At 42.1% G+C, this 1,153,433-nt stretch overlaps 8 protein-coding genes, 1 long non-coding RNA gene and 1 pseudogene across 31 annotated transcripts; 4 read left to right on the forward strand and 6 right to left on the reverse strand.

Moving 5' to 3' along the window:
- The first annotated feature begins 1,462 nt into the window (after positions 1–1,462).
- SNAP91 (synaptosome associated protein 91) lies at positions 1,463–175,695 on the forward strand. The gene is made up of 30 exons (XM_050950204.1): positions 1,463–1,565; positions 2,653–2,812; positions 41,849–41,991; positions 51,083–51,158; positions 60,915–61,017; positions 67,007–67,100; positions 69,729–69,840; positions 73,054–73,160; positions 74,799–74,840; positions 82,733–82,803; positions 83,820–83,825; positions 89,508–89,535; positions 93,440–93,549; positions 95,029–95,129; positions 107,740–107,754; positions 107,907–108,077; positions 132,404–132,511; positions 133,110–133,367; positions 133,593–133,670; positions 133,831–133,902; positions 134,422–134,505; positions 135,546–135,629; positions 147,952–148,089; positions 149,407–149,547; positions 151,592–151,622; positions 153,197–153,308; positions 162,907–162,990; positions 163,073–163,177; positions 170,863–170,964; positions 173,087–175,695. The coding sequence occupies exons 2-29, from the start codon at positions 2,683–2,685 to the stop codon at positions 170,953–170,955; spliced, it is 2,697 nt and encodes an 898-aa protein (XP_050806161.1). The 5' UTR covers positions 1,463–1,565; positions 2,653–2,682; the 3' UTR covers positions 170,956–170,964; positions 173,087–175,695.
- A 38,922-nt stretch (positions 175,696–214,617) lies between these two features.
- Positions 214,618–222,840, reverse strand: PRSS35 (serine protease 35). Of its 3 annotated transcripts, XM_050950159.1 has the most exons (3): positions 222,644–222,840; positions 221,864–221,927; positions 214,618–216,113 (listed from the first exon to the last, which is right to left on the reverse strand). In XM_050950159.1, the coding sequence occupies exon 3, from the start codon at positions 216,092–216,094 to the stop codon at positions 214,853–214,855; it is 1,242 nt and encodes a 413-aa protein (XP_050806116.1). In that variant the 5' UTR covers positions 216,095–216,113; positions 221,864–221,927; positions 222,644–222,840; the 3' UTR covers positions 214,618–214,852. The 3 variants fall into 3 exon arrangements, with proteins under 3 accessions (XP_050806116.1, XP_050806114.1, XP_050806117.1); XM_050950157.1 differs by lacking the exon at positions 221,864–221,927; XM_050950160.1 differs by lacking the exons at positions 221,864–221,927; positions 222,644–222,840 and adding an exon at positions 222,425–222,621.
- A 50,035-nt stretch (positions 222,841–272,875) lies between these two features.
- On the forward strand, positions 272,876–640,579 carry ME1 (malic enzyme 1). 2 transcript variants are annotated; one of them, XM_050950148.1, is made up of 14 exons: positions 272,876–273,034; positions 337,373–337,506; positions 353,261–353,410; positions 423,327–423,402; positions 439,145–439,306; positions 471,050–471,153; positions 550,089–550,198; positions 564,248–564,345; positions 572,758–572,871; positions 609,072–609,177; positions 618,617–618,759; positions 621,375–621,548; positions 635,763–635,861; positions 640,023–640,579. In XM_050950148.1, the coding sequence occupies exons 1-14, from the start codon at positions 272,990–272,992 to the stop codon at positions 640,188–640,190; spliced, it is 1,683 nt and encodes a 560-aa protein (XP_050806105.1). In that variant the 5' UTR covers positions 272,876–272,989; the 3' UTR covers positions 640,191–640,579. The 2 variants fall into 2 exon arrangements, with proteins under 2 accessions (XP_050806105.1, XP_050806106.1); XM_050950149.1 differs by lacking the exon at positions 272,876–273,034 and adding an exon at positions 296,135–296,213.
- LOC127049445 (uncharacterized) lies at positions 625,265–642,563 on the reverse strand. The gene is made up of 4 exons (XR_007773991.1): positions 641,893–642,563; positions 638,528–638,783; positions 631,266–631,409; positions 625,265–630,648 (listed from the first exon to the last, which is right to left on the reverse strand). It is a non-coding gene; the product is annotated as an uncharacterized LOC127049445 (long non-coding RNA).
- Positions 642,564–644,805: 2,242 nt separating this feature from the next.
- RWDD2A (RWD domain containing 2A) lies at positions 644,806–659,176 on the reverse strand. 7 transcript variants are annotated; one of them, XM_050950179.1, is made up of 6 exons: positions 659,079–659,170; positions 656,212–656,272; positions 655,709–655,867; positions 650,248–650,406; positions 648,219–648,442; positions 644,806–645,934 (listed from the first exon to the last, which is right to left on the reverse strand). In XM_050950179.1, the coding sequence occupies exons 5-6, from the start codon at positions 648,417–648,419 to the stop codon at positions 645,245–645,247; spliced, it is 891 nt and encodes a 296-aa protein (XP_050806136.1). In that variant the 5' UTR covers positions 648,420–648,442; positions 650,248–650,406; positions 655,709–655,867; positions 656,212–656,272; positions 659,079–659,170; the 3' UTR covers positions 644,806–645,244. The 7 variants fall into 7 exon arrangements, with proteins under 7 accessions (XP_050806136.1, XP_050806134.1, XP_050806132.1 ...); XM_050950177.1 differs by having other exon boundaries at positions 656,212–656,275; XM_050950175.1 differs by lacking the exon at positions 655,709–655,867 and having other exon boundaries at positions 656,212–656,275; positions 659,079–659,176.
- Positions 659,177–659,220: 44 nt separating this feature from the next.
- PGM3 (phosphoglucomutase 3) lies at positions 659,221–676,023 on the forward strand. 3 transcript variants are annotated; one of them, XM_050950152.1, is made up of 13 exons: positions 659,221–659,285; positions 661,768–661,987; positions 662,990–663,174; positions 663,656–663,723; positions 664,761–664,894; positions 665,107–665,302; positions 669,455–669,612; positions 671,501–671,584; positions 672,890–672,988; positions 673,329–673,445; positions 674,441–674,563; positions 674,871–675,044; positions 675,868–676,023. In XM_050950152.1, the coding sequence occupies exons 2-13, from the start codon at positions 661,784–661,786 to the stop codon at positions 675,955–675,957; spliced, it is 1,632 nt and encodes a 543-aa protein (XP_050806109.1). In that variant the 5' UTR covers positions 659,221–659,285; positions 661,768–661,783; the 3' UTR covers positions 675,958–676,023. The 3 variants fall into 3 exon arrangements, with proteins under 3 accessions (XP_050806109.1, XP_050806107.1, XP_050806108.1); XM_050950150.1 differs by having other exon boundaries at positions 659,252–659,285; positions 661,782–661,987; XM_050950151.1 differs by lacking the exon at positions 659,221–659,285 and adding an exon at positions 660,388–661,328.
- A 1,479-nt stretch (positions 676,024–677,502) lies between these two features.
- On the reverse strand, positions 677,503–765,983 carry DOP1A (DOP1 leucine zipper like protein A). Of its 9 annotated transcripts, XM_050950066.1 has the most exons (42): positions 765,809–765,983; positions 764,743–764,892; positions 762,871–763,012; positions 762,301–762,492; positions 761,935–762,048; positions 759,679–759,860; positions 756,835–757,005; positions 753,644–753,833; positions 752,758–752,856; positions 750,415–750,514; positions 744,722–744,831; positions 742,035–742,143; positions 740,334–740,454; positions 738,990–739,109; positions 737,156–737,270; positions 736,625–736,654; positions 735,582–735,815; positions 733,799–734,417; positions 727,307–727,581; positions 724,443–724,595; positions 718,809–718,909; positions 717,357–717,616; positions 714,366–716,355; positions 714,152–714,263; positions 711,421–711,603; positions 709,774–709,899; positions 709,164–709,298; positions 708,327–708,382; positions 706,246–706,350; positions 704,994–705,060; positions 701,427–701,571; positions 701,066–701,145; positions 699,562–699,671; positions 698,708–698,857; positions 698,268–698,329; positions 697,093–697,245; positions 695,681–695,817; positions 693,836–693,891; positions 691,442–691,606; positions 688,640–688,769; positions 686,327–686,386; positions 677,503–678,098 (listed from the first exon to the last, which is right to left on the reverse strand). In XM_050950066.1, the coding sequence occupies exons 4-42, from the start codon at positions 762,436–762,438 to the stop codon at positions 677,793–677,795; spliced, it is 7,569 nt and encodes a 2,522-aa protein (XP_050806023.1). In that variant the 5' UTR covers positions 762,439–762,492; positions 762,871–763,012; positions 764,743–764,892; positions 765,809–765,983; the 3' UTR covers positions 677,503–677,792. The 9 variants fall into 9 exon arrangements, with proteins under 9 accessions (XP_050806023.1, XP_050806027.1, XP_050806026.1 ...); XM_050950070.1 differs by lacking the exons at positions 761,935–762,048; positions 762,871–763,012 and having other exon boundaries at positions 744,722–744,804; XM_050950069.1 differs by lacking the exons at positions 761,935–762,048; positions 762,871–763,012.
- A 1,510-nt stretch (positions 765,984–767,493) lies between these two features.
- On the reverse strand, positions 767,494–787,508 carry LOC127049417 (uncharacterized). The gene is made up of 3 exons (XM_050950166.1): positions 787,449–787,508; positions 769,085–770,066; positions 767,494–768,065 (listed from the first exon to the last, which is right to left on the reverse strand). The coding sequence occupies exons 2-3, from the start codon at positions 769,755–769,757 to the stop codon at positions 767,572–767,574; spliced, it is 1,167 nt and encodes a 388-aa protein (XP_050806123.1). The 5' UTR covers positions 769,758–770,066; positions 787,449–787,508; the 3' UTR covers positions 767,494–767,571.
- A 4,461-nt stretch (positions 787,509–791,969) lies between these two features.
- Positions 791,970–921,841, forward strand: UBE3D (ubiquitin protein ligase E3D). Of its 4 annotated transcripts, none has more exons than XM_050950163.1 (10): positions 791,970–792,138; positions 793,702–793,898; positions 795,505–795,595; positions 803,592–803,823; positions 810,402–810,471; positions 816,544–816,613; positions 818,443–818,551; positions 833,309–833,478; positions 868,208–868,346; positions 918,644–921,841. In XM_050950163.1, the coding sequence occupies exons 1-10, from the start codon at positions 792,077–792,079 to the stop codon at positions 918,662–918,664; spliced, it is 1,161 nt and encodes a 386-aa protein (XP_050806120.1). In that variant the 5' UTR covers positions 791,970–792,076; the 3' UTR covers positions 918,665–921,841. The 4 variants fall into 4 exon arrangements, with proteins under 4 accessions (XP_050806120.1, XP_050806119.1, XP_050806122.1 ...); XM_050950162.1 differs by lacking the exon at positions 918,644–921,841 and adding an exon at positions 879,336–879,514; XM_050950165.1 differs by lacking the exons at positions 868,208–868,346; positions 918,644–921,841 and adding an exon at positions 840,922–841,219.
- Positions 921,842–962,242: 40,401 nt separating this feature from the next.
- Positions 962,243–964,435, reverse strand: LOC127049404 (uncharacterized; annotated as a pseudogene).
- Between the last annotated feature and the right edge of the window lie 188,998 nt (positions 964,436–1,153,433).

Raw genomic sequence — 1,153,433 nt, forward strand, 5'->3', positions numbered from 1 at the left:
TCTTAATCTCCAAAATCTGTGGATAACATGGCATCCATTAGTGCCAAATATAAGATAAAAAGATAACAGAAAGCTGCTCTGAAAAGACATTTTAATTGCAACTCTAAAAGAGGATCCTCTGCAGTATAACTGCCATGTTGATAAGTACAAAGAAATACACAGTAGAAAAAATAATCCCAATTTATACATACAAAATGATGGGGTCTAAATTAGCTGTTATCACTCAAGAAAGAGATCTTGAAGTCATTGTGGATTCATCAGCAGTCAAAAAAAAAGCTAACAATGTTAGGAACCATTAAAGGATAGATAATAAAACAGAAAATATCATAACATCATGGTATAAATCCAAGGTATGACACACCTTGAATGCTGCATGCAGTTCTGTTTGCCTCATCTCAAAAAAGATATATTAGAATCAGAAAAAGTACAAAGGGCCATGAAAATGATTGGGGGATGAAACAGCTTCCATAAAAGGAGAGATTAAAAAGATTGGAACTGCTCATTTTCGAAATGAGATGAAGAAGAGTGGAGCTGATATAAGTCTATAAAATTGTGAATGGAGAAAGTGAATAAGTAAGTGTTATGTACATGTTCACATAACACAAGAACCAGGGGTTACCTGATGAAAAATAGGCAGCAGGTTTAAAACAAACATAAGGAAGTACTTCATCGCACAACACACAGTCAAACCCTGGAACTCATTGCCAGCGGATGTTGTGAAGGCCAAGAGTATAATTGAGTTAAAAAAAATTAGGGAAGATAGCTAATAGCCCATTGATGGACTTAAGATGGTCAGGGATGCAATGCCATGCAACCCCCTCTAACTTCCAAAAGCTGGGACTGGAGAACAAAGGGTGGTGCATTGTTCAAAATTGCTCTGTTCTGTTCACATCCTCTGAAGCATCTGGCACTGGCCACTATCTGAAGACAGGATACTGGCTAGATAGAAATTGGTCTGATCCAGTATGGCAGTACAGTTCTTATGGTAACTGTATATCAGCTGTAAGGGGCTTAAATTGTCAGTCTAAATATCGGCAGTTTAAAAACTCTTGTGTGGGAGGAGGGAGTCAGAGAAACAAATATGCCCTGACCATTCTCAAAGGGGCCTGGAATTCTAATGTATTTCAACATTATTTTCAAATGCTAATTGTCTTGCAAACTGACAATGAAACGTCCCAAATTGAAAAATACCCCACCCCCATTTAAAGGGCGAGAGAGCCAGAGAGACGATGAAAGAGGCAAAGGAGGGAGCCGAGGGAAATAAGAGAAGACGGTGCAAGAAACAAGGGGAAAAAACGGAGAGAAAACCAGGCAGCCGAGGGGAATTGAAGCTGAGCTGCCCTGAGGGCCGGCGGAGGGACTGTGCCTGCCTGGTAGCTCACCTTGGGGGCGGGGGCCGCAGGCCGGGCGCTGGCGGTGCAGGCTGCGGGGTGTCCCCTTTAAGAGCGCGGCGCGGGGGGCTCTCCCTACGGCACCTAGCGGACCGCACGTCCCGGTTTGTCCGCGCCGGGTCACCTGACTCCGCCGAGCCACAAACCTGAGGAGGGGCCAGGAGGAGCAGGAGGGTGAGCGCGGCGCATCGGGCTGGTACATCCATCCATCCATCCCTGTGGCGGCAGCGCCGGGGGATTAGGCTGGAAATAGCGGCGGCCCCTGGGCGCAGGAGCTCCGGCGTTTCCCCGGCCGTGCGCTGCGGGCAGGCGGGCGGGGCCGCCCAGCACCTGGGGTCTGGAGCCTCGTCCCGACCCACCCCAGCCCTGCGCTCCGCGGGGGAGGGGGCTCGGCGCCGCGGCGGGAGGAGCGGGCGCCCTCCCCGGGAGCGGCAGCGGGAGCGGGAGCGCTGCGGGGAGGAGGAGAGCAGAGAAGGACGCGGTGACAGGTCTGCTGCTGCTGCCCGCGGCTGGGTCAGCGCGCTGCAGCCGCAACATCCCTGTTGGGCGTGGGGGTGTCCTGCGCTGCAGGGGTCCTGGAGGTGGCGGGTGGGCGAGGCCCGGTGAGGCGCATTGGAGAGAAGGGGGATGGGTGTCTTGGCCGGGCCGGGTGGACGCGGGGAGGGGCGGCTGGTGTCTGTTTCAGACGGGCGGCCTCCCCTTGCCTCCCGGAGCGATAAAGGGGGAGCGGGCTGGGGAGAGGCGCGGGGAGGGCATAACATGGCGCAATGATGTGATAATCTCCCACCAGAGAGACGCGGGGAAGGAGGCGATGGACGCTCCCGTTTGCTGCAGTAGCAGCGAGCAGCGGCTCCGCCTGGGTATTTAATTCATTCCCTGGGGCTCGCGGGGCTGTCAGGAGCCTGGGGGGGGCAGGTTCCCCCCCTTCTCCAGTTCAGTGGGGCTGACGGCGGAGAGGAAGGTGGGTTCCGCTCGGCAGCAGCTGTTCGCCGCGATGGTGTCGAGCTAGGCGCGCAGGTTAGAGGTGGGGTGGGGAGGGGACGGACGCGTTATGTGTGTGCTGGCTTTTCTTCTGCAGTGTCTAAAATACCCCGTCTTGCCCTGGGCAGCTTCTCTGGTAACGCTTACACAACGGGGTGGGAGAAAGAAGGAAGGATTGTCCCTGCTGGAAAGGGCCTAGCTGCTGGAAGGACAGGGTCTCCCTCCCTCAGTCGTTAAACCTTGAACATCCCCTTTCTCCCTTGTGTTTCCCCGCTTGCAGAAGAGGCAGCAGCACTAACATTAGTCGAAGATGTCGGGTCAGACGCTGACAGATCGCATCGCAGCTGCTCAGTACAGCGTTACAGGATCAGCTGTAGCCAGAGCCGTCTGCAAAGCAACCACACATGAAGTGATGGGGCCCAAGAAAAAACACCTGGACTGTAAGCATCTCTTCATATAAGCATTACATGCTCTGGGCTAAGAAGGCAGCCTACGTGGCCCTTAGAATTTCTGACAACAGTACTTGCTGTTATCAACCCTTTAAGTCATAAGGCTTATGAGAAACCCTGAAGGGGGATGGGTTGTATTATTGCTTATCTTCTGTGCTCCCATAATATTGTTCCCTCAGCCATTTTCTCTCTCTTTGACCTCTAGCATCAGTTCCAGAAAAGCATTTTAGTGTGTATATTAAAGACTAGAGCCTGTGAAAGGTGGGTCTGGTACCTCTCACTACTTATCACTTTAGTCATGATTAGGTTAGATTTTGACATGGATACTGAATCTCGGGCTAGAGTATTGATGTATGTGGTCATAAGATGATCACCTTTGAGTCCACCTTTGTACTAAGTCAAGATGTTCCTTGAATAAGAGAGTCTAAGGCTCTTGTGTTGAGGGACCCAATTGCCAGAAGAAGGCAACTGCCTCATCTTCATATCTGATGGTGACTCCCACAGTGTTTTGGGGAAGAAGACTGGTGGTTTTGCTATTGCACATATTAGAGATTTACAGTCTGTCTTGGACATATAGAAATTTATTAGGATGAAACCAAGACTAGTGAATGAGGTCACTGCATCACTGAAAAACAGTAACATCTCTGTAATGTTCTGCTTGTTTTGGCAATCTCACTTTCTCTGATCCAGTGTGGTTTCACTTCTGACTTTGAGAGAAGTGGGCAGAATTTAATCATGCGGTGTTGAGCCAGGTTTGCTTGGAAGCTGTAGATAGCTTTGGGGCAGAAAAGTATGTTTGCATCCCAATGTCTTGATGCATTTTTTTAAAAAAATATGCTAAAAATGAACTTTTTTTTTTTAGTTTTGGGAACTACAACTAAACCGTAAGAAACATCTTGTTAATCTGTATCTGGAAATATTAGATCATAACTGTGTCTCTTTAAAGCAATATTTGTATATTTAATACTAACATTAGTCCAGTTTTGTTGAAATACTTTTTAATAGAATTATATTATATTCTTGCTATTAGAAAGGAAGAATAACTTCTGATTGTGTTTCGCCTAGTGCTTATTTCAGATATTCTTTGTACCTATAATCACTGTGAAAACCCTACACTTGGAACTGGTACATTTTTCCAGGTCTACTTGAACACATAAGGATAGAAGACTCATAATTTGTTCTAGGTGTTAGATCTACTTAAGTTGTGTTGCCTTTTTATCCGAGTACTTATTTGTTTAAAAAATCATAACTGACAATGATTCTTGCTTAGTGGGTTAGACAAGCATTAGTACATGTTGCAACTGGTTAGTCTAGGTATGTAAATACAAGTAAACTATCTTGGTTAGTGACATAAAGCATCACACTTTCTCACAACCAAGAGAGCCAGCTGTGAGCCATATCTAGGCCATTTGACTATATGTGGTTCACATAACCTATTCTGGTTCAATGGAATCTGAGATTTTAATTTGTCTTAAATTTCTTGCCTTCATGATTAGAAGGTTAACATCACATACACCTCTACCCCGATATAACACCACCCGATAACACAAATTCGGATGTAATACGGTAAAGCAGTGCTCTGGGATGGGGCTGTGCACTCCGATGGACTAAATCAAGTTCAATATAACGTGCTTTCACCTGTAACATGGTAAGATTTTATTTTTTTGGCTCCCGGGGCCAGTGTTATATTGAGGTAGAGGTGTATGTGAAGCAGGTGTAAACTGATTCAGTGCTATCTTGAGCCTTCACAACTCCCACAAGCTTTGTTTTAAGCCTGAACTCTGTTTTCCCCCGGATCCTATTAATATCAGTAGAGTATGAACTGTAAATCCTACTGATGTTTAAATACCAGTATTAACTATTTAACTACTGATTTCTTTAGCAGATGGGATGGGGAAAAGACTGAATCCCACAGCTGGAATTGGGGAAAAGCGGGTGGGAGATGAGGATGGGAAGAGATTCAGAAATTCAGAGAAATGAAAGATGAAGTGGAAGAACAGAAAAAGCATTGGTCCTAAAGATGAACATATTCTCAGTGAATGAGAAAGTGACAAAGAACTTCAGTAACTAGTAAACTTCTAGTTGCTGCATAAAGACCTTATTCTGCCTCTAATCTTTTATCAATGAGAGTACGGCATGTCAGTGAGTTTTGGTCTGATCCTTAGGAGTATGTACTCTGAATTCATACCCTAATACACAGAATTAATCAATTACGGTCTATTTCCCCCCTCAATAGAATTGACACTCCATATCTATGGTGAGTTCTAGGATTTGTATTTAACTTAAGTTTAGTTTTGGCACAGAGCAAAATTTAAATTTAACATGGGTTTTAACCAACTCTGTTCAGTTGTGAACAGGAATAGAATTGGATCACTCTTCCATATTGTTGGCTCTGAAGAGCTAACAGGAGTAAAAAGTAGAAGATAGATAGAGATATAATTTATTGTTCCTAAAGCAGATAAATCAATATTAAGGTGCCTTGTGTAGTTATTCTAATAATATAATTGTACTTAAGGATAATGTTTGTATATTTAGAGTGAGGAATAACAAAGTCAAAATTTCAGATTAAGCATGAAGGGGAAACAGGTGGGTTTTTTGTTTTGTTTTAATGTTAGAGTATGTTAGAAGGTGCATGGGATAGATGACATTCAAAGAATCAAATAACCAATTGAATATTCATGTGGAAAAGGTATTTCGAATGGTGGTAGGTGGAGCAATACTTCCTGTTTGTAGAGAGAATAAAAGGCTGAAGGACAGACATGAGGTGAGTGGACCAAGTAGAGGAAAATTCTATAAACTAGGAGAGATGACTACTTCTACGTTTTGAAGTAAAAAGAAAGGTGGAAAGTGGACAGGAGGTGGGGGGTTTGGTTATGGAGGGAATGGTAATGTGACATGGAGTATTTTATTTCTAGGTCACTGGTTTGAATGTGGCCCAGCCTACTTTCAGTAGTAAGTTTTCAGCACAGTTGTTCTGTGTTCTGTAGGTAATTTATTTTGTGGTAGTGGTTTCAGTTCTTAGTTATCATGAATCATATCACAAAGCCCACCACTCTTTTTGGTGCCCTTATTAGGAGTTAGGTTGGAGATTGAATGAGTTTAGAGGCTGATCTGCAATATTCTTCCTACAGTGCCACCTCCAGGTAAGGACAGATAGAGGCAATCCTTGGTATCCATGAACATAGTAGCTACAGGAAAAAGCTTAGACTGACAGGATTATATATAGCAGACTGCCTATGTTTTAGGTGCTCTGTAAATAGAGGGCTCTCATATCCAGTAATGTCTGTCTACCTAGTATCTTGCCAGAGTACTATGTTATGTAATCATTTAAAGGTGGTGGTGGAAGCAAGTGGTGGGAAAATTAAAGGAGTTTAGGCATTTTTTATTTGTCTGTGGTAGTGCAAAGCTGCCGTGCTAAGGCTATGTCTATGTTGTGTATGGATTTTTAGACTCTTGTGGTTAGAGCAGTGCAAAGCTTTAGGGTAGATATGCTTCCATGATACGAGTCACAGCTTACAGTTCTACAGCACACTAACATTAGCGTTTCTAAACTGAAGAGCTCATTATCAAATATTTGTTCCTCATTTACTTACATTAGCTGTAATCAAGTCACCCCTAAAGCTTCTCTTTAAGCTAAATAGATTTAACTCCTCGAGTCTGTCATTATACATTAATCATTCTCAAGCTCTTGTCTATACCATCTCCATTTTATCAACATTTTTCTTGAATTATGGGCACCTGAACAGGACTCAGTATTCCAACAGTGGTTGAACCAGTGCCAAATAGAGGTAAAGTAATTTCTCTGCTTCTACTCAAGATTCCCCTGTTTATGCATGCCAGGATCGCATTAGCCCTTGAGGCTACAGCATTACATTGGGAGCTCATGTTCAGCTGACTGTCCACCACAACACCCAAATCTTTTTCAGAGTCACTGCTGCCCAGGATAGAGTCCCCCATTATATGACGCTTAGACACTTGGAATTTAAGGGGGCTGCAGATGAGACCTATATAATTATATTAAATAGTGGAATTCAACAAACGTTGGACAACTGTAGAAACAACTTTGGGCATTGTTGCAGAAATTCCTCAGAATACCTCTTGCGGGCTTCTGGGTTTTTTTTGGGAAGGAGAAAGGGAGTTCTAGAACGGCAAACTAGGCTGATGCAAGCAATTGTATTTGGTAATGCCCAGAAACCCCAAATAGGATTGTGGCTCCATTATGCCAAATGCTGTACAAACACGATCCATGCCTCAGTTCATTCTAATTTTAAGACCAGATATATTTTCTACTGGAGGATGACAAAGGAAGTAGTGATAGAGGAACATTGTTATATGGTGATGCGTAACTCGAAGGTTCTGAGTAATCTAATTCTTAGCAAAATGGCAAATTCAAATGGACCTCAAGGTAGAAAGGGTCTGGAGGAGAGATTTCAAGGAGTAGATTACCAGTGGCTTTAATGAACTTGTTCATGAAGAACATTCCATGCTTGAGGAGGGGTGATGTAGAGGCAAGTGAGAGTCCTCTGCGGAAGAAGAGGACAAATAAGTGCTTGAGCCTGGTATTGCAGCTGAAGAGGTGACAGGGAGCAATGCGCTAAATTTTAAGAGCAGGTCTATAGGGAAAGCCTTAAACATAACAAAAAAAACTTTATTGTGATGCAATAAAAAAGGGCAGCCAGGTGGAAGGATTCACAGTGGATTATTTGTTCAGTCTGATTGGCCAGTAAGATGATTAGCTGCATTTTGAGTAGACTCAAGCAGTGAAGTGGATATTGGGGAAACTGGAGAGGAGGAGGCTGCAGTAGTCAAAATGGGAGTCTGGATGAAAATCCTGGCTGGCTGGTCTAAAAGATCAGATCTTAAAATGTCAAGACTTGATCGCTGTCTGAAAGTATGTGGCAAATGAGGGGGGAGAAACAAATGGTAGCTGTTACAGCCTTGAATATCAGGGAGAAGGGTAGCAATGTCAACTGGGATAGTGACTTTGGAGGGAAGATGAGGATTTCAGTTTTAGCCATGTTGACTATAAGTTAGTGAGATGTTCAGATCTCCAACAGAGAATGGGTTAGATGGAGGAGACAGGCAAGGAGCTGAAAGTCATTTGTGTAAAGATGGTACTTTAAAGCCACGTGAGTAGATGAAATCGTCAAGGGAAAGGTATAAAGGGAAAAGAGCAGTGAAGCCTGGAGTCCTGTAGAGGTGAAAAGGGGAGTCCAACAATCTGCTGAAAGAATGACCAAAGGATGGAGTTGCTCTTTTTGACTTGTTGCCCTCCCTTAGCTCAATTGACATAAGCAGTTGAGTGGAAGTACTCTGTACCTAGAGCAAATGAAATCTTTCCTCTCTTGGAGAGCAAGTACTAAATGTACGTGATACAGGTCACCCTTTCCAGTTTCTGGAAATGAACTGGTTAGTTTGAAAGCACCTTGGTGAAGTCTGCCTAGCTCAGTGGTTCTCAACCTATTTACCATTGTAGGCCACATACGTGGTCTACAAATGTCTTATGTGGGCCACATCCAATACTACCTCTATGGCCCTGGGGATGTAATGTGGGCCGCAGCTCTGTGCTGATTGGGCCACAAGTTAAGAACCACTAGCTAAAGTTGTGAGGGCTGAATTAAGTCTGGAAAGTTAGTGGAATGTCAAGGCTAGCGACTAAATTTGCTGTCTTGTGTGAAAGTGGCTTTTCTGTAACTGTGTAAGACTACAATAAAATGTGCCTGTGTGTAATATATAATCTGTTTCTTAGATTTAATACTTACGCTAATATTTTTAAATGTCTTGTAATGGGGCAGGTTGGCCCCGCACTGATACTGAGGGGGTTAACCCTTCTCTCCTAGCAGAGGGAGCCCTGTCCCTGAGGCTCTGCTGGGCATGCTCCAACTGGAAGTCAGGTATGAAAGCCTGCAGAGCTGCTCAGTCAGGACTGGCTGCTGAGGAGGAAGGATGCTCGGCAGAGGCTCCAGCCCTTATCTACGAGGGCTGAAGAGCCAGAAACCTGGACCAGAGGCCTGCAGCTATTGGAACCCCAGGGAGTGTCTGGTGCTGGGGAACCTGGAGACCCTGATGCCATATGGACTACTGCTGCTGGAGAACTGGTAGGAAGTGACCCAGGGAAGGTAGGGGAGTGATAACTCCCACCATGATGATGAGGTCAGCGTATTTCTGGAGGATTTCCCCCTGACTGTTCCGCCACTGGCAGCACCCTGGGTCAGGGCCTGGTGGAGTTGGATGGGCCCAGGACCCCCTATCGGGGCTGCCGCCCCTTGCAACAGCCCCCAGTTACCTGATCCCCTGTTTTTCCTCCAAAGGGGTAGCGTAGACTCCGGCCGCTAGACTGCACATCTCACTAAGGGAGGGGGAATTAGGTGAAATCTGGACATTGGGCCACACTGCCCTAGGGGCACATTGCATGGACTCTGGCCACTAGGCTGCATTACCCCATTTGGGGAGAGGCAGTATATGGACCCTAGCCATTGGGCCACACTGTGCTGACTACTGTGGGAGGAGTAAAAACAGACATAAGCGTAGAGAGGCGTGGTTACTACTCGCGCCCCCTCTCTCTGACTTAAAGGGTTGATGAGGTAAAAAATGTTCCATGTGTTTATATTTTAAGTATGGCTTATAAATAAAGATTGTAAAAGGCAATAAGTAGTTCAGTTTAATCCATGTGTTGGTTACAAGTAAGGGAAGAGATTTGGAGGCAACCATAGTTCGCATTTGCATAGCATTTTTGTTCACTTACCACTGCTTAATGGACGGCCTACTATTGTTTAGTAGCGGAGTGGCCCTAGCGCTAAAATATTCATACACCTACTAGCCAAAACGTAATATGAAATAGATCACCATGCTGATAAGTACTGCCCTTTCTAGGGCTTGTCTAAATATGAGGTTATTCAGGAATAGCTATTCTTTAAATTCACACCCTACCTTAATCCACATTGTCTTGCAAGTGTAGATGCACCCGTAGACTTTGGTGCTGGGGAAGCTACTGTTACTACCTACCTGCTTATGGGCTCTAGCTTTAGAAGTCTTTAATGCATATCTGAAACAAGAAGACACGCAGTCTCCTTCTGTAAGATTCATTCTATAGCTTCTGGAAAAACTGAAGTTCCTCTCCATCAGTTGCTGCCTTATAAGGCAAAGGGGTTATTTTTCCCATCATGGTTTTAAATTCATAACACTAGTCTTCTAAATTCTACCCCTTCACCAAAACCAAAAATATCCTTTCCCAGCCTGTTCAAGTGTCTACTAGTACTCACTGCTTCCTCTGGTAGCCCTAACATGCCTTCCTTAGCCTGCAGGAAGATAGAAGTAGTAGGAGACAACACTTCATTGGCTTGCCCTCTGGTTCATGTCTGGCAGATTATTTTCACAGCCATAAGGACTAGAATTTCTATAAAGTGAGATTGACATCTGCAGAAATCAGTGGCTTTAAGCTGTACCTATTACCAAGGAAAAATGTATGTCCTTTGTTGGTGAATGGGTTTTTCATACTTTTCTACATAAGATATGAAAGTAGTATATTCAGGTCATCTTGGCATACAAATGATCAGAACTGGGAAGGAAGAAGGGTATCAGAGATGGAGGTCAATTGCCATATAGTGGGTTTTTTTTTCTTCTTCGTCATAGCTGCAATGAGTTCTAATTCTCCCGGTCTCTCCCTGCTGCATGTCCTTTTGTCTGTATACAGACCAATAGCACTGTTGTCTGTGAGTAGCCTGGTAACATGGTTCCACTGGTAACCCATCAGAATGTTTTGTAGAGAGTTGTCTTCCATAATCTTTTTATATACAGGGCTGGATTTTTTTTTGCGTTTGGTGGTTTCTGTGTGAGCAGTCTCAATGAGATGAGAAGCCTTCTGTCCTCCCTGCTGGAGTTTGTCAGACTTGTATATACAAGTCTTGGATTTGCTGGTGGACCTGCAAGCTGCTGCTTGTGAGAGAAGACTCTGTTCCTCATAGGTGGTGGAAGCTGGGGCAAAACTTTGAGCCTTTTGATAGTGGAGACTAACTCCTCTTGCCAGGAGGATGGCAAGATGCCAAATTATTTAAAACAAAGATTTGGTTATGCATTAGCCATAACTTGATATGGAACTTTTCTGACTAACTGCTGAGTCTCGAGAATTCCTTATTTAAGAGATGATTAAAGGTAATGACAGACCAACCTAATACCAATCGTATTAAAAAAAACAAAAAAATCAAAAAATAAAGACCTGGTTATCATATAGAGTGTCGGTGTTCCTTCTAAACTTTTTTTTGTTGTTCTGAGCCAGCTACAAACTCTACTGAGCACTTGTCCCCCTTCCTGCTGCTTTGAGGTTTCCTTGGGGGAAGGGATCTCAGGGTCTTCCCCTCTCTGCCCCACAGCCAGCCCTGCTTCCCTTCTCTCCTCCCCCCCCCCCCGAAGTCCCTGGAGAGGGAGTTGCCAGCCCAGAGTAGACAGGAGCACACAGACTGGGCACTCGTGACCTAGTGATGGCACAGGCTCTCCTGGCCCAGCAGGGAGCTGCAGCAGCTATTATGGGGAGGCTCACTTCAGCACTTCCAGTCCCTGGATGCTGCTGCAACAGTGGGGACCAGCCTCTCCACAGCAAGCTCTGTGCATTCTGGACTGTGTACAGCTTCCCCATTCTACCTAAATGAGTCCTTGGACCCTGCCTCTCCTTCCTGCTGGCTTGAGGCTTCCCACAACACCAAGAAGAACTGCTGCAGGTTCCAGCAGGAGGTAGATTAGGACCTGGAGGCTGGCTGTGCTCCCTCCAGAGCACATGCTCCTTACCCCCTCCTCCCTTTTGTCCAGGGTACAGAGAGAAACTGCTGTGGGCTCTGGCAGGTCATGGAACAGAGTGTCAACACACTCCTAGCCACATGAGATACATGGTAGATTGCTGTATGGCCACCGATGCATGCAGCTTAAAGGGAAGGGTGTAGTGCTAGCTTGTTTGCTTACCTCAAGGATGCTGGCAGACGAAGGTCAAGTGTAAAATAATATTACTTTTTCCTTTCCTGTTTAAGTATATCCTTAATATAGTGATGGGTAAATAATAATGTTCTAAATATTTGGTTTGAGTATAGTCCATTAACATAAGTCAATTAACTAGTTCCACAGAAAGTGAACAAAACTCAGTCAAACAAAGGCTTTATGTGTTCAGAGGCAAGCAATCATGGGCTGTCTGGGAACAACAGGGAAGCAAATAAGTTGAGGTTCCTTCACTGAGAATGCCCTGCCAGCAGCATCCAAGTATTGAAATTTGGAAACTGTTCAAATGTATCTCTAAAGCACAGATAGTGGATTGCAAGGTGTTGTGGATACCTCCTAGATTCTACATGTGTGGCTGCTCAGTGACCCTTTCTTTGAAAGCTATCTTGGGAGCTGCGTATTAACTAGAGACTCCTCATAGGATCAAACAGAGTTCCGTTTCTTCTCCTGCTCAACCTGTGTATTAGGGTGTTAGGGAGACTGAGGCATTAAGGGTCATAGTAACATTAGCATGCTGATGAAACTTGGCTTGTTTTCCTTTTCCAACAGGTCCAGGTGATATGATTGTCTTGTTTTTCCTAGTGCTTGGCCCAGAACTAGTTTGCTTGGCCTGTTGAGGGGGAAAAACAGGAGTGATGCCAACTGGCAGGAGGAAGTAATTGATGGATATTGGGACTACTCCTTATATTAGTGGACTAAATCAATCTCATGCCAGACTAGATTGCCATCATAGTTCTTCTAGATTCCAGGTAGCAGCAGTTGTTAGCTGTCTTCCTATTTAAAAAGAGATTGTCCTGATTTCTTGGTGCAAAACTTGCTCACCAATCTCCAGGAAGCCTACCTCACTTTGGCCTATACTTAAAGGCTATGAGGGAGCTTTGACAAGTGGAAGGAACCTGCATAGTGGAATAGGTCAGCATTAGCTAATTACATCTACAAAGCACTTCCTTCTGATTTTGGGTGCATTAGAAGGTGAAAGCAACTGTCTGAGGGACATACAATATCCAGGCATGCTTCTTTCATGTCCATACAATGCCTCTGATTTCTCTGCTGAATGGGTGGCATATACTATTCCTGATGAAGTTTTCTGTCTTCTTGGATGAGGCTCAGAGATGGGTGGAAGAACTTCCTTTGGAAGGGAAGATATCTTCCCTGTAAATACATGCTAGTCTTAAATGAAGGACTCCATATCCGTTGGAAGATCTGAGACTCGCTCCTCCTGGATGCAGAGAAAATAACACGAGAATGAATGCTATATTGTTAAACCCTTCACTTGATTGCTTTTACCTCCTCCTCCTTTCAAGATACCTCCACCTCTTTGACAGAAGGTAGAGGGGGAGAGAGAAGCACTTTTTGGGCCACTAAAACATCCACTGCCCAGCCTCAGACCTGTGGTATTGCCAGAGAGTCTTGCAACAGCATATACTTGTTTGACTTCTCTTCTGTTCTTTTGGGGAACATTTCATACCTTTATTTTTTTGTAACAGGAGGTTGAATTAGCATTTTATTCACTTTGTATTTGCAAAGCAGTTCCATTCATGCTATCTCTTAATTCCCTCTTCCCCCTGTTTCTTTTCGGGGATTCCTTGCATAAGGCACTGAGGAGAGCTGAGGTAGATTCCTGGTTAAGGGTGGGGGCAACAGAAAAGAAGTTTCTGGTGTATGATACTTTCTCATAAATGTAGAGGGAACATCAATCCCCCTGTGGAGTTTTGGAAGCTAAAATGGCATGAGGAACTGAAAATTCAAATCCCACATGTTTGCTGTCATTCCTATTCTTACCACTTAACTCTGGTTTGGAACTTGATTTATTTTTAATGCCTATCTTCAAATTTCATTTTCAGAAACTTATCAAAAGTACCTACTTTCTTATGTAGGCAACAGTCAGTACCAGAAAATTCCTTCCCCAGGGCTTTTCTATAGCACGAAAAGTATCTGTGTTCAAGTGCTTGGCAATGGCTGGTGACTACCTCAGTGTCAAGGCACGTAGGTGTACACTTATCTAGACTGGATGGTTCAAGCTCCCATCCTGACAGAGCTGGAGGAATCTGACTTGTTCTGTTTTAGTTCCCATGATAGAAGAAAACTTAGTAATCACTTTAGGAGGCACCATCAACCTTCAAGAGTAATCCCATATGTTACTCTGCAGTTCTTCAGTCTGCTGGGTTGCTCTGGGATTTGAATGCCACACGGAATTGGGAATGTGGATGAGATCAATAGGGGAGTGTGAAATGGCTGGTGATATCCCACTCTGAATTTTTTTCATCAGACCCAGACAGTGTGGTTGCTTAGCTTTTCCTACTGTCTGGCCAATACTGGGCTTGGATGAGGGCTTGATGGCTGAAACTAAACCAGGCAAAGACATGGAAGATGCTGGTAATTGTTAGGTAGCAAACAAGACTTGGCAGAGGCAGTATCAGTCCTTATATTGAGGGGCTACACTTCCTTGTTTTGAAAGCCTGCAAACTCATGGTCCTATTGGATCCTCAGCAAATGAGCTTGATCACTATTTTACAGCATGTTTATCGTTACGGTGTGAGTACATTACAACGGAAGTTACACTTGTTGCTTGGATTTTTGTTAGTCTTTTCATTTGAGTTTTGCATCTGGTTTTGAAGACAGTGGGTTTTGTGGTCATTCTGTACTTTATAGGAATGAGTTAACAATTCCTCATCAGCTGCCAAGAACCATCTCTCTTGTGCTCACAAGTCTTATGCTTAAGGCTAACACTTTCCTCTAAGAGTGAATTTAGCTGTTGTAGGAGGTTGTAGTCACTGGGAGACTTTTTTCCCTAGTAGCTGGAGGCAATGCCATTTATGGCATTGAAGAAAAGGACTGATATATCCAACTTGACTGGGTACTTGACGGGTAGCTAGTAGATGAAGATAAAGCAGCGGAATGGCGTGCCTTGTGAAGTATTACTAATTCAGTAAGCTAAACACACAGAAGACTTTTTAGGGTTGGCATCTTCAGAGGTATGGTGAATGGCAACAATCAAGCCTGGGAGTTGCAAATGTGCGGCAAAGTCCATATTTCACAATCTGTCTTTTGGCCAGCTGGACCTCAAAGGGTGCTTATTTACCATCTGAAGGCCAAAAGGAATTTGAGGGTGAAGACTGTCTCGACTTTGGGCTGGTATTGAGTTCCTGGGAATCCTCCACATCAGCATCACCAGTCTTGCTGAGGTTAAGCTTCATTCATTTCATTAATTCTCCTGCTTGTGGAGCATAGAGTGCACACTTCAGATCACCCATTTCCAGAGAGCCTGGTTTCCTGCCAGTATTAGAACCTGCACTACATTGAGGCGGGTGAAGTTGGAAGCCGTGATACATCTCCAACTCATGAGACCACCTACTTGATCAAACTTATAAAGCTGGTGGGCTGGCATGGACTATGGCATACAGAGCAGATGGGCAAGCCGCTTGAGCTGACATTGAAGCCTAACACTTGGAAGACATTGGAGGCTGACTGGTCTGAAGCCTGACATCCTCATTTGTAATGTGTTTGAAACTACCATATGCCTTCAGTGAATCATTGTGGGTGCACCTGAATTGCCTGGTGCTGATAGGGGACTGACACAGGCCTTTTCTGCTGTGATGTGCACACTAAACATAATCTGGTTTCCAGTTCAAGTAAAGCTTCAGCTAGCTCTTTTACTGGGAGCTGATATTTTAAGCACTGGGCTTATAACTGAGCAATGGTGTCTGCATTTGATGTAAAGGAGACAGATGTCTGTATTGCTGACACTTGTATCTTCTCACAATTTCCTTTTAGTGGCTTCACATAGCTCTAAAATATGTGCTGATTTAAAAGTGTGTTTTAATTGCAAAGTTCAATCTTGTGCTGGGATTGTACTGGAGGCTAGGGACTTTTTTTTTTTTTTTTTTTTTTTTCTCCTTCCTATCTTATGCCTCCTTCCCCATAGTCTGATCCATGGAACTATTTTAGGTGACAAACAGCCTGGCAGGAACTCAATCAAGGTGTCTCAACTCTGCTACAGAGTAAAGAGTTTCTTGCCATTGAGTCCTTAATTTACTTCATTTATATTGTGGATAAAGGTTTGTGGATTGTAGGCTGGTGTGATTAGGAGAGGAACAAATGCAAAGTCAGCTTTGTTTGGATTTTTTTGGGGGGGAGGAGGGGGAAGTCTCCCCCACCCCTCCCCCCCAGTTCTGGAGACGTTTGAAACATCAGACACCAACAGTGTCTCCCCTTCAGAAGAGCAATGCTAACATCTCTTGAGGATACCTTAAAGCAGGGGTTGGCAACCTTTCAGAAGTGGTGTGCCGAGTCTTCATTTATTCACTCTAATTTAAGGTTTCATGTGCCAGTAATACATTTTAATGTTTTTAGAAGGTCTCTTTCTATAAGTCTAAATATATAACTAAATGTATGTAAATAAGGTTCTTAAAATGTTTAAGAAGCTTCATATTAAATTAAAATTCGGAGCCCCCTAGACCAGTGGCCAGGACCCAGGCAATGTGAGTGCCACTGAAAATCAGCTCGCGTGCCGCCTTCAGTAAGTGTGCCATAGGTTGCCTACCCTGCCTTAAACGGTAGCTCTTGGGGGGAGGGGGGGAAGAGGGCGAGGAGAGGAGGGCAGGAATGTTGCCAAATTTGTCTCCTCCTTTTTAGGAAAGACTGAGAAAGTTGTGGCCAGGAAGCTGTGGCAGTATGTATAGTTTTCAGGTTTCCTTGACTCCTTGTAAGCCTTGGTTTGGCACTCGCACTGATACTGTACTGGAATCGTTTGTGGCTAATACACACTGGTAGTGTTTTGTAGATATACACCTCTACCTTGATATAATGCAACCCGATATAATGCGGTAAAGTGGTGTTCTGTGAGGGGCAGGGCTGCATACTCTGGATCAAAGCAAGTTTGACAATGCGGTTTCACCTATAACGCAGAAAAATATATTTATTTTTTTGTTTGTTTGTTTTGGCTCCTGAGGACCGGGTTATATCGAGGTAGAGGTGTAATTGGCTATGTATACACTGGTTAATACCATATAGTCAGTTGATGCTATCACTACATTGGAGTAGCTCCATTGTTACCCGTAAGAGCCCAGTGGAAGACTCTTCAACGTGATGGGCTTAATGTAAACCAGCCCTTCATGATTTGAGTCTTGTATCTTGGAGGCTGCTTTTCTTCATGCTATATCGCTCTCTAGGTTTCAGCTGGGACCCTTGAGCTAAAAGTTCCATGATTTGTATGTTTGAGGGAAGAGGTCTTCATGCTGGACCTTCAGCATGGGGATTTGTTCCCCATCCTTTAGTCCAACAGAACCCAAGGGTTTGTCTGTTTAAAAAATGTGCATCAGTTCCAGTCATGAGTGCAAAATCCTAATATAGATGCACTTAAACAGATTTAAATCCTGCTTAAACTGAATTAAACTTCCATACCAGTAGTCCTAACTGCACTTTGTCCAGCTGCCAAATCTCTTGCAGCTCAAAAATGCATTCTACAAAAATCTGAAGAGTATGGAAAGCTGAAAACATACATGGTGTAAAGGTGAAATATATATCAATGTCACTTTGATATTAAATTCAACAGGTCAGTTGGTCACCCTCTTTCTTTATGCCAGGGGTTCTCAAGCTTCATTGCATTGCGACCCCCTTCTGACAACAAAAATTACCGCACGACCCCAGGAGGGGGGACCGAAGCCTGAGCCCCACAGCCCTGTTTGGTGGCCTCTAACCTGATCTCCATTGTCTAGGACTGAAGCCAAAACCTGAGCTCCGCTGCCCAGGGCTGAAGCTCTCAAGCTTCGGGTTTGGCCCCAGTCAGGGCTTTTGCTTCAGCCACAAGCACCAGCAAGTCTAACGCTAGTCATGGTGACCCCATTAAAACCAGATCACGACCCACGTTGGGGTCCCGACCCACAGTTTGAGAACCCCTGCTCTATGCCATCATACGACAACAAAAGGCAGAGATGTAATGAAATCAAAAAGCCGCAAACTTAAAAGCTGACCAGAAAATTTGTCAATGCAATGCTTTGCAGCAAGATACTTGGATAAATACTGTAGCTGAAGACTAAACAAAACTTAGGCTCATAGCATCTGTAGCTCTATTAACTAGGGTAAAAACTGCAAGAGGTGTTGGGTCTGGTGTTTGATTAAATAAGCCAAATCAGATGGAATTTGGAACGTCTACTGTAATAAGTACTATCTGCTTATCCATATGCTGTCTGGAATGGTAAACTTTCCTCTGAAAGATCAGCATAGCCGCAGCCTGAAGTCTGATATCAGGTTACAGCAGACAGACCACTGTGGCAACTATTTCTTTTGTCAAGTGTCAGAGTGGTAGCCATGTTAGTCTGGATCTGTAATAAGCGACAGAGTCCTGTGGCACCTTGTAGACTAACAGAAGTATTGGAGCATAAGCTTTCATGGGTGAATACTCACTTCGTCAGATGCATCTGACGAAGTGAATAAACAGGTACGTGTACTGCAAGATAACATGCATAGCCGTTCATTTAAGAGAGTAGAATTGCACTGGGATGTCTTGTTGGCTCTCTTCCTGCCAATCCTTGAGGGGGTAACTTACGGATCTGGGGCAAAAATCAGTACTTTGGTCCTGCTAGAGAAGGCACGGGGGCCTGGACTCGATGACTTTTGAAGGTCCCTTCCAGTTCTAGGAGATAGGTATATCTCATTTATTAATAATAATTAGCAAGAATTAGGATCCTCTGGAGTGCAGATTGAATTGGGTTGGTTTGCTGCTGTTGTAGGAGACAGTCTTCCTACATTTAAAGTTAATGTGACTACAGCAGTGACATGAAACTTAAAGGAACTTGGTCAACGGAACTGCTTTCTAAACAGACCATCTGGGTTGCCACTACATTAACAGGGTGTCTCATAGTGAAGCTATAATGGATTGTCATCAAGAGGTCAGCTCAAAGTACCTTCTGGTTAGGTCAGAAAACCTGGAAGCCTTATCCAAAAGGGACTAGTCTGTAGCATGAAGTCTGAGACTTACAATACTTGACTAATACCTGTTGTTGGCTTTTGTACTTAAACTGTCAGACTGACTGAACTCCCTAATTGCTACATTTCACATGAGGCTTTTTGCCCCCTAACAGAAGTGTTGATCCATTTGGAAGGAATACTATCCTTTTTATCTCTTAATTATCAGAATATTTAAGCTTTCCATAGAATAGGTGTAAACTCTTCAGATTGTGCATGTAATACAGGTAATACTTGTTTGGGTGACAGGGTGGCTTTTATTTAAGTGTGAGTATGGTATCAGCAACTGTTGCTTACACCAAAATACTCCCTGTAAACTGGCTCAAACTTTATCAAAGATGGTCACAAACACTAGAAATCAATATTTTAGAACTGGTCTGCAGTACGTGTTAGAGCAGAATTTGAGGCTAAAGTGTGGGCCAGAGTCGCACCAATAGCTCAGAAATAAAAAGGCCAGATGCTGAACTACAGAAAGTTAACTGTTGCTGTTAACCTCTTGTGTCTTGTGAATGGAGTTGGAGATAATAAGAAAAATTACTTTGCAGCTAAAGAACTTCAGACAGTTGTCTGAAAAGGGAGCTGAAACCAAATTGCATAGGTAATCCAAAGTCTTGCTCTAGACGGTCAGAATTTTATCTGAAATCTCAGACCTCAGTTTACTAGTACTTCTCTGAAGATGTTCTGGCACAAATACTTACCTTGCTGGTGTCCAAGTAAGACTGGTGTCACCATTTAGATTATAAAAAAATCATGAAGTGTGACAAAATGAAACTTTTGTTTTTAGTTTTAAAAAGGAACGAGTTGTGGGCTGAAATAATTCAGCTTCACATAGTTCCTTAGAGACCAAATTAGCCCTGACCCACTTTTTTAATTAATTACTTTTATTTTTAAATACACTGACAAGTCCAAATGTCTAACTTTGGCCCACATTTGATTATGGGAAAGACTGTGTGTGCATGTCTCCCTGTCTGGTTTCAATCCACAAAGTGCAAGCTGGCTACAGCCAGTAGCTATAAATTGCTTGAACTAAAGAGCCAGGAAGTGATTTATGTTTTCAGCTTTGGAGGTCTCTGGTTCAGTTCTGTTATATCAGCCAAGATGGTCCCTTCCTGTTTTCACCTGCAGCAATACAGGTCTGTTGCATCTTACGCGCATTTAACATGTGCAATTTCAGCTTTGCACGGTCAGGAGAAAGGAGAGGGGGAAAAAACAAACCCCCAAAAATGGGCGATTCCACCAGTGTGAGACGCAAATCTGCTGTTCCTACTAAAATATTGTTGGGGGAGTGGGGACTTGACGGCAACAGCTTGTCTTTAGGCCTGTGATAAGGTTTTCCCCTATAATAACCCTGGAGGGTTGGCCAAACAAAGTTTAAATAGTATGTCTGCCCCAGAGTGAGTGTGAGATGGGAGAAGCAAATTTGCTGTTCCCACTACAGTACTCAGTCCCCCTGTGCCTCTTATCCTGTGCACATCCCACCGTGCTGAGTGAGATTCTGTGCCTGTACTGTTTAAAGAGACAGTACATATTTTTCATACTGTATAACATGGCCCCTAAAAGCAAGGCATCTACTTTGTCTGGTGCTCAGCTGAAGGAACAGCAATGTGTTCCAATGCTGGAGTCAAATGGCTGTGTTGGACTTATTGAGAGACCGTATGTCCATCACCAACGTGACGCGTAAATACAGCCACAACGAATCTAGCATCCTTGCCATCAAGATTCAAGAGACAGAAATTTGTCAAGCCGTGGCATCAAGTGCCTTCAGTAACTGCTGAGGTGATGAGCCAAGTGCGTGATAAGACTTTAGTGAAGACTGAAAAGGCATTAAACTTATGGCTGGAAGACATGAACCGTAAACGTGTGCCTATCGATGGCAGCATGTTGTGAGAAAAGGCTTTTAGCATCTATGCACTGTTCAAACCTCCCGCCGAACAGGGACAGCCTTCTGATAAGAAGGAATTGAAAGCCAGCCAAGGTTAACTTAACAGTTTTAGTAACCACTTCAACCTCAAAAACGTGCAGACTACTGGTGAAGCTGCATCTGCCAATGAGGATGCAGCAAAGGCCTTCCCAGAACAACAAAAGAAAATCATAGAGGAAAGAGGCTGTCTTCCAGAACAAATTTTTAATGCTGATGAGACTGGGCTCTTCTGGGGGGGAAAAAAAAGTGCCCAGTCACACTTACATTTCAGAATCAGAAAGACAAGCCCCTGGCTTCAAAGCAGCTAAAGACCATGTGGCTGTGTTGCTTAGTGGCAATACGGCTGGGCATTTAATAAAGTCAGGCTTCCTCTACAGGGCTGCAAATCCCTGTGCCCTAAAAGGCAAGAAGAAAAATCTCCTGCCTGTGTTCTGGCAATCAAATAAAAAGGCTTGGGTAATGGCAGCATTATTTCTGGATTGGTTCCACAAGTGTTTCATTCTGGAGGTCAAGCAGTACCTTGAAGAAAAAGGACATTACTTTAAAGTGTTGCTGATCATGGACAATGCTCCTGGCCACCCTGCAGCACTCTGGTTTGCACATAACGACACAGAAGTTGTCTTTCTCTTCCCACTCCGCCCCCCCCCCCCCAAATACCACCTCCATCCTCCAACCTCTCGACCAAGGCGTCACTAGCTGTTTCAAGGCCATGTACACGAGGCTTGCATTCTCACGGATCCTTACTGCTATGGATGCTGATCCCAATGTTAATGTGATGGAATGTTGGGCGTCCTTCAACATTGATTGCCTGTTTAATAGAAGTGATGCAATCAAGCCTGAAACAGTCAATACATGTTGGTGAAAGATATGGGAAGACTGTGAGTGATTTTAAGGGTTTCCCGACCATTGACAAAGAAGTGCAACTCGTTGTTCAGGTGGCCAGGCAAGTGGCTGGTGATGGCTTTGTCAACATCCTCAAGGAAGAAATTGAGGAATTAATTGAGGGCCATAGAGAAACATTCTCTAACAAAGAGTTAGAGGAACTGATAAAATCGTCTACAGAAGACAAAGATGATAACTAACAGGAAGACCAGCAACTTGGAATCTTTGTAAACTTTCTGAAGTGTTCCAAGAAGCGAAACACTTGAATGATTTAATTTCTGAATATGATCCCCCTATGGAACGAAGCCTCAAAATCACACGTAGTATTACGGATGATTTGAGACCATACCAAGAAATGTCTCTTGAGCTCCTCAAACAACAGTGACAGTTGCCAATCACCATCTTTTTAAAGAAAAAACAACCAGCAGCCGCAGAGCCTACGCAGTCAACTTCTCGAGCTGAACCAGAGCCAACTACTTCGTCTACGACTCACGCTCTGTCACCCAAGCCTGGCCCATCGTCTTCTGGATCAATATCAAGCCCTGACGACTCAATAATAGTGCTTTCAGGGGAAGAGGAAGGCTAATAATTGGAGTCTGTACAGTACAAGACTAGCAAGAATATCCAGGATGACTGGTGACTGGGTTTACAGTACTGCACTGTACTGTTGATTTCTTATTTTCATTCTTGTCTCGTTAAAAATACTGAAATTTTATTTTGCATATGTAGTCTTTATTATATACTATACATTGTTGTATACAATACATAGTACTGTACAGGGTTGTATACACAATTGTACTTTATGGGTGATTAAGGGATTTTCAAGGGTCATTTTGACTGTGGTTTCCACTTTACATGCTGACCGTAGAACGTAACCCCAGCGTAAGATGCCACAGATGTGTATTGGCTGTTGTGTATTGAGTCAGCAAAGTGACTCATCATAGTGACAAATGAAACCATAGCAATACAATAATAAGCAAATTTGCAAGGTTAAGTACCCGATCAAGAAGCACTTGGGGAACAATGGATCTTGGAATCCTCCAATCAATGTAAGAAGTCTTCCTGGAGACATACAAGATACCATGTGGACAACGGCTTCTGGCTGTAAAAACTGAGTCATGCATGGACATGTGACTTGCCCAGGTGACTCCAGAACTCCAGATTGGAGCTGGACTTTGCATAGGAGTGAAGAGGGGGTCTCCATCCACAAGAGAGTGTCTATTTAAACCCCTGGGAGACCCCTCCATTTTGTCTTCAGCTAGCTAAAGGGGGAGCCTCTCCACCCCCTGATACTTGAAAGAAACTGGAACAAAGGACAGTAATTACAGGGGTGTGAGGGATTGCTGGACTCAAGCTAAAAGGAGATTAGTCTGTAAAAGGGAGCATTCTGGAACTGGTGAGGATCTTAGCTATATTAAGTTTGATTAGACATAGATTTGCATATTTTATTTTGCTTGGTGACTTACTTTGTTCTATCTGTTACTACTTGGAACCACTTAAATCCTACTTTCTGTACTTAATCATTTTTTACTCTGAGTTAATAGCTGGGGGAGCAAACAACTCTGTTCATCTCTCCATCAGTGATTATAGAGGGCGAACAATTTATGAGTTTACCCTGCATAAGCTTTATACAGGGTAAAACAGATTTATTTGTGTTTAGACCCCATTGGGAGTTGAGCATCTGAGTGCTAAAGACAAGCACACTTCTATTTAGCTGCTTTCAGGTAAACCTGCAGCTTTGGGGCAAGTAATTCAGACCCTGGGTCTGTGTTGGAGCAGATGGGAGTGTCCGGCTCAACAAGACAGGGTGCTGGAGTCATGAGCTGGCAGGGAAAATAGGAGCAGATGTAGTCTTGGCAGATCAGGTGGCAGCTCCCAGGGGTTTTCTGTGATCCAGCCCGTCACAGCAACATTATTTAACACTTTTATCTCTGTACTCTGCTACTCTTGCCATTGTTTCAGCATGTTTTAAAAAATCTTTTTGTCCAGCCTTTATAGAAGATAAAGAGAATGGAGTGTCTCACTTTGTTCTTTAGTAATGAAAAATAACTTTTTTGTGTGTGTTTTTGCTCAGATATACTTAAGTGAGAGCTGCAGAATGAAAATTCATGTTTGAATGCCAAAATAATCCTTCACTACATTTAGCAGAACAATACCATAAAATTTGTTTGTGGTGTTATCCAAAATGCCAAACTTCCTAGAAAGTTTCTCCTGAAAAAATGTTGGCTTATATCACTTTTATGTACATAATAATCATGAACTCACTTAAAGAACTGTTGGTTTACTTGGATTCATAGTCTTTGTTCTGATGTGTTTACACCATAAAACTTTAGCACTGCAATTCTTCAGCACACTTGTAACACCGTCCAGTTGCTATTGATATCACACAGGCATTTGCCCAGATATTGACCTTGCTCTGAGCCAGGTGAAGCCACCATATCACCAACCATTGCCATTTGTCAGTGCAGACTAAAGTAATTGCACAGTTTTTTACTATTCTAGCAATTGTCCAATGCAATCTTTCAGTGTTCTTGCTCACTGGAAGTGCTGCCTTAACAGTTCAGAGCACAGTCTTTGCATCCTGTGAATTCTGTCTGACCACATGCAGTATGTCTACACTTCAGTTAAACACCTGTGGCCGGCCCACATCAGCTGACTTGGGCTCAGGCTCAGGTGCTGTTTAACTGCAGTGTGGACATTTGGGCTTGAGCCCAGGCTCTGGGCTCCCCATACAGCAGGAGGGTCCCAGAGCTTGGGCCCGAGCCTGAACGTCTATACTGCAGTTAAACCACCACTTAGCCCCAGTCAGCTGACATGGGCAATCCGCATAAGGTGACCCTATGTTCCAATTTTATAGGGACAGTCCCAATTTTGGGGGCTTTTTCTTACATAGGCTTCTATTACCCCATCCCGATTTTTCACATTTGCTGTCTGGTCACCCTACATCTGCAGGTATTTAATTGCAGTGTAGATATACCCATGCAGGCCAAAGAGTAGCTGAGTGGTACTTCCTTGCTCAAAAAAGCATACATGTGTAAAACTGAAGCTTTCTCTTTAACTGTTTCCTGTGATGTAACAATCCATTGTTTGTAGAATCATTATCCTACCAAGGAAGCCATTGTGATGCTGCAAACTTGCTGAAATATAGCATCACTGAATTAAAAAGAAGGAACACCTGTATGCATGGGAAGAAATGGAATGATATACTAATGGAATTCTAATGAAACTGTGGCAATGTTTGTCTGAGAGGGAAGGGGTTATTTCTAGGAGCCCTCGGTTTGGTGCATCTCCTTTTAGGCTAATGGGTATTCCGATAGGGGAGGGCAGGCAAAAAGTTTGGCATGTTGTAGATAAAATTCCCACAGGATGAAGAGACCAGGCTTGAACAAGTTCTAATCCACATGTGCCGATGGCAACTTCCTGTGTGATGCCAAATCTAGATGGATTCTCATGGGGCTAGCAAAAGGCACTTCTCTGACCCCAAACTCCAGATTGCTAAAATTTCAGAATTGCTCAAGTTGGCAAAGATGAGTTGGATAGGTGTAAGACTGGGAAAGAGCTATCTTTATTTCTTAGACCATTAATGTGTTGGCTTTTTTCCCTTTACCCTGAATTCTAGCTCAGCTGCATCAATTTTTAGATGTTAGAAAATGTTCTGTGGATATTTTAGTAAGAGAAATTTCTGTTAAACATAACCTGCAAAGGAAGTGCTCTCACCTCCCTTTTTTGTATTAAGGGAAGAAGTTTTCAGATGGTCTTTATATATCAGAAGTCTTGTGATAAATTTTTTTAAATCATTTATACTGATATAACTGTATTGGTATAGCTAAACAGATTTGGGTCATAGTAGTATAACTCCCTATATGGATACTCCTATTCTGGAATAAGAGGCTATTTTTTTTTTTCAGTTCAGTTTGTCAGGAGAAGTCTTAAGCTAAACTGCAAGGGCCACTTATTCTGGAATAAGTGTCCAAACTGGGATTTACATTAGTAGATCTGCTTAAATTCACACCGTAGCTAATGTCAGTATAACTTCTCCATGTAGAGGAGGCCTTGGGTTCCTAGGAGCATTAAGTCTTCCCAAAAGTCAGTGAGAATAATCTTATAGGACAGATAACTTTTTGAATGTGTACTTCAAATGCTAATTAAGTGGGGAACAATTCTGTCATCACAAGATTTTGAGGGAAAACTGAGTTAAGTGCCAGCTGGAGTCTGCACCCTTGACCCTCCTCCTGTGTCCCTGCCCTAGCCCTGATTTTTTCCCCCCCTTCCTGCTCTCTGAATGCCTCAGTCCCAGCCCAGAGCACCCTCCTGCACCCCCAGCCCCGCCCCAGAGCCCTCAGCTCAACCCCCAATTTCATGAGCATTCATGGCCTGCCATACAATTTCCATACCCAGATGTGGCACTCTGCCAAAAAGTTTGCCCACTTCTGGATTATATGCTCTACTTTAATATGCAGCACTGAGGTGTTTTGTAATAAAACTAAATGTGGTGTTTAATAAACATAAATCTAAGTGATTTCACTCTTGCTTGAAAGATATGAAAGCATTACAAACAAAGCAAAAATGACGCTTTCTGGTGTCTAAAACATAGTTCTGGCAAGACATAGCTTTGCCTAATGACTTGGTGTAAGAAACTGCATTAGCATTCTCCAGCACAATTGACTGTTCCAAGAAGGATCCAACCCTCACAGAATCTAAGTCGGGTTGGCAACCTTTCAGAAGTGGTGTACCAAGTCTTCATTTATTTCTGATTTGAAGGTTTTGCATGACAGTAATGCACTTTAATGTTTTTTTAGAAGGTCTCTTTCTATAAGTCTATAATATATAACTAAACTATTGTATGTAAAGTAAAGAAGCTTCTTAAACATTTTAAAAACCTTTAATTTAAAATACAGAGCCCCCTGGACCAATGGCCAGAACTCAGGCAGTGTGAGGGCCACTGAAAATCAGCTCGCGTGCCACTTTTGGCATGCATGCTGTAGGTTGCCTACCCCTGATCTAAGTGCTGGCTTTTTGTTTACTGAGGAGATGAATGTCTTTGCTCCCCTTATAATACCCCAAACTTCAATGTCTGTGTTTCAAGAGCCAGGAAGACTTCCTGGGGATGCAGACTGCATTCACCATAGTGATTAAGTGGTTACCTTCCCCATTTGCTAGCTTGATGGTCATGGCCCTTGGATGTAAATATACTTGCATTGTCCTCTGCCTGCAGTCACGCTGGTCAGACATGTAAATATGTATATTCCATTGTTGGGGTAGGGGGGGAACCCATTTTGCCTACTTTGTTTAGACTCCGGCATAACAGGAAGTAAAGTAACCATAATTTCACATACAGCATTGGTACATTGGTTTCTTTGATAGTAGCCATCAGCATGTTGTTAGTTTGCAAATAATATATTATGAGACACTCCTTTTTTCAGTGAATGACAGGGAGTTGGGGCAATGAGTGTGACCGACCTGATGTGAGTTATGTTATGCTGTGCTCTCTGCTGATTGGTGTTGAGGGGCTTCCAGATTAACAGCTTGGCTAGGCCCATAGTTATTACTGAAGTGTAAAAAGCAGCCCTTGTTTTCATAAATTCTCATCCAGGCCAGGACTTGGGGAGACCCTGTGTCTGTCATAGGTGCTGTTTTTGTATAGTATAGCTACCTAGAAAGCCAAGGACAACTGTAAGGTGTCTGTCTGGAACCTGAATTAAAAAAACAACCCTATATTCACTGTAAATAGCCCTATCTCATTTCTACCATGAGTGACACACTTACCCCATGCTGTGAAGTAGGGTAACCAGACAGCAAGTGTGAAAAATCGGGACAGGGGATGGGAGGGTAATAAGAGCCTATATAAGAGGCGGCGGGAGGGGGGGACAAAATCGGGACTGTCCCTATAAAATTGGGACAACTGGTCACCCTATTGTGAAGTATTTCCCATACAGTTCCTAAAAAGCCGGGTTCACTTGCTACTCTAGGACCAAGAACAAGCTACAGACAAATATGAATGTAAGTGGATTGGAGCATCACCAGGGGCACTCAGTGGCTGCATGGCAGATGTAGTTATAAAAGGCAGAAGAGCAAAATTTTCTATCTAGTAAAGGACCTATGAAGTTAACAAATTATCCATAATATTTAAGAGAATGAGGTAGGCACTGGGAGTCAGAACTCCAAGTTTTGTTGTACTAAACTTTTCAGATACTTTGCCGGTGGTTGCACAAAGATTCACCCATCTGGTAATGGTGAATTGAATCTTATTAATAACTACAGCATAAATAACTGGATCAGTTTTAACAGAAAACTCATGCCCAAAGGTTACCTGTAAGACTATCCCCGCTGCATTAGAGACCCTCCACTCTCCTGAAGTCTTGCTTAAACATGACTTAAGTTTTGCTAGTCTAACCATGATTGATGACTTACCATGTATTATAGCTTCCTTTCAGCTGCCTAGGCAATGCAACTGAAGATTGAGAACAGCATATGTTGCACAATAAAAGAAATTAAAATAGACTGTTAAGTTGTGTGGTCAGAGGAAGTAACGTATGACCGGAACAAAGTTGAAATACACCTGTACCCCAATATAACGCAGTCCTCAGGAGCCAAAAAATCTCACCGTGTTATAGCTGAGACAGTGTTATATTGGGGTAGGGAGAGGAACTGCCCCCCCCCCAGCCCCAGCTCACCTCCACTCCGTCTCCTCCCACGAGTGTGCCGCAGCTCCGCTTCTCCCCTCTCCCTCCCAGGCTTGCCATGCCAATCAGTTGTTTAGCACAGCAAGCCTGGGAGGGAGGAAAAGCAGAACTGCGGCGCGCTTATGGGAGGAGTCCAGAGCGGAGGTGAGCTGGTACAGGAGGCCCCAGGGAGGGCCAGAGCAAGTAATGGGTGGGCGCAGAGGAACTGCCTGCGGTAACACAAATCCAGATACAACAAGGTAAAGCAGCCTCGTTCCCCAGAGCGCTGTTTTACCACATTATACCCGAATTCGCATTATATCGGGGTAGAGGTGTACAGGCGAATCAAGTGAATGAGTTGTGTTTTTTTGTTTTTTGTTTTTTGTTTTTTTTCCCCTGCCTTATTTGATAAATCAGTAAGATTGCCTTGGAAATTGCTAAATATGACTTTCACAGGAGTGTGTGTGTGTGTGTGTGTGTATTACTGAATCTCATATATAAAAGATTCAGTAATGAGTCTCTGCTAGGAGGTAGTATCTCAAGTTTTACTGTTGATGAGACTTTCTTAAAACACAAATTTTACAACTTTTGTTTTTTCATACTGATTTACTTGGAACAAGAAGCTAAAATTGTACATGGGAGTCTCAGTTTCCAAATAAAGTAATTTCTTGGGGTCTTAGCTTGTTTAAAAGGTGTTTATAATTGGTTTTCTACCAATGTTCCCATTTTTGACAGGGCAGTTGGAAGCAAATTGAACTGGTGGTCCTGGTCTGGTATAAAACTTTAGGATCCTATTTTTGAAAAGAAATCTTTAGCCTTAAATTCTAAATCTGTACTTAGGCACTTAACATTGTCCCGTTTCCCCCAGCCCAGAGTGCTGAGCACTCAGCAGTTCCAGTGAAGTGTGCAAAAAGTATTGCATGAGTACAGGTTTGCAGGATAAGACTTTAAGTCAGAAAAGAACAAAGTTTATAGGCTCGTGTTACTGCAGGGCAGGGTTAAGGTTGTTTTTGATGCCTAAGTGTGCATTTCATACCTTAATATGTTTGTTCCGATAAACTAAAGGAATCTGAACACTCCTGTAACTTTTTTCTTACAGTTGATAGTACCTGTCAGTAATATAAAGAAGTCTAGCTTAACATAGATGTGGTTTTTGGTCTTGGAATTGTCTTGTTATGCTTCACAAACACATACTAAACCAACTCAGATATCCCATGGTATTCCTTTGATTTAACATATGTAGTGTTAAAATCCTGAGGCTTAAAGTTGACTTTAGAGTCTAGCTTCATTGATTCACATGTTTGGCTAGTCAGATGACTCAGAACAGTTGTACACCTGGATCTATGATTGTTCTGGATTACCAAAGCCACTGTACTGTACCTTTCTGAATCGGGGACTGACTTTGCAATTGATATTTTTCCTTTAGTTTGCAGGATGCCTGATCACATTTAACACTTTTACTATAGATAGCTAACTTCCAGGGTATGAAACTGGAGTTGATTTCCTTACTACAATCCAAACAGTAACGTTTACCTCTGGAAACCTGATTGGGAGTGGGGTAGGGATTGGGCAGACATTTTGGGGGTGGGATATTACTGGGCATGGTGAATTGGAGGAGAGAACAGTGGGGGAGGGTTCTGTGGTAGGGAGGGCCCAGGGCGATGAGCTGAAAGTATTTCAGAGATGGGAGGGCAGGCCAGAGATATGATTTGAGGGGGAGACTGGGCAGAAGAAGGCTCTTCGATGGGTGGGAAGGCTGGTTCAGGAGGCCAGGGCTATCTGTGCTTTTAAAAATTCCTCCAGCACTGTCACAGGGTACCAAGACAAGTATCTGTGGTGCTGGCCTTTCCCCACTGCAGATTCCCCTCGCCCTTTGCAGACCACCTAGCTGTCTGGCTCTAACCATCACTGCCTGCCAATGTTAATTAATATTCCATCTGCGTACAAGTGATCTCTTAACAATTTGGTCATGTGTAGAGTTGCCTTCAATCTGACTCACTAAAACTAATAGAATTGCAACATGGAAATTAGCCATGAAATAGTGTTTGGTTGAGCTTCTGTCACAATGACACCATTTAGAAATAACTTAAGCTCATGTGAGCATGACCATTCATTTTGATAAAACTATTTTTAACTTAGCTAAATGTAACCTATACATGACTTTTTAAAATGAAGAATTTATATGACAAGTTTGAAGAGGCTCTTCCATTAAGATTAGGGTGACCAGACAGCAAGTGTGAAAAATCAGGACAGGGGGTGGAGGGGTAAGAGAAACCTATATAAGAGAGAGACCCAAAAATTGGGACTGTCCCTATAAAATTGGGACATTTGGTCACGCTAATTAAAATTAAAGTGTGACATTCCCCTCTGATGTTATCCAGACCGATGATCTGCTAGGTCATGCCAATCCTTGACTCTGGGAGCCAGCCTTACCCTGCTCTGCTGTGAAAACCCCCACTCCTGGGCTGTTCATGCACAGCATCTGGCATGTAAGCTGCTCCTTGGATTGTGCAACCGAATGACACTAGCCAATATCTCCAGTCTCAGACACATCCCTCGGAGCCTCCATCTTGCAATGTGCAGTTATCACCGCTGGACACTGCATGCTTATGAGTTCATCAATGTAAGAAAGAAATTGATACGTACCAGGCTCCTTATCTCAAACCAAAATTGCTTCATGTAGAATAAACAGATTTATTAACTACGAAGATAGATTTTACGTGATTATGAGTCAAAGCATAACAAGTTGGATTTGGTCAAATTAAATAAACAAAATATGTTTTTAGGAAGAGCATTGAGATTTCAGGAGAGAAGTCTGGCTGCTTTCAGTTCTAGAGCCTGGCACCACAACATCTAGGGTTGCCAATTTTGGTTATCTGTGTTCCTGGAGATTTCATCACATGATGTAATCTTTTAATTAAAAGAGTAATCTTTTAATTCCTGGAGACTCCAGGCCAATCCTGCAGGGTTGGCAACCCGGACAGCCCAGAGGAGCAATTGCAGGGAAAGGTCTGCTCAACCCATGCATTCTTGTGCTACCGCATCCTCAGTGAAGATGGACTCTTCAGAGAAGCTTTAACAAGTCTATATCTAACATATGCAACTCTTGGAGGACCCCCCCAGTCTTCTAACTTGGTCAAACTTGAGTGGATGTTCACCATGCAGCAAAAGTTTCCTCTTGGTCCTTAGGGGACCCCTTGCCAACTTTTTCAATGCTGTAGTCTAGAACATGGACACACTAGAGCTTTTCAACAAAACGTAAGAATTTTTCAGCATTAAGAAAGATCTGTTTTTACTAGGGATGTCTATTTTAATCCCAGTTAACTCACGTGATTAATTCAAAAAAATTTAATTTAAAATTAATCACAATCGAACTGTTAAACAATAGAATACCATTTATTTAAATATTTTGATATCTTTTCTACATTTGCAAATATATTGATTTCTATTACAACACAATACAGAGTGTACACTATTCACTTTATATTTTTGATTACAAATATTTGCACTGTAAATGATCGAAAAAAATAGCATTTTTCAGTTCCTCATACAAGTATCATGTCTTCTGGAATGGTGGTTGAAGCATGAAGGGACATAGGAATCTTTAGTGCATCTGGCACATAAATATCTTGCAATGCCAGCTACAACAGGGCCATGCAAATGCCTTTTTCTAACTTTCAGGTGACATGGTATACAAGATGGGTGCAGCATTATCACCTACAAATTGTAACCAAACTTGTTTGTCTGAGTGATTGGCTGAAGTAGGACTGAGTGGACTTGTAGGTTCTAAAGTTTTTTACATAATTATACATTTGTAAGTTAAACTTTCATTATAAAGAGTGCACTACAGTACTTGTATTAGCTGAACTGAAAAATACTATCACTTTTACAGTGCAAATATTTGTAATAAATATAAAGTGAATACTGTACACTTCGTATTCTGTGTAATAGAAATCAATATATTTGAAGATGTAGAAAACAAATAGAATACAATTTATTTAAATATTTTTGACCAGTACAATTAATTGCACAATTAATCATGATTGACTTTTTTTTTAATCGCTTGACAGCCCTAATTTTTACTAAACCTTGTAGGAAACGGAGAATTGTTTTGCGGAAGTGTTTTTAACAAAAAAAAAAAAGCCAAACCTCAGACTAAATTGGACACCAGGCGTAGAAAATCAGCTGGAATGGTTGACATTTGGCTCAGGGAAGCAACAGAAAATAGGATCCTAAAATGGAAAGTTAGGCATATTCAAGTATAGATGTCTGCCAATTCTGCCTCTAATACAAGAAAGTGGAGTTCTTGGTGGCTTTTAAAAATTTCATTTTAACTGAAGAGGTTCAATGTTTTGTTACAAATGACTGCACTCATGCTGGTATGCAAGCTAGAATTACTCAGTTTAAGGCTAGAAGGGATCAATAGACCATCTAACCTGACCATCTATATACTGTGTGTAACCAACATCACCCAGCATCTTCACACTAAATGCAATAGCCAAAATTAAACCAAGTATAACAGCCTACAGGAGACTAGACTTCTGTGCCCCAGGCAGAGAATAGGCGGGATCAAGGTGCACCAGTGCCCCAAGTCCTGGCAATGGCAGGGAGTTGACAAGATCCAGATAATCCTGGCAAACAACCCCACTCCATGCTGCAGAGGAAGGGGGAAAAATACTCCAGGTCACTGCCAATCTGATCTGGGGGGAAAATTCCTTCCTGGCCCTGCATATGGTGATCAGCTAGATCCTGAGCATGTTTGAATGGATCTTTCTTGAACATAGTTATGGTCACCTATACACAGTATTCCAAATGAAATCTTACCAGTGCCTTGTACAGTGGCATTAGTACTTCTCTGTACTGGAAATGCCTTGACTGATTTGGCCTCTAATATTTGCCTTTTTCAAGCTATATTACATTAGTGGTTCAGTCATCCTATGATCAGTTCACACACCCAGCCTGTCTCCTCTTCTGTCACTTGCAACTGATGATCCCCTTCCCGCCCCCACACCTTATAACAGGATCTAATAATAAGAATTTCTAAGTGGATGATTTTCCATTCTATATTATAGAATTTAATCCAGTTTCTGTCACTCCAGTCTTCAAGGTTACCCAGAACTTCTGTATAATATTCCAGGCTACATCTAAAGGCATTAATACAGAGAACCTCTTGGATGTTTCAGAGGAAGGAGACCAAAACCCCTGAGAATACATTGGTGGGAGGCAGAAGGAATCGAGGGTGGCGGGTTGGGAGAATCCTTTCCTGACACCTGCAGGTGTCCAGCTGAAGTCCTGAAACATAAATTTTAGGAGCATAAAACATAAACCAAAAGGGATCCCACCATCATAAGCAACCTTGTCATACAACTCAACTTGTCTACCTCTTAAAACTAAAAGTTTGTTTGCCCCCTCAACTTCTGTTGGGAGGCTGTTCCATAACATCTCTCCTAAACTTCTGATTTGGTCATAGCATGTTTATACTCTACTTGTTCTAGTGCAACATTGTCCTTGAGCTTTTATTAGTTCTTCACTCTGTGATGGTTGGTCTCTGTACATCAAGGAGGTAATCCTATCCCTTCTCAGCCTTCTTTTTGTGACATTAACAAGCAAAATTCATCTGTCCTCCTCACATAAGATAAGCTCTCAATTCCCTTAAGCATTCTAGTAGCTCTTCTCTGCTTTCATGCCCATGTTCCATATTATCATCCTTCTCCTCCCGCCCCCGCCCCCCGCAAAAAAAAAGGCTAAGAATTTACTTCATCTAGTTATGGCCCAAAATTACCTTGAATCTCCCTCCTGTCCACACTGCAGAGTGATCCAATCTTACTCTCTCTCTCTTTTTATAAAATTTGAAAACCTCTTATTTTAATTTCCTTAGCAAGAGCAAAAGTCAGACTTTTTAGCAATTCTGATTCTTATTTCTACATTTCCTAACCTCCAAGATGTAGCTTTCTTTGAGCAATCCCTTTCTCAATTCCCTGTAGGATCTCTATTCACCTCAAAAAAGGTTAGGAATAGTTATTCATCCAACTGGTACTGAAGCCTTTTCCCTATACATTTCCCCTCTCCTCTCCCCTCCCCTGCTTTGTTTAGGATCAGAATTGTAGATAATTGCATAGTTGATTTTAAAGAAATCCCAAACCTCCAGTTTGACTAAACTAATTCACTTAATTTCCCTTAGTCAGCTGCTTTTTTTTTTTTAATTAAAAAAAAAACCTTAGTTGACAGCCTGGTTTTGATTAACCTTCTGTTTTAATTTAACTCAACCAATTTATGGTCATGCAATCCAAGGGTATTTCCTATGACCAGAACTTCTGATGTCCTCACCTTCTTATAAAAACCAAGTCTAAAATGGCATTCCTTCTTGGTTCAGAGACTATTTGGTGAAGAAAACTGTCTATCATATCCAGGAATAACTGGGCTCTACAAATGTTAATAGCATTTAGTCTCCCATTATCTCACACATCCTAGTAGTGGTTCTCTCTAGTATTAGAGATCTGTCCATATCTGTTTCTGACCCTGGGGGATCTATAGCAGATCCCTAACACTGTCCCTATATAATTTCTCTTACAATCCTTCCCCAAAGTAATTTGACACAGACTTTGTGAATGGAACAGTCACTTATTTCTTTAGTTTACTGCACCATTGATGTACAACACAACTCAAACACCTTACTTTTTTCTATTTCTCCTGTACAGTACATACTCTTGAATATCTGTATTCCAGTCATGAGTGCTATTACACCATCTGTCTAATCCCTATAATATCTGATTGTACCTCCTGTAGTACATGCATGAAGTAGCTTCCATCGGATATCACTGAAGGATGATGTACATCCCATTAGCTTCTGCATTCAATCATCTTCTTTGTCTCCTCTCTTCCTTAGGTCACATCTAGTGCTGCCTCAATAGCTATCATCTTTTCTTCCTAGTCCCTACACCAAGAGAGAAATATTTTGCACAGAAACTCCTTTGCTGGTTGCTAGCTGTTCGCTGCTTCAGTGTTCACTAGTCACTAGCTTTTAAGCCCAGCCAAAATAGGTCAGCACTGCCTCCTTGTTAAGGGATATCAGCAAGCAGTGGATCAAGCCACACACCTGGAACAAATCACTCAAAAAAAAAAAAAAGTTGTTTTGTAATTTAGTTGTGAGTTAGAGCATCTAGTTGCCATGCAAGGGACAACGGCTGTGCCAAGTATAAACATGTTGGCAAGAATGGAAATAAAAATATGGTAATTCTCTGATGAATAAGATGTTTAGTCATAATGGAGTTGAAAACTGGCAAATGGGGAGAGACAATTCCTGTTAGTTTAAAAAAAAAAATGGTGTAGAAGCTGGAGTGAGAGCACAGTTAACACAAGATTGAAACTGTTTAGTGCTATAAGATGTACCACGTAGTTAATTCATGTGAAATGGTAGTCTATGTTCTGCAGATATTGACTGTGCCTTTGCTGAAAATGTCATGTCTGATCTTGAATATTGTAACTTCATCTTGTAGCTCAGAGTCAAAATCATCTGAACAATAACATGACAGAAATACAGCAACTCAGTTTCTCTCTAGAAGGTAAAGCATACCTACCCATTCTGACATCTTTTTCACCTTGCATTGTAGGTTTCACTTTAAAAATCCTTCTAGCTATACTTCTTTTGTAGTCTTGAAGGCTAGGAAGGACTGTTATGATCATCTAGTCCAGGGGTAGGCAACCTATGACACGTGTGCTGAAGGCAGCATGCGAGCTGATTTTCAGTGGCACTCACCCTGCCTGGATCCTGGCCACCAGTCCGGGGGCTCTGCATTTTAATTTTAAATGAAGCTGCTTAAACATTTTAAAAACCTTATTTACCTTACATATAACAATAGTTTAGTGTTACATGATAGACTTGTAGAAAGAGACCTTCTAAAAAAACTTACAATGTATTACTGGCACCCGAAACCTTAAATTACAGTGAATAAATGAAGACTCGGCACACCACTTTGGTAAGCTTGCTGACCCCTTTCTAGTCTGGCGCACATAAAGCATGCAATAGAACTTCTCTTAGTAACGTCAGTATCAAGCCCATAACTTCTGGTTGAGCTAGACCATATAGTCTTAAAAAATTATCTAATCTTTATATTAAGATTTCATGTGATGGAGCACTGCCACATCCTAGGTAAGCTATAACTAATTATCCTGACTTTCTTAATTTTCACCCTATTTCTGGTTTGAATTTATCCATCTTCAAGTTTCCAGTCCTTGATCTTGTTCCTTTTGTCCACTAGAGGGTTTGTATATCAGAAATCTCTTCCCCATGTAGATACTTCCAGGCCCCAATAAGGCTGTCCTTCTGCCTTGATCATATTCTTCAACTGCTCCCAAATGGCAAGCTTCTTTTTTGTCCCATCTGTATTGGTTCTTGATGAGTCATAAAATTTTCTCTAGTGTTGGCGCTTTAACAGCTTACCTGCCTTCTTGGACAAGAAAGGGACCTGAAGTAGTCCAAGGCTTATTTTCTTATTTATGTGCATGCCTGTATTAAACCACTGAGACTTCATGAATTCAATTAAAAACTTAGCATTATTACTCTACTTGGCTTTACCCTTTCAACAGGTGAAAGGTGTCATGTAGGACAAACTGTAGAGTGCTGCTGAGTCAGTTGAATGCTTCTGTCTTTCATTCCCCTCACCTGAAGGGCATTTCAGATTAAAATGTACATACTGAGGAGTAAACACAGGAACTGGAAAATCTGACCAGCAAAAACAATTGCCTTTAGCTTTTTCCCTTTGGTGTCTTAAATAAAAATAGTTTTATTATTCTCTGGGTTACTTGTGTAGGCTTTTATTTCTAGGTGTTTACAAACTTACATGATGTCCATATTTTACATGCTTTCTCTGCCCTCCATCCTGCTGCTATCTGTTGCACTGATTCCCAATGCCTTGCTTCATGATTTGTGGGGATGAAGGGGATGGATCAGGTCACAAATTATTTTCCTATTTTTCTTCCATCCCTCATGCTTTTCAATTTCACTGCTGCAGTGGGGCTTGTTCTGAGTTGCAGACCTTGTTTGTGGCACTGGCTAACAAGTGTTTGCTTGCTATACTTTAGGATGGTCAGTGTTTTAGGCTGATAGAAAAATTAGCTGATTTTGGTAGGAAGTAATTAAGCTGCTCCAGACCTTTTTGCTTTTAGGGCTTTCACTTAGTGAATAAACTCCACCTGTAATGCATTAGCATAGTGTTGTGAATAGACAAATGTCAACCTGATTTAACAGCAAAAATTCATCAAGTGGAAAGTATTAGAGCTTTATGAGAGCATAAAATGCTGCCTTGATGTGATGTGTAGGAGTGGGTGAAATGGCAATATCTTTGTGGAGGTTTTCCTGAGGCTAATTGAGTTGTATCACTGATGCACCAGTATTATGTAATTACTAGTGTGCATTTTGCCCTTTAGGAGCACCACTTTTAGCAAAGATCAATTAAAGAGGTGATACTAAAACACCACATTTTAATATACTGTACATTTAGAAAAGTGATTTAAATCATTATCCCCTTAAAACATCTTTTAAACCTGTACTTTAAAGATGCTCTTCGGGCAAGAGCAGCAGGATAGATGTATTTATCACACCACATACATCTAGTTCCACGCTTCCCAGTTCGTTTCCTGTCATAAACAGATAAGTAAGAGTTAATAGAACAGAAGTACTTCATGTCTCTCTTGACTGTAAAGGGTTAACAAGATCAGTGAGCCTGGCTGTCACCTGACCAGAGGACCAATCAGGGGACAGGATACTTTCCACTCTTGAGGGAGGAAAGTTTTTGTGTGTGCTGTTAGTTTTTGGTGGTTGGTCCCTCTCAGAACCCAGAGAGAACAGATGTGCAACCAGGTTTCTCTCCAATCTCTTTGATACAGTCTCTTATATGTCCAGAATAGTGAGTACTAGGTAGATAAGGCGATATAGGCTTATGTTTGTTTTCTTTATTTGCAAATGTGTATTTGGCTGGAAGGAGTTCAAATTTGTATTTTGCTAAAAGGATTTTACTTTGTACTTGTATACTTAAGCTGGGAGGGTATTCCCAGTGTCTATAGCTGAAAGACCCTGAAACATATTCCATCTTAAATTTACGAAGATGATATTTTTACTGTTTTTCCCTCTTTTTAATTAAAAGCTTTTCTTGTTTAAGAACCTGATTGTTTGTTTATTCTGGTGAGACCCCCAGGGGACTGGGTCTGGACCCACCAGGGAATTGGTGGGGAGAAAGGAGGGAAGGGGGAGAGAGGTTAATTTTCTCTGTTAGGATTACTTTCTCTCTCAGGGAGAGTCTGAGAGGGGAGAGAGAAGGAGGGAAGAAGGTGGATTTTCCCCTCTATTTCAAGATTCAAGGAGTTTGAATCACAGTGATCTTCCACGGTAACCCAGGGAGGGGAAGTCTGGGAGAGGCAATGGTGAGGGAAAGGGTTTACTTTCCTTGTGTTAAGATCCAGAGGGTCTGGGTCTTGGGGGGGGGGGGTCCCCGGGCAAGATTTTGGGGGGACCAGAGTGTACCAGGCACTGGAATTCCTGGTTGGTATCAGCGCTACAAGTACTAAGTTGGTAACTGAGCTTAGAGGAATTCATGCTCCTACCCCATCTTTTGGACGCTAAGGTTCAGAGTGGGGGATTATACCATGACACTTGCTTTGGAGGTAAAACCGTTGTAAACACGACACATGTTCTGGTAATGGCTGAGCTATAGGTTATTTCAGTTTCCTTCTTCTAGTGACTTATATGAGCACATTATTCATCACCATATTTATAGGCAATTTTTTTTGGTAGTTCCATTTGCTTTGGATACCATCTTCCAGATGACTCTTGTATATTGTGTTTCTTAGATGGTAAACTCTCCTCTGAATTTGGGTCCTAGATTTCCTTTAACAAATCCATTTAAATTTAGGGTAACATGCTGACATTTAAATTTAGGTTCAAACATCCTTGATTTCATACTTCCAGTATCAACCAGGGAAGGCTGATATAACCCAGGGCCCACATTTGCACTTGAATCACTGGGAAATTGCCCTTTATGTATTGCACTGACTTCCAGAAGTCTCACTTCCTATAGTCAGTGCTTAATTTGTGCCGGGTTTAAGCCCTGGCACCTCTAGGCTTACCACATCCATTGAATGTAAAAAATTTGCTTGAGACCCAGCACCTTTCATTACAATTAAGCACTGCCTGTATTGTATCAAGTACAGTAGTATACATATTTATGAACATGTAAATGTGCTTTTTAGTGGTTGTGCTAACTCCTCAAATGTCTCTCTTCTGGCAGAACACTTCTGTAAGTTACAAAACTGTGTGACATGCAGAACTAGATTCAATAGCAGTCTAAATTTTGGAATGTTGTTCTTTTAACACAGTACTAATGACCTTCAGTATGTATCGCTTTAGAAATAAACTGTGTGATGTGACCTAAATAGCCATGTCAGCTAATCAAACATAGTTGGGATTTAATGGGTATGAAGACTGAACTACTCCAATCATTGACGCAATGTATTGGTGCTCCTTGCAAATTGTGGGTGAGGAATAGCTGCAGGATATTGTGTCTGACCCTGAGGTACAGAGCAGGTACAGCTCTTATCACCCACACTGACACAGTTCTGAGAGAAGATGGGAGTATGTCTTCACTTCTGCTGTAAGCTGATTGTTCTGTAGAGGGTAGCAGGGTCCTAAACTATGGGTCAAAAAGTGCTGGGCTCACAGTTAGAACAGTTCACATTTAGAATGCTTGGATGCATCTCGAAGAGAGCCTTACATATCTGTTTTCTAAACAGTCGTGTGTTGCTATCTAGAGTAATAAATCAAAAATCTTTTTAATGTTTCTAGTTCTAGTTTTGTGTGTACATGATAAATGTAAGTAATCATGATCTGTCAACTCTTGTATTCCGCTCTATCATCCCTTTTGCTGTCACTAGTTATGATTAAACTTAGGTCCATTAAGATCTGCATGCTTGAACTCTTTAAGTGCTGTGTGGCTTTTGACTCATGTCAGTGGACCTCTGCATGGGCACAAGTGTTGCTTCCAAATTCAAAATTACTGACAACTGAATTTTTGGTCATGTTGCTTCAGTATTCTTTCCTGGACCACCTTCTGGTGTTTGAAGGTTTTAGTTTTTTTTGATCTACTGACCCAGTCAGCCAAAGACTGTGGTTGTAGGCATCAGCTGCATCCAAGGCAAGGTTCTACTGACTGAGGGTATTTTAGAATTGACTTTGCCCCATTTACGTTCTTATTAGGGCTGTAGTGCCAAACCTATTTCTGAGACTGATTGGTTGAATTTTTGTAATTTTTCATTTTAAGATTTCAAAACATTGCCAGATATCGTCTGCCTTAATGAAACAGATGGATTGGGGAGGACTGGGTTTACTAGTAATGCGGTAGTGGAAAATAAACGTCTTCAATCTCTCTTGTGGCTGGGAAGAGTGCTTGAATTCTTTGTACATGCTCTCCTTGCTCCAGGCTCTAACTTGGATATCTGAGTCTCTGGCTTTTAGGGTATCTGATATAGAATCCCACAACCATAGTGTGTTTTTCCTTCTTCTCTTCCCCAAAACTAGATATTTCTAAATATTCTACTCCCCACTCCACCCCAAAGCCTCTGGGTTTTGAGGGTTTGGTTTGCACCCATAATTAACTCAATGTATGCATCTGCCGGTCAAAGCTTTCATAAGTTATGAAAATGGCTTACATAAAATCAATATCCTTATCACTCTTTTTTTTGCTGCCAAAAGCTATGGAGACACTGGACAATGTCACTGCAGCAGTTAACATTTTGAAGGATAGCTTTACAACAAGAACTAGAAACTCCTCTGAAAATAAAAGTTGAATTCTTCAATAACAGATATCAAGCTTTCTTTGGCCTACGTGAGCAGAGTCCATGAGGTCACTTATGATTCTCAGGTGACATGGCATTATTGGGTTTGCACCCAGAAGTCTATTATAGAGAACATGACCTTTAAAATATTGTCCTGGCGGATACACCCTTGGTATTCTGGTGAGATCTGCAAAGGCATGCTGGCATGCCTCTTAGGATTGGGCTACACTGCAGTTAAACACTCATGACTGGCCCGTGCTAGCTGACCCAGGCTCACAGGACTCTGGGTAATTGTGGTGTAGACATTCAGGCTCAGGTGGGACCTTGGGCTCTGTCACTTTCCTACCAGCCTGAGCCCGAACACCTGCAATGCAATTAAACAGCCTCTTAGCCTGAGCTTTGCGAGTCAGCTGGCATGGACCAGCTGCAGGTTACTTGCAGTGCAGACTTATCCTTAGAGCCTGCTTTACTAGATAACCACCAATAGTTGGTCTTATCCTCTCACCTACTTCACATAAGACAAAACTGTGTGTCTTTAAATCCAAAGTAGCTTTTGATAATTTCGAATTGAATTGGTATAACTTCTTTGATCACCCTTTTATGAATAAACATTGTGTTGAGGTGGCCAGAACACTCCCACAGCCTTGAGGATAGATACTATGGTAAATGTCTTTGGACTCTTTTGTGTTACCTGTCATTTATTAGTCTCATTGAAACTCCTAGTCTAGTCTACCAGATGCTGTTTGTCTTTTCTGTACTTACTGTAACAGTTTTTTCTTTTTTTAATAGATTTGATCCAGGCAACCAATGAGACCAACGTTAATATTCCTCAAATGGCTGATACTCTCTTTGAGCGAGCAACGAATAGTAGCTGGGTGGTGGTGTTCAAAGCCTTAGTTACAACACATCATCTAATGGTTCATGGCAATGAGGTAAGCAAATGGAATTCTCATAAGGCTGTGTCTACTCTGAAGAAATTTCAGGATAGGTCATTGAAAATTTAAAAATACCTTTTTTTTTAAATGGTTTTAATTGTTCAATGTTTCATGAAAACAAGGGACTACACTTGTCAATTGCTACTTTCCAAACTTAATTTGAAGCTGGAGATATTGAGAGCCAGTACAGAACTAGGGGTTAGGCTTTCCTTCAGCAATTGTAACTTGTCAACATAATAGATCAGGTAATCATTCAGTCTAACTTCTGCCTCATCTTAATTCTGTGTAACTTTAACTTAAATTTCTAATTTTTAAGCTGTAACTTTCCAATATGCTTGTTTATGACAATAATGACTGAGAACATCTTAAGGAAAAAAAATAAGTAGGGGGGAAAACTCTAAATGTTGTGGAATCCTCACTTTTGCATGCCTCTTGTGACTGGTTCTTTGATATAGGTCTTTCTGACATCTGTTAATGTGTTCTGTTTTGCCTAAAAACTTGAATTTTATAATAACACAGTGTTACCCATTTCATTTTTATTCATTATATAGCCAGAACTCTTTAGACCATTGTCCTAGTGAATGTCTGCTATACAATTGATTATCCTTTCTCAACTGTATGCAAATTTAATAGCATCTCTGATCATATTTTCCTAATCCTCATCTGCATTAACTTTAGATAGTTTCTCTCTATTAGTGGCTCTTTAAATATAAAACTTCATAGAGCCTCTTTACAATTGTACTTTGCATGTGGAAAGAAATAATTCTTCTCTAGCCTGCCGCTGTGTGTGCGCACGTGCATGTGCCATGCACTTGTCTCTATGTAGCTGCATCACAATTCCTAGTCCAAATCCATTTGTCTGTCGCGCCAAATTTTTGTAATTGGTTACTAGGGCGACCAGACAGCAAGTGTGAAAAATCAGGATGGGGTAAGGGGGTAATAGGACCCTATATGAGACCCAAAAATCGGGACATCTGGTCACCCTATTGGTTACTAATGTGCTTTCCCATTTTTGCTGTCGTTCTGTAAATGAAGCGCTCTGTATATATGCAATGCCTAATACAATAGGACCCTGATCTCAGCCGGGACTCCCAGGTGCTACTGTAATACAAATAATCAGTTTAATAGCATTATTCTCTGTTCTACCTACTTGCAAACTAATAGATCTTGTTGCTCCTTAACTGTCTTCTACCTTTTTATGTCCACCAGTTAGAGGAAGGGCGGGACAGTAGTCTAAGTTTCATTTTATGGGTGCTATTAAAACTATGAAGGAAAACAATCAAGCCAAATACATAGGTTCTAACTCCCTCCATGTTCCCAAGTTTTGAGGACGTTCTAATCTGGATCCGACTTTGTGGCTTTGACCGTTGTAACAAAGTTCCTCCTCTACCTTAGTGGGTCCTGCGCTTATTGGCAGATTTTGCTCACCTCAGTGATCTTCCCCACAGTCTGGGTCAACTCCTCTTGTGTCTGATCAGGAGTTGGGAGGTTTGGGGGGAACCCGGGCCCGCCCTCTACTCCAGGTTCCAGCCCAGGGCCCTGTGGATTGCAGCTGTCTATAGTATCTCCTGTAACAGCTGCATGCCAGCTACAACTCCCTGGGCTACTTCCCCATTGCCTCCTCCAAACACCTTCTTCTTTTATCCTCGCCACAGGATCTACCTCCTGGTGTCTGATAACGCTTGTACTCCTTAGTCCTCCAGCAGCACACCCTCTCATTTTCAGCTCCTTGCCCTCTTGCTCCCAGCTGTTCACACGCGCTTCCTCTCCTCTTGCTCTCCCTCACCTGACTGGAGTGAGCTCCTTTTTAAACCCAGGTGCCCTGATAAGCCTGCCTTGATTGGCTGCAGGTGTTCTAATCAGCCTGTCTGCCTTAATTGGTTCTAGCAGGTTCTTGATTACTCTAGTGCAGCCCCTGCTCTGGTCCCTCAGGGAGTAGAAGCCTGCTTCTCCTAGGGCCAGTAGAGGCTCTCCCTTCGACCGCTCTGCTGTAGAGGAAGGAGGGAGAGGGCGGCAGCTGCTGCTGTTCCTGCTGGGCACTGGGCCCTCGCTGCTGCTGCTGTTCCTGCTCCTGCTGCTCCCCTGGGTGGGCTAGACACCACCACCCACCCCTCTCTCTGCTATCTGTTTCCTGGCTGGCTAGTGGTTTCCCCCCCCACCTCAGTTACTGCTGTTACTCCACCTACAGCCTCCACCTACAGCTGCCGATCCACCTACCACTGCCCCTGCTGGGGCACTGGCGGTGGCAAGTATTGGGGAGACTTCCGCTGCTGCCATGTCCCTCACCCCTTCGGGTTTGGGGGGGAGCCCCCCCAGCCAGTGGGAAGGGGTGGGCTGGGAAGAAGGGTAAGGGTCCCGCTAGAAAGGCCAGGCCCTCCATGGCGGAGACTGCCCCCGCTGCTGCGGCCCCACTACCGGCTGCGGCACCCCTCCCCGCTATTCCGTCCACCAGCTCTGCAGGTGTCCCTCCCCCGGCCCCCAGGGCCTACGCCCAGATGGCGGCAGCCCCTCCGCCTGCCACCGCTCTTCCAACTACCGCTTCCGCTACCATCTACAGCGGCTGGGACCCCTTTCCCACTCTGACCAGGAAGCATGGCGTCCGTTGCCTCCTGGTGCCCGCCTTGCCCCACATGGAGACCTACGTGCAGGTGTTGGCGAGGGTGGTGGGGCCCACGGCCATCGTGGCGGCCTCCAAAATGTACAGGAAGGTGGTCGTCTTCCTGGCATCAGAGGCCGCCGCCCAGGAGGCGGTAGAGACGGGCCTGGCGGTGGGGGACGTGTTCATCCCCCTGGAGCCGTTGAAAGACCTGGGGGTTCGCTTAATCCTGACCTCCATCCTTCCCTTCCTGCCCAATGCTGCCTTGCTGCCTGCCCTTTCTACCCTGGGGCGCCCCATCTGTCATTAGCCCTCTCCCCTTGGGCTGCAAGGACCCTGCCCTCCGTCACATTCTCTCATTCTGCTGACAAGTGCAGCTTCAACTGCCACCGGCGGCTCGTGGCGGAGAGGCGCTCGAAGAGTCCTTTCTGGTCCCCTACCAGGGAGCCCACTACCGGGTGCATTATTCAACTGGGAAGGTCTGGTGCTACCTCTGCCAGGCGATGGGACATGTCTGGAGGGACTGCTCCTTGGCCCAGCATGGAGGAGTGTCTGGGACCCCTGAGCCCCGGCAAGGCGCCAGCCCTGTCATCACCGGTATCCCTGGCTGCCCGGCACCCAGAGCTGTCCCTCCTCCTCCCTCTCGGTCCACCACTGTGGAGGAGGGTGCGGCGGAGATACAGCCGGATGTGGGAGAGGGCTTGTCCCAGGGGGAATCCTCCCTCGCTTCTGCTGTCCCACCACTGCCTCCCTGAGCCATTGCCCTTGCCCCCCAACCCGACCCCTGTTAGCCAGCCCCCAGATGATGCCATGGAGGGCTGGTCTTTAGTGCAGGAGAAACGGGGCAAGCGGAAGGCTCGAGCCTCGTTACATCCTTCAGATTCGGAGGCTCCCCGGAAGAGCAGGAAGGTGGGCACCGATGATGAGCCTTCCGCCTTGCCCCCTGATGACTCCCGTTCTGTGGTGCCGGCTGGGGACATCGTAGCAGCACCGGCTGGTAACGCTGCCCCTCCTCCAGGGTCCCTTCCTATGGAAGCCCCCGAGGGAGCCGCTCTCGTCCCCTTCCCACTCGATGCCTTTGCGAGCGCCGCGGTGGGTATCGCCTCGAGTGCTGGCGGGGAGGGCCCTGGGGTGGTGGATGGAGATCTCCCTTCCATCTACGAGGAAATCGAGGCCCTGGGTCTGACCCCAGTCACGCAGGGGGAGGACGACCCTCTGCTAGCGGGTCTCGATCTGGGCGGCCTCACCACAGTACCCCTGTCCCCGAGATCCCTTCCCCTGACCGCTGCTTCTGCTCCCACCTCTGAGGGTTCCCTGGATTCTTCCATCAACCCGGCTGCGGGTGGCACCCTGTTGACGGCCGCCGAGCCCATTGGGGCGACGGCCAGTGCCCCGCTGCCAAGACCCGGTTCCCAGGGGGTGTCCCTCTTGAGTGTGGAGGGCCCGCCTTCCTTCCTAGGCAGGGACCCCATTGAACATCTATCTCTGGATGCCGAGGCTGCCGCACGTGCCATAGTGACGAAGCCCGGCATCGTTGGGGGTCCCCTTCCTACTTCCTAGATCTCTGAGCCTGGCCAGGAGGAGCCACCGTCCAGCGGCTCATCTGTAGAGGCTCAGGATCCTGCCTCTACCCCCTTCCCCGATTCTCTCCCTGATACCCGCCCTACTCCTGTTAGCCCTGTCCTTGTCCCCCCCCCCACCTCCTGTGATGCCAGTACTGCCCCTGGGAATACCCCCCAGGGAGTGGCTTCACTAGTTTTTTCTTGCCCTGACCTACCAGGGGCTGCTGTTCTCCTTCTGCCACCCCTTGTTGAACCGGGAAGCGGGGCAGGTCACGTGACATCGGCCCTTCGGATGCCACATTGGGGGTCTGCCCCCTGCCTGCCCGCCTCGGTGGGCCACGGGGCTGTGATTGGGGGCCCCAGTAGGGGACAATCATCGATCAGTGACCCCACCCCCCCATGCGCTGAGGGAGGAGCTGCGGGAGTTCCTTGAGGACGTCCGTGGCTCCCATAACAAAGTCCAGCTTGCGCTATGGCGGTGGGGGGGGGGATTTCCATCAGGTCCTCTGGGCCATGAGGGCCCTGATGGGGGAGGGTAAGAGGACTGGGAAGCAGGCTGCCTCGGCCTACCGGCGGGTCCGCATCTTCCGTGACTCTTTACTCACCTACTGGGTAGGTCACGGATTGCTGCGCGGCCTGCCAGAGGCCGTGGGCTTGTCTGCCAGCGAGGATCAGCCCCAGCCCTCCTCATGGCGCCGATCATCTTTGCCACTTTAAACACCCGGGGCTGTAGGATGGGTCTCCACAGGAGCCAGGTGCTCTCCTTCCTCAGGGAGCGGGGATACTCAGTGGTTTTCCTGCAGGAGACCCATACGGTTCCGGCTGCTGAAGCTAGCTGACGGCTGGAGTGGGGGAACGGGGCCTACTTTAGCCACTTCTCAGTTTGCGCAGCTGGAGTGGCGACCCTGTTCTCCCACGGCCCGAGGTGCTGGGGGGTCACCGAGGCTGTGCCAGCCCGCCTGCTGCACCTCCGAGTCCGCATGGAGGGGCTTGTGGTTAATCTCGTCAACGTTGACGCCCCGACATCGGGCCCGGAGAGGTTGTGTTTTTATCAGCAGGCGTCCACCTTCCTCGGCTCCCTGGATCCGCGTGAGTGCCTGGTCCTGGGAGAGGATTTTAATACCACCCTCGAGGAACGGGACCGCTCGGGGACCGAGCAGTGCCTGGCCGCCGCAGACGTCCTCCAGGAGATAGTCGAATGCCACTCCCTGGTGGATGTCTGGTGCGACCACCACCCGGACGACGTCTTGACATTCACCTTCGTCCGGGTGGAGGTCCGTCGGTCGCGCCACTCCCGGCTGGACCGCATTTACCTGTCCCATTTCCACCTTTCACGGTCCCACTTCTCCAGCATTCGGCCGGCTCCCTTTTCGGATCACCACCTTGCCACTGTGACGGCCTCTCTCTGTGCGGAGAGGCCGGGGCTGGCCTATTGGCACTTTTAATAATAGTTTACTGGAGGATGCGGGCTTTGTGGCGTCCTTCCGGGAATTCTGGCTGGCCTGGCGAGGGCAGAGGCGCGCCTTTCCCTCAGCGCGACAGTGGTGGGATCTGGGGAAGGTGCGTGCCCGGCTCTTCTGCTGTGGCTACACCCGGGGCACCAGCCGACGGAGGGATGCGGTGATAGGGCAGTTGGAACGGGAGGTCTTGGAGCTGGAGAGGCATCTGGCTGCCAGCCCCGAGGATCCATCCCTCTGCGGAGCGTGCCGGGAGAAGCGGGAGGAGCTCCGGACCCTCGAAGACCGTCGAGCCCAGGGTGCCTTTGTTCGATCCCTCATCCATCTCCTTCGGGAGATGAAGAAGCGGGAGCCGCGATCCTACACCCTGGAGAAAAGGAAGGGGGCCAAGAAGCACGTTGCCTGCCTCCTGGCAGAGGATGGCACCCCCCCCTCATGGATCCGGCGGAGATGTGCGAGAGGGCCAGGGCCTTCTACGCGACTCTTTCTTTTTTCTCCCCGGATCCGACCAAGCCTAGTGCTTGCAGAGCGCTATGGGACGGACTCCTGATGGTCAGCACGGGCGACCAGGACCGGCTAGAGCTGCCTCACTCTGGTCGAGTTCTCGGAAGCTCTCTGTCGCATGCCCACCAATAAATCTCCGGGCATGGACGGGCTGACCGTGGAGTTCTACTGCGTGTTCTGGGACATACTCGGCCCAGACCTGGTCACCATCTGGGCCGAGTCTTTGCAGAGCGGGGTCCTCCCTCTCTTGTGCAGGCGAGCCGTGCTCGCCTTATTGCCGAAGAGGGGTGACCTCCGCGACTTACAGAATTGGCATCCCATCTCGCTCCTCTGCACGGACTACAAAATCATTGCAAAGGCCATCTCAATGCGGCTAGGGTCCGTGCTGGCGAACGTGGTCCATCCTGACCAGACCTACACCGTCCCGGGCCGCACGATCTTTGATAACTTGCATCTGGTCCGGGACCTTCTGGAATTAGGGTGTAGGGATGGTCTGTCGTTCACCCTCTTCTCCCTGGAGCAGGAGAAGGTGTTCGACAGAGTGGATCACGGGTATCTCCTGAGCACTCTGCGAGCATTCGGCTTCGGACCTCAGTTTGTGGGTTTTCTCCAGGTGCTGTACACTTCTGCAGAGTGTCTGGTCAGGCTCAACTGGACCCTGACCGAGCTGGTCAGCTTTGGGCGGGGAGTATGGCAAGGGTGCCCCCTCTCGGGCCAGCTGTACGCTCTGGCGATCGAGCCCTTCCTCTATCTCCTCTGCAGGAGGTTGACAGGGTTGGTGCTTCGGGAGCTGGAGCTGCAGCTAGTCCTGTCAGTGTACGCTGATGATGTGGTCCTCATGGTCCAGGACCCGGGCGACTTGGCGCGGGTGGAGGCTTGCCAGGCTCTGTACTCGGCGGCCTTCTCCGCTCGGGTCAACTGGGGCAAGAGCTCTGGCCTGGTGGTTGGGGACGGGTGGCAGGTGAGCTCTCCCCCACCCATGCTTTGGGCCATCCGGTGGAGCGCGAGTCCACTGCTCTATCTCGGCGTTTACCTTTCTGCCACGCATCTGTCTCCGCCGGAGAATTGGCACGGTTTGGAGGGCAGGGTGACGGAGTGGCTCCGGAAATGGACAGGACTACTCCAGTGCCTCTCCCTTTCGAGGGAGGGCGCTGGTGCTTAATCAACTGGTCCTGTCCATGCTCTGGTACCGGCTCAACACCCTGGTCCTGGCCCCAGATTTCCTGGCCGACCTCCGGACGGCGATTCTGGAGTTCTTTTGGCCAGGAATGCACTGGGTCTTTGCATTGGTCCTCCACCTGCCCCTGGAGGAGGAGGGGCAGGGCCTGAAGTGCCTATGCACTCGGGTTCATGTCTTCCGCCTCCAGGCCCTGCAGAGGCTCATATGGTGCAGGTAGTCCGGCGTGGAGTGTATTGGCGCACGCCTTCCTCTGCCGCTTTCGAGGGCTCCGATACGACTGGCAGCTCTTTTTCCTCCATCCGAGAGGTCTTCCGCGAGACCTCTCCAGGCTGCCAGTCATCTACCAAGACCTCCTCCGGGCCTGGAAGTTCTTTTCAACGACCAGGTCCGTGGCGGCCACTGTGGGGGTTGATCTCACGGAGCCCCTTCTACACAATCCCCAGCTTCGTGTGCAGGTGGCAGAGTCCCCCGCGATGCGCCGGAGGCTGGTCTTCGCAGAAGTCACCAGGTTCGGAGACCTCCTGGACTATGACCGGGGAGACTGGCTGGATCCCCTGACGCTCGCTCAGTGCATGGGGCTCTCCAGCCCTCGTACTCCCCGGCGCATACTTCAGGAGGTGAAGGTCGCTTTACAGCCCACTGCTCGGGCCTACCTCAACCGTGTCCTGTGAGAGGGCACATCCCGCCCAGCCTCCATCCCTGGCCTCGTGGAGATTCTTTATCAGGCCCCTTCCCCGTGGACCCAATCGGCCCCCCCGCCCTTTCACTGCGAGCCGGCTGCACGATCTGCAGTCAGTTCTGTTCCAGACTGCGCCACAGAAACATCTATACATGCTCGTGCTCCACACTCTTCACTACCTCACCCTCGCATCTTGCCCCGATACCAAATGGCGGGACCTCCTGCCACCTCTCGAGGGTGAGAAGCCCCGGTGGGCCAGCTTATACTCTGCCCTGGTCCCGAGGCCCGCCGGGGATGTCAGTTGGTGGCTCCTACACGGGACCGTGAGCATGGGCGTGTACTTGGCGTGGTTCACCCCTGTCCCCAACACCTGCCCTTTTTTATGGCGTGAAGGAGACCCTGGTGCACATTTATTTAGAGTGCGCCAGGTTGCAGCCCCTGTTCCGGCTCCTCTTGACTCTCTTCTTGCGTTTTTGGTTGCACTTTTCCCCTCACCTGTTTATCTATGCACTCCCCATCCATGGCCCCACAAAGTCGCGGGATCTCTTTATCAACCTCCTTTTGGCCCTGGCCAAACTAGCCATCTACAAAACCAGGGAGAGGAGGTTGGCCGACGGGATTTCCTGCGACTGTGGGACCTATTTCTGCTTCTCCATCCATTCATACATCCGGGCAGAGTTCCTCTGGCTCCCTTGACACCTTCGAGGAGCAGTGGATGCTGTCCGGAGTTCTCTGCTCGGTGTCCCCATCAGGTTCCCTTCGTTTAGCCCTATGACCTCACTCCAGATCCTGTTTTTCATTAGTTGTCCCATGGAATTATTTGGTATCACAGACCTGTGGATCCTCCCCTTAGGCTGGGGGGAGGTCCTTTAGAAGTGGGCGGGTTTTGCCCACCCACCTCCTGGATACCAATAGGACCAGACTCCTGTGGGTCTGTCATACCATCTATATCCACTTGAGTCAGAGTGGCTCAGTCCATTAGCAGGAGATGAGCTGAATCTTCCCTTTATATGTACATATGATCATCTCTAATTTCTGCCTGCTTGCAAATCTGAACTGGAATGAAGAGGTAAGGGAGAGGAAATTGACTTTCATTTTTGTGTCTTGCAGAGATTTATTCAGTACTTGGCATCTAGAAACACGCTATTCAATCTCAGCAATTTTTTGGACAAAAGTGGATCACATGGTAAGAATGGGTTCTTCTGTCTGTATTAAACTTTAGCAATAAAATACTGCTAATATGTCTTAGGCCTTGCTAATCTATATTAGTAGAGACCCATTGAAAGTTATGAATTAGGGAGCATGTGAAGCCAAAATGGGGAGAATCCATTCTAAAATAGATTTCATTTGACAAACTTACATTTGTTTTGCAGTTGCAACACTTTTTGTAAATGTAATGAAGCCATAAGGTTAAGTGAGATGAGAGGGAAGGGGGAATAATTGAAGCTCTCATAGCTTATGATTCAAAACAGAACCTTTCAAATGGGAATAAGGCAGGGTATCTTGTCCTATTAATCTATCTCTTTATTATGACTGGATGTAATGGAAGTTAGAGATGAAAGTGGCAACTGGCTTTTATATATATTAACCCTATTCTGAAAGGTACAGATCATCTCATAGACTCTAGGACTGGAAAGGACCTCGAGAGGTCATCGAGTCCAGTCCCCTGCACTCATGGCAGGACCAAATACTGTCTAGACCATCCCTAAGAGACATTTATCTAATCTACTCTTAAATATCTCCAGAGATGGAGATTCCACAACTTCCCTAGGCAATCTATTCCAGTGTTTAACTACCCTGACAGTTAGGAACTTTTTCCTAATGTCCAACCTAAATCTCCCTTGCTGCAGTTTAAGCCCATTGCTTCTTGTTCTGTCATTGGAGGCTAAGGTGAACAAGTTTTCTCCCTCCTCCTGATGACACCCTTTTAGATACCTGAAAACTACTATCATGTCCCCTCTCAGTCTTCTCTTTTTCAAACTAAACAGATCCAATTGTTTCAGCCTTCCTTCATAGGTCATGTTCTCAAGACCTTTAATCATTCTTGTTGCCCTTCTCTGGACCTTCTCCAATTTCTCCACATCTTTCTTGAAATGTGGTGCCCAGAACTGGACACAATACTCCAGTTGAGGCCTAACCAGCACAGAGTAGAGTGGAAGAATGACTTCTCGTGTCTTGTTTACAACACACTTGTTAATGCATCCCAGAATCACGTTTGCTTTTTTTGCAACAGTATCACACTGTTGACTCATATTAAGCTTGTGGTCCACTATGACCCCTAGATCTCTTTCTGCCATACTCCTTCCTAGACAGTCTCTTCCCATTCTGTATGTGTGAAACTGATTGTTCCTTCCTAAGTGGAGCACTTTGCATTTATCTTTATTGAACTTCATCCTGTTTACCTCAGACCATTTCTCCAATTTGTCCAGATCATTTTGAATTTTGACCCTGTCATCCAAAGCAGTTGCAATCCCTCCCAGTTTGGTATCGTCCGCAAACTTAACAAGCGTACTTTCTATGCCAACATCTAAATCGTTGATGAAGATATTGAACAGAGCCGGTCCCAAAACAGACCCCTGCGGAACCCCACTTGTTATACCTTTCCAGCAGGATTGGGAGCCATTAATAACTACTCTCTGAGTATGGTTATCCAGCCAGTTACGCACCCACCTTACAGTAGCCCCATCTAAATTGTACTTTCCTAGTTGATCTTTAAGAATATCATATCTCCCACAGTATTCCACAAGAAGTGATGGAGTCCTCCTCATTAGGAGCATTTAAGACTGAATGAGAAAAGACACGTTAGGGAACAATTTCTCATTTACAGTACTTCCCAGGATGGATAAAATATTACCATCATCCATCCTGGGAAGTACTGTAAATGAGAAATTGTTCCCTAACGTGTCTTTTCTCATTCAGTCTTAAATGCTCCTAATGAGGAGGACTCCATCACTTCTTGTGGAATACTGTGGGAGATGATCTGTACCTTTCAGAATAGCCCTTTGTTTTTATTGCTACACATCAAGGAAGGTGGGCAAGAGGAAGTTGAGGAGGACAGAGGGATCGATCAGGTGTGGGGGAGGAGATGGCAAGTTGGCTTGAGAAAGTGGTTGAACTGTAATTCTACATGGATTGCTGAACTTTATAGTGGGGCTTGCTTAATGTGTTGCTATTTTTAAGCTAAAAGTTCTCTGTGGGTGGAATAAATTCCCTCTCTTAATAGCAGGAATTATAAAGAATTATATGAATGGCTTTAGGAGTGTGTGCAGGAAACACAAATGCTGGAGTGGTTGCTAGTGTCAAAAAGATGTTTCAGCTGTTAGCAAAAAGAGCACCTCATAAAGAAGAAAAAAAATTGTGTTTTGCATTTTTGTTATAGATTCACACACAGGGCAAGGAATAAAACTAGAGAAGAACATATATTTAAATGGTTGAGCTCCATGTGTTTGAATTCCTGCTGATGCCTGGTTTGGAGTAATTCTGCTTTCTATGTTGACACATTCTGCTCCCCCCTTCTCCCCACCCCTATTCTTGTCCTCCTTATCTTAAACTTTAACATTTATAAACTGTGTATTGTGGTAAATACACCATAATCATCCATCCTGGGAAGTACTGTGGTAAATATACCATAATCATATAGTATTCTATAAAGTTTGGGGAGCTGTCCAGGGAATACTGTGGTGATGGAAAGATCTTAAACCTGCTACTTCAAGATCACTGATGAAACTGGCAGTTGATATTTCATTGGAAGGAGAGGTAAATACTACTGAAGATGGAAATACAAGCAGAAAACAAATGTTCACCTTGGAGAAAATCCAAAACCTAGATTCTGTACTTTAAAGGGAAATGTGGAAAGATTTATGGTGGTGAGGGATGCTAATTATACCTGATAAGCATGAAGATTTAGCAACAGAAGAAGGCCAGGGCAGTTTGGGGCTGCATAGACAGTGGTATCACAAGGGGGTGGTGGTCATTGATAGCACAGAGGTAAGCACCATAGAGGCTACTAGCTCTCAGTTCTGGTGCTCAGCTTGGGGCATCAGTTTCAGGGAAAGTCCAGCTCCTATATCTAGCCTTGGAGAACGGTATCCTAAGTCACTCTGTGGGGATGGTACATGGACAGCCTGGTCAGCACTAAGAACAGAGGCTGGAGCATGCTTAGCGAGGATAGAATCTTTAGTTGTTGAGCTGTAACTCTTAATCTACACTTTTCACCAAATGAAAATTAGAAAATCAAAACTGAGGAGCAACCAAAGCCCTCTCTTTGCCTGGCTGTCCTTTGCAAGCATGTCTCTGGATAGGCTTGAGGCACCACTTACATATATAGGATGAGCAGTCTGGAGTAATGATTCTTTGCATGCCCCTCCCCATTTTGCAACTGATGCTCTTGACAGTTTTATACAATCTTCCATTTCCAGTGAGGCCAGTCCTCTGACTTATACTAGCCTTGTTCTAATGTTAGACTGCCAGTTTTTACTTCAATCTAGTAGAGAAAAATAATATACCATATTAGAGTAGAACCCTATACTTCAAAGTACAAAGAGTCCTGTGGCACCTTATAGACTAACAGACGTTTTGGAGCATGAGCTTTCGTGGGCGAATACCCATTTAGTCAGATGTATGTAGTGGAAATTTCCAGGGGCAGGTATATATAGGTTGATGGACTCTTTGTACAGATCCAGACTAACACGGCTACCCCCTGATACTTGACACCATGCAAGGCACTGCATTTAGCCGTATGGAGTGGAAATCCATCAACCTATATATACCTGCCCCTGGAAATTTCCACTACATGCGTCTGACGAAGTGGGTATTCGCCCACGAAAGCTCATGCTCCAAAAGTCTGTTAGTCTGGATCTGTACAAAGAGTCCTGTGGCACCTTATAGACTAACACAGCTACCCCTCTGATACTTCAAAGTGTTACAGTAGCGCAGTATCAAATACTTGCAAAATCCATCTCAGTTAAGAGCAACCTCTGCTGTTATGTGCTTCACTGATATGTACCAGTGAGACCTTTTTGTACTGGCAGAGATCTGTCCAGAGTTGATGGCTGCCCACATGCCAGTGAAGGAGTCGTGTCTGTCTGTTTCTCTTGCTTTTCTTTTTCTTTTCTTTTTTTTTTCTTTTTTTCCTCCTGGTCCCACCATGCCATGACTTCACTGGGCCAGACTATAGACTTCTTTGGGACTTGTGATCAGTAAGTAATTGCTGTGTCTCAGAATAGTTTCTATGAATCCATCCTTTCCTTAAACAAACACAATGAACAGAGAGAAGGGGTTACAACAACAACAAAGCCTATTTGCATTAGGGTTGCCAACCTTCCCAGTTTCGCTAAAAGTCTCCCAGAATCAGGCTCTATCTCCTGTAGGCTATGGAAGCCAAACTGGGAGATTTTAGGCTGCCAAATGTCCAGTAGTCTCCTTGCCTGCCCTGGCCCCACGCCGCTTCACTCCCGGAAGCGACCGGCATGTCCCTGAGCACTGACTCCACAGCTCCCACTGGCCAGGAACTGCAGCCTATCGGAGCGATACCTGCAGGCAGGGGCAGTGTGGGGAGCCCCCTGTCCCCTACCCCCTCCCTTCAGGGGCCGCAGGGATGTGCTGGCTGCTTCTAGGAGCAGCATGTGGAGCGGGCAGTGCACGGAGCCCCTTGTCCCTGCTTTCCTCGGGTGGCTCCCGGTCAGCAACACAGCAGGACTAAGGCAGGCTCTGCCCCTGCAGAGCCATTGGCCACAGTTCCCGGCCAATGGGAGCTGTAGAGTCAGCACTCGCGCTGTTGGCAGCATGCAGACACACCTGCCCCCTGCTTCCCGCCCCCGCTCCAGGCAGCAAGGATGTACCAGCCACTTCTGGGAGCATGCAGGGCAGGCAGGGGACTTAGCCCCACTGCACTGCAGACAGAGCTGCCTGAGGTAAGTGCCACCTGGCTGGAGCCAGCACCCTCTCCCACACCCCAATCTGTTGTTCCAGCCCTGAGCCCTCTCCTGGAGCCTGAACTCTGCACCCCAACCACTGTCCCAGGCTCAGCCCAGAGTCCCCTCCCACACTCCAAACCCCCAGCCCATAGCCTGTATCCCCTCCCACTCCCCAACCCCTTGCCCCAGCCTGGTGAGGGTGGGGGAAGAGCAAACAACAGAGGGAGAGAGGGCGTTAGAAAAAGGGCAGGGCCTCAGGAGGTGTAAGGCATGGAAATGGTATTTGGGTTTGTGTGATTAGACAGTTGGCAATCCTAATTTGCATGTTTTACCTAACTGCTTAGGTAGATCTAACTTTCCCCCACATCCAAGAGTGAAGGGGCAGCATATCTTGAGCAGTCACTGACTCCTTCTGACCCCCTCTCAAGCTCTTTCATTTCTCCACCTGAAATGTCCCTGAGGCCTCAAAGCTGGGACCTTCCACTTCCGACCAGAGTCTTGATGCACATGGGTGGAAGTAGGCCTCAAAGAAATTGACACTTGTTTTAAGTATTAGTGACTGAGTTAATCCATTGTTTGCCTTCCGGCTGGGCAGCAAAATCGTATCGGACTGAGGTAATCCTCTGCCCCTATGTAGCAGACAGCATCACAGTAATAGAGGTGCACACAATCTAGAGAATACCTATCTCCCACATTCTTAACAGTAATTTATATTAAGCCAGTTCTTTAGAAGAAATCAAACTTTTATGAATATAGGCCTTGAAGTTGGCATTATTATTTACAGTAGGTTTTGGGACACAAGATTTGGACCAAAGAGAGTAGCATTGGCCCAGGGACTACAGTAGACTCCCAAGTTTCTCCCCTCCAGGCTGGAACCAGATCTGCAGGAGGTCCAGCCTAAAGAGTTAAAAGGACAAAGTCCAAAGTGCAGACATCTACCCAGTGCAGAGGATATTCTCCTGCCAGAGGAGAACAGGAAAACCCAGAGAAAAGGCCTAGACAACAGAATAACTGAGCATAATGTTAGAATTTTTCCCCTGATTGTTACTATTTTAATGTTACTCCTTTAACTGAACTATCCTACACATGCAGTCTTGTCTCATCTCTGCCATATTGAGAGTAAAGACCCTTCCTTTTTATTTTGAATTCTGCATGTGAGAATTTGTACTTGGGTATGAACACTGTGTTGGATGCCTAAGTGATTTTTAGTTGGCATGCACACAGCACTTGCTTTTGGGAAGGGGGTGATGTGGTTTCCATAGCTGTAAAAACTAACCTTTCTGTGTACCATGGCTCAGACTCGTGGCCAGGACACAGGGCCAACTCTAGGTTTCATGCTGCCCCAAGCAAAACAAAATACTGCTCCTGGAATTGTGCTGCCCCAAGCACGTGCTTGCTGGTGCCTAAAGCCGGTCGTGCCAGGACATGACAAAAATACTTCTGGATGTTTTTGCTGAAAACTTTGCTATTTAATTTTATGGACCCTGCTTCTAGTTCCTGGAGGAGGTGGTGTGTGCAGCGGAATTCAAAGAATCAAACACGGTGTGCATGTGAGGCAAGAGTGATGGTGCAAGTTCTTGAAGGTGGATATCTTTCATCTACGTGAACAATTTGGTGGACACAAATGTTCCCTTGAATGTTCTTAATTTTGAAAATGGTAATAGTGTCAGGAGAAATATTCAGTATCCAGTGCAGGAATTCAGAAAGGGAAGGGTATGGGTTGGTTAGAATGGCAAGAGGTATCTTAGTTGCTAGCTGGATGTCTTTCCTCCACTGTCATTTGCAGTCAATAAATTGCAGTCAGCAGAAATTGTTAGAGTGGCATTGTCATCAACCCTGATTTATGGTCGTAATAACCAGGAAGCTAGCATGAATATTTCTTCACAACATGTAAATTATCTTATGGAGTAGACAATCTGAATCTGTGGTGATCTCTTCAGACCAAAGAAACTATAAACGGATTGCACTACCATAAATTTTCCTTCTTTTTGCAAACACAGTATATACTTGAAGCTCCACTGGCAATTTGAGCAATTGCGTGTAACATGATCCATGACCCTGGGGTTACTAAGACAGCTGGGATCACTTGAGTTCCCTCTTGACATAGGTTTTGCTGTAAGGCAGCATGAACTAACACCACCTTTTAAAGCCATGCAATAGTTCTCCCGATACACAAGGACCTTCAGAAGCAGCAGATTATCACCTGGTATCAACCTTCCTTTCCTAACTAATTGAAAAGTAATTGCTTTTTGCAAAATTCTCAGTCTTGAACTACTTCTGTTCAACCAGTGAAGTTTCAGGCCAAGGTATGAAATACACATACTAAGTTCACCAATGGATGACCTACTCTTGCCCATTGACTGATTGGGGTAGGACACTTCATCTCCTATTAGATCTTGGTATTAGGCATGTGACAATTTTCCAAAAAGGGCCATATATTTGGAGTTTAATGTATCCATCCTACATATACCCACATTACATAATTTGAAAGCTTATTTTATATACATTTAGTTGAGGTATGATGTGGAGCTGTTAAGTACTGCCATAAGCCTGCAGGCTAGGTAAAACAGTGGTACCCAAAATGTCACTTTTTGCAAGTTCCAGAAACACTGTAATATGGCTGACTAATTTTTACTGTTTATATTATTTCAACACCTTAATGTTAATATTGGTCTAAGCTACCAAATGGCAGTGTATTTAAAATATTGTTTGTTGGCTTTGCATGGGAAAGCCTCCCCCTTCCCCCAAAATGGAGATGTTTAGTATGTGGAAAAAATGATGGTTCCTCTCTAGTACTGCAAAAACTGAACTAGGAAGAGTCCCAGGGAGGGGTGTTCATTCCAAATGGAATTGTACCACTTAATGCTGATGGAAATATCATTCATGAAGGAGATAATAGAAATGTCCTCCAGAGACAGACTATTGATATTGGGATATTTTGGGGGAGACAAAACATTGCTAGACTTTCTTGTTGATTCTGATGTATATGCAGCTTGTATTGCAGATCAGATACTTGCTGGTAAGCAATTCAGCCATTCTCTGCATGGCTTGATTCTAGCATCTGAGACCCTGGGTGATCTGAAACTTTTTTATTCATTGTTAAATGATGTGAGCAGGGAGGAAATACTCCAGCATTTTGTCAAATGTTGGCTGACACTCAATGTGTTTCAGTTCTGGAAACCTGTCTATTAAAGAGCTCGATGATGCTGTAACTCTGCGTATGCTGCTATTGGAGAAATTTCAGGGAGGGTGGTCATGGTATGCCCTGTCTCCTATGTTCAATTTTAGAATCATTTTCTCAAAGTCATACTTTTAAATGTCCAAATAGAATAAGATGGTTATTGGAAACTTCAGTTACACACACAATATGCCATGCTTCAATATTTCTTTACTACAAACTGCGCCTACTATGTAAGGTAAATATCACTCTACATTCTTGATATCCCTGAAGAAGTACAGTGCCTTTGAATGTGTGGAATTTTATATGCATCAGGTTCCTGGATCTTTCAATGGAATTTGGAGTGACATGGGAACAACTGTCAAAGGCTCAAAGGGTGGAGTGGGACTGTAGGACTGACCAGAAAGAAACTAGCTCTTGTCAGGTTTACTCTCATAACACAGCCTGAATATGAAAAAGCTATAAGAACAAGAAGTAGTGAGGACAGAGTCAACAAACAAGTCCTTGCTGCTAAACTGAAGAGGTATGAAGAGTATGTTACAGCTTTTACTAACCATGTCATCAGCAATATTGCAAACACATTTGACCCCAAATCACATCTAGAGGTTCCTGTCAATGTTGTTTACTGGACAGCATGTAACATCAGATGTACAAGAGTTCCTACTCAAAATAGCAGATTCTGTAGAAGAACAAATAGAGCAATTTGTGAGAGGTGCACTTGATCCTGATGGACCCATAGTTTCTTCATTCCAGTCAAGAAGTCTGGCATCAATACCTTGATGACGTAACCAAGAAGACAAATTAAGTCTGGCAAGGAAGGGCCAATCATAGCAATCCAGAAACTGTTTTCTGAAGAGCCTGTCATTGGTGAGATATGGATGATTTTTTCAATGGCAACTGTTCTTAGGCACAGGTCCTATTGGGTTAGTGTCTCTCCTTCTCATTGTTCCATCAGCATAGAACAGACAAAGCTGAATAGGACATCAGCTGGAAGCTCAAGCTGAAAGAATCCATGAGCTAAGAGCATTCAGCAAAGAAACTGCAGTATATATCTCAGGCTTCATGGCTGGAGACAAATTCCACACATTTTGATGAATAAAGGCAGGTCCTAAGAAGATATGACAAAACTAATTCTGTAATCAAAGTCTGACAGCTATGACTACAGTAAATGAGATCTGCAGAAAGACAGCAGGACAGGATATGATGTCTGATGGAAGAAATACAAGATGATTGCTGTGCCTCCATGGAAAACTTGTAAACATGTAATCCAACAAGCATCTCGTAGAAGAGTTTTACAAGTGACTATGGTTCAAAATGCCTGTATGTGCAGGAGCACATCCAGTAAAGACATTTTCTTACTAGAGGCTTTTCCAGTGGTGACTGGTCAAAAACTACTGACACTTGCTAATGGTTTTAAATTATGGTCACAAGACCAAGTAACACAAAAGCATGTAAATTTACTGATTTGGAACTTTTTATTTTTATATAATATAAAAAGTGTCTGTGTATTTTATATATAATAGTATAACAAATAGAGCTGACTTCCACGTCTAGTCTGGCTTGTGCTGTTGCTTAGCTAGTGGGAAGTGATTCTTGTACGAAGAACAGGTTTTGTTTTTAGTTTTACCTTTTATTTGATGGGGTTCAATGACATTTTCAAAACTGAGAATTCTTTCTATGTTTGAAGTGTCACTTTTTCATATGTAAGGCTATGTCTAGTCTCAGATTTTGCATAGAGTGCAAATGGTAATCTTAAAATGCAATATGCTGTTCAGTTTTAGCAAATGAGTAAGTATCTTTATAAACAATTACACCAGTTAACAAAATATGGAACTTTGTTTTATTGCAGGATATGATATGTCTACCTTCATAAGGCGTTACAGTAGATACTTGAATGAAAAAGCATTCTCCTATAGACAAATGGCATTTGATTTTGCAAGAGTGAAGAAAGGGTAAGCTGTTTGTTTATGTATTTAAACTTAATTATGATGGGACTTAAGTGAAACCTGACTCTCTTCAGTCACAAAAATAAATAATTATCTAATGCTTTAATGAAAGGGCCTGGTTTAAGTACTAGTTGAACAGAAAATGAAAGATGCAACTAAATCTAAAAATTAAAAAATAATTCAGTTTGTCAAGTAGTGGTAGTCCATACTCCCTCAGTGCAATCTTTAATAATGTCTTGAGCTGAGATGTGTGAAAACCCCTCAATACCAACTGGCAGAGGGCACACCGTACTGTAACCCTTATCAGGCCTGACACGTTCACTACCCCCAACACAGCTGTCATGATATGTATCTAAAGATATCATATGTAAACTGGTGGTGTCTGCTCAGGAATGTATTTTGTGTATGTGTGGGTTGGGTATAAAGAGTTATGTATGCTGGGTACATGATCTTGACATGTGGTTGGGAGGTGCTGAATGGATCCAGTCCTTCCTTGAACGTGGTATTGTCTGGCTGGATTACAAACAGAGATCAATGAAAGTACACTTACATATAAGGTAAATAAAACAGTCCAAGCTGCAGCTTCGTGAGCATACTAGGGGACAGAGTCTGCATCCCCAGGAAGTTATCCTGGATCTTTAGACTGAGATAATGGACACTGGAAAAGATAAGGGGAACAAAGACATTCCAGTTATCTGTCACTTAAGCGACAAAGGGAAACTCACCCTCTGAGCCTGAGAAAGTTGGATCCCCTGGCCTAGCAGGCTAGAGATGCTGGTAACTTGATTTGAAAACTGCTTAAGCAAAGATTGTAACTTGCTAAAATTAAGTTTTAGTCACTAGAAAGTGTATTTTTTGTTTTTGTAATCATACCTTGTAACCATTTTATTTTAGTATCACTGAAATCGCTATTCTTTGTTGATAAACTTATTCTTAGCTTTACTACAAATCATATCCGTGCTGTTCTAATGAAGTATCGAGTGAGTCCTCAGCTAACCTAACAGGCTTGTGTGTACATTGTCTTTTTGAGGTAGTGAACTGAATCTCTGTGCATGTCCAGTCTCTCTGTGGACACTACAGAGACGTGTCTGGGAACTCGGGTATTGGGAGGTCACAGATTTTTTTTTTTTTTTTTTTAACCTGCAAAGCAGGGTAAAGACCAGCAAAGTGTCAAAGAGTTTGCTGGTGAGACAGACTGACTGGCGTGGTAGGAAGCTGACATACCCTTCTGCCTCAGCAGGAGAGGTTTACTGTAGATGAGACTGTAATATGGTGCCTTACAGTTCTGGATGTCCTGAGCCGTGTGTCCCAATAAGTCAGGATGACGAAAGTGAGTAGAAAATCTGTATACAAGAGTTTTCAGTGCAGTGCTTTTTGTTTAAAAGTGCTATTACATGTTTTTCTGCAGGCATATTGCATGCAGAAACTCGAGAGAGTGCTATTGCTCTTAGTCCTGATGCTACCATATTTGGAAGGCTGTACACCATTCTTGTAGAAGATTTATAGTAAAACAGTTCAAGCGCCACAAGAACTAGAAGACTAGACAGAGTGAAGAAGCTAAATTTTATACTTAAAAAAAAATTAATGTAAGGGCCAATGGGAAATATTGTCATAGTTCCATTGCAGATGATGGCTATGGGAGATAGCAGCGCCCTGAAAGAAATATTTTTATGGTTTAGAAATGTTCTCAAAACTAAAAGCAAATGAGCAGTAGAAACAATTACTAAGAAAGAGATTGTTAGACCAGCTTGATGAGAATAATGTAATAACTTAGTTTTTCAAAACATATGGGATCAGATCAAATGAGCCAGCTGGCCTTTTCAGGCCCTACTAAATGTTAGAATTATATTGTGGTAACTGGCATTTTACCATGTAGACTGCTTTTAAGTTTTGCTTGTTTTTTCTTAATGGTACTTTCTTGAGTCACTTGAACAAAATATTTTAACCAAGAAAAAGGTTTTAACCTTCAAACGCGTTTTAAAAAAAACTTTATTTTTAGTTTTAGTTTGTAGGCTATCTCTACTCAAGCTATCCCCTCTTAAAAAAAAAAAAATCCTGTATAAGAAGGGGCCTTGCAGCTTATCTGGCTCTGGATGAAGGACAGAAGTAAATTCTAGAGCTGAGGCTGTCAACTGAGTGCCCTCTCTTCCCCACTCCATCTGTTAACATAGGATGTTCCTGCTAACAGTCTCTAGCTGATATCAACTGCTGAGTTGGAAAACCGAACAGGATGGCAGAGGTATCCAGGACCCAAACTAAAAGGCTTGGTAGATCAAACACAACATCTTGAACTTCTCTCAAACCAACTGGACTAGCAAGTTTGGTAACAAACTGGCAAGTGTACACTGATGTGCCCCCAAAATACCCACAGTTGTGAGGCACCTCTTCACTGCCTTCCTGTAGCATCAAGGAGTCTCATTTGTGCTTGCTATAGATCAGTTCCCTGAAACCAACAGCCTCTGGCAGCACAAACACTATTTTTCAGACCTTCCTTTCTCTGTGTAGGTAGCAATAGGTACATACCAACCCTGAGTCCTTGGAACATTCCCTTGCCCCTTTTCACCTAGATACTCTCAATTAGCAGGTCTCATATTCCCAAAGGAACAGTACACACCAGCTTGTAAGATTCAGCTCGGGACCATCACTTTGCTTAATATCACAGTGTTTAATATATTTATAGTGAAAGTAGTAATAAACTTACTAGAAGTAGTAGTTAGTAAGACTATTCGAAACAAATGGTTACATAGAAAGCATGGACATAACATGCTTTTTACAGACTAAACTTAACTAAATGTTTTCTCTCGCTCAATCTTCTGCTGCATTTTTAACTATGGCTGTCTAAGACCCTGCTTTCATGAATGCAGATATGCTGTCCGTTTACTTCCTAGGTGCAGGATACCAGGGTATCTTTGCCTTCTAGAATTACTCCTAAGTTCATTGTCTTTACTCATAGACAGAATAGCCCACCATGGCTTTTTTTTTTTTTTCCTGTGTGCTTTCCTGTTGGTTTCGCATCTCAGCATTTGACTGCATGTGTAAATAGACATCCATTGTGTTAGCATACAATGTTCAATTTATATCCCAACAGAGAGAGACAGACATTTCTTACCCCCTGTCTGGAGAAACTGGTCTGCAGCATGTTACCTTTTGGTGACCTGCTTTTATCTTTTATATACTAAAGAACATAATTTTCTGGCACACATACATAACTCCTTGCATGGTGCATATACATACATTTCACAATGATATTGATGATCAGTGTGACATCAGCTTTCATTTGAGACCTCACATAACGTTCTTGGGTGAACCAGAATATACGTACCCGAATCAGAAAATTTCTGTAACCCCACTGCACACCCTTCCCAGTTGGCATTAAGAAGATCTTAAGTCACAGACCTCCCTTCAAGTTAGACTAAATATTTTTCATAGTCGTAATTTCATGTGGCTTTCCATCAGCATGCAAACATTACTTGTTTTAATATTCTGTAAAACTGAGATGAAACTTGTAGGCAGTGGGTTTGCGCAGATGTTGCTGATCTGCTAACTTAGCCCATAGAATCATTACAGGGCTTATTACAGCTCAAGAATGTGTGAGAAGGAAACCTCCATGTGCATTTCCGAGCCCAGGTTGAGTATGTAGCATTTGCAGTGAGAAAAACATTTATTGGTAAACTGAGCATATTGATACAGAAACTCAAGCCATGAACGTAACTACACAGTGCATGTTTTAGAATCCATTTTCAGTACATAAGGACTGCTAGGTGATTGTTCTGACTCGCCTAGTAATGGTTTATAATTCCTGTTTCACATTATGAAGGTGCTGCTATACTCTGATACTGCTATAGCATAAGTTATGACTGGATGATTTATATCCTCTTACCTGGGAAATGAATACTTCAGGGAACGTTTTCTTTATGGTTTTATATATTGGCTCTGTTCCTTGCAGGGCCTGGGATCTTGTGTCCTGGAGGCACCCTATAGGAATCTTACAGGCTTGCTTCAGTAGCTGCTCAGAAACCAGTTGGGATGATCCTTGGTATAAGAGTTTCTCTCTTCTCAAGCAAAGAGATGATCTTCAACCCTCCCGCCTCCAATCAGTCCTTTTTTATTTATGGGGTTGAAATCCCTACTAAGTGACAGGAATATTAACATGGAAATCTTCTGGAATTTAGTGCATCTTATTAACATAACATGAATTTAGTAACCTTAAATGAATTTCTCCTTACTCTTTCCACTCTCAGAATTCTCATGCACAATAAATTGTCATATAAAATCGTGCCATTAAATTTATAAATTGAATAAACTAGTAATGCACAAGAACCACACACATTAGTCTCTAGGTTACATTTAGTAGTCTTGGGGCCTATCTTAAGACTTTCAAACTCCTTTATGACTAATCTAGCTGGTTAAAGTCCAATTTGCATTTCAGAGATCCCTTTCAAGGTATAACATATCTCATACTATGTTATATCTAACTATAGAGACTCCAGACACCTTGCTTGTTTGCAGCTGAAGGGGATGACTGGATAATGTGTATCAGATCATCACCACAGACCTCTGGATCTGAGTTAATCTTCTTTAAGGGTAATATACAGGTCCCGAGCCAGACCTTAAAACCCTCCTGTCAATTAATCATAAAGACTTCAGTCTTGATTCCAGTGGACCTTAGTGTCTCCAAAACAAGACCACTAGTCTTTCTAAGGCTGAAGAAGTGATCCATGGTTTGAGAGAGAGATACTGTATTTATGGTCAGCCATCTTTGGAGGAGGGTGTGTGTTCAGTTTATGTTACAGTCACCAGAAACATAGAATGGGTTTCTGTAGGTATTAGAAATTCATAGAAACAAATAGAGCAATACAGGCAGAAAGACGGACAGGAAGTACCTACTGGGTACTGGAATTTGGTTTTTATCTGCTGTGGATGGAATAGGTCAGATAAACTCTCATCCACTCAAGTTTTTGTTTGTTTGTTTGTACAAAATATTTTCTTCTTGACGACTACTTGATTGTGTTTATCAGTACTTCCCTCTGCTGTGAATACAGTCTTCCTGGTCATATATTTAAAAACAGTTTTTGTGTAGGTCTTTGTTCCTCCCTAACAGCAGAATCTTTGTATGTTTATGGAGGTTCATTTCAAAGTTCTTAGTCTGCACAAGTAGAAATCTGTTCAACATGTTCTCTTTAGAGAAGAGTTCTACTCCTGTAATTCAGATTCTCTGAAGGGACTGTTTGATGGAATTCCTGTTTTGTGTACCCATCTTCCCTCAGAGCTGTTGAAGGTTACTTTTTTCAAGTGACGGTTTCCTTGGGCACTCAAAACATAGAAAGCAAAGAACTTCCTTTTTATCAAGAAAGTGAAACTGAATTTTCTCTATGGGATTGCAGAGGCTCTAGAAATTGGTCTCACTATCAGACTGAACTAGTGTTGTCTCAAAGGGTCAAATCTTTGAGAACTATTTGTAGTACCACAGTGCCAAGCAACTGGATCCTATTGTGGTAGGCACTGTCCAAGCCATGGGAATTCCAGTCTCTATGCCAGGGTGTGGCTACCAAAAGGTAGGAGTGATGGAATCGATTCAAAAGATACTTGAAGATGAGCAGAATTACAGGTGGCTAACTGCCCTTGTGGATGCTATAGTGGGAGAACATTTAAGTGCAACACTGTACCTTTGTGTCTGACATGATATGCTGCACTGTATTTTTCCACGACTACCTGTCACTTTTTTTAGTAGTAATAGACTACAAATTAGGTACTTAGCAAACAATGGAACCTATGAAATAAGTGGACCTCTCCAACGCTTACCAAGATTTAACTTCAATTTTACATCTTTTACACGATTCACTGAAATAGGTGACCTAGATGGCAACCAAAACATATTTGAGATGCTGTGTTGTGTTTTGAAACTTTCTAAACCACCACACTATTGTACTTCAGGCCCTGTAGTTAATGAGTAACTAATCTTCAATCAAACTTGTCAACTTCTTCTGTCTTGCAGCGCTGAAGGTGTAATGAGAACAATGGTTCCAGAAAAGCTATTGAAAAGCATGCCAATATTACAAGAACAAATTGATGCACTTCTTGAATTTGATGTATGTATTCAGAATTTTAAATTGAAAACAGAACTATAAACATTACTTCATACATTTTTTTTAAAAGCTACCTAAATGTGTTGCTTTACCATAGTAGCAGCTGAGATTAATGGGACTTAACACTTTAGTGTAATAGGGCACAACGTACTTTCCTCCAATTTGTTGCATTTCAAGGGGTTGGTGAAGTACAGTGTTTGTTTTTTAATGTTTTTCTGTTTTCAGGGTAAATATAGGTTTTGTGGATAATGCAAAGTAAATAGTAGTTGAAAGGATAATGAAGGTGGGCTGTGGACAGGGGAATGAAGGAGCAGACAAGATGAGGCAGGAGAAGAGAGTGGGAGTGGAAGAATTGATGCCCAAGTTTCTTTTTTGTTTTGTTTTTTAAACTTGAGCTTGGGAAATTGTTTTTGCATATAAAGGACAGGACATAAGGGAAAAAATGGGAAGGAGAGTGATTGAGAGCAGCAGAAGAAAAAGGTGAAAGAATAAGAGGAAAACACTGCTGCAAATCTCAGTTAAGACCATGGCAGAGCAACCATAAATCATAAGGTTTTTGTCCGTTTATTTTTTTTAAATCAGACAGAGGCTTTGTAAAACTAAACTGGAAACTTGTGCTATTGTAACTTCAGATTTAAAACTTTTAATTAACTAAATTATAAATGCTAGCTTTTTTTACATGCTACTGCTGGTAGGGTTTAGGGTGACCAGACAGCAAGTGTGAAAAATCGGGATGGGGTGGTGGGTAATAGGCACCTATAAGAATGGCCATACTTGGTCAGACCAAAGGTCCATCCAGCCCAGTATCCTGTCTACCATCGGTGGCCAATGCCAGGTGCCCCAGAGGAAGTGAACCTAACAGGTGGTGATCAAGTGATTTCTCTCCTGCCATCCATCTCCACCCTCTGACAAACAGAGGCTAGGGACACCATATAAGACAGCCTATAAAATTGGGACATCTGGTCAACCGAGTAGGGTTTCTTAAGCAGGTAAATAACTTTAATCACAGAGTAGTCCCATTGGCTTCAGAGTGACTGCTTGCACACTTAGTTAGGCATGTGTATAAGTGGCAGCATCAGTGGCTAAAGCATTTTTATTGAAAACTTTTCTTAGGGGCATGAAATCTTCGTCACTTAAAAATTGTTTCTATGTTAACATTAAAAAGTTTATTCAAACTTTCAGTGCATTGATGCAGTATTGTGAACTTCTTGTACACAAAGTTTTCAAAAGTGGAAATCTAAAATTAAGCCCCTAAACTCCTTGGGCACCTAAATCACTTAGGTGTCCATGTCCACACTGGAGTTGAAGGTGTAATTTCCAGCTCAGGTAGACATGCCAGTGCTAGTTTTGATCAACCTAATGTGCTCAAAATAGCAGCATGTCCAGAGCTGCAGTGATGGTGGGATGGGCCAGCTGGCTGTGAGGTTTTAGTGCACTAGCTTAATCAAAGCTAGCTCAGGTACATCTACCTAAACTGGAAATTACGCCTACAGCTTCAGTGTAGACATGCACTCTGAAGCCAGTGAGACTTCTGCTTTTAACTGCAAATAGTGATGGACTATTTGCCAGGTCAAAGCATTTCACTTTTGACTTGTGGAAATGTGTGTTATAGGAAGGGCATTGGTTACAAACATTGTATAATATAGGCTATTTATTGAACTTCGTGCCCTTCTCACAAGAAAGGTGTTAATGAGACTCTGTACTGGTCTCTCTCACCATAGATGAGCATTTTAAGTATGAAACTCTCTTTAGAATAAACTTATGAAAAATCTGACATTCTATTAAAACTAGGAAATTAAAGAAATAAGCAAAAAATCGACTTTAGTATCTTAATAAGATATAAAATAATGAAGTCTGCTCTTAAAAATGGAAGCAATTCTTCATTTAAAAAAACATTTTTTGGGTTTTTTTTATCCACTTTTGGTTGACACTGGTGGGGAGGACAGGAAGGGGAGAAAGGGAACAATAAAAGGAAGGAGGGGGAAGGAACACTGCAGTTCTTTCTGACTGGGAGGCAGCAATGGGTGGGGATATGTAGCACTTCCCTATTAAGAGCAGCAGTGATAGGGAAAGTGGAGCAGGGGAGAAGATGGTAGCTGCTGCTGTTTCTCAACCTAAATGTACCAGGGTTATTACTGTGGTAATAACTCAGGCTTGTATATTTTATTAATACATTAGCTCTCTTGATCAATTTAAAAACTTCATGATTCTCAAGAATATTACAATATCAAATGTGTTTGATGCATACTGGTAACAGAATATGGAAAAATCAAGTGTGATCCGTGGGAAAAAAATGGCACTTTCTGTCCATGTGACGCCTGAACAAATAATCAGTTGGATTTTTCCTTCATAATATGGGTCTTCCAGATCAACATTGTAGGAATCTTCCACAGGATTGTTAAGTGATAGCAACATGTGCCACTTGAGCACCAAGTGATGGAACAGAACTGACCTCTTTCCCTTCACCTGAATAAAATTGAGTTAGCAGAGTATCCTCAGAATTCAAATACATCTAAATCAATATAATTGAATAATATATTAACTTAATATGTATCTGCTGCTGAAAGCCAAATTGTTAAGCATTTTATAGCTCAATTAAATGTATCTGAATGAAGTTTTATTTGTGTGTAGGTTCATCCAAACGAATTGACAAATGGCGTCATAAATGCTGCATTTATGCTTCTCTTTAAAGATCTCATCAAGCTTTTTGCATGTTACAATGATGGAGTTATTAATTTACTGGGTAAGTAGGCTGAGATTTTATTGTAAAGTAGTAGACTTAAGTAGAAATTCAGTTTCTCTGAGGCAACTTTAAATACTCTTGCCAAATAAAAGATGTGATGTGACTTTTTTGGTAGTCTTTTTGTTTTTGTTTTTGTGTTTTTCTTAATCTGACATGCAGGTTTTCTATAGCAGTTACTCAGCTAGACGGGCTATAAAAGAGTTGTATAGCAACGGCATTTGAAAATATAACTTCAAGAAACAGAAAAAAATAGAATTCTTGCAAACACTTATTTTAGTATAAAAAATTGACACTCTTGACACTAGTATTTTTTACAAGTAATACCCTTTTCGTCTTGCCCATTTATTATTTGATAATAAACACCTTGCCTTCTAAAATACCAAGAAAATAGAAGTAGTACTGGAATCTTAAATGAGGAGACTTGAGGTGGGGCTGGGATATGTTAACCTTCAGCCCTTGCGTCTGACAAAGTAGGTATTCACCCAGAAAAGCTCATGCTCCCAAAACGTCTGTTAGCCTATAAGGAGCCACAGGATTCTTTGCTGCTTCAGTCTTGATTATTTTAGCCTTTACGTTTTAGTATAGAACTATATAAATCATATACACCTAACTATTACTATACAAAGTTATGATACTGACTTTTAATGTGAGTCAGCTAGTATTTGGCAAGGTGTCTGGGTATTGTAGCTACTTGAATCTCATAAATGCATACTGAGGCTTTCAGTCTCTTATCAATTAAAAATAAATCCTTCTCCTAAAAAGTAGGATTGACATTCAGAGACATTCTTATCAACAGGACAGCCACATGTGACAGGGTGCAGCTGCTTTCTCTTCTGGATTAACAGTCTGTAGGGCTGAATTTGTAGTTCTGACCCCTTGCTGACTTTTTCCTTGGCCTTATTGCTTTAACTGCCAACAAGGCTGGTGGTACTTGGTTTCAGTTATATTATATGATGGAGGCAAGTTCACCAGGAAATTGGAGGGTTCATGTACGGTGACAGTTAGTAACTGTCCAATTGGGATGAGTTTCAACTACTGAACTGGAAAGAGACTCTAGTTTCCTTTTTATTACTTTCAAGTCACCCATTTTCTTAGCATAGGCAACTCAAAGCTGATAAAATGTAGATTTTTTTTTTTTTATAAAACAGAGCTAATGTTTTATACGCCATCATGATGAACTAAAATGCTTCCTGTCTTGTGTTTTCCCCCACTTCTTGGTTCTGATGGAGTTTGCTTTAAAACTGTAAACAAATTTGAAGAGCCTCTAACTTGGAAATGACATGTCTGTCTGAAAACTGTACCTACTGTTGCTTAGAACAGTAACTGCCAGAGTGTGGCTGGCCCCTTTAAAGGGAGATAGGTCTTGGCCCACCTGTGACAAAACTGATATGGCTCCCCAGGTTGGGGAGAATGAATTAAGTCATGTGACTAAACCAGGCTGAAATGGTGTAGAAAAAGGAAGCCTGTGGACTGCAGAGTGATGCTGCCAGAAAGGAGAGTCTGCTGCCATGGTACCTGAGGAAGAGAGACTCTAGGCTGGAAGCCCAGGGGGTTGTGGCTGAGTATGAAGCCCTGGCTAGAAGTTGTATTTTATTGCTAGGGAGAAGACAAAGAAGGCAGGTCAGGCCTTGTATCTTCTTCAGCTGCTTTGAGAGCAGGAACAGACTATACCTCAGGGAGGAAAGGCTGTGCCTAGTTTAAGGCTGCTGTGGGAGATTTTCTGTGTTAATTTTGAACATTGTGTTAATGAAATCAGACCCCAAGAAGGGTGACTGATGTGGGAGCTCATGAAAGCATTTTGTGTTTGGAGTTCATTGTGGAACCTGAAAGAGGGAAAACTGAGGCAGGATGTCTCAGAACTATGCCAGCCACAAGAAGATAAGGAGGCAGATGGCACACTTACAATAACTACAGCTGCAAGCTAGCCAGGGAACATTCTCTTCAATTCTTGAATTTTGTGTAGCTGTGGTTTTTGTTTGTGGGAAGTTGCCCTTCCTATTGCATGCAATAATATGGCCTAATAGACTGCATTGGGGTAGAGGAGGTTTGTGTGCATGATGTTTTCCAGGCCCTGACAGAGGGTGCTTACCAGTAGTAGTTTCTTCTGTTTGGTTGAGATCAAGCTATCTCCTTAGTAGGACTCCCATGTGGAGTTGGGACAAACTTTACTTCCCCATACCTCTCCCTGGGGCTAGGAAGTAGTGGGAGTTGTGTGTGCATGTGTGCTCAGGCATGTGCTCCTTTGCTGGCTCTCGGGAAAAGTTGAGAAGTTGGACCTTACCTACTGTTGCTGCTTCTGAGGGTTGCAAAAGTGAAGAAATTGATAGCTGTTTGTGGAAGAACTAATTATTTGAGTTAAAGGCTTGGGTATGTGTTCTTGTTTTTTTGTTTAAGGTGGTGCTTAAAATCTTGCAATTTCTTTGATTTAGATAAAACGTCCCTCTTTGAGGAATAAATTGTGCTTATGAAGTGTTTGTTCTTGTATTCTATTTCATAAACCTTCATGGGTTTTTCGTGATGCCTCTTTGAGTGTTTAGGGTTGAGAAACCTGCATCGACACTGTTTTATAGGAATGGTTGTGAATTTGAAAAATGAGCATAAGATAGCGTCTCAAAGTCCAAAGTGAGAACAGTTTGAGTTCTGAGTTCTATTGTTCAATATAGTATGCTTAAAGGGGAAGGAAGAAGGGAGAAAAAGCTCCTTGAACTTCAAATAATTTCAGCTTATTTTAAATTAGTGATAGGTACACAAGTGTACTCACTATTTTTGTTTAAATATTTTTAAAACTGGTTTTCTGAAAACTTAAAAACCTGCTCACAGATCATACTAAAAATTTTTCACAATGAAAATTATGAGAAGTTTGACTTTTATCTGCTGGTCATGTAACTTGATAACTTGTACTAATGACTAGAAGAGCTGCTCAATTAGTTTCACAAATATGTAGAGGGAAATGAAATTTTAACCATGTGCACCAATTAAACTTTAATTGTCATGTAGTCATAACTTAAGATAATGTTGCATTTTAGCTAGTGGAGGAGGAGGGAAAGGCCTCAATAGGACCAATCAATACACCACTTAGCAATTAAATTCTTGAAGTATCATTTTTCTGTAAGTAGGATTGCAGATGAGTGCAGATCTACCATAAATGTAGTTCCAGTGACTGACATACTGCTAAAGAGAAAATGGTTGTTCACTTTTTTGTTTTTCTTCCAGAGAAATTTTTTGAAATGAAAAAGGGACAGTGTAAAGATGCTCTTGAAATCTACAAACGTTTTCTGACTAGAATGACTAGAGTATCTGAATTTCTTAAAGTTGCAGAGGTAAGTAACCTCAAATATTATCTGCTGAAGGATAAGCTGTAGTTTTCTCCATATCAGACTAAAAAGCACATGTATCAAAATATAACTTCTATTTTCAGATATTTGATGTGCTGTGTACTATCTAGCTCAAGCAATGCCGATTAAATCCAGGTTCTAAAGTTCTTGGTCCCTATGGGCGTCAGTAGTGAGTTGAAGCACAAGATACCAAAACTACCAAAGCTAACCATAGCTTGTTGCATTCTATTCATGATTAGAACCACCACCTGTGCCAATGGACAGTCCCTGACTTAAATGTAACCTTGAAGAGGGTGGCAATTTTGGGGACTAGAAGTGATCTTCATGAAGATCTACCTTCAGGTGTCACGCTGACAACTAGATTTGACACTCTCTTGTACAACATTCCTAGCTCAAGTAGAATCTGCAGCAGGTGTGCCCATTCATAATATCCTCCTGCTACATGGACGTTGCTCAGATTTATAATTTTCCTTTTTTTGATGGGCAGAAGAAGCAGATCACATTCTAAAATCAAGCAAGTGGCTTTGGAGTTGAAAACTCTAAATCGGAGTGCAAGTCTCAAGGCAGTGAGCTGAGACTTAAAAAAACTGGGACAGAAAAATCGAAGCTGTGGGCCACAGCACAACTGGACTAAGGATGTTCGCAAAGATGGATATTTTAACACAGGAGTCTCAAACACGTGGCTTGCGGGCCACCTGCAGCCCCGCGGAGTTACTTGCCGCAGCCTGCCAAGCTCCCCTCATCCGCTGCCCTGTCCTCCCCCCTAGAGCGCTGTGTCTCTGCTCCTCTGCCTACCTCCAGGCACTTCCCACTGTTTGGTGATGCTTAGCACTTTCCAGAAGGGAGGGAGAGGGGGGAGGAGCAGGGAGCAGTGCACTCGGGGGAGGAGGTGGAGAAGAGGCAGGGCGGGGATTTGGGGAAGGGGTTGGAATAGGGATGTGGCAGGGAAGGGGTGGGAAGAGGCAGGGCGGGGACTGATGGAAGGGGATGGAGTGGGGACAGGGCAGGGGTGGGTGGGTTTGTACCTTTATATGAAAAGGTGTCAGTGATGCAGCCCTCAGGCCACTATACTAGTCCTCATGTGGTCCTTGTGGTGATTTGAGTTTGAGATCCCTGTTTTAACATTTTATTTTAGTTTTCCAAAGAGCTGAAAGGGACATAAACAAAAGGAACCCAGATTGAAGGATGAGGAGGTGCAGCTCCTGCAGGAGTTTTTGCTGACTGAGAGGGGATTAACTAGAAGTTTCAGAAAGAGTTCTGAGTCCTGGATAATGCTTTCTTGAGCTCACTACTGCTGCCTTTTCAGACCGAAAAGTTCTGCTTGTATGTGCTAGGGAGTATAAGACCTGAGTGAGGATTGAGTTTTGTGGGGTTGTTTCTAAATTTTTTTTTCTCCCTAGAAGTGAGCCTTGCAGCATTTTCACGGTGTTAGGAAGGGTGAGGGAGTGGCTTGTGGGAGAAAATTGGTACATAAGTTACAGACTTTATAACTTAATGATATTGAGATGTAATGCATAAGAAGTTAACTGAAGAGAAAACGTGACTGTTTTAATCAAACTGAATACTTGCTGCAGTTGTAGCATACAACTGGTTTCACAATAAAATTGTTTTTTAAATCCACAGCAAGTTGGAATTGACAAAGGAGACATTCCTGATCTCACACAAGTAAGTTTTTCAGTTTTTGTATAAACTGATTCAGTAAGGAAAGACACAGTAAGCTAAAACTGTATGAGGACGAGTCAGATAATTGGCATGTGCCCTGATATATACATTTCTTGAAATCCTTCTCAAATGCAAAAGGCAGGAAATTGCAAATCGTCAACCATTTTTGGCAGATTGAGCTCTGCTGGTCATTTAATTCCAGAAGACCAGTTTCATTTTCTGACTATTGTTTTACAGTTTGTAACTAGATTGGCAGTCTTTTCTCCCTTGTAGAAGTGCAGATTTATCCCACAAGGAGTGAGAGTATTGCATTTGAAAAATGGACAAAGGTGTCATAGCACTGAATTTGTGCTTTGACCTACTTCGTAATTTCACCTCTGGCAGAGTGTCTTGGTCTATAGATATACAGAAGTTGACATAATATGACCAAATAAGAGCATCTTAAACTTTAAAACGTGGTAAGGGGATAAAACTAGAGGCAGAATTTTATTCCTTGATACTCAAACCTGGATCAAACTCCTTACTTACAGCAACTACAAATATCAATATGGCATTCCTGCCTTTAACCAGAACCATAACAGTATTTGTTAATTGTTTGCCTTGATGCACAGTAGCATGAAAATTTTTGTTAATGAATGCCAAACAGTGTACTCAGATCAAATTATAACTTCTTGCATATCTCAATGCCTGCAAAATGTCACAGAAACTAAAAACTCTTAATCAAACTGGAGAGCAACTATATAAACATCTAATGAATTTTTAATAGATATGTTCACTGCTTATAAATATAAAATAAAAGTATCTGAATGTTTGGTTCCCTACAATATTCCATAAATTGTTTCTTCTGACTGGAAAATATCCCTAGTTTCTTAAAGCTCAGAACTGAAATAAAGCTAAATAAAAGTTTGCATTTAACATCTTGGCTTGATTTGGGGGAAAATAACTGAAGCCTAAGGAATTCCTGAGGGTTTTTATATAATCTAAAATACTTCATTTACAACAATTTTACTTTTTAAATAGTTCAGTTTCTATTTTAGTTTGCTGGAAGCTAAAATTGTTGCATAACTTGAAACACTGAATGCAGTGTTCTTTTTACAAAGTAATAGCTATATGGTGTCAGCCTCTAGGGTAGCTGCTGCACCACTGCCCTTCTTGAGGTCTGAGTGCACCCCAAAGATGTCAGGCCTCAGATCTTTATCTCTCAGAGGGTAGAATTCTGTGATTTTCCTGCTTTTAGACCAGTGTGACAGATTTTCATTACCAATCTGCCTCAGGCCACAGTTGATCAGGCTGGGGCCACAGGATCTTTTTTGGGGAGGAGATGAAGAGGCACCCCAAGTGTCTAAATTTTAAAGCTTTATTGATAAAATAATAAAATAACAGCAGTGTGTGCTGGGAACGCTCCCACGTCACTCAGGGGAAGAAAGAAAGCGTTAAGGCCCCAAGCCCTAACCCGCTTTCATACTCGCGCACACACACGACCCAGACTGGCCAAGTCCAAGTGTAACATCAGAAGAAGTGGGAGGGAAAGTGGACGGGAGTGCTGTCCTGGGCCCAGACTGTCCAAGGATCTGCTGTGTTCTCTGAGTTGTTTCAGCTCTCAGGAGGGTTTTAAGTCCTGGGCTCCTTGGGGGGAGGGGAAGCGGGAGGGAGTTTTGTTCAGGGAACTCTGCTCCTGGTGCTTTGAGTTGTGACGCCAGGACTTGAGTTATGTCCTCTTGGATACCAACTATGATTACTTCGGCAGGCCCAACTGGGATTTGAATCGTGCTGTTGAGTTCTCTCTGAGAGCTGTGACTAGTACTTAGTGCACAGGGACCACAAAGCTTTCTCAAACAAGTACTGTTCAATATTACCAGTAGGAATAAAACAGTCTGAGACATAGAGTAAAAATAAGAGGCCTGGCCACATGAATCTTGCATTGCTTTTACCTTAGCTGCTCCTGGCCTAGATGCTTAGGTCTCATTTAGAGAGAGGCTACTTGCCTACAGCTCTACCTCTCCCCTAGTCTGTATCAGCCTCATAGCATGCTGACCACTTCTCCCTCTTCCTTTCTGCCAGGGCCACCTTCTAAGGTCTCTTATTTTTGGGGTCTCAGCTTCTTCATCTCAGTTATGTCTGGTGCAGTTATTTTTGTTAGCTGCTTTAAAGGTGTTTACCAGAAGCTCTGTCCCTGCTCCTTATTCTTTAATCCCTTTATTACCCCCCTCCCTGATTTAACTCTATGCACTATCATGCAACTATACAAAACTGAACAGAGAAACAGGGTACGTCTACACTACGGGATTAGTCTGATTTTACATAAACCGGTTTTGTAAAACAGATTGTATAAAGTCGAGTGCACGCAGCCACACTAAGCACATTAATTCGGCGGTGTGCGTCCATGGTCCTAGGCTAGCGTCGATTTCTGGAGCGTTGCACTGTGGGTAGCTATTCCGTAGCTATCCCATAGTTCCCGCAGTCTCCCCCGCTCCTTGGAATTCTGGGTTGACATCCCAGTGCCTGATGGGGCAAAAATCATTGTCGCGGGTGGTTCTGGGTAAATGTCATCAGTCATTCCTTCCTCCAGGAAAACAATGGTAGACAATCATTTCGTGCCCTTTTTCCCTGGATTGCTCTGGCAGACGCCATAGCACAGCAACCATGGAGCCCGTTCAGCTTTTTTTAACTGTCACTGTATGTGTACTGGATGCCGCTGACAGAGGCGTTACTGCGGCGCTACACAGCAGCATTCATTTGCTTTTGCATGATAGCAGAGATGGTTATCTGTTGTTCTGTACTGTCTGCTGCTATCATGAGTGCTCCTGGCTGAGGTCAGCCAGGGGTGCAAAGGGAAAACTGGGAATGACTCCCCGAGTCAATCCCTCCTTTATGGTTTCTAAAAATAGTCCTGCCTAGAATGTGGGGCAAGTGTACTAGAGAACCAGTGTATCAGAGAGCACAGCTGCTTGTGTCAGATCCTGCAGAAATGATGAGCTGCATGCCATTCACGGGGGATGCCCCTGCAACAACCCCACCCATTGCATCCCTCCTCCCCCAACCTTCCTGGGCTACCGTGGCAGTGTCCCCCCCCCATTTGTGTCATGAAGTTGTAAAGAAAGCAGGAATAAGAAACAGTGACTGGTTAGTGAGATAAAATGAGGGGGAGGCAGCCTCCTGCTGCTATGACAGTCCCAGCGGGACATTAAGCAGTGCGGGAGAGAGGAGCCTAGCATCCCGCTGCTATGATAGTCCAGGCAGTACAGAATCTTTTCTTTACACATCAAAGGGAGGGGGCTGATGGAGCTCAGCCCCCAGTTGCTATGATGAAGACGGTTACCAGCCATTCTGTACCATCTACTGGGAATGACCAGGAATCATTCCTATTTTTACCCAGGTGCCCCTGGCCAGCCTCACCTGAGGCCAGCCAGGAGCACTCTCGGGCTGATGGTGATGACGGATAGCAGTCATATTGTACCGTCTGCCACCGGGAAGGGGAGAAGAGCGGATACTGCTCTTCACTGCTGCAGCATCACGTCTACCACCAACATTCAGTAGACATAGGGTGACAGTGAAAAAAGTCAAACGATTTTTCCCTTTTCTTTCACATGGTGGGGGGAGGGAGTAAATTGACGAGCTATACCCTGAACCACGCCAGACAATGTGATTGAACCTACAGGCACTGGGAGCTCAGCCAAGAATGCAAATATTTTTCAGAGACTGCTGTGGACTGTGGGATAGTTGGAGTGCTCAGTACCCCCTCCCTCCCTCCATGAGCATCCATTTGATTCTTTGGCTTTCCGTTACGCTTGTCACGCAGCACTGTGTAGCCTGGAGATTTTTTTTTCAAATGCTTTGGCATTTTGTCTTCTGTAACGGAGTTCTGATAGAACAGTTTGTCTCCCCATACAGCGATCAGATCCAGTATCTCCCGTATGGTCCATGCTGGAGCTCTTTTTGGATTTGGGACTGCATTGCCACCCGTGCTGATCAGAGCTCCACACTGGGCAAACAGGAAATGTAATTCAGAAGTTTGCTGGGCTTTTTCTGTTTACCTGGCCACTGCATCAGAGTTCAGATCGCTGTCCAGAGCGGTCACAGTGGTGCACTGTGGGATACCACCCGGAGGCCAATACAGTCGATTTGCGGCCACACTAATCCTAGTCCAATATGGTAATACCGATTTTAGCGCTACTCTCTTGTTGGGGAGGAGTACAGAAACCGATTTAAAGAGCCCTTTATATCGATATAAAGGGCCTCATAGTGTGGACGGGTGCACCGTTAAATCAGTTTAACACTGCTAAAATCGATTTAAATGCGTAGTGTAGACCAGGCCACAGTCTCACATGATAGTGATAAGATACTAGACACTTCCACACTTTGTCACATGTGGATTATGAAATCCTTAGGCTAAGAGGTTTTAACTTGGGTTATGGCTGTTACTGAGAACACAGGAAGCACCCAGAAATTGTTACAATGAAATTTAATTCTTGAAGTACTTCTGCATATTTGCCCTTATGCTGCTACGCTTCTGCAGCCTTCAGGAAAGCAATGTCCATTGGACTGCATGAGCAGCTTCTGTCTCAGAACATTCTGAACATTCAGAGCCAATAGTAAAAGGGCAGTGTGGCGTGTTTATATTTTAGACCCTGACTGACTAAGCACAGACAGTGCCAATATTTCTTAATGTGAAACCTTAAAAGTCAGGGTCCCTGATCAATCTTGGATCAGTATCTGGCACCAAAGATGCCCACGTCAAGTAAACAGTCACTGAAAAATCAGTTACTAGTTCTTATCTAGTCTGACAGGCATGGCAGGAGCAAACAATTCTGAGGCACTGAAGAAACTTGCATCTAGGCAGAATCCAGTCTGGGCAGGAAACCTCAGGTTAGTACCGAAGGAGTCACCAGAGAGACCTGGATTTTGAGAACAAATGTATTCCAAAACTGGTGTTTAAATTCCACCAGATTCAGATAATTGGTCCCCTAGCACAGTGGTTCTCAACCAGGAGCACATTTGAAATTTAAAATCTTTTTTTATTTGAAATTTCTTTGTTTCCAATTTTACTTCAGTTTTGGTTTGGAGGTTAGCCCTTTAAAAAATGTTTGTTTCATGTCAAATTAAATTCTTCATTTGACCTCAGATGAAACTTTCTTTTTTGTTAGACCCCAGATTTGTGTTTGGCAATCTGAAATTTCTTAATTTTTTTTTGTTCAGCTGCTGAACAGAGGAAGCAGTTATTTGCCCAGCTCTAATTGAAATAGCAGTTATATTTTATGTAAAGTGACATTACCTCTGTATTCTTAAGGCTCCATCTACTAGGTCTAGAATGGTTTTAGTGGTATTCCTTAGTGATGTTAATATACCTCCCAAAATGTCTCATGTAGAAGATTTACATGTACACAGTGCTACTCTCTCAACTTGGCATCTAGGTTTGATGCTTTGCAGCCCCAAAGAAGGGAAACATCGTGGGTTTTAACTTTTCATAAATACTTCTGTTTATTACCCAACCATGTCTCTTGCGCTTGGATTTTTGCTTCATATAAATTTTAGTCTTTCTGGTTCAGGTTCGGGGAGTTGGAAGCTGAGGTGGGCGTCTTAGTTGCTAGAAAACATGAGAGATTTTAAATTTTGGTAGCCAAACAGAATAAATTAGTTTTGTCTGAAGTGGAGAGAACAGGTTTGTGGCAGCCACCACCAAACTGAATAGAAGATTAGGCTGACTTTGCTAACTCTAGAGAGTCACCTTCTGTGGATACTGCCTAGTCATCTGTGCCAGAGATTATCCCCATGAATGTGTCAACTTCTGAATAGCAAATGTTGCCAGCTGCATGCTATTAAGCGTCATATTTAACTGGTCTGGGTATAGGGTGACCAAATGTCTCGATGTTTGTTTATAGGGACAGTCCTGGTATTTGGGGCTTTTTCTTATATAGAGGTCTATTACTCCCCCTCACACACCCCATCCTGATTTTTCAGAGTTACTATCTGGTCACCCTGTTTGGGTGTGGCACTATGACCTCCGAGGCCTTGGAACTCCTAGTTCTATAGCCCTATCTATAGCTTTATCAAACAGACTTTTTAAAGTTCACTTGTTTTTAAAAGCTAATCTAGCACAAATGCTACAAATAGTACATTGGAAAACTATTAAGTCTCAGGAAGAGACCTGAATAATGTAGCTAGAATATTGAAATATTAATTGGCCGAACACTCAGTGTGCCCAACAAAATACTAAATGCTTCATCATTATTCCTCTTATCCACAAAAATGGATACCCTGTATAACAGAGAATTAGCCTAGGGAGAAATAGAGGCGAATGGCCAAGTCTGTTGCTTTTTAGCAAACCTGAAACTTCTGTGGCTTTTGTTTTTCACTACCAGTGAATTCTAGCAACCTTTTCACTTATTAATGAAGTTATCTGTCCTGAGCTATTTGCATGTGCTTGCATTATTTATTTCAAATGTTAGGATTTGTAAATAGATATAGAACTTTTCAAATCGTTAAGACAGCTCAGAGTGTTTCACACTTGGCCATGTTTGAATGTTAACCCTTTCTCTCCCCCCTCCCCTAATGTATGTATTTCACATTTGATATCGGTGGTGGTCGTATCTTATTAAGTTGATTTTAGTCTGGCAGTCAGTAACACTGTATGTGCATATTGGAAATAATAGCACTGACTTCAAGCATGACAGGTTTTTTGTTTTGTTTTAAATTTTCAATGCATATATTTACAGTGAGATATTAAAACTTATTTATGACAAACATTTTAGGTATTGCTGACAAGAGTTTTGGTTGATCTGCAAATCACTGATAATGAAAATTCCCCTTTTAAAGAATGTACCATTGATGAACTGGTAACCCTGATAAAATATTGCTGTTATCTACTGTTGTAGCTCTCAAGGGCTTCTTGTTCACTCATTGGTCTTATGGAAATCTACTTATCTAGGCACTATTTTTATACTGGAGTAGCTAAGGACACTGAAACTTGTTCTTGCGTTCTTTCCTTTTTATCCACCATTGTAACAGCAACAGCATGCCTGGGTATTTTATTTGGCTATAAAATCTGGTTATTTAAAGTCTCAAAACACTGAGGATCTTGCGTTTAAGAAAAATGATTGCAGTATTAGTCAAACTTCATTAGACTGAGATTAATTTCATTTTATAAGTATCTGAAATTGGGATTTTTGAATTTTATTTTCTTCTGGCTCCTGAATCTTGATTACCTGTCCTATATATTCATAAGTGGTTGGTTTTTTTGTTTTTTTTTTGTTTTTAAACCAGACTATGTAGATATTTCATGCTATTACCTGGAAAGTGCTCAAATTCTGAGCCTAGCTTTCTATAATTAATCTGGACCATTTTTTAATTTACACTTTTTTCCTTTTAGTGGAAAATACTAGCTGATAAATACAACTGTAACGATTAGCCACAAATGGGAAAAATTCGGTGTTTTAGCTAAAAGCTAATTTAGACTCACTGTATACAACACACCCAGTTGATATGAGCATAAATACTTGTGTAGATTTTGTGTGTGTGATTTTCACTTAACCTGTGGATGCCTGTGCTGTTGTCAATGTCAAACACATGATCTGGCTGGAAGTATGGTGAGCACATCATGTACATAGGATTCAATAATTGTATAGTAAAGAAAGAGTTGGCTATAACTCTGCAAAGAATAAGTGTTTTCAGAATTGGCCTTTTTATAGAACTGCTTTTTTGTCTTGATATTTCCAGCATGAAAATACACTTTTTTTTCTTTACACAATGGAGTGGAATTGGGATTATAGCATGAGTGTGCAAACTTGTTTTATTTTTAGCAGAAGATGAATTAAATTGCCCTGATAACCTTAAGGCTCCCATCATTTAGTGTGTTTAAAGAAAAAAATGTGCACCTTTTTTTTACATTCACTGTCTAGGCTCCCAGCAGTCTTATGGAGACCCTGGAACAGCATCTAAACACATTGGAAGGGAAAAAACCTGGGAACAGGTAAAATGATCCTATTACATGTGTAGAACTAGATTAAAAATTCATCAAGCCACAAAGAGAAGCCCCTCCAGGCCAGAGGGGACACCCAGCATCCAGGGCTTCCTCTTTTGCTTCTTATTGAAAGAAGAGGTAGCTCTTGGTTTCACCTCATGTCTCTCCTAGAGCAACACTTGGATCCAATCATCTTTAATTCTTCAGGCTATGTTGATTGTTTTAGAGCTGCCACATTTAAGTTCTTTGCAAGACCGCTGAAGAGAGAAAGTGGTCTGTGTATCACTGTTCTCTGCTGGAACTTCCAGGGAAGTAGGGGAAGCCTAGTGATGTGAGACTCCATTTGCCCATTGGGAGTATAACAGCATCACACTAAGTTCATCCCAGTATTTGTTGTTCCTCTAATTTATACTGGGTCTGTTTCCCCATACTTGACTTTAAACGCTGCTTGAGATTTCATTTTTTTTTCACACCATTATGACCATACAAGCAATCCCTTTTTACAGCTATTTTAAGATTTCCCTTTGTTTTTTATATCTGAACCAAGTATAACCTATGCAAATGTAATTCTGCTTTGTTTTGACACCAACTAATTAAACATCAATATTGAAGACAGCCTGCACTTATGTCATTTATGATTCACTTTTCAGAACAGACTAATCATATCATTTAGTTAGCATCATTGACTTCTCAGATGTACACAAGCACTGCTTTATGGAGTTCTTAATTTTAACCCAAAAAACCCCTGTATATACGCTGCAACATAATGGAATCCGCTTAACTTGTATTGCTTTTGTACAAGGACCATTTTGAGGAAGAATAAATTGGTTCTTCACTATTACTTTATTTGCTGTAAAAAAATTTTTACAAATTTTATTTGCTGGGCAGATTTTTCTAATTGTCTTGCAGCCTCTTATCTAGATGTTTGTTAACTGTTCACTTATTTGAGGAAAAAAGTTAAAAGTGCACTTAACCTAGGCATTCTTTCTTTTTCTTTCTGTATGTCTGTTTGCCGTGCAATTTAGTGAAGGGTAAGTTGTTTGTTTTTGTTTTTTTTTAATACACTCTTGTTTGCATGTATATTTAGGTGCTCATCTTATTGAAGAGATTGACTGATTAAATCTAGCCGATTTCTTATGAGTCAGGGTATGTCTACAGTATGAAATTAGGTCAAATTTATAGAAGTTGTATTTTTAGTAATCGTTTTTATACAGTCGTGTGCGTGTCCCCACACAAAATGCTCTAAGAGCATTAAGTCAGCAGACTGCTTCCGTAGTATCAAGGCTGGCATCGACTTCTGGAGCATTGCACTGTGAGTAGTTATCCCACAGTTCCTGCAGTCTCCACTGCCCATTGGAATTCTGGGTTGAGATCCCAGTGCCTGAGGTGGCAAAAACAGTGTCACGGGTGCTTCTGGGTACATGTCGTCAGGCCCCGGCCCCCTCCCTCCCTCCCCCCCCCCCCCGAAAGCAACAGCAGACAATCGTTTCACGCCTTTTTTTCTGGGTTACCTGCGCAGATGCCATACCATGGCAAGCATGGAGCCTGCTCAGCTCACCATCACCATACATCTCCTGGGTGCTAGCAGACGTTGTATTGCATTGCTACACAGCAGCAGGTCCATTGCCTTTTGGCAGCAGACGGTGAATTACGATTGGTAGCTGTTGTTGTCATACTCCTGGATGCTCTTTTAGCTGACCTCGGTGAGGTCAGTCAGGGGCACCTGGGCAGACATGGGAGTGACTCAGCCAGGTCATTCCCTTTTCAAGTCATACTGTGAGCAGCCAGGAGATGATGATGGCTAGCAATCATAATGCACCATCTTCTGCCGCGCAGCCAGGAGATAACGACGATGGCTAGCAGTCGTATTGCACTGTCTGCTGCCAGCCTAATATGTAGAAGGTAGATGGAGTGGATCAAAACAAGAAATAGACCAGATTTGTTTTGTATTCATTTACTCCTCCCTCCCTCCATGAAATCAATGGCCTGCCAAGCCCAGGGTTTTGAGTTCAATCCTTGAGGGGGCCATTCTGTGTGACAGTTGTTTGTGTTTCTCCTTGATGCAAAGCCCACCCCCTCTGTGGATTTTCATTCCCTGTAAGCCAACTCTGTAAGCCATGTCATCAGTCATCCCTCCCTCTGTCAGAGCAATGGCAGACAATTGTTTCGCGCCTTTTTTCAGCGCAGACGCCATAGCACTGGGAATATGGAGCCTGCTCAGATCACTGCGGCAATTATGAGCACTGTAAACACCATGTGCATTATCCAGGAAGATATGCAGAACCTGCAAAAGCAAAACCAGGCGAGGAGGCAACGGCAGTGTGCTGATGAGGACATAGACATGGATATAGACTTTTTTCACAAAGTGCCGGCCCCGGCAGTGTGCACATCATGCTGTTAATTGGGCAGGTTCATGGCATGGAATGCCGATTCTGGGCCTGGGAAACAAGCACAGACTGGTGGGACCACATAGTTGCAGGTCATGGAGGCTTCCCAGTGGCTGCGAAACTTTCGCATGCATAAGGGCACTTTCATGGATCTTTGACTTGTTTTCCCCTGCCTTGAAGAGCCAGGATACAAAGATGAGAGCAGCCCTCACAGTTGAGAAGTGAGTGGCTATAGCCTTGTGGAAGCTTGCAATGCCAGACAGCTACTGGTCAGTTGGGCATCAATTTGGAGTGGGCAAATCTACTGTGGGGGCTGCTGTGATGCAAGTAGCCAAAGCAATCAAAGAGCTGCTGATATCAAGGGCACCGACTCTGGAAAATGTGCAGATCGCAGTGGATGGCTTTGCTGAAATGGGATTCCCTAACGGTTGTGGGGCGATAGACGGGACTCATATCCCTATCTTGGCACCGGAGCACCAAGGCAGTGAGTACGTAAACCGAAAGGGATACTTTTCAGTGGTGCTGCAAGCCCTGGTGGATCACAAGGGATGTTTCATCAACATCCACATGGGATGGCCGGGAAAGGTACATGACACTCGCATCTTCAGGAACTCTGGTCTGTTTCGAAAGCTGCAGGAAGGGACTTTCTTCCCAGACCAGAAAATAACCGCTGGGGATGTTGAAATGCCTATAGTTATCCTTGGGGACCCAGCCTACCCCTTAATGCCACGGCTCATGAAGCCATACACAGGCAGCCTGGACAGTAGTCAGGAGCTGTTCAACTACAGGCTGAGCAAGTGCAGAATGATGGTAGAATGTGCATTTGGACATTTAAAAGCACGCTGGCGCAGTTTACGGACTCGGATAGACCTCAGCGAAACCAATATTCCCATTGTTATTACTGCTTGCTGTGCCCTCCACAATATCTGTGAGAGTAAGAGGGAGATGTTTATGGCGGGGTGGGAGGTTGAGGCAAGTCACCTGGCATACAGGAGAGCGCACTGCGCATCAGAGAAGGTTTGAAAACCAGTTTCATGAGTGGCCAGGCTATGGTGTGAAAGTTGTTTTCTTTTTCTCCTTGATGAAATCCTGTCCCCCCACCCCCCTTGGTTCACTCTACTTCCCTGTAAGCTAACCACCCTCCCGTCCTCCTTCAATCACTGCTTGCAGAGGCAATAATCATTGTTCCTTCACATTCATGCATTCTTCATTAATTTATGACACAAATAGGGGGATAACTGCCAAGGTAGGCTGGAAGGGGTAGGGGAGGAGGGAAGGACAAGGCCACACTGCACTTCAAAACTTATTGAATGCCAGCCTTCTGTTGCTTGGGAAGTTCTCTGGGGTGGAGTGGCTGGGTGGCCGGAGGGGGGCCCCCCCCCGTGTTCTTGGGCATCTGGATGAGGAGGCTATGGAACTTGGGGTGGAGGATGGTTGGTTATACAGGGGCTGTAGCAGTGGTCTGTGCTCCTGCTGCCTTTCCTGCAACTCAGCCATACGTTGGAGTGTATGAGTGTGATGCTCCAGCAGCCTGAGCATTGACTCCTGCCATCTGTCAGCAAGCTGATACCACTTACTCTCTTCAGCCCGCCACCTCTCCTCGCGTTCATATTGTGCTTTCTTGCACTCTGACATTGTCTGCCTCCACACATTCTGCTGTGCTCTGTCAGTGTGGGAGAACAGCATGAGCTTGGAGAACATTTCATCCCGAGTGCATTTTTTTTGCCTTCTAATCTTCGCTAGCCTCTGTGAAGAAGAAACATATGCAGCTGGTGGAGGGGGAAAAAGGGAGAGTGGTGGTTAAAAAGACACATTTTATAGAACAATGGGTCCACTTTCATGGTAAACCTTGCTGTTAACATTACATAGCACATGTGCTTTTAGTACAAGATCACATTTTGCCTCTTATTGAGGGTATGCCGGTTTGGTGCATGAGATCACTCATGCAGGGGCGGGAAACAGAATTCGGCTTGCTGGCAGCTATGGTAAGCCAGTCTTTTTTGGCTTTTTTAACCTTCATAACATGTGGGAATGGTTTCAAACAGCAGGGCCCTCATTTCCCATAGCAAGCAGCCATTGGGTTGGCCATTTAAAATGGGTTGGCAATTTAAAAGGCAGGGCTGCAGTTTCCAGGTTAATGTGCAGCACAAACCCAACTAACCTCTCCCTACACACACACCCAATTCTCTGGGATGATGACTTCACCCCTCCCCCCCCGTGTGGCTTATAGTGGGGAGCATTTCTGTTCAGCCACAGGCAAACAGCCCAGCAGGAACGGGCACCTCTGAATGTCCACTTAATAAAACCACCCTGTTTCCACCACGTGACCATGAATGATATCACTCTCCTGAGGATAACACACAAAGAACAGATGTCATTCGAATGCCAGCAAACACCAGGACCATAAGCTGCAATGCTTTGTTCTGCAGTGATTCCCGACTATGTGCTACTGGCCTGGCTTGGTAAAGTGTCTTGCCATGGAAGACGGAATAAGGCTGCCCTCCCCAGAAACCTTTTGCAAAGGCTTTGGGAGTACATCTAGGAGAGCTTTATGGAGATGTCCCTGGAGGATTTCCACTCCATCCCCGGGCACGTTAACAGACTTTTTCAGTAGTTGTACTGACCATGAATGCCAAGGCAAATTAATCATTAAACACACTTGCTTTTAAACCATGTCTAATACTTACAAAGGTACACTCACCAGAGGTCCCTTCTCTGCCTTCAGGGTCCGGGAGCCTGCCTTGGGTGGGTTACAGGGGTACTGTCTCCAGGTCCAGGGTGAGAAACAGATCCTGGCTATTGGGGAAACCGATTTCTCCACTTCCTTGCTGTGAGCTGTCTTCAACCTCCTCCTCCTCATCTTCCACATCCCCAAAACCTGCTTCCGTGGTGCGTTCTACTCCATTGACGGAGTCAAAACGCAGGGTTGGGGTAGTGGTGGCTGCACCCGCTAGAATGGCATGCAGATCATAATAGAAGTGGCATGTTTGGGGCTGCGACCCAGACTGGCTGTTTGCCTCTCTGGTTTTTTGGTAGGCTTGTCTGAGCTCCTTAATTTTCACGCAGCACTGCTGCGAGTTCATTATAGCCTCTGTCCTTCATGCCCTTGGAGATTTTTTTCAAATGTTTTGGCATTTCGTTTACTGGAATGGAGTTCAGTTAGCACAGATTCATCTCCTTATACAGCGATCAGGTCCCGTACCTCCCATTCGGTCCATGCTGGAGCTCTTTTGCGATTCTGGGACTCCATGATCCTCTGCTGATCAGCTCGCCATGCTGGCCAAACAGGAAATGAAATTCAAAAGTTTGTGGGACTTTTCCTGTTTACTTGGTCAGTGCATCTGAGTTGAGAGTGCTGTCCAGAGCGGTTACAATAGAGTACTCTGGGGTAGCTCCCGGAGGCCAATACTGTCGAATTGTGTCCACACTACCCCAAATTTGACCCAGCAAGGCCGATTTCAGTGCTAATCCCCTCTTCGGGGGTGGAGTAAAGAAATAGATTTTAAGAGCCCTTTAAATCGGGGGAAAAAGAAGGGCTTTGTTATGTGGACGGGTGCAGGGTTAAATCAAAGCAATGCTGCTAAATTCGACCTAAAATCATAGTGTAGACCAGGCTTAAGTTGCTTTTTCATGAGCTTTGTATATATTTGTGTTCATTGATATTTGCATGTAATCAAGGAATATTTGCTTTCTCTTGCACAGAGGACTATCTAATAGTGTATTTCAGAACTAGTTGTCTTAACTACAGTTTATCTTTTTATTGGGCCAGTTTCTGTTGGTGAAAGACACACTCTTGAGCTCTCACAGAGCTCTTCTTCAGGTTTTTTTAACCAGCTGACGTTCTGTGAAAGCAGCAATCAGTGACACAATTACTCTTTTTATAATACCCATAGATAGCTGTTTGTTTAAGAAAATGCACAGCTAGGGCACTCAAAAACCCAAACAGTTTTCATGGGGCCAAAAGCAAACGTGTAAATTGCTGCCTTACTTAAATTCTTGTGTGAAGTACATTGGGTCTGAACTGGAAGATTTGGCCCAGGGTGTCAAATGCCACAAACAGTACTAAACGTAGGTATTAGTATTTCACAGCCTAAAACTTCTCTTTATTTCCTAAAATGACAGACTTTGAGTAAAACTACAGCATGTATTGGTTTTGAAATGGCTTTTAGACAAGTCCAGCATACTTGTTTGTAATCTCTTTGGTTAAATAATAATTTTTTAATGAGAATTTGAAAAACTGTTTTAATACCATTCTGATGTTTCTTCAGCATGCTTTCCTAAAATGTACTTAGCTTGAAAATCTTCATTATATTCTTTTCTTTTTAGTTCTGGTGCTCCTTCTCCCTTGAGCAAGGTAAATATTAATAGCTTATGTACTAATTAAGATTGATTGATTGATTTTTGCTCTGTCAGCATGTGCTTTTAAATTACCATTAGAGTTAAAGGTGCTTAAGAAAAAAATCTTTATTTGGGTATGTGTGGCTTTTTTTAGTTCCCCCCCAACCCCAAGAAACCTCCGCATATCCCAAGCTCTAGGCAAACTGCCATTAGCTTAAAAAAAAAAAAAAAGGGGGGGGAGTTGGGGGTGGACGCAAACAATGAAACCACTGTAAAACAGGGATTAGATACCTGCTCTTGAATTTTAAGCTGCTAATTCATGGTGGTTGGGAATGCTCTTGAAAGAATGTTGAACTGCCTTGCCAGGAGATGACAATCAAGTGCTATGTGGAGGCATAACAGATGTCCACACCTTCAACTTGGCCTTTCCCATTTCTCAGTGAGAAGCTGACTCTGTGGCATGTCAGCTTCTCTCACCTACATCTTTCTCTCTAGTGGTATATTTACTGTGGGGAAACTGCCTTTTTGAGTTGTCCTCTGTTTGATTTGCCATCCCCTATTTGGCTGTTTTCAGATCACTGGTTTTCCCTTCCCTCAAATGTCTCCATACTTCTGTTACAGAAATTCTAATACCAAGCAGCATCCAGCCTTATCCTAATGACCTTAAACAACAGGAGCACTGCCTCTTTTAGGCTTGGTCACATCAGCTCAGAGGGATCTCTGCAAACGTTTGCCATCAGTCTTTCAGTGCCAAGGAAACATGACTCAAGTCATTCATTCATACACCAAACTCATTCTGTAGATCAAACTTGTATGCACTAAGACTTCCACGAAGACAGGTGGATCAAATAGTCACCTCACTAGGAACAATGTGGCTATTGTGAATTTTCAGTTGTGCAAGGTATTTCAACAGCTTTTAATGCCTACTTCTTCCAAGGAATATAGTAGTAATAATACCTACCTCTTCGATAGCCTTTTCATCCATAGATCTCAAAGTGCTTTACAAAGGTGGTCAGTATCCATATCTTACAGATGGGGAAACTTAGGCACATAGAGGAAAAGTGAATTGCCTAGTGTACTCAGCAAGCCAGAGCACTATGGACCCCCCTCTCCCTCCCATGGTTAGTTTTTCCTGTGTGCTGCTGCCTTCTTGACTTCACATTTCTTCAATGCATTCATATGTAAATAGACATCCAGTTTAGCTTACAATGCTTAGTGTACATCCAAGAGAGGTGAATAAACATTATATGTCTGCCAGAAAACCTGTTTCTCCACCTCTGCTGATGACTTGTACCTTGGCACAGACTCTCATGATGTATTTTCATTGTTTATGTGCATAACTCTGTACAAAGTTTCCGTAGGTACATTTCACAATGATACTAAAAAACAGTGTGACCCTAGCTTTTGTTTAAGACCTCACATGGCATTCTGTGGTGAATCAGAATGTACATACAAGAATTGGGACTTTCCTGTAACCCCCTTGCTTGCTGGCATTAAGGGGCTATTGGGTTACAACCATGTACTATTATGTTCAGTCTTCATTACTTGTGGTTACAGAATACAATAACAAGCCCCAGTCAAGGGGATGCATGACTCAGTGTCTCAGACAGTAATTACAGATTATTCTGATGGGAAAATCTTTAGTCCTTTTAAATACCTACACTGCTAAACGTCAGACTGACTTCTGCGAGGTGAATTACTGAGTGAAGAACTGAAGAGTGGCCTGAGTCTTTGATTCTATTACTCCAAATAGGTGGTTGTAGTTACAACAGATAAATGCAGCAGTCTTGAAACCTCCTTTCATGGTATATCTTAACGTTTGCAATTTGTCAAATGAGGGCAGCTTCCTCAAAAGTGATTTCTTGTAAGGGTGCACAGCTGAGAACTATGGGCTTCCCTGACAGTACGTTAGTAATAGGAGAAATTGCTATATGACCACAGAGAGGTTAACAAAGCTATAGTTGAGTTTTTGGTCTGTTCTCACAGCATTAGTTGTAACGCTATCTGGTATCAAAATATAACGCATCAGTAATAGCTTAAATATTTAAAAGGAACTGCTGCTGGTATCAAACTTTTGTAATTGCCTATAAAATCCTGCAGAGCAGCTCTGTGGGAGTCCAAGGTTTTGGAGCTGACAAAACTTCATTTTACACACAACTTGACCTATTTTTGAGATGTATCTGACTATTTATTGTACCCTACTCCCACATTCTTGCATTATCCATTATGTAGGATTTGATCTAAATCTCTCTCTCCATTTGGAAGCTTGTTCCTGGATCATGCTGATTTCTCCACCCTCTAACTTTCAGACTGAGGAAGAGGCACAGTATCTTCATTCCTAATTTTCTTCTCCAGCCCATAAACTGGATTACCGTTTTTACCATGAGTATACTTACCCACTTCCTAAATAACCCCAAATCCCTTGCATATTTTCTTGCTGTTCTGCTTTTAATACTGTTGTGAAAGGGCAATCTCTCTCTTCCCACAGGAAGTCGCACTTCAAAATTCTTAAATATCACCCATGCTCCTAGCCTCGAGGAGACGTGTTGTTGATCTATTCAAAGTACATCAAACAAAGAACTTGCTTGTCTATAATTATCTGAATGTACGATAATATTTGGTTTGCTTTATGTTCCCAATATTTTTCTTGATAGAATTACTCATTTGAGCTGTTTTTTCCCCAGGGAGCTACCATGTGATTCCCTGATTGGTGATACTGGCACTTCTCATCTTCAGAGCATTTTACGCATTAACCAATTAGCCTCTTGTTGTTAACTCTTCATCATTCTTGTTCCCTTTACCCTCTGCCTCCACCCAGACAAAGCTCTTGAGGTGCTATGCAATGATTCAAAAGTGGAACAGTACGGTATCTAAACAGAATCCTCTCACCAAAAAAGGGTATTTATATACATGCAGAAACAAAGTGCCAACAATTATGTTTTCTGTTTAACCCATTTTAATGGATGGGGAACTAGAATCATTTAAACGTTGGAGGATGGATGGGACAGAAATTGAGGAAGAGCAGATTTCTTTTCCCTAGATGTGTATAGCAAAAATAACCCCCAACACCTCCGCCACCAGCTTAAGACTTAATGTAGGATCTTCTTAAAAGTGAATAGTGGTAAACTGTTAATCCCTATCAGGGTAAAGAAAGTTGAGACTACAAACTTTAGCCATAAGAGCCACAGACAGCATTTGGATGTTGCACCTAAGAGTAGGTATCTCCCAATGCCACCATTAATTAAGGAGATAGTTGCCTGTAGTAAGTTGTTTTAACAAATCATAATTTTGGGTTTGTTGGAGCATTTCATGAACGGAAGTAAAGGATTTTCTTTTAAACTGGTTTATCAAGCTTCTCAGGGTGGAGGGTTTGCAGTGGAAATTAGTGATGTGCAAACATGGCTAGTACAAAGAAACAAGCCACATAGTATTTATTTTTTTTATAGCTGACCATTTTTTCTTTTCTCAATTTCACTGAAACCAAATGCATAGGGTGAATAACTTGCATCTCCAAGAAAAGAGGTAAATTGGGATTTGAGCCTTTGGAAAGGCAGGGTTTAAGAAGCTTACCCAGTGACCAGACATCCCCCATGCAAGTAAAGGATCCCATAAACAGAGTACACAATTAGTTAAGTAGTGTTCTGTACTTGTGTAGTTTTTCAAATTTTCTAGTCCATTAAAGCATTTCTTCTTTAAGAATATTTGTGCTGTTCAGTCTTTGAAGGAAAGGGAAGTGCACTCTGTATGGAGACTTGATTTCCTTGTGTTGTTCCCAGATTAACTTTTAATCACTAAAAAAGGTGTTTTCATATTAGAGGTAATATTAGTTGATAAGGTAGACTTGAATGCCTATGCTAGTCTATATATTGATGATGGCACTACTTTTTTGAATGATGGGTATTTTGACTTTTTGTCTCCAGTCTTCTCCAGCCACAACTGTTACATCTCCTAATTCTACCCCAGCAAAAAGTATTGATACCTCTCCACCAGTTGATCTCTTTGCAACTTCATCTACAGCAGCTCCAGTCAGGTGAGTTCTGCAATATGTTAATCGTGAACTGTTTTTATGTATTGCCTACAGACCCTTTCCTCATTTCACATTGTGGATTTTAAAAGCTAACAATGTTGCATAGTTCTGAGAAATGCTGTGCCTGCTATACAAATTCCAGATCTCTGGAGTATACCAGTTACAGCTCTACACTTTATCACTGAACTCGCTCACAATTTTTAGTTTACTTAAACATAGCATATTTGTGGAATGGTATGGCATTACAGTTGTAGAAACACTAAATTTATATGACTAATTCCAAGAAAACTGAAATTAGTTCCGTAGCTACTTTGGACAGTATCCAATATCACAACTGTTAAGCACTGCTACTTCATATAAACAAACAAGTTCTGTTTGACTAGAATCATAGAATACCACGGTTTGAAGGGACCTCAGGAGGTCACCTAGTCCAACCCCCAGATCAAAGCAGGACCAATCCCCGGACAGACTTTTGCCCCAAATCCCTAAATACCCCCCCCCCAGGATTGAACTCACAACCCTGGGTTTAGCAGGCTAATGCTCAAACCACTGAGCCATTTCCCGAATATGTTCATGGAACTAGTGTTATCTTAATTTATTGATTTTTATTTCTACTTTGTTAACCTTCAGTATTAATCTTCACATCTAAATAGACATGCTGAACCAAAATTAAATTATTTTTTCACTTCATTCTTTTGAAGGGTGATGTACTGAAATGTGATTAGTTTGTGATACAGTTCTAAAATGAGCCCTTGATATTAATTTTCCATGTTGCCTGTTCAGTACTTGGTGCACAGGTCTATAGTTTCTGACCTAGTGGACAAAAATATTTTGGAAGATAGTTGCTGTGAATGAAGACAGAGCTCTATTCCCATTTGGTCCTAAAAGGGTTTTGATTTTCCTTTTAGAAATTCTGCAGTAGTATTTCCTCTATTGTGCTTTGTCCTACAATATCATTGCAGTTTAATCGTGTCCTCTGGAGACACAGAACAGTATCTGTGTCCAGTCATATAAATAAGTGGTTAGGAACAGTGATGTCCTCTCTCCAGGTGCTGAATACCTTCAGCATTTACTGAGCTAATAGGGGGAGGGATAGCTCAATGGGTTCAGCATTGGCCTGCTAAACCCAAGGTTGTGAGTTCAACCCTTGAGGCGGCCATTTGGGGATTTAGTTGGGGATTGGTCCTGCATTGAGCAGGGGATTGGACTAGATGACCTCTTGAGGTCCCTTCCAACCCTGATAGCCTATGATTCTAAATGCATGTTAAAGGCATTCAGTAGCATCTGAAGGATTAGGTTCTGATCCAGAAAAATACTTGCTTTGCAGTGGTTTGACAGATACCCTAATCTTGTTCACAATGTTTATGCTCTGGTGTAACCTGGAACAGCTTTTACTTTGCAGAATTATACAAACGTCTAATACTACAGATTTGTTTTTATTTTTCTTCTCTTCCCGCCCCCCTTCCCCTCTACCCTCAATAGCACTTCCAAACCATCCAGTGATCTTCTAGATCTTCAGCCAGATTTCACATCTACTGGGCAAGCAGCTCCAACTGCTTCAGCAGGAGCAACTTCGTGGGGAGGTAAAATACCTGTTTGTTCTATGCTGACTTTTTTCCTTTTAATCTCACTCTTAGATTGGCAGCTGAACTGAAACTTTTCTTTCCCTCCTGTTATGAAAAGAAGGAACCATGTTCCAAACTCGCTCACTAGCCTCAGCTGACAAGTCAGTGGAACTCGGGTTGTAGGCTCTTTGCAGTGAAGAATCTTCTAGGTGTGGATGTGCACATCCAAGGGGGAGCCAGAGTGTGCAGCCCAGAGAGTGGGAGGGAACAGCTGGGAAGGAGAGGGTGGAGTGGCGAGGGTGTGGAACAGCCTGGTAGTGTGCTGATTAAGTAGGGATGGGGCATAGGGATAGGAGTCAAAAGACCAGTGTTCTAATCTATACCAGTAGCTCTTCCAGTGACTTGTGATGTGACTACGGGTAAGTCACTTCACAACAGATTTTCTGCAGACAAGTGAGATCTGTAGAAGAAATACACCATGAAAATTCTAAAATATTGGCACTGTTACTTCTTGGATTTGTTAATCCACCCTCGTTCAGTGAGTGGTGATATTTTCAGTTGGCCTGTAAGTGTATTAACAATCCTAGGAGTCCTAAATGTTGAAAACATATATTTCCTGAAATACTTCCAGGTGAACAAAACTGCTGTTGGTAACAGCCTTATTTGCATAGCCATGGTATGCAAAATCCTAAAAAACTTCAGTTTGGGCTAACACTACTCTATATCCAAAACATTTCATGGACTCAAATTCTCTCTCTGAAACTTCTAAGGAAGAAAAGGCCTTTTGGGCAATGTATTTATATATCTGGTCTGTATTTGCTCTGATTTTTGAACTCTTAGAGCAGCAACTCTTGTGAATCTTCTAGCTCTAAAGTTTTCCATATTAACCACTATTTTCAAAGATCTTAAGGCAAGAAAAGAAGACTATGATCAGCTCGTCTAACCTTTTTTCTACATAATACATGCTGTAGAATGTCACCTAGTTATTCCTGCATGAAGCCTGTAACTTTTGGTTAAGTTAGAGCATATCCTTTTTCAAGACATCAAATTGTGATCCAAAGACTTCAAGTGATGGAGAATCCGCCACATCACTACATAAGTTGTTCCAGTGGTTAATTCCCCTCTGTGTTAGATATAACAAGATACAGTGGTTGGGAGCCAGAGCTACACAAATTCACAATTTGTCCCTTCTATGTAGATACTTACAGACAATGATCAAGTTACCTCTTAATCTTCTCTTGGATAAACTGCATAGATGAAGCTTTTTTCATCTTCTTTGGTAAAGCTGGTTTTCTAAACCTCAAGTCATTTTTGTAGTAGTTTTCTGAACTTTTTTCCCATGTGTCCACATTCTTTTTAAAGCATGGATAACAGAACTGGACACAGTATTCCAGTAATAATCTTAATACCATCTAACAATACCTCCTTACTTCTCAATATTCACTCTTGTACATCCAAGGGATGCATTTCCTCTTAGCCATTGCATTGTATTCTAGAATATATTTGTCCCCTCTCCAAGTCTTATAAGTGTGACCTACATTCTTGGTTCTTAGAAGTATGACCTTGCATTAACTATGTTAAAATGTATGTTCAAGTGAGTCCAGCTTACCATGCATTTGAATTCTGTGTGTAGAACTGAGTTGTCCCTGTTGTCTGCTCCACCATTTTTATCATCTGTGGATTTTATTGGCAGTTATCAATGATCTGGAAGTTAACAAGATCTAGATGTGGAATAGCACTGAGTCCAAAACAGATAGCAGTAGGTCCCCATTAAAAATGCCCTCGATGAATGAAGTTTAGTTATTTACAGTTATTTCTTTATCTGTCTAGCCATCTTAGTAACAGATTAAATATGGGCTACATTGGTTTTTGTATAATATTAATTTTTAAGTAGTGTTATGTGGTATCAAGTAAAATATCTTTTAGAAATCTATATATTGTCAACCTATGGCTTTGTCAGCCAAACTTTAATCTCCTTTTAGGCCAAACTTGATTTTATTTTTTATTATCTTTTTCATAAAGATATATTGTCTGAAAAAAAATTATGCAGCCATGCTTTAATTCTGCACCTAGAGTATCCTGTATTGACCTTTCTATGATTTTGTCTTGGATCATGGTAAAGCTAAGCACCCTATAGTTACCCAGGTCATCTTATTTAGCTTTTATAAATACTAGCATATTAGCTTTTATCCAGGCCTCTGGATTTTGTTAAATATCAACACTGCAAACCTCTCAGCCAATTCTTCTAAAAATCCTGAGGTGCCAATTATCTGCAGACTTAAAAATGCTAAAGAGCAATTGTGAATTTAAACATCCTAATTACAGTTGAAGTAGAAAATATTTCATTATCATGTAAATGTCCTCCAACTTGATTATGCATACAGAACAAAAACATTTTTGAACCCTTCTGCCATATCTAAGTCACTGACAATTTTAGCATCTTTGTCTAGTAATGTACCTATAACACAACTAGGATTTGTTTTGTTCCTGATGTAATTTCCTTCTTATTTTCTTCTAACCTACTGAATGTAATCTTTGATATTCTTTTCAACCATTTTATTAGGAAAGCACTTGTTTCAACAACTCATTATTTTTTATTCGAATAAGTCTACTTTACCATTGGCAGTAATACGAATATGGTAACCTGTTAAATATGTAGTAATTCTGTGTGAGATAATATGCTAATTGCAAGGAATAACTCTTTGCCTTACTCTGACACATCCTTCAAGCAATTGGCGAATCCGTTAAAGTATTATGTACTGGAATAGGTTGCTTTTTATATATTTTGTGAGGTTTCTTTATTTTGAAACTGGGATTTATTTTTTCACTCTGGAGGGGTATGATAGGTAAATTTCACTTAATTTAGAATGAGCTCTAAAAATAGCTAAATAGTCAGGACTCCGTAAGAGAATGCAAGCCATCAGTAAATGTATTTTAGAGACTCTTCCTGTTGCTATACTGAAATTTTTACGCTGTGGGGGAATACACTTTCAGAAAAGCTAGGCTTACTTTCTCATGGGGAACTCTGGGCTTCCCATCCACTTCCTTCCTCAATGCTCTTGCATCAGTTATCACAATTCAGCATAGGAAATCAGAATGTATTCTTTTCCGGTATTTGTACAGCTCCACTTGTCAGGTATAGGGAAATTGTTGGAAAGCAACAATAGGTGTTCATGCTTCAATTCCATATACCTCTCTCTGGGTTATGTGCCGCCTGCATGCAAGGCCAAAAGAGCTTGATACTCAAAGTCAGATCAACTCATTAAATGGTCTAGGAATGATTCAGACACAGTTGGGGAGAAATAAAAATTAGATTTCTCCTGATCAGAGTCAAATTTTAAATGGTCACTAGGTAAAATAATTAAAAAGAAACTTATACTGTCCTTAGGTCTTAAAGGTTAATTGTAAACAAAACCCTATTTCACTTCAACTGGCTATGTGGGCTGCCTTGTTTTAAAACAGGGGATGATAGTTCAACAAGGTATATGGTGATTTGCTTTAGGTTTCAAATGTCCATCCCTAGGAGCGGCGCCAGGGTTTCTGGCGCCCTAGGCAGAAGTCAGGGGGCAGCATTTTGTGCGCTCCCCACGGGGCACGTGGGAGCTTCCGGTTCCGTTCCCATCGTGCCACCAAAGAAGGACCTTCCGCCAAAATGCCACAGGCAACAGCGGCAGTTATTGAGCTGCTCAATTGCCTGCCGCTGTTTTCCGCGGCACATCAGCAGAAGGTCCTTCGGCAGTGGCGTGATGGGAACGGAACCGGAAGCTCCCATGCGCCCCATGGGAAGCGCACAAAATGCCACCCCCCGGATTCTGGCGCCCTAGGAAACGGCCTTTGGTGGCCTAATGGAAGCGCCAGCCCCGTCCATCCCCCACTGCTTTTAGTTGTCTCCTTTTTCACTGGTGTTCCAGCATACCTCATACTACACATCACAACCACCACTGAACTCTGTAAGAATAGGGACTGCCTGAAAGTATTGTTGATCATAGTATGCCCTTGTCAACTTCATATCTTTACAATATAAAATAACAATAATAAACTAAAGAGAGTTTGAGATGGGATGCTCAAGTATGGAGTATTTCACCATTCACATGAACCCTGTGCTACAGTTGAAGTGAGTTCTTCTAGAATGAAGACATGAACAGAGCAGAAAAAATTGGACAAATGAAATTTATAACTGGTCAAGACTCTTCATTCTCCAGACCTCCTTCCTTTGCATCAGTCTCTCACAAGTATTGAGAAGTTGACAATCTACTCATGTCTTCATATGCTAACATACTCCTTTCGTTCAGCAATGCCAAGCAGTTGTAATATGTGAACCAAAAGTTTTGACATTCTCTTGAAGCTTGTAACATCCTCTTGTAGGATTCCAGAAACTTAAGTCTCTAGGCTTCAAACCTAGGCTAATTTTATATGCTGAAAGAAGTTTAGAAAAACAGATCTAGAGATAGGGAAAAGAAACCATGAAACTAAAGAAGAGAATAGCTGTTGTGGCTAAGAGTCTGTTTTTATTTTCAGAGTTTAAGGCACATCAGAAACTTTGTTTCTAGTACAGTGTCATAATCTATATCATACGTGGTCACACAAACTGTTTTAATGGTGATTTGGATTTTAAAATGTATCTGCACTTTAATATTGCTTTTTGAAAATTTCTCCCTCTTTTGCTTAGTTTCACTGTAGCTGCCATGCTTCCATTTATTATACAAACTTTTCCATAGCTACAGGTGCAATAATCTGCTTTCATTTTTCTGTGGCAGTAGGTTTTAATAGAGCAAGGTTTGAGAAATAAAAATTGCAGAATTAATGGAACATAATGTACCAAATGGAATGTAGGGAAGAGTGAGCAAGCGAAGAGGAAATGTGCTGAAGGAATGCAGTGTATTACTAAGGCAGGGGTCGGCAGCCTTCAGCACGGGGCCTGGCAGGGTAATCCGCCGGCGGGCTGCGAGACATTTTATTTACGTTGACCGTCTGCAGGAATGGTTCCCCCACAGCTCCCAGTGGCCACTGTTTGCCGATCCTGGCCAATGGGAGCTGCGGGAAGCGGCGTGGGTTGCATGGACATGCTGGCCACCATTTTTTGCAGCTCCAATTGGCTGGGGATGGGGCACTGCAGCCACTGGGAGCTGCGGGGTGCAGTTCCTGGAGATGGTCAATGTAAACAAAATGCCTCACAGCCTGCCGGCAGATCACACTGATGGGCCGCATGCCAAAGGTTGCAGACCCCTGTACTAAGGATTCAGTAGATTAAATTTTGCAGTTTCTTGGACCTCTGTGATGAGAATTTACTTACATTCTTCTCCATTTCTAATTAACACAAACTTGAGAACAGACCACTCTTTTGAGCCTTTCCCTATTTGTTTCTGAAATCTTAGGCACTTTGAAAAATCCCACCCTAAATGACACGTGATCCCAAGTTAGCCACCTCGGGTGTGTCTACACTGCAATTAGACACCCATGACTGGCCCATGCCAGCTGACTTGGGTTTGGGCTAAGAGACTGTTGAATTGTAGTATAGACATTCAAGCTCTGGCTACAGCACAGGCTCTGGGCCTTCCTACTTCAGAGTCCCAGAGCAGTCAGTTGGCATGGGCCAGCGGTAGGTAGCTAATTGTAGTGTAGACATACCCTCAGGTGCTTTTGGAAGTTCAACCCTTTAATTTCTGCATTGTCTATGATTATTAGACTTGCAAAGGGAATGATTGATTAAAAGAAGTGAAGCAATGCTGCAAACTATGTCTACTGAAACAATATATAGTATGTGGGTATGATTCATTCCTCTGGAAAGTGTCCCAAATGTTAACTGTTCAGTTGTGTTTCTTGATGCCATGTTTTCCTTGGACATGTAAATTTTTCCTTGCAAATATTTTATGGTCCCTACAACATCACAATATCATGAAATGTTAAAGTAGATTAATTTTAAACTGTGACCTAATACTCAACTTTTGATAATTTCACAGCTTCATTCCTCTGTTCCACAAAAATATCTGTAACGGCAGTAAGTATAAAAAGCAGTAAAACATTATTTTTAAATCTTGCATTCTTAAATAGTTGCAGTGTTTTCTCTTTAATTGCTTTATAAAACAATAATTGAAACTCTTTTTTTTTACAAGGTTTTAGTAGGCTACCATGCTGGAAAATTAGGAGGCTTCAGTACAATATAATCAACTATAAATTAGTGAGGTAACAAATTGGTTATGTGTCAGTATAGACAAATGCAAGGTGTAACTGTTTCAACAGCAATATCTCAAGTCAGGCTTTCAAAGCTCAGCCAGGTATGCAGTGATATGTTTTTTAATATACCTCTTGCTACTGTTGTAAATTCTTTTATGGAAGGAAGTATGCCTCTTGACTATCTCAAGTTAAAAAAAAAAAAAAAAAGAAAAAAAACTTAAATATGTTTGGATTTTTTCCTACCAGTGCATCTAATTCTGTGAATATTCCTCTGGTCTTTGTAATAGGAATTCGGCAGTAAATACTTCATTTCTACAGAGCAGGAACTTTCTTTTTATAACAATGTCTGATGTAAAGGGTTTGTTATATAATACAAAGGGACCATAACTATGTATGTTTGGGTCATGCTACATGTACTTATAGTGTTCCTCTACACTAACTTTTCTTCAGGGAAGAATTTTTAATGACTGTATTGGCCCATATACTACATGTGTGTGCCATTAGCTTGTGCTCAGTATGTTTTTTAGACTAAAGCTGTGGGCAGACTAGTAAAGAGTTGATTTAAAACAAGAAATCTAAACCAATAGTGTCACAGCCAGTGGATTTTGCATCATTGTAAAGATGAGTTGGAACTACATAGTCACTCCTTTCTGTCTTATTGAAGTTAAAGGTTTTTACTCCTTGCATCTCTGTAGTGAAAGGTTATAAGAGCTACTGTTTTTGTGAAGCTGAGAAGTCTTTTATTTTGCAGTTTTGACTATCAAAGTGCAGTTGAGAACTGTAAGTACCCAGTGGTATTGTGATACAGTAGAGCTGCCCTGATGTGTAATAATCTTAGGGTGACCACATAGCAAGGGTGAAAAATCAGGACAGGGGATGGGGGCACAATTGGCACCTATATAAGACACAGCCCCAAATATGGGGACTGTCCCTATAAAATCAATACGTCTGGTCACCCTAAATAATCCAAAAGTCACTGGCAAATACCAGTTACGTTAGTTGGTTATATTTTAAACTAAATCAAAACAGGAAGGGGAATGCTTCCTGCACCAGCAGGAGGAGGAGGAGGTGTGGGGGAGTCTGCTCACCCAAGTTACATAGACAGGGAGCCTTTTTAAAATCTAAAGGAACTGTGTCCACGTCTCCCTCTTCATTATTTTAACCCTTGACTTCAGTGAAGAAGACAACAGCAGCATTGAGTAGGGCCCTACCAAATTCACAGCCATGAAATCTGGTCTTCCTCCCCCATGAAATCTGGTATTGTATGATTTTTACCCTATAGTATACAGATTTCACAGGGGAGACCAGTTTTTCTCAAATTGGGATTCTTGACTCAAAAGTGAGTTGCAGTGGGGTCGCAAGGTTATTTTAAGGGGGGGAGTCGCGGTATGGCCACCATTACTTCTGCAGTGCCTTCAGAGCTGGGTGGCCAGAGAGTGGTGGCTGTTGGTTGGGCACCCAGCTTTGAAGGCAGCATCCACCCTGCTAGCAGCAGTGCAGAAGTAAGGGTGGCAATACCATACCACGCCATCCTTGTGTCTGCTGCTGCTGCTGCTGGCAGTGGCTGTGCCTGCAGAGCTCCGCTCCGGGCCAGCAGCCTCCACTCTCTAGCTGCCTGGCTCTGATGGCAGCACCACCGCCAACAGCAGCACAGAAGTGTAAGGGTAGTAGTACCACAAACCTCCCACCCCACCCCCAGCTCCTTTTTCAGTCAGGATCCCTACAGTTACAGCAGCATGAAATTTCAGATTCAAATAGCTGAAATCAAGAAACGTATTATTTTTTAAAATTCTATGACCAAGAAGTTCACCAAAATGGATCATGAATTTGGTAGGGCCAAATGAGGAGAGTCTGAAGACTGCAAGAAGTTCAGAGCCAGCCAAAACGTCTTGCAACTTTTAATGTTTGTTTCTATATCTGACATTTTGTTAGTAAATCACAGATGTTACTTTATGAAATGACAAAGGAGGCATGCTCATTAAGGGCTCGGGGGGGGTGGGGGGGAGATGCATATACTAAAAGATGTGACTGTAGCTGCAGGTGCACATATTTACTATGTTAGAAGCTACAATGGTCTCAATTTTAGAGTGAAAGTTTTTTTTCCCACAGATACTACACTTAGTTTCTATCTTAAGTGAAACAGAAGCTTTGGTACTTTAATTTCACTGTCCATAGCTGTTAAAAAATGCCAATTTTTTGATGGAGATCACTGAATCACGTAGCTGTTAGGGGGCTTATTCCTTCACTCTCTGTTCCCTGGTCCTTCTCGCATGAACAGAGAGCAACAATACCTGAAGTCCAAAGGTGCAAACAATTCGATATTTGTTGGAGTGAACTTCCAGCAAGCATGATTACAGTTTCCTTCCTCAGTGTCCCCACCTTCCCAGCTCTGACGCCAGAGAGCATTGCCTGTATCCCTGTTCCCATTTCCCACCCCCTTAGCAAAACATTATTCCAATTTCCCACTCCACCCCACTTCCTGATTGACTGACTGCATACTATATAGCAGGGGTAGGCAACCTATGGCACGCGTTCCGCCTTTGGCATGCGAACTGATTTTCAGCGGCACTCACACTGCCCAGGTCCTGGCCACCGGTCCAGGAGGCTCTGCATTTTAATTTAATTTTAAATTAAGCTTCTTAAAACATTTTACAAACCTTATTTACTCTACATACAACAGTAGTTTAGTTTATGTATTGCAGACTTATAGAAAGAGACCTTCTAAAAACGTTAAAATGTATGACTGGCACGCGAAACCTTAAATTAGAGTGAATAAATGAAGACTCGGCGCAGCACTTCTGAGAGGTTGCCGCTCCCTGCTATGTAGTGAAACTTGAGTTCTGCTTAGCTGTACCTTAACCAATCATTTTACTGAAATTTAACTGACCAATCCTAACATATGGTAACATGCTTATCTAACCAATTATATCCCACCATCTTAATTGGTTTACACACAACAAAATTAATTATACAGCAGACAGAAACAGTCACAGAACCAGACAGAGACCATGCAAATAAACAATAGCAAAGTGGAAACTGTAATGACAAAACAATACAGAAGTAAGGATTTCACAACTACATCTATAAAGATATAAGGATTTCCCAGCTGTCTATTGATAAATGAGTTCTTACCAAACAGAAAAGTATCAAACTAAATTGCCTTTTACATCTTCTAGGCTTCCCTTTATCTGGAGGTGATAGATCGGATCACCTTTTTAACAACCCAAAATTGCCTTATTTCACTGACTGGTGAGGATGTGACCGTTCTCTTCCCAGCTTGTGGCTGCCCGAACTGTTTAGTCAAAGGCCTTAGCCTAAGAGCAAGGCTTTAGACTATCATAGTGAGATAAGGCCTATAAACGTGCAGACTGTGATTTTGATTCTTGTTTTATACCTCTATAACTAGCTAAGTGATAAGAATACACCTAAATTCTTAAAGTATAGGCCTTTGCAGACAGGCCTGAATATCTGTATCCTAACAATAGCCACTGCTGTTTTTAACAGATGTGTTGAGAGATGCTACAAAGATTGACATATGCTTCCTATTAGAAGGCTGATCTTATAGGTAAAGGCTCTTAGTCTCCTTTTCATGATAGTTCATCTTAATTGAATCTTCTAAATCAGACGGCAAGCACAGTTTGTGGCAGGAACCATGGCAAGCTTTAATCTGACTCTTTCAATGTGCTCCAAGTCTGACTGCTCTAGAAGAGGATGGCAGTTTTCATATTAACTCAACAGTAGGCTTTTCTAAAACAAATACCTCTCTTGCCTTTTGAAAATCTGGCACTTGGAGACATAAAACTAAAAAAGACTTCATGGGTCATTGCATTAGCAGGCAACGATGTTGTATAATCCCTTTCTTAAATTTATCAAGCACTTGCTGGCTAATGATCTGAAGGTGAAAGTCTCTGCATCCCATTATTGCATCCCTGAGCCATTCACTCCAGCTATCAGTTATCACATGTGGTATTTTTCTGAACACTTGGTAACAACTTGTTTTGCCCCCTCTTGCATATTGTGCATTCTAACCAACACTTTTCCCCACGTATGTATGAAATCGCAACACATCTTTTGAATAGAAATACAGGACTTTTTTCTTCCCCCTCACCCCCCTGCCCTCCGTAATACTACAGTCTTTTTGCTGGTGACAGTGAAGATTGCCACTCACATTTTTTGTCTATCACCACAGGAGGGCTTGTTCATTTCAGGCTTCCACTATTCAGTCTTCTCTTGTGTCCCAGTTAGGGGTGGATTTGACAATCTTATGTGCCTTTTTCTATTCCATCCACATGCATCCAGGACCATATCTGATAACATCCCAGCCTGCTTATACTGGGCAATCAGTTTCAGGGTTCTGGTAATCCATATGTGGTATTCCAGTTCCCCATAATTACATTTCCAACAATTAACCTCATTGATGTATTGAAATTATTGTGTTATCTCTTTTTTGCAAAAAGCTTCTAGATGCTACTGTCCATTTGCAGTTTACCTATTCATTATAAGATGAAGATAGAGATTGTAAACTAGGCCACACTCTAAGCCCTTAATGCTTAGGACCTATAACCAAACCTACTTTAGTTACATATATTTTGGTTCTTCTACTTGCTGTTACAGCTTCAGTAACTTCCTTTAGTTTACCCAAAACCAGAGACCCCCCAAGATCCAGTCACTGGTCAATAGTAACCTAAAAATCACGTCTGGTTTTGAGGCATATCTAGTTATACATCTTAACAAGACATACTTTGCCAAAGTACTTACACCTTTTGGGAGACTTTGCTTCCTTTCTAATGCAGCTGGATTTTTTCTAATGCAAAACACTTCAAATACCATACAGTGAACTCCAAACCACTTGTACTGTGTATTAATCACCATCGTGAACTTCTTTATGGAAAGCGTAAAACAAAAAATTCATATAGGATGCATGAGTGGTATCCTGAAGCAATTGATATAGAATGTTTTTGAATTATCTAATTTTGTCACTTAATTCTGCTCTAGTTTGTGCTTATGTGCTGGAAGTAGGGCTGGTTGGGGCACTTCCACACTCCCTGACTTGAAGTGATTCCCATCATACAGGGTTTACAGTTTGATTCAATGACTCTCAGCATCTCCACTGTACAAACTGTTCTAGCACTCCTGAATGTGTGCCTTTTTGTATAAATTTGGGATGAAGCATGGATATAAAAATACCTCTCTTTTTGCTTCCTCATTTTGTACATTGTCCTATTGCTAAAATGTTTACTCTGATGTAAAATTTAGAATTTGAGCATAATCATTTAATTCTGATAGGAAAAGACCACTTGATATTCAGTTAGATTTCCACAGAGTAGTTCAATTTCCACCCAAAACTGACAAGTTGAAATGACAAAATAAAAAGTTTATATTTGAAGACTCCAATTGGCTATAGATAGTTCGCTACATCATTTTCTGTCTTGCAGTGTGCGTTTTTTAAAATGACTCAGTTTGGATAACTAACTTCTTTTAACATGAACTCTAGTCTTGAATCCAAACATTGTTAACCAGCCAGTCCAGTGTCTTTTGTGTGTGTGTATGTACATTGTTTCTGGATGAGGGACCAATATGAAGCAGTCTCATAGACCATATGTCATAGCAGGCTTTGAGGAAAGGGGCAGATTATAATTGAATATTTTGTGTGCCAGTTTTTAGAACTGTATTAGTCAAATAGTCCTTATCTCTTTAATTGAGGTTTCATTTTAGTTGGCCATCAGTAGTTATGCAAATCTAAGCAGGAGGAGAATAGTTATCCATAGGTAAGGTATCACTGACAAACCTTAGAGTGACCCATTATCCTGGATAATTCCATTAATCTATTTAGCTGTAAATGTATGGGTTAAAGGCAAGCACTTTGGCTCTTCCATTGCAAAAATAATCTCTTAAATACAGTAGTCTTGAGATCGACAGCAATATGGGAAATAGGGAGACCGGTATAATCTGTGGCAACAAAATACTTAAATTGTTTTCTTGTTCAGTGCCAGTATAGTCCTGGATTTTTAAGAACTGATGTGACTCAAAGTACTTTTCTTACATAGAAAATATTTCAGTTAGCTAAAGCAAACTATTAATCAGCAGTCCATTCAGACTCACTGTTGATAGTGTATTTAATAGAAACTATGTAATGAATGAATTTTGACAAGTGAATCAAAATTCCGTGCACCAGTGGTTAAGTAACTGAATCAAGCTATTAAAGAAATGGATTCAGTTTCACGTCAGGCTATTCACTTAAGTCTTTACTTTCACCTTTCAAAGTTCCTAAAATTAGACTTTCCTGTATAAGCTCAATTCAAGTTCTTTGGCATGTCTGGGTAGACTGGCATACTATTGATTGAATTGTTCAGAAGTTGTTTCACGTGTGTGGCTAATGTACATGTTCACTCTGGCAGTTTTGTTAACTCTCCGATTTCTTTATATTGCTATCATGTAATGGACAATGTTAAAGACCTCTTGGGAGAGGGTGAGTAACACTTTTTTTTTCTAAGCTTCTTTTAATAGAGAATTGTTAATATTATATTAACAGCTGTCTTTGCTTCTTGGAGTCTAGTGGTTTTTTTCCCCTTCTCTTCCGCTCACTATTTCCATTTGGTCTTCGTATATGGTTGCATATAGACAATCTGGCAGCGCTTTCCAGTGTTACTTCTGAGCCACAGATTTCAGATCCATTTGCTCCAGAGCCTAGCCCAACTACTGCTACAACTACTGAAATTGCAACTGCTTCAGCTTCTGCTACAACTACAACAACCATTACTGCTGTCACTGCTGAAGTGGATCTCTTTGGAGGTTAGTATCGTTGCTGTAATGCTGCAATTTATACAGGAAGAATAAGCCATCTTGAAATCATCAACTTTTGTAGTCTAACTAAAAACTTGATCTTGTGGTGTCTGGAAGCCCAAATTATTCAAGTAATTAGATATATTTGAGTGGAACTTACAGATTAAAGTATTTTCTGGGTTGGTTTTTTTTTTGGTCATTGTACATTCTGAAAGACTTTCCCTTTTCTGTGTGCAGGTTTCCTTTTTGCATATCCCCTGTGGAGGGGGGACATAAAATAGGATACATGTTCAACTGGGTTCTAAGCTTAACTCTTACGTCACCAATTATAGAACTAACAATTAACGTTAAAAATTAAATAGTGGAAGGATTTAAAAAAAAATAAGCCCACTCATCTGCAGATCTGCGTTCTTATACTGTAAGTGAACCTAAGACCTTTTTCACTGAAATGTATAGGCTCATGTCCCTAAAATTACCAGTGCTCTACAGCTGTTTGTCACTGTACTTAATTGGCACACTCAGAGACCCACGTTGTGCTATTCTTTGACCCTTTCTTTAAATTCTAGTAATCTAGTCCTAAATTTTCTTGTATTTCAGAAGGCTTTGTTGAAGTTTTTTGTTGAAAGTAAACCCTAAAAAGTGTTTTGAAAACAAAATTGTCACTGACTGGCATAATTGGTGCCTTTTTCCTAATTTTTTGAATTGCTGCGTAGCTGAGCCAAAAGGGGAATCCTACCCAAAGAGATTCAAATGGCAAATTAAATATCTACTGCTAGACTTTGAGGTAAAACTGAGCCCTTTCTCTGCCTTTTGCCTGGCCAATGGCAGAGTGAGAATATCTGTAGCCTGGTGGCTAGTGCACTCAGGCTGTGGGAGACCCAATTTCAAGTCTCTGCTCCAATTATATAGAGTGGAACAGCTTCAAAAGGAGAGATTAGAAGAACCAGATCAGAATGTTTATATTATATACAGGCCATTGGCTAGGGCATTTCCCTGCAATTGAGAGACCAGAGTCCAAATCCCTTCTCTCCATCTGATGTGGATGGAGGAATTGAACCCAGATATCCCACATCCCAGGTAAGTGCCGTAACCAGTGAGAGAGAATCTATAAGAGTAGCAGCACCACCTCCTCCCATTTTGTAAGTCTAGTTCTAGTCTTTGCTCTTGTCAAAATAGCTGAAATTGAATGGCTGAAATGTAACTCAATTTGTTGAGTTACATTTTTAAAATGTATCGGTTTGGATTTGGTGAAAACTATTTTTGGCAAATGTGATGTGAATTGGCAAATAGTTTTGGTCAACCCAAACTTATTTTTCAGTGATAAAACTATTTGCCAAAAATTCACCCAGCTCTGGCTTCTGCCTCTATGTGCTTGTTGGCTTGAGTTCTTTGACATCCCTTCTACAGAATCTAATTACCTTTTCTTTATAAACTTTAAAGAAAGGTCCTGTGAAATCCATGCCCCAAGGAAATTAATTGTGTTATTGAGGAATGTTTGGTTTTACATTAGAACTTTCTGGTAATGTGTCCATCTTCTGTACCCTTGAAGCTTTCTTGGTTGACTAAAGCTATCAATAGTTATGTCTCATTTGGTAAGCGATGATGGTGATTTGTAAGGGCTTAGGCAGGGTTCTGATCATAATCTGATCTTTTCCTATTTCTTTCTGGTTTGTCTTCTCCTCATCACAAGCTTCCCACCCTCCTCAGATTCCCAATCACACAAACATTTACTGGAGTCATCCTCATTTCAAACTTCCGACTCCAGCTAAAATTATTGTATACTTTGCCAAATGGTATTTTGCATGCTAGACTCTGTATCTTCTCTTCTGACTCCTGTACCAGTAAAACTCAGAGGATTGGGAATTTTCTTACTGCAGCTTTTCCAGATTACACAGGATCCACACATGTGCTTGAACCTATTTTATCCTTTTATGAACAGCAAAGGTAAAAAGATTACATTTCTTGTACAGAATTTTTACCCAATACATCTTTCCCATGATTTAAAATCACAGAAGTCCTGGAAGTTCCCAAATCTCTCCTGTCCATATAACCCACTAAATAGGGATTCTTGTTCAGGCGAGCACATGTAAAATAGAATGAGCCTTCATCAGACAGGCAGTTTTTAGATAAACAGACTTGGTTATCTACAGCTACCATTTTAACTGCACAAAAATAGGCAGTCCATAAGCAGTCAAGCCATTTCTCTATACTTCAGACTTCAGCAGTAGCTCTCTGGAATTGCTGAAGTGCTACTCAGCTCCTAGTGAGAAGAAGCTGAGTATTCTATACTACAGGAGGATAAACATTCATGAAGTGCTTTTTCTCTTATAATGGGTTACTTTCTGAAGCGCTCATTACTATTTGTGGCAGAGAAATCTAGGACTGCAATACCTGCCTCAACTTTATGACTCAAGGGGTCCTACTGTAATTTCCAGGAGTCTGAAGGCTACTTCTCATTGAACACAGTTTATACACAGTTCATACAAATGTGTATAAATTATGTATAGCACAGTAAACATACATATTGCTGTAACTATTTTAAAATATATAAATGAGAAATTGAAATGTGAGCTCTAAGATAGTAAAATTATAAATGTATAACTGCATACACTGCAGAAGAACAGTTATTAAATGTTTTACCTATAACATTTTCTTACAATAAATGTATTCCTCAGCAAAGAAGCTGCAAATGTGACTTTCTTTATAGTTCCGCTACTAAATTCAATTTATCAGCTTCATCTGTGCCCTGCAGTTAAAAGAAAATGATGACTGGGGGGACTACCTTTTTGTCTCCATAGGCCATGTTTATAACCTGTATCACGGAGTTTGTTTAAAATGTCTAGCAAGTTAAACAAGTTGACTGTGCGCTGTGTGAAGAACAACTTCCTTGTATTTGTTTTAAACCTGCTTTTTGGTGTTATAAAAATGATTAGCATTCTGAACTATATAGTAGAACATGTCAAGAAACCTTTCTTTTATCACTTCAATGATATTTGGGTCTCAAGCATTTTGAGAAGTTATATCGGAGATTATCTGTAACCATCAGTAGCTACTTTCCATGGATGAACAAGTAATGGTTCTAGACCTCTGTTACCTGGATCTTGTCATTAGAAGAGGATATTGTGAAGAAAAAATTGATAATTTTAAATACTAATCTGCTCAGATCCTAAATGAATAGCCATTTTTTTTCTGCCTTAAGAAATGGTTTACAATTTTTTTTGCCACTTCTTTTTCTGGAAAAAAATATCAAATCTTAAACCATTTCTCTCATAAGAATGGCCACACTGGGTCAGACCAAAGGTCCATCCAGCCCAGTATCCTGTCGGCCAACAGTGGCCAATGCCAGGTGCCCCAGAGGGAGTGAACTTAACAGGCAATGATGAATTGATGTGTCTCATGCCATCCATCTCCACCCTCTGACAAACAGAGGCTAGGGACACCATTCTTTACCCATCCTGGCTAATAGCCATTAATGGACTTAACCTCCATGAATTTATCTAGTTCTCTTTTAAACCGTGTTATAGTCCTAGCCTTCACAACCTCCTCAGGCAAGGAGTTCGACAAGTTGACTGTGCGCTATGTGAAGAAGAACTTCCTTGTATTTGTTTTAAACCTGCTGCCCATTAATTTCATTTTGTGGCCCCTAGTTCTTATATTATGGGAACAAGTAAAAAACTTTTTTCCTTATTCACTTTCTCCACACCACTCGTGATTTTATATACCTCTCATACCCCCCCTTAGTCTCCTCTTTTCCAAGCTGAAAAGTCCTAGCCTCTTTAATCTCACCTCATATGGGACCCATTCCAAACCCCTAATCATTTTAGTTGCCTGTCTCTGAACCTTTCCTAATGCCAATATCTTTTCTGAGATGAGACCATATCTGTACACAGTATTCAAGATGTGAGTCTACCATGGTTTTATATAAGGGCAATAAGATATTCTCCATCTTACTTCTATCCCTTTTTTAATGATTCCTAACATCCTGTTTGCTTTTTTGACTGCTGCTGCACACTGCATGAATGCATTCAGAGAGCTATCCACGGTGACACCAAGATCTTTTTCCTGATTAGCTGTAGCTAAATTAGCCCCCATCATATTGTATGTATAGTTGGGGTTATTTTTTCCAATGTGCATTACTTTACATTTATCCACATTAAGTTTCATTTGCCATTTTGTTGCCCAATCACTTAGTTTTGTGAGATCTTTTTGAAGTTCTTCACAGTCTGCTTTGGTCTTAACTATCTTGAGTAGTTTAGTATCATCAGCAAACTTTACCACTTCACTGTTTATCCCTTTCTCCAGATCATTTATGAATAAGTTGAATAGGATTGGTCCTAGAACTGATCCTTGGGGAACACCACTAGTTACCCCTCTCCATTCTGAAAATTTACCATTTATTCCTACCCTTTGTTCCCTGTCTTTTTAACCAGTTCTCAACCCATGAAAGGATCTTCTCTCTTATCCCATGACAACTTTAATTTACGTAAGAGCTTTCAGTGAGGAACCTTGTCAAAGGCTTTCTGGAAATCTAAGTATCCCCCTTGTCCACAAGTTTGTTGACCCCTTCTAATAGATTAGTAAGACATTTCCCTTTACAGAAACCATGTTGACTTTTGCCCAACAATTTTCCATGTGTCTGACAATTTTATTATTTACTGTTGTTGTTCCAACTAATTTGCCCGGTATTGACGTTAGACATACCAGTCTGTAATTGCCAGGATCACCTCTAGAGCTCCTTTTAAATATTGGCGTTACATTAGCTATCTTCCAGTCATTGGGTACAGAAGCTGATTTAAAGGACAGGTTACAAACCATAGTTAATAGTTCTGCAATTTCACATTTGAGTTCTTTCAGAACTTTTGGATGAATGCCATCTGGTCTCAGTGACATGTTACTGTTAAGTTTATCAATTAATTCCAAAACCTCCTCTGACACTTCAGTCTGTGACAATTACTCAGATTTGTCACCTACAAAGCACGACTCAGGTTTGGGAATCTTCCTAACATCCTCAGCCGTGAAGACTGAAGTAAAGAATTCATTTAGTTCTTCGAGTGATTGCTCATATCCATTCCAGTTAGGTGTGCGTGCACCACGTGAACATTCGTCAGAAACTTTTTACCCTAGCAACACTCGGCGAGTCAGCTGGGCGCCCCCTGGAGTGGCGCCACTATGGCACCAGATATATACCCCAGCCGACCCGGCCACCCTTAAGTTCCTTCTTACCACCCATTTAAGTCGTTGGAACGGTGGAGTGCGGCTTAGCTGACCTCCACCTTCCCTGGCTACTCGTAGTCTTTCTTGTTGTTGTCTTATACATAGTTGTCGTTCTTGTATATAGATAGATTTTAATTGTAAGTTATTAGGTTAATAGTATAATTAGTTACTAGTTAGCAGAGTTCGGGGAATAGCCCCTTCCCCGCACCCGGTACCGGAGCTCCTGCCCGGCTCACCGGGTTTCAAACCGTGCTCGGCCTCTCACAGGCCGATGCCAACAGGAGACCCACACAACTCCTGTTTGAAGTGCCTCGGGGAATCACATTTAACTGCTAAGTGCTGGATTTGCAAGGCTTTCGAGCCACGAACTAAAAAGGAGCGGGACATCAGACTAAAACAGCTCCTCATGGAAGCAGCCTTGACACCACCACCTTCGGCACCAGGCGCTGGGCAGTCAGTGAGCAGAGGCACCAGATCGCACCGGTACGCCTAAAGACTCCCGGCACCGACTGTGACCGGCACTGAAGTCGACTCCACGTTGCTCTGACCAGACCACCGTCTGTTGGCTCAGCGGACCGGCACCGCTCAAGATCGCGGTCCCTCAGGCGTTCCCGGTCGAGATGACACTCCCGCTCTCGACGCCGCTCGCAGTCCCGGCACCGTTCCTCTACACAGCACCGGTCAGACTCGCGGCACCGGTCGGACTCATGCTCCCCACCTCACTATTCGAGGCACCACTCTAGCTCCCGGCACCGACCCAGGCACCGTACCTCCCGGAGCCGCTCACGTCGCAGGGACTCGAGATCCCGGTCGACCTCCCGGCACTGGTCTGGTTGCAGCTCCCGATCTCGATCACGAATACCGGCACCGGTCCCCGCTAAGGAGGGGAATGAGGTCCGTTGGAACCTCAGCCCAAGGTTTCTCTGCTCCTCCATGGCCATCCAGGCAGACATCGGTGTCTTCCCACGCGGACAGTTTCTACGACCAGGACCGTGATACAGAGGTGCCTACCGGGGTCTTCCAGGACGTCCGGTCTCAGGACGCGGGACCTCAACAGTGGTCCTTTGGGACACCCTGGGCGTACCACCAGGCCCAGGGTGCTCCTTTGCCCCAGACATGCCCCGCTTCCTCAGAGCATCAGGCACCTGAGGCCACCATCAGCCGTCCCCCTCCTGCTGGGACAGAGGAGCAGCTGATCCATCCACCAGGCTCCCCGGTATTGCTAGAGCTGGAACCGACCCACGAGCAAGAGGCCATTCAGGACCCTCTCATCCCTGGAGTGTCATCCTCTTCTTCTCCGGATGAGGTGGTGGCAGGTACCTCGTCATCAGGGCCCCCGCCTATAGACCTCAGAGCTAATCAGGACCTCCTTAAAGGGTGGCGCTTAACATTAACCTCCCTGTAGAGGAAGTCCTGGAGGTTGAGGATCCCGTCGTGAGAATCCTGTTGGCGGATACTCCCACTAGGGTGGCTCTGCCCTTCATTAAGACCATCCAGGCCACTGCCGACACCTTATAGTAGTCCCCAGCCTCCATTCCCCCTATGGCAAATGGAGTCGAGAGGAAATACATGGTACCTTCTTGAGGGTATGAATACCTGTATGTCCACCCTCCTCATTAGTTGTCCAATCAGTCAATGAAAAGGAATGCCATGGCCAACAGGCACCAGCCCCCAAATCTAAGGAGGCTAGGTGGATGGACCTACTGGGCCGCAAGGTGTATTCGGCAGGTGCTCTGCAGCTCCAGGTGGCCAATCAGCAGGCTCTCTTGAGCCATTACAGCTACAACACCTGGGCGGAGGTGGGTGGGTTCACAGAACTCCTACCCCCAGACTCACGCCAAGAATTTGCCGCATTCCTGGAAGAAGGTGGCCAGAACCTCCATCCAAGCTTCTCTTGATGCAGCCGACTCGGCAGCCAGAACTCTACCCTCAGGTATCACCCATGAGGCGTATCTCCTGGCTCCAGGTCTCCAACCTGCCACCCGAGCTCCAATACACCATCCAGGACTTACCCTTTGATGGCAAGGGTTTGTTCTCTGAGAAGACTGACCCCAGGTTGCAGAATTTAAAAGACTACAGGGTCATCATGCGCTCATTGGGCATGCATACCTCCGTGACCCAACATAGAGCCTTCCGGCCTCAACCCCACCGCCCGTACTTTGTGCCCCGGCACAGGCAAGATTTCAGTAGAAGGCACAGGCAGGGTGGCTGTAGACGCCAGTCTGGGCCCCAAGGAGGTCAAAACAGCCCCACAAAGGCACATCTGGGGCCTAAGTCTACCTTTTGAAGGTACGCACAAGGACGGCGTACCAGTCTCAGGGCAGGATCCTTCTCCTCCCTTCTAAAACCGCCTCTCCTACTTCCTCCCGGCGTGGTCCCAGTTGACCTCAGATATCTGGGTCCTACGGACGGTGAAACAAGGATACCACCTCCAATTTGTTTCATCCCTGCCTTCCCACCCCCCATCCCAGTCCCTCTTCAGGGACCCCTCTCACGAGCAAGGCCTCTTACAAGAGATGCAGTCTCTCCTCGCCGCAGGAGCAATAGAGGAGGTATCAGACGAGAAGGGGAAGGGGTTTTACTCCCGCTACTTTCTGATTCCCAAGTCCAAGGGTGGCCTCAACAAGTTTCTAGTCAAGTTGAAGTTCCGCATGGTCTCCCTGGGGACTATTATCCTATCCTTGGATCCTGGAGACTGGTATGCCGCCCTCGACATGAAGGACGCATACTTCCACATCACCATCTTCCCTCCGCACAGGAGGTATCTCTGCTTTGTGGCCAATCACCTGCACTTCCAATTTACTGTCCTCCCGTTTGGCCTCTCCACGGCCCCAAGAGTGTTTACGAAGTGCATGGCCGTCGTCGCCGCCTACCTCCGCCGGCAGCAGATACATGTATTTCCGTATCTGGACGACTGGCTCATCAAGGCAACCCCCCAGACTCAGGTCCGACAATACGTGGGGGTAATCACGGACCTATTCTCCCAGTTGGGGCTCCTCCTCAATGCAGAAAAGTCCACCCTGGTCCCCACACAAAGGCTGGACTTCATAGGGGCAACCCTGGACTCCACTCGAGCCAGGGCCTACCTCCCCCAGCCACGTTTCCAGGCGATCATGACTATCATTCGAGGCCTGCAGACCTCCCTAAACACCTCAGCTCGCACGTGTCTCGGTCTACTAGGCCGCATGGCCACATGTACTTTTGTGACCAAATATGCCAGACTCCGCCTGCGGCCCCTCCAGACATGGCTCAATTCGGTCTACCATCCGGGCAGGGACCCTATAGATGTTCTGGTGACAGTTCCCCCGAGTGCCTAACGCTCCCTCAACTGGTGGCTAACTCCCTCCCTGGTGTGTGCAGGGCTACCATTCCATCCACCACAGCCCTTGCTGTCCCTGACGACAGATGCGTCATTTCTTGGTTGGGGGGCTCACCTCGGTCACCTTCGTAAACAGGGCCTTTGGACACCACATGAGCTGACGCTCCGCATAAACGTCCGGGAGCTGAGAGCAGTCCTCCTCGCGTGTCGGGCGTTCCAGCAACATCTTCACGGCTGTTGTGTCTCAAGTGTTTACAGACAACACAACGGCCTTGTATTATATCAACAAACAGGGAGGGACTCGCTCCTCTCCCCTGTGTCAAGAGACCGTTCGACTCTGGGACTTTTGCATAGCCCACTCGATAGGATGCCACCAGGTCTTTCTTCCAGGGGTTCGGAACACTCTGGCGGATCAGCTGAGCAGATCCTTCCTCTGCCACGAGTGGTCGATAAGGCCAGATGTTGTTCATTCGATCTTCCAGAGGTGGGAGTTTCCCCGCATAGACCTGTTTGCCTCGCGCACGAACAGGAAGTGCCAAGCGTTCTGCTCTTTCCATGGTCTTTCACCGGGGTCAATCATGGACACATTCCTCATGTCATGGAGGCACCACCTGCTCTATGCCTTCCCACCATTCCCTCTGGTTCACAAGGTCCTAATAAAACTCCGCAGGGACAGAGCACACCTAATTCTGATTGCGCCAGCGTGGCCCAGACAGCACTGGTACACCACCCTGCTCGACCTGTCCATGGCCAGCCCAGTTACCCTGCCTCTCCTTCCAGACCTCATAACGCAGGACCATGGCAGTCTTCGCCACCTGGACCTGCAGGCCCTTCACCTCACGGCGTGGCTCCTACATGGCTGAACACATCGGAGCTGCGCTGTTCCGTTCCGGTACAGCATATTCTCCTTAGTAGCAGAAAGCCTTCCACTCGGTCCACGTACCTGGTCAAGTGGAAACGTTTCTCCTCCTGCTATACAACGCAGAACGTTACTCCTTCTCAGGCCTCGATTCCCGTAGTTCTGGACTATCTCTGGTCGCTTAAGCAACAGGGCCTTGCGATATCTTCTTTGACAGTGCACTTGGCGGCTATCTCCACATTCCATCCTGGAGAAAGTGGCCACTCTGTGTTTTCCCACCCCTTAGTCACCAGGTTCCTTAAGGGCCTTGAGAGCCTCTACCCCCCAGTACGCTGCCCTGCCCCCACTTGGGACCTCAACTTAGTCCTAAGCAGACTTATGCTTCCGCCATTTGAGCCATTGGCGACTTGCTCGCTCCTGTACCTGTTGTGGAAGACAATCGTCTTAGTGGCCATTACATCGGCCAGAAGGGTTTCAGAACTTTGGGTGCTTACGGTAGCCCCGCCGTATACTATCTTTCACAAGGACAAGGTACAGCTGCAACCTCATCCTGCGTTCCTCCCTAAGGTAGTGTCGGATTTCCATACCAACCAGGACATCTTCCTCCCGATCTTCTTTCCGAAGCCTCACTCTTCGTGACGGGAGCAGCAGTTACACTTCTTAGATGTCCGTAGGGCGCTAGCCTTTTATATCGAGCGGACAAAGACCTTCCGGAAATCCCCCCCAGCTGTTCGTGGCAGTTGCCAAGAGGATGAAAGGTCTACCGGTCTCCTCCCAGAGGATCTCCTCTTGGGTAACAGCGTGCATACGCACATGCTATGACCTGGCTCATGTCCCTTCGGGACATCCCACTGCGCATTCAACCAGAGTTCAGGCTTCATCAGCCGCTTTCCTGGCCCAAGTGCCTATCCAGGAGATATGCCGCGCAGCGACCTGGTCATCGGTCCACACCTTTGCCTCGCACTATGCGCTGGTCCAACAGTCTAGAGATGATGCAGCCTTTGGCGCAGCGGTTCTGCATGCTGCCACATCTCACTCCGACCCCTCTGCCTAGGTAAGGCTTGGGAATCACCTAACTGGAATGGATATGAGCAATCACTCGAAGAAGAAAAGATGGTTACTCACCTTTGTAACTGTTGTTCTTCGAGATGTGTTGCTCATATCTATTCCAAACTCACCCTCCTTCCCCACTGTTGTAGTAACCGGCAAGAAGAAACTGAAGGGTGGCCGAGTCGGCTGGGGTATATATCTGGTGCCATAGTGGCGCCACTCCAGGGGGCGCCCAGCCGACCCGCCGAGTGTTGCTAGGGTAAAAAGTTTCCGACGAACGTGCATGCGGCGCGCGCACACCTAACTGGAATGAATATGAGCAACACATCTCGAAGAACAACAGTTACAAAGGTGAGTAACCGTTTTTTTCTCTGCAATGACTTTATCGTCTTTAAGGGCTCCTTTTGTATCTTGATCGTCCAGGGGCCTCACTGGTTGTTCAGCAGGCTTCCTGCTTCTGATGTACTTAAACATTTTGTTGTTACCTTTGGAGTTTTTGGCTAGCTATTCTTCTTCAAATTCTTATCTTTTCTTATTACATTTTTACATTTTATTTGGCAGTATTTATGGTCCTTCCTATTTACCTCACTAGGATTTAACTTCCACTTTTAAAAAGATGCCTTTTTATCTCTCACTGCTTCTTTAACATGGTAGATAAGCCGCAGTGGCTCTTTAGTTCTTTTACTGTGTGTGTGTCTGTGTGTATGTGTTTTTTAATTTGGGATATACGTTTAAGTTGGGCCTCTATTATGGTGTCTTTGAGAAGTGTCCATGCAACTTGCAGGGATTTCACTCTAGTCACTGTACCTTTTAATTTCTGTTTAACTTTCCTCCTTATTTTTGCATAGTTACCCTGTCTGAAATAAAATACCAGTGTTGAGCTGTTGAGCAATGTTTTTCCCAGCACAGGAATGTTAAATATTGTTATATTATGGTCACTATTTCCAAGCGGTCCTGTTGCAGTTACTTCTTGGATCAGATCCTGTGCTCCACTCAGGACTAAATCGAGAATTGCTTCTCCCCTTCTGGGTTCCTGTACCAGCTGCTCCAAGAAGCCGTCATTTAAAGTATCGACAAATTTTGTCTCTGCATTTCGTCCTGAGGAGACATGTACCCAGTCAATATGGGGATAATTGAAATCCCACACTTTTATTGAGTTCTTTATTTTGATAGCCTCTCTAGTCTCCCTTAGCATTTCATAGTCACTATCACCGTCTGATCAGGTGGTCGATAGATCCCTACTGTTATATTCTTATTAGAGCATGGAATTTCTACCCGTGGAGGTTCTATGGAACGTGTATTCATTCAAGATTTTTACTTCATTTGATTCTACATTTTCTTTCACAACCCCCCCTCCTCCCCCACCACACGACCTGACTCATAGACTTTAAGGTCAGAAGGGACCATTATGATCTTCTAGTCTGAACTCCTGCACAATGCAGGCCACAGAATCTCACCCACCCACTCCTGTAACAAACCCCTGACCTATGTTCGAGCTATTGAAATCCTTAACTTGTGGTTTAAAAACTTCAAGGTGCAGAGATTCCTCCAGCAGGTGACCTGTGCCCCACACTGCAGAGGAAGACGAAAAACCCCCAGTGCCTCTGCCAATCTGCCCTGAAGGAAAATTCCTTCCCGACCCCAAATATGGCGATCAGCTAAACCCTGAGCATGTGGGCAAGACTCACCAGCCAGACTCCCAGGAAAGAATTCTCTGCAGTAACTCAGATCCCACCCTATTTAGTGTCCCATCAAAGGCCATTGGGCATATTTACCTGCTAATAATAAAGGTCAATTAGTTTAATTTTGGCAATTATCAAAACATCCCCTCCATAAATTTATCAAGCTTACTCTTGAAGCCAGATATGTCTCTTGCCTCCACTGGTCCCCTGGAAGGCTATTCCAGAACTTCAGTCCTCTGATGGTTAGAAACTTTCATCTAATTTCAAGTCTAAGCTTCCTGATGGCCAGTTTATATCCATTTGTTCCTGTATCCACATTGGTACTGAGCTTAAATAATTCCTCTCCCTCCCTGGTATTTATCCCTCTGATATATTTATAGAGAGCAGTCATATCTCTCCTCAGCCTTCTTTTGGTTAGGCTAAACAAGCCAAGCTCTTTGAGTCTTCTTTCATAAGACAGGTTTTCCATTCCTCAGATCATCCTAGTAGCCCTTCTCTATACCTGTTCCAGTTTGAATTCATCCTTCTTAAACGTGGGAGACCAGAACTGTGTACACTATTCCAGATGAGGTTTCACCAGTGCCTTATATAATGGTACTAACACCTATTTATCTCTACTGGAAATACCTTGCCTGATGCATCCCAAGATCGCATTTAGCTTTTTTCATAGCCATATCACATTGGCGGCCCATAATCATCCTGTGATCAACCAATATGCCGAGGTCCTTCTTCTCTGTTACTTCCAACTGATGCATTCCCAGTTTGTAACAAAAATTCTTCTTGTTAATTCCTAAATTCATGACCTTGCACTTTTCACTATTAAATTTCATCCTATTACTATTACTCCAGTTTACAAGGTCATCCAGATCTTCCTGTAAGATATCCCAGTCCCTCTCTGTATTGGCAATACCTCCCAGCTTTGTGTCATCCACAAACTTTATTAGCACATTCCCACTTTGTGCCAAGGTCAGTAATAATAAGATTGGTCCCAAAACCGATCCCTGAGGAACACCACTAGTAACCTCCTTCCAGCCTGACAGTTTTCCTTTCAGTATGACCCGTTGTATTCTCCCCTTTAACCAGTTCCTTATCCACCTTTCAGTTTTCATATGATCCCCATCTTTTCTCATTTAGCTAATAATTCCCCATGTGGACCAGTATCAAATGCCTTACTGAAATCAAGGTAAATTAGATCCACTGCATTTCCTTTGTCTAAAAAATCTGGTACCTCCTCAAAGGAAGTCAGGTTGGTTTGTCACGATCTGCCTTCAGTAAAACCATGTTGTATTTTACCCCAGTTACCATTGACCTCAATATCCTTAACTACTTTCTCCTTCAAAGTTTTTTTTCCAAGACCTTGCATACTACAGATGTCAAACTAACAGGCCGGTAGTTACCCGGATCACCTTTTTTTCCTTTTTTAAAAATGAGAACTATGTTAGCAATTCTCCCGTCATATGGTACAACCCCTGAGTTTACAGATTCATTAAAAATTCTTGCTAATGGGCTTGCAATTTCATGCGCCAGTTCCTTTAATATTCTTGGATGACGATTATCTGAGCCCCCCGCAGTATAGTTCTGTCTTTCCGATATATTTTGTGTCCCATTGATTGTCGTCACTCCACCAAGTTTCTGTGATGCCAATTATATCAATATCCTCCTTTAACACAAGGCACTCTAGTTCACCCATCTTATTATTATTTAGACTTATAGCATTTGCATACAAGCACTTGAAAAATTTGTCACTGTTTGTCTGACTTTTTTCTGATGTGTCAGATTCTTTGTGAATGTTTCTTGTCTGATCTGGCCCATACTTGATCCTCTTCCATCCTATCCTCCTGACTAAAACCTAGAGAATCTCTATCAATAGACTCTCCTCTAAAAGAAGTCTGTCTGATCCACATACTCCTCTGCAGCAATCAGCTTTCCTCCATCTCTTAACATGAAAAAGGTTGCAGAGCACTTTTTAAACTAAGTGCCAGCAGTCTGGATCCACTCTGGTTTAGGTGGAGCCATCCTTCCTGTGTCGGCTTTCCCCATCCCAAAAGTTTCCCCAATTCCTAATAAATCTAAACCCCTCCTCCCTACACCATTGTCTCATCCATGTATTGAAACTCTGAAGCTCTGCCTGCCTACCTGGCCCTGCATGTGGAACTGGAAGCATTTCTGAGAATGCCACCATAGAAGTCCTGGATTTCAATCTCTTTCCTAGCAGCCCAAATTTGGCCTCCAGGATGTCTCTCCTACCCTTCCTTATGTCATTGGTACCTATATGTACCACGACCACTGGCTCCTCCCTAGACATAAGTCTGTCTAGATGCCTCGAGAGATCCGCAACCTTCACACCAGGCAGGCAAGTCACCATATGGTTCTCCCGGTCATCACAAACCCAGCTATCTGTGTTTCTAATGATAGAGTCTCCCATTACTAACACCCGCCTTTCTAATGACTGGATTTCTGTCCCCCGGGGTATCCTTTCACACTGAGTTACCTCCCAATGTCATCTGGAATGAAGGTCCCAGCTATGGGATTGTTTCTCCCTGCTCCTGTTGACTGCTCTCCTTCCCTGAGTCTTTCATCTTCCTTACAGTGCAGGGGTTGTCTGACCGGAGGTGGGACAATTCCACAGTGTCCCAGAAAGCCTCATCAACATACCTCTCTGCCTACCTTAGCTCCTCCAGTTCCGCCACCCTGGCCTCCAAAGCCCGTACGTGGTCTCTGAGGGCCAGGAGCTCCTTGCACCGAATGCACACACAAACCACCTGCCCACCGGGCAGATAATCATACATGCTACATGAAGCACAATAAACAGGATAGCCCCCACTCTGCTGCTGGGCTTCTGCCTGCATTTTCTCCTACAGCTGCCTAGGTTAATGAAAGGGTTTTTGTTTAACTCAAGAAGTTTTGATTATAATTTAATTTAAAGGTTTTAAAGAACGGTAAGTGTACTTTGCCTCCTTCCCACTCCCCTTCCAAACTCCCTCCCGAAACTCCCTGTTAGCGGCCCCTGTTCACAAAAGCTCTTAGGAAGTATATCTAACTCTCACCTTTCCTCTAGTCCTCTGATTCTGAGAGTTTTGAATTTTCATGGAAAAGGTATCTTTCATGAGTCACTGAATTGACACAAGTCTGCAATATTCTAAGCAGCCGTAGATCCGATGCCATATAGGCAGCAGCTTTGCAGATTTCATTACACCTGCCTACTAACGTGCTTTGATCTGATGGACCATTAGATATAGGGAAGAAAGGATAGTTTAGTCCAGCGGTTCTCAAATTGTGGGTCAGGACCCCAGAGTGGGTCACAGTCCCATTTTAATGGGGTTGCCAAGGCTGGCTTAGACTTGCTGGGATCCAGAGCCAAAGCCCAAGCCTGAGGGCTTCAGCCCTGGACGGCGGGGCTAAGGTTATAGGCCCCCTACCTGGGGCTGAAGCCCTTGGGCTTGGGCTTCGGCTTTGATCCCCTAGCCTGGGGCAGTGGGGCTTTGGCTTTGTGTTTTCTCTCCCCACCCTTCCCCCCAGGGTCGTGGGGCTTGGATGGGCTCCAGCTTCAGTCCCCACTTCTGGGGTCCTGTAGTAATTTTTGTTGTCACAAGGGGGTCACAGTGCAATGACATTTGAGAACCCCTGATGTAGTCTCCTTCAGGATCTATTGGTCTTTGCCTTTCTCCTGAAGCTGCCCACAAGAAACATAAGTTTAAGTGATTCTTGTATAGTAAAGATGTATCTGCTAAGCACCAGACTCAGATTAAAACCTTCTGCAAAAGGCACCAAATGACTATTAGTTAGTAACTTTTGATATCCACTCATCTGGGTCTGTCAAAATTCCTTCTCCACTCTGAACTTTAGAGTACAGATGTGGGGACCTGCATGGACACTTCTAAGCTTAATTACTAGCTTAGATCTAGTACGCTGCCACCATCCAGAATTCCAGTGTCTGGAGCACTCTCTGTCCCCCCAAAACTTTCCCTTCCCTGGGTTGCCTTGAGGAACTTCACCAATTCCCTGGTGAACACAAATCCAAATCCCTTGGATCTTAAAATAAGGACAAATCAATCAGGTTCTTAAAAAGAAAGCTTTTAATTAAAGAAAGAAAGTAAAAATCATCTCTGTAAAATCAGGATGGAAAATACTTTACAGGGTAATCAGATTCATATAGCCCAGAGGAACCCCCTCTCTTTTTAGGTTCAAAGTTCCAGCAAACAGAGGTAAAATCCTCTTAGCAAAAAAAGGGACATTTACAAGTTGAGAAAACAAAAGTAAGACTAACACGCCTTGCCTGGCTACTACTTACAAGTTTGAAACATGAGAGACTGATTCAGAAAGATTTGGAGAGCCTGGATTGACGTCTGGTCCCTCTTAGTCCCAAGAGCGAACAACCCCCAAAACAAAGAGCACGAACAAAAGACTTCCCTCCACCAAGATTTGAAAGTATCTTGTCCCCTTATTGGTCCTCTGATCAGGTGTCAGCCAAGTTTACTGAGCTTCTTAACCCTTTACAGGTAAGAGAGACATTAACCCTTAACTATCTGTTTATGACAGGGTCAAACACAGCCCAGTGACCTATAACTGAAATCTGTTTCCCCTCACCAATCCCTTAGGCCAGGGGTCCCCAACACTGTGCCCACAGGGCATCTAAGTTCACTCACGTACTGGCCGGCAGACAAGCATCCACTGAAATGCCACCGACAAGCTGCGTCATCCAGAGGCTTCGCTGCCGAAATGCTGCTGATTTTCAGTGGTATTTCAGCAGCGACGGCTTTGGATGATGTTGCATTTCGGCGGCGACACCTATTGATGTTGCCACTTTTTGGCGGAATTTCGGCAGATGCTCAACCACAGCCACTGTCCTGCGTGGCTTGTCTGATGCCTGCCAGATGAAAATGGTTGGGGACCACTGCCTTAGTCCAACGCTTCCAGCTCTTATTTTCTTCTGTCCTTCAATTTTTTTGTCCCTTTTGTGTTCACTTCACATTAGCAGATTTTAAATTCTTCAGGGCAGGGGTAATCGTTTAATGTATTTTGAATGGTGCTGACCTCATTGATGCTTATCTTGTTAGGTTATTTGTTGACCTGTATTCTGGAGAGTGAAGATGTTACAGTGATTCCACTAAGTTAACTTCTCAAAGTTCAGCAGTTCTTAGCTATTCTCTCTGGTGGTGGTGTGTGTGTGTGTGTGTGTGTGTGTGTGTGTGTGTGAGATGGGGCAGAAGCCAGAGAAATAGTCTAGAGCAGAAATAGACACTAAAGAAAAAAGGGCTAGGAAGGCAGAAAGAAGAAAGGGGTGGACGCAGTGGCAGAGGCTCTGTTGTTTGGGCATAGAAGGAAAACACAAAGGTGAGTTTATACAAGAATTAATGTTTCACTAATCTTTAAAAAAAAAAAAAAGAGAGAAAAGTGTACTAAATTTACTAGTCTAGAGATCAGGAGTTTAGCTTTATGGGTACTGAAACTTGCACTGAAGAGATTTAAACTATACTTAGGCTCCACTTGAACTGCTACCCGATCAGTTTATTATTCAGAAACACAAAGTGGTTGTCCATTGTGTTTATTTAAGGTCAGGATTAATCAATATTGCCTTGTTCTAAAAAGAAGCTAAGCTTCTGGGTTCAATGAGATCTCAGAATAACTTATTTGGGAGGTAGCTTATTAACTAGGCTAAACTTAACAATTTCTTACCTTGTTTTCCAGAGAACCTAGCTTCTGTACTTTTGAGTAATAGGCGGCCAAATGGATTGCAATAGAATGCATCAAATTTATTAAGAAAACTGATGGGGAAAGATCTTGGAATATATTGCATATCTCTGAATTTTGTTGGAGTCTTATGTTCACTTGAATTAGTTTCCTCCAAAATATAATGGCTGAAGGGCTGGTTAAGGGACAAGAAACTTGAAGCAAGGTTCCTTCACTAAGGCTATTGCTTTTAAAAATGCGTGAGTAACTGGTTGTTTTTGGTTATTTAGTTGAGGGATGAAAATTACGTGACTTTCCCTATTCTCTAATATAACAGAAAAGAAACTTACCAAGAATCTTCTGAGATAATGTTTGTTGAATATATCCTTCTTACAAACTGTTCCAATTACAAAGATTCATTATGATTCACTTGTCAACAGTTTGTCTCAAACTAATACTGATTTAAATGTTCTTCACTCGCTGTAGCTCTGATATCAGAGGGGTAGCCGTGTTAGTCTGGATCTGTAAAAGCAGCAAAGAGTCCTGTGGCACCTTATAGACTAACAGACGTTTTGGAGCATGAGCTTTCGTGGGTGAATAATGCTTTAATTAACATCAGATAATGCTTTAATTAACATTTCTTGGGTTTATGAGCTACTGATGTTGCTTATTTTAATATTTCTTAGCATTCTGATTTTTGGTGAGGAGGCATAGTGTCTATGTTGAGAGATTACATGAAGAAAGCAAAGTTACTGGCATTTAAAAGTAGTTTTGTGTCCAGATCTTCCACCCGTTCTTCACTGACTTTTGTTTAGTAGAGTGGAGTTGTTTGACAGAGTTCATAAGAGAATTGTGCTTCAGTACTAGGGTTGCCAACTTTCTAATAGCAGAAATCTGAACATTCTTGCCCTGCCCCTGCTCCAAGGCCCCAACCCCTGCTTAGTCCATCCCCGCTTCCTCCATCACTTGTTGTTCCCCACTCTCACTCACTTTCACCAAGCTGAGGCAGGTGTTGGGGGTACAGGAGGGGGTTTGGGGTGCAGGCGCTGGAAGAGTTTGGGTGCTGCGGGGATAAGGGATAGGGGGCTGGGGTGTGGGGTCTGACCAAGCTATGCTTGCTTTGAGCAGCTCCTGGAAGTGACTGGGATGTCCGACTCCTAGGCTCAGGGCAGCCAGGTGGCTCTGCATGCAGGCACCACCTCCTCAGCTCCCATTGGCTGTGGCTTCTGGCCAATGGGAGCTGCGGAGTTGGGTGCACGAAGAGGGAGCAGCTCATGGAGATCCCCTGACCGCCCCTGTGCGTAGGATTCAGACATGCTGGTTGCTTCTGGGAGCAACGCAGAGCCAGAGCAGGTAGGGAGCCTGCCTTAGCCCCGCTGCACTAGCAACCAGACTTTTAGCAGCTATTAAAATCTGCCGTATTGTTTTCAATTGCCACCAGGAGATCGATGCCGATTCTGGTAGACTCCTGGCCAATCCGGGTGGGTTGGCAACCCTATCCAGCACGTCTCAGTGCATGTATGAAATATTTTGTCATTTATGGGTCTTGTGTCCACATAACATGGCATGCACAGTTTGGAATTATGAATTTGTAGACAAAATATTTTTCAATGGTCTCTCGTTTCAATGGTCTCTAGGTAAGGAAGCATAATTATCTTACTGCAGAACTCCACAGAAGAAAGATGTTTTGTATTGAACACAAATAATTTTTCCTAAAGCAATATGCACATCTAACTTAAATATGTTTATGTAGATGTTAAAACTATCTCAGTAGTCGCAAATTGTGTACTCTTAATTTAAGGGTTTCAAAAATGTATGTTTCATACAGATTGTGTTTTTTTTTTCTTTTAAGTAATGCAGTTATTTTTCTCATTCCAGACGTAACCAGGGATCGTGTACCCATTTATTTTACATTAGTCTATAGCAGGGGTCGGCAACCTTTCAGAAGTGGTGTGCGGAGTCTTCATTTATTCACTCTAATTGAAGATTTCGCATACCAGTAATACATTTAACAGTTTTTAGAAGGTCTCTTTCTATAAGTCTATAATATATAACTAAACTATTATTGTATGTAAAGTAAATAAGGTTTTTAAAATGTTTAAGAAGCTTCATTTAAAATTAAATTAAAATGCAGAGCCCCCTGGACCGGTGGCCAGGACCGAGGCAGTGTGAGTGCCACTGAAAATGAGCTCATGTGCCGCCATCAGCACACATGCCATAGGTGCCTACCTCTGATCTATAGAACCAAAACTTTGATTTTGTGATTTATTTTTTAAAGTGGGAATGTAAAAAATTGAGTAGAAATGTCATTAATCTTAAATTTTACATGATAAATTCAGAGATAGCAGTATTGTGCCAGTACTATGGGATTAGAAAGAGAAAATAACTAGACTATTTTATCATCCATGATGGATAAAATTTGAAAAGTTCATACCACATGCAGTATAGTGAAAATTAAGCTAGGCTTGTGAATGTTTCCATTATCATTCTAACTATGTGTGTAGTACAGTTTTTTCATGACTCAACTTTACATGCCTTTCAAAGTTTGTAGCAAAACTTGTGCAAGTTTATTTTTGTTTTAAAATCTTATGCTGAAATACTTAAGGTAAATCATATATTATGGGGACTGTTGCTAAGGTAAGTTTTATTTTAGTCTCACAAGCTTTTAAGGGCATTCTTTGTGGCTTATTCTGATAAACTGAAAACTTTCAGAAACTGTCAGGGTTGTAGAGGCATTATAATATTAATTCACTATTGTAAGTCTTTGTATAGTAGATAGTCTGAGCACTTTAGAAAGTTATGAAAATTGTAGTATAGCTAGCTAGAGCACTGTTTATAAATTGAAAACCTATTGTAGGTCCCAGCTAAGTAAGAAACCAGAATGGAAAACGTTTGCCATACTCCGAGCCTGCCACTCCCCCTTTTGAGTATTTTTTGGGGGGAGGAGGCGGGGGTGGAAGGAGTGTTAATCCTGCTGGAGTTCTTTAGCTGTTACATTTCAGAGATGGTGTTTTACATCTTAACGTGAATACGTTTTTATGCCCTTGCTTACGTGGTCTCAGCACATAACTAATTATTATTCCTAGTAATCCTGATGGGCTTTCTTGCAATCCTACAAGGGGTTTTATTACTGTAATACACTATATTATCAGAACGAACTTATCTAAAAACAGTATTTACTCAAAGTATTCCAGAGTATCAGACTACTTTATATAGTACATTGGAAGTGTTTTTCTTCAGGAGTAATACCAGAGATTGTATTCCAGATGAAACTCTCCACTGATTCAGAAGCTAGTGATGTAAGCAAAAAGTCACTCACATACTAACCTTCAAGAGGAATTACAGTTGGAAGTACTCAAATTCAAAAAAGCTTTTAGTCCAATTCTTTGCTAAACTGATCAAATTTCCCCATTCTTCTAAATCATATGCCAGTGTGTAGTATTTCTGCAATAATGTAGAGAATTTTTGACTGATTATGCATTTTACTGTTTGAACAACTGCCATTCAGTTTTGCCATTGTGAATTCTTGTAAATTAAATACATTTAAATTTTAAATGCAATAATGAGAAACTGCTTATTGGCAGGCTTTCTCCTGTTGCTCTTAGTTCTCGCTTTTTACTTGGTCTGATAGAATTAAAATATCAACTTTCATCTAGTTTTGCTGAAGTTCAGATGCATGTCGTTGAGCTTTTTTTTAAAAGTAGTTGGCATAAAATTTGTTTTTTAAATGGACATTTTCATTCAAATTGAAACTTGTTACAGCATGTAAAGCTTTCTCTGCTGGCTTGGCAATGCGGTTGCAGCATTCCTTTCTAACAGGAACTTTGCAGTTCACTATTTTTTCCTCATTCCTTTCTATCTCCTGAGCCACCTTGGACATTTAGGATATAGAAATGCTTTAGGTAGCTGAAGGTGTTTATGCACCTCACTTTAGGACCTGATCATGCAAATGCAATTATGCAGTGAGCTTGCTTATGTGAGTAGTCCTAATGAATTGTTGCTTTAGGACTACTCCATGATAGTAAACACTACATGTTGTAGTAAGATTTAACATTATGTGCCTAACTTACCCAATTCAGGCCTAGTTGTATAATGCTGGGAATGTATTACTATTATGGTTTCAAAGCTTGAAATGCTATAATGTTAGCACTTGTTTAAAAAAGGCAAAAAACTATTGCTCAACTGTCACCCAAATGTAATGGTTGGGTCAATTTTTAAATGTTTAGTCTCAAGGGAACACTGACATCAAATTAGAGGAGATGGGTTTGTTGTCTTTTACTACACCGTATGTTAAGATGAACTTTCTTACTCTGTCAAAAGCAAGATGAGTGAACCTTTTTTTGAGTTGTTGGTTTTTTTTAGAAAGATGGTTAATTTAGGGATTAATAATAATTTTAGTTATAAATTGGGGACACATCAGGTGGAAGCAACAGAGGAGGAGAAGGACCTTTGGAGTATTGGTTGATCATAGGATGACTATGAGCCGCCAATGTGATATGGCCGTTAAAAAAGCTAATGCAGTTTTAGGATGCATCAGGCGAGGTATTTCCAGCAAAGATAAGGAGGTGTTAGTACCATTATACAAGGCACTGGTGAGACCTCATCTGGAATACTGTGTGCAGTTCTGGTCTCCTGTGTTTAAGAAGGATGAATTCAAACTGGAACAGGTTCAGAGAGGGGCTACTAGGATGATCCGAGGAATAGAAAACCTGTCTTATGAAAGGAGACTCAAAGAGCTTGGCTTGTTTAGCCTAACCAAAACAAGGTTGAGGGGGGATATGCTTGCTCTTTAGAAGTATATCAGCGGGATTAATATTAGGGAGGGAGAGGAATTATTTAAGCTTAGTACCAATGTAGACACAAGAACAAATGGGTATAAACTGGACACTAGGAAGTTTAGACTTGAAATTAGACGAAGGTTTCTAACCATTAGAGGAGTGAAGTTCTGGAACAGCCTTCCAAGGGGAGTAGTGGGGGTAAAAGACATATCTGGCTTTAAGACTAAGCTTGATAAGTTTATGGAAGGGATGGTATGATGGGATAGCTTAATTTTGGCAATTGATCTTTGATTATCAGCAGGTAAGTATGCCCAGTGGTCTGTGATGGGATGGGATCTGAGTTACTGCAGAGAATTCTTTCCTGAGTGCTGGCTGGTGAGTCTTGCCCACATGCTCAGGGTTTAGCTGATGGCCATATTTGGGGTCAGGAAGGAATTTTCCTCCAGGGCAGATTGGCAGAGGCCCTGGAGGTTTTTCACGTTCCTCTGCAGCGTGGGGCATGGGTCACTTGCTGGTGGATTCTCTGCAGCTTGAGGTCTTCAAACCACAATCTGAAGACTTCAATAACTCAGACATAGATTAGGGGTTTGTTATAGAAGTGGATGGGTAGGATTATGTGGCCTGCTTTGTGCAGGAGGTCAGACTAGATGATCATATTGGTCCCTTCTGACTCTAAAGTCTGTGAGTCTGAGTTTGAAGGTCTGTGAAACCTTTTTATAGTGAATCCTCTCATGCAAATCCCCAAGACCTGCTAATGTGTTCTAACAAATTATTTTATAGGGCCTTATTGATTTAATAAAGATTGATGTGGAAAATTATAAGACTAATTTTAAAAGTTACATTATCAAATGGATACATGGATAAAATCTGAATTTAGACTGCTGAGCTGCAATATATGGAGAAATAGATGGGTTTTAGAAAAGTGCAAAGGAGTGTTTCCATCTGGGGAACCCAGTGAGTATCAATACTCATGGAAAACACTGCAGTTCCTGGGATGTTTTTATAAGACTAGGCTACAAAAAAATATTTTAAACTGCTAAATTTTTAGTGCAGCACCTTTCAGGAATTAGAAATATTTCCAACTATTTCGGTTAATCACGAAGAATGATTGCATTTTCATTCACCAGTCTGGTTTTTTTACGATACTTAATTAAAATTCCACTTCTCAAGATACCCACATAACTGACAGGTATCTCACAAATGAGGTTTCGCTATAAATGGGCTTCACAAATTCTAGTCAATAAAATGCTGCCAGTAATGCAATAAGAGAGAACTGCGCATTCTAATTCACAGCACTAGCTTTTAGCTCCTCAAAATATTCAGGAAACTAAAAGTTAGATGATAAATTATTATTCAGACAGACATTGAGGTTATTTGACTGAACATGAAAGTTTAATATCTTAATTGGCATGAGTTTACTGCCAAACTTTTTACGTGCTTTAGTTAACTTCTCATGTTACATAAACATGCTGCTCAGAACCCTTATACAATGAGAATCCTGTTGCTGTTAACATGTTAATATGCCTCTTGCCTAGCACCTCCAAGTATTAATATGTAGTCTCATCTAAAATAAATACGTTGAATTGGGTTGGGGTGGGAGGGAGATTGAGAAATTATAATGCGTGATTTATCTTGCATCGGTAAAAGTACTAATACAAATTCATGTTGTATAAGGGAATCTTCCTATGCAATTTAACTTGGTTCTTTTACTATATTTTTCTTCTCTTTATCCTTTTAATTTGTTTTTAAAAACTGCACTCAAGATGCCTTTGCAGCTTCTCCTGGAGAAGCCCCTGCGGCACCTGAAGGGGCAGCAGCACCAGCTACCCCAACCCCTGTAGCAGCAGCTCTTGATGCATGTTCAGGAAATGGTGGGTTTTATGTCATCAGTCTCTTGTGTGTGTTAAACTACATGGCAGTGTGTTTTTTCTGAAATTATCAGTCAACCTTTTTTTTCCTCAGCACATAGTATTCATTGTAGTTGATCAAAAACATAGAACTTTGAGACAGAAGAGCATTCTTCACATAACTGCATGTCTTCTGTCAAAGCGAGAATCCTTTCTCCGTACATTTATTCAGTAGCACTACTGAATAATTTTGACAATACTGAGTGTTTGTAAGCAGCAACAAGTTTAATATCCTGTTAATGTTTTGGAGACTGACCTGTTTTCTTCTGTTATCTTCATCTGCTGCATTTCAATCTTGCCAAACCAACCTTTCAAAAAAACAAACAAAAACCAAAACCAACTTTGTTCATTCCCCAAACTTTCCACTTTTATAAAATACTTTATTTTAGAAAAACTGCTGAATAGCTTTCCCAGATCAGTAGGATAGATGTTACAGAGAAGTCAATAACCTAGTCATTGTATGTATCTGCTGTGTATGTATGTTACCCATAGTTATGCTTGATTTTTGCTAACTTCCTCCCTTACTGATCCTATATATATTCTCCGCTTTCCTTTTTACAAGACCCATTTGCCCCATCTGAAGGTAGTGCAGAGGCTGCTCCCGAGCTGGACCTCTTTGCTATGAAGCCAACTGAGACCAGTGTTCCTGTAGTTACCCCTACTAGTGCAGCTACTCCAGCTCCCACAACTACTCCTTCTCCAGCTGCCACTGCTGCCACTGCTACTACTGCTACAGCAACTACCACTACCACCACAGCCACCACATCTGCCACCACCACTACCACCACTTCCGCTCCTCCTGCTCTAGATATCTTTGGTGGTAATTGTTTTTAAGTCTTTGATTCTGGTGGATTGAACTCTGGTTTGTCAAATAAATGTACAGCATACACTATCATTATTGCATGTATACTGTATATTAGAAGGTTCTTTACAGACAAAGAGCCAGTCTTTTAAAATTCTCCAAATACGATGTGCAAAACTGAAAAGTTACTGCTTTCAGTCCTGTCTTCCAAAATGAGTTAGACATGTATATTCTTGGTCTTAGATTTATTTGAGTCTGCTCCTGATGCTCCCGCAGTGCCTAAACCAGATGCTACTCCTAGCATAGACCTGTTTGGTACAGGTAAAGATAAAAAGATCCTTTCCCACAATGTAGTGGGGTTTTTTTTTGTTTTTTGTTTCCTTTTAAATGTCCTCTCATTTGACACTTACAGCATAAGCTGACTTTGATTTTAAACACAGTACTTACTACTTCTACTTGGTTTTTCTTTTACTTCTGGAAGATGCTTTTTCATCTCCACCACATGGAACTTCTCCTGTGCCTGAGAGTTCTCTCACTGCTGATCTCTTATCTGGTGAGTGCTTGTTTCACAGGCCACGACAGATTCAGTCCTTTCCCAAGTAAAAATAAATGATTGATTTATGCTTGTTTAGGGATTTGAAAGGGGATTCTCAATCTATAATACCTCAAATGTTTCAATGATAAATTGTGATGCATGTTATTCCTGAAGAATATTTTCTAATGGTCACAATAGTCAAATATGTCTTAAAAATAAAACTTCAGATTTATTTTGCCAGCTCCACTGAAGTTACCTATACTGGTAGTAGATGACATGTATGTATAGCCTTAATTTTTCAGAAAATAAGTGCTACACTGTGCACAACAAAACTGTCTTCTTCATAAACAGTTTTTAAAAACTAATATATGCAAAACTTCACATCCTTTCTGATTGCAGTGTTGTAGATTTGGAATCTCAACTAATGTACAAGTCCTGTGGTGCTAACTGGTGGAGTCTAAGTGTGGATTTCAAAATATTTAGTTATTGCTATTAACTTGCTGATACTAAATATTATCTGTCATATGTCTACTGCAGTGGATGCATTTGCAGCACCATCTCCTCTACCCGCTGCCTCTCCAGCAAAAGTGGATTCTTCAGGTGTGATTGACCTATTTGGTGGTGGGTATTTCTCCTTCCTCACCACTTGCAAGTTAAATCATTTCATTTCAGATACATTTACACTGTTTTCGTGTTGGCAGTTGCAATTTCCTCTTTTCACAGTTTAGCTCATGCAGTGTTGCAGCTGAACAACTTTGTATGTATTGAAGTCTTCCTATCCAAGAACTCACTAAAACTTAAACTGCAAATAAATGGTTGCAACACTTCTATTCCATCATCCATCCTAATTGTATTTACCATTCTATCATCTATATTCAGTGCATGAGTTTTATCTTTCTTGATCAAGTATTTTGAGTTTTCACTCAAAGTTCATTATATGTAGCTGTATATCTTTTCATCTTCTGTTGATGTTTCTCTGAGCAGCTCAACTTCTGTAAGCAACTGGAATTGGTATATAAACTAAAACAAATTGGTAAATGTGAATTTTACTAGATTATATTGAATTGATCTGAAATGGTGGAAACAAAAGTTAGGACAGGCATAGCTAACTCTTAATAAGACTGTATAGGCCAACACAACAGAACTTCTGTTTCATGTATTATGAAGCTATTTCTAAACTTCAGTGAAACAGTCAACTAAAATAACAGGCTTGTAGGTTGTTAAAGAGCACTTTCAGCACTATACTTTTAGCTGGAGTTATCATTGCCTTTTATTTAATCCGTTATGTGGATCTGTGTAAGTGGCTTAACTCAAGTCGAGAATAACATACTGTAAATATAGTTGGGGTCTCCTATTGGAAAAACCTCACGGGCTAAGTGTTGGTCAAAAAAAATCACTATTTCTCATATGAAAATATCTCTTAAAGTGTTGGCTCATTGCCTTATTTCTCCACCTTGACTATATGCAATCAAAACCACTTTTTTCTGCAATTCTGTCTGAGGTTCCCAAACATGTTGGCTCCTCATTCTGTAATTCTACCTGGTGAATGAAGTTGTCATACTACTGCTATTCATGCATTCTTTACATAGCAATGATGAATCACAGTATTTATGTTAAACTTTTTTTGCCTTTCTTGCTGCATTGTGGAATTTACCCTGTAGATGCTTTTGGAAGTAGTGCTTCTGAACTCCAACCTGCAACCCAGACATCTTCTAGTTCCTCAGCTTCTGCAGACCTACTGGCTGGTAATAAATATAAATTTAAATAAAACGTGTGTACGTCATTGTGGAAGAGTGGGGGTTTTTTGGATTTTTTTTAGTCACACTGCTATTTTATTTCAAAATGAACCTTCATTTTGCAGTGGAGTAAACTTATAAATGTTGTTGGACAGCAGCAAAGATTTCATAGTATTAAACATTCTTAAGTAGCTTAAAGCTGTGTATAACACATCTTACTACCTTCATGATACATCTCCTAAGTGACTGCATGATCATATTGTTCTTATGGTCTTATTCTTCCCTTTTCCTGACCCTACTTCCCTCTCCTTATTTCTCCTAATCTCCTCCTGTTGGTTCTTCCTTTAGGTTTTACTTCAGGGTTGGACATAGGTATTATATCTACTGTATGGTCCCATGCATATTTGTGTTGCTATGTAAGTAAACAGGATAACTTTAGTTCCAGGAAACAAAGAGTTGATTATAGAAGTAAACTTGCTCTAGACTAGTTACAATTTTGATAACTTTGGGGTGTAACTGCTTGTCAGTTATTAAACTAACCTCTCCATGCTAAACACTTGTCCTATATCTTCACAGCTGTACAAGCTTTCTTTAACAAATGGAAGTATCACCATTTGTAGTTTATTTAATTTCTGAAAATATTCAGATAATGTTGTTCTTCAAGTGCTTGCTCATGTATATTCCACAGTAGGTGTGTGTGCTCGCCGTGTGCACCGGTGCCAGAAGTTTTTCCCTTAGCAGTACCTGTAGCGGGAGCACTGCTGTGACCCCTGGAGTGACGCCGCTATAGCACGCTATAAGGGGAACCGTGCAGTCCCCCTCACCCTCAGTTCCTTCTTGCCACCAGTGGCGGTGGATTGGATCTACTTGCTCCAGCTTTGCTGCAGCTCATCTCAAATCTCGTTAATTGTTCAGTAATACCTATATCAGTTAGCTAGTTCATAAAAGTTCTAGTTTAGTTATTTTTCGGGCCGGGGCATGCCTGGGCCCCAGGGTTTAAATCGTGCGAGTCTTGCAGGCGTTCAGTTCCAGGAGTGACCCGCACACCGACTGACTCTGCTGCCTGGGCGAATCCCACATCAGTGACCGCTGTAAAATCTGCAGATCCTTCAAACCCAGGACAAAAAAAGAGACATTAGTCTTTGAGCACTTCTCATGGAGTCGGCACTGATCCCTACCGCGGTGCGCTGAGCGGAATTGGCACTGGGTACTTTGTCTTCGGCGCATGACAATCCCCCAGCACATTCTGGTGGCCAGCATCGCACTCCATTGAAAAAGCAGAAGAAGGCTTCGTCGTCTCAGAAGCGTAGAGAGAAGGCACGAGGGGAGGCTAGACCCACCTTGAGCAGCCTCAGTCCCCTCTCCCACCCCCAGGCTCTAGAGCTCTGACTCAGGTCTAGTGGAGCAGCCCGGTTGCGTCAACTCAGACCTCTCTGGCTGAAGTCCATATGCCTTTGACACCGGAGGCCTGCAGGTGGCCAAAGTTATTATGACCCTGCAGGTGCCCGGGGCACCACCAGCACCTGGACCCAGCTCTAGAGGCAAGCCGCTGCTGGGGGTCTCATCAGCTGATGCTGACCTGATGCAGATCTCGATCAGGAGACCACTTTGAGGCTGCTCGTCGCCCAGTGTCCTGTCGGGACACAGCCCCCAGCCTCCACTCTTGTTGCCCTCCAGGTTGTCTGGTAGGGTGCCGTCAGAGCACAGTTCTAGGCACCATTCTATGCCAAGTACAGAGTATTGGTGGGACAGGCACCAATGCCATAGATGCTCCTGCTCTCGGCACAGCTACAGGAGCCACTCCTGACACGGATGCCGTCGCTGGTCACGCTCCAGCTCTCACGCGTTGAGGCACCACGCCCACCACCCCTGTCGGGGATCGCCAGCTCCACATAATCGTGGCTCCTCAGCACTGCACGAGGAATCAGATCAAGGGGTGGACCCCATGGCACCTGCTGCTGTGCAGAGCCCATTACCAGCCCCTTCCCCTGCACCAGATGACAAGATCGCAGTTCTGCCTCCATACCACAGGAGGACTCAGGGCTCATCAGGAGCTGCTAAAGCGAGTAGCATCCAGTCTCCATCTCCAAGCTGAGGAGATGGAGGGACCCTTGGACTCGCTGTTTAACGTGCTCTCATCCTCAGCACCAGGCAGAGTGGCCCTCCTGCTCCATGAAGGGGTGGCCAACATCTCCAGTGCCCTCTGGCAAACACTGGCCTTCCTGGCCCCGGTATCAAAAAAGGCAGAGCCCAAATACTTCATGCCTATGAAGGAGCATGAATACCTCTATACTCGCCCAGCCCCCAACTGCCTAGTGGTGGAACCTGTGAACCACAGGGAAAGACGAGGCTAATCAGGACCCACACCCAAAAATAAAGACTCCAGATGACTGGACTCATTTGGCAGAAAGCTTTATTCGTCCGCCAGCTTCCAGCTCCGGGTAGCCAACCACAAGGCCCTCTTCAGTCGATACGAGTTTAACTTGTCGGGGTCACTGCCAAAACTCAAGCCCTCCCTTCCGGAGCGCGAAAGGAAGGAATTCAAGTTGCTGGTGGAGGAGGGTGCTGCTGTCACAAAGGCTACTTTGAAGGCGGTGTCAGATGCAGCTAACACAGCTGCTCGATCCATGGCCTCGGCAGTGTCCATGCACAGGGCATTGTGGCTACTGCTATCTGGGCTCTCCGCAGAGGCACAGTCTGCGATGCAGCATCTTCCCTTCCCGGCAAGAATCTGTTCACGGGACAAATTAGAGGTGAGGCTCCACGGCATGAAGGGCTCATGTACCCACCCTTCAAACCCTCAGGGTCTACATCCTGCCCAAGGAAAAGCCTAAGGTGCAAGCCTCTGTCCCTGTGCCCCAGCCAAGATACAAGCCCACCTGCAAGAGTTCCGAAGCTCAGAAGAGGCAGCCTCAGAGGCAGTCTTGCTCTGCCCCGCAGCCTGGGCCCTCCAAGGGCATGCAGCAGGGCAAGAGGCAGCTTTGACTGGTTGTGGGAGGGTACCCCGGTGACCCCTGAAAGGACCCTCCCACCAATAGTTAGTTTTTCAGCAACAACTTCTGTGTTCCTTGTGGAATGGTCCTGAATAACATCGGACCAATGAGTCCTCAGTGCCATTTCCCAGGGTTATATGCTACAATTTGCCTCACACCTGCCTGCCTTCCCTCCCCCCTCCCACCCGCTGCGGCAGGAAGTGGTTCGGCTCCTCAGCCTGGGAGCTGTGGAGAAGGTTCCATGGGCGTTCTGGGGGAAAGGGGTTTACTCCCATTCCTGATCCCCAAGGCGAAAGTGGGGCTCAGACCCATCCTGGATCTGCGAGGCCTTAATCGGTTCATGGCAAAATGCCAGTTTCGCATGGTCTCTCTGGCATGTATCATATCTTCTTTGGACTCTGGTGATTGGTATGCGGCCCTGGACCTTCCGGATGCTTACTTCCATATCCACATATTCGAGAGGCACAGATGCTTCCTCCGCTTCCTAGTAGAACAGGACCACTACCAATTTACAGTTCTCCCCTTTGACCTGTCCACTGCACCCAGTGTGTTCACGAAGTGTATGGCGGTAGAGGCGGCCTACCTCAGACGCCAAAGGGCACAGATATTCCCCTACCTTGACAACTGGCTGCTCAAAGGCAGCTCGTGGTCCCAGGTACACAACCACGTGAACCTGCTCTTGGCCATGTATGGCAAACTAGGCCTCCTAGTAAATGAGGCCGAGTCAACACTGGTCCTGGTGCAGAGCATAGAATTCATAGGTGCTTTCCTGGATGCCTCCAAGGCCACAGCCCCTCTTCCCATGGACGGGTTCTGGACCCTGAAGGGGCTTATAGCCCCTCGGTCACAGAGTTTCCCGTTACCATGGCCAGGGCATGCCTATAGCTCCTGGGCCACATGGCAGCATGCATATACGTAGTCCGCCGCGCCAGGCTTCGTATGAGGCCCCTCCAGCTCTGGTTGGCCTCAGTTCTCCTAAGCCAGGGACAAATTGGACAAAATCCTGTCAGTACCAGCGCAGGTGATCACCACGCTAATGGTGGTCCTGCCTGGCCAATATGCTTCAGGGAATTCCCTTCCGCGACCCCACCCCGTCACTGGACCTCGTGTCCGACATGTCAGACTTGAGCTGGGGGGCACCCATAGGGACCTCACAGACACAAGGCTTGTGGTCCACTGGAGAGCTTTCCCTTCATATAAATGTCAGGGAACTCAGGGCAATACCTTTAGCCTGCATGACATTCAGCTCACAGCTGTGCGGCAAGGTGGCCAGAGTACTCACAGACAACACCGCTGCGATGTTTTACATCAGCAGACAAGGCGGGGCAAGGTCCTTGGCCCTCTGCCAGGAAGCCCTCAGCCTGTGGGAGTTTTGTATAGCCCACGACATCTCCCTGAAGGCTTTCCACCTGCCAGGCACCTACAACACGCAGGCCGATCGCTTGAGCAGGGTTTTCTGTTCCCAACACGAGTGGTCACTTCACCTGGAGGTAACTCATCAACTCTTCAGAGAGTGGGGCACTCCCCAGGTAGATCTGTTTGCGACTTGACAGAACCGCCATTGCCACGGGTTCTGCTCCGGGGGGTGGGGGTGGGGGAACGTGATCTCGGACGTCTTCCTCCTGTCATGGTTGGACCAACTTCTTTACGCTTTTCCTCTGTTTCCCCTCATTGCCAAGGTCCTGGAGAAAGTAAATACGGACAAGGCATGAGTCCTTTTGATCGCCCCAGCGTGGTTCCAACAGCATTGGTATGGCACTCTCCTAGGCTTACTCGTGACCCTTCCCTGGCCATTGCCACTCCACCTGTACCTACTCTCCCAAGACCAGGACTGCCTCCTCCGCCCCAATCTGGCCAGCTTCCATCTGACAGCGTGGCTGATCAGTGGCTAGATGTGTTTGGAGGGAGTTGGGCATGTCCTCCTCAAAAGTAGAAGGCCATCTACACGCTGAGCCTACCTGGCAAAGTGATCACGATTCTCCAGGTGGGTGGGCGAGTGGGGTGTTTCCCCAACATCTGCCCCGCTCCAACTTATCCTTGAGTACCTACTTCACCTTAGAACTCAAGGCCTGGCCCCTTCCTCTGTCAGGGTACACCTGGCAGCTATTTCAGCATTCCATCTGCTCGGTTTTCTCCCATGCCATGACCAGGCGTTTCCTCAAGGGGCTAGATCGATCCTTCCCTTATGTTAAGACCCCTATCCCTCAGTGGGATCTAAATTGGTGCTATCCTGCCTTACAGGGTCCCCGTTCCAACCCCTGGCCACATGCTCATGGTCTGATCTTTCCTGGAAGGTAGCCTTCCTTGTGGCCATCACGTCAGCCCAGCAGGTGTTGGAGCTCAGGGCCCTGACCTGTGACCCACCGTATACGGTCTTCACAAAGACAAAATTCAGCTCTGCCCACACCCTGCATTCCTGCCCAAGGTGGTCTCCGTCTTTCACATGAGCCAGGACATCATCTTACCTGTCCTCTGCCCAAAGCCGCATACCTCTAATGAGGAGCGCCACCTCCATACGCTCGACGTGTGCAGGGCTCTGGCCTTTTATCTGGATCAGACCAAGCAGTTCCGCAGGTCTTCGCAACTCTTTGTTGCTTCAGCCGAGCGCATGAGGCGCCAACCAATCTCCACCCAGAGGCTTTCTCGATGGATTACATCATGCATCCACACGTGCTACAGCCTAGCAGGGGTTCCCACACCACCTATTTTATGGGCTCACTCAACAAGGGCTCAGGCCTCGTCGGCTGCCTTTGTGGCCCATGTCCCTATCTAGGACATCTGTAGGGCCGCTGCCTGGTCCTCAGAACACACGTTCATGTAGCACTGTGTGATCGTCTCCCACACCAGGGATTATGCTGTTTTTGGTAGGGCTGTGCTGTAGCCAGGTAATCTGTGATCTCCTACCCACCTCCATCAGACACAGCTTGTAATCATCTACTGTGGAATACACATGAGCAAGCACTCGAAGAAGAAAGGACAGTTACCTGTTCCATAACTGGCATTCTTTGAGACGTGTTGCTCATGTCTATATTCCACACCCCGCCCTCCTTCCCCACTGTCGGAGTTGGTCCGGCAAGAAGGAACTGAGGGTGGGGGGAGCGCGCGGCTCCCCTTATAGCGCGCTATAGCGGCGCCACTCCAGGGGTCACAGCAGCGTTCCCCCTACGGGTACTGCTGAGGGGAAAACTTCTGGCACTAGTGGGTGCATGTGGCGAGCACGCACACCTACTGTGGAATAGACATGAGCAACACATCTCGAAGAACGTCCTTTTTCAAAGCTCTGAAGGTATGTTAACTAATCCTTGCAAACATCACTTACCCCATTTTGCATTTTGGCTAACTGAGAAGCAGAGGATAACTGCTGTTAGCAGTTTTGGGAGAATGATCTATTGGACTAAATATGTTCAGTGCTGTACTAAACTTAATAAAGTTCTGTCTAAAAACTTTGCATTGAGAAAGAATCCAAACCATGCGTCATCAGGATAAGGTCAAACATGATACAAATATTTTAAACAATGCAAACATCTAAATGAGCAGCTCTCAAAATTAATATAAACTGAAGATTTAGTGAGGTGATCAGAACCTCACAACTTCTATGTGGTACTGCTATGCTTCTTTTAAATCAAACAATATAAACTCATTTGAATTTAAATCTGTTACTGCAAAGGCATCTCTACTTGAATTATATTATAATACCTTAAAATTGCACAGTTGTGGGTTACTGATCAAAGTAGTCCTACTGTACTACTTGTGCTGCAGATTATAGCTAATAAATTAAGGTAACCTCTAAGTGTTGGCTGCAATATCAGTGCATAATTTTAGTTTTTGAGGTTCCGTGGAAAGTAGGATGAAAAGTTATTTTCTTCTGATTTTATTTGATCCAAACTGTGTGGAAAGTAAACTTATAGTATCCCTCAGTAAGATCTGGGACAAAGGATACTATTACAGAGGAGCAGCATAACACCCTCAGCGTTCAAAGTCTTTGTCACCCTTTGTTCATATCAGAAGGGATTGTAAAAACCTGAACTGTGCGGAGTATGGCACCAAATCAAAACTGAGGACATCATGCTGATGTTCAAGTTTAAGATGACTGCCTCATGTCAGTCTGATTCCTTGAAGCTTCGTTGCCAAGTGTACATGTAACACACTACTCCTTCTGGGGGGCAAGTATGACACTCGCTTTTCTTCCAGTAAAAATAAATGCATATCAACCAGAAATATCCATGTACTACAGCCTCCTTTTTCCGCCACTATGTATTTGGCTTTCTTCTTTGGTGTGTACCATGTGCCAACTGTGTGAGCAGTACCCTTGTTATTGACTCACATTAGGCAATGACCAACTTAGAAGAATTACCTTTTTATGCTACCAGACCTGATGTGATGCCATATACTGGCTCATGTAACACAATCTACCTGTTCTACACCAAACCAAAAAGGCCACTAAATCAGTGGTGGAACAAGTTCCTAGCCAGCTTTCCTCTAGTTTCAGGAATTGTATTTATATATTTCTAAATGGCCAAAGAATAGTCACTAACTCACTGTGACTTTGGTTCATCTAGAAAGTGAAATTTGGCAAGTCCAGTAACTGAAAGTGTTACCTCTTCTCCCTTGAGTTAGCAGATTGAAAATGTTGCTGCCTTTCTAATACTGTACTCCCCTTTTAAATCCCTCTCATATACATGGGCTCTTAATTCAGAATTAAAGTGAAAATCTTTCCTTGCTGCCTTTCAGGTAACTACTTCATGGATGCTTGGGGTACAGCCAAGGGGGTAACCTTATTTAAAATACGGTTGCAGTCTGAAAAAGACTGTTTGAAGTGGTTTCCATTGTATATACAAAGTTTTCAGTTTTGTTGAATCGCTTTCAGCACTCCTAACTATAAAAACTGTTCCAGCACATATGAACTAATTATTTGGCCCTATTTGCTAAAGCATATTCGTCCCTTAAATACTTGCATGCTGTCATCTTTAAAGTAAAGTTGCTTAAATCTTTCTCAGCTGGTCAATATTTAGTTTTTTTCCTCATCCATGTTCTTATATGGTCCCCTTCACACAATAAGTCCTTAAATAGGGGAGCTCTCCTATAAAAGATAAATATGAGAATTTTTATATTGCAAGTGCTATGAGTTTCTTTTGGGGTAAATCCAAAGGAGAACACATCTCCCACCAGCATGTAAACATATGCATGGAAAACTTTCTATTTCATTACAAGAAAGTAAGTGCCTATTCCAGAAATGATTACATTTACTGGTTCCAAGACAGCTTCTTGAGACTGAATGCGGATAAACCAGGAGTCATCAGTGAAGGCAGTCCTTGCCTTCTAATTTAGAGTCCCTCTTTTTGTGAAGTTTCATAAATGACAATTTTATAGGAGTATCTGTAGCCAATTTCATGAATGAGAACATTGTTGGTTACTTGTAGGAATATGTAAAATTGCAGAAAATGTTAAAGCAAATTTAGCAACCGATTTTCACCAGTCTCCATGTGGTTAAATTTTGAAAAAAAGTGTTAATCTGTTTGAAAACATCAAATCACAATCTTGTGTATTCAGGCTGAAAGCAATTTTACTTCCAAAAATGCAATTTCAGCATGAAAATGTGGTCTATCTGGGAATATAGATATTCCTTGAATATTTTGCATACTCATTAGTAATTGGAGCCTTCAAAATATATTCAGTTTTCCATTGTATTGTGGGGGGGGTTTGAAAAAATTGATGAAGTTTTATATTAAATCAAGACTTCACTGTGTAAAGGATGGAGGACGTGAACCTGTTTTTTGGATAACTGAGGCTTAGTTAGAACTCATCAAACCCACAGTTGCCCATCCTACCCTGCATTGAGGTATGTGATCGTGCCTTTAAGCTTTATTCTTTCAGTGTTTCTGGATCCACTTGTTGACGTGCCTGTGAACAGAGGTAAAATTCCAACAGCCTCACTTACTATTAAGTAAACTATTTTTTTCCTGCCTACAGAGCTGCGTCTGCATTTTAAATCCAAAATGGATACCAGTTTGAATAACAATTTGGCAGATACAAGGCTCTGTTAAACCATAACACCATATTGCTAAGCATTTGTTTGCTTCAGATAATGGCAGATGTATAACCTGCAGCATAATCCAATTCTAAATTTGAAATCCTCTTGATTTCTCATAGTTCTTGAAGGCTTGTCCTCCAAGGTTTTTGAATGCTTAGTTTTAGTGAAAGTGCAGAGGGATCTGAAGCGATGTGTCCTTCAGGACAAAGTTTGAGAGCCTATGGGATGCTGTAAAGGCTGCTCAACTCGCTCATAAGTTTGTCTGGGCTCTAAATCTTAGTCTGATGATTGCAGCTGGTATGGGTCCCTTGAAAAAGAGGCAGTTTGAGATAATGGGGGTAATTCAAGTCTTTGTCCTAGCAGAACCCTCAAGTGGCTCTGCTAACAAAGGGAAGTCAGTGCAGGTTCTGGAAAAGTGACATTTTCTTTAGCCATTTACATGGGCTATATAATTGTCTAGTTCCTAATTACTTTATCAGGGCCCCAGATAGAGCATTTGGCAGCTCTAGATCACATTAATTGCAATTCTCTAACTACTGTGGACTGGTCACTCTCAGCTTTGTCCAGGAATTGTCAGGCTAACTTGAGATGGAAGGGCACTAATTAGCCAGGTGTCCACGGTCAATGAGTCTAGCATAACCAAGACTGCAGCTGTCTTAATTACTAGAGGTCAGAAACCTTGATCAAGGATTCAGTCTTTCCTAGATACACTTTGAACAGACAGGCTGTTATGCCACGTACCAGCCCCTCTTTATCTGGAGATAACTGGAATATAGTGTCTTCTGTGATTGAAAAAAACTTGGATCATCATGCTGCTGGTATGGTAATCCTTGTTGCGCATAGGACTAGAAGAGACCTTGTGGGTCAAAGAGTCCAGTCTCCTGCTGTCACAGACAACCTCATCATGTAGTCCCAGTCATAAATTTTTTCAGGCTCCATCTTAAAACTAGTTAGGTCATTTGCCCTCACAGCTCCTGTTGTAAGGCTGGTCCAAAACCTCATTCTTCTGATTAGAAACATTCTTCTATTTTCCAGCCTAAATTTTATTATTGGGCTATTTATACGCATTTGTTCTTGTGCCAATGTTGTTCTTCACCTTAAATAACACCTTTCTCCCTCTCTGGTGCATATCTTTCTGATGTATTCATAGAGAGCAGTCTTATCCTTTCTCAGCCTTGTTTTTTCTAGGTTAAAAAGCTAAGTTCTTTTAGTCTCCTCCTGTAAGATAGACTATCCATTCGCCTGTTCATCCTAGTAGCCCTTCTCTGCACCTGTTTCAGTTTAATTCAAATTATGCTGATATGCATTTACTAGGTGTAGTTGCAAGTACTTTGTCACCATTCTTACCTAAAACCTTGGGAAGAAAAAGTAGCTACCCATTGTGACTTGTCGGGATCTTTTAGGTTATGTTTTTAGGTTACCAGTATCTGACGATTGCTGAGAGTGGCTGATAGATTGCAGTTAATCAACATTACTGTATCACTTCTCAGTAATCTCTTAGTGCATTCATATTCTAGAAAATGACGTCAGGATCATTCCAAAGCTAGTATTCCCAGAATAGTGGGCTAATGAGGTATTCTTTGGGAATGTGATGTGCTTTTTCAAAAGCTTGGGGCAAAAGTTTGATTTGGGCTTAAACTGCTATGAGAAACGATATATATTACTGTTTTACAACTTTTGGTGAGTTTTTTTATATTTTTAACTTACTTTTTTTAAAGTATTAATTATTTAAATTGAAGGTAGTCAACTTTAGCACACTTATGTCCAGTGTTCTCCAAACATACAGGTCTGGCTGTCTTCTTCCTTATGACATTAGTCTGACATTTGAAGGTACATATTGCAATTTGTAAGTGGATAAAATGTCAGTGTTTGATCTGCCATAATCTCCCTAAAGTATATCAGTTGCCATCTGTTTAAAAATGTTAATAGATTTGGTATTTTTAAGCATTTAGCATAATGTGTAGACTACAAATCTTAACAGTTTAAGTCAGTTCCTCCTTCACTCTTTTCACAAGATGAGTTCAAGGTTCTGATTTTCATTTCTATACTTCAACATCACTAACCCCTAATGTATGCTGTGTCCTCAACCAATGCAACCAGAATCCTGACAACCTGAAATTAGTACAACAAGAAAATACAGTATTGTAGGTTGCTGACTATTCTTCTTGAAAATTGACCTTGTGACTAAAATCTATCTGGGTAGGTCTCCCAAAGTTGCTAAGCACCTGCAGCTTCTGTTAATTTCATTGAGATTTTTGGGTGTTTTCACACCTCTGGAAAAACACGCCATAACTATCAATCCATATCTTGCTGGCAGAACTATCATAGACTTTAAGGTCAGAAGGGACCAATGTGATCATCTAGTCTGACCTCCTGCTACTACTCAACTCATGTTATATTGGCACAGAACTCTTTTTGGGAGAAATGTGGTGGATTATTGCTTTTATTTTAATTTTTCAGGGAAAACATTTAATGTTTTTTAACAAGGAGAATTTAAATCAAGGAGTCTGGGGAAAATGCTGTAGAAAGAAATCTATAAAATCATTTTTCTTATTTATAATATGTTATAGTACTTCAAAAATCTAAAATTATAGTTGGAGACAACTTAAAAGCCCAGATATATTTAAAGGATAGTGGTACCATTAATAGAAATCAATGAAATTGAGGGTCAGGTTAGATAAGAACTTGGGAGAGGTGCAAAGGAGTCCCATGTGCTGTAGGAAGTAGTGATGGTGATTCATTTGCTTGGTTGGTGAATCAATAGGCAGCCAGTATTTAACCAATATGAGATTAAGAGGTACTGTTGGCATTCCTGGCTACTCAAGTCAGGGTCATTAAAAAACTCATGGTACACTTTTCCTTAAGAGCTAACCCCAGTATCCTGACCAAATCCCAGTAACTGCACTCTGCCTACTTATAGATTACCCCTATCATTATAATTGGGTAAAGTGTATTTAATGTCTATCTTACATTGCGCACTGAATGTGCTATTAAACTGCTGTGCTCTACCCCAGAGGTGACTGCATTTCATTTGTGGGTGAAGTTACAAATTAGGTTTACAATGCAGTCTTATGATTTTAGCAACCCAGAACTTGCCACTTACAGTACATCTTCCTTTAGCTGATTTTAGAGTGATTTTTATTAGAATACTTGGCGTTACATCAAGGGATGCTTATTAGCTATCAAAAAGCATAATGATAGAGTAACTATTATGTTATGACTTTAAGAACAGTAAGTATGTCAAGGCTTTTATTTTGTGATTCCATCTGGGTGCATCTGATCTTTTTTAATATGACTTTTTTCAAAGGCTTTGGAGGTTCTTTCATTGCTCCCTCTCCATCACCATCACCAGTTACTCCAGCTCAAACCACCTTATTACAGCCCAACTTTGAAGCAGCTTTTGGAACATCACCATCAACTGGTGGCAGCTCATTTGATCCATCAGGTGAGGGAAGGGTTTCCCTATGTATCTTCAGAACAAATGTGTTCATTCAACACTAACGTAAATGATACAATTGTTACTGCTCTTAATACAAGGGATATAAAAATAATTCTCATGGGTATCAGTTTCTTATCACTTATTCAATTGAAAGAGAAAATACCAGTTAGTACCGTAAGTGTTCACCAGCAGTGGGAATAATTCTAGGAAATCTTTCCTTGTTCCCATTATCTTCTCCCAATTTTTAGCAGAAGGCAAATAGAAGTGTATGTCATCTCTTTGCACGTGCTTCTCTGCATGACTGTTAGGAGTTATCAGAGGAAAAACACCGACACTTGGTACTGTATATTCAGTGTATAGGCATGTGATCTCACTGCTGTTGCTGAAGCCCTTAAGCTTGCATGGCACCCAGAGTTACACAAAACTGAGATCAAGATAGTGTTCTTTGCTTGACATAAAGCTTAATCTTTCATCACTGCTGTCACTTTGTTTGTATCTCTTCCATTCTACACTTTCCATGCTGGGTCCTTGCTACACATTAACAATTGGTGAGTTCTACAACTAAATGAGTAGGAGAGAAATCTGAGTAGTATTGCTGCTTGATTATTTTGTTGCTTGCCAGTGCATAATATGCTACACTTGCCTGTTGAAATAATGTTAGCATGCACATCAAATGTGGATCAGAATATTTACTGTGGTGGAATAAAGTAATATAGGTTATTAAAAATAATAGTGGGCTGACCAGGCAATAGAGAAGCAGTTTGAGTTTTGTTATGTAAACCTGACATCTGCTCTGGGGAAGTTATATCTGTCAGTGTGGGTGAAGAGTACCAGTTACATCCCTGTTGATCCCTTTGAATTATGTTGGAGAAACCTGTTATCAGTTAAAACATTTTAAAATCCTCTATCTTCCTGGCTCTCCTACTACAGTAACTTGTACATCTATAAAAAAATTTATTTTTATATAGCTTTTCTAAACCTCTTTGCCTCTCTGTGTATACATGTTTGCAATGCTCTGGGATTTTTAAGTTTGTTACCAGGTTTACGGATGCATTTGCAACCATTTAGGCATTTATTGTTCCAGTCTTCATTAGTATATTTCTATTTCAGAGTAATTCTACATTTCAGTGTGTTAGTAAAATATCATGCATGCCGTGTCGGCATTCTTTCATGTGAAATTATGTATTAGTAATACCGGTGTAGTGATTGTCTGTGCTATGATCATTTGTTGAGTAATACTAAAGGTTCTATGCAGTGGTGTTACTTAAAGAAATATTACTGTAAAGGTTACTATCCTAATCTACTGTCTTCTTTAAATTCTAGTGTTTGATGGTTTAGGTGATCTTCTTATGCCAACTATGATTCCATCTGGTCAGTCTGTAGCAGCTTCGGCTGCTACAGCTTCAGCAGCAAGCAAAGGCCTTGGAAGTGATCTTGATTCATCTCTCGCAAATTTAGTAGGCAGTAAGTCACCCAACTGCTGTTTGGTTTGGCTTGGTTTGGGTTGGTGGGTGGGTGGGTTGGTTGGTATCTCAACTACCCAAGTCATTCAACTTATTGGTAATATTTGTTTTTGAGTACATAAATATAGCTATCACTTGTACTTCAGCTCAGTCTACTGCACCCCTCAAAAATCCTGCCTCTCTGTTGCAGCCATAGATATCTTTTGAAATGTCAAAAAAGGGGTGGGAGGAAGATAGCTCAGTGGTTTGAGCATTGGCCTTCTAAACCCAGGGTTGTGAGTTCAATCCTTGAGGGGGCCATTTAGGGATCTGGGGCAAAAATCTGCCTTGGGATTGGTCCTGCTTTGAGCAGGGGGTTGGACTAGGTCTCCTGAGGTCCCTTCCAACCCTGATACTCTGATTCATTGCATTATGCTATAGTCCTCTGTAGGAGGCCAAGGTGCTTGGGTTTTCACAGTTCAGTGAATGGAAGTTCCTGGTCTCATGTTAAAGTTTTTGACACTTCACAGAGCTTCTGTTTTCAAGCACACTAAATTCCTCTGTTCTATAATCTAAGGGACACTTACAAATTTGTCTGTTGGAAACAGGTTTTCAAGCTTAGATCCTTGAAACAGACTAGAGTACAGATGGAAAAAATAGCACTTGCCATTCTAGAGGTATACATTAAGCTGAAGCAGTTACTAACAGCCATCAATCAGATCTGGTAAAAGTCAGTGGCTGCTTAGTGATAGCTGAAACAATAGAAGCCACCGCCCAAGGCACAGGCCAGCAAGGCGAAGCCTGATCAGAGGCAGAGCCATGTAATTTAAGAGTTTTCTCTGATTACACATGTAAGGATTGCAGCTTTGGTTGGTTGCAGCTGTGTCCCTGTGGGAAAGTCAAAAAACAGCAAGGAGAAAGTCAGCAGACAACAGGAGATGCAGCAGTGCATGGCCCTGGGAGGAAGTGTTTTTTTGGGCAGAGTGTTCACTGAAAAGGCAGACTTTGATTTCTGGGCAAGAAAACTATTTCTACTTTTTCAGGGAAACAGGACTTTGTACTTCTGTTGTAAATAAACAAAATTACACACACAAAAATTACCCCAAATCTGTATAATCAATCTTTTCTTCTAATGGAAACAACCCAACAAGGCCCTGAATACTGACCAACTGCTTGGGCAAAAGGGTAACCATATTTAAAATGTGGTTGCAGTCTGAAAAAGACCACAGAAATTGCACTGTTTCATGTTTCTCAGTGACATTATCTAATATGTACTTGCTTTACAAACAGATTTTTTTCTGTCAGCCCTAAAAACAGTTAACTGATCAACAGGAGCAAAGCTAGCTTCTTTTCTTCTATGCATGATAACTTGTAAATGATCCTGTAAATCAAATTCCATCCTCAGTTTCTCCTGTGTATTTGTGGGCAGTGGGGATACACCTGTAGGATCTCTACTGGTGATGTAGAGAAAAGAAAATATTATTTTTAAAAAATTCTCAATCACTGAGATTCCAAAACCTTTTATATTTCAGTCCACTTAACTGTTGCTTACAAACTTAGAGCCAGTTGATGTGCACAGAAGTCCTAGCCTAGCAGTGCAATGCAAAAAAAATTTGAAAAGATACTGTTAGAGACCAACTTGTTTGCACACCTACACCCAGGTGGCTGGAACGTCTCACAAGTATGACATAAAAGATGAACAGACTTGCCACCTGGATCAACTAACTATATTTACATTTTATTTTGCACATATACATAAATACACAGTCAAGGAAACAATGAGATTGGCTCTTCAGGCCTCATGTTTTTTAACATACCTTAAAAAAAAAAATTATTGGAAGAACAAGTTTGTCATAAGGAAATCGTTGAAAGTGGTGAGCTTCAGATTTTTAACTGTCATTATTTAGAGGGCTTTTAGAAAAAATGAGCACTATTCCTAGAACAGTGCTGTTGGATCAGTTTTGTGCAGGTGCACAGATGTTTTTACAGTAAAAGCATTTGACAGAGTCCTTCACTTAATTTTATAAACAAGTAACTCCTATCCTGATTTCATTTCTGATTTTCAGATCTTGGAATTTCTGGCACCATATCAAAAAAGTAAGTTCTGAATTTTGGGTGTTTTTTATTGTTTAAAAATGCTAGTCCTTGTAATACATAAGATTAATAAAACTGAAAGATTAGAGAACTTTTTTCCCATTTTGTTTGGTGTATTTGACAGCACTTTGAACCTAGTCAGTTTCACTATCTTTCTGGCACAGTCTGTTGGTTTCCACATTAATAGGGAGATATACTTTTAAAGAAATAAGAAAATGTGGGTTTGTAAAACGACACCAGTGGCAGGGTAACTAGGGACAAGTTTCAGTTCTTAAACGACATGAAATATATCATTTTGCAATGGATGTAGTGTCCAAGTTTATACAGTTCCTTTTATTTTTTTGCTGAGCTTTATATTTAGATACATTTTCTGTGATTATTCGACTCCACTGACTACTGAGCTGGTTCACAACCTCTACTTAGACTGAGCTAAGGGGGGGCGTGGAAATCCATGGTATTTTGGCTAAGGTCTTCTTTCTCTGAGAAAAGGAGAATGTAAAATTACTTAAATTATCATTGTTTGGATCTTTTCCACCATGTTGGGTTTTTTGGGAGTGTTTGGTTTGGTTGGTTGGTTTGTTTCTTCCTAGCTTAGCTGGTTTTCCCACTTTCTTAGTTACACTTTAAAACAAAATCAGTCCCAATTTACTGGCAAAAGGTGCAGTCCTGTCCTCCACTGAAGCAAAATTCAAGTTGACTTCAGTGGGGTCAGGATTTCACCCCAAGTTTCCAATGGATTCTTTCTCACTTGTCCCAACAAACAAGCCTTACATCTGTAGAGCATGTCTCTCTCAAAATCTTCACTCTGAGTTTTACCTTTTTAACTGGTTTGGGGTTGGAAGGTGGGGCATTCCAACACTGTCCAGGTTTGAGGTGCCATTGGTTTGTCATGTGCCTCAAATCCTGTTGTTTTTTCTGCAGGCTTTTGTTAAAACATCTAATGTTTGGCTACGCCTTACTAATAGTTGTTCTGCATCTAGAAGGGGTGAAAAAATTCTTCCCTTTTCTATGAATTTTTTTTATAGATCTTGTATGCTGCAACTTGACTGTTCTGAAGGGAAAAGCCGTCCTTTTCTTCTGCTGCAGCTTTCTGAACAAGATTCTTAACTGTGAAATGCCTTTATCAACAGTTGAATAAGCAGTGCCAATCCCTCACTTTTTGCCTTGATATAAATTGTATCCTCCCCTATAGATTATAATACCGTTCAGGTGAATGTGAATATAGCACTAAACAACGTTTTTGCCTTCTCTCATATTACTAATTACTCATTGGTAATGAGATTTAAAGGCTTACACCATTAATTCTGTTTTCATCTTTTAATATAGACTATCATAAACTTGGCAATTTAGTTGCCATAGCTAATGACCACCACTGAGATTGGAGAAAATTTATTCACATGTGCACGCTAAATGCGTTCAGAATTTCTCAGTTGCCTATAACAAAAACTAATGCACGTGCTAGCTTTGTTTAGTGCTTATGTAAATTAATGTATATACATTCAGAGTGCTTAGTTTTAACATTCAGTGTACAGCTTTATTCTTCCTTATCTCTGCTTCTGCATTTGAATCCTTATTAGGGGAGACCTTCAGTGGAATGCTGGAGAAAAGAAGTTAACAGGAGGAGCTAACTGGCAACCAAAAGTAGCACCTGCAACATGGTCAACTGGTGTTCCTCCAGCTGGTCCCTTGGTATGTAGTTCAGTAATTAGTCCTAGCACTTCATGTCCAGGACCCACTCAAGTGATGATGAAATAGGAACAAATTATTACTATTGTGTACATAAACTGGTGGTCTTCCCTATGTTTTCTGGTGGACTGTGTCTATACAACTGTGACTATTAGTCAACATTAGCCAACTGTTAAACATGCTGTGATATCAGAGATACCTTTAATTGTCTCTAAATGTAGAGAAATACTGTGGTATCTTGTATGACAATGTGACTAATGATGATTTGAGACTACCAATGTCTTTGGGCCAGATCTTTAGCTGATGTAAATCAGCATCATGGAATTGATGTCATTCGAACTACACAGACCTACACCTGCTCAGGATCTGTGTATATGTGCCAGAAAGTGTGGTCAGTCATTTCCAAGACAATAGGGTGTGGTATTTTCTTTTAGTAATTTATGAGCAAAATGTTTCATGCAAGGGGGGGGGCATTTTTTTTGCAGTCTTCGTTTTGGCTTCCATTTAATGTGGGTGTAGAATTTTGATCAATTAATAAGTTATTTCAACATTTTTCTTACCAGAAAGGTTGGGCAATATTCTATTATGTAAATGAATTTCATTGTAAAGTTCTACTAATTGTACTTACAAAGGGTTTTTTTGTTTTTGTTTTGTTTTAACTAAACTGGAAAATACTAACTGCTCTTTAAGCCAGCTGTAAGAACTGTAGTGCAGGCAAAGTTAGATGGAAATTGTCACTAATATATTAATGTAGCTGTTCTTCTTCGAGTGATTGCTCACATCCATTCCAGTTAGGTGTGCGCGCTGCGCGTGCACGTTCGTCGGAAACTTTTTACCCTAGCAACTCCAGTGGGCCGGCAGGTCGCCCCCTGGAGTGGCGCCGCCATGGCGCCCAATATATATCCCTGCCGGCCCGCCCGCTCCTCAGTTCCTTCTTACCGCCGTGTCGGTCGTTGGAACTGTGGAGCGCGGCATAGCTGTCCTCCACGTCCCTAGCTCTCCTCGTTATCTATCGTTTATCTCTAGTACTATTGTAGTTGTTAATTAGATTGTTAAGTGTAGATAGTAGTAGTTAAGTTAAGTAGTTTGTAAATAGTTCTTCGCCGGGGGCTTAGCCCTTCCCGGCACCCGGCACCGGGCTCATGCCTGGTTCGCCGGGCTTCAAGCAGTGTGCGGCCTGCAAGAAGCCCATGCCTACCAGCGATCCCCACGACGCGTGCCTGAAGTGCCTGGGGGAATCGCACAGATCCGACAAGTGCCGCATCTGCAAGGCTTTTAAGCCAAGGACAAAGAAGGAGAGGGATCAAAGACTCCGAACTCTCCTTATGGAGGCGGCACTTGACCCGGCGGCTTCGCAGGCCGTGATCTCAGCGCCGGCACCGGATCGCACCGGCACCGAGAAGACTCCCCGGCACCGACCTTCTCCGGCACCGGGGACAGAGCCAAGGCCGTCGAAGTCTGCTACTCCGGCCAGGCAGACCCGACTGGAGCGCCCGGCCTCAACATCGGCCGCGGCGCCGCCGGCACCGTCGACTCCGGGCCCGGCGGGTCCGTCGAGTCCGGTGCCGCCGAGCTCCCCCATGAGATCTGGGGTTGAGATAGTGGTCCCATCCACACCGGAGACCTTCGCCTCGGCTCGGGACCTCATAGCCCTGACTGAGCCCACTCAGCTGCCACCCCCGGTACCTCCGGTGCGGGTCGTGTCCAGAGGCAAGCCCATGATGTCGGCACCGTCTCGGGACTCACGTTCACGATCCAGGTCCCGACGCCACGGTCGCTCCAGATCCCGCCGCCGCTCGCAGTCCCGGCACCGCTCCCCTCAGCGGTACCGGTCGCACTCGCGGCGCCGGTCGACATCAAGACGATCGCGGTCGGACTCCAGCCGCCGATACCGGCACAGCGATTCCAGGAGCCGGTCCCGACGTTACTCGCCGCACCTGTCGACCTCCCGGCACCGAGCTGGTGGCAGGTCCCGGTCCCGGTCGACCTCCCGGCACCGAGCTGGTGGCAGGTCCCGGTCCCGGCACCGAAGCGGCGCCCGGTACCGGTCCAGATCCCGGCACCGTGACAGAACCCGGTCCCGGTCCCGATCCCGGCACCGATATGACTCCCGGCACCGGTTCCCGGCACCGAGAAGATCGTCCGTGCCGACCCGCGCAGACCCTTACCATCCAGGGTCAGCCCCGCCATGGCCCTCTAGACAGCCGTCCGTATCTTCACAAGCGGACAGCGGGTATGCGCTGGGCACCGACCGGCAGGCGGCGCTGTTCAGCGATCCGCCACAGCAGGACCAAGGCCCGCAACAATGGGAATTCTGGACACCCTGGGCATACCATCAGGCCCAGGGCCCCCAACAGCTCCCTGCTAGGCCGGCGACTGCGGAGCGCAGGGCACCTGAAGCCTCGTTGTCTCGCCCCCCTCCCTCCCCGGACGGGGAGGAAGGGTCTAAGCAACAAGACTCCGCTTTGGCTCCTGAGGCAGAGGCGAGGGCCGAAGGAGACCCACCGTTAGACACTCTCTTGCCGGGGGTCTCCTCATCCTCCTCCCCGGATGAAGCGGTGGCTGGTACCTCCTCCAACAGCCCCCCCCCGCTGGATCTCAGGGCGCACCAAGACCTCCTCAGGCGAGTAGCTCAAAATCTGAGTCTGCAAGCCGAGGAGGTCTCGGAGATAGAGGATCCAATTGTCACCATCCTCTCAGCAGATGCTCCCACCAGGGTCGCCCTACCCTTCATACGAACCATGCAGGTCAATGCCAACACCATCTGGCAGTCTCCGGCCTCCATCCCTCCTACTGCGAAGGGCGTCGAGAGGAAGTACATGGCTCCTTCTAAGGGCTACGAGTACCTCCATGTGCACCCGACTCCGTGTTCACTGGTGGTTCAATCAGTGAACGATAAGGAGCGTCATGGCCAAGAGGCCCCAGCCCCCAAATCCAGAGAGGCCAGGCGGATGGACCTCCTCGGCCGTAAGGTGTACTCGGCTGGGGCGCTGCAGCTCAGGGTCTCCAACCAGCAAGCCCTACTGAGCAGATACGCCTTCAACTCCTGGGTGGCAGCAGACAAATTCAAGGAGCTGCTGCCACAAGATGCTCGCCAAGAGTTTGCGGCCATCTTGGATGAAGGCAAGAAGGTCGCACGCACGTCCTTGCAAGCCTCTTTGGACGCTGCAGACTCGGCTGCCCGTACCCTCGCGTCGGGAGTAACGATGCGTCGCATCTCCTGGCTGCAGGTTTCCGGCCTTCCGCCGGAGCTCCAGCATACTATACAGGACCTTCCTTTCGAAGGCCAGGGCTTGTTCTCTGAAAAGACAGACCCCAGACTCAAGAGTCTGAAAGATAACCGAGTCATTATGCGGTCCCTCGGGATGCACACACCCGTGACGCAACGCAGACCCTTCCGGCCACAGCAACAACAACAGCGCAGGCCGTATTCCCAGTTCCGCCAGCGGCAGGACCTTAACAGGCGCCGCGGCAGGAATGGAAGGCGCAGGCATTCGGGGAACCAAGGGGGGCAGAACCAAGGCTCCTCTAAGCCCCCGCCTGGACCTAAGCCTTCATTTTGAAGGTGCGCCCGAGGGCGCAGTAACAGTTTCCCCAATGGATCCTTCCCCCCCGTTTTCCAACCGCCTTTCGTTTTTCCTCCCGGCGTGGTCCCAAATAACATCGGACCGCTGGGTCTTAAGCACGGTGCAGACAGGATACCGCCTGCAGTTTGTTTCATTTCCTCCTTCCCGACCCCCTTCCTCGTCCCTCTTCAGGGACCCCTCTCATGAGCAATTCCTTCGACAGGAGGTGCAGACGCTCCTCGGCAAAGGAGCTATAGAGGCAGTGCCGGAGAACGAGAAAGGCAAGGGGTTTTATTCCCGCTACTTTCTGATCCCCAAGGCCAAGGGGGGCCTCAGGCCTATCCTCGACCTGCGAGAACTCAACAAGTACCTGGTGAAGTTGAAGTTCCGCATGGTATCCCTGGGGACCATTATCCCATCCCTGGATCCGGGAGACTGGTACGCCGCCCTCGACATGCAGGACGCGTATTTTCACATTGCCATTTGGCCACGCCACAGACGTTTCCTTCGCTTCGTGGTGGGCCCTCTTCATTATCAATTTGCAGTCCTCCCATTCGGCCTGTCCACGGCCCCGAGGGTGTTTACAAAATGCATGGCAGTTGTTGTGGCGCATCTTCGGCGCAATCGTATCCACGTGTTTCCTTATCTGGACGATTGGTTGATTCGGGGCACGTCGGAACAACAAGTCTGCAGCCATGTCCGCGTGATCACCGGCATGTTCGCCACTCTGGGCCTCTTAGTAAACACGGACAAGTCCACCCTCATTCCCACACAGAGGGTGGAATTCATCGGGGCCGTCCTGGACGCCACTGTGGGCAGGGCCTTGCTGCCATTGCAGCGGTTCCAGGCCTTGTCGGCGATCGTTCAACGACTGCGGACAGCCCCCTTGATGTCAGTGCGGACATGTCTAACCCTGTTAGGCCACATGGCGGCTTGCACCTTTGTGACCGGTTACGCTCGGCTCCGCATGAGGCCCCTCCAGTTGTGGCTCATCAATCATTACAGGCCGACAAGACAGCCGCTAGATATGTTAATCACAATCCCCCAGAGGGTATTAGATTCTCTCGGCTGGTGGCTAGACCAGTCCGTGTTATGTGCGGGTCTCCCTTTCCACCCACCTCAGCCCTCGGTGTCCCTAACAACGGATGCCTCAGATCTGGGCTGGGGGGCCCACCTGGGGACCCTGAGAACGCAGGGCCTGTGGTCCCAGGAGGAGGTGGGGCTACACATCAACCTGCGGGAGTTGAGAGCGGTCCGCCTTGCTTGTCAAACGTTCTGTCATCAGCTTCAGGGTCGCTGTGTCGCGGTGTTCACCGACAACACGACGACCATGTATTATATCAACAAGCAGGGCGGCACCAGATCCTCCCCCCTGTGCCACGAGGCGATACGACTCTGGGACTTTTGTGTAGCCCACTCCATTCACCTCATGGCTTCCTTCCTCCCCGGAGTACGGAATACGCTGGCGGATCGATTGAGCAGATCCTTCCTGTCGCACGAGTGGTCCCTTCGCCCGGACGTCGCCCTCTCCATCTTCCGGAGGTGGGGTTATCCCCAGGTGGACCTATTCGCGTCCAAGGGGAACAGGAAGTGCCAAGCGTTCTGCTCCTTTCAGGGCAGGGAGCCCGGGTCGATAGCGGATGCCTTCCTCATTCAGTGGTCGACCCACCTGTACTATGCGTTTCCCCCATTCCCTCTGGTCCACAGGGTCCTTCTGAAGGTGCGCAGGGACAGGGCTCACGTCATCATGGTAGCCCCGGCATGGCCCAGACAGCACTGGTACCCCATGCTGCTGGACCTGACCATAGCCGACCCAGTTCCCCTGCCCCTTCATCCGGACCTGATTACCCAGGAGCACGGGACCCTCTGTCACCCGGACCTGCAGTCGCTGCACCTAGCGGCATGGCTCCTGCGTGGCTGACTGGCTCTGAGCTGCGCTGCTCCACGCCGGTGAGGGAGGTGCTCTTGGGCAGCAGGAAGCCGTCCACGAGAGCGACATATTCGGCCAAATGGAAATGCTTCTCCTGTTGGTGCGTGGAGAGAAATCTCCGCCCTATGGAAGTTTCGGTAGCCGACATCTTAGACTACGTTTGGTCCCTCAAAGGGCAAGGTCTGGCCATATCGTCGTTGCGAGTCCACCTAGCAGCTATCTCCACCTTTCACCCGGGTGCGGATGGTCGCTCTGTTTTTTCTCACCCAACGGTGTCTAGATTCCTTAAGGGGCTGGAACGTTTATACCCTAACGTCCGTCCCCCTGCTCCAACCTGGGATCTTAACCTGGTGTTGTCCCGGCTCATGGGACCCCCCTTTGAGCCGTTAGCTACTTGCTCCCTGCTATACCTCTCTTGGAAGACTGCCTTTCTAGTAGCTATCACCTCAGCTAGACGGGTGTCGGAGCTCCGGGCTCTTGTGGTAGACCCCCCATATACGGTCTTCCACAAGGACAAGGTGCAACTGAGACCACACCCTGCCTTTCTCCCCAAGGTGGTCTCAGCCTTCCACGTCAACCAAGAGATATTCCTCCCGGTTTTTTCCCCGAAACCTCACTCCTCAGGCAGGGAGCAGCAGCTCCACTCGCTTGATGTCCGTAGGGCTCTCGCGTTCTACGTGGAGAGGACCAAGCCCTTCCGCAAATCCCCCCAGCTTTTCGTGGCAGTAGCGGACCGCATGAAAGGGCTTCCTATCTCCTCCCAGAGGTTATCCTCTTGGGTAACGTCCTGCATCAGGACCTGTTATGACTTGGCCCGTGTCCCTACGGGCCGTGTGACTGCGCATTCTACCAGGGCGCAGGTGTCGTCGCTGGCTTTCCTCGCCCGTGTGCCCATCCAGGAAATCTGTCGGGCAGCGACCTGGTCATCGGTCCACACCTTTGCTTCCCACTACGCCCTGGTCCAGCAGTCAAGAGAGGATGCGGCCTTCGGAACTGCAGTGCTCCATGCCGCGACTTCTCACTCCGACCCCACCGCCTAGGTATGGCTTGGGATTCACCTAACTGGAATGGATGTGAGCAATCACTCGAAGAAGAAAAGACGGTTACTCACCTTTGTAACTGTTCTTCGAGATGTGTTGCTCACATCCATTCCACACCCGCCCTCCTTCCCCACTGTCGGAGTCGCTGGCAAGAAGGAACTGAGGAGCGGGCGGGCCGGCAGGGATATATATTGGGCGCCATGGCGGCGCCACTCCAGGGGGCGACCTGCCGGCCCACTGGAGTTGCTAGGGTAAAAAGTTTCCGACGAACGTGCACGCGCGGCGCGCACACCTAACTGGAATGGATGTGAGCAACACATCTCGAAGAACAACAGTTACAAAGGTGAGTAACCGTCTTTTCTTGTATGCCTGAGACCATGTCATTGTGACCAGATGACACGTTCATGAGAAACAACTTGGTAATAAGTTCTTTTATAGAAGTCAAGTTAAAAACAGTTGTTTGAGGGTATCCTTGTTCCCAGCAGATACTGAAAAACTGAGGAGCTGGATGCATCTGGAGATTTATGATATGTGGAACTTCACTTCTAGTCAGTCACTCAAACCCAGACTAGACTGGTTGTAACTGAAAGTAGTTATCATCTGATAGGAATTCACTGGTCTCTGTGAAATGAGTTGGGTGGCTTTGGTAGAGTTCATAGTTCACTGATGTCTAAAGCCTGTAAAAAACATTAAATCTCTGCCAGCAAGGATACCAGTGACATAGAAATGACTATGGAGATTGAAACCGTTAAAGTCTCTTCAGGTCAGTATTGAAATACATTGGCAGAGCAATATGGAAGCTTGAACAACTGCTGCTTATGCGGTCTGTCCTTTGGCTCTGTCCAGGGCATCAATCTTGACACTTTTTGAGAGTACTAAATTCACATGGTAATGTTAGCTACATAATTCTTATCGCTGCTATTGTTTTAAAAATAAAAGTCCATTTCTACTGTTTATGTGAACTTTAATAGTTCTAGGACTGTTGAACTTTATTTAAATATTCAAGAAGTTAAATTATTACTATTTGTTGTCTAGTGTCTATAATGGAGGGTACCTATGGCACTGCACAATAACAGTAAAAGACACAAATTAGTCATCAAAACTTATCTAAAAGTCCTAGTCTTCAAACAGACTACCTATATTCATATTGATTTTCATTCAAAAGCCTGACTTAGTGAAAATATTTGCCAAACTTATGCTCTGGACCATTGTAGGAGGATACTTCAAAGGCAGTGGTGACTTTTGAAGAGTTTTTCACTCTTTGGAAGCCAGTTAGTACATGCATGCACATGCGCACACACACACCCCTTCCTGAGAAAGTATACAACAGTCCAACTGCTTTGGCCCTGAAGCTAGTGCTAGCTCTACCAAGCATCCCCAGTAATTCTTGATGCTCCTCAGAGTTCAACTGAAACTAGATTACTGTTTAACCCTTTAGGGATTCTGTGACAGTTAAAGCAAGTGTTACAGCAGTTAGAGCAAACTAACTAAGAGTCAGACCTTACAAAGGAATTTCTAAACAAGTTACATTTTACTCATAGACAAAGCACAATGGGTAAAGGTCTATGGAAAGTAACAGCTGCATGCAAATCCCTTCCTCCCCTGCCCTCACCACTCTGGGAGTCCTTTGGGTTTTCATCAGTCCTTTCAGAATTTCAGGCCCCTCCTTTCTTCTTCCCAGCCATACCTTTTTGTCCTGGGTGATGAGAGAGCCCCTGCTAAGAGCAATACTTGTTTTAACCCTCTATATCAGGTAAACGCCCTCCTCCCCCAAGTCTCTTGTCTTCAGGTCCCTTGTCAGGTGATTGGTTGTTTGGTCCCCGAACTAGAGACTCTAACTCCCTTGATCTGCAGTCAGCTCATTGTTCTAGAATGTTTCCATTGAATGGAAGACCATCCAGGTTAATAATGACTCTTAAAAGCTCTCCATAGTAAGCTCTCCACCAATGAGCACACAGATTTTGTGCCAACATCTTTCTTGGGTATTCTACTCAACTATAGAGGCTAAAAGGCAAAAGTGAAGGTGCAGCACTATTTATAATCAAAATGGTGTACACAAAAGAAAATGGAGGTTGCAGACTGATAGACACACATACAGACATACACTAATCCATCACAGTAATTAATTGACCAGGATCTGTAGGTTGCTTTGTTGCTCATCTTGGATCAAGATAAACATAATACATCTGGGATTGTGTGACACGTTCTAAAAGGTCTTCATAATTCATTTTGTTTGGAGTAGCACCCGTGATTGGTGGTTGATGTAGCATCATAGAAATGTGGGCTAGACAGTACCTTGAGAGGTTATCTAGTTCTCCCTCCGTGCTGAGGCAAGGCCAAGTATAGTTAAACTATGCCTCACAAGTGTTTGCCTAACTTTGTTCTTAAATGCCCAATGATAGGGATTCCACAACCTCCCTTGGAAGCCTGTCCAAGCACTTATCTATCCTTACAGTTAGAAAGCCTTTCTTAATATGACCTAAATCTCCCTTGCTGCAGTTTTAAGCCTGTTACTTGTCCTACCTTCAGTGGACATTGAGAACAATTGATCACTATCCTCTTTATAACAACCCTTAACATATTTGAAAAGTGTTATCGGGTGGGAAGAAGATAAATGGGAAGTATTGTTGCAGTTCTGTACAGAAGATTTCCCTTGCAGTCATTTTCAAGTTGTATTAGATTAAGACATGGATAATATATTGAAGCTGTTTTCAGAATTAAGAATTCTATCTGTAGAGCAGAACATACCATGCAAATCCTAGTAAGACGTAAATATCTAAAGTTTAATATCATTGACACTGATATACTTCTCTAGAAACCAAATTTTGAAGTTTCAAATGAGCAGTTCTCATTGTTTTTTGAGAATTAAAATGGCTGAATTACCGTAGAGGTGACTCTGCGGTGCAATTTGGGCAACCTCTGTTACCTAACAATATGTAGCACAATAGTTCTGACATTTTTTATCTTGAAATACAATAAGACTTTTCCCCACTTTGAGTCTATGTAATTGCAGTTGTATTTATAGGAATTCCCATCTCTGTGTTTGGTTTTTTTTTAAATTTTAGACTGGAACTGTGCCTCCAGCAAGTGGTATTCCTCCTGCCTCAGGTGTCCCCCCAGTTGCACAGCCAGGATCAGGATTTGGAATGGTGAATGATATTTTTCTTCATAAATAACTCTTCCTAATCAATTTTAGCAACCTTATATCTTTTTAACTTCTTAATTTTGCAGCCTCCTTCTGGACCAAGTGTATCCATGATGCCTCAGCCGCCAGTTATGTATGGACAACCTATGATGAGGCCACCATTCGGAGTTGCATCTGGACCTGGTGCACAAGTAAGTCCTGTATATATTTAAAATAATTAAATGTAAGTTTTAAAGTAGAAATAGGGTTTTGGGGGCATGGAATGCAATGCCACTTATACAGCCGTTTGTTGTGTAAGCTTTTCCTCCTACTAAACCCTGGCTGGAAACTTGGTTTTAAATGCTATCTAGATACAGCTCTGAGTATATGATAAAGGAGAACTTGATTGTGTTGGCTTTTAACTCCACTGAAGTGTATGTAGCCTTTATGAGAATAAATCACATGAAAATGTCCCTTTATATGCATGATACTCTTTTCTTTGCCCAAACAGAAAAGTTGGGCATTGAGCTATCTTCAGTGAGAATGAAGAGATGGATTTGTAAAGGCTCCCCCATCCAAGTATTACACCTTCCCTTAAAGGCTTCCTATTTCAGTGGCTCTCACTTAAACAGGTTGGGGATAGGTGGGTCACTGCCAGACATAGAGAGTAGTGTTATTGGAAGCATTTGCTAGAGAATAACTTGAGATGCTCTTGATCTAAAATGCTCTGCATCAATCCCGTTCCTTGCCTGCTTTGGACAAACTGTCATTTAGGAACATTAGGCCCTAGGTGGAATGCTATATTTCTTTCTTTATATACAGTGCCTAGCACAAAGGGGCCCCGATGCTGGTTGGGAAATGCAGGTGTGAAGTATCACAAATTATTACCAATGTTATTGTGGTGTTTTAAAATATATCAGTTGTGGCTGTATTGCTTTGTATAAAAAAATAGTATAATGACACTACAGACCACCTACAGTGACAGTTGTGAGACATCCGTAAGATGTATTCTGTTAAAGTTATGACCTTGGATATTCGCTCAGTCAGGTTGCATTGTACTTCTGGTATAATTTAAAGGAAGAGTATATGGTATACGAGAGACAAAGAAAAGTGTGTACTAGAGGTGAGACTGGTAGCACTGCCAAATACAGTAGTCTGACACTTCCTGTTTTCAGTTGCTTATAACTTTTTTTGCCGAAGTTTAATTGTTTGAGGTGAAATTTACCATGCTGAGTGTTGTCTTCCAGTTGAAATGTTTTGGCAGAAGCTTCCCAAAACAGTTCAGTCATTGCCAAGAATAAGACTAATGAAAAATGTTTTTCACTAATGTTAAATTCCGGCAATCATTTCCTTGATAAGTCCTGGCTCCCTCTTTCCCCTCCACCCCCACTTTGAAACAGAGATTTGAGAAATTATGCAAGAGTGATGGCCTTTGTAAGGGATGTGTCTTTTGATGTCCCTGTGAAAATGTATCCAAATTTGGCCAAGTTATAAACGTTTGAAACAATACTGAAAAATTCCACATGATCCTATCTCATTCAGGGTACAGAATGGACTTTCTCTGGGGATGAATAAGGGTTATGTAGGGAGGGAATGCTGTTGGCTGTAGGATACCTGCTTCATTTGTTGCTAAAGCTGGGGAATGTGTAGTGAATGAGGTAGGGGACTGCAGGAAAAGAAAGGAAAGTCTCATGGTCCAAGGCAGTTGAATGCTGCTTTGGGAAATTGGTTTCTATCTCTGCCTCTGCCATAGAGTTCCTATGGGATGCATAGCAAGTCCACTTAAACCAAACTTCTCTCAGGTGGTCACATTAATTGTGTGCTTTTCATTTACTGAGTGCCTGACTTGACACCCTGGGGTCTGATTTGCAGAAGTGCTGAGCAAAGCACTGCTTCCACTGACTTCAGTTACACTGATGACAGAGCATATAAAGCGCTATATAATGCACAATACTCTGAAAAATCCGGTCCTGGGGTGTCAAGTTGGGCAACCAAAATTAATGGAAACTTTGGACCTTAATCTCTCTGTCCCTCAGTTTCTGAACTGTAGAATGGGGATAACCCCTCCTCACCTCATAATAGTGTTAAAAATAAATTCATGAATGCTGGAAGCACCCACAAACTACGCTGAGCACTATAGATACAAGCCTATGAGGAAATTAATTCTGTCTTCAGAATCGGGCTTTGAAATAGTGTGCCATAAACAAGGCACGGGCCCCACTTTGAGAAGTGAGGAAAAAACAAAATATTGAATAGTAGCTCATTAAATGAGCATTGTCCATCCTGTGCATTGAATGATGTATAGGTCCTGTGGAAAACATAATATGGGATCAAGTAATTGTGCATATGCATTGATGTTCGTCCATCGTCGTTGATCAAGACCTCAACAACTCATTCGTTCTATGACTGGGCTCTTTGTGTCCAAAGATGACTGATCAGTCCGATTCGGGCGTGGAACGTCCTATCACATGTCAGGCAGACGTGATGGCACTGTTGTTGATGTGTGGACAGCTCTGCACTTGCGCAGCTCACGCTTTCTTTCAGCCTCAGCAGTACGCCTCGCCTCAGAGGTATTGCTGCCTGTGTGAATGAGGCTGCGCCATGCTGGACAGTTCAGTGCGAGGGTTTCCTATGTGGCGGTGTTGATCTCGAGGGACTTCAGAGAGGTCTTCAGCGTGTCCTTGAACCACTTCTTTTGTCCTCCATGGGAGCACTTTCCCTGGGTGAGTTGTCCGTAGAAAAGATGTTTAGGAATGCGCTTGTCTGACATTCTCACGACATGTCCAGCCCTTCTGGTCTGGGCTCTCATCAGCAGTGTGTGAACTGATGGCAGACTGGCTCTGGTAAGGACTTCAGCATCGGGCACTTTGTCCTGCCATCTGATTTTTAGAAGCTTTCGCCGACAGGAAATGTGGAAGTGATTGAGCCTTCGTGCATGACTCCGATAGACAGTCCACGTCTCTCAGGCGTACAGCAGAGTTGGAAGCACCACTGCTCGGTAGACCTTCAGCTTCATTGGTAGGCTGATCCCTCGACGTTCCCAGACGTTGGAGCGCAATCAGCCAAATGCAGAGCTGGCTTTAGCAATTCTGCAGTTCACTTCTTCATCAATTGACACTGCTCAGGAAAGGGTACTGCCCAAGTACATGAAGTGGTCCACTGCCTGAAGTCTCTGTCGATTTACAGTGATGGACGGTTCTGAGTACGGAGTGTGGGGAGCTGGCTGGTGCATGACCTCAGTCGTCTTGATGTTAATGGTGAGACCGAAGTTGTTGCATGCAGATGAAAACTTGTCCATACTGACTTGCATTTCTGGCTCTGTACTAGCATTCAGAGCACAATCATCGGCAAAGAGAGTCTCGAAGTACAGTTTCCTTCACCTTGGTGATGGCACGCAGTCGCCTCAGATTGAATAGTTTCCAGTCAGTTCTGTACTTCAGGCCTACCCCTTCAGTGCAGTGTTGAAAGGCATCAGTCAGAGTGGCAGAGAATATCATGCTGAACAAAGTGGATGCTAAAACACACCCTTGCTTGATGCCGTTGGTGACTGGGAAGGCCTCAGATGTTTCACCATCATCCAGGACACGAGCCATCATACCGTGATGAAATTGATGTACCATTCGCATGAATCTGTCTGGACAGCCAAATTTCAACATGATCCTCCACAGGCCCTGGCAACTGACAGAGTCGAACGCTTTCGTGAGGTCCACAAAAGTTATGTAGAGTTCACGATTTTGCTCTTGACATTTCTCCTGTAGCTGACGCACAGCGAAGATCATGTCAATAGTCCCACGTCCCTTGCGGAAGCCAAACTGTGATTCTGGCAGTAAGCCCTGCTCCAGGTGAGTGATCAATTGGTTCAACGTAATTCGTGCAAGAACTTTCCCTGATGTAGAGAGCAGCGAGATTCCACGGTGATTGTCGCATACCTGGCGATTGCCCTTCCTCTTATAGAGGTGCACGATGGACGCGTCTCTAAATTCCTGTGGAATGGATCCCTGCTTCCAGAAGGACTGAAACAGCTCAGTGAGTTTCCATAGCAGCACAGGTCCACCGACTTTGTACACCTCTGCTGGTATGGCATTTGACCCTGGGGCTTTGCCACTTGACAGCTGGTTGATGGCTTTCTTCACTTTGTCCTTTTCTGATGAAGCATCCATGGAGTCATTGACTGCAACCTGGGGCATCTTGTCAATGGCCTCCTCATTGATGACTGAGGGGCAGTTGAGAACTGCTTCAAAATGTTCAGCCCATCTCTGGAGAATCTGAGTCTTCTCTGTAAGGAGCACAGTGCCATCAGAGGTCAGGAGGGGAAAGCTCCCAGAAGACTGTGGACCATAGTGTGTGTTGAGGGCTTCATAGAACTGCTTATATTCGTTCCTGTCCATATACGCTTGTATTTCATCTGCTTTGGCGCTCAGCCACTAGTCCCACATTTTGCGCAGTCAGTTCTGTACTGTTCTGCGAGTATTGATAAAGGCAGTCGTCTTTGCCGCTGAGGATGGGTCGTTCTGATATGCACGATGCAGGCGGTGCTTCTCAGCAAGTAAGGCCTGGATTTCTGCATCATTTTTGTCAAATCAGTCTTGCCGCCTGCTTGTGGAGGGCCCCAATATAGCTGCACCAAAGGTATGGACGGTGTTGCGGAATCACTCCCAGTCTTTCTCAGCGTCATCCTCAATACAAAGATCAGCAAGCTCGTTCTCTAGGTCTTCCGCTAGATTTTCATTGATGCAGCTGTTCTTCAGCTTCGACACGTTGATCTTTTTGAGAGCCTTACAGCCTTGTGGTCGTCTCTTCGGCATGATACGGAGCTTCACTTTGGATGCTATGAGCCTGTGACCCGTCCAACAGTCAGCGCTGCACATAGCTTTTGTAACCCTGACATCTTGTCTGTCCCTTCTCCTGATGATGACATAGTCGGTCAGATGCCAGTGCTTGGAACAGGGATGCATCCACGAAGTCCTGTTATGGGTAGGGAGGTGGAAGACCGTATTGGTGATCAGAAGGTCATGTGCTGCACAAGTTTTCAGCAGTAACAGGCCATTGCTGTTAAACTTTCCCACTCTATTTTTCCTGATGACTCCTTCCCAGGCTGCAGCATCGCATCCAACTCTTGTGTTAAAATCGCCAAGCAGGATCAGCTTGTCTGTGCGGTGCACTGATGATAGCAGAGCATCTAGTTCTTCATAGAATTTATCCTCTGGGTTGGTCATTATGGGAACATATGTGCTGATCAAAGTAGTTTTTCCTTTTTGAAGCGGAAGCTGCATTGTCATGAGTTGGTCATTCACACCCTTGGAGGGACTGGAAAGTTTCTGAACATGATTCTTGATGGTGAAGCCAACTCCAGATTCGTGACGCTCATCACTGCTGCGGCCATTCCAGAAGAATGTATAGCCTCCGCCTGACTCGGACAGCTGTCCTTCATTAGCAAGGCGAGTTTCGCTAAGGGCTGCAATGTCAATGTTGTAGCATGCAAGCTTTCTGGTGACAAGTGCTGTTCTTCTCTCCAGTCTGTCTGCCGTGATGTTGTCCAGTAGCGTGCGCACATTCCATGTGCCAATGGTGATCAGTGTCACTAAGTTTTTTGTTTTTGTTCGACCGCTTTTATGGGATCCCCGCGGATGCTGGCCAGGGTAAGGTGAAGCAAGCAATGTTTAGGGCCCCTTTTCTAGCCTCCTCGTCATTCTACGGAGGTGAGGAGTGCAATCCTGAATAGGGCTGCTCAGTCGCTCAAGAAGATGCTGAGCTCCACTGCTGCTTCGGTCAGTGAGGAACGACCATTATACCTGAGACGTCTGTGTGCAGGTCCGTGGCTACAGCTCCCAGTGTATCCACACCTGCTGCTTCGTCGCTTGCCCATCACCACAGGACTTGATATGATGTGATATGATATGATGTCGAGACTTGCGCGTGAATTGTATTAAAGTAAGGGAGAGTTGCATGACGTCAACCTCTCTCTCTCCCCAGTTCCTTTCTGTATCCAGTGGCAGGACAAGAGTCGAGACAGCTGGAGATAGAGCAGGGTGCAGTGGATGATGAGGATGCCTACGTGTCTTGTCGCGCTCTTGAGCATTCCACAATGCTTGCTGTCACCGCCTTCCTGACCATTGAACCAGGTTTCCTCAGTCAGCCAGATCCAGCCTTCGCATGCAATGGGTAGACAGGCCCTAACTCACCGAGGGTCTCAGACTCATTGGCTACCCTCACCTGGTTTAGTCCTCCAGTCGAGATGGTTTCCGGGGTGTGGCCGCTGTCGCATGCTGACAGCTACTTGGAGCCACAGGTGAGAGCTGGGTGTCAAGTGGGGACCAAAGTGGATGAGCTACTCCTAGGAGTATGACTGCTCCCCCATCAGAGGTACTACCCCTCCCTGACAACCCCATACACCCCATGCATATGCATTATGATCCAGTCTAAGGGAGCCAAAATTAAGGTTGTCTATGGAACCTTAATTCTCGTATTTCTTAACTTTTGAGTGCTTGTCTTCACAACTTTAATCGTGTTCTTTTGATGTAGTTTTATGTGTTTAATATTGTGTATACTGTAGCTTGGCCTACTGTATATTTGGGTTTTCCTTTTGACTGCAGATTGCTTTATGCCAGTGAAAACTAAGTTATTCTGCAAAAATATATTGTGTATTCCGTATATTGATGTTAAACTGTTGCCACAAAATATCAGTTAAATTGCTTTCTTACCAGGTTAGTGCTCCAAACAATTCTCAACTATCTAGTTAGAGAAATTCTAATCTGCTTGGGAAAGTGTATTAGGCATTGACATGCTCTCTAAACTCCCTTATCATTTAATGGGTACACTGAGCAGTGTCATCAGATGCTACCAGTGTGATGCTCTTCTTCTGTGTTCATTGTTGATATCAGTCGACTGCGTGCATGTTCCCTCTGTGTGCTGCAGATAGCTGACACAGCAGACCCTGAGAGAACCCCCAATGACCACAGACTCTTGTAAGGTACAAAGGCACCTGGGCCTGGTTTATTGTCAAAGAGAAACAGTCTCCAGCTCCCTGGATTAGATATCCACAGTGTTGCTAAGGTGCCACTAGCTAGTACATATATGCTCCTTGACAATGGACCAGCTCAGTCAGTGGCAGGACTTTCCACTGCCTCCTAGGCCAGACAAAGAGATCCACTCAAGGGTGCATTCTTATACACAGGTACAAACAAGTTACACATCACTCCTGACGTATTGAGGTACAACCCCTCTACGTAGCAAGTTACAACCCCACTACGAAGTAAGGTGCCGCCTCTCACCTTGTACATGTTGGTTCAAACAAAACAACTCTATCCATCATATTACCCTTTTGGCCCTGCCATTGGGATGGGTCAGCTTGTTCCTTGATATCTGTGTGGAATGTACAAGTATGTGAATGTTCTGATATCTGGTGTCCAGTACCTTTTAGGGATGTCTCTTTTTGCAGCATCAGCCCTTTCCTTGCCAGCTTCTATGAGCAGGGGCTGCCTCTGGCTCACAGCTTAACTTTTTGCTTTGTTAGCAAAGTCTTGACCATTACCTTAGTTCATGCCTTAGGCCTCATACTGGGCCTCTGATAAGAGTTTGTTTCAGGGCCTCATCTTACTACAAGCAGAATATTCACTGCTGCCAAATATGACTAGTAGGTTACTTAGAAAACCAGGACACCTTGTTTTGTCTTGAATTAAAATGTCTGCTAAGCACTGTCACTTCATATTAACTGTATTTTGAAATTAAACACAGGAGTCAAACAAGAGATGACAGAGAAGATACTGTTAAGCCCATAAATCAAGAACTCTAACTTTTTGCATGTTTGTAATGTGCTTGTTGTGTAGAATCTGTCTAATGCTTGTGCATCTGTCTCCTTTCTTTTTCTGCTTTCCTTGGCTGGTTTCTGTTTTGCCAGCTGTCTCCAAGCCCTACACCTGCCACTCAGAGTCCCAAGAAACCTCCAACAAAGGACCCATTAGCAGATCTTAACATCAAGGATTTCTTGTAAACAATTAAGGTATTCTGTGACTGACTTTGAACTTACCCGGGTTAACTAGTACAACATATAAAACGTTACTACAAGCGTACCACTCCCTTTAAGTTTGAGTAAGAACCTGCAACTATTTGTAGAAAAATAGAACTGTGAATGAGATCCAGGAGGTACAAGTTAAAGCAATCAAGTTAAAGCCCTTTTTAAAAGTTTTTTTTCAGGATGCAAGATAAGTTTAAATCATAACTACTTCTCCATGCCATTCTATTTAACAAACAGAATAAACTGGTAACAGTATATTTATTCACAATATGTGCCTTAATTTGCTAAGAAAATATTTTCTTAAACTGTAATCTCATATACTCTATAAACTGAAAAAAAGCAGTGCATATGTTGGTTTTTAAAGTTCATTGTTGTATCATTTTGGTTCTCTGTTCCAGCCAGTTTTCATTTACATCATTTGAGTTTGCAGTGTTCTTTTGTCTATCCACTCTGCCTTCATTTGATTATGAAGGCTGTTAGCGGTGGACTAGAACACTGGGGCAAAACTGAAAGATAGGTTACTTTGCCAGAAGCAATCTTGTTTCTTTATGCTGCCGTTGTAGTAGATTTGTTTTAATAACTGTCCTCTTCACATTAATTCTTGTGACCAGTCCTACACTGTAATCCTAATCTGGTGCGAGAAATTAACTTGTGGCCATAAAACTGATTTGATATCACTGTTATGAATGAGTGTAATTGAGACTCTCAAACATGTGCATGTCCTCAAAGGATGCCATATCTCTGATAGGGATGGAAGGGGTTATTGCCTGCATCCTTCATTGCTTCCAGCCCTATGGTCTCTCCTCTTCTCCCTGTGGGGTGCTACAGATTATTGCTCTTCTGCACATCATGGCATAAGGCATTGAGCAGTTCTATGTAGAACAGCCTATGGGAAGCATGGATTAGGGAGGGAACAAACACCAGTGAGGATACACTGAAAGAGAGAAGGGGAAACTAGGGAAGGAGTGAGCTGAGGGAGAATAAGAGGCAAAGAGGAGCAACCAAAAAACAATTTAAAAAAAAAAGGGAAAAGACAGTAACCATAATAAAACTTTCTGGGAAGCAATATGAGGGTTCAGATACCAAAATATCACAAAACGGTTTGAGGGAGCCAACCAAGAAAATTTGGAGATCACTGAAGTAGAGCAGATAGGCTATGAGAAATTGCGTTGAATAGTTTTGTCTGCCATCTATTAGAATTAAACAAGAGGAAAAAGTAGCAGCTTTACATCATCTGTGGTGGTAGTTTTTCCTTATTGGTCTAAGTGCAATCCACAGCTTATGAAAATTTGAGAATTGTCCTGATTCAGTGACTGAAGGAGCTGCACCTTTGGTGACGCATAACTGTAGACCAAGTCAAACTGGGTTTTTCACAGATTAGCTCAGCCAGTGCAAACTCTCTCTGACATGCCGTTGTCTACACTTGAGGTCTACACTGGTGCAGCTACACCCATTGCTGGCTATAGAAAAGTGGTTCTCAGACTATGGATTGGGACCCCAAAGTGGTTCATGACTCCATTTTAATGGGGTTGCCAAGGCTGATATTAGACTTGCTAGGGCCTGGTGCCAAAGCCTGAACTCCACCTCTTGGGGTCAGGGCTGAAGCCGAAGGACTGGGGCTCAGGCTTTGGCTTTGGGTCCCCTCTGGGGCAGTGAGCTCAGGCGGGGGCAGGTCTTGGTCCCTCCTCCTGAGGCCATGTAGTAATTTTTGTCGTGAGAAGGGGATCACAGTGCAATGAAGTTTGAAAACCTCTGCTATAGATAATGACCAAATCGGAGCTATTCGTGAGCATAAATAACCCATTGTAATTAGGATCCAGTGTCTTCAAAGATCTCTACATAGGCATGATAGTCCAGTTGCAATATTGGGGCCCCAATTTGTTGGGGAGACACCTCCATCAGAACTCAAGTTAGAAAATATCTGAATTCTTAAACGTTAGCCACTCCTTCAGTGAGTAGTTTCATAGCTGCTTTAAGATATGATAAGGGGAATATAGATTATTTTGTATACCAAGTTTGGCCTTAGAGCTGCTCTGCAAGCCATTATAATCAAATTTGAGTCAGACTTGTTCAGCTATTCCTTCTGACTATGTTTTTGTCTTCACAGCTGCAGTTTTTTCTGACTGGATAGTTAAAAATGTGAGTTTGGAGTCTACAAATCACAGATTGATGCTCAGAGTTTCAAAGTGAGCCACCAGTACCAAACCCAGTGCTTATTCAGACTGTCTCTTATTTCCGAAACGTGTAGCACAGCTGTGAAAGTGAATGTTAGGAATGTGTACTACCTTAGCTGTTATCCCTACTCTCTCTCAATTTGTGTACTTGGGTTATTTGTGTTCTACAGTTTAAACAATGGATGTATGTTTCTGATGCCTTCTAGTGCTTTTCTGAACCTATTCAGTAGGGGCAGATTATGCAGCTGTTGTGTGGTGAGCCATTTGGAGCGATATGTCTGTGTTTTTTGAAGGTTTCAATGTATATAACTTTTGACAAACATCTGAAATTTCCCTAAAAGTTCAGTTTCTTCATCTGTTACAAAACATAGTGTGACAATACCAATAGTAAGAAACACTTAACTAGACAAAATCTTTGTGTGAAATACATTTTTCCCAGTCACATGAATTTCAATTGTTGTGAGAAATGTTTTATTTTTGTGGCACTGTATATGTTATATTATAATTTAAAGTAATATAAAGGTAAATTTCCATAACAAATACTCCTTTCAAGTTACCTTACAAATAATGAAAAATCATATCTGAAAGAATACTGTATTTATCACTTTTTTTAATTTAAAATATATTTCAACTCTTTGAGTTCTTGCATTTAAATTCACTTATTTATCTTGCTAAATGTATTGAAAATAAGTAAAGGGTCAGTTTCTCTCCATGTAGTTAAAAAAAGCAGCCACAGTTGTGCTGACGTTCTTTAATGTCAAATATGAAAGCACTCTTTGGTGTGTCTGTAGTTATAACATTATTGCATTTTTATTTAACTCTTTTATGTACATCTGTTATTTTAGTGCTTACCTGTGTGTATGCCTTGGAGTAGTGTATTTCCATTCCCCAACTATGCTGTGAGTAGTTTTTGTACTATTCGTGATTAGACCTCATTCTGATCCAGAGAACCACACCCTTTACTGTACATATTGTATTTCTTAAATTTTTAGTTTGTTCTCATACTGTTTGTGCTGATGGCTTGGCTTAAGATTTTGACTCTTAAATGAGGTCACTGTTGATCAGTGTTACAAGTGGCTTGGCAGCTCTTTGTTCAAAGCATATTGAATTAGAAAGATGTTCACCTAAGTCTTTCAAACTAACTATTTAATCAATGTATGGTACCATTAAAAGTGGTTGTATCTGAATTAACTGTGGGGATAACATACACTCTAATGGGGAAAAAGTTATATAAAGCTAATTTCAAAATAGCTTTTCTTTGTATTTTGGTTTAAGAACCCAGTGCATGTACACCCTCTGAGATGCAATAAACACCTTGATCAAAGTAAAGATGAACACTCTAATTGTCTTTCTAATTTCATAAAAGAAAAGATCCAGAATTATAGCCACTAGTTCTCAATGTATTGTTTGTTCCACAGTTTTAAAAGTGCATCATTTTCCAAAAAATTTAGTGTCTGTCTACACCTGAGTCCCCTACTAAAGTTTGACTTTTACAATCTGTTTCCTGTGGCTAAAATCTTTCTCCTATTGTTCTGTGAAAGAAAAATTAAACTGACTGACTAGGCACAAAGTGACATACTCTGGACAAAGTAAGCATATTTTTCAATTTGTTCTCTTTAGTCTTTAAAAATCACACCTCTGTAACGTATATGACATATAACATACAGTTTAAAGTTTACATGACCTTTCAACTAAGACTGGATTTCACACAAAAAAAATACTGAAACATTTAAAAAACACAATATAAACGTTAAATTCAAGTCAATCAGTACTGTTTTCCAGATGAGTTTCTAATTCTGAAACTGGTAGTAAAATTGGTTTGAAATTGTCTTAGACTAATACAATGTTGCAGCTGTTTAAGGTAACGCAACTTACAGAACAATTACTAATATTTAAAATTAGATGCAAAGTCTTTGGACTACATCCAGCCTTTGGCTAAATGGGTGCAGTTCAGTTATTTTCAGTGGAATTGTACCTTAAACCAGAACTGAATTTGGCACTTGGGATTATTTGAGTCGTTCCAAAATGCTTTGCAGCAAAGATTGCATTTGAATTTTAAATTTCAAAAGTTTACCTGACAAATACTGTGGTGCTGGTTTCTTTCACCCTTATCAAACAGATAGATAAACGTAGGCCCAGGCTCTGCAAATAAACATATATATATATAAAGTTATTCACATGCATAAGTGTTTAGAAAATATGGGCTATTCTGCCAAGCTTGCACAGATAGTAGCCTCAAAAGAAGAAAACTTTTTATTGTACCACTTTCCTTCAATTCATATGATGTAATGCCCAAAGGAACATACAGATGAACTCTACAGCCATACTGTTTCCTGGGGCAAAAATGGATACAATGAATGAGAGCACTTTTAGAGACAGGCATAACTAAACACCAGGTAGAGATTATGTACTCAGATATGTAGCTAATGACCAGTCATAACCATCAAAGCAAAACTTCAGCTGTTGAGTATCCCATTAATGCTTGCCAGGACAGATTGAATTTCAGACTATGACATACATTTGACTTAGAATGTGTAAAAAGCTTACAGCAGTAAACTTTCTCCCTAAAATAAATACTTGTGTCTATTGTGTTGCTTTTTTAAATAAGCAAATTAACTGGATCTCATTGTACTGAAGAGCTCTCATTTTTCTGTTTAATTTAATTGTTTGCTTCATATGCCAAATGGTAGCACTTGCATGGCATATAACTTGTAACATCATAAACGAGACACTAAAATCTCTTTCTTGACTAGTGTGTAGAGAAAAAGGGTTGCACTAGACGCCTGACATTGGGAAGAACAGCAAGACTCATCTGGCATTTCTGAAATATTGTGGATAGAAAGTGGTCACTGATCCCTGATAACCTGTACTTGCTGCATAGTTTATTTCATAGAGGCATGGGAGAGTAGTAATTTCTCTCTCTCTCTCTCTCTCTCACACACACACACACACACACACACACACACACACACACACACACACACACACACACACACACACAACACCTGTACTTGCTGCATAGTTTATTTCATAGAGGCATGGGAGAGTAGTAATCTTTCTCTCTCTCTCACACACACACACACACACACACACACACTGGCTGCATAGTTTATTTCATAGAGGCATGGGAGAGTAGTAATTTCTTTCTCTCTCACTCACTCACTCACTCACTCTTGTTTTCAAAGGCATGTTGGAGGTAGGAAGAACCTCTTTATGAACCAGGACTTGCACTGTAAAGAAAACAGGTATAATAGGCATGTGTTAGTCTTTTGAATTAGACATGGATGGTAACAATTGCTCAAAATACCCAAATATTAACTGTTATGTTCTGATGTGATATTCAAACACTTTCAATACCACTTATAAAACTGCTTGTTTTATGCTCCAGAAAGAGTTAATCCAAGAGGGATTCCCTTGTAATATAGTCCTTCGTAATACATGGCCATAGATGTAATAAGAAAGTGTGCCACTAAGGCTATGTCTATATTACCTGCCGGATTGGCAGGTAGTGTTCGAAGTATCAGGGATCGATTTATCATGTCTCATCTAGATGCAATAAATAGATCCTCGAATCAATGCCTATATTCCACCTCAGCAGGAGGAGTAAGCAGAGTCAACAGGGAAGCTGCAGCAGTTGACTTGCCACCATGAGGACGGCCCAGGTAAGTCAAACTATTTGCATAGCTGAAGTCGAAGTATCTTAGTTTGAATTCCCACCTCCCCCCCGCCCAGTGTAGCCCAGGCCTAAGTAACAGTGACCTTAATATAATTAAACTTGACCACTTCCTTGGGGAAGGGAATCTTATCAAGAGTTAGTTAGTACTCTCACACTATGCCTCAAGAAAGGGGACTTCCCCTCCACCAAAAACCTCAACGATACTAGATAGAAGTCATCTAGGTTTGGAAGTGAAATCCTGAGAACTGTTATACAGACTGCTTTGAACATACGTGACGTGGGCACACACTCTGAATCCAATAAGCAAGAAACAAGTGTGGGTGTTTTAATAGCCATAAGGAACATGCAGGAATTAAAGTGTGTGTGGGGAGTGGAAATAATTGGTGCTACTCTCCGAAACCTTTCCCACATCCCTTCTTTTTTTTCTTTTCATAATAGGAGCAATCTTCCCTGCTGTCATAAACAGATAGTTAGGGGTTAATGTCTCTCTTACCTGTAAAGGGTTAAGAAGCTCAGTAAACCTGGCTGACACCTGACCAGAGGACCAATAGGGGGACAAGATACTTTCAAATCTTGGTGGAGGGAAGTCTTTTTTTGTTTGTGCTCTTTGTTTTGGGGGTTGTTCGCTCTTGGGACTAAGAGGGACCAGATGTCAATCCAGACTCTCCAAATCTTTCTGAATCAGTCTCTCATGTTTCAACTTGTAAGCAATAGCCAGGCAAGGTGTGTTAGTCTTACTTTTGTTTTCTCAACTTGTAAATGTCCCTTTTTTTGCTGAGAGGATTTTACCTCTGTTTGCTGGAACTTTGAACCTAAGACTAGAGGGGGTTCCTCTGGGCTATAATGAATCTGATTACCCTGTAAAATGTTTTCCATCCTGATTTTACAGAGATGATCTTTACTTTTCTTTCTTTAATTAAAAGCTTTTTTTAAGAACCTGATTGATTTGTCCTTGTTTTAAGATCCAAGGGATTTGGATCTGTATTCACCAGGGAATTGGTGAAGTCCCTCAGGGCAACCCAGGGAGGGGAAAGTTTTGGGGGGACAGAGTGCTCCAGACACTGGAATTCTGGATGGTGGCAGTGTACCAGATCTCAGCTAATAATTAAGCTTAGAAGTGTCCATGCAGGTCCTCACATCTGTACCCTAAAGTTCAGAGTGGGGAAGGAACCTTGACATGGTGAGCAGAGGTGAGGAACTTAAAAGCCAGTAGGATTTTTTTTCTCTCATTTCTAGGTGCTTAGAAAGCAGCCTGAGGGCAGAGGTGTTAAGTTTTTTAACAAGGGTCTTTGTTAAGAGGAGGCTTCAAGCTGTGAGCAAGCAGCCAGCAAAAGGAATTTACAAGCTGAATTGTTTTCTTTCTTTCTACCTCTCGGGTATAGCTAGTTAGAAAGTCTCTGTTAACCAAGCAGCCCTGAGCTGAGTGCATCCCAGTTTCAGTGAACTGCAGAGGGGTCTGGCCAGCACAAGAAAGCAGAAAAATGAGTACCAGTGGATCAACTAACAGACTAGAGCTGGCTAGGCTGGAAGCAACAGAGAGACAAGGAACATAAGAGACAGATGGAACTAAAACAATTAGAAATAGCCAGAGAAGAGGCTGCCCACAAAAGAGCTATGGAGATCAAACAAAAAGAGATGGAGATCCAGAGGGAGGCCCACCAGCAGGCCCTGGAATTAGCAAGGGCTAAGCAGGATGTGGCAGACTACCCTTCTCCAGGTACTGTTTCCCATTCCAGAAAATTCCCCACCTACAAGGCAGGTGATGATACTGAGGCCTTCTTAGAAAATTTTGAAAGGGCCTGCCTTGGATACAGCATCTCTACAGACCAGTAAATGATAGAGCTGAGGCCAGAGCTCAGTGGACCCTTAGCAGAGGTGGCGGCTGAAATACCTAAGGAACACATGAATGATTATGATCTTTTTCAAACCAAGGCCAGAATCAGAATGGGGCTAACACCTGAGCATGGCCGTCGGCGGTTCAGAGCCCTAAGGTGGAAACCAGATGTGTCATTTACCCGACACACCTACCACATTGGAAAGAATTGGAATGCCTGGATATCAGGAGCAAATGCTAACTCTCTGGAAGAGCTGTCCTTCCTAATGCAAATGGAGCAGTTCTTAGAGGGTGTTCCTGAGGAAATAGAAAGGTACATCCTAGATGGGAAGCCCAAAACTGTAACCGAGGCGGGGGAGATTGGAGCCAGATGGGTGGAAGTGGCAGAAAAGAAAAAAACTACTAGCAAGGGGAGCGAATATCAGAGGGGGCAAACCAAAAATAAACCCTATCACTGGGGGCAACCCAAGATCCCACTTACAACCCAAGGAAAGACCCAGACACCCTATTGTCCCACCTCACCAGTGTCCAGCAACCCCCCTTGACCCAGTGACCAGTCAGCTGGGCGATGTTTTAAATGTAATGAACTGGGACATATAAAGGCCCACTGCCCCAAGAACCCCAACCGAGTGCAGTTCATTACTATCATACCTTTAGTCCCAGATTTGGACCTTAGCGTCCAGAATATGGGGGTTAGCATGAAAACCTCCAAGCTTAGTTACCAGCTTGGACCTGGTACTTGCTGCCACCACCCAAAAAATTAGAGTGTTTTGGGGCACTCTGGTCCCCCTGAAAAACCTTCCCTGGGGACCCCAAGACCCAAATCCCTTGAGTCTCACAACAAAGGGAAATAATCCTTTTTCCCTTCCCCCCTCCAGGTGCTCCTGGAGAGATACACAGACACAAGCTCTGTGAATCCAAACAGAGTGACTCCCCCTCTCCGTTCCCAGTCCTGGAAACAAAAGCACTTTCCTCTTCACCCAGAGGGAATGCAAAATCAGGCTAGCAAATCCAACACACACAGATCTCCCCCTGATTTCTTCCTCCCACCAATTCCCTGGTGAGTACAGACTCAATTTCCCTGAAATTTCCCAGTAAAGAAAACAGGTTTTAAAAAGAAAGAAAAATACATACAAATGGTCTCTCTGTATCAAGGTGACAAATACAGGGTCGATTGCTTAAAAGAAATATGAATAAACAGCCTTATTCAAAAAGAATACAAATCAAAGCACTCCAGCACTTATATTCATGCAAATACCAAAGAAAAGAAACCATATAACTTACTATCTGATCTCTTTGTCCTTACACTTAGAAACAGAAGATTAGAAAGCAGAAACTACTTCTCCAAAGCTCAGAGAAAGCAGGCAGACAGACAACAAAGACCTCAGACACAAAATTCCCTCCACCCAAAGTTGAAAAAATCCGGTTTCCTGATTGGTCCTCTGGTCAGGTGCTTCAGGTGAAAGAGACATTAACCCTTAGCTATCTGTTTATGACAATTACACTACCATCACACCAAAGATCCCCAGGCCCAGATGCCTCTCAAATACCCTCAGAGCGAAGGGAAACCTTGAGAGTGGGCGGAAAGAAAGTTATCGTGTGGAGAGACACGGGGGCACAAGTGTCAGCTATCCTCCAATCCTTAGTGGACCCCAAATTCATCAACCCAGAGGCCCAAGTGACAATTCACCCATTCATGTCAAAATCTGTAAACTTGCCTGCAGCTGAATTGCCTGTCCAGTACAAAGGCTGGTCAGGAATGTGGGCTTTTGCAGTCTATGACAATTATCCCATCCCCATGCTACTGGGGGAAGACTTGGCCAACGAGGTGAAGCTGGCCAAGAGGGTGGGAATGGTCACACGCAGCCAGGCCAAGCAAGCTTCCACACCCATCTCTGTTCCTGAGCCGTCCACCAGGGCCCCGTCTGTGTTACCAGAGACCCAGACAGAGGTGGAGGAACCAAATGCCCTGCCAATGACTGCAACAGCCATAGTGCATCCAGTCCCAGAACCGGAACTGGAAAACAACCAGCACTAGAACCGTTGCCAACACTGACTCCAGCGCTTGCAAACCTATCTACCACTCCAACACCAGAGGGCACCAGCAGGCCTGAACTGGCAGAAGCAGCAGACAACCCTACCCAAGAGACTCAGCCAGAGCCTGAAATATCACATAGTGCACCAGCGTAGAGCGGTTCACAATCAGCTAAAACAACCTCACCATCTACATCACTTCCAGACGGACCAAGTCCACAGTCTAAGGAGGAACTGACGTCTCCAGCCTCAAGGAAACTGTTCCAGGCTGAGCAGGAAGCAGATGACAGCCTTCAGAAAGCTTGGGCGGCAGCATGGAGCACCCACCGCCTCTCAGCTCTTCTAACCAATCCTGGTTTGTTGTAGAACAAGGACTCTTATACAAGGAGACTCTCTTTCTGGTGGACACCAGGAAGATCGGCGTCCTCAAAAACAGTTGGTAGTTCCAACTAAGTACCAGGTAAAGCTCTTGAGCTTATCCCATGATCATCCCAGTGGTCATTCCGGGGCGAACAGAACCAAGGACCAGTTGGGGAAGCCTTTCCACTGGGAGGGAATGGGCAAGGACTTTGCTAATTATGTCCTGTCTTATGAGGTGTGCCAACGAGTGGGAAAGCCCCTTTCCAGCCACTCCCCATAATTGAGGTCCCATTTCAGCGAGTAGCTGTGGATATTCTGGATCCTTTCCCAAAAAAAGACACCCAGAGGAAAGCAGTACATACTGACTTTCATGGACTTTGCTACCCAATGGCCGGAAGCAGTAGCTCTAAGCAACACCAGGGCTAAAACTGTGTGCCAGGCCTTAGCAGGCATTTTTGCCAGGGTAGGTTGGCCCTCCGATATCCTTACAGATTTGGGAACTAATTTCCTGGCAGGGACCATGAAAAATCTGTGGGAAGCTCATGGGGTGAATCACTTGGTTGCCACCCCTTACCACCATCAAACCAATGGCCTGGTGGAGAGATTTAATGGAACTTTGGGGGCCATGATATGTAAATTCGTAAATGAACACTCCAATGATTGGGACTTAGTGTTGCAGCAGTTGCTTTTTGCCTACAGGGCTGTACCACTTCCCAGTTTAGGGTTTTCATCATTCGAACTTGTGTATGGCCACGAGGTTAAGGGGCCATTACAGCTGGTGAAGCCTTCTCCAGGAACTAACATTCTAGACTTTGTAAGCAACCTACAAAGCACTCTCCGACACTCTTTAGCCCTTGCTAAAGAAAACCTAAAGGATGCTCGGGAAGAGCAAAAGGCCTGGTATGATAAACATACCAGAGAGCGTTCCTTCAAAGCAGGGGACCAGGTTATGGTCTTCAAGGCGCTACAGGCCCATAAGATGGAAGCATCATGGGAAGGGCCATTCACGGTCCAAGAGCGCCTGGGAGCTGTCAACTATTTCATAGCATTCCCCACCTCAACTCTAAAGCCTAAAGTGTACCATGTTAATTCTCTAAAGCCCTTTTATTCCAGAGACTTAAAGGTTTGTCAGTTTACAGCCCAGGGAGGAGATGACGCTGAGTGGCCTGAAGGTGTCTACTACGAAGGAAAAAGTGACGGTGGTGTGGAAGAGGTGAACCTCCCCACCACCCTTGGATGTCTGCAGTGACAGCTGTGCACTAGCTTGGCGCCAATGTTCTCAGCCACCCCAAGACGGACCAAACGGGCATACCACTCCATTGACACAGGTAATGCTCACCCAATTAGAACCCCACCCTACCGGGTGTCTCCTCATGCCCAAGCTGCTATAGAACGGGAGATCCAAAACATGCTACAGATGGGTATAATCCGCCCCTCTATCAGTGCATGGGCATCTCCCGTGGTTCTGGTACCCAAACCAGATGGGGAAATACGCTTTTGCATGGACTAACATAAGCTAAATGCTGTAACTCGTCCCAACAACTATCCAATGCCATGCACTGATGAGCTGTTGGAGAAATTGGGACGTGCCCAGTTCATCTCTACATTAGACTTAACCAAGGGGTACTGGCAAGTACCGCTAGATGAACCCGCCAAGGAAAGGTCAGCCTTCATCACCCATGCAGGGGTGTATGAATTTAATGTGCTTCCCTTCGGGCTGCGAAATGCACCCGCCACCTTCCAAAGACTTGTAGATGGTCTCCTAGCAGGATTGGGAGAATATGCAGTTGCCTACCTCGATGTGGCCATTTTTTCTGATTCATGGGCAGAACACCTGGAACACTTGGAAAAAGTCTTCGAGCGCATCAGGCAGGTAGGACTAACTGTTAAGGCTAAAAAGTGTCAAATAGGCCAAAACAGAGTGACTTACCTTGGACACCAGGTGGGTCAAGGAACGATAACTCCCCTATAGGCCATCCAAAAGTGGCCTGTCCCATAGTGAAAGAAACAGGTCCAATCCTTCTTAGGCTTGGCCGGATATTACAGGCGATTTGTATCACACTACAGCCAAATCGCTGCCCCACTAACAGACCTGACCAGAAAAACACAGCCAAATGCAGTTAAGTGGACTGATGAGTGTCAGAAGGCCTTTAACCAGCTTAAGGCGACACTCATGTCTGACCCTGTGCTAAGGGCCCTGGACTTTGACAAACCATTCCTAGTAACCACAGATGCATCTGAGCGTGGTGTAGGAGCAGTTTCAATGCAGGAAGGACCGGATCAAGAATTTCATCCTGTCGTGTTTTTCAGCAAGAAACTGTCTGAGAGGGAAAGTCACTGGTCAGTCAGTGAAAAAGAAAGCTATGCCATTGTGTACGCCCTGGAAAAGCTACGCCCATACGTATGGGGACGGTGTTTCCAGCTACAAACCGACCATGCTGCGCTAAAGTGGCTTCATGCTACCAAGGGAAACAACAAAAAACTGCTTCGATGGAGTTTAGCTCTCCAAGATTTTGATTTTGAAATACAACACATTTCAGGAGCTTCTAACAAAGTAGCTGATGCACTCTCCCGTGAAAGTTTCCCGGAGTAAACTAGTTAAATTGTCCTTGGAATGTAAAAAATCATGTAGTTTTACATAATTAGTAGTATATGTAAAGGTGCATGTGTTTTATTAATCTGTTTGTTCTACACTTCTAGGAAGAAATCATCGCCAGTGTGGTTCCCCACTGTCTGCGATTTGGGGGGGCGTCATAAACAGATAGCTAAGGGTTAATGTCTCTTACCTGTAAAGGGTTAAGAAGCTCAGTAAACTTGGCTGACACCTGATCAGAGGACCAATGAGGGGACAAGACACTTTCAAATCTTGGTGGAGGGAAGTCTTTTGTGTGTGCTCTTTGTTTTGGGAGTTGTTCGCTCTTGGGACTAAGAGGGACCAGAGGTCAATCCAGGCTCTCCAAATCTTTCTGAATCAGTCTCTCATGTTTCAAACTTGTAAGTAATAGCCAAGCAAGGCGTGTTAGTCTTACTTTTGTTTTCTCAACTTGTAAATGTCCCTTTTTTTGCTGAGAGGATTTTACCTCTGTTTGCTGGAACTTTGAACCTAAGACTAGAGGGGGTTTCTCTGGGCTATATGAATCTGATTACCCTGTAAAGTATTTTCCATCCTGATTTTACAGAGATGATTTTTACTTTTTTCTTTAATTAAAAGCTTTCTTTTTAAGAATCTGATTTTTCCTTGTTTTAAGATCCAAGGGGATTGGATCTGGACTCACCAGGGATTAGTGAGGGGAAAGGAGGGGGGATGGTTAATTTCTCTTTGTTTTAAGATCCAAGGGATTTGGATCTGTGTTCACTAGGGAATTGGTGAAGTCCCTCAGGGCAACCCAGGGAGGGGAAAGTTTTGGGGGGACAGAGAGTGCTCCAGACACTGGAATTCTGGATGGCAGCAGTGTACCAGATCTAAGCTAGTAATTAAGCTTGGAAGTGTCCATGCAGGTCTCCACATCTGTACCCTAAAGTTCAGAGTGGGGAAGGAACCTTGACACCTGCATTGCTTTAATCTGTGTAGATCTAGCTAGTATTTGTATGATCCACAGACCCGTGAATGCTAATGGTCCCCAATAGACTCCAGGGTTTCACTCCCTTTTGCAGTCTGTAGGAGAAAGCGCCCTAGCCTACAGGAGATTAAGATCTGATGGGATGCTTTCTCCCACCCCCTGTGGAAAAGGGCAGCCAATCACAATTCCTGTATGTGGCAGGTACTGCAGATTTACAAAGTCTCACAACATCAGAACAATTGTCAGTTTAAAAAAAAAAAAGGCAACAGTGGCAATTACAGTGCCACTACATAGGATGATAAAATATAAGGGTTATTAAGCCTCCTCCTGAACAGAATCTAATCCACCAGCCACCATAAAGGGAAAAGAAAACAAACCCCTCCAGTTCCTGTTCCAGTCTCCCACTTGTGCAATATTTTATTATGGATACAAAAATACATTGAAGATTGCAAGGCACTCAGTACAGTAATGGGGGCTGAATAAAAACCTAAGATAGATGAGCAGATTTTTTCCCCCACATCTTCTAAAGTGTCCAACACTGCTACTTAGGAGACTAGATGGACTGTTCTGTCATGCTCTTCTCTGGATTTCATGCTTCCAAATGCTGAACTCACCTTCTCTCCCTTCACCACCCCAATCCTGGGGCAAACCATTTTAAAAGCAAAGCCTGCTAATTGTTCTTGCATATACAGTATCTAATATACATCTCTAAACATAGGTAACTTCCAGTTAGGATAACTTAAGGGAAAGGAGGCAGGAGAGAAGAACCAGGAAGTGGAAGAAAATGAAATTGCAGCAGCTAATCTGTACAAGTTGGTAAGATTTCTACTTTACAAAAGTCACTCTCGGTCGTCTTGTGATCTGCACTGTTCCCGACGCCACAGCTAGTCTCAGTCCCAGGATAGTGGCAGATCGTATGCCAGTCCGGCCTCCCTTCGCAGTCATCAGTTGATGAGACAGGCTAGTCAGGCTGAACAGCCTGCTCCACTGGTGCCACAGCAGGTGTAGTGGCAACAGGCTCCTTGGCCAGCACCATGGTACCAATGGGGCCCGTGGTCCCCAGTGGTGGCTCGCTCAGTGGCCGGAGCCTTGGAGATACTGTTGGCCTCCCAGGAAGGAGTCAGTGGAGCATTCATCCCAGTTCCACTCCAGGAGAGGGACTATGTGGTGGGACCTGCGGCACCAGTGGGTATGCAGAGTACCGCACCCCCATCCTCCCTGGATGAGGCGATCATGGCCCTTCCTCCGACTGTCCCACAGGAGGACTCGAAAGCCCACTAGGAATTGTTTGAAAAGGGTGACATCAAGCCTCAACCTTCAAACTGAGGAGGTGGAGGAACCCTCGGACTCCTCCTTCAACATCCTCTTGGCTTTGGCACTGGGCAGGGTGGCTTTCCCACTTCATGAAGGGGTGGCAAAGATCTTGAACGCCTTGTGGGAAACTCCAGCTTCCTTGCCCCCCATATCTAAGAGGGCAGAACGGAAGTAATTTGTGCCTGCCAAGGGTTATAAATACCTGTACATCCACACTGACCCCAACTCCTTGGTGGCCGAGTCTGTCAACCACAGGGAGAGGCAAGGCCAACCAGCCCCTAATCCAAAAAATAAGAACTTGAGGAGGCTGGCTCTATTTGGGAAAAAAGTTAATTTATCCTTGAATTTTCAACTGAAAGTGGCGAACCATCAAACCCTGCTGGGGAGATACGAGTTCAATTTGTGGGGTGCTCTGCCCAAATTCGAGGACTCCCTCCAAGAGCGTGACAAAGAGTTCAAGTCTCTGATGGAGGAGGATACGGCTGCCGCCAGGGCAGCCCTTCAGACAGCTACGAATGCCGCAAATATGGCTACAAGGTCTATGGCCTCTGCAGTGTCCATGAGGAGGGTGTCATAAACAGATAGCTAAGGGTTAATGTCTCTTTCACCTGGAAAGAAGTAATCTGAACCACCTGACCAGAGGACCAATCAGGAAACCGGATTTTTTCAACTCTGGGTGGAGGGAAGGTTGTGTCTGAGTTCTTTGTTTTCTGTCTGCCTGTATGCTCTCTCGGAGGAGGAGTGATTTCTATTTCCTGCTTTCTAATCTTCTGTTTCCAAGTTGTGAGTGCAAAAAGAGTTTGTTGTTTTTGTATTTACATGTCTATAGTGGCTGGAGTGCTTTGATTTGTATTCTTTTTGAATAAGGCTGTTTATTCAATATTCTTTTAAGCAATTGACCCTGTATTTGTCACCTTAATACAGAGAGACCATTTTTATGTATTTTTCTTTCTTTTTATATAAAGCTTTCTTTTTAAGACCTGTTGGAGTTTTCTTTACTGGGAAACTTCACGGAAATTGAGTCTGTACTCACCAGGGAATTGGTGGGAGGAAGAAGTCAGAGGGAGATCTGTGTGTGTTAGATTTATTCGCCTGACTTTGCATACCCTCTGGGTGAGGGGGGAAAGAGAGATTAACTCTCGGTAATTCTGTTCTCCAGGACTGGAAACGGGGAGGGGGGGGAGTCCCTCTGTTTAGATTCACAGAGCTTGTGTCTGTGTATCTCTCCAGGAGCACCTGGAGGGGGGAGAAGGGAAAAGGTTTATTTCCCTTTGTGAGACTCAAGGGATTTGGGTCTTGGGGTCCCCAGGGAAGGTTTTCAGGGGGACCAGAGTGCCCCAAAACACTCTAATTTTTTGGGTGGTGGCAGCATTACCAGGTCCAAGCTGGTAACTAAGCTTGGAGGGTTTCATGCTAACCCCCATATTTTGGACGCTAAGGTCCAAATCTGGGACTAAGGTTTGACAGAGGGTGTCGTGGCTCCTGCTGTCTGGGCTGTCCAGTGAGGCACAGAATTCCTTACAGGACCTTCCATTCGATGGCAAGGCCCTGTTTGCGGAACAGATGGATGTGAAATTGCACAGCCTGAAAGATTCCCGCACAACACTAAAGACCCTTGGCCTCTATGTCCTGGCCCCGGGCAGGACCAAGTTTAAGCTGCAGCAGACTCCCACCTAGGCCACCCACTCTAAATATGAGCCCCCTTATAAAAAGTCCTGGGACTATAAAACATGCACAGAGGCAATCCCAGTCTGCATCCCAACCTGGGCCCTCTAAGGGTAAACAGGTGGGAAAGTGTAAGTTTTGACAAGCTGCCCGGGGGTGACTTACCAGTTCATACGTGGGATCCACCCACAAAAAAAGCTTCCCTTCTCCAACCAGTTGTGTGCTTTTCTCCCACACTGGTTTCAGCTGACCTCAGACCAATGGGTCCTCAACACTATCTCCTGGGGCTACGCCTGTCCATTTACCTCTACTCTGCCACCCACCCTCCATCCCTGTCCCCTCTCACGAGACCTTGCTCAAGCAGGAGGTGGGCCGGCTCCTTGGCCTAGACCAACAGGCAAGGCGGGGCCTGCTCCTCTGCCCTCTGCCAGGAAGCCCTCAGGCTGTGGGACTTTTGGATAGCCCACAATATTTGCCTGGAAGCCCACCACTAACCCAGAACTGTCAGGTGGATCACCTGAGCCAAAACTTCTCCTCTCAGCACGAGTGGTCACTGTACCCAGAGGTGGTGCACAGGATTTTCCAAACATGGGGCACTTCCCAGGTGGACCTGTTCGTGACATGGCAGAACTGCCAGTGTCTCTGCTTCTGCTCCAAGGCGGTGGGTGGGGGGCTTGAGAGACATCTCCGATGCCTTCCTCCTGTCCTGGTCGGGCCAGCTTCTCTATGCCTTTCCCCCAGTCCTGCTTATCGGCAAGCTCTTGGAAAAGAGAAAATCGGACAGGGCCCAGGTCCTCCTGATCGCCCTGGCATGACCCAGGCAACATTGGTACAGGATTCTCAAGAGCCTGGTGGTCTCCCTCCCGTGTCCATTGCCATCCCACCCAGACCTCCTTTCCCAGGATCAGGGTCACATCCTCCACCCCAACCTAGCAGCACTCCACCTCATGGCATGGCTGCTCAATGGTTAGGCCGAGAGGAGAGGACTTGCTCAGAAGGGGTTCAGTGCATCCTCCTGGAAAGCAGATGGCCCTCCACACATTGGGCAAAGTGGTCTCAGTTTTCCTAGTGAGCAGCTGATTGGGGCATTTCGCCTGTGGCAGCTCCAATTCAGCTCATTTTAGACTACCTCCTTCACCTTAGAGCCCAAGGCCTGGCGCCCTTGTCTGTCAAGATACACTTGGCAGCCATTTTGGCTTTCGTCCTGCTGGTGCAGGACCATACAGCGTTCTCCCATGCCATGACTGGCCGATTCCTCAAGGGATTGGATCGTTTCTTCCCATATGTTAGGCCCCCAGTCCTGCAGTGGGACCTGAACTTGGTGCTGAACAGATGGATGGGTCTCCTGTTCAAACCACTAGCTACGTGCTCCTGGTCGCATCTCTTGTGGAAGGTAGCATTCCTGGTGGCGATCACATCTTCTAGACTGGTCTCGGAGCTCCAGGCCTTGACCTCTGAATCCCCGTACACAGTGTTCCATAAGGAGAAGGTCCAGCTCTGACCACATCCTTTGTTCCTCCCCAAGGTGGTCTCCGCGTACCATATGGGTCAGGACATTTTCTTGCCGGTGCTCTGCCCCAAGCCCCATGCGTCCAGTGAGGAGCACCATCTCCACATGCTGGATGTGAGATGGGCTCTGGCTTTTTACCTAGAACATACAATGCCATTCAGGAAGTCCTCGCAGCTGTTCATCATCTCAGCCGAGCACATCAGAGGTCGGCTGATCTCCACTTAGCGGCTCTCAAACTGGATCACATAGTGTATTTGTACTTGTTACAACCTGGTGGGAGTCCCCTCTGCTGCCAGTTGAGGGCACACTCGACTAGGGCACAAGCCTTGTTGGCTGCTTTTTTGTCCCATGTTCCCATTCAGGACATTTGTAGAGCTGCCACATGGTTTTCGGTTCACACGTTCACCTCGCATTATGCGATTGTCTCCCAAACTAGGGAGGATGCCGGGTTCGGCAGGGTTGTACTCAGTCCCCAGTGTCTGAACTCCTACCCACCTCCAGCAGATATAGCTTGGCATCATCTATTGTGGAATGCACATGAGCAATCACTCGAAGAAAAGACAGTTACCTTTTCTGTAAATGGTGTTCTTCAAGATGTTGCTCATGTCCATTCCACATCTCACCCTCCTTCCCCTCTGCCAGAGTTGTCTGGCAAGAAGGAACTGAAAGTGTGGGGAGCTCGCAGTGCCCCTTATACCACACCATAGAGACGCCACTCCAGGGGCCGCTAGGAGCGCTCCCCTACAGATGCTGCTGGGGAAAAACTTCCACGTGACGCACATGCACGTGACGAGCACAGAAACCTATTGTGGAATGGACATGGGCAACACATCTCGAAGAACACCAGTTATGGAAAAGGTAACTGTCTTTTTTAATAATTCATACATGGGTTATCTAAACACAACTCAACTAGATATTTTAAAGCAAAGCCACCTTTAATAGTGGAAAGGGTTTCTTGCTTGCTTCATCCTATCTATATGGCAGCCCATGTTACTTTAAATCCGATGTCGCACCAAAAGACACACCTTCTTTCTAAGTAGATGGCATCTAATATCCTCTGAACAAGCACAGAAGCACTCAGTGTTTTCTATACGAAGCAATGATTTTGTCTTACACAGTAACTCCTCGCTTAAAGTCGTCCCAGTTAATGTTATTTCGTTGTTATGTTGCTGATCAATTAGGGAACATGCTTGTTTAAAGTTGTGTAATGCTCCCTTTTAATGTTGTTTGGCAGCTGCCTGCTTTGTCTGCTGCTTGCAGGAAGAGCAGCCCATTGCAGCTAGCTGGTGGGGGCTTGAAACCAGGGTGGACTAGCAGCCCCCCATCAACTCCCTAAGTTCCCTGTGCAGCAGCTGCCTGCAGTTCAGCTGTGTTCCTGCCCTCTGCTTTGAAGCTGCTCCTGCTTGCTGTGCTGGGGGTGGGGGGAGGGAAGGAAGAGGGATGTTAATGTCAGGGTGTCTCCCTCCCCGCTGCTTCTGCACCCTGCTTACCCCATCTTTCATAGAGCGGGGGGGACACACCATGGTGGTGGTCTCAGCAAGCTGATCTAATTAACAAGGCAGTGTACTTAAGGGAAATGTGCATATCTCCCTCCAGTCCTGCTGCCTTGCAGAGTGAGAGAGTTAACCCTTGAGGGCTCAGCCAATTGCTAGTTCATCATTTGGCAGTAAGGGAAATATCCCACCCTCTGACTCCTCCAGCTCAACCAAGCTTCACACTCATCACTGTGTACCAGTATTAAATTTTGTTTAAAACTGTGTGTGTGTGTGTGTGTGTGTGTGTGTGTGTGTGTGTGTGTACATGTAGTCTTTTTTTTCTCTGTGAAAAAAATTTCCCTGGACCCTAACTCCCTCATTTTACATTAATTCTTATGGGGAAATTGGATTCGCTTAACATCGTTACACTTAGTCGCATTTTTCAGGAACATAACTCCTCACTTAACGTTGTAGTTACTATACCTCAAGAAGTGGGAAATCTGTCCCTGGATGTCCTGGAACTCCATACACCAAACACAGGTTAGACAAGTATTTCTGACTTTTATGTAATATTAGGCTGATTTCCTTATACTTGTTTTTATGGAAAACTGAAGCATATTTGTTAAACCTGAAGTCTTATAGTGGACGAGAAGCTGGATATGAGTCAGCAGTGTGCCCTTGTTGCCAAGAAGGCCAATGGCACATTGGGCTGTATTAGTAGGTGCATTGCCAGCAGATCGAGGGAAGTGATTATTCCTCTCTGTTCGGCAATCGTGAGGCCACACCTGGAGTATTGCATCCAGTTTTGGTCATCCCCCCCACAGCACCCCCCGCAGTTCAGAAGGTATGTGGACAAATTTGAGAGAGTCCAGTGGAGGGCAATGAAAATGATTAGAGGGCTGCGGCACATGACTTAAGAGGAGAGGCTGAGGGATCTGGGGTATTTAGTCTGCAGAAGAGAAGTGTGAGGGTGGATTTGATAGCAGCCTTCAACCACCTGAAGGGAGGGTGCACCTAGGCCATTCAGTGGTGGCAGATGACAGAACAAGAAGCAATGGTCTCAAGTTGCAGTGGGTGAGGTCTCGGTTGGATATTAAGAAACACTATTTCACTAGGAGGGTGGTGAAGCACTGGAATGAGTTACCTAGAGAGGTGGTGGAATCTCCATCCTTAGAGGTTTTTAAGGCCTGGGGATCACGATTCAATGAAGTTTGAGAACCGCTGCTCTAGAGCAAGTCATGCTGGAAAATTCCCCTAGCTCCTAAAATATTTGACCTTGGAGGCACTTGTTGTAGGGTTGTTAACTTTCTACTCACACAAAACTGAACAACCTTCCCCCTCCGAGTCCCCACATCTCATCCAAGGCCCCGCCCCCTCTTACCACTCCCCCTCCCTCTGTTGCTCACTCTCCCCAGCCTCTCTCATTTTTACCAGGCTGGCTCAGGGGGTTGTGGTGCGGGAGGAGGAAAGGGCTCCGGCTGTGGGTGCGGGCTCTGGGGTGGGGGCCAGAAATGAGGTGTTCAGGGTGTGGGAGGGGGCTCTGGGCTGAGGCAGTAGATTCAGATGCGGGAGGGAGTGAGAGCTCCAGCTGGGGGTATGGGCTCAGGGGTGGGGCCAGGGATCAGGGGGCTCTGGGCTGAGGAGTGGAGCCGAGGGGTTCAGACTATGGGAGTGGGTTAGGGTATGGGAGGGGGCATGGGCTCTGGGCTGGGGGTCTTGGTTCCAGGATGGGGCCAGAAATGAGGGGTTCAGGGTACAGGAGGGTGCTATGGGCTGGGGCAGGAGGTTGCGGTGTGGGGGGTGCAGGCTCTGGGATGAGGCTGGGGATGACGGGTTTGGGGTGTAGGAGGGTGCTCTGGGCTGGGATAGAGGGGTTAAGAGGCCAGGAGGTCTTGGCCAATGGCAGCTGCGGAGCTGGTGTCAGGGGCATGGGTAAAGCGCAGAACCCCCTGGCTGCCCCATGCCTAGGAGCCGGGGGGGACATGCTGGAGCCATGCGGAGCCAGGGCAGGCAGGGAGCCTCCCTTAGCCCTGCCGACTGGACTTTTAATGGCCTGGTCAGCGGTGCTGATCGGAGCTGCCAGGGTCCCTTTTAGACCGGGCGTTCTGGTCGAAAACCAGATACCTGGCAACCCTAACCTGTAGGCTGGCTCAAGAGCTCTGCTCTATTGAGCATGTTCTAATCTCAGGCCTCTGTAGGATATTTCATCTAGTTTGTTTCCTTTATGGGCAACAGGAGCTGCATTCAACTCCTAGTTACATATAAACCAACCACTTGTGTCTAGCTGCTCTTTTGAGCACCTTCATGTACTTTTGTGAAACTCATCTAAATGTTAGGGTTGGAAGAAAAAAAGAAAAGAAACGCTGCATAGTACCACCTTAGACAAATGTAGCTGATGATTCACTTCAGTTTGTGTTATTGCTCTAAAATTCCACTTTTATGTTACAAAATCCAAAAATATGCACGTGAAATCTCACAAATAGTGGCTGGCATTTTATATGCAGCGTTAAATCTCATCTGTGAACAAAGTGGTTTACTTTAAAAGAAAAAAAATACTGTTCATCTTAAATGTACTATGAATATGAACCATCTTGTGAGTTAGATTTTTCACTAAACACTGCTATGATTAGTGCTTGCAATGCTGAACAGATTAAAGTAACTAGCTGCATATGTAACTGTAAATGCTCAGCTCACTAGTTTGATGCATTACATTTTAACCATTTTACTGAAAAATGAGTGATTCCATTTCTTTGTCATTATTCAGGATTGAAAACCTTCAGTTGCATGCAGAAAGATGTTTGTTAGGATCATATCTGAATAATTATCTTCTGAAAGGTTTAAACCATGTTCTTATAGTTTTTCATTAAATTATGACGGGGGAGGGGGAGGTTTTAGCATGAGTAATCAGACCAGTCTGTGTTGTACTTATTGCCTATCTAGTAATCAGAAGATGTAGCCTAAATGTATTCTATTAATTATTGCTCGATTATTTTGAACTGTAACAGAGTATCTTGCATTTAAGGCTTTCAGTGTTTTGAGATCATGGCAAGTATTCATATATAATTTAGCAGTTTGTGTACATCTCAGAATATTCTGCATCTTTTGCTTCATGATGGAACATCAAGATTTACTTTTACCCCACCATATAATTTAGACTGGTTTGCAGACTTTTCATACATTTAGGTTTTTGCCAACAACTGTTAAGGGCTGGATTAGGTTTGTTTGAGGTATTTTTAAAACCTGTTTAAGAGCATATGGAATTTGCCAACATATCAATTCCAAGTTTATAAAAAGTCTCTCTCTTTGGATGAGGAGTATTTTCTGAAAAATAGGCGAGTTAGACATAATGTTTCCCTTGAATCCACGGAGAGCAGGATATAGCCATGAAGAGCAAACCCAGGGTACTGCAATGATTTTCCATGCTGAAGCTTAGTATTGCTTATGCCTCCAGCAATGATATGACCCCATCTCAAAGCTGAAATATTATATTTGATGCACATTTGCTCTATTTGGGCCAAACATTCTAATAAACACTGGTTCAGTTTTTAAGCAAGGCACATATCTATTGCCTGCATCTAATTCCCAAATGCAATGTTTTAAATGATCTGTGTGGAAATCTTGAAGTAAGTTACTAATTTATAGTAGCATTTTCAAGTACACTACAGTGAAACTTGCACCAAAGGCCTTTAATCAGGGACGGCTCTAGGTTTTTTGCTGCCCCAAGCACAGCAGGAAGGCTGCGTTCAGCTTGCCTGCGGGAGGTCTGCCGGTCCCGCGGCTTCAGCGTACCCTCCACCGAATTGCTGCCAAATCCAAAGGACCGGCAGACCTCCTGCAGGCAAGCCATCCAAGTTCTGCCAGACTGCCACCCTCTCAGGGACCGGCAGAGCGCCCCCGGCGGCTTGCCATCCCAGGCACATGCTTGGAGTGCAGGTGCTTGGAGCCGCCGCTGCCTACAATAGAAAGTCTTCTATCTTAGGTTAACAATTTAAAATATCTTAGGATTTCAAAAACAGTTTGTATTTTATCGCTAGCTAAATACCACTTGTATTAGCCAACCAAGCTTTGCTGGGCTCTTGGCAGTCATTTAAGACAGGTCTCACTGTAGCTATACATTTTCACTGATAAATCAGATAATTTGATAAATACTAGAGAGAGGATATGATCAAAAGAAGTCTTCCCCCCCCCAGCCCTCTTCTCCACCCCCCCCCCCCACAAACTGAAAGCCTGCAGAATGTCATGAATTATTCCTTGCAGGTTATTTTACTTTAGTAGTTGGTCCTCCACTATTTATATAAACAAGTTACCTACAATTTGGTGCAATTCCACTGTAAATGGCATCAAATTCAGAAAAGTAAATGAGTTTCTGTTGAGTCGGGAGCGCTGAACAGGGCTATAATATTAAGAAGTAGCAAACAAAGAATGGAATTTGGTAGCCTTTAATGGATCCTCCAGGTGTATGCAGAACTTTGAGAACTGGCCAAAATGCCATAAAATCTATAATAAGGTTACTATGAAGTGTCCTTTATTTTCTTTACTCATTCCAAAGAAATAGGACCAACTTCTGCAGTCCTTCCGGAAGCAATTAAGTCAATGAAAGCTTTGACCGAGTTAAGGACTGGCAGTGAAGTGTTGCAGAATTCTCTCTCACTCACTTTGCTGATAATTTTAAAGATCTTCTGCTTGATGCCCAATTTCAGTGCTGCCTCTTAACTACTCTGTGACTAATTGACAATCATTTTAAATTAAATTCTTGTTCCTTGAAATAACTGATAAATAGTACAGTGATTAAAATCACCATAAAGAGTCCTGTGGCACCTTTATAGACTAAGGGTAAGTCTACGCTACAAAATTAGGTTGATTTAATGTCGATTTTTTTGGAAATCAATTTGATACAGTCTATTGTGTGTGTCCCCACTTAAGACCATTAAGTTGGTGGAGTGCATCCACAGTACTGAGGCTAGCATCAATTTTTGGAGCATTGCACTGTGGGTAGCTATCCCACAGTCTCTGCCGCCGACTGGAATTCTGGGTTGAGCTCCCAATGCCCGATGAGGCAAAAACATTGTCACGGGTGGTTCTGCGTACATGTCATCAGCGCCCCTCCTCCCTCCCCCCCCTTCGTGAAAGCAATGGCAAAAAATGGTTTCTTGCCTTTTTCCCTGGGTTACCCATACAGATGACATTCCATGGCAAGCATGGAGCACTCTCAGCTCACTGTCACCGTATGTTTCCTGGGTGCTGCTGGCAGACGCGGTACTACAGTGCTACACAGCAGCAGCTCCATGCCTTTGCAAGTTAGCAAAGACAGTTAGCAGCCGTATTGTACCATCTGCTGCTGTCTCCTGGTTCCTCCTGGCTGGCCTCGGTGAGGTTGGTCGGGGGTGCCTGGGCAGACATGGGTGCTGCTGGCCGGCCTTGGTGAGGTCAGTCGGGGTGCCTGGACATAAATGGGAGTGACTCCAGGTCATTCCCTTTAAGTTTCGTCTAATGGAGATTCAGGCCTGCCTAGAATATCAGGCAAGCCTATCAAAGAACCAGAGAGGTAAACGGCCACTCCAGGTCAGAGTCCCAGATATCCTGCTTCTATGATGAGCTGCATGCCATTCTAGGGAGTGCCCCTACAACTACCCCACCCCTGTGCTTCCCTCCTCCCCTGCCCCACCCAGGCTACCTTGGCAGTTTTCCCCCCATTTGTGTGATGAATTAATAAAGAATGCATGAATTTGAAACAATGACTTTATTGCCTCTGCAAGCGGAGATCAAACGGGGGAGGGGAGAGCGGTTGACTTACAGGGAAGTAGAGTGAACCCAGGGGGTGGGTTTTCATCAAGGAAAAACAAGCAGAACTTTCACACCGTAGCCTGGCCAGTCATGAAACTGGCTTTCAAAGCTTCTCTGATGCGCAGCGCGCACTGCTGCACTTTTCTAACTGCCCTGGTGTCTGGCTGCACTTAATCATTTCGTCTTTTAGAAGGGAGTTCGGATAGCATGGATTCATCTCCCCATACAGCGATCAGATCCAGTACCTCCCATTCGGTCCATGCTGCAGCTCTTTTGTGATTTTGGGACTCCATGGTCACCTGTGCTGATCAGCTCATCACAGTGGCCAAACAGGAAATGAAATTCAAAAGTTCACAGGGCTTTTCCTGTCTACTTGGCCAGTGCATCTGAGTTGAGAGTGCTGTCCAGAGCGGTCACAATGGAGCACTCTGGGATAGCTCCCAGAGGCCAATAACGTCAAATTGCATCCATACTACCCCAAATTCGACCCAGCAGGGTCGATTTCAGCGCTAATTCCCTCATCGGGGATGAGTACAGAAATCAATTTTAAGAGCCCTTTAAGTCAACAAAAATGGCTTTGTCGTGTGGATGGGTGCAGGGTTAAATCAATCTAACGTTGCTAAATTGGACCTAAACTCATAGTGTAGATCAAGGCTAATAGACGTATTGGAACATAAGCTTTTGTGGGTGAAACCCACTTCATCAGAGGCATGTGGTGGAAATTTCCAGAGGCAGATATAAATATGCAGGCAAGAATCAGTCTAGAGATAATGAGGTTAGTTCAGTCAGGGAGGATGAGGCCCTCTTCTAGCAGTTGAAGTGTGAACAGCAAGGGAGGCGAAACTGCTAGAAGAGGGCCATATTCTTTTCACTGTCTTGTCTTAACATTTTATTTTAAAAATTCACAAATACTTGACTTCAAAATGCTGTTGCCAGGCAAAACTACAAATATATCAAAAGTTTACTTCAAAATTAAGCTTAAGGAGTTGACCTCTAGTTAGAGTATGTCACTGTTTTTTATATTTGCCATGGAGCTTAGCATCTGCCAAATAAGAAAACTTCATTGTGGTCTGTACAAGCAAAGTATATTGCTGCACCCAGCTATTTGCGAGCTGCGTAATTTCAGTTCAAAACAGCGCTTTATGACTGATGTGGTTAGGTGCAAATACAAAAAGGGCAGTGTAGACTCAGCAAACTACTGTCTGCACTTATATTATTGCCTCCACCTTGCACATTAAAATTAAAGGTTGATTTTTTTTTTGGCCTTGGACTCACCCACTGAATAATGTGGTACACTGCCATGTGGGCAGCCTTTGCTGGGGAACCAGCTTTAATCTCATAGTCTCTGGGCAAGATGGGAGAGTCTCAGCTTTTGAGACTGCAGATGGAGCTTGTGCTCCTCTTGTAATTCTTGGTGTGTTGTGAACTATCTCCCTACGAGTTTTCCATCCTTCCAGCTGTAAGAGAGGTTGCATTGTTTGTTACTGCTGTGAAGGAGAAAGGTGGACTAGGGTTGTATGGAAGAACTGAATGAGAGAGGAGAGGTTAGAGCTTTTGCACCCATATTGGGGTACTTCAGGCTGATTCTTGTAATATTTAATAAACATTTTACATTTCCTGTGGCAGAAGGATGGATGCCCTGCCCCTTCTTTGTTTCAGAACATCATCTCAGTCAAAGATTTCACTCCCTTCATGATGTTGTGACTTTGTATCTAATGGGGTATAAAGCAGTAATAAGGATGTGGTGCCCTAGAGTACTGGTAAGAGGCTGAGTTTATTTCCTGGCCTACATCACCTGATATCAGTCAAGGTTACAAAAAATTACACCTCTCACATGGCAGGGGTTAGTTTAGAGTAGCTTCAGTGACAACTGTTGTTTAAAAAGGTATTTCATTATAGCATACACAGGCCTGTGTTTTGCTGCCTGGCAAATTCTGTCTCATCAGTTATTCTGTGTGGCCTATTAAACAGATCATTGACTAACTTCAGAAGTTACTGCCTGATCATGTACCGTGCTGATGTAAGCAGACGATTTATCTCACCATAGTAGGGGAATTTCTGTATGTACACAGTACCCCAGCTGAACCAAGTGACAAAAGGATTTGAGTCCCCGCCCTGATTCATTTCACCCTAGTACCTGCTCACCTCAACTTTCCCTCCTAGACCACATGTGCAGGCCTCACACTACACATGGATGACCGAGTCCAGGGATTCCTGGGTGTTTCCTTCCCACAGTCTCTCCATGGGCAACTCTGGGGAGGGACAAGAGTGCTCCTACTCCAGATTACTCCTAACTCACTTGTTACCCTTTTAACCCATAATCACTGCAATTCACTTAAACATGTAAATCATTTATTTACACCAAAACTGTTCCCTTGGGGATTAAAGAACATATCACAACATAAGCACTGTGAGGAAATGGCTTGTTCAACGCAGCCATCTCTAAAGTGCAATGAACTTTACATTAACAAAAAAAATTTTGAGTCTGGTGTAATTTACAAATCCTTATGTGCTGCTGTGATGCTGTTAGTGTGGCACTCACCCAGGAGAGGTGTGGGCATCTGTGACAGAACCCGTTCTCCACTGTCGGTTCTGGCCTCCTGTCAGGCCATCTCCTTCTCTGGGTCTGGTGCTTAATGCCTTCTCAACAGACTTTGGGAAACAGGTCCAGTTTTTCCTCACTCCCTCGACCAGCTCACACAACCCTGCTGAGAGGGGGAGACTTAATTGTGCTGATGCTTCTCCGGCTCTGTGCTGCACCCTCCTTGACTCTGTTCTGGGCTGCTGCTCTTGCTCCCTGGCTCAAATGGAGGATGGACCCTGAGCTTTTAACTCCCTCGTTGGCTTTGCCTGTCCTTTCAATCTGACCAAATTGTGGTGCTAGCCTCTCCCCATTAGTTCTGGGGACCTGTTTGTCTCAGGATCCTCCTCCCCTTTGGCCTTTCTCCTGGTAGTGGAAGAGGGCCAACCAACTCCCTCTTCTTCGTCCCGCTAAATTTCAGTAAGAGGCCAAGATATTTAAGCATATTTGAGACCAGCTAACCAAACTCAGCCAGACATATTATCCAAAGACAAAGCAGTACAATACAGACAAGAAAGAATTAATGTTACTAGTCCTTCTGGGGAGTAATTCTCACAGCATTCAATTCACTTTACATGCCCCCATAACTACCAGTATTTATATCCTCACTATTTACTAACTAAAAGCATTCTGTGTGTCATCCAAGACAAATTTGACCTATTAGCTTTTACCTTGTTTTTCTGGTAGCAGGGTGTGCCTTTCCTCATCTCTGCTTTGGATATTACATTCCAAATCAGTTGCCTGTGAAGGTACCTCCCTCAGCTTGTATCAGGACACAGAGCGAATGAAACCTGTCAGAGATAAGATATATATTTTCCAGTGCCAAAGCTGATTTCACCTTTGCAGGGTATCATGGGACATATATCTTGACGTGAGTGAACAGCTGTCATAAACATACAGCTAAAGATAGCATAAAATCCCTCTTTACCCTTTAAAGGGTTAATGCCTCTTTTACCTGTAAAGAGTAAAGAAGCTCAGATAACCTGGGTGACACCTGACCAAAAGGACCAACGGGAGAAGATACTTTCAAATCTGTGGGGGAAAGTTTTAGTCTGTGTCTCTTGGAGCCAGCCAAGAAACCAGGCAGGGAAAGTCCATCTTCTTAAGTATATCTGAACTAAGCATCTAGTCTTGCAGAAATAGTAAGTAATAGCAGAAAAGAAATGCATTAGATTAACTTTTGTTTTAGCTTGTGAATTTCCCTGTGCTAAGAGGGAGGTTTATCACTGTTTTTGTAACATTAAGGTTTTTCCTAGAGGGGAGATCCTCTGTGTTCTTGAGTCTTTTGTTATTCTGTAAAGTACTTACCATCCTGATTTTACGGAGGTGATTCTTTTACCTTTTCTTTAATAAAAATTCTTTTTAAGAACCTGATTGATTTTCATTGTTCTTGTCATAAACAGATAGTTAAGGGTTAATAGAACAGGAGTACTTCATGTCTCTTTTGCCTGTAAAGGGTTAACAAGTTCAGTGAGCCTGGCTGTCACCTGACCAGAGGACCAATCAGGGGACAGGATACTTTCAAATCTTGAGGGAGGGAAGTTTTTGTGTGTGCTGTTAGTTTTTGGTGGTTGTTCTCTCTGGGTTCTGAGAGTGACTAGACGTGCAACCAGCTTTCTCTCCAATCTCCCTGATACAGGTTCTTATAAACTCAAAATAGTAAGTACTAGGTGATAAGGCGAGTTAGGCTTATATTGTTTTCTTTATTTGCAAATGTGTATTTGGCTGGAAGGAGTTCAAATTTGTATTTTGCTGAAAGGATTTTAATTTGTACTTGTATACTTAAGCTGGGAGGGTATTCCCAGTGTCTATAGCTGAAAGACCCTGTACCTATTCCATTTTAAATTTACAAAGATAAATTTTACTGTTTTTTCTTTCTTTAATTAAAAGCTTTTCTTGTTTAAGAACCTGATTGTTTGCTTTTTTATTCTGGTGAGACCCCAGGGGACTGGGTCTGGATCCACCAGGGAATTGGTGGGGAGAAAGGAGGGAAGAGGGAGAGAGAGGTTAATTTTCTCTCTCTGTTAGGCTTACTTTCTCTCTCAGGGAGAGTCTGGGAGGGGGAGAGAGAAGGAGGGGAAAGGTGAATTTTCCTCTCTGTTTTAAGATTCAAGGAGTTTGAATCACAGTGATCTTCCAAGGTAACCCAGGGAGGGGAAGCCTGGGAGAGGCAATGGTGAGGGAAAGGGTTTACTTTCCTTGTGTTAAGATCCAGAGGGTCTGGGTCTTGGGGGTCCCCGGGCAAGGTTTTGGGGGGACCAGAGTGTACCAGGCACTGGAATTCCTGGTTGGTGGCAGCACTACAAGTACTAAGCTGGTAATTGAGCTTAGAGGAATTCATGCTGGTACCCCATCTTTTGGACGCTAAGGTTCAGAGTGGGGAATTATACCATGACAGTTCTTAAGATCCAAGGGTTTGGATCTGTGTTCACCTGTACCAGTTGGTGAGGATATTATTCTCAAGGCTCCCCAGGAAAGGGAGTGTAGAGGCTTGGGTGGATATTTGGGGAATGTATGGCTCCAAGTGGCCCTCCCTAAATGTTTGTTTAAATCACTTGGTGGTGGCAGCGATACTAAGGCTAGAAAGGAATTTGTGCTTTGGGGAAGTTTTTAACCTAAGCTGGTAAAAATAAGTTTAGGGAGTCTTTCATGTGGGTCCCCACATCTGTACCCCAGAGTTCAGAGTGAGGAAGGAACCCTGACAACAGCATTGTGGGAAGACATAATATAATTTGGTTAACATAACTGCCCATGTGCTATGTATAATGTGGTGTGCACTACACCTAATATATATGTATTGGCTAACAAGTGCTAGGATTAGGAAAAGTCCACCATTCTAAACAGCCGACTGGCTGCCCTGGTGCAGACAGTTTTATGGGTAGGACACGGGAAACAGTGAATCCTGGGCCTCTAATACTGTACAGCTTGCATTGTGTACTGAGCACCGTTAGAGATTTCCTGGGACAGCTACTTCAAAAAAAGGAATCATCCCAGGAAAACCGGAATAGGTGGCAACCCTAAGTGGATGGAGGAGAAGTGCAGGAGGATTCATTTTCTCCTAAGATCATGCAGAACTTATCAGTGTACAACCCAGTTACATAGAGGCTGGCCAAAGGGCCCTGCACTGGAGTAACTTCTCACAACAAGATTTGTGCTTTGGTCGCGCTTTGAAGAAAGAGCAACTTCTAATGAATTATCAAGGTGGACTGTAGCTAGAGGAGCTCTGCTAAACAGCTGCTGCCTTAAATTTTGTAGCAGATATCATATGATTGATCTTCTGCATAGTATCATGCTTACATTCACTCAGCTTGTGAAATCATTCCCCAGTTTATTAAAAAGCATTCCCCAGCTTATTAAAAGTACATAATTGTTTTAGAAATACAAATATTATTTTACTGGGTGTTCTTTTTCCTTTGGCTCTTTGTTTTTAGTAATTAATGGTGTTTAAAGTGTCTCTTCCAGAAGTGAAACCAAATTCCTCTGTCTAGCAGAATTGTTTATGCATTATTTATTTAATTTGAGATGCTAGATAATATAAAATAGAACATGATAGTAAAACCTATTTTCACATGAGCTATGTTATGGAAGTAGTAATTATAGAAAATTGATACTAGTATACTTTATTTTACATTTTCTACAGCATCTTTTGTACTGTACTAACTATTCCAAAATACTTGATGTAGTGTTTTTTAAAATTACAATTTAAAAGTGAAATTAGCAGAAGAAAGAAACCAAGAGATACAGGCAAGTGAGAGAACATGTTTTCAAATAGGAAATTAAAAATAGATGAGTTGGTGGAGAGAGAGAGTAAAATTATTCCATCTGGTAAAATCTTCAGTGGAAGAGGTACTTGAGCCATCATTGGTGAGATTGCACAGTGAGACATGAGACCTTGGCTAAGTGAGCTGTTAAAAGTGGGGATGGGTATACAGAGAGACTCATTTGCAGGAGAAGCTATAGCACTCTTTATAGAAGGTTTTAAAAACAGGAAAGTCAGTTTTGAACTCGATCTTGGACTGAATAAGATATTAGTTGAATTGTTTGCTTCTGTGACTGATGTACATGTTTGGCAATTATTATGGGGGATGTGAGAACCTAGGCAATGACTTTCTGTATTTAGGCTACTGGATCCTGGAGAGTCAAGACTTTTGGGGGCTATAAAAATAGTTGCAGTAGTCAAGGTGATCAGAAATTACAGAATAGAAAAAGAATGCCAAAAAAGTGGAGTCAAGGCACTTAGGTACATAGGCAATATTGCAGAGTTAATGATACCTTTGCAGACTTACGAAAAGAAATATGGGAGATGCTCAGATACTATGTTAATGGTGGCCATAGAGGTATATAGATGGAGTTTAGCAAAAGGTCAAATATGATGCCATTATTACAAATAATGGCAGAAAAGTGGAAGTGTGAGTTGCGAATTAAAACAGAGGTGTTTCTTTTAATATTTATATTGCAGTAGTGCCAGAGGTGGATATGGTGCAATCCCCAAAGAGCTTTCTATCTAAGCAACTGTTGTTTAAGGTAGATTGTCCGGCTATGCTGAAAGAAGGACAGGAGACATTTGACATGGGTTTAATCAGGTTGTAACTTTATTATGAGATGTCTGGGACTACCCAGCAGATAACTGTACAGTGCAGGTAACCCCATGTTTATTCAATAATTATCTGGGGGGCTTTTACCAGCTCCCCTCACTTCTTCCTTCCTGGTCCCTCCAGCAAATCCATGGCTGGGACCCAGGGCCGGTGCTACCATCAAGGCGAACTAGGCGAACTAGATTTGGGGGTGCCAAAAAGCAGTGCCTCCAATTTTTTTTTTTTACAGTGGTTCCTCCCCGAGCGTGTGGTTGCTGCTCCACTTCTTCTGCCTCCAGGCTTGCAGCACCAATCAGCTGTTTGGTGCCGCAAGCCTGGGTGGAGAACTAGAGTGGGGCAGCATGCTGGGGGAGGACGCAGAGCAGAGGTGAGCTCGGGTGGGGAGGTGCTGCATGGTTGGGGGGAGGGAGCCTAAGGGCAGGGGTGGGGAGCTGCCATAGGGCTGGAGGTGAGGGGCGCAAGGTGGAAGTTTCACCTAGGGCGCGAAACTTCCTTGCACCAGACCTGCCAGGACCTTACCATTCCCCATCCTCTCATAGGAGAGTTAAGGTGGGCTATAAGAATGCGGGGTTGGCTCCCTGCTGTACCAAATCATAAGAGTTCCCAACCACCCCGTTTGTTCCTTTAATGAACACCTCTAAGTTATTTTCCAAGTCATTTATCTGGTCACTGTATACTTTTTCTGTGGAGTACCTGCACTGGATGTCCACTACAAGGAGGCATCAGCAATTAGCTTGGCTTCCTCCTCCCCACACTCAGTCTGGTTCCCAGACATCTCCTAATGTTGTCTTTTATATAAGTTTAAAACATGACAGCACCTAAGTCGGACAGGTGAACCCCATCCTCCCGAAACAACTCTGCTGCCCCATATACTATGCCAAGATGTGATATTACTGCCCCTCCTGTGGTCCCAAGGAATTTGGCCACCTCTGTTCATACCTCCTTGCCTTGTCCACCCTGGGGGGGACTCACAGCTCCCTGCCAGACCCTTCGCTGAAGCAAGTCTGATCAAGCATTGGTCTGTGTAAAAAGGAAGGCTCGAGGCACCGTGCTGCCCCTTTTCAAACCCTACATTCCCAGGGGATGAGTCAGTGATCACACTGCCCCTTTTGCAGCAGTTTTCATCTCTTCCCTCCCCTGCCATAAAGCACTGTTCCCTTCACTTGGCCATGCCAGCCAAACACCTCCTGTTAAAGGTTCAGGGTAGTCATTCATAAATTTTTCAAAATAAACACTAGTAGCTCAAGGATCAATGTGAAAGTTACATCTGCTGCCTCAGGGCTACATCTCCTGCAATTTAAAGTAATAAGTCAATTAATGCCAGCTATCATTCATTTTTGTCTGTGGAAACTGCCTACTATGAACTGACTGAAATCAAACTAATTTTACATAGATTACTGCATAGCTGTCAAAGTAGTTGTGGTTATTACTAATTGGTCTGGAAATGAACCAGTGACCTAGCAGTGAAAAACCCAGTCACTTGAGTCATCCAACCATCTTTTTTCAGTGAATCTGGCAATAACGTTCATTAATAACATCACCACCAATGTAAGGGGCCAAATATTGTAGCTTTATTACTATAATTTTACAGCCAATAAAGTATAATAAATACCTATAATTTAAACAAATCACAATAAAAAGCTGTCCATAATGACCTCGCCAATAGCAACCTATTCAACTGAAAAGAGGAGAGGGCAAATTGCTCCCTTGCTGTCAGTGTGAATGAAGATACCTGCTGTAAACCTCCATGGCTTTAATCCAAATGCTCTTTACAGAAGTCTACTGTAATGGTTTCTACACATTGATGAAGCTAGTCTACTTGTTCCTCACACACCCTCTTCACATCTAAACCCTCCTCCAGGTGTGGATTAGACTCCATTATATATCCTGGCAAGGGCTTTCCACAGAATTATGGCAAAGATTAAAAGACTCCAGAAAAACAAATTGGCTTGGCTTGTTTGTAGTCCATCCCCTTCTGGCATTTTAAGGTCTTTGGAGACTTCTTTAATTGATATTCCTTACCTATGTAAAAGTGGCTTATCAGTGCTATTTTGCAACCCTTGAACCCCTATTTCCTAGTGCCAAAATTAAAACGCTGGCAGAGAGCAGGAAGGAGGAGGGAACTACCCATTTTCATCAGTTAAATTTGCTTACTCACTGCCTGGGAAGCAAACATGGGGCAGCATAACTAGTAGATGAATAAGAAATAAGGAGATCACAGCTCTTAGTCTAGGATGTCTCCAGACAGGGCTGGCTCCAGGCACCAGCTTAGCAAGCAGGTGCTTGGGGAGGTCACTCGGGGGAGGGGCGGCATGTCCAGGTATTTGGCAGCGATTCGGGGAAGGATCCCTTGCTCCTGCTCAGAGTGAAGGACCTCCTGCTGAATTGCTGCAGATCGCAACCTTTTTTTTTGGCTGCTTGGGGCGGCAAAACCCCTGGAGCCGGCCCTGTCTCCAGAGTAATACTTCTAGCTATGCTTTATGTAACAGTATCAACTATTTCTGGGCCTCATCTTCTGAATTAAATTACTAAACTAATAAGATTTCATAATGTAATAGGATTGTTCTGTCTATACTTGGATACACAGTATTTTGTTTACTCATTGCCACTTTGATGCAGTTAATTAGTTTAGTATGAAAAATTAAGAACTGCACACTTGACTACAGCATTAATATAGTTTACGTAAAAAGCAAATTAACTCAGAAAAAAATATATTGGCATAGTGAAAACATACATCATCACAGTGAACTCAAAACATCATTGTGCAGAATAGTCAAATACTGCAGCATCCAAACATACACTTCAAATATTTATAAACAGAGGAGAGAACAGTATACAGTAAAACTTAATTTCTTTAATTTCATCCAAAAGCATATTGATTTTTTAAGTTAATGTTCTGGTAATAATTCTTCACCATAATGAAACAATATTGCTGTGTATAAATGTTATAATACATTACTATAATGAAAGGATTTGCAGACCCAAGCGCTGTGGTCTGTTTTGGCAGAATAACTGAACGCATTTTCAAGGCCTAATATCACAAATGTTTACCAGTCATTAGATGAAGGCTGTATTTGAGCTATGTTTTTTTTATTTATGTGGTTGCTTCTGAAAAAGTAAAAAACACTGCAAATCAGTGTGCCACATTTACTGTGAGAGTTTGTAGAATACTGTCCAATGGTATCTTAAAAGGTATATTATGCAGCTCAAACATTTTAGACATTATTATTTTTGAAGAATGTTTGGGTTGCCAGCTACTTAGCTCTAGAGGTCATCTGGCATAAGGGCTTGGAAATGCATTTTTCTCTAATAAACAACTGGTGGAGGAAAGATTTAAATAAAATAAGCCCATTAGCTACAGACAGTAGCATTTGACATAAAATGTAGTTAAACTGTCACCCACAGAGTCTAATATGCAGGGATACAAGTTACAAGAACAACAACTTGAGGTGTTTAGCTAGCAAAACTAAAACTGGAGTTTTTCTTAAAAGCTGCTTAAAAAGTTATGATAATTACAATACAAAGGCACATGCAGGTATATTATAGCACCATTGGCTGCGTAATTACAAAAAGTTAACATTTTTACTTTTACACTTTTCTATTTTATTGGTACAAAGCAAGTAACTATCTTTTTAAAATGTCTAGCAATACTGTTATTCCACCCAAAGCATTTTTTTAAAAGTTGTCATTCTATAGTGAACATCTGAGGCTCTTAAGATAAATTTATAAAATTAAATGGTAAGAAACTGAAAACTTTTATAGCCTGTGAAAAATGTAAAAGTAGCTTATCAGTGCTATTTTGCAACCCTTGAACCCCTATTTCCTGTTGATGTTGTGAACTGATTACCCTCAACTTCCGCCAAATTCCCAAGGAGTTCAGGGTGCCCACAACTTTACAAGATAGGGTCTTTCATCTCATTTATATTGGGGGTCTCCTTTTAGTTCACTTAGGGAATACATTCATTTAATCATTGAGGGTTAAATTCGCCCATGGACAGAGCACCATCATAAGGCCTAAGCACCACATATGGCTTTGTGGTGGCCCTTTAGATAGGCCTTGGGAGTTTTACCTAAGCAATGATTGCAAAACAGGTCCCTTAACGTTGAATGTTTTTTAAACTGCCTCTTTTTCTATTGACTATTGATATTCTAAAGATTTTTTCCTTTTAATTTTTAGTTTTTTAAAAACCTATCTGCAGGTATATGCCTCAAATGCCTGGTCCTTTATAACATAAATGTGAATATGTATGTAGTGGGACAAATTCTTCTCAGTTTCACCCTTGTAAATGAGATGAGAATTTGACTCCGTATTTGTGACATTTGCTCATAGTCCTAATAGAACTCCAATATTTTTAAAAACAGCCTAAATTTCAGGCCACTGTATCTCAAATGACTTAGTATAAGCTCCACCCTTGCCTATGCCAACTTTGTTTTCATAGAAACTAATATACTATGGAGAGAAAATATATGAAAACTAAAAAAGAATAGGCTAAACAGATGGCATAAACAAAATGTGTGTTAAGTGGCGTACTATGTTTCTGGGAGTTTCTCTATATTGTCCACCATTCATAAATATTAGAATTGTCCCAAACTTGTTGCAATAAAAACTTTGATAGCACCACACATCAACTCTCTGGGGGAGAAGAGGGGAGAAAGAACAAACTGCATGTGACAGATGTTAGCCATGTAGTTTACTGCACTACGGAAGGTCCTCAGATACTCAATGTATTTTCCACTACATGCATCTGATGAAGTGGGTTCTAGCCCACGAAAGCTTAAATAAATTTGTTAGTCTCTAAGGTGCCACAAGTACTTCTGTTCTTTTTTTCAATAAGGGTGGTACAAGAATCCATATAGAATAGAATAAAATCAAACATGGACAAAAACTCCACACAGTCTATATAGATGTTTTTCAAAATATCTTTCATAATTTAATCAACTAAAAAGACCAAATTTTTTTGGTCTTACCATATACATATCTGCTGAAATAACAATTTTGATGAGTGAGAGCACTTTCTCCTCATACTACATAGTAAATCCCACACTGAATGATAAATGTTCCCATCTGATTTTTTTTGTCACCATCTATATAAGAGATGGAAGAGACTTATTAGATCGTCTGTTGTATTTCCATAACAAAGTAACACATTGTCCAGTCAAAAAGGTTACTTGATAAGTTAATTGTTTTAAGGAAAGGCTAAAGAATGTAAGGTAACAGTCAAAGAAAGGGAGAAATCATATCATCTTCAGTTAAATTATATACTGTGTATTTTTGTTGTTTATCAACCTTTACCTTACTGAATGTCCTATCAGAGCAGAAGTTCCTTGTTAGGCATACTAAGAAAAGTGCTGGGCCTGGAGGAATCTCACCAGGAGTCTGGGTACCTGCAAGCATGCAGCTATGACATTCTGAGTATATTTCTCAGACCTGAAGAAGAGCTCTCTCTAAGCTCAAAAGTTTGTCTCTCTCACCAACAGATATCTATCTATCTATCTATCTATCTATCTATCTATCTATCTATCTATATGCACTACAGTTTGTCTAGGGATACTTGCCCCCATTCTTTAGAAAATTTAAATGACTTGTCAATCAAGTTTGCATTTTGCAGAAGACAAAAAGGATGAAAAGCTACAGCCCAAGGTTAGTGATTCTTTTTATTTTTAATTGAACATAATTTACATTGGGAGAACACAGTTGTGGAAAATAAAAATAACTGAGTGCGCACAGATTTTTCTTCCACATCCTTAGAGCTTATTGAGCAATATCAAGCTTTTACTTGAGCAACAGCCTTTAAATTTAATTGTTTCAGACAGCTTTCAATCCTGTCATTTCTGGATAAAAATGCTTTTAATAGACATTAAATCAGTGATATGCTGTATTTTTAAATTAAAGTACACAATTACACTTCAGCCAATATGCCTTAGAAAAATCAAAAGTATTTGAAAAATGTTATTGGCTGTGATTGAGGCAATAAATGGCAAAGACATTTTAAAACCTAAGGTTCTTTCTTCGATAAGGACCAGGTCTTGCTGGGAACCCCAACATCATCATGTTGAGCTACTATCAAACCAGAGACATTTATTGCACTCTCTAGGATCCAACATTGACTGAAGGGTTCTTATTCCCCAAATTTTCAACTAGAGCTTGGACCTGTTGCTTACTATGGCACCTGACCACATAATACTTACACGAGTAGTCTTACGTGAGTAGTCCTGTTGACTTCAGTGAGACTGCTCATGAGTGAAGTCTGGACATTGGTGTCTAGAGTGTGTCTAAGGCCTGGTCTACACTGAGGGGGAGGAAATCGATCTAAGATACACAACTTCAGCTACGAGAATAGCGTAGCTGAAGTCGACATATCTTAAATAGATTTAGATTGACTTACTTCACGTCCTCGTGGCACCGGATCGACGACCGCCACTCCCCCGTTGACTCCGCTTCTGCCTCTCACCCTGGTGGAGTTCCAGTCTCGACAGGGAGTGTGTTCGGGGATCAGTTTATCTTGTCTAGATGAGACATGATACATCGATCCTCGATAGATCGATCACTACCTGCCAAGCTGCCGTAGTGTAAACATAATGTTCCCTTGCTCACGTCCAGAATTTGGAAACACCTGCACCTGCTTGGTAGGGACAGACTAAATCATTTAATAGTAAAACTAAGGTTGTTTGTGGTTATACAGAATTTTATGTAATAGATCATAATCTTTCTCTTTCACCTGCATTCTACAGGCCTCTTGCTCTTATGCTTCTCTTCATACTCTCTAACCATTTCATTTATTGCCTTTCATGCCACCCTTTTTTCTTGGAAAAAATATCTAATCCCCGTGCATCAAGTGTCTTCCAACTCCTCCCTCAAATCCTCTGTAAAACCAAACTCTGTCTCTTCCTGTTATAATGTTGTATATATGTGCCTCCATAAAATGTTGAATATTGATTTCTCAACATCAAAAACAGTAAGAAAAAAAGCCTTATTGTCTCCCCAAGGTCTTCATTCTTTCTTGCACATGAACTTTTTTTTCTGTATAATAAATTTGTCTGACCTAGGGCTATATTCTATTTTGATTTATACCCCATTCATGGGATGTAAATCAGTGCAAAATGTAAACCTCAGTTTATAAACTCCTTGGGTCAATGATTGTGTGTGTCTGTGTGTGTGTTTTAAAGCACCATATACTTTTACAGTGCTATATACCTAATAATTTTGCTAACTTTATTTTTCTTTTACTAAGCTAGTATAGACTTGGACCCCAATCCTAAAAAGACTTTGCATGTGCTGTACTTCACATACTTAGTTATCCCTGGGACTTCTCATGGAGCATAATGTTAAGCAAATGCAGGAATCTTTGCAGAATTGAGGTATTAGTTTGATAGATGGTTTGCTGACAAGGCTTATCTTTTTTTATATCAAGAAGTTATTGGTTCATCTTTGCCAGTAGTCTCTTGCCAAAAAAAGTCTGAGAATAGCTCTTTGTAAAGCCAGGTACAATATTAAGAAATGGGTCCAATATGGCAGATCAGAAAACCCATTAAGGAAGAGTGTTAGTATTGGGTAAATATAAGCTGCAAGTATTCAAATTCTTCAGAGGGAGAAAAACTAGTGGAGAATTATGGCAAGAGCTCTTCCCCAGTTTTAGTCTTGAGGGATATGGTCAAAGTCAAATTCAGATCTGTTGCACCCACTTAGAGCATATCTGAATTTGGGACTATATATTACCAGGCATCAATTTTGATTTAAGAATTTTTAAATTATTATAAGGACTACTTATTTCATTTGCCATCAGAGAGTGGCAGTTGCTGTGGACACTGCATTGACCTTTTGGGATTGTGCACATCAGTGTGTGAAAATCAATTGACTTGTGAAATATTTAAGAAATGCCAGAAGTGAGCAACAACACTGCTTAGGTAAATCACTTCATCCTCTTACATGCAGTGATCATTTTGAATGTTTTATGGTATTGGGATACATCATCTATCTTGTCTTTTACTTTTTGACTTGAGTGCCATGGAATATCATGGACTACATTCAACTCTACATTTAATTTAACTCTGACTTCAGTGAAATTATACCTGCTTACACCAAGCCAAAAAGTGAACATATTAAGATGGTTTTGATGAATTTCCATATTTTCCTGTGAGCATCTACTTTTACCTATTGATATGCAATGGTACTGTACATGGAATCCTAGAAATGTAGGACTGGAAGAGACCTCAACAGGTCATCTAATCCAGTCCCCTGCACTCAAGGCAGGACTAAGTAATAATCAGACCATTCCTGACAAGCATCTAACCTGTTCTTAAAAATCTCCAGTGATAGATATTCAATAACCTTCCTAGGCTATTTGTTCTAGTGCTTAACTATCCTGACAGTTAGGAAGCTTTTCCTAATGTCCAACCTAACCTTCCTTGCTACAATTTAAGCCCTTTGCTTCCTCAAAAGTTAATGAAAACAATTTTTCATCCTTCTCTTTGTAACAATCTTTTATGTACTTGAAAACTGTTATGTCTTGCCTCGTTTTTCTTTTCTCCAGACTAAACAAACCCAGTTTTTTCAATCTTCCCTCATAGGTCATGTTTTCTAGATATTTAATCATTTGTTGTTCTCCTCTGGACTTTCTCCAGTTTGTCCATATCTTTCCTGAAACATGGCACCCAGAACTGGACACGATACTCCAGTTGAGGCCACATCAGTGCGAAGTAGAGTGGAAGAATTACTTATCGTGTCTCGCTTACAACACTCCTGCTGATACATCCCAGAATGCTGTTTGCTTTTTTTTTTTTGCACAGTATTATACCTTTAGTTTGTGATCCACTATAACCCAGAGATCTCTTTCCGCTGTACTCCTTCTTAGGGCTGGTCTACACAAGGGGAGGCGATCGATCTAAGATACGCAACTTCAGCTACATGACTAATGTAGCTGAAGTCGAAGTATCTTAGATAGAATTACTTACCGTCCTCACGGCGCGGAATCAACATCCGTGGGTCCCCCTATCAACTCCGCTGCTGCTGTTCGCGTTGGTGGAGTTCCGGAGTTGACAGGAGCACGTTCGGGGATCGATATATCGCGTCTAGATGAGACATGATATATTGATCCCAGAGAAATCGATTGCTACACGCCGATATGGCAGGTAGTGAAGACATAGCCTTAGACAGTCATTTCCCATTTTGTACGCATGCAACTGATTGTTCCTTCCTAAACAGAGTACTTTGTGTTTGTCCTTATTGAATTTCATCCTATTTACTTCAGACCATTTCTCCAGTTTGTCCAGATCATTTTGAATTTTAATCCTATTTATTCAAAGCACTTGCAACCTCTCCGTATCTATGCTATAATCTAATCTAATAAACCTCAAATGTTCATGCTTTGGAAATACAATAGCAAAGTCACTTGCAAATGAAAAGTACCAGATTTTGTGTTTTCACTTGTATACAAAATGATTTTAAAAAACCTACTTCATCAAAACATATCAAGTATAAACGTGCAGCATTACATGTGATTTAAAAGATAGAGCAAGCAAAAATATCTTGTTTATTTTCTTCTAGATTGGTAAAGAAAAGAATTTTGGTTAATGCAAGCTAATCATCACAGCAAATTAAAAACTGAAATACTAAATAACTTTAACAGTAATAAGCAAATGCATATAGCCTGAAATATGCATTTAAATTTTACATTATTAGATTAAATTAGCATCCTGACAGTTTTGCTTGTTAAACTAAGACTCTGAAATGCACAAGATTAGATTATACGTGAAGCAATCGAGCACAACTGATAACAAAAAAAATTAGTGATACTTGTATACAAATGTTAAACAATCAGGCTCACTTCATAGAAATATTGTACCCTCTGTATGTATTGTGTGATTCAGTAGCAGAAATGAGCCTGATTAGCATTATTGCTATCTAAGATACCTATTGCATTTACAGGATAGCTCACCTACCATTTCGTTAGGTGGCATAACATGATTTAGCATGGGAGGATTATTTTCTCTCCCAGTAACTCATGTTGATGAGGTCTGAATATGATGGGATTAGAACTATCCAGCTTCTAGACTTGTATGAAAAAGAACATTGCTTTCCAATTCCTAGTCTGATAGGCTACAGTCTGTCTATAACAGCTGAGTTCTTATAAAAGGAATTACAAAAGCTGTTAATGTTTATCACACACCTTTTTTTGAAGCTTTAAAACTGTTGACAAATAGCCAGTTCCTGACAAAGACAACTACAGAATACTTCACCTGGCAGAAAGGTTGAATATTTTATTATTCATTAAACCTACTTGTCTCCAAATATTAAAATGCACATGTTTAAGATTCCCCAGCTTTGCATATCTTCTCAAACTAGACTTAAGGGCATTAAATTAAACTAATATGGTTCTTCCTTATTCCAAACAGAATTGCTACATTCATTAGATTCTTTGCTATTTTAGCATGCAATGAAATGAAATTCATTGGTTTTAGGATTCATCAGCTACACCAATTTACAATTTCCATGGAAGAGTTTGCAAGGTATGCAAAAAAAATTTTTCCAAGCTAGCAAGTATGAACTAGATAGTCGCCTCTCAGGGCAGGTCTACACTACGGGGTTAAGTCAACCTAAGTTATGCAACTCCAGCTATGTGAAGAGTTTCTCCCATCCACTTACCTTATGTTTCTTGTTCCAGTGGAGTACTGTCATCGATGGGAGAGCAATCTGTGGCTGATTTAGCAGGCCTTCACTAGACCCACTAAATCGACCCCCAGTGGATCAATCACTGCAGTATCGATCCACAGTAAGGGTAGACATGCCCTCAGAGTGCATATACTCTTTAGAGTAAACTAACCTTCATTAGTTTGGTCTTATCCCAATGTTTCACAATTTGTATCACTCTGAACATGCTCTTATATAAGATATGTGCAACTTGTATACTAGAAGATGCTTGTTGGAGCAGAACCCTGAGAAAATCAAGACAAATGTATATTTTTAAAAAATCCACATATTGTTTAATAGTATCAGTTTGAAAAGTTTCAATACTTCTCTTTAAAAAATTAAGTGAAGTCACAATTTTTCTAATGAGAACAATTCAAATTTATCAGAATTTTAAACATAAATACAGTTTTGGATTATAAGTGCATGTCATGTTGATTATTATATAATTAAAAAACTAATCTGAAAATTCTAACCCTCTAAGAGTAGCAATACTCAATACATCAAAATATTTGCAGGCTTCAGGTTCAAATAATTCCAGATACGGGGCAATGCTCTTCCAATAACTATTAGGGCAAGTTTTTACTTTATTATATTTTAGGTGCTAGATGATCTAGTTTCAGCTTTTCAGCCTTGTGTACAATTCTCATCATTCCCATGTATCCAGAAACAAATCTGGGCATACTTGAGAGGAGTAATTCGTACTGCTACATTATAATCTTGCTGCACACCATTGACATCCATCCACTGATGACCTGAATAAATAGCAATGATCTTGCGTTTCCATTTCTTCTTGTTTGGCTCTTTAAGGCGGAGATAGACTCCAGAGCCAATAGACCCAGACTCAGCATCACAGTACTGGTAAAAGAGATCACTGGATTCATCAGACACACTACAAAATCGATAGACCAACTGCCCAGATCGATCATCATCAAAACCTGAGAAGTGGATCATGCTACCAGGCATCTTTCTGATTGTTGGGCTGATTCCCAGCTCCATATATTTCTTTTTGTGAGGGCGCTTGAGCTCAAGAACAGCATAATCATAATCCAGGGAAACATCCCCAGTTACACCTTCAAACCAGCCTTTTGGGATCTGGGTACTCTTTACTCTGGTCCACTGGAAGGAAGGTTTACTATCAGAGGTTTTCTGACTCCTCCCAGTTGCCTTTTGTTTTCTCCCACGACCTTTGGATCTCTGCTTCAATTCTGAGGTACGCTCACTGTGATCTCTTGCCACAGAAACCTCTCTCTTACCCCTTTGAACTCTGCGTTTCTTGCCCTCACCTTTAGATCTCGTCTTCAGCAATCCCACCCTCAGCTTTTTGCTGCCCTTGATGTAATCCTTGCCATTATGAATACAGTGAGCGGCTGTTAGAACGTGCTTGGGGGAAACAAGAATGCCACTGCAGCCTGTGGAAATCTTCACAGCTGTGCTAAAAGGGAAGTTGGTCATGAACCGCTTGTCAAAGATGCTGAATCTGCTGTCTGTGCCATATATCTGCCTCTTCCTTCTTGAGGACGTTCTTGTGGTGGTGGTGTTCTTGGCTGTGTCAACTGCTAGTCCTAGAACATTCACATGAGTCAAGGTCCGTGTGCCATTCTCAAAAACAGTCTCATAGGACAGAAACTCCTTCAGGTCAGACAAGCTTGGCACTGGGAGTCTCCTTTGGCATTCAATTCCACACACATTACTCAGTTCTAATTTGGCTTTTGCCTCAAATTTAGGGCTGTCAAGGGAGAAAATCCGTTCACTCACAATCTGGGGTACCTTCTTCAAGTGCCAGGTGAAATCTTGTTCTGTTTCGGCTCCATCAGTCAGACATAATATGGGAATGGAAAGCATCAATAACAACAAGATATGCCCCATTCTGTTAATGTGTGTTGCTCTGAAAAAGGGAGAATAGAGAATCAATTTGATATTTAAAAATAAAATTGATCTGATTTTATTGTATGACTACAGCACTGTCCAATATTTCCATCAAAATCAGTGGGGTAGAATATTAGCATCCAGGTTACAAAAGAAACAGGAACTCATTGACTCTTCATTCATTTCTCCACATTTTGATCTTTATAATTCTACTTCTGTTATTCATTAAATTACACTAGATATAAATCATAACCCTCAAGTAATATTTTAAGAAGCTAGCCCCATTTCCTTGATGTTCTACTTTAATTACATGGCATCGTACCGATCATAAATGCATTTGATACATTTCAAATCTATCAACATCAGGCTTTGTAATGTAGTCCCTAGTCTAATTTTGTTCTTGTGTTTGTGGCTGAAAACAATCATGACTGCAAAAATTGACAATATGCAATAAATGCAGACCATGTGCAAAATATTATGTTAAAAGGCTGTATAAAAGTAAAATAGCTTGATTCAAATTAGTACTTTCTCCAAATGAAAATGTTCTTATTGTATCTCATCCAAGAGTAGCAGCGTTTGTGGCTGCATAGGTTGCTTAGGCCATGCCACGCATCCAACCAGAAAGACAGATGTCCATCTTCAATTCTGTCCGTTTCTGGTACCTGTGGACAGTGAGACACATTCATTCCTCAAATAGCCTGCTTGTGCTCTTGCTTGGAAGGATTTGCTTCTGCTCCATCCCCTGAATTTCTAGTCTGTCTGAGGGACCCAAGAGCCACAGAGCTTCATACACAAAGGGTGACTCACAAGAAAGTAGAAGATGGCTAATTTGGGGGAGAGGTTTCAGGAATTCATAGAGTAGGGAGGACACAGTCATAGGTGGCGGAGGAGCTAGATGGGCCCCCAAAGCTATTTCCCTTTGAAATCGCTCACAAAACTGTTCATACATATACAGTGATGCCTGGAGGCCCCACCTAAGATGCGAGACCCATTGTACCAGGTGCTGTTCATACACAAGAGCTTACATTTAAATAGACAAACACAAATTAAGCATTATTCTTGTTTTACAGATAGGGAACTAAGGCATAGAAAGACTAAGTGACTTGCCCAAGGTCACACAGCAAGTCTGTAGCATAGCCAGAAGTGGAACTAAGCTCCTCTGAATCCCAGCTCAGTACCTTAATTGCAAGTCTATTCTAACTCTGTAGATGGACTGGATGCTTAAAATATTAACCAGATACTGGCTGTTGCCAGCTGGAGATTTGAGCTTTTTCATGTACCCTTTGTACAGTTGGGTAATAGTGAAACCTCAACCTGTAGAAAGGGCACTGTCTATAATTAAACCTTAAGTTAAGCAATTTAAGCATGTATATGGTTATGCTCTTTGGTTTACCATAAGTACAGTTTAAATCTGGATAAAATGTCTGTTTTATATTATATATAATATAGTTTAGCAAAATCTGAATTCTTTGTTATAGTGAAAATTAAAGGTAATAAAACAATGAATAAGGCTAGATAAAGTGATAAGGTACAAAACAGTACCTTGTGAATAAAATTCAAAAAGTGATAGCTTTGCTTTAAAATGCACACCATGAACCAATATGTCCTATATTTTTTGGACAACTTGTTGTACCAGTTATCAGACTAAGATCTTAGCTAGAACAATTAGCACCCACCATCCTTTATTCAACTGTGAGCACCATGTCCAGCAGTGGAGTTTATTACTTCTACCATATTCAGGAGTGAGTCTCTTGTCGTCTGTGTAATTTACAACATTTTCTAAGATCCTAAACTTGTGTGATACAGTAACTTTGATTCCTAATTAACTTACTTAGGGTGGAACTACACTACTGCAAGTTACAGCAACCCAAGCACTCTCCACACCAGTGCTATGTCAGCGGGAGATGCTCTCCTGCTGACACAGCTTCCGCCTCTTGTGAAGGTAGAGTAATTCTGCCGATGGGGAAACGTTCTTCCATTGGCATAGAGTGTCTTCACAAGATGCACTACAGTGGCGCAGCTGCATCGGTGCAGACCTGCCCTTCAATTCATGCCCACTTAGGATGACCAGCTGTCCCGATTTTATAGGGACAGTCCCAATTTTGGGGTCTCTTATATAGGCTCCTATACACCCCCCCACACACACACACCCCATCCCAATTTTTCATATTTGCTGTCTGGTCACCCTATGCACACTTACAAATTTATTCTTCTTACAGATCTTCTAGATTTGGACCACTAAGTCTGAGGTAAAGGGAGTTAAAGTGGGCATGAAGGCAGGATTGTGGCAATAAAGGCAACTAACATGAGAGTATAAGAATATGAACTTTAAATTAGGACAGATTCTGCTTTAAAGTACACAAAACACTTTAAATGTCTGAAAGGATAAATATTACTGATATTAATGTGAAACAACTGTTTTAATGTCCTCAAATACCTGTTTAACAAGTAGTGAGGTGCAAAGAAAGCCTGCTCTTTTGTTAAACTTGTGAAACCTGTCAATATGCAAGACCCATTCTTCCTAGAATTTCTCTTCTCTTTGAGCCTAATGACTGGCTCACAATTCAGAGTCCACATACATGATGTTTTCCTACAGCTAAGTGTCATAAATGTTTAGGAATGTTCACTAATCCTGATTTCATGCAGAGAGACTTGGCAAACCACTGCTGAAGTCTTTCCAGGAATATGGTTGATTTTGTCCCAGCTTGAGCTATAACTAACTTTTTTCTCTATATAGAGGCTTCCTACAATAAAATGGGTGGGGTGATGTAGCTCTCTGTAATCATCTCTAGCACAGCCACAAAGACCACGTAACCTCCTCCTGTTTGAAAGACTAGAATAGATTACTTATTCCCTCTAAGGGCAGACATTAGAAGTCAAGGATTTTGTCATTTATAATTAACCATTTTTTGTTTGCTATGAATTGGAAATGATGTACTTTGAGAGTTGGAAGAAGCCTTTACCTAGAAAGCATTACAAACATAGAATTGCCATATCAGAGCAAACTAGGTGTTCTAGACAATGTTTTATTGCTACATGTGTTTAAAATTAGTAAACAGAGAGATCTTAAACACTAGACTGCTTTAAGGTAAGAAACAAAATGAAAGGGAGAGGGGAGACTTGGTCCCTTGTGAAAAATTCCAGCTTCTCCTCCCCTTTGTCAAACCCCCCAGCAGCGTGATGAGGGCTCTCAGCTTGATCTCTGCTGCACTTACAAACCCCTCCAACTTTCTCCACTTCAAACTTCCAACATCCCAAATACTTCTCCATCCTGCATAGCAAACTCTCCCAAACTCTACACTCTGGTTCTACTCTAGTCCCCCTTCAACAACAAGCTCTAATATAAACGTCTCTCCCACTTCATACAATTCAAACACCCACAAGCAGATTTGTGGATCTGTCCCAAATTTCCCACTAATTCATGCTCGATTGTAAATCACTTGCTAATATAGGATGGATGAGAAGAAAAATGAAGCTCAGGTTCCTGGCAGGGTTTTCCTCTCCAATGTCTGTTTAGTACAATCTGTGTCCTGGGGTTGTTGAAAAGGTACTTATCATTGGATAGGGTTTGCACAAGGACTAGGTCTCTAGTATCTCAAAAACATAGTTAAGCAATTTTCAGACCTCAAAGTGAGGAATTGCTACTTCAGCCTGTACAGAGGTGCATCTTTTTCCACCCAGTTTTGCAAGGGGAAAAAACTGAAATGAACAGTTCAGGAAGAAAACTCATTGGTTTTGGCAACTATCAACATATAACCATAGCTAGCATGTGAAAATCTCAAGATGAATCATGAAAATGTTCAGTGGTAACAACACCTGCTCCTCCAGACTCCATAGAAGAAACTGTTACTCTAGCAATGAGCTAAGAGGTAACAATAAATCTCCATCCTGAATTCTGTCTGCCACTTCCTCCTAAACTTGTGCTGATATGCTTGATGAGTGCACTAGTTTACATATCTGACCTTCCATTATGATTTAAGAAAAAACAGATCTAGTCTGAGATTGTAAATTTAGGTATGGGTGTAGTGCACAAGCATAGAAGCTAATTTTACAAAATATGTATAAAAGCACAAGGCAGGTTCTGAAATCTCAAACTAAACTTACTTCAGCTGCAAAAATGAATTAATGGTAGTTTCAGCCTTAATTTTGACTTTCCTTATTGCTTAAATTTGTATGTCTGTATCTCTCAGGTATTGGGGGTAACTGTGTAAGTCTGTATCCACAAAAACAAGGAGTCTGGTGACACCTTAAAGACTGACATTTATTTGGGCATAAGCTTTATGGTTAAAAGCCACTTTTTTTTTTTTAACCCACAAGAGCTCATGCCCAAATAAATCTGTCAGTCTTTAAGGTGCCACCGGAGGGAGAGAGAGAGAGAGAGAGAGGGTGTGTGGCCACTAGATGGCAAAATTAGATCGTCTCTTATCTGCGCTTTAAACGCACTCTTACTAAATATTTTATCTTTCAATGGAGTGTAAAATGCATTATAAAACCGCTTTTAGTAAGGATACTTTCCCGAAATTTATTCCTAGACTGAACTTTAAATTAAATTTTAGTTGAGGACAACTGTAAACTCTGATGTAGGCATCTGTCGTTTTTCAGTTTTCTGGAAAAAGCCGTGCTCATTGTACGAATAGTCTCTCGTACGCCTCTTTCAGGTGGAAAAGATACATTTACCTTATGAACTGTCTTGAGAAAAATGACAGTTTAAAAGATTGCCTGAAGACACTGCTCTGGCAAGTGTTTTCACAACACACCTCACTTCTGACCCATACTATCGCTAGTTCATCCAGAGTTAGTTTTCCCAGTACACTAAGGCATGGTTGTTTTGTGATAACATTTATTCCACTAGAGAATGAAATACTCTTACATATCTTCCGCCAATCCCAAGTGTCCCTCTCACCGTCCCGAATGTATCGCTCCAGAGAGATACAAATGCATACAGTTAGTGGTGAACTACGAGTGCTAAACCAAGCTAGAGAAACGGCTCCATTTTCCACTTTAACAAACGTTATTTTAACTTTGTATATCTCTCAAAGCTTGCCGCACAGATTCCATTTCTTTCCAGACAGTACTACGCCCACTATTTTCTTCTCTTACTTTTCAAGGATGAGAGAACGAAAGCATCTTTGTCAAGCAACTTTTGTTCGTTTTGGAGGATGGTTTGAACAGCTCCTAAAATTAACGCTCTGTCATTAATAAGCATCTTTCCGTTCCCAGTGAAATGAGAGTTGTAGAGGCCAAGAAACTCCCTTTTAAAGTTGCGGTTAGCAGTTGCTTTCACTTCCAATTAGTTTATTTTGTCCACCCCCATTCCTAGGAATGAGCTGTTCTAGTCTCAGTAGTCTGTTAAGTTCTTTGATTGCACTGCAACTAGCCTGCCTATTTATCGATACTGATCAGCTTTGCCTGTTTACAAGATTGAAGTCTAGTAACTATACAATTATCTACAATAATACCCTCTTGTGTACAATTACTACATGCTCTCTATAATGCACTGAGCCTGCATATCAGGGTCTTGGGCACAGACAGAAGAATTAAACATATGTGGATGGAATTTACTCCAGCATTATCAGGAACAGAAGCAGTGTTACCTCAAACATTTTTAAATCACTTTTATGGACATATATATCTCAACAGATAACTCTAGGATCGCATTTAAGGAATTGTCTAAAAGAAAGAAAATCGGTTTTAGCCTAGTGTTTAGGGGGAGACAGAGAGAGATCCCAGCTTTCTAAAACAAAATAATCAGTTTTCAAATTTAAATACCTGCTGCCTTTACTTTTTCCATTTCTCTTGCAGATGAACTCGTTTTATAAAAAGACTCCAGAGGCTGAAAATTAAATAAGAAGCTTAGCAGAGATTTTTGTACCGCCTCATTGCCACAAGCAATCTGGATAAAATTAGTGTCAATTTCAAAACATGGGAGGAATGGTAGCACAGAAACTGAGCAGATGAAGCGGGATGGGGTGGAGGGGAATCGCAAAAAAAGGCTCTCTCAATAAGCACTGCTGGGACTGTACAAGGGCAGAAGTATGAAAACTTCCAGAATAAGCCTTTTCTTTCTATCTATTTTTAAGCTACCCATGTGGAACAAGACTCTTGACAAGTACCAGAGGAAAAAAGTGTCTCCGTTCACTAGCCAAGAATATTTTCAGCAGACTGGTCAGGCTATTCGGAAAAAGCTACTTTTAGTGTAAAATTCTGTAACTGGCCAAAATTTATTTATTGACCTCTCATCAATTGTATCTATTTGTAAACGCTACTGTAACAGAGAGGACCACATTTGTGGTCCAGTGTAAACACGGTCACCTTAATAGATTTATCTACCTTTTCCAGCTGAGGCTCCAAGCAGCTATTCGGTAAACTCCAGCTCTCAAATCTTAAACAAAAAAAGTCCGTTCAGCATTTTTGTGGTACAAAAGAGGTCTCAGGTGCAGCCCGCATTTTAGCGTGCCTGTGTGCTTTCAAAGCAACCAGTCCCCTGAGAGTTTTTTCCTAGCTCAGACGGCACTAGATAGGAACATCATTGGAAAGACCGTTTCATACCTGTTAGCATTCGAGAGAAAAGGTGAAAACCTGTCCAAATCCCCGGCTCCTAAAACTTTCTACGCGGACACGCAATAGGTGCTCTACTCTAATCTAGTTAGTAATCCGTATTTGCCAGCTGGTTCCCAATTTAGTGAGAGAGAGATCGCCACCTCCAGCCAGCCAGCACCGGAGAGAGCAGCAGCCACTGAGCACAGTCTGAGCCCTGGCGACTACTGAAGAAGGGAACGGGGGGAGCTGCCAGCATTTTCCCAGGCGGGGGAGGGGATGGAAAGGCGGAGGGAGGGGGGGATAGATGGAAGGAGAGGGAGGTCGGCCCGAGGGTGAGCTGCTGGGACCGCGTGCGGGTGTCTCTGTGGATGGGAGGGGAAGGAAAAGGGCTGGCGGGATGAGCTGGAACAGCTGGCTGGACGGGAAGGCGGGAGAGGGCGGCAGAGGTGCACGCTGTGGGATGACCGCTCTGTAGGGAAGCTGGAGAGCAGGCTGTGGGGTGTCAGGGACAGCAGGGGGTGCAGGGGAGAAGGGGAACAGATTGGGGATGACAGGGACAGCGGGGGGTGCAGGGGAGAAGGGGAAGAGACTGGGGATGACAGGGACAGCGGGGGGTGCAGGGGAGAAGGGGAACAGACTGGGGATGACAGGGACAGCGCGGGGTACAGGGGAGAAGGGGAACAGACTGGGGATGACAGGGACAGCGGGGGGTGCAGGGGAGAAGGGGAACAGACTGGGGATGACAGGGACAGCGGGGGGTGCAGGGGAGAAGGGGAACAGACTGGGGATGACAGGGACAGCGGGGGGTGCAGGGGAGAAGGGGAACAGACTGGGGATGACAGGGACAGCGGGGGGTGCAGGGGAGAAGGGGAACAGACTGGGGATGACAGGGACAGCGGGGGGTGCAGGGGAGAAGGGGAACAGACTGGGGATGACAGGGACAGCGGGGGGTGCGGGGGAGAAGGGGAACAGACTGGGGAGGACAGGGACAGCGGGGGGTGCAGGGGAGAAGGGGAACAGACTGGGGATGACAGGGACAGCGGGGGGTGCAGGGGAGAAGGGGAACAGACTGGGGATGACAGGGACAGCGGGGGGTGCAGGGGAACAGATTGGGGATGACAGGGACAGCGCAGGGTGCAGGGAGAAGAGGAACAGACTGGGGATGACAGGGACAGCGGGGGGTGCAGGGGAACAGACTGGGGATGACAGGGACAGCGGGGGGTGCAGGGGAGAAGGGGAAGAGACTGGGGATGACAGGGACAGCGGGGGGTGCAGGGGAGAAGGGGAACAGACTGGGGATGACAGGGACAGCGGGGGGTGCAGGGGAGAAGGGGAAGAGACTGGGGATGACAGGGACAGCGGGGGGTGCAGGGGAGAAGGGGAACAGACTGGGGAGGACAGGGACAGCGGGGGGTGCGGGGAGAAGGGGAACAGACTGGGGAGGACAGGGACAGCGCGGGGTGCGGGGGAGAAGGGGAAGAGACTGGGGATGACAGGGACAGCGGGGGGTGCGGGGGAGAAGGGGAACAGACTGGGGATGACAGGGACAGCGGGGGGTGCAGAGGAGAAGGGGAACAGACTGGGGATGACAGGGACAGCGGGGGTTCACGGGAACAGACTGGGGATGACAGGGACAGCGGGGGTGCAGGGGAGAAGGGGAACAGACTGGGGATGACAGGGACAGCGGGGGGTGCAGAGGAGAAGGGGAACAGACTGGGGTGTTTCTCTGGGGCGGGCTGTGGCTGGGAAGCGGGAGGGGGTGCAGATTTCCCCGCTCCTGCAGGCTGGGGAACTGAGAGAGGGCGCCGCCCCCCTGACCGGGGTCGGAGCTGCGGCCGGAGAGCACCGCCCCGCGCCCGCTCCCACGGCTCCTGCGCTGCAGCTGGCGGAGGGATCGGTCAGTCCTCGCGCTGCCCCTGCCAAGGGCGCTCCCGCTGCTCCTCGCGCCTCAGGTCCAGCGGGGCTCTGAGCTGGGCTGGGGGGCGGGACGTTTCCTGCCTTGGAAACGCAGGAGGCGCCGCTTGCTGCTTCACCCAACGGCCTGCCCAGCACAGATCAGCGCCCCCTCGCATCACCTCCCTCCGACCACCATCGCCCCCCCGCGCTCTCCTCACCATCACCCCCACGAGTTCCCCTGCGCCCTCCCCCCCAGCGCGCCCCCCTCGCCATCACCCGCCACCCTGAGCCCCACCGTGCCCCTTCACCATCACCTCCCCCCTCCCCGAGTCCCACCGCACCTTCATCACCACCTCCCACCCTGAGTCCCACCGCACCCCCCTCGTCATCACTCCCCCCCCGAGCCCCACCGCACCTTCCTGACCACCTCCCCCCCACCCTGAGTCCCACCGCGCCCCCATTGTCATCACCTCCCCCCTGAGCCCCACCGCACCTTCATCACCACCTTCCACCCTGAACCCCACCGCGTCACCCTCACCATCACCTTCCCCCTGAGCCCCTCCATGCCCCCCTCACCTCCTCCGTGAGCCCCACCACGCCCCCTTGCCATCACCTCCTCCCTGAGCCCCACACCTTCCTTACCACCTCCCCCCTACCCTGATCCCCACCGTGCCCTCCTCACCATCACCTCCTCCCTGAGCCCCACCATACCTTTCTCACTACCTTCCCCCACCCTGAGCCCCACCGCACCCTCCCTCATCATCACCTCCTGCCACCCTGAGCCCCACTGAACTCCCCTCACCATGTCCTCCTCCCTATCACCTCTCCCCCCACCCACCCCAAGCCTCCCCTGCACCCTCCGCACCATCATCTCTCCCACCTGTACCCCTCCCCCACCATCTCCCCCCAACCTGAACCACATGTCCCTCTCTCCATAGTTTAACCAGGTACTTGAGCAATATCTTTGATGTTTCATGAACTACCGCCAAGATGACTGGGTTTCCCTCCATCTTCATATGGAATTTGCATATAATAAGGCCACCCTCCACCTCTCAAGGCCCTTTTTCCTCCAACTATGGATTTCACCCTTGGTTTCACCCAGACATCCTCATGGGATCTCTGGTACCTGCTGTTGCAGACTTCACTGCCCACCTCTACCAAGTAGATCTAAAACTGAAGGAGCAGCTAGAATCTGCCAAGGAGGTGTATAAGCATCACACTGATCAGGGCTGCCAAGCCATCCATGATCTTGTCATCGGGGACAAGGTTTGGCTGTCCATTCAGAATCTAAGGTCAGATTGCCCATTGGCTAAATTAGACCACCAATATCTTAGCCCAGCTACGATTCTGGAACGGATCAACCTGGTGGCATTCAAGTTGCAATTACCAAAATTCCTTGGTATCCACCCTGTTTCATATCTCTGTCCTAAAGCCCTGCACATAGAACCTGTTCCTGTCCAACTCTGTTGTCGTGGCTATCAACATCCAGGGACAAGAAGAGTACTTGGTTTGACAGATCCTGCACTCACAACTCTTTAGAAAGAAGCTCTTGTACTTAGTAGACTGGGAAGTTTATGGCCCTGATGAATGATCCTGTGAACCATTGGAAACTATCCACACCACAGATCTGCTGCAAGATTTTCACCAAACTTACCCTGTGAAACCAGGCCCTGGGGTACCTAGGAGGCTCAAAGTGGTAGTACGGTCTGGAACTAGGGCCTGCACAACCGCCTGATTGGATTAGGCAATCAGGTGGCTTGCTCTTAAGCCCAGCAGCTGTTCAATGCATATGCCTGTGGATTCTCTGCCCTGCTAGGCTTGCTTTGCTCCAAGTCCTACTCATTACTCCTGTACTGTTTCTGCCTAGATGCTGCTCTGCACCCACCCTTGTTCTAGTCATGTCCTAGCCTTGATCCTGCCTTCAGGTAAGCCCTGGTCCATGGCTCCAGCTGTGTCAACTCTTGGTTCTGGCACTTCGACTCTGACATTGCGCAGAGTGCAATCTGGACTGATGGACAGCTATGTCTCCTCAATTCTCTAACCTGAGGTGCTTTTTACACTGCTTTGCTGTGAGAGCAACCACTTCTGGTCTGTTCACTCATGGCCTCCGACATATAAATCACTCCCACCTATGCTGTAGGAGTGCTATAGCCAGCCACTCATGAATTACATTACAGGGCAACACTAGCAAACTCCTTGTCACAGACTCTTCTCCAGAAAAGTTCATCTTGTACTGCCCAGCACCCTCCTGGATAATACAAGCTCATAAAAAGTGTGTCATTTATTAATAGAAAATGATATAAACAAATACTGTTATTTCAAATGGAGTTTCCCAAACACACTGGTTTAGATAAAACAACCAAACCAATGTATTAACTACAGAAAGATAGATTTTAAGTAACTGCAAGTGATGAGGCATATGAATCAGAATTGATTACAAAGAAATAAAAGGTAAAATGCAACTGACACCTAACTTAACAAGCTAAGTGAATGCAAAGCAAAGATCTCTCTCACCATATGTTCCAGCTGTCTTACTGGCTGAACCTCTTTTAGTCAGGATCTTCCCTCCCTCCTCCCCCTTTGTTCTTCAGGTCTTGATGATGCTGTGAGTAGAGAGCAAGGGAGAGATGATTTGGGGCAACTGCCTACTCCTCATGCATCCGACAAAGTGGGTATTCACCCACAAAAGCTCATGCTCCAAAACGTCTGTTAGTCTATAAGGTGCCACAGGATTCTTTGCTGCTTTTACAGATCCAGACTAACACGGCTACCCCTCTGATACTTACCTACTCCTCTTATATCCCATTCTCTTGCACAAGTATCATCAGCTGATGTTCAGAAGACAGAAAGTTGGCGTGGACAGGAATGATGATGCTTTGTCAAAATGTAGAACTTTTGCCCACATTCTCTCTCCTGCCCAAGAGTGAGTAAGTATCTACATGGATTTTTTTTCTCACAATATTTAAATTTAAAGATAGGGTCTGGCCATCAAAACAAGACATAGGTATCAGTTTCTCATTGTTTTACTTAGCTGAGAAGACACAGAGGTAGAGTTGGCATCTTTTCATTCCATGGGTGGGTTAGCGGGGATGGGAGGGACATGTGGAGCAGTTATGTACATAAAGATGTCCCTTGTATCCTCCTGAGATATCTCAAAAAAAAATTTATGGAGATACTCTGCAATCCTCTCCCTAAGGTTTCTAGGGATTGCTGCTTTATTTCTTCCTCCATGGTAAGATGCTTTCTCACATCACTCCAAAATTAGTTTGGCTGGCACCATTGCAATGAATAGGCTTGCAGCATACAGGCCCGGGGGGCTGTGCTTTCTATGACTTAGTTACCCTCAGGAATGAGATAGCAGCTAAAACCACTACCACCTGTGGAAATAGTGCCAATATTCAGTGATACTGCCTTTATATTCATACCCTGGAATAGGGACTGAAAGTTTGCTTCATGCAATCAAAAAATCCTTTCCCACCCACACCCCCCAATTTCTGGCGGGTCATGCTCATCATAGCTGAGGCTAGAAAGCAGTGCTGGGCAGAGGCACTCCAAAGTTGAAATGTCAATGAACAAGTCTTATTGAAAGCTTATGGGAATAAGAAAAAGGCATTTTGAGACTTAGCTTTCCCTTTCCATTGTGATTCTAAATCTAATGATACTTCTGTCTGTCTTAATTGGCAGCTTCTGCCATTGTGGCGTTTGAGGGATGCCCCTTACACACTTGCAGAATGCCTGACCTTGCTAAGGAGAAGAAAGAAGAGCACATGATCAGTGACATCCTGCAAGCCAATACTATATCAGACTATGAACAAAGGGCCTGGATGGCCAATATGGCAGACAGAAAGACCCAGCAGCACAAGGAAAGGAAGATGCATGAGGACATAAGGGGTCTTCTTAGATGCTGCAGACCTTGGTTGAGCTACAGGTCCAAAAATCCCAGACGCTTCTCCACTCCTTGGAGAATTTCATAGTAGCAGCTCTTACACCCCCATCTCCAACTTTCCATGAGCCATTGTGGGGCACATCCATACCCCTACCACTCCATGCTGTGACACAGCAAGCAAAACCACAGTTTCACATACATTGACCTCTAACAACCACAGCTGTTGTAGTGTGTAGTCATAATGGACTATGCTTATGCACTGAAATAGAAAATGTTTGGTGCCTTTCCAATTTCAAAGTTACATTCTACTAATTCATTAAATTTGCATTGTGGTGCTTGTTTTTGGCACACAGTTTTGTTCTCCCAAAACAATCTTTATTAGCTCACAATACATTGCAGAATGCATAACAGTACTCAAAGCACACAGTACTTGTAAATGTACAGGAAACAGTACATGATGCATAGCTTCAGGAAAATAGTCGTATTTATAAATGTGTACAGCAAGCACTACACAATTCCCAGCATTGCCTAAAGCTCCAGGCCCAGAACACTACTGTGGCTAACCGCTAAAGGGCTCTTTCAAAGCTTCCCTCAATCATCTAGCTCCACACTGAACAGCCGGACACAAGGGCCATTGCAAGAGCTCAAAATGAGCAAACAGCCTCTCCATTACCACCATGGTGGCAGCTTTTCTTCCTTTGCCCCACAGATGTTATGCAAGACCCAATAGGCACCAGAGCTCATTTCTCAGGCCCAGAAGCATTGCTCCATTGTCTGCAGCTGCTCCCATGAATGCCAGCACCAACCTTGAATTGTTTTTTGCTATTTCCCTCCATAAACTGTCCTCCAAGATATCGTCATGTCCCTGTTGCAGTACTTTCTGTTGGCCTGCAAATACGTGAGCATTGTGCATCCTGTATTTGAAATGTTCATGAGACTAGTGCAGTGGTCCATGGGTTCCATTCTTCTTTCAGTTTGTGGGATTTTTTTTTAAAAAGTGAAAATTATGGGATACAGCTGGCATTGTAGGATGGAGAAAGTTGCATGCTGGGAACTTGACCTCTAGTTCCCAGAGATCGCTCAGTGAGTCTTTTTTATCCCATAATAGATTGCAAATAGTTCCCAAAAGGGATTGTACGGGGCAATAGCTTGTGGCACACTGGGATGCCTACCTGTGGTGCACCACACTTTGCATTAGCACAAGCACGTCTAGTGAGTATGTACAGTGCAGATGCAAGCAGCCAGATAGATATGAATGTGCATGAGTGAGCTAGAAACTGCTGCAGCTGTACACTGCCATATCTTGCAGCAACCAAAGTTTATAGTATAGACGTGGCCCAAGAAAAGAGCGGTCCACAAGGCTCCAGCCAAAATGTTGACAGCCCTTGGAGAAGCAGTGAGGCTTAAACTATGGCAGCTGATGCTCCTATACCCACTGGATTGAAGAGTGTGAAATATGCTTTTACTTTGAAAGGTGACCCCTTAAAAATGGCATTGTGGAACTCTGTTTATTGATGCTCAGTGATCAGATCATGTTTGCTCAGTTTACAATTTTAAAAAAGTTTCTAATTGGCAGCCTTGCAATCTTATCTCTGAGAGTAAAGCTGCAAACATTTACATTTCCCCCCTAAATTCAGCAACTATGAGTAAATATTCAGAGCTTAGCAGATCTGTTGAGTAAGAAGGTGCTATTGCGAAAGTCATTTTCCAGAATAGCATTACAACTTAAGGAAGATCTTCCTGCTTATTCTCCTAGTGAGCTACGCGTGGGAGGTGAGTTTTGTGGAATAAGTCTGCTAAAATTATGAGCAGTTTTTATGGCTATATTGTTAGATTTCAAAGTTAACACCCCACTGAGCTGAAGCTTACACATCTTTAAAACTATATTTGCTTGCAGATATCCAAAGACAGTATTGCATTCAGCTGCCAGAAAACATGGCTAATGCAGAGTTAAAGTTGCCAAGCACTGCTTGGTACCCTTCCAGAACTTGGATGTTGGGTGTGTGTTTGTTTTTTACACAATCTGAAATCCAGAGTTAAGGTAATGTCTCCCACACCACACATTATCTTTGGTCCCCTGGAGCTGGCAGTAGGCACTGGGACCAAATCATACTTGATGGCTGCCTTTTTTCTGTGTTGTGTTATGACCCACAAATTCTGTACCACCTCTTCTATTCATGCATTCACTGACTTTCACTGTATTCAGTGTAACTGATAGATCCAGAGAATAGTTGCAGCAGGTTGCTGCGCTCATCCTGTCATCTGAGGAAAGGTTCAGGTGAATCATAGAATATCAGTGTTGGAAGGGAACTCAGGAGGTCATCTAGTCCAACTCCCTGTTCAAAGCAGGACCAATCCCCAACTAAATCATCCCAGCCAGAGTTTAATCAAGCCTGACCTTAAAAACCTCTAAGGAAGGAGATTCCACTACCTCCTTAGGTAACCCATTCCAGTGCTTCACCACCCTCCTTGTGAAAAAGGTTTTCCTAATATCCAACTTAAAGCTCTCCCACTGCAACTTAAGACCGTTACTCCTTGTTCCGTCATCTGAGGTACCACTGAGAACAGTCTAGATCCAATGTAGCTCAAGGAATCCCTTTTATAGGAAGGTCTGATAGGCAGGTGGTCCAAGTAGGTGGTCATAATGGCCCCACTTGACTCCAAAATCTAAGAATGTATTGTTACCCCTTTTGGCCCAAGCGGTTATAAAATGTGCAGGATCTTGTGGCTTGTTTCTAGAAGAGGAGAAACTGATGACAGGTATTTCTTTGCAATCCTGTTTATTCCCAGAGAATGTACACAAAGTCCTGTTTCCCTGGTCTCAGAAGGAACAGACAACTAGAAGCAGTTTCTTTGCTCACAATTCCAAGCCTGCCTTTCCAGCTAGCACTCTCCCCTAAAAGCTACCTATCTTGGCTTTCTCTCAGGGCCTACTGCTTCCTGTCTGCTTCTGACCCATACACAGCTCCATCAATTAATCTCTAGCCCTGGTGTTTGCATTCAGTATAGTCTTTGGGTGGTGGCTTCTGGTGCTTCAGCTGTCACTGAACAATGTACATTTAATTGTTCCCTCACTTAGCCTGGAAGGTGGTTAGCATGCCCATCAGCTTCACCACAGTTTGTGATTGCCCACAGAGTAAATATATGATTGCTGGAGGTCACTCATCCACCAGCATAACAGCATGAAAGAGTTTTAGAAATGTTTGTAGAGTAGCAAGGCTGTTTAGTATGGCTGTCATAGTCACTGCCACATGCTGACATTCCCCTATGTGTATTAAAAAGAAGGGACTATAAAGAGTGATTCTAATATTTGGTTGTGTATGCTCAGAGTTCACTGGTATTCACACAGTACCATGTATCCTTTCTGTCCTCTGTGCTACACTAGTGCTCTGAGGGGGTTCTAGCAGGCTCATGACACATCTCACTGCACCACAAGGCTTAGTCAAGGCTAATTGAAGGTGATTATTTCATTAGCAAAGAGTAAAGTTGAACAAGTTGAACTTTATTAAACTGTGCATTGCTGTGATCCTGTGGCTGAATTGCCTCCAGCCAAACTCCCAAGTTCCCCATTTTCCTGGTGTCCCTTCATAACAGCCCCTCCAGGAAATGGACCTTCTTCTTCTAGTTCCACTGATTGGGATATATCTTCACTGTTTATGAAGATTTAATATAAACATTTAAAAACAAATAATTGCCCCCAGACCTCCCACCTCCTTTTTCTGCAGCCCGAGGTTGCTAGCACACATATCTGAATTGGATTCTCATCCTTACCATGGACTCAGCTGATTACATAGGGGTGACCACGTCAGGAGTAACTTGTCTGTTTCCCTGTCCCCAAGTCTAGCAAGCTATCTCACTGTAGAATCTCCTCCCACTTTGATTGCATTAGGCTGTTTCTGGGCGTTGTGGCTGCTGGTATGTGTCTCCTGTTCCTTTGGATTAGTTGTGCCTCTTGCATAGTCACCTTATGTGGCCTGGCTGCCACTGCACTCCTTACAACTCTGTTAGTCCACACCTTCTGGTGTCCTTCTAATGGCTGGATCCTGACAAGAGTGCCTGTGTCCACGGCTAGTAGATCCTCAGCTGATCTGTTGTACTCTAGTGCCTGCTTTCTTTGATTATTGGTCATCTCCTCTTTCTGATGTCCCCAGTCTTCTCCCTGCAACAGCTCTCCCCTCTCTGGGAGCAGAATTTGGTCCTTCATCCCATCAGTGCCTGCACTGGTGTATTTCTGCACCCCTGTAATGGAATATTCCTGCATGCTAAAAATGGTAACCAGGACACTGAACCAGAAGAAACTGCTTTGTGTAACAGTCACTTAGCTGTTTCCACCTTACCATTACTCTGTCAACTTGCATGACTTCTCTTCACAGGGAGGCGAGCAGAACAACAAGAGTCTTTAGTCCTTTTGCTGATGGTTTCTCAATACAGGTGTATGGATTTTTCTGTTGTAAGATCAAACTGTAGTCCATCTAGTATAAATGGATCTCCTCTTACAGGAGGGGCATAACAATTTCTAGAGGTGGCAGCTCTTCAGACTAATGTTCTTCTCCTGTATGGCGATTCATACAATCACAGAGACTTACTATACAACTGCTCAAATATATTACAGTATGGAACACAGATATTACAAGTAAGATTAATGCATGCAGCATCTCACATGCATTCAATAGAGTCTAAACACTTTCTTATAAATCTAATGTCTATTTTATCAGTATTAACCCACAAGTGAGTCAGACTGATTCCAGCTCTATATTTATCAGTGACCAGTTGAGAAATAGGGACGTTGGCATGAGCTGCCACCTGGCATGCCAGTTTCACACCCCTGTTTGGTCTCTGACAAAGCTCTGCCAGCATCAACAACTGGCTGTTTCTGCCAACAAGTTACACCCAATCCTTTCTCCAATGGACCACACTGGCATGTCAGTGGCTGGCTTGGTTGGTAATACTTCAGGACAGAGACATCCATTATAATTAGTTTGTGTGTCTAATACATGCTGTTGGGGACCTGCCCAGTCCCACTCAACATCTGCCTCACTTGCCGACATATGGGTTCTGCTACTGCATTGAGGTATGGCCACAGCTTGGACAGAAAGTGTCATATCTATGAAGTGCTGTACCCCTTTCACATCCACTGGAGCCGCCATGTCTGAGTGCTTTGATCTTGTTGAGATCTGCTTTCAGTCCCTCTGCTGTGAGTAGCGCTGCAATGTATGTCACCTCGTGCTGTGTGAGCCACATTTTTTCTGGGTTGATTTTTATGTTCTTGTCCTTGCATCACTGTTGAAAAGCTGGTAGTTTTCTGTCATGGTCTTATTCAGCCATGTAGCATTGCTCCCTCCACCTACAATCAGAATGTAATATGTATTTTCACTCCAGGCAGCCCTTCCAGCACTTAGTAGAGTCTTTTCTGGAACACCTCTCATGCTGGGCTTATGTCCATTGGCATGTGCAGCTATCTGTAGTAACCAAATTATGATGTTGCAAATATTTTTAGGATGCTGGACTCTATCTAAGCTTTTGTGCTAAAACCCAATCCTCATATCAGACTGTAAAGATTCTGGCTTTGGAAAGTTCTGGCAAGATGTCATCAGTTGGGGCCAGTGGATAGTGGCATCTTTTCAATGTCTGGTTCAGTAGCTTTGGGGTCTATGCAGATGGCTTCTTTACCACCATATGACTGCTTACCCAGGCTGTACTGGCCTCTGCAGATGCTATGATATTCTACTTGGCAGACTTTTTGAGTTTGCATAATGGAATACATGGTGCCACTGGAATGTTCCTTCATGGTAAGCGCACAGGTTCCACTTTGTGGACTATTGCCAGTCACAGTTTTCCTTCAAGGTACCTTTGCAAACATCCCTGTATGCTTTTGAAATTGTCTCCATTGTCCATAGAACTCCCCCTTTCGATTCTTGTGCGTCAGCTGTAAAATTCTGATGCTGCATCCTGATCAGATCCAGGGCTTGTCTGGCTGTACTCTCCAAGATGATCTCTGGTGCTTACCATCCACCACCACAAACTTCAGTTTAGTTACTGTCTAATACTTTTCAGGTTAATTACTATGAAGTTACATTTTTTTATGCGTTGCTTATTGCTCTGATTCTACGTTATTAGAGTGTGCCTGCTCTTTGTAATGGGTGTGTTTGAGTCCCATTTACTCTGAGGAATCACACTGCTCCACTATCTAGCTGAAGTCACACAGAGCATTTCCCTATTAACATAGTTGCATGCGAAGAAGTTTTCCCTTGTTGCTTTCATGTTCCGACAGCCCAAACCCAGTAGCATAGCTAGCAGGGTGCAGGGGAAGCAGCTGCTTCCCCTCAGCACATTTTTCCAAAAGCGGCACCTGCCGGGCCTGTGCTGGGGGCAGCAAGCCGGAGGAGCCATGGCGGGGTGTGGGTGGCAGGCATGGCTGGAGGAGCGAGGGAGCCGGCACCTCGGCCATCACGCCCCACACTCAGCGCGGCCTCAACATCGCCGCAGCCACCTCCTGCGGTGGCTCAGAGCTTGGCGGCAGCAGCAGGATATCTTGGCAGCAGCTCACGGCCCAGTGAAATATTCTGCCGCCCCGCATCCCATTGCAGCGGGCATGGGGAGGCGAAAGAGCCCCTGCACCTTTAAGGCCACCTGGCTGGCGAGCCCAGCGTGGAGTGCACCGAGCGCCGGGTGCAGGGCAAGCTTGTGAATCCGGGCTGGCGTTTACCCCGGACAACGATGGGCAGGTCAAGGCCCAGCCTGGCCTGGCCCGGCCCGGCCCAGCAGTGCCATGGAGTGAGGCTCAGCCAGCGACTCATGAGTTGGAGCCGGAATCCACCTGCAGCGCGGAGCCAGGATCGGCCGGGGACAGGCAGTGGTGCAGGATGAAAGGTGAGCAGCGGGGGTCCAGTGCCTTGCACTGGGGGGTCCGGGCAAGGGGCTCCCTGGGGCCGGGCCCGCAGGCAGGGGCGCAGGCCACGCTGTCTGGATGAGGGGCCCTCTGGAGCCTGGAGCCTGGGACAGGGGGGGATGGGACCCCGTGGGTGGGGCTGGGTGGTGCAGCCTGGCGGGGGGACACCTGCAGAGCACGCTGGGTAGGAGAGACTGTCCCGGGACCATGGGGAGATGGGGGTATCCGCACCCCGGGAAGCCCACAAGTGTCCTGAGCTGGGCCCCGGGGTTAATCTGGGGGGGAAATGGGAGGAGCCAGGGGGCGTGGCCAGAGGACGAGCCAAGGGGGGGGCTTTTTTATGTTTGCTCCCCCTACACTTAGAACCAGGCTACGCCACTGCCTGAACCTGATATGCTCTCATACTGAAGGAGAGAGTAACAATATCATCACCACTGTCTGATGTGCCATCCCCTCTTGTACAAGTCTGACAAACTTTTTGGGACCTTCCTCTGCTCTTGCACACATTGCTAAAATGGTTCAACTTGCCACATTCCTTGAAATACTGTCCTAGTGCAAAGCACTTCTCCTTTACCTGCTTATGCTGTCTCCCACAGTAAATGTGTCTCACTATGGGTATGGAACCCTAGCCACTTGCTCTCCTTTCTGTTGTCTCACTTCATGTAGTTGGCTTGGTGCCTCCTAAGGCTTACATCCTCTCTCTCTTGAGGCTGCACCCTATGTCTAAGTATCTGTCTAATGTGAGATAGCCTTCCCAGAGTAGCTGCTCCCATAGGTGGTGGTCCCAAATGCCACAGACTATCCTGTTCTGAATCAAGGAGTCTGTCAAGTTCCCAAATTGTAGCAGCCAGTGTGCATAAAGCAGTAACATAGGGGTCTATCCCCTCCCGCTCATGTTGGTCTCTAGTGAAAAACTTGTCACTCCATAGTTTTTCTTTTGGGGAGCAATAGTTTCCCAGGGTTCCTAGGACCTGAGGCAGTGGTAAGCTTCAGAGTAATGCAGACCTTGTTGCTTTGTTCCACAATAAGGTGAAATAGCAGTTTTACTTCCCTTCTGTTGTCATCCTCCAGCGGTCTGTGTACATCTTGAACTCTTCCTTCCACTGGTCCATCCTGGACTAGTTATGTGTCAGCAAAATCTAGGGGGTTTTCAGAGCAAGTTCCATGGCTCATGCTGCCACCTGCTGCACTGCAGAGAACTCACAGCTCAGGTGCTGCCACCATGTTTCATTAGCTAAGAGTGAAGCTGAATGCAGGTTTAGCTGACCAAGTGGAACTTTATTAAACTATGTGCACTGCTCTGTCCATGTGACTGAGTTGCTTCTAGCCTAACTCTACGCATTCCTTTTCCCCTGGTTTCCCATCAATAACTGTCTCTCCAGTCCGGGAACATGGCCCTCTGAATCTTGTTCCATTGATCATGACACAGTGATTTCTTAGAGGAAATCCCTAAGAAAGCAAATGTATTGAGGCAGAATGTTATCTGTCCTGGCAAAAAATACACTTTTTAAAATCGTATCCAGATGTTTGGAACAACTGTACGAGTCTGGAGGAAAGACAGAAAAATAACAATTGAGTTTAATAAGACATGAACTATATGTGTGGGAGAATTCTGTTTTTACTAACTCCATCCCCACCACTCTCCAGCAAGATGTCAAGTAACATTGCAAGCAATGAAATATACAGTGCAAGCATTGTCTCATTGTGTCCTGTACTCCCTGATAACATGTCTGCATCTGTCTCTTGTCTTATACTTAGGTCAGGTCTACACTAAGAGTGCTTTATCTGTAGGTATATTGGCAGAGCATTTCTAGTATGGATTCAGCTCAGACCTGCAAAACTGCTTTTGCTGGCATAGCTTATTCCAACACTCCAGGCAAATTCAACTATGGTGATAAAAGTGCAGTTTTCAATGTATACCTGCATCTATACCATTATGTTGGTTGCGGATCATCTCATCATGTGCCTGACAGACAGCTATTCTGGCAAAAATCTGTAGCATAGACCTGGCCTTAGATTATATGCTCTTTGGGGCAGGTACTTTTTTTTTAATGGTTTGGACAGTGCCTAACATGATGGGGTCCTGGTCTATGACTGGGACTCCTAGGTGCTATGATAATACAAATTAATAAGCTTTATAGGGCAGGACACTAAGTACAGTATCTTGATCATCACAGCACATTCTTGCTTTCCATTTTGAGTTAAGCATCACAAGTCAAAGTCTGTCTCAGCTTGCATCCTTTGAGTCCTATTTGACTTTATACCAATGTGAAATTTGGCCCCATGAGTTTATTTGATCAACTTGCTGATGTAATTCTTAAGTAATAAGGGACAAATCCAAACCCCATTGAAGTTAGTGGAAGCCTTTCCTTTTACTTCAGTAGATTTTAGATTGGGCCTCAAGAGAGATAATGGTGTTGAGTTATTATGCATGTAAAACCATTGCATCTTTGTCTCCTGACAAACTCATCTCACCCATGCTTTCCATTAGTCCAATGGACGTGTACAAAAGATCGTGCCCTACTTTTAACCATATTAAAATATTAACTAAGAAATCAAATTAAAATAAGATGCATGCATTTCTACTTTAGTATGACTTTCATTCAAGTTGAAGTAGATGGTAAATAAACACAAACCAATGGAAATTTAATACTCATAAGAATTATCACCCATGCACATGCATCTCCTCAACCAACACTTTTGGACGAATTTACACATGATTCATTTACCAAATCACTGAAACAGTATGTTAAGTCTGTTATATTGTAAGCTTCAGGAGTCAGGATTTCTCTCTTTTGTATTTTGTACAGGGATGAGCATGTTATCAGCAGTTAAGTCCCTGATACTGCAAAGATTTAACTTTATACCTTGAATAAGTCCCACTACTCACAGTAACAAATTTAAACATGTGCGTAAGTGTTTTTGGGGATTGGGGACTTAATAAATAAGTTTCAGTTGCTATAATAGCTCTTGCTGGAAAAAATATTGAACTAAGGCTGTTAGTCTGTTTGAAGCCAATAGCTCCTCTGCTTTTTACAGCCAAGGCTAATAACACACTGCTGCAGCTAAGAATTTATCTGCATTGCCACTTCAAATTCCTTATTTAACTGTTAACAAACTGGCTATAAAAATTTTACTCAGCTGAAAGCTGGCATCAATGTTTCATGTAGGATCAATTTTTTAACATTTTTAAGACTATTTGGTTTTGTTTTGGATGTTGTTTTAAATATGAAGAACAAAAAATAATGTAAAAAGCATTTGGAGTAAAAAAGGTTGTTAGCTGATCAAACCCAGCTCCTTGCCTAGCATGTTAGCTGTTATGGAACCCATTCTTAAGCACCTGTCTCTCCCCGTGCATTGTATAGAAAGCCTAGATGCCCAACTCAGGCCTTTTGAAACGTATCTTTTCTCAAGTGATCTTCTAAGTGCCTAAAGTCTCAACACCTAAGACTCTTGGTGGATGTTAGCCTTAATGATTACACATTCAAAGAAATCTACACTATGCATATATAGTGTAGATATGAGAAAGTTAAATAAACCCATGCAATTCACTTATTTAAATAATTTCCCACTCACATAAGCATACTACAAGTTTAATGAAATGTCTGATTGTGAAATTAAGAACCAACCAAATTTAATGAGTCAAAATTTTCAGGCAAGAATCAAACAGATCTCTAACAATTGTGGGAAAAATCCACTTTAGATATATAATTACCTTGATGATTTATACAAATTATTTGTCCACAGTCCATTTCATCCTCTGCAAAGGCAAATCCACATGTAAGCAGAGTCAGGATAAGCTCTACCCTGACATCTGGTGGAAAGAATGTCAGAGAGTTTATTTGCATAGACACGCCTACCCTATCCCAGATTGCTGAGCGGTGGGACTGCTTGGTGACAAATGACTCACCCTCAGTTGGGTGGTACTTGCTAGACAAGGGTCATGGGTTCCAAAACCCAGTGAAGTAGAGAGGCTGGGGACAGGTATCTGTGCCTGGTGGTGCAGTCTCCTTGTGGAGCCAGAAGCACCAGTTCCACCCTCTCCTCTCTCCACTGTGGAATGTCAGAGTTGATTTTTTTATTCCCTCAAGAATCTAAATACAGGTTGCTGAGCTGAACTCACTTTGGGCTAATGGTGCACTAGCACTGGGGCTCCCCCACTAAGAGCTGAGATCACAAAAAAGCTGAAATGACTTAGCTGAGAGCACTGAGCATTGTGCTAGCTAGTGGGGGAGCCTGAAGATATGCTGTGGAACAGAGCAGCTGGCGGAGTGGAGCAGTTGCGGGGACGGCTGGAGCGGATCACGCGACAGCTGGTGGCAGCAGAGCGGCTGGCAGAGCGGAGTAGCTGCGGGACGGGTGGAGCGGCCCACAGAGTGAGCGGAGCCGAGCAGTTTTGCAGAGCAGCTCATGGAGCAGAGCAGCTGGTGGAGCGGAGCAGTTCCTGAGGACGGCTGGAGGAGCAGAGTGGAGCGGCTGGTGAAGCGGAGCAGTTCGTGGAGAAGGCGGAAGCAGAACCCACGGAGAGGCAGGGCAGTTGGCCCTGGACCACGTAAGGTGCCCCTTTCTACCCAGGCTGGGGGGAGGGACCTCTACAGATAGACTCTCGAACTCTGGGGTGGCATTGACCAGAGACTTTTGGGTTGTTGGACTTTGGGGTGATTGGACTTAAAACCCTAAGTGGAAAAAGGACAGTGCCAAACGTACTTGGAGGTGGGTTTTTGTTTATGGTTTGTGTTATAACCCTGTTTGTGGTGTTTCTCCAATGGGATGCCGCATTGATTCCTTCCTTTATTAAAAAAGATTTTGCTACACTCAGACTCCGTGCTTGCGAGAGGGGAAGTATTGCCTCCTAGAGGCGCCCAGGGGGGTGTGGTATGTGAGTGTCCCAGGTCACTGGGTGGGGGCTCGAGCCGGTTATGCATTGTGTTACTGAAACGGAACCCCTGGATACTGAACCCGGCCCTTGTTGCTGCCAACTAGAGGGGCAGAAGGGTTACACACATAAGGGACTAGAATACTCTCAGTTGTAGCTTGTAGAGTTTCCCTAGGATTATTACATTGGGTTTGAGAGAGACCACATTTGAGTGGGGGTGGGGTTTAAACTACTAACTGTCAAAACCCACATTAATCCAATATTATGGTTAAAACCTGAAACATGTAAAGTAAATAAATTCAAAGGAAATGCATTAAGATTGCTAGAGGAACACAATGCTGAATTATGTCTAGGGCTGTCAAACTATTAAAAATTAATCTAGATTAATTTTAAGATTAATACAAATCACAATTAGTTGCAGTTTTAATTGCAATATTAAACAATAAAAGAATACCATTTTTTATTTCTACATTTTCAAATATGTTCAGTTACATTACAGACTACAAAGTGTACAGTGCTTATTTTATAATATTTGATTACAGTGCAAATACTTGTAAAAAATAAGACATAGTATTTTTCATTTCACCTCATACAAGTACTGTAGTGCAATCTCTTAATCAGGAAAGTGCAATTTACAAACATAGATTTTTTTTTTATATTTTTTTTAATCTCCATACTGATTCTAGCCTGCATATTTATACCTGCCTCTGGAAATTTCCATTACATGGTTCTGATGAAGTGGGTATTCACCCACAAAAGCTTATGCTCCAATACATCTGTTAGTCTATAAGGTGCCACAGGACTCTTTGTTGCTTTTTATATAACTGACCACCATTCCAGAGAACATTCTTCCATGCTGATGATGGGTTCTGCTGGATAACTATCCAAAGCAGTGCAAACTGACATGTTCATTTTCACCAACCTTCTGTTGGTGGTCTTACTTAGACAATTTTCTATTTTGGTGCTTCGGGTTCTGTAGTTTCTGCATTGGAGTGTTGGTCTTTTAAGTTCCACAACTCGTCCCTCTTAAATTTTGGAAAGCACTTCAGATTATAAAACCTTGGGTTGAGTGCTATAGATATCTTTAGAAATCTCACATTGGTACCTTCTTTGCATTTTGTCAAATCTATAGTGAAAGTGTTCTTAAATCAAACAACATGTGCTGGGTTGTCGTCTGAGACTGCAATAACACTAAATATACAGCAGAATGCAGGTAAAACCACGGAGCAGAAGATACAATTCTCCCCCAAGGAGTTAAGTTACAAATTTAATTAACACATTATTTTTTTAAACGAGTGTCATCAGCATGGAAGCATGTCCACTAAAATGTGGCCAAAACATGAAGGTCCTACAAATGCTTAGCATACCTAGCACGTAAGTACCTTGCAACATTCAAATGCCTGTTCTCACTTTCAGGTGACATTGTATATAAGAAGTGGGCAGCATTAGCTTCCATAAATGTAAACAAACTTGTTTGTCTTAGCGATTGGCTGAACAAGAACTAGGACTGAATGGACTTGTAGGCTCTAAAGTTTCATATTGTTTTGTTTTTGAGTGCAGTTACGTTAAAAAAATTCTGCATTTGTAATTTGCACTTTCATGATTAAGAGACTGCATTACAGTACTTGTATGAAGTGAAATGAAAAATACTCTATCTTTTTTTACAAATATTTGCACTGTAATCAAAAATATAAAGTAAGCACTGTACACTTTGTAGTCTGTATCATAATAATAGTGGTATGAGGTGAATTGAAATTTTTTTTTACAGTGCAAATCTTTGTAATCAAATATAAAGTGAGCATTGTACACTTTGTATTCATGTTGTAATTGAAATCAATATATTTGAAAATGGAGAAAAACATCCAAAATGTTAATAAACATAAATTGGCATTCTATTATTATTTAATAGTGTGCTTAAAACTGCAATTTTTTAATCAAGTTAATTTGTTTTTTAGTTAATTGCTTGAGTTAACTGTGATTGACAGTCCTAATTATGTCCTTTGGCCTGTGTTATACAGGATCTTCCTCTTGCCCAGGATATAAACAAGTCCAAACAGCCAGTTAAGTGCTAAAAAGCACCTCCTTGTGGAAGATTTCATTTATTAACGGAAAAGCCAACTCAGAAAATAAACAAAACTCTCATCCCAACATCCCAGCAGGGTGACTAGATCATTCTTAATTCATGTACCCCGCTTGGGTCCGTTGTTCACCTCTACCCAGGCTCTTCCTCCAGGGTTCTCTTAGTTCCAGTTTCTCTCCCTGGTGCTAGGCCTCTTACCCCTACTGAAGTAACATTCTTCTCTGGCATCCAGGGAGGTCTGTCTACTGCGATTTTACTCCAGGGACAGTGAGTGATCCTTGCCAGGCAGGCTTCTGGCTAATGTCTTGGGGGATGTGTGTCTAGGAGGCTCCCCTCTCTAGGAGCTCCTCTTACAAGGTCTCCACCCTGATAGGTTTCCCAGAGAGCTTGCCTTCAAGGCTCCCTATTTAGCCCGCTGGCTCAGGTTTATCTTGAGAGATCCCTTTCACATGAGCCTCCTGTCTCCCTTTTAGAGTTTCTCTAACTGAGCTTGACAACCTTTATTAGGTCCTTTATTAAGTACTAATCAGTCCGTTACCTTCCAGGTGGGGCCTTCCTAGAGTAGTCACAGGCAGATGCACCCTACCTCTTCATAAAGAGCTGCTTCATTATGGCACAGCTATTTATTCTGTTTATTGACTCTGGTCAACTTATTCTCTTTTGAGATAGCTTCAGAAAGGCTCTTCTCAAATGATGCTGTTCCTATTTCCCATTTATGAACTAACAACTTCATCTCCCAACATACAATTATGGATCTGATAGGAATTTGAAGAACACCTCTGGAAAAACAACAACAAAATAATTTGATTCCTTTTTCTTTTTACAGCACATATGTATAATAGAGCACGATGTATATTACGGGTCAAAATATTTAATGTTCCATGCCCTATGGAGGATTCAAAAGGTATGGTAAATGGTTCTGATTATTACATTCCAGCAGTCAAAACTTCCATTTATGTGCTATAACATTGCTCACATTGTCTTTTTTTATTATGTATAACATGAAGAAATCTGACATACATTATTTACACATAAATCTTTCCCCTCCACACCATATAAGACATTGAGCATGCTCTCAATTCAGCAAAGTATTTAAGGACGTGTTTAACTTAAGCATGTGAGTAATGCCATTGACTGAAATAAAGCACATATCTAAGTATTTTACTGGACTGGAGCCTATGTGAATAAATTAATAATAACTAAACTCCTTTAGTTTTCTTGGGGTTATACCATATGTTCAGAATTAAGACATTCACTAGAGAGCCAAAATGTCTGTTAGATTGAATGGAAAAAAACAACCAAAAAATTGATAGTAATCACTAGCTTAGTCCTGGTATTTGCCCTTTTGCTATAGCTGTGTTTTTATGGAAATGGAATTGTGCTTTTATGTGGCTCCATAATGAACGTTGCAATCCTTTGCTTATAGCCAGAGGAGTCATTTCTGCACTCCATGGGCCTCAGGATAGGCCTATACTACAAACGCTACAGTTGCACAGCTGCAGCCCTGCAACTACACCACAGTAGCATAGATATTACAGTGATAGAAGGGGGTCTTTCCATTGTTGTAATAAATCCACCCCCTTGGTGGGGGTTAGGTTGACCTACCTACATTCAGGGTTTGGGCCCCAGTGAAAAAAATTTTTGGGGCCCTCCAACAAGGACAGACTGGCTAAACAGGACCAGTGAAGCCAGGGAAGCTGTGCCCTGGGCCCCCTTCCAGACTGCCATTTCCCGGTAATTTGTACCGGCTTCCCCCTCCTCTCATCGGCCCTGCATACGTTGCATAGGGCATGAAATTTTTCACAGCCCTGTGTGCTGTAGCTAGGTCAACCTAAGTTTTAGTTGTGGACCTGGCCTTATTCTCACTTGTACTAAAGCTGCTTTACATCATTCTGGTAGTGTAAGTGTAATTTATGCCCACTTTAAGGCTCCTTTTACACTACTAGAGAAGGGTAAAGGAATCTTAGTATAAATGGGAATCAGGTCTCTTGATTTCAAAGGGAATTTTGTCTCCATAGGAGCATAGGATCAGGCCTTAACTGACTTGTTCAAAGAATAGGGCAGAGGTCTGAGATAATATCTATAGACCACCCCACAAGCAATCATTTTCCCTATGAGGTTTATTTATTTTTCTGATTTCCCTTGTCATTGCTTTACAGTTCTCTTTCTAAATCAAGAGGGACTGATAGAGATTAAATAAATTCTAATACCTAAGAGATGGTTGTTTACACAAATTCCTTTCTCTCCCACATGAATAATGAAGAGCGAGTGGATATCCCAGCCTTATGTGCTGACTAGTGTTATGTTGTACTCCTTTTCAAAACCATGTATCCAACTTCATTTGATGATTGAACACTGCCCTTTGGCAGCTATAGTATCTGCTTCTTTAACAAAGATAGTGAAAATGGCAGTTTAGTAAAATATTCTCCTCTTTTTGTTTCCTGTAATTCTGAGATTACACTGTATTAGTCCCACTTGGAAGTTAAAAAATCCTAAAGCTGCCTAACGGTATTGTAACTCCCGCAGATGTTACGTTGTGTAACTCTGAACTGTCTATATACATTTCACAAAATCCAGATGATAGACAAAGAGAAAAATAAATAGCAATCTTTAATTTATAGACAGACATATGTACTGTTCTCATCTGATACTTGAGAATGCAGAAAAATTCACATAAATGTCACACATTTGACCTGGGATTCTGGGAGGGCTGAATTAAGAAAATTGTAAACTGAAGGATTGATATCTTGCTACTAGATGGAGATTAAGTTTACAAGCACCATTGTGACAACCAGAGAAACAGCTGACTGTGAGTATTGGGCAGCACTCTTCCTTTGTTGTTTTGCCAGAACAGCTGAATGTTAACTGTTGTACAAATAAAGAATCTTAAGAAAAGGAGCAAATCAAAAGTCTCCATGATAAAATATATCTATTTTTGTTTTATGTTTGAGCAGAAGACAATATAAGTACTTACAAGTTGGTTTATAAAAAGATGTTTTAAGCAAAAGTATAATAGGCACTATTAGTTTATTTAATTATCTTGGTGAGTAAATATTTACAGTTTTAAAACTCTTATAAATTAATATACTAAAAGTAAATCAATATATTAGCCTGGTCTGCTTTAATAATCACCTGAGTTTTGACTATATATGTATTGTTATATTGTGAAGTCAATCCTGCTATCATATAGTATAATTTTTGACATAATTTATGATGGTATTTTTACAGCTATTGCATTTTAAGAAATAAATACAGTAAAACCTAATCTTGCTAACTAAATCATTGTCACTCTGTTAACACTTGTAAGGGTGCTGACAGATGTGCCAGTGACAGTATAAAACAAAAGTATGTTAATTCCATGGGAAAATTGTGTCAATAAATTAGGTTCCTCCCTTGAAGGATTGCCGGTGGGGAAATTATATAGTAAAATAAAATGAGATATTGGTGCAGTCTTGCTCCCACTGAAATCATTAAAAGCACGATTGAATTTACTGTCTTTGTAAATAGCTTTTGAATAGTTTACCCTGAATACTGTCTTATGCATCAATTACTGTCACCTTGGAGAATAAATAACATAATTCTGCTTGCACTGACTTTTCTAAAGCTGAGTTGCAAGCATGCATGACAATTTGGCTATAGGAAAAGACATTGGGGGATTAATTAGTAAGTCTCCATATCATGAGAGTGGGATCAGTTAGCTAGGGAAGGAAAGCAAACAGGCCATGACCAGAAGCCGGGTGTCTCTGCCTCAGCTCTAAATGGGCCATCCATCTATAAAAATAGTCATAGCCCAGCTTGAAACTTATTTATTAGTTGGTTCCCTCTCTTCTAGCAGGACATTGGGGGGAGGGATATCTCAGTGGTTTGAGCATTGGCCTGCTAAAACCAGGGTTGTGAGTTCAATCTTTCAGGAGGCCACTTAGGGATCTGGAGCAAAATCAGTACTTGGTCCTGCTAGTGAAGGCAGAGGGCTGGACTTGATGATCTTTCAGGGTCCCTTCCAGTTCTATAAGATAGGTATTGTTGAAGATTTCCTCTTCTCAATAAATCTGTATGTTTCTTTTGTCATCCTTTACTTGTTCTCTGTGAGTTCCTCCTAGTTAAGAAGAATTGTAAAGCAATGACAAGAAAATCAGAAAAAATAAACCTCAAAGGGAAATTGATTGTGGATGGAGCGCACTATATATCTGATCTCAAACCTTTGCCCTGCTGTTTGCATGAGACAGGACCCAATCCTGTGCTTCCATGGAGCTACAACTCCCATTAAAATTAAGGAATGCAGAAGTCAGACCTTTGGCTTTATTTTGAGAGTTCAGTAATTTGTCCTATTCTACACTGGGATGAAACTGAGATTTTTTTGGAAAATTTTTGTTCCCCTCTTTCTCCCCTCCCCCAACAAACAGGAAAGAGTGAGTGAGAGAGAGTGAGTGACTGATCAACTGATCTTAAAGAAGCTAGTGGCCCAGTGGTAGGAGTACTTATCTGTGATGTGGGAGACCAGGATTAAAGTCCTTTCTCTGCCTGATCTGGAGGAAGAATATGAACCCAGATCTCCCATGTGAGTGCCCTAACCACAAGGTACTGGATATTTTTTTGCAGGGTGGAAGGTCTCTCTTAATATTTCCCATTGAAGCTATTCCACCTGGTATACATAAATAATTAAATATGAATTGGATCAGGAACTTGAAACTGACTCTCCCACATCCCAGATGAATGTCCTGGTCACTGGTGCTCTCTCTCTGGGCCTAATGAAGAGTTATTTATAGAAACTAGAAGTGCTCTAATAGTTGGTTGAGAAAGAGACAAACTATATCCTATTGGGAGAGCTGTGTTCAAGTCTCTTTTCTGTGTGACTCAGATCAAGGAGTGGAAACTTGGTTCTCCTACATTCCACAGGAGTTCCATAACTACTTGGCTTATAGAACTTGTCTCTCTTGCTGGCCCAATGAACAGTTAAATTATGTATATACAGTGGAACAGCTCCAAATAGGGAAATTGAGAAAGTCCTCTAAATCCAATAGCATGCAGTTAGGACACTTACCTGAGATGTGGGAGAGCTGGGTTCAAGTCCCTGCCCCAAATGAGAGAAGAGACTTGAACCTGGTTCTCCCAAAACTTTGGTTACATAGGGGTGAGCCTTTTTTGTGAATCAAAGAAACCCTTCCTGACAAATCCGTATTTTCCCACAAAAACGTTTGTTGAAAAATTCACAACCAGCTCTAACTGCCACTTTTATTATGGAGTCACAATGAAGATCCTTTGGAGGCCTCAATGCCTGCAAGGAGAATGATGCCACAGACCATATGTCTGTATAGAGTCCCATTGAAACCTTTGGGGCTCCTTACTGGTGCAGAGGTCTACTTGCATGGCTCTCCTTGCAGGAGCAGCACTTTAGTCTGAGTGAAGTCAAGTGAAGAATATACCTAGCATGATAGTAAAACCTGTATGTTCCTCCCATCCATTAAAAAAATACTTAATTTTTAAAAAGTATATCATGGATACTATGGGCCCAATCTTGCTCCCATTGAACTGAAGAATAAAACTTACTTTTTTTTCCAGTGGACTCAGGAAGAAATCCAATATTGCTGGCTTAGTGGTGGTGATTTTCATCTTCTCCTCTCTGTACTGTCTTTGGCAGTCAAGCAGTACCTTTTCCCCATAATATCTAGAAATTTGTCTAAATTGCTTAAGTCTGCCAATAAAAGCAGAGGAATTGGAACATTTTTTTTCTAAGTGAAAGCGTGTGAAATGCTTAATGGGCTTGGCACACATGAACATCTCAAAATATTCAAACTCAAGTATCGAAGCTAACTAGTTTCTACAAAGCTAAAATATTTAGCTATAGCTCTGTAGAATTAGACTATAGACTGCTGTCAAGTGCCAGAATAGTTTGAACTTTTCAGTTGCAATGTTGCACCTTATTGCTTTGAACCCTATGGACAAAGCTATATCATTAGCCAATTAAACCATTCTGCAGATGTTTCCTGGAGAACTGCAATATTATAAATATTGCCAATATAAACAAATGAAGACCTGTAGTATTCTAAATGAGCTCTATGTCTGAATTAAGTCTTGTTGACATTAAATTACAGAATACTCAAAGCCTGGCATTTGCAACTGTTAGTTTTAAACCCTTGGTTACTATCTTAAATCAAACCTCTTCTATTTATTATTAATAAGAATCATATTTGTTATGGTCATGCCTAAGGGCCAACTAAGAATGGGACCCTGTTGTGCTAGGCACTGTACAAACATAGGCCTCATCTACACTGGGAGGGGGATTGATCTAAGATATGTAACTTCAGCTACGAGAACAGCGTAGCTGAAGTCGACATATCTTAGATCGACTTAGACTGACTTACTTCACGTCCTCGCAGTGCGGGATCAATGGTTGCCACTCTCCTGTTGACTCTGCTTCCGCCTCTCGCCCTGGTGGAGTTCCGGAGTCGATAGGGAGCGCGTTCGGGGAATCGATGTATCAATTACTACCTGCCGATCCGGCAGATAGTGTAGACATACCCCAAAGAGTAGTAGATGGTCACAGCCCTGAAGAGATTACAATCTAAATAGGCAAGACAGACGCAGGTTAGGGGAAGGAATAGAACGCACCAGCAGTGTGATGGCAGCAAACATCATGTTGGTTCCACAGGTGTTTTGGGGATGGGGTTACTTAAGAGGGGATAGGTTAAGTGAAAAGAAAAGGGAAGCTGAGGACAGGTCGGGGAGAAGAAGGTAATGGGTAGATGTTGAGATGAAGAGATAGTGAGAGGGTTGGAACAAACAGCCAGTAAGTACAGAGCAGACAATGTTAAGTCAAAGTTGCAGAAAGTTCTCTGAATGTTCAAAGGTCTGTGTTTTGGCTGTTTTGTTCCTATCAGCTGGGAAGAGCCTTTCTGGCAGACTCCTCTCTGCAGTTTTCCCCCAAGATTATGAAGGGGAGGAGGAGACACCACTTGAGATATTAGTGCTTCCAGAGTGGGAGGGATCTTCCCATCACGGTTCTGGGTCCAAGAGAGTGTTTTTAACTTTCTAAAAAAAATTGTCTTTGGGAATGAAAATGACCTTTTCTGTTGCCATTCCAGAGCTGACTTTTGTTGTTGTTGTAAAGTTTAAAGAATCTGATGAGTTAAGTTTGATTTATTAAAACATGGAGGAAAAGTGTTTTCATGCTTCAAAATTTTTTCATATCTGAGCAAATTATATATATATTAAAATGTTTCATTGATGTCAATGGGATTTAAGCACATGCATAAAATTAAGCATGTTTAAGTTTTTTGGTGAATGAAGGCCTCTTAGACTGTAACCTTTGCAAAGCAGCATCTGTCTCTTACTATGTGTTTGTACAGTACATAGTACAACGGAGCCTCAGTCTTGGTTGAAGATTTGCTGTTACACAAATAAATAATAATAAATACTCCTCTGTCAGAAACCCTCCCAACCTACAACTTGAGTGACAAGAAACCACTCCATCACTTCTAACTACACCATGCTCCTCTCCACCTTGAAAAATACACATGCTCTACCGCTTCCTAGTTTAAACACTAAAACCCTCCTGTAGGGAGCCAGGGTGGCTTCCGTCTGAACCTGAGGGTAAAGAGCTGCTCTCTGAGCCTGAGTGGGTGGGGCCAGGCCAAGCTTACTCCAACCCCCAGAAGAGGAGGAGTGGAACAGGAAGTACAAAGGGTGGGGCCCTTAGCCCAGTCAGGGCAGCACCAGGGAGGAAGGCAGATGCAGATCACTGGCTGTTCCCTTAAGACCCAGCTGCCATTCCAGGGGAGGCCCTGGACCAGGAGAAACCTCACCTGGAGGAAGGACTGGGGCTACCAGGACTGCCTGCTGCCAAGTACTTGGAGGAACTGGAGGAACCTGACATGGAGGGGGAGCTGGAGCTGCAAGCAGTTGAGTATCCGAATGAGCTGGAGGGACTTGCTCGAGCAATCGAGTACGAAGTAGCCCAAGGACAGAGCTGCACAGTGTGGTGAGTCTATTTGGTCAGCGTGTTATGGAAGGACCCCTGCTGACCCAGTGGCATGACCCTTGCCCCACCACTGTCAGGGCCCTGGGCTAGAACACAGTGGAGTTGGGTAGGCCTGCCTTCCCCTACCCTGGCCAACCTACCGTGGGTAGCAGAATCCCAACAACACTAGAGACCCTTGCCGGGGCTCCCCTGCCTGAGGGGCGCGCTAGAGACCCTTGCCGGGGCTCCCCTGCCTGAGGGGCGCGCTAGAGACCCTTGCCGGGGCTCCCCTGCCTGAGGGGCGCGCTAGAGACCCTTGCCTGCGCCCCTCCCTCCGCTAATTCCCTAGTGACAGATGGCGTGACTTAGGCCCACGAGGCAGTAGCTCCCCACCATCTCCTAGCAGCTCAGTGGGCCAACCGACACAGGTCACACCTCCAAACACAAAGGTGCCCAACCTGAGCCACCTTCTCAATTGCCAAACCCTCCATCCAACTGCAAGTACTTAACACAGTCTTTCTCCTATCAATGGCCGCCAAGTCTGCCTAATTTTTCTCTGATGACAAGTCTGATCTCACCATCTCTCTCCCTGCTGCCATATTCTCTCAGAGAAGAACACTCAAGCTGCCCTGCCCCTCACAGCTGCAGCAATCTTCTCAAAATAGTGCCTTGAATCTTTGTATTGCATATTCAAATACAGTATAACCTCGTCCATCTAAAGATTTCAAGGAGTACCTAAGATCATGATAGGGAGCTGGATAAACGGAGAATCAGTACAGGATTGTGCTTTGTTTAACCACAAGTTTTGGTTAATCAAGGTTTGACTATACACATTGCTGTGGTTATTTGAATGGGCAAACTAAAATGCACACGGATGTATATACTTAGAGATATCAAACCTAGGGACCTGTATTACCCCTTGTCTCTGCTACTTTTGGACCTCCTTTTAATCTCTGTAAGCCTAATGTCTCTATATCAGGGTGGCCAAACTTACTGACCCTCCAAGATGCATACGATAATATTCAGAAGTTCAAGAGCTGGGAGCACTGGCTGGATCTTGGTTCTTCTGCCCTGTGGCAAGATAGTGGGGTTTGGGGCTTCTGCCCTGAGGGGAGGGTGTGTCTGGGCTTCAGCCCCACTCCTGCTGAAGTCCTGAGCCCCAGCAGGCATGTCCCAAGTCCTGGCAGGTACCTCCCCAGAGGCTAAAGCCCCACCACTCTGCCGCAGGGCAGAAGCCCCGAGCTCCCTTCTCCCCTCCCGGAAGTCTGATAGGTGGAGACTGGGGGGAGGGGCATGCAGGACTCCACGAGCTGCACTTTAACTGTAAAAGAGTTGTATGTGGCTCAGGGGTCGCTGTTTGGCCACCCCTGCTCTATATCATGCCACATAATTAATGATTCATTCCTTTTCTGAAAGACACAAACTAATCATAGTAGTTAACAGCAATATTTGACATGACAGTGCTTCTCATTGTTATAAATCACAGAAGCCCATGCTAATTCAGCAATATATTTTGCTGACATACCACAGCCAAGCCTCCAAGTTAATTCTGTCATGCAAAGGCAATGTTTTGAAATCAGAGATACCTGAATATTTGACTCTCCCATATTTGTCTTGGGATACATAATCCAGTGGACAAGGCACACACAAACAATGAGCTCTCCCATTTCTCAGCAAAGAGATCTCACAAGTAATATTGGGACTTCTATAACACCACCTTCCAATTGTGGATCACATAGTAATACTTCACAAACATTAAGTAAATCGAGACTTCACTGCTTTTGCAATACATTACATTATATAGGTATTGCAACAGTTACTGCTACATTATAAAGTATTTTCATAACTAGTTTGAACTACACTTGTCAAATTACCAAAGCACATTATGGTGCATTGTATCTTTAATTATTATTTTATTTTATTATAATCTGCTTAACTAATTGCAAATTCAGTAATTCACAAATGGGTCTCCCAGTCAATGAGAATTACCAAGATTCTATTGACTTTTAATCACTAAATTATAAACTGTACTTGTAGAAAGTACCATGAGATTTCAAAGTACCATGAGTCAGGACATCTTTTCCAATGTTAAAAATGTTTATGTGTCATCCTGGAGATTGCATTTGCAACAGGCAGTCCCTAATTATTCCATTCTTGGGAATTGGGTCATTGGAACAGGATCTGATCCTGAAATTGGATTCCCACAGGTGGACCTTTATGCTGTTGTGAAGGCCCATTTAAATCAACAGATCTCAATATGGATACAGGGATCTATTTGCACAGAACTGACTGAAGGCTGGGGAGCCTCAGAAAGAAAAATGATACCTATTAGGTTCCCATCCTCACTTTCTGCAGCTCCTGGGATTTCCTTACAGTGCACCCATCCACTATTGATCTGGCTCAACTCAACTTAGACCATTGCAGTAAATATGAAATTGGTACAGTATGCTCTGTGGCTGAAATACATTTATTTTGAGATTCAAATAAATTAGGATTTAAGAAAATGGAACATACATTCACCATAACCTATTGTACTAAAAATGTGACTTATTCACAAGAAGACAGAAATTAAGAACATTGAAATTAGTAAATCAGCATTTATTATCCCTTCTTCAGAGAACAGCTAGTAAATAACTGCATTTGTAACAGTCAATGTGGTTGCAAAACACCTTTTTTGAAACAAAGGTACAACATTGTACTACACACTAAGTAACATGAGTGCTTTGTGAGCTGTTCTGCTCTAGTTCAACTCTTTCTTATCTATCTACATGCCCGCCCACCCCCCATCACTGTAGTACTTGAGCACTTCACAAACATTAATTTGTCAACACTTCTGAGCAATAGGGCAATATTGTTATCTAACTATTAGAGTGATGTACTGTACAGAACTAGGGTTGGAATAAGAGTTGGGATCTCTAGGGAGAAGACTAGAGCTGAGAACAGAACTAAGGGTTCCTCTTTTCCTCTGAAAGTTGGTTGAGGTCAGACAGATTTTAAACCTTTGCTTCAAGATGTGGCTGACATGTACATATTAAGTAAGGGAAACTTTCTTATATTGTAGTTGTCCCTTAAAATGACAGGCCATTATTTGTTTAAACTCCAGCTAGACATACAAAATCTTTTCCTCTCTGAAAAACTTGTTCCATTGAGCAAACAAACAAGTGCCTGGTAAAGTCTTTTTTTAATCTTAATTTAAACAAAACAACATAACAGCATATAATTTTAGAAAAACACAGTAATATAGGGTCAAATTCTGATCAGGTAATGCAAGTAGGTGAGGTATTATTAATTTCAAAGGACTATATGGGCCCAAAAAGTTAAAGGTGCTAACATGATCCTGAAACTGTCCAACAGTAAACAGTAAAACAAGGTTTGGAGTTTGGTATACAGAGACTGCACCCAGGTTAATATCATGGCAAACATACAATTAAACAACCTTTTAACCTTTTATTAAAAATAGGGAAGAGGGAAAGCAGTTAAAACACTTGAAATGTAAAATATTAATTAAGGCTTTCATTTTAACAACATTCCATGTTCCATTTCCTTTTAGCTGGAGAGAATTTTTAGAAGGAAACCTCCCCCTATTTGGCAGGTTTTTGGAAGGTAATAACTGTCCTTTACAGGGGAAAAGATAAAAAAATCAGCTGAGTGGGACTGGAGTTGTTATTAAGTCCAGTCCAGTTTCCTAAAAGACAAAACAAGACAAATATACAAGAGTGGGGAGAAAATAATAGCAAAGATAGAAAACACAGTTTCTGTTTCTGTTGTTGACTCTCATTTGCAATCTCTCTGCTAGAGAAGCACAATCATGGCACTCAGGCTTATCAGCCATTCTGAGATCCAACACACTTGTATTAGCATCAGGATGTTCAAGGCATTGCTTTTAGTCATCTCTGTAGTCATAGGCTTGCAGCAATGTTGCAAAATATACAGTCTAGGATGACTAAAACAGACTTATTAGACAGAAGGGAAAAGGAGAAGGATGAGAAAAAGAAATAAGGTGGGGAAGGACCAAGAATACATGGGTGTGGTGTGACAAAGTCTCCCATTTCAGATGACAGTTGGGATTTGGCCAGAGCCAATTGAGGTGGAGGTGGTGACATTATCATAGTCCCTCTCTCTGGCCTGGTCTGGTCAGGACATCTCTCAGGATCAGGACAATGAAGGTCCACCAGTGTTACAGTAGATCCTGCAGTCATAGGAGATGGTGGGGATGGTATACATGATGGTGTAGCTCACTGCACCAGTTGTTGGCAGACAACTTCTGCTGATTTCCCTCCAAAAGTCTTTTCTTTTAAAGAACCCTAGGCAGGAGTGATGGACAGAATAGCCCATCTTCTCATTTTTTGGTGGCCTAATTTCCAACACATCAATTTTGGTCTATTCATGTCAGGTACCATACTTCTTTTGTTTACCGGGCATGATCTCAACACAGTCCTTGAGTTATATCAGCAGACTTTTTTGTTTGGACTAATTCAGTTTTTGTCTCCCTTTTGCACCTTTTCCCATCAACGTCCATTTTAGATTACTGTGATATTTTATGAACTTTCACTCATTTCTTACAGTTGAGCTAACAACTGGGTAATTTTCTAACCCAGTTACAACAATAGTGGCTCCCATCCATTTCAGTGGGAGTCACATGTGAGCATCTGAAAGCAGAGCATGGCCATAAAACTTTTATAGGAAACCTTTGTGTAAAAGCCTATGTTACTAAGCTTTGAAATGTATTGCAGCCAAAGACTACAAGTTTGATATTGCTTGACTTTTTGCTCTTTTCATAGTTCACCGTTTAAGTTGTCGTACATGCGGTAAGTCTGAATAGTACTGTATTCCATAGAAACTCTGCCTATAGAAGTACTTTCAAGGAAAGCTTTGCTTTTTGTGGTAACACTAGTACCCATGTAAGTGAATCAAATTTTTAAATTGTTTCTGTGTGTACTACAAGCAGCTATTTTCTTAATTCATATATACTTTCAAACTATATTTTCAGGGCAGTAGGCCAAATTCACTGGCGTTGTAAGCAAATGAAGTTCAGGAGCTACTGTCACCTACAATGGGAGTGAATTTTGCTAGTATTGATTGCTATAATAAGGATGAAACTGAAATGTTTTATGTGGGCTATATAATATTGAATTATCTTAATTATTTATTATAGCATAGTCACAGAGACAGCAAATAAGGATATCGTAGAGTGGACTTACCTCAGAACTTCCTGCCCAGATCCTTCAGCCTCACGATGGGAGAGAAACAAAGTGGGATGAAGAATAGCTCCCTTATTAGGGACCCATCTTCTGATAGAAGCAGAACAGACTGATCATTCCTGACACAGGGCTTGATCCTGCAAAATGCTGAGCACAGGCCCGCAATCTGTTTTGTAAGAACATGTTTAACTTTAAGCACTTTGCCGATCAGGGCCAGAGTGTTCAGCATCTTGCAGGATTGAGGCCACATTGAGATCTATCCAGGAGATAGAATTACTGTGGTTAGACATAACACAGGCTGTACTGATAGGGAACTGAGTCAATAGAAATACTTATGGCTGAATATGGTGCCTGATCCAAAGGATTCAAAGTCAATGAGAGCCTTTTAATATACTTCATTGGGATTTCGATCAAGACCATAGTGACCATGAAAACCATTCAGTTAATTGCTATGAAGTTATCATGAGATATCTAAACAAATGTCTAGTCAGTGATGTGGAAGAGCTTGTGATCACGATACCTATTAGTACTAATATTATAGGCAGGTGTAGAAGAGAAGACCTGGAATCTAAATTTAACAGAAAGGATATTGATCAAAATAGAACCTGTAGAGCTGACTGTCATGGAGTCACAGGTCCAGTGCTCTAGAACTGCTCTGTATGAAGCCAGCCAGGACTCTGGAGTAGCGTAACTCCCCTAAGGGCACGCTATTCAGGGCAAGGAGCCTCCTTGGCTATGGTCTGACCTCAGAGCATTCAGCACCCCTGTTCTCACTGTGCACTTCCCGCAGCAGGTCCACCTGGATGGGACCCCTGGGGAAGCCAGAGGGGCCCTGCACCCCAACTTCGCAATCAGCATTGACTCTCAGCCAGTGTTGCAAAACAGAAAGTTTATTAGTCTAGAGGACCACAGCACAGAACAGAGCTTGCTAGCACAGAAATCAGGATCATTCAGTAAAGTCCATCTAGGGATGACCCAGTGCCTCACGCCCCCTGGGTACCCGCTTCAACCCTCAACAGGAGACTGAACTCTTCCAGCAGCCAGACCTTTGACACCTCTGCTGCCCCTCCTCAAGTCTTAGTCCTGCTTCCCAGGAAAGTGTCACTTGGTTGCATCTCCCTCCTGGCTCTCAGGTTACAAAGGGCACCATCTATCACTTATGTGCAGGCCGCTGGAGCAGCCTCACCTGCCCCAGAGGGTCTCAGCAAAAGTCACATACCCTTATTCCCACCACTTAGACATTGGTGTAATATACAGGGAAACTGAAGTACACACAGTATTCATGCAAAACAGTAAGACTCACATAGGCTCACGTACAACATAACCAGGGGAAAAACCCCACTTCATCACACTGACACAGAAAAACAAGGATTTGATGGATTACTTAAACTAAGAGAAAGCTGGCAGGTGCTGTAGAGCATTCAGGTCTGGTTAAGACATCTGCTAAGGATGTCAATAATACAAAGTTAATATAAAAAGATTAATATGAAGAAGAAAAATAGTGGAAAAGAAAAAATATATAAGATTTACAGTTGCTGAGTGGAATCCATGAGGCAAGGTCTGTTAGTTCATCTGTAGAGTTATGTATGTGTAACCCACGCTTTATGCTTTATGGGTTACACAGGGTTCTTCAAAAATACATTATAGAAGGTCCTATGAAAAATAAAGTGGTCAAGATAATCTCTTTAGGAACCTCAGTTGTGGCTGAGATGGTACTTACATTCTACATGTTTTATAACTTTCTTCAAAATTATCTTCTGGGTCTAAATCTCTCACAATTGTTATCAGACCAGGAAATCCTTTCTATTAAATAAAAGCCATAAGTCAGCATGAAAAATGCTTTCCAGATATTTTAAAAAGCGTTGTAGATGCTTTTTGACCTTGGATAACTCAAACCATTTGACATTTTAAAAACTTAAAATTTGGCTCACACTATATGTATTCCTCAGTGAGGAATGTGCACTTTGCTGAATGTAAAAAACATTGGTTGAGACACAAAGAAGTTTTGAATGAAGAAAAGCACTACAAAATCACTATTAGTTATTTTTCCACATCAACTTGCATGTGATTTGCATGTGGCCAAGCAGATATGTACCCAGCTAAGTTGTCATCTTTTCCCATTAATCCTCTCTACTTGTACTTGCCAGAATTAGGAAGAAACTCAGCAAGCGTGGTCTTTCTGCAAATTTTGCCTATTAAATTTTAAATGGGACTATTCACACATGTAAGTTCACTCACATTCATAAATGCAGGATTGGGGCCTTAGGGTAAAAATACTCCATTTTTCAGGGACTGTCTTTTTACAGTGCCTAGTACAATGACGCCTTGATCTTGTTTGGGATCTTCACATGGAACCACAAACAAAGAAAAAAGGAGTTGTAATTGCAGATCAGGCACTGACTTCCTACTGTGGCCTTGGTAAATCACTTAGGTAAGAGTCATGTAAAGGCCTGGAGATCTTCACTCCCAAGTCAATGGGAACTGAGACTGTGCAGCACTTTGCAGGACTGGGCATATACTTCTTTGCTTCAGTTCCCTAATTGTAAAATGAGGGTAATAGAACATAGCGACATGCCTCAGAATGGGTGTTGTAAAGATTGATTAGTTGACGTCTGTGAAATGCTTTGAAGAGAAAAGTGTTGTGCAAGAGCTAAGAATTATTACATAAGCACTCATTAAATCTCTGCCTTATAATTTATGATATTTAATTACAATGGTGCTATTTGTGCTACTCTGATAAAGCTTGTGTCAGCATATCAATTGTTTTCAGAGTACAAGCCGTGTTAGTCTGTATCCTTAAAAAGAACAGGAGTACTTGTGGCACCTTAGAGACTAACAAATTTATTTCAGCATGAGCTTTTGTGAGCTACTCACGAAAGCTCATGCTGAAATAAATTTGTTAGTCTCTAAGGTGCCACAAGTATTCATATCAATTGTAAACACCTATCTTTAGACGTTTATAATCTAACCATAAAAATGTGCTTAAGGTTAATATTTGGCATACAAGTAAGTCACCAGGACCAGATGGTATTCACTCAAGAGTTCTGAAGGAACTCAGATATGAAAATGCAGAACTACTAACTGTGCTATGTAATCTATTGCTTGAATCATCCTCTGTGCCTCATAACTGGAAGCTAGCTAAGGTAATGCCATTTAAAAAAAAAAAAAAAGATTGCAAAGGTGATCCTGGCAATTACAGGCCGGCAAGCCTAACTTCAGTATCAGGCAAATTGGTTGAAACTGTAGTAAAGAGCAGAATTACTGGACACATACATGAACACAATATGTTGGGGGAAGAGTCAACATGGCTTTTGTAAAGGGAAATCATGCCTTACCAATCTATTAGAATTCTTCGAGGGCGTCTACAAACGTGGACAAGGGTAATCCAGTGGATATAGTGTACTTGGACTTTCAAAAGCCTTTCATAAGATCCCTCACCACAGGCTCTTAAGCAAAGTAAGCAGTCCTGGGATAAGAGGAAAACTCCTCTCAGATCAGTAAATAGTTAAAAGAACAGTTTTCACAGTGGAGAAAGGTAAATAGCGGGGTCTTCCAAATATCTGTTTTGGGACCTGTGCTGTTCACTATATTCAGAACTGATCTGGAAAAAAGAGTCAACAGGTGACAAAGCTTGCAGATTATACAAAATTATTCAAGATAGTTAAGTCCAAAGCTGACTGAAGAGTTACAAAGGGATCTCAGAAAACTGGGTGAGCTGGCAACAAAATGGCAGATGAAATTCAAAATTGATAAGGACAAAGTAATGCACATTGGAAAACATAATCCCACCTATGCATATAAAATGATAGACTAAATTAGCTATTACCACTTAAGAAGGAGATCTTGGCATCATCATGGATAGTTCTCTAAAAACGTCTGCTCAGTATGCAGCAGCACTTTAAAAAGCTAATAGAATGTTAGTAATCATTAGGACAGGGATAGATAATAAGACAGTAAATATCATAATACCACTATATAAATCCATGATACACCCACATCTTCAATACTGCATTCAATTCTAGTTGCCCCGTCTGAAAAAAAGATATTAGAGTTGGAAAAGGTACAGTGAAGGGCACCAAAAATGATTACGGGTATGGACCAGTTTCCATACGAGGAGAGATTAAAAAGATTGGGACTGTTCATTTTAGAAAAGAGACGACTATGAGGTGATATGCTAGAGGTCTATAAAATCATTAGTATGAAGAAAGCAAATAAGGAAGTAGTATTTACTTCTTCACATAACACAAGAACCAAGTGTCACCCAATGAAATTAATAGGTAGCAGGTTTAAATCAAACAAAAGTAAGTACTTCTTCACACAACACACAGTAACCCTGTGGAACTTGTTGCCAGGGGATCTTGTGAAGGCCAAAAGTATAAGTGGGTTCAAAAAAGAATTAGATGAGTTCATGGAGGATAGGTCCATCAATGGTTATTACCCAAGATGGTCAGGGATGCAACTCCAGGCTCTGAATGTCCCTAAACATCTGACTGGCAGAAGCTGGGACTTGATGACGGGATGGATCACTCAATAATTGTCCTTTTCAGTTCACTCCCTCTGAAGCATCCGGCAGCGTTAGCTGTCAGAAGACAGGATACTGGGCTAGATGGAACATTGGTCTGACCTCAGTATGGCCAGGCGCAGCTCCAGGCATCAGCATGCCAAGCGCGTGCTTGGGACGGTAAGCCACTGGGGGTGCTCTGCCAGTCACTGCGAGGGTGGCAGGCAGGCTGCCTTTGGTGGCTTGCCTGCGGAGGGTCCGCTGGTCCTGCGGCTTCAGCGGACCTCCTGCAGGCGTGCCTGCGGACGGTCTGCTGGTCCCGCAGCTTTGGCGGACCTCCCGCAAGCGTGCCTGTGGAGGGTCCGCTGGTCTCGCGGCTTTGGCGGACCTCCCGCAGGCATGCCTGCCTGCCATGCCAAAGCTGCGGGACCAGCGGACCCTCCACAGGCAAGTCACCGAAGGCAGCCTGCCTGCCATGCTTGGGGTGGAAAAATACCTAGAGCTGCCCCTGAGTATGGCCATTCTTATGTTCAGCCTGAGAGCAAACACTTTTTAACATTTGACTGTTTCAAGGAAACTGAAAAATAAACATTCTGTAGTCTGAACGTTGTTGTCCTCCTACTATATCACTCAAAATTCTCTTTTAAAATAACATTGGAATTTTTATTACCATTGCTTAGGTATCTAGAACAAAATTCTTTTCTAGTCTAATCCCTGAATGCATTTTGCACTCAAAATTCTCTTTGGCTTATTTGGAGTTCTGGATGCTGTATCTGTAAGCAAAAACCACAAACCAACAACAAAAAAAGACACCAAAAAAGTACAGACAAATGATCTCAGTCTTCTGGTGCATTCTAAATATTATTCAGAAATGTTCCAGAAAACAGCAGCACATATGTAATATATTACAAGGGAAACACCTGTAATCAAATAGAAGAATAACAATGATGGAAAAAGAATATGACTACTCAGAGACACCCATTGCTTATGGGCATAGTGCATGGAAATTGATCTCTCTTCTATATAACTCCTTGCCAATCCACTCTAAATTTCTTTGGCTAATCTCCATTTTGCATCAAACATTGCAACAGAAGGGACTTAGGATCTTTTGTATGGAAAATAATGAAATTCATTTTAAATCATTAATGTCAGAAAGAAAACTGGACCTGAGATTCTGTATTTGCCTGTTCTGTCTATAAACTGGAAGTGGAGTGCATGCTCTGTGTTCAGACAACACAAGACCATTCTATCATGTTTCATATACATAGTTAGGATTACTTAACTTTCCTTGAAGTGGTTACTACTGGGGTTCTCCTACAAGTAAGAGAAAGATAAAGCAAGGAAAGGTAAAGAGTTAAGGTTGGTGCTAGTACAAGACCTTAACTTAGTATTTCCTGACTTTCAGATTTTTTTTTAATTGTGGCAACATATGTTCTAGAATTGTTCAGTTAGTAGACATATTTACAACCCTCCCTTAGCAATGTTTTTTTTATTAGGGAATCTATCTATACTTCTCACATGCATGAATCCATAAAACTGGCAGCTTCAGATGAAAAAGACCAATGATTAACTACCAAGAGAAAGACTTGGAACTTAATAGTAATGCTAGTTATCCACCTAATCATTTATAGATTACGAATCTCCATTTCATATTGAGAGCATGGGGTCATAAGGGTGGGCACCAAGGGCAGCTTTAAGCACCAGCAAAGCAAGCACCTGCTTGATTGAGTGCAGCCCATTTGCAGGGGTGACAGGGAAGCATGAGAACCAACAGGGGGCTCTGGGAGCTATGGTGCCTTGGTTAGTTCCCTGCCTATGGAGCCAGCCCTGGAGCAGGGAAAGAACTACATTTCCCAGCATTCCCTTGGCCACTACCAACTGGAAAGGAAGGAGGGGGACCTCATGTGGCAGCGTGCTGTGAATGGTAGGCAGACCATATTTTAACCTTCAAAAAACAGGACACTCCATGGGGAAGGAAGGCCCAACCTGCCATCATCCACTCCCTCTGACTGCCCCCCACAGAAATCCCAACTCAACCAACCTCCCCCCCCCCGCTCCCTGTCCCTTGATCACCCCCTCCCGGGACCCCTGTCCCTAACTGCCTCCCAGGATCCCACCCCCATCTAAGCCTCCCTTCTCCTTGTCCCCAACTGCCCACTCCTGAGACCCCCCCCCCAACTTCCCCCTAGGACCACACCCCCTACCTGTCCCCTGACAAACCCCTGGGACTCCCATGCCTATCCAAGCACTGCCTGTCCCCTGACTGCCCCCCCCCAACCACTGACCCATCTAATCCCCCTTCTCCCTGCCCCTGACTGCCCCCCCCAAACCTCTGCCCTATCTAACCCCCCCTTCTCCCTGTCCCTTGACTGCACCCCCGGAACCCCCTACCCCTTCTCCAACCCCCAACCCCCTTACTGTGCCACTCAGACCAGCATGTCTGGCTCCGCGCAGCGCCAGACACGCTGCTGCATACATACTGCCGTGCTCCCCTGCAAAGCCCACAGCCCGCCCCCACACACACACCCAGCATCTGCCTTCCAGATTTGAACACCTCAAAATTCAGGAGTGCTCAAGCTCAGTTTGGGCAGCTGTTACTTCATCTCTCCCAAATCAAATATACTGATCCACTGTAACTTGCTGTAGAAAAAGTAGGATAAAATTGAGCAAGAAATGCTTCCCAGTGGTTATTAGGACTGGAATTGCTATTTTCAACAGCCATTGCCTTTTTTTGTTTGTTTGTTTGTTTAAAAGGAAGACAGTGATATTGCATTGGCAAATTCCCCATAGAAAGAAAGAGTGGAACAAAAGAATAATATAGGCACCTCAACTTTTCCTCATTTTTGGAGGACAGTCTTTTAATATGCATCCAGATATCCTCCAGTCACACAAGCTGAAAATTGTTCCACTTTACTGCAGCTCTGTAACCACATGGGAACCAATCCTGTCTGTGTTTTGTGCACATCCAAAATTCCTGCTGAATGACCAGCCCTGGGAGCAAGTTACCAGTGACCCAGGGCTGCGGTGGAAGGAGGGTACAGGCGGGGGGAGGGGGAGAGCCCAGGGCTGGGGCGGCAGGAGGTGTGTATGTGGGGCATTGGGGGGGGGGAAGGGTGGAGACCAGGGTTGGGGCGGCGGGGGGGGGGAGGCCACTGGTGGGAGGGGGAAGGGGGAAGCCCAGGGCTGGGGCAGCAGGGCTTGTGGTGAGGGGGGAGAGCCCAGGGCTGGGGCAGCAGGAGGGTGCAGGGGGGAGCCCAGGGCTGGGATGGGGGCAGCCAAAATTTTTTTGCTTGGGGCAGCAAAAAAACTAGAGCTGGCCCTGGTGGGCACAATACAAATGTTATTGATTAGATAAAAATCTATTTATGATGATGTTCAGTCTCTTCAGAACTGGGTATTCACCCATGAAAGCTCATGCTCCATAATGTCTGTTAGTCTATAAGATTCCACAGGACTCTTTGCTGCTTTTACAGATCCAGACTAAACAACAAGTCCAAATTACTTCCTAGTTTAACTAAACTGAAGCTAATGATGTTACAAAAGATAAATTTGATCCAAGGCATTGAACAAAATGAGGCCCTACACCTCCATGCAGATGTTCCTATCTCTTGGGGGTATCCTGAGAGCTTTATGGATCTCAGTAGATTTAGGGAGTTTTTGCTTTAGAATTGTGTCTAATTACCATTCTTTATGTTTTAATATTCTGTGTGTCATTTTAAGGTAATGATAATGTGTTGAAAAAAATCATTTTTGTTTTAAGAAAAATAAGTTTTGAACACTTTAGATTACTCAACATTATTTTAAAAATTCACTATTATGTTTAATTTTTGCTCACCTCTCAGCTTGGAAAATTAAAAATAGACCAGTTGTCTATACTTGTGTTTAAAATCAATTCACTTTAACTTTATCAAGCATTAGCCCAATGCTGCAGTGTTTGGCATACCCACATTACAGTGAAATATTTATTTGTAAGAATATTTTTTTTAAAGTTAATTTTTTAACAAAACAGATTTCAGCCAAATTTGATCTAATGTCCTTTTAACATTTTAGACAGTTTTCTGCATTTCTGTAAGAAGTTTATTGTAGAAACTGATATGCAAAAGGTATTACTAATAGAGAAAGTTCTAAATTAATTAATTTAATTCAGGAATGCAGGAAAGAACCAAACTTTATTACAGAAGAGTATAAGCAATCTTTGGTATAAATATCAGAAATTTTCCATATGAAAACTATTTCAGAATAGGTTTACATACATGCCACAGCAAATTGGAAAAGCAAAACCATCCATCGTATCTCTGGTCAGCAATATTTTGAAACTGTAAGGGGCCCACTATGCATTAACTTGAGTATGATTTTGGAAATATGCCAGTAGTTCACAAATGTGGAGCCATATCCCTGCAAAATAATTTGGACCAGGTAGGAAATACCTTATTTACATTACTGTAACTATCATGTTTTATTCTATTCAACCAATGTATTTTTCTTTTCAAATATTGGTCTCATATAGGTACAATTGTTGAAGTTTACTACTATGTGCCATTTATAGGAATTTCTAAAAGCAATTCAAAAGAGAATCAAATGAGAACTAATTCAACAAACCAATATGTTGACAGAGCTTGTCTCTTCAGAGGAACTAAACAACTATTTCATTCAAATTTAAATTTATTTAAAATTAGTCATATTATAGAATCATAGAAGTGTAGGACTGGAAGGGACCTCAGTAGTCATCTAGTCCAGTCCCCTGCACACAAAACAGGGTTAAATAATAACTAGACCATTCTTGATGTGTTTGTCTAATCCAGGGGTAGGCAACCTATGGTATGCGTGCTGCCTAGCTGATTTTCAGTGGTACACTACCTGGGTCCTGGCCACCGGTCCGGGGTGGGGGGTGTCTGCATTTTAATTTAATTTTAAATGAAGCTTCTTAAACATTTTAAAAATCTTATTTACTTTACATACAACAATAGTTTAGTTATATATTATAGACTTATAGAAAGAAAACTTCTAAAACCATTAAAATATATTACTGTCATGCGAAACCTTAAATTAGAGTGAATAAATGAAGACTTAGCACACCACTTCCGAAAGGCTGCTGACCTCTGGTCTAACCTGTCCTTAAAAGCCTCCAATGACAGAGATTCCAAAACATCCCTATGCTGTTTGTTCCAGTGCTTAACTACTCTGACCGTTAGGAAGCTTTTCCTAATATCCAACCTAAACGTGCTTTGCTGTAATTTAAGCCTATTGCTTCTTGTCCTATCCTCAGAGTTTAACAAGAATATTTTTCACCCTCCTCCTTATAACAACCTTTTAGGAACTTGAAAACTATCATGTCCCCCCCCACACCTCCCAGTCTTCTCTTCTCCAGACTAAAGAAATTCAGTTTTTTCAATCTTTCCTCATAGGTCATGTTTTCTAGAACTTTAATCATTTTTGTTACTCTTCCCTGGACTTTCTCTAATTTGTCCACATCTTTTCTGAAACATGGCATCCAAAACGGGACATAATACTCTAGCTGAGGCCTAATCAGCACAGAGTAGATCAGAAGAATTACTTCTTGTGTCTTCCTTACAACATTGCTGCTAATACATCACAGAATTATGTTTGCTTTTTTTGCAAGTGTTACACTGTTGACTCATGTTTAGGTTGTGATCCACTGTAACGCCCAGATCCCTTTTCACATTACTACTTCGTAGGCAGTCATTTCTCATTTTGTATGTTTACGACTGATTGTTCCTTCCTAAGTGGAATACTTTGTATTTGTCCATATTAAATTTCATCCTATTTACTTCAGACCATTTCTCCAGTTTGTCCAGATCATTTTGAATTTTAATCCTATCCTCCAAAGAACTTGCATCCCTTCCCAGCTTGTTATCATCCACAAACCTTGTAAGTGCACTCTCTATTACATTATCTAAATAATTTATGAGGATATTGAACAGAACCAGATAGAGAACTGATTCTCTGCAGGACCCCACTCAATATGCTCTTCTTGCATGACTGTGAACCACAGATAACTGCTCTCTGGGAATGATTTCCCAAACAGTTATGAATCCACCTAAGGCCTGGTCTACACTGGGAGGAGGGAGGAATCGATCTAAGTTATGCAACTTCAGCTATGTGAATAACGTAGCTGAAGTTGACATACTTAGATTGACTTACTGTGGTGTCTTCACTACGGTGAGTCGACTGCTGCCACTCCACCATTGGCTCTGCCTGTGCCTCTTGCTGAGCTGAAGTACAGGAGTCGATGGGAAAGCGCTCGGGATCCATTTATTACATCTAGATCTGGCCGGTAGTGAAGACATACCCTTATTGTAGCTCCATCTAAGCTATATTTCCCTAGTTTGTTTATGAGAAGGTCATGCGAGATAGTATCAAAAGTCTTATTAAAGTCAAGATATAACAGCATCTGAGAAAGCTATTAGGTTGGTTTGACACAATTTGTTCTTGACACATCCATGTTGAGTGTTACTTATCACCTTATCATCTTCTAGGTGTTTGCAAATTGATTGCTTGAGATGATGGGGTATACCTACCCCACTCTGGATCTGCAGGGATTAACTATGCATTGCAGGCTGCAGAAGCCAGGCTCCTTCACCTCTGCTGGGCATGCTCAGCCTGGAGGCAAGATATAAAATGAAGCAGCCCAGCTCAGCCTGGGCAGGCTGCTGAAGGGAAACGATGCAGGCTGTCTCCAGGGAGCTGCTTCAGGCCCTGACTGCAGAGCCAAGGCATGCAGAGCCCCAGATGGATTCCAGGAGCTGGACGAACCAGAGAGGAGGCCACACTGTCAGGAGCTACACTGCCTGAGGACCCCACAGACTCAGGGGAACCATGAACCATTGCTGGCGAAGACAGGGTAGGAAGCTGCCTAGAGGACTTAGACTGTGTTCTGCTGGGTGAAACGGGGAACCAGTTAGTGTGTTTTGGAAGGATCCCTGCTGACTCAGTGGCAAGTAATCCTGTCACTGTTAGGGCCCTGGGCTAGGGCTCAGAGGACCAGGGAGGGCCCGAGTCCCCCACGCCCCTGAGTGGTGCCCCACTTCCCCAATGGGCCAACTGGCTACACCATCCCACAGAGGGGTGCAACTTTATTGACTCTGGCCATTGGGCCACGGTGTCCTGAGTGGAAGGGCCATTCTACTGACTCCAGCCACTAGGCTGTACTACCATGTTTTATAGTAAGGGTGGTCAGCATAGGACCTAACCAGGTGTGGTACAGCCTCTTCCCTTTCTTTTGACCACATGTGACCCTACACCCCATGAGGGGGTGTACCTACCTCGCAACACGTGATTATTTGCTCCATTATCTTTCTGGGTACTGAAGTTAAGCTGACTGATTTGTAATTCCCCGTGTTGTCCTTATTCCCCTTTTTATAGACTGGCACTATATTTGCCCTCTTTCAGTCCTCTGGAATCTCTCTTGTCATCCATAGGTTTTTTGAAGATAATGGGTAATGGCTCAGGTATCTCCTCAGTGAGTTCCTTGAGCACTTCAAGAAGCTCCCTGCATATTCTAGGAGTATTTTTATTTAGTTTAAACCTTTTAGGAACTTGAAAACTATCATGTCCCCCCCCCACACCTCCCAGTCTTCTCTTCTCCAGACTAAAGAAATTCAATTTTTTCAATCTTTCCTCATAGGTCATGTTTTCTAGAACTTTAATCATTTTTGTTACTCTTCCCTGGACTTTCTCTAATTTGTCCACATCTTTTCTGAAACATGGCATCCAAAACGGGACATAATACTCTAGCTGAGGCCTAATCAGCACAGAGTAGATCAGAAGAATTACTTCTTGTGTCTTCCTTACAACATTGCTGCTAATACATCACAGAATTATGTTTGCTTTTATTTAGTTTACATGCATTGAGATAAGTATAATCATCTGTAGAAACAAGGCTGAGAAGTAAGAAATCCCTGGCAATACTCAGAGTTGTCTCACCACAACTTTTTAATAATCTTCATCAAGAATAGAAGATTAGATAGTGATTGAGGACTGGAGAGAGTATCATTGTTAAAAGATTGGTTTTTGGACAGAGGTTGAACACATGCTTCCTTTAAAGAAATCAACATCATGTCCTCCTCAAAGAAGTACTAACAATCTCCAGCAACAAAAAGATACTGTACTTCCATACTGGAAGAGCAAGGATACATTGCAGATGTAGTGCTATAAAGTTCTTCAAACACATCCAGGATCTCTGCAACGCCTGACCTACACTTCAAAGTGGGACCGCTCTGACTATGTCATTTAAGGTTCGGATACTTTTTTTAAAAGTGCTATGGGATATGGGTGAAGGCTCTAGTATGGAAGTAGTTATACCACTATAAAGGTGTGTCATAGTTCAGCCCATCCTGGGGTGCCTTCCAGTGTCAGGCCATGGGTCAACAGGTAAGCCTGCCTCAGTTTCCCATTCAGAGATTCCCATAAGTAGTCTACAAATGATTTCCTAGTATAAACCATGACAAGAGTTCCATGACTATAATCCAGAATTCCCCAGCATAGTCCAAACAATATAGTCCATTTTCAAGTCTCAACAGGCCATCAAAACACCAAGTACTGCCCTGGCTTGTTTCACCATACCTCACCCCCAGGCTTCAGCCCTCTCTGGCTTCAGCTCTTTGGCTCAAAGAACAAGGGCCGCCCAGAGGGGGCGGGGAAGTGGGGCAATTTGCCCCGGGCCCTGCAGGGGCCCCGCAAGCCCTGGCCTGGCAGCGGTCCGAGTCTTCGATGGTGGGGGGCCTTTCATTGCTGCCAAAGACGCGGAGTGACTGAAGGGCCCCCCACCGCCAAAATGCCGCCGAAGACCTGGACCACCGCTGGGTGAGTACAAGCACCGCAGCTCCCCCACTTTGCCCCAGACCCCCTGAATCCTCTGGGCAGCCCTGCAAAGAACAAGCAGGCATCTCCCTCCACTGCTCTTAGCGTTCAGCCCTTCTCTGGCCATGGCTCTGTGGCTCAGAAAGGTCAGCAGACTAGCTCCTCCACTGGTTTCCTGACAATTCCTCTCTTTCCAGAAAGAGCATACAGAGAGCACTCTGCTGTATGCAGTTTCCCCAGAGATTCCTTTAAGATCTCTGGCAGCAATCACCTGACTGGTCTTCTCTGTTGTCAAGATTTCTCATATGTGTCCAAGGTGCCTTCTCTTGAAACTCAATTAAGGAGGCATCTGACAAGTCATGGGTGCAATGGATCCCACTCCCTCTTAAAAGTTCCGGTCAACCTGTGACAGGGGTGTGATCCCTGAAGATATTTAGGGGCTTAAGTCCCATTTTTAGGCACATAAGTCTCTTTTTAGGCACCATTGTATTCTATAAAACTCCCATTCTGCTGCCATCTAATCCTGTAGGTACCTAAATTCACTCAGCACCGAAGAGTGTAGCATCACTCTGGACACCAAGGCACCTATCTCCCACCTAAGCATGAGCACTGCTGCCTCACTCTTGGCATCCAGGCACGAATCTCCTGCCTAAGCCCCAGAGTGATTAAAACACTGGGGAAGATAGGTGTTTGGCCGCCTAACTTGTGTGCAGGACCCAATCTGGTAGGCGTGCTCAGAAGCTGCGTACTAGGTTGGGCTTCTCAGGTAAATTCATACAGAACAGCTGGGGAGGAGTTATATTTCTGTGTTGAAGCACGGTTTTTCAGGGTATATGTGTGATCTGATCCATCATGTGATCTACATCTTGCATGGTGTCTTTCTTTTGTGAAGGTGATTTTTGAGTGTGTCAAGAACACCCTACCAGAGAAGCAGACTGCAATAACACTTCATACAACTAAATAGAGCATTTCCAGTCCAATCACACCTTAATCTCTTCCTCTGAGTATTTTACCTGCAGAGTATGTCTGTCCCTTCTGTGTTCAGAATGTTGGACTTTACATGGATCTGACTCTTTGTCTTGACTAAGAAAAGTAGTCAAGTTTAGGCCAAGCTTAGGTATTACATATTTGCGAAGTTTGACCTAAACTCAACCACTCTTCCTAGTGAAGACAAAACCTAGGCATGCTGGGAGGGCTACCTAGATTGAAATGCTCCAGGAGAGGTCATGGTTATACTATTATTGTATAACACCTCAGAAGAGTGTCCCTGAGTACATATGTAGTCATCCAGCATGCTTCCAGTTTCAGAAGCTCAGCTGGCTTCTTCACTCTTTAATGATAAAAAGGTAGCCACCAGGGACTGTCCCTGAAAGCAGAGCCATTCCCAGGATTCAGGCACATGTTTACCTTAACATACTTGAGATTTTATTGTTCATTTATGTTAATTAAGAGAAAAGTGTGGGGATAAAGGACAAGAATCAGTTACAATTTTCTGGAGAAGTGAGACAGCATTAATATCTTTTGTGCTGAAGGGATTGTAGCTAACTTTTTTTCTCAAGCCTGGTAAAATATGCGGAAAAGAAAATAGGTTCCCAAACCTGATTCCAAATGAACAGGTGTTTCACAATGAGGTGAGCAACATGAGTCACCATAGGTTTTTGGAAGATGAAGCTCAAGAATCCTGCTTGGGCAGTCTCAGGATTGCATAATAGTGTTGGTTTCAGTGACTTTTGGCATACACTCGGTGAAATGTTATAAAAACCACATGCAACACTTTAATGAAATCATGTCAATACAAGTTTTTCTATCTTGGACAAAAAATATGGAAATTAAATTGTACTTCCATTAAAAATACTTTAAAGGTGACCTGAAAAAGGGCTTGTGCCCCCCCCCCTTTTTTTTGCCTTTTATTAGGTACAAGAGAGGCCTAAAGTGTTTTTTTTTTACATTAAAAAGGCAGATTTAAATAAAAACAGATTTTGTCCATCTTGGAAAGCTTACAAAAGTCTAAAGACACCTACAGAATTAGCAGATTTATGACATCAACAAGCAAAATGTGATTAGTTGTCAGCAAATCTTTTTAAACAGTCTCTTAACTATGTAACTAATACATTTTGGGGAGAAAGCTCTCTTTGTTAACAATTCAACATCTCCACCTCTTCAATTAAGAACCAAGAAAGTTCTCAATATACATTTCCAAGCACTGCCACAAATAAGTCCTCAAGAAATTCAGGGAAGACCGGACTTGATTTTTTGTATTGGTATAGTTTAAAAATCTAACCAAAACCACACCAAATCCCAAAAACTAAACATATTTTTTCCTGACCTTGTGTATAAATCATAATGAATCAAAAAAGGACACAACCCTACAGATTACCTATAAAGATTTGACATTTTTTAGAAAAACTAAAAAATTCTGATTTAAGTGTGATGTGTGACATAATCAATTTGTTTGCAATACATAGAGGTAGTGGACAGTAAATTCCCAGTCCTTAAGGACTTTTCTACACACAAAACCCTACTAGTATATTTAAAAGCAGTACAACCCTTCCAGTGTGGGCACAGTTATAGCCTTTATACCTGTAAACTGAGAGGAGATAGCTATATTGATAAGGCACCTTTTATACTGTTATAGCTCCAGCCAGACTAGACATTGTACTGATTTAATTATTTTGGTAAAAACTACACCTCTACTCAAACTAGTTGAATTGGTACAACAACCCTGTATAGACCAGAAACTTGCACCATATTAAGTATACAACACTATTCAGCCACCAGTTACAGTGGCCCTTTAGCAGGAAGTTTAGGTTTCATAGTCATTACATAGCATGATGAGGGTGGGATTTCAATTTTAATAATAATATTGACCCCACTCCTGCAACTGAATCTGTGCAGGCAGACGCCTACACCCATGAAGAGCTCCACTGACAGCCTACCTAGATTTGACTTCAGGATGTGCCCATATTGTCTCAGGACACTATCATTAAGAATACTGAAAATTTGGTAGTTTTCATTATACTCTTCTTCACAAAAAAATGAGTAGCACAACATAAGACACTTCATGAAACGTTAAACAATTTTCAATTGGCATGTAATAGAGATGAATTTGGATGGGCTGTCAGAAAAACAGGGGAATTGATACAATGGAGTTATGTAATGAAATGTGAATGCCGAATAATTATGTTAGAATAATTGATTAACTCTTTTGTTTTAAAAACAAGCTCAGACTTTAGATGAAAAATAAAAGATTAAAGCATTTGATTTATAATGACACACTTTCATAATGTGACATAATGACATTAATCTGATATGAAGCGCATCACTGAACAAAACATTAGACTGGCAACTGCAAGTCTCCCAAGTAATATTTCATGAGCAGCCCACAGAACATACAAAAAGGAGGGATGGACACTGAAGCTCTTGTAGGAGGGTGCAAGAGTATACTTCTCTGCCTATATTTTGCCTATTCCCTTGTCCCTCAAGTCTTCACATCTTCCTGAACCCCTACTACACCTCCAAATGCTTTCCCTGCACAGCATATACACCTCTCATCCCCCCCCAATTCTCTCACCCATCCATCACATGGCCAAGCCCTCCTCCCAAGCATACACCCCTCACACCCTCTCCCCTACTCCCTCATCCCCTCCATCATATGACCAGTCCCACCCTCCCAAACACACACTCCACATTCACTCACCCCTGCTCCCTCATCCCCTCCATCACATGGCCAGTCTTACCTTCCCAAACACACACCCCACATTCACTCACCCCTGCTCCCTCATCCCCTCCATCACATGGCCAGTCTTACCTTCCCAAACACACACCCCACATTCACTTACCACTAATCCCTCCATCACATGGCCAGTCCCTCCCACTCAGGACACACCCCTCACCCCTCCATCCAAGTTCCCTCAGGACACACCCCCAGCCTCACTTCCCAACTCCCTCAGCGCCTCCATCACCAGCCAAATCTCCCCAGATCCATGGCCTGCCCCGTCTCCTCCTTCCCCCGCCGCTTCCCCGGAAGCTCCCGCTCCCAGCCGGCCTCGGCTCCCGCCTGTCGACGCAGCCGCGCGGTGAAAGGCTGCGGGCGCTGACGCGGCCCCCGCCGCTCCCGTCTCTAAGCGGTTCCTGCCCCGGTGACCCCGGCGTGTCAGGGCGCTTCCTCCTCCCCGCCCCCGCGGTACCTTCCCGGCGGACACTGGCCTCGGCAGCGGCTGCAGGACCGGCCCGGCGCGCGGAGCTCACCATGAAGCGGGGCTACGAGGTGACCCGCAACCCGCATCTCAACAAGGTACCGGGCAGGTGGGCGGGGCGGGCTGCTGCTGAGGAAGGGCCCGGGGCGGGGGGCTGGTTAGTCCCCGCCGCCCCCAGCTCTGGGCGCGTAACTGGGGGACGTTTCTCCATGGGCGCCTCCCCAGTCCCTCGGACCCGCTGCTCCGCGGGGGGCGCCGGCACCTGTCACACCACAGCGGCGGGAGCTGAACCTGATCCCACCTCCAGCCCGGGTCCTCGCTCCCGTGGGGGGGCACCGGCCTGGTTGGATGCCGGCGGGGTGGGGGCGGAGGCGGTTGTCTTGTAGACTCAGCACTTGGCAACAAACTCTGATACTTCCAAGTTCCTGCGGATCAGCTGATGCTTCCTCTGCCTTAGATAACGCCACTGCCGCCCGGGAGACTCTTAATATAGACTCAGTTCCCTACCCCTTTGTGAACCTGTGCAAGTCACTTCGTCTCCCTATGCCTCAGTTTACCCATTGAGCAAATGAGGCTATTGCTACATAATAGCATTGCCATCAAGCAGAGCGGACATATTTTTGGCAGACAGGGTAGGAAGCACCCATCCCAGGCAGGTGCTGAAAAAAATAGATGCTGATAGAGAATTCAGATACTGATATGATATTGACATGCTCCCCTACAAATTCTTTGTTCCAACATACACCTCTACCCTGATATAACACGGTAAGATTTTTTGGCTCCCAAGGACAGTGTAATAGGTGAAACTGCATTATATTGAAGTTGCTTTGTTCCGCAGGAGCGTGCAGCCCCCCCTCCCCTGGAGCACTGCTTTACTGCATTATATCTGAATTCGTGTTATAACTGGTTACTTTATATCAGGGTAGAGGTGTAATTATTTTCCTAGCACTGTGGTTCTGCTCCTATGCTTGGTTCAGGAGACATCGGTGAGGAAATGTAAGTTCCCCTGCCACCTATCACAATTGCATACTGTTCCCTTTGCTTACCCTCATCAAATGCTGAAGTCAGTTTTGACTTTTGATAGATGACAAGGAAAAGGATATTTAACTTTCGTATGAGCACATTGTTTCTCATTTTTTGCTTTTCCTTTTGTGAATGTATTTGTTCTAATAAACATTTGTGCAATTCAGCTCAAAAGTACTTTATTGGCATGACAAGCGGTGGTGTTGGTCCATCTTGGATACTAAGATTCCACATATTTTCTGTTGTGAATCTAAATCTACAGAGTCTTGAGTGAGGTATTTTGGGATCAGCTGAAATGAAAGGTGATTAAACAAACAACCCAATGCAAAGAATGATGATAAAGGACTTCAAATGTTCCCCAAATGAAATAGAGTAACGGCATTCATGTAAAAAATCTGAATAACCAAGACAAACACCCCTCACTTTAAGAATGCTGTAATTCTAGTACGAACTCTAAAATGCCTCTGGTAGAGGCCACTTTTAGGCAAAACAACACCATCCCTTTTCTGCCCCCCAGTTTCAGTCAACCCTGAATGAAGAGGACCTCTTTGGCTTTTCGGGGCTAGGCAAGATTTCTATTGGGTTTTCTGGCTGAAACTCTTTACTGTGAATGAAGATTTGTGTTATACATGTGCAATAACATTTTCAGACGAGTAGTAAAATTTTCTAAAAAAAGACTCTCCCAAGGGAGGGGATTCTACAACCTATGTGGCTATATAGATGATTATTAGTGGAGGGGAGAAGAGCAAATGGAGAATTTGTGGGACACTGTCAAAAATGTTGCCAGTTGTGGTGATGGTTTATTATGTAATTGTGGCTGCATAAGACATAATAGCCTGAGACTACCAACTGCTACCAGGAGGACTATTTAACAGACAGCCAATATTATAGAGTTGAACTTTAAATAATAATAATAAAAAGTTAGTGGCTCTAAAGTACAAAGGAACATATACAGGAACTTTTCCTGCAAACCAAGAGGCCCTCGCTGAGGTCTGAAATTAACTAATAGTCTTTACACTAAATTTGATACTTTGTGTGAATCAGAAGTATACAATATAGCTATATCCATTTATACAAACAGTTACATAGTTTACCCTACATTCAGTTTCTTAATTTTTATATTTTGTTAGAAAGTTATGAATGACTCTTATTTACTAGGTCAGTTATTTACTTGTGATTTGTGTCAAGCTGCATTTGGATGGAAATGGGACTTAAAACACACAAACAAAGCATTTTAAAATTGTTCTTTATTAGTTTTTTTCCACATTTAAGTTAAATAAAACTAAGTTTATCAAAACACACTTTGCATTTAAAACTGATTTATTTAACAAAGGAAATATCTGTAATTAGTGATTTGAATGGACTGTTTCTGGTCACCATGGCCCAGATCAACAAAAAGAGACTTAAGTGCCTAAACCCCAGTTTTAGGTGCCTATGTCTGAGATTTAGGCACTACTCTGATCCACATATGCCCCGTTTGGCTGCTACCTAACCCTGTAGGGTTTTAAACTCCCTCAGCGCCTAAATTTCCTCAGTAAAAGTTCTCTTGGTGCCTGTATTTCCACCTCTGGGCATGTGCACTGCAGTCTTGCTCTAGGCATTCGGACACCTATCTGATGCCTAAGCCCCAAGGTAGTCCACAAACTGGGGGTAGATAGACGGAACAGCATCTCTCTTGCCATTTTTGCTGCCCCAAGCCCCCTCCCCAAAAAAAAAGCCGCTCGGACTGCTGCCAGAACTGCTGAAGCAATACAAAAGGAAAAAAGTTGCTCAGATTGTGCCACCCCAAGAATGGACAGAATGCCACCCCAGGCACATGCTTCCTCCACTGGTTCCTGGAGCCGGCCCCTGACCACCCCCCAGGACCCCCACCCTTATCCAATCTCCCCTGCTCCCCACCCCCTGACAGCTCTCCTGTAGCCCTCTATCCAACCCTCCCTACTCTCTCCACCCCACATTACCTTTGGGATGGGGGAAAGGGGTTCTCAGTCTTTCTCTGTGCGTTTCCCCTGCTCATTTGGCTGCTCTCCCTGGCAGTTGGGCAGGGCTTGCTCCCTGTCTGGGCTTGGCTGCTGGGGACAGGGGCCAAGCATGCTGGGAGTGGAGGGGAGCCCTGGCTTGCTCTGCCTCTGGCCTGGCAGCAGGGCCCAGGCCCCTTGACCATCCCCCTAGAACTCCCCCTGCCCCCTGACCACGCTGGCCTGGAGCACCAGGTCTGGCAGCGCTATAGCCATGCTGCCTGGCCGGAGCTGCTGCCCAGGTGCTGGGGGAACTGTGACTGTGAGGGAGAAGGGGAGGGGCCAGGGGCCAGCCTTCACCCTGCTCACTACGCTGCCCTGCGGGAAGTTGGCTAACTCCTCCGCAAGCATGTCCTGACCCTGCTCCCTGGCAGGAGCTCGGGGACCAGAGGGAAGGGTACTGTGGGCCAGATGTGGTCTGCGGGCAGTAGTTTGACCCCCTCTGATATAAATGGTCAAGAAAGTAAAAAGACAAATGAGGAAAAAATATTCAAAATCTTCACACTAGCCACAAAACCTGAAATAGTCCGGATTTTGGGAGCTAGTGGTTAAGCACAGTTTTAGGATTCCAATTTACAAGAAAATGCAGCATAACAATTCTATTCATAAGATCTAAACAGATTGAATTTAACTGCTGGGAGATTAAAAGATGACTCTCCAAACTTGTGGACATCCCGTGAGTTAATCAATAATAAGTTTAGAGATTTCTTGGGTCTCTAGGGTTTGCAAATGTATTTGAAAAAATGTTTTATTAATGGTCTAAAACACAAGGTAATTCTTTGATCAGTACAAAGATTTTTCCACTCCCAGATTGATTAATAGGGTTGCAGATATAATTCCATAAGAATTCACCTCTTACATTTTTATTCAAGACGACTTCATTTCAGCCAAACCCAAGTATTGTACTTCCCTTTTCTCCCTTCTAAACCTCAGGCAGTGGAAAGAGAATTTGTTTGCACAATCTAGACCTGGAGAAAATATACTGCATTTTTTTCAATGTGGAAAAAAAATCTTAAAACTTCAAATTATGCACCTGGTTGAAGTCTATATTTTAACAACCCTAAAACCAATAACACATCAAATGTAACCAAAAAGCTTTCCCAGGAGATCCTTATTCATGTCTTGGGCGGAAAAGAATAGAGTTTCTTATGTACAGTTAGAACAGCCATAGTACATAGTCATAAATCCATTTGTTTATGAAACATAGACTTTAAGGTCAGAAGGGACCATTCTGATCATCTAGTCTGACCTTCTGCACAATGCAGGCCACAGAATCTCACCCACCCATTTCTGGAACAAACCCCTAACCTACATCCGAGTTGCTGAAGTCCTCAAATCATGGTTTAAAGACCTCAAGGTGCAGAGAAGCCTCCAGCAAGTGACCCGTGCCCCACTCTGTAGTGGAAGGTGAAAAACCTCCAGGGCCTTTGCCAATCTGCTCTGGAGGAAAATTCCTTCCCAGCCCTAAATATGGCGATCAGCTAAATCCTGAGCATGTGAGCAAGACTCACCAGCCAGCACCCAGGAAAGAATTCTCTGTAGTAACTCAGATCCCACCCCATCTAACATTCCATCACAGACCACTGGGCATACTTACCTGCTGATAATCAAAGATCAATTGCCAAAATTAGGCTATCCGGTCATACCGTCCCTTCCATAAACTTATCAAGCTTAGTCTTGAAGCCAGATATGTCTTTTGTCCCCCACTACTCCCCTTGAAAGGCTGTTCCAGAACTTCACTCCTCTAATTATGCAGTGGATATATTTTATCATCTCTTGTCTTTCATTATTTTGATTTAAAAATTCCTAGGTGCTTGTGTGTCACAGCAGTATCATATGTGTTGGTGTATGTTCCCATATGCGATAGACTGCATTTTGCCTTAACTGTACATAGGTTTTCTGATGAGTAGAACATTCACGAATCCAGAAAAAATAACCTCCCCTAAAACAAAGTACATTATATGTATACAAATATAATAATCTCTATACTCTATATTATTGGGCTTTGGAATATGTCGTCTGTAGAATGCTTCACAATGTATTGAGGTATGCTAAGAGAAAACAGAATCTTGTATTACATAGAAGTCTACACAACAACATTCTTTAGATTGGTGGACGCTTTCTTCATGAAAAAGCAAATGTACAGTCTGTTACCACTTTTGCTTAGCAGCATTCTTTAGCACTGTCCTGCTACTCTTAAAGGTGAATGTGATGTTTAAAGATGACCTTTGTTCTGTCTGTTGAACCTAGTATTGAACATTGACTTGTTGTAAGCCCTGAAGCCTTCAGCATTTTAAATTCTGAAGTTCTCCAAACTGTAATGTAATGTGATATACCTCAAACCTCCATTGCATCTTACATCCAGGGTACCAAGCTGGTACAACTGCATCTAATTCACAAATTCCACTCAGGAAAGATGTGGACATCAGTGTGCTTCAGTGAAGAGCAAATGGAAATCCATAAGGTTGACTGGAAAGTCTGGAAGGCCACTAAGTTGTTGAAGGAAGTGTGTGTGTGTGTGTGTGTGTGTGTGTGTAATTACATGGAATGAGAAGCCTCCAATAACAAAAAATGCTGACCTAACTCCTCTTGGTTTCAAAACACTCTGTAGCGAAAAGTGCTCTGTTTCTTCTGCTGCTAAATTCTTCTTCATCCTTTGTTTTACTTGGGTAACAAAAACATTGTCAACTCTGGGCAATGTTAAGGTTGGTATCTCAATTTCTCTTTAAAAAAAATCTTGCAATGCAAGATTATTTCCATATGTTTCATTGAAATTTGGTTTAGAATATCTCATTAATGCTGTACAGAAGGGTTTTAAATAAGAAATGGAAAAAACTGAAAACATACCTTGAATTCAGATTTTAATAAGTTACTTTTGAAAGACAGATAGGTGTCTTGCATGTGCAATCTTTGGTGGATGTAAAATATATAAGATGACTGTTTTTTTTTTTTTTAGTAGTTTCTGTGGCTTTCTAAAATTTGTTGTTTTCATTTTAAATTGTATTGCACTATAATCATGAACAGGTACAGTATTATAGTTTCATTTATATATGTTCTACAGTTAGTATATTTGTACACTTTTTAATATATAGATCCTCTTGGTATTTGTCAAGGTTCCTTCCCCACTCTGAACTTTAGGGTACAAATGTGGGGACCTGCATTTGTGGACACTTGTAAGCTTAATTACTAGCTTAGATCTGGTAACTCTGCCACCATCCAGAAATTTCAGTGTTTGGATCACTTCTTGTCCCCCCCAAAACCTTCCCCTCCCTGGGCAGCCTTGAGAGGCTTCACCAATTCCCTGGTGAACACAGATCCCAACCCCTTGGATCTTAAAACAAGGAAAAATCAATCAGGTTCTTAAAAAAAAAAAGCTTTTATTTAAAGAAAGAAAAGTAAAAAAATAATCTCTGTAAAATCAGGATGGAAAATACTTTACAGGGTAATCAGATTCCTATAGCCCAGAGGAACTCCCTCTAGCCTTAGATTCAAAGTTACAGCAAGCAGAGGTAAAATCTTCTCAGCAAAAAAAAGGGACATTTACAGGTTGAGAAAACAAAAGTAAGACTAATCCGCCTTGCCTGGCTATTACTTGCAATTTTGAAACATGAGAGACTGATTCAGAAAGATTTGGAGAGCCTGGACTGACATCCGGTCCCTCTTAGTCCCAAGAGCGAACAACCCCCAAAACAAAGAGCACAAACAAAGACTTCCCTCCACCAAGATTTGAAAGTGTCTTGTCCCCTCATTGGTCCTCTTGTCAGGTGTCAGCCAGGTTTACTGAACTTCTTAACCCTTTACAGGTAAAAGAGACATTAACCCTTAACTATCTGTTTATGACAGTATTAAATACTTAAATAGAATCAACTTTGCACAGTGCCTCCTGATAGATTAGCAAAAAGATATAGTTCCTGTTTCAGGGAATTTCTGTGGTCTAAATGTTGCTTTGGGATCCACCAGCTTGTGTCCCTGAATTGTGTAGAAACCGATTGACTTCAGTGGGACTGCCACAGCGAATTATAACACCTTCTTTGCTGGCTTATCAGTGCTCAGTGTGCAGGGTTGGCTCCGACCGACCCTTTCTCTCCTTCCTCACTTCCTGATCTTCTGCTTCAAAGGAGCTGAGGAGTTGGTGCATAGCATTGGTTGGCTCCCAGGCATCCCACCGCAAGGTCTGGGTAATCCATGTGGTAACTGGAGTTAGGATCAGGGTCAGTGGGTCCACTGGATGATTGAATTGCTAAAGGAGCACTCAAGGAAAAGAAGGCCATTGCAGAAAAGCTAAATGAATTCTTTGCATTGGTCTTCATTGCTGAGGATGTGAGGAATCCCCACACCCAACCCATTCTTTTTAGGTGACAAATCTGAGGAACTTTTCCAGATTGAGGTGTTAATAGAGGAGGTTTTGTAACAAATTGATAATTTAAATAATAATAAGTCATCAGGATCAGATGGCATTTTCCCAAGAGTTCTGAGGAACTCAGATACTAACTGTGGTATGTAGCATATCACTTAAATCAGCCTCTGCATGAGATGACTGGAAGATAGTTAATGTAATGCCTATTTTTAAAAAGACTTCAAAGGTGAACCTGGCAATTACAGACCTATAAGCCTAACTTCATGTGGTGTTTAGATGTTGTTAGAACTGGGAGCACTGGCTGTTGGGAGTCTGAAAGGACAGGAAACAGGAAGGAGGGGGGAGGAGTTGAGGCAGAGTGAGAGCTAGAGAAGGTGCAGCAGCAGATTGGTAAAGAGTTTTCCACTTCATAAAAATAAAGTCCTGTTGAAGGGTGTTAGTATCTTGTCTGGTTGATACAACGCTTCACTACCAGGTAAACTGGTTGAAACTATAGTAAAGAACAAAATTAACAGACATGTAGATAAAAATGATAAGTTGGGGACTGTTGTCAGTAGTTACCGGTATGGTGCTCTGCTCTTGTTCGATGATAACATTCGGCTGCGTGCGTGTTCCCTCTGTGTGCTGCCCCAGTTCTGTGCAGATGGCTAACACAGCAGACACTGAGTGACCACAGACGCTAGTAAGGTACGAAGGAACCTGAGCCAGGTTTATTGTCAAATGAAGCACAGTAGTAGCTTCCTGTAGACTCTACAAGACCTACTACGAATTTTTGCCCCCTGGCAATGGACCAGCTCAGTCAGTGGTGGGACTTTCCACTGCCTCCTAGACCAGACAAAGATGTACACTCCGGGACCTACTTTTATACAGTTACAGGACAGATTACTCATCCCTACTGACGTATTGAGGTATAGCCCCTTATCTCATTGGTGTGCTGTCTCCCCTTTTGATCATGTTGTTTCAAACATATCTATCCATCATGCTGTCCTTTTTAACCCTGTCTTTAAGATGCACCTGCCTGTTCCTCATGATCTCTGTGGAATGTTCTGATGCCATCTTAGCACAAGTTCCTCTTATTAGCACTTATGTGTGGATGCACCTGCTTCTAGCAGTCTTCTTCTTGCCAACTTCTGTGAGTGGGGCCTGCCTCTGGCTCACAGCCCAGCCTTTGCTTAGCAATGCCTGGAAGTACTTTGGTTCAGGCTTCAGGCCTCAAATTGGGCCTCTGACACAAGAGTTTGTGTTTCAGGGCCTTATCTTACTACAGGGACCAGTCAAAATGGCTTTTGTAAAGTGCAATCACGCCTTACCAATCTATTAGAATTCTTTGAGGGGAGTCAACAAACGTGGACAAAGGTATCCAGTATGCCCCTGTCTTCACTTGGTTTGAGTCCATGATCTTCTAACTCAGAGGTAGGCAGCATATGCAACACGTGTATATACTTATATACTTGGCACTCCTAAATACTTGTATCTATTCATCACACTTCTGTTGTATATGAAATAGCCTATGAGTTCATCATAGCAATAACACATTTAAATGATAAAATGAACTAATTGGCTACAGAGGGTTTCTGAAAATGCACCTGCAGAAATTCTGTCTCAGGGCATTGAACTATGCACTCCGTATAGTGCAAAATTAGGTGACAGTCTCATCACATCTGAATGACCTTTTGTGGGCAGGAAGATACAAGCATGCTGAAAGCCAATCCAGTTTTCACTCTAGACCCTTATATACTTGCTGTGGAAGCAAGCATCCTTGGAAGATGATAAACTACAAAAAACTCATATTATGCATCCTTTTAGTTCATTTTGACATCTCTGTCAGGGTGTGACTTAAACCAAAAAATCCCTTACAAATATGGCCATAGGGGATCAGATCAGTGGTTTGAGTCCAGTATCCTGTCTGGCAAGTGACCAGTACCAGCTGCATTGGAAAGAAAGTTTAAAAAAAACAAGTAACGAGCAATTATGGTACTTGGAGATTTCCTCTACTACCTCCTGTTAGAGATTGGCTTTATGACATGAGAGTTTATATGCCTTCCAAACCAGGGAGTAACAAGAGGACAAAGTTTCTCTGTGGCAATAGAAATAATGTCCGTGGCCGAGAGAAACTGCTGTCAAAAACAGTTCACGTAAAGGACAAAGAAAATAGGAGAGCTGAGGTCCTTTTAGTCCTCCACTGTCTTAGGAGGCATTTTGGACTTTCTAGACAGCCAGAGATCCCACTTTATTCCTGCAGAAAACATTAGACCTCTTGAAGTAAGGACTCTTTTTCATTCAGATCAGGAACACCTACAGTTTAACAGCCTAAGCATTGGAAGAGATGTAGTTCACCATGGATTCTTCATTAACTCGTGGTACAGTGTGCTATCCACATGGAATTCAACCACAATGTTTCATTTGTTGATCTGGTTGAATTTACATTTCTAGTGTGAGGGGAAACAAAGTTCTTGGGGCAGGGACTGCCTCTTCGTGCAGTGCTTAGAGCAATGACCTCTATTGCTATTGTGATACAAATATTGTAATAATCTAAAAGTTCTGTTGATTTTAGCTATGTTAGAGTTTCTTCAGGAGGTTTCGTTGGGTCTTATAACCAAACATAGAAGCGTGGATACCAGCCATAGCAGCATTTTGTAGACAAGAATTTTGGATCCTCCATTTGAGTATCAGGTGCCACAGTGACGAACTAGACAAGCCTGTTGCTGGCCTTTCTAGTTGCCATTACGTCTGAAAAACAAGTTTTGGAATTAGTTCCCATATCCATACAAGAACCACACTGCCTTTGTCAAGAGGAAAAGGTTTGTTGTATGGTTCCAGAAGCCTTTTTATTCAAGGAAAGATCTTCTTTCCACAGTTGCTGGGAAATAGCTATCCCATCATTTTGTTCTCATCCTTTGAAGGTTGTGACATAAATGGGCATTCCTGGAGCTCTAAAGATATATCTCAAGCATATGGAGTTTGTACGCCAATTTTACCCTGTTCGTCTCATTCTGTCCAAAATACCTTATGGCTCAAGGTTGTTGCTGGCAAGGCGTAAAAAATCCTGCACCAATTGGCATGCTAGGCATCAGTGAAACTATTAACAGACGTTCCTAGAGGCAGTGGAGGAAAAGTATATGGGCGTCAGGAAGATTTGCAAAGTAGGTTTCCATTCCTCTACAAAGTCATCCTTTGGTAGAAGATACTACTGCATTGATTCCCACATCAGTCCTTCATTTATAAAGTTCTTGCTTTCTATGGAGGGAACTCCCATTTCTGCCTATTATTCTACCATAATAAATAAACTCTTCTTATCCTTTCCTCCCGTACTTCTGGGATTCACTGCTTGCTACTTCCCATTAGTAATGAATGAGGAGAGAAACCTATGCAATGGATTGAGAAATTTCTAACATAATTTTCTTTCTGTTAGCAACTTCTCTTCTAATTCAAACCCTTCTTCTGGTCTAATAAATGACCAGAATATAAATGGAACATTTTCTCTAAAGGAAGACTTAGACATACATTGTCTTAAGGTTAATACATTATATCTAATGGCTTAGTGCTAAAAATCTGTTGCTGGAGTGTTTCTTCTCTTGTGGAAGAACTCTTCTGGAGGCCTGAGCTGAAGGGTGGAGCATAGCCTTGGTGCCTCCTGCAACAACTTTGGACCACCTCTTAATTCCATAGGTGGAGGCATGGATTCATTAGTAAAGCTATGACTTAGTCATGTATATTTTTATTAAAAGTCATGGACCGGTCACAGGCAATAAACAATTCATGCCAGTGACCTATCCATAACTCTTCTACCATAAATACTCCTGACTAGATCTTAGCGGCAATGTGCCTGCTGCTTGGGGGCAAGTGCACTGGGAGGCCTGATGCTGGAGAGGCGCTCTGGGGCCAGCAGCATCAGCTGCTGGGGGCTGCCGAGCAACAACTGCTCCGGCTGCTCCTGCGACTGCTGCTCAGGCAGTCTCCAGGGCTAGCCGCATCGGCTGCTGCTTGGATGGCTTAGGGGTCAGCCACGTTGGCTGCTGCAGAAGTCACGGAGGTTGTGGAAAGTCACTGAATCCATGACTTCATCGACCTCCGTGACAGATAAGGAGCCCTACCCATTAGTAATGAATTTGTTGAGAAGCTGCTAACAGAGAAAATGATCAGATAAGAAATTTCTCATTTGGCTTCACGTGCAACATAAACATGAGTGCTTAGCACTCAGTCTTTCTTCCAGAATATGTCTCTGTTTAGTTAGGTCATCCACCTGAGAGGATATCGAGTAAAAATTGAAGGCGTAGCCCTTGAACAAATAAATGTTGCTTTTGTGGTGAATATGTAAACTGTTGTGACCAATTCTGTTTCTTATGCTGATTCTTTCAGCTGTTTTTTGGATAATTTCTGATGTATAAACCAATCCCAACCCAAACAGCTGCCAGAGGGAAACAGACCTTTATAGCTGAAGAGCCTCAGACATAAATTGGTCTCTGGGGCCTCAATTTGGAGCTCAGCTTTGCGGACATGTCTATTCCTTTGGCTACGTCTTCACTACCCGCCGTATCGGCGGGTAGCAAACGATTGCTCGGGGATCGATATATCGCGTCTCATCTAGACGCAATATATTGATCCCCGAACACGCTTATATTGATTCCGGAACTCCACCAACCCCAACGGAGTTGCAGAGTCGACATGGGGAGCCGCAGACATCGATCCCGCACCATGAGGACGGTAATTCGATCTTAGATACTTCGACTTCAGCTACGTTATTCACGTAGCTGAAGTTGCATATCTGAGATCGATTTTCCCCCGTAGTGTAGACCAGCCCTTCATTGTTTTACAGCATTTAACTTTGCTGATAGTCCCAAGTTTTGTAGTGGATATTAGACTCCTGCTCTTCTGCCAGGCCTAAGAAAAATGTACTTGCTTTTGAGAGAACGACATTGTTGCTGGTGGGTTCTCTGGTTTTTTGGTTGGTTTATTCTTTGTTTTTGAAATGCCCAAAATATTCTTTTCCTGGGGAATAATGGCATGACCATGAATGTGGGAAAACTAAAAATGCGAAATAAGAATTGAACTCCACCTTTTCAAATGTAAAGAAAATAAATAAAAATTATTTATCTTTAATTCAGAGAAGTAAACACCCTTAATTAATTAGCTTTTTGTTTTGCAGTTCACTAGTAATTTTAATGCCAAAAAAAAAGAAATCGCTATGGCTACACTTTTGTTGGCACTGCATATGTAGCTGCACACCTGGTGGGCCGTGTCCACAGTTGTCACAGCAGTATGCAGTGATGTGCCACAGTGAAAGGCTCTGGCAGAGCTTTTCCCTGCTGCCTTTCCCTACTGCTGGAGCCTTTCGCTGTGGCAGGGAAAGGTAGTGGGACGCTATACTGCTAAAAATAGCAGTGTAGATCTGGGAGGCACTGCTTGGGCGTGTAGGGTACTCTGGGGGTACCACAGGTGCATAGGGCACTTATTTGCCTAAGCAGTGTCTCTCTGTCTACACTGCTATTTATATCTGCACTAGCTGTAGGGTGACTAGATAGCAAATAAGAAAAATTGGGATGGGGTGGGGGTGGGGGTAATAGGAGTCTTTATAAGAAAAAGACCGCCACAATAGGGACTGCCCCTATAAAATCGGGACATCTGATCACCCTAGCTAGCCGAGCGTGCAGTGTTTATGTTCTTCATGCCACCATAAGAGTAGATGTAGGCTATATCTTTTCTGATGCCATGTCCTCTGTTAATAAAAAATCTCTTCATTCTTAATTTTATTGTTATGAAATATAAATCTCGCATCCAGAATATAGGTTACACCAGCTTTCTATTATTTCTAGTGAGAAACTGATATTTATTATCTAGCAAAGTACAGCTTAATAATCATAAGAGTTATGTCTGTCTGGAATGCTAAATAGAGCACACACAACTAAAGTTGCTCCCCTACTTTTGGTTTTCCTTGTGATATACACCTCAAACCTCTAAATAGACATTCAGCTCATATAAAGCTATAAATGCAGTTCTGAATGAACTTTACATCTAGTTTACATAAAACATGTAATGGGGAAGACCTCATGCATAGGTTTTCCTCTGTATCCAGTGAGGATGTGGAGAAGTACTGCTGCAAACAGATTCTGAAAAAGTGTCACACTTTGTTCTTAATGTATCATATTTATTGGATTAATGTTTTATAAGAGATGGCACATACACCCACATGACTCTTTTTTTTTTAATATTATGCAAAATATATTTAATTTAAACTGTATGTAACTAATGCAATGAATCCTGACTGAGTTTCATAGCATAATACCTATAAAGTAATTAAGCGTAAGTGGAATTAAGTCCTTTTTGTAATAAAGGGTATTTTGTCCAAAAATGGGACTGTTAGTGCTCTCTTAATATGTCTTTTTTTTTAGATAACATTTTATTATTTGGTGATACTGAAAATTGATAACTTGGAAACCAGATCAGAACATTAAATACTATTTTAGCATATCAGCTACAAAAAAGTTCAATAAAATATATGAAATGAGGTTTATAACTTTAATGCAGGGGTCCCCAACGCGGTGCCTGTGGGTGCCATGGCGCCATGTGTACTGGCTGGCGGATGAGCATCTGCCGAAATGCTGCCGACAAGCTGCGTCATCCAGAGGTGCCACCTCCGATTTTCGGCGGTATTTCGGTGGCGACGACTCTGGATGATGCTGCTTGTCGGCAGCATTTCAGCAGCGACGTCTATTGACGTTTCCACTTGCTGGCTGAATTTCGGCAGATGCTCCTCCACCGCCATGGTCCTCCGTGGCTCGTTGTCTGGCGCTCGCCAGACGAAAAAGGTTGGGGACCACTGCTTTAATGTAATTGTACCAGGAAGAATAATAAGCTTTTTTCCAGAATTTGACTAGGTAAACAAGCTATTCTTTATATTTTATGTAGATTCTTATAACTTCCTCTTTTCTGTAGTTTCTGAGCTCTTCCATTAGTACATTGTGACATGAGCAACATCTAACAGATGTGGTTCATACTTTCAATTCCCTTCTTCCCAGAAGGAAAATTGTATGTGTAATGTACTGTTTTGGGAGGTGTATACCTTGCTATGTGTTAGAAGGCAAGATCAAAGAAATGTGCCTTGCACTTAGGATTGCCAACTTTCTAATCGCACAAAACTGAACACCCTAGTCCTGCCCCTTCCCCAGGCCCCACCCGTGCCCCGAGGCCCTGCCACCCACTCACTACATTCCCCCCTCCCTCGGTGGCTCGCTTTATCCAACCCTCACTCGCTTTCACTGGGCTGGGGCAGGTGGTTGGCAACCAGACACCTGATCACCCTACTTGCATTTGGAGTGGAAGCTGGTGAGGTTTGTGGTGATCTTAAGTTTCTGTGGGAGTTCATTGCACAGTCTTGGGCTGGCTCCCGAGCAAACTCTTGTCTCCTGCACAGATGAGCTTTAACCTTATGCTAGAAAATTCTGTCATGGCTGAGGGGTAGAGTTGTTGACTATGGTCTTCATCTTGGATCCTTAGGCAATCTTTTAGATATCATGGGTCTAGGTCATTGAGTGCCCTAAAGAGTAGAACAGAGATCTTGAGCTTGAATTAATATTTTATAGAAATCCAGTGTAGAAAATGGAAGATGGGTTCAATGTGCTTGCAGTAGCCTGTAATATTGAGAAGACATGCTGCAGCATTCTCTACTAGAAAGAGTTTGCCAAGGGCTGACGGCTTCATGCCCAGATACATTGCATAGTGTTGCCCAGATAGAAGGTAACAAAGATGTATATAATTGAGGCTGGGTCATTGTCTGCCACAATAATATAGGGTCTCCTAGCCCACCCCAGATAGTGGAAAGCTGCTCTCTGCTTCTGGATGCTACTACATGAGAACTTATCATGAAGAATCTAGGAGTACTCCCAAACTACAAACTGAGTTGATCAATTGTTAGTATGTGTCTTCAACCAAAGGAGACTGTACTGTGGCTGAAAACTCCTCAAAGTGCTTTCCTTTGCTGTGCCCCACTCCCAAGCATTACCTCTATCTTGCATGGGATCAGCTTCAATCAGTTGTTTTTCAATCATAAACTGATTTTGTCTAAGCATTGGAACATTTTGCTAGTAGTGGTGTAATTGTATGTGATGGAGAAGTGGAGCTGTACATTATCTGCACGTTGCTGACACATGAGTCCCTGTCATCTTACCAGTTTGCCTGATAGCTAGGGAGACAACTGATCTTTGTGGAGCTCTACAAGTGATGTGTCCAGTGGTGGAAGTGCCGTTTCACAGTACAATGCTTTGGGTGTGTCCCTGTGGAGAGGACTTAAACCATTTTAGTGCAGTTCCTTGAACCCATGCCACCTCTCCAAAAGTAGTATCTTATGGTCCACAGTGTCAAATACTGCAGAGAGGCCTATCTGGATGAGAATGGATGCCTGCTCACCATCCATTAACAGCAGGATATCATCTATCAGTGCCACAAAATTGGTTTCTGTCCCATGTCCTAGCCTGGTTCGAGTTTGTGCCAGGTCAAGGATATTAGGTTAATTTAGGTGAGTTTATAGTTGGCCTTTGGCTATTGTTAGGGCCCTACGAAATTCATGGACTGTTTTGGTCAATTTCACAGTCGTAGGATTTTAAAAATCATAAATGTCATGATTTCAGCTATTTAAATGCTAAATTTCACTGAGTTGTAATTGCACGGATCCTGACCCAAAAAGGAGTTGTGGACGGGGGTCACAATGTTATTGTAGGGGGGCATCTGGAGAGTGGTGGCTGCTGGCTGGGAGCCCAGCTTTGAAGGCAGAGCCATCGCCAGCACCAGCGCAGAAATAAGGATGGGATGGGATGGTAAGGTATTGCCACTCTTCTCTGCTGCTACCTGCAGAGCTTGGCCCTCAGTCAGCAGCCACCACGCTCTGTCCACCCACCTCTGAAGCCAGCAGTGCAGAAGTAAAGGATGGCTTAGTATGGTATTGCCACTCTTAGTTCTGCATTGTTGCTTGTGGGTGCTGCCTTCAGAGCTGGGCACCTGGCCAACAGCTGCAGCTCTCCAGCCACCCAGGTCTGAAGGCAGCACAGAAGTAAGGGTGGCAATACCGCAACTCCCCTGCAACTCCCTTTTGGGTCAGGACCCTCAATTTGAGAAACCCTGGTTTCCCCCATGAAATCTGTATAATATAGGGCAAAAGCACATAAAAGTCCAAATTTCACAGGGGCAGACCAGATTTCACGGTCCATGATGCATTTTTCACGTCCATGAATTTGGTAGTGCCCTAGCTATTGTCTCTGCTTTAACATTTTCTGAGGTTTGATACTGATCGGTGGTTAACTAGAACTGATGCGTCCAGTGTGGGTTTCTTCAGTGTTGATCTGACTGTTGCAAGTTTGAAGATGGAAGGGAAGATTCTTTGGTTATTTTAGTAATGACTGGCACCACTTGCTCACTCTCACCATAATTTTACATATCTATTATTCCACTTTTTTTCTTTAACTTAATATAAATGAATTTCTTGAAGAATCTGGACTCTATATTTATATCTTCAGTTCAATTGGACTCAGGATAATAGTGCCTGAAAATCAAATCATGTTTATTTAGATGCTTAAATATGGATTTAGGGACTTGGGTTTGAAAATTTTCATCATTGTAGAAATTTAATAGGCACAATTTAAATAAAGGAAGCACTGTAATTGGAAACAATACCCATGAAGGTCACCATATGGGCTTGTCTTAAATATGTAGCTAACTTTTAAAATTCCATGGAATTGTGATACTGTATATGCTCCAAGTACAATATGTACTTTATTTCATTGAGATTTGAAAAAGAGTTCTGTATATCTCTAAAGCGTGTCTCTTTCACCAGCAGAAGTTGGTCCAGTAAAAGATATTACCTCCCCTCTTGTCTCTCTACATTGTTTGGTATTCCAAAATGCTGTCTAAGACATTGTGCTGTAGTGTCTCCTTTAATGAGGCTTCTAATTTTACTCACTGTGGGACTGTTTTCACAGTAAAGCTAGCAAGATATGTTACAACAATCGGCATGCTATATCTTTTATCTTCAAATGCAGGAAGCTGCATCCTAGCAGCTTTTTCCTTTTTGTGAATAACCAGTAAATATGACATTCTTGGAAATGGCAACAGGCTTAAGCAGCATAATTTTCAAGGCTAGTACACAGCAGTATCTTGTGTAGATGACATTTATTTCAGATTACTCTTTTTTCCCCTCGTAGCTATAAATTGTATTTTCTCATAACAAGTTAAGTATATGATGGGACTCTACATAATTGTTTTTGCCAAGTATTAATATGTATATTGTCAAGGGTAGATAAAAAATCAATGATTAAAAAAAAAATTAAAAAATTAGATTTGTTTTGCTTTAAATCCTTTTTTTAATGTTTTTTGAGGAAAAAAACCTATCTAAAGATCATTTTAATTAAGATACATTATAACTCAAAGATCTCTCATCATGGAATAGGGATTATATATTCATGTAATGTTTCAGAAAAGTTTTGTAAATGAGTTCCAAAAGTTCATGGATTAGGGATCCAATCTTATGGGGTTCTAGGGACTTTCTATCTACCCAATGGGACTTAGTGCACAGTCTCTAGAAGATACCATCAGAGATGCTTAGTTTTGCAGTTCTCAAACTGGATTTGTGTCTCCAGAGATAACATGCTTGTTAACAGCAAAAATGTTTTAAAATAAATAATATATTTAAATCAGTTTGTTAGGTGTGCAAGATCAGATTTACATTTTGTGAAACAATGTAGAAATGCTTTTTGCTGAGAATTACTTGTACAATCTACCATCAATGTATGACTCTGATAAAAAAAATCTTTATCATAACCATACATCTTATTCATTGAAACCTGAAGTGGTCATTAGCTGTTTTGGGAAGAGGTGGAATTTGGTTGTACTTATGAGAGCCTGTCTTCATGTACAGTGTGCAGTGCCACTGTAGCAATTTAGTGAAGATGCTACTACAGTGATGATAGAGCTTTTCCCATTGTCATAGTTAATCCAGCTTCCTGAGCGGCGGTAGCATTGACATGGCGCTGTCTACACGGGGGGGTTAGGTCAGATAACTATGTTGCACAGAGGTGTGGATTTTTCACACCCTTGAGCAAAGTAGTTATGCTGATATAAGTCTGTAGCGTTGACCTGCCCTAACCAAAATTCTGTTCAGTATTTAGCTTAAGATCAGTGAAGGATTTGGTTCATGTTCTGCTCTTCGCCTTAAGTATAAAAGAGGGATCCAAATATCGCTAGCTCAGTTTTTAAATGAAATATTGTTTGTATGTATACTCTGCAATCTCCAAGAATGAGAATTCAGCTACAGAATACATTTGGCAATATGTTCTTGGAAAAGAGCTCTGATTCTTTGATTTATAGTGTTTAAAGTACCTTGCCAAATAGTGTGTATGAATAAAAGTACTGAAAATAAAAACCGGTCTGTCTCCAATTATCTGTGCTATACTGTAACAAAAAATGTCAGTGGAATTGATACTACATTCATACGTCTGTGATCTAATTTAGAATCAATATTAAATATACTGATCTATATCCATCCCTCACTCCGTTCAGTTATACCAGTAATGGAAGTGAGCATTAAATCTAACTTCATTTTCTTTTAAAATGATTTTCTCCTGCTTTACGATTATTTCAACTGAGAGATTCACAGTGGGCGCTTACAGACCATAGAAGAATAAGCTTAACATTTAAAATTTTACCTCAATCCAAGTAAATATGGGAAAGGTGCCAAATATGTCAATGTTAATATTGTATAAATGTCTCTGCTAATGGCCTTTTTAAGTAAATATAACGTTGTCCCCTTGAGTGAAGAGGCAAGGGAACTGTTAAATGCTGTGCAAAGGAGGACACTTTGGAAAAGGAAATACTGTATTTGTTAATGAGCAAGAGGCCTTGATCAAGTTGCAAATGTGAACGTACATATTTTTCCTGGAGAGGGGTAGGGACGTGTTAGTATGCACTTACACATGTGTTTTTTTAAAAAACCAGATATTTATGCATGCGTGTCACTCACCTGCATTTGGAGGGTTATGCCTGAAAATGACTCTCATTTCACTTTCCAAAACACTCCACACCTGTGTAGAAAAAATAACAGGGCCAAGCCTCATCCCCAAAAGACCAAGTGTATAGAGATGGAGGAGAGGGAGGACCAGGAATGGGGAAGAGAAATATAGGGTAAGAAGAGGACAAAAAGAGGCCACAAAACCCAAACATTGTTATGAAGGAAGTGTGTTTTAGACGGGAAAAAAATAAGTGGATGAAAAATTATAGGAAGAAAACCAGTCTCAGGGAAAACATGGATATTGGAAGAGAATCCCTCAAGATATAGAGGAAAAAGTCAAGCAAAAAATTAAGGGATTGCATTCTGAGTCTGATATAATGGTGCTTTGGCTGTTCCTAGTGGCAATAAAAATTGATCTGGAAATTATCCCACCTTTGGACAAAATAGAATTGACAATCTATCATCTAGCCCTGTTGGAATATGCAAATACAAAAAGTTAATGGGACTGTAAGCTAAAACAGTTCATGTTGCCACTCCCAACTTTAAAAATAAGTTTGGCCAAGAGTAGAATCAAGTTCAGTTTTATAGCAGTTTAACTCCACTGATTTCATTGAGGATGCTACTGATTTATCCAGTCTCCATTCACATGGGTTCATTGTTTTTTTTAAAGATGATAGAGACGAAGTGGGTAAGGTAATATCTTTTATTGGACTAACTTCTGTTGGTGAAAGAGACCAGCTGCCCAGACTAAAGAAGAGCTCCATGTAGCTCGAAAGCTTATCTGTTTTATTGGACCAGTGTCTGTTAATGAAAGATATTACCTCACCTACCTTGTCCCTCTCATATCCTGGGACCAATACAGCTTCAACAACACTTTTATGAAGAGAAATCTTTTTGCAACATCAGGAATGTCAAGTCAGGATTTCCCTGGAGTTCTACTTTCTCAGTCCTTAATCAATGGGATTGGATGGTGAATCTTTACAAAAGAACTTTTCAGACTGTATGACATTTGAGTTTTAAAAGGTTAAATAAAAGCTTGATTATCAGTAAGAAGCTGGAGGAAACTACTTTTGTATTTTTAAAAAAAACTTTGTAGCAATAAATTAAGATAAATATTCAGAACGTGCATCTGTTTTTTGTTACTGTAAGGTCAGATTGCGAACTGTTGTGCTTAAAACATGACTGATTTCATTTTTGTTTGTTAGAGACTGCCAAACGTGTATATTAAGTTGATAATGTGACTTGAATTTAATGGTCAGCTCAGCAAAACAAAAACAACTTGTACATGAAATAAAAATAAGATTTTATAGACTTCTAAGAGACAGTTTGTTTCATATTAGTTTTTGTTATGTAGCTCTAAATTAGGTCAATATTTTACACTTTTTACATAACAAAAGTTTGGAACTCGCTGCAAGGAACTGAAGATCTTTTAAATATTGGATTTTAATGAAAAGTACTGAATTACATAGATAATTGATTTTTAAAGTCATCAGGAAACATTATAATAATCTAGTCTGATCTTTTGCATAACAGACTATTGAACCTCACCCAGTAATTTTTTCATCAGAACCATAACTTCTGTTTGAGTTTATAGAATTGGAAGGGACCTCAAGAGATCATCTAGTCCAACCCCCTGCTCAAAGCAGGACCAATCCCCAAATAGCCCCCTCAAGGATTGAACTCACAACCCTGGGTTTAGCAAGCCAATGCTCAAACCACTGAGCTATCCCTCCCCCTTAGATCATAGCTTTTTAGAAAGACATCAAATCTAGATTTAAGGGCTTCAGGTAATGGAGAATCCACAACATCCCTATGTAAGTTGTTCTAAGGGTAATTCCCCTTAGCGTTAAAAATTGTACGTTATTTCTTGCCTGAATTTGCGTAGCTTCAAGTTCCAAACATTAGATCTTGTTATATCTCTTCTCTTAAATTAAGAAGACATTTACTATCAGAAATCTCTCTCCAATGACCTCTTAACTTTCTCTTGGGTAAATGAAATAGATTGAGCTTTTTTAAAGTCTCTCACTATAAAGCATTTAGAGAGACAGGGTGAGTGAGGTAATATTTTTATTGGATCAACTTTATGTGTCTAATATTCTGGGACTGACATGGCTACAAAAACAATGCATATAAGGCATTTGTTGTTTATAGTTTTGATAATGGTTTAAGTGTGGTACATACATAATGACTAATATCAAAATCAAATATTTCACGATTTCAGAATTAAATGTTAATTAAAACTTGCAAAATAATGGATGTAAATATTTTTATTATGGATCTGTAGTTTGTTTTAAGTTCACGGTAACTGAGATCATATAGGTTGGTAATAGAGGAGGACATGCATATTTTTTTCCCCCACCAATAAGGGAAAACAAGATGCAGAGAGATTTTCAACTAATAAATTATATATAAAAAATAAACAAACCGAAACAAAAATACTAGTGTGTTTAGGCTGGCAGATAGCCTTCTTGGAATTCAAGTGTCATAAAAACTTAGGGATTTATTTGGGAGGGCCTTCAGCTTGTTTATTTTTCTGTTAATAGAGCCTGATCACTAACAGAAAAGGGTGTGTGTGTGTGTGTCTGTCTGTCTGTCTGTGTGTGTGTCTCTCTCTCTCTCTCTCTCTCTCTCTCTCTCTCAACAAGTGGGCTCGTATTGTAATGCCAACAGACCATCAGCAGCAGGCAGGATTCAACCTGGCACCTCTGAAACTTAGTGTATGAGCCTCTACTGTAGGGTTGGGCAAACTACGGCCCAAGGGCCGCATCTGGCCCTTCAGATGTTTTCATCTGGCCCTCAAGGTCCTGCTGGGGAGCGGGGTGGAGGGCTTGTTCTGCATGGCTCCCAGAAGCAGCGGTACGTCCCTTCTCAGGCTCCTATGTGTAGGGGCTGACAGGAGCTCCGCACGTCACCCTCACCCCAGGCGCCTCCCCTGCAGCTCCCATTGGCCAGCCAGTGGGGCCAATGGGAGCTCCAGGAGCAGCACCTGTGGATGGGGCAGCGCGCAGAGCTGCCTGGCTGTGCCTCCATGTAGGAGCCAGAAGGGGGACATGCTGCTGCTGCTTCCAGAAGCTGCTTGAGGTAAGTGCTGCCTGAAGCCTGCTCCCCAACCCCTTGCCCCAGTCCTGATGCCTCTCCCACCCTCTGAATCCCTCAGTCCCACCCTCCTGCACCCCAGAGCCTGCATCCCTCACTGGAGCCCTCACCCCCTCCCCCAATTTCATGAGCATTCATGGCCCACCATACAATTTCTATACCCAGATGTGGCCCTTGGGCCAAAAAGTTTGCCCACCCCAGCTCTTCTGCATGAGCTAAAAGCCACATGCTTCTTAGCCAAGGCTGTGGCAGATTCATCAATCTTTAGCTGGCCTAGGTGCCACTAGTGGGGGACAAAGTGCCACACTACGCAGACAGGGGTTATGGTATGATACATCTGACCTCTACCTTCTGAGAGCATGAGAGAAACAGGATCTTATCCAAACCCAAGATTCTCTAAGTGCACTATTGCCATGCCATTGGCTGGTCTGCTTTGAAATTAAAGAATTTTGAAACTTAAAATCAACATAGATTTTGTAAACTTGTAGAAGGCAAAGATGAGAGAGAACTGGCACTGCTTCCCAACTAAGCCAGCCAGTTGCTTCTGCTATGGTAACATAACAAACATCAACTTTTTCTGCCCAAAGAGCTGTATAAAACAGTTGCCAATTTTTTGGGGGGGCTTGGTGAGCATTTTATGGGTTTGAACATGCACCAAGTGGGTTTTTTTGCATTGGAGTTTTGCCAAAACTGAAGTTTGCCCAAATCTTAGTTCTAGTTTTCATGAAAGATTGTGAATCTCTTGCAGTACGAAGTGCAAGCCAGAATTTGAATGACCTTAGAAGAGAATGGTAAGCTGATTTTCATTTGAAATACTTAAAAAAAAAAAAAAGTCAATATGAGCCAACAATGTTGCCTACCTCAAACTAAGATATTCAAACATTATCTTGTTGCAGATATCCTGAATTATTTGTATTAGAAAGTAAGATGAAAACATCTTATAAGAAAAGAATTAAACCAGCATAACAAAAAGGGTGCTGTGAGATAGTCTACTTGTAACCTACTTACCTAGTTCTAACACACATTCTTGTTACATCTAGGTACCCTAATCTCAAGAAGCCCTACAAAGGCTTGGTTGGGAATATTGCAGTAAAATATAATCTAAGCAAATGCTGAGGGCATACACTGAGACTTAATTGGAAAACAATCCTGGATTATAATTAGGGTGACCAGATGTCCCATTTTTAAAAGGACAGTCCTGTATTAAGCCCTCCTGCAGGTGTCCCAAATTTTTCTTAAAAACAGGCAAATTGTCCCGTATTTTCTGTCTTCCTCCTCCCTCCCCCCCATCAGTACTGGCTGGTACTGCTGCTGGCCGGATCCCTGCTCAGCAGCTGTCCGCCCGCCCACCCACCAGCCGTGAGTGTGGGGGTTCCAGTGGACGACGATGGGGGTAGGTGTGCACGGCTGGTGGCAGGGCAAAGCTGTAGTATGTGGGGGTGGCCACTCCCCCTGCTGTTTCCTCAGCACAGTCTCTGCAGCACACTAGCTCTCGGCCAGCAGGTCCCTGTCCCCAACCCCATTTCTGGTTGGCACTGGCTGCACTCTGTGAGCTGCAGTGACTGCTGAGTGCGGGCAGGCTCCAGGCAGCATCCAGCTACATGTCGCCTCTGCTGCCCACCCATCGACCCTTTACATGCTCGCTCTCTCAATGTCCTTTCCCTGCTTTGCCCCTTCACCCTCAAACCCCACTGCTCCTCCATACCCCCCTAGGTGGGGCATGTCCCGCTCCCAGCGCTATGCAGCAACCCAGCCCCTGGTCGGAGTGCTCAGCTCACCAACAGCCTGGCTGCCAGGCTCCTTCCTTCCCTCACTGCCTCTGGCTGGGGTGGTACCCTGGGAAAACCCAAGACCCTCCAGCCCAGGGTGCTGGCCAGGAGGAACCAAGCCCTGCATGTGCCAAAGCCCCACGCAGTGCTGGCATAAGGAAGCCTCTCTGCCCGTCAGCTAAGTTCTGGAATGGAGTGGGGGGGAAATGATTTCCAGCCTGTTCATGCCCCAACCCTGCAGGCTCCACAGCAGCCCTCTGGGCAAGGGCATAGCACCCTCTTCACCTGCCCCCCTCCCCTGGGTCCTGCCCCCAGGGAGCACGGGACTGCTCCATCTCTAGGACCTTTTCCTCCTGAGCCATTTCTCTGGCTGGGTTCACTGAAGCCCCTGCAGCCAGGTTCCCTTGGCCCTGGCACACAATGCATCCGTAGGGCTTAATCTCTTCCTGCCCGCGCTGTAGCCGGGGGACTGGAGGCAGCTGAGTTATGTCAGTGGCCAGTAGTAGTCTGGAGGTGCTAGCTACCTTTCAACATTGTGCAGAAAGACACGAGCCAGGTCATCCCTTCCCTTCTGCACAGTGCCAAAAGGCTGCTGCTGGCCACACTCTGGTGTGAACCCTGGCAGAAATCTGGGGAGGGGGCATGTGACCCCGCATCCCTTCCCCCACATGTTGCCTCGGGATAGGTTGACCAGATCACCAGACTAAAATATCGGAACACATTGGGGTGCCATCAGCCCCACCCACAGTCCACCCCCGCTCCTTCCAGGCTCATCCTCCACTCTGCCCCAGGTCCCGCCCCCTCCCTGCTCACATCCCCCCCCACACCCTTCCTCATCCCTTTGGCCTGCTGCTGGCTTGCTGCGTCCCTCCTCAGTCCCCTGCCCACTCGCTCACCTCTTCACCCCCTCGCCGGCCACTTGCCCCTATGACACCAACTTCCCCTCTGCCGGGTGGGTGCTTGTCCACTCACCGCCTCATCCCACCCCTCCACTGCCCTCACCCTGCCCCTTCCCTGCCTCCGCCCCTGAGCGTGCTGCATCCCCACTCCTCCCCCTTCCCTCCTGGAAAGCGTTAAGTGCTGCCAAACAGCTGTTAGGCAGCAGGAAGTGCTGTGAGGGGGAAGAGTGGGGACACAGCACGCTGCGGGGGAGGAGGTGGCGAAGAGGGTGGAGCTTGGCTGCAATTTTTCCCAATGGGTGCTCCAGCCCGGAGCACCCACGGGGTCAGCACCTTCCTCCCGCTCGCCTCCTTACCTGAATATCAGGGAAAAAAGGCATCGCGATCGTACATTGATCGGGATGCGGGACAAAGGGTTAAATATCAGGACAGTCCTGATTTTATCAGGACATCTGATCACCCTACCATGGGAAGATGAGGCACCAGGTACCAGGAGAGGTGAGTCTGTCCTGGGGGCCCAGCCAGGCTTGGAGTGTGAAGAGCGCTGGACAGGGAGGGCCAGGTTGATCAGTCTCTTCCCCCAACCCCATATGTGAGAGAGGTGTATGGGAGTGTGTGTGTCACCTCTCCCTGTGTGAACCCTAAAGCCTTAAAGATAAGAAGATAAATACAGCATAGTTAGATTTTCTTTTTGACAGTCAACTTGGTGTTTAATTTGAACATTTGTACTGCATAGTTCTGATTGATTGCTGTTGAGCGCGCTTGAATACAAGTAATTTTACCAGGTGTCCTGTATACAGCACAGGAAAATATGGTCACCCTAATTATAATGGGTTATATACATCTGTGGAAGAAGCTACCTATAACAGTTACATATAACAGTATCAGACTGTGATTCAACCAAGAACTGATATATATGCTTCATTTTTAGGCACCTCAGTAAACTCATATAAGTTTAATGGAACTACTGTGGTACTTAAAGTCAACCATGTACTTCAATCCTTTATTAAATCTGGGCCTTAATGAACTTAAATTTAGGAAGGATATATTTTCTAGTAATCAGCAATATTTCTGTATATATAATATCTTCTAAAAAGATGATGGGCTGAGTGGATCCATGGTTCTCATATCTGTATTTTTCAGTTTCCTGCTGACATTTTGGCCTGAAGGAATTGAAAGGACAAGCAAAAAAAATACTTTATTTGTAGGTTTGGCTGAAGTTAAGGCATTCTACTTCTAGAATTATCTGCAGACAGAAATGCCAAAAAGAGTGTTTCATATTTTTCTTTTGTAGTTTCCAATGTGGTGTGAGCTGTTTATGTATTCATATTAGCATTTTGTTACAGCAAAAAATGCTAACAAAGTACAGTGTGTGTATTTAAAGCAAAAAGACTTGGAAAAGATTTTAAAACATTCTTTGATACTGTTATATTTTTATTAACTTGCCTTTGTTCTTTTTTTATGACATTACTCAAATGTCACATATCAAAATATAAATTAAAATCTTGGCAATCTGTTTTTCAGAGGGTACTGAGAAATGTACTTCTGTTTAGAGGTTGAACATGATAATTACAGTATACAGTGCAGACTCATCTCAATCCTTTTAGTGGAATGTTTGTTGTTATGGTGTCTTTTTAGTATGAGCCACCGTTATTCCATGTGCTTGGATTTTAATAATGCTCACTAAATTTAATTAATGAGAACATTCTTTCATGAAATCAGATACCTTTTGCACTAGCTTATGGTTCTTGTATTTTTTTCACATTAGCACATATATTTTAGGGATATATATATCTATATATATATCTAATTCACACTACAATAAGGCATAAGAATATTTGAACTTAGGGAATATGTACGTTTGAGAGAGAAGCCTTTCCCGTCTGCATAGTAAAATCACCTCTGTGAACTCCAGAAGACCTTCTTCCACTGCCATAGCACTGCGCACACAAGTGCTTATGTTGTCATAACTTGTGTTGCTCAAGGGGGTGGGTTTTTTCACACCGCTGAGTGACATAAGTTACGCCAACATTGGCTGTAGTGTAGACATAGTCTGAATATGCAGTGAACACAGTTTGCAGACACTGAATAGTGGTAATATATTGTATTGCAAATTCAAGCCATGACAATGGACAGTTTGGAGCTGAAACAATATTTAAAAATTAAAGTTTATATTATTATTATGGTGGAGATTTTCTATTTTCATAAGGTACATAGTTAAAGAGACCTATTTTATATTTACTTGAACAGTACAAACTTTGACCTAATCCTAAAAACACTTTCCTACTATGAGAGTACTTGCAGTAGTAAATTTAAGCATGTATGTTTTTTCAGGATTGAGGCCTAAGTGGATATCTAGAAACATATATTTGGATTCTCTGTACCTATGGAAAATAATTTTAAATACATTAAATCTGTATTAAAATTAAAGTTTTTAGCTAAAAGTGAAATATTTTGTTAGCTGAAATATGGATTAAATTAAAACTATTGCTTGTATAGATACAAGATTTCTGGTGTCATTTTTAATTTGTTGGATTTCTTGTGTAGATTGTGAGATTTTTGAGTTTATACCAGCGTACAAGTTGTAAAAGATATAAAGCTGACAAGACAGGTTATGTGGACTATCAAAGTACAAACATTTGTGATTAGCCTCATAACCATATTCTCTAAAGCAGTGGTTCTCGAAACCAGTCTGCCGCTTGTTCAGGAAAAGCCCTTGGCGGGCCGGGTTGGTTTGTTTACCTGCTGCGCCCGCAGGTTCAGCCAATTGTGGCTCCCACTGGCCGCAGTTCGCCACTCCAGGCCTATGGGGGCTGCAAGCAGCGACAGCCACCACATCCCTCGGCTGCTGTTCTCCAGCTGCCCAGCTCTAAAGGTAGTGCTGCCACAACCCCTCCCACAATAACCTTGCAACTCCCTTCTCTGTAATCCCTTTTTGAGTCAGGACCCGTACAATTATAACACAGTGAAATTTCAGATTTAAATAGCTGAAATCATGACATTTACTATTTTTAAAATCCTATGACCGTGAAATTGACCAAAATGGACTGTGAATTTGGTAGGGCCCTAGTTATGTGCATGCAACATGTGCCCGGAGCCAGAGCTTTCGAAAGTAGTACTGTTCGGCTGTCCATGCATGTGCCCTGCACCATCTCATGGTTTCACCTCAGGCAATAAAGGACGCAGTGGCCACTGGCATCTCCAGTTCCTTCTCACGGTTGCAAGGTCCAAGTCGGAGCCTCTGCTGTCCTCTTGTCTGTGTGTGATGCACTTTCCAAAATGTTTAGAAGAAAAAACTGTGTTACTGTTCTTAGTTAAGATTTATTGTTTTTGTTCTACATTTTCTAGTTTAAATTGTTCCTTTAAAAAAAATGATTAGGACTTGGGCTGCTGCTTGGTGGTGTTTCCCACCAAACATTTTTTCTCTTCCCCCCGCACCTAGTACCCTGACCTGGGTACTACGTTATGCCAAAGACACCAAGGTTCAAAATCTGTGCTTCCTGTCCCTGTTTGTTTTTCCATCAGCGATGAGCACCAGTTCTGTTTCTACTGCTTGGGGGAATCCCACATTGTGTCCAAGTGCAGTAGCTGCCTCTCCTTCCTTCCTGTAGTCGAGAAAACCAGGCTCTCTTCCTCAAGACGTACCCAAGTTTCAGATTCTGACTTGGGAACACCCGCTCCCTCCTGCCTTGTACATCAGCCTGAGCAAGCAGAGACCGCTCCCCCTACTGTGGAGCCTTCTTTGGGTTCTGCCAGTACCAGTGCTAAGGACCCCACACTAGGGCCTAGCCACAGGCTAAGGAAGCATGCTTAAAAGTGTGGCAGTAAGTCTTCCTCCAAGTCTAAGAGTTGGCACCATCCTTAAGTTCTGGACATGGAGGAATCACCCATTCCAAGACTCATGAGAGTGACAAAAGACAACACCGATCACCTGATCCATCGCTACTGATCACAGATCCTGTTACTCTGCCTACTTCAGCTCTGCTGGTGTCTTTTGAATCATCTGTCACCAGACAGATGTCGTTACTGATACTGGTCCCTCCAGTGGAATGGATACCATTGACCCCTAGAAGACTTGGATGGTCCCCCCGAGCTGTTTGCGTTAGAATGGCATGAGCCCTGATCCAGTCACCTGCTTGCAGGGCTCCTTCCCTGCTATGTGCCTGCCACTTCCTCTTCTGTCAGTCTGCCCTGCCATTTGTGGAGGTCTTTGACTCTCTGATTTGGATGATATGGATGTCTGACATGGTCCACTGCTCCCTTTCCAGAAGCACAATTACTGCAAGGTTCCAACAGCAGTTTTCCACATTGTCTTACTTGCAGAGCTAGTATGTGGCACCATGGTCACAGGCTACACAACAGCAGGGTCAACTGGGTTGGCCATATTTGAACTGATGGCCCCAGTATTCACCCTCTGAACAGTTTGGGGGGACTCCTCTGCATTGCCACCACAATCCTCATTAGGTAGACACTCCAAAATAGTGTTGGACGATGCACCACTCAGCCTAGCTCTAACAGTACCAATGGATCCGGAGAGGTATCCCTTATCTCTAGATGTGGCCATCTCATCAGCCTCCTTGTCTCTGGACAACTATCGCCATTTCCAGGAACTGCTGCAGAGAATAGCTAATGCTCTTGATATCCCATAGTCGTACAGGACAGTCAACACCAACTACTTGACATCTTGCACACATCAGTACTGGTGAGTGTGGCCCTACCAATCAACAACACCATCCTACAACTGGCACACACTGTATGGCACACCCCAGCCACATGAACATGCACTCCAAAAGGGGCTGAAATGAGGTGCTATGTCCCCCCCCCCACAATGGGTCATAGTTTCTATTCTCTCACCTTCTACCCAACTCACTGGTCATCCAAGCAACACTACCTCTGCCTCACTCCCTCTGACACAGAGGACAAGAAACTAGGCAGAAAGGTCGTCTCCTTGGCAGGACTCCAATTCCATATCTCCAGCTACATAGCCCTGGTGGCCAAGTATGACTTTATCAGCTATGAGCGAATGGTCAGTTTGCTGACAAACTACTTTGCAAGATCAGAACCGATTCCAGGCGTTTTTCCAGGAAGGCAAGTTACTCACCAGATCTGTGCTACAGGCCGCAGTGGACTCACCAGACATAGCATCGTGTGTGCTGGCAACAGGGATCATCAAGTGGAGGGAATCCAGGCTATACCTCTCAAGCTTCCCTAGGGAGGTTCAGAACGCTAGAGATTTCCCAGTCGATGAATCATGCCTCTTCAACAGAAGATGGATGATTCCTTATACTCACTGAAGGACTTTACAGCCACATTAAGAATTTTGGGCATCTACCCACCAGCACCTAAGAGAAAGTTGTACCACCCGCTCCAATCACAATGCTACAGGGCCCCACAACTATACCACCAATGTACTTACGAACCTCCTCAAAAACGCCATAAGGCCCACAGAACCCATCCGCTTACACTGATAGCCTAGCCATCCACATAACACACTCAGTCATCATGTAAACATTATTTCTGGATGTCATTAGAGACCCATCAGCCATGCCATACACCAATGTCCCCATTTGTCTACTCCCTTTGCAGGCCACCTCAAACTTTCCCTCACTAGAAAAATACATGTAGTTTATGGTTCTTGATAGGCAAGATGCCTGCTTTTAAACTGATGTATATCTTGAGGTTGAATGTGGGGCCTTGACATTTTCAGTATAGGTTTCTCCCATTCAGACTTATCACTGCCCTGTGAGTATTCACAAGTTCTCTGTGGTGGCAGTTCAGCTCTGATGTCAGAGAGCCCTATTTAGATGACTGGCTGATAACAGCATGGTCCAAAGGAGAGGTCTGGGAATCAACGTTTCAGCTGCTTCTACTCCTTTCCTCCCGGGGAGTCAATGTCAAAAAATTAACTTTACGCCCTGCACAATCTCTGGAGTTCATAGGAGCTCACATAGATGCTACATCCGCTCAGGCTTATCTGCCTAAAATCTGTCCCATGGCAATGTGAGAACTAATCACTTCAGTGAAGTCCTTCAATTTCAGCCAAGACCTGCCTTTCCCTATTGGGGCACATGGCGGCCTACACATACATCACGTCCTTCGCTCAAATGAATCTGCGTTGTCTACAACTATAGCTACAAAGAGTCTACTCCCACTTGTACCAACCTATGCGCACCCGAATCAGCATCCCAGCAAAAGTCATCTCTCCACTACAATGGTGGATAGACCCATTACAAGTCTGCTCTGGGATGACCTTCCTACCATCCTCATCCATCGTGTTCTTTATAGTGAATGCATCTCTCACAGGCACAAAGCACTTGGACCCCACGGGAGACCAGGATGCACATAAACATATTGGATCTCTGGGCAGTCTACAGAGCTTGCCTCACATTCCTGCCAACCATTCATGGCCAGCATGTCGTCTTCATGCGAGACAACACCACTACAATCTCCTACATAAACAAACAAGCAGACACAAGATCCCGAGCCCTGTGTGCAGAAGCAATATGCCTATGGAATGGTGCATTGCATATCATATCCTTTTTGACAGCAGCTTACTTACCAGGCACCTAGAACATGATTGCTAATGCTCATAGCAGAAACTTTGCAATGGACGATGAATGTGGATTGAACAACATGGCAATCAGACATCTTTGGTTGATGGGGGACCCCAAAAATGGATCTTTTCGCATCCCACACCAATACTAAATGCACCCAGTATTGCTCAAGAGGAGGAATTAGGGCTCACTTGCAGGACTATGCCCGATAGATTGTTTGTTTGGTCCAGATGAAATGCACTGTCCCCCCACCCCCATCTCTCCTACCACCAGGGGTTTATAAAATCAGGTGAGAGAAAGCAACAAGCATCCTGATCACTCCCTTCTGTCCTTGACAATTCTGGCTTCCACTTCTCTGAATACCGACCGAAGCACCCTCAGGTCATGCTTCAGATGTTCCAAAGCTGCTGATTCAACATGACGGCAGACTCAGACACCTCAGCCCATACATGCTTCAACTGATGGCTTGGTGTTTGGATGGACACTATAGCATAGCGAGAACTCACCAGCACGGTGCCTCCTGCTTGTTGTGCTAGGAATTAGCTCGATTCCAGCTTCTAGCTCCCTCTCCTGGCTGGTGGCTCACCTGCCTCAGGCCCCCATGTTCCTCTCAGACCCCGGTGACCCTTTCCCTGGGATTCTGCCCCAGCAGCACCCCCTCTCTCTGGATCTCCCCTCTCAGGGGAACCCCCAGCCCTCTAAGCCCACCTCACCTCAGTGGCTACTGCCACTCATTGTCTAGCCTGTGTTCACTGGAGAAGACTTCAGTATAATGGCCACTCATCACTGGCAAGGGGGATTTGGATCTGCTTCCTTTCCCTGCAGCCCAGTACGTCTCTAGGCCTTCCTATCAGGCTGTGGCCTGGGAGTTCACCAGGCCTGATCTCCCCAGCTCAGCTTGCCCCTTCCCAAGCTCTGCTCTGTCCATGGTACCCTTTTGCTTCTTCAGGCAACTATGTCCATCTCTCTCAAAAGCTAAAGAGAGAGACTGACCCAGCTCCTCCCTGAGCCGTTCTAACAGGACCGGGTGTGGCCTAATTGGGGCATGGCCCCAGCTGTGGCTGCTTCTTCAGTCAGCCTAGCCTTTTCTCTAGGAGCAGGGTAACTGCCCTGCTACAACACCTCCACTAGTGCAAGAGTGCTCCCTAGCAGTGTGAGGTATCCTTTCAAACACGCTCATATCGAGCCAAATAAACACAATTCACTTCTTGGGCAGCGCAGCAGGGCCTTCCCTGAAGCTGTGAGCATTCTGCTGCTCTTAGAATATTTCCGCTATCTAAAGAATTTCGGACTTGCCCTCAGTTCCTTTAAGGGGAATGCATCTGCCATTAGCACCATCCACCCTCCAGTGGATGGGCATTCTTTTTTTTAACCTCCTTAACTATACCACTCTGGAAGGGTCTTCTATTGAAATACTCACTCATTCAACCTGTTGCTCCTCAGTGGGTCTTCAACCTAGTCCTCACCTCATTAACAACCACCTCCTTTGAACCTATGGCCTCCTGCTCTCTGTCATTATTCTCCATGAAAGTCTCTTTCCGCATCACCATTACACCAGCTAGGAGGGTTGGCAAACTGGGAGCCATGATGGCTAACCTCCATTCCATCAGTTTTCATAAGGATAAGGTCTCTTCATCCCAAGTTCCTACCCAGAGTGGTTTCCCAATTCCACCTCTATCAACCCATACACTTATCTACCTTGAACAGACAGTCTTTCCAGAAATCTCCCAAACTATTTGTAGCCCTAGCAGAAAAATTAAAGACCAAGCCATTTCCACCCAGAGAATCTCTAAGTCTCAGGGTGCATTTTGCGCTGCCACCAATTATGAGGATGATCCCCACCAGACAGGATTCGGACCCCTTCCATGAAAGTGCAAACATCAACCACAGCTGCACTCCAAAATGTGTCCCTTGCAGATGTATGCAAGGTGGCAACGTGGAGTTTGGTACATGCCTTTTCTGCATTCTGTGCTCTGGTGCATGATTCTGCGACGGATGCTTTGTTTGTTCTACAGTTCGATCACTCTCTTCACACCTTCCTGCTACACAGGTACTGCCTGTTAATCAACCACAGTGGCATACAATAGGGACCGGACCATCACTCAAAGAAGAAAATGAGGCAGTTGCTTACCTGTAACTGGAAGTTCTTTGAGATGTGTGGTCCCTATCTGTATTCCAGACCCCCCACCCTTCCTCCCCTCTGCTGCAGATCTGATAGGTCTGTGGTGGAGAAGGAACTGGAGATGTTGGTGGCCCTCTGGTGAAACAACAAGGTGATGCAGGGCATGTGCGTGGACTTATTAGGAAACTTATTTTTGTTGATTTAAAACCTGAGGCCAGGGCCGGCTCCAGATTTTTGCCACCCCAAGCAGCAAAAAAGGAGAGGGAAGAAGAAGAAGAGAAAAAAAAAGCCGCACTCACGATCTGCAGCTCTACCACTGCTGCTTCAGTCTTCGGCAGCAATTCGGTGGCTGGTCCTTTGCTTGGAGAGGGAGTGAGGGACTTGCTGCCGAAGACCCGGACATGCCACCCTCACTGGCCACCCCCAAGCAGCTGCTTGCTGGGCTGGTGCCTGGAGCTGGCCCTGCCTGAGGTTCAAGTGGGGGAGGGATGGGGGCCAAGGTGGGCCTTAGGCCCCCCTATACACAAGGCCCTGTCTGCTGCTGCTCTTCTCCCCACCAAGGCCCTGGCCAAGCTAGAAGCCAGAACTGGCCAGTAGTAAGAGCTGCTCAGGGAGCCTGATCTACTGTGAGGCACCCCAGATCTTCTACTTGCCCTGGGTGGCACACCCCATGGGCAGGGACACAGGCCAGGGGCTGCTCTTGGGCACTGTGTCCCACCACCCAGGTCTAAGACTCCCCACAGTGGCTGATGTTCCCTGGACAGCTCTTACCATGGCCCAGCTCTGGGTTCCAGCCTGACTAGGGAATGGGGACTTGGGAGAAGAGGACGAGCAGAGGCAGGGAACAGAACTCCAATCTAACATATAAGACTGGATCACTTGTGTTGGAAGTCACTTCTGAAGGAGGGGAGTGTGCTGTCTTATCCAAAACAGGATGGAGAACTTCATTTGTACGCATCAGCAATAATAAGAAGCAATGTCCCATGTCATGCAGGTCAGTGAAAAAGGCATGAAAAATAGTAGTGTCACAATTAGGGAATAATTAATCAAATTTGATGACTTCAGAAAGAGATGCTCAGAAAAGGTAGGAGAGATGAATGGATATGGTTGAAAGTGTTTTGTTTTATACACAGTGAACGTATGGTATGAAAATTAAACTTTTATCTACAGTCTGTTCAACTTCAGAAGTATTTTTTTTTCAGTTGTAAAGAATAGTAGAATAGTGAATGAAGGAGCCACAATTAACAGAATATTTACTGGTAACTTTCCTGACCACTTTGCTTGTATGCTGTATCCTGCTTCCCTTAGTCAGCTTTTAGTCTTACAGACTTTGAACTCTTTGGTTTGGGAGCTGTATTTTAAAATGTATTTGTACAGCACCTAGTACAGTGGTGCTCCAGTTAGTGTTGGGGGCCTAAGTTTTAAAAATATTGTCCAGGGAGATAATCTTTGTCATGCCAAGTTAAAACATTATCCCCAAAGTTTGTAGACACTTGACAATTGTGGCTAGGGTCTCACCTGTAACTGTGGACACTGTTATGTCATGGATTTCAGCAGTGATATTGGGGCTTTATGTCATGATCTTAATATTACTTTAACAATTCTTATAGTTGGACTTTTTTTTTTGAATTCTTTCTTTTCATGTCATGGATGAGTAATGAGAACATAAATTTATTTTAAATCTCTGAACTGTATTCCAAATTTTAGGATCTTTTATGACGTGGTCACCTTAACATGTGGATTATTAGCCAAGTAGAACGTAATTGCTTCTTTGAAACTGTTCCACTACAGTATCTTATGTCAAGTTTGATTTGAAGCTGATGTAATTCATGGGTTATTGACATGATTTGTGAGACCACTATGGTCTGTAATGTCAATAAGCTGTCAGGTATGTGCAATATTTCCTTGTAGTTAAAACCCTTTATGAAATTTTTGGTGAAAACTAATCTCTCAGCTCTGCTATTCTAATTGGACAGTGCACTTTTAGGCGGAAAAATGTTTCAGCTAACTAGCTAGATGTTTCAGCTAAATATTTTCAATCTATTTTAGAGGCCATAAGTAAGAGATGCAAGTCCCCACTCATTTCCTGAAAATTGTCACGTTCTCGTATTTACTATACCCACTTTTTTAATGATAGTAAATGAGGTGTTGGATAATCAGTATAATGTTAGCATAGCAGTTCGTCAACTGCTAATCCTGTCTCGGTGAGAATTATTCCACCTTTTACACTAAGGATTGCACTGCATGTCTTGATATCTGCTTAAAAAAAGAACTAGATAAATTCGTGGAGGATAGGTTCATCAATGGCTATTAGCCAGGATGGACAGGGATGACGTCTCTAGTCTCTGTTTGCCAGAAGCTGGGGATGGGCAACAGGAGATGGATCACTAGATGATTACCTCTTCTGTTCATTCTCTCTGGGGCACCTCGTATTGGCCACTGTCGAAATGGAAGACAGCATACTGGGCTAGACGGACCTTTGGTCTGACCCAGTATGGTAGTTCTTATGCTTAACCTTTTTGACTTTCAAATTCATGAAAGGTGTTGGGGTCATGTTAAATGCTTGCTCCTTTTTAGTTACAATGAGCTAACTTAAGTGTCCAACTCAGGCCAGTGGTGAATTTGGCACACTTTAGCATACTGCTGCATTCTTCTAACAAAATAACATGTTTTTATGGATGTTATGTAATTAATGAAATATCATGACATTACACTTCAGTCTGTTTTGGTTTTTTTTAAACTAGTATGCCTGTGTTCATTTTCTTCCTCTGCTTCCTTCCATTCTTATTTCATAAACTTGTGTTAGTGAAATAATGTTTAATGACTGGATATATATTTTTTTCAATATATAATTAGAATATAGTGTTTCTCAGCCATTCTTTGTAAGTTCTTTTTTTTTTCCTTCAAATTTCTTCCACTGGCAGAAAGAGAGAGAGGCCCAACTTAATCACTGGTATCACTTTGAAATCAATAGTGACTTGGGAGGTGAATAAGGTCAGTTGGGAGGAGATTCCTGGCATTGTATAAGAGTCGCAAATTACTTTAATTTTCTTTCATTAGGAATTCTGTGCCTCTTTTACCCAATTCAGTATGTTTTGTTTTAGCTGAAATTTTAAACTTCCCTCTGACTTTTAAATCCACAGAAATGTCCAATTTTAAAATCTATTTTTTATTTTTATGAGTCCAGCTATCTTGGAGAGTTGTTAAAGAAAAGCTATTTACTAAACAGTGCATTTTTTCCATGGATCTTTTTTTTTTTTTGAGTTGTGTCTCTAGTACATATCTAAATTAGACTAAAAGGATGTGATCAGTATAAGGGTAGTTATTTTGATAAAAGCAAATACAACTATTAAACATGGATATTATAAGTATGTAGATAAATGGGTTTACCAAATTTATCAACATCTGTAAATTTTCATATAATTAAATATAAATAGTCACAATTTTCCCACATTCCAGAAATTTGCTCCAGGATTTTGCTTCATTCCTGCAACAGTAATAAAATAATAGTTTAGGCAAGAGAACAAGAGAGAGGGTTCAGACAAGGGGCTGACTGTATCCTACAAAATTCTAAGCTCATTCAATTCCCACTCGTGTTTTAGGAGGTGACTGGCATATCATGAACTTTGGTCCCTAATTCTCTTTTTCTTGTCTATTCTATTGTTTGATGACTGCTGCAGATATGTAGCAAACTCTTGGAACAAACCTTGTATAGCAAAATTGAGACTGTCAGTATTTCGTTATATGAAGGTGTACAGATGGGGATGTTAAATCCATTTATGTGCGTTGTTACAATATTTAACTGCTGTACTCTGATGCCTAGGTCTTTTTTCTCTCCAGATCCCAGTAATACAAATGATTTAAATTTAACATACTGATTCCTCCTTGACTGTAAAACTACCATCTTCCCTGAAATATTATCTTATGATATAGTTCTATGTACAAAAAACAGTTTTATTTTAACACCCCCCCCCCGAAATATATTGAAAAATGATGAGGGTCTTCTATATGTCCACAAAATTTGATGATACAAAATCATTACTGAAGTTGAAGTATGAGAGTGTATTTAATTGCTGCATGTGTATATTTCAAGTAAACTGTTGTGAAACAAATATTTTTTTTCTTGTGGTAAACACGCCTCATTCTTTAAGTGCCTTTCTACCACAAATGGAACCTGGAAATGTGATTATTGCAGTAAATATTCTAAATATGCAGTTTTTTGTAGTACTTTTTCTTATTACATATGTAAATATGAGAACAAAGAGACAAAACATATTTATGCTGAATAGTAGAGTAAATGGTTTAAATCCTTTATGATTTCTGCATATTAATAATCCTTTTAGGAACTTTTCATTACACTCTTTGAGTACAGCTGAAGAGTAGTCACTTACACCTAGCAGGAGAAAATTTTCCTTTTACTAGAGTGAGTTTCTGGGCTCTCCAAAGTACAGTATAACTAGAGAATCAGCCAGCTGATGCTTTTAAGGGCATGTCTACACTTAAACTGCTGCAGTGGCGCAGCTGCAGCGCTTCAGTGTGGACACTACCTACGCTGATGGAAGAGGTTCTCTCTTTAGTGTAGGTGTTAGCTAGGTTGGTGGAAGAATTTTTCTGACAACTTAGTGCTGTCCACACTGGTGGTTATGTCAGCATAGTACATCGCTCAGGGATTTGGATTTTGTATACCCCAAATGACATAGCTTTGCCAATGTAAATTCCCAGTATAGGCCAGCCCTATATTTCACTTTCTAAACAAAAAAGGAACTGGTGGGTTGGCCCCAATAATTGTTAAGAGTTGGACACTTTGATTATTTTTGTAAGGTTTTTATTACTGAGTGTTCCTTTTAGTTTGCAGTGGTGTTGTAGCCATGTTGGTCCCAGGACATTAGACAGATGAAGTGGGTGAGGTAATATCTGTTATTGGACCAACTTCTGTTGAGCTTTTGAGTTACACAGAGCATTTCTGCAGGTCTGGGAAAGGTACTTAGACTCTGTCTACACTAGGAACTTAGGTCAGTATAGCTATGTCTCTCAGGGGTATGGATTTTTCACATCTTTGTGAGATATAGCTATACTGATGTAAGTCCCTGTGTAGACAGCGCTAGGTCAACGGAAGGATTCTTCTATCAACCTAACTACTATGGATCAGAGAGGTGGATTACCTATGCTGGTGGGAGAATCCCTGTAATGTTTTAAGTGTAGTAAAGCCATCACAGTTAAATACAAGATAGAACAAGATTATTTAGCATAAATAGTCATAGCATTTTCTAAGAGACCATTCCAGGTAAAGTGGCCTTTTGACATCCATGCAGTCATAGCACAAAAAGGGGCTGTTAGTGGGTTACAGGTTGTTGTAATAAGTTATAAATCCAGTGTCTTTATTAAGACCATGATTGTTAGTGTCTAGCAGAGTTATGAATTTAAGTGCCCGGGCTCATCTTCTGAAGGTCTTATGCAGCTTTCCTTTGAGGATGAGGACTGAGAGGTCAGATATGGAGTGATTGTTTTATGAAAAGGGTTTGCCCACATGCAATAGGGTGTCTTTGTCTTTTATCATATTTCTATGTGAATTCATTTCAGTGCATAGTGATTGTCTGGTTTCACCCACATAGTTGTTGTTGGGACATTTAGTGCACTGGATGAGGTACACCACATGTTGGGATAGTCATGTGTAGGACCCATGGATGCTGAAAGGTGTATTGAAGGGGTATTGATCATTGCAGCAATGGAGATGTCAGCAAGCTTTGCATTTGTTATAGCAGGGTCTGGTGCTGTTTTGAGTTGGTGTGTCCTGGTCTGTGGGGAGTTTTCTTCTGATGAGGTTGTGGGGGTTGTTTGAAGGCCAGAAGGAGGGTTTAGGAAAGATTTCTTTCAGGAAGCGGTCCCCATCAAGTATGGATTTTAACTGTTGAATGATATTCTGCGTGGGTTCTAGAATGGGGTGGTAAGGTGACAACTTAAGGGGTGTGAGATTGGAAGGGTTTGTTTTTTTTCTGTATTGAAGCAGGTTTGCTCGTTTTTCCTTTTAGTATAAGACTTGACAAAAACTTTCACAAGATCTATAGATTTCTCTTCTCAGTTCTCACCATGGCTATCTGAAGTTTTATAGCTTTCCACACTTCGATTCAATCAAGTGGCAATGGAAATTCAAGCAAGAATTCATGTAAACCATGCCAGACAGATGGACGTTCTTGGAATTAAGATATAGTGAGTTAGCCATATAGTTTTACAAAGATTAAGCCTTTCATCATGTTTCCTAGTCAGTCGTCGTTTCCTCATAAATCAGTTAAGAATTTAAGAGCTTAACACAGCCATCCATTTCCTTAAATTGCCTTGCCTCTTATGTTTGCATCTAGTGGTAGTGTCCTATAACTAAGGCCCTGTGTAAATCCAAAATTAGCCTAATATCATGATTTTTCCAACACTGGGGAGGTGGAAGCAGACATCCTCACCTCTGCCTCCCCACTGTCATAAAAAATCACAGTATTGGGCTCATTTGTGGTTAGTTGTCTGGTCCCATCCCAGAAGGGTATGGGGAGGTGGTGGGCTGGTTGGGGAGAAGGGAGGACACAGGCAGCAGGCCAGCAGGGGTGTTTCACCACATGGTAGCTGGTGAACAACTTGGAACAGGGCCAGGTTCGCTCCATGCTCAGATTTGGCCCAGGGTGCCACTGCTGCTTTCTGGCTGGCTGGCCAGCCAGTGGGGAGAGGGGGAAAGCATTGACAATGTGCTGCAATGAGGTGCCCTGCCCCAGAGTAATCCCTAGGGGAGACAATGCAGCACCAGCTGTTGAAGAGCTAAGACTGGAATCCACCATTTTGAGCATGAGCAAGTATGTGAGGAGGCCCTGCCCTGGTGGGGAGATCAGGGTAGGGGAATGTGATAAATTCTCAGCGCCATGCACACACTTGCATGAGCTCCAAGTGGTGGATCCCGGTCTCAGTTCCTTGCCAGACGTCACTATAGTGTCTTCCCCCATGCCTGCTGGGGGGGGTGGCATGGTTTGGGCTGGGCTGTGATGCCTAATTGTCTCACATGTTGTCAGAGCCACCTTCCTCTTCCTGATGGCTGTCTGTACAGGATACAGCAGCCTGGGCCAAAACTGAGCATAGAGTAAGCTGGACTCTGATCACTGTTCTGGTCTGGGTTCTCCATGGTGCCATGTGGTCCGATGCCTTGCTTCACCCCCATTGCTTCCTGATAAGACCAGCCTGTCCCCTTCCTGTCCCTCTCCAGGATGGGACCTATCCATTAACCACCCACAAGCAGCCTCAGTAGAGAGGTTGAAGTGTTGGAAATATCTCAGCTGTTTGGGATGGGAGGAAGACTCAGAAGCCACATGTGTCCCAGGAAATTCAAATACTTACCTGCGACAGTGCCAAGATTTTTGCATTTAACAGAGGGAAAATTTAGCAGTTTTGGGAGCTGTGCCTTCTGCTGATCCACAGATAACTAGACTGATATTGTTAAAATCAGAGTAGTAACTTTCTGCACAAAAGCAGTTTAAAATTACTGACACTTGAACTCTGCTACTCAGAATTTAAGAAATAAATGAAACTGTCAGATGATGTTTTCAGAGAACTATCCACAATGATACTAAAATCTTTCTTGACTGGTAACAGCTAATGTAGACCCCATCATTTTATAGAGGAGATAACTTCAGATACAAAATGATACATGCATATAAACAGGATAATCATACTTAGCAAATCATAACTTTATCATTGACATCTTACATGATATAATTTGTATAAGATTTGTTGCAATTGTATAACAGTGGTGGCAACAAAGATATACATGGTCATATTTCAATCATATAGCATCACAGCCTATAACCAGAGTTTGTTGAAGTGTTTAACCAGCTCTTTGACAGAAATTGCTAATTCTACAGGCGCAGAGAATATGTTGTTCAGCTAGTTCAGCTTCAGGTTGACTACTTTATTCAAATTTAAGAAACCAATTAGGAGTTGAAAATTCAGGGAAGATTGTTTTCCTCTTCCAAGCTATGAATAAACACTAGGTGTGGGAGGATGAGACATCTATTTCTAAATTCCTGAAGGACAGTGGTGACAAGAAACAAGTTCAATTCACTACCTAAGGATAATACTTTAAAACATCCAATAGTTTTAAATGCAAAACAAAATTTGAAAAACTTTTTGGTAAACTTTTTTTTCTTATGTATACAGCACATTTAATATAGTTTTATTTAACTAATAAAAATTGTAAAATGTTTTTGTGGTTTTTAATTTAATTTGAATTTAGTGCTTGATACAAATCACAAGTAAAAATTGATCATCATTAAGTAAATAGGCTTACTTAAAAGGCTTTAGTCCTGGGGGAATTTTGTTTCACTGCACGTGCACAGAATTAATGTTCCTCCCAGATTTATCTGCTTCCCTGCAGAAAAATGACTTCTGACAGGGAAGCAAAGGGAAGCCACAAGAGTGGTCATGTGGCCCTCCCCGGGCAGCGCAGGGAGGCTGGTTCAGGTGCCCTGAGCAACCAATAGAGATGTAAATCACTGCCAAGAAGGGGGGTGGGGCTGGGCTGGGGAGAGGTAAGGGGGTGTGTGTGTGTGAGAGAGAGAGAGAGGGAGAGACTCTGTCCCTCTCACTCACTATTGAAGCACGCTCAGTGTGGAGAGTTAGGACTTGGGGGTGTTTCTGAGGAAGTAGGCATGGGGCAGACTCTGTCCCCTCAGACAAGCAGAATGTAGTAGCCTGTCTGCTTAATGGATTGTTCCCATTGTGAATTCCCCTGGAAGTATAAAACAGGTATAAAAGTTTTAAGGCTCCTTTACATTGCCAGAGTGGTGTAAAAGACAGTATGGTCTTATAAATGCATATGGTGCTTTAGTGATTAGGACTGACAAAATTTCCTATCAAAATATGCTCCATGAAGTGTTTGCTACTGACTTTTCTGGAGATGGTCAGTAGCAAATATAAATTGTGTGTTTGATTCCCCAGCCCTCCCTTGCTCTTCATTTCTCTTTGTTGTAACACTGAGTATATGGCTGCATATATTTGATAACTAATACCTAGAAATAAAGGGTCAAACCTATCTACATTACTATTAGTCTTGGGGGGTTAGGGATTTCCTCCAATGCTCCCCACTACCATTCTCCATCCATTGTTTTGTAATTCAAATAAATGACTGAAATAATTGAAACCAGAGTGATTATATTGCATTTTTTTTGCAGAATTTAAAAATACTATGTGCAGATTTCCCCCAGGAGTAAACTTAAAAGGCTTTAAATTGCACCAAGAGTGGTTTAGGTTCGACATTAGGAAAAACTTCGTAACTCTCAGGGTGATTAAGCACTGGAATTAATTGCCTAGGGAGATTGTGGAACCTCAGTCATTGGAGATTTTTAAGAGCAGGTTAGACAAACACCTGTCAGGGATGGTTTAGCTCAGTGGTTCTCAAAGCTGGTCTGCCTCTTGTTCAGGGAAAGCCTCTGGTGGGCAGGGGCAGTCTGTTTACCTGCCGTGTCCACAGGTTTGGCCGATCACGGCTCCCTTTGGGCATAGTTTGCCGCTCCAGGCCAATGGGGCTGTGGGTAGTGTGGCCAACACATCCCTTGGCCAGGGCTGCTTCCTGCAGCCCCCATTGGCCTGGAGCAGTGAACCATGGCCAGTGGGAGCCGCAATCGGCCGAACCTGCTGACACGGCAGGTAAACAGACTGGCCTGACTCGCCAGGGACTGTCCCTGAACAAGTGGCGGGCTGGCTTTGAGAACCACTGATCTAGATAATACTTAGTCCTGCCAGGAGTGCAGGGGACTGGACTAATGACCTCTCGAGGTCCCTTCCAATGCTACAATTCAATGGTTCTATAAGTAAAAAATGCATCATTCACCATTTTATAGCACAATAAAAATGTAATAAATTAAGAATCTGAATAAATGTAAATGAAGCTATATAGTTAGTTTAATAAATCTGTATAGCTTCAGTGTACCATCCTGGCTAGCAAAAATCACCGAATTTGGAATAAAGGCTATATTTAGCTGCAAAGAGTCCTGTGGCACCTTATAGACAAATGGACGTTTTGGAGTATGAGCTTTCGTGGGTGAATACCCACTCCGTCGGATGCATCCAGTGGAAATTTCCAAGGGCAGGTATATATATGCAAGCAGGAAGCAGGCTAGAGATAACGAGGTTAGTTCAATCAGGGAGGATGAGGCCCTCTTCTAGCAGCTGAGGTGTGAAAACCAAGGGAGGAGAAACTGGTTTTGTAGTTGGCAAGCCATTCACAGTCTTTGTTTAATCCTGAGCTGATGGTGTCAAATTTGCAGTTGAACTGAAGCTCAGCAGTTTCTCTTTGAAGTCTGGTCCTGAAGTGTTTTTGCTGCAGGATGGCCACCTTAAGATCTGCTATGGTGTGGCCAGGGAGGTTGAAGTGTTCTCCTACAGGTTTTTATATATTGCCATTCCTAATATCTGATTTATGTCCATTTATCCTTTTCCATAGCGACTGTCCAGTTTGGCTGATGTACATAGCAGAGGAGCATTGCTGGCATGTGATGGCGTATATTACATTGGTGGACATGCAGGTGTATGAACCGGTGATGGTGTGGCTGATCTGGTTAGGTCCTGTCATGGTGTCGCTGGCGTAGATATGTGGGCAGAGTTGGCATCGAGGTTTGTTGCATGGATTGGTTCCTGAGTTAGAGTTACTATGGTGCGGTATGCAGTTACTGGTGAGAATATGCTTCAGGCTGGCAGGTTGTCTGTGGGCGAGGACTGGCCTTGCCTACTGCAAGACAAAGCCAAGAAAGAAACCAACAGGACTCCACTGGCCATCACATACAGTCCCCAGCTAAAACCCCTCCAACGCATCATCAGGGATCTACAACCCATCCTGGACAATGATCCCACACTTTCACAGGCCTTGGGTGGCAGGCCAGTCCTCGCCCACAGACAACCTGCCAGCTACCACTACATGTATCTGATGAAGTGGATATTCACCCACGGAAGCTCATGCTCCAAAATGTCTGTTAGTCTATAAGGTGTCACAGGACTCTTTGCTGCTTTTACAGATCTAGACTAACATGGCTGTCCCTCTGATACTTGATGCTATATTAAGCTGTAAATCAACATATTTTAATAGGTAGTAATCAATGAAAATCAGACTTTCTTTAGGAAAAATAATTAAAAAGTACAAATGCAAAACAAGAATAACATCAATTAAATCATTTTCTTGCTGATTTTAAAATCATGATTAAAACCAGTGTTTTCAATTGTTTTGATTTAAATCAATCCATTCTGAGAGAGGATAGTTTTTTGGTTTTTTTTTTTTTTTTTTTTTTTCCATGCCTGCTCAATCCTTCACAACTCTGCTGAGGCTACCAAACAGGCTGTAATTCGTTGTAAACTGTGCTGGTGGTTTTTAGGTTAAGAAATGACACTGAGGTAGTGGTAGTTCAAAACCCTAAAACACACAGCCAAATTCTTTTCACACTGTGGATTAAACAAGACACGCAATCCTTTGTTCTTGGAAATGAGCAGGTTAATAATGTGAATTCACCATTCTTTTTCAAATTATTCACTGTGCAGTATCAGGTTTTATTTCCTTTTGTGATGTCTTGTGGCAAAGCTAGCGCTTTGTCACACTATCACCGTAGCTTAATTTTGCTAGGGCCATCACAATCCTACTGAGATATGGCATTGTTTGGGCAGCTGGAAATAAGAGGACAGGCTACTGTAAGGGTCCCTACTGTATTTGGGTTATGAGGGAGGGGAAAGGAGGACAGACTTACTTGAATGGAGCAAATAGGGAAGAGGAAGTGGCCAGAACAGGTGGGGGCACTGCCCCACCATATGCAATAGAGGGAGGGGGAGGTATTTATTTCCCATGCATTCTAGAAGGAACAGTTTCTCATAAATTGTGGATCAGAAGTTCCCACCAATGGGCTCAGAGTAGGACTGGATTGTATAATCTGCTGTAGGCCTACACTAGTCATCTTTTTTTTCTTTTGTGGCTGGGAAGGAATTTTTCCCTCACCGCCAGATTGTCTGAAGTGAAGTGTGAAAGGGAAAAGGGGATTGCCTTTCACACAACAGGTCAGGGACATAGTGAGGAAGGAAAGGAGGTTAGGTCAAGATGTCACAACTTAGTAGGTAGCAGGTATGGCAGGTGTCCATCATAGGCACTCACTCCGTGGGTGCTCTGGGGCTGGAGCACCCACAGAGAAAAGTTTTTAGTAGGTTTTCTGCACCCACTGGCAGCCAAGTTCCCCTCACCCCTACTCCACCTCCTCCGGCTCCCCCTCTCCCTCCCCCACCCCTGAGCATGTCGTGTCCCCGCTCCTCTGCCTACCTCCCAGCGTTTCCCGCCTGGCCACTGCCAAACAGTTTGGCAGCATGCTGGGAGGGAGAGGGAGGAGAGGGAATGTGGTGCACTCAGGGGAAGGAGGGGAAGAGGCAGGGCCGGGGGTGGGGATTTGGAGAAGGGGTGGCAATGGGGTCATGGCAGGGGTAGGTAGAGGCGAGTGGGGGTGCATGGAAAGGGTGGAGTGGGAGTGGGGCCAGGGACGGGGGGGGGTATCGAGCACCCAGGGGAAAGCGGAGAAGTCGGCGCTTATGTGTCCAGTGCAGGGGTATATGCAGTGGGGGTATACCAGTAGTTGGAAGTGGATTTAGATGAAGGTATCACCCATGGAAGCCATAAAAAGGGAATTGGGGCACCTAATGTCTAGTACAGCTGTTAGACTTTGCTTTAAAAAGACCTGCTGCCTAATGTAATGAACAGAGTTGCTGTTTAATCTCATCCTTCAGTCAGAGGTCAAGGCCATGTGTTCGGTTGCTGATACCACATGTACATGGTTGATTTACAGCTATGATGCCGGTTTATATATGTGGCCATAGTCCAAGGAACTTGGGTTACCCTTCTTTTTCATGTTGCCTAAAGCCAACAAAAGATGGGCAATTAAAAATCAATTAAGAAAAATGAATGTTGTGCAATATTGCTTCAGTAAGAACACATTTTACCACTTCACACATGTATCTCAGCATTCTTCTGCTTTAGTCTGCAAATTTAGATTCAGGTTTGAGGGGGAAAAAAATGTAGCAGATGGGGTTGTTGTATATTACCACATCGCACAGTGTTTGGGCAAATTTTATGGGACTCTGAGTACTTCAAAAGAATATTAAAGTGGTGAGATGCTGAAGAAAATAGAGATATTAACTTTAGTCTAAGCTTGGATCACTAACAAAACAGTTCTGTTTTTTCTACTATAAGGATTTTTATTTCTCATTACATTCTATGGAAAAGAAGATATGCTTTGAAAATGTCTTAAGTATTTCTCCTAACTTACTCTGATACTTGCATAGAAATATTGACCGTAAGCATTTTATTTTAAAACTCTGATATAAAATAATAGTAATGTGTTAATTAGGGCTGTTGATTAATTGCAGTTAACTTGTGATTAACTCAAAAAAATTAATCATGATTACTTGCACTGTTAAAAATAGAATACCAATTGAAATTTATTAAATATTTTTGGATGTTTTTCTACATTTTCAAATATATTGATTTCTATTACAACACCGAATACAAAGTATACAGTGCTCACTTTATATTATTTTTTATTACTAACATTTGCCTTGTAAAAATGATAAAAGAAATAGTATTTTTCAGTTCACCTCATACAAGTACTGTAGCGCAATCTCTTTATTGTGAAAGTGTAGTTTACAAATGTAGATTTTTATTATTACATAACTGCACTCAAAAACAAAACAGTGTAAAACATTAGAGCCTACATGTCCAGTCAGTCCTACTTCTTGTTCAGCCAATCGCTAAGACACACAAGTTTGTTTACACTTACGGGAGATACTGCTGCCTGTTTCTTATTTACAGTGTCACCTAAAAGTGAGAACAGGTGTTCTCACGGCACTTTTGTAGCTGGCATTGCAAGGTGTTTACTTGCTAGATATGCTAAATGTTCGTGTGCCCCTTCATGCTTCGGCCACCATTCCAGAGGACATGCTTCCATGCTGGTGTTGCTCATTTAAAAAAAATGCGTTACTTAAATTTGTGACTGAACCCCTTGGGGGAGAATTGTATGTCTCCTGTTCTGTTTTACCTGCATTCTGCCATATATTTCATGTTATAGCAGTCTCAGATGATGACTCAGCACATGTTCACTTTAAGAACATTTTCACAGCAGATTTAACAAAACGCAAACAAGATACCAACGTGAGATTTCTACAGGTAACTACAGCACTTAACTCAAGTTTTAAGAATCTGAAATGCCATCCAAAATCTGAGAGGGACAAGGTGTGGAACATGCTTTCAGAAATCTTAAAAGAGCAACACTCCAATGCATAAACTACAGAACCCGAATCACCAAAAAAGAAAATCAACTTTCTGCTGGTTGCATGTGACTCAGATTATGAAAATGAACATGTGTGGGTCTGCTCTGCTTTGGATCGTTATTGAGCAGAACCTGTCATCAGCATGAGCACGCCCTCTGGAATGGTGGTTGAAGCATGGAGAGACATATGAATCTTTAGCCCATCTGGCACATCAATATCTTGTGACACTGGCTACAACAGTGCTATGCAAATACCTGATTACACTTTCAGGTAATATTGTAAACAAGAAGTGGGCAGCATTATCTCCTGCAAATTGTAACCAAACTTGATTGGCTGAAATAGGACTGAATGGACTTGTAGGCTCTAAAGTTTTACATTGTTTTATTTTTGAATGCAGTTTTTTTTTGTACAAAATTCTACATCTATAAGTTCAACTTTCATGATAAATATATTGCACTACAGTACTTGTATTTCTTTTGTTTTTTACAGTGTAAATGTTTTTAATAAAAATACATATAAAGCAATGTACGACTTTTTTGTTTTTGTTTGTTCATTCCCCAATTAGACATGGGAAAACAACATAGTACATGGTACTAACATAATCATTAACTTTCCTCTGTTTATCTCAATTGTTAACACTTATTTCAGTATCTTGAATTCTAAATGCATGTTTTTTAAACATCTTTTCTTAAATATGGCACCAGTACTGCTATCTATGCAGTACGATGAGTGGTAAGAGGGGGAGTTCCAGCCAGCCACTGGTGTTTTTAAACTACTGTGTTGCCTGGATGACAGAGTGATTATAACACAATGAGCTTTCTACCCTAGTGCAGCATTGATGGTAATCACTGTGGGAATTTTTTAAAGAAAAAAGTCTAATACGTAGAAAAGAGAAGAGAGAAGGGACAGCTTGCAAACTGGGTACTCTATAATTGTTGAGTGCATGGCTCAGCGGAGAAATAAGATTTTCACAATGGTATAGACATAATTTTGGAGCTGATTTTTCAGAATAAGGAGGACTCTTTAAAAACCATAGTAATTTTAATATATACTATATTTTGGACCTGTCGACCTTGGTTTAGAATTTAGAACCTTGATTTAACTGTTTTTAGAATATATTACTCTTAGTCTTTCCTTCTTATGTTTAAATGAAGCAACTAGATGAAGAGAAGTATTTATTTCTTAATTCAGTCAATAGCATAAAATACTGTAGTTGTAATGTACTTCATTGTTAGATTTATGTACTCAGTTTAGTCTCGGTTTAATGTCTAAAAGCCAGCAATAGGGTCTGCAAAGCACATCAACTTTATCAAAGGCCCTCAGGGCTTTAGTGTTTATTAAATTGCACTTGGAGAAGTTATAAGAAGTGGAAACTTGGTCAGATAACTAGGAAGGAGTATAAAAATATTGTTCGAGCATGCAGGGGTGTAGTCAGGAAGGCCACAACACAACTAGAATTGCAGCTAGCAAGGGATGTAAAGGGTAACAAGGAGGGTTTCTACAGGTATGTTAGCAACAAGAAAAAGGTCAGGGAAAATGTGGGACCCTTCATGGATGGGAGAGGCAACCTAGTGACAGACAATGTGGAAAAAGCTGAAGTACTTAATGCTTTTTTTTGTCCTGGTCTTCACGGACAAGGTCAGCTCCCATACTGCTGCACAGGACAGCACAGTATGGGGAGTAGGTGAGCAACCTTCAGTGGTGAAGGAACAGATTAAAGACTATTTAGAAAAGTTGGACATGCACAAGTCCATGGGTCCAGAGCTAATGCATCCGAGGGTGCTGAGGGAGTTGGCTGATGTGATTGCAGAGCCATTGGCCATTATCTTTGAAAACTCGTGGCAATCAGGGGTGGTCTCGGACGACTGGAAGCAGGCAATTATAGTGTCCATCTTTAAAAAAGGAAAGAAGGGGAACCTGGGGAACTGCAGACGAGTCAGCCTCACCTCTGTCCCTGGAAAAATCATGGAACAGGTCCTCAAGGAAACCGTTTTGAAACACTTGGAGGAGAGGAAGATGATCAGGAACAGTCAACATGGATTCACCAAATGCAAGTTATGCCTGACTAACCTAATTGCCTTCTATGATGAGATAACTGGCTCTGTGCATATGGGGAAAGCGGTGGACATGATATATTTTGACTTCAGCAAAGCTTTTGATATGGTCTCCCACAGTATTCTTGCCAGAAAGTTAAAAAAAAAATATGGATTAGATGAATGGACTATAAGGTGCATAGAAAGCTGGCTCCATTGTTGGACTCAATAGGTAGTGATCAATGGCTCGATGTCTAGTTGGCAGCTGGTATCAAGTGGAGTGCCCCAGGGGTCAGTCCTGGGGCTGGTTTTGATCTTTCTCTTTTTTAATGATCTGGACAATGGGATAGATTGCACCCTCTGCAAGTTCACGGATGACACTAAGCTGAGGGGGAGAGGTAGATATGCTGGAGGGTAGGGATAGGGTCCAGAGTGACCTAGACAAATTGGAGGATTGGGCCAAAAGAAATCTGATGAGGTTCAACAAGGACAAGTGCAGATTTCTGCACTTAAGACAGAAGAATCCCATGCGCTGCTACAGGCTGGGGACCAGCTGGCTAAGCAGCAGTTCTGCAGAAAAGGACCTGGGGATTACAGTGGATGAGAAGCTGGATATGAGTCAGCAGTGTGCCCTTGTTGCCAAGAAGGCTAATGGCATATTGGGCTGCATTAGCAGGAGCATTGCCAGCAGATTGAGGGAAGTGATTATTCCCCTCTATTCGGCACTGGTGAGGCCACATCTGGAGTATTGTCCAGTTTTGGACCCCCCTACTACAGAGAGAATGTAGACAAATTGGAGAGAGTTCAGCAGAGGGCAATAGAAATGATCAGGGGGCTGGGGCACATGACTTATGAGGAGAGGCTGAGGGAACTGGGCTTGTTTAGTCTGCAGAAGTGAAGAGTGAGAGGGGATTTGATAGCAGCCTTCAACTATCTGAAGGAGGGTTCCAGAGAGGATGGAGTTTGGCTGTTCTCAGGGTTGGCAGATAACAGAACAAGGAGCAATGGTCTCAAGTTGCAGTGGGGGAGGTCTAGGTTGCATATTAGGAAACACTATTTCACTAGTAGGGTGGTGAAGCACTGGAATGAGTGACCTAGGGAGGTGATGGAATCTCCATCCTGAGAGGTTTTTAAGGCCCAGTTTGACAAAGCCCTGTCTGGGATGATTTAGTTGGTGTTGGTCCTGCTTTGAGCAGGAGGTTGGACTAGATGACCTCCTGAGATCTCTTCCAATCGTAATCTTCTATGATTCTAAGACATTAATAGATTGTGTGTGCCAGGAGTTCTGCCTGCTTTTAGAAATTCCTCTTCCTCCTTGTAACAGGTGGCCTGGAGGGCTGGACAGCCTAGTACAATGTGTAGCTTCTGACCCCATGCTTGGTTGCATAGCGTCAGTCTTTAAGGCTGGTGGTGGGAGAGAGAGATAGAGAGAGAGAGAGAGAGAGAGGGAGGGACCCAAGTCCTCCCTCTCCTCAGGGCCCTATGTTTGTCAACCCCTGAACAGGGGCAGTCATCTCAATATGGAGTTTAAACCCACTGTTCTGGGCTATTTCCTACCACTGTCTGTTTAGTTTTGGGCATGGCCCCTCTAATCCAATTAGTTGGGCAGCCTGCTTCCCATAGGGTCCTCTTGTGGATCTTGAGCAGCACCTGGTCTTGTTCCCCGGCTCCTTTGGGTGGAGCACTTGCAAGTTGGTGAGGCAGAGACCCACAATGTCCCTGGGCTTCATGTTTTCCTCCAGGTCATTGGTAAAAATGTTAAATAGCGTAGGGTCAAGAACTCTAGGATCCCACTAGAAACGCACTCGTTCAATGATGATACCCTGTTTACAATTACATTTTGAGACCTATCAGTTAGCCAGCTTTTAATCCATTTAATATGTGTTATATTAATTTTATATTGTTCCAGTTTTTAATCAAAATGTCATGCAGTACCAAGTCAAAGGCCTTAGGGAAGTCTTAAGTATATTGCATCATGTCTATTACCTTTGTCAATCAGATCTCATAAATAAAAAGAAAAGATTTCAAGTTAGTTTGACAGGATCTATTTTTCATTAACCCTCACTGATTGGCATTAATTAAATGACTTTCTTTTAATTTTTATTAATCTAATCCTGTATCTGCCACTTCATTATCTTGCCTGGGATTAATGACCGACTGACAGGTCTATAATTACCTGGGTCATCTCATTTACCTATTTTACATATTGGCACAACATTAGCTTTATTTGTCTTCTGAAACTTCCCTGGTGTTGTAAGACTTAATGAAAATCAACATTTATGGTCCAGCAAGCTCTTCAACTAGTTCTTTTAAAACTCATGAATGCAGATTATTCGGACCTGCTAATTTAAAAATGTCTAATTTTAGTAGCTGCTCTTTTACATTCTCAGGAGATCCTGATGGAATGGAGAATGTTTCATCATCATATGTTATACTTGCGTTATCTGATTTTTCACTGAATACAGAACAGGAATATCCGTTGAATGCATCTGTCTCTTCTGTCTTGTTGTTGATAATTCTACCATTTCCATCTAGCAATGGACCAATACCAGTGTTAGGATTCTTTTTGTTCTTAATATACTTAAAAACTCCTTACTGCCCTTAACGCTGCAGGTCATAATTTCTTCTTGTGTCTCTTTGTTTCCTTTACCAATTTGTTTACAGCTCTTAGCTTCTGATTTATGTCCATTACTGTCAACCTTTTTTCTTCTATTTGTTGTATATTATTATTTTTTTTAAATTTTATAGCTGCCTTCATTTCCCCTCTTAACTAGATTGTTTGTTTGTTTGTTTTTTTAAGCAGGATGGCCTTCTTCCTCAATTATGGCATTTGGAACATCTAGTAAAGGGTTCTTAAACAATTCCCAATGATCATTCATATTTTTCTGATTTAATTCTTCCTCCTAGCTGATTTGCCTCATAATTGTTATCAGCATTGTGAAATTGGTCCTTTTAAAGTGCCAATACTGGTCTGGACTTTATTCGGTTAGTACATTATAAATGTGATCAAGTCACGATCACTTCTACCTAATCTGCCATTAATTTTTAATTTAGACAAATACAAATTGTAATACCTAGTATTTGCATAATATTTTGTCTAAGATGTTTTATGTATGGTAATTCAGAATTATTGATCATTTTTCAGTATAACAGTGCTTTAGTTTGTGATTCTGTTTGTGGTAGCATGAACATTACATCAATCTCATACAAGTTTCCAGCATCTGAGTGAGGTGTTAAGAGTGCATCTGGATGAAAGTTTCCCTCATAAAGCCAACAAATCTTTACTTCAGCCCTTTTTACTAAAAATTAAAAAGAAATTAGCTTTATCAATGCAGTTTTGCATGTTTTTATCAGAAGCAAAAAGTGCCTTTTGACAGCACTTTAAACTACAGCATAAGAAGAAGAATGCCAAAAGATAAACTCCAGTTATAGCAATACAAATAAATGGGTTATTACTTTTTTCTTTAGCATTAGCTCAAAGGTGAACAGTGCCTTTTATGTTGATGTAAGGGTGTAATTCACCACTGTTCTCCCTCTTCTATAGTCATTAAGCAAAGTTTATGTAAAATGTTACATCAGAAGTGGGGGCGAAATGTGAGAATCCTGCCTCTGGCTTTTTCAGTCGTTCTGAATTTATAATCTTTTAATCAAAGCTGGATTCTTCCCTCCATTACTAGCCTTTTGTCTGTCTATGCTGGAAGGACAGGAGACATTTAATGAGGCGCAACTTTATTAAAAAAATTATCTGGGAGTACCTGGCATATAAAATTGTACAGTGCAGGTAATTCCATGATTATTTCTATATACGTGGGGCTTCCCGTTATCCTCCCCATTCATATTACCATGCCACCCTTCTCATCTGAGGGTTGAGAGGGAATTGACTGTCTGCTGGACTGATCGTAGGAGCCCCAACCCCCTCCTTTTTTCTCCTTTTAAGTATGTCTCCTTTGAATCCTTTACCAACCATTTTTTATCTGATCCGAATCTATTCCCAATGGAGTACCTGAACTGGACACCCACCCCAAGTTTACATAATGAATTGTGACATTATAGTATAGCCCCCCTTTCCTACCCTAATAGGTCCACAACCTGCTGTGAGGAAGGCAAAAAAACAGACAATTCCTTTTCAACCCTCCAAGAAAAGAAGCGACTAATGTAATGACCACAGCAGATCATGATGAAACATGGTATTTTAACTCCTTCCATGAGTGGAAGGCAGGAGAGTGTTTGCCTGGTGCAGGTTAAAGAGGGCTTTCCTGGAACTTTCCTGAGTATAAATACTCCCCTTCTCTTAAACCTCCCTCTCTTCTGGTCAACTAGAGAGGAAGGAGGCAGCCACCAATCTGGTCCAGCTGTGTTGTTTTCCTGCTTCCTACCTGGAAAAGGTAATCTACTTGGAAGGGAGGGGCCTTAAGGGACAACAGCTCCCTTGTCACCAGGTTGCCATATAAGCCCCATCTCTGTTAAGCTGGAAAAAGGCCCTCACTGCAGTGAGGACGTTGGCCGAATATACTTATGATACAAGTATCTTCTTTCTAAAAAGTAAATCTAGAAAATGTGAGCCATAGAGCTAATTTCACCTGAATGACTGTTTTGGCTTTTGCCCACATAGAACCAGGTGAAAAGTTGAGTAGGAGAGGCTGCATCCATAAAAAGAGGCTGCAAGCTTTCCTCCACTAGAGGGGCCATTACATGCCAATGAAGTCCAAAATGCTGGTGAGGAAAGGGCATCCACAGAAATGTTGATTCCATGTATTCCTATAGCAGCCTGTGCTGCTGGCATTTTTATTTTATCTCAGAATTGAATTTTCTTCTATACTAAAGAAAAATCTTAGTCTTCTTTAGTTCTCAAAGAACCACCTTGAAATTGAACTTCAAAACTGTGAAAAGAAGACGGTTAACTGGCTGTAACTATGAGAGCAGTTGCTGTATAAGACATGTAATTCAGACCGGTAGTTTAAATACACACTCATTGATTTCAGTGGTGCAGAATTTCACCTTCCAATTCAGTGTGCACATTCCATTCAGTATCTTAAATGCTATTTCTAAGCTCGGATTTCATCACAAGGAAATTATGCAATCTTCCAGTCACTTTCACTTTGATACTTTCATTATTCTACGTTTGCAATCTAAACCAACAACCATTGACAAGTGAACAAAATACATAAAATTAATTCACCTTTGAGATTTTTGGTAGCAGTGCCTGTTTGTGGGGAGGGATAGCTCAGTGGTTTGAGCATTGGCCTGCTAAACACAGGATTGTGAGTTCAATCCTTAAGGGGGCCATTTAGGGAACTGGGGCAAAAATCTGTCTGGGGATTGGTCCTGCTTTGAGCAGGGGGTTGGATTAGATGGACTCCTGAGGTCCCTTCCAACCCTGATATTTTATGATTGTATCATTCGGCCCCTCCTTGCACTCTGGGCATCCTCGTGACCTGTACTGAAACTATACAGAGCTTTGTGAGTGAACCGCCCTCAGTTCCTTCTCAACCGTTTGACAGCCTGAGACACAGAATTTAGCATGTACACTCCAGCTTTGCTCTAGCTTAGTCCTGAGTTCTTATTTCTAGTTCTAATTTAAGTTTAGTTTATTTAGTTCTCTTATTTATTTTATAATACCTCTTTAGTTAACTTTTGTTTTTCCATTTAATATACCCTCCTACTCCCTTTCTGAGTGGTTTTTCTCAGACTCATCAGTCTGGTGTGCCAGAATACCTGGGATTCAAGGGCTGCCTTACCTGCCAGGAATCTATCTGGTCAGTGATGGATATTCCCAGTGTCAGGGAGACACCCACATTGCAGCAATGTGCAAGGTCCTACTAACTTTTTAAAAGCAGATCTTGGAAAAAAGCAAACAGGTGATTAAACTTGGGCTTTTCATGGTGGAGTGCACTTTCCAACCAGCCATGGTCTAGGCCCAGATACATCCCTGTGGACATTGGCCTCTATGTGAGCACAGTGCCCCATCAAACATCGTACTCCACTTGTTTATGTCTTCATGGGACAAGAAAATGGAGGTTACCGGTAAAGTTCCTAAGAGAAGAAGTTTCTGGGTCACCTCAGAGAGAATTTACTTCAAAAAAGCCTCTATCACCATCAGGAATGACCAATTTAGAGACCTTGTGTCACAGGAAGGGTAATCCTGAGGCTCCAGGCTTCTATGGTATTAGGTTGTTGGAGACCTTGAACTCCTCAGAGACCCACAGCACCAAGCAGACCTCGGTACCGAAGTCATCTGCTGTACCATGATCGTTTCAGCAGAGACTCTAAACACTCAGTCTCTAGAAAGTCTGTAGCATAGACAGACTTTTCAGTACCACCTCTGGTACCTAAACAGGTGATCCAGACTGCAACATCAGAACTTGTGAGGTAAATATCTTTTGGTATTGGTACCATTATCTAAACAACTACTCCTGAAATAATCGACTTCCTAGCTTTCAGCACAGATTTATCTGGTAACATAAGAGTTTAGATTGTCCAAAGACTTGGTGTCGGATGAGTCAGAGTCTCCTGTATTGATGGGTACTGAATGGCTGTTGGTACTGAGATCTGCAGGGTCTCTGAAACTTTATCTTTCTCTGGTAGCCTGGTTCTCCAGAACCAGCAGCACAAGGCAAATAACCATCCTTGTCTCCAATGTCTGCTCCTCCTCTGGACTGTGTTGAGGATTCCTCTTCAGATTCTCAGATCTTTGTGCAGGGATCCCCTACATGGCACATCTCTCCTCACACTTTAACTGAGAAGGAAACCCCAAGGGAAAGACCATGTCATGCCTCACTGGTACAAGCTGCACTGGATGCCTCCCTTTCTACCTCATGATCCCCGCAGTGACCGTGTTGGAACCCATGGGCAACTGGGGCCGGCTTTAGGCCAATTCAACCAATTCCCTTGAACTGGACCCCGCCCCTAAGAGAGCCCTGCGCCCAAGCCCCAGTACGGCGTACTGGCAAGATCCGGTGTGCTGTACTGGGGTGGCCTGGCTTCCCCAGGGGGCAATATAAAGGGCCTGGGGCTCCCAGCAGGTGCTGGAGCCCCAGGCCCTTTAAATTGCCACCAGAGCTCCACTGCTGGAGCCCCGGGGTAAGGCTGCAGGGCTCTGGGGCCTATTTAAAAAGTCTGGAGGTCCCATTGCTTCTACCACTCCAGCCCTTTAAATAGCCACTGGAGCTCTGCCACTTCCCCAGGACTATTTAAAGGGCCAGGATAGTAGAAACAGGGGAGCTCCGGGCCCTTTAAATAACCCTCAGAGCCCTTGGGTAGCGGGGGGCTCCGGGGGCTATTTAAAGGGCCGGGGATCCAGTTGCCTCTGCTGCCCCGTCCTTTAAATAGCTGCTGGAACCCCACCACTTCCCAAGGGCTCCCTTTGCTATTTACGGGGCAGTGGAAGCAAGGGAGCCCCGGGCCCTTTAAATAGCCCCCGATCCCCAGGCTGCTGCTGCTATCCTGGTGGGGGAGGGAGGAGGGAGCACTCACCGTACAGGGTGTGCTATACCCCCTGTACGCACACCCCCTGCCCACAGCCAGCCTTTGCTGCACCCCCTGCCCGCACCACTGCCTGCATCCAGCCCATCTCCAGCCAGCCTCGCGCCCCCTACCCTGCCTGCACCAGCCCCTGCCTGCAGCCAGCCCCACACCCCCTGCCCTGCCCACAGCCAACCCGTCTCCAGCCAGCCCTGCACCCACTGCCTGCAGCCAGCCTGTCTCCAGCCAGCCCCTGACGCACCCCCTGCCCTGCCTGCACCAGCCCCGCACCCCCTGCCCTGTCTCCAGCCAACCCATGCCGCACCCCCCTGCCTGAAGCCAGCCAGTCCTGCACTCCTCTGTCTCCAGCCCTGCCAACCCAGGCCACACACCCCTGTGGCCCTATATGAAGCCAGCCAGCCCGCCCCACACACCTCTGTCTCCATCCAGCCCCGCACCCCTTGCCCTGCCTGGAGCCAGACCCTACCTCCAGTGAGCCCCTGCCCTGCCTCCAGTCAGCCCCATGTCCACTGGTGCCCTGCAGTTCCCAGGGCAGTAACTTTGCACACCTGCTTCAATGGGGGGGGCAGGGAGAAGCTGGGACCCACATATGTGCACACCGGCCCCCAGGGAGTGGCGGGGACCCACACATGTGAAACGGAGCTCATTTCTAGTTCAGGCCCATCTTTTTTAAAAAAGAACTTTAGGTAGGCTTAATATATATCCGTATTTTCCCAGACATGTCAGTCTTTTTGGTTCTTAAATTGCCATCCGGGAGGAAAATACGGATGTGTGGTAACCCTATTGGTACAAAAAATACATATTGTGGCAGATCCCTTAAATCAGAACTTTTTATAGGGAACCGGTGCCTGGTCCTCAGAACACACGTTCACGTCGCACTATGCGATCGTCTCCCACACCAGGGATGATGCTGTTTTCGGTAGGGCTGTGCTCTAGCCAGGGAATCTGTGAACTTCTACCCACCTCCATCAGACACAGTTTATAATCACCTACTGTGGAATATTACATGAGCAAGCACTCGAAGAAGAAAGGACTGTTTATCTGTTCCGTAACTGGCGTTCTTCCAGATGTGTTGCTCATGTCTATTCCACATCCCGCCCTCCTTCCCCACTGTTGGAGTTGGTCCGGCAAGAAGGCTCTGAGGGTGGGGGGAGCACGCAGCTCCCCTTGTAGTGTGCTATAGCAGCGCCACTCCAGGGGTCACAGCAGTGCTCCCTCTATGGGTACTGCTGAGGGAAAAACTTTCGGCACCAGTGCACATGGTGAGCAGGCACATCTACTGTGGAATAGACATGAGTAACACATCTTGAAGAACGCCAGTTATGGAACAGGTAACTGTCCTTTCCTGCATCCTCCCTTGAGCCTGCCATGCCCTCACTTCCCCCGCCCCCCACAGCCTCCTGCATGCCACAAAACAGCTGATTGAGAGGTGTGGGGAGGGAGGGGGAGGCACTGATCAGAGGGGCTGCCGGTGGGTAGGAGGCGCTGGGAGTTGGGGCGGGAGCTGATGGGGGCTGCTGACCTGTTTCTGTGGCTCTTTGGCAATGTACATTGGTAAATTCTGCCTCCTTCTCAGGCTCAGGTTGGCCATCCCTGGTCTAGATAGTACTTAGTCCTGCCATGAGTGTAGGGAACTGGACTAGAAGACCTTTTGTGGTCCCTTCCAGTCCCACGATTCTATGATGGATTAGCATTATCAATAACTGAGGCTTTACTTGGTTCTTTCAAAACTGTGTTGCCAGCTAATGCACCACATACATGTAAACGAGCCAACAAAAAGTATGATTCATTGGCAGGCAGGCACGTTCGCAGCCCCACACCCTTAATGTCTCTTCATGAACGTATGCATGCACGCCCAGCCTCCCTTCTCTCCCCCAAGGTAATCTGCTCTCTGCTGCTGATTGCTCCTGGCAGAGGCACTTGGGCTGCCAGGAAAGGGGTATGTGTTCCCCACAGGTTTCTTGGCTCCCCCATTTTTCTGTGGGGGAGCCAAGAAATCTGCGGGGAATTCCCCCAGGAGTAATTATTGGTAAGAGAAGATGATGTAAGGTACTGTAGTTGCACCCTGTTGTTTGTTGTCACACAAATGTTAGATTATGTTGTCTGAAATTCCCCTTACACTATAGTATTTGCAATACAGGATTGATATATTAAACTGTACATGAGAAATGACATGTAATGATGCATGTATGTGTCAAGAATAATCTTGAGATTCCTACTTATTCTGTGATAGGGGCAGGCAAGTGTCATCAAAGATCTAGGAGATAATGTGGTTATGAGAGCCAACCTGCATCGGGGCCACTCTCTGCTGGATGATCCAAGAAACAGCATTGATAAGCTTGGAAAAAATTAGGGTTGGGAAAAATTTAGAATGAAGAGTTGTCAAAGTGCTAGGTAAGTGAAACGGGTTCAACCACAAAAAAATCAGCCCTAACCGTACTATCTGGATCATAAATAGAGGAAATGGCACACATTTCTTACCTAGAAAAAAGTGAATTTTTGTATTTCTTAATGTTTTAAATGAAAGTATGCTTTCCAGTAAGAAGGCAAATCTTTCCTGTATCAATAGCAATTACAGTAATACTATTGAATATGCACATATTTTCTTTTCTTTTCTTTTTTTTTTTTAAACTTTAGTTAGTTTAATTTGGGCAAGAGGAGAAGAGATGAATGCAAGGGATAACTGGTCTGTAACTGTGTTGTGCCAACACAGATATTCCACTAATAGAACCATTTTTGATACTGTGAAGTTCCACAGATTCCCACCTTTGGACTCTTCTGTTGAAAATGTATCATTTTTGAACCAATAAAGACAAATGGAGACTAAGGGCCAGAGGTGCTTAGGAACCTCAACTCCTGTTGATTTCAGTAAGTCTGCTACAATGTTTACAGATTTCTGTGGGTGTTGAGGGCACTTAGCACCTCCAGCATCAAGCCGTGAGAGGGGCGGTGTACTTCCATGCGTGTAGAGAAACCCTTGATGAAATCCTGGCTCCACTGATGTCAGTGCAAACTTCCCATTGACTATACAGGGGCCTAGATTTCTGCTATTATTATATAAAGGAGGTACGCAGATTGCATCCCCACTTATTGAACAGTTCTAGAACTACTGATGTTCTCGCAAGAGGTTAGCGTTGCTGTATTTTTTTCTTGTTGTTCTTAGGTATAGTTTGAGTTAAGTATAATGAGGTGTAAAATCATCAGTGATCACTTTTTCTTTTATACAAATGACTTTAATGGACTTAAATTTGTTTGGCATAAACAGAAATGCACAGCAGTAAAAGATGCCATATTCATGTAGCCAAGATAGAAATACATATTATATTTTGTTATTTGAGAGAACAACATCAGCACACGTTTCTGTTAGGCAGCCTGTGATGGGGTATACAAATTCCAGGAGGGAGAAGAAGGAGTTAAGGAGCAGCTCTGGGCACAGATGGCCCTGCTCTGCTGCATCTGCAAAGTCTGCACAAACTGGAGGCGGAGCTTAAAAAGGCAAGTGGAGCAGCTCAGAGTGAGGCAGACAGTGGAAGGGAGAAAACCTGTGCTCTGAGCTCTTGGGAAGAGGTACCTCCGGAGCTCTTGCTATCTAAGGCTTGGAGATACTGACCTGACCTGCAAAGGTGGGACTGGTGACTTTTGAAGGTCAAAGACTGTCATTTTATGTTCAGTTTTTATTTTTCCCTGAGGAAAGAGGAGACACAGGTAGGAAGTGACCCAGGGAGGCAGCTATGCAGGTGCAGGTCTTAACTTCCTACCATTTGACCCTGGATCAGAGCCTGGTGGAGGGTGGACCCTACCAACCCCTAAGGAGTGACAATGACAGAATTCCATCCCTCGGCACTTAAGTTAATTGAGTAAGATCCTGAAGGTGCAAGGTTCCAGACTCTTGAGACCTCAGTGCAAGGGGGAAAGCCCTGAAGCCATTGCTGATTTGTGAAGATTTTTCGCATCATTGGACATCATGTACCCCAAAAAGGGTGGCCTTGAATATGTGACCTAGCTGAAGGGCTGAGTTGCTGAAAAGGACAGACCTTCACACAGTGGATCATAGTGAGAAAGTGGACATCCCGGGAAGAAGACAACCTGCCACACCCTGGCCTGACCTCTGGGTAACACTGCCAGTGAGTGTTCCCTTTCACACATCCATAAAACAATACATAAGAACAGCCATACCAGGTCAGAACAATGGTCCATCTAGACCAATATCCTGTCTCGGGTAGTGACCAATGCTAGATGCTTCAGTGGGAATGAACAGTACAGGGGAATTTTGAGTGATCCATCCCCTGTCATCTTGTATGATCTTCTGGCAGGAGGTTTTGGGACACCTGAAGCATGGGGTTGTCTCCCTGACCATCTTGGCTAATAGCCGTTCATGGATCTACCCTCCATGAACTTATCTAATTCCTTTTAAAACCCATTTGTACTTTTGGCCTTCACAACATCCTGTAACAATGAGTTTCACAGGCTGTCTGCATTGTGTGAAGTATTTCCTTTTGTTTGTTTTAAATGCTATCTATTAATTTCATTGTGAGCCCCCTAGTTCTTATGTTTATATGAAGGTGTAAATAACATTTCCCTATTCTCTTTCTCTACATGATTCATGATTTTATAGACATCTATTATATCCCCCCTTGGTCATCTTGTTTTCTAAGATGAATAGTGCCAATCATTTAAATTTTTGTCATATGTAAACTGTTAGAATCATAGACTATTGGGTTGCAAGGGACCTCACTGATGTTGTCTAGTTCAACCTCCTGCTCAAAGCAGGACCAATCCCCAGACAGATTTTTGCCCAGATCCCTAAATGGCCCCCTCAAGGATTGAACTCACAACCGTGGATTTAGCAGGCCAATGCTCAAACCACTGAGCTATTCCCTCCTACCCCATGGTCTGTACCCCAGTTATATTTATTGCCCTTCTCTGCACTTTTTCCAATTTCCAATTCCAGTTAAGATGAGATGATCAGAACTGCGTGCAGTATTCAAGGTGTGGGCATACCATGGTTTTATGTAATGGCATTATGATGTTTTCTATCTCATTATTTATCCCTTTCATAACGTTTACTAACATTCAGTTAGCTTTTTTGGCTGTTGCTGCACTTTGAATGGATATTTTTAGAGAACTATACAGGATGACTCAATATCTTTCTTGGGTAGTAACAGCAAATTTAGACTCCAGCATTTTGTATGTATTGGTGGGAATATTTTTTCTAAAGTGCATTACTTTGCATTTATCAGCATTGAATTTCATCTGTCATTTTGTCACCCATTCACTCAGTGAATACTGTGTGTTAAATTTGTCTAATGGAAACAAAGCCTCGGTGTTTTCAGAAATTACTCCTGGTGGTCACATCATTGTCACCTGGAGTCATCTTCTGTTTGCAAAAAGGCAACTCAAACCTTTTTATGTTCTGACCATCAATTTGTCTGTGCAGACATAAATAAAATAATTATTGTGATCCAGAAGAGTGGATGCCTTGTGTATCTGTCCTACAGGTGAAACAGTGGATCTATTGCCCCATATGAATCCAGTCACAATCTAGGGAAAAAGAAAACGGGATTTGCAACCACGTATACTTGTTAGAAAGACTTGCATAGGTGGTCATGAAGTACATTAGGAGTATTTTACATAGTTTTCAGTTTCTTCAAACAAATCATACAGACAAAAGACAAGGAAAGAAGGCATACATTATATAGTAGAAGTGATAATACATTAATTTCCATTGTGTACTGTTTGGGCAGAAATTCTTAACAGATTAGAAAAGCACCTGTCTTCTCTTACTAAGTAAGATATTTAATGATCTTCCCTGTTACTTAGCAATCTGCTGCTATTCCAAAACTTTAACTTACAGTCAAAATAATAGAAATGCTTCAGTGCAAACTGTACTAAAAGCCTGCTACATAAAGAACATTACAGTCAAACTAACAGGAATCTTTATTTAATAGTCCACATGCCTATCCAGTCTACATAGAATATATTAAATAATTTCATTTAATTTAAACTGTTTTTCTGGATACTTGTAAGAAATCAGTGAACCTTTAAAATACCTTTTCACTTATTTTTAGTATAGTTAAGAATTCAGTAGGATAAAAACTATGGATTTGATTCAAAGTCCATTGGCGTCATTGTGGATATTTTTCCTTTGACTTCAGTGAGCTTTGGGTTAGGTGCTATGTAAATAAATTGATAGAGAAGCAGGTGGGTTGTAATGCAGCCACTGCATTGCTTATATGAATTTTCGGCTATTATTTTCATTAGAGATCTTAAAAAATTTCTAAATATTAGAAAGCATAATTGTTTACACTAGTAGACAAAATGAAAATATTCTCAAATCTTCGTGTTAAAGAAGAGTGTGTGTAGGCATTTGGGTTGTTCATTGCTCTACCTTTTGAGGTAATTGAGTGCTGCTCATATTTTTTGGAGGAGTTCAATTATTTCTTTGGTTATTCAGTTATTTCTTAGAGGAGTTGCTAGGAATAATATTTCAGTATTAGAAGACTGTGACCTACTGATGCTGAGGTGAAGATGTTGTAATATTGTCATGCCATGATCTATGTGCCAATCTTTTTTAAAAGTTCAAAAGTTTGCACTGAGTTGAGTTAAAGCCTGGATAATAGAATGATGGTGCTTTCAAAATACCTATTATAGATAGATAGCATTGTGTTTTTTGTTGTTTTTTGGGGGAAGTTTCCCTTCAGTTAATGGGATATTTTGATAGTGAAAAATACATGTTGAATTATCCTGATGGTAATGTCATGCACTTCTTACACAGGGCATGGCTTTTACTTTGGAAGAGAGACAGCAGTTGAACATTCACGGATTATTGCCTCCTTGCTTTCTCAGTCAAGATGTCCAGGTTTTAAGGATTCTTGTGAATTTTGAAAGACAAACATCTGACCTAGACAGGTAAAGTACTGCTAAATAACCTTATCATTTTTCCCAAGTCATTGTTCAGTTCCTTCACTTCTCTGTGACTGTATTCAGGGGAAATGTTGCAGATATTGATGAATAACCATGTTCTGATATTATATTTATTCTGTTTTTTAACTGAGGACTTAAAAAGTTTCTGATACTTAAAGATGGATGAAAAACATTACATTAACAAGCAGCAGACATTTTGTTGCTAGAGCAGTTTTTATAAAAACTGGTTACTATTATTCAACTCCTGCCTTTTTTCTCAACTGAAATAGTAATATTTGATTTTTCTTATATGAAAATTATTTCCCCAATAACAAGCTAGGCAAGAAGTAGCAGGAGCAAATGAACCCATCTGAATCAAAGTTCAGTTTTGAGGACAGGATTCCTAATAATAAAATATAACTGAAGAGAAATAATAGATATATTTAATAAAATTGATTTTTTAAATGATTGTGTTATCAGTGACTCTTTAATTTTCACCCTATTACCCATCTATATTTTATATACATAAAATCTGAGCTCCCTATTAGCAGTCGTTTTGGTAAATTATTTTGAGATCTTTAGATAGGAGTTGTTATGAATGTGCAAAGTATTAATATTTTAATCATTTAAATCTTGTTTGATCACATTTTAACTTAGTCGCAATCTGTTTTCATGTTAAAATAAAATTTATTTTCTAAGAGCCCAGTCCTGCAATATATTGCATAGAGGGAACCCTCTGCACATACACAGTAACCTGTCCACAAGAAAGATGTTGCAAGGTTGGGGTCTAATTTGTATTACGGTACTTTCAGGTTTCTAATTAAAATGCAAAAAAGACATTGGCTCATCATGGTGTTTGGAAAGTCACCATATACTATATGTGGCATTTTTAGAGGGAGAAAAAACACACAACCAAGATGGACAGTTATTTATTGCACTGTCCCTAGCACCTGTTGCATTTTTATTCTCCTGACTAAATGGTCTTAGGAAGGATTGTTATCCAGAACTATGGTTAAGGTTAAGATTCTGTCACACATATTTTTCCTAAAAGTCAGGTACAGGTCACGGGCAATAAAGAAGAATTAATGGAAGCCTACAACCTGTTCCTGACTTTTAACAAAAATACTCTGTGGGAGGGTCATTAACAGTCAGAGCATTGCGGAGGGCTGACTTCTGGTAGCTGCCTCAGCACTGTTGCTTCTCTAGTCCCAGCGGGGATGACCCAACCCTGGATGCTGCTCTGTAGGCCCACCTGCCGACCGCCAGCCAACTGCTCCAGTGGGCCTGGAGGCTGGCTGCTGCTCCAGCCCTGCACCATCCCCAGTGGGGCTGACCTAACCCTGGCTGCTACTCTGGCAGCCCTGGGGCTGACAGCTGCTCCAGCCTTGCCCCAGAAGAGTTCAGAGTCTTGGAAAGTCACGGAATCCAGGACCTATGTGACAGAATCATAACTTTAACTATGATCAATGGAATCCAAATTGGATTTTCACCTTAAAAAAACCTAAACAGTATCAAATACCATAAAATCATGACACAAATTAAAAAGAAAATGTGCCCTTTAGGGGCAAATCCATCCCCCTTCTGTATTGTTGGCTCTTATGAGTATGTCTGCACGGCAAATTAAACGCCGGTGGCTGGCCCATGTCAGATGATACAGGCGTGTGGGGTTTGGGCCTGCAGACTGAGCCCCACCAGCCTGAGTCAGCTGACATGAATTAGCTGCAGAATTTCATTGCAGTGTTTAGACATACCCTATGAGGCTAAATAGGTGTGGTTCTCTTGCCGAAGGACTGGGCAGGGCCAGCCTTAGGAGATTGGTGATTAGGGAAACTGCCCTGATCACCAATCTCTGAAGATGCCAAGTCAACCTGCTTCCATCTCAGATGCTCTTTAGCTTAGCCATTTGGGCAGATGCCGAAAATGTTTTCCACTCTGGGCAACACAACACCTTTGGCCAGCCCAGGGATGGGGCTGGATTTTGGGGAGATTCACAGGGGATATGCAACTGTTGCGTGTTGCCCTGTTATTTGTGAGTGCTTATTGTGGCTGGGTGTAGGAAAGAGTGTGATATTGAATGGTCATGGGGCAATGGCCAATCCATGGATTTCTTTTCTCATACCTCTTCACCCATATAGGGGCAGGGTTGGTAAAGAAAGAGGTGAGAGGGCTCTGTATGTATCCTGCATAGCTACTTCTGTTATTCCTGTCAACTTGTACATATCCCCAGTGTTTGGGCCAGCTACACTTGTTGAGCTCTGGGATCTGGATTTTAGGTTAAATAATGTTTGAGTGTCTTTTAATCATACATATATCTTAAAAGGACATATGGAGCACAACCCTGCAGGTCTAAATCAGAAATTCCCACTGAAATCACTGGAGGATTTGGCTGTGTAAGGACTGTTGCATTAGCCCCTACACACAAATTCAGTGCACTTTAAAAGAAGATTCTGAGATAAAATGTGACTGCTATAGAGAAGAACTGAAATATTCATAATCTATCCCTGCAGCAACCAGTTCCTTCAATTTTAATAAAAAAAAATTAGGAGTTAATAGAGCCTCATTTAGTTTTACCTCTCTCCTCTCCCTCTTAACCACAAATACATATTATTAATTTCTTTGGAAGAAAGTGCTTCTTTTCCTGCCATGATCATAAATTTGAAGCATGAAACATTTTTATTGGTGTTGACTTCCAAGCATTTAAGGCACTGCTGAATTTAAACAATGATAGAATTTTGGCCCATGATACAATAATTAAAGTAACTTTTAGTCACTCCTGAAGATATAGACCAGAGGCTCTGTCTGATATGGGATGTTACCCATCTGAGGTTCCAGAATGTGCAAGAGAGAAACCAGCTGAGAAAACTTAAGAGTTTCAGGACAGAGTTCTATGGCAATGATTAATCAGCAAGACTGTTAAACAGTTGAAGCACATTAGTCTCCCAGAAAGCTAATTTGGAGTACGTAAGTGGAAGTGCAAGGTAATAGCAGGAACTGGGAGTCTATACATGTCTGAAGAGAAGCTTCTCATAGAGACAACAGTGATAATTTCGGTATTGGTGATTTTCGCTTCAAGTCTGTGCTTATCTGGAAACTGTTTTGTTTTGTTGTCTGTTTAACCGCTTTACTTTCTCTGTTTCCCAGAGACCGTAAGGCAGAGAAGCAAATACTTGTTTTACTTGGGGAATAGGGGGAAATAGTCTTAGGAAACCCAGAGAGCTTGGAGGGTAAACTGCTGCTTCAAGTCGGACTTTAATTGTTGTTTGCAGTGTTGTTGTGACTGTGTTGATTCCAGGAAACATGAAGAAGAGCTCTGTTTTGTCTTGAAAGCTTGTATCTTTCAACAACAGAAGTTGGTCCAATAAAAGATATTACCTCATCCATCTTGTCTCTCGAGTTGAAGATGTGAGCCTGGAATAGCAAAGTTCAGGGTGGGCTGGAGTTTTCATCCTTCTGTTATGAGGGAAAATTGGGAAACAATCCAGGGACGCTGTAATTTGAAAAAAAAGTCCCGTTTTATAAATTTTAATGTTTAATTTCACTGTAGTGCAGGGTTTTGGGGTTTTTCCTTGCAAAATTTCACTTCTTATACTTTTTCCTCACCAATAACTTTTCTGCCTCCAACTTTCCATTCAGTGGATTTGTGTCCATTCATATCACTGGTGAATATGGCTGCATGTGATTTCCTACATGGATAATCAAGTGGGGAAAATAATGTACTATTTTACTTGTGTTCTTGCCTTTTCTTTTTCTTGTGATTCATTTCTTAGCTATTGCCTCACCAATATGTCCCTATCTCCGTTCCATATTATACATCTGTGTTTATTTCATTTTAAGCGTTTTGAAGTAATGAAGATAAAGAAACACTTCCTCTGTATTCTTTTATAGATTTTCATACTTTCCCTTGTATTATTTTTTTTCCTACACATTAAACTACTTTTCAATTACCTAGCCAAACTAATATGTACATGCCTAGTATAGGAGTTAAGTTGCATGGGAACGGCTACTCCAGAATGAACTGAACTGATATTTTTTTTTATGGTAATACAAACCTGCAAAGGAAACAGTTTCTTTTTATCTTTAACATAGCATATATTTAACGTAATTTTCCTAAGATAACATAAAGATGTCTACTGCTGCCATTTTGGCAGACATTTCTGCATTTACTAATTATGAACATGAAGATTGCAACTGTAATTGTATATAATTTCAACAGAGCTGACTTTAATTAGTTCAGAATATACTTTATCTCCATGCCAGTTAGGATTGGCTACAGTGAAGCCCAAACTTTTATCTTTTCTCGATGTGGTTCATAACATTTGATCTCTGCTTTAGTTGGGCAGTTTCAGCAATAAATAAAAAGAAAATTTTTGGCAGCAACTTTATTTTTAGACTTTGAAATATTTGATTTTTTCAGATTTGTCTGCTTGTCCAAAAATTCTGTCAACACTTTTTAAAAGCTAATGAAGGGTAAATAGTGCATGGTATTGGTAATATTCTATATAGGTGTGGCTTTGTGTTCATTTTAGAAAATGTAAACCTGCTATAGTAGCTATTATGAAAAATTCTCATTATTCATTTTTTGCATATTTGAAATCAAATCTGAAGCTGGTACAGGCAATAGAGTTCATTGGGGTAGTCTTAGACTTTATGAAGGCCCAGGCCTTTTACTCCTGGGGGGAATTCTGCACCAAAAAATTAAAAAATCTGTGCATAATATTTTAAATTTCTGCATATTTTGTTAAAATAATATGATATAATCACACCAGTTTCAATTATTTTGGTAATATATTTCAAAATACCTGTCAGCAACTGTCTGTAAAAATACAGAGATAAAAAAAGTCCCCCCAGAATAGAGAACTAAAGAAACCCATTTCTCTGCATGGCCCCCGCCCCCCAGAGCCCAGCAGTGGGGGTCAGACACCTGCTCCCCCTTCCCCCTGGGAGCCCAGCTGTGTGGTGTCCCACAGCCAGACACTCACCCCTCCTTATGCCCCAGAGCCCAGCTGCGGGGCATGCCCCAGCCAGACACCTGCAGCCCACCCAGAGCCCAGCTGCGGGATTCCCCCCAGCCCGGACACCTGCACCCCTATCCCCATTGCCCAGCTTCAGAGCTCCCCACCCAGACACTCACATACACCCCTTATGCCCCAGAGCATAGCCCCAGGGCCTTCCCCAGACCAGACACCTGCACCCCCTAACCCCCAGAGATCCAGAGGGAGAAACAGTCTGATGCTTGGTCCTGGGCTTGTGTGGGGTTTCCAGCACACTGCCTCCTTCCTTCAGGGCATGTGAGGAACTGCAGCTGCCAGGAACCCTCCAGCTCCTCCTATCCCTCCCACCTCCCCCGGAGAGTCTTGTGTTTACAAACTGGGCTCTGCCTGGTCCAGTGGCCCCTAGTGGCAACCAGCAACTCTGCAGCCCATTTCTGTGGGAGAAAAAAGAAATTGTGCATGCACAACATTAATTTCCGTGCAAATGCTGCATGTCCAGTGGCGGAGAATTCTCCCAGGAGTAGCCTTTGTATTACAAGTCAGCTTCGAAACTTTATTTGACCTAGTACTGTGACTGAAAGCATACCCATTCGCAGCAGCATGAAACTACCGCAGTCTCCTGGGTCAGCTGGTAGCATGTAACTCTGTAGTTCAGCATGTCAGGTTGCAGCTCAGAAAGCTGCAGGCATGGCTAGCCTCAGTATATATCCAAATGGTGATGATTGGGAGCAAAGTGGTTTGAGTGCCAACTTTTAATTTTGTTATCTCTGAATTGGTGGATGGACCCTCTGAAAGTTTGTGGGGATTCCCTTTGCCCCTCCCCCATCATCCCTGAGTTGGGCAACTTATCTGGGTCCCTCTAGATTCAGGATGTCTGGTCATCTTAAGATATAAAAACTCACATAAATGTCAGGGAGTTAACAGAGTCTAGCTTGCTCAGCCTTCCTCCCTTACATAGTAGAAAAGAATTTCTTAATTGCGATGGACAATTTGGTGACCGTGTTTTATATAAATAGGCAGGAAGAGGAACTGTCAACTCAGTTGTGCCAGGAGGCAGTTCAACTCTGGGATTTTTGTATAACCAACTCAGTTAATCTCAGGGCTGCTTACCTTTCAGGAAAACAGAACACATTAGCAGATCAGCAATCACCACAAGTAGTCACTACATCCATATGTGGCCAGGTCCATCTTCCAGCTCTGGGGCACTCCCCAAGTGGACCTGTTTGCAATGAAAAGCAGCAGAAAATGCCATCAGTTCTGTTCTTGGGCAAGGCTCAGACCAGGCTAACTGACTGATGCTTTTCTCCTATCTTGGAAGAATTCCATCCTGTATGCCTTTCCTCCAATTCCTTTACTTCCCAAGGTCATGTTCAAAGTCAAACAAGACCATGCTCACTTCATCCTTGGAGCACTGTTGTGGCCTTGTCGGCACTGGTACTTGGCCCTACTAACCTTGTCAATCCAACCTCCGCTGTCTCTTATGTTGGTTCCAGACATAATGTCATTGGACCCCAGACAGCTGCTCCATCCCAATCGTTGAGCTCTCCATCTGACAGCATGGATGCTTCATAGTTGACAATCTTTGCAAGGTCCTACTTGAAGGACATTGAGAAAGTGCTTCTGAATAGCAGAAAACCCTCAACTAGGAACACTTACCTGGCTGAGCAAAGCACTTCTCCATTTGGAAAAGATGTATCTACAGAGCACAGACTTCTGGATCTTGTACTTGACTATCTTCTAGATCTAAAACAGACTTTGGCTATTAGCTCTACAAGAGTGCTTCTGTCAACTATTTTGGCCTTCCACGTCTTTATGGATACTACATCCCTTTTTGTCAAACCCATCCTCACCTGATTCCTAAGGGGCTTAGTAATATTGTACCTCCACATACAAGATCCCATCCCTCCTTGGGATCTGAAAGTAGTCCTTGCAAAGTCGATGAGACCGCTATTTGAGCTCTTGCAACTTTCTCTATCCTTCTCTTCTCTATGAAGGTAGCATATCTAGTGGCAATTACTGCAGCCAGAAGGGTGGGTGAGTAGAGAGTCCTAGTGTCAGAGGCTCCCTATATGAGGATAAAGTTTATCTCCACTGTCATGCAAAATTTCTCACAAGAGCAGTCTGTTTTTCATTTGCCAATATTACTCCCAAAACCTCATCAGCACAGGGATGAGAAAAAAATTGGTTCTCTGAACGTAAGAAGGGCTTTAACTTTCTACCAGGAGCATGTCAAGTCCTTTAGATCCTCCTCACATTTGTTCGTTGTGGTTGAAGACAGAGCTGTGGGCCTACAAGTTTTCACTGAGAGAATCTCATAGTGGATCTCTTTGTGCATTCATTTTGTTACCAATTGGCAAATATAACCCCGCCAGCGAAAGTATTGGCACATTCTAATAGTGCACAGGCAACTTTGGCAGCTTTCTTGGCACAAATGCTGATAGTAGACATTTGTAAAGCAGCGATTTGGTCATCGGTCCACACTTTCACTTCTCATTATGCCATTTCCCATCAGTCCAGAGAAGATGCCAGGTGTAGACAGGTTGTCTTACAATCACTGTCAGGTAGTCTCTGGGCCTACCTCCATTCGTGTTTGTTTCAGTCATGGAATGAACACGTGGAATCACTTGAAGAAAAAAACGGTTACCTGTCTATCTGTGACTGTTGTTCTTCGGGATGTGTTGCACATATCCATTCCACAACCCACTCATCTTGTCCTCTATTTTGGAGGAAGGAACTGATGGGCGTTGGGTGGCCCCACCCTCTTATACCAGCATGCAGGGTACATGGCAACAGCGGGCATTTGAGCCAACCTGATGGGTACCCTGTAACCCTAATTCCAGGAGGTGGGGTGATGAGTTGGGGATGAGGATTGGGGGAGGGAGGAGGCTTCCAGCAGTCTCCTGGGTATATGTAAATGATTATGGAGTTACCTGCACTGGACAGTTTTATCTTCTGGCTACTCCCAAGACTTTTAGGAATAAAGTTGAGGCCTAATTAAACCACATCCAGTGTCTCCTGCCCTCTTTCTGGGAAAGCTGGACAATGTTAAAATAAGTTATCAATCTCTAAAAATGACCTATGTGATAACTTTAGTTAGTGCAAGGGGAGGGAGGAGAAATTGAAGAGAAAATCATCTTGCTCAAAGTAAATATCAGGTCTGGCCAGGGCCGGCTCTACTGTTTTTGCCGCCCCAAGCAGCACGCTGAATTGCCGCCGCAGATAGTGGGGGCAGTCCATGTGCTGTTAGGGTGGCATGCGCATTTCTGCGGCAGCAGCAATTCGCGGACAGCTAAACATAGAAGCTGCTTGGGGGCAAAAACACAGGGACTGCCGCCCCTTGCAGATTGCCGCCCCAACCACCTGCTTGGGATGTTAGTGCCTAGAGCCGGCCCTGTGTCTGGCACACCACAAATGCCCCACTAAAGAAATAATTGGCTTAGGTACACCAATGGCCCATGTTCCTCGAAGAAGGTGCCCACATGAAGCCACTATAACATTTTACCAGAGTTAGCCCTTTGAATCTGAAATCAGCATTATGTGTAGGACAAAATATTTGTTCTCAGTACTCATATAATTGGATGATAGAATTAAGAATGATTCCCATTGTTAACTGACTAAGCATGCTGATGAAAAGTGGTGTAAATAACAAATAATTGAATTCTAAAGACTAATTTTCATCAAGCACATAGAAAACTATAAACTATTACAGTTTTATTTTCACTTGGAAATAGGACCACTTATGCTTAAAAATGGTGCAATTTAGAGAAATTTTCTTAAAATAAAAAAACATTTTTACTTCACTGTAAAGAAGACAGAGATCAGTTGTTCTTCCTGTCCACTGAGAGTATGACAAGAAGTAGTTGATTTAGTTTGCAGGAAGACAAGATCAAGACGTTCTGTAGTGAATAGTAGATAGGCTTGGTAGAATTTATTTTTTTAATATAATTTTAAGAGATAATATCATAATAAGCTTTTTTCTGTTTTTATCTGTTTACATTTTCACAGTTGTACAAAATTACGGGTTTTATTTTTATCAAGTTAAATTTTCACAGTTGTGGGAAATTATGAGGTCAGACAATAATTATTTGATGACAGTTGATATTGATTTCATAACGTTAAAACTTCATAAATGTTAAAGCACAAGTTGTCATCATGTGTCAACATATACAAAGTAAATATTCTCAAGCATCATTTTTCTTACTTTGCCTGTCTGTACATTTTGATTGTTATTGATGTAAATAGTAAGTTTGTGTGTGTGCTGTAAAATGGACAGTAACTGACAGAATACTAATCCTTCCAACCCAAATCATATATCATCACCAGTCATTATTTAAAATGAAAATTTTGAGTCAGATCTTGTCATGTGTCCCTAACCTGTTTGCCAAAAGCTGGAAATGGGCAACAGGGGATGGATCACTTGATTACCTGTTCTGTTACTTTCCTCTGAAGCACCTGGCATTGGCCACTGTTAGAAGCAGGATGCTGGGCTAGATGGACTTTTGGTCTGGACCAGTATGGCCGTTCTTATGTAATTTTGTTGCTGAACAAGACAGAATAAAATATTGTTGCTTTTCTTCCAGCTCTATTGACTCTTCAGTGCGGTGGGGCGAGTTTGTTGTGTGGACCAACTCAGGCATTGTGGGTTCTGTAGTCTGAAATGAACTTAAAAACTTTTTTGAATTTAAATTCTGTTCAGTGCTGGCGAAATGCCAATTCTTGGCTGCTTCTGTGTTCTTATGTAGTCTCCTTGGCTTCTTATACCACACCCATCACTGGTATCGGTATACCTTTTAGGTAGGCACTTCTCCTCCCCAGCCTTTCTTTCCTGCATAACAGTCAGAAGAGAAGACATCCATCACTAAAGTGAAATGGAATGTTTGTGTCATTAAGATTAGCTATAGTTGCACAGCTATATGCTCTCTCACTATACAGCATATGGATTGCTTAATGTTAATTTTGCTTACATAGCCCTCATCACAGAGAGCTTTACAGACTACACGCAGCCATTGCATTTCAGATGAAGTGCAACCATCTCTAGGTGAAACATAACTGTTCAGTGGTATACAATAACTCTACACAACAGGTTAGGATTGGACATAAAGAATGCCTTTTCCAGCTGAAACTATAGGAAATTTTGTGTTTGCTGTGCATAAGCACTGAAGTTAGAATTTGGCCATGACACCATCATTAATGCCCATACCTGTACAATGTCATCATCTCTTCAATGAGCTCGCATAGTCTGGAGGCCTTGATTTTATATTTAAGAAAGAAGGTCGCTTCCAAAGCAAATGAATGGCAGGCTGAGGAGTTTGCTCACAGTTACCACATAGTAAAATCTTAAGTAAAGTGAAACATTCTGGGATCTCAGATACCACAGTGTGGTGATTTTGGTTTTATAGTTGTCTTTTTTTTCTAACGGTGATCCTGGCATCAATTTCCTGGAGTCCTTTGCTTGTGTCCTAGTGACTGGAAGCTTTTTGAGTCAATGCACTGGGTTTGGCTGTGGGGGAGATGACACTCTGCTTTGTTGTCATCTCTGCACTCTTCACTCATACTCTAAACACAGGGCTGGCTCCAGGCACCAGCATCCCAAGCAGGTGGTTGGGGCGGCAGTCTGCAAGAGGTGGCAGTCCCTGTGTTTTTGCCCCCAAGCAGCAGGCCGAATTGCTGCCGCGGATGGCGGGGGGAGTCCGTGCGCCGTTAGGGCGGCATGCGCGTTTCCACAGTGGCGGCAATTCGGTGGCAGCTTCTATGTTCAGCTGTCCGCGTCGGTGCAGCTTCTGTCTTCCGGCTGAAGACAGAAGGTGCCACCAAATTGCCACCGCCGCAGAAACGCGCGTGCCGCCCTAACGGCACACGAATTGCCCACGCAGTCCGCGGTGACAATTGGGTGCGCTGCTTGGGGCGGTGAAAACAGTAGAGCCAGCCCTGTCTAAACACTCACATGATACTGATTAAACTCTGAAGGGGTGAGAAGAATGGTCCAGGAGTTAGGACACTAGCCTGTGGCTCTGGAGATCCAGGTGCAATTGCTCTGCCAGAAGCTTCCTGTGTGACTTTGGGCCAAGTCACTTAGACTCTCAGTGCCTAGCCTATAAAAAAGGGATAATAAGTGCTTCCCAGCTCATAAGGGTGCTGTGAAGATGAAAACGTGAAAGATTTTGAGACACTCAGATACTATAAGTGTGGGGTCATGTAAATAACTTAAATAGTGTAATGTCTACTGAATTGTCAGTTGTCTGCTAACTCATCAACACCATATCTGGCAGCACCTGATACAGACATTCCTTGGAGGATTCCAATCTAATTACTGGCCTGGCCTGACCTGCTTATGATATAAGATGTAATGAATTCACAGCGCATAGTGGTATGGCTGCAATATTATGTAAATACTATTTTTTGTGGTTTAAGCTGTTTGCAGCTGACTTTGAATGTTGAAGTGCTGTGCTTTGAAAGGCCAACGTTTAATATGCTGAATATGTGATACAGCACAGAGTATGTCTGTATGTTTTATCTGGGACATTGAAATCAGACAAGAAGTTAATGATGAAATATAATTCTTATCCTGTAATTTAATTTAGAAACCTATTTCTATGTCTTTTGATAGTAATCTGATCTTTTATTCTTTTTCTTATCACATTTCTACTGTCTATATTCACAAGTGAAGTGAGTGCCAGGCTGTTAATGTGTGTGTCCCTCTGAATGCCTGATTCCCTTATGTTTCTTATCTGTTTTTCTTTTTCTGAAGACTCATGTTACCTTGGTTACATGTTTTAGTTATAGGAGTGCATTAACAGTCTTGAGAAAAAGTGCAATCAGGCCATTTTGTATGAAGAGGTTTTTGTTGAATGTCTTACCTTTGAATAATATTTTGTAACTTATATTTATTAATATACTTCTGTGAAAATGTAAACCATATATTCAGTCTCAAAACTGTATAAAATAAATAGGTTCTTGTACTCTGCTCATTACGATTGTAGCTAAATTCCCTACATAACAACAAAGTAGTATTTGAGTTCTTAGGTGTCTTATGGCCAGGGGAAAAAAGTGACAATCGTAGGTTCTGGAAATGAAATAAGTACTTTATTGGAACTGTAACTGTGGTTCAATTAGAGCAGAACACAATGATTTTCTCTGAAAAGGCAGTTCACAATCCCTGCAGCCTCACTCTTCCCAATGTTTGGTTCTCACTTTCTGCCTCCTTTTCTTGTGATCTTTATTCAGGACTCTTTAACTTAATAAGTTTAGTTAAATACATACAGGCTAATTAAATGTCAATTTCAGATACATACTGGGCATTACCATGTGTCTTGAAAAATACACTATGCATTTGTATGTGTGTGTTTATGTAGGCATTATACCACCCATTGCATGCTATTAGACTGCCTTGTTTTCTTGGAAATGGAGTGTATTTTACTCTGTCTAAAACTTTGATATTCTCTCTCTAATTCTGCAACAACACCTGCAGCATCAAGTCATGCACTGTAACATTTTTCAAGAGATTTAGTGATGCATTCCACAGACAAAGTCTTGGCTCCAATGTCAATGAGAGTTTTACCATAGACTTCAGTAGGACCAAGATTTCACTCTACAAATCTGATAACGTAATCTAGCTATAAGACCTGCAGCACTGTGCAAGCCATTTCTTCTTATGTTTTCTGTCTGGCCATGTAGTAAATACTTGAGTCCTCTTTTAGTTGATAGCAAAAATCCTCCCCACAAACCCTTGTGTGAGAAGGGTGGTGGTGGTGGTGATGTGTTTTGTACCATCAAATACACTCAGTGCAGGTTAACATTTTAGAGTATCTGCTTTTTCCCCTGTTGTTTAAATTATAATTTTAGTGAAACATTCAGTCAATCTAATGCTATATTTCAAATCCTGTTGTGTTAGATACAGGCATCATCCTGATCAAAATTGCATTTCTCAATGTATCAACATGTTATAACATCTAAAGCTCATTTGAGAGATTGCTAAGCACATACTATCTGCAATGTTTGACTATAGGTATTGTGCTACTATTACCTTTGTAAGCACTTTGACACCTTGCTTATAAAAACTGCTAAGTAAAACAGCATTTTTTCCCAATTGAATGTCAGAAATTGTAATTTAAATTGAGGTGTAAACCAAAATGGAACAATTTATATATTTATAAAATGTTGCAAGTAGTACACAATTGCTTTGTTTAAAGCACCCCAATTCAAAAGTCTTCCAGCAGTTTTAAATTTCTTCTCCAAAAGATCACTTTACAAAATCTGGAAAATAGGATTGCTCTGAATAATAAGATTGGAGAATGAAAAGATCATTTGGGGTTTTAAATAACAGCAACTGATTTCAAAGAAAGTACTGTAGTAATAAAAAGAAAAATGGAGAAGTGTTCAGAATCAGAGACTGGTTCAGTCCTCTGGCTTCCGTGCATGCCTGAGCATTCTGGCAGTGACCAAGCCAGGTTTTTCATAACAAGTTCTCCACCTGTCACTTTTCAAGATCCTGTGGAAATGAAATACATATCTCCAGAAATTCACCTCAGTAAGACGGATATATCAGTCAGAATTGATTATGAATGGATCAATATTTTGGAGTAGATGGTAGGAGAATCATATTAGTTAAAAATATGGTGATTTACTTCATAAAGAAGACTTCTTAAAGAGTTAAGAGTATAATGATATGTGCTAAAGACAGAGCAGTGGCTGTTAAAAGGTGGTAGGTATAGACACTTAATAATACACATGTAGATATTTTTGAAAATATTTGTAGGAGAAGGAATAAATGTGTAAAATTTTTTAAATATTTGATATAGAATTATTTATTTGTATTTTAAAAAGTGATTTATGGCACTTTATTTTCTGCTATTCATATTGATCTCATGTATTTATTTAATTATTTCGATTTCAAAATAAAGAAATGCTCATCTGAGGGCCTGGGTGCCCTTGACATAACAAAAATAAAATTTAAAAAAATTCAAAAAAGATTCAGCGTTGCTTTTCTTCCACAGTCCTGTCATCACATGAATTTATTATGTTGGAACTCCCAGCCCACTCTTCCCATTGGACAGGTTAAGGGAGAATACTTTGAAATAGCAACAACAACAACAAAAGTCAGGATATACGCAATTAAGATTTGTTTACCATCATTAATGCAGCTATGTTACACATGTGGACTATTTTATATTCTTGTTCAATAGGAATCTTAATATATTTTGGTTTATTCTGTTAAATATATGAAATAAAAGATACAGGATGTACAAAAGGTTGATGTCCGAAAGCTTAAGTTTTTGTGTTTCCTGAGTCTTAGTTTTAACTGTGCAACTTTAATATTTCATTAAAATGGCTCCCCTCTCTTGATTAATTAAGTGCTAAGAATGTCTTGAATGTCATTAAAAAAATTAAAGTTAGTATTTAAGTAGTCCCAAGTGGATTTTGACGTTCACCTTATTGAAGTGAATTGGGAAGGATGAGGGATTGTGTTTCATTAAGGTAAGTGAGATAGGTAAGAGCAAGGTCAAATCTTTGCTGCTGTTTTGTTGTAGACAAGTTTTATGCAAAGCATTGCTAAGATATTAAAAAACTAAAAACCACCACTGTAAACAAAATATCCATAAATGTATATTTACATGAGCCACAACAACTCTCCCACCTTCTATTTTAGTTAAATGTGTGCTGTACCTAATCTCTAAAAACATCTGCACAACATGTGCATTTTAAAGACTACAAATAATGTCTTATTCATTGTGAAATAGGTAAATATATGTTCTTACATTTTGAAGTAAGTTGGGTTTTTAATTTAAACTAAGTTTTTTTAATTATTATTTTCTAAGAAAAAGTTAATAAAAAGTTCACTCTACATAAACTAAATGAATCTAGTAAGGTCAATGTTAAACCCACAGAAATTCAGTGTTAAGGTTGAAAACTCTAGGTTTTATCCTAAACTGCTGTAAACTAGTGTAGTTTTCATCTATGGCATTAAACCAGTTCATACCAGCTGAGGGTCTGATCTTCAGTCTTTAAATCATCCTTTTATGCTTCACATCAGACAAGGTTCTCTGTTGGAATCCTAGAACAGTGGTAATTTCATGTATTGTGTGTGTTTGTTACAATAGGTGAGCAAAAAAAGATGAGTTAAATATGGAGTGTCATTCTTTCCTTTTGCTATCCTAATTTAAACTGATTCTGCAGAGCTCTGAAATGCAGAGCTACCATTGATTTCATAAGGAGATAAAAGTGCTTTTGTGGGATTGAGTAGGTGCCACGGAGGACTGCAGGATTAGGTGTTTTGCATGTGTGACAGTATTTAAATCTATTAGTAGAGAGGTATGGAAAAACTAACATTCTCCTTGGATTGGGAGAAATTTCTTAGAGGTCCAGAGTAGGAAAGTGAAATTTTAATTACCCCCTCCAGCAAATTTATGATTATCCCACTCAAAATGCAACATTTGGCATGTTTGGATTAAGGTTTAAATTGGACCTGTGTTGCTATTTTAATGCAAATGTAGCATTTTATGTCTAAGAGGAATCAGCTCTCTTCCTGAACATGCCGACTGTCACCTTTTCAACAGTTTCAGCTTCTGTCTACTGTCTGGCTCAGATTTGTTATCCTTTAGAACTGAAGCACTTGTGGTACTAAGATATGGTTAAATGTAAGTATCCTGGACCAGAGAGAGACTTTCTGGAACAAACACAGCTTTAATTAATTCTCTACATATCTATTTTATTTTTTAACTATTTTAAATGTTCACTTGGATACCTGTCTAATTATATTTAATTCTCCACAGATACATTCTGTTAATGGGTCTTCAGGATCGAAATGAAAAGCTTTTCTATAAAGTGCTGACGTCTAACATTGAAAGGTTCATGCCTATTGTTTATACTCCCACTGTGGGTCTGGCTTGCCAACAATATGGTTTAGCATTTCGGAGGCCAAGGTATGTAAGTTTATATTTCAAATAAACGTAATTGTATCTTTTTCCCCCCCCCTCTTGGCAGCTTTCTGTAGGATTTTTTTTAAACATAGTTGAGTGTAACCCAAAACTGGAATAACGTAGATAATTCAAACTATACTAGACTAAAAATATAGTTAAGTTAAACTGTAATTTATATTGTATTGCAAAGATAAACTGTTGTTTCAGTGTGTTAAAACATGGGTGAATTTTATAATCTTACAAAGCCTAATTAGGCTTTTCCACAGGCACAATTGCATTTGTTACATGTCTGCAAAAGGATGAATTTACCCTAATCCAAATTTAGTTTAGCAGTCTGAGGAGCATTGGCCTTAGAATATATGCGTGCACCCCCCTATGTACATACAGACAGAGAGAGAAAAAAAATCAGGAATGTGTTCTAAATTTTTATACCATTTTCTCATTTTCTTTCTGGAATGAATTTTTATTTTGAACAATGTGAGAAGATGCAGCATATATAAAACTTTTTGGATAGGAAAGACACTGTCATATCAGGCAGCCCCTTAAATTCGCTTCAATTTTTCTGCTAACTGTTTTTTCAGTTTTCTTTTTAGGTTATCAAAGTACTATCATTTGGTATATCAGTATTTGAGGTATGCCTGTCTCTTTCCGACATTATAAACCAGCATTCGAGGAGGGCTTGAGCTACATTATTAAAATGTTTCTATTCAATAAGATTTACTTTTTAACATTTCAACTTAGAGGGCCAAATTATCTGCTGGTGTAAATCAGTGTAACTCTACTGATGTCAGCAGATCTATGCAAATTTATAAGAGTTGAAGATCTGGTCCCAGAACTTAAATTCTTTATAGGATAAAGTTCAGACTCTTTTATTTTTACCTGCACTGACACTTGGCAGGAGGTGGAGGGAAGAGGAAAAAGGGAGAAGTAGGATGCAAATTTTGTTCTCCTGTCTTCCCACCAAATCCATAGAGTTAGTTCTCCACAGGTCTGCTGAGGTGAAGCTGTTCCACAAGTGGTCCACACACATCCATCCTTCCTTGCTGTGGTCACACACATAGGCGCTGCTGCACCCCCTGGCTTGAAGTGGTTTCCTCCATATGTAGGTGTCTTGGTATAAACCCCCACTCTGAACCTTAGCGTCCAAAAGATGGGGTACCAGCATGAATTCCTCTAAGCTCAATTACCAGCTTAGTACTTGTAGCGCTGCCGTCCCAACCAGGAATTCCGGTGCCTGGTACACTCTGGTCCCCCCCAAAACCTTGCCTGGGGACCCCCAAGACCCAGTCCCTCTGGATCTTAACACACGGGAAGTAAACCCTTTCCCTCACCGTTGCCTCTCCCAGGCTTCCCCTCCCTGGGTTACCCTGGAAGATTACTGTGATTCAAACTCCTTGAATCTTGAAACAGAGAGGAAAATCCACTTTCCCCCCTCCTTCTCTCTCCCCCTCTCAGACTCTTTCTGAGAGAGAAAGTAATCCTAACACAGAGAGAAAATTAACCTTTCTCTCCCCCTTCCCTCCTTTCTCCCCACCAATTCCCTGGTGAATCCAGACCCAGTCCCCTGGGGTCTCACCAGAATAAAAAAACCAATCAGATTCTTAAACAAGAAAAGCTTTTAATTAAAGAAAGAAAAACAGTAAACATGATCTTTGTAAATTTAAGATGGAATATGTTACAAGGTCTTTCAGCTGTAGACACTGGGAATACCTTCCCAGCCTAAGTATACAAGTACAAATTAAAATCCTTTCAGCAAAATGCAAATTTGAACTCCTTCCAGCCAAATACACATTTGCAAATAAAGAAAACAAACATAAGCCTACTCGCCTTATCACCTAGTACTTACTATTTTGAATTTATAAGAACCTGAATCAGGGAGATTGGAGAGAGAGCTGGTTGCACGTCTGGTCACTCTCAGAACCCAGAGAGAACAACCACCAAAAACTAACAGCACACACAAAAACTTCCCTCCCTCAAGATTTGAAAGTATCCTGTCCCCTGATTGGTCCTCTGGTCAGGTGACAGCCAGGCTCACTGTTCTTGTTAACCCTTTCCAGGCAAAAGAGATATGAAGTACTTCTGTTCTGTTAACTGTTAATTATCTGTTTATGACAGTAGGGTTTATTTACAGTTTGGTTCAACGGGTTTCAGTACTCTCACTATACAGATTGTTCCAGCATCCCTGTTCACAAGTGCTCCTGGAAGGAGTAATTTGAGTTGCTGTTCTGGGGTTGTGCCTAGAGTGAACAGAATGTAAAACTGTGCTTCAGAAAATTTGATGGTGTTTTGTGTCAAAATGAGAGAGGAGCAATTAACAGATCCCAGCCTTTCTGATCAAAGCCTTGAAGACAACAGTGTAAGCCAATTACTAGGAGTGAAAGGAGAAATCAGTTGGGCTCAATTTTTTTGCAACAGGAGTCTTTTTGTGGCAAAGAGAGGGCTTTATTTTTAGGTATGTGTGGCAGTAATCAAGCCTGGAGGACATGAATGAAAAGATAACGGGGGGCAACCTCTCCCCGTCTCTGACCAGCATAAACTTGCCCACCCAGCTCTGGAGGTGAGTTGAAGCCGGTTCTTACCAGTTTGCAAGAACCAGTTCTTAAATTTAGAAGCCGGTGTAAAACCAGCTGTTAAAGGGGCAGGCGGGTGGGCAATCAACTCTGGTCTGCGGGCCACATCCGGCCCATGGGACCATCCTGTCCGGCCTGCCTGAGCTCCCAGCTGGGGAAGCTCCCCCGGCCCCTTTCCCGCTTCCCTGCCCCTTGCAGAGCCACAGCGGGCCATGCAGCATCCTTACACGCTGCCCTGAGCATCATGGTTGGGGGCCAGGCCAGGACTGGGAGGAGGGATTGGATAAGGGCCAGGGAGTTTTGGAGGGGGCAGATGTTCGGGGGGGCGGTCAGGGGATGGGGAATGGGGGGAATTGGTAGGGGGTAGGGTCCTGGGGGGCAGTTAAGGTGGGGGGTCTCAGGAGGGGATGGTCAGGGGACAGGGAGCAGGGCGGGGTTGATGGGTTGCGGGTTCTGAGGGGGACGGTCGGGAGCAGGACGTGGGTGGGGGTTGGATGGGGGAGCAGGCTGTTTTGGGAGGCACAGTCTTCCATGCCCAGCCCCTGATACAATTTTGCAACCCTGATGTGCAGGGCTAGCTTTAGGAAGTGCAGGGCCTGATTTTGATGGGGCCCCAGCAGAGATGACTTAAAAAAAAAACCACGTAAAAAACCATGTGGGGCTTGTACTCACCGAGTGGCACTCCAAGTCTTCAGCGGCACTTTGGTTGTGGGTCCTTCATTCGCTCCGGGTCTTTGGAGGCACTGAAGGACCCACCGCTGAAGTGCTGCCAAAGACCCACAGCGAGTGAAGGACCTACTGCCGAAGTGCTGCTGAAGACCCGATAGGGAACCGGTTGTTAAGATCTTGGCAGCTCATCATTGCCCAGCTCCATCCCAGAGTTTGAAGGGCCTGAAGCCCCATTCCTCAATCTGACATCACTCCACTCTTCAAGATACCAATTTAGGGTTGATGGGGAGAGGTGGAGAGAAAATATTGTATGTTGTGAACTTTTGAAGTGCTGCCTGGGTAAATCTTTGGCAGCACATCACTGGCAAATATGGCCTGAGTTTTCCATACTCCTAATCTTAAAATTAAATAGTATTTTTATATTAATCCAATACTAGTAAATGCATGGCTGTATATGGAGTTATTCTTTAGAATCATTTGTTTCAGGTATATATGATCAGAAATGCTGAAATGCCATTGTCATCCTGCCAAATGGAAACTTTTCCAAGTCTCCACTATGCAGCTGTCTCTGGCATATCTGGTAATGGTAATTCAATAGGATCATAAAGCATTGTGGATCTTCGCACTGTAACTTGTATCCAGCTTAATTCCTGTTTTCCCTATGTTTAATTTTAGAAAGGCACAACACATTAGCCAGTCATGAGTGATAAATAAAGGCCTTTTATCAAAGGAAGGACATAATGACAGCAATTAATATATCGTAGTATTTATTGTGTTGGGTGGTTAAGCATTAAAGAGAGAGCTGTTGGTGGCATTGAGCTGAACACCATTTTGCTTTGAGACGTTGACTAGGCCAGTGACGTTGCATTGTTGGCACAGTTTGACAAAGTGCTGCAGCTGATGGCTCATCCGGCTGGGTAAGATGCTGCGCACATTGCTTTGGTTACCAATTAGGACAAAGCTAAGTACTGGACGATGTTTGAACAATGTGGATGCTTCAGTGGCCTCTGTGGAGATGTTGTGATATCAAGCCTTCTGTGAAGCTGCATATCTACAGGACCGTGGTTATACCAACTTTAACATATGTCCACGAAACATGGGTGCTAGGGAAGGCTGAAGAGCGGTGGACTGACATTTTCAATTCTCATTTCAGCTACTCTATATTAAGTGCCAAGACAAGATCAGCAATGAGGACACTTGTAGCAGAACACAGCACCCACCGTGGTCAGTCTGTTTTGATTTAGGCAGCAGATATAAATTATTAAGATGGAAGATGAATTAATTATCAAGTGTGTTTCCCAATAAATTTCACTACTCAGGGAGCATGAGGTCACTAAATGCCTTGGTGGTATAGAAAGATTGTCAGTGATGCACATAGACTGAACATCCAACATCGCTGTCTTAAGGACTAGCGAGAGATCGATCCATGTAGCACTTGATCTGCAAGGAACCCCCCATTGGGATTTGCCATGATGATGATTTATTGATTTGAAGTAATTAACTGTCCTGTAATTGTAGAGCTATTAATGGGCCGCTCTACCTTGAATGATCTCTTAGAATATGTGCTGATTACTTATTGCTAAACAATTTGTTCCACCTTGCATTTAGATGTGATGTTTGGAATACCTTTCTCTGACCTCAAGAAGAGCTCTGAGTGGCTCAGAAGCTTGTCTCTCTCACCAACAGAAGTTGGTCCCATACAAGAAATTACCTCACCCTCCTTGTCTTGCTAACATATTTGAAGACTGTTGTCAGGTCCCCACTCAGTTTTCTTTTCTCAAAACTAAACATGCCACGTTTTTAAATCTTTCCTCATAGATGAGGTTTTCTAAACCTTTTATCATTTTTGTTGGTCTCATCTGGACTGTCTCTCATTTGTCCACATCTTTCCTAAAGAGTGGTGCCCAGTACTCTAGCTGAGACCTCATAAGTGTCGAGTAGATGGGATAATTACCTCTCATGGTCTTACTTAAAATTAATATACCCCAGAATTTGCATCATTTGCAAATTTTATAAGCATATCCTCTACTCTGTTATCCAAATCATTCATGAAAATATTGAATAGTGCCAGAACCAAGAGTAAACCCTGTGGGACCTGACTAGATTACCCTCCCAGATTGATAGCGAACCATTAATAACTACTGTTTCAGTACAGTCTTTAAACTGCATTTTTCTAGTTTGCTTTTGGGAGAACAAAGGAAACCTGTTCTTTTCTTTCATACCCATCCTGGCAGATGAATATTTCCTTGATCATAAGACATACATATTCTTCTGGCACACTGAAAGATAAACACGCTGTTAGGAGATGGCAGAGACAAATAATGTTCCAGCTTGCTTAACCATATTGTTTACCATACTATGGTCTCTGCAATACCGTAATGTCCAGGTACATTTAGAATAGTCAGTAGTTGTGGTATTTCAGTTATGTTAGTGTGGCACCTGTAAATGTTTTTTTCAGTTGACCAAGCATGTCTGTATGTATGTACACAGCAGTATTCTGCATAGAAATGTATATTTATAGTGCAATTACAGATATATGCACTTTTAAAAGTTTCAGCTTGTTTCACCTCCCTTTGAGGGACATCTTGATATGAATACATCCATTGATGATACTGTGGACAGGGCATCTATTATGTGATACTGTAATAAGTCAGTGGCTCACGATTGGCTTGTAACTCAGAAGTTCAGCAGTGTAAACTGTATACTCAATAAACAAGGCACTCTCTCTCTCGACTCTGTGTGTGGCCTGTTATACAGAGTTCCTTCAGCCACTGACATTCAGTTTCTTGATTTGTCAATAAAGTAATGATTTAAAAAAAAAAACCTTCTCTGGTTACAACTTACACCAGTTCTCCATAAAAATCACGTGAACTCCCTTTGCCTCCCCTCATGAAACTAATCTTGTTTCATGAAACAACAGGGTCATCTCACAAAATAAAATAACTATCTCCCTGCAGACTAAAGTCCTGCCAGATTTGAGTAGAGATTGTTAAACTAGAAAAGCATTCATAGGTTCCTGTCAAACAAGGTATTCTTTTTACTTTACAGGACAAGTAGAAGTTTTTCACATGGTCTTACCATTATTTTCTATCCCATGATAATAACTAAAGAAAATCATATTAAAACAAACAATGCTGAGGCACGAATTAACTGCATTGCAGTATATATCGTGTAAGTATTGTATTGCCTACTTTGTTTCTGATATCCCCAGCAGAGGACCATATATGGTTTGATGATTTGTCACAATGTAACTAAGACTAGGCTATTTCAGCCTTATTAGTAGCCTCAATTCATAATTCTTATGCATTGGTCCCTGTAATGGTCTCTCTGTCCTGGACCATCCCCTTGTAGTATGACCTGGTGTTTCCATGACTCTTTCTTGTGACTTCAGTGGTCTGGAATAGTAATAACTTGGCCTTCCAGCCAGGGCATATTTTAGTTCCACCCTAAATAATGGTTGACAAAATAGAGTAAACATCACAACATCCTCTGCCCTTCATGGGCTCCTCTTCAACCTCACTTTTCTTCCAAAGCAGTAGCTTTTGGGGCTGCTCCATGAGGTCCCTCAGCAAAACTCAAAAAGCCCAGATGAAAATACAAATTTAACACATTCTGCTTGCACCAGATGAAAATACAAATTTAACACATTCCGCTTGCACCAGGCTTAAACTTTTAGTCTGTCTTAGATTTTCCCTAGTGGTTCACTCTCTGCAGAGCTCTGAACCATAAAGGCTGCCTCCCTGGATTCTTACCCCTGTTTTAAGGCCCATCATAGGAGCTAACTCCACTCCTATTGTGTTCCCATGGTTCTCTCTCTGTTTGGCTTCTGCCATGCACTTCCCACAGAAAGGGTACTCCATGCTATCTCTTGCCTAGATCTTGTCTCCTCAACTGCACTAAACGCCTTCCTTTTAATTCCCCTCTGAGTTTGATAAACTCTCCAGGAGTAATCAGGTGGGGCTGTTAGAGTTCTCAGGTTCTAGTGAACCCCTTCTTTGTCATCACAGTCTCTTATTGTCTTCTGATCCACCCAAGTTAGAAGTAGGCATTTGCAATTGTTTTGCTAGGAGGAAAAAACAAGTTGTTAGTTGAGTGCTACATGAATGAAACACACAGCACAATGATGAGAAAAATAATTTGACGATTATTGTAGAAAAAGCACTAAAAATTTACAGTAATAAAAATAAAGTTTAATTTGCAGAAAGGATAGAATGCAAAATAAGAGGTAATGTTTCTATTCCATCCAGTTCAATGGGTCATACTGGTCACCTTATTACAGTAAAGTTGTTGTTGGTTAGTATGTAGGAGAACAAAGGTTACTACTTGTACAACTTCTGCATTGTAGTTTTAATATTAAATCAAGTCACTGATATGGTACCAAGTTTCAAGATTCTAATTTTCCATGAAACTTAGAGTTGGGGTTTGTTTTTTTTTTCATAAAGACATTTCTAGGAAACAATTTGATAATGTTCTTTTTAATTTGTGAAAGGATTGATAAATTTCATAAAGTTTTTTTTTTACACTGGTGTGTACAAACCCATAAAATATATACAGAGAGAATAAGCAATATTATGGAGGCATCATATTAACTCTATACTTATGTATGCTTGGATTGAGATTTACATTTACATAAGATTAACTCGTTAAATATAAGCAACACTGTATCCTCCCCAAATGTACAGCTCATTAAGGGTAGGATTATTTTTTAATTTTTTTTTTAAATTAGTCTGTTAAACATTTAATTTTTTTTTGATAAATCCTATTTTCTCTAGAGCACTCTCTAAAAATAAATTCCTGATTTTTTTAAATTTGACAATTGACTTCTAAACTAGCAATATCTAAGGCATGGGCTACTGTTAAAATGTATTAATGTATGTGGGATTTTTTTTTTTACTTACTGTTAGCTACAGCTATGCCTAGCCATGTCATGTAAATATCTTGGAATTTTTTTTTAAACAAGGAAATCTGCACCCAAAAAGCATCATTAATTTAGAATTAAAGGTTATGTCTCCGTATGAATTTCAGTCCTTTGATGCCTACATTAAGGATGAAAACTGAAAGTGTGAGTATGTTAGAGAGGTGTTACTTTGGTAGTATCATTGAATAGCGTGATGGTAAACGGCTAATGCTTGGAGTTCAGGATTGTGTTGGTGTGAATGTTCATTTAATGTACCATTCTTAGAATGATAGTCCACATGTATTCCACTTCGGTACATATTTAGCTGAGACTGAGGCTTTTTGAACAGGAGTGCCCATTGGGGCTGCACATATACTCTACATGCTCTCCTCACATGGAAGCCATTCCATTTTCTTGCTCATCTTTGTTGCACTTCTCTCTTTCTTTTCCAGTTCTGCTATTCCAGTTCCACTATATCCATTTTGAGATGGGGCGACTAGAATTATATGCAGTATTCAAGGTGTGGGTGCACCAGGGATGTATATAGTATATAGATGTTTTCTGTTTTATTTTCTATCCCTTTCCTAATATTTCCTAACATTCAGTTAGCCTTTTTGACGACTGCTATGCATGGAGTGGAAGTTTTCAGAGAATTATCCTTGGTAGCTCCAAGATCTTTCTTGAGTGGGAACAGTTAATTTAGGACGCATCATTATATGTGTGTGGTTGAGATTTTTTTACCCCAATGTGCATTACTTTGTACTTACCCATATTGAATTTCATGTGCCATTTTGTTTCCCAATCACCCAGTTTTGTTAACTGTTTGCAATCAGCTTTGGACTTAACTATCTTGAATAATTCTATAACATCTGTGAACTTTGCCACTTGATTGCTCACTCCGTTTTCCAGATCATTCATGAATATGTTGTCCCAGTACATATTGTAGGGATACTCTGTTGTTTATCTCTCTCCATTGTGAAAACTGACCATTTATTCCTACCATTTGTTTCCTATCTTTTAACCAGTTACTGATCTATTACTGAAAATATCTAAGTAAGTCTAGGTTCTAGAATGCATTTTATGATTTTATTTTATATGTAACTTGTTTCCAAATCTTCTACTTGCTATCACTTGAGTCTCTCTACTTTGTTAAACAAACTTTTACTTGTTTTCAGTATAAACATGGAGTGGTTATCTGAGGTTAAACTACTAAGCTCGGGTATACTGCTTCTTTGGAAGCAGAAAATCTGTGCATATTGAGAGTTTCCAGTGGAATGGGCTAGACACTCCAAGGAGATACTCTGAGGTCTCAGGGGTGGGAGCTTAGACATAGTGGGTAGTGCTTGTGTTGCCTGTGGCTGGTGGAGTCGGGGAGCTGGCACAGACAAGGCTTCCTCACATGAAGGGCAGCTGCTAGTGAGGTGTCTCAAAGTGCTGGGTACTCTGGGAAGCATCACAAAAGCGTAGCTGGCAGGATCTATACCTCGTTTGCTGGTTAACCAAAGCTCATGCGCCAGGCACAGATATACCAGATCATATAATACTAAGAGATTCAAAAGTAAGAAGGTTGGAAACAAGTTAAGAAAAAGGTTATGCTTTGTTATTTTTCATTTGTTTATTTTGGATAAGGGGAGAAGAACAGAGAATGGACAAAATGAGTAACCTAGAGACATATTCTAAACGTACCAAACTGCAGCTGGAAAAACTGTATGCTTAGCATGGCTTGGAAACAACAATAAAAAATGCAGAGAGAATAAGAGCTTTACTTATGGAATATGATAAGCATCAGGGAGAACTGACTGATCCATCCAAGGTACCTGAGGTCAAGGGGAGGGGCATTGCAGGCTTAGGAAACCAGCCTGGCACGGTTCCAGAGAGAGATCCATGCAGTTAGAACTGGCCAGAGTAGAGATCTAAAAGCTGGAAATAGAGATGAGAACCTGAGAAAAGGAGCTGGAAGCAAAGAGACACCAGGAAAAGAGATATTAGCAGACATGCAAAAGCTTAGAAGCAGAGGAATGAAAGCAGGTAGCAGAAGCCCAAGAAAGGGAAACAGCAAGAGAATGTAGCAAGAGCTGTAGCTCATGAAAGCTCATACTGAAATAAATTTGTGAGTCTCTAAGGCTGCATCTGAAGAAGTGAGCTGTAGCTCACGAAAGCTCATGCTGATATAAATTTGTTAGTCTCTAAGGTGCCACAAGTACTCCTGTTCTTTTAGCAAGAGAATGGTGATCTGAGGTGAAACTGATAAGCTGGGGGGTACTGCTTCTTTGGAAACAGTGAATCCTTGAATACTGGGAGTGGAACAGGGACTGGACACTCCAGGGAGACGCTTAGAAGTCTTGGGGCTGGAATGCACCTGTCATTAACTGGTGGAAAGAGAGCAGGGTCTGTGTAGACAAGAGGGGAGTTGCTTGTGTTGCCCGTGGCTGGTGAAGTCAGAGAGCGGACTCACAGGAGGCACAGACAAGGCTTCTTCTCACGAAGAGCAGGTGGTAATGAGGTGTCTCACAACCTTGGATACCCCTGGGAAGTGTCAGACCTTGATCTCAGTTGAGCCTTAAGCATTATGTAATACATATAATAGTAAACTCTAATGAATTTGGCATGCAGGAGGAAATCTGGGTTAAATAGAAAATTTATTCAGAACCTGTATTTTTGCAAACTATAAGAAGGTATAAGTAAATATATGGTATAAATTTACTGAGGAAGGCTAACAGAATATAAATGACCACTTACGCTTTATTTACTATAATCTTGACTACTTATTATATTCCTCTTCAGAATAATCAGGTTGTATTGTAGTAAGCCAAGAAAAGATAAGCATGAGGGTCTGGTTTTGCTGTGTATCGTATTTCACATTCATTTGTATTGAAATGGCTAAAAGGTTGTGTTTTATTATGGCAGATTCAGCTTTAATAACATGAAAAAATACATATATTTTGAGCTTGAGTCTGTGCAGCAACGCACACAAATAGTTTCCCTGCTCTCAAGTGAGGCCTTTATACTCACAAATGGCCTGCAGTGGGACTCTGGGGAGCTGGGGTCTGCTTGTCCAGAAGAGTTTTCAGAATTGGGGTCATATTTAATACAGAGTTTAAGTGCACTGGTCAAACCCTGAGATGGGTGGGTAGATAGCCTCAGAGGATAGGTCAAATCTCTTTCTTAATTAATTCTACCTATGCTATGGATGTTTTTCGCTAATTAGGTTTTTAAGTAGCATCTAATTGACAACAAATGGTAACTCATGAAGCAGTCTTCGTGCAATATAGAATGGAAATGATCACCTGACCATAAGAAATATTTAATCTTAAGGAAACCATCTGGAAAGTAACTGTGGAGCATTGGTTTGAAAGATGATATTTGTTTGTAAAATTTTGAGTTAAGGGTTCTAACTTTATTATTATGGTTACTCTGAAGATTTAACATGAAAACAAACATAGAGTACGCATTCATTCAGCTTTATGTCCCAGTAGTGGTTACTAGTTGATGCTGCTGGCACCCATAACAGATTCTGAAACATACTATTTTGCTATAAGGATAATCCAGAATCTGTTGTGGATACTGGTGGCATGAACTAGTAACCACTACTGGGATATAAAGCTGAATGAATGTGAACAAATGTCAGGATCTGGAAAGTAACTGAGGACCATGGGTTTGAAAGCAATGTCCAGGTACTTTAAAATAAGATATGAATACATGTACTAGGAGTGTAATGGAGTTATAATTTTAGTTGCAATGATCAGCATAGCCTCTTTCAGAAGCATTATCTGAGAATTTGAATTGAGAAAATATTTTTGGTGAATTTTTTTTTTACTGTCTTAAAAGAAAGCCCTAACATCAAAAATAGCTTATTTGAACAACAGCATGCCTATTACACATGAGTACTTCTTAGCAGCCAGCAGAAGCTATCTTTTGCTATAAATGAATTTAAAAAACCCTAATAAAATTCAGTTCATTCTGCTGCTTTATTCATCCAGCAAGTATAAAAGTGGTAAGGTTCAATGGAAATTCCCATTAAGAATCCAAAAATAACTTTACTGCACTGTGTGTGGAACACCCAGGTGTTTCAGATTTATGTGTAAGCTCAACATGCGGAGAATGGCGAAAAGGTGTCAAATATTGTTATAGTTAAGACTTTAGGAACTGTTTAAATGTTAGAAACACACAAACTGTTACCTATCTCTAAAAGGAAAAGCAATTTAAAAAAATCTCAAAATCAAATCCTGGTAGGTATTAAACAGTGTCACATTCCTGTTCATCGAATTTCTTCTGAAATTCCTCACTGTTGGAGTCATGTGCCATCACATTGACTGGGAAACATTAAAAAAAAAAAAAGGCAGTTAGTTGAGGTCATATGTCTTGAAGCATGTCCCGAATCTCATTTAAAAAGGACGGTATGTCAGCCTTACGTTTCTGTTCCTTTTTCTTCTGCATGTTTTATATAGAACCAAATCTTCCATAATTTCAAGAGGTTACTTGTTATCAGAAGATTTTACCTAAAAAGTTACCTTTTCATGTGAACTAATAGGCCTTGGTCCTGGCCTTTTCCTCATGTTTTCCTTGCAGGGAAAACATTCCTTCCCAACTTGGATGTCAAGCATTCTCTCAACTTCTGTATTAACAAAGACTCACAGGTCTGATGGAGAGTCCATTTCAAAATTGATAGTTTAATGTATTGTGAACTTGTCTATTTCAGATCTTAATGTTTGTTTTCCTAGTGCTATGGCAGCATATCAAACGTGTTTTGTTAAAGCTTCTGGGCTTGATTTTTGAAAATATCCATTTTGGGGACATACATACTTACTTTGTTTATTTCAGATTCAAAGTACCTTAGTATGGATAAAGGTGCCTAGGTACAGAAGTTTTGGAATTTGGTCCCTTAATTCTAATATTTGCAAGGAAGCAATCTACATTTAGCTTCTGAGGAGAAGTCAGATTTTTACATTGTAAGATAGTGTTGCAAGTCTGCTTTCATTAACATATTCATTGCTCACTAAAAAGAGGAGAGCTGAATTCAAGATGGTTTCCCAAGAAAACTAGATCAGGCCAGAAAGCAATGATTATGTTGCGTTAACGGAATTAATAGAATCTTGAAGTTGAAGGCAGACATTGCAGTTCATCTGCCTGCCAATACAAGATTGTTCCCTTCAGAGAGAGAGAGAGAGAGAGTGTGTGTGTGTGTGTGTGTATGCGTACGTTCGCACAAGGGTGCAGATACATTTCTTGGGTGGGTGTAGCCAGCTGTAATAGGCCTTTCACCACATTACTTTGGGGACTATTCAACACCCTAATAAGATTTGCATGATTTTTTTTTTTAGCATAAATTTTCCATTTCTTAATTTGTTGGATGTCTTCCTGATGCACATCTCTTCAGAGACTGAAGTCTTGTCTACATGAACTCTCAGTTCACGGCAAGCTGGGGTGTGAATTGACCCCACACTAGCCTTCTGCAAACTAACTTGTCTGCGTGGACCCTGCTGAGGCATTAACTCTTAAACTAAGTGTTTGTGTAGACAAGCTCTGAGGATAGTTGGTCTGATTATCAAAGGACCAGACATTTAAGTTGTCTCAGTTGGATCATCAAGGCCAAGAAAGTCTTTTTTGATCCCTTGTGGCCCTCCATGAACTTTTGTTTTAACATACAAATAAGCATTATTTTTCTCATTAAAGACCAGACTCTTGAAGTTTTGGGTCCATTTGACTCTTCCCACTTTGAATAGCCTCTTCCTCTCTTTGGAAAGGATTGAATCATATAGTATTTTCAGTTATGAGTGACTGTCTGTCTATTTTTAGAAATAACAGATTTTTTTCTTATAGCAAAAATATGATATTTTATTATTTGTATCTGCTTCTTCAGTGAGGCATCTGGGCATCTATTTCATGCCTAAACCCAGTGCAATCCTCAAACTGGGCAAAGGAAGGTTTCCCTTGCTTAGCTTTCCTGTGGGCCAAATCCTGTAGGTGCACACCTGGCTCCATACAAAATAGCTGGAGGAGAGGGTGCCTCTCTTATAACATTTAGCCCAGTGGTATGGGAAATTGATGTGGGAGACTCCAGTTGAATTCCCACTTATGTGTGACGAAAATGAATTTAAACAGGGGCCCCTGTCTTTTAGGTGAGTGACTTAACCATTAGACTATGGAATGTTCTGATGTAGGTTTGTCTGAATCTCCCTTGTTGAAGCCATTCCGCTTTGTATTAAACAATTATTAATTGGGCCAGAGAGAGTGAGAATGAGACTATACTGGCTCAAATTCAAGGTTCGTCCTGTCTCTGACAGTGATTAGTACCAGATGGTTTAGAGGAAGGTGTGAGAAATCTGCAGTAGGAAGATGTGGGGTAATCTGCTCCATGCAAGTTTTAGCCTGATCTCTAATAGTTAGAAATTGGCATAAACCCATCAGCACAACGTTTAACATAAATTCCAAAATTTGTTAATATTTGTTAATAATATTTGTTAATAATGACGACTCTGGATATTTTTAATGTTCATTTAAATATTCAGGCCCTCTCTGAATTTTGTTAAATTCCTGGTTTCAGCAACTTCCTGCAGCAACAAGGTCCTTAGTTTGTTCACATATGTGAAAAAATCTTTCCTTTTATTGGTGTTGAATTTTACACTTTTAAATGTTATTGAATCTTTCCTTGTCCTTGTGTTATAGGAAAGATAGAGTGGAAGTTCCCAATCTACCTCCTTTATGCCATTCATTATTTTTTTTAATATAAGAGGTTTTCCAGGCCTTTGATCATTTCCATTGCTCTTTTCTGAACCCCTTTAGTTCTGAAATATCCTTTTTGCGATGCAGTGATCAGTGCTATGTACAGAATTCCAAATGAAGCCATACCATTGATTTATGTTAAATCATTATAATCTTATCCCATTCCTTCTGCATCCTAATAAATGGTTAGCTATTTTGACCAACATATCTAAAGTATTTTCTTATTTCTTTGGGAGCATGCTTGCCTTAATGCTACACCAGCTTTTCTCTAATGCATATTTGCTTTATTCAGCAACACCCATACCTCTTGGTTACATACTCAATAACCTTTCCTCCCAGCTAGTAAAATTCCTTTGTCAGTTGTTTAGCACTCTCTGGTAAGGTTTTATTTCTACATTTCTTAAAGGTATAATGATCTCTCTCTCTCTCTCTCTCTCTTACCTATAAAATGTCATTCTTCTCTTTTTTTAATATCCAATCAATCTCATTAGAAATATACCCAAAAGAGGTTGTATTTGAATCAGTTAACCACTGTGCTACTGCAATCACTGAAGTATTCTGCTATGTACTACTATGTTTGGAGAATGCATAAGCAAACTACATGGGCTAAGAAATAAAGTACTATCATGGCTTAAAAATGAAGGGAACCGCAAAGCTCTATAGTAGGACTTATATTCTTTAATGATAGGGGGAGATGGTAGTGAACTATAGATTTAGGTCTTATACTCCTCCATTATAAATGATTCTAGTAAACTTTTTTTAGAAGCAGGCTGTTGAAATTTGTCAGAGACAAAGCTCTGGGGCTAAAGATGTGTCTGCAGTTTGTCCTAGGAAATTGCATTCAGGCTTGGCTGAGTTACCTTTTTAAAATTACTTCTTCCCTTCTCTCACTTTCATTACTCAAGAAAATTTTGGCAGCATGCAGAAATAGTTGAACATGAACATCCTAAAGAGCCCAGCCTTCAGCCTTCCAAAGCAGCAACAGTGTCGCGTGCTGTCCTGGGAACACCTGGGAGCTGCTGGAGCTGCTGTAGTAGCAGAGGGAGAAAGCTGGGCTGGGTTCTCCCACCTGGACCGCTATCCCCCTGACATATGGCTCTACTGTCCCATCATCTCTCCTTACAGTCGTTGCCTGCTGACAGTTAATATCCTGTAGCTCCAGTGGTAGAAGTGTGTGCCTCTGCGCTGCCAATACACGGTTTGAATCCTGATGATGGTACATGATTGGGGCCTTAGGGGTTGTTACAGTTTATACTTAATTTTGTTTTTACCTCTTTCTTTTAAAACAAAATATAGGAAATTACATAAAAAGAATCCTATATTAAAAGATATTCTTTAAATTGCAAAGACAAGAACTCAAAAATTAGGAAATGCTGGATTTAACATTTAACATTCCGTACTTCATGTACATGCGTCATGATAAAGATTTATTCCATGCACTGGATGGACACACAAGTTTGCATGAGCAACCTTTAATCTGGCATTTTGTAATTTTTTGAGGGCTTGACTTTGGCAACCTAAATAACTTCTATTTAACCTACCCTAATTGTGTGCCATATATTAATAGTTGATCTGAAAAAGGTAAATAGAGAGGTGGCAAAATTTGCAGGTGACATAAAGTTATTTAGTTTAATCACAACTAAAAATACTGAGGAACTAAAGAGGGACTTTAGAAAGCTTAAATGAATTGGGAGCATTATGGTAAATGAAAGTCGTTGTTGAAAAATACAAGGCTCTACACATAGTCTGAACTACTGAGCATATTAATGGCTTCTAAAATCACTATAGCCACTAAAGAAAAAAACTTGTGAACAGCTTAGTGAAAAACTCTGCTGAATGTGAAGCAATGGTCAAAAAAGTAAACCTGATATCAGGATGTATAAATAAGGCTGTGAGTCTGTCATGTACGTCACGGAAATCATGGATTCTGACTTTCCATGACCTCCGTGACTTCTGCAGCGGCTGGGCCAGCAGCAGCAGCAATTTGGGTGTGTGGGAGGGGGCTAGGGGCAGGGTGTCATAAACAGATAGCTAAGGGTTAATGTCTCTTTCACCTGAAGCACCTGACCAGAGGACCAATCAGGAAACCGGATTTTTTCAACTTTGGGTGGAGGGAATTTTGTGTCTGAGGTCTTTGTTGTCTGTCTGCCTGTTTTCTCTGAGCTTTGGAGAAGTAGTTTCTGCTTTCTAATCTTCTGTTTCTAAGTGTAAGGACAAAGAGATCAGATAGTAAGTTATATGGTTTCTTTTCTTTGGTATTTGCATGAATATAAGTGCTGGAGTGCTTTGATTTGTATTCTTTTTGAATAAGGTTGTTTATTCATATTTCTTTTAAGCAATTAACCCTGTATTTTGTCACCTTAATACAGAGAGACCATTTGTATGTATTTTTCTTTCTTTTTTATATAAAGCTTTCTTTTTAAAACCTGTTAAAGTTTTCTTTACTGGGATAATTCAGGGCAAATTGAGTCTGTACTCACCAGGGAATTGGTGGGAGGAAGAAATCAGGGGGAGATCTGTGTGTGTTGGATTTGCTAGCCTGATTTTGCATTCCCTCTGGGTGAAGAGGAAAGTGCTTTTGTTTCCAGGACTGGGAACGGAGAGGGGGAGTCACTCTGTTTGGATTCACAGAGCTTGTGTCTGTGTATCTCTCTAGGAGCACCTGGAGGGGGGAAGGGAAAAAGGATTATTTCCCTTTGTTGTGAGACTCAAGGGATTTGGGTCTTGGGGTCCCCAGGGAAGGTTTTTCAGGGGGACCAGAGTGCCCCAAAACACTCTAATTTTTTGGGTGGTGGCAGCAAGTACCAGGTCCAAGCTGGTAACTAAGCTTGGAGGTTTTCATGCTAACCCCCATATTTTGGACGCTAAGGTCCAAATCTGGGACTAGAGTTATGATACAGGGGGTATTGGGGTCTCTTACCTGAGGGTGGAGGGCTCTCACTGGCATGGCCTGCAGCTCCTAGGCAGTGGAGGGGGTCGAGGGCTGCCTGCGTCCGCCGGACCCACCCCTGCAACTCCCATTGGCTGTGTTTCTTGGCCAGCGGGAGCTGCGGCGGCTGGCGCTTTTGCCCCTCCACCGTCTAGAAGCTGCAGGGATGCTGAGCTGGGTAGGAAGGTCCTGCCAACCCTCCCACCCCCGCAGCACAGGCAGGGGTCCTGGGCCACCACCCCCCCTGCATCCACGGTGACCATGGACCCCTCTCTCTCACCCTCAGCCCCCCCAATCTAAGTTTTAGTCACAGATATTTTTAATAAAAGTCATGGACAGGTCACGGGCTTAAATACTTAAATACCTGTGACTAAGATGTAGACTTATATAGAAAATAAGACTGAAAATATTATCATGTCATTATATAACTTTGTCATGCTCTCACATGAAACAATGTGTTCAGTTCTAGTCACCCTATCTCAAAAAGGATTAAAGCAGAAATGGAAGGACTGCAGAAGTGGGTGCATGAAATATTGGGAGACATGGAACTTCTGAATGAAAAGAAAACTATTTCGTTTAGAGTAGTGGTTCTCAAACTTATTTAATCTTGCACCACTTCTTTGTGTCTGTAGTAGTTTAGCTCCCCACCACCACCTTTGGGCACTTGGCCAGCAGCCACAACTCTCTGCTCAGCTCTGAAAGCAGAGTGGAGAGCAGCAGCTGCTGGTCAGGCATCCAGCTCCGAAGGCAGCTGTTACTTCTCCGCTGCTGCTGGTGGCGGTGCCTCCTTCAGAGCTAGGCAGCCAGTCAGCAGCCGCCGCTCTCCAGCCACCCAGCTCTGAATGTGCACAGTAAGTCCCTCCCCCAAAGCTTTTCATGCCCCCCCCATACATTTTGCACCCCCTAGGAGGGTCACACCCTGAGCTTCAGAGCATCTGGTTTAGAGGTGTGGCATGATAGACACACAAAAATAATGTAAGAGAATGAGAAGGTAAATAGGGCACTCCAGTGTATCTTTTCTAATAATACAAGAAGGAGGGAACCTCCAATGAAATGGAATGGAATCAGATTTAAACTAAATAAAAATAAATATTTAAGTTGCATAATTATCCTGTTGGTACTCATTGCCTCAAAATTTTGTAGAGACCAGGAGTTTAGTAGGATTAATAGAGTGTCATTTTTATGGAGTGAGAATATTGACGGTTATGTTTAGAAGAGACTGAACAAGAAATTGGAGGTACAAGCCAACAGTGAATTGATGGATGTTAGGATGGAAGTTTGCCTATGACCAGTTTATTCTATGACTGTCCAATATGGTATTTCTTGCATCTTTTTCTATAGGATCTGATACTGACAGACACACTAGTCTGATATGATTCTATGATTTCATCTTGGCAGAAAGAGAGGTCTCTTACTGTCATGAAATTTCTGAGGGAGTTTCCTGTTCATTTTCACACTCTGAAAAGTTTTAATGGAAGGACTGCAGATGACTCTTTGTTCTCTGATATGTGTAGAATAAATTGAAGGCTCTGTCTTGCAAGGACCCCTACTTTATTTTTTTTATCAAGGGACAAAGGCTAATTCTCTCTCTTATCTTATCACTTGAAATAGGAATTCTGTTCAGATCCTAAGAATACGGAGGAAAAGAAACCATTGTATTGACTTTGAGAGGCCCCTGAAGGTTTACCTCAAGTATACCTTAGAGCAGGGGTTGGCAACCTTTCAACAGTGCTGTGCCAAGTCTTAATTTATTCACTCTAATTTAAGGTTTCGTGTGCCAGTAATACATTTTAACGTTTTTAGAAGGTCTCTCTCTATGTGTATATTATATAACTAAACTATTGTTGTATGTAAAGAAAATAAGCTTTTTAAAATGTTTAAGAAGCTTCATTTAAAATTAAATTAAAATGCGGATCTTATCAGTTTAGTGTGATCCTGGCCCTTACTTTTCTTGCTGAGTTTTCCAATGTCTGGCACATATTTGGATACTTTAAGCTCCACATAGGCTTCTGAGTGATCATTGTTAACCAGCTTCGAGAGGGACAGAGGACAGAGTTGATGTGTGAAAATAGCTGTTCACACAGGTATGTGGATCCAAATGCTGAAAGCATTGCAAACGCAGTTTTCTTCAAACAGTTAAATTTCACTAGTAGGTAGTTCCAGCAGGTCAGAATAGAGACTTCATGATCTCTCCCAGTAGCTTCAAGTGCACTCCTCAGATCTCTAAACTTTGATGCCCACAATTCTTAGCTTTTTAACTGAATGAGCTTGCATTTCAAAATCTTCAACACCCATCCACTGAAATACAGACAAATCCAAGTCGCTTTCGTTGCAGTTTTCAGGTTTAATTAGAAAAGAAAGCATTGGGCCAAATTGCTGGAAATCTTGAAATCTGTCAGAAAATTCTGATTCCAGTTCTTGCATGTACATTCCAATCTCATCAACGACAGTGCAACGTGTCGATAGCTCTCATGTTTTGTAAGTAGCAGAAAGTCGAAGTTCGAATATCCCGAGAAAAAACTGCTTGTTTTTCAACAAATGCTTCCCAGGCTTCATAAAGCTCCAGAACCGTTTGCCATGCACGCTGCAGACAGAGGTTGAGTTTGTTTTAGGTGAGCAGTGATGTCAGTTAGAAGCATGAGCTTACACAGCCATTTGTCATCATCCAGTTCAGGGTAGTTCTGTCCTTTTTCTAACAAAAAGGCCTTGATTGCATCAAAACAGTTTACAAAGAGCACCAAAACCTTGCCACGACTTAGCCACCGGATGTTGCTGTGAAGTGGAATGTTGTTATAAGAACTGTCCATCTCTTCCAGCAGTGCTTGAAACTGTCTGAGTCAAAGCAGATCGAGCAACAAGGAAATTCACAATTCACACCACTGTATTCATCACATTATTAAGCTCTGAATTAGAAATTTTAGCACACAGGTTTTCTTGATGGATGATGCAGTGAAATTTAACTGTCAGATGGCCAATTTGATCAAATAACTTTACAGATCCCTTCTGTTTTCCGACCATGGCAGGAGCACCATCTGTTGTCACACAAAATATTTTTCTGATGCCAACTCCTTGTTCTTCAAAATGGTTTACAAAACTTTCCACAATCTCTTCCCCCTTTATTGTGCCATGCAGGGGTTTTAGGCAACAAAGTTCTTCTTGGATTTAATTGGAAGCACAATATCGTGCAACTGCTGCCAAACGTGGAATGTTGTTTATATCCACACTCTCATCAACTGCAACACTAAACACTGCTGTGTCTTTTAATGCAGTTGTCTGCTTTTCATTAATGTTTTCTGCCATTTTGCTTATGTGTCTCTCAACGGTTCTGGCAGAGACAGGCAGTTCTTTTATTCTAGATATGATCGTATCTTTATTTGGAAAATCATTGAACAAAACTTCCGAACTGCTGAGAAAAACTTCTTTTATATATTCCCCGTCTGTAAACAGTTTTCCATTTTTTTGCAATGCGCTGTGCAATCTTGTAACTTCCTTCTGTAGCTTGATTTTTACTTACCCTTAAGCATTTAAAAACACTGCTTTGCTTCTCACGTCCTGCCACTGCCTTTTTGATTGATTCAGTCTTGTCTCCTTCATCAAGAAAGGTTTTCTCATGCTTTGTTTCAAAATGTCGTTGAACACCTGATATGCGACAAACAACACTTTCACAACAGAAGGCACAAACAGCACAGTCCTTCTTTTGAATAAATCCAAATGTGTCTATCCAAGAAGCAGGGCCGGCTCCAGGTTTTCTGCTGTCCCAAGTGGCAAAAAACAAAAAAGCCGCGGCAGTGCGATTGTGCCACTCCACTCTTCGGTGGCAATTCGGCGGCAGGTCCTTCATTCAGACAGAGACTGAGGGACCCACCGTTGAATTGCCATCGAAGACCCGGATATGCCACCCCAGTAGTGGCTGGAGTGCCGCTCCTTGATATTGGCCACCCCGAGCACCTGATTCCTTAGTTGGTGCCTGGAGCCAGGCCTGCCAAGAAGGCTGAAATGAATGGACATCTAACTTTGCTTTCTTAGGAGCTGACATTTTCTCAAATGTACCTCTCAACTCACAGTAGGGGGAAAAATGATGATGGGCACGCAGTGCGCTGTTCCACGTGGCCTGATATAAGCAGCAAATCAGAACTTAAAAATATCCCAGTGGTGCTGGAACAATGTCTGAGGTAGAGGTGCTGAGCTACACCCCCACTTGCCCCTGTCTGCACCCCTCACTGCCCCAGGCTGGGGCCAGTGGGCCACAGCTGGGGGAGGCTGCAGAGCGCTGCGGCAGCCGAGGTCAGGAGCAGAGCTCCGGGCTGGCATCCCAGGCCAGCGGCGGGTTGAGTGGGGCTGGCGGCTGGAACCCCAGACTGGCAGCAGAGTGCCACTGAAAATCAGCGCATGTGCTGCCTTTGGCACACATGCCATAGGTTTCTGACCCCTGCCTTAGAATTAAGGAAATCTCACTACTTATTTCATAGAATCATAGACTATCAGGGTTGGAAGGGACCTCAGGAGCTAGTCCAATCCCCTGCTCAAAGCAGGACCAATCCCCAGACAGATCTTTATCCCAGTTCCCTAAATGGCCCCCTCAAGGATTGAACTCACAACCTTGGTGTCAGGGTCTCCTTTCCCACTTTGAACTTTAGCGTCCAGAAGTGGGGACCTGCTTGTTCCCTTCTAAGCTTAATTCCTAGCTTAGATCTTACCACGCTGCCACCAACCCAAAATATAGTGTTTGGGTACACTCCTTCTCCCCCAAAACCTTCCCTGGGGAACTCAAGACCCAAACTCCCTGGATCTTAAAACAAAGGGATATAAACCATTCCCCTCTCCTTTCTTCCTCCCAGATTCTCCCCTCCCTGGTTCCACTGGGAGATCACTATGATTCAAACTCCTTGAATCTTAAAATAGAGAGGAAATTCACCTTCACTCCCCTTCTCTCCCCCTCCCAGACTGTATCTGAGAGAGAGACACTGATCCTAACACAGAGAGAAATTAACCTTCCCCTCCCTTCTCTCCCCCACCAATTCCTGGTCTTACACAAGAATAAAAAAATCAATCAGATTCTTAAAAAGAAAACTTTTTTAATTAAAGAAAGAAAAAAGTAAAAATATCTCTGTAAACTCAAGATGGAAAAACATTACAGGGTCTTTCAGCTTCACCTAGACCAGAGGGATTTCCCCTCCCAGCCTAAGTATACAAGTTACAGCAAACAGAGTTAAAATCCTTCCAGCAAAATACACATTTGCAATAAAGAAAACAAACAAATGCCTAATCTGCCTTCTCTAGCTAATACTTACAATTTTGAACATGGAAGACTGTTTCAGAAAGATTGGAGGAACCTGGATGCATGTCTGGCCTCTCTTAGCCCCAAGAGAGAACAAAGCACAAACAAAAAACTCAAACAAAGGCTTCCCTCCACCAAGATTTGAAAGTATCTTGTCTCCTGATTGGTTCTCTGGTCAGATGTCAGCCAGGGTCACTGAGCTTGTTAACCCTTTACAGGTAAAAGAGACATTAACCCTTAACTATCTGTTAATGACACCTGGTTTAGCAGGCCAGTGCTCAAACCACTGAGCATTAGTGTAGCCTACAGAGCCAGAAGAAGACCATCTCCATTTAGAATTGAAGCTTACCCCACTAAGACAGTATTTCAATCCAAAAGACAGATGTGTTGCCTCATACCTTTGTTCAACTTTACAGATTGAATATATCCATATCTACACAGATTCAGGTAAAAAGGGTTTGTTTTTTTTTTCCTACCAGTCTTAGGCAATAGTATCTGCCGTTGGGGACTTTTTATCCCAAGCTATATACACACTGAGTCACACATATGCAGCCCGGGTGTGTTTGCTTCTGAAAATGCAGACATTTGTTTACTTTGAACCATTCTGCTCATAAGAAGAATCATGATTCTTATCTGAGTCAAAAAGTATTTATAACACACAGGTTTCAGTATTTGTTGGAGTAGGAATTTAAAGTTGTCTTTTTATTATATAGTAGTAAGCTTGGAAGGAAAGTAAGATCTAGTTTATCACTGGTGTATGACTGAGTTCTCAGTGTGATATGGCTGTGGTTACAGCAAATGAAATCCTAGTATGTATCAGGTGAGTAGAAATAGGGAAGTATTGATGCCATTGTACAAGGCACAGGTAAGTAGAACTGCTGGAAATCAGAAATTGCTGATTTGCTCAAGTGAAGTGTATTGCCAAATCTACTGCAGACTCAACTTAACTTTTGCCAAAATACAGGAACCCTGCATGGAGCTTGCCAGGCCCAAAATGGCAGCTGAAACTGCGTCTCTTGGGGCTGTTAGTCTCCCTGCTCTGCTGCAAGGTGCCTACCAATCCATAGAGCACCACTGGTTCTGGGGCTCTCAGGGAAGCAGCTGAGCTCCCTGCTCGAGGAGGCTTTTCAGGGCTTCTAAGGTTCTTACCTACTTCCAAGTGGACAGCCCGGGGAGCTAGCTGGCCTGTGAGTGTGGAAGCCCTGAGGGCCTCAGCCTGGGACACATTACAAGGCAAGGCTGCCCCATAAGTTTTTCAGCACTTCCAGACTCCCAGTTCCATGAAAGAGCCCTAGAGCAAGCTCCAAGAGTCACAGCTCAGAGGGGAGCCTAGCAACCTGAGAGCCCTGGCAGGAGCCTGGGCTTCTCTTGCTGGCAGGATTCCTGCTGGTAGAGCAGCTATGTGAAATTGATAGTCTCCTGGCCTGAATTGCAGCTGTGAAACAGACAAGAATGTCAACTTCGCATATTTCAGGATCACCATATTTCAGTTTTTGAGAAAACATTTTTGAGGATCTCTGGTTCACTAAGAAATTTCTGTAAATTTGCTTTTGTTCCGAATTGGAATAACAGCAAATTCAGAAATACCTCATCTTCTGGCTAACCGAAAGCACTGAGTTTTGGCCAGCTGTACTGGTAAAACCTCTTCTGGAATACCGAGTGCTATTCTGATTCATCCATATTCAAGGAGGGTGGGTTCAAACTGGAACATGTGCCAAACAGGACTACTAGGATGATGGAGGAATGGACACCTTACCTTACAAGCAGAGACTAAATGAGCTTGGCTTGTTTTACTTAGCAAAACGAAGGCTGAGAGGGGATATAATTGCTCTTTATAAATACATCGGAGGGATAAACACCAGGGAAGTAGAAAAGCTATTTAACTTAAAGGGCAATGTTGGTGTTGTGCTGTCTGGTGTGGCTCACTACTGTGAGTGCCAGCTTCAAGGCAGACTGTCAAAAAGCAGGGTGGAAATCCCAAACTAGCTCTATGTTCTATAATTAGATTTTACCAACCCAGTAACAAGTGTGAACTCCTAAAGCACTATAACAGTCTTACCATGGAGTACAGACAGTCCCCTTGGGCATTGCAGTCTATCCGACCAGGCAAGCTGGACTATGTGGTAGATAGTCACTTTACACCAAAAATCACAATAATATTCAGGTTACTCCCAATCTCAAAGAACAAGTCACTTTCCCCAGGTCAAATGTATTCAGATTTCTAACCCAAGACACTGCCTGTAATCAATCCTATAATAAACTAACTAAAAATTTATTAACTAAGAAAAGAAATAAGTTATTTATAAAGTTAAAATAGGAAATATAGGCAAAAATGAGTTACAGTCTTAGTTATAAAAAGGTAATATAAGCTTCTGTAATAAGCATTTCTGTATGTCCTTTAGGGCTGATCCATGCAAAACAGCACTGAGATCTCTTGCTTATGTTTAGGAAGCTTTGCCCCTCAGTGTCCAGGCAGCATAAAGACCCTGTTTTTTCCTTGTCAAGGATTTTTATCCTCCCTCAACCCAGAATCTGAGTTGATGGGATGAGTTCATGAATAGGTTTCCTCTTCATGGAGGTATTTAGGAATGCAGTCAACAAGGTTTCTGTCCTTTGATGCTACACAGTGCCTTGTTTACCTTCAGTAGGCCATCTTGTGTGCAGGATGAGCACTTTACCGTAATGCTTTTCTCATTTGGTGACTTGCACAGTTAGAGGTTTACAATCCAAACACTCAATATAACTTTATACCATGGGATGCAGATATTATAAGTAGGATTAATACATGCAGGATCCAACAAGCATTCCATAAAGTCTTAACATTAAACACATTCTTATAACACTAATATCGATTTAAAATATACTAACCCACCAGTAAACCAGACTGATTTCCAGCTATGCATTTATCAGTGTTCAGTGAGGCCCTGGGTCTTGGCATTAGCTGGTACTTGGTCTGTCAGGTGGGTTGACACAAGAGCAACTGGGTATAAGCAGCCCATGAAATTAGAAGAGGGTTCTCACCAGCGGAGGAGCAAGGTTCTGGAACAGCCTCCCAGTAGGAATAATGAGGGCGAAGAGCCTAACTTAAAATGGAGCTTGATAAACGTATGGACAGGATTATATGATGGGGTTGTCTGGAATAGCAGGGGATTGGACTTGAAAACCCAGGAGGTCCTTTCTAGTACTATATTCTTATGTCTAATTTGACAATATTAGAGTGCATTTGTGTAGGTTATTACATATTTTTATAGCCAGTTTGCCTCTTGAAGTAGAAATGTAAGTGTATATTAAATTGCATGTATAGTGCCTAGCACAAAATGGAGTCCTGGTCCATGAATGAGACTTTTAGGTGCCACTGCAATATAAATTGTAAATAAATAAATAAAGATGATGTATAGTCACATCTCCTAGAACACCTGGAGTGAATTTTGCAAATACTTTATAAGACCCCTTGTCTCAGAAGTGACTTAAGTCCTGTTGACTTTCATTAGGACTTAATTTACTACGTGCTTAAATCTCTCTTTTGAAAATGGGGCCTAAGTTCCTAAGTCACTTGGATATTTTTGAAAAAAATATTTTTGTGTTTTCAAGATGCTAAGTACCTTCTAGAAGCAGTCCTCTTGAGGGCAATAGAAGTTGAGGGTATTCAGTAGCACCTTAAGTTAGCAAAAATTACTAAAACTGTTTTTCTCATTTAACATTGACTCCTTATCTTGTTTTGTTGCATCTAGATATAAATGTGTGTTTATATACAATAAAGATTGTGACAATATTATTTTTTTTATATAATTTGTGCTAAAATGTTGATTCTCACTTTATGAAATTAAAATTTTATATAAATCCATGAGATAATTTATTTGAAAAGGAAGAAAAGTATAAGAATGTAGTTTTTCCTAATGGATTATATTAATTTTTGACAGTGGGCCAGATAAAGTCCACATATATTGTGTTTGCAAATGTTACCTTAGGATTCCATCCAATATTTTTTTCTGAAATTTCCGTGGAAGATTTTTGACAGTTCTCTAAGTCAGCAAATCACTGATTTATTCTAATTTATTTCAGCCCCCTATTATAAAAACATACCATGTACTGTAGCCAGCATAAAAATTAACAATGATATACATTTAAAATATGTCCCTGTTCTAGGTTTTTTCCCTCTGTTTTATCCTCAGAAGTGAAAAACTGATATGTTGGGACTTCAGTATCATAATGAATTTTAATATATGCATATTTCTACTACATACCTATCAATTTCTCTGCATTACAGGACACTTGAAGTAAGGCTTCTTTCCCATGCTAAAAGTTGCAGTTGGACATTCTCCTAAGAATTGTGTCTAGGTAATACATACATATGTACATGCATACTGTAGATTAATTGGAAATTATACTGAGGATCAAGTCAGTCAGGTCTCATGTACTACTTTTGGTAGCATTACATGTTAGTTACTGAAAAATGTTGGAATAAAAAAAAATGCTATAGAACTGTACCCCTCAAAATCAAAACTCCCAATTAAAACAGTGGGCGTTTGGGTATGCAGGATTGAACCCTAATGTGGTGCCTTTTTATATTAAATGGGTTTATTAAAAGGACACTGTCATGTTAACGATCATATTTTTCTTATTGTATGGAACTAAAAAGGGCTGCAACAGGCCCCACTAGTGCGCCTTCAAAGTTCCATTGACTTTTGTGCTGGCATAAGGATCTGTGTTAAAGACCCCTCTGGAAAGTAGGAATCTAGAATAGCATGTAAAGCCCTGGTTATGCAAAGACTTATGCATGTGTTGAACTTGAAGCTTGTGAGTACATTTAAATGAAGTCAGTGGAACTACTCACATGCTTAAAGTTAGGAACACGTGCAAATCTTTTTAAAATTTTGAATTTTACTTTTCATTATTTCTGGCATATAGAATCTTTTGCATGTTTGCACTTGTAAAGTAAAAACATACAGTGAGTTTCTTACTCTAAACTTTCAGGTTCTCATTCCTTAATGCAATGCTAAGTGGGGTTATAAACACTGCAAGAGAATCTTTATTAATTTAAAAAACCTGTTCCTTTTGGAGGATAAAAATAGTTTATGGAAACATTTTTATTGGTTTTAGCTGGTTTTTTCCAGTATCTAAATTTTGGGTCTCTGTGTCTTTCTAAAGTTTTGTTTTTCAAAAGAAAATATTCAAATATGGTTTCTAATTGCAATATATGTACAAACAAAGTTGCAAATTGTTCTGAATTTCATTGTTTCTCCATACCATGGAATAGAATCAGTACATGGAAATAATTGAATACAGTGTTTGGGGTTTATCTATCATAAGCAAGTTTGATATTAATGTAGTTATGTAATAACTTTGTCCATGCTGGACCAACAGCTACCACATTTGTTTTAATCTTGGAACTCAGGTGTTAATTTTAGCAGTAACACACTATTCTTAGTCTGGGAAATGTAAAGGAATGTTCTTTCATATGAAATTGGCAGTGGTAACTTTATGTAAATTTAAACCCTAATTAAACTGGCTGAATAAGCAATACAAGAACAATATAAAAAATTAGTTTTCTCACCATGCTTTAGGATAGCTCAGTGGTTTGAGCATTGGCCTTCTAAACCCAGGGTTATGAGCTCAATCTTTGAGGGGGCCATTTAGGGATCTGGCGCAAAAATCTGTCTGGGGATTAATCCTGCTTTGGGCAGAGGTTGGACTAGATCACCTTGTGAGGTCCCTTCCAACACTGACATTCTATGAATTCACTACTGAGCACTTTCTGTGATGTGCAGAACACTTTCAGCTCCTCCTGACTTTCATGGGAGTTCAGGGCATTCAGCCCCTTGCAGAAATGAACTATAAATTTTCCTTTCCATCCTTCCTTCTGTTTTTAGTGTCAAAATGTTTTGGTGTGTGTTTTTTTTTTTTTTTAAACCAGGCAGTACCACTTTACACCAAACTACAACAAATTTCTAGGTCCTTTCTTCATATACAGCATCAACACCTGAAGCTGTTTTAATTTCAAAGAGCTATTTATATATAATATCATTAGAATCTTTGTTCTCTTTTTTATCCTTTTATTTCATTGTCAGCTTGTTCCTTTATTTAGTTAAAAGGACTATTTCATATTTACATCAGCAAAGAGATGGAAGAAAAGGAAACAAGGAGTTCTTAGTAGTGACATATGCTCAACATAGTTTCTTTAGAGAATCCAAACAAAGTATTTTCCAAGCACTTGGAGTGACAGTGAGCAATTTCTATGAATTATATTTATGGATTTTTTTATGCAGCTGTGAAAAAGACAAATGGAATCCTAGGATGTACAAGGCAAGGTATTTCCTTTGAAGACAGTAAAGTATTTATGCCTTTGTACAAGGCACTGGTAAGACATCATTTGGAATACTGTGTAGAATTCTGGCCACCCATGTTCAAAGAAGATTAATGCCAACTGGAACAGGTACAGAAAAGGGCTACTAGGATGATCAGAAAAATGGAGGGTCTATTTTATGTGGCGACAAAAACAGCTCGGCTTGCCTAGCATAGCAAAAAGAAGGCTGAGAGGGGATATGATCTTTGAGTGATTGTCTACACGGAGTCCACTGTTGGTGTGCATGCACATATATGTGCATGGAGTAGGATTCTTTTGAACAGCAGTATTTGTTCTGTCTGGGCCTGCACCCCCTATATCTTTGCAGCTACTGTAGCTGAGGGACTACGGCGTGGGGTAGCTACAACCACCACCCAGTTCCTTTTTATTCCCTGGGGTGTGAGACATAACACCATCTATGTCTTAGTGAGACATAGCCTTTCTTCGCTTGTGTATTCTTTTATTTCTTCAATTCTTTTCTTCATATTATTTGTTTTTCCTTGTTCTCATTGGCACCAAAAAAAAGAAAGACGAACAGGATGAAGAAGGAGACACCCCCCTATTCAGGCGGATTTTCCTTCTTAATGGCAGACACCAAATCTCCTGGCTTCAAGATTTGTCTGTTATGCGATTTCATCATGTCCATTAACGAAAGACAGCTCGAATGTCTCATCTGTCTGGGAGAAGGGCATATTCCAAATTGTTACTCTGTATGCTGTTCCTTTTCCAAAAGGACGCTTTAGAACAGAGAGGCAAGATGAAAATTGTTTTTGATGGTGAAATCCATGCAGTTGGAGCCCATGATCTCTGAGTAGCATGGAAAAGACTAATCACACCCAGTGTTGGCACTGGCTACCTGTGGTACCATCTCCACCTCCATCATGGTTTCCACTTATCATTCTAATTTAGCAACCGGATCAGTTCCATCTGAGAGAAGGCTGTAGAGGAGCATCACTCTGGTCATGACTCCAGGAGCAGATTCTCCTCTCCAGTCCCAATTAAGAGACTGATATCTTCTCCTCCGGCAGAGGAGGAGAAGTCCTCTTCTAGGGCACATAGCCTGGTGACTCTCCCTGTTGCCTCAGAGCCTAAGGGCAACTTTGGGATCTGTTGAGTTAAGTGATTCCATTCTGAATTGGCTATTCACCTTGGCCTCAGATCAGCCTACACTATGCAGGCACCGTTCTCCTGACAGGATTGGTCCTCATCTGTGGAAAACTTATTCCTACTCCTCTTTCTCTCCTGAATACACTGGGAAATCTCCCTCCTTCCAGACCTCAATCTATCCCAGGTGACCCCATGGGATACTGATGGAGAGCCAAAAGAGGAGTTTCCCAGTGAATGTGGAAAGAAAGGGAAGGATTCACTTTCACTATTTTTCATGAGAACACTTTATCTGAGAAAACTACTAAAGCATACTCCAGCTCCACCACTCCTCCAATCTTCTCTGGTATGGGAGGAGGAGTACATCAGTGAGGATGATCTACCTCCTCTAGCCCAGGAGTTACCAGTGCCTCAAGGAGCCTTTTCATCTTTCCATGATGAAACAGTAAATCCACCTTCTATAGCCTCCCAGGATAAATTCAGATTTTTCAGGATCTTCTCAAGAGGATTGCTGAGATTCTAAATATTTCTCCTGAGTTTAGTCAAGAGAAACAATATAAACTGCTGGACATTCTCCATGCTGCAACACAGGACAGAATAGTAATTCCCATTAATGAGGGCCTTCTGGAGCCTGTTATGGTTCTGGCATACTCTAGCCTCTATTCCACCCATCTCTAGGAGGGCAGGTAGGAAATAAGCTCCTGCAAAGGGATTTCAGTGTTTTTTTCAACACCCAACTGATGGTTCCCTGGTGGTCCAAACAGTCCAGAAGGCTAAATAGCATGGAGCTGTTAAGAATATGCTGTAGGAGAAAGATCAAAAAAGACTAGTCCTCTTCAGCCACAAGAGGGAAACTGAGTTATAAGGAAAAGAACCAACAAAATGCAGTAATGGTAATTACAAGACTTGCAGTATTTTACCACTGTATTATGTATATCCATCAGAAGAAGCGTAAATGTCAAAATAGTTTAACATGCTCCAATTTAACAATTACTGGATGTGCACAATTAATGTGTCAATCTGGTAGTCTCTGGGGACAAGGTTCTGTCTTAGCATAAGTGGACACAGCTCCTATTGATGTATTGTTGAAGGTGTGAATTTAGCCATGGGTATATTGGGGGCTGGTGCAGATATAATTTTGACAGGGATGTTCTAGTGTTTATTTTGCACCCTCTTTAATTGATTTTCCTGCTAAAACACTCTAAAATGGCATATTTAAGCCTCAGTTTTCCGAACATTTAAACACACGAGTAATTTTATTCACATGAGTAGTCCCACTGAACTCCAGTACTAAGGTGGGAAGTTACTCATGTGAATAATTGTTGGCAGAATTGAAGTCTTGGCAAGTAAATTAACTTCTTTGATCTTGTATTAGCAATAGTAGAAAATTTTAGGGGAGAAAATACTATAGAATTAGAGATTCCCTTTGGTAGTGGTTCTTCCTCATCTTCATCTCCACTACCCACATTCTGTCTCCCTAACAAGTATTTAATGCTGACATTTCAACCTTCTTATTGCTCTCTTTTCTTAACATTGGCGTAATTGTCCTGATTTTTGTTACAGTAATTTTTAGATAGTTGATTACATTTTTGTCTTATATGAGTTTAGGTCAAGTTCTGCCTTCTATAAGATATGCCAGTAGGAAGTTTAGCTGAAACAAGCTCAGTTTTGTTTCTACTGAGCCAAGGAAAAGCTCTGTTTCAGCTTGCTTGGCAAAACAAAGCTATTTCCTGTCTGTTCAGGAGGGCCATGATTCAAGGCTTGGCTAAGGTAAAGTAATGCACAGGATGCACAAACGGCAATATATAGGACTACTATTTTAACGTTAACTTTTAAATAGGTAGAACAGATGAACAAGCAGGTTATAACAAATAACCATATATGTTACAAATATATAACAAATATTAGGAAGTGGAACTAAGAATGGCTATTGAAACATCATGAAATATTTCACTAGACAAACAGATGGCCTTAAAGAATTTTAATGCCTTGACCTGCATTCTCCTTTTAGGGGATATGTAAAACAATTGCCACACTGCTGATGTGGACTGAGTTGGCCTGGTTTCCTCAAGCAGATAATTTTCGTTTGAAATATCTACTTATCCACAATTACAAAAGAGAGATTTGGTAGATCAGTGGTCATTTTCCCTATTTAACGCCAAAGATTCCTTTTTTCTAAAACATTAAAATTTGAAGAAAGAAAGTTATAGAAACTATATCCTCATATTTTTCATATACATGGTATGACATACAGAGAGGGTTCCAAACCCAAAGTACCATTGCACAGTACTACTATTTACAACTTCAGTTTTAAAACTGGATTGCACAGCTTGTGTATTGCATTTTTTCCCATCCTCTAAGAGCAGCTGGTGGTGAGAGTGTTAAATAAAACAACAAATTAGCATCTATAATGTTAAATGGAACAGAAAAAAAGAGAAAGGTAGGTAACTGAAAATGAGCAAATTCTGGTGCTGGTGACTTTCACATATCTAGAGTCCCTGGAACAGGGGAAGCCACAGAAATCTAATTGAATTGCATTGTACAAATCCTAGAACTAAAAACTCATCCACAGCTGTAGGCGAAATGAAAAACCACTGTTTTGGGGATTTTTTTCCTCTTTCAGATTTTATATTATACTGTATTTATTGAAAGCACACAAACAGCAGTGCCCCTCTGTTGACAAAATGAAAGACCTATATAGAACCTGAACATCTAAATAAAACATTTCTTTAGTAGCGAGGTAGCATCTAAAATACTCTGAATGGACCAAATTTCCTGCTCTGGTCATGTGATTTGTTTTGTATTTAAAATAGAACCAATAAGAATAAATGATCCACTTGTATGATGGAAGATAAAATCAGAAGAAATGTAAACTACCCATGGTATTCATAGACATTGGATTTTTTCCCAATAAATTGGCTTGTATTCTGCACTCATAATTTTCTGCAATGTGGGTGAAATTCTGGCCCCTCTGAAATCAATGGCAAAACTCTCATTTACTTAAGTGGGGCCAGGATTTCACATTCAGTTAAGCTTCATGGCTTTAATGGCATTATGGTATTCCTATGTACTTTATAATAATTAATGTTAACATCCTTAAATCATGGTTTTCTTCGTCTTACTATACTACTGAATTAGACTTTTGAATTGGCTGCGTCAGTGCTAAAAATTGAAACCAAAAGATTTTCCCCTGAAGATAAGCAAACAGGAATTTTCCAGACGGTTGACCTATACTCTCCAGATGCGTCGCAATTTAATTTCCATAATTTGTATTAATATTATGGATAATGAGAAGAAAAGATAGGATCTCCCTATTTTATTGTGAAACGAGATAATAACAAAAACTGGTTTCTTGTCTAATTCCAATGAATTTGTGATGGATTAGTAAAAGAATTTATGTAAAGTAAATAATTAATGTTTTGTTGTATGTAGTTTTATGTATGTGCCTCAAAATAGGTTATGGTTATGCAGTTGGTTATGTTCCCCAGCTACTTTTGACTTAATTACAGAGGTTGAAACCCATTTATTACTAGAAGTTTTAATTTTTCATTTGAAAAACAAGTGTCCCCCTCCTTTTTTTTTTTGTATATTTCTTTCTATAATTCTGTGATCTGATAGGATTGACATAGAGGGCAAGATAATTTTTATATTGCAGGAAAGGAAATGTAACCAACAGTTAAATTCCACAGGAAAAATCCTGGCCCCAGTGAAGTCAAAGGGACTTTTGCTGTTGACTTCAATAGAGGCAGAATTTAACCGCTATAGTTCATTGTAGCCCCTCTTCTTTTCTTTTCCTGAAATCCACAGCAAAATACTATATATTTTTCTAATGAAAGGGGAGCGAACAGTTTCAACAATCGTTAATTTCTATATATTGATATAGTTTATGTAGTTTTTTGGACCAAATTCAACCCTGGTGCAAGTAATTCAACTCCCTTTGAACTCTTTCCACTTTCAGTGTGTTGAATTTGGTCTTTCATCTTTAAATTTATTCTAAATCATTATACATGTATTACATTACATCTACGATCCTCTCTTAATACCACTAATCATAAATTCTTTTGATCCGAGAATATTAGCTATATGCATAAATTTAGCCAAAATAGTGGGTGAATGGAACTTTGGGAACATCTTGATTCTGGCAGCAGTTCTTCTCTGTGATTTGGAAGGTCTGTGCTATTGGCTTGTAATCAAAGCATGTCATCATTTTACGCTCATAAAATGAATGTCTTTTGCTTTAGCGCTTTTCCATCATGTGTGCCTATAAAATAATGCTGATCATTTAAGTAACACAAGAATCTCAATGCAGATTACAAAAGTAGATATCTCCATTTCACAGACAGAGAATTTGAGACGTCTTGTCCAACATCAGTAGCATATGGCAAATTAGTAGTAGAGTTGAGATTAGGATCCTGCCTCTTCACTCCCAGTCCTCTGTTTTAAGCACCAGGAAACATCGGTTTATATAAATGAAGTCCCATTTGTGTCTCCTTCTCTGATACTGTTGTTTGTTTAAAGTAGAGCTGACCTGGAATGGGATTTCCATTCTGTGAAAAATTCCAAGATTTTGCGCACACAAAAAATCACCCCTAATAGAACAACATCAAAATAAGTCAGAATTTTTCACAGAACAGCTATGTGTCCAATAGCCAGGGAACTGGGCAGCTCATGTGTCCTGTAGGAGGGCTCCCCAGGGTGCCGGTTAGGCTGGGAACTGATCAGTTAGAAGGCAAGCCCGTGACTGCTGCCCCCTTTCCCTTCCTTGTCCACATTTCCCAGCTCTTTCTGCTGTCTAACGAAGAGTGGCCTAGGAGCACACAGGAGAAGTGAGTAGTCAGCAGATCCATTGCAGTGACATCAGCCCTCGTTCACTTCTGCAGCGAGAGAATGATAATAGAATGGACCATCTTTCTCTTTTTCTATTTCTCTGCCGATTTTAGGAAACAGAGACACCATCGACATTCTTTGGGGATAGAAATGGGTGGAGCTTAGTATAGGTGAGGGAAGAGAAATAAAAATACCAGTGATCCTAGAGGTAGAAAGTCAGTGAGACACCATTATCTTTTCTGAGTAGAAAGAGAAGCAGAGACATCAATTTCTGGGGAAGAGATAAATGGCTTCCAGGCAATTCGACAGCTGTCTCTGCAATCACAGCCATCCATGACAGTCCATGTGTTTCTGAGCCGGTTGGTTCCTTTCACCCAGCCCTCTCTGACCAAGTCAGCTGTTACCAACATGCCCCTTCTAGGTTTTGGGGGGATGCATCTGGACTCATTGAGGGTGCAGGGTCTGTGGTCAGAATAGGAGACCTTGCTTCACATCAACATGCTGGAGCTTTGGGGCATCCACAACTCATGTTGTCCCTTCTGGGACTCTGTCAAGCTTTCAGTGGTTCCCATACTCACTGACAATACCACCACAATGTACTATGTGAACAAATAAAGAGGAGTCAACTCTGGTTCACTGAAGGCAATTCAACCTGTGGCAGTTCTGCATCAAGAGATGTCGCCCCAATAGCTGTCCACTTACCAGGGGTCTGTAATCACCTTGTGGATCACCTCAGCAGGTTTTTCTCCCTGAGCCATGAATGGACCCTAAAGACCCAGATGGTTTTTGCAATGTGGAGTATCTCTACTTGACCTCTTTGCAACTAGGGAAAACAGGAAATGTCACCTATTCTGCTCTCGGAAGGGGTTCAGTCCAGGCTCAGTTTCCGACACTTTCCACTGCAGCTGGCAGTCAGCTCTGCTCTGTGCCTTCCCTCCTATCCCAGTCATTACTCAGGTCATCTCCAAGATCCAGGCGGACTGAGCCAGGCTCATCCTGATTGCCCAGTGTGGCTGAGACCAGTGATGGTTCTCGGACCTCCTCACACTGTCAGTTCAACCTCCTATGCTGCTTCCTCGCCTTCCCAACCTGCTCACACATGACGGTGACTGCTCCCTGCATCCAGCGATCAGCTCCCTGCACCTTACGGCCTGGCTACTATGTGGCTGAATGAGGAGGAAGTGTTTTGCTTGGAGGCTGTCCAACAGGTCCTACTTAACAGTAGGAAGCTTTCCATTAGAATGGCTTACTTGGCAAAGTGAAACAGGTTTTCCACGTGGTCCTTAGCTCGCAGGGCCCTTCCAGTGGAGACTTCCATCCAGGACATCTTAGAGTACCTGCTACACTTTCAGGAATCTGGCTTAGCACTCAGTTCTCTAACAGTACACTTGACAGTAATATCAGCATTTCATCCACCTACCCAAGGGAAATCGATTTTCTCCAATGCCATAGTGATGAGATTTCTGAAAGAACTTTTCCACCTGCATCCTCTAGTGCAAGAGCCTGTCCACTTGTGGGATCTGAACACAATTTTAATAGCTTTAATGGGACTTCTGTTTGAGCCCCTTGCTTCCTGTCTCCAGAGAACTATATTCTTGGTAGCCATGAGGGTGGGTGAGCTGCAGGCCCTTATGGTTGGGCTTTCTTACATGCAGCTCTCCAGGGACAAGATTACACTCCAGCCACAGCCAAAGTTTGTATCCAAGATGGTCTCTCAGTTTAATTTGAACCAGGTGCTGCATTTGCCTGTATTTTTTCGCAAGCCACATTCCTCCCCAGAGGAGCAATGCCTCCAGACGTTAGAGGCTGTCTAGTCTTTTATCAGAATAGGACTGAACAGTTCCTTGCTTTATCTTGCTTGTTTGTATCATATGTGGACCACATGAAGGGACACGCAGATATATATACCCCCCTGGATATTTCCATTACATGCATCTGAGGAAGTGGGTATTCACCCACGAAAGCTCATGCTCCAAAACGTCTGTTAGTCTATAAGGTGCCACAGGATTCTTTGCTGCAATGACAGTGGCATTCCGCAATGACGTTTCCATATTGGACAGTTGTAGGGCAGACACATCATCTTCCATCCATATGTTAATGGACCAGTACATGATCACTGATTCTTTTAGAGCGGATGCTAAAGTTGGGAGAGTGGTCATTTGATTTTCATTCAAATAGACTCCAAACCCTGCCTCTGGATGGGGGTACTGCTTGCTAGTTACCTGCTTGGAAAACCTGTCTGCATTTGCTTGCAGAAGAAACGGTCACTTTGAGATGTGATGCAGATGTGTATTCCATGACCTACACACCATCCTCATGTATCCAGGAAAGGGACCACAGACACCAGGTGCAAGTGCTGTCTCTCTACAGGTACTGCTAGGCAAAAGTCTCCGGCTCTGGCGTGGGCACACACCTTCTTGGAATACATGTCTGCATCACATCTTGAAGAACCACAGTTACAGTAAGTAACTTCAGGAAGAAAGGAATCTACAAGTTCCTGTGCCTGGACGACTGGTTACTGAAGGGCAGGTCCAGAGAGGAAGTCCTTTCTCATATTAACACTACACTTCATTTGTTCAACTGTCAGGGTCTCATCTTAAACACCAGAAAGTAAACTTTGGTTCCCACTCAGAATATTGAGTTAATTGGTGTCCTAATAGACTCTACAAGTTGGAGAGCACTTTTGCCGACTGATAGTTTTCGAGCGTTTTGCCACTTTTGACTCTGTCTACAATCTCAGCCTTCCAAGACAGTTTGGATGTGCCTGAGACCTCTTGGGCCACATGTCTACTTGCACACAGGTGGTATAGTTTGCAAGTTTTGTCTTCACTCCATTCAAATGTGGCTCAAGATAGTTTACTCTGTGACTCTTGGGCCAATTTTTCTGTCTCCTACCACTGATCCTAGACTCCTTGCAGTGGTGGATGCTTCCAGAAAATGTTTGCCAAGGTGTTTCCTTCACCTGGCCCTTTTTACCAACCATGTGTGTTGTCATTGACCTCTCCCTGTGAGGCTAGGGAGCACATCTGGAGTCACTGAAGTTCAAGGTCTGTGCTCGAAGCAGGTGTCCTCACTTCATAGCAATGTGCTGGAGCTTTGGGCCATCTGCAATCCATGTCAGACTTTTCTGGACAATATCAGGGCTCAGTGGATCACATACTTACTGACAATACCACCACAATATGTTATGTGAACAGGCAAGGGGGAGCATGCTTCAGGATTCTGCCAAGAGGTAAACAGGTTGCAGCAGTTCTGCATTGAAGAGAACAGGAATACTTGTGGCACCTTACAGACTAACACATTTGTTTGAGCATAAGCTTTTATGGGCTAAAACCCACTTCATAGGATGTATGCAGTGGAAAATACAGTAAGAAGACAGACAGACAGAGAGAGACACCCACCCACCCACACACACACACACAGTATGAAACAATGGGTGTTACCATGCACACTATAACGAGAGTGATCAGTTAAGGTGAGCTATTACCAGCAGGAGAGAAAAAAAAACGTTGTAGTGGTAATCAAAATGGCCCATTTCCAGCAGTTGACAAGAAAGTATGAGGAACTGTAGGGGGGAAAAATAAACATGGAGAAATAGTTTTACTTTGTGTAATGACCCATCCACTCTGTCTTTATTCAAGCCTAATTTAATGGTCCAATTTGCAAATTAATTCCAATTCAGCAGTCTCTTGTTGGAGTCCGTTTTTGAAGTTTTTTTTGGTGAAGAGAGTATCACTCCGATAGCTGACCATTTCCCCAGAGTCCAGAATCATCTCATGGACCATGTCAGCAGGAATTTTTCCCCGAATTGGAAGTGGTCTCCGAAGACCAGTGTCCTCTGGGTCATCTTTGCAGCTTGGGGCATTTCAACATTTGACCTGTTTGCTACGAGGAATAACAGGGAATGTCATCAGTTCTGCTCTGAAGGGGGCCTTAGGCCAGACTCACTGTCTGACGTTTTCCATCTCAGCTGGCAGGTGGCTCTCCAGTATACATTTCCACCAATCCTGATCGTCTCACAGGTCATCCTCAAGCTGAAGGAGGATCGGGTCAAGTGCATTCTCATTGCCCTGACATGACAAGTGCTGGTTCTCCAACCTTCTTGTGCTGTCAGTTCAGCCTCCCATACCCCTTCCTCTCTATCCCAACCTACTCACACAGAATCACAAATGCACTTTACATCCCATGCTCAGCTCCCTGCATCTCACAGTACGGCTGCTTCGTGGGTAAATGGGGAGGAAGTATGGTGTTTGGCAACTCTTCAGCAGGTCCTATCAACAGTTGAAATCCTTCTGCCAAAATGGCGTAGTCATTAAAATTGAGAGTACATCTGGAGGCAATATCAGTGTTTCATCCCCCTATTCAGGTAAGATCAGTCCTTTCCAGTGCTATGGTAGCAGGATTCTTAAGAGGACTTCTACATTTCCATACTCTGGTCTGAGAGTGGGTTCCTCTGTGGGACCATAAGTAGTGGCTTTAATGGGACCTCCATTTGAGCCCCTGGCATTTTGTCCCTTTCTGCTTTTGTTTAGAAGACTTCGTTCCTCGTAGTCAAAGTGACAACATCAATTTTTTGTCTAAAGTGGTTTTTCAGTTTCATTTGAATCAGGTGATATATTTACCTATGTTCTTTCCTAAGCTGCGGTCATCTCCAGAGGAGCATTATCTCTATACATTAGATGTCAGGTGATGTCCAGCCTTCTATCTGGACAGGACTAAACTGTTTTGTGCTTCACCTCACCTGTTTGTGTCATATGCAAATTAGGGTATTCAATTAATCGCAATTAACTCATGTGATTAACTAAAAAAAAAAAATTGTGATTAACAGCTACAACAGTGCCACGTGAATGCCAGTTCTCACTTCCAGGTGCCATTATCAACAAGAAGCAGGAAGTACTGTCTCCTGCAAATATAAACAAACTTGTTTGTCTAAGTGATTGCCTAAACAAGGACTGTGTGAACTTGTATACTCTAAGGTTTTACATTGTTTTATTTTTGAATGCAGTTATTTTTTGTACATAATTCTACATTTCTAAGTTCAACTTTCATGATAAAGAGTACTTGTAAAAAGTGAATTGAAAAATACTATTCTTTTGTTTTTTACCGTGCAAATATTTGTAATAAAATAAATTATAAAGTGAGCAATGTTCATTTTATATTCTGTGTTGAAATTGAAATCAATATATCGTGACAAAGCTCTGACCTTGTCTCAGTGGGTCCCGTGCTTACTGGTAGACTAGCCTCAGAGGCTCACTGTGACCCTCGAAGTAGCCCTTTTCTCTCGAGAGGTGAAGGTTACAGCCTACTGAGCCATTTTCATCATAAGCCAGGAAGGGAGGTGAGGAGAAGCTGCTTTCCCTCGCACAGTCTCTGTTGTCTCCCAGTCTCAGTGATTAATGGGGGAGGGGGGAGCCCAGGCCCACCCTCTACTCCGGGCTCCAGCCCAGGGACCCTAATTGTAGCAGTTATTGGTAGCTGACTCTTTGGAAACAAGACGAGTACAATTCCCTGGGCCATTTCCCCACAGCAGCCCACACTTCCTCAACATCTACTTCACCCTTATCTCAGGGCCTCTTTCCTTGTGCCTGATATTGTTTGTGCTGCTTAGTTTCTCCAGCAGCACAGCACAGCACAGCTTCCTCCTGCAGCTCCTGACATACACCTAACTGACTACCTGGGAGGCTTTTAACTAGTTCCAGGCAGCCCTTGATTGGCTTCAGGTGTCCCAATCAACCTACCTATCTCCACTGCTTTCTAGAAGGATCTTAATTGGCCTCAGGTGTCTTGATTAACCTGGAGCAACTGCCATTTGGTTACCATGGTAACAGGGATTTGTTTAGCCTGGGGGCTAACATACCTGTTTCTCACTACTTTCCTAAAGCCATCTGGCCTTGCCACGTCACAACATGTAGAAAACATCCAAAAATATTTAAATAAATGGCATTCTCTTGTTGTTTAACAGCACATTTAATTGCGATTAACTTTTTTAATCACTTGACAGCCCTAATGCATATTGAATGAAGGGGCATGTGGTCTCTTCACAGACAGTATCTAAATGGATAACATCCTGTATCAAGACTGCGTATGAAATAGCTTCAGCTGTGCCTCCTGTGTGGGTGCTAGCTCATTCTAGAAGAGCACAAGCAATGTTGAGAGTGTTCCTCGATGAGGTCTCAATATTGGATGTTTGTGAGGCTGCTACATGGTCGCTCATATGTACATTTACGAACTATTATGTCATTATCATGTTTTCCAGGCTGGATGCACACTTTGGTAGGATGTCCTGCAATCTTTGTTTAATATGCTTCTGGCATGGGTACTACTTGTAAGTCACCTAATTGGAATATACAGCTGCATCTGTTCAAAGAAGAAGAAATGGTTACTTACTGTAACTAGTTCTTCAAGATGTGATGCAGACATGTATGCCATGACCTACTCTCTGTTCCCTCTGCACTGGAGTCTAATCTCTGGGTGTTTGGTGAGAGAGAACTGAAATGGATCAGGGCATTGCTGCCTCATATAGCCAGGGGGAGGGGCTATGACCACAGGGCATGAGTGCCACCCCTCTTCGGGTACCGCTAGGCAAAATTCTCCAGGCTCTGGTGCACTGAGCATGCATACACTAAGTAGAATATAAGTCTACATCACATCTCGAAGAACCACAGTTACTGTAAGCAACCATTTATTGTTATATGAAGGGGTAAATAAAACCTCCCTATTCACGTTCTCTGCACCGTTCATGATTTTATAGACCTCTATCATATCCCACTTTAGTTTTGTCTTTTCTAAGATGAACAGTGCCAGTCTTTTAATCTCTCCTCATATGGAAGCTGTTCCATACCCATAATCATTTTTGTTGCCCTTCTGTGTACCTGTTCCAATTCTAATGTCTTTTTGACATGTCTTTTTTTTTTTTATTAGAACTGCTTGCCGTATGACTGCTTGATTTTGCAAATACATTTGTTAAAGGCTCAGTGTACCAGCTTTGACCATAGTCATTTTTGGAGCTTGAAAATACTCACCCTCTTTATTAGGTGAACCTTTAAAAACAGTGATGTTGGCAACAACGTCTAATGTATCTGACCATCCCTTAGCTACCAATAGATTTCCTGGAAAAAATGTACAGAGTAGCTGGAAATTGACAGTCTTTGACTTCGGCCCTTTGAATGGAATGATTGAAGATGGCTTGTTGGTAACTTCTAAAACAGAGCATTTATTTTAATTTATACATAATCCAGAAAATGGTTCAAGCAAATGAATTTCCTGAATGATACCTATGAATAGAACAGGCTGTGAAATAGCTAAGGGAGAATCATGAGGGTGATTTTAAATGTATGGGAGCTTATGATGCATCATTTTCTTTATCTTGCAGTATTGTAGTGGAAGATGTTCTTTTCTTCTTATAATAATATCCCACTTAAATGAGGCAAATACATAAAAAATCTTAAGATTTAAAGATTATACCTAAGGAAGACAATTTTGACATTACTAAGGACAGATAAAGAAATACTCTAATTGACATTTATTTGTATATTAAAAACTATTACTTCATATGGGTAATGTGCTTGTCCTTCATCTTGTAGCTGGAAGGAGAAACAATTTTTCCATATGGATTCTTGGGTTTGTGATGACTTTTGTCACTCTACTAAAGGGATGCTTGTGATATGAAAGCTTACTTGTCTTTGTCTTATCTCAAGACAAATTTGTCTTGGTTTTTCCTACCAAAATAGCCTTGTGTAAGTGCCAATTTTTACTCTGACACAAAGCCAGAGCAAAAATAATTTTGCTTAGTGTGGCTCAATATGTGTTGGGGGATGGATATGGATAGCAATGGAACTACTGCACAGCTGTTATTGCAACCCATATTCTTCAGTGACTTCTGTGATTGTTGAGTAATCCACTGGTTATTGTGTGTTGTGTCCTCCTTGCCATGCCACAACAGATATGGGTCTGTAACAGTCCATGGCTGGAGAACTTAGATTTTTAGCTCAAGCTGTAGAGATTAATGCATTTAGCTCTGGAAGTCCTCCATTTAACCCTCAGTGAGTTGGCCAAAATAATTTTCATCACAATACCATTTCTCCTTCCCCCACTTCATGGGGGGGTGCAGTTTGAAGGGTTATTCATAGACTCATAGAATATCAGGTTGAAAGGGACCTCAGGAGGTCATCTAGTCCAACCCCGTGCTCAAAGTAGGACTAATCTCCAACTAAATTGTATATGGTGAATTAGTTGACACTTAGTTGCAGTTGCTTTTGTGGGGGAACTTTTTTAAACATCTGAGGTCTTTGAAGAAATCTTGGATCCAGTGTTAAATTCCTAAATAGGTTTGAATCCTAAAAGTTAACAAATTCAGTTTCTCTCTCTCTCTCCTATGAACTCTTCATGTACCAGACAGGGAAGATTCCAGAACTGAAGCATTGATTCAGAAATCTAACCTTAAAACTTACTGAAAATTCCCAGCTGAGCAAGCTGTTGTTTGTACATCTTTTCTGTCAGTTAATTTACTTATTGGTGTCCCTGCCTGCAGGTATATGGGATCTTGGGGAGCAATTACCACACAGGTGAGGTGCCAATTAATTTCTTTCATAAAGGGAAAAGGAAGTGGTGGGAATTTAACAATGAAATGCGATGGGATGGGGTGTATAAGGTGTTTACAATAGACAATGATGCGGGGGGTTTCTTATTGAACAGTGTAGGGAGTTTTAACAGTGGGGTACAGTAAGTGGGGTTCAGCACAATGGGATACAGTACAGTCAGTAAGCAACTTAACTTTATATAGGAACAACTCTAGATACAGTGTGGAATGCAAAATGTACCCAAAAGAAAATGCAAAATAAAATGGTAGCTTCTATATAAAAATGGTATACAAAGTATATTAGAGAAATGGAGGCAACTAATGGGGTGTTATAACCACAAGTAAAATGTGAGTCACAGTGCAATAATACAATATGGGTGATAAGTGAAATTATGCAATGTAGAAAATTACTGACTTAATTTGTGAGGCTGTGATAGCAAGACTGTACCTAAAAGCTGGGACAAGAAACAGGAGGGGGGAGGAGAGGGAGTGATTAGTGGTATCTGACGAGAGGAGAGTGCAGCTGCAAGCAGCGAGAGACTCTGAAGCCCAGAGCAGCAGTCTTCAGGAGCCTGCGGGATGAAGGTACAGGAGACAAGAGCAGCTGGAGCACACTTAAGGGGAGTGTGGGAGCAGCAAGAGGGGAGGGCGCTGAACGTGTAAGCGATGGGAAGGCACGTGGAGAATGGGGGAGACGGCTGAGGGAGGAAACAGGCTGCAGCAGCGGAGAGCACTTCAGGGAAGTTGCGGAGCAGCGGGATGAAGACAAACGGAGCAGTGTGATGGTGATCTTCGGGAGGGGAGGGGCAGTGGAGGAGCAGGGGCACGAATACAGGGGATACAGGGAGAGGCAGCAGAGAGGTGTAAAGAAGGACTAGAGGAACACCCCAAAAAAAGGAAAAAAGCGGCAAAGGGTTTGGGAATTTACACAAGGGAGGGGGAAGCAGCAAGGGGTTACAACAGGGAGACACAGAGAAGTACACAGAGGGGGAGATTGAAGCGGGGGAAAAACAGACACGGGAAAGTTCAGGGAGAGATTGGGACAGTGGGAAGATGAATTCAAGCAGTAAAAACCTTATCTATCCTCTAACTTAATCAAACTTATATAAATTACAAGCAGCTTATACAAAGTAATAAAACAGGTACAGAATACAACCAGGCAATGGCTTTTTTAAATCTATCTTAATCAACAACTAGGCAAAACAACAAATATCACAAATCTAAGCAAACTATAACAAGCAACTATACAGAGCAACAAAACAGCAAACTATAACAAGGCAGGTGAAACTTACAAGCTCTACAATCTTAGCAAACTATGACTTATTAAACTAAAAAGCAAAACCTATGGTGCACCTTATGCTATGGGGAAGTTACAGAGGGCAGAGTGGTATGTGCCCAGGATATAGCTCCCAAGGCAGCCCCCAAGGAAGCCAAGGGATGGTGGCTGCAGCAGTGGATACAACTGAAAGCAGGGAGCAGAGCTTAGCAGCGGCACAAGCTTATTTTTAGCAGCAAAGCACCGCGGAGTTTGAGAAGTTTTAAGATACAGACCAAGGTTTAGCTTGAGTCTGTGTGCTAGGGAAACAGAGCCAGCAGCTAAAGTAATAAAATAAAAGTATGGAAAGTTTCACAGAGGGATTCTTACCAGTCCCCAAGGTAGCGGCAAAGGCAGAAGCAGCAGCAACATCAAAAGAAGCAAGGAGGGCTCGGTACGGTCTCGATAATCAGGAGATCTCTCAGGCAGCAATTCGTTCTTCGGGGGGGGGGGTTAAAAACCAGAGGTATGCTCAAAAATAAAACGAGAGCGGAGAAAGGACCCTCCAAAACCCCTGGCTGATCAGACCAGGAAGCAATGCAGGAACCTTTCTGATGTTTGTTTCAAAAATGTCTGTTTTTAAAGGCAAACTTAGGCAGTTTCCCGCCAGTAATCCTGATAGGCTCCCTCTGTCACAGAGGAGGAGGCACAGGGAAAAAACTGCAGGTGAGCACAGAGACATGCCTGGGCAGAGTCCTGTGCAATAGGTGACTCAAAAGCACATGAGGCCGATGACTCATGCTCAGGATCTTAAAAACACAATAGGTCTTGCAGCTCTGGACATTGCCTGCCGTACACCAAGCCCAGGTTCAACAAGGTGATAACAGGACTAACCCTTTGAACAGGGCAGTGGTCCCACTTAGCATGCAGCACAAGTGGCCATCCCTTTGAGAAGGGCAGTGGCTCTTGGTAAACAACTTAAGGGGCCCTCCCTTTGAGAAGGGCAGTGGCCCTGGTAAACAACTTAACAACCCGGGAGGGGCAGCCACAGGAGGAGAACAAAAACAAAATGGAGTATGGGGACAGCTGTAGGAAACAAAATGGAGTAGGGGGATAGCTGTAACAGACAATTGGAACATCTTCTCTTATTCATAATTCATTCTGTAGGACTTCTGCAATCTTCTCAGACATCTAAGCAAACAAGATTGATTAATTTGATTATATCCCATGTGAAATATTTCATTCTAAATCAGCAGAATAAAAAGACCAAGCACTGTCATAAGACATGAGCAAATATTCCATTAAAGGTTGATACTTATTGAAATATTTTAAATATTTTACATTTGAAACCAGTGGTAGTATCTCTTGAATATACATTTTTAAGATGTAAATAAATGGATAAAATAAAACAAGTGATGACATTTTTAATTGTTTATGTGTATTGTGTTAAAGTGAAAATAGATGTTTTCAGTTCCTTCTGTATTATGTAAAATGGTCTGGTTTCCACCAGAATTAATAATCATTTTATATCATTTGGTTTATTTTCTTTTTGGAAAGTGTTACGTGACTAGTTAGGAAGATAGTTTGAAATTGGCTAGTTTTAAATAGTGTATTGCTGAGGAAAAAATGGTACATAATAAAAGAAAAGCCTCAATTATAAAGTAATACTATACTATTTTTGTCGGAAGTATTGCCGATCAAGAGTTCCTTTCAATGAAGCACAGCAAAGAATGGAATAGACCTATTTGATTTTCAGTTTAGGCCAGGTGTACACTGTAAACTTGCATTGGTATAAATATGTCACTCAGAGGTGTGAAAAATCCATGCTGCTGAGCAACGCAGTTATACCAACCTAACCTGTGGTATAGAGCAGTGGTTCTCAACTTTTCCAGACTACTGTACCCTTTTCAGGAGTCAGATTTTTCTCACTCCACCAGGTTTCTCTGATGCCAATTATATCAATATCCTCCTTTAACACTAGGCACTCTAGTTCACCCATCTTATTATTTATTTCGACTTCTAGCATTTGTGTATGAGCACTTTAAAAACTCGTCACTGTTTATTTGTCTGCCCTTTTCTGATGTGTCAGATTCTTTATTATGTCAATGTTTCTTGTCTGATCTGGCCTCTTCTTTATCCTCTTCCATCCTCTCCTCCTGACTAAAACCTAGAAAATCTCTGTCAATAGACTGTGCTCTAAGAGAAGTCTCTGTACGATCCACGTGGTCCTCTGCAGCAGTCGGCTTTCCCCCATCTTAGTTTAAAAACTGCTCTGCAACCTTTTTAATGTTAAGTGCCAGCAGTTTGGATCCACTTTGATTTAGGTGGAGCCCATCCCTCCTGTATAGGCTCCCCCATCCTCAACAGTTTCCCCAGTTCCTAATAAATCTTAACCCCTCCTTTCTATACCATCATCTCATCCACGCATTGAGACTCTGAGCTCTGCCTGCCTACCTGCCCTGCGCATGGAACAGGAAGCATTTCTGAGAATGCCACCATAGATGTCCTGGATTTCAGTCTTTTCCTTAGCAGCCTAAATTTGGCCTCCAGGACGTCTCTCCTATCTTTCCCTATGTCATTGGTACCTACATGTACCATGACCGCTGGCTCCTCCCCAGCACTACACATAAGGCTATCTAGATACCTTGAGAGATCCGCAACCTTTGCACCAGGCAGACAAGTCACCATTCGGTTCTCCTGGGCATCACAAACCCAGCTATTTATTACAGGTTTCAGCTATCTATGTTTCTAATGATTTAATCTCCTATTACTAACACTTGCATTTTCCTACTGACTGGAGTCCCTCCCCTGGAGAGGTAAGCTCAGTGTGAGAGGATACCCCAACACCATCTGGAAGGAGAGTCCCAACTATGGGAAGGTTTCCCTCTGCTCCCGTTGACAGCTCTACTTCCCTGAGCCTTTCATCCTCTTCAGCAGCGCAGGGGCTGTCTGACCAGAGGTGGGACAAATCTACAGTGTCCCAGAAAGCCTCACTAACATACCTCTCTGCCTCCCTTAGCTCCTGCAGTTCTGCCACCCTGGCCTCCAAAGCCTGAATGCGGTCTCTGAGGGCCAGGAGCTTCTTGCACGGAATGCACACATACGCCACCTGCCCACAGGGTAGGTAATCATACATGCTGCATTTAGTGCAGTAAACTGGATAGCCCCCACTCTGTTGCTGGGCTTCTGCCTGTATTCTCTCCTACAGGTACTTAGGTTAATGAAAGGGTTTTGTTTAAATAAAAAAGATTTGAATATTGTTTAGTTTACAGGTTTAAAAGGATGGCAATTCAACCTTGCCCCCTTTTCACTCCCGTTCCAAACTCCCTTGCAAAACTTTGTGACCAGCCCTGGGTGCTTACTCACTGCTTTTTAAAGCCCTGACCGCCTTGATAGCCCTGCCCACTAAGGCTCAGCCAATTAACAGAGGCTTTTAGCTTTCAAACCTTACTTTGAAGCTCACAGCTTCTAACTGCTAGCCACAGCACATGGTCCTTCAAACAGACAGACAGCACGCAGCAAGTAACACAAACACACACTACAGTCAGCAACTTACCCCAAGGGTCCGGTATTTGCTCCTCCTTCACCTGCAGAACTCCCTTCAAAAACTCCCTGTTAGCAGCCCTGTTCGCAAAAGATAATCGATAATATTAGCATCCATATACTGGAAAGTTTGCTATTTTAATGAGACAGAAAAGCGTAAAACATAAAAAAAAAAATCCAGTGATCTGAATTTTCATACATTTAACATTTTACATGGTCTGTATTAGTTTTAGCATAGCAAGATTTCTACTAGATGAGTGCTAATATTTTTTATTGGTAGTTCTGCTATACTTTAGACATAGTAGAAAAATGAAACAAATTGTGTATTTTGGTGATAACCCACTGTTTTGCTTCAAAAGCTAATTTGCCTCTCTTGGTAATGAATATGCTTCTCTCTGCTGAACTGTTTTGTCATTCACAATCTTTAAGTAGCTCTATTTGTGCCTACTAGTGTGTAAGTAATGAAGTTATTTATTGAGCAGTTGTCAAAATAATTTAGTGGCCACTGGGGCAGAACTGTTCAAAGACCCCTTAAAGCAGAATGTTTCCCAAGGTCTGTCTTTTCAAACAGGATGCCATCTAATTAAGAGATCTGTTACTTCTGGTTCGGTAGAATAATTTGGGAATATAAATAGATCAGCTATCCATTGTTCAAGCAATCATTTTCCTTTCTGTGTCTGCCCTGTATTATAGCAATTTTAGGAATGTATTTTAGCAGTCTGAAATATTCAGGACTGCAACTTCTTGTTTGTTTCTCTAAACAAAGGAGATTATTTTCTGACAGTCAGTTTTATCTATGTTCCTATTATGGGTAGGATCTGAAATACATTGAATGCCAAAAACAGATATGAAAACACATTTTTAGTTTAAAAATATATATTTTTTAAATAACTGTTTGTACTGAATTAGATAGTTTAGTCACTGAAGCCCTTAATATATTATAGTGACCTTCAGATTGTGCAGCAGCGAATAAATGACCAAAATAAACAGGAGCAGTTGTGTTTTGTGTACTGAATATATGTTTCTTGGTTTTAAAGTTTTTCCACACCAAGAGCTTTGTAATATTTTATTAAGATTATTCTCAAAATAACCATGTTTGTTCAATGTCTTCTATTTTATTTTTTGAGAGTACCATATTAAATGGAATGAGTTCTATTATTACCTATTTTCTTTAGTCCAATTGTGTATATTTTGATCACTCTAGTCAGTATTGTTGATTATTTTGGTGCAGTCATGTGACCATAATTCACCTAGCTGACATGCTGAAATAGAATAACAGAATAATTTATACTTTTCAAACAAAAGTAATTGGGTTTTTTTTTCAAAAAGCTTAAATTATTAACAGTTTAACCAGACCTAACTAGCAAGTCAAAAAATGGTTACTTCTCTAGCCAAGGTACATGCTTTGATGGGGGCTGGGAGGCAGATGAGATCTGAACTAGGAGCAGTTAGGGTACTGCTCTGTTCCTCCCTCTTCTCCTCCCCCTCTCGTTTGTGGGAATGGGAGCTGCTTCTTTCCTTTCCCCTTCCATCCCCTCTTTTTCTTTTGCTGCAGGGATGGGGATGAAGAGGTATTGTATGCAGCATCTGGGCATTAGAGCCTGTCCTGCCCACTGCTGTTGCTGCTGGCGGTGTTAATGAGGCTGGATGATTGGCTCCTGCCTGAAGGGGGAGGGAGGTTGCTATAGTTTACTGCATATAGGCCTGTTTCAGCCTTACACATCACACCCTTAAACTAGTATGCTTGAACTTCTTTGATATTGAGGGCTCAGCTGATCACCAGTTCTGGGGTCTGGAAAGGATTGTTACTACGTGGCAAATCTGGCAAACTGCTGTATGGGTTTTCTCTTACACCAAGCATCCTGAAGGTCCAGTTTTGAGGGTCTGAATGACAACTGTAGCAACTTTGGCATGTCTCGCTGCAGTTGATGGGTTAGAAAGTGTTTAACTGAGGTCCCTGTAACCTAGTGGGGACTGCCTGGGCATTAGTCCAGGGCACAGCAATACATGATAAGAGGGTATGCCTCTGTCTTGCCCAGCTTTGGTTCCCTTCATCTTATCTCTCTTTCCTGTTGCTGTAGGAAGTCGATGGATTAGGACTCTAGCTTCAGGTCAGAGTCCTTTGGCAAGCCTGAGAAAGTAGAGGGGGCCTTCACGTTCACCTTAAGGTATATAGTCAACTGAAGTCATTGGTGCCAGTTGAAATCTGTCTGGAACAAATCTTGAGGGAGGTACCAGTGTGGTTGGAGGGTTTAAAAGGGTCCAATTTGATGCTTCTGCTTGGGTACTGGTCCTTAGCATGGTAGTGCATGGTGAGAGAGTATGCCTGCATCTCATTCAGTATATGGCTTCCATCATCTCCTCTCTCCAGGTGGGGCAGGATTCTGGCTTCTCTCTAACTATACCCTTTCAGGTGACATCATCACCTATCTTACTGGAATCCTCTGATTCTCCCACTCTTAGACCAGGTCTCCAGGCTAATACCCTTTTGTAACCAACCATGATTGCTCAGCAGGTTTGAATGGGTTTGTCTACTTACAAAAGTTCCTTTCAGGAGTTGTGACCAGTGATGAATAAAGTGACCCACAACAGCCTTTTCAAAACAAAGTATTATTTTATCTCAACACTACAAACAAAGCATAACAAGGGGAAAGGATTTTCAACACAATGAGAAGTCTACATGTATATATGTCTCACCTGTAGGCTTAGGTAGGCCCAGTTTATCCCAGACCCCTCTGGGGACTAGGACTTCAGTCTGCTTCTCAACAGTCTCTGTCTCGTCCTTCAGGGACTGTCTTTTTATCCAACCAAATATTTTTGTTTCAGTTTTTCCCTGTTGAGCCAAACTATTGTTATAAGAACAGTCATACTGGATCAGACTGAAGGTCCATCTAGCCCAGTATCCTGTCTTCTGGCAGTGGCCGATGCCAGGTGCCCCAGAGAGAATGAACAGAACAGGTGATCATCAAGTGATCCATTTCCTGTCCCTCATTCCCATCTTCTGGCAAACAGAGGTTAGGGACACCCTGAGCATTTCACAGTCACTATTGCCATCTCGGTCAGGTGGTCAGTAATACAGCCCTGCTTCTATATTCTTATTATTAGAGCATGGGATTACTATGTATAGAGATCCCATGGTACAGTTTGGTTCATTTAAGATTTTTCTCTCTCTTGATTCTACACTTCCTTTCACATACAGTGCCATTCCCCCACCAGCACGACCTGTTCTGTCCTTCTGATATATTTTTGTACCCTGGTATTAGTGTCCCATTAATTATTCTCATTCCACCAAGTTTCTGTGATGCCTATTATCTCAATAACCTAATTTAATATTGTCATAAACAGATAGCTAAGGGTTAATGTCTCTTTCACCTGAAGCACCTGACCAGAGGACCAATCAGGAAACCGGATTTTTTCAACTTTGGGTGGAGGGAATTTAGTCTCTGTGTCTTTGTTTTCTGGCTGCCTGCCTTCTCTGAGCTTTGGAGAAGTAGCTCTACTTTCTAGTCTTCTGTTTCTAAGTGTAAGGACAAAGAGATCAGATAGTAAGTTCTATGGTTTTCTTTTCTTTGGTATTTGCATGAATATAAGTGCTGGAGTGCTTTGATTTGTATTCTTTTTGAATAAGGCTGTTTATTCAATATTCTTTTAAGAAATTGCCCTGTATTGTGTCATCTTAATACAGAGAGACTATTTGTATTTTTTCTTTCTTTTTTATATAAAGCTTTCTTTTAAGACCTGTTGGAGTTTTTCTTTACTGCAGGGAAATTGAGTCTGTACTCACCAGGGAATTGGTGGGAGGAAGAAATCAGGGGAGATTTGTGTGTTGGATTGCTAGCCTGACTTTGCATTCCCTCTGGGGGAATAGGAAAGTACTTTTTGTTTCCAGGACTGGAAGCAGAGAGGGGGAGTCACTCTGTGTAGTTTCACAGAGCTTGTGTCTGTGTATCTCTCCAGGAGCATCTGGAGGGGGGAAGGGAAAAAGGATTATTTCCCTTTGTTGTGAGACTCAAGGGACTTGGGTCTTGGGGTCCCCAGGGAAGGTTTTTCAGAGGGACCAGAGTGCCCCAAAACACTCTAATTTTTTGGGTGGTGGCAGCAGGTACCAGGTCCAAGCTGGTAACTAAGCTTGGAGGTTTTCATGCTAACCCCCATATTTTGGACGCTAAGGTCCAAATCTGGGACTAAGGTTATTACATGGTGGCAGCTGGTGGGAGATAGACAGAACCCAGAAGCCAGTAGAAATATTATATTTTTCTTTTCTCTGCTAAGGGCTTTTTAGCAGAGAGAAGCAGTTGGTTTTAAAAGGGAACCAGAGAGAATTTTTTTTTCTGCTCTCTCTCGCAGTTTGTGGCTTGCATGTTAAGCAGAATACCTCGATGATGTGGCCATTTTTTCAGACTCCTGGCCCGAACACCTACTACACCTGGAAAAGGTCTTTCAGCGCATCAGGCAGGCATAACTAACTGTTAAGGCCAAAAAGTGTCAAATAGGCCAAAACAGAGTGACTTACCTGGGGCACCAGGTGGGTCAAGGAACCATAAACCCCCTACAGGCCAAGGTGGATGCTATCCAAAAGTGGCCTGTCCCACGGTCCAAGAAGCAGGTCCAATCCTTCTTAGGCTTGGCCGGATACTACAGGCGATTTGTACCCCACTACAGCCAAATCGCTGCCCCACTTACCGACCTGACCAAAAAGACCCAGCCAAATGCAGTTAAGTGGACTAATAAGTGTCAAAAGGCCTTTACCCAACTTAAGGCGACGCTCATGTCGGACCCTGTGCTCAGGGCCCCGGACTTTGACAAGCCATTCCTAGTAACCACAGATGCATCTGAGCGTGGTATAGGAGCAGTGCTCATGCAGGAAGCAACAGATCACAACTTCCATCCTGTCGTGTTTCTCAGTAAGAAACTGTCTGAGAGGGAAAGTCACTGGTCAGTCAGTGAAAAGGAATGCTATGCCATTGTGTACGCCCTGGAAAAGCTACGCCCATATGTTTGGGGACGGCGGTTCCAACTACAAACTGACCATGCTGCACTACAGTGGCTTCATACTGCCAAGGGGAACAACAAGAAACTTCTTCGTTGAAGTTTAGCTCTCCAATATTTTGATTTTAAAATTCAACACATCACAGGAGCTTCTAATAAAGTTGCTGATGCACTCTCCCGTGAGAGTTTCCCAGAATTCAGTAGTTAAAAAGTGTTCTTAAAATGTAAAAGTCTGTTAGTTATATACTTAGGAGTATATGTAAAGGTGTATGTGTTGTATTAATCTGTTTATTTTCAAGTTCTAGAAGGAAATCGCCGCCAGTGAGCTTCCCCACTGTCTGCAATTTGGGGGGCGTGTCATAAACAGATAGCTAAGGGTTAATGTCTCTTTCACCTGAAGCACCTGACCAGAGGACCAATCAGGAAACCGGATTTTTTCAACTTTGGGTGGAGGGAATTTAGTCTCTGTGTCTTTGTTTTCTGGCTGCCTGCCTTCTCTGAGCTTTGGAGAAGTAGCTCTACTTTCTAGTCTTCTGTTTCTAAGTGTAAGGACAAAGAGATCAGATAGTAAGTTCTATGGTTTTCTTTTCTTTGGTATTTGCATGAATATAAGTGCTGGAGTGCTTTGATTTGTATTCTTTTTGAATAAGGCTGTTTATTCAATATTCTTTTAAGAAATTGCCCTGTATTGTGTCATCTTAATACAGAGAGACTATTTGTATTTTTTCTTTCTTTTTTATATAAAGCTTTCTTTTAAGACCTGTTGGAGTTTTTCTTTACTGCAGGGAAATTGAGTCTGTACTCACCAGGGAATTGGTGGGAGGAAGAAATCAGGGGAGATTTGTGTGTTGGATTGCTAGCCTGACTTTGCATTCCCTCTGGGGGAATAGGAAAGTACTTTTTGTTTCCAGGACTGGAAGCAGAGAGGGGGAGTCACTCTGTGTAGTTTCACAGAGCTTGTGTCTGTGTATCTCTCCAGGAGCATCTGGAGGGGGGAAGGGAAAAAGGATTATTTCCCTTTGTTGTGAGACTCAAGGGACTTGGGTCTTGGGGTCCCCAGGGAAGGTTTTTCAGAGGGACCAGAGTGCCCCAAAACACTCTAATTTTTTGGGTGGTGGCAGCAGGTACCAGGTCCAAGCTGGTAACTAAGCTTGGAGGTTTTCATGCTAACCCCCATATTTTGGACGCTAAGGTCCAAATCTGGGACTAAGGTTATTACAAATATGAGGCACTCCAGTTCATCCATCTTATTATTTAGACGCTATATATGCACTTTAAAAACTTGTCACTTTTAGCTGTCTGCCATTACATGTTGTAACTGAATGGGACTTTTTTTCATTTGACTGTTTCTCACAGGGTGGATTTGATTTAAATCAAATTGATTTAAATCATGTTTTAATCACTAGTCAGGAAGATTCAATTTAATTATGGATTTCTACATAAAAGTGCATTCTTGTTGGTTGTTATATCCTTAATATGTATTCTTCTCAACTCAGAGAGAGATGTAGGTTTCATTTTTAGAAGGTGCACACTGTACATTTTAAAGTGCTTTATTTTGAAAACTTTTCAGATTAGTTTTACCGCTATATCAGAAAATGAATGATTGGTTATTTCATTTACCAAAGATAACTGAAGCAGATATTTGTGAAGTCACTGGAAGGTGAACTATCTCCAATTCAACAGATTAATCATTTAATATTTGGAGGATTTTCTTGCCATGCTGTATTAGGAGGAGGAGATCACCAGATAGACATTTAACTTGTTTTATTTTAACTAAAACAACAACATTAAGTATTCTGGATTTTTTTCTTTGACAGCAAACATATAATATTTTAACAAAACAAGCATATGTCCCTCATGTCTCACATTTATCTCCAGACTTCTTCTCCTTGTCCAGATCTCTTCCGCCCCCAACAATCTTCGATTCATTGAACTTTTTGAAACTTTGCACTTTTAGAGAGAGGTAGGAGATTGACTGTCTGTACAGAAATTTGCAGAGGGACAATAGAGTTGAGGTCTGTTATTTCTCAAGAGATCTGCAACCTTTGCACCAGGTAGGCAAGTCACCATGTGGTTCTCCTGGTCATCGCAAATCCAGTTATCTATGTTTCTAATGATTGAATTGCCTATTACTAATACCTGTCTCTTCCTAATAATTGGAGTTCCCCCTGCCCCCAGAGAGGTATCCTCAGTGTGAGAGGATACCACAACCTCATCTGGAAGGAGAGTCTCAACTATGGGATAGTTTCCCTCTGCTCCAGTTGGATGTTCTCCTTCCAAGATACTTTTATCCTTTTCAACAGCACAAAGGCAATCAGACCGGGGGTGGGACTGTTCCTCTGTGTCCTGGAAAGTCTCATCTATGTATCTTTCTGTCTCCCTTAGCTCCATCAGTTCAGCCTCTCTCATCTCCAAAACCTGTACACAGTCTCTGAGGATCAGGAGCTCCTTGCACTGAATGCACACATATGTCACCTGCCCATAGGGCAGGTAATCATACATGCTGCATTGGGTGCAATAAACTGGATAATCCCCACTTTGTTGCTAGACTTCTGCCTGCATTCTTTTTTTACTTCGGAATCTCGTTCTTTTGTTATAGTTTTGTTTTTATCAGGGGGTGTGTTTGTCTTTAAGTTTAAAGAATGTTAAGTTTATCTAGCCCTCCCCACACTTTCCGTCTAAACTCTCTCTCAAAACTCCCGTTAGCTGCTCCTGTTCCCAGCTGTTGAACTCAGTACGGTGTGAGGTAAAACTTCAAAGCAATTGACATGTGCATTTTCCATTAAATATCAATCCTTGGAGCTATCTGAAGCTATTGTCCACTTTCCTGTAAACATGCAATCCACTCTGACTTGAATTAACCCCCTGTAATCATATTGCAAACAACATAATAATAACCAAACAGTATAATGTTCATAAATTAGACAACATATCAGATCAAAAGAATTTTATATTTATAAGTTGTTACGGGCAGCTTTGATATCCTTCTCTCTTGCTTGCCTGTTCTTGTCCCTTATCATTATTACTTATCATTCGTTAGTATGTAACTCCACAAAACAGTGACGTACGTTCCCAGCAGGGGCGGCTCCAGGCATCAGCACACCAAGCGCGTGCTTGGGGCGGCAGGCCTCTAGGGACGCTCTGCTGGTTGCTGTGCTGCCTTCGGTGGCTTGCCTGCGGAGGGTCCACCGGTCCTGTGGCTTCGGCGGACTCCCACAGGCAAGCCACCGAAGGCAACCTGCCTACCATGCTTGGGGTGGCAAAATGCCTAGAGCTGCCCCTGGTTCCCAGACCTCAAAAGTCTACAAACTATTATCTATAACTCTTTTATTCTCATGATTGGTGTTCTCTGCCTTTGTCCTTCATTTTGTTTCTTACCAGCTCTCTGGTTTTGTGATATTTTTCTGAATATAGATTGGAAATGATAGAGGCTAGTTTGGTACACCTCTACCCTGATATAACGTGACCCAATATAACACAAATTCGGATATAACGCAATAAAGCAGTGCTCCAGGGGAGCAGGACTGCGCACTCCGGTGGATCAAAGCAAGTTCGATATAACACAGTTTCAGGTATAACACGGTAAGATTTTTGGCTCCCGAGGACAGCATTATATCGGGGTAGAGGTGTACTTTAAAGTCCTTGTTTCTCTAGCTGGGGTCTTCCACATTGCTGGATTCAGGGTAAAGGGCTGGGATAAGGCCTATGAACCACTTAATTTTTCAAAATAGGACCATAGTGGAATATAGCTGGCTCATAGGCCTGGTGTCAATTTTCTGCATAGGGATGAATTTCAGTAGAAAGGATTGAAAAAAGTGAGACACATTTAAAATTTGGGGTGGTTATGAAGAACAGAAAATAATGCTGAACTGAAGGAAACAGGAATGTTGTCTATTTTGGTGTGTTGTATCACAAAACATTTTTCGTTTAATGAGCATGGTAATTCATAACATTTTTAGTACAGTATTTATACTTACAGAGGTTTGATCCATTTCCTCTTTATACTTTTTAAACACAAATATATAATGGATTGCATTACAGGAACTAAGGGACTAGTTTGTCTCTTCCTTGTAGGTGCAACATATAGGAAACTGGCCAAGTGAGAAACATTGCTGAATTGAACTGAAGCTGTTCTATGAACTAGTGTTTTTTAATGTTGTTGTTTTAGGCAACATGGGGAAGTTAATAAGTTACCTCTGTTACTCTATATCCTCTTTGAGTGTATTTGTTAAAATATTTAGGGTTATGAGAAAAGTTTGAACTTTGTTCCATTGGAAAATGTTTGAAATTTTTAAAGAAATCATAGTGAGTACCTCCCATTATCATAAGAAGATGAAAAAGGATTATTTTTGTTGCTGTGATTCACATGTATTTTTATAAACTACATTTTAATGGAAAATAGACTAATGAGCTGTCACTGGAATAATCTCCACTCTAAAATATCATAAACAATATATTGAAACCTTTTTACTTTATTGTGACTAAACTAAGGGCTAGATTCTCTCATGTAGTATGGCCTTTTTGTACCACCCTACCAGCACAATTGGCCCTGGTACTGACGTAACTGGCTCAAGGAGGTTCACCTCCCGTGATGCTTAGCTGGGGAAAGGGCTCTTATGTCACTTCCCTTCCTTTCTGCTGGTATGACTGAAGGAAACGGGGCGTGTCTAGGGTGCTCCTGTGCAATGCTGGTCCTTGGCTATAGTTTCAGCCTCCCTTGGCTATTTGCAATTGACATAAATTAGAGTACTTCTCTGGCTGCTTTAAGTCTGTGTAGGGGACCAGTCCTTGACAGAGGCTGTACAAGGATCAAATAAGTGCAAACGTAATTTTTAAGCCAACATTGCACATACACACGCTAAACTACTCTGTGCAGATCAGCAACACCCCACGATCTGGTCCAAAAATAACTTCTTTATCTGGAAAGTAATTCCCACAACAAACTTGGAGCCAGCAATTATTAGTCACTACCAAGATGAGTCAGCTTTGGAAGCCCCAGTGGTCCCAGTCTATACTGTCCCTTCTATATACGTGACTCCCTTTAATGAGTCAGTTCGGTTTGGTGGGAGTCTCAGTTCAGTTTGTGAAAAGTGCATTAAATTCTAAATGTCAGAATGTGTGTTTACAATAAAGATTTCCAAACATGGGTACAGGAGAATTCTAGGAGCTTGATTCTACCCTTTCTTTGTTCTTGCTACTGCTGTTATTTTTAAGTGTCTTATTAGAAAGCAGCTGTATATATGCATGCTAAAAGACCAGCAGAATTTATACTGTGTATTTTCCTCCAACCTTTTTTAAAAGCAGATGTGTCCATGATCAGTGTTTCCCTTCCATATCCTAGCAAAATATGGTCAATATTTAACTACTGCTTCTATCCCTGAGTTAATACTTCTTAATTTGAGTGTCCACCATGCACCTTGTTGTGGCCTGTCCCCTCCAGAGTCTCATTCCTAGTCACTTTTCTCCCAGCGATGACGAACTGTAGAGAAGTATAGAAAATGTCTTATGCTGCTTATCAGTTTGACACAAAATCTTTATCTGTCATTCTAAATTAGCCAGTAAATATGCCAGCCTGATTAATAAAACATTTAAACCAGATTCTTTCCCAGCCCTTTTGTACTGCTCTGGCAGCTCAAAGGGCCAAGAAAACAAAGACACTTCCTATCCTGCATTGTGGGGAATCCCCAGCTGTAGAGGCAGCATTGGGGGGTCATTGCAAGAGCACTACTACTCTGTGTCAATTCCTGTCCTGGCTGATGGATGACCCTTTGAGTCTAGAGCTTGATGGACATTTTCTGACAAATGTTTCATGAAAAGTGCCGGTTTGTTAAACCTGAAATGTCTCAGAAAGCAAGTTGGGATTCATCAAACTTTTGTTGAATCACAGGCAGGGTTCCCTGCCAGGTTTCCTGGTGGACTGCTGAAGACCTCAGGGCTTCCAGCTACAAGCATGTCCGTTTGAGTCTGCAGCTGTCAGTTCCAGGGAGCATATTTTGTTTCAAATACGCCATGTGTCAGAGGATTTCAAGTTCATAATAATTTTGAAAAAATTGGTTTTGGTCAGATTTACAATGAAATTAAATTTTGAAATCTTGAAATTTTTAAAAAACTGAAAATCCTGAATTTTGGTCAGCTCTTCTTGGGAGCCGTAGGCAGTGGATATACTTCATTGCAGCCCCTAGATTGCTTAAAAATGTTCTGTGACTGGACTAACATAAACTGGTTTTAGCATCATGGATCTGCAACCTGTTTGTGCCCCCTCCAGCTGCACCCACTGATTATTGGGCACAGCAGAATATCTAGCCCTATATAAGAATTCTGCCATGTCTATTATCACTTCTTCATTTACGAAGGTGACAAGCAGGGTGTACATGCTCCTTGTTCACTTCAGCCTCTTTTCATGTTCCCCTTCCCTCCCCCTCTTCCCCATTCTCTATTGCCCTTACCCACTCCCTTCAGTGTTCTCTCTCTCCCTTTCTTTGTCTCTTAGTTTAGTTAACCCTTTCCCATAGAATCCCACCTGAGAAATTAAACAAACAAACAAAAAATAACAAAAACTGTGGTACTGAAATGACATTTGCAGACCATTACTCTACTCACTTTGGTTGTAGGTTATAACCTTCCCTCTTGATGCTTTGTCTTGTCTATAGCTTGTCTATAAGCTCTTCAGGGTATAGACTGCTTTGTATTCTGTGTTTGTACAGTGTTTAGGTCTTCATCGGGGTCCTTCGGTACTATTGGAATACAAAAATTTGCCTGTTTTATTATTTTTATCTTATTTATTTCTGTTAAAGATGTAGAAATAACCTGTCAATATGATATTTAGCCAGTAGGTATTCCATAGTTGTACTTGGAGTTGCAGCATTTTGTGGCATATCCTTTACAGAAGTGTAAGGTGTGCTATATTATGGCTTTTTCTCCTGCCACTTCACATCTGGGCAGACATCCTAGAGCCAAAATTAAAACTGCGGTGTCTTTCACCAAGAGGCATATTACAAGGCACAAAAAGCTGCAAACAGATATCACACTTTCATATAAGTAATTTCCATTCTGTTTTTATAGGCAGCATTGATAGCGCTGCTGTTCTTAAGGTTGCCTGTCACATCTCATTATAAGATACAGTTGCTTAGAACCTTGCCAAACTTTAACTGTTTAGGCTGAAGTTTTTCAGGCTGGGTGTCTGCCTCAGATTGTTTTAGAGAGTTTCAGCCAAAACAGTTCAGACATTTTTGAGAATTAGGGTGGGGGAAAATAATTTATTTTCAAAATTAAAAAATTCTGGGGACCTTTTCTTTGGAAATCTCTGGCTCCCTCATGCTCTGGAGGCAAGACTTCAAATTTGGCATGGGCGTGGTTTGTGTCAGTGGTTGTACTTTTTGCTATTCCTGTGAAAATATGCCCAAATTTAGCCAAGTTATAAATCTTTAACAAATCACAGTTCGCGCACACACTCAGTAGAGACTTGCTACAGCTTAACAGGTAGAATCTCTGAAAACTCGATCCTCACTGAGCATGCTTATGCCCCTCACAGCTCCTTGTGCTGAGCAGACTCTGCATGCACCATCCTCGCAGAGCAATTGAATGTACTCATTCCCTCGCAACGCCTACACGTGACTTGGTTGCACGTAGAGTATCCCTACAGAATTACCAGGTGTGCTGCATCCTCTCACAGCTCCTGCACGTAACAAGACTACATGTGTACCAACTTCACATTGTAATCCTGTTACATAGGGTAGCTGTGAGGGGATGAATTGTACTTGGTTGCTGATATGTGCACAGTCCAGTCCCTCGCTGATGCTGATGGACCATTCCCACAAAGTTCCTATATATGCTCCAGACCAGGGCCTCTGGAGTGAATCTGGATTTTTCCTGTAATAGCTGCTCTAGGCAGGAGTGAGATCAGGCACTGGAACTGAGAGCAGGGAGCCTGTTTCTCCTATGCCCTCAGTGATCCCTCCCCCCGTGTAGGACCCCAAGCAGTATGCAGGAGAAAGCCATCTGATTCAATGCAGAGCGGACAAGAGGCAAACCTAGGATGTTGTGGGGGATATCTGGGGGAGTAGACTGGGAAAAGGAGTCTAGGGTTGGAGACTGGGACTGGACCCTGACAGGAGATCAGAGACTGGGAACTAGGAAGTGAAACTGGTACTGTTTGGTCAAGAAGACTTGGTCTAGGAGTCAGGGAGAGAAATAGGTATGGGTGAAGAGGTAGGGAGCCAGTGGGCGAGGGGACTGAGATTGGATGAGGAGATTGGAGGAGATTGGGACTGGCGGTGCGAGGAGACTGGGGCTGGAAACCAGTGCTTCAGGGAAAAGTATGTGTGGGGGAAGAGAGAAGTATATCATAAAGAGCCAACATGCAGGGGGAGAACTAGGAATGGCTGCACAAAGAGATTGGGATAAGGAGCTTGGGGAGATAAGGATGCTAAAATTGGATGTGAAGCTCAGGGAAGTAGAGTGGAACTGGTAGCCACTGCAGATGGGGTTAGAGGGCGCGAGTGGAACCCAGTGGGAATGAGAAAAATTGAGGATTTGGGAACATAATAAGGATTTGCTGGGCAAGGAGACTGAGACTAGGAGTGGAGATCTTAGGACAGGAAGTCTGGAGGGATGAGACTAGGAATTATTGGGCAAGAAGGCTGGGAATTAGATTAGAAACCTGAGGAATGGAGACTTGGACTTGGACAAGGAGCCAGTGGAGAGAGAGAGACATTACTGGGACATGGACATGGACAGATTTGAAGGATGGTGCAGAAGGGGTTGTGCTTCAGGGGAATGAACAGAAGAGTATATGGCCACTAGACACATTCCCTTCCAGAGTCTGGAATGGAACCCAACGTCCCCAAGTCTCACCACTCCTCTGCTGTCACAAATATCTGTAAAAGCAGCAAAGAATCCTGTGGCACCTTATAGACTAACAGACATTTTGGAGCATGAGCTTTCGTGGGTGAATACCCACTTCGTCAGATGCATGTCACCCACGAAAGCTCATGCTCCAAAATATCTGTTAGTCTATGAAGTGCCACAGGATTCTTTGCTGCCTTTACAGATCCAGACTAACACGGCTACCCCTCTGATACTTGACAAATATCTGTGAAACCCACTGGCAGCATGCGTGTTTCATCCCTCTCTAGTTCTGGTTCATGTAGAGGACAACAACCTATTACTGCTATCTGTTAATCTATTAGCTCAAGTGATGGAGGTATGTAGTGGATCTAAAGGTTCCAACCCTGCTGATGAACACTGTGGGTGACAGTATGCCACCACATAATGGAATTTGTTTTTTTCAGTTTGCAGTTTTTAAAACCTAGGAAATAACATGCCAAAAAAAAAAGGTTAAAATAACATTATTGTGGTTTAAAAAGTCTAGCACTCAAAAGTTAGGAAATGCCAAGGTGGCCCGTGCAACTATTTTTTACTCTGCTCTGGGCATGAATCAGGGTTATATACTTGAAGGAGGATTCCATCTCATTTCTTGCAGACGTTGGAAGGTGTGCAGTGAATGAGGAAGGGAAAGGCAGCGGTCTCATGATTAAGCTATTTGAATGCCGTCTTGGAGAACTGGATCTTTTCCTGTCTTCTGCTATAGAGTTCCTATGTCATGCTAGGCAAGTCGTTTAAAATAAATTTTTTCAGAGGTGGTCACTAATTGTATGTTCCTCATTTTCTGGGTGCCCAACTTGAGATTTTAGGGCCTGATTTGCAGAAATGCAAATTTTATAACTACAACTGAAGTTAATGGTGTTGATTACAGATTGCTCTCGCCCCTTGCTCCACCGATATGGCCACCAGGTGCCCGTTATCTACCGGGTAATGAGCGTTGGGGTAGGGCGGAGGTTCGATCACTGGATGCCCTCGGGGGGGGGTGACAAGTGCCCAAGGGTAGGAACGGGGATAACGCAAGCAATCGGTCGTAGTGTTAAAGATTGAGGGTTTATTAAATGAGCCACGGATAAGGATAAGGGATAACACAATTAGTTACAGCTTGGGCTTACAATATAATACTAAAACAAATAACACAAATACTGCAATTACAAATAGAAGCTGGCCCTGGTATTTTTCTAAGTCCCAATAATTATGCAGGTCGTCCCAGGGGTTAGTGAAAGTGATATTGGTACTATTAGTAATCATAAATGCAGCAACTAATCTTACTAAGCACAAATTGCGAGGCTTAACTGGTCCCCCTTGCGTTCAAGGTTTCCTGGTCAACGGGTTTCCCCTAGCAGGAGCCTTGGGGCGGCTGGAACCAGTCTTTGCCTCTTATCTAGCAGCACAGATATACAGATATTATTAACAGCTAATTCTACTTACACATACAAACCACAAAAGTTTCATTACGGCCGGCAAGCAGTCAGGCTCCAGGGAACACGTGAGCCAGGAGAGAGCTTCAGGTTGATCAGGCCTGGATACGGTTCGACGGGAATTCGATTTCTCTCCGTCCGTTCCCGGGAGGGGGTCAGGAATATATAGCAAATTTTTCGTCATAATTTGTGATAAGCCAATTGCGGGGTCGCGAGTGGCTCATGCCCATACAAGGGAGGCAGTCGGGCCCCAACATCCTTACCCAGGAAGCAACCATCGTGAGGGGAACTTCGTCCCTTCAGGCCGGCTGACCACAAGGCTGCTTTTCCTGTTACAAGTTCTGCTTTCCGAGCAGCTACATGATCAGTGGCAGTTCTGGGGGCTGGGGGAAAATTCCGTTGGGGGGTGGAGGCCGGAGCACCTGTTGTCTGGCCCTGGGGCCCAATTTGGGGGTCAAACAAATGGGAGCTGTGCTTGAATATATAAAGTGGTATATAATGCTAAGTACTCTGAAATATCAGCTGCTAGGTCTCTAAATTGAGCACCCAAAGTTAGCAGTAACTTTTGACCTTAATCCATCTGTGTATGTTTGCCATCTGTAAAACGGGGACAATAATATCCAGTCATCTCACAGGAGTATTGTGAAAATAAATTCTTTACAGATATTATAGTGACGAGTGCTATAGAAAAGCCCAGGAGGAGATTAAATTTCTGTCTTCTGAGCAGGGTTTGAATAGTGTGCATCAGATAAGAATTGGGAGAAAACAAGGGTGGAACAGATGGCTCAGTGGTTTGTACATTGGCCTGCTAGACCCAGGGTTGCAAGTTCAATCCTTGAGGAGGCCACCTAGGGATCTGGGGCAAAATCAGTACTTGGTCCTGCTAGTGAAGGCAGGGAGCTGAATTCAATGACCTTTCAGGGTCCCTTCCAGTTCTACAAGATAGGTATATCTCCATATATTTATTTATTTATTTTATATTTAATGAGAAAAAAATAAAATATCAAATAGTTGTTTATTAAATGAGCATTGTCCAATGAGGCAGGGCTCCTGGGGGAAAAAATTATTTGATCTTATAATTAAAGATTGTATCATAATCCATAAGAACAAGGGGAGTGAATTAAGGTTTCACAGGCAACCTTAATTCTGGTATGTCCTAACTTTTTAGTGCTTGACTTTGAAACCTTAATAATTTTCTTTTAACATATTTTTTGTGTACACTCATTTACTGAGGGTCAAATCTTGAACCCCTGTTACCTTTTGTTAGGGGGTATAACAGAATAACATATGTGCTGTGACTCTTCACTATGCTGCTTGATTCTCAAGACAATCATACCCAGTGAGCAAAGAGTTGTTATGGAGATTTGCATTTGCTCCACAGGTGAGTAATGCAGAACTAATTAGGGAGAAGAGCTTATTGTACAAATGAGCTTCCAACCCCTAATCAATACTCCATTGATTCTGACCCACTCTATGAGGCTCATTGAACTCTTGTGGGGAAGGAGAAAGTGGAATGGTAATGTATGCACTTTTGGCCCACAGGGCAGTAAGGTCAGCAAAGAACTGACTAACCATATGGTGCTGACCTTCCTCTTTGTTTCTAGCTGTGGCATTTAATTAAGAAGGCTAAAATACGTAGTTTCCTAATATTATATTTCCATTTAAACAATTGCTGTAGTAGTCACAGGCAGGTTATGCAGTTGTGAACAGTACAAATCTGAATGGGAGCAAAGCACATATGGAGCTGCCCAAGCACCAACCATGTGTCCTTCCTAAGTAACTAAAGTGACTAAAGCAGCCCTAAAGTGGCCAAGGATCTTGCAACGGTATTTTGTTTAAATGTAACTGTATTATAGTATGGGTTGTTAATGTGGGGATGCAAGTGCTGACTGAATACCTTGTCTGATGAGTCAACATCTACATTCAAATGATAGAAAAAAGTGGTTAAATAGCCCAATGGTGTCCAAGATTTTTTTTTCTCTTTTTAAACAGTATTTTCAGAGATTCTGGTCTCTGTCTAAAAAGGTACCTTATATAATGAATGGGTTTCATGCTGGCAGCATATGAAGCGAACTCTCAGACCTTAATGTTGCTGGGTCCCACTAATCTGGTGTTACAGCTACATAGTGGAAAAATTTCTAATATTCCTTTCTCAGATCGTATTCGGGTGACCAGACAGCAAATGTGAAAAATCGGGACTGGGGTGGGGGGTAATAGGAGCCTATATAAGAAAAAGCCCCAAATATTGGGACTGTCCCTATAAAATTGGGACATCTGGTCACCCTAGATGGTATCAACTGGCTGCAGGATGAAAACCTCTCACTTTTTTTCAAACTAGCTCACATTTCTGGGAACTTTGAGCAGGGTTACAATGTATGTGTTTTTCTGACTGAATGTGTCTTATTGAGGATGGTAAGGTCTCTGCTGAACTGCATAGTTAAGAGACTGTTGTCCCTTGACAGACACAAGGGAATTTTCAAAACAGTTTCAACCCTAGCAGTATGCTCTGAATGTCCCCTATAGCTTATATAGTATTATAGTTAGGGTGACCAGACAGCAAATGTGAAAAATCGAGACTAGGGGTGGGAGGTAATAGGAACCTATGTAAGAAAAAGACCCAAAAATCGGGACATCTGATCACCCTAGTTATAGTTTAATGTAAAACTGGTTTGAAATCAGCATTAGACTTTAAAACTAGCTACTTGTGGAAGAAGGTGTTAGAGAAGAGTGATTTGGGAAGAGGATTCTGGAAAGTCAGAGAAAAAAGGAAGATGAGAAAATCACTGACATCAGGAGAAGAAAAGGAGAGAGCAGACTGAATATAGAGCTACAGAGACAAGAAATGAAAAAGACGATAAAATTGTCTCTCTAATATCATGGGTATCTGGATAGTCAGATAAATACTGCTTTCAGAAACAAGTAGAAAGAAGCAAGAAGGAAAAAAGGGGAGAAAAAATGTTGGGGCATGACTCTTTTATGTTTACATTTTGATCCCTATTTGTCATTGTTGTTTGGATGCTGTCCCACTTGAACAGATTTCTAAAATGAACACGGCATACTTCTACAAAGTTCCTTTCAAATGTTTTAACAAAGTCATCTCTTAAGCAGCCATACAGCTTTTATTTCCCCCCGTCAAGGAATCCATTCCAATGAGACCTTGCTCCACAGATTTAGAAAGGTCACTTCACCACTCTGGGCTGGACTCATGCTCTTTAGAAAATCCATACAGCTTTTTGCTTCATTTAACACAAACATATTTGGACAGTTTAAGCCTAAAAGAAGGATCTCTGTACAGCTCTTTTCTTACACTTTTAATTGTTTTCTTTGGTGTGCTTGTGCTCGAGTAATTTTAAACTCCATGATGCTTATAACACTTAAGCAATACTGTTTGGCCTTATGGGATTTATAGAATGGACACAGTAATTTACAAGTTTTACAAAATAACAATGCCTATGCTGTGCATCACAAAACAAACAGACAAACCCAAACCTTATGGGTTAACACACTGCTATGCTAACTTACAAGCTGTAGATTTCTTCTCTATCCCATAGTTTACATTATGTGTCCTTGGTTGACTTTTGTATTTGTCATTTATTTTTTATATTTATAAATGCACCCAATTTTGCCTGTTTTACCTATAATAAGAAATCAGAATGTGTTGTATCTTTCCTTTGGATAGAAATTTTTGGACGTACGCAATATTGAACGTACGCAATATATCGGATATATACAGTATGTTCAACATACTGTGATAATGTGTGATATAAGAATATGTAAACTTCTGTTAGATGCTTTTAGCTAACGGTGGAGATCTGTGGTAAAAGTGGTGTTTGCAGAAATTTTGAAGAAAAAGACAGATTAATTGTAACTAGAGTAGCATGTATTGTGTATGTCAGATATTGACAGATCTTCTAAAACTTTGTAAAAATTAAAGTAAAGCAGGAATAGAAGACACCTATGTTATGTATTTTTACTGGGGTGACAGGATTTTTCTGTTGACTCATCAAGTATTAAGTTGCATGGAACCATTGATAGATATTACTGAGGCAGTGGGGCTTGTTAACTTGACTCTGGATAAGGGATTGTCTCTTAGACCAGAGAAGGTCTAAGCTGGACAGTCATCTCGGAGGAACTCTCTGAGCAGCAAAGTCAGGGGATGGAATTTGTTATATTGTTACGAGTTTCTTTGTAAACAAATCCAAACACCAAGAAGGGACTGAGTTGTGATCTTATAATATGTTGACGATATTTTTCAACAGAGTGGAAAAGTCACTTAGTCACCCAAAGCACAGTGAAACATATTGACCATCTGAAATACTTACTCCCCATTTCTTAGTCAATATAATGCAGCGTAGGTGCTTTTCGTGTGGGTGGATCAATGGAACAAGTTTCATAGTATATTTTGGACTATTATTCTGTGGGAGGAACTTGATCAAAAAGGTTTAAATGTTTACCTGATAGTATTTAATAGGTGATTGTCCGAAATATCTTAAAGGGACAAGGTGGATAATATCTTTTATTGGACCAATTTCTGTTGGTGAGAGAGACAAGCTTTTGAGCTTCTACAGAGCTCTTCCTCAGACCACATCCATGAAGGTGGATCCCTTTGCACCCATGAGAACTCCAGTGAAATCTGTGAGGCTCCATTGATTCCTTATGGCCATGGGTCCACTTGCCTGGAGGTGGCAGTGGGGCTGTGAGACAATGTGCAGTAAATGTTTATATAGTTTTTCTTGTCTCTGTAATAAAGACAAATTTTATAATAAGATCCAAAATCTCACCTTACTCCTGGGTAACTTGTATTGAAATATATGTAATCCTGTGTAACTTGTATTGAAATCTGCATTTTTGTCATTTTCTCCATGGTTTTTAAAAGTGAGTCAGTGAGACTTCTGTGGTTGTCTTCATTAAAGCTAGAATTTCACCGACTGTCTCACATGGTGTATGAGATATTGCATTTCTTATGTGTATATAACACCCATTGCAGCTGAGGTGATTTTGCAAAAGGGCTGTAGGATGATTAAAAAAAAATCAGTGAATATGAGAATTAAAATAACACTTGTAGCTCATTGGTATAAATTCCACTCTATTAGGAGTGCTAAATAACAATTTCCAAGCATTCTGCTAAAGTAAAATTATGAGTACATTCAAAACTACAGGATATTTCCTCTTTTGGGGGGCCTAAAGCAAGTTCTGTATATGCAAATCTTGTAGTATCAGGCCCTTGTTGCACACAAGTCAAAGGGGGTGTCTAACCCTACAGGCTGGTGGACTATTTTTTTTAAATAATGTATGCAATTGCTCCTGCATTCTTATAATTTGTATTTAACCTACAGTATTTCATGGACACTTCATACTTAAGTTCATAGGAATTGGCTTATTCTTTTTCAGTCTGCCAATATATTTTTTAGATCAGCATGAAAAGTGTCTATATCATATATACATGAATTAATCTTATTTTGTAGTTTGAGTCAAATATCCTATGAAATTCATAAACAATTTAAAATACGTTTTAAATTTAGTCTTATTCTTAATATTGGTTTATCTGTTTTAACCATGTGGCCAAATTCTGTATTTTTAATTAAATCAATCAGAGTTTACACCTGAGTGACCAAATCTGGTAATCCTTTACCTTTTTGAGTGCTGAATCAATTTTAAAAAAACTGTATTTCATAATAAATTAAACACTTTTTTTGATTTAGCTGATAAAAGTGTTTCTCACAGACTTACATCTCTGAACAGGTGGTTATTGAGAGTTCCATTTTGACCTGTTATAGTTTTTACGATTTACAGATATTTTAACACATATTTTGATACGGAGTAAATTAAAGAGACATTTAAATAAATACTAAAATTTGTAAACACTTGTTCATATAATGTAGAAATGCAAAGTATTTATTTATTTGCTTGCAGAGGTCTTTTTATCACCATCCATGACCGGGGGCACATTGCTACAATGCTTAAATCATGGCCTGAAGATGCCATCAGGGTAAGTTCAGTTTTATTTGCATGGCAGAATTGCTTTTGATCTGTGTCTGGGTAACTGTGGCTAAAATGTTTTGACTAGCTACTGCTTTTAATTCAAATTAAATTAGGTCGTATGGTGATATTAATTAGTTGCTAGTGGTTTCTTAAATAATTGTTGTATCAAAGGCACTTTCCAGTTGCAGCTTCAGAATCTTGAGGCTTTTAAACTGTGTTGTGTTAGGGCTTCATTTGCTGTTTAGAATTTGAACTTCTTGATAACGTGCCAATTATATTCAGTCTCGTGTGATTTAAAGGTTTCATTTGTTTTTGAATATAAGGATTGATTTAATTATTTGCATCTGAATGATCTCTACATATGGATCAGTTAACTCCCAAATATGCAGGTGCTTGGGGCGGACACTCCAGAGAGGGGCGGCACGTCCAGGTATTCAGCGGCAATTCGGCGGAGGGTCGTTCGCTCCCGCTCAGAGCAAAGGACCTCCGACTGAATTGCCGCAGATTGCGATTGCGTTTTTTTTTCTCTTTTGCTTATTTTTGGCTGCTTGGGGTGGCAAAACCCCTGGAGCTGGTCCTGCAAATATGACATCTTTTAAGTACTGAAATCTCTCTATTTCAGTATAAAGAAAGTTCTGCTAAGCATTTTACAGTCAAAGCAATTTCAGTTATTGATTCTAAAGAGTTCTCCCACAGGCTGTTTCTGTTCTCCACCTACAGCTGCTTGTCATAGAATAAGGTGTGAAAATTATTCATTCCTTTAAAAAATCAAATAAATCATTATTTATTCTGATCCTAAAAGCTGAATGCACTTTAGTGTGAGTGACAAATGCATCAATAGCAATGGTAGATGGCTTTTGGAAAATAAAATTTGATCCAAATTTTCATTATAAACTGGGATTCTCTCTTTTTCTATTGTGCTTTCTCTCTCCCTCTTTTCCCTCTTATCCCATCTGTGAATTAGGGATAATAGTGCTTGCCCATCTTTGTAAGGCAGGTTGAGATCTGCAGATCAAAGTACCTCTGTAAGCAATAGATGGTGGGAGATGATGGTATTCATTGTATTATATTATTTTGTATCCTGAGATTGCTTTCAGGCTTAGTCTCACTTTTAAAATAATAATTATTGTTGGTTAAACAGGAAGTATTTTATTTTGGAGTGTGTCTCCTTTTTTCCCATTTTTTTTGTTTTTGTGTGAGCCCTTAAAAATGTGCAGCTGAGGTTAATGAATGTTCATATCCTGTGAACAAATACTTATAGGTGCTTTTATACCATTTAAAGCCTCCTAGAACAACTTTAACAGCTGTTTTTCAAAAACACACTGAAATAGCTTAATAAGGAAACATTTGAGTGGTCCGAATATTCAGGTAAACAGTGTGTTTGTGCGATATATAGTGATCATTAATCTATGTCCTTTATTTAAATTTCCAAGATCAGGTTTGGTTACAGTGTAATAAACAAAAATTGAGATTCACAGATGTTCAAGTTATCCTTTTGAGGGTAATACATTCATTTCTACTGGCTTAGTCTGCCTTTCCTTGTGAATGAGAGTTTTACAGGAAACAATCTAAATGTACTGACTTGGAATGCACTGGAATTACTTTGCACAGATTTTTCCATATGTGATCTTTAAAGTTTGTTTTAAATAGTTTTATAACAGCAACATTCAGTGGAGTTTTTACCATAACATGCAACTTTAGTCTTGCACTGATTTTGTGAAATGCAGACAAATATTTTAGGTTTTTTCCAATTTTCAGCATCTGTGTGTTGAAACAATTTTTAATTATTAGCTTGTTCTAAATATCTGTCATCTGCACGTATATTATATGTAGAAACACACATACAGTATGTGAATGTGGAGAGGTTGAATGGATTTAGCAAGGACAGATACATTATAGTGTTGCTTGCCATTAAAATGTTACAATAGAAACCATTAAAAATCAACATTTGCTAAGCATTTCCTGAGTTATCACAGACATCTTTTTTAAATTAGTGCACAAGAACACCGTTGTTTATGAGGTAAGGTTGATATATGCATAACCTACCTATCACAAAAACACAGAAGTGAGAAAATTGAAAACAAAGGCATTTAATAATACATATAATCTAATTGTGTCTCTCTCTGGGTGCAGAAATAACCACTAGATCAGACAACATACCACATCTTGAACTGCCTCAGCAGGAATACCAGCCTCTCAACACCTCCTGCTCCCCTAGTTGCCCTAACAACACTGCAAACAGATCAGATTCCCTTATCCACCCTCAGTCTTTTCTGAACTCTAGCCCTCTCTGGAGTTTGTTGTTCCTGACATATTACTCTAAGGGTATGTCTCCACTATGGGATTATTCTGATTTTACAGAAACCATTTTTTAAAAACAGATCGTATAAAGTCGAGTGCACACGGCCACGCTAAGCACATTAATTCGGCGGTGTGCGTCCATGGTCTGAGGCTAGCGTCGATTTCTGGAGCGTTGCACTGTGGTAGCTATCCCATAGCTATCCCATAGTTCCCGCAGTCTCCCCCGCCCATTGGAATTCTGGGCTGAGATCACAATGCATGATGGAGTAAAAACAGAGTCGCGGGTGATTCTGGATAAATGTGGTCACTCAATCCTTCCTCCGTGAAAGCAACGGCAGACAATCATTTCGCGCCCATTTTCTCTGGATTGCCCTGGCAGACGCCATAGCATGGTAACCATGGAGCCCATTTAGCCTTTTTTCACTGTCACCGTATGTGTACTGGATGCTGCTGACAGAGGTGGTACTGCAGTGCTACACAGCAGCATTCATTTACCTTTGCAAGGTAGCAGAGAGGGTTACCAGCCCTATTGCGCCATCTGCTGCTTTGGAAATTGGTGATGACAGTTACCAGTCATATTGTACCGTTTGCTGCTGTCATGGCTGCTCCTGGCTGGCCTTGTTGAGGTCGGCCGGGGTGCATGGACAAAAATGGGAATGACTTCCCAGGTCATTCCCTTCTTTATGTTTTGTCTAAAAATAGAGTCAGTCCTGCCTAGAATATGGGGCAAGTCTACTAGAGAACCAGAGAGCACAGCCGCTCCGGGTCAGAGCACCAGATATCCTGCAGAAATGATGAGCTACATGCCATTCTAGGGGGTGCCCCTGCAACAACCCCACCCGTTATTTCCCTCTTCCCACACCCCTTCTGGGCTACCGTGGCAGTTATCCTCCCATTTGTGTGATGAAGTAATAAAGAATGCAGGAATAAGAAACACTGACTTTTTATTGCGATAAAATGAGGGAGAGGCAGCCTCCAGCTGCTATGATAGTCCAGGCAGGACATCTCCATTACTCATTAAAGGGTGCGGGGGAGAGGAGCACAGCCTCCTGCTGCTATGATAGTCCAGAATCTCTATTAGACATGAAAGGGAGGGGGAGAGGAGCTCAGCCTCCAGCTGTTATGATGAGGACGGTTTCCAGCCCTATTGCACCATCTGCCAGGACAGAATCTCCAGGACACAAAGCTTAAAGAAAGGAATGACCGGGAGTCATTCCCATTTTTGCCCAGGCGCCCCCGGCTGACCTCACCGAGGCCAGCCAGGAGCACTCACAGGATGATGACGAGGACAGCTATCAGTCATATTGTACAGTACCGTCTACCACCGGGGAGGGGAGGGGAGAGGATGCTGTTGTTTAGTGCTGCAGCACCCCATCTACCAGCAGCATCCAGTAGACATACGGTGACCTTGAAAAGAGATGAGAAATGATTTTTTTCCCTTTTTCTTTGAGAGGACGAGGGGGGATAAATTGATGACATATTCCCTGAACCACTGGCGACAATGTTTTTGACCCTTCAGGCACTGGGAGTTCAGCCAAGAATGCAAATACTTTTCGGAGACTGCAGGAACTGTGGGATAGCTGGAGTCCTCAGTCCCACCCCCTCCCTCCATGAGTGTCCATTTGATTCTTTGGCTTTCCATTACGCTTGTCACACAGCACTGTGTTGAGTCCCTGCTGTGGCCTCTGACTTTCATAGCCTGGAGATTTTTTCAAATGCTTTGGCATTTCGTCTTCTGTAACGGAGCTCTGATAGAACAGATTTGTCTCCTCATACAGCGATCAGATCCAGTATGTCCCATACGGTCCATACTGGAGCTCTTTTTGGATTTGGGATTGCATGGCCATCCATGCTGATCAGAGCTCCTCGCTGGGCAAACAGGAAATGAAATTCAAAAGTTCGCGGGGCTTTTCGTGTCTACCTGGTCAGTGCATCTGAGTTCAGATCGCTTTCCAGAGCGGTCACAGTGGTGCACTGTGGGATACCGCCCGGAGGCCAATACTGTCGAATTGCGGCCACGCTAACCCTAATCCGATATGGCAATACCAATTTCAGCGCTACTCCTCTTGTCGGGAAGGAGTACAGGAATCGGTTTTAAGAACCCTTTATATCGATATAAAGGGCTTTGTTGTGTGGATGGGTGCAGGGTTAAATCGGTTTAACGCTGCTAAATTCGGTATAAATGCGTAGTGTAGACCAGGTCTAAGCCTCAGGGGATTCTCAGAAATGGCTACAAAGGCTCAGGACTTGGTTTCCCAGATTGTGAAAAGTCCAGGGCAGAAATAGAACAGTCTGGAAAGTACTACCAGAACCAACCATAAGCCAGATCTCAGAGACAAAGGATTTGAGTTGTACTTTTGGGTTTGGCTGCTGTTGGAGTAGAGTGGCGAGAGAAGCATGACTGCCTGAGAGGTCTCCATTAAACTTCCCATTCTTACCAAAAGGGAAATTTTAACTCTGGTGGTTTGTGGGTCACTGAAAAGTGCCAGCCCAACAGAGATCAGCAACTGAAGAGGCTGAGGAGTGATTTCAACTTATACTTCACCTCGCCCCCGACCCCAGCTCTGACACTGGGCTCCAATTCCTGGCTGCTGACTTCTGCTCTAATCACTGGGCCTGACTCCTGCTGCAACTGCTAGGCATAACGGCCCATATCCCAGTCATTGACAGTTTGAACAGCTCCCCCAAGAAGACAACACCAATTAGAGAATTAGAGCTGATGTGGTGAGCATGGATCCTACAAAGACCAATATCTCTCTGATGGAGACAGTGGAAGTCTTACAGGCCTTGCGGGTCCAGGTTGCCATCCTGTAGGCACAGAATGCAATCCTGCATGTTCAAGCCGCACCACTTTCAGGTCTGGCCCCTGCTATTCTTGAACCCAAGCTCCCCCTACTTGACAAGTTCAATGGGAGTTGCAACAAATTTTGTGGGTTCCTAAATCTGCCATCATCATCTCCTATTTCTGTTATGCCTACAGTCGTACTTCTCCAACCAAGTATGAACAGGAATGGTTATCAGCCTGCTTACTGGGGAGGCTGTGGTTTGGGTGTCTCCTGTCCTGGAGAAATCAAGCCCACTTCTGGGACTATTTGAGGACTTTAGGCAATGGCAGTAAACTTCAATGACCCAAGTCGTAAGCATATGGCCGAAGCCATGCTTTAGGTGTTGTGGCAGGAATGCTGTCCAGTTGCTAAATATGCAGCAGAGTTCTGATGTTTGTTAGTAGATACCAAATGGAACAAGTCTGCTCAGCTTTATAATTTCTGACTTGGGTTAAACAATGATATTAAAGATAAACTGGCATGGGTGAGATCCCTCTCTGGCCTGGATGTCTTAGTCAATTTATGTGTCAAAATTGATCTCTTCCTGGCTGAATGATGCCATGTAGAAAGAGCTTCCTACTGGCTTCCATCAGCTCTGCAACTCTGGCCCCTGCATCACCAGTCCCTTCTCCAACATCTGAACCTCTGCAAGTTGACCAGGTTCATCTCCACCTTTCTGATGTGGAGAAGAATCGATGCTGGGCATCGGACCTATGCCTATATTGATGGAAACCAGAGCACAATGTATCAAGCTGCCGTCAAGGTTTGATCTGTATGCCATGCCCCAGCCCTGATAGGGGAATCCGGGCTGGGTTTGTGCCTTTCCCCAGCAGTCCACGCCAACCATTGTCCATCAGTACCTTGGTGACAGCCAATCAGAATCCAACGTATCTCTCCCTCTCCGGCTCCAGCTACGGCACCCTGTGATGCCTGACACCAATCTAGAAGTGCTTGTGGACTCAGGTGCCTCAGACAGTTTCATGGATTGGAGTTTTTCTGAGCAAACAATCTCTCTCTCAGTCCTAGCAGTACCCTGAGTTAGTGGAGTTCATAGCTGGATCACTCTTTTCACTGGGACCGGTCACCCCCCAGACAGCATCCTTAGAGGTAACTACACTTTAAGGTCACTGAGAAATTCTTCAGTTGTGGCTACTTCATGCACTGTATTCACCATTTGTCCTTGGCACCCCCTGGCTTGTCGCTCTGACCATGAATCTGCTGGTAGTCAGGCATATTAAACTTTGACTCCCTATGTTGCCAACAGTCCTGTTTCTCAACAGCCCATCCAGTTCCAGCAACCCTTTGTGGCTTACTTGGTTCCCCAAAGATCCAGAAACATGAAGAGGAGGTCCAAAGGTGACCCTAGCAACCCCCACAACTTCCCTAATAGCCCCACGGATTCCTATTAAATATCAACATTATGCCAACATGTTTGACAAAAAGAGAGCCAACAATCTACTGCCCCATTACAGCAACAACTGCTCCTTCAACCTCCAACTAGAGGCAAAGGTTCCCTTCAGGTGCTTTACTTCTTCTCTGAATCTGAACTACAGGCACTCCAGAGCTATCTCAAGAAATATCTGTAGAATGGCTTCATTCAACCCTCTATGTCCACAGCGTGGCCCCCGATCTCCTTTGTGGCTAAGAAAGAGTTCCCTCAGATCTCGGTGGTCCGCACAAGACCAATCAGTACCTGGGTGCAATGTGTTAACCTATGACTCTCCTGCTGTCTCTTGTGAGGTGCCTTTCTGTGTCGTTCATAAATAGGTGTCAGGAAGTGGTGGAAACCCCTTTATATTGTCCTCAAGTTTTAGTAGGACAGTGTGTTTGTGTACATTATTGTAACGTATATATTATTTTAAATATTTATTGAAGTTCTTGATGAAGACATCAAGTTTGCCCAGGCAGGGGAGGGTGTAACCCCATCTGGACTTGATTGTTCCTGACATATTACTCTAAGCTTCTAGAAGACTCACCGTTATACTACAGCAGCAATCAATAGAGAGGCTCAAGACTCGATTTCCCAGATTTCCTAGGGCAGAAATAGAACAAGCTGGGATATACTACTAAAACCAATTATAAGCCAGAACTCAGAGACAAAGGGTTTGATTTTACTTTTGGTTTGTCTGCTGTTGGAGTATAGTGGCAAGAGAAGCATCATAGCGTAGGAGATCCCTGTTAAACTTCCTATTCCAACCCAAAGGGAAACTTTGAACTCTGTCAGTGTTTAGTGGGTCACTGAAAAGTATCAGCCCTACAGAGACCAGCAACCTTGGAAACTGAGAAGCAACTCCAGGTCAGGCTACTGAGAGCCATTGGACTGCAGATTAGGGAGCCTCAGGATGATACTGTTCTTTTACGAGTGAAGACCTTGTAATAAATCCAGTGTCTGTCTATTTTGCATGTGAGGTTTAATCCAGCCAATGATTACAGTGCCACATTCCCTAGTAAAAAACTGATTATCAATACACTGTCTGCCTAGGCGGGTGGTGGGAGGGAGCTGAGTGGTTTGGTTCTGTTGTAAGTGTTCCGCGGTAGAGGGTTTCAGATAGTGTTGCTATTTTATTGTTCTAGCTACTCCTGTTCTTTCCTTATCCTTGTTTCCTATACCTAGTAACATTCACCCTATTGTTGTATTGTTACTTTAGGGATTGTGATAATTTTATTCCTCATGTATTGGACTGTACTCCCAATATATTATTTGATAACGAGTAATAGTCAGATAATCAGTTTTCCAAAGTATAGTACCTCTTATGTTCAGAGGCAGTAGGAGGGGCCCCTTTAGGTGGTGGCACCAGCTGCAAAGATACAAAAATCAGGACCCACACCCCTGTTGTGCGACAGGAAAAGTCACTCTAAGCATCCAGCAACAGAGAGAAGGCTTAAGCCACACCTCAGGGCTGGGGTTACAGTACCATTCTGTGAAATCACACTCACTCCGGCTTTTGGAAGCTCCTGAACTGGCTCAGTGTTTTCCAAGAAGCTGGTCTCTTATTAAGTATCTCTTGTTTTGTCAATAAACATCTCTGACGCAACACAAGCACCCCTAGAAAACACAATCTATTCCCCACGTACCATGTTATTTTCCAATTTTGGATGCAAGAAACATTACTGTAGGCATATACCAGAATGCAATTTTATATTCCTCTCCTAAACTGTTTAGAAAGCCTTCTGTATACTCCATCAGCAAACACTAGTAGCTGATGTAGAGCATCTCCATCAGTAAATCACAGTGCATTGATTAATTTCCGATGAATAATACTAATACTTTATTTTCCTTCTAGTTAATGAAAAACCCCAGGGAGCCAGAATTTCTCTAATTTTTGCAATTTTTTCACTTTCTACGGTATGTGGTTTTTAAATTTGTGTAGTCCAAAAAATTTTGAGGCTTAGACTGGAGTGTAACTTTATTTTTGGCCAATTGTAGATGATTAGATTGCCATATTGTTCCTGTCAAGTTGTTACTATCAGTAGTATCAGTAACAAGATTTTTTAATCCTTTTCTTTCTTTTTTAAAATGCTGATGTGAGCTGGGAGAATTTTTGTATTCATGTATTCCTACATGAAATTATCTCAACTGGAATTTAGTCAAGACATTTGGACTAACAAACTGGCAAATATTGTTCTTGATCAAATTGATCTTTAATAAACACAAGTGAACAGAAACTCACTCTTCTGGCCCTGTTTTTCTTTAACACAGAGCTGTTAACTCTCATATTATCACAGATCTCATGATATTTACTATTTTTCTTAAAACCAAAGCACCCAGAGCTGAGAATTTCTTTCTGTCTTTCTCAGACTTGCAACCAAATATTGAACAGGCCAGAATCTACTAAACTTATGAGATCTGACAACCTCATAGCTTGACATGTTAAGGCTATAGGTAGTTATGAACAAAATTAGACCACCGTTCATTGTCTTTTAAGTCAGAAGTTAAACAGGCTTTTCTCGTTGATATTGTCATCTTGGAATTTTCCCAAGATTCCATCTGTGAGCTTTCTTTCACCACTCTGATGGATGATCTAAGAAGAGGGATACATATCTCAGCATAAAATATACTTACAATATTTATTTTTATATATTTAAATTCTAGTTCTCCTTCGAGTGATACCCATGTGCTTTCCACTCTTGCTGGGCAAGCAACCCATGGTGCTTTCCTCTCTGCAGGCCTCTCCATCTTGGCACTGGTTGCCGTCAACATCTGGAATTGCGCTCAGTAGAAGGAGAGTTGTCTTCTGAATCAAAGGTTCCTACATTTTCTATCCTTGGCGTTGCTCTTGCTACCCCTCTTCCAGTTATTTCCATCTTTCTATGGATCCTGTCATAAGAGTACTATTGAGTCGTTAGCCAGGGAGGTCACTGGGGGCCTACACTTGTCCAGTGGCTTTTTTGGAATCCATGGGGCTTTCTCTCCCCTTCCCCCCCACCATTTACAGATCATATTTCAGGATGACTGATTAGTCAAGGGCTAGTCCAAAGCTCAGGTTATATCCAGCATATGACTCATTCAGTCAACTTTCAAGACCGTAGGCCTTCTGATCAATACAGACAACTCTACCCTTTACCCTGTACAGAGGATATTTGTAGTGATTGTGTTGCACGCTACCCAGGCCAGAGTGTTCCTCCCAGAGTCAAGATTAGAGTCTATTTAGTCTCTCATGACAGACCTCAAGTTTCAATCACAACAGCCTGAAACTGTATGAGGCTCCTACGGCACATGGACTTGTGCACATATGTAGTAGGACCCACGAAGATGTATCTCATGCCCCTCCAGACATGGCTCGAGTCAGTGTACTTGCCAAGCTGTCTTCCTCTGGACACTGTGCTCACAGTACCTTTGCAGATTCTAATTTTGCTGAATTGGTAGTTGGATCCTCTCAGTGTTCGTGTGAGTGTTCCCTTTCTCTGCCTTGAACAGTCTGTGACAAACCTATAGACAACATCGCTGCAGTGTTTTACCTCAACAGGCAGGGATGAGTTTGGTCATCCCTCCTTTTTCAGAAAGCAGTTCACCTGTGGGAATTTTGCATAGCTCATTCAATCATACTTGAGCCTCTTACCTTCCAGGGGTGTAGAACAAGCTAGCAAACTGCCTGAGCAGGCCATTTTTGAGTCACCATGAGTGGTCTTTGTCCAGATGTAACCAGATGCATTTTCCAGCACTGGGGGCCTCCTCAAATAGATCTATTTGCAATCAAGTCAACAGAAAATGTAAACAGTTCTTCCTGCAAGGTCACAGTCCAAGCTCCATAACAGGCACCTTCTTGCTACCCTGGACAGAAAAGCTTTACTATAATTTTCCCCCAATTCCACTCCTATACAGAGTGCTACTAAAGATCAAGTGTAACCATGCCCAGATTATTTTAATAGCCCCAGTGTAGCCCTGCCAACACTGGTTCTCCATGCTACTGGACTTCTCAGTGGGAACTCAAATCTCACTCGGATTTGATATCTCAAGACCACAGTCAGCTGCTCCTCCTGAACCTGCAATCCCTTAATTTAACATCCTGGAAGCTCCAAGGCTAAATCTTAGCGAGCAGGCTTGCTCAGAGCAAGTTTTCCAGATCTTACCAAGTAGCAGAAAGCGCTCACCGGGCCACCGACCTGTCAAAATGGAAGCAGTTTCGTATCTGCACTTGTCAGACCAGAGTTTCACTGATACACTCATCCATCGAACATGTACTCAACTGTCATCTGCACCTGAAACAACAAGGCCTTAGCTATTCCTCTATCAAGATTCACCTGGCAGCAATATCAGCTTTACACCTTCGCTGATCTATGAACTAAAAGAACAATCAACATTCAGTTCAAGCCACTGGGAATGTGGGTACGATCCAGACCTAACATTTGTGTCTAAAGACTAAAGTGGTAACACTCTTATTATAACACTTGAAGTACTATCGGCATTTCCAAACAGCCAACACAGGTCTATAATGATCTACAGAGGCATTGAAATTCCTGTGTTCTTTCTGAAACAGGTACCATGATGGAATTTTGCTAAAGCTGATTGGGATGTCTAAAAACAGACTGTTGAGAAAACTGTTGCAAGAATTCCAGCAAGACCGGAATGCTGTCAGCGGTTCGCAAGGCTCCTGAAAGTAGCAGGAAAGAAGAACATTCCCTGAGGATTCTGGAAAAAGCACACTCCCTGCTGGATGAAAGAGATGCAGTAGTTGCTCCAGAAATATAGTCAGACCACGAGTTCTCATATTGCAAAAACCCTGCTACACTCCCTTGACATAGCAAGGTGTCAGTGATGGCTTGATTGCATGCAAAACCTTGATTTTACACGTTCAAGTCGTCGATCCTGGACACTACTACGATGTCTTGAGGACACTAATTGCACAGAGTACTGGCCACCAAATATCTGGCCAAACTCAATAGCCTCCAAACTGGTGGAGAACACAAAAGGACCACATGATAAACACACAAGAAGAGAAATGTATCAACAACTTTACCAAACACTTGCCTCAATCCCCTGAAGAGAACCTTCCACCACTGGGGAAGTAAAAGGACTTGCCACAATGAAAAAAGGGAAGGCTGCAAGCCCTGACGGTATTCCGCCAAAATTCCTCAATCATCTCAGTCACAAAGTACTCCAATGGCTAGCAACATTGTACTCCACTACCTTAAAGACAGTACAGATCCCTGAAATATGGCGTGAGGCAATGGTAATTGCCATTCCAAAGCCTGGAAAGCCTCCAATGCAGCGGGAAGCTCTAGGCCAATTTCTCTATTATGTACAACCTATAAACTTCTTGAACGTATCATCCTCAAAAGAATAGACCCTTTTACTGAGCCAGTTATCCCTGTTGAACAGGCAGGCTTCCAGCCAAAATGTAGTTGTTGTGACCAAGTTATGGCACTCACAACTCACATTGAGGCTGGCTCTCAAAAAAAAATGGCATAGTATTTGTTGACCAGTCATCTGCATATGATACTGTATGGATTATGGGCCTGATGCTGAAACTTGCTAAAATTATACACTGCTACCAAACATTTTGCCTGCTGTGGACCATGCTGAGTAACAGATGCCTGCGGGTGTACCTGGGTAATAAGACCAGCTCACCCTGTATCATAAATAGTGGACTAGCACAAGGCTCTGTATTTGCGCCAACGCTTTTTAATATTTGCATGAGTGACCTGTCTCCAACTAAATTATGAAAATTTGGATATGCAGATGATCTTGCCTTGACAATTCAAGCATCAAACCTCCATGACATTGAGAAAGCATTAAGAGAGGACCTCCAAAATATGGAACAATACTTCTAGAAGTGGAGGCTGAAACCAAACCATGGAAAAACAATAGTAAGCACATTTCATCTTGATAATAAGAGTGCCAAAAACACACTGAAAGTAGCTTTCTGTGGTAAAAATGTGCAACATGATTACACTCCAACTCGGAGTGAAACTCAACTGGACCCTCTCTTTCCATGATCATCTTGAGAAGGTAGCTGCAAAAATAAAAACAGCCAACATAATCCAGAAACTGGCAGGTCCAACCTGGTGTGATTCAGCAACAGTGTTGCGAACATCTGCAATAGATTTTATATATTCAGTAGCTGAATATTGTGCACTGGTATGGAGCAGATGCAACTTGTGCATGTAACTTGTGGATACCCAGCTAAATACAGTGATGCAGTGCATCATGGGAATCCTTAAGTTGACTCCAACACCATGACTACCTGTCCTGTCTCACATTGCTCCCCCGCAGATATGCCGAACTGCTGCAACATTCCGCAAAGCTCAGCGAATCCAGGAAAACAGACAATGACAAAGAACTCGACAATGCGCTCCACCTCCCAATGTCTTAAGTCCTGCAAGCCTTTCTGGGAACATTCGTTTAGCATCATGCAATCAGGCTATAATCAGAAGGAGGCTTGGAAAGCAGATTGGGCTAAACAAGACTTAAAAAATAAGCACCTTGTGCCAGATCCCACACAGAAAGTTCCTGAGTTTGACCTTCCGGGGTCAGCTTGGTCAACTCTGAACCAAATTCGAACCAACCATGGTAGATGCAGATATCTAATGCACAAATGGAAAATCAAGGACTCCCCAGTGTGTGAGCGTGGTTCCCCACAACAGACCATTGAACATATCACTACCTACTGCCCAATTTATAAATATGAAGGCAGCATTACTGCAATAAATTCTGCTACTCTTGATGTAGCTATTTGGCTTGATCAACTTCAGGTGAAATTGTAGTTGCTGCTCTACGCCAGCCATACAAAAGAAGAAGACAATGAACCTCTCACTGGGATAACTTCTGTTTTTTCTAATGACATGACAATGAGATTCCTTAAAGGCCTAGAAAGGTTGTACCCTCAGTTAAGATAACCTGTTTCCCCCTTAGGACTTGAACTTGGTCCTGTCTAAACTAATGGGCCATTGAGGCTTTGGAAATGTTCTCCATACTACATCTTCTGTGGAATGTAGTTCTCCTAATTGCTATCACTTCTGCCAGAAGAGTCTCTGAACTGCATGTATTATATATAGTCTTCTTTAAATATAAGGTATATTTATGCTCTCATCTGAGTTTTTTCTCTAAAGTAGTTTCAATTTTTCATATCAGTCAACCAATTTACTTATCTGTATTTTACCCAAAACCACACATACATAAGGATGAGCAAAGGCTACACATATTGGATGTTAGATGAGCCTTGGTGTTCTACATAGACAGGACCAAATTGTTTCAGTGGTCCACCCAACGATTTGTGACTATAGCAGACAGAATTAAAGGTCTTCCAATCTCCTCACAGAGAATTTGATATTAGATAACTTTTTGTATGTGTTGTTGATATGATCTGGCAGGCATTTCTCCACCAGACAAGCTGACAGCTCACTCCAGTAGAGTGCAAGCATCCTCAACAGTCTTCCTAGTGTAGATCCCTATCCATGACATTTGTAAAGTAGCAACCTGGTCATTGGTGCACACTTTCTGCTCTCATTATGCCATTACCCAGGACTCTAGAGATGATGCTATATTTGGTCATGCTGTACTACAGTCTATGTATACATGAACTGTGATCCCTCCACCTATATTACTGTTTGGGAGACACCAAGAGTGAAATGCACATGTGCAATTACTCAAAGAAACAAAAGTATTAACCTTTCATAACTGTTGTTCTTCAAGATGTGTTGCACATGTTCATTTCATAACTCTTCCCCCCTCCACTCCCCATTGGAGTTTCCAGAAAGAAGAAACTGAGGGAACTTGGGGTCAACTGGGCTCTTTATACTGGCACCAGTGGTACACTGCAGCAGAGGGTGCTCAAGCCACCCCGCTAAACACCACTGAGGGAAAAATTTCCAGTGACTCTGATTGGGCACACGCACATCAAGGGTGGAAAGGACATGTGCAACACATCCAGAAGAATAACAGTTACAAAAGGTTAGTAACCATTTTTCAGTCAAAGTTGCATTGCCTTTTACCCACCTCTTAATTCTAAATTATCTTTTACTCTGTCGTACGTGACTCTTCACTCATATGGTTCTGTCCAGTGTTACAGAAATCTTTCTTTTGAGTGCAGACAGGTGTTCTCGGTTTTAAATGTGTCTGAATTTTGTTTTATTATGGTGATAGTGATATTTATACATACTTTGAGATCTACTGATGAAAAGCACTAAATAAGAGCTGTGTTGTTGTTATAGTTGGTGAAACAACATATATTTGAATGTATACAGTGGAACCCTCTTATACTAAAATATTTTCTTTTATATTCTTAGAAAAGCTGTGCTGCAATTGCAGGAAGCTCTAGATGCTGTGTTTATGTGAGTGGGTCAGAGTATGGTGTTGAAGGGCACGAGCCTCTGGGGTATGTCTATGTAGCATCTGGGAGTGAGCTGCCTAGCCTGGGTCCACAGATGCGTGCTAGCAGGGCTAGCACTATTGTTAGCTGCGTAGATGGTGCTTTGTTATTAGTACCTGGGCTGGAGCCTGGACTCTGAAGTCACTAAAAATAGCATGCTAGCACAAGCTCAATTACTAGAAGTCTGTGGTCCCGGGCTGGGATGCTTGCTCCCAGATGCTGTGTACACATATTTAGTTGGGGATTGGCCCTGCTTTGAGCAGGGGGTTGGACTAGATGACCTCCTGAGGTTCCTTCCAACTCCGATATTCTATGCTTCTATATCCTGGAAGACTATAGTTTCACTCCTGTCAGGGAGCTGCAGTAGTAGTATCACCCAGTATCACTGGGAACAGTTGCAGCAACACCTGGAAGCAAAGGATCCTTCCTTACCCTTTCTCCACAACGTAGCCACAAATCCTCCTCTTCCTTGTTGATTCAGAGCAATGTAGGAGGGGAAATGATTATTCCTTTGGAATGCAGCACTGAGCACCTATCTGGTAAGTGACAATTACTGCATTCTTAGAGGATTAGCACTGGGAAAACGTTTTACAATGAGGTGAAGTTGCAATATAATTGAAGTGAAAATGCAATAAAATGTAATGATGGAATTCAGGACTCTTGCTCTACAATAGTTTAATGTATGTCTGTAATAATAATTTTAAAATGGAAACAGAAAGGTGTGTTGAGGAGTATAGATATGCTGCTTGTAAGTACTCAGCATTTCAGAAAAGAAATGATTTCATAGTACTTTTTTTTTTTTTCCTCCAACAAGGCTATTGTGGTGACTGATGGAGAACGTATTCTTGGCCTTGGAGACCTGGGCTGTTATGGAATGGGCATCCCAGTTGGTAAATTGGCCCTTTACACCGCGTGTGGAGGAATGAAACCACAGGAATGTCTGCCTGTAATCCTGGATGTGGGAACTGATAATGAGGTAAATACTTTTCCCAGGTTCCGTGAACATTTGGCATATTGTAGGAGCAACAGGCTGAACTGTATAACTGTATTTATCTGTTCTAAAGGGTAAACGCAGAATTTTGGGTGAGGATATTATTTCCTTTTTGTCTTATTTTTTCCCTCCTGTGAGTACTTATTCTCCTTCTTACTTGTTGTATGTAATTAATTATTCTTTCATACAGTTTTATTCAATTTACCAATATATTTAATAGAGTCTGTATACTGATATCTTTCTACTGACAATTTAGTACATTGAAAAGGCCCACTGGCAAAAAGTCTGGCACAGGATCATTAATTGTGGAGATTTCACAATGCACCTGAAACCTTCCTTTCACCAGAGGCCCTACAGGTGGTCAGCACAGCCCCAAAAGTGGATTGCACTGGCTTGGGTGGTGTTTGGTACATGCCCAGTGCAGCCTTCCCTGCATGGCAATTATATAGCCCACAGAGACTATGCCCTATAAATGGCCACTTCTCTTCTTGGGAAGTGAATTTCCTTGGGGTGCAGCAGCTCTCACACAGAAACTTTCTGTGCCAACTGGGGTTGAACTCAGTCCACTATGACTAGTTTGTAAGGATGCCCCAAATTTACTGCTACCTCTTTGTGAGCAAAGATCCTATTTAATAACGTACTTGCAAATAATTCATTAATACCTCTAGTCCCAGTTTCTTTTTTCCAAACACATGAAGAGAAACTTGATGGTTTGTGAGATGTTCAGTGTTGTTTTCATAGGATGAAATCCGGGTATAACTGAAGTCAGTGGAAAAACACCCATTAACTTCTATGGCATCTGGATTTGACCTGTAGTTACTTTATCCTGTATTTTTTTCATTTTAGTATAAAAGCTGATGTGAAAACTGGACTTTCAACCAAAGTGAATTTTGATTTTTGGCTATTTTAATGTGGTTCTTTGAGTGGTTGCACATATGTTCCACTAGGTGTGTGGATGCCCAACACACTGGGGTCAGAGAGTTTTCTGCAGTGACTTCAAAACATTGTCTATGCAGCTATTTTTTAGAGTGCTAGTGCAAACTCTGCTATCCAAGTCTGCGGCCGTGGGTTGGGAGGCTCGCTCCCACTCATTACAAAATGCTGTGTAGACATACCCTGTGTCATCCTGGCAATGTATCTTTTTAGCTGCATCTCTAATCACTGAAATTAGTCTATTTTTTAAAATATATTTATGTCTAGTCCATAGGATAACAGTGAAAAATAAACACAGTTTCCCTTCGTGTAGGGGACCTTTGAGTAACTCACTTGCATTGATATAAAAATTTGGCAGCATTTCTTTTTCAGTAAATTGATGGCGACCTTTAAGTTCTTTCTTGATGTTTATTAATCTCTTACTTAATGCAAAGTTACAGTATGTCCAGTAATACTCTCAGAAACAATCTCAACTGTAATGTAATAAAAGGTTATTTCTGCTTCATTTCTAACTCATGGGTATCAGGAATTCAGGTAAATCTAAATAAAATAACATAAGCATATATCAGTTCAATCTCAGTCTTACCATAACAGATAATTTTTTATTAACACAAACATAGCACTGAAAACAATCTTTGACCAAGTTATGGTTTGCTCTTTTTTTGGTTAAAAAAAATTACTTGATATCAAAGTCTGTCCTATGAATTCATAGCTTTCAACTTCTCATTTGTAGTAACTTGTGTAACCCTTCTGCTAGGCCGAGTTGATAGCAGCAAGGGCCGGGTTCAGTACATAGGGGTCCCCTCCCAACAACGTAACACAAAACCAGCTTGAGCCCCCGCCCAGTGACCTGGGAAAATCTTACACGCACCCCGGGCACCTCAAAGAGGCAACACTTCCCCTCTCGCAAGCACAGAGTCTCAGTGTAGCAGAAAATGTTTAATAACATGAGGTAAATGACATCAGCATTAAATTGGGAAAATACCACAACTAGAGTTCATAGACCAAACCATGAGCAAAGACCCACCCCAGCAAATTGGGCCATGTCCTTTCCCTTTGGTTTTTGAGTCCAGTAACCCTAGAATCACCCAAAGTCCCAAAAGTCCAACAACCCAAAAGTCTCTGTCCCTAGTCAGTGCAGCCTCAGAGTTCAAAAGTTTATCTGCAGAGTTTTAACCCCCTCCCCCCCCGCTTGGGTGGAAATGGGGGAAATGGGGGGCACACGGAGTGTTTAGGGGCACCTTATGTGGTCCAAGTCTGACTGCCCCGCCTCTCCGTGGGGTTCTGCTGCAGCCTTCACCACAAACTGCTCCGCTCTACCAGCCGCTCCGCTCCTCCAGCCATCCCGAGAGCCATTCCAGCCGTCCCCGCAAACTGCTCAGCTCTGCTCTGCTCACTGTTCTGCAGGCTGCTCCAACTGTCCCACAAACTACTCCACTCTGCCAGCCACTCTGCTCCACCAGCCGTCCAGCAAACTGCTCGTCTCTGCTCTGCCAGCCGCTTAGCAATATATCTTCAGGCTCCCCCACTAGTTAACACAGACCATTTCAGTTCTTAGTGATTTCAGCTTGTAGTAGGGGAGCCCCAGTGCTGGTGCACCATTGGCCCAAAGTGAATTCAGCTCAGCAGCCTGTAACTAGACTCCTGTTTTAGAATATCAGTTTAAAAATTGTGATAACCCTAGTGTCATAAACAGATAGTTAAGGGTTAATGTCTCTTTTGCCTGTAAAGGGTTAACAAACAGGGAACCCAACACCTGACCAGAGGACCAATCAGGTAACAAAATAGTTTCAAATCTCGGTGGAGGGAAGCCTTTGTTTGTGGTTTTTGGGTTTGGCTTTGTTCTCGGGGTCCTGGAAGGGACTAGACAGGCAACTAGTTTTCTTGCCAATCTCCCTGCTACGGTCTCTTATATATTCAGAATAGTGAGTACTTTAGTAAGAAAGGCGGTTATAGTCTTTTGATTGTTTCTGTATTTGCAAATGTGTAGTTTGCTGGAAGTATTTCAAATTGTATTTTGCTGGGGGGAGACTTCTTTATAGTGTCTATAAGCTGACAGACCCTGTAACTTTTACCATCTAAAGTACAGAGACAACTTTTACTTTTTTTCTTTCTTTTTATTAAAAGTTTTGCTTTTAAGACCTATCTGATTTTTTCCCCTTATTGAGGCTCAAGGGAACTGAGTCTGTACTCACCAGGGAATTGGTAGAGAGAAGGGAAAGGTGAATTTCCTCTTTGTTTTAGATTCATGGAGTTTGAATCTGTATTGCCTCTGGGTGAAGGGAAAAGAGGACTGGGGGGGGAAGGTAACATTCCTCTCTGTGTGATGATTCAAGGAGTTTGAATCACGGTGATCTCCTGGTGTACCCAGGGCGGGAAAGAGCTGGGAGGGAGGAAGGAGTGGGAAGGGAAATGGTTTATTCCCCTTTGTTGTGAGACTCAAGAAATTTAGGTCTTGGGGTCCCCAGGGAAGGTTTTTGGGGGGACCAGAGTGTATCAGGCACTGGAATTCCTGATTGGTGGCAGCTTATCAGATCTAAGCGGTAATTAAGCTTAAAGGATTCATGCTAGTACCCCAACTTTTGGACTCTAAGGTTAGATTGGGGAAAGATACCATGATACCTAGGCCCTGGGTTAAAGTAATTATTTTACTGTTTTTCATGGAGCTTCCGTCTGGTGCGTATTGGTTTGGTTGTTTAAGTGACAGAATATTTCTTAAATGGCCCTGCAGATGATTTTTATAAAACCTATGTTATATAGGAATATTTACAAGAAAGAACATCAACAAATACGCACATAAAATATACATGTAACCATACATAGGTGTAGTGTTATATTCAGTGATGGACACAGGTACTTGTGCAGTATTGCAGTATACTGAAAGAGCCACAAATAGTTGGTTTTTGGATAAAGGAGGGTATTTTGTGAAGAATTGCAATATGGAGGTAAATACATAGGTGTTATATATTAAGTATTCAAAGGAGAAAGTGGCATTTTTTAGATAAAATACAGCGTAGTTTGAGCTTGGAGTTGTTACTGTGTGTCTGTTTCTTGCACATTACATGTTGTTCATTGGTTAAACGCCAATACTCTTCAAGCCTGGTGTTTAATCATCTAATTTGAATACTGTTACACATTTCATTTTTCTTATATTTTGTTCACCTGCATTATGATTGTAGAATTTTCTCTTGTGAACCATGGAATGAGAGTGCATTTCCTGGCTCATATTAATATTCTAACAGCCTAAATAATTTTTGTTGTATTATACATTTTAGGGGAGTGCTCCGTAGGGCTTAATAGACTTGTTGTTGTCCAAAACCTGAAAATGTTGATTGAGAAACGCTGCCCTGTATCTAATGGGAGTTGTAGACTGCCCTAATGCACTACATCTTCCTTCTTGCTGAATTGCTGAGATGCATCATGGGAGATGTAGTTTGGCCAGGGATTCCAGTCCAGAGAGGAGAATGGGGCATGAGGCAGCCTAGTATACTTTCCAAATCAAAATTTTTCAGTTTGGGGATTTTTTGTAGTGATGTGTTTTGTTTTGACAAAAAGTCTTTTTTATTTTTCCTGTGGAAAGCTGGCAAAAAAATTGTCTATTTGAAAACTCAATTTTCAATCCAAAAATAGTTTCAATGGAAAATTTTCATCCAACCTTAATAATCTACTGTACCTGCCCACATCCTCTTCAGCAAAAGTTGAAACTGCTTGAATATATTTAATATTTTATTATGAAAGTGTAGAATAATTAGTTTCTATTGGAATTCTACCAGTGTTTGTGAGTAGTAAATTATGGAAAATATCTGTTCAGAAATCTTCTTTTGTGGCACCCTGAAATTCTATTTTCTGTTTTTCATGTATGTGTTGTGATTTATCTTTCTTAACATTATTCAGAACTGCATAGAGAATGGCAATTTTTCCTATAGATCTGCTTTTCAGAATCATTAGTTTGTTTTCAAACTGGATTACTATTCTGGTGTGGAGGCAGCTATTACTGATGGTCTCATTCCACAATATTTGTATTACAGTAATGTCAGAGTCCTCAGTCTGAATGATGGCCGTTGTCATGTTTGGGGCCCCATTGTATGCTTAACACAACATCATGGTCCTATTCCTTGAATAACTTACATTTTAGAGAGACAGATGACATACCAAGAGTTGGGGAAAGGAATACAATCATATGTAGTTCTTATATACCTACGCATTTTTCTTATTTTTCTAAATAGTTAAAGTAAATGCCAGTTATTCACATCTGGCCCTCAGTGTACCCATCGTTATGTATTAATACTTTGCATTCATATATGTGGAATCTTATGTCCATTAAGATAAATATGGATTTAATGTATCCTGGATGTTAAAACAAGCCACAGGGAAGATCCGTTGTCAGCAATAAAAATGTTAATAGAAACCACTACTGGATACAAAACTCTTTACTGTAGCACAGGTTTTGGAATACTATGTTGTATTTGGAAACCACATGTTCTGTTTAATCTTCTGTGGTGGTTTGCTTGTCAACCTGTACCTGCCTTTTGGCTGTTTTATTTCTCCACAAAGTTCCTTATCTTCTATTCAAATTTCTATCTGTGAGCTAAATCTAAGTTTTCTAAGTTGTCTTTTCTTCTTTGAGTATGTACAGTATATAACTCTATATGAACTCATATAGTATGAGTGTGTGTATGTGTATATATATACACACACATACATACTATATATGAGTTCATATAGAGTTACAGATATTAAATGCAAAAAAATAACATTAAGACTAGTAAGCTCGCCTATTTAGGAGTATGTTTTGTAATATGGTTCAGTCTTCAAAAATGGCTTCCTTCTCCTCATGCAGAGCTTGGGAATGATGCTGAGGTAGAACCCACGGCTCTGAGAAGAAGTGAGTAATGTGGAATTAGCGTGGTATCAGATTGATCTGTTTTGTTTTAATGAGAAAACTTAGCAAGGTCCAAAGGGATCTTGTGCCATTAAGTTTTTCTCACAATACTCACAAAATTGAATTTGTTTGCCAAAATAATATATAATTATTCTTAATGTCTTTGAAAGTGAACATCTAGGAGATTTTAGAAATCATTTCCTCAATTAAGAATGTAACATCAAAAAGGTATCGATATTTTAATTTAAGAAAATATAAATTTCTTAAATACATTTCACATAATTTTGAGAATGTAACTTTAATATGGCATAATCTTATGGTTACTATGGGCTACATTGTCATTCTTCATCTAGCCTTTAGCCAGGGTGGCATGTCATCAGGGTCATAAACCTGGGTGTCATCTTCAACACAGACTTCTCTCTAGGTCCTCACTTCCAGGCTTTGTCTTAAGTCTTTCAGATTCTTTCTAAATAAGAATTAAGATATTACCTTTTCTATCCATTCATGCAGCTAAAACTCCTGTCCAAGCTCTCATCATCTCACGTCTTGATTATTACAACATCCTCTTCTCTAGTCTTGAAAAATTCAATCTTGTTTTGTTCATATCCATTCAAAATACTCCCATAAAGATAATTTTCCTAGCTGGTTGCTTTGACCATATCACCCTTCTCTTTGCATCCCCCCAGTGGCTTCCTGTTCGTCATCACATCAAACATAAATATCATAGGATGGCTAGCCCCTTTAAGTGACATGGTTCCACTCCCACCTGTGAGATGCTTAACTCACCTCTACAGGGGGAGAGAGTTAATGTCACATGACAGTTGAGTCATGTGGCTAAATGAATCCTGTAGGAGTAGATAAGAGAGACTGTGAAGGTGAGGGGAGAGGAGACCTTGAGTCCTGTCCAAAGAGAAGTAGGAAGGCCTAGGAGTTGCTGCTCTCAAACGAAGTGTAGAGAACTAGTAACAGCTAGCAAGGCTGGAATGTAAGGAAAGACATGGCTAAAGAGTGAGTCTCGTTAGGAAGTTTTGTTTCCCTTTTGAACTCTGTTAATAAACCAGACCAAAAGAAGAGAGGATTGTTACTGTGTGCGTAAAAGACTTTGAGAGTTACTAAGAAGCCCAAGAGGGGAAACTGAGGCAATGGCTAGCTTGAAGCCAGACCAGGTAGGTTATGAGGCTACGGTAAGCTACTTATCTTCAGTTTTAAAGCCTTTCACAACCTATTCCCAACCAAGCTATCATCTTTCATTCAGTATTGAAAGTTTGACCCCCATCTCCAATCATTTATGATGGCAGCCTCCACCCACTTTGTAAATTTTAAAATGAGCACCTTCATGCTTTCTCCCATTCTGACCCTCATGCTTGGGAGGATCTTGCCATAAACATATGCAGCACCACTTCATTGTTCTTCAAATCCCTCCTTAAATTTCTCCTTTCCTGTGATCCCTACCAGAAAATTGACAGCAGTTATGCTGTTGGCATGCTCAGGCCACTGCGTATCATACTGAACAATCTTGTATTATTGTTTTCTTGTACAGAAGATTCCACCTAATAGCCACCTAGTTAATAACAACTTTGCTTTAATGGAAACATTTTGCTTGGAACCAATACTGTCCAATTGACTACAATGTTAATTAGTCCAGATATTGGCATCAGGCTTGCCATTTACAGGCAATTTTTTTTTGGGTATGCATCCACATAGGCCTCCAGTACTCCTTGTTGAAAGCCCAGCTACAGGCAGGTTTGCAGAATTGTAGCCAGGTATGGAAGTGCTGGGACATATGGAGACTGGGTGCCAGTGTAGGCTGTGGGGAGACGGCTGCTGCTTCATGGAGGGGTTGCGAATAACTGGAATCTAATAATTCCGTCTATTGTCTCTTGTCTTACTGTGAGCTCTTTGGAGTTGGGTCTTGGGACCATCTTTTTCTTTTGTGTTTGTAGAGTTTCTAACACAGTGGGGTCCTGGTCCATGTGTAGGGCTCCTAGGCGCTAGAATAATTCTAATTAGTAGTAGTAATAACATAGTTATGCTAGCCCAGGAACAGTCCGGGGAAATAATTGTGATTCTGAGAGTCGCAACCTGTCCTAAGAGAACAATCCATCTTGAGAATAGCTACTGAAGTGTCCAATGTCTTCATACATATTTTAGAATACTGAAGACTTCCGCCTCCTGAGATTCTGGATTAACTTTTGTTTTGCCTAACATATACGAAAATACTGTAATATGCTACTTTTTTTAAAGCATGTACACTTGTTGTGTTTTATTATGTTCTCTTTAAGCCCCTTTCAAGCTTGTACTTTCTGCTTAAATGTGCTTTGTTCTTGGTGGTCTTCAGTCTTTTTCTTTCACTCAGAAGAAAGGCTAGACATAATATGTCATTTAAATAGTTACCTTTTGTTAAGGCAGCCACCCTGTTAATTTAATACTATATTTTAGCTTTCTTAAAGTGAAACAAAGTCACCATCACCTTTATATCAATACAGTGCCAAAAGAGGAGCTGGGTTTCTTCACCATATTTAGTGGTGTGAACTGCATCGTCTCTCACTTATAAATGTGGAAGGTTATTTGCTGTTCTTTATGATGGTATTCTGGAAGGAATGCATTACATCACCTCTCTTGTTTTCATTTGGATGCCCCTTCCCATACGTAATTCATTGTTCAGCGCTCAATAACCACATGCACGTCAGCAATTTTATTAACTAAACAACTCATACATCAGCAAAAGTTTTCATGTCTTAAAACAAGTCTGCTTTTAAAGAATATTTTCTGATTTACTGGATTTTCAGCAAGTCATGTTTATAAACTAACTTATTTTTTTTAATTATATGCATTTTTATTAACATACAGTGGACGGTTTTTCTTCTATAAAGCAAAGCAACAGATATTTTATGTTTACATTATTATTTAACAATTTGAATAGCTGTCCCTCTTTTGATCTGAAATAAGAATGAAAGATGTCTTGATCTGTATTTCCTTGAAATAATAAGAAAATATATATATGTTTTTAGATGGCTTATTTTCTACTCTTTAATGAGCAGACAAAAAGCTTAATAAACTTTAAGTTAAGGTTGCTGCTATTGTTGTATAACCAAGAAATGTTGCAGTTAAAAAAAAACCTCAATTTTTTAAAGGAGCAATTAAAGGATGGTAGGTAAAAATTCAAATAGACTTACTGTTCATACTCTTTTTACATGTGTACAGTGGTTTAAAAATCACATTGCATTGTTCCAAAACCAAGGTAAACTCTATTCTTATATCCCTGAGTAGCTTCAGCCTGAGGCCAGAAACCCTTTTACATTCATCCTCATATCCAACTTCATATGCCTTTCCCATATAGGCTATAAATCCCTCATAAACCAGTAATTCATATATGGGTTACAGATCCCACTGCAGACTCTTTCAGTTCATCCACCCATTATTAATCGTAAACACCAACATCTTGCCAATTACTCTCACCCTTTTTTTTTTCTGAAATGGTGCGCTTTGTTTGTTTTCTTTCTTTGTTTGAAGTATAAAAAAAATTGCTCAAGCTAGTTTTGAGATACAAGTCAGTAAAAACTACCTTGAATGTGGAAACACTTGGTGGTAGCTCCATATTTAAGATTGTTATTAAGAGTCCATTATAAGGGTAAGGATGGTCTTGTCACTGGACTTGGACTCAAGAGACCTTAGTTCAGTTCCTGGATCCATCATAAACTTCCTGTATGATCTTGAGTGTGTCACTTAATATTTGCCTCAGTTTTTATCTGTAAAATTGAGATATTAATATTTCCCACACTGACTAGGATGCTATGAGAATAAAAAACATGTTTTATTTGTTTTAATATTAGTATTTTACAAACATGGTAGTAAATCGTGTTGTTCCTGTAGTATATAAGTAAATCTCTGTTGCATAATGTTCTTCATGAATTTTAAGGTAATCTCATTCCTACCTCAGGTGTGCTGAACAGACACCAGTAATTTGTGGTTACCTCATCTTGCTGTCTATTTAAAAACTTTTTATATTGTCATTTTATCTGGGATAAGTATTGCTGCCATCTGCATTTCTATTTATTTTGCTTCCTAAGCCCTTAGGAAATTTGAGGACAATAAGAAGGGAAGAGGCACTTCAAATTGTAAGACTTGCCCCACAGTATTTTCCTTCTCCAGATACTTTTTATGGTATAATTTATTTCTGTACATTAGCTACTATGAAGGGAAAGAAACTGTATTATATTAAATTTTATTAGCGTTCAGGCTTGGATCAGAAGCTCACCTTCTTTGCATATGTAGTACCAAAAAAGATAAGTTTCTGATGCAAGTTAAACCTTATTGAATTGGGTTTGGTGATTTTGTGGTCCATTGTACTGGAAATACAATTATTTACGTGTTATGACAGAATAGCATATAACTTTTCCAGAGACTTGATTAATGTGAATGTTAGGAACTTCAAAAGACTTTTTGGGACAATGCGTGTAAAGTGGATTTCCTAGGAAATACCTGAGTGGGGTGAGGGGAATGCAAGTGACCCACTTAGAATCCACCCTTTTGAAGCTACGACCTGGGAGGGAAAAGCTATTGCCAACTGATTACTTGCTCCTGGAAAACTCCAGATCAGAGACCCCTGACCTTTATAAAGAGTGGTCTTAACAAGCTATGATTGTACATGTTCTGAGCTGTAACTATGGGTATGTCTACACTGCGGGATTATTCCCATTTTACATAAACCGGTTTTATAAAACAGATTGTATAAAGTCGAGTGCACGCGGCCACACTAAACACATTAATTCGGCGGTGTGCGTCCATGGTCCGAGGCTAGCGTCGATTTCCGGAGCGTTGCACTGTGGGAGCTATTCCATAGCTATCCCATAGTTCCCGCAGTCTCCCCCGCCCCTTAGAATTCTGGGTTGAGAGCCCAGCGGCTGATGGGGCAAAAATCATTGTTGCGGGTGGTTCTGGGTAAATGTCGTCAGTCATTCCTTCCTCTTGGAAAGCAACGGCAGACAATCATTTCGCGCCCTTTTTCCCTGGTTTGCCCTGGCAGACGCCATAGCATGGCAACCATGGAAGCCATTCAGCCTTTTTTTTATAGTCACCGTATGTGTACTGGATGCTGCGGACAGAGGCGATACGCCAGCGCTACACTGCAGCATTCATTTGCATGATAGCAGAGATGATTACCAGTCATTCTGTACCGTCTGCTGCCAGTGTAATTTGGCAATGTGATGACGGTTATCTGTCCTTCTGTGCTGTCTGTTGCTATCATGGGTGCCCCTGGCTGAGATCGGCCGGGGGCGCAAAAGCAAAACTGGGAATGACTCCCCAAGTCAATCCCTCCTTTATGGTTTCTAAAAATAGAGTCAGTCCTGCCTAGAATATGGGGCAAATGTACTAAAGAAGCAGTGTATCAGAGAGTACAGCTGCTCCGTGTCAGATCCTGCAGAAATGATGAGCTACTTGCCATTCACGGGGGATGCCCCTGCAACAACCCCACTCGTTGCATCCCTTCTCCCCAAACCTTCCTGGGCTACCGTGGCAGTGACCCCCCCATTTGTGTCATGAAGTAATAAAGAATGCAGAAATAAGAAACTGAGTTTTTAGTGAGATAAAATGAGGGGGAGGCAGCCTCCCGGTGCTATGATAGTCCAGGCAGGACATTAAGCAGTGTTGCGGAGAGGAGCCCAGCATCCCACTGCTATAATAGTCCAGGCAGTACAGAATCTTTTCTTTTCACATGAAAGGGAGGGGGCTGATTGAAGCTCAGCTCCCAGTTGCTATGATGAAGACGGTTACCAGCCGTTCTGTACCATCTACTGGGAATGACCGGGAGTCATTCCTATTTTTACCCAGGCGCCCCCAGCCGACCTTACCTGAGGCAAGCCAGGAGCACTCACGGGCTGATGGTGACAACGGATATCAGTCATATTGTACCATCTGCCACCAGGGAGGGGAGAGGAGCAGATACTGCTCTTCACTGCTGCAGCATCGCATCTACCAGCAGCATTCAGTAGACATAGGGTGACATTGAAAGAAGTCAAGAAACGATTTCTTTCCCTTTTCTTTCATTGGGGGGAGGAGAGTAAATTGACGAGCTATTCCCTGAACCACGCCGGACGATGTGTTTGACCTACAGGCATTGGGAGCTCAGCCAAGAATGCAAATACTTTTCGGAGACTGCTGCGGTCTGTGGGATAGCTGGAGTCCTCAGTACCCCCTCCCTTCCTCCATGAGCATCCATTTGAGTCTCTGGCTTCCCGTTATGCTTGTCACGCAGCACTGTGTAGCCTGTAGATTTTTTTTTTCAAACGCTTTGGCATTTCGTCTTCTGTAACGGAGCTTTGATAGAACAGATTTGTCTCCCCATACAGCAATCAGATTCAGTATCTCCCATATGGTCCATGCTGGAGCTCTTTTTGGATTTGGGACTGCATTGCTACCTGTGCTGATCAGAGCTCCACGCTGGGCAAACAGGAAATGAAAATCAAAATTTCGTGGGGCTTTTCCTGTTTACCTGGCCACTGCATCCGAGCTGAGATTGCTGTCCAGAGCGGTCACAGTGGTGCACTGTGGGATACCGCCCGGAGGCCAATACCGTCGATTTGCGGCCACACTAACCCTAATCCGATATGGTAATACCGATTTTAGCGCTACTCCTCTCATTGGGGAGGAGTACAGAAACCAATTTAAAGAGCCCTTTATATCGATATAAAGGGCCTCATAGTGTGGATGGGTACAGCGTTAAATCGGTTTAACGCTGCTAAAATCGGTTTAAACGTGTAGTGTAGACCAGGCCTTTGATGAACTTGTGACCACAGAAGAGATCCCTTGAGTGAGGGTTGAAGGATTACTCCGCCAGAGCCTATGTTAGGAGTTGGACGATGTCTTATTAGCGTGCATGTAGGTTCTTTTATTGTTTTTAATGTATTTTCTCTGTAGTACTTTTACCTTAATAAAATACGCTTGCATACAAAAGAGCTGTGTGGTACCTTCTAAGTATAGCAATTACACCTGTTATAACTGACTGTGAAGAGGAAGCAAACATTCTCTTCTGGGAATAACACAGAGAAGACAGGAAATGGTGCAGCCAGGAAATACTGTACTCAGAAGGGAGACACAGGTCTCCATCTAAGAAAGGCAATGGCTGGAAAGCTGAAAGCCTGAGAGTGGGAGCCCGTGGTGGACCACTGAGAGGAAATACTGGTGCATTTGCCTAAACTGTGACACACACTGTACTTGCGTATTGATAACAGAAATGCAAAGATTGAATAAGCAAGATGAGCTAAATGATGGTTATAAGTTTTTGACCATATGAGATACACACATTTTTATGTATTCATAAACAAAAGCATTTTAAGATGAAGTTAAGGTTAAGAGCATATTCCAGTAACTTATGGGTAAAATAATTCCAGGGATGTTGTAATTACCTGAAAACCAAGCATTTTAGAGTTGCATAATTAAACATCACTCTACTCCGCAGTGATACCATTCAACAGCCATACAATTATGTTTAATTCATTTTAGTATTTGTGGATTCAGATGAGAGGAAACTAATTTATAAAGACATATTAGGTATTTTCATATTTTTTTTTCTCATGGGGCCACCAGGAGCCTCCCCAAGAGGCCCTGAGAGCCCAGCAGAGTATCTAAGCTCAACCAAGAATAAATCTTTGTTACGTGTGTGTACAGTGCCTACGTTAGTGCAGTCCTGGGTTCTAGGCTATACTGCAATAAAATAAATATAATAATTGGGAGATCAAGCTTCGCTGAGGGCAAGGCACATGAGTGAGAATCTAAGCGCCCACTGAGGAGCATCTAACCTTTACAGAGGTGAGGTCAGGCATAGCCAACTAAAGCTCAGGGGCGTCTGTCTACAGTGAGTGGAGTTGAGTTTGTGGGTGGAGATTTAAGAGTATTAATATTTATTTTCCCCAAATTTAAACCCCTATCACAAGTGCAAGGCTTTTGTATTTTTTTTAACAATATAAGGTTCGTAACATTTTCCTTTAGGGCAAATTCACATGTGTTCCAAATTTCATTTAAAAATATGCACAGATTTGCAAAGTGAAAATTGGCAATTTTGTGTTTTGAAATATTTTAATCCTGTGTGTGCCTTTTTCTGATGTGCCAGCGGAAAGGACTCTCTTATAATCTTTTCCTTATGTGTTACTTATAAAATTAATTTTACGTGAATACAAATATACTATGGTTTGAAAAACATTTTAGAATCTAAGTGCTGGCAGAAGCTTGAAGCATATTGCTGTTCAGCTATTATCCCAAGCTACCGATGGATTAAAAGTTGCTATTGCTCAGAAAGCAGCTGTTCTTCAGTGGAGCAGAAGCATTTTAGAATAAGAAGTATTTTTATTTCCAAATCTCAATTTATTACTGAAGACTTTAAAATTTTGCTTTGAGCTGGCATTGAGGATTTGTTGCAATCAACGGCCCTGCACCTTTAAGCATGGGAATAGTGCTTTCTGGCTGGGGAGGGGAGGGAGATGATAACTGCTGCAAAAGGGTCAGTATGGTTGCTGATTCATCCGCTAGGAATGCAGGATTTTAAAGGGGCAGCCCTGGGCCTGAAGTAGGGTTGCCAACCCTCCAGGATTGTCCTGGAGTCTCCCAGAGTCGGCACCCATGTCCTGGTGACTGTTGAAGGCAACCAGGGAGATTTTAATAGGATATTTTAAGAAAATGACATTACATCATGATGGGGAAAAAAATCTCCCAGAATAGCTTGACTTAGAATTGGCAACCCTAGCGTGAAGCCTCCCTTTTACATGGAACAGTCTGAAGCAGATTGCTGGCGCCTCCTTGTGGTGGATGTCCAGTGCGGGTACTCCATAGGAAAGGTATACAGTGACCGGATAAATGGCTTGCAAAAGGACTTAAAAAAGGTTTTTGTTAGAGGAACGAATGAGGAGCTGTTGAGGACTCCTATGATTGGTATGACGGGAATCAACCCCCCATTCTTATAACCCACCTTAACCCTCCTATGAGGGGAGTGGATGGTAAGGTCCCAGCAATAAATTTGCTGGAGGCACCTGGGTGGAAAAAAGAGAGGGAGCTGGTAAAAGCCCCTGGGTAATTACAGAAAAAAACATGGGGTTACCTGCACTGTACTCGTTTTTTTATCTGCCAGATTGTCCCAGACATCTAATAATAAAGTTGCTGCCTGATTAAACCCATGTCAAATGACTCCTGCACTACTTTCGGTATAGCCAAACAAGCTGTATGATGTGTCATGGGAGACAAAGATTTAGATCTCTCGCTCAGTAGGTTGCAGTTCAGGCTGGAGGAATGTGACAGTCTGTAACTACTTGTACTCCTTCTGATGACCCATTGATGTAGAAGGTTTAATGATTAGCGTCATCCTCGTGTGGGCTTTATTTAACAGCTGTGATAGAAGGAAGAGGACAATTTCTGTATGGGACTTATTGTTGTATTGGGTGGTGTGATAAGTGTTTGATTAACTAACAATTAAAATGATCAGATTTCTTTCCTTTTTTACTATTCCTTGTGTGCTTAAATACTGTTTTATATTATTTATACAGAAACAATTTGTTATAGTCACATACTCTGTCAAAGTCTTTGTCTATTGTTTGCTCAGTGATTATATGATTAAATTTTATAAGAAATGCCATTGGCATATAGACAACCATTTATTTTCGGTTTGAATGTATAAAGGTGTCATACTTCCTAAAATTGTGCCTGATGAAATGTTGCTCTGACACCACCATTTTTTATATGTTCCACGTTCCAACTGAAATTACAGGTGTTTGTAGAAGTGGCATTATCCCTATTGTTGTAGAAAGATATAATTAGGAGATTTCTCTGAGCTTCCCAAACAGAATGTAACATATTTGTCTTTTACTATTTGTTCAAAATCAAAGATTTAAATATGCCTCTTTCATCTCACTAGTTACTCCATTAGATATGACTTTGGGTCCGTATGCTACAACACATACTATATCTAATGAATGCAGCAAATTCCTCCTTGCCTCCTGATTTATGCACCAGAGATTCCCTAAATTCTATGGCAAAATGGGAATTATGTGGCAATGTTATTCTATTACAAAATTATTTAATAACTTGTTGTGGCTCCTAAAATAGAGGAGCAAAATGCAGTGGTAAAGCGGGTTGAAGTGCTGTCTTTAAGGCAGAGAAGGAAAGCTTTATAGGGCTGTTATGAAAGCTTTACCAGTGGAAAGCTGAGCTTCGTGGGGTTTATCAGATTGGCAAAAGGAGAGTCTTTGTAGACTGAAAAAAGACTTGTGGCACCTTATGCTGAAATAAATTTGTTAGTCTCTAAGTTGCCACAAGTACGCCTGTTCTTTTTGTGGATACAGACTAACATGGCTGCTACTCTGAAATCTGTCTTTGTAGACATGAGACAGGAGTCTGGAGGAAGCTGGGAGAGGCTTCCAAAAGGAGGTAGCTGTCAAGTGAGGCTGCTAAGTGGTACAGGAATGAAGCTCCAACTTGCAGAGCTAAGGAGCTACCCATGTTGGCTACATTTTTCTGTCACACTACTCCGAAGGCACACAAGAATTAGGTAGTTCTGCATCTGCATGGCTTGTGAGACTTCTATACCAGTGACCTCTTCTTGCAAGGCTCCTGCTATTACTTCTAAGACCATGTGTCAGACTTTTCTGGCCTCATACTGCTACATGCTGGTCCTGCTCCCCGGTCTCCCAAATGGCCACATGCTCAGGATGCATCTGATTGCCATATTTGAGGTTGGAAAGGAATTCCCACGAGGTCAAGTTCGGCAGAGACCCTGGGAGGGTTTTGCTCTTAAAATCATAGGTGGTCAAGCTAAGGAATCGGAAGATGCAAAATGTTGGCTGTATGTAGCACAGAGAGATGTGTTATGTCTTTGCACAAATGGCCATATATGGTACATTTGCAGTCACACAATTGTGTTTATAAAAAAGAGTCCTGGATATACCAACTTGATTTTGGGGAAGGGACAATTTAGCAAATATGACCTATATGGTGCCTTAAGGTTAAAAATATTTTATTCACACTATTGTTTGGAATAGTTCAGGATTTTTTCAGAGTACTTCGGAGGTCTTGTTTGATTCCTACAAATTTTTGCAGGCTCCTGTAGAAAGATGGAAATGCATAGACACTCTGCATGAGCTTTGTCATACACCACAGATGGCAACTGTCATATAATTATGCCAGATGCCTTGATTCAGTGTCCACTTAATACACACTAATATGACACAGCCTGTAGCTCTGTAGGTTATCCAACTATGCACCATAGTGGTACAGTCTTCTCTATTGCACGTAGGGTGCAGTTACTTTTCAGATTGACACAAGTCATGTAGAACACTGACCTTCTGGCTGCTTTCTCTCTTTATGTGTACTGTTTTGAAAAAAAAAAATATTTTGGCAATACTGTATGAGAAAATAGACCTTTCTTTCTCTTTTCTAAGCTGCTAAATAACTTTGTAATATTAAAAAACTGTGATCTGAATGGTAACTTTTTATTGTCGATGTTAAGCACAGACTAAAAAGAGCTCTCTATTCAGAAGAAGCACGTTAATATACGTAGCATGCCAGTATGGAACTGGGAAAAGAACAATTTCATTTTAGCTAGTAAAATCTCCTCCTGATCTTAGCAAAACATTTACTGTAGTGCAACATATTGCAGTCACTATTTAATACAGTTGTCTTTTAATGTTTAAATTCTTTGCACAAGGCACTTAAGAGTCCTGTACCTAATCTTTTCTGCACACAGATCCCAGTGTTCGCACAATCTTCTGTGCATTTCCTTGGGATTGCTGCTAGTTCAGTATTCCACTCTGCCAATATTGAAAACCCATGAATTTCTAAGAGTGCTTTTTAGAACTACAGTGCATTTAAAATATAGTATCTGCATACAGTAATGAGGAAAGCACTTACTTTTCTCCATATGAGCAGGGCTGCCTGAGGGCGGGGGGCAAGTGGGGCAACTTGCCCCAAGCCCTGGGCCCAGGAGGGGCCCCCACAAGAATAAAGTATTCTATAGTATTGCAACTTTTTTTTTAAGGGAGGGGGCCCCTAAAATTGCTTTGCCCCAGACCCCCTGTATCCTCTGGGCAGCCCTGCATATGAGCAATGCACAACTGGCACTACAAATTCAGACTAAACTGAACATCCTTGCCCTGTCCCCTTCCTTGCATCTTTGCCCCTGTCCCGTCCCTTCCCTGAAGCCCCATCCCCCGCTCACTCCATCCCCCCTCCCTCTGTTGCTTGTGCTCCCCCACCTTCACTCACTTGCTCTGGGACGGAGTTTGGGAGTGGGAGGGGGCTCAGGGCTGTGGCAGAAGGTTAGGCTTGGGAGCAGATGAGGAGTGCGGGCTCTGGGCAGCGCTTACCTTGGGTAGCTCCCTGAAAGTGGTGACATGTCCCTTGGCTCCTAGGTGTGGTGGCAGCAAGGTGAATCTGCGCACTGCCCCTGTTTGTAGACGCTGCCCTCACAGCTCCCATTGGCCGTGGTTCATAGCCAATGGGAGCTGCGGAACCAGTGCTTGAGTTGGGGGCAGCATGCGGAGGCCCCCTGGTTGTGCCTCTACCTAAGAGCCAAGTGACATGTTGCTGCTTCCAGGGAGCTATGCAGAGCCAGGTAGGGAGCCTGCCTTAGCCCCGCTGCACTGCCAACCAGACTTTTAATGGCCCAGTCAGCAGTGCTGACCGGAGCCTCCAGGGTCCCTTTCTGACCGGGTGTTCTGGTCGAAAACTGGACACCTGGTAACCTTATTTATGGTACTCACTCCTAACTCAATTCTATAAGGTATTGACAAAGCCTAGTGAATAATGTATCTTATTACCAGCATTTCTCCATGTCTGAATACCTATTGGCAGTTTTGTTTCAGTTAAGGGCTCTCATGTCTGGTCCCTTTCCCATTTAGTCTGATAAATCTCAGAATCTATTGAATTTTAAAACATGGTTCAAAGCTCAGCTGCTTTCCCAGCTCTTTCCTTTCGGGTAGCAGTGGAAACAAGTGGCACAGGTCAATATATTTGTTTGACTCTAGGGTGAAGTTTATTGCAGGGGGGAAAAGTTAAAATTGATATTTGAAGTTTGTTAGAAATTTTACATGTATCTGGAGATGTTTGCAATGACCTATTGTTATAAATTTGTAGCTATGTCTTCAGTTAGAGTAAATAATTGTCGGTTCATTGACTCATTAGAGCTATGCCAATTTAGATCAGTTGAAAATCTGGCTTCTTGTTCAGCAGAGTAAGAACTCCCAGAATGGGCAGGGTTCAGAAGATTGCACATGTGAATTAATATGTATGGAAGGGGAAAGGATGCAGAAGGATTAGATGAAGTAGTATTAACCAAAGAGAGGGATAGAGAATGAAAGTAAAAAGTATAGGAAAAAAAAGTGAATGAACGGAAATGAGGACGACCCGGGAGAGTTTGTCTAGTGAGAGCTATAACCTTTAGTTCCTTTTCAGATTAAGAAGTTAGTGAGCAGAAGGCAAACAAAAAAGGCTTAAAGGTCAAACTGATTAAAAGATAAGATGCATAATAAAAGGAAAGAACAAGCATAGTTGGACAAATCAAGTCTGGCTTTGAAGAGAGTCCACCTGAGATCTGGAAAAAATAAAATAGTCTGATACTAGCCATAGAAAGAAAATTATTTTTGATTTACATAATTATTTCCCTCCATCAGTCACAATCCACTTTTCATTGTATCAGTGTTTTAAAATGTCAAACTATTTACTGTAGATTTGTTTTGAAACACTATTTTAACCATGCAAAATAAAAATATATTACATTATTCAGTGTTTTGTCTCTTTCTGTGGAAATCATTTTCACTTCAGGCACAATTTTATTTTAATAAATGTTATATATTCATAGATTTTATGGCTAGAAGGGATTGTTATGATCATTTAGTCTGAGCTCCTGCATAACACAGGCCTAGAATTTTGCCCATGTTGACATAGGTTATAATGGTGTTTTCGAAGTCACAGATGGAAAAATGATGGTTCTTTGAGTGATTGTTCATGTCCATTCCATGCAGGTGTACGCGCACTGTGTGCATGCCAGCCGGAAGATTTTCCCCTAACAGCGCCGTAGGATCAGCCTGTGCGCCCCCTGGAGTGGCGCCTCCATGGTGCCCTATATAAGGGGCCGCCGACCATTCACCCCCTCAGTTCCTTCTTACCGCTGGTGATGGCTAGCTGGAACTTTGCTCACTCTAGCAGCAAGCCTAGCAGTGTCTCTATTAAGTGTATATAGTTCATTTTTCTCATAGTTTAGAGTTGGTATTAGTTGTAAGATAGTTAATAGCTGTTGGGGGGGCTTCCCCCCCACCCCTGTAATCGTTGCACTGTCCCGGATCCCCAGGGTTTAAACTCTGCATGGACTGCAGGAAGTTTATGCCGAAGAGTGACCCGCACTCTTCCTGCTTGTGGTGCCTCGAGGAGAGCCACCAAAGAGACCGGTGCAGTATCTGCAAGGGATTTCGTCCCAGGACTCTTAAGGATGGAGAGTAGAAACTTAGAGTGCTCCTGATGTAGGTGACCTTATGCCACTCTCGGACCCCGAGCCTGCCGACCTGGTGCCCAGCACCTCATCCTCGGTGCGCAGCACTCCGGCACCATTAGCAGGAGAGGAGGCCCGGTCTAAGAACTCTTAAGTCCCGGCACTGGAGAAATTCGGGACATAGAAAATTGGCCTCCAGGTGACATTGATCTCCTTCGCTGGTGCCCGCAAAAAAGAAGAGGCCGGTGAGGGGCCAATCACCCCACCAGGACCTTAAAAGGCCGGCGGCGTCCACAAGTCTGGTGGGACAAGCCGTGCCACAGCCGCATCCTCCCAAGGTCCCATTGACTCCTGTCCCCATGGGGGTGTAGTTGAGTCTGGACCGGTCTCCCTGGACCTCAGCGAGGATGTGCACCTCCCATCGAATTGAGCTGATTTTTTACATTTTGACTGATCTAAATGAAAATATTTTACCATTGTTAACAGTTCATAAAGGGTAGAAAATTGATATACAACAGATTAATGGTTGTGAAACAGAAAGTAAAATGAATGCAGGTAGAAAATTAACCTTACCAATAGAACTTAACTGCCCAGTAAAGTATATAATGAATCAAACAGCATATATGGAAAAATATAAATTACATTTGTAAACATTATTTCATTTTATAAGACTCTTACATTACTAGTAACAAGAGATGGTTATGAGCAAAGAAGTAAATCTGGATTCAAATTTATATTTCCTCCAAGTTTGAGAGGTTTGGATCCATCCTTCCCTTTCTACTAGAGCTACTCAGAAAAAAAAAAAACTTTTTATCAAGACAAAGTTACAATAAAATATTAATGCAACTATGTTGCATGTTACTTATTACTTATTCAGGATCAGGTTAATATTCAAAGAACCTGACTAAAGATTCTGGCTTACTGGCTGGGGATTTCTCCTCCTCTGACTATATTAAAAAGAGTGACCAAAGTTCTAATTACATGTAGTCTTTTTGGCACTTCTCTTGTGCATGCACTTGGTGTGAAAGCTTTTCTAACAGAAGGAGAGTCCATATTTTACCATGCCACAATTCCATAGAAATGACATTTTTCCAATAATGTGCAAGGCAAAGTCTTACTGCTAACATTAAAAAAGAAATTAACTGCATTTAAAATGTACTTGAAAATTTTTTGATGGAACTGTTTTCCATCGCAGTGTGCAGTTCCATTAAAAGTAAAATGCTCTGCAGGAGCATGGCTGTTTCAACAAAATTCTGAAAGGAAAAAAATCAAAATAAATCATTTATATTTTCTTGTTTTGTTTTGATAAGGTGAAAATGTTTCAGTTAGACTACGATTTTGATTCATTTAAGACTTTTATATTATATTAAAATGTTTATTATATTTAATCTGTATTTAATATTTTATATGACATTATCATGTTTCAACATTATTGAAATGAAATGTTTTAACATCAAAACATTTAACTCTACATCAAAATTTTTCAGAATTTTCAATCTACAGTGTATTTTGGAATTTCAGCATTTTGTTGCAATTCAGAAGAAAAACAAACTTCAAAATAGTGGAATTTCCTGTTTTATGACCAGCTCTAATTTCTACCCTATCTCTACTAATGGTGAGAATATGATTTTCATTTTGACAGAGTCTCTTTAAATCTGTAAAATACTGTGTGGTCGTTTGTTTGGGATGCGCTCTACAAAAGAAACCTGTATTGCATAATCACTTCAAATTTACAGATTTGAAATACTGGAAAGATGACTCCTCATATTTCAGGATGATCAGGTGTCGTGTGTATTCCCAACACCTGTTGTTGTTGTTGAAAACAATTTATTTCAGAAATAAAGAATCAAGAAACTGAGATTATAGAAAGAGGATTTTTTTCCAATTAAAGTGCTATACTCCTTTGATCTGCAGCACACCCATCATTTTTTTAACGCCTTCTCTAAGATCTGGTCCACACATAAACATTAGATTGCTTTAGCTACATTGTTCAGATCTATGACACGTTTTGTGCCCTAAGTGCCATAGTTAGGTTGACCTAACCTCTGGTGTAGATGTGGCTAGGTTAATGGAAGAATTCCTCTTGGATGTAGCTAATGCCTCTCAGAGAGATGAATTAAATACATTGATAGAAAATTGCTTTCATCAATGTAGGTAGCATCTACACTGCAGCACTGTGATGCCATAGCTGAAGTGTCTTAGCTATGCCACTATAGTGGTTGTACAGTAGATATGGCCTAAGGGTGCAATTCTGCAATACTGAATAACACCTGAGGGATTCTGACTAGAGCTGGTAAAAAAAATAAATAAATAAATAAAAAAAAATTGGAGAACAATGAATTCACCAAAAAATGCAGTTTCAGGGAGACCAAAACTATTTACAAATTCAAGTCAAATTTGGTGAATTGTTTTGGTTACTTAAAAAATTAGGGGGGAAAATTAGAAAAAATTAAAATGATTTGATTTGACATTATCTAAATGAGCCATTTTGACATTTAATTTCAAAATGAACCATTTTGTTTTGAAAATGTTGATTCAACCTGAAAAATTTTCTTTTGTTTTTATTTTGGTGATAAAAACTGAAAAATATCCGTTTTGGTTTTTGGTTTGGCCATTGAATGAAAAAATCAGTTATTCACTGAGCACTAATTCTGAGAACTCTCCTCTGAGTTCAATATGAGTGGAGATGCTCAGTATGTTGTAGGAGTGGATCCTATGCTGCTGATTTTCCAGGGAGGCTGTTTGCTGTCTCACATTCCCTCCTGAGTGTTTGACCCCATGGTCCAACTCCTTAGGCCCTGTGACTAGTGTCAGCTCCCCCAGACTCCTGAGCACACCTTTCCCAGAACGCCAACCTTATGGTTACTCTGGTGTACAGTTTACTTTTTCAGGGACATGCGATAGCTGAAGGACTTAACACAAAGGCTTTACAAAGCTTTCAAAATCAGTCACTTTTTACTTTAGGTACTGCAAGAAATATACAAAACCAGACAAAAACAATAAGATGTCCATATGCCATTGCCTTGCTTTCCTCACCGTTCTGGAGTGTTCTCCAGAACTGAGACTGTATCTTTCTGGGCTCCAGCTCCCCATTCTGGGACTCCACTTCTCCAGGTCAGGCTTTTCTTCCCAGTCATGGAGTCTGTCCTCTCTCTTCTCTAGCCAGCTTCCTTGGACTTTGGCTGTTCTCGCCATCAGAAATTTACTCTCTCCTTCCAAAAGTTTGTGTCTTTGTTCCTCTTGTGAGTCCTTCCTCTGACTTCTCTTCCCCCCACTCCCGCTTGAGTCTCTCAGACTCTAGTTTTTAAAACCCAGTGATCTTTGTTGTTTTTTGAAAAATTCTACTCCTTCAAACCTCAGCCCTTTGCGCAAAAGTTGGAGAAAACTGGTTCTCCTAACTTCAGCAAGCCTGTTGTCCTAAGATGCTCCTATTTGAATGGATGACCATCAAGATTTAACAATTGTCTATTGTTCCTGGTCTGGGAGATACATGGCACAGAAATGGTGGATTACACATACACTACGGCATTCAGTGACACAGCAACTCAATAAAATCAACCTGAAGTCATATATTGTTCATAGCTAGAGATGGTATTTCAGCATGTTCATTCCCTGATGATGAAATACACCAATTGTGTAATCTACTGTGTTATTGGCTTGGCTCCTGAAGCTAAATTGAAACCAGGTGTAGAGCTCAGGCCTTTCTTGAACTTTGATGACTTGCTGATCTCTTAGCTCTAAGTATGTACAAGTAATATAAATGAGTTGCCTTTTTTTTTTTAAACAACGTCAGAGATCATTACAGTTTTAATATGTTCAGGAGGTGCTTCAAAGAACCCTTTGTTATTTTACACAGCTAATTCTAAGTAGATCTATGTGATCTTTCAAGTGAAAAAATCTCAATTAAGCCCTTTTAGGGGAAAAAGTTTACAAGGATAAAGTTTGAACTTGTTGCATTTCTAAGTATGAATGTGTTTTATATCTTCTGTGTAGTTTTTTTCATTAAAGCACTAGTGTGTAAAATAGACATGTTCAAGTTTTTGTTAAATATTATTTAACATACGCAACAAATCTGTTAACCAGAGAAAGGTGAGTTATAGTTTGAAGAAGATTAAATCTCCAAAAGAACATTAAAAAGGTTTAAATTCTACAAGAAGTTTGTTATTCAAGTTTCTTTTGTTCACTTGAGGAAAAGGATCCAGTAATCATGGCTTGACATATTTGATTGTAGTATAGAATTTTCTTTTCAGTAATTGGCTTTGAAAGCCATGAAATAGTCAGTGGTAAATATGTTAATCTCTCAAAATGTGTGAACAGTTTAAAAAAAGCCCTCTGATCTAGTTTGCACTGTTGTGACCTGAATAACAGGATAATGTGCTTAAGCAGCTTATTTATTCTTTAGTGCCTTTTTGAAAAAGAGAAGTTGCACAATAGTTTGCCATTCACAGCTTAGAAATGACCACTGTTCTTTTCAGTTGTTGAATGCTTAATTATTTTCTCTCCTATCTGTATTTCGCCATACATTACTCCAAACAGGACTTTAAAGGAACTTTTTGGTTGTTCCTTGCTGAACTGTAACACTTCTGTGAAGAAGTATGCACTGAGCTGTAAAAGAATTTCAAGCTCTCAGAAAAGTTGTACAGGCTTTCAACCAAGATGTATTGCTGAATTTAACTGCCTGTGCTTATAAGACTCTACCCAAACTGAAAACCCTAAAGAGCCCTGTGGACATAAAGTTAATTACATTTTTAAGAGTGCCTCTATAACATTCTGCAAAGGGGAGCGTGTGTGTTGGTTGTGATCATACAAGCATGATTAGGCTGACACTATTTGTTGTTTCCCTTACATTAGTTATTGGTCTGTGGACACCAGCAAGTGTACCAGATACAGTGGTGGTGAGGGAGCAAAGGGAGCTTGAAAACAGTGTCTGAAGGCTGCACTAAAGCTTAACTACACAATTAAGGATTTGTCAGCATTTATGCTGTATATCTTGATTTTCATGGGATTTATAGTTCAGCAAAAGTTGGCTTCAATCTGAAGAACCTGGCAAATTGTCTCAATCTGGCTATGAAATATTTTGAAACACTTCATTTAACTTGGTTTGACAATTTAAATATTAGAGACATGAAAAAATAAACTTTTTTGCAGAGCTCTGGATAGAACAAACGTAACTGATTTTGGAAAAAAGTATTTTCCTTCAGTAGATATCTTAAAACATTGCCAATCATAATGCATGCTGGTGGTGGGGAAGGATGAGGCATATGAGTTACTGAAATTTTGAAATGGGATAAACTACACATGCTGATTAACTATATAGGGCCACGTTGTGGCCTGGCAGACATGGTGGTGCAGGGCTATAAGGAGGCACACAGCTATTAACCTGGGAGAGGAAACACAATCTGGAGAGCCACTATGCCCCCCCTATCATGTAGGATAATTGGAGGGTTGAGAACGGGTGGAACCAAAGCTTCACCACCTACCGCATGTCAGTGCAGCTGCATCTACATGCTAGGGAACTAGTGCTGTGCTGGCTATAGACCTGGCACCGTTTTGACCTCTTGGGAGCAGCAGAGGGACTGACAGGAAGACACTCTTCCAGACTCTACAAGCGCAGTGCAAAAACACTCTGTCCCTTGTGTTAAGCTTGTTGCAAATCCATGATTGAGTCCATAGTGTGAATTCTATATATTGTGTTTTGTGCATATCATGATTATGCAAATATCGTAGTCTTCAGTGAGTATTTCTGCTCTTTAAAAAAAAATAAATAAATAAAGCAGCAGTGGTCTTAATAGAATGCGGCAGAGGCAGAGCACTTCCTACACCACTTTAAAAATACTGTGCAGCATTCTGCAGCAAATTTACATAGGCTTCAGTTGCGCAAAGCAGTTAAACATGCTCCTAGAATACTTCAAATATTGAGATAAAGTTATTTAAGGCAAATAACAAGTTTTTCAAATAAAGTGTGTTGACTGTATAGTAAGTAGGAAAAATCTCCTCTGTAAATAATGGTGCACAGTAGTTAGAAGTTCATTTAATCAATGCTTAATAACTGATTAAATCTGAGAACTCATCAACTGAAGATACACATTCTCAGTGTAATTGAATACCTATGGGTAAAATACTGGAAACACTGATTTATAGTGGAAGTAGCAGCATATACTTAAAACTGACTCTGAGCACTATTAGAATTACAAACTAACCATTTGGGATTATCTAAGCTAGTTTAACTAATAGGTATGGTTTATTACTATTTGATGTAATATGGAGAAATTATTTTCCTATTCAGTTTTTATAAGCCTAGATATTAATAGTGTTATGTTGTCTTTATTCTGCATATGCAGTGTTCATTTTTGTCACTGTGGTAATGTTTATGAATTATAAGCTTGTTACATAGGCTTGTCGGAGTTCAGTTTTTTATAATTTTGACATGTATGATTGTTTATTTTTAAGCATTTTTTTCAATATTTATCCATTTACATTTATATGGTTTTAGGAAATTATTGGAGGATAGACTCATAGACTTTAAGGTCAGAAGGGACCATTATGATTATCAGTCTGACCTCCTGTACAACGCAGGCCACAGAATCTCGCCCACCCACTCCTATAACAAATCCCTGACCTACATCTGAGTTATTGAAGTGTTCAGCTTGTGGTTTAAAGACTTCAGGGTGCAGAGAATCCTCCAGCAAGTGACCCGTGCCCCACGCTGCAGAGAAAGGCAAAAACCCCCCAGGGCCTCCTGCTAATCTCCCCTGGAGGAAAATTCCTTCCCGACCCCAAATATAGCGATCAGCTAAATCCTGAGCATGTGGGCAAGAATCATCAGCCAGACACCCAGGAAATAATAGTCAATAGGGGGATCAGAAAATTATTTAATGACAGTAAACCTTGCCTTTCAAAAAGTTAAAGCTTAAACATTAAAACACAAATTGTGAACATCACATTTCAAAATATATAAAGCAAATACCCTTAAAACCAAACTCTGAAGAAGTTCTCAAGCAGCATTTTTTTTACTTTACCCATCTATACATTTCAGTTATTATTGATGGAAAATTTTTTCAGTTTGTGTGTGTATAGGGAAATCTCTGTTTACTGACATTTGCCAATAAAAAAATGTATCCTTCCAAACCTAATCATGCGGTTCCTTGTTTTTGAATCTGTGGTGGTGTTTTTCCTTGAGATTTCTCTTAAATGAGAAGTCACATCTATTATATTAAATTAAGCCATCACTTAATATGCTGGCAATGCGATCTGATTTTTCTGGTAAACTCATCTATCTAGCTATCAAAATTGTTTTGAGATTGTAGATCTCAATTCATACTTAAAAGCTTTTATTCACAATATGTTGTTGTTATTGATAGTAAAAAAATGTTTTTATTATGGTCATGCCCAAAGACTTCTATCAAGATTAGGGCTCTACTGGGCTGTACAAACATAAATATGAAAAAATCCTTTTCCTGGGGAGAGGGGTGTCTTTTACAATCTTGAGAGACAAAACAGATAGAAGTCAAGGAATGGGGTTATAATACAAGCAAATGAGTATGGTGAAGAATTAGTGTAACCTTGTTAGTTACATGACTTTATTGTTTGGGTTTTATTTCTTTGTGTTTTGTTTTTTAATTAGGCTAGAGATAAGGCAAAGTATGGGAACATTAGTAAGATTGAGGGAGAAGGGAAAGAGGAACAGTCACAGCTCATCACCTGCCTGGCTGTGATCAGCAAGGTGTGTTCTTTAGGTAACACAACAGAGTGTCTTCAGGAATGATTTTAGGGAGAAGATGACTTGCGAGTAATGGTAAGAATTCCATGTAAAGAGGTTCCATGTAAAGAGCTCACACAAGAAGCCATGTACAATAACAGCAACAAGTTGTATCAGTCTTACAGAACCAAAGAACTATACTGAATATTCTTGAGCACCATCTGTGGGCACTTTATCTATTAACTATTTATAGAGAGAGACAGGGAGAGAGAACAATCTTGTAACAGGTGGTAAGGACTGGGAATGTTGGCAGAATTAAGGTGGAGGCTGGTATCATAAGTTTCTAAATTTGGTAGATAGAGTGGGACTAGATAAGCTGTGATGGGCCTTAAAAGATAAAAACAATAAACTTGTGTTTGATGCAAAGGCAAAGAGGGAGCCAGTGAATGGATTGAAATAAGGGGATTGATGTGGTTAGAGTGATGAACTAGGAAGATGTTCTTGGCAGCAGATTTTAAATGGACTTGAAGGGAGGAAGGTTGCAGTAGTTAAGGTCAGAAAGAAGGTCTTGCCACAGTCAAAACACAAAATGTTGCAGACTTGGATAAGAGTTTTAGCTGTGTAAGCAAAGGAAAGTCCTTATCTTAGAACTGTGTAAGAAGAAGCAACAAGATTTAGACGTTGTCTGAATGTGTGGGTCTAGAGAAGGCTGAGTCAAAAATGGCACCCAAATTATAGGCTTGGATCACTGGGAAGGGTGGTAGAGTAGTCGAAAGTGATAGAGAAAAGTGGGAGAAGAAAGGGCTTTGACAGAAAAGATCAAGAACTCTGTTTTGGCCATATGAATTTGAGATGTTGACTTGACATCCACAAAAACAGGTATCAGAAAGACAGACTGAAATGCTGGATTGGACTGAGGAAGACAGCTTGTCAGTAGAGAGAGAGATTTGAGTCGTCAGCATATAGACAGGAGTCACAGCTATTTCTGAAGTTGAGTACCTAGAGGGAGAGTGTAGAAAGAGAAGCGGGGGACCAAAGATGGAGCTTATGGCAATACCCACTGAAAAGTGGAGAGGGGGCCAGCAACAACCCTCCAAACAACATACTGAAGGAGCAACAAGACGGAGAGTCATAAGACAGAGGTATGAATGCCAGTGGAGAACAGATATTCAAGATGTAGGGTGCGTTTGACAGTGTCAAAAGCTGCTGTGAAGTCAAGAAGAATGAGGATGGAATGCAGGTGGTAAGATTAGTTCAATGACTAATCTGTTCCCTTCTGCACTGAGCAAAGTAGCATAAATTCTGTGTAATTTGTATAATTTCCTCATCCTCTTGATCCTTGAGGCTGCCATTCAACTACTGAACTTTTATCAGATAATAAAAGAGCTTCCTTTGAATGTAATGATAATTTTTTTTAACTGGTACCCAACTGACCTTTACACAACTTCAGTGCAAAATAGCATCAACTAGCCCCAAATAATTCAGTTTCCATCAACATTTCAGAAAGGCATTTGAAATTAGTCTCTCAAAGACCCACAAAAACAGATGCTGTGATCAGGTAATCCCACAGTGCCCAGCATGAAAGCATTATCGACAGAAGGCCCCAGGTTGTAATACGACCACAGCAGATCAGGATGAGCCGAAACCCCAGTTGTGTTCAGATTGGTGTGTTAAAATATCCTGTAGTACCAGAGTGGACGAACATCCTGGCACTTCTCATAGATCGGTTCGAGGCAAAAGAACGTATGACAAAGTCAATCCTGACAAATATAAGAAAGTGGTGGAAGCCAAATATATCAGCCCTAGAATGGTGAAGACCCTGTTCCCTATGAGCTGAAAAAAGTTTACCATAGGTTACCTGGAGACACCTGAGGCCAGTTAAGGGCTACCAGTGAACTTTAAAAACCCTTCTTCTGATGGGAAAGAGGAGGACAAAAATGGGAGACAAGCTGCAGCAGGAGTAATGGCAGCAGCAGGAAGGAAAGGTTGTCTCCCTTCCCTATAGGGAAAGAAACTAAGGTAACAGCTGTTTGGAGGGAGGACTGGCAACTAGGAGCCAGCATAGTAGGGTAATACCCTGTAGAGGGGGCAGGGAAAAGTATTTCTGTTTACATTATGGGTTTGGGGACGGGGGAGTGTTTTTGCTTAAGAGAATTTCTAGGGTCCATCCTGAGGCCCACCATGTAAATAAGGAGAAATAAAACCAGAGTGAAGAAAAAAATATTCTGGAGCCAGACTGGTTTACTCTAGGCCCCCGACCACCCAAAAGAGAAACGCTGAGGCTGATGAAGTGAAGGAGGTTACCTGTCACAAAGGAAAGAACAGAGTAAGGTGATCAGGACAGAACAAACAGAGGGGTACTGATAGGGGGAATGAGAAAGGGAGTCAGATACACCAGGGTAGGGTGCAAGTGTCTGAGATGGAACTGACATCAGAAGAAGTGGAAAAGAATTTGCCAAGTTAGTTGTGTTGCAGGTACTCTGTTCCTCAAACACCTCATCCTCATTAGTTAGCTGTGAATAGATGTATGACAAAATATTTTGCTGCAGCAAAATGTATTAATTTTGGTCAAAAATAGGCTGAATAATTTATCCAAACCCAAATCTTGATACACATCTAAAAAAGTATGTACATTTCCTATAACCAAGTTTGTTAAAGAAATAAATGCTTCTTGTAACTGAATCTTTCTCTTGCGTATTAAAGCAGTTTTTCATATAGCAAGAGAAATGATTTAACATAGTTTTTTATAAAGCTGAATAAGGACTCAAGTTTTTTCTTTCTAGAAAGTTTTGACCGTGACATTTTGCTACTTTTTGCCTAAAATAAGCAGTGAACTTGTGAACATAAAAAGTTAGTGTTAGCTCATCTAAAAACCAAAGCAGGAGAAGCATCAAAAAGAAGCAGTTACTGGCAGATGGCACAGCCACAGATTGGCTAACAGTTTTTGAACTCAATTTATACCAGGAATCCAAATGACGGGACTGAGCATCTTGAAACCATGTTTATATGGACTGGTGCCATAGCAAGACAAATCATACCTCTTACAGAAACTAAAGAGCCAAGAGTCTGTGACAGATCTGTAATAATACGGAAATACAAGTCTGTATTACTGGTAGTTTGGTCTTTTTTTTTTTTTTTTAATGACAACATAGCTACCAGAACATAAAATGTGATATGCTGCCTCTGAAATACACTGTTTGTTGAACAAGAATAATCCAAAACCGCAGTTTTATTTTAGTTTAGTAGTGGGCAAGGCTGCACATGGTTACTGTCTGGAATGGATCCTGTGCATGCTGGTACTCCTACATTATAATCTAAAACACTGTATGAAACCTTGATATATGAAAAGCAAATGTTATGAGGAAAACCAATATTTGCCTTTTTATGTGCCTCCTTGCTATTCTTTAAACTAAGTAGTATTAAAAAAAAAAAAGAATGTGGTTTATAATAGGGTCCTGACTTATTTCCATCAGTACTAGACATTGTGAAACCTGACTTAAACCTTTACTTTTTCACTTGGGAATGACACAGATTTATTCCATTTCCCACATGATACAGTTGAGTATTTCTTTACTCTCTTTGTTGGAGTCCTTCAGTCTTTATATGCTGATGGATAAAGGGATATATACCCCATTTATTCCATTAATACTTAAACATTGTATTGTGTTCTCTCTCTCTCTCCTTGTTTTTATTAGACTGTAAACAACTGTAATTTGTTTTATTAATAGTTCATACTTTCTTTAACAGGAGTTGCTAAAAGATCCCTTATATATTGGACTGAGGCACAAAAGAGTCAGGGGTCAAGCTTATAATGACCTTCTTGATGAATTCATGCAAGCTGTGACTTTCAGGTAAGCAGTATATTTGTTTTATTCACACATCTGAATTCCATTGAACTTCAGTCTAGGGGAGAAAGTATCCCAGTCGTTTCTGGGTTTTTTGTTGCTTTTTTTAAAAATGGGGGTGGAAAGGAAATGGGGAAATTGTTGGAGTTTTGTTTTTCACTTCCTATTATATTATTTTTAAGATTTGATCCATTATGTCAACTTTGTCTTAAGTACTGAGTTATTGTGAATTCATTAAATTTTTGTTGTAAAATTACTAACCTTATTTCAAGTAAGTTTTAGAGGTATGCTAACCAGTTCTGGTCTTTCAGGGTTTCGATTGAGGCATTAGATTGCAGCCTAACAACTCCTCCACCTCTTCATTTCAATCTTTGAAACTATAATGAGATCTGAACTGATCTGCTGTACTCTGAGGCTTGTCTATTTCTTGTGCCTAGAGTGCACAATGTGTATTTGAAATCTTAGAACTATTCAGCTTTTGCAAGGTGTAGAACAATCTGTCGAGTACTCACGTGCAAAGAAAGGGGTGTCTCCAGGAGCTTCTGCAATGAGGCCCGGTAGAAAGATTGTCAGACCTCTGGCATATGGTGTCATAGTTTCAAAGAGATAAATTAAGGTGTGAGAAATACTGGGGTACAAATTTACTGATTCAATCCAGTCTTGGAAAATGATTTTTTATCCCAAACTTGTTCAGCTTGAACCCAGGAGACATGTTTTGGGGTTTCCGTACATTAGTTTCTCTCTCCATCCAGGGGAGAGAGGATATATTCATTTCTGTTGTTGAACCGTACCTGCAATCGACACTCAGAAAGTGTACTAAATTAATTCAAACAAACAAAAGCCGCCAGAGATCAGACAATATAGCGAAAAAATGGAACTTTAGCTAATCGCCTATAGACTTTTTGTTGGCTCCAACAAGGTAATGTGTTAGTTGTGATTTTACTGCATGGTACAAACAGGGGCATTGCACCACAGCAGGTGTTGGCTAGTGTGTCTTCATGGGCCCTACAAAGGGAAAAAAAAGTAAGTTTTTAGTTGTTTGTGCTAAATGCCCCTTGGTTGGTTAGTGGAGTCATTCAGCACATTTTGCTGAATTGCAGTGCATAAGATTTTTGTAGTTTACCATTAGCATGTGAAATATTATGTAAAGCTGATGTACTATTATCAAGTAAATCCTCATATACTACGCTTAGTAATGTAAGCATGGTGAAGCCTGTCAAGCAAGTGTGGGTGTTTTTGACTGTTATATAACGTAAATAGTAAAGGACATGTGGCAAAACTACCCTTACTCTATACAATTTTCACAGGAATGTTTTAAAAAATATAAATTTTGATCTTGAAGTACTATATATGGGCAGCAATGGATGTAAGTCTATAATGGATCCAGATCCACCAAAACGTTGCCCCCCTACTTCCCTTTAACTAACCAGAAAGCTAGCTAAATGAGCAATGTATACCAGCTTGGGGCTTGTGCAGCTGTTGCCTTTCTTCTTTTCCCTCTGATGCTGTAATTGTGACCTAATGGCTTCAGAAGAGGTATCTTGGGCCTAAGGTGCATCTTCTTCCTATGTACTGCATCTGTTATGGACTGACTCAGTGCTTTATTTGAGGCCCTTCCAAAGCAGGATGAACTTCCAAGGATCCTGTCTTAATCAATCACTGCATACAGGCCTATCCTATCCTAACTTAGCTCTTTTTTTTTTCTTTTTTCCTAGTCATTGATTTTTATAACTAAGATTTGGAATATAATTTTGTAATTCTCAATTATCAAATAATGATTTCTGAAATTTACCCAGATTAATTTCTGGTTATTAAACAGTTGGAGATATAGTGTTCGTTTGGGTTTACGTACCTAAAACTTGTTAACAGTACTGTTAATGCTCAAAATCTCGATCTTCACTGAGTGAGTCTTCCTGTAAGTCTTCTGGTACCAGTTCAAGACATTGTAAATATAAGCACTCACTGGCTCTGTCAGAGACAGTACCATTGACTCAAGCTCCTCTGAAGCCATCAAGTCCAGTGCCTTTCTCTTTACTGGACCCTGGACGTACAGATGATCCCAACCATCTCAGTACTGTTGGCTCCAGCAGCAGTGCAAGCACTGACAATAGGTGGCTTGGCAGAATCTGATTTTTTTAAATATAATTTTGACAGATAATGTATATGTTTATTGTTAAGCATTTTTTATTTTTATCTATTTAAATTTTCACAGTTGCGAGCAAGTATGGGGTGGGGGAAGGTCAGACATTAATTATTGAAAGACAGTAGGCACTGAAATTAAAAAAGTTAAAGCTATCAAAATGCTACCCCTACTCTAGCTCCACTAATGCTGAGATCACAACATGTTTTATAAATGTTAAGGTAGGACTCTAATAAGTTCCCAAGCAGCATTTTTATTACTTTGCTTATTTGTAAATTTTTATTTGTATTGGTAGAAATATTTTCTCATTGGTTTATGTACCTACAGTTGTTTATCAACATTTATAAATAAAAATCTTATCCTTCCAAGCCTAATGGAGGACTTACCTGTCTCAGTGCCTTGACTCATCAAACCTTCATGGCTGCAAGGGCTCTTATATGTCTCCCTTTACCAGACTCTCCACTACTATTAATGGTGTAGTATTTACCACTATGGATCTTTGGCACTGTTGGTCCTGTTAGTACAATCAATGAACCTGGCACTGTCAATGCAGACACTTCTGTCATGATTGGCACCAACAGTGTTTTCAGCATACCTAATGCAGCCAGCACCATAAGCAACTCTGCTGAGGTCAGCTTTGCCAGCATGATCAGCACCACTGGAGTCTTCAACATCATTGATGCTGTTGGCTTCAACCCTGCTGGCACTGCATCAGCATTTAGACCTCTTCATCCCATACTGCTGTATACAGACCCCAGTGTGTCTCCCACATCAAAAGCTCCACCAACCCAACAGGAATGACCCCTCCACTTCCTGAGAAATAATACATTTCTTCTTCAAGCTGAATCTGAGAAGCACATGTCACCACCCCAGTCTTTCAGATCACACGTCATAACAGAGATGCAAGTTTTAAGGACTGTGGATGGTTTTCCTACAAGGAAGCCCCAAAATGGTGCCCTCCACATGGGCACTCAAATTGTGCAGTACTCTGCATGGCCATGTTGGTGGTTGCCCATACCAAGGGATTTGAGACTTCCATCAGAATCTAATACCAGAAGGCGGTCCCCTTTTCCAGTCCACGAAACCTCTCACCAGGCTACTCTGACAGTTTCTCCTCTCATAGGTTTGAACCATATTGAGCACCCCTGGATGTCCCTCCACACACTTCTTCCTCATCTCCAGATGAAACTTGGTCCTCAATCTCTAGAGGGCTTCCTAGACTTAATGAGAAACAGGACCTCTTCTTTAGGAGAATAGGTGGAACTTGTTCAAGAAAATCTGCACAGTATCATCAATATTTTACAAATCCCTGTTCCAGGAAGGGTTGCCCTTCCCATTAACAAATCCTTGTTGGAGCTATCGAAAATGGTTTGGCAGACTCCAACCCCTATACCACCTGCAGCAAGAGATTGGACAGATGCTACCAATTTAATCCAAAGGACTTTGATTATTTTTTCACACATCTACTCCCTGACTTGGAGTCCTCCTGGTAGTCCTCCAGTTTCATCCCAAAGCCACTCCTAAAGAAAAGGAGCTCAAGAGACTGGATATGTATTACAGAAAAGCTTAATCCACAGTACAGCTACTCTGCAAATGAGGGTGGCTAACTATCCAGATTTCCTGTCCAAATATAATTTTATTAACTTAGCTAATGCTGTAAAATTTTTAGACAAACTACTAGAGGAGTATAGGGAACAGTCTATGGCTCTTGTCTCACAGCAAAAACATCCCTCCAGGCAGCTATTGATGCAGTTAATATGCTTCACAATTGATTGCCACTGCCACTGGTGTGACATGTTCTTTTGGCTGCAGGCATCTGGAATTCCGAAGGAGCTGCAAAATAGAATAAAGAACTTGTCTTTTGAGGGATTTAAGCTGTTCTCTGAAAAGACTGATGCTGCCATTCATACCCTGAAAGTCTCCCAAGCAGCTCCTGAGATCTTGACGAATCTTCTACAAATCACATTTCCAGCAGAGATTCCAGGGCTCTGCTAAAGGGTAATGTCGGCCTTCTGGATATCGCCAAATGACTTTATCTCAATCAGGCCCTTCTCACCAGACGTTGACAGCCTCCTGAGCAGTCGTCATCACTGCCTCCTCTAGGGCAGCATACCAATTTCAACACTTCCCACCCTTTGGACAACAACTGTCACTCTTTCCAGTGTTTGGAATAAAATAACATTGAACACATCATTGCTCAGGACTACGAAGGAGAGAGATATTATCCAATTCATCTCTTCCCTTTCCCCAACCCACTATCCCTGTCCCTTTTCAGGGACCCATCTCACATGATCATGTTGCTTCAAGAAGTATAGTCTCTTCTGGAATTGGAAGTGACAGATATTCTTTGTCATCACAGAGGACTATTCCTGTTACTTCTTAATTCCCCAAAGGTCTAGGGGTTTACGTTCATTTAGGCCTCAGGAAGATGAACTGCTTTATCAATAAAATCAAGTTCATGATGGTTACCTTCACTTACCAATCTCCACTTTCCAGGAAAGTGATAGTATATGCCTCCCCTGATTTGCAGGATGCATACTTCCACGTGGCAATATATCCTGGCCAGAGGAAGTACCTTTGCTTTACAGCAGGAGACATCCACTACTTGTACGCAGTGCTCCCGTTTGGTCTGTTGTCAGCCCCAAGGATCTTTACAAAATGCATGGTGGTGGTAGTGGCACACCTGTGCCTCTGAGGTGTCCAAATTGTCCCTTACCTGGGCAACTGACTCATGCACAGAGCCTCAAATGTCCAAATCCACAGCAGTGTCCTCATTCAGACCGCTATTCTCTCATCTGGGCCCAAAACTGAATTTAAACAAATCAGTTACGGCTGATGCAGCATATAATGTTCATAGGAGCAGATCTTGATGCCATAATTACAATGGCCTATCTCCAGTCAATGGGTTTCAGTACATAATTGCCCTCTCTGAAGGCCTAACGTCTAACACAATAACAGCAGTGCATTCCTGTCTACAACTACTGGCCACATGGCTTCTTGCATGTAGGTAACTCCAGACTTCACCTTGGCTGTCTGCATGCCTGGCTCCATTCAGTCTGTCGTCTGACCAAGAATCCTCTGAACATGCTGGTTTGTGTACCTGAACAAGTGCTTCAGTCCCTGAACTGGTGGTTGGACCTTCACAACATGTAGAAGGGGGTCCCTTTCCTGTCTTCAGAGCTTATTGTGACTCTGGTTACCAATGCATCTACAAAAGACCAGGGGGCCGGCTTCGGTCAACTTTGAGCACAAGCTCTGTGGTCAACCTAGGAGACCTCTGTGTATTAAAATGTGCCGGAGATTTGTGCAGTTCATTGGGCCTGCACGAGGTGGTGCAAAGTCCTTATAGATAACATCATTGCCATGTTTTATTTCAATAGGCAGGTGGATGCAAGACCAGCTCTACTATGTCAGGAGACTGCCAACCTGTGAAATCTGTGCATCAGAAACAAAGTTTCCCTGAAAGCATTCCATCTTCCAGGAGTGAGGAACAGCAGGAATTTTGTAATGAGAGTGGTCAATCAGAAAGGATATTCTCCTCCAGATCTTCCATCAGTAGGGATGCCCAGAAATAAACTTGTTCTTCTTTGAGTAATGTCTCTATGAGTGATCCACATTAGGTATGCTTGCGTCCCTAGAATCAGAGATTTTTCGGTAGCATTGCACCACACATGCACCCTCCCGCTCTCCACTCCCCCAAGTCTCACGTGTGTGGCAGCTAAAGAATCCTGTGTGGTCCAACTGCCCTCAGTTCCTTCTCAACCTCCCTTGGCCTGAGATGGAGTCCCTACCAGAGCTCTTCCTAGAGAAGTTCCGTTAGTGCCTTTCATAGTGTTTCCGTTAAAATTAGCTAGCTAGTCATTGCTTCTGTTCCCCTTCTCTCCACTCTCCTTTTTTCTCTATATTAAAAAAAAATTCCTTAGTTCTTTTTTGTTACCCCTTAGGTTAGAGTAGTGATTCCCTACCATGTTCCCTTCAAGGAACTTATCCCTGCATGAGGTTATGCTGAAATCCCCCAGGTTCAAATGGTGTTTCTCCTGCTGAGAGGCCATCCCCTTGAGCAACAGGTATCCCGATGCATTCTTTGCTTGAGAGAGGCGCACATCCCACAGAAGTGCACACATTGCCTCAAACTGAAGGCAAGGATGCGAAAAGCCCATGAACTGAAGCTAAACTACTAATGATAAAAAGCGGACAGCCTCCGGCCCTGGTTCTGGCATTCCTGCTAGACAGCGGTCTCTGTTGGCACCAACATCTGCTGCCCTGCACTCTCCACTGCCTATGAAGAGAAAGTGAGAAGACTTGTCATGCAAAGACACCAAGGAACTGTCTAAGAGAAAGAGGTACGTAACAAGGTTGGTAATCTCTACAGTGACTGGTACAAGATTCAGTACTTGTGACTCCCCCTGGGACCGGCACTGATAGCAAGTCCAAGGACCCCAAGAGGGGTGGATTGGATAACATGGCACCATCAAGCAATAGTGGCAAAGAGAAGCCCAGAACCCCAAAGGCGGTACTGATTGCACTAGTTAAACACACATTACTGAGCACCTCGGCTCCGATGAGACCACCTAACAGACAACCTAGAGAGCTCAGGGTAATTCCAGCACCATCAGCACTGATAACATCAGCAGCAATGCACATGCCTCCCGTGGTATCAATGCAAATACTTCCAACAGTACCAATGATGCTGATGCCAGTACCACAGATTCCCAAAGACCTGCTCGTCTCTGAGACCCCAGAGTCATTGCTGCTGCGTGCCGAGCCCACAGCTCTCTCTCCCAGAGGTGCACCCAGTTACCTAATGTGGCACACCCATAGGGATAGTGTTCAAAGAAGTAAAGGTTACTCATCCTGTGCAGTAGTTGAGATGGATGTCCTTGTGGGTGCTTCGCTACCTGCCCACCTCCCCTCTGCTTTGAAGTTCAGACATAGACTTTGCAGTAGAGAAGAAACTGAGGGTGGTTGGACAGTACAGCACTATATAGCCACTATGCACAGCGTGTGACTGGGGGAGGCATAAATATGGCCCAACCAGCCACTGCTACTGAAAATCTCCAATCCTGAGTTTAGGGACACAAGCACATGTAATATGGACCATCAGTAGGGGGACACATCTCAAAGAACCTCAGTTACTGCACAGGGTGAGTAACTTTCTCTTCACTACCCACCTGAACAACAAATGTAAGAGGTTTAGTTCCATGGTGGGCTACCGTCCTGGTTCCTTAAGAGATGCATTTCTCTTCCCGTGGACCAATCCTCTGCTATATGAGTTTCCTCTAGTTCCTCTCATCCCAAGGGTATCTGGGAAGATGAAAACAGACAAAACTAATTTAATCTTCGTGGAACCAGCCTTGCTAATGCAGTACTAGTTCACGGACTTACACCAGCTTTCAATCAGACCGCCTTTAACTTTACCCCTAGTTGAGGATCTCCTGTCTCAGAATCGGGAAAGGTGTCTGCATCCTAATCTTGCTGCCTCACAGTGTGGATGAATTCTGGTTAAATGCTTGCGAAAAAATTGTTCTGAACACCAGGAAAGATTCCACTAGAGCCACATATGCAGCTTAATGGGAGAGCATGATGGTGGTATTTATCACCCTATAAATCAGACATTAACTATATACTGGATTACTTACTGAATTTTAATTCATCTGGCCTTTCAGTTAGCTCTGTGAAAGTTCACCTGGCTTCCATACATGCAGTTCATCCACCAACAGAGAGATTTTCTGTTTTCTCTCACCTTGTGGTATCCGGTTTTCTGAAAGGCCTAATTAATGTCTACCATCCAGTATCTGACTAAGTGCATCTTGGGACTTGAATCTAGCTCTGTCATGTTTAATACCCCTCCCCTTTGACTGTAGCAACAATGTCACATGTTCCTTCTCACAACCACATTTCTTGACAATTAACAATATTCATGTTTACATAACATTTGTCCAGAAAAATCCAAATGATTTACAATCTTGGTAAATATATGCATGCATAAGTACACACACGCACACCCCTACCTCTAACTAGCAATTGCTTCAGCCTTCACTGAAATGCAGCCATTTCCATGACAGAAGAGTAGCTTGAACAATGTACGGCAGCACCCCAAAACAGTTGTGCAGTATGGGTGAGGTAAAATAACATTGGAGCGGAATGTTTAAGAAATCCGATTACAGTTTATTATAATGTAACTGGTCTATGTAATTCCTGTTTTCTTTATGAGTTATCCTGCCTAAGTTTAAGAATTCAATGTTAATATGAGAATAAATAAAGACAGTCTGGTTTTGGTAAGTATAAGAGGAAATGCTATTTTCTGTTTCGCACATCGCTACTGTTAATAAGTTATGCCATAGAAGAGGGGAATGGTAAAGGCAAACAAAAAAAAATATTTTTCTTTGGGAAGTACTGTTCTTCTGGACTTATTTGTATTGATTTAAAGATTATTCTTTCATTTAACGCATATATTAGGTAATAATTGGCAGGGTAATTGAGGCCAGGGGAGAAAGGAAATTTGGGTGCCTAGACATCATCTTGATTTCATTGCACTGATAACCAACAGATGCGATGGCGGTAATATAATATTCTAAATATGAGGACTTCTTTAGTCATTTGACTACTTTACTTAACTAAAATTTGTACAGAGTGGACCCGGTCCAGAAATGTGATGAGAACTCCCAATGAGGATTATTCAGACCCTTTTAATCTAGTACCTTTTATGTTTATTGCTTGGTTATGGCACCATTGTGTATTGTATGTCAGTGGTTCTCAAACTTTAGCAACACGAGGACCCCCATTTTGGTTTAAAATTTTTTGTGGACCCCAAGCTCTCCCTGCTCAGCCTCAGGCCCAGCCCCCTCTCCACCCCTTCCCCCACTACCCTACACCCCCTGAATTTTAAGGACCTAAATGCTTTATTATTTCTGCATGTGAGGAATCTTTGGTTATCAAAAGGAATTTATACAAAATATTTGATCATTGACAAATCATGACTATCTGCTTTTCAGTTATCCAATTCTGCTTTTCTTTTCTCTCACATTGACAGCTAAAAGACTGATCTGCTTCTGGATCTAATGGCAAATATGAAAAAAACAGAACTATTGGAGCGTAGAAAAGTAGGGAAGTGCCATAAATTAAAGGCTTTTCCCAGGGCTTTGATGGTAACAGTATGTCATGAAAATCACATGACCCGATAAAAGTATGAGAATTGGCAGGCCATTATATTTATTTATTTGACTGAAACTACTGAAGTTCCTACTGATACCAACAAACTCTATTTAGCACCAGGCAGTTTATCATTTACTACTTGTATATATGAAAAGTGGCATATTTGAAATATTCCTTTAGCATACTTAATTATGTTATAGGGTATGCTGCTTTTTCAGAAATAAAGGAAGGCTTTGTTCCTTTCTTGCATGAAAAGTTTGCTGGAAATGTTGGCATGTCTACTGAAAGGAAAAGCAAGCAAATTATGAGTCAGTAAAACAGAGCTGAGAAAGAAACAGAACATGCTCTTCCAACTATGCCTGTTGTGCATCATCCATCAAAGTTCTTTCTGTTTAGCATGAGTCCAAGTCCACTTTCTAAAGTTAGTCTTTGTTCTCTTTTTCTGTTCTTCTGTTGCAACATATCTGTTGATATTATTATGCTGTGTATGCTTTGGATATATACACACAGAATATGCATGTGGAGTATAAGTATTTATATGACTCCTTTACAACTGTGGCTAGTTCTACATACTAGTTGCAGACAACTACATAATCAATAGAGTAATGTCAAATAAGTTTCCTTCAAATCTGTCTACCGAAAGGGCATATCTGTACATGCCCCCACATTCTTTTGTTTGTCATTTTTAAATTTAAAAATAAAAGAAGAAAAAATATAAAACATGTAAATGAAGGAAATCAAAGGTCTTTTTAGCTAAATTTTTCAGCGAAACAAGACTCTTTCTTTTACAGATTGACAGAGCATCACATTTAATTATGTCACTGCCTGTGTATTCAAAAAGACAATGCCTTCTGGAAACCAAATCAGATTAAGATATAGTCTCCTAAAGTATAATACTACAAACCAAAAAAAAACACCTCCTCTATAGTTTTCTATGATTGTTATTTATTTAAAAGTTTATATTTTAAAAATCTTACATGTCTACTCCCTACAAAAAGATTCTGGTAGGATATCTAGTGCAGTATCCTTATGAGCTGAAACTAATGCAACGTAGATATTTTCCAGATGTGTTTAGGCAGAAGCATATATCTGGATTTTTGTTGGCACATATGCAGAAAACAGCTTTAGTCTTTTTTTCTCATTGCCAGCAGCTGCCCTCTCTGTGAGCATGTGCTGTAATTTCCCTGGACATCACCAGCTGTTTCTTCCTCTGGTGCCAATATGGTAAAAGTGAATCATTTTGGAAAAAATATTTTGGATGGAAGGAATGCCTTATAATCTGAGAAAAATGGACAAATATCTTCACCATTGAAGAGCATGACTCAAACTGGAAAACTGACTTAGAGCTGTTTTTCATATTCAGCCTCAAGGGGTTATTGATTGTAAAACATTATATGGAAAGAAGAAAAATTTTCCCAGTGACAACTGTTTCTCTTAAATACTGATGTTTATAGAGTAAATTTAAAGAGGAAACATAGTTAGACAGTTGGCTTTATTTTCTTGATCCACCAGAGACCTCCTGCAAATCCTTGGGGATGTTACTTTTAATCCCTTTGTGTATCAGTTCCCCAATGGTAAAATGTACATCCCTACCTCACAGGGGTTTTGTGAGGATAAATACATCGAAGATTGTGAGGCTTTCGGATATTCTGGTAATGGGGCCATATGAATACATAAAATAAATATATGGATTTAATATATAACTGAAATGGGGATGGAGACTGATAAAGATTTGGATAAAATCTCTTCTTTATAATCAGTAGGACTCAACTCTGATTATATGATGCAAGGTAAATTTAAAATGGCTGGAGGTTTGCTTTGGAGAATTCCCCCTATGAACAGGCCATTTCCACCATTGTAAAGCTTGCAGACGTAAGTCTGCCATCTCTAGGCTGGAACACCCTACTGGTGTAAGGGAGGGAGGAGGCATGGCAGGCACACCACCTTACTCCTCTGTGCAGGCTATTGACATTGCAAGTTACTGCACAATGAGGAGAGAAACCTCTGCATGCAGTTGGGTAGGGAATGGGCAGGGAATGGCCTTAGTTCTGAAACTCCCACCCATCAATGTGCTGGAAAGCCGACCCAAAGGGGGGAGTAATCTTCTTCTGGTCTAGTAGCATATTATTTCCCTCTCTAGCAGCGAGAGAATTATGGCTGTTATAATCTAGACCTATGTATTATCCCTTAGAAAAATAGGAACACAAAATTAACACATATTGTAGAAATAATTATTTTCTCCTTATGTGACAGTAATAGCTTTCAACTTCATTTCTTCAAGGCTGCAGATATTGGTTATGGATTCCAAGGCCAGAAATTGTGATAATCTAGTCTGACCTCTTTCACAACAGAGGCCATAGAATGGACAAATATCTTCTATTGCCCCAAATAATTTGTAGAGTTGAAAAACATCCAGTCTTGATTTAAAAAATTGTCAATGCTGGAGAATCTACCATGACCCTTGGTTAATTGTTCCAATGGTTAATTACCTTCACTGTTAAAAATGTGTGCGTTATTTCCATTTTGAATTTGTCTAGCTTTATAGAGTGATTGTTATGAGACCTTAAAAACATCAGTTGTGTTACTGTTGTAGTCATAGTTTGATTAATTCAGTTCTCCATTTCTTTAAAAAAAGATGAACTGTGTTGGTTTTACATTTATGAACTGTAAACCAAGCTGCTAACAAATGTAATACAACATGCTTTGCATTCGATTAACCACAATGTAGTGATTAATTCCCATTAGCTTGATTTTGTGCAATATTATTTGCAGATGTTAACCGAGTTTGGTTTCACATTGTGCATTACACAAAAAATCCCTTTGATGTTAGATTATCTAACCGTAGGAACAGCTGTCTACTTTATATATCAGAAAAATAAAATATACAGTTTTAAAAGAGATATTTTCATTTGATATTAGATTAGAATATAGTGTGACTTGTAAATAATTTCATAATTAAATTGGGAAAACCTTTGAATTTGGCAAGGAAATGTACTGACAACAGATCAAATGAAAAGGTGACTGTGGCTGCACATCATTAAGGAGTGATTGGACCACTCAGTGATTCTAATAACATACACAATAACTGATTGTGAATACTGGTGTATTTTGGTACATTTGCCCTTATTTGAATTGTCAGCATAAGCCCGAAATGTGAACAATAGGGGAACTAATGGACCTGATAATCTTAGAGCACTATGTAGAGTTAATAGAGATGGTACAGTCCTGATTGTTTCTGCACAAGGTGTTAACTGTGGCAGAGAGTTTGCAGTTGACAAACTGGAGGTGGTGCCATTTGCAAGATTACCATGGCTGTAATGCAGCCTAAATCTGAGGGAGGGTGAGTTAGAAGACAGAGAAGCTATTGTGGAGAAAAACGAAGAGGTTAGGGAATGCCAAATGGGGGGGCATACATGGCAAACACCCAGAATATAGAGGGAGCCATCAGTATATCCTATTGTGTGTTGTGAAAAAATGAAGAAAATTTGACCCTGTAAATATATTGTTAGTCTGGGGAAATATGTGGCCTGGCTGAGGTCATGGAATACAGGGGATGCTACGAGGGGTGGCTCCAGGCCCCAGCATGCCAAGCGTGTGCTTGAGGCGGCAAGCCACGGGAGGCGCTCTGCCGGGGTTGCGAGGGCGGCAGGCAGGCTGCCTGCGGAGGGTCCGCTGGTCCCACGGCTTCGGTGGACCTCCTGCAGGCGAAGCCGTGGGACCAGCGAACCCTCCTCAGGCAAGCCGCCGGAGGCAGCCTGCCTGCCTGCCGTGCTTGGGGCAGCAAAATCCCTAGAGCCGCCCCTGGATGCTACAGATTGAGTCTCCTGTCAGTGAGGAGAATGGATCTGGCAACTTGAGACATAGGTCCTGAGTGGTTTGCACAGAAGAAAACAAAAGTGAGCACACCCTGGGTTGAAGTGAAAGGGTGTGGTGGGTGCAGTTTAACTCTACCAGAGATATAAGGAAAGTAGGAATGAATGCAGGGAGGGAAGGAACTAAGGAGTTAGCACAGAAGAGGTCAGATTCAAGGACAGTTTGTGCATTATTGTCTTGGAGTTACTGCCTTCTGAGGTTGGTATTATTGTTAGGTTTGGGCTTTAACACAGTCTGTTTGCTTTGTTATGGATGGGGATGGGACTCCTAAGCACCTGAGCCACTTTGCAGAGGAGAGGAAGTGCTGAAGCAGTAATGCTTAGAGGCATCACATAAGACATACTGCTTCCTAAATGCTGTGCTGAGCATGGTGAGTAGTGAGACTTGCTGCATTTTAGAAAACTGTAACTAGTTATTTTCCCAGTGCAAAAGGATGGAGCCATGGTCTCCCTTACACACGCTTCTCTAGCTAGCACTAGTATCAGACCCCACACTTCCCAGAAAAGTCTACTTGAAGTGTAGTCCTGGTGTAGGTGCGGGTGGGGTAGAAAAAGGCTCCCTGGTGCTTTTCTATTTTGGTAAATTCACACAAAAACAGTTATAATTTGCCTTTGACCTTTGTTGTTGATGTTAATAAACATTTATATACAAAGAACCCACCACAATCAGGGACCCATTGTGCTAGGTGCTGTACAAACTCATAGTATAAAAATTCCAGTGGGCTTACAATCTGTAAGACTGATACTGTGCTTTATAGTGCATAGCAAGTGTGTTGCTGTTAGATGATACAATCAAATGTTGTTGTCTTCTTGGTGAAATAATTTATTTAAAGTAAATTTAATATAAAGCAATTTGACTAGTGATATTCTGTCTTGGTCCCCTCCTTTTCTCACTCTACGTCCTATCTCCGGATTGTCTTTTCTGCAAAAACATCTTTAAATATACTCTTTATGTGAGTGACTCTCAAATCTACATTTTACTTGGAAATTGTATCCCTCTATCAAAACTAAAATCTTGGATTGTCTTTCTGATGTCTCCTTGTTTATGTCTAGTTACCAACTGAACTCTTGATCTTTCTACACAAACCCACCCCACCTCCTCCCATTCCCTATCTTGGTGGACAAGACCACTTTCCTCTCTGTCACTCAGACCCATACTCTCATCTTCATCTGTAACTCAGTCTTTTCTTTTAAGGAACAAATCCCAACTGTATCTAAAACTTGCTGCTTCTTCCTGCACAATATCTCCAAGATCTGTTCACACTGCCCATCTCTGCCCACACTGGAAAAACTGCTTTGTAAACCCTGATCATCTTGTGCTTTGACTGCTGTAATCTCCTCTTTTCTTATCTTGTTGCTTGCAATATTACACCCTTCTGTTCCTTCACAAATTCATTCAAAATACTGCTATGAAGATAATTTTCCTGGTTTGTTGCTCGAACGCTCTCTCTCCATGCACACACACGCGTGCACACACCCCCCCTTTACGCCCCTGCATGGAGCCCCCCATCTTCTACTGCATCAACCACTAATGTGTGGTTCTTAACTTAAAAGCACAATTTAGCCTTGCCCTACCTATCCTTCCTAATATTTTATGACAAGGTTGGGTCTCACTTTCACTCTGCCAATCATCTGATTTTCTGCCTCTTTGATGAGCACTTTCTTCCACGTTGACCCTTACAAATGGGAAAAACTTCCAGTCAAAATCCTTCAAGCTTCTCTTCAAAACTCACCTCTTCTGTAATGTGTGCAGTAAACTATAACCTCATATCATTCAGGCATGTGTTGAGTTGTGATTATAGCTCCTGATTAATTGAGAACTGTGAATATCCTTTTATTCCATCCTCATGCCAACCCCCTAGTTTTGTCTCAGACATTTTATTATATCTTACATGTCTTTAAGACTGTAAGCTCTTTGCAGCAGTGAATGTCGCCTTCTATATGCTTACACTGTGTCTAACATGACAATTGGGGTATTACTGAAGTATAAGCATTGAATACTAATAATAAATCTTTGACCAAAACTAAGAGACACTACTATCTTAACCATGATATAAACTCTTATATTTAAGCTTGCCTAATACTTTTCATTAAAAGTGTGTGGCTTTTTTCTATGAGATGCTTTTACACCACCAGTGTTTGCAGCAGGCTTTGATATTTTGTAGAGGAAATGTCCTTAAGCTAGAGGAGTGCCTTGTCTTTGTTGCATGAAACCCCATTTTTGCAGAGATATAAACAGTTCAAATTGTTCATTTGCCGCCTTCTCACATTTCTCAGAAAAATTGTCAGCCTGCCAGAGTAATAGCTAAACATGAGTATTCTAAGACTAAATTCATGCCACTCCCAAAACAGGAGAGCAGATGACAGCACTGTGTTGGGAATGCTTTTGGGGGAGGTAAGAGCAGAGATCCAGTCTGGGCTGCCATCTTCTGACCTGGCACATTGCCCCAGTACCCAATTCCTTGCCCCATCTGGGAGTCACCACATAGGAAAGGAGCTCACCTAACTCCCAGAATGGGAATGAGAGCTGGGCCACACTCTTTTCATCTGTCTATAGATTCCATGCCTAGGACACAGCACATGGACTCACCCTCTGGGAAAACAGTTTTTCCTAATGCTTGCTAATGCAGTTAGTCCTGTAATTCAAGTGGTAGCAGTTTGTACTGCGCTGCTGAAAGGTCAGAGTTCCAATCCCAGTTGTGATGCAGAATGGGTAGTTGTTAAAATTGCACATAACAGAATTTATTTATCTTAGTTTTTATTTTATTTAAAAAAACACATTAGAAACTATGTTAAAAGAATGGCTTTAGATTGCAAAATCAAGTACTTGAAAGTTAGGAAATGCCAAATTTATGAATGCACACACAACCTTAATTCACCCCCCTTGTGCATATATATTATGATACAATCCTTAATAACATGATCGCATACTACTTTTCCACTGGAGCCCAGCCTCATTCAGTGCATAGGATGGACACACAAGTGGCAGAATTAAAGTTACATGGCCACTATCTATCTTGGATTTCCTAACTCTTGAGTACTTGATTTTGCAATGGAAATAACACACTTTTAACATATCTTGTAATTATTATTTATATTATGATAGCATATAGAGGCCAGGTCAGGTGTTGGTCCCATTGTGACAGGCACTGTATGAGTATGAAAAATGTCCTTGTTATGAAGAGATTACATAAATGTATAAAGTTATTAAAAAGAACCAAATAAGTACTGTAAAGAATAGGTTAACTTTTAAAGTTGGTTATTTAATTGTAGCTAGGAAAAGGGCATCATCAAGCAAGGAATGTTGAAAGAAAATAGTAGTATTTTACTGCTTCAGGGCCAAATTTATAATGTCAGATTATTATGGAAGCAGTAAAAATATCTGCCTTACTGACTTTTCAGACACAGTAAATGACATAGTAAAAACTGAATCTGACAGTAGAGCTAAATCATAACAGGATAGGCTGAGACTCTAATCAACTGAAGTTTATTTGTACAGAAGGAGCTGTAATATTATTACAGGACCGTGAGAGCATGGAAAAATTCTTAACTAAGTTCAATGGAGAAGTTTTGAAGAATCAATCTCCCATTTACCCCAAAGAAAATTAAAAACAATGAAACACACAAGTGCAGACTTATTGGGGGTGGCGAGAGAGGAAGGAGAGATTGTTTTTGGTTTTATGAGACTCAGAATGTTTAATCTGAACTGTTTGTGGCTTCTATTTATTATTGAGGTGCCAGAGTGCCACTGTACTTAAGACTGCATCATGACATTGGTTTAAAGGTGGACCTTTCTAAGTCCTTAAAATCAGCATGTTTAGTTAGATTTCTTTGAAATTTGGTATGTTTGAGGAAGGTGTAGAGTAAGGTTAGTTTTCCAGATTTGGAGTCCTTTAAACCACAGATTCCAGAGATAAGTCCTGAAAAAATTGCCATTTTAAAAAAAAGTTTTTAAATGTTTTTTTGTGTCCAGAGTAAGATATATAACAATTGATGTGATGTGGATCAGATCTTAATCTGTTGAACTTTAGCCAAGATAGTACATGGCACCCTTTAAACCTTTGGGGGACCCAAACTGAAACCTATATTTAAGGAAATGTACATTTTTTACACTGCATGCACTGATACAGAAAAACAGCTAGAGGATTTCCATGCCTGCCATTTTATGTGTTTTAAACTTGACTTTTGCAAGTGGTCTACAGTCTGAGTGGTTATTAAGCTTTCTTTGAAATTTTGTGTGACTAATGGTGGTATGTGGTAGAGTTAGTGATCCAAATTTGGGAAATTTTGACCCAAGGAGTTCCTTAGTTACACCACCACCCCCCTTGCAAAAAAACCCAGTTTCCTCCTTCTGCTTTACTATTAAACTGAGGGGTTCTACAGATGATTGGATGAATTACAGATGTCTTGATGGCTGTGAACTCACCCTTCAATTAGTATATGAAGAGATAAATTAATTCCAAATCTCACACCCAAACCCCAAGACAAAAGGAGTTTTGGATTGAGTGGCTGAAGGTTGCTACAATTTGAGTCATTGGTGGCAAATACATTTGGGAGGAAAATTAGCCATGTGAGTGTTTCCTGGGAGGGGAGGGGTTATGAGGGAGCAGAATAGTGGGAGAGGGGTTTGGGACTGCAGTGAGGGGAGGAGGATATATGGGGATGGATGGCAAGGGAGGTGAGAGAGGTTAGGAGCTCCCCTGAACTTCCAGCACCCCACAGCTTTGCCAGTGCACCCAGCATTTCATGAAAGTTATTAATAAGTGTTGGAAGAAATTAAATTGGGAAACTGGATGGTGCCAAGGGCTAGTGAGAGTTTGTATATATTGAGTATCAGAGGGGTAGCCGTGTTAGTCTGGATCTGTAAAAAAAAAAAAAAAAAAAAAAAAAAAAAAGGGGGGGGGTGGCAGCAGAGTCCTTATAGACTAACAGACGTATTGGAGCATAAGCTTTCGTGGGCGGATACCCATTTTGTCAGATGTCTGATGAAGTGGATATTCACCCAGAAAAGCTTATGCTCCAATGAGTCTGTTAGTCTATAAGGTGCCATAGGACTCTTTTCGTATATATTGAAGCATTGCTCGAACTGGATAGAAGGAAGATGGCAATGGGCGGCCTTCCCCCCCCCCCCCACTTTAATAGAGTTAGGTGGAATCCTTTAGGTGAGAGTGAATGGATTGTAAAAGGAGGTGAAAAGCTTGTACATTTCAACAGCTGTGACGCTGGCAGAGTAAAGGTATGTGTGCTAATGGGGCATATTGGGACATTCTGAAAGAGGGCAGAATTGTGGTTGCATGGGCATCTTTAACTGTGCATTTCCTGGTTTTCAGAAGTGTGAGTTGCTTAGCTCAAATTCTGCAAGGAATGACATACAAGCAAGCAACTGTAACTCTGAGTTAACATAGCTTTTTGTCACTGAATATTTAATAATAATAATAAATAATAATGCCTGTCTGTCTACCATAGCGTGCAGCCATCTCTCAGACTTGCTTTTCATTCATTCAAAGTCTAATAGGATCGCATAGTGTTCAATGGGAGTAATTTTTAACAGTTAATTATAAAACATACTGAATTGAAATATTAAAATATGAAATATCTACTGATAGTTCTGATCCCTAATCTACAGAAATCTGAATAAAGGAAACTAAATCACCACCATCATATGTGGGTGAAATGCAATTGTGTTGAATTTGGAATGGAGTCTACATTTTAAAGGTCCAGTAAGTGATGAGCCAGATCCTCAGCTGGGGTTGCCTGAGGAGATTCTATTGTAGCCAAAGGAGCTATGCTGATTTACCCCATTATCTTTAGTATATGCATAATATTTGTCTTAAGTTTATATTAAATATAGAATTATAGTAGTTGTCCAGGTTGCAAGCAGGAGCAAATATTTTTAGTTATTTTCTTTGAAATTAGTAATAAGCTCTGAGGATAACAAATTCTCTGACTGAAACACAGAACAGCTTTTAATGTTTCCATGGAAAATTATCAAGAAATATTTCCATCTAAATATCACCTCCCTGGCAAAAATCTCGGGTTAATTTTCAGTAAGACAAATAAGGATAGTGGCTTATAGCTCTTCTCTCCTCTGGTTGCACCATCTCTCCCTCCTTCCCCTCATACAGTGTTGTTTGTGGCTAAAATCATCCCAGCTGCTGCACAATAACCATTTCCAATTGAGACTCACTCGGTGGTATTTATCATGAGGCATCAGTCTTCACCATTTCCTGATGTAGTTTTTGATTTATGCATTTGGTCAAGTTTGCTTGTCCTACTTATGGAAATGGTACCATGAACTCAGTGTGACTTCACTCATGAACAGGGCCTAGTTCTATTTGAATCACTTGCCTGATTAAAAGTATTAATGTCTGATTCTCATCTGGCTCATACTTCTGTGCATCATGAGTAACTCAGAGAAAATGAGGAGCTGAGAGTCAAGCCAAATGACCCAGATAAGTCAGTTTCTGTGAGGAAACAAGCTATGCCAACTGGCATCAATTAGTATTTAGGTTGATGCTTCGTTAATGGAAAGTGCATTAATCTAATAAAAACCATCAAAAGTCAGAAAAATGACAAAACACTTAAGAAATAATGTTGTGTATAGTAATATGAAGGGCACAGTGGGGTCACTGTTGGTGCTACTGTCCCCAGAGGTTAGGGGGACCAAAACCTATTTGTCAAGCAGAGCAGGCCCGACTCATGGGTGCATGAAGAAATCAGGTGGTATGGTAATCTTGTTCCCCTTTTACCTCCATTTGCATAGACACAGTGTCCCAGGAGTTCTCTCTGGTGTGATAAGGTTCCATTATGTCTCAGTGTCCGTGGTTATCATAGGGAGTTATGTAATCACTTAAAGTTTCATAAAAATAATTTGTTCATTTTGTATCGATAGACAATAAACAGTGATCATTCATGCCTGATTAGCTACAGCTTATATGCAGTTAATAAACATCACTGACATAAGTAGATATGTCATTTGGAAATTATTAACTCTCGTCAACAGTTGCCAGCTTTGAGTATAATAAGATCCTGTTTTATTGCAATTTTAACAGATCACTCCATCTTTGTTGAACTGATTTGTCTGGACCAGGCTAAACACATGTTATTTTTTAGACCTGACAGCTCTTATCGGGTTACATGGAATAATACAATAGAGGGGGGAAAAAAGGTATATCCAGGAATTAGAGTAGTGGCTGGCAAATAAAATACTTCAGGTGAACACATCTTTTTCAACTTTATGTCTCAGTCCCATTTGGATGTAGGCAAGGAAAAGGAGATATCACTTGATTTACAAGATTTACAAGATTATTAAATTAAAAGACCATTCTGTAAATATTTAAATGTGTTCAGTTTTATCAAGCATATAGTAGATGCAATATAAATTATTATTTGTCATATCCTTTGTTGCTTTTTTATTTTGTTTGTTGAATACTCCCTGCAGAATAGAAATATGCATATTTTTATTATCGTTTTAAAAATTCTGTGAAATTAAACTGAATATATTTCAGTAATTACACATTTGTGTACATTGACTTATGTTATTTAAAGTGTGTGTGTGTGTGTGTGTGTGTGTGTGTGTGTGAGAATTCTCTCTCTCTCTTTCTTAATTTTTCCCGTGAGATGAAAAACATCCTTTGGTCCCAAACTTATTTGGGTTCTAAAGTTCTGATCTTGCAAATGCTCATGCAGATGCACAAAGTTAGAAGCATTCAATGTTTGTAGTAGGATCAATCCTAAATGTGTCCAAACTTTGCATTTTTACGAAGATGAAATTCACACCAGTGCAGGGTCTGCATTACGCCCTCCACACAATTTAAGGCCTAAATTAAAGACTTAAATGGGAGGTCCTCTGCACTGAATTTGACTGCACGTGTACTGCAGCAAATATATTGATCTAATTTTTATGTGCATATAATAAAATATATTAACCAGGAATGCAATCTGATTCATGCTGAGTACCTTTATCTGAAATTATGGGGAAGTTAATATAGTGCTAAATAAGTCCTAAACTGACTGCTGTTAAAGCCTGACTCAGTACATACTGAATCTACTCAATACATAAACAGTCAGTATAGTCAGTAAGGGTGGGAAAGATGTGTTGTCATATGTATATTGTACTTGAAGCATTTTTTTTCCCCATTAGATCTCAGATGTTCCATTCAATTTATACAGTTTATACAATCTAAAGAAATCCTGGTTTATGCATTTTTGAAAAAGGAGATAAAAAAAATGTGGTTAGAAGTGAGTTGGTATTCTTTCATTTAACCTTAGCCTGTTTCATGGCAGATTCGGTTAAGTAAAAACCACGTTGTTCATGAGTTGGTAATAAAGTTTATGCTCACCAACTGTAACACATCCACGTAATTATTTCTGACTCACAGAGCTAGACATTCTTATTCATCTCTATATCTGTCAGAAAAGACCTAAAGCATTTTTATCGCCTTTATGCATCCCTTGACAATCAAAATCCAGAGAATTTATTTTATGAAAACGACATGCAGCATACGTGGCAATTTGCAAAATGACTAGCACAGCTTGGGAGAGAATTCACAGAATCCTTAACCCAACATTTATAATATCCCCAAAATGTGCACCTTCGGATGAGCATGCCAAACATTGATGTAGACCAAAACAAATACATATTCCCTGCTTCATAATGCACTTTATGCCTACTCATTAATAACAATGTAGAAATGTTAACAACGTAAGTCACTTTTAAGTGACACCTCACTTCACTTTTCAGTCTGTGAAACCTGTTGGATTTTTTTGTTAAACATAAAATACAGAGATGGGAATGACAAGTGCTAGGAAATGCAAGATTAGACCTGCTTGTTTTAATAAAACAAGACTATGAACATGTTATGGAAGAGAGAATAGAGCTTGCCATTGCTGAGTTTAAAAGAGTAAGTGCCAACAGCTTGTGGTTGTTAGAGCACTCTGACAATGCTAAATATCTATGCTGAATAAATATCAGAGGGGTAGCCGTGTTAGTCTGGATCTGTAAAAAGCAACAGAGTCCTGTGGCACCTTAACAGACATATTGGAGCTTAAGCTTTCATGAGCGAATACCCACTTCGTCGGATGCATGTAGTGGAAATTTCCAGAGGCAGGTATAAATATTCAGGCAAGAATCAGTCTAGAGATAACGAGGTTAGTTCAGTCAGAGAGAATGAGGCCCTCTTCTAGAAGTTGAGGTGTGAACACCGAGGGAGGAGAAACTGCTTTGTAGTTGGCTAGCCATTCACAGTCTTTGTTTAATCTTGAGCTGATGGTGCCAAATTTGCAAATGAACTGAAGCTCAGCAGTTTCTCTTTGGAGTCTGGTCCTGAAGTTTTTTTGCTGCAAGATGGCCACCTTAAGGTCTGCTATAGTGTGGCCAGGGAGGTTGAAGTGTTCTCCTACAGGTTTTTGTATATTGCCATTCCTAATATCTGACTTTTGTCCATTTATCCTTTTCCGTAGTGACTGTCCCGTTTGGCCGATGTACATAGCAGAGGGGCATTGCTGGCACATGATGATGTATATTACATTGGTGCATGTGCAGGTGAATATACCGGTGATGATGTAGCTGATCTGGTTAGGTCCTGCGATGGTGTAACTGGTGTAGATATGTGGGCAGAGTTGGCATCGAGGTTTGTTGCATGGGTTGGTTCCTGAGTTAGAGTTACTATGGTATGATGTGCAGTTACTGGTGAGAATATGCTTAAGGTTGGCAGGTAGTCTGTGAGCAAGGACTGGCCGGCCTCCTGAGGCCTGTGAAAGTGAGAGATCGTTGTCCAGAATGGGTTGTAGATCACTGATGATGCGTTGGAGAGGTTTTAGCTGAGGACTGTAGGTGATGGCCAGTGGAGTTCTGTTGGTTTCTTTCTTGGGCTTCGCTTGCAGCAGGATGGTTCTGGGTACACATCTGGCTCTGTTGATTTGGTTCCTTATTTCCTCGTGTGGGTATCGTAGTTTTGAGAATGCTTGGTGAAGATCTTGTAGGTGTTGGTCTCTGAGGAGTTGGAGCAAATGTGGTTGTACCTCAGCGCTTGGCTGTAGACACTGGATCATGTGGTGTGTCCGGGATGGAAGCTGGCGTTATATCAGAGTAGGGAGAGGAACCGCTTCCTGCCCCGGCTCACCTCCACTCTGTCTCCGCCTCCTCCCTGAGCGCACTGTTGCTGCTCCGCTTCTCCCTCCCTTCCAGGCTTGCCGTGCCAGTCAGCTGTTTGCCCCAGCTCGCCTGGAAAGTGGGGAGAAGCGAAGCAGCGGCAGCGCACTCAGGGGAGGAGGCGGAGATGAGCTGGAGCGGGGAGCGGTTCCTCTGCGTCCCCCGTTACTTGCTGCGGCCCTCCCCGGGGCCTCCCTGCCCCAGCTCACCTCCATTCCGCCTCCACCTATGAGCGCGATGCAGCTCTGCTTCTCCTCCTGCCTCCCTCCCTCCCAGGCTTGCCACGCCAAACAGCTGATTGGCTCAGCAAGCCTTGGAGGGAGGAGAAGCGGAGCTGCGGTGCACTCATGGGAGGAGGCAGAGCGGAGGTGAGCTAGGGTGGGGGGCGTGGGGAGGGCTGCAGCAAATAATGGGCGGGCGCAGAGGAACCACTTGTGGTAACATGAATTCGGATATAACAAGGTAAAGCAGCCCCATCCCCTGAAGCGCTGCTTTACTGCGTTATATCCGAATTCGCCTTATATAGGACCGCATTATATCGGGGTAGATATTTACAGCCGCAAGTCTTAAACCTTGTTGTATGGAGAGATAGAACGTAAGGTAGAACCAAGGGCTTTCATACTTTTTTTCTCCCAGAACGCCGCCTCGGAAATTTCACTTTCTTCTTACTCTCAATCTAGAGTAATTAATAGTATTTAAAACTTAAATAGATTATGTGCCTCTGTTGAAGTGTGTGTGCGCAGCACAAATGAAAATCAGACCAGTGTTATTTAGGTGCCTAACTTGATGCCCAAATTTTAAAATAGAATTTTATAGCCTTTTCCCAGCATCTAGTGAATACTAGTTCATATTGCATAGTTTACATAGTTGGCTGGGAGTCTGCTCAGTAGGGGGTCAGGATTGGATCAGCAGCAGTATGTTCTGGGTCAGAATAGTCTATTGGTAGAGCAGTGCATAGCACTAGAAAAATCCAGTACTCTTAGTCATTCGCACTGATAAACACTACATTTGAACAAATATTAAAAAAAAAATGTAAAAAAACAAATGCTACGTATTTCAGTAACAACTCATTTCATTAGTATAACTCACTTGTTTTGTTCTGTGCTATAGTAAATATTGGATTAAAATACTGTATTATGGATTGGGTGAAAGGTCATTCGAAGCTGGTGGGTGGAACCAGTGCTGTAAGAAACGTTAAGCTCCTGTATAGCAGCCCCCACCTAAATCAAAGACATGTGAGTCCACCCAGGAATATGAGCTTTGTGGGCGAAGATCTTTGCTGGCTATTGTCTTGTGCAAAAGGAGTATGTGCATGAAAGAGAGAGAAAAGCAAACAGAAGAGCCTGCACAAACAGATTTAGGCCCAGATCCTCAAAAGGATTTAGGCACCTAACTCTGAGGATCTGGGCCCTAGAAAGGACAAAAGACATCCACAATCTGGACAAGCTGGCAAAAGGATCTCTAAGGCTGTAGACAAAGAAACTGTCTCCTGGTTTTTAATTCTTCCCTCTGTTCAGAAAAACAGGATTTTGTGCATTCCTTGTAAATAAAATTTTATTGAAGGTACACCTCTACCCCTATATAACGCTGTCCTCGGGAGCCAACCTTACTGCGTTATAGGTGAAAACGTGTTATATTAAACTTTCTTTGATCCACCGGAGTGTGCAGCCCCCCCCCCAATGTCTAGTTGGCAGCCGGTATCAAGCAGAGTGCCCCAGGGGTCGGTCCTGGGGCTGGTTTTGTTCAACATCTTCATTAATGATCAGGATGATGGGATGGATTGCACCTTCAGCAAGTTTGCGGATGACACTAAGCTGGGTGGAGCGATAGATACGCTGGACGGCAGGGATCAGGTCCAGAGCGATCTAGACAAATTGGAGGATTGGGCCAAAAGAAATTTTTTGAGGTTCAACTAGGACAAGAATCCTGCACTTAGGACAGAAGAATCCCATATACTGCTACAGGCTGGGCAGTGACTGGCTAAGTGGCAGTTCTGCAGAAAAGGACCTGGGGATTACAGTGGACGAGAAGCTGGATATGAGTCAACAGTGTGTCCTTGTTGCCAAGAAGGCTAACGGCATATTTGGCTGCATTAGCGGGAGCATTGCCAGCAGATTGAGAGAATTGATTATTCCCCTCTGTTCGGCACTGGTGAGGCCACATCTGGAGTATTGTGTCCAGTTTTGGGCCTCCCCACTACAGAAAGGATGTGGACAAATTGGAGATACTCCAGTGGAGGACAACGAAAATGATTAGGGAGCCGGGGCACATGACTTATGAGGACAGGCTGAGGGAAGTAGGCATAGTCTGCAGAAGAGAAGAGTGAAGGGAGATTTGATAGTAGCCTTCAACTGCCTGCAGGGGAGTTCCAAAGAGGATGGAGCTTGGCTGTTCTCAGTGGTGGCAGATGACAGAAGAAGGAGCAATGGTCTCAAGTTGCAGTGGGGGAGGTCTAGGCTGATTTTAGGAAAAACTATTTCACTAGGAGGGTTGTGAAGCACTGGAATAGGTTATCTAGGGAGGTGGTGGACTCTCCATACTTAAATATTTTTAAGGCCCGGCTTGACAAAGTCCTGGCTGGGATGGTTTAGTTGAGGTTGGTCCTGCTTTGAGCAGGGGGTTGGACTAGATGACCTCCTGAGATCTCTTCCAACCCTAGTCTTCTGTGATTCTATGAAAAATCTGTTCCTAAGTGATCTTCCCAGTGTTACAAAAAGTTCTGTTGTGGAGGCGAAATTGAAGGTAGGTCTTCTTTAGGCTAGCACCCTATCCACTCTGAGGTATAATTGCCCAAATCCTGGTTTAGATATAGATTTAGTATAATTTATGGGATTGGGTGTGTTTCCTGTTCCCCTGCCCTCCCATTCCACTTAAATGACATAAAAAATTTTTAATATGAGGAAACACATCTTTTCGTCTGATTTTTCTACCTTGTTATGTATCTCATACAGCCTCTGTGGGGTACACTGAAGAATTTCTTGGTTGAGAAAATCTGAAGAGTGCTTTTCTGAATTGCAAGACAGTAGAATGTACTTATTTTACTGATTTATTGCCTTTTCACAGCAGATGTGAGGGGCAGATTTCACATCTGTAATATATTTTTACACTTCATGGAAAATCCAGACATGCATCCCTCTTCTGCATTAGCAATCACTGCTGTTTATGCACAACTGCAAAGAATATTAACCTGCAAATGGCTGAAAAATGAAGTATGGCACAGGTCAGGACACACTATAATATGCATGTACATTTAACTGACACTTCATGTGATGCCTACAATGCCAGTGGTGCCAGTGCTAATACAATCTGTGAAAACCTCATATTATGTGTTTAGCTAATGTGTTTGTTAAATCAAGCCCTTTGCATTTTTATTACCAGTTTATTTGAATGGATGGATTATCTGAATTCCTAAGTCACTGGCTGAGTCACCTTGTCAGTGAGTAACAGCTAACTGATAAATTCACCTTTGGCACAACTATGAGTGAAGATAAGAATTGAAGGCAAAGTGATCTATATAGTACGTATCAAAAACAGAACTAGGTTTCAGTGATGCAGATATATTTATTTTCCCTCAATCCCTTACTTTTTTAATTTTGTAAGGGTTAGAGTAATTAGAGAGGAATTTCTACTGCTATTCTTATATTGGCTCCTTCAGGGGAAAATTCCTTTATGGCTTTGTCTCCCACACAGTGCTAGTTTGCCATTTGTCCACTCAGAATTTGAATCCAGCTCAGTACAAAACCAGACAGTTATCTGTTTCAGATTTTAAGCTTTGGAAATAATAATAGAAGTGTCACTTAATCACTTAACTTTATTTCAGAAAAAGTGGGTTATAACTTCAGAGTTAATCATGTGTCTCTTTTGCCAGTTTGTCACTAGTCTGAGTGGCTACTGGAAGAGAGTCCTGCCTGGCAGTCCTGAAAATGAACTATGCAGAGTTCAATAAGAACATAAGTTAATCGTAATTATACCAGCAGACACATGGTAGTACTTGAAGGAACAGAGTCATATACAAAACCAAGTTATTCTTTCTAGAAAGGTAATCAAAGCACATTACAAAATTAAACTGCTTCTTTTTCATTATAATTATTGAATGAGGAATTAAATAATTCTTTAATAATTTTCACTGCTATACAGAGAAATACAGCAATGCATATTTGGGATCCTTATCCTTCCATGATTTAAGTACTTCAGTACCTGTTTACAAACTAGAGAGCTGATCTAGAAAACATGTATGGAACTTTATTCACATGAATTAATTTATTCGTATGCATATGTTTTTGTAGATCAGGTATAATATCAGTCAGTGCTGTAGAAATTGAAATATTGTATAAACAGTTTAGAGTTCAATATTTTTATACAAGACAGAGCAGCTAAACATATAGATAGATTTCTGTAGATATACTAAGTTTAGAGAGAAACAAGTTGATTTAGCTCTTGTTTTATTAAAAATTCATTAATGTTATCTATAATTAAATGCAGGCACTAGATCAATTTAAGCCTTATGCAGTTTTGTCTCATCAAAGAAAATATTTTAGTAGATGATCAGTCTAGAATAGATTTATGTGACCACCATGTCTGGTTGCCTCATCTAGATTTTAATTTACATATTTAGGAATGGAAATCTTTAATATCTTGTAATATTTCAGAGACTATTTCTAACAAGTTTTTCACATATCTTTACTTGACTTTGCACATTTTTTAATTTCTTAAACCTATTTATTTGTTCGGTTATGGCTGGATCCTGCACAAACGAAATCAGTAAGAGTTTTTTCAACTGAATTCAGTGGAAGTAGGATCTGACCCCTTGAGTCCCAATCCTGCAATGAGCTCTGTGTGGGTGGACCCCTGCGCCCTTGTGAAGCCCTGTCGATTGCACTGGGTGGGCACGAGGATCCACCCATTGTAGGAACAGAACTTAGAAACACTGAAGCATCAGTTTCATTACAGATACAGGTTTAGGATTTTCTGTAGAAAGTATTACTTAAGGTTTAAGCATATAGGGCTTGTTTTACTGCTATCCTACTCCAGCTTTTCTCCAGAGTAGCTCCATTGACTTCAGTCGAGCTATACTGGATAAAAGCTGGAGTCAGTGATCTCTCATACCCATAATATCAAATTTAGATAATATTGTAACTTGTTAATATGTAAAAATAAAATGCTTTATTAATTTGCTGATGATGCTAGATTTGTAAAGACTTAGTATTTTATGGCTCTAAGCCAGACTACTTAGTTGGGTGTGGGTTTTTTTTTCTTTTCTTGTTTTTGTTTTTTTCTACTTTGCAGGAAGACCACAGAAGCTGTAAATTATACATGGAAAATATTTTTAAACAACAGTATTTTCAGGCTAAGAGTGCTGAGTGCAGCTGGTTTGGTATATTTTCCAAATCAGATTTCAAAATGGAAACCAGCTGCTTACATGTTGCTTTTAGTCGAAATACCAACATATGTCAAATGTCCTAAACTGGGCACTTCTAACATAATATACATTGGAGATAGTAGACATGAGCCTGATGTCAGATCTAGCTATAAATTATACTGATTTACTTTTTGTACTGAATCTCAAATATTGAAGTTCTTCACCACAAAGAGATTCATTTGAGCGATTTAGTAAAGGGTAAAGCTAATGAAAGAATAGCCTAGGATAGAGTCCACCTCACATTTCCACAGGTTTCCTACCTGAGCTAATAAAGTTATTTCCAGGCCTGGCACTTCATTGTATTGGGGGATTTCATCATCCCAGCAATAATTCCTGTTCATAGGTTTGGGATCACAAGGCTCCTTCTTGCTTGACCCTTATAGGCAGTTACATTTTTGATGTGATAGGCATAAGGATTAATATTGGGAGTTCAAGAAATGCTCTTTGGTCATTGGTTCATTCATCTGCTCCTACAGACTGGTCACAGACTTAACTCTTTCCCAAATAGGACATTGCACTACAGAAAACCAATCTGTACTATGGCTTCCAGAATTTGTCAGGAGCAGGGGTTTGCAAGTTGTGTAAAATTGCCCTGTCTTCAGACTAGGGTGTGGCTATTCTAATACAAAATTAGTGTGGGGTTGTTATAGAAAACGCAAGCATTCAAATGTATAAAAAAATATATGTTTAAGTGTTTTATTGAATTCAGTCCTAGTTTGCTAGAACTGAGCATCTGCTTTCTGGGGTTAGCAAAGATCCTCTCAGGGTTGAACAAAAGTACTTCAAATATTTTCCAATATATTAGTCACAAATGATTAAATCAGAATAATGTAAAATCCAAATGCAACACAAAAGATCCAGTTTTGCACTGGTTCTGTTTTCTTATTTCTTGGACACTATTTGACCAAACCTGTTTTATTTTCATAAGTATATCAGTGCATTACTGTGAACACATTTAATCTTGCAGATGAGTAATAACAGCAACATAACCCAAGAGTATGAGAAATTGATTTCCCTAAAATCATGTTGGGATTTCCAAATTCAACAGTGAACCTTATTTTGGCTTCAATGTAGATTTTTTTTCTACAAGCATTTACAAGTCTAGTATAAAAGAGAAATATAAATAAGCCCATAATGTGTCCTGAACCAAATTTATTCTCAACAATATTCCTATTAGAATAACTTTTGTACAAAACCTTCAGATAAAGGGCTAAACTTTATGATCACTTTACTATTACAATATATTCTTATTTGGAGGGTTTTTGGTGACATACAAAACCTTTGGGATAATGGAATTTTGTATTTGTAGTGTATAATGTGCACTGATGTTGGGCAATGCAACCAACCCTCAGTTAACTTTACTGAATTTTTCAGTTAATCCAAAAATGCTTGAATGGGATTATTTTGTATTTGACAGGCAGGAGGCAGTTTGTACATTGATGTAGCTAGGCAGGCACTCATGAGGCACTGGAAGTGTGACTAGAGCTCTTAACTTTAGCTAAAGTTTTATAAATATGTTGCGGAGAATCCAACCAGTTTAGCAAGTATTTAGTATATGTTTATAGTTGGAATAAACTGGTTTCCATAGTACTGATGTTTTATAACTTATTAGTGTCAAGAATGGCATACACGCATGAGAGAGAAAGTGTCAGGAGTCAGAATTTTTCCATTCCAAGTGCGCTTAATGCTAGGAGATCTAATTGTTGATACAGTAAGGAGCACTTAAATAGTGGAAAGGTTACTGGAAAGGTTAATAGTGGAAAGCTTGTTGGCAGAAAATTTAAAGGAACAGAGGCTGCCTCAGGTAAGCACCATATTTCATATAACACATGACATTACATAGATTCTTGACCATGAATATAGTTGTTGCACCAAAGAAAACTGTAAGACTTGTTTCAGCCTGAGTACTAGTATTGTGATATTGTAATGTGGAAAAAAACTGCCAAAAAGTTTTTGAATGTTATGTTGAACAATTATCTTGAATTTTAAAGTCAAGTTTTGTCATTGAACCTTTGTCTACTCGGGGAAATCTTTTGTGATAGCAAAGATAAAAACTAAATTGCTTTTCAGTTGTTAAATAGTATTACAATACTATTTCTGGGGAATATATTAAATATGCTGGCCGTAGTGTTCTTAGTGGTGAAAACATTGTGTTTACATTTAGATGCTCAATCACATATTTTTATAAAGATGCTAGAATATAATTTAACTTGGCTGTTGTAAATTGACGATGATGAGGAATATATGGTAAAAATTTGGAAAGACATTTTTAAACATGAATAGAATAAAACCTGTGTAGAAGAAAACTTGAATCAACACCAGCTAAAGGCCGACTTATTAAATCTTTTAGGTTTAGAACTTTTTTTTGTTTCTTCCATTAGGATTCAAAAGTTTAACTGTCAATGAATCCTTCCGTTTAATTTCTGCTACTGGTTTACAGGAGTAACTTTGAAATTATTGGATCATTTTAACACCTAGAGAAATTGCCAAGTCACACATCTGGTCTTCCAGCAGGACAACAATGTTTGCTATGTGTAGATTAGCCCTGACAATATTATTTATAGTTTAGGATACAATTTTAGTAGTGACTATGCGCAGAATCTCAGTAAATATTTTCTGTGGATAAGGAAGGTGTGTGGGGCAAAAAGAATGTTAGTCTATAAGGTGCCACAGGATTCTTTGCTGCTTTTACAGATCCAGACTAACACGGCTACCTCTCTGGTAAAGAAATTATGACCATCATGGGCTCATTCACCTGCACGTCTACTAATGTGATATATGCCATCATGTGCCAGCAATGCCCCTCTGCCATGTACATTGGCCAAACTGGACAGTCCTTATGTAAAAGAATAAATGGACACAAATCTGACATCAGGAATGATAACATACAAAAGCTAGTAGGTGAACACTTCAATCTCCCTGGGCATTCTATAACAGATTTAAAAGTAACAATTCCTGAACAAAAGAACTTCAGAAACAGACTTCATAGAGAAACCACGGAAATAAAATTCATTTGCAAATTTAACACCATTAATTTGGGCTTGAATAGGGACTGGGAGTGGCTGGCTCATTACAAAAGCAGCTTTGCCTCTCCTGGAATTGACACCTCCTCATCTATTATTGGGAGTGGACTGCATCCACCCTGAGCGAATTGGCCCTGTCAGCATTGGTACTCCACTTGTAAGGTAACTCCCTTCTCTTCATGTGTCATTATATAATGCCTACATCTGTAACTTTCACTCCATGCATCTGAAGAAGTGAGGTTTTTTTATCCACAAAAGCTTGTGCCCAAATATATATGTTAGTCTTTAAGGTACCACCAGACTCCTTGTTCTTTTTATTACTAAATAAGGATAGTTAATTGCAGACAGTATTCAGTGATACATAAGTGGACCTGACCTAGTCCAGTAATTCATTTATTAGTTGCAGTTTCCACTCTGGATTATTACTCTCTTTACATTTTGCAAAGACTTAATCAGCTTGAGCATATTAACTGTTGTACTATTTACTTGAGCTATGTAAATAGTCTGATATATGGATTTAGATTATATTTGCAATGGGCATCTGAATGTTTGAATAATATTTAGACATCTTAATACAAATATCCCATATGAATATAAGGCTCATCCCTCCCATTCTTAGCATATACTTGCCATTTTATTAATTCAGATATTTGCTACTTCAGAGTATCAGCTTCCATTTAGTTCAGAAATGTTACCTTGATATGTTGTTCTAGGTTTAAATATCAAATTCAAAATTGAGTAGGGGGAGGGATAGCTCAGTGGTTTGAGCATTGGCCTGCTAAACCCAGGGTTGTGAGTTCAGTCCTTAAGAGGGCCACTTAGGGATCTGGGGCAAAATCAGTACTTGGTCCTGCTAGTGAAGGTAGGGGGCTGGACTCAATGACCATTCAGGGTCCCTTCCAGTTCTAGGAGACAGGTATATCTCCATTATTTAAAAAAAAAAAAAAAAAGTCTGTCTGGCTAGTAAGTCTTTGTGTTCTGCATATACTGTTTTTACATGTGCTGTGGGACAGATTCACTAGTGGGTTCTAGTGGCTTACGCTGCTGTAAACACTGTCTGAGATCCCTGCTGGAAGAAACCTCTGCTTAGTGAATGAGTTATGGCACCCCAAGCACATTTCTACACTGCAATTAAAAACTTGTGGCCTGCCTGTGACTGCTGACTCGGGCTCCCGGTTCTCAGGCTAAGGGGGTGTTTAATTGCAGTGTAGACTTTAGGGCATGGGCTGGAACCTGGGTTCTAGGCTCATGCAAGGTGGGAGGGTCCCAGAGCTTGGGCTGCAATCTGAACCCGAAAGTCTACACAGCAATTAAACAGTCCCTTAGCCTGAGCCCTGCAAGCCCAAATCAGCTGGCACAGGCCAGCCATGGATTTTTAATTGCAGTGTAGACGTACCCCGGGTGCTTCATCTTCATTTACAGTAGTAGGAGGTTTGAGGCCTGAAAGGGAGAGGATCACTGCAACCCTAAAAATTTTAAATAGCCAGGATCTTCTGATTAAGCAGTTTTGGTTGACCAGCTGATGGTAGAAATTGGATGATAAACTGACACATTACAGCAAATTCTTTCACTAGTATGGTGTAAGCCTGATCCTTAGCTAAAAGCTTTAAATGTCACTGAAAAATGTTATATGTGGTGTCTGAAGTTTTTCCTTTCTTAGGGGGTGGAAGTTCTTAGGAACAATAACCTCGTCTGGTATGTTGTGGTATTGACATTTTCAGCTTACAACAACCATCCCCCATCACCTGACAATTAGATCAGAAACAGAAACATCATGTTTCAACTGTCTGTGTATGGTAGTTTCTTAAGGCAGCACAGAATTTTGCCTTGCACCCTGAACAGTGCCTTTAACACTGATGGGAATGTGTGGGGTATAAATAATGCAAAATTTGGACTAGTATTTTAAAACACTGTAGCCCTTTAATTGTTCTCACCTAGCTGTGCTCTCAAATAGCTCCCCTTTTTCCTCTTCCTGAGTTATCTTCTGCATTGTCTCTTTTCTCATCTCTCCTTCCATCATCATCTCCACATCCATCCTACCCTCCCTACGACCAACTTTACCTTATCCTGTTGCCCTCTCCTTCTCTCTCCACAACCACCACTCAGTGCTACAAATCCAAATCCCATCTCCATTTCCTCCTCTGCTTCCTCCTCCTCCAGGGACATCTAACCTACTCCTGGTCTTGCCTTGGTCTCCACCCTTTCCTCTTACCACACCCATCTCCACAATTCATAGATTCGTAGACTTTAAGATCAGAAAGGACCATCTTAATCATCTAGTCTGACCTCCTGCACAATGCAGGCCACAGAATCTCCCAATCCCACTTCTGTAATACACCCATAACCTCTGGCTGAGTTACTGAAGTCCTCAAATCATGATTTAAAGACTTCAAGTTACAGAGAATCCACCATTTACACTAATTTAAATCTGCAAGTGCACACTGCAGAAGAAGGCAAAAAACTACCCAGGTCTTTGCCAATGTGGCCGGGGGTGGGGTGGGGGGCAGGGAATTCCTTCCCGACCCCAAATATGGCAATCAGTTAAACCCTGAGCAAGTTAAGACCACCCACCAGCCTGACACTAGGGAAAGAATTCTCTGCCATAACGCTGAGCCCACCTCACCTAGTGTCCCATCACCGACTGTTGGAGATGTTTGTTGCTAGCAGTTGCAGATCAGCTACATGCCATTGTAGGCAATCTTATCAGACCATCCCCTCCATAAACTTATCAAGCTCAGTCTTGAAGCCAGTTAAGCTTTTTGCCTTCACTGTTCCCCTTGGGGTACTATTTCTGTTCCTTTGGTTCCTACCCCTCTCATTTCAGAGCTGTTCCCAGGGCCTCACAGAGGTTTTTAGAGGCCTGGGGTGAAACTGAGATTTAGGGTCCCCCACCCTTCCAAAAAATCACCACTGTGGGGAGGCCCTTTGGGAAGGTGGGGTTGGAGAGCAAGCTCACCCTGCACTCTCCCCACAGTGGCAGCTATTGTCTTGCAGGGTTGGGCCTGGCTCCCCGCTTGGGGCATTGCAACCCAGCACATGGGGTCACAATGTCCATTAGTTTGAGGTTCCTCTCAAATGGAGGGGGTCTGGGTCAAACTGCACTGTTTTTCATCCCATCCTCTGAGTGGCCTTGCCTGTTCCCTTTTTTTCTCATCCTCTTCTCCTGCTGCCTTGGAATGCTCATTCTGTGTGTTTAAAACAAAAACAAAATACTGCAATCCATGACCTCTTTATCTCCCACTCTTTCTGCCTTGTCTTCACTGAAACCTGGTTCACTTATTCTGATGCTGCTTCTCCTATACACTGGTCTCTTTTTCTCCCACTCCTCTTCCCCCAAGTTGTTTCTCAAAGATTGTGGTGGTTTGGGCTTCTCCTTTCCTGATCCTCCTCCTTCCAGCTCCTTCACTTCCTGAGTCATTCTCTTCTTCTGAACAGCACTCTCTCCAAAACTTTTCCGTTCTCCAACCCCTTGTTGGTGTTATTTGTTAACGCCCTGCCCCCTAGACATATACACCATTCACCTTCATTTCTGACTTTGTCTTTTGACTCTCCTTGCTCGCATCACATTCCTTCACCCTCATCCTTGGTGATTTTAATTTACATACTGATGTCCCATCTGATTCCCTAGCCTCCCACCTCCTTGCCTTCACATCTCCATTTGACTTGCACTTATAGATCAACTCTCCTACTCATCAATATGGTCATTCGCTTGATCTTGTCTGTGCCATGCCCTTCTACTTCTGTTCTCTCCATCACTGATCTCCCTCTCTGACCACTTCTCTTTCAACATTGCTGATTCGTCCCTTTCTGTTTGACCTGCTACTAGTTCCTTTATTACTTCAATCCATCAACATCCAAGAATTCTCATTTTCTCTCAGCCTTCTCTTTGTCATCTCGGTCCTCTCCTTCCTCGATTTAGTCATTGATCATCTCCACTCCACTCATTACACCAGTCTTGACTACTTTACACTGATCTCCCTTTGGGAAGTCCGCCGGATCACCCCCAGCATCTTTTTTTTTTCTTGTGTTGAAGAGCATTTCTGACAAAAGTCCTGTGAGCCACACTGACTTTCTCCAACACAAATTTACTCTTTCCTCCTTTAATTCTGACACCATCTTAGCCTAACAGCTGTACTATTCCTGCCTTGTCAAATCCCATGCCCATTACTCCCGCCATCTCTTCATCACATTTGGTTCCCTTCTTAAACACTCCTCACTCCTGTTCTTTCCTCCCGTTCCGTGTACAATGTTGCTGATTTCTTAAAAGAAAAAATCAGTAAGATCTATTGTGACCTCCCCTCTGCACTTTATTCCCTTCCTTTCCTTCCTTGGCTCCTAATACACTCTTTTTCTCACCTGTCACTTTCACTCAGACTTCCTGCCTGCCCTCCTCCTCCAGCCTCATCCCATCCCCTTTCATCTTCTAATCTTCTTAATCAGTGCTCACACTCCCTCTTATATTTCACAGACCCTTTCTTGCTCTCTCTCATATCAGATTCCTTATTCCATCCCGTAAACATGCTTTGGTCTGCCCTACTTAAAAAACCCAACAAATAAAACCTTATCCTTGATCTTTTCTCCCCTCAAACTATAACTTAATATCTCTTTTCCATGTCCAAACTCATTGAGCATTGGAGAGCCTTTCTTCTAATTGTGTTCTTCGCCCTCTTTATTATAGCTTACACACTTTACATTCCACTGGGACTGCTCTCACTAAAATCTCTAGTGACCTCTTCCTGGCCACATCTTCTATTCTAATCTTATTTTCCTTGACCTCTCAGCAGTTATTGACACCACTGTCTACTTGAAATGCTATCTTCCATTGGCTTCCATGGTTCTCCTCTCTCATGGTTCTTTCCTTAACCTCTCTGATTGCTTTTTCTATGTCTCATTTGGTAGAATATTGTCATCCGCTCTCCCACATTCTGTCAGTGTCCCATAAGGCTCTGTCCTTGGCACCCTACAACTTTTCTATCTAAGGCACTTACGATGCCCCCATCAGCATAGTATTGGAGTATCTCACAATCTTTAATGTATTTTATCCTCAGAACACCCATGTGAGGTAGGGAAGTGCTGTTATCTCCATTTTATGGATGGGGAAATGAGGCACAGAGAAGCTACATGATTTGTCCTAGGTCAGATAGAAAATCTGTAGAAGAGTAGGGAATTGAACCTAGGGCTCCCAAGTCCTCAGGTAGGCCCTAAACAGAGGGTTATCCTTCTTCCATAGTATACCCAATCTGTAGTTACTCTTATCTGCAAATATAGCTTGACCATCTTTATGCTGCTGACTCATAAATCTTGTTTTCTAGTAATGGGGAATCTCCCTTCATCCAGTCTGGTATCTTGGACTGTCTCTGTGATGTCTCTCCATGGATGTCAAGTTGCCATTTCAAATTCAACAGGATCAAAATTTACCTCTTGATATTTTCACCTCAATCTTCCTCTTTCTTCATCGATGTGAACAACAGCACAATTCTCACAGTCTCTGTCAAATAACCTGCATGTCATCTTTGAGTCAGCACTTTCACATGAACCAAATACTCAGCCTATTTCTAAATCTTGTTGCTTTATCTTACACAGCAGCTCCAAAATCTGCTTTTTTCCTCTGTGTACACAGGCAAAATTTTCATCCAAGACCTATGCATTTCATGCCTTCACTACTGCAATATGGTTGCCAACTTTCTAATCACACAAAACCAAACAACCTAGCCCCGCCCCTTTCCTCAGGCTCCATCCCTGCCCCTTCCCTGAGCTCCCCCCCATTCACTATATTTCCCCTCCCTCAGTGGCTTTCTCTCCCCCACCCTCACTCACTTTCACTGGGCTGGGGCAGGGGCTTGGGGTGTGAGAGGGGTGAGGGCTCTGTGCTGGGGGTGCTGGCTCTGGGGTGGGGCTAGGGATGAGGAGTTTGGGGTGTAGGAGGGGGTTCCAGGCTGGGGGGTGAGACCAAGAGATTCAGAGTGTGGGAGGGGGCTGTGGATTGAGGCAGGGAGTTGAGGTGTAGGAGGAGGTGAAGGCTCTGGAGTGTGGCTGGGGATCAGTGGTTTGGGATACAGGAGGGGGCTACAGGTTTGGGCAGGTCAGAGTTGGAGCAGGGAGTTGGGGTGCGGGGTGTTTGTGAGGGCTCTGGGGTGGGGCCAGGGGTGAAGGCTTTGGAGTGGAGGAGGCGGCTCCAGGTTTCATGGGGGTCACAGAGCTGGGGCAGAGGGTTGGGATGCAGTATCGGCTCTAGGCTGGGGATGCGGGCTTTGGGGTGAGACCAGTAATGAGGGCTTTTGGGTGCAGGAGCAGGATTTGGGTAGAGCTCAGGTCTGGGGCAGGGGGTTGGGGCACAGGCTTATCTCAAGTGGTTCCCGGTCAGTGGCGCAATGGTGCCAAGGCTGCCTGCCTGTCCTGATACCCGGTTGCACACCCTGGAAGTGGCCAGCAGGGCCAGTGCTAGTAGGTGGAGGGTGGGAGGACACTCCGTGCACTTCTCTCATCCGCAGGCACCGTTCCCCCAGGTTCCTGGCCAATGGGAGTAGCCTGCCGCAGCACCATCCAGTCGGTGATGATGACCAGAACCTCCAGGGTCCCTTTTCGACCGGGTGTTCCAGTTGAAAACTGGACACATGGTCACCCTATACTGCAAACTTCTCTTTTCTGGTTTTAATTACTGCAGTATTACTCTCCTCAGTCAAGTTTTCTTTTAAACACTTCCTCCATGTTTTCTACCACATTGTCCCTTATGCAGAGGAAATGCTTCCAGATAAAATCATTCAGATTCCTCCTTAAGATTCTCTTCCACCACAATGCCTACAAAACTCAGCCTGTTGATCATGGCTAAAAGTGGTGGCCAGCTAGCATTACTCCTCTCCCTCCTCTTTCCTTTTTCTACTCCCTTCCTTGCTACAGCAACACCTATTTAAAAACATACAATACAATACAATAAATGTAACTAACAAAGCTGTGCCAGTGCTCCACCAGATTCCTTTGATTGTATGTTATAATCCTATCCACTTCTCTTCCTCTGTTCATGTCTTTCAATTATAAGCTGTTAAGGGCAGGGAAATGTTCTCCTCTCCATATTGGTATAGCATCCAGCACATCAGTGCCTCAGTGGCATCATTGGCAGATTCCACAATATAAATATTTAACAATATAAATATTTAACAATAATAATAATGATAATAATGGATCACTGAGTCTCAAGTTTTATTTCTCAGGTTTTTGTCCTAAAAGGTATGCAAAAAATGAAAAAGGAACTCAGCAAGATGTTATCTTTGTAATCTTATGTTAGAGTACAGTGATTAATGCATCATATGTTAGAAAGAAGAGACAGGGCTTCTTTCCTCAAACATCTGTTTATGATTTAAACACTGCAGAATGTCCAAAAAAGATTGTGTGGTGAGTACTGACTCAGAACTGTAGCCACGTATCCTGGGGTCCCACGGATTACTCCTACGCTGTTATTAATTTTGTTGGTACAATCCCAAATCTCTCATGCTCAGTTTACAAGTGATTGTATTCACATCAACTAGCAATTAAAAAGTCAATGATAAACTTGAGAGAACTTGTATATTTGATTTACAGTAACACTTTGCTGTGGCTGTGCTAATGTATTGTTCAGACAACAGGATTTTTTCTTCAAGGTATCCTGTAAAATGGCTGTTAATATATTCATCAATCAGGATTGTTCCATATGGTGTATCTTCCTATTTTTTACTGCCCCTTTCCTGTGCCAGGTCTCCAGAGCTCAGCATAATTGTTATCTGGTCTTAACTCCTGTCATACAGCCCTTCTTTCCCTGATGCATGGGGCCCTCCCACACAGGTTTGCTGTGGTCAAATCATGAAATTTAGAGTCTAGACAATTAGAGGGATCTAGACTAAACTCAGTTTTATGAAGGCCTTATTTTTTCTGCCATTGTATGTATCTTTTTCCTTCCCCATCCAGGTTCTGGCACAAAAAAATTACATTATTCCAATTTTGCCTCTGTCAGGCGAAACAAATATTTTTCTGTTCATACAATAAACTATTGCGATGAGCTGACCAAAGTGCTCAAAATGAATGTTAACTTTTTAGACTTCTTACAGTGCTGTAGTTTGAAAAGCTGAGCAACCTTGTAGGTTCTCAGGAAATTATAAAATTCTAGCAGAGACAAATACATTTTGAAATAAAGCTTCAAAGCTACAAAAGAGGCAGTAGGGATTTTCCTGGATCCAAGATGGAAGCTGGGAGATATTGTGGTGGCATTTTGCAGTTTTCATGAGACCAGTATATTTTTAAAAGTGAAAGCAGTTAGTGTCACTGTCCTCCTTTGGGGATTTATGAATTGAGTTGTCTTTGGACCTTAATTAATCACATTGCTATTCTATCATCAGGTAAGACTTTGAACAATATCATCTAAACTTTCTACCTTAAAATTCTTGCCTGAATTTCTAAATTTAGGCAGCTCATTTGATATTTAGAAACCTTTGGGAGCTGACCTTTAGGCACATTTGCTTGAAAATATTAGCCATAGTAAGCCACCTTCGTAGCATTCCTAGCACCTGCTTGTTGAAAGATAAACTAAATCTAGGATTTGATGATAGGACTCCTGTGCTACCAGTAAGCCTTTTTACCCCTTGGTATTTTGTGTATGCTGTATCTGAAATTACCAGGGCAATGCCTGAGTCAAGACAGTGAGACTTGATAGTTATTATAGTTACATAGGCTATATAAGTTTTATTCATTATGCGTTCACTATACAAATATTCACACAGCACTGTCTGAACTCCAAAATCCTTTACCAGGATCCTTATAAAGGATTCTCTATGGGCAGTCTCTTCTTGTTTGTTCTAATGTCCAGTCTCAGCACATTAAATAATATTTATGAATTATAAAAATCATAGAGCTTGGCTTATAAATGGGCAAATTAAAGTGAGAGGAGCTGAAAATACATTTTGGATACATCTGTACTTGACATTTTTGGAGGTGATTTTGGTTGTGGACAAGTTGTTTAGCTCAGTTTATTCAGGATTTGAAGCATTAGCTGTCTGCAGTGAATGCCGGAAAAGGTGGGCATATTTTTAATGAAAACAATAATTCCAGAAGTATACGGTTGGCTGTATTCCTAGTTTTTGAGTTAAAAATAATAAAACTGAAGACACTGAGTGGAATCTCATTGCAGTAAAACTGTTCTACCAGATCACAGTTAGATGCTTTTCTTACTTAGGAATACTTTCCAGACCTCATTCATTCAATCTCTAGGGACAAGACTTTGCAGGCAGACAGCTGCAGTTTTTGTACAGCTTACTTGACCTCCTTTAGGAGAGGGTATCTTCATGGAAATGTGTATCTTGACCAAAGCCTTTCTTAGTGTGACACCTTTTGAATATTTGGATGAGAAACTGAAACAATCTAAACAAAAATTAATGACGGTAGCTAAAAACATGGTCCATTTACTCTGACTCTCTAAAAAATGTAGGAAAAAATTAATTCTGAAAGAGAACTTTTATGTGCTAGTACACTCAAATGTAGGAAAAGTTCATGGTGCTAATCTGAGTCTACGATCTGATCTTTAAAGCTCATCTAAAGTTAAGTTAAATTGTTGCACGCCATAGTATTAAGAGTCTGGAAGCAAGTTGGCTGTGTTTAGTGAGTGCTTAACTGAACTATACAGAAGGAAGCTTCTGAATTTCCATCAGACTTCTTCAACAGGATATTAAATGACAAGATACTTCACCAGTGAAAGTAATACATATTGAGAAAAAACTCTCATTGGCTGATCATACCCAGGACACTATTTCCAGTAGCTGCTGAAAAGTGCATTTTCAAAGGTGTACTACTCATAAGTGTAACACAATATAAACTAATAGACTATCCTCAGTGACTATAACAATTTTTGAAGCATGGGTAAAATATTTTACACTTTTTTAACAGATAATAAAATTGCACCAAGCCTGAGATTTCCAATCGTGTACTGCTTCTGTGAACTTCCATTGTTACATTCAGTATATGACAGATCCAGACCAGTGGGGTACAGGAGTCTGGTAGAAGGCAAAAACACTGGCCACTGGATGAACAGTTTTCTGTTCCCTGAGTGACCAGAGCAGGGGCTGCCCTAGAGCAATCAGAAACCTGCTAGAACCAATTAAGACAGCAAGCTAATCAAGACACCTGGAGCCAATTAAGAACTTTCTCGACTCAATTATGGCAGGCAGGCTAATCAGGACACCTGGTTTAAAAAGGACCTCCCATTAGTTAGTAAGGGGGGCGTGCAAGGAGCAGAGAATGAGAAGGTATGCTGCTGGAGGAGTAAAGAGTTCAAGCATGATCAGGCTTCAGGAGGAAGATCCTGCACTGAGGATAAAGAAGGTGATGGGGGAAGGTGATGGGGAAGTAGCCCAAGGAGTTGTAGCTGTCATGCAGCTGATACAGAGAACATTGTAGACAGCTGCTATCCACAGGGTCCTGGGCTGGATCCCCATGTAGAGGGTGGGCCTGGGTTCCCCCCATCCCCCCAACTTCTTATTGGACACAGGAAGAGTTGACCTGGTTTGTGAGAAACATAAGAAGGGAAGGTCTAAATTGGAAAGGGATCTGGCCTGTTCCCGACCCACTAAGTGGGATACAGAGACTGTGGGGATTGTACTCAGTTTCCCCCATGCTGGATAGTGATGAGGTTAGCTGAGTGGATGGCAGGTTTGAGCCACTAGCAAAAGTGGCCAAACTGAGGGCTGCCATGAATCTGTGAGGCAAGCAAATCCGCCAATAAGCGCAGGACCCACCAAGGCAGAGAAGGAACTTTGTCACAAGGAGAATGATGCAACAGACACGCTCAAATACTTATTTAACTGCAAAGTAGAACTGTGAGTTATTAAATTATTTTTATTATTAATATGGTGCTAACAGTGTGCTAGTCACTTATATTCTGCATGCCATCTCTATTTATATTGTAACTTCTTGAGGCAGAAAAAGTGTTTTCCTCTGTGTTTTGTGCAGTGCTGAGCACATTTTTGATAATCAAATGTAATACATAATGAGGTTCCACAGATTTCTGGATCAACTGCCACTAGTAATATATTGCAAAGTACTGCTCATGACGGATAGAAAACAATCAGAGAGGAACATACATGGGGTGAACATCAACACATGTCCCAGTTATCTTTTCTAGTTGTGTATTCTGAAGGTGGAAATTGGACTTAGAGGGGGAAAAGAGGCTGGTGATACTAGCAAGTAAAATGCTATCCAAGGCATTGATGATTTTTTCCTCCCATTTAGAAAAACTGTTATGGTAGAGACCAACAGCCAAAATTTTAGAGGAGCCTCAACCCAGGCTTATTTTGCCTTTGTATGTAACCAATCACTTAAATCATCCTCTATACCAGATGACTGGAGGATAACTAATGTAACACTGATTTTTAAAAAAAGGTCCAGAGGTGATCCTGGAAATTACAGGCCAGTGAGCCTAACTTCAGTACCAGGCAAACTGGTCAAAACTATAGTAAAGAACAGACTTATCAGATACATAGATGAACACAGTATGTTGGGGAAGAGTCACTATGGCTTTTGTAGAGGGAAATCTTGCCTCACCAATCTATTAGAATTATCTGAGGGTTTCAACAAACGTGGACAAGGGTAATCCAGTGGCTATCGTGTACTTGGACTTTCAGAGAGCCTTTGACAAGATCCCCTCACCAAAGGCTCTGAAGAAAATCAGGCAGTCATGAGAGGGAAGATCCTCTCTTGGAACAATAACTGATTAAAGGACAGGAAACAAGTGGTAGGATTCCCTAAGGATATGTACTGAGACCAGTGCTGTTCAACATATTCATAAATGATGTGGGAAAAGGGGTGAATAGTAAGGAGACAAAGTTTGCAGACAAGACAAAATTACTCAAAACAGTTAAGTCCAAAGCTGACTGTGAAGAGTTTATAAAGGGATCTCACTAAACTGGGTGAGTGGGCAACAAAATGGCAAATGAAATTCAGAGTTGATAAATGCAAAGCAGTGAACATTGGAACATACAATCTCAACTATACATATACAATGCTGGGATCTAAATTAGCTGTTACAACTCAGGAAAGAGATCTAGGAGTCATTGTGGATGGTTCTCTGAAAACGTGCTCAATGTGAAGCAGCATTCAAAAAAAACCTAACAATGTTAGGAACCACTAGGAAAGGAATAGATAATAAGACAGAACATATCATAATGTCACTATAGAAATCCCAGGTATGCCCACACCTTGAATATTGCATGCAATAATGGTCACCCCATCTCAAAAGATATAATATAATTGGGAAAAGTACAGAGAAGAGCAACAAAAATGATTAGGGGTATAGAACAGCTTCTATATGAGGAGTGATTAAAAAGAGTGGGACTGTATAGTTCAGAAAAGACACTACTAAGGAGTGATATGATGGAGATAAAATCATGAATGATGTGGAGAAAGTGAATAATGAAGTATTATTTACTCCTTCACATAACACAAAGACCCAATGAAATTAAGAGGTAGCAGGTTTAAAACAAGCATAAGGAAGTACTTCATACAATGCACAGTCAATCTGTGGAACTCATTGACAGGGGATGTTTTGAAGGCCAAAAAAAATGTGAGGTCAAAAAAGAATTAGATAAGTTCCTGGAGGATAGGTCCGTCAATGGTTAGTAGCCAAGATGGTCAGGGATGCAACCCCATGATCTGGGTCTCTCTAAACCTCTGACTGCGAGAAGCTGGGAGTGGATGACAGAGGTGTGGCTCACTCGATAAATTGCCCTGTTCTATTCATTCCCTGTGAAGCATCTGTCATTGGTAGGGTGACCAGAGGTCCTGTTTTTAAAGGGACAGTCCCGTTTTTTGGGACTTCTTATATAGGTGCCTATTACTCTCCCACCCCATGTCCTGTTTTTTCACAATTGCTATCTGGTTACCCTACGCACTGGTCACTGTTGGATCATTGGTCTGACCCAGTATGGGTGTTCCAGTTTCAAATCCTGCTAGGGTAGATTTTTAAATGTGGACTGTTTTTGTGCGTGTTCTAGTGTTTCAGGGAGGGGTGTATGTGTGTGTGTGCGTGCGTGCGCGCACATAATTCTCTTTCCACTTGCATTGAGTTTGAGGGAGGGAAGGGGTTGTGGGGTCAGCCATCTTTCCCCCAAATACACACGCCTTGCAGCAGTAGAGAATTAGAGAGTGGTTCACTCTTGTGTCTGAAGAAGGTGTTGGTTGTGCAGACATGTATGTGCAGAGCAGGGCTAGGAGTGTGCAAGCTGGCTCCGTTACTGGTACTATGAGGCTCTCACAGCTTCGGTGCATAGGCAGGGAGTTCTGTTCAAGCAGCTCTGAAAATTCCCAGTTTGTAACTACTACACAGCCTTTCAAAATGGTGGTATGTTTCAGATGTGTTAGAGGGGAAAAAAAACTTGAAGGATGTCAATTGCAGGATAATATACTAACTATTTGTTTTGGGATAAATGTAATTATGATCCATTGGCTACTTTTTTAAGGCTAAATAGCTAAGGTTGTGAGACTTATTATCTTCGAAGGCATAATACTTTGGGTAATATAAAGGAAATACTGCAGACAAACTGTATGTAAGGCCCTCTGTGCTGAGGCAGGATTAATTATACCTAGACCATCCTTGACAGAAGTTGGTCTAACCTGTTCTTAAAAATCTCCAGTGATAGGGATTCCACAGCTTCCCTGGCCCAGCGCTTAACTATATCAGTAAGAGGCTTTGGCAATGGGGAAGCAGTGGGGAAAGGCTCCACAGTAAAGAGCTTTCTATCCGCAGTGGGTAGTCTTTTACTGCATCATGGAAAGGCTTCTGCATCAGGGAGCTGTCAGCCAGCCGTGAGGAGCTGCCAGAGCCGTTCCCTGCTGCAAGGAAAGACTGCAAAAGGGCGCAGGCCAAAACTGGCCACAGTACTCCAACTGAGGCTTCTCCAGTGCCAGGTAAAGCTGGACAATTGCTTTTCATGTTTTACGTTCAACACGTCTGTTATACATTCTAGAATGACATTTGCCATTTTTGCAACAGCATTGCACTGTTGAGACTCGTTCAATTTGTGGTCCACTGTAACCTCCAGGTCCTTTTCTGCAATACTGCTGCCTACCCAGTTTTCCCCATTTTGTACTTGTTCATTTGATATTTCCTTCCTAAATATAGTACTTTTCACGTGTCTTTACTGAATTCTTCAGCTTACTGATTTCAAACCAATTCTCTAATTTATCATAAAGTTCAAAAGCCTGAATATTGACTAGTGAAGAAGAGTTTTTAATGTGCTTACCTCTAGAAGACTCTCACATGTGTATAAGCCAAGATCAAGTAATGTGGAAAATTTGCCAAACAATTAACGAAGACTATTTAAAGAGTATATTCTTATCATGCTTGCTAAAAACAAATTTAATCCACCAAAGACGGGACGATAACAGTTCTGATTTACTAATCCAGATTTTTTTTTTAAAAAAAGCAACTTTCAAAGTCCGAGTAAAACTAATGCAGATATTTTTTGGACCAAATCCAAAATAGGGACGCAGGAGACAGGATGCACATTTTTTTTCAAATATGTAGTCTTTGGGTTTGATTTTCAGAAGTGCTGAGCACTATCAACTTCAGTTGAATTCAGTGGGAGCTCCAGGAAGTCAGCACTTCTGAAAATGAGACCCATTAAATTCTATTAAACTAATCCAAAAAAATCCTATCCTTATTCTTCAAAAATTGTCGGACTAAGTCAAGAGGATGCATAAGCAAAAGTGAATGATATAAAAGGAAATCCATTGTAAATTACCTTTTTAATCTCTATTTGTCACGTATCAATTTCAATATGTCTTCCTGTTTCAGTGCTGCCTGCTTGAATCTTATTCTGCAAATGGCCTGAAATTATAACTCTGAGAGTCGTGTATGCTGTTCCATTTATGTTATTGGGAAGTTAACTCCCATACCTTACAAGGACAAAATAAATGTCAGCACTGTTAACTATTTATTTCACTGCTGCAATAAAAGAAACAAACATACAGTGAAGACCTCCATTCTTTGCTATGAGAAGCATAGTAATTAGGTGAGCCAGAGCCTTAATTGGGGGCAGAGTTTGGGAATATGCCACCACTCCCCCTCCCAGCCCCGAGCTTACCCCTAAGTAGAATTGTGGTTCTGTAGGCTGTAACACCCAAGGCACTGAGGAAGATGTCAAGAGAAAATAGTGGGGAGCCTTCTTAAACTGTAACCACCTGTTTAAAAATGTTCAGAATAGAGACAGAAGGCTTAGGGTACTACAGTTTTGGTCTGTTCAGTTTTTAATTGTTCATTCTAATCTTTTAATAAAAAATTTATATGTTCCACAAAGCGATTTTTATCAATGCCACAGATTGGAGCAAAAATGTTGAGACCAGTTCAAACTCATTGTTTGAAAAGAATAAACCCAAGATACCAAAGTATAACTGAAAGCATTAAAAAGATGTACATGATAGCTCAGCTGAAAGCTTTGCTCCTTGTCAATGTAAAATACATTGTTCATTCTTTTATTCTCTCCCTAGGGATTACAGAAAGCTCCTGTTTCTGTAATGAAAGCTAGAGCAGCTATTTTACTTCTTTATTGTGACTTCTGGTAAAGACATTACTGTTATAAATGTACCATTTTATTGAACTTGAGTATCTTATTTTATAGCAAAGTTTATAAGAATTCCTTCAACTTTCTCAAGCTTAAACTTAATTAAGGAAAATATACAGCTTTTCTTTTAATTTAAAACTTAATTTTAAAATTAAAATTATCAACAATAATTGCAGCCTTATGCAATATTATGTAAGGTTGTGCATTTTTAAAGGTATGGTTGATTTCCTGTCATCATAGAAGCTTTTAGTATTCTATAATATTCACAAACAATCATGCAGTAAAGTTACAGTGCTAAAATAGATTTGTAGGAACTTTAATTTACTTTCTTGTCAGGTGATATAACATGAGTTTTCTTAAAATTCTGGCTAAATTTTTCAGAAAGTCCTATCCCATTCAAAGCCAATGGGATTTAGGCTCCTAAGTCAGTGAGGCACTTTTAAAATTTTTACACTCAATTAAAAAAGGAGCACAAAATCCCCACCTCACTGTCTTGAAAGGAATTCGGTTGGTTGAAAACAGTTAGTATGGAAATTTTTTTTTTGACCCCAGAAGAAATACATAAGTTCAGTGCAACTGAACTCAGATTTTCTTGAGTATCCTTATTGGTCTGTAAAATTTATTTCCTGGACTACTATTTTTCTTGTGTTGTAACAACTGGGAGAGAGACTTCCATTATCTGTAGACACAGAATACCCCCAAATAATTATGCAGTGTTCTTACATTTTATTATAATACTTGTGATCATCGTGATGCATCTGTATGCAGTGTACATTAATGCAACTGTAAGCGAAAATATTTTTTTAGAACAGATATAAACCCTAAAGTTTCAGGCCAGCTAACAACAGACTGAGGCCAGGAAACCTGTAGGTTGCTGCTCTAGAATTTTTATTTAGTTATCATAGCTAACTCCGAAAAGATTTTGATACATTTTAACACATGGTAGTCCACCAGTAACCTTGGTTAAATATATATATTGCTACTCTGACAATTAGTTTTCTTGCAGTAGCTGATTCCAGGAGCATAGAATCATAAAAGATTAGGGTTGGAAGAGACCTCAGGTGGTCATCTAGTCCAACCCCCTGTTCAAAACAGGACCAACGCCAACTAAATCATCCCAGCCAGGGCTTTGTCAAGCTGGGCCTTAAAAATCTCTAAGGATAGAAATTCCACCACCTCTCTAGCTAACCCATTCCAATGCTTCACCACCCTCCTGATGAAATAGTGTTTCCTAATATCCAACCTAGACCTCCCCCACTGCAACTTGAGACCATTCCTCCTTGTTCTGTCATCTGCCACCACTGAGAACAACCGAGCTCCATCCTCTTTGAAACCCCTCTACAGGTAGTTGAAGGCTGCTATCAAATCCTCCCTCACTCCTCTCTTCCGCAGATTAAACAAGCCCAGTTCCCTCAGCCTCTCCTCATAAATCATGTGTCCCAGCCCCCTGATCATTTCTGTTGCCCTCTGCTGGACTCTCTCCAGTTTGTCCACATCCTTTCTGTAGTCGGGGGCCCAAAACTGGATGCAATGCTCCAGATGCTGAACAGAGGAGAATAATCACTTCCCTCAATCTGCTGGCAGTGCTCCTACTAATGCAGCCCAATATGCCATTAGCCTTCTTGGCAACAAGGGCACACTGCTGACTCATATCCAGCTTCTCATCCACTGTATTCCCCAGGTCCTTTTCTGCAGAACTGCTGCTTAGCCGGTCAGTCCCCAGTCTGTAGCAGTGCATGAGATTCTTCCATCCTAAGTGCAGGACTCTGCACTTGTCCTTGTTGAACCTCATCAAATTTCTTTTGGCCAAATCCTCCAATTTGTCTAGGTCACTCTGGACCCTATCCCTAATCTCCAGTGTATCTACCTCTCCCCACATCTTAGTGTCATCTGCGAATTTACTGAGGGTGCAATCCATCCCATCATCCAGATCACTAATAAAGATGTTGAACAAAATCGGCCCCAGGACCAGCCCCTGAGGGACTCCGCTTGATACCAGCTGCCAACTAGACATCGAGCTGTTGATCACTTCCCGTTGAGCCTGACAATCTATCCAGCTTTCTATCCATCTTATAGTCCATTCATCCAGTCCATACTTTTTTTAACTTCCTGGCAAGAATACTGTGGGAGACAGTATCAAAAGCTTTGCTAAAGTCAAGATATATCACGACCATTGCTTTCCGCAAAGGCAGTTATCTCATCATAAAAGGCAATCAGGTTGGTCAGTCATGTCTTGCCCTTGGTGAATCCATGCTGACTGTTCCTGATCACCTTCCTCTCCTCCAAGTGCTTCAAAATGGTTTTCTTGAGGACCTGCTCCATGATTTTTCAAGGGACTGAGGTGATGCTGACCAGTCTATAGTTCCCAAAGTTCTCTTTCTTCTCTTTTTTAAAGTTGGACACTATATTTTTACAATCATCCAGGACCTCCCCCATGTCCCGATCCCCAGGCTTCAAACCCTGCAATCGCTGTAAAAAAAAAAGATACCCATCAGCAATTCTTATAGCAGAGGTGAAAGTAATCCGGTACAGTACAGTGTACTGGTAAGAAAAGCCGACCGTACTGGCAGTGCCGCTGATGGGGGTAGGGGGGCAAAAGGGGCAGCTGCCTCGGGACTCGGTGATTTAAAAGGACCCAGCGCTCACGGCAGCAGCCAGAGTCCCGTGGCCGTTTTAATCGCCACCAGAGCCCCAGGGCACCACCACCACCCCAGGACTCCAGCGGCAATTTAAAGGGCCTGGGGCAACCAGCCACTGCTGCTGCTACCATGCCAGCGGCCAGAGCCCCAGGCCCTTTAAATTACCACCGGAGCCCCGGGCGGTGCAAGCTGGGCAGCGCTGAAGGGTTGGCTGGAGGACTATGGCCCCAGCCCCTTCTGCCAGAAGCCTCACTCCTTCCGGGGGCCCAGAGCCACACCTCCACCTTGCCCAGGACGCCAGTCACCCTGCATACTGGTAAGTCCATTAAATTACTTTCAACCCTGCCTCATAGTAGCTGTCTAAGGTGGCTGGGCGAGACCCATATAAGTGACAAGTGTTGTATCTGTAAAGTGTTCAAACCTTGGACAAAAAAAGAGCGAGACATACGTCTCCGGGCGCTCCTAAGGGAATCAGCGCTGACACCAGCAGCAGAGCCGTCCAAGTCCAGACTCTGCTCCCAGTACTGCTGCATCATTTTGAAATTTAAGCTAATTATATATATTTAAATAAATTAAAGAACAAAAATGATCAAAATCAAAATGAAATGCTCAAAAATTATTGACACACAAAGTTTCAGCTGACCTGAATTAAAAATGTGTTTAGTTTGGTAGTTCACAGACATTTTTGAGGTTTTGATTTTTTGTGCCAATTTGGGATGGGAATTTTTTTTAAATCATGGATATTTTTCCCCCAATGGGAAAACAGTTTCCTGCCTAGCTCTAGTAAAAAAATAAACACATTAAAAATATGGCATAAACCAGATGTGTACCAGACACAAAGCTAATCACATAATTTTCTGCTGCTCTTTTTTGTGTTTTATGTCCATTTTGTGACTTTGAGTGAAGTCCTGGTCCAACTGAAATCATTGGGAGTTTTGTCATTGACTTCAGAGGAGCCAGGATTTTACCCCATGTCTCCTTTTGTCTGTAGAATCCCTTGCACAGCTCACTGTAAAAATTGTAGTAGTAATAATAATAATAGGCAATTCTGTTTCTGTCCAAAATACAAAAGATCATGTGATTGATGTTGCCAGGTTGTTTTATGTGTTGCTCTTCTGTCCTGTAACTGTGTTATTTATATGGTGCCTAAAAATGTGCTAGGCACTTTACAGACATACAAGACAAGTCTTTGCTCCAAAGGACTTAAAATCTAAATGGGTCCCAGACAAAGTATGTGACACAATTGTTTTAAACTCTTGTCCAATTGCCCCTATTATATTTCCACCTCGATCTCAACCCAAGTCTAATTCCTATCCAATACAATTAACAATGTTTTGATATGTTTATAATTCTTTCATTGGGCCGAATCCTTGGCTGTGACTGAGGAGGTTGGAAAAGTAACTTTGAAAAATAACTTTGTCTACTGTGTGTTCCCCCGGTTCTGTGATGGCCATGTGCTATGCTGTTCCTTTGGCATATATTAGAACAGGGGTCTGCAACCTTTCAGAAGTGATGTGCCGAGTCTTCATTTATTCACTCTAATTTAAGGTTTCACGTGCCAGTAATAATGTTAACGTTTTTTAGAAGGTCTCTTTCTCTAAGTCCATAATATATAACTAAACTGTTGTTGTATGTAAAGTAAATAAGGTTTTTAAAATGTTTAAGAAGCTTCATTTAAAATTAAATTAAAATGCAGAGCCCCCCAGACCGGTGGCCAGGACCCGGGCAGTGTGAGTGCCACTGAAAATCAGCTTGTGTGCCAGCTTCGGCACACGTGCCATAGGTTGCCTACTCCTGCATTAGAATTTCTCTAATATATGCTGGCTGCCAATGGCCCCAGTGTGATATTAGCCAGGGATTTCTTGGGCAAAGGGAAGCCCTGGCCATGTGCCCTTTGCTGGCAGGTGGTGGGAGTACAAACATGTAGGGTGGCTATGAGATGGTCATCCTATAGTCATCTATACCAACTCTAAGGGTGGCTTACACCAGAGGTAGTGATCCTTGAAGATGTTGATAGGGCTCCAGTCTCTAGCACCAAAGAAAGATTCAGCTGTAGGCTCAGCAGGTGCAGAATGAGTTGAATATGCTTTTGGTAGACTGAAAGGGCTCTGGTGTTGTTTGCTCACCAGATTGGGTCCAGTGTGAAAAATATGCCAGTAGATATAGATGACTGTTATGTCCTGCATAATTTTTGTGAAGCAAAGGGAAGAGAACTTGCAGGAGGGATTGCATGGCAGAGATGGAGGGACAGTCTGCTGAGTTTGAACAGCCAGATACAGACAAGCTCAGTGATGAACTAAACATCTTAGGGAGTCTTTAAAAGAACACTTTAACCATGAGCCACAGTAATGTGCTGTGGTGTACTCTGCTCAACCTGGTGCTGCCATTTGTGGTGCCTGTTAGAAATTGTGTGGTGCTTGCTGCACATCTGTCATTGATTGTAATTGTCGTGGGCTTTGCTATACATTTATGATCAGTAAACTGTTTGCCACTGTTCCTATGGGTGGGAGTGTACAAGAAGACTATTACTTTCACTGCTAGCAGCATTATACATTATGTGTTGTAAACTAATAAAGATGAATCACTTTCAAAATGAGAGTTTTATTCAGTTGTGAAAACAGCACCTAAAAAACAATCTGAAGAATATAATAGCAAATACATTGTAACTTCAAAAAAATTCAGAACATTAATAAACAAACAAGGAAAAGGAACTTCAATGTCCATTGTAGCTACAGATACATCAACCGTGCCTCTCACAGGTCCATGTATGTGAAGCTGTGATTGTCCATGTTTTTCCCCAGTGTGGAGTGGTAGAGGTAGGCATGCAGGCCCTGAGGAATGCTGGGGGAGAGGGCAGGGAGCGTAGGAAAGCACTATGCTACAGTTGTCCACCAGCTGCAGTGGCAGTCAAGCCCAGTATTGTTGAACCTGAAAGTCCATAAGAGTCTGCGGCATCTGTGTTTGCCGACGGAGAAGCTGCATTATATCCTGGTGCATCTCCCTCTCCTTTTCTTGGTGGGACTCCTGGGCCTTTCTCCTCTCTGCTCTTTCCTTCTCCATATAGTCTCAATATTCACCCTGCAGGCCCTCTATTCAAGGTCTGATGCATCACTGACTTGCAGTGATGTCTTCCTGCATCCTTTTTTTTTTCTCCTTATCTGTCTGGGTCAGTCATTTCGCTGGTGTGGAGGTGTAATAACCTTAGTCCCAGATTTGGACCTTAGCGTCCAAAATATGGGGGTTAGCATGAAAACCTCCAAGCTTAGTTACCAGCTTGGACCTGGTACCTGCTGCCACCACCCAAAAAATTAGAGTGTTTTGGGGCACTCTGGTCCCTCTGAAAAACCTTCCCTGGGGACCCCAAGACCCAAATCCCTTGAGTCTCACAACAAAGGGAAATAATCCTTTTTCCCTTCCCCCCTCCAGGTGCTCCTGGAGAGATACACAGACACAAGCTCTGTGAATTCAAACAGAGTGAATCTCCCTCTCTGTTCCCAATCCTGGAAACAAAAAGTACTTTCCTATTCCCCCAGAGGGAATGCAAAGTCAGGCTAGCAATCCAACACACAAATCTCCCCGATTCCTTCCTCCCACCAATTCCCTGGTGAGTACAGACTCAATTTCCCTGAAGTAAAGAAAAACTCCAACAGGTCTTAAAAGAAAGCTTTATATAAAAAGAAAGAAAAATAAGTACAAATGTTCTCTCTGTATTAGATGATACAACACAGGGTCAATTGCTTAAAAGAATATTGAATAAACAGCCTTATTCCAAAAGAATACAAATCAAAGCACTCCAGCACTTATATTCATGCAAATACCAAAGAAAAGAAAACCATAGAACTTACTATCTGATCTCTTTGTCCTTACACTTAGAAACAGAAGACTAGAAAGTAGAGCTACTTCTCCAAAGCTCAGAGAGGCAGGCAGACGGAACACAAAGACAAAAACACTCAGTTCCCTCCACCCAAAGTTGAAAAAATCCGGTTTCCTGATTGGTCCTCTGGTCAGGTGCTCCAGGTGAAAGAGACATTAACCCTTAGCTATCTGTTTATGACACGCCCCCCAAATTGCAGACAGTGGGGAAGCTCACTGGCGGCGATTTCCTTCTAGAACTTGAAAATAAACAGATTAATACAACACATACACCTTTACATATACTCCTAAGTATATAACTAACAGACTTCTACATTTTAAGAACACTTTTTAACTACTGAATTATGGGAAACTCTCACGGGAGAGTGCATCAGCAACTTTATTAGAAGCTCCTGTGATGTGTTGAATTTCAAAATCAAAATCTTGGAGAGCTAAACTCCAACGAAGAAGTTTCTTGTTGTTCCCCTTGGCAGTATGAAGCCACTTTAGTGCAGCATGGTCAGTTTGTAGTTGGAACCGCCGTCCCCAAACATATGGGCGTAGCTTTTCCAGGGCGTACACAATGGCATAGCATTCCTTTTCACTGACTGACCAGTGACTTTCCCTCTCAGACAGTTTCTTGCTGAGAAACACGACAGGATGGAAGTTGTGATCTGTTGCTTCCTGCATGAGCACTGCTCCTATACCACGCTCAGATGCATCTGTGGTTACTAGGAATGGCTTGTCAAAATCCGGGGCCCTGAGCACAGGGTCCGACATGAGCGTTGCCTTAAGTTGGGTAAAGGCCTTTTGACACTTATCAGTCCACTTAACTGCATTTGGCTGGGTCTTTTTGGTCAGGTCGGTCAGTGGGGCAGCGATTTGGCTGTAGTGTGGTACAAATCGCCTGTAGTATCCGGCCAAGCCTAAGAAGGATTGGACCTGCTTCTTGGACCGTGGGACAGGCCACTTTTGGATAGCATCTACCTTGGCCTGTAGGGGGTTTATGGTTCCTCGACCCACCTGGTGCCCCAGGTAAGTCACTCTGTTTTGGCCTATTTGACACTTTTTGGCCTTAACAGTTAGTCCTGCCTGCCTGATGCGCTCAAAGACCTTTTCCAGGTGTAGTAGGTGTTCGGGCCAGGAGTCTGAAAAAATGGCCACATCATCGAGGTAGGCAACTGCAAATTCTCCCAGTCCAGCTAGTAGACCATCTACCAGCCTCTGGAAGGTGGCGGGTGCATTTCGAAGGCCGAAAGGAAGGACATTGAATTCATACACCCCCGCATGGGTGACGAATGCTGACCTCTCCTTGGCAGGTTCATCTAGCGGTACTTGCCAGTACCCCTTGGTTAAGTCTATTGTAGAGATGAACTGGGCACGTCCCAACTTTTCCAATAGCTCATCGGTACGTGGCATTGGATAGTTGTCCGGACGAGTTACAGCATTTAGCTTACGGTAGTCCACGCAAAAGCGTATTTCCCCATCTGGTTTGGGTACCAGAACCACTGGAGATGCCCATGCACTGGTAGATGAGCGGATTATACCCATCTGTAGCATGTTCTGGATCTCCCGTTCTATAGCGGCTTGGGCATGAGGAGACACTCGGTAGGGTGGGGTTCTGATTGGGTGAGCATTACCTGTATCAATGGAGTGGTATGCCCGTTCAGTCCGTCCTGGGGTGGCTGAGAACAATGGGGCGAAGCTAGTGCACAGCTCCTTGATTTGTTGCCGCTGCAGACGTTCCAGGGTGGTTGAGAGGTTGACCTCTTCCACGCCACCGTCTTTTTTCCCGTCGTAGTAGACACCGTCAGGCCACTCAGCATCCTCTCCCTGGACTGTAAACTGACAAACCTGTAAGTCTCTGGAATAGAAAGGCTTGAGAGAATTAACATGGTACACTTTAGGCTTTAGTGAGGAATTGGGAAATGCTATGAGGTAGTTTACAGCTCCCAGGCGCTCTTGGACCGTGAATGGCCCTTCCCATGATGCTTCCATCTTATGGGCCTGTTGCGCCTTCAAGACCATAACCTGGTCTCCTACCTTGAAGGAACGTTCTCTGGCATGTCTGTCATACCAGGCCTTTTGCTCTTCTTGAGCATCCTTTAGGTTCTCTCTAGCAAGGGCTAAAGAGTGTCGGAGGGTGCTTTGTAGGTTGCTTACAAAGTCCAGAATGTTAGTTCCTGGAGAAGGCGTAAACCCCTCCCATTGCTGCTTCACCAACTGTAATGGCCCCTTAACCTCGTGACCATACACAAGTTCAAATGGTGAAAACCCTAAACTGGGATGTGGTACAGCCCTGTAGGCAAACAGCAACTGCTGCAACACTAGGTCCCAATTATTGGAGAATTCGTTGATGAATTTTCGTATCATGGCCCCCAAAGTTCCATTGAACCTTTCAACCAGGCCATTGGTTTGATGGTGGTACGGGGTGGCAACCAAGTGATTCACCCCATGAGTTTCCCACAGTTTTTCCATGGTCCCTGCCAGGAAATTAGACCCTGAATCTGTAAGGATGTCGCAGGGCCAACCTACTCTGGCAAAGATGTCTGTTAGGGCCAGGCACACAGTGTTAGCCCTGGTGTTGCCTAGAGCGACTGCTTCTGGCCATCGGGTAGCAAAGTCCACTAAAGTCAGTACGTACTGCTTTCCTCTGGGCGTCTTTTTTGGGAAAGGGCCCAGAATATCCACAGCTACTCGCTGAAATGGGACCTCAATTATGGGGAGTGGCTGGAGAGGGGCCTTGACCTGGTCTTGAGGCTTTCCCACTCTTTGGCATACCTCACAAGACCGGACATACTTGGCAACGTCCTTGCCCATCCCCTCCCAGTGGAAGGACTTCCCCAACCGGTCCTTGGTTCTGTTCACCCCAGCATGGCCACTGGGATGATCATGGGCTAAGCTTAAGAGCTTCCCCCGGTACTTAGTTGGAACCACCAACTGTTTTTGCGGCTGCCATTCTTCCCGGTGTCCACCAGAAAGAATTTCCTTGTATAAAAGTCCTTGGTCTATAACAAACCGGGATCGATTAGAAGAGCTGAGAGGCGGTGGGGTGCTCCGTGCCGCCGCCCAAGCTTTCTGAAGGCTGTCATCTGCTTCCTGCTCAGTCTGGAACTGTTCCCTTGAGGCTGGGGTCACCAGTTCTTCCTCAGACTGTGGACTTGGGCTTGGTCCCTCTGGAAGCGATGTAGGTGATGGGGTTGTTTCCGTTGCTGGTGTACCGCTCTCCGCTGGTGCACCTGAGGGTATTTCAGGCTCTGGCTGAGCCTTTTGGGTATGGCTGTCTGTTGCTTCTGCCAGTTTTGGCTCGCTGGCGCCCTCTGGCGTTGAGTTTGAAGATGTAGTTGCACTTGCTGGTGCTGGTTGCTGTTCCAGTTCCGGGCCTGGGACTGGAGATGCTGTGGCTGTTTCAGTGGTAGGCATGGAATCCAGGTCCACTACCTCTGTCTGGGTCTCTGGTAACACAGACGGGGCCTCTGTGGACGGCTCAGGAACAGGAATGGGTCTGGAAGCTTGCCTGGTTTGGCTACGTGTAACCATTCCCACTCTCTTGGCCCGCCTCACCTGGTTGGCCAAGTCTTCCCCCAGTAGCATGGGGATAGGATAATTGTCATAGACTGCAAAAGTCCACATTCCTGACCAGCCTTTGTACTGGACAGGCAGTTGAGCTGTAGGCAAGTCTACAGCTTGTGACATGAAGGGGTAAATTGTAACTTTGGCCTTTGGGTTGATGAATTTGGGGTCAACGAAGGATTGGTGGATAGCTGACACTTGTGCCCCCGTGTCTCTCCACGCAGTAACCTTCTTTCCGCCCACTCTCAAATTTTCCCTTCGCTCCAAGGGTATTTGAGAGGCATCCGGGCCTGGGGATCTTTGGTGTGATGGTGGTGTAATGAATTGCACTCGCATGGTGTTCTTGGGACACTTGGCCTTGATATGTCCCAGTTCATTACACTTAAAGCATCTTCCATCTGATGGGTCACTGGGCCGAGGTGAGTTACTGGAGACTGGTGAGGTTGAAGGGTAGGGTATCTGTGGCTTTACTTGGGTGGTATGTGGGGTCTTTGGCTGTCCTCGGTTGTAGGGTTTATGGTCTGTGTGCCCCCTGGGGTAATCGTTCCCCTTGACAGTAGCTTTCTTGCTTTCTGCCAGTTCCATCCATTTGGCTCCAATCTCCCCCGCCTCAGCGATATTCTTGGGGTTTCCATCTTGTATGTACCGCGTGATGTCTTCAGGAACACCATCCAAGAACTGCTCCATTTGTATGAGGAGGTTCAGTTCTTCCAAGGTTTGAATGTTGTTTCCTGTTAGCCAGGCCTCATAGTTTTTTGCAATGTAGTAGGCGTGTTTGGGAAATGACTCCTCTGGTTTCCACTTTTGGTTTCTGAAACGCCGACGGGCATGATCTGGGGTTATCCCCATCCTGTATCTGGCCTTGGTTAGAAAAAGTTTATAGTCATTCATTTGGTGCTTAGGCATTTCAGCTGCCACCTCTGCTAAAGGTCCACTGAGCTGTGACCTCAATTCTACCATGTACTGGTCTTCGGGGATGTTGTACCCAAGACAGGCTCTTTCAAAATTTTCCAAGAAGGCCTCGGTGTCATCACCTGCCTTGTAGGTGGGAAATTTCCTGTGCTGTGGAGCAATATTTGGCGCCGGGTTGTTAGGGTTGGCTGGAGTCTGTTGCTTAGCCTTTTCTAATTCCATGGCCTGTTGGTGGGCTTCCCTCTGGAGTTCTATCTGTCTTCTGTGGGCTGCCTCTTCTTCTTCTTGCTTCCTTCTGTGGGCCAACTCTTCTTCTGCTTGCTTCCTTCTGTGGGCCACCTCTTCTTCTTCTATTTTTCTTTTGTGTGCTGCCTCTTTGATTTGTTCTTCTCTTTCTTTCATCTCCATTTGTCGCCTGTGTTCAGCTTCTTTGAATTGCTCTTCGGCCTTAATTTTTGCCTTAGAAGTCATGGTTCCTGTTTTCTTGTGTTGGGGTGCCCTCCGGTGTTTATCTTCTGAACTGCAGGTTCTCTGTTGCCTCCTGAAGTCTGCCTAGCAACAGTGCTTTTTTCCTTTTCTCTCTCTAGCTAATCTTCAATGTCAAGTAAACCTGAAAAACCACTTTATTTGCATTCATATAGTGCTGGTATGACTCTCAATGGGAGTGCTATTGTGTGACAAAAGACTGTTAATAGTCCTTAACGACTTCTGCTTAACATGCAAGCCACAAACTGCCAGAGAGAGCAGAAAAAAAAAAAAATTTCTCTCTGGTTCCCTTTTAAAACCAACTGCTTCTCTCTGCTAAAAAGCCCTTAGCAGAGAAAAGAAAAATACAATATTTCTACTGGCTTCTGGATTCTGTCTATCTCCCACCGCTGCTACTCATGTAATAACCTTAGTCCCAGATTTGGACCTTAGCGTCCAAAATATGGGGGTTAGCATGAAAACCTCCAAGCTTAGTTACCAGCTTGGACCTGGTACCTGCTGCCACCACCCAAAAAATTAGAGTGTTTTGGGGCACTCTGGTCCCTCTGAAAAACCTTCCCTGGGGACCCCAAGACCCAAATCCCTTGAGTCTCACAACAAAGGGAAATAATCCTTTTTCCCTTCCCCCCTCCAGGTGCTCCTGGAGAGATACACAGACACAAGCTCTGTGAATTCAAACAGAGTGAATCTCCCTCTCTGTTCCCAATCCTGGAAACAAAAAGTACTTTCCTATTCCCCCAGAGGGAATGCAAAGTCAGGCTAGCAATCCAACACACAAATCTCCCCGATTCCTTCCTCCCACCAATTCCCTGGTGAGTACAGACTCAATTTCCCTGAAGTAAAGAAAAACTCCAACAGGTCTTAAAAGAAAGCTTTATATAAAAAGAAAGAAAAATAAGTACAAATGTTCTCTCTGTATTAGATGATACAACACAGGGTCAATTGCTTAAAAGAATATTGAATAAACAGCCTTATTCCAAAAGAATACAAATCAAAGCACTCCAGCACTTATATTCATGCAAATACCAAAGAAAAGAAAACCATAGAACTTACTATCTGATCTCTTTGTCCTTACACTTAGAAACAGAAGACTAGAAAGTAGAGCTACTTCTCCAAAGCTCAGAGAGGCAGGCAGACGGAACACAAAGACAAAAACACTCAGTTCCCTCCACCCAAAGTTGAAAAAATCCGGTTTCCTGATTGGTCCTCTGGTCAGGTGCTCCAGGTGAAAGAGACATTAACCCTTAGCTATCTGTTTATGACAGGAGGGTATGCACCTCAAGACCAAAATGGCTGCAGCTACAGATAAAACACAGAGAGATGCTGTTGTCAGTATAGTATGTACAGAGAGCAAGCTTAAAAGATTCAGGAATCCCCCTTTCCCTTTCTCCCCTACAATGTTAAGCAAAACCCCAAGCTTATTGGCCATTCTGCTTCAGAGTGCTTGCACACGGCACCACTCAGAGAACCAGCAATAGTGAGTGTGACCCTCCAAGGATGAGAGAAACAAGGAGGGAATTGCTTGGTTGCATGAAACTATGAGTGTAAGGCACTGGCTCTGGCACCATTTTCCATGTGTTGGTGATTTTAGCTGATATCTCACTCTTGAGGATAACACTGGCAGAGAGAGCACAGCTGCTGCTGGCATCCCAAAGTCGCTCAGGCCCATATACCACCAGCCTGTTTAAGGAAATGGAACCTGCTGAAGTTATCACCAAATGGCATGGGAAAGCAGAAGAAATACGGCTGCCATTCCTAGAAACTTTTGGGAAAGAGTTGCAGTGTATCTCCATGGTGTTGTCAGATGCTACCGATGTGGTGCTCTGCTCTGTTCAATGTTGATATCAATCGGCTGCGTGCGTGTTCCCTCTGTGTGCTGTCCCAGCTCTGCGCAGATAGCTGACACAGCAGATCCCGAGAGAACCTCCAATGACCACAAACTCTAGTAAGGTATGAAGGCACTTTGGCCAGGTTTATTGTCAAATGAAGCACAAGGATAGTTCCCTCTAGACTTCACTCTACAGGACATACTACGAATATGTGCCCCCTGGCAATGGACTCAGCTCAGTCAGTGGCGGGACTTTCCACTGCCCCCTAGGCTGGACAAAGACACCGCCCCAGGGATACATTCTTATACACAGGTACATACAAGTTACACATAACTCCTGATGTATTGAGGTGCAACTCCTCTACGTAGCTAGGTGCTGCCTCTCACCTTGTACATGTTGGTTCTAACAAAACAACTCTATCCATCATATTACCCTTTTGGCCCTGTCATTGGGATGGATCAGCGTGTTCCTTGTTATCTGTGGGGAGTGTGCAAGTATGTGAATGTTCTGATATCTGGTGTCCAGTACCTTTTAGCTATGTCTCTTTTTGCAGCCTCAGCCCTTTCCTTGCCAGCTCCTGTGAGCAGGGCCTGCCTCTGGCTCACAGCTTAAATTTGCTTTATGTTAGCAAAGTCTTGACCATTACCTTAGTTCAGACCTTAGCCTCAAACCAGGCCTCTGATACCGAGGTTTATATCTCAGGGCCTCCTCTTACTACACATGGGATTTTCATTGTGATCTCTCAGGGGGATTCAAGGGATAGTCTTGTATACATAAACAAACTACTCCATACACCCCTTCCCCCTGCCTAACTCTACTCTACAGAGGAATGAGGAGTTGTTCCTCTACTACTTCTAGTATGAGTAAATTCATGAAAACTAGTTACGTCCTGATAAGTTGGAGAAATCACAACAGTAATGGGTAATTTATTTACATACATCCTGGCGGTTCCTTCTGCTGCTTCGGGTTCATCCATGCTTGACTGCAGGGACTGGCTGCACTGCAGTGGAGCCAAAAACAGGTTGTGGCTTGCGGCACAGCCACGTTCCTTGTCATTGTCCTCCTCCTTGCTGTTCAAGGCCGGGGCCAATGACTCAGGCTTCTCAGACATACCCACAGTGGCATGCGGGGTTATGGTCAGATCTCCACCAAGGAGAGCATGCAGCTCTTTGTAAAAGCAGCAGGTCTGCAATTACGATTGATTGTTGACCTTGTGTCTGCCACAGTTCCTTGACTTTCAAGTGGCACTGCTGTTGGTCCCGGTTGTACCTGTTCTGCATTCCCTGAACAATCTGCTTATAGGTGTCAGCGTTTCTATAACTGGTCCAGAGCTGTGCCTGCATAGCCTTTTCTTCCCACAGGTCCTGGAAATTATATCTCCTGTCTACTCCAAGCAGGATCGTGTCTGGAGCACATAGCCAGCTTGGTCAGCTGGGCAGTTGCACACAACAGTGGAGAGGGGTTAGGTGTGCTCACTCAGCTGTACAATCAGGAAAAGGCATTTCAAAAATTTGCGAGGTTTTAAAAGGGGGTCTTCCAGTCTGTGACCCCTGGGCAGTGGAGTTAATAATTGTGACTGAAGCCATCAGTGTCGGTCATTGTGAGATAGCATCTGGAGGACTGTTAGGGCGAACATAGGTAAAGCAGTGTCTACAGTCGCATTGTGTAGACCTACGTGCCTCAACCATGGGTCAGCTCCACTTGGGGAGGTGGTTTCATTATGTCATCATAATGGGGCATTTACATCAGTGGAAGAAAACTTTAACTGTAGGCCCATGTACAACTAAGTTGATGCAAGGCAGTTTACATAGACCTAACTTTGTAGTGTAGACCAGACTTAATAGTGCCTTTGTGTGCATTTGCCTAATGTACTTTGGAAGTTTGCTAAGCTAAATTGTTTGAGGGCACTCTGAGGCCTGGTTTACACTGGGGTGGTGGGGATCGATCTAAGGTACGCAACTTCAGCTAAGTGAATAATGTAGCTGAAGTCAACGTACTTAGATCTACTTATCGTGGTGTCTTCACTGTGGTAAGTCGACAGCTGACGCTTCCTCGTTGACTCCCCAGCGCCTCTCGCTCTGGTGGAGTACCGGAGTCGACGGGAGAGCTCTCGGCAGTCGACCCCTGCTGGATAGATTGCTGCCCGTCGATCCAGTGAGTAATGTAGACAAGTCCTTAGTGTGCAGGAAGTGTGCCCACACAAGGAGTTAGTGGGGAGAAGCTAGTGAGCTTTAAATTCACGACTTAGCTTACTGTGTGGACAAGCCCTTTTGCTTCTGGAGGAGGTGGTTTAGATGATTCAATAGATGGCACTCTCATGACTCAAGGCTGAACACCAATGTAATGGTAGAAGATACAATGGTGTTGGAGATGTTGAGTCTGATTCTCCACTGCTTTACACATTGCAAAGGTGTAAATGACTATCCAAAGTGTGAAGCGGATACAAAATGCTACCACTGATGCTAACGAGTGGTGAAATCTCATATAATAATCATTTACAGCTGTGTAAAACACTATGTAAGGTGGAAGGCAGGAGAATCAGTCACATTTGTCTTTTGAATGAAACATAAAATGTAAATCCATATAATCACTTGTTAATGACATCATAGAATATTAGGGTTGGATAGTCATCATGACACTCATCACAAGAATAAGAGTTCACAGAGTTAGCCAAGACATCCTGGTGAAATTTCAGTTTACTTAATTGCATTCTGTCTACCTAAAATTCTACCTGCAAATGCATTTGGATAAGGTAGTCATTATTCCCCGTCCTAAACTTGTCTTATTAAACAGCTGCTATGTTTCATCCCAGGAGGTGGGTAGTTTGATTCCTTTATGCACAGTATATAATTTATAAAGCACTTTGGAATCATCCTGAATGAAGGGCTAAATAATATGTTGGATAATATTATAATTATTTTAATAAAGTCTGTTCAGGAGGTATGGGGGAATTTTGCAAGAAGCTAGTAAGCTATCATGTGACTATTGGAATTTTCTTTCTTGAAAAGGATAGTCTTAAATACAGCATTCTTCCCCCCTTCTTCCTGCAGCCTCAGGATTTTGTCTGATTTAACAATTCTCCATTAAAGTAAATCTTTCTTGAAGGGAAGTATTTCTACAGCAATGAGTAATCACTTTATTCTGCAGGACTGAATTTTCATACTCAATTGAAGTGATCATTAACATTTAGCAAAGGTCACTAGGGAACTGCTATGGAAATACTTACCTGTGCAACAGTCTACTCTTAGGGCCCAATCCTGCAAAGTACTGGGCACTTTCCATTTAATTTGACTTTGACTTGGAGGGTATGTCTACAATACAGCTGGGAGCATGCGTCCTAGCTAGGATAGACAGACATGTGCTAGCTCTTCTCAATAGGGTTGCCGGAATACCTGATCAAAAAGGGACCCTGGTGGCGGTGCTGACTGGGCCGTTAAAAGTCCAGTTGGTGGCTCAGTGGAGTTAAGACTGGCTCCCTGCCCAGGTCTGTGTGGCTCCTGGGAAGCAGCCGGCATGTCCCTCTGGCTTGGGGGTGGCCACAGGGGCTCCATGTGCTGCCCATGCGCGAGGTCTGCAGCTCCCATTGGCTGGGAACTGAGGCCAATGGGAGCTGTGGGAGTGATGCCTGCAGGCAGGGGCAGCACATGGACGCCCCTGGCCTCTCTGCCTAGGAACAAGAGGGACATGCCGCCGTTTCCTAGGAGCCGCCTCAGGTAAGCTCTGCCTGCATCCCTCAGCCCCGTCCCTGACCCAATCCTCTGTCCCAGATCAGAGCCCCTGCTCCTGCACTCCAAATCCCTTGCCCCCAGCCTGGAGCCCCTTCCTGCACATGAAACCCCTCATCGATGGCCCCACCTCAGAGCTTGCACCCCCAGCCAGAGCCTACAACCCCAGCCCAGAGCCCCCTCCCACACTCCGAATCCCTCAGCCCAGAAACCCCTCCTGCACCCCAAACCCCTCATCCCCAGGCCCACCCCAGAGCCTGCATCCCCAGCCAGAGCCCTCACCCACTCCCTCACCCCAACCCCCTGCCCCAGCCCAATGAAAATAAATGAGTGAGCCAGGGTGGGGGAGAGCAAACAATGGAGAGAGGGGTGGGGCCTCAGAGAAAGGGTGGGCAAGAGCAGAACATTGGGGGAGGGGAGGGGCAAGGATGTTTGGTTTTCTGCAATTAGAAAGTTGGCATACCTACTAGCTCACAATAGCAGTGTAGCCAGGAGTAGCACAGGCAGCAGCTCAGATGGGGAAGCATGTGTTGGGTAGAGTGTTAAACTCGGTGTAAGTTGAAAGTGCTCAGCACCGCATAGGATCAGGGCCTAAGTGAGGCCCATCATAGAACTGATGAAATCACAAAATTCTAAGGTAAGAGAGACAAATGAACTTGCAAAACAAATTGTCCTTGTCTTTTCTATGGAGAGAAAAGACCCTAGTAAAATATATATAATGGGTAGCCAAACTACGTCTAGTTATTTTTTTCTAAGTAGTCTTGGTTGTTTATCCCTATATTTTGTGCTTGTCTAATATGATTATTTTGTCCAATATAGCTCTTTTCTCATAACTATGGTATGAATTGTCTAAATTAGTACTTCTGGCACTGAAATTCTGAAAAGCAAACGTGCTCCACTTAAAACTTAATTTTCAACAAATCCCATTATTGATACAGACCATTTGGTTCTTACTCCAATGTCTAACTTGAGTAAAACTAGAACTGTGAATGGTATGATGTATCAAATAAGTACTATACTTCATGTTTATATCAGGGGATTTCAGCACATACTACAAAAGTGATTACATTTTATCATTCCTATTTTACACATGGGGAAATTGAATACGTAGAGGTTGCAGTGAATTTTTTGTCAGACAATATTACAGAAATAAAGGCTAAGACAGTGATGGAAATAGAACTGAGGTTTACTTTTTCCATTTATCTGGGCTAACCATTAGACAACACTCTTTTTATTTCAAAATGTAATTTGTGTTGCAAATAACTAGGATGTCTTGACATTTTGATACAGTAAAAAAATCCACCACAAAGTTCTGTTATTTAAGATGAAGTGTTTCCTAAGAGCATCAAATATTAAATATATTCCATAATTTGTGTAATACCTGAAGAATTTTCTTCATAAAACTTCTGTTTGATGCTTCCAACAAATCATTATGTCTTGGATTTTAACAGTCAGGGTGAGAGCTACCAGCTGTGGGAGTTCAGATGTTTCCATCTGTTCATTATACCATAAGTAGCTGCTCGAAAGAGCAGATGTGCTGCCCCAGGCTTCAGACTAATTGCACTATCCAATTGCATCATTTATATTTAAAGAGAAGAGTTTGAAACCAACACAAGTATAACCAAATTAAATTAGGATTTCTTGTTCTGAACTGTTAAACACATGTGACATTTTTAATACATTGTGGCAAAATGTGTTATAAAAATCCTTTTCAGAAAGGAATATAAGTTGCTATAAATCACTTGGGCCTTAATTCAACAAGGAACATAGGCACTTTATGTGCATGATCAGTGCTATTGTTTTCAGTGGGAATTCTCACATACTTAACTACCTTGTTCAATTGAGGCCTTATTGTAGAAGAATTAAGTAACATTCTGTTAGACCCAAAAATGTAAATAAAATTGAAACATTAGTACAAAGTATTTCATTTAAAATTATCATTAAAAAGCCCCTTATTCCCCCCCCACACACACACACACAGAGCTAATGGACTGTAGTGTTTCCATTACCCATCCTTATTTGGGGATGGAGGCGTTTTTATCTTGGCAGTGAACATTTGCACTGTGCTTATTCTATTCATATAGTAAAGTTATTTAAACAAAAACTCTAATTATTATGGACGAAATTTCAAAATGCTGCCTTGATATTTGTATAGTAAGTGCAGAGAGTGATTTGTGAAAGTAAATGGAAACCTATAAGTACCTACTTCTCACATGCAGTTTCCATTTGTAAGCATAAATCTGAACTTTAGCCCACAAAAATATTTCATGCACAAATTTAGAAATTCAGTTCAAGCTTTTTGGGAAATGAGATCCTATTAATAAGAGTAATTATTAAGAATCATGTTTATAATATAGCACATTTCATTCTGACATTTCATTTTAACTCGCACACTACTGAAGTGCAGCCAAATATTTATATTTTCTTTAAACAACTCCTATAGAACTCTTACAAAACTTTGACTTTTTTTCAATCAGTGTTATATCATGTATTCATGGAGTGGAAACCTCAAAGCTGAGCTTTTCTAACACTTTTCAAGCATTCAAAGTAAAATTATTGACTAGCAAAGAAAAGGAAGAATTGCTATTATTCTATTATCAATCATTTTTAATTGCTCAAAGAGTGTGCTTTTCAGGAAACAACACAGCATACATTTAGCAAGCACAGATCCTAATTGTTTAAGCTAGATAGAAAGATTTACTATATGATGTATTTTATAAATATCTTTTCATAACAGGACTCCTGCCCATGTTTAATATAGAAATCATTTAATTAAGTGCTCATCATATTATACTTCAACAGCTAATAAGAATATAAGCTTATAAGAATATGAGCTCACTTACTTGGGATCTCTCAGTATTTTAAGAGGCCAATGTACAATACAAACCTTTAGAAGCTGAAGAAGTGTTATGAAGAATACTGTCATTTACCATTTCCAGAGGGAAGACAGAATTTCTGTTGATTCTGTGTTTTTATTTCTGATATAGTCTATGCAGCCACTTGACCAATTGGTATGTTCAGTATTCAAAAAAGAAGTGTCACAGTGCCAAGTCTCCAAACAATACCTGAAGATTTTGAAAAGAAAAAGAATCTCTGTTAGATTATCTGTCTCAAATCTAGGTTCATCTTTTTTAAATGAGTATAAAATGAAAAGTAACTTGAGATTGCTCTTTGATAGACCATAGAACAGTCACAATGGGAGCACTGAATTGTAACACTGGAAAAAACAGTTGAATAACTAAAACATCTAAGATTACATTTTCAGCCTCCCTGGGTTTTATTTTTGACTTCGGAAGGGGCAGGATCAGGTAGCTAGTGAGCCAATACAGCATCATAAAAAGAGAATCTCTGAGCAATTCATTAGTTTATTTTTTTATTCCAGACTCTCATGGAATTTCAAACATTGAAGAAATCGCTAAAGGCTTGCCAAAGGACTTGCCAAAATTTACAATATATTTGATTTTTTTCAAAATTTTAATTCAAACCTAAATCCTGACTCTGAGCACCTCCACCTTTGGGAAAGTTTGTATGCATATCTAAGGCCTGGTCTACACTATGAGTTTATGTCAAGTTTAGCAGCATTAAATCGAATTAACCCTGTACCTGTCCACACAACAAAGCCATTTACTTTGACATAAAGGGCTCTTTAAAAATTTATTTCTGTACTCCTTCCTGATGAGGGGAGTAGCACTGAAATCGATATCACTGATTTGAATTAGGGTTAGTGTGGATGCAATTTGATGGTATTGGCCTCTGGGAGCTATCTGACAGTGCACCATTGTGACCATCCTGGACAGCAATCTGAACTCAGATGCACTGGCCGGGTAGACAGGAAAAGCCCCGCGAACTTTTGAATCTCATTTCCTGTTTGGCCAGTCAAGCTCATCAGCACAGGTGACCATGCAGAGCTCATCAGCAGAGGTAACAATGCAGTCTGAGAATCAAAAAAGAGCTCCAGCATGGACCATGTGGGAGGTACTGGATCTGATTACTGTGTGGGGAGATGATTCTGTGCTATCAGAACTATGTTCCAAAAGACAAAATGCAAGAACATTTGAAAACATCTCCCAGGGCATGATGGAGAGAGGCCACAACAGGGACTCAGTACAGTGCTGTGTGAAAGTTAAGGAGATCAGACATGCGTGCCAGAAAACCAAAGAATCAAATGGATGCTCCGGGGCAGAGCCACGGGCAGAGCCGCAGACATGCCGCTACTACACTGAGCTGCATGCAATTCTAGAGGGGGCTGCCACCACTACCCCTGACCGTGGATTCCGAGGAGGGGGTACTCTCGGCCATGCCTGAGGATTTTGTGGATGGGGAAGATGAGGAGGAGGACAATGATGGCCTTGATGAGAGCACACAGCACACAGTTCTCTCCAACGGTCAGGATCTTTTCTCTCACTCTGACCGAAATCCCCTCCCAAAGCAATATCCCGGACCATGAAGTCGTAGAAGGGACCTCTGGTGAGTGTACCTTTGTATATATAATACATAGTTTAAAAGCAAGCATTTTTAATGCTTATTTTGCCCTGAGGACTTGTGATGTATTCGCGGCCAGTACAGCTACTGGAAAAGTCTGTTAATGTGTCTGGGGATGGAGCAGAAATCCTCCAGGAAAATCTCCATGAAGCTCTCCTGGAGGTACTCTAAAAGCCTTTGCAGAAGGTTTCTGGGGAGAACTAGCCACGCGAGGTGGGGAGGGGTAAAGGGATCATCCCAGAGAATTGACTGGGGGGGGCACTACTTTGGTTTCTGCTGCTGCACATTAACACGAAAACCACAGCACTCAATGGGCTTTGCTTGTTTGTATGAGAAAGGAGAGTGCTCCTTTTATGAAGGTTGCAGAAGTCGAAAGACTATGGCTTGCCATGGCCGCCTGCAAGCTGAATTCTGTTGCCCAGCCCTGCTTCTGTGATCTCTAACACCAAAGCCTTAGGCTCTCAATATAAAAGATGCAAAATGTGACCTTGTACTGAAATTACATGTGCTATGTAATGTGAATAGTGTTGTTCACTGTGAAAGAGTATACCCATTGTTCTGTAAAATGTATCTTTTAAAATACTTCTCTCCCTTTTTTCCCTCCTGCAGCTGCAGATTTTTCAAGCCTCCCTCCTCCGTCCTGAAGGCTATCTCAGATCAGGTGGCGAAAAAAACGCACACATGATGAAATGTTTTCTGAGATCATGCAGTCGACCCGCAATGAAAGAGCTCATGTGGATGAGTGGAAGGACACAGTATCACAGTACAGGAAAGCGGCCAATGAACGTGAGGACGGGAGGGACGAACGTGAGGACGGGAGGGACGAACGTGAGGACGGGAGGGACGAACGTGAGGACAGGAGGGACGCTCGAGATGAGAATGGCAGCAGGAAGATCAGAGGAGGCAGGATGCAACACTAGGGCTACTGTGTGATCAAATGGACATGCTCCGGGATCTGGTGATGCTTCAAGAATGGCAGCTTCTGCAGCCCCTGTTTAACCGCCCTCCCCCCTCCACAAGTTCCATAGCGTCCTCACCCAGATGCCCCAGAATATGGTGGGGGAGGCTCCGGGGACCCAACCACTCCACCCCAGTGGACAGCCCAAGCAACAGAAGGCTGGCATTCAAGTTTTGAAGTGGCCTTTTCCTCCCCTCCTCCCACACCCCACCTAGGCTACCTTTGTCAGTTTTCTCCCTATTTTTATAATTGATTCATAAAGAATACAAGGTTTTTAAACAATAGTGACTTATTTCCTTTGCAAGCAAGCTGTGATCGAAGGGGGGAGAGTGGGTGGCTTACAGGGAATGAGTGAACCAAGGGGGCGAGTTTTCATCAAGAAGAAACAAACAGAACTGTCACACCATAGCCTGGCCAATCATGAAACTGGTTTTGAAAGCTTCTCTGATGTACAGCGCTTCCTGGTGTGCTCTTCTAATCGCCCTGGTGTCTGGCTGCTTGTAATCAGCGGCCAGGCAATTTGTCTCAAGCTCCCACCCTGCCATATACATCTCCCCCTTACTCTCTCAGAGACTGTGGAGCACACAGCAAACAGCAATAACAGTGGGAATATTGGTTTCACTGAGGTCTGAGCGAGTCACTAAAGTGCGCCAGCAACCCTTTAAACATCCAAATCCACATTCTACTACCATTCTGCACTTGCTCAGCCTATAGTTGAACAGCTCCTGATTACTGTCCAGGCTGCCTGTGTATGGCTTCATGAACCATGGCATTAAGGGGTAGGCTGGGTCTCCAAGGATAAGTATAGGCATGTCAACATCCCAACAGTTATTTTCTGGCCTGGGAACTAAATCCCTTGCTGCAGCTGTTTAAACAGAGTAGCGTTCCTGAAGACGTGCGCGTCATGAACCCTTCCCGGAGATCCCACATTGATGGTGAAATATCCCTTGTGATCCACCAGTGCTTGCAGCATCATTGAAAAGTACCCCTTGCGGTTTATGTACTGGCTGCTCTGGTGGTCTGGCACCAAGATAGGGATATGGGTTCCATCTATCGCCCCACCACAGTTAGGGAATCCCATTGCAGCAAAGCCATCTACTGTGACCTGCACATTTCCTAGTGTCACTACCTTTGGTAGCAACAGCTCAGTGATTGCTTTGGCTACTTGCATCACAGCAGACCCCACAGTAGATTTGCCCACTCCAAATGGATTCCCGACTGACCGATAGCTATCTGGCATTGCAAAAGCTTCCAGAGGGCTATTGCCACTCACTTCTCAACTGTGAGGGCTGCTCTCCTCTTGATATTCTGGCGCTTCAGGGCAGGGGAAAGCAAGTCACAAAGTTCCATGAAAGTGCCCTTATGCATGCGAAAGTTTTGCAGCCACTGGGAATCGTTCCACACCTGCAACACTATGCAGTCCCACCAGTCTTTGCTTGTTTCCTGGGCCCAGAATTGGCATTCCACGGCATGAACCTACCCCATTAACACCATGATCTCCTAAGCACCGGGGCCCGCGCTTTGAGAAAAGTCTGTATCCATGTCCTCATCACTCTCGTCACTGCACTGCCGTCACCTCCTCGCCTGGTTTTTCAGGTTCTAGTTCTGCATAAACTTCATGATAATGTGCGAGGTGTTTACAATGTTCATGACTGCTGTGTTGAGCTGAGCGGGCTCCATGCTTGCTGTGGTATGGCATCTGCACTGAAAAAAGGCGCAAAACGATTGCCGTTGCTGTGGAGAGGGGTGACTGATGACATGGCTTACAGGGAATTAAAATCAACAAAGGGGGTGACTTTGCATCAAGTAGAAACACAAACAATTGTCACACAGAATGGCCCCCTCAAGGATTGAACTCAAAACCCTGGGTTTAGCAGGCTGTTGATTTCACAGAGGGAGGGGGAAGCAAATGCAAAACAAATCTGGTCTATTTCTTGTTTTGATCCACTCCATCTATCTTTTACATCTTAAGCTGGCAGCAGATGGTGACTGCTAGCCATCGTCATCTCCTGGGTGCTCACCAGGAGATGGTGCAGTATGACTGCTAGCCATCGTCATCTCCTGGGTGTTCGGCAGAAGATGGGAATGACCTGGCTGAGTCACTTCCATGTCTGCCCAGGCACCCCGACCGACCTCACTGAAGTCAGCTAAAAGAGCACCCAGGAGTATGATGATAATGGCTACCAATCATAATGCACAATCTGCTGCCAAAACGCAATGAGCTGCTGCTGTGTAGCAATGCAGTCCCACGTCTGCCAGCACCCAGGAGACATATGGTGACGGTCAGCTGAGCGGGCTCCATGCTTGCCATGGTATGGTGTCTGCACAGGTAACCCAGGAAAAATGACCTGAAGCCATTGTCTGCCATTGCTTTCATGTAGGGGGGAAGGGAGAGGGGGGCCTGATGACAAGTACCCAGAACTACCTGCGACAATGTGTTTTGCCCCATCAGGCATTGGGATCTCAACCCAGAATTCCAATGGGCGGGGAGGACTGCGCGAACTATGGGATAGCTACCCACAGTGCAACGCTCCGGAAGTCGATGCTAGCCTCGGCACTATGGACGCACACTGCCGAATTAATGTGGATGCATGCACCCGACTTTATACAATCTGTTGCCAAAAATCGAATTCTATAAGATCAGAGTAATTTCATTGTGTAAGTTTCATGGTTATCACACAACTTTATAAGGGCCTGAGCCAAAAGCCTGAGTCTGAGTAACACTGACATTTGGCAAAGTTTTGGATCTGGATTTGAGTCGTGCAGATTTGGCCCATCTCTTATTTTCAATAAAATACATAGTTATCATTTGATTGTAGTATATTCAATGGCCTACATCACCATATTGTTCCAGCATCTCATTAACATTATTGGATTTAATCTCTGTTTTACAAGTGAGGATGCAGTAGCTTACAAAGGTTACATAACATGTTAGTGGCAGAGCAAGGTTTAGGACTGAGCCAATCCCGTGCCTTAACTACAGAACCATTGTTGCATGACTATTTTAAAACAAACATATGAGTAGAGAAAAATATTAACATGGATGTTTGTTAACATATAAAAAATATTTTCATGTCAGCAATAATGCTAAATTATTCTAACTAAAGTCTTAGTCTGATCTTCCTGGTATTAAATATATTGCATCTAAAGTCTCTTCACTGATTATATCACTTGTTAGAATAAATGGAGTCTGTACCAGTCAGATTCCTGGGTGACCATAATTCACTGACTCAAAAAAATATTGAAAAAATTAACAATCAATCAGAAACCACTCAACAGTGAAAACTTTATTTTTGAGGTTCTATAGATATACTGAATGCCATGCCATGGTTCTTCCATTGAAGAGGACTCTATTCTATTATATACACCTCTACCTCAATATAACGCTGTCCTTGGGAGCCAAAAAATCTTACTGCGATATAGGTGAAACTGTGTTATATTGAACTTGCTTTGATCCATTGGAGTGCGCAGCTCTGGCCCCCCCAGAGCACTGCTTTACCGCATTATATCCAAATTTGTGTTATATTGGGTGACGTTGTATTAAGGTAGCAGTATATCTACATTTTTGTTCTATGCTCATCATGGAGTATCTAAGTGCCTTCCAGTAGTGCATTAATCAACGTGACTACGCATATATCACATATTTGTGTTCTCATCATATCCCTAGACAAAGAACCATGTACAGTGTAGAATATCTTGTTTTGATAGGGTGTGGTTTTAAAAAAATATATAAATATACCTGTTGCTGCGTATTTATGTAAGAAAAGGCAAGGTTAAATAAATACATCTTGCATTTGGAGCAGAAGATGGTGAGATTTGAGATGGTCCTTCATTTCTGGCGAATTCTTCCCGTACAGTTTGACCACCCCCCCAAAAAAATTCTGTCTCCTCTACAGAAAGCTTTACTCTTATTCTTGAGAGTTTCATTTTGCCAGAGGAACACAGTTGTCAACCATGGTCTTCATCCAAAAGCTTTAGACAATCTTTAGATATCCTGGACCCAGGCCATGCAGTGCACTGAAGATAAGGACTGAGACTTTGAACTTGATTCTATGGAAGCCATTGTAGAGAGCAGAGGATTTTTGGTATGTTTGCAGTAGCCTTTGTTGCTGAGGACAGTTCTGAACTAGTTGGAGTTTCCTAAGTGCTGAAGCCTTCATGCCGAGGTATATTACATTGCTGTAATCCAGCAGAGAGATGATGAAGTCATGAATAACTGAAGCCAGGTCTTCATCTACCAGGATGAGGTGGCATTTCCTAGCCAAGCAGAGATGGTAAAAAGCGTTGTTTGCAGATTTGTTATGTGAGAGTTCAGCATCAGCAAGAAATCCAAGAGTACTACTGAACTGCTGACTGAATTGACCAGTTGTGGTTGTGTATCTTCAACAAATGGACACTGCACCATGGCTACAAGTCTTCAAAGTACTTTCCTCTGTTCACCAGCATTACCTCTGACTTTCTGATTCAGCATCAACCTGCTGTTCTTCATCCAACAGCTGAACTCATCCAACCACTAGGCCATCTTGGTGATAGTGAAGTGGTAGTTTGAATTCAGTCATGATTTACTATACCAACTTACTGACCAACAGATTTGCCTTTTAAGCACTGGCCTCTAATTAACGTTCTAAATAGCTCCAGCATTTCCCATAAAATCTGGAGATGTATGTTCAGCAGGGATTATCCTCAGTGGAGTCCTTTCTGCTCTGGCTAATTGTAATATGGTTTTAAATATATGTTTTCCATAGAGATAAATGTGGTCACAACAATTCTTTGCTTTTGTTTTTTATCTTACAGTTTTGCTCAGTTTAGTTTGCCTAATACACCTGAGTTTTGAAGGAAAATTGCACTAACATACACCTAGGACTAGAGTTAAATATTGTAATGAACAGGCTAGTGTGCATGTGTACCAGTTCCCTCTTCTGTATAGACTCTCGTTTAGCTCAGGCAGTTGGGGTATGTGCTTTTGAACAAGGGATCTGAGATTTTGCCTTGCTGCTATTCAGTGTAGATAATGGCATGGTACTGATACCATTCAATAATCATATTATTATGATTAAGGTATTAGAGTGTGTGTAATTGCAAATTAGATTAAACTGATTTTAAAGACAGATTTTGTACATATGTTTCCCCTCTTGTTGTTACAGGTAGAGTTAAGGTTGTTGAAGTGTCTCAGGGTACGTCTACACTATGGGATAATTCCGATTTTACATAAACCGGTTTTATAAAACAGATTGTATAAAGTCGAGTGCATGCGGCCACACTAAGCACATTAATTCGGCGATGTGCGTCCATGGTCCGAGGCTAGCGTCGATTTCCGGAGCGTTGCACTGTGGGTAGCTAGTCCGTAGCTATCCCATAGTTCCCGCAGTCTCCCCCGCCCCTTAGAATTCTGGGTTGAGAGCCCAGCGGCTGATGTGGCAAAAATCATTGTCATGGGTGGTTCTGGGTAAATGTCGTCAGTCATTCCTTCCTCTGGGAAGCAACGGCAGACAATCATTTCGCACCCTTTTTCCCTGGATTGTCCTGGCAGATGCCATAGCATGGCAACCATGGAGCCCATTCAGCTTTTTTTTTTTTTTTTACAGTCACCGTATGTGTACTGGATGCCGCGGACAGAGGCGATACTCCAGCGCTACACAGCAGCATTCATTTGCATGATAGCAGAGACGGTTACCAGTCATTCTGTACCGTCTGCTGCCAGTGTAATTTGGCAATGAGATGACAGTTATCTGTCCTTCTGTGCTGTCTGCTGCTATCATGGGTGCCCCTGGCTGAGGTCGGCCGGGGGCGCAAAAGCAAAACTGGGAATGACTCCCTGAGTCAATCCCTCCTTTATGGTTTCTAAAAATAGTCCTGCCCAGAATTTCGCGCAAGTGTACTAGAGAAGCAGTGTATCAGAGAGTACAGCTGCTCTGTGTCAAATCCTGCAGAAATGATGAGCTACATGCCATTCACAGGGGGTGCCCCTGCAACAACCCCACCCGTTGCTTCCCTCCTCCCCCAACCTTCCTGGGCTACTGTGGCAATATCCCCCCCATTTGTGTCATGAAGTTATAAAGAATGCAGGAATAAGAAACAGTGACTTGTTAGTGACAAGTATCAGAGGGTAGCCGTGTTAGTCTGGATCTGTAAAAGCAGCAAAGAATCCTGTGGCACCTTATAGACTAACAGACGTTTTGGAGCATGACCATGCATCTGAGGAAGTGGGTATTCACCCACGAAAGCTCATGCTCCAAAACGTCTGTTAGTCTATAAGGTGCCACAGGATTGTTTGCTGCTTTTGTTAGTGACATAAAATGAAGGGGAGGCAGCCTCTCCGTGCTATGACAGTCCAGGCAGGACATTAAGCGGTGCGCGGGAGAGGAGCCCAGCATCCCGCTGCTATGATAGTCCAGGCAGTACAGAATCTTTTCTTTACACCAGAAAGGGAGGGGGCTGATGGAGCTCAGCCCCCAGTGGCTATGATGAAGACGGTTACCAGCCATTCTGTACCATCTACTGGGAATGACCAGGAATCATTCCTATTTTTACCCAGCCAGCTGAGGCCAGCCAGGGGTATTCAGCAGTTATCAAGCATGTACCGTCTGCCACCAGGGAGGGGAGAGGAGCGGATACTGCTCTTCACTGCTGCAGCATCGCGTCTTCCAGCAGCATTCAGTAGACATAGGGTGACATTGGAAGAAGTCAAGAAACGATTTCTTTCCCTTTTCTTTCACATGGGGGGCGGGGGAGTAAATTGACGAGCTATACCCTGAACCACGCCGGACAATGTGTTTGACCCTACAGGCATTGGGAGCTCAGCCAAGAATGCAAATACTTTTCGGAGACTGCTGCGGACTGTGGGATAGCTGGAGTCCTCAGTACCCCCTCCCTCCCTCCATGAGCATCCATTTGAATCTCTGGCTTCCCATTATACTTGTCACGCAGCGCTGTGTAGCCTGTAGATTTTTTTTTCAAACGCTTTGGCATTTTGTCTTCTATCACGGAGCTCTGATAGAACAGATTTGTTTCCCCATACAGCGATCAGATCCAGTATCTCCCGTATGGTCCATTCTGGAGCTCTTTTTGGATTTGGGACTGCATTGCTACCCGTGCTGATCAGAGCTCCATGCTCGGCAAACAGGAAATGAAAATCAAAATTTCGTGGGGCTTTTCCTGTTTACCTGGCCACTGCATCCGAGTTCAGATTGCTGTCCAGAGCGGTCACAGTGGTGCACTGTGGGATACCGCCCGGAGGCCAATACCGTTGATTTGTGGCCACACTAACCCTAATCCGATATGGTAATACCAATTTTAGCGCTACTCCTCTCGTCGGGGAGGAGTACAGAAACCGATTTAAAGAGCCCTTTATATCAATATAAAGGGCCTCGTAATGTGGACGTGTACAGCGTTAAATTGGTTTAACACTGCTAAAATCGGTTTAAACTTGTAGTGTAGACCAGGCCTTAGCTGTGTATTTCCATACCTTTAAAATAGCGGGGGGCAAGGTTAGTGTTAGCCTTAAGTCTGACATTCCTGCCTTTGTAGCTCTTGGTGTTTCCCTATCCCATGGTGTTTTTGTTTACACTTAAATTATTGATTGTACTCTCAGCCTTAATTGCATCTTAATGGGAGGCGGGGGAGAAATGGGTGTTTGTTTTATTTTGTTCTTGTTTTGATTTGGTTTGGTTTTTTCTGGGAATTTCCTTGGTTTTAAAAAATTATTAAAAATATCATACATGATCACTAAACAAGAAATGCAAAGAGAATGCTACCATGCAGTATTTCTAATGATTTGAAGAAACATTGAATCAATGTTAAAATCGCTTTAAAAAAGAAAAAAACGTTTAAGGACAAATTCATCAGTATACCAGACAAGAACAAAACAGCTGACATACACTGGTGGATCTGGCCCTTAATATGCAATTGATTTATTGGATTAGAGGGAAATTACAGAGATTGATGTTATGCAGAAAGACAGATTAGCACTTTTAAAAGGCTCCCACTGTGCTCCCTGGCAGTGCTGCTTTGGTGCGCAATGGCGTCAAGGCATCAGTGCTATTAAGAGCCTTGCAAACACTACTGCTCAAGCTGGCATGCAAGCACAAAAAACCTTTAGAGAACAGTGAGAAGTGAGCCAAGTAATCTACCATCTTGATACCCATCCAGATTCTTATATTGATTTATCACAGCTATAGAATTGGCATCGTAATTGGTCAAATTACCTCTGATGTTACACTGGCCCTATTTTAGAATTACCTGAGCTGTTGAACTGCCCTATATAATCATATCAAGTAAATACAGCAATCATTAATAATTTAGTTTAATTACATCCTAATTTCTCCAAATGTAACCTATGCAGAAGATTTCAATTTATTTTAACTATATGGTACTCTTGAAGATTCTGTGTCGTTCCATTCTTAAGATCAATCACGAGAAAGAAAAGACTGAAACAGATGTTAAATTCCTGGAATGATGCATTTTTAATTAATTTTAACATGAACTAATTAACTATTTACTTGTTAATTTACTGTAAATTCATTGTACACTCAAACAATAGATACTGCAACTTTGGATAAGATATGGTGCTTTTTCATACATACCAAAGAGGTTAAATCCCTGCTTTAAGTATAAAATTTAACTCAGCTTTAACTATTGAACCGTGGCCAATAACTCTGTAGTTATTTTTTTATGTTTCTAATCATTTTGTCACCTGTGTCTGAATTCCCTCAATACCTGCTTATTTCTCTTTGAGACAGGATGACCAAAATGGAGAATATTCTGCGCGCATCCTACTGATTTGCATAATGGCATTAGAATATATCCAGTGTTATTTTCCATCCCATTCCTTCTGAGTCCTATTTTTTTTCCCCTTTACTTGACTACTGGTACACATTCCATAAAGGTTTCTGTAGAGATCTCTGCAGCCTAGGCCTTTCCTGTACAATTAGTTAATTTAGAACCCAGTAAGGTGTGAGAGTAATCCAAAATCTTCCTTCCAAGTAAAGTGTATGAGTACAATAATACAATATAGCACAGAAGCTCATTACTTTATATATAGTTTTTATTATACTCTTATCCAAAATCAGATTTCAAGGGCTAACAATTTTATATGTGCAATATTGGATTGTTTCCCATTTTTAAATTTACATTTCCTTTGTATTTCTAGGTATGGCATGAATTGCCTTATTCAGTTTGAGGATTTTGCTAATGCCAATGCATTCCGCCTCCTGAATAGGTATCGTAACAAATACTGCACTTTCAATGATGACATTCAAGGTAACAAAATATTCTCTTCCTACTCTATTTGGGTGGTTTGAAGATTGGAAGTGCTTGAAGTGCAATGGGCTGCAAACCCAGGAAATTACATTTCTAAAAAGTTCATTGGGTCGCTGTGGAATGCAGAGTTTTACCATTGCCTAGGGCAAAATCCCCTCTGATTGGCTTCTTACCTCTTGGAAAAGCACAATTGATAATGGCTGCTGCAGGAAGCTGTCAGAACTCTGTGTCCTCCCCTCAGCAGCTGACACCATTCTCACTGGAAGGTAGGGAGGAGGAGGGAACAGAAAGAACCCAGTAGCTCAAGGTGGCTCTGCTCCCTCCCTCCTGCTCTCCTATGAGCAATGAGATAGCTCTTGTCTGTTCCCTCCCCTGCCCCCTGCAACACAGAGCCTGGGAAGGGGGAGGTGGACCCCAAACTGCAGCTACTTCTCTAGGCCTGGGAAAGATGGTAAAGAGCCCCAGGAGCTGCTAGGGGTTAGAGCTGATGTGGGGAACAGATTGGGAACAGAATTGAGGAGGGGCTGGTGGGGACAAGATTGGTTTGAGGACTGAGGGACAGAATTAATTGCTGAGCAGATGGACGGGCACGTGTGATGGTGATGATGATAGACCCCCCACATGCACCTTTTTCAGACCACTTCAAGTACTGTGGTACACCAGGCTTCCAGTGACATATTTTTATTTCTCTCCTTTTCCCTTTTAATTTACATCCTACACTCCATCTAATTCTAGACGTTAATTTCATTAACTTTTTTAAAGTTAAGGCTGTGTGATACAACTGCTCTTGCAATTTAACTTCAGTTCTTCTTCGTGCTAATGTCTAGAGATCCATTACTGTGGGTACTTCAGCCTGCTTGCAGCTTAGGGGCAAATCCAAACCCTAGTCACGTGTAGCATGGGAATGCCCCACCTCCTGAAGGTTCCCTCCATTTTTTTTTCTGCCTCCACAACAGCTGACAGCTCAGCCAGGCCTTCCTGCTGCAGCGCTTTTCTGAGAAGAAATCTAAGCTTTATTTTAGATTTTTAGACTAACAATATGGCATAATAATGTGTCTTATTTGCAGCAATGTCCCAGGGCTGCATTTGATTTTTTTTCTTTCTTTGCAGAGATTGTCCCCTCAGCTTTCCTTCCCCTTCTGAGGCATTTGTAGCTTCTGGTGCCCGTGGAGGCTTCAGGCAGAAAGCTTGTCCACGAAAAGCCAGAGGCAAAAGGAAGGGTCTGTGTCTCCTGCTTCCTCAAGAGTCTCATTGGGGAGCTCTTTAACAGAAAGCAGTTTCCCTGACAGCCCAGTCAAGGTGGCCTCACCCCACCCCACCCCTGGCAGGAAAAGAGCAAAGAAGGTTTGGAGTGGTTGCCTGAACTGGGCAAGAAGCAAAACAGAACACTGGCTTTCAGGGGTTACCTCCTGGAGTCTTACTCCTTAGTCTGGATCCTCAACTGCAGTGTACCAGCTGAATCTTTCTGCTTGTTAGTTGGCGTTCTCTCAGGCCCATTAAAGAGATTCCTTCACCCCTGCTTCCCTCTCCATTGGGGTCAGAGGATAAACTCCAGCTTGTGCTCTGCCACCACCACTTCCCTTCTCTCCCTGCACCCCACTTCTACTCTGGGCTTCTTCCCTTTATAGAAACAACCCGCTTCCTCTCCCAGTTGGGACTCATCTTTAATTGTGCCCGGCCCACCCTCCAGGTGCATGTAGATGGTTAATTGGCCTCTTGGGCCCACATTAACCATTTCTCCACCTTCATGGGGTGAACACCCCATTACACATGGTTCTCTCAACCTAAAAATTACATGGCCTAAGGGCTTCTTCTTGGAAATAAAAAGTGAGACTCAAATCTGTTTTCATGCAGGTATGTAGTGCTTTCATTCTTGGGATCAGATGCTCAGAAAAATCAATTTCCAGCTATCTTTGTGATAATGGGAAACTTTATGGAAAGTTGAGGCTATTAATAGTTGTCAGAAAAATTGACTTGTGGTCCTGACACTATAGAAAGGAATACAGATGGTATGGCAAGTTAAAGCAGTCCATGAAGTAAAACAGGAGAGAATACTTCTTTGCAAGCAATAGTAGAACAAATGCTGGGTTAGTAGTTTCCCTTTATTGCTTATGAGCTATTTGTTCATTTCCCAACCAGCCCTGTTTGGAGTGAGACCTGCCAGTTGGTAGCAGGATCTCTTAATTTGGGATCAAAAGGAATACCTATAGTTTTGATAAAATGAAGTCACTGGACATTGACCGGAAGAGGTACCCTATGGAACTGTGAAAGAATTTCAGGAACAGCTTTGTCACATTCCCAGTGTCAGTAAATTATGGAAAGTCCACAACCAGAATTGGATTATCCATCATCTACTTCAGAATGGACCACTGCAACCCACTCTCCGTCCTATTTCTAGCCTTACAGAATTGGGGGATAAACAGAGCTGTCTGAAACATCTAAATAAATTCCTTATGGAGGCTTGTCTGCAAAGCATTCCCATTTTACCATCCTCAGAGAATACTTATGTTTTGCAGATGGATGGCAGCTTTTTTCTTTTCCAAGCTCTGACTATTTGATCTTACATATGCTCCTAGGGTCCCTCTCTAGGATCATGGTAACAATAATATTAGCTTCAAGAAAGAAGGAAATTCATTTATCTCTTCCTGGCCAATTTTTCTGATCAGGGATTTGTTCAGAGAGTATTTATCCTTCTGTGAGGCACAAGAGCTCATCTCAGAAGAATGCTAACAGAAGATCAAGATGGTCATAATGAAAAACAACTGGTGTCACAGAAACACAAATCCAATTCTTATTGGAACCTACTAGGAATTCTAATCTTATACACAGACGTGCTGCAATGATCTAGTACCTATGATATCAATCCAGGAATTCCAAGTATCTCTTCTGTTTCTCACCCAATCTCATCTGTTGGCCTTGATCTAGCTCCAAATGTATATTCTCTGCTCCCAAAACTGTGAATGCAGAGAATCTGGGTTTTTTTAGGTATCTATCCCCATTCAATTTAGGGAATGGATACCAGAGAGAACACAGTATCTACCACAGTGATTCACTGAGGTCTCAGAGTAACTCTGCTCCTTCCATGGATAATAGACCAGTTCTGGTCATGACAGTTAATGTCTGATAGAGTTTCTTTGTAACTGTCAAGAACACAATCAGCCGTACACTGGAGAAAAATTCTATTGTCCTCGGTGGAGCAAAGTTTCTTATCTCTGTGCGCTGCCCACCAATAGCGAGATGAACACAAGATTTATGAGAAGAAGGACTGATTATCAGAGCGGTTGCTGCATCTAGATATATTTTACTTATCATTGTCAGTTTGGTGGGCTGGTGATACACCTCCTCATATCTACACACAGTAAATAAAGTTCCCTTCAGCCTCTCTAGATGTCAGGATCTGGAATGTGAGGTGATGAATGATATCTTAAAAAGCTGGCAAAGTCCTTACTATATGTTTTTCCATCTTTTCCATTGCACCCCAGAAAAATGTTATCTGATAAAAAATAGGAATGAGAGAGTGGCAGTAATGCTCTTGTGTGTTTCTGGTATAGTAGAGACTATGGCTGTCATGTCTGATTAATCTAGTAGTGGATCGTTGGATGTCTCTATCTCACAGAAGAAGCCTGCTTGGAACCAGAGAAGTTTAAAATGAATAGTCAGTAAATAGAATTTATTCTACTGATGAATACAAAGTCCATGGTTTAACTACCATGTTAAATCAGTGAAACATATATAGCCTTGAGTTCCCTCAGGAAGGCTATATTGTGGGTGCATAAGCGCATCCAAGCCAGAAGGTCAATGTAGTATAATGCTCTCAACTTGTTCAAGAGAAGGAAGTTTTGTACAATTCTCAATATTAAATGCTTACTTAGGGCAACTAAGTTTAAACTTTTAAGGTTGTAGAGCAGGACCTTAGGATCTCATTTTGCTCCTTACACCACTTCCTAGAGTGAACCCCCTGCAGGAGGTGGTGTTATATTTCCTGTCTTCTCAAGAGGGAAAAAGCAGCAGTATAGCCTTTTATAGACATAGTCCTAAAACCCCTCTCCTAATAGGCAGGCTTCTCTACATCTGTACTTGGGATTGATAAATAGATTTTTAATTGGACTAAGCCTATAAATGGTCATCAACCTCACTCAGCATGAACTAGGCATATACAGCTGAAGGATGAAGGAGGAACAGGGAGCATCTTTCCTTAAAATTCCCTTTTCCTTTGGACTGGAGTCAAGGGCTACCTTCCCCACTCCAGAATGAAGTTGGGGGTGTGGACCAGTTCTTGAAGATGTTAGTAGGGAAGGAGGAGATAAAAGACATCAAGTTGCCCCTAGAATATTCATAAATGTGTGTAGCCAAAGTCTTGGTGGGAGGGGTCTTGTTGAGCGGGCCTCTTAAGGAGCCAGGGGTGGATTTCTCATGTGAGGCTCCCTTCTAAGCCACCATTAGGCACTGGACTTCCCTCCTTTATCCCTTTCACTAAGGGACTAAACTCTTTTCCACAGCCCCAAGATCATGCTCTTCCTTTTTTCCTCACTCGGGACTAAGAGAGGAGAGGGGGCTCTTTTCTGTCTCCTATGCCTTCTCCACCCTGTAGTTGGAAAGAATGGGGACTGTTAGATGTGCCTAACACTCATTGTAATAAACTGTGCTTGCTGTACTTTTACCTCATACAAAATTCCCCAGTCCAGATTAGCCCAGATTTGTTGACTTTGAGGGCATACTGCAGAGTTCATTTGTTTCACCTGGCCTTTGAGGAGAAGTAGACGGATTGAGGTACAGACTACATACAGGGCTGCTAGTATTTATTTATGTGTTGCTGCTTCGCAGAAGTGTGAGATGCTTGTAATGTATTATGTTTTTGTAATTGTAAATAGTTGGGAGATCACTCAGAGCCATGGGCACCTTTTAATTTCTTCTAAATCAAAATGAAATAAAATCCATAAAAATAAACCTATCATCCTCCACTTTGTTTCACTCTCCTATTGTATTTTCTTGTAACCTAGATAGTAAACTCTTTGGGATAGGGACTGTCTTTTAGTAAGCATTTCTACAGTGCCTAAAGCAACAGGGTCTCAATCTGTGACTGCGAACCTTAGGCTCTGCCCTTAAACACATACTAATAATAAGAAGTAATAATATACTAACATGCTTCTGTCTCAGGGCTGCTGCTGATAGCAGTAACGGGAGCTGCAACAGAAACTTGGGAAGATTACAAACAACTCAGTAAAGTGGGGTTTGCTTCCAAATTTTGCACCCGTGATGTTCAAGTGGGTTAGAATTTAGCTGTAATGGGAGATTTATCCTCTCTGCGAGAAAACTCAGTTTCAGCATGTTAACTTTCACAACTGCTTACAACATCCCCCCCCCCCCCCCGCCGCCGAAAAATGCCATGTTCTGTTGTCAAAACTTTCAGAGTTTATTTTTCCATAGTCTTTGTGATGGTCTTTAGAATAGCAGTAGAGTTCTGCTCGTATTCTGGAATATTCACAAGATCATTTTATGTTTTGGCACTTGCCTGGTGCAGATTGTGTTTTGATTGTCTTTCCAGGAACTGCAGCTGATGTGCACGGTGAAATTTAAGGTCATACCATTAGTCACAGCAGTTCCGGTTAAACAAATCTGCTATTCACGCTGACATTTTTTTCCCTTTTCAAATAAGGCAAACTGCTGAAGAGGAGTGATGATAGTTACTGCCAACAACAAAGAATGATAGTGAGCTGGCTACTCTAATAGAACTAGATCATTATCATTTTACAGAAAAATGGCTGAAGAAAACAAAAGTGGAGTTTTTACAATAATTTATTTAAAACTGTTGTCCTTTTGTAAAATTAATAAGAAATGTAATACCTCAGATCTTAGTGCGTTACTACAGTGACACCTGTTTGTACCACTTTAATTAGAAAAATATAGATAATCATACTGTACAATACATGCAAAAATGCTGAGAGCAAAAATATAAAATATTACTGTAATAGTATAATTTTGAAAACTCCTAACTTTTTCATTTAAAATAAAAGATTACAGGGAAAACAGAATTCACTAGAGGTTACCAGCTGTAACTGGTACACCAGCAATGCATAATTATAGTTTGAAACTCAATAGATTTGCCTGCCTAGTGTCTTAGCAGCAGAATCCCAGCATTCTGGTATGTTCACGTCATACACCCAGAGAAACTAGAAAAAAAAATATTCTAAATACTCTTGTTATGTTGCTAGAAGGTTGCACTGTAACACTACTTTATTTCCTAGAATTCAAAAGAAGAACCCCAAAACAGGCTGCTCCCTAACGCAGCAAGGCACAACTCACCTTACCTTGCTTACAACTGTTTTTTTATTTTCCAAACTGATTCTTCTCTTGTGTTTCCAAGCTCAAAACTTGTGTTTTCGCTGATCACATGTGAACAGTAGCCCAAAAATTACCAAATGACAGTGTGCTTCAAAAACCCATTTTTTTGACATTTCAAAAGAAATCACTGAGATTGGCAACACTGTCCAGCAGCTGCTGTTCACTCACATGTGAACCTTTACTCAGTTTATACAGTGCCCCTGCATCCCCACTGGCTGCTTTCCCACCCCATTTGATGCATCCTGTTGTCAACAAGAAGCAACCCTTTGTTGTGGCCTGCTCTCTTCCCAGTAGCACATATGCCATGTGTCTTCTGCTGGCCAGAAACTTGGTAAGCGAATTTTCTCCAGTTGTCTGTGGCTCAGTTACTGATCATTCAAAAGGCAGTCAGATAACTGCAAACATAAGAACATAAGAATGGCCATACTGGGTCAGACCAAGGGTCCATCCCGCCCAGCATCCTGTCTGCCAACAGTGGCCAATACCAGGTGCCCCAGAGAGAGTGAACCTAACAGGTAATGATCAAGTGATCTCTCTCCTGCCATCCATTTCCACCCTCTGACAAACAGAGGCTAGGGACACCATTTCTTACCCATCCTGGCTAATAGCTATTAATGGACTTAACCTCCATGAATTTATCTAATTCTCTTTAAACCCTGTTATAGTCCTAGCCTTCACAACCTCCTCAGGCAAGGAGTTCCACAGGTTGACTGTGCACTGTGTGAAGAAGAACTTTCTTTTAATTGTTTTAAATCTGCTGCCCATTAACTTCATTTTGTGGCTGCTAGTTCTTATATTATGGGAACAAGTAAATAACTTTTCCTTATTCACTTTCTCCACACCACTCATGATTTTATATACCTCTGTCATATCCCCCCTTAGTCTCCTCTTTTCCAAGCTGAAAAGTCCTAGCCTCTTTAACCTCTCCTCGTATGATACCCGTTCCAAACCCCTAATCATTTTAGTTGCCTTTCTCTGAACCTTTTCTAATGCCAGATATCTTTTTTGAGATGAGACCACATCTGTACGCAGTATTCAAAATTTGGGCGTATCATAGATTTATAGAAGGGCAATAAGATATTCTCCTTCTATTCTCTATCCCTTTTTTAATGATTCCTAACATCCTGTTTGCTTTTTTGACTGCTGCTGCACACTGTGTGAATGCATTCAGAGAACTATCCATGATGACTTCGAGATCTCTTTCCTGATTAGTTGTAGCTAAATTAGCCCCCGTCATATTGTATGTATAGTTGGGGTTATTTTTCCCAATGTGCATTACTTCACATTTATCCACATTAAGTTTCATTTGCCATTTTGTTGCCCAATCACTTAGTTTTGTGAGATCTTTTATAGACTCATAGATTCTAGGGTCAGAAGGGACCAATGTGATCATCTAGTCAGACCCCCTGCACAAAGCAGGCCACAGAACCCTACCCATCCACTTCTATAACAAACCCCTAACCTATGTCCGAGTTATTGAAGTCTTCAAATTGTGGTTTGAAGACCTCAAGCTGCAGAGAATCCACCAGCAAGTGATCCATGCCCCACGCTGCAGAGGAAGGCGAAAAACCTCCAGGGCCTCTGCCAATCTGCCCCAGAGGAAAAGTTCTTCACAGTCTGCTTTGGTCTTAACTATCTTGAGCAGTTTAGTATCATCTGCAAACTTTACCACTTCACTGTTTACCCCTTTCTCCAGATCATTTATGAATAAGTTGAATAGGATTGGTCTTAGGACTGACCCTTGCGGAACACTACTAGTTACCCCTCTCCATTCTGAAAATTTACCATTTAGTCATACTCTTTGTTCCCTGTCTTTTAACCTGTTCTCAATCCATGGAAGGCTCTTCTCTCTCATCCCATGACAACTTAATTTACGTAAGAACCTTCAGTGAGGACCCTTTGTCAAAGGCTTTCTGGAAATCTAAGTACACTATGTCTGCTGGATCCCCCTTGTCCACATGTTTGTTGACCCCTTCGAAGAAGTCTAATAGATTAGTAAGACATGATTTCCCTTTACAGAAACCATGTTGACTTTTGCCCAACAATTTATGTTCTTCTATGTGTCTGACAATTTTATTCTTTACTATTGTTTCACCTAATTTGCCCGATACTAACATTAGACTTACTGGTCTGTAATTGGCAGGATCACTTCTAGAGCCCTTTTTAAATATTAGCGTTACATTAGCTATCTTCCAGTCGTTGGGTACAGAAGCTGATTTAAAGGACAGGTTACAAACCATAGTTAATAGTTCCCAATTTCACATCTGAGTTCTTTCAGAACTCTTGGGTGAATACCATCTGGTCCCAGTGACTTGTTACTGTTAAATTTTTCAATTAATTCCAAACCTCCTCTAATGACACTTCAATCTGTGACAATTCCTCAAATATGTCACCTATAAAGGACGGCTCAGGTTTGGGAATCTCCCTAACGTCCACAGCCATGAAGACTGAAGCAAAGAATTAATTTAGTTTCTCCACAATGACTATGTCGTCTTTAAGTGCTCCTTTTGTATCTCGATCGTCCAGGGTCCCCACTGGTTGTTTAGCAGGCTTCCTGCTTCTGATCTACTTAAAAAACATTTTGTTGTTACCTTTTGAGTTTTTGACTAGCTGTTCTTCAAATTCCTTTTTGGCTTTTCTTATTACATTTTTACATTTAATTTGGCAGTGTTTATGCTCTTTTTTATTTACCTCACTAGGATTTGACTTCCACTTTTTAAAAGATGCCTTTTTATCTCTTGCTGCTTTTTTTACATGGTTGTTAAGCCACAGTGGCTCTTTTTTAGTTCTTTTACTGTGTTTTTTAATATGAGGTATACATTTAAGTTGGGCCTCTGTTATGGTGTCTTTGAAAAGTGTCTATGCAGCTTTCAGGGATTTCACTCTAGAAACTGTACCTTTTAATTTCTGTTTAACTTTCCTCCTCATTTTTGCATAGTTACCCTTTCTGAAATAAAATGCCACAGTGTTGGGCTATTGAGATGTTCTTCCCACCACAGGGATGTTAAATGTTATATTATGGTCACTATTTCCAAGCGGTCCTGTTATAGTTACTTCTTGGACCAGATCATGTGCTCCACTAAATTGTGAATTGCCTCTCCCCTTGTGGGTTCCTGTATCAGCTGCTCCAAGAAGCAGTTATTTAAAGTATTGAGAAATTTTGTCTCTGCATTTCGTCCTGAGGTGACACGTACCCAATCAATATGGGGATAATTGAAATCCCCCACTTTTATTGTGTTCTTTATTTTGATAGCCTCTCTAATCTCCCTTAGCATTTCATAGTCACTATCACTATCCTGATCAGGCGGTTGATAATAGATTCCTACTGTTATATTCTTATTAGCGCATGGAATTACTATCCATAGAGATTCTATGGAACATGTGGATTCATTTAAGATTTTTACTTCATTTGATTCTACATTTTCTTTCACATATAGTGCCACCCTTCCCCGCATGACCTGTTCTGTCCTTCTGATATATTTTGTGCCCCAGAATGATTGTATCCCATTGATTGTCCTCACTCCACCAGGTTTCTGTGATGCCAATGATACCAATATCCTCCTTTAACAAGGCACTCTAGTTCACCCATCTTATTATTTAGACTGCTAGCATTTGTGTACAAACACTTTTAAAAATTTGTCACTGTTTATTTGTCCACCCTTTTCTGATGCGTCAGATTCTTTTTTTATGTGAATGTTTCTCATCTGATCTGGCCCATACTTTATCCTTTTTCATCCTCTCCTCCTGACTAAAACCTAGAGAATGTCTATCAATAGACTCTCCTCTAAGAGAAGTCTCTGTCTGATCCATGTGCTCCTCTGCAGTAATGGGTTTTCCCCCATCTGTTAGTTTAAAAAGTGCTCTGCAGCCTTTTTAGTGTTAAGTGCCAGCAGTCTGGATCCACTTTTGGTTTAGGTGGAGCCCATCCTTCCTGTATAGGCTCTCCCATCCCAAAAATCTCCCCAGTTCCTAATAAATCTAAACCCCTCCTCCCTACACCATCGTCTCATCCATGCATTGAGACTTTGAAGCTCTGCCTGCCTACCTGGCCCTGCGCGTGGAACTTGAAGCATTTCTGAGAATGCCACCATAGAAGTCCTGGATTTCAGTCTCTTTCCTAGCAGCCTAAATTTGGCCTCCAGGATGTCTCTCCTATCCTTCCCTATGTCATTGGTCCATACATGTACCACAGCCACTGGCTCCTCCCCAGCACTACACATAAGTCTATCTAGATGCCTCGAGAGATCCGCAACCTTCTCATCAGGCAGGCAAGTTACCATATAGTTTTCCCAGTCATCACAAACCCAGCTATCTATGTATCTAATGATCGAATCTCCCATCACTAACACCTGCCTTTTCCTATTGACTGGAGTTCATTCCCCTGGTCAGATAAGCTCAGTGCGAGAGGATACCCCAACATCATCTGGAAGGAGGGTTCCAACTATGGGAAGGTTTCCCTCTGCTCCCATTGACTGCTCTCCTTCCCTGAGCCTTTCATCCTCCTTAACAAAGCAGGGGCTGTCTGACTGGAGGTGGGACAATTCCACAGTGTCCCAGAAAGCCTCATCAACATACCTCTCTGCCTCCCTTAGCTTCTCCAGTTCCGCCACCCTGGCCTCCAAAGCCTGAATGCCGTCTCTCTGAGGGCCAGGAGCTCCTTGCACAGAATGCACACATACACCACCTGCCCACAGGGCAGGTAATCATGCATGCTACACTGAGTGCAATAAACAGGATAGCCCCCACTCTGCTGCTGGGCTTCTACCTGTATTCTCTCCTACAGGTATCTAGATTAATGATAGGGTTTTTGTTTAAATCAAGAAGTTTTGATTATAGTTTAGTTTAAAGGTTTTAAAGGGTGGCACATGTCCCTCACCCCTTCCAACTCCCTCTTGAAACTCCCTGTTAGTGGTCCCTGGTCGCAAAGCTCCCTGGTCGCTGACTCACTGCTTTATAAAGCCCTGGTCTCCCTGATAGTCCCACCCCCTGGCTAAGGCTCAGCCAATGAACAGAGGCTTCTAGATTTCAAACCTTGTTTAGAAGCTCACAGCTTCCAATTGCAGGCCACAGCACACAGTCCTTCAAACAAACACACACACACAGGCAGGCAGGCAGACAGACAAACACAAGCTCAGCACACAGCCAGTAACCCCCAAACACAAACACACACTACAGACTGCCACTTTCCTCAAGGGTCCCATATTTGCTCCTCCTTCACCTGGAGAACTCCCTCTCAAAACTCCCTATTAGTGGCTCCTGTTCACAAAGAGACAGGGACTGGGGAGCAGTGGGGATCTAAGACCTGGTACCACTTCATTTTCCAGGGACTCACAAAAACTGGGAAGGGCTCGGTCACTCCTCAGAGGGAACTGAAAAATTTGATTCTGGATCAAATATTCATGAGCTGTGGGATTCCCTCAATAGACTTATTTGCTACCACTGTAAACAAGAAGTTCCCCCACTTTTCTCCCAAAAAGGACTGAGTCGAGGTTCACTGGCAGATGCTTTTCTGATTTGGTGGGGAAAGGTTCTGCTGTGTCTCTCCTCCCACTGTAATTAATTCCAAGGAAAATACATCAAGATAAGGCTGATAATATAATGTTTGAGCAAATCTGTTTTGGTTTTCTGACCTGTCAGTAGATCCACTCTTTCCACTTCCAATTCTTCCATACATTTTTTCAGAATCGTGATCTGGTGGTGCACAATATCTGACAGCATGGAAGCTACCTGGTTAAATTCCATTGATAGATGATGTTCCAAGGCAGTTCAGAAGGTTCTGATTCAGAGCAGAAAGGCTAATATATAAAACGAAATGGAATTATTTTTGCTTGTGGACTATTGAAAGACATTCAACTTTGGGAGTCTTCCGATTTTTTTATCTTCGACTACCTGTTGTTGCTAAAGCAGTCAGGATTTTCAATTATGTATATCAGTCACAATCTCCACATGTTGGAGTCATTCTGTTTTTTTCCCATCCTACTGTATCAAGATTTTTGAAAGGGCTGACTCGTATATTTCCACCAGTAAAGGAAATGTTTCCTACATGGGAGTTGAATGTGGTGTTTCTAGCATTAATAGACTCTCCCTTTGAACCTATATAATTGTTTTTGTTGTTCCATCTTTCCATGAAAACTGCATTTTTAGCTGTCACTTCAGCTTGCAAGATGAGTGAAATATAGGCCTTGACAACAGTACTTCATTAAAACTTCACCCAACATACTTACTGAAAATTGTTTTGGATTTTCATATAAATCAAATTATATATTTGCCCGTATTTTTCCTCTAGCCACATAAACATCCTGCTTAGACCAGATTTCATACATTTGATGTTCTCTGAGCTTTGTCCTTGTACCTCTTTAGAACAATGCCATTTCGTATATCATCCAGACTTTTGGGGGCTTTTGGTAACAGGTTTCAGGGTCAGACTGTGTCCTTTCAGGGCCTCTCGAAGTGGGTTTCAGATTGCATTAAGATCTTCTGTGCTGGAAATAAACTCTTTCCCTCTAGAGTTATGGTGCACTCTAGTAAGGCTAATGTGACATCTGCAGCTTGTTTTAGGGAAGTTCCTGTTTGAGATTTGTAGGGCACCTACTTGGGGTTCTGTTCATACCTTTACTAATTACTACTCCATTGCAAGTATCAGAGGGTAGCCGTGTTAGTCTGGATCTGTAAAAGCAGCAAAGAATCCTGTGGCACCTTATAGACTAACAGACGTTTTGGAGCATGAGCTTTCGTGGGTGAATACCCACTTCCTCCATTACATGCATCTGAGGAAGTGGGTATTCACCCACGAAAGCTCATGCTCCAAAACGTCTGTTAGTCTATAAGGTGCCACAGGATTCTTTGCTACTCCATTGCAGCAGCTTCTAGATCAAATGCCCAATTCAGCAAGGCTGTCCTACAGATGTTATTTAAATAGGAGTCCTAAAACCCAGCTCTTTGATAGGTAACTGCTAGTCAGTCATCTACAGTGGGATCCATGTAGACAACTGTTGGAAGAAGAAAGAGAGGTTACCTACCTTACAGTAACTGGGATATTCTGTGTTGCTGAAGGAACTGAGTGGTGGTTGGAGCTGCTCTGCCCTTTTTGCTCTTGGGAGGGGTGTGAGAGCATGCGTTATGTGCATGTGCAGCCCCAGGGAACGCTGCAACTGAGATTCCGGCTCACTTGCATGGGGCAAACACAACTACAGTGGCATCCATGTAGATAAAGACACCTTGAAGAACTCCAGTTACTGTACGAGGTAAATAACCTCTCTTATTTCATGTTACACACTCATTGAAGCAAAGATCTCTATAGAGCTCTTGTCTCATTTAGTGTGCATCCTGCCAATGGGAGTTGGCATTTCCCATTACTGGCCAGGTGTCATCTTGCTCAGCTCCTGATCTGATCAAATGACTCTCAGCATAAGGTGGTGTGTTTGGCAAGATAGAGTATATGCTAACACAGCTGAGGTTAGAATCAAGATCATAATCTTTCTATTTTACTTTATTCTGAAGTTATTCTTAGTTTTGTTTATCTCTTTGATTTAATAAAAACAAAATAAAGCAAAACAAAGAAGACTCTCAATCTATATTGTAATTGCTCACTCGCAAGTATTTGCATCTTTTAGCTATATGAGTGCTTTGAAATCATTGATAATTTTTACTTAAAGCTTTGCAATGACTATTTCAAGAGTTGTCAAAAGAATTCATTTTGTATTTCAGGAACAGCGGCTGTGGCTGTTGCAGGTCTTCTAGCAGCTCTGCGCATCACTGAGAACAAGCTGTCAGATCATACTATACTGTTCCAGGGAGCTGGGGAGGTATCTTTATTACACAGCAAGGAAGCTTCTCATGTGAAAACCTTGCTTTTATTTCAGAACAAGTTACATGTATATGATCCATAATTGGTATTATTTAACCAAATAAGTATCCTATCACCTGCAAAAAAAATTATTTTCTTACTTCAGATGTACACTTTGTTGAAACTCCTTTAGTTCATCTGATCAAGATGGATATTTTCATAGGATGCTTTGGGCTAATTATAGTCCGCTATTAAAATGTCAAGTTCTTTGAATGATAGCCTCTATGTGTATTTCACGTGTGGGTGCCCATGAGCACCATGCACCTGAATCTGGAATTTTTTACAATCAGTATTCTTTGGCCCACATATGCTCAGTAGTTCTTGTTGTGCGCTGAACTGAGGGCTTAAAGGTTGCTGCATGCCAGTGCCTCTCCGGTTCAGTCTTAACTGCTGCATGGTCTGAATCCTTGCTGTCCTGAGATTTGTTTGTATTATGCCATTCCCGTAAATATATTGTATTTTTGTATATAATTGTTTTAGTAGTTTTCATATTGACAACATAGTAGATAGTTATTTCCCCCCTTCTCTTCCCCAGGAAATATTCTCTCCCCCCCGCAAGAATGCTGGGATAATGCTAGGGTTCTGGGGTTCAAAAACTGCTTCTTGCCCTCAATTCTTTTCTGTGCCCAATGAACATCAACACTGCTTCTGTTGCCTGGGGGAGTCTCACATTTCAGCCAAGTCCAGCATCTGCCACTCCTTTCCCCCCAGAAGTTGTGAGGGTCAGGAGCTGAGGCTAATGAAACATCCGATGGAGAAGGCAATGAGACCCCAATCAGGTCCAGGCTGGGGACTGACCCCGTACATCAATCTAAGCAAGTGGGCAGTGCCTCTTCGAGCACAAGCTCAGAAATAGAGGCTAAGAGTTCTAAGAAAAACTTCCCATGAAAGTAAGGGGTACTATGTTAGGTTGTCTACCTCACACAAGGTCTGAAGGGGTATATTAGGCCAATTAACCTGTAGGTTGTACCTGGAGGAAAGGCAAGGTGTGCTAAAGCCTAACTGCTGATGAAATCCAGCTGGGGAAGGACTTGGGTGGCGTTTATAAAGAGAGGAATTTCACAATAGATGGGGACTGCAATGAGGTAAGCCTGCAGTAATGCTCCCTGATACAAGGGGGAGAACAGAAGACTGAGAAAGAGCAAGGTAGGGAGCCGTCCAGGGAAGGAACAGTACATTCTGAAAGGGATAGACCTGAACTGCTGGTTTGAGGGTCTCTGGATCTTAACCTGGAATAGACAGGAAGAGCTCATGTTCCCCTGCCAGTCGCTGCAGGAATGGTGCAAGCAGCTCAGTGTATATGGAGAGGGTCTGAGTCTTTGAGGAAGGAGATTCTGATAATACTCAGGAAGGGAAGGATGATGGTGACTTGGCCAGAGGGCTAAGACACAAAGGAGAGGCTCTGAGGCTCCTGACCAGAACAATGGGTTGAGTGACCACCTCACAGGGTGTGGACAGTGGTGAGCTAATTCCCCAGATGAGCCATGAAGAGGTGCCACTGAGCAGTAAGTAGTCAAGCCTGACTCCGTTACAGGCACTCTCATAGACATAGGGACAAACCATCTTGGTCCAAGATTGCACTGAAGAGAAAGGAAGCCTCCCTTATCCCATCAAAGTCAGGAGAACCTGCATGTATTGGGGTTAAGAACTTAAGCCTGAGTAAATCTTCTTGGCAGAAGAAAGTGGCATGCAAGGATATGGATCTGCTGGTCTGGCATCGATTTCAGTGGTAAAGGCTCAAGATAAACAGCTTCTGGTGTTCCCATCCACATCTAGAGCTGTTGTTGTACCTACAGCAACACATCTCCAGATGGATCCACCTTCCCCGTGACCAGGAAAATTCTGGTTTCGACTACTCCACCAGAGCTAACTGAGGTTATCTCCCAAGAGGACATATTTGCTGTCCCTTACCCACATTCACTCCTCTTATCAGGACTATCTCTATTTAGGTATGTTGTTACACCAGAGGAAGAGATTTTCCCAAGGATTCAGAGTAATTTTCCTGTCTCATCCACCAGCATCCATACACAGCTATCAGTACCATCAGTTATACTGGTAGTCCAGGATCTGGCCTTTTCTTCCAGTGAGTTGGAAGCTCCACAGGAGGCCCTGCAACTCTGGGTAAAGGTGGCCCTGGACAGAAGCCCTAGAAGATCAAGATTCTGGCCTGCAGCCAGACATGATTAGACAAGAGTGGTACTTTATGCCATGGAGTGCTCTCCTGTCAGTTGATCCATCCTACTGGAGGCTGTGGAAGCCCTACTCTGGACACCCAGGATTGGTGCATAAGCCTTATTTATCAATGATTATCCCCAACCATACCTGTTGAGTATTTTGAGGAAGGTGGTCAGCTGGTTCTGACAGTTTTGGGAGTGATTTCATTGTCTTTACCAGATGAGACAATTACTCCATCTTCTCTGTCTCTGCCATATCACCAAGATCAGGAGCTCATGCATGAAATGGTATCAGTGCTGGAGATTGAGATGAGGAAGTCCAGGAGCCTCAGCACAGGTTACTAGACATTTTTCAGCCTTCCTGTCCAAGTTGAGTGGCCCTCCCCATCAATGAGGCCATCACGGACCCAGCAAAAGACATTTCGGCACACTCCTGCTTCTTGTGCTCCTATCCCTAAGAGGGCCAAGAAGTGTTACTTTGTTTCATCTAGGGAGGGAGAGTTTTTATTCTTACCCCCATGGACAACTCCTTGATGGTGCAGGTGGCTACAGAGAGATCCAAGCAGCAACACTTCAAGGCTACTCCTTCTGATAAGGGACAGAAGCAGCTTGACTTCCTGGGAGAAGTCTTCTTTTTCACTTTCCTCCAACTCGAGATCTCAAATTATCAGGCCCACTTTGCCAAATATGATTTTACCAGTTTCTAAATTTTAAGGACAAGCTCCATGAGAAGGATAGAGTCCACCTCCAGGCATTAATGGAAAAAGGCAAATTGGTGGCCAAGACTTCCACCCAGGCAGTGCTGGACGTGGTAGATATTGTGTCTAGGGGAATGTTACGGCCATTGCTATGAGAAGAGACTTGTGGTTAATTCTCAAGTTTCTGTTGAGAGGTTCATAGTGCCATCCAGGATCTGCCCTTTGATGCTATCAATCTGTTCCATAAGAAAACAGATGAATCTCTCCACTCCCTCAAGGACAACTCTTTGCTCACTTGGCATCTATACCCATCCCCAAGAGAAAGCATCACACACAGGGGTAGAAGGTGAGGCTGCCTCCTAAGCCTTTTTATCATCAATGTCCTCAGGAGCCATTAAGTAAAGACAGAAGATTTATAAACCCAGGAACCCAGCCTCTGCAATGTCCACCACCACATCTTACTCTAACCTTCAGTCAGAGTTTATTTTGGCAGGACTGTCTAGGCCTGCATCCCTTTATTGAATCTTCTTCATTCTCTGCCTCAACTTTTTTGGAAGCTGCCTTATCTAATTTGCTGACAACTGGAGGGCCTTAACTACTGATAAATGGATACTGGTAGTTATTCACGTTGGCTATCTGATCAACTTTCAGGCAAATCCTACCCAGAAACACCCTTCCCACTTCCCTTTCAGGGATCATTCTCACAAGGAGATTCTTTGACAGGAATTGGACTCACTTCTTCTCTAGGGAGCCATGGAAAGGGTTCAACTTCAATATCAAACATCAATTATTCCCCTTACTTCCTGCTTCCCGAAGAAAAATGTGGAGTGGAGGCCGATGCTCAACCTACAAATGCTGAGCATTTTCATCTGAAAACTAAAATTCCACATGTTCTGTTAGGCATCAGTAATTGCCTCTTCAGAGTAAGTTATGTGGTTCATGGCTCTTGACATGGAAGACACATACTTTCAAATAGACATTCATCCATTCCACAGATTCCTCTTTGGTCAAGACCATTACCAATGCAGAGTCCTCCCCTTTGGACTGGCCAGAGCAGCAGGGTCTTTACCCTGTTTTTTCAGTAGTGGCAGCTTTGGTGAGAAGAGAGGAATTTACTGTGTTCCCATACCTTGACAATTGGCTTCTGATGGGCAGCTTCTATGAAGAAATCCAGCAGGCAATCCAATTTCTGTCAGTCTGCTGCCTTGCCTAAGTGTCTACCTCAACCACAAAAATTCCACATTTACCTCCATGAGATCCATAAACTTAATACGTTGATGTTGGACTCAACCACAGCAAGAGCTTATCTACCTCTTGAGAGGTTTCAGGCCATGAGTGCTCTCACACACCAAGTTACCATCAGACTCTGCACTTCAATCAGAACTTTCCTTTCCCTCTTTATAGGCCTCATGCACACACATTATGCCATTTACCAGGCTTTATCTTCATTGTCTACAAGACTGTCTTCTCTCCGTATACTCATCAGAGTGGGGCAACATCAACAACAAGGTGACAATTCTGTCAAGGGTTTTGGACTCTCTTGTAAGGTGGACAAAGGCAGAGAAAGTTTGGTGGGGATCCCTTTCCTCACTCTGACTCCCAAGGCAACCATCATTACTGATGCCTCCCTCTTAGGTACGGGTGCTCATAAAGATGATCTTATGGTACGGGACATCTGGACCCCTCAGCAGTCCAGAATGCATATCAATATACTAGAACTCAGGGCAGTCCATCGAGCCTGCAATGCCTTCTTCCTACTAATCCGATCCAAGCACATCCAAATAATGTCAGACAGCATAGTTAGTAGTGATCAGACGACTAACATAATGAACAACAGTGTAAATGGGGTAGGATCTGAGGATAAAATAGGGAACAAACAAGTTAAGAATTACTTTGATAAATTAGATGTCTTCAAGTTGGCAGGTCCTGAAGAAATACATTCTAGAATACTCAAGGAACTGGCTGAAGAGATTTCTGACACACTAGTGATTATCTCTGAGCACTTGTGGAGGACAGGAACGATCCCAGAGGACTGGAAAAGGGCAAATATACTACCTATTTATAAAAAGGGAAATAAGGACAACCCAGAGAATTATAGACCAGTCAATACCTGGAAAGATAATGCTGCAAATAATCAATCAATCAGTCTGTAAGCACCTAAGCAATAATAAGGTGATAATTAACAGTCAACATGGATTTGTCAAGAACAAATTGAATCAAACCAACCTAATATCCTCATTTGATAGGGTAGTAAGCCTTGTTGATGGGGGGAAGGAGTAGATGTGATATCTCTCTACTTTAGTAACGCTTTTGATACTGTCTCACCTGACCTTCTCATAAACAAACTAGGGAAATATAGCCTAGAAGAATCTAACATAAGGTGAGTGCACAACTGGTTGGAAAACTATATTCAGAAAATAGTTATTAATGTTTCACAGTGAAGCAGGATGGCAGATGAAGTGGGTCCCTGCAGTGATCTGTCCTGGGTCCAGTTCTATTCAATATCTTTATAAATTATTTGGATAATGACATAGAGAGAACTCTTATAAAGTTTGAGGATGATACTCAGCTGAGAGGGGTTGCAAGTGCTGTGGAGGATAAGATTAGTAGTATGCAGAATGATCTTGACAAAATGGTCTGAAATAAACAGGATGAAATTTAATAAGGACAAATGCAAAGTACACCACTTAGGAAGGAACAATCAGTTGCACATATACAAAATGGGAAATCACTGCCTAGGAAGGAGTACTGTGAAAAGGATCTGGGGATTATAGTGCATCACAAACTACAGATGAGTCAACAGTGTCCTACTGTTGCAAAAAAAGCAAACATTCTGGAATGTATTTGCAGGAGTGTTAGGAGTGGGCAGCTCCTATGAAGAAACCCAATTTCTGATCAGTCTGTGCCTGCCTAAGTGTCTACCTCATTCTTTCACTCTGCTCAGCACTGATAAGACCTCAACTAGAATACTGTGTCCAGTTCTGGGCACCACACTTCGCTAAAGATGTGGACAAATTGGAGAAAGTCCAGAGGAACAGTAACTAAAATGATTAAAGACCTAGAAAACAGGACCTACAAGGAAAGATTGAAAAACTGGGTTTGTTTAGTTTGTAGAAGAGAAGACTGAGGGGGAACATGATAACAATCTTTAAGTATATAAGAAGTTGTTATAAAGAGGAAAGTGATCATGTGGAATAAGAACAGGAATACTTGTGACACGTTAGAGACTAACAAATTTATTTGAGCATAAGCTTTCGTGGGCTACAGTCCACTTCATTGGACGCAATAATTCTCCTTATACACTGAAAACAGGATAAGAACCAATGGGCTTAAATTGCAGCAAGGGAGATTTAGGTTAGAAATTGGGAAAAACTTCCTAATTGTCAGGGTAATCAAGCACTGGAGCAAATTAACCATGGAGGTTGTGGAAACTTGGAATTGGAAATTTTTGTGAACAGGTTAGACCAACACCTGTGAGGAATGATCTAGCCTAGATAATGCTTAGTCTCCCCTCAGTACAGGGGGCTGGACTAGATGACCTATTGAGATCCCTTCCAGTCCTACATTTCTATGATTCTATGATTATTCTGACTTTAAAGGAAAATAAAACCACTAGCACCTACCAGATCAGATCAGGCCCACATAGAGCATCAAGATCTGCATCTGTGATCTGAATGTATCGGAGACTTTAGAGATGCTTTCAACCTTTATGCACAAAGATCATTCCCCAGCTTTTGCTCCATATTGAGCAAATGGAAGAATCTCTGGTTAAATATTTTTCTGTTTAGCACTGTCATTGTGCTTGGTGCTGTACAAATCAATGGAAGACACAATCTCTGTCCCTATGAATTTATTCAGAATAAAACTGTATATTTCTAAAGCAAAACCCCAAACAATAAACTGTTGTTGGGCAGGAGAAGGGGGCTCCATTTGATTCTCAATGAAATTGCATAGTGGAGAACAAGAAGCAAACTGGTTAATGTTTGTATTGGGTTGATATTCAAAATTATTCAGTATTCCATTGGGGTTTTTTGTGATACACATCTACCGTGATATAACGCTGTCCTCGGAAGCCAAAAAATCTTACTGTGTTATAGGTGAAACCGCGTTACATCAAACTTGCTTTGATCTTCTGGAGTGCGCAGCCCTGCCCCTCCGGAGCACTGCTTTACCGCGTTATATGGGGTAGCATATCGGGGTAGAGGTGTATAATTCAAAAGAAATATAACTAGAATCCAGTAATAATACATGCATCTGGACAAAGAATTGAAAAATGGAACTTTTTTCTGGGAGAACAGCCAACAGTCTACAATTACAGAATACATGAGTAGTAGATAAGAGAAGATAGGCCTTTTTGATGGGCACTTTTAAGGATGACTTGAAATTCAAATACTAATGAGATTGTATATTACTTAAAGTGCAGTATGTGTTGTGTAGGTTCTTGAAATTTAAAACAAAAATAAAGGTTTTCTATAGGAAAATAAAAATCCTACTGCATTCTCAAAGATGTTGGAATAAATGTTAAAACTCATCTTAAAAAATTCAGTGTTAGTATTTATTTCCAATAGTGCCCACAATGTGCAAAGAGCTGTATAAACACAAAAGAAAGCATGGTCACATCAGTCAAAATTTAACTAGTGTACTTTGGAGTCTATAAAATATTATTTAAATTGTTATTCTTTAAAAGGAATCTTGAGTATTATTTGGGTATGTTTGTTTGTTTTATATTAGCTTTGGGTTTATTTATTTATATTTATTTTTACTGTTTAAACTGTGTTGTGAAAACCAGATAATCATGTATGGTTAGTGAATTCTTCTTCAATAATTAATGTGTTTGTGCCTGAATACTACCTAAGCAGAACTGAAACAACTGAGACATTTTCTAATCTGAGCTGAATACCTAATGAAGTCTGAATATTTCAAACCCTACTTGAGTTACAGTCTGTACCACATTGAATGTACCACATAAGTAATCATCTGCTTCTCCCTGCTTTCTCCATTGTCTAGATAATACATGTGTGGGGTTGCAGTGCTCAGAGACCATATTCACTTCAGTACCACCGCTGCACTCCACTCTATACAAATATATTGGGCTGGTTTTAAAAAATTCAATAAACTTATTTTTATTCAAACCAAACTTTGTTGGTGGTAGTAGAGTAGTCACATGGGGTTCTGATTCTCTATCATATTTTATTGTCTAATGTAAAACAGCAGATTCCATTAATTATGTGAGGAGGAGAGGAAGCGTAAACATAATAAAACTCAGTCATGAATCTGACTATCTTTGTTTTTTATATGATATCTATCACCACCATATCCAGCATTGTAAAAGATACATTTTCTGGTATGTTTAATTTATGAAAATATCATTGTACAGCTTTAATTGTTACTGAAATTAACAGTTTTAAAGTAATAGAAAAAATAGTATCATATGTTATTGCATTCTCTTTCTTTTCCAGTTTCATATATTAATTTTCTTTTCCCCTTTCTCCTTTTAAGGCTGCCCTTGGGATAGCAAATCTGGTTATTATGGCTATGCAAAAAGAAGGAACACCTGAACATGAGGCCATCAAAAAGATATGGATGGTTGACTCAAAAGGATTAATAGTTAAGGTAATACAATATTTTTCCTTGCTATAAGAGCAGTGTTAAAATTATGCTCATCATTCGGCATCAGCCAGATGCAGAAACAGCTTTTTGGATATGCTGAAGCTATTAACTATCTTTTCTAATACCTACATACTTAACATTTCTAGGTAACATTTCGGAGGTACAACCCAGACCAGTAAGGGATGTGTTACTGTCTGCCCTGTAACCCAAGGTGTTTCACAGTGCTTTTCTTTTGTAGCTCCCAACCTGAGCCACTCACAAGCAGCCTACTAGCATGCAGGTCACACCCTAAGTGCTTGTGTGCTAGACAGCCCAGGTTCAGCAGCTCTGATACTAGCAGTGTTTCTACAGCTCCATAGCTCTATGCTGGCTTCCACCAGCCTTGGTTACTACTAGCAGAGTGACCCCCAACACACTCCCAGTCCTGAATTTTCCCCAAAGTGTGCCTTCTGCAATATCCAACCCACTCCTGGACAGTTCAGAGAAATAATATGGTTAATTTGTTCCTCTAAAGACACAAATACAGAGCACAGCTTATTAACTTAACTGGGATGAATACATCCTTCCCTTTAAACACTGCCCTGGGTTGGTTCATAATAAAATAAAACAAACATGTTAACAATGGGACATAGGTTTAAGTGATGCTAAGTAAAAGAAATAAAGGGCTACAAGGAAATAAAATTGAAAACGTGCATCTAAAAGTCTAAAACTTAATTTAGCTAGTTACAGGCCTTGTTCTAGGTGTGTTACCAGTCATTCTCCTTCCCAGGCATCGCCGACTTTCTCTCTGTCAGGACCTTCCACAAAGGTAGAGGGTGCTGGTTTCCCTTTTCTTCCCTCCTGCATGGGTAGACTGTACAGCCTAATATCCAGGAGTATCTATAATTCCTGATGTCATGTTAATACATACAGTTCACAGTGATATTAATTACCAGTGTCATTAATTTTCAGAAAAGACCTCGTTCTATATACTTTTATAATGTAGTAATATTGTATACGATCAGTTGAATCAGTTGCTTAACACTTGAGGTTCAGCTCCCTGTCTTGATAGACCAGTAAACATTTGATAGGGATTCTTCTGAGGTTACCCCTCAAAGTAAAGTTTATTCAAGCTGTGAGGAATGTGAAATGGAGTTTGGTGGTAAAGGAAGCTTCATGCTCCTTCTTCTCCCACTTGTTAGCTAATAGGTTTATTTACCTAATATGTAAAAATAGATTTTCATTGTCTTTGCCTGATGATTGGGCTGGTCAGAGAATCTAATGTACATTCCTTTGTGTAAGCAGGCCTGTTTACCAACTCCTTCTGACATGCCTAGCTTGAACAGATTTTAATAATCATTCCAGCATATGTCCATTATTCTTAATATCCACCACTTACTTACATCACTGAAGGCTATTAATGATCAGTGAGTTATTAGTTTTCAAATGATACCTCCCAGGGCATATTTTGTACAAAGATTATTACAAGAGTGTGTAGGTTATGAATACAGGGGCGCTTAGTGTCAAATCCTGCTCACAGTGAGGTCAACGGCAAAATTCCCATGTCATTTCAGTGGGAACAAGATCAGGTGCATAGTCCCTATGTTATCCCTACTGGAGACAATAATTTCTAGCGCCTTTTGTATTAAAGAGATTTTATAACAAGCCATTTAAAACAAAAATAGAAGAGAAATGTTCTACTTGTGTTTTTTTATGTTTCTCATGTAAACATGACTGTGTGTATGTTTTTAAATAACGTTAGTTAATATTTGTGTGTGTGTATATATAATATATGCTTGATGTTAGCGTAATATTCAGGGAGAAATTCTTTTAAAGGGGAACAAAAAAGATTAACATTATGAAGAATAATATTTTTCTGATGTTGTTGCAGCTATATCAGACTTTTGCATGGACTTAGCTATGTTGCATCAAATAGATTTTATGCACAGGCATAAAGCTTATGTCACAGATGCTGTGATCTGTAATGCTATCAACAGTGGTCAGAAATTTGAAGTTGCTAAGAGACTTCATGAGCCATTCTTACCTCATTTTGTTCACATGCCAAACTAAAGAAACATAAACATTCCAAATGCCAAACTAAAGAAACCTATGTGTTTTAAGTGGTGGTTATATATTTAATAGCTTGTGAGTTACTTAAAATAAAGGAAACGTGAGAGCTCAATTAACCTCACTTTTTCACGTCTTTCATATTGTTGGCATTCCAAACTTTCATGATGATTTTTCTTGGAGGAAAAAAAGTTCAATTCACAAATATAACAGCTTTGTTCCCCTTTGAATTCCTATACTTCTTTTATAACTGGTTACCCCCACATCAACTGCATCTGTTCTGTCATTAGTTTGTAAAATCAGAGACAACGGTGCTGAGTTTTATTAAACTGCACTATAGCAGCACTGTTCACAGCACTGTAGTAAAAATAGTAGAATCATTAAAATTAGAGAGGTAAAAGATGTCACCTAGGCCAATGCCCTACCAATAAGCTGAGAGGTGGGATGAATGAGTATAGGAAAATTCTAATACCTCATAGACTTTAAGGTCAGAAGGGGCCATTATAATCATCTAGTCTGACCTCCTGCACAATGCAGGCCACACAATCTCACCCATTCACTTCTATAACAAACCCTTAACCTATGTCTGAGTTATTGAAGTCCTCAAATTGTGGTTTGAAGACCTCAAGCTGCAGAGAATTCTCCAACAAGTGACCCATGCCCCATGCTGCAGAGGAAGGCGAAAAACCTCCAGGGCCTCTGCCAATCTGCCCTGGAGGAAAATTCCTTCTGGATCCCAAATATGGCGATTAGTTAAACCTGAACATGTGGGCAAGACTCATTAGCCAGCACCCAGGAAAGAATTCTCTGTGGTAACTCAGATCCCATCCCATCTAACATCCCATCACAGACCACTGGGCATACCTACCTGCTGATAATCAAAGATCAATTGCCAAATTAATTGCCAAAATTAGGCTATCCCATCATACCATCCCCTCCATAAACTTATCAAGCTTAGTCTTTAAAGCCAGATATGTCTTTTGCCCCCACTACTCCCCTTGGAAGGCTGTTCCAGAACTTCACTCCTCTAATGGTTAGAAACTTCCGTCTAATTTCAAGTCTAAACTTCCTAGTGTCCAGTTTATATCCATTTGTTCTTGTGTCTACATTGGTACTAAGCTTAAATAATTCCTCTCCCTCCCTAATATTAATCCCGCTGATATACTTATAAAGAGCAATCATATCCACCCTCAACCTTCTTTTGCTTAGGCTAAACATGCCAAGTTCTTTGAGTCTCCTTTCATAAGACAAGTTTTCCATTCCTTGGATCATCCTATAGCCCGTCTCTAAACCTGTTCCAGTTGGAAGTCATCCTTCTTAAACATGAGAGACCAGAACTGCACTCAGTATTCCAGATGAGGTCTCACCAGTGCTTTGTATAACGATACTAACACCTCCTTATCTTTGCTGGAAATACCTCGCCTGATGCATCCTAAAACCGCATTAGCTTTTTTAACAGCCGTATCACATTGGCGGCTCATAGTCATCCTGTGATCAACCAACACTCCAAGGTCCTTCTCCTCCTCTGTTACTTCCAACTGATGTGTCCCCAATTTATAACTAAAATTCTTGTTATTAATCCCTAAATGCATGACCTTGCACTTTTCACTATTACATTTCGTCCTATTACTATTACTCCAGTTTACAAGGTCATCCAGATCTTCCTGGATGATATCCCGTCCTTCTCTGTATTGGCAATCCCTCCCAGCTTTGTGTCATGAACAAACTTTATTAGCACATTCCCGCTTTTTGTGCCAAAGTCAGTAATAAAAAGGTTAAATAAGATTGGCCCCAGAACTGATACCTGAGGAACTCCACTAGTAACCTCCTTCCAGCCTCACTGTTCACCTTTCAATATGACCCGTTGTAGTCTCCCCTTTAACCAGTTCCTTATCCACCTTTCAATTTTCATATTGATCCCCATCTTTTCCAATTTAACTAATAATTCCCCATGTGAAACCATGTCAAATGCCTTACTGAAATCAAGGTAAATTAGATCCACTGCATTTCCTTTGTCTAAAAAATCTGTTACCTTCTCAAAGAAGGAGATCAGGTTGGTTTGGCACGATCTACCTTTTGTAAAACCATGTTGTATTTTGTCCCAATTAGCATTGACCTCAATGTCCTTAACTACTTTCTCCTTCAAAATTTTTTCCAAGACCTTACATACTACAGATGTAAAACTAACAGGCCTATAGTTACTCGGATCACTTTTTTTCCCTTTCTTAAAAATAGGAACTATGTTAGCAATTCTGCAGTCGTACAGTACAACCCCTGAGTTTACTGATGGGCTTGCAAGTTCATGTGCCAGTTCCTTTAATATTCTTGGATGAAGATTATCTGGGCCCTCCGATTTTGTCCCATTAAGCTGTTCGAGTTTGGCTTCTACTTTGGATGTGGTAATATCTACCTTGAGCTCCTCATTAGCCTTATTAAAGACTGAGGCAAAATATTTATTTAGATATTGGGCCATGCCTAGATTATCCTTACTCTCCATTCCATCCTCAGTGTTTAACAGTCCCACTTCTTCTTTCTTTGTTTTTTTCTTATTTATATGGCTATAGAACCTTTTGTTATTGGTTTTAATTCCCTTTGCAAGATCCAACTCTACATGGCTTTTAGCCTTTCTCACTTCATCCCTACATGTTCTGACCTCAATAACGTAGCTTTCCTTGCTAATCCCGCCCATCGTCCACTCCTTGTAGGCTTTCTGCTTTTTCTTAATCACCTCTCTGAGATGCTCATCCAGCTTGGTCTACAACTCCTGCCTATGATTTTTTCACCTTTCTTGGGATGCAGGCTTCTGATAATTTCTGCAGCTTTGACTTGAAGTAATTCCAGGTCTCCTCCACCTTTAGATCCCCAAGTTCTTCAGTCCAATCCACTTCCCTAACTCATTTCCTTAATTCTTTAAAGTTAGCCCTTTTGAAATCAAAAACCCTAGTCCCAGATCTATTTTTGTTTAGCCCTCCATCTAGTTTGAACTGAATTAGCTCATGATCACTCGAACCAAGGTTGTCCCCTACAACCATTTCTTCTATGAGGTCCTCACTACTCACCAAAACCAAATCTAAAATGGCGTCCCCTCTTGTTGGTTCTTCAACTACTTGGTGAAGAAATCCATCAGCTATCACATCCAGAAGAATCTGAGTTGTGTTGTTGTTACTAGCACTTGTCCTACAGTCTATATCTGGGAAGTTAAAGTCTCCCATGATCATACAATTCCCATTAGTGTTTACTTCATTAAAAACATTAAAGAGGTCTCTATCCATATCCAAATCAGATCCCGGCGGTCTGTAGCACACCCCAAGCACTCTCTCAGGGGAGGCTCTAGTAGCTTTCTTCTCCAGTGTGATTTTTGCCCAGATAGACTCTGTCTTATCCGTTCCATCACTTCTTATTTCTTTACAGTTAACCTCATCATTGACATACAATGCTACTCCACCATCTTTGCCTTTATTTCTGTCTTTCCTAAACAGCGCACAGCCTTCAATACCTGTACTCCAGTCATGACTACTATTCCACCATGTTTCTGTTATCCCTATAATATCCGGTTTCACTTCTTGCACCAGTAGCTCTAGTTCCTCCATTTTGTTACCTAAGCTCCTCGCATTAGTGTACACACATCTTAATTTTTGCCATTTGGCTTCACTGACATTCTTTACCCGGTTAAGCACAGACATTCTACCACCAGTATCGCCTATTAGACTGGTATCTACACTACCCTTCCTCCTTATGTTCATTCTTCTGCCCACGGCTGTATCCTCTCTTACTTCGTTTTCTTCCCTCTCAATGTTAAATTCCGGCTTGGAGATTACCTGGACATCTCCCAGCCATCTCCCCCAAATTCCTAGTTTAAAGCTCTCTTAATCAGTTGTGCCAGCCTCCATCCTAGAAGTCTATTTCCCTCCTTACTCAGGTGAAGTCCATCCCGAGAGAACAATCCTCTGTCCATGAATGCTTCCCAGAGGCCGTACATCCCAAAGCCCTCCTCATAGCACCACTGCCTGAGCCATCTGTTGATTTCCATAATCTTGTCACACCTTTGTTGCCCTTCTCTAGGAACAGGCAAAAATCCACTGAAGATCACTTGAGCCTCGATTTCCTTAAGCGTCTTCCCCAGTCTGGCATAGTCTCCCTTGATACCTGACCCTACCTGTCTACCTATCTCTGATGCAGATTTTTATCCCAATCCCAGAAATAATGTTGTGAAGCGGTAGAGTAATAGTTCCTACTTCCTTTGGATTTCATTCAAGAATTTCCAAGTGTACAAATATTAATGGATGACGTCTTATCTGTTTCAAGTGAATTACAAAAAATAGAGGGTAGTTTTGTACAGTAGTAAAAATAAGGATAGTATCTTGTACAGTTTTACTTTATTATTATCTCCATTTTAGAAATTGGGAAACTGATGTAGAGAAAGGTTATGTTCTTCAAGTGATGATCAGATCCCTATGTCAATTCCATACATGGGTACGCATACGCACCATGCATCTTAGTCTAGAGAGTTTTAGTAAGCAGTGTTGTAGCAGAGTGGGTCTCTGCTCCGGCCCGGAAGGGGTTAAACAGCCCTGGATAAGGGCTGGGGCCGGAGAAAGCAGACTTTTAGGCTGGGCTGATTGGGGAAGTGGCAGCAGCTGGGGCCACGCCCCAAACTGAGCAACAGGCCCTTATATAAGGGCAGAGAAGCCGGGAGCCCAGACAGTTTCCCTCTGCCTGTAGAGGGAGAAGGGCCTGGCTGCCGAGAAACCAAATAAGGTACCTAGGGTGAAGCAGGGCTGGGGAAAGGCAGAGGAGCTGGGGAGCTCTTGCCTAGAAAGCCCCAGACTGCAGCCTAGAGTTAGGCCAGGAGGTACTGGGGTTGCAGGGTGCAACCCGGGGTAGGCCAAGGCAGCAGGTCCAACCCTCTTTGCCAATGATGAGAGGCTAATACTGCAGTCTGCCCCAGGGCGTGGGACTAGCTAATGACTAGGCAGTTGCCAAGACACCGAGGCAAAGTGGGGATAGAGGGTGGGGGGTTCCCAGGGAGGGGAAACTCTAAGAGGAAGGGATTACTGCCAGGGGGCAGAACCCCATGTAAAAGGGGCACCAGGGTCCAGGGGGGGACACGGGGCCTGTAGCAGGAAACAAGGCGGATCACCGGCCTGCAGAGGCTGCTCCGAGCTGGAATTTGAGCTAATTCCCAGGACGACCAGTAGGAGGCGCCACCGGGGTGAGGGTCGCCCATTTACAAGTGTACATGGGTCCGCTCATGCATAATTGTTTTCCTCAAGCTCCAAACCAGAGTATAAAGGGCAGTGCAGACTGACGCCTCTCCAGTTCTTTCATACACCGAATGGCTTGAGTTGGAGTAATCTGTGTCTGCTTCAGTTTCTCTACTTTGATACCTGTAGATACAAATTATAGTTTTTATTAGTTTAGTGTTTTCATAGCTATCATAGTTAGTTTACATCTCCCTGCCTCAGTGGTCATAGAGGTGAAGGAAGTCACATACCTGGACCTTTGAACCCTTCGTCCTTTGCACAGGGGTTCTTAAGGGCACTGCTGATAAAATACCTGAGGGTGAGTGGGCCTGAGGGTTTGCTTATGATGATTCCTCTTCAGAGCTGCGGTATAAATGCAGAGAGTGAGGGGTTGTCCTAGAATCTTTAAGAGAGTGTAGATATTAATAGGTCTTTTCATTAAAGAAGTTAGATTCCTCAAAGGGAAGGTCCTTAATATTATTCTGGACCTCCCTGGGAACCCTGAACATTGGATCCACAATTCATGCCTCATGACTGCAGCTGTGTCGACGTGCACAAGCCTGCCTTCGTCAATGAGTGCTTAGAACTGGGCCCAGTCTGAGAAAATTTCTTTTTAAAGTCTAGATATTTTGAATAATTCAGGAAATCGTATTTTGCTAAAGGCACGTGGTAGTTAGCAACTTTGGAGACTAGCTTAAAAACTCCTTTAAATAATTTTATCCTGGCATCAGAATTAACTGTGACCCTCAATCATGATTACAGAGCAAACTGCACTTTGGATGCCTTTAGTCCCTCTTAAATGCATCTCTTAGGTTTCTAGGTCTCTTGGCATTGGCCCCCCTGTTCCCTTACCATATTCCTGTGATAGAACCAATTGGGTTTCGCATTTTTCTGAATCTTTCATTCTTGGAACGAGTGAGTTGATTGAAGTGACTCAAAAACAGCATCATCAGAACAAACTTCGAGCTACGGTTAAGGATCCTATGGGTAGGGCTTCCTGCCCTAGGGTTAGGGTTCCTATAGGTAGGCCTCTTGGAGTTAGGGTTAGGGTTCCTATAGGTAGGGCACTTGGAGCTAGGGTAAGGGTTCCTAAGTGTAGGGCTTCTCGCCCTAGGGTTAGGCTTCCTAAAGGTAGGGAAGTTGGAGGTAGGGTTAGGGTTCCTATGGGTAGGGCATTTGAAGCTAGATTTAGGGTTCCTAAGGGTAGGGCTTCTCGCCCTAGGGTTGGGCTTCCTAAGGGTAGGGAAGATGGAGGTAGGGTTAGGGTTCCTAAGGGTACGGCGCCCTGCCATAGGGTTAGGATTCCTATGGGTAGGGTTTCCCACCCTACCGTTCGGGTTCCTATGGGTAGGGAACTTGGAGCTAAGGTTAAGGTTCCTATGGGTGGGGCACATGGAGATAGGGTTTAGGTTCCTATGGGTAGGGCTTCCTGCCCTAGGGTTAAGGTCCCTAAGAGTAGGGTCTTAGAGCTAGGGTTTGGGTTCCTATGGGTAGGGCTTCTCGCCCTAGGGTTAGGCTTCCGAAGGGTAGGGCAATTGGAGATAAGGTTAGGGTTCCTATGGGTACGACGCCCCACCCTAGGGTTAGATTCCTATCGGTAGGGCACTTGGAGCTGAGGTTAGGGTTCCTATGGGGAGGGCTTCCTGCCCTAGGGCTAGGGTTCCTATACATAGGGTGCCCCGCCTCGGGCTAGGGTTCCTATGGGTATGGCACATGGAGCTAGGGTTTGGGTTCCTGTGGGTAGGGCTTCCCGCCTTAGGGTTAGGCTTCCTAAGGGTAGGGCATTTGGAGATACGGTTAGGGTTTCTGTGGGTAGTGTTTCCTGCCCTAGGGTAATAGTTAGGGTTCCTATGGGTACGTCGCCCTGCCCTAGGGTTAGGGTTCCTATGTGTAGGGCACTTGGAGTTAGGGTTAGGCTTCTATGGGTAGGGCTTCCCACCCTAGGGTTTGGCTTCCTAAGGGTGGGGCACTTGGAGCTAGAGTTAGGGTTCCTATGGAGAGGGCACTTGGCACTAGGGTTAGGGTTCCTATAGATAGGACGCCCCGCCCTAAGGTTAGGGTTCCTATGGATAAGACACTTGAAGCTAGGGTTAGGGTTCCCATGGGTAGGGCACTTAGAGCTAGGATTAGGATTCCTATGGATAGAATGCCCCTCCCTAGGGTTAGGGTTCCTACGGGTAGGGTGTTTGGAGCTAGGGTTTGGGTTCCTATGTGTATGGCACCCCTTTCTAGGGTTAAGGTTCCTATGGGTAGGGCACTTGGAGCTAGGGTTAGGGTTCCTATGGGTAGGGCATTTGGAGCTAGAGTTAGGGTTCCTATGGGTAGGGATTTCCACCCTAGGGTTAGGGTTCCAAGGGGTAGGACACTTGGAGCTAGGGTTCGGGTTCGTATGGGTAGGTCTCCATGCCCTAGGTTTAGGGTTCCTAACGGTAGGGCACTATGAGTTAGGCCTAAGGTTGCTATGGGTAGAGCCTCCTGTCCTAGGGTTAGGGTTCCAAGGGTAGGACACTTGGAGTTAGGGTTACGTTTCCTATGGATTGGTCTACCTGCCCTAGGGTTAGCGTTCCTAAGGACAGGGCACTCGTAACTAGGGATAGAGTTCCTATAGCTAGGGCTTCTCCCCTAGCATTAGTTCCTAATTGTGGGGCACTTGGAGCTACGCTTACGGTTCCTACGCCTAGGGCACTTTTAGCTAGGTTTAAGGTTCCTATGGGTAGGTCTTCCGTCTCTAAGGTTGAGGTTCCTCAGGGTAGGGCAGTTGAAGCTAGGGTTAGGGTTCCTATGGATAGGTCTTCCTGCCCTAGGGTTAGGTTTCCTAAGTGTATGACACTTGGGGCTAAGGTTACGGTTCCTATGGGTAGGGCTACCCACTCTAGAGTAGGTTTCCGAAGGGTAGGGTGATAGTAGCTACGGTTAGGGTACCTATGGGTAGGGCACTTGGAGCTAGGGTTAGGGTTCCTAAGGATACGGCACCCCACCCTAGGGTTATTGTTCCTAAATGTGGGGCACTTGGAGCTAGGGTTAGGGTTCCTATGGATAGGGTGCCCTGCCCTAGGGTTAGGGTTCCTATGGGTAGGGCACTGAGAGCTAGGGATAGGTTTCCTATGTGTAGGGCTTCCAGACCCAGGGTTAGGGTTCCTAAGGGTAAGGTACTTGGAGCTTGGGTTATTTTTTCAATCAGTAGGGTATTAGCAGCTGGAGCTAGGGATCCTGTAAGTAGGGTTTCTCGCACTAGGCTTAGGGTTCCTAAAGGTAGGGCAGTTGTATCTAAGGTTAGGCTTCCTATGGATAGGGCACCGCGCCCTATCTATAGAGTTCCTAAGAATGGGGCAATTAGAGCTAGGGTTAGGGTTCCTATGGGTATGGCTTCCCGCCCTAGGGTTAGAGTTCCTAAGAGTACGGCACTTAGTCAAGGGTTCGGGTTCCTATGGATAGGGTGCCCCACCCTAGAGTTAGGGTTCCTATGAGTAGGGCACTTGGAGCTAGGTTTAGGGTTCCTATGAGTAGGGCACTTGGAGCTAGGTTTAGGGTTCCTATGAGTAGGGTTTCCCTCCCTAGTGTTAAGGTTCCTAAGAGTAGGGCAGTTGGCGCTAGGGTTAGGAATCCTAAGGGTAGGGCGCCCTGCCCTAGGGTTAAGGTTCCTAAATGTAGTGCACTTGGAGCTAGGGTTAGGGTTCCTATGGGTAGGGCTTACCATCCTCGGGTTAGGTTTCCTAAGGGAAGGGCACTTGGATCTAGGATTAGGCTTCCGATTGGTAGGGCTTCTCACCCTAGGGTTAGAGTTCCTAAGGGTAGAGCTCTTGGAGATAGGGTTAATGTTCCTGTGGGTAGGGAACTTGGAGCTAGGGTTAGGGTTCCCATGGGTAGGGCTTCCCGCCCTAGGTTTAGAGTTTCTAAGGTAGGGGAGTTGGAGTTAGGGTTAGGGTTCCTAAGAGTAGGGCACTTGTAGCTAGGGTTAGGGTTCCTGTGTGTTGGGCTTCCTGCCCTAGAGTTAGGGTTCATATGGGTAGAGCTTCCCGCTGTAGGGTTAGGATTCCTATGGGTAGGGCACTGAGAGCTAGGGTTAGGGTTCCTTTGGGTAGTGCTTCCTGACCCAGGGTTAGGGTTCCTATGGGTGGGGCACTTGCAGCTAGGGTTAGGTTTCCTATGGATAGGACTTCCCGCCCTATGGTTAGGGTTCTTAAGGGTAGGGTACTTAGAGCTAGGTTTAAGGTTCCTATGGGTAGGGTATTTGAAGCTAGAGTTAAGGATCCTATGGGTAGGCTTTCCAGCCCAAGGTTTAGGTTTCCTAATGGTAGGGCACTTTGAACTAGGGTTATGGTTTCTATGGATAGGGCACCCTGCCCTAGGGTTAGGGTTCCTATGGGTAGCGCACTTAGAGCTAGGATTAGGGTACCTATGGGTCGGGCTTCCCGCCCTAGGGTTAGGGTTCCTAAGAATAGGGAACTTGAAGCTAGAGTTAGGATTCCTATTGGTAGGGTTTCCTGTCCTAGGGTTAGGGTTCCTAAGGGTAGAGTACTTGGAGCTGGGGTTAGAGTTCCTAAGGGTAGGGCATTTGGAGCTAGGGTTAGGGTTCCTATGAGTAAGTCTTCTCGCCCTAGGGTTACGATTCCTAACAGTTGGGCAGTTGGAGCAAGGGTTAGGGTACTTGAAGCTGGGGTTAGAGTTGCTAAGGGTACGGCACTTGGAGCTCTGGTTAGGTTTCATATGAGTAGAGCGTCCCGCCCTAGGGCTAGGGATCCTGTGGGTAGGGCACCCTGCCCTAGTGTTAGGGATCCTATGGGTAGATCACCCTGCCCTAGTGTTAGGACTCCTTTGGGTAGGACACCCTGCCCTGGGGTTAGGGTTCCTATGGGTAGAACACTTGGAGCTAGGGTTGGGCTTTCTCAAAGTAGGGCACTTGGAGCTAGGGTTAGGGCCTTATGGTTAGGTCACCCCACCCTAGGGTTAGGGTTCCTATTGGTAGGGCACTTGGAACTAGGGTTAGGGTTCATATGGGTAGGGTTCTTGAGGCTAGAGTTAGGATTCCTATGGGTCTGCCTCCCCGCCCTTGGTTTAGGGTTCCTAAGGGTAGGGCACTTGGAGATTGGGTTAGTTTTTCTGTGAGTAGGGCACTTGAAGCTAGGGTTAGGGCTCCTATGGGACAGGCTTCCCAGCCTAGAGTTAGAGTTCCTAAGGGTAGGACAGTTGAAGCTAGGGTTAGGGTTCCTAAGGTTAGGGCATCCCATCCTAGGGTTAGGGTTCCTAAGGGTTGGGTGCCTTGCCCTGTGGTTAGGGTTCCTATGGGTAAGGCACTTGGTGCTAGGGTTAGGGTTTCTATGGGTAGGGCATTTGTAGCTGGAGTTAGGGATCCTATGTGTAGTGTTTCCTGCCCCAGGCTTAGGATTCCTTAAGGGTAGGGCAATTTAAGGTAGAGTTAGGGTTCCTATGCCTAGAGAACTTGGTGCTAGATTTAGGGTTCCTCTGTGTAGAGCACTTAGAGCTAGAGTTAGGGTTCCTATGGGTTGGTCTTTCCGCCCTACGGTTAGGGTTCCTAAGGGTAGGGTACTTAGAGCTAGGGTTCCTATGGGTAGGACACTTGGAGCTAGGTTTATGATTCCTATGGATGGGGTGCCCCTCCCTAGGGTTACAGTTCTGTGAGCAGGGTTCTTAGGTCTAGTGTTAGGGTTCCTGTGGGTCATGCACCCCTCCGTAGGGTTAGGGTTCCTATGGGCAGGGCATTTAGAGCTAGGATTAGCTTTCCTATCGGTAGGGCTTTCCGCCCTAGGGTTAGGGTTTCTAAGGGTAGGGCACTTGGAGCTAGTTTTAGGGTTCCTATTGGTATGGCTCCCCATCCTAGGGTTAGGGTTCCTGTGGATGGGGCACTTGGAACTAGATTTAGGGTTCCTATGGGTAGGGCTTCCTGCCAACCCGTTAGGGTTACTAAGGGGTAGGGCACTTGGATCTAGGGTTGGGGTTCCTATAGGTAGAGCTCTTGGAGGTAGGGTTAAGTTCCTATGTGTAGGACTTCCTGACCCAGGGTTAGTGTTCCTCTTGGTGGGGCACTTGGAGCTAGGGTTAGGGTTCCTATACATAGGAAGAACCGCCCTAGTGTTTGAGTTCCTAAGGGTAGGGCACTTGGAGCTAGGGTTAGGGTTCCTATTGGTAGGGCTTCCCGCCCTAGGGTTAGGGTTCCTATGGGTAGGGCACTTGGAGCTAGGAATAGAGGTCCTATGGATAGGGCGTCCCACCCTAGCGTTAGGGTTCCTATGGCTAGGGCTTCCCCTCCTAGGGTTAGGGTTTCAATGGCTAGGGCACTTGGAGCTAGGATTAGGGTTCCTATGGATAGGCCGTCCCACCCTAGGTTTAGGGTTCCTAAAGGTAGGGCAGTTGGAGCTAGGATTAGGTTTCCTATGGATAGGGCGTCCCACCCTAGTGTCAGGGTTCATATGTGTAGGGCTTCCCACCCTAGTGTTAGGATTTCTAAGGGTAGGGCACTTGGATCTAGGCTTAGGGTTCCTATAAATAGAGCACTTGGAGCTAAGGTTAGGGTTCCTATGGATAGGACTTCCCGCCCTAGGGTTACGGTTCCTAAGGGTAGAGAACTTTGAGCTAGGGGTTGGGTTCCTGTGGGTAGGGCTTCCCTCCCTAGTGTTAGCCTTCCTAAGGGTAGAGCACTTGCAGCTATGGTTATGGTTCCTGTGGGTAGGGCACTTGGAGCTACGGTTAGGGTTCCTATACTTAGGGGTTCCTGTCCTAGGGTTAGGGTTCCTAAGGGTAGGGCACTTGGAACTAGGGTTAGGTTTCCTATGAGAGGACATTTGCAGCTGTAGTTAGGTATCCTATGGGTCGGGTTTCTCACCCTAGGCTTAGGTTTCCTAATAGTGGGGCACTTGGAGCTAGGGCTAGGGTTCCTATGGATAGGGCGACCTGCCTCAGAGTTAGGGTTCCTATGGGTAGCGCTTCCCACAATAGGGTTGGGGTTCCTATGGATAGGGTGCCCCGCCCTAGGGTTAGGGTTCAGAAGGATAGGGCAATTGGAGCTATGGTTAGGGCTTTCCGCCCTATGGTTAGGGCTTCCTGCCCTATGGTTAGGGTTCCTATGGATAGGGCGCCCCACCCTAGGGTGAGGATTGCTATGGATAAGGTACTTGAGCTAGGGTTAGGGTTCCTGTGGGTGGAGCATCTCGCCGTAGGGTTAGGGATCCAATGGGTAGGGCACCTTGCCCTAGGGTTAGGGTTCCTGTGGGTAGGGCACTTGAAACTAGGAATAGGGTTCCTATAGGTATGGCTTCCCGCCCTAGTGTTAGCATTCCTAAGGGTAAAGCACTTGGAGCTAGGGTTAGGGTTTCTAAATCTAGGGCCCTTGGAGCTAGAGTTAGGGCCCTATGGGTAGGTCACCCCGCTCTAGGGTTAGGGTTCCTGTTGATAGGTCACTTGGAACTAGAGTTAGGGTTCATATTGGTAGGGTACTTGAAGCTCGGGTTAGAATTCCTATGGGGAGGCCTTCCCGCCCTTGGGTTAGTGTTCCTAAGGGTAAGGCACTTGGAGATAGGGTTAGGGTTCCTATGGGTCGGGCTTCCCTCTCTAGCATTAAGGTTCCTAAGGGTAGGGCATTTGGAGCTAGGCTTAGGTTTCCCAAGGGTATGGCACACTGCCCTATTGTTAGGGTTCCTAAGGGTAGGGTAGTTGGAGCTAGGTTTAGGGTTCCTATGTGTAGGGCTTCCCTCCCTACTGTTAGGGTTCCTAAGGGTTGGGCAGTTGGAGCTAGGCTTAAGGTTTCTAAGGGTTGGGCACCCCACCCTAGGGTTGGGGTTCCTATGAGTAGGGCACTTAGAACTAGGGTTAGCGTTCCTATGTGTAGGGCTTATCAACCTCGGGTTAGGGATCCTATGGGTACGGCACTTGGAACTAGGATTAGGGTTCCTATGGGAAAAGCTTCCCACCCTAGGGTTAGTGTTCCTAAGGGTAGGACACTTGGAGCTAGGGTTAGGGTTCCTATGAGTAGAGCTTCCTGCTCTAGGCTTAGAGTTCCTATATGTAGGGCTTCCCGCCCTAAGTTTAGGGTTTCTATGGGTATGGTATCCTGTCCTATGGTTAGGGTTCCTATGGGTAGGGCTCCCTACCCTAGACTTAGGGTTCCTATGGGTAGGACACCCTGCCCTAATGTTAGGGTTCCTAAGGGTAGGGCTTTTGGAGCTAGGGTAAGGTTTCCTATAGGTATGGCTCCCCACCCTAGGGTTAGGGTTTCTATGGGTAGGGCACTTGGAGCTAGGGTTACGGTTCCTATGGGTAGGGCACCCCTACCCTAGGATTAGAGTTCCTATGCTTAGGGCACTAAGAGTTAGGATTTGGGTTCTTATGGGTAGGGTTACCCTCCCTAATGTTAGGGTTCCTAAGGGTAGGTCACTTGAAGCTAGAGTTAGGATTCCTATGGGTAGGGCTTCCCACCCTAGGGTTAGGGTTTCTATGGGTAGGGCATTTGGAGCTAGGGTTACGGTTCCTATGGGAAGGGCACCCTGCCCTAGGGTTTGGGTTCCTATTCCTTGGGCATTTGAAGCTTGGGTTAGGATTCATTTGGGTAGGTCACTTGGAGCTATGGTTAGGGTTACTATGGGTAGGGATTCCCCCCTAGCTTTAAGGATGCTAATTGTAGGGCACTTGGAGTTAGAGGTAAGGTTCCTATGGGTAAGACTTTCCCCCCTAGTTTTAGGGTTCCAATGGGTAGGGCACGCCACCCTATGGTTAGGGTTCCTATTGATAGGGCACTTCGAGCTAGGGTGAGGGATCCTAAGGGTAGGGCACTTGAAATGAGGGTTAGGTTTCCTATACATAGGGCTTCCCGCCATAAGGTTCGTAAGTGTAGGGCACTTGGAGCTAGGGTTATGGTTCCTATGAGTAGGACACTTGAAGCTAGGGTTGGGGTTCCTATGGTTAGGGCTTCCCGTCCTCATGTTAGGGTTCCTAAGGGTAGGGCACTTGGAATGAGGGTTAGGTTTCCTATAGGTAGGGCTTCTCGCCCTAAGGTTAAGGTTCCTAATGGTAGGTTACTTGGAGCTAGGGTTATTGTTCCTATTGGTAGGTTACTTGGAGCTAGGGTTAGGGTTCCTAAGGGTAAGGCACTTGGAGCTAGGGTTAGGATATCTATGGTTAGGGCTTCCCGCCTTAGGGTTAAGGTTCTTAAGGGTAGGGTACTTGGAGCTAGCATTAGGGTTCCTATGGGTAGTGCACTTGGAGCTATTATTAGGGTTCCTATGGGTAGGGCTTCCCGCCCTAGGGTTATAGTTTCTAAAGGTGGGGCAGTTGTAGCTAGGGTTTGGTTTCCTAAGTATAGGGCACCTCGCTCTAGGGTTAGGGTTCCTAAGAGTAGGGCACTTTGAGGTAGATTTATTTTTGCTATGGGTAGGGCACTTTGAACTGGGGTTTGGGTTCCTAAGGGTAGGGCACTTGGAGCTAGGGTAGGGTTCCTATGGGTAGGCTTTACCGCCTTATTGTTAGGGTTCCTAAGGGTAGGGCTCTTGGAGCTAGGGTTAGAGTTCCTATTGGTAAGGCACCCTGCCCTAGGATTAGGGTTCCTCTGTGTAGGGCACTTGGAACTAGGTTTAGGGTTCCTAAGTGTAGGGTGCTTGGAGCTAGGGTTAGGGGTCCTATGGGTAGGGCTTCCTGCCCTAGGATTAAAGTTCCCATGGGTTAGAGATCCTAAGGGTAGAGCACTTGGAGCTAGGGTTAGAGTTCCTATGGGTTGAGCATTTGGAGCTAGGGTTAGGGTTCCTATGAGTGGGGTACTTGGAGCTAGGGGTAGGGTTCCTATAGGTAAGCCGTCCTGACCCAGAGTTAGGGTTTCTAAAAGTAGGGCACTTAGAGCTAGGGTTAGCGTTCCTATGTGTAGGGCACCCCTCCCTAGGGTTAGGGCTCCTATGAGTAGGACACTTGGAACTAATGTTAGGGTTCCTATAGGTAGTACTTTCCGCCCTAGGTTTAGGGTTCCTAAGGGTAGGGCACTTGGAGCTAGGGTTAGAGTTCCTATGGGTCGAGCACTTGGAGCTAGGGTTAGGGTTCCTATGGGTAGGGGTTCCCGCCCTAGGGTTAGGGTTCCTATGGGTAGGGGTTCCCGCCCTAGGGTTAGGGTTTCTAAGGGTAGAGGTTCCCGCCCTAGGGTTAGAGTTTCTAAGGGTAGGGCACTTGGAGCTAGTGTTATGGTTCCTATGGGTGGGGCACTTGGAGCTAGTGTTAGGCTTCCTACGGTTAGTGTTTTCCGCCCTAGGGTTAGGGTTCCTAAGGGTAGGGCACTTGGAGCTAGGGTTAGTGTTCTTATTGGTAGGGCGCACTGCCCTAGGGTTAGAGTTGCTAAGGATAGGGCACTTGAAGCTAGGTTTAGTGTTCCTATGGTTATGGATTCCAGCCCTAACGTTAGCATTCCTAGTGGTAGGGCAGTTGAAGCTTGGGTTAGGGTTCCTAAAGGTAGGGCACCCTGCCCTAGGTTTTGGGTTCCTAAGGGTATGGCATTTGGAGCTAGGGTTAGAGTTCCTTTGGGTCGGGCACTTGGAGCTAGAATTAAGGTTCCTATGGGTAGGGCGTCCAGCCCTAGGGTTCGGGTTCTTAAGGATAGGGCACTTGGAACTAGCTTTAGAGTTCCTATGGGTGGGGCACTTGGAGCTAGGTTTAGGGATTCTTAGTGTAGGGCACTTGTAGCTAGGTTTAGCGTTTCTATGGGCAGCTCACCCCACCCTAGGGTTAGAGTTCCTATGGGTAGGACTTTCTGCCCTAGGGTTAGAGTTCCTAAGAGTAAGGCACTTGTAGCTAAGGTTAGGGTTCCTATGGGTTGGGCTTCCCACGTTAGGATTAGGGTTCGCAAGGGTAGGGCACTTGGAGCTAAAGTTAGGATTCCTATGAGTGGAGTACTTGAAGCAATGTTTAGGGTTCCTATAGGTAGGGTTTAGGGTTTCTAAAAGTAGGACACTTGGAGCTAGGGTTAGTGTTCCTATGAGTAGGACACCCCACCCAACGATTAGCGTTCCTATTGGTAGAGATCTTGGAGCTAGGATTAGGGATTCCAAAAGTAGCTAGGGTTAGGGATTCTAAAAGTAGGAGCTACCTTTAGCGTTTCTATGAGTAGCTCCCCCCGCCCTAGAGTTAGGGTTCATATGGGTGGGGCTTCCCACCCTAAGGTTAGGGTTCCTACGGTTAGGGCACTTAGATCTACGGTTAGGGTTCCTATGGCTAGGACTTGCTGACCTAGGGTTAGGGTACCTAAGAGTACGGCACTTGGAGCTAAGGTTAGGGTTCCTGTGGGTAGGGCTTCCAGCCCTAGGGTTAGAGTTCCTAAGGGTAGGTCATTTGGGGCTAAGCTTAGGGTTCCTATGGGAAGGCCTACCAGCCCTAGGTTTATGATTCTGAATGGTAGGGCGCCTGAAGCTAAGGTTATGTTTCCTATGGGTAGGGCACTTGAAACTAGGGTTAAGGTTCATATGGGTTGGACGCCCTGCCCTAGGGTTAGGGTTCCTATGGTAGGGCACTTGGAGATAGGGTTAGGGTTCCTATGGATAGGGTGTGCTGCCCTGGGGTTAGGGTTCCTATGGGTAGGGCACTTGGAGCCAGGGTTAGGGTTCCGAAGGGTAGGGCACTTGGAAGTAGGCCTAGGATTCCTATAGGTTAGGGCTCCTAGAAGTAGGGCACTTGGAGCTGTGGTTAGAATTAGGGTTCCTATGGATAGAGTGCTCTGCCCTAGGGTTAGGGTTCCTATGGTAGGGCACTTTGAGATAGGGTTAGGGTTTCTATGGATAGGGCGCACCTATCATAACCTTAGTCCCAGATTTGGACCTTAGCGTCCAAAATATGGGGGTTAGTATGAAAACCTCCAAGCTTAGTTACCAGCTTGGACCTGGTACCTGCTGCCACCACCCAAAAAATTAGAGTGTTTTGGGGCACTCTGGTCCCCCTGAAAAACCTTCCCTGGGGACCCCAAGACCCAAATCCCTTGAGTCTCACAACAAAGGGAAATAATCCTTTTTCCCTTCCCCCCTCCAGGTGCTCCTGGAGAGATACACAGACACAAGCTCTGTGAAACTACACAGAGAGACTCCCCCCTCTCTGTTCCCAATCCTGGAAACAAAAAGTACTTTCCTATTCCCCCAGAGGGAATGCAAAATTAGGCTAGCAATCCAACACACAGATCTCCCCGATTTCTTCCTCCCACCAATTCCCTGGTGAGTACAGACTCAATTTCCCTGAAGTAAAGAAAAACTCCAACAGGTCTTAAAAGAAAGCTTTATATAAAAAGAAAGAAAAATACATACAAATGTTCTCTCTGTATTAAGATGATACAACACAGGGTCAATTGCTTAAAAGAATATTGAATAAACAGCCTTATTCAAAAAGAAGACAAATCAAAGCACTCCAGCACTTATATTCATGCAAATACCAAAGAAAAGAAACCATATAACTTACTATCTGATCTCTTTGTCCTTACACTTAGAAACAGCAGACTAGAAGGTAGAAACTGCTTCTCCAAAGCTCAGAGAAAGCAGGCAGGCAGACAAAAGACTTAGACACTCAATTCCCTCCACCCAAAGTTGAAAAAATCCGGTTTCCGGATTGGTCCTCTGGTCAGGTGCTTCAGGTGAAAGAGACATTAACCCTTAGCTATCTGTTTATGACACGCCCCCCAAATTGCAGACAGTGGGGAAGCTCACTGGCGGCGATTTCCTTCTAGAACTTGAAAATAAACAGATTAATACAACACAAACACCTTTACATATACTCCTAAGTATATAACTAACAGACTTTTACATTTTAAGAACACTTTTTAACTACTGAATTCTGGGAAACTCTCACGGGAGAGTGCATCAGCTACTTTGTTAGAAGCTCCTGTGATGTGTTGAATTTTAAAATCAAAATCTTGGAGAGCTAAACTCCAACGAAGAAGTTTCTTGTTGTTCCCCTTGGCAGTATGAAGCCACTTTAGTGCAGCATGGTCAGTTTGTAGTTGGGCCGCCCAAGCTTTCTGAAGGCTGTCATCCGCTTCCTGCTCAGTCTGGAACTGTTCCCTTGAGGCTGGGGTCACCAGTTCTTCCTCAGACTGTGGACTTGGGCTTGGTCCCTCTGGAAGCGATGTAGGTGATGGGGTTGTTTCCGTTGCTGGTGAACCGCTCTCCGCTGGTGCACCTGAGGGTATTTCAGGCTCTGGCTGAGCCTTTTGGGTATGGCTGTCTGTTGCTTCTGCCAGTTCTGGCTCGCTGGCGCCCTCTGGTGTTGAGTTTGAAGATGTGGTTGCACTTGCTGGTGCTGGTTGCTGTTCCAGTTCCGGGCCTGGGACTGGAGATGCTGTGGCTGTTTCAGTGGTAGGCATGGAATCCGGGTCCACAACCTTTGTCTGGGTCTCCGGTAACACAGACGGGGCCTCTGTGGACGGTTCAGGAACAGGAATGGGTCTGGAAGCTTGCCTGGTTTGGCTACGTGTAACCATTCCCACTCTCTTGGCCCGCCTCACCTGGTTGGCCAAGTCTTCCCCCAGTAGCATGGGGATAGGATAATTGTCATAGACTGCAAAAGTCCACATTCCTGACCAGCCTTTGTACTGGACAGGCAGTTGAGCTGTAGGCAAGTCTACAGCTTGTGACATGAAGGGGTAAATTGTAGCTTTGGCCTTTGGGTTGATGAATTTGGGGTCAACGAAGGATTGGTGGATAGCTGACACTTGTGCCCCCGTGTCTCTCCACGCAGTAACCTTCTTTCCGCCCACTCTCAAATTTTCCCTTCGCTCCAAGGGTATTTGAGAGGCATCCGGGCCTGGGGATCTTTGGTGTGATGGTGGTGTAATGAATTGCACTCGCATGGTGTTCTTGGGACACTTGGCCTTGATATGTCCCAGTTCATTACACTTAAAGCATCTTCCATCTGATGGGTCACTGGGCCGAGGTGAGTTACGGGAGACTGGTGAGGTTGAAGGGTAGGGTATCTGTGGCTTTACTTGGGTGGTATGTGGGGTCTTTGGCTGTCCTCGGTTGTAGGGTTTATGGTCTGTGTGCCCCCTGGGGTAATCGTTCCCCTTGACAGTAGCTTTCTTGCTTTCTGCCAGTTCCATCCATTTGGCTCCAATCTCCCCCGCCTCAGCGATATCTTTGGGATTTCCATCTTGTATGTACCGTGTGATGTCTTCAGGAACACCATCCAAGAACTGCTCCATTTGTATGAGGAGGTTCAGTTCTTCCAAGGTTTGAATGTTGTTTCCTGTTATCCAGGCCTCATAGTTTTTTGCAATGTAGTAGGCGTGTTTGGGAAATGACACCTCGGGTTTCCACTTTTGGGTTCTGAAGCGCCGACGGGCATGATCTGGGGTTATCCCCATTCGGTATCTGGCCTTGGTTTGAAAAAGTTTATAGTCATTCATTTGCAGCTTAGGCATTTCAGCTGCCACCTCTGCTAAAGGTCCACTGAGCTGTGACCTCAATTCTACCATGTACTGGTCTTCGGGAATGCTGTACCCAAGACAGGCTCTTTCAAAATTTTCCAAGAAGGCCTCGGTGTCATCACCTGCCTTGTAGGTGGGAAATTTCCTGTGCTGTGGAGCAATATTTGGCGCCGGGTTGTTAGGGTTGGCTGGCACATGCAGCCCAGGTTTTGCCAACTCCAGTTCATGTTTTCTCTGTTTTTCCTTCTCTTCATTCTCTTTTTGTTGTTTTTCCATTTCTCGGCGGTGGGCCAACTCTTCTTCTTCTTGTTTTCTTTTGTGTGCTGCCTGTTTGATTTGTTCTTCTCTTTCTTTCATCTCCATCTCTTTTTGTTTTATTTCCAGTTGTCGCCTGTGTTCAGCTTCTTTGATTTGCTCTTCGGCCTCAATTTTTGCCTTAGAAGTCATGATTCCTGTTTTCTTGTGTTGGGGTGCCCTCCGGTGTTTATCTTCTGCACTGCAGGCTCTGTTGCCTCCTGAAGTCTGCCTAGCAACAGTGCCTTTAGCTAATCTTCAATGTTAAGTAAACCTGAAAAACCACTTTATTTGCATGCCTATAGTGCTGGACTTGCCTCCTAATGGGAGGGCTATTGCATGACAAAAGACCCTTAACAGTTTGGTAATGGCTTCTCGCTTAACATGCAAGCCACAAACTGCCAGAGAGAGCAGAAAAAAAAAATCTCTCTGGTTCCCTTTTAAAACCAACTGTTTCTCTCTGCTAAAAAGCCCTTAGCAGAGAAGAGAAAAATATAATATTCCTACTGGCTTCTGGATTCTGTCTATATCCCACCAGCTGCCACTCATATCATAACCTTAGTCCCAGATTTGGACCTTAGCGTCCAAAATATGGGGGTTAGTATGAAAACCTCCAAGCTTAGTTACCAGCTTGGACCTGGTACCTGCTGCCACCACCCAAAAAATTAGAGTGTTTTGGGGCACTCTGGTCCCCCTGAAAAACCTTCCCTGGGGACCCCAAGACCCAAATCCCTTGAGTCTCACAACAAAGGGAAATAATCCTTTTTCCCTTCCCCCCTCCAGGTGCTCCTGGAGAGATACACAGACACAAGCTCTGTGAAACTACACAGAGAGACTCCCCCCTCTCTGTTCCCAATCCTGGAAACAAAAAGTACTTTCCTATTCCCCCAGAGGGAATGCAAAATTAGGCTAGCAATCCAACACACAGATCTCCCCGATTTCTTCCTCCCACCAATTCCCTGGTGAGTACAGACTCAATTTCCCTGAAGTAAAGAAAAACTCCAACAGGTCTTAAAAGAAAGCTTTATATAAAAAGAAAGAAAAATACATACAAATGTTCTCTCTGTATTAAGATGATACAACACAGGGTCAATTGCTTAAAAGAATATTGAATAAACAGCCTTATTCAAAAAGAAGACAAATCAAAGCACTCCAGCACTTATATTCATGCAAATACCAAAGAAAAGAAACCATATAACTTACTATCTGATCTCTTTGTCCTTACACTTAGAAACAGCAGACTAGAAGGTAGAAACTGCTTCTCCAAAGCTCAGAGAAAGCAGGCAGGCAGACAAAAGACTTAGACACTCAATTCCCTCCACCCAAAGTTGAAAAAATCCGGTTTCCTGATTGGTCCTCTGGTCAGGTGCTTCAGGTGAAAGAGACATTAACCCTTAGCTATCTGTTTATGACAGCACCGCCCTAGGGTTATGGTTCCTATGGGTGGGACACTTGGAGCCAGGGTTAGGGTTTCTAAAAGTAGTGCAGTTGGAGCTAGGGTTAGCGTTCCTATGGGTAAGGCACCCCGCCCTAGGGTTAGGATTCCTATGGGTAGGGCTTCTCACCTTGGGTTAGGGTTCCTATGGCGAGGGCTTCCCGCCCTAGTTTTAGTGTTCCTATGGGTAGGGCACTTAGAGCTAGGGTTAGGGTTCATTTGGGTAGGGCTCCCTGCCCTAGGGTTAGTGTTCCTATGGGTACGGCACTTGGAGCTAGGGTTAGTTTTCCTGTGGGTAGGGCACTTCGAGCTAGGGTTAGGGTTCTTAAGAGTCAGGCACTTGAGGCTAGGGTTAGGGTTCGTAAGGATAGGGCACTTGGAGCTAGGTTTAGGGTTCCTATGGGTATGGCTTCCCGCCCTAGGGTTATGGTTCCTATGGATAGGGCTCCCCTTCCTAGGGTTAGGGTTCCTATCGGTAGGGGACTTGGAGCAAAGGTTAGGGTTCCTAACTGTAGGGCACTTGAAGCTAGGGTTAGGGTTACTATGTGTAGGGCTTCCTGCCCTAGGGTTAGGCTACCTAAGCGTAGGGCTCTTGGAACTAGAGTTAAGGTTCCCTTTGGTGGGAACTTGGAACTATGGTTAGGGTTTCTAAAAGTAGGGATCTTGGAGCTAGGGTTAGCATTCCGATTGGTAGGGCACCCCGCCGTAGGGTTAGGGTTCCTATGGGTAGTGCTTCCAACCTTGGGTTAAGGTTCCTATGGGTAGGGCACTTAGAGCTAGGGTTAGGGTTCCTGTGGGTAGCGCTTCTTGACATATGGTTGGGTTTCCTAAGGGTAGGGCACTTAGAGATAGGGTTCCTATGGGTGGGGCACTTACAACTAAGGTTATGGTTTCTAAAAGTAGGGTACTTGGAGCTAGGGTTAGGGTTCCTATGGGTTTTTCACCCCGCCCTAGGGTTAGGGTTCCTATGAGTAGGGCTTCCCACCCTAGGGTTAGTGTTCCTAAGTGTAGAGTACTTTGATCTAGTGTTCCTATGGATAGGGCACTTGGAGCTTGGGTTAGAGTACTGTGGCTAGGGTGCCCCGCCCTAGAGTTAGGGTTTCTATTGGCAAGGCACTTAGAGGTAGGGTTGGAGTTCCTAGGGGTAGGGCTTCCCACCCTAGAGTTGGGGTTCAAAAGGGTAGGGCACTTGGAGCTAGGGTAAGGGTTCCTATGGGTAGAGCGCCCCGCCATATGGTTATGGTTCCTATAGGTAGGGCTTCCCGCCCTAGGGTTAGGGTTCCTAAGGGTTGGGCTCTTGGAGCTAGGATTAAGTTCCTATGGTTAGGGTACTTGGAGCTATGGTTAGGGTTCCTATGGGTAGGGCTTCCTGCCCTAGCTTTCGGATTCCTAACGGTAGGGCACTTTGAGTTCGGGTTAGGGTTCCTATGGGTAGGGGTTTCCACCCTAGGGTTAGGGTTTCTAAGGGTAGGGCACTTTGAGCTATGGTTAGGGTTTCTATGGGTAGGGCTTCCCGCCCTAGGGTTAGGGTTCTTAAGGGTAGAGTAGTTAGACCTAGGGTTTCTATAAGTAGGGCATTTGGAGCTAGGGTTAGAGTTCGTATGGGTAGGGCGCCCCGCCCTAGGGTTAGGGTTTCTAAGTTTAGGGCACTTGGAGCTAGAATTAGGGTTCCTATGAGTAGGGCACTTGGAGCTATGGTTAGGTTTCCTAAGGGTAGGGCACTTGGAGATAGGGCTAGGGTTCCTATGGGTAGGGCACTTGGAGCTAGGGTTAGGGTTCCCATGGGTAGGATTTCTCCCCCTAGGGTTAGGTTTCCTAAGGGTAGGTCACTTGTCTCTAGGGTTAGAGTTCCAAAGTGTAGCGTATTTATGTAGTAATTCTCCCCAGATATTCAAAGTGCATAGAGCAAAGGACAAAACCTACCCGCCTGGGTCTTATTGTAGCTTAAGCCTTTTCTTGTCAACCTTTGTAATTTCCCTTCAGATCAGCTAACCTCCATGTCTGGGAGAAGCAGACTGTCCTGTTCATATCATGTTCTGTCTCTGTGTGTCTCCTTGTCAGCCTGTCAGCTCTTGCTGACACTCACTGTGCAGTCTCTGTCCACCTGTTCCGCACCTTCCCTTGTCTAGGATCGGGATCCTGTAGTGTTTGATCTGCTCCTTTTGATCCTAGGCTTAACTTTTCTTGTGTAGACACAGCCTTTGTTTGCATAACTATACAGGTGTCGCTATCCTGGCAAATCCTCAGGGACAGCTCTAGGCACCAGCAAAGCGAACACCTGCTTAGGGCAGCCTATTTGCATGGGTGGCAGGGAAGCTGAGAACAAACAGGGGCTCTGGGAGCTGTAGTTCCTTGATTTGCTCCCTGCCTATGGAGCCAGCCCTGGAGCAGGGAAAGAACTACATTTCCCAGCATTCTCTTGACTGCTACTAACTGGAAAGGAAGGAGCGGGGACCTCATGCGGTAGTGTGCTGTGAGTGCTATGAATGGTATGGATACCGTATTTTAACATTCAAAAAACAGGACACCCCACGGGGAGGGAGGGTAGCCCCACCTTGCCACTATCCACTCTCTCCAACTGCCCCCCAGAGAATCCCCAACCCATCCAACCCCACCCTGTCCCCTGATCACCCACTCCCGGGACCCCTGCCCCTATCTGCCCCCCAGGGCCCCACCCTCTATCTAAGCGCTGCTGCTCCTTGTCACCTGATTGCCCCCTCCTGCGACTCCTGCCCCCAACTACCCCCCAGGACCCCACCCCCTATCTAAGCACCGCTGGTCTTGTCCCGTGATTTCCCCCTCCTGGGACCCCTGCCCCTTGGGTCCCCATCCTCTATCTAAGCCTCCCTTCTCCTTGTCCCCAACTGCCCCCTCCTGAGACCCCCCCCTCAACTTCCTCCCCCAGGACCCCACCCCCTACCTGTCCCCTGACAAACCCCTGGGACTCCCATGCCTATCCAACTGCTGCCTGTCCACTGATTGCCCCCCCCGAACCCCTCACCCATCCAACCCCCCAGCTCCCTGTCACTTGACTGCTCCCCCCCGGAACCCCCTACCCGTTCTCCAACCCCCTAGCCCCCTTACCGTGCCACTCAGGCCAGCTTGTCTGGCTCCGTGCAGCGCCAGACACTCTGCTGCATACATGCTGCTGTGATCCCCCGCGGAGCCCAGAGGGCGCCCCCGCCCCCACTCACACACACCCAGCGCCTGCCTTCCAGATTTGAACATCTCAAAATTCAGGAGTGCTCAAGCTCAGTTTGGGCAGGTGTTACTTCGTTTCTCCCAAATCAAATGTACTGATCCACTGTAACTTGCTGAAGAAAAAGTAGGATAAAATTTAGCAAGAAATGCTTCTCAGTGGTTATCAGGACTGAAATTGCTATTTTCAACAGCCATTGCTTTTTTTTTGTTTGTTTGTTTAAAAGGAAGACAGTGATATTGCATTGGCAAATTCCCCATAGAAAGAAAGAGTGGAACAAAAGAATAATAAAGGCACCTCAACTTTTCCTCATTTATTTAGGACAGTCTTATAATATACATCCAATCACACAAGCTGAAAATTGTTCCACTTTACTGCAGCTCTGTAACCATATGGGACCCAATCCTGTCTGTGTACTGTGCACATCCAAAATTCCTGTTGAATGATCCACCCTGGGAGCGAGTTACCAGTGACCCAGGGCTGCAGGTGTGGGGGGGGGGAGAGCCCAGGGCTGGGGCAGCAGGAGGTGGGGGGAAAAGGGGGAGACCAGGGCTGAGGCAGAGGGGTGGGGGGAGGGCACTGGTGGGGAGGAAAGGGGGAAGCCTAGTGCTGAGGTGGCAGGGGGTGTGTATGGGGGAGAGCCCAGGGCTGGGGCAGCAGGAGGGTGCAGGGGGGAGCCCAGGGCTGGGACGGGGGGCAACCAACATTTTTTTTGCTTGGGGCAGCAAAAAACCTAGAGCCAGCCCTGTAAACCCTCCAGCTATGTCTACACCAGTGGTAGGCAACCTGCAGTCCATCAGGATAATCCACTGGTAGGCTGCAAGACCTTGGTCCTTAGGCATGGCCTCCCACAGTTCCCAGTGGCCATGGTTCACTGTTCCCGGCCAATAGGAGCTGCGGGAAGCGGCACAGGCTGGTATCTACACTAGAGCATCTACACTGACAGTGCACCTACACTAGAGCTGCATAGCTGTGTGGTTAAAAAAACCCACACCTCTACCCATATAGCTATGCTGGTACAAATTTTAAATATAAGGCTTTAGCTTTGGGAAGAGGAAATCGTTCTCACCCTGCCTGGAGCCAGTAGGGAGTATTCCCAAATAAAAAGCTTTTCCATGTTTTCTCCAGGACTCTTCTCTCTGTCACTGTTTGGCTGCTTGGTTTCTTTAAAACCCCTTTCAATCCAGATTCACAGATTCTAAGGCCAGAGAGACCACTGTGATCATCTAATCTGACCTTCTGTATAGCACAGGCCATAGAACTTCCCCAAAATAATTCTTATATCATAACTTTTAAAAAAACACCCCATCTTAATTAAAAAATGGTCAATGATGGAGAATTCGCCATGATCCTTGGTAAGTTGTTCAATGATTAGTTACCTTCACTGTTAAAAAAGTATGCCTTATTTCCAGTCTTCAACTTAGCTTGAACTTCATAGAATATATGAGTTGGAAGGGACGTCAGGAGGTCATCTAGTCCAACCCCTTGCTCAAAGCAGGATCAATCCCCAGCTAAATCATCCCAGCCAAAGCTTTGTCAAGCCTGACCTTAAAAACCTCTAAGGAAGGAGATTCTACCACCTCCCTAGGTCACCCATTCCAGTTCTTCACCGCCTTCCTAGTGAAAAAGTTTTTCCTAATATCCAGCCTAAACCTCCTTCACTGCAACTTGAGACCATTACTCCTTGTTCTGTCATCTGATACCACTGAGATCCATCCTCTTTGGAACCCCCTTTCAGGTATCAAAGCAGCTATCAAATCCCACCTCATTCTTCTCTTCACATCTAGCCTCCCTGAGGCTGCTGAATTTTTTAATGTAATTCAAAGCATCTATGTATTTTACTCTGCATCAACTCATCGATGGCAAATTTTGAAGCAACATCTGGGAACATCCTCTTTGACACTGAAACCACTGAGTGCCACACAATGGGAAAGTAGAGTGGAGGCAATAAAGCCTATCAAACACCAAATTGGGAAGACAGATGATGCCATAGTTGCCATTATGGAGGATAATGCTATGACAGGAACTGTTACTGGGAGAACAATGGCAGAGGGAAATGGAATCACCAGAAACATACATAAGTTCAAATTTCTGCGTGGCTTAGTGTTGTGGCATGACATACTGTTTGAAATAAATGTTGTAAGCAAGAGACTCCAAGGTGTTGCCCATGATATATCTGAAGCAATGGAACAACTGGACAAAGCAAACTCATACCTACAGTCTTACTGGTCAGATGAGGGATTTCACAATGTTCTGAAGAGTGCACAGAAGTTGGGAGAGGAACTTGACACTGAAGCTATTTTCTCACCTATTCAAGAATACAAGAGTCACCAAAGAAGACATTTTGATTACAAGGCACAGGATGATCCCATAAGAGACCCCAAACAACAATTCAAAGTTGAATTCTTTAACCAAGTGCTAGACTGTGCAATACAGTCAGCTGAAGAACATTTCATGGAGCTCAAGGAACACAGCAGTATATTTGGGATGTTGTATGATGTTCCAAAACCCCTCACTATACCTTGAAGAAGATCTACACCAGCAATGCAGGCACTAGAGACAGTGTTGACACATAATGACATGCGCGATATTGATGCGAGTGATTTAGGGGATGAACTGAAAGCCCTTTCAAGATACAGGCAAGTCGCATTTTAGGTGCATTTAACATGCGCAAGTTCAGCTTTGTGCGGTCGGCAAAAATGGGGGGGAAAAAGAAAAACAATATAAAAACTGCATCTGTAGTGCAGGCAATTCTGCCCACCATTCAACTCAATGCGTGTTTCACTATACGCAGTTTTCACTTTACGCGCTAACCGCAGAACGGAACCTCCGAGTAAGATGAGACTTGCTTATACATTTCAGCAGAGTCAACTCCAAAGGCTGGTCTGGAATATATGTGCACAAATAAGATGACCACCCTCTTTCCAAATGCTTTTGTTGCTCTGCGCATACTTCTAACAATTACTGTAACAGTTGCCAGTGGAGAACGCAGGTTCTCCAAGCTGACGTTAATGAAAACACATCTACGCTCCACAATGACACAGGAGAGGCTGGTTGGCCTTGCCGCCATCTCAATAGAGCATGAGTTGGCCCAGACTGTGGACCTTCAGGAAGCAGTTTTAAATCTTTGGAACCAAGAAGGCACAGAAAGCACCACTTTGATTTTTCAACCTGATAAAAATGCCAGTGTTTACTATGCAGAAAAGAAAAGTTACATTTGCTGTTCAGGTGTTTTAAAGTTAAGTGTTACTTAAAATTTTTGAATAAGGCATTTTAAGTTATTAGTTCTCCATTATTGGGATAGGTAGCAGAACAGTACCATGAGAGGAGTAGAACAGGAAGAAGGCAGAATTGAGACCTTTCAAAGTTTTGGCCCAAGCGAGGGGGCAAGGGGTCGTCATTTGAGCTCCTCGCCTCAGGTGCCAAAATGTTGTGGGCTTGCCCTGGATACTGCGATAGTCTTAACTAAGGATTTCTTTGTTTTTATTCTCAGCCTTCACATAACTTAATATTTTTGTAATTAAGCCATTAATTTACTTATTCTTTATTTGCTAAGGAAAATGGTGTGAGATATCAAATGTTGTCTGCCCAGATTGATTCCTTTTGTGAAGTATTAGTGACTCTGAAAAATCACCCTTTTCTGACAGAGCAGTTCTATCAAGCTCAAAGAAATTGATATCTGGCCCAGAAGAGCAAAGTTTATTTAGGAAAGCTGGCAGTGGCTATACGCCACCTGAATTCTCCAGCTAGAGGCTGCTTTTTCCCTCCTATTGGATGGTCCTGTCTTTGGCCAGCTGATTTTTTACTTCCTCCTCCCTCTCCATCTTAATAGCAGTAGAGGTGCCAAGTTAGGAGCCACTCTTTGGTCCATTGGCTTTGGTGTCCAGCCATGTCTATTTTGGATTATAATCTTTCAGACAAGACTGTCATTTACTATACATTTGTACAGTGCCAAGCACAATGGACCCTAATCCGGCTGAGGCCAGTATGTTCTACCCCTATATAAATGTTACATACAACATAGTAGCACAGCCTCTGATATGCCTGCCTGAAAATTGTGCTCTCTAAGTTTCAAGTGTGAAAATCCTCTCTATTGTTAATGGGATGCAGCACTGAGTCACAGGTTCAAAACTTGGAATATTCCATGTATATCTTAATATAATGAATGTTTAATAACAGTGAAGAATAAAGGCAGAAGATTAGCAACTAGACTAAAGTCTATAAAGGTCATTGTTCGGTGTTCTTCAGGGAAACAGCAGCTTCATTACTAAGGAACTATCCGATTGAGGGGTTAATAGAGCAGAGTTTGGAATAAATTGATAAATTAAATAGTGATAAGTCACCAGGACCAGATGGTATTCGCCCAGGAGTTCTGAAGAAACTCAAATGTAAAATTTCAGAACCACTAAGTGTGGTATGTAACATATCACTTAAATCAGCTTCTGTACCAGATGACTGGAGGGTAGCTAATCTGACACCAATTTTTAAAAAAAGATTCCAGAGGTGATTCTGGCAATTACAGGTCGGTAAGTCTATCTTCAGTACCAGGCAAATTGGTTGAAACTATAGTAAAGAGCAGAATTATCGGACACATAGATGAACACAATTTGTTGGGGAAGAGTCAACACAGCTTTTGTAAAGGGAAATCATGCCTCACTAATCTATTAGAATACTTTGAGGGGGTCAACAAACTTGTGGACAAGAATGATCCATGGACGTAGTGTTCTTGGATTTTCAGAAAGCCTTTGACAAGAGGAAGAAAGGAGAGCAGCAGAATACAGACCCTAGACTTCAGAAAAGCAGACTTTGAATCCCTCAGGGAATTGATGGGAAGGATCTCCTAGGAGGCTAATATGAGGGGGAAAGGAGTCCAGGAGAGCTGGCTATATTTTAAAGAAGTGTTACTGAGGGTGCAGGAACAAACCATCCCAATGTGCAGAAAGAATAGCAAATATGTCAGTCGACCAGCTTGGCTTAACAGAGAAATCTTCAGTGAGCTTATACACAAAAAGGAAGCTTACAAGAAGTAGGAACTTGAACAGATGACTAGGGAAGAATATAAAAATATTGCTTGAGCATGCAGGATGTAATCAGGAAGGCCAAAACACAACTGGAGTTGCAGCTAGCAAGGGATGTGAAGGGTAACAAGAAGGGTTTCTACAGGTATGTCAGCAACAAGAAGAACATCAGGGAAAGTGTGGGACCCTTACTGAATGAGGGAGGCAACCTAGTGACAGATTATGTGGAAAAGGTGAAGTACTCAATGCTTTTTTTTTGCCTTGGTCTTCACAGACAAGGTCATCTCCCAGACTGCTGCACTTGGCAGCACAGTATGGGGAGGAGGTGAGCAGCCCTCAGTGGTGAAAAAACAGGTGGAGGACTATTTAGAAAATCTGGGCATGCACAAGTCCATGAGGCCGGATGCAATGCATCCGAGGGTTCTGTGGGAATTGGCTGATGTGATTGCAGAGCCATTGCCCATTATCTTTGAAAACTCGTGGCGATCAGGGGAGGTCCTGGGCGATTAGAAAAAGGCAAATATAATACCCATCTTTTAAAAAGGGAAGAAGGAGAATCCAGGGAACTGCAGACTAGTCAGCCTCACCTCAGTCCCTGGAAAAATCATGGAGCCAGGTCCAAAAGGGATCCATTTTGAAGCACTTGGAGGAGAGAGAGGTGATCAGGAACCGTCAACATGAATTCAACAAGGGCAAGTCATGCCTGACCAACCTGATTCTGTGCATATGGGGAAAGCAGTGGATGTGCTATACCTTGACTTTAGCAAAGCTTTAGATATGGTCTCCCACAGTATTCTTGCCCTCAAGTTAAAGAAGTATGTATTGGATGAATGGACTATAAGGTGGATAGAAAGCTGGCTAGCTCATCAGGCTCAACGGGTTATGATCAACAGCTCGATGTCTAATTGGCAGCCAGTATCAAGTGGAGTGCCTCAGGGGCCAGCTTTGTTCAACATCTTAATTAATTATCTGGATGATGGGATGGATTGCACCCTCAGCAAGTTCGCAGATGACACTAAACTGGGGGGGAAAGTAGGGTCCAGAGTGACCTAGACAAATTGGAAGATTGGGACAAAATAAATCTGATGAGGTTCAACGAGGACAAGTGCAGAGTCTTGCACTTAGGACGGAAGAATCCCATGCGCTGCTACAGGCTGCAGACTGACTGGCTAAGTGGCAGTTCTGCAGAAAAGGACTTGGGAATTACAGCAAACAGTAAGCTGGATATGAGTCAACAGTGTGCCCTTGTTGCCAAGAAGGCTAACGGCATATTGGGCTGCATTAGTAGGAGCATTGCCAGCAGATCGAGGGAAGTGATTATTCCCCTCTATTCAGCACTGGCGAGGCCACATCTAGAGTATTGGGTCCAGTTTTGGCCCCCCCACTACAGAAAGGATGTGGACAAATTCGAGAGAGTCCGGCGGAGGGCAACAAAAATTATTAGGGTCTGGGGCAAATGACTTATGAGGAGAGGCTCAGGGAACTGGGCTTACTTAGTCTGCAGAAGAGAAGAGTGACAGCGTGTTACTGGAAGATTTGAACCTCACTATCTTGTTAATTTGCCTATTCTGATATTAAAGGTTGTTGTCCACCCTACAGATTTTCCAGAGAAAAGCCGTTAACCATGGCCAGCTAACTTCCTCCCTGAAGGATACGGATACAGCCTTCCAATCAAGAATAGGTAGCAGGCAGTAAATTCTTCAGGAACAAAAATGGAATTTATTTAGAAGTGAAGGATTACAATAAAAAAGGAGAGAGAGACATAAAAATAAAATAAACAGTAAAGGTTACAGATACAGTGTAAAGGAAGTGGTGTGATAAATAAAAACACAACACAGAAATAACAATTCCACTTAACTCTATAGCATATAATAATCTAACAGTATAATCACTTACTTAATACTCTATAACAATCAAGCATATAACATAAACATGTAACAATACATCGATTAACTCTAACATCCAGTAAGCGCTGGCCTTACGGTTACTGAATGCGTAGGGGGAATCTCACTCAAACCATAGGCATCCAACTTTATTTACATTTGAAACCCATACGCCCCAGGATGTTAAATAGAAAAATTTAAGACTTACAGAAGCTTTTATAAAATCCTTCTGACTCATCACCGGAACGGTCCTTCTGCTATGTCAGTTTTAGTGAGCGACGTTTGGGAGCGTTGTCTGATGATGGGTTATGGGCTGCTGGGTTGTCCGCTGCTGCTTCCTCCTCAGGTAAGAGAGAGAGAAGCCCATTGGTTGTTGCTGCTGGCCGGGTGCCAGAAACAGTCGTTGCCAAGGCAACCCTGGAACCCTAGGTGGGCTGCTGCTGTTGCTGTAACAGCCACTGGTTTTCAAGCTGCTCTTCCTTTGCTGGGTTTCAATATAGCTTCTCAGGTGGCTTCTCTTGCACAGGTGTCTTCTGGTAGGTGTGTAGCAGCGTTCCATTCTCTTGCTGGTCCCTATCCCTACAAAGTTTTAGCCTGCTGGCTTTCGCCTTTATATGCAATTCCAGCTCATTAGCTATTAATTTATTATCGTATTTCAGCCAATCATCTTTCAGGGATTTGCGTATTTTAATTAATGTCCCATGTGCTGACATGTGATACTCAAGCTCAGCCAATCAGCTTCCAGAGATTAGCACATGCTAATTACCAATTAATCCTCAAACGCATTTGTAGACTGCAATGACATCTGCTGGAGAATTTAAAAACAGCAATCTTCAAAGTCTCATAGACTGTGCACTAGCTTCATCATGGACATGCCAAAAGTGGCTAATTTTACTGCACCTGTGAGGTGGTGGGTTTTATATTTCACCCAAAAAGGAAATCAGATGCATTTATCTCTGTATTTCTGTGATAGTAGTTCTAAGAACATACTTCAAACCCATATAAGCACATGAGGACATAACCCTCTCCACTTAATACACTGTACTTCAGTCATTTAAGAAATCTGTAGAAGTGGATAAATCTGTGAAAATTCCCTATAATCAAGGGTGAGAGAAGAAAAACTGGTTTCCTGTAAACCAAAGCAGCTCAGTCAGTTCTAACCACGTGACAGACTTGCACAACCTCTTGTGGTCTTCCCTGGAACCATTTCCTCCTGCTGCAGATGAAAAAGGGCCTTCTATTATGTTTGCCAAGTTTTGTGGTTACTATCCAAAGAGAAGGAGGAGCAGAGTAAGTGCAGTGATGTAATTTGCACCAAACCATAGCCTTTTTGTGTAAAACATTAAAGCAATTTTTTCTTAAAAATAAAAAACCCCAAAATATAGTTTCTGAAAAGTAGAACGAATCCACTGTTAGATCCAGTTTTAAAATACGTGAGCCAAATTTGTCCCTGGTGAAACTACTTAAGCTTCAGTGGAGGTGCACCAAGGATTATTTTATCGCAATAATTGTTGCTAACTTGGAAAGATTAAGGAAATTTTCTTCTATTGAGACCGGCAATGCATGGTTGGAAAACACATCAGTAATATGGTATCCAATCGAGCATGTAGTCAAGGTTCTCTCAAGCATTTCCATTTTAAACTGCTCAGGTAAAATTTTTAGAAACGAGTGCTTAAGGATAGTGCTTCCTCCATATTTAGACACCTCAACAAGTGATCTGAGAAATCCGGAGACCACAGCAGCTCCCTTTGAAATCAAACTATAGCTATAGCCCAGATAAGCTGTACCAGTCAAATCACAGCCTGTAGCGCTTTTGCCTGTCGACATTAGGGCTTTCACTTGGTGAAGTTCAACTGTCGGCTGGCCAGAGATAGCTGAAATCTCTAATGTACACAAGGCCTCAGATGAAAACTTAATTGACTTACAACTAACATAAGTCATTTTCGTTACCGGAAAAATGTTTTCATTAGTGCCTGTTTAGAGATGTTTATCTCAAGTTATTACAAAAACTAAAATTTTGCAGCCAGAGAGTCCATATTTTAGATGACTCCTGATCTTTTACACAAGAAAAGAGTTGAAGCTTCTAAGAGAGAGTGTTTTTGTTTGAATAATACTTATGGAAAATGCATAGTCCACAGTAGCATTATTTAGTCCTATATCATGGGTTTTATACACAAATACATTCTCAGCCAATAGAATGTCACTGAAGACAATTAAACTCTGTTATCATTAGGTCAGGTTTTTATTATTAATCCAATTTTCTAAGTATCAAAATTCAGCTACTTAAAATCGTACAAAGGTTGCAATATTATATGAATTATTTGTTTCTTTTAAAGTTTGTACAATTATTCAGTTTTTAGCAAAATTATAAAGCAAATGTAGTGCATGATTTTTGACAATTTGTGAGTAGTTAATATTATGATGCAATGAAATTGTCAGTTTTTAAAATGTTCACATTCCAGGTATTTACATTTGGACAAATGGATTAGTTGTCCTTGTAAGAGCATGATGCAATGTACAATTTAAGAATTTTTCTAACATTTTGTTATTTGCTAATACAAGTGCCATACACTAAACATAACAGCAATAATTAATTACCAGAATATCTCTTTTTGAAGTGTGTATCAGTTTGCACAGGGAATATCATGGTCCCAGCACATTTTTAATAAATGCATTTTTTGCTTTTGTTCACTTAGGAGCGTTCCTCATTAACAACTGAGAAAGAAAGGTTTGCCCATAAACATGATGAAATGAAAAATCTGGAAGATATTGTTAGAGCTATAAAACCAACTGTACTTATAGGTAATTATTTATTCAAATTATATATTTTTAAGGCATGAGACTTTGTTTTATTGTTTGTATACACTATGAATATCGTATAAAGTGAAGATTATGAGCTCTTTTGAACAGGTAATTCTTAAGTATATGGAATATACCTAGCACATTGTGGGTGCTACTGCAAATAAACATTAAATAAGAAGAATAATGTGGCAAACATATAACAGTGCTTTCATTCTAAAGCCTACATATTAGTGGTGGAATTATCCATGTTTTCTTGAACTTCTGTTGAGGAAGCACATCTTCTTCCCAATATTACTTCTGAATTTATGTACTGTACTGTACTATACTATAGCATAAATAACCTCAGAAGATAGAATGAGGAAAGTGAAGCATACATACATGTATGACTGTACAGTCACCTGCATTCTCCATCTGATTACATAGATTTCTTGTCTCTCGTTTGGGTTCTGATCCTGCAGCCTTTGTTTAGGCAAGACTGTCATTGACTTTAAAAGAACTGCAGATATTGATCTCAATGAAGTAACCAGCTGAAAGGATGTTTCAATTCTCTATACAGCAGAGTTAAAACAGTTTTCGACTACCTGTTTCAGGAATGAAAAGGCAAAATATTCTTGAATTTTTGCAGTATAAGGCCATGGCTACACTGGCGCTTTACAGTGCTGCAACTTTCGCGCTCAGGGGTGTGAAAAAACACCTCCCTGAGCGCTGCAAGATACAGCGCTGTAAAGCCTCAGTGTAATCAGTGCCGCAGTGCTGGGAGCGCACTGCAAGCTACACCCGTAGAGGATGTGGTTTACGTACAGCGCTGGGGGAGCTCTCTCCGAGCGCTGGCGCTGCAACCACACTCACACTTCAAAGCGCTGCCGCGGCAGCGCTTTGAAGTTTCAAGTGTAGCCATACCCTAAGTAACCTTTTAAAAATCTATCTCGTCACTAAAACTGTTAATCAGTGTTAGAAAAAGTGTGAAGATATCTTACTCTGTGCCGCTACCACAACATTAAAAAAAAAAATTGAATTTAGAATACCAGTTGAATTACTGCCCCAACCTGTATCTTGTAAGCCTTCAACAAAGAGGACTGAATTTTTGAAAACATTTTCACTGTTTCACTTACTGATTAATCTAATAAGCGGGACTTGACTTGGTTTTCTGAAACATTTCCTTTTTTTTCACTGATATAGTCAAATGCTGCATAACCATTTCAAAATACTATTCCAATTAAAGCTGTGCAAATAACTGATTTGTTTGTTTGCTGACAATTATGAAAATTTGAAAAAAATTGGGGTTGAACCAAAATAGAAAGTTTTCACAAATTTTGGCAAATTTAAAAAAAAAAAGGACCAAATGAAACATTTAGTTTCAACTAAATCAAAAAGTCTCATTTCAATATTGACTACTTTAAACATTTCCAATTGTTTTTTAATAAAAAGAAAGGAGATTTTGAAATAAAGTCATTCCAAACCAAAAAATTAAATTTTTCAGTTTGGAAATGTTTTGATTTTTAAGGGGTATTTTTTTTACCATAATAATTCATGAAACTGACATGAATTCATGAAACTTTTCAGTGTTGTCAGATCTCCATTTTTCTCCAAAAAAGTTCTATCTGAAAAATTTTACCCAGCTCTAATCCCAATCTGTAAAATAAGATTTGTGAATTCACCATTATTTTTCTTCAGGCCAACAAAGCAATTGACATGCAAAAAAGATACACTATATCAACATCCAAGATTGAAACCCAAAATCACATAGTAGACAAAAAGTGTTTAGAGAAAATAAGGCTAAAAAGAACAGTTAAATTGAAGATTAGAGTAAAAGATCCATGATACGCATCCAGCTAAAAGTATCTGTATGTATTAAATACTAACACAACATGCAGTAAGTATCAGTATATCATTACAATATATATCCCATTTACCATCTATTCTCTTCTTTACACACACCCAATCTCTCTGGTTGTCCAAGCAGTAACTGAAAGAGCCAGAAAACAGCACTCTCATTCTATACTATCTAACAAGAAGGGGAAGCATTTGGACCTTTGAGGGCATAAGGTCTTTTCATCATCTAGTCTCCAAGTCAGGATTTCATACCGTCAGGGATTACTAGCCAAACACGACTTCCTAAATTACAGAAAATATGAGGAATTTACTGATAGCCTCTCACAATGGGACTGGACTCATTTTCAGGTGCTCATTGAGGAAGGGAAGCTGGTAGCCAGAACAGAATCTAATTGGCAGTGGACACAGCAGATATCTCCTCGAGGGCCATGGCTATAGCTATAGTTATGCATAGGGAATCTTGGCTCCATGCCTCCAGTTTCCCTAGGGAAGCGCAAAACACTACTGAAGATCTCCCCTTCAAAAGACTGGTGCACTATATACCCTCAAGGACTTCAGAGCCACTTTTCACTCACCGGATAGCTACACTCGTGCCCTGAAGTGTAAATTCAACTGCCCACCATCCACCCAGTGCTACAAGTCCCTCCAATTCTACCCTGAGCGACCTTATGAGCTGCCGAGGAAGTGAAAGAAATCCCAAAGATACTGCCTTGCCAGACCTCCTTCACAGGCTTTCACCTCACAGCTACAACTGCCAAGAGATATTTCTGAGACTGCCACAAGAGACCCCAGCCATCTTGCATACCACCTCACAACCCCCTACCTCTTTGGGGGGGTCATTTAGCACTCTTCCCCCAAACTCGGAGTGCAAAAACAATGGCCAAATGGGTGCTGAACATCATCCATCATGGCTATACAATTTAATTCATCACACTACTTCCTCCAAAAAAAACCCCTCCCTATCCCATCTCAGGGACCACTCTCATGATAGCGTTTTCACCCAAGAGGTGAATTCCTTACTATAACAGGGCACAGTAGAATGTGTTCCTTGAAATACCAAGGAACGTGGTTCTATTTGACTTACTTCCTGATACCAAGAAGAACGGTGGGTGGAGACCAGTTCTCAATCTCTGTCATTTCAATCGTTTCATCCACTAACTCAAGTTTCATATGGTCACATTGGCAGCTATTATCCCATCTCTAGAAAAAGGCTGTGGTTCACAGCTCTTGATACGCAGGATGCTTATTTTTACATTGATATCCATTCGGCCCACAGACACTTCCTAAGATTCATAATTGGCACCCACCATTTCCAGTATAGGGTTCCCCTTTCAGAACAGCCACCACTCCCATAGTCTTCACCAAAGTTTTCTCTGTCATAGCAGCCTCTATCAGCCTTTAGGGGCCCTCGTGTTTCTGTATCTCAACAACTGGATTCTAGCTGCACGGTCCAGGCACAAAGCCCAAGTGTTGACCTCCATGTTACTCAGCCTTCTTTTGTCCATGGGAGTCAGCATCAGTGTCGAGAAATCAATCCTAGACTCCACACAATACCTGGACTTTATAGGGGTCATAATCAGTTCGATCACAGCATGGGCCTACCTGCTGATGGACAGATTCTAAGGAATGAGAGAGAGCATCACACGCATCATCAACAATTCTTATGTTCCTACCAGTACTTGTCCATCCCTCCTTGGCCACATAGCTTCATGTACATACGTGACTGCCTTTGCTGCCTCCAAACTTGGGCCCAGTCAGTTTACTCACCAAAACATCACACTATGGACAGTCTCCACCAGGGTGCTGTCCTCCCATGTATGGTGCACAGACCCAACCCATGTATGCATAGGAGTTCCCTTCCTGCCCTCCTCACCGGACAAGATTATCATTACCGACACATCTCTCATAGACTGGGGACTACACATGGACAATCACATGACACAAGGAACATGGTATCGCTGAGAATCCAGGATGCACATCAATATCCTGGAACTATGAGCTGTAAGAAAGGCATACCAGTCCTTTCTCCCATTCATCTGGTCCCATCATGTTAGACAACACTACTGCTGCTTTCTACATCAACGAACAGGGAAGAATGAAATTGACCGCTTTATGTGCAGAAGCGGTCAATCTCTGGAATCAGTGCATCAATCACCAGATCCTCTTGTCCGCAGCCTATCATCCAGGAACATGGAATGTGGTTGCAGGCTCACTCAGCTGACATTTTGAGGTCAACCACAAATGGAATTTCATGATGCAATAGTACATGACATCTTTACACAGTGGAGGATTCCGACCAGAGAACTATTTGCTTCACATATAAGAACATAAGAATGGCCCTACTGGGTCAGACCAAAGGTCCATCTAGCCCAGTATCCTGTCTTCCAATAGTGCCAGGTGCCCCAGCAGGAATGAACAGAACAAGTAATCATCAAGTGATCCATCCCCTGTCGTTTATTCCTAGCTTCTGGCAAACAGAGGCTAGGGACACCATCCCTGCCCGTCCTGGCTAATAGCCACTGATGGACCTATCCATGAATTTATCTAGTTCCGTTTTTAACCCAGTTATGGTCTTGGCCTTCACTTCCACTTCCCCCGCTCCTTCCCCTCTGCTATGGATCTATCTGATTCATGGTGGAGAAGGAACTGGAAATGCTATCTGTCTGCCCTGCCTTTTATCACCTCAGACGGAAGCATGAGGTGAGCCAGGGCATATGCATGCACCAACAGACGCTACTTTCAAATTCTGCAACTCCAGGCATATGGTGTGCCTGCGCAAGCCCTCCCGTAGAGTACAGATAGGGACCACACATCTCGAAGAGTCTCCACTTACAGGTAAGTAAGCTCCTATTCAGAAACCTCCCAGTTTATTGCTCATAGCAGCAGAACATAGAGTGCATCTTGTTCTCTCTTCATTGAGATAATATGCATGTCAAACAATATATGCCAGCTCTGTTCTGTTCTATGTCAAAGTGAAGAGAGAAATTCACAAAGTTGGATTATGGCTTGTAGCTGGATTCTGCCTTGCATTGAGGATGATGATACATGAGTCTCACTGCTGCAGATGGAGCTGCAGGGGCCAAAGTGCCTCAGGGCCAGTTAGACAGGCAGTACTGCCAAGGTCTCAATGTGTGGATGAGATGATGGTGTTAGGAGGAGGGATTTAGGTTTATTAGAAACTGGGGAACCTTTTTGGAAAGGAGGAGCCTGCACAGGAAGGATGGACCCCACCTAGACAATAATGGAACCAGACTGATGGTATGTAAAATTAAGAAGGTCATAGAGGAATTTTTAAACTAATGGCTGGGGAAAACTGACAGGTGTGGAGGAACACATGGTACAAACAGACACATCCTTTACAGAAAAAATTATTAAAGGGGTTACTCTATATCCTAGTAAAGGGGAGAGGATAGAAGTTGATAAAGTACAGGTAGGAACTGAAGAGAAACAGACAAAAGAGTCCCATTCAGTTACATCACATGAAGGCAGACAACTAAACATTGACAAATTTTATAAGTGCTTGTATACAGATGCTAAAAGTCTATATACTAAGATGGGTGAACTTGATTGCCTAGTATTAAATAATATTGATATAATAGCTATCAAGAAACTTGGTGGAATGATGATAATAAATGGGACATAGCAATACCAGGGTACAAAATACATGCAAATGACAGAGTAGGTCATGCTGCTAGGGTAGTGGCACTATATTTGAAAGACAGCGTAGACTCAAAATACTGTAAAAGTCTTTAATGAATCAAATTGTATTACAGAATCTCTGTGAATAGAAATTCCATGCATGTATAATAAGAATAGCAGTAGAAATATAGTACCATCCACCTGGTCAGGATAGTAACAGAGATTGTAAAATGCTCAGGGAGATTAGAGCAGCTATAAAAACAGAAAACCAACCATCATGGGAGATTTCAACTGTCCCCATTTTGACTGGTTACATATCACCTCTGGACCGATGCAGAGAGAAACTTTCTAGACACCATTAATAACTGCTTCTTGGAGAAGCTAGTCCTCTAACCCACAACAGGAGAGGCAATTCTTGATTTAGTCCTAAGCACAGAATATAGTCCAAGAGGTGAATATAGCTGAACCGTTCAATAATAGCTACCATAATGTAATTAAATTTAACATTCTTGTAAGGGGGGAAATACCAAAGAAGCCCATCACGGTAGCATTTAATTTCAAAAAGGGGAACTGCATAAAAATGAAGAAGCTAGTCAAATGGAAATTAAAGGAATAGTCAAAGGAGTGAATGAGTGAAATGCCTGCAATTTGCATGGAAACTATTTAAAAACACCATAATAGAAGCTCAAATTAAATGTATACCCCAAATAAAAAAAAACAGCAAGAGGGCCAAAAAAATGCCACCATGGCTGAACAGTAGAGTAAAAGAGGCAGTTAGAGATAAGAAATCATCTTTTAAAAGTTTGTAAGTCAAATACTACTGAGGAAAATAGAAAGAAGCATAAATTCTGGCAAGTCATGTGTAATAGTACAATTAGGCAGACCGAAAAAGAATTTGAAGAGCAACCAGCAAAAGACACAAAAACTAACAGGAAAAAAATTAAGTAGATTTGAAGCAGGAAACCTACTAGTCAATGGGGCCACAGGACACTCAAATTGCTAAAGGAGCACTCAAGGAATACAAGGCCATCACAGAGAAGCTAAATGAATTCTCTGAAGAAGTTCACCGCAGAAGCTGTGAGGGACATTCTCACAAGTAACCAATTCTTTTTCAGTGATAAGTCTGAGGAACAGTCCCAGACTGAGGTGTCAATAGAGAAGGTTTTGGAATAAATGGATAAATTAAACGGTAAGAAGTCACAAGGACCAGATGGTATTCACCCAAAAGTACTGAAGAAGCTGGACTACTCACTATGCTATGTAATCTATTGCTGAAATCCGCCTCTGTACTAGATGACAGGAGGATAGCTAATGTAACACAGATTTAAAAAAAAAGACTCCAGAGGCAATCGTGGCTATTACACGCTGGTATGCCTAACTTCAGTACCAGGCAAATTGGTTGAAACTACAGTAAAGAACAGATTTATCAGACACATAGATGAAAAGAATATGTTGTGTAAGAGTCACCCTGGCTTTTGTAAAGGGAAATCATGCCTTACCAATCTGTTAGAATTCTTTGAGGGTGTCAACAAACATGGACAAGGGTGATCCAATGGGTATAGTGTACTTGGACTTTCAGGAAGCCCTTGACAAAGTAAAGTCCCTCACCAAAGGGTCTTAAACAAAAGAAGCAAGCATCAGATTAAGAGGCAAGGTCCTCTCATGGATAAGTAACTGGTTAAAAGACAGGAAACAAAGGGTATATCTACACTACCCGCCGGATCGGTGGGCAGCGATCAATCCAGCCGTAATAAATCGACTTCCAAGCATTCTCCTGTCAACTCCTATACTCCACCGCCGCGAGAGGCGCAGGCGGAGTCGACGGGGAAGAGGCAGCAGTCGACTCACCGCAGTGAAGATACCATGGTAAGTCAATCTAAGTACGTCAGCTTCAGCGACGTTATTCATGTAGCTGAAGTTGCATAACTTAGATCGACACCCCTCCCCCTCCAAGTGTAGACCAGGCCAAAGGGTAGGAGAAAACAATCATTTTTCACAGTGGAGAGAGGTAAATAGCGAGGTTCCTCCAAGGATCTGTACTCTGACCTGTGCTGTTCAACATATTCATAAATGATCTCGAAAAAAGGGTAAAACAAAGGGGCAAAGTTACAAAATTACTCAAGATAGTTAAGTCCAAAGCAGATTGCAAAGAGTTACAAAAATTAAATGTTGATAAATGCAAATGTACACACAAAATGATGATGTCTAAATTAGCCGTTACCACTCAAGAAAAAGATCTTGGAGTCATCGTGGATAATTATCTGATAATTTCTGCTCCATGTGCAGCAGCAGTGAAAAAAGCTAACAATGTTAGGAATCATTAGGAAAGGGATAGATAAAAAGACAGAAAATATCATAATGTCACCATATAAATTCATGGTATGCCTATGCCTTGAATACTGCATGCAGTTCTGGTTACCCTATCTCAGAAAAGATATATTAGAACTGGAAAAGGTTCAGAGAAGGGCAAAAAATGATTAAGGGTATGGAACAGCTTCCATATGAGGAGAGATTAAAAAGATGGGGACTTAGTCATCTCTTTTCTAAGATGAAAAGGGGGGATATGATAGAGGTCTATAAAATCATGAATGCTATAGAGGAAAAAGAATAGGAGAGTGTTATTTACCGTTCACATAACACAAGAATCAGGGATCATCCATCAAAATTGATAGGTAGCATGTTTAAAATAAACATAAGGAAATACTTCTGCACACAATACACAGTCTACCAGGAGATGTTGTGAAAGCCGAAAGTATAACTGGGTTCAAAAAGAATTAGGTAAGTTCATGGAGGAGAGTCTATCAATGACTATTAGCCAAGATGTTCAAGGATGCAACCCTGTGCTCTGTGTCCCTAAACCTCTGACTGCCAGAGCGGGAGTGGAAAACAGGGGATGGTTCATTTGATAATTACCCTGTTCTGTTCATTCCCTCTGAAGTGTCTGGCACCAGCCACCACCAGAAGACAGAATACTGGTTTAGGTGTACCATTGGTTTGACCCAGTATGGCCTGTTCCTATGTTGATGAGCTCCTGCAGCTCCCTGGCATGCAAAGAAAATGTAGCCCTTGCATTTTCCCCAAAGGTTGTCTGAAGTAGTCTTGCTGCTGTGGAGGGCCAGGTGTCCAATTGTGCTGGTTAGTGCCACACAGCCCTTGCACTAAATTTTGTAGAAAGTGTGTGTGATTGTGCTTGATTTTTGCTCAAGGTTGCAATGAGGGGGGAGGGGGAGGGGGAGAAACACTCTATCAAAATATACATGGCACTTCACTGGTTTACTTCATCAAAGCATTAGACAAACATTAGCTAACTAGTATTCTTCAAGTGCTTCTCTAAATTATGAGTTCTGCTTCTGGTGTGGAAATCAGAACATGTTAGCCAGCAGCGTCTGTTGGTCCTACTTGCGCCATTGATGCCCTTGAGCCCTCCCCCTTGAATGTATAAGGGAGAAAGAACAACCAACCTACTCACAGTTCCTTCGAATCATTCCTGGGTGTGAGACGGACCCAGTTGGCAACATCCATCTTTTTTTTTCTAGTTGCATATTTAATTACATTTTAAAAAATACTTTGTTATTTATATTTAATAATTAGGTTTTAGCTTTATTTAGTTTATTTTCTGCCCTGTACGGGGGTGGGGGGTGGGTTCTAGCATTATTTTGTGACTAAAAGCCCTGGGGTTTCAATTTTGAGAGTAACTCCAGCTACTGAACTGGTAAGTAACAGGTAAGTAACTTTCCTATTGTTAGCAATTGCAGACTTAGAGTCCAGAGGTTATGTACACCTAAAAGTTACTCCTTTGTTTTTATCATGGAAGTAGTGCGAAAAATCAACTAAATGTTAATAGAGAAGCTGTAGTAAAAGAAAATGGTGTTGTATTGTTACTCCTTTTCAAAATGACATTCATGAATATCTTGAACAAACTGCATTTCCTACATTTTCTGTCATGTGTTTCTCTTCTTTGATTTAGGAGTTGCAGCCATTGGTGGTGCATTTACAAAACAGATTCTCAAGGATATGGCTTCCTTTAACAAGCAGCCTATCATTTTTGCCCTAAGTAACCCAACCAGCAAAGCAGAGTGCTCTGCAGAGCAGTGCTACCAGATGACTGAGGTAATGGAAGGTTAATGTATATAGTCACTAAATGTAGTGTTAGATAAAGAAAAACAAACAGCTATCAACAATTGCTTTGTTACATTTTAAAATCTTATTTGTTTTAGGTGAATTTAGAAGCTCTAAATTAGAAATACCTACTAGTTAATTCTCTATGTGGAGACCAGTTAAATGTGTAACACCACAAATCTGATAATTCCATTGAAGCAAAACAAAACAAACACCAGACAAACAAAATGATCTCTGAATGGCTTGATTTTAATTTGCATTTCAGAAATACTAAGCAGAAAAATATTTCACCAATTTTTATTAATACATTTCATGAGGCTATGAAACAGCCATATTTTTATTCTAAATTAAACAGCAAAAAATGAGAGGAGCCTTATTGAAGTGTTTTAGTGCTTTTAGCTAACTGTTCCTGTGTACTGCAGTTAGTGACAGAGAACGTCCACTCTATATTCCATCTGCAAGAATCTCCCCACCAAGTTAGGATAGAGCAGCATTTAGTAGGCTGGCAGTGCCTTATAGACAGCCTTCAGATGCTTGTCTAATACTCTCAGTCCTTCATTACTATACTTAGCATATCAGTAATTGTCAATTATGAGACTGTTAGTAATATATGTTATGTTTGATTTAGTTTCACCTTCTATGTGTCATTTAAATCCACAGTGACCTGTTTTTCTTTAAAGATATTTTTGTATTTATAAATATTCAGTAAGATAGATATGCCTTATTGCTGGAAGCAAAATATTAGAAATCATTCTGTATTGAGAATGGGGCCCCAAGATGATTGACCTCTGTTACTCAGATTTCCGGTACCTAAAGACACAGGTGAAAAGTACAGAGAACTGGTTATTTGTGAATAAAATTAAGAACGAAGAACTACAGTTTGTTTTTTGTTCATTTTTTTTTAAGTCCTATGGTTCTGGAGTGAGCGTTAATAACCACAGCAGCAGTGTGAGCAACTGATGTGTCTGCCTTTTGTATTGGAGCATGGGTTCTGTATTGGATTTGTCCTCTTGTATAAGGAAGCCTTTTAAATACTGTCATACAAACAAAAACGTAGCATGTCCCATTCCTCTACTGAAAAGTACATATGACAGTGCAATACAAGAGTCAAACAGGAATGCATACAGTATGAACGGTTGATTATAATGGGCAGCTATATCTGGTAACCAGAGCTAAAGATATACTGGCATATCTCTCACCAAAACATATAATAAACAGTCCGTGATAATACTTCATGGCACCAAGCAAAACAGAATATCCTGCATAGAAACATTGGTGTGTTTTAAAATACACATATTCAGCTTCCTAAAATAAACTTTAACATTTTGTGTTACAAGGAGTCTCTCAAAACTATTGAACAGTAAAATTAATCATTTTAGCAATTTTAAAGAGGGCTGGACAAAGGACCTCTTGTAGGGCTGAGTATAAGCATCCTACCCCTAATTTACCTTACTATTTAAAGCCTAAAGTACTCTCATCTCACCAAGGCAAGGCTCAGAACCATAGGTAGTTCAAGTAGAGCCTCTGGAATTTCACTTATCTCATTATTGTGAATTTAGATTTTTGTTTCTTACTATAGATCAGGGGTCGGTGATCTTTCAGAAGTGATGTGCCAAGTCTTCATTTATTCACTCTAATTTAAGGTTTTGCGTGCCAGTAATACATTTTAACCTTTTAGAAGATCTCTTTCTACAAGTCTATAATATTTAACTAAACTATAGTTGTATGTAAAGTAAATAAAGTTTTTAAAAAATGTTTAAGAAGCTTCATTTAAAATTAAATTAAAATACAGACCCCCCCCCTGGACTGGTGGCCAGGAGCCAGGCAGTGTGTCAGTGAAAATCAGCTCGCCTTTTGCCCTGCTATAGATCATCAGCTACATGGGGAAAGCACTAATAAGATAGGGCTCACAATTGCCTCCAAGACAACTCCTAAGACATCCACAAAAGGCAGTGGAGATTGGGTATGTCACCAGTGCTTTCAGCCTTTGCTAAGAGTGAATTTCATTCCTTTGCAAACGGTCAGCACAAGGACTATTCACTACTTAAATCCTCCTTAAGCCCTATTTTGAGGATTTAATTGGTTCATATGTGTTATGCTGGCCCTCTGCACAGTGTGAACTTCAATTTAACAGAAAAGCGAGACACCTAAAGTCACCTCCTCTAAAGCTTACATTTGGCAGCAAGACACTAATTGAATTTTACAAATATAGACGTTTCCTCCCATACTTCCTGATATTTACACATCTGTATTTCCCATGATGATAAAGAAATTGATCATTAACACTGGCTTACACTTTCCCTTATCTTTTCTCTAAAACACATTCATGGCTTCTGAATAAATGTACATAATCTGTTGCTTCCTAATAAGCCAGTATCTTCTCCGTAGCATAAATCAGCCACACAGGATACTCTGTAGATACAATGATCAGCATTCTGTCGGGTCAAAGAAATCTAATATCCAGTGAAGAGTGCCAAGAAGATTAGTTAAGATATAAGTGAAAATTTGTAATACGTTAAACATTTAAATAGTTATGTAAAACCTTCATGAGAACAAGTTTCCTCTCAAACAAGCTAGTAACACTTTCAAAATATATTTTCTTTTAGGGGCGTGGCATTTTTGCAAGTGGAAGCCCCTTTGACCCTGTGACTCTCCCAGGTGGACGCACTTTCTATCCTGGACAGGGTAACAATGCATATGTGTTTCCTGGAGTTGCCCTTGGTGTTGTTTCATGTGGACTGAGATATATAAGTGAAGACATTTTTCTCACTACTGCTGAGGTGGGTACACTATTCATAATAATTTTTAAAAGCCTTCAAAATCAGTGATTATGTAATAAACACTCAAATATCCAAATGCCATCTTTCAAATCAGAAAACAATATTTCCTTTGAACATTTTAGCTCTTTATTTGTAATGTAGTATAAGTTTTCTACTCCTATAAGTACATTTATATATTTTAAGCAGTTATTTTGATAAAGAAGTTAGTATTAGTTGGTTCAGATGTCCAGTATGAAATTCACTTCATTGTTTAATATTTCACACTCTGAAATCTGGATACAGGATGGCATTATCTAGCCCAGGGGTTCTCAAACTGGGAGTTGGGACCCTCAGGGGGTCACAAGGTTATTACATGGGGGGTCGCGAGCTGTCGGCCTCCAGCCCAAACCACGCTTTGCCTCCAGCATTTATAATGGTGTTTATATATATAAAAGCGTGTTTTTAATTTATAAGGCGGGGATTGCACTCAGAGGCTTGCTATGTGAAAGGAGTCACAGTAAAAAAAAGTTTGAGAACCACTGATCTAGACCTTTAATCACATTTGAGGAGTTGATCCAAGAGCAAGCTGGAACAAAAGGTTTAATCTCTAAGATGTATACAATTTTGACTGAAAAAGATATTGATAAGTAATGATGAAAAGATGTGAGAGGGGCCTGGACAAAGAATTTGATCTGAATGAGTGGGTGTCTGTGTGGGAAAGGGGATATACATCCTTAGTTTGTGTCTGTCACAAAGCTGTTTAGATGGCATTTGACTCAAATTAAAAACAGTCCTATTTTTGCTACTAGGGAGGCACTCTGTTGGAGTGGTTGTGAGGAAAGGGGAACATACTTGCAGATGTGGTGATTGTGGAATTAGACAGTTTTGGGAAGAAATTTTTAGCAATTCATCTTTATGGCCAAATAGTACCTTCCTAGAGATCCCCTGACCTGCTTACTTAATGGTCCAGTAAAGGATCTACATTTTTAACAAAATGACCAATTAATTTTTTATTGTTAGCAGTAAGACTTTGTATTTCACATTATTGGAAAAATGTGACTTCTCCTCCTATGGAATTGAGGTATAAATTGTTCTTGCAATAGAAAAGCTTTCAAGCCAAGTACATACTATGATGATTTGGATTCCACCCAGACCAGTAAGGGATTCCCCCAAACCAGCCCTGTAGGTTTGGGGGAATTTAGGCACCTTTTTGCTACGCAGCTGTGGTTAATTCTCTGTCACCAGTAGCCTGCCCACAAACCTAAGGTCTCACCAGCCAAGTTACTTTTTCTAGGGTGACACCAGTTACCAGCTCACTTTGGCATATATACTCCATGCAGTTTGCACACCATAGATCTGCTTGGGATAAAAATAAACAAAAAGTTTATATATAAATGTATTTAAAAACTTATTTATAAAAAATAACCCACAGGTTCAAAAATGAAATAGTAAGGGGAAACAAACATATACACGTTATACAGAAAATAAACATAAAGACGCCACCTCCGGCTTTACACTTTCATATTAGCTAAAATCCCTTTTCTAATAAGTTATCTATTGCTTTAAAGCAATTCTCCAGCATGTCCCCCTAGCTGTCAGAGGTATCCAGCATTCACAGACAGCCTCCTGTCTCAAGGCTGTCCCCCAAGTTCTGATTAGCCTTCAGTTCAAACCCTTCCCATTTTAAAAGGGTTTGCGTTTTTTTTCAGTCACTATAGATATTCAAAGTGGGGGAAACTCTCTCCTTTCTTGGGTTCCAAAGATTACATTTTCTTTTCAGTTTCAGCTGTTCTTGTTTGCTTGAATGGTTCCGTATTGGTTTTTTTCTGGGCTGGACAATGGCTAGGTGCTCAAAGCCAGACTTGTCTGGTTGGAGAGGTAGCCTCTTCCTGCCTGATTCCTTTACCACCCTGTTGTGAGGTGATGCTGAAGCTGCACCACAGTAACCATTAATTTTTCTATATATATACACACACATACCTTCATAACCATAATCTTTGTACATATCTCATAATGATTATTAAGTTCAGTGCATTATACAATTCCATAAAAGATCTTGATATCCTCTTACAGGAAAACAACATAGTATTCAATCAGTTGGTTTAATTGCTTTTATTTTTGAGTCTAACCCTTCTGTTCTCCCCCTGGGGTGTCTGGACCCTGATTGTCACATGTACACAAGAGAAGCAACAAAACAAGGATACATATTTATAAATTTGGTCACCCTTTTTAGCATACTCATGGGAGGAGGGCTCCCCAGCCATCAAGCCAGATTCTTTGAATATTAACCTGATCCTGAATAAGTAATATATGATGTAGTATGTTAAAATTTCATTGTAAATTTGCCTTAATAAAAAGTTTTTTAAAAGGAACAAAAAGTTCTCTTAGTACTATATCTACATATGCTTTTTGTGCATGTATACAGTACACTCTGTTTGTTTTGTGTGTTACTCCTGGGGAAATTGTGTGCCACTGTGCATGCGTAGAATTTATGTACCCTGCAGATTTATTTGCTTCCCCGCAGAAAAATGACTTTCTAACAGGGAAGCAAGGGAACGCCACAAGAGCGGTCATGCAGGCCTTCCCAGCAGTATGTTTTGGTGGCCCAGGGCAGCCAGCAGGGAGTTAAATCACTGTGGGGCAGGAGGTGGGACCCAGCTGGTGGCTCCTACCCTGCGCTGGGCTCAACTGCTAGTCCCAGCTGAGCTGGGGAGGATGGGACTTAGTTTTCCCCTTCACAGCATCCGGGGCCAGGTCAGATCCACTCCGATTTCTCCCCTGCCTGCAGGAAGCTCTGCAAAGTCCTCTCCCGCTTCCTGCACCCATCGCTTCTCAGTTGCAGGGGGAGGGATCCCTATACAGGGAGCTGCTCCCCCATTCGCCCAACCTCCATGCATCCTGACCCCCTCATACCTAGACCCTCCCACCGAGCTTCATCCCCCACACTCAAAACCCCCCTGCTAAGCACCTCTCCCCCTGCACCTGGACCACTCCGAAAAGTCATCCACACCTGGATCCCCACCCCACCGAGCCCCAACCAACTGCACCTAGATCCCCACCTCCCTGAGCCCCACTTCCCCAGCATCTAAATCCCACAGCTAGACCTCCCTGCCGAGCTCTATCTCCCCCACGCCCAGACCCCCACCACCTTCACCTGGACCCCTCTGCAGAGTTCCAACACTGTTGCAGGCAGAATGCCTCAACAAGCCCCAGTGCATCCAGATCCATGCCGCACCTGGATCCCCCACTGAGACACCCACACCCAGATTGCCCCACACAGAACACTTTCAACCTACACCTGGATCTCCTCACATTAAGCCCCTCCACACTTGGATCCTGCCTTGCTGAGCCTGCCTGGCCATACCTGGTGCACCTGGCACAGATGGGTAAGGACCTGGTATGTTTCTGGGCAGACCTGGTCCTTGTGCTGTTTCAGGGTTGGGTGCAGCCTCACGGTTGAGTCCGTGTCCTAGTGGGAGCTTCACGTTGATCTCCCATATCTGCAGCCAGTGGCCTATGCTTCCCAGACCCATGCTGGAGCCACCACATTTATTTGACCAACAAAATTGGTGGAATTTTAAAACATGCAGAATTTTATTTTTTTGGTGCAGAATTAATTTTTGTGGTGCTGAATGCCCTCAGGAGTATGTGCATCTATATAAATATTATGCTATACAGAGAGACAACCATAGGGAGATACTGATATAACTGTGGACTAAAGGACACTCTACCAAATATCTTAGCCATATTTGGATGTGTTTATTATTGCTTTCATTAGTGTTTGTAATTCTTCAAGAGTATCTCTATCTTGTTGGAGTCTTTAGCCAAAGGGTTTTTAGCATTTTTGTAATGGAGTTCTCTTGTGAGAAATTGGTGGAAGGGTTTCCTTATCATGTTTTTCCTTGTGCCGTGCTCTGCTACAGTTACTAGCATGTTCTTTTCTTTCCATTTTCTCGCCTGATCTTTTCTGTCTCTGTTCGTTTCTCTTATGATTATCTTTTATTTTCTGTTGTATTTTACTTCCTAATTTTTGTTGTTTTTTGCTGTCTTGGTGGGAACTTTCCCTCTCTGCTCTCCACTCAACAGAAGACTGTATGGTGATTGGGAAGTTTGAGAAGGTCCATCATTGGTGGTTCTAAGAGGTCAGTCATACATAACTGAGAGTCAGGGGAGCAAAGGAGAAAAGTTTGGGCCTCTGAGCTGCTGTTGGAGCTTCCTACCTGCACATGTAAACTTGCCCTGTGGCCATCTGCATTAGCAGCCACCGCGGGAACAGGACAAAGAGCCTCTCATTGCATTACCCATAGTCATATTAGCAAATTTAGAGTAGGAAGGAGCAGGTTGAGCGTTATGGAACTTTCTCCACCCTTACTGTTGTCCTCTGTTCCTATTGACTTTTCTGGAGCTTAGGTGGCTCCTTTCTCAGCATTCTGGCTTCTTATGTTCCCTTCCTTAAGCAGCCAAGTCTTCCCAAGCCATTTATGGGGAGCTCGGGCACCTAACTCAGAACTGAGGATTCCACTAGATAGCAGGGCACGGAAGGGGTTAGGCATTTCAACAACTAAAGTACCTCACTGCTATGACCCCATCACTCTAGTCCCAGAATCTCTCCACTGTTGTCTCTTCACCTTCAAATACCTTCTTTCTTAGTCTTCCTATATTGCTGTCTAGCCACTAATGTCTCTATTCTTTCTTGCACGTGAATGTTTATCTCATATATTGTATTTTTCTTAATTAGATTAAAAACTCCTCAGGATATGGACCCAGTATTTCTACATGTTTGTAAAGTCTGGTGCACATTTATGGCACACGTTACATAAATAGACAAACCTTTTGCACCAGAAATCAATTTTCCCAAACTACTAATCATCTATAGAGGCACCAAACAAGACACACGCAGACAAAATTTGAAGAGACAAAAGAGACAAAATATAAAAAGATTCAAAAACTAGAGCTCAAAACTCCATAAACCTCTTAGCATCACAGAAGTAGGTAACACCCAAGGAATGAACCATATACTACAAGTGCATACCAAAGCATTCAGTGAAAAATAGACTCCTTCTGTTCACTGCTCCCTGAGGAATTAAATATTTATAGATATAAGGCTAAAGCACAGTTGATGAAGAGCCAATGAAAGAGACCAAATATTCTAGATGAAATGGCAAACAGAGAAAATAATTTTCCAAATTCATAGATTCTAAGGCCAGAAGGGACCGGTATGATTATCTAGTCTGACGTCCACTATAACACAAGCCACAGAACTTCCCCAGAACAATTGCTAGAGCATAGCTTTTAGAATAATATCCAATCCTGATTTAAAAATTGTCAGTGATGGGGGAATCCACCACAATCCTTGATAAATTGTTCCAGTGTCTAATGTGTGCATTTATGACTCCTTCTTATTTTTTGCTTTTCATAGAAATAAAAAATATAAGCGCAGCAGTTTTCTATTAAACTTAGTTTAGGGTTTCAGGCCTCTTAAGATTTCCTTCTCCGTCATCTTCTCCTGCTTAGCTTCAGTGATTGTTTGGAATTTGTGACTTCACAATATTTTCCATGACAGACTGTGTATCTTACACATACACGCTTTACTTCATGATCCGTCAGAAAAGAGTATGATTCGTGATTGAGAAAATCTTATTCAAACCAAATATTTTAATTATTGGCAATAGCTAAAATCAAACATTAAAAAAAAAGATTAATTTAAATTTTCTTTTTCAATCTGCAGCCATTTTTCTCAGATTGTGGACTCATAAATTAAAATCATATTGAACCTGATCAATACTTGGGAGACCTCCAAGAAAAAATTAGGTTCTGAAGGAAATGAGACTAGTGATTTAGTAGGTGGCATTCTTTCTTTTGAGACAGTATTCAGCCAATGCCCCAGAATGCAGTTAGGGTTAGAAGGCTGTTTTGCTGTAATGTAGTCTTTCATATTAGATTTCACATTAGAACCCTGATCACTGTAAGTTATTAAAGATCCCGTGGAACTTTCAAAAAAATAAGCAGGTGTTATCTCTTATGTACTGGGTAAACTCCAATGTATTATTATTATTATTGCTACAAGTATTTACAGGGTTTTACTGTGCTTTCTACTACACCTTACACCAAGTAGAATCTAACAGCGTCACAAAAATGTGGAGCACGTTCAAATATCCACAGCAGCTGACTGAGTTCCTTTGAGGACACCTAAGACAGTGGGTAGCATCCAGAAGATTTAAAAACAAGTGAATCCAACAAATATTATGGAAAACCTAGATGAAAAGAATCTACATTTCATCCTGATTTTGAGGCTCAGACACATTCCCAACAGCTCCAGACATTAGAATACCCAGCTCCCAGCTCAGCTAAGCTTTTCTTCTTCCTCCTGCTGAAGTTGTCTTGATGGAGCAAAGGCAGGAAAGTGGGCTCAGACAACTGGGACCCAGGCTATTCAGGCGTAAGATCAGCACCATGGATTTCTTCTGCAAGATAACTAGAAGCAAATGTAATATGTTGCTCCTTTAGTCTACAATACTTATTGGTGGGCATCTGCATGCTGAACCATCTGGAGTTTCCAACACTAGTTTTGTTAAGCAAGGTATATTCTGGCACCTTTAAAAAGTGCCATCAGCTTGCGCTCTCTCTGTGGGACATTCACAATTTCCATCAGTAAAATTAGTAAAAGGCCAGACTGTTTCCATTGACTTTAACCATCCAAGAAGGGCAATGATACATCTCAGAGGACTTTGGATAATTACATCCTGCCTGCTCAAATCCTCCCCTGTAATTTCAATCGGATATGGTATTCTTCACTTACTATCCTAAACTGCTGCGTGTCGTTAAACAGTTGCCTCATTTCTTTCTAGAAGTAGCTTCATTTTGGTTTGGGTTAAGTGATTCCCATATATAGTTTGTAAAGTGCTTTGGAATACTGCTGGATGAAAAGTTCTATATACATGAATTTAAACATGTCTTAAGTGGCAGTCCAAAAGACCAGCAAAAACTGGTTGCTGACAGAGGCAGTTTTAACTAGCAGTCAAACAACGGTGTTCTGGAAACTGGGCCGATACAGTACTTTTAAATCTCTTAAAACAGGGTCTATCTCCTCAAAGTTGTTTTTAGTGCAGATTTTGCTGTATAAGTTATTGTGCAGTATGAAAGTTCCTCATGAAATTTTACATGAGCAAATATCTTTACCCTATATAGTCAGTCTTGGTAGCTCAGAAGTTAATGCACAGCCATTCATGATACTTATGGGGATAGAATACTCACAGTTGGTCTCATACTGCAGGCACTAATTGTGCTGGAAACAGCAGCATGTTTGGATCTCGATCTCAAGGGGGGAAGCTCACCACTCTGTATTGAACTGTGTGAACAAGCAAGAGCTGGGAGCAGCATGGATGGGCTACTAAGGGAACCCTCATCGAAAAAGGTCCAAATCATTGAGGGTAAGAGGTGTTAAAACTCATGGCAATCAGGGGAGGTCCTGGGTGATTAGAAAAAGGCAAATATAATACCCATCTTTAAAAAAGAGAAGAAGGAGAATCCAGGGAACTGCAGACTGGTCAGCCTCATCTCAGTCCCTGGAAAAATCATGGAGCCAGGTCCACAAGGAATCCATTTTGAAGCACTTGGAGGAGAGAGAGGTGATCAGGAACCGTCAACATGGATTCACCAAGGGCAAGTCATGCCTGACCAACCTGACTGCCTTCTATCATGAGATAACTGACTCCGTGCATATGGGGAAAGCAGTGGACGTGATATACCTTGACTTTAGCAAAGCTTTTGATATGGTCTCCCACAGTATTCTTGCCCTCAAGTTAAAGAAGTATGTATTGGATGAATGGACTATAAGGTGGATAGAAAGCTGGCTAGCTCATCGGGCTCAATGGGTTCTGATCAACAGCTCGATGTCTAGTTGGCAGCCAGTATCAAGTGGAGTGCCTCAGGGGCCAGTTTTGTTCAACATCTTAATTAATTATCTGGATGATGGGATGGATTGCACCCTCAGCAAGTTCACAGATGACACTAAACTGGGAGGGAAGGTAGGGTCCAGAGTGACCTACAGAAATTGGAGGATTGGGACAAAATAAATCTGATGAGGTTCATTGAAGTCCTGAGGGAAGGGGAGAAAAAGGGTATAAATCTTCCGTAAAGGACTAAAATCACAGTATACCTTGTTTTTCATGTAGGTTTTGAAATAATTATATTAAAAGCTGAAAAACAATTGTGAATGGAAGTGCCAAGCAAGCTCCAGATTTTAAGACTCCCAAAACATAACTGTTAAATGAAAAGACCTTCTTGGCATGTAATGTAGGCTTATCTGTAAATGAGAGCTATTGAAAATATGAAGCCAGGCTGCATGCCTGCAACTATTGACCTCTTGCTTTGCCACCTCTTCAATTAATTCTGATAGAAGGAACAGTTCACTTATTGTAAGTACCTCAGATTCTGGTTTCAGATGTTCTGTCCTTCATATCAAGTAAACTAGAATGTAACTGATTTTGGATGATAAAGCTAAGGTCCTCTGAGCTATAACACCTCCTAAGCAGGCAATTTCTCTGCAATGACAAGGAACATTACCTGTTCCTCTAAACTTTGCCAAGCACAACAAAAATGTCAGTTATAAACTAATGAAATACTCTTGGCGCTATAAAGCCTACAGTTAATTCACTTCAGAGATAATCCTGTTAAACCTTTTCATTAAAGAAAATATGTTCCCAAATAACCAAGATGTCTGCACCTGGTTGATACCATGTGCTCAGTCTTGGATGACATCTATTTAAATGCTGGACTATTTCCCTTTCTGTTAAAAACATAAATTAATTGAAAATGCTTTTACTTAGTCATAGTACACTTGATGTGAAATTTCTTTTGAAAATATTAGTTTGTGGTTGTGTTTATACACTGTTTCAAATGCCTTGTTATAGAAGTACAGCACAGAAACTCTTTTGGATTCCATGTGAGCTAAGGTTGTCACTGGTCTCGTCCAGAATAGTGTCCAGTTTTTATTCTCCAACTTGCTTCCTGTAGTCTCCTGCCACAAAACAAAACATTTCACTTCTGAATTTTCTCTGTGATGCTTTAAGCTAACAGCAGCTAATTTCTTCAAGCTTTGTGTCCCCAGCAAAATCCTAACCTGTTGAATCCAAGAACAAATCAAATTAGAAACAGATCTCACTTATTCTTCTGACAAATTATAAATATATGTGCTGTTTTATCAAAGAGCTTGTTTACTCTTGGGGGAAAAAGCAAACAACCACTAGTTGTTAAGGGGGAAACCAAAATAAAACAGGATTATATTTTCTATTCCTAATTATTGTGGCTCCCTCTAGTGGATTTTTAGTGGCCAATAAACTTTTCAAGATTAAATTTAAAATGCTGATAGTTTGATAGCAATAGTTTGCATGTATGTGAATGTACTGGGTATATAACCTGCCATTGTCTTGGCCAGCATTCCCTCTTCCAACAGAATTTAAAATAAGACTGTGTGTAAATAACAGTTAAGGACAATTCCTTGATTTACTTAGTTACTATAATAAGGTCACCCCTTTTTAGCCTGAGTGGTTAGTCAATATTTAGGGTTTTGGAGGTTGTTTCCACTAGGGCTATGTCTGTACTACCACAGTAAGTCTACCTATGCTACGCAACTCCAACTACGTGAATAACGTAGCTGGAGTTGATGTACCTAAGGTCAAGTTCCCGCAGGGTCTACACCGCGGGGCGTCGATGGGAGAAACTCTCCCGTTGACTTACCTTACTCTTCTCATAGAAGGTAGAATACAAGGTCGACTGGAGAATGATCTGCTGTCAGTTTGATGGGTCTTCACTAGGCCCACTAAATCGACTGCTGGTGGATCAATCTCAGAGCTTCTATCCCGGCTGTAGTATAGACATAGCCTAAATGAAGAAACTCATGTTAGGTATTTCTTTGATGCAGTCTTGTTTATTTACAAAGAGTGTACACAAAGTCCTGTTTCCCTGGACACGTTAGGAATCGAACAACAGGAGAAAGCTTCTTTACTCACTGTTCCCCCAAGTCACTTTCCAGCCAGCACTCAACCTAAAGACCACTCACTCTGGGCTTTCTGCTTCTCTTGTCTCCTTGGAAAGCTGCCTTCTCTGTCGTCTTCTGACTCACTGACACACACAGCTCCACCAAACAATACTACACCCTCAGCATTTGCACTCATACCCCATGGTTCAGCTCCTACTGTCAGCCATGCCATGCCGGTCTGTAATATGGATAGTGGATTCTGTTGTGTCAGCTATCTCTAAACAAAGGGGCATTTAACTACTCCGTTATTTAGCTTGAATGGAAGGCAGTGATCATGCTCAGTGGCTGCAGTGAAATTTGCAACTGCCCATAGATCAAAGACACACTACCTGTGGGCTACCCAATCCACAGCATAACAACAACATTTGAAAGCCTAATGTTACTAAAATCAAATTCAATTCAATGCTATGACTCAAGACAGATAATAAAGCTCTAGAAAGGCAAGGTGAATGAAGTAATATCTTTTAATAAGCTTTTGAGCTACCCAGAGCTCTTCTTCAGGTCTGGGAAAGGTATGCAGAGTATCACAGCTAAATACAAGGTGGAACAGATTGTTTAGCATAACTAGTTAACACAGAGATATTCTAACAGACCATTCAAGGTGAAGTGGCCTGTTAACATCCCTGCAGTCAAAGGTCAAAAGAGGGGGATTAGTGGGTTACAGTTTGTTGTAATAAGCCCTAAATCCAGTGTCTTTATTCAGACCAGGATTTTTAGTGCCTGGTTAGTGTTGCCAGTTTTGGTTGGACGTATTCTTGGAGGTTTCATCACATGACATAATCTTTAATTAAAGATTAATCTTTAATTCCTGAGGACTCCCAGGAAAATCCTGGAGGGTTGGGAACTCTATAACCTAGCAAAGTTATGAATTTAAGCAACCAGGTTCATCTTTTGAAGGTGTTGTACCGATTTCCTTTGAGGATAAGGATTGAGAAGTCAGATATGGAGTGATTGTTTTGTGAAAAGTGTTCACCCATGAGTGATATGGTATTTATCGCCTATTATTTTTCTGTGTGACTTCATTCAAGAGCATGGTGATTGTCTCATTTCACCCATATAGTTGTTACTGGGGTATTTAGTGCACTGGGGCAAGTACACCACATGTGTAGGACCCATGGTTTTTGAAAGATGTGTTGTTGGGGGTATTGATCATTGTAGAAGTGAAAATATGTCTGCATGTTTTGCATCTGTTGTTATGCCAGGGTCAGGTGCTACTTTGAGTTGCTGGGTCTTGGTCTGTGGAGAGCTCGCCTCTGTTGTTTGAAGGCCAGAAGAGGGTGTTCAGGAAAGATTTATTTCAAGGTGCGGTCTCCATACAGTATAGGTTACACCTGCTTAATGACACCCATATGGCGATCCCAGTGTGAGGTGGTAGGTGACAACTAGGGGTGTGCAGCTGGACGGTTTTTTCCCCCTTGTATTGAAGCAGATTCTCCTGGGGTATTTATATTGCCTGTTCCATGATGTGATTTACTTCTCTGGTGGAGTGTCCTTGTTTGGTGAAGGCAGTTTTAAATGTGTTAAGGTCTGTATCCCAGATTTTCTCCTCAGAGCATATTCAGTGGTTTCTGAGGGGCTGGCTGTAGATAACAGATTTCTTGGTGTGTTTGGGGTAGTTACTGGATCTGTGCAGGTAGTGTGATGATCCATGAGATTCTTGTATATAATTGTCTGTAGGGTTCCATTGTTGAAGCTGATTGTAGTGTCCAGGAAGTTGATGCTAGTGTGGAGGCTTCTAGTGTTAAATAAAGCTCTAGGTTGCTTTCTTGTTCAGGTATGTGTCCATGTGGATTCCACTGAAGGTGTGCATGTGCCCCAAGCATGTGAATTTGGAATCTTTGCATTGCAATGTCCAGCAGGGCAGGGCATGCACTCTGAGTCTCCTCATGCTTCAGTGTGAGGATATAAAGGGTGAAGCAGCCCTGATCCTCCCTCAGTTCCCTCTTATCACCCAGGCCAGCAAGACAGAACCTGGACTGTTTCTACCCTGCTTCTGATTTTCAGAATTCTTCTCCAGTGAAAACCAGTTTTCGTCATTTCTTCCGTATATTAATTTATTTGTTTGATTTTTGTTGCATGCTCCCCCACCCCACGCTTCAAAAAAGCAGCAGTCAGGACAGACATGGGGAGACCCTGCACTAACTGCTAGCTATGGCAGTTTCAGAACCTACCAGGTCCAATCCCGTCCTTCCTGCAATGGACTAATACCTATCATAGATGAACACAGCAATGCCTGTTCTGTTTCATAGAAGCACATCTTCCAGACAAGCATGCTATCTGCTGCTCCTTTTCAGCATTCACCTGGAAATCCCGAGAGACAAGGCTCAAAGTACACCATAGGAGCAATCCATGAGGGTAGCCACAGATCCAGGAATGGAGACATCCCCTATATATGAACAGAGGATTCTGTCTCTGGGGAGTGTCCCACTGACTGTGAGCCACACCCCCAGTACCAGCAGGGAAAGGAAGATGAAGAAGGTGCACACCACCTGAGCACTGAAGGCCTCAGTGCCGACTATGGCACCAACTCCAGGGAAGAGAAATTCATCTCTGTCTTTTGGAGCAAAAAGGTTTGCCTGCACTGAGTGCAAATGCAGTTGAGAGTGGGCAACATATCCATCCTCCGGTGAGGACTTTGGACCGAGAAAGAAGCTCTCAAAATCTTCAACACCAATGAAGGATAGCACCAAGATTCCAGTAGCAACACCTAGGTTAAGGAAGACAGACTCACCTATGCCAACATTGACACCAAGACCAGTGCTGGCCCTGGACCCAGAGCCAGAAATCCCAATTTCCTGATACTGAGAGAACTCTTAGACAAGCCTCCTTCACTGCTCTCCTGGGCACCGGACCCAGAGACAGAATCCTTTCCAGTAGCGAGGTATGCCTTTGACAGCCCCCCTGCTCTTCTCAGCACAGGATACGGCACTAGCACAGGCTTTGATACAGGGCCCACTACCAATGGAGCCAAAGCCACATTCACTGCCACTGCCACAGAGAGATTTCTCCTCCCATCACCAGGCAATTCTTTTCCCCCTGACTTGAGCTGGGAATCATCATCTGAAAGGTGTGTATAATACCTGCAAGGATATCTGGTACCTGCAAGGATATCTGGAAGGCATGTGATACTGACTCCCAGTTCAGGACTGGCAATAGATAGGCCACCCATGATTGGGCTGGTATCAACACAACCTGCCAACATGGCCATAATGGCCCTACCAAGGCCTGCCTTCTAATAAACTTTGGCGTGGAACTCCTTCACATGTCTGGATTAAAAGGAGGTCTTGGTCACCACTAGCATTGCTGGCTAGAGCTTCCTCACCAGAACAGGAGGGAGCCTTTGAGAACATGGCAGAAGCAGCAAGGGAGACACTCAAGCTTCCCTCTGCTCTGAAGGAACTGGCAGTAAACAGTAACCTTTCCAGAACAATGGGTATGAAGAGTATCAGCTGCATCAGTCCAACAGAGATTGGAGTACAGCTCTCCAAAAGTTTGCATCATGATCTGGCAGCCAAGTCCAGTGTGTAATGCTTGAAGACACATGAGCAGCTTGCTCCATGAAGCAGCTTTGCAGATCTCAGATATTGTATGTTGTGGAAGCCTGCTTAGGATGCCACTTGATCTCTGGTGGAGTGAACTCTAATAGTGAGAGAGGTACATACATTGTGTTATCCATTGTAAGAGTCTCTGGGATGAAAGGTCTTGACCTTTTGGACCAGTCGGCTACAAATAGACGTGGGGCCATTCTGAAAGATTTGGTCCTGTCAGAATAACACTGAAGAGCCCTGAACATATCCAAGTTCTGGAGCTGCTTCTCCTCTTGTGTGGCATGTGGTTTTGGAAAGAACACAGGTAGGTTGATGAATTGTTTCAAATGAAATTCTGAAACCACCTTGGCTTAAGGTCTCAGTACCAGATAGTCTCAGTGAAACGCTGTATATGGAAGAAGAAAACAAAAGCACAGGAATAACTAAAAGTCAATACACATTTAAAGAAAAATACATTCATATACTTAATGGCAACTTTATTTTCTACAAAATATTAGATTTAAGAACTGTGAACAGCGGTGCTGTGCAGAGAACTTTGTATCTGGCAAAATCAGAAAGTGTACTTACTGCAAAAGTTACTTTTGAACTGATTTACTGCAGAGTAGGCTTGTGGGTTTAAAATAAATCTGCCTTCTGCTTTATTTCTAGGTGATAGCTCAACAGGTTTCAAAGAAACATTTAGAAGAAGGTCGTCTATATCCTCCATTAGTCACTATTCGAGATGTGTCACTGAAAATTGCTGTGAAGGTAAGTGATTTCAGTTCATTCTGCAGCAACTCTCCACTATCCATGCACTTTGCATATGTTAAAATTAGATTAGTGGAAGTAAAATATTTTCAGAATTCATTAGTCATTTTAAATCAGGCTTGATATGAAGCAAGCAGAGTGGTTTTTTAACATTTCAGATTCTTACTGTTCAGGCATAGGAGTGAAGGAGCTGAAAATATGGTATACTCGGTGTTTAATTACAGGTGACTACAGTAGAATGATGTTTCTACTGCGTACTCCGTACCACCTGATTAGTTGCATGTGCTGTTCATAGCATCCGCTCCATGAAATTTGGAACCATGAAATCCTATACTGTCAACAGTTTTCTATCCTTTAGTTCCCTTTCAGGAAAATAAATGCCTTCTCACATGCCAGCCTCCTCCTTCCTTTGGCCTGCTGCTGTTTGATTTTGTTCCATTCCTCCTTATCTTGACCCATCGGAACAAATAGGTTTTTTGTGAAGTCAAATATATGTTTTTCATGCATGGATTTTGCCAAATTGACTGCACTACGTCGGTAGCTTATAAAGTGCCCAAAGTAATTTGATAACCCATAGCTTTGGCAGCACTGAAAAACAACAGACTTAGCCCCATTTCTACCTTCCCTGTGGCTTTTTATCTCCCATGGGTTCTCAGTTTTATTTCTGAGTGGGTTATCATCTTATAGATAATCCCATTTATTGAACAGCCTTTTGGAAGACCAGTGTTGTCAATAGCTCCCTACTTGTAGAATGGTTATCTTTGATTCATTTGGTAACAGGATCCCAGGTACATATAAAAAGTCTTGCTGTAGTTCACTTCTTTTCAGGTTGATAACTGTGTTCCATAGATGTCAAAACATCTCTAAACAGACTTCTCAGGCTAAAATCAGACTGCCTTTGTGGTTGGCAAATCCTTTCAGAAAGTGCTGGAAACTCCTCCTCCTCTATTCAGTGTGACAGAATTAATCTTTTTAACTTAGGTGCAAAATTTAATGGAAAAAAATGGAAAATTTGTAACTTGATTAATTCATTTTTGGTCTGATCTCTCTCATAGTTGGAGATATGCTCTAGGAATTATTTTGGGGAAGTTCTATGGCTTGTGTTATACAGGAAACCAGATTAGGTGATCGCAGTGGTCTCTTCTGGCCTTTGAATCTATGAACACTTGGGCTGTGCCTGTTTTCCAGCAAATACTGGAAGCAGTTCAGGCTTGTATACAGGGCTCCAGGGCTTGGCCACACAAACTTTAACAGTAATGACTTATTCAGTGGTGATAATTATATGCATGGACCCAAAGAGGAGCTCTTGTGGAAATACTCAAAGGGGGCAGGATGGGGTCAAGATCAATCCCAGAAAGCAAATCACAAGGTAACAGGTTTTCCATTTGGGATCATAGCCTGTCCCCAAGCCTAAAGAGGCAGTGATAATTAGGAAAAAGAAGATGGTTCACCTTTCCCTAGAAATAGGAGGTTTAATCTGTTTGGGAAGTAAAGAATGCTGCATCTCGGGGGTTGGAGGAAGAGAGAGAGAGAGAGCACATGTGCGCACACAGATTTTCAAGAGGCCACTGTGGAAAATGAGTGGGTTCAGATTTCTTATGAATTCAATTTTTCTGTAGTCACATACGCTTTGGTAATGCACAAGGCACTTCATGTTTTCTTTTTATTTTAAATTTCCCATGAATTTAATAGGCTTATAACAAAAATTGAAGAATGGGTGAAAATCGGTGGGGGAAAAAACTTGTTTTCTGGGTTAATATTGGGGGATGGGAGGACAGAAAAGAGGCAATGAATAGAGAAAGGTAAGACTATTCTGACCCAGCTCGCTCCTCTGGAAGGAGAGATGGCAGCTTGGTAATCTGGGTTGCCTGGTTTACTAAACCAGAGTGGGCCTGGAACTGAAGAACATAAGGGTGCCATCTTCTAAGGCTCCCTCCTCTAGCTCTTCTGCCTCCAGGCCCACTCCAGAAGGAGAGATGGTGGCTCTGGTACCTGGGCCATCCAGGTTACTGAGCCACCATCGCTCCTCCTGGGAGCAGAGAATTGGGTCTGGGAATTTCAGCAAGTTTTGGTGGGGGATGGGTGGGTGTTAGGACTCAAGCACTGATATACACACACATACATCCATGAGTATCTTCCATTATGTTGTCTTACTTTAACTGGCTCACATTTACACTTTGACTAATTGATTAATAACAAAAACACTTCTATTCAATGTAGTGTATTAGATTTTCTAAACATAATCAGTATTTTCATGTATGTGAATAGTCCAAAATTTGGGTTACAATTGGAAAAAAAATACAAATAACTTTTGTATAATCTGGGAACTTTTTAGTAAAAACCAGCAGAAACCAAAAATGAAAGGCCTTAGTAATACAGCACTTGATTCAGAACTAGCTATGGAGAATTTAGAAGCTTTTAATCAGATGCTTTTCCCAATCATCACTAAAACAAAGCCCACACACTGGTGTAGGATCAAAACTCGCCATTTCTTGGAGATTTAGCTTTACTAAGAAAGATATTGTCAATTATGGCAAACCTTAACAGCTCTGGTCACATCTAGTGGTTGTTGAGTCTTTAAGCAAAATGAAGCAAGAAATATTTCATGTGAGACTTGGAAAGTAGAGTTAGTCTTGGCAAAAGATGATCAAAGTACAAAGAATTACCTTCTTCGTGTAGAAAAGGCTTGTGTCTTCTTAAAAGCAGAGATTTCACTTCTTTCTTGCTTGTGTGAAGGGGGAACCATAAAAGCTAGGATGTTACTGGATAAAAGTGAGCAAACCATTTGCATCACCAGAGAGAAACTTGCAAAAGATACTCCTGGGAGAATTCTGCACCAAATAATCCAAAATTCGGCATTTTTTGTCAAAATAATGCAATATAATCACACCAGTTTCACTTATTTTGGTTATTTAAACTACCCTACAGAAAAAAAAATCACAGTAACTGTTCAGCATTTCCTAAACACATGAAAGTTACAAATACTTGGTAACCAATACCCTGCATTCCAGTTATAATCCTGGATTTTCATTTAAATTATCTTACTTTTATTTTGGTGTTTAAAGTGACATTCTACTTTACAGAACACCAAATTGCTCAGACTGTCACACATGAAAGTCATATACAGTTTTGGTAATCATTGTCCTGCATTTTTTTAAATGGATAAGTAAAATAGATCCTGAGCCACTGTGCCTCTCTGGCACAGGGAAAAAAAGTGAGAAAGCACATAGACATTCCTAGCTGAGGATTCTGTTACTGTCATTTACAATAAGAGTGGTGAAAAGGAGCCTAAAACAACGAGGAGTCTGGTGGCATCTTAAAGAATAACAGATTTATTTGGGCATAAGCTTTAGTGGGTTAAAAACCCACTTCTCCATGCATCTGAAGAAGTGGATTTTTTACCCATTAAAAAATTGTTTTTGTGGATACAGATTAACAAGGCTTACCCCTCTGATACTTTCCTTTACCTTGCCAGAGTGGTGTAGCCTTAATTGACTAAGAAGGGGAACAATTAACTAACAATGTGAACATTAGCAGTCTGCTTGGTTAGTTGTTACATTTCTGCTCTGCCTCAGGGACAGAGCCTGCTTCACACAGCCCTACACCTCCAAGCCCGGAATGCAGCAACAGGGAGCAAGAGGGACAGAGTGAGTCTTTCACAGGCAGGCACCCAGCCCTACCATTAATATCTCTCCATGGACACATTCACACCCAGCCTCCCTCCTGCCTCACACATTGATCTGCCAGCTGCTCCCAGCAGATGAACCTAGGCTGCTGGAAAAGGGGCGTGTCCCGCCCACAGATTTCTTGGCTCCCCCATTTTTCTGCAGGGGAGCCAAGAAATCTGCAGAAGGTATCAGTTCAGGGTTCAGAATTCCCCCAGCAGAGAGTGAGAAGGCCAGGGGTAAGACTCATTTCAATGGATGCACCAACATAGCTTTTCAGAAAATTTTGCACAACCTTTGTTAATCCCCTCCTCATGATATATTGGGCCAGATCCACAAATGATGTAAATTCATATAAATCTGTTGTTTTACACCAGCAGAGGATCTCGTATCTTTTGTTAAATTTTGAGCTACCATCATTTCTACTCTTACTTTTGGAACAGCATTGCAGTAAACTTAATAGGTTGTAATCGTCAACTTGGTTGTGTGTTTCCAGATTGCAGAACAAGCCTACAGCAATAAAACAGCATCTTTCTATCCTGAGCCTGAAGACAAGGAAGCATTCATCCGCTCACAGGTTTATAGCACTGATTATGACAACTTTGTGGTGGACTCTTATGTCTGGCCTGAGGAAGCCATGAAAATACAGACCGGAAATCCTTAATAAAAAATGAACAAAGGTAGCAGTAGTTGAAAGAATTCAAATACTTATTACTTTTCTGTCTGTTAAATCTAAAAATTATTAGGTTTTTTACAAATCTTTAATAGAAAATGAACAAGATAGCAGTTGAAAGAATTCAAATACTTATTACTTTTCTACCAAATCTAAAAATTAATAGCTTTTTTAAATCTTTAATAGAAAATGAACAAGGTAGCAATAGTTGAGAATTCAAATATTTAGTAGTTCTCGGTCAAATCTAAAAATTATTTTTTTTAATATGCTGAAAACTTTTACAGTCAGACTAATTTTTTCTTTAAAACTTTGTACTTTTATTTCAAATTAGTTGATTAACCTGCTAAAATAACTGTACGAATAAAAATCAATTTGGGCAATGGACTTGTGGCAAGTGTTTCCCTTTTTTGCTTATGACTTTCTGCTGTAATATTTCTGCTGTAATATTACAGAAGGTATCTATTATGGAGAATCACATCTCTATACATTTCTGACATATTACAATGTATTGTAATAGAGGAATAAATCCTGCTCTCACGGACACCACTAATTTCAATGAAATTAGGATTATGTCCAAACTGACAAAACAGAATGGCAGAGACTAAATAGCACAATCTGTTTAATTAAGGAAAGGCACAGTACAATTTGCATATAAAATAGCTATATTATTACCTTTAAATAAAAATAATGAAAACGTTTGTTTTAAAATATGGTAAATGTAGAATATTTTTCCCTAGGAAAAACTATATGTACATTTGCAATCATGCAGGTGCAATGGCAGCAGTCAAGAGAAAGTTTTCTAATGAGAGAAGCTAATCAATGTCCCTTCAAAGCCTACATGTATCTCCCTCTAGTGACTGAGTGATTGTTTACTAATATATATTAGCTATGTTAATCTTCAGCATTCATTTCACTAAAAAGGAAGTGTCCATAGCACATCTTAAATATATAACCATGTCTTCCAAAACGTTACATAGTTATCTGATTTTATTTACCTGTTCATTTATGTAAAATTATATATTTGTTTTAGTTTTACATCTTTTAAACTTGTAAGACTTCATCCCCCTATGTGAAATAACAGGTACTCTGATATTTGATACACTTCAGTAGTGTGGTTCTCTGACTTGAGGTTCATGAAAATCCTGTGTTCTGTATGTTCTGGGCTGGGCATAAAGAGCATATTAAGGGGTTGTGAATAGGACTATTTATAACTAAATATTTTGTAGACTGCCATACAGACATTAGCTATCTGCTTAGCAGGCCAGCTGTGCATCTCTATATTAAACCCTTGTGTGTGCACTCTCTTTATATACACTTTACAAATCTTTGAATATTTCAGGTAGGGTATGTTAAAACATGGACTTCTAAAGCAAAAGTTTTCAGTCTTCATAACTAATTTCCAGACTATCCAATTAGTTTACCCAAGGAAAAGAAAGCTCTCTAAAAAAGGTTGGAGAGCAAGCACATTTTATTATTTATTCTTTGATATTAATTGAATACATATTACCCGTTAGCACCTGGCTGTGATGTTCAGTAAATTGTTCATTTTTATTTCTTTGGCATTGTTCCTACAGTAATCCTTAAAAACTCAGCGCTGAATTACAGTAATTCTGCCGACATATGAAAACAGCAGTTTCATCTGAAACTATATCTCATTCTGTACTCGCTCTCAAACAATTATGAAAATTCTTACCTGGAAATGACATTTATCCTTGTGTAGAAAGGGTTATCATTGTACACCTCCACTTAATCATGTTGGGACATCAGTCATCACCTGCATTGTTCTGGATTCATTATTGGTGTAGAAATGGCATTTATTAATCAACAATTTCCCCTGTGCTGGATTTATATATCCATCTATACCATAAATGGTATCTTTTCTTAAAAAAATAAAATAAAAAAGCTACTTGAAAATAATTTTTCAAAACTATCTTGAACACTAAAGTGGGTCTATCCATCTCCTTTAGATTTTCTGAGCATCCCCATCAATTTTCCTACTTTCACTTCCCCAATTATGAACCTTTTTGTTGATTTCCAATGGTTGGAACTTATTTTAGAGCCTTTCTATACTGTTCCTTTAAAAAGTATACTACTCACAATATCCTAGCAGGAGTAATTACCAACGGTTTTATCAGTAATTTAGGCTTTGTATATAATGTGCATCAGCATGTACTTGGACATTTCACTAGATGCCCCAAAGTAAGCTGTTGTAGAATTATCCCCCCAACAAAAATGGTGAAGACTTCTAGGGTAGTTTGGATAAAATAGAGTGCCTCTTCATGGTACCAGCAAAAGGAATTATATGGTTTCAGATGCTCAGGTATGGCCCAGGTTCCCTTGGTGTAACTATGGAAGGATTGCAAAACTCACTGTAAATCACTGTTGTGTCCCCTTGGGTTGCTAACTGCCCTCAGCATCAAGGGGCCAGTCCAGCAGAAAGGGTCACCAGGATACAGATACCTCAGCCCTACTTTCATGTCTACACCCTGACTATGCTGACATGGATGAATCATGACAGTATCTCTACCTGCCTGAAGCTCTCCCTGCATTGAGAAGAATCGCTGAAAGCTGGATTTGCTGGCTTTATGTTTAGGCTGTTTTGTGTCACTAGAATAGCCCCACTATATCAGCTTACAACACTTTTTTCCATTCAGAGATTGTTGGTATTTTTTTCATTTTTCAGGCTGCAACTATACAAAAAAATTTCTATTTAAGCAAAGAAATGTCTCAATCACCATTACTGAAAGACCTGAAATATTGCTATACATTATTTCAAGTTAGTTGCTATTTTGAAAAATAGCAAAATACTCATTTCGAACATGGTCATGTGTATTTTACTTCAGATACGTCAGACCCAGTTAAAGTAGATATTTGTTAATAATTCTCTGGTGTGCTACATGTTCCTAAAAGACAGTGTTAAACATATATGCAATTCACCTAGAACTGATACCATCACCAAGTGGTCTGATTCAATTTGACTAATTTAATTTTTACAGCTCAATGCCACAACTGAGTCCTATGCTGTTACTTGGAAAAATGAAGCAGCAAAGACAGTGCCTCAGTGGTTCCTGACACACAGTCACTTGTATTGTTCGGCAGCATTCTTCTGGCTCAGTACACAGTAGGCCAATGGCATGACATTTACTGTGATACTCTATCCATGAGAATGTACAAAGAAGATAAATCTTAGAAATTTGATTTATTTAAATGTATTACATTAAACACATACTGCTTTGGGTGAAAGCATACCATCTAGTGAATCACTAACACCACATCCTGCAACACTGTGTCCTCAGACAACTCTCCTACTGGTCTGTGAGACAGACAGAATAAAGGAGAGGGGTATGGCTATAGAATGCAAAGAGGAACTGCTAAAGTATACAGTAGCCAAGTTTGTATTAAATAAAGAAAAAAGGGAAAGCCAAACCCCATGCATTTATTATTTTTTATGGTACCCAAGGCATCTCACAGTTCAGATACAAATCTCTCAATCTTTGGCCAGAACAGCTAAAATAACGGGGGGGGGATGGAAGGGAAAGGGCAAATTGATAACACCAATAAAATTACATGGTTTTTGAGCAAAGGCTAGGCCATAAAGGAATAAAGGGGTGGGGTTTTTTTCAAAATTTTGCTTTAATAAGAAATGTTAGTTGGCTCATTTCTTATGCACTTTAAAAAAAAGATTTGAATGGTGTTTGAATAGAGGCTTTACATAGCAGGGCAGGGGGCTGCACAGAATAAAGCATGGAACAGAGTACTCTACTGTTGTTGTTAATGCAAAATAATTGGCGTGTGCAGCCCCTTCATCCCTCCTCTTCCCCACCCAATCCCATATAAAAAAGTTATTACAGGCCTAGACCAGAAGCAGCTACCAAGTGACATGAGGGTGAGGTGCCAGACAGGCCACATAATTCAGAGTACTATAGTATGGGATTGTGCAATTCACAACCACTGCACTGCAGGCTGTCTCATGGACCAAGAGGTGATAAATGCTGATTATATAGATTTAGCACTCATTTACACAAGTAAATATGTAAACCTCAAAAGCTTATGATTAAGGCCCTCCATTTTTTGCATTTTATTTCATTTCTTTTTCCCCAGGAATTTGTGTTTATTACTACAACTACCAAAGGCAGATGAAAATCATTGCAAAAAACTATGGGGGGAGGGGAAATAGTAGGGTTTATTTCAGAGGATTGAAGGACAGGGGAAAAGTATTCAGTAAATTAATGCTTTGATGAACAGAATTCAATATGGTTTGCTGCAGAACTAAAACAGCGTTAAAAACAAAATGCCACTTTGAGTTAATTCAAATGAAGTATTTTATTTGGAGCTTAGAGATAAACAGTTTACTGTTGTAGACTTAGAACTAATAGCCTATAAATATTTATATTTAATAATTGGATCACACCATTTGCAGCACATACTTCATCCCTTTCTCTTCTTTTGATTTTTTTGAATACTTCCTTGTACATATTCTGATATAAATCATAGTTTTCTTCCAATTTTAGTGTCAAAGTTTTCAACCGTTATCTAATAGCTTGAAATGTGTACATGGTAGGCATGAGATTCATCAGTACTTTCAGATGGGCATACATTTCAGAGCTTGCATGCATGTCTGTTAGTTTATTGTGTGTATATCTTCTACACAAATACATCGCCTTACTTTAACAGGTACCTCTGCATATTATATATATATATATATATATATCATGCAATGTTTTATTAGGAAAATACAATACAAATTTTTATATAGTTGAATGATACAAAAGTAGGTCAAAAATCAGAAAAAAAACAAGTAATTTTGAAAACCCAGGATTTTTTTCGTAAAAATTGGCTTAAACTGAAAACGAAGGGTCTTACATATGATGTATTTAAAACAAAAGCAAAGGGTCTATCCTTGCACCACGATTTTCTTACTTTACATAGTTTCCCTTATTATAACAGCTATAAGCACAGTATATCATTTTCACTCAGTTTTTAATCATCATATATCCATGGATGAACTGAAAAAAAATCATTTGTAATGTTGCGCAAAATTAAAACTAGTTATGCACTTGATTGTCTGAATGTTTGCCTTCAACACCAAATAATATTTGAAAAATATGTTCACTTTGATGCTTTTTAAGGAATTCTAAGAATTGGCCAAGATCCATGTGATAGTCATTCCTCAGTCCATAATCACCATGTGCCTGGAATTGTAAATCTTCAAAAGTACGAAAGAGATGAAGCTTATCCTCATTTCCTTCAGTTTCCATACTCTCAACATGTTTGCAGGAAATGTGTTTCCAGTTAGGATATCTAATAACATGCCAGAACTCCTCACAGTTTTCTTTGAGCCCTTCCACACAGATAATACCAGGTTTCCCTGTTAAGCAGAAACCAGTCAAATTTAATTGCTTTGCGCAATCAAAGATTTTCTTTTTCAGTTCCTGTCTATATATATGATGGCTATAGATCCACATTCGATGAAAAATTATTTTTATTGCCTTTTCTTTTGGAGCAGTTTCAAAAGAGACGTTACTGTTTTGGAAATAAGATGCACTGTTGTCTCGTACCCACTGCACAGCTGCACATACACACAGTTCTCCTAAATCCAAAGAACTGATGTGAGAAGTGAGATGTTTATTGAGCTGCAGTTGATTCGGTCTGTCTAGTGCATTTGATCTTGCAAATAGTTGCGGTGCTGCATGAGGGTAGCTGTGAGGCAAGGATACATGCAAGTCTACTTTTACCTTAAGATTAAGCGGGGAGGAAAAAGAGAAACATGAAATTAGATCTACAAGTACTGAAATGCATGTTACAGTAACAGGAATTTCAGGAACCATGTCCTGCACTCCACCCAGGAATGCCTCAGCTAATGACAGTTTAGAAAGTTACTTACAGCAGTCATCCTCAGGGGTGGGGAGAGTGCTGGTATGTTTCCATACTCAGCCTATAAGTCTCCTCCCCTCGTCCCAAAAGGGTTTAAAGTAGACTCACCTGCCTTTCGATATGTCCTTCTCTGCCAAGGAAATAAGATATGATCAAATAAAATTGCCACAATCTAAAAAAATAGCATATTTTCTTCTTGGTCATGGATCCCGTCATCTTTGTCTGTTCCCTTTACTTTGTCCCATCTCACTGTGTCCATACCTGCAACATCCCCATCATGTGGTTGATCTTTCCTGCTTTGTTGTCTAGAGTAACGTTGCAAGTCTGCAGTAGGCAAGTGATTATCCCTGAAGAGAAGCTGTTCCTACTACTGCACCTGTTCTTAGATGGTTGTGCTGAGCATTGCTAGGCAGAGCAGGCAGCTACTTCAATGTAAACTGCAGTTCCAGAAAGAGCCATAGGGGCAAGTGATTGTTAAGACTCCTACTATTACTCTGTTTCTGTAATAGAGAAATGGCAAGCTCCAGGTGTCTGACAACTTTCCGCACCGTGAGATGCTCGCTCTCTCTATCATTCACTCACACTCTACTTGTGAGAATGAGAAAGAACTCTCTCAGTTTGACAACTTGCATATGGAGACAAAACACCTGAGGGAAGAGTGGTTATGTAACATGATACTACTGTCACTCAATTTGACCTGGCAAAAGAAAATGAGAGGTGACTGAAACCTCTCATTTCTCCATAAACCAAAAAGAGCCATGTACGGTGAAGGAGTGGTGACTGCTATTCAGAGTAATATAGATGAGGCAATTGTAGGCCAACCAATTACTGGAATACTTAGTTCAAGGGATATTTACCACACAAGTAAACAAATGTAAATAATTCTATCTTAAAAACTTGACAGAGCAAGGGTGGACAATTTTCTAAAACAAGAATATTCAAACATTGGAATATTTAATATATGGATGTCCTATTATAAAAATTAGATATTATTCCCATTTGTTACCAGAGTATTTCTACCTTAATACCATAAGAGAAGAGCTCTCCTGACGGTATGGGCTAAATGACCCAAACATTCACAACTTAAATCTGTGGGTGATTCCTGCTATCCTGCAGTTAATCAACTGCTTCCAACATAATTCATAAACTTTCTTCCAATCACAGAGTGATGTCACATTAACTTTGCAAACACTACATAATCTGGATCTCCAATTTATATATGATAACATGATTATGACTCACAAACTGGATTTTCTTGTTATTTTTCTTTTATCATTTGAAACAACAATGAAATTTTTTGGACCTTATGCTGAAAAATGATATGCGCTTCTATTTCTCATTATTTTAAAAACTTCACAAAATCTCCTTGCGGTTTCCCTCACCACTGATGATGCAGCGGTCTTAAGTGGCCATGTAAACGTTAACTACTAAAAAAAATAAAGGAAAAGCAGCATTTTTCTTCTGCATAGTAACGTTTCAAGATGTATTAAGTCAATGTTCAGTTGTAAACTTTTGAAAGAACCACCATGTTTTGTTCAGTTATGAACATTTCAGAATTACAAATAACCTCCATTTCCTGAGGTATTTGTAAGTCTGAGGCTACGTCTTCAGTGTATCGGTGGGTAGCAATCGATTTCTCGCGTCTCATCTAGACGCGATATATCGATCCCCGAACAAGCTCCTGTCGACTCCGGAACTCCACCAACGCGAACGGCGGTAGCGGAGTTGACGGGAGCCGCAGACGTCGATCCCGCGCCGTGAGGACGGTAGGTAATTCGATCTAAGATACTTCAACTTCAGCTACACTATTCACATAACTGAAGTTGCGTATCTTAGATCGATTCCCCTCCCAGTGTACACCAGCCCTGAGGTTCTCCTGTACGTACGTTTGCTGCACTCCATGCCAACCAGCAGAGTGCAGCAAAGGGCCCAAAGGATAATTGCTCCTTCAAACAAAACTAAACTACTTATTCACTACAAACACTGGATTTCTGTTAAATTCAAGCTTAAACAAGAACTCTGTGCACTTTTTATGGAAACTATAAATATCTGGTACAAATATTGCATGGAAATTTTTTTTTTTTTTTGACGACTGCACTGCAAAAACTGCATAGTTAAAAACAAAATGTAAATGGAAGTTCTCACCTTTGGCTCATCAATATCAATAGAAATTGAATATTCAATCCGAGGTGGTAGTCCTTCTTTTATATTTTTCAAGTACATCTGCACATAAGAAAGAACATTTTTGTCCTGAAAGCTTATTTCTCCTTTATTAGGAAACATTGAAAAGAGCATTTCCATTTCCAACAGCTGAAGCTGAAGACATTCTTTTATTGTGACAGCCATGTTACAGCTGTAAACCCAGACACCTGAAAACAGAAGAGATCTTATGTTTCTTAAACTGAAGCAATAATTTTCCATCAGTCAAGACAATATAATAAAAAAGGAACAATTATGGAAAAAAGTCAGCCACAGAGCTGTTTAATTTCCAAGAGAAAAAAAAGCAACTATATTAAAATGGAGTTAAGGTTGAAAGTACATATAATTAGTTAAAGGTTAAAACATTACAGGAATGTTGTTGTGATAGCTGCTTTGCAATCACAGCATATTCAAAGCCTATTACATTGAGAGAGACAAGTGCTACAGAATACAGATATAGACTATTATACTGACTTTATAATTGTTATATGTATATTTATGGGCTTGTTAGCAATTGTATTCATGGCAAATGGGTATGATAAAGAATGCTTCCTGCAGGAACTAAAGATAATGGGCAATAATTAATGCAAATATCTAATACTGAAACAATGGGGGTAACTAATAAGCCTTCAGGACAAAATGATCTGGACAAATTGGAGAAATGGTCTGAGGTAAACCAGATGAAGTTCAATAAAGACAAATGCGAAGTGCTCCACTTAGGAAGGAATAATCAGTTTCACACATACAGAATGGGAAGAGACTGTCTAGGAAGGAGTATGGCAGAAAGAGATCTAGGAGTCATAGTGGACCACAAGCTAAATATGAGTCAACAGTGTGATACTGTTGCAAAAAAAGCAAACGTGATTCTGGGATGCATTAACAGGTGTGTTGTAAACAAGACACGAGAAGTCATTCTTCCGCTCCACTCTGCGCTGGTTAGGCCTCAACTGGAGTATTGTGTTCAGTTCTGGGCACCACATTTCAAGAAAGATGTGGAGCAATTGGAGAGGGTCCAGAGAAGAGCAACAAGAATGATTAAAGGTCTTGAGAACATGACCTATAAAGGAAGGCTGAAAGAACTGGGTCTGTTTAGTTTGGAAAAGAGAAGACTGAGAGGGGACATGATAGCAGTTTTCAGGTATCTAAAAGGGTGTCATCAGGAGGAGGGAGAAAACTTGTTCACCTTAGCCTCTAATGATAGAACAAGAAGCAATGGGCTTAAACTGCAGCAAGGGAGATTTAGGTTGGACATCAGGAAAAAGTTCCTAACTGTCAGGGTGGTTAAACACTGGAATAAATTGCCTAGGGAGGTTGTGGAATCTCCATCTCTGGAGATATTTAAGAGTAGGTTAGATAAATGTCTATCAGGGATGGTCTAGACAGTATTTGGTCCTGCCATGAGGGCAGGGGACTGGACTCGATGACCTCTCGAGGTCCCTTTGAGTCCTAGAGTCTATGAATCTATGAAAAACTAGTCTTTTGCAGTTTCACCTCTGGGGAAAAAACACACACATACTGGTCTGGCCTAGTGTGACGATGCGGTTCTGGCGGGACCCAACTGAGAGTGCCAGTTCAGGACCAATTGCTTAAACAGGGCAGTTACAACCCAAGGCTGGGGTTTTTCCACCTCTAAGGCAAACCAGACCAGCCAGCCAAAGAGGACTTCGGTTTCACCCCACTGGCTAACCACAAGTCACACAAGCAATTTCCTTAGACACTGCAGTCTCCCAGTATCACCACCAGTGCCACTTATCCTAGGGATGAATGGTTATGAAAACCAACACCTCAATAAAATAAAACGGTTCTCTCGATCCCAAAGGACCAAACCCCAGACCCAGGTCAATATACACATCAGATCTTACCCACAAATCACACTGTTGCCAATCCTTTAGAATCTAAAATCTAAAGGTTTATTTATAAAGGGAAAAAGAGAGAGATGAGAGCTAGAATTGGTTAAATGGAATCAATTACATACAGTAATGGCAAAGTTCTTAGTTCAGGCTCGTAGCACTGATGGAGTAAACTGCAGGTTCAAATCAAGTCTCTGGAGAACATCCCGCGCTGGGATGGGTCATCAGTCCTTTGTGCAGAGCTTCAGTTTGTAGCAAAGTCTCTCCAGAGGTAAGAAGCAGGACTGAAGACAAGATAGAGATGAGGCATTAGCCTTATATAGGCTTTTCCAGGTGTAAGAACCTCTTTGTTCTTACTGTGGAAAATTACAGTAAAATGGAGTCTGCAGTCACATGGGCAAGTTCCTGCACACCCTGCTGAGTTACAAGGCGTATCTGCCCCCTCTCAATGGGTCAATTGTGTAGCTGATGGTCCTTAATGGGCCATCAAGCAGGCTAGACAGAGTTAACACCAACTTGTCTGGGATGTTTCCCAGAAACACAGCACAAATTTGAAGTACAGACAGTATAGATCCAATACCCATAACTTCAACTACAAAATGATACAGACAGCATAATCATAACCAGCAACCCATAACCTGGTATTAGACACCTTATATGACCCCCGTTACATAAGATTTGGTGCCACTACAGAACCTTGGTTGCAAACCATGTTCTATATGGTCCCAGTTTATATCAATAACATCACACCTAGTACACAGGCTTAGCAGACACAGAATTTGAAAACGGACAAAAATAACAGCTCAACTTAGGGTCAGAGTCAAGGTACATCTACACTAAAATAAAATAAAATAAAAAAAAGTCAGTGGCACTGAATCTTAGAGCTCAGGTCAATTGACTTGGATTCCCAGGGCTCCAGCTGCAGGGCTAAAAATTGCGGTGTAGGAGACAAGTATCAGAGGAATAGCCGTGTTAGTCTGGATCTGTAAAAGCAGCAAAGAGGCACCTTATAGACTAACAGACGTATCAGAGCACGAGCTTCCGTGAGTGAATACCCACTTCATCGGATGCATGTAGTGGAAAATTCCAGAGGCAGGTATAAATGTGCAAGCAAGAATCAGGCTAGAGATAACGAGGTTAGTTCAATCAGGGAGGATGGGGCCCTCTTCCAGCAGTTGAGGTGTGAACACCAAGGGAGGAAAAACTGCTTTTGTAAGTGTAGGAGACCAGGCTCTGAGACCCACCCCATTTCCAGGATTTCGAAGCCTTGGCTCCAGCACAAGCCCAAACATTTACACAGCAATTTTATAGCCCAGCAGCCTGAGCCTTGTGAACTGGAATCAGCTGACCCAGGGCTGTCGCAGTTGTGCGCAAGGGTCTTTTATTGCAATGTACACATATCCTCAGACACCTTCCAAAAACTAACAGGATTGAGGAAGGAGCTGAAGTATTTTAGACCCACCAGGGTCTCCATGGAGAACATGGGGAATCACCTGATAAACCAGGAATGCATGTACGCTGTTTATTATTCTTTGATTTGCTTTTGTTCTGAATAAACAGTACTTTGCTCTATGAAGGTTGCCCTGTTTAACCCTGTCATTCCCGCTCAGAGAACAGAACTGAAGATGCTGAACTGAATTCACACCCACTGAGGTGATCAGAGTGAAATACAGGGGTTTGCAACTGAAGGCCTCAGTTTGGAGAATCATGGGATTCTGCCTTGAAAAAGTTGACAGCTGGAAGCCTGAGACCTAAGTGAGTGCCTTCAAGGAGACCACACTGGGGTAGAAGTGCATTAACTTAGGGACTGGGACGGTAGTAAATATCTCAAAAACAATCATTACAAACCCAAGAAATTCAGCATTAAGATTACACTTAAACTCAAATGTTATAATACAGAAATGCAGTTAATACACCTAAAGGAACTGTAATTTTGTCCCCTAGTGACACAATGTAATAACCATTTTATTATGATTAAGGCATTTTAATGCTTTCGGTCTCCAATTAAACTGATTAAAGAGGGTCTTCCCTCTCATATGTTCCCTCTATGATGCCATTAGAGTACAGTACCATTTTAAAAATAATTTAACTCAAATTAGTTATTGAATTTACTTGTAAATACTCAAAACATTCATTCTGTATCCAAAATTAATTCAGTTGTAAAATTGGGAAGGAGATTCTGTAACTTTTCCACACACAAACTGAACCCCTGCTTTTGTGCAAAATGCAACTCGTCCTTAGCTCTGGAGCTTAACTGGTGTTCCATAACTTAACATACTAAAAAAAAAAAAAAGTTAAAAAAATTAAGGGTATAATCATGCAAAAAATTGTGTTTAACTGTATGCATATGCTTAACTTTGTGCATTAGAGCAGTCCCATAGAGTTCAATGGTACTAATTACATGTGTCAAGTTAAGCAAGTGTGACAGTGTTCCCCATGTGTAAACCTAAGAAAGGTTCTAAACTCAGGTGCAGCAGGAGTGTGAGCTCTTTGCCACTATCCATTACCCACAAGGGATTTGTAAAATCGCCTCTGACCAGACATGCCTGAATGTTTAGGTGCACACAACAACACGGAGTTGGCGAATATTATCGAAATACTTAACGAGCCTTGGAGCTATACGTAGCCGAGGAGTCAACGGCGCCGTCTGTCTTTGTGAAGACCCCAGAGAGCCAATGCAGATAAAACAAGTGTTTGACGGACTATCAGAAAAGCTGAGCGGCGCGCTTCCAGGCCGGGGGCTCAGCTGCACACCCGGGGCCGGGGTCGGGCCGCAACCCTGCCCGGGGCCACGTGTCATGGACGGGGAGGGCTGGCGCGGGGCGTGCACTGCAGCCCTGTGCTCCAGCCGCTCTGCCCTCCGGAGCTGCACCCAGCGCAGGGCGGCCTGAGAGCAGGCAAATGAACTTGAGTGGGCCTGGGCGCCCGCGCCCCACCCTGGGCGGGCCAAGGCTCACCAGCAGGGCCGGCCCGGGTCGAGCTCTGCTGGGTGTGCGCGAGAGCAGTCCGTTACCAACGGCCAGTGCCCATGAACTGCTCTTCTCACAGCTGCGCCCGTGGGCCTGACTGAGGTGGCAGCAGAAGCCAGCAGAGCACGGTCCTTCCTGCTCCGCTGAAGCTTGGGGAGGCGCCCCGACATGGACGTGACGCGGCAGGGGGTGGGGGCCTGTCCCGATCCCCACCAGGCGCAGCAAGAATTGCTCGCACCACCAAACCCCTCAGCCCGGGCGGGGCCGGGGCCGCTGGGGGCTCGCGCCAGACCACAGTGGGGGCGGGGCTATGGGTTATGCGAGCGCTGCGCGCACCCAGCCGGCGGGCCAGGGCACAGCTTGGCTTGGGGGCAGCGGGCAAGGGAGCCACGGAGCTCGCTGGCACGACCCTAGGCCGGCTTCAGACCCTAGAGCACAGAGCATGCCACCCCGCTGAAGGGCTTCTGGCTGCTGGTCCAGTGTGCTGAGCGAGGAAAGAGTCTGTCCATTAATAAATGTAACCTTGCGAGCACTCCAAGCAAAGCAATGGTTACAACAGGGGCGTTGCAAAGGAAAACTTGGCATGGAAATAAATAGTCCTTGTTTTACCCCCAATGTTTTGCATTATGATGAGTTTAACTCTAAAAAAAAACACAAACTGGGCATGCATCATAGTCGTTAGTTTGCTGAGCTTAAGGGGCAAACTACATAATTGTAATCAGTGCTGCAAAGCACTGCAAATGTGTAACCCATTTTGCGGATGGGGAAGCAGCAGCATAGAGAGTGATTTTTGCACAAGTTTCCACAAAGTCAGCTTCAAAGCTAGGAAGAGCACTGACCCAGACTGCCACCCAGTCCACTGCCCTGGACCCACAACCTCTTCTAACTGAACACCCAAGAAAGGCTTGACTGGGTCTGGTTACATTTGGAAACGTTTTGGCTACTTTAAGAGCTCAGACTAGATCAGTGGTTCTCAACCAGGAGTACACCTACCCCTGGGGCACACAGCAGTCTTCCAAGGGTACATCAGCTCATCTAGATATTTGCCTAGTTTTACAACAGGCTACATAAAAAGCACCAGAGAAGTCAGTACAAACTAAAATTTCATACAATGAGAAAGTAAGCAATTTTTCAGTTATACTGTGCTGTGACACTTCTTTTAATGTCTGATATTGTAAGCAAGTAGTTCTTAAGTGAGGTGAAACAAGACAGATCAGACTCCTGAAAGGGGCACAGCAGTTTGGAAAAGGGTTGAGAACCACTGGACTAGATAATCAAGGAGGATGTGTATGGCTTTACAATCTATTTTCATTGATAATTGAAGACTTTGTTGGGTGTGTATTCAACATTCTGGTGCACTCTTTTCTATGGCATTCTATGCTTAATAAGGGATAAAACTTTCTAGTTGATGACCCACCCATGAAACCCACTAGAGGACAATATCAGGTAAGCACATTGTGTATTGCAACATCTATCTCTCTTCTAGGTAGTATTTTATTCTTTGGGAACAGTTTATTGTATTCAAATAAAGAATGTCACACAAAACAGATACACCTCTACAGATAGTAGGATCAGCATATAAGAGGGTGAAAATTTAGAAGTCTGTATGAGATATCAGCCCAAACCTATGTATTGTAATTAAATGAGTTATGCAGGACACAGATTCACCAGTAGATTCAGATCTCTGCTGGGAGGAGTCTCACCATTTATCTCTCCCTCTTTGAGCATATCCTTTTCCAGTTTATAACATCAGGAAATTAAATTTTCTTCCTCTTTTCTATATTTTGACAAAGCATTATGAAAAGCTAAGATGCCTGATGACCCTCAAAGCTTTTGTTTCAGATTCGCTGCAAACTCATGCAAACATCACTACATCAGCGTCACATTTTCCAGGTTTCTCCACAACCACAATTGCTAGAAACGTCCTTAAAATAATAATAAAATGAAAGTTTAAATTATCACTTGACTCCAAGAGCTGGGGCTTTACACCAAACATTCCAAAAATGACTATAACTTCAGGTGAGTTTGCAACAAATCTGAAATGATTTGCTTTTTGTATGGATTATAATCTTCTCTCAAAGTCTGAAATGTGATGAAGAGAATTATCCACCTCCCCCGCAATGCGGTGTATATGCAGCAATGGGGAACAGAGGGCTTGGATCAGGGGTGGGCAAACTTTTTGGCCTGAGGGTCACGTTGGGGTATGGAAATTGTATGGCGAGCCATGAATGCTCATGAAATTGGGGGTGGGGTGCGGGACAGGATGAGGGCTCTGGCTGGGGGTGCAGGATCTGGGGTGGGGCCAGAAATGAGTTCAAGGGGGCGGGGATGAGGGCTCTCGGGCAGGGCAGGGATGAGGGGTTTGGGGTGCAGGATGGTGCTCTGGGCTGGGACCAATGGATTCAAAGGGCAGGAAGGGGATCAGGGATGGGGCAGGCTGTTGGTGTGGGGAGGTGGTGAGGGCTCTGGCTGGGGTGCGGACTCTGGGATGGGGCTGTGGGGTACAAGAGGGGGCTCTGGCCAGGGATCAATGGGTTTGGAGGGCAAGAGGGGGATCAGGATGCAGCAGGGGATTGGGGCACAAGGGGAGCTCTGGGGTGCAGGCTCTGGGACTTACCACAAGCAGCTCCCCGAAGCATGTCCCGCCTCCAGTTCTGAGGCATGACCAGGCAACTCTGCGCGCTGCTCCATTTGCAGTCATCTCCCATGCGGCTCCCACCTGGCCACGCCTGTGCATACTACGTAGGAGCCGGAGGCGGATCATGCTGGCTGATTCCTAGGAGGCATGCGGAGCGGGGTAAGCTCCAGACCCTGCACTCCAGCTGAGGGCCAGATTAAATGGTCTGATGGGCCGGATGTGTCCCATCTGCCATAGTTTGCCCACCCCTGGCTTGGATCATCCCCATCTTGTCAGCTAAGTCCATTTCAACACTGGTCAGCTACTGCCTACCCTGGAGGACCGAAATGCTGCAGGAGACACTTAATAGAAGGAGCTGTCAACAGTATTACCAACCGAAAGTGTCCAAAACTCATGAGTAGAACACTGTTTTTCATAAATGCAAAATGACACACCATAAAATGAAAACCATCTGTTAAAATGATATAAAATGAAAAACTCACCCAGCAACAGTGGATTCTTTCCAAGGGGCTGGGTCCAGCTTCTCGGTCTGGGTGTTGTGATCTGCTGCACAGAGACACGGCACTATTTAGGTTTGGTCCAGCTTCCCCAGTGATAGGGGTGGCTAGGCCAAACTTGAGTGAGAAGCACTGTGATCGCATCTGCCAGATTGCAATGCCGGGAGTGAAGAAGTGGGCCCAACACCACAGGACAGGAGTCACCATTGCAGGTTGAGGTACTCTGCAACCACCTGCCCATGGCCTACACCACTCCCCTCCGATCCTCCCACCCAAAGGACAGAACTTGACTCACTCATTCCCAGGGCCTTCTGCCTATCTGGGGACAGAACCCAACCCCTACCCAACCCCAGGACCTCTCACCCATGGGGGGATAGGGGGCAGGACCTGATCTCCCCCCAGGTCCTGCCATCCTTCCAGATGGAGGATCCAATGCACCCAGGAGGAGGGGAGGGGAGGGAATGGATAAAATGAAATAAGAAATTCCCCCAAAATAAAATATTTAAAAAAAAAATCAAGAATGTCACAGGGCTCTGCTCATAAGCCCCTTTAAAAGTCCAGAAAACTAGTTTAAAATCATTAGATTTTGAAAACAATGGATTTTGAGGTCTTTATATTTGTCTATTGCATTAAGGCTTTCACAGGGTCATGCTTTCTACATTTTACCCAAAACCATGAGGAGCAGAAAGTTTATTTTTCTTCTGAAAAAACTTAAGTCAAAATTCTCCTGTATCCCTTGACTCCAGGAGCTGGAGCTTTAGGAAAAATGCCCAATGTTGCAAGACTCATAATGAAATGAGGGAACTGGCCGTTCTGCCCAAGACCTCAGCCCCGCTGCCCCAACCCCATTCTCCATCCCACTCTGTTCCCCCCCACCGCCCCTGTTATAAACAGATTGTTAAGGGTTAATGTCTCTTGTACCTGTAAAGGGCTACAAGCAGGGAACGGGACACCTGACCAAAAGACCAATCAAAAGACAAGATACTTTTAAATTTGGGCAGAGGGAAAGCTTTTGTGTGTGTTCTTTGTCCGTTGTGTAGTCTTCTCTCGGAGGGTCTGAGAGAGACCAGACATTACTACAGGCTCTCTAAGTTTCTTTTCTAATAGTAAGTAAAAACAGGCGGTTTAGGTTTTTTTGATTGTTTTACTCTATTTGCAATTGTGGATCTGGCTGGTTAACTTTTATGTGTGTAGTTGCTGGGAATATTTTGATTTGTATTGGTACTGGGGGGAAAGTCTCTTTCTGGTGTCTGTGAGCTATAGGACCCTGTAATATTTACATCTTGAAGTTACAGAGATAATTCTTTACTTTTTCCTTTCTTTTATTAAAAGGTTTCTTTTTACAGAACCTGATTGATTTTTTTTCTTGTCTCCCTTGTTTTATTCCAGGGGATTGGGATAACTCACCAGGACAGGTGGGGGAGACGGGAGGGGGAAAAATAGAATCTCTCTCTGTTTTCCTTGAATCTGTTTGCCTCTTTGTGGAAGGGAAGGGAGATGCTTCTCTGTATGGTGATTCAGAGGTTGGATCAGTATCTCTCAGGATAGCCCAGGGAGGGAAATTCTGGGAGGGGGAAAGGTGGGGGTGGGGGGAATGGTTTATTTCTCCTTGTTTTAAGAACCCAAGGGATCTGGGTTCTTGGGGTCCCCAGGGAAGGTTGGGGAGGTCAGAGTGCCCCAAAACACTATATTTTTGGATGGTGGCAGTGCTATCAGGTCTAAGCTGGTAATTAAGCTTAGAGGAGTCAGGTGCTAGTATCTCATTTTCTGAACTCTGAGGTTCAGATCTGGGAAGGAATGCTATGACAGCCCCGAAAGCACGGCCATCCAGCACTCACTTCAGGCTGGGACTCACCCACAGTCTGAAATCCTGCCCCGCACTGGGCCCCTACTACATAAGTGGGCAAGCTACAGCCCATGGGTCCTTCCTGCCCAGCCCCTGAGCTCCTGGCCAGCCCCGGCCCCTCCCCTGCTGTCCCCCCGCAGCCTCAGCTCGTCGTGCTGGTAGCCGCGGCGGCGTGGCTGGGTCCAGCCGGGCGGCACGGCTCAGGGGCAGGTTTACCAGTGAACACAGGGTGCCCTGGCACAGACCCCTAAACAGGGGGACCCAGGGCCAGGCACTCGGGCAGCTCAGCACCGGCACACCCCCTGTGGGGGGAGGGGAGGAGGCGGGCGGTGCTGGTGGCGGGAGCGCGGCCAGAGGACTCAGGAGCACCGCACAGCTGGCCGGAGAGAGGCAGCGCTCTGAAGGGAAAACCGCCTCTTCGGCTGCCCCTGCTCCTCCCGCGTCCTCCGCCCATGTTCCCAGGGCCACATTCAGAAAGGGGCTGGGTAGATAGGGGGTAGGGTCCCGGGGGGCAGTTAGGGGCGGGGGGGTCCCAGGAGTGGGCGGTCAGGGGACGGAGTGGGAGAGGATGATGGGGGGCCCTAGGGGGCGGTTAGGGGCAGGGGGTCCTGGGAGGTGGCAGTCAAGGGACTGGGAGGGGGTGGACGGGGGGGCCCTAGGGGGCGGTTAGGGGCAGGGGGTCCTGGGAGGGGGCAGTCAGGGGACTGGGAGGGGGTGGACGGGGGGGGGGCCCGGGAGCAGTTAGGGGCAGGGGGTCCTGGGAGGGGGCAGTCAGGGGACAAGGAGCAGGGGGTTGGGGGCTCAGAGGGGGGCAGTCAGAGGTGGGGGGATAGGGGATGGGACACACTGCTTGGGGGGCACAGCCTTCCCTACCCAGCCCTCCGTACCGTTTCGCAAGCTAGATGTGGCCCTTGGGCCAAAAAGTTTGCCCACTCCTGCCCCTACCACCATTAGGGGCCTCCCAACCCCGCCCCCCACGTGGCCCCAGAACCCCGCCCCGGCTAACCTGCCGCGGCTAGAGAAGGTCTCCAGGCGGTGTACTACTTGGCGGACGGAACACTCAGGTACGCAACGCTCGGAGGCCTGCGAGCTGGCGCGCTCTGATTGGCTACACGCGGTGTCAGGGGGTGTGGCTACGCGTGAGGCCAGGAAGGGGCGTGTTAGACCATCTGGCCGCTGAGAGCCACGTCGGCAGCTGCTGGGGGTGCTGCAGGTAGGCGGGTCTGCGCTGTCTCCGGTGCTCGGCGCTGTCGCTGCGGTCTAGGGGCCCGGGGACGTGGTTTGCTCGGCAGGGTCTCCGTCCTGGGCGCGCTTTGGTGAGGGCGGCGGGGCTGGGCAGGGTCACGTGGCAGGGATGGGCACCTCGCCCTGGGAGTAGGGCTGGTCTGTGCTGGGTGTGTGCTCCGGGGGCGACTAGCTGCTGCCAGCTCTGCGGAGCTCCAGACGGGCCGCTCTGTGCTCCCCTCACTCTGGTAACTGTTCGGGAAAGTTTTACCTTCTGCCGTTAAAACTCTCCTGCTTGGTGTCAGCCCACTGGGGGGGAAGTAGGGAGGAACAAGGTCTCTCCTGCACTAATGAGGTCGGGTTACTATATTTCGAGTTCCCAAACAGAGGACAGTGCCAGTCATACAGGTGCCGACTTCCTTCTGTCCAGGGAGTGCTCCGCCCCGTTCCCCAAGGACTCCGCCCCTTCCTGCCCCCTGTGTACCCTGCCCCCATTCTCTCTTCCCACCCCCAGCACCTCCACGCCGGCTGCAGAAGGTGCTGATCACAGTGGAATTGGTGCCTGTGCTGCCAGGGGGACGAGAGGAAGGGGGTACAGTTCATATGGCAATACCCTTACTTGTGTGCTGCTGCTGGCCACAGCACTGCCTTCAGAGCTGGACACCTGGCCAGCAACTGCCATTCTCCGGTGGTCCCACTCTAAAGGCAAGGAAAAAGGACGAGCAAGGAAAAATGAAGGCTGTTTGTTCGCATTTCAAAAATCCACTTGAACAGAGAACCAAAAAAGAGGTTATGTCCAGGAAAACCTGGACATATGGTAACCCTATATTGAGCAGTGGTCTCCTTTGTCTTCCATGTGCCAGTTCCCTCATTTCATTGTGAGTCTTGCAACATTGGGCATTTTTCCTAAAGCTCCAGCTCCTGGAGTCAAGGGATACAGGAGAATTTTGACTTAAGTTTTTTCAGAAGAAAAATAAACTTTCTGCTCCTCATGGTTTTGGGTAAAATGTAGAAAGCATGACCCTGTGAAAGCCTTAATGCATCACCCAGTAGTTAAATTTTCCAAGGAGCACCTTCTTGCTGTCTCCCTTAAACATGTGCAAGGCCACCTCCCTGATTTCCAATCCCTTCTTAAAATTCTCCTCTGCTATGATGTGTACGGAAAAGTCAACAATGGAGGCAGCTTCTGTGCTGTTATCCTTGTCATGCTTAACATTACTGTTCCATTGTTACTTTGTATTCTGCTTGTCTGTCAGTTGAACCCGCATGTTGTTTCTTGCCTTATTCTCAGGCCATATCTACGCTACACTTCTGTCGTCAAAACTTTCGTCACTTGGATGTGAAAAAAACACACCCCTGAATGACGGAAAGTGCCAGTGTGCACAACCCTTAAGTCGCTGGGAGATGCTTTCCTGGCAACAAAATCTACTGCCTCTCGGGGTGGTTTTATTTTGTTGCTGGGAGTACACTACACACCTTACAGCGGCATGGCTGCAGTGGCATGGTCGTGCTGTTGTAAGGTGCACAATGTAGGCATAGCCTTACTTGGTAACAGGGCTTCAGAGCTGGGCTCCGGCTCCGCTCCAGCTCCAGGCGAAAACCTACTGCTCCAGAGCTTCTCCGCGTTCCAGCTCTGGGCTCTGCTCCAAAGCCCTGCTTGGTAAGGTATTTGGATTAGGGATGCTTTTGGTTCTGTGTTTGTACAACACCTAATGTAGTGGAGCCCTGATCTATGGTTGGAGCCCCAAAGAATCGCCACAATACAAACAATAATTTTGCTTGGATATTAAAAGAAGAAAAGGAAGTAATAGACTTTACGTGGTTGGAGTATGTTGGGGAAGGAAATCTGGGAGTTTGGTCTGGTGTTGCGGCCAAATACCCTCTGCCTGCTGTTGTCTGGAATAGGAGACACTCTCTCTCCCTGCCACTTGCACTAGGGCCACTGGACCAGTGCAACTGAGGATCACCCCCTTGACCCAGTCTCTTCCTCTCTGTGCACTGGCTTGTGGAGCTGGCACAGACTCCCTTTAAGGTATGTAGGTAATGTGGGGGCTCCTTCCCAGGCTATAATGCTGGTGTTTCCTCTGCAAACCCATCATTATCTTGTGGGGTGTGAATGTCTTTGTGTGGACCCTCTACATGGGATTAATTTCAATTCACATATCTAATAACCCTGACTCTAACAATAGCGAAACATTAAAAAATAAACCCTATATTACGTGAATATATGTAGACTTAACTTAAACTCTTGAGTGGTTTTCCTCAAGATTAAGTTGCTGTTTAAAATATATTTTTACTACACAAATAAACATCCTTAAAAGCTAAAAGCATTTTTCATGTAAATGCTACTTATTTCTGTCTGTCATCTGAGACTTATTCTTATCTGGTTAATTCAATATATCTGTGGATTTACAAAGTGTAATATAAGTTTATTATGGTGTTTTTAGCCTTTACTGATAACATCTCTACAGTTTCCTTTTTATAGAAATGGATTTTGAGGCAGTTGCAAAGTACTCAGCATTACACCTGAAGCCAGCTGGACTTAGCCTTCAGTATGGAACTGCTGGATTTCGTACCAAGGCAGGACATCTTGATCATGTCATGTATCGCATGGGTTTGCTGGCAGTACTAAGGTCCAGGCAGACTAAATCTACTATTGGAGTCATGGTTACAGCATCTCACAATCCTGAAGTAAGAATGTTTCTGATTTGTATTTTTTTTTTTTTTTAAAAAAAAAAAGGAAAATAGATATCAGCCAAAGGAGAGTCAGTCTCTAAGCTGGCAGAGACTGAAAGCATTTAGAAGCCAGATCATGTGAACACTTGTGCTTAATTTAAGCATGTGAATAGTCCCATTGACCACAAATAACACTGATTGCATGCTGGAAGCTGCTTTGCCACACAAACTCATACTCCCACTCTTGCTTGGAGGGAAGAAAAAACTACACTTTGGAAGGAAAACTGTTACAATACAGGACCTTATGAGCATGAGAAGCTGGTAGTACATCTGAGGGAGAGCAAACCCTTTCAGCAAATTCTGAATATATATATTTTTTAAGTTGACTTTCAAGAAGCAATGGTTATAAGTGGAGTATTTGCTTCATTTATTTGCTGCTTTTAGGATATTTCAGGCTATGGAATCACTAAGCCTGTCACTTTGATACCAGAAGTTTTACAGAACTGCCTGAAAAATAGTGACTTAATATTTTGATGATATTACTGATTTCAGCTATGTGGGTATTTGTTTGGTAGCTTTTATTAGGAACACTTTAGGCCTAAATGAAGCCATAATGATATATCTATATCAGGAGTAGGCAACCTATGGCACGCGTGCTGAAAGCGGCACGTGAGCTGATTTTCAGTGGCACTCACACTGCCTGGGTCCTGGCCACCACTCCAGGCGGCTCTGCATTTTAATTTAATTTTAAATGAAGTTTCTTAAACATTTTAAAAACCTTATTTTCTTTACATACAACAATAGTTTAGTTATATATTGTAGACTTATAAAGATACATTTTAACATTTTTAGAAGGTATTAATGGCACGTGAAACCTTAAATTAGAGTGAATAAATGAAGACTCGGCACAGCACTTCTGAAAAGTTGCCGACCTTTGATCTATATTTATCTTCTGTCTTTAAAGAGACTCTGCTGGGTTTCTGACTTTTAGACTTAGTACATTTATTTTCTTCTAAGGAAGACAATGGTGTAAAATTGGTTGATCCTCTGGGTGAAATGTTGACCTCTGCCTGGGAAGAATATGCTACACGCCTAGCTAATGCAGAAGAGCAAGAAATACAGAGCATACTGACTGAGATCTGCCAGAAAGAAGCAGTGAAACTGCACCAATATGCCTCAGTTTTTATTGGTAGAGACACCAGGTAATTGTAAAATGATATAGATATATTTATATATTGACTGTATTGAACTACCAAAAGTTGCATTTACAGGCAGTTATCTCTGCTGGAATTTCTGTGCATAGAATGCAAGACTCTGTAAGGGCAGCACAGCACACTTCACATGTTTCATTTTAAATCTACCTGTTATGGTAACTTGTTTAACTCTCCACACAGAATATGCTTCTTGGGCCTAATCTAATGTCCACTGAAGAGGATGGAAGGACTTCTTTTGATTTCAGTGAGCATTAGATTGGCCCTTTTAGTGTTTGTGATACCATTACTACATCAGCTTCTCAATCTTTATGTAATTATCTTAGTATTACATGGGAATCTGATTCTGCATTGGGATCCATGTTGGCGGACTTCTCCACCTGTGCAGATCTCCCCAAAGGAGTGAGGCCTAGGTTTGTATTTCTGCATAGTGTTTGCTTAAAAAGTAGCGATTGTATTTATTCTTTTTCAGACCTAGCAGTGAGAAACTTTCACAATCAGTAATAGATGGTGTATCTGCACTAGGTGGTCAATATCATGGTATGTTGACATTTAACCTTATGCTTTATATTTGAAGTTTTTATGTAAGTGTGAAATATAATATAGACCCAAAGTTGTAGCTCAGATGCCATTTCCATCCAGTGAATGTGTGTTTTGGGATGATCTTAACTTAAGAGGCTGCTACTTTATACAAGTTTACTAGAAAGTGGCTTTTTTTTGTTTGTTTTTATTTTTTCCCCAGATGGGTTTCTTGCAAAATATTTCCTGTAATACATATGGTAGTAAATATTGTATGCCTCTAAATAGGAGTCAAGGTGGATGAGGTAGTATATTTTATTGGGCCAACTTCTTATGGCGAAAGATAAGCTTTCGAGCTACACAGAGCTCCTCTTTTGAAGGTGCTCCCAGGCTCATCATTTAAATGTGGTGTGACACCTTGAAAAGTCTAACCTGGGAATTCATAAGTTTGCCAGACACTTAAAAATTATGGTCTTTCATTAGTGTCTTTATTACAGTTTTATCACAACAATATGTAACCCGCTAACAGCCCCCCACACACACTGCTTTTGTCCCATGACTGCAGGGATGCTAACAGTTCACTTCACCTTGTTAAATATTCTAAGAGACGGAACTACTTTATACTAAGCAATCTGTTCCACCTTGTATTTAGCTGTTACAACCTGAGGGCTTGTCTGCACTTAAAACACTACAGCAGAACTCAGTAGCAATTCAGTGTGGACACTACCTATGCCAAGGGGAAAGATTCTCCATCTAGCACTGTTTACACGGGAACTTAGGGCCACTTTACTGTGCTGCTCAGGACCTGGATTTTTCATACCTTTTGACAGACATAGTTAAACTGTCCTAATTTTTTGATGTAGAGCGGGCCTGAGTACCTTTCCCCAGACCTGAAAGAGATGAGCTTTTGAGCTCTTCATCAATAGAAGTTTAGTCCAATAAAAGAGATTACCTCACCCACCTTGTCTCTTCAATATTTTGGGACTAACATTGCGAACAGCAATCTAAACAGGAATGACTCTTCTGTTCTTTTAATATTGTGACTTGTTTTATATTAGATTATGGTCTGGTAACAACACCACAGCTGCATTACATGGTCTGCTGTCAAAATACTCAAGAGCACTATGGGAAGGCAACAGTGGAAGGTTACTACCAGAAACTATCCAAAGCTTTTGGGGAGCTGACAAAACAAGTGAGGGCTGTTACATTCTCACTAAATAACTCATTGCTTATATGCATGTAAATGTGAAAACTGGATATCTTCTGTGTATAAGTTTAAAAAATGGCTCAGAACACTTCAGACCTGCTTGTCCCCTGATGTGGGGAATTGTGAGAGCTATTGGGTTTTTATCCAAAATATTATAGTTCACTTTAACACCTCTCCTTCTCTTCTCTTGTGTGAAGACTTCCAGCTCTGGAGATGACCAGATGTGTCTGAAGATAGATTGTGCAAACGGTATAGGAGCCCTGAAACTAAAAGAAATGGAACGTTACCTTCCAAAGAAACTGTTAATTCACTTATATAATGATGGAACCAAAGAGAAACTCAATCATTTATGTGGTGCAGACTTTGTGAAAGTTCATCAGAAACCTCCTCTGGGTAGGTAATCTGCAATCTAAATCTTTTAACCCTTTTAGAATGCAAATTCTGTTAAGCAGCCTTCTCAGCAATAGCTTTCAAAGCACGGGCCTTAGCACAGAAATATAGTGATGCATGACTTAAGCAGAAAGAGGTGACTGATCTTTGTGGAACTGCTTGGTGATTTACAGCATTAAAGTGATAACAGATTATTCTAAGCTTAAAGGCCACCAGAGTAAATTTACACACATCCCGACAATCTAAAGTGAATGAATGTAACTTAGAGAGTACCAGAACTATGGCAGACAGAGTATTTCTGAAGGATTTTAAGGAACGGTTGGGATAAATGTTATCCTGTCACTATTTGACTCAGGCCTGTGAAGAGATGTCTTAGCCCAAATTCATGCAAGGTGCATAAAATAAAATTATGGGTTACAACTTCTAAAAATTGAGAGAGTGACCAGACTTGAGGAATGTATTCCTAAGGCAATGCTGTTTTTTAGCTGCAGAACCATCCTCCTTCTCTTGAGTTGCTAGCTCATGGTGAACTCCAGGCTGCTGCTTCAGTCCTCTTGTAAAATTTCGCTTGCTGACTCAGTTTCTGTTGGTTTAGTTTGTTTGAAACTATCAACTGGGGAAACAGCAGGAAGCTACCTCTGTAGGTCTGACTTCATGGGCTGCAGGTATAATAGTCCAGGGGAGGCTCTGTCACCACTGGACACCCGGTTGCAGGGTTTTTGGGGGAAGTTTTTTTGTTATGCCCTGTGCAGGTTCTGGGGTGGCTGAGGAGGCAGTTATCATGACCTTAGCGTCCAAAATATGGGGGTTAGCATGAAAACCTCCAAGCTTAGTTACCAGCTTGGACCTGGTACTTGCTGCCACCACCCAAAAAATTAGAGTGTTTTGGGGCACTCTGGTCCCCCTGAAAAACCTTCCCTGGGGACCCCAAGACCCAAATCCCTTGAGTCTCACAACAAAGGGAAATAATCCTTTTTCCCTTCCCCCCTCCAGGTGCTCCTGGAGAGATACACAGACACAAGCTCTGTGAATCCAAACAGAGTGACTCCCCCTCTCCGTTCCCAGTCCTGGAAACAAAAGCACTTTCCTCTTCACCCAGAGGGAATGCAAAATCAGGCTAGCAAATCCAACACACACAGATCTCCCCCTGATTTCTTCCTCCCGCCAATTCCCTGGTGAGTACAGACTCAATTTCCCTGAAGTAAAGAAAAACTCCAACAGGTCTTAAAAGAAAGCTTTATATAAAACAGAAAGAAAAATACATACAAATGGTCTCTCTGTATTAAAGTGACAAAATACAGGGTCGATTGCTTAAAAGAATATTGAATAAACAGCCTTATTCAAAAAGAATACAAATCAAAGCACTCCAGCACTTATATTCATGCAAATACCAAAGAAAAGAAACCATAGAACTTACTATCTGATCTCTTTGTCCTTACACTTAGAAACAGAAGACTAGAAAGCAGAAACTACTTCTCCAAAGCTCAGAGAAAGCAGGCAGACAGAAAACAAAGACCTTAGACACAAAATTCCCTCCACCCAAAGTTGAAAAAATCCGGTTTCCTGATTGGTCCTCTGGTCAGGTGCTTCAGGTGAAAGAGACATTAACCTTTAGCTATCTGTTTATGACAGCAGTACATGTGATTCACCTTCCTGGGTTCATCAGTAATCTCCCTGGACTCCAGAGAGATTACTGATGAGCCCAGGCAGCTGAGTAGTACATTCTGCCTCCTCAACAGCTCCAGAACCTGCATGGGGCATATCAAAAGCTGCTTCAATCGAGAGTGAAAGGCTTTTTCCCTGCAGTGGCTTGGGGTCTGGGGAGGCAAGTCAGAGCTCTTTCGGGCAGGTGGGGTGGAGGACTCGGGGTTCCAGCCAGCCTGGGGTTCTGAGGGGGAGGCACTCAGGCCTCCGGCTGAGGGGGAATTCGTGGCTCTGGCCGTGCGGGGAGAGGAAGGTGATCTCAGGGCTCCAGCTTTGGGGTGCAGTGGAGGAGGCATGGGCAGAAGGGGTGAATCCAGAGGACTAGCCTTGCCTAAGGGTGGCTCCAGTCATTGCCCATGTGTGACTTTTATATTAGCCACTGCTGGGATTGCCATAACAGCCACTGTCAGGGAGTGGGTTGCTATTTCAGATGCAGAGTATAGCACAAGCTGGGGAAGCAAAGCTATTGCCACTTCGTAGGGTAAGGTGCCTCTTCATCCATAGGCTGAAATTAAGGCCATGGTTTTCAAACTGGAGTGTCTTAAGTTAGGAGTGTAAATCCAGAATTAGTCACCTGATTTCACTGAAGTGCTGAGTGTTTACAACTCCCTGTTGAAATCATTAGGACACAGAAGGCACAGCACCTCTGAAACTCAGGCCACTTTTGTTTAGGTGGCTAACTGGATGTACGTTCCGACGCCTTTAGTTGTTCACATTCAAGCTTTGGTCTAAGGTTTTTCCAGGCCACTGGGACATGCTGATTTATTTGCCAGCTGCAATTGCACTGCCTCATTCAGGTGTCAACTTACTTGAGAGAAGGGTGACAAAGGGGGGAGGAGTTGGATGGAATTCCTGGGCAACTGAGAGGATAATAGTTGAGTGCTGCTCTCTTCTCATGCAGGACCCAGAATGTTTCAGAGCAAGAGATTCTGGGATGGGGTGAGGGGACTTGGCACTCCCATCCTCCCTCTTTAGAAGATCTGCTCTTGAGATCGCTAAAATCAAGCAATACAATGTCAAGAAACCTTATTCTTTGGCATGAAAGTTCCCAGAGAATCCTTGTGTTCCTTCCCACTTCCCTCTGAGGTCATTAAAAGGGGTTCGGAGAGCTAACAGGGGAAGGATTATAAAGTCTAGGAGGAAAAATAACTAGTTTCCTTTGTAAATCTTTGTTTGAGCTCTATATTACTAGGCGGTAGTTGTTGGCAGTGTATCACATGGCTAGTTCTTTTAGTGAGTATTAAACAGTTTTGGCCCTCTAAAAACACAGAGCAAAACAAACACCCTACTCAATTTTTTGTATGACCAGCAGATCCACTTATCTCCAAGTGATGCAAAACATCTACATATCTTAGTAATGGATGCTATAGAAGCCCTATAATAGTGAAGAGTCTTACACCAAAAAGCATTGCTATATAATACCAGTTTGGTAGATAAAATGGGCAGAAGGTTTCCTAGAGGTGTGGGCTCACTTGATATGCTTTGAACTTCCTCTCATTAATCCTAGCATTAACAAGGGGACACATGAGGGAGAAATGAGAACATACCTAAAGCAGGTGGTGAAAAATGTCTTGAAGAGGAAAAGAACTTTGGGTGCAGAAGGGTTGATGTCCATCCAGCCTATAGACAATGAGATATAAAGTTGGAAAACCATGGCAAGAGGCCAAGAAAGCATAATGGATTCACCATGTATAATCACTTTGTGGGAAATGCTGATGAATAGTGCTCTACTCAAATAGAAGAGGATTGAATTTGAAGCAAGATACATGGAGGTTTATGGATCTAGACCAGCTAGATGCCGTGTCTTCATTCCAGTCAGTTTGTAAAGGAGGTGTTATGAGGGAAGGGTTTGTTATGGTGCAGCATGCACCAAGCTGACACATTTCTGCTTCCACCCTGGGGTGAGGTCCATCTGTCTCATTTTGCAGGTATTACCTCACATCTGTGGATTACGGTGGGAGTACTAGATGTTTCTGACTTGGATAACTAGATAATGCAGCTGCTCGTACTCTGTGGTGGCTAGGCATGTGTTTGGGAGGGCTGGATTCTATTTTTGGTGCCATAACTGCTGTTTGTTACTTTTTTAACAGAATATACTAGGGGTGGCTCTGGGACCATATTTCATATAGACTTCGTAACCTGACCTTTTTAAGGTGGCATAATAATAAATGGCTACAGAGACTGAATTTTCAGTTTTTCATTGCAAACTGAAGATGCACTTTTCTTTACAACTTCCATTCCATGCAGCTGCCCTGATTAGAAAAGTTCAAGATGGGATTTACTTAATAAAATCAACTTCTTGCTCTCGTACTACTAAAAGTTTTTCACATTTAGAGTGTGCATGTATCCAACTAATCTTTCTTGGGAAAAAAAAAAAATATATATATATATATGAACTAAAGCTCTGCTTCGCATTCCATAATCTAATAGTTTGTACTTCCATGTGTATAGGACTAGAAATCAGACCTAACGAAAGATGCTGCTCGTTTGATGGAGATGCAGACAGAATTGTTTATTACTATAACGATACTGCTGGCCATTTTCATCTTGTGGATGGAGATAAAATAGCAACTTTAATTAGCACTTTCATTAAAGAACTTCTTATCAAGGTAATTCCACTTATACAGTAAAGGCTTTTGCTTTGCCCCAAACTGTAAAACATACATCTCACCCAGTGATGGTGGGGCTTGCCCTGGGCATATGTACGCACACAGGTGCTCTTTCTAAAGCCGCATGCTGATGCAAAATTACATCTTAAAAAAAAGAAGACCTGTTTTATACACCTGTTGCTGTGGCAAAAGGAGTGACGTAACTTTGGGAGGACAACAGGGGTGGCTTTAAATTCATGCTGAAACTGGAAAACTTAGCACTGACAGACCATGATTAAGGCTGCAGGTCTGTCACGGAGGTCAGATTTCATGACTTTTCCCGTGACTTCTGCTGGGGCAGTCTCAGGCCACCTTTCCCTGCATCATCCTGTCCCAGCAGGAGTTTGGGTGGGGGACTCTGGGCCAGAGGTTGTGGCATAGGAGGGGGTGCTGGCTCCGGGTGATGCTTACCTTGGGGTGGGGGGCGCTCCCCAGAAGCAGCGGCATCCCTCAGCTCCTTGGGGGAGGCACAGCCAGGGGACGCTGCACGTTGCCACCACCTGCAGGCACCGCCCTGGCAGCTCCCATTCGCTGGGAACTGTGGCCAATGGGCGCTGCGGAGGCAGCGCACAGAACTGTGCAGCTATGCCTCCGCCTAGGAGCTGAGGGATGTCGCTGTTTCCAGGGAGGCGCAGAGCTGGGTAGGGAACCAGCCAGCTCCCTTCTCTTTCCCCCCCCATCGCCCCCACACAAGCACCCATGGTGTCTCCCACCCACCCCCTGAGCACTTCTGCACCCCCAGGCTGCCCTCTCCCCTCTCCCCCGTTTTTAGTTAGAGGTATATAGTAAAAGTCATGGACAGGTCACAAGTTGTGAATTTTTGTTTACTGCCTGTGACTTGTCCATGACTTTTTTACTAAAAACACCTGTGACTAAAACGTAGCCTTCACCATGATGCCTTGACTAGAAAAAAGTTACTGTACTTTTAAATTTCACTTTACTGCTGACAAGCTAAAATGTCTTTGGGTATGGCTACATTTGGAATTTCAAAGCGCTGCCCGGGCAGCACTTTGAAGTGTGAGTGTAGTCAGAGCGGCAGCGCTGGGAGAGAGCTCTCCCAGCGCTGCATGTAAACCACATCCCTTACAGGTGTAGCGCGGCTCCCAGCGCTGCTGCCCTGATTACACTGACGCTTTACAGCGCTGTATCTTGCAGCGCTCAGGGGGGTGTTTTTTCACACCCCAGTTGCAGCGCTGTAAAGTGTGAGTGTAGCCAAGGCCTTTCTCCCTCTTTCTCCTAGTCACCCTTTTAACTACATGTTGACCTGAGTTAAGCTTGAGGACTCAATCGTACTCAATCAACCCTTGGAAAATTCCTGTGAACCCAATTTGCATTTGAGTTACCTTGGAATACATTTATGAAGTATTCTCGTGTTCTTACTGATTGTGAAAGGTGCTGCATGGACAAACTTGGAGCATAAAATCCCACTGTCCACTCCACTGAGAGTAAAAAGAGCAGTTCCAATCTCCATGCTCACTTGGTCCTTGGTGCCTCTGAGGTTGCCCCGCCACGGCACATTCCAGTTGGTGTCAATTTCTGTGATGGACGTCAGCTTGTTTCTCCTGGGGCCACAGACACAGTATCCAATAACCACTTTTGACTGGAACTGGCCTTTGCCAGGTTCACAATAATGACTTTAATGTCAGAAAGTTCTGTGTCCTGTGAGCCGAGCCACTACCTCCTCATTCCCAAATGTGTCAGAGTTCTGGAAATCTGGTGGGAGGGCAGTTACTATGTGTTAAAAGTTGTTCACCCACTAAATATTCTGTTCTCATCTTGAACTAAAATCTTGGTTTAGCTTTTCCTTTATGTGTGTGCCATTAAGCCATTTACTTTTCCCTCTGCTCAGATAGGACATACTCTAAAGATGGCAGTGGTACAAACAGCATATGCTAATGGAAGCTCTACACGTTATCTTGAGGAAACCATGAAGGTATCAAGTAATCTTTCTCTCTCCATCTCCTCCACAGTTGCTTCTTACTGTTAAAAAAGCATCAATAAAGTACTGCAGCGATGGACATCAGGCAGACCTAATTTGGAATAAACCTATTTTGCTTTAAACTTCATTAACGATTTAAATTTGTGGTGATAAATGATATTTTAAAGGTGGGGGAGGAACTTAAAAGTTGGATTGAAAATGCTAAACAAAATCATCTAAATTTTCTGACCCTTTAGAGCTTCAGAGCCAGAGCCCATTATACACTGAGATGGCTGAGGGGAAACAGATTAGGCCTGATCGTCTTAAAACAGTAAATTTTGTTGAAGTGATATTTATGGTCCTGATATTAGATAAGCTTCTTCTTAGAAAGGTTTTCTAGGCACCTGCCCTTCAGTTGCCTTCCTAGATAAAGCGCCCCCCTCTCCTGGAAAAAGGCCTGGGTTTTGGCCGCTTGGGCATTGACTACCTAAGCAGCTGATGTGGCTTAGGAAGCTAACTCCAGGAGAGGGCTCATGGCTGAGAATTCTAGGTAGGTTGAGGCACTTGAGCTCCATCCCTTTAATCTTCAGTTCAATCCTGCGCACAAGCAGCTCCCTAGCTTCTGAGGCGTCCTTCCTTAGGCTGCTGACTCTCTCCATGTGTAGTGTGGGGAGCCTTGGGACCCGAGAATTCCACTAGGTGCGGGGGCCGGCGCTGCAATACCATGTCTCTTTGGGTACCTCCCCTTAATCTTTATCCTCTTTATTGATGGATAAATGAGAGAGCTACTTACTCAACAGGTCTGTAGTGAGAATTACTGGTAGATAACGTCTGTTACTGCTTTTTGTGGTCAAAGTGATGATGGACTATGAGTGTTCAGTACACAAAGGCTTGTAAATAGTTTCCTGATGCTTAATCTTGCAACTAAGGCCACGTCCAGACTAGGAATTAAAATCGATTTTAGATACGCAACTTCAGCTACGTGAATAACGTAGCTGAAGTCGAATTTCTAAAATCGAGGTACTCACCAGTCTGGACGGCGCTGCATCGATGTCCGCGGCTCTCCGTGTCGATTCCGGAACTCCGTTCGGATTGATGGAGTTCCGGAATCGATGTAAGCGCGCTCGGGGATCGATACACCGCGTCCAGACTAGACGCGATATATCGACCCCCGAGCAATCGATTTTAACCCGCCGATGCCGCGGGTTAGTCTGGACGAGGGCAGAGTGGTAACAGTTTAGATAGTAAGAACACAGGATCACTCAGGATGTTGACTTCATTCCACTTTGTCTGTGCTTTTCTTGTGCCTCTGGGTTGTAGGTGCCTGTTCATTGTACCAAAACAGGAGTAAAGCATTTGCATCACAAGGCCCAGGAATTTGACATTGGAGTTTATTTTGAGGCAAATGGGCATGGCACAGTAAGTACTTGCACAAGAGGCATTATAGGGTTATTTGAGTTTTAAAGCCACTATGTATAAAACTTAGCAACCAAATTAGCTTGAAAATAAGTAGCATCTTTCCAAATCCAAATAGGACTTCTTCCCCCCTACCCTTATCCCCGTGTTTCCTAATCACCTGTCCTTCTCTCGTGTCTTCCCCCTGCCACTAACTGTTCAGTATTCTAAACATGGGGGTTCATGGAAGTGAAACCCAGAGACAACAAATTGGGTTTAGCTGGCATAAGAAATTAAATTTGTTGTATGTACTGTTTAGAGATGTCTGATGGCATACATCCTATTATCTCATCTTTTTCTTTAGGTATTATTTAGTAAAGCTGCTGAAGAGAAAATAAGACACATGGCAAAAGAAGAAAAGGAGAATCAAAAAAGAGAAGCTGCAAAGATGCTTGAAAATACCATTGATCTGATTAATCAAGTAAGAGCTGAAATGTAAACATTAGATACTTTGTTTCTGATGTGGGGGACTAACACTGTTGGCATGTTGAGGGACCGGATGGGAGGAGTGTGTAGAAAATCTTGTGGAGGAAGGCAGTACACCATGACAAAATAGGCAAAGGGAAGAAATGGCCTATTTTAACATCCTACCAGGCTAGATAGACAGCTATGGGCACCCGCTATTCTCTTTTAAAACCCCTCTCTCCATACTTGGTGTACTAAAGGAAGACCTGTTTGAAGAATAATTGTTTCACTTTGAAAGATGTCAAGAGTTCCACATATACAAAGGCTAAACACTTCCATCTGGTCTTCTGCGCTTGTAGCTAGAGAAAAAGAAGGGGATTGGATGGCTTGGGAGACTGGAGAATGACACCTCAGACCCACATCCCATTACTAGTTTCTTACTTTTGGTTGAATCACACCAGAAGGGTAACTTTCATCTGAAGGTTGTTGATCTGAAGTGAGATGATGATATGTATAGGCCCTTGTATCTATCTGGACACTGGTATTATTTTTGGTGGTCTTAGCCTGGAGGCAAATAGGCATGCAGTGAGAGCATCCCACTTTATTGAGGTGGTTCCTTTTAAGGCACAAGTCCAAAGTATCCTTTGCAGGTCACCTTTAAGTGGAGTTATGACGGCAGAGCAAATGTAGGGAGGGAACAAGCCACATGCCCTCACTGAATCTGACCTTCCAGTTACTGGAGTTCATCTTCCTACTAGAATTCATCTTTTTAGTAAAACAACATTCCAGTGAAGTACACTCTGTTCTCTAGTTCATTGCTTCCTGCCGCTGCTCCTGGTAAGGAAAATCAAGGTTATGACAGTCACCCAGTAATCTCTCTGCATTTTCAGTTACTCTTTTGGTGGTGTGGTTTGGTGTGTTTTTTTGTTTTAATTCGCTAGAACAAATCTAACAATACCCTGGATTTTCTAACTGTCATTGAAGACTCCTTTATTTTCTTCTTATTCATAGACTGTGGGTGATGCCATCTCAGATATGCTGGTGATTGAAGCAATCTTGGCTCTAAAGGGTTTGACAGTGCAACAGTGGGATGCCATCTACACAGATCTTCCCAACCGACAGCTGAAAGTTAAGGTTAGTGATACTGTAACATTGGCCAGAGTTCAGTGGTCAGTGTCTGTCTTTCTCTCTCTCAGGAGACCCTCCCTGCATTCATCTAGTCACTGGCCTTCCTCTCTGCATGCTGAAGATACGAAGCTGTCTATGCCATATTGATATTCTTACGGTAATTCAAATCCAGCTAGGAGAAATGACAGAGACGACCAGGAAGAACTTCACTTACTGAAGCAACAAATCAGATTAAATGACAAATTGGAGGCCCAACAGGAAACTAATTTTAGAAGGGTAGCTCTTTATATGTTGTTTGGTCCTACCACTGTAGGTTGCAGACAGACGAGTCATTGACACGACAGATGCTGAGAGACGTGCAGTTACACCCCCAGGACTACAAGAAAAAATTGATGAACTTGTAAAGAAGTACAGAGTATCACGAGCTTTTGTCCGCCCATCAGGAACAGAAGATGTAGTGCGAGTATATTCTGAAGCAGACACACAGGTCAGAGCTGAAACAGTTTGCACATTACAGCAGTTATATTGTTTAAGCAATTAAATCCTCTGAGACAGCACTACTAGAATTAGGGTGATGGGAGCTGGGCAGAGAGCCTATATATTAGACACTTTTTATTTATCACATTCTGAAATTTAAGTGAGGAGCTCTAACCTGATAGGGAGATGAAGCAATTTTAGCAGTGTGTGTGTGTTTTGGGTTTTTTTTTTTCCAAATATTTCCAAGCCCCTCATTGAGTCGACAGGGATAAGCCTAGGCTTTACCCTGACCAGCTAACATGACTTTTAAAGACATTAAAGCCTTTCTACATTAGGTGTTCAAACATCAGAGAGTGCATTTAAGAATTTTCCTCCTTTGCCTAATCTTGACAAACGCATAGTGGCTCAAATCCAGCCCAGGTTGGCAATGATTCACTGCTTCCTATCTCATGGTTCTTGCTGGCATATGTGAAATAATATTAGTGATTGTGATCTGGTCCTCCATGGCAACAAGGACGTCATCACAAAAAAAGCCCTATCATAACTGACTATTTTATAAGAAACGAAGGAATAAGTGGCTGTAGAAACTGAACTTGCCCTAGAAGTAGCTTTTTCAGATGAGAAGTGACATCTTTGGAAAGCTTGTATTGCTATAATTATACTGCTGCTTGATAACATTAACTGACGTATGAGCATCAAATGAACAGCCTTCTATGAGCACTACATACATGTCCAAAAAAAAACTGCCCTACACTCAATGTTAAGGTTCAGATAAAATGAACAATGCTTACAATATAGTAAACTTTTTTTTTTCTTTTTTAAACAATCTATAGGAGAATGCAGATTCCCTGGCACATGAAGTAAGCCTGGCTGTTTACCATCTAGCTGGTGGAATAGGAGAACCACCTCAGCCTGTATGTTGAAGGACACAGCTGTGGTCATGCTACCTAAACCTTACTTCTTTTTATTTTTTTTCCTTAGCATGAACCTAACATAACAAATCAAACCTGTTTTTTTTTTTGTTTTTGTTTTTTTTTTTTTTTTTTAAATAAGAGTATTCTTATCCTTAATGGGACACTCCTGCTGCTCTAATAATTGGGGTTTTTTAAGCCTTGTTGGACCTTCTTACTTCTGTTGAAGTACAATCATATAGCTGGAGTTAAGTGACAGCTCCATTTAATCAACCAGGGAATAAAAACCAGCTCTTGTAATGCCCGGTTTGTGGGTACCCTACCCACTGGCTGCACTGCTAACCTAAACTGACTGTTTAATAAGATGGTGTGAAAAACCCCTCACTGATTGCTGCCACGCAGACAGAACTATTACCTTGCCTACTACACTACTCAGTGCTGGACAGCAGCATCACAATAAATGGCTGGTTATAGTATATTGTCCTTTGCTTGGTGTGCTTCAATTTTGTGAGTAGGCAGAACAGTGACTTGAATAAATCCTTGCAGAAAGCGGGATTCTTGTACATCTGGGTTCTGGCTGCTTAGTGGCCAGAATAGTACACAGATGTGTCATCATACACCTGTGAGGTTCCACACTTGCTGAGCTACTATGTAGTCACTTCTATTTTAACTTCTGTTTTCAGCTGTTAACCAGGCCAGTGATGGCCTCCAACACTTTAGAGACCACTGTTTCCTAGATGTGGTACCTGTCCTCTAGTGCTCTTTCAGGCACCTCAGCTGTATTATACAAGTAACGTTCTGTAAAGGACTGTAACCACATAGCAGAAAATCTCAACTGTAAAACTGGGACCTAAATGTTACAGCTGTATTACCTGTCTCCTCCCAGCTTGGTATTATTTTACTCTTTAATATTGGAAATTACTCACATGGAATTCAAGTTGCTGTCCCTCATTTCGAGACTTTGCTCACATATATACCTCAGTAGGATGAGAATTACTCTATCCTGATAGGGACAGATTAGTCATTCCAAACTATAGCCACAGCACAGAAGCTGCTGTTCAACATTCTCTGGTGTCAATTTTATTTCCCCCTTACTCCCTGAAGAAAATCTGTTCTAGCTGAGACTTTCTAGAATGTATATAAAATTAAGCTTAGGGATATACTTGTGAGAAATCACAGCTCAGGTGAATCAGTTTCATAACAAATTCCTCATGTGATTCAAGGAAATACTGAGTGGCATATTATTGCACAGTGGAGTATAGCAATAGCATGTAACTTAGTCTTTTAAATGTCTGGGCTTAATGGATAGAACTGAAGTATTGTAGTAATGTGTTTGATTAGATAATACTTGCTTCAGTACAGGCAAAGCACCTTTCATTTTAATGCCATATAAACTCTTTGGGTAGGCACACAGTACATATGCATAACCCACAGTAAAATATAATAGGGACCATCATTCAAAGAACTAGCAGATTGCCAGCTTCAACAGAAAAAGTGTGTTAGCAACTTCCAATGGGTTAGAGAAACTGTGAACACAAAGATAAACTAGAAACAAAGTGAAAAATGTGCAGCTTGTATTTTGTAGTTTGTTTTTCTTTAAAGACAGAACTCGAGAAAACAAAACACAGATACTGTAAATATTAGGCATCATAATCAATATGAGCCAACAATATTTAAACTTGATTCAGGCTACATCCAGAACTGATCTCTTATTTACAAATATTTAAATATAACCTGAAATGTTCTTTACATACAGCATAAGAAAAGAAAACTATACAACTCTGAAAGATACAGCATTTCATTTAAACAATTACATTACATTTAAGCTGAATAGTGCTAGTTATAGCTCATGTTTTCATGACACCTTCCAGGAAATCCTTCTCAACCATCTCTTCAATTTTTTGCCTTGCTTTGCTGGAGAATGTTTTTTGGTTCTCCATTTTTATGTCCTTACTGGGGAAAGAATTTGGGTAAAGGACAGGGCTCCCTGAGTGTCCAACACATCTGCTTGTGACTTTGCTATTAAAAACCTGGCTGAGTACATTGAAGAAAGGGAGAAGCTGCTCAATGCTGCGGACGGTATAGATGGTTAACAGCAAATGACCTGGTTCCCAACTTAATGTTTTCCCTGAGCAGTCCTCCTCTGGGTTTTTCTGTAAATACAGATAAATATGAAATAGTACAGAACAAAAGCAAAATACATAGAACAAGCAGAAAATTTAAGAGGTTAAAACATTTCAGTACATTGCTACCAGCAGAACAGCTGTTAAATACTGCCCTGGAGATTCACTAAGTCATCTACTAAAGTAGACTTGTTCTTTGACATCAGTGTTCTTATCTCAGTCTGTGGCCAATATTACTGAAGATACAAATCCCAGAACAGAGACACTAAAATAAAATTAAACATTTTTATTGGAGAGCAACAGTACTGATATTTCAGGAGATCAGCTGTGCAAAGATTTATTTCTATAATAATATTTTATAGTTTGACATCTAGAGTCTAAACAGACATCATTTCTCAGAGCATGAAAGTTAAATTACTTACCTGAAATGTGTGCATCTCAGAAGATATTGTCCACACACTTAGGTTACATATATGGGCTTAGGGCATTGTTTGACAGAAGAAATTTCTGGAACCCCACCACTAAAGGCAGCAGTCATAAGCCAAAAGCTGAAAGGGTATGTGCATATATGTGTATATATCCCTCCTTTAGGGTTTTCTATAGCATTAGTCACTATAATAGCTACTGTGCATTACATTGTAGTCTTTAACCATCAGTTCCCCTTTTGATCCAAATTACCATCGTAACGATACCCTAAGCTAGAAAATGACCATGACTATGCCAACACTTGAGAGGATGTGGCTGCACACTGCTCTACATGGACCAGTATAGTATATTGGCAGTGTTCCTTCTACCACAAAGCAAATGTACCCAGCTGTGTTGTAGCAGGAGTTGGTGCTTATTCCTGAGGGAGGGAGGAAGAGGAAAAGCACCACATCAATGAGTAATGTCTTGAAATGCCTCTGATCTGCTTCCCCTCTCACATGGGTGTAGCACATACAGAATAAGAAGTGGAGACTGGAGAATTATCAAAGGAAACACCATGGGACATGAGCAGACAGCATGAGAGCAATGTGAGAAGCCCCTAACATAAGGGGATGTGAAAATCAGAAGAGGAGGTGTGAGAATAGATTTACTTACTGTTTACTCACGTTTCAGCCCCTGGGTAACTACAGATTTATTCAAAGTATTATATTCTATAAACATTTTTTTTACCCTTTAAACAACATTAAGCATCTTTTTTGAAATTAAGACTTACGGGGACATCTCCATTATATAAAACAGTCTTCAAAATGCAGGACAATATATTCTATTTAGTATTTTTCTTCAGCAGTGAAACTGTTTTGTCCTATGATATGACTTAAAACTGTCACTTATTTGGTAAAATTTCTTGAGTAAAAACAGGCTGTGTGACAAATCAGGCAAGAAGAAAAGGCGGTTACTCACCTTTGTAACTGTTGTTCTTCGAGATGTGTTGCTCATATCCATTCCAATTAGGTGTGTGCGCGCCGCGTGCACGTTCGTCGGAGACTTTTTACCCTAGCAACACTCGGTGGGTCGACAAGTCGCCCCCTGGAGTGGCGCCGCTATGGCGCCTGATATATACCCCTGCCGGCCCATCTGCTCCTCAGTTCCTTCTTGCCAGCTACTCCGACAGTGGGGAAGGAGGGCGGGTATGGAATGGATATGAGCAACACATCTCGAAGAACAATAGTTACAAAGGTGAGTAACAGTCTTTTCTTCTTCGAGTTCTTGCTTATATCCATTCCAGTTAGATGATTCCCAAGCCTCACCTAGGCGGTGGGGTCGGAGCGAGACATTGCGGAATGTAAGACCGCTGAGCCGAAGGCGACATCGTCTCTAGACTGTCGGACCAACGCGTAGTGCGATGCAAAGGTATGGATGGAAGACCAGGTGGCCGTGCGGCAGATGTCCTGTATGGGAACATGGGCCAAGAATGCGGCAGATGAAGCTTGAGCCCGAGTAGAATGGGCAGTGAGATGGCCCGCCTGAGCATGAGCCAAGTCATAGCAAGCCCAAATACATGACGTAATCCAAGATGCAATATGCTGGGAGGAGATTGCCATGCCCTTCATACGTTCCACCACCGCCACGAATAGCTGGGGTGAGCGTCGGAAGGGCTTGGTCCTCTCGATGTAGAAGGCGAGAGCCCTCTGGACATCCAAAGTATGGAGCTGTTGCTCTCGTCGCGATGAATGCGGCTTTGGACAAAAGACTGGCAGGAAGATGTCCTGGTTAACGTGAAAGGCGGAGACGACCTTAGGGAGGAATGCCGGGTGCGGTCGCAGCTGTACCTTGTCCTTATGGAACACAGTATATGGAGGATCCACAGTCAATGCACGAAGCTCTGAGACTTGTCTAGCCGAGGTGACAGCGACTAGGAAGGCTGTTTTCCAGGACAGGTACAGCAGCGAGCATGTGGCCAAAGGCTCAAAAGGGGGCCCCATAAGCCTGGTTAAGACGAGGTTCAGGTCCCAGGTAGGGGTAGGCCGTTTGACCTGTAGGTATAGTCACTCCAAGCCCTTGAGGAATCTGGAAACTATAGGGTGGGAAAAAACAGAACTGCCAGCTTCCCCCAGATGGAAGGTGGATATAGCCGCAAGATGTACTCGCAGAGAGGAGATTGCCAACCCTTGCTGTTTGAGAGACCACACGTAGTCCAGGATAGTGGGGACTAATGCAGAATGCGGAGAATGGCCATGCTGGTTACACCAGTGGCAGAAGCGCTTCCATTTTGCGAGGTATGTAGAGCGCGTGGAGGGCTTCCTGCTCCCCAGCAACACCTGCTGTACTGCGGCGGAACAGCGCAACTCCGACTGGTTTAACCAGACAGGAGCCATGCAGTCAGATGAAGGGACTGCAGGTCCGGATGGTGCATCCTGCCAAAGTCTTGTGTGATCAGGTCCGGCCAGAGCGGCAGGGGAACTGGGTCTGCCAGGGACAGGTCGAGCAGCGTGGTGTACCAGTGCTGCCTCGGTCAAGCCGGAGCGATCAGGATAAGGCGGGCTCTGTCCCTTCGGAGCTTGATCAGGACTCAGTGGACGAGAGGGAACGGTGGGAAGGCGTAACAGAGGCGGCCCGTCCACGGAATCAGGAACGCGTCCGACACGGAGCCCGGGGAGCGACCCTGTAGGAAGCAGAACACCTGGCATTTCCTGTTCATTCTGGATGCAAACAGGTCTATGTGGGAAAAGCCCCACCTCCGGAAAATGGAATGGAGAATGTCCGGACGGATGGACCATTCGTGTGATAGGAAGGAGCTGCTCAGGTGATCTGCGAGAGTGTTCCGTACCCCCGGGAGAAAGGAGGCCACTAGATGTATGGAGTGGGCTATGCTGAAGTCCCACAGCCATATTGCTTCCTGACACAAAGGGGAGGACTGTGTCCCGCCCTGCTTGTTGATGTAATACATGGCCGTTGTGTTGTCCGTGAACACTGCAACACAACGGCCGTGTAGATGGCGCTGAAACGCTTGGCATGCCAGCCGGACCGCTCTCAGATCTCGTACATTGATGTGGAGCGTCAGCTCCCGGGGTGACCAAAGGCCTTGGGTGCGCAGGAGCCCTAGGTGGGCGCCCCAGCCCAGCGAGGACGCGTCCGTTGTTAGGGACACGGAGGGCTGGGGAGGATGAAACGGCAGGCCCACACACACTCGGGATTACGTCTTCCACCAGTCGAGGGAGCCTAGAACATCCAGCGGAATTGTGAGGATAATGTCTATGGTGTCCCTGCCTGGCCGATAGACCGAAGCGAGCCAGGTTTGCAGAGGGCGCATTCGCAGTCTGGCATGCCTTGTGACGAAAGTGCATGCCGCCATGTGCCCCAGGAGAGCAAGGCAAGTACAAACAGAGGTGGTTGGAAAGCTCTGAAGACTTTCAACAAGGGAGACTATGGCTTAAAACCAGTGCAGGGGCAAACTGGCCATTGCAAGGTTGGAGTCCAGCATTGCCCCGATAAACTCTATCCTCTGTGTAGGCACCAGGGTGGACTTGTCCAAATTGATGATCAAGCCTAGACGCATAAACAGCTCCCTGATGATGGCGACATGGCTGATCACTTGTGCCTCTGAAGCCCCTCGGATAAGCCAGTCGTCGAGTTAAGGGAAGACGTGTATTTGACGACGGCACAGGGAAGCAGCAACGACCACCATACACTTCGTGAATACCCGAGGGGCCGAGGAAAGACCAAAGGGAAGGACAGTAAACTGGTAGTGACCCTTATTTACCATAAAGCACAGATATCTCCTGTGCGGGGGATAAATTGCAATGTGGAAATATGCGTCCTTCATGTCGAGAGCGGCGTGCCAATCTCCGGGATCCAGGGAAGGAATGATGGTTCCAAGGGATACCATGCGGAACTTGAACTTTTTGATGAATTTGTTCAGTCCTCGCAGGTCCAGGATGGGCCGGAGGCCCCCTTTTGTCTTGGGGATTAAGAAATATCGGGAATAAAACCCCTTGCCCCTTAACTCCTCCGGTACCTCTTCTATAGCGCCGATCGAGAGGAGCCTGCGAACCTCCTGAATGATGAGTTGCTCGTGAGAGGGGTCCCTGAAGAGGGACGAGGAGGGGGGGGTGAGAGGGAGGGGGAGAAATAAACTGAAGACAGTATCCAAGCTCCACCGTACGTAGGACCCAATGATATGAGGTCAGCTGGGACCACGCCAGAAGGAACGGGGAAAGGCGGTTGTAAAAGTGAAGAGGATCCAGGGAGGGAATTGGTACACTGCTCTTGGGCGCACCCTCAAAAGTTTGCTTTGGGTCCCGGTGGTGGTTTGGTGGGACCGGAATTGTTGCCCCCTTGAGGTCCAGACTGACATCTGCGGGTAGTACGGCCTCGTCTTCGGGCAAGATCCTTTCTTGGCCGAGGTGGGGGGTAAGGGCGCTGAGGTTGGGAGCGGAAGGACCGTCTCAGAGTCTGGGGTGTATGTATTCCCAGCGAACACATAATAACCTGGTTGTCCTTCAGACTCTGTAGTCTGGGGTCTGTCTTTTGCGGGAATAGACCTTGTCCATCGAATGGCAAGTCTTGAATGGTGTATTGTAGCTCAGGCGGTAGGCTGGACACTTGCAACCAAGATATGCGGCGCATAGCTATGCCAGAGGCGACCGTTCTGGCTGCAGAGTCGCGGCATCTAACGAGGTTTGTAGTGAGATTCTCGCGACCCTCTTCCCTTCCTCTAGGAGAGCTGTAAATTCCTGATGGGAGTCCTGGGGAACCAACTCGGTAAACTTGCCGACAGCCTCCCAGGTGTTATAGCTGTAGCGGCTTAAGAGGGCCTGTTGGTTCGCCACACGGAGCTGAAGGCCTCCAGCAGAGTATATTTTCTGGCCCAGCAAATCCATGCACCTGGCCTCCCTAGATTTTGGCACGGGGGCTTGTTGGCTGTGGCGCTCCCGTTCGTTGACTGATTGTACCACCAACGAGCAGGGGGCAAGGTGCACGTAGAGGTACTCATAGCCCTTAGACGGCACCATGTATTTTCGTTCTACTCCCCTGGCTGTGGGTGGGATGGAAGCCGGGGACTGCTCTGGCTTGGATCGATCTGATGAAGGGGAGGGCCACCCTGGTTGATGCTTCCGCCGATAATATACTAACCATCGGGTCCTCCACCTCAGGAACTTCCTCTACGGGAAGATTTATATTCTGGGCAACACGCCGCAGAAGATCCTGGTGTGCTCGGAGATCAATTGGTGGGGGCCCCGATGATGATGTGCCCGCTACCGCCTCATCCGGGGAAGAGGAGGATGACAACCCAGGGATGAGTGGGTCTTGGACCGACGCCTTGTCCTGGGGGACCTCCGTCTCCGGAACATGCTGCTCAGGTGGATGTGCAGAGTCTTCCTCCATACCAGCGGGGGGAGGTCGGCTGACTGTGGCCTCTGGTGCACGGTGCTCCGAGTGGCTGGAGCGTGCTGGGCCCATTGGCTCACCCTGGGCTTGGTGATAGGCCCAAGGTGTCCAAAAGGACCATTGAGGTGGTCCGTAGTCCGGGTGGGCCTGCGCATCTGAACCCCCGTAGGAGGCGCTGTCCTCGTGTGAGGAGGCGGACGGGTGACGCGACAGCCAGGGAGGAGCTGAAGTTGATTGGGCCAGGTCTCTGTGCCCATAGAGCTCATCTCTGCGCGGTACCGGCGAACGGTACCGGGAACCGTGGCGGTACTGGGAGCGGGACCAGGACCTGCTACCAGCGCGGTGCCGGGAGGTCGACCGGTGCCTTATATCGTCGTGCCGGGATCGGCTGCGATAAGTACGTCGGTGCCGCGATCTGGACCAGTGCTGAGAGTACCACGACGGCAACCGGGATCTCGAGCGGTGCCACGAGTACGACCGGTACCATGGAGAATGGTACCGGGACTGCGAGTGGCGCCGGGATCGGGAGTGATGTCGAGGCCGAGAGTGATCGCGGGATCTAGATTGGGACCGACGGTGTTCATTGGTGCCCGGTGAAGGTGGTCGCACCATGGTGGGCTTGCCCAGCGACTGAATAACCCGCACCAGTGGTGCTGGGGGTTGGGGCAGTTGGGGCTCTGTTAGAGCGATTAGGTCCTGTGCCGCGGAGAAGGTCTCCGGCGTGGAGGGCGCGACGAGCTCAACCACAGCGCGCGCTGGGGAGCTGGTAGGCACCAGACTCAACGGCTCCTGTGAAGCTGGAATCAACGGTGCGGAGACAAGCGGTGCCGCGGCAGTTGACGGTGCTGGGCAGTCCGTCTTGGAGATACGCTCCGACTGCGGTGTAGCTGTAGGTGCTGCAGGAGCCTTGTGCTTCTTGCTCCTCGGGGAGAGGGAAAGGTGCCGGCTGGAGGGTTGGGCCGGTGAAGGGTGGGGACGAGGAGCCTTTATCAGTGCCGGGCGGTCCGGTGCGGAAGAGGCACTTGGTCCCGGTGCCGTAGTCGGTGCCGAGGATGGAGGAGTTAAAGCTGCCTCCATCAAAAGTTGTTTCAGGCGAATGTCCCACTCTCTCTTTGTCCAGGGCTTGAACGCCTTGCAGATTTGGCACTTGTCCGCCAGGTGGAATTCACCTAGGCACCTTAAACAGGAGTCGTGCAGGTCTCCTGTGGACATCGGCCGATGACAGGCCGCGCAAGGCTTGAAGCCCGGTGAACCGGGCATGGGCCCCGGTACCGGGGGAGGAGAAGGGGCGAGCCCCTGATCCTCTTTAACTATATACACAACTATAAGAACTATTAACTTAAATACTAACTAGAACTACAGAAAAGAACTATATACACGATTATACAAACGAGCGAATCACTAGGGAGGTGGAGAACAGCTAAACCGCGCTCCACAGTTCCAACGACCGACACGGGCGGTAAGAAGGAACTGAGGAGCGGATGGGCCGGCAGGGGTATATATCAGGCGCCATAGCAGCACCACTCTAGGGGGCGACCTGCCGACCCACCGAGTGTTGCTAGGGTAAAAAGTCTCTGACGAATGTGCACGCGGCGCGCACACACCTAATTGGAATGGATATGAGCAAGCACTCGAAGAAGAATCCAGAATTCTAATACTGAATGAGTTGCTGTCCCCATGCCTTTTTAAAAAAATACTACTTTGGCCAAGTCATAACTTTGTCTCATCAGTGCAGCTGGAGAAACAGGTTTAAAACTTAAATTATTGATTAAAAAAACAACACTTTTTCACAGTGTTCATTAGCATTGTATTCAGAGAGGAAGGGAATTTCCAGTGTTGATTTTGAGAGTATTGCCTCAGGGTGGACACTTATGAATGGGGTTATCCCAAAACTAATCACCACCATTTATTCATTACAAACATTAGTGGAGTAGTGCTGGAAGTGATCAACCAAAGTGCATCTATGCAAATTACACTAATCAGTCTGGATGTGATCAGTGAAGTACAAATCCATCTGTGTCACTTCTTCACCTTGGTATCTAAGCAAATTCCACTAATTTGTCTGATAGGTAAGTGACAGGTAATTTGACACAGAGACTAGAACACAGGTATGTGCTTGGATTCTGATGCTGGTAGAAGCAGTTTTGTTGTTTAAATCCTATGATGGTTGTATTCCTTTTGCAAATCTATTTCTTAAAATCCCTTTTACTTAGAGAAGCTGGCTGAACAAAAATACACTTCTCCTCTGTAGTCAGCTACATAAATAGACGTATTTAGGACTCTATTCTTTTGTCTTCATCCAAATATCCATAACTTTGCCTCTGAAGAGAGTTATCCCCTTTTGCATTTCTTACTGAAATCCAGATACCACACATGGCTGTGAGCATCAGGTGGTAACAAATAAGTTTTTGTTTCACAACTCAAGCATCAAAGGCCACCCTCACCTGATGCTTGGCCATCTCCACTCCCTCCAAAATCATCATTTTAAAGTCCTCCTGCTTGTCCTGTGGAAGGAAAGAGGAGAACTTTCAGACTGCGTTCCATAAATTAAAATAATACTTAGCCATGAAGGCTTTGTAGTTGGCAATTTGGGTGTTGTTTTACCAGAAGTTCCTTGTCCCAAAAGGGCCCATTGTCTTCAGTCATAACCTGGGGGCAGCAGACTGTGGAGAAGGAGGCTAATGACAGAAAGAAATTCCAGTATGTTTTTCTGTTTCTTGTCATAATGCTGACTCAACGCACCTCCTTCAGCCACCAGTGCTTGAGGAACATCAAACTGCATGAATCTCACTATGAGTAAAGGTGTCCTGAAGCTAAAGTAAGCTCAAGTGACACATCCTGCCAATAAATTGTACTCTCCAAGAGAAACACACTGCTATCTTCATCAGTATTCTTCCACTGCAATTAGAAAGAAACAATAGACTGGAAGCTGGTATTTATTATCTCACTCCCATTCCTCTCACCCTTGTATTCCCAGTTTGTGGTTCACAATTTGTAACTGCTGCCTTGACTAGAGGATTCTAGAAGTTTCTGGAAACTTAGTAAGTTCTTGAAACACACTGTGAAAGCTAATGAGTTTAAAAAAAAGTGGCTCTCAACATGAGTACGTACAAGAATTAATATTATAAATCAGTCGGCAAGACTATTTTGGAATGCATCATATGCCTAAGCAATGTAGAATACTATACCTTCAAACATCAAGCAAGGAATATACAGTATTTAACAATTCATATAGTGATACAGACTAAATCTGATTAGCATTGCACTATGGGAAGAGGCGCTTATGGGGGTGATTTTCCTAGCTCATCAAAGACAAGGTGAAGAATCTTGACTTTCATCACGTATTTTGCTTGAAATTCCTGTAGGTTTTGAGCTGGTTTAATGGTACGTATATACCTACAACACTAAATCACCCCACACATTTTCACACAACAAATAACTACAGCAATAATTTTTTCCCCCTAAAGAGACAGTTCAGTGGGAAGTAAATTTTCCTGCAGTGGTTAAATACAGTATGCCAGCATATGCCATCGCCAGGGGTGTAACAATATTCAGATGGGCTTCCAAGAATAAACTCAAAGTTAGCATCCCTGCAAAACTTTGAAATGTTCCTCTCCTGTCTCTTCTATCACTTGTCTGAGCTTGCGAAGCCATCCTTCCCCCTTGCAGTCTTTGCCCTTGTTCTTGGTTCCATCTCCACCCTAGTAGTGGCAAATGTTTTCAAAGCTACCATCTAGTGTTTTTCCTACTCCGTGGGAGCTTTCTCCACCTCAGCTGGTCCTCTGCTCAGTCCCTCACTTTCCAGCCAGCAAGAGATTCAACAACATAGGTAGTTCTCTATCTCTCTGCTGTGTGTGCTTTACAATTGTTAGTGGAAATAATTCCAATGGAAAGGCAATGGTGCAATCACTGGGGGATGGAAGACAAGTCTCCAAAATGTTTCTGTTCCAGTGGTGTTGGCTGCTAACCCTCACTCGCTGGAATAATGGAAGACTGGCAAAACTGAAAGAGCTCCTCTCCTTTTCAGCTCTTCTCCCTCTTCACAAAGTACCCCAACCCACTTCCCCCCATTGCTCTCAGTTCTCCCTCTCAGAGCGGCTGCCATTGTTCCTTGTGTCCCTCTCTCAGGCCACCAGGGGAACAACAAGCACCAGCTGTTTATGTGTTTATCCTGTTCATATCTCCAGTTCAATAATTCTTCCACTTCTGCTGACACATATTTTACTTTGCCTGAAGACTTAAAACTGGCTTTTCTTGGAGTCAGGTGTTAAAATTGCCTTACAAAGCTAGAAACTCAGCCCTTCATGGCTCTGCCTAGTATTAAGACAAATTATTTTTTAATAAAGTTTGGTTTCTAAATATTTGTAAGCATTTTCCAGGAGCAGAAACACTTTCCTATTTTAGTAGGTAAATTATCATACAATTGTATATAAACAGCTATAGCTACTAGAAAGTGGTTGGTTTTTATATTAAAAGATAATGAATGAAAAATATAATACTGTATCCTCCAAATCCTAAAAATATTTTATCCATGACAAAAGATGTAATTGGCTATGTCATAACTAATGAACACAGTATATTTCAAATACCCAATTATATTTTTTCATTATCTGAGACTCACTTTGATTTGAAACTTTCACTCAAACATAAGCACGCTAGCACACTTGGCAATGCCCCTTTAATTTTAGTGAACAACGCTGCTAGTTTCTGTACGGGCAGCTTTACAGAGTAAAACAAAACAAGGAAAAAGTAAATACCTTTGCTCTTTTCCGCAGCAGTTTTGCTAATCGTACCACATATGGTTTAAATTCCCTTTGATGTGTGCCCTGTCTTCGTACCTCCAAACCTGAATCATCTGACACTTCTGGAATAAAAGCCCACCGATACCTGTCAAGAGGCAACAGTCACAGGTTGTTCATATCAAACAGGGAACTTTTAAGCTAGCTAGAACCCCATGATATTATAAAATGAGGGATCTATAAAACCTTGTCAGATTTCCTTATAAAGAAAGAAAAATTAGGCTCCTTCAGGAGAGGAAGAAAAGGTGGCTTGTACCATTTCCCTTTCCATTTTCTAAAAGGGAAAGAGATTACAGCAACACTGAAAATAAAACAGTGTTTCCTTTTCCCTTTTGTGTTTCTTTACTGACAACTGAAGGACCAATTCAGGATAGCAAAAGGAAGAGAAGGTAGAGGAAGAGGAGAAGCAATATGGTACCCAGGTCACTTTTCTGTCCTAAGAAAACCTACAGTGATTTTAAAATGTATATCAAACACCTGAGGTAGTTTTGTACATTTGCAAATTATTGTTGTACTTTTCTTGGTTCAGCCACATGTCTGGAAGCTCTTTTGTAAGGTAAAACCCAAACCAAGTTGTGAGCCGTGTGTAAGAAAATTACCCTGTTTCCACAGCCTCTGATCACACAACACTGTAGAATTGGTTAGGCGCATCATGCGCTGTAGTAGGAGTTGAAGAAATTGCCTTCCCTCAATAATCAAATACAGGCTACAAGAAGAGGCAGGACAAGACAGACTAATGTCTGATCCAATAAGACTAATATGTTTCTATGAATACACAGTAAGGAACATAGAAAATTATCAATTAAAAGTCCTTTACTGAAAGCCATTGTCATGTGGTTTGGTTACTAACGGAAAGTAGGACAGTGTGAACAGTTCAGTTGGGACCCTGAGCCTACCCAGAAAATCAGGGTGGATTCAAAATTCTAGTGACACGATCATCTTAAGCTTATGAATGTCAGTAGATTTTGACTGATTTGCAGTGTGCACAGCCCACTTTCTCCTTCACCCCACATATTCTTCCTACAAACAAGGCAGTTAGAGCTGACTGAATTCTGCGAGGGTCATTCAAATGCAGTGGCAAGGAGTCAGTCCCTCTGAATCACCCAAAGGCAAGAGTTGGGATATGCAGTCAGTCATACATCCTGCTCTGTTCTGGGGTTGGATGCCCCATCACTGGGATCTTCAGTGGATGACAAGTAACTACTCCTCCATCTTTTAGCTTCTGCAGGCAGATCTCAGGTAAGGCCAATATTCAGCAGCCCATCTGGATCTAGGAGAGGGCAGTTTACACCCATGGACACCATAACAAAGGGATAGGCCATTAATCCCCCAAAAGCAACCTCCTGCAAGTAGATCATGCAGGATTCGTGTCAAGTTTAGATTTTACGATCTTCAGAACGGATACTGTGTCTGAATTAGTCTCAGAGTAAACATACTTTTAGATGCTTGAAAATTATTAACAAAAGCAAGATACCTAAGTACACTTAAAATTACAAATAAATCATTTTGAAATGCACTACTTGATCACTACTTATTTTGCTTATTCATAATGATATGAGTTCAGAGCTCTGTCTCTCTCCTATTAACGCTGTGCATATTTCAGACACTTGAAGCTAAAGGAGATATGCACCTCCAAGCTCTGATGTAGATATCTGAAATGTCATCAAGTCAGGGAAAAGATGAAAACCTATTTTTTTTTTGTTTAGAGCCGATAAAACAATCCTTTTTAGTTCACTTTAAAAACATATCTGTAATTTTAAAGATACATGTGTATTCTGTTAATGATTTTGGAATTTAGTTTACATTTATTTTAGAAAAACATTTCCGTTCCCCTTTAAAAAAGTTAGTGTATTGCATGTGGCTTCTTTCTGGCAAGAACAGAGACCTTCAGGTGTTCCACTAACAATCCATCTCCCCCTTACTGCAAAGACAGATACACCGAACTTTCTCCTAAGAATTCTAGCCCAATAAATAGACAGTGTCTTATAATAAGTACTACAATTAGAACTACCACCAGAAGCCATTTTAAATGCTATAAATAAAATTATGAATAATGTAATTCCATTCAGATAAACTTTAGTAGACCAGGGATAAATGTGGTCCTCTATACACCCGTTACAATGCATGTGGAAAACAGAACCAGGTTGTTAGCCCCAGTTCCATCCCTTGTGTGTTGTCTGAGCAGTGTGAAGGCAACATAACCATGCCATAGCTGGCCAGGTGAGAATTACATCAGCGGAGCGGATTTCTCAAATAGCATACAGGTGGCACAGCTGACTCCTATACTCCACCTTCCAGTACGGGGTATGTTGAGAGATTAAAGCAGCCAGAGCAGAGCTCCCATCCGTTAGCAATTCTCAGCTGCTGCACGGGCTGTCAATGTCTATGCATGTCTACATTCACAGTTAAAAACAACAGGACAGATAGTCTTCAAATTTCTCTAAAAAAAAATCACCTTTGGTCCAAGATCAAAAATGGCAAATTTCAGCCCAAATGAAATTTGTAAGTCACTGAAATATAAGGAGTTAGAATAGAATAGCCATCTATACCGTAATTACAGCATAGCTCTGCTACTGTAATATAGGGAATATATTACACCACAGTATTCTAAATCTGTATGTAAGGAAACTGTTGCTCTGGGTTAAAGACGTGAAAGGGGATTAGAGAAGAGAAAGGAAAAAAAGGTTTTAAAAATTAGAATTTTACAAGACAGTAGCAAAGCTTTCAAAAATGAAAACTATTTCATTTCCGTTTACTTACATCTGAAACTGAGGAAGATTTTCAGATGGTAATGCCAAGGCCAAGTCCAGAAATTTACAAGCAGACAAGTAAAGGTTTAACCATCTCTGGCTGTTGTACGATGTGGAGAAGCCATTGCCTCCTGTGTATGTTGTCTCTAGGCCAGCAACAGATGGGCCCGAAGTTCTAGAATTAAAGTATAATGAGTAGCTGTACAGGAGAGTCATAATGACTTTCCACCATTATGGGATGGTTCTCTGTTAGCATTTTGTTTTACAAAGATGCAGATCTTTCATTTACCATTTGGAATCTAGTTCCTGGCAGGCAACCATCCAGATTAAGTGGGAGACTGTTAATATGCCAATTATGTGGATTTAACTACATTTGGATAGAAATTTCCAAAGGCATAAAGGGAATGTTGCCTAATATATGCTGGTTAGCATATAAATATATATTATATTAATAATATCTATTACAGGGGTTGGAAACCTCTGCCACCCGGCTCGCCAGGGTAAGCACCATGGTGGGCCAGGCCAGTTTGTTTACCTGCTGTGTCGGCAGATTCGGTCGATTATGGGTCCCACTGGCTGCGGTTCACCATCCCAGGCCAATGGGGGTGGCAGGAAGCCATGGCCAGCACATCACTTGCCCGCGCTACTTCCCACTGCCCCCATTGGCCTGGGACAGCGAACGGGCCAGTGGGAGCCGCAGTCCACCAAACCTGCTGACGCGGCAGGTAAAAAAACTGGTCTGGCCCGCCGGGGTGCTTACCTTGGCGAGTCGCGTGCCAGAGGTTGCCGACCCTGATCTTTTATGCACCATGTATATTGGTATGCATTAAGCAGTAATAACATTAAGCACAAATATTGTAACAGTGATGTAGCCTAAACTGGTCTACATGATCATCCTGTTCACTTATGCTAAGTATTCCATAACTCTTCGCATATTCTGAACTAAGCATTTGGCATAAGCAGATAAGAAACTTGTCAAAATCAAGATACATTCATTCTCTGTCTTAGTACAGCCTAGGGGAGGACCTTCACTGACTAGTAACCTGGAATGCTAGTATCCAAAACAAATATGAGGAAGGAACAGTTCAAGTTAGGGAACTGAGACAAACTGATGGATTGGATTTTAGTGGTGTGTAAAGAGGTGTGTCACTTGTAAAATCATGTGAATAATATCAGCTAAAATGTGTAACCTGGGCAGCACACCTTCTGCCTAAGGTGAATATAACATCACTGCATGGGACTGTTCTTCAGAGACTGGTATCGTACAGAACCTGTTTCCTGTGCCATATTAATAAAACGGACTGACATTGGTTATTTGGTCTCTTTGGTAATTATGAAATATACTCAAGTGTGGTCAAGCAACTGACTATACAATTTATTAACAGGGAGCTAAGAAAAAGCAAATAGAAGTTGAGCTCGTATCTCCCCTTTGTGCCTTTGAAAAATCTGCCTCTAAAGCAAGGGTGTAGCTACAGGTGGGCCTGGGTGAGCCACGACCCACCCACTCAGGTCCTCAGCCCTCAGCTCTGCTCTGGCCCCAGCGCTTGCCCTGCTCCGCCCACCCAGTGCTCCAGCCAGAAAGTGGGGTCGGGGGCTTACCCCGTTCTGTCCACCTGCCTGGCACTCTAGCCAGAGAGCAGGGTTGGGGCAGCTTGCCTGCCTGCAAATCCTTGCATCCTGACATCGCTTCCTGGCTGGAGCGCCGGGTGGGCAGAGTGGGGCAAGCCCCCGCGCCCTACTCCCGCTCTCTGAGTGCACACCTAGGCCCTGAAGGGCCCCTGGACAGCATGTCCATTGCCCCTAGCAAGGCCGTCTGGAGAGGGTGGGGGAGAAGTGGCCCCGATCCCTCCTGCCCCGTCATTGCCCGCCCACCCGTGTGTCCCGTTCTGGCTACACCATTGCTATAAAGCTATGACTATACAAACTGTGTGGGAACTGTGAGGCTAGGAATGGACAACAAAAGTAGAAACATACAATTTTCATGTTTTTTAAATATTTCAAAACAAATTTTCATTATATTTCATAATGCCCTTATAAACCCAATGTAAAACAATCCAAAGTAGACATTACGGAAACATGTACCTTTTAATCATGCAACTTGACCCACTGACTGCAATGGGACTATCTGCAGAAGTTAAAAATATTCTTGAAAAAGGAATTACATGATTTAACATAGTTATTTATTAGTAGTTAGTGGTGAGGTTTTTGTTTTGTTTTTTAAACAGAAAGTCCAAATATAATGTTCCTGGTACTGCAGTAAGATTCAAATATTCTTCATTTGAACTTGAACAATTTTTCTATGACAAACTATTTCTACATATTAATACAGCTGTCCTATAGGACTTCAGAAGACTACAGGATATCATAAAATTGAACAAACGAGCAGAAATTAATTCAATTTTACCTTGAAATATCTTCATCAGCAGTGAGTTCCTGTTCCATCAGTAAAAACACTTGTACCTGAAGGGCAAATTCTATATTTTAAAAACATTTTATTTTTAATGGATTGTCTCAGGGTAAAGGTCTGCAGCCTGAAAAGGGTTAACAGGTCCTGGCTGGTCACATGACTGCTCAGGGCAGAGTATAAGAAAAGCAGCAGCTGAGTCAAAGGAAAGCTAGGAGGAAGACTGTGCTTTCTCCCTTCCAGGCTGGCTAAAGTAGGAAAAGCGTCCAGGAAATTACTGCCCAGTTTTTTTAGTTGATTTTTGTGAGGATTTGAAGAATAATACACAAGCCCTGAGGAAAGAGCCTTAATGGGACTGAGATTTGGAGCTTTATTTTCATTCCCTAGCTAATGAAATCACCCATCAGCCTACTTGGCCATATAGGACCAGATTCTCAGTGATTGTTCCATCCCTTTTTGCTGCCTGAATAGTGCAGAGGGAAAGCAATCTGGCTGCCACTGTCCAGCAATTTCCCCAGTGGAGGGGATGCTCAACTAGTGTAAAGTCAGAAGAAGATCCTATGCCAACCTCCTGCATTTCCAGAATAGGAAATATGCCAGGGAAGCAGAGGATATGGTGGGAGTGTAGGGAAGCAAGAGTGGAGTCCCAGTACCACATGCTAATTCTCAGATGAAATGTGATCTTTCAGGGACCGTAGTCAGTTGTATCAAATTAGAGCAACCCCAAGATTGGTCTAATTTATGTCAGGACTATGGCAGCTTGGGAATCTAGCAGCTGTAACCAGTCCCCAGACAGCCACATCATCTCTTCTGTTCTGAGCATATCTGGCACAGGGGAGAATGTGCTACTTAATAGTTAGATCGCTGCTATTCTCCAAAGTTATTTTAAACATATTTATTGCATAATTATATTCTGATAATCTTTAGAACACCTTTTTCTATCTAATTTACCAGCATTTATTGCATGGAACAAGAAGATACAGAATTTCATTATTTCCTCTCCCAGAGTGCAACTAGGGTTCAGATTAGCCTCCACCAAAATTCAGAATTTAACACCTCGATGCTGCTCTAATTTAAACCAACTGGTAATGGCATTTTGAGGGGCCACTCTGCTGACCAAGAATCAATGGACCACAGGGTGCTCTGGCTATCAACCACTTCTACTCCTGAAGCATTCCACAGGAGGAATCCCCGGTTGGCTGTTTAAAGGCAGTATTCTGTCCCATTTGTGCTAGTGGAGTAACAAAAAGGTGACAGAGCAGAGCGAAAGCTCTGGCAGTACACGTGTTTGTTTACAAATATATAGCCATAAAGTGCCACGAATCACCACTGATTACCAATATAACAAGTCTTTCAGGTCCCTCTACTTGATGTCATCAGCATCAGAAGGAGCTAAATGACTGGTAAGGCATCCGCAAGGAAGAAGCAAGTGAAAGTAGTGAGGGAGCTGGCACGTTGGGGGGGAAGCAAGCTTACTTTGGCAGGAAGTGAACTGGTAAGTAGGAGCAAATGAGGAATGAACACTGAGGAAGGCGCAAAGTTACTTCAGGATGCAAGTGGGAGCAGGGAAGGAACAAAGACTGGAAATTTAAAAAATAAAATATTTTCTGTATGGCTTAACTGATCACATAAGCCATACAGACATTTTATTTGATTTGAGGAAACAGATGCTATCAAGACTGTGCAAACAAGTCAGCATTCAGTTTAAATGGTGACCATTGTACATTTAAATGCATATAATATAACTGTAACTTATTTCCCTGGGGCAACTCAAACAAAAGTTCATGTATTAAGTTACCTGGGCACCATCAGTTTTCCAAATCATGAATGCTAACTACAACTCACCAGTTCAGTGATCATGGTAGGCCAAAGTGAGGTAAGGTGCTGTGGAGACATTCTTAAAAGCAATACTCTGAAAAACAGGAACACTTGGGAGTGAAGGGTGGGCACTTGAGGCAAACGGAGACTTTCTACCAGCCTTTCTGAAACAGAAAGCCAACAAGGATTCCTCAGTTTATAATAGTTCTGGTTAGCTGTTTAGTTTTCCAGTTAGTTTATTCTTGTTAGAGTTAATATTAAAATATATTTAATATAAGTAACTATATGTTATTCCTTTTGTCAATGTCCAAAATAAACTGTGTGAACCAAATATTTATATGACTGCAAAACAAACAAAACACCCCTATTTGTTCCCTATGCTACATTACATTGTTTATCTATACGAGAATTTGATTCATTTCAAAAAGAAGAACAGATTATAAAAGTGTGACCTCTATTTCTAGCAAAAGATATGTAGTAAGAGTTAGAGTAACTCATGTTTACTGTTTTAAAATATTGTACTGTTATTAGACTGTATATTATACTGAGAATATTCTGTCCTCAGATGCTTTTTATTTAAACCTGATTACTGTGAGTTCCAGCTCATCAGCTACATTGCAGTATCCAACAAGTAAAGAGGTAGCCTCTCAAGCAGCAAAGATCCACATCATCCACACACAGTTTAGACAAGAAAAACAACCAGATATCATGAACAGGCCAGACCTACAGCTAGTTGCTAGCTGATTGGAAAGGAGCTTCAAAATATAAATCATGGAACAAGTGGACAAGGAAGATTATGGTGCTACCCATTTGGAGGAAGAACAACCGTGTATTATGATAACCTACAAACAATCTGCCTCACATGAGGGGAGGAAAAAGAGCCCTCTCCCAAATTCCCATGAAAGAGTCAACAGGAGGCAATAACAACCTCCAATGTTAATAACTGGACAAACTAACAGAAGAACAGAATAAACAGCTACAGGAATTTATAGAACCTGCAATATTTTCACCCAGGTTTACACACACCTACCTAGCTGAATGTACAGTAGGGTGGGCATGTCAACCTATAAACCATGTAAGTGAACAGCTTATAGGATTGTCCAGGGATACCGACCAATTGATAAGATGAAAGACGAGTGACATGATGCAGTGGGAAGTTAACTGGCAGACAACAAGCCTATGTGCTCTACTGTCATTTGAAATCCAACCCTGCTCCCATTGAAAACAGCTGGAATTTTGTCAACAATTTCAACAGAGACAGGATCAGGCCTGTAGATTCCATTATGATTTCTATTATGAGGACTGTTAAAAATGAAATTCAGTGATAGTGGCTAATGCATACCAGAGCCCATACCATACATCTACTTTATGACAAAGTTTTCTTCAGCAACGATCACTTTTATTTTAAAAAGTTCTGGTAAATAATAATTTCTACTGACCTTGTATATCTGGAAGATATTTCTGGTACTGGTCCACTTCACTGCTAAAAATGGCAAAGGCCAGCCTCTTCAGGAGCATAGCTCGCTGTTCCAACTCTACATCCCGATTAGCAAACAGATTGAGTGAACTGCTCTGAGCCACGGCCACTCGTGCTAAGAGAGAAAAAGTACTATCTTGAGACATACTTTTAATAATAAAAGGAAGGCAACATTTATTTTATCACATGAATACAACCAGAAGTATGAAGACAGTCTTCAAGTCAACTGTGTAATTTGTACATATAAGTAAAATACTATTTAACCAAAATGAGCATATTTAAGAAACATATATTGAAAAAAACCTGGCAAATATACATATTCCCTTTATGTTAAACACAGATCCTCCTGGGTTATACAAACCTGACTTACGCAAATCCGCACTTACGGAAAAAGTTCCATGAGCTAGAAATAGGAGGGTTGTTTTTTTTTATTTTGTTTTCTTTTCGGGGGTGTGTGTGTGTGCGTAATGGTCGGGTATACGTTTCCGACTAACGCAAAATTCGAGTTACACAAGGCATTCCGGAACAGAACACTTGTGTAAGTCAGGGAGTGTCTGTATAATTTGGGTCAAATTCTGCTTTGTTATACTGGGGCAAACCTACTTGTAGCAATATAACTAAAAGAAGAATCTGGCTCTGGATCTTTAAATAAACTGTATAATCAGAAATTGTCATTGTGCAGGATTCTATAATCATCTTTTTCCTCAAGTTAGAACATAGTTAATGACATTCTGAGACTGGACAAAGTATTTGCTTGATACATTTTTTTCATATAAAGGATAAAATTCACTGTTGGCACAAGGAGGGACACTTCCATTAATTTCAAAGAAGTTGTGCCCTGGTATGGTAGAGGTCAATGCAGTGCCCTTTTCTCCAAAATGCCAGTAGTTTTAAGAAGAAATGTAAATTAAAACTCAGCTTAATTCAAACATTTCTTACAAATATCTTTTCAAGTGGAATTTAAAAAATCCTGAACAAAATTTTTCCAAAAAAATACTTATTTTAGATTTTTTAAATGTCTTTCCTGGAGAAATTGATGTAATGAATTGTACATAAGTTAACATGTCTGGAGTGCTTTGAAACATAAAATAACATATAAGCAGTAAGTATTATTATTATACAGGAATTAGTACTCACTCATCAAATCTCTAAACGTAGTTTTGTCATGTGTCATCAAATTATCCATAATTGCTCTCCAACTAAAAGGAAAGAGGAGGATTGTGTATAATTACAAAGCAAGACATCTGTATTTTTTATTTGAAATATTTTCTGGTCTTTTAACCAAAATTTAAAAATATATATAGGACCAAATTTCAAATTTTCCTTAGAAACTGGCTGCACATGCAATTTTAGTACTCTCTTATTCATGTATTTGATAGGTTTACAAATACAAAGTCATTTGCACTCAATTTGTGCACACAAATAAGGTTTGAATATGTGAATTTCATAATCTGTATGCACCCACAAACAGAGAAGTTTGCTGGCACTATCTGGCTTACATTGCACAGCATTTTTAATGTGTAACTCAATATACTATATGCTGAACATTTACAGTAACAAACAAGAACATCTCTTACTGGTTAACACAAGAAGCATCCATTTGGAAGAAGCTGGAATCCATGAAAAGATCAAAAGCTTCCTTTTTCCATGCTTTTCTTGTATACTGATACCCACTAAGACTGCTCAATAACTGAACACAGGCTCGATAACTGGGTGCATTGTGAGCACTGGAAAGAAAAAGCAACTCAGCATGAAATCTTTTTAAAAAGTTATGAATATATATCCAGACACCTGTGAAAACAATGGTTTTAAAACATCCTATTAAAATCACTTTTCGTATGTGCTGCAAGAGAGGTTTCTAGCCTCTTTGTGGATCAGACACTAAAAGGGATCTAACACTTCAGCAAATAGTTGTACAACTAATTCAGAAAGCAGCAGAATATTGGAGATCAGGAATCTTGCATTCTTATCCCTGGTTCTGACTTGAGAGTGTGATTATAGTTAGGAAATCCAAAGCATACATATCTGGTCCATTAGATCTGAAACAAAATGTGGCTGAGCAGATAAGACTTGATTCTGCCATGTTAGAAACTTGGATACTATTCCAGACTCTATCTGAAGTGACCTTTTGCCACCTCTCTGTTAACTTATTTATAAAGTATGGGGGCTAATATTTGATTGCTTCTGAGAGTTAGTGCATGAGGCCTTGGTCAATAAGAAGGGCTATGAAATCTGAATTCTTGCTTCCAGCTCAATATATTTCATCCAGGCTCCAGATAATTTGGTGGGGAGTCAGACAGTCTGTCACATTCACTCTTATCTGCCTCTCTTTGTAGTGCCATGGAATAGGCAGCCTGATTCAGTTGAAATGCAGAACATCTAACAAACTCTAGTAGACGTGAGGTCTGAGCTATATAAATTGTAATAATACCTGTGATTGCGGAGGTAGGGCACAACATAGTGCATAATATTTACAAGCAAAGGAATAACTCTCTCTTTTTCATCACTGTAGAAAACCATATCCAACAGATGAGCCAAAACCTACAAGACATAAGAAGCAAGAAATTGAAGAATTTAAGGTGGCTGCTGGGGAGGAGTGTTTGGCTTGGCTTTTTTAAACTTACTTCTTATAACCCCCAAAAGAGCATTATATTCATACTGTTACTTTTCTGCATGATGTTCTTCAATATAATATTTCCTAAACCTTAAGTATATTGAATCTTTTAAAATTAGAAAATAAAATAAATTATAAAAATCTTCCCTTTTAAAAAATGTGTAGGCTCTCTTTTATAAAGTGAATTTAGTGCTTAAGATACAATTAAATCCATCCACAGGTGATTGTGCTGTAAACTTCCCTACACTTTCCTCTCAGTGAAGGACCATTTCTTGGGTAAATCACCATGCCTATTTAACCTGTGACATTTCTGCTATGACTGATAAGGGGAGTGGCAACTATGTAAATATTATTAATTTATTCAAATTTATATAAAGTATATTAATTTATTCAAATTTAATACAAAAGCTATCAAATCTGAGGTATTGTACAAAATTAAAAAACTAAAGTATAAAGCTCCACTATATATTTAAAAATAAAAATATATGAACTCTCAACTAAGACACACTATAGCATAGCCCACAAAATATAAGCATTAGCCCACAATTACCAGCACATAAATTCATCCATACTATGCCTATAGAAAATAAACCCTGCCACAAAAATCTTCCCCAAACACTGCAAATTCCTCACTCAACTTCTTCCAGCAAACCCTAGTACAAGTCACTGCACATGTATAACATGTCAGGATTACAAAGATTAATACCCTGGCAAATGGCAGGAACCTGTGTACATTGACTTCAATGGTTACTGTCAATTCCCGCCCCCTCAATGCAAATAAAATATAATATCAACCACCATAAAGTAATACAGCAAATTAACAAAATCACACAAATAGAGATGTCTAGGACAGAGGTCAGGGCAGATGACAGGAACCCCCTGAAAGATAAGAGAATTATTTTGCCTATTAGACATCGGTCAGTAGTCACTGTTCTGAACCTCAATGACTCTCAGATCACATGGTCACTTTTTGTTCTCAGCCCAATGAGAGTGATTGGGGACTATGGACAGCACCATCGCACAAATGATAATGGTACAGCACTGAAAACATTGCCAGTGATTAGCAAATAACTAATAAAATGATAAATTCATGTATACATTTGCTGTCCATTATCACTCTTAGGCCTCTTTATGCATTCCTTGCCTCAGAGTTTCTTTTTCCCATTGTGTATATACATTTCAATTATTTTTCCCATAGATATTTAACTAGTACTCTTCTAAACTGAAATGCACGTGCATGTTTATGTGCATGTTTCTAATCTCTCCATGTCCCTCTGTATTATAAGAAACCAGCATGTAGTATAATTGAAGAAACATTTACCTCAGAAAGTAATGTTAATGCATGGACGCTATAAACTGAAGGAGTTATATTTGAGGTTTCCAGAGCTGGATACAACATATCTAAATGAAAAAGTGACAATTAATTTTGGAAACTATGTACCTTATATCAATATCTACAAAAATAAATATTTTAAAGTAAATATATTCTATGACATGGAAAATGGACTGTTTTTTTGTTTCATTATGTACATTAGGTTCAGTATAGCTCAGTACTCCACACAACAGCACTGAAACTGATTTAGCAAAGGTCTAATATTATAAAATCTGTCATTTTTTAGTAACATGAAGGGAGTCAATAAATTATTCAATATTTTATTTTGAGTAACGTGAAAACAAGCTACCTTCAACATCTGACTCCAAGTTGTTTCCATCAACCATTATCTTGAGGGAAGGTTTGACCTCTAGATTTCGTCTTAACCAAGTAGTCTGTTCCAAGGAAGAACCAGCAATTGCACCAATGGCATCCACTATTTTGTGAGTTACATCCTGATGGAAAGCAAGAAGCAAATGTTTAAAGAGCCTCACATAAAAGAGTAAATTGGCTGTCTTGAGATACATTGTCTACACAAATACTCATTAGTTCAGTGTCAGGGGAAGAGTAATTATAGAGTGGGATATCATAGGGTTCTGTTCTGGATTCACTTCTGTTCAACATCAGCAATGATTAATATTCCTTGGAGGATTAGCTGAACAGATCTTAGCCTATTGAGTAATCAAACTGGTAGATGGTATGAAGCTGAAAGGTAGCACAAACACTTCAGAAGATAGAAGTGAAATGCGGAATAATTCTGATAAATTAGAGAATTGGTCTGAAATCTGGAAAATGAAACAATTATATGCTTAGTGGCTTCATCTGTGAGTAAGAAGTGGAAGATTGTATGGATCTGATTGCAGCAATAGTTTTCATATCTTCATTTAAAAAAGCACAGAAATAAGGTTTATTCAATACCCATCCCAATGACTGGGAAATTTAAGTATGTTGTGTCCATTCACAGAATCTCTTTCTGGCTGTTAAACTCTTTTCCCCCTTTTAATCTGAAACACTTTTGTGTTTCTGCTGAAATATCACGGTCTCAATGGATAATTTGAAAGATTATTTCATAATCCTGGATTACTTTTTCCAAAAATATTACTTATCACAAATAGGTCAAAGAACATGTGACCTCTGCTGGACTATCTACTGTTAAAAGTTTACTGTCACAAAGAGTTTACATTCAAAATCAAAGCAATGGGAGTTGCAACATTTTTGAAATGATCGCAGGTGAAGTAAAAGGTATGTCATATGCTTTTTGTATATGGTATACAAGTGTGCTTAAAACCTGGTGTAACAGACCTCTCCCCCCAATAGCATGCCTTTTCACCTAACATCAAAGAATAACTTACTCCATCACAGACATGAATTAACTCATGATCCTGAAAGTTGCTTCAGGAAAGTGATTTCAGATGGTAAACAGCATGACTGTTGCAGTACAATACATCTTTGCAGCTAACGTCTTAGGCATTCTGATCAGGAGTTAAGCAGGTTTGGTATTATAGGAAAAACACAAAAACAGTAGTCAAGTGTTCAGGTTCACAAGAGAATTCACTTAAGATGCATCACTGGTCTACAATTTTTGAGAAGTCGTCTGCTTCAGAGATAAAATGTGATATTTATTATGTATTTTGATGTGCTGAATTCAAATTTGACAATTAAAACAACTGATTGGCTACTGTTTCTAAGATATTTAAGTTTTTACATTTTATGTCTATGTATATTATGTAGATAGTAGAGTTTTAATCATAAATTGTAAACCGAGGTCTTTTCATGTGTTTATGGTTGCTTTACATGATAATATTTCACCTGTCCTGTTTATGTAACACTTTAAAAATCAGCAAAAGGGTTATATAAATAAAATTTATTATGAAACAAAAGGCAAAAAACTATTATGTACATAGTTTAGTCCTATTCAGTGTCTACTCTGCGCTTCTTGGCTAGTCTCTTGTATTCATTAAATGGAGCATCTCTTGTCACTGTCCAGCAATAGACTGCAAGCATTGATGGGCTCCACTTGCCCTGATAGCCTGCCAGGAGATTCCACTGCTGTAGTCTGGAGCCCAACAGCTCTGCCTTACTCTTGGGTAGTTCCAAATCCCTGACAAGGTCATTCAGTTCACCTTGTGTTAGGAGGTGTGGTTCAGAGGAGGAGGATGGGAGAAAATGTGGGTCCTGTGACATTGATGGTTCAGGACCAGAAGTTTCATCCTCTTCCTCTTCCTCATCTGACTCAAGTGAGAATGATTCTGGTGCATCAGGAACCGGCAGTCCTTCTCCGTGGGGTACTGGGCGTATAGCTGATGGAATGTTTGGATAATGCACAGTCCACTTTTTCTTCTTTGACACACCTTTCCCAACTGGAGGCACCATGCAGAAGTAACAATTGCTGGTATGATCTGTTGGCTCTCTCCAAATCATTGGCACTGCAAAAGGCATAGATTTCCTTTTCCTGTTCAACCACTGGCCAAGATTTGTTGCACAAGTGTTGCAGCATATGTGTGGGGCCCAGCTCTTGTCCTGATCTCCAATTTTGCAGCCAAAATAAAGGTGATAGGCTTTCTTAACCATAGTGGTTATACGGCGCTTTTGTGATGCAAAAGTCACTTCACCACAAACATAGCAGAAGTTATCTGCACTGTTCACACAAGTACGAGGCATCTCTGCTCACTTTGGCTAAACAGAAATGTGTCCCTTTGCAAAATCAAACACTGACAAATAGGAGAGCACGACACTGTATGATTTCTAGAGCTGATCTAGGGTAATTTGTTCAGCAGAGTGATGTAAGCTTCGTTATGATTGCATCATACATGACTTCTAGGAAGAACATGATGCAATTCATATCATGTATGATGCAATACCAGCTTCAGATTGCATCATTCATTGTTTTGCCTCAAAAGCAAGTACTGTCCAAACCCAGTCATAGATTTATTCATAGATCCAGTCAAAGATGTATTTTAGTCATTTCTGGTTTAAACTGAGATCCCTTCCCTTTATAACTCACTTATCCTCCGCCATTCCCAAGTCAGGGGTCATATATACTGACCCAACAGCATATCTTGAAAACTAGAGCCAATCAACAATTTTAAGCATCATTTTCATTCTCAGTGACCCAGAATTAGCAAAGTTGGACTACATTTATTTCAGAAGCATTTTGGATGTAGAGCACTGTATTTTGGATTCAGCAAGCACATGCATATCTGACTGCACGTTTTGCCCATAGAATAAGTGAATGCTGATTTGTGGCAGTACCATAGAGAAGTATATGGGGGTTCTAGGAGAGCATCATAAACTGAACATGAGTACAGACTGCAGTGCTGCTACATAAAATACTAATCCAAGTTGTATTAACAGGAGTATCTCAAGTACAAGCAGCAAGGTAATTAATCTTCTCTGCTTAGTGCTGTTTAGCTGCAACTGGAGTACTGCATTCAGTATTGGGTTCCAACATTTTTTTAAAAAAGAAATGAAGCTTAAAAATCTCAGAGGGCAGCAACATAAGTGATAAATGTTGGGAAAATAAGAACTCATATAAAATTAATAAAACTAGGCAAAGCCCAGTCCACAGAAAGATGACTGATGGGAGAAATGTTAATAATGAAGACAGAACAAATAGCAATTGGTGTAAGTTACAGCAAGGAAATGTTAAGTTAAATACAGTATTAAGAAAGTTAAATACAGTATTAAGAAAAATGTAACAATTATAAGCAATAGAAAAAACTACAAAAGGAAATAAAGAAGCCATTATAACAAGATCAGTTGCTTAAAAATAATTTTTGAAATGTACAGGAAAGATCAGATATGCTGTACTCTCAGCAGTTAAGCATTTACTGCAGAATATTTAAACAGTAAATTTATACAAAAATATTTTTTTTACCTGAAGATCTCTTTGATCTTTCTTATTCTCCAGACTTGGGTTTTTCATAATAAACTCATTCAGAACACTAAAAAATATATATATTAAATTACTGATGATAATCTTAAAATAAAATATTGCATTATTTTAGAACAGGCAAAAATTCCATGACAAATTCACATGCACAGTACACATTAATTGAAACTTCAGCTACTTCCCTTTAGTTTGCTAAAATTCCAAAAGACTCATTTCCAAATATCTGAAATTTATTTTGATTGTTACAAACAATTTGTATAATTAATAGTTTTCAAGTAGATGTAACATTGGAATCCATCCAAAATATCTTCATGGAGATGGTTCTGGACAAATTAATTTGTGACTATTTGGTTTAATACTTTACTACAGTACTACCACCATTTACAGAGATTGTTGCTCAGTGCTTAACACAAATGACCATATTCAGCATTTTACTGCTGAAGTTCAGCAAACTGTTTCTGGGCTGGTAATTAATCCTATTTCACATGAGAGGAAAATATAATATACAAAATAAATAGTCATAAGAGTGACTTATTGAGTACATTTAGATGTTTAAAACTACTATTTAGAGGGTCCTGGTAGCTGAGATGATTAATAATGAGACATGGAGTTTGACATATCTAGGTCTCTTACTTAAATTTGACCATAGGTGGAAGTGACAAAAAGTCATTTTCATCTGGTGGCCTATCGAAAAAATGTGTTGAGAGACCTCACAAACTAGCATCACAAGTATTCATAATTACCACACAGTTGGCAGTGTCACTGAGGGAAGCTGAGAACTGGATAAAGATGGAGATAGTACCAGAAAAAGGTGGGAGCAATACAAGAATCAACATTTGTATATGATCAACATTCTTCAAAGTAAGATACTGCATTTAAGATGCAAAGAGCCCTGTGGCACCTTATATGCTAACAGATGTATTGGAGCATGAGCTTTCATGGGTGAATACCAACTTCGTCGGATGTATTCACCCACAAAAGCTTATGCTCCAATATGTCTGTTCATCTATAAGGTGCCACAGGACTCTTTGCTGCTTTTACAGATCCAGACTAACAGGGCTACCCTTCTGATACTTACATTCAAGATAAATCTTTGTCAAAAAGGTCTAGTAAATAGGAATTTTTCTCCATTCAAAATTCTAAGTAATTAAATCAAGATTTTAAACACTTACTCTTTATAGAATTTTACATTTAAGGGATCACAATTTTGTTAGAAATTGTAAATATAACTGCTCACCCAAGTATGAGAAACTGCCCTGGTGCTGGAAGACTGAGTTGTATAGAGTCCTTCAGAAGAAGCAATAGTGTTGTCCAGCTGTCTACTAAGCTGGACACTGGAATCCTGCAAGATGATGACAGAGTTAAAGTGATAAAATCATGTCAAGTGTCACAGATACCCCAATTTTCTATTCTCCATTTCTCCTGTCTGACAGCACCAACTTTAGTGCCAATCAAAAGCACTGTTCCTGCAGCAGATTGCAGCAGATCAAAATTTTGGTCCTGTCTCTCCCCTTGGTTCATATATCAATAGAAAGTGGAGATGTTATGGAGGTAATATGCCAGACTCTGGAGGTAGGGAGAAGAACATTGTGTTCAAAAGATACCCTCTCTGGCTAATGAGTGAAGTGGTGGTGATGAGATCTGGAGGGGTCTGAGTCCAGTCTTCCTCAGCTGCAGAGAAATTTGCTGTGGGCCTTTCCAGTCAGGGGAGAGAATGAAAGATAAAAGGTGGAATTGAGGAACCCAGAAGACTCCCTTTTCATCTAGAATATAAAATAACACAAACCGGCTAATCCCACAAAGGAATTTAGGTGCATAACTGCCATTTTAGGAATATAACTCCAAAATCTGGATCCTCAAAACCCCCACTCAGCTGCCCCCTTACTTTGTAGGTGCCTAAATTCCACCTATGTTTCTGCTGGTGGGCATGCACAAAGCCACCTCACTCCTTATACCCAGATCATGACTAAACTGTGAGATCCACAAACTATCTCACCTGAGGGGCCCAATTTGGTAGGTATTTTCAGAGCATGGCTACCATATTAGGGCCCATTCAAAACAAGAGTTGGTGGTAGCAGTGTGTTTATGCCCAATAATTCAGCGTTAGAGCACTCACCCAGAATCAAATCCCCATTCTGCCTGAACTCACATCTCCTACCTCCACAGGGAGTGCCCTAATCACTGGGATATAGGTATTCTTGGGCAGGTCTCTCAAGAAACTGTTGAAACTATTCCACTTCATATAAATAATTAGATATTCATTAGAACAGATTGGAACATGGGTCTTTCAGGTGAGTGCCCTAACCACTGTGCTATAATCTCACGTTCTCTCTAGTCCAATGAATATTTATTTATTTACACAAAGTGGAACAGCTCCAACAGGAGAGACTGAGAGAATACTTTATAGCCCAGTGATTAGGGAACTCACTAGAGAGGTGGGAGACCTAGGTTCAAGTTCTTACTCCACAACAGGCAAAGAGTGAATTTGAGCCGAGATCCCCCATGTCCTGGGGGAGTGCTCTACCCACTAAGCTATTGAAAATAAGGGGGCATCTCCACCTGTTCCTCCTCCTCCATTTTCTGCACGAAAGGACTGACCTGGCTTAAGTGCCTAACTCTAAGAGAGGGTTCATGGCTATAAATCCCCAGGGAGGTGCCTCCCATTATGTACCTAATTCCCTTTGAGCAGCAGGGCTTAGGCGCCATCTCTGTCCTTAGTATTTTCCAATGGCTAGCTTAGGCAGCTCTCCACTCAGCTTGCTGGTTTTTGTGCTTCCCATTCTTAGGTGCCTAATTCTCCTCAGGCATTGTTTAGGGAGCCTGACCACCAAACTCAGGACTGTGGATTCTACTAGGTGTCAGTGTGTCTAGCAGTCAGGCATTGCAATGCTGAGTCTAAGTGGATACAGCCAGGGCCGGCTCCAGGTTTTCTGCCACCCCAAGCGATGCTCCACTCTTCGACGGCAATCTGGCAGCAGGTCCTTCACTCCAAGAGGGACTGAGGGACCCGCTGCCGAATTGCCGCCAAAGACCCAGATGTGCCGCCCCAATAGCAGCTGGAATGCCACCCCTTTGTATTGGCCGCTCCAAGCACCTGCTTCTTTAGCTGGTGCCTGGAGCCGGCCCTGGATATAGCTCACAGATTACAAGTGGAAAAAACTGTTTTCTTCTCATGTAACTTTTCGGTCTGCTGTAGCAAATCAGAGGGAGGCAGCTTTCTGTTGAGGATATAAAATGTCCAGATTCTCTTTTATAGTTATCTACTGACTGATGATACAGAAAGAAAACAATAAAGGATCTACAGCCTCATTGTCTTACCTTTGAATATAAGCATAGAAAAACTGCAACATGCAGACTTCCAATGACAGATGCTTCTAGAAAGACAATAGATCAGTGTCACCAGGAAGAAACTGACTCGTCTTTTTGTTTACCTCAACAAAAACAGTGGGTATTGAACCAACTACCAGGTTTCAAAAGGTAAACAAAACAGTGGATAGCTTGAGGTCAAATTAAATAGCAATGCACTCAGAGGGGTGTCTGAGTATCACACTTGGGCAGCAAAAATCTTAGCCCTATAAAACCTGTATCTCCTCCACCCTAGCTGAATCATAGAATGTCACTGACAGGTTCCAGGGTGAGGAGCCAGAGCTCATGTCTAGACCTCCCTCAACTGACAGATAATACAAGGCCTTTCAAAAGCAATAACAAAGGAGAAAGGAATGGGGATTCCAGGGCATCCCATTCTTAAAAATACCTTAGCCCCCATGAAAAAAAGAGTCAGACTTGATTAATCCTTCTATCTAGTAGGATCCGAAAGAGTGAATTGTAAACTAGTATATGATACTGTACAGGTGGCAGAGCTACTTTGTTAACCTGAACTTGCTTATTTTTGAAATATGAAACACAATTGATCATATAGCCTTCAAATGCTGTCAATCTAGCATCCTTCAATAAATATGCTAATGAGAAAAATGGTTTTCTATACTCAGTAGGATTAAGAAGATATTACCAGAAACAGATTTTGGTAGAGGACAGCTGTTACCAACCTACAGCACATTGGTAGCATGTTCCCTCAGGACAATTTGAGTACTTATATAATTTATAACTTCTAAAATAGCATCATATGAATTAGCAACAACTCTGTGATTTTCCTACCTTGTCCTTGGCTATGGCTGGAGGCTGCTTTAAAACTTCTTTTACTGTTTGTATAACAGTCTCTGTTCTCATAACACTGATAGAGCGAACTAGCTCTACCAGTAGAAGCTGTTCATCACTGGCTGTAGGAATAACCTGGAAAAGACCAACATGTGCTATAGATTACTGTTACAGTTAATAGTTAGTGTTGTCCAGTGTAGAAGGAGTTGATGAGTAAAGGACGTGCATGAGAAACTATGGAAAAGGAAAAAAAGAAAGAAAAAACAAAAACTTGTAGGAATGAGACCTTGGTGAAATTTTTGGCACAAATAGTTTACCAAATATTAATAGACCATCACTTTCCTTTGAAGCCTTTATTTTAAATATTAGTCACTTACAATAATGGGTTTTTTAAAAATTCTATTCTAAAAATAATGTGTGCTTATTTGAGCATGCAAATACATGCATAAACACAAATGCACTTATGGAAAGGATTTGTGCAATGTTTCATTTGACCCCAAAAATCAGCCTGGATTTTTTTTAAGTAGATTCTAAAGACAAATATTGGAAATCCAGTAAATCAGATTACAATTTATTTAAGTATCCAGGTCAACTAGCAACATGCACATACCTTTGTTCTAGAAGTGTTTTTGTTTTGTCTCCTTTCATTCCATACAAAGGCAACAGCAGCCATAAAGTGAACACCATGATTCATTGATATTGGGCCCAACAATTCAAGAATCTGCTGCCTTAAATTCTGAAACACAGAAACAGAATGTGCACACATTGAAACAAGCATCCAAACTTTATACTCTGACTGACTGACACACCACACTGGAAAATTTCGGAGAATGATCCCTCTCCTATTCTGAAATACTTGGACAGCACTTCTCTTCTTGCAAATACCAGAGGCAAGCATAGACTTCTAAATGGAGTTCCAGAGCTCAGCCATGCCCCTTTTGCACTCCTTCAGATAATTGTTTCCATAGCTGTACTGAAGCATTAAACAGATCAAAGTTCTTTACAGTAACTCCTTATCCAACCATATTAACTCTATGCTTGGCTTTGAAGTGGCCATCGTAGTAGCACCCAAGGATTTATCTTGAATGGGGTGAAGTATGGGAAAAGGTCATCCTAGATATTGTCCTGAATTAACTGGGTTATAATCAAGATAAATCTTAACAGTTCTTCTCACATCCAGCATATGACAAGTGCTCTTGAATGTTGAAGCTTCAGGCAAAACAAAACGAGAACAATCTGTGATATATGGACGAATTAAACTTAGGTAACCAATTATTCTGGAGTATGAAGAATGATCTTGTCTTCATGAAATATGCAGTAGGGGTCATCCCTTCTGTAAGGAGACTGATTTCAGAGAGTCTTTTTGCCAATATGAATATGACCAGGAAGTAGGTATTGATAGAAAGACAATACAGAGAATTAGATTCTATTGGTTTCAGTGGATATGTTGTGAAAGCCTGTAGCATGGTGTCCTTTTTTTTTTTCATACATATATAAAGAAATAATAGTGTGTATATTAAGGTGAGCAGCTATGTAGTACATAAAGTAACATGATGACTATGTGAAAATCACACTAAAATCCATGTGTCATATCAGATAACCTGAATTTGTTTATAAAAACACAAAATTCCTTCAATAGCAGAAGAGTTTGAATTGACTCTAATAAATGGGCGACGCAGGACATCAAGCATGTTACTGGAATACTTGAAAAACTCCTCAAATACCATATTGTTCCATTCCTCCTGTCTGCCACCTACTCTTTCCAGTTGCCAGCCTATGATCTGATATGACCTCTCTCCATACAATGAGGTCACTAACACGAGGTGGATGGAGCACGGAACCTCATAAGGGTGTCAGGTCAAGTGTTTATTGAAGTATATTGCAAGATTTTTGTTAAGATTTTAAACAAATATTCTATAACCTTAGAGATATAAAATAGTATTTTAAATGTTTTATAATGTGAACACTTTCCCATCTCTCTGTTTCAACTATTTTTCATGGGTGATGTTGTCATCAGTACAGTACTAACTGGGGTCATATTTTCGTCAGAACTTATACATTTTACCAAAGGAAATCGTAAACGAATTATAAACTGGCTGCCCATCCCCTCTTGGCCTGGGGAAAACTCAAGTATTGCAGAAGTTGGAAGACTTTTCCAAGAAATACCGTTCAGGGTACTTTTAATGGAATACAATTAGATTTGGTTTGACAAAGGTAATCACGCACAAGTCAAACCATGTTACTCCTATGTTCTGACCTTTGTTGATCCAAGGTTAATAGTGGTAACAGATGCAGCCGCTGCAGCTGTTGTTTTCTCTGAAGAATCTGCCTGGTGAAGTATGCTCCACAGCAAAGTCACGGATGACATGATCATATGAAGGATAGACAGGATTCCACTACGTGCTTCTAGCAAGTGTTTCTGGTCAACATTAACCAAAAGCTAGAAGTATTATAAAAAACAACAACCCAGCATTAAATATCTACATACTAGCATTAGCAAAACAATATAAATTAAGAAATAAAAATGTACATCTAAACATTTTACACTATGATTTTAGGATGAACATCGTCTACATGTTTTTGTACATGTTACAGGCTTTTGTAAGATAGTTTATTCTGTTTCTTCTAACAGCAAGAAAATGAAAATCAGTATTTTTAAAATGTCTTTTCAATTCCTCTGGAATGATGTGTCTATTAATATAAATTTGCGTTTTAAGTAGCAATAGAGAGCATATTCCTTTAGCAGTGTATGCTTAAACATTCTCAAATAATAAAGTAGCATCTTTAATATCGATTGTATGATGCACTGATCTCTTGAAATATATTAATCAAAAAGTGTGAGTTTTCAGAATGTATAGGGATTTACCCTACAGTCTTATATTCTGATTACAATGCATGTATAGATTTTAATTTGGCCAAAACTAACCAGTGTATCTTCAAGTATCAGAGGGGTAGCCGTGTTAGTCTGGATCTGTAAAAGCAGCAAAGAATCCTGTGGCACCTTATAGACTAACAGACGTTTTGGAGCATGAGCTTTCGTGGGTGAATACCCACTTCCTCAGATGCATGTAATGGATCCATTACATGCATCTGAGGAAGTGGGTATTCACCCACGAAAGCTCATGCTCCAAAACGTCTGTTAGTCTATAAGGTGCCACAGGATTCTTTGCTGCTTTTACAGTGTATCTTCCATACTCAATGTTCTCTGTTTATTGCTTTATTCCCAAGCATCATATAAGAAATTCAGTGTTACGATAGGCAAATATGACACTGGCATATTGAGTGGTGCTGTATGGCTGGAAGACATTAAAGCATATTAAAGTTTCCTCGCCTATTCCCATAGACATCTGCTGATGTAGCTAGTGCTAATACAAAATCTTGACTTCCAGTGGTATTTCTGACTGTATGGATTTATCGGAAGAGTTGTGGAATGTGCTTAATCCAGGACCACAGGGCCTGTAGTGACACCTTCCAGCTGATCCTGCAAGCAAATCCAGCCCAACATGATCCTTCACAAGGCTTACAAAGCTAAGGTTGTACTTATCCATGGGGTACATACATAACTTGGTGGAAGATATATTAAAAATGCTATCAATTAGACTGGGGCATTTTCTGAAGGTCTGAGGGTTTTTCATTATCATCTCTATGTCTACAGTGATCATACTTACCGCATATACTCGTTCATTAGTCTGTCCATTTATAAGCCCATCCCCCAAGATGGTTAGGTAAAAATAGCAAGAACTGTATGACCCTTTTATAAGACAACCCTGTATTTCAGGGGTTGGCAAACTTTGGCTCCTGGCCTGTCAGGGTAAGCTGCTGGTGGGTCGGGACATTTTGTTTACCTGGAGTGTTCACAGGCACGGAGCTCTCAGCTCCCAGTGGCCGCAGTTTGCACGTCACTTCCCGCAGCTGCCATTGGCTGTGAATGGCGAACTGCAGTCACAGGGAGCTGAGGGGCTCCGTGCCTGCAGACGCTCCAGGTAAGCAAAAACAACAATGTATTAGATATTCAATTCAATGATTCCATAGAGTTTAAAATGATCAAATTTTGGTGTAGATCCATTTATAAGCCGACCTCTAATCTTTGATGCGTCACTTTTTTACCAAAACTATTCAGCTTATGAACAAGTATACATGGTATATCTTTGTAAATGCCTTTGCAAGTGATTAACTTTACTTCAGAATTAGTGCTATAATAAATACAACAACAACATCTACTTGCAAACACAGGTAATAAGTATCTTGATGGTGACTACTGACAAGAGTTGGGGAAAAGGATAGAAAATATGTATTTAAATAAAGCTAAACAGTCAACAAGAAAAAGTGGTCCATTAGGTTCAGGGCCAAATGCCCAATATATTGACTATGCACCCAGCAGCAGCTATAAAATATTGTTAGAGCCAAAAAAACAAGCTGCTAATATACAAAGCTTCAAGCTAGCAGGAAGAGGCACAAGAATGGACATTTGGACAGAAAGTTTTGTTTCTAAAAAGGGTAAATCCAGGTAGCAGAGTTAGCTAGGTAGGTAAACACAGAACTCAACCATATTCAGGAACAGTCAAGTGTGGCACCAATGAAAAGTTCCACAGCTGAGTTTGGCTGCTGGAACTAACCCTTTAAAATCCTGAGGTGGAGGAATTCCCACCCTTGTTCTTGTGTAGGAGCATGGACTCCAAGAATAAGGCTTTGTGACATCTGAATCTTTAAAGAATGCATACAACAATTGGAAAATGTGATGGTCTGTGTACTTAAGGAGGCATATAATATGTTATCAATGAATAATGCTTTCTTTTATAAGAATTTTCTAAATCCTATTACCCAAAAACTGTTCATTATGATTTAAATATATTGAATATTTTCCCCACAAGCCCCTCAAACTTAAATTCAGAGCAAATTCAACATTACAAGCCTTTCGAATGTAAACCATACGCTCTAATTTAACAAATATGACATAAGAAGCCTCTCAGATGCTTGACTAAGTTTACCTGATGATACTGTGTAGATGGATCAAGTAGACAGTAATGAATTATTGTTGTGATGCCTTCTAACAGAGTAAGAATCATATCTGGTGGAGTAATTGATGCCATCCAAAGCGGCCTAAAATGCAACATTGAGTTTGTTGTGAATTTACTCCACACAGCTGACGAAACATTTAAATATATGATCAAATTTTCAAAAAGAAAAAAAGTATATACATGCCTGCTATTTGATAATCCTGTTTCATATTTATACTGCTGAATTAAATTATCCAAATTCCTGCAAAGCTGGAGGGTCACAGAAACTACCACTCTTTGTAGAACTTTTCCCATGTAAGGCAAAGTAGAAGTGATCAGGCCAATCCATTGGGGGTGCATTTTACAGGCACAGTGTTGGTGTAAAGCTCTTATTACGGCACAGAGAAACATGCCTTGAGAGGTTATTGGCTGGGAGTGTAAATACTGAAGTGAAGTCATTGGCTGCTGTGGGTTAATCTGCTCTAAGTCAGTAATGGCAAATTCAAAGCCTGTTTCGTTCTCCTCAGGCACAGTCATTACTCTATGCTCTAAGACAATTAGTCGCTGAAGCACTTTTAAGAGCTGTGACTGTAGAGTACTGCCACTGTCAAATTCATCCTCAGAAAAATTGATAAGGCTGTCTTCAGAGAAACCTTCTTCAATAACAACGATGTTTTTACCAGCTACCTTTTCACTGTGCCACTTCTGTGCACTAAAGATAGAAGATAGCAAACAGTGCAGGATCACTTTCTGAACCTTGCATTTGGATAACATGTCTGAAATAAAGCTAGGAAAGCCCTTTGCAGAACTTTCTATTACTTTTGCCAATTCAGAAAAGAGAAGTGTCAAAATTTCAATGCTCATCATCTGCATATTGCGGTTTCCTATTAGATCTTGCGGGGTTACCTTTACATGAGTTGGATAGTGGCTCCTCATATAATATAAACATAGCGAGATAAGAATTTCTATGTACATAGAACTCCTAAAGTTATGGTTAGAGTCCACTGGAATGTGACTATAGAAGTCTTTGCCCATAACAGATATTCGATGCCTGGCTAAAAGATTCTGAAGCAAGGACAGCTGAGGAGTGTATACATTGTTGACACTGGTTGTAGAGATGGCATTTACAAAAGCAGAAGGATTTGTTTTCAAGATTGCTTTGATTGCAGAAAAAGCATATAATGTTCTTGAGGAGTCATATAACTGGAGATAAAGCAACACGTGTTGATACAATGGATGAACGTTAAAACTGGGAGATTTTCGTATTCCTGGAGACCCCACATCACTCTCTATTTCTGAAATTTCTCCCTCTCCACAGCTGTACCAATTCTCTAAATCAAGACCATCACTAAAGAAAATACTGGTTTGTTTAAGCTTTTCTGTTTGTGCTTTTTTCTTGTCTTCATCTTTCCTTCTGGCTATTTTCACTTTGGGCTTTGCTCCTGGTTGCTTACCAGCCTCTTTAACAATAGTTTCTTTTTCTGACACTTTTTCTGGTAGTTTTCCTTTGAAGCTGAATTGAATACTACTGTGACTTCTTTGTCCAGATTTTCCATCTGTTGAACTGAAAGTAAGTTCAGAGGGGGCCTGAGAGCTTACTTCAATACAAGGTGATGAATCCGTTAGCCTTTCAAGTCCAATCTCAGTTGAAGCAGATAATAACTGAGAACTGTCATTGCCAAACAAACTGTTCTCGCTGCTTTGAATATTTTGATCTTCACTTCTAGAAACCTCCTCAGAGTGATCTAAAGTACTGAATTTAGATGAAGCATCATCGGGATGCAGATTGTGTTTAACTGATTCGGTCTCCTCCCCAAGACCACTTACTACCTTGCATATCAAGTCAATAATCACCTGCTGCACAATTTCATCAGGTGAGTCTTCTCGCAATGTCTGAGAACTATTCGGAGCACTGAGGCTTTCTGCCTCCACCTCATAGCTCAGGTTGTCTCCAGCAGATGACTGTGAACAGCCAGAGTCAGAACTCTGGAGTATTTCTATCTGATGGTCAGGAAGATCAAAATCGGACACCACCATTGGAATAGTCTCACTGCTAGTACTTAACAAGGAAAGTCTGTCACTCAAAGGGTTGACTGTGAGACTGAAGTTCTCCATTTCATCCATGATAAGTTGTTTTTCATTGTTTTCTTTAGGTGTAATAAGTTGTCCTTGGCTTACAGGCATGTGAGAAAATGCTTTAAAAAGAAATCACAAAAAATAGTTATGGCCTATGAATAGTTTTTCTTTAGATTTTGAACTTCAGATATAAGCAGAAATAATAAAAACTTACATTTAAATACAATTATTATACTTTGCATCTTTCATTCTGAAAGATCGTAAAGCAACTTAAATGTTCATTTGCTTACTGTATAAAGCAGAGCTTCACCCATCAATTAAATGATTAATAGGATAGCTTCAACCACTTCGAAAGTGGATAGAGATGACTGTTTAACAGCACAAAGCAAGTCTAAGGCCTGGTCTACGCTGAGGGGGTGGGATCGATCTAAGATACGCAACTTCAGCTACGAAAACAGCGTAGCATAAGTCGACATATCTTAGGTCGAATTAAAATTACTTACTTTGCGTCCTTGCGGCGCTGGATCGATGGCCGCGGCTCCCCCTCAACTTTGCTTCCGCCTCTTGCACTGCTGGAGTTCAGCAGTCAACGGGAGAGCGATCAGGGATCGATTTATCACGTCTACACTACACTAGATAAATCGATCCCCAGTAGATCGATCACTACTCGCTGTCTAGACGTACCCTAAATCCCTGGTCTTTAGAGAGAGAGACAGAGGTCTCCGACTGAGAAAGGTTATTCCTCAGAAGCCTGAAACCTCAAGTGGATGCCCTCAAGGAAGTGTAAAGGTGGAGATAAAGGTGCAGGTAACCCTGAAACTGTGACATATAGATGGGAAAAGTTGTTTTAACTGTACTCCAAATATCTGGCATGCTGCAGAGTTGAACCCATAGAGAAGTTTTCACTGAGACTAAAAAAACTTTTGGAAAAAGAATATAATCATTACCAGGGTCCTAAATGCTGGCAGTTCTGAAAACTATTTAATATGCAAATCACGCAGTGTGTTTCTTCTGCCATGTTTCATGTTATATGGATAAAAATATATAAAATAGTGTATATATTTAAATTAATAAAATGTTAATTAACAAGAAATTTTTGAGGGGGTTAAACTGTACTTACCATCACCACAGCTAAATTTTTGCATGAAGTGCTTTTCAGTTTCTTCTTCAGGGTAGTGAGGAGATTTATTCCAGTAGCACTCAGCCTGAACTCGCTGCACAGAAACTCGCTGTGTTTTTGGGTGGAGTAGCAGTAGAAGCAAAGGTTCAAGTACTCTTGCAATGTCATGTCTTTGTAGTACTTGGTTTAACCATGCTTGCCCCACTGACCAGGTAGAACCATCTAAGCTGTTAAGACTGTCCAGCATGATGAACAAAGACCTGGTGAAAAAACCCAGGAATAAATCTAACATGTTGCTACAACACAGTATAATCTATTTTAATCTAATCTATAATATTTGTCCACTGTCAATGAGCTTTCTTTGCTTTTTCTATCTCCATATGCAAGTGTACATCCTCTCTTTCACTCAAAATAATTAGCAAGCAACAACTATCTTTATCTTTCATATATGCATGAGGAATGTTGAGATGTGTAATCAAACTCTACTTAGATTTTCAAAAAATTATATTGCTCTCTAAATTTGCACTGATGTGATTGCAATGATTCTTTATAACCTACGTATTGAGCAATAGTAACATATTAGTTTTGTTTCAGATGAGTATCTCAGGACATACTTCCTACAGCTTGTTTCACACAAGTGGCATTTTGTTTGGAATCAATGAGAACCTCTCTTTCAAATTTTGCATCCAAAGGTGAAATTTACATAGTCTAACACAACAGAAAAGGAGATAGAAAAAACTAACAGTAAAGACAGATCAAAATAATAGAGGAATTTTCATTTACTGTGTACAGTATCTGGCACAATGAAGCCCTAACTTGGTTGCCCTTTAGGTGACAATGCAATATAAATAACAGCAACAATTTTACAAATCTGTAAATGAGGCTGCAGAGAAAATTAAATTATTATTCATTATCTACAAGTGTTATCCTCAAGGACTGAGAACAGAAATATAGCTCACTTGACAATAACACTCTTCCTATTTTCATCATTTTCTGCGTTTCATATCTTAGGTCTTGAGAGCCCTTTCCAGGAGAGAAAATTAACAGCTGCCTTACCTCTCAGTTAATACACTGAGTAGCCCCTAATCATCTTTAACATTTTTATGCCATTCTGCGGTACATATTCATCAGCTTTTCTACTGTGTGCACAGAATTTACCATCTTCTCTTCAGCAATGAGTAACAGACGTAGCTCCAAATGAAATGCAAGATGAAATCCAACACTTCACTGTGCTGTCCCACAGTTGTAGGTAAAAGGTACAACATTCAAATTAATTTTCTTTCATCACATTCACACAAAGAAACTGTGTATATGAGCACAATCCTATCTGAGAAAGGTGAGGCTAGTGATGGGGGTCTGGTGGGAAAATTTTTGAACACAGATTTAAACAACTGAAACTGTGAAATTTACCAAATTGATCGTGAATTTGATAAGGCCCTAATGATAACCAACCTGTCAAAGGAACGGCCAAAGGAAGAAGACTTATTAATATGAAGGTCCCTCGTGAGATGCCAGAGCACTGCAAACTTTGCATGAGCTTCCATCCTTGTTTTCTGTAAAACAAAACATACATTAGATCAAATTGACTATGATTCCCCCAGTGAAAGGAAAGCCAGACAAGAATGAAAATGGTTACATTAAAATATTACAAACACATTAAAAGAATCACTAATTTCAGTTCACTGTGCAGTCAATTCTATTTATCTGAATGCTTAAAAAGACACCACCACATTTTTAGACCCATAATTGTAATTACCTTGAAAGGTGTTCATTTCCCCCCTTACTGAGCTTGGTTTTCTAATTCCCCAAGTTTAATATGAAAAGGAATTCATGTTACCAACGTCTTTCTATTACTTTTAGAAAATAAGGAGTAAATATGAGAGGTTCCTGATGTTTTAGAATATTCCAATCCCAATAAAATACAGGTAAATAAGTACACAATAAAAAAATAAGTATATCCTATTAATATTTGGTCAGATGAACACTATGAAGAAATGGACATTTGGTTTTAGTCAGATTCTCCATTTTCTCACTTTACCTAAAGATGGTTCTTTATTACCAAGCCTGTGAGGCAAGAATAGATTGTCATTGCAAACAAACAAACCAAGAAAAACCCACCTATGTACAATTTTAAAAAATAAGGGAACATTTAATATAGAGGACAAATGCATTTCTTACAGGTGATACAGAAGGTGACAGAAATAGAGAGTGATTAGGAGGAAAGATGTGACGCTCAGCTTGTGAAAAAGACAGTAATCATTCTCATGGAAGAGGTACCGGTACTTAAAAATCATGGCATTGAAGACATCTAAACACAGTTAAGAGGGAAAAGAGAAGGGGTTGAAAACAGAACCACGAGGGACACAAAGAGGTCAGCATGAGGGGAATATAAAGAGTGTTATAAGAGGGCTTTATATGAACATAAGTAAATTGTTAATAATTAATTAATTAGATGCCAGCAGACAGTGCTCAATAATATGTAGCATAGTTCCTGGGTTTTGTAGGATCAATAAAACTCGTGCACAGTTTGTGTAGATGATTTCCACTGGCTGCTCTGTATATCATGTTCTTAACATGGTGTCAAAATAAAAGTATTTACTGCTTTAAAGTTTTTGTTGTGGCTGAGCAGAGGCACTCAGTGACATCAGTAATGACTCAAATATCCCATTACCTGCTATGGAACAAATACATGGAGATGTCTATGAAAAATGGAGTTGCTTCCAAGCCTCATGGACAAACTGTGAAGTGGCTGCAGGACTGAACAAAGAAAGCATGGCAGGCAGAATGGCTACTCTGAATAAAGCAATGGGTAAGGACTGCTTTGCTATATGTCAGCACTTGAAGCTGGCAGATGAAGACAGGCAAGATGTAAATAAAATCTTAGATGCTTTAGAAAAATACTTGTGCCTAAAAAAATTATAATATATGAGAAGTATATTTTCCATACATCTGATCAAAATGAAACTCAAAACTACAGACCAATACACAACCAAGCTGCACCAGTTAACCTTGTCACGTAACTCTGGCACACTTACAGACAAATTTATTAGAGATCATATAGTTGTAGGCATGAAAAATACTGGAATCAGAACACATGTTGCAACAAAGAAGACTGGAACTTAATGCTGCTGCTGTCTACTGCAGCAGTGAATAAAATAAACACTTACAAATCTGAAAACATTAGAAACCATGTCAGATATACGGCACCACACAAAATAATGGCAAACTCAGACTAAAAGAATAAAAAGAAGCATGGTCTGCAAAGAAAGGCAAGAAATACATATATTTTTCAGTCACCTGAGAGGTGGCAGATGTGGATTCAAGTCCGTCCTTTGAATCGGACAGAGACAAGATCTGAATTAATTTCTTCTTTCTCCCAACAGAGTGCCTTAATCACCATGCAACAGAGTCATTTTCATTCTTGCTCTCTCTTTGACCCAATGAATAGTGGGCATTCATAGCTGGATCTTCCACATCCCAGGCAAGAGGCCTAACCAGTGGACTGACAGTTATAGCAGAGCACACACACACACACAAACACATACGACTTTCCGAAGCTAGCTCTGAAAAATGAAACTATGGGGTCAAATTTGTGGATGGTTTGGGTCGGCCAAAGCTGCATTTTTCAGCAAATAAACTATTCATCTGAATACAAATGTCCACCTCTTCTTATGATACTCTGAAACATGGCTGAGCAAGACAGACCAATATATTCTGGGAAATATAGTATACCTGATGATGATTGATGACTCTCTGGATTATTCGGAAACAGATCCCTTAAATTCAACAACAGTTTCTCTCATTGAATGCTGTGAAGCCCACTTTGCCTAGCATGGAATTCCAGATACTTATTAAAGATAATGGACCTCAGTTTGCTTGTCAGGAATTTGCACAATTTGCATCAGCAGAATTTGAACATATCACATCCTTTCTGCATCACAGCCAGTCTCAGGGAAAAGCAAAAGTAGCTGCCAAGATTACCAAGAAATTGCTAAGCAAGGCATACTGGGATAATAAAGACCCATGGACAGCAATAATGGATTGAAGAAATATATCAGTAGAAAGCCAGGGCAGCAGTCCACCACACAATCTCATGTCACGCCACACACTGATTACTGCCCGAAGCAAATAAACTTTTGAAGCTAACAGTAGCAGAAAAGGTAACAGAAAAATTAAAAAGTGTCAACAGCAAAACAAATACTATGACAGAGGTAGAAAAGAGCTCCTGGAACTTCTAATAGGACAGCCAGTATAAAGTTCAATCAGCACCTAAAGACAGAGACAAAGGATGGAAGGTAAGAACAAAGAGTAGCACCAAGGTTTGAAAGGATTAGATTTTTTAATCACTACATGTCGATTTCTCCATATACACACAAACAGAAAAAAACATATTTCCACTGATAAAGGAAGAAAAATGCTGCCTGAGAATTTAAGAGTTTGATTTAAGGATATTTACTTTGTATATTTTGATGTGATGTTGACATATTGTGTTTTAATAGTTATAAAGTTTTGAATCTCAAGGTTTGTTTTATTAAACAATTATTGTCTGACCTTCCCCTCATAATTTCCCGCAACTCTGAAAGTTTAAACAGAGAAAAAATTAAGAAAGTATTTATTTTTAAACATCTATATTATCCACAGACATTTTTTTAAAAATCTAATTCTGCCAAGTCTAATCATACTTGGTGACCGGGACATGTAAGGTTCGAGTGGCTATTTAATGGGGGAGGAACAACGGAACACGGCAGAATTGCGTTTAAAAGCCAAATGGCTGCGTTTATTCTCCTTTGATTAGTAACGGGGACAAGTTACACCTTGGGCCAGGGAAAAACAATTTATCAGCTAGAGCTATTATCTATTTAAACCATACACTTCTTCATAAAAAAAGGGGAAGCAAAGGCAGGGAGTATAGGCTATAAAAGTAACCACTTCTTCTATACACAGAATAAGGAACAGAAGAAAGGAGGCAAGGAGTAGGGGGAGTTAGCAAAGGCAGAATACTTGCAGAAGTTACAAAATACGTACCACGCTTCAAATACAGCTTACCAGCATCATAGGCACCAAGTACATAATGAATTAGGGGACGTGGTTTTATTTCGATGACACGACATGAGCCGGCAAAATCCGGAGGAGACTCCTGGCTGACAGGGTGATCAGGTCTCTGAGCTAACATGCGGGGATTCCTACTGATTTTGGCGCGGGACATAGTTTTGTTTGGGGGTCCGTACTCGTGTCAATTTCGGACTGGTTCCCTTTTTACATGTGTCGGCACTGGATTGGTTCCTAGCTCCTTTGCCTTCTGGGTTCCGGGCTGGAGCCCCTTACGTCAGCAGAGGATGCACTCGGCACACTGCCTTCTTTGTCCGAGACAGGCTTTCATGTCCATATATGGCTCACGGGGGGTTCAGCGACACACTACTGGTGCACCGAGCACACTACTCCTTTGTTCATGACATGCTTGCACGTCTGCACACAGATCTGCTCTGACCAACAACTGGCCAGGCTGACAACTTGAGCAAGGGTTTAGGGTTGCGACACTTGGTAGAATGCAGACAATTCTATAGCCCCAACTGTTATTTCCTACAAGCAACCAGGGACTAGTCGCTCTCAAGAGTTGACCCAGGTGAGTTCCAAACAAGGATGCAGATGTAGGGGAAACTGGCAATGATTGTGAGGTTAGTTCACCTACTAGCAGAGCACAGGAATTGACAAAGGTAATGCCACAATATCTAACAGCACAGAAATCTCCTGAGGGCAAGTGGCAGGAGAAGAAAGGGACTCAGGGTGGAACCACACAAAGTGGAAGGGATGTAAGCTTGCTCAATTATTTGAAAGACTATATAGCTAATTGAAACTGCTCACTTTCTATTCTAGGAAAAGAGATGTTACAAGAATGCTATCTCTATATATAAAAAGTTAAATGAAAAAAGTGCCAATACATAGTGATCAAGAACAAGCAGAAAAGTTCTTGGGTTTTGTAGGAGTAATAAAACTTCTTGTGATGCACTGCAAATGGCACTGATTGAGCTTTACATCAGTTCTTAAAGATCATCAAAGGAGATGCTGAATGAATTATAAAGGCAGAATGAGACCCAGGAAGTCAGAGTCACAGGAGCCTAGAGAGAAAAGGTACCCAAAGTAGACAATGAGCCAATAATGTTAAAAGAAGCAGATATATCAGATGTCTTATTAGAAGCCACTCAAGGTAAGAAGGTTGAGGACAGAAGAGACAGAGACCTCAAAACAACCAAAAAAAGAAAATGAATGGCAAGGATAGAAGAGACCAAAATCGAGTGGGCCCCAAAGGAAAATAAGTGAAGTGGTCTGTAAATAACTAAATGAAGAGAGGAGGGACCCAAGGCCACTGCCACCACTTTCAGGAGGAGTGACAAAAGATCTTCATGGAGGGCACAGCAATGAGAAAAGCTAAGTTGGAAAAAGAGTAACAAGTTTTGAGAAGAGAAATGGAGACAGCAGAACATGCCAACAAATAGATCGCTTATCAAGGCATATTTACTGGAGAAGGAGCAGAAGTTATAGGGTTTGCTATCATGTTGGTCAGAATGCAACAAGAGAAGAGAGCAGGAGGAAGAGTGGGCCTAGACTGAGAGAGAGCTACAAAGGGAAAGAGAAAGGGCAGAGGATGAGATGGGAAGGAGGATGATTTATGTCTGGGACTCAGGTACTTGGATCTCAGTTCAATTCCAAGCTTTACCACAGACTTCTTATGATTTTGGTTATGTCATTAAATCTCTCTGCACCTTAACTCTCCATCTGAAAAATGGGGACAATAACACTCCCTTCTCCCTTACAGAGGCATTGTGAGAATAAATTAATTAGTGGTTATGAAGCACTCAGACACTAAGATTTGTGAGAGTTCACAATTTTATAAAAGTTATAATTCTTTATATATCAGTGTGTGTGTGTGTATGTATATATATATATATGTGCACATATACATAAAATAGCTCAAACTGTCTTATGAGCTACCAAGTCCCTTACTTGCACATATCACTATTACTACATTTCCTGATGGTTCCTTTAACTCACCTTTTAATAATCACACAAACAGGAGGGAAGATTTACCTTGTCTCTGTGGGTCAGCTGCTGACTTATAACATCCTCACAAATGCTAGAAGATGGAACCAGGTTGTGTAACTGGTAAAAGAGCTCCACACTCTTCTGATGATGTTGAGGAGTTCCATCACCCAACTGGTCCCACAGAGTTAAAGCTACATGCTTTGCAAATGAAAATATATGTTAAGTCTATGAATATCTTGTATTTTTCTGAAGAATTACTAGCTTTACACAATGAAAGGGACATATGCAGTGTCAGTGAAAAATATGAACAATTGGGGGAAATTATGTGATTATGCATTGCTTATATCTCTACAAAAGAGTCAAAAAACACTGCAATACCCTACTGTATAAAGTTCCATAAAATTTCACCATGAGGATGAAGTACTTAATAGTTTACTTTTGTAAAAATAGAATATTTCAGTACTATGATAATTAACTACCTACTACAGAATATTCTTTTGCTGAGGATTTCTGATGACTCCTGAATTACAAGAGTGGAGCTAGTGTAATTTGTCTCCAGAATTCTATATCTAATATTGCAATTATAATGTAAAATTAAAATGTTTCTTTTGTAAATAATTTAAAAAACAGTTCACACTCTATATGTAATTAGTAAGGCTGTCAAGTGATTAAAAATTAATTGTGATTATTGCCCGATTAAAAACATTAATTGTGATTACTCGCACTGTTAAACAATAATAGAATACCATTTATTTAAATATTTTTGGATGTTTTCTACATTTTCAAATACAACACAGAATACAAAGTGTACAGTGCTCACTTTATATTTATTTTTTATTACAAATATTTGCACTGTAAAAAAGAAACTTAAATTCATCTCATTGAAGTAGTGTAGTGCAATCTCTTTATCATGAAAGTTGAACTTACAAATGTAGAATTATGTAAAAAAGAATAACTGAACTTAACAATAAAACAATGTAAAACTTTAGAGCCTACAAGTCCACTCAGTCCTACTTCTTGTTCAGCCAATCGTTCAGACAAACAAGCATTCCGTGTTGGGGGAGGGCAGGACACAGGAGTGGGGAAGTAAGCAATGACATATGCAGGAGAAGGGCCTGGGAGGACAGGGGGTGACAATGGGAAGGAGCAAGCAGTAACTTGTGCAGGAAGAGGGTGAGGAAGGTGTCTTGCTGCTGCATCTGGAAGGGTGGTTTCTGGTACGGCACTGGCCAGGCTCACCTCCTTTTACTAAGCTAGGTGGGCTCCCTTCAGCTGAGTGAGCCCTTGTTTGCAAGGGAGGGTGGATTTTACCTCAGGGACTCATCACACTGCAGGGGAGGAGAGGCTGGTGCAAGGAGGTGGAGCTCACCATGCCTATGTTCTCTGTGGGGTAGCCCCGGAGCAAGCAGCCAGCTAGCATCAACAGGGTACAATGCAGGGGAGCTGGTCCCAGGAGTGAGGGGCCAGCAGTGAACAATAGGGCCTGGGCTGGCTAAGGTGACCATATGTCCCGTTTTGGCCAGGACAGTCCCCTTTTTCAGCTCTGAACCTCTCATCCCTACTTTTTTGCCAAAACAGGGCATTTGTTCCAGCTGCAAGGGAGAGTAGACAGTGGCAGCTGTTGCCTTGGGATCAGCAGAAGGCAGCACTGCCCACCAGCAGGAAAGTGGAGAAATTTGCTGCTGGCAGGCAGTGCTGGCTTCAGAGCTGACCCCTGGGTGACGAGGGATCAGCCTCAGCCATAGTAGGCGCAGAGCTCGGAGGAGGCAGGGAGGAGAGGAGATCAGCCTCAGCTGGGGGAGGAGTGGAGCTTGGGGGAGGGGTAGCCCCTGCCGTGGAGCTTGGGGGAGGGGTAACCCCTGCCGTGGGCAGCACAGGACTTAGCCCCAGATGCGGGCAGCATGGAGGGGGGAAAGGGGTGGCCCCATCCCCGGGAGGCATGGGGAGGGCAGCTTGGATGAGCCCTGCAGGGGGTGGACAGCTCTGGCAAGCCCCTGGCCGTCCTGTTTTTACTTTAAAAAATATGGTCACCCTGGGGGGATATAGGGGTGTGTGTTAAGATCTCTACTCCTCTACTGGAGCTAGGATGAGAACCATGTCTTTCTCTAGCCCAGTGTTTCTCAGCCTATTGAACTGGTGACCCCTTTCACATAGCAAGCCTCTGAGTGCAACCCTCCTTATAAATTAAAAACACTTGTTTGTACATTTAACCCCATTATAAATGCTGGAGGCAAAGCGGGGTTTGGGGTGGAGGTTGACAGCTCGCGATCCCTCATGTAAGAACCTTGCGACCCCGAGGGGTCCCAACCCCTAGTTTGAGAACTCCTCCTCTAGCCTCTTCTCTTCCCACCCTCGGGTGGCAGCCTGTATTACCAAGCCTGACCAGACATAGGTTTTCTGGAGCAGCTCATGCTGCCCTCCTGCCCAGAGGATCTGCGATTAAAGCATGTTCATAAAATTAACACATGGATTGTGCTGTGCCTTAATCGGACACGTTAACAGCAGTTAATTGACAGCCCTAGTCATTAGTATTACCTGTTTTTGTTAAATCCTTATTTACCCAGAACATTTTCCCTCAGTTTCATGTCTTGGCTACCTCTCACATCATCTTAGTCTAGTAACTCACTTCTTTCATTTATATTTCCAAAAGACCAATTCAAATCGGCCGTTTATACCTACATTGCGTGGAACACCTTTAGTAGTAGTGGCTAAATATTTTAATTTAAACTGTAAAACAGAAAATAGCAATTGTCATATCACCCAGTAAGGAAGTTTTATTCCATAACCTAAGAAAGTACAAGAAGGGCAAGGCTGTTGATACAGACTTGGAAAGAAAGTGTGTCTTCTTGTTGCTGGAAATACAGTCTAAAGATTAAATAAATGCCTGGGCTGTAAGATGATTACTGTACCTTGAAAAAATCTGTCTTTTCAACCATATATCTCAGGTTGCCTTGATTAAGAGGAGGTCTGATAACTACAGCAACTCTTCCTTGGTTTGGACTTAGGGGCTGTGCAGTTTCCACACTGTTTAGGTTTTCTCCAGTGACAACAGCAACAGACTGAGTCAATCCAACCAAGTCCATTACAAGAGAAATAGCAATACCTTGAATGCTAAAATCACTTGCTTGTCTACAAGCATTCATAAGAGTCTGAAGCCACAATGGAGGCTGTACTTGTTCACAGTCTGAAATGAAAACAAAATAAATATTTTCCATTACAAGTGAAACTGTTGTATTGCAATTAATTTTAATTCTGTTCTGCATACCTACTATACCTCACAACCTATAGTAAATCAACTCTGCAGTATCTTTTAACATCTATATTTGTAACCCAATCTTGTAATACTTATGTGAGAAAATGATTTGTACTGTCAATAATTCTCTCTATTTTTAATAAAGTTGGTATCTAAAAAGAATTCAAGCACCATAATGCCATACTTCCTTTTTAAATTATGTAAAATTTAACAAACAAAAATGCATACAAACAAATTATAAATGTGATATTACTATACTAATTTATATAGCACCAGAAGATGTACATGGCATTTTACATTTAGCCAATGTGCCAAACAAACATAATCCACAAAAAAGACAATAGAAGATACAACTCACAGAACAGCAAGGTCATTTTCTTATGGTAAGAATAAACACACAATAAGCTCTTAAGTACTATAGTTTTTTCTTCTATTCCACAAATTGTCCTGCTTTCAACACGACACTGCATTACATCCCGATATATTTACAAATGTGTAAAAGTCCACAAGTCAGTCCTAGCACCGCTAAGTCAGTTTCAGTATCTCAGTTCTTAAGAGAAAAGTGTATTATGACCTTTGACATAAAAACTGAATAAAAAGGGAAGAAGAGAAAACATATTCTTTGCAATTTTAGCTCAAAAATAGGTGGGTTGAATGTATTTCACACCTTCTGGAGAGGACTATATTCCTATAATATGCTAGATTACACATTGCTTTTATTTGTTCTCCTGACATTACTAATATCTTCAGGAAATTATCAGGAAAGAAACAATGAAATATAAAATCTTGCAACTTAATATTTTGTTCCAGAAATAACTCCATGGTTTATTTTGTCAATGTCCACTAAATTTACACAAAAAACTTACTGCAATACAATGCAAAGTTCATAATGTGAATTGGACTCAAGTAAAAACCTCTTCAGAAACTGAGCATTAAGCCAGATTTTACACAAATGTATATATATTTACCTACTCACATTCTCCCTTCATTATCGTGAAGTGCTTATGATCTAATTCAATTTAAACGAAATGGAAGATAAACAAAAATAGGTCTGCAAATAAGTTTGTAACTAGGATCCTTGATTTCAAAAGGGCAAACTCTAAAAAATTAAGAGAATTAGTTAGGGAAGTGGACTAGCCTGAAGAACTCAAGGATCTGAATGTGGAGGAGGGTTGGAATTACTTTAAACTAAAGTTGCAGAAGCTATTTGAAGCCTAGTTATCAGAGCCGTGTTAGTCTTGATCTGTAAAAAGCAACAAAGAATCCTTATGCTCCAATACATCTGTTAGTCTTTAAGGTTCCACAGGACTCTTTGTTGTTTTTTATTTGAAACTTGTATCCCAAGCAAGGCAACAAATTTGCTGGGAAGGATTGCAACCAAACCAAGCATCTCAAGGACAAATGGATATATGCCGGTCATCAACAAGGTTAGGCTGGAAATTAAACAAAGGTTTCTAACCATCAGCAGAGTGAAGTTCTGGAACAGCCTTTGATGGGGAGCAAAAAACCTAACTGGCTTCAAGGCTGAGCTTGATAAGTTTATAGAGGGGATGGGATAATGAGATTGCCTACAATGGCCTGTGGGCCATCTATGACTGCCAGTAGCAAATATCTCCAATGGCCAGAGATATAGGCGCCAACTTCCAGATTTCCTGGGGGGCGCTCGACCCCCCTGCTCCGTCCTAGACCCCACCCCCACTCCACCCCTTCCCCCAATGCCCCACCCCCACCCCACATCTTCCCACCTCTGCTCCGCCCCCTTCCCCCCAAGGGTGCCCCCAATTCAACTCGTGCCTCTCTATAGTGGGGAGGAGGGGGCACGAGCAAAAGGGCAAGTCACGTGTTTTATAAAACTAGAGGTTTTTAAAAGCCGAAAAAAAATCACGGACAATATCTGCTTTCCTTCAAAATTTGTTGTGGTTTTTTTTAACTGAAAAGCTGAAATTAGTCTGCCAAAACCTGAACATGGTTTGGGGTTTCAGAAGTGTGGGGCCTAATATATGCTGCTTGCTGTGTTTGTTTAAAGAAACAAACAAAAAAATCTGCTTAAAAAAAAATCCAAAACTTTTGAATCATCTCAGCTTGTGACCAAATGCTTGAGCCCATCTAGTCAGAGATTTTTCCAGGTTTCTGATACTCTGCTGGCTTCCTTGACTCACATTTGTCTCCATAACTTTGGGTTCATTTAGCTTAGAACAGAGGTCGGAAACCTTTCAGAAGTGGTGTGCCGAGTCTTCATTTATTCACTAAACTTTCATGGGCCAGTAATACATTTTAACATTTTTAGGAGGTCTCTTTCTATAAGTCTATAATATATAACTAAACTATTGTTGTATACAAAGTAAATAAGGTTTTTAAAATGTTTAAGAAACTTCATTTAAAATTAAATTAAAATGCAGAGCCCCTATGACCGGTGGCCAGGACCCAGGCAGTGTGAGTGCCACTGAAAATCAGTTTGCGTGCCGTCTTCAGCACACATGCCATAGGTTGCCTACCCCTGGCTTAGAACATAAGAAAATAAGAATGGCCATACTAGGTCAGATCAAAGGTCCATCCAGCCCAGTATCCTGTCTACTGACAGTGGCCAATGCCAAGTGCCCCAAGGGGAGTGAACCTAATAGGTAATGATCAAATGATCTCTCTCCTGCCATCCATCTCCACCCTCTGACAAACAGGCTAGGGACACCATTCCTTACCTTACTGGCTAATACCCATTAATGGACTTAACCTCCATGAATGTATCTGTTTCCTAAAGACTGCCTCCATGGAGTCTCTCCCAAATTGGAGACCGTTACTGTGGGTTAGCTCTTTAGTATAGTTTATGTACATACTCCACGAACTGAGCATTTGAACTTGTTCCAGAATCTGGGATAAGATTATGTTGTGCAAACTGAAATGCTCAAAATAGCCCATGCATGTGAATGGACACAGGGTGCTAAAATTAAATTAACCCGGGGGGTTCTCAAAATGGGGGTCGGGACTCCTTGGGGAGTCACGAGGTTATTACAGGGGGCTGCAAGCTGTCAGCCTCCACCTTAAGCCCCGCATTGCCTCCAGCATTTATAATAGTGTTAAATATATAAAAAAGTGTTTTTAATTTATAAGGTGGGGGGTCACACTCAAAGGTTTGCTATGTGAAAGGGGTCACCAGTACAAAAGTTTGAGAACCACTGAATTAAACCCTCTGGAGCCTCGGGGAAGAAAGGGGACGGAGGGGCTTGGTAAGGTTGGGAAGGAGGTAGGTGGTGTAGGATATTGCTCTTCTCATGTGATCCCTTCCCCATGGAAAAGATAACAGCTTGGCTCTGTGTGTTAAACAGCTGTCTGCAAGCTGCAAACTGCTGAATGAGCTTTAGGATAGGGAAGGCTGTGCCTCCCCAAACAGCCTGGCCCTGTCCCCATCTTCCCCCCACCCACTTCCTGCCCCCCAACTGCCTCCCTCAGAAACCTTGATCCATCCTGCTCCTTGTTCCCTCACCACCCCCCCAAAACTCCCTCCCCAACCACCATCCCACCCGTTCCCTGTCCTGACTGCCCCGACCCCCAGCTGAATCCTGACAGATCCCCAGAATGCCCACGATCCAATCCCCGTTCCCTGTCCCGATAGCCCCCCCAGAACCTCTGCCCCCTCCCTGTGCCCTGACTGTCCCCGGGACTCTCTGCCCCTTATCCCCCCCGACCCCTTGCCATGCTGCTTACCCCCTCCTCTCCTGAAGCCTCAGCACACTGCGTCCAGGAGTGGCCCTGGACAGCGCTGCAGTGGTGTGGCTCCAGCGGGGCCCTGGAGCTTGCAGCCCTGCCCCCTTACCACGCAGCTCTGAGTAGGGCGCTCAGGCCCTGCCCGAGCCACGCCAATTTAGCTTTGTCCAGGGCCGCTCCTGTACGCGGAGAGCTGAGGCTCTGGGGGATGAGGGAAGGCGGAGGCTGGGGCCGGAGCGTTCTCTTAGGGGCCCCGTGGGGCCTGGGGCAAATTGCTTCCCTCTCTGGGCGGCCCTGGGTCAGATTGGCAGTGACCCTGGGAGTTTTTTGCCTTTTTCCATAGCATGAGGCATGGGTCACTTGAAGGTTTAAGATAGAGTAAATGGTGAATCCTCTGTAACTTCAAGTCTTTAAATCATGATTTGAGGACTTCAGTATATTATAGGATCAGGTAGGTGAGGTTCTGTGGCCTGCAATATGCAGGAGACTAGATGATGACGATGGTCTTTCCTGGCCTTAAAGTCTATGAGTCTAACATAGAAATGCAGGGCTGGAAGAGAACTCGAGAAGTCATGTCCAGCCCCCTGTGCTAAGGCAGGAGTCAGAAAACCTAGACTACCCCAGACAGGTGTTTGTCTAACGTGTTCTTAAAAACCTCCAGCGATGGTGTGATAAATAAAGGCGGGGAAGGTAACTCCCTCTAATGGACACCCAGCCAGCCAGTTAGCTGTAAAATCCATCTTGGTAGCTGTTGTTTACTTGCTTTATCTGTAAAGGGTTAAAAAGTCCCCAGAGTAAAGAAAAAAAAAAGGGCACCTAATCAAAAGAGCCAATGGGAAGGCCAGAACTTTTTAAAATGGGGAAAGAAACTTTCCCTTTGTTTGTGGTTGTTCTCTGGGCTGCAGGTACATGGAGTAGTAATGCTATAAGCAGAAATGCTGTGTAAGGTTTGAACCAGGTATGAAAAATTATTTTCCATATGTAGCAGGACTCATTGGGCTAGGGAATGTTTAGGTAGACACGATCAGGTTATTTTTTTTTATTGTGGCTTGTGAATCTCCTCTGTGCTAACCCCAGATGCTTCTGTTTGTTTGTAACCTTTAAGCTGAACCCCCAAGAAACTATTTTGGGTGCTTACTTTTTGGAACTGCTCTTTTAAAATCTAGCAAAAGCCTAAGTTTCAAATGTGTTTTCTTTCTTTTTGTTTTTAATAAAATTTACCTTTTTTAAGAACAGGCTTGTATTTTTGGTGTCCTAAGAGGTTTGTGCATATGCTGTTTGATTAGCTGGGGGCAACAGCTGCGGGGGGGATAGGAGAGTGAAATGGCTTGAGGGTACCCCACAGGGAGGAAATCCCAAGTGCTCCTTCCTGGGTCCACGGGGTTTTTTTTTTGCATTTGGGTGATGACAGCATTTACTAAGCCAAGGTCAGAGAAAAGCTGTAACCTTGGGAGTTTAATACAAGCCTGGAGTGGCAAGTATTAATTTTTAGAATCCTTGCGAGCCCCCACTTTCTGCAGTCAGAGTGACAGTGTGGATTCAGCCTTGACAGATGGGGATTCTATAACCTCCATTAGAAGCCTGTTCCAGGGCTTAACTACCCTTAGAAAGTTTTTCCAAATATTTAATTACAGGACACAGTTTCTTTCCCATAAAATGTCCTCTCACTTAACACCATGCAATGGTCTCTATCAGAAGTCAAAATCAAAAAGCTATATTTAAACAATCTTAAGTTTCAAAGATGAATAAACAAAATCCCAAATGTCAGAGAGAAGGCATCACTTTAACTATAATGTAAATTTACGCCTAATTTTTCAGTTCAGTAACTCTACCTGTGAATTTTGTGAATGTTGTTAGCTGCCACTTACAACTTTAATGTTAAACACTACAAAATAAATTTAGAAATAAACTCTTGGATAATGTAAATTTTACTGAACTGAAATTTATAATTTGCGGGCTATACATTTGTTTCACAAGGGCATAAATATGGATAACAGTCTAAACTATTAAAAAAAGAGTTAAAGGCATGTTTGATGTAATCTTGTCACTATTCCACAAATCTATTCGATGTGTAAATACATTCCAAGGCACAAGAAAAGCACTAGTAACAAAGAACCCTGATGGATCCATGTATTATGTATTTCACACTTGTACAGCAGAATCTGGAAACTGGGTTGCACTCTAAGGTTCTTCCATGTAATACATATTCAGTACTCAAAACAGATATGTATTAAAAAAAAATCACATGAAAACATCCATTTTCTTATAACCGTATTAAAAATATTTTAGTTTCTAAAATGTAATCCAAGTCATAAAAGAAAAAAAAAATCTATGTCCCTACAAGGAACAACAAGCAACAATGTAAATATTCATATTTTCTAAAAAACAGTTTAAATTAAGAACGGAATATACCAGAAAAAAAAGGAGAAAGTAATAAAATGTTACTTACCAAAATCAGATTTCTCAGGATGTAATTCTGATGTATGGTTCCCCTCTGCAATATAAACCGGAAAACTTGAACATTCAAGATATAGCTGACATGCAGCAATAAAAGCAGAAAGGTATTCTTTTGGCGTTTTATTTGTTTTTTTTCCTTTAGCATCTCCTTGTGATTCTCTATCCCATTTTGCAGGTTGTCCTTGCTCTCTAGTGAGGTCCACTTGAAGCTCTGTTGCCAAGGGCTGAGACAAGGAATTACTCTGAATTATATACAAGTTGATAAATCTAGTTAAAAATTGTTGGACATACTCCAAGCAGCACTGCATTGCAGTCTTTTGGATCATCTTCCCACTTTGAGTTGCTGACCCCTGTGTAATTATGGAAGGAGGGTGTACAATGGTTTCTTCAGATCCCACAGTTGATGCTGTCTCAGTCTCTGAGGATGTGCTACCTATAATAGGGATACCAGGTGCTCCATGGCCTTCACTCAATGCTCTGTCAATGTCATCAGCTGTATCTGCCTGGTACTGTACAAACTCAGTAAATCCACTTTCTGATGATCGACTACTTGGAGGATTTTCACCATCTTCGAATACATCATGAGGATTTTCAAGTGAAAATGATGGCACCTAGTTGAGATAAAAGTACAGATAACCACAGATTAAACAGTAAAAATGAATGTCACTAATAGTGATAAAAGATCATTAACTTCTTTCCTATTTTGAAAAGAATGGAAGTTCTGAGTTCTGTTTAGGGTTGCCAATTTTCGTTGGACACATTCCTGGAGGTTTCATCACATGACATAATCTTTAACTAAAGATTAATCTTTAATTCCTGAAGACTCCAGGCCAATCCTGGAAGATTGGCAACTCTAGTTCTGTTCTATTATAAAGTTTTAAATTATGTGTTATATACTTTTATTGTTGATCCCTTCCATAAATTTTCCTGTCAAAATCAAGTTTTTAAAATTCCCAAAGAAGTATATTTACATGACATGTCAGCTATAAGAGGAGATATCATTGTCCATCAACAGAAATATATGCATTTTAAGAAGATTTTAAACAAAATGATTTATATTTTAATATGCATTGAGCGAGAAGGGATCAACGTGATAAAATTATAAGTCATTTGAAAAAAATCCTGAAACGTTAAAGAGAGTCGAAGACGAGGCACTAAAATTTACAGTCATTTTAGCTCTTCTTTTTTTAAACGATCTTTTAGTCTTTAGCTCTTTTATATTACTGGGTCCTCAAGGAAGGGTGTGAGTATGTTAAGTTAAGGTATTTATAATAGGAATGTTAGCAGCAGGAGTTTTGAAATTTTTTTACTGTTTTGCAGTTATACATTTCATAGCATTTGTTATTCTTTTGTTAATCTCAATAAAAAGTTTGTATCAATTTGGTATTGTCCTCAGTGTAAGTGCTTTTGCCAAGCACCCCGAGAGTCCTCTCTTGATACAGAACTCTGAGTTCTTGAACCCTGTAGTCTGAATTGGACAAGAACCTATAAATCTTCTGGTTGGATGTAATCAGTGGCAAGCCATAACAGCTAACCCATCAAATTCAGGTCAACAGAGGAACTTGAGGAGACATACAATATTATACTACCAAATTCACCAGAAGAAGGTGGGTCAGGTTTTTGAAAGTGTTCAGTATTGGCCTAACTTGAAATCACTAGCGAAATTTCCCACTGACTTCAATACTAGCAGAGTTGGGCTAACATTGGGTATTTTGAAAATCCCACACTTTACACAAAACTAACACAGAAGGATGCAAAGGATATTAACAGATTACCTTTTTATCTTCCCATTCTTTGATGGAGCTGTTGTGTCCACTTGGAAGCTGCAGAGTACCATCTGTACCTGCAGACAACAGCGGAGGTTGAACTTTACTGAGGATCTTTGAGCAGAGCCTGAGGGAATCAGTTAGTTCCGACAAGTGCAAAGTGTGGAGATGGCTTGTCAATGCAGAAATCATTCTGAGCAACAACTGAGGCAGATGTTCTGTTTGTATTTCAATGTAGGTCTCCTAACAAAAAGATAATAAAATTGAGAAAGTGTCTTATAAACCCCTAATAAAATATATTTACTATATCAATACAGTAGAACCTTAGAGTTACAAACATCTTGGGAATAGAGGTTGTTCATAACTCTGAAATGTTCATAACTCTGAACAAAACACTGTGGTTGTTCTTTCAGAAGTTTAAAACTGATCATTGATGTAAGACAACTTTGAAACTTCACTACACAGAAGAAAAATGCTGCTTTTAACCATCTCACTTTAAAAGAAACAAGCAGAGATACAATTTCCTTACCTTATCAATTTTTTTTTAAAACTTTCCCTTTATGTTTTAGCAGTTTATGTTTAACACAATACTGTACTGTATTTGCTTTTTTGGTTGTTGTTGTCTCTGCTGCTGTCTGATTGTGTACTTCTGGTTCCAAATGAGATATGTAGTTGATCAGCCAGTTCATAACTCTGAGGTTCTACTGTACAACTATCACATATTTAAATTTATTCTAAACTTCTTAACAATGCAAGTGGCAAATAAAATCTAGAAGTCCTCCAAGTCTGATATCCTATACATTAACTTTATGAAGGATAAAAGGGAATTGTTTTTCAGTATATTTTTAATCACTGAATATGCTCAGCATCTTCAGAATTTTAAATCTCCTTCATTTATACTACAAAGAGATTACAAAGAATTTTATAACATTGATAGGATTAAAAAATTACCCCTAGTTCCCTTTGTATTTAAATTTTCTCAAAATAGAGATTTAAGAGTGAAAAGTATCACATAATTAATAACTAAAGGAAAAACAGGCTGAATACCATACCTGACACAGCACTCTCATACTTCTAGTAGGCTTTGAAATGAGAAAGCAAAATAATTGAGGAGAGAAGACAGATACAGGGAAAAAAGAGTTCTAGCAGTCTTCATCAAATAAACCAATGTCAATAGATAAAAGAAGATAAATATCTTACTGTGACGTTCAGAACAATTAGCACCCAATGAATTGCATCATCTATTTATCGTATAAAACCGCAAAGCAACAGGTTACATTTGTAACTAATACAATGTAAATTTTAGAGAAGGAAAAGATGGGATAAAATTCAAAACAGAATTAGATGACAAACAAGCTAACCGAATTTGCAAGCTCATGCACCAGAAGAACATAAAGATTGATTTGTTTATGTAATAAAATCCATCCAATTCACCTAAAACCTTTTTCACTTCTTCTAAAAGAATCTACCAATTTATGCTAAACTCACTTGTAGACAAGGTTTGCTTTCAAAAGTGCTTTATAATCAGAGTTCAGAAGTATTGTCCTCACATACCTACAAGCAATGAAGAAAGGAATTCTTACCAAAGAAACTATATCCAACAAAAAATCCACTAGTAGGCAGAAATTGGTCAGGGGCAGCTCAGATGACTCATTACCACCTACAGGCCCAGTCTGAAGTCTAGCATGCAGTGTCCTCCTATGAAATTAAAATATGTTATTGTTGTTTTTGTTTACATAGGCCACGATTAACTAACAAATTAATTCATACGTGTGTACGTCAAAGATGCTGCATAAGAACAAACTAGTAACCTTTTGTGGAGGTTGCTAATAGAAAATAAGCATTTGGCCCAGTTGTTCCTTCTTCAACAAACAGTTGAATCAGTTTATAGATGACCACACAATTCTTATCTATCTGAAATACAAAGGAAGTTCAATATTTTATGAAGGGCAGCCACACCATTGTGTGCTGTGACCCATCACATCTCATAAAATAAGCAAGGCTGGGCTACAGGAAATTGTTTTGATAAATCCATATATCTTCCCCTCACTTGGTGGTTGCCTGTTTTCTTTCACTCAGAAATTCAGAATCTAAGAAATCCCCCTCCCCACCAAAGGTGAATATTACCAAATAGTAACCAATTTCATCTCAGTTTTCAGGAAACTCAGACTTTCAAGGAAGTTGCTATTATTCTGTGCCTCAGACTGGCAACATTATGTATAGTGCTCTCAAAGTCCTAGTCTGAAATCCATAGATTTCTCCTAATTAAAATTCCCAGTGTGGGGAAAAATAGCTTTCCATGCAGAGTATCATCATGTAGCTGAAATTTAATACCCACTTATAAATAGTAACTTACATTCATATATTTATCCTTGAGAATCTCTCAAGGCTCCTTTTGCCATAATTCTGACTTAGTGGAGGTAGCATTGCCTTGAAAGGATATGAAGGACCAGTGAAAATACTTTCTAATTTTCTAAATGTTTTTGAAATTTGAACAAAGATCATGACTCAATGCCTAAAAAGAGGAACACCTGTAAGGAACGATCTCTCCAGGTAGGAGGACACTAGTTTCTCAATCCCAGATCTGTACAGTATTTTATCAAAAGAGTCCAAGCACTGTAAGCACATCTTTTGCTAGCCATGCAGACTGTTGATCAGAGAGAAAAGTTTTCAAAACCCTTTTGGGACACAGGCTAAGAGACCCAATAACTAACACCCACCAACACCCACACACTTCCAGCTAATCTTGTCAAGTATATCATATGCTACAAATAATAAATTTATAGGAGGATACCTTGATTACATGGCCAGTAAATGTGTACCAATCTACCCAAAATCTTTTCTTGTCACTTTTTCCAAAGGAATTTACTCATCCATGCTGAAGAAGCAGTGGCAGGAATACAAGAGAGATCTGCAGATTTCTCTTACTAAAATCAAGTTATCAATCTCTTGATTATTCCCAGATCAAGAAAGGGAACTAAAAATCATCTGAATCTCAGAAATTAGACCTGGTCTATATTTCAAAGTTTTACCAGTTTAACTACTTCGGTTACAGGGTGGGATTTTTTTTTTTTTTTTTTTTATCTGAAATAGCTATACCGGTAAAAGTCCTAGTGCAGATACAGTTATATCAGTATAAAGTGACTTATATTGGTATACTTATTACCCTCTCCATGCAGGAGTAGCTATAACAGAACAAACTACCTTTATACTGATATAACTGCATCCACGCTAGGGGGATTTCATTGCTTTAACTATACAGATACAGTTAAACCAATACAAGTTTCTAGGATAGACAAGCCTTTGCAGGTAGAGTACAACTGTTAGTACATCTTGTCCACCTCCCTGTCAATACACAAACAAAAAAATGTAAAACCAACTTCACTTTTACATTTACAGCAATTACATATAACTTACCTACAACATTCTTCAAACCAACGAGCAATGTAATCCCACATATAATAAGGCTCAAAGGAATTAAAGAGAAGATTGGCAGTTTTAATCAGCTCTGCAGTTTTCTTATTTTCCCTCAATTTGCTAAAGAAAATAAAAAGCAGTAGTACAATTTAATGTATATTACTATGCTGTGATTTAAGTGTTATGCAGAGGCATATCATTCTGAGCTTACTCACTGCAACGCTGATATTAACACACTGGTTCCCTCCCACTCCATTAATGGCAGCTCTTCAGCTGGGCATGCACTATAGCTCTTTACATCATGTCCTTGCATGGTTGCCATACTTCTTGCCCATCCCTCTGTCTCAGATCTGTTTTCCCATTTTCTACTTATTTTTACTGGATCTGGGTTCCAATTTTCATTCTTATTTTTCTTTATTTTATTTTTCTCCCCCTTCCCTATCCTCCTCCAACATTCTGTTTCCTTCTTTGTCTCCCTTTAATTGTCCTTTCCACCAGCTGCCTCTCCCTCTGACTCCATTCTCCTGGTCTCTCTACTGCCTTAGTTTTGCTCTCCTTTTTTCTCCTCCCTGATGGCTTCTCTTTCTCTGCCACTCCCATAATCCAGAGAGATCTGTACTAGATCTCTTTTGTTGTCTCTCTTTGTGTGCAAGAGCAGATCAGAGGCTCTCTAACCAGGTGTCTACCTCTGCAGCCTCCCAACTTCTGTTGCTTCATCGATGCAGCTTCTCTTCATGTTTCCAAAGACAAGTGACATAAGGGGAGCCCATCTGCTGCTCCCTAGTTTCAGCCGTATCTGGGAAGTGATTCTGCAGTTGGGGCAGGAGTGGATCACTTTCCCCACTCATACCATCTTCTTCTCTCTGCTGACACCTCACATAACTTCACCCGCCAGCCTCCCACCCTCTCACTGCTTTTCTCATGAGTGCCAAACACGGGAAAGGGAGAGCTCTTAGAACTCTCTTCCTGCCCCTCCATGACACACAGCATTCACATGGAGTTCTGCATTCACATCAGTAAATGTGCATTTACAGTAAACAATTGCAAAACAGAGTGACTGATATCGGTACCTTTTCAGCAAAGTAAATGTCATTAAAAAATAAATAAAACTATAGATGTCCACTCCATTATGTCCCAAGGAAAAGCTTCAGTTGAGATCAATGAGAACTTTGCCATTCCTTTCAGAGGAGCAGGCTCCTAGATATTGCTGCATATTTAACATGCATTCAGCAATAAACAGTATTTAAGTGCTGCTATTTATTAATGTTTATATTTAAAATGTAGCGGTATATTATTTTCTGTTCAAGAGGAAGCATATGTTATATTCTTTTCTTTGTACTCTACCTGCTTAGTTGCGTGTGATCTTTGCTGAAGGAAGGTTCCATCTGAAGATCCATCTCAGCTTTGCATTGTGTATATAATGTTCTAAATACTTCAATCAATACATCTTCTAAGATTACAGGTCCTAAAATGACCATAAGAAATAGCTGCAATGACAACCTTGTAAAATTGAGGACATTCGAATGATCAGTACTGAATCCTAATCAAATCATTGACATTTACAGTTTCATTGACTAAAGCCACAAAATCACTTTTACTCAGATAACTTACAAGGCTGAACAGAAACCCACTTATACGCTGTGTATTCTTATGCATGGTAGAATTTAAAGCTATACATATTTTATACAATATTCTATTCAATAGGATGTGCAGGAAATTATCCATGTGAGTCCTAGTATGTTAAAATTATCTCAAAGCTAGATCTTGACACCTCATGATGAAAATTTACCTCAGAGTGTAAGGTAAAAAATTAGAAGTAAAATATTTTGAGCATTTTTACTCTGATTCAGTTGAAGTGGGTTCTTCTCCATTTCTGGCTACAAGTGTGCAAGAAATCTTTGCATCAGATTCACATTAGATTCCAAAAAACTCCTGAGGTTTAAGAAAAGCACCTGACTTTGAAATGAGTTGCAATAGTCTTCAGAGGAGAACAGCAGCTTTCTGTGCTTTCTCTTGCCTCATCTTGCTCCCATTTGTGGGTACCCCACCACTGATCTGCAGGAGCAAAGTCTGTGTTGAATCTGCCAAACCAATTTGCCTACATAATCCTCATGGCTGTGCTCACTTCATTAAATCTTAATGTGTGCAGTATCAATAAGATTTAAACTGACTGGCTCAAAAATTACAAGTGACTGAAAAACCAAACTATGGTATATGATAAAAAAAAAAAGTTAGAATTTGACTTCTCAGTCATTCATGATTTCTGAGCCAGGCATTTTAAATTTTACTGACACTGCATATGTTAAGACTGAGTGAAGCGAGAACAGCTATGTGGATCATGTTGGCAAAATTCCATTCATATGTATCATCTCTCCACATCCCCCCACTTTTAATTTCCACTTACTGTGGATAATGTTTGTAAATATTAATAAGCTTAGTTACTTGTTTGTTTATTAAAAGTTACTATACTCTTTAAAAGCCAATCAATTCTTACTGATAAGCTCTTCATGTACTAGAAAAAATGTGATATTATATTTTTAATATTTCAAAAGGTGCGTGTGTTGGGATAATGAGGAAGGGGCCTTGGGATCACATGAACAGTAGCTATTGGGATATTTTTCCCATTTCTCTGTAACAGTGTGGTGGCTATGGTTTGTTTTTCTTAGAGAATTAAAAATCTAAACAGCATTCCCTTCAAGATTCTAACAACTTTGGGAAGTTCAATTTTGGGGCCTAAACTACTTCTCAGCATTACTTTAACTTCAGATTTACTGCATGGAGCAGAACAGTTAGGTTTTTAGGGGGACGTGAGAAAGTAGTATGTGATTAGATTGGAAGACACTATATAGTCCAACTCTACCGTCTACTTACTGCACATTTCTTTTTGCCAAGTGAACACTTGAGCATACCTACTACTTTGTTAATATCCTCTGCTTAAGAACATTATCCAGAACATTGCTTTATAGGCTAGTCAAACAAAAGAATTCATCATTTTTATAAAAATGTAATGAAAAATATATTGAAGGTTAGAATATATGAGAGTACCCAGTTCAGGTTTGTCCAGTAAACTAATAAGAATCCGAAAAGGCTTTAGATCCTGCATCAGTGTGCTCTCTTCTCCATGTCCATTAACTTGTAAGATTCCCACCATTGCCTATAAAAAGCATAAACAGATCAGAAAATCAAGAAGAAAAGAACACCTTCTGAAACAGGCATTATGAAAACATGCAAAAAGGGGAATTACTCACAGTGGAGGAGATCTTTTTTTCTTACCTCCCATGCAGCTCATTCTCCATACCTAGGCATTCCCCTTATTGTTGATAACATCACATTCTATTCCACAGAAGTGGAATATATTCTAATATTTGTAGAAGGGTGGGGAACACACAGTCTAGTAGCATAAATAGATGCTTACTCAAAATTTCTTAAGAGTAATGAACAAGGGGTATAAAGTGATGATGTAGCTCAGGGGTAGGCAACCTATGGCACATGTGCCGAAGGCGACACGCAAGCTGATTTTCAGTGGCACTCACACTGCCTGGGTCCTGGTCATCAGTCCAGGGGGCTCTGCATTTTAATTTAATTTTAAATTAAACTTCTTAAATATTTTGAAACCTTATTTACTTTACATACAACAATAGTTTAGTTATATATTATAGACTTATAGAAAGAGACCTTCTAAAAACGTTAAAATGTTAAACCTTAAATTAGAGTGAATAAATGAAGACTCATCACACCACTTCTGAAAGGTTGCCAATCCCTGATGTAGCTACTCGAGAAGGTAAAAAACAAAAAAATTTAAAGACAGGGCTGAATAAAACAGTAATCTGCCTATTCAGGATGCACCTTGACTGTCAGATTATTTTCTTTAGCTCAACTGCATGGAACAAGTAGCAATGAGATCTTCACAAGGAAGGGAAAACAATGAGCTCCTATACTGAAGTACTTTATTCCATGGCACCGGAGGCAGAATAAAACTAACTAGACTCTCACAAGCTATTTAGTTTCTCTCTGCTGCTGGCACAGCAATCTGAGTAGGAGCTAGTGCATTTCTTCTACAGCTTCTAAAAAAGAGAAGAGGAGAAAGAAGGAAGAGAAAAGAGAAGACAGTGGGAACAAGACAGAAAAAAGGTTTGATCTTTCATCTGCTAAGAGGTAAGTATCACACAGTATCTTGGAAAATCATCTACACCTGAACACAGAGGTGAGTTCTCCCCTTTATTGGGAAAAACAGGTATCCTCTACCTTGAGCATGGCTGCTAAGAAAAAATGGAACTGGATTGTATAAATATTGGAACCCTTTCTAGCATCCTGAGAGAGGGAAAAGATTAAATGGATAAAGGCATCAGTCAAGACATCCAGGTGAATGAAAGACACAGGAATGGATTTAATCTGCAGGCCATAACTTTATTACCTTAACAATGGGCAAGGGGTGGAATGCACCCACTCGCTCTCACAATCAGGTATCTCACTGGGCCCCTTGCGTTGCTACACGGCTTCCTCCATATAACCAATAATTCAAGGTCAACTCTCTACAGCCTCCCACTAGGATTCAGCTCACTTATGAATCATCTTGCCCTTCCCTCCACAAAAAGGGCAGAAGGTTCCGAGGGGGACCTCAGCCTTTGAAGATGTACAGTCTCCCCTTTTCACAGGAAACAGACCAGCAAAATCCCAAGTCTCATTACATCTGAGAGCTGGCCCTTTTAGCTCGTATTCACAATAGACATCAGTCAAGACAAGCTGAGATGACCTAACCCTTTCTATATTAACTCCTAATGTTGGAGTTCCCATTCTTTCTTACTCCTTTTAACCTAACTGTGCCTCCAAAATGCTGTGAGGAAGGCAAAAACCCCACTGGACTCTTTCCATTGTAGCCCAATGGAAAAATTCCTTCCTGATCCCCAAAACTGGTGGCCAGTCTGACCCAGAGCAGCCTTGAAACACATCTCCATGTATCTTAACTAATGGAAGAGAGGGTGAGGAATTTATCGAGGCAAGTCTGCCTCCAGATGCCCAGGAAGGCTTTAAATGGAGGGGGGAGGGTTCTGAGGCCAACTGTCTCCACCATTAGCCTCCAGTCAGCTAGCCAATAGGTAGCAGAAAAGCCTCCCTGTCCCTAGCATAGTCCTGCATGTACCAGAGACCAGAGGAAGGGCTCTCCCTTCTCCACTTGTGGGGACTGGTCATTCCCTGCTAGTCTAAACAAACTCCCTCTCCCGCACCGCTGAGACAGGGAGGGACATTTTTGTCATGTGTACAAGTGGGAAGGGGGCCTCTCCAAATCTGTTCTGTGGATAAGCAGACTTCAGTCTGCCATGCTGTCAATCAAGTACCTTCCATAACTGCTACTCTGGATAACAAAGAGGAAGCAGTAGAGGAGAGATGGGATTAAAATACTTCCATATAATATTATTGTTTTAAAGAAGAGAGTGCTAGCCAATGTTTCACACTAAGCTTTTCACTGAAATCTAAGAGTTCTAGAATAATTATTTCTTTTACTAACAAGGATATATTACAAAAAGGCAGACCACCTAAAATTTCCTCATAAAAAGACAGAAATTACATGAATATATTGAGATGGCCAATTAGTGGACGAGGAAACCGCAATTTTTGTCAAGACAACTCTTAACAGAAAGAATATTTTTACAATAAGGTTTGTTTATAAGAATTTATACCGATGCAAAGAATAGTTTCATAATGAGTAATGTAAAAAAACATATTACTGATACCTGGACCAACATTTCCTTAGAAAAGGTATTGAAATAGTAAGTGGCATGTTCCTCAGGATTGCTCTGTCTTGTGCTTCTAGGTCCTACAATAGCACCATTATTATCAAAACCTTCAAGCAAACAAAAGACATGACAAATTAATATTTATCTTCTTATGTTTTCTTCGTCAATTTTTTAAAACAGTGGATCAACTTGCACTGTTAACTTACCAATTTGTAGTCCAAGTAATGTCGGCAAGAGAAAGACCATTTTACATAGTTTAATAAAAGAAACTAATTAAATGGAACAAAGTAATAAGCTGACTGCTCTGCGAGTACACTCTGGAGTTTTAGTTTTCATTGAACACACTGCTAGCAGGGCCGGCTCCAGCGTTTTTGCCACCCCAAGCGGTGAAAACAAACAAACAAAAAGCCGCAATCGGCTCTACCGCCATCACTTCATTCTTTGGCAGAAATTTGGTGGCAGGTCCTTCCCTCCGAGAGGGACTGAGGGACTCACTGCCGAATTGCTGCTGAAGAGCCGGATGCGCTGCCCCTTTCCATTGGCAGCCCCAAGCACCTGCTTGCTGCGCTGGTGCCTGGAGCCAGCCCTGACTGCTAGATAGTTACATTACTTTTTACAAGAAAAATGTAGATGTCAAAAAATACAGTATGTTCTACGGTATGCATCTTCAAAGTCAATGTACTGTAGCAGTAGAAACAACAATTACAAAGAACCGTAGTTAACACTATTGAACGCTGTATAGCAGATTTTAAACATCAGAGGACCACAGAGACCAAAGCCAATGAAGCTACTGTCCTAATGTTGTTATTCTAAATTATTTATACACGTAAAAGGAATATCACAGTTAACTAGTAAATCATTTACAAAAAGATTAATGTGCTAAGGAAAGCAACTTGATCACTGAAAAATTATGTGAATGAAATATCTAGTTTCCTCTCTGAAAATTTAATCTTTTCTTACGGAAATTCAACATTTTCCTGATGAGCTTTAAAAAAAAAAAAAACAAGCTGCTGAAAAGAACAAAACTTCTTCAGAAGTGGTTTTCATATTTTCTGCTCAAGAATGATGAAAACAGAAGTGTAACAGGTCCTCTGCCCACCCCTCTTCCTGGGGCCCACTGGCTGCCCCAGTAAAGCACAGAGAGGCTTCTTCTTCTGCAGCACCCATGGCTTTATTTACACATGTTCTCTCACTACCAGTGATATACTATATACAGGGCAGGCCTTACTGTCTCCTCTTCCACACAGAGTCTGCCCTCAACCTGGAGACTGACCTTCTCCTGGCCATTCCCCCTTCTTTTGGCTGCCAACCAGCCTTTATAGCCCTTGAATCCTCAGGCCCACAGGTACAGCCAGTCCTAACAGCCAGGCACCAGACTTCTCCCCAGCCCCAATCTATTTCCCCTGATTGGGGCTGGCTGAGCAGGGGCTAATTAGATGCCTTTCACCAGCACCCTGCTACAAGAAGAAAAAGTAGAAAGGATGTCATTTAGTTTCAACTAAAAATAAATTAGTATTAAGGACATCTATTGAGAGCTAACGCAGACTTAAAAATGTTTAGTAAGATTTTTGTTTCTATTTAGTTTTCATAAAACTGTGCATTATGATAGAAGAATGATGAGAAATAGCTAAAAACAGATATGTAAGTACTATACTATGAAAACTTAGGCCTAAAAGAGCCTCACCACTTAGTTAAAAGAAGAGGGTTTTAATATTTACAGTAGAATCTTCATTAGTAATATAGAGCAACACAACATCAATTAACTCAAAGAAAAAAATGATTAATAAAAACTATACATATCAATTAAATGGAAAACAGAGGTTATATAATTGTACAGAATATAGGCTATGCCTACTCATTGCGTGCTAATTCTGCAACACTTGTGCATGCTGAACTATGCAGCCACTCTATTTACTGAAATCACATTGACGTCTGTGGAAATTGCACCCATGGAATAGCTGTGGAATCTGCCATCAATAATTTTAAGAAAATAGTGTGAAGTCACACCATGAGTTAGAGAAAGGCCTCTACAGGGTTAGGCCAAATGTAGCCGCGTTAGGCTGATTTAAAAATGAATGCATCCCCACAACCAACCCTGTTCTGTCAACCTAAAGGGCTCTTAAAATTGACTTCTGTACTCCTGCCCAGCGGGCGGAGTAGCGCTAAAATAGACTTTGCTGGGTCGAGTTTGGGGTAGTGCGGACGCAAATCGAGAGTATTGGCCTCCAGGAGCTATCCTAGAGTGCTCCATTGTGACTGCTCTGGACAGCACTTTCAACTCCAATGCACTAGTCAGATACACAGGAAAAGCCCCATGAACTTTTGAATTTCATTTCCTGTTTGATCAGCGTGACGAACTCAACAGCACAGGTGACCATGCAGTCCCCCCAGTATCGTAGAGCGTAGAATGTTTCTACGCTCCCCTTTTCATCTTTGTCCCTGAGGTTATTGCAGATTAGAAGGCAAAAAAACCGCACTCGCGATGACATGTTTTCCGAGCTCATGCAGCCCTCCCACACTGATAGGGCACAGCTTAATGCATGGAGGCACTCAGTGGCAGAGCCAGGAAAGAATTAAGTGAGCACATAGAGCAGAGGCAGGATGCGATGCTGAGGTTAATGCAGGAGCAAACGGACATGATGAAGTGTCTGCTGGAGCTGCAGGAAAGCCAACAAGAGCACAGACCCCCACTGCATCCACTGTATAACCGCCTACCCTCCTCCCCCATGTTCCATAGCCTCCTCACCCAGATGCCCAAGAACGCAGCGGGGAGGGGAGGCTCTGGGCACCGAGCCACTCCACTCCAGAGAATGGCCCAAGCAACAGAAGGCTGTCATTCAAACAGTTTGATTTTTAGTGTGACTACAATAAGCAATGAGGCCTTGTCCTTCCCTCCTCCCCCACCCTAACCAGGCTACCTTGTCCGTTCTCTTTTTTTTTTAATCAATATAGAAAGAACGCCTAGCTTCAAAATAATAGTTACTTTATTTCGAAGGGGGGAGGGTGGTTGGCTTACAGGGAATTAAAATCAACAACGGGGACGGGTTTGCATCAAGGAGAAAGACACCCAATTGTCACACCAAAGCCTGGGCAGTCATGAAACTGGTTTTCAAAGCCTCTCTGATGCGCAGCACGCCTTGCTGTGCTCTTCTAATCACCCTGGTGTCTGGCTGCTGACAATCGGATGCTAGGCGATTTGCCTCAACCTCTCACTCCACCATAAACATCTTCCCTGTACTCTCACGGATATTATGGAGCACACAGCAAACAGCAATAACAACGGGAATGTTATTTGTGCTGACGTCTGACCAACGGCGCCAGCAAGCTTTTAAACATCCGAAGGCACATTCTACCACCATTCTGCACTTGCTCAGCCTATAGCTGAACTGCTCTTTACTACTGTCCAGGCTTCATGAACGGATCCCCCGAGCTCGTCACTGGGGAGCAGGAGAGCAGAGTTGCAGGGGAAGTGACTGAGCCATACAATGATGGAGGTTGCTAGGAGCTGGGCAGGGAAGACGTCCCCAGAACCCCCGGCCAAGCTACATGTACAACGAGGATGGTTACCAGTCCTACTGCACCATCTGCTGCCAGCAGCACCCAGGAGGACCAGTACGGATCCCCCGAGCTGGTCGCTGGGGAGCAGGAGAACAGCGTTGCAGAGGAAGGAGTAGATGACGACGGTTAGCAGTCCTACTGCACCGTCTGCTGCGAAGGCAAGGAGCTGCTGCTGTGTAGCAATGCCAGCTGCTGCAAGTGCTTCTGTTTCGAATGCCTGGAGGTCCGGGTAGGGAAAGGTACGTCAGCCAAGGCAAAAGAGCAAGAGTCTTGTGAATGACACATGTAACAGGTCCAGAAGTGATATGGGGTGTTACAGCGCCAACCGGACTGGAGCGTACAGCTGCAAGACTTCTTCACCAGCGACAAAGGACAGGAATATGATGCATCTAAAATCTAAAAAGGCCCTCACATTTCCCAGAGTCACTACCCTTGATAACAGAACGCCAATGATTGCACTGGCTACTTGGATCACAACAGCCCCCACAGTAGACTTGCCCACAACAGCAGCGGTGACTGTGAGCTGAGCGGGCTCCATGCTTGCCGTGGTATGGCGTCTGCACGGGTAACCCAGGAAAAAAGACATGAAATTATTGTCTGCCGTTGCTTTCACGGAGGGAGGGGCGACTGATGACACGTATCCAAAACCATCTGTGACAATGTTTTTGCCCCATCAGACACTGGGAGCTTAACCCAGAATTCCAATGGGCGGTGGAGACTGCGGGAACTGTGGGATAGCTACCCACAGTGCACTGCTCCATAAGTCAATGCTAGCTATGGTGTTGAGGACACACTCTGCCGACTTAATGTGTTTAGTGTGGACACAGGCAACTGACTGTATAAAATCGATTTCTAAAAATCGACTTCTATAAAATTGACCTAATTTTGTAGTGTAGACATACCCAAAGATGCATCAAATGTTGTTCTCAACATTCTCTGTAGAAGTTTCAAGTTCTGTTTTACAGAAAAAAGGAATCGTTACTTAGATTTAACCTTAATTTGTTTGCTTGTTTTTTAAATTTATTAAATGCAATTTCCTTTTACTTGGAAAAATTAGAGAAATGATCTACATATATAAATGTGTCTCCCTGTCTTTCTTAAAAAGACAAGAAGTAGCTCATAAAAGAGACTTTGAACTGTGAAATAGATATGAAAATAAAGTGTTTAATAAAAGTTGGAATTTTTGATCCTCCTGCTGAATGAACCCATCTGGCAAAACATGACATGAGTTTAATCAGCAGTATTTTAAAAAACAATCAGATGATAAACCAATTTCTATCATGAGTAAATATTGGTTTGATATTCAAAGATTTTTTTAAGTGATTAGAACTGACATTTTCTACAGCTCTTCATTATTCCTTTTTCTGATCAACTGGCATTATATCAAGATGAAAACTGTTACACAATGTGACGCTAAGCATCCATAATGTACCACTATTTTCACCAATGGAGACATTTTCAGCTACATGGCAGCTGCCCAAAATAGGCTAAGAAATACTAATTTAGACCACAGTACTGTATACATTTACATGCCTAAAGTTAAGCACATATATCAATGTTTGTGGAATCAAGGAGTTAATATAAAATTTTACTTTTAAATATATTTCAACGTATCATTGTTCCCTTTATTCTCCTTACCCCTTCCTGCTTCAAATGTAAGTTACACTGACTTATGTCTTGTCTTAATTTAGACTGTTATATCTCTGGGGCAGGGACCGTCTTTTAACATGTACAGCTCCCAGCACAATGAGTCCCATTCCTGATTAGAGCCTATGGGTCCTACACTATAAGAAAATATATAAATAATTTATATCTAGCAAGAAACATTGTTGTCATGGACTTTTTCACATGGCTGTGCTGACAAAAAGGTAATCATTTTCTTATGTCACTTTTGATAAAATCAAAATCTGCTCCACACAACTTTTTCAGGGGTCTTTCTTTGCATAGTCTAATACATTGGTGGCAACTGTGCTAAACTCATAAATATAGCATGAGCTTAATCAAGACTGATTTTTATTTATCAAGTCATATACATAAGATTTCACCATTACCAGTACATGCTATTATTTTTACCAAGTACATTCCTTTCTCTGCCATTAAACAGTTAATTATCAAATGCAGTACAAACTTACCTAGGAGCCATGCATAAAGCCTTCGGTTGAGAGACATATCTCTGCGTAGTACTACATGAAGGGCTGCTGACAAAATTCTGATCATGTCTGGGCGTGTTGCCTGAAGAAATTAGGTATATTATTGTAGTTTAACCACAGAAAGTGACATCTGTAGCTGGCTAATGGATAAGTATTCATTGGATAAAAATTATTTAATTTTCTGAGACCTCTGAATTCATAGCAGTGAAGTAGCACAAAGTTCTGAGTCTTAGGAAATCAAAAAATGAGATTACTATTTGGAACTGCCACCTATTAAAATGCTGCATGACACTGCAACCATAGTAGAAAATTGCTGCCTCTATTAACAGTCCATCACCGTACTACAATATATTTCACTTTGCTTATCAAGTGGAAGTCACTGAAGCAAACTGATTAAAATGCAATAAAAAATCCCCAGTGGATACAGTCTTAAATAATTTTCTCCTCAATGATTAGTATTTAATAAGCCCTAGCTTATGTGAATTTTAGTGCTCATAGACTCATAGACTTTAAGGTCAGAAGGGACCATCATGATCATCTAGTCTGACCTCCTGCACAATGCAGGCCACAGAATCTTACCCATCCACTTCAATAACAAACCCCTAACCTATGTCTGAGTTATTGAAGTCCTCAAAATGTGGTTTGAAGACCTCAAGCTGCAGAGAATCCTAGAGCAAGTGACCCGTGACCCGTACCCCATGCTGCAGAGGAAGGCAAAAAACCTACAGGGCCTCTGCCAATCTGCCCCGGAAGAAAATTCCTTCTTGACCCCAAATATGGCAATTAGTTAATCCCTGAGCACGTGGGCAAGACTCACCAGCCAGCACCCAAGAAGAAATTCTCTGTAGTAACTCAGATCCCATCCCATTTAACATCCCACCACAGACCACTGGGCATACTTACCTGCTGATAATCAAAGATTAATTGCCACATTAATTGCTAAAATTAGGCTCTCTCATCATACCATCCCCTCCATAAACTTATCAAGCTTAGTCTTAAAGTCAGATATGTCTTTTCCTCCCACTACTCCCCTTGGAAGGCTGGTCCAGAACGTCACTCCTCTGATGGTTAGAAACCTTTGTCTAATTTCAAGTCTAAACTTCCTAGTGTCCAGTTTACATCCATTTGTTCTTGTGTCCACATTGATACTAAGCTTAAATAATTCCTCTCCTTCCCTAATATTTATCCCTCTGATATATTTATAAAGAGCAAGAAAGGTACTACATGGATAGCTCTGACAAATAAAATTTGGGTTCCAATCAAACAAAATGTTTCAGGTCAATTCAAAATCAAGTGTTTTGCTTTTTCAATTTGTTTCATGTTGATCGAATTGTTTCAGTCAACTCAAAATTAATTTTTTTTATTTTTTTTATTTTGATTTGGCTGTTTTCAAGTGGAGGTTTTTTTACCCTTTTTGGGGATACTTTATTTTAAAAATTGGCCCCATTACAATTTGAAACACCATTTTGAAATGAAAAGTCAAAACAAATAGTTCTCAAATTTTTCTATTTTTTCCAAATTTAGACCCAAATTTGCAAATAGTTTTAGAGCATGAAAAAAATCCATATTTCTAAAAACAAATCTATTCATCTAAAAACTTTTACTCGGCTGCGGTGCTATCTAAACTCGGAAGTGGAAGGACCACCATGAGGAGTGAGGAAGTAGTTCTATCTCCAGGCATGCTCAATCAATCACTTATTTCCCTTAAAGAGGTCATCAGGAGCCAACAGGAAGGTATTTTTATTTAAAAACAAAACAAGGCAACTGTCCTTTAGGAAAGAGATTGCGGCCACAACATCATTTTACAACAGACAGTGGCTAACTGCCAGCAAGCGCTAAATTTCAGTCACTACCAAACTGGGCTGCAGTTGTCCAAGTGATCTAGAAGGCAAAAAGTTCCTAAGGAATTGGTAATGAGAAGAATGTCTGTCTATTCATTTTTAGTTCTCCAACACTGAGGACCTGAAAACTCACAAATGAGTACATAACTTGTTTTCTACTCAATCAGAAATCGTATCAGGGAATTTCTAACAGAGCAGATCCCATCTCTAACATTAAAAAAAGTTTCTATAAATAATAAATGTTTTCTCTTATATTCAGGTTGTATACAGTAAAATGTCAACATATTAAACACCATGAGCCTAAGACAGAGATCATTGTATACCAACACACAAGTCACTTGAGAGAGGTATAGAGGACTAATTATTCTGATTTTGGAGAAAACCATTAATAAAGATTGACTTAATATCAGAACTTGACTGAAAAAAATCTATACATGAAGGAGTATATGGATATATATTTCTTTATTTTATATTAAAATTTTACCTGACTCATATGGAATGGAAAGCAGAAGAGTATAAGGTCTAATGTGCTCCTTTGTACTAACACACTGGAATCCTGCACTGATGTGCTTACCGCTTCCACCTGAAATAACATTGCCATTAAAAACAGACTTGTAATTAAAATAGCATAATTTATTATATTTCAAAGAATACATACATACGCCCCTCAAAAACACGTATCTGTTACAGTCATCTTATTAAATATACTGAAGATTTCAGCAATCAAAATAACCTAGTTCAAAATTAGAGATAACGTAAACAACACAGACACATAAAAAAATGAAATTACGAAAACATGGAAGAAAGATATAATTTGCACAATTTCTACTAACCACAGAAAGCATTTAAGCTTTGCTTAATATACGCATGGCTTGATTTAGTTTAATCAGCAAAGTAATTCACCTCATATTTTTCAAAAAACATGAAATTTTGCTACTTTTATTGAAAAGTGTAATGAATCTTCAGTACAATTTAAAAACACTAAGCAATTTTTAAAATCTAATTTATGAAATTTCATCTAACATGCATACTATATCAGTCTAACTGGTGCTAAAAATAAACAAAATGTATATACACCTCTACCTCGATATAACGCTGTCCTCGGGAGCCAAAAAATCTTACCACATTATAGGTGAAACCACATTATATTGAACTTGATTTGATCTGCCAGAGCACGCAGCCCCGCCCCCTCAGGGTGCTGCTTTACTGCGTTATATCCGAATTCGTGTTACATTGGGTGGCGTTATATCAGGGTAGAGGTGTATTTATTTCTGTAAAGATTATTTACAAAGACTGAGAAGACATCAGAAAACCTCTGGAAGCTGTATAGTTATGTAAATAAGCCTTACACTAAAGAAGGAACATATTACCATTAACTCAATGTCACTGCCAATTATATAGAGCTGATCTTCCATTGAAAGCTTCCTGTTTAAATGGGAAAGGACGTATGTGATTCCAGGTAACCGAACCGCAGGACTGGTAAGAAGACTACCCCAAAGGGCACTGTAGAATGCTGATTGGTCAACTGCACCAGCAACCTTCTCCAACAATGTGTTGGTTCTACAGCACAAGTGACAAAAGAGGTCAGTGGAACAGAGGTTGCATTAGCTCATACCTTTGGAAACTAAACATTTTCTGCTTTCCAAACATGAAATCAGGCTGTATGTACACAAGCAGCAATCAATGTAAAGTTCAATATTTAGCAAAATATTGCAGACAGAGATTCTTTGCTGCAGAAAGCAATACACTATAATATATATTATCCTAGAAGACCTAAAACAATATAGGAAATTTCAGCATTACTCACTGGATATAGGAAAATGTATTAACACTGAAAAAGAGATGTGTCTGGCATTGATTTTAATACAAAATTTAATAAAGAAAATACAAAGCAAGACACATCCTTCACAATTTCTATATGGACAAAAGTACAATTTCTATATGGAGTACATTCTATGGATGACTACTTTTTCACATAGGCTAGGGCAGTTTGACCCTGTTTAAAAGCTGACCCTAAATTTTTATCACAGAGAAGCTTGTTTCTATAGTACGGCACTTGAATCTCAGCACAAAATACTTGAATCAGTGCTGACACTGAGGTATTACATCATCGGTATGTCTACACTGTACTTAAAAACCAGTAGCTGGCCCGTGCTAGCTGACTTGGGCTTGAGGGGCTCAGGCTAAGGGGCTGTTTAACTGCAGTACAGACACTGGGGCTCACATTGGAGCATACGTTCTAGGACCCTGAGAGTGGGAGATTCTTGGGTCTCAGCCTAAAGCACAAGCCAAAACATCTAAAGTACAATTCAACAGCCCCTTAGCCCGAGCCCCAAGAGCTAGGGTTGCCATCTTTGGTTGGATGTATACCTGGAGGTGCTACCCTGTCTTGAAGTGGTTTCTATTATATACAGGGTTTACAGTTTGGTTCAAGGGCTCTCAGCATCCCAACTACAAAAATTGTTCAGCACCCTTCTGCCAAGAGCCTGAGTCAGCTGGCACGGGCCAGCCACGGATGCCTCACTGCATTGTAGATACACCCTAACATGCCTTGTCATTTGCAAAAATCATGACTACAACACAAAGGTGTTTTAATTTTTTCTCCCAAAACATTCTCTATTCTTCTTATGGCATAATCTACATTTTTGTGCCATTTTTCCCCACTCACTTTTGTAGTTCAACATATATACATGTCAAAGAAGCATACAGAAGCCATTTTGCAGATGACACTAAACTGGGAGGAGTGCTAGGTACACTGGAGGATAGGGACAGAATACAGAGGGACCTAGACAAATTAGAGGATTGGGCCAAAAGTAACCTGATGAGCTTCAACAATGACAAGGGCACAGTCCTGCACTTAGGATGGAAGAATCTCACTCACTGTTACAGACTACTGAATGGGTAGGCAGCAGTTCTGCAGAAAAGGACCTAGGGGTTACAGTGCATGAGAAGCTGGATATGAGTCGACAGTGCGCCCTTGTTCCCAAGAAGGCTAAATGCATTGCGGGTTGTATAAGTAGGGGCATTGCCAGCAGATCAAGGGATGTGATCATTCCCCTCTATTCGACATTCATCAGAGGGTAGCCGTGTTAGTCTGGATCTGTAAAAGCAGCAAAGAATCCTGTGGCACCTTATAGACTAACAGACGTTTTGGAGCATGAGCTTTCGTGGGTGAATACCCACTTCCTCAGATGCATGACATATTCGACATTGGTGAAGCCTCATCTGAAGTACTATGTCCAGTTTTAGGTCACACACTACAAAAGGACATGGAGAAATTGGAAAGAGTCCAGCAGAAGGCAACAAACATGATTAAGGGGCTGGAGCACATGACTTATGAGAAGAGGCTGACGGAACTGGGATTATTTAGGTTGCAGAAGAGAAGAATGAGGGAGGATTTGATAGCTGCTTTCAACTACCTGAAAGGGGGTTCCAAAGAGGATGGATTTAGACTGTTCTCAGTGGTATCAGATGACAGAACAAGGAGTAATGGTCTCAAGCTGCAGTGGGGGAGGTTTAGGTTGGATATTAGGAAAAACTATTTCACTAGGAGGGTGGTGAAGCACTGGAATGGGTTATCTAAGGAGGTGGTGGAATCTCCTTAGAGGTTTTTAAGGTCAGGCTTGACAAAGCCCTGGCTGGGATGATTTAGATGGGAACTGGTCCTGCTTTAAGCAGGGGTTGACTAGATGGCCCCTGAGGTCCCTTCCAACCCTGATAGTCTATGATTCTATGATTGTTCTTACTGAACTTAAACTGTGAAAGTTAAGAGTTTTACAGTGTTGGGACTTCAAATATAAAGAATATGTACACTCCATACTAATAGCTCCCTACTTGGAGAGTCTGTAATACTTGCTTTGGAGTTTAGCTTGAAAAAACTAGAGAACTTTCTCCAAAGACTATGTGCACTCTCATCCTACCATTAGTTGCACATGGGCTACAGTGCTTGTCAACAATATCATGGCATTCTTCCCCTCCTGTTTGTGGCTTGGACTCCCCAGACAGAAAGAGCTGCTGCTCCCCGGCGACTGCTGCAAACTTGTATTCACATATATACGTTGCACTCAGAAAGGTCAATATTATTATAGGAATTTTAGTGTGTAAACTGAAGAGAAGGTCCTATTGCTCTTGTCTGCTACACCTCGCACTTAATTTAGATTTATATTTTGGACCAAAATTAAGTGTTACACCTATTTATTTTCAAAGTTTGTAAAGATGGTAAAACAATCATGGGGGGGACCCACTAAAATGGAAGAAATACATTTTTCTAGTGCATTACATATCTCTAAAACTGTAAAATGAGTTCAATTTGGGGCCTATCTGATTTGATTTCCGTTTTAATATATACCATTAATTAGTAGTTTTTCTTTCTTCTAACATAATATTCAGAATCTTTTAAAAAGATATTAACTTAATGTTCATCTCTGATGACATCATTTTCTGGATAAAACCTGTTACTTAAATATCTATTTTTTTTAACATATCAGCAAAACTCAACAATTCATGAAATTAAAAACCAATATTTTAGTAGTATGAATATATTAGTATATCATATTCTTACCTCTCATAATACTCTGATCCCTCCTCTAAACCAGGCAGAATCCCAGTTAGCAATCCTTGCAGACCAGGTTTTAATGTTTTTCCCAAAGGAAGATAATAAATCTCATAAAGGCTGAGTAATGCCGGTTTGACAGACATAGCAGCATTGGCAAGAAGAGGAAATAACCCCGAACTGTAAATAATAAAATACAATAATACTGTTTCAGGAAGCTATTTATGTGAAACACCTAAATTAGGTCACACAAAACAGTTATAGCAGTGCCCAGCATTGTCACAAGAATATATTTTTATCTTAGTGTTTTGTATTGGCAGAGCGACACTATGGTGATGAGCACGTCCCAGGTTAATAGACGTACAAGGCCCCTAGTTGACTTTATGCAGTCTTATCAATCTCATTTCAAGAAAGGGAGATAGAGAATTGCATGTGACTTGTAACAAGTATATAACTAGATGAAACTGAACTACTTTAGTAAGACTGAGCGGGGGGAGGGGGGGGGGAATCTATCATTTTAACTGATCCACCTCTGAAAAATTAAATCTTAAATGCAGGATAGTAGAAAAAGAATTATAACTGAAAAAAAAACCCACAAGAAAAGCATCTTCAAGTCTATAAAGAAAACAGAGAAACGAAGACATGGCATAATGGGAACTAATGTTTTTAATTTGAAGAAGTTAAAAAGTACAGAAAACTATTTCCCTATAATAAAAACTATGATCTTGTACTTTACAAAAACAAGACGCAGGACAAACAAAATAAATATACAAATATCACACAAAATAATTTAAAAAAACAAACAACACAGTATCCATTGATTGCAGATATTCAGCCCACAAGTGAGTCCTCAAACTAGCAATAACCCCATTGCTCATGTGTGAATGCTAAAAAGGGATAAAGGAAAGTTTAATTTTATAAGCATACATTGAATGAATGTAAATGAACAGTGGGTTACTCCTATTATGAGTGTTTTTCCACATTGTGAGGGTGATAAACTAATACCCCTTCTCCATACCCCCATTCCAAAACAATAAAATCTATCTAAACAGAGCCAAACACAAGGCAGACTGCTAAAGCTATGGTTCATTCCTGGATTATGATTGCTGCCCAAATGATCAAAAACTAGGATTGCATATAAAAAAATAATCTCTTCACTGGGTTGATCCCTTTACGTTATAAGTCAGCACAGGCTGTTCTTTTATCTGATCTTTCTATAACTCAGTGTCTACGTGATTTTCTACATTTGCGATGTGCAATTGCTGCTTCTATAGCTATTTCAGGAAAACAGAAGTCAGTTTTAAATCTGATGAACAAAACAGAGGTTTTCTAATTAACACAAAATACATCTTCACTGTCTGCACCAAATCTCATAAACTACTACAAACGTGTAAAAAACAGAAGAATTCTGAACACAATTTTATTTTTCAGAATCATTGACGGCCTAATTCAAAACCCTAGATCAGACCCTGAATGAATAAATAATCAGTATATATGTTAGGAAAAATGATGTTTGAAGTCACACTCATGTAAGAGGCCCAGAGAACACCTAACAATCCCTGATGAAAAGAAAACTTTGTCAAAGCTGTGTTATTCATACATGATAGAAATGAAAATATTTTAAAAATATGAAGTTGCCTGAAGAAATTTATTTTTTCTTTCCATATATATCTATAAATATAGATATATATGGGAAAGTGCCATGTCAATCTCAACAACCAAAGAGTATCTTGTTGTGTTTCTCAAATACCCCTTGTCTTGGTCCCCAGCCAATACTTCTTGTAGTAAGATGAGGCCCTGAAACATAAACTCTTGTGTCAGAGGCCCAGTCTGAGGCCTGAAGCCTGAAACAAAGTACTTCCAGGCACTGCTAAGCAAAAGTGGGGCTGTAAGCCAGATGCAGGCCCCACTTACAGAAGTTGGAGAGAAGAGGGTTGCTAGAAGCAGGTATATCCACACATAAGTGCTAATAAGAGGAGCTTGTGCCAAAATGGCATCAGAACACTACACACAGATAACGACGAACAGGCAGGTGCATCTTAAAGACAGGGTCAAAAGGACAATATGATGAATACATTTGTTTGAACCAACATGTAACAGGAGAAGCAGCATCCTAATGAATAAAGGGGCTGCACCTTAATACGTCAGGAGGGATGAGTAATTTGTTCTGCACCCGTATAAGAATAGGTCTGGAAGTGCACATTGTCACCCAGCCTAGTGGGTAGTGGAGTGTCCCATCACTGACTGAGCTATGTCCATTGCCAGGGGGCACATATTCATACTATGTCCTGTAGAGTCTATAGGAAACTATTACTGTGCTTTGTTTGACAATAAACCTGGCCAGGTGCCTTTGTACCTTACTAGAGTCTGTGGTCTTCGGGGGTTTTCTTGGGGTCTGCAGTGTCAGCTATTTACACAAGGCTGGGGCAGCACATAGAGGGAACACGCATGCAGCCAACTGTTATCATCATCAAACAAGGGCAGAGCACCACACCAGTAGCTACTGACAACACTTCTCTTTAAAAGCTACTGCTTGTCCTTCAAGTACTTGATCCTTAGATGGCATATGCCGCCTTTAAAGGAGATGCTCAGCACCTTGGAGCCTGTCTTCCTACACCAAGCATCAGCAGAGATGTTTTTGGTTAAATTACAGGATATTGTATTTATCGTCAGCCTGTAACTTGTCATATTGCAAGATGCTGCAGCTAAGTGGCTCACTTTGCTCCAGTATATATTGTCCATCTGCATAGAATCTTTAAAAACACGTTTAAAATATGAAACTGAAAAAGTCTTCTAAACTACATTAGATGAACTAAAAATCTCAAAGTTAATGACATTTTTAACTATGTTTACCTGTACAGGAAAAGATCTTTAGCCAGACGCTTGGGTCCAATGATTTTGAAGATAATCTCATATGTTTCAAGTGCCTTCCGATGAACCCCACCTGGCAAGGCTGGATGAAGGCATTGCGCTAGACGCTTGCCTATTGTCAACTTTTTAGGTACTACTTGGTACTTTGCATTGTTTTGTAAAACCTGCCAAGAAAAATTTAAATCAATTAAAAATATCCCACTTGGGAGACATAATATTTTTCCACGACCCAAACAAAACTGTCCCACATTTCAATTTTAATAAATTGTTCTATTGTCTTCTACCCTGAGGCCTGCTCTGTGCCTGTCATAAGTGAAATTGAGTAAACAGGGGCAATTTCACTTACATCAGGGCCCAAATTAAAGTTTGTCTATTCTATTTTATTCAGGTTTTTATGGCACATGTATCACTGTGGTATTTCAGGACAGAAATTAAAACTCTCCAGCTGCCTATACAGGTTGCCAGCAGAAAGTCACCAGAAAAAGGAGACTCTGTGATCCCTTTTAAAATTATTCCAGGCCAAAATCAAGAGCTGCTGTTTAAGAAGCATAGATTGATGCAAAGTGCAAAACAAAAAACTGTAGAACTGACGTAACTGAATTCACAGTTACCTTTGATATTGGAATTCAGAATTGCATTTTAATTTTTGGATGTTTTTGTTAATAATACATCATTATTTAGTGTAAGAATGTACTGAGAATACCATAACCAACATTAAAAAATAAAGCTAAAGCTTTTTTATACAAATTGACTATTCTGTAATCCTCATCAACCATAGCAGTGCTCTCAAATTTTGAATATTCTACAGCACATAGTGAGCAAAACAGAAGTGCTTCAGACCAGTTAGTTTGAGGCTCCAGTCCTTTACGGAGTTCCACATAGGTTGACTTGTGAGCACACATGGAACCCAACAGTGTTCAATGAGGCTCCATGGGAGCACATGGGGCTGTCCACATGGAGCTTCTTGCAGGATCAGGGCCTATGTTTGTGCAGTGCCACATAAGTACACTGAGGTATTACATATTTTTATCTTGCTGACTAATTGACAGAGCAATAACAATGTTCAGAGTCCAATCCTGTATCCTGGCCTCATCCAAAACTCTCACTGGTAGTTTTGGGGCATGAGAAATATAGGGTTGGTCCAATAATGTAAATTAAATTATTAATGTTGCTAAAAAGTTTAGAAGTGATGAGATTAAATATAAACAAAGCTACACCAGTTTAAAAGAGAAAGGGAGTGAAGAATTTTCAGTGTGCTCCTGTGAAAAATGTGGTGCTTTCTCTCTCTCATTTATCTTAGTAATAGTTTCTACTGAAAAAATCACTAGAAACATGGATAAAAATTTTGTAACCAGTTTTCTGGTCCCAGACTACCCACAGAGTAAGCAGCAAACATTACATCTTTTGCCTGTAAGCTTTATATATATAAATCAGTTGAAAATTACAAAATATTTCATATTCCATACTAAATTATTTCAAGGGATTTAACTTGTATTTCCTAATGAAAATTAACTACTAATTGGACTGAACCTTGCTTCCCATTATAAACCCAATTTCTAGCTGCACTATCCTACCCCTTGCCTTGGAATTTCATATACTTGATATTAGCCCATGGTAAAACTTGTGATTTTGTAGTTCAAATTTGGAGCAAATTAGAAAAGACTTTTGGAAATATTATGATTCAGAAACTGAACTGGTTTTTTGTTTTTTAAATATTTTCCTAATATTTTTTGGTTCATGAGAGCACCAAAAATGCTTGTACAAGAGACTTCAAATTTGTTTTAATCTGTTGGTTTTGGCAAGGATTGTGTCTTTAGCTGTTTTATTTGGAGATGAATTGTTACACAATTAGTTTAATAAACACATACTTTGTAAATTCTTTCCAGACTTGATCAGTACAGCCAAGATGGAAGGAGACAAGTATGTGTTGAAGAGTAACAGGCAGAGAACCAAATGGGGCTACTGTGAGGGGTGATTGACCATCTTGTCTGGTTGGAAGCATGAGAGAGGTCAGCATAAAGGCAAGGATATCAAAGAGGACAGAAAGAGCCCTTCCTAGTGTACTATAGCTTTCTCTTTATAATTAGAGGAATTATAATAAGATATACCTATCTCCTAGAACTAGAAAGGACCTTGAAAGGTCATCGAGTCCAGCTCCCTTCCTTCACTAGCAGGACCAAGTACTGATTTTTGCCCTAGATTCCTAAGTGCCCGCCCCCCGCCCCGGATTGAACTCACAACCCTGGGCCCAGCAGGCCAATGCTCAAACCACTGAGATATCCCTCCCTCTTGTGGAGGTGGTGGGGGAACTATAGGGAAGATCTCAAGAATGAAGAAAGAAGAAACAGGATTCTGAAAAAAAAAATCAAGAAAAAGTGGTGTTCATCATCAAAAAGCTTGTTAGCACCTCCAAAATTTCTGTTCATTAAGCAATTTAACTTATGTGGAGGTTAACCTGCTAAGCTATTTTTCCAACAGTTTAATAATATTTTAGATTTAAGACTGTTAAAACCTTATCTTTTTATGTTATAGTCAGGAATCAATCCTCAAAGCTTTGTTCTCCCATACATTTGCTGCCTCTTCTGAAGTGTGCTACTGTCATACCTTGTTTAGCTTTCCAAGCGCTGATATCAAATCTGCCCATTCACTGGAGTATTCAAAGTTCTTCAGTGCTTTGTCAACTGCTGCTACATAGTTTCTGTATTTGGAGTCACTCAGTAGCTCCACCTCCTCCGTATTCATCCTCCCACAGAGTCCCCACTAGATACCAGCTTGCAATTCATGTAAAATCATTAGCTGTAAAAAAGTGAACATTTTTTCAAAAGTTTCATAATATTAAAATAATTGTAGATACAAAATTTCATGCAAAGAGCTTATGATCATCACAGATGGAGATCTCGTCCCGTACAAAGTTTTACAGATATGTAAGAATAAAGTTAGGCTTACTAATTAGGACAATCTGTGTATTGTGTACAAAATATTATTTTGCACAGATATTAAATGTGTTTCCTGAAAGGAGTTTGTGTTCACTCTGTCATCTTGAATAATTCAGTCATGTTAATTATTCAAAGATTTTCATACAAAAAAATTCCTCAGCTTTATAATTCTAAATGAAGGAACAAGTTTGAAAGCGTCCTACTCATGACAGCCAGCAGTTAAAAAAATGCTACACACCGTAATTTCAAACCAATGAATGCACAACTATACATTATGTAATAAAATAATATTTCTGAATTTTGTTTTTTCTTTCTGAGCCATCATTGGAACAATTTGTCATCATGCTTTCCATGAAGTAACCAATCTTTCTGAATCACCCCTGTGCAAAGAAAAAAAAAGGACATATGTATGCAACACAGTTGCATAGTTCTCAGAACTAGCATTGGGCATTAACATTTACTTATTGCACGTTTGGTGTTCCAATTTAATGACATATTTTGTCCCGATCTGCAGCCATATACCATACCATACTATACTTTTAAAAGGGATTACTGTATACTGTTTTGTATAAAGTAAGTCTACGAACACAGGTACAACTTTAATAGTATTTTGTAATCAGAGGTTTTAGCAGCATGTTGCAGTGGTCTACACTGAACTCGGTGGGATTCTCTGATTACAACAATGTGGTGACACACCATCACAGGACTTCTCTTGTGTATCCATATTTTAGTTTTACTTAATCTTCTTCTTCTTTTTTTTTTTTTCTTCCTCCACTGCTCCTTTGATACCATCCACAAACCCTCTGGGAATTACAACTTATATTTGTGTACTTCTACTGGCTTTTGTCATAGTCTTTTCTGTTTGACTGCTCACAAAACACACACAAAGACTTAAGGTTTCTAAATTCCTGCGAATTAGATAAATGTAATTACATAATAGACTTCACATCCAACAAATGAAGTTTTCGGTCTTGGGTAAGAGCAAAGAATGGGAAGGACAATGAGTTGGCTGACGTGTAACTCCACGTTCAATTTCAGGATGAAGTCCAGCAGACAGCAAAAAAACACCTAAATCAAGTGGAAAACTGAAGATGAGGAGTAAAAATAAGAGAATTCCATTCACCACCTGGCCTAGCAGATGTGATTGCAACTAAAAAAGCTACTTTGAAAGACAGCTCCTATTAAGCTTCTATTGTGAAGTAATAGAGGGAGTTACTGGGGAGTGTATTACAGTAAAGTAAAGGCCTCTGAAATAACTGAAAGCAGAAAAGTCAATGTAGAGGTGGAAAGCAATATCCCAAGATCTAAAGATGAAGAAGACAACAAAGGTGTAGATCCTTGGAAATTGTTACAGGGAAGTCAAAAACATTCTGAAGGACTCAGAAAAGGAATGCTTCTTGAATTATACTATCTAATAAATGTCTTTTTATTGTCCAAGATGTGTAACATAAAATGTGGAAAATTTTCTGCCATTCACTAGGCACTTAGCAATCTCAGTAAGAAACCCTATTCTATGGAACTCTATTCCATAAACTTCAATACAGTTACCTGAGGTGCTGTAGGTAACTGAAGAAAACAAAGCCATAGGGCAGATAATCTCACATTTTGGGATACATATAGGGAGATTAATCACTATGCTCATCAAGCCAGAAAAACATGAGTGGTGAGCCCACCCAAAAGCAAGCAATATCGCCACCTCTGTCTCAGCCTACTTTTCTCAGCTCTTTCAGTAACTGGGGGAAAAGGAGAAAGTTGTACCTTCAAGCTTCCATTATAATACTCAGTGAAGACACACCTAAACAGGGCATTGGGTTTCAACAGCTGAACCAAGTGAACTTAGCAGATACAGTCAAGATGAGCCATTCAATTTTGCCAAGGCGTTTGAGGTCACCAGATTTGAGCTCAGCTAGTCTTCTCAGGATTTCTTCTTTCACTGCAGTTAGGAGATAGCTTGTCACTCAAATACCCAGGAGAAAGGCAAGATTGGTGACAATGAGAAATCCTTCAGGCATTGCCCCATTCCCCCAAGAACCCTGGAGAAAGGTGGAAGACTCCAGTATTGACTTCTGATATTAGGCCAATGGGACCATAAAAATAAACAAACAAATACCTAGATGGGTGTAACTTTGTTCTGTCTTCAACACACTCCCTCCACCTGTCTTTTCTTCCCCAGGATCATGGGAATACTTGGTTATTCATTTCCTTGTCCTCCTTTTGTGAGTCTCTTCCCCACCCCCTTTTTTTCTTTTCTTTCTTATCCCTATAAAACAAAACAGGAATGAGAACTAACGGAAGAAGGAAGGAAAGAAAGAAAGAAAACAGACATATGCTTCTAGATACAAGGAGGTAAACAAACTGGAAGGAAGGGACATGGGACAGATGGGGTCTATATATAAAGGCTGGATTCACAAATCTTTTGCATTCTTGCTGCCTGGTGGATGGAACAATAATGACAATTGTCCTTTATTTTCTCTGCGTCAGGACAGAAGAGGAAAGTATGATACAAATGTTTAATGAAGCATATATGCTCAATGAGTGTGCCAATTTATGCATTCTGGGATTTCCCACTGAAGTTAAGGGCTTGAATTCTATTACTTTTATTAAATTTTGTTTAACAATCTTTGATTTGAAATAAATGAAAAAAAAGATCCATTTTACGCAGAGAACAAAGTCCCAGGGATACAATGACTGTCAATCTTTGATCTCCAAGAATGAAATAAAATATTAACAACAGTAAAAGAGAAGAAAGAATAAACATACAAAAGCAGCAGGATTCTTAAGAGGAAAGAACTGACATAGTGAATAAATGTTTCTTAGGTTAAAAATATTTCAGCATCTCTTCTTTATCCAGCTACACATTATGTACGAAAAAGCCACTTATATTCTGGTGAGGAGAGAGACTTCCCTTCCAGGCTCCCACCCACCAACTCACAAATGTTTGTGTGAAAGAGTAAGAGCCCAGAATATGGACTCTTATTTAGAAACAGAGGATCAGGACTATTATATGTTACTTAAAGAACAATGTGTCTGTTTTCCTGGAGACCTTAATCCTGACTGAGGGTATGTCTACACTACGGGATTATTTTGATTTTACATAAACCGGTTTTGTAAAACAGATTGTATAAAGTCGAGTGCACGCGGCCACACTAAACACATTAATTCGGCGGTGTGCGTACATGTACCGAGGCTAGCGTCGATTTCCGGAGCGTTGCACTGTGGGTAGCTATTCCGTAGCTATTCCATAGTTCCCGCAGTCTCCTCCGCCCCTTGGAATTCTGGGTTGAGATCCCAGTGCCTGATGGGGCAAAAAACATTGTCATGGGTGGTTCTGGGTACAGCCTCACCCCTCCCTCCGTGAAAGCAGCAGACAACCGTTTCGCGCCTTTTTTCCTGGGTGAACTGTGCAAACGTCATAGCACAGCAAGCATGGACCCTGCTCAGATCAAGACCTCAGTCGTGGACGTTGTAAACGCCTCGTGCATTCTTGTGCAGTCTATGCTGAACCAGGACCCGCAAAGCCAGGCGGAGAGGAGGCGGCTAAGGCAGAGCGGCAACGAGAGTGATGAGGACATGGATACAGAATTCTCTCAAACCGCAGGCCCCTGCACTTTGGAGATCCTGCTGGTAATGGGGCAGGTTCTAGTCACTGAACGCCGATTTTGGGCCCGGGAAACAAGCACAGACTGGTGGGACCGCATAGTTTTACAGGTTTGGGACGATTCGCAGAGGCTGCGAAACTTTCGCATGCATAAGGGGACTTTCATGGAACTTTGTGATTTGCTGTCCCCTGCCCTGAAACACCATAATACCAAGATGAGAGCAGCCCTCCCAGTTGAGAAGTGAGTGGCAATAGCCCTCTGGAAGCTTGCAACGCTAGACAGCTACTGGTCAGTCGGGAATCAATTTGGAGTGGGAAAATCTACTGTGGGGGCTGCTGTGATGCAAGTAGCCAAAGCAATCACTAAGCTGCTGCTACGAAAGACTGTGACTCTGGGAAACGTGCAGGTCACAGTGGATGGCTTTGCTGCAATGGGATTCCCTAAATGTGAGGGGGGCAATAGAAGGAACCCATATCCCTATCTTGGCACCGGAGCACCAGGGCACCCAGTACGTAAACCACAAGGGGTACTTTTCAATGGTGCTGCAAGAACTGGTGGATCACAAGGGACGTTTCACCAACATCCACGTGGGATGGCCAGGAAGGGTTCATGACGCTCGCGTCTTCAGGAACACTACTCTGTTTAAACGGCTACAGCAAGGGAATTACTTCACAGACCAGAAAATAACAGTTGGGGATGTTGAAATGCCTGTAGTCATCCTGGGTGACCCAGCCATGGCTCATGAAGCCATACACAGGCAGCCTGGACAGTAGTCAGGAGCTGTTCAACTATAGGCTGAGCAAGTGCAGAATGGTGGTAGAATGTGCATTTCGCCATTTAAAGGCGCGCTGGTGCACATTACTGACTCGCTCAGACCTCAACCAAACCAATGTCCCCATTGTTATTGCTGCTTGCTGTGCGCTCCACAATCTCTGAGAGAGTAAGGGGGAGATCTTTATGGCTGGGTGGGAGGCTGAGGCAAATCACCTGGCCGCTGATTACATGCAGCTGGACACCAGGGCGATTAGAAGAGCACACCACGAAGCGGTGCGCATCGGAGAAGCTCTGAAAATGAGTTTCATCACGGGCCAGGGTATGGTGTGACTGTTGTGTTTGTTTCCCCTTGATGAACCCCACCCCCTTAATTGACTCATTCCCTGTAAGCAACCCACCCTCCCCCTTCGATTACAGCTTGCTTAAGGAAATAAAGTCACTATCGTTTAAAAATCATGTATTCTTTATTAAAAAGTCACTATAAAAAGAAGGAGAGAACTGACAAGGTATCCCGGGTGTGGTTTGGGAGGAGGATAGGAGGGAAGGAAAAGGCTACTAAAAATATTTCAAAGTAATAACAGCCTTTTGGTTGGGCTGTCCAAAGGGGTGGAGTGGGCAGGTGCATGAAGCCTTCCCCCACGCGTTCTTACACGTCTGGGTGAGGAAGATATGGAACATGGTGAGTGGTGAGGCTGGTTACACAGGGGCTGCAGCAGCACTCTGTGACCCTGCTGCTGTTCCTGAAGCTCCACTGGACGTCGGAGGATGTCAGTTTGATCACGCAGCAGCCCCAGCATTACATCCCGCCACTGTTGATCTTCCTGCCGCCACCTCTCATCTCGAGCGTCTCTCCTCTCCTCACGTTGGTCCCTCCTGTCCTCACGTTCACTGGCATCTTTCCTGTAATTTGATACCATGTCCTTCCACTCATTCAGATGAGCTCTTTCATTGCGGGTTACTTCTATGATTTCCGAGAACATTTTGTCTCGTGTCTTTTTTTTCCTCCGCCTTATCTGAGATAGCCTTCGGGATGGAGTAGGGAGGCTTGAAAAATTTGCAGCTGTATGAGGGAGGTAAAAAAGGGAGAGAAGTATTTAAAAAGATACATTTTACAAAACAATGGTTATACTCTTTCACAGTGAACAACACTATTCACCTTACATAGCCCATGTGATTTCACTACAAGGTCGCATTTTGCTTCTTAATATTGAGTGCCTGCGGCTCTGGTGTTAGAGATCTCACAGACGCAGGTCCGGGCAGCAGAATTCAGCTTGCATGCGGCCATGGTAAGCCACTGTCTTTCGGCTTCTGCAGCCTTCATATACATAGTGCCCTCCTTTCCCAAATACCAAGCAAATCCCGTTCAGTGATGCTTCTTTCCTGTTAACATGCAGCAGCAGAAACCAGCCCCCCATCTAATTCTCTGGGATGACTGCTTTACTCCTCCCCCCACCGCGTGGCTGGTATCATGGAAGATCACTGCTAATCACACCCCCTCCCCCCCGCCACCGTGTGGCTGGTAGCAGGGAAGATCCCTGCTAGCCAAACGCGAAAAAGCTCAGTGCCATTACCCCCCTCCACTCGGCTACCTGCAGGGAAGGATTTCTTTTAAGCAACAGGCAAACAGCCCAGTAGGAATGGCCATCTCTGTCCTCTTAATTAAATTCCTGAATTTCAACCAGGTTACCATGAATGACATCACTCTCCTGAGGATAACAACAGCGAGATAAAGAACAGATGTTGCTTGAATGCCAGCAATCACCGGGACCATACGCACTAGGCTTTGTCATGCAATGATACCAGATTACTTGCTACATGCATGGTATGGTCAAGTGTCCTACCATGGTGGATGGAATAAGGCTGCCTTGCCCAGAAACCTTCTGCAAAGGCTTTTGGAGTACCTCCAGGAGAGCTTCATGGAGCTGTCCCTGGAGGATTTCCGCTCCATCCCCAGACATGTTAACAAACTTTTCCAATAACTGTACTGGCCGCGAATGCATCCCAAGTCCTCAGGGCAAATCAATCATTAAAAAACGCTTGCTTTTAAACCATGTTTTATATTTACAAAGGTACACTCACCAGAGGTCGCTTCCATCGCTTCATTGTCTGGGCTAGTGGCTTGGGAGGGCTGGGAGAGTAATTCCATCTGGGTGAGAAAAAGCTCCTGGCTGTTCGGGAGAACGGAGTGCTGTGTGCTCTCTGCAAGCTCGTCCTCCTCTTCCTCCTCCTCCTCATCTTCCCCGTCCGCAGAATCCTCAGCCATGACTGAGATTACCACCCCCATCTCGGAATCCACGGACATGGGTGGGGTAGTGGTGGTGGACCCCCTTAAAATTGCATGCAGCTCCGCGCAGAAGTGGCATGTTTTCGGCCCTGCCTCGGACCTTCCATTTGCTTCTTTGGTTTTCTGGTAGGCTTGTCTGAGCTCCTTAACTTTCACTCTGCACTGCACTGAGTCCCTGATGTGGTCTTTCTCCATCATAGCCTTGGAAATTCGTTTAAATGTTTTTTCATTTCGTCTTTTGGAACAGAGTTCTGTTAGCACAGAATCCTCTCCCCATATAGCGATCAGATCCAGTACCTCCCGTGCGGTCCATGCTGGAGCTCTTTTTCGATTCTCAGGAGACTGCATTGTTACCTGTGCTGATGAGCTCTGCGTAGTCACCTGTGCTGGTGAGCTCTCCACACCAGCGATACAGGAAATGAAATTCAAAAGTTCGTGGGGCTTTTCCTGTCTACCTGGCCAGTGCATCCGAGTTCAGTTTGCTGTCCAGAGCGGTCACAGTGGTGCACTGTGGGATACCACCCGGAGGCCAATACCGTCGATTTGCGGCCACACTAACCCTAATCTGATATGGTAACACCGATTTCAGCGCTACTCCTCTCTCGGGGAGGAGTACAGAAACCGGTTTAAAGAGCCCTTTATATCGATATAAAGGGCCTCGTTGTGTGGATGGGTGCAGCGTTAAATCGGTTTAACTCTGCTAAAATTGGTATAAACACCTAGTGTAGACCAGGCCTTTAATATCAACAGTTCAGAATATCTTCCTGGCTCTTTTCCCTGTACAAATACCATAATTAGTAGCCTGTAATTAAATAGTCTACATATTTAGAAATTGGTCAAGTGCCCACTGCTTGACACTATTGAAATAATAGTATTATTTAATTGCTAGTGTGTACAATGTTATGTTTTTTCATAATTATGATACATAGATTATATTTTACTTTATCCTATTCAGTAATAGAGCCCTTTCCCTAATCCTCTCCCATTTAGCCTGAGACTCACTTCCCTGATGTACCTTGTTAATGTGGGGAAAGATTTCACTCACCACTGTATGTGCTATACATGTTCTGTGGATAAAGAAACTACTGTGCTGTCCAGTCCCTTTTACAAGCACTACATTTAATCACAATTATTTTAAAATAAAAAATATGGAAAAAAATCATTGTAAGTGTCCTAAAGGTTCTATATTTATCCTCTATTGGGATATTTTTTTCCAAAATACTACTCCACTAGATTACTAAATATAATCTGTATTAGATAGAGTTTACTTCAATCCATTATACATTTGTTTAATAGAATTAATGTTGAGTTATTTATTTCTTCTGAAAAATTAATAGAATAAAAAATATCTTCAGCTACTAATGACCAGTATGTGTTGTTATTATTAAAACATTTACCCAATGTGATTTCTGTACAACTGATTTTGCACAATATTACCATTATTATTTGAAGTGTCAATACAGAAAAATGTAGTGTGACAATGTCTTCTGCACCTAGAATAGATTAGATTTCAGTGTACCATTATCAATATTCCTCCATGCATCTACCCTGAGCATAAATACAAATTCAAGAGAAGGCCTGGTTTAACTATAATGTAATCTGAAAGAATTAACCTAGCTCTGGGACATTTGATCTGGCATGTTACATAACAACTGCAAGTTATTACAGGATCAGAAACCAACCACTCCAAGGGAAAGTTTTGCCCTTTTTCATTTCACAGTCTTTTCAATAACGCACCCCAGCTTCAATGTACCATTTATATTTAAAATAACACAGTCATCGGGAGCCAAAAAAATCTTACAGCATTAGAGATGAAAAAGCGTTATATTGGGATAGCGGTGGGGTAGCGGTGGCAGGGCTCTGATGGTGATTTAAAGGGACCAGGACTACCAGCAGCAGCCAGAGCTCCAAGCCCTTTAAAGCGACACCCAAGCCCCGCTGCCGGAGCCCCAGCGTAGCAGCAGTAGGGCTCCAGCGGTGATTTAAAGAGCCCCAGGCTCCAGACGCTGTGGGGAGCCCCGGGCCCTTTAAATTGCTGCCCAAGCCCTGCTGCTGGAGCCCCGGGGTAGTTGGGGCAGGACTCTGGAGGTATTTAAAGGGCCCGGGGCTCCCCGCAGCAGCCAGAACCCCGGGCCCTTTAAATCTCCGCCTGAGCACCACTGCTGGATATAACACAGTAAAGCAGCCCCGCCCCCTAGAGCACTGCTTTATCATGTAATATCCGAATTCGTGTTGTATCGGGTCACGTTATATTGGGGTAGAGGTGTACCCTAATTTATAATAAAAGTAAGCACACTCTTGCCATAAACTTGCATACAGTAGTCATGATTAAAGTTTATTGTTTTTGAAGGAAACTTCTATAATTTCAAATAAATCTGCCAACGTGCAATAGGAGAAAAAACAACAGTAAAAATACATTAACTCCCCACTTAACGTCCTCTCGCTTAATGCTTTTTCAATCTTACATCCCTGTTCAATTACAGAACATGCTCCATTTAAAGTCTATAACGTCGTTTGGGTGCCTGCTTTGTCCACAGCTGGCAGCCCCCTAATCAGCTTCCCTAGCGCCCTCCCCCCCACACACACACAGCGCCTCCTGCCCGCTGGCAGACCCTACAGAACAGCGTCTTCCCCTTCCTCCCCCCACCTCCTGCCTGCAGCCATCAGCTGGTTTGCAGTGTTCAGGAAGGAGGAACAAGGACTCAGTGTGCGGGCTCCCCCTCCCTCCTCTGCCTCCCGAACGCCGCAAACCAGCTGAGGCAGGGGAGAGAGGGGGGAATTCACGACGAGTCCTTGCTCTTCCTCCCTCCCTCTTGCTCCCTGAATGTCATAAGCCAGCTGATTGCTGCGGGCAGGAGGGAGAGGAGAGGAGCAAGGACGCAGCACACCTCCCCTCTGCCTCCTGCCTGCAGCAATCTGCTGGCTTGCAGTGTTCGGGAGGCAGGGGGAGCCTGCACGCTATGTCCTTGCTCCTCCCCCTTCCCTCCCGAATGCTGCAAGCCAGCTGATTGCCGCGGGCAAGGGGGGGGAGGAGCAAGGATGAGGCGGGGGGGGAAGAAGAGGCAAGTTAAGGGTGGGAGTTTGGAAGAAGGGTTGGAGTGGACAGGCCGAGGGTTGAGCCCCCCACCCCTGGTGCTTGCAGAGTAGGAGAAGCTGCTGCTACCACTGTACAAAGTGCTTCTCCTAGCCTACAGCACCTTCAGCCTCCTTGCCTGCCTCATTGTCTCCAGTGCCAGTGAGCTGTGCCTCTGTGGGGTAAGGTGGGAGCACCTCTCAACTACTGTACTGTACTGTATGGCAAAAAAAAATTTTCCCTGGAACCTAACCTCCCAATTTACATTCATTCTTATAGGGAAATTGGATCACTTAACAACATTTCACTTAAAGTCACATTTTTCAGGAACATAACTACAACGTTAAGTGAGGAGTTACTGTAAGATTACAGTCTCTTTAATGTATGAGAAATAAGAAATGCATTTGTTCTTCCATTTCTATTTTTGTCAGCATGAAGGCCTTGTAGCACGTCATTTTTAACTTGTTTATTTTTCACTTCTATCATGTACTCTAACAATTATTTTTTCTTTGCATTGATTTACAGCTAAAGTAAAGATGCAACAAAAATTTTGTCAAGCTGTATAGTTCTTGTCAGGGTTCCCTCCACACTCTGAACTTTAAGGTACAGATGTGGGGACCCACATGAAAGACCCTCTAAACTTATTTCTACCAGCTTAAGTTAAAACCTCCCCAAGGCACAAATTCTCCCTTGTACCTTGGATTAGGTAAACACTGCCACCACCAAGTGATTCAAACAAAGAATCAGGGAAAGTACCACTTGGAGTCCTATTTCACCAAAATATCTCCCCAAGCCCTACACCCGCTTTCTTGGTGAGGCTTGAGAATAAACAAGGTGAGCATAGACCAGCCTTGGGGTTTTAGGATACTAAAAAACCCAATCAGATTCTGAAAAAAAAACCCAGAACTTTATTAGAAAGAAAAAAGGTGAAAAGAGTACCTCTGTAAGATTAGAACGGATGATAATCTTACAGGCAATCAGATTCAAAACACAGAGGGTTTCCCTTTAGGCAAAACCTTAAAGTTATAAAAAGGAAAAACAGGGATACACATTCCCCGCAGCACAGAGAAATTCATAAGCTAAAACAAAAGATAATCTAATGCATTTCCTTTCTAAATACTTACTAACTCCATAGGAGTTGGACTGCTTGCTTCCTTGATCTGTCTCTGGCACAAGCCACACAGAACAGACAGAACAAAGCCTTCCACCTCTCCTGAAATACACTGTAATACACATGACTGTAATGTTGGTGTGGATGGGTACAGCTTGCTCAGAAAGGACAGACAGGTGGAAAAGGGAGGAGGTGTTGCCTTATATATTAAAAATGTACACACTTGGACTGAGGTGGAGATGGACATAGGAGACGGAAGTGTTGAGAGTCTCTGGGTTAGGCTAAAAGGGGTAAAAAAACAAGGGTGAGATCATGTTAGGAGTCTACTACAGGCCACCTAACCAGGTGGAAGAGGTGGATGAGGCTTTTTTTAAACAACTAACAAAATCATCCAAAGCCCAAAATTTGGTGGTGATGGGGGACTTCAACTATCCAGATATATGTTGGGAAAATAACGCAGTGGGGCACAGACCATCCAATAAGTTCTTGGACTGCATTGCAGACAACTTTTTATTTCAGAAGGTTGAAAAAGCTACTGGGGGGAAGCTGTTCTAGACTTGATTTTAACAAATAGGGAGGAACTCATTGAGAATTTGAAAGAAGGCAGCTTGAGTGAAAGTGATCATGAAATCATAAGAGTTCACAATTCTAAGGAAGGGTAGAAGGGAGTACAGCAAAATAGAGACAATGGATTTCAGGAAGGCGGATTTTGGTAAGCTCAGAGAGCTGATAGGTAAGCTCTCATGGGAATCAAAATTTAGGGGAAAAACAATTGAGGAGAGTTGGCAGTTTTTCAAAGAGACATTATTAAGGTCCCAAAAGCAAGCTATTCCACTGGGTAGGAAGGAGAGAAAATGTGACAAAAGACCAGTTTGGCTTAACCACAAGATCTTGCATGACCTACAAAATAAAAAGGAGACACATAAAAAATGGAAACTAGGTCAGATTACAAAGGATGAATATAGGCACACTACACAGGAATGCAGCGGCAAGATTAGAAAGGCAAAGGCACAAAATGAGCTCAAACTAGCTACAGGAATAAAGGGAAACAAGAAGACTTTTTATCAATACATTAGAACCAAGAGGAAGACCAAGGACAGGGTAGGCCCACTGCTCAGTGAGGAGAGAGAAACAGTAACAGGAAACTTGGAAATGGCAGAGATGCTTAATGACTTCTTTGTTTCGGTCTTCACCGAGAAGTCTGAAGGAATGCCTAACATAATGAATGCTAATGGGAAGGGGGTAGGTTTAGAAAATAAAATAAAAAAAGAACAAGTTAAAAATCACTTAGAAAAGTTAGATGCCTGCAAGTCACCAGGGCCTGATGAAATGCATCCTAGAATACTCAAGGAGCTAATAGAGGAGGTATCTGAGCCTCTAGCTATTATCTTTGGAAAATCATGGAAAATGGGAGAGATTCCCAAAGACTGGAAAAGGGCAAATATAGTGCCCATCTATAAAAAGGGAAATAAAAACAACCCAGGAAACTACAGACCAGTTAGTTTAACTTCTGTGCCAGGGAAGATAATGGAGCAAGTAATTAGGGAAATCATCTGCAAACACTCGGAAGGTGGAAAGGTGATAGGAAATAGCCAGCATGGATTTGTAAAGAACAAATCATGTCAAACAAATCTGATAGCTTTCTTTGATAGGATAACAAGTTTTGTGGATAAGGGAGAAGTGGTGGATGTGGTATACCTAGACTTTAGTAAGGCATTTGATACAGTCTTGCATGATATTCTTAACAATAAACTAGGCAAATACAATTTAGATGGGGCTACTATAAGATGGGTGCATAACTGGCTGGATAACCGTACTCAGAGGGTAGTTATTAATGGTTCCCAATCCTGCTGGAAAGGTATAACAAGTGGGGTTCTGCGGGGGTCTGTTTTGGGACCAGCTCTGTTCAATATCTTCACCAACGACTTAGATATTGGCATAGAAAGTACGCTTATTAAGTTTGCAGATGATACCAAACTGGGAGGGATTGCAACTGCTTTGGAGGATAGGGTCATAATTCAAAATGATCTGGACCAACTGGAGAAATGGTCTGAGGTAAACAGGATGAAGTTTAACAAAGACAAATGAAAAGTGCTCCACTTAGGAAGGAACAATCAGTTTCACACATACAGAATGGGAAGAGACTGTCTAGGAGGGAGTACGGCAAAAAGGGATCTAGGGGTTATAGTGGACCACAAGCGAAGTACGAGTCAACAGTGTGATGCTGTTGCAAAAAATGCAAACGTGATTCTGGGATGCATTAACAGGTATGTTGTAAACAAGACACGAGAAGTCATTCTTCCGCTCTACTCTGCGCTGGTTAGGCCTCAGCTGGAGTATTGTGTCCAGTTCTGGGCACCGCATTTCAAGAAAGATGTGGAGAAATTGGAGAGGGTCCAGAGAAGAGAAACAAGAATGATTAAAGGTCTTGAGAACATGACCTATAAAGGAAGGCTGAAAGAATTGGGTCTGTTTAGTTTGGAAAAGAGAAGACTGAGAGGGGACATGATAGCAGTTTCCAGCTATCTAAAAGGGTGTCATAAGGAGGAGGAAGAAGAAAACTTGTTCACCTTAACCTCTAAGGATAGAACAAGAAGCAATGGGCTTAAACTGCAGCAAGGGAGGTTTAGGTTGGACATTAGGAAAAAGTTCCTAACTGTAAGGGTGGTTAAACATTGGAATAAACTGCCTAGGGAGGTTCTAGAATCTCCATCTCTGGAGATATTTAAGAGTAGGTTAGATAAATGTCTATCCCGGATGGTCTAGACAGTATTTGGTCCTGCCATGAGGGCAGGGGACTGGACTCGATGACCTCTCGAGGTCCCTTCCAGTCCTAGAATCTATCAATCTATGAACAACAGGGAAGTAGCACACAGGAAAAATAAACCACCAGTGGTTATCCTGCCTGTTTACAAAGACAATAAGATTTGGGGGTATATCTGTGAGGCAAACAAGAAAACTCTGCAACCTATACCTAGGAAGTAAACAGGCAGTGTGCTTATATTTATGAAAATGAGATCTCAGCCAGGTTTGGTTGAAAAGCTGAAGACAACATTGGGTTAGATAAAATTACTTTAGCCAGGACGTTAAGTTTAATCTCTAGACAGCATTTTACAATTTTGTTTTATCTCTAACCATTTGTTTCTAATACCCTCACTCACTATCACTTTAATCTTGAATTTCTGTTAACAAATGTATCCCGGTTTTCACTATAAATATACCTAAGAGCTTTGATATGAAGCAAGGTGCTGATTCTGGGTTGAACAACACAAACTGGTGTGCATATTGTTCTTTTGGGGACAGGGTATTACTGTCAGTGTAGAGTGGATAGAAGGCTGGGCATGACAGCAGAATATTTCACCAAGGGTGCACCTACTGTTAACCTGCAAGGCAAAGTAAGTGGTGACAGAGTCCAAAGGAGAGTGCTTGGGTGGCTAATAAGCTGGTGGTGTCAGGGAGCTAACAGCCAAGTAAGCTCAAGCAAGATACTCCTTCTCTCAAGTGTGAGGGAAACAAGGTGACTCACAGTCCTGGGTGCCCTGAGAATCATCAGATTTTATCACCTCTTCTGTTTAATGTGCATGTTAGCTTCCCTAGGAGTGTGAAGGAGTGTACTTACGCCATCCGATCTTAAACCAAACTTGCACCCCTTGATAATCTGTACATTACCTGATAACCAGAAACTTCTATGCTTAAACTCTGTACCGTTTTTTTAAATTTATTTAAACATCATCTTAATAAAATTTTTATATCACTTTAAGGGACAAGCTGGAGCCTATAGCCAGGACAGCCTAGTATGTAATCAACGAGGCCCGCCCAACCTTAGGATGGGCTATTTAAACAGGAATATGGACACGGGAGAGGATTCTCTCTCCCAGCATCCAGGAGACTAGTCTAACCAGACTCAGACACTTTGTTTGATGACTAAGTTTGGAAGCTTTGAACCAGGGTCCTGAGCTGAGAACATTACATACTGTTTGTTGTAATTGCTCCTGTCCTGTAACCTTATTAAAGAAGACATGCTATTGTGTTGTTATGTGTTGGGTTCTCCTTTCCCAGCTCTGCTAACATGATTTTGGCGATGCCTAATTGGGGAAAATAAGGTGGGGCTTCCCTGCAGTGCCACAACTGGTCACAAGAGGGCATGCAGGAACTTCCCACACCTTTACAGGGAAATGCTGAGGTGATTTTGGCCACAGCCAAAAATGTCAACAAATTGATAATCAGCTCTATGACTCTTCAAGAAAACCTAGAATTAATAGTCTCCTCTTTATCAGTGTGTTATCCAATATAATTAGCTTTCACCTAGGTGTGAATCTTAAATTTAATCCTCATGTGATGCTAACCGGTAGAAGGAACCAGGGGAGCTAGCCAGAGCTGTGCAGTCTCCTTTTATTGAGGGTTTATGACAAATGTTTGTGAAAGTGTTTTGCAACACCAGTGTTATTAAACTTCTGAATGTGCCTAGATTCTTAAGTATTTCTTTGGCTTTGGCTGACCAGAGGTTGGGTTGCTCCCTTTCTTTTCTGATACAGTTGTCACAATAGGTTGCTTCACATCCATATTCTATTACTGCAATGTGTTTTACTTAGGACTACCCCTGAAGACCATTCTGAAGTTTAGCTACGGCAGAATCCCATATTTTAAGTGAGAGAGATAAGGTGGACAAGGTAATACCTTTTATTGGACCAACTTGAGAGACAAACTTTCAAGAGCGATCGCTTTAGATCTGACCTACCAATCCCCATCCTCAAAGAAACCTGCACAATACTTTTAAATTCATAACCTTGCTAGACACTAAAAATCACGGTTTTAATAAAGATACTCTATCTATGGCCTATTATAACAATCTGTAACTTATTAACCTCATAGACAATGCGGGCGGGACATGTAGGGTCACGTGTTCTGGCAGATTTCTGCTTGGCCTGCCGAGGGAGAACATAAAAACGGCCATACTGGGTCAAACCAAAGGTCCATCTATCCCAGTATCCTGTCTTCCAACAGTGGCCAATGCAAGGTGCTTCAGAGGGCACGAACAGAGCAGGAAATCATCAACTGATCCATCCCCTGTCCCCATTCCCAGCTTCCGGCAAACAGGCTAAAGACACCATCCCTGCCCATCCTAGCTAATAGCCCTTAATGGACCTAGTCTCCATGCATTCTTTTTGAACCTTGTTATAGTTTTGGCCTTCACAACATCTTCTGGCAAGGAGTTCCACAGGTTGACTGTGCGTTGTGTGAAGAAATATTTCCTTTTGTTTGTATTAAACCTACTACCTATTAATTTCATTTGCTGGCCCCTAGTTCTTATGTTATGAGGAGGAGTAAATAACAACACTTCCTTATTTAGTTTCTTCACACCAGTCATGATTTTATAGACCTCTATCATATCTCTTCTTAGTCGTCTCTTTTCCAAGCTGAAAAGTCCCAGTCTTTTTAATCTCTCCTCATAGGGAAGCTGTTCCATACCCCTAATCATTATGGTTGCCCTTTTGAACCTTTTCCAATTCGAATATATCTTTTTTGAAATGAAGTAACAACATCTGCAAACAGTATTCAAGATGTGCGTGTGCCATGGATTTATATAGAGGCAACATGATATTTTCTGTCTTATTATCTATCCTTTTCTTAATGACTCCCAACATTGTTAGCTTTTTTGACTGCCACTGCACATTGAGTGGATGTTTTCAGAGAACTATCCACGACTCCAAGATCTCTTTCTTGAGTGTTAGTAGCTATTTTAGACCCCTATTGTTTTATATGTATAGTTGGGATTATGTTTCCTAATGTGCATTACTTTGCATTTATCAACATTGAATTAATCTGCCATTTTGTTGCCCAATCACTCAGTTTTGTGAGATCCCCTTTAACTTTTTGCAGTTTGCTTTGGACTTCACTATCATGAATAGTTTTCTATCATCTGCAAATTTTGCCACCTCACTGTTTACCCCTTTTTCCAGATCATTTATGAATATGTTGGACAGTACTGGTCCCAGTACAGACTCCCGGAGGACACCACTATTTACCTCTCTCCATTCTGAAAACTGACCACTTATTCCTACTTTGTTTCCTATCTTTTAACCAGTTACTGATCCATGAGAGAAATCTTCCCTCTTATCCCATGACAGCTTATTTTGCATAACAGCCTTTGGTGAGGGACCTTGTCAAAGGCTTTCTGAAAATGTAAGTACCCTATGTCCACTGGATCACCATGGTCCAGATGCTTGTTGACACCCTGTGACGTTATCTGATTAGAATATGATGATATGGATCATTGTTGCAACTACTGTTATATATTTGCAGCAAATACTGTACAAAGGTTGTCAAGTGAGGTGTCCATGAAAAGGTTATGATTATGCTATCTTTATGCATGTATCATTTTTAAAGTTATAAGTATTGGCTCTATACCTGGATTTCAAATGTTTGCTCCTAGGGTAACGCTCACGAAGTAATTAGCCAGCACATCATGGAGAGACTGTTCAAATTGAGTGGAACACCAAAAGAATATTTAACTGACAATGGACCATGGGAAACGCCCATCTACACTTAATAGAATTTCCTGCCAACACTAGGCGAAATGCATGGACACGAGATTTGCCCGTGTAACTCCAAACTCCATCTTGTTGCTGTGATTTTCCATAGTAAAAACAATCGAATGCCCTCCACACAGAAAAAGTTATAAAAGGCTCTAGAACCACCTCCACTTTGTCTTCAATCCTGCTTCTTACCTCTGAAGGAACTTTGCTACCAACTGAAGCTCTGAACAATGGACTGAATGACCCATCCAAGCTGTGGATGTACTCCAGAGACCATTCAAAAACAATGAAGACTAAAGGAAATTAGATACACTGTAACATACAAGCTGTAAAAGAAAGGGTGGTTGGGAGGAAGGGCCAATTTTATAAGGTCCAGAGTCCAGGTAACAGATAAAAGCTCACTGAGGCTAATAAATAACTAATTAAACAATACCTAATAGAGCAGTCTAAGGCAGCTCAAGTGAAGATAAACAGGATAAATATTTCAAATACTTTCAGTAACTAACTTCCCTACTGTACTTCTAGCTTCACAATACATTATGACTAAAATAAACCAAATACTCAGATTTAATAATTATTTTTACATTAAAAAAAGCACATTTCCCACTGCCTTAGAAAAAATAAGTGCCCGCAGACTTCTCACTACAATTGGGAAATCCAGAAGTCTCCAGGAGTCATCTTCTTGAAGAGAAGAAAAAATTTGTGATGCTCAGGTGATATGTAACCTCTCCATCCCCTTTTTAAAGAACAGTTCTGCATAATATTAAAAACTGTATTAAACAGTATTACACACTTTATTAAATAAAAAAAAATGAAAACATTAGTCTTCCAATTGAAAACCTGATTCCAGTTCCCCATCTCTAAAATGAGGATAACAATACTTCCTTTCTCCCACCTTCTGTCTTATCTACTTAGAGGCTAAGCTCCTCAGGGTCAGTGCTGTCTCTTATTGTATGTAATAGTGCTTAGGAAAAAAGGAGCCCTGATCTCAGCTGAGGCCTCCAAGAATTACTGTAACAGAAATAATAATGTTAGTATTAAAAATAATCTGACACAGAATCCAAATCATACAATTTTTATCACATTTACCACTCCTAAAAAAATAAATTAGGAAATGAAAAAATGAATAAAACAAGCTAACTTTTTATCTATGTTAATGATAACCCAATACTGTCACTTGAACTACTATCACGTTATCACTAAGATCTGAAGACATGCACAGTCAAAGAAAGTCCAATAGATGAATAGCATGACCTCTTCTGGGGTTAATTCTTCTTTCACTACACCAATGTTAGAATATTATCTACACTAAAGAGTCTGCTTTAAGGATAGTCATTTTTCCTTGGGTCCAATAGGTTCCATTTTTACAGCCATTATGTCATATTGAGGAAAGTTATCTGTTGATTAATTTGTCTGGTCTGCTCAGGAATTTTAATAGCTTGCTTTTAGTTATCTACACTGGATCTGACAACCAGCACTTAAGATCTTTCATACTTTTTTCCCTGAGAGAGTATTTTCCTTTCTGTCTTTTCTCTAGTGACAAATTATTCCTTTGCGAAGTTTACTGTATTTTCTGCCACTGCAGAAATGGCAACATCTATTTTAGATACAAAAAGCCAAATCAACAAATATTCAAATTTGTCATCTCAGATTTTACTCTATACAAATAGAGTAAGATTCTTGTTTATTCTTCTGACATTATTTATAAATTCCTATTTGCTTTTAATAAGGACATTCTACAGCCAAATGGGAAATACTTGCTGGAATCTGTCTTCCTTTTCTACTCCACGCTTTTTTAAATTTTTTTTCTTTTTTTCCCCCTCTTGACCACTGTGTATTAATATTTTGTTTGAAACAGATGGCTCCGGAGTATCAATATTCAAACCATGAGATTCAGAATTGGATTTTTTTCCTTCTCATTGAATAATACATATGAGGAAGAAAGAATCAATATATGACCCATCTATTTTGGCAGGTTTAGCAGGTCTCTCTTTTTTCCAAAGTTTCTCTACATGCCAACTCACAGAACTATTATCATCCTTCTTTCTATAATTTAAATTACTAATATTGTTTAAATTTCTTCTTTGACACATATTTCATTTATAAAGGCATTTTCCACCATTTTCTTAAACATAATCCTCCACATCCTCCTAATTAAATCTCCAGACCGCTGTCCTAACAATTCCACTGACAAATTCTAATTATAAATATCCCTGTTTCCCTTCTCAAAGTTATCAGTGGTGATCACTTCAACACTTCTGGAAGAACAAACATTACTTACATACCCAGAAATTCCTCAAGATATATTAATGCAAATAACACATCACTTGCACTGGTCCTTGGTTGACAGAGCAGTAGCTAACAACTGATCTATACCTTATTCCGTGAAGCTGAAACATTTTGATTTAGGTGTATGGATGGAGGTCTTTTTCAACCACCTACTAACATTCTATACTGAACTACTATTTAACAATCTGACCTTGGAATAAAGAACGAGCAGATGCTACTCAGAAATGGATCATATACATACATATAGTACTCATTTATTACAGAACAATTGTTCTGTTCCTTAGCTCTATTTCCTGGTTTTCAGAGGGTTAAGTTTTGCAAATGATGTTCTGAAGAACATGCCACGGCACCAGGCAACCATAACTCTGTATTAACAAAGTTTTGTCAGTGAATTTTCATAATATGCATCTTTGAGTTAATGTGAGATTAACCTTTCATCAAATGGGCCTGATATCTCTTTCCAGATTGAAAAAAACATTTTTATCAACTACTGAACTGGAACAAATTCACTTCACCTTTACCTCTTGAATGTCTAAATACTGTACCTCAAAGAAGGTGGCAAGGAAACAAAGTTGAAATATTCTCTCCTCCAATTTTACTGTCATTAACATACTACACCAATATTTTGGGGAAAATTCGAAAAGTTGTGTTTAAGGAAATACAAATATTATCATATCTTAAACCTAGATTATAAAGTCATACTGGGAACCAATACAATGCAAAGATTTTAATCCTCATCACTTTTAGGTTTGCATTCGAATTAGCCATATCACTTCTTCCTCATCTAAGTAGCTGGCAGTCAGTCATTTTCTCTATATATGCAATTTATGCAAATCATTGAATTCATCAAAGAAAAAAAAAAATCTATGAAGCTTAGTGAGGCAGAACTCTTTTTCCCACTTGTTTAGGGCAAGTGTATTTGTTCCCCACATTCATTGACACATTTTGTCAGAAGTCATACCTCTTAGCCTTATTTTATCTTAGTAGTTAAAAAACTAGAGAAAAACCTGTGTGTGTTCTTGGAACCTCCAATTCATGGACAACACCTTGTCCAACATTCTATGTTATGTATCTTGTTGTGCCAAAAAATTACCAACCTATTTACTTTTATTATTAAATTATATCACATGCAACATGTTCCTAAACATTTTCTAGATTATGACTGTTTTGCAGAGCACTTCATTTCACATATCCTATTCATGGGTTATAAAGGGATTATTAGAGTGTAAATCTTTATCTGACCTCTTTTATGACTAGAACTTGGGCAAAAAAATATTAAATTTTTTTTATGCCCCTTCAAAAATGAATACAAAAAGACAGGACACTAAAACTAACTCAGGTTAAATTCACTACACTTTTACATGTGATACTATGACCTCAATCCACCAAAGCACTGAAGCACATGCGTAGTCCTATTGACATAATGGGATTACTCTTATGCTTAGTCAAGCACTTGCTTAAATGCTTTCATGCATCAGGGACTATACAATTAGTTAGTAAAGACTGTTAAATAGAGCATGTATATCTTCAATATTTGTTCCCTTTCTAAAGGAGCAGAACTTTCTGGCGGGAAATCTATTGAGATCCTTCACAGGTCAATAGACAGTTCTGCCACTTGTTCTAAAATCTCTGTAAAAGATAAGCATACTGTGGCGGTCTGGTGGTCACAATACTGAGAGAATTAACAGTTAAACTGTTTAAAACAGAAGAATTAAAATAACATTATGATGGCACTCAAACTCATTTTTTGAATGATTCAATGCTTTATTTTCATTTTTGGTTTTAGGAGATCGGTAATACATTTGATCTAATATCATTTCCTTTTCCTCCCATAAACTTTGAAATTGAGAAAATAAAAAAAACCTAGGAGAGATTTTTTAGGTGTGTTCATCTGCTAATCTGACAGACAAAAGAAACTCAAAGTCTCTACTTGAATATTAAGCAATTCAATTCTATTGTCACTCTCCTTGCTCTACTCCTCACATCTGGTTACTTCTGAGGCTGTCTCTTCTTTACCACCACCCCATTCCTCAAACCTTTTCTGGAATTGGTCTGCATTCTTCCTCTTCCCATGCCCTTTGGGGGTCTTTTCTGGTCACTGCATATCTAAGCTCTATGCTGCTCCATTAGAGTGAAATTGGCAGAAGACTACTCAGTGAACAAACTTTCAGTGGCTAGGCAGAAGCAGATCCAAACAAAGTAAGCTTGAGTTAATTTCCATAAGGTGTTACTGTGATCATCCATTACAATGTACCATCACAAAATAATTTCTAGCATGACAGAGCCAAGGAAACAGGTAGGATAGGTGCAGTTTTGCATGATATAAACATTCACTGGCATTTCATTAAGCTATGTGTTGAATGCCACCAATAACCAGGGCAAACAAGACAGCAAGTTAGGACTGTAAATCTTCCTCGCCACCTCTCATTTCCAGGTTCCCTGAATTCACAGAATGCCAACTCCCATTTACAGTAAAATGAATCAAGCACACTATGTTGCTGACATTCCACCAACCATAAACTCTGATACATCAGAATTGGTTTAAGTAAAGGAGATACTATTTTAAAGACTGCATATTTTTAAGACTATTCAATATTTTTGTATCTCAACTGGTATATTTTTTTCCTAAGACCCGATCGACCTAAAAATTAGATCAACCAAGCTACACTGCTCGAGGCTGTGAAAAATTTCATGTCGTGATCACTATTGTTAGATCAACCTAACCCCCACTATAGACACAACTAGGTCCACAGAAGAATTCTTCAGTCCAGCTAGCTACTGCCTCTCAGAACAGTGAATTAACTACATCAATGAAAAAAAAAAGCCCTCAGTTCATGTAGGAAGAATCTATTCTACAGCAGCACAGCTGCAGCTGTAGCACTGGTAGTGCAGATGTAGCTTCAGTTTTCAGGAAAAGGATATTACCTACTGATGTGGATGCAGCAGCAAAATGAGGACAGACACATGGAATTAAGCAGCAGGCTGCAACTTTTATTAAACTTTAACCCATCATCCATACTCTCCTATACCAGGGATTTAATTGGTTCCAGTGTTGAGGTTACAGGACTCCTTACTATATAACCCACAACCTGGGGTAGACTCAGCTCTCTCAGAGTCCTAGGACTGCTCCCCTCCCTTGAGAAGGACAGAGGGTGCAGCAGGGTGAGGACCCTGGCCCATGAGAGCCACAAGATCTCACCCAATCACATGAGCCCAAAGCCCATCACCAAAATCCCAAATCTTTTACTTTCATTTTATTCACTTAACTGCACTGGAAAAGGGCCAAAAGTTGCAATGAATAAGCAACTCCACCCCAGTACCTCAATTAGGTACTAAACACATGCCTACTTAATCCACTGTGGCTTGACAGTGCTGCAAGGAAGGCAAAAAAAAAAATAATCTCCTGGTCCTCTACTAGTTGGCCCATTGGAGAAAAAAAATTCTTCCACATCCTCTAAACAGGCAAACAGCTAGATCCATAACGTCTGTTAGGCTGGGTTCCCATTCCTAATTCAGATGAGTACCGTGGACTGATCAAACAGAGCTGTAAGAAGCTCCACGTGACCCTTTCGTTGAGTTAAATCCAAGGAACTGAGGAATGCTGGCCAATCAGCACCTCTCTCCTCCAGTGGTCATTGGATGCCAGAGACTCCTGGGGGAGGAGTTACTTATTGTCCCATGACAGGAATTTGAAAATATTGCTGTTTAAATGGCTGTCTTCTATCTCATCCATTCTTTTGTCTCATTATACATTCAGAATTAGAATGCAAGTATTGCTCTAAGCAGTAATTACAATTGTCAGTGCAAGCCATCATGTTCACATGAAAAGATGGAGAAGTGAAAAGTTTAAGGTTTGTGATAATTAATGAAAGACGACAGAGTGAGTTTGACAAATGTCACGATTACAATAAAGGTAAAATCCCTCAGACTGTAAACTCTTCATGGCTCTTAAGTACATGTACAGCATGTTTTAGGCACCACTGCAACATTAATACAAAACAAATGATTTATTACTATATAAATACTGTTTCTTTATGAACAAAGTTTAAAATTTAAAGTTTATAATAAATGAATTTGGTGTTTTTTGGCAGCATCTCCCACTTTAGCATCCAGGTGCAAATCTTAGATTTAAACAGCCTGCAGTAAAAGCACACCCACTGTACTGCACTGTACTGCACCAAACATCATAGGAAAAACCTTGACAACCAATAGCCACAAGCATGCAGGTATTTGACCCAAAAAAAATGTGCTTTGCACTATGACTTGAAGGTTAATAGATTCCAGCTCTTGCAGCACAAGTATTCCTCCATTGGGCATCCTACCCTCAAAACATTCTGCAGGGGCAAAGACAGGGACTAACAGCATAAGCTTAGCTGATCTCAGCAACTGCAGTAGTGCAAAGGGGGGCAGGAGGAGAAAGGCAGATAATTCACAAAACGTACAAGGCTTTGCAAATTAAAAACACTGCCTTGAATTGCACCAACAGGAGAAAAAAGAATTAAAAGCAAATCATAGACCACTGGGGAACAGGGAGTCCTTCCACAGATTATTGCATTATTTTGGATTTCTTTCCTTCCTCTTTTTACACACGGAGGCGGTGAGGGGGAGGCCGGAGACGACAGCCTTGGCAGTGGTGGAGGCTCAGGGGGACCTCCTCAGTGGGGACACATAAAAAGGGGAAGAGCAGCGGAGGGCGCTGGCATGAGCGTTAGGGTGTAGTGTGCAGGGAGGAGGACATCGGAGGGGAGGGGGTCTCGGGGTATGGGACAGGGAGAAGGGGGAAGAGAAAGGGAGGGGAAACTCAGTGGGACACCCTGGGTGGGTCAGGGTGTGGCGTGGGAGGAGGGGGACATCCGTGGTACTGGGCAGAAGGGCACCCAGAACGGGAGGGGTGTCAGGCTGTGGCGCGAGGGTGTATGGGGGGGGGCCCAGGAAGGTGGCCGGATACCCCCGTCCGGAGGGCCGGGCCGCGCACGTCCCCAACGCCCTCTCCGCTCGCAGAGGCGGGGCCGGGAGGGCTAAAGGGCCGCTGCGGCCTCCAGATGCTCCGCCGCCCGGGACCCGCCGAGCGCCACAAGTCCCGGGGAGGGAGGGGGAGGAGCGCGCGGTGCCCGAGCCCGGTAACGCGAGCGGGGCAGGGGCCTGGTTACCTTGGCGACAAGAGCCGGAAGAGCCCGACAGCTGAAAGCACCGGAGTAGCCACAGACAGCTCCCAGCATGCAGCGCGGCTTCCCCTTTCCTTCTCTCCTCCCATCAGGCCACCTGCGCCACAGCGCCCCCTGCCGCTCCTCTGGCAGCACAGCGCTCTGACCCCTGCGGCGCGAAGGGTGGGTGGATGTGTGAGAGAGCCTGTCTCTGTGTAGAGCAGCGATTCTCAAACTTTTGTACTGGTGACCCTTTTCACATAGCAAGCCTCTGAGTGCGACTGCCCCTTATGAATTAAAAAACCTTTTTATATAGTTAACGCCATTATAAATGCTGGAGGCAAAGCAGGGTTTGGGATTGAAGCTGACAGCTCGTGACCAGCCCACATAATAACCTCGTGACCCCCCTGAGGGGTCCCGCCCCCCTCATCCCCCCCAGTATGAGAACCACTGGTGTAGAGGGATGGATGCATTTATTCCGTGTATGCACAACTGTAGGGAAGTTTGTGTTTGCATGCTGTGTGCCTATGTAGCGGAAGTGTGTGTATGTGTTCTATTGTGTAATGTTCATCGGTTTGTGTATCCGTGTAGGGGAGGTCCGTTGTCCACGGCTTGTGTGTAAGAAAGTGTATGAAAAAAGTGTCTCTGTGTAGGCAAGTCTGTTCCAGCGTGCATTGTATGTATTTGTGTGTAGGTGGGTAAAAGACTATGAGTCTTTGTGTAGGGAGGTGCATGTATTGCTGCATAGGTGTATACCTGTGTAAATAAAATTTGCAGCCTAACTCTTTGACTTTTAATCCTTTTGTTGGTTTGTGCATAAAAAAAATTGATGACATAAAATGTGTGTGTTCATGTCATAACATGTTTTTTAAAAGAGATGGGAACTCTAAAAAAAGTATTGTTTCTTAAAAAGTAAATGTCCTTGACTAGTAATTGCAGAAGAGCCAATGTATCATGCATTTCTCCTTACCTTTTTCTAGCTACATTAAATTACTCTGGAGAGAATTCTGCGCCACTGCAGAATGCAGAGTTTTGCAGAATTCCTTGGTTCCCCAGTAGAATTTCTGGCTGTCAGTAGAGGCCGCTGGACTCTGCAGAGCCCATCTCACAGTGAGCAGAGTGCCCAGCCTGGTGGATCTGGAGGCTGCACGCACATTCATTGACCCTCACTCTCCCAGGATGGGAGAGGGCCAGGGAGACCCAGTTAGTTCTAGCACAGGGTGAGGAAGGGCAGGGCCTCAGCACACCATGTACCCGAGTGTGACAGTAAAGAAGCTGGGGGGAATAAAGGCTCTGGGAGTGCTGGCATCTGCGCTGGGGACTGCACCATGGTTTGACTTGGGGGAAGCTGGTGTATGGGGGCTGCCCTGTGGCTGGGCTCTGGAGGGGGAAGCTGGTGTCTGGGGGGTGCCCCATGGCTGGACTTTGTGGGGAGGAGGAGGATAGTGGTGTCTGGGCCAGGGGATGCCCCATGGCTCAGCTCTGGGGGGAAAGGGGTGTGGGTATCTGGGCTGGGTGGTGCCCAAATAAAATATGCAGAATTTTAAAATATTGTGCACAGACTTTTTAATATTTTGGTGCAGAATTCCCGCAGGAGTAACATTATAAATAAGGCAACATTTTAGTCACAGGTATTTTTAGAACAAGTCATGGACAGGTCAAAGGCAGTAAACAAAAATTCACGGCCTGTGACCTGTCCATGACTTTTGCTATATATCCTTAACTAAAACTTGGCTGGAGGGGCTCCACGTGCTCTGGGGGATGTGGTCCAGGTGCTGGTGCTGGGGGAAACGGGTTGACAGCAGCGTACGGCCCAGGACTCCCACTGGTGCTGGGTGGGAGGATTGGTGGGCCTGGCTGGGGCTCCCTATCTGGCTCCACATGTCTCTGCACCTCCAAGGTAGAAGAGAGGGCCAGGTGGCTCTGCACGCAGCTCCCTCCACAAGCGCCGGCTGCGAAGCTCCCATTGGCTGGGAACTGCAGCAAATAGGAACTGCAGGAGTGGAGCCTGCGGATGCAGGCAGCATGCAGACCCCCCTGGCCTCTTCACCAAGGAGGAGCTGCAGGGCCATGCCAGTGAGAGATGGGGAATCCCCCACCCTGAGGTAAACCTCCCCCACACTCCCCAACTCCCTGGCCCTAGCCCCCTCCCAAACACCCAAACTGCTGCTGCTGTTAGTCACTGAAGAAGTCACAGAAAGTCACAGAATCCATGACAGTCTCACAGCCTTAATTATAAACTCTTTGTTGCTGACTCTCTTTTTGTGTGAATGTCCAGCACCTACCACAGTGGGGCCTATGTGGAAATATATGCGTTAGTGTATGTTAGTTGTGTAACATGAATACATGTGTGTATCTGTGCATGGGAGTCAGTTTCTAGAGATTTATGTATATGGTTATATGGACAGGTGTGGATGTCTGTGGTTGTGCTTTATTGATTTGTATTTTGGCTTCAGGTGTGGGCATTTAATGGACCCATTGCAGGTGTGATAATGTGTAGTCCTAATTCCATATGTGAAATGAATAACACATAAAATTACCATATAGGCATTTCTGAAATAAAAATTATATTTCTTGGTCTATCATTTCCACAAATTACCACCACTGACAAATGTGAACTGTACTCCATTCACTCATAGATGGAACAGAATCATTGCACTAATGTTGCATTATACAAAACTTTTATACGGGTGATGTGACATGAACAAATCAGGTTTTGTACTTGTCAGACATTGCTCTTGGCAAGTCATTAAGAAAATAGAGCTGAGAGTGGTGAAGATTGTGAGTTTCCCTTTTGGATTACCCATTACCCCTGAGAAAGTAAAACAAAGCCCCAATTTTGTTTCATGATTTTAGGTTAAAGAAAAACAGTTATGTTGCCAATATTCTCTTTTACACATTATATTCTTACTAGCTGTCAACTCACCTGCATTTGAAGTTTAATTCACTTTGACCTGCTCACTCTTGTTATCATTCATCCATTTTGGAAAGCAACACAAGCATGTAGGAGTATATGTGTACGGCATGAGTGAAACAAATATTGGAATACTGTGTCCGTTTCTGGCATCTACATTTTAAATAGGATGTTGAAAAATTGGAGGGTGTAGAAGAAAGCCACAAAGATAATTTGAGGACTAGAGAAAATGCCTTACCATGAGAGGCTTAAAGAGCTCAGTATGTTTAGTTTCTCAAAAAGAAGACTCAGACATAACTATGGTGTAGAAGTGTCTTCATCAGGAAAGAATGTCAGATACTAAAGGGCTCCTTAATTTAGCAGAGAAAGGCTAACAAGAACTAATGTCAGGAAGCTGAAGCCAGAAAAAAATCAAATTAGAAAGAAGGCACACATTTTTATCACTGAGAGCAACTAACAATTGGAACAAATTACCATGCCACCTCATGTGGTCTTTAAATCAAGACTAGATGCATTTCTGGAAGATATGCTTTAGCCAAACATAAGCTATTTAACAAGTTATTGGGCTCAATGCATGCATACTGGGGTGAAATGTAATGGCCTGTGATAGAGAGAAGGTTAAAATTAGTCCAAGTCTCTGTAAAGTTATTGCTGGGATTGAAATGGAGCAGAGTGAGTACTACTGCTTTTATCCTGCAAGTACTTGTGCATGTGAATAAGTTTACATGCTTGAGTAGTCCCATTCAATTCTGTGGAACTACATACATATGTAAAGATATTTATGTTCATTTAGTTGCTGGATTGGGCCTAAGAGCTGGAGAGAAAGAGAGAAGAGCACTGAAGATGAATATTGGAGAAGTAAAATCACAAAAAAAAAGTTTTAAAAAAAGAGTATTTTAAAGAAAAACAAACATAAAAAGAAATAAAAGTAGCTTCTGGGGGGAAAAGACAAACAAACTAGAGGAAGTTAAAACATAGGGTCCAATGCTAAGCCCATCAGAGTCAGAGGGAGTAGGACTCAGCCCACAGGCAAGCTGCTAGATATAGAAAAGAGAAAAAATTGGACTAATAGGAGACAGAACTTAAGAAAAACACCACAAATGCAAGGTTTGCATAAAACAATGAGTGGGCTATACTGTTTAGGCAAAGAAGAAACTTCCCTTCCTTTTCCTTCCAATGTCCTTAAAAACAATTTGGGATTTAACTGCAGCGCTGTAAAATTATATGGGGCATTATAAACACAAGTTTAATTCCTGCAACCCCTTCTTTCCTGAGCAGGGTCATTGGGTATACTCAGGTGAAGAAGCACTTAGCCGAGCAGTGAATATGTTCTGGGTCTTGCAGCAGGTGGGTAACTGGCAGAACTCAAAGCCACCTACTGGGAGCAAGAACAGTTCTCTCTGTTACTGGGATGGCATAGCGGGGCACTCCCCAGAAGCGAAATCCGCTTTGTGGGAGGCTCTTATCTCTGTGCGGTGTGCGTGGCGGGCACTGCAGTTCCAGAGGGCGCTGTGTGGGGCGGCAGGGAGAGCGGCACAAACATGCTCTGCTCTTCCTCCTTCATTGGTGAAAAAGCTTCCTGGGCTGGGTTCAGACAGTCCCCTCTCCACGTGGGTTCACGGGCGGGCAGGTTGACCGGGAGCAGCCTGGGCTGTCTCCCGGGGCGTTCCATAGCCCCCTAACATCAGGGGCCGGGCAGAGAGCTTCAGGCGGCGCGCACATGGAGGAGTCCGTTTTCCTGGAGATCCGGCGGAGGATGCAGAGCGGGCTGCTGATTATCCGGTATTGCACAGGAGCTGCGGTGTCCGCTTCCCTCTGCCTGCCCGGGGCCGAGCCCCTTAACTTGCTGTCTAGCTGTGCCTGCTCCGGAGCTCCTGCTCACGGGGCTTTTGGAGGCACAGTGGAGACAGCGCATCTGCAAGCCTAGCTCTTGTGGCGGCTGGAGTTCTGGGGTCATTCAGGTGCAACCGCTTTGGTGACAAGAACGTGTCCCCCCCCCAACTTTTATTGCCCTGTTGGCATTTTGATGCACCCAACGCTCCTTGTATTGCTTGACTGCTGGTTACTTAAGCACAGTCCTTCATCAATCCCCTTGTGTACGCACAGCTGCTATCCAAGCACTGCATAATCTCACAAAGTAGTCCTAGTTTCTAATTTTACTTTTAATGTAATTTCTAATCTTTAAAATCATTACATATCAACTGAAAAACATTTAGATGGTGTTCCTGTATTTCCTGAGGTATTTATCAGATTCTGTTTCAAATATTCTTTGAATTTCAAACTTCATTGCGCAAATAAACCTGCTTGCCCAGCTTCCCCTCCCTCAACAAATACATAAGTAACGTTCAACAATAACATTTGAAAATGTGTCAAAATCTATTGTGTGGGCACTGTACATGATTTGTGAAGTTCAATATCTTGACTGCAGAAATCAGCAAAATGCATTCCATATGTAATAAAAAGTGAAAAATGTGGATGAAAATGAATAAATATCATACTAATTGCTATGAATCTTGGAAAAAGTTGGCCCAGTGATTTTCAAAGGCACATCAAACCGATACGTAAAGTATTAAAAGTAACTTTTTCCTCTGTGATTTCTGCAAAGTACTGTTTCCACATTTAAATGTGTTGGTTTCTCCTAATTAACAAAGGTCTGTTTTTTTGCCTTCCTGATAGTGTGGTGTGGGAACAGGCAACTATTAACATTAGGAACTGATCCATCTTCTCTTCTAGTTTTAATCTACTTTTAGGCTTCAGTGGGAATTATATGAGTGCAAGGAATTCAGGTTCAGATACCTGGGACCCAATTCTATCCACATGTAATTTGATGGGAATTTTGCTGGTGATTTAAATGGGAGCAAGACTGGACATTTTATTTATAATTATTGTGGCCCCTCCCACATGATCTGATAAACATGTAAACATCTTAACTGTCTCTCATTTTTGTGTAATTTTGATTCTGATATGAACTGGGATTTTTAACAGTTGAAACTGTGTTTTCCTTCACATTTTGTTTTGTGGTTTTAGGTTAAAGAAAAACAGTTACATTGCTGTCTTATTTCCCAATAAATAAATCTTTTGTGTACTAATTTGGAGACAAATATTTGTGGATTGTAGAAAAGCATGCATTAATTTCTGGTTTTAATTCATATACATTTCTTGATGTTGGACTCTTCAAAAATTGCATCATCCACAGCCACAAAATTTAAATAAATAAAAGTCAGAAGCATTTCAACTGTGAGAAAATTTTTGTTTAAACAAGTCAACATTATATATGATGAAACCCTCATTGTAAAGCTTTCTTTCTAACTGATATAAAAATTTATGTGTATTTTAAATCTCTAGTGAGCCAAAAGCAAGAAATTTGCCAGTGGATATTACAGTGTCTCCAGGATCATTAGAAATAAAAAGTTGTCAAGCCTGCAACATGATCAACTTTCCTGCAGAGGTCAGGATTGTTCCTTCTTCCTGTCGAGGATTACAATATATAGCTGGAGATGGTTTGCATGTGAGGTTGCAAGTTCAAGCAGATTCAAATACAAGTAAGGCCAGTTATTTTGTTTTCCTTTGATTTAGACACTGTATACTAAATTCCTTGAGAGGAAGAAAATCAAGGCAATTGTTTAGAAAATATAATTTTTGTTTATGGATAATCTGAGACTTTTTTTTTAAGGTATTTCAAACGTATAAGAGAAAAACAAGGTGCGAAAATAACTAGGGCTGTCAAGTGATTAAACAGTAATAGAATACCATGTAGTTAATATTTTTGGATGTTTTCTACATTTTCAAATATATTGATTTCAATTACAACACAGAATACAAAATGTACAGTGCTCACTTTATATTTATTTTTGATTTCAAGTATTTGCACTGTAAAAAAACAAAAGTAATAGTATTTTTCAATTCACCTAATACAAGTACTATGATGCTCTCTCTTGATCATGAAAGTTGAACTTACACATGTAGAATTATGTACAAAAAAACTGCCTTCAAAAATAAAACACTGTAAAATTCTACATGTATAAGTTCAGCTTTCATGATCGAGATTGCACTACAGTACTTGTATTAGTTGAACTGAAAAATACTATTTCTTTTGTTTTTTACACTGCAAATATTTGTAATAAAAATAAATATAAAGTGAGCACTATACACTTTATATTCTGTGTTGTAATCGAAATCAATATATTTGAAAATATAGAAAGCATCCAAAAATATTTAATACATTTCAATTGGTATTCTATTGTTTAACAGTATGATTAATCATGATTAATTTTTTTTAATTGCAATTAATTTTTTTGAGTTAATCGCGTGAGTTAACTGCAATCAATTGACAGCCCTAATTTTTCACTATGGCAACTTAGGGCTCCAGTTTTGAAAATGTGGCATATGCTGGCTACTTCTGCATCACATTAGATAAGTTCAGATTCATCTGTCCACAATGGTACCCTTGTAGCTTTGTTTTGATTCAATCATATTTATTGATTATGTTGAGTTTTCTGTTATAACTGGGAAACTGGCTTTAGTTGTAACGTTTTCTCTTTGCTGGCCAGCAGAGGGTATTGCTATATTGGAAACTGTTATTTTTCTTCTTCGAGAGAAAGCATGTTTTGTTGCTACATTATATATCTGTACCTGGTTGACAGTTTAGAATATAGCTCTACCTACTGACCCCTCAACCCCACCCCCTGAGCTATCTAGTGTGGTAAGTTAAGGGAGGCACCATCACACAGCAAAACCAGAGATCAGTAGAACTTAACATTAACAGAGTTAAGTTTTAATTTGATCTAAATATAACTTTAAAAGGATCCTCTTGACCCTGAAACAACTTCAGCCCATCCAACATGAATCTTGCAAAACTGTTAAAAATGACCATTCAAATACAGCATGTATACATTACAGTAAATGCTAGATGCTGTGAATGTGGGTCTTTCTTCAGCTCTGCTTCCTTGTTCTCTTCTTGTAAGCAAGCAGGATGTTGAAATGTACAAAGAATTTGGTGTATGGAATGTCAGTATTTTTCTTGTTGCTTGTAGTAGTTAGAATCTCAGCTTTCAGAAGCTGATGAGTGGATACCAAGGTTTTTTATGTGCAAATTTATGTAGATTCAACAGAGCTTGTTGTTTATTATGTCCTCTTTAATATCTGTAGCATTAATTTCAACTTTGAGTGAAAGTCTGAAGGCACAGAAGAGTTGCATCTTTTACTGTCAATCTTGTGGTGAAATCATAATAAAAGAACGGTAAGCAATACAGTTTTATATGTTGCATATTGATAAATGCTGCATAACATAAGAATATAAAAACAGCCATACTGGGTCAGACCAAAGATCCATCGAGCTCAGTATCCTGTTTTCCGACAGTGGCCAGTGCCAAATGCTTCAGAGGGAATGAACAGAACAGGTAATCATCAAGTGATCCATCTCCTGTCACCCATTCCCAGCTTCTGGCAAACAGAAGCTAAGGACACCATTCCTGCCCATCCTGGCTAATAGCTGCCGCTTCCCGCTTCTTGTTTACAGTGTCACCTGAAAGTGAGAACAGGTATTCTCATGGCACTTTTGTAGCCAGCATTGCAAGGTATTTACGTGTCAGATATGCTAAACCTGCTGCCTTTTAATTTCATTTGGTGACCTCTAGTTCTTGTGTTATGAGAAGGAGTAAATAATACTTCCTCATTTACTTTCTCCATACCAGTCAAGATTTTATAGACCTCTATCATATCCCCCTTTAGTTGTCCCATTTCCAAGGTGAAAAATCCTAGTCTTATTAATCTCTCCTCATATGGAAGCTGTTCCATACCTCTTACCATTTTTGTTGTCCTTTTCTGTACCTTTTCCAATTCATATATATTTTAAGACGGAGCAACCACATCTGCGTGGTATACAAGATGGGAGTGTGCCATAGATTTATATAGAGGCAATATGATATTTTTTGTCTTATTGTCTATCCCTTTCCTAATGTTTCCTAATGTTCTGTTAGCAGTGGTTGCTATTCATGTTACTCATGCACTAAGATGGACAGGTTAAAAGTTATATTTTTAAAAGCCTCCTCACCTGTTACTCATGTACGCCAGAGATGGTTAGAAGTGAAATTATCTGAAACAAAATTTTCATCATTTATGCTATTTGTTTACTTTTGGCATGTCACTCAAAGTGGAAAATAACAAGGGACTAGGAGAGACAGTGTATGTCAGTGGTAGGGCACTGGACTGGAATTTAGGAGATTTGGGTTCCTTTCCTGGCTCTGCACTGTACCAGGCAAGCCATTTCGTCTGTCTGTGCCTCAGACTCCCTATCTGTGGAATGAGGATGGTGAGTCTTACTCTCTTCTGTGTTTTGAGGTATAGGGCTTTTCATCCATAGATCAGAGGTGAATGTATTTATTAGTCAGTTTCCTTTTCTGGTTCTCCTACACCAAGGGTGGCCAATCTGTGGCTCTGGAGCCACATGCGGCTCTTCAGAAGTTAATATGCTGCTCCTTGTATAAGCACCAGCTTCAGGGCTGGAGCTACAGGTGCCAATTTTCCAGTGTGCCGGTGGGTGTTCGCTGCTCAACCCCTGGCTCTGCTACAGGCACTGCCCCCCACTCCCTGAGCCTGTCGTGCCCTTGCTCCTCTCCCCGAACCTCCTGCATGCCACTAAACAGCTGATCTGAAGGTGCAGGGAAGGACGGGGAGGCGCTGATCAGCAGGGCTGCTGGTGGGTGGGAGGTGCTGGGAGTGGCGGGGGGGAGAAACTGATGGAAGGCTGCTGACGTATTACTGTGGCTCTTTGGCAATGTACATCGGTAAATTCTGGCTCCTTCTGAGGCTCAGGTTTGCCACCCCCGCCCTACATTAACAAAGCACTTCAGTATTTTGTATTGCAAATACTGCAGGGGAAAGTTTAAGTCAAAGAGATTGTTTGTTTAAGAAATGTTAATGGTTATTAATTAAGTATAGCTTTAGGAGCACTTTTTAATGTAAATGTATACATGCTTTTGTATCCTTCTGCATTTCAGGAATTTGATTCTGTTTGATTCTGCTCATTCTGTCCTATAAATTCTCCCTCGTCAACAAATTGTACTTATAGTGTGACTAATCAGAGTAGGTGTTGGTGGAAAACTACCTGTTGTCTCCGAGGAAAAGGGTAAAATTAGCCCTTGCCCTGAAAGTTTTAGAGTCATAATAAACAATTTTTCTGAAGAGATTTTCCGTAGTGGTTACTGTGCTTCTGTGGAACCCCATGTACTGAGCACCCTCTCTAGTACAGGACCTGAAGCTCGACACGTGGAGGATGGGGTCTGTGACCAGTAACATCTGTAGCTGTTAGGACACCCTCTCTCATTTCCCCCTGTTCCCAAGATTTCAAAACCCTAGATCCGAACTCCTCCAAACTTGGGAAAGTTAATATCTCGAGCTGAACTTTTTATTGGATTCCTATTGCTAAATATGCCAAATCGGCTTCCCAGATATGAGCAGCCCTGAACCTTCAGAACTGTGTACACTGTACCTGAACTCTGTGTGTCTGCCTTAGCTCTCTTTCTTACAAAGTCTGCAGATTGCATGTGAATTTTAGTGCAGAGTTGCTGGGTTGTCTAGCTGTTGTGATGAGCAATTTAACAACTTCAGCTGAACGTGTGCACATTCTAACAGACGTACTTGCTATCTCTTAGGATCTGTGTCACTCCTAATATTCAAATTGGCAATTCAAATGTAATCCATTTCTATTATATTGCCATCAGCTGTACTGATTTATGGTTTACTTGAGTGTAACCAAATGATGATTTCATGGCTTTTCCTTATAAAGTGTTTTAGCAGCTAATTTGTGTTTTATTTTTATATATTTAAAGAATGACCAGAACTTGTTAAGTTCTTGTCAGCAGTGTATGTGATATTTTCAGTTGAAAGCTCTGAGGCATTTCCATCCCCAAATAAACATTGTTTCAAATTTTAATTCATTTACAATATGTATATGAATGAATACTGCCCTCTTCTCCATGCCTGAGCACACAGACTATCAAACTGGAATAAAAGGGTGAAGCGTGTGGGACATGGCAGTGTCTCTCCACCATGCTTTTGTCCTTTCAGGGAGCCTCTGGTGCTTGGTTGGGCTAAATAGATCTGGAAGGTATGACAGGATGGAGCAGAGTATCTGGTGTTCTCATTTCCCGTACTGCCTCATTTCCAAGCTGAACTCAGTATTGTAGTTAACGCTGTTAGAAACAACATTAGTTCCCTCTGGCTTTGGCCTCATCAGAGAGAGGGGTAGCGTATGACAGATAGCTTGTGATAACATAGATGTTGAGGGGGAAAAGAAGGTTGCAGAGCTGTGTGGAGGGCAGGTCTTCCTTGCAGATGATCAGAGATCCACTGGGTTAGAGCCTGATTCTTTCCACGAGTCTCATGGCTCTCCAGAGATACAGAATTATGCCCTCTGCCCCTTCTATACTACCCAATGGAGGGAAGATTGTCAGATTTTCCATGGCTTGAAAGCTGCGGAGATTTCAGGATGCTTCTTTCTTTCCTACTGATTATACTGTAGAAGAGGAGGTTATAGACAAAAAGTATGCCTTTCAGGGCTTTGCTTCTGTCATTCAGTAGTTTTCAGAGAGCAGAACAGAATGTAATTTAAATTAATTTTCATGAATTATTATCTTTTAAGGAGATTACCCTTTCCATTAGGCCAAAACTTTATTTTTGCTACACAAGTGCTTTATATGTGCATTGAAAAATCAAATGCAGATTAGAGTATTTTTTAATTATTGCATTACATTTACTGTTATGACTCAAGTTGTATGTGTAGAGCACTCATATGACTACTTAATTTATGTTAAAGAAAGGTATATTATTCTAAATTTAATGAGGGTTTTGGGGCGAGGTAATCTACATAAAATCATACAATTTTATTTTTTAATTGTATAATGCAAATAGTTTTTCAGTAGAGAGGATTTTGATGTATACTTTCTAAAAAATAAAGTTAATGCTGGACTGCAGTTTAGGGGTATTATATAAATTAAAAAAGAGAAGAAAATCTGAAACAGAATCTTCTTCCACTGTAGGACCCTATGTGGGTAGAGCCTTACAATAACGAGGGGTCCCATTGAGGGACTGGACCCTAGTAAGCCCATGTTGTTGTATTAGATGGGTTTGAATGAATCATTGCTCAATACAATTCAAACTCTTCTAAAACTGAACTAGCGCTGCATTAATTTGACATCATTTTATCCAGTTCTAGATACAGATAAGGGCCCAGATCCTGGCCTCCCATTGGCAGATGTACAAGGCCCAAAATGTAATAGAGAAGCTGTATTTCTGCATAGGATGGCCAAGCCAAGGGGGTAGATGGTCTGTTTAGGAGAGCTCTGCAGCCCCCCATATGAGGCAAGCTGTGGCAATGCTGCAGCTACTATTGTTATATAAAGCAGTGTGGGGTACTTGGTGGAGACTAAAAGTCTCTGTCTGGGAAGGCAAGATGGGGGCTCTGGACTGCAGGTGCCAGTTTACAGCCGGCTTTGTTGGTTTATGTTATGTAATGCTTGAAGAAAACAAGTATAATTGTTAAATACAACTCTAGCTGCTGTAAAGCAAAGAACACCATAGAGACTGCTGAACTCAAATTAATATGCAAATTAGATACAATTAACTTTGGTTTAAACAGAGGCTGGGAATGGTTGGGTCATTACACTAAGTGAATCTATTTCCCTATGTTAAGTTCTTCTCACACCTTCTATGGGTCATCTCAATTATCACTTCAAAAGTTTTTTTTCTCCTGATGATGATAGCTCATCTAAATTGATTAGATTCTTCCTGTCGGTATGCATACTTCCATCTTTTCATGTTCTCTGTATGTATAAATATCTCCTGTCTGTGTGTTCCATTCTATGCATCCGAAGAAGTGAGCTGTAGCCCACAAAAGCTTATGCTGAAATAAATTTGTTAGTCTCTAAGGTGCCACAAGTACTCCTGTTCTTTTTGTGGATACAGACTAACACGGCTGCTATTCTGAAACCTGTAATGTAGTAATAGGAGTGGATGGATTTGAGAGCAGTAAGGAAGATTGGATAAGGCATTTGACAAGCCCCAAAATAACTAGTCAGTTGATGGAACAAATATTGGTTGACTATTATTGAGAAAATGTCAAAAGTGATCAAATATTTTAAAGCACTTATTTATTAGAACTGTAATAAAACAGTAAGATGTGATGGTCTCCAGCAGGCTTACTCTTAGAAAGGTACTTATGCCTAATTAAAAAAAAAGTTACTTAAAGTTATTTTAACTCAGAAAAATGACAAACACAATAATGTGAAGTTCTAAAAAATGAAAGAATGGAATCAAAAAAGTAAATCACTGTCTAGATCCAGGCATTCATGCTGGAACATTTGACAGTTTTTGACTGTGGTCAAATAATAGGCCGTCAATTGTCTGGCTTGCCAAGCCTTGTCATAGCTACACTACAGAGTTTGTAGGAATAGGTGTATGATGAGTTGGACCCCCCCCTTTTGGGGTGCCACAAGATGTGCTGGGGTCCCACTGAGCCCACGTGTCCCAGCAGCCTGTGTTTCCCTTAACCTGTGTTGCTGTGACAGGTTCTCAAGCCACTTTCCAGCACACACACAGGAAGGGACACACTCAGCTGTAGAATCACACAGAACCTGTGATCAGTTCTCTGTGGGAGGACTCAGCTAAGGGATTGCCCAGCACTCACGTGCTCACCTCCTTGGGGGTGTAAACCCAAAATAATATTGTCTTGCGCTGTATAGAGAGATCTGCACAGCACAAGCTCATAAAAATCACCCCCTCCTTCAATGTGGAGGGAGACATGCACAGCTTCTGCCCGCACCTGGATTTATGAGTTGCACAAACTGGGTTTTGGTATAAACAAGAAATACGTTTATTAACTACAAAAGGAAAATTTTAAGTGATAGCAAACAGAACAAAGCAGATTACCTTAGTAAATAAACAAAAACTGCAAACTGAGCTTAACACACTAGATAGGTAAGATATAAATTACCAAGTTCTCACCTTGAATGATAAACAGGCTGGCAGATTCTTAAGGCACAAGTTGCCTTGGCTTTCCCAGGTTTTCATACATAGGCTAAAAATCCTTCTAGCCTGGGACGATCACGTCCCACAGTTCAGTCTTTGTTCCTCAGTTGTTTCCAGGTGTGTTGTTGCAGGGAGAGTGAGGTCCCCTCATAATGTCATTTTCCCCCTTTTATATCTTCTCCCCACTTGCTGGAAAGCTCCTATGCTGTGACCTGGGTCAAACAGTTCCCATTGGGTAATGCTATCTCTGAGAGGTTTCTATTGTACACAGTTCCTGGGGTAATCTTTGTGCTTGTGTGCATTTCCTCAATAAGCCATTAACATTGTTTGCCCATTTTACTCTCTTACCTGAAAAGCTACTTATGGGAGTTTTCAACCTCAAGACATGTTTCAGCAACACATATATAGTGTTATGTATTACTTCGTTACTTCACGTACAACGATAGCACATACAATCCAATGAGGTATTACTGTCTGGCAGATCAAGAATGACACCTCACAAGGTATAATTTGTATAAGACATCCTAATTACATGACAGTGGTGAATATTGGGTGTCAGGGTGTCACAAGCTGACCTTTAAATAGATTTTTAAAATATATTTCAGCTCTCATCTGCAGACAGTATTGATTTTGATAAGGTGCTAACACAATCTGAAATTTATTGTGTTATCTAGAAAGAAGGAAACCTATGAAATATTTCACTTCTGCATAAGAATACAGAAGGCACAAGAAGGTACCCAGGAAAGTATTGGCCTCTTAAGAGACCTCCTGATGGGAGACATGGTGGTGGTGGTAGACTGCAGCGGTGGGAAAATATGTGAGCATCTGCTCAGAGATTGTGAGCTAACTTTAGAAAAAAACATACATTTGCAAAGTGGTAACGCAGGCAAAATCTCAAGTGCAGGCTTTAAGTAAGAAGACAAGAAACTGTACATAGAAGGCAGCAGAATGAGAAAGATAGGCATGAGAGGAAAACACACAAGGAAGCTCAAAGAATGGCCTCAACATTTTGCAACAAACAGCCTAAAGAATGACATGGGAGGTGTGGCAGTGACTGTGCATCTAGCCACTGTCCAGCATTTGGGCAAAAGTGTAGAATTTGCTTCACTGTAAATGAGTGAAGGAATCCACTGATAGCTCTGTGCAGTTAAGAAGAACAACACATCTGTGGGACTAGAGGAACATATCTGGGGAATTGTGGTCAGGCTTAGGGGGTTGTGGGTAATATGACCATTTAAAAACAAAAAGATGTTATGAAACATTTTTCTGTATGTATGTTTGGATTATACTGGTTTAAGGAGTAACTACTGTATTTCAAATAATTGACTTTTTATTAAAGTAGGCATAAAAGCATGCACTGAGGAGGAATAAGAGAAGAGTTACTGTTTTAATTTTTTATTTAACTTTTGCTTTTCATAGGCCAGATGTTCAAACAGAAACTGTATCCAAGATAATAGTGTGTAGGTGTTTCAGACAAATGGAATTGTTCCTGTATACCTGTGTGTGTGTATTCTGGCTTTGAGGCATCATGAAATATAATAAGGTGTTTTGAGGCAAGTGTGACTTCTGTAAACTAAATTTGAGTCTAACTTCAGGTTGCTTTATCCAGTGCAAGTAAAAGCACTATAGCATTTTTTATATTGTTTACTTCGTTTTGCTTCAAAGTCTGATTGCCTTCCTGTGAGCATGGAAGGCCTTCAGAATGCATAACTGACCTTGCTGAGCGTATACTGCAGAGAGACCTGTATTGATGTTGCATGGACATCTGATGTAAAAGAGAGAGACAAGAACTTTAAAAATATTTTTTTCAAATGCTCATTGTTATGTTTTTCATGACTATGACTTGATGTATTCTATTTTTATCTCATTGTTCTCTTCACTAGCTGTCAATGCCAATTTCTGTAGTATAATCGCTGGAGATCAGGCTGAGCCTGAGTCTTTCCACCTGTTTGGCATGATGTAAGATTCACCTGCTTATGCAGCTATTTCTGAAATAATCTTGTCATGAGTCGCTGCCATTGCCTTATCAGAATTCATCCAATGGGCTTCAACATTTATAAGTATGTACCTTTTACTGGAGGAGGGGAGGCCAGCTCTTTCTTTTTGGGGGAATCTCATGTTTGCTTGTTTTTTTTTGCAGTGTGTTCAGACCCATTGCCTTAGAAATCCTTGTAATAGATTGAAATATCTTGTTTTCTTTCCTCCATTAGGACGTTTCTCAGAGTTCTTCCCCTACCAAGTGAAAACTGGAGTGCTTTGGTTGAGGAGTGGTGCTGCCATCCCAATCCCTTTGCCAACAGCGCTCTTCACCCTCAGAATAACGATTGTTTTCTTGGACACACTTACTTTCTGGTGAATTCAGGAAATGAGTCACATGTGCCTGGACCTGAAATAGTCCATTCAGAGACTGAACATTCTGCGTCTGAGAGGGGCCCTACCTTGGTAAAGTATTTTGTTTTAACAAATCTCAAAGTGTGACTTTTATTTTTTTAATTATATTTTGGGGAGTGGACATTTTTGTGAAAGATCTTTATGAAATTCAGGGCTTGTAGAAAGAACAGGAGTACTTGTGGCACCTTACAGACTAACACATTTATTTGAGCATAAGCTTTCATGGGTTACAGCCCACTTCATCAGATGCATAGAATGGAACATATAGTGAAGAGATATATATACACATACAGAGAACATGAAAAGGTGGGAGTTGCCCTACCAACTCTAAGAGGCTAATTAATTATGATGAGCTATTGTCAGAAGGAAAAAAAAAACTTTTGTAGTGATAATCAAGATAGCCCATTTAAGACAGTTTAAGAAGGTGTGAGGATACTTAACATGGTGAAATAGATTCAATGTGTGTAATGGCTCAACCATTCCCAGTCTTTATTTAAGCCTAAGTTGATAGTATCTAGTTTGCATATTAATTCAAGTTCAGCAGTTTCTCACTGGAGTCTGTTTTTGAAGCTTTTCTGTTGCAAAATTGCCACCTTTAAATCTGTTACTGAGTGGCCAGAGAGGTTGAAGGGTTCTACTACTGGTTTTTGAATGTTATGATTCCTGATGTCAGATTTGTGTCCATTTATTCTTTTGCATAGAGACTGTTTGGTTTGGCCAGTGTACATGGCAGAGGGGCATTTCTGGCACATGGTGGCGTATATCACATTGGTAGATGTGCAGGTGAACGAGCCCCTGATGGTGTGGCTGATGTGATTAGGTCTTATGATGGTGTCACTTGTATATGGACAGAGTTGGCATAGGGCTTTGTTGCAAGGATAGGGTTAGGGTTAGGGTTTTTGTTCTGTGGTTTGTGGTTGCTGGTTAGTATTTGCTTCAGGTTGAGGGACTGTCTGTAAGCGAGGACAGGTCTGTCTCCCAAGATCTGTGAGTGAGGGATCATCTTTCAGGATAGGTTTTAGATTTTTGATGATGTGCTGGAGAGGTTTTAGTTGGGAGCTGAAGGTGACAGCTAGTGGCATTCTGTTATTTTCTTTGTTGGGTCTGTCTTGTAGTAGGTGACTTCTGAATACTCTTCTGGCTCTGTCAATCTGTTTTTTCACTTCAGCAGGTGGGTACTGTAGTTTTAAGAATGCTTGATAGAGATCTTGTAGGTGTTTGTCTCTATCCGATGGATTGGAACAAACACGGTTGTATCTTAGAGCTTGGCTGTAGACAATGGATCGTGTGGTATGTCCTGGGTGGAAGCTGGAGGCATGTAGGTAAGTATAGCGGTCAGTAGGTTTCTGGTATAGGGTGGTGTTTATGTGACCATCGCTTATTAGCACAGTAGTTTCAAAGAAATGGACCGCTTGTGTGGATTGGTCTAGGCTGAGGTTGATGGTGGGATGGAAATTGTTGAAATCATGATGGAATTCCTCAAGAGCTTCTTTTCCATGGGTCCAGATGATGAAGATGTCATCAGTGTAGCACAAGTAGAGTAGGGGCGTTAGGGGACGAGAGCTAAGGAAGCGTTGTTCTAAGTCAGCCATAAAAATGTTGGCATTCTTTGGAGCCGTGCGAGTACCCACAGCAGTGCCACTGACTTGAAGGTATATATTGTCCGCAAATGTGAAGTAGTTGTGGGTGAGGAGAAAGGGCTTGTAGAGTTGTTGACATCTGTTGTCTAGGAACCACACTAAATTCTAGCATATTCAGAACAATTGCTCCTAGTCTTAATATCGCCTAGGTACACAAGAAATGATTCAGAAACCTCTCCCTTGAAACACACTTGGAATCATTGTAAAAATACTGTTCAGAGAACCTTGTACTTGCAAAGAAGACCGAGTAAAGCAACATGGGATTTCATATTGTCAGACAATGAAGAAGCAAAATCTTTGGATCACCCTTGATTAGACTGAAATGGAAACAGTGGTCTGTTGCTACAGGCTTTGTATTATCAAATGGGTAGTTAATTAAAACTGATATGATAGGAAGATGTCAATCAAAGAATAGCAAAATAAAACCCAAAAGCTAAGAATGGGTGGAATCACAGGGTAACTACATTTGCTGAAACTTTGCTGGACACTAAGAAGTAAATATGAACAAAACAGTTTGGCTATACAAAATCAGGATGTGGTTTGGGTCCAGATATATTTATTTATGTTTCCACAATGCAAAGATAGACCCATATTTTGGGAATATCTTTGTCCCACCACTTTGTTGTGGTTCTGATGCAAAAGCTGCACTTGCCTGGCAAATACTGCCTTCAAGTAACTTACTGGACTTGTTAGGCTAGGATTAAACAGGCTGAGCCTCTCAGTAAGTCACAGTATGAATTTCATGCACTGCTAGTATCAGTCTCTGCCTCTTCCCATGCTTGAATGAACACCTTCCATGCCCTCTTCTGGGTTTCTTGAGATGCTAGATGATTCATTAGCTGAAATGTCTCTCTCTGAACAAAGAGTAAACACAGTCTGTTCAGCATGGCTCTATATTTAGAAAATATTGCTGAAATAGTTGTGATTCCAAGAGAGTTAGGGCAGTACACTCCCCTTCTCCCACAATCCCTTGGGCTTTCAAATCTCCCACAAGCAACTGCTTTCACGGGGACTGTGAGAGAGGTAGCTAGGTGAGAGGTGCAGCTGAAGGACTTGCAGGTGTAGAGATTGGGCAGCTGCACCTGAAACAAAATGGCTCATTTAGATGCACTGCATTACTGGTATTTAGACCAATGCAGTCCTACCAGCTCCATTAGAAATGAGACAAGTCTTCAGTGAAGAGGCACCCAAAGATTTTTTTGAATGTGATGAATCTCCATCTTCACTTCCTAAAAATTGCCTTGATATCAAGATTTCTTACTTGGTTGTTTGAAAACCCTTGTATCACGCTTGCACTAAAATTCTAATGTCTACACATTGATTTCTAGTATCAGTCAGTTACCAATCAAATGAGCACAACTTTAAGATCAAGCAGAAACTGGACTAATCAGAGAAAAGATCATATTGAAATACAAAATTCTTCCATAATATGGATAAAGTTATAGAAAGTTACAGACAACACAGATTGCTGTTGGCACAAATGTTCTCATTTTATAATATATTCATGCAGTCTGCACTAGTATGAAAGTTCCTTTTTAATTGCATAACAGTCATTGGAGAGTGTTTGCCTGTGACCAAAACAGTAGTAGGAATATAGCAGAAATACTTAAACAATCCTTTCCATCCTCCTGTGGGACCAAGACAATGTTCTGCCATGGAAAACATATTGCTCACATTTTTGTCTAACGATGTAACATGGATTTTAAATGTCACATGGTCACACAGCATCCTAATAGTATCTCTTGGGGAAAATATTTTCCCTAAGACAATATCAAGGATCCTTAGAAATAGAAACACACACAAAAAAATATTAGAAGAAGATCCGCCTCCATCTGCAGATTGCCAGCAGCTGCAAGTTGTCACATAGATATATTGATTTAATTAGTCTGGCTAAAAGTATCATCCTTTTTTCTTCAAGCAGTGATACCACTGAGTTCTCAGGTTTTTTTTAGGTACCATACTGCACAATTCTCAGCCACTGCAGGTAACTTTTAGCAGAAAAAGTACTCAAATAGTAGTTATCTGAGGAATACTGTGCTTATAGCTCCCCAACTCTGCCTTCATTTATTGGGTGTTAAGAAACTCAGTCTCCTTACTCCCTGTCAGGAAGAAGAAAAGAAAGAAAGTTAGTTCTGCTCCACAACTTTTGAGCGAGAGTAAGGGGCAGAAGTTGGGAAAGGGGATGCATTGTGCATCTGTCTTTATTGGCTCCAACTCCAGTACAATGGGATCCACATTTCTCATGTAACATATCCTGTTAAGGCTGTAAAAAGTCAGCAGAGGCTAGAGAATTACTTCCCTTGTGTTCCCACTGGAATCTTGGTCGGTGTTTCCTGGCTCAGTTGAGGTTTGCAGTATAGACTGTCTGCTCAGTTTCCTAATCACAGGAAATAGGAAGTATCTGTCTTCCCTGAGGGCAGCGGTGATTCAGTCTCATTAGAAACGAGCGAATAGGCAGCCATTCTTACTAAGGGCAGCCTCACTTTCACCTGGCAAATAGAATTCTCAAATGTACAGCGGTTGAGCTGAATCAGGTTCCCATCTCTGTCTAAATATTGTTTAGTCTATGGGAAGATACACGGAGCTGGGAGCCAGGAGATCATTAATTCAAATCTCATCTATACCACACACTATTTATATTTCTGTGCAGTCCTGCCTTCGGACTCAGGGCAATCCCATTTCACTAATAAATTTACTGAGGGATTGCATAAGGTTCCTTTTAGCAGAGCTGGGAATAGAACCCACATCTCTAATATTCCCAAATTGATAAATTTTTAAGACCAGAATGGACCACTATAATTATCTAGTCTGATCTCCTGCACAACACAAGCTAAAGAATCTCACCCAGTAATTCTGGCATCAAACCCATAACTTGAGCTATAGCATATTTTTTAGATAAATATCCATTCTTGATTTAAAGACTTCATGTGACAGAGACAGGGTGGATTTTCTGTGTGAGTTGTTCCAATGGTTAATTACGCTCACCCTTAAAAAAATTGTACTTTATTCCTGGCTTGAATTTGTCTAGCTTCAGCTTGCAACCTTGGGATATTGATATGTCTTTTTCTGCTAGTTAAAGAGCTACTGTCAGAAATCTCTTCCCCATGTAGGTACTTGTAGACAGTTATCCAAGTCACCTCTTAATCAAAGTAGATTGAGCTTCATAAGATATGTTGTCCAGACCATGAATCATTCTTGTAGCTTTTTTCTGAAGCCTTTCCAATTTTTCAACATCCTTTTTTTTTTTTAAGTGTGGACTCCAGAACACAATATAATATTCCGGTAACTGTCTCACTAATGCTGTATACAGAGGTAGTACCACTTCTCAACTCGTACTCAATATTTCTCTGCTTATATATGGAAGGATCATGTTCACAATCTTAGCTACAGCATAACCAACATGAGCTTCCAAGGCAATCTATCATTACCATTCAGTCCTTTTTTTAAATTCACTGTATTCTTGGATACAGTCCCTAATCTTCTACATATTGCCTACATTCTTTGTTTGTAGATGTAATTATAATATAATCTAAGGTCATACCTTTATATGATACAATGAGGAAACATTCTTTAAAAGTGTTCTATTATGAGAAAAGATCTGTCATTTATGGTACAGTAGGCAGAAACACACAAATTACATTTGGTCATTTGTCATACATTTTGGTGGCTTGTAGCACACATGAAGATTTTAAAGTTGAGAGGTAAGCTGGCGTTAGTGAAAGGGTGGCTTCATTACAGTTGGAAACAATGGAAAATGGTGACCATCTTTTATTAGGGACATACAATAAATGGAAAAAACAGGTTTTTTTCCCCCACTAACTTGTTTTATTTATAATAATCATAGGTGTTACTTTTCTGTGTAGGTACAAGTTAGTCAGGCTTCAATATGATTTTTCAAGTTGAAAGTTTTCTTTTTCAAACTATACTAAGTCTATACAAATACACATTTGCTGCACATATACCCCAAACGAACAGGTATAATGCTGATTGTGAAGATACTAGATGCAAAATTCTTGCTAATGAAATAGTATGAATGAAGGTAAGTGTTGATCTCAGTTATATCATTTAAACAATATTCAATTTAAATATGAACTCTGGGTTTAATTTGTACAGTGTTATCAGTGTACTGTAAGATTTAAATCAAACACACAACTTCTAAGTCACTCAGAAAGTTTAGAAGGCTGCAGTGAATAAAATAGCCAAGACACATCTCTAAGTACTGTGACAAAGTTCCTCCTCTACCTTGGTGGGTCCTGCGCTTATTGGCAGATTTGCTCACCTCAGTGATCTTCCCCACAGTCTGGGTCAAATCCTCCTGTGTCTGATCAGGAGTTGGGAGGTTTAGGGGGAACCCAGGCCCGCCCTCTACTCCGGGTTCCAGCCCAGGGCCCTGTGGATTGCAGCTGTCTATAATACCTCCTGTAACAGCTGCATGACAGCTACACCTCCCTGGGCTACTTCCCCATGACCTCCTCCAAACACCTTCTTTATCCTCACCACAGGATCTTCCTCCTGGTGTCTGATAATGCATGTACTCCTTAGTCCTCCAGCAGCACACCCTCTCACTCTCAGCTCCTTGGGTGCCTCTTGCTTCCAGCTCCTCACACACACTTCCTCTCCTCTGGTTCCCCCTTCCCTGACTGGAGTGAGCTCCTTTTTAAACCCAGGTGTCCTGATTAGCCTGCCTTGATTGGCTGCAGATATTCTAATCAGCCTGTCTGTCTTAATTAGTTCTAGCAGGTTCCTGATTACTCTAGTTCAGCCCCTGCTCTGGTCAATCAGGAAACAGAAAACTACTCACCCAGTGACCAGTATATTTGCCCTCTACCAGACTCCTGTACCCCATTGGTCTGGGTCTGTCACAGTACATAAACATTCTGAGGAGTGAAGTATAAAGTTCACTATGTACTCTGGAGAGCATGTTAAAGTTATGCATTCTTTTTCAGAAGAGTTGAATGACATTTAAATGACATTTCTCTTGTCCTACAGAAGTCGAAGGAAAACGCTAGAGTAATTTGTAAGCGCTGCAAGGCAATGCTGGGAGAGACAATATCATCAGGTATGGATTACACAAACAAAAGCATACTTGGTTGGCTCACTCACTAAACACTAGAAGTTAAAAGTTCTGGAGACAAATAATTTATCAATAGAATGCTGAGTTGATTCCTGTGGATTCTTCTTCTTCACTTCTGAAAGGATGAGATAGTTTTGACAGTAGAAACAATGAGGTTATTGGCCCCAGTAATTTATTTTGATCCTTGTTTATTGGCCATATTGTTCTCTGTATTTTAACACTTACTACACACTCTGTTATACCTTGTAAAATGTATTTGTCCTAAGTGTGTTACAGCTTTAATTGCCCTTTGAGTCTTCTGTTTTTGTTCAATCAAATTTCTCTCACCATTAGTAAAAATCCGGGGACAACTACCTTGGTAAATGTAAAATAAAATTTTCCTCTGTTTTCAGTTTTTATGCCTGACATTTACTTTAAAATTTTACTTTCTACATTGTTGGACCAATCTCCTGGTGTCCTGAGGAATGTTTGGTAGACTGGTTATTTATTATTTTTGTTTCCTACTACAGGACTGACAAATATAAAAAGGAAAGAAAGTGCTGCATTAAATGTAGAAAAAGTAGGTCTCAAATACAGAGCCTATCTATGCTAAATGTGCTAGTGCATCAAACTGGTTCTGTGATGAGGCTCTATTTTGGGTCATACTGTCATTTGATTGGCACCCATGACAACATGGATAACAACATTGGGACAAAACTATTTTAAGTCTCAGTTAATTAGATTGCAGATGCATTGTCCCAGTCAACACTGAAAGAAAGACTAGAATGTGGTTTAACTAGGCCACAACTTTTATTAAGTAGCACATCTGAGAACTATTTGGCAATAACTCATCCAGTGGAGATCATCCATCCTTTGTAATCCTGGTGAAGAGCTGCTTCAGCGTCTTCACTCCTCCATTCCACCTCCTAGAGGACTATCGTCAGCCCTTCACCCTGTTAAACACTAGTCCCAGCACAATTGCTCGGACCTCACTGCTCCTCCCCTTGTACAAGAGTTAAAGGGTTGGTGAAGAGGTGGTTGTCTCCTCACTGTGAAAGACATTGGAAGCCCCAGTCCTGTTACCTGCCTTCTTTAGGCGATGCCTTCTAATCTGCTTCCAGTTCTGGTTTATCAGGGAACTAGACACCCTATTGACTGAGTACCTGTACCGGACACCTGCCAAGTTGTGACAAAATGAATTTTACAACCTTACTTACCTTCTTGATCATGGGGCTCCTAAGAGGAAGGTGAAAAAACCCACACTGCCAGGCCAGTCTGACAGTGAGAGAAAATTCCTGGTCCTGCTCTAATCCCAGGTCAGGGAAGGGGAAGCTTTCCTTCTTAAAGCAGAATGGTGCCCCAGAGCAAGGGCAAGGGTTTATAAGTGCACTCCATAGGCTTATGCTGAATCCTTCTGTCTAACCAATCAGCAACCATGCCCTTCTTAAGCCCACAAGGAGGCTGGGTGCTCACTGCTAGCGCAGAGAGAGCCTCCCCATCTCTGAGGATGCAGTCGTGGGGAATGCAGGGAACAGAGCCATAAATAAGTGTTGTTTGTTGTTCATAGTGGCAGGAGCCTAGTAGTGAACCAGGTCCCCACGCTGTACAAACACAGAACAGATGATGGTCCATACCCCAAAGGGCTTCAGTCTGAGACAAGAGAGGACAGATGCAGATAGACAGAGCCTCTGACCCAGTGGACCTCATGTGTTTCTGCTGCAGAAAATGGCTAGCTATGATCTGAAGAGCCTGCACAGGAATTTCTAACCAAACTAGTGCATCATGGAGTTCTGCTGCTCTGGCCCTTCTTATGCTTCCATGCATGGGGAAATGATTGGGAGGGAGGGGCTCATCTAATATATATGCCCAAAATCCCAGACTTTGCCAAGTACCTTTTCTATGAAAAAATCACTTGGTGGCTAGAGAATAAAGTTACTCCCTTAGATCAGCTCACATAATTCTCAGCCCTGAAATCATTTGAACAAACAGCACAACCATACAAATTCCAAAAATCTGATTTTGGAAATATGCATTGATCTCTCTCTTTACTACTGTCTCCACATCAGCTGCCTGAGCAGACATACAGCTAGCAATGTCTAACTTTAAAGATACACGGCATAGGCGCAGATGGTCAGATCTACGGTGCTAATCGCCCAACTCTAAACAGCGTTGAAAGATGCTGAAATAGACAAGTCATGTACTGCTTCTACATCTCTGTATTCGCCAACAAAGTGAACGTATTCAGCCGCAAGTTCAGTTAAAAAGGATATGAGCAAATGATTCACCAGGCACGCACACACTTCTTCTGGGACTACCCACGTATCCAAATAGTCTAGTCCCACTAGCATAAATGCTTACATGGAACTTTTGAAACACACTTTGGTATAAGTAAAAGGTTCTAAGGGACTCTCCTCAAACCTTTATAACAAAGAATGATGCTAATTCAGATTATTAATAGCCACAAGGAAGTGTATTACCAGATTACTTCTCATGAAAGAGAATTCCAAAATTGTGATTTTTTGCACCAGACAACAGAAGAAACAAACTTCTGCTCAAATACCAATGTCCTAAAACCAGGCTGAAGTCTTTACATTTTAGTCCCTAGCATTCAAGGACAAATAAAGGCACTGAACTGGGATACTGACACTTATGCAGAATGACTCTGCCCCGGATATCCATGCAAGAAACCCCAGATTTGCAATATCTGCTCACAGATGTATAACAGTGCTACAGTTGTTTGTACTTGTTTTTGTACCTGGAATTAGCTATATTGTACTAGCTGCTTGTGTCCAAAAGTGTATACAGGTGAGTTGCATCATACGCACATTTAACTTACGCAAATACAACTATACGTGCTCGACAAAAAAAAGAAAAACAACAAGATACCTGTAAATAGTGTGGGCTATTCCACCCAGCATTCCACTCAATGAGCATATGCCCTGGAGTGAGCGTGAGATGGGAGATGTGAATCTGTTGTTCCCTCAGTCGGTCTCAGTTCCCGCATGCCTCTCATAATGTGAGCATCTCACTGCACTGAGTGTGATTCTAGTGTTTAAAGATACATATTTTTCATACAACATGGCCTCTAAACGCATGCTAACTACTTCATCTGGTGCTCAACTGAAGAAACAGCGATCTGTTCTAGTGCTGGAGGAAAAACTGACTGTGTTGGACTTATTGAGAGACAGTATGTTGGTCTCCAATGTGTGTGTAAAAATAGCCGCAACAAATCTAGCATCCGTGCCATCAAGATTCGAGAGAAATTCATCAAGCCGTGTCATCAAGAGCTCCAATAACTGCTAAGGTGACAAGCCAGGTGCGTGATAAGGCTTTAGTAAAGACTGAAAAGGCATTAAACGTGTGGCCGGAAGACATAAACCGTAAACGTGTGCCTATCAATGGCAACACATTGTGAGAAAAGGCTTTTAGCATCTATGTGCTATTCAAACCTCCCGCTGAAGAGGGGCAGCCTTTTGATGAGAAGGAATTCAAAGCCAGCCAAGGTTGGCATAACAGTTTTAGGAACCGCTTCAACCTCAAAAACGTGCAGACTACTGGTGAAGCTGCATCTGCCAATGAAGAGGCAGCAAAAGCCTACCTTGAACAATTAAAGAAAATCATACAAGAAAAGGGCTATCTTCCAGAACAAGTTTTTAATGCTGATGAGACTGGGCTCTTCTGGAAAAAAATTCCCAACCGCACTTACATTTCAAAATCAGAAAGACAAGCCCCTGGCTTCCAAGCAGCTAAAGACCATGTGACTGTGTTGCTTTGTGGCAATGCGGCTGGGCATTTAATAAAGCCAATCTTGCTCTACAGGGATGCAAATCCCCATGCCCTAAAAGGCAAGAACAAGAATCTCCTGTCTGTGTTCTGGCAATCAAATAAAAAGGCTTGGGTGATGGCAGCATTATTTCTGGATTGGTTCCACAAGTGTTTCATTCTGGAGGTTAATTGGTACCTTGAAGAAAAAGGACTTGACTTTAAAGTGTTGCTGATCATAGACAATGCTCCTGGCCACCCTGCAGCACTCCGGTTTGCACATAACGATGTTGATGTCATCTTTCTCCCCTCCCAATACCACCTGCATCCTCAACCTCTCGACGAAGGCATGATTTGCTGTTTCAAGGCCACATACACGAGGCTTACATTCTCTCAGATATGTCGCACTATGGATGCTGATCCCAATCTTTATGTGATAGAATATTGGAAGTCCTTCAACATTGCCGATTTCATCACTTCTATTAAACGGGCAATGGATGCAATCAAGCCTGAAACAGTCAATGCATGTTGACTGGAAAGCATGTGTGAATGATTTTAAGAGTTTCCCGACCATTGACAAAGAGGTGAAATGCATTGTTCAGGTGCCAGGCAAGTGGGTGGTGATGGCTTTGTCGACATAATTGAGAAAGAAATTGAAGAATTAATTGAGAGCCATAGAGAAACATTGACTAACAAAGAGGTAGAGGAACTGATAAAATCGTCTGCAGAAGATGAAGATGATGACGACGAACAGGAAGAGCCAGCAAATTGGAATCTTCATAAATTTTCTGAAGTATTCCAAACAGCGAAACATTTGAATGATTTAATTTCTGAATATGATCCCTTTCTGGAACAAAGCCTCAAAATCACACATAGTATTATGGATGATTTGAGACCGTATCAAGAAATGTTCGAGCAGCTCAAGAGACAACAGTGACAGTTGCCAATCACCATGTTTTTTTCAAGGAAAAACAACCTGCAGCAGATGAGCCTACGCAATCAACTTCTCGAGCTGAACCAGAGCCGACCACTTCGTCTACAACTCACTGTCCATCACCCAAGATCTCTGTCACCTCCGTCTCCTGGATTGACATCAAGCCCTGATTACCCCCTGTAATTAAAAAACAGTACTGTAAAAATTAGATTTTGTATATACTCTTTATTATATACTATACATTACTATATACATCATACATTTATACATATTGTATACACAAAACCATGTACAGTATACTGTACTTTATGGGTGATTTAAGGGATTTTCAAGGGTAATTTTGACTATACATGATTTTCACTTTACGCGCGGACTTTAGAACCTAACCCCCATGTAAGATGTGACTCCACTGTATGATGCAACTGTGGGGGGAAAAAAGGGTTTTATTTTTCTTCTCTTTTTTCTGTCTCCCCATTTAAAACATTATATTGTCTTTGTTTATGTTTACAGAAGTAAGTACTTAATAAATGCACTTATGTAGCAACCTATAAATAGCTTGTAAAATACAATCTCTGTTCATAAATAAAATATTTTTTCTTTTATACCTATAAAAATATTTTAAAAGAAAAAGAAGACCTGGGTGGAAGCAGCTATGTCTGCAAAGCTGAAGAAATTCCTCTTCTGACTTTTTTTTTTTTTAAATGTCTGCACTTGAAGTGTGGGTCCTGTACATATCAATACAGAAAGGGCCAGTGTCCTGAGTTAAGCTAACTTTGTTACAGAGAAGTATTGTTTCCACTTTTTGAAGAAAGAAGAAAATTAGTCCCTTTAGTTTACTCTTGTTAGAGTCATGTGTTTGTTATTCACTGGGGAATCAGTGGCTGGTAGAGGATACTGAAGTATTGACATAAGGTACACTGATTTCAATCCATTAAGTGTTTTTCATTTCTTTTTCAAGTTTGGTGCAGCAATAATAAATAATGGACAGGAGTTTTTAATTGGTATCAGCAAGCATTTAAATATATAACATGTTTTTTAAATGATCACTACAGGGGTTTTGGCGCCTGCCTACTCTGGATTTATATGGGGTCCAGGGGAAATGATTGTGCTTGATGTTAAGTAGGGAATGATACAGATGGCAAAATATTGATCTTGTGATTAGCTCCAAAAACAGCTAAAGAGATATTTCCTATGTCTGATTTCTGTACCAGTTACCCAGCTCCTCCTCCTACATGTCAAAACAAGAATTTGGACATCTCTTCCACCATTTAATTGGATGCTGATCTAGGAGTTTAGTGAATGTGGTTATGCAATATATTACTGTAGAAAATAAGTGTACTGTTTTATTGAGTTTAAAAAATTTCCTTTTGTCTGATTTTTAGGGACTACAAAATTTTACATCACTGAGATGATTGTTCAGCCATCTGGAACAAATTTTGACATGATACCAAGGTATAGAAATCAGATAATGTGCTCAGTTTGGTTATCGGAACAATGTTGTTGAGTGGTAAAGATTAATCTTTTTGGATAGTTACTTTTTTGGTATTTAATTAAATATTTATGCTAATAAAGTATTAGGTCTGCACTATTAAAATAACAAAGTTAGGAAATGCAAAAACATTCTTAACTCAGCCATATAGTATACCTGCTGTGTATTGTGATCTCTTTTCTAATTAAATGCATAGGTTTATATATTACCGTTTGATGTAAACTGTATACCATAAAGTACAGATGGCATTACGGAAAGCCAAATTAACTTTGTAGTTGGAACCTCAACTTTTTTACATTGTTTGACTTTCGGTGACTAAATATGCAAACTTTTTTACTTTGCTAAATTTATGCAATGCTTTTGTATAATTGCTAATTACAAGATGGTATCTGACAATCTAAATCACACTTTTTCTGTCCTGTGTAGCCTTTAATTTCAGCTAATATTTGTACTTTTCTTTCTTTCTTTTTTTTTTTTTTAGTTTTCAGACAGTCCAGTTTAAAGTTCAGGCTATGTATGTTGAGGTTACCATAAAATATAGCCTGCTGTGAACAGCGTTACTGTTCCATTCTGCAAACTCAAAGATATTTCAAATAAGGACATCATTATTCACGTGTATGTTGTATGTACACATAGTGCACAAAGTGCAGTATTGGGGTTTTATGCCTTTATCTCCAGCATTTGGCATTGCATTGTGTCAGATACACAATGCAATGTGTGGACTGTTGTATGGACCGTTAGTCTACTCAAGTATGGCAATTCTTGTTATGCAGAAAAGGGAAAATACTCCAATTCTTGTTACGGGAAGACACAATAATGAATTAAGTCTAGGGGCATTATTTCCATGCCAGATTGTAGTGGAATTGATGGCATGGAGAAACCTAGATGCCATATGAAGGAACATAAATCCACACCGTGCAGAGGTCAAACATAGGAGTTTATTAGGCACAGTGCTGGTGGAGTGTCACCTTGCTTATTAGGCTCAGATACACTGTCAATTAATTGATTACAATAGAATATATAGATTTTCCATGGGCGGGGGAAAGTGACATGTTATGCTGTTCCACACCCTGGGATAGGTTTTTGCAGCAAGACAAGATAGCACAATAGCCAATGGTTAACAGGTTACATAATGTCTCCGCCTATGGTCTTAAGTTAGCAAGTTAACATTTAATTAATACTTTGATAAAATGTTATTAGTATAAAATATATATATGTTGAATTTTGATTTGGGATTCATAGGAATGAAGCAACTCCTTTGATTGTCTAACAGGTACATTCCTAGGGGTTAAAACAAAGAAACAGTGAAAGAATATGGCAATAAAGATTGTCTCCTTTGTGTTTTAAGGCAGGCATTGGTCACTGGAGAAGGGAGGTGGGAGGATGCCATATCTTTCATAAACTTAAGGTTGAATCTGTGGAAAGAACATCTCCCTACAGAAGAAACTAACACAATAGGAACAGGGATTCTTTGTTAATTTGAAACATAATTATTCAGTTGTTGCTTCAACATCTGGCATTTCTACTGACCAAACATATCTTGTTTATTCTGCTTTCTCTTAGCTAATTGCTATTTGCTAGACCTCTGGTCTCTTGACCAAACTCTTGACTTTGGGTCTGGAAAAGAGCTGGCACAATCCATGTACCAGGTTGTTATATAAAATGCACATGGATTTTAACCCTTCACCATATAGTTAAAGTTTACTTAGGGCTCACTGGGTATCAATGGCTTGTTTTGTAAAATATAGTTACTATGAAAATATTCTGTGAAGACTGATTTATTTTAAAACAGGTCTCAGTTTGTACAGAACATTATAGCTCAGTGTCTCGTGGGACTGTCCTCTGCCAGAAGCACATTTAGATTCAGAATACAAGGGCATGATGGAAAAGTCTACATCTTGGTAAGGCATTTTCATATAATTGTATAGAAATATATTCATGAGTGTGAACTCCTGACATTTATTCATTAGTTATTATGTGTTTGCTTATTTGTGTAAAGGAAATGAGAAAAAGGAGTTGATCATTCAAATGTATCAGTTGTTGTGCCTGCCTGCCTTTGACTCTCTTTTAGTTTTTTCTTTTTAGTTTGGAGCATTCAGCAATGGAAATTAAGAACCCACTTGAATTTTTTAGACTAAAAATTCATTGAAATCTCAAGCAGCTAGTCCAAAGTACTGTACACAGCTGTGCTGTTTACATAGAAGTATGTAGTCTTGTCTGTTTTATAATATTTTTATGACTGAGGAAATTAAAAAATATTGTGGAGCCTTATATCTGATACACTTGGGCTGCACCTCTCTTCCGGGAAATGTTTGAAATAGCTCAGACTTGTCCAGGCGCCTCTGGGATGTGGGCCCACCCATTCTGTCCTCATGCCAATTAATCCTGTCTCTGGAAGAGCAAACAGAGTAGCAATTCAGTGTTCTGCCTTATCCACTACCGTCCTATCTTTTAACTCTTAACTTCAACTAGCACTGCCAGAATCATTTCCCTACATTTCTTTTCCCCGCAGGGGCCCAAAATTTATGGGGCTGTGACCCCTGAACAGAACCAGCTGCTGAGCATTCACTCACCCTATCCCCGTTACGGTGCAGCAGGTCACATTATAGAAGATAGAAAGCCAGGACGTGCTCCCATTATGAGGAGGCCCTCTTAAAAGCCGCAGGTGGGGAGGTCTGCCACAGCTGACCCTCAGCTTCTCAGAGAAATAGGTAGTGCTTTGGGATCTCTATCCTCCAATGCTAATCAAGACTTCTTTGGTGACACCTTTACAAGAGCTGTTCAGTTCTCTTCAACACTTGGGACTCAATTTGGGCCAAGCCAGCTTCACCAATTGGGGATTTTCCTGGGCTGAACCCAAAAATTGCCCTAAAACCACTTCAAAAGACAGAAAGTCCAGGGTCCTCTCCCATGTCCTTAAATGGCTGTTGGTACATTGGCAAGAAGTATGGCATTCTTTCTTTTACCCACTTTTTCAGAAAAAGAGAATCTGTGCTCCCTCAGGGATGCATCCTTGTATTTCAGAAATGTTTGGATAATAGAGGACGAGGAACTCGACTACTTGGCCCTACTGATTTTGTGCCAGCCTTGTGGAATATGTGGATCATAGATTACAAGATCAGAAGGGACCAGTGGGCTTGTCCAGTCTGACCTCCTGAATGATGCCATAGAACTTCCCCAAAATTATTCCTAAACCAAAGTGGAACCAGACTGCTGGCACTAAACATTAAGAAGGTTGTAGAGCAGTTTTTAAACTAGGACATGGGGGGAAAGCCGACTGCTGCAGAGGAGCATGTGGATTGGACACAGATTTCTCTTAAGGGAGAGTCTAATGATAGAGAATCTCCAGGTTATAGTCAGGAGCAGAGGACAGAAGAGGATAATGTAAGGGCCAGATCAGATGATAAACAGTCAAATAAAAAAGAATCTCTGACACATCAGAGAAGGGCAGACAAATAAACAGGGACAAGTTTTTAAAGTGCTTGTACACAAATGCTAGAAGTCTAAATAATAAGATGGGTGAACTAGAGTGCCTTGTGATAAAGGCATCACAGAATATAATAGGCATCACAGAAACCTGGTGGACTGAGAGCCATCAGTGGGACACAATCATTCCGGGGTACAAAATATATTGAAAAGACAGAACAGGTAGTGCGGGAGGGGATGAGTAGGGGGGAAGTGGCACTATATATGAAAGAAAATGTAGATTCAAATGAAGTAAAAATCTTAAGCGAATCCACATGTTCCATAGAATCGCTATGGATAGAAATGTCATGCTCTAATAAAAATATAACATTAAGGATTTATTATTGACCACCTGATCAGGACAGTAATAGTGATGATGAAATGCTAAGGGAAATTAGAGAGGCTATCAAAATTAAGAACCCAATAATAATGGGGGATTTCAGTTATCCCCATATTGACTGGGAACATTTCACTTCAGGACAAAATGCAGAGATAAAATTTCTCTATACTTTAAATAACTGCTTCATGGAGCAGCTGGTACGGGAACCCACAAGGGGAGAGGCAACTCTAGATTTAATCCTGAGTGGAGCGCAGGAGCTGGTCCAAGAGGTAACTATAGCAGGACCGCTTGGAAATAGTGACCATAATACAGTAGCATTCAACATCCCTGTGGTGGGAAGAACATCTCAACAGCCCAACACTGTAGCATTTAATTTCAAAAGGGGGAGCTATGCAAAAATGAGGAGGTTAGTTAAACAGAAGTTAAAAGGTACAGTGACTAAAGTGAAATCCCTGCAAGCTGCATGGGCGCTTTTTAAAGACACCATAATAGAGGCCTAACTTCAATGTATACCCCAAATTAAGAAACATGGTAAAAGAACTAAAAAAGAGCCACCGTGGCTTGACAACCATGTAAAAGAAGCAGTGAGAGATAAAAAGACTTTCTTTAAAAAGTGGAAGTCAAATCCTAGTGAGGCAAATAGAAAGGAGCACAAACACTGCCAGCTTAAGTGCAAGAGTGTAATAAGAAAAGCCAAAGAGGAGTTTGAAGAACGGCTAGCCAGAAACTCCAAAGGTAATAACAAAATGTTTTTTAAGTACACCAGAAGCAGGAAGCCTGCTAAACAACCAGTGGGACCCCTTGATGATCGAGATACAAAAGGAGCACTTAAAGACGATAAAGTCATTGTGGGGAAACTAAATGGATTCTTTGCTTCAGTCTTCATGGCTGAGAATGTGAGGGAGATTCCCAAACCTGAGCTGGCTTTTGTAGGTGACAAATCTGAGGAACTGTCACAGATTAAAGTGTCACTAGAGGAGGTTCTGGAATTAATTGATAAACTCAACATTAACAAGTTACCGGGACCTGATGGCATTCACCCAAGAGTTCTGAAAGAACTCAAATGTGAAGTTGCGGAACTATTAACTAAGATTTGTAACCTGTCCTTTAAATCAGCTTTGGTACCCAATGACTGGAAGTTAGCTAATTTAACACCAATATTTAAAAAGGGCTCTAGAGGTGATTCCGGCAATTACAGACTGGTAAGTCTAACGTCAGTACCGGGCAAATTAGTCAAAACAATAGTTAAGAATAAAATTGTCAGACACATAGAAAAACATAAACTGTTGAGCAATAGTCAATATGGTTTCTGTAAAGGGAAATTGTTTCTTACTAATCTATTAGAGTTCTTTGAAGGGGTCAACAAACATGTGGACAAGGGGGATCCAGTGGACATAGTATACTTAGATTTCCAGAAAACCTTTGACAAGGTCCCTCACCAAAGGCTGTTACATAAATTAAGCTGTCATGGGATAAAAGGGAAGGTCCTTTCATGGATTGAGAACTGGTTAAAAGACAGGGAACAAAGGGTAGGAATTAATGTTAAATTATCAGAATGGAGAGGGGTAACTAGTGGTGTTCCCCAAGGGTCAGTCCTAGGACCAATCCTATTCAATTTATTCATAAATGATCTGGAGAAAGGGGTAAACAGTGAGGTGGCAAAGTTTGCAGATGATACTAAACTGCTCAAGATAGTTAAGACCAAAGCAGACTGTGAAGAACTTCAAAAAGATCTCACAAAACTAAATGATTGGGCAACAAAATGACAAATGAAATTTAATGTGGATAAATGTAAAGTAATGCACATTGGAAAAAATAACCCGAACTATACATACAATATGATGGGGGCTAATTTAGCTACAACGAGTCAGGAAAAATATCTTGGAGTCATGGTGGACAGTTCTCTGAAGATGTCCACGCAGTGTGCAGCAGCAGTCAAAAAAGCAAACAGGATGTTAGGAATCATTAAAAAGGGGATAGAGGATAAGTCTGAGAATATATTATTGCCCTTATATAAATCCATGGTATGCCCACATCTCGAATACTGTGTACAGATGTGGTCTCCTCACCTCAAAAAAGATATACTGGCACTAGAAAAGGTTCAGAAAAGGGAACTAAAATGATCAGGGGTTTGGAGAGGGTCCTATATGAGGAAAGATTAAAGAGGCTAGGCCTCTTCAGCTTGGAAAAGAGGAGACTAAGGGGGATATGATAGAGGTATATAAAATCATGAGTGATGTGGAGAAAGTGGATAAGGAAAAATTATTTACTTATTCCCATAATATAAGAACTAGGGGTCTCCAAATGAAATTAATAGGCAGCAGGTTTAAAACAAATAAAAGGAAGTTCTTCTTCACGCAGCGAACAGTCAACTTGTGGAACTCCTTACCTGAGGAGGTTGTGAAGGCTAGGACTATAACAGCGTTTAAAAGAGAACTGGATAAATTCATGGTAGTTAAGTCCATAAATGGCTATTATCCAGGATGGGTAAGGAATGGTGTCCCTAGCCTCTGTTTGTCAGAGGATGGAGATGGATGGCAGGAGAGAGATCACTTGATCATTGCCTATTAGGTTCACTCCCTCTGGGGCACCTGGCATTGGCCTCTGTCAGTAGACAGATACTGGGCTAGATGGACATTGGGTCTGACCCAGTACGGCCATTATTATGTTCTTATGTTCTTCCTAGGGCAGATCTTTTAGAAAAACATCCAATCTTGATTTAAAAATGGTCACCAATGGAGAATGCACCGTGACTGTTGGTAAATTGTTCCAATGGTTAATTACTCTCACTGTTAAAAATTCACATCTTATTTCCAGTCTGAATTTGTCTAGCTTCAACTTCCAGACATTGGATCTTATTATACCTTTCTCTGCTAGATTGAGGAGCCTGTTATTAAATATTTGTTCCCCATTCAGATACTTATACACTGAGTCAGGTCCTTCTAGTATGATCAGGCTAACCAGGCATATCTTCATTACCAACTTTAATTTATCATAATACTAGAGATCTAAGCTTTTTGGACCCATGACATTGTGCCCTCAGCCAAACAGGTTCTGTTCTGCTTCTCTCTCTTTCCCTACTGATTTTCGCTTCTTGCTCACTGTGTCCCCAAATATCTTGGATTGTGGATAAGCTGAGGATTCAAAGGATACTTGTTTACCTAATTGTCTTTATAAAGGCCAGCCTATTTTTCTACTACACCCAACCAAAGTCCATTTACCTAATTAACACAACTGAATAACACATTGCTATTTCAAATTTACATTTATTGAGCAATAAGAATTAAATGTTTCAGTATAGTTTTATAAGCATTCCTCTCATGCAAGATACATAGTCAGACTTTGGAGCCTTGTGTAGAAGTCTGAACTGTCTCTGGTATTTGTAGGAAGGGGGCCAGTGCCTCACACTGGGGAAGAGTTCAGTCCTAGACAAGAAATCACTGGGTAGCAATATTTTCCCCATTAATTGGCATAATTACATTTAAATGCAGAAACCTTTTTTTAAAAAGATTTATTTTTAGGAAGAGTACCATAGATATGCCTCACAGCTGTCTACACCAAGAAAAACTGAACATTTTAAGGTTTGCCTGATGTGAGATATCTCAACTTCAAGTGCTCAATTTTGATGGGGGTGAGTGGGCCGGATTTAATCACTAATAGAGGTCCAACAGATTTTTGCAGTTTCTTTGCACAAAAACAACGGTATCAGTATGTGTGCTGCATTGCAAAGTAGTTACAAATAAAACAAATTGCCAGTTAACATTACAGCAGCTAACAGACAATTCTTGTAGCACTTCTCTTTATGTTACCTATTTCTGAGGCACCATAAAATGCTAGCTCAGCAAGGTGAGACACTGACTTTAAAGCAGTGATAGTGGAGCCCCCAAGCATTTAAACTTTCACTGTCTTTGACTGAAATGGCAAATAAATATCACACACGAGTGAAGGTTATGAATATATTTTGAGATAACAAAAGCATAAATGGTCAGATACATACATAAGACTTCAAAGTCCAGATTTCAGATTCTTAGCAGTATTGGTGAGTTTAGTGGCTAGAAAGTCCCTCTGGAACACATCCACAGCTTGGATGGGCCATTCGGTCCTTTGTTCAGAGCTTCAGTTTACAGAAAAGTTACTCCAGAGGTAGGAAGCAGGATTGAAAACAAAATGGAGAAGATGCATCTGCCTTTTTATATCCTTTGCTATGTGGCTTGTACTTCCTTTGTCCCAAACACAAACATACAGCACATGGGCATGGAAAAGCAGAGTCCCCTGTCCACCGGCATGTCCCTACATGTCCTGCTGACTCATAGGTGTAACCCCTGCCTTCTCTCAATGGGTCCATTGTATATCTGATTGCCTTTGACAGACTATTAAGCAGGCTGGATAGTGCTGATGCCAGTCTGTCTTGGGAGAGGTGTCACCCAGAAGCACAACACAAGTTTGAAATGCAAATATACTATACATATTTACAACTCACAATACAAGGATGATACTTACATATAAATGTGATTATCATATTTAGTGAATTATAACTTTTCCACAGAAACCTTACATGACATATCTGTAGGTCTCTACCAAATTCACAGCTGTGAAAAATGCATCACAGACCGTGAAATCTGTTTTTTTGTGTGCTTTTACCTTATACTATACTGATTTCATGGGGGAGACCAGTGTTTCTCAAATTGGTGGTCCTGACCCAATAGGGAGTTGCAGGATGAGGTCATGGTATTGCCACCTTTACTTCTGTGCCGCCTTCAGAGCTAGGTGGGTGGAGGGCGGCAGCTGTTGGTCAGATGCCCAGCTCTGAAGGAAGCGCCCCTCCAGCACCAGCATAAAAGTAAAGGTGGCAATACCATATCATTCCTCTCTTCTGCACTACTGCCTTTAGACCTGGACAGCCAGAGAGTGGTGTCTGCTGACTGAGGGCCCAGCTGTGCAGGCAGCAGCACAGAACTAAGGGTCACCATACCATACCATTCTTACTTCTGCATTGCTGCTGGCGGTGGCTCTGCCTTCAGAGCTGGGCTCCTAGCCAGCAGCCATGGCTCTCCAGCTGCCCAACTCTGAAGGCAGTGCCGCCACCAGCAGCAGCGTAGAAGTAAGAGTAGCAGTACTGCATTCCCTACTACAATAGCCTTGTGACCCCCCCCCGACACACACCTTCTTGGGTCAAGATCCCTGCAATTACACCACCATGAAATTTCAGATTTAAATAGCTGAAATAATGAAATTTACAATTTTTTAAATCCTAAAACCATGAAATTGACCAAAATGGGCTGTGAATTTGGGAGGGCCCTACATATCTGGTAAGACTCATTACAATTTTACAGTATTGGTATCAATATCATAAAGTGTCTCACATATTCTATATTGCGTCACACAGTCTAAGAGTCACTGAAAGTTCTTGTAGCACTTCTCTTTATGTTACCTATTTCTGAGGCACCTATTTCTTTCATATCTAAGTCCATCAGTCTATGTGAAGTGAGTCAATCCAATTCCTACAGGATAAATGTCTCTGTTATACAAATCACCAACGTAATTGACTCTAATTTGCATCCTTGCTGTCATTTTGAGCCGAGTAGTGAAACTGAATGGGCATAGAAGTTGACTTACCTTACCAACCCAAATAGCGTTTCCTCTGTGTCATGCTTGTGGCACAGTAGCAGGACTGTATGGGGAAGCTAGCACTGTTTTTTCTTAGGTTTTCATTACACAAGCTGTAACTGTTCTGTTAGTAGAGAGTATGTTGCCTTTCCATGGACGCTGTTGATAAGTTCTAAATCTACTTTATTTTCAAGTATTGCTGTAGCATTTTTTTTTCTTACCAATGGTTAAATTCAAGGAAATTTGGGAATCCAGACAATGTATAGGGAAGAGAAAATCTATGTAGTATCCATAAAATAGCTGACAGCTCAGATTGAAATACACAGATATATTATCCAGAAATAACATGCATAAATGCTCAGAACACAGACTGAATTTGGGACTGTTAATACAGGTCAACAACCATGTCAGAAATAAAATAATTAATGCTGGGGAAAAGGAAAATGCCGGAAGAAAATAAACAAGTTCGTTCAGAAAATGACAGGCTTAGAAGATGCAGAAATTTCTCATATAACCAATAGTGCCTTTCCTCCAACGGACTCAGATTTCTGCTACATAATGCATACTCAAACATCAGTGCAAATCTGTTTGATCTTTGCTAACATGAGACATGCTTTGACAAAGTGGTGGTAATCTGTGTTTTTTGTCCCACAGTATTACAATGTGTAAACAGAAGCACTTTTCAGATGGATCCAGCTGCCGAGTGAAACTGATTAGTAATCTCTAAAATAGGGTGCAAAAAAAAACTGTGAAAGGAGTAGACGTATGTTGACGGTATATCCTCTAGATTAGAGAGAGAGATGCTATTCACTTTCTACTCCTGGGGTAATTCTGTGCCAAAACATTAAAAAAACCTGTGCACAATCTTTTAACATTTTGCAAAATTCTGCATATTTTATTTGTCAAAATAACACAATATCATCATGCCAGTTTCAGTTATTTTGGTAATTTATTTCAAAATGCCTTTCAGCAAGTATGTCTGTAACAACAACAACAAAGTTTCAGGAAATGTATTTTGATATGCCTAGCAAGGAATCTATTAATACAGAACTTAGCAAAACTTATTTCTCGTACTCCTCAGAAGTGGTGCAAAAGCTTGGGGGAATCAGAGGTAATTGTGGGGCTGAGGGAGAGGGAAGTAAATGCTGGGAAGGAGCCTGGGAGTAAACCTGGAGAGTTGTTGGTGTGGGTGAGGGAAGTATGGAGGTTATTTTGGGGGAGGGGGATTGTTGGGGAGCCTCCCCCAGGCAGACCCTCGCTGACCCCTAGCCTCTCTCATTCAGTCAGGAACATCTGCCCCCATCCCCATGTGTCTGTGGACCCCCGTTCAGCCATCCTGTTCCCATGTGGCCTTGCACTCCTATTCCCATTCAGCCCCTCCCCCAGTCTGTCCCCCTCACTAGCCCTTCTGAACCCCACTTTATATGCCCCACACCCCCACTCCTCCCCGCCATATCCCAGGCCACTGTGAGGAACGCAGCCAGCTGCTGGCTGCTACTGCCGGTGAGCCTGCAGCTCTCTATTCTGGTGCCACAACAGCCCCTGATGGGCAAAAGGTGTAACTGCAGCACCTCAGACTCAGACTTTAAGGTCAGAAGGGACCATTGTGATCATCTAGTCTGACGTCCTGTACAATGCAGGCCACAGAATCTCACCCACCCACTCCTGTAACAACCCCCTAACCTATGTCTGAGTTATCGAAGTCCTCAAATCATGGTTTAAAGACCTCAAGGTGCAGAGAAGCCTCCAGCAAGTGACCCGTGCCCCACGCTGAAGAGGAAGGCAAAAAACCTCCAATACCTCTGCCAAACTGCCCTGGAGGAAAAATCCTTCCCGACCCCAAATATGGCGATCAGTTAAACCCTAAGCATGTGGGCAAGACTCACCAGCCAGCACCCAGGAAAGAATTCTGTAGTAACTCAGATCCCACCCCACCTAACATCCCATCACAGACCATTGGGTATATTTACCTGCTAATAATCAAAGATCAATTAATTGCCAAAATTAGGCTATCCCATCATACCATCCCCTCCATAAACTTATCAAGTTTAGTCTTGAAGGCAGATATGTCTTTTGCCCCCACTACTCCCCGTGGAAGGCTGTTCCAGAACTTCACTCCTCTGATGGTTTGAAACCTTCATCTAATTTCAAGTCTAAACTTCCTAATGTCCAGTTTATATCCATTTGTTCTTGTATCCACATTGGTACTAAGCTTAAATAATTCCTCTCCCTCTCTGATATTTATCTCTGATATATTTATAAAGAGCAATCATATCTCCACATAGCCTTCTTTTGGTTAGGCTAAACAAGCCAACTCTTTGAGTCTCATTTCATAAGACAGGTTTTCCATTCCTCGGAACATCCTAGTAGCCCGTCTCTGTACCTGCTCCAGTTTGAATTCATCCTTCTTAAACATGGGAGACCAGAACTGCACGCAATATTCCAGATGAGGTCTCACCAGTGCCTTGTATAACGGTACTAACACGTCCTTATCTTTACTGGAAATACCTTGCCTGATGCATCCCAAGACCACATTAGCTTTTTTAACAGCCATATCACATTGGCGGCTCGTAGTCCTCCTGTGATCAACAATACTCCAAGGCCTTTCTCCTCTGTTGCAATTGATATGTCCCCAATTTATAACCAAAATTCTTGTTCTTAATCCCTAAATGCATGACCTTGCACTTTTCACTATTACATTTCACCCTGTTACTATTACTCCAGTTTACAAGGTCATCCAGGTCTTCCTGTATGATATCCTGGTCCTTCTCTGTATTAGCAATACCTCCCAGCTTTGTGTCATCCGCAAACTTTATTAGCACATTCCCACTTTTTGTGCCAAGGTCAGTAATAAAAAGATTAAATAAGATTTGGTCCCAAAACCGATCCCTGAGGAACTCCACTAGTAATCTCCTTCCAGCCTGACAGTTCATCTTTCAGTATGACCCGTTATAGTCTCCCCATTAACCAGTTCCTTATCCACCTTTCAATTTTCATATTGATCCCCATCTTTTCCAATTTAACTAATAATTCCCCATGTGGAACTGTATCAAATGCCTTACTGAAATCGAGGTAAATTAGATCCACTGCATTTCCTTTGTTTAAAAAATCTGTTACCTTCTCAAATAAGGGGATCAGGTTGGTTTGGCACGATCTACCTTTTGTAAAACCATGTTGTATTTTGTCCCAATTACCATTGACCTCAATGTCCTTAACTACTTTCTCCTTCAAATTTTTTTCCAAGACCTTGCATACTACAGATGTCAAACTAACAGGCCTATAGTTATTCGGATCACTTTTTTCACTTTCTTAAAAATAGGAACTATGTTAGCACTTCTCCAGTCATACAGTACAATCCGTGAGTTTACTGATTCATTAAAAATTCTTGCTAATGGATTTGCAATTTCATGTGCCAATTCCTTTAATATTCTTGGATGAAGATTATCTGGGCCCCTCGATTTAGTCCCATTAAGCTGTTCGAGTTTGGCTTCTACCTCGGATGTGGTAATGTCTACCTCCATATCCTCACATTAGTATACAAACATCTTAATTTTTGCTGTTTCACTTCACTGACGTTTTTTACCTGATTAGGCATAGACATTCTACCACCACTGTCACCTATTAGACTGGTGTCTACACTACTCTTCCTCCTTATGTCCATTCTCCTACCCATAGCTGTATCCTTTCTTACTTTGTTTTCTTCCCTCTCAGTGTTAAATTCCAGCATAGAGATTACCTGGACATCTCCCAACCATATCCCCCAAATTTCTAGTTTAAAGCTCTCTTAATCAGTTGTGCCAGCCTCCATCCTAGAAGTCTATTTCCCTCCTTACTCAGGTGAAGTCCATCCCGAGAGAACAGTCCTCTGTCCATGAATGCTTCCCAGTGGCCATACATCCCAAAGCCCTCCTTACAGCACCACTGCCTGAGCCATCTGTTGATCGCCATAATCTTGTCACACCTTTGTTGCCCTTCTCTAGGAACAGGCAGAATCCCACTGAAGATCACCAGAGCCTCGATTTCCTTAAGCGTCTTGCCCAGCCTGGCATGGTCTCCCTTGTTACGTTCCAGCGAGAATCTAGCTGTATCATTTGTTCCCACATGAAGGACAATCAGCGGATTCTTTCACGCTCCCGTTAGGATCCTTTTCAGCCTCAGGTCCACATCCCGTATCTTAGCACATGGCAGACAGCACACCCTCTGTTCTCCGGCTCAGCTCTAGTTACAGGCCTGTCTATTCTTCTCAGTAAGGAGTCCCCAATCACGTAGATCTGCCTTTTCCTGGTGATGGTGCGATTCTCCAGTCTATCCCCTGTTCCCTCTGGCTGCAAGTCCTCTCGATTTCTATTGTCCCTTGCAATCCTCCGCAATCCATCCCGTATCCTCCTGGGGCTCGTATTTGGTGGTGTTGTCTCCATTGACTCTTCCTCTCTTCCTGTAGGACTAGCTGCTCTTTTCTTCTTCCTTGCCCTCTCACCTTCAGCGACCACCTGCTGTGTGCCTTCTTCATTTTCCAACTCTGCAAACCTGTTCCTGAGCTCTATTTCTTCTTCACTGGTCCGTCTTTTCCTCTGCCTGGTTCTCTATCACATGCTTCCACTGTCCACTTTCCTCACCCAGCAGTCTCCCCTCATAGTTCCTTGGTCCTGCTTCCATCTGCAAGTCTGAGCTTTTCCCTTCAGCCTCCTCATGTCTTTGCTCCATCATCTGCTTGAACCCCCTTCTAAACTCAACCAGAGTTTCCATCTGCATCTCCAATCCTTGGATCTTTTCTTCCATCAGCTCTATCAGGCGGCACTTCATGCAGAGAAAACTCTTTTCAGGTACCACCTCCAGGGTCATGTACATGCCACAGCTTCCACGTCTTCATTGTGTCTTCCACTGCTGCCTCTGTATTAGGTCATAGCCTTCCCACCTAAAACCTGTTAGTCCAGGAAACACAAACCAAAGCAAACCACCACCACCTACAGCAAAACAAACCCCCATCGGGTGCCAGAACACCGGCAGACCACCACCCACTCCCTTCACTAGCCTGTCTATTCATCTGCCTAGGTCTCTTAGCCTCCCCCGCAAACTCCCACTGAAATTCCCCTGTTTACAGCTCTGTTTGGTGGCTCCTGTGCTGCTGCAGCTGTCTATGGTAAAATGTATTTTCTGTGGAGAAAAAAAATCTGCTGGAGATATGAATTCTGTGCTTATGCAGTGGCACAGAATTCCCCCAGGAGTAATTTTCTGAAGATTCTAGAAGGACTCTAAAAGGAGAAGGGAGAACATATGTGATGAATGTTACTGTTTGTGAGTAAGGGACTTGAATAATAGGACTGGAAGGGACCTCGAGAGGTCATCTAGTCCAGTCCCCTTTACTCGTGGCAGGACTAAGTACTATCTAGATCATCCCTGACAGGTGTTTGTCTAACCTGCTCTTAAAAATCTCCGAAGATGGAGATTCCACAACCTGACTAGGTAATTTATTCCAGTGCTTATCCACCTTGACAGTTAGGAAGTTTTTCCTAACACCCAACCTAAATCTCCCTTGCTGCAATTTAAGCATATTGCTTCTTGTCCTATCCTTAGAGGTTAAGAAAAGCAATTTTTCTTCCTCCTCCTTGTAACAACCTTTTATGTACGTGAAAACTTATCATGTCTCCTCTTTTCCAGACGAAACAAACCCAATTTTTTCAATCTTCCCTCCTGGGTCATGTTTTCTAGACCGTTAGTCATTTTTTGTCACTCTTCTCTGGATTCTCTTCTATTTGTCCACATCCTTCCTAGAGCTAGGCTTAGTACAATTAGCTAGTGTATAAAGTATGTCTCCTCCCGAGACACCTTTGAGAGTGTGTCTCATTCCTTCTTTGCAAAAGCCTTGCTACAGTTTTCTAATACTGGGCCTCTGACAAACTGCAATAGTTGTGCTCAGTTGTATCAAATATTAAGTGTTATCTGGTGTGAACAAATAGGGGCTGCAGTAAGTCTATCACCAAACTTAATTTAGCTTGTTGTCTTAACTTAAGGTCACATAGGTCTCCAACTATGAAAGGCTAGCACAAACTACTAACCAGTAGCAGCATTTAATTCCTACTTTTATAAGTACTAGATACTGTGTATAAGAGTCCAAAGATACATCAAAGTGAGTGTTAGGATTATTTTATTAGCTGCTTTTATTAAACTTGACTGCCAGTTCAAACAGCAACTAGGTCTTTGGGGAAAAACAATTGGAATTCCTTGGAGGACAGTACAAAGTAATACATTTAATGAGCGACATACAAAGGAAACTGAAATAATATACTCAAAGAGAGCAAAAGAATTCCTTTAGCTCACTTGCGAACGTTAATTCCATTTTGCCAATTCATGTCTCTACTGCCATGGCCAAGTGAATAGATGAAAAGGGGAGAGACTTGAATGTTTTTTTGTACTGTGCCTAGCACAACAGTGCCTTATCTTGTTTGGGGCCTTGGGGTACCACAGCACAAACATTCAGTGATTGGATTAATAATAATAGAGTGAAAAGAATTGAGATTTCTCAAAACTTTCCTTTGTGCCAGCAATTAATATGGAGAAATCTAATTGCTATTATCAGATCTTTTTATTAGTTTTATTTTCCAAACAAGGGTTGGCTAGAACCTTTGCCACTCTTGGTAATTGGGCCTGTCTCATCTTCAGTAAACTCTAATGTGCTACCCATTCCCTCTCTGTTGTTTTAGCTTTATCCAATCTGTTCTAAATACTCTTTCTTTCTCTCCTTCCTTGGCTTTTCCAGTGGGAAGTCTCAACTGCCATCCTGTCTTCAGGACTAGACTGTTTCAACACAATTTGCTTGACACATCACTGAAATATAAAATTAGAAAAATCATCCATTAGCTACCGGAACAATAGTTTTTGGCTGTTTCTTCTTTTTTTTTAGCAGAAGGAACATGCACTGCCACAAAGGAAATGCAGATTCACAGTTCTGTTGCTCCTAACACAGATCACAAGAAATTCTGCATCATTTATACAACCCTTGATTTATCTCCACTGGAGCTTACAGTACTTTGAACACTAAAGATTATTTAACATAAAACATTAATTCACATCCATTAAAGATTTGTTAGAATCTACTTCTAAATTGTCATACTCTAGTAAACATCAAGATTCATGATTTATGTGGCCTAATGTCACCTATTCATAGCTGGTCAGGTTTAAATCCGGAGTAACAGAACAAGTTAAAGCTGCTAGTATATTCTATAAATAAACTATTCTCTATCCACAGATGTGGCTTTTAAATTCTGACACTTTATTGGTGGAATCTTTGGGAAATTCAGCATCCAGCAGTGTTTTTACATTGTTTGAAGATAATTTGAGGCCTGATTCCAAGTCTTCAGGCACATGGAATGCAGTCAAAGTTCTTTATCATCCCTGCATTAAAAACAGGAATAAGGAGTAAGTATCAGCTCTTCTTTTATGGAGTTCTGTTCTTTGTTTGGGTTCACAGTCCATAACAGTGTTTCTCCAATGAGCCTTCTAGGTACACTTTAGACCAGGGGTGGGGAACTTTTTTTCTATCAGGGGCCACTGACCCAGGATCTAGAAAAAAATCAGTTGTGGGCCACACACAGCCCCGCAGTGGGGAGGGAGGCGGAGGCTCGGGGCTCCCCCTAGGCTCTGGGGTGGGGTTAGAAATGAGGGGTTCAAGGTATAGGAGGGGGATCTGGGCTGATGCATGGGGTTGGGGTGTGGGTGAGGGTGAGGGCTCCAGCTGGGGGTGTGGGCTCTGGGGTGCTGCTGGGGATGAGGTGTTTGGGGTACAGGAGGGGGATCTGGGCTTGAGCCAAGGGGGTTGGAGTGAGAGAGCAGGCTCGGGGCTGAGGCAGGGGGTTGGGGTATGGGTGCGGGTGCAGGGTCTGGGAGGTAGAGTGTGAGAGAGGGTTCCGACTTGGGGTGCTGGCTCTAGCCGAGTGGTGCTTACCTCAGGTGGCTCCTGGTCGGCGGCACAGCGGGGCTAAGGCAGACTCCCTGCCTGCCCTGGCTCCACGCTGCTCCCAGAAGCGGCTGCCATGTCTGGCCCCAAAGCAGAGGGGCCAGGTGGCTCTGCGCAGTGTGCATTATGGGTGCCACCCCCTCAGGTCCTATTGGTCATGGTTCCCGGCCAATGGGAGCCGTGTAGCTGGGGGCAGAGGCAGCAGGTGGAGCTTCCTTGATTGCCCCTGCACATTGGGGCTGGACATGCCAGTCACTTCCGGCGAGCTGCGTGGAGCCAACTGGACTTTTTACAGCCTGGCAACCCTAGCTTCGCCCCGCAGTGGGGCAAGTCAGTGCTTGCGGCTCCAGCCCCGCCAGTGGAGCACTGAGGCCTAGCAGTGCGGAGACTTGCTGCGGGCCAGATGAAATGAAGCAGCGAGCCGGATCTGGCCCACAGGCGGTAAGTTTCCCACCCCTGTATTAAGCCAATGAGAATCTGGTGGCTAAATTCCTGCACCCCACTTTGAAAATGTAGGGACCAGAACTGCATTATTAATTGAGCTACATTAGTATTACAAAACAGGTAGCTAATTGTTTTGCCTTGACACAGTATAATACGCTCTATTTTTCATGGTTTCCTTTTCATGTTAACTAACCATACACACAGCCTGATTCTCTCCCTGGCTTCCACCAGCAGAAGCTGGAAGGACCCAGGATGCGAGTTCTAAGTAATGAAAAGTCTACCTGAAGCTAGACAAACACACTGGCACAAGATGCCCACAAACTGCCGCGACATTTGGGGGCCTGGAACTAGCTAGTACAGCTCATAAAGTAGGCAAAGCTGACCAGGGCAGGGCAAACACAACATGTGTCAGTTCAGCACATCTCTTTAGTATCCTCCACCTGCACGACTCCTGTGGTGTCCTGCCCAGAATTTAAAGCTGCTCTCCCCTGGGAAGAATGCCTGTTGGATGGCAGAGGTGATACTTCTGCCTGTCCTTACCTGGTGGCAATCCTACCCCCTCTGCACAATTTGCACTTTGCAATTTTCATCTGTCTGTTGCAGCTTCAGTGTTAGCCCTTTGCTCTGAAACGATGCCTTGTTATGCATATGGTCTGTTTAAGTCCTCCGTTTTTAAGCCAAGAGATCCTCAATTCCACATGCTTTTCCTGAAATAGTTACAGTAAACAAGCACGTTGATTGCCTAAATATCCATGAGCAACATATGTAAAAATATAAATGTGTGAGGAAACCACTTCATATTCTTGCTAAATAGTAAATTAATAGATTTAGTAAGGTGAAAGAGTTTTACAATTAAGTTCTTTTCAAATATGATTTTACAGGTTCTGTGTGTGTGTGAGTGTGTAATTGTAACTTGCTTTGAATCTAATGGTAAGTTTTTTTTTTTTTAAGTACAGCATTAAGTTTGAACATTAGTTTTTCTTGGATATGTCCAAGTCTACTAGAGTTTTCATAAAGAAAACATTTGACTTCTGCAGGCTCTGAAGTGTCAATTATGGAAGAAAAACACTGCCAGTGTTATATTTAGTTAAGGTTACAATCATGCGTTTAATAGCATCATTTTGTATTTAAGCCTGTAACTGGTGGTGGATAAAGTTGCTAGAATATTATATTTGCCAATTACTTCAGTGTTTGCACAGCTGACGGAATAGGATTTGTTGGGTAATTTGTATTTCATCTATTAGCTCTATTATGGTAGAGCAGAAAGCATATATGAATAGTGGTTTGGGTTTGGTTTTTTTCCCCCTTAAACTCTTGAGGAAAAAAAAAAAGTGTTTGGATTAAATAGGTATTATAAAACTTACCAGAAAACACCATATCTTGTGATCCTATTTTATAAAAGAAAAATATGAACCTCTCAAAAACTTGTGAGAATTTCTGATATTTATCATGGTATTTCCACAGATTGTATAGTGACTGCATCCCCAATATACATAAAAACAATTCAAATACTGAATATTTTGAACATACTCTTCCATCTAATTCATAGAATGCTCAGATACTGTGAGCAGTGCTTATTTGTGGAGGAAAGATCTATTTCCTAAAGAGTGATGTGATAATTAAAATTATTAATGCAGAAGGTATTGGAAAACATATTGCTGCGTGTGATATAGAGGCTATTTAGTGGCCCTAAATCTCTGTTATAGTAGTTTCATGTATACTGCTTAAACTTCAAATGAGGAATACAGGTCTGTCGCATCTTACGCGCATTTAACATGTGCGATTTCAGCTTTGCGCGGTTGGGAGAAAGGAAAAAAAAAAACACGGACGATTCCACCAGCGTGAGACGCGAATCTGCTGTTCCCACTAAAATATTTTTGGAGGGGGACTTGACAGAAACAGCATGTCTTTAGGCCTGTAATAAGGGTCTCCTCTATAGTAACACTGGAGAGTTGGCAAAAAAAAAAAAAAAAAAAAAAAAAAGTTTAAATAGTGTCTCTGCCCTGGAGTGAGTGTGAGATGGGAGAACAGCAAATCTGCTGTTCCCATTATAGTACTCAGTCCCCCTGTGCCTCTCATACTGTGCGCATCTCGCCGCACTGAGTGAGATTCTGCTGTGCCTGAACTGTTTAAAAAGACAGTATGTATTTTTTGTACTGTATAACATGGCCCCTAAACACAAGGCACCTACTTCATCTGGTGCTCAACAGAAGAAACAGCAATGTGTTCCAACGCTGGAGGAAAAACTGGCCGTGTTGGACTTATTGAGAGACAGTATGTATGTCACCAACGTGGCACATAAATATAGCTGCAACGTATCTAGCATCCGTGCCATCATGATTCGAGAGACAGAAATTCGTCAAGCCATGGCATCAAGTGCTCCAGTATCTGCTAAGGTGACGAACCAAGTGCGTGATAAGACTTCAGTGAAGACTGAAAAGGCATTAAACTTATGGCTGGAAGACATGAACCATAAACGTGTGCTTATTGATGGCAACACGTTGCGAGAAAAAGCTCTTTGCATCTATGCGCTGTTCAAACCTCCCACTGAAGAGGGACAGCATTCTGATAAGAAGGAATTCAAAGCCAGCCAAGGTTGGCTTAACAGTTTTAGGAACCACTTCAACCTCAAAAACGTGCAGACTACTGTGAAGTTGCATCTGCCAATGAGGACGCAGCAAAAACCTACCCTGAACAATTAAAGAAAATCATAGAGGAAAGGGGCTATCTTCCAGAACAAGTTTTTAATGCTGACGAGACTGGGCTCTTCTGGAAAAAAATTCCCACTCGCACTTACATATCAAATCAGAAAGACAAGCCCCTAGCTTCAAAGCAGCTAAAGACCATGTGACTGTGTTGCTTTGTGGCAATGCGGCTGGGCATTTAATAAAGCCGAGCTTGCTCTGCAGGGATGCAAATCCCCGTGCACTAAAAGGCAAGGACAAAAATCTCCTGCCTGTGTTCTGGCAATCAAATAAAAAGGCTTGGGTGATGGCAGCATTATTTCTGGATTGGTTCCACAAGTGTTTCATTCTGGAGGTCAAGCAGTACCTTGAAGAAAAAGGACTTGACTTTAAAGTGTTGCTGATCGTAGTCAATGCTCCTGGCCACCCTGCGGCACTTCGGTTTGTGCATAACGATGTTGAAGTCGTCTTTCTCCACTCTCCCCTCCCCATACCACTTCCATCCTCCAACCTCTTGACGTCATTAGCTGTTTCAAGGCCCTGTACACGAGGCTTACATTCTCACGGATCCTTACCGCTATGGATGCTGATCCCAATGTTAACGTGATGGAGTGTTGAAAGTCCTTCAACATTGGTGATTGCATCACTTATGTTAAACAGGTAATGGATGCAATCAAGCCTGAAACAGTCAATGCATGTTGACTGGAAAGAATGTGTGAATGATTTTAAGGGTTTCCCGACCATTGACAGAGAAGTGAAATGCATTGTTCAGGTGGCCAGGCAAGTGGGTGGTGATTGCTTCGTTGACATCCTCAAGGAAGAAATTGAGGAATTAACTGAGGGCCATAAGAAACATTGACTAACGAAGAGTTAGAGGAACTGATAAAAACATCTACAGAAGACGAAGGTGATGACGAACAGGAAGAGCCAGCAACTTGGAATTTTCATAAATTTTCTGAAGTGTTCCAAGCAGTGAAACACTTGAATGATTTAGTTTCTGAATATGATCCCTCTATGGAATAAAGCCTCAAAAATCACACGTAGTATTACAAATGATTTGAGACCGTACCAAGAAATGTTTGAGGAGCTCAAGAGACAACAGCGACAGTTGCCAGTCACAATGTTTTTAAAGAAAAAACAACCAGCAGCAGCAGAACCTACACAATCAACTTCTCGAGCTGAACCAGAGCCAACCACTTGGTCTACGACTCGCTCTCCATCACCCAAACCTGGCTTATCGTCTCCTGGATCGACATCAAGCCCTGACGACTCAATAATAGTGTTGTCAGGGAAGAGGAAGACTAATCATTGGAGTGTGTACAGTACAAGACTGGTGACTGTTCAGGTTTATACTGTACTGTTTTCATTTTTTATTCTTTCATTCTTCTGTCTCTTATGTTATTAAAAATACTGTAAAATTATTTTTTGTATATGTAGTCTTTATTATATACTGTACTGTACATTGCTGTATACAATACATAGTACTTTATGGGTAATTTAAGAGATTTTCAAGAGTCATTTTGACTATATGCAGTTTTCGCTTTACGCACTGACTGTGGAACGTAACCCCAGTGTAAGATGCGACAGACCTGTACTGCTGGAATCAGTGCAGTTTCTCAAAACAGAAAAAATTGTATGTCAATGACTTGAAATAGTAAATATTTGCATTTTCAGCTGGTTCGCATTTTTTATTCTGTATTAGACAAATCTTCTCTTGGATAATCTGATTAGTCTGGCATAATGCATAGATAACAGCCATATATACTTAATGACTTGCAGTTTGGATACATTGATATCCAAATCCTATTGTGGATTGTTTACAAAAACAAGAATGCACATCATTTAGGGATGCAGAGGCAAAGAAAAATGTCAGAATTTAGAAAAGAGGGAGGTTCTTTTCTGTCAAAGGCTCCATCACAGAACTTTATTTGAGGCCTTACTGCCAGGAGTATGTGCAAGTGTCTCTTTCTCTAGTGGATTGGGTGTAGAAAGTCTATTTCCAAAGATTAATTAGAATTTATCTTTGGGGTCATTCAGGGTACATCTACACAGCAAAACAAAATAAAACATCCACTTGTGGCAGGAGTGGTTTGAGCATTGGCCTGCTAAACCTAGGGTTGTGAGTTCTATCCTTAAGGGGGCCATTTAGGGATTTGGGGATTGGTCCTGCTTTGAGCAGGAGGTTGGACTAGATGATCTCCTGAGGTCCCTTCCAACCCTAATAATCTATGATTCTATGAGGAAGTCTGAGAGCCAGGGTCAACTGATTCGGGCTTGCATTGCAGGGTTTAAAATAGCAGTGTAGTCATTCAGGCTCAAGCTGGAGTGCTGAAAACCAGTGAGCGTCTCAGAGCCCAGGCTACAGCCTAAGACCATACATCTACACTTCTATTTTTGGTCCCACAGTGTGGACCTGTCATGGTATAATTCCCCACTCTGAACTTTAGCGTCCAAAAGATGGGGTACCAGCATGAATTCCTCTAAGCTCAATTACCAGCTTAGTACTTGTAGCGCTGCCACCAACCAGGAATTCCAGTGCCTGGTACACTCTGGTCCCCCCAAAACCTTGCCCAGGGACCCCCAAGACCCAGACCCTCTGGATCTTAACACAAGGAAAGTAAACCCTTTTCCTCACCGTTGCCTCTCCCAGGCTTCCCCTCCCTGGGTTACCCTGGAAGATCACTGTGGTTCAAACTCCTTGAATCTTGAAACAGAGAGGAAAATTCACCTTCCCCCCTCCTTCCCTCTCCTCCTCCCAGACTCTCCCTGAGAGAGAAAGTAATCCTAACACAGAGAGAAAATTAACCTCTCTCCCCCTTCCCTCCTTTCTCCCCACCAATTCCCTGGTGGGTCCAGACCCAGTCCCCTGGGGTGTCACCAGAATAAAAAAAAAAAATCAGGTTCTTAAACAAGAAAAAGCTTTTAATTAAAGAGGGAAAAACAGTAAAAATTATCTTTATAATTTTCAGATGGAATAGGTACAGGGTCTTTCAGCTATAGATACTGGGAATAGCCTCCCAGCCTAAGTATATAAGTACAAATTAAAATCCTTTCAGCAAAATACACATTTGCACTCCTCCCAGCCAAATACACATTTGCAAATAAAGAAAACAACCATAAGCCTAACTCGCTTTATCTACCTAGTACTCACTATTCTGAACTTATAAGAGCCTGTATTGGAGAGATTGGAGAGAAACCTGGTTGCACGTCTGGCCCCTCTGAGTCCTCAGAGTGAACAACACTAACAGCACACACACAAACTTCCCTCCCTCAAGATTTGGAAGCATCCTGTCCTCTGATTGGTCCTCTGGTCAGGTGACAGCCAGGCTCACCGTTCTTGTTAACCCTTTCCAGGCAAAAGAGATATGAAGCACTTTTGTTCTATTAACTCTTACTTAATCTGTTTATGACAGGACCAAAATCAGTTTTCCCTGGCTCTGAGACTTGCTGCCATAGGGTTTTTATTTTACTGTGTAGACGTACCTACATTGGCTGCCAGATAGTCATGACTGAGATCTTGGAAAGCGCACTCTGACTCAGCTCACAGACACATCAAGAGCAGAAAGATGATGAGGGGTGACAACAGTAACCATTGTTCCAATTTATCTTCCCTATTAGGGCATTTGCTTTAGTTATTTTTTTAAAATGTGTGTTGTCAGTAACTTTAAATAGCACAGTCCGTTTATGGGTCTGGTGTCTGAAGATGTTGTATTTTTTTTTTTGAGCTGCTCAATACTTAGGAATGTTACCTTTTTACTATCATTTTTCTCCTCTTAGCGTGAGTTGAAATCAGAAGAACTTGACTTATTTGAGCATGTGACTAATTGCCCTTCAGGAAACCATGCAGAAAAACAAAACATACAAACTTAACTACCTTCTCAACATCTCTCCTTATGCAGATTTTCAGTGGATATTACTGTGACCTTATTGCTTGTCTTTTTCTTGTCTGAAGACTTCAGATTCCCTCTGCTTTATGCAGTCTTTTGTGCTAACTGCTCCACTTAAAATATTTTTAAACAGACAAAAGAAAAACACGTCTGTTTTCTTAAGTCAATAAACCAGGAATTATGAAATACTCTTTGTTTCAGTCTCATACTTAACATCTCTCACTGGTGCAAAAAGGCCTGTTGCATGAAGTAGACCAGGATTGTTCTTATATGCTGTAGCCCTTTTCATGTATGTGGTATCCCAAAGTGTTCTCCAGAGCAGTGAATTACACACCCGTTGTGAATTGACTCTAGTCCTGAAGCTTGGACTGTTTTACTTAGTATTACCTCCGGCTTAGTTGTTAGAATGTGGTGCTATCTGAGCCTTTTAGGGGCTCTTTGACATATTTCCTATCCCAGGGGTCAGCAACCTTTCAGAAATGGTGTGCCTAGTCTTCATTTATTCACTTTAATTTAAGGTTTCGCGTGCCAATAATACATTTTAAACCTTTTTAGAAGGTCTCTTTCTATAATATATAACTAAACTATTGTTCTATGTAAAGTAAATAAGGTTTCAGAATGTTTAAGAAGCTTCATTTAAAATTATATTAAAATGCAGAGCCCCCTGGACTGGTGGCCAGGACCTGGGCAGTGTGAGTGCCACTGAAAATCAGCTCGCGTGCCCCCTTCGGCACCTGTGCCATAGGTTGCCTACCCCTGCCCTATCCAGTCATTTTTTGCTATATCTCCCTACTTGTAGCTTCCAGGACAGGCATGAAAACTGGCTGTATATAAATATGAGAAACAAACTGCAGTGACTTAGCTAGTGCTTTGACATTGTCTGATGTCAAGCACTACATAAGAAGTACTTGTTATAATATTAGTACTCCCAGTCATTCAAGTGTGTCTGGAGACCTGTGGTTTTGTTCTAAGTTGACTAGTATTTTACTGGCAGGTTAATAATAATTTGCACTTATATAGCACTGTAAAAGCAGGTAACTGTGTCCTGGTAATTGGCTGTAGGACTTATTCTGTGCATTCATGGACTGCTATGTACCCGGGAATCTGTCATCCCCAAGTGTTTTCTTCAATGATTTGCAGATAAAATGAAGAAAATGTCCCCTGAACATGTTGTACTCAAACTCCTTTGCATAACATTTGTTTTGTTTTTTGCTTTTAAAAAGAGTTTGGCACAAATCTTCTTGGAAAATAAAATGAAAGGGGAAAAAAAAGACAATGTTCTCTTACTTTTCTACTCATGTTGCTTAAAGTTGAGAAAAACTGGGAGTAAAATCTACAGCTTTTGTGTTTAAGCACAGTGCACAAACTCATCTAATTTAGACATTAGTGGTTCACTTACGGTTTATTTCTTAAAACGTTGACTTGTAAGAGCGTACTGCGAGAAAACTTAGTAAATACAGAGATGAACAGCATTGGGATGTACGAGTTAAACAGCAGTATATTTTTATTTGCTCAGCATTGTTTTTGGTTTCTGCTGATCTGATTAAAGTAGCCATTGAGGCCATAGTCTGAAAATAAATAATATGGAATACATAATGGAGGGGGATTATTGAGTGAGTGAGATTTGCTGGTGGGCTGCCTACTTTATGTATAAAATAAAGAAATGAGAAAAAAGCTCACTTGCCGGTGTAGTGCCTTCATTTGAGGATTTTAGTTCTAACTAAAATACAGAGCCTAGAAATGTTTCTGTTCTTAAAAGGTAATCACCATTTTAGTTCTTGGGCTGTTTTGTATGAGGAAATCAATGGAGCCCAATTATAATCCCATTGAAATCTGTACAGGATACTTTGCAAGAAAAGTAACAAAATAAAAAACAAAGCACCCCTCCTCTTTCCACTAGTTTGAGTGACTTTGTAGATGTATGCTTATCCAGTCCATTCAATACATGCTTTCCAGTTACCCTATACAGAAACCCTGTCCAAGCAAAAACATTTATACATGTGTGATGGGGTAGTCTGCCATCCACAGTGCCTGGTTGTAAGTCCATCCCACCACCTGTCGTGGCTGTTGGGGAGTTTGAAAGATCCTATAGGAAGATGTAGAGAGACCTAAGGGAGATAAGGATAGAGAGGAAGCAGCTTTAGGACTGAATAGTGCTTGGAGAGGGAATCCTGTTCCTGTATGTTTCAGGGCCCAGTGTCAGGAGCCTTGCACAGAGAGTGGGGAAATCTCCCCTCTCACCTTACGAATTGGGAAGGAATTGGTAGAAAGTGGAACAGCATAAAGCTGCTCCTCCCTCATAGCAGGGCAGACACTGACAGGAGAAGGCTGGCCTGATGAACCTTTGAAATTGGAAGGCTAGATGGGAAGGGTGTTTAGCCGAAGGGAGGGGCAAAAGTCTTGCAGCTGATTAACCTAAGGCAGTTGGGTTGAGAGACAAACTCCAGCTCCAGAAAGAGGACTGAGGGGAAACTCCTGCTTGAAGGATGGAAAGACAGATTATTGTAAGGCCAGGTCTACACTACACCTGTTAAAGTGGCATAGCTGTATTGCTGCGGCTGTAGCGCAATAGTGTAGACACTTTGTACGTCAACGGAAAGGGGTTTTCCATTGCTGCAGTTAATGTCACTCCAAGAGGCAATAGCCAGGATGACAGAAGAATGTTACCGTTGACCTATTCACATATACAGTGGGATGTAAGTTGACCTAATTATGGTGCTCAGGGTACAAGATTTTTTACAGCCTTGAGCGACGTGGCTAGATGGATCTAATTTTTAAGTGTAGACCAGGCTTAAGGCAAAGATGCTCAAGACACAGCCCCAGTCCCAGAAAGAGGGATAAGAGGGAACTCCTGTTGAGAGGAGAGAGAGACTGACTATCTTAAGGCAAGGGGCAGAGAAAACTGGTAGCAATTACAATCCTGCTGTTGCAAAGAAGAACCTGAGACTGGCATTTAGGAAACACTTCTGTACCTGGCCACGATGAACCACAAAGTCAAGGTGAAGGCCACAGAATCTCCAGATCTTGTGATGTTGCTAATGAGCAAGGTTAAAGTAGGAGCAGCCCAGGAAAAACAGTGGAGTTGAAGAAACGGTCCTTAGCCACCTAAACAGGCCTGCCTCTGTTCTCGGTTCGAGCCTAAGAACTCTGGATTCCCCTAGCTCTTCCCCAGACCAAGAGGGGAATCGTGGATGTCAAGAATAAAGAAGCAAAGACCTGATAGAGGCTGAGATTGAAGGGCATTTGATCTTGTTTACTATTTTTTTTGGACTTTTTGGGTAACCTGCAGGAACAGGAATGGACTGAGTAGTGGCGTGGTTGGAGAGCTAGGCCACAGACAGCAGAGTGTTGTAGCACCAGAACCAACTAAGGGAGATGCTCGACTGAGAGAACCCTGGCAACGCCAAACCTGGATGCTATGAGGCCCACTGGAGGTGAGAGGTGTGATTACAGCACATAAGCCCTCAGGAGTGGAATTGAATTTTCAATGTACCCTAGGCAGGAATTAAAGAGAAAGGGAAAACATCATGGCAACAGAAAACATAATATTTTCCTTATAATTATTTGTAGTGCTGATAGTCGGGGATGAGGTCTCCTTTTATTGGTATGTAGCAAGGCAGAGTACTCACCGCTGCAGCGCCTTCTGCTGGTTGGTCTGGGAATTAGCTCTTCCAGCTTCAGTGCACCTCCTGCTGGCCAGTGTCTCCCTTGCTGCCGCCTGCTTCTCTCTTTTCTCCACCACACTTTAGTTTAAGCCCCACATCGCTCCAAGCTTGCGGTGCCCCTTCACCTGGGCACTGCCCCCTGGCAATACCCCACAATCAGGGGTCCTTCCCTCCCTAGGGAACCCCAAAGCCCACCTTATCTCAGTGACTGACTGCCAGTCTTAATCTAGCCCCTTTTCTCAGGGGCAAACTAGTCTGAAATGGCCACTCATAATTGGCAAGGGGGTTTGGATCTGCTGCCTCTTCCTGGCCTGGCTGCACTGCTGCAGCCTCAGTACCCCCACAGGCCCTTTTAGCTTGGCCTCAGCCTGGGCACTCGCCTGCCGAGAGGGCCCCAGCTCTGCCTGTCCTTGCCCAGCACTGCTCAGTTTGGGATTCCCTCCTTTAGCCAGTAGCCAGGTCCTTCCCACTCCACCAGTGGAGTGAGACTCCCCCTGCCTAGTTCCCAGCGCTTTTATCAGGGCCAGCTGGACACTAATTGGATGTGACCAAACCTGTGGCTGCCTACTCAATTAACCTCCCTCAGCTGATTTCAGCCCCAGCCCTCTCCAAGGGATGGCTTTTAACCCTTTCTGAACCGGAGCGGGTTCCGTCCTGCTACATGGTATTGTACAAACACATCAGAAGACGTAACTCCTGCCCTGAAGAGCTTTGTCAAATTTGTATTATTGTTTAATACTCTGGATTTGAATTTAGGGTTTCAAATAATTAATTCGCTAATCCAGTCCAAGAATTTACCGGTCCTCTAAAACAGTACTTGTTCCAAAGACACAGTTAGATGCCCAAATACCAGTGGGTATTGTAATACTTTTATTGTGTCTTTTTCAACACATTCATCTAATGGTGCATTTTTTTTGCGGACAATACTGTCAAGTATCTAAATCCTCCCATGTTACATTTTTCAGGGAATATTCTTCCATCATTAGTAGCAGTTAGGCACGGAAATCTCTTGTGTATCAATGGGAGAATAAATCCCTGTAAGTTAACAGAACAGTTGCCAAAAATTAAATTAATTTTAATTTTAATTGCATGTACTTTGCTAATGAAAGTTGACCAGAATAATAATATATTCTATCTCTAATGGTTGATAGGGAGGAAGGAAAAACATTTGTTAACTAATTCATTATGTGAAGAGATTCACAAAAAGCCTCCTTTGTCTTAAGAAAAAGAAGCAGAGGAAGATGAGTAAGAGAGAAGGAAGATCTTGTTAAGGTACTGGACTGGGATGCAGTTCATGTCTCTGGCCAAACCACTTAATCTTTGTGTCTCAGTCCTCCATCTGTAAAATGAGTATAGAGACTTCCTTTCTGCCTTATCTGTTCAGATTGTGAGCCTATTCGAGCTACTGTTACACAGATAATAAATCTGTTGGAATTACTTACACAGGAAAGATGTGCCATCATTTCTTCCTACCACCTCCAAAAAGATTATTAGAAAATGCTATTGAATCTTGTTGGAGAAGCATGTTTTTGTACCTTCACTCTGATCCTTTCTTATTGAGGTATTTATTGATGAAGGGAATGTTATTATGTGGATGTCCTTCACCTTCCTCTCAGCAAGGCTCTTTCTCCTAAATATCTGCTGTGAAAATGGAAGAGGTTTTCCTGTGGAGTAATAGGTTGTTGGCAAATAACATCTTATACAAACTGCCAGACTGCTGAGAGTAATAATGTTAAACACTGTTGAAGTTAAAGGGGTATCAAAAATAAATGAAGAAAATTGAAAAAATGAAGTTAGCAATGGCAGTTTGACCATAAGCTGGTCTTAGACAATGGTTTTTGAATGGAAGGGTACAGTTAGAGAAAATTACAACTTTCCCTTTACAAGTTTGTGCTGGAAAAAGTTTCATGATCAAAAAGTTGTTGATAATTTTATTTTCTATTTCCTGCATATATTTAAAATATCTTCGAATTGTTTACAGCTCTGGCACTCATTCTGTATCCGCCTTTTTACTGTGTTCTTCTAGCATTATTGTCTGTTTCTCTCTGAAGATTCTAACTGTGACTTCCAGAAATCATACTAATGCATGTGGTTTTATTAGCTTCAGAGGAGCAGAGTGAGCTAGAAGACGGAGTTTGTGGCTGAAAGCCAGGAACTCCTGAATTCCAATACTATCACTACAATGTTATGATTATATCAATATGCATGTGCTGTAATTTAAAATTTGTACTGTAACTGCTGGGTTTCAGTATACTGATTTATTTCTTTTATTTATTCTGAGAAGGCCACCTCTATCTGGATATCTTGATAATGAGAAACCAGAAATTTGCTCAGTTTTCTCACTTCACTTCCAATTAGTCTTCATCAACTGAGGTATAATTATCTCTGAAGCAGTTTTCTTATTTACTCTACTAGCTTTCAGAAATCACTGTACAGTAACTCATCTCTTCGAAGGTTCTAAAGTGAGTTCTAATTCAGTCTGAGTCCTGTTGTTTAAATTCTATAATATTGCATGAACTTTTCCTTTTGAGCACCAGGAGTAGAATGTCCATCTGCATTTCTTCAGAGCTCTACTTGCAGAAAATGAGGTAGACTGACAATTGACTAACTTATTGAGCAAGGATCTTCATTCTTTTTTCTTTTTGGAACCAGACTTTAGTTACAGTATGTATTTCCACCCCTGAAATCAGGATAACTATCTTTTTACTGACCTCCTTGTAAAGCGCTTTGAGATCTTCAGATGAAAAGTGCTGTAGAAAAGCTAGGTATTATTATTTTTTTGTTTGATTTCTTTCTGTCAAATTTTAATTAGATTCAGTAATGTTAGTATCACAAATTAAAGGGAAGAAGACTGTTGGGACAAAACCTTGAGGACCATTTGTAGAGAGCGACATTTCTATGTCCACTGTGTCAGGTCTGGGCTTGTCTATACTTCCGGCTAAATTGGCACTTCTGTGATCGATGCAGTGGTGTCGATTTAGCAGGTCTGGTGAAGGCAAGCTAAATTGAAGTCTGAGTGCTTTCCCTTCGACATCTGTACTTCACCTACCCAAGAGGTGGAAAGTAAGTCAGCAAGAGAGCATCTCCTGTCAACCGCGCGATGTAGACACTGCTGCAACTCAGCCTAAGTTACGTAGATTTCAATTATGTAACTTACTTACGTAACTGCGTAACTTAGGTTGACTTAAGCATTAGTGTAGACCAGCCCTTAGAGAGGGAGTGTGATCTGGTGATTACTAGGCTAGGAGCTAGGAACTCATATTGTAATTCCAGCTCTCGTACTGTTTTACTGTGTGGCATTCAGGGGCGGCTCCAGGCCCCAGCACGCCAAGCGCATGCTTGGGGCGGAATGCCGCCGGAGGCGCTCTGCCATTTGCCAGTAGGGCGGCAGACAGGCTGCCTGCGACGGCATGCCTGCAGAGGGTCCGCAGGACCAGCGGACCCTCCACAGGCAAACCTGCAGGAGGTCCACCGGAGCCACGGGACCGGCAACCAGCAGAGTGCACCCCGCGGCATGCCGCCGTGCTTGGGGCGGCGAAATGTCTAGAGCCGCCCCTGGTGGCATTAGGACAGTCAGTTAGGGTGAGATTTTCAAAGGCAGCTAAGTCCTGTTTTCAAAAGTGACTTAAGCATTTAGATTCACTGAAAGTCAATGGGACTTAGATTCCTAAGTTCCTAGGTTATTTTGAAAATAGAACTTAGACTCCTAAGTCACTTAGGTGTTCTTGAAAATTTTACCTTCTGTATGCCTATATCCAAATCTGTGTAATAGATGATGTTACTCTTCCCACTAGATACTGTGACTACTGTTTGGACTGGACTTTGAACATATAAAAGGCTATATACATTTTAATTATTATTCTAAAAATAATGTGACTGCTAGCTTGCTGAATCATTTATTATATGCTAATCTGACTAGAAAAAATATATGCTATCAAGATTTCAAGATACATATAGTTTAAAGATTATTATATTCTAAATGAAACATCTTAATTTAAATGAGCACAGTTTGATCACCTCTCATGTCATTAAGTTTAGTACTATTATGTCTTTTGTTTCATTAACATCAGAATTTCGGATAGGAGAACTGTAAAGTAGGATGGAAAATATAGCGAAGAAAAAACTAGATAACCATTGGTCACTGCTAGGAAGTTAATTTAAAATCTGTTGTCTAAAGCAGCTGCAACATCAGTAGTTAATTCTACTATCATACTAAAGACTCAGAGTGAAAAATGGACTTTGGATCCTAAACCCTAAATTGATACTGGCTATGTTAGTCAGTTTCCTTAGTGACTATTTTGGAGGAATTTTTGTTGGCCAGATTGCTGGAAGATGAGCAATCTTACATCTGTATATAGATATTTATTTCACATTATTAACAACACTGCTTTTTGAGAGCCAAGTGGTTTAAATGTGACAATGATGTTATTACGCCGAGGGTAATTTTATAATTGTGTAATTTATATCGTTGTGAGCCAAGTGATAGTAGCTTGTAGTATACTCATAAGCTTACAGTTTGTGGGTGTTTGCAGCTAGATATATGGACTCTGTTTCACATATGGCAACTGTAAATACATAACTCCAATAATATCTTCCAAACAACAATATCTGGGTAACAGAGTTTGATAGCTGAATCATTTGATGAATGTAGAGTATAAAGTAAAACTTGCCTTTAATTATATTACATGTTATATGAATCTGTTCGGCAGACTGCTGACTGAACTATTCAAAGGTCAACTCTTGATTTACAGCACCTCAAAATACTGCCTACTTCTAAATTAATCAATATTTATTATTTCTATTGTATTCCACTCCCAGAGGCTGCATAAACTAATGCTGCTTGTATTGGCAAAATGACTTGGGTCACTAATTTTAGTTTGCATTTAACTTCTGTATCAATAAGGCAAAAGGGGGAATTGGGAGAATGGCAGATGCTGTACAACTTCAGTCTGATCACAGCTAATTTCAAAAGTTGTTTAGGGAATGATTCCATCTATTCACTATGTTTTGTGCAGGAATGCTGCTGTTGTAAGATGATGTTTGTTTATTTGGAAAGCTGCGTTAATCCAGGATGCACAGTAGGCCTTGGAACTAAACATTTGAAGAATGTCTTAGAGAAGAAAATCAGGGCTTGGGATTTTCCTGGCATTTTCTATTCAAAGGGGCCTATTCTGTTTGTGAACAAGTGATTTATTCAAGTTTCATTTATAACTTAGGCCAAAATCGAGGGACCCAGTACCCACCTTAAACACTTGGCACAGTATTGGCTGTCTTTGTGGATGTGTGAGTTTGGGGGAGAATCCTGGAGGAAGGAAGGAATCAATCTCCCAGGCTATAAAGTTGATGTGGAGCTGCTATTTGAGAGGTTATTTCAGTCAAGTAGTTTCAATACAATAGCCAAAAGGGAGAGGAGTGGAGAATCCTATATAGTGGTGGACCACTGGACTCTGATCTAATCAAATTTCCTTAAGAAAGCACATTGATGAGAGGTGTTCAGGGAAAACTCAGGGGCTGCAGGGAATGAAGTTGGGGGAGCAGGTTTCAGGAAGCTACAGAATTCAGCTTTGGTTGAGATCCAAGAACTCATGAGTTCTAATTCCTAGCCTTTCATCTGAGAGAGTATGAATTAAGGCTCCTGCATAGAGTAGTAGGCTGGTCAGAAATTAATATGCAGGCATGTGTTCTGAGTCTGCACCTTGTCTTTTGTTTCATTTTGCTTGTTCTAAACAGAAATTTATTTTGTCTTATTGAAGTTATACCAGTATTTAAAAGAAAACTGAAATTTCCATTTTAAGATACTGTGACACACTGTACCTCGGGGGAACACCTTACATCCCCATGTTCATCTTTATAAAATGATTGTGTGGTATCCAATGCAAAGTTTGTCATGCTGGGTGTCTTCGGAAGACTCATGATGCACTGAGCATGGTAGTTATGGTGATGTTATAGTAATTGTTACAGTAATGGTATAGGCAGCAAAGAGTCCTGTGGCACCTTGTAGACTAACAGATGTTTTGGAGCATGAGCTTTCATGAGTGAATACTCACTTCATTGGATGCATGGTATAGTTTATAATTTCATGTATGTAGTTATGAGGCTGAAAGTGTGTCCTCATGGCCTAAAATAAGCCCCGGCAAAAACTCTCCAAGAGCAGAGAGGTAATTCACACCTCATTAGGCTGGTATGGGACAAACCCAGACCAGCCTCACAGGAACAAAAGACGCTGGCCTAGGCAGCAACAGAAGAATCTGTTAGACTCTCGAGCGAGTCACCTTCCCCTTCCTTTGGTCAGTTTGGGACTACATTGAAGTAATGCTCACCTAACTCTGAAAGAGATGGGTGCAAAGCCAAGAGGGAAGAAAGGACATGATAAAAGGGAAAGACATTTGCCATGCTTGCTCTCTCTCTCTCTCTCTCTCTCTCCCACCTACATCTAAAAATACCACACCAAGCGACTGAAGCGCTGATCAAAGAGGAGAGCCTGGCTGAAGGGAAACCAGCCAGTCTGTGGTGAGAAGCATCTAAGTTTGTAAGGGCATTGAAAGTGTTTAAGATCAGCTTAAAATGCGTTTTGCTTTTATTTTCATGTGACCAAATCTGACTTTTGATGCTTATAATCTTCTTATAAAACTTACAATGACTTAAAATCCATCTTTATAGTTTAATACATTTGTTTGTTTATTCTACCTGAAGCAGTGCGTTTGGTTTGACAAGCCTGATACATTTCAATTTCTTTGTTAAATTGATGAACTCATATAATAAGCTTGCAGAGTCCAGTGGGCATAACTGGACAGTGCAAGATGGAGGTTCCTAGGATTGTGTTGGGACTGGAAGTATTGGCTAGTGTCATTCGGTTGCACAATCCAAGGAGCAGCTTACATGCCAGAGGCTGTGCATGAACAGCCCAGGAGTGGGGGTTCTCACAGCAGAGCAGGGTAAGGCTGGCTCCCACAGTCAAGGATTGGACCTCGCAGATCACTGGCCCAGATAACGCCATAGGGGAACGTCACAGATACTTGTTTATAATTTTAAGAATACACCTCTACCTTGATATAACGCGCCCCGATATAACACGAATTCAGATGTAACACGGTAAAGCAGTGCTCCGAGGGGGCGAGGCTGCGCACTCCAGTGGATCAAAGCAAGTTCAATCCACGCATTAAGATTTTTTGGCTCCCGAGGACAGCGTTATATCGAGGTAGAGGTGTAGCTTCATTTTACAAAAGTAAAGAGGACACTTCTGTGTCTTTTTAGTACTTTTGGTGTGTGTGTGTGTGTGTGTGTGTGTGTGTGTGTGTAATCAAAACCTTGAGATATGGATATGAAGATTTAAAAAAATCAACAAGTGCATGCATTTTGCATTTCTGATTTCAACAAGCTTCACAAGAACTATTTCTTTCTTCTTTTATGCTTTGAGCAATATCTTTGGGTGGTAACTGTAAAGATGGCCAAATGACCTGTATAGACTCTCTCTCTCTGAAGTACACTTATTAAAATAGTGTGTGTGATAATTTGGGGGGATTTGTGTATATCTAATGAATTCTGTTGATGTTAGGAAATTGCTGCATTATGGAATGCCCCAGTGTATGTGGATTCCACCACTTACTTTCAGGTTTGCAGACCAGAGTTAGAGGTGCGATGTTAAACCTTAATGGTTGCCTCTTCAGGTGGAAACATCTTGAGGCAACGAATTGTCTGAAGCTAGGAGTCTAGTTCCTCCATCTTCTTTGTAGGGAGGGAGAAGTGCCGAGTGGAAAATCCCCAGCAGCAGAACAAAGAAACCAGGTGTAGTTGGTGGGACATATAAATGCAAGGGACTCTCAGACACACAGGAAAGTTGGTCAGGAAAGAGGCATGCTTTTGCAGCAGTGGGGTGTTGTTTAATTCTGCGATCAGCCGAGGAAGATGGAAGCTAGCTGACCTAGGGGGAGAGAGAGAGAGAGACTCCATGATTCAGAGGAGAAGCCATGTGCAGAAAGGGGAACCTGGACTCCTCAGAGGACTGTGCCCAAACCCAAAGAATTCTCCAGAGTGGTGAGATACCCGAGGCAGGGAAATGCATACAGGTGTATTTTTGTCTACATCTGTGCATTTCTCATGCTATCTAAATAAAGAGTAATTTGTTTTAGAATCCTGTGGCAGGTTTGTTGTTGTGTCTGTTTTACTTCACTATAATGTGCCCCTGATGAGGTAAATGATAAACCCAGAAAGCTCACACGGCTGGAGGTCTGGGAGAGGGTATGTTTAAGCTATAGGAGAGCCTGAGGCAACAGCAGTGGTCCCAGGGGCAAGGGAATTGGATTGTGTGGGTGCAACTCTCAGGAGAAGGTGCAAAACAGAGGATCTGCCCTCTGAGAATATGTTTAGAGACCCCATTCGGGGACAGTGCCTGGGATCTGTTCAGACTCAGGAGGCTTAAAGCGCAAAGGGCCCAGTGAGGTGGGCTACAAATGGAAGATCCTGGTGAGTGTCAGTCCAGAGGGAGCTCTATCACAACTGTGTGAGTAATAGTGTGATACTAGTTTAGTGTGTTTACTAAAATATACTTTATGTATATATGTGTGTGTGTGTGTTTTGTTTTTACATCATAAAGTAGTTCGTTGCCTGAAATGTGGGATTGATCCCAACCAATGAGGAGTTTGTTCAAGTCTTCTGCTAGGAGAAGGGTAAAGATGACATAGGATATTAATGGGGCTGGGAGCTCCCAGGCAGAAGTAAAGGGATCTTCAGGGGTCCAGCAGGAAGCTCAGGTACTATAGAGGGGTTGAGGTACATATAAGAACCAAACTAAATAGATGTAGAATGTTACAGGGTGGGAGGAACCTGCATACAAATCCATTGGACAGTAAAACCGTTAGCATTAACCTGCTGCAAAGATGTGAACTACGTGCTTACAATTTGCATAAGCAACAGATAATCAGCTTTAGTATAACTTTGGTTTTGTATTTTGTGTATTTAAAATGGACTACTTTATCTGAAAGTAATCTATTATTAGTTTCTGCAATGATTTATCATCATTGGCTGCTATAAATCCATTTCAAATAGTTAGACACATGAATTTCAAAAATCACTTCCCTTAGGCAGCATGAGTTCAAACTGCTAGGTAGACATTTTTTCCCCTGAATTCATATGCAAGTGTAAATATTTTATGATGTTGCTTTAATGAGACCCACTGGGATTTAAGATTATTTATCTAAGCCCTTATTAAACACAAAAAAATTTCTGTGTTTAGCCATGCAAAACACAGTTCCTCCTCAGACAATGCAGTGTGTTTTAGGAGTTGAATAGTACTTGATGAAGTGTAGCAGAAATAAAGGAAAACAGTTATTTTTCCCACTGAGGAATCCTGTGGCACCTTATAGACTAATAGACGTTTTGGAGCATGAGCTTTCGTGGGTGAATACCCACTTCGTCAGATGCATTCGTGCATCTGACGAAGTGGGTATTCACCCACGAAAGCTCATGCTCCAAAACGTCTGTTAGTCTATAAGGTGCCACAGGATTCTTTGCTGCTTTTACAGATCCAGACTAACACGGCTACCCCTCTGATACTTTTCCCACTGAGTATACTTTGCCTAGGTAAGCACTAACAACTACTGTAAAAGAATTAAACTGACAGCACCTCCTGAATTTTAAGGCTATTTCACTGGGTTAGAGGAATGGATGATGGAAAATGCTACTACCACTGCCAAAAGAAGGAGCTAGATACTGCTTGAGACACAAGTAGCAGGAATCAGACTGTAGAAAGGAACCTGCCCCAAACCCTAACAGAAGACTGTATTTTCCTGTATAATTACTTCTTGCTCTTCATCCACTCAACCTCAAGGGTCTTTTGCATTACTTCCTGTTGTTGACTTGTGACCTCAGGTGCTCCTTTCACACATTTCTGTACTCGGGCCTCCTTTAGCTGGGGGCACTGCCTCAGCTTTCTTTTGCTGGATCTGTAGGGAATGGGGAATTAAAGAGGAATGTAGTTGCTGGGACACTATCCTTTTAGCTCCAACTTTGAATCCCAGACGTAGGTCAGGAAATGAAGGCCTTGCCAGGCAGGGCCTGGACATAACAAATTTGATCTAAAATAAAGTGGTGAAATTAAATCAAGTAAAATCTCTGATGAGGATTTTTAAGAAAAAGGGACCTCACATTTCCTCCTATCTCAATGATTTATTAGTTCCTAACATTATCCTCTGTAGCAGACTGATGTTCATAAACACTTACACCATATCAGTTCTTTTTATATATTTATTTTTGAGTAAATGTCTACCATTTTCACCCCCACTATCTGCTGTTTCAGAATAACCTTTGCCTCTAACCTCTTATTCCTATTCCTTAATACCAAAGATTGTATGATCCGTCTCTCTTGCTAACATTTCAAAGCTAACGGATGAATTCCAGTCTAATCATCCAGCAGGACTGCTGAAGCATCAAGGAAATAGATATTGCAATCTCTTAAAACTGAGTTCATCACCTCTGCAAGCATGTCCAGATTTCATTGGATAGGGCATTCCCCAGTAAATCTTTTCTCAAACTTCAAACTCCTTTTAGCAGGAGAAAAATCCGTAAAGCTGCATAGTTGCTGGAAAGCCTTAAGGGTTTAAGCCACACAAGAAAAGGCAAATTTTCTAAAGTCAATGTCAGAAACCTTATTTGGGACCTTGACAGTGTAAAATACGCTAATACTCTGTATCTTCACTGTGAAGGATCCCATTCATCAAGGTTTCCATGTATGTGGCTCTGAAGGGCTATATAATGAGCATCTGCTGAAAGGGATGTACTCATCAATATGGACTGCTCTACACACAAGGGGATGTGCGTGCAGGTGGGGCAGGCTCCTTTCTGCAGTCTGATTCCTGCTACTGTGTCTCAAGCAGCATCTAGCTCCTTCTTTTGGCAGTGGTAGTAGTATTTTCCATCACCCATTCCTCTAACCCAGTGAAATAGCCTTAAAATTCAGGAGGTGCTGTCAGTTTAATTCTTTTACAGTAGTTGTTAGTGCTTCGCATCTGATGAAGTGGGTATTCACCACAAAAGCTCATGCTCCAAAACATCTGTTAGCCTATAAGGTGCCACAGGATTCTTTGCTGCTTTTACAGATCCAGACTAACATGGCTACCCCTCTGATACCTCTAAGAGTGGCAGTGGAAAAGGATACGCTACATAATGTTCCAGTTGATAAACCCATAAACCTTTACTGTAGTAGACCTGGCAGCCTGTTGTAATGATTTTGAAGGTTTTCTGAAGAAGTGCACCACTTGGCTGATCTGGCTTATGCAGCTACCCATTAAGCAGCACACGCACACTTTTTACAAAGTGAACAGTGCAGTGTTAATACAGGCTTTACAAAAGACTCTGAGCTCATCTTGAGTGACTTTGTCAATCAAACTAGAAATGGAAAAACTGCAGCGTTAACCTCTCCTCTCCATCCTCTAAAATCCTTTCCTCTTTCTGTAGCGCTGGTACTCACATCGCTCCTATGTGATTTATAATGTCATCAGTTGTTCCTTCATTTCTACTTGTTTCTAGGTACATTTTTTTCCATTGTTTTGGACAACTTGCCTTTTTAGGCTATGCTGTCATTTGTGAGGTACTCAAATACTGCTGCCAGGGGATGGCTAGAGAGACTGCCATTTTACTGATAACAGCATGGTCTACTCTCCCTCACTTTGGGTCTATTCTGTGGGTGCTGTTCCCCTGGGAATTGCTCCCGCACTTACCTCTGTTGCAGCTGTGTGCTGGGAGAAACATATGGCAACTCCTTGCAAAAATTCCAACACCCAGTGGCGGGAGGGTTGGAGTCCCTTGTGTATAATGAATCTCAGCCCTGCTTTTTATGCATTTCTCTATCATACTGACTGATGACGACTTACTCTTGGAGATCATAAAATGGAAAAAGTAAATAAGAGGTTCCCCTGTCTTTCCCTCCTCCTGTCTCTGAGCACAGGCATCTATCAGACCATGAGTTTCACTAAGTAAAGGGGAGCAATTTTGAGAACCTCTTGTTAAAATGTTGGCTGCAATATAATTGCTTCTCCACTGCTGCTTTTAGAATTTCCCAGCAGCAGCAGTACAAAAATACCTTGATTCTACTGCTGCTTGGGAAAGCTCTGATCAACAGCAGAGGCACTAGAACTGTCTTTATGCATTCTCAGGAAGAAATCACTATATTAATTTACATTTTGGAAAATCTTCTCCACAATCATGACGACTAGAAGCAATTTAAAGAAATCCCAGTCTAGCAAATGGAGTTGCAGTATTAGAAGTACGAAAAGACATCAGTGCAAGCTGAGACTTGTGGCACACCTGGCTAATCAAAACTGTCAAGGAATGCCTCAGCCCATTGCTGTAACAGAGTGCATTCTGTCAGGGAGACTGATGTTCTTCCAACCTCCCCGAAAGACATAATAGTCTAGATGTTCTTAAAAAGAAATCTCTCAGTGCCAGCCCTCAGTTTACTACTGTCTAGTCTCATGTATATCATTCCTGGGCAAGATTATCAAGAAGAGGTAGCAAACCAAATCTAGCAGCCTCTGCCCTCCATTAGCATCCTTTTCAGTCTGGTATCAGGCCAAGTCATGGTACAGAAATATCATTGATTGGGAAACCCCTTAGTTGGGATGGACAGAGGTGAAATATTGATTTTGATTTTTTTTCAGATGCTTTGACACAATTGATCACAAGATACTGCTTCTTTTCCTATATGTCCTGGCAGAAAATTATGGAATGACAGTAAACCAGCTACTCTAATTCCTTTTTAACACATATGGGGCCTGTATAGTTCAGTGCTGTCACTGCTAATATTTGATATCGACGTGCAACTATTAGGAGCAATTGCAAAATTATGTCTGAAATATTACAGAAAGGTTGCTGAGACTTATCCATCACCCTGTCCACTACCTCAGCCACATGAGCAGTAATGATTCTGCCACATATGACCCAAAGCAGATTTGCAGTGGCTATAGTGATCCGGGACCAAGGGTGAAGGGGTTGGGGCACAATTTGTGTTCTCGTCCATCCTCCTGGTTGAGAGTAAGGACACAGGCAGGGACAGGTACATCCTAGAGTTCAGAAGATCTGCTGGGCAGAGATGGCTTCTAGCTGACTGAGAGGGGGAAGAGCATCTTCATACACTAACTTGCCAACCTAGTGAGAAGGGCTTTAAACTAGGTTCAAAGGGGGCAGGTGACAAAAGCCCCCAAGTAATCAAAAAAAAAAGGGTGAGGGATGAGCTAGACATCGGGAGGGGTTATGAAAAAGTACAACAGAGTCATAGGAGCAACAGGAAAGAAATCATTGGGGGAAATCTGCTCAACATTTTGGTTGTCTATACATAAATGCAAGGAATATAGGGACTAACAGGAAGAACTGGAAGTATTAATACATAAGCTAAATTATGATTTAATTGGCATCACAGAGATTTGGTGGGATAAATCTCATGACTAGAATATTGGTATAGAGGGTTATAACTTGTTCAGGAAGGACAGGATAGGAAAAATGGAGGAGTTGTTGTTATATGTTAAGAAGAGGGCCGGCTTTAGGCCGATTCAACCGATTCCTCTGAATCGGGCCCCGCGCCTAAGAGGGCCCCGCATCTTTCCACCCTGTTCCCGGCCCCAGCTCACTTCTCTCTCCTCCCCTGAATGCTCTGCCCCCTTTTCCTCCCCCTCCTCTGCTTCCTGCGAATCAGATATTCACGGGAAGCCTGGAAGCAAGCAGGGGCAGGTAAGATGGGGTGGGAAGGCACACGGAGGGCTCCAGGGAGGTGTGGCGCGGCCCAGTCTGGCCCCGGCTGAGTGGCTCCCTCCGGCCTGGCCCCCTGGCCCTGGCCGAACGCCCCCAGCCCCAGCCCGGTCCTGGCCCTGGCCGAGTGACGCTGGCTCGGGCCCCGGTCCCGGCTCCAGCCCAGCATGGCTCAGGCCCCGTGGCACCGGTCCCGGCCGAGAGGCTCCAGGCAGCGCGGTAAGGGGGCAGGGAGCAGGGATGGGGTGTTGGAAGAGGGCAGGGGAGTTTGGGCGGTTGTGGGTGGATGGATAGGGGTCGGGGCGATCAGAGGGCAGGGAACAGGGAGATCGAATGGGGGCAAGGGTCCCGGGGGGTAGTCAGGAAGGAGCAGGGGTTGGATGGGGCAGTGGGGGGCAGTCAGGGGAAGGGGTTCCAGGTGCAATCGAGGACAGAAAGAAGGGGTGGTTGGATGGGGCCAGGATCCCATGGGGGCATCAGGAATGAGACGAGGGGTTGGATGGGTCGTCAGGGGGCAGTCAGGGGACAGGGAATGGCGGTGGAGGGGGCAGTGGCCGCTGTCGGGGGGGCATCAAGAACTTTAGGTGGGGTTAACATGCATCCGCATACATTACACAAAGTACGTAATATATAATTTTGTATTATTTATATAGTTATGGAAAGTAAATAATACACGGAAGAAATGAAAGAGGTTTTTTTACGTGATTTTTTATTTTTTAGTCATCCCTGCTGTGGGGCCCTGCCGAAAATGTTCTATTTGGGCCCTGCACTTCCTAAAGCTGGCCCTAATTAAGAATATATACAGTCGGGTCTCGATTTGCATGGTGGTTACGTTCTTGAAAAAACACTGTGCAAATAGAAACCGCATAAAAAGATGCCCAGGGTCTATGGGAAATAAGGGTTTAGGTTCCAGGCTCACAAGATGACCTCCCTAATTTATCCAATACAAGTTTTATTAAAAAATTTAATGAAATTTAAACTTGATATTAACCTTTACTAATGCTGAGGATGAACTTGACATGATAATGTTGATGCGGTTGAAGTCAGAACTCAGAGGGTTCATTTGGGGTGTCTGGGGAGGCCAGGGAGCATGGAGGCAGGAGGAATTGGGGCTGCCTCACCTCACCTCTTTCAGCTGGCCTTGCAGGGGGTGATGAACAATCTGGCATAGGGCGCCCCAGCCCCAGGGAGCAAGGTCAGGGCACAGGGGCTTGCCCTGCTCCGCCTGCCTGGCGTTCCTACCAGGAAGTGGGGTCAGGATGCCGGGGCTTGCCCCGTTCTGCCCTCCCAGAGCTCCGGAACAGGGTCGGGGCACTAGGGCTCACTTTGCTCCTTGCACCCTGACCCCACTCCCCGGCTGGAGAGGCAGGCAGGTGGAGTGAGGCAAGCCCCTGACTCCACTCACCAGCTGGAGTGCCGGGCAGGCAGGTGGGCAGATTGGGATAAGCCCCTGACCCCGCTCCTCAGCTGGAGCGCCAAGCAGAGCGGGACAAGCCCCCGTGCCCTGACCCCGCTCTGCGGGTGTGCACGTGGCGGTAGGGGGGCCTGTCCTGAGTGTCCTTTGTCCCCCGCAAGGCCAGCTGGAGATAGTCTGATCACTCCTGCCTCCCCTCCCCTCCCCACCCCCATCATTGCCCACCCACCCAAAGTCAGCGCCCACCCAAGTGTCCCATCCTGGCTACACCACTGGTCTGCACATCTTGGCGACCGTGCTATACCATGTAAAAGTGAATCCATACTGTATACAAAAATAGAGGGTCACAATGTAATGACTGTGCATAACTGAAACCGTGCAAAAAATACCATGTAAATCGAGGCCTGACTTTACACTTGTTCTGAGGTCCAGCAGGAGGTGGGAGACAGACCAGTTCAGAGTCTCTGGGTAACGATAAAAGAGGTAAAAAATAGTGGTGATATCATGATGGGGTCTACTACAGATCCCAAAATCAGGAAGAGCAGGCAGAACAAAACACATAACAGAAATACCCAAAACATAAGATCTGGGAGAAATGCAGGACTTTAACTACCCAGACATCTTTTGGAAAAGTTATACAGCAAAACAAAAAATTTCTAGTAAGTTCTTGGAATGTACTAAGGACAACTATTTGTTTCAGAAAGTGGAGGAAGTAACCCGGGAAACATACATTTTAGACTTGATTCTGACAAACGGAGGAATTGGTAGTAAATCTGAAAATAGGAGGCAATTTGAGTGAAAATGATCATAAAATGATAAATTTAATGATTTTAAGGAAAGGACCAGAATAAAGACAATGGACTTCAAAAAAACAGACATTAAGAAACTCAGAAATGATAGGCAAGTTTTGGTGGGAAGAAGATTTAAGGGAAATAGGAGTTCAGGACAGCTGGCGGTTTCTCAAGGAGACAGTATTAAATGCACAAGTGCGAATTATCTTGATGCAAAAGGAAGATAGGAAGAATATAAAGAATCCAATAGGGCTCCATCGGGAGCTCTTTAATGACTTGAAAATCATACAGCAATGCTACAAAAAGTGGAAACATGGACAAATTGCCAAAGAGAAGTACAAAAGAGTATCACAAGTGCATAAGGACAGAATCAGAAAGGCTAAGACACAAAATGAGTTACACCTAGCCAGGAACATAGAAGGAAATAAGAAGAGGTTCTTGAAATACATTATAGAAATAAAGAGAAAGATGAAGAAAAGTGTAGGTCCTCTTCTTAGTGGCAAAGGAGAGCTAATAATTAATGACATCAAGAAAACTGAGATGTTTAATGCCTATTTTTCTTCCATCATCACTAAAAAGTTTAATGGTGACCAATTATCAAAATAATTAATATTAACAAGAAGGGAGAATGAATTAGGAAAGAAGGTTAAAGAATATGTCGATAAGTTAGATATATTCAAGTCAGCAAGTCCTGATGAAATTCATCTTAGGGTATTTAAAGAACTAGCTGAAGCAATTATGGAACTGTTAGCAATGATCTTTGACAACTCCTGGAGGATGGGTGAGGTCCCAGTGGTCTGAAGAAGGGCAAACATAATACCTGTCTTTAAAAAGGGGAACAAAGAGAACCCCAGGAATTATAGACCTGTCAGTCTAACTTTGGTACCTGGAAAGATACTAGAACAATGTATTAAACAATCTATTCGTAAACACGTAGAGGATAATAGGCTTATAAGGAATAGCCAGCATGGCTTTGTCAAGAACAAATCATGCCAAACCAACCTAATTTCCTCCTTTGACAGGGTAACTGGCCTAATAGATGGGGGTAAGCAGTAGACATGATATATCTTGATTTTAGTATGACTTTTGATGCAGTCCCACATGACATTCTCCTAAGGAAACCAGGGAAATGGATCTAGATGAAATTACTACAAGGTGGGTGCACAACTGGTTGAAAGACAACACTCAGTCAGTATTTAACAATAGTTCGCTGTCAAACTTGGAGGTCGGATCTAGTGGAGTCCCACAGTGGTCAATCCTGGTCCAGTACTGTTCAGTATTTTCATTAAAGACTTGGATAATGGAATGGAGATTGTCCTTATAAAATTTGTGGATGACACCAAGCCAGGAGGGGATGCAAGCATATTTTTTGCAGAGTAGGATTAGAATTCAAAATGACCTTGACAAATTGGACTATTAGTTTGAATTCAGCAAGATGAAATTCGATCAAAAACAGTGCAGAGTACTTTAGTTAGGAAGCAAAAAATCAAATGCACAACTACAAAATGGGGAATAATTGGCTAAGTGGTAGTACTGCCGAAAAGGATCTGGACATTATAGTGAATTGCAAATTGAGTCAACAATGTGATGCAGTTGCGAGGTTAATATCATTCTGGGGTGTATTAACAGAAGTGTTGTATGTAAGACACAGGAGGTAATTTTCCCATTTTACTCAGCACTGAGGAGGCATGAGCTGGATTGCTGTGTCCAGATCCAGGTGCCACAGTTTAGGAAATGCTTCTCAACCTATTTACCATTGTGGGCTGCATATGCAGCTCTTGAGATGTTACATGGGCTGCATCCACACGTTATAAATATACAGCCTGTGTGGCCCTGAGGATGTCAAATGGGCCACATCTGTGTGTTGATTGGGCTGCAGGCTGAGAACCACTGGTCTAAGTTTACTTGGTCCTGCCTCTGCACAGGGGGCTGGACTTTGGCTTCTTGAGACCCCTTCCTGCCCTATGTTTCTTTTATTCTATGACATTGGTTGTGACGTTAGCAGTGTGTTAGTGACATGCTCCTTTGTCTTTTCATCCAGTCCAGACAGCACAGTCTACAGTTATTGCCATACATTAAGGAAATAACAAGCCAGCTGTTCTCACATAGGTTAAGAAGTATCTAGGAAAGAATGAAGTGGTACTAGATGGAAGAGGAAAACATTTCAAGGAATTGGAAAATGCCACCATTTCCTTTTGGGCTGTGGACATGTATACCCTACTGCTGGCAAGAAAAATGCAGCCTTGGGTAATGCTAGAACACTTGTCAATCCTAGATACTCAAAAGAGCAACAATAATCAGAAGTGCCACCTTCTATCACTGACTATCCCATTCCTCCTTGGCAGTGATCCAGCTATTGTAGTCCATGTTTGAATCAGCTCCAGTCAGAACTACTGGAATTGTTTCAGCAAGAAGTTCAACTGTGTTTTAGGATGTAACTGTGTGATAAGGTGACTTGATGTCCGTGAACTAGGGTGACCAGATGTCCCAATTTTATAGGGACATTCCCGATTTTGGGGGCTTTTTCTTATATAGGCACCTATTACCCCCCACCCCTGTCCCTATTGTTCACACTTGCTGTCTGGTCACCCTATGGTGAACTGATGATGCATCCCAGATTCAGGGATTTCCCCTTGTGATTTCAGTTTTCTTCACTGATATGAGTAATCCTATTGTAATCAAAATTTGAAGTCAGCAGGCCAAATTCTATTCTCATTTATAATGTTGCAAATCTGGAGCAACTCCTTTGAAACCAATGAAGTTACACTATCACACATATAACAGCAACATTATTTTCCTTGCTTTGTATCTTTTGCCCAGTATGGTAACATGATTATATCACTACCTGAATCCCTGCTGCAGGGATCAAGCCCTTAGGGAAAACTCTGGAAAAACACAGTATACAAAACTGCTAGAAAAAAAGAGTCAAGTGTTGTTCATGGCATTTAAATTTTTATTTCTTAATCATTATTATTTTGTATCCTCCATTTTAAAAGATCAAAGCATAGAAAGACATACTTTATAGCAGTAGTCTTGTGGGCCCCTATTAAGCAGAATTCTATTCCATTCAGACTCTTACATCTGCCTCATCTCTATAGTATTGGTGCACCACTCAGAAGTGCATTAAGCAGTGTTACTAGCGTTTGCAATGTGACACTCTCCTTTCTCTCCAGAAAGTTATGTGTGGTTCGTTCGTTCTTTCTTTCTTTTCTTTTAAAATTCTTTTATGTCTTCTGTGCTGGAGGTGGGAGTGAAGGCAAGGTCAAAGAAGTATACTTTGCAGTTGGCACAGAATGTGGTGATATTTGAGGTCGTCCCTAGAACCTGTGAAAGTTGTTGCACTGCATTTGGAGTGGCCCCAGAAAAAGCTCCTACTCTCACACAAACGAGCTTTACCCTTACAGTGGACAGCTTCATTGTACTTGAAGAGCCAAGTTGTCAACTATGGTCCTCATCCCAGAGCTTCAGAGATCTTTCACTTGTACTGGGCCCAGACCATTGAATGGCTTGAAGATAAAGGACTGAGACCTCAAATTTGATTTGATAGATGGGAAGCCTGTTGGAGAGTGAAGGACAGGTTTGATGTACTTGTTGCAGCTCGGGTTGCTAAGGAATGCATTGCTGCTTTCTGTGTTAGCTCATTCATACTAATACTATCCCAATTAAGCAGTATTCACTGCCATTCCCTGTTGCTAGACTACATAATGTTGGATAGCCTGATTAAGAAGATTGTGCTGTATTGCTTTTGGGTAATGAGACACATTTTTTTAAGCTCTGTGGTAAGCCTCTTTAAGAAATTACTTTCCCATAAAAAGAGATGTAACATGAAGACTGAGATCTGTTATAAATAATCAACCACATCTGAAAACATTTATAAATAAACACTTCACACTAACGTTCATTGGGAATCTAGTTATCTGTGAAGCAAAGACTTTATAATAAGAGGGGTGGGGAGTAATTAATATCTTTTTGGTAAAGTAGAAGAATTTTGTTTTGGATGATATCTGGAAATTCGCGTGAGGCCAGGAGTCAGCAACCTTTCAGAAGTGGTGTGCCGAGTCTACATTTATTCACTCTAATTTAAGGTTTCACGTGCCAGTAGTACATGTTAACGTTTTTAGAAGGTTTCTTTCTATAAGTCTATAATATATAACTAAACTATTTTGTATGTAAAGTAAATAAGGTTTTTAAAATGTTTAAGAAGCTTCATTTAAAATTAAATTAAAATGCAGAGCCCCCCAGACTGGCGGCCAGGACCCGGGCAGTATGAGTGCCACTGAAAATCAGCTCGTGTGCCGCCTTCAGCACGCGTGCCATGGGTTGCCTACCCCTGCACTAGGCTAACCTCAGTATATTCAAGTAATTTGGAAAATTGCCTTTGCTACTTTAAATGTAAGCCTTTTTTCCCAGCGAGCGTACTAGATGATCTCTACAGTAACAGTATTTTCTACTTTTTAATTTCTACTATTCTAATTGATTTCTAAGTTGTATGTGGAGTATTTCAGGGGTTTGGGTTTTTTTACCTCCTTTTGAATATTTACAGTGTATGGTGCTTCTAGCTAAGAAAGCTAGTGATTTTATTTTTAACTTATGACTAGGAAGAATTTTCCTAATAAGGAAATAGCTGGCAGGCATGGCTGAATTTTAACAATGTATAAGGATAGAAGCAAGGATTTAGTGTCCAGCTGCAAAGCACACTCATGTCCTTTTTGCTTAACTCAAGACGTGTGCTGTTCCTAGTTCAGAACCGTTTTGTTGAGCACATTTTACTATATCTACCTGCTTTGGGGGTTGGTTTCTAGACTTGACTCATGTCAGCTGTCCAGGTTTATTTTCAGTGGTGAGTTCTCCTGTCATAAAATTTAGTCCAAACTAGGGACTTGTATTTATACCCCTCTATTATCTACTTCCAATCTAGGGTCATCTTCATGGAATTTTGTGGCAGAAGAAGTAGCAGCAGAGGGATCCGTACGCTAGTCAAATTAGGGAAATATAAATAATGAACAGTGTTGAGGTACTCTTTCTGTGCTAGCATCATCGACCTGATCCTGCAAGGAGCAGAGTGTTTCTCGGGGATGCTGCTTCCACTGGTTGCTTAGTTCCTAGGAGGCACTCATCTCACACGACGGGGCCTTTTCCAGAGCTGGTGGTGTGAAAGCAAGCAATACTTTCTCCTAGATGGCAGTTGAGACAGCTAGTCTATGCAAAATAAAAACAGGCTCTGTAAAATCAATAACTGTATTGGAAAACAATGAAATACTCCATTTTTAGCAAAGAAGAGTTTTTCTTTCATCCACAAGGACAATTACAGAAGAAGAAAAACACTTTTTAATACTCCCTTGAGTGAGAGAGCAGAAGAACAACAAAGAAGCAGAAAGTCTAATAAAACAAAGTAACTGCCAAAATATAAACTGGTCAAATGTCACATCAGGGAAGGTTTGGCGCAGGGGTAGGCAACCTATGGCACACGTGCCAAAGGCAGCACATGAGCTGATTTTCAGTGGCACTCACACTGCCCAGGTCCTGGCCACCGGTCCAGGGGGCTCTGCGTTTTAATTTAATTTTAAATGAAGCTTCTTAAACATTTTAAAAACCTTATTTACTTTACATACAACAACAGTTTAGTTATATATTATAGACTTATAGAAAGAGACCTTCTAAAAACATTAAAATGTATTACTCTCACGCGAAACCTTAAATCAGAGTGAATAAATGAAGGCTCGGCACTCCACTTCTGAAAGGTTGCCGACCCCTGGTTTAGAGAAACAACTTTCAACAATGTAAAGCATGCTCTCTTGGATCAGCTAGTCTGAGAGCATGCAAAAGGAGACATTATTGCTGATTTAGTTCTAAGGAATCCATAGGAATTTATTTAAGAAGTAACTATAATTGAGCCACTATATAATTAAATCCATAGAGTCATACATTCCAAGTCCAGAAGGGACCATTCTGATCATCCTGTCTGACCTTTTGTATAACACAGGCCATAGAACTTCCCCAACATCCTTGCAGAAAGAAACATCTCCAAAAATGAGCACATTGACCTATTTTAGAAAAGGTGGATTTAAAATAAAGTAAAAAATCACTTAAGTCAAAACTGAGAAAGTTAAAATCCTTGGATGCAGTATGGCAGCTACATCAGCATAGTGTATGTAATAGAGTCAAAGGAATCCTCCATACTTCCAAACAAAGAAGGAAGAAGGGAGGCAAGGGGGGAGGAAACAGTGTGATCAAATGCGAAGGTTCAAGAGGCCATTCAAGCCAAAAAGGTATTTCTCAGTTAAAAATCCCCATCCCTGAGACATCAATAGAAAGGAGCATAAACTGGAAGGTAAAACATAAGATAGAAATTAGGAAAACTAAGAGAGAGTGTGAAAAGAAAATAGATAAGAAATGTTTTAAGTACATAAGACGCAGTAAGTCTGTCACAGAATCAGTGGGTCAGCTATGACCAATGCTAAGGAGCGATTAAGGAAAGTAAGGATATTGCAGATTGAATGAATGAATGAGTGAGTTCTTTGTCTCGCTCTATGCCACAGAGAATGGTGAGATGATACTGCTCTTTTCAGATATTCGTAGAGATTCAGCTGTTGAAGGAGGAGGGACAAACTAGTGAATTTAACAGCAACAAGTCACCAGGTTTGGTTGATATGTTTCCAGGAGAGCTGAAGAAATGCAGGAACGAAGTTGCTGACCTGCTAATAAAAATATGTATTTAAATCTGTAACTGCAGTTTGCTCTCAAGCATCAATAATCTGCCACTTTCAGAGGCAGATTATTGGACTGAATGGAGCATTAATCTGATCTGAGAATTCTTACATGGAAGAAAAGGATGTCTAGCTTAACATGCGTTTGCAAACTGGTTGTGCTGACATTCTGAGTTGATTTTGCTGAAACAGTCTGTTATTCCTCAGCATAAATTGGCAAAAATAAGTACCAAAAAAAAGTTATGTTGCCTGCTGTTTCTGTGCTTGAGTGTGATTAGCTCTGAGAATTTCAGTGCATTTTATATTCAAACCAAAAAGCTATGTAAAGTAAACGAGGGTTGATTTTCATTGGTGTAGATTTGTTCCATTGCTATACCATAAAAATCAATTGGCCTTCCTACCTTTTCATCAGTGATAAGTGACAGTTTTGCTACTGGATGAAAATAAAAAGGATTCATAATAATACACTAGCTGTTCTTTTTGCAATATTGTATATGCAAAAGTACTGTATGAGAGGAAATTGACAGTGACAGTTGAGATCTGATTCAGAATATTGTTAAAACTTAGAATTACAAATGTAAAAATGAATTGTTCTGATGGGTGCTAAATTGTCTTGTCTCATTATGTATCTTTTTTGTAAAATTGGTGATAATAGCAATATACCTCTCACATTTACCAATCTTGTAAAGAAAATACATTGGCCTGTGACTCCTAAAGGACAGTGCACATGAAATAGAACTATTAGTGTATAGAAAACAGTACAGTCTTTTTTTAGCATTTGTTTGAACCATGTGTGCACTATGCATTTTCCGTGAATTACCTTTACATGAATTAATTAACAGGATTTCTTGTTACTTTCTAGCCTTGCTGATGCATGGGAAAATGATATTGGAGTTCATCCTCTAACATTTCCATCAAAAACCTGTTTGGAATTGTTGTTGATACTGAGTTTGAGTAATGCTTGTCTGCCACCTTCACTACGCTGCATGAACTCCTTCCAGGTAATGAACTGTTTTTCATCCAATATAGATGTGTTATCTGTAGGAAAGAGCAGGCTCCCTGGGGACGCGTAAAACCCTCCACATTAAAGGCATATCAGTTGGGCTACATAGCTAGTTATAATACTAAATACAGCAAGGAAGAATTTATTTTTTTAGTATGCACATTTCCCCAGAATTTTAATATTTAGACCAAGGTGAGAAGGTATAGAAGATTTTTAAACTGTCCAAGCTAAAGAGCATGTTCGAATAAATGCCACCAATGACTTTTTTAAAAGGGGAAGCGTGGATAAGTAGAACAATTGAAGCACAACTCCATTAAAACACAGCAATATGTCAAAGCCCTTATAAAAAAGAAAATTAAAGTAATTGTGGTAATAACAAAGAATCAGGTTATGAACCATTACTTCCCTGGGTGATCACTCCCTTGAATGATGGAACTCATGCAATTCAGTGTGTGTGCATGGCAGTGAAATGGTCACAATCTGTCCTATTGTAGATTACTGTTCAACAGCACCACGCCCTCTCCAGTGAAAGAAATAGGGCTTTTAACATTTCTACTGAAGTAATTATTGAAGAGAAAATAATGTAACGTAAAATGTGAAAAGGATTTGTATAATTTTTATCCTCTTTACAAATGAGCATGTACAGTTTACAAATGAAATATATAGTCATTTTAACTCATAATAAAATGTGTTAATTCAGCCTCCTTTAAAATATTCTTTGTCTATCCTTGACTCAGTCCATCAATTATATGCATCAACAGTTGATTGGTTTAGGTCAATAAATGTATCTAAATCTATGTCTGATTTGGGAGTTTACTTAAACTATAGAACTCAATTTTAGGTTTTTTATGTAAACTATTTTTTCTATTTTACTGAGATTTCTTTCTCATTGTGTTTACCGTTGTTAAGGTCAGAGTAAGTAAATGAAAAGAAATGCCCATAAAAGAAATATTGGGCCAGAACCTCAGCTGGTGTAAAGTGATGTATCTTTATTGACTGTAATGGAGTTACATTGATATATACCATTTGAGGATTTGGCCCACTGAGTTGTGAAATAACTAAACATGCAACAGAGAGTCCTGTGGCACCTTTAAGACTAACAGATGTATTGGAGCATAAGCTTTCCTGGGTGAATACCCACTTCATCAGACGCATGTCTAAACATGCAGGTTTTTTTTTTGGCTTATCATCTACCCTCTGTGAACTTGAAAAGGAGGTCTGTAGTCTTTTGAACTGTCAAGTGAATAGCAGTTATTGCTGTTGATTTCAGAACAATGTTTTTATACCTAAGGTCAGAACTGTTATTGAATTTTGCTTTTTTTGGATCATAAAACTGAGGAATCTTCTATGTGCTGGTGGAATGATATTGCGAAATTAATTTTTTTTATAGATTGATGCAGCCACTGATGCAGTTGAACAATCTGGGTTGCCTGTTAAATAGTGGTCATTCATATAACTTGTTTACTGCCCATAATATGGGGTAAAATCTTCCCAGTTTCATTTGGGATTAAGAAATAGTTTGAATGAAAGTCTGTTTTTGTATGCTGATGGGATACACCTTGCACTGTTTGTGTGTAGTGTTTGAGATTCTGTAGTGGGAAGTTTCTTTGATTTTTATCTGGATATAGATGGGAACGGAGAAATGATTAGCATACCCAGAGACAGATGGATCAGTAAATTCAAGAAATATCTTACCCCTTTTGTAGACAGAAGGTTAGGGCTCACACCTGAAAAAAACATGTGAGTGCCTGCTTTCATATGACTAGTCCCATTAACTTCAATCGGACTACCCTTGTGAATGAAGTTACTCACATTGTGAATGTTAACAGGACTTGGCCCTTAAAAAGTAGCTAGTGGTGTTAATTTGCACCGTAATCCTGTGAAGATTAATGTGAAGAATCCTCATGCCTCTGTAAAGCCCTGTTGATTTCAGTGCACTGATGTGGTTAATTTTGGCCCCATTGATTTCGCTGGTACTCAGCGCTGGCACAAGTGCATGTCTCTTTGCAGGATCAGAGCCTTGACATATGCTTTATTTGCTTTGCCAAAGTTCACTGTGGCATCTGGAGTTAGAGAAAGTTCTTTCCTGAGGTGCCAGTTGAATTCTTTTAGTTGTAGGTGATCTATTTGTAAACTCATTTTCCAAATATGACTGTGCACATGAGAAACGTTTTTTTCTAGCATCCTTGTTTGTTAATTTTATGTCCTGATCCAGTGAAGCATTCAGATGTGGCTAACTTCAGGGGGGCTGTTCACATGCTTAGTTCAAAGCTTTTGCTGATGTGAGCACTGAAAGTAAATTGTTGAAGTGCTAGTAAATTGTTGAAACCTTGCTTTGTGTATAAATCTAATGAAAATGCAGATGCATTCACCACCCTGTTGTTCTAATGATAGTGTTAAGAATAGTCCTTCATGCTAAAGATACCATTTGTCTATGCTCTTTGCTTGCCTTCCTGTGTCAGCTGCATCCTTAAAATTGACGAAGTCTGCCTCAGACTTATTTTTCGGAAAGATTTTTCTGATTTTGCTCGTTGTTGTTCACCTTCTGTACCACAGATATCAGGAATATTATATCATTTCTTCCATAGAAAAAACTGACAAGCCATGCAGGAGTCTTGAATAGTGATATCACACCATGTGAAGTACCCTATGACCTGAATGAGGGGGAAAAGGATGTTGAGTCTTAAACACAGCGTGGAAAAAAGTGGATTATTTTGTTAAACAAGACGTCATACATTAAATGTCATTAAGAAGTAGTAAAGGGCAAAACCAATATTTGTTTTCCTTTGCAGTGCACCTTTAATATATAATTGTCAGCAATCTACAATAGTATTTTGAGCAGATTTTTTAAAAAGTAGATATATCTTATATTTTTGGAATTGGGCCGAAAAGAACCTTCAAAGGTTTCTTCTTGTCTCGACAATTGGTGTTTCAACTGATATAGCCATCCCAAGTAGAAAGCCAGTGTTTTATTCAGCAGAGTATTTTTCTTCACAGAACATACATATATGTTTCTGCTGTAGATTTAGAAAAAATATGCAGTAAGTATTTCTGAATCCCTAACTGGTGAGCTAGACAAGGCATAAATTAGCACCTGATTTCATCTGTAGCATAGGAGTGATTCATGTATTCAGCTTTGGGATGTAATAGACAAAGAGTAATCCTTTCCATATCCCAGTGCTAACAGAGACCAATTTTTGTGTAAATGATGTGGATTCTTACGTAGAATCCTTTCTGTGTTACAATGCAATGTTAAAGACAATATAAATCTGTTGATTGGCATAAGTATGGATTGGATTACGTCTGGGGTATAAAAAGGCACACAAAGGAAATACGCTTAATTGCTGATAATCTCAGTTATAAACTGCCTTGTGCTCTAAAAGTGCTCTCTGGGGCCAGCTTAGTGGTCTTCATATCTGTGCTCACTATAAATTGCCTTCTGTTTTCTAGCAGTGTGCTGTTGCTTGCTTAACGCTGCTTAGTAACATAATATTTAAAATATTTTTTCATTCTGGTATGACTCTGTGAAAATGTTTCAATATGGTTTGTATCACTGAAGTAGCATATGAGAGGAGTGCACCAGAAGTCATCATAATACTAGCTGTCTGAATTTACTGATCAAGTATATACATTACAACAGGTTTCCACATTGCCTAATTGCATGAGAGCAGAACATCGATTCTTGGCAGTTTTTGTGGGTCTTGTCGTCTTCGTTCTTGTGAAACGGCACTGAAATTCCTTGTTGTCTGTAGCTGACATAGGAAGACAAGTGTGTGGCAGGAATAAAGAGGAAAAAGTCAAACATTGGCTCACCTAGTCCAGCAACTGGGGCTACTCTAATTTGCGCTAGTAGACAGCTCTTCCAAGGAGCCCCTTCATTAACCAGGATTACTGAAGAACATTGATTTCTGTCCTGACAACCCCCGTGGCCCATCTCCTCCACCAAGGGGGCCTGTGGCAGGTGCTCTAGGGCGCATTGAGCCAACTGTGCCTCTGGAGCAGTACAAAGGGGATTTATGAAGAATTGAGGAGGATCTGCCTGTTGGAATAAAACTCAGAAGGTTATGAGTAAAGTTTCCTATCCTGGGTTTGCACTGTGCCTTTTTTCGCCCTCCTTTGCTGGGCTCATTTACATTGTTCGGAAAATTACGTTAGCTCACTATACTCTTGATCTTTCTGCCTCTCTTCCCTCAGGAGCTGGCAGTTCTTTGCTTTACTATCTGGCTGAACTTCTCTTCATACATTATTTGTAGAACTTGTAAGTGCCCATAGTTAGCACCCATTTGACCCATCATCTACTTTGTTATTGAACTGTTCATCTGTTACTTCTGAGCATAAAAGCTGGTCAGATATGTTGGTATGTTTGTACTTACAGCAGAAAGCAGTTAATGCTGGACGATGCTTTAAAGTGACAAGTAATCTGTTATGTTTTGCTAACGTATCTTGCCTTTCTTTGAATTCAAGCACAGAAAATGTCTTATATACTGAATTCTTATGACGATATATGGAGTTGTTTAGCATATTTCTCTCAATGTTGTTATTGTGGAAAAACAGGCCTCAGTACCAAGGATTGGCTCTTATGGCCATAGACTGTAACAGTGATTCTGGGAGTTAAACAGATAGCTGTTTTGTATTTATTTTTTACAGCTGCATGAATTTGAAAGAAAGTTGTGTTTGAAGGACTATAGGGCAATGTCAGCCTTTCATTTGCTGCAATTCTATAATTTCTTTTCTGTTTAATCCCATGTCAGTGAAAGTTTGTAGCTGCACAAGCCCTTTCTGACAAGAGAAATTAGCTGATGATACAAAAGGATTATTTTCACCTTGTTGTTGCATTATTTATCATAATGATGCCTCTATAGTTAAGGTTGAGCCAGCAATGTGTCCTTGTGAATAAATTCCTATTTTAAAAATTTATCAACTAATGTGGTGGATTCTCCATCACCTGAAGTCTTTAAATCAAGATTGTATGTCTTTCTAAAATATATGCTCAAGCTCAACCATAAACTATGGGCTTGATACAGGAATTACTAGCTGAAATTCTGTGGTCATGCAGGAGGTTGGACTAAGTGATTATAATAGTTCCCATCCTTAAAAAAATCTTTGAATCCATTTATTGTTTTAAATCTGTCTGTTGATAGGGAAATATTTAGTGCTCTTTATTTGTAATTTGATGCAGAATAACATTTAGTAGATCAAAAAACAAGTTATTTAGGGAACATCGGAATTTTTAAGTTCATTCATTATAGCTTGCGAACTCCATTTTGTACAGTAATTATTGCAGAACGGATATAGATAAAGAATTACTATGTTCATAATATGTATGCACAACAGAGGCTGAACTGAAGTGTATGTCTTGATATATTAGAGGCTTCCCATCACCTTTTGTAAAAAGCACTTGCACATTCTCCCACAAATAGTAAAATTTCTTTGAAAGGACATGTATGGATTGCTTCTTCCAGTCATTTCTGGAGCAATAGCAGAGTAAAACTTTGAAGGATGTGGTCAGTTTCACTCTTCCTGCTCCCCCTGAGCAATCTGAGCAGCAGAAGTGAACTAATCCATATTCTTGTAAGATTGCTGCTGCCTTGGGACATTTTTGGAAGTGACATTAGAAGCAGGGAAAGAAGATATTGTTGCTACTACTGCTCAAGGTAGTTGACAGGCAGTGAAGCAGGGAAGGATGAAGACTGGGGAGAGAAATTGGCTTTAAAAATGGATCTCCTACCCACCCATGCCAGAAGGAAAAATGAAGTAGATTTATACATATCTTGCACATCTTGTTTAAAAAAAATAGTTTTAAAAATTGAGAGTTCCTACCAATGGCTACTGAGGCATGGAGATATTTTCTATTATATATGTGCTTGTTGGTGTTTATATTTTGCAAACATCTGGATCCATACCCTTTGATTCATTTACAGAAAACAGTTTTGAAAATCTGAACCATCTAGAGAATTTAGAGACATCTTCCATTAATTTCCTTTTCTAAATCTCCTAGACTGCATAAGTGCTTTGAAATTCTCAACCAGTGTTGATAATCAAGTGGAGAAACTGCTATTAATACACAGAACATAGCTTCATTGATATACATATATTCAGTTTTGTTTCTTTGGAGTGACTGTATTTTTTAGTTTGCTAAAATCGCTCTTGAAGTGAGAAATCACAATAACATTAGTGCCAGTCTCCTTTGGCTGCTCCAAGAAGATTATCTTGACTGTAAGAGCCCAGCATGGAAGCCCCTGCTGTAGTAATTTTTGCTGGTTTCAGCTAATTCTGCCAAGGTATCAGTTCTAAAGGGGATGATGTAAGACTTAATCTTGTCTGGAACCATATTATTCTTCCCTCTTAAACCACCATATTTCCTGTGGTAAATGATCTAAAACAAACAAAAACCCCAAATCTCTCTTGCATTCTTTATTGTGGGGATTTAGATAACATTTGTGTACTCTCTTTTTAAGTTTGGTTATTTCTCATTTATGGTGATTAATGCCATATAGTTACTTCACTTTTATATCTTTCATGCAAACATCAGTTTTGCAGTTCAGTATAAGTACAAAGGCTACACTTATTAAAAAAATAAAATGTTATTGTACTGCATAAAAACACTTCCAAATAAATAGAAAAGAAGTGGTAATATGATGACCAGCCACCGCTGGAAATAACAAGCAATACTGGAAGAATTATACTACTTTAAATATTTCCATGAAGCTTCAGAGAGGTTTCCAGGTTCAATTAAGAGATTATGATGCTATTTTTTGTGCCTCTGCCATTTTATCATACTTTATTAAGTTGATTTTATTAAATCATCACTGAAACTCTGATATTTCTGTAGTTTACCATAACATTTATTTGAGCAACTGTTAGAGCCATCCATCAGTTTTTTTTAATGTATGACTGTACTTTGTATGTAAAACATATTTTTCCAGGGGTATACCCAACTTTATATTTGAGGGGAAGGGGCTAGAGTTAAAAAAAAAAAAGTTGTTAAATATAGCTTTAATGAATTGCTTTGTATGTGACTGAATTTGTGCATTTTTAATAAGTGAGATGAACAAGCTTCTGTTCCAAGCTCAGTGCTTTTTTGGCTTTATTAATGCAAATCCTCAATTTTTGTGGTGGCTAAAGCCCACCATGTTCCCAGTTGGCTAAGCCCATTTCTTGTAATTACTTGAGACGATGATAATGGTGAATCAGGGTTCAGAAAGCAGCAATAAAATCCTAAACTGGGATCCAGAATCAGGAACCAAATTATAATGTCACCCCTTTGCTGAGTAGTACCAGTTGTCCATGGCCTTGCAACTCAGCTTTGCAGAGGAGGAGAAATCAGTAACACAGAGTCTGGGTATACTGTATTCTAAGTATAACTTGTTTTATTTACACACATCCTGGAGGAGAGGTGGTTATCAAAAGCACACAAGCAATCCCCTTTTTTCAGAAATCTAAGCTTAACACAGGTGCCTGGTTCCCACGGAGCAAAGAATTAACCCTAGAAACCAAGGCAGACTGCACACAATCCCACTCCCCATGCCTAGTTCAGTAAACTCTCAACTCTCTCCACCCTAATCCTTCTATCCAGAATCTTGTATAACACCACACAGCATATCGTCACAAGACTGAATATTTGCTTGCACAAAAAATTTGGAAGATTAAGTGTAACTTTGTCATCTGGTGACATCTTTCAAAAAAATATTCTTGGAACACGTGAAAAAGTACTAATGTTCTTTAGACAAGAATAGTATAGGTTTGGTTGTGAGAATCCGGAGTGGATTAGTCTGATTAGAGTTTGTGATACCTGATGCATAATAACGAATGATGTTAATACTGCGGAGAAACAAAGTGCCACATCTGGTATAGTTTTGTATTCGTTTTCATTAAGATGGTTCTAATTGTTAGTCATTTTCCCCACATTTCAGAACCTATGCAGGTAGTTGTTATATACTAATTATTTAGCATTTGTATTACAATATGGTAGGCACCATCTAGTTTTCTATCGTCCATCACCATTCACCAAAGTCATGGGCAAATGGTAATTGTCGTGCTGGTATGTGTATTGGAAACGGTTCAGTCAATTCTCCATATTATATTTTAGTCTGAGTAAATAAAATAAGAGTCTCCATATCAGAGATTCTAGGGAACTTTTCAACATCTCTGTGTCTTTATTGTGTTAACTATTCATTATCCTGTTTGAAACAGTGAGAAAGGAACTCTCCATAAAGGTATTTTAGCTCTCTGCCATTCTGTCTGTATGGAGATTAACATAGACACCATTTTCACAACCTCAGGCTGCTACTAGTTGCAGAATTTTATGATCTACTGCAAAGAAACTGTCTTATCTGGACAAAGCATAGAATCTACTTTTCAAAGAATGTTGGCATCATTTCCCACAAAGATTTGTACAAACAAAACTTTACTTGCACACTTCAGGTGATTTTAAATTAAGGGATTAAAAGATATCTAAACCAAGTGTGATAGGGGACTTGGAGGGCCAGGCAGCTTGGTGGTTAATGCACCCGGCTTCTGGCCTCTTGACCCTCTGTCAGGGCAGTAGAGATGCCTGTTCGTGATCTTAAGCTGGGAATCTTCATATCAGAGATTCTAGGGAACTTTTCAACATCTCTGTGTCTTTATTGTGTTAACTATTCATTATCCTGTTTGAAACAGTGAGAAAGGAACTCTCCATAAAGGTATTTTAGCTCTCTGCCATTCTGTCTGTATGGAGATTAACATAGACACCATTTTCACAACCTCAGGCTGCTACTAGTTGCAGAATTTTATGATCTACTGCAAAGAAACTGTCTTATCTGGACAAAGCATAGAATCTACTTTTCAAAGAATGTTGGCATCATTTCCCACAAAGATTTGTACAAACAAAACTTTACTTGCACACTTCAGGTGATTTTAAATTAAGGGATTAAAAGATATCTAAACCAAGTGTGATAGGGGACTTGGAGGGCCAGGCAGCTTGGTGGTTAATGCACCCGGCTTCTGGCCTCTTGACCCTCTGTCAGGGCAGTAGAGATGCCTGTTCGTGATCTTAAGCTGGGAATCTTCAACTTTCCAACCACATCTGGGCTTTGATCTTTAAAAGGGATGGTAGGGGGACCTTGTCATAAACAGATAGCTAAGGGTTAATGTCTCTTTCACCTGGAAAGAAGTAACCTGAAACACCTGACCAGAGGACCAATCAGGAAACAAGACTTTTTCAAATCTGGGGGGAGGGAAGTTTGTGTCTGAGTCCTTTGTCAGGTATCTGTCCCTCTCGGTTATGGGAAGGATTTCTCTATTTCCTGCTTTGTAATCTTCTGTTTCCCAGTTGTAAGTATAAAAAGATAGGTTTGGTTTTTTGTAGTTACATGTGTGTAGTTGCTGGAGTGCTTTGAATTGTATTCTTTTTGAATAAGGCTGTTTATTCATATTTCTTTTAAGCAATTGACCCTGTATTTGTCACCTTAATACAGAGAGACCATTTTTTATGTATTTTTCTTTCTTTTTACATAAAGCTTTCTTTTTAAGACCTGTTGGAGTTTTTCTTTAGTGGGGAACTCCAGGGAATTGAGTCTGTGCTCACCAGGGAATTGGTGGGAGGAAGAAGTCAGGGGGAAATCTGTGTGTGTTAGATTTACTAGCCTGACTTTGCATTCCCTCTGGGTGAGGGGGGAAGAAAGATTAGCTCTCGGTACTTCTGTTTTCCAAGGCTGGAAACGGGGAGGGTGGAATCCCTCTGTTTAGATTCATGGAGTTTGCTTCTGTGTATCTCTCCAGGAACCCAGGGAGGGAATACCTGGAAGGGAGAAGGGAAGGGAAATGGTTTATTCCCCTTTGTTGTGAGACTCAAGGAATTTGGGTCTTAGGGTCCCCAGGGAAGGTTTTTTGGGGGGGACCAGAGTGCCCCAAAACACTCTAATTTTTTGGGTGGTGGCAGCTTTACCAGGTCCAAGCTGGTAACTAAGCTTGGAGGTTTTCATGCTAACCCCCATATTTTGGACGCTAAGGTCCAAATCTGGGACTAGGTTATGACAGACCTGGGTCCTGGGTCCTGGCTCAGTGAGAAACTACACTGGCAGAGTCCTACTTGCAGCAAGACCATGTTCGGTGCCCTGGGCTACTTCCTACCTACAGGTCCCTTAGTCCAAACAGTCTCAACAAACAAGAAAGTCCAAAGGAGTGAGGCCCTGTAGGATCTGCTGGTTCTCAAAAAGAGTGGTGATTGGTAAAGGCGCTGTTGGGAGGCCTTACCCATTCTGTGGTCCACTCTCAGACTCAACCTTCTATCTAACTTCCCAGAAAAGGACCTTCTCTTCTGCAGCCTGTCCACCCACCGTTTGCCTGAGTTGCTGAGCTCCCTTTTAACCAGCTCCTCCAGCCAGTGCATGCTTGGTAGGCCCAGAGAGGCAGGGCTACCTGGATCCAGCATTGCCTTTTAACCCCTTCAGGCTCAGTGTGGGGTTTGTATATGCCATCACACCAAGGCAGACTTGGTCCTGCTTCAGCACAGGGGACTGGACTGTATGCTCTTTAGAGGTCCCTTCTAGCCCTACATGTCTATGATTCTGTGAAGCAATGTGGTATCTAGTTTTAGCTCTGGAAGTTCGGACTTAATAAATTGATTAAGTGAGGGGTATTTTACAGTCTGTCAGCCAACACTGCACAAAGATCTGACATGAGTTCCACATATAACCAGCTATTCAGCCATAAATGTAATGGGGGGTAATGAGTCATTCTTAAATTATAAAGCAATGACTCCATAATAAGGCTTCTCCTTAATGTTTCATCTACTTGATATGTGCTGTGTGGATGATAGTCGTTGCAGAAGCTTACACTATATTGCTGTTTGCTTCCTTTAAGAGTCTTGGTGTTCTAGAACATATGGAAAAGAGATGTATTCATTATAGTGTTTTTGAATAAAGTAAAAGATGCTTTGAAAATACAGGTATTCAACTATATCAAATTGTAGCTATAGTTCATAATGGGGCAAATTTTATTGTAGATTATAAGGACCTTGAGAAATGTGTCTTGGTGAAAAGAAGCTGCTGCTCAACTCCAGAGTTGTATTGGCAAGCAAGGCAGCTTGACAAGACATTCAGAGGAGTTCAAGACCACAATATCTGAAGGAGAATGAAATGGTAATGACAGGTTTTCAAAGAATCAAATGGAGAAATGAACAAATTAAAGGGGCATACAACCAAGTATCATATGTAGTAGTTATGAAATGGAATAGCAATTTGGCTATGGTGAAGTGCATTGTGGAAGAAATATGGGTTATTAAAGCTCTTTGTTCTTGATTGTCAGCTGAAGATGAATCTGGAGTGATGGTTTTTATCATGGCCTTGATGTAATGCCTCCAGTGACATACATATAATTGCCTGCCGTCAGAAATCAAAGTCTATCATTCATTGCAGTTTTAGGAATCTTGTCATCTAATCACATCATCCTCATTTAAATCATTGGTCCTTGATCTGTGATTGATAGATGATGATGAATGTAGTGGATGATGCTAGAAAACAAACTAAAGTTTGGAATCAGGAAAAGATAGTAAGTATATGAAGAAACATAAAAAGGAATCGACCATCCAACAAGTGAGAGGGAAGAATTTGAAGAAAGATGCAAGAGATGAGATGGCCAAGCTGCCTTACCAATGGCTTATTCCTGCTCCCATTGTAGTAAATGGCAAAACTCCCACAGACTGCACTGTGAATAGGTTTGAGCACTAATTTCTTCCTCTCTAAACGGTATTCTGGTGTGATCAGTAATGGAAAATTATAAATGCAAGAGCTTCTTAAGCAGCAGCATCAAAAGAGAGGATAGAATGACTCTTTGATTCAAAGGCTCTTACCATAGTAGTATGAGAGGAGACAGAGGTATTCCAATAGAGCAAATTGATTTTACAGGCTGTCAAGTGAGCATTTGGGGTTTTTTTCTCCATATTTTTTTCTGCAGGAAAGGACAATACAGCTGTTTAAGTGTTAACAAAGCCCACTAATACACAAGGATTAATTCACTCTCAGTGGAGAAGCTGCTCTGTCTGAGTTGAAGCCTGGCATCCATTTAATAGTGCGCAGAACAATGTGCAGCCATTTAAGAAGACCATAGCCAATTGAAACTGCAGGGGGAGTTTTGGGTAGACAGATGTAATTGTTGGGATTTTGTCAGGCCATTTGGGTTAACATTTCTTCCTCTTGCTCTGCTTATAACAGCAGCCTAACACATTAAAGGTGAACTTCTTTTTGTTTTTTGGAAAGGAAATAAATACCAAAAAACTTATTAATATATTGACTACCAGTAATCACTTGGTAGACTGAAATTTGATACTTTTTTTCTACCTGCTGAGACCCCAATCCAGGTTTTGTATGATACCAAGGCTTGTAGGAATAACAAGCAAGACAGACAGATCAGGGAGTTGTATACCTTATGCTTGTTTCAGTAATAGTGATGCTATCAATCCTTGATGGAGAAACATAAAACATGAAATCCAGTCCGAAAAGGAGATAAGAGGAAATTATCTACAAGCATCTTTTTAAATACCTTGCTCCCTGAAAAAAATTCCGCCCTATTGAATCAAGTAACTGAGAATGTAGTCTTAATCATGCTTATGGACACTACATGTAATTGTCTTGGCTGCTTGGCCCACTCCTGGGATCAGTACCAGATCGCAGAGCACTTCTCTATGATAAGTGATGCTGGAAATGATAGGGCTCCAGAAGCTTTGGGATCATCTTTGCCATACAGTTGGACCTTACCTTTAATCATAGTGGTTGTCTCTTCTTGTTCTCTATATTCATCCAATACTTGATACTGATAATTTAATGTTGATTATAATGTTCTTTGCTTGTTGGTCCTCCAAACTACTGATACCCTTTTTTGTTTCCGTGTTGAGATTCTCCATCCAATCAAAATTTAGTATAATTATTTGTGGAATTTCAGATAACTTAATAATTTGGCCAACATATTTTTATTTTCTCCTGAATCTCTTTCCAGACAGTCTATGGCTCCATGTTGTTCAGTGCGGAGCTTTGAAAAGATGGTCGATAAACCTCTCCATGTTTTCCTTCATGTTGCTCTCTCAGGTTTTCAGCAATGTTCTGTGTCCACATGCATTTCTCATTTCTATTATAAACCATTTTACTTTGTTTCCTGGGTGTAAACTAAGATAAAGGTGGATTTCAGTGGGCTTATGATGGAAAGGTATTGGACATGTGTCCTCTTACATCACCTGGGACAACTGGATTAGCCCCTTCATATATTTTAAGCAGAAGCTCATATAATTCAATTCTTCTGTTTCAGTAATTAGAAACTAGTGTTTAATGCTTGCGGTGTTTAGTTGTACTTGTCTCTTCCCTTTAAAGAAAGGCAGAAAAGCTGAGAAGAAAAACATGTTTTCTTCTGTATAACAATGTGAAACCAATATTACTACTTTAAAAAAAAAAGTTAATGTAGGAGATTTGCTGAACAAACAGAAAAAAATTCTTATTTTAAGTTGCATTCTTTACTTTCACGGAGAGTAAATGCATTTTCAGCTGTATTTTTATATAGCAGTAGTTAGTGACTAGTCAAATTAATCACAAATGTCTATTCCTTATGGATATCCTGGGGATATATTCCATTAGCAGTAGCTGTTTTCCTATTTAAAGGTGATACTTAGAATGTGGCTAAATATTAGCTATAGAACTTGCTGTGTTAGATATATTTCTGTTTAGTGACTCTTCCCTTCCTTGCATCCCTGCCCCCAAAACAGTGCACTTCTTCAACATATTGTGAAGTGTGGGCTAATCCTGGTCCCACTGAAGTCAAAGGGACTTTTATCAACTCCTAGGATTTGACCCAGGATCTTTTAGTACACTTATTTAACAGCAAATAAAATGCATAAATTCCAAGGCCAGACAGGATCACAGTAATAATCTAGTCTGCCTTCTTGTATACTACATGCCATAGAACTTCCCCAAAATAATTCCAGTTTGAACTAGAGCATATCTTTAAAAGGAAAAAAATCCAGTCTTGATTTAAAAATTGCCAGTGTTGGAGAATCTATCAAGGCTCTTCTTAAATTGTTCCAATGGTTAATTACCCTCACTGTCAAAACAATTACACTGTATTTCCAGTCTGAATTTGTCTAGGTTCAACTTCCAACCATTGGATCTTGTTACACCTTTGTCTGCTAGACTGAAGAGCCCATCATAAAATATGTGTATCTCCCCCTCCCCCCCATAGGTACTTATGGACTCTGCTAGTAGCACTTTTACCTTCTCTTCGTCAAGCTAAATAGATTGAGCTCCTCGAGTCTACCATGGGGGGAGGGATAACCAGGGCCAGCTCCAGGTACCAGTATCCCAAGCAGGTGCTTGGGGCGGCAATCTACAAGGGGCAGCAGTCCGTGTGTTTTTGCCCCCAGGCAGCGCGCCGAATTGCAGCCGGATGGCAGGGACAGTCCGTGTGCCGTTAGGGCGGCTCGCGCATTTCCATGGCGGCGGCACTTCGGCGGCCGCTTCTACGTTCAGCTGTCCACAGTGGCACAGCAGCTGAAGACAGAAGCGGCTGCCGAATTGCTACTGCGGCGGAAACGTGCATGCCACCCTAACTGTACACCGACTACCCCTGCCGTCCGGCAGCAATTCAGCACGCTGCTTGGGGGCAAAAACAGTAGAGCCGGCCCTGGCGGCCAGCAGTGGAGGCTGCAGAGCCTAGCACAATACCCCTGCCATAGCCAGTTGCAAGCTTCCAGCCCAGTGGGGTTTGGGGCCAGGTTCAGAGCTGGCTTCTCCCGAGCCATCCTCAGCGGACCAAGCAGGGCCCATGGACATAGGAGCGCAGACACTCCACATGCACCAGTGCTGGGCCGCAGCTCAGTCGGGAGAGTGCCAGGGTCCTGTGTAACTCAGCACCTGTGGGCAGCCAGCTGGGGCCGACCCACGGCAGCCTCGCAGAGTAACGGGTCAGCCTGGCCTGGGTGCATCTAGAGGGAGAGGCGTCCCCTTGGGCTGCCTGGGTCTGACAGGGGTAACACATAGCACCAACAGCTCCCATTGAAGTCAGCAGTTCTTCTTCGAGTGCTTGCTCATATCGATTCCAATTAGGTATGCGCACGCTGCGTGCACGTTTGTCGGAAGATTTTTACCCTAGCAACATTCGGTGGGTCGGCTGGGCGCCCCCTGGCGTGGCGCCGCTATGACACCGAATATATACCCCTGCCGACCCATCCACTCCTCAGTTCCTTCTTACCACCCGTGTCGGTCGTTGGAACAGTGGAGCGTGGCTTAGCTGATCTCCACCTCCCTAACTATTTACTCATTCTAATACTTATTGTGTATATAGTTATTCTCTATAGTTCTATTTAATACTTTTAATAATTTTTCCTAAACGTAGTTAGTGTATATAGTTGAGAGGGTTGGGGATTATCCCTTGCCATCACCCAGTGCCCAGGCCCGTGCCCAGGCCCATGCCTGGCTCACTGGGTTTCAAACCGTGCTCGGCTTGCCGCAGGCCGATGCCCATAGGAGACCCTCACAACTCCTGCCTGAAGTGCTTGGGGGAATCCCACCTCGCAGACAAGTGTCGGATCTGCAAATCCTTCAAGCCGCGGGCGAAAAAGGAGCGGGACTTTCGCCTCAAGCAGCTCCTAATGGAGGCAGCCCTCACTACTCCACCTTTGGCACCGGGTGCCGGACAGTACGCACCGGGGAGAAGTGCCTCGTCAGCACCGGAGTGCGCCGGCACCATGAAGACATCTTGGCAGCCAGCACCGGCCCAGAAACCTCCCCGTGAGCCAAGAAGCTCAAAGCTCCTGTGGCTTCACTATCTACACCGCAGTCTGAGCAACAGCCCTAAGTCAAGCCGCCCGGCACCAGTAGCTGCCGCAGCACCGACAATCTCAGCACCGTTGATTCCGGCCTCGCAAGGGCCGTCGAGTCCGGTGCCTGACAGCTCCCCAGCGCATGCCTCGGTAGAGCTCATTGTTCCCACCACGCCAGAGACACCCTGCCTCAACCCCCGGCACCGCCGATGCGGGTTATTCAGTCAACAGGCAAGCCTGCTATAGTAAGACCATCCTCGATCAGCACTGCCGAGAGGCATCACTCAAGATCGAGGTCCCGCCAGCGTTCTCGATCTCGTCACCGATCCCAATCCCGATGCCACTCGCAGTCCCGGTACCGATCTCCTTCTCGGTACCGGTCGTACTCACGGCACCACTCGAGATCCCACTCGCCGGCCCAATACTCCAGATACCGATCCAGCTCCCGGCACCGTTCGCGCCGCAGCCGATCTCATCATAGAGCTTCAAGATCCCAGTCGACCTCCCGGATTTGGAGGTACACAACCAAGTTCTACATAAGGCTCAATGTCCAGACCAAGGTCCTCAGCAGTGGTCCTTTTGGATGCCTTGGGCGTATCACCAGGTACCATCACGCTCCGCCCCGTTGGAACATCGCGCACCGGAGGCCACTGTTAGCTGCCCCCCTCCAGCGGGTACAGACGAATCTCCTTTGGCACCAGACCCTCAGGTCCTCCCAAACCCTGACGTGCCTCCTGACCACAAGTCCCTACATGAGCCACTCTTCCCGGGTCTGTCGTCTTCCTCTTCTCTAGATGAGGCCGTAGCCGGGACATCCTCATCAGGCCCGCCTCCTGTTGACTTCCGAGCTCACCAGGACTTCCTGAGGCGAGTTGCCTTAAATATTAATCTACAGGTAGAGGAAGTCCCGGAGGTTGAAGACCCTGTAATAGACATACTGTCGGCAGATGCGCCAACTCGTGTGGCTTTACCATTCATCCGCTCCATTCAAGCCAAAGCGGACACCATCTGACAATCCCCGGCGTCTATCCCTCCCACGGCCAGAGGGGTGGAACGAAAGTACATGGTGCCCTCCAAGGGGTACGAGTACTTATATACCCACCCTCCTCCATGTTTTCTGGTGGTCCAATCCGTGACTGATTGGAACGCCATGGCCAGCAAGCCCCCATCCCAAAATCAAGGGAGGCTAGACGTATGGACCTGTTGGGATGTAAAGTCTACTGTGCGGGGGGCCTCCAACTCAGGGTGGCGAACCAACAGGCCCTGCTTAGCAGATACAATTATAATACCTGGTGGGCGGTGGGCAAGTTCACTGAACTGGTCCCACAGGACTCCCACCAGGAATTCCAGGCCCTTCTGGAGAAAGGAAAGAAAGTTGCACGGACCTCCCTCCAGGCCTCACTCTACGCTGCCTATTCGGCAGCCAGAACCGTGGCCTCCAGAATCACGATGAGATGGATATCGTGGCTGCAAGTGTCAGGCCTACCTCCTGAACCGCAGCACACCATCCAAGACCTGCCATTTGAAGGCCAGGGCCTCTTCTCTTAGAAAACGGACCCTAGGCTGCAGAGTCTCAAGGACAATCAGGCGATTATGCATTCCCTCAGGATGCGTACTCCACAGACCCAACGAAGGTCCTTCCGTAGCCAGCCTCAGTGCCCTTACCCCCCACCCAGGCCACGATAAGACTTTGGCAGAAGGTGCGGTCGCGGTACCCGCAGGCGGCAGTCTGGACCTCAAGGGGGTCACAATAACAGTCCTGCCAAACCAACGACAGGCCCTAAACCGAACTTTTGAAGGTGTGCCCGAGAGCAGAGCACCAGTCCTTCCCCAGGATCCCCTTCAGTTTTCCAACCGCCTTTCCTCCTTCCTCCCTGCGTGGACCCAATTAACCTCGGATCATTGGGTCCTACGCACAATAGAATTTGGATACCACCTCCAATTTATTTCGCCCCCTCCCTCTCACCCCCCCTTCCCCGTCCCTCTTCAGGGACCCCTCTCACGAGCAATTCCTCTGCCAAGGGTTTTGTACGCTCCTCTTGATCGGGGCTATAGAGGAGGTGCCGGAGGAATTAAGGGGCAAGGGATTTTATTCACGATATTTCCTAATCCCCAAGGCAAAAGGAGGTCTCCGACCCATCCTGGACCTGCGAGGACTCAACATGTTCTTGAAAAAGTTGAAGTTCCGCATGGTATCCCTGGGGACCATCATCCCATCCCTGGATCCTGGAGACTGGTACGCTGCTCTCAACATGAAGGACGCATATTTCCACATCACCATTTATCCCCCGCACAGACGGTACCTACAGTTTATAGTGCACCGCCAACATTTTCAATTTGCGGTCCTTCTGTTTGGCCTCTCTACAGCCCCTCGCATGTTCACGAAGTGTATGGCTGTAGTGGCCGCCTTCCTCTGTCGTCGGCGAATACGTCTTTCCTTACCTAGATGACTGGCTTATTCGAGGGACCTCCAAGGCCCAAGTCACCGGACACATGGGCATCGTCACGGACCTATTCAGGTGATTGGGCCTGATGATCAATCTAGAGAAATCTACTCTTGTGCCCACACAAAGAATAGAGTTCATTGGGGCCATTCTAGACTCCAAACTCGCAAGAGCCTGCCTGCCACTGCCCCGGTTTCAGACATTAGTTTCAATTATAAAAAGCCTCCAAAGCTTTCCGAAGACCTCGGCTCACAACTGTCTCAGCCTCTTCGATCACATGGCCTCATGCACCTTTGTAACCGAGCACGCCAAGCTACGCCTGCGTCCCCTTCAAACCTGGCTCGCCTCAGTTTACCGCCCAGGCAGAGATACCATAGACATGGTGGTCACCATTCCTCAGAGCATTTTAGGCTCCCTCGATTGGTGCTAACACCCTCCCTGGTGTGTGCAGGACTGCCATTCCATCCGATGCAGCCTTCAGTGTCCCTAACGACGGACGCGTCCTCTCTCGGCTGGGGGGCTCACCTAGGCCATCTCCGCACGCAAGGCCTCTGGTCATCTCAAGAGCTAGCGTTGCACATAAATGTCTGAGAACTGAGAGCAGTCCGCCTGGTGTTCCACACATTCCAGCAACATCTGCAGGGTCGTTGTGTTTCAGTGCTTACGGACAACACAACGGCCATGCACTACATAAACAAGCAGGGAGGAACTTGATCCTCCCCCCTTTGTCAGGAGGCAATCCAACTGTGGGAATTTTGCATAGCCCACTCAATAGACCTTGTAGCGTCCTTTCTCCCGGGGGCTCGGAACACTCTGGCAGACCAACTCAGCAGATCTTTTCTGTATCACGAGTAGTCGATTCGCCCGGACATTATACATTCTGTCTTCCGGAAGTGGGGCTTTCCCTACATAGACCTCTTCACTTCTCACGAGAACAGGAAATGCCAGAGGTTCTGCTTCTTCCAAGGTCTCACCCCGGGCTTGATATCGGATACCTTCCTAATCCCATGGAAGAGCCAACCGCTTTACGCCTTTCCACCCTTTCCACTGGTGCACAAGGTTCTCCTAAAGCTCCACAGGGACAGGGCTCGCCTGATCCTGGTCACCCCTGCGTGGCCCTGACAACACTGGTACACCATGTTGCTGGACCTCTCGATAGCCAACCCAATCTCTCTGCCTCTTCATCAAGATCTTATAACTCAGGACCACGGCAGGCTTCACCACCCAGACCTGCAATCCCTTCATCTCACAGCGTGGCTCCTGCATGGTTAACCCAATCTGAGTTACGCGGCTCTACCCCAGTGCAAGAAGTACTCCTGGGTAGCAGAAAACCTTTCACTCTGTCTCCATACTTGGCCAAGTGGAAGCGATTTTCCTGCGGGTGTCAAACACTGAATGCCACACCCACGGAGGTTCCCATCCCCACTATACTGGACTACCTCTGGTATCTTAAACAGCAAGGCCTCGCTAGCTCATCATTGCGAGTGCACTTGGTGGCTATTTCTGCTTTCCACCCAGGAGAAGGTAGTCACTCTGTCTTCTCCCACCCTATGGTTTCGAGGTTCCTCAAGGGTTTGGAGCTTCTATACCCCCTAGTACGCCACCCCGCCCCTTCCTGGGACCTCAGTAACCTGGTCCTGACGAGGCTTACGTCTCCTCCATTCGAGCCATTGGCAACCTGCTCGCTCCTATATCTGTCATGGAAAACAGCCTTCCTTGTAGCCATCACGTCGGCTAGAAGAGTCTCTGAGCTTCGGGCTCTGATGGTGGACCCAGCGTATACAGTGTTCCACAAAGACAAGGTGCAGTTGCATCCACATCCAGCGTTCCTCCCCAAAATAGTATCGGCCTTCCATCTCAATCAAGACATATTCCTCCCGGTCATCTTTCCCAAACCGCATGCATCTCATCGGGAGCAGCAGTTACATTCCCTCGACGTCTGTAGGGCCCTCGCCTTTTATATTGACCGGATGAAGCCCTTCTGCAAAACACCCCAACTCTTCGTTGCAGTGGCAGACCGGATGAAAGGCCTACCCATCTCTTCTCAGAGGATTTTGTCCTGGGTAACAGTGTGCATCCGTACTTGCTATGATCTAGCTCATGTTTCTCCAGGACATATTACCGCACATTCTACCAGGGCTCAGGCCTCGTCGGCCGCCTTCTTAGCTCAAGTACCTATCCCGGAGATATGTCGAGCAGCTACTTGGTCTTCAGTACACACCTTTGCTTCCTATTATGCCCTGGTGCAACAATCCAGAAATGATGCAGCCTTCGGCTCAGCGGTTTTGCATTCTGCAGTATCTCACTCTGACCCCACCGCCTAGGTAAGGCTTGGGATTCACCTAATTGGAATTGATATGAGCAAGCACTCGAAGAAGAAAAGATGGTTACTCACCTTTGTAACTGTTCTTCGAGATGTGTTGCTCATATCCATTCCAAAAGCCGCCTTCCTTCCCCACTGTCGGAGTAGCCGGCAAGAAGGAACTGAGGAGCGGATGGGTCAGCAGGGGTATATATTCGGTGCCATAGTGGCGCCACGCCAGGGGACGCCCAGCCGACCCACGAGTGTTGCTAGGTTAAAAATCTTCTGACGAACGTGCATGCGTCGCGCGCACACCTAATTGGAATGGATATGAGCAACACATCTCGAAGAACAACAGTTACAAAGGTGAGTAACCGTATTTTTTGAAAATTGGGTATCATATTTGGTGCTCTGATATAGATTTGGGAATCTAGTTTTAGGCTTCTAGGTTTGAAAATCATAGCACAGTCACTAACTTCCTGTTGTTTTGATTTACTTTGTTTATATATAGCATTATTGGAATGTACCTAAAACTTTTGTGATATTATTCCCACACTCTAGCCAAGGACCTGACCCTGCTGAAGTTAATGTCAAAACTCCCATTGGCTTCAGTAGTGCAGAACAGATGCAAATGAGTAAACTAGCCAGCAGGATATATTGTGGAGAAATAGTAGTGAAAGTTTCTCATTAACACCATTGGATATGAACTTTGCAAGAAAATGCTTGGACTAGTCTCTGATAGCTGGATATTCGTTAGAAAAATGAATTAGGAACTGTAGTTGCTGGTTAAGGGAGGGTTCCCCCCCGCCCCATCACTTCTTTGAATACTTCAAACAGTGAAGGTGATTTACCGTCTTCAGTCTGTTAGAAAGAAAAGATCCTTACAGTTAAGTACTTGCTTATACTCTGCAGTTTTTGATATGATGTAATATTTTACACTTGCATAAGTATAGATTTTGAATAAAAGGAATGTAATTACACTCAATAAATGTTCCTCATAAGGGGAAAATTCTCTAGTTCATTTCATTAATGTTTCATTCACCTACCAGTTAACTAATTTAATTTCATTTCTGGTGTTAGAGGTCTGTGTTTTAATTTTTTGAAAACAGTTTTTTATTATTATTAATGGAAAGTGGTAGATCAGCCAGAGCATTAACACAAAGAAGTAACTGCTATACAATACATAGTGCATATGCCTGTGTGTATGTATATAAAATATATTTGTGATTTTAGAGAAGTAATAAAACAAATTAGAAAAATTAATGAGAGATATTTGGAATGATCTCTTCTGAGATTTAAGCAACAGAAAGCCAATGAGAAAAAATTGATTATAGAGAACTTAAAAAGTGATACATCTGCCACATCATATGTCCTTTAGTCTCCCATGCAAGTAGTCCCATTGACTTCAGTGAGACTGCTCACGCATGTTAGTGTTTGCAGGAGCAGGCCACAGATGTGTGTCCTAGGTATGTATATATGCAGTATATGTATTTTGATACACACTTGCGAAGTACGTATATGCACAAACACATTCAACATGAAATCACTAAAGTTGCTGTGCCAGCGTATGGATGTTGGTGGAACTGATTGTAAAGGAAGAGTGCAGAAAAAAGTTTGTTTTTACAGTTTGAAGACAAAATACCTTTTCATTTCTTTCACAAGGTAAATAAAATTGTATTTTAAAGAGAATGGCTTTTCCTACATTTCAGGTAAATTAGTTTTAAATTTTTGCTGGCTCTTCATGTTTACAAAACAAAAATGGCTAATATAATTTTGATAGTAATTTTGAAAACCTTACAAGGCATGCGTCTGACGAAGTGGGTATTCACCCCCGAAAGCTCATGCTCCAATACGTCTGTTAGTCTGTAAGGTGCCACAGGACTCTTTGTCACTTCTTACAGATCCAGACTAACACAGCTACCCTTCTGACACTTTAAAAGCATAGGTTTTTTTATTCAGATTGTTTATAGATAAATGTAGTTTGTCTGATATTATATCCAGGTAGCAGTCTTGCCAATATCTAGTTAAATTCTTCATAATCATATGTTTGTATTTCTGTTATATTCTTTGTTCTTGTACATCTTTAATACAATAGTTTTCATTGAACGAATTTTTAAAAATATCTTCAGTAGTTTAATACAATTAAATAATGTTTTAATAGTGCATTTGTAAGTGACCTCTTTAGGAAAGAGTTTTACATGGTATTTTTGAAGTCTTGGGTCAGTCAAACAAGCTATAATGATTGCAGTTCTCTGACAAAGTCTCTGTTTTGTAGTTTAATAATCCAGGCAGGAGAATGATACCTCAAGGGAATTGATACTAGTGTACAATTTACTCATTATGCACTTGTCCTTGAGTGATAAATTGGATACTAAAAGCAGTAAATAAGAATGAGTATAGAAAGAGGAAGAAGACCTGGAAAAACTGAGTATCATTGACTGTCATTAATGGTTTGTAAAAGGAAAATAAAAAGTGAACCTGGAATAGGATTGCAAACCCTCCAGGATGGCCTGGAGTCTCCAGGAATTAAAGATTAATCGTTAATTAAAGATTATGGCATGTGATGAAATCTCAGCAATACATCCAACCAAAACTGGCAATCCTAAAATGGAAACTCTCACATTGTGAAAGAGAAACATTTGTTCTGAATAATACTATTTCTAGCATTACATCTGTTCAAGAAGTGGTCACAGAATAGTGAGATGTAGTTGTTGTGATTGCCTGAAGCTGGAGAAAATTGAACTGCTGGGAAGAGAGCAAAAAGAACAAACTGAAAAACTTAAAAAGAGGAAAAAGAACAACAGAGTGTGAGCTGAAGCATAGATTCATCAATATGTTTGAATGTAAGGGCAAAACATGAGAGAGAGGAGACAATAAGTCAAGGTGGCTGTCACTTCAGAGCAATGTTTTACTAGAGGCTTTTTACATTTTATCCAATAAGCAAGCAGAGTTTCATTCTAATGAATCAAAGAACCTGGTGTGGAAAGGAAATTAAGGATCTAACTGGAGAGAGTAGCTGGAATTTCCAGAGCTATGTAAGATCCTAAAAGACAAAATGTGAGTAGATATGGATGACCTCAGAAATATTTTACTCCCTGTACCTTGTGAGCGTCATTGCTAAGGCCCTGCCAAATTCACAGTCCATTTTGATCAATTTCATGGTCATGGGATTTTAAAAATCATAAATTTCATGATTTCAGATATTTAAATCTGAAATTTCACAGTGTTGTAACTGTAAGGGTCCTGACCCCAAAGGGGTTTGTGGTGTGTATGTTATTGGGATGCAGGATCACAGTATTGCCATCCTTACTTTTGCACTGTTACTAGTGGCAGCAATGCCTTCAGAGCTGGGAGGCTGGAGAGTGTGTCTGCTGGCCAGGAGCCCTGCTCAGAAGGCCGGTATGGTATGGTATGACCACCCTTACTTTTGCACTGCTGCCTTCAGATGTAGGCCCTCTCTGGCCCAGCAGCTGTCACTATCTGGCCACGCAACTCTGAAGGCAGCCGTGTAGAAGTAAGGATGGAATGATACGGTATTGCCACCCTTACTTCTGCGCTGCTGCTGGTGGGGCACTGCCTTCAGAACTGGGCGCCTGCTCAGGGTATGTCTGCACTACGGGTGTCCTAAACAGATGGTTAAGGGTTAATGTCTCTTTTACCTGTGAAGGGTTAAGAAGCTCAGTAAACCTGGCTGACACCTGACCAGAGGACCAATTGGGGGACAAGATACTTTCAAATCTTAGTGGAGGGAAGTTTTTGTTTGTGCTTTTTGTTTTGTTCGTTGTTCGCTCTTGGGACTAAGAGGGACCAGACGTACATCCAGGCTCTCCAAATCTTTCTGAATCAGTCTTTCCTGTGTCAAAATTGTAGGTAATAGCCAGGCAAGGCAGATTAGTCTTATGTTTGTTTTCTCAACTTGTGAATGTTTCTTTTTGCTGGAAGGATTTTTACCTCTGTTTGCTGTAACTTTGAATCTAAGGCTGAGTGGGGAGTCCCTCTGGTCTATATGAATCTGAGTACCCTGTAAAGCATTTTCCATCCTGATTTTACAGAGAGAATTTTTACTTTTTTCTTTCTTTAATTAAAAGCTTTCTTTTTAAGAATCTGATTGATTTTCCTTGTTTTAAGATCCAAGGGGATTGGGTCTGAACTCACCAGGGATTGGTGGGGGGAAAGGAGGGGGAATGGTTAATTCCTCCTTGTTTTAAGATCCAAGGACTTTGGATCTGTGTGAAGTCTCTCAAGGCAACCCAGGGAGGGAAAAGTCTGGGGGGAAAGGAGGGGGATGTTTAATTTCTCCTTGTTTTAAGATCCAAGGGGTTTGGATCTGTGTTCTCCAGGGAAGGTTTTGGGAGAACAGAAAGTGTGCCAGACACTAAATTCTGGCTGGTGGCAGCGTTACCAGATCTAAGCTAGTAATTAAGCTTTGAAGTGTTCATGCAGGTCCCCACTTTTGTACTCTAAAGTTCAAAGTGGAGAAAGAAACCTTGACAACGGGATTATTCCGATTTTACAGAAACCGTTTTTTGGAAATGTATTGTATAAAGTCGAATGCTTGCAGCCACACTAAGCGCATTAAATCATGCCTAATTTCCGCACTAATTTCCACAAAGAATCATCTGAACTTCCTCATAGCTGAAGGACTCAGCTTTTCCATTGGGAAGACTCGATTGAAACCATCTCTAAATGCATCCATTTGTTTCTGTTTGGTGGTGTGCGTCCATGTACCGAGGCTAGCATCGATTTCCGGAGCGTTGCACTGTGGGTAGCTATCCCATAGCTATCCCATAGGTCCTGCAGTCTCCTCCGTCCACTGGAATTCTGGGTTGAGATCCCAATGCATGATGGGGCAAAAACAGTGTCGCGAGTGATTCTGGGTAAATGTCGTCAGTCAATCCTCCCTCCATGAAAGCAACGGCACACAATCATTTCGCGCCCTTTTCCCTGGATTGCCCTGGCAGACGCCATAGCATGGCAACCATGGAGCCCATTTAGCCTTTTTTCACTGTCACCGTATGTGTACTGGATGCTGCTGACAGAGGTGGTACTGCAGTGCTACACAGCAGCATTCACTTGCCTTTGCAAGGTAGCAGAGATGGTTACCAGCCTATTGCACCATCTGCTGCTTTGGAAATTGGCTATGACGGATACCAGTCATATTGTACAGTCTGCTGCTGTCATGGGTGCTCCTAACTGACCTCGCTGAGGTCGGCCGGGGGCACATGGACAAAAATGGGAATGACTCCCCAGGTCATTCCCTTCTTTACATTTTGTCTAAAAGTAGAGTCAGTCCTGCCTAGAATATGGGGCAAGTCTACTAAAGAACCAGAGAGGACAGCCTCTCCCGATCAGAGCTCCAGACATCCCGCAGAAATGATGAGCTGCATGCCATTCTAGGGGGTGCCCCTGCAACAACCCCACCTGTTGCTCCCCTCCTCCCCCACCCCTCCTGGGCTACCGTGGCAGTTATCCCCCCCATTTGTGTGATGAAGTAAAATAAAGAATGCATGAATAAGAAACACTGACTTTATTGAGGTAAAATGAGGGAGACGCAGCCTCCAGCTACTGTGATATTCCAGAGAGGACTGAATCTCCATTAGTCATTAAAGGGTGCAGGGGAGAGGAGCGCAGCCTCCAGCTGCTATCATATTCCAGCCAGGATTGAATCTCCAGGAGACAAAGCTTAAAGAAGGGAATGACCGGGAGTCATTCCCATTTTTGCCCAGGCACCGCGGCCAACCTCACCGAGGCCAGCCAGGAGCACTCACGGGATGATGATGATGGATACCGGTCATATTGCACCTTCTTCCATCAGTAAGGGAAGGGGAGGGGATGCTGCTGTGTAGTGCTGCAGCACCGCATCTGCCAGCAGCATCCAGTAGACATACGGTGACAGTGAAGAAAGGCGAGAAACGATTTTTTCCCCTTTTCTTTCACGGGGGGGGGGGGGGCTGACGACATATACTCTGAACCACCCGCGACAATGTTTTTGACCCTTCAGGCTTTGGGAGCTCAGTCAAGAATGCAAATGGTTTTCGGAGAGTGCAGGAACTGTGGGATAGCTACAGTCGTCAGTCGTCCCTCCCTCCGTGAGCGTCCATTTGATTCTTTGGCTTTCCTTTATACTTGTCACGCAGCACTGTGCTGAGTCCCTGCTGTGGTCTCTGTCTATCATAGCCTTAGAGATTTTTTCAAATGCTTTGGCATTTTGTCTTTTGGAATGGAGCTCTGATAGAACAGATTTGTCTCCCCATACAGCGATCAGATCCAGTATCTCCTGTACAGTCCATGCTGGAGCTCTTTTTGGATTCTGGGACTGCTTGGTCACCTGTGCTGATCGGCACTCCACGCTGGGCAAACAGGAAATGAAATTCAAAAGTTTGCGGGGCTTTTCCTGTCTACCTGGCCAGTGTATCCAAGTTCAAGATTGCTGTCCAGAGCGGTCACAATGGTGGACTGTGGGATAGCGCCCGGAGGCCAATACCGTCGAATTGCGGCCACACTAACCCTAATCCGACATGGCAATACTGATTTCAGCGCTACTCCCCTCATCGGGGAGGATTACAGATAACGGTATTAAGAGCACTTTATAGCGATATAAAGGTCTTCGTTGTGTGGATGGGTGCAGGGTTAATTCAGTTTAACGCTGATAAATTTGGCATAAACTTGTAGTGTAGACCAGGCCTCAGCAGCCGCCACGCTCTGGCCACCCAGCTCTGAATGCAGTGCAGGAGTAAGAGCGGCAATATCGTGACCCTCCTACAATAAACTTGCGACCCTCCTGTAGCCCCTTTTGGTTCGGGACTCCCAGTTTGAGAAACACTGGTGAAATTTGTATAGTGTAGGGTAAAAGTACACAAAAGACCAGATTTCATGGTGGAGACCAGATTTCACGGTCCATGATGCATTTTTAATGGCTGTGAATTTGGTAGAGCCTTACTCATTGCTAACCTGAAAGGGACCAACAATGTTTCAGACTTCAGGATTTATTCAATTCTTGCTGGGACTGCTAACAAGGCTGTTGTTGGTGGCGGTGGTTGTTTTGTGATTTGGGCACCTATCCTCTAAGAACTGGGCTGGGACTACAAATGTTCTTCACATATAAGTTTGAGCCTTTAGGCACCACTGTAATGCAAATCATAATAATAAACTGCTGAACAAATAGTAAAGACTTTGGGTAGCTTGTGTGTTGGACTGGATTTGAGCCTGTAACCTAGAGGCAACAGTCTCTACATATCAGAGGGGTAGCCGTGTTAGTCTGGATCTGTAAAAAGCGACAGAGAGTACCATGGCACCTTATAGACTAACAGACGTATTGGAGCGTAAGCTTTCATGTGTGAATACCTCAGATCCCACGAAAGCTTATGCTCCAATATGTCTGTTAGTCTATAACGTGCCACAGGACACTCTGTTGCTTTTTACAGTCTCTACGTAGCCCACTACTCTTGAGCTGTTCCGTTCCTGAATGACGTATATATTTTTTTAACTGCAAAATCACTTTAATAGCTTTATTATCTGTTTTGTTTTGGAATGTGTTTCATGTCTGAAGCAGGGTGGCTGGAGTCCCTTGAAAGTCCGCATGGGAGTCTTATTTTGTGTGATAATGAGTACAACCCGTCACAAAATGCATTTTATTTTCACTCAAGATTCTTTTTCAAAATGTTTATGGTGACCTATTTCTGTGGATATGAAAAATGATTTCCCCATTCCTTTGTGACATTATGGGCCTAGTAAACTGTTCCGAAGTCTCTTGGTGTAGGTGGCATTACTAGGATGAGCATTAATTATTTTCAGGCTGTGATGCATCACCTCTGCGGTGTCTATATTTATCTTCCAAGTGTGCATCATCCATAGCTAATTATAGGTGGTCTTGAGGGAACAGATTTTCCAAGTCAGACTATTGTAGTGCAGGATACTCTCAGGATATATTTGAAATGTAGTCAAAGTAGCCACTGAAACAGATGACTATGCCCTATCTGATGTTTGCATAATTCCTGCGGTGTTCAGTGTCACTGCAGTCATCCAGCAATCCCTCTGAAATGCAAGCATCCCAAATCTAAATCTTCAAGCATGTGAATGTCCTACTGCACCCCCATTCCCAGCCGAACGCTTCATTTCCAGAGTTATAAAACAAAGTGATTAAATTCCTTTTCTCTTAAGAAAACCCAAGAACTTTTGCTCAAGTTCGCAACCAGATTAAGAAGTGAGGATTCCATAAAATATTCTTCGTTTCTTTTCCTTTCTTGTCTTTCTGCCTCATTCATGTCTTTTTCCATCCTATAAACTACGCTTTTTACAAACCAATTTTAACTCACAGACAAATTTAGCTGTTGTTGCAACATCAGTCAGCCAAATCGAAGAGAAAATAAATTCTTGCTTTTCTCCTGGTTGTCATTTATTTATTTATTTAGTGCAATTTGTTTGTATGAACATCTTATTAGTGCATTTGTAAAAAATGTAACATGAGAGTCATAATCTGAGCATAGGATTGAGAGCCAGGAAGTCCTGACTCTGCCAAAGGCCTCACAATGAGTCATGGAAAATCAGCTATTATTAATTATTGTTATTATTATTATTTATTTTTATTATAGATAATAGTTGTGCATGGAATTTTGCTGAAAAATAAAGGCGTGTTCCATGCTGCGAGGAGAGTATATTCTAAATTAACTCACACAGAAAGTGACAACAGAAATGATTATACACCAGAGAGAGAGAAAAAAGAAAAGCTGAAGAAGAGGAGCTTGGAAGGGGGAACACTGTTTATGAGTATTACAAATTGTCAGAGGAGGGAGTTGTAAAGAGCAAATGCTCACAAATACATTAAAAGGCAAAATATCCCCCAGCAAAATCCTTGGGAGGAGGGGAAAAGTGTCCAGTTCAACGACCACTGAAAGAGCTATCATGAAGACATAATGGTGGTGTGATATGTCGCAATAATAGCAGCATTAATGTGTATGGCCACCTAAAACCTCTCCAACGCATCATCAGGGATCTACAACCCATCCTGGACAATGATCCCACACTTTCACAGGCCTTGGGTGGCAGGCCAGTCCTTGCCCACAGGCAACCTGCCAACCTGAAACATATTCTCACCAGCAACTGCACACTGCACCATAGTAACTCTAGCTCAGGAACCAATCCATGCAACAAACCTCGATGCCAACTCTGCCCACATATCTACACCAGCAACACCATCACAGGACCTAACCAGATCAGCCACACCATCACCGGTTCATTCACCTGCACCTCCACCAATGTAATATACGCTATCATATGCCAGCAATGCCCCTCTGCTATTTACATCGGCCAAACTGGACAGTCGCTACGGAAAAGGATAAATGGACACAAATCAGATATTAGGAATGGCAATATACAAAAACCTGTAGGAGAACACTTCAACCTCCCTGGCCACACTATAGCAGACCTTAAGGTGGCCGTCCTGCAGCAAAAAAACTTCAGGACCAGACTTTAAAGAGAAACTGCTGAGCTTCAGTTCATCTGCAAATTTGACACCATCAGCTCAGGATTAAACAAAGACTGTGAATGGCTTGCCAGTTACAAAACCAGTTTCTCCTCCCTTGGTTTTCACACCTCAACTGCTAGAACAGGGCCTCATCCTCCCTGATTGAACTACCTCATTATCTCTAGCTTGCCTGCATATATATATACGTGCCCCTGGAAATTTCTACTACATGCATCTGACGAAGTGGGTATTTACCCAGGAAAGCTCATGCTCCAAAACGTCTGTTAGTCTATAAGGTCCCACAGGATTCTTTGCTGCTTTTACAGATCCAGACTAACACGGCTACCCCTCTGATACTGCATTTTAAAGAGTAATTTATGATGGGGTGGAAGTGTTGAGAGGTATATTTGTGATTTCTGTTACATTCTGCTGTTTCAGAAACTGATGTTTATTTTTATGAAGTAAGTAGGTGTGGAATCTTCAGTAAAATTATAACCTACTCCAATAGGAGACATAGGAAATCATCTGTCCTTGTCTATTACCATTGTCTTTCCCTCTGTGAACAAACATGTTTACTTTTGAGCCAGAATCCACTATGTGACTTCTGGTAATGGGTATTTAAGTTTTATTGAAGTCATTTTTTATCATTCTCTATTTAGAAACTTTCAGTGGCATGAGGAATGGCTCATTAGGCAGTTCAGTAATGCAGTTTTTAGATATTAAATGTTTATTTTATGTTGCCCATGCTGGATGATTTTTGCCTTTTAAGGAGTCTTAATATAATTATATTTGACTTCATTATGTTTAAGGGTGCATCTTCTCCAAGCATCTCTTGAAAGTACATTACCTGTGGGAGAATTAGATCATTACACTCAGATCTGTGATGATCCCATTAGCAAAGCAGCGAGGACTTGAAGTCTTAGAACTACAGACATTGTCTAATTGCAAAGCAAACTGAAGAGAATCTTCCATCATGGTGCAACTTTTGGTGTCCCTTAAATCTGTGAACCACCATGACATCTGCACTCCTCTGGGACAGTGTAGATCATAAAGTCCTAGACAAGTGCGTGTGAATGGGGAATAAAGCATTCCCAGTCAAGGAGATCCAACTATGGAAGGAACTTCTAAAGGAGATCAAGTGAATGCAGTCTGGTCATCTTTAGGGGAAACCTTTATTTTAGGAAAGGCCATTCTGCCATAAAAATGACACTCACAACACTCTACCTATATATCACAGTAGGTCAGAGTACTTTTTCTAGTATGTTATATTCTGTTATTTGTGGAACTTAATTTTGTTTGGTTTATTATGGAAAAAAAAGATCTGTGATTGTTCTTCCACAACCTTACCCTGTCTATTGCTCTGCTCTCATTTCCTTCTATTTCCTGTCTCTCCTTTTGCTTTGCCAGTGTCTCCCACTTCACCTTTCCCTTTGTATACTGCTCCCTGTCTCATGTCCATGACTTCTTCCATGCTGCTCCATAAACCTGGAACTCCCTTCTGACTGTTGATCTCTGATTACTCTCGCCCCTCGCTCCACCGAAATGGTCACAAGGTGCCTGTTATCTACCAGGTAATGAGCGCTGGGATAGGGCGGAGGCTCGATCACTGGATGTCCTTGGGAGGGGTGACAAGTGCCCCGAAGGTAGCGATGGGGATAACGCAAACAATGAGTCGTGCGGTTAAAATTGAGGGTTTATTAAATGGGTCACAGGTGCGGATAAGGAGCAACTTAATACTAGTTACAACTTGGGCCTACAATACAATACTAGAACAAATAATAAAAATACTGCAATTACAAACAGAAGCTGACCCTGGTACCGCTCTAGGTCCCAGTAGTTATTCGGGTCCTTCCAAGGGTTAGTAAAGGTGCTGTCGGTGCTATTATTAAGCATAAATGCAATTACTTGTCTAAGTAAAAAAAATGCAGTAAGACAGTTAAAGATTGCCGTGAGACTCCGGCCAATCCCCCTTGCGTTCAAGGTTTCCTGGTTAATGGGTTTCCCCTCACAGGAGCCTTGGGGCGGCTAGAATCGGCTTTCATCTCCGGCTTATAACAGACGATTACAGGCTCAGTTAGTTAGCAGACTTAGCAGCTAGGCATACTTACACACACAAACCACAAAAGTTTCATCACCACCGGCAAAAGGGTAGGCTTCTGAGAACACGGAGCCGAGGGAGACCTCGAGTTGATCAGGCTCGGTTACGGGTACAGGTTTCTGCGTTTCTCCCTGCCCACCGCTTGCACGGTGGGCAATTTATAAGGGTAATGACGTGTTCAGTTTTTTGGCCAGGTTTCTCCTAATTAGGAGATTTACAGATGTCTCGTTACCACCCTCATGGGGGGGGGGGGCTGTCAGGAACTGGCTGACCACAAAATTTGCCTAGCCCCAACGGTTACTTTCGGGGAAATGCTTCTTGTTTGAGAGTACGTGTATGCTCGTTTCCTGAACATGGAGGCCAGGGCAAACGCTGCCTAGGGCTGTGACACTAACATGGGCACTAACACTGACCATGATGCAGAAGGGAGTCCCGTTCTTCTCAAAGCATGGTAGTGCTATAAAAATTGACTGTGTTGCTGTGGATATCCGCATTTACTCTCTTGGAGTGGTCCTCAGGGCTTCTAAAATCAGCTCTCCGGTGTCTCAATTTGGCATATAGACAGAGGCTAAAAATTGGGCTACATGCAAGGTAAGGTGGCTTATAATAGCTTTATTTTCAGCAAAAGTTACATAAAATATTTCTATATGTAGCAGAGCCTTTTAAAACTTTATCACTTTGTATCACTTTTACGAGCATCACCAACTCTCAAACAAATAAGAGGATATGAGATGTTACACTATAATTCAACCTAAGTCTTTAGCACACAGTTTCATTTCAGATGTAAATGAGACACTTTGTGGGAAATAAAACAAAAATAAACTAGACCCTCTCTCGCTGTGCCAACGGAGGTGGAATATTAAGCAAACAGTTTCTCTTCACATCGCTATATCTCTCTGCTCCTTATTAGAGCTTTTACTGACAGTCAGATCAAATGGGGAACAAGTGGAATAAATGTGTACATTCTGAGCCTTCAGATTTATGGGGAAGGAGAGGAAATGAAAGACAAAAGCTGGCAAGTTACAGAAACAACTTAACTGATGTAAACATATTTGCTGGAATATTATAAGTAAACAAAATGAAATCCACCCATACAAGTTTATTAAGATTCCCTTAAATATGCAATCCAACTTTAACATAATCTGAAAGAACTGTCTGGCCAATCTAAAGATGGTATGGCCCTGAGGGTCACCTCTACTGCTGCTCTTCAAATTAACTATAATAGCCATCTGTGTTACCTATCTGTCTTAGTGATGGGTACTATAGAAAAACCGAAGAGCTGATAAGATGGTGAAACCAGTGTCCTCAGCATATCACTGAACAAATGAACTTCTGACAAATAGTTTGAGTTGGAGGGGAGAAAGGGGGAGGTTAGAGAGAGAGAGATTTTCATTTAATGTTAAAGCACAAAAATTCTTTGACCTCGAACATTAATATCAAATAACTCTGATATATTGTCAGTGCAGTACCTTACTGATAACAGGATTAACTTAACATTGAAAGGACATGTTCTGTGGAGAGTCTGAGGAACCACAAATCCTGTTTCTAGATTTTATGAGAGTCTTGCTGATGCAATGACCAGTCCCCAACTCTCGATTTGACCTAGTTTGCAGACCTGTCTAAACTCCAGCTTTTAGCAGGAGACTTTGGTTTTCCACTTCTATTTCCAAACTACTAGTCCATCCACTGCTATCTCCAGATTCCTCACTGGTTACATATAAAAATAAAAAGAATCTGAGTCTGATGTTGCTTCAGGGAGGTTAAGAAGCGGAACTGGCAGAAAAGGTCTTCTTCCTCCTGGCCCTAAAGTGGGTTCTCTGCCTCCCAGCCCCTACCCATCACTGAGGAGCTGGGGCTGCAGAGCAGAAACTGGAGATCTTGTAGGGCCAGTTGTGGCATGCAGCAATCTCCCCTCCCTTTGGGAATAGTACTTTCAGCAGGATTGCCAGGGAACTGAGCCTGCTGCCACAGCAAAGAAGTCCCTGAATGCTAAGAGGTACTGGAGATGGACTTTGATTGGAGGAGGATTAATTTTTGTGGGGTGATTAATTATTGTGAGGCATGGTGCAGAATACAGTGACAATAAATTGCATTTAGATATCAGTTTTCATCCAGAGGAGCCCAGAATACTTCACCATGTACATGCACATGGAACCACCAAAGGGCACCAAAGGGCTCGAGAGTAGCAGCCATGCTAATAAGCAGTGTATGGCATGCTGCACAGCACGCTTGGGGAAGCCCCCATCTTTCACAAAAAATGAATAGGATCTCTAATGTCTGTATAGAGTTTATAGCACATTGGTTTTAGACCTCTCCTCTGACCTACCTGACACATAACATCCATTGTACTCTGTTAATCTACCTGGGAGGGAGCGAAAGCTGATTTGATTCTAGTGGAATTTAAAGCTGTGGTTTCCATGCCTGATGCTTAGAACATTAAACTATCCCCTCTGGCATTCCAGGGAAGCAGCAGTCGGAATGCCATGTTCTTAATCCTGGGGTGTTTGAAGATACTATTATACATGTGCAGTGTTCTACAAGCCACTCACGTGGATTTTATTTTATGAGTGGTATTTTAAATGGTAGCCTTCAAGAAAAAAATAAGACTAACAGATTCTGTTTGTCAGCCCCAGCAAGGTCAGGTATCTAGTTTTGCAAAGAAAACAGTGATAACCAGCATAGTCCACATTCTCTAGGATATCTCAATGAACAGGGGTGGCCTGTCCACCTAGGCGAACTAGTCAGACATCTAGGGTGCCAAGTTAAATGGGGTGCCAAATTCAAGGAAAAAATCAAATTAAAAAAATAATACAATGAAAAAAAGATGAAAAAAATACAAATAAAATAATGATGTCATTATTTCAATTCCCTTGCACATATGGAGGGAATATTAATTATAATTCATTTCTCTACATCCCTGAGAATTTATTAATATGTCAAATCTTTTATTTACAGCAAAAATAATATTTTAGCAATTTTTTTTTCAATTTGCGACGTAGGGTCAGGATGATCCACTCCTCAATTTTGATAAGCAATAACTCAGCCACAATGAAACACATCCTCCAGTGGCAAGAGGTGCAATGCTAGTGACACCTAACACGAATATACATCAAGGTTGGATAGCTGGAAATTCTTGTAGAGCAGAGATACTGTGAGTTGATACATGTCAAATGGTCATTTTAACACACATCACAGCTAGATGGTTAAGAATCAAGTGAATACTGTGGAAAATTGTGTTTCTTGGTGCCAAAGAATAACGTCTTTCAGCATTATAAACCCCAAATCTGAGTATCTTTAAGCGTTATTAAACTTTAGCGTTATTATCAGGCTGTATAATTATGAATTTTTCTTTGTTATGACTGGTTCACATGTAATAAATAAGGTCCATAAAAGAAAAGTAAGAGCGTTAATGCTTAATAGACTACGAAAGTCATGACGTCACACTCCAAGTGGGTAACCGTAAGGAGAGGGATTATTTTCCAAACAACTGATGTCGGGTTATAAGTGTCAAAAAAGGTCATTTTGTTTCTGCACAAACGCTGTAACTAACTGTTTTAATAGGTAAGTGAGTGTACGTTACTAATCACTGAACCTTTAAGCAGTGAAAAGACATGTTGGGATGGCTGCAATGTGGTTTAAATTGCCAACCATGTGATGCGTGTGTCAGCCATCCTTAATGCTATAACGCTTGCAGTCGAGAGCACGGTACATAACAATATTCAAATGCCCGATGGCAAAAAGAGGAAAAAGAAAACCCTCAGGAGTGGAGTATCATAAATGAAAGGCTGAGAAAGAGAAGGATCAAGCAAAACAGCAGGGATCCTTCCTGAAATATCTTCTCTTTAATCCAAATAAAGATGGAAGCAGTTCACAACATCCAGATGAAGGAATTTTACTTGGAGATGAGGGTAGCTCACATCCACAAAAAAGCAGTTTGGAAACTCAAGATGATGGAAACTTACGTCTGGATGAAGGCAGCTCACAGCATCAGACTGATATGGAAGTGGAGAAAGTTTATTCATCTTCAGAGAGACATGCAGAAATTGAAGTAAATGAAGTTGAAGAAAGAAAGGATGAGGAAATTACAAACAAGTTACAGTATTGGGACCCAGCTTCATGGCCCAGATGTGATGACAATGTGTGGCAAATTCTCGTGGAAATGAAACAAGGAAAAAGTCTGGACTGTACAGCAGATGTGAGTCATGTTGAACAAATGACGATGATCGTTCATTTTGTGGATATGGAAAAGTCTGCAGATGAAGATAATGTTGAAGTGCTCATAAAGGAACATTTTTTGGGTTCTGTACCACTGAAGGAGACAACTGGAGCATTTATGACTGAAACTATTCACAAAAGCTTGAAAGTGTTATCTGTTGAAAACTTACGTGGCCAAGGCTATGATGATGAAAGTAATATGAAGGGTAAAGACAATGGTGTGCAAAGGAGAATGTTGGAAATCAATCCTAGGGCCTTTTTCGTTCCTTGCAGTGCACATTCTCTGATTTGGTTGTCAATGATGCTGCTAGATGCTGTTTGGAGGCAAGCAGTTTCTTTGACCTGGTGTAACATGTTTGTGGTTTTCTTAGGCTCAGCACGCCGTTGGGAGACTCTGACTCACCATGTGAATTCTCTAATTGTGAAACCACTTTGTCAGACAAAATGGGAGAGTCACATTGATGCTTTGAAGCCTCTTTGTTATGAACTTGGAAACATTTATAATGCCCTAATTGAAATTTCTGAAGATACTACCTTTACTAGATCATCTGGCAATGTGGCACGTTCAGATGCAGAAACTCTTGCAAATGACCTTCCCAAGTTCAAATTTGTGACTCATTTTGTGGTATAATATCCTTTAGAGATTAACCTCACTAGTAAGCAGCTTCAGGAAAAGAACTTGAACATACATTCTGCTATTCAAAAACTGCAACAAACTAAAAATATTCTGGAGGAATTCAGAAGTGATGAAGGGTTCGAAAGAACACTGGTAGATTCTCTCAAGCTTGCTGAAGAAATAGACTTTCTAACAGAATTTGAACCAGAGACAGTTCGCATTCAGCAAAAGAAACAGCAGTTTTCATATGAAGGATGAGACACACCCATTCAGAACCCAAAACAAAGGTTCAAAGTGAATTTCTACTTCACAGTCCTTGATACCGCTCTTCACTCGGTTGACAAAAGATTTCAACAGATGCAGCAGCTAGAGTCAGTATTTGTCTTTCTATATGATATTCACAGCTTGCAAAAGAAAACAGCAAAACAGATAAGTGAATTTTGTATAAAACGAGTTGGCATTGACTCATGAAAATTCAAAAGACATTGATGCTACAGATTTGTGTAGTGAGCTTCAGGCTTTTCAAGACAATTTAAGAAACATTCCACTCCTGAAGAAGTACTGAAGTTTGTTTGTGAAAATAAACTCAAACAGACAGTTTTCCAAACATTTTTATAGCTCTACGCATTCTTTTAACTTTGTCAGTTTCCATAGCTAGTGGGGAATGTAGCTTCTCAAAGTTAAAATAGAAAAAAACATAACTGCGTTCAACAATGGTGCAAGAGAGACTTGTTGGACTTGCCACAATGTCAGTAGAGTATGAAATAGATGGAAAACTGGATCTAAAAGTAGTGACTGAATTTTCAAAACTTTAAAGCAATAAAAGTCATGCTTTAAGAGCACAGAGTGTTGTTTATTCAGAGTGTTTTATAAATACAGGTTAAAGTTCATTGAAGAGTTTTCTTATTTCTTTCTATATTGGATGTGGTGGTAATGGCAAGCATTTGTAATAATGATAAAGATTAAAATAAAGATTTTGGATTTGTAATAATAAAAATTATAATTAACATTTTAATGCATTTTTATTTGAAATCGGACAGACGTATCATCTAGCTGTCGTGTACAAATCTATTCTGAAAATTTCATGTCTCTGTTTTATCTGATCTCACAAACATTGGTTGGATGGACAGACGGATGGACAATCCGAATAATTAAACCTCTGTTTTTTTAAAAAAAAAAAAGCTTAAAAAAAATTAAAAGGGAAAAAGGGGCAAAATGTTTCCCAGTTTACCAAAAACCTCAGCCTAGATCTGCCCTTGGGGCTTGGGGGTGGGGGAGCCGATTACATGGTTCACCGAGGGGGCCAGTTGCTGACAGCTAGTCTAGGACCACTCCTGTCCACAAAGGGACTTATTTTCCTTATTGAGCTGAAATACAGAGAACTTGTACGACTTGTGGGGCTAAATTTAGCTCTTGCTGAAGTGGGCACTGGGACAGGACATACATACCCTGCAGAAAGGGTTTGAAGGACTTTAAAACCTAGCGTGTAGTAGATCAGTATGGTCAGAGAAGAATGTGTAAGCTGTTTGTTCTTTTATGATGTGCTTTCTCCGTAAAGCTTTTTGTTCTGAATGGTTTGCTTTATGAAGGTGGGTTGGTCACTGGTTAACGCAGTCATTCCCCCTGAAAGAGAATAGCAAGTGCTGAACTAAACTAAGGCCATGTCTACACTCACAAGCTTACAACGGCACTGCTGTACCAATACTGCTGTGCTACTGTAAGAGCACTCGTGTAGCTGCGACTGGAGAGAGCTCAATGAGCAGCACTAGCTATGTTGGCGGGACCGTCTCCCTTTGACACAGCACTGTGCACACGCGTACTTATGCTGGCAAAGTGTAAATTGCTTGGGGGGGAGGGGTTCACACCTCTGAGCAACAAAAGTGTTGCTGATGTAAGTGCTAGTGTAGACATGGCCTTAGACTTGTTCAGGTAATCACAGTGAATTGCAGGAGGAATTGCACCTAAATCCCTGGTCTGGGAGGGAGGGGAGGAACATGGGTTTCCACTTCAAGATAGGTTACAGCTAGTGGTCTGAGACCACAAAGAAGCTCTGACAGACACAGCTCCATTAATTTGGTCCACACTACATCCATGAGTTGAGTTTGAAAAATCTTCCTTTGTTTTGTCTATTTCTTTTAAAAAGATAGAACCATGTCTACTCTCTTGTTCAGAGCTTCCATTCTTTTCTCTATTGCATGTTTAAATGCCATTAAGACCAGAATTAAATACCACAGCAGAAGCACAGCTGCCATCTTTCCTCCCTCTGAAACAGCCCTCATAAAGGAGATAAATTTCTGCTTTGATATCTGTCCCATGGGACAGCTAAAACAGAAGGTTGCACAAAAATGCAAAGCACAAGATACTTGGGAACTGCTGGGACTCAGCAGAGCCTCAGTTAAATGTGGCCTTTCAGACTGCCCACACGTGTGCCCTCTGGCAAACATTTTTTCTACAGCAGTTTAAACCATTTGCTGTAGAAAATAAGTGCTGCTTAAGTCTGCATGATTAGCTGACGCTTGCAGTTCATAACAGTATAAAGCAAACAGCATCTGGTCTTGAGAAGGAAAATCCTAAATTCTGTGGATTTTTATTATTATTATTATTATTATGGTTGGATTTAGATCAGTAATTACAATGCAGTATTAGCACCATGTCCCATCTATAACCATGGTTTGTATTTAAGTCTAACAAAAGTAAATACTGTTGTGAGATCGGTGCCTTTCTACATAACACGTTACCAGGAATAATGGCTGCTATAGAAAGAAAATGGGAACAGGCCAACAATGGGGGTTGGAAATGAGACAAAATAAAATCGTTAGGGTTTGTAGCCATTTAAATTTGGATTTTAAAAAATCACTTTTCTTCTTCCCTTAAAACATTTTCATTTTTAAGCACTATTTTCTAGTATGCTGAAAGAACTTTTATGAAATAAAAGCCAACAGAGATTGATCTTTTGTCCATCCTTTTGGCTGCTCTTCTTAGACTTCCTTCTAAAGCTTGGTCATGCTTCACATGCTGCTCTTATGTTAGCAAAAAGCGCAGCCTGGAACTTCAGAAGATTGCTCTCTGTTTCACATTTACCTCTGTTATATCGCAAGTACAAGCAGCCTAGTGTAACTCAATATTGCTGAGAAATTAACACTGTTAAGAAGGACAAGATGAAAGCATGTATGTTAGTTACAGACTGACTTATTTCATTCAATATTAAAGGGACACTACCAGGTTGAAAATCATACTTTAAAAAAATTCTTGCTCAAATTACAACAGAAATCTATTTTATTTTCCACTGGGTTGTTTTTTTACATTTTACTTGTCTCCCAGTTTGGACAATTAAACTACAGTAACTAGTCCCTCTGGGTCATATTGTCTCACACACAGTTTATCCCTCCCCCAGGGAACAGGAAACATCATCAGTGTGCACTTGTGGCGTTCCTTTCATATCTTTCCCGCTGGGATGCGGAGTTTTCCCTTCTCACTCTTCTCACAGAAGCAGCAAGGAAATTGGCTGCTTAGGCAGCAAATCTGCTGAGGTCCAGCTTTTCCATGGCTTTGCACTGCCTCCAACCCCTCTTTTAGCCTCCATGACAATGTGGCTCTGACAAAAATATACGTCCCATGGGTTCCCCCAGGTGCTGTTGCCAAATTGCTTACAGTTTAACAGATGGACCCATGTAAATGAATACTGATAGGGTCAGCATTAACTTCTCAAATTCCCAGGAGGCTGGGTGGATGGAAGATCTCACAAAGGGTTCCCTTCTCTGCAACATCTGGAGCGCCAGCTGAGCCACTGTGAGTGGGGGGGAAATGAGGGAACAATATCATAAAGCCATAATTCCTTCTTCCCTTGCTCCTAACCCCAAATGATCTGGGTTTCCCTTCCCTCCACTTGTAACCCATCAGGGCTATTTAGTCCCATCATATCTGTTTCTATTTGGTTTCTATTTATTTTCACGTCTGTGTTTCCCTGCACTAGCACAATGCTGTAATGTTTAGTTTCCTGACACTTCAAGGAAATACGTTAGTTTGTTAAAGTACACAATGCCATTGGAATGAAAAAATAATAATGATGATCATGGACACTTTTCTGTTAGTCCTAGGTTTTGTAAAAGTGTATTTTTATAAGATCCAGTGTTTGGAACTCATTTGAAACTGGCAGTGTCCTTTTAATAGCCACGCTTTTTAGTGGTTTTGTAAGATTGTTTCATGAAGGTTTTCATGGTATCTTATCTCTCAGGTAATATTTTTGTATTCTGAAATTTGTATTGTGAAATTTGTATTTTGAAATTCTGTTTGTTGTTAGAAGTAAAGCAATTAGATTGCTTTACCATGCTATGGGCATGATCCGATCATCCTTAGTGGATCGGTCCTTACAAGCGCAAGCTGATCCTTCTACAGTTTGCTTAGACCAGAAGTAAGTGTCAGGGAGAAAGTAATTATGTAAAGAACTTGTATTCATATTCTGATACCTACTTGGGGCTTGAATCATTAGTGCATTATGTTCAAAGTATGCCATGAAACTTCCCAATCTGAGCATAAACCTGGAGCAGTTTTCCTCAGGTGGTTGTAATTTCTGTCCGTGATTCATCAGACGTGAAAAGTGAACTTCAGGGCACTCCTGTTATCTGATAGTCTCCTCTCTGGCATAGGGGACATAGCAAAGCCAAACATAACTTGCTGGTATTTTCCCCGGAGTCTGGAGAATGGATAGTCAGAGCACAATTTAGAGCTTCCCTTTAGCTGGTGTAGTCAGAGCTCTGCACAATATCAGGAGGCTGTCCTGAGGAAAGTAATCCCTTTGTTAACATAGGCATGTGTTTGATTCTCATTGTCCTAGCTCTGAATACGCCCCACTCCTTTCAAATAGTAACATTCAAATCTAGAAATGTCTGTGCACTTCCACAGATCTGAATCCTTCCCAAGCCATCAGATGCTCATTAGGGCATGAGCAAGACTCTGTCATCCCTGTTTGCCAGACTGGCTGCAATGTTGTGTTTCTATAACTCATCTATTTGACAAGGATAGGTTGTTGGCTGCTATTGCTCAGCCCCTGCCTGGATGATCATGGACTGCTCTTCCGCTGGTCCCTACCCTTTAACCTGTCCGTCTTGGGTGGTCCTGCGAGGAGTTAAAACTTCCACTGGCATAGTTCTCAGGGTCACTGAAACACACAAGCCTTCCCCCTGTGCCAAGGTGCAGACCCCAAGGCAGGAGTTTAATAGATACTGAGGTAATAAATAACTGCCTGTTAGCATGTACTCTGATAAAGGCAGGTGCCTTTTTATTGGGCCCTGCATTCACTGGAGACAGAATGAAGTGGGCTTATGTTCAGGTTTAGCAGTTAAATAATATTCGTTCAAAGTCATTTTCATTTTGTTTTTGCAAATGTATTTCCAGAACATGAATAGTGGATTGCACCTCGGTGGACTTGATTTTCCAAGGTTGGGGGTGAATATGTGACCCATGCAGATGGAAGCCAATTGACTAGGCAGCCTTTGGTTAGCATAATTAGTCACTGCCCACAGTCACTAATCCACATTGCGAGCTAATTGTGGTTATAACAGAGCAACGATTGCTTTGTTACTGGTAGTGATGCAGGAAATGAATAGTACACATTTTTGTGTGTTGAGGTATCAGGCAATTATAATGGAAGATTGAATGGAGTATTACCCAATCCCTTCATTCTCTGCTTAAGTTGTTTGAAAAGACAGGGTTTGGAACCTCTGGACTTTGGTGAGAGAAATATAAGCCAGGAACCAGTTATTCATGGAGATGTTCCCTGGACAAGATGCAGATGGTTTGCTCCTTCCACTTCCTGGTCTACCTTGATCTTATGCCAGTACAAACTGAGCACAAATGTTGTGATGAATCAGATAGTATTAAGGCCTTGCCTACACGCAAAAGCTATTTTGCTTTAACTTACAGTTGTAGTTAAATGAGAGAGAACTTAAGTACATTTCCACCTGTGAAGTGATAATGAATAGGGGTTGTATTGGACATGCCATGTACACCTGTGTATTTTACTGGTATGAAATATATAGGTATTAGAAATCCTGTGTCCCTAACTTTTAAAAGCGCACACTTCCCTTTATTTATGCACCATTCTCTCACTTTGGAGTGACTAAAAAGTAGGAGCAGTTTGAAAGTTTGTGATCCCCGTGATTATATACTGAAACTCAGCTTTCGACACCTTCGTCGTTTTTATGTTTTGATGAAATAAGCACATAGCTTAATCTCTGCTTCCTAAAGCTGATTGCTTCAAAAACAGAACTGTTTGTCCTTTTCTTAGCAAAGAGGAGAATTCTCTAGAACTCCATCTTCTTTATCTCCCTCAATTCAGACAGCCCCTTTGCCTCCACTGCTTGTAACTTTGGCATCATCTTTAACTTTTCTCTTACTCCTGTATCTACTGTCAGCTCCACAGGATTGCCTGCATACTCTGAACACACAGATCTTGTGTTTTGTTTTTTTTAAACACATTGCTCATCTAGCTTGAGCCTTGCCTCTGCCCATCTAACACCAGACATCCTCTCTATCTGTTCTATCCAGAATGGAAATACTGGCAAAGAGATTTCTCTCCAGCAGCTTCTGGAACAGCCTTCTTTATCTCTCTGGCTCATTGAGTCTCCATTGCTTTTTAAACTTTTTCTATAAATAATAGCTTTTCTCCCTCACCTATTCCTCTTAATTTTTTTGTTGGACCTGTGACCAAATCCTTAATTTATTCATTATGGAATGCCTTTACACCACTGTTTTCTGGTGTTCTTACTAGACAATCTCTTGTATTCCTTAATACTGTGAAACAGTTCGAGATACAGCTAGTATGAAAAACACAGTGCAAAATAAAATGTTATCAGAAAGTTTCAAGAAGGCCTAAAATTAAACTGTGCGGATATCTATTCCTTCCTGAGCAAACCAATATTGCTAACATTATCCTTAACTATATGTACATCTAAAAAACGTATATTGGCACCCAATTTTTATATATTTTTTAAAAGTACGAACAACATTAAAAGGGCCCGCAATTACCCCTGACATTTCCAACTAACACCCCAGTCTCTTATAAATATTAAGGAAAAGTTTCAAAAACTTGACAAAACAATTTGTCTGGCATTAGGGTTACCATACATCCAGGTTTTCCTGGACATGGCCTTTTTTTTTTTTTTTTTTTTTTTGAGGCTCTGTCCTCTGTCTGGGCAAATTTATCAAACAGGAAATGTCTAGGAATTTTGCAGAGCAGACATTGCAACTCAGAAAGAGTCCCAATTGGTCCACTTCCTGATTGGTTCCTCCTCTGCATCTGTAGCTGATTGGTCCACAGCTGCTGGATCCTGCCCCCCCCCAGGCCCTCCTCCCAGCCCTGGGAAGGAGGTCTCACAGGGAGGCACTGACTGACAGCTGTTGCTGCGTCCCAGACTTGCATCATCTTGCATGCTGAATTTTGTTACAGCTCTGGCAGACCCCAGAAGGAATCAAGTCCCAGGGTTGTAAGATCTCCAGTGCAGACAGAGAAATTAACCTCAGGAACCAATAGTGAGATCAGCCCAGTGGCTCATAACTGCAGGGGAACATAGAGAAAAAGACTACTTAGGGCTTTGTACTTTATGACTAACCATGTTGAACTGTGCCAAGAAATAAACAGGGTGACAAAGCAGGTCATAAAACACTGGTACTATGGGCTCATAGCTAGCTATTTGTCCCACTGAGCAATGAGTGTTTTTCAGTGCTAAGCTCAAATAGAGAACATTGCAGTAATGTAGCCTGGGTGTTACCAAAGCAATGATGCTGTGATGAGATCTGCATTTCAGAGAGAAATGTTCACAAATAGAACTTCAATGAAAAGGCACTACCTGCCACCAAGACTGCAACAATAGCATCAGTGGATGGAATATGATCATGAAATTGCAACTAAATTGCCGATGATCTGGCACATTGGACTAACATGGGCTCACTATCCAGTTAATTTCTTCCTAACTATCAACATAATTTCCCCATTTTATCTGGATTCATCTTAACATAGTTTATTCAAAGGCATTTGTCACAGTCGCTGGAAGAGCAAAAAAATAGCAGCTTCCAGTTGTGATGACAATCAAATAGATATTGACTCTTGGTATGTACAGAATAAGCCACCTTTCTTAACTTTCTGTGGATCTGAGAATGTGCGTCAACATTTCTGCCATTTTACCATTTACAATAGAAACAAGCTGGTGTGATTTGTCTTTTGCGTGTGTGTGTGTGTATGTATGTACATATATGGCTGTGCTGCACTGCACTATATATCTATAAAGAACCTGCAAATGTAGAGTTTGTATTCATTCATTAGATGAAGTTTTTTGCAGCTTCTTGTACTGTGAAAACTAGCAAGATGGAATGCTGAGACTTCACTCAGTATTGTGAAATAGAATAAAATTATAATATTTTGAAACAAATAGCAGATTAAAGCAATTTTTCTTGGCACAGGTAAGGATACATAGAGTACAAAAACCAGCATTTAAAAGTTGGCTAATATACACCAGATTGAGATTCTTGAAAAGGACTCAGTACACTGTACTATCTGCAACAACAAAAAAAATTCTTGTGTAAACTGTTCAAAAACCAATTATTGACAACTTAGTTTGTAGATCAGAGTTGTTTTGTTTGCTGCTTCTCTTTCATATTGTGCTGATAGCATTCTTCGGAGCTTATGCACAATGTGCCTCAGTGGCATGTGACCAGGTTTCATTACTGAATTTTGTCCACTGGTAGGATCATTAGCTTCCCCGAGCCAGCCTGGGTACTGACAGGGAGTGCATGAAATACCATGTTTGTAGGCTTTGACAAGATTATCTGTGGTGATCCCTGATGAGGCTAGTAGTCTGTGGCTCAGAAAGGCAATAGGACGATAGATGGGGCAAAAACTCCCACAAACCCACAGATCTCTAGTTGAGTTGGAAGAAAACTGCAACATTCACTTTTTTGATACTATAATGTTGCTAAGGTGCATGAGTACATCTACAATAATTGTCAGACAGACTATAAGATACAATTCCTCCTGTCATTGAACAAATAGAGGGTGGATATTATTAGTTTTTTAAAGCTTACTATTATTGCATTTTGTAGGCTTTCCTTTGAACCCATAGAATTTAATAAATTTTAATCTTCAATTTGTATGTATTCTATATAATTTGTTGTATTTAAAATATTGTAGGTACTTGTTAGCTAGTTTTATGATATCCCAGTGTTATTACTCTTTTGTTGTTGGAGACATCAAATATTCTGATGATCTACTGTGGTTTTCTTTCATTCACTTTGGTAATATTTGCAAATGCAGTCACAAAGCATTCTTTTCTAAGTTTTACTTTTTATTGCACAGCAGGGAAATATAACAGTACAAAAAAAACCCCAAAATATCAAATGGTCAAATTAAATAAACACATCAACTGTAATGATATCATCAGTACTACATAGTGAAAGATAGAAGGATCCTGCATTGAGTCAAGAGAAAAATCTATCTCACGTTTTGATTCTGTTGTATTGAAATAGTTGTTGCTTCTCTTTCTTGTTTCTGTCTGTCCTGTTTTCTGCTAGATCTCTAGCCCCACTGAAGTCAGTAGAAGTTTTGCATTTAACTTCAAAGGAGCCAGGTTTTCACACTAGTCTGGTTGTCTGCAGGGGCAGCTCCAGGCACCAGCGCACCATGTGCGTGCCTGGGGCGGCCTGCCAGTCGCTGTGGGGGCAGCAGTCAGGGAGCCTTTGGCAGCATGCCTGCGGGAGGTCCGCCGGTCCCGTGGATTCAGCGGCAATTCGGTGGCGGGTACGCCGAAGCCTTGGGACTGGCGGACCTCCTGCAGTCATGCCGCCGAATCCACATTACCAGTGGACCTCCTGCAGATGTACTGCCAAAGCCGCCTGACTGCCGTGCTTGGGGCAGCAAAATACATAAAGCTGCCCCTGGTTCTCTGTGACTTTTTTTCATTTAGATTGTTGATTAAGTTGCTGTCTCTGTTCATACGGATAGCTAAATCAGGAGAAAAGGTGGAAGGTATTTTGTGTTTCCTGGCAGTTGAGAGTGGGAGACAGTAGTTTAGAGAATTAATATCTTCCGTCATTAGTATTTTCCAAGAAACCCTAGAACTGTTGAAATATTTTCCAACAGAATAAGTTTTTTTTAGTTGGAAAATGCTAGTTTGACAGAATCAAAATGTTCCATGGGAACATGTGGTTGGGATGAAACTTTTGAAAGAAACTCGTTAGGCAGACAGGTTTCCCTGGGCGGTTGTCTTCTTGGGCAACTAGATTGGTGGTGGGCCAGCTATCTGCCTGGAATATTTAAAAAAAAAATAAAAAATTTCTATTCCATTGAAAAATGTACATTTTCAAAAAAAATTGCTTTTTATCCTGATGCAGAAGTTTTTTAATGCAAAGTTTTCCACAGAACAGAAATTTCAGTTTCTGCACAGCTCTCCCATGTAATAAAGCCCATGGAAATGTGGAGCTTTCCAATGTGGTCCTATTGTAATTGTTGCAGACAGTAAGTGGATACTGAGCAGTTGAAATGTTGGGATTCAGATTTTTTCCATTATAGCCAAGAAGTGTCATAGTCTTGGTTAATTCATTGTCTATATTCAGGTTATTATTGATGCAAATCCTTTCCTAGTACAAACCCCCTAGATGTGTCTGAAGACAGTAAATATTCTGCATCTTCTCTAGCAAACATCTGAATGTCTTTTGAGTATTCCTTTGATCATCTGATCAGAAAGAAATATTTTATTCTTTGCAGCTCTATATTTTGACTAATCATTTGATATAGTTGCTGTTTTATTTGCAATTCAGTCTCTGCCAGTTCATCATATTTAGTATGTTCTTTGAATACAGCCTCAAAACAGTCTGGGGATTAAAGATCAGCATGACATCCACATACATGTAGTCTAATAGTTTACAAACCCAAGATGATATTGAGCTTTACTAGATCTGTAATTGCTTGTAATCCATTGGAGTTGGAGCATGGAGGAATAAGGTCAGCATGTGTCTAATGACTCTTCTTCTTGCTTTGTTTCTATGAGGCATCAGTTCTGTTCCCTGGGTGTTTTCAGTAATATGCTAAATGCCCTATTGATTTTTTCATCCTTCCATAGTGGCTTCAATGTGTTTTCTGAATTACCTTTTTGATCAGCATAGTATTAAGCTTTCCCAGTGTAATAGTTAGCTGTTTTGCTTACTCTGGAGGTCCACTTTGCTCATACTTTTTCCCCAGTTGTTTAGCATCATATTCTAATTGTGTTCTAGTATAGACTGCCAGTTCTGAAGAAGGCTGAAAAGAACATGGAGAGAGAGCTCTTACATGCAAATGAACCAATAGCCAGTAGGATGGACCCATTTACTCCCACAAATCCTTGGGCTTTTTGTATTTGGCAGGTCACACTCCTTGTCCCTTCTGTATTGCCATTAGTCCTTCACACCAAAAGGAAGAAGGTGGATCATTTTCCATGCAGTGTTTGTCATGTAGTTTTCCTCCTTCCAGGATTTTTCTGTAAAAAAAATCCCGTGGACCATGCCTAGTGTGAATCACAGCTGAGAATGCCACATTCAGGACAAACTGATCAAAAATAGGGCAGACATACCTCAAAACTGGTGGTTATTCTAACATTAGAGTTCACCATGTCAGCAACAAAAGTGAGCTCCTGTATCACCACACTGGCTAACAAGAAGCCAAAGTACAGTCCCCTTGTGCAATCCAGCCCCAATCACCACCAGACATCTGATCTTTATGATGAGAGGTTACTGAAAAACAGATTCATCATATATAAGGTTCTTCTAATCCCAAGGATCAGCTACTCCCCCAAGTCAATATACTTACATTTTACCAAATACCACATGTGTAGCCAGTCTTTTAGTAACTAAAAACTAAAGTTTTATTAATACAAAAAGAAAATAAGAGTTATTAATTGATTAAAGGAAATGTGTGCATTACAGTTGTTTCAGAGTTTGCCGGTCAGGATAGTAGCAGTGATGTTAAATCTGCTATTTTATAGTAATTCTCTCTGGTTCACCCAAATAGATTAGGTGTCATCAGTCCATTGTCCAAAGCTTCCTTTTATTAGAAATCATGTCCAAAGAGATGGGGCACGATTGAAGACAAAGCAGTGATGTCACAGTCTCCTTTTATACTTTTAGCTCAAATGTATGGAAGGTTACTGGCAAAAGATAGTCATATCACATGTCCTTATGTGCCTTGCTGAACCACGGGGTGGCCATTGCCTCAATGCTTTCTAATAGATCTTCAGGAGGGGCTCACTGTGTGATCTGATTGTCTTTAATGGGCTATCAAGCAGGCTGCCTAGTCTAGATGCAAATCTGTCTTGGGGTGTCACCCAAGAAAACATGTTTGAGATACAAACTCTTAGCCAATATTCATAACTGCATATACAAAGATGATACATGGATTTAAACAGGATAATAATACTTAGCAGTCTATAACTTTTCCATTGATATCTTACATGACATACTTTGTAAAAGATTTATTGCAACTTTGTAACAGTGGTGACTGTATTAGTGTAATTAGTTATCTTCCTTTTTATGCAGCATCGCGGATGTGTCTGGGACTATTTCTTAGTCACTTTGAAATCTGAATGAGTTTTTCTATTAACTCTGATGAGATCAGGATTTCATAGCAGATAGAGACAATGTTCTTAAAACAAGCTAATATTTGGGCAAAATGGGGAGTATATCAGGGATTAAAATTGAAACCAGTTTCAGAATACTGTCAAATGTCTTCTTAAATTAGACAATAATATAATATATGGAGATATACCTATCTCATAGAGCTGGAAGGGACCTGGAAAGGTCATTGAGTCCAGCCCCCTGCCTTCACTAGCAGGACCAAGTACTGATTTTGCCCCAGATCCCTAAGTGGCACCCTCAAGGATTGAGTTTATAACCCTGGGTTTAGCAGGCCAATGCTCAAACCACTGAGCTACCCCTCCTCCCAAGATGAGCATCTTTTACCTTTGTCATTTAGAAACAAATTGTATTTCTGATGCAAGGAGAAAAATGTGTATACATGACTTTCCCTCACAGAAATACAGACCAGAGAATCTTGCTAATCCTTGTTGCAACTGTGAAAACTCCTACAGCTGATTTAATTCAGCAGCAAGCATTGAACAGTGGGTTTGAGGATATTAAGGGGATAAATAGAAAAGTAGAATAAACATGTTAGAACTATCTTCAGCATTTAACAATCACTTCTTTGAGAAAAGTACTGCACAGCCTTGGGTGAATGTACTTTTCTGTGAAGTGATAATAAGTGCAACATTTCTTTGAATTGTAGGAGTCCTTTATGCTTTTTCTTGCCATGCTGAAGCTAACAATTTTTTGTTTTGTTTTGTTCTCTTTTACAGGTTGCCTTTTTGAAGATGTGAAGAATCCAGACACATTAACTGAAAATTATTCTCAAGTTAACCTTCAAATAAAATACAGAAATATGAGGATAATTTCCATTGGGATGACTTTCCAGCAAGAGTCAGTGAGGGTGCAAAACCTCAACATAATATTATTTTATTATTTATGATATTTGTTGGATTTTTGGTTTTGAAAGAGCAAAGCCAATGACTGAGAAAGTTGGTTTAGACAGGCATACATTACAAGACTGGAGTTCTGAGAGTGACTTATATCTGAAGGCTGAGGTGACCATAATGATGACTTCTTAATCACCAAGGGAAAAGAAGTCAATTATCTTGATGGATAGTAACTTATATATTTTATGTGGAAAATGAAGAACTGACAGCCAGTAGAGGGTATAAAATATTTAATATTGTGAATTCTAACTCAGAAATATATATGCAAATTTTACCACTTTTCTCACTTTTTTTGAGTTGGCAGAGGTAATCAGACAACTAGAACTGTAAAATGTAAACTTGTTTTCCAGCAAACTTATGTATGTAGCATATACATTATTTCCATATGAAATCCTACTCCCTAATCAAGAGAGAAGGTAGTATTTACATGCCTGCACCCTATGTAAAACTGAATGAAATTGATAATGTATTAGTTAAAGTTCACAGACAAAATGTTTTTGTGATTACTTAAAAGAGATTATCTTGCAACTATAAAAAGAAGGGTGTCTGTGAATATAAGGTTCATAGAAGTTGCTGAACTGATAGTCCTCTGTTTGCGAAGCACGTGCATCTCAGGTTGTGACAACATAAACTTCCCCACACAGCCCTTCCTAGACGTTCCTGGGTGCCTCAATCCTGGCTTGGCGGGACCATATCTATGGAGTAGTTCAGTCCTTATTGCCCATTCTGTACTTTCTCCTCTTATCAGACTGTCAAGAAAAGTTGACAAGTGAGTTAGTGCTGATTGGAGTTGGTAGCAGTTTCTGTGTTGTAGTCACTTATCTACTTGTAATTGGACTGATACCACCAAATGCATTCCATGTGGAACAAATAACCTTGCACTGTTTCCAATTTTGGAGTGGACCTCTCATTCTTTAGTTGTCAGTAATCACTTTGGTCTGCATTGTGCAGAGAGAGTGCCAGAGAGGATGTGTATATATGTGTGGGCAGTGGAGGGAAAGATGAACTATTCATCTCTGCATAAGCACCGCTACTACCATAATTCAGCAGCCGCCCTGTACTCTGCCTAAGCTAAGGATAGAGCTGAACTTTTGACAAAATTCGTATTGTGGATCCCTTTTATACTGTATATCTGAGCCCTGTATTAACACATATTTGGAACCCTGCCCATTTTGTAACCTTAATCTATTTTCTTGTGTGTCCTCAAGATTGCCACAGAATACCATTGGGGCCGAAAATTTAGCACGATTCAAAAATGGGTCACACATTTATATAGATAACTAGATGATCCAGTTTATGCTACCATACATTTTGGTTTGAGTTATTAAACACCATGATTCAGGTTGTAAACTAATCTCTAAGTATAGGGGTTATGAGGAGACCGAATATAGTATGCAGCATAGCCCACGTTTGTCTGTTCTGTTTTGTGCCTTCCCTTGAAGCATTTGGTGCTGTCTGCTTTTGGAATCAGAATACTGGATTCGCTGAACCATAGGTCTGATCCAGTCTCACAGTTCTTATGTCCTGAAGATGCTTGGGAGAAGCATTTCTACTGAAAATAGTGGAAGAAATCCTGTTTGTACAGACTGGCTTTTTTGCAGTACTCATCTTTAAACAATTAAGAAATAAGAGAGACAAGGTGGGTGAGGTAATATCTTTTACTGGACCAACTTTTGTTGGTGAAAGAAACAGCTTTTGAGCTTACCTCACCCACCTTCTCTCTCTTTAATATCCTGGGATCAACACAGCAACTACACTGCAAACAATTAAGAAATAAGAAAGCTGTGAGCTTGTCAAAGGACAATTCTTTAAGAGGAACGGGTTTAGAGGGAGAGATTCTTGTTATGGTAAGCAGGGGGAATGGTCCCGCTACTGTGGGGAACTTTCCTGGCTTCTGCACTACCCCAGTGAAGTGGGCTAGCGAAAGGATCTGAGTCCTTGCTCCCACTTCCTTTGTCCAGAGGCCTCCCTGCCCTTGAGGACTCCCCTTCCACTCTCCTGTCTGGCAGAGTCCTCATAACCCCAACAAGGTTGGGCCCAGGATTCCTGGGGGGCTTAACCACCAACCCTGCTGTGGTCACCCAGGACAGGGGCTAGCATGTCCCCACTCTGGGGTACTCTCTTTGCACTGCGCACCTCCCTGACCCACTGATGACATCATACAATTTAAAGCAAATACCAGTTATTTAATTAACAATTAATTTTAAAAAAGAATAAGGAAAAATGGGAAAGGTTAAAGGAAAACACATCACCCCGTTCTGTGGCAGGGACCATCACAAACAGTATCTCTGGACATCAGGGAACTTCACAGTCTGTTCCTTGTAGGTCCCAGGCCTCCTTCTCAGGCCCTGGCTGTACTGCAGGGACGCTGCGGGTTGGACACTTGCTCTGGCGGTGGCCACACACTCTCAGGCTCTGGGTGGCAGGACCCTTCTCCCCAGTGTCACCTCCACTGTGTCAGGGTTACGATCCCCCTCCAAGTCTGGCCTGCAGAGCCTCTTGGCTGAGGTGTCTCCCTGTGCTGGGCCCACTGCCCAGGGTCCCCTTCGCTCTCCTCAGCTGCTCACCAGCCCCAGCTCCACACTGCCTCAGTGCGGCTGCTGCTGCTGCTCTGCCTTCAGCTCCCTGGGCTGCTTCTCTAGCCTCTCTGACTCCAGTTGCTACAGCTCTGCTCCCAGGGCAGGTCTGCTCTGCAGGCTGCTTCTGTGACTCTCTCTCAGCTCTCACCTGCTTCCTGGGCTGCTTGTCTGGCCCCTCTGGCTCTGGTTGCTGCAGCTCTGCTCCCAGGGCAGGTCTTCTCTCTCTGGTCTGTGCTCTGGCTTTTTGGGCTGCAGCTCTGCTCCCAGCAGCTTAGCTTGGGCCCCTACTCTCTCCTTAGCTCAGCCTCACTCCATCGGACTCAGACAATTCCAGCTCACACAGAGCACGGGACCCCCGTGGCCTCCTGACTCCTTGATTAGCCTGCCCGCCCTGTCAGTCAGGCTGATCTGGAGCATTGGCCTCTCCACATTGTTCCTGGAGACTGTCTCAGGCTCCTGATTTCCCATCGACCCCTCCTTTTTAGTGCTGGGAGCTAGCAACCAAACACCCCCACTGAATGTTAGTAAGGGGGCAACAGTCCTCTTACATTATGAAGAGCTGCTTTAAAAACCCTGTGATTCCAGAAGTCAGCACTTCCTTTACATGTTTGCCAATAATATTGTTCTAACACACGCTGCAAGATGCAGAGCCTCTCCTGTGAGATATGGGATATATGTGGAGGTTAAGACCACTCAGCAACTAGTTTAGGTCCCATCCTACTTTTTCTCATTATTTTAGATTTGAGTATTCAAATAAAAGCAGAAGTGTGGCATTTTTCACATATATATTCTGGGGCTATATTGTGTGCTTCCATGATAATTTGTCTATATAACAATGGTGAGTCATTTTAATTTTTCTCTTATGAATACAATTAATTTTTCACTATTTTTTTTCCCATTTTTGTTTTGCTCTGTTATGTGCTGGTCTCTGCTTTCCAGAATATGATTAGGCCAATAAAGGAGGGAAAACATTGAAATGACAGATTGCTACACTGTGATTGTAAAGCTACTTTCCTCCTATTTAAATGCCTCCTGTTGTGATTTTGCATCAATAGAGCAATCTGCTCCAATGCTTTGTATGTTTAAAATCTGTCATCGTGTCAGTTTCTCCTACATAATATGATATTAGGGACATAAATAGTTAATATACTTCTAATGGCAAATGAGGTTCAGAGATGGCAGGTGCAGGCAAATCATTAACTTGATTTATCAGCAATACAGAAGAAAAAATCTTTATGAAGTGGGACACTATAAATAAATATAAACCAAACTCCTCCTGGCCAATTTATCACACTCAGAAAACCATGTAGAATATCACAGTGAAATGTCATACTTCTAGTGTGTTCAGTTCGAAAGGATTCCTGGGGAAATATATGAACGAGGAGACAGCAGAGGTAACATTAGGCCAAGTGTGCAGCCTCACAAAGCCATGCTCTTCAAGAACCTTGGTGGCTTTTTTTTAAGCCTGGTCTTTGTCCCTGTACCAGGAAGGTGAGCATTTCTGGTTCTGGTTGGGTTGTCTTTCCTGCAATTAAGTTATTTGGACAGGTACCTAGAAAACTTCAGCCCACTTACAGTAATGTATAAATGTATCAGAAGTCTGAAAATGGGTTTACTTGCCAGTATACAGAAGAAGGGGAGAAAAATCAATAATATCCCCTTAAGAGGATTCATTGTGATGACAGGTGATGCATAATTATAACAGACTGTAACTGTTTTTAGAGATGAGTTGTCTAATTTTTTTTTCTTTTAAATCTTTCAGCATTTTTCTTTAGCTCTTTTCATAGGCACCGGTGTACTTGAATCCTGATGAGTTCAGTTGTTGCTTTTTTAAAACTCATTAATTATAATGCTTTATAAAAATGTGGCAATCTTCATGTGAGTGGGTTATTTTTACACACTACTTCTTGTCACAACATCCTTGTGATCATTCACAATTAATGGTAAATCTGTCATCTTTTAAATTCCACATTTATATGTGTCCAAAATAGAAATGTTGCTTATTTTTCAAGTTTATAAAGGGTGCACATCAGAAGACCTCATACACATGAACAAACATTTATTTTTTCCCCACAATGCCTACAAGCCCTTTGTTACAAGATTAAAAAAAAAAACAACTTTTCAATTCTGGTTTAAAATAAATAGAATGATTCTGCAGATAAGCATTTTGGGGTTAAACACACAGTGTATCTACACTGCAGTAAAAGCTATAAAAGTTCAATGTAGACATCCAGTCTCAAACCAAAGCCTGGATGTCTACACCAGTTGGATAGCCCTGCAGCTTGAACCCGGCGAGCCTGAGTCGGCTGACATGGGTTAGCAGCAAATGTTTTATTGCAGTGTAGACATACCTTAACATGCTTTTATCCGTTCCCTTTTCCATATTGTGCTGTCTTTCAACAGTTAATTGACTGTTAACTTAGAATAAATCTAGATAAAAACAGTGTTTGAAGTGTGAGCATGTATAAATTTGGTTTTAATTTAATTGTAAAATGCCACTTTGTCCTTTTCTTTTATGTTACCTCTGAGGATTTCTATGCATTTTACAAACATTAACATACGGTCTCTCAGAGCTGCAGAACATATCTAAACCTTCTGAATGAACCTGCCCTTTAAAAATAGTCAAGCTTCATTCATAATTTGAAACTATGTTCTCCTTTAAAACTGTTAGAAGCTTCACAGAGACCTTGATCCTGCTGTGCATAGTGAGTCGGGATGACAAGGTTGCTTCACACCAGCATAAGTGTGAGTGGAGCTTAAATACCAGCACAAGTGAAGATAAGCAGGGACGGAGCAAGGCCTCAGCTGCCTTTGACTTCAGTGGAGCTATGACAATTTATACCAGCTGAGGATCTCTCCCTTGGCCAGTTCCTCTGCACTGGATAGACATAAGTCACAAACCCTTAGTGTTTCTTGCCTTGAACAGTGTAGAATAAAAAAAGGGTAGTGTGGGCACAGGGTATGTCTAAGGAGACATGGCTTAAGTGTGATCATCATGCTATTGGTCTGAAGGTTCAGTGCAGCTCATAATTACTGACCACTGTAGAAAGGTGTTGGCTGTAAAACAAGGAGAGGGGAGAGAGAAATCCAGTCAATGCCCTTCAATGCTGGATGGTTAAATTCTAGATTAACAGGGTTATTGAGTTTACAAATTCATGCAGTGTCCTGGCTCTTCTCCAAACTGCTTTGGCAACTTTGTCAGCTGTTGCACTGTCTGTGGCTATTATGAAGGATGAGACACACAGTGATCCAATTGTATAGTTAGTATAGGCTGTTTTCTCAGATTACCAGGCATGCCCTTTCCCGGGTTTTGATTTACGTAGACCTAATAAGAGCAGAGCAAGCGTGGTCCTTTGTCTGAGCTTTGAAAGGAATCTGAGTATGGGACAATTTACAGCTTGTGCTTTGTCGCTGAAGAAGAAAAGCTTTTTTGTCAAATTGCTGGAACACATATCCCAGAATTGATGAAGCAAACTGAAAATGCTCTAAGTTAAGGGTATCTTTTAAATAAAGAGCAATTAAGAGGGTTTGAGCCACTATTTTAGTTGATTCAGGATAATTATTAAAATCATATTTTGAGCCCGAGATGTGCAAACATGGCTTTACTGTTGTGAGCTCTTATCTTCAATAGACAAAGAACAATGTTCCAGTCCAGCAAACACAGCTGTGGTGGATCTGGCATTTATGCAGTTCTTTGCTTAGCTAAGCAAACAAGGCATGGGGGAACCCAGTAGTATACCTTGAGCATGATGCAGCAGCAGGCTCCAGAATATGCTTAAAAGTAAAATAAACTAAACCGCTTTTTTGATAAGGGAATTATTGCCTAGTCCTGCAAATTTTTTCCAGACATCTACAGGCACTGTGAAGAAGTATCTGTGGTGGTGGTGGTGGTGGTGGGTGAGAGGGGATTAAATTTGTGAATAGAAATGATTTGTGAATAATTTGTGAATAGAATATATATATGATTCTTTCTTCAATGCCACCATGTGACTAGCGGGTATATTTTAAAAATATACTACAGAGTTATTTCACAAATATATGAAAACACTGGTTGTTTTATGATGACACTTTAAAATCTGAAGCTTTTCCCCCCTTCTAGATTTTGGCCCCAATTCAGCAAGGTCTATAACATTTGCCTAACTTTAAGTACATGAGTAATCTCCTTAAAGTCTTGCTGAATTAGGGTCTTTATTTTCAGTGATTTTACCAATCTACATGTCACTAGTTTCCATTTCAACCAAATACTGTCAGTAATATATAACTCAGCAGTTTCTTCTGTAACCTAATTGTCATAGCTGCTCATGGCCAAAAATCAAGTTTATGATAACAGGAGCAAAATAATGATCATCTCCAATGACCATGATACTGGGGATGTTTTATTAGTTTCTCTAGATAGCTTCTCTCCTTCCTTTCCTTTAATGTTTTACAGAATTACATTGCTTTCGTACTATCTCTTCAGCAAAAGACAATTTTGTAAAGTGCATTCCCAACTGCACTGATGAAGTTAGAACAGCTTGGCACAGGCTTGCAGACCAAGATGCTTCAGTGAAAAATGAGTTCTGTCAACAAAAACTGATTTGTAATCATAAAATGTGGACGAGGTGGTGAATTTTGTATAGTCTGTTGGTCACCCACTTTCAGGTTTATCCACCACCCTGAGGGAGCTGTTACTTGTCAGAAATATCTGTGGACTTTAATCTGTCAACACTTGTTCAATGTCAAATTACATCAGAGCACGTTCTTTCTCATCTTTGATTGCAGCAGCTTTCCCTTAGTGATCTCCTTGGGCCAAATGAACTTTAGAAACAATCTTATCTGAAGCTTTGCAATCATTTACTCTCCCTGTGATTATGATGAAAATATTATTGGTTGGTTTTCAAGGCCTCAGCTATACAGTGTCTCTCATTTTTATAATTCCTTAGGTATTGGTCATATCAGGTACTCAAAAACTGCTGATTCTTTATCAAAGCAAATTTATTCTAATCTGATGCTTATCAGTACATCCACTAGGAGATGACCTCACACCCTGGGCCACCTATTTAAAAGCCATGTGTGTGCTTTATGGCTGGCCTCAGACACTATTACCATGGCAGTTTATTTAGAGGGAGTATCTAGCTGCCATGTTTTTCATGTGTACTATATGGCATAGTGTCTCATGCTACATATTGGAAAACTTTTATTTCTGTTAAACAGAGTCAGTAGCTATGCAGTGTACTTGTAGTCGCTTGATCTCTGTTGTATTTTTTTTTCTTTCTCTGTTTTTTTTCATCGAGTTTGGAAAAGGGCTGCCTGGGACATTTTGATAAGAAATACATATTTTTAAAAGGTTAGTCAATGTAGTATATGTACAATTAAATCATATATGGAGAATTTGCCCTCCCCTAAATAAATCACATTTACCCTTACTGGCAGTCTCAGTGGACAGATCAAGAATACAGTGAGCATGGAAACTTAAGCACCATTTTCATCCCTAGACATGGTTCTTTCATAAAAGAGATGATGCTCTTTGGTGGACACTTGAGGAAGCTTGTCATGCTCCGGCTGCTGCTTCATCTCCCTAGAAGATGGGGAGCACATGATCCTCCAGCGCTCTCAATCCAATGTCTTTTCTGATCAGCATAGAAGGATAGACCAGTGGTTATGGCACTAGCTATGGACTTGAAGATCTGAGTTCAATTTCCTGCTCTGCTAGAAACCATCTGTTTTGCCTTGGGGCCCTCAGTTACCCATTTGGAAGATGGGGGAATATTAGCACTTTCCTACCTTGCAGGGTTGGTGTGAGGATGAAATACATTAAAGGTTGTGAGGTGCTATAAATACAATAGACTGATAGATCGTTAATTCACCATACACTGCTTTATTAAAAATCTCTATTTTAGCCTTCACTAACAATTGCTAGGCATTTGAGTACATATTTGAAATGCCTCTGTTCCAAGTGTCTGCTAGGAGATTGTGTTATTTCCTTCTCTTAACTTGTAATGCATTTACACTCTCTGTGATTTATGTAACTACGAATAAGAGCTGAAGTGCTGCACCCGGGAGAGGATAGATTGTGGGCGTATACCAAAACTATTAGCCTAGAGCTAAATCTTCAGCACTGTAATCCCCAATACGAGGTCTTTTGAGAGAATGCTTTAAACATGGATGTATTTAATATTTTTGGAGGGGTTTCATTACTTTAATATGTCTGAATTCTCTAACAATAGCTGACATCTCCCTTTATAACACTCTGAGATCTTAATGACATTAGATATTATCAGTCACAGTTTATGCTGTTGCTAGATCAAGGAAATAGCAAGGTTTCTATTGCAAATGGAGTTTGTAGACATATTTAGGCCTATTTGCTGATGAACCATATTTGATGCTGGCAGACCAGGTGCAGACCAGCTCAAGGCCCCAGACTTCACTGAACACTTACAAATGCATAGCTAGAAACCAGTCTTGCTTACCTGTGTTAGCTCTATCAAGACAGATACTAGAGTTGATAAGAATGTGTATAATATTTAAACCTTATAAAATACTTGTAGGATGCTGCAAGTATTGATCCCACTTATAACCTCTGTAGCCCATGGTATAAAGTTATATTGAGTGTTTGCATTGTAAACCTCTTTAATTGTGTAACTCCCCAAACAATAGAAGAAGCATTAATTAAGGGTCAGTGCTCATCCTGCATACAAGATGGCCCGCTGAAGGCCAATGAGGTGTTGCGTAGCATCAAAGGACAGGGACTCTGTTGACTGCATTACTAACTCTCTGCAGGAAGGAGAGACCTCTGCATGAACTCATCCTATCTGCTTGAACTCGGGGGTGGAGGGGGTAAAAATCCCTGACAAGGAGCAACTGTAACTCTTTTGTGCTGTCTGGACCCTGAAGGGCAAAGATTTCTAAACATAAGCAAAGAGATCCCCTTGATTCTTGGCATGGGTTAGCTCTGAAAGACATTTTGAATTGACAGATTACTACAACTCTGTCACCTTTTGAATCACAGACTGGATGTCACTTGTGTGTATATATATGCTTGCTTGCTTTACACTGTAACTAACTCTCATTTCTTTTTCCAAGTTAATAAAGCTTACGTTAGTTTATTACAGGATTGGCTATAAGCGTTTGTCTTTGGTGTGAGATCTAAGGTGCAAATTGATCTGGAGTAAGTGACTGATCTCTTGGGACAGGGAGCAACCTGAATATTTTGTGTGTGTGTGTCTGTAAGTGACCAATTATCACTAAGTCCAGCTTGCCTATGTGGCAGGATAGACTCGAGAGCCCAAGGGGACGGTCTGTGACTCCATAGTAAGACTGTTACAGTGATCCAAGAATTCACATTTGTTACTGGGTTGGTGAAATCTAATTATAGAACATACAACCTCAACCAGTTTGAGGTTTGTGCCCTGGTTTTGGGACAGTCTGTCCTGAGGTTGGCACTCTCAGTCATGAGCCACTCCAGGCATCGTGACACCATGATTTTATGATTGTCTACAAAATCCTGCTTTCTATTATTCTGCAACATCTTATATTTACTCACATTGACTTAGAATTAATCCATTTAACAGTGCTTTTAAAATGTGTTCTACTGTTTCCCTTCATTCAATAGAAAGTTTTAAGTACCTTAGTATGTTGTGAATTGTATGTACTGGTTTGATGATGAGTAAGGCTAAGATTTACTCATGGGTATTTTTAGTAAAAGTCATGGACAGGTCATGGGCAATAAACAAAAATTCATGGCCTGTGACCTGTCCATGACTGGTACTATAAATACCCACAACTAAATTTTAGGTGCTCTGGGGGCCCCCGGAGTGCCGCTGCTGCTCTAGGGCACCACTGCCACTCTGGGGGGGCATGGCCTGGGGCGCTGCTGCTGCTTGGGGGGGTGGCCCGGAGCACGAATGCTGCTCTGGGGCCACACCCAGTATCTCTGCTTCTCCAGCAGACCCCGGGGCCAGCTGCCTGGGGCCCATGAAGTAGGCCCCAGGCAACCACAGCTGTTCAGGCAGCCCTGGGGTCAGCTGCAATGGCTGCTGCAGAAGTCATGCAGGTCCTGGAAAGCCACAGAATCCATGACTTTGTGATCTCCGTGACAGACTCGCAGCCTTAATGATGGTCTAGGAAAATCCCTTTTTAAGTAAAGGAGCTAGGTAAAGTGTAAAACTGCAAATATACTTGTTTCATTCAAATCTGAGAGGTAAAGTTATGCTTGTCCCATGTCAGTGTGCTGAGGTTGCACTGAATCTATGTGGGGAGTGGCTAGGTATAAAATGTCTATCAGTGCCCTAGTCTGGAGGGCCAGCTAGTGTTTCCTGCTATACTGCCCAGACCCAAAAGAGGCATTTCTGGGTCTCTACAAAATAACTTCTTCCAAATGATTTGGAATGATTTTTTCCAATGTTATGTAGTGTTCGTAGTCCCCATTCAGACACGGCACAGACACGTCAGCAGAAACAGTCACCGCTCAAAGAAGCTTACAATGTAATTCAGAATTTACAATCTAATCTACAAGTACAACAACCAGCGCAGCTAGAAATGAAGTTGAACAACAGCTCTTTAAATTGTATTAGTTTTTGAGAGCACCTGGTAAATGTTGGCATCAGATGCAACAGAGGAGGCCTTTATCCTGCTTCTCCACATGTGCCCGCTGCTGTTCCTCGCACTTCCTCTTGGGGTGCTCCTGGTTGCTGTTACTCTTCCTTTCCCTTTCTCCCCTGGTGATGCTGTTGCCTGGGGCCTACAGGTCCTTTGTAATGATTACTCTGGGTGCCAAGTGGCAAGCATCTGTAGAGTCCACCATTCCAGGTGCTTCTGGAAGCCTGGGTCCCACAGGGCCCGTGTCCTACCTGAGTACAGTACATACTTGTACTCCAGGCATTCAGCCGAACTACCAGATGTGTCCCTGCACGCTGCTGCTACCAGGCTAGGGACACCACTGCTGCTGCCCTACAGGCACAACTCCACCTCCTCAGTGCTGCTTCTTTTCATTTGCATTTATTTTCCTTCCCGTTTTCCCATTTCAACACACACTTCAGGATACCAAGAAATACCATTGCAAGTCACCATTCACACGGGTATTTGTGAGGCTTCCTTTATCAGCTATCAAAAATGGACTCCAATGAATGTTCACAGAAAATTAACAGAAAAGGCCTCCCACTACTACAGCAAATTTGATAGAGGCATCACCCAAGTATTCATGGGAAGTGTTTGCAGTATTTGACTACTTCCATATCTACCACACCACTGCTCCCTCCCCAATGCAACTGACCCTCGGGAGAGACATCACTGAGCCCTAAATATCTAGAAGAACAGAAGCACGAAGGCTTTTAGAGTCTTTATGTATCTCTCTGTGTGTATGAAGTTCCAGCCACCTATAGTCGTTACAGATCCCAAGGGATTTCCACAAGAATGTGGGTTTTAACCTTCCCTAAGGTCTAGTTAAGATTCCACCTCTAATTGCATTCTGCCTGCCTAGAATTCCCCCTGCAGTTTGCTTTTCTTGCCATAAATTATATTAATATTTTTGTACAGTGTTGAACTGTTGCCATTTTATATGCCAGAATGTGGCTGTATTTAAGTGGCATTCTCTGTGTACATTTTGTATGCTAGTTTAAGTCCAAAACACATTGAGTTCGTATGGGATGAAAGGTGATATACAAAATGTGAGATTAGTATTATTTTATTACCTATGATGTGCATCCCTCTTCGAGGGGATTAGAATGGATAGTTATCATAGGCAAAAAACCCTATCTCTGTCCTCCACAATGTTTTGTCACATTTACTGATGTTCCTGTGCTGGTTGTGTACTTTGAAAGGGTGATGAAAGCTACTGAGGAGAGGGGCAGGGTGAGGAAGCTACAGAGTTAATAATGAATTGTTATGTGCAAATCTTCAGGGAAATACTCTGAAAGATACAAGTTTGTGTTTTATAGTGAAACACACTGAACTATCTGAATTCTTATTATAAGATGACTCTACATAGCTACTAGGATTTTCTTTTCTTTTGTATTCTTCACAAATGCAAACTACAATAATCTTATATTTGTGCGAGCCATTCATCAAGATCTCTAATGCCATTAAGAATGATTGAATATCATGTACAAATAAGATAAAACCTCAGAAAGAAACACCAACTTCATTGTGTCATTATTTTGGCCATTTAGTTCGAGATATGATGCATTATTATTGTACTGATCTTAAAACACAATTTAAAAAATCCAACTACCATGAAGCAAACCTACAAGAGCTTTGGGGAGAAAAAAAGCATGAGAACAATATCAAGACATCAAAGTATTTTGTTCTGCATATACACGAGTCAAAACAGTTTAAAAGCCTCTTCTCTTCTTGGCAGAAAATGTCGTTCAGATTAAATCTGCTGTGCACTGATTGCAAAGGAAGTTTAAAAATAATAGTGGGAAATAGAATTAGTAAACAAGCTTGTGAGCTCTTTAATTCTGAGCATCATATTTCCAACTCTGAGGTATCCAAAAACTTAAGTTGTGGAAGCCAAGTAACACTCCAGTTGTTATACAAAACCCCTGTGATTGTCACTTTTGTAGGTGTTGATTTAAAAACATGCCCCCTGCTGCCCTACACTCATGAGTGCTTTTAGCAGGTGGATTAATTTCATGGTGTTACAAGTCTATTTTGATCCTTCCTCTTCTGGGATTCCCCATGCACACATTATTGGATTAGTCTGTCGGGGGCAGGCTTTGTTTCCTGTCGAATGAGCAAGCGATTCACTATTCTCACTCTACGCATCCTCTGGAGGCACAGCTCCATCCCTTCAGAGTCCCTTTGCTTACTCACCTGCATCCAGGGCCCCTCTGGCTCCTTTCATACAGATTTGCTACAGCTTCCCTAGTAATCCTCCCTCTCCCAAAGGGCTAATGATGTGGAGAGGATTCCAGAGAATTTAAGGTAGCCTGATCATTAATTTTTCTGTGGCTCCCCACAGGGGTTGGTCTGTGGTCAGTGTGCATGGCTTCAGTGAGGTTGTGCAGATACATGGATTCCCCCCCCTGGTCACATTATCAGCCAAGTTGTTAAATAGTTTTCATTGCAGAAACTGTTCTTGGTAATCTTTGCCTAGCTGGATTTTTGTTTAAGTGTAATGAACTGGGACATATAAAGGCCAACTGCCCAAAGAACCCCAACCGAGTGCAGTTCATTACACCACCATCACCCCCAGGATCCCCAGGCCCAGAGGCCTCTCAAATACCCTTGGAGCGAAGGGAAATTTTAAGAGTGGGCGGAAAGAAGGTTACCGCATGGAGAGACACGGGGGCACAAGTGTCAGCTATCCACCAATCCTTGGTTGACCCCAAATTCATCAACCCAAAGGCCCAAGTGACAATTTACCCCTTCATGTCACAAGCTGTAGACTTGCCTACAGCTAAACTACCTGTCCAGTACAAAGGCTGGTCAGGAATGTGGACTTTTGCAGTCTATGACAATTATTCCATCCCCATGCTACTGGGGGAAGATTTGGCCAACCAGGTAAAGCGGGCCAAGAGAGTGGGAATGGTTACACGTAGCCAAACCAGGCAAGCTTCCACACCCATTCCTGTTCCTGAGCCGTCCACAGATGCCCCTTCTGTGTTACCAGAGACCCAGACAGAGGTAGTGGACCCGCATCCCATGCCAACAACGAAAACAGCCACAGTGCCTCCAGTCCCAGACCAGGAACTGGAAAAGCAGCCAGCACCAGAACCGTTGCCAGCACTGATGCGAGCGCTTGCAAACCCATCTTCAACCCCAACACCAGAGGGCGCCAGCGAGCCTGAACTGGCAGAAGCAGCAGACAACCACACCCAAGAGGCTCTGCCAGAGCCTGAAATACCCCCGGTGCACCAGCGGAGAATGGCTCACCAGCAACGGAAACAACTCCATCACCTACATCGCTTCCAGAGGGACCAAGCCTAAGTCCACAGTCTAAGGAAGAACTGGTGTCTCCAGCTTCAAGGGAACAGTTCCAGACTGAGCAGGAAGCAGATGACAGCCTTCAGAACGCTTGGACGGTGGCACGGAGCACCCCACCGCCTCTCAGCTCTTCTAATCGATCCCGGTTTGTTGTAGAATAAGGACTTTTATACAAGGAAACTCTTTCTGGTGGACACCAGGAAGACTGGCATCCGCAAAAACAGTTGGTGGTTCCAACTAAGTACAGGGAAAAGCTCTTAAGCTTAGCCCATGATCATCCCAGTGGCCATGCTGGGGTGAACAGAACCAAAGACCGGTTGGGGAAGTCCTTCCACTGGGAGGGGTTGGGCAAGGACATTGCCAAGTATGTCCGGTCTTGTGGGGTGTGCCAAAGCGTGGGAAAGCCCCAAGACCAGGTCAAGGCCCCTCTCCAGCCACTCCCCATAATTGAGGTCCCATTTCAGCGAGTAGCTGTGGATATTCTGGGTCCTTTCCCAAAAAAGACACCCAGAGGAAAGCAGTACATACTGACTTTCGTGGACTTTGCTACCCGATGGCCGGAAGCAGTAGCTCAAGGCAACACCAGGGCTAAAGCTGTGTGCCTGGCCCTAACAGACATTTTTGCGAGGGTAGGTTGGCCCTCTGACATCCTTACAGATTCAGGATCTAATTTCCTGGCAGGGACCATGAAGGAACTGTGGGAAACTCATGGGGTGAACCACTTGGTTGCCACCCCGTACCACCATCAAACCAATGGCCTGGTGGAAAGGTTTAATGGAACTTTGGGGGCCATGATACGTAAATTTGTCAATGAACACTCCAGTGACTGGGACCTAGTGTTACAGCAGTTGCTTTTTGCCTACAGGGCTGTACCACATCCCAGTTTAGAGTTTTCACCATTTGAACTTGTGTATGGCCACGAGGTTAAGGGGCCATTACAGTTAGTAAAGCAGCAATGGGAGGGGTTTACGCCTTCTCCAGGGACTAACATTCTGGACTTTGTAAGCAACCTACAAAACACCCTCTGACACTCTTTAGCCCTTGCTAAAGAAAACCTAAAGGATGCTCAGGAAGAGCAAAAGGCCTGGTATGACAGACATACCAGAGAGCGTTCCTTCAAGGTAGGAGACCAGGTCATGGTCTTGAAGGCGCAACAGGCCCATAAGATGGAAGCATCATGGGAAGGGCCATTTATGGTCCAAGAGCGCCTGGGAGCTGTTAACTACCTCATAGCCTTTCCCAATTCCTCCCTAAAGCCCAGAGTGTACCATGTTAATTCTCTCAAGCCCTTTTATTCCAGAGACTTACAGGTTTGTCAGTTTACAGTCCAGGGAGGAGATGACGCTGAGTGGCCTGACAGTGTCTACTACGAAGGGAAAAAAGACGGTGGCGTGGAAGAGGTGAACCTCTCAACCACCCTGGAACGTCTGCAGCGGCAACAAATCAAGGAGCTGTGCACTAGCTTTGCCCCATTGTTCTCAGCCACCCCAGGACGGACTGAATGGGCATACCACTCCATTGACACAGGTAATGCTCACCCCATTAGAACCCCACCCTACCGGGTGTCTCCTCATGCCCAAGCTGCTATAGAACGGGAAATCCAGAACATGCTACAGACGGGTATAATCCGCTCATCTACCAGTGCATGGGCATCTCCAGTGGTTCTGATACCCAAAACAGATGGGAAATACACTTTTGCATGGACTACCGTAAGCTAAATGCTGTAACTCGTCCAGACAACTATCCAATGCCATGCACCGATGAGCTATTGGAGAAGTTGGGATGTGCCCAATTCATATCTACAATAGACTTAACCAAGGGGTACTGGCAAGTACCGCTAGATGAACGTGCCAAGGAAAGGTCAGCATTCATCACCCATGCGGGGGTGTATGAATTTAATGTACTTCCTTTCGGGCTACGAAATGCACCCGCCACCTTCCAGAGGCTGGTAGATGGTCTACTAGCAGGACTGGGCGAATATGCAGTTGCCTACCTCGATGATGTGGCCATCTCTTCTGACTCCTGGCCCGAACACCTAGAACACCTGGAAAAGGTCTTTGAGCGCATCAGGCAGGCCGGACTAACTGTTAAGGCCAAAAAGTGTCAAATAGGCCAAAACAGAGTGACTTACCTGGGACACCAGATGGGTCGAGGAACCATAAACCCCCTACAGGCCAAGGTGGATGCTATCCAAAAGTGGCCTGTCCCAAAGTCAAAGAAACAGGTCCAATCCTTCTTAGGCTTGGCCGGGTACTACAGGCGATTTGTACCACACTACAGCCAAATCGCTGCCCCACTGACCGACCTGACCAAAAAGACCCAGCCGAATGCAGTCAAGTGGACTAATGAGTGTCAGAAGGCCTTTACCCAGCTTAAGGCGATGCTCATGTCGGACCCTGTGCTAAGGGCCCCGAACTTTTACAAACCATTCCTAGTAACTACTGATGCATCTGAGCATGGTATAGGAGCAGTTCTCATGCAGGAAGGACCGGATCACAACTTCCACCCTGTCGTGTTTCTCAGCAAGAAACTGTCTGAGAGGGAAAGTCACTGGTCAGTCAGTGAAAAGAAATGCTACGCCATTATATACGCCCTGGAAAAGCTACACCCATAAGTTTGGGGACGGCGGTTCCAGCTACAAACCGACCATGCTGCTCTAAAGTGGCTTCATACTGCCAAGGGGAACAACAAAAAACTGCTTCGATGGAGTTTAGCTCTCCAAGATTTTGATTTTGAAATTCAACACATTTCAGGAGCTTCTAACAAAGTAGCTGATGCACTCTCTCATGAAAGTTTCCCAGAATCCACTGGTTGAAATTTGTCCTTGAAATGTAGAAAGTCTTGTAGTTTACATACTTAGTAGTATATGTAAAGGTGCATGTGTTGTATTAATCTGTTTATTCTAAAGTTCTAGGAAGAAATCACCGCCAGTGAGGTTCTCCACTGTCTGCGATTTGGGGGGCGTGTCATAAACAGATAGCTAAGGGTTAATGTCTCTTTAACCTGTAAAGGGTTAACAAACAGTGACCTGCAACACCTGACCAGAGGACCAATCAGGAGACAAGATACTTTCAAATCTGGGTGGAGGGAAGCCTTTGTTTGTAGTTTTTGGGTTTTGCTTTGTTCTCTCTAGGCTCTGAGAGTGACCACACATACCTACAGGCTCTGTAATCTTCTGTTCCAATTTTGTAAGTACAAAAGTAGAAAGACAGTTTAGTCTTTTTAATTGTTTTTCTGTATTTGTAACTGTGTATCTGGCTGGTAGAGTTTTACTGTGTAGTTGGGTGAAAGTATTCTAAATTGTATTTCTGCTGGAGAAAGCTTTCTTTCTATTGTCTATAAGCTGAAAGACCCTGTAACTTTTTACCATCTAAATTGCAGAGATAGACCTTTTATTTTTTCTTTCTTTTTATTAAAAGTTTTGCTTTTAAGACCTGTCTGATTTTTCCCCTTGTTGAGGCTCCAGGGAACTGAGTCTGTACTTAAAAGGGAAGGAGAAGGGCGGGGGAACCCACTTGATTTCCCTGTGTTGTGATTCAAAAAGTTTGAATCACGGTGATCTGCTAGTGTACCCAGGGCAGAAAAGATCTGGGAGGAAGAAAGGAGAAGGGGGAATCCCTTTGTTTAGATTCACGGAGTTTGGATCTGTATATTTCTCCAGGAGCCCAGGGAGGGAACACCTGGAGGGGAGGAGGGGAAAGGGAAATGGTTTATTCCCCTTTGTTGTGAGACTCAAGGAATTTAGGTCTTGGGACCCCCCGGGAAGGTTTTGGGGGAGACCAGAGTCTATCAGGCGCTCTACTCTAAGTCCTGATTGGTGGCAGCAGTACAGGATCTAAGCTGGTAATTAAGCTAGTACCCATATTTTGGATGCTAAGGTCCAGATTTGGGAATTATACTATGACAGCTATTCAATGACACTTTATACATCAGAAAAAATAAATATATATTAAAAAGAAAGTTACATTAACAGCTTAATTTTAAACATCACATAATTTCATACTGAAAAGCAATCCTCTATTAGGAAAAAAATACCTAGGGTCGAGGGGCACCACCTCATCTGTATTCTACACAACCCTCATCTGTGACTGGGTGTTTCTAATTTAGGAGCAAATTATGCTCTTATTTATCCTGGTTTATATCCTAAGTAACTCAATTCATTTCAATTCAGTTACTTGGGATTTACACCAGTGAAACTGGGATCATAAACTGGCCCTCAGTAGAGAATTCCTTTGCAATGGAGAATTCTTTTCAGAGCCTTACCATTATTTAATTCTTTTTCTGAATAATGAAAAGATCCAAGCAGTTGGGAAAAAATGACTAACAGGCAGTGAACCCATTATTATAAGCAATAAAATATTCTGTAGCTGTAAGGATTCCATCTTTACTAGAGATAACCAGGTTTCAATAAATCATTGTTATTTATGTCTGACATGTAAATCCACTGAACACTGCAAGAGGAAATCCAGAAGCTGCAGGTTGTTAATGACATGAACTGATCCACTTACAATGTATAGTCCACTCTTATTTATGTGGAAGCCTCTGACAATTAGATCTTGGCTACACTTGCAGGTGTGCAGCGCTGGGAGTTACAGCTGTCTTCGTACAGCTGTGTAGGGAAAGCGCTGGAGTGTGGCCACACTGACAGCTACCAGCACTGCAGTGTGGCCACATTTGCAGCATTTGCAGTGCTGTTGGGAGTGGTGCATTATGGGCAGCTCTCCCACAGAGCACCTCGTCCCATTTTGGCGCCGTGGGTTGTGGGAAGGGGACGGAAGGGTGTGGGTCATTCTGCTTCCTGTCCCAACGCCCCGTGATGCATCGCTTCACATCCCAGCAGTCCCTATTTTTCCATCCACATTTGGCGCCATTGTGACTCTCCCAACGGTTTCTGTGCAGCGCGATTTCTGTGGGAAATGGAGCCCCAACTGCTGAGGAATATGCTGACGAGTCTCGCCAGCACATAACATTTGGCAGTTGAGCTATTCCTTAAGCTCCAAAGTGATGAGCAGTCCGACGATGATAGCGAGTCTCCTGACGCGTACGACACAACATTGCTTGTGGCATTCACGGAAATGCTCAGCACTGTGGAACGCCGCTTTTGGGCTCGGGAAACAAGCACTGAGTGGTGGGATCACATCATCATGGAAGTCTGGGATGACGAGCAGTGGCTGCAGAACTTTCAGATGAGAAAAGCCACTTTCATGGGACTGTGTGCTGAGCTCGCCCCCACCCTGCGGCACAAGGACACGAGATTGAGAGCTGCCCTGCCGGTGGAGAAGCGGGTGGCTATTGCAGTCTGGAAGCTGGCAACTCCAGACAGCTACCGATCAGTCGGGAACCAGTTTGGAGTGGGAAAGTCTACTGTTGGGATCGTTTTGATGCAAGTTTGCAGGGCCATTAATCGCATCCTGCTAAAAAGAACTGTGACTCTGGGGAACGTGCAGGACATTATGGATGGCTTTGCACAAATGGGTTTCCCTAACTCTGGAGGGGCGATAAATGGGACGCATATTCCTATTCTAGCACCACCCCGCCTAGCATCCGAGTACATTAATCAGAAGGGGTATTTCTCTATGGTTCTCCAGGTGCTTGTGGATCACCATGGGCGTTTCATTGACATTAACACAGGCTGGCCTGGAAAGGTGCATGATACACGCATCTTTTGGAACACTGGCCTGTTCCGGAAGCTGCAGGCAGGGACTTTTTTGCCAGGCCGGAAGATCACAGTAGGGGACGTTGAAATGCCCATTGTGATCCTTGGAGACCCTGCTTCCCCGTTAATGCCTTGGCCCATGAAACCGTATACAGGGAAGCTTGACAGGAGCAAGGATCGGTTCAACTACAGGCTAAGCCGGTGCCGAATGACTGCGGAGTGTGCTTTTGGCCTTTTAAAAGGAAGCTAGACTTGGGGAAAAGCAGCATCCCTGCGGTTATATCCGCGTGCTGTACCCTCCATAATATTTGTGAAGGGAAGGGTGAAACATTCAGTCAGGAATGGGCCTCCGAGGTTCAACGTCTGGAGGCTGAATTTGCACAGCCAGAGAGCAGGGCTGCTAGAGAGGCCCAACACAGGGCTTCAAGGATTAGGGATGCCTTGAGGGAGGAATTTGAGGCTGAAAACCAACAGTAATGTTTGGTGCCTTGCACGGGAGTGAAGTGCAGTGGTTACAATGTTAGTAGGAATCTGTTTTTCCTAAGCTGATTTGCAGTGCCTGTTTCTTTCCTGGGCTACGATATCTTTGACTTTCTGCAATAATAAAGACTGTTTTCAAAGCCAAGAATTCATTTATTGAAAATAAAATAACTTTATTGGCAGACACACAACATTTTGGGAACCTAAAAGGGTAGGGGGGTGTGGTGGGGAACTGTACAGTCACAGGTTTGAATATGTCCTGTCTGGAGTGCTGTGCAATGACTGCTGCACTTCAGGATGCCTATACTGCATGGTGATGGGGACTGAGTGCAGAGGGTAAGGGTCATAGGTCTCAGGGCTGGTTGGTGAACGTACAGGTGTTGGAGGCAGCTGGTGGAGGTATGAACCTGGATGCTGGGGAAGGGAGTTTGGAGCTGACATTGGGGCACAAGGGAAAGAGCTTTGGGATGGTGGGGGGGCAGCACGGTAGTGCTCTGCCTGCATGGCTACGAGCGCCTGGATAGAGTCCGCTTGGCGCGCCAGGATGCTTATCAGCTGCTTTGTGCTTTTCTTCCTGGCCGCTGCGTTTCTCTGGCGGATCCTGCTCTCCTTTTCCCTCCAGTCCTGCAGTTTTTTATTCTCTCTGGCAGAGTGATCCATAACTGCTTTCAGCAGGTCGTCTTTGCATTTTTGCAGCTTCTTCCGCAGGTTTTGGAGTCTTTGAGCTGTTGATAACACAGGCAGCGGAGAAGTCAAGGTCGCTTGTGGAAAGGCAAAAATGCAACAGTTAACAAGAGGCAGCATTGTTTATATCTCAGACAGTTTTTCCCACACAGTGAAGGAGTTTACAGTCTTCACTTTAGCATAATTTTCCCATACCAAAGAGCTCACATAACCCACAGGAGCCCCGAAATGGTGAGTAAGGGGGACTGATTGCTTCAGGGCTGTGAAGGGGTTTCTGTGCATTGGGGAAAGCAAACAGCTGTAGGGGGCACCTACAGTGAACACTCTCTCAACATTTTCCACAGGAGTTAATCCTGGAAGATATCTCTCTGCTGCGGGTCACCTGGGAAGAGAGGGAGGGTCTTCTACAGCAATGCGGATTCCGCCCTGGCCCCTATGCAGCTTGCCTGTGTGCAGCAATGGTCCCCCCACCCCTTGCAACACAGTGGCATGGACGCGTTAGCCTGACTGGGACAAGGACCACGGTGGCTCTCCCTATAAACTTGCGCAAGCGCATTGCCCATGCTGTGGCTGAAACCTTTGAAGAGATTACCAAGGCCGATTACCATGACATGATAGAACACATCAATGGGCTATTCCACATCTAGGCATGCATGCATGCAGCCCTAACCCTCCCTCCTCTCCCGAAACATTTCCATCCTGAAAATAAAAGCTGCTTACAGGGAACCCGCTCTTCTGCTTGTCCTTCACCAAGTACCAGCTGCTGCAACTGGCTACCTTCCTCCTGGCTTGAGAAGAGCTCCTGGCTGCATGCCTCCTGGGACTCCGGGGTGTTTCCCCCCACCCCAGCACCCTCACTCTCTGTTTCCTCCTCTCCCCCCCTCCTCTTGCTCCCCCCACTCTGAAGTGTCCATCGTGTTCCTCGGATTGGCGGTGGAGTCACCCCCAAGTATCGCGTCCAGCTCTTTGTAAAAACGGCAGGTCATGGGGGCAGCGCCGGAGCGACGGTTTCCCTCACGGGCTTTGCAATAGTCACTCCGCAGCTCCTTCACTTTAACACTGCACTGCACCGCATCCCGGTCATGGCCCCTTTCCAGCATGGCCCTTGATATCTGCCCATAGGTATCGTAATTCCTACGGCTGGCTCGCAGCTGTGACTGCACAGCTTCCTTCCCCTAAACGCTGATGAGGTTCAGCAACTCACCATTGCTCCATGCTGGGGCTCGTTTGGCGCGTGGAGGCATGGTCACCTGGAAAGATTCACTTATTGCACTCCACACCTGGCTGAGCAAACAGGAAGGGGATTTTTAAAATTCCCGGGGCATTTAAAGGGAGGGTCACCTGAGGCCAGGGCAGTAGAGTTCGAACTGATGAGCAGAGTGGCTGAGCAGGCATTCTGGGATACCTCCGAATACCTCTGGAGGCCAATAACAGCACTTTTGGTGGCCACACTGGTGGAGCAGTGCTGCATCACCAGCGCTGCAATCGTTATTCCCCAGGCAGAAGTGGAGTACATGCAGCACTGTAGCCAGGAAGATACAGCGCTGTATGTGCCTTGCAATTGTGGACAGTGAGTAAGTTGCAGCGCTATAAAGCCACCACCAGCGCTGCAACTCTCCAATGTAGCCAAGCCCTTAGTTCTCAAAAACTGCTACTTGGAACAGTTATGATAATGAGTCTTATTTTCTAGTCCATGTAAAAAATCACCTAAATTCAGTTAGATACTTATGTGGTTTAGTAGATATGTTATATTTGACTGTGACCTTCAAACCGCAGCTTTTAAGAGCATATCTCTAGTAGTTTAGCATGATAAATAATACTATACTTAATAAATCAATACATCTCTTTAATATCTTGCTGCTTCTGGAATTCTTCTGACTCTGGTCTATCTGATCATCATCTTTCATGTACACTGTGTTCAGGGCAATGTAATTTTTCCTTGTTTTTTCAGCTGAAGTACAGTAATCCCAGTAGTCTCCATCTGAAAATATTTCTGAGAAGTAAAATACACACACCTAATAAGTGTAACCTCTCTTCCTGCAGCCTCATTATGTTTGCTGCTTTTTCACCTAATGGAAAATGTTAATTTCTTTTGCAAAAATAATACACGTGAGCACGAATGCACGCACACACACACACACACACAAACATATTTTTCAGTTTTTAAATCTTTTTCCTCTTTTCTCTCCCTTTTTCCTTCTCCTCCTGTTCTTTATTCTTTTCTCATTTTTGTGTTTTATCACTAGAAAAGAATGAGAAAAGAACATGGAGAGAGAGAAAGAGAGAACCTCTCCTTGCCCATCAACAGAATATTTTTCCTTGGGGAAATTTAAAACAACAACAATTTTATTGTTGTAATTACCCCCCCCCAATCATTTTTTATCCAGATTTAGAAACAGTACATGTCTAGAAGGTTCTAGATGACCCAAGAGTGCATTTAAATATCTCAATAATGAAGTCAATGCACTGAATACCAATCATTCCCAAAAAGTTATGACAGGTACATTATACATCTCTAGAACTAGGAAAGTGGCTGGTGGCAACATACAGCCCTATGGCCTTGAAATAAGTATATGGATTACATGGTCTTAAAACAAAGAAACAACAAAAATCCAGAAACAAGTTTATTACAGCCTTTAATTTCACTTACGCTCTCAACAACTTCTTCAGCAGCCTGACTCCCTTGAGGGAAGAAAGTCTCTGTCACGCCAATAGAGTAAAAGGCTGACAAATCTTTAAACTTGTCCACATCTGTCCTACCTTATTTTACCACAGTGGACTGGAACAAGGAGAAACTCTATGTGATCATATGCTGAACCCTTTGCCCACTGGTGTGTCTGCAACAGCTGCATGTGAAAACTGGCATTGGGCTAACACACAAGAGCTCACTGAAGTTCATCCCTTTTGTTTTTATTCTTGTATTTGCAGTAGCTGCTGCTAAGCATCATTGGCAGTAGGCTCGTTATGACAGTTCAATCTATCTGCCTCTGACTCTCATCACCACAGTACCCGACAAACACCCCACAAACAATGTATTTATTCTCACAATACTCCTGTGAAGTACACTCATTTTTAGATGAGTAACCAGGGAACAGAAAGATCGTGTTTTACCCAAGGTCTCCCAGAAAGTCTGTGGCAAAGCGGGGATCTGATCTCTGATTTCACGACACCCCATCCAGGGCTTTTGCCACAAGTTTGTGTCTCCCGTCTCAGGACTGCACATAGAAAGCATGTTAGCAAAGACCATAGATATAAAATAAATGCTTGAAAATATATTACTAAATCTACAACTAACAGTCACATTGTAGCCTATCCTGCAAGAATCTAGGCTACATTCAGAAATCCATCTCATTATCCATAGGTGCAATATCTTTTGATTGACCAGCCCTGTTTCTGCAGCTAATAGACCTGTCAGCTCTGCTGTCACTCACCCATCACCCAGTCTAGAAGCATATTAAAAGTTTCAAAGGAAACACAGGAAATGGAGCATCCCAAGGGCACAGAGTTCTTAAGCTAAATAATTGATCCTTATTTGAATTCACATGCAAAGTGGACTGGACTTTTATTTTTATGCCAGCAAAGCATTTCTCATGGTAACTCTACTGTTGGTTCCTTTCACTTTAACAATAGCAAACAGTAAAGTTGAAAATAGTCAGGTTTCAGGAAGATACTTTTTATAGCTACCTAGCACTGTTCCATTGTCATTGTTCTAATGCTCACTTGAATCTTGCTGGATTTTTTTCTATTTTCATCTAATTCACTGAAACCTCAGTATGAAAAGTGGACATATCCTAATTTCCATTTTTTTACACTCTTGTATTTGATCAGCTATTAATTTGTACAGGGTTAATGTGGTGTACAACTAGCTTTCCAGTAATCACCTCAGACCATCCATTATTGCAACTGTACACTTGTAAATGAAAAACCAGAATTTAACTACTATGCTGGTGTGAGGGAGTAGAGAAACTACCATCCAGCACAGCAGGGGTTAAAGATACCCTTTGGATTCAGCTAGCCCCGCCCTGCTATACCTGCAGCTAATACCAGGCCTGGAGGAGGGGAGAAAAGAAGGGAGCCTGGCTCAGCTGGGGGTTGACTGTTGAGGAGGCAGGTGCTCTTTGTCTGCCTGCCAGAAAGGACAGATCAGTGACCAGCCAGCCAGCACAACCACCTGAGGCAAGTAAGGCTTTCCTTGCCAAGGGGAGCCTGCAAATAAGCCCCAACTTCAGGGCAACTGGACTAGCAGGACCCATCTCCCCTGTTTAGGGGTTAACCTACACAGGGTCCTGGGCTGGGACCCAGTGGAAAGGGAGGGCCCGGATCCCCCATTGCTCCATCTGGGCTTACAGTGGTCATAGAATATCAGGGTTGGAAAGGACCTCACGATGTCATCTAGTCCAACCGCCTGCTCAAAGCAGGAGGACCAAGCCCCAACTAAATCAGCCACTAAGGCAACCCAGCTTTAAATTCCCCAGGAATTCTGTTGCAAGTATATGGATGGTATAATGGGGAGTAAGAGACCAATTTACATGTCCTACATATCCTACAGAACAGACAGCCTGGTACTTAATGTATCTGTGTTTCATTTATTTTCAGTAAGGTGACTCAAAAGTATATTAAGAACTATGAAAACCTCATCAATTCCTGAGCCAGCTGTAATAATGAGAATCTTATCAGCACTTGTTCACCATTTAGAAAAATTGCATACAGAAGAGAGGCTAATAAACAGGAGATACAAGCACCCTTATATGAATTCCTCAGGTACTAAACCGTACTTAATGAGAAACGAGGTGATTAATTACCATTTAGTCACCTTTAGCCACTCAAATACACTTGAAATCATTTAATATCTGCCCAGTGGTGTTCACTGGAAAAAAGAATTTAGGGCTGATTGCAAGTGAAGTCATTAATAAAAATATAATGAAAAATACTTGTAAAGATGATTTGACTATATGTCATTAAATCAGGGTCAAGCAGGTTGATATGAAAGGAAAATACAATAGTCCATGTTTATGAGCATCCTAATGTCTACAGATGATTTGTTTCCTTAACAGTAAAGGCAAAACTGGCTTTAAAAGATAGCCAGCACAATGCAAGAATTGTAAATGAAACATAATGCAAGATTTACAAAAGACCAATTTCTAAATTTGACACTATCCCCCATAACCTCCTGAAACATCATAGAGAGAAATATCTGACTACTCCTGCTATTAGTGCTCAGGAAATAAGCCACAGACACAAGGAAGCAAGATGGGCAATAGTTGCCACAAACTTGTGCTTGTACAAAATCTAGGGAAAAATCTACTTACAGTTAAACTACAGGAAGATTACGGACCTCTCACTCATTTGCATTAAAGCATCCATATCCTGTCAGAGCAGGATCCTTAAAGTGGGTTTAACTGTAATTTACATCCTTCTCCCAACCTAGATTAGTACTTCTTTACACTGCCAAAGGAGTGTTAAGTGACCCTACCATAAAAGAGAATCAGACTCTTATGGAGAAATTATGAGAATACCATGTATGCATATACTGCATAATACAAGCAAGGCTTAAAACGGATAGGGTTATGCTGGATCACAGACCAAAATCAATAAACTACATCTGGCTAGCCATGGATCAGAGAAGCCATTGGCTGGATTGCTGGAGTGCAGTGTGCTCCAGTCATCTGCAACCCCTGGAAATATCCCAGTATATTCAACCCTGAAGGCCTTCCTTGCCAGAAGCCAGGAATGGGTGACAGGGGATGGATCGGTTGATGATTACCTCTTCTATTCATTCCCTCTGGGGCACCTGGCATTAGCCACTGTCAGAAGACAGGATACTGGGCTAGATGGACTTTTGGTCTGACCAACTATGGCCGTTCTTATGTTCTTAAGGCTTCATGATTGCCCTAAGGGAGTTGGCTGCTTTCCATTCTCTTCGTGCTGACTGGAGTAGGGTTTAGAATTGAGCCCACTTTCAGCACTATGTCCTCTACCCCTGATGGGAGCAAGTCTCAACAACCTCATTCGCTAGAACTACTTGTGTTTAGTTTTGAGCTCCTCAATGTGTGCTTGAGGCCTCACAAAAGTTAAGAGAGAACCATTCCCTGCCCTGAAGAGCTTACAATCTAAATATAAAACAAGAGAAACCAAGTGAGAAGAAACAACAGTGGCAGGGTGGAGTACATGAGGGAGGGAGTGCAAGGGTTACAAGTATCATGTTATTCAGTTAGTTACACGTGGCATGCACACACCTTAAAATTACCATTAATTTGTGGGAGCTTTTAAGGGCGTAAAGCTCAGGTGAGGGAAGAGGGATCTGTGGAAGTAGGAAGGGAAAGGGAAGACAGGGAGATGTGGTGAAGATAAAGGCATAGTGACAAGTGGAGGGATAAATTCTGGAGGATGAGGAAAAGTGGCATGATGAAGCAAAGCAGATGGAGGGAGGAGTCAGGAAAAGTCATTGGCTATTGCTAATGAAAACTGAAGTCTTAAGAAGTTTGATATTCTGTCTATGCTGAAAGAATGCAGGCTCTGACATCACTTTTTCTGGCATGTGGCTTCTGACACCACAAACAATGAAGTAGCTATTGGGGAAGGGATGTTACCACTCTGTCCCAGCAGCCCCATGCAGAGATGTCAAGAGCATCTATCCACCACCAAGATGATACAGAGGCAGGCCACAACCAGATGGCAGACTGTTCTTGAGCTCCACAGGGGCAGGATGGGGTGCTCGAGAAGCCCCAATGATAAAGATGTAAGTGAAACCGCCCGTGACCACAACATATCCTGTTGTAATGAAGATGAATCGTTCGGTTCACATGGCAGTTGTGAGGAGAACGCAAGCACTGGCATCACTGGGGAAGGAGACACAGAGTCTGTGATGCCACTGTTAGTGCTCTCCCCACTGCTGCCAGAGTTCCACCATTAGAAGAAGACCCTGTAAAGGAGGCTGCCAATGGTGGGGAGGCACATGCTGTCTTTGGTGGTGTATTGCTGGGACCTGGTGCCCTGGGGTCTGCTGTGGGGGCGGGAGGGGAAGCAGAGAGTGAGCAGGTATAAAAACTTAGTTTGAGGTTGGGGGAATGTTTTTATTTATTGTGAGGGACAGTCGGACTTGAAGTGGGGAAGAGAGTGGATGGGGAGGGTTTTCAGGAGTAGGAGAGGAGTACGTAAAAGGAGCAGAAATCTGAGGATGAGAGAGGTAGGAAGAGGGAAGGAGAGGGAGAAAGCGAATAAGCATAATGAGCAGGGAGAGTGAGTTTGGGGGGGCTAAATGGGTCAATGGTTAGAGAGAAGTGAGAGGAAAGCGGACCAAACAACTCATTGCAATAGGGCAAAGGGAAGGATACAGTTACAGGTTTCAGAAATGAATGAGCATGATGGTGGCAGGATGCTGTGAAGGTGCCTTTGGTTCTGAGGGAGAGGGAGGAGAGTACTGGAAGGCTCTGACTAAACCCCAGTGACCTTTGTTTCGGCTGGTACTGTTTGCTTTGGGAAAAAGGTCTGTGTGTCTAGAACTTTTCAATAACTGCTCCTCACAGACTCTATCTGGCTCACCTTATGTGGAAAACAAACGCACAAAAATGTGAACACAGTCAAAGTGAATTTGTTTCACAACTAAAATGAATATTCTCAGGCATCACGGAAACTTGGTGGAACAATGATAATTAATGGGACAAAGTCACAGTAGGGTACAAAATATATAGGAATGACAAAGTAGGTGGTGCTGATGGGGGAGTGGCACTATATATGAAAGAAAGAATAGTCAAATATAGTAAAAAAAATCTTAAATGAATCAAACAGTACTTGATAGAAATTCCATGCTTGAATAATAGTATAGCAATAGGTATATACTACCAGGATAGCGACAGTGATTGTGAAATGCTCAGGAAAATCAGAAAGACTACAAAATCAGAAAACTTAATAATAGTGGGAGATTTCAACTATCCCCATATTGACTGGGAACATGTCAACTCAGGACGGATGCACAGATGAAATTTCTAGACATCACAGATGACTATGTCTTGTAGCAGCTGTTCCTGGAGCCTACAAGGTGAGAAGCAATTCTTGATTTAGTCCTAAGTAGTGCATAGGATCTGGTCCAAGAGGTGAATATAGCTGAACTGCCTGGAAATAGTAACCATAATGTAATTTAATTTAGCATTCATGAAGGGGAGGGGGATACCAAAAATCCCCATTACAGTCTCATTTAACTTCAAAAAGGGAAACTACACAAAAATGAGGAAGCTAGTAAAACAGAAATGAAAAGGAACAGCCACAAGAGTAAAATACCTGCGAGCTGCATGGAATTTGTTTTAAAACACTGTAATAGCTGCTCAAACTAAATGTTAGAGACAAAAAGACATCTCTGAAAAGTTGGAAGTCAAATCCTACCGAGAGAACGGAAAGGAGCACAAATGCTGGCAGGGTTGTGAAGGCTAGTACTATAACAGGGTTTGAAAGAGAACTAGATAAATTCGTGGAGGTTAAGTCCATTAAGGGCGATTAGCCAGGATGGGTAAGGAATGGTGTCCCTAGCCTCTGTTTATCAGAGGGTGGAGATGGATGGCAGGGGAGAGAGATCACTTGATCATTACCTGTTAGGTTCACACATTCTGGGGCACCTGGATTTGGCCACTGTCAGTAGACAGGATAATGGGCTGGATGGACCTTTGGTCTGACCCAGTATGGCCATTCTTACAGGGTGACCAGACGTCCCGATTTTATTGGGACTGTCCTGATATTTGCTTGTTTGTCCCACATCCCGACTAATGTTTGGTTGGGACACTGGACAAACAATCAATTTTGCCCTCCGCTTTGGTGCACAGGCGGAGCCCAGAGGGGCTCTCACCCCAGCCGCCTGCAGCCCTGTCCCCTCCTTCCCCCATTGGATCCCTCCCCAAACCCCTGCCCTGGAACCACCCCCAGCCCCACCCCTCACTGCCCCACTGAATACCTACCCAACTCCCCGCCCTGGCCCCGCCTCTTCCCCAAGCATGTGGCATTCCTCCTCCCTCCCAGGTTTGCGCACGGGCCATGGCTGGGGCTGGGAGTGCAGCATGGAGGCTGCTCCAGCCCTGCAGCCCGCGGGGCAGCATGTTGAGGCCACGGAGCGGGCAGGGCCCGGGCAGGCGGGAGGCAGAGACACGCGAGGGGTGGACATGCTCCTTCCGGGAGGGGCCGGGCCTGGCTGCCTGATTTGCCCCCTGCCTGGGGGAGTCCCCGAGCTCCCTGTGGCCGGAGTGGGGCTGCCTGGGGTGAGTGTCCTGGTTGGGGTGGAGTGGAGCAGCCTCTGCTGTGGGGCTGGTGCAACGAAGCCTGGGAGCAACTGAGCTGGGAGCTGCAGGAGGGGCCTGGAGCGTGGCTTGGCTGCACAGCTTGGAGCCAAGACTGGGCCTGGGAGCGAGGGGATGGGGGATCTGGGAGTGTATCGGGGGTCGGAGCCAAGAATTGTGTGGAGACAGGGCTGTGCCACTGCCGCCTGGCAGCAGGGGGTTCTCCGGCTTTTTTTTTTGCTCCCCTCTGCATCCCAATATTTCATGTTTGTCATCTGGTCACCCTACGTTCTTATGTTCTTAAGTCAAGTGTCAAAGTATAATTGGGCAGGCCAGTAAAGAATTGGAAGAGAAACTAAAAAAAGACACAAAAAATAACAGCAATTTTTAAAAAAAAATACATCAGAAGCAGGAAGCCTGCCAAACAATCAGTAGGGGCCACAGGACGATGAGATGCTAAAGAAAAACTTAAGAAGAAGCTAAATGAATTCTTTTCATTGGTCTTCATTGCAGAGGATGTGAGGGAGATTCACACACCTGAGCCATTCATTTTAGATGTCAATAGAGAAGGTCTTGCAACCAAATGATAAATTAAACAGTAAAATATCACCAGAACCAGATGGTATTCACCCAGGAGTTCTGAGGGAACTCAGATATCACATTGCAGAATTACTAACTGCAGTATGTAACCTATCACTTAAATCAAGTTCTGTATCAGAAGGATAGTTAATGTAATGCTGATTGATTGATCCAGGAGCAATCCTGGCAGTTCGTGGCTGATAAACCTAACTTCAACAGCAGGCAAATTGGTGAAGGAACTTGAATATGAAAAGGCAGAACTACTAACTGCTGTTGTTTAACTCAGCTTCTGTACCAGATGATTGGAGGATAGCTAATACAATGCTGATTTTTTTTTTAAAAGAAAAGCTTCAGAGGCAATCCTGAGAATTACAGGCCAGTACCCTAACTGCAGTTCTAAGTAAATTCATTGAAACTATAGTAAAGAACAGAATTATCAGACCCAAAGATGAACACAATATGTTGGGGAAGAGTCAGCATGGCTTTTGTAAAGGGAAATTGTGCCTCATCAATCTATTAGAATGCTTTGAGAGAGTCAACAAAGATGTGGATAAGGGTGATCCAGTGGATATAGTGTACTGGACTTTCAGAAAGCCTTTGACAAGATCCCTCACCAAAGGCTCCTCACCAAAGTCATGGGATAAAAGAGAATTTCTTCTCATGGATCAGTAACAGGTTAAAAGATAGGAAACAACAGATAGGAATAAATGATAATTTTTCACAGTGGAGAGAGGTAAATAGTGTGGGCCCCAAGGATCTGTATTGGGACTTGTTCCATTCAACATATTCATAAATGGTCTGGAAAAAGGTGAGATGGCAATCTTTGCTGACCATACAAAATTACTCAAGCTATTAAATACAAAGCTGATTGTGAAGAGTTACCTCATAAAACTTGGTGAATGGGCAACAAAATCGCTGATGAAATTCAATGTCAATAACTGCAAAGTAATGCACATTAGAAACATAATCCCAACCATAGACACAAAATGATGGAGTCTAAGTTAGCTGTTATCACTCAAGAAAGAGATCTTGAGTCGTAGTTCTCTGAAAAAATGTACTCAGTGTGAAGTGGCAGTCAAAAAATTGAACAGAATGTTAGGCAACATTAGGAAAGGGATAAATAATAAGACAGAAACTATCACAGAGCCACTATATAAATCCATGGTATGCCCACACCTTGAATGCTGTATGCAGATTGGGTTGCCTCATCTCAAAAAACATATATTAGAATTGGAAAAAACTACAGAGAAGGGCAGGGCTGGCGCAACCCATTAGGCGACTGAGGTGGTCGCCTAGAGCACTAACATTTGGGGGGCAGTGACTGCGGCGGCCAGATCTTTGGCTGCCGCAGTCGTTGTCGGTATTTCAGGGGCGGGACCTTCTGCTGCCTCTGTCGGGGTGCCATTTCGGGGGCAGGACCTTCCGCTGCCTAGGGCACCAAAAAAACTAGCGGCGCTCTTAGAGAAGGGAAACAAAAATGATTAAAGGTATGGAACAGCTTCCATACTAGAAGAGATTAAAAAGGCTGAAACTGTAAAATCATGAATGTGTGGAGAAAGTGAGTAAGAAAGTGAAATGTACCCCTTTCACATGACACAATCACCAGGGGTCACTCAATGAAATTATTAGGCAACAGGCTTAAAACAAAAATAAGTATGTACTTCAAAAAATGTACAGTCAGCCAATGGAACTCATTGCCAGAGGGTGATGTGAAGGTCAAAATTATCACTGGGTTCAAAAAAGAATTACATAAATTCACAGAGAATAAGTCCATCAGTGAATATGAGCTAAGACGATCCGGACCCCAACTCCATGTTCTGGGTGCCCCTGAAACTCCAACTACAAGAAGCTGGGAATGGATGACAGGGGATGGGTCACTTGATAATTGCCCTGTACTGTCCATTCTCTCTGAATCATGTGGCATTGGCCACTGTTGGAAGACAGGACATGGGGCTAAATGGGCCATTGGTCTGACCCACTATGGCCATTCTTATGCTCTTAGAAAGGTATTTTTTTCAGTATTCATTTATTATTTTTATTATTACATCCTTCTCACACCAATGTAGGCACACAGGGTGGAAACTAATCTCTTCCAACCCACTCTGTTATTAGTTGCTGCTGCTTCCATCTCCTCTGTGGTGTTGAGATCAAGTGTTCTGCCCTCCTTGCTAATAGTTCTTCTTAAGGTTTCTCTTCGGTGCCCTCGTTTCTTCACACAAGTTGGTTTCCACTTGACAACTTCATATAAGAGTCTGCACTGGCATACATGCCCCAAATATGTCCAGCGCTTCCTTCTAATTCTAGTGGAAATGGGTTGCTGGTTGGTAATTTCTCAAATCTCTATGATGATTATAAAGTCTCCCCGTTCAATGCCCAGAATCTTTCATAAACACTAATTTTCGAAAGCATCTAGTTTTCTATGTAACATTTTAATAGAGCTCCATATCTCATAGTCTTGTGTTAGCACTGAGATTATGTTTGAGTTGAAAATTCTCTTTTGTATTGGTACTGGATGTCTTTAATATCCATATGTATTCATTTACCCAGCTCTAAACGCTTACCTTGAAGTAGTCAAATTGATGAGTCTGAAACAGGCTACAGTTACTAAACCAACTCAGAACACTGTTCATTATGAGAGGAGATGATGCTATCACCACCCTATTTGTTATGGAGAAATGGCTCTCTACCTGCAATGAAAGTGCTTATTGATGGGAACAGAAGATATGTCTCCCTTCATTCCTTATTTTTAAAATTATTTTTCAGTTGAACTGTTATTGGCCTTTTCTAACCATGGTGGTATTTATCTTCCAGTCCTTTGTCAATGTAATAATATGGAAATAGAGATTTTTGCTCATTTTTCAATTTTAGCTGTGGTACGCAATAGCCATTTTTATATCAACAGTATCCCTCTAGCTTTCTTTTCATTGTAAGTCTTAACTGTTTTTCTTACTGGCTTTCTGTCATAAACAGATAGTTAAGGGTTAATGTCTCTTTCACCTGAAGCACCTGACCAGAGGACCAATCAGGAAACCGGATTTTTTCAACTCTGGGTGGAGGGAAGTTTGTGTCTGAGTCTTTGTTTTCTGTCTGCCTGCTTTCTCTGAGCTTTGGAGAAGTAGTTTCTACTTTCTAGTCTTCTGTTTCTAAGTGTAAGGACAAAGAGATCAGATAGTAAGTTATATGGTTTCTTTTCTTTGGTATTTGCATGAATATAAGTGCTGGAGTGCTTTGATTTGTATTCTTTTTGAATAAGGCTGTTTATTCAATATTCTTTTAAGCAATTAACCCTGTATTTTGTCACCTTGATACAGAGAGACCATTTGTATGTATTTTTCCTTTCTTTTTTATATAAAGCTTTCTTTTAAGACCTGTTGAAGTTTTCTTTACTGGGAAATTTCAGGGAAATTGAGTCTGTACTCACCAGGGAATTGGTGGGAGGAAGAATTCAGGGGGAGATCTGTGTGTTGGATTTGCTAGCCTGATTTTGCATTCGCTCTGGGGGAATAGGAAAGTGCTTTTGGTTTCCAGGACTGGGAACAGAGAGGGGGAGTCACTCTGTGTAGTTTCACAGAGCTTGTGTCTGTGTATCTCTCCAGGAGCACCTGGAGGGGGGAAGGGAAAAAGGATTATTTCCCTTTGTTGTGAGACTCAAGGGATTTGGGTCTTGGGGTCCCCAGGGAAGGTTTTTCAGGGGGACCAGAGTGCCCCAAAACACTCTAATTTTTTGGGTGGTGGCAGCAAGTACCAGGTCCAAGCTGGTAACTAAGCTTGGAGGTTTTCATGCTAACCCCCATATTTTGGACGCTAAGGTCCAAATCTGGGACTAAGGTTATGACATGGTGTAGCAGCGGGTGGGATATAGACAGAATCCAGAAGCCAGTAGGAATATTATATTTTTCTTTTCTCTGCTAAGGGCTTTTTAGCAGAGAGAAACAGTTTGGTTTTAAAAGGGAACCAGAGAGAATTTTTTTTTCTGCTCTCTCTGGCAGTTTGTGGCTTGCATGTTAAGCAAGAAATCATTAAGGTGCTATTAAGAGTCTTTTGTCACACAATAGCACTCCCATTGAGAGTCATTACCAGCACTATATATATGCAAATAAAGTGGTTTTTCAGGTTTACTTAACATTAAAGATTAGCTAAAGGCACTGTTGCTAGACAGACTCCAGGAGGCAACAGAGCCTGCAGTTCAGAAGATAAACACCGGAGGGCACCCCAACCCAAGAAAACAGGAACCATGACTTCTAAGGCAAAAATTGAGGCCGAAGAACAAATCAAAGAAGCTGAACACAGGCGACAACTGGAAATAAAACAAAAAGAGATGGAGATGAAAGAAAGAGAAGAACAAATCAAAGAGGCAGCACACAAAAGAAAACTAGAAGAAGAAGAGGCGGCCCACCGCCGAGACATGGAAAAACACCAAAAAGAAATGGAAAAACAACAAAAAGAGAATGAAGAGAAGGAAAAACAGAGAAAACATGAACTGGAGTTGGCAAAAGCTGGGCTGCATGTGCCAGCCAACCCTAACAACCCGGCGCCAATTATTGCTCCACAGCACAGGAAATTTCCCACCTACAAGGCAGGTGATGACACCGAGGCCTTCTTGGAAAATTTTGAAAGAGCCTGTCTTGGGTACAACATCCCCGAAGACCAGTACATGGTAGAATTGAGGTCACAGCTCAGTGGACCTTTAGCAGAGGTGGCAGCTGAAATGCCTAAGCAGCAAATGAATGACTATAAACTTTTTCAAACCAAGGCCAGATACAGAATGGGGATAACCCCAGATCATGCCCGTCGGCGCTTCAGAACCCAAAAGTGGAAACCAGAGGTGTCATTTCCCAAACACGCCTCCTACATTGCAAAAAACTATGAGGCCTGGATAACAGGAAACAACGTTCAAACCTTGGAAGAACTGCACCTCCTCATACAAATGGAGCAGTTCTTGGATGGTGTTCCTGAAGACATCACACGGTACATACAAGATGGAAAACCCAAAGATCTCGCTGAGGCAGGGGAGATTGGAGCCAAATGGATGGAACTGGCAGAAAGCAAGAAAGCTACTGTCAAGGGGAACGATTACCCCAGGGGGCACACAGACCATAAACCCTACAACCGAGGACAGCCAAAGACCCCACATACCACCCAAGTAAAGCCACAGATACCCTACCCTTCCACCTCACCAGTCTCCAGTAACTCACCTCGGCCCAGTGACCCATCAGATGGAAGATGCTTTAAGTGTAATGAACTGGGACATATCAAGGCCAACTGTCCAAAGAACACCATGCGAGTGCAATTCATTACACCACCATCACACCAAAGATCCCCAGGCCCGGATGCCTCTCAAATACCCTTGGAGCGAAGGGAAAATTTGAGAGTGGGCGGAAAGAAGGTTACTGCGTGGAGAGACACGGGGGCACAAGTGTCAGCTATCCACCAATCCTTCGTTGACCCCAAATTCATCAACCCAAAGGCCAAAGTTACAATTTACCCCTTCATGTCACAAGCTGTAGACTTGCCTACAGCTCAACTGCCTGTCCAGTACAAAGGCTGGTCAGGAATGTGGACTTTTGCAGTCTATGACAATTATCCTATCCTCATGCTACTGGGGGAAGACTTGGCCAACCAGGTGAGGCGGGCCAAGAGAGTGGGAATGGTTACACGTAGCCAAACCAGGCAAGCTTCCAGACCCATTTCTGTTCCTGAACCGTCCACAGAGGCCCCGTCTGTGTTACCAGAGACCCAGACAGAGGTAGTGGACCCGGATTCCATGCCTACCACTGAAACAGCCACAGCATCTCCAGTCCCAGGCCCGGAACTGGAACAGCAACCAGCACCAGCAAGTGCAACCCCATCTTCAAACTCAACGCCAGAGGGCGCCAGCGAGCCAAAACTGGCAGAAGCAACAGACAGCCATACCCAAAAGGCTCAGCCAGAGCCTGAAATACCCTCAGGTGCACCAGCGGAGAGCGGTTCACCAGCAACGGAAACAACCCCATCACCTACATCGCTTCCAGAGGGACCAAGCCGAAGTCCACAATCTGAGGAAGAACTGGTGACCCCAGCCTCAAGGGAACAGTTCCAGACTGAGCAGGAAGCAGATGACAGCCTTCAGAAAGCTTGGGCGGCGGCACGGAGCACCCCACCGCCTCTCAGCTCTTCTAATCGATCCCGGTTTGTTATAGACCAAGGACTTTTATACAAGGAAATTCTTTCTGGTGGACACCGGGAAGAATGGCAGCCGCAAAAACAGTTGGTGGTTCCAACTAATTACCGGGGGAAGCTCTTAAGCTTAGCCCATGATCATCCCAGTGGCCATGCTGGGGTGAACAGAACCAAGGACCGGTTGGGGAAGTCCTTCCACTGGGAGGGGATGGGCAAGGACGTTGCCAAGTATGTCCGGTCTTGTGAGGTATGCCAAAGAGTGGGAAAGCCTCAAGACCAGGTCAAGGCCCCTCTCCAGCCACTCCCCATAATTGAGGTCCCATTTCAGCGAGTAGCTGTGGATATTCTGGGTCCTTTCCCAAAAAAGACGCCCAGAGGAAAGCAGTACGTACTGACTTTAGTGGACTTTGCTACCCGATGGCCAGAAGCAGTCGCTCTAGGCAACACCAGGGCTAACACTGTGTGCCTGGCCCTAACAGACATCTTTGCCAGGGTAGGTTGGCCCTCCGACATCCTTACAGATTCAGGGTCTAATTTCCTGGCAGGGACCATGGAAAAACTGTGGGAAACTCATGGGGTGAATCACTTGGTTGCCACCCCGTACCACCATCAAACCAATGGCCTGGTGGAAAGGTTCAATGGAACTTTGGGGGCCATGATACGAAAATTCATCAACGAATTCTCCAATAATTGGGACCTAGTGTTGCAGCAGTTGCTGTTTGCCTACAGGGCTGTACCACATCCCAGTTTAGGGTTTTCACCATTTGAACTTGTGTATGGTCACGAGGTTAAGGGGCCATTACAGTTGGTGAAGCAGCAATGGGAGGGGTTTACGCCTTCTCCAGGAACTAACATTCTGGACTTTGTAAGCAACCTACAAAGCACCCTCCGACACTCTTTAGCCCTTGCTAGAGAGAACCTAAAGGATGCTCAAGAAGAGCAAAAGGCCTGGTATGACAGACATGCCAGAGAACGTTCCTTCAAGGTAGGAGACCAGGTTATGGTCTTGAAGGCGCAACAGGCCCATAAGATGGAAGCATCATGGGAAGGGCCATTCACGGTCCAAGAGCGCCTGGGAGCTGTAAACTACCTCATAGCATTTCCCAATTCCTCACTAAAGCCTAAAGTGTACCATGTTAATTCTCTCAAGCCTTTCTATTCCAGAGACTTACAGGTTTGTCAGTTTACAGTCCAGGGAGATGATGCTGAGTGGCCTGACGGTGTCTTCTACGACGGGAAAAAAGACGGTGGCGTGGAAGAGGTGAACCTCTCAACCACCCTGGAACGTCTGCAGCGGCAACAAATCAAGGAGCTGTTCACTAGCTTCGCCCCATTGTTCTCAGCCACCCCAGGACGGACTGAACGGGCATACCACTCCATTGATACAGGTAATGCTCACCCAATCAGAACCCCACCCTACCGGGTGTCTCCTCATGCCCAAGCTGCTATAGAACGGGAGATCCAGAACATGCTACAGATGGGTATAATCCACCCATCTACCAGTGCATGGGCATCTCCAGTGGTTCTGGTACCCAAACCAGATGGGGAAATACGCTTTTGCGTGGACTACCGTAAGCTAAATGCTGTAACTCGTCCAGACAACTATCCTATGCCACGTACCGATGAGCTATTGGAGAAGTTGGGACGTGCCCAGTTCATCTCTACAATAGACTTAACCAAGGGGTACTGGCAAGTACCGCTAGCTGAACCTGCCAAGGAGAGGTCAGCATTCGTCACCCATTCGGGGGTGTATGAATTCAATGTCCTTCCTTTCGGCCTTCGAAATGCACCCGCCACCTTCCAGAGGCTGGTAGATGGTCTACTAGCTGGACTGGGAGAATTTGCAGTTGCCTACCTCGATGATGTGGCCATTTTTTCAGACTCCTGGCCCGAACACCTACTACACCTGGAAAAGGTCTTTGAGCGCATCAGGCAGGCAGGACTAACTGTTAAGGCCAAAAAGTGTCAAATAGGCCAAAACAGAGTGACTTACCTGGGGCACCAGGTGGGTCGAGGAACCATAAACCCCCTACAGGCCAAGGTGGATGCTATCCAAAAGTGGCCTGTCCCACGGTCCAAGAAGCAGGTCCAATCCTTCTTAGGCTTGGCCGGATACTACAGGCGATTTGTACCACACTACAGCCAAATCGCTGCCCCACTGACCGACCTGACCAAAAAGACCCAGCCAAATGCAGTTAAGTGGACTGATGAGTGTCAAAAGGCCTTTACCCAGCTTAAGGCGATGCTCATGTCTGACCCTGTGCTCAGGGCCCCGGACTTTGACAAGCCATTCCTAGTAACCACAGATGCATCTGAGTGTGGTATAGGAGCAGTGCTCATGCAGGAAGCAACAGATCACAACATCCATCCTGTCGTGTTTCTCAGCAAGAAACTGTCTGAGAGGGAAAGTCACTGGTCAGTCAGGTCCAAGCTGGTAACTAAGCTTGGAGGTTTTCAATGCTAACTCCCATATTTTGGACGCTAAGGTCCAAATCTGGGACAAAGGTTTGACAGATGGGTCATTACACAAAGTAAAACCTATTTACCCATGATAATTTTTCTCCTACTGTTACTCAGGTCTTCTTGTCAACTGTTGGAAATAGGCCATTACCTATTGTGATTACCACTACAAAAGTTTTTTTTTCTCCTGCTGATAATATCCCACCTTATCTGATTACTCTTGTTATAGTTGGTATGGCAACACTCATTTTTTCATGTCCTCTGTGTATTTATGCCTTCCTGCTGTATTTTCCACTGCATGCATCGGATGAAGTGGGTTTTAGCACATGAAAGCTTATGCTCAAATAAATGTGTTGGTCTTTAAGGTGCCACAAGTATTTCTCGGTTTTTTTTGAGTGGGGGGGAGGGTTGTATAGGTATAAGTTATTGCCTCCAGCGAAAATAAAAATGTTGAGGAGATTCTTAATTTCCCTGCACCACTGCATCTTTTCACCAATGATTATTCAGTTCTAACTTGGCCAGAAGCTGACAAAAGTATTGTAGCCTGTCCCATTTTCATTATAAGATGAGTAAAGCTCTGTAAGAAAGTGTCATAACCTTAGTCCCAGATTTGGACCTTAGCGTCCAAAATATGGGGGTTAGCATGAAAACCTCCAAGCTTAGTTACCAGCTTGGACCTGGTACTTGCTGCCACCACCCAAAAAATTAGAGTGTTTTGGGGCACTCTGGTCCCCCTGAAAAACCTTCCCTGGGGACCCCAAGACCCAAATCCCTTGAGTCTCACAACAAAGGGAAATAATCCTTTTTCCCTTCCCCCCTCCAGGTGCTCCTGGAGAGATACACAGACACAAGCTCTGTGAAACTACACAGAGTGACTCCCCCTCTCTGTTCCCAGTCCTGGAAACCAAAAGCACTTTCCTATTCCCCCAGAGCGAATGCAAAATCAGGCTAGCAAATCCAACACACAGATCTCCCCCTGAATTCTTCCTCCCACCAATTCCCTGGTGAGTACAGACTCAATTTCCCTGAAATTTCCCAGTAAAGAAAACTTCAACAGGTCTTAAAAGAAAGCTTTATATAAAAAAGAAAGGAAAAATACATACAAATGGTCTCTCTGTATCAAGGTGACAAAATACAGGGTTAATTGCTTAAAAGAATATTGAATAAACAGCCTTATTCAAAAAGAATACAAATCAAAGCACTCCAGCACTTATATTCATGCAAATACCAAAGAAAAGAAACCATATAACTTACTATCTGATCTCTTTGTCCTTACACTTAGAAACAGAAGACTAGAAAGTAGAAACTACTTCTCCAAAGCTCAGAGAAAGCAGGCAGACAGAAAACAAAGACTCAGACACAAACTTCCCTCCACCCAGAGTTGAAAAAATCCGGTTTCCTGATTGGTCCTCTGGTCAGGTGCTTCAGGTGAAAGAGACATTAACCCTTAACTATCTGTTTATGACACGCCCCCCAAATTGCAGACAGTGGGGAAGCTCACTGGCGGCGATTTCCTTCTAGAACTTGAAAATAAACAGATTAATACAACACATGCACCTTTACATATACCACTAAGTATATAACTAACAGACTTCTACATTTTAAGAACACTTTTTAACTACTGAATTCTGGGAAACTCTCACGGGAGAGTGCATCAGCAACTTTGTTAGAAGCTCCTGTGATGTGTTGAATTTCAAAATCAAAATCTTGGAGAGCTAAACTCCAACGAAGAAGTTTCTTATTGTTCCCCTTGGCAGTATGAAGCCACTTTAGTGCAGCATGGTCAGTTTGTAGTTGGAACCGCCGTCCCCAAACATATGGGCGTAGCTTTTCCAGGGCGTACACAATGGCATAGCATTCCTTTTCACTGACTGACCAGTGACTTTTCCTCTCAGACAGTTTCTTGCTGAGAAACACGACAGGATGGAAGTTGTGATCTGTTGCTGAGTGTTGCCATACCAACTATAACAAGAGTAATCAGATAAGGTGGGATATTATCAGCAGGAGAAAAAAAAACTTTTGTAGTGGTAATCACAATAGGTAATGGCCTATTTCCAACAGTTGACAAGAAGACCTGAGTAACAGTAGGAGAAAAATTATCATGGGTAAATAGGTTTTACTTTGTGTAATGACCCATCCACTCCCAGTCTTTATTCAAGCCTAATTTAATGGTGTCCAGTTTGCAAATTAATTCCAATTCTGCAGTTTCTTGTTGGAGTCTGTTTTGAAGGTTTTTTGTTGGTACCACCAGTACTTCTCATTCTTTTTGCTGATATAGACTAACGTGGCTACCACTCTGAAATCTTATACCTATACACTGCATGCCGAGAACGATACTGAGCTTTCTATGTTTTTATGTGTGATTGCAGACATGTATATCCATGTTGCGAGGTGAACCAACAGAAATAAACATAGGGAGAAGCATACAATATACATGTATTTGGAAAAAGAATATATAATGGTATGGTATTCAGTTTTCACTGGCAAGAATTTAGGATGATCACATTGACCCAAATAGAGGAGCCATAAATTAGTGCATTCTAGGATGACCTGCTGTGACATCACCTAGATCAGTGGTTCTCAACTTATTTATCATTTTGGGCTGCATATGTGGCCCACAATATGTTACCTGGGCCACAGGGGCCAAGTGGCAGGGTAGTGGCAGCCCAGATCCCAACCCTGTGGGGCCAGCGGGCTGCCTGCGATGGATCCCTGCCATGCAGAGACAGCTGGCTGCCCCAGGCCCCCCCATACAGCTGCCCTGGACCCCTGCTGCCCTGGGCCAACTGGCTGCCCCAGAGCTAGTGGGGCTGGGCAGAAGCCCCAGATCCCCAACCCCACGAGACTGGCCGAGAGCCCCAGACCCTGTGGGGCCAGCTGGACGCAGGATGTGAGGCAGCAGCCCTGACCAGACCCAGACTCAGACCCTGCCCTGCCATGCCATGCAGAGCAGGGGGACAGCCCAGACCCCACTATGCAGGCTGGTCTTTTGCACACAGCTGTGTGCTAATTGGGCTGCATGTGGTCCATGGGCTGAGCACTGCTGACCTAGATAGATAAAGGGTTCTGTTACCACCTGCGCTTTTACTTTGGGGTGCTTTGGTGTCATGCAGCTATGGTTAAGATTCCTGATAGCAGTAGCCAGTCCACACGCGTAAGGTCTTACCTTGGCTCTCAGCAGCCTAGTTACTCCTTGCAAGCAGGGCCGGTGCAAGGATATTTTGCGCCCTAGGTGAAACTTCCATCTTGTGCCCCTCTCCCCAAAAAAATCACATACATTATATACAATACACGGTCACAGAGTAACATGTTATAATTTAGAATGTATGTTTCCGCACTTTAAGTTTAGCAAATTTAGAAACAAGTTCCTCCAAGTCAATGCTGTGAGCAATGTCATGTTCTGTTGACAAGGTAGATAGCTCAACAAGTCTTTGTTGCAACATTGATGTTCGCATGTATGTTTTTATCAACTTGAGCTTCGAGAAGCTTCGCTCACCACTGGCCACAGAAACTGGGAGGGTCAAGAGGATGCGAAGAGCAATAACTGTGTTAGGGACACTATCTGTCAGCTTATTTTCCCATATGAAGTTCAATACATCTTGCGGAGATGAACTCCTCTGGACTCGTCTTGCAATACCTTGCAATTCACTGCACAGTCAAAGGCATCAATATCTTTGGATTCACCATGTTGCAAAGCTTTCTCCAGATTCAAGCAATGTTCCATAATTTGCTTTGGTGTTTTATTTTGCAAACATCATATATGAAGCCAAATACTGAACTAATTTGCTGCATCAATGTGAATCTTTCTTCAACTGAATGTATTGCTGTGTCAATGACTGCAAAGTAAAAGTTCACTTTGAATTTTCCTTTCGGATCATAAATAGGTTCGTCATCTGCTTCATATGTGAACTGCTTCCTCTTCTTTCTAATACGGATTGGATCTGTTTCAAAAAGTGCCGGTACATCCAACTCCTCCGCAAGTTCACCTGCATCTACCAATGTTTTCTCAAAGGCTGCGTCACTTCTGCAGCCCACAAGAAACTTCTTGGTTTCTCCAAGTTGATTAATGGCATCACATATATCAAATTCTATTGCCTGAAGTTGTTTGCTAGTTATGTTGATCTCAAACAATATGTCATACCACAAAACAAGAGAAACAAGAAACTTGAAACTAGAAATGGCTTTTGTAAGAGCCCTTTGCATCAACTCGTGATGTATTGCCAGATGATCCTGTCAGAGTAGTGTCTTCATAGATGTCTACCAGAGCATCATAGATGTCACCAAGCTGATAGCGAAGAGGTTTCAAGGCATCAATTCGACTTTCCCATCTTGTTTCACTCAATGGTTTAACTGTGAGATTAGATACGTGGTGTGTTAGAACTTCCCAGCGATGTGTAGAAGCTGAGAAATACACATACACACGTTGAACTAATTCAAAGAAGGTAGTTGCCTCCAAGCAACACTTTGCAGCATCATTAACAACCAAATTCAATGAATGTGCACTGCAAGGAACGAAAAAGGCTCGTGGATTAATATCCACAATTCTTCGCTGGACACCATTTTCTTTCCCTTTCATATTGCTCCCATTGTCGTAGCCTTGACCACGCAAGTTTTCTATAGGCAGTGACATCTAACTGGTGAAGAATAGTTTCTGTCATACCAGCTCCAGTTGTCTCCGTAAGCGACACAAATCCCAAGAAGTGTTCCTTTAAGCATACTGATTCAGTCTCATTCTCAGTCTCTAAAGTAAGCCTATCCACAAAGCGAATGATCATGGTCATTTGTTCAACGTGGCCTGCATCTGGTGTACAATCTAGAATGATTGAAAAGTATTTTGCAGCACGAGCAGATGCTAGGATTTTTTGTTTGATGGCATTGGATAGAAGCTGAATAAGCTCATTCTGTATGTCTTTCCCTAGGTAATGTACATGCATCTGCTGGTCCTTAATCCTGCGAAGATGCTCATCCATAAGTGGGTCAAACGAAGATAGATATTCGACAAATTTGAGGAAATTCCCATTACCAGAAGTGTGCAGTTTTTCATGTGTTCCCCGAAAGGCCAGGTTTTGCACACCAAGAACTCTGACCAAAGCAGTCAGACGTTTTAGTATTTGCAGCCAATACTTTTCTTCTTGCTTAATCAAGCGCAAATGTTCTTCATCAATTGTTCTCTTGTATTTCAATCGCAGTTCAAGTTCCTTCCATGTCTGAACATTCATCAAATGTTCACTGCTTTTCTCGTGCCGTGAAAGAATTGCAGACATGTTTTTCCAATCCCTTGAGCCTTTTTCAGATAGAGATGATATGCCAATAGTACTACTGCTAAACAACTTGCAGCAGAAGCAAAAGACAGAATCACTTGATGTGGAATACTGCAGCCATTGACGGTGCATTTCTTCTCCATTAACAAGTCTATGTTTGTAATGAATTGTCGAGAATTTTCTTTGCTTACTATCTTTGGGAAAATCGAACTGCTGAACTTGTTCTGGCCCATGTTCCACCAGAATTTGTCGGACTTGATCATCACATTTGGCCCAAGTAGCAGGATCATTAAAGCTCAAATTCAAACGAGTGACATTTTCACTTTCACAGTCTTCCAAGTTTTGATCCTCGCGTGTCTCATTTGATTCGTCTTCAATATTCAGATTATGTTCTTCAAACTCTTCTTCAGCTTGTGAAACTCCCACCTCCACCTCTGCTTGATCCTTTGACATTGAACTACCTTCATCTTTGGCCAGTGGATGGAGATATTTCAGAAATGAACCTTCTTGCTTTCTTTCTTCTTTTTGCTTATCAGCCTTCCGCTTACGAGATTGTGCCCCAGACCCTTTTTTTTTATCTGCCATAAGGCTGCATCAACTGTAAACGAAAAAAAATGAAATTGTATTCCTATTAGTCCTTTTTCTTGTTCACTATTAAAAGTAAAGGCTAGAGAATGCATGTCACTTACTATAATTAACTATTTGAATTTCATCAACTGTTTGACGTAAATATTGATTAAAAGATCAAGATGACTTTCCCTTAAAATTAAGCAATGTTGATTGTAATCAGAAATACAGCTTTTTTAGTCACGTATATGTCCTTCCTTCATATCAAAATCTGACTGGGAGTGCTGCGGAACCCATTCTGCCTAACTAGGCATGCACCTCCAAATGATTAAAAACATCAAATGGTACAAACTCAATTTGAATGAAAAATTCCATTTTCTAACTAAATAGGTCACACACACTCAAATGGTTGCCAAGTGCTCTCTGTGGTGGTATGTTCATCTGCTCTAAATGCCTACTAACTTCTCTGTGAAAATAATCTTTGACTTTGATCCAATGAAAGCAGGATGGAAAAGCTCCCCCCCCAGAAGACCTAAGACATGATGGCTGGATGACATAAACAGACACCTGTCCCTCACAGGCACTACCTCATAACATGCCAATTGTGCTCAGGACAGAACATCATAGTGGAATATTATGTATTCAGTGGTCTCTACACTGGCCAAACAACAGCACAACTAACCTAATCAGTCCATCCAACTTTTTTGACTGCTTCTTGGGCACCGATGAGGGGTAATGGTGCCAGACTGAGCCCGGTGATGGGTGCAGTACAAGTCTACAAAGTGAGGCAAGGTGCTGGGCCTAGAGTCCTGCTGAGACTGCTGTCCTGCACCAAGTGGAGCACAGCCTCCATGAGGAGAGAACTCAAACAAATATCACGCTCCTTCTGCATGATTCCCCCAAGCACTTCTTCAGGCAGCTGCTATGGGGGTCACTCACAGGCTTAGGCCTGCCTGTTGCAGGCAAAACACAGCAGCAGGGCTTAAAACTCAGACAGGCTGCCCAGAGGATTCAGGGGGCCTTGGGCAAAGCAAAATTGGGGGCCCCTTCCATAAAACATTTGCAATACTATAGTAACATGTATTAGGAAATGTAAAAAATAACTAGTGAAATACATTCAAAAATTAACTTGTAATAATTTGAAAATACACTAAATACATTATTTAAAAACATTAAAAGCTGTAATGGTCAGACGATGGGTGATTGTGATGGTTGGTACCAATGGGCTGTCACTGCCTGGGGGTGGTGCTGCTGTTGCCCAGGGCTGGGTGGGGAGCTGGGCTCTGGGTTCAGAGGTGCCCAGCTCACAGGGGCTGGGCTCAGGGCTGTGGGGGGGATGGGGTCAAGGGAGGTGCCTGGGGGCACTGGGGCAGCTCAGCTCTGCAGGCTGCTGTTCTCTCCAGCCGCCCACACACAAGGGGAGCAGGAGCAGGGACCAGCCAAGGACCAAGGGGGCAGGAGCACAGGCGCCTGAGGCCGAGCTGTGGGGAAGCACTTGCTTACCTTGCCCAGCATGTGAGCGTCAGGGTCCTCTTTCTTCCTCCACTCCACCAGACCACCGCTGAGGCTCTTTTCTTCTCCGTGCCCCTCACTGGGGCTGATGTGGAGGCTGAGCCAGGGGGCAACCGCTGCTTTCCTCCAGAAGCCCTTGTGTCGTGCCGTCGCAGGGCTCCTACCACGTGCCCTAAGCAGAGCTGCACAGCTCTGTCCAGCTGCCGGCGTCGCCGCTGGCAATGAGAAAAATTGCATAGGCTGGAGCCCCTGCTCTGGGAGGGAAAGGGATTCTGATTTCTGAGCCTCTGCTGGTAGCCCAGGGATTCCCCTGGGTCACCATGCTGCCGGCAGCCCGAACCTCTGGGCAGTCGCGGCGGCGCCCTGACCCAGGGGACCCCCTGGACTGCTGGCTGCCACGGCGGCACGCTGACCCAGGGGATACTCTGGGCTGCCGGCTGCCGCCTGCAGCTCAGACTCCCTCTCTGTCCCAGAAGCAGCGGCTGTTCAACCATTTAAAAAAAATTGGGGGGCACTTTTTGGCACCCCCAAATCTCAGCTCCCTAGGCAACCGCCTAGTCCGCTTAAATGGTTGCACCGGCCCTGCTTGCAAGATGACACAAACAGCCCTTTCAGTCTTGAGTCTCCCCAATCTGTCCTCCCTGCATTTTTAATTACCAGAAACTCAGACTATTCCTCTGTGGTTCATCATCCCTAAAGGTGTAAAACCACCTTCCCAGTTACCAGCTCACTTTGGCATTGTGAGGGGTGTTTACTCCACATATGCCCTGGAAAGGTTAATGCAGACTGGAAGGGAGCTAATTAACCTGACAGACCACAGCTGAGGGGAAGCAAGTGGTTAAGTAATCCTCTGACAGAGTGAGGGAGTCCAGCTGAGGAGGAAGTAGCTGACTGTGGCTATAAAGGAAACTGGCATCAAGGGGGCAAGGGTGCTGGGAAAGTCTGTAGTTCTCCCCAGTGAGATGGGAGGTGTGTTTGGGTCTGCAGAAACATATAGCTTCAGATACTCTCTGGGAGGTAGGAGTTAGGAAGCTGGCAACCCCAGGAGAAGGGAATGCTAGATGGTAAGGAAATGGCTCAGGGAGAGATAGTAAGGTTGAGGAGGGAACAGACCTTGGTTGCCAGCTAGAGGGTCCCTGGGTTCACCTGCCAGCCACTAAGGGGATGGCACCATGAGGCAGTGAATGGAAGAGCCTAAGTTTTCTGGAGAGAGACTCTGATACCCTGGAAGGAGAAAATGTATATACTGTAATCAGCTGGCCAGAGGACTGTGTCATGAAGAGGTGACAGCAGCTTGTGGAGTGAGAGGAGCTGCAGAGACAGATGTGGAGAGAAAGTGTGCAGCTGTGGGAAGGGGTGTTGACCTTGTGCCACTTCTCCCTCAGAATGGCCCGGAGGAGGTGCCATTCTAGTGGTGAGTAGAGCACCTTGTCACAGGCATATGCACTCCATACGCTTTGCTCATCAGACCTGCCTGGGATAAAAATATTTTTTTCCAATAAACACTGTTTTATTAGAAAACCCCACAGATTCAAAGATACAAATTACATGGAAAATAAACATAAACTCTGGCTTTATGCTTTCATATTAGAAAAAAATGTTTTCTAATACAAATTATCTAGTGTCTTTTAACATTTTACCGGTGCACCTCTTAACTGTGTGTGTGGCTGGGGGAGGGGGGGTAATCCAGCCTTCACAGGCTACTTCCTACCTAGAGGCTATCCCTCACTTTCTAGATGACAGACCTCCATTTCAAGTATCTTTTTTTTCTTTTTTCTCAGAGCATGTTGACTCATGGTTATTCTGATAGCTGGGGATTTCTCAATCTTGTCAAGAGGGAATTTCCCCAATGTCTTCTCATTAATTATAATGGTCCATCATTCCCTTTTTCTCTTGCTGTACAGTGGATTGTTATTTGAAGCCAGTTTTGTGTAAACACCTAAATTGAGAGGTGCTGTTCCCTGCTTAACTGCTCACCACCCTCTTCTCTGTGAGGTGGGGCTGAAGTTTGAGTCCTGATTTCTGTATACATAAATGCATAACCATGGTCTTTATACATATCTTGCAATGACTATAAAGTTCAGAACCTTAAGAGCTTTCATAAAAGACCTTACTCAATATACTTTTATAGTACAACAATACTGCATGCAATCAGTTGGTTTAACTGCTAATTTTTGAGGGTTAAACCTTCTGTTCCCTGGGGAGTCCTGATTGTCTCACTGCATTAAAAGCTAGTAAGAATTGTATATGAAACCACATCATTACGTATTTTGTTGACGCTATAAAAGTCATATGTGGTATGATATCCATCACTTTAAATGCTATATTTCCTGATCCATGGAATAAACTGCAAAATGGGTGAAATGACTCTATTTAGCACTTGTGGACTTTTTACTAGCCCTGTGTCCATCCTGGTGATTAGAAAAGGGAATCCTAGCTCTCTGACTCCTCAGGAAGTCACACCCCATCTTCTTTCAGCTAACTCTTCTGCCTGGAACTGCAATAGTATTGAAAATTCAGCGATTTTACTGAGAACAACACCATGTAATTCTACTTTGTTTTCTTCCCTACTGCTTGCTTTATAGTGCTTGCTTGCTACTGCTAGCAGTTTTATGGTCCGCTATGAAAATAGCAGATAGCACAGTGGGGTGTGATTTGATGTGGTTGATTTATTACCTTAATATGTATGAGAAAATTCTACAGCTTAGTCCACACAGAATGAGATGTACTTTCTTTACATTTAATTAATTCTGGTTCAGGTGTTTCTCGGTGAGTACAAACAGTATGATGTTGAGAAATCCAAAGCATAAAAACAAAAAAGAAAAATCATTCACTTGCTCCTCCAAACTATGATTAGTTCAAGGATTTGTTTAAGACTAGAAATAGATTCTACCAAGAACAAAGCATCAGTGACTCAATAATCAGGTTAGCAGTATGGGACAGAGTCAAAATCACAAGAAAAAAAGAATGACCTTTGGACTTTTTCTGCAGGAGATTAAATATTTAATTTAAAATTCCAGCATATGCTTGTTCTGCATGAAAGCCCATTGCAAACAGTCCCAGTTACCACTAATTGATTTAAACCCAACAACTCAGTAGGAAGCCACAGATGTTAACTGTTCATTGATGCACTAAAACTTCCTAAGTTTCTCACAAAAGGCTCAGAGTAAGTGCAAGAAGCTCTTCGAAGCCTGGAGATTATATAAAGCTGTTCCACTTGGAGTTGTTGCATGGAAATCATTGGTACTAAACGTCTAAATCTGCTAGAGAAGAGGAACTTTATATTCCTTGGGACCTTCACCCTGGCCATTAAGCTGAAATGAATGTGTAATATTCACTTAGAACAAAGAGGAGAAAAACCTCCCTCTCTCTCATACCCATCAAAAAATACCAAAGATCATTATAGTCTTTTAGAAAGTAAAGCTTCCCTCTGGTCAATAGATCGCAGTGTCTCAGAAAGCCAGGAAAAGATGCTTCCTAAGTGCTTGAAAATAGACTGCAGATAATGAATAATGTTTGAAGTGAATGACAAAGCATTTTAACAAGATTCTCTAGAAGTCTTATGCAAGTCAAAAAGAATAAAAATGTTAGGCCCTGATCTTCCCTAGACTGGGTCTGCATTTAGAATGTAGATAGATATAGCCAAGTGGCTCCAGGGTGTGAAAAATCCAGATGCCGGAATGAAATAGCTCTGTTGAGTTAATCCCCAGTTTTGCCGCAGCTAGGTTGGTAGAAGAATACATCCATTAAGCTAGCTGTCATTTCTTGGGGAGGTGGTGCTCCTACACTGATGGGAAAAGCCCCCTCCATTGACATAGACTGCATCTACACTACAGGGTTATGCTTGCATAGCCCCCCTAGCGTAGATGCATGTGGCCTTACACACGTGCGCAACTTCAAGCAAGAAAGCAGTTCCATTGGCTTTTGTGGGACACTGCTCACATGCTTCAAATTGTGTGTGTGTGTGTGTGTGTGTGTATAAGCAAGCACAGGGCTGTAATGAGCATTAATTGTCTTTTAATAAACATTCAGACATTTAGTCTCCTGGAAATAAGTTTGTGAAATAGATGGCCACAGTGCAACAACAAACACTATAAGCCAAGTCCTGAAAGAGCCATTAAGTTGTAAACCCCTTTATCCCTTTTGTGGGAGTTGTGATGCCATTTGCTATCAGAAGGATATTTCAGGAATTTAAAAAAATAACTTTGTTAAAATACAGAACTAGCAGCCGCATATGCCTCCCATCTTTCTTGGAATCTTATTATAAAGTCTAGTGCAGTGGTTCTCCTGTTTTTTTTTTTTACAGACCACTTGAAAATTGCTGAGTGTCTCGGCGGACCACTTAATGATCTTTCCAAATGTTGTTTGTACCTTTAGCAAACTATTGTAAAGCACTTTGGATACAAGCACTATGTAAAAAATCCTTAATAATTGGTTTTTGTTCTACAAATAAAAGCACACAACTCATATTTTAATATCAGTAGTCTGACCTTTCTAGTGTGATGGATGTGCCCTCTCTCCCCTGCCATGGCAGTCCCCAAGCTGGGAAGGAGGATGTGGGGGTCTCACCTCACTCCCCCACCATGGCAGCCCCTGATCTGGGGCTGGGAAGGAGGGCCATCTCTCCCTGGCAGCCTCAGCCCTGGAGCTGGGGAAAGTCACCTCTTTGGCCGCTGAAGCCCTGTGCATTCCAGATTCCCCCCACTCCCTCTTTTCACTCCACTTCCCCCTCCCACCTACCCTCTATTCCCACCCAAGGCCACCATCTCACCTTACATGTGTGTTTTCTCCAGGGTCCAGGCACCTAATTAGTGAGCTATGCTTGCATGACTCCATAATAAGGTGAGTGGCCCTTTGTTCTCTTGTGTGTGGCTGCTCAGGCATGCACCTTAAAGGGAGCTATCCGCAGATTATCTGAATAGAACTCGAGGACCACTGGTCCACGGGCCACAGTTTGAGGACCTCTGGTCTAGTGTATAGGAATTGAATAGTATCCCTTTAAATAATTTGGGAGGGCTATATTCTATATTGCAGAAGCCACCAGAGCCCTGTGAGAACAGCAGTATATATATTAAGCTAGGCTTATATGTTTGTATATAGTTAGTAAACTTTGTTATTTGGAACCCAGCTGCCTCTGTGTTTTCCTCATATTCTTAATGTTGTACAGAGTGAAGTCACAACATAAAGTAGCTTCCATAAAACCTTTGCAGTTCATTTTTAACTAGAGGTTTCCATTTTCTCCAGTGAAATAGTACTAAAGCAGCCATACACCTGTTCTTTTAGAGTAACAGATAGAAAGGTGCTCTCCCTCAGGAAAAATAAAATGGATTTATATAAAGTTTTGGTACAGCTCACAGTACAGATGCAACTGTTTCTGTTACCAGCTTGAGACACACTTCTGATAAAGTAATAATAGACACTGTTTGCATATTAGGCTTTCTGCCTCATAACTGTGGCTGAACCATGTTTATGCATTTAGACTTATCACATAGACTGTGAGCCTGATTCATTCTGGACAGAGCGCTGGACTGGGACTCAGGAGACCTGGGTTCTATTCCTGATTCTGTCATTGGCTTACTGGGTGACCTTTGGCTCTGTGCCTCAGTGTCCTCATCTGTAAAATGGGGCTTATGATACTGATTTCCCTCGTCAAGTGCTAGCTATAATAGCGAGGTATTTTTAATGTGGTAGTGCCTAGGAGTTCCAGTCATGGGCCATGGTGCCACTATGCTAGGAACCATACAAACATAGAACAAAAGCATGGTTCCTGCCACAAACAGATTACAATGTAAGTAGGTAAATAATGGTGAAGCTCACTGTGCTCCCCCACACAGCCCTGTGGGGAGCTTGATGCCTCCCCTCTCCTCCCTCCACTCTGCCCTAGCAGGAGTTCAATCTCTGGGGCTGGAGAAGTTCTGTGCCTCTGGTGATTATTGTGGGGGAAGGGGGTACCCCTGCTTGCCTTCCCTGCACATGTCCCTGAGTTAGACAAATTGAGCTTTGAAATAAGATGCAATTTCCTTGTGTGTGGTGGGGGGGGGAGATAATTAAATATCGGAATGGTTTACCAGGAAAAGTGGTGGACTCACCATCCCTTGGAGTCTTTAAAACAAGATTAGATATCGTTCCATAAAGCATGCTTAATCTAGCTCTGGGAGAAATTCTACAGTGAGTGGGGGTGGGAGGGGCAGGCTCCATAGTCATGTTGGTCTCCCTTCTGGCCTTGGAAACTGAATCTCCCTGTTCATGCCCTCCTTTCATGGGACATGGGGAGAACAGGAAGCTCTGTATTGCTCTCAACACCTGCAACTGTGCACTAAAACAATGTCTATAATTAACTCTCATATTTCAGGACTTCTGCTGGGTTTAGGATGGACACAGATATATTGTGGGGAGGGGGAAGATTTTCCACCTTCCTCTGAAGCACCAGAGATTAGCCACAGCTAGAGACAGGCACTGGACTGGGTGCTGAGGGTGAACTAATGTTCTGAGTTGGCACAGTGAATCCTCTTTCTTAGATGCCTGGCCTCAGACTGAGCTCTAGATGTGGGGTCGGGAAGGAAGTTTCCACCCTGTTCAGACTGGCAGGGACCTCGTGGGCTTTTGCCTTCCTTTGCAGCATGAAATGCAGCTCCACCTGCTAGGGTCATCTGGGCATATTTGTCCTAATCTATTCCCTGCCATGGCAGGGGCCTCTGGCCTCTCTGCCTGTGGTACACAATAGTTTAGTCTTCTGATCACTGAAATGCTTTAGTCTAACTGAAATCATTGGGCTCAATATAGGGGTATCTGGGTGAAATATAATGGCCTGTGATATGCAGGACATTAGACTAGAGATGATCTCATGGCTCCTTCTGGCCTTAAACTCTGATGTATGAGAAGTGCATTCTGGGATCAGATGGGCAGAGAGCTAGGAGGAAAGAGGGCTGGTCAAACCATTGACACAGGCATGGTTAACTGATCCCCTCCATCATACAACTCTCTTCAAACACCCTCCCCTTCCCCCCCCCCCTCACACACACACACCTCTCTTTCTCCTCTAACAAGGCATTTATAGAAAGACAATTATGCAGCAGCCTAAACTCTGTGCTGGGATGAAACGTTGTCTACCAGTATTAAACGTGTATGGATCCAAACTATGCCAGTAACTGGTTACAAATTCAATTAAATGCTGCAGTGAGGGTTTCTGTTGCAATAAGAAATAACAGTTCAGTAGCCTAGATGTCAGCAGATATTAACAATCAGTATGCTGAATTGAATGCAGTGCTTCTGATGTGCCAGTTTTGGATGAAACAAATCTGTTCCTTTCATTAAAGGCTTCTGGTTCAAACTGAGATCAAACAGCAGTTCTATATCCCATAGCCTTTCTTCAACCCCATTGAAAAACCTAATACTAACCACATTAAGAATCTCATTGAACTCCTCTGCATGTGTACTAAAGTAAGTCATCTTACTTATTAAGAATAGCTTCAGGTGATCTGTAAATTTACATTATTGTGGGCCTGACTTTGCATTACTGAACGTCCTTATGGAGGGTAATTCTGAGCAGTCGAATAAGGAAATGATCTAACATGATACATTAATGTCAGTGGTGCTATACGGGGGAGAGCCCTTCACTCTGAACAGGAAGAAGTGCTTTATGACCTTGTGAAAAAGATTACCATCACTGTGGTAGATTTGTTAATCCTCTACACTGCAGAGCACATGACACCTCTGATAATGAATACTTACGCAGAAAGTAGCCATTGTGGGAAACCTGTAATCTCCCTGCTCATGCTAGCATAGGGGTCCCTATACTGTGAGGACTGAGTAAAAGGGGGCAGGGTCTGTAAAATGCTAAAGGTTTGTTACTGCTTGTAACTTAACAGCTGGCCCACAGGGTTGGGCCTATGTTGTCTAGAGATGAGCAGGGTTCCAGGTGGACTTGCATAACCTGCACATGGGGGGGTAGAGGAGGAAAGTGTTCTGAGTCTGACTGAGCTGTGGCCATAAACACAGAAAACTAGTAGGATGTGGCTTGTGCGTTAGTTTTAGGGATATCTTTCCAGCTGAAGTGTTCTGAATGGAACATGCTCTTTACTAGAGTACAAAACAATCCTGAATGTATATGCAATGTATATCCAGTTCTACGCATCTGCGTGAGATTGTGGTTTGGAGCAAAATGGCTGAAGATCAATAAAATTAAGAGGTGACATTGGTTATCTGATGGAAACAAGCCATGGAAATGGCAGGTGTGATACCAGTCCCTTCAGTTAAAGTATTATGTTAGTAAAGTTCTCCTTTGGGAACCTTGTGGGGCCATAGTTGCAGTGGCAAAAGGTCCCTTTTCCCCTCACAGCAGCGCTATCTGCCTCTGTTACCTTCAGAGTGGAATACTTCAGCGTGCTCTGTTGGGGGCTATACTTCAGAACTATTCAGGAACTCCAATTAGTCCAGAATGCAACAGTTTCCTTGCTCACAAGAGAATCTCATTGAACATGTGGGACCTGTGATTAATTGACAGCAGTGCCTTTGAATTAATTTCTGAATCCAATTCAGGTATGGGTTTAAACCTATAGAGCCCATTTGTCATTAGGGTTCTGTCTGAGATACAGTAGTACCTTTTCCCTCATGTTTAAATCTGATCGCTGAAATCAGCGGGGACCCTGAAACTGACAAGCCATAGGTTATTTCAACATTTTGGGACTGGGAACAGGACCTCAACTCTGCAGACACATCAGCTCTGGAGTTTACTTCTCCTTTGGTCCAACAGAACTGCAGTCTGTCGTTCTTTTGGGAACATGGCAAAGCACAGCTAATTACACAGGATTTTCTTGGTGAGGTTGATCAGTGAGGACGATCCCTGTCACTTGTACTGTAACTGCTGACTCTTTACAGTTGAGATCCATTGTTATATGCCTGAATTTAGGATTATGTGCTTAGAAACATAATAGGTGCACAATATAAAACAAGTTAATTGGGTAAGTGTGTTGCCTTCCTTTCTGTCTCTTCTTTAAAAAAAGAACCATGATGATAAACTCTAAACATAGTTGCCTCCTGAGATTGTAAATCACAACATAAGGGCAATCATGAGTAAAGTAATTCCCAATGTGTATTCATAGTAATATGGGAAATGTTATATCACAGTTCATTTACCGAAACTGCAGTTAAAACAAGATTCAGGCTAGGCTAATTCACCTAGTAAACACTGAAATGTCTGAGGGGATGATTGTAATGCAAGTGTGCTTTTATAATTCTGCAGATTAAGGTTTCTAAAAAATATTTCTATAATTTTGTCAGGCACCAATTTGCACTCAGACATTTCTTCTTTCCCTTCTGATAATAAGGTGGAAGTAAAAATTAATGAATTGTAAATGGAGCCTTGCATTTATAAGAGCCTTAGAAGAGGGCTGGTAGAAAATGATGCTTTACTTTATAGAAAACTAGAGATATTTGAAAATAATAAATCTTGTACTCTTGGGATATTGGGCTTATATTTAGGTGACACAACTTTGTAACAAGCTTTCTTCACAATGGGGAGTGGGGGAATAGAACAAATATTTAAACCACATTTACAGACTGCTGAAGTGTGGCTCTGCTCAGAAAAGTGACACAAATTGGGGAATGGTGGGGTTCCTTTGTTCTGTGTTTGTATAGCCCCCAGCACAATGGGGTCCTGGTCCATGTCTTGGTTGGTGACTCTCTTCTGAGGGGGATGGGGATACAAATAATAAATAATATTTGTTTCTTAGTGACTCAAGAAATTATTTTTCCCCCCTGGCAATTCAACCTGGGATATGAGAGCAAAGGGGGATACTTTCCTTGTCATGTTATAATCATAATTGAAGTACCTATGCAACCCCATGCCCAGATGTAACTGATTGGAACTTAGTAACAATTCTGATCCAGGGATAAATAATATCTAGCACACTTTCTCTGAACTGTTTTAGCTCTGTCAGCCTAGCAGAAGTAAAATATATATTTTTCCACTTAAGTGAGCAGCCATGGCTTTGAACACACAAAGGTGGAGGAGGCGAAGTCATCAACTCCCCCAAGACTAGGAGGATCACAGCCTCCACTTCCAAGAGGAAACGTAGGGTAGTTGTGGTTTGTGACTCTCTTCTGAGAGGGATTGAGACACTCATCTGTTGGTGTAACATGGCATCCCAGAAGCTATGCTGCCTGCCAGGTGTCCGTATCTGAGATATTATGGAGGGATTTCAAGGATTATCCTTCCGTCTGTCTACTACCCCATGCTACTCATCCATGTGGGCACTAATGATACTGTGAGGTATGGCCCTGAGCAGATCAGGGCTCTGGGAGTAAGGGTGAAGGAGTTGGGGTGCAGGTGTTCTCTTGAATCCTTCGGGTCAAGGGTAAGGCCCAGGCATAGACCGGTGCATCTTGGAGGTGAATGCCTGGCTCCGAGGAGGGTGTCTCCAGGAGGGCTTCAGCTTCCTTGAATATGGGATGCTGTCCGGGAAGAAGAACTGCTAAGCAGAGATGGGGTCCACCTATCAAGGAAGGGAAAGAGCATATTTGGTTAGTCAGTCTGTATCCTAGTGAGGAAGGCTTTAAACTAGATTTGACAGGGGCAGGAGACAAAAGCCCACAGAAAACCCAAAAACATGGAGACCTGAGAGAAAGGTCAGTGTCTGAGGGGAGAATGGGCCATTATAGCAGGGATAAGGGAGAGGCAAGAGAGAACATAGAGAGAAAATCAAATCACTATGTTAAATGTCTGTATACTAATGTGATAATTATGGGGAATAAGCAGGAAGAATTTGAAATGTTAATTAAAAAAAATAATTGACGCAGTTGTCCTCACAGAAACTTAGTGGGATAATACTGGAATATTGGAATATAAGGGTAGAGCTTGCTCAGGAAGGACAGGCAGGGAAAAAAGGAGCAGGTGTTGCCTTATATTAAAAATGTACACAGTTGGACTGAGGTTAAGATGGAAATAACTTTCAACAAGCCTGTCTCCTCCCGGTAAGCATAAAATGCGCAAAAAACGAGAGTGATGTAATGGTAGGGGTCTACAGAACACCTAACCAGGAAGAAGAGCAGATGAAGCTTTTTTTGTTTAAACTAAAATCATCCAAAGCACAGGACTTGGTGGTGATGGGGGACTTCAACTACCCAGACAACTATTGGGAAAATAACACAGCAGGGCACAGATTCTTCAACAAATTCTTGGAATGTATTGGAGACAATTATTTTTCAAAAGGTGGATAAAGCTACTATGGGAGAGGCTGTTCTAGATTTGATTTTGACAAATAGGGAAGAACTGGTTGAGAATTTGAAAGTGGAAGGCAACTTAGGAGGAGTGAAATGGAGGAGTTAATGATTCTAAGGACTGGTAAGAGGGAAAACAGCACAATAGAGATAATGGATATCAAGAAGGCAGACTTTAGCAAACTCAGGGAGTTGGTATAAAAGATCCTAGGGAGCAAGTCTAAGGGGAAAAACAATTCAAGAGAGTTGGCAGTTTTCCAAAGAGACATTATTAAGGGCACAAGAGCGCACTTTCCTACTGCATAGGAAATATAGGCAGTATGGCAAGAGACCATGCTTAACCACGGCATAACCAGTGATCTGAAATTCAAAAAAGAGTCCTACAAAAAGTGGAAACTAGATCAAATATGAAAGGATGAATATAAACATCACAAGTATGTAGGGACAAAATTAGGTCAAGGCATGAAATGAGATTAAATTAGCTAGAGTCATAAAGGATAACAAGAATACATTCTACAAATACATTAGAAACAAGAGGAAGACCAAGGACAGGGTAGGCCCATTACTTAATGAGGGGATGGGGGGAAGAACAATAACAGAAAATGTGGAAATGGCAGAAGTGCTAAATGTTTGTTTCATTTTCATCAAAAAGGTTATTAGCGATTGGACGTCTAACATAGTGAATGCCACTGAAAATGAAGTAGGATCAGAGGGTAAAATAGAGAGAGAACAAATTAAAATTATTTAGATAATTTAGATGTCTTCAAGTCACCAGGGTCTGATGAAATACGTCCTAGAATACTCAAGGAGGTGACCTGAGGAGATATCTGAACCATTTGCAATTATTTTTGAAAAGTCATGGAAGACAGGAGAGATTCCAGAGGACTGGAAAAAGGCAAATATAGCACTCATCTATAAAAAGGGGAATAAAGACGACCCAGAGAATTACAGACCAGTCAGCTTACTTTCAGTACCCGGAAAGATAAGGAGCCAATATTTAAGCAATCAGTTTGCAAACACCTAGAAGATAAAGTGATAAGTAACAGTCAGCATGGATTTGTCAGGAACCATTCATATCAAACCAACCAAATAGCTTTATTTGAGAGGGTAACAAGCCTTGTGGACGGGGCAAAGTGGTAGATGTGGTATATTTTGACTTTAGTAAGGCTTTTGATGCTGTCTCACGTGACCTTCTCGTGAATAAACTAGGGAAATACAATCTAACTGGAGCTACTATAAGGTGGGTGCACAACTGGTTGGAAAACCATGCCCATGGAGTAGTTATAAGTGGCTCATAGTTAAGTTGGAAGGACATATTGAGTGGTGTCCCGCAGGGATCAGTTCTGGTCTGGTTCAGTTCAATATCTTCACTAATGATTTAGATAATGGCATAGAAAGCATACTTATAAAGTTTGTGGATGATACTGAGCTGGGAGGGTTTGCAAGTGTTTTGGAGGATAGGATTAAAATTCAGAATGATTTGGAGAAATGGTCTGAAGTAAATAGGATGAAATTCAATAAAGACTAATGGAAAGTACTCCACTTAGGAAGGAGCAATCAGTTGCACACATACAAAATGGGAAATGACTGCCTGGGAAGGAGTACTGTGGAAAGGGATCTGAGGATCATAGTGAATCATGAGCTAAATATGAGTCAACAGTGTAACACTGTTGCAAAAAAAAGCAAACATTCTGGGATGTATTAGAAGGACTGTTGTAAGCAAGACAGAAGAAGTAATTCTTCTGCTCTACCTCTCACTGATTAGGCCTCAACTGGAGTATTGCGTCCAGTTCCGGGGGTGGGGGCCACATTTCAGAAAAGATATGGACAAATTGGAGGAAGTCCAGAGAAGAGGAACAAAAATTATGAAAGGTTTAGAAAACATGACTCATGAAGGAAGATTGACAAAATTGGGTTTTTTAGTCTGGAGAAGAGAAGACTGAGAGGGAACGTAACAATTTTCAAGTACATAACAGGTTGTTACAAGAAGGAGGGAGAAAAAATATTCTCCTTAACCTCTGAGAACAGGACAAGAAGAAATGAGCTTAAATTACAGCAAGGCCATTTTAGATGGTGTCATAACCTTAGTCCCAGATTTGGACCTTAGCGTCCAAAATATGGGGGTTAGCATGAAAACCTCCAAGCTTAGTTACCAGCTTGGACCTGGTACTTGCTGCCACCACCCAAAAAATTAGAGTGTTTTGGGGCACTCTGGTCCCCCTGAAAAACCTTCCCTGGGACCCCAAGACCCAAATCCCTTGAGTCTCACAACAAAGGGAAATAATCCTTTTTCCCTTCCCCCCTCCAGGTGCTCCTGGAGAGATACCCAGACACAAGCTCTGTGAAACTACACAGAGTGACTCCCCCTCTCTGTTCCCAATCCTGGAAACAAATAGTACTTTCCTATTCCCCCAGAGGGAATGCAAAATCAGGCTAGCAAATCCAACACACAGATCTCCCCGATTTCTTCCTCCCACCAATTCCCTGGTGAGTACAGACTCAATTTCCCTGAAGTAAAGAAAACTCCAACAGGTCTTAAAAGAAAGATTTATATAAAAAGAAAGAAAAATACATACAAATGGTCTCTCTGTATTAAGATGATACAATACAGGGTCAATTGCTTAAAAGAATATTGAATAAACAGCCTTATTCAAAAAGAATACAAATCAAAGCACTCTAGCACTTATATTCATGCAAATACCAAAGAAAAGAAACCATATAACTTACTATCTGATCTCTTTGTCCTTACACTTAGAAACAGAAGACTAGAAAGTAGAAACTGCTTCTCCAAAACTCAGAGAAAGCAGGCAGACAGAAAACAAAGACCCAGACACAAACCTCCCCCCACCCAGAGCTGAAAAAATCCGGTCCTCTGATTGGTCCTCTGGTCAGGTGCCTCAGGTGAAAGAGACATCAACCCTTAGCTATCTGTTTATGACACGCCCCCCAAATTGCAGACAGTGGGGAAGCTCACTGGCGGCGATTTCCTTCTAGAACTTTAAAATAAACAGATTACTACAACACATGCACCTTTACATATACTACTAAGTATATAACTAACAGACTTTTACATGTTAAGAACACTTTTTAACTACTGAATTCTGGGAAACTCTCACGGGAGAGTGCATCAGCTACTTTGTTAGAAGCTCCTGTGATGTGCTAAATCTCAAAATCAAAATCTTGGAGAGCTAAACTTCAACGAAGAAGTTTCTTGTTGTTCCCCTTGGCAGTAGCTTTCTTGCTTTCTGCCAGTTCCATCCATTTGGCTCCAATCTCCCCCGCCTCAGCGATATCTTTGGGATTTCCATCTTGTATGTACCGTGTGATGTCTTCAGGAACACCATCCAAGAACTGCTCCATTTGTATGAGGAGGTGCAGTTCTTCCAAGGTTTGAATGTTGTTTCCTGTTATCCAGGCCTCATAGTTTTTTGCAATGTAGTAGGCGTGTTTGGGAAATGACACCTCTGGTTTCCACTTTTGGGTTCTGAAGCGCCGACGGGCATGATCTGGGGTTATCCCCATTCTGTATCTGGCCTTGGTTTGAAAAAGTTTATAGTCATTTATTTGCTGCTTAGGCATTTCAGCTGCCACCTCTGCTAAAGGTCCACTGAGCTGTGACCTCAATTCTACCATGTACTGGTCTTCGGGGATGTTGTACCCAAGACAGGCTCTTTCAAAATTTTCCAAGAAGGCCTCGGTGTCATCACCTGCCTTGTAGGTGGGAAATTTCCTGTGCTGTGGAGCAATAATTGGCGCCGGGTTGTTAGGGTTGGCTGGCACAGGCAGCCCAGCTTTTGCCAACTCCAGTTCATGTTTTCTCTGTTTTTCCTTCTCTTCATTCTCTTTTTGTTGTTTTTTCCATTTCTTTTTGTTGTTTTTCCATTTCTCGGTGGTGGGCCGCCTCTTCTTCTTCTTGCTTCCTCCTGTGGGCCAACTCATCTTCTGCTTGTTTCCTTCGGTAGGCCACCTCTTCTTTTTCTAGTTTTCTTTTGTGTGCTGCCTCTTGGGCTGCCTGTTCTCTTTGGAAGGCTGCCAGTTTGATGCTTTCTTCCTTTTCTTTCATCTCCATCTGTCGCCTGTGTTCAGCTTCTTTGAATTGCTCTTCGGCCTCAATTTTTGCCTTAGAAGTCATGATTCCTGTTTTCTTGTGTTGGGGTGCCCTCCGGTGTTTATCTTCTGAACTGCAGGTTCTCTGTTGCCTCCTGAAGTCTGCCTAGCAACAGTGCCTTTAGCTAATTTTCAATGTTAAGTAAACCTGAAAAACCACTTTATTTGCATTTATATAGTGCTGGTAATGACTCTCAATGGGAGTGCTATTGTGTGACAAAAGACCCTTAACAGTCTCTTAATGGCTTCTCGCTTAACATGCAAGCCACAAACTGCCAGAGAGAGCAGAAAAAAAAAATTCTCTCTGGTTCCCTTTTAAAACCAACTGTTTCTCTCTGCTAAAAAGCCCTTAGCAGAGAAGAGAAAAATATAATATTCCTACTGGCTTCTGGATTCTGTCTATATCCCACCACTGCTACACCATGTCATAACCTTAGTCCCAGATTTGGACCTTAGCGTCCAAAATATGGGGGCTAGCATGAAAACCTCCAAGCTTAGTTACCAGCTTGGACCTGGTACTTGCTGCCACCACCCAAAAAATTAGAGTGTTTTGGGGCACTCTGGTCCCCCTGAAAAACCTTCCCTGGGACCCCAAGACCCAAATCCCTTGAGTCTCACAACAAAGGGAAATAATCCTTTTTCCCTTCCCCCCTCCAGGTGCTCCTGGAGAGATACCCAGACACAAGCTCTGTGAAACTACACAGAGTGACTCCCCCTCTCTGTTCCCAATCCTGGAAACAAATAGTACTTTCCTATTCCCCCAGAGGGAATGCAAAATCAGGCTAGCAAATCCAACACACAGATCTCCCCGATTTCTTCCTCCCACCAATTCCCTGGTGAGTACAGACTCAATTTCCCTGAAGTAAAGAAAAACTCCAACAGGTCTTAAAAGAAAGCTTTATATAAAAAGAAAGAAAAATACATACAAATGGTCTCTCTGTATTAAAATGATACAATACAGGGTCAATTGCTTAAAAGAATATTGAATAAACAGCCTTATTCAAAAAGAATACAAATCAAAGCACTCCAGCACTTATATTCATGCAAATACCAAAGAAAAGAAACCATATAACTTACTATCTGATCTCTTTGTCCTTACACTTAGAAACAGAAGACTAGAAAGTAGAAACTGCTTCTCCAAAGCTCAGAGGAAGCAGGCAGACAGAAAACAAAGACCCAGACACAAACCTCCCCCCACCCAGAGCTGAAAAAATCCGGTCCTCTGATTGGTCCTCTGGTCAGGTGCCTCAGGTGAAAGAGACATCAACCCTTAGCTATCTGTTTATGACAGATGGGACATTAGGAAAAACTTCCTGATGGGGTAGTTTAAGTATTGGAATAAGTTGCTTAGGGAGGTTTTGGAATTTCCATCATTGGAGATTTTTAAGAGCAGGTTAGACAAACACCTGTCAGGGATGGTCTAGATAATACTTAGTCTTGTCATGAGTGCAGGGGACTGGACTAGATGACCTCTCAAGGTCCTTTCTAGTCCTATGATTCTGTGAAAGGGGCAGATCTGCTGAGTGAGCATGGGAAAAATAAAGATACCTTGTAATTTCCAAGTAGAAAACTTTATATATTCCTCAGTATTACTTGGAGGAAAAATTACGGATGCTTAAATGAGTGCATAGCTTTTTGATGCAACTTCTTTGCTTTATTCTTGCTAGGATTGCAGATAGGAAGAAGTTTTTATTTATTTAATTGTGATGCAAAGGATTTCATACATTATTTTAAGAGACTGAATGACAAGCGAATGTGTGTACAGCCCTATGGCAAAATCTATTCTAAGTGACTCAGCTGTAACATGGGGCAGTATTTGCTTTCATATAACCTTTCATTGCTGTATTAAAACTTTATTTTCCCTATTTTTGGCTATTTTCTTGGGAAGCTATTTTTTCTGGAGCTGGTTCAAAATGATGTGAGCACTTTATCAAGACAAATTGTAAAATGTATGAGATGATTTGTCTGTGACGTTCTTTGTTGATTTAGTCATTAGGGTTAGATTGTCACTTGGCCCTGTGCAACCATGCAGGGGACCAAGAAAGCATTAAGCTCTCTTGCTCTTCAAGTGGCCCAACAGGTTGCTTACCTAGTCCATGAGTCAACTCCCCATGTGAATAAGTGGGTGGGGATGAGTCTGAGCCTTAGTCTCTCTCCTCCCTCGTTGCTCTGGCCAGCCTACCTAAGTCAGCATCTATAAACTGCATTATAAAATACTTCCTCCCCATCTACCAGAACAAAGGGGTTGGTCTTGTGTTATCTATTTAGGTTTGTGTAAGGTAACTCATCACAATATATCTGAGCACAGTCATGCTCAGAGGTGAGAATAATTTATTAATCTAGCCTTCAAATATTAGTAACTGAACATTATTAGCTGATTTTTATAAAAATCATTATTTGCCCAGAATGTGCTTAGCTTAACAAAAGAGCTGCTGCTAAGGTAATCCATGCCACCATTATCTGAAACTTTCTGCAGGTTACAGCAATGTCCTGGCTATTGCTGTATCCAGTCCACTCGGGAGCTGGAGGTCACGCCATGTGAAGAGACTCCTGCAGGTCTGCTGAACTGATTGGAAGAAATGTCTAATTTTAGCTTTGGTTTATAGATCTATTTTCCCTAGGGTTAGACAAACCTACTCAGAAGCCAACACTGTCTTAAAGGCAGAGTTCAAATACAGTGTTGAAAAATACTTGCTAGGGATGGTCAGATCAACAATTAAATAAAGGTGAAATTTACCCTGTCCAGAGAGCCAACATAAGCCCTATGCCTCTCTTCAGCCTTCAAAAGAAGGCCACAGTGAAACTTAAGCTGGTCCTTTGCACATAGGTGAATTTCACCACACATGCTTAAGTTCTAATGAAAACACACCATGGTCAAATGAATTATCCCTTCAAAAAAACATACCCTGCCAGTTGTGGCTCCTATTAAGGTCGCCGGCAAAACCACAAGTTCCAGTGGGAGCAGGAATGAGCTCTAAATGTGAGTTATGTTTCAGTTGTGAGATTTACCTAAAACACTGAAATTCAACATCTTACTATTATTACAACCGTGCCTAGAGACCTCTGCCAAGATCAGTGCCCCCTTGTGGTAGGGTCAACATAAACATATTAGCAACACTTTAAAATGTAGTTACCGCTAAGAAAAGATGAAAGAATTACGAACAATTCCTCAAACTGGGCTGTGTAACTCCAGGTGTACAGTTTCTTGGGACGTTTACTATTTTGAGGATATACAGGATATTGTGCTGAAAGTTTCTGTCATGGTAGCACCAGACCAATAAGTCCATGTTACTTTAGTAAGTTAAATGAGTCTGAATCTATTGTTTTAAGTTGAATATTTTGTAGTGTTGTTTTATTTTCTCTACCATAACTGTCTCTGGCAGGACAGATATGGACACTTTTTATACAGTCTGGCAGAGATGGGGACCCTTTTGCCTGTCTCATGCTATGGCATTTATAATATCCCATTAAGTTTGGTTCATTAGCAATGTCCTTACTTCACTCCTAACAGTTCTGCTAATTTTACGCCCCCCTCCACCAAAAAAAACAAAACAAAAACACCCCATGAGAAGCTCAGCCTTCTTCCCAATGAAGGACAAGAGCTACATGCCTTGCTCCTCCTGCCCTGTTTCCCCAAAACAGCTTTACTAATTGTAACAAAGGTATTTTCTGTTCCTTTTTATGCTGATTTAGGATTAAAATAGCAATAAGGACTTTATAATTTCATATCCTTAAGATAAGGATAAGCTACGAATCAGACTCTTTTATATAATATAGCTTTAAGCCCTGATTTTGCAAATACTTACACACATACCTAGCTTTAAGAATGTGGCTAGCAACTAGTTGCAGGTTTAAAGTTAAGCATGTGTCTTTGCAGGATCAGGGCCTAAATCTGTCCTTCTGGGTTAAATAAAATGTTAATTAAACCTCAATATAAATGGTTACTGAGTCTTTTCCTCTGAGTGCTTTATAACAAAACACACATAGTTTACATCCTATGTTGATGACATCTAGCTTTTCTGGAGATAGCGTTTCATTTAATTACCATAGATTTTCCTTCAGTGATTAATCCTATTTGACTGACAAGATTGCCTGAATCAGAATTGATCTTAGCGGTAGTTAGTTTGGGGCAGGTAGTTGTTTTTAGTCTGCCCTCCTTGACAGTCTTTGGCCCACTTCCACAGAGGCTAGGATAGCACCACAGGTAGCTGTGCCATCACATGTGAAACTTACCCTTATGTCCGTTGGTTGGTGAAAGCACATGAAATGCAACAAGATCATCAGACAGAAGTGATCTCTGGCCTCACTTGGCAAATTACTGGACACTCAGAAGCATGGGATGGTCTGTGTGGTTCTCAAGAAACCATTGACTGCCTTCTATGATGAGATAACTGGCTCTGTAGATATGGGGGATATATCTTGACTTTAGCAGAGCTTTTGATATGATCTCCCACAGTATTCTTGCCAACAAATTAAAGTATGGATTGGATGAATGGACTATAAGGTGGATAGAAAGCTGGCTAGATTGTTGGGCTCAATGGGTAGTGATCAACAGCTCAGTGTCTAGTTGTCAGCCTGTATCATGTGGAGTGCCCCAGGGGTCGGTCCTGGGGCTGGTTTTGTTCAACATCTTTGTTAATGATCGGGACGATGGGATAGATTGCACCCTCAGCAAGGTCATGGATGACACTAAGCTAGGGGGAGATATGCTGGAGGGTAGGGAAAGGGTGCAGAGTGATCTAGACAAATTGGAGAATTAGGCCAAAAGAAATCTGATGAGGTTCAACAAGGACAAGTGCAAAATCCTGCACTTAGGACTGAAGAATCCCATGCACCACTACAGGCTGGGGACCGACTGGCTAAGCAGCATTCTGCAGAAAAAGAACTGGGGATTACGGTGAGTGAGAAGGTGGATATGAGTCAGCAGTGTACATTTGTTGCCGAGAAGGCTAACGGCATATTGGGCTGCATTAGTAGGAACATTGCCAGCAGATCGAGAAAAATGATTATTCCCCTCTATTTGGCACTGATGAGGACACATCTGGAGTATTGCATCTAGTTTTGGGCCTCCCACTTCAGAAAGGATGTGGAAAAATTCGAGAGAGTCCAGCGGAGGGCAACGAAAATGATCAGGGGGCTGGAGCACATGACTTATGAGGAGAGGCTGAGGGAACTGGGCTTATTTAGTCTGCAGAAGAGAAGAGCGAGGGGCGATTTGATAGTAGCCTTCAACTACCTGAAGTTGGGTTCCAAAGAGAATGGAGCTCAGTTGTTCTCAGTGGTGGAAGATGACAGAACAAGGAGCAATGGTCTCCAGTTGCAGTGCAGGAGGTCTAGGCTGGATATTAGGAAACACTATTTCACTAGGACAGTGGTGGACTCTCCATCCTCAGAAGGTTTTTAAGGCCTGGCTTGACAAAGCCCTGGCTGGGATGATTTAGTTCGTGTTGGTCCTGCTTTGAGAAGGGGGTTGGACTAGATGACCTCCTGAGGTATCTTCCTACCCAAATCTTCTATGATTCTATGACCTCAAAGCCTTCACTATCTACCCTTCCTAGACAAAACTCTGCAAACATCAGAAACATTGCCAGTAGTGAGGCCCTTCACAATTAGGCTTCAGACTAGTATACAGCATGGAGATGGATCATTCAGCACTAGAAGATGGCCTCTTGCAGCCATGGGCAGGCAAGAGAATGCTGTTTGTTTCCACTCCTGGATATACTAGCAGCCTTCAACATAGTTGATCACTAGGTGCTGTTGCATCTGCAAGCCCCAGAAGATGCTGGAGGAGAGCAACATTAAGCAGGCTTTGTTAATTCTTAGATTCCAAAGAATCATTATAAGCAACTGCTCCTCTTCCCCAAGAGACCACCAATGTGGAGACCTGCAAAGCTCACTCTTTTGATTTCTCCTGCTCAACACACATGTGAGATTGCTGTGAGTGAGTTGGGCTGGATGACACATAATCTGTCACCTACTGCACCCAAACAATGGAGTACTACACCAGGTGAATGATAAAGCTAATGTTTTTCACTGGTTCTGGATCCTTTCTCCAAAGGAGGAGTGGATTGAAAAAGAATGCCCCTCCCCCCTTGCCGTCAAGTGGCATCCAGCCCAGTGGGTCAGAAATGAAACAGGATCAGTCTCTGGGATCAATATAGTCCATAAAACAGAGCCATCAATTACTTCATGGAGGTATCCACAAGAATTCCTGTTAAAGGAAAAGAAAAATTGGAAAGCCTCATAAATGAACCCTTTTTTCTCCTGTGATTTTTCAGGCTTAACTCGTTGTTCTCTAACTCAGACCATTAGGGTAAAGCTGCTTAAAATAAGAAATGTACAGAACTGTGTTTTGGAAGACAGAACTGAGGATTTACCTAGTTTTATATTTTCTTATTGATGGGCACATTAGAAATCCATAAATAGACTACAAAACAAAGGTACAGTCAACTTTAATTAGTCATATACCCTGCTATTGTTTGGTTCATATTAATGGTAAATGAAAGTGTTATGTTGGATTACAGATATGACTGAAGCATTCTTAATGAAATCCTGTTGTGATATCCTGATAAATTTGGTAGGCTTTATTCATTACAAAAATATTCCAATGAAGTAAGAAATCAGGCTATTTGAGCTACTGACAAAATACTAAGAAGACGCAAACATTTTATGCAATGTTATCCGTAGCAGAATGAATAGGGAAATGCAAAATGCAATCATTTCAGACTATGTTAAGAGATTATAAAAGAACTATTCTTTGAATTTAAGAGAAAAGATAAGCAATATTCCATTTAAGAAGTGAATGCCAGTTTGCATTGCATTTAAACATTCAGCAAAGCCTTGTTTTCCTTAATGAGGTTTATAACTAACCCAAGAGCACCTTTTTAAAGAACAAATTGCAACATTTTAAGAGTAAAAACCAAAATTAAGAGATTCAGTACTGATCCCTTGAGAGTCAATCACATTATATGCAACAGAATTTCTTGCTTGTAGTAAGCACCAAGTCTTCCTATAAGAAGTTCCCCTTCGCAGGTTGTCAGTGGTTAATTGTCTCACTGAAGGTTTTACTGTACTGTTTCTTTGTGCATGTGTGCCTCTGTTCCATCCCACTTCAAAGGCATCATTAGAACATCTGGAAGGACAGAAGGCAATAAGGCATACTCCTTCTGGTGCACTGTGCCTGTACCTGCATGTGTCCTAGACATCTGCTTAATTAGGATGTAAAGTAAAAGTGACAGTCACTCCTAATGAATGGCCAACAGCTGACACCTTTAAGAACAGGCCCAATGTAGTGTTCAGGGTAATAGCTTATATACCTTAATATTCAGGGCCAAATTAATCTATGGTATAACTCCATTGACCTCAAGCTCTTTGGGGCATAAAATGTCCCTTATTCTAAGTTTTGTATAGCACCAAGAACAATTTTCATTTGATTGGTGATTAATAAGACAGACAGTTTTTTCAAATATGACTTGAGTACAATTTGTTGTGGAGTTGTAGCTCTACTAGAATTGCAGGATTGGAAGGGATCTTGAGAGCTCATCTAGTCCATTTCCCTGCACTTGTGGCAGGACTAAGTATTATCTAGACCATCCCTGACTACTACTTGAAATGTTGTGCAATATTATATAATGGGAAGGGACTAGAACGGGTTTTAGGAAATATTGAGTTGTGATGATGCGGTTCTGGCAGAACCCAACTGAGAGTGCCAATTCAGGACCAATTGCTTAAACAGGGCAGTTACAGCCCTAGGCTGGGGTATTTTCCACCTTTAAGGCAAACCAAACCAGCCAGACAAAGAAGACTTCGGTTTTACCCCACTGGCTAACCACAAGTCACACAAGCAATTTCCTTAGACACTCCAGTCTCCCAGTATCAGCACCAGTGCCACTCATCCTGGGGATGAATGGTTATGAAAACCAACACTCCAATAAAAGAAAACAGTTCTCTCAATCCCAAAGAATCAAGCCCCAGACCCAGGTCAATATATACATCAGATCTTACTCACAAATCATGCTATTGCCAATCCTTTAGAATCTAAAGGTTTATTTATAAAGGGAAAAAGAGAGAGATGAGAGCTAGAATTGGTTAAATGGAATCAATTATATACAGTAATGGCAAAGTTCTTAGTTCAGGCTTGTAGCAGGATGGAGTAAACTGCAGGTTTAAATCAAGTGTCTGGAGAACATCCCCCGCTGGGATGGGTCATCAGTCCTTTGTGCAGAGCTTCAGTTTGTAGCAAAGTCACTCCAGAGTTAAGAAGCAGGATTGAAGACAAGATGGAGATGAGGCATTAGCTTTATATAGGCTTTTCCAGGTGTAAGAACCTCTTTGTTCTTACTGTGGAAAATTACAGCAAAATGGAGTCTGCAGTCACATGGGCAATTTCCTGCACACCCTGCTGAGTTACAAGGTGTATCTGCCTCCTCTCAATGGGTTAGTTGTGTAGCTGATGGTCCTTAATGGGCCATCAAGCAGGCTAGACAGAGTTAACACCAACTTGTCTGGGATGTTTCTCAGAAACACACAACAAACTTGAAATACAGACAGTATAGATCCAATACTCATAACTTCAACTAAAAAATGATACAGACGTACAGACAGCATAATCATAACCAGCAACCCATAACCTGGTCTTAGACACCTTATATGAACCCCTTTACATAAGATTTGGTGCCACTACAGGACGTTGGTTGCAAACCATGTTCTATATGGTCCCAGTTTATGTCAGTAACGTCACGAGTCTTTTCAGAACACATTCATTGGAGGAATATGGACAACTCTAGAATGTGCAATGTTCTTGTTTAAATCTATCCATATTTTCTATGTTCAGGGACTTGTTGGGTAATGGTTCTTTGCTAGAGGAGTGTACTAGAATTCTGGAAGGTTTTGAGCACCTGAGAGAGAGAAGATTAGATGTTTTAATAGTGGGGATTAAAAGGAGTTCTTATCTCTAAGGCCCCAATTCAGCAGACCATCCCTAGTCAGAAAAGCAACTTAGCAGCTGCTTAGAGTTAGGAAGCTACTTGAGTACTTTGCTGAAGAGGGATGCATGTCAGTGTTGCTGAAATTCTTTCCTGACCTGGGGTAGAGAAATGGGAAAGGATCAGACAGGGGGTTGAGAAGCAAATGTGTAGTTTACTGGGAGTATTTTAAATTGTATTTTGCTGGGGAGAGGCTTCTCTCTAGTGTCTATAAGTTGAAAGACCCTGTAACTTTTACCATCTAAATTACAGAGACAACTTTTCCTTTTTTTCTTTCTTTTTATTAAAAGTTTTGCTTTTTAAGACCTGTTTAATTTTTTCCCCTTGTTGAGGCTCAAGGGAATTGAGTCTGTACTTACCAGGGAACTGGTGAGGGACAGGGAGAGAGAAGGGAGGGGGGAAGGGAGGAATCCCTTTGTTTTAGATTCACAGAGCTTGAATCTGTCTATCTCTCCAGGATAGCCCAGGGAGGGAACGCCTGGGAGGGGGAGAGAAGTGGGGGAAAAAAACCTGATTTCTCTGTGTTGTGATTCAAGGAGTTTGAATCACGGTGATCTCCTAGTGTACCCAGGGTGAGAAAGATCTGGGAGGAAGAAAGGAGAAGGGGGGGAAATGGTTTATTCCCTTTTGTTGTAAGACTCAAGGAATTTGGGTCTTAGGGTCCCCAGGGAAGGTTTTTGGGGGGACCAGAGTGCCCCAAAACACTATAATTTTTTGGGTGGTGGCAGCTTATCAAATCTAAGCTGGTAATTAAGCTTAGAGGAATTCATGCTGGTACCCCATTTTTTGGACTCTAAGGTTCAGATTGGGGAATTATACCATGACACAGCTTCTGTGGCTTTCCAGCAACATGAACAGAATAGAATAACAAGTCCTTTGTCCCAGGGCGGCGGGTGGTGGTGGGGTGTGTGTGTGTGTGAGGGGGAGGATAGAAAGATGATGGTGGTGGTGTTTTTAAATGTGGTGTGTAAAGTTAAGTATGTGCCTTTATACTTGCTAGACTGGGGCCAAGGACAGGGTTGTGGTATATCATGTAACTCCATAAGTTACCTATGGCCTGTAGTCTGTCCATTGTCTACACTGAATGTGATCTACAATGCAGTTCAGAAAATTAATAAAAATTAAAAAAACAACCCCACCATAGGTCTTGTAGTTCTCCTATTGAAAATCAATGGAAGGCTAGGTAAGGTTGGAAAGATTCAGTCAAATGCCTACAAACTTTTCTGAGACCTCCTTTTACTTTTCAACAGATGGCAGCAATTAATAGTGAAAACCCAGTTGACATTATCAGTTATACACAAATATGGAAGTAAAAATGAAAAACAAACCTACCATAAACTGCACAACTTAAGGCTCCATTAGAAACAGCAGATCAAAGTTTGATTTGTGCCATTTCATGTAGCAAGGTGAAATGAAATTTCATTTGATAGTATCATTTTAATAATGTATATAGTAGCATTATAAGCTATACTTTATCCGTATTATGCAATTATGCTAATCATGCAAATGTATAACTGACAAAAATACTTGAAAGTAGATAATAGAATGTATATAACTCTATTAAAATATATCAGCCTAACCACCCAGTGTGGAAATAGGTACTGGAAATAGGAAATGGAATAGGTAGTGGTAATGGAAATAGGCTGAACTACATACTAGGCATTTTAAACATACGTACACATGAAGGAAAAATCACTGGTATTACATTTATTTTTGTGATTTCCTTTTTTGCTGTGAGTGCAAAGATGTATGGCTGATCCTTAAAATCACACCTCCTTTGACTGTTTGATGCTGGCTTTAAAAATATTTATAAAATATAATGCTGTGACATGACCTAGCATACAATCAGGACTGAACAGTGGCCTCCCCTTAATTTTCTAAACTGGGATACCTTTTACAGTGCTCTGCTGTCAGAACATCTACTCTTGGCCTGTTCACGTGTCTGTCAGCATGCAAATTCACTCACAGCTAAATGCATGAGCGTTCTGACCAGTCTCTCATGAACTGCATACAGAATGACACCCATAAATTCCTAGCCCCAGCCTCGTTCCCCCCAGAAATGTACATCTCGTACTGAGCAGTACCCTTCTGAACAATGCAAGCTCATAGAAAGTTCATTTCATCAAAGGAAAATGATATGCACTAACTTCGTTATCTCAAATGAAGTTTTCCACACATTTTTTAATCCAAACACACTGGTTAAGAGAAAACAATATGTTAAATTTATTAAGAACAGAAAGATAGATTTTAAGTGATTACAAAATCACAGATATGGGCTCGTCCTGCCCCCTCTATTTAGGCAAAACTCTTATTTCAAGCAGTGAGCATTTTGCCTGAATAAGGAGTGGAGCATCAGGCCGACAGTCAGTGAACCTACCCTCGCCAGACCAGTTGAAGTAATATGAGAACTGGACTATCATCCAAATCTGTCTGATCCAATTCAAAATGTTTTGACAGCCACAAGAAGCATAGTAAACTTGAAGGGGAAAAAAGTAGTGTTGGTTCTCCTGCACTTTCTGGATTTGATCAGAAATAGATGGCCTGAGGTACCACAGACTGAGGCAAAGTATTGTTGTTAGAAATTGGTTGAGACCATAAACAGAGTGGTTGGTTTTAAAAATGGCAAAAGGTCAGCACTAGAGCTGTGTAGAGGACTAATTCCATTTTGTGAAGAATTGGCTTCTTACTGAATTGGGACAAAACCCAACAATTTGAACTTGTCCAAGATTATTCTGGGAAAAAAATCCTTTTGGGTCAATCAAAACACTGTTTTGACTTTTTTGTAAAATAGATTTTTTTCATTTTGAATTTTTTATAAATTAGACTGTTTCATTCCAAAAGCATCAGAATGATTTGATATTGTTGGAACTCTTTCCCCGGGCTTTTCTCCTAAACAATTTTGGCAAAACCCAAGCGTTTTCCTGAAGCATTCAGATTTTGAAGAAAATGGTTCCATTGATGTTTATCCAACCAGGTCTAGTTAGCAATGGAGTTCCCCAGGGATCTATGCAGGGACATGTGTTGCACAGCAGAGGGAATATGGCACAAAGTGACTGCCCCTAAGTCTTTTCCCTTCTCTGTCAGCCCACGTTTCTCTTCACTCTTTCTTTTTAAGGAAGTTATAACAGGTTTACAAACCCTTGCCGTGTAATATCCATGGTGAGCAAGTGGCAGATGAAAAATGGTTGCGGATAATACTGCACGACTATCCTTTTCAGAATGGACTCACCAGCTGTATAGCTGTTTAATTACTATGCTCTTCCTTCCATGTTACTCAGTGGAAAGGAGCATAGTGCCCATATTTCTACATATATTGCAAGCAGAACATCATAATAGTGAAAAATAAAAGTCTAGAGCAATGTTTCTCAAACTTTTTGATACCTGGGACTGGCTTGCTGCCTTCCTAAACTGTGTTAGGGAAATCTCAGGGACCGGCACCAGTCCACAAACCAGTCATGTAGAAACACTGGTCTAGCGGACCTGACCTTCACAGCTGAGCAATTGAATGCCTGGGTTAATTACAAATAAATGTGTCTTAAAAACTTTGTTTTTCATATGGCAGGAAACACTTTTATAGGTAAGCTTCTGACTGATGTAAGAAAATACAGAGGACTTATCCATTTTTCAGAGCTAAATGGCCTAAATTTACTTTCACAAAGATGAACAATGTATAGTAAACTAAATATACTTCTGATAATGAATCAGAGGATAAATAGACTAACTTTATTACAGAGCCATCTGTAATTTTACATATACTACGTGCTGCATTGATGCTGTGGTAGTGCTTCTGGTGAAGATGCTCTAAGCTCTCCCGTTGGCTTAACTTCTACCGCCGACATACCTGCTGCCTCTTGTGGAGGCAGAAGTTCTACTGCTGACATAGTGCTGTCCACACCAGCACTTAGGTTGGTGTAACTTGTGTCGCTCAGGGGCGCGGAGTATTCACACTTGTGAGCGATCTAAGTAATACCAAAGTAATTTGTAGTGTAAATATAGCCATAGTTTAAATCAGGGATGTGGTCAGAAATTTCTTTAGAAAAGCATCCCTTTGGGAACTGCCATTAAAAAGAGCATAAATAGCCCTAAAACTACAATGTGAACCTTTCTTTGTTTCTTCAGTTTGGGAGATGGCCAGTTAAACTGCCATAGGAGTGAGACTTTTTGAGTTTTACTGCGATGGTCAGCTTAGAACTATATGGGGTTTTTCTCTCTCTTGTGAAAGACTGCAGCACAGAAAATTAGAGCTCAGTTTTCTTTATGCCAGAGTTCGGGCTTGAACTGTTCTTTTTACCACTAAAACCTCTGTGTTTCCTAATCATTTTTAATCTATTACCCAAATAACACTAGAGAGGGATAAGCCAATTAAATAAAATATTCTCCAACTTTTACTTTTGCAAAAAATCTTAAACTGTTTATGAATTTTGAAGAAGTTTCCACATCTAACCTTAGAGACTCAACCTGATTTTGGTTTGGGAAAATATATTTTACCTGCCAAATTGCACCATTAGTGCAGTACTTGTTCACTTCCTGTCATAAACTGTTATGTAGTATTGCAGTGAGCTATCAAACAATTGCCATGTTTTAGTTCCAGATGTGGCTGCGTGCCTTGACCACAGAAGCTGCTGGCTAACTTTCCCTCACTTGTTTAACAGGGATGTTGATTGTTTGACTCATGTTTGAAAGAACTGTAAGGACTTTAGATGAAACTGGTGATCTGTCCATCCTACAGTTTTTTCAGAGCTCTAGGAAGGTGAAAGCAACTCAGAGGAGGCCTGGTGAATATCTGTTGGCAGAGTTATTGTTGGAAACCCAGGACATCAAAAATAAAAGAAAATCTTAGCAAGTTATTACTAGAGCAGTTTGGGTTTTATAAGCATGGACTCTTCATACACTTTTTCAGTCCTAAGAGCTAGTGCATTAAGGTAGTTTTGAACAAAATTGATCTAACCCAAAGCTATCAAAGTTTCTCTTCACTCGCCATCTGGTGCTATAAAAGTTTATTCTTGGGGAGAAACACTGCATCACTGAATTGATTAATCCTTTAGACACTGCTGCTAATCTGGTTAATATAGCAGAAAATTTTATCACAATGGCTGTTTCCTTATTAAAAAAATCCCCAGTTAATAATCCAGGTAAAGAATTTATGTAAAATGAATGACTTTTATAATGATAGCATCCCTTTAAAGTGTATAAATGCACTGTAGACTTTAACCCTTTACTATGCCATAGACCAGTTATCAGTGGATTACATTACAATTCCAATAATAGAACCTGCTTTATAACGGTAATTGAGAGCTGATGGGAAAGGAGACAGGTGGTAAGGACATCATACTCTCACCCTTGCCTTGCCTTGCCTTGCCTGGGTTCTGACCCAGTCGCAGTTGCCTTCCCTCCTCCCGTAATCAAAGGGAAATGTTAGAAGCAGCTGTGCCCTGATGCTCTATTTGCCTCTCCACTCTTCCTCCCATACCTCAGTGTGCACATTAGAGGGATGGGATGTTTCTGATCTCAGGGGGTTCATCCCTCCTTAAATACCCAAAGGGCCTGTATACTCGTTACAATTTCTTAGGGAGGTTTGGATAGCGGAGATTTGGATAATGAGGTTTCTACTGTGTGTGTATTATTCCTAATTAGCTTTAAGTGTCCTTCATACTTACCACACCAGGCTTCATAATTATTAACCTTCCCTTTTTCCTTTACACTCCTGTTTCTTTGTAACTCTTGAAATCTGCTGCTTCCATTCTTCACTCAAGGGGAGTGCGTTCCCTCAGTATGTTGGAACTCATGTTAAGAAGTGGTAGGGTTCAATCTTGCAAATGGTTGAATGTCCTTAACTCCTACTGACTTCCATGGCAGTTGAGTGCTCTACGCATCTTAGAATTGGGGCCATACAATCCACTTCTTCATTATATTTTGTACTTGATTTTTAACATCAGTGGCCATTAGCTCACGTCTACACTACCCACCAATCCAGCGGGTAGCTATCCATCTATTGGGGATCGATTTATCCTGTGTAGTGTAGATGTGATAAATCGATCCCCGATTAATCTCCCATTGACTGCTGAACTCCAGCTCGGTGAAAGGCAGAAGCAAAGTCAATGGGGGAGCCGTGAAGTAAATAATTTTAATTTGATCTAAAATACGTCGACTTCAGCTACGCTATTCTCGTAGCTGAAGTTGCACATCTTAGATCGATCCCCCTCCCCAGCGTAGATGAGGCCTTCTCTATTTCCACATTTCCCCAGACCATGTTTTCACTGCAGCCCAGATCAAACACTAAATCTTGGGTTATTGTCAACACCTTAGAATAATCCTCTGAGAAATGCATTTAGGCTTTGATCTAAAACTCAATGGAGTCAATGTGTCTGTCCATTGACTTCAGTGGGCTATGGACTAGGATCTTAGGCCTTGATTCAGCAAGAAACTCAAATGTGTGCTTATCTTTGAGTACTGGAGTAGTCCCACTGAGCTCATGTGCTTGAGTATCTTGCTGAATCAGGGCTTAAATTAATTGTGGGGCCATGGAGACATAAGACTAAGTAAAATGAAACCTATTTAAATTCTTTCATCCCTGATATAAACCAAAGAGAATTACCTAGGAAATCTTCAAGATGCCTCAGTGTAAGTGCATTTGTCTGGAAAATCACCTGTTTGTTCATGTGTATTATGGACAATTTTATTGCAACAGAATAAATGTTCACTTTTGCTGAGGTTTCCAAGTTAGCTTGTCTAATATTAACCGTAAAAAGGCTGATGGGTATTGGTTTCAGCTTCAAGGAAACTTTCTTTGCAGCACAAAGGCATATTGTAATAAAGCATAGGTTTATTTCTGTGTTTGCATTGAGTTATGGTTCCTGTTCATTTAGCTTAATTATGTTTGCTGTGTTTTGTTAATGTTCTAGTAGTGTTCATTTTCCATCTACTAGGATAGCAAAATTATCACACTTTCTGTGCACACTGAGAGAATAAACATGTGACAGATACTGTAGTCATGTTGCTTAATGCATTGCTGGCCCTCATATACTACTGTGGTGAACATAATATAAGAACCTGGATAGAGTAGGATTTTTTTTTAAATGAGCACCAGCATGGTTTCCTAAGACTGTTATATGCACAATCTAGGGCACCTATTGGGGGCTCAAGATGTAACCTGGTTAATTTAGGCACCTTTCCCAGAGGTGTAACCTTCTGTGGGTTTGCGGGACCTTTTCCCGGTGAAAGAGCCTTACACAGTAATATATCCTTAAGCTATATTTATTAACAATTGATCAACAGATATATATGTGCTAAACATGCAATGCTCACCGCTCCCAGTAAGACAGATGAACTTTCCCTGGTGGCCAGTTAGGATCAGGTCATCTGCAGCTCCAGGTGCTGCATGGTATGGTCAGTGGGGTGTGATGGTTTTGGCAGCTCTGATCTTGGGCTGTGTTCTGGAGTTAGGTTCCAAAAAAACTTGCTTACCAATGTATATAGTTAAAACTTGGGTCCTACTTAGCTATACCATAACCAATCAATTTTAAACTGAAGCAAGCTATTCCGATGGGTAGGAAAAATAGAAAATGTGGCAAAAGACCACCTTGGCTTAACCACGAGATCTTGCATGACCTACAAAATAAAAAGGAGTCATATAAAAAATGGAAACTAGGTCAGATTACAAAGGATGAATATAGGCAAACAACACAGGAATGCAGGGGCAAGATTAGAAAGGCAATGGCACAAAATGAGCTCAAACTAGCTATGGGAATAAAGGGAAACAAGAAGACTTTTTATCAATACATTAGAAGCAAGAGGAAGACCAAGGACAGGGTAGGCCCACTGATCAGTGAGGAGGGAGAAACAGTAACAGGAAACTTGGAAATGGCAGAGATGCTTAATGACTTCTTTGTTTCAGTCTTCACTGAGGAGTCTGAAGGAATGTCTAACATAGTGAATGCTTATGGGAAGGGGGTAGGTTTAGAAGATAAAATAAAAAAAGAGCAAGTTAAAAATCACTTAGAAAAGTTAGATGCCTGCAAGTCACCAGGGCCTGATGAAATGCATCCTAGAATACTCAAGGAGTTAATAGAGGAGGTACCTGAGCCTCTAGCTATTGTCTTTGGAAAGTCACGGGAGACGGGAGAGATTCCCGAAGACTGGAAAAGGGCAAATATAGTGCCCATCTATAAAAAGGGAAAGAAAAACAACCCAGGAAACTACAGACCAGTTAGTTTAACTTCTGTGCCAGGGAAGATAATGGAGCAAGTAATTAAAGAAATCATCTGCAAACACTTGGAAGGTGGTAAGGTGATAGGGAATAGCCAGCATGGATTTGTAAAGAACAAATCATATCAAACCAATCTGATAGCTTTCACTGATAGGATAACGAGTCATGTGGATAAGGGAGAAGCGGTGGATGGGGTATACCTAGACTTTAGTAAGGCATTTGATACGGTCTCGCATGATATCCTTATCGATAAACTAGGCAAATACAATTTAGATGGGGCTACTATAAGGTGGGTGCACAACTGGCTGGATAACCGTACTCAGAGGGTAGTTATTAATGGCTCCCAATCCTGCTTGAAAGGTATAACAGGTGGGGTTCTGCAGGGGTCTGTTTTGGGACCGGCTCTGTTCAATATCTTCATCAACGACTTAGATGTTGGCATAGAAAGTACGCTTATTAAGTTTGCAGACGATACCAAACTGAGAGGGATTGCAACTGCTTTGGAGGACAGGGTCAAAATTCAAAATGATCTGGACAAATTGGAGAAATGGTCTGAGGTAAACCGGATGAAGTTCAATAAAGACAAATGCAAAGTGCTCCACTTAGGAAGGAACAATCAATTTCACACATACAGAATGGGAAGAGACTGTCTAGGAAGGAGTATGGCAGAAAGAGATCTAGGGGTCATAGTGGACCACAAGCTAAATATGAGTCAGCAGTGTGATGCTGTTGCAAAAAAAGCAAACGTGATTCTGGGATGCATTAACAGGTGTATTGTAAACAAGACATGAGAAGTCATTCTTCCGCTCTACTCTGTGCTGGTTAGACCTCAACTGGAGTATTGTGTCCAGTTCTGGGCACTGCATTTCAAGAAAGATGTGGAGAAATTGGAGAGGGTCCAGAGAAGAGCAACAAGAATGATTAAAGGTCTTGAGAACATGACCTATGAAAGAAGGCTGAAAGAATTGGGTTTGTTTAGTTTGGAAAAGAGAAGACTGAGAGGGGACATGATAGCAGTTTTCAGGTATCTAAAAGGGTGTCATCAGGAGGAGGGAGAAAACTTGTTAACCTTAGCCTCTAATGATAGAACAAGAAGTAATGGGCTTAAACTGCAGCAAGGGAGATTTAGGTTGGACATTAGGTAAAAGTTCCTAACTATCAGGGTAGTTAAACACATTGCCTAGGGAGGTTGTGGAATCTCCATCTCTGGAGATATTTAAGAGTAGGTTAGATAAATGTTTATCAGGGATGGTCTAGACAGTATTTGGTCCTGCCATGAGGGCAGGGCACTGGACTCGATGACCTCTCGAGGTCCCTTCCAGTCCTAGAGTCTATGAATCTATGAAGTCCTACAAACCAGTGTTTTTTTTACCAATCCTAACCCATTATGAAACAATTCTTTAACCAATCATACCCCACCTTAGTTGATTTAAACTGTGCAAAATTAATTATGCCACAGATAGAAACAATTCAAGAATCAGACAGAGACCATGCAAATAAACAATAGGGAAGTAGGGACCATAAAGGCAAAACAATAGGGAAATATAGATTTCACAATCACAACTGTTAAGTAGTTTCTGGCCAGACAGAATGTCATCAAACAGTTTTCTTTAAACATCTCAAGATCTATTTTTCTGGTGGTGGTGGGTACTATTAGGACAGGAGTGCCTTCTTAACAGCCTGATATTACATTGTTTTGGTGCAATTTAGATGGAATGTGAGGATGATACTCTCTGCAGCTTAGCTGATGGCTGCTGTTCCTCACTCTGGCTGCTGCTTTTACTGCAGAAAAAGGTGTCCGACCTTACAAGACTAGTCCCTCTCTGTACTTCTCAGCATCTTAACAAAAATGTGATATTAACTTTTTCAATCCCTTGAAAAAGGTACCTTGATTTATGAACATTTGAAATAAGTATATAAAAAGAATTTTTTAAATAAAAGCTTATCATAGCTCCTTCTCGATCCCTTTTTCTCATTTGAGATAGGACCTCTTTTAAAAAATGTCTTTTTTCTGAAACCTTTCACTTTTATAAAATTGCTGTATAAAAGCCAGCCCCAAGGACTTTAGCCAAAGTAAAACACGTCATCTGTCACTAGTAATAGGAGAGAAGGTGGGTGAGGTAATATCTTTTATTGAAAGCTAGTCTCTCTCCAACAGAAATGGGTCCAATAAAAGATATTACCTCACCCACTTTCTCTCCCACTACTAGTGACAGATGACGTGTTTTACTTTGGCTAAAGTCCTAGGAGCTGGCTTTTATACAGCAGTTTTATACAGCTCCTTGTAGCCATGTCAGTCCCAGAATATTAGAGAGACAACAACACTGCATACTAGTAATATGACTTATTGCCTTTCATTCAGCTTGTCAATAGGGGCATAACCTAAATATTATAGTGACTAGTCCTCTATCAACACTTTTGATAAATTAAATGACTATACTCTTGAGCAGGTCTCACATATTCTATCCAGTGATGGGCAGTGGAACTAATACTCTGACACTTGGTAATCATAGCAGGTATTTTCTTTTCTAAGTATAGGGGGAAAAACCTGTGGTGGTGTGATGTTGTGCTCCATATTTTTATAAAAATATGTTTATAAGTGTGGATATGATGTAACTGGAATATGCTTTAAGCAAAAAGTCTCTTGTAATGTATCATTACAAAACTTATCTACTGAGTGTGGTCATCCTATTTATATGAATGTATCATTCTTGTATCTGAAACTAGGAATATGAAAGATAACTCTGAAATCCTATTGTCATTATACAACATTTGGGCCATTAATGGTGGTTTGGAATCTTGATGGCTCCCATTAACCAGGACAATTGGTCATAAATGGCTCTGTTTACTTGTAAGACTTCTTGTATACATGTGTGCCAGTAAGAGGGTAATGAAATCTCACAGGACATGTGATCATGTCACTTGAACTGGAATCCATCTTTAACCTGGTGCTTTTCCTAGAAGGAGGGGTGGGAACCCAGAGAGAGACAAAAGATTACTGCCTTGTGCCAAAGCTATTAAGGGGATTGGAACAGAACAAAGGGGGTCCCAGTCCTGTGGAATCCCTTGCTTTTCACCTAAGATGCCTGCTGAAACCAACAAGGACGGTACCAGTGGAAAGGATTGGGCCCAGACTAAGAAGGAGTCTAGTCTGTGAAAGAAGCTTATGGAACATCTCTGAGGGTGAGGTTTACCTGTATTCAGTTTTTTAATTTATTAGGATTAGACTTGCATGTTTTTGCTATATTTTACTTGGTGATTTACTCTGTTCTGTCTGTTATTACTTGGAAGCATTAAATCCTACTTCTGAAGTCAGGTGTTCTCAGTATTTTATTTTGTATCCAATAGATTTCTTGTGTCATAAAAATACACAGAGCATAAGTAGTCATGATTTCCATAAGAGACCTCAGGCTATTAGGCCAAAATTTACAAATGTGAGTGCGTAAAGTCAGGTACCTGGCTCCAAACGGAAACCATTAAATAAATGGCTGGATTTTCAGAATTTCTGAGCACCCACAATTGTCATTAACCTCAGCAGAATTTGGGATGCTCAACACCTTTGAAAATAAGGACACTTAATTAGCTGTCCAACTTCAGACACTAACTTTGAAAATTTTGGCTTGAACCTGCATACACGAAGGTCCCTATGCTTTCAATAACAATTTCAGTGACAAAGAACTATAATCAGTCTCCCAATAATACATTTTCTTTATTCTTACTAGCTGAGCTTTATGGTTCTCCTTTATTCTCTGTACTTTGTATTCTTTAATGGAGCCTTATAGTGTAATTACAGAGAGCTGAAATCTGTAGGCCACCATAATTTATTCAGATGTGCTACTTATCTCTCCATTTTTGTAAATTGTACTAAAAATGGTTCCATCTGTTAATGATTGACAGTTATTTCTGAGCATTATTTAGCCTTTCACATTACAAATCAGGACTCCTGACTATTGCCAGTTTCAGTACTTGGTGTCAGATTCCCATCTGGCATTGTAACAGGGAGTAGTGAGGAAGATACACTGCCTTTTTTAGTATCAAATCCACAAGGCTTACAAAGGGAAAAAAAACAGCTTCTTTTATCTTTTGCGCTCAGACTTATGTATTCTCTTAAGTCATCCTGTCTTTCCAAGTGCCAAGGTGACTTTAATATCCCTAAAGGAGCAGAAAACTGAAGTTAAAACTTAAACATAAGGCTGGAACTTAGATTAGGCGCATAGCATCTTTTTTTAGTGGACCATGCATCAAAAAATCTCTTTAAAATATTGTGTAGGTATATACGCTATATTCATTACCAAGAGCTAGTTGGTTGACAATTGGTTCTGATCCATCTAGCTGAGGTACAGAGAGTTAATGGCCTGATTTTCAGATATGATGAGCATCCGCAACTCTAACTGAAGTCAATGACATCAGTGCTGCTCAGCACTCCTGCAGTTCAGGCTCTATGGCCCAGGTCTTCAAAGGTATTTAGGCTTCTGACTTCCACTGAAATCAAGTTTGGAGTGTCAGGGGTGGGCGGGTCCACTTGCCACTAGGGTACCTCCTCCTGGCAGAGGAGCTGGGGAGCTCCAGCCTGGAAAGCCCCAGGCTGTGGCCTAGCATAAGGAGGTTGCAGAGGGCAGCCCAGGGGTAGGTCCAAACCCAACCTTGCCAGTGATGAGTAGGCTGATACTGCAGTCTGCCCCAGGGCGCGGGGGCTAGACAAGGACTGGCAGTAGCCGTATACTGAGGTGAGCTAGGGGTAGTGAGTGGGTGTTCCCCAGGGAGGGGAGACACTAAGACTAGGGGGTTACTGCCAGGGGGCAGCACGGCAGACAACAGGGCACCGGGTCTGGGAAGAAGAGGAGGCCAGAGGACAGGCAGATCACCGGCCTGCAGAGGGTGCTCCGGAGCTGGAACGAGCTAATTCCCGGAAGTCACCAACAGAAGGCGCCGCAGGGGTGAGTCTGCACCTCTACACATCAAATACTCTAATTTACAAGAAAAGATATATTTATACAAACAAGCAGATTAATCCTTAGGGCTACACAACTGCTTATTTTATTTAAGAGCCTTTGGTAAGGGACCTTGTCAAAGTCTTTGTGAAAGTCCAACTACACTATGTCCACTGGATCATTCATCCACATGTTTGTTGCCCCCACCCCCCAAAGAATTCTAATAGATTGGTGAGGCATGATTTTCCTTTACAAAAGCCATGTTCATCTATGTGTCTGATAATTCTGTTTTTTACTATAGTTGCAACCAATTTGCTTGGTACTTTTCTGAGAGCTTTGACCCTCATGGGTACTCTGATTTACAGTTTAAGCCTTTGGGGACATGTGGCAGTTACAGCAAGGAACCCAGAGGCTTTATTCCCAGAAAAACCCTAGAGACTTACAGTTCCATGCAATAGTACCAAAATGAGCATGTTTAAACTCTCCTTCCAGCGTCCTCACTACTCCAAGAGATCTTTGGGGTTTTGGCAGGACCGGTGCTAGGGGTTTGAGCGCCCTAGATGGATGGCAATTTCACTGCCCCGCGCGCTGGTCCCACAGTCGTGCCTGCGGGAGGTCCACCAAAGGTGAGCGAGAGCCGACCGATCGCAGGCAAGACTGCGGCAGCTCCACCGGACCAGCGGACCCTCCGCAGGCACCACTGCGGCAGCTCCACCGGAGCCGCCTGCCGCTCCCTCCGGCAAAACGGCGCCCACCAATTATTCTGGCTCCCTAGGCGATTGCCTAGGCTGCCTAAATGGTAGCGCCGGCCCTGGGTTTTGGTTAATCCTTTCTGGGTCCCCAGACCTTCTTGTCTTCCTGGCCAGTCTTCAGGTACACCTCTCTGCCCCTGCAACAAAGTCTGTTAACTTGTTCAGGTCTGGAGTCAAAATGTTACCCTAGCTCAGAAAACATGCCTCTTTAATAGGCACATTTTGCACCTCTCTTTGTTCTCCTGTGCTGCTGGGGGATTTCCATTGCTCCACAATACCTTGGAGAAATGGTTTTTCTTTTGCTTGACCCATTTCTTTAGATGATAGATTCCAAGGCCAGAATGGACCATTTTGTCATCTAGTCTAACCTCCTACATAATGAAGGCCACAGAACTTCCCCAAAATATTTCCTAGAGCATATTGTAGAAAAACATAGAATCATAGGACTGGAAGGGACCTCGAGAGGTCATCTAGTCTAATCCCCTGCACTCATGGCAGGACAGAGTTTTATCTAGATCATCCCTGACAGGTATTTGTCTAACCTGCTCTTAAAAATCTCTAAAGATGGAGATTCCACAACCTCCTTAGGCAATTTATTCTAGCGCTTAACCACCCTGACAGTTAGGAAGTTTTTCCTAATGTCCAACGTAAAATGCCCTTGCTGCAATTTAAGCCCATTGCTTCTTGTCCTATCCTCAGAGATTAAGGAGAACATTTTTTTCTCTCTCCTCCTTATAACAACCTTTTCTTTACTTGAAAATTGTTATGTCCCCTCTCTGTTTTCTTTTCTGCAGACTAAACAAACCCATTTTTTTCAATCTTTCCTCATAGGTAATGTTTTCTAGACCTTTAATAATTTTTGTTGCTCTTCTCTGGACTTTCTGTAATTTGTCCACATCTTCCCTGAAATGTGGTGTCTGGAACTGGACACAATACTCCAGCAGGGGCCTAATTACCATGGAGTAGAGTGGAACAATTACCTCCTCCCTTTCTTACAACACTCTCGCTAATACATCACAGAATGTTTCCTTTTTTTGCAACAGTGTTACACTGTTGACTCATATTTAGCTTGTGATCCACTATGTCCCCCAGATCCCTTTCTGCAGTACTCCTTCCTAGGCAGTCATTTTCCATTTTGTATGTGTGTAACTGATTGTTCCTTCCTAAGTGTAGTACTTTGCATTTATCCTTATTGAATTTCATCCTATTCACTTCAGACCATTTCTCCAGTTTGTTCAAATCATTTTGAAGTTTAATCTTATCCTTTGAAGCACTTGCAACCCCTCCCAGCTTGGTCTCATCTTCAAACTTTATAAGTGTACTCTCTCTGCCATTATCTACATCTCTGAAAATATTGAACAGACCCAGAACTGATCCTGGTGGGACACCACTTGATATGCCCTTCCAGCTTGACTGAACCACTGATATCTACTTTCTCAGATTGGTTTTCCAGCCAGTTCTGCACCCACCTTATAGTAGTTCCATCTTGCTTGTATTTCCCTAGTTTGTTTATGAGAAGGTCATGATAGATGGTATCAAAAGCCTTACTAGATATACTACATCTAGTGCTTCACCCATCCACAAGGTTTGTTAGCCTGTCAAAGAAAGCTATTAGATTGGTTTGACATGATTTGTTTCTGAGAAATCCATGCTCACTGTTACATATCACCTTATTATCTTCTAGGTGTTTGCAAATTTATTGCTTAGTCACCCAATCTTCCTTTAAAAATTGTCAGTGACGGAGAATCCACCACAGCCCTAGGTAGGTTGTTCCAATTGTTAATTACTTTCACTGTCAAAAAAAATTACATCTTTCCAGGATGAGTTTGTCTAGCTTCATCTTCCAGTCGCTGGATCATGTTATACCTAATAGATTGAAGAGTCCATTCTTAAATATGTTTCCCAAGCAGGTACTTATATAGACTGAAATCATGTCACCTCTTAGTCTTTGTTAAGCTAAATAGATTGAGCTCCTTTAATCATTCTCGTGGCTTTTCTCCTAACCCTTTCCAATTTATCAACATCCTTCTTGAATTGTGAGCAGTGAACAGAGGAGAGGCAAACAGAGGGCATTTGTTTGGGAACCATCTGAAAGATGAATACTGCTTAGTTTATCATATTATATTGCATTCATGCACTAGTGTAGCATCAGCAATTTTGTTCAGCTTTATTCAATGCAGACCACAAATATGTCCTTTGTTTAGCCCAGTCTATTAATTTTAAAGTGCCTAGAGAACAAAGAGTAACTGTGGGAAGAAGGCTGTTGTGAATGCAGCCCTCAACAGCTGGAATAAGATATCTTATTCCATTAGAATAGGCTGGACAATTGTCAGGTATAAGTGTTTGATCTCTGATGTTAGGTGTTGTCAGTGTAAAAAGAACTGAAATTCGTGCTTATAGTAATAGACAATGTTTTACTTTCTACCTTATATGGTTAGACTGATACTGAGGCTCACTGCAGTAAGATTGCATGATGGCTATTGCCTTGGGCTCTTATAAAAATTAAGGGACTGATACTCATTTATATTACCCCATCTCCCCCTATTAATTTCCTTCTGAAGTCTCTGCTAGCTTTTCACTAGCATTTGACTCAGTATGCTAATGGACTCCTATTGTAAGACACACAGTGGTCCTACTTCCTATCTGGAGAAGTTTGTCTTAAGCCATACTACCTTTGAGTGACCTGTCTTCTAACTACATGGCTTAGAACATTTTCATCATGTATACATAATATGCACACATTTTCCGTATATGATTCTTGCAATGGTTATGATAACCAATGTGACACATGCTTTCATTAGATACCGTACATGACCCCTTTTAGTGAACCCAGGGGATCCCTGTACCCTTATGTACCCCTGTTCTCTCTGCCACTTGGCATCAAGAGGTCCTTGGGTCACAGCCTATGACTGAGTGTATGGTGATGATTGCAAAATAAAGAGAAGACATGTCAGATTTCATGACTAAGAAATGCAGGAGTAGAACCTGCTTTTGTAGATACCAATGCAGATCATTTTCAAGGGTTTGCATTTCATGTTGCCTGCTTTGGAGCTTAGAAAAAAGAAGGCAAGTTAAGTTTAACCAAGCGTGCCGCTTCTTACTATTTGACAGCATGTTCTTATTGCCATCTACTAGAGTTTGTACTAATTAGCTCTGAATATTTTAGCAGACTCATTACACTAATCAGCTGTTGGCATTTTATTTTCTGTACTAATTACATTCTATTTTAGGGTTCTGTGACTTGTATGGAGAAGCAATGTATAGTACTAATGACTTCAAATGCCTTCCTCTTCAAAGAATGGTCTAATGGAGGTCTCTGAAAGGAATGTTTCCAAAACTAAGAATTCCTCTCCTGCAAAACTTAACTCTAAAATGAGCTCCCCACCCCCGTTCATTTTTTATGGAGAGCAACATATCATAGCACAGACTCTGTGGGTGCTCCAGGGCTCAAACACCCACTGGGAAAAAAAAAGCGGGGGGAAGGTTGCTCAGCACCTGCACGGCTGGATTAATCTTTTGTGGGCCTTGGTGCCTGCTCTAAGGAGAGAAATAGGAATAAATGAGTTTGTTTCTATCCAAGATGGCTTCTAGATCCTGAAAAGCCAAGTGGAACCAGCAAAGGTTGTACTGGGGCCTTCTGTGATACAAAAGAAGTGATACCAGAAGAAAGATGAGGCTCTGAGGGATTAGAGCCTGTAAAAAGTATAGAATCTGAAGAAGCTGCTTTATGTGTCTTTTGCTGGCATGTGGTCTCCAGTCTTTGATTCAGCATTTATTCATTCCTGGTTTTGACAGACTACTTCAGCTCAGAAACCCATTAGATTTCCTTAGGCTAGCTGCTAACCCCAGAGACAGAGATACCTTTGAGAGTGACTAGCAGGGTGTTCTGTAATTCCATCTAGAATAGCATTTGTTGCTGCTCGGAGGCCTGCTTTAATCTTTTGCAGGTTTTAAAGGAAGATTCAAGTGACAGATGCTGAGAAAAATCTCCTGTGAAGGCCAATAATGAAACAGAAATGTAGCTCCTTTGAAATCAATGGAATCACCTAGATGATTAGCAAAATTTCACACAGAGTTTATGTGTTCAGATTGGCTTCAGTTGCACAGCGCAGATCTGCATCGAAACTTTCATGAAGTTTTGGTTGGAGCTATTCAGATCTGGAGTTCAAGTATTGATTTGGTTTGGGTCCATCTGAGCTGTGTGTGTGTAGTGTCTAGGAAACAGAAAATAACACTGGGACTGGAGGGAAAAAAGCTGTTGGAGGGGATGGGGGAAATAATACATTTTCAGGGTCTCAGAAATCCTACAATTAACAGGAAATTTTCTGATTTGCCCATAACATCACTGTAGAAATGCAACTCTATTTATTGATTTTTTATTTTTTATTTCCACGTATAAAATAAACGATTCATACCCTCTATGCGTGTTCACTTCAGGGATAGAAATCCCTGTCAGAGCCTGAAGGATGCACTGTCCTGCTCAGCTCCCTGGGTCCCCAAATGCGTGCCTTGAATGTAAAGAGAAAAGGATGAGATGTGGGAGGACAGGGTAGATGGCAGTGGATGAGACTCATTCTGTCCAATCCATGACTTCAAAATCATGGGTGCAATAGACAATTTGTTCAGAATTATGTTCTTTCAGCACTAGTGATCTGAATAATTGGGAAGCTCCCAGAGTCTCATCTTCTGCTGACACCAACACCATTTTTGGCCCATGTAGAATGTGTCCATTAGTTTATATGGGTGCTGTCAATTATTGGATAACTTATGAGAAACAAGCTACTTTTCTGCCTTCATGTTTACATACTTCTCTTGTATACTTTGAAATGGCTTGAGTGTTAAACAATCTGTCTTGAATTAAACAATCTTCTGGTGTATGCAGTGTTATTGAATCCATATTGGTCTCAGGATATTAGAGAGACAAGGCGGGTGAGGTAATCCGAAAGAAGAGCTCTGTGTAAGCTCAAACTTGTCTCTCTCATCCACAGAAGCTGGTCCAATAAAAGATGTTACCTCATCCACTTTGACAGTCTTTTGGTGATACTTCAGAGAATGGCAGAGAGCTGAGAACAACGGTCTGATTTTCCAGTGCCTGAGACCTCGTATAGTCCTTTATGCAAGTGCAAAGTGGGTGTCAAAGGCTACACAATCAGAATGGTGGCATTTTACACTCAGTTCTCAGTATTGTAAATGACTATACAAGACGCAAGGCAGTTCCTGAATGGTGGACATATTTTTGATTGCTGATATTACATTAGTGCACTTCCGAAGAAACGTATACAGTCCCTGTGGCGTTAGATTTAAAATTAGGTTCTACTGAGATACATGGAATCAGAAAAACAGAGCAATGAAGGAGGGACAAAAACTGTCAAAGCTTTTTCAAAATACAAAAATGTTCCATTGCATCTGTTCATGAACTGAAATTCTTGGAAAGCTAATCGTGTTTCTTTTAGATTTACTTGTTATGAGGCCACATACAAAAGCTTCAGTCTTATAACCTAGCAATGGAATAGAGGGAAGGAGGGACTTCCCACAACATACTCGGTGTACCTCTGAAAAGAGACAAAAGGTGATTGATTACAATTTTAAACTAATTTGCTATAGATTGCCTTAACATTCTGCAGCCAGTTCCCTTCAATCTGCTGTTTTTGCAGTTGAAAATTTATCTCCCGGCATTGTTAACTTCTTAAAGAACCTCTTCCTCATTTTCTTCTTTGGGCTGTAGTTCCTCCACCCCCCATATCTAGTTTATTCAAACAAAAAACAAATGGAAAATGTCACACCTTTCAAACAGAGTACTTTATAACTACCAAAGTCTTCTGGGAATGACTCTGGAAAGCATGAAGATCCCAGCAAATTGATGATTTGGACAGAGGCCTAACCTCACAAAAAAAATATGGTTTAAATTGGAATCAAGGTTTCCTGAATATTTTAGCATTCAATCGCATCTTCATTTATTAGAGACTTCCTTACAAACAATAACCTGAAATAATGTAAACACACATTTTGTTTCTATTGTATAAGTTTCTACACTGGCAGTTAGTTGCACACTTTAAAAAGTGACTAATACATGCCATTCTTCTCACACATACAGTAGTTATTCTCTTTTTATCAATGTAATTAAAAGTAATTTGTAGCAATGTACAGAAGATGGGCCAAACCCACAGTGATTTAACTAGAGATATGTGACAGCATCTAACTGAATTGTTGTCTCTGCAGAATGTTCATTATCTTTGGTAATACTTTGTCCCCTCAAATAGCGGTCATGTTCTCAGTCATGAACTGTCCTTATACAAATAATAATGACATGGCCCAATCCTGCAAAAGAATCCATCAATATGGGTCCTTGGGGCTTTACAGAGTGCCGTTGATTAAGGTTTTGTCACTGTTTGGTGCTGAACATATATCTCACACTAAGTGCCCCTGTTTACAATGAATTATTATATTGGGGTATAGTATTAGAAAATCAAAACAGCTGTGCAAGGGGTTAAATATTTCTGTCATTAAAGTGTTTACCCAACACTTGTGTTAGGCTCTTAAACTCTAATCCACTTTACCTATTGAAGCCAGTGGGAACTCGATTGAGTCTAAAAGAACAATACCACTCTTGTGGATGCAGACCAAGAGACCACTAGCAAGAAGAATGAGCAAAATATGCTTTGGAGAGCGGTAGGAGATCAGTGGGAAAAGCATCAGCAAATGGTGGCTGTATACCTACGAAAAGCAGGGAGAGCAGTCATTGTGGTGTTGGTGTGCTGGATTGTATCATGTACTTTGAGTCTATGGTTCTCCTCCAGACAGAGCCCTTCAAATCTGTGGATATCCGCTTCGTATCCATGGACCATTTTTGCAGATAGTGGATCAGAAGCAGATTCAACCGCGCAGTGTTCTACTCACTGGCCGCGCCTGGCCTGCGGCATCTGGCTCGGGCAAGCGGGGTGGCTGGGGCACTGCATTCTTGGGGCCTGTGACCAGCAGCCAGTGACTGGGGCTGGGCAGCAGGTTGGAGTTGGACTCTCCAGCAGTGCTGCTTCCTATCCAGAAGCTTGGCTCCTTGGGCAGCGCCAGCATCCACACCATGGCCTGGCCCGGCAGCACTGGCCATGCTCCTAGTCCAGGGCCAGGCCAGCTGGCTCCTGGGCAGCAGAGCCCGCTCTTGGCCATGAGGATTGGAGTGAGTGGTGCCCTGGTGCCCCACCTCTCTGCCTCAAGCCCCTGGGAGCAGCACGTGATGCAGCCCCCCTCCCCCCCAACCCCTCTCTGCACCACCCCTTCTCCTTGAGACCCTGCCCCCATATTGCCCCTTACCCACCGTCCCCACCTTCGAGCTGCCTCTTCCCTGCAAGACCCCTCCCCCGTCGCTAGCCCTTGTGAGATGGCTTGCTGTTGTGGGTGTGGATGTGGATACAGGTAAAAGAAGGCTAGTGGATGGCGAGTCAGATCGTGGGTTGATCCTGGCAGATGTGTATCCATGTTTTTGCATCCATGCAGGGCTTTACCTGCAGCGTCTCTTGCTTTCCAAAATTACACCCCCCACACTTTTCATTGCATTAATTGTAAACAAAAACACACATATGACGGAGAGGGAGGTAACTTTAGTTTTTTAATGAACTCTGGAGTTCTGCCTAATGATATTCACCATGTACAAATTACAAATGAAGTAGAAAGGAATGGAACATGGAGTTTTGTTTGTCCTAATGTTAATGAGGAGGGTTTGGAATTCTGATCTATTGGTGAATCTATTTTTGTTTGCATATTTTGCATATATATTACTGTTTAATGCCTTTGAGTAAAAAGGAAATTTAACTTTTAAATATTTTAATATTGAACAAATACTGCTACATATAAAATACAGGGGTAACGATGATTATTTCCTCTAGCCTGGCTTCTTTCAGTCTGTAATAACATTTGCGCTAGTTTCTTTCACTAGTAGTTTGTGCTGAAGTGTATTTCTTATTTTCAGTAAAGAGAAGGTCTTGATTTAAGGAAAAAATAATGGGTTCTATTATCTTAAACACAATATTCAGGTATGTGTAATTCTTCTGTTAAAGTTTGTCTGGGTGGATATTTGTCTTTGAGCTCTTATCTAAAGAAATATTTTAAAATTGTATTTTTTACATGTTTTCCCAAACAAATCTTTTGAAGCATTTTCTATTTTAACCTAATTTATTTTTAGCTGTTTCTAATATACCTACCACCATAGTATCTATGTACCAAATTTCAAGTATTAAATCATGGCAATTTACTAGTTTAAGACATAATGACCCATATTCTGGTTTCTATGACTGGCTTGCAACCAGAATGATTGCCATGGGACTAAATGGGTATAAATAAGTCCTTTATTTAGCAATTTTTATGTTTCTAAAACAGAAATATGGCTTTGGGCTAACTAAATATGGAACTAAAATATAATTTTGTTTCTTTGAATATTTAAAAAAAGGCAGAATGATGTACTTGAAATTCTGAAATCAACACAATCAACATTAACAATGAGGTGATTTTATGATCTGTAAGCACATACAGAGAAAAATTCTGTGAGTAGATAACTCTTTAATCTAGCAGATAGCCATAACAAGTTCCAGTGGCTGGAAGTTGAAGCTACACAAATTCAGACTTGAAACACAATGCAAATTTTTAGCATGAAGGGTAATTAACCATTAGAACAAGGTATCAATGGTTTTGCCATCACTTGAAATCTTTCAGTACAGACTGGATGTCTTTCCAAAAGATCTGTTATAGTTCAACCACAAGACATTGGGCTTGATGCAGAAATTATTGGGGAAATTCTATGGCCAGTGCTATGCAGAAAACCAGGCTAGATAATTACAAAAGATCTAATATGTACTTGAGTACATTTCCTAAATGAACGTAAAGTATTGCTGAAAAACAAGCAGAGAGCAGAATGGCAATTTTGGAAGCAAAATTGCAAAGGGAGGTAATATAAAAGTAATGTACAGTAGTTAGTGTGTTAAGTAAGATATTTGAATGCAAAAGTTATGGGGAGACATTACATGAATTTAAGGGCTCTTCAGTGTAAAAGCAACACAAAGGTTCTGTAAAGAATATTAATGTATTGCATATATTACCTTGAAAAGGATCACTAATGATCTGCAAAGGTGACTAGTGAAAGAAGACTGTGATTACTGCATCCTGCGAAACTGGTACTGTGTGTGCAGTTAGAAAGTTTCTTCAATTTTGAGAGAGATTACCAGCTCTACCAATATTCGAACCTTTCAACATGGAAGAAGCACTCCCAAACTACGATAGATGATAAAATGTGAAGCTAATACATTGTAGATTTGAAATTTAATCCAGGGTTTATGCCTGCTGGCATAAGAGGCTCTCTGAGGCTGGCAATCCATCAACATAGGGGACGTAGAGGAAGTGGCCCAGTGGTTTCTAAAGTCTCCCTGAAAATGAGCAGGGCTGTTTTGGCCAATGAGCCTCCCCTTTTAAAAAGCAACAAACAGTAAACAGAGGCCTGATCTTGTTTAAGATGGGAAAAGGTGAGTTCTAGGGAGCAGGATGGGTGTTTAAAAGGCTTGTGTGTGTTTGTGTGAGATATGGGCAAGAGTTGACATAGGAATGGTTGAGCCTTATCACTTTGCCCCTTGGAGTTGGGAGGTTTGTTCATTTTTGGTTTTCCAGCTGGATAGAAGTCAACTGCCATGATCAGCTGGGCTGGCAAGCTCTCCACACAGATCAAACAGGAAATGAGAATTCAAAAGTTCCCGAGGCTTAACAGGGAGGGGCTGTTTCCTGTGTCCCTGGCTCCTGTGCAGCAGATTTGAAAATTATCACGAGAGTGGTCACAGTGGAGCATTGTGGTCCACCTCCTGGAGGCCTATTCAGTTGACTTAAAGAATGCTGCATGTACACTGCTTCTCTATTGACCTATCAACATTGAATTAAGTGATACCCCTCTCATGGAAGTGGAGAAGTTAAATAGGTGGAAGGGATCTGGTAGTGTAGATGCTTTATTAAGTTGACGTAATGTGGCTTCCATTGACCTAAGTTTGCAGTGTAGATCAGGCTATAGTCTGTTGTCCGTGCATGAGGTCTTGCCAGCAGTCCCGGGCCCTGGAACATGAATGCTCATGGTCCTTTATTTAGACTATTGTATCTGGTGCCTAAAAGGTAAAGATATATCCTGAGACATCTTGGGTCATAGATATTTGAACAGTCACATTCTTTATTACTGAGGACATTTTGAATGACAATAGGATTTGTGGATTTGTGTGTTTGCTCTTGCTCTTCATTACTATAACCTCTATGCTTTACATCGCAGTCATTCCCATCAGAACCAATAAAATGACCCAAATTGAGAATTATAACATTAAGTGGTAAGTGGAAAGATTAGATGGAATCATATGAAACAAAATTGTCTGAATGCAGATGTCTCCATCCAATAAGAACAAAGGAAAAGAAAATCATAAGGGAAATTTTGTGATTAGAACAGTTTTCAAATTGGTTCATGAGGCATCACTGCCTCTTGGAGGGTTTCTCTTGTGGGGAGTGGTATCTCTGTGCAAAGCTTTAAAACACTATTTAATTGCTAATCATATTTTGCATATTACAAAACGGTGTGAGACTGACATTTGAACAGGGTTTATATTAGTTCAGAGACTTCGTGCTGTGATAGAATAAGTGTATGCCAGGACACAACCTCCCTCTCCTCCTAATCAGTGTTACTCTACAGATAGTGGGCCAGATGCACTCTAGTGGGTGCAGAAAGTGTGCATTTTGTATCTGTGACTTAGCGATGCCACAAGGGAAATTCCATCCTGAGGGATCCCAGGATCAGTACTGCACACACCCTGCACAAGGCATTTTGCCTGGGGAGGTCACCTTTAAATCCCAGCCAGGATTACATAGTTGCTCTGTAGGAGCTGTACATCTCTTAGCCAGCCTGACTTGGCCCAACTCCAGGTCCCCCAGTGGCTTACATAACTGCACCTTCATCCAGGCAGGATTTTTGCTGCTGAGAGCCCATAATGTGGGTTGCACAAGCCAATAGAACCTAAGGGATGAATCCAGTACCATATTTTAATGACACTTCATTTTTAGATTCTCTTTAACGGGTATTTGTCAAGAACAGCAAGGCTAATGTTAACTTTAATTATCCTGCAACTATCCTGTAACTGCCAAAACAAACAGTCTGAGGTCCTGGAAACAGATTCTGCAGTTCTAAAGTAACTCCAGACCTTCTGCATGGCATATGTCTGAAAGACAGGCTGCAGTGCTGTTTACTCCTGAATTGCCATCCCTGCCAAGGTGTTAAATTGCACAGATGGGTAAAAGTAAAAAAAAAGATTTAAAAAATGAGGTTTCAAATGCTTAAACAGGTTTCTGTTGATGGCAGCCTAATAAAAGAGGTAATTCTCTAAACATATTGTTTCCATTTTGTTTCTAATTACATTCAACTTTAAGGTTAGTTCTGCTCTCAGGTGCACTTTAATTACTCTCTCGTTGACTTTCTGCATTATGATCCCTTTTACACACTGTAAGAAATAGACATTTAATTAACCAGATGTTACTCGGTAAATCTTAATTTTTACTCTCTGAATCAGAAAAGCAAATTTTAGCTGATATAAAAGGACAAGGATTTTTTAATAATTAACTTTATTCTCCTTTCGGCTTTTATGATCATAAAGGAATGGGAGAAAAAGGGAATGGATTCTTTTACAAGGATAATCTAATGAAAAATATCTTCATATAGTCGGACAAGATCCTTGTGGTATGCAGTATTAGCGCTTATTAGCTTGTATTTATATAGGATCAATAATTTGACATGGTTACTTTCTTTTAGCTACAAGTTATCCCAGCATTTCTATGTATCAGGTAGCTTTCTTTTTGAGTAGAAGCTTAAAAGGATAAATTCAACACATGTCCTGAGTAGCCTAGCTGAACACTTGGCAGATGTGTGCGGTGTGTGAGTGCAGAGGAATCTTACTCCCTCTGCTATATCCAGGTTGCACAGCAGCTGTGGAATTGCTCGGCAAGAGGCCCAAGGCCTGAAGCAGTCCTTGTGGACACTTATGTAGACTTCCCTTCCCCATGGGCACCTTCCCTAACCTGCTCATGCTCTGACTTCTGTATGCTGCTTAGTTGAGAGTTCACGGGACACCTTCTCTATGAATTGAGGATGTGTCAACATTTAACGACTACCCTTATCCATCCCTAACACACACTCTGGATCTTCTTCAGCCATGGAGAAGTTAGCTGGGTTTGCTCCCATGTGCAATTCTAGTCTGAAAAGTGACTCAGATCCTCAAAGGTGTTAGGCCCCTAACTTTCACTGAATACCCTAAATACCTTTTGAGGATCTGGGACCCAGTCATAATAGCATTATGTGGTCCCAACTTCACTTTCTCTGTGTGATTTCCATATCAAATGTAAAGAGATTTTTGTTTTGCCTAAGATATAAGAGGCAGGCTGGAGTCTTTCCTTCTTAAGCATCAACATCAGTAATTAAAGTCCTGCAGCTGTAAATTATGGCTGCAGTAACACCTGTGCTACCCCTGCCTGGCAGTTTGTGGAGGTGTAACCACCACCTGGAACTTTGTTCACTTGATGCAGAAGAAGGGAATTTAGTTCATTATCCCAGGGCTGTGCTGGCTGTGTACCACTCACAGGAGTAAAGAGCATCAAGACCTTATTTTTGTTCTTAAAATCAGCTGATTTGACTCCGAATTCACGTAGGACAGAAATGCAGATAAGATACATTGCTAATTCTAGCAGGCTCTGCAACCTCTATCTGACCAGGCCCCTATCTTTGGAGGGCACCCCCCAGGGAAGGAGATGAAGGAGAAAGACTAGCTGTTCTGAGTGTGCTCAGAGCCAATTGTTCACTCCAGGCAGTAGATGGAGCAATGAACTGCTGAGCATCATGCTGGAAGCCTCATCAAGTGTTAGCAGAGGCTGCAGAAGCACAAAAGAGTCAAGGCTTTGAATGCCTTTGGGTGAGATTCAAGGAGATTGGGGCGGGGGGTGGGATGCACTATAGTGCCTCAATGGCAAGCTTTCTTGGGATCTCCCCCTTCTGGCTGCTGGAGTTGCCCGGGGGGAGTGGGAGGTATCCTTCATGGCTGTTGGTGACCCCAGGGAGAGTTCTTGGCCCTACTCTACCCCATGGCTGATGGTGCCCCTAAGGGAGATGACTTAGGAAACTGTCCCCAGCCACGTAGTTGTTAGTGCTTCAAGGAATAGGCTTCCTCACAGGTTCCTTATTTCTCATAAGGGCAGCATTGCCCCATGGGTGGGCCTTTCTTGACATCTGATGGTCCTCCAGGGTTAGGGCTCTTTTTTGGATTTCCTGCACTGTGGGTGATAGGGGCAGGGGAAGCAGCTACAGTATGGAAGCCCAAAATGAGTGTGTCTGCAGGGCAAGCATGGCAGTTTGCATGAGCCCTGAGCAGGTGCTGTTTTTACATAGTCTATTTTCAGAATAGACCTGTATTTTAAGTGCCAGATTCATCCCACGTTTAACTGCATTATCTTCAGTAGAATTACACCAAGGATCAGTTTCAGCCAATGTATAAGTACTTAGTTATCAATTCTGTTGTATTATTTTGTGCTATGATTTCATTACACTTTATAAACTCACTGGGATTGGGTAATGTCATGGTAGATGGGGAGCTTTCAAGGAACACTTACATGCTATAGGAAATGAGGCTGATTACTCTGTAGTCAGGTGCCACTCTTCCCTCTGAGTTGATACTGCACCAAAACTTAAGCATGGTGATAGGCGGCACAGCACTATTGAGGCTGTCTTTCAGATGAGATGTAAAACTGAGGTTCTGAGCACTTATGGGCAATAAGGTCACATGCCCCTTTTTTGAATAGTAGAGATGTTAACTCTGAATAGCTATCTTGATGGTAGTAGCTTTCTTAGCCTTGATCCTTCATAAAACTGCATGAGAATTTGGTGTTCCCCTTGTGATAGGACCAGTGAGATTGGTATTCAATATTACACTCAATAGAAAATTATTCCTAGCTTCTCTAACCTCTTCCATTCTAACATGGAATGAGGAGTCTAAAGCCTACCCGACCATTCCCTACCTCCAGATTTTCACATTCCCAACTCCCATCAGCTTTTCTCAATATTTCCAGCAACCTTAAAGCCATCAAATGGGTGAAACAAGATGCCTGAATAAGAATCCCTAGGAGAAATTGTTAGGGCTGTACACAATAACTTCCCCCAGTCCCTTCCTCAACACATTATAATCAATCCCCATTCCGAGAATTCCTCACAACTTTCCTTAACAACCAGCCTAACCTCTTATAATTTCCACATTGACTCATACAAGCATCTCACTTTGCTGAAGCCAGGCAGAACATTATTCTTCCCTCCTCTCTATCTGGTCTATTTCAGTGGCACTCAGCCTTTCTTTACAATGTCATTGAATATGACCAGAGACTCATAACAATAATACAAAGGGGTATGTTCTTCCCTTGATACTTACAGCACAGAATTTCCATTAAAATTAATGGGTATTGTATGTGCAATGAGGGGTGAATATAACCCCCAAAATCTTTCTTTCATTCTCACCTTTTTTTCAAGCTAAGGTTTCTGTTTCGATTATATCTAATGAATGGTATGTGAAGGCAGGGTTTTGCTAAAGTTAGTCACATCAAAATTGCCTCTTGGTCTAAATTCATATCTTGTCTCCCCAAACTCATCCCTGCGAAGTGGTATAAGTCTTGCGTCCTGCAGCTCTTGCAAAACTTTATATTATCAGTTTTGGAAATTTTAATGTGTGGTATGGTCACGATTAAGGCTACTTTATGTCACATAGGTCATGGAAGTCACGGAATCCCTGACTTCCAGAGACCTCTGTGACATTCTCTGCTTCAGCCCCAGGGGCTGTGAGACTCTGCAGCTGGCAGCCAGCAGGGCCCTGGCAGGGTTCCAGCAACAGGATGCCCCCTGCAAGGTTCCAGCAACAGGGGACAGACTCCTGAGGGAGCCCTCCTCAGGGTTCCAGCAATGGGTGACAGCCTCACGTGGGGAGCGGGTTGCCTCAAGTGAGCAGCTGGGGGTGTCCCATTTTCTCTTTGGGAAATATGGTCACTCTGCAGCTTCCAGAGTGAACCAGCCCAACAGCTCCCAGCCACCACGGTGGTTAGGGAAACCATGGAGCTGCAACACCCCGGCATCCTGCCCCTAAGAAGTAAATAGACCGTGCATTTATGTTCATGAAAAGGGAATCTCAAACAGCCTTGGCTGATATGCTGCTGAGGACATTTGGGGTGAGATAAACTTCTTTAGACAGAAGGTTAGCCTGTAAGATTAGTGTCTAGAAAGTCTCTAGGATTTTTAAGGATAATGGAAACAAAAGATTACATCTACTCACCATCTCTTGAAACAAATGTGTCCATAATTTCACTGTAAATATATACCAGTGCAGTGATTATGAAGCTAGGTTCTGATCCTGAACTGAATCATACATGTTGCTGTGTACTGTTCCCTTAGAGGCAGCAGACCTGGTATTTCTATCTGTGTTTAGTGGCTAAAGGGCTGGACTCTTCAGGGAAACACTTCCAAGGGTGCGCCTAGTTTGCCTTGCAAGTTAACAGTAAGGGCTGCCATAGCTCATGAGAGAGTGCTTGGGTGGATAACAGGCTGCTGGTGTCATGGTCATTTTTAGTAAAAGTCACAGGCAGGTCACGGCTTCTGTGAATTTTTGTTTATTGCTTGTAACCTGTCAGCGACTTTTACTAAAAATAACCATGACAAAATCTTAGCCTTAGTAATTATACACAAGGAAGTTATACTATATGATAATGATATTGAATCTTGTTATAAACCAATATGTACGCAGAAAGCTGTAACATCCGGCAATATGCCACCTTGATGTGTAACTGTAAAGGATTAATTGGTTTTTCTTTGTCCCTTTTGATGCCCAGACTATTTTCTGGTAAAGTAAGAACAGATTCTGTAGGGCTGTTCTCTCTGAACCGAAGTCTCTATTCCTTGTTAAAACTGTAACTCGATTGCTAATTCTCTCCTTGCACTTCAGGACTCGCGTCTTCTAGAATTTTTACATGCCCCGTTTGGAAAGAGTAGCAGTCAGTATTTCCATATATAACATAGTCTGAGTCAGTTCAGATACCATAAAACAAATTATATAGGAAATAAGAGGTAATACATTTAATTTTAAGTTTGGGGGGTCTCATGGTGGTAGGCCTGGTAAAACTATTCCACAGTCTGGTAGCAGAATATTGCATCTATTTCAAAGCCTGGTTGAAATCTGACTTTCCACTAACATGCAGGTTTCAGATATGTGCCCCCAGCCCTAATGCAGCCCCTTTAGAAACTTAGATCCACCTCACACATCCACTATGATAACAGTTGGGTTTTTTTTTTTTGAAGAATTATATTAAAAGAAATAAAATTACATATAATCCTCTATATTTTCATTTGTTCTCACTACAGCCATGAAATATAACTAATCTAATCTGCTACTGCTTTGCTGACAGCTCTGACAATTGGTGTTGAAACTGTGTCAGTGCTGTTGGCCGATGGATGTGATGCGGTTGGGAGAGAAGGGTCTAGAGGCCAGAATAAAAGGGAAGAGAGGCTGTCAGTGCTAATGAGGTAGGGGGCAACCACTTTGTAATGCCATGTTTGCCTGTATAATAATTGCTGGTTGTTGGAGAAAGGTTGGAGATTTGGGAACAGATGAAACATAATCAGCTATGAAAACAAATAAGAAAAGTAAATATTTCAGTGGTTCATTTAGGGATGGAGTCTGACAGTAGCTAGAATGAATGTTGCCAGATCAGGGGAAATGGGGTCTGGAATTCACAAAGATGAAGGGAACAAAACATATAGGGCCTGATTCTCTCGCTAAACTCTCTGGGACTTTACAGTGGGTGGAAAGAGGGTTCTGGGAATATCCCCTCTGCAAGATGTCTTACTGGGTGCTGGGGTAGAACTGGTGTTAGTGCCCTGCTTCAACTCTCAGTGTAGAGAGTGTGTTAGTGTGTTGGGGATGTAGAGGGTGTGCACTGCACCTCAGTTATTCTTTGCTTTCCTAGGCCCACAGGGAGCCTAGCCCTGCTCTATCTTACAATGGGGGCTGAGCGGGCCACAGTTTAGTTGTGGAATGTGGGGGACAAAGGTGGTGAGAACACTTGTGAACTCATCCCTATAGCTCTGTCCCAAATGTAGGAACAGAGTACTGGAGAATATGGTTAACAGAGAGGAAGGATGGTCTTGTGGTTAAAGCACTGGACAGGTTCTCAGGAGTCTTGGGTTGAATTCCTGGCTCTGACACAGTCTTCCCATGGGAACACGAGCAAGTCATATAAGCTCTGTGTTTCCCATTTGTAAAAAGGAAGCACTAAGCAATGGTGCAAAGCATGTTTCCTGTACTCTTTCTCCCCACAGCAGTGTAGTTTCTGTACCAGGGTTCCCCTGATGCAGTTTTTTGGGATGGCCACTGAATCTTTGTGTTGGATCTAAAGGACCTCACAGCCCTTTATCCAATGGCCCCAAACCTCCCCCACAATAGTGTGCTTGGAGTCCTTGTACATCACAGCTTCCACATTCTGCAGCATCGTGTGCAGCAGAGCTATATAACCTTCACCGTCTATTGGGTCTTCTGTGCCAATAGAAGAAGAGGCAGGATTTCCCTAAGAGGCAAAGGATGATTTCAATGAGAGTTTTGGCTCTGTAAGGATTGCAGGATCAGGCCCAAAACCTGTAGGAAAAATTGTACTCTGAAACAAGGATGCAGAGCAGATTCAAGACCTAGCAGTGAAGACCTAGGAAAAGATTATGTACAAATGTTCTCCCTTTTTAATTTCTACAATATAAAAATAAATTTCTCCCAACTAATTGAAGGAGTTCTGTGCTAAAATCCAGATTCGATCACTATTGCAATTTATGGGCTGGAGTTTATTACTTGACCCAGGCTTTCTACCTCCAGCTGTGCCTAAATTCTCTTAGAGGATATACCTCTTTAGTTGCTTAATTGAGCTCTCTCTTTAGGAAGATATTACCTATTCAAAGTCCCCAGTGAACTCCTGTTTGCTATAAATAGACCGAGTGACTCATCACCACCTTTTTAATACAAAAATTCCCATAAGAGACTGTACCACAGTCTTTATTTTAACCAATCAAAACAAAAAGTGCCAAACAAAATGGTCACCCGGTTACCAAATGACATTTTCCCAAGTAGTGATAGGATAAGGTCAAAGTTCACATGACACTTCCTGGTAGAAGACTCCCCATCTTATGGCTATACCTTTATTCCAGACAGTGATAAACTACAAGGTCAGTTGCAGCTTTCCATCTCACTGGCCATATTTTTATATAAGGTACATTTAATAATATATTCTGTGCCAATCCTCTAAGCATTTTATGATCTAACATTAATTTTATAATTAGTCTCTAATTTATTTACTCTTCCTCACCAAGAACCTAGTAATCCTCTTCTAAGCTCAAAAATCATCTTAAAGCTATCCAGGCTTTGTAGAAGCCCTTTTACCCAACAAATGTCGTGCCACATAGTAAGACTTGCATATTTCAGAATTTTTGTAGAACACTCCAAAGAAAATAAAGAGAGGAGAGAGAGCCTGTTGGCCAATGAAAATAACAAACAAAAGCCATTCATCGACACCACCCACATAGACAAGTTAACATCTACTAGATTTTCTGTTCCAGGCATTCAACCCCTTTAACCTGGCAGCAAGCATTTAGACTATGGTAACTATGTAGTTCCCACACTCTTATGGATATCACTCTAGTTCACTGCAAACTTCCCAGAGCAGGACAGGGTTCCCTGGTACAGGGAGCGTCTGATACAAATTTTATACTGCATTCCATGTTGGACAAAAGGTTAATAATAGCAAGGCTATTATGCTGACTGCTATGCACAGTAACTGCTTAGAGACAGCCTTTGGCTGTGTATATGGCTTTAGCTCTACTAATGCTCATGTACTTGTGTGGAATTTAAAGAATGTGGTTTTGTCTAAATAGTCAATAAATTAGTAGAGAAATAACTATGTGGTTGCCTGGTGATCTTTTTAGAAAAAAAGAAATCTCAGTGCTGGTGAAACTGAGGAAGAAGGTCATATTTTTGTTGTTGTTCTTTGTTAAAGAAGAGACTAATTGTGTTTAATATTTTATAAATTATTGATTGCAAAAAGCAAAAGTGTTTTTCTTTTTCCACAAGGAGAACTGCCCTTGGTTGCATGTAAAAGTGGAGATGATGAGGATAGTGCATGGAGTGAGGAAGATAGTGGGAGAAATTGTCATCATTGTCCTTATACCTTGTAAATGTTGCAAAATGGGAATGAATTTGCCAAATGGGTCAGAACCATCTACCCCTTTTCTCCAGGGCAAACTGCAAAAATGTCAGAATTAGTGACACTTCATCCCTTAATTTTCCAAATTGGCAAAATGTTAGCTTTCACATTCAAATAATTATAAACTGATAGTTACACCCACGTTGGATCGCAAACTGCATTTGCCACAGGTGGCAAGTTTTCGCTCAATAAATTATGCACCCCCCTATTAACAGTTGGTAGGTCACATGAGATATATTTGTGATTCCACAGAGCTATAAAAGTTTATTTGTCCACTTAGTTTCCATGCCTTTATGTGAATACTATCCAACTTTTTTTTATATCCAAGAGGCTAACAAGCTTTTGTTGTGAATTCTAGCATTAACTGCAGAATTTACAAGTGGTAAATTCATATAAATCATCCAGTAGATAATTTAATTATTGGAACACCTATATTTTAACTGTAGGAGCTGTGGTTTGTGTCTGAAAATTCTTTTTTCAAAACTCTGCACTGTTTGACTGTAAGAGATGTATAAAGTCTCCAGTGAATAAATAAATGCTTCAGAAAGCATTTTAATTCTGGAGGTATGCCATTTGCAATTGAGGAATGTAACAGGGTAGCTGGCCCATTAAATTAAACTGGGCTTAGTGCTCCTGTTCCAGTCTAGGTGCTTCCATGTGGGCCAAGTAAGAGGGTAAGGCAGCACCTGGGGAGCAATAGGAGGGTCAGACCAGACTCACTCAGGAGACAAGAACTGCTAGAGAAGGTGGTTGCTGGGAGGGGGTTGAAGGCAGGAGAGCAGTGAGAGGTTTGCTGGCTGTTATCTCTGACGAGGGGCTGAAAGCGATAGCAGAAACAGAAGGAGATGCTTGCTGGTTCGAAGTTAGAAAGTCAGAGCCAAGGACCAAGGTGGACTGAAGGAAGGAGGTGTGAGAGGTCAGCTACATTCTGATGTTTCCTTAATAGAAAACTGGTCTCCAGAGGAACCATAGAATGCTGTGGGAGTTCCTGCTGAGAAGAGTGGGGTTGCACCCCACAAGGAAGAGCTAAGGTGGCTGTTCTGGCAGAGATATAGAGGAGGACTGAAGAAGAGTCTGGGTGTGGTGAAAGACATCAGTGTTTGGTATGTACTAGACTGATAGACTTGAAAAGACTACATGCACGAGAGTGTGAGGGGAATAGGGATTGTGTTGTGAGACTTGTCGTTATGGATGTTTGCACTGTGTTTTATCAATAAATTATGTTGATGGACTTGAGGATAGGCTTGTACTGAAGTTACTAGGATCCAAGAGGGAAATGGAGGTGAGGGGCCACTTGCAGGCCTGATCTGAGGCTATGGGGGGTGCCTGGGAGGAGCTGACTCATGTACAAGGAGGCAATGCAAGGAGTTAACTTTCTTGCTGTTGCTTAAGTTTGATTTCATTTGAAAAACTATTGAAGTATTTTGCTTAAAATAGTTTTTAAAAGATCATATTTTTCTCTTACATGTCATGTGGGAAACGCTGTGTGATTTGGCGTTCAATGTAACTTGTGATTTGAGTATATAAAAATATTACTTTTCATTAGGTATGCTGAATGCTGCTTTGCTGCACTAATTTTTATTCCTGACTTAGGCCTAAATTCTGATCCCTCTTACATGGCTGTAGCACCCACTAGAACTTAGGTTGCAAGTTCAAGTAAGTGTGTGAGTTTTTTCCCAGGAGACTGGCTGATTGTTTGGAACTTTGGAGACAAGTTACCCCTTTTGTTACCCTGGAAGGGATCTAAAGTCTGTGCTTCTCAGCTGGAGGACTGGGCTCTGCACAAAGGGAAATGGCCTACAGGGGGCACTAGGGTGAGGACACCTGAAACAGGAAGCTCTGACAACAGAGGATGTTGTTGCGGTGACTGTTAGGCACTCCATTATGTTTCTGAAAATGTCTATCTTGAGAATTTTTCATACACTGTACAAACAATATTAATTTGCCTGAAAAAACAACTAAAATTTGTAAATTATATATCCAAGCACAGAAGTGTACAAAAGAACTGGCTGATAAAGCTTCCATAGAATTTGTCTGCACTGTGCATAACTCGAGACAATTCTTTTTAGCCCTTTACTTCCTCCAGCACCAAACTCATAGCCAGTTAAAGAAAAACAGGCACTTTCAGACGGACCTGTCTTTTTGTGTCCAATGTAGTATGGGTGAAATTTATTCCTGTACACCACTTAAGTTGCATAGAAGCCTTCAGATCGAGTCTTAAGGGAGACTTTAGGCCTCATGCTGGATCTTTCCACGTGAGTGAAATATACTGTATCTGAATAGAACTGCTGTATTTGTGACCTTCTTTTGTCTCTGCAAAACTTTATCAATAACTCTTTGACAAATATGTCAGAAAGAAAGGAGTTTCTGGAATAGTTTGGTTAGTACAGTGAGGACAATACGCCGTTGAGAGTTAAGAGCATTTACTGTGCCAGGGTGGGAGGAAAAAGGTAAATATCAGCTTGCTTCCAAAGCTGACACAGGACTTCTGGGAGGGAAAATTGTGTACCGTGGCCCGCAGTACAGTGATGGACATCTTGAGATACTCAAGTAACATAGATAGTGCCCAGTAAGGTGAACAAAGTATACCCATCCTTTTGGTTTCACTGTACAGTATTGTGCATGGGATAGAGAGAAAACAGGCAAGAGGTTAAGTGGATATCAGGATTAGCAGAGTTGTAAAAAAAGGGTGAAACTGTGGCATTTCATCAAGTGATTTAAAATATGAGGCTGATCATGAAATGCTTTTGCTGCTGCTTGCCCCTGAAAACTGAAAGTTACCTATTATTACTACTGAAGCAATAACTTAACCACTAACCCCATGAAAACCCAGAATTGGCTGGCAATGCCCATTATTTTTTTTTATGCTGATTCCTTAGGGGCAGACATGTATAGTCCCTAACAGGAATCTTTGATGATTTGGGTATGAGTTATTTTAATTGCAAACAAATCTTGACAGATGTCAGCTTCTCAGATTCAATAAATCAGTGCCAGTCATTAAGCAGTAACCTGGCTACGGAAGGTATTGTGCTTCTACAAATGCAACAATGGCCCATTTTTTGACAGAGTATTAATTACAGGACTTGAGAAATATAGTATGACCAGTTATATTAAATAGCTCCTGATTGTCCATTTTCATAACTATCACAATTACAGATGAGTAGCTGCCTTCAGCTAAAGTAAAAATGGATTGTGAACCGTGCCTTTTCCTGGGATCAAACTTGTCCGTGCCTTTCCAAACCTTGAGACAACTTATTTTTCTCTTGTTGCATGTTTCTGCATTTCCTGGTTCTGGTCGAGACTAGAAATGGAAAAATCAAAATACTGCTGGAGAAGCTGTTCTGGTGGTATTTCCAGCCCACAAGGAAAGGAAGTGTTGAATAGTACTCTTCCTAGAAGATGAATCCTGGGTTTGATCCTCCATTGGTGGAAATCAGTGTAGCTCCACTGAATTCAATAGAGCTACTCCAGTTTACGCCAGCTGAGAATCTGGCCCAATGTGTATAGTTGGTTCAATCTTTCCTTATAAGGCAGTCTCTCCAGGTCTTATTTTTGTGTCTCTTCCCTGAATTTCCTTGAGTTTGTCAATATCTTCTGGTACTGAGTGCGACCTGTGAGCCCCTCAATGCTAACTGGCAAGAGGGTTACAAGAATATCCTGATTCTAGTATGGACATTCTGTTTCACCAAAGAGGGACTGTCATGTGAGGTCTTGAAAGCAAGCTAGGGTCACACTGGTGGTTGTTCTTGTGAAATGTATATACAGATACTATGTAAGGAGTTATGTGTCTATATACTGAAACCATGTTCTCAGATTCTATTTCACAGCAGAGGTGAAGAAACATGTTTCCTGTAAGACAAAAGAAGTTTGTTCACCTGTCTGTTGGCATGTAAATTAAGCACTGTAAGCTAAGACAATGGAGGCACTTTCCCTATGAAGTCAACAGGGAAGAACACACAGAGTGGGAAGAGAACCTTATCTGGAGATACACATCAAAGGTTTGTTGGACTGTATTTGGGAAACAGAGAAGACGCCCTGGCATCCTGCCCCTAGGAAGTAAATAGGCAGTGCATTTATGGTCATGAGAAGGGGATCTCAAACAGCCTTGGTTGAAATGCTGCTGAGGACATTTGGGGTGAGATAAACTTCTTTAGACAGAAGGTTAGCCTGTAAGATTAGTCTCTAGAAAGTCTCTAGGATTTTTAGATGTAATCTTTTGCTTCCATTATCCTTACTCATCATCTCTTGAAACAAATGTGTCCATAATTTCACTGTAAATATATACCAGTGCAGTGATTATGAAGCTAGGTGCTGATCCTGAACTGAATCATACAAGCTGCTGTGTACACTGTTCTCTTAGAGACAGCAGACCAGGTATTTCTATCTGTGTTTAGTGAACAAAGGGCTGGACACTACAGGGGAATACTTCCAAGGGTGCGCCTAGTTTGCCTTGCAAGTTAACAGTAAGGGCTGCCGTAGCTTGGGTGGATAACAGGCTGTTGATGCCAGGGAGCTGACAGCCAGTTAAACACAAGCAAGCCACCTCCTCACTTGAGGCAGAGGGGAAACACGGTGAATAACAGTCTTGGGTACCCTGGGAACTATCACACTGGGATGTTTCCATATTTGAGTTGCGCAAAAGGTCCACTTGCTCATGCTGCCACAAATCACATTGCTTCTTGCTGCTTGAAACTCAGTTCTGACTTCTTGTCCACCAGCACTCTCAGTATTACAGCTTTTCAGGGTTTCCCGTCCTGTTGAATATCTCTGTGTGTGTGTGTGTTTTCTTCTAAACACATCTGTAGTAGTGTGGCTGGAGCAGCACCCCTTGTGGACCTTCTGGGTACAACTGAGATCTGGAAAGTGTGGGGAAGAAGTGTCTGTTTTTGGTGCCCACTGAGACAGGCTCTGACCTTCTGGCTAACTGTATCTTCAGTCTTATGATCCCCTTGTGGGTGGGCTTGAGGGGTGCCAGTCCAAAACATTCTATGACAAAAAGCAAATGTAATTCAACACTGGCCCATCCCCCAGTCTTCTGTGTGGCAGCATTCCTGCCCTTTCCTCTGGGCTTGATTCCCAAACAGTCTCTGATTCAAGCATTGCTGGCTCCTTGGGGGTCTAGCTGCTGCTTCTCAGGCCTGTCTCAGCAACTCTGCAAGCAAAGTTCCCTTCAGATAGTGAGGCAGAGCTTCGTCTTCCTTTCTGGCCAGCCAGCCATGAACTGAGTCAGGGTCTCTCATTTTATTCCCCCTCCAGGCTTGGTATTGTCTGTATGTATAGTGGGGTGGGACTAACTGGACTCAAAAGCTCTCCTTAACCCCTTCTTTGCTAATGTGGGACTTCTCTCCTCATCATGACATCTTACACTTTTCCAGGGTGATCTCATTTTCTGAACTTTTGCATGTTTCTGTAGTTGTAAAACTTTTTGTTATCATTCCATCCTTGCTGTTTTTCATATTCTTCTATCTCTAAACCATCTGCACATTTCATCGGTGTGTTGTTTGCTCCCTCTCCCTAGATTATCAATGAATAAGTTAAATAAGACAGGGGGGTAAAATTACCAAAAGTGCCTAGGTGACTTAATGACTATGCTGACTTCCAATGAGACTTAAGTTCCTAAATTCCCCCTTTAAAAAGCCATTTTGTCACTTACGGTCAGATTTTTATTTGGATGCCTAAAGATATAGACAGATGCTTTTGAAAATCCCAAGAGGCACCTACGAACTATTCAGAGGCCTAAACAGTTTTGAAACTCTAGCTCTTAGGAGCCTAAGTCACTTAGGCACTTTGAATTTATGAATAACTCCTGTAGCATCCCATCACAACACTTTATAACAATGTGTGTGTGGTGGGTATTTGTTATCCTTTGTTTACAGTCCTTTAATCAGTTTGCAAACCATGTGTTCATCTTCCCCAGCCAATCTGATATAACATTTTTGTAGATTTCTTGCTTTGCAAAATTCACATACATGACATCTACTAATGCCTTTCATCCAATTATTTTTGTGATGCTAGCAGTCCCAGAAATCAAGTTAATGACATAATTAATTCTCTGTAAATCCATGGTTTATATTGCTCATACTTTCTAGTATCTTGAATACTACTGTCTACATTGTACCTTCAGAATGGCAACTCTTGAGCATATTCAGGATACTTCCCAATCACCACAGGTGTTAATGCAATGGATAAAGAAAATGTCTGCAACTCAGGAGCATCTATTTTGAATGTCCATGTCTGTCAGCCACCAGCTTGGCCAGAGTTTAAAGTGGGGAACCTCCAGAGCTAAATACATAAATCTTGACGGTTGGAGCTAAAGTGCTAGCCTGTGTAGCTGGGGACTGTAGCAGACTCCTACCCTCTGTGGATTGGGCACAGAAGGGAGTGCATAACACATATTAACCAGTGGTTACATTTGCTCTACACAGGCAGCTCCTGTTGCAGGTAGTAAACTCTGAGCCTTTAATAGGAATTATAAAAATATATGGGCTATTTACCTTGGAACACTGACTATTTCAGCATGTTTCCCTCAGCTGGGCACTAACTTTATATTCAAATGATGGGGAGAAGACTGCCAATCAAATCATTGCACAGCTTGCTTTGTTTAACTGCTAGCACGAATCAGGCTTATCCGACAATATATGAGTTAAAATAAATAATATGTTGAATAATTACTCTTTTAAATATTGAACAATAATTTTTAAGTGTTTATGATGCTAGAATACACAGTAAGTGAATACTGCCTTTGTTTCATATACTGTACTCATCTTTACTGCACATCACTTGCCTAGGCATTTTATACACTTAATTTTTGTAAGGGCCTGTCTGTGCCAATAATGGAGTCAATGGGGCAGGATTAGGTACTAAATTATGAGTTATTGGGAAGGATAGACTAACAGATTTATTCAGGGAACAGTGAATATCTGATGCACACTATACAATCAAACACTTCTAAGGAGAGGGAAATGAAATTACCTGCAGCTTCATATTAATTTCCCATGTTGCTTTCAGTTAGAGACAAACCTATCCATTTTGAAAGCCACAGAGACACTTGTGTCAAGTCTGGTGAAAGGTTATAAAGTCCTAAATGGAATCCTGCAGGATTTAAGAGATTACACTGATTAGTCATATGCCCCATTGTCCAGTCTGCTTGTGAAATAATGTGTACTGAAATCACATCCAAAAATATCTTGTTTCCACATAGCCATTTGTAAAGTAAACTGAATAAAGATGCAAATTTTAAAATCACTTTGATTTAACACTTTGTTTTTTATTGAAATGACTGCAGTGGATGTTTAGTCCTGCAAGAGGGTACTTATGCAGCACCAGTGGGCACTCTTTCCCAAGAGGCTTAAGTCACAGGTTGAGCTGGTCCCTTTAAGAACATCTAGTTCAGCCTCATTTGTACCTGCTTATTTTCCAGGTTATGGGATTGAGCCTAGAGATGACGTGACTGCACGTGTGGTTAGGGGCTCATGTATCTGCACGCAGGCCTATGCTACATAAGCAGGGTTGGCTCCTGGTTTTCTGCCACCCCAAGCGGGGGAAAAAAACCCCAACAGCCGCGGCAGTGCAATCGCGCCCCTCCACTCTTCTGTGGCAGTTCGGTGGCAGGTCCTTCACTTCCTCTCTTCCTCTTTGGCGGCACTTCACCAGCAGCTAAAAGAGGAAGAGAGGGACTGAGGGACCCACCGCCAAATTTCTGCCACAGACCCAGACATGCCGCCCCTTTGTATTGGCTGCCCCAAACACCTGCTTTCTTAGCTGGTGCCTGGAGCCAGCCCTTTACATAAGAAGCTTGACTCAGGCTATGTCTACATTACAGCGTATGTTGGTATAACTTATGTCCCTCAGGGATATGAATAAACCACCCCCCAAAGTGACTGAAGTTATACAGGGCGAAGTGCTGGACTGGACAGCACCCATCAACATAGCTACTGCCGCTCACAGGGGCCACAGTAGCTAAGCCGACGGGCAAGCTCTCTCCCATATGTTTAGAGCAGCTACACAGAGAACTTACACTGGGGCAGCTGCACCGTTGTGCCGCTGTAAATTCTCTAGTGTAGCTGTGTCCTCAGAGAAAGCATGTCCAGTGTTCAAAATAGGACCAGGTGCCTGGGAAACTGCCAGCAGAAACCTGCAGAGAACGTGCAGAGCTGGGAGGCTCTCCAGGCATGGAGTCCAGTCCTAAATATATGGGGCTGTTCTGGAAATGGCCCAGGGAAAAGTAAAGTAGGATTTAAACAAAGGGGATATTAAACTTCACATTTAGGGTCTGTGGGCTGGAGTCATAAGGGAACCCAGCCCTTCCTTCCTATTTTACCTGTGCCACCAGGAGCTGACAAAGCTGTTAGAAGCCTTGGGTGGTGAGGTGGGGAGTAGAGTGAGACTAACCGCCTGCAGAGGCCTGGGTGAAACACTGTAAGTTGTGGACAGCCCTGCCCCAAAAGCTAAGGGAGTACTGAGCTCAGAGAGTGGTGAGAGTTCTGTTCAGCGTGGAGTTGTTCTGATGATCCTCTGAAAAGTTTGGCCAGAAGGCTAAACCCAAAATCCCATGCTCACCAGAAGGGGAAAATGAAGTAGTGACTGTGTCCTCACACTGGGGAGTGGTACATTGCACTTATAGTTCCCAAACATTAGTTGTTCCACCAGAGGGCACATCCCATAATGGAGAATATGCAGTGACAAAGCTCTTGGCAAATTACAGGGAGAACCACTTTCTTTTCTGAAGCACTGGTAGTAAAAGCTCCTAGGAGTTTATTTACTCTGGTGCAACTTGTTCCATATGGTTGTACCCATGCAGAGCTCCAACAATATCAATGGAGCTCTGCATGGGTAACAAGTTGCAGGATCAGGCCCTGAAAGGGGAAACAAGTGGATGTCTTCTATCTCACATTCCCTACAATATTTCTAGGATTTTTATTTTTTTGGCTAATCTGCCCCCTCTCTCCCTAAACAAACACATCTCCTCTCTGTCAGTCCTCCTTCACCCCCTTCATTCCCTGAGCAAATTAGAAATTAAAAAATGTGGCAGAAATGGAAATAAATTAACATTTGAATCCCTCCTCGACACACAGGAAAACATGGAGAACGTCAAAACGTTTCTCCCAAGACTCCCATGCTGCTGTGGGGATTGGGGTACTTACATATCACTCCTGCGACTGGAGTATCACAGACCTGCTCAAACTTTGAGCTGTTTTCTGCCTTAGCTGCTCCTTGAATTAACTTTGTGGGAGCCTGAGATTTCCAGCTAATGGTGGTAATTTTATTTCCACATGCGGTGCTGGATGCAGTAACAGCTGACTTTGATGTGTGCGCCTATTAATCATTATAGAAAGGTCTTCCAAGCTCTTAGGAGTGAGTACTGTAGACTTCAAGGGTAAAAATCAGCTGGGAAAGAGGAGTGTATCCAAATGGGATGCATGCTTTGACCTTCAGCTCCTACCTCTCTGCTGTGACATGAGCTCTTCAGTTCTGCTCATCAAAACTACTGAAGACAAAAAAAAGCATAGCAACATCAACAAAAATGATGAAAGTTTTGGAGGAGAGTGATAGCAGTAAGCCTGGTTATTATTATTTTTGCTTTGCAAACAGGCAAAAATGCCCAAATGCATCAGTTTCACTTTCCATACTGTCTGCCTTATCCCTAGAGCTGTTGTGTTGGGATAAGAATAAATTATGCCAACTGCATAAATGGAACAAGGAGAACTATCAGAGGATGAAACAAAAGCTCCTCTTCTGAATGTTCAGGCATATTTAGTTTAATTGTCCCAGAGATATTAGTGAATTAAAGAAATTAATTCAGCCATAACTGTGCTCCATTGTAATTTACATGTTGGGGGTCTTTAACTTTAATTAAAGGCCTTAGAGGTGGGGTTACATAGACTCCCTTTGGTGATGATTTTCAAAAATTGGTGCCTGAAGTTAAGCACCCAAGTTGACAAAAGCGACCGGGTGTTCAACCCTTCTCCTCACAGTTCAGTTCTTTATTTCAGGTTTTTTCCAGTGTCCCTTTTTGGGGAGGCAGAGGAGAGAACCTCGATGATGTAACTCCCCTGCCTTATATAGCTCTTGCATGAGGCAGAAACCCTTTGTTTTCCAGCAGAAAAACACTGGCATTCCAAAAGGGGAGGAGGAGTATCCAGTACCAGGTGACTCAGACCCATGTCTCTGCAGGGCTGTGGCAGCCATTACTCGCAAGCTGTCTTGGGTGTCCACAGGAGGACTAAGCTCTTTTACAGTCCATCGTCTTTGCTAGTGGGCCATTAGCACTGTCTGGTTTTCTCTGGGCTGAAGGGCTAGTTGGGGGTGACAACCAAAATAACCCATTTGAAATACAGATATATGATAAATATTCCTAACTTCAGATACAGAAATGATACGGGCACACAAATTGGATAATCAGGCTATGTCTTCACTACCCGCCCTATCGGCGGGTAGCAATCGATTGCTCGGGGATCGATATATCGCATCTCATCTAGACGCGATATGTCGATCCCCGAATGCGCTTATATCGATTCCGGAACTCCACCAACCTGAACGGAGTTGCAGAGTCGACATGGGGAGCTGCGAACATCGATCCTGCACCGTGAGGACGGTGAGTAATTCGATCTTAGATACTTCGACTTTAGCTATGTTATCCACATAGTTGAAGTTGCATATCTGAGATCGATTTTCCCCTGTATTGTAGACCAGCCCTCACATTCAGGAACTCATAACCTTTCCCACGATATCTTACATGAGTCATCTTGCATATAGCTCAGTTATGTCCTATCCATATCATAAGCATATTTTCATAAAGAATATGGAATGTAACGTCACAAATCCTTGTACTGTTTATATTAGTAATCTGATCCATCTGCAATAATACAGTTTCAGAATGGAGGCCAAGAATTGAAAAGGCTGGGAGACTGAATTATTTTGACCAGAGAGTTTGTCCCTCCATCTAATTTGCATTGCTGAAGCCTGCGATGTACTACTGCTGTGGTTGGAGAACTTTGGTCTCTAGAGTTGTCAGTCAAGCACTTTTTGTAAGACTAAATTCACACTAAATAGGATGCCTATATTTCCCATAAGGGAAAATGGGACACTGCCTGGGGCTAGCCTGAGGCTCCTTTACTCACCCCTGTACAGGGCTAGCCTGAGTCCTGCCACCCCCCCTGACCTCATGTGGTGCTGACATCAGCCACTGGCGTGAAGGCCCCTCCCCACATTCTGGGCCTGGCCCCACCTGCTCCCCCTTCCCTCCACCTGCATGGAGCCAGACTACACTCCTCATCCTCCCCCCACCCCAGCCTACATGGGGCCGGCCTGAGCCCCTCGCTGCCCACTTGCGGGGCTGGCTTGGCCCAAGCCACTTGCCCAAGCCCTCCCTCCCCTTAGGCAGGGCTGGCATCTCCGCCCCTCACATTCCTCCATGCTCTGCTAGTTGCTCAGTTGGCAAGAGTAAACGAGACAAGTGCCCAGTTTTGCCAAAAAGGTGGGATGGCCATGACAGGGCTTAAAAAAAGGAATTGTCCCGGCCAAAACAGGACATATGGTTGCCCTAACACTAAAGGAAAAGGTTATGAAAGTAAAACTTCAAAGTGGGGCTGTGGATCAGATACACGTATGGTATAAATATTTCCTGACTTGCTTGTACCTCACTGATGCCTTTCTTAGTGGTTGAGTCCTGTATGGTTCCTTTTATGCCTACCTGTAGTGGAAAGTTTTTCTGCAATTTTAATGGCTTGAAAACTTGAGATTAAGATTTAATGAATGGTTAGGAAAACACAGTTTTGCTCTTCTTTTTCTCTTGATTTCATGCTATGATGCCTACATTGATTGGTTAGTTACAAAATCACTTACATTCTCCATTACTAATGTGTTTCCAATTAACGTAAGTATAGTCAAAGTATTGAAAATCTTCTCCATCAAGAAGAAGTAAGATCTATAATCTTCCTGTTTTATCCCTTGGTTTCTTTGTTTAAGGTTCATTGCCAGAAAGGGATTTTATGTTCTAATACTTCAGGAAAAGTCATTTTTCCTCCCATAATAGAATTTCTGAAATATCAGTCCCTTCTCATTGTGCACGTGAAATGATTTATTAGAAGGCTAATTCCATGGATTACTCATCTAGAACACTGAAACCACCATTCATTTTTATTAAAAATGTTTTCGAAAAACCAGTGTCTTTGGCGTGGATAGCAAGAGGCACTGCTACATGCAAAACCTCAGTTCAGGGCTAAGGGCCTGATCTAACTCTCATTGCCATTACTTGGAAAAGAAATAGCCCCGTCCTAGAGAAAAATGTGAGCTCTCTTGATTTAAGAGTCTCTTGCTATGGTGCGGCTGTGTCTTGGGTTGAGGAATGTAGGACGAGATTTACAAAATGGTAAATAAAGGTCTCTACGTTACTCTGGTCAAGGTGAAGCAAGTAGAGGGAAAACTTACAGTTTTAGTAGTGAAAGACCCCAAAATATATACCTAATGCAATAGGGATAGAATGTAGTGAGGGAAAATCCAGGCTCTGAGTGATGAGGGATCCTCATCATGGATGCAATCCATTGCCTATTGAAATCAGTAAGCATTGCAAAGAACTTTCAGATCTATGGAGGAAAAGTGCTATAGAAGAGCTAAGTGGGGGTGGTATTTTTTGTTGTTTCCACTTTCAGTCGGCATTGGACAAGACCCCACATGTCCTCACTGGGACTAGTTCAAGGTGAGCTCTGCTTCACTGCCATACAAAGAACATAACATGTGATATAACTAAAGATATAAACTAAGATATAATTATAAACTAAAAATACAATTTCCACTTCAATATATATTGGTTAAGATTCACATTCTGCAATACAAGAAGATGACTTTTATTTGCTATCATCGATGTTTCTAACTTTGTGCTCTCTGAGTTCAAGCAGAAGTTACATGATGTGAAAAAAGGCTCTAGTTTGCTATTATGTTATAATCTTCATAATGTGCAGCTGTTGGATGAGAGAGATGTGTTTTGTCCAGATAGTTAATAGAAAGCTAATAAAAGCATAGGTTCAGAGTAGGGCTGTCAAATGATAAATAAATAAATAAATAAATCATGATTTATCACACTGTTAATAATAGAATATCATTTATTTAAATATTTTTGAATGTTTTCTACTTTTTCAAATATATTGATTTCAATTACAACAAAGTGTACAGTGCTCACTTTATATTTATTTTTGATTACAGGTATTTGCACTGTAAAAAACAAAATAAATAGTATTTTTCAATTCACCTAATACAAGTACTGTAGTGCAATCTCTTTATCATGAAAGTTGAACTTATAAAGGTGGAATTATGTACAAAAAAACCTGCATTCAAAAATAAAACAATGTAAAATTTTAGAGCCTGCAAGTCCACTCAGTCCTGCTTCTTGTTCAGCCAGTTACTGAGACAAACAAGTTTGTTTACATTTGTAGGAGATAATGCTGCCCGCTTCTTGTTTACAGTGTCATCTGAAAGTGAGAACAGATGTTTTCATGGCACTGTTGTAGCTGGCGTTGCAAGATATTTATGTGCCAGATGTGCTAAAGACCTGGTCTACACAGCGGGTGCACGGGGGATTGATCTAAGGTACGCAACTTCAGCTATGTGAATAATGTAGCTGAAGTCAACGTACTTAGACCTACTCACCACAGTGTCTTCACTGCAGTGAGTCGACTGCTGCTGTTCCCCCTGTCGACTCTGCCTGCGCCTCTCGTGATAGTGGAGTACAGGAGTGGACAGGAGAGCACTCAGGCAGAAAGCTGACCTTAACACACTTGTCATCTCTTGCGTGTGGGTGATGTCATTCCAGAACTATCGCAAGAATGTTATATGTTGCACTATTGCTATGTTGAGAGCTGGGCATTCACTGTATTAGATATAGCGAACTGTTCATACAATTCAGCTGTGTGCAGCTTACAGGTATTCAAAGTACAGTATATAGAAATGTGAAGTATAAGGAGCCAAGCGAAAGCTTACTTGTTCAGGGGAAAATGTTGATGTGGGTGTCTTTGGGGGGCGTGGGGTGGGGGAGGGAAATGCATGTGATGCCATCTTTCTATAGCTACTGCACAGTAATCAAACTAAGAGTATTTGCTATTTAGATTGCCTGGATACAGAAGTCTATTGGAACAGAATTGCAATGCTGGGAGCAGGAGAGACTGATGATAAATGAAATCTTGCTGCAGGGAAGTCAAGACTCTTTCAGAATAATAAGGAAATATACATAGCAAGACATTGTTTTCTGCCAATTGAGATCAAGGAAGTGGCTAAACCTCTATAGACAACACTATTCCCACCTCCCCGCCTCCCCCCCCGCCCCAAAAAAAGGCTTCCACTGTATTAGAACTGCTGGGCCTATGATTGCTTTAAGGGTCATCTGGCTGTATAACCTTCTTAGATTAATGAGTACTTGAATGCAATGCCACATATATAGAAGAGGAAGCAAGAAGTAAAGAGTTTAGCTTCCTCTTTGCTTCACAAAAGAAAAATCAGTGTTCTGTATCTAAAAAAGTTCCCAGAAATGAAGAAACATACTCTTTATTCTCTTATCATACAAGATTAGAGGATCTGAGACCTGCTATTAGAATAATTCAATCTTCCTTGCTTTGCCTTGCAATTTTGTGTATCTCTGATCTTTGTTCTAATCAGACAAATAGTCTGGTGGCCTTTTGAATACAGAAACAAAGTAAAGATTAAAAAGGTTAGATCTGCACGCATACAAATATCACCTGGACCTCGGGGAGCCAAATGGATTGAGAATCACAGCCGTAACTCACGCCACATTAGAAAAAGAATTGCTGTTGCTCTTTACACAGAACTAAACATGGAGTCAGATCCTCCAATGTGCTGAGTGCCCTCAACTCCCACTGAAACTATGCAGGATCAGGCCCATAAGGAGGATCTGAGGTATTATACCAAAAAATAGAATTCCCATCTTTTCCTCCCTTCCTCTTATCGCTAACATCTCATACCAAAAAAAGCCATGTGGCCTAGTAGACTGACCTAGGAGTTAAGAACTCTTGAGTTCTAGTTATGCCTTTACCACCAATTGGCTGTGTGACATTGGGAAAGACATTTAACTTCTCTGGGCCTATTTTTCCACTTCCTTGTATAGTCAGTTCACAGGTACGACCTTAATATAAAATGCTATCACCATTGTGAGTGGAGAATATATGTCTTGTTTGATTGTAGGCAGAGTTGATAGCAATACTTATAGTTATGGTTGCCTAATACTTTCCATGATAAGATCCTGTTTTCAGTGACTTATAACTTATCTTTGCCAAACTTCACTCATTCAGTTTGAAAATTCCCATGTTAAGTCTCTGCTTCAGGCTGGATTTTTTTTTTAAAACATTTCAGCAAAAACTTGTCATCTATTTCTCATAAGGTGTTTATGGGAAAATACATTGGTTTTGCCCATGTTAAAAAAAAAATTCTTACATCCATTTTTAGCAGAGAGACTATAGTGCCTCTATGCTTCAGATCTAAGACTCAGAAGTTTGTGTATTGGAGAGTGGGTAAATGTGTGTGTGTGGGGGGGTCACCCTGGAGGCAGGAATGTGCCTTTTGCCATCCTCATGAAAGCTGACCAAAACTTGGTCAAGTTATAAGCCTCAGAAAATCTCAATTCACACATGCACAGTAGAGATTTGGTAGAGTTTGGGAGTTATCTTCTCCAAAGATCCTATTTGTATTGAGCATGTTCCAGCCCAAGGATACTGGAGCTGAGCAGGATTTTTCCTTCAGTGGCTTTTCCTGGAAGCCAGAAGACATTGTAATGCTGGTCATAAGAAAGGAGAGCAGTCCTACTCTGAATTTGCTGGTGCCCAGAAAAGAAGGAATCAGTCTGACTTGAATGCAGGGTTGAGGAGCATGGTGGGGGAGAAGGAGATAGGAAGCAGAGACAGGCTCTGAGGGTAATGCTAAGGTAGGGTGACCAGATGTCCCAATTTATAGGGACAGTCCCCATTTTTTGTCTTTTTCTTATATAGGGTCCTATTATCCTCCACCCCGTCCTGAATTTTCACATTTGCTGTCTGGTCACCCTATCTAAGGGCAGGGTTGGGGGGCACAGGCAAACTGGAAAGGGAAAGAAGTCTGAAACTACTATAGTACATGTCCTTCTGCAACCTGGAATGGAACCCATGACTCCTGTGTTGCAATATTGCTCTGCTGTTTAGTAAATAGTTGTGAAACCATGGCAAAGTGTGTGTCTCATCACCCTCTAGTGGCTAGTCCACACAGAGAATAACAACCTACTGTTGCTATAAGTTACTTCATGAGTTCAAGTGGTTGAGGTCTGTGCTGAGGAGCTAAAGGTTCTGATCCTGCTGAAGACATGGGTAGGGGCAGAGCTCACTATGGTCCCATATTAGAATTTCAGTGTTTTCACTTTTTAAAAAAAACTAGGAAATTCCATGCAAAACACTGTTAAAAGAAACATCATGTGGCAAATTCAAAGCTCATAGGTTAGGAATTTTAGAATTGATGTTGACCATGAAATCTTTAACCTTTTATTATGAGCACACACTATTTTTTCCACAGGACCCCTGCCTCATTCAATGTGCAGGATGTAAGGAACTCAGGAAAGGAATCAGAACTGTGTAGTGAAGAAGGTTGTTGTCAGTAGTACCTCAGCATCATTTGTTGCGGACCTCATTTGTTGGAAGGTGTGTAGTAACTGAGGCTGGGGAATGCAGGAAGAGAAAGGATGGACTCGCAATAAATCGCCTATAAACAATGTCCTCGAACTATGAAGGGGAACAGTGCATCCATCACAATTAAATGGCATAACTCTTATTTTAACTTATTCTGTTTTTTCCAGCACAAGGGGAAAGGAATATGTTAGTATAGATGTTGCTTGAAAGTCCTCCTCTCCTGTTATTACAACTCTTAATCCTGTTGAGCAGTAGCTTCCATTTAAACTGACAGTGGAGTCAAAAAGATCAGTGCTGTCAAAAGATCTTCTGCTTGTTGTTCAAATACTCCATATGGAAAAGTTTCTTATCAAGGCCCTTTTAGTCTTCTGTAGCAATTTTGGCTTCTGTAGAAAGATCCATCATGCAATGCATAGACTTTCTTTTTATCACCTTTGTGATGGATTTCAAGATGTTTGATGAGCACATTGCTGGCTTGTCAGATTAAAGTGTTGCATTCTGCATTATCCCTAGCCAAATGCTGGTCTTCATTTTAAACATGACAAAAAAATCTCTAGTGTTGCAGCAGACTTCTTATCATATGTCCTGTCTTATAAATTTGTCCAATCCTGAGTTTAGTACTGTTGTTTACTATAAATCTGCAAGAACCGCTGTTTGTTTCATTTGTATTTCATATAAGCTATGTCCTTCACTTTCTACTGTTAGAAGAGAGTTTATATCTAAAGGAATAGAAGATGCAAAGTGCAGGATAATTTCTTAAACCACATTTCAAATAATTGATCACGTAGGAAATTTGTTTTTAAGGCCAGTAGATTTTCCACTCAGTAAACAATATTCCAATATTGTCCATAGTACTATTGGTACTATCTTTGTATGTACTGTTTGTAAAAAATGGTGGTTCAGTCATGAAGCCATTGTTGCCCATTACTGTTGTGATAGTGGCCAGAGGCCCCAATCAGGATTGTGTTAGGGATTGTAGAAACAAATAGGTAGAGACAGTACCTGTCCTGAAGAGCTTATGTAACCCATGCACCTCCTGGGTGTGGTGTTCTGTCACATCTAGTGGCACCGAGACCACTTAGAGAGAGAGATAAAATGAGTCTGCTCTACAGCCTTAGCTAGTTGGCTTTTAGCTCATGTGGTAGAGGCTCATGCACTTAGCTCCAGAGGTCCCAGTTCAATCCTGTCCGCCGACAACCGAGATCTGTTGGCGTTAAACTTACAAGCTAAGAATATTAGCAACATACAAAAGGTAGAAGACAGGGACACAACCACATAGATACAATTCATATATACATTTGCTGTTTTGTTTTTGTATTACATAAATTAACCTTTTCCAACTTCCCCTCAGCCTCACCCTCATACACTGCCTGCCTTCAGGCATCATGGCAGAAGTGGGCCTTAGAGAATGGACTTGACAGAGAAGGTCGGTTATGGATCTGTTCAGGGATGGTGTTCTAAGTGTGGTAGGCAAGTGTAAAGATGTTTGGGGCTAGAGCAGACAAGAGGGTGGTCTAGGTTGGCCTCATTGGCAAGGACAGGAAGTTGGGTGTGAGGGGACTCAATCAGAAGGACACAGATAAAATGTTAAGGGCCTTAAAAATCAGGACTAAAAGCTTGAACTTGTTGCAGTGGTAGAAATTCAAAGTGGGATTTGGCGGGGAAGAGGGCTAGGGAGATGATCTACATAAAGTATATCTATAGAAAGTAGCTATATATTGAATAAACTATGAAGTGGTGGTCACCTTCTAGATGAGAGGGAGAATGAGGGAGTGTATTGCAGAGGAACAAAAATAATTCTGGTTCCCTTTTGGTAAATTTCTTGGGGAAGCTACACATTTAAGGAATTCCTCCATTGCTTTCGGCAAAGGAAAGCTCACGTAACAAAAACCCTCCTTGGCATGATTTACCACAGGGCTGTCCCCAGACATGATCTTATCTGTCAGTCAAATCTGAAATCTCAAGGAAACCAAGGAAAGAGCCACTGATGTGACAAACTATGCTTGACTTCAGTATGTCACTGGATTTCAGTGATGGGGACATTGCTGTTATCTGGAAGGGCCATGTTATTATGGGCATTCACAGTTTCTTTATCCCATTCTGATAACTCTGCCTATTGATCTCTCTGTAGAGATTAATAGGAGTTTCAAGATCACTGCTGGTCCTTTCCTCCCAGCATTATCACTGAATACTGTACACGGTGCATCTCTCCGAGAGGAATTGTGACATGTTACTCCCAGGCAGCCCTCCAGACATCTGGCAAAAGTGTGAACTGACTTTGGCCTTCGGATGATCTCTCTTTCCTGTGAAACAGCTGTAAGCAAACACAGTGACAACTCCAGGAGCACAGTTCATGTCCAAGAGAAACTGCCTTCCAGATGCTGGTCTTCAAGACTTTCCTAAGGGAAATGTTCCTATAAACAACAATCCCAACAACCCTGTATTTATAGAGAGAGCTGTGACTGACAAGTAATCTAAATTCTCTGCCCTTGTTTGTGGGCTGTTAGAGAAAGTGTTACTACTGCATAATCAGTCTGTTTATATTAAATCTGTTCGGATGATGTCGTTGATAAGGCTTTTGTTTATTGCTAATAGAATCTATGTTCACTGCTGCAGCGTGTTTCCAAAGCCTTATACAAACAATTTAGTGGAGAGGAAAACTAAATGACAGATTCCAATTACAACTTCCTTTCGGACAGACAGATGTTGCTGAAACTGCAGTGACATTCTATGCAGCAGCTAGGCCAGGAGCGCTCCACTACTACGACTACCCAAACAGGGGCAGAGGTAAAGGCATACAGAGCCATTCACCACTAAGGGCTTGTCTACATGGGAACAGCCAGGAAAATTAATCTAAATTAACAAAAGTTGTGATTATTAAAGTAGTTTAGTTAGCTAGCATTAAATCCTTGTGTGGACGCTATTAAGCTATGTCTATACGTATAGTGCTGCAGTGGCACAGCTGTACCGATACAGCGCGTGTGATGAAGAGCTCTCCTGTCAGCATAAAAAAACCCACCTCCGTGACCATCAGAAGCTGTGTTGGCAGGAAGGTGGTCTGGTGCCAAAATAGGAATATACGTGCCGTCTATCACTCCACTGCAATTCAGGAACCCATAGCTGCAAAACCACCCACTATGCCCTGCACACTGCAGGAAGTGACTAATAGCCCTGCACATTTTTAGGACAATGGCCCCTGTGGTGGATTTTTCGACTTCAAATTGATTGCTACCGGTTAGTCAGGAATCTGGTGTTGCAAGTTTCCATAGTGCAATCGCCACTTGCTTCTCCTGCTCTCATTTTGGTGTCTCTGCTAGGCAATACGCCTGGATCTGTGCACTGAGCTAGGGTGAGCTCAGTGCACAGATCCAGGAGTATTGCCTAGCACATCCAAAAGTTCTGCAGCTATTGCTCATCATTAAGGCTAAGATTTTTGTCATGGTTATTTTTAGTAAAAGTCACGGACAGGTCATGGGCAATAAACAAAAATTCATAGAAGCCGTGACCTGTCTGTCACTTTTGCTGCTGCCAGTTCACCCAAATCTGCATTATGATGTGCAGTTAGTGCTTGTTTCATGGACCCAGAAGCAAAACTTCATAATCTGCAGCAGCTCTGTGAACACTAACAACAACTTTGAACTGGTTCCCACAGCTATCTGTCCTCCAAGGAATCATTGTGTTCCTCACTCATTTGATTCTTCTCGTGGCTCCGAAAATACTGCAGGATCACACACCCTGAGCTTGCAGTGCTCATGACAGTAGTGATGGAGACAGTCAGGCACACTGTGGGGGGAGGGGGGCAAAGAAGGCAATTGCTCAGTGGCCTGGGGGCCCTCTGGCTGGCAGCGCAGGGGGGCTAAGGCAGGCTTCCTGCCTGACCTTGCTCTGCATCACTCCTGGAAGCAGCCAACACATCCCTGCAGCCCTTGCAGGGGGGTGTCTCTGCACGTTGCTCCGCCCCCAAGCACTGACTCTGCAGCTCCCATTGGCTGGGAACTGTGGCTAATGGGAGCTGCGGGGGCAGTGCCTGTGGGCAGCAGTGCATGGTGACACCCTAAGTGCTGACCCGCTGAGCCCCCTCCTGTACCCCAGCCTAGAGCCTGCACCTGCACCCAAACTCTCTCCCAGAGCCCGCATCCCTCCTGCACCCCAACCCTCTGTTCCAGCCTGGTGAAAGTGAGGGAGGGTGGGGGAGAGTGAGGGACGGAGGGGTGTGTGTGGAGTGGGCCAGGGTAGGGCCTCAGAAAAGGGGCATGACAGGGGCGTGGCCTCAGGGAAGAAGTGGGGCAAGGGTCTTTGGGTTTGGTGATTAGACAGTTGGCAACCCTGCCGGGTGGGCATGAGGAAGCCCTGGCTGTGCTGGAAGAGTGAGGCAGGCAGCTCGCTGGACACCAGGCAGCACAGGTGCAGCACCACCCAAATGTCAGGCAGACAGCATCCGTGCGGGTGTGGCTTGTGGGGGCCCATTGACTGTTCTGCCCTGAGGCCCAGAATTTCTGTCAGTGGGCCTGGAGACAGTTGCAAACTGGGACGATGACCTCATGCTCTCAGTCATCCCCGCATGACTTGTTTCGGTCCCATCATGCATTGCCAAAACTTCCCAAAAGTCTGTGTAGTAGATGGTGGTGAGTTGCACAGTGGGATGCCTACCCATGGTGCACTGCACTCTGGATCATCACAAGCACTTCTGGTGAGCATGTGCACACTGACACAAAGTGCCAAATATGCACGCGCTCAGGTGATGTACTAATTGTGGCGGCTGTAAGCCGATGTAATTTTAATCAATACAAATGAGCACTGTAAACATGGCCTCATCGTGACCAAGCAACATGGCTGGGACCCGCCTTTCAAGACTGCAGAGAGCACTGTCCTTTTTGCTTTGTCGGTGAAGGATCCAAATGTGTCTTTTTGCCACCTTCTTATATCCTCAAAATTCATTGTTTTGGTCCCAGAGTTAAGGTGACCCCTGTGGGTTGTTCACTGGTGTGCTGGGTCCATATTATCTTCACATCCTCATGTTGACATCATATGCAAACAGACTTGTATTGTGTTGGCTTACAATGCTTATTTTACATATGAACCAAGACAGGCTGTTGAGTATACATCCCTTTATCTGGAAAAAACCTGTTTGTCATCCTTGTCTGGGACCTGGAATCAAAAGCATATTTTCAGTACATAAACACAACTTCTTAAATGTCACCTGTACCTAGGGTGACCAGATATCCCGATTTTATAGGGACAGTCCTGATTTTGGGGTCTTTTTCTTATATAGGCTCCTATTACCCCCCACCCCCTGTCCTGTTTTTTTTCACATTTGCTGTCTGGTCACCCTCCCTGTACCTATATTGTGAAGTGATTATGAAGATCAGTAGGACATAGGCTTTTATTAGATCTCTCATTTGACCCTCTTTGGCTAAATACTATGAAAGCAATGTATTGGGTGTAGTGAGTCAGGCCTGTTGGGGTACTGTTACAAAAAAGCGAACCCTTTGCCAATTGGCACTTGTGATGCAGTAGGGACTGTCTGCACAGTGAATGGGAGAGCAGGGGATGACTTTAGGTGATGGACAGGACCTGAGCCTGTAACCTGAGCCAGGCAGGGGGGAGAGGCAGTCAACACCTTTGCCCAGGAAGCTGGACAAAGGAAGAGAGCCTGCTGGAGAGGTTTTTTTCAGTTTCAGTTTTGGGCTGGGTGATGGAATGCAGGGAATCCCAAGGCTCTAAGCGCCCTGAACCCCCAGAGGGACTCAATTGAGGGGTCCTGGTTGTGCCTACAAGCTCTGCTGTAGACTGAGTTCCTATTATCCAATAAACCTTCTGTTTTATTGGCTGGCTGAGAGTCACTGTGAGTCCCAGGAAGAGGGATGCAGGACTCTGACTCCCCCATACTCCATGACAGCACCGAGGGCTTCCTAGGGTCACAATGGCTGTTCAATGGTCTGTGTGTAATTAGTTGGTGGTCTCAGTACAGTGTAGTCCAGTCAGGCATTAATTGGCTCTAAGGACTGAATGGGTACAAAAGCTGGACTAATATCTCAACTCTATTAGTAATCTTCTAAACCAAGTCTGAGACACAGTGGTAGCTGGTACGGAGAAGCTGGCACTGCTGCTGTCCATGCTGAGCTGTAGATAGTGGACTTCCATCTCAGGGCTTATCAAACAAGCATCTTTCATAAGCATTAAATTATTTCTATTAATAATAAAACATCTGCTCACAAGCGCCATCTCTGCTGTTTCTTTTCCGAGAAATGATATTCCAGTCTGTTTTTCTCTGGATCTCTAACATTTCCCTCCCACTCACCCAGCACTTTCTCAACTCTGCAGTAAATAAGAACAAAGCCTGGATAATCAATAACTTGGCTGTCAGTGGTTATGTCTGCATTTAAATCAGAGCTTTTCAATAAGCTCCACTTGAACCCTTAAAAGAAACCAGTAACTTTAAAATTGTATTAAATGAAGTAATTCCATAGGAGCATGACCAATATAATATTGGTTCTAAAATTGCTTCAGGGAGCAATAAGTAAAATAAAAAAACCCCTCTACATTTCAGAATTACTCAATCATGGCTCAAATAATTATTTACTTTAAAGTAAATTTTTGTGGAAAGGAGCTGGAGTGGGGGAGAAAATCACACTGTGGATATTTAAATCCTGTTGACCCTGCGAGACTATGATGACTGAAGAAATCGTGAAATGAAGATGTTAAAAGATTCAAGAATGAGGGCTGAGAAACTGAGGGGAAAGGACTTACAGTCTGACTTTAAAATTCATAACTGTTTGTATGTTTAATGCACATAATTTGACTAATGTTTTGGAGACAGGATGTCCTTGTTAAAGAGTCGTATCATTTATTTTTTCCTCTTTGGTTTGCCTGTTTTTCGTATTGCTCTTAATTAATTTTCCTTTTTCTTTCCTTGAAAGAAAAAAATAAACCCTCTGCTTTCATCTTATTATTTTCATTCTCCACTCGAGTTGTATTATTCCTCTCTTTTTGTTCTTCACTATTTTCGATACTCTCTCTCAATGGAGTAGGGCAGACAGATGGTACAGGTTTCCCTCTCATTCTCCCCAGGAATACTAGTACACCTCAACATTTTAAATAAATAAGTAAAATACATAATGCTGATCTGCAAAGATATCTACTATTCCAGTTCAAGGCCTCTGGACAGAAATTGACAATAAGGTCCAGCTTTATGGAGGCTTAAATGACAAAGACCAAGATGACCTAGTGGATAGGGCCGTGAACTGAGATTCAGGAGACCTGGTTTCTATTCTCTGCTCTGTTGCTGACCTGTCGTGTGACCAGGGCCAGCTCCAAGTTTTTTGTCACCCCAAGCAAAAAAATTTTCCCGCCCCTTCCCCTCCCCATTCCAGCCCCATCCCCAAATCCTCGGCCCCGCCTACTCCCCCAGGCATGCTGTATTTCCCTTTCTACTCCTCCCTCTCTCCCTCCCAGGCAAGCTGCAAAACAGCTGATTCACGCAGCAAGCCTGAGAGGGAGGGGGGAGAAGTGGAGCGGCAGTGCGCTTGGGGGAGCAGGCGGCAGTGGAGCGGAGGTGAGCTGGGGGGGCCAGCAGTTCCTCTGCCCCCCCTCCCACAGGGTTACTTCCTGTGGCCCTCCTTGCGCCCCCCACCGACGTAGCTCACCTCTGGTCAGGGCTGGCTCCCGGCTTTTTGCACCCCAAGCAAAAAAAAAAAAAAAAAAAAAAAAAAAAAAGGAGCCGGAGTGCTGCATCTTGGAAAGTGCCGCCCCAAGCACATGCTTGGAGCGCTGGTGCCTAGAGCTGGCCCTGTGTGTGACCATAGGCAAGTCTCTTGCCCTTTTTCTGTCTTGTCTAATTAGGCTTTAAGCTGTTGGGGGAAGGGAGTGTTTCTTACTATATGTTTGTACTCTGCTTAGACTATAGGGCCATGATTGGTGAGGCCATTTGGTGCTATAGTAATACAAATAATAAGCAGGCAAGGATAAGACCCTTAAACTCACTTTCAGTGGTTGTAGGTGAAAGAGGGGATTCCAGGCTAGGGCAGGGGATTGGTGTGTGTGTGTGTGGGTGCAGAGTCCTGGTGCTGTTTACCGTGGCTCAGAGGAAGTGGCAACCAGGTCCCTGAGGCCTCTAGGTGTGTGGGCAGCCAGGTGGCTCTGCATAGTGCACACTGCCTTTGCGCCTCCAGGCTCCACCCCCTGTAACTCCCATTAGTTGTGGTTCACAACCAATGGGAGCTGTGGAGCCGGCGCTGGGGTTGGGGGCAGCTGCAGAGCCTCCCCGGCCGCTCATGCGCCTAGGGGCTGCAGGGATCTGGTAGCTACTTCCAGGGGCAGCGTGGAGCTCAGGCAGGTAGGGAGCCTGCCTTAACCCTTGGTCCCCGCTGCGCTGTCAAACCGACTTTTAATGGCCCGGTCAGTGGTACTGACTGGAGCCACCATGGTCCCTTTTCGACCAGGCGTTCCAATCAAATACCAGATGCCTGGCAACCCTATTTGCTGTCCATTCCTTCTCTTCTCTCCCCCTCCCCCACCTTGTTTGATCCTCTCCATATTTCTAAATGAGTATTTTCTACAAAGCTTTCTTGAAGAATGTTTTGGGCTCCCACAGCTGCCTAACCTCCCTTATTGGAGCTTGTGAAGGGACCAAGTCAGCCCTATGCTGCAGGAGAAGCTTGCAAGGACACTCCATATACCAAAATGTAACTGAATGGGGCTGTACAAGGTGACAATCAAGGCTGAATTTGACCCAGAGAATGGAGCAGATTCTGCCCCCTGTTCTAGCACTAATATGATTTGGTCACATACTGTGACCATAAAGGAACTGCAAATGGCCACAGGAGAATCCTACTGGTGCAAGACTTCCACAGAGCCAGCATAAACAGATTTACGCTGCCTCCTTCACAATCCCTGGTGTTGTGGGTATGTCAGGGTGGAGGAGGAACTGGGGATTCTGGCACGCCAACACAGCCCCGAGGGTGCTATTAATTACACCAGAAACCTCACCAGCTAGAGACTGGGGACATTTTTCCAGTGAAGAGAGGATTTTTTAATCAAAAAATGGGGTTTCATCAAAAACAAAACTGTGCTTAGAAATTGTTTGACAAATGTTTTGATTTTTTAAAATCAAAATGAAGTTCTTTTCTGGTACTTTGAAATTATTCATCTAGAAACTATGAGAAAATGACAATCTTCAGGGTTTTTTCACTAAGCTCTCTCTTTTTTTTCACTCCCAGCCCCCACTTTTCTAGTGTAAATACATTATCTCACTTTTGTATTGCCTTCATTTCTAAAAGTAATATTTGCTCTTTTAGGCAAAGAGAAGAACAACAAAGTTAGGCTGACTTTTTTACCCCTGTGGAAAAAATTGAGAAGTGAGAAAGGCATCCTCTTTCCCTCCCACCAACCACCATTTTCTCTTATTTTTAAAAATTGCTCCATCCCCTGCAATTTTGGCTCACTTTTTTTAGTGTCTCTCCCCATTTTTTCCAATGAAATAAATAAAAAAATTAAGAAGTAAGAGAGTGGGATTTTTCCCAGCAGAATGAGAACTCTTGAAATTTTTTATCAAAAATAAATTTTTGGAACAATTTTTGAACAAAAATTAAATATTCTCCTTTTTTTTCTGAAATGTTGCTGCTCATTAGTCTGGATTGTACTATGGTATCTCTCTCTCGCTCTCACACAACCAATTTTGACCAGCATAATTACCAGCCTTCACAGCAACCCAGACTCCAGAGCGCACAGTTCACATAAAGCCACATTTTCCAGCCACCTGGGCTGTGCCTCCTGTTGTGTACTACATCTCCTGAGAGGTGCAACACAGAAACTATCCCTAATTGTAGTGTAGGGTCTCTCACCTGGGTATGTAAACACAAAGCACTGTGACAGAAATTTTTCCCTCTCTTAAAAATAAATCACGAGAAGCAACCAAAGTAATTGTTTGCTGTTATGGATTCTCTGTGGAATTCAGTGACCTCATTTCTATTTTGTGATTTACACAGACCCTTCATAGTAGTTCCCCTATGTCACAAGCTAAGCAGGAGATGCCTTTCATGCACTATGGCATATTTTGACTGAGACAATGTGTTTCACAATACTTTGCTTCTAAGTTCTGAAAATGTTGAATTCATTAAATCATTTGAGAAAGTTCCTTTAAGTGCAAGAGCGGGAGTGTTGCTGAGTGAGTTTAATGGATTTGTGGGTGCATTTGTTGGGAGTGGAGCTCTGACAAACTGAAATGAAAAGGAATTGCTTTGAAGACTGAAGGACAGGAATTACCCTACAGGCTAATATTTAGCAGATCAACAGAGCAAGAGTAAGAAGGAAAAAAACCCAAACCGTAGACATGTTTTCACAAAATTCAGTGCTTTTACTTCCTCGACAATGGGAAAACTCAGAAGTGAACTTCATAGTTGATTCATGTCCGTGGGGAGGGGGGACCCTATAGCCTCGAAAATGAAGCTTAGCAGAATAATTAGAAACATGAGCCCTGATCCTCCTGTCAGTGCAGAATCCGAGGAGGTGAGAGGTGCAAGCCACTGTTCTGTGCCACTCCCTCCCCTCCTCAATTCTGGCCTCAGTGAGAGTCAGAGTAGCCTCTAGTTGAGTTCCATGCACCAGATAGTAACAAGGCCCCAGTGCCATTTTGCCAGTTGGAGATCAGAATACAGCAGTGATCCTATCTCTGCTAGCTCCCTCTCCACCTTTTCATTGCTTCGCTTTGACTCAACAGACATTCTGGGCTTCAAAGTGACACACAGATGGAATATGCAGTGTAGTTGTAGCTGTTGGTCCCAGGATATTAAAGAGAGAAGGTGTGTGCAGTAATATCTTTTATTGGATCTGTTGTGGGAGAGACAAGCTTTCAAACTCACACAGAGCTCTTCTTCAGGTCTGAGAAAGATACTCCCAGCATCACAGCAAAAGGGAAGGTGGAACAAATTGTTTAGCATAAGTAGTTAGCACATATTGTATGGTACCATTCAAGGTAGAATGGCCTGTTACCACTTCTGCAGTCATAGGACAAAAAGAGGGGGTAAGTGGGTTACAGATCATTGTAATAAACCATAAATCCAGTCTCTCTGTTCAGTCCATGATTTTTAGTGTCTAGTAGAGTTATGAATTTACACACCGAGCCTCGTCTTTTGAAAGCATTGTGCAGGTTTACCTTGAGGATGAGGACTGAAAGGTCAGATATAGATTGATTGCTTGTGAAAAGTGTTCATCCACAGATGAGAGGGTGTTTGTGTCGTTTATCATTTTTCTGAGTTCATTCGAGAGCATAGTGATTGTCTGGTTTCTCCCCCATAGTTGTTACGGGGCATTTAGTGCACTGGATGAAGTACACCACATGTACTGATAGTAGGGTGACCAGACAGCACATGTGAAAAGTCGGGACTGGGGGGGGGGTAATAGGAGCGTATGTAAGAAAAAAAACCAAAAATCAGTACTATCCCTATCAAATTGGAACATCTGGTCACTCTAACTGATAGGCGTGTATAGGATCCATGGATCTTGAAAGCTGTGTTGTGGGGGTGTTGATCATTGTAGAAGTGGAGATATCTCTTTAGACATATCTACACAGATGGAGTGACACTCCTGGAATCATATTATATAGATTATGAAATGCTTTTAAAGATGTCCAAAATTATTAATAAATAATAGTCGTAAACTGGAATAAGATGCAGCTACTTCATTTGAAGATTTAGTAGAAGACTAATAAATCCTGTATGCAGATTAATTAGAAAAAGTCAATAAAAATTATTTGCCTAACCAGCCCATTGGCTATTTAATTTGACAGATTAAATTTTCCTGTTTTAAATTAATTTTTTCTACTTATTGCCACAGTTCTTGAGTTTGTGAGTGAGAGTGTTATATATGTGCGAAGGGTCTAGCACACTGTGGCACTGATCTTGATTTGGGCATCTCGTAGCTACCACAATACAAGTAAATAATAATGTCACATGGAATTGAAAGGAGGGTAAAACGGGCAGCTGGGTGTCTTATACTTGACTCAGACAGAGTTCTGTATACTCTTAAGGAAACTGTAGCTGAAGCAACAAGGAGATCAAGAAATATGTTGATAAAGGGGAGAGGATCAAAGAAGAGTCACAAGAATGATTAAAGACTTAGAAAACCTATCTATTTGTTATAGACTCAGGGAGCTCAATCTATGTAGCTTAACAAAGAGTAGGTTAAGGGGTAATTGATCACAGTTTATAATTACCTTTCTGAGGAACAAATATTTGATAAAGGACTCCTCAGTTTAGCAGAGAAAGGTATAACACAGTCCAATGGCTGGAAGATGAAGCTAGACTGTCAGACTGGAAATAAGGTGTAAATATTCAACAACATGAGTAATTAACCATTGGAACAATTTATCAAGGGCTGTGATGGATTCTCTATCACTGGCAATTTTTAAAGCCAGACTGGATGTTTTTCTAAAAGACATGCTCTAGGGATTCTGGGGGGAAGTTCTACGGCCTGTGGTATACAGGAGGTCAGAGCAGATGATCACAAAAATCCCTTTTGGCCTTGGAATCTATGAATATGAGAGCAGATATAATTTACTCTGCATTTGGCAGAGCAGCAAAATTCATCTTTCTAAATGTAACCCTTCTGCTAGGTGAAGCCATCAACAACCAAGGCCAGGTTCAAGATCTACGGGTTCCTTTTCAACAATACCACACAGAACCGGCTCGAGCCCCCACCCAGTAACCTCGGAAAATTACACACCACCTGTGTGCGCCTCTGAGAGGCAATACTTCCCCACTCCCAATCACAGAGTCTGAGTGTGGAAAAGAAACTTTTAATGAAAGGAGAGAAGTCACCTGACATTAATTAGGGAAAATGCCACAAGCAGGATTCATAAACATAAAACTGTGAGCAGGACACCCACCCCAGACTGCGTGGGGCAAAGTCTTCTGCTCATGTTCATGAGTTCTACAATCAAACTTTCCTTTATGTGCCCCCTTTTTGCTCCCTCACCATACCCCTCTCACAGCGTTGGCCTTGGTCATTGAGGACCCAGGGTTCAGAGGTGCATTTCTGTGAGTTCACCTTCCACCCGGGGAAGAAGGCACCTTGCTTGCTCTGCCATCTGAGCACTTGCTCTAGTTGGCTGCCCTGCCAGCCACGGTTCCTCACTGCTTGGCCATCCCACCAGCCACTCCTGTGGGCCAACTGTTCGTCACTTTCACTGGCCACTCCCACCGGCTGCCCATCAGTTACTTTCTGCTGCTGCCTGCCTCTCTGCTGTGACCTCTGCAAGTCAGTTTCTTAGTGATTTTTAGGTTTCTGCAGGCTGGGCAGAAACACTGCCCCACCACAAGTGATTTCAGCTCTTACTGAGTACTTAAAATAAGGGAAGGCTCCTAATGAAGCCTATTTAGCTCTATCTTTGAACAGTGGGGAGCAACAGATTAAACCAGACCAGGGACCCTTAAGGAAAGTCCACACTTCCTGGCTGGGACAACGGTCTCTAACTTATGAAAGCCAATATAAACTACGTTGCTCATGTGGGGAGGAAATGGTTACATAAATTTAGTGCTGGTAATAGGTATCAAATTGATGCTCCTGGAGATTGAATCTTTTTCTGAATAGAAGGAGGTACAGTATAGGCAGCAGAAGATTCTTTACATAGTCCTGTCAATTGGCTTGATCTAGAGTGACCACATCTAGAGTTCAGAGAAGGTGTCTTTCATATTTGAATAATCTTTTCTGGAAGGCTGGATGTGACTGAAGGTTATTTTCACAACCACAGAGGCCACTAGTGCTGCAAGAATAACCAGTTCTGAACTTCTAGCCACAGGAACTTTTCCTCTCACTGCTTCTAACTGAGGAAGCCACCTACTTTACAGCCAATTCATTGCACTTACAAATTTCATGCAAAGAAGCAACAGATTTATGTGATAGTTGCTTAAGTGTCCAGGCTATTCTAGGAAGCCTGAGTAGTTAAGTATATTAACCAAAGGTTACTACTACCTGCCCTATATAGATTATGCTCATAAACCACATTGTAGAGTGGAAACATTAAGGTGGAATAGTTTACAGCTGTTCACGTTTAGAGAATTTTTGTAATGTGACATTTATTCCAGCAACAGAAGTTTTAAGTTTCTACAGAGAGACTATCCCCCGCCCTCAAGAATGGGTGAGTAATTTCCATTCCTGGAGCGGAAAAATTTTCAGGTTGAACCTTCCCTCCCCCTCTTCCCTCAGAATTGCAAATCCTCACATAAATCAGACAGACAGCAGGGACGGTGCTAAGTGGGAAATTAGTGTTCCCAATGGAGAGAGTGGGTGAGACAGACTACTAAAATCATGACTGTCCTGCTAAAATTAGCAGGCAACCATCTATCTATTCCAGTTTTAAATGGTTTCCAGAGGCTGCATGGTCACACATATCAGTAAGAGATTAAAGCAGGGAGAGAAATGTATTTTTCTTTCTATGTCTAGATTTGCTGCTAATTAAGTTCTCTGTCAAACCCTAATATATATGAGGCATGAATAAATATGCATCAGATTTCTCTTTTCACTGGACCAGGAACATTTTGTGTGTGAAGTTAATTTCCTCCGCTTTTGCTTAAAGGTGCTGACAAAAGTGAGCTGCAATAGATGGAATGAGATGCCAGGAATAGAGTTGTTATACCTCTTGTGCTCCCAACACTGCGCTGTGGAAAAGGCTCGTAAGATGAAGGATTTTGTGAGGCACAGGCAAGCACGGTATTGGGCATCTTCATTACTTCTCTGTCTTCTCCCCCAGCTCTCCTTTTCCCCCTCCCCTTCTCCTCCTCCCCACATTGTGTATGTGGGGAGGAAAAAAGAAGATAATAAAGAGGTACAGGCAGAGGTGTAAGAGGCAAGATCTTGTGTGGGGGAAGGGAGCCTGACAAGGCCCCACAATAATGGGTGGAGTGAGATGCAACTTATTGGCATCAGGTCTCATCTCATGCTTCATGTAGTTGTGGTGGTGGCAGCTTGCAAACACCCTAGGCCTTGCACCTCGAATTGCCATTTAAATCTATGCATAGTGGGTCATAAAATGCCACCAGTTGTGAATTTATGACTCACTCATGCTGTGTGGGTGTTTATGCCCACTTTGCCTAGATGTCAATAACTACACAAGGTGCAAAGCAGTGAAGAACTGGGCTTTCTGCCTGTATCCCCTTCACAATCCTTATCATGACTTTAAAACAACCAGGGAGAAGACTATCTGCAGACCATTTACCCCAGGTTTTACATTGAGCCCAATGCATTATGGAACAGGACTTTGGCCACCTTGGAAGTGATTGCTGTATGAATACCTGTAGGGATCAGCTCTTCTTCACTGAAGCCCCAGTAATTGGCTGCAGCCCTAGCCCTCTATTTGGAGAGAGACTCTCTCCTCACAAGGCTGTGGAATGAGAGTAGAGCCCCTCTATTGGCTGAGGTAACTTCTGCTGTTCTAGGGACCACTTTGCAGAGGGTAGTAAGCACTGGATCTTCATTTCAGCTTGCCCTTGACCCCAAACCATTCCCCTGCCCTGGTGTGTGGCCACTCAAGGAGAGTCCATGGAGCCATATTCCAAATAACTGCCCATATATTTACCATTCTGCCTATCTTTGTGTCATCCACAAATTTTATCACCAGTGATTTTATATTTACTCCCAGATTACTGATGAAAATGTTGAATAGCATTAATCCCTGTGGAACTCCAGTAGACACAGCCACATTCAATGATGGTTCCCTACTGAAACTATGTTTTGATATTTGTCATTTAGCAAGTTCTTAGTCCATTTAACATGTGCTTTATTGATGTTGTTTAGTGCTTTTTAAAATCAGAATGTTGTTCTGTGCAAAGCCAAATACCTTATAGAAGTCTATTATGTCTACGCAGTTACATTTATCAATCAAATTTGTAATCTCAAAGAATGAAATCAAGTTTGTTTGACAAAACCTATTTGCCATAAAACCATATTAATTGGCATTAATTATATTCCTATCCTTTAATTCTTTATTAATTGAGTCCTGTATCATCTTTTCCATTATTTTGCCAGGGACTGTTGCCAGGCTAACCTTGCCCACTTGCCCTTTTTGAATACTGGCACAGCATTAACACTCTTTTTGTCTTCTGGAACTTCTAAGGAATTGCAACATTTATTAACATCTGCAGGCCAGAGACTGATTCAGCCAGGTCTGAGTTTTGTGTGTGTCTCTCCGGTTGAGACTCCTTTTAATTAATTTAAAGTGGTTTGAATTTAAAATTTTCCCAGTGTTCCAATCTAAACATGTGAAAAGTAGTACACCTCAAGGTAAGGTGCAAAACAGTGTGAATTGGTGATGGGATTAAAACCTGATTTCCTCAGTGTGTCAGAGGAGTTCAGGAGCTGCTTTGCTTTAGACAAACCCAGCAAAAACTCTGATAATTTATACACTTCTCCTGGTCCCTGAGAGACGGAGAAAAAGAACTGGGAGAGACTAATTAAATACTGAGGAAAGGGGAAAATGTATTTTATTATTCCTGTTGATTGGCTGTGCTATATTTTTGTAACTTTTATAAATGGCTTTTGCAATATGCTTTGGGTTCTGGTTTGGCAATTTGTCTCCCACATTCCTTTACAGTGGGAGATGAGGGAGGATTTTTTCCCCACTCGTACATTTGCAGCCATTTCCTTTTTTCAATTTCAAAGTCATAGAATTACAGAGATAGCCTGTATAATGTTTAAACAGAGCCATTCCTCACCCTTCGGTACACAAGACTTCAGTGTGAGCTGGCACTCTGTAGGTAATGTTGGCTAAGAGGTTGTCTACACTGGCCTGCAGTTTGGACCACAGAGATGAGAATAGCAGTGCTGACCAAAGTACTGTGCTGAGGAGTTACGGGCACGGTGAAGTACTTTGGTGCATATTGCTATTCATACCCCCATTGTCCTACCTGCTGGGTAGTGTAGACATAGTCTAAATGTAGTGGGGAAGAATTTGAGCCAAATTAGAAAGCAAGTGCTACATTTGTTCTATACAAGGCTACATTTAATGGGGAATCAAAGATAATGTCTGGACAGTATTAAGCAGCGACACTTCTTTTGTTTTTTATGCCTAATCACTCACGTACAGTGGTTCTTAATAGGTCCCATATCTGAGAATTAGTGTAGGCTACTGGGCCATAGGATGGGGAGCTAGAAGTTCCTGAGTTCTAATCCTGGCTCTGCTTCTGTGTGGTGTTGGGCAAATCACTTTGCTTCTCTGCCTCAGTTTTCTTTATCTGTCAAATTCAACTGATTTATTCCTCCTCCTCCTCCTCTAGGTGATCATTTTTTCAGGGCAGGTGGGGAAATGAGGGAATTTGGAGAGCAAGTGAACATATAGCCCAACAGACCTCTTTCTTTTCTTGTTTGACTTATAAATACAAAGCCACTTTTAAAAAGGTTCTGACTATATGTTGATCAATCAGGGAAGCACCCACTGAATGGATGTAATTCACATAAATCTTATTTGTTATGTGTGGCTGACTGCTCATAAGCAGCTATGTAATGCCTAATGTGTCATCACATGGCCACCACCAAAGAGGGAACAGGAACTGCCTTCCAAGTTGTGCAGTCCATGGGCCTGCTACCACGGAGACTACTTTCACCTGAAAGGAGTCCTTAAGTGATGCTCTCCCCTTCCAATAAGATGCTGGTTCTGGTGTCTGAGTAGGGTTGTTAGAGTTCTTGTGAAATGTTCTGAAAAGCAAGAAATGTTCCGAGTCCACAGCTTTTTTGTTGTTGTTGTTATTAATTATTATCCCTCTCAAAAATTATGCCAGGCAGCAGGGCTGGAGTAGCAGAAATATTCACAGACGCAAACAGAAGTTGCTCAATACATCAAGGCAATTGAAAGATGGGGAGGCCACAAAGTCTTGCTTAACTTAAAGAAACCTTAAACTGGCATCATCTATCAAATTAAAAATGGTGATAGTGTTAATGGAGGCCATGGTACTTACCATGTCGTGTTAGTTAAAATATCAATTTTTCCTGATCTCCCCCAGAGTAAGAACTAAGACTTTAGCTTCCTTATAAAAATGTTGCCTGACTGGTTAATGTTGAGTAATGCCAATGTCATTAGGGTTCAATGGAACTGTTATGCTCTAATAACATTAGCATTACTCAACATTAACTTTGTATTAACTACTAATAGAAACCTGTCACAAAATATGGCAACAGCTAAAGAGTCATTGTCTTCACTTTTTTTCTTTGTATAACCATGGATCCGTTTTCAGCTTGTATTGTGTGGGTCATTAATAGAACTCAAACAATGTAGCCGAGCTATTTTACAACAGTTCATTCCATTCATGCCTTATTTCTCAGTTGATAGATGTATAAGAGGACTGCTTATAACTTCTAGTCGCTGCCATTTTTTCTGCTGCAAACACAAGCATTTTAACTAGGAAGTTAGCATAAATTTCATAGTTGTTGTAATGACCTCTAGAGGTTAATATTTTATGAATATTCATCAGTCTATCAGAGTGGAATGTATATAGAGGTTATGTATCTTTACCAAATTGCGAAAGCCATTTTTAATATAGGGGCTAGTTGCCTTCACTGTTGACTCTTTTACCTCCGTGTTGGACTGGAATTCCAATGGGTAGTGACAGAGGACTGACAATAAAGAGCCGTTAACTTGAAATGGTTCTCTATTCAAATACAAATATCCTAGACAAGAGACAGGCTCCCAACCAGGAAAATTAGTTTGTCAGGGGAGAGGTCTAGCAACAGTCACCTGGTAAAGGGCTGGGATCACCTGAAAAGTCAGCTGCCCAGGGATTGAAAGATTATAAAAGGACCCTCAGAGGGAAAACACACAACAGGTGTGGGCAGAAGAGGGGAAGGGGATGGACTGGCCAATATCAGAGTAGGCAAACTGGCATGGAGAAGGCTTCATATCACAGAACCCAAGCCATGTGCTGCAACAGAAATATCCTGGACAGCCCAAGTGACTGCTCTGGAGTGGTGAAGAAACTGAGGCAGAAAAATGTGTATAGGGTTTATTATTTGTGTACAGATCTGTATTTCTCATGCTATTTAAAAAAGGGTGTTTAATATTGGATGCAACATCTGTCTGTGTTAAACTTTTACACTAACACATGGCCCTTTCAGGAGGTAAACCAAAAGGTGTGAGCTATCTGGGTGGAGTTCTGGAAGATGGTGTGTTTAAGGTATGGGAGGAGTCTCAGAAGCCATGACTGGTTCCAGGGATTGGACAGTGAGCTGTGTCAGGGAGGGGGGTATCAGGGAGATATGCGCTCCAAAACTGTACCTAGGGACCCCAAGCCAGAAGGAGTGACAGGTCTCTGTTCAGACTCTGGAGGCTTAAAATGGAGGGTATGGAGGGAGAATTCAACATCTAAATCCCCTCACAGCAGTCTGATGAGTGGCCAAGAGGGGGCACTTGACAGTACCTGTGACAGAAAGGCAGCTTGGGGTGTGTGTGTCACTATTTTTCATATATATATGCAGATGCATGCATACACACGTGTATATATAAACTACTTTATGTGTCTAGCTTTATAAAAAAGTTCCAAAACATTTTCAACATTGAAAATACTATTGTGTTTGCAAACAGTTTGGGTTTTTTGAGGACATAAGTCTGGCGACTGTACAAAATTTGCACTCTCATCTGTCTACCTATCTGTGACTTCCTAGAGAATTAGCATCTCTGTGACATAAAGAGGGTTTTTTTTGAATTTAATGCCATCTGTTGAACACACATTTTGAGAACCAGGAGTTTCTTTTTTTAATCACCAGCTAGCTGGGTATTTTTTTCATGTAACTAATTATTTGCATTTCAAAGTGAAGGGGAAAAGATGTATCTAGTGGGACCTACCATTATCTCTGAAAAGCAGAATAAAGGAAAAAGGAAGTAGCCATCCTGTAAATTCAAACTGGACAGTTGCTATATTAGGTTGAGGAGGACTGGTGTGTAAGGATATTTTTTCCAGCCTCGGAGGTCCAAATGAGAGAATGATGAGGCAATAGCATCGAATCTCCAAGCTACAGATTTTAAGATTAGACAGTGCAGGCTTCTGTTACTCTCCATCCCTGGAGTGACTTTACACTCCATCTTCTTTATGAAAATATGCTTACGATATGGCCATAACATAACTGAGATATACTTTATGCAAGATGGCTTGTATAAGATATCATGGGAAAGGTTATGAGTTACTGAATGTGATTATCCAATTTGTGTGCCTGTATCGTTTTTGTATCTGAAGTTAGAAATATTGACCATATATCTGTAATTCAAATGTGCTACTTTGGGTGTCACCCACAACTAGCTCTTCAGGCAGGGGTGAAAGTAGAAATAGGGACTTATTGGTACGGGGCTGGGTTGGGGCTGGCTCTGGCCCCCAGAAGGGGCAGGGAAGGGGGGGATCAGAGCTAGCCCCAGCCTGCCCTGTACTGGTAAGTGCCCTCCCCCTCCCCCGCTGGGGTAGCAGCGGAAGTCGGGGGCTCTGGCAGCAGTTTAAAGGGCCCAGAGCTCAGCCGCTGCTACCGCCCCGGGCCATTTAAACCGCTGCCAGAGCCCTCAGCTGTTGCTGCTACCCCAGAGCTCTGGCAGCAGGGCTCTGGAGGCTATTTATAGGGCCCAGGACTCCCCTGCCTCTACCGCCCCAGGCCCTTTAAATAGCCCCCAGAGCCCTGGGGTAGCAGTGACGGGGCTCATGTGGCTATTTAAAGGGCCCAGGGCAGTAGAGGCAGTGGGAGCCCCAGCCCTTTAAATAATCCCTGGAGCCCCGTCATCGCTACCCCAGGGCTCCAGCAGCGGGGCTCTGCCAGCAATTTAAAGGGCCTGGGGCTCCAGCTGCTGCTGGGAGCCCCAGGCCCTTTAAATTGCTGCCTGGGGAAGCTGGGCCACCCCAGTACGACACACCAGCTCTTGGCGGTACACTGTACCGGGGTGTACTGGCTTACTTTCACTTCTGCCTTCAGGTACAACAATGAAAAGCCTGACGGGGTTGATGGCCCATTAGCAAAGACAATGGACTGTGAAAGGGCTTAGTCTTCTTGTGGGTGCTCCAGACAGCCTGCGAGTAATGGCTGCCACAGCCCTGCAGAGACATGGGTCTGAGTGTTTTTCCACTGGAAGACAAAGGGTTCCTGCCATACACAAAAGCTATATAAGGCAGGGGAGTGACATCATTGTGGTTCTCTTCTGCCTCCCCACCCAAAGAGACTCTGAAAAACACCTGGAAGCAAGAACTGAACTGAGGGGAGAAGGGTTGAACCCAGGCTGGGAGGGCATCCAGTCTAGGAGTGGAAATACCTGAAGTTTCAAGCTGTAGGCTAGTGATGTTGTCTTTCAAGACTCTCTGTAATCTGCCTGTCACAATATTTAGGGTGAGAAATTACTATTTGTAATCAGTTTCTTTAGTGAATCAAACGTAGTTTGCGTGTTTTGTTTTATTTGCTTAATAATCTGCTTTGTTCTGTTTGCTATCTATTTAACCACTTAAAATCTGCCTTTTATAGTTAATAAAATGTGTTTTGTTTATTATTAAACCCAGTTTATGTAATTTCTAACTGGGGTTGAGGCAAGAAGTCATGCATCTCTCTTCACATTGGCAAAGAGTGCAAAATGTTATGAGCTTGCTCTGTGCAGATTTTTCTATACAGTGCAAGACAGTATTGTTTTGGGTTTATGCCCCAAAAGAGGTGTGCACATGAGTGCTGGGTGAGTCCTTTCTCAAAGAATTGACTTCAGTCTGTGTTTTCAGCTGGGTGTGGCCCTCTTTGTGTGTGTGTGTATGCTGCAAGAGGCCGGAGAGCCTAATTCAGCAAAACAGGGAGTGGGAATCCAGACTGGTAGAGTAGGAGAGACTCAGTGAAACCCCAGTACATCAAGTGGCATCCCAGATGGGAGGTGGGGGGTTCCAACCCATCACACTTGGTGCCTGCTGGTCATGCGGATAGGCCCACATTTGTTACTAAATGGTTTGGTAAGGTGCAGTATGTTTATAGGGCAGGTGTTTACTCTTGGAGCCTAGATAGAGCTGTTCCTTCTCATGTAGATGGACCTATGTCCAAGTGGCTTAAGTATTGTTCAAGGACACATGGAACCGGAAAACCATGGCAGGGACCAGGGGAGTGACAGGAGGGTGGCCAAATATGGAGAAAAAGAAAGTTGAAAAGGATGGGGAGAAGAGAGACAATATACAATAATATAAATAAGGAAAGAGGGATATGTGGAGGATGGTGGGAGAGGGAAAAAAAAAAGAAGAATGAGGTGAACAAAAATCTGATGAATTCTCAGGTTCTTTTTATCTGGCCAGTCTCTTCCGAGAGTTTGGATTGATCATCCCCTTTTGTCAAACGTCCATGTGGAATGGCTGCCAACAATATCCCAGTGGTCCTGCTGCAGGAGGCATAGGGTCAGAGGAAGCCACCACCGTCCCACCTCTGAGGAATTTCTTGGGGAAGACTGTGTCTGCCTGTTTCTCTCTTGTGTGTGCTTGTGTTAGGGTGACCAGACAGCAAGTGTGAAAAATTGGGACGGGGGTGGGGAATAAAAGGAGCCTATATAAGAAAAGGACCCAAAAATAAGGACTGTCCCTATAAAATCGGGACATCCGGTCACTCTAGCGTGCGTGCATGTGCTTGTTCTCTCTCTCAAAAAAAAAAAAAAATTCCAGTGTCACCACTGAATTATCTTGTTTCCTGCAGGGAGGCTCTCACAGAATTGGCAGAAAATTTGCACGTTTAAACATTATTATCAGATATCTGAATTGAGTCATTGAAGGAATTTTCTAAACCCAGGATCTATGATATTTTCCAACAACAGTGGCCATTATAGAAATGAAAACTTTCTCTAGCTAATTAACTTTCCTAACCTCATAACTCACACCTAACACTTGCCTGCAGGTTCCAGGGCTGCCAATTTTATTACCTTCTGTATTGATATCAGCACTTCTCATTCCCACGTATAAAGTGCCTTCGTCTCATTTGGCACCCCTAAGTACTAGTGTAAACAAATAATAAAGAGATTCAGCAGGGAAGTTCCTGAACAGCACCTGTGACTATAACACAACGTATCTGTTAAAAAAAGAAGTTAAAGCTTGAAAGAGATGTTGTCACCAATAAACTACTCTTAAGTGCAGCAACCCGAAACCAGAGGGAGATTCTATCCACTCCATTTTTCTTTACAAGCTGCCCTTATCTATTGTATGCAACAGTGCTTCCCCAGTGGCTGGACTATATTCAGCTCCCAGTGTCTTAATAAAATGGTAAAAGTCTGCTCCCAGACTCAGATGAAAGGCTGGCAGAGCACTGGTGAACTAATGCTAAGTACGTTGTCTGGCAGATACAGGGAAACCTGGCAGACCCAGGTTTGGGGGGTGCAAAAACCCCAAATGTTACTGGGTTTATGCATTTAACATGTTGAAGGGAACCTTGGAAATTGTTAAAAAAATGATCGTAGCTACAAGAGCCTTTCCACTATTTAATCTGTTTTTCCGTATAGCTCATTAGTAAGAAGAAGGTCATGTGGCTCCACCACAGGGCTAGGACTCAGGAGGTCTGCATTGTATTCATGTCTCTAATGTAGAATTCCTACCTGACACTGGGCAAGTCACTTATTCTCTTGGTGTCAGTTTCCCCATCTGTAATTTGTGGATGATAATTACCTGTTCTGCAGGGCAGGCAGACTTAACTAATTGTAAAGTGCTTCAAGATTCTCAGAGGGAGGTGCTATAGAATTGCAAACCATTATTATTATTAATTAACATGGAGGTGGTCTTATAATTTATCTAAAAACATACAATGTTTGGTGGGGGAAAAAGTGGTGATTAGTTTTGAGTGTGTTTTTTTTAACCTTAGTGCTTACATTTTCTTCATGTCAAATGTTTGTTGCTGTTATAAGCTATATTGGTTTGATGATGTAGTTAATAGATATTTATTCCAACCTTATTATGTGTCTTACCATTGTGCCTAGTCATGGCCACTAGGCTAGGTGCAGTACAAACACAGAACAAAATGACATTCCTTGCCCCAAGGACTAACCTTCATTTCATTTTTTTCCTTTGCTTTTGCACTTCTTCATGGTCACTTACTGTACTCAGCTAGCTCTGCTTTTGCTTAGAGAAAAAGCGTCTGGCTTACACAGTGTTCAAAGAAGGGAACAAAATAAAGAATAATAATTAAATACTCTCTTTTGTTTTGTGTATTTTTCCCTCTAATGTTTCTGCCCAAATGTTGCATCTCCTCTTAAATCTAGGGATGTGGGGCCACATTCTAGTCTCAGCAACAGCAGTGTGAATCACGAATTCAGTGGAATCACTCAGATTTGCGCACACAGCTGAGATCTCAACCTGGCCCATACAAGGAGACAGATGAAAAGAACAAATGATTATCAGTGACCTGACTTTCCTTCCTCTGATTCTCCCAAGGAAGCAGAACCATTTGCCTCTTAATTTTTATCGCCTTTTAAAGTCACATTGTTTTTACTTTTTAAAAAGGATTGGCAGAGATGAAGCTGAGAGCAGAAAGCAGCTGCAAGGACCTGTAGTTCCCAACGCTACCCTTACTGCAAAGTGTGGGAAGAGTAACAAGAGTCTTTAAGGTACATGTTTCCTTTTTAGGCAAATTATTACTGACCATGAGAAAGAAAAGTGATTCAGTAACAGGCACTTGCTGCATACTAGCTGTTCAGAAATGGATGCAGCTAATTACAGCAGCCAGAGAGGTACAATTAATGTGTCTAGCTTGATCTGGACTGGGCTGGACCTTGAGGTTGTACCTCATAGTGCTAGCTTTAAATCAGTGGTCTCCAACATTTTTACGCCCACGATCACTTTTTGAATTTAAGGACAACCCAGGATCTATCCTGCCCTTTCCCCAAGGCCCCGCCCCTTCCCCGAGGCTCCTTCCCCGAGGCCCCACCTCACTCATTCCATCCTCCCCTCTCTCCATCGCTCACCCCCCCTCACTCATTTTCACCAGGCTGGGGCAGGGTGTTGGGGTTTGTGAGGGGGTGCAGGCTATGGGCTGGGGCCGAGGGGTTTGCAGTGTGGGAGGAGGCTCCTGGCTGAGCCTGGGGCAGGGGTTTGGGGTGCAGAAAGGGGTGAGGAGTGCAACATCTGGGAGGGAGTTTGGGTGCAGGAGGGGGCTCTGGGCTGGGGCAGAGTGTTGGGGTACAGGTGACTGGCTCTGGGAGGGGACTCAGGGCTGGGGCAGGGGGTTGGGGTGCAGGAGGGGGCTCAGGGCTGGAGGTTGGGGTGTGGGCTCCCACTAGGGGGACTTACCTTTGGCGGCTCCCAGTTGGTGGTGTTGCAGGGCTAAGGCACCTCCTCCCCATCATGAGCTGGGCCACACCCCCCCCTCCGATGCTGCCAGACAGTAGTGCACCATGTGGCCACACTGCTCCCGGAAGGGGCCAACACATCCTCTGGGGGGGAGCACGTGGCACCGCATGCTGCCCCTCTCTGCAGGCACCATCCCTGCGGCTCCCATTGGTCACAGCTCCCCATTCCAAGCCAGTGGGAGCTGCAGGGGCGGTGCTTTCAGGCAGGAGCAGCGCCCTGAGACCCGTGTCCCCCCACTCCCCATGGGGCCATGGAGGCATGCTGGCTGCTTCAGGAGTGGCTTGGGCAGTGGCAGGCAGCCCCACTGCGCTGCCATGGCTGTAGATTGCGATCGACTGGGAGAGTCCCCAGGATCACCCAGTCAATCATGATCGACGGGTTGGTGACCACTGCTTTAAATTATTATTTTTACTAAAAACAGGGCTTTGGAGTGAAGCCCAGAGCTGGAGCACAGAGCAGTAGGTTTTTGCACGGAGCCGGAGCGGAGCAGTTCAAAAATTTGATTGCTTCAAATCCCTGACTAAAAACATCCTCCTACTAAAGACAGAAACCTGCTTACCTCAGGTCACATAAGCAAAATCAAAATAAACCAGAGACTGGTCTGAATTAAAGCCCAGGTACTGAATGATGTGGAGCACTCCAAAGCTCTAGGGTTGGAACTGGGTTAAATTTGGTACCGTATTTTGCAAATCATCCCTTCTTTGTATGGGACTAAACAAAAACCTCAGATCTGATATTCTGCACAGCTTGGATTGTTCGAAGTTTGAATTCAGATCCAAATTTCAAAGTGTGGGCCCATCTTTAAAAGAAACCAATTTTAAGCTATGTCATGACTAGTGCTCCAGCAATGTTTCAGCTTCTAAATATTATTTCATGATGCATGTATTACCTCACATCTCATCTGAGATATACTAGGCCTGTGGAGTTAAAAAACAAATGTTTGCAAGTCAGAAAACTAGATTTTTTTTTTAAACCCTAAATGTCAAACTCTGGAAATAGAGAGATAAGGTGGGCGAGGTAATATCTTTTATTGAACCAACTTCTGTACAACTTTGTCTTTCTAATATCCTGGGGCTGACATGGCTACAACTACACTGCAAACTTTGGAAATACTCAGGTAAAAGAGTCAGTAAAATAGTAATTCTGCAAGATGTGACTATTGGCATTGGAAGCAAGATATGCTGAGACTGCTCGCTGCAGTAATTACTCATGATAGTGGTGAAAGAGCTGAGGAATGTTCAGCTAGAATTAATAAAAGGTATTTTAAAATGAGGTCATTCGCATTCCATCATACTACAGTGTAATATGAAGAAGCAAAATCTCAAAGAATACTGTCAAATGCTGTTTAAATCTGTCTTATTTTTATTGGTCTTTTGAGTAGTTGGAAATACATTTACTTTCCCTACCAATTTTTCCCCTTGGAATTGACATAAGTTTTCTGTTTGTTTCTCTGATGATGCTGGTGCACAGTGGTAGGGTGACCAGATATCCCAATTTTATAGGGACAGTCCCGATTTTTGGGTCTTTTTCTATATAGGCTCCTATTACCTTCCACCCCTGTCCTGATTTTTCACATTTACTGTCTGGTCACCCTAGGTAATAATGTCAGAAGAGTGCAGCTCTGGGAATAGAGTGTCAGTTAACCTGTGATCCCTCTGCTGACTCTGTAGCAGCAGAGGGTAAAATATAAGCTTAAAACAAAAAGTCTTATGAAAATAGGGCCTGATTAACAGTTGTGGAGACAGAAATCCTCTGATCCCCAAGCAGTTAGCACAGAGGACGTACAAGATTCCCCATGCTGCTCCACCACTCTGAATACATTGTACTGCAGTCCCTAGCACTTCCTCATCCCTTGCACACTGGGCCAGCCCATGGAAGCCAAGGAGGGAGATAGAGGGCAGTGGTTCTCAGTAATAGAAGGGACGTGTTTGTAGGGTGATTGTGATGGGTTGGATCCCCCTTCCGGGATGCCACCTGGTGAGCTGGGGTCCCACTGAGCCCACCTGTCGCATCAGCCTTGCCCCCCTACCCCCCGCGCACACTCTCTGTGCTGCTGGGTCAGGCTCTCAAGCCCCCTTCCAACTCACAAACAGGTAGGGACACACCCAGCTGTAGAACCACACAGAGTCTGCAATCAGCTCTGTGTGGGAGGACTCAGCTCAGGGAATTGCCCAGCATTTTGGTGCACACACCCTCTGGAGTGTAAACCTAAAATCAGGGGCGTCCCGTCCATATACATGAACTAGGCTGTCGCTTAGGGTGCCAAGTTAAATGGAATGCCAAATTTGAGGGGAAAAATCAAATTTAAAAAAATGAAAAAAAAAAAGATGAAAAAAACCCAAATAAAATAACGAAGATGTCATTATTTCAATTCCTGTGTGCGTACGGCGGGAATATGAATTATAATTCATTTCTCCACATTTCTGATAATTTGTTAATATGTAAAATCTTATTTACTGCAAAAATTAATAATATTTTAGTGTATTTTTTTTTCAATTTGCGACATAGGGTCAAGATGACCAATTCCACAATTTTGATAAGCAATAACTCAGCCACAAGGAAATATCAGCGGCAAGAGCTGCAATGCTAGTGACACCTAACTCGAATATACATCAAGGGCGCATAGCCAGAAATTCATGTAGAGTGGAGATATCATGAGTTGATAGATGTCAAACAGTCATTTTAACAAATGTCACAGGTAGATGGTTAAGAATCGAGCAAATATTATGGAAAATTGTGTTTCTTGATGCCAAAGAATAAAGATTAACGACTTTCAGCATTATAAATCCAAAATGTGAGTATCTTTAAGTGTTATTAAACCTTAGCGTTATTATCGGGCTGTATAATTCTGAACTTTTCTTTGTTATGACTGGTTCACATGTAATAAATAAGGTCCGTAAAAGAAAAGCAACAGTGTTAACACTTAATAGACTACAGAAGTCATGACGTCACACACCAAGCGGGTAACCATGAGGAAGGGGATTACTTTCCAAACAACCGGTGTTGGGTTATAACGTTGAAAAAGGTCACTTTGTTTCCATGTAAATGCTATAACTAACTGTTTTAATAGGTAAGTGAGTGTATGTTACTAATAATTGAACCTTTAAGCAGTGAAAAGACATGTTGGGATGGCTGCAATGTGCTTTAAATCACCAACCATGTGGTGGTGTGTCAGCCATCCTTAATGCTATAATGCTTGCAGTTGGAAGCACGGTACATAACAATATTCAAATGCCCCATGGCAGAAAGAGGAAAAAGAAAACCGTCAGGAGCTGAGTATTGTAAATGAAAGGCTGAGAAGGAAAAGGACCAAGCAAAACAGCAGAGATCCTTCCTGAAATATCTTCTCTTTAATCCAAATAAAGATGGAAGCAGTTCACAGCATCCAGATGAAGGAATTTTACTTGGAGAGGAGGTAAGCTCGCATCTACAAAAAAGCAGTTTGGAACATCAAGATGAAGGTATATTACTTCGAGATGAGGGAGCTCACATCCACAAAAAAGTTAGTTTGGAAACTCAAGATGATGGAAACTTACTTCTAGATGAAGGCAGCTCACAGCATCAGACTGATATGGAAGTGGAGAAAATTTATTCACCTTCAGAGAGACATGCAGAAATTGAAGTAAATGAAGTAGAAGGAAGAAAGGATGAGGAAGTTACTAACAAGTTACAGTATGGGGACCCAACTTCATGTGATGTGATGACAGTGTGCGGCAAATTCTCGTGGAACATGGACCTGAACAAGTTCATGAATTTCCCTTCCCTAAGGATGGAAATAAAAGAAAATTCTCTGATCAGCATTACAAGAGGAAACTTATTAATGGATAAGAAATTAATCGAAACTGGTTACAATATTCAGTGTTGAAGGACTCTGTGTTTTGCTTTTGCTGCAAGTTGTTTAGAAATCAAGCAATTGATACATCACTTACTGAAAATGGTCCAAAGAACTGGAAAAACGTATCTTCAATTCTCTCTTCACATGAAAGAAGCACAGAACATTTGGAATGTTTTCAAAATTGGAAAGAACTTGAATTATGATTGAAAAATGGAAAAACTATTGATGAAGAAAATTTACGTGTGATCAAGGAAAAAGAAGAATATTGGCAACAAATTTTAGAGTGTCTGATTGCTTTAGTGAGAGTTCTCGGTGGGCAAAATTTAGCATTCTGCGGCCATGATAGAAATGAAAAATTATACACTCCAGGTAATGGAAACTTTTAAAAATTTGTTGAATACCTAGTTTTGTTTGATCCAGTCATGAAAGAGCATCTACATAAAATAACTGATCATGAAACACAGGTTCATGACTTTGGAAAAATTATGCAGAATGAACTGATTCAAATCCTAGCAAATGTCATTAAAAAGAAAATTGTAGAAGCTGCCCATTCTGCAAAATACTTTTCAATAATATTGGACTGTACAGCAGATGTGAGTCATGTTGAACAAATGATGATGATCATTTGTTTTGTGGATATGGAAAAGTCTGCAGATGAAGATAATGTTGAATTGCTCATAAAGGAACATTTTTTGGGTTTTGTACCACTGAAGGAGACAATTGGAGCATTTATGACTGAAACTATTCTACAAGAGTTTGAAACAATGTCATCATCTGCTGAAAACTTACGTGGCCAAGGCTATGATGATGGTAGTAATATGAAGGGTAAAGACAATGGTGTGCAAAAGAGAATGATGGAAATCAATCCTAGGGCCTTTTTCGTTCCTTGCAGTGCACATTCTCTGATTTGGTTGTCAATGATGCTTCTAGATGCTGTTTGGAGGCAAGCAGTTTCTTTGACCTGGTGCAACGGGTTTATGTGTTTTTCTTAGGCACAACATGCAGTTGGGAGACTCTGACTCCCCATGTGAATTCTCTAACTGTGAAACCACTTAGTCCGACAAGATGGGAGAGTTGCACTGATGCTTTGAAGCCTCTTCACTATGAACTTGGAAACATTTATGATGCCTTAATTGAAATTTCTGATCATACTACCTTTACTGGATCATCTGGCAATATGGTACGTTCAGATGCAGAAACTCTTGCAAATGGACTTTCCAAGTTCAAATTTGTGACTTCACTCATTTTGTGGTATATTATCCTTTTTGAGATTAATCTCACTAGTAAGCAGCTTCAGGAAAAGAACTTGAACATACAATCTGCTATTCAAAAACTGCAGCAAACTAAAAACATTCTGGAGGAATTCAGAAGTGATGAAGGGTTTGAAAGAACACTGGTAGATTCTCTCAAGCTTGTTGAAGAAATAGACTTTCTAACAGAATCTGAACCAGAGCCAGTTCGCATTCAGCAAAAGAAACAGCAGTTTTCATATGAAGGATGAGACACGCCCATTCAGAACCTCAAAACAAAGGTTCAAAGTGAATTTCTACTTTGCAGTCTTTGATACTGCTCTTCACTCGGTTGACGAAAGATTTCAACAGATGCAGCAGCTAGAGTCAGTATTCGTCTTTCTATGTGATATCCACAGCTTGCAAAAGAAAACAGCAAAACAGATAAATGAATTTTGTATAAAACTGGAGTTGGCATTGACTCATGGACATTCAAAAGACATTGATGCTACAGATTTGTGTCATGAGCTTCAGGCTTTTTCAAGACGACGTAAGAAACATTCCACTCCTGAAGAAGTACTGAAGTTTGTTTGTGAAAATAAACTCAAACAGACAGTTTTCCAAACATTTTTATAGCTCTACACATTCTTTTAACTTTGCCAGTTTCCGTAGCTAGTGGGGAACATAGCTTTTCAAAGTTAAAATTAATAAAAACATATCTACATTCAGCAATGGTGCAAGAGAGACTTGTTGGACTTGCCACAAAATGAGTAGAGCATGAAATAGTTGGAAAACTGAATCTAAAAGAAGTAGTGACTGAATTTTCAAAACTTAAAGCAAGAAAAGTCATGTTTTAAGAGCACAGAGTGTTTTTTATTAGAAGTGTTTTATAAATACAGGTTAAAGTTCATTGAAGAGTTTTCTTATTTCTTTCTATATTGGATGTGGTGGTAATGGCAGTTAAAACAGGATAGCATAATGGATGATTTTGGATTTGAATAATAAAAATTATAATTAACATTTTTAATGCATTTTTATTTTAAATCAGACTGAAATATCATCTAGCTATCGTGTACAAATCTATTCTGAAAATTGTGTCTCTATTTTATCTGATCTCAGAAACATTGGTTGGACATATGGACAAATTGAATAATTAAGGCTGTGTTTTGCTTTTTTTTAAAAAAAAGCTTTAAAAACATTAAAAGGAAAAAAGGGGCAAAATGTTTCCTAGTTTACCAAAAACTAGCCTAGATCTGCCTTTGGGGGTGGGGGCGCTGATTGCATGGTTCGCCTAAGGCACCAGTTGCTGGCAACTAGTCTAGGGCTGCCCCTGCCCAAAATTATATTGTCTTGCACTATATAGAGAACTATTCGTTCTGTCTCGCAATGTGGAGAGAGATATGCAACAGCTTTCTGCCCCAAGTATGAGTTCCATACTGGTTTTAGAGACAAAACAAAACAAATTGATCAACCACAAAATATAGATTTTAAGCAATTATAAGTGATAGCAAACAAATCAAAGCAGATTACCTTAGTTAATAAACAAAATCAGCAAACTGATCTTAACACACTAGATAGGTAGGATATAAATTAGCAAATTCTCACCCTGAGTGATAAACAGGCTGGCAGATTCCTAAGGCACAAGTTGTCTTTGCTTTCCCAGGTTTTCATACATAGGCTGAAGATCCTTCTAGTCTGGGACCATCGCTTCCACAGTTCAGTCCTTGCCCCTCAGGTGTGCTGTTGCAGGGAGAGTAAGGTGCCCCCAGATGTCATTGTCCTCCTTTTATATCTTCTCCTCATTTGCTGGAAAGCTCTTTTGCTGTGACCTGGTCAAACAGTTCCCACTGGGTAGTGCTATCTTTGAGAGGTTTCTATTGCACACAGTTCCTCTGGTAATCCTTGTGCTTGTGTGGGTTTCCTCAATAAGCCATTACCATTGTTTGGCCTTTTTACTGTCATACCTGAAAGGCTGCTTATGGGTGTTTTCAACCTCATGACATGGTTCAGCAAGACATACATAGCCAAAGTTCACAAATTCACATATAAAAGCAGCAAAGAGTCCTGTGGCACCTTATAAACTAACAGACGTTTTGGAGCATGAGCTTTAGTGGGTGAATACCCACTTCATCAGATGCATGTAGTGGAACCACCAATGTAATATATGTCATCATATGCCAGCAATGCCCTTCTGCTATGTACATCGGCCAAACTGGACAGTCACTACGGAAAAGGATAAATGGACACAAATCAGATATTAGGAATGGCAATATACAAAAACCTGTAGGAGAACACTTCAACCTCCCTGGCCACACTATAGCAGACCTTAAGGTGGCCATCCTGCAGCAAAAAAACTTCAGGACCAGACTTCAAAGAGAAACTGCTGAGCTTCAGTTCATCTGCAAATTTGACACCATCAGCTCAGGATTAAACAAAGACTGTGAATGGCTTGCCAATTACAAAACCAGTTTCTCCTCCCTTGGTTTTCACACCTCAACTGCTAGAACAGGGCCTCATCCTCCCTGACTGAACTACCTCATTATCTCTAGCTTGCCTGCATATATATACCTGCCCCTGGAAATTTCCACTACATGCATCTGACGAAGTGGGTATTCACCCACGAAAGCTCATGCTCCAAAACGTCTGCTAGTCTATAAGGTGCCACAGGATTCTTTGCCGCTTTTACAGATCCAGACTAACACAGCTACCCCTCTGATACTTAACTTCACGTATGATGATAGCACATACAATGCAATGAGGCATTACTGTCTAGCAGATCAAGACTTTTAGAATGATACCTCACAAGGCATACTTTGTATAAGGCATATCCTAATTACCCCAATATTCAGCACTGTTGTGTATCAGGGTGTCACAGTGACTCTTGGCTGGGCTAGCAGCAGGAGAGAAAAACCAGTTCGAATCTATACTATTCTAAGTGACTGTGATGGTGGAGTCACGGTGGGTGAGAGGATGAGAGAGAGAAAAATGTGGGTCTCTCCCCCTTACTGCAAATGAGACAAGATTAGAATTCTGCCCTCACGTGTGAGTGTGTGCATGTGTGCTCACGTGCACACGTGCAGCTTCTCAGAGTCAATGGGAGCTGCACATCTAAATTTGACAGCAAAGTGAAAAATGGATAAGACCTATTGTTGTTCGCTGAGCAAAGGTAGGCCTTAGGCTCAGTGTGATGGCATTTGTGTGTCTACTTGTCTGGACATGACATGACAACTTTTGCAAACTGCAGCTGATCAATACAAACATTTCAGGGAACGCTCTAGCCCTTAATGGGCAGAACTCTATTGATTTTGGTGAAAATCAGAAAACTTGAAAAGCCATTAGCCCTAAAAAGTTGATCACTCCAGTTTCTTGCAAACTTCATCTACAGCCTTCCTTTCTCTTCACTTTATGCTTTTGCCTCAAGAACCCTTTTCTCAGTACATGGGCTACAGGATGTTGTATCCCATGGGGCCATTTTAGCAAAGAACATAATTCAGAAATTCTCTGTGAAAGGGAAGGAGCCTGTTGTATTAATTTTGATGGGATATATGGACCAAAGATGGTGTTATAATCCAATCGCTGTCCCAACATTAAACAGTGTGAAACAAATTTCAGAGTTTGGTAAACAGGGACCTTATCTTGCTTAGTAGCATGGCAAACCCACCATTACAATTCCTTTTAACCTTTTTTAAAGATAAAGAAAAGCAAAAACAGTTAAAGCATTTAAATATAAAATATTAAATAAAGCTGTCATTTCAATAACATTTTTGTTTCCTTTCCCGTTAGCTGGAGAGAGTTTTAGAAGGAGAACCCTCATGGTTCGACAATCCGTTAGGTGGTATTAAAAATGGTAAAAACTGTTCTTTTGGAGAAAAGAAAAGAAGTTTGTTGTTTCATCCCAGGTGGTGTTTGGGATTCAGTTGGAGCCGGTAGGGGTGATGATGTCATCTGGATTCCTTTCTCTCTTTGGCCTGAGCTGGCCAGGACATCCCTTGGGATTAGGATAAAGAAGGTCTAAGGTCCCAGGTGATGGGGGAGTGGCAGCCATGATAGTGAAGCTCATTCCAGTAGCCTCCCTCCTTTCTTCCCTATTTCCTCACCAAGTCTCTTTCTCTCTCTTTTTTAAGAACCCCGAAAGGATTGATTGGTGGAATAGCCCATCCCCTCTTGATTTTATTTACTAATTAGGCCTAATATATGACACTACTTTTGGTTCATTAATTTTCGATTCCACATCTTCTGTTTTTACTAAGCATGATTTCAACATAGTCCTAGAACCATAATAGTAGGCCCTTTTGTTTAGACTAATTCACTCTGTCTTCTTTGTGTACCTTTTCCCATCAAAGTGTGTTATGACAAGTCATTGTGACATTGTATGAACTTTTACATAATTGTAAGCTCATCAGTAAAAAGTAAGGTAAATTTGTAGTCCTGGTTATTAAAACAAGCCCTGACCTTGCCTGGTGGGCTGTCCCAGGACCCAAGACCCACGGTCTCTTGCCCTGGGGTAGTGTGCCTGGCTCACTATGCCAAAGCCATAGACAATGGAAGGCCTGGAGTTATCAGCTCAAAGTTTTCCAGGCTGGCTGCCAAGGAACCAAACAGGTGAGGTTTCCACGAATCAGCAAATTCTGACAAAAGACTATTTAGTTGGAATTTCTCTGATCTACGTATCCCATAATTAATATATAGGATGAGATTCTGTGCAGCATCTCTAAGTGGTGCAGCACAGAAATCACATGTGAGGGGGAGGTGTTAAGTTAGCTTTAAGCCATCTTTACATTGTTCTGATCCTGGGCTGCTCTGGCAGCTAGAGAGGCTCCTGGCATAATTTAAGGTATGTCTATGCTAGACCTGGAGTATAAATTCCAGCTTGACTCTCGCTGTCTCATTGAGCTAGCATGCTAAAAATAGAAGTGTAGCCATGGCAGAGTGAGTGGCAGAAGGGGTTTGCTGCCCCAAGTACATACCTAAGGTCTCAGGTGGGTTTGTACTTGGGGCAGCTAGGCCCTCCCACCATTTGCACCACGGCAGCTACCCTTCTATTTTTAGCATGCTAGCTCAATCAGTGCTAGAATGGTTAGGTCTCTTCAAGCTGGAATTTACACCTTCCAGTTCTAGTGTAGACATGTCTTTAGTCAGCCCTGTAAGTCTCTCAGTTATTACAGCCTCTCTGGACTGCCTTATCGGTCACAGCACTGCCTGGAATCTCTTCAATGCTGCAAACCCACTCCTAACATTTCCCTCCTGCCTGTTGCACCAGGGCTTGGACAGAGATGGTCAGAAGGCAGCCACACAGCCATCTTCTGCAATGCCTTCACCAGCAGAATTTGATCAGGCAGATATGGGGCTTATAGAACCCCTTTATGCTGCTCCAACCATTTTACTCAGCACACACGGGACAGAGTGAGGGGAGGATGTCACGCCTGGTATTCAAAAGATACATTAAAAAGTAGCTCAATGTGTTCATTTCAGCAGGACACTCTACTATCCCTCAGACCTTAGTCCAAATGTAAATAAGGTAGGAGGAAAAGAGGACGATTTTCCAGAAGATAAAGCTGTTCTGTACTGCAAGACTTCTGGAGCTTAGATTTCCAGACTCTTGTTTTGTTTCTGAATTTGATATTTAGAAATACACAAAACACCCCCATCACATAGTCTACTTGTAGCAAAGGAGACCACTTTCTTCTGAATTCTAAGAAACTGTATTTCTCGGAGTGCTTATTCTACATTCAGGCTGTGGCATACAATGCGTGGTGTATATTTTTAGCTGTTCTGTTCCCACTTAAATTTCAGGAACACATATTGATCTATACAGTAGCAGGAGCTATTTTGCATAGTGCACAATGGGTAGTGTAATACATTAAGTCCACATTCCTGCTGCAAAAGAAGAATGGGTTATAACAGAAATAAGTTTATAATAGGAACCTGCTTCATCATTCCAAGTTAGTTGAATGAATAATAGAGGGGAAGGCATGGTTTGATTCTGCAAGGCCTGGCTCATGGAGTGAAATTGTAGATTTATGGAGACTTATGAGCATTTCATGGGGGATCTTCATATTAGGGCTGCCCAGAGGATTCAGGGGGTCTGGGGCAAAGCAATTTTGGGGGCCCCTTCCTTAAAAAAAAGTTGCAATACTATAGAATACTATATTATCATGAGGCCCCTGTGGGGCCTGGGGCAAACTGCCCCACTTGCCCCCCCTCCCCCGCCTCGAGTAGCTCTGCTTCATATGCAACTGCTATGACCCCTATTCTGCAAAGCACTTTACTTGTGAACTTAACTTTAAACACATGCTCAAGTCCCAGTGAAGTTAACAGGGGCCTCTGTGGGTGCAGGATAGATGGGATGCTCCTCTGTTATTGATGGGCCCTATACTGTGTCAGCCGTGTGTAACACCGACAGACCCCAGTCGTCGGCAGGTAGGATTGATCCTGGACCTCTGGAGCTGAGTGCATGAGCCTCTACTGCATGAACTAAAAGCCATATGGCACTTAGTTAAGGCTGTAGAGCAGACTCATTTAACTCTAAGTGGTCTCAGTGCCACTAGAGGGGACAGAACACCAGACCCAGGAGGTGTGTGGGTTACACATGCAAACAGGAAAACACTTTTTTGACAACCTAAAGTTGTTCAGCAGTTGCATCCTTGTAGTGGTTCAAGTCTTTACACCACATACACCAAAACAGAAACAGCCTGCATCAGCTGGCAATAGATAATCAACAAGTTTTCATAGGCCATGCTGGGAGGATCATCTCCGACCAAGGGTTTTGAAGCGATGTTGCTATTTCTGCTGCTTATCCACCTTCTGCTCTTGGCAGATAGTGCACGTTCCCAGGCAGTGGTTCAAGGGATGCAATCTATCTAGTTGCATGCTATGATGCAGAAAAATGTGTTGTCATATCCACCAAAGATGGGAAATTATGCTCATCAGTGAACCCACTGCCGACTCCCTTATGCTTACTGAAGAGATGACCTATGAAAATAATGGCCATGGAACAGAGGAATAAAATAAGTAAGAACATAAATATAAGAATGACCATACTGGGTCAGACCAAAGGTCCATCTAGCCCAGTATCCTGTCTTCCGACAGTGGCCAGTGCCAGGTGTCCCAGAGGGAGTGAACAGGTAATCATCAAGTGTAATAGATGTAGTGGTATTTTAACGCCAGCGAGGGCCAGAATATTAGAATGAATGAAGGCCTAAGAAGTGGCTGATGCCAGGGTGGAACCAAAGAGGATAAGACCTGGAAAGGAGGGCAGTATGTATGCTGCCTTCTCCTTCATAACAGAGAGAGACATTGTCTATTTTTATCTGCTGACTGCTCCAAGGTAAAGAGGTTGAATGTGGAGAGAAGCTGTCTAAGGCTGGCAGGAAATGACCTGGCCCTGAAAGGAGGGCTGTAAACTCCTGACCCAAGGACAGAGAGACTCTTTGTATCGTAACCCAATCCTGGGAGGATGGGTATAAGCTGCTGACTCAAGGGGAGATCACTTGTATCCAATCCTGGAGAAGTGCAGTGGATTCCTAATCCAAGGAGACAAAATGCTTTTATCCTAACCTGGCACTGGACGGGTGCGGTGGACTCCTGAGACAGAGTTAAAGAGACTGGCAGAATTATAACGTAGCAAGGGTGCCTACCTGAGCCCTCATACTGACCCCGGAGACTCATGGACTAAAAAGGCTGAAGATGGAAACTGAAGCAGCATGCTCGGAGAGCCACCACAGGCTATGAGGGAGCACCCTGGAAGAGGCCATCTTACACCAGTAAGTCAAAATCTTGCATGGCTTTCAGATGAGTGTGTGAAAGGTCAGCTTACAGAGAGAGAAAAATCAGGATTCTAAAGAGATCTAGGACTAAGAGGGAAATCCTGCCCCTACCCTGAAGACAATAGTAGTTGCCATTGACTTCAAAGGGACTGGGTTTTTTACTGTGAATATTTAAATTAAAAAATGTTTAGAGGAAAAATTGAAGCAATGTAGTGGGTGGATGGAAAAGGAATTAGGGATCAAATGTGTTCTTTTTCATCAGTGTGTAAAACTGAAGTTACAACCATGATTTCAGGGGTATTACATTGAATTTATATCAGTAAAATGAAAGCAGAATTTGGCCTTCAGTTTCTTTGTAAATGACAGTCCTTGCATTTGATTTTACATTTTAAAATAGAAAAGTTTAACATGAAATTTCCTTACAAATTACCCAACATATAAGCACAAACACCTTCATAAAACAGAGGTCTTGACTTATTAGATGTTTTTGGCACACTATACCCTGTTGATGCAATTTCTCAGTTGATGGTCTTTCTTGTGATAATGGGCAAAAATGAAAATTGAAACGAGAGATGAACCAGAGGCTGTGTGTGTTGGCGGTAGAAAATGAAGGGACTCATAATTTCTTAATAACTCATTATCTTTTTTGGACCCACTTCTGGTGGTGAAAAAGACAAGCTTACACTCCTACACACTTGTTTCGCTCACCAACAGAAGTTGGTCCAATAGAAGGTTACTTCACACACCTCGTCTTTCTAATATCTTGTGATCAACTACACGATGACTACAACTACACGGCAAACAGTTATTTGATTAAAGCAGCAAAGAGTCTTGTGGCACCTTATAGACTAACAGACATATTGGAGCATAAGCTTTTGTGGGTGAATACCCACTTCTTTGGATGCATCTGTGATGAATGGAAAGATCATTTCTGCAACTGCAAAAAAAGCTTTTCCTTTGTGAAAGAATTTATTTTCCAGCAAAAGCCTTTCTTTAAACAAAAAACAAACGCCTCAACATTTCTATCTGAAGAAAGAAAGTAGCTTTACAGTGGTATAAATATTGGCACTCAAGTTAGCCTCCTGTTTTGAGGCTGATTTTTGCTTTTTGTGGTTTTTGGACTTGAGGGTAGATGCAAAATCATGTTTATAATGGAAATCATTGCAACAAGAACTATACAGTGAGTAATATCCAGTTGGAATTTTTTCCAAGAAAATTAACTTTTTTTTTAAAAAGTCAAATTTTCATGAAAGCAGATACTTTTTACACAAAAACTTAGTTTAATCAAAAACCTAATTTTTCATCACAAACCATGTTGATGGAAAATGTTCAACCAGGCAGAGGGACTAACTTTGTACCATAATGCCATTTTCACTGAGACATTGCCAGTGGATATTTGCTGACTATAATGGTTGGTTGATAAAATGAATGCTTCATTTAGAAATGTCCCTTTTAACAATTCCTAGTGATACAGAAGCTCCTGTTAAGATTTTTTGTAAGTTTTTCTGCATATCAGTCTTTCTGGTTTGAGACATTTATTTTTGGAGGAAAATTGTTCATTAGGTCCATTTTAGGTCATATCTTTCCATGCTATTTCCTGATGTGTACATCCGTCCTATACTATTAACCACTACCAAATTGAAAGTACAAGCAGTTCAATGCTGAGATTGTGAATACTGTGGAAAAAAGTGTTTATTGGGTTCTTTAAACAGATATTTCACAGTGAATAAGTACTTTAATTTCACCAAGTGCACATTAATAAATATGCTGCACAGTCTATTGTCTAAATATTTGGGTCAATGACTCTAAGTACATTTCCTATCCGTGATTTAGGTGCAACCCTTCTGCAGCAAGGGCCAGGTTCAATATTTAGGGGTTTCTCTTAACATCACAAAACAAAACCAGCCCAAGCTCCCTCCCAGTAATCTGGGAAAACTAATCACCAATCCTGCATGCTTCAAAGAGGCAATACTCCTCCAGTCACAAGCACTGAGTCTGCGTACAATGAAAGAAAGGAAGAGGAAACTCAGCATTAATTTGGGAAAACATCACAGTGATGATTAAAAAACATGCAAACCATAAGTGAATGTGCTACGTTAGGCAGTGTCCTTTGCCTCAGTTTCCCACCTTGCTGCGTGAAAGTCCAGTAGATGAATGCCCTTTTAACACACCAGTCCCCTTTCTCTCTGCTGTGTTCCATTCACGGTTGGTTGTCCTGTGAAAGTAGAATGAATTATATTGTGAAAATAGAAAGGATTAAAGAAATGCTGTCTGTACCTTTAAGAAAAACTGTTGGAATGCTGCAATCCAGGTGTCAGGAATACAGACATTCACATAGAACAACTGCACCATTTAAGGGCAATTGGTGAAGTATTAGCCTCAGATCCATAAAGAGTTAGTAAGGAAGTAGGATATGCATGCTGTGCCCCAGGTGAATTTTACAGTTTTGCTTTCTTTGTTCCTTTGTCTGATTCCCGCTCTTTTATCTGTATAAATAAGACTGTTTTGGCCTTGCATGGCCGCTCACATATTCTGAATGTTATTGGCAGAGCGCTGTGCTAATAAAACAGAGTGGTCTGACAAATTGTGAGTCCTGATTCTAACTTTGACAATTTGGAGGTTCCACCGAGATGGCAAACGTCTTCACTGGGGCTGTGTGATTCCTGACTGTTTTTGTGGGATGACCGTGGCAGCCGGCACCTGGGCATTTGGCCCAAGCGGTCCCCCACTAGAGCGGAAAGGCGCACAGCCACAGTGAGGTCTACGCCATCGAACCTGTTGGTTCCCACTCTGTTCTGGTAGGGATCCCGGGATCTGACATCAGGAATCTGGTCAGGTAATTATTTCTGTGTTTTGTCCGGACTGAGGACTGTCCTGTCTCTGTGTCTATCTGTCCTCTTGTGGAGTGTTTGAGTCTGGGTGCCGTCTCTGTCTGGGGATCGGCCGACCAAGGGGTTCCTGTCCCCGCGGTCTGAGTGAGTGAAATCTGCACAATTGCAGCCGCACCACACCTTGGGTAAAACCCTTAGTGTGAAAGCAAGGGCAATTGAGGCAGTAGCCTGTGGGCTCCTTTTATGTGTTGCAGCAGGCATCGCTCTGACGAACCTGAATTTCCTTCTTGTGTGATTGGTGTGTGAAAGTCCTCCTGTACTGGTAACCAGACGTCTAAGTCGGGACAGTTCCCTAAATGAACGCCGGCTCATTTTATGTATTTAGGATGGGTCCAGACTCCTGTAAAAAGTGTCAAGACTCCTGTAAATTTCTGGGAAAATGGTCTAGGCTAACTCAGGGGGATCCCAAAACTCAGTGGCCACTGTTAAAATCTTGGAACAAAGACTGAGTGGACGTCTTAAAGGACAAACTCGGCCAACCTAAAACTAAATTGGCTAAAGGAGAGGTTAATTGTTTCATGCAGTGGTGGGAAGAGGCAAATCATAGGTGGACAAAATCAAAACTGGCCTCTCTCACTTATTCAAATAATAAGTTAAAAGCTTTATTAAAAGCCTCCTCTCCCACCACTAGACCGAGCGCTCCCCTTTACCCCGTTCTCCAAACCCCGGATCGATCCAAACCCCTTCATACTCCCATCTCATTGTAAAAAGGACAAAAAGTCCCTTGTTCTGTTCCCCTTTGTTGTCTGCCTCAGAAACTGATTCTTTATAGTGTCCCACTACCAATTCAGCAAGGCTCGGGGCGGGGGGAGCTCCTCAACTAGCCCCCACCCTTCCTGGTCCCTTTCCTTGAACATTTCTTTCAAAATTGTGAAATGACCACAATATCATTCACAAACGGTTCATTGAAAAAAGCAGGATCGGGCCCAGACAAGCAGGCAAGCAACAGAAAAGAAACAGGTTGAAAGCCCTAAGGGAATAGTGTCAGGAGTAAAAAAAAGTAGTAAATGCAGGCATGAACCCCTGGAACAATACTTAAAAGGGTGAAATCTAAGGTGATAAAGGTGTCATTTTGGAACATAAACAAGTGATTTAAGAAAAGAGAGTGAAAAGTTAACTATAGAGGCTGGAGAGAATTAAGCAGTTAAACTTTGTGGAAAATGTTAAAAAGGACCATGTTAAAGAGAGAGAATTCTTGGTTTCTTTGCAGACATTCTGAAGGGAAAATGGGCCCTTTTCCAGAAGAGTGCCTGTAAATAATCCTTATATATATACAGCTATGCAAAAACAAAGCAGTGTAAAAAAAAAAAATGTTAAGGAAAAGAAAATGTGTATGTATCTATTTGTCTGTGTATGTAAAGTTCTAAGAATCTAAACCAACACATCTGGTTTGTAAAACTACTGTTTTGTAGGTGTAAGATAAATTGATTTTGTTTTTGTTTTTAATGCCACTAAAAATTCATTTGACTCTTTGATTCAAAGTTGCAAAACTGACAGACCTTTTTGCAAGACACAGGTAATTAGTGTTGTTTGGCTTTGGGATTTAGCATTTAACCCTTAAGGGGTAACTTGATTCTTTACAAAAATTAAAATGTTTTTAAATAAAGACCAAGTCATGGCTGCAATAGGGCAGTCAGAATCAGGAGAATAGGTAGAGATTCTGGAGTCTTTTTGTTTGTTTGGTTTGTTTTTTTTGTAACAATAGCAGATAAGAGCTGTAATGACAGAATAAGAAGTTAACAGTGACCGTCTGAAGCAACAGCAGAGGTGAGGTGCACAAAACAAAAAGAAGCAATGTTAAAAACACTGAGCCTTAAAATGACTATGTGTAATCAAACTGTCACTTTAATAAAAGTACATGAAAACTCTGTAAAAACAAAACAAAGTTATACCTTATGTAAAAATTAATATGGCTAATGTTTTTGAAAAGTTATAGTATAGAAAGAATGTGCATTTTCCGTAGGACATGTGCAGCGTATATTGTAGAAAGGGATGTAAAAAAAAAAAATGCAAATGAAACATGCTGCTGAATTAAAATCCTATTAGGGCTCCAAAAAGAGCCGCAATAGGCTGTGTTTTCTTTTTCAGATCCCTGTGTGTTAAAACAGAGTCTCTGAGCTCTGCTGATGGCTTTGAATCCAAAAGCCTAGCCTGTGTTGATGCAAATTACCTAACTGATAAAGAAAGGTGAAAACTGCCAGCACAAATGAAGCTGCAAATAAAGAACATACCTGGTCAGCAAACAAACTGCCTACATAAAAGGCATGGTATAACAAGATACCTTTAATTAATTTGATGCTAATGTTACTGTTAATATTAAACATTAAAATAACTTTAATGTTAGTGAGTACCCCTGTAACAACTTGTAGTGTGTATGATTTTTGGAAAAATCCTTTAAAGTAATATGGTAATGATGCTTCTCAGCTATTACCTGTGAATAAACTTAAAGCTTAACACAGCAGGGAAAACATTACAAACTTGGTCTGCTATATAAAAGGCAAAACTTGAGGTACACCACCTCATAAATTTAATAACTAAACAGTGAAATAATTTTTGCATAACCCTTAAAATGTAGAAGCCATTAAAACCTGGCCTGCCTTAAAAAAAAAAAAAAAAAAAAAAAAAACACACAGGAAAATATGGGGGTAATTCCTCTGTTTTGCCTGCAGTCAGGAAGGGTATTTGTAAAAGAATGAAATCTTTAAGCAATAATCAATGCCACCCCAAAAGGGGTAGAAAACTGTTCTTTTTGTCTTTCAGATAATCCAAAGTACTGTATAATGGACTATGTGTATGTGTTAATTCTTGGGGAAAAGTGTTTAAAAAGTGCTAGCAACCCACCAGAAGACAAATGTAAATGTAATGTAAGTACTGTGTTTACCAATAATCACATTTACTATTTGCCACAACAACAACAACAAAAGAGTCTCCGCTTACTGTAAGCACTGATTTAGCTGAGTTCTCTATCAACCTTGGCATTAAATGGCAAACAGTTACCAATCATCTGTTAAAAGGTAAAAAGGTAACATGGCTCCTAAAAAAAAATAAAAACAAAAATGTGAAAAACTGAACTGTTCATATTATACACGCAAATGGGGACATGTTAAAAATTGCCACTGCATAAAAGCATAACAGCTTACCATTGGTATAACATTTTCTGGATGGTCTCCCACAACTACTGGCATACTAATATTACTACCCTAATTGTTTTTGGTTTTACATTGTATGTGTTTAATTGAAATGTTTAAAATGTGCTTGTGGATAAAACAAATGTATGTAAAGCTAAAGCCACAGGCCCAAATCACCTCCCAGTATTTTCTGTTACGTGGACTAAATAAGAAGTGACACTGGCGATTAATAATCTTAGTGTCAAAAGGGGGATATGTAGGAGCAGGATTTTATAATATCCTATAAGAATTAAAGTATAATTTGATTTCATCCTGCTAGTCACTATTTTTAAATAGCAGAAAGAAATGACCCCCTGGGACTATAGGATTCTGTTTTCCCATATGCATTACAAATTGGGCCCTCTCTAACTCTTTGTTTTAAGATTTAGGTAGTAAGAGACAGGATTCTCTATTGTGTCTGTGTTAAGTAAATTAGAGAAACATTGAAGGCCTGGGTCTCAATGTAAATTGTCTTAGTTATCAATTGTAAAACTTAGCAAGGTTTAATTTGCAATGCTTTTTTTGTTCTATATAAAATACTACTGTTTGTATTCTCAAATCTATTTGTGTGAATGAGGAATGTATGCATCAGGAAAAGATAAGGTGTGAAGGCCATTGTTACAGCCAGAGTCAAGGGACGGCTGTTAAACTGTCTGGCATCTCAGAGTGGATACATGCTTCGCAGTGTAAGAATGCACAGACCCCAGTGAACCAATTACCACCTCAGGACCACGCAGAGTCAATTTTTTTGACTCCAGAAGAAGACGTAGAGGAACAGCCTGCAATACCTTACAATCTACGCTCTCGTAAGGGTTGCCAGAAGCAGATGACTACATAAAGCAAGGCCCAAGAAGAAGCAGTAGTGAGCCAAGCGCCTGCTGCCTGGTGGACATAAAACTGTGAGTGCAGTTCCCTCAGTTGAGGTTGTCAGAACCAGAAGGGCCTTGCCTCCAACATGCAGCTCTGGTAGCGCCTGTTCCTCGGCTGCTGGTATCTTAAGGTCTGGGGTGCACACAATGACAATTCTTTTATCCAGCAGCAAGTGTGGATAGCTCAGATCCTTATTATTTCTAAATGCTGGGTCTGCAGCCACATCCCAGCCCACTCTCAAACTGGTGTTCCTGTCCTGGCTATCCCACTCAATTCCCCAGACCTCACTGGAGGACCTTGTCTGTTTAACACAATATGGAACAGTAATGACACCTGGGAAGAGGCTATTGGCAGTTCCTTTACCCCACTTGGGGGAGCAATACACCAGGCAAAAAGGCTCCTAAGTAGTTAAATAATGGCAAATAAAACCAGAGAAAGTTTAAGAGCCCTGGCCAAGGAAACAGAGGCGATTGGACAGGTGGCCCTCCAGAACCGTCAGGCATTGGACATAGTGCTCACGGCCAAAGGAGGGACCTGTGCTCTCACTGGAAAACAATGTTGTATGTTTATACAATACCAATAAGGTAATAGATCGCTACAGCCACTTAGAACAAATCGCATATCTTCCTCATGAAGAGCTGAGTTCTTTATGGAAGTGGCTAAGTAACCTGTTCAATTTCTCTGGCATAGGAAACTGGTTGTTTCAGGGAGCCCTAACTATCCTGTTTGAAATCTTAGTGATTTTTGTATGCTTTCAGTTAATCTGTTGTATCCAGAATTGTGTCACCCAGATGGCTGCCCCAAAACAGAGTGCTAATATAATGATTTTGAATATCACTGATGAACAAAAAGATAAGAAACGGTTAATTTGTGGAACCCAGTAATTGTTGGTCATGGCGTGCGCTTGACCAAAAGGAGGGATTGTGAAAGTAGAATGAATTATATTGTGAAAATAGAAAGGATTAAAGAAATGCTGTCTGTACCTTTAAGAAAAACTGTTGGAATGCTGCAATCCAGGTGTCAGGAATACAGACATTCACATAGAACAACTGCACCATTTAAGGGCAATTGGTGAAGTATTAGCCTCAGATCCATAAAGAGTTAGTAAGGAAGTAGGATATGCATGCTGTGCCCCAGGTGAATTTTACAGTTTTGCTTTCTTTGTTCCTTTGTCTGATTCCCGCTCTTTTATCTGTATAAATAAGACTGTTTTGGCCTTGCATGGCCGCTCACATATTCTGAATGTTATTGGCAGAGCGCTGTGCTAATAAAACAGAGTGGTCTGACAAATTGTGAGTCCTGATTCTAACTTTGACAGTCCGAAGTCAGCAAAGTCCCAGAATTCAAGGGTGTGTTCACATGGAATCTCCTCCTCCTCAAAACGGGGAGGGAGGGCTTGAGCAGTGTCTTTGCTACTGGCCACGGGCTGCTGCTTTTTGCTGCCATCTCTGCTACTGCTTACCTCTCCCACATGGCGTTCTCAGTTCTTAGGGATTTCAGCTTTTAGTGATTTTCACTTAGAACCTGAGTGCTACTGCAGCTACTTCATTTGTCTTTGGCTACAAGTACTATCCTCACACTCCAGGTCTAAGGCTCAGCTCTTAGAACTACTCAGCAACAATTTCAGGGCTTATTAAACACTGAGCAGAAACAAATACTTTAAAATAGATCTGATCAGCTCTGTTTTTAAACATTGAATAGGGAGGATCAAATGGTAACTAGAAAGCAACATCCAGATAGGAACATCTGTCTCTCTTCCTGCTGACTTTAACTTGGATTTCAAATCACTATCCACCACCACTGTTAAGTGACTTAGATTTCAGTTAGGGTGACCCCTTCAGTTAGGGCATGTTAAATACACTTCTGCTGCCCTTTACTCATACAATCAGGGCAATGACATTTCATTACCCCTGTACTGAACACCAAAGCAGCTAAAATTGAGCACTTTGGCAAAGAAGGGCTTTCTGCTGATGACCTAGGCTTAGTAGGCATGTCTATGCAAATATGATCTGATCCCCTTTTCCCTCAGTTCATTACTAGATGTTGTTGTGAGCTCTTTCAGATTCTGCTTAGATAGGCATTCAAAAGATGCAATGACAGGTGTACTATGTTCTTGATCCAGTAACCATTTAAAAATGTGTTTAACTTTTAAGTAAAAGAGTAGTCTTGTGGCTGAATCAGAGTCTATACGATCCTAAATAGAATAATCTAGTTTAAACTGAATGCCTGCTATGTTATGCCTAGAGATTGGTGAAATTTTTTTGGCCAAAACATTTTTAAGCACAAAATGCTGATTCAGCAACACCAAAATATCTTGTGAATTTGTCAGTTTTGCCAAATTGTTCATTTAGAAACAAAAAAGCACAATATTTCAATGTCAAAATGAAATGATTTGATTTGAAGTGAGTTCTCATTTCAAAATTTCCTTAAGTTTTATTTAATTTTTTTTAACTTACTCAGTCTAAACGAAAACATTTCACTGCACTTGTTCAACCTGAAACAGTTTCTTTTCCCTGACTTTTTGGTTTGCCAAACAAATTAAGACTTTTTTATTTCAGGTTGGACCTGAAACAATTTTTTCCTGTTGTTTTGAAACTGCCTGCAAACTGGAAAAAAAAATCAGTTATTCACACAGCTTTAGTTATTGTTTCATTGGAGGATCAGTTAAAGTAACACTCTGTGGATTGAGGAGTAGTACTCACTTATTGGCAGAAGTGATTAGCTCTTTACAGTGATGGACCAGGCTGTAGAGACAAGCTGACCTTAAAATTGCAAGTACACAGAACAAGGAGGTTTGGTTATAGTGACCTTTGGAGAGTCAGAGAGGGGCATTTAAAGCTGCAATGGCTGGCCAGCTTGTTGTTCGATGATGGCTTTGAGTGCCCATAAGGCTGTCTCTGAGCATTCTACCTGAAGTTGTGGATGCATTCAGCTTTGGCAAGCATTCAAATTGCCAGAAGCAACAGAGGCTAGTATGCAGAAACCTTACACCTTGAGTCACCTCTGTAGCAGAGAATTGCAAGAGGGATCATATCTATGTCTGATTTAACAGGGATAACAATGATCTTAGGTACCCTCTTCACTCTGTTCTCCTCACTCTGTGGACCTGGATTGCCATTGCCATCTTGGTTCATAGATTGGACTGACTTAAAACAAAAATTAAACAAGAAATACTTTCATCCTCTTCTTTCTCCTCCTTCCCCATCCTACATGCTCTTTTCTTTGTGCTCGGGGACAGCATGTCCTTAGTCAAATTCCTTATTCTTATCCAAGTCCTTTATCAAGGATTCTTAAAACTACAGTACCCACCTGGGGAAGTGAGAAAACAGATTGACAGAGCAAGAGGGGTATCCAGAAATCACCTACTACAGGACAGGCCCAACAAGGAAAATAACAGAACACCACTGGCCATCACATACAGTCTGCAGCGCATCACCAACGATCTACAACCTATCCTGGAAAATGATCCCTCACTCTCACAGACCTTGGGATGCAGGCCAGTCCTCGCTTACAGACAGCCCCGCAAACTGAAGCAAATACTCACCAGCAACTACACACCACACCACAGAAATGCTAACCCAGGAACCAATCCCTGTAACAAACCCTGTTGCCTACTCTGTCCTTATATCTATTCTAGTGACTCCATCATAGGACCCAACCACATCAGCCACACCATCAGGGACTCATTCACCTGCACATCTACTAATGTGATATATGCCATCATGTGCCAGCAATGCCCCTCTGCCATGTACATTGGCCAAACCGAACAGTCTCTGTGTAAAAGAATAAATGGACACAAATCAGACATCAGGAATGGTAACACGCCAAAGCCAGTAGGAGAACACTTCAATCTCCCTGGACATTCAATAACAGATTTAAAAGTAGCCATCTTTCAACAACAAAAAATTCAAAACCAGACTTTAAAGAGAAACTGCAGAGCTGCAATTCATTTGTAAATGTAACACCATTAATTTGAGCTTGAATAGGGACTGGGAGTGGCTGGCTCACTACAAAAGCAATTTCCCCTCTCTTGATATTGACACCTCCTCATCAATTATTGGGAGTAGACCACATCCACCCTCACTGAATTGGCCCTGTCAAACTGGTTCTCCACTTGTAAGGCCATGTCAAACTGGTTCTCCACTTCTCTTCATGCACCAATATATTTTTGCCTGTATCTATAATTTTCACTACATGCATTTGAAGAAGTGGTTTGTTTTTTTACTCAAGAAAGCTTATGCCCAAATAAATCTGTTAGTCTTTAAGGTGCAACCGGATTCTTCATTGTCTTAGGCCTTGGCTACACTCACACTTTACAGCGCTGCAACTGGGGTGTGAAAAAACACCCCCCTGAGCGCTGCAAGATACAGCGCTGTAAAGCGTCAGTGTAATCAGGGCAGCAGCGCTGGGAGCGCGGCTCCCAGCGCTGCACGCTACACCCGTAAGGGATGTGGTTTACATGCAGCGCTGGGAGAGCTGTCTCCCAGCGCTGCTGCTCTGACTACACTCACACTTCAAAGCGCTGCCGTGGCAGCGCTTTGAAATTCCAAATGTAGCCATACCCTTAGTCAAATTGTTTTTCCCTAAAGCAGAGTCTAGTTGTCCTAGTGTAGTCCTTCTTCCTCAGCTGGGATTGGAGGACTACTTGCTCTGTGGATTCCCTATTGACATTACATGGAGGTTAAAGGCAGGTCTTTCAAAAGGGATTAAAGAAAGTCTTTAAATCATGATTTGAGGATGTCAGTAACTCAGTCAGAAGTTATGGGTCTATTACAGGAGTGGGTGGGTGAGGTTCTGTGGACTGCAATGTGCAGGAGGTCAGATTAGATTATCATGATAATCTCTCCTGGCTTTAAAATCTGTGAGCCTAAGTGAGAGGAATGGAAAATTAATCCAAACAATGCAGAAGAATTTTCCCTTTCCAAGAACAATGAGAGAGTGTGATGGGGCGGGGGGGAGGGGAAAGTGGCTATCTTTTGCAAGAGCAAAACTCTAGCAGAGGTGTGCTTGCATTTAATAGTAAGGTGCCTTTCAGATTTACCTAAAAATGCATAAAAATGGGAAACTGTCAGAACATCATTATTATTAAGAGAATGACTCTGATTAACGCTCCTGTCACAAATCATTTTATCATCATGAGCACTTTAATGGAAATTACTTATATAGGGCTGGCTGTGAATGGCCTTACATGGTACCATGCAACGAAAGAGCCAGGACTAAGAAACTAAGGGTTACTAGATTAGCAAAAGTGTCTGACAAAGGTGGCACCACCACCATCAAAAAACCTGAGGTACAAAATAAATAAATTGCATTCCATGCTGAGTTAGCTGTATATCAAATTATGCATTAGTGTCTAACATACAAAAAATGGGTTATTGTCTATAAGGAAGATAATTACAGGGTTGATATATGCCAATGTAGGTTAATTAGTTTACCATTCTACAGTGCTGACCATCAGCAAGACTGATGGTGCAAAAGGATATGGACTCTTGAAACGTTAGTGACTGCTATACAGTAAGAGTAAAAATACCTTTCAACAGCAAGATGGCTGCAGCTCTGCTCTTACTAAACATGGTTCTTGGACTTTGTGTAAGTGGAAAATTGCCTTTTGATACTGAAAGGCCTGTTAACCTGTTTTGCACATGAACGGCTCTGATAGGTTCATGTTTGTGTATTCTGAATCAAGTGCAAATGTATACAAAAGAAGTATTTTTATTCAGTGCTGAAAATCTTCAAACTAATGCATCTTGAGGAAGACAAAAAGTATTAGTTCTTAGTCATTCCATAGTAAGTAAATAGGATTAGTCTTTTCCTGCTATATTTCAAACAGTTAGTGAGAATCTTGCTGGATCCTATTTTTCCAATGCAGAGAAATTGAAATAATGTTAATTGCCTGAGCACCTTCTTCAGAACACTGGAGTATAAGGTACAGATACAGAATTTCTTTCTTCCAGTCCACTAGGCTATCAGTTGTGTTTGATGCTTATACATGCAACTGGTAGACTTAACAGCATAAAAAAAATTGACATTACAATAATTGGGCTCTGTATTATTAAGCAGCAAATATGCATATATTGGTGAACAGGGGAAGCTTTTATGCACTGTTAATTTGGCATCTAGATTATATGTTATTCATCAAAGCTACTATAAGCTCTGGGTTGCACAGAGTAGGTGTCTCATTTAAAAAAATGGCAATCGACACGACCAAAGGTACTGTAGGGAAAGAAGAGGAGTGAATATTTATTTTGAAGAAAGTCATGTGTCCTGTGAGTCAAGAGTTGTTTGGTATTTATAACTGATCAACAGAAGTGGTGAAATGTGGAGTCAAAGGTAAACCTTGTTCAAGGAATAAGATGATCACTGTTGGAGTCAGAAACACATTTCCTCCTTGGAACATCAGTGCAAAACTGGATGCAGTACAGGGGTTTTACACCTTCTGAAACATCTGGTGTTGGTGACTGTTGGAGACAGGGTCTGGAACTAGTTACACCACTTGTTTGTTCTTATTTAAAGGCAGAGGAAAATAATTAAAAACCCATATCTTATTTTCACTAACAGCCTCTCTGTGTATATCTGATCTCTGTCCTGCAAGCTGCTGGAAAGGTTGCCATCTAAATATTACAACCATTGGAACATAGATGACGGCAATGGGAAGATAAAGAAAAAGATTGATGTACATTGGGCGCTGATCTGCACTGGATAGCAATTGCCAAAATATAGCAGAAATGTTTCTGTGGATCCAATTGGGAAACAATAGCAAAGCAGTAATAGAGCGCGTCTCATAATCTTTTGCTGTTGTTTATATCTGGAAAGCTTGAAAGCGGAGGGATGTGATGTGATGTTGCTTTATGCAGTGATTGTATGGGGTTAGTGCCAGCACAGCTGGAATTCTGATGGACTGAGAGACTTCAAATCCATCTGTATTTTAGTCTATTCTTCTCTTAAAGATAAACTGTCAGGCCCAATCCTGGAGTTCCTATTCCAGTAAACTGTCATTGAATTGAATGGATATTTTGCTTAAGTAAAGCCTTGGATTTGGCCCCATATTTTTTTAAATGCAGTTTCTTTTACTATTCCAAAAACACTTTAGAAAAACTGAAAATATTGTAAACTCTTCGAGCTGTTGGTTTACTTTTTACAATTTGCCTTTGACAGTGAAAACTGTTGTATAGTCAGTCTAATGAATTTTATTATTGGCAGCATGCCACAGATCCTGTGGCAGATTAAACCTCTATTCTGTGAGAAAATCCCTTAATTAGCTACACAGCCACATACACTAAGAACTCTGCAGCAGGGAATGCATGGAGAACCATTCAAAACCCAGAAGTTTATTCCGAATGAAGTACTACAATGAATAAGATGATAATAGACTATTTACTAACGTTTAATTAAAAACCTCTCTACAGAGTTATTCCAGGCATTTTATGCTGGAACAGAAAGTTACCTTTGTCCCTAACCGATCACAGGAATTGGACATGTTGCTACAAGATTCAGGTCCCCCTCAATGTTTGGAGTAGATTTGGTCTCGACCCTCTCTGTAGTGTATAGGAATAGGGTAATATCCCTTTAAATGATTTGTGAGCCTTGTAGTGGTGCTTACTGTGTTCTAGGTTTTAGAATTTTTAGGTTTAGAAATTCTAGGTTTTATACTAGTGGGTATACATAGGTAGGCCCTGCATGTTGTATATATTCAATACTGTTACATGGATCCTACCATGCGTGTGTGGTTCCTTCAAATTGTTTATTGTGCAAAGAGCAAGGCACCCCCATATTCTAGTCATCCTAACTTTTGGGAAGGTGCTTTCCGTTGTTATTCCTCATCTTATTTTAGCTGCTTTGTGTGGAATGGCACCTTCATCCAGGATAAGGTCTTCTGTGGTGTGCTGGAAAGGAAAGTCTCTTCCTTCCTCCCTCCTTCTGGTGATTGACTGAAAAGCCTTCTCCTCTTACCCTTGTTCCTTCCTCCTGCTTGTGGCCTCTGATGGGGTGTCTTCCCTTTCCCCTCTCATTTGGTGTGGCAAGGATGAGGTGTGCATTTTGATGGTTTCTTCTACCACTAGTAGGGACAAAGGATCACCTATCACCAGCTCTTCTTTCAGAGAATGTCACTGATTTTGATCCTAAGCCAAGCAGAGCAAGCAGAGCTCTGAACTGCAGTTTCACCGCTCTGCTTGGCTGTATGGTATGAGAAACATTAAGGGAAACAGATTTTCTTGGCTGAGTCTGAGCTAGGGGCCTGATTCTCTGGCAACAATTGTGTGGCTGTTGCACAGGTCTGAGATGAACAATGACCCACTGACTCCCATGCAATACATGTATGCACAATCTGTCATTCTTGGCACGCTTGAAAATTAGGAGTGTCAACTTCCTGTATGTTGGAATTCAGTAAACAGTACATAAAAGGGTTACACAAATGCTTTCATGCTAGGGCTGATAGACAGCTACATATGTAAATTGCTTGGTGGCTGTGATTTCCAAGGTTACTTAGGAGCCCCTTGCTTTTTTTTCAGAGCATAAGTCCATTGGAATTGCGGGGTTTGTAAAGTAGAAAAGGGAAAGAACTCTGGGTCACTAGCCAAACATAAGACTGAAAGGGCAGAGCTGATAGAATAAAGTCCTTGAGTAAACTACTGAAGTATGATTTTCAGCTCACCAAGAGGATCTTCAGAAAGTCTCCCTTTGCTAATGCAAATGATGCCAATGATACAAAAGCAGCGGGGAACTGGAAGGTGCAGGATTGGTGACAGAACCAGTTGTAACAAACACCTTTCTCAGAAAAAACACTTGGTAATGATCATTCCCCGAGAAGGAGGCTCTGTCATCCCCAAATCAGAAATATTATAAGTTACAACCAATCAAACAGGTTCTCTCAGGGTTCCCGTCCAAAACTAATGCCAGATTTCTCAGTGCACTTGTTCAAATTAAGACTCACTACCCCAGTGTAGCCAGGACTGGCGCTAGGGGTTTGAGCGCCCTAGGCAGCCGGTAATTTCGGCGCCCCGCTCGCTGGTCCCACGGCTCCAGTGGAGCTGCCGCAGTGGTGCCTGCGGAGGGTCCAGTGCTCCATGGCTCCAGTGGAGCTGCCGCAGTCGTGCCTGCGGGAGGTCCACCGGAGCTGCGCCAGGAGCCGACCGTCCGCAGGCAGGACTGCGGCGGCTCCACCGGAGCCGCAGACCAGCAGACCCTCCACAGGCACCACTGCGGCAGCTCCACCGGAGCCGCCTGCCGCCCCCTCCGGCAAAATGATGCCCACCAATTATTCTGGCGCCCTAGGCGATTGCCTAGGCTGCCTAAATGGTAGCACCGGCCCTGAATGTAGCTCTGACTTCACAATGCAAAATCCTTTGGGATTTTCCTTTTACTCACAGCCAGTCAGTCACTGAAGACTTGTGAACAATTTCCTGCTGTTGCCAGCAGTGCTGTATCCTTGTGACCAATGTTGTGAGCTCTAGTATGGATGAACCACAGGCATTTTAAGCCCTGTGTCAACCTACCCTGCTCAATTTCCCAGTGTGGATAAGGTGCCAGAGTAAGCTATCTGAAGAGAGAAAGGGGAGCATAGTAGGCGGGGTGGTGGTGGTGGGGAACAGAACATACAAGTAGAAACTTTCCTAGCTGACTGAACTATAACCTTAAGGTATTGTACCACTCTATGCTTCTAGCATCTTCTGAGGACTAAATTGAGAAATACTTGATTTGGTGGTATAAAGTGGCCTTGGTCTAAATAGAATTTGGCCCATATGTGTCTGATGTAGTTTTATTATTCAGATAAAAAACCTAAGACTTAAATATGGACATGATCTAATAGATCATCTGGTCTGTGTTACTGCCAGTGCAGGATTGTTCCCTGTATAGTAATACTTAGACATAAAGAAGAACAGTAATGTCCAAGGTACTGTACAAACATGAATCCATCTTCACAATACTCTGAGGCTCAGGCAGGTAAGTACTATCTCAGTTTTCAGAGGGGAAACTGAAGCACAGAGGTGTTAAGTGACTTGTCACAGGGTGTGAAAGATGTGATTAAAAACATGAAGAGTTTGATCCATTGCCGCTCCTCAACCCACTAGTCCCTCCCTCTCTCTAAATAATTGCTGCTGTGGCCTCAATTTAAAATACCAGCATCTTGAGGGCTGTATCAGCTGAGGATCTGACCCTGAGATACTACAGTTCCCCTCATGCTTAAAACAGGAAACAGTAGCAGTAGATACCTTGGCAAATATTGATTTGGTTTTAAAATAGTGACCCACCATTTAAAATCAGATAAAGAAAAAGTATCTAAGTTGTACTAATGCTGCTGGCATCCTCATTGTATACAATCAGATTACACAGTGACATTAAATTTAGGCAGTTTTAAAAAAATATAATAAGACATTTTTAAAGACACTGAAATATTATTCAACAAAAGACATTGTTTCCCAGCAAACAAGTTTGTTAAATAATAAAATGAACCCCCTGCAAACCTTCTGTTTCTGATGTGACATCATTCACCTTTGCAATTCTGGTGTGAAACTGAAGAATTCAGTACAGATTTGGGTTTAAAAAGTCACCTATTGCCTTGGGATTATTTTTGACATTCTACTTTCTTTTTAAAGCATAAACAGCAATGTACCATGATAGCATTATATTGGTTCACAGTCCTAATATATATACAGTGAAAGTATATCTAATAGACTGAGAGCAGATATAATTTTTTTTAAATAGTCTGTATTTCTTTCCTTATAACAGAAATATTCAGTCCTACAATTCTTACTCAGGCTAAGGTCTCACTGACATAAGTGGGAATTTTGCATTAGTAACAACTATATTAATTGGCTCAGATATAGATTAGCTTTTCAAATATCTGGTTTTATGTACCTTTACACAAAAAGTTCATCACTCTGCAACAAACCACTTGTTTGTCTCTCATATGTGAATTGCCAACAATTATTCATACTTAGAACTGAAAGGACTTTACAGTCTTTAATTTAAATTAAGTCTCACTGTGTTTCAATGAGGTAGGAAGGCTTTAATATCTCCATTACAGAGATGTAGAAACAGAGGCACAAAAGGGTAACGTGACATGCCCAGCCTTACACAGTGAGTCAGTCGCAGAGTCAGAAGTAGAACAAAGATTTTTTGGCCCCAACTACTCTTCCAGGCACCCTCTCCTATTTAAAATTAACATTAAACAATCACATTGAAGAACAGTATTTGGAAACTTAGACCTTTCAAAGAAATGATATCTTTCTTCCCTTTATCATCTTTACAAATAACCCATTTAAACATACCTTTAAGTTTCAGTAGATAAATAAATCCTGGTGTGTAATTCTTCCAGGTTGTGGTGCATTAATACATCAACTTGAATATTCACTTCAGTCAGTCTTTGAAGATAACTCCATTGGGGCATTGGATCTGTTACTTACAAGTTAGGCTTAATATCTTCTTTCCTTTCTTTCCTCTAACCTTCCCAGTACTTTGGTTCTTTATCAAATCTTACTGTAAGTGAAAATTGTAAATTTTGATGACTCTGCAGCATATTGTTCACTCCATCAAAAAGTTCTATCCATCATAACACCATTTGGGAGTACTAAGCCTCTTACCAGAGAATTCAATTCTTGTTGTATTTCAAGGGGTTATTTGAAAAAATAGGCCATTAACATAATAGATGAGTGTAGCAGAATGCGAACCTTTGGATTTAAATAATTGTAGGAAGAGTTCAAAGGGGGTTAAGCCCCATATGATTAAACAGTTATAGGTTAAGTGTTTTCAGCTACTTTGGAGAGGAATTCATAAAGCTGAAGGACTGAAAGAAATACTCCTTCAGTAGTTATTAAGTATTCCCTTACAGGGGCAAAATTCTGTCCTGTAATACACTAAGTAGAAGTCTTTGGAGTGTTATTGAGAACTCTGAGAACAGATTGTGGTTATTCTTTCTTTGATACTTGTTTACAATTCCCACCTACATTTAAAGGAATTATTGTTCAGTCTGTTGCACACAGAACCAAATGCTGCTTTGCTACACTGATGTAAATCCAACGTAGTTACATGGTTATCAATAGTGTCAATCGAGAATAACTCAAATGTGAGAGCAGAATTAGACCCTCTGTTTTATTGTCATTCACCCCACTTTTGAATGTCTCAATTCACTTGCAAAACGTTGGGACTTCACTGCGGTTCTGCCAGACAGATAGTATGAAGCACCAGCAAGACAGCAGGGTTGTTAAAGTGATTTTAAAGAGTTCTGTGAGAATAATTATCCTGTTTATTAATATAGGAGTGACTATGCTAATACCCAGCTTAAGCATTTGAGTATGACTAATGCAAACTGTATGTTTCCAGAAGCCTAAGCAGAGTTAGACTGAGCTGAGAGTTGTGCTGTTACTGGGCTGTTTCTTCTCTCCAGCTAACCTGACTCCTGAACAAATTACTAAACTTTATGCAATTACAATTCCTGGATCTCAGACATTTCTACTTTTTCTGGAAGATTTAATAGATTTCTAATTTATTGTCTGTAGATTATTCTTGCATTGCACAGGTGAATTGCCTAGGTTTGGGAAAGAGGAAAATAACGAGCCTGTGGATACAGTGTGCCTGTTGACATACACTGACTGGAGCAAATAGAAAACTGGAATTTCCATCCTGTAGAAAATTCCATTCTATCCAATTCTGGTTTTGTCCCAAATTTGGACAAAGAAAAATAAGCTTTTTCATGGAACATAAAGTTCTGAATTGAGAATTTTCAGAAATGTCAAAAAGTTTTGGCCTGACATTAATCTGTCTTCTTGAACTGCTGCAGTGCCTCGTAGAAGGTTAGTTCAGCTGCCTTATGCCCCCTTTCTCCTATGTGGGCCAGGCTGTGCAGCTGGATTACAACTTCCATGATGCACTACATTGGTTCAATATGATGGGGGGCGGGGTGGGGGTTACATTTGGATGGTGGTGGTGGGGGGAGAACCCTAAAATTTTCCACAGGAAAACTTTGGTTTTGCAGAAACAGCCTGTTCTGTTTGAAAAACAACACATTGATGGAAAATTCTCAACCAGCTCTAACATGGATAATATCTCGTGTCCTCCTGTAAGAGCTGGCCCACTAGCTGATACTCTGTTACTGCAGCATTGGCAACCACAAGCATTCAAAAATTATGCATCAGTCCTGCACTCCTGCAAGTTATGAGTTAACTTACTCATAGATTTTTAAATAAAATACATTTGGGGTTCTTTTTATGTGTTCTTTCATTTTTGAGCCCTTAGCATTAACTTTTTCCAAGCTTTTCTCTGCAGCTAGTGTTAGAAACATACATTTCTTCCATGTGAAAGCTGAGATTTCTCACATAATTACATGACTGTAGAAACTGGGGATTTAAAGGGGGTGGAAGAAAGAAAAAAGAGTTGGCAACACTGCTTCTCCTTCCAACTAACAGAGTTATTCTTAGCGCAGATGGAAGAGGTCTGTGCACTGGCTGATGACCCAGGTCGGGAATCATTACCCTTGCTTTTGGACAGAGATTGGGCTGCTCCATTGGCTTTGTTAGTCAGTCAGAACCTCCCTTTGGCCTAAAGTCTGTGTGGCACTGGTTATAGACATCGGTGAGTTATCCTTCCGTTTCTGATCTATCCTTCACTCAATTTATTTTTATGGCCAGAGTTTTATAGCTAAACAGAGGATCTGTTGCCACTGGCAGGTGAGGTTGTGACTGGCACCATAAGTTATCCACAAGACAATCTCTCTATTTGAGTCCATGCTATCTGTTGTTCATAGGAGATGACTAGTCACTGAAGTCACATGGTATTATGTTTCTGATAACTGAAACTTTTTAAGAACAAAAAGTGAAGAACAGCCAATTATTAATGGACCATACTCTGGTTCTTGTGCAAATCAGAGTATGTGTGTGAAGAACAGTCATTCCCCAAATAAATGTTAAGACATACCTATTTTTGCAAATGTCCCCTAATAACAATAGTCTGACCAGCTGCTCAAAATTTGATTAGTGTTCTAATTTGACCAGTTGTGCTGCTCACGCAAGTTTCCTGTCAGATTTCTGCCGAAGTTTTGTGAGGAGCTATTCACTGGGTTTTGATGCTCATATCTAATTTGCTGATGGGTTGCTGTGCTGTATAAGGTTTTCTACATGATAATTGGTAAAAGATCAGGACATACTTGTTAGAGCAAACTACATTCACATAAGATACTCTTTTAAATTTTTTTTTAAGTTTATTAATTCATGCATAGTTTGCAATCACACCCACTGATATCAATCAGTGACAGTTACTAAGACCGACATTCAGTCATGAATGCAGAAGAAATGGAAAACTTTCCTCTTTGTGCAAACTATTGATTTGCTGTTTTAAATGGTACTTTCAAGCTTCCAATTTGAAAAATATACATTTCTCTGCCTCATTTTGAGACAAGTAATTTAAAAGGTATTATTAATGAAGAATGTCATCATACCACTACCACCAATCATTCTAAACTGAAAATTGAAGTGGCAGGGGTGAGGGATGTTTGAATGATTTACAGCTATATTATGGAGAGTTTCTAAGATGTTGTGTTCTATGCAGTTTGATTTATAAAAAAAACAAGCAAACTTTACTGTGGTTCAGGTTGCTCTAAAATGTGGTGGTTGCTAGAATATCATTTTAGAGGGTCCTTTGAAGCAGTGATTCTCAACCAGGGATATATGTACCCCTGGGAGTATGCAGAGGTCTTCCAGGGGATATGTCAACTCATCTAGATATTTGCCTAGGTTAGTGTTGCACAACCTGGGGGTCATGCCCCCAGGGACTTTGTGGGACGGATTCAAGGGAGTCAGGATCAGCATTACAGGGTGGCAAGTAGGGCAATTTCCTGGGGTCTCATGGCCCTGGGGGCCCCAAAAAACTAAGATACAGGCTTCAACCCCAGGTGGTGGGGTTCGGGTTCCAGGTACACTGAAATATAAATACAATATTTATATTCAGTCAATTTATTTTATAATTATATGGTAAAAATGAGAACGTAAGCAATTTTTCAGTAATGGTGTGCTATGACACTTTTGTGTTTTTAGATCAGATTTTTGTTAGCAAGTAGCTTTTAATTGCAGTGAAACTTGGGGTAGTTGAGACAAATCAAACTCCTGAAAGGGGTACAGTAGTTTGGAAAGGTTGAGACACACTGCTCTGAAGAGTCTGAGTAGTTATTTGTATTTTATGATTTTATGTATTTGTGGGTTTTGATGGCTACTGCGTTGCTAGCTATAGAGTAAATCAGTCTTAGTTAGATTAGGTCTGCAGGAATCTAACCTCCCATCAGTGTGGAATCAGAAGTCTGGCTTATCCCACCGAAGGAGTAAGGTTTCAGCTTCTGTCCTTAGGGGAAATCCAAACCAGACAGCTTGAAAGTAGAGCTGTCAAGTGATTTAAAAATTTAATGGCACTGTTAATAATAGAATACCATTTATTTAAATATTTGTGAGTGTTTTCTACATTTTCAAATATATTGATTTCAGTTACAACACAGAATACAAAGTATACAGTGCTCACTTTATATTTATTTTTTATTACACCTCTACCTCAGTATAACGGTGTCCTCAGGAGCCAAAAAATCTTACTGCATTATAGGTGAAACTGCCTTATATCGAACTTGCTTTGGTCCACCAGAGTGCACAGCCCCACTCCCCCAGAGCACTGCTTTACTGTGTTATATCTGAATTCATGTTATATTGGTTTGTGTTATATCGGGGCAGAGATGTACAAGTATTTGCACTGTAAAAAAAATAAGAGAAATAATATTTTTCAGTTCACCTAGCACAAGTACTGTAGTGCAATCTTTTTGTCATGAAAGGTGAACTTACAAATGTAGAATTATGTACAAAGTAACCTGCATTCAAAAATACAACAATGTAAAATTTTAAAGTCTGGAAGTCCACTCACTCCTATTTCTTGTTCAGCCAATCACTCAGACAAACAAGGTTGTTTACATTTTCAGGAGATAATACTGTCCGCTTCTTGTATACAATGTCACCTGAAAGTGAGAACAGGCATTCTCATAGCACTGTTGTAGCCGGTGTCCCAAAATATTTACATGCCACATACGCTAAATCAGGGATCGGCAACCTTTGGCACGCGGCCCGTCAGGGAAATCTGGTGGCAGGCTGGGACGGTTTGTTTACCTGAAGTGTCCACAGGTTCGGCTGATCACAGCTCCTACTGGCTGCGGTTCACCGTTCCAGGCCAGTGGGGGCAGCGGGAAGTGACATGGGCTGAGGGATGTGCTGGACACCGCTTCCCGCTGCTTCCCGCCACCCCTACTGGCCTGGAATGGCGAACTGGCCAAACCTGCGGATGCTGCAGGTAAATAAACCATCCCAGCCCACCAGCAGATTTCCCTGATGGGCCATGTGCCAAAGGTTGCTGATCCCTGCGCTAAAGATTCATATGTCCCTTCATGCTTCAACCACCATTCCAGGGGGCATGTGTCCATGCTGATGAGTTCTGCTTGATAACAATCCAAAGCAGTGCGGACTGATGCATGTTCATTATCTGAATCAGATACAACCGGCAGAAGGTTGATTTGTTGTTGTTTTTTGGGGAGGTTTGGGTTCTATAGTTTCTTCATTGGTGCGTTACTCTTTTAAGACTTCTGAAAGTGTGCTCCACATCTCATCCCTCTTATATTTTGGAAGGCTTTTAGATTCTTAAACCTTGGGCTGAGTGCTGTAGCTATCTTTAGAAATCTCACATTGGTACCTTCTTTGCATTTTGTCAAATATGCAGTGAAAGTGTTCTTAAAATTAATAACGTGCAGTGTCATCATCCAAGACTGCTGTAACATGAAATATATGGCAGAATGTGGGTAAAACAGAGGAAGGGACATACAATTCTCCCCCAAGGAGTTCAGTCACAAATTTAATTAACACATTATTTTTTTAACGAGCGTCATCAGCATGGAAGCATGTCCTCTGGTATGGAGGCTGAAGCATGAAGTGACATACAAAGGTTTGGCATATATGGCATGTAAATACCTTGCAATACCAGCTACAAAAGTGCCATGCAAATGCCTGTTCTCACTTTCTGGTGGCATTGTAAATAAGAAGAGGGCAGCATTATCTCCTGAAACTGTAAAATAATTTGTTTGTCTGAGTGACTGGCTGAACAAGAAGTAGGACTGAGTGGACACATAGGCTCTGAAGTTTTACATTGTTTTGTTTTTGAGTGCAGTTATGTAACAAAAAAATCTGCAATTGTAAATTGCACTTTCACGACAAAAAGATTGCACCGCAGTACTTGTATGAGGTGAATTGAAAATACTATTTCTTTTGGTTATCATTTTTACAGTACAAATATTTGTAATACAAAATAATTTACACTTTGATTTCAGTTACAACACTGAATACAATATATATGACAATGTAGAAAAACATCCAAAATATTTAATAAATTTCATTTGGTATTCTATTGTGAAACTGTGATTAATTGTGATTCATTTTTTAAATCACAATTAATTTTTTTCAGTTAATCACATGAGTTAACTGTGATTAATTGACAGCCTACTTGAAAGCAAATAAAACTAGGGACTCAGAGGATCAGACTGAGGCAGAAGCTGTAGAGGTGCGGCCCAATACTGAGGGTGGCAGGGGGAGGGGAGGGAGTGTTTGGGTCAGATGGGGCCAGGGCCGGCTTTAGGAAGTGCGGGTCCCAATTCGAACAGTTTTGGCGGGGCCCTGGCAGGGATGACTTTAAAAAAATGTAAAAAAAAACACATAGGGCTTGTACTCACCGGGTGGTGCTCCGAGTCTTCGGCAGCACTTCGGCAGCGGGTCCTTCACTCTCTCTAGGTCTTCGGTGGCACTGAAGGACCCGCCGCTGAAGACCCAGAGCAAGCAAAGGACCTGCCGCCAAAGTGCTGCTGAAGACCTGAAGCGCTGCCAGGTGAGCAAAAAGGCGCCTCTAGCCAGGGAAGGGATTCTCACTGGGCATGGGGCCCTCTTAGGGGGGAATTGGTGGAATAGATCTAAAGCCGGCCCTGGATGGGGCCAACCTATTTGCAAGGAAAGGCTAAGGTTTAACTAAGGGAACAGCTTATTGGGTTCTTGTTTTAACCTCCAAAGCCTATAGTATGGGCCAAAGCTTCAGTGTACATAGAGAACAATAGATTACAATCCTCCTTATAACAGCCCTTAACATATTTGAAGACTGTTAACAGGTCCCCCTTCCATCTTCTATTATCAAGACTAAACATGCCCAGTTACTTTAACATCTCTTTACAGGTCAGATTTTCTAAACATTTTAGAATTTTTGTTGTTCATTTGGACTCTCTCCAATTTGTCCACATCTTTCTCCAAGTGTGGCACCCAGAATTGGACACAGTACTTCAGCCAAGCCCTCACCAGTGCTGAGTGGAGTGGAACAATTATCTCCTGTGTGTTACATATGACAGTACTTTTAGTACACCTCAGAATATTAGCCTTTTTTTGCAACTGCATCATATTGCTGGCTCATATTCAATTCGAGCCACTGTAACCCCCCAGATTCTTTTCTGAAGTTCTAGCATCTAGCCAGCCAGATATTCTCCACTTTGTAGTTGTGCATTTGATTTTTTTTCCTTCCTAAAGCTATGTCTACACTGCACATCTCTTGCTGCAGCATGTAGGATATGTGTTGTCAGTGAAAAACAGGTTGCATCCAAGCGAGTCAGTGAAAGCCTCTGCCAGGGGGAGGCAGCAGGGAAAAACTTGGAAGTAGGGTGCTGCCGGTGGAACAGTACACTGCCAGTATAGAAGTGTAGACAGGGAGGCACTGCTTGGGTGAGTGAAGAGCCATGTAGGGCACATACCCATAGGGTTCAGGTGTATCTTTATGCTACTTGCCTAAGCAGTGCCTCACTATCTACACTGCTAGGTGGCATGTGTAAGCTACACGCTGCTGAAAGGAGTGTGCAGTGTAGACGTACTTTAAGTGTAGTACTTTGCACTTATCTTTATCACAGTTCCTCTGGGACCTCACCCGTCCCCCAGGAGTTCTCAAAGAGAATTGCTAACTGTTCTGAGATTGCTGCAGTTAGTTCCTTAAGTATTCTAGAATGAGATCTGCCTTTAGAAAGGGGGAACAAAGAGGACCCATGGAATTTTAGACTAGTCAGCTTACTTTGTTTCCGGGAAAGATACGACAACAAACTAACAATCTTTCTCGTAAGCAAACAAGGGAAATGTGGTCTAGATGAAATTACTATACGTTGAGAGCAAAACTAATTGTGCTATTTTTTGTACTCATCTTTAGCAAGCTGTCCATGTTTCTACTTTTTATAGTATTTCTGCCAAATATACAAGGGCCCAGAACTTGAAATTCTGTCACAATATCTAAGGTGACTTTTGAAATGTTTTAATTAAGGTTTAATTTGAGATATTTAAAAAAAAAGTTAAGAGAATTGATCTAAGTTTTTTATTGATGGAAAATATTAATAGACACTTTAATAAGAACAGCAACAGTTTCACAATTTGGCCTCTTGTAATAATCACACACTTCATCTGCTATCTTGCAAAGTTTGTGCATGCTATGTATGGGAATTTATAGGTGTTCAGCTAGAGAAGAGATGCAGTTTGGCACTTTGAATGCAGCAGAAATTTAGCAAGTATAAGGGGGAAAAAAAATCAACAAATCCATACATAAAGATTACAGATTTAGAATTGGGCTTCTCTTGGTTCATATCGGAATGTATGTTAATGTAAAAATTGATTGCAAATGAGACTCTTTTTGGGCCAGATCCACAGACGGTATAAACTGGGATAGCTCGATTGAGTCAATAGATTTACATCAAATGACACTTTGGAATTACCAGTTTACTGTATTTTTGCATTTTCAGGTTAAAAAAAAAGATTCTTGTAGTGATTATGATCTCAGTGTTGATGCATGATTAAATGCGCACACAACAAGAAGTTTAAAGGAAAGGAAATATCCTGCATTCTGCATCTATTTAGTATGTGTAGGGATAAAAACTAAGGTATGAAAAAGAGAAGTTGTGTTGCTATCTGTAGTGTAATTCTCAATGTATGTTAATTAATTTCATGTTCCTGCACAGTATTCCTTTTAGAGGTATGAAGATCAATGCATTCAGTAAAAAAGCATGTTCTTAACCATTAATTTCAGTAGTGTTATGATACATACAGCAAGATAATCTTACTCTATAATCAAGATAATCTGTCTTTTTTTATAATCCCAATAGACATGCTAAAGATATCTGAGGCACATTGTGTTATGCACTATTGGGCCAGATGAGACCGATGATTTCAGGCCATTCCCTTTTATGGTTCCTGAGAGATAAATGTGGGAAGATGTTCTGGGCCAAATGCCTCGCTTCTAAAACACAATAATTAACATCAGTGGAGTTCAGGGTTGCCAACTTTCTATTGGCACAGAACCAAACACCCTAGCCCCACTCTTCCTCAAAGCCCTGCTCCCCACTTACTACATTTTCCCTCCCTCAGTGGCTCGCTCTCCCCCATCCTCACTCACTTTCACTGGCTGGAGCAGGGGTTGGGGTGGCGACTCTGGCTGGGGGTGCAGGCTTGGGGTGGGGCTGAGAATGAGCGGTTTGGAGTGCAGGAGGGGGGGTCCAGGCTGCAGGGTGGGGCCAAGGGATTTGGAATGTGATGGGGGCTGTGGGATGAGGCGGGTTTGGGGTGCAGGAGGGGGTGAGGGCTCGGGAGGGCTGGGAATGAGGGATTTGGGGTTCAGGAGGGGTCTCTGGGTTTGGAGGGGCTCAGGGTTGGGGTAGGAGGTTGGGAGAAACTTGGGGCTCAGGGTTGGGGTGTGGGCTTACCTCAGGCAGCTTCCAGTCAGAGGTGCAGCGAGGCTAAGGCAGGCTAGTTCCTGCCTGTCCTGGCTCTGCCATGCATCCCAGAAGCGGCAAGCAGGTCTAGCTCCTAGGTGGGGGAGGAGGCAGGAGGCTCTGTGGCACTGTGTGCTACTCTCGCCCACAGGCATGTGCCCCCCACCCCAGCTCCCATTGGTTGGGAACCAGTGCAGAGCTGGTGCTCAGGGCAGGGACAGTGCTTGGAGCCCCATGCTCCCGCCCCCCAGGAGCCGGACCTGCTGGCCACTTCCGAGGTGTACCGCGCTGCCCCTGGGCAGGTGGGGACTAGCCCGCCTTAGCTCCGCAGCACCACTGACTGGTCTTTTAATGGCCTGGTCGGTGGCGCTGATCAAAGCCACCAGGGTTCCTTTTCGATTGGGTGTTCTGGCTGAAAACTGGACACCTGGTCACCCTAGTGGAGTTACTGTGTCCAGCACTGGATGCATTCTTGGTCCATTGTTTGTAGGACAAATTCTGCTCTGCCTTACATCTGTGGACCCCCAGGGAAGTCACTGAGATTCCAGAGATGTCACTGAGAGAATTTTGTCTAACCTATTTACAGTGCCATTGAGGTACTACTTGATATCAAATGAACCTGAGTTACAAATCTCAGACCCAGAACCAGCCTTTCTCAATATTTGGTGTTATTGGTTTAGACAGATCAGGTTATACAGTTAACATAAGAACGGCTATACTGGGTCAGACCAAAGGTCCATCTCTCCCAGTATCTTATCTTCTGACAGTGGCCAATGCCAAGTGGCCCAGAAGGAATGAACAGAAAACAGTTTGTATACGGGTCTGTACCTACCTGCAATTCTGACCTGCTTTTGCTCTGAAGATGTTGTTCAGGCCCTTTCTAGTTTGATTACACTGAGATAGCAACATTGAACAAAATGGTTAATGGGTCCTTTTTTAAAATTAATGAGATTAATAAAACCGGTTCTATTTTTTTAATAAAGAAACTAATATGAATGACAAATCTCGCCCCAACCTTGCAGAGGAGACTCGAGCTGCTGAACTGGCAAAAAGACCCTTTCACTCAGACCTTTAAGTGTTCGCTAAAAGAATAACATCTGAGAGATATGGTAATATCACAGTGAAATCTGGAAGCATTTGCTGAGTTGTGCTGTGGAAATTAATTACTTAGTACAGATGAAGTGATGTTGTGTATCATGTGGCTAGAGGTGGGTATACCTGCAAGTAATGTAATTTGAGAAAGTGCTTGTAAATCCAGTGGAATTGAAGAAGGTGTGTTATCTTAGTCTATCTTGCTGTTACATCCCTAAAAGAAATAACTTCTCACATTAGCTTCAGTCTTGACCTTGACCAACCAAATAGCTTAACTTCTGAAACATTTCATTTTTGAGAAGCAATGTGCACTGTTATGTTATCAAAACCCGCAGAACTATTACATAGACCTGTAAATTTACATGATGCTTGACAAAATTATATAAGACATATTCCCTACTCTGAAAAGCTTTCTCTGTCTTAGACAAAAATATGTAGGACAACTAAGGTATGAAAGAGATTATCAGTGAAGAGATAAATGTAGGAAGAATGCAGAAAAGAGAATTTGTGGAAAGAGTAGACAGAGACCATTTGTGCACAGCTGTGTGTGTTATTCATTAAGACTGATTACAATCTTTTAGGCTAAAGAGATACTGGCAACTTAAAAAAGTCATATTTCCATCTGAAAATGTTATACTTTGTATTATAACATGTGTTCTCTAAACTAGTGTAACATTTTTAGTATGAATTTTTAGTTAAATTTCAAAATGAAAAGTAACTTTGAACCAAAGAATTAAACTTTGTTTTAAAGATGTCAAAATGGGACATTGAGTCAGAAAATTCATCAAAACCAATCCTTTCCCAGGAACATTTTTGGTTTCAACAAATCAGCATTTGTTTGGTTAAAGATGTTTCATAAAAAGATTCATGACCAACCGTGTTTGGGAGCTCTTTGCTCCCAGCATTATTCACAGTCTACTAGATCTGTCATGATTTTAGAAGTATACAGTACAGTGCCATTCTTGCACATTTGGAATAAGGGCATACAGTATAGTCTAACAAATTCCTACTCTTTCTGAAAGGAATTTTGTAGCTTCTGATTATTGGTTTATGTAGTTAACAATAAGACATCCTCCAATGTGTTTAAAGATGTAGCTGGTTAAGCAGAGTGGTACAGCGGGAGCATGCTGGGTCCATAATCCAGAGGTTGATGAATTGTAACCATCCAGTTACAGATGAATTGTAACTAGCACCAGGCCCCATTCTTTGGGGGTTAGACGAGATGACCTTTGTGGTCCCTTCTAACTTTATGATTCTAAGACTGTGAATCTCACTCAGAACCATAGACTGATGATAGAAACATTTTTTTCAAAATACTTGTGTAAAATCATCTTGAACTGTTAAATTAGACTGAAGTGCTCCTGCATAAATAAAATGAAAGAAGCTGTTGGAAAGGGAAGTTTCCAGCTGTAGCCAAGAAAACAGGTTGCTCTCAATAAGTTGGTTTACTAATAAGAAAGAGCATCTGATTGCTTACTGCCTCTTCTAGGGGTGTAAATGAGACAAAGGAGAAAATCTCAAAAGTGAGTCATCTTAGTGGGTTGGCTAGATACTGTGAATTCTGCACCTGGTTTAATGATTGCTTATTAAAATACTTTCCCCCCACACTATAAAATGGTGAGCTGGCAAAAGTCACTGTAGCAAAAGAGATCATTTTACTTTGACGCTATGAAGATGAAAGTATATACTGTTGTCTACAATTAGCGATGGGACCAAAGCAGAACCACAAATCTGAGCACAACTCCTGAACACATGGAACATTTGGATCCAGTTTTTACTTTGAAGCTTAGGCTCCTTGCTAATTACCATTAGCAGTGTCTATAAAGAAAAAGAGACAGAGGGGCCAATCCTGTGAAGGATCCTGCAAGTTGCTGCAGTTCAAAGGGTGCAAAGAATGCTCTGTATTTCCCAAGGACTGGGATCTGCATGTATGTATCTCTTTCTCTTTTTTATATATTGCTCCTCCCAACTGCAAATAGTAGTCTCCCACTTTAACTAGTTTACCAAACACAGAACCGTTCTTTTCTTGAAAAATATTAATACAGCCTATGTTCATCTTTATTAAAAATACAAACCCCAGATTGCATTTATTTTAATATATTGTAATATCCAGGTTTATATTTGAAATTACCGAATGCAGAGTGGCAATTGTGGATAATGGCTGGGTGAAAGGAGGTTGCTTTTTATAAAACAGCTTATCCTTTAGATGGCTATTTTCTACAAACAGTGAATCTGTACAAAGGTTTTCTGCACTGGGAATAAATGAATGGATCAATTAAAGAGGACAAAAATGTTAGTGCAAGCAGCACTCATGTTATCACAGAAGAACAGATGCTGAAACTGTAACAGACATTCTTGCAGAAACAAAAGGTTTATCACTAGGCCAGCAGTGCTGGCCCATTAACAGCCGCACTGACCTATTTAGAAGACATAAAATTCAGAAGATGGTTACTCATACTAAAAGTGCTCCTGGTTTTGTTTAATACAAACAGCCTCCTCTCTCACCCTATTTCAAAGGCAAGAAGCTCAGAACCAGAACACTACATCACTTTTAGCATCTATTTAGTATATACCAAAAAAATAGTTTCCAATCTATGGAAGACTGAGTGAAAAGACAGAGTATTCATCATATTCCTCCATCAGTGGAGCGCCAGTGGTGGAAAAAGGATCTTGGGTATATGTGACAGTCTGTATCGCCCTTTTTACAAGACTGAGTGTGCCTTGTGAAGTATCATTTGAAAACTCATAATTTGCTGATCATTATTGTCCTTATAAAATATGTGTGGCAATATTGTCTGTAAAGTTATAAAATTCTACAGCATGAGATTGCTGAGACATGCTCCAAGTTTAGAAAAGCAGGCAGAAACCAGTTCCTCAGAGACAAAAGGCAAACTGACACCTCAGCCAGGTGTCAATAAAATCAAATGGACTCTCACCTGGTTAAGTGGCCATTCTTTGGCAGGAAAAAGGGTGTGAGCAAGAAATCTACATTTTGGCAAAGAAACATCTGGAGGTTCCTGTCCTCAGAGAACTCTCATGAACTTCAGCTGGAGATGATTTTCAAAGAAAAATAGAACTATAAGAAAGGGGAACAGATGCCCCCAAAGATCTTTCCCTTCATCTCTACTTATGGCACCAACAATGCTTGAAAAACAAAGGAAGTATTTTTGGACTGGGGAGGGATCCTGGCAGAAAGAAATTCAGCCAGTAAGACTGCTAGAACATGTTGTGAGAGAGACTTTTGCTTTGAAATCACTTAGCTTGTTAAATTAGGTGTTAATTGTATTTTACTTTTACTTCTTTGTAACCAGTTTTGACGTTTATGCCTCATTACTTGTAATCACTTAAAGTCTATCCTTCTATAGTTAATGAAACTTGTTTTTATTGTTTTATTTAAACCAGTGTGCTTGGATTAAAGTGTTTGGGAAATTCCATTTGAGATTTGTGCATATTGTTTTCTATTAAGAAAATGACAGACTTTGTATGAGCTTGTATTGTTCAGGAGAGTGCTGGGCAGTACAAGACGCACACTTCTGAGGGAAAGTCTAGTACAGGGAATTTGCTGGTGGTTACTCTGAAGTGTAATACAAGAGTGGCTGGCCAGAGCACTCGTACTGTATAGCTAGGAGTAATTTACATTACAGGCTGTGTTTGAGGTGACCAGGAGTGGTTGCTGTCTCAGAGAAGTAGTGAAAAAGACACCCAGGTTGGAAAATTGAGGGGGGGACAGCTGTTCAACAGCCCAGATTGTACCATGGGCAATGTTACAGTATAGTTCAGTCATCTTATTTTCTTTTCAGTTTTACTACAAATGTTAAAATCCTTGTTGTGCACTTGTGAGAGATTAAGAAAACTTGATTCCTATTTAAAATAATTAGAAATATTTTCCTGTTAAAGGTAAACAGATTCTACAGACTTTACCAATAAAAGTTAAACCTTTTGTGATCATATAAGACCTGTATTTCTTTGTGGAAATTATGGCACAGATTATAGAGCGGTTTATTGTTAGCCAAGGTTGTGATGTTGCACCCCAAAGTGCTTTATAGAAATATGCTTATGAGTATAAATATGACATAACTGGAATATGTTTTATGCCTAGCTGTGCCATGTAACATCTTTCTGCAAAGGTTATGATCTACTGAGTATATTCATCTTATTTGTATGCATGTATCATTTTTGTATTTGAAGTTATGAATATTGCTATGTATTTGTTTGATTCTAAGTAGCTCAGTGAAGCATTTGGTCTGCTTCTTGAGAAAGGACTATTCTCAGTAAGTGCCCAATCAAGAAACACTTAACTGACAATGGACTTTGGAAGATGCCAATCCACACCTGAACTTTCCTGGGAACATTCAAACTAACATGTAAGCAATGGCATCAGCCTGCAAAAAGTTGATCATTCATAAACATGTGATTTGCCTAGGTGGCTAGAGACCCCATATTATGGCTGTGATGTGGCACAAGAGAGAGGATATAAAAGGCCCTGAAAGCCCCTCCATTTTGTTTTCAGCTGGCTCAAGAGATAGCCTTGCCACCCCAAAGAGATGCCTGAAAGAAACTGGAACAAAGGACAGTATCTACGGGGGTGTGAGTGATTGCTGGGCCCAGACCAGGAAAGAGTCTAGTCTATCAAAGAATCTTAATGGAACATCTCTGAGGGTGAGATTTACCTGTATTTAGTTTCCTATTGTATTAGGGTTAGGACTTGCATGCTTTTGTTTTATTTTGCTTAGTAATTTACTTTGTTCTGTCTGTTATTACTTGGAAAAACTTAAATCCTACTTTTTACATTTAATAAAATTACTTTTTACTTATTAATTAACCCAGAACAAGTATTAATACCTGGGGGAGCAAACAGCAGTGCATATCTCTCTATCAGTGTTATAGAGGGCGAACAATGTATGAGTTTACCCTATATAAGTTTTATACAAAGTAACAGGGATTTATTTGGGATTCAGATCCCATTGGGAGCTGGATATCTGCGTGTTAGAAACAGGAGCACTTCTTAAGCTGTTTTCAGTTAAGCCTGAAGCTTTTGGGGGGATGTGGTTCACACTTGGGTCCGTGTTTGTAGCAGACTAGTGTGTCCGGCACAACCAAGCAAGGTGCTGAAGTCCCAAGCTGCCAGGGAAAATGGGCTTAGAGGCAGTCTCAGCACATCAGGTGATAGTCCCAAGGGGGTTTCTATGACCCAACCTGTCATAAAGGTCACTCCCACTCAAGTGACCATGCTCAGGATAGTCTTTGGGGACAATTTCAAAAGCATGCAGGTTTTCAAATGAGAAAGTACTCTCATTGTGAGGGACTTCACATAGGTATGTAGGAGCCTAGATACGATGGTGATGTGTCATAGACTCATAGACTCTAGGACTGGAAGGGACCTCGAGAGGTCATCAAGTCCAGTCCCCTGCCCTCATGGCAGGACCAAATACTGTCTAGACCATCCCTAATAGACATTTATCTAACCTACTCTTAAATATCTCCAGAGATGGAGATTCCACAACTTCCCTAGGCAATCTATTCCAGTGTTTAACTACCCTGACAGGAACTTTTTCCTAATGTCCAACCTAAATCTCCCTTGCTGCAGTTTAAGCCCATTGCTTCTTGTTCTATCATTGGAGGCTAAGGTGAACAAGTTTTCTCCCTCCTCCTGATGACACCCTTTTAGATACCTGAAAACTGCTATCATGTCCCCTCTCAGTCTTCTCTTTTCCAAACTAAACAAACCCAATTCCTTCAGGCTTCCTTCATAGGTCATGTTCTCAAGACCTTTAATCATTCTTGTTGCTCTTCTCTGGACCCTCTCCAATTTCTCCACATCTTTCTTGAAATGCGGTGCCCAGAACTGGACACAATACTCCAGTTGAGGCCTAACCAGCGCAGAGTAAAGCGGAAGAATGACTTCTCGTGTCTTGTTTACAACACACCTGTTAATGCATCCCAGAATCACGTTTGCTTCTTTTGCAACAGTATCACACTGTTGACTCATATTAAGCTTGTGGTCCACTATGACCCCTAGATCTCTTTCTGCCATACTCCTTCCTAGACAGTCTCTTCCCATTCTGTATGTGTGAAACTGATTGTTCCTTCCTAAGTGGAGCACTTTGCATTTATCTTTATTGAACTTCATCCTGTTTACCTCAGACCATTTCTCCAATTTGTCCAGATCATTTTGAATTTTGACCCTGTCCTCCAAAGCAGTTGCAATCCCTCCCAGTTTGGTATCGTCCGCAAACTTAATAAACGTACTTTCTATGCCAACATCTAAATCGTTGATGAAGATATTGAACAGAGCCGGTCCCAAAACAGACCCCTGCGAAACCCCACTTGTTATACCTTTCCAGCAGGATTGGGAGCCATTAATAACTACTCTCTGAGTACGGTTATCCAGCCAGTTATGCACCCACCTTATAGTAGCCCCATCTAAATTGTACTTTCCTAGTTTATCTATAAGAATATCATGCGAGACCGTATCAAATGCCTTACTAAAGTCTAGGTATATCACATCCACCGCTTCTCCCTTATCCACAAGGCTCCTTATCCTATCAAAGAATGCTATCAGATTAGTTTGACACAATTTGTTCTTTACAAATCCATGCTGGCTATTCCCTATCACCTTACCACCTTCCAAATGTTTGCAGATGATTTCTTTAATTACCTGCTCCATTATCTTCCCTGGCACAGAAGTTAAACTAACTGGTCTGTAGTTTCCTGGGTTGTTTTTCTTTCCCTTTTTATAGATGGGCACTATATTTGCCCCCTTCCAGTCTTCTGGAATCTCCCCCGTCTCCCATGATTTCCCAAAGATAATAGCTAGAGGCTCAGATAGCTCCTTTATTAACTCCTTGAGTATTCTAGGATGCATTTCATCAGGCCCTGGTGACTTGCAGGCATCTAACTTTTCTAAGTGATTTTTTACTTGCTCTTTTTTTATTTTATCTTCTAAACCTACCCTCTTCCTGTAAGCATTCACTATATTAGACATTCCTTCAGACTTCTCAGTGAAGACCGAAACAAAGAAGTCATTAAGCATCTCTGCCATTTCCAAGTTTCCCGTTACTGTTTCCCCCTCCTCACTGATCAGTGGGCCTACCCTGTCCTTGGTCTTCCTCTTGCTTCTAATGTATTGATAAAAAGTCTTCTTGTTTCCCTTTATTCCCATAGCTAGTTTGAGCTCATTTTGTGCCTTTGCCTTTCTAATCTTGCCTCTGCATTCCTGTGTTATTTGCCTATATTTGTCCTTTGTAATCTGACCTAGTTTCCATTTTTTATATGACGCCTTTTTATTTTGTAGGTCACGCAAGCTCTTGTGGTTAAGCCAAGGTGGTCTTTTGCCACATTTTCTATCTTTCCTAACCATCGGAATAGCTTGCTTTTGGGCCCTTAATAGCGTCCCTTTGAAAAACTGCCAACTCTCCTCAGTTGTTTTTCCCCACAGTCTTGATTCCCATGGGACCTTACCTATCAGCTCTCTGAGCTTACCAAAATCCGCCTTCCTGAAATCCATTGTCTCTATTTTGCTGTACTCCCTTCTACCCTTCCTTCGAATTGCAAACTCTATGATTTCATGATCACTTTCACCCAAGCTTCCTTCTACTTTCAAATTCTCAACGAGTTCCTCCCTATTTGTTAAAATCAAGTCTAGAACAGCTTCCCCCCAGTAGCTTTTTCAACTTTCTGAAATAAAAAGTTGTCTGCAATGCAGTCCAGGAACTTATTGGATAGTCTGTGCCCCGCGGTGTTATTTTCCCAACATATATCTGGATAGTTGAAGTCCCCCATCACCACCAAATCTTGGGCTTTGGATGATTTTGTTATTTGTTTGAAAAAAGCCTCATCCACCTCTTTCATCTGATTAGGTGGCCTGTAGTAGACTCCCAGCACGACATCACCCATGTTTTTTACCCCTTTTAGCCTAACCCAGAGACTCTCAACACTTCCATCTCCACCTCAGTCCAAGTGTGTACATTTTTAATATATAAGGCAACACCTCCTCCCTTTTTCCCCTGTCTATCCTTCCTGAGCAAACTATACCCATCCACACCAACATTCCAGTTGTGTGTATTATCCCACCAAGTTTCAGTAATGCCAACAATGTCATAGTTGTATTTATTTATTAGCACTTCCAGTTCTTCCTGCTTATTACCCATACTTCTTGCATTTGTATATAGGCATCTAAGATACTGGTTTGATCTTGCCTCCTAGCTTTGCCCTCACCCTCCTTTCTCTCTGGCATTATAGCCCGTGCTCCCTCCTGTTTCCAACCCATCTCCCAGGTCTTTTTCCCCACTTACCTATGGGGTTTGCTCACTTGTTCCCGTCGAACCTAGTTTAAAGCCCTCCTTACTAGGTTAGCCAGTCTGTGTGCAAATAAGGCCTTTCCCCTCCTCGAAAGGTGAACGCCATCTGTGCCTAGCAGTCCTTCCTCGAATAGCATCCCGTTGTCGAGGAAGCCAAAGCCCTCCTGGCGACACCATCTTCGCAGCCAGGCATTCACCTCCAGGATGCATCTGTCTCTGCCCGGGACCCTACCTTCGACAGGAAGAATCGAAGAGAATACCACCTGCGCTCCAAACTCCTTAACCTGTACTCCCAGAGCCCTGTAGTCACTCTTGCTCTGCTCAGTGTCACACCTCACAGTATCATTTGTGCCCACATGGATGAGTAGCATGGGGTAGTAGTCAGAAGGCCGGATAATCCTCGACAATGCCTCTGTAATACCTAGGTAATTTATCTGTTAGTGGTGTAGCCCAGTGAGGGAATCACACATACATATGGACATGCATGTACTAAACAAAAGCTGGGTACCCAGATTTACTTGACTCCACAGAAAAAACACACTAATCAAGTGAATTTAGTAGACTTGAACTATATATGCAAACGTCTTGAAGTCCTTATCAAAACCTTCAACAAAATGCCACCAGGTTATTAACACTTTTTGACAGATATCTAGGGTGGAAAGCGAGTATGTCATTGGAAGAAAAGTTGAGATTTGTGGAGGGCCTTAGCTGTGCATCCCCTCAGTTCCTAGCTTTCTTTTTGGGGGTGTGGTGGTGGGCGGTAGGTTAAAGTGTAACAGTACTGTGAATTTCAGCTGTTCTAGCATTTGTTATAGTTTTCCAAACACACAAAACCAACAACTTTCTTAATGGCTTTCCCCCTTTAGGCAATGATGGATATTTACATCCTTAACTTCACCTTAATTAACTGTCTTGACTGTAAGCATGTGTTGAAACAGCCTTATTTAGAGCCGGATGAGAAAGGAATTTATTAGAGGAGAGTCCACAGAACAGTTCTGAAGCATTTTCCTTCTCTGTGCTCTCTCATCAGTCCACTTTAATCCTTCATCCTGTGGTACTGAAAAATAATTTAAAAAAAAGTGCAAAGCCATTTGTTCCTTAATTTTGGCTCATCATCTGCACAACAGTTTACACATTGAGTTAGGTTACCTACTTTATGGTGAATATTTTGGGCTACCTGTCAATAGCATGATAAATCCAGTTAATTCCTAATACATACAGAGTTATGTGGAATTAACTGTTTGAACCTGTTGGGTGAAACACGATAGCTATAAAGATTGTACTCTGGCACTGTGGTTGCTCTGCTTTGTACAGCTGTTAGATCTTCAGAGACTAGTTTCAGACACTTTACCCATTCTAAAACACCAAGTATTTATTTAGTACAATAAATATTGATTATGAAGCTCAGGCTACATTTTAGTTGCTCTCCTGTCCAAGCATCTACAGTGAGGTGCCAGAATTGTGCAATTCTGGTTTTACACTCCTGTATATAGGCTTCCCCTCCCCTGCACAAATGTTGGACCATTCTCAGCCTCTAAACCAGTTTCCCATTCTCTCAGGAAATGTCATGCTAAAAAAGTTCCCTCCTCTCCCATGATGGAGTTGTATTGTATAAGGAAATAGCTGCATAATATACACAAATCATATACATTTATTTTCCTCCAAACCTCAAAACGTCCTGATTAATAGAGAACCTAGTACTCTTAATGCAACATTTCAGCATAGGTTTATTATTATTTATTTGTGTTACTGTAGCATCTAGAGGTCCCAACTGAGATCAGGGCCTCAATGTGCTAGGCACTCTGAGTACATTGATGGAGATCCTCCAATCAAAATAGACAGTGAAAAGGCAGGAAGAGAAACAAAGAGGTGACGCAACTTTTACTTAAGGTTATACAGAAGGTCAGTAGTAGAATTGCGAATAGATCCCAGGTCTCCCAATTCCCTGTCCAGTGCCCATCAGAGGGTTCCCCCTTAGAGCAAGCACCACATGCAGAGAAGTGACTCACCAGCTGGTATCCCCTTGTGGTAGAGTCAGGGGTTGCTGGGCCTTCCCACTGGTTGGCACGTCTAGCTAGGTCACTTAAAAGTTCAGTCCCCTTCCGGGATATTCAAGTCCAGCTGTAATTGTTCAGGGCCCAAAGTGCCTTCATCTGGGCTGGCAGCAAAGTCCTTCTAAAACAGTCATAGTCACAGTTTTTGGTTGTATTTAGATTGTTAGAGACACACATCTAAGGGGTTCTTCCTGAGCTCCTCAGCAGAACTCCAGAACTACAAATAAATGAAACTCTCCCAAAACATCTCTAGGCTTGAACCTCTCAGTCAGCTCTCAAGAGACCCTCCCAGATCCCTAGCCTGGAGCCGGGCTTGTGCTTCAAACTGTATCTCCTTGACCAGAAATCCCCCACTCTCATCCCCAGAATGTGTATTAGCAGCTGCAAGGCCTTAAAAAGCTTCTCCCTCAGCTGGCCCGTATCCCAGTTAGCCCTCAGATTCCAGGCACTTAGCAGACTAATCTTTGGCTGGAGTCTGCTCTGCTATGAGGGAGGAGGCCATATTTGTACTGGTCCCCATCTCCGAGCTTATCCCCAGTTAGCAGGGTAAGAGAGGAGCTGTCAAAGCTGATTCCCCACTCTGGCACTTCGAGTGCAGAAGGTGGGGGCCTGCAAGGACTCTAAAAATTAATACTGGCCACTCCGCCTTGTATTAAACTCCCAAGGTTACAGCTTTTTTCTGACCTTGAAATGCTGCCACCACCCAGGTGCAAAACCCCTTTGAGAACACAGGAAGGGGCACTTGGAAATTCCTTCCTGTGGGGTACCCTCAAGTCCGTTCACCATCCCACTCCGGGGAAGAGCTGAGAAAATAAAACAAAGGAAATCAGCTGTTGCCTCCAGCTAATTAAACAACGTGCACAAACCTCTTAGGACACAAAAATCCAATCCTGTTCTTACAAAAAGGTAAACTTTATTAAAAAACAAAAGGAAGAAAATACATCTGGGAACTTAGGCTATTGCTAGATTTAAAAAGAGCAACTACAAGGATTAAGCATCAAGAATAGTTTCTTGAGGTCCAGTTTAAAGGTTATAAGCAAAACAAAAGCATCTGGGGTTAGCACAGAGAAGTCCACAAGCCACAAAGAAATAAAAAGAGATAAACCTGATTGCATTTTCCTAGACATTTCCTGATCTACTTACCTATCTGGGGTTTCAAATGAGTAATTTCTAGGTATGATACTGATGATTTTCCATACCTGGCCCCACATTTCTTACAGCATAGCTGCTGCCCTGTCTGCCTCTCCCTGAGAACAACCACAGACAGACAAAAGGGGAGTCATTTCAATTTTAAAAAGTTCTAACCTTCCCATTAGCTCTTTTGGCCAGGTTCCCACTCAATTCCTTTTACCTATGCAGGTAAAGCAAATAGAGAACAGCTATTAAGAGGGATTTTATAGCTAACTGGCTGGCTGGGTCCATAAAAGGGAACTCCCCCTGGCCCCTTCATTTATCACAGGATCCTTTCCCCAAACCTCTCTGCATGGCTCCTGGCCCCAGGCCCTTAAAGATATAATAATAGGAATTTCTCTCAAGTACCACTTATTCCTGGGACTTTGTGCTCTCTATCAATATTCCAGAGGTCCTTTATATATAGGACCTTTCAAACCATGCCATATGACAGGGTAGGCTGACCATCAAGCTACACTGCGCTTAAGGGAACACGACCCATCACAGTGTCCTAGGCATTAGATCACACTGCCTCTCATGAAATGACAAGACAACCAGTTAAATCAATTGTTTCTAGTTTTAAATTTTTGTGTTATCCTGGAATCACAAATCATGTAGTCCTTATTTGGTAAATCTGCCATTGCTTTCACTGTGAATTTCGTCTACATAAAGGACTGCAAGATTTGGCTCACAGATATTAGAAGTAAAAAAGAAGTAAGGTTTGTCTGTCTGGTGCCTTAATCTGCACTAGTGTGATATAAATTTTAGTCTGGACTTGCATGTCCCGCACTAACTTGCCTGTGCAGACCCAGCTGGTCCATGTGGTTCCTATTTAAAATGGGAATACATCAACATACAGAACAAAACTTTTCATGTGCTCCAGCAGAGTCCGCATGGGGCAATTAGTGCATGACACACTAGTGTAGACTAAAATGTATACCCCTCTGGGTGTGGACTAAAGCACTGTATGGACTAGTCTCTAGTGGTAATCTAGTTCATGGCCTTGCCAGAGTAGTAGTATTCCCTGTGGGATATTTTTGGGTGCTATGTCTTGCTAGAACATTCACATTTTCTAAGTGTAAATGAAGTTTGCATGTCTGGTTTACACGTGTGACCTACATATAAGATTGTCTGACCAGTATTCTAAGTTTTATTCTTCTAGAGAATTGTGTCACAACATTTCCTGGTATGCAGAACAAAAAACCCAAAATAGGGGATGGACACACACACACACACACCCCTTATGCTCCCCCCACCTTTTTTAACTAATATCAGTAAAAAGTATTTATATATTCACTTATTTTCTGACCCACAAGGGGGAAGAGAGATTAGAATGCATGAAAAGCCAGTTGAACCCATTTTTCAAAAAACGTTTTCTCCCTCTTTCTGAAACCACTTCTTAAGGTGGCTAGAAGAATCAAAGTGGCATCTTTGAGAAAATTAGATTCTATACAGCACAATCTGCGGAATGCCATCCAATGGGTGATAATGAGACTGTCACCATTTGGACAAGTTCAATAATGAAAAGTGTTTTAAACCAGGCAGTAGACTGTACTTCTGACAGCTTCTTTTTCTTGTGACAAACTTTGCTTTTAACCTCAAACCCAAGCAAAATTAATGGTGAATTTGGAATGTGTAATATGACATTTTACTTACACATTTTCCCTTATGCAGGATACTATATGAACTATGAATGTATTTGAATATTTATTAGCTTTCCCTAACCTGTTCATACACCTTATTTTTAAGTGGCTGGATTTAACTGAAATGTGCCATGATAAACACTATCTAGTGACAACTGGAATATAAAGTTAATGAAATTTTCTGTCTGTTAATTTCCATTTCCCCCCTTACCTGGGTAAATGCACAGATCCCAGTTGATCTCTGGCTTTCCTAGCTCTCACTGTGCTGCAGATACTTAGTCCTGCCATGAGTGCAGGGGACTGGACTAGGTGACCCCTTGCAGTCCCTTCCTGTCCTAGGATTCTATGATTCTATGACCCAGAAATATCTGCAGTGTAGTCCTTGCTCTTTTGGTATGTCATTGCCATGATGAATGCATGAGCTTTGCGTAGCACAGATTATTTAAATAATCCATATCTCAAAATCAGTTAGACTAACTTTATTCAAGCACTGCAGAAAAATGCTTCTTAGCTTTCAGAGTAAAGTTATTGAGTAAATCAGGTTTGATAGTCAAAATTTGGAAGTTGGGAAGAACTAAAGACTGGACTTATAATAAAAACTGGTTGTAACCTTAACTATAGAGATACGTCTTATCTCTCTCTATTATAAAGTTCTTAATTTTTTAGTTTTTTCAGTGTTTATCTGTATATCTCTCAAAACCTTTTTTCCTTTTTCTGTATTGTTTTTTGCTTTTCATCCTCATCTACATTGTTGGTTTTGGTTTTACCCTGTGTGTATATTGCTAGATGATGCACACAACAGCTGGTATTAGTTTAACTTTTGAATGCTTTCCATTCCAAATCTGGATTTGTGTTACCTCATTCACTTTCACCAGCACTTCCTGTACGCTTCCAAGATTTGCTTTTTCTCCTGAAACCAAAAACCAAAAACAACTGAGACCAATTAACTGATCATGGTCATAAAATGTGGACACCTCCTAACAGAGTAGAATGAGTATGCTATTGCTCACACCACCTACTTGTCTCTCAGGCAGTTAAGTATTTTGGAATTGTTATTCAAAACAAAAGGGGAAAATTAGCACAACCCCCCATAAATATTTCCCATTAGCTCAGAAATCCCAGGCTGAATTTTCCTCCCTTCTAATCTTACAGTATGATCTCTCTACCTTTACAGTTTTCCCTGAAACCATATCAGTTTGTCAGACATATTGTTTCTAGTGTGTGTGTGTGTGGAAAGATAATTTATGCCCCCACCCCCCATTTCAAGAACTACAAGCAAAGAAAAACTCTCAAAGTCTAATCAGTTTCAATCTGCTAATCTCTAAAGTGAAATGAATGTTAAAGAAAAACAGACCCACAGAAGAGAAAAGTGGCAGCAACCACTTCTGTGTGTCACACTCTGCACATTGTTCTGGTTCACCAAGGATGGCTGAGTTACAAGAACATGACACCCCCTTCGCTTCTATTCTGTTCACTGGAATAGGGCTACTGTCGGGCAGCCAAACCCCACAGAGTTGGCTGCTTAACTGAGAAATGGAACATGATCAGAAATGCAGCCTCTCTCTCCCATCTTGTTCACAAATTATAATAAACACTAAAAGAGCAAGAAGGTGTTACGGGAGGAGTCACAGTGAATTGTAACACTGGTAATATTTAGTCCTGGCCAAAAGAAATCTTCCATCAGATCAGTGATGATGGAAAATCTAATAATTTGGGTTTCTGTTCAAGTCAATGGGAGATGCAGATAGTAGCCAGCAGTTCTTAAAATCAAGCCATGTTTCATTGGGGTCTAAATATGGGTTTAGGTGCCTAACTCTAGGCATCCAATGTTGCCCAGCAAAATTTTGTCTCAAACAACCCTCCAAATAAACAATATCTAAATGTCTGCAGAATAGTTCAACAAAGCAAGTTAAAAATATCCCACAACAGCCCTTAGACAAAATGACTCCAAAGATATTCAGCTTTCCCCGTCTTTCAGTTCTGAAGCCCTATCTGTACTTTAAAGCCGTCCTTCTCTGGGTGAATCTCCTTTCTGGCACAGCTCTCCCTCTGCGCAAGTGACTGCAAGTTCCATTGCCTGCACCAGCCATGGTGAATCACACTCTTTGTTCTTGTTTTTAAACTAATAGCTGGATTTGGAAAATACATTTTATTGAACTGTCTTTATTATTTGCTGTTGCTACATTGCATTGGATTTGGGTTCTACATCATCTGTTTTTTCCCCTCAGGCTATAGCTTTCATCCATTCATTTCTTTGTTACCAGTAGAACTAAATGTTCATATCAAAACTTGAACCTGCTTGATCTGAGCCTGTCTGGATTTGGTAAGTAGAGGTGAGAGGGAGTTCACACAATGGAGAAATGTACAGACTTTGTCAGAAGATTCCTCCCATTCAGCCAGCTGGCATTTATGCCCTTTCATCCCCAACAAGCCAAGGATTCCCTCTTTATCATTGCCATCTCCTCTGCTTTTTGTGTAACCCAGAGACTCCTGGCCTAGATGATACCATCTTGCTGCTCTCCCCATGCCTTCTATATACAGGAGGCAGGCATGGCCACTGCCTCCTGTCCCAATAGTAAACGGGGGTCCCAGGATCTGATGAGAGGAGTGAGGGGGATTTTAGTCAGTAGAAGGGGGAGTGGGATGGTGGAAAGCTCCTTTGAATGCTTAAATTTGCAAAGTCAAACTACAAAGAAAACATTAAAGAGTTTGTCTGCTGTTGAGCCCACCTGATCTGCATTCTGTAGAATTTGTGCAGCTCTAGTTTCTAACTTTACTGCTAGCAATTTTAGACAATTCAGGCTTTGTCTGTAAAACAAGATAAGATGAGGCCTGTCTTGGCTAGGGAAGTCATTTGTTAAACATATTGTAGCTTGCTGCTGATAGCTTCATACTTGAGCACTCTGTGAATTAATTTATGATGGAGGTCAAACATACTTACACTATTCATTAATGCTGTTGTGTGTGATGTCATCTATATAATAAGAATTCAGGATTATGGCTCTAAAGCCTAGATTATCTGAGTCAGTGTGAAGTGATTGAAACAGCTACAAGCATGGCTGAGAGCTCCTTTCATTCAGAATATCACCAGGTTCAGTCATCACAGAGTTTCACAGCCTGTTACCATCCAATTTTTAAGCTCTCAGCCACTTTGACCATATGAATTACAACTGAGTGGTATACAGCTACAGTAAGGCGTGTGTCTGGTGCCTCTCCAGGACACCAAAGAATTTGTGGAAACCATTGTTTATCTAGAGTTTTGCTGAAAAAGTGGAGTTTTTTAGTTTACCAGAGACCTAAGCTGCCTAGTGGTAGGAAACTGAGGCAATGCCACTCCCCCCCCCAGCCCCCAACACAAAGGCTAGACACTTTATTATAGAGACCCTAATATATTAACTTAATATGACCCATTTCTCAGTTGCAGATTGTTTGAAAACTCACAAGGGGAAACTTTATGCTGAACTGATGGGGCTCTACTTCCTACAAGAACTTTTTAAATGCTTGCACACATCTGGGACCTGTGTGTTTACTGACCAGATGGAGCTAATGGAGAGAGGCTTTCTACACACAATTGCTCTCCAGCCTTGTCAAGGTTTTTTCCCCCACTTTGAACTCTAGCGTCCAAAAAGTGGGGACCTGCATGGACCCTTCTAAGCTTAATTCCTAGCTTAGATCTGATAACGCTGCCACCAGCCAAAATATAGTGTTTGGCACTCTTTCTGTTCCCCCAAAACCTTCCCTGGGGAACCCAAGACCCAAACCTCTTGGGTCTTAAAACAAGGAGAAATAAACCATCCCCCTCCTTTCCTCCTCCCAGACTTTCCCCTCCCTGGGTTACCCTGAGAGGCTACACTGATCCAAACTCCTTGGATCTTAAAACAGAGAGGAATTAACCTTCCCTCCCCCTCCTTTCCCCCCACCAATCCCTGGTGAGTTCAGACCCAGTTCCCTTGGGTCTTAAACAAGGGGGGGGGGAAATCAATCAGGTTCTTAAAAAAGAAAGCTTTTAATAAAAGAAAGAAAAAGTAAAAATATCTCTGTAAAATCAGGGTGTAAAATGCTTACAGGGTATTCAGATTCATATAGATTAGAGGGACTTCCCCCCCGCCTAGCCTGAGATTCAAAGTTACAGCAAACAGAGGTAAAAATCCTTCCAGCAAAATACACATTTACAAGATAAGAAAACAAACATAAGACTAATCTGCCTTTTCTAGCTAGTACTTACTATTTTGAAACATGAGAGACTGATTCAGAAAGATTGGAGAAAACCTGGGTGCAGGTCTGGTCCCTCTTAGCCCCAAGAGCGAACAACGAACAAAACAAACAGCACAAACAAAGACTTCCCTCCACCAAGATTTGAAAGTATCTTGTCCCGCATTGGTCCTCTGGTCAGGTGTCAGCCAGGTTCACTGAGCTTCTTAACCCTTTACAGGTAAAAGAGACATTAACCCTTAACTATCTGTTTATGACACGCCCCCTAAATCTCAGACAGTGTGGAACCACACTGGCGGTGATTTCTTCTTAGAACTTTAGAATAAACAGATTAATAAAACACATGCACCTTTACATATACTATTAATTGTGTAAACTACAAGACTTTTCCCATTTTAAGGACAATTTCTAACCAGTTGATTCTGGGAAACTTTCACGAAAGAGTACATCAGCTACTTTGTTAGAAGCTCCTGAAATGTGTTGAATTACAAAATTAAAATCTTGGAGAGCTAAACTCCATCGAAGCAGTTTTTTGTTGTTTCCCTTGGCAGTATGAAGCCACTTCAGCGCAGCATGGTCGGTTTGTAGCTGGAAGCGCTGTCCCCAACCTTTTGGTGTAGCTTTTCCAGGGCATACACAATGGCGTAGCATTCTTTTTCACTGATTGACCGGTGGCTTTCCCTCTCAGACAGTTTCTTGCTGAGAAACACGACAGGATGGAAGTTTTGATCCGGTCCTTCCTGCATTAACACTGCTCCTACACCACGCTCAGATGCATCTGTGGTTACTAGGAATGGTTTGTCAAAGTCTGGGGCCCTTAGCACAGGGTCAGACATGAGTGTCGCCTTAAGCTGGGTGAAGGCTTTCTGACACTCATCAGTCCACTTAGCTGCATTCTGCTGGGTCTTTTTGGTCAGGTCTGTTAGTGGGGCAGCGATTTGGCTGTAGTGTGGTACAAATCGCCTGTAATACCCAGCCAAGCCTAAGAAGGATTGGACCTGTTTCTTTGACCTTGGGACAGGCCACTTTTGGATAGCATCCACCTTGGCCTGTAGGGAGTTTATTGTTCCTTGACCCACCTGGTGTCCCAAGTAAGTTACTCTGTTTTGGCCTATTTTACACTTTTTAGCCTTATCAGTTAGTCCTGCCTGCCTGATGTGCTCAAAGACATTTTCCAGGTGTTCTAAGTGTTCAGGCCATGAATCAGAAAAAATGGCCACATCATCGAGGTAGGCAACTGCATATTCTCCCAATGCTGCTAGGAGACCATCTACAAGGCTTTGGAAGGTGGAGGGTGCATTTCGCAGCCCGAAAGGAAGCACATTAAATTCATACACCCCTTCATGGGTGATGAAGGCTGACCTTTCTTTGGCGGGTTCATCTAGCAGTACTTGCCAGTACCCCTTGGTTAAGTCTATTGTAGAGATGAACTGAGCACATCCCAATTTCTCCAATAGTTCATTGGTGCGTGGCATTGGATAGTTGTCGGGATGAGTTACTGCATTTAGCTTACGGTAGTCCATGCAAAAGTGTATTTCCCCATCTGGTTTGGGTACCAGAACCGCTGGAGATGCCCATGCACTGGTAGATGAGCAGATTATACCCATCTGTAGCATGTTTTGGATCTCCCGTTCTATAGCAGCTTGGGCATGAGGAGACATCCGGTAGGGTGGGGTTCTAATTGAGTGAGCATTACCTGTGTCAATGGAGTGGTATGCCCGTTCAGTCCGTCCTGGGGTGGCTGAGAACAATGGGGCGAATCTAGTGCACAGTTTCTTGATCTGTTGCCGCTGCAGACGTTCCAAGGTTGTGGAAAGGGTCACCTCTTCCACGCCACCATCACTTTTTCCTTCGTATTAGACACTTTCAGGCCACTCAGCGTCATCTTCTCCCTGGGCTTTAAACTGACAAACCTTTAAGTCTCTGGAATAAAAGGGCTTGAGAGAATTAACATGGTACACTTTAGGCTTTAGGGAGGAGATGGGGAATGCTATGAGATAGTTAACAGCTCCCAGGCGCTCTTGGACCGTAAATGGCCCTTCCCATGACGCTTCCATCTTATGGGCCTGTTGCGCCTTCAAGACCATAACCTGGTTTCCTACCTTGAAGGAATTCTCTCTGTTATGTTTATCATACCAGGCCTTTTGCTCTTTCTGAGCATCCTTTAGGTTTTCTTTAGCAAGGGCTAAAGAGTGTCAGAGAGTGCTTTGTAGGTTGCTTACAAAGTCTAGAATATTAGTTCCTGGAGAAGGCGTAAACCCCTCCTATTGCTGCTTCACCAACTGTAATGGCACCTTAACCTCGTGGCCATACACAAATTCAAATGGTGAAAACTCTAAACTGGGATGTGGTACAGCCCTGTAGGCAAAAAGCAACTGCTGCAACACTAGGTCCCAATCATTGGAGTGTTCATTTACGAATTTACATATCATGGCCCCCAAAGTTCCATTAAACCTTTCAACCAGGCCATTGGTTTGATGGTGGTAAGGGGTGGCAACCAAGTGATTCACCCCATGAGCTTCCCACAGATCTTTCATGGTCCCTGCCAGGAAATTAGTTCCTGAATCTATAAGGATGTCGGAGGGCCAACCTGACCTGGCAAAAATGTCTGTTAAGGTCTGGCATACAGTTTTAGCCCTGGTGTTGCTTAGAGCTACTGCTTCCGGCCATCGGGTAGCCAAGTCCACGAAAGTCAGTATGTACTGCTTTCCTCTGGGGGTCTTTTTTGGGAAAGGACACAGAATATCCACAGCTACTCGCTGAAGTGGTACCTCAATTATGGGGACTGGCTGGAGAGGGGCTTTGACCTGGCCTTGGGGCTTTCGTACTCTTTGGCACACCTCACAAGACCGGACATAATTAGCAACGTCCTTGCCCATCCCCTCCCAGTGGAAGGACTTCCCCAACCTGTCTTTGGTTCTGTTCACCCCAGAATGGCCACTGGGATGATCATGGGTTAAGCTTAAGAGCTTTCCCTAGTACTTAGTTGGAACTACCAACTGTTTTTGAGGATGCCAGTCTTCCTGGTGTCCACCAGAAAGAGTCTTCTTGTATAAAAGTCCTTGTTCTACAACAAACCGGGATCAGTTAGAAGAACTGAGAGGTGGTGGGGTGCTCCGTGCTGCTGCCCAAGCTTTCTGAAGGCTGTCATCTGCTTCCTGCTCAGTCTGGAACTGTTCTCTTGAGGCTGGAGACACTAGTTCCTCCTTAGACTGTGGACTTGGGCTTGGACCCTCTGGAAGAGATGTAGGTGATGGGGTTGTTTTAGTTGATGGTGAACCGCTTTCCGCTGGTGCACTATGCGATATTTTAGGCTCTGGCTGAGCCTCTTGAGTAGGGTTGTCTGCTGCTTCTGCCAGTTCAGGCCCGCTGGCGCCCTCTGGCGTTGGGGTTGGAGATGGATTTGCAAGCGCTGGCGTCAGTGCTGGCAATGGTTCTGGTGCTGGTTGCTTTTCCAGTTCCGGTTCTGGGACTGGATGCACTGTGGCTGTTGCCGTCATTGGCAGGGGATCCGGGTCCACCACCTCTGTCTGGGTCTCTGGTAACACAGACGGGGCCCTCGTAGACAGCTCAGGAACAGGGATGGGTCTGGAAGCTTGCCTGGCTTGGCTGCGTGTAATCATTCCCACCCTCTTGGCCCGCTTCACCTAGTTGGCCAAGTCTTCCCCCAGTAGCATGGGGATGGGATAATTGTCATAGACTGCAAAAGTCCACTTTCCTGACCAGCCTTTGTACTGGACAGGCAGTTCGGCTGTAGGCAAGTCTACAGAGCTTGACATGAATGGGTGAATTGTCACTTGGGCCTCTGGGTTGATGAATTTGGGGTCCACTAAGGATTGGTGGATAGCTGACACTTGTGCCCGCATGTCTCTCCACGCGATAACCTTCTTTCCGCCCACTCTCAAAGTTTCCCTTCGCTCTGAGGGTATTTGAGAGGCATCTGAGCCTGGGGATCTTTGGTGTGATGGTGGTGTAATGAATTGTATTCGGTTGGGGTTCTTGGGGCAGTTGGCCTTTATATGTCCCAGTTCATTACATTTAAAGCAGCGTCCAGCTGACTGGTCACTGGGACGAGGTGGGTTGCTGGAGACTGGTGAGGTGGGACAATAGGGAGTCTGGGGCTTTCCTTGGGTTGTAGGGTGATAGGGTTTATTTTCTGTTTGCCCCCTCTGATATTCGCTCCCCTTGCTAGTAGCTTTTTTCTTTTCAGCCACTTCCACCCATCTGGCTCCAATCTCCCCCGCCTCGGTTACAGTTTTGGGCTTCCCATCTAGGATGTACCTTTCTATTTCCTCAGGAACACCCTCTAAGAACTGTTCCATTTGTATTAGGAGGGACAGCTTGTCTAGGGATTTAACGTTTGTGCCTGATATCCAGGCATCCCAATTCTTTCCAATATGGTAGGCGTGTCGAGTAAATGACACATCTGGTTTCCACCTTAGGGCTCTGAACGGTTGACGGGCATGCTCAGGTGTTAGCCTCATTCTGATTCTGGCCTTGGTTTAAAAAAGTTTATAATCGTTCATGTGTTCCTTAGGCATTTCAGCCACCACCTCTGCTAAGGGTCCACTGAGCTGTGGCCTCAGCTCTATCATGTACTGGTCTGTAGAGATGTTGTACCCATGGCAGGTCCTTTCAAAATTTTCTAAGAAGGCCTCAGTGTCCTCACCTGCCTTGTAGGTGGGAAATTTTCTGGGATGGGAAACAGTACCTGGAGAAGGGTTGTTAGGGTTGGCTGGAACATCTGGCTTAGCTTTTGCTAATTCCAGTTCATGCTTTCTCTCTCTTTCCCTCTCTTCCATCTCTTTTTCTTTTATCTCTAGCTCTTTTTGTTTCCTTTCTCTCTCTCCTGTGGGCAGCCTCTTTGGCTTGTTCTTCTCTTTTGTGGGCCGCTTCATCCCTGGCTATTTCTGCATTAATTAGTTCCATCCATCTCTTATGTTCGTTGTCTCTGTTGCTTCTAGCCTTGCCTGTTCCTGTTTAATGGCTTCCTTGGAACTCATTGTTCCTGCTTTCTTGTGCTGGCTGCCCCCCTGCAGCTTACTGACTGCTTGCTTAACAGAGATTTTCTAACTAGCTATGCCCGAGAGCTAGAAAAAAAGAAAACAATTCACTTGCAAATGTTTTTTGCTGGCTGTCTGCTGGCTCACAGCTCGAGCCTCCTTTTACAAAGACCCTTGTTAAAAAAATTAACACCTCTGCCCTCAGGCTGCCTTCCGAACAGCCAGAAAGGAGAGAAAAAAAAACTCACTGGCTTTGGTTCTTAAAAACAATCCCCTCTAGCCTGCTTTCCAAGCAGCCAGAAAGGAGAGAAAAAAAAAATCCTACTGGCTTTTGGTTTTTAGTCCCACTGCTGTGCCACATCAAGGTTTTTTTCCCACGTTGAACTTTAGCGTCCAAAAAGTGGGGACCTGCATGGACCCTTCTAAGTTAAATTCCTAGTTTAGATCTGATAACGCTGCCACTAGCCAAAATATAGTGTTTGGCACACTTTCTGTTCCCCCAAAACCTTCCCTGGGGAACCCAAGACCCAAACCCCTTGGGTCTTAAAACAAGGGGAAATAAACCATCCCCCTCCTTTCAGATTCTCTCCTCCCTGGGTTACCCTGAGAGGCTACACTGATCCAAACTCCTTGGATCTTAAAAAAGAGAGGAATTAACCTTCCCTCCTCTCCTTTCCCCCCACCAATCCCTGGTGAGTTCAGACCCAGTCCCCTTGGGTCTTAAACAAGGGGAAAAAATCAGTCAGGTTCTTAAAAAAGAAAGCTTTTAATAAAAGAAAGAAAAAGTAAAAATTATCTCTGTAAAATCAGGGTGTAAAATGCTTACAGGGTATTCAGATTCATATAGATTAGAGGGACTTCCCCCTCCCCAGCCTGAGATTCAAAGTTATAGCAAACAGAGGTAAAAATCCTTCCAGCAAAATACATATTTACAAGTTAAGAAAACAAACATAAGACTAATCCGCCTTTTCTAGCTAGTACTTACTATTTTGAAACATGAGAGACTGATTCAGAAAGATTGGAGAAAACCTGGGTGCACGTCTGGTCCCTCTTAGCCCCAAGAGCGAACAACGAACAAAACAAACAGCACAAACAAGGACTTCCCTCCACCAAGATTTGGTCCTCTGGTCAGGTGTCAGCCAGGTTCACTGAGCTTCTTAACCCTTTACAGGTAAAAGAGACATTAACCCTTAACCATCTGTTTATGACAAGCCAATAGAGCATCTTTATTAAAACCTTCATCAATCTGACAAGAGTCCAAAGGCCTAGTCTTGAGAGATCAGTGGGCATTGAGGGTGTGCTCAGTGCCTCTCAGGATTGGTCCCTATTTTGATTTGACAGCTCTTTGGGAGAGTAATAAGGTTTCTCTCCCTTTCTTCTTTGCTTGCTTGCAGTGCTTAGTATGCAATGCACACTTTTCTGTTAATGGGAAAAGATAGGGTAAATGCTTAAATAAAGTCTCATTGGACTAATAGCTGTATTCTGTAAAACAGATTTTGGTGCTTAAATATGAAAGATGGTACAGAGAAGCTATGTTATAGTGATGCCAAAAGCTAGAGAATTCCCCTACCCACCAGCTGGGAGACAGATCTTACCAACCACCCTGTGGAGCCCCTCTTCACCACCTCCTTTTGGGTAAAATATTTTCCCCTTCCTTTCTCCTCCCCCCTGCAAAACTCTATCAGTGTCATACCCATGCCCCCACACCAACTGAGAAAGCCTCCAGTGGTCAGAGGAGCCTGCCCATGTCAAGAACCAATGGGAACCTATTTCCTAGCTAACTACCTCCCCATCACCGATGGGGAATCCTTCTTCCCTGGCCAGCCACCCCATAAGCAGAACTCATAGGATGATTAGCCTGCCCTCACCGCAGCTAGCAGAAGCCACAGGCCAACATGCTTGCCACAGCTGCTGTTGTGAGGAACAATGGCCATTTAGGGGGACCACCTGGAGAAGCCTCAGTGAGGTACCTGAGTGTGAGAAACCTGATGGATTGAGATATTGGTCTGGAGGGTAAAAAGGTGAGAGGCTGAAAGAGTTGGGATGTGAGGTAGAGCAGTATGGAATTAATGGATTTCTTATGAAAGAGGAATCCATAAGACAGGGGTGCTGGAACTAGGGGAGCTGCAGGGGCTGCTGCACTCCCTGACTTGAAGTGGTCTCCATCTTATATGGGGTTTACAGTTTTGTTCAATGACTTTCAGCACCTCCACTATACAAATTCTTCCAGTGCCACTGCCATGAGACTGGGCCCAGGGACATTACCCCAATCAAAATTTCAGCAAGTTCCCCCTCCCCAAGGCTAGGGCTCTCAGGAGGCTATGCCTCTCACCAGAGTGTTGCCTTTTGAAATACTTGGTGGGAACCTCATCTTCTATAGCCATTTAGGATAGCAGATTTAGTTATCTGTCAAGCAGATGTCTGGTAAATTGTTCAAGCCCGGAACAAATGGAAAGATGAGAAAAGGGTTTTGGGATGTCAGCAGGAGGAGATACCTGAGAGACAGTCAGAAACAGCTGATGATAGGGAGGTAGATTTGGGAATCATCGACATTGAGGCAGTAATTGAAACCTTGGGAGTACAGTGGATAAGGTCCCCTAGAGAGAGTATAGAAAGAGCGTACAGAACTGAAGGGGCATTTTCTCTCTTTCCTCATATCAGCTTTTCAGGCTCAGAGTTGGCTGGGACTGAAAAGCTGATATGGGGAGAGCGAGAAAATGACGAGCCACCACAAGAGACCCTGGAAGAAAGGTCAGCGGGTAGGAGAGGCAGGACAGCACAGAGTCACAGGAGATTAATGTAGCAGGAATGGAGAAGAAGAATGATTAACTATGTCAAAGGCAGCAGACATCAAGAATAATAACTGAGACCAGGACGTTTAACCTAGCTTGTAACCTTGGCTAAATCACTTTCAGTGGTGTGAAGATGCTGTGAAGGGGTAAAAGACATAGGCCGGCAAGGGGGAAAGAGAAGGCAGTTCCTCAAGACACAGGAGGAAATGCCAGTGCAGTTGTTGCTATTGTTAGTGCCTCTTTCAAAAGGAATCATTGTTAATGTTTGTCAGATGGCAAAGGATAACAGAGTACAGAGTGGGAGATATTATTTTAAAGCTCTTAAAGAGTTTTTAAAGAATAGCATAGTTTAAAACCATATATGTGTATGGGAATGTGTTCATTTAAACTAAAGTGTCCAGGATAATTATAAAATACAAAAATTATAGCAAGTTGTTAGGGACTAGGTTTACAGTTCATCTGGAAACCAATGAAATATGGCTATTTTCTGTTTATAAAAACACAGCTATTTTTAGCTGGATCAGCAGAAAAAGAAATTCAAAATTAGTAAAATTCCTATTTACTCACTGCACTAATTGAAATAAAAAATCCATCAGAACTGCTAACTTCAATACTGTATACACTGTATCAACCCTAGGCTTTGTACCCCAGCTTTATGATGTTTAAATTAGGGCTGTCAATTAATCGCAGTTAACTCATGCGATTAACTCAAAAAAATTAATCACAATTAAAAAACTTAATCATGATTAATTGCCTGTTAAACAATAGAATACCAATTGAAATTTATTAAATATTTTTGGATTTTTTCTACATTTTCAAATATATTGATTTCTATTACAACATAGAATACAAGGTGCACAGTGCTCACTTTATATTATTATTTTTATTACAGATATTTGCACTGTAAAAATGACAAATAAAAGAAATAGTATTTTTCAGTTCACCTCATACAAGTACAGTAATGCAATCACTTTATCCTGAAAATGTAATTTACAAATGCAGATTTTTTTTTACTACATAACTGCTCTCAAAAACAAAGCAAGGTAAAACCTTGGAGCCTACAAGTCCACTCAGTCCTACTTCTTGTTCAGCCAATCACTAAGACAAACAAGTTTGTTTACATTTACAAGAGATGCCGCTGCCTGCTTCTTATTGACAATGTCACCTGAAAGTGACAACAGGCGTTCGCGTGGCACTTTCATAGCCGGCACTACAAGGTATTTATTGGCCAGATATGCTAACCATTCATATGCCCCTTCATGCTTCGGCCACCATTCCAGAGGATATGCTTCCATGCTGATGATGCTCATTAAAAAATAATGCGTTAATTAAATTTGTGACTGAACTCCTTGGGGGAGAATTGTATATCTTTGGCTCTGTTTTACCAGCATTCTGCCATATATTTCATGTTATAGCAGTCTTGGATGAAGATTCAGCACATGTTCATTTTAAGAACACTTTCATAGCAGATTTGACAAAATGCAAAGAAGGTACCAATGTGAGATTTCTAAAAATAGCTACAGCACTCTACCCAAGGTTTCAGAATCAGAAGTGCCTTCCAAACTCTGAGAGGGACGAAGTCTTAAAAGAGCAACAGTCAGATGAGGAAACTATAGAACCCAAACCACCAAAAAAAAAAAATCAACCTTCTGCTGGTGGCATCTGACTCAGATGATGAAAATGAACATGCGTTGGTTCGCTCCGATTTGGATCGTTATCGAGCAGAACCCATCATCAGCATGGACACATGTCCTCTGGAATGGTGCTTGAAGATGAAGGGACATATGAATCTTTAGCACATCTGGCACATAAATATTTTGTGACGCTGGCTACAACAGTGCCATGCGAATGCCTATTCTTACTTTCAGATGACATTGTAAACAAGAAATAGGTAGCATTATCTCCTGTAAATTGTAACTAGATTTGGTTGTCTGAGCGATTGGCTGAAGTAGGACTGAGTGGTCTTGTAGGCTCTAAAGTTTTACATTGTTTTACATTGCATCTGATGAAGTGGGTATTTACCCACGAAAGCTCATGCTCCAATACGTCTGTTAGTCTATAAGGTGCCACAGGACTCTTTGCTGCTTTTACAGATCTAGACTAACACGGCTACCCCTCTGATACTTTACAATGTTTTGTTTTTCAATGCAGTTATTTTTTGTACATAATTCTACGTTTGTAAGTTCAACTTTCATGATAAAGAGATTGCACTACAGTACTTGTATGAAGAGAATTGAAAAATACTATTTCTTTTGTTTTTTACAGTGCAAATATTTGTAATAAAAATAAATATAAAGTGAGCACTATACACTTTCTATTCTGTGTAGTAATTGAAATCAATATCTTTGAAAATGTAGAAAACATCCAAAACTATTTAAATAAATGGTATTCCATTATTGTTTAACAACACGATTAATTGCGATTAATTTTTTTTATCGCTTGACACTTCTAGATTAAATTACTTCATACTGGAAAGCTTGCAAGACTCTTTACTAAAGCAGTGCTAGGATGCACTTAAAAAAAACCAACCCATACTACTTCACATTATGACCTTACTGGAGGCCTGACTGAAATGAACCTCTTCCATAACATCATAGGTGAAGTTAGATCTCATTCCTACAGACTCATGGGTGCTTACCTTCATACACATAAGTAATAGTCCCACGTGTAAAGCTAAGTACAAATATAAGCATGTTTGCAGGATTGGGGGCCTTTGTTTTTCTGACCACTCTGTGCCCCACTACAGAATCCTTAATTAAACTTGGGACTGCTTAGTTCCATTTATGTTAATGGTATTGTTTGTGTCAGTGCTCACCAGCATGAGTAAGAGTTCTGCATTGGGACCTTTTACTATCAATGACTGTTTTTACTATATGTCAAGTATCAGAGGGTTAGCCATGTTAGTCTGCATCCACAAAAATAACAAGGAGTCCAGTGGCACCTTAAAGACTAACAGATTTATTTGGACATAAGCTTTCGTGGGTAAAAACCCACAAAAGCTTATGCCCAAATAAATCTGTTAGTCTTTAAGGTGCTGCCGGACTCCTTGTTGTTTACTGTGTGTGTATAATATACATTTAATTTTGTAACACAGAAGTTATAGATCAATGAAGATAAAGCTTTGTGACTAGCTGGAACAGAATTGGATGGGTGAGAAGGACACACAGTTACCTTTTTGACATGCATAAATGCTACATTGCACAATATGTTGATGTTTTTGAATATTGTAGAAATGTGTTTTTCTGGCTTGACTTTTGTAGCCTTTTTATTATTCTTCACTTGCCAGTCACGAACAGAACCAAGTCGTCCTGGGCATGGCTATCCACTTGACTTAACAAGAAGTGTAGCCTGAGGGATTTCCTTGACCACTATTACATCTAGGTCAGTTAAAAAGTTAGAATAGCAACTCAATACACTAGGGCTAGTGTTACTAATCTGTACCACATGTTGATGCCCAGGTTTCTAGATCTCAAGTGAGTCCTAAATTACTGTATATATAAAATGTAAGAAACAGTGAATGCATTTAAATGGGAGAGACAATAGGATTTTGTCAGAGGGGAGCTAGTCCCTGTGAGTAGACCAAGCCTAGTGCTCCAGGTGGGCCCAGTTGAACTAATTAAAGAGGGAGAGAGGGCTATAAAGACCAGTTAGCAAGGAGGAAGGGGAAGAGTGTTTGGGGTAGGCTGTGCCTGGGGAGAAGAGCCACAGAGGAGTAAGACTAACTCTGGTGATGGGGCTCTGGAGCAAGGGACCATTGTCTGGGATGGTAGCCCTGGGGATGGTATTCCAGAAGGGGAGCAGAGCTGGTTGGGACTGGGAAGCTGCAAGAAGCAGGATTACCAGTGTCCCCTTGGAGGGGAGGCTGTGAAACTCTAGGGCAAAGGGTGAGCGAAGGGACTGTTTTTTATTCACTTATGTTTGCACAATAAACCTTCTTAAAGGAGATTGGGCAGGGTAGTGTATGCTTGGAAGCTGAAATGTAGCCCTGCCCTGTGACAGATATATATATTTTACGGGTCTCAACGCATTACACTCACAAGCAACTGTGGAGGGCAAAAAGATAGATTTTAGACGTTTAATTTCCTGACTTGCAGTTAGACATCTAATTTTTACTAATTGTTTCTGTAGTTGATTGTTTTCCAATTTTAACAACAAATACATGCACAGAGGCCATTTGGAAATATCAACCCATAAAGCAAGAGAAGGAGTGTTAGGCTGTTACTCTGGGTATTAAGCAAGGGGAGATTGTCTACGTGGTGGGTAATGTGTTTTGGGGAGTGTGACTTCTAAAGCATGATAATGTATTGTGTGTGAATTGGTCCATGTGCCCTGCTGATGCACACTAAGCCAGGGCTCAGAAGATGTTCAAAGAGGTAAGTGCAGCTCAGTCTAGTTCTATTCATCCCCTTGAAATTGAAATAAACTTTAGATTTTATGGATCTGTGAATCTATGAAAAAGAAGACAGTTGCTCACAGAAGGGTGAGATAGGATTATACTGACCAGAATCCAGAGCATGGAACAAGTCTACATGGTTTGTGAAACCTGTAAGCTTTCAAAATTGCACCCATAAGAACAGCCATACTGGGTCAGACCAAAGGTCCATCTAGCCCAGTAACCTGTCTTCTGACAGTGGCTAATGCCAGGTGCCCCAGAGTAAATGAACAGAACTGGTAATCATCAAGTGATCCATTCCCTATCATCCATTTCCCAGTTTCTGGCAAACAGAAGATAGGCACACCATCCCTGCTGCTTCCTGGCTAATAGCCATTGATGGACCTATCCTCCATGAATTTATCTAGTTCTTTTGTGAACCCTGTTATAGTCTTGGCCTTCACAACATCCTCTGGCAAGGAGCTCCACAGCTTGACTGTGTGTGTGAAGAACTACTTCCTTTTGTTGTTTTGTTTTAAACCTTCTGCCTATTAATTTCATTTGGTGACCCCTAGTTCCTGTGTTATGAGACTATATATGAGTTATAACACTTCCTTATTTACTTTGTCCACAACAGCCATGATTTTATAGACCTCTATCATATCCCCCACTTAGTCATCTCTTTTCCAAGCTGTAAAGTCCCAGTTTTATTAATCTCTCCTCATACGGAAGCTGTTTCATAACCCTAATAATTTTTGTTGCCCTTTTCTAAACCTTTTCCAATTCATCTTTTTAGAGATGGGGTGACCATATCTACATTTAATATTCAAGATTTGGGCGTACCGTGGATTTATATAGAGGCAATATGATATTTTCTGTCTTATTATCTATCCCTGTCTTAATGATTCCCAACATTGTGTTTGCTTTTTTGACTACCGCTGCACATTGAGTGGATGTTTTCAGAGAACTATCCACAATGACTCCAAGATCTCTTGCTTGAGTGGTAACAGCTAATTTAGTCCCCATCATTTTATACGTATAGTTGGGATTATGTTTTCCAATGTGCATTTATCAGCACTGAATTTCGTCTGCCATTTTGTTACCCAGTTGCCCAGTTTTGTGAGATCCTTCTGTAGCTCTTCGCAGTCTGCCTGGGACTTAACTATCTTGAGTAGTTCTGTATCATCTGCAAATTTTGCCATTTTTCATTGTTTACCCCTTTTTCCAGATCATTTATGAATATGTTGAATAAGACTGGTCCCAATACAGACCCCGGGGGGACCCCACTATTTACCTATCTCCTTTCTGAAAACTGACCATTTATTCCTACCCTTTGTTTCCTATCTTGTAACCAGTTACTGATCCATGAGAGGACCTTTGCTCTTATTGCAGGACAACTTATCTCACACAGACTGCAGCTACAGACTTTGGTCAATGTGGTGTCAATCTGAATTCACCCAGAACCTTTACAATACATAGTTATCTAATGAGGTTATTTTTGTGGAGTTCCACAGGAATTGGTACTAGGCCTGATACTATTCAAAATTTTTATCAATAGCGTAGAAGTAAATATAAAATCACTGCAGATAAAATTTGCAGACAACACAAAGATTGGTGGAGTGGCAAATAATGACGAGGACAGAACAGTACAGAGCAAGCTAGATTGCTCAGTATTTTGGGCCTATTCAAAGAAAATGTGCTTTAATAATGCCAAAAGTAAGGCCATACATTTAGGAAAATGGGTCAGATTTTGTAAGGTATTTAAGTACCTAAAAATGCAGAGAGGTGCATCAACACCTTTGAAAATATGACCCAAAGAATATAGGCCATATCTACAGAATAGAGGACAGCATCCTGGAAAGCAGGAACTCTGGAAAGAATATAGGATTCATAATGAATGTGAGCTCCCAGCGCAATGTTGTGGGGAAAAGGGCTAATGAGATCCTGGGGTAAATGGGAGCTGTGGTAGGGAGAGGGTATTCAGCTCTATGCATGGCTTTGAGGAGACAAGTGCTGGAATACTGTGTACAGTTCTAGGTCCACATTTTAAAAAGGACTTTGAGAAAAGGAAACAGGGCAGAAAAGAGCCATTTTGTGGAGTGGAGAAAATGACTAACAACCAGATTTGAAGTGCTGAATCTGTTTAGCTTATCAGAACAAACTGAGCGGTAACTTGGTTACAGTGTATAAGTACCCTCCTTGGGAGAAAATACCAGGTAGTTGAGGGCTCTTTCACATGGCAGAAAATGGTATCAAAAGAACCAGTGGCTGGAAGCTGAAGCCAGACAAATTCAAATTAGAAGTTAGGCACAAATTTTTAATGGTGAGGGTGACTAAACCATTGGAATGACCTATGAAGGGAAGTGATGGCTTCTCTATCTATTGATTCCTTCAAGTCAAGACTAGATGCCTTCTCTGTAAGATATGCTTCAGTCAAACCCAAGTTTATTGGGCTCAGTATACGGTGAAATTCAATTACCTGTTTTAGACAGGAGGTCAGTCTAGACCTAATGGTCCCTTAAAATCTACAAAAACATACCTAGAGGTGGTGATAGCGTGTTCAAACCTGAGCCTTGGGTGAACTTTTTTCTCATTCCTCATCAGGGCCGGTGCAACCATTTAGGCGAACTAGGCAGTTGCCTAGGGCGCCAAGATTTGAGGGCGCCAAAAAGCGGCGCCCTCAAAAAAAATTTTAAATGGTTGCAGCTGCTGCTGCTGGAGAGGCAGTCTGAGCTGCCTGTAGCGGGCAGCCCAGGGCGCCCCCGGGCCCGGGGTCAGCGCACAGCCGCTGCAGCCCAGCAGCCCAGCAGCCCAGGGCGCCCCTGGGATCAGTGCGCCGCCGCGGCAGCCCGGGGCACCCCCTGGGTCAGGAAGCAGCCGCGGCAGCCCGAGGTGCCCCTGGGGTCAGGATGCAGCCGCGGCAGCCCAGGGCGCCCCCAGGGTCAGGGTGGCAGCCCGGCAGCCCAGGGCGCCCTCTGGGGTCAGGGCGCTGGCGCGGCAGCCGCGGCAGCCCAGGGCACCCCCGGGGTCAGGACGCAGCCGCGGCAGCCCAGGGTGCCCCCGGGGTCAGGACGCAGCCGCAGCAGCCCAGGGCGCCCCTGGGGTCAGGGAGCCACTGCTGCGGCAGCACAGAGGTTTGAGCTGACGGTGGCTGCGCTGACCCAGGGGAATCCCTGAGCTGCAGGCAGAGGCTCAGAATCCCTCTCCCTCCCAGAGCAGGGGCTCCAGCCTATGCAATTTTTCTTGTTGCCCAGTGGGGGGTGCCGGCGGCTGGGCAGAGCTGCGCAGCTCTGCTTAGGGCACGTGGCAGGGGCCCTGCGACAGGGGTGCAACACCAGGGCTTCGCTTCTGGAGGAAAGCCGCGGCTGCCCCCTGGCTCAACTTCCACGTCAGCCCCAGCGAGGGGCACGGAGAAGAAAAGAGCCTCAGCAGTGGTCTGGTGGAGCGGAGGAAGAAAGAGGACCCTAGCGCTCATGCATTGGGCAAGGTAAGCAAGTGCCTCCCCATGGGTCAGCCTCAGGTGCCTGTGCTCCTGCCCCCTTGGTCCTTAGCTGGTCCCTGCTCCTGCTCCCCTTGTGCCTGGACAGCTGGAGAGAACAGCAGCCTGTAGAGCTGAGCTGCCCCAGTGCCCCCAGGCACCCCCCTGACCCCATCCCCTCCACAGCCCTGACTCCCAGCTCCGAGCCTAGTCCTTCTGAGCTGGAAACCCCCTCGACCTCATCCCCCCCACAGCCCTGACCCCCAGCTCCGAGCCCAGTCCCTCTGAGCTGGAAACCCCCTGACCTCATCCCTCCAACAGCCCTGACCCCCAGCTCTGAGCCCAGCCCCTCTGAGCTGGCATTTGGGGGGGGCGCAAGATGGAATTTTCGCCTAGGGCGCAAAATATCCTTGCACCGGCCCTGTTCCTCATTAATTTCTGGCTCTGAATTCTTGTCTGAGGTCCAGCAGGTTTCTCTGACTGTGTATTGCCTTCCTGCTCCCAATTCCTATGCTAGTTTTGTTTCCTGCTCCCTGAATTCAGTTTTCCTGTTCCTGTTTTAGGCTGTGTGGGTGCGCATAGTATTGGGTGCTTGCAGCTACTTAGGGGCAGTTGGTACATATCTGCTATTAGCATATTCTGGTCAGACTGTTGCTGACCAATTGGTTCATGGTTATTGCATGTTTGTTTTGGGCGAGTGGGTTGGATTGCACTAGAGTGTAACAGTTTCTACATCACAAAAACATTGATTTGAAAAAAGTAATTGACACTGAGCACATTGGGTAAGACCCCAGAATGCTCCAGAAACCTGCTTGTGAGCCAAACCTTTAACTTTAATCCACTTTTTATGGTAGATTAATAATTACTTTTTGGTTAATATTATAATTGAGCTTCTTGATTCAAATTATTTTAAATCCCTCCAGCAATTAAAGGTTCAGTGCCAGATTCCTCAGCTGAGGATCTTGCAACCAGTTTTTTCTCCAAAATACTAGTATTTTTTAAAAATTCATTGTCTTACAAATGTGTCAGTGGGCTTCACTGGTGAGAGTGGGGAGGATTGGAACTATGAATCATGTATAGGACACATAATATAGCACTGAATAAATACAAAATTTAACATGTACATACTGGGTGGCACTCTCAACCTAGGGGGCTAGACCACACAGAGCTTTGACTCTGCTATATTTTCCTTTAGCTGAGCTGATGGTTTTTAGAACCAGAGGCTCTGAGTTCAATCCCCCCTGCCAATGACATCACTGGGTCTGGAGTGTTACATTAGCAAATATACTTTGAATGTTACAACAATATTTCTTGATTCCTAATTATTATTGGATTCTAAGAAAATAAACTTGTATTGAAGCTGTGCTACAGAACACTTACTTAATTCTCATGTAATTTTGTTTAAACCACAAATCTTTTGGGAAAAATAGCTAATACTGAAGTAGGATGAAATTCTCCACTGGATTCCAAGATGGTTCTCTTGTGTCCCTCCAGAAAGTGATTCTACTTCTGCTGACAGACATTTTTGACTATTATTTCCCCTTGAGCAACAGTATCTATCACTCAGCAATATACCATTGGGACCTTTTCTAGTGTTTGGACTCCGGAAGCTTCACAGTCTATCACCAATGAACTCATTTATAGCCTGAGAAATAAGACTTTTCAGAAAGCTTGGAATTTTTGTCTATATCTACAAGGGGTGGCCAAACTCTGCAGCTCTTTTACAGTTAAAGTGCGGCTCATGGAGATCTCAAGCTGCCCCTGCCCCCTTATATTCTTCACCTACCAGAAGCCCTGGCAGGTGCCTTCCAGCTCTTGAACTCCTGACGATTATCATATGCGGCTCAGAGGGTCAGTGAGTTTGGCTGTCCCTTACATATACAGCGGTGTGAAATAGACTTTTCATTGTACTTCTTGTGGGCATCCATACACATTCCTGGCTTCAGTGGGACTGGGCAACATACCTGAGTATTGATTTCAGGATCAGACCCTATGTCAATAAAATAGAAGTCCTGCCAGAGGCAGCAGGAATCTATATGACCCTCCTTGTATACTAACTTAATTAAACTCTAAAGCAACAAGTCTTTAAAAGATTAGAGATGGAGTTACTAATTACATATTTAATCTGCTCAAATTAAAAACATGAACTTCAGAAATAAAGTCAAAGGCTTGAAAGGCTTTAAGATTTACAAAAACTTTACATTGTAAAAATCCTCTGCAGTAAACCAGCTTTATGTGTAAAGCTTTTAATAATGGTTTTGCATAAGATAAATTGTAGTTAATGAGAAACATTATGAAAGCCTAGTTCTGAAAATTTCAGTTGAGAACCTTCAGGGACTGGGAGGTTTAGGGGATAAGGATTATTATATGGGATATAGAGTCTACCACCGCTAGATAACTAATTTAAACATGGCCTAGTTTAGGATTGGTAGGAAGTAATTATCAATGAGTCTAAACATGCAGAGTTCCCAGTTTCCTATGTAGAAATAACTGGCATGCTGAACTGTTTTGTTCTAAATAATTCATTTTACATAATGAATCTTATGGCCGTTTTTTTGTTGTTTTTTATTTGTTTGACATGGCACCTTTGGGGCAGGGGAGGAGGAATTACAGTGAAAAGAACCATTCTCTGGGAAATATGTATAGTAGTCACACAATATTTTGTAACCAAAATTTAGCCCTGTTTGTGCATTAACTATTTTATTTGTACCTCATTCACATAGTCAGTAGCTAGCTAGCAAGTCAAAATATTATTGACAAATGATGTGATGTATGTTTCATGATAGGTTTCAGAGTAGCAGCTGTGTTAGTCTGTATCCGCAAAAAGAACAGGAGTACTTGTGGCACTTTAGAGGCTAACAAATTTATTTCAGCATAAACATAAGATGGCAATTTTGCAACAAAAAAACTTCAAAAACAGACTCCAAAGAGAGACTGCTGAACTCGAATTAATATGCAAATTAGATACAATTAACTTAGGTTTAAACAGAGACTGGGAATGGTTGGGTCATTACACTAATTGAATCTATTTCCCTATGATAAGTTCTCCTCAGACCTTCTATGGGTCATCTCAATTATCACTTCAAAAGTTTTTTTTCTCCGCTGATGATAGCTCATCTCAATTGATTAGACTCTTCCTGTTGGTATGCATACTTCCACCTTTTCATATTCTCTGTATGTATAAATATCTCCTGTCTGTGTGTCCCATTCTATGCATCCGAAGAAGTGAGCTGTAGCTCATGAAAGCTTATGCTGAAATAAATTTGTTAGTCTCTAAGGTGCCACAAGTACTCTTGTTTCATGATCGTGATAATTACTATTGACAATATAGCAGAGACACTCAGTGATTGTTTTCCAAGGAAACTTTATCCTTTTTGGAAGAAAAAAGGCAATTTTTTGCTTGAATAGATCCCTTTCATAGATACAAACCATGAAAGGCCTTGGCTTTTTCATGGTTCATCTGCTCCTTTCACTTCCTTTCTCCCCCCTTAAGACTTGATCCTATATTTGAGGGAAAAAAAGTTGTTGTTAGCAAATGATTCTGATGGCAGAGGATTATTGCATAAAGTGAGGAGTAAACTGCAGGAATAGACATCTGCTGAACCCCACCCCTCAACACACACATGCAATGACATCAAAGACATGTAGAATGTTACTCAGCTCAGAATTTCTTCTATTGTAGGTATCTAAAGAAAAATGGTAAGAAAAGATAGTTAGAACTGTCAATTCTGTCTCCTGAGAATCTTGCACAACAGCAAATTGAGCCTTCTTTCTGAAGGGCCTAATCTGCCATACTTGCAGATCTCTTAGGAAAAATTAAAGTGTAGTGTGGGTATGGAGGCACACAAGAGAATCACTCCCATGGGACCTCCCTGCCATCAGTTATGTAACTGTTGTTAAATAGTGTTCTTGTTCTGTGGAGGGTTGGCTAGCCAAATCACCAGCTTTTTTCTCTTGCATTATTTTAAGCTGTTTATAATAAATAATGGAAGATGCAGTCTGACCACTTTCCTCAATATTTCTTAACATTTTCCTCCATCTCTAACTTTTCCACCTACAAAAGCGTGACGGGTGTGTCTATTCAACACCGATAAGGTGGGCTTCAGGCAGCTGAGGCATTTTAGCAACAATGCGACACTTATAATTTGAAATATATTGTACTGAATAATAGCTGACAGTCCATCCTTGGGGAAATCTGGAAAGTGAGCTCTGAGTTTCAGTTTAAACTCAGAATCTGCTTGTTAAATTCCTAGTAGGTCAATGACACAGTGTCTCCATTGGGGTAACTAAAGACAAGAAATAACGAAAATAACACCTCCATTTTACAGAATCAAAATATGGGACAAACAACTAGTTTTTCATTCTCCTCCTCCTCCCATCAGTTTTATCTATATCAATTTTTAGCTTATTTTTCTCCAACTTTGATGCAGACTAATATTATGTGCTTTTTAGCATGTCGGTGTTAATAATAAAATATGTGCACATACTGAAGCACATCGTTAAATTTTTGGCGGTAGCCATACTGTATTCAAATCCCACTCTGTGGTTTTGAAAAGTGGAGAAGTGATCTTATCCAACTACTGACCACAAATGAACAGAGATACTGCAGCAGCTCTCACAAAATCATTACAAACTAATTCTAAATTGAATAGAAAGCCCAGAGTTCAACACGTGCTGTTCTGGCTGAAAGCTATATGTAGCTTTCTGTGTCAGACCAACGAGAGTTTTAAGTGTTTTTGTGCCATTATATCTTGTTGTACAGCACAATTGCCTCCCATTTAGGTTATGAGTCCTATTAGCTTTTATTTGGCTTGTCCTTGTCAGATTGGGCTGTATAATGTTGTGCTTCTGCAGAAAGCTTATGGTACACAGCAGCGTTCTGAGTGCAGGGTGCATAAAGTGCTAGAGTCAGGCTTCTAGCATGTTTGAACTAATGCATAATTAGTCATGCATGCATAGCATTTAGAAGCCCTAACCTCGCTGTGCAAACATATCATGAAAAGGGAACGTCCACCCCAAGGAGCTCGCAGTTTAGGTATAAAATGCAGTATTGTCAAAAGCATTCAAAAACAAGTGAGGCCCCACATATCATGAAAATGGTTTAAAAATCATGATTATTTTACATAGTACATTTTTTAGTATTTACTTCCTGGTTTCTGAGCCTTTAGGGTTCTCATGCTTCATGCTTTCAAACTTTTTCTCTGCAACCATAAGGGCTAAAAACATTTTTTTAAACGACGTTGCCTGAGAATCGCAGCTTTTAATCTATTGAAACAGCATCTCCGCCTTTAAGAAAAACACCAAATATCAAGAGTTACCAGTACTAAAGATGGAAGACAGGAAGTTGTTACAACACACATGAACTTCTCCTATAGGAAGGCAGATAAGAAGTTTCACCCAAAGATGACTTTTAAATATGCTACTGGCAAACTCGTGCTGTTCCCTTTTGGATTCATATCCTTTGGATGGTAAAATGAGAAAGATGTTGTTTCTCTTTATTTCCTCTCTGCATCTATTATAGCCATTTCTCACTTCTCAGAAACCTTTTCTTCTTGATGAACTGTAGTGTTTACGAAAATGAGTGCAAGTTACACCTCAATGAATAATGAAAGAAATTATACTACAAGTATTTTATTTAAACATGTTTGTGAAATTTGCCTGCTGTAAGCTGTATAAACGGAAAAACGAATTTTATTTTAAAAAATCATTAAATGCACTAAATAAATTATTTGAGAGATATTATTCAGTTAACTTCAAGGCAAGCAGAGAAATGCTTTTGCTCCTTACTTCTGCCTTGCAATACTCTTGCTGTCCTGGTACTAACTGTGTATCTTTGTGTGTTGAATTCTAGGTGGGTATCTACAGGTCCTCACTAGGGACAGAGCTATCACACTGGCGATCCAAGCCAAATTCGAAACCAGCCCTCAAGAGGTAATCACTTTTTCTATTAGCATCTTGTGCACATCTTACTAGTTTACTTATGTCAGAATATTATGCCTGACTCCAACTTGTTTCCCAATCTACCTCTGATCTGATTCAGGATATCTGGGTTTAGTCCCTGACTCTGCCATAGACATTGGTGTGACAGTCTATGTTATTATGAGCACCACTTTTATAAGACTATGATATATTTTGTACAAATTATGCCATGTGAGGTATAACATGAAAAAAATTCATAATCTGTTGAAAATTATTGTCCTGGTAAAAATGTGTGTATTGTCATTGTATGTCAAGTTATATGTTTCTACTGTATAACATTGTTGTAACATGTTCCAGTGTTAGAAAGGCAGGCCCAAACCAGTTCTTCAGAGACAAACACACACTGGTACCTTCAGCCAGGCATCAGCATAATCAGTTAGACAATCACCTAGTTAAATGGGCATTTCTTGGCAGGAAGAAGGGTGTGCCTGAAAACTTTACATATTGGCAAAGACACAGTGTGTGTGTGTGTGTGTGTGTGTAGCTTCCATGTAACTCCCCCCCCCCCCAAATTACCTCTCTCCCACATCTCTAGTCACAGCAGCTGAAATGCTTGAAAGACAAATGAAACATCTTTGAACTGGGGGGAAAGGTCCTGTCTCAGAGGCTTTTCAAACAACACAGACTGCTGTAATCTTATGGTGAGAAAGGCCTTTTGTTTTAAGTTCACTTTAGCTTGTTAAGTGAAAATGAGGCTTAAACCCTTTTTATTTCTTTTGTAACCAATCCTGACTATTATGCCTCATTACTTGTAGCCTCTTAAAATCTTCCTTTTCTTTCTGTAGTTAAAACAGTAAAACAAGTTTATTATCTTAACCAGTGTGTTTGGATTAAAGTGTGTGGGAAGGTTCCATTTGAGATAACAAGACTGGTGCATATCATTTTTCATTGATGAAATTTTGCATTGTTCAATCGTGTATTGAACAGTACAAGATGCACACTTCTAAGGGACAAGGAATCTGCTGGTGTTCTCAAGAGTAATTAATGGGTGGCTAACTAGTATGTGCAACTGGGCGCAAGTTACATGCTGGAGGCTGTGTGTTAACTAGCCAGGAGTGGCTGTTCACCAGTACAGAAGTATAAAAGGCATTCCAGGTTGAAGAACCGAGGAGACACAGCTATTCTGCAGCCTAGATAGTACCCTGGATGATGTCATAATTGGGAAAATCATTTAGGCCCCAATCCTGCAAAGACTTATGCATTTGCTTTACTTTACAAGCTGTGGGTAGTCCCACTGAAGCCACTGTCTCTAGAACTAGCTTCAACAGGACTATTAAGGTATCAAGTTACACATCTGTGAAAGTATCTGCAGGTTTGTGGGGCCTTAAATCCCTCTGTGTCTCAGTTTTCCATCTGTAAAATGGGAATTACACTTCCATCCTCCCTCCCCCTTTGTCTTGTCTATTTAAATTCTAATCTCTCCAGGACAAAGGGCTGTCTCTATGTGCATGTACAGTGCCTAGCACAATTGGACTTTTGAGTACTAGTGTAACTTTAACTTTCTATTTCTATAGAAAAGTCTTAGGCCATGCAATGAAAATGTATCGTAATAATTAACTAGATGGCCCTGCTAGATAAATTGTCATATTTTGAAATTTAACATTGGTGTTCTACATAAATACGTCACATGCTCTTGTTCTAGGGGGTTGATTTGTGGAGGAGGCTTAACAGGGGAAGCTCAAGAGACAGTACGGTGGAGAAGGCTGATATATTGTGATAACATATTCGTTACGCTATCCATATCTGTGTCTGATTTTGTTAGCTCAAGCACTAAGGGCAGGTCTATACTTAAAATGCTGCAGTTCTTCAGTGAAGACACTACATTGACAGGAGAGTTTCTCCCATTAGCATAGTTAGCTACCACTTCTCGTGGAGCGGATTGTGTTGATGGGAGAAGTCCTCCTGTTTGCATAGCGCTGTCCACACCAGGGATTAGGTCCATATAACTGCATCACTCGGGGGTGTGGCTTTTTCACACCCTTGAGTGACAGAGTTATACTGAGGTAAGTTTATAGTGTAGACCTGGCCTTAGACTCTAGGATTTAGTGTGAGCATTACTTTTGTTCTGCTACTAGTTAGCTTTCTTCATGCCCACTTCCCTCAAAAAGAAATTATATAAACTGGAGGGACACAGATGTTGGAGAATGATCTGATTGCAGTTAATGGCACAGGGCAAGCAAAATGTGCCATTAACTACACCTACTACAGGTGAAACATGCTTATTCTGCTACTACATTAGAGCATCCTTTTACCTGAATGTTAGCATAGTCCTTGAATGCCATACATTCTTCTTCCCACCCATCTGATTCTGGAGAAAGGCCTCACCCTATCCATATACAAAGCTTTGCCTCCTTCCACAGGGCTCCTTACATCATATCCAGATATTTTTTCTCTCTCTCCATGCACTTACCTACCTTTCAAACACTCTGACCCTCAGCATGATGACTTACAGTAAAACATCGCACACCATAGCATTCTCTTGGGTCTCAGTCCATTGCTTCAACCACTACAGCAGAGATTCCTTAAAGGTGAACTGCAAATGAATGTTTTCTGTAGGCCTCTTACTCCTGTTTTATGATAAAGACATACTTGGTTATTTCTAACATCTCTTTATTTCTAAGGCCTTGCCTTGTTTTCCTAACTGAAATATGCCAGGTGTTTTGTTGGATGTTCTTGTGGTGTGCTAGAGAGGTGAAGAGGGATAAAGAGATTCAAAGAAGCTGAAATCTAAGTGCTACTTCCCCCTTCCTATTAGCAAACTAATTTTAAAGTGGGGAAGAAATTTTTGAGGGAAAAACCATCTTTGAGGAAGACATTATACAGTGCCAAGGAGCTAAAATCATACAGACCTCTTACTATTTTGCTTTTTAGTTAACCTTTAAGGCTGTTAGAACCCTGTCTTGCATCATGCTGGAGCAAGGGATGGTAATGTGTACCACTAAGTAGACAGGTTGTTATAACTAATATTCTCTTGCATTTCACTTTGGGATTAATGTCATCTCTCATTAGTTTCATTAGCACATTTCAATATTCCTTTAGCATCATTTAATCTGAAATGGCTTTATTTTTTCATTCAGCAATATTTGTGTTCAACATATTTTCACAGCTTTCTTTACAAGGCATCCTAGAACAGATGTTATGACGCAGTTAAAGGAACGTGAAACAAATTGTAGGTAATGGCCTGTGCTTATTTGTTTTGTATCAGCTGTGGTTTCTATAGCTACTGTACATCTGCTTCATGCAGTTCGCTGTTCATTTTCTGTAGCTGTCGCAGTCCAGATATTTCAGGCAGACTACTGATTTTGCTCAGCATAGTTGATAACTTCTCAACACTACAAACAAACCCTCAATGTGTGAACTAAGTTATGAACTTTGAACTACATTTGAAAATAGTGTGTAATTCTAAACTGTATTTCTCAGTCTTCTGCTAGCACCATGGCCACCTCACAGAAAATTGTGACATAAATTCAGCAAAGTCCTCAAGAGTATGCCTATGGGTGAAGTTAGGCATGTTCTTGAGTACCTGGCTTAGCTGGGCCACAGTGTGAGGAACCAATGGCAGAAAGATAGGTCAATTTATGTTCTGCCTTTTTTTAACGTGAATGTGTAACATTTAAATAAATTGGGTCAAACTCACCCTGGGTGTCACTATGATGAAGTCAAGGGAGTTAGCACAGGGGTTGCACGGGGTGAATTTTGCCCCGTGTTTCATATTTGTACTGAAGGTTTTCTTCTGATGCTGAAGCACAATGGAAGCTGCTTGGGCTACCACACTGTCTTCATCCATGCAAGTCCTCTTCCTCTCCAAAACTTTTTGCTTTTCTTTCTCTTGTGAGGTGGGCTATTCTTTTATTTGGCTTAGCTGCTAATCTTAAGAAATCTCACCGCTTGGCTTGTTTAGGTCATCACTTGCATACTTTTCTTTCTCCGACATTGTGCTGAAAAATCCTATTGTCTCTTGCGGATGGGGTAAGAAGGTTGTGAATTTGCAAGGCAGACAAAAAAAATCATGTTAATCCAGTCTGCAATTTCTGGGCTAAAGCTCAGTGTTAATTGCCTCTCTAGCATGCTAGTAGAAAATCTAAAGAATATTGTCTGTTTTCAATACCTTTCCTAACGATATTTTAAAGCATTTCTGGACTTTAGGCAGCACCCTAAAAATTCCATCAACTGCAATGACACAAAAGTTTCCTTCTGTGAATTAAATAGGTTCATTTCTTTACAATAAGATGAAAGGGTACCTGGTATAAGTAATTGTAACCTGTAAATTCTCCTTGTGTTGTCTGACTCATATTTCATTAGTTAGCAATCCAGGTTTCCCAATTATTGTTTGGCTTTCCCTACAATTCCTGATACGATCCATACCATGCCCCAGTCTTTTCAGTGCATATTGAATTTTGGTTATAGTTTGCTCAGAAGCAAGTGTGCTTATGTGCAAGACACTATGGATTTTATCTGTATTTACAACTATGTCCACAGTAGAAGGAGAAATTAAATTCTTCATTCTAGAAACAATTTTTTCACTGTCATGTTTTATTATTTTATTCATTATCTAGAATTAAATGTGCACATTGATACAGCCAAACAGTTTATAACTAGGAAAGGAAAACCCAGTCTATTTTCCTCCTCAGCTGCAGGTGCTCTGGCTTCTTTTGCCAGTGAAATTTATCACGGCAAAGTGGACATGTGGACATGATTTCCACTGTGTACAACACTGCGACAGAGGATATGATTGATTATTTTTCCATTTTGCTCAGAAGAGTGTTTCATTTTTCATTTACAAGAATTTTCTATGGCTCTTCTCCAGAACTTTATACTGATGTGGCAATAAGTGTGTGACAAGCTTGGTTGTTGTGCTGGTGGCTAGAATTATATGAACTATTTGTCCTTCAGACACTGAAAATGAAACCCGTGGCTGCAAAACAAAGATAGAGCTGTATTTTCACGGAGGCTGATAAATGGCTCTATAGACCACAGCAGGAGATCACATGATATAACAGCTGACTAGGAAATGTATAACAGCTCTCTTAGGAATGGAATTTTTGTTCAGGTGCTCTTCCTGGATAGGTCCTGTCAGTTACACTGGCAATAGTACTATTTCAGGTTTGCATGGATCTGTTGAAAGGTAGATGGGTAGAAGGGCAAAGGTAACCTTCTTAAAGGAGTCATTGACTAAGTATAGTCAGAAACTAGGCCATTCTTGGAGCATAACTCAGCCCAATTATTGTTCTGTTTGTTCAAAGACAAAGCACATGAGATGTGACTAATTCACACGTGTCAACTAAAGTGCAGTTTGATTTAACAGATCACAGGAAGGGGCAGATAACGCCAATAAAATTGTATTTGTTACATGAGGTAGTGGAACCTACACTAACTAGCACACACAGAGATTTAGTACGTAGTCTTTCATTCCCTGCATTTAGGAGTATTAGCTGTAGGAGTTGGTAGTGATATATAAAGTATTACTTTTCAATATGCTAAAATTTTAAGTTACTCTTTTCCTCCCCGCCCCCAAAAAATCTGTTACCCCTTTAGAAGCATGCTGAATAGCAGAATACAGAAATATTAATTTTTCCTAAATAAAATGCAACTCTGACAGCATTACACTTTCAATCCCTCTTAAAAAAATTTTTGAGTCAGAAAATGGTTAGTAAAATCCCATCTTGTATGTACACATGTATCATTTAAACTACATTATTAAAGGTGTTCATTTAAAGGAATTCCTAATAGTTTGAATAGCTTCTTTTTTTTTTTAAAAAAAGGAGGGGTATATTATGACTAGTGATTCATAGCAATTAATATGGCTATCTGGCAGTCTGCTAAAAACATGCATTAAAAAAGAAAACAATATATTTCTATAAATCTCTTTTTCCCCAACACTGAACTCTCTCAATCCATCCCTGAAATCAGAAAGTCAATGATCCAAAAAGGGGATAAAATTAAATGAGCTGATTTCAATCAAAAGACACTAAGATCTAATTCTGCAAGCAGATATACACTGGCTTAATTTAATGCCAAGTGTGTGAAAGTTTGCAGGATAAGTGCTTAAATTCTCCAAGCCTTTTAATAATACCTTAGAGCAGATGTGCTACACCTTGAAATGACTAGTGATGGACTGACAGTATGATATTCCTTTAAATATTGTTATTGAGAATTAGTTGTTAATAACTTCTGAATTTTTGTTGCTGGCATTTTTCACTCTGCAGGGCGGCTAGTGCTGGGGTCACATTGCCTGGTGCGCTGGGGCCGGGAGTGCTGCCGCCCAGCCCACTAAGGCTGGGCCCTCACCCCATGGCCCCCCGGCGCTGGGTCTGGGGCCTGCAGGGTGTCCCTGCCTGCAGGTATATGGGATCTTGGGGAGCAATTACCACACAGGTGGGGTGCAAAATAAACTTTATTAAGAAAATGCAAAAACAGGGAAAATTTAATAGTGAGGGGTATGGGGTTTGTTAAGGTAGGCAATTGGGGAGGGAGTTCTTTTAGTATAGTATAGGGGGTTTCAATAGTGGGGTACAATACAGTGGGGTACAATACAGTTGGTAACCAACTAACACTGAAGTATAAATGTAACAGGTAGCTAACAATTTCTAGGTAAAGGGTGTGTCACAGCAGCATATAACCAACTAACAGTTATGGGTAAAATGTGTTAAATAACCAACAACTCTAGGTAAAAATGTGTCACAGTGGTGTAAATATAAAATGTGAGGTGTGTGAGAGAGAAAAAGGGTAACCAATGGGGTTTTATGCTAGACTTCAGTAATACAATTGAGGTTTGGCAGCAGTAGGAGCGGGGTGAACACGTGGGGGAAGGGATTAAAAGAGAGAGAGAGAGAGAGAAAGGCAGTGGTAGAGGAATGAGGTTAGGGGATGGGGGAAGAGGAGCACGTGGTGGAGCAGAAACCAAAGATAGAGGCGCTACAGAGGGAGATTTAAACTCAGGGAGACACAGAGAGCAGACAGGCTGCAAGTTTAACAGCAGAGAGACTGCAATGAGTGACTGGGGAGCTCGGGGGGGGGGGGGATTGGGGCAGTGGGAAGACAAATTCAAATAGTAAAAACCTTATCTATCCCCTAACTTAATCAAACTTATATAAAATGACAAGCAGCTACAGAATACAACCAGGCAATGATTTTCTAAACTTATCTTAACCAACAATTAGGCAACACAACAAATATCACAGAAACTTACAAGCTCTACAATCTTAACAAACTATGACTTATTAAATTAAAAAAAAAACAAGACCTATGGTGCACCTTATGCTATGGGGAGGTTACAGAGGGCAGAGTGGTATGTATCCAGGACCCAGCTCCCAAGGAAGCTAAGGGATGGTGGCTACAGCGGTGGATACAGCTGAAAGCAGAGAGCCCCAAGGCAAAGCCCACAGGAGCAGAGCTTAGCAGTGGCAA

This window comes from Gopherus flavomarginatus, chromosome 4, assembly GCF_025201925.1.
Source record: "Gopherus flavomarginatus isolate rGopFla2 chromosome 4, rGopFla2.mat.asm, whole genome shotgun sequence".
Taxonomy (NCBI): Eukaryota; Metazoa; Chordata; order Testudines; family Testudinidae; genus Gopherus; species Gopherus flavomarginatus.

What these genes read in the sequence shown, in the direction of transcription:
- PGM3 (XM_050950152.1), top strand. Translation starts at nt 661,784, where the DNA reads ATGGATTTTGAGGCAGTTGCAAAGTACTCAGCATTACACCTGAAGCCA. An exon ending in CAGCATCTCACAATCCTGAA is followed by an intron (nt 661,988 to 662,989) that starts GTAAGAATGTTT and finishes TTTTCTTCTAAG; the next exon opens with GAAGACAATGGTGTAAAATT. An exon ending in ATTCTGAAGCAGACACACAG is followed by an intron (nt 675,045 to 675,867) that starts GTCAGAGCTGAA and finishes AACAATCTATAG; the next exon opens with GAGAATGCAGATTCCCTGGC.
- ME1 (XM_050950148.1), top strand. Translation starts at nt 272,990, where the DNA reads ATGAAGCGGGGCTACGAGGTGACCCGCAACCCGCATCTCAACAAG. An exon ending in GGCCTGAAGATGCCATCAGG is followed by an intron (nt 423,403 to 439,144) that starts GTAAGTTCAGTT and finishes TCCTCCAACAAG; the next exon opens with GCTATTGTGGTGACTGATGG. An exon ending in TTTTTCTCACTACTGCTGAG is followed by an intron (nt 621,549 to 635,762) that starts GTGGGTACACTA and finishes CTTTATTTCTAG; the next exon opens with GTGATAGCTCAACAGGTTTC.
- SNAP91 (XM_050950204.1), top strand. Translation starts at nt 2,683, where the DNA reads ATGTCGGGTCAGACGCTGACAGATCGCATCGCAGCTGCTCAGTACAGC. An exon ending in CAGCTCATTTGATCCATCAG is followed by an intron (nt 148,090 to 149,406) that starts GTGAGGGAAGGG and finishes TTTAAATTCTAG; the next exon opens with TGTTTGATGGTTTAGGTGAT. An exon ending in TTCCTCCAGCTGGTCCCTTG is followed by an intron (nt 153,309 to 162,906) that starts GTATGTAGTTCA and finishes TTTAAATTTTAG; the next exon opens with ACTGGAACTGTGCCTCCAGC.
- PRSS35 (XM_050950157.1), bottom strand. Translation starts at nt 216,094, where the DNA reads ATGGGGCATATCTTGTTGTTATTGATGCTTTCCATTCCCATATTATGT.
- RWDD2A (XM_050950175.1), bottom strand. Translation starts at nt 648,419, where the DNA reads ATGGCTGTCACAATAAAAGAATGTCTTCAGCTTCAGCTGTTGGAAATG. An exon ending in TTGATATTGATGAGCCAAAG is followed by an intron (nt 645,935 to 648,218) that starts GTGAGAACTTCC and finishes CTTAATCTTAAG; the next exon opens with GTAAAAGTAGACTTGCATGT.
- UBE3D (XM_050950162.1), top strand. Translation starts at nt 792,077, where the DNA reads ATGGAGGAGTCCGTTTTCCTGGAGATCCGGCGGAGGATGCAGAGCGGG. An exon ending in AATTTTGACATGATACCAAG is followed by an intron (nt 816,614 to 818,442) that starts GTATAGAAATCA and finishes ATTTTAAAACAG; the next exon opens with GTCTCAGTTTGTACAGAACA. An exon ending in GCTGCATGAACTCCTTCCAG is followed by an intron (nt 868,347 to 879,335) that starts GTAATGAACTGT and finishes ATTTTATTGTAG; the next exon opens with ATTATAAGGACCTTGAGAAA.
- LOC127049417 (XM_050950166.1), bottom strand. Translation starts at nt 769,757, where the DNA reads ATGCACTGGCCAGGTAGACAGGAAAAGCCCCACGAACTTTTGAATTTC. An exon ending in AGCGATGGAAGCGACCTCTG is followed by an intron (nt 768,066 to 769,084) that starts GTGAGTGTACCT and finishes TCCCTCATACAG; the next exon opens with CTGCAAATTTTTCAAGCCTC.
- DOP1A (XM_050950066.1), bottom strand. Translation starts at nt 762,438, where the DNA reads ATGAATACGGAGGAGGTGGAGCTACTGAGTGACTCCAAATACAGAAAC. An exon ending in CATCTACACAGTATCATCAG is followed by an intron (nt 711,604 to 714,151) that starts GTAAACTTAGTC and finishes TAATACTTCTAG; the next exon opens with CTTTTGGTTAATGTTGACCA. An exon ending in CATTAACATTACTTTCTGAG is followed by an intron (nt 699,672 to 701,065) that starts GTAAATGTTTCT and finishes TATGTCTTGTAG; the next exon opens with GTTTTGGCTCATCTGTTGGA.